The sequence below is a fragment of the Rhinolophus sinicus genome, chromosome X (genome assembly GCF_036562045.2).
Source record: "Rhinolophus sinicus isolate RSC01 chromosome X, ASM3656204v1, whole genome shotgun sequence".
Classification (NCBI taxonomy): domain Eukaryota; kingdom Metazoa; phylum Chordata; class Mammalia; order Chiroptera; family Rhinolophidae; genus Rhinolophus; species Rhinolophus sinicus.
Window position 1 is genome coordinate 74,103,335 of NC_133768.1, and position 1,153,433 is coordinate 75,256,767.

At 38.4% G+C, this 1,153,433-nt stretch overlaps 6 protein-coding genes, 1 non-coding gene and 6 pseudogenes across 18 annotated transcripts; 5 read left to right on the plus strand and 8 right to left on the minus strand.

The window, feature by feature from the left end:
- Positions 1–53,831: 53,831 nt before the first annotated feature.
- VSIG1 (V-set and immunoglobulin domain containing 1) lies at positions 53,832–109,395 on the plus strand. Its single transcript, XM_074323585.1, has 7 exons — positions 53,832–54,091; positions 86,952–87,115; positions 96,240–96,438; positions 103,394–103,549; positions 103,941–104,060; positions 107,012–107,153; positions 107,997–109,395. The coding sequence occupies exons 1-7, from the start codon at positions 54,043–54,045 to the stop codon at positions 108,316–108,318; spliced, it is 1,152 nt and encodes a 383-aa protein (XP_074179686.1). The 5' UTR covers positions 53,832–54,042; the 3' UTR covers positions 108,319–109,395.
- A 4,514-nt stretch (positions 109,396–113,909) lies between these two features.
- PSMD10 (proteasome 26S subunit, non-ATPase 10) lies at positions 113,910–120,771 on the minus strand. Of its 2 annotated transcripts, none has more exons than XM_019718133.2 (5): positions 120,592–120,771; positions 118,350–118,448; positions 117,327–117,473; positions 117,066–117,232; positions 113,910–114,839 (listed from the first exon to the last, which is right to left on the minus strand). In XM_019718133.2, the coding sequence occupies exons 1-5, from the start codon at positions 120,703–120,705 to the stop codon at positions 114,686–114,688; spliced, it is 681 nt and encodes a 226-aa protein (XP_019573692.2). In that variant the 5' UTR covers positions 120,706–120,771; the 3' UTR covers positions 113,910–114,685. The 2 variants fall into 2 exon arrangements, with proteins under 2 accessions (XP_019573692.2, XP_019573691.1); XM_019718132.2 differs by having other exon boundaries at positions 117,145–117,232; positions 120,592–120,769.
- Positions 118,445–177,408, plus strand: ATG4A (autophagy related 4A cysteine peptidase). Of its 6 annotated transcripts, none has more exons than XM_074324272.1 (14): positions 118,445–118,586; positions 120,828–121,001; positions 155,420–155,530; positions 157,811–157,882; positions 160,005–160,103; positions 162,493–162,594; positions 162,771–162,843; positions 165,520–165,599; positions 166,276–166,463; positions 166,585–166,663; positions 173,309–173,454; positions 174,758–174,814; positions 176,245–176,353; positions 176,870–177,408. In XM_074324272.1, the coding sequence occupies exons 1-14, from the start codon at positions 118,565–118,567 to the stop codon at positions 176,938–176,940; spliced, it is 1,383 nt and encodes a 460-aa protein (XP_074180373.1). In that variant the 5' UTR covers positions 118,445–118,564; the 3' UTR covers positions 176,941–177,408. The 6 variants fall into 6 exon arrangements, with proteins under 6 accessions (XP_074180373.1, XP_019573688.2, XP_019573690.2 ...); XM_019718131.2 differs by lacking the exon at positions 118,445–118,586 and adding an exon at positions 120,493–120,594; XM_019718129.2 differs by lacking the exon at positions 157,811–157,882 and having other exon boundaries at positions 118,447–118,586.
- On the minus strand, positions 127,990–129,771 carry LOC109438323 (large ribosomal subunit protein uL4; annotated as a pseudogene).
- Positions 140,889–141,427, minus strand: LOC109438330 (calmodulin; annotated as a pseudogene).
- Positions 177,409–178,834: 1,426 nt separating the features above from the next.
- On the minus strand, positions 178,835–509,540 carry COL4A6 (collagen type IV alpha 6 chain). Of its 2 annotated transcripts, XM_074324270.1 has the most exons (46): positions 509,292–509,540; positions 509,053–509,104; positions 360,017–360,100; positions 249,439–249,573; positions 248,179–248,223; positions 242,877–242,993; positions 236,885–236,953; positions 235,172–235,207; positions 231,777–231,839; positions 230,910–230,945; positions 230,691–230,732; positions 229,632–229,724; positions 228,167–228,220; positions 220,862–220,921; positions 219,765–219,809; positions 219,229–219,282; positions 217,905–217,974; positions 216,073–216,180; positions 214,978–215,127; positions 213,961–214,065; positions 212,079–212,239; positions 211,414–211,593; positions 210,731–210,914; positions 207,940–207,993; positions 204,627–204,698; positions 204,241–204,348; positions 202,520–202,741; positions 201,967–202,128; positions 200,143–200,313; positions 199,237–199,380; positions 198,686–198,811; positions 198,033–198,214; positions 196,117–196,180; positions 195,454–195,528; positions 194,179–194,286; positions 193,978–194,085; positions 193,206–193,277; positions 192,796–192,921; positions 188,742–188,858; positions 188,253–188,414; positions 187,946–188,044; positions 186,182–186,328; positions 185,410–185,526; positions 183,764–183,955; positions 182,781–183,067; positions 178,835–180,475 (listed from the first exon to the last, which is right to left on the minus strand). In XM_074324270.1, exons 1-46 carry the CDS (start codon positions 509,300–509,302, stop codon positions 180,215–180,217), a joined length of 5,130 nt encoding a protein of 1,709 aa, XP_074180371.1. In that variant the 5' UTR covers positions 509,303–509,540; the 3' UTR covers positions 178,835–180,214. The 2 variants fall into 2 exon arrangements, with proteins under 2 accessions (XP_074180371.1, XP_074180372.1); XM_074324271.1 differs by lacking the exon at positions 207,940–207,993.
- A 1,355-nt stretch (positions 509,541–510,895) lies between these two features.
- Positions 510,896–884,289, plus strand: COL4A5 (collagen type IV alpha 5 chain). 5 transcript variants are annotated; one of them, XM_074323260.1, is made up of 52 exons: positions 510,898–511,074; positions 511,193–511,368; positions 604,738–604,797; positions 628,346–628,435; positions 653,496–653,540; positions 662,604–662,648; positions 662,734–662,796; positions 665,039–665,092; positions 665,455–665,481; positions 667,468–667,548; positions 679,701–679,763; positions 681,625–681,660; positions 681,749–681,790; positions 681,950–682,042; positions 683,242–683,295; positions 683,390–683,446; positions 683,713–683,757; positions 685,380–685,433; positions 687,021–687,062; positions 689,414–689,546; positions 694,145–694,318; positions 694,666–694,749; positions 712,992–713,084; positions 714,597–714,667; positions 715,174–715,365; positions 716,152–716,320; positions 719,148–719,240; positions 719,332–719,436; positions 721,025–721,122; positions 722,358–722,508; positions 730,293–730,406; positions 735,349–735,516; positions 736,423–736,512; positions 736,986–737,135; positions 739,068–739,166; positions 740,578–740,667; positions 741,070–741,209; positions 765,100–765,226; positions 768,736–768,816; positions 769,510–769,608; positions 770,893–770,943; positions 772,159–772,344; positions 782,318–782,451; positions 785,158–785,230; positions 785,366–785,437; positions 786,245–786,373; positions 787,208–787,306; positions 791,280–791,492; positions 803,220–803,397; positions 807,774–807,888; positions 808,253–808,425; positions 815,912–817,182. In XM_074323260.1, the coding sequence occupies exons 2-52, from the start codon at positions 511,288–511,290 to the stop codon at positions 815,991–815,993; spliced, it is 5,058 nt and encodes a 1,685-aa protein (XP_074179361.1). In that variant the 5' UTR covers positions 510,898–511,074; positions 511,193–511,287; the 3' UTR covers positions 815,994–817,182. The 5 variants fall into 5 exon arrangements, with proteins under 5 accessions (XP_074179362.1, XP_074179364.1, XP_074179363.1 ...); XM_074323261.1 differs by lacking the exon at positions 815,912–817,182 and adding an exon at positions 872,327–872,418 and having other exon boundaries at positions 510,896–511,368; XM_074323262.1 differs by lacking the exon at positions 815,912–817,182 and adding an exon at positions 883,611–884,289 and having other exon boundaries at positions 510,897–511,368.
- Positions 604,904–611,374, minus strand: LOC109438321 (large ribosomal subunit protein eL42; annotated as a pseudogene).
- LOC109438320 (large ribosomal subunit protein eL15) lies at positions 611,388–611,987 on the plus strand (annotated as a pseudogene).
- IRS4 (insulin receptor substrate 4) lies at positions 866,398–882,716 on the minus strand. Its single transcript, XM_019718125.2, has 2 exons — positions 878,998–882,716; positions 866,398–868,912 (listed from the first exon to the last, which is right to left on the minus strand). The coding sequence occupies exons 1-2, from the start codon at positions 882,695–882,697 to the stop codon at positions 868,908–868,910; spliced, it is 3,705 nt and encodes a 1,234-aa protein (XP_019573684.2). The 5' UTR covers positions 882,698–882,716; the 3' UTR covers positions 866,398–868,907.
- Positions 884,290–1,000,417: 116,128 nt separating the features above from the next.
- On the plus strand, positions 1,000,418–1,000,524 carry LOC141569843 (U6 spliceosomal RNA). Its single transcript, XR_012493624.1, has one exon. It is a non-coding gene; the product is annotated as a U6 spliceosomal RNA (small nuclear RNA).
- Positions 1,000,525–1,038,787: 38,263 nt separating this feature from the next.
- LOC109439368 (importin subunit alpha-1) lies at positions 1,038,788–1,050,530 on the minus strand (annotated as a pseudogene).
- Positions 1,050,531–1,072,305: 21,775 nt separating this feature from the next.
- On the minus strand, positions 1,072,306–1,073,965 carry LOC141569582 (importin subunit alpha-1 pseudogene; annotated as a pseudogene).
- Between the last annotated feature and the right edge of the window lie 79,468 nt (positions 1,073,966–1,153,433).

A 1,153,433-nucleotide genomic window follows, 5' to 3' on the forward strand; every position in this document is an offset into this window, starting at 1 on the left:
CACGTACCGAGCCCAAAGAGAAGGCACACTTTCCTCCAAGCGCTGGTGGGGGAAAGGAATCCTGGGGGCAACCCCAGAGGCTTTTACCCTGGGATTGTTCCAATTGACAGAGACAACAGGGGTGGAAGGGAATGTGCCAGGAAGATCCCTTGTTCCCACTCCCAGGATAAAAGGGAAGCTCCACTGTTGAAAGTCCTTGAAGGAGAGAAGAAACAGGAGTGGTCAGAAAAGACTTAGATCGAAGAATGTGAAGCACTTGTAATTAAGTTTTAAAAAAGGTAACCTCCCCACCTCACCGCCATAATGGTTTGTCCCATGCCAGGGGTCCCTCCCCTCCTACGGCTGGAATGTTCTAGAACAGAAAAGAGCTGGAACCTGTCAGTGGCCTCAGGTACCCCCTGGAGGAAAAGGGTAAAGCCAGAACCTCATCCCCCATTGGTCTAGGACCAAACACTGCAGTCACTAAATAGTTGTAAATCCTGGCCTTATCTACCCCCAAACGTGTCTTGAATCTGTCTACCTCCCGGCCAGCCACCATCCTAGTCCTGCCCCCGCCATTTCTTCCCTGGGGGACCACTGCAGCCTTCTGATACCAGGTATGTCTCCTGCCCTGTACTGTCATCAGAGGGAGCTGACCATATCTCTTTAAACCTCCATTGGCTTTCTGATGCCTACAGGATAAACCAGACAGATGCCAGGCTGAGCCCTACTTTGCCCCTTACTATAGGACCTTGTGCTATAACCGAATCTCAGTTTCTATCTGTGAGCTTACAACGAGGGCTGCATGACAAAGTGCATGTACAGTTGATATAATGTTTTCTATAACCCTTTTTTTTGTAACATGTACAAACAAATTGTGTGTGTCTGTGTGTGTCTTTGCACATGATTCTTGGGAAAAGGAGTGGAAGGATATACATCAGACAATATTGGTTGACTGTAGGAGGTGGATTTGGAGGGGAGATAGGGAAAAAGTTTTTATCTTTTTAAAATAATGTCTTTTCATGATTTCATTTGTTACAAATAACATAACTCTGTATATGTACATGCATTAAAAGTCTGTAAAGTTATATACCAAATTTTTGACAGTGGTTATATTTGGGTGGTAGGAATATAGTACTTTAAAAGAAAGTTGATTTTTTTATATTTCTCTCTATTGTAAAAATTATCATGAACATGTATTTTCCAAAATTTTAAAAAACTATTTTTTCTGATGACTTCTAATCATTATAAATAATTGTTAATTACCTAGAAAGTAAATGTCTCCCTATAACCCCACCCTTCCACCAACCTGGAAGATAACCACTGTTAATAATTATATATGTATATATCCTTCCAGTTTTGAAAAATAGGCCATAGCAGAAAACTGCTTCTCAAATGAAGCATCCTCCCTCTTGCTTCCTGGCCTTTGCACCAGGCAGCTTCTCCAGCGCAGTGTCCCTCAGCCCCTCCTGCCCTCCTTGCTCCCATTCTCCTCACCCACCTAACTCCTTTTCAATTTCGATTCCGCTTTCACAACAGCACTCAAGTATTTCTCCCTCTTTTAAGTTTTTGTGATTCTCCAAACTCCACCCCAAACTAGGCTGAACTCTGCTATCTTTCTGTGTCTCCATGATAACTTGTGCATACCACTTGCAGTATTTTTCCCACTGTATTATAATCCATGATTTTCTAATTTTTCCCCATTAACTGGGCATGCCTTGAGGGCAGGTTCTGGGTCTTAAGTATTTCCTTGTTTTCAGCATCTAATACAGTGGTAAGCATCCAATAAAGTAATTGTTGAATGAACTGAAATAATTCATTATATCAGTAAGGTATAAACAGGTACCTTTAAAGGAAGTCCTATTTTATTTCTTTTCTAAAATGTCTTTTTGTCCACACAGACTGATTTTCTTCCACCTCAGTTTCCTGTGGTAGGGACCGCGCCTTAGTATTTGAAACTAACCAGCATCTGACAGATTTGGAATTTGTAAAAAATACCCTGGAAAATTCAGGAACGAAGAAGCTTCTGTGTGAAGGATTAAAACAGCCAAATTGCATCTTACAGACATTGAGGTAAGTGGTCACAGGGGAATTTGTAATCTATGTTCATACCATTTTTGTCAGTTTCTGCTTGTGTTAGGGGAGAGTGTGAATAAGATAACGAGGTCATTCTTCTGTTCTCTGAAAGTTGTACTGATGCCTTATCTCTCCTGCTTCTTGTGGGTTACTAGCAACTGTTCTCAGCACCAATCAGTGGCTCACAGAGCTGGAATTTAGTGAAACGAAACTGGATGCTTCAGGTTTGAAATCACTCTGTGAAGGCTTAAAAGATCCAAATTGCAAATTACAGAAACTCAAGTAAGTTGTAACTCTTAATTTCCATACTGCAAGAAATATTTTAAAAGTATGCAACTCCAGATGGATGTTGTTGATCAAAACGCATTTCAGGAGTCATAGAAATGAAGCATAAAAGTGGCAGTCCCTAAAATTGTTCCTATGTAACAAGTTTAGGGAGAGAATTTTCAATGTATGTAGTAATAATATCAGTGACAATAATAATAACCAACACTACTTACTGAGCGATTGCTTTGTGTTAAGCGTTGTGCTGTTTTGTACACATGATTTCCTTTCTTCCACACAACAGTTCTGAGTCATTCAGATTATTATCCTCATTTTAGCAGATGAGGAAATGGAGATTCAAGGTCAGAAAACTAAATAATATGGCAAAGGCACAATTCAAAACCCAGATGTGTCTGACTTCAAAGTCCATGGTAATGAGCTTAATAAAACGTTTATCATATATGTATTATTCAGGGTTCTCCAGAAAAACAGAACTAATACAATGTGTATAAACATATATAGAAAGATTTATTTTAAGGAATTGGCTCACACAGATTTTGGTGACTCTCAAGCTCAATATCTGCACGGTAGGCCAGCAGGCTAGAGACACAGGGAAGAGCCAGTGTTGTAGTTCAAGTCCAAAGGCAGTCGGCTGGCAGAATTCCTTCTTCTTCTGGGGAGGTCAGTCCTTTTCCTATTAAAGCATTCAACTGATTAAGTGAGGCCCACCCACATTACAGAGAATAATTAAATTTATTCAGAGTCTACTGATTTAAATGTCAATCTCATCTAAAACATATGTCCACAGAAACATCCAGAGTAATGTTTGACCAACTATCTGGGTACCATGATCTAGCCAACTTGACACATAAAATTAACGTGTGTGTGTGTGTGTGTGTGTGTGTGTGTGTGTAATGGGGATATATACATATATATTACATATATTACATATATAAATATATATATACATATATAATATATATTACTATATATATAATTATATATGTATATATTACTATATAATATAATATAGTAGTTGCTTGGTATATTTCGGTGCTCCCTGATTGGGGGTCCCCTTTACCATTATGAAATGTCCATCTTTGTCTCTTGTTATCTTTTTCACCCTGAAGTCTGTTTCATCTGATATCATTATGGCTACCCATGATTTTCTCTGGGTACCATTTGCTTGGAGTGTCAATTTCCACCCTTTCACTTTGAGTCTATGCTTGTCCTTGTAGCTGAGATTTGTCTCTTGGAGACAGCATATGGTTGGGTTTAGTTTTTTGATCCAATCTGCTATTCTGTGCCTTTTTATTGGTGAGTTCAGTCCATTTACATTTAGGGTGATTATTGATATGTGAGGATTTCCTGTCATTCTATCTTTAGTTTTCTGGTAAGGCTGTGTCTCCATTGTTTCTTTGCCTTTTTGTTGTTGTCTATTATTTCTGTGTGGTGGTATTCTATGATGTTTCCTTCTGTTTCTTCTTTTATTACATATATATTTCAGTTCTGGTTTTTTGTTTTTTGAGTGGTTACCCTTAAGTTTATGTAAAAGAAAGTTTGATATTTAGAGTATTCCATTTTCTTCAGCACACTTACTTTCTCCATTCCCATATTCCGGTTCAGGCCTTTACTCTCCCCCTTTTTGAGTTTTGTTTGCCACAAATTGTCCCTGTTGATGGTGGTCGAATAGCCTCCTTTAGTATTTCTTGTAGTGCAGGTCGTGTATTAGAAAATTCCCTCAGCTTCTGTATGTCTGGAAAGGTCTTTATTCCTCCTTCATATCTAAAGGATATCTTTGCTGGATATATTATTCTTGGCTCATGATTTCTCTCTTTCAATAGTTTGAATATTTGGTTCCACTCCCTCCTGGCTTGTAGAGTTTCTGCTGAAAAATCTGATGATAATCTAATGGGCTTTCCTTTGTAAGTTACCGTCTTCTTTTCCCTGGCTGCCTTGAGGATTCTTTCTTTGTCCTTGATTTTAGACAGCTTCAATACAATGTGCCTTGGAGAAGGCCTGTTGGGATTGAGGTAATTAGGTGTTCTATTTGCTTCTTGGATTCGAGGCTCCAGTTCTGTCCACAAATTTGTGAAGTTCTCATCGACAATTTGTTTGAATATATTCTCTGTTCCCTTCTCTCTTTCTTCTCCTTCTGGTATGCCCATTATTCTTATATTGCTCTTTCTGATGGAGTCAGAAAGTTCTTGTAGAGTTGTTTCATTTCTTTGAAGTCTCAAGTCTCTTTCTTCTTTCATCTGTGTCATTTCCTGGTTTCTATCTTCGATATCACTGATTCTTTCCTCCATCTGGTCAACTCTACTACCCAAGCTGGTGATTTCATTCTTAATTTCTTCTATTGAGTTCTTAATCTCCAGAGATTCTATTTGGTTCTTTTTTAAAATTTCAATCTCTTTCATAAAATGCGCATGTTATACTTTGATTGTGTTTATGAGTTCATTAAACTGCCTTTCTGTGTTTTCTTGCATCTCATTGAGTTTTTTCAGAACTGCAATCTTGAATTCTCTGTCATTTAAGTCACATATTTCCATATCTTTAAGTTCCTTTTCTGGAGACTTTTACTTTCTTTCTGAGCTGTCTTGTTGCCTTGGTTATTCATGGCAATTACTGATTTATTATTTCTCTTCCTAGACATCTACAGGAGTGGCTTCTGCAACAGGTTGATAGGAAGAGGTCTTTCTTTTGTTTTAAAGTACTTGTCGGTAGAATGTTTTATTTTTCTCTCCGACTGCAGCCTTTTTTTTTCTCTCATACACGGTAGTGCTATGTTTTCTTTGCACTATTCCAGCTTCTCACACATCAGGGGGATTCCCTGGGAGACGGGCTTCTCCTCTGTTAATAGCTTGCCTGGGTCACAGGGCACAGTGTCAGTGTGGGTATGCAGAGAGCTTTTGAAGTTCCAAAGCTCTTCCTGTACCAGATTCAGAGCCCGTATGTTTCAGCAGTTCTGTGTACTCTTGCAGGGATCCGCCCAGATAGGTGGGTTCAGGGACGGGGTGAGTTGTGAGAGGTGGCCCAGAGTAATGGTGGCGACCACCACCACAGCCGGTCCTGCTTCCACAGCTCCCTCCCCTTTGCTGGAACTAGTTAGGCTGCGAACCCGTGTCTGCAGTCCACAGTTCTCAAAACAGGAAATATTCTGTTCCTTTTCTCTGACACGGCTACTGTTCTGCTTCTAGCACCGGGCAGGTGGGGGCGGGGCGAGCTCTGGGAGGGGAGGGAGGGGGCGGCTAGTCTCAGTGCCCAAGGCTCTGTTCTCTGCTCGGCAGTGAGGGCTTAAACCACGGTTTTCAGCCTTTTTCCCTCAGTCTTTTCTCCGAGGTCTCTGCCGTGAGCGTTGGGTTCAACCGTGTTATATGCTGGCCCCTCAGCCCTGTGGGCCACAAGCAGAGCCCTAGCAGTCCGAGTTCCTCCCTCTCCCGCAGCTGCGGTAGCTCCGGGAAGCAGCGAGCTCGGCGCACTGAACCAGGTCTGCGTCCCTCGCCTGCGCGGCTCCATCTCCGCACTTCTCCCTTCCCTCCTCCCCCCACTTGTGCGAATCTCCCACCTGCAGGTGATTTCGGTAGTGGGCCTCTTCGTCTTGCCTGTCTGCTGTGCAGGGAGTCCTTTGTGGAGTTTTTGTTGTTCGATTCGTTGTAAATTCCAGCGGAGCTTTACAGAGGCTCACCTCACGCCGCCATTTTTCCGGAAACTCCCCTCTCTGCAGCTTGTTGTGAGCCCCTCGCACAAATCCTGAGCTCTACCCAGAGCCTGACAAGGCTGCTTCTAATGAATAACAAAATTGAAGATTGGGGACTGAAATTGCTTTGCGAAAGATTAAAACAGCCTGACTGTCAGTTGAAGGATCTGGCGTAAGTATTATGGGCTATAGCCACAGGCAGACTTTCCTGATGTTTCAGCAACTCCCCACATTAAATGAGTACCTTTGGGCCTTGTGATTGAATCTCTAAGGAAGCAATAAACGAAGACCTAAATAATTTAGGGGGAAGAAATCTCTGCTTGGCCCTGGCCCAAGGGATTTTTTTTTTTACACGACAGTCTGATTTTCTAATGTGTTATTTTAGTGAGCAAACACAATTCTTTAAGTGACCCAAGTACAGATGAAATGACACCAGCCTGTCTACCTTACTCCGTGGCAGATTGTGGACCTGTCACCTGACTGGAGAGTGTTGTCAGGATTTGTGCAATGCACTCTACACCATTGAACACCTGAGAGACCTTGAGCTCTGTGACAATGCCTGAGGGGATGAGGGCATGCAGGTGTTGTGTGCAGGGTTGAAACACCCTTCCTGCAAACTACAGATCTTGTGGTATGTACACAAGGACACTTTTTCCCCTGAGCTCTTGTTGCCAGGCTCTACATGAAATGAAAGGTCATTATGGAACTTGGGATAAAACTGATTTCTTTCCTGAATCCCTGATCCCCCATAGATTAGCAGAATGTCATCTCACAGATGCGTGCTGTGGAGTCCTCGCCTGTGTCCTCAACAGAAATGAGAACCTACCATTGCTAGACTTAAGTGGAAATGACCTCAAGGATTTTGGAGTCCAAATGCTATGTGACACACTGATTCATCCAATACGTAAATTACAGACTTTCTAGTAAGTTACATTGGTGGGGGAATTGGGAGGAAGGGGGTCAGGACAGGCATGTTGGGTTTGCTCATAGCCCATTGCAGTGAGCAAAGAGAAGACAAACAGCACAGGCCATGCCTAGGCAAAATGTCAAAGTGAGTGAAATTACCAATAGGCTTCCTCCGTGGACACAGGGACAGGGAGAGAGGCAATGACCAGGTAGCCCTGGTCTCACTGCTAAGAGAACCAGTATGGTGTAGGAAAAAGAGCACTGGATCTAGATTCTGCTAGGTCTGGCTTAAATACCTGGTCTAGCATCTATTAGCTACATGACCGTGCTTATACAACTTCCCTGAACTTCTGTACCCTTGTCTGTAATGTGGAGCTCGTACTAGTACCTGACTCCCTGGTGTTAGCAAGGGGATTGAGTGAAGTGAGATGTTATGAATGTACCTAGTATAAGCCTTGGCACACAGGAGGTGCTCCATAAATGTTAAGCCCTCTCCCTTTCCTCTTCTAATACCTGTTAGAGGGCTTGATGTTTTCATTTTGAGAGTCTTCAAGACTCAAGTGGATGAAGTTATAATGATGCCGTTATATAACTGGAGGTCTTGACCCTTTCTGGTCAGTGTCCATCTGCTAGCTCTGCAAATTGGCATGACACACAAAGTAATTCTTAATTTGGATACAGCTATGCTCTGTTGGCAGCTAACCAGTGGCCAAATGGCTATTCATTTATGGCATGCAGAACTGGAACACATAATGGAAAATAAAGGCTGACTGCAAAAATTCCACTCTCCAAAGCCAAATTGATGGATTGAAGTGTAAATGAAAACAACCTAAAAGCCTGATTACAAGTCTGGCTGAAACAGAAGCTGGTTTTCTCCTAGCAAAGTGAAGTCTGTTAGTTTCAAAGGTTTGAGAGTGTGGTGATTAATGCCAGGAGGAGGAAATTATTTACAACATGATGAGCCCCAGAGATTTCTCAGGGTGTCCTTTCTTAGAAAGAGGTAACTAGAGTCTATACTGTCAATAGGTTGAAATAAACTTGACAATCAATCCTCATGTTTCTTCGTATATAATTTAATATTGCAGTACTCTATGGTGTGTATGCTTCAGCAAAGGTCCTAAGTGACAGCAAAGAGAAATTATTTTGTGGTGGCATGCCATTATTTGTTTTTTATTGTAAATTGTCATACCATTTCCAGATTTTTCTCACTCTTTGTCTTTTTTTTTTTATTTATTAAATTTATTGGGGTGACAATTGTTAGTAAAATTACATAGATTTCAGGTGTACAATTCTGTATAACATCATCTATAAATCCCATTGTGTGTTCATCACCCAGAGTCAGTTCTCCTTCCATCACCATATATTCGATCCCCCTTACCCTCATCTCCCACCCCCCACCCCCACCCCCCTTACCCTCTGGCAACCACTAAACTATTGTCTGTGTCTATGAGTTTCTGTTTCTCATTTGTTTGTCTTGTTCTTTTGTTGTTTTTGGTTTATATACCACATATCAGTGAAATCACATGGTTCTCTGCTTTTCTGTCTGACTTGTTTCGCTCAGCATTACTCTCTCAAGATCCATCCATGTTGTCACAAATGTTCCTATATCATCTTTTCTTACTGCCGAATAGTATTCCATTGTGCATATATACCACAACTTCTTTATCCATTCATCCATCGAAGGACATTTTGGTTGTTTCCAAGTCTTGGCCAGAGTAAACAAAGATGCAATGAACATTGGAGCACACGTGTCTTTATCTCCAATTGTTTTCAGATTTTTTTGGGTAGATACCCAGAAGAGGGATTGCTGGGTCATATGGCAATTCTATTCGTAATTCTTTGAGGAACCTCCACACTGCCTTCCATAACGGCTGCACCAGTCTGCATTCCCACCAACAGTGTATGAGGGTTCCATTTTCTCCACAGCCTCTCCAACATTTGTTATTATTTGTCTTGTTGATGATAGCCATTCTGACTGGGGTGAGGTGATATGTCATTGTGGTTTTGATTTGCATTTCTCTGATGATTAGTGATGTTGAGCATTTTATCATATGTCTATTTGCCATTTGTATGTCCTCTTTGGAGAAATGTCTCTTCAAGTCCTCTGCCCATTTTTCAATTGGGTTGTTTTTTTTATGTTGAGTTGCATGAGTTCCTTGTATATTCTGGATACTAGCCCCTTATCGGAGGCACTGTTTGCAAAAATCTTCTCCCATTCAGTTGGTGGCCTCTTTATTTTGTCAATGGTTTCTTTTGCTGTGCAGAAGCTTTTAAGTTTCATATAGTCCCATTCGTTTATTTTAGCTTTTACTTCCATTGCCTTTGGAGTCAAGTTCATAAAATGCTCTTTGAACCCAAGGTCCATAAGTTTAGTACCTATGTTTTCTTCTATGCAGTTTATTGTGTCAGGTCTTATGCTTAAGTCTTTGATCCATTTTGAATTAACTTTGGTACATGGTGACAAATAGCAGTCCAGTTTCATTCTTTTGCACGTGGCTATCCAATTCTCCCAGCACCATTTATTGAAGAGGCTGTCTTTGCTCCATTGTATGTTTTAGCTTCTTTGTCAAAATTATCTGTCCATATTTATGTGGTTTTATTTCTGGGTTCTCAATTCTATTCCATTGGTCTATGTGTCTGTTTTTCTGCCAATACCATGCTGTTTTGATTATTGTAGCCCTGTAGTACAAGCCAAAGTCAGGAAGTGTGATACCTCCATTATTGTTCTTTTTCTTAAGATTGCTTTGGCTATTCGGGGTCTTTTGTGGTTCCAAACAAATCTGATGATTTTTGTTCTATTTCTTTAAAATATGCCATTGGGATTTTGATGGGGATTGCATTGAATCTGTATATTGCTTTGGGTAATATGGCCATTTTAACTATGTTGATTCTTCCAATCCATGAGCACGGAATGTCTTTCCATTTCTTTGTGTCTTCTTCAATTTCTTTCAAAAATGTCTTATAGTTTTCAGCATATAGGTCTTTCACATCCTTGGTTAAGTTTATTCCTAGGTATTTTATTCTTTTTGCTGCAATTGCAAAAGGAATTGTTTTTGTATTTCTTTTCTGAGATTTCATTGTTAGTATATAGGAAGGCAATGGACTTTTGTGCGTTGATTTTGTAGCCGCAACTTTACTGTATTAGTTGATTGTTTCTAATAGCTTTTTGGTGGAGTCTTTAGGGTTTTCTATATATAGCATCATGTCATCTGCAAAGAGTGATAATTTAACTTCTTCATTCCCAATTTGGATGCCTTTTATTTCTTTCTCTTGCCTGATTGCTCTGGCAAGGACTTTAACACTATGTTGAAAAGCAGAGGTGATAGGGGACATCCCTGTCGTGTTCCTGAACGTAGAGCAAAGGGCTTCAGTTTTCTCCATTAATTATGAGATTAGCAGAGGGCTTGTCATATATGGCCTTTATTATGTTAAGGTATTTTCCTTCTATACCCATTTTATTAAGTGTTTTAATCATAAATGGATGTTGTATCTTGTCAAATGCTTTTCTGCATCAATTGATATAATCATATGATTTTTGTCCTTTATTTTGTTTATGTGATGTATCACATTGATGGATTCGTATGTTGAACCATCCTTGTGCCCGAGGATGAACCCCACTTGGTCGTGATGAATAATCTTTTTAATGCATTGTTGTATTCGATTTGCTAGAATTTTATTTAGGATTTTTGCATCGGTATTCATTAGAGATATTGGTCTGTAGTTTTCTTTTTTGTGCTGTCCTTACCAGGTTTTGGTATCAGGGTAATGTTGGCCTCATAAAATGAGTTAGGGAGTACTGTCTCTTCTTCAATTTTTGGAAGAGTTTGTGCAGAATTGGTATTAGATCCTCTTTGAAGGTTTGGTAGAATTCACTAGTGAAGCCATCTGGTCCCGGACTTTTGCTTTTGGGAAGGTTTTGGATGACTGATTCAATTTAGTTACTGGTGATCGGTCTGTTTAGATTTTCCAGTTCTTCATGGTTCAGCCTTGGAAGGCTATATGTTTCTAAGAACTTGTCCATTTCTTCTAGGTTGTTGAATTTGGTGGCATATAGTCCTTCATAGTATTCTTGGATGATCCTTTGTATTTCTGTGGTGTCCGTGATAACTTCCCTTTTACGTTTCTGATTTTGTTAATCAGTGTCTTCTCTCTTTTATCTTAGTAAGTCTAGCCAAGGGTTTGTCAATTTTGTTAATCTTTTCAAAGAACCAGCTCTTTGTCATATTAATTTTTCTATTGTCTTTTTGTTCTCTATTTCATTTAGTTCTGCTCTAATTTTTGTTATTTCCTTTCTTCTGCTGACCTTGGGTTTTACTTGTTCTTCTTTTCTAGTTCTTTAAGGTGTAACATGAGGTTATTTATTTGGGAGTTTTCTTGTTTCTTGAGATAGGCCTGTAATGAGATAAATTTCCCTCTTAAAACTGCTTTCGCTGCATCCCAAAAATTTTGGTAGGATGTATTTTCATTGTCATTTGTTTCTATGTATCTTTTGATCTCTCCTCTAATTTCTTCTTTGACCCAGTCCTTCTTTAAAAGTATGTTGTTTAATCTCCATGTATTTGTGTTTTTCCGCTTTCTTTTTACAGTTGATATCAATTTCAAAGCCTTGTGATCAGAGAATATGCATGGTATGATTTCAATCTTCTTAAATTTGTTGAGACTGATTTTATGTCCCAATATATGGTCTATCCTTGAGAATGTTCCATGTACACTAGAAAAGAATGTATAGTCTGATGTTTTAGGATGAAGTGCTCTATAAATGTCAATTATGTCCATTTCATCTAATGTGTCATTTAGGGCTACTATTTCGTTATTTATTTTCTGTTTGGATGATCTATCCATAGCTGTCAATGATGTATTTAAGTCCCCTAGTATAATTGTGTTTTGGTCAATTTCTCCCTTTAGTTCTGTTAGTAGTTGCTTGGTGTATTTCGGTGCTCCCTGATTGGGGGCATAAATATTGATGACTGTTATGTCTTCTTGTTTGTACAGTCCCCTTTACCATTATGAAATGTCCATCTTTGTCTCTTATTGTCTTTTTCACCCTGACGTCTGTTTCATCTGTTATCGTTATGGCTACACCTGATTTTCTCTGGGTACCATTTGCTTGGAGTGTCAATTTCCACCCTTTCACTTTGAGTCTATACTTGTCCTTGTAGCTGAGATGTGTCTCTTGGAGACAGCATATGGTTGGGTTTAGTTTTTGATCCAATCTGCTACTCTGTGCCATTTATTGGTGAGTTCAGTCCATTTACATTTAGGGTGATTATTGATATGTGAGGATTTCCTGTCATTCTGTCTTCAGTTTTCTGGTAAGGCTGTGTCTCCATTGTTTCTTTGCTTTTTGTTGTTGTCTATTATTTCTGTGTGGTGGTATTCTATGATGTTTCCCTCTGTTTCTTCTTTTATTTCAGTATATATTTCAATTCTGGATTTATTTTGAGTGGTTACCCTTAAGTTTATGTAAAAGAAAGTTTGATATTTAGAGTATTCCATTTTCTTCAGCACGCTTACTTTCTCCATTCCCATATTCCGGTTCAGGCCTTTACTCTCCCCCTTTTTGAGTTTTGGTTGCCACAAATTGTCCCTGTTGATGGTGGTCGAATAGCCTCCTTTAGTATTTCTTGTAGTGCAGGTCGTGTATTAGAAAATTCCCTCAGCTTCTGTATGTCTGGAAAGGTCTTTATTCCTCCTTCATATCTAAAGGATATCTTTGCTGGATATATTATTCTTGGCTCATGGTTTCTCTCTTTCAATAGTTTGAATATTTGGTTCCACTCCCTCCTGGCTTGTAGAGTTTCTGCTGAAAAATCTGATGATAATCTAATGGGCTTTCCTTTGTAAGTTACCGTCTTCTTTTCCCTGGCTGCCTTGAGGATTCTTTCTTTGTCGTTGATTTTAGACAGCTTCAATACAATGTGCCTTGGAGAAGGTCTGTTGGGATTGAGGTAACTAGGTGTTCTATTTGCTTCTTGGATTCGAGGGTCCAGTTCTGTCCACAAATTTGGGAAGTTCTCATCGACAATTTGTTTGAATATATTCTCTGTTCCCTTCTCTCTTTCTTCTCCTTCTGGTATGCCCATTATTCTTATATTGCTCTTTCTGATGGAGTCAGAAAGTTCTTGTAGAGTTCTTTCATTTCTTTTAAGTCTCAAGTCTCTTTCTTTTTCTATCTGTGTCATTTCCAGGTTTCTATCTTCGATGTCACTGATTCTTTCCTCCATCTGGTCAACTCTACTACCTAAGCTGGTTATTTCATTCTTAATTTCTTCTATTGAGTTCTTAATCTCCAGAAATTCTATTTGGTTCTTTTTAAGATTTCAATCTCTTTCGTAAAATGCTCATGCTGTTCTTTGATTGAGTTTCTGAGTTCCTTTAACTGCCTATCTGTGTTTTCTTGTATCTCGTTGAATTTTTTCAGAACTGCAATCTTGAAATCTCTGTCATTTAAGTCACATATTTCTGTATCTTTAAGTGTCTTCTCTGGAGATTTTTCACTTTCTTTCTGAACTGTCTTGTTGCCTTGGTTATTCATGGCGATTACTGGTTTACTATTTCTCTTCCTAGACATCTACAGGAGTGACTTCTGCAACAGGTTGATAGAAAGCGGTCTTTCTTTTGTTTGCCAGTACTTGTTGGTAGAATATTTTATTATTTCTCCAACTGCAACTTATTTTTCTTCTCCCACACAGTAGTGCTATGTTTTCTCTGCACTATTCCATCTTCTCACACAATGGGGGTATTCCCTGGGAGACGGGCTTCTCCTCTGTTAATAGTTCATCTAGGTCACAGGGCGCAGTGTCCCGGTGGGTATGCGGAGAGCTTTTGATGTTCCAAAGCTCTTCCAGCTCCTGATTCAGAGCCCGTATATTTCAGCAGTTCTGTTTACTCCTGCAGGGATCTGCCCAGATAGGTGGGGTCAGGGGCGGGGTGAGTTGTGAGAGGTGGCCCAGAGCAATGGTGGCGACCACCACCCCAGCCGGTCCTGCTTCCACAGCTCTCTCCCTTTTGCTGGAACTAGTTGGGCTGTGAATTTGTGTTTGTGCCCACAGTTCTCAAAACAGCAAATTTTCTGTTGTTTTGATCTGACACTGCTACTGTTTCGCTTCTAGCACCGGGCAGGTGGGGGCGGGGCGAGCTCTGGGAGGGGAGGGAGGGGGCGGCTAGTCTCAGTGCCTAAGGCTCCGTTCTCTGCTCGGCAGTGCAGGCTTAAACCACCGTTTTCAGCCTTTTTCCCTCAGTCTTTTCTCCGAGGTCTCTGCCGTGAGTGTTGGGTTCAGCCGTGTTATATGCTGTCCCCTCAGCCCTGTGGAGCCCTGGCGGAGCCTAGCAGTCCGAGTTCTTCCCTCTCCCGCAGCTGCGGTAGTTCGGGAAGCAGCGAGCTCGGCGCACTGAGCGAGGTCTGCGTCCTGCGCCCGCGCGGTTCCGTCTCCGCGGGCTTCTCCCTTTACTCCTCCCTCCACTCGCGCGAATCTCCCACCTGTAGGTGATTTCAGTCGGTAGTGGGCCTCTTCGTCTTGCCTGTCTGCTGTGCAGGGAGTCCTTTGTGAGTTTTTGTTGTTCGATTCATTGCAAATTCCAGGGGAGCTTTACAGAGGCTCACCTCACGCCGCCATTTTTCCGGAAGTCCACTCTTTGTCTTTTAACCAATATGTTTCCATTGTGTTTTCAGGGCATCCTTCAAACACATAACTTGTCAATCAACAAATTGATAGCAGTATGCAGTAGTACCAGAATGCAAAATAAAAGACACACACACATGACACCATTCACTGACCTCAAATAAATTTTGAATGTTAGAATATATATATAAGACAAAGAACACTGAAATCAATAGAAATATATACTTAACTAGTAAGGTGAGAGGAAACTATGGATGATTTAATGTGGTGTTGGGCTAGAGGGGGGTAAATCTAGAAGAGCCTCCTAAAGGAGGAAGTCTGCTCTGGAAGTTGAAAAGGCTGGAGGAAGGCGATTTTCTAAGGGCTGCTTGAGTGTGGGGTCTGAATCGTAGTCCTCTTTGTACTTCCCCCTGTAAACTTCCTGGCTCAGTGCTTTGCGTATAGTAAATGTCTATAGGAGACCAGTTAGTAATTTAGAGCATCCAGGGGCAAGGCAGGGGGACAGGTAATGATATGTTCAGTAAAGACTAGGTATCTAGATATTCAGAAGGTCAAGGGGAAAAAGAGGCTGTGGCCTCAGAGTGACACAACTCACCTTCATTCATTTCACAAGCACTTGTTGGACATCTGCTGTGTGCTAGACCAATGTGCTAGGTACTAAGAGACAAGAAAGGATAAGACCTGACACGTGATCTGTGTTCTTCAAGGGCCAGTGAAGAACGTAGTATTAACACTGGTTAACTAGTGGGCCTCGTGTTAGAGACAGGCACATGCACTGATGAATGCAGTAGGGTAAGCATGAGGTCTTCAGGGAGTCATGGCAGGAGACAATTCACCCAGCCCGAGACAGTCAGGGAAAGCTTCTTGGAAGAAGAGACACCTGAGTCGAGTCTCAAGACTATAACCAGGGGACATGGGGGTAAAGGACGCAGAAGGGTAGTTCAGGCTCAGGAGATAGCACAAGCAAGGGTAGCCAGACAATCATCAACATGGCTTATGGTACTTGATTGAGATAGAGGTGGGAAATCTCCAGGAAGCTTGCTACAGATGGAGCATAAAGTGCACAGCAGAATGTATCAAGACATGAGACTGAAGGGGCAGGCAGGGCCTAGTATGCCACGTGTAAGACTTGTTAGCAGAATTCTGGGTGCCAATTCAGTCATTACTCTTCTCTCACATACTCCAGTACTAGTACACTTTAGGACATCTCCTCACCTTTTCAAAATTGCTCCCAAGGATGAACTCAGTTTTGCTTCCCAAGCTGGTTGGAGAATGATTCCACTGCTGCTGCTGTTTCTCACTGCTACATGGGGCTGATACTGAGAAATGATCCTACCCAGTTCCACAGACGCTTGGTGACTGGATGGTGATGCCCTGGTTGGTCTGAATCCTTGCAAGCGCTGCAGTGCCATTCTACTTGGGCCATTCCGAGGTTACAGAGATCTTAGTCCATACCCAGACATGCAGTCAGTGTTCTCTAAAGTACCGTATGTGTGAGGGTGGCTGGGTCTAGAGGAGCTCTTTGAATCAGCCACAGGTAGCAGCTCAGGGCACACTCATTTATCCCAACTGTCTACATACTAGAAAACTTCTCTCAGCGTCCTACGGGCACTTCAAACATTCCCAGGCACCAAGCATAAAGCCCCCTAGCTCACCCTGAGACGTGGTCCTAATTCAAAATTTGGAAAGAACGGGAGCGGTTACAAATATAGGAGCAGGAACTAATGGACTCATGGAGCAGGGTCTTGGACAAAGGCAGGGAGGGACAGGCATGAGAGTCCAAAAGGAAGTTAGGCATTTTCTCTTTTGAGATCCAAGAGAGGAGCTGAGGCTGAGGGACGAGGTAGATAGCTGAGTGGGTGAAGTAACTGAGTGGTGCCAGGGAGCGAGTGTGAATGGGAATCTTATCCTACAGAAGGCAGCTGTTGGCTTGACTTGACACAAGATTCTTTTCATTTTTCATACCATTGACACAGATCATTTACATGAAGAAACATTCAGAAAGATGGAAGCTTTAAAAGTGAGCAAGCCACTGTTGGTGGGAATGCAGACTGGTGCAGCCGTTATGGAAGGCCGTGTGGAGGTTCCTCAAAAAATTACGAATAGAATTGCCATATGACCCAGCAATCCCTCTCCTGGGTAGATTGGGTAGATTTTTTGCTACCCAAAAAATCTGAAAATATTTATACATAAAGACACGTGTGCTCCAATGTTCATTGCAGGTTTGCTTACGGTGGCCAAGACATGGAAACAACCAAAATGTCCTTCGATAGATGAATGGATAAAGAAGTTGTGGTATATATACACAATGGAGTACTATTCGGCGGTAAGAAAAGATGAAATAGGACCATTTGTGACAACATGGATGGATCTTGAGAGTATAATGCTAAGTGAAATAAGTCAGACAGGAAAAGCAGAGAACCATGTGATTTCACTGATATGTGGTATATAAACCAAAAACAACAAAAGAACAAGACAAACAAATGAGAAACAGAAACTCATAGACATAGACAATAGTTTAGTGGTTACCAGAGGGTAAGGGGGGAGGGGGGTGGGAGATGAGGGTAAGGGGGATCAAATATATGGTGATGGAAGGAGAACTGACTGTGGGTGGTGAACACACAAGGGGATTTATAGATGATGTAATACAGAATTGTACACCTGAAATCTATGTAATTTTACTAACAATTGTCACCCCAATAAACTTTAATTTAAAAAAAAGTGAGCAAGCCTGGAATCACCTGGTAGTTTCCAAGGAGAACCCCAAATCAGATGCATATAGATTCCCACCATCTTTAACAGTTGTGCAATATTCTTGTTTTAAACCTGTTAACCTTTGCTGAGGACAATAGTGTGAAATAAGCAACAGTGATTGCTATTTCTTACCTAGAATTATCCACTAAGTAGGATGTAAAAGGCAGAAGCACCTTAGTTCAAATGTCCTCAGCAGTAATACCTTGCATTCACATATTGTGTTGCAATGTTTACTATGTTTTTGCAAAAACCCTGGAAGGTCAGAAGATGAGACTCAAAGAGGTTATGACTAGATTCAGGTCACACAGCTCATTAGTGGGAGAGTTGGGACTGGTTTCCAGCCAGGTTTCCTAATACCCAGACCAGGCAGGGAAACAATAGAAAAAAGACAGGTGAATGAGTCCACTTAAAAGAAACAAGACACTTGAAGTGATTAAAGGACCAAGGGGTATACAAACACATGTCATAGCTTACAGTGCTGATTTTCAGTAAAAGGAATTCACAAAAGAAGAGAGGAACACGTTAATAGTGAAAAGCTTCATGGAGGTGAGACGTGATAAGGGCCTTAAATAGGATTGAGATGGGGGAGAAATATGGGCCAGTGACTATAAGATTGTAGGCAACAGGGCTGTTTTGTAAGCAGCTCACCAAAAGCACCTGGGGGAGGAAATGTTTGCATTAGAGTTTCTTGAACTGCTACAGTATCCATATCCCAAGAGGGTGCTCTCTAGTTCTCAGGCTTAACTCTATTTCCAAACTTTTAATAATTCCCCCTTTTGGTCGTTCTTGTTCATGGACTCCTATGAGTGACTCACTCCTCATCTCAGACAGCACATTGCATAGCCTAGCATGGATCCTGCACAACCCCATGTTTCTGTCTCTGCCTATTTTCCACAAAAACACCGGATAAGACAAGTGGAGAAAGGGAATGCCAGGCAAGGAAAACAGCACAAAGTACATGAAGTAGGAGGTAATGTGGTGCGGGATTGACAGAAAGGTAGATTTACCTGATTAAGGTGTAGAGTTGTCTCTGAAAGCTACTTGATTAGCTGTGTGACACCGAATAAGTCATTTGAATTCTTAGAGCCTCCATTTTCTCATCTATAAAATGGGGATACATTGACATTAATCTTGCAAGACTGTTGTTTCCAACATGGTGCCTCCCCCACAATTAATGGTAGCTGTTTGTATGAGTGTGCCTGTAATATAACTCAGCTGTGTAGTCTTTGAGCTCCCAGATTTGTTGCTGTGTAAGCAGTGTGAACTGCGCATTTGAACTAAATGTGTGTGCTGGAGGCAGTGAATCTAGTGGGGGAAGTGACACACCATGGGAAGTTACTGCAAGTGAGAGGTCCAGCTGCTCCATGTCTTTATCATCCTGTGTTGTTCCCTATAGCCCTGGGTGATGGTAACATTTAGGCAGGAGACCAGGTCTGGCACGAGAAGAATGGTCAAGACAGCAGTTTTCTCAAGTTCTTACTTCCCTTTAGTTATTTAACACTTATTTATTGAGCATTTATTCCATGCCAGGTTTTGCGCTAAGTGTTGGCCTTAGAGAGATGAATATGCCTTTTCCTGTGTATTCCCCGTACTGTGTTCTTTGACTGTCCTAGTCCCTCTGTCAGTCTGATAAACATCTGACAAAACTCCATCACATTAAGAACTCAAAGACATAATATTAAATGAAAAATTGCTGAGCCGTGTGTGTATCCTGTTTGTGTACAAAAGATAAACATGCATGTGTATGTATGTGTCCAGAATATGTATGGAAGGACATATACACAGAGTTGCTAACAGCAGCAACTCGGCTAGAGCAATTGTGCAAGCAGGAGCTGCGGGAGGAGAGGAGAGGAACTTTCATTTTCATCTGTAGCCCTCTGTTTTACTTAATGTTTTTACCATGTGCATGTATTACTTTTATAATTAATAAACTTGACATTAAAAATAACATTCATACTGAAGAGTTATTTTTTTCCCTTTAAAACACGATAATTTAGAGGAAAATATAGGGCAGGCATTTATAAACATGACATGAAAACCCAAAGGAAAGGAATGAAAGATTTGACAACATCAAAATTTTAAGTCTCTTTATGAAAAAATTAAACCATAGGTAAAATTAAAAGACTAGTGATGAACTGGGAGAACATAAAAGACACGCATATAATGACAAAGCTAATGCTCGTAATATAAATAACAAATCAGTATGAAACACAAAATATGGAGGTCTTCTACTTCCAGCAATGATGCATTAACAGCAAGTGGATTTACCCTCCCACATTAACAATTCAAAAAATGGGCCAAATATATGAAATTATAGTTTCCATACATTGGATAACAGTCAGAGTTGGAACAAAACAAACAAACAGAAAACAAATAGCAAGATGGTAGTTTTAAACAGAACCATATCAATAGTCTTATTGAAGTTAGTGGTCTCACAGCAATCCAATTAAAAGACAGATTGGTAATAGAACGGAAAAACAAAATTTAAAGACCCAACCATATGCTGCCTATAGGAAACCCATTTTAAATATTAAAACACAAATAGGTTAAACATAAAAGATAGGGAAAACATACATCATGTTAACATTAATTTTTAAAAAGCAGGAGTGACTATATTAGAGAAAGCAGATTGCAATACAAAGAATGTCACCAGAGATAAAGAGGGCCATTTCATAATAATAAAGTTAATTCATCATGAGGAAGTAACAATCTTAAATATATATACACCTAAGTAACAAATTCAAAATGCATGAAGCAAAAACTGACTGAACAAGGAGAAATAGACAAATCCAAAATTTCAATTGGAGACCCCAACCTTTCTCAATAACTGATAGACCAAGGAGACAGAAAATAAGTAAGAATATAGAAGATTCAAACAACACAAATAATAAATTTGATCTATTTGACATCTATGCAACTCTCAACCCAACAACAGAAAACATTTTTCACACGTGTACTTTGAACATTTACCAAGATAGACCATATCTGGTTCATATAACAAGCTTCAATAAAGTTAAATGATTCAAGTCATACAAAGTTTGTTCTTTGACCACAATAAAGTCAAATTAATAATCAGTAAAAGAAAGACATGGAAAAGCCTCCAAATATTTGGAAAATAAATAACACATTTCTAAATAATCCACGGCTAAAGAGTAAGTCTCAAAATAAATTAGAAAATATTTTAAACTGAGTGAAAATGAAAACATGAGACAAACTTGTGGGATATAGATAATGCAGTGCTTTGAGGGAAATTTATAGCACTAAAACAACTATTTTAGACCAGAAAGATCTTAAGTCAATGACCTCAGCTTTCTCAATTAGAAACTAGAAAAAGATCAAGTGTAATTCAATGTAATCAAAAGAAAGAAAATAATAAAGATAAGCAGAATACAAACATACTGTATTATTCCATTTTTATAAAATTCTAGAAAATTCAAAGCATTCTATAGTGACAGAGCAGACTAATGGTTACCTAGTGACAGTGTTGGGGAGAGAAAGGGATACATTTATGAACGGGCACAAGAAAACATTTGGGAATGATAGACATGCTCATTGTCTTGTTTTTGGTCATGATTTCAGTCAAAACTCATCAAACTACTCTTAATATGTCTAGCCTATTGTGTGTGAATTATACCTCAACGAGGCTGTACACACACACACACACACACACACACACACACACACACACCTGAAACAGTTATTTAAGAATAGTTATCTAACCTCCATAACCCCATATTCTACAGATAAGGAATCTAGGATGCAAAGAGTTCATGATAAGACTGGGACTGGAACGAGTGTCCTTATTCCGGGTCTTGCTCTTCTTAGTGTACCAAAGGCAGAGCTTAGATCAAAGGAATAGATTGAAAATGGTGGGTTTTCAGTCTTGTGGCATACCAGTGGGAAAGAGACATGTGTATGATGAAAAGGTGAGATTTTCCCAGGGTTCTTTCAGTGATGTGCTGGAACTGGCTTATACTGACTCATGAAAGATAATGGTTAAATTTTGAGGGATTTTGCAAATCAATTATTAAACAACGCCATTACTAAAAATTAAATGATATAAACTTGCAATTAAATAAATTTTATTAAAATAAATGTAGTAAATACTCTAAACTCATCAGTTCCTAATTATTTTACTACATTTTACTATCATCTGAGCTCTTGAGGTTAGTCACATCTATTGTATCTGTGTGGTGATGTTAAATAATTGTGTTCTACTCTGCATCTTTTCTCTATTCCATATCCAGTGACATCAAATTGGTAGCTTGAAATTGGCCACAGTAGGGCCTTTTATATCACAGAAATTGACAAATGCTACAAATCAATGACCCCCTCCCGCTCCCCTAGAGAGTTGGTTATTATACATTTACCAGTATATTTGTACCTTAAAGCATCACTTGCTCTGGCATTCATTTAAAGGTTGCCGGGAAGGCAACCCATCAGTGCCTAAAGTCATGCTAGGTAAATAGTGGGCAGTCAATATATGTTAGAGGGTAATCAACCATCATGGTTTGTCCAGGATTCCCATGGTTCCTGAACATTCCAGGAAACTCTTCAGTCCTGAACAAGCCAGGATGATTGCTTACCCTTAGTGTTTGCACATTTCTTTTTTAAAGAAAGGAACAGGTGGGTAAATGAATTGGAAGCTCTCTTATTTCTTGGAAAGTAGCCCAAATATATCTCCTTCTCTGAGATAACTAGTGGCACATTTGTTCATAAAGCCCCACACATTACACAATCTCAGCAGTAGCCAGGAGGGAAGACAGGATCTGACACAACGGCAGGTGCTCAAGAAATGCCTGTTGGTGGTAGATGACTGGAGAGAGGCAAGCCTGCAGTAGGAATGGAGGCCCCACGATGGTGGAAGCTAGAGTCTTGTCTACCATCTGGTGGCAACTGCAGGTAGCAGCAGACTCAATCTGAGGCAGGTAGGGGTTGGGGAAGCCTCAAAAGAGAAAGGATCCAAAGAGATACTTTCAATGAGAGTGATAATGAGTGTGAATGCTAAAGGGGGTGGTTGCAACTTTTAGGTGTTTAGTCTGTTTTTTTTAGCACTTTGAGAACATCAAAGATGTTTACTGGGAAGGACCTTCCTGGTCCACTTCAATATCCTTTTCTTCTGTTCGTGGCTCACTCCACCCAAAGTCAGAGTAGGCAGTTGCCTTGCCACATGGGAAGGTTTTCTCCCTCCAAAGACCTGCCCCCTCCTTGCCTCCAGCACCATCCAGACCTGCAGCTTTCACCACAAGTCAGTCTCATAAGTTAAGGTACTCAAAACATTGTGCAGTGAGGAAACAAGAAACTATTAGCAGCTCGTTAATATCTGACTTCAGATTAGAAAATTAGTTCCTGTTTGGTTCCCAAGAGCCTAGAACATACAGAGCAAGTGAGCTGTGGTGTGAGAAGGGGAGAGGGGAAAGTTCTGTAGCAAAGGCAGACAACATGGCAGGCCTGGTCTGGGCACATTAGTAAGAGCCTAAACTGGAGAGTGAGGTAATGACCTGACTTGGAAGGGTCACCACAAACAAATGTCACCCGCTTCCCACTTTTATTAATGGCTGATTCAGTTTCTCTTGCTCACTTGTCTCTTGCTTTTCCAACTCTAGGAAATCTTCCTAGAAAAAGTTCCATTCCCTAGTGTGGATGTATCACACTCCCTCTCACCAAGCTACTCATTAATCCCCATCAGAATGGTGGGGTGGGGGGTAGGTATACCTCCTTTTCCAAAAGAAATGTAGTAGTAGTAGTACTACGACGACGACGACGACGACGACTACAAGTAGTAGTTGTAGTAGTAATTAGTGTTCAGTCACTTAGTTGTGACGGGCGTTGTGCTTTACTATAATTTCTCATTTAATTCTATGAAGTAGATAATTATTTTCTTCATGGTACACATGAGATGCAGATTTTTCAGGTAATTTGCCAAAGGTCACACAGGTAGTAAGTGGCAGAGCCAGAATTCAATCTTGTCTGACCAGAAAACGTATACTCTTAACAACTGTACCTCTTCATGTAGACCCTGGCTAGGGTTGAAGAAAGAAGGAGCCACACATAAAAGAATAATTATTTCATTCAAATGTGTATACATGTCCTACTTTGTGCTGGGCCTATGGGATATAAAAAGTATGCACTGTCCTTGCCCTTAATGAGATTACAACTGAACAGAGGAGATGTGTCCACTGTTCTAACAGCTTTAACAGAAGGCAGAGTTAAATCATGACCATGAGCATAATAATGATAATAGCTAACAGTTACTGAGAGCATACTACGTATCAGATGCTATGCTAATAATATCCTACTTGTATTTGATCCTTATGACAACTCTGAGACTATTACTGCATTTTACAGATGAGGAAACCACGCTAGTAGAGGCTCCATTAACTTCTGTAGCTCAGAATAATGTGCTACTGGGCTCCTTTGGGAGTGCACTAAAGGTATCTGCACCCACCTCAGAGCCTATAAACCAGAGGCAATAGCTGCTTGAAGATCACATGCACCTCAGGCAGCACGTGCTGTGCAACAGCTTGACACTTACTTTCACTGTATTTGGAATCTTGAGAACAGTGAAGGCCACCAGAGTCCCATCGTTGGCCTCCACCACAAATGTGCTCCTGCCACACTTTTTAAAAAAACATTCATTCTTTGTGACTGTACTAAGTACCACCGAACTTTACACTTTAAAATGGTTAAAATGGTACATTTCATGTTATGTGTATTTTACCACAATAAAAAAACATTTATACAAAGTTCACATTTATACAAAGTGATTTATACATCTCATGGTTACAGAAAGTCATTTTCCTGCAAAAAATATTTCAAAAGCTAAATACTCTATTACAGTGTTCGTAGTCAGCGCGTTTTTCCAAAAGACCAGCTGCAGCAGTTTTGGGGAGCTGCATTGCTGCCGTCATCTCTCACGTTCTCATATTATTTCACGACTCTTCTCCCCAGACTTCTTCCCATGATTCCCTTCCATCACAAATATTTCCACTGTGTCCCCCAGTTCCTTTGTTGTGGGATAACAAAGTTCTCCTACATGTCCTTCCTTGTCACAAAATGTTACTTGCTCCTTCTTGCCCTCGCTGACTCTGGCATTTGGCCAAGGACACCACTCATTTGTAGGGACTGGAGGAGGGACCCGCATCCTCTTGCTTTTCTGAAGCAGCTTCCAGACCATTGTTTCTCTGCTCTGCTGGAAAGACAACGTTAAGGCACACAGCAGCAGAATCAATCACTTACCACACCTCATCTCTGTTGCCTAGACTCTGGTCAGGCCCCCAAAGTAACCCAGGCCTTTGAGCGTCTAACACACAGCTTTCCTTGCCATCATTCAGGTCATTGTCCCCGAGGGTTTTGCTGTTCACCTGGTTTATTCATGCAAAACTTTGGCAGAGCAATTCTCTCCCCCCTTCTTTCGCCTCCCACCCCAACTCCGGTTCAACCTGTTGTTTCTCAGTCTGGTTGTGTAGGACTGGCTGAGGCAGTCTGTCACCAGTCCGTGGACCCAGCGGCTCAGGGCAGCTCACACCAACCGCCGGCTGCTCACAACAGCCCAGCTCCAGGGAGAGCTGTTGTTCACAATCTTAGCTGTAGAGGGCGCAGCTCACTGGCCCATGTGGGAATCCAACCGGTGACCTCTGCGTTAGGAGCATGACGTTCCAACCACCTGAGCCACTGGGCCGGCACATGGCTGAGCAGTTTTTGACTTCTCACAACCTAATGACCTTGACCTACCTCCATTTCAGCCGCTCTCTTTCATGGCTACCCACTAAACCCAGCCCAATACAGCAGCCACTATCTACAGGTGGCTATTTAAACTTCCATTAACTAAAATTAAATAAAAATTTTAAATCAGCTCCCCAGCTGCACCAGCCATATTTCAAGTGTTGAATAACCACATGGGTCTACTGGCTACCATACTAGATAACACAGATAGAGAAAATTTCCATTGTTGAAGAAAATTCTATTAGATAGCATAGCTTGTGACGCTGCTCCACCTCAAGAATATTTTAAAGTGGGTTGTGTATCAACAAGTTGCTAGGCACTGTTCAAGGAGCTAAGGATATAAAACAGACATCATTTATTAAGGTTTACTAAACAGCTCTAGTCATCAAGACAGTGTGGCATTGGAAGAGGGATAAACACGTAGGTCACTGAAACAGAATAGAGAACCTAGAAACAGACGCACTAACATGCCCAACATTTTTTTTTTCAAAGCACATCAGTGGAGGAAGGATAGCTATTTCAACAAATGGTGTTAGAGTGTTGGAGCAATTGCACATTCATAGGTGGAAAAAAAGTGAAAAGAAACGAAAATGTAAATCTTATCCTAAACCTCACACCTTATACAGAAATTGAAATGAATTGCAAACTTAAATGTAAAATGTAAAACTATGCAACTTTAGAAAAAGCATAGGCAAAAATCTTAGGGATCTAGAGCTAGGCAAAACTTAAAACTTATTTAAAGACTTTTGCTCTGTGAAAGACTTTGTTAAGAGGATGCAAGACAAGCTACAAACCAAGATAAAATGTTTACAGAGCACGTATCCAACAAAGGACTTGTATCTAAAATACATAAAGAACTATCAAAACTTAACAGTAAAAAAAAAATAGACAATCCAATCAGAAAATGGGCAAAAAACATGAACATACATTTCACTGAAAAGGATATACAGATGTCAAGTAAGCGTGAATGATGTTGAACATCATTAGCCATTAGAAGAATGCAAAAAGTTATAGATGATGTATTACAGAAGTGTACACCTGAAATCTATGTAACTTTACTAACAATTGTCACCCCAATAAATAATTAAATAAAAAAAGAAAAATGCAAAAAGAACCACAATAAAATTCCACTACAGATCTATCAGAATGGCAAGAGGAAAAAAACAGTGATAACACCAAATGCTGACAATTATGCAAAGAAACAATCACTCATACATTGCTGGTGGGAATATAAAACAGTACAGCTGCTCTGGAAAACAGTTTTGCAGTTTCTTATAAAACTAAACAGACAACTGCTATATGACCCAGTAATTGTACTCCTGGACATTTATCCCAGAGAAATGGAAACTTGTGTTCACACAAAACCTTCTATACAAATGTTCATTAGAGTTTTATTTATAATAATTCCAGACTGGAAACAACCCAAATGCCTTTCAACAGGTGAATAGCGAACAGGTAAACAAATAATAGTATATCCACACCCTGGAATACTACTCAGCAATAAAATGGAACAAAATATTGATACACGCCATGACCTGGATGAATCTTCACAGAATTATGCTGAGTGAAAAAAAGCCAATCTTAAAAGGCTACATACTTTATGAACCCATTTATATATCATTCTTGAAATGACAAAATTTAGAAACAGAGGACAGATTAGTTCTTAAGAGCAGGAGTGGGGGATAGCAAGAATCTGGGATGGAAGGGAGTGTGGCTGTAAAAGGGCACTCTGACAGATCCTTGTGGTGATGGAACTATTTTGCATTTTGACTGTATCGATGTCAGTATTCTGGTTAAGATGTTGTACTAGAGTTTTGGAGGATGTTACCATTGGGAAAAACTGGGTGAATAGTACAGGAAATCTCTCCATATTATTTCCTACAACTAGCTGAATGTGAATCTACTGTTATCTCAAAATAATAAGTTCAATTTAAAAAAATCCAAGGGAGGTGAACATTTCAAGGAATAAGTGATTAATTGGTCAAATGTTGCTAAAAAATCTAGCAAAGTGAATGAACAATGCCCATTCATTTTGACAATGTGGAGATTATTGTGATTTGAGCAGGAGCTGCTTTGGCTGTAGGAAAGGGCCTGGGAAACAGATGAAAGTGGGCTGAGGTATAAACGGGAGGCAAGGGAACAGTGACAGTAAAAAGAGACAACTCTCTCAAGAAGCTTGGCTGTGAAGGGGAAGGTGATAGTTTGAGTGAAGTATAGGGTCAAGCAAGTTTTTTTGTTTGTTTTATTTTGTTTTGTTTGTAATGGAGACACTTCAACATGTTTAAACTTGTCGGGAAGGAGCCAAAGGAGAGGGAATAATTGAAGAAACAGGAAAGATATGGAACATCAGTAGTGTAAGGCTCTGGAAAAATAGACCATGGGATCAAAAGTATGCACAGAGGAATTGCCATTGGGGAGAAGTATAAGAGCTTTTTTCTAATTTAGTAGAGGAGAAGAAGATGAAGACGGAAGCAGAGAATTTTCTCTGTGATGTGGAAAGTACTGCTGAGAGCAGGAGTGGGTGTGAGGGGGGAGGGAGGTGTGTGAGGCAGAACTGGGGTTTCAGGGGACAGAAAAGGCTTGAAATATTTATTCTGGAGAATAAGTGAACCAAAGAAATTTGGTAGGATTGCTAGTTGGAAAACTGGGAATAGGAGGTTGTGGCGGGAGATTGGGATGCATGAACTCATGACTTTAGGAATGAAGCAGTTACACATAATAATAATTGGGGTGTGGCTATAGGTGTGTGTGTGTGTGTGTGTGAGAGAGAGAGAGAGAGAGAGAGAGAGAGAGAGAGAGAGAGAGAGAGAGAAAGAGATTAAGGGGAAAGAAAAGATCTTTTGAGGTAAGGAGATCAAGGAACTGAGATATAGAAAGAGTTATCCTTGGGTATGTTGAAATCACTCAAGATAGTGCTGGGGCTTGAGATGGGAAGAAAGTTGTGGGCCGGGGCCAAAGTCATTAGTAAATAAAGAAGAGTGGCCTGAAGGTAATTTGATGAGTGACAAGGAAGGGGAAAGGCATACAATCAAATGGTGTCAAAGGATTGAATTTGGTTTTTATACATTTTTTTTTCCAGGAACATAGGGAAGTAATGATCTGAAAGCAGAAATGGGAATTAAGGAGGGCATCAATTCCATCCTTATCTTGCTTTGAAAACAGAAAAGATGAATGCTATTCCAGAGGGCTGCAGTGCTGGTCACCAGGTTTCAATTAAGGTCAGGGGATGAATAGAACTCTCGATGAAGGGTCTCAGGGTTTGCTGAATATAATAAAGCAGTTCCAGTGGGTACAGAGGAAAACCGCTGGTGGTCAGAGAGGAGTGGAGTGCTGGATCAAGTGCAAGAAAGTACATGGCAGTGTGGGGATGGGGATGGAATAGATGCCACGGGGAGGAGAAATAGATGCAAGGGGAAGGGAGGGGAGGGATGATGAGACGCTGTTGGATTTAGTCTCAGCAGATCTTGGAGGAGAGTGGAAACAGGGTCTAATGGCCAGAGGTCCCTCAACCAAGCATTTATAGTTTCTGCCTAGGTGGACTGACATGGTGGTAAACCCAGAGGTTATAGTTTCTGCACTGCCATGGCCTGAAGTGGCATTGGTTCCAGAAGAGGTGGCTTCCATCTCAATCCCTGTGACCTGGAGTTGTGGCATCCTTGGTGGCTAGAGTTCCACTTCTCCAACCAAAACCTTCTCTCCAGTCTTTGTCTTTGTTGTCACCGCAGTTATTCTTCTAACTCATTTAACCCTCTAGTCCTTTGACCCCTCCATTATTTCCCATGCAATCTAGCATCCCTCCCTTCTTCATTTCTATCCCAGACAACTACCTGCCTTGCCACTGGTCCATCCATTGTACTTGCATAGCAGCAGAACCCCAAACCCAGGTCAACCCCAAATGTCTACCTCCTATGCATGGCGATTGGCATCAGTCTCAACCGGGCTCTGTGCACTGCTGTGACTCCTTCGTGTGCCCCTCATTAGGATTCCCTCGCATTCACCCAAGAAGCCAGTTCAGCTCTTTACCAGTTTTTCTAAGATCCCCAGCAGATGACTTGGACCCCCACTTTATATCATAAATACAGAAGCCAGAAGTAACCTCAACTTCCTGTCACTCAACCTGATAAGCCCCTGAAAGACGTATAGGCACCTGTCTGAGGTTAATCATGGTATCTGTGCTTCGTATCCTCCTTCCATCTTAGGAACTTTGGTCCATTGTTTGACAACCCTCCTTTCCTGTTCCCCAGCTGTATCTTCAACCATTGCCTCTTTACTAGCTTCTCTTTGTCTGTGACACACACACACACACACACACACACACACACACACACACACACGTATAAATATGTTCAAGCACCATTCAGCTTAAAAACCAAATTCTCTTTTCAAACAAATATTTCTCTGATACTGCCTTCAATTTCTTCATATTTTCTTCAATATTAAGTCTATTTTGACTGAATTCATTACACTTCCACTGCACAATAACTTGTGTATGCAGGGGGTTGGGAGGGAAGAGAACAGAAGAAAAGGAAAAAGAATGGCATGGAAAGGAAGAGGAAGAGAGGGGAAAGGAGAAGAGAGGAGAGGAGAGGAGAGGGGAAGGGAGGGAAAGGGAAGGGAGGGGAGGGAAGAGGAGGGGAAGGGAGAGGAGAGGAGAGGAGAGAAGGAAGAGAAGAGAAGAGAAGGGAAGGGAAGGGAAGGGAAGGGAAGGGAAGGGAAGGGAAGGGAAGGGAAGGGAAGAGAAGAGAAGAGAAGAGAAGAGAAGAGAAGAGAAGAGAAGAGAAGAGAAGAGAAGAGAAGAGAAGAGAAGAGGGAAGAAAAGGATGCCAACAGTGAAGGAAATTATGTTGCATTATGGCCTGTGGAATATCAAGCAGCTATTCAAATGATGCTTACACAGCACATTTATTAACATGGCAAAGTGTCCCCAGTGTATTTTAATTGAAAAACAAGTTACAAAATAATATAAATGATTTGATACCATTTTGGTAAAAATGTGCATGTGTGTGTGTAAGAAAGTGATGGGTCGGAAAGATGAATGTCAAAATGTTGCCCATGATTATCTCTGGTTTGTGGGATACCGTTGATTCACCAATATCTTCTAAATCTTCTGCATTAAACATGTATCTTTTGCTACAAGAAAAAATACCTCCCTTGACACTAGATTATTCCCTCCCTGTAGCTACCACTTTATTGTTCTTTTCTGCAGATCTAAGCTTTTCAATAGTTTCCATTCATGGTTTCCAATTCTTTCCTCCCCAATCCCTCCTCAACTGATTGCAATCTGGCCTGAGTTCTCACCACCTACTGAAACCATCCTCACCAAGGTCACATATGACATCCTTGTTGCTAATCTACTGGACATTTTCTGTACTTATCTGACCTGCCCAAGTTGTTGGAGTGAATTTGATACTATATTATGGATTGTTCTGTTCTTCTTTGTACTCTTTCATCCCTTGGGTCCCATGATCACTCCTCCCAAAATTTGCTGGCAGCAAGGGTATGAACTGACAAGGCAGGCAAATCTGGGTTTGAATCCTGGCTCTGCCACTGACCATCAGCTGAAGCTTGGGCAGGTTACCTCAATGTCTCTGAGCCTCAGTTTCCTTCTCAGGATAATGTGGATGATAATGCCTACTTCATAAAGTTTTGTTCAGGGTTCAATGAGATGATGCTTGTGAAGCACTTAGCACAATCATCTGCACATGACAAGAGGTGTAAATGATAGTAGTATCATTAGTAGAATTATTATTATTCTGACTTTTCTGAATTCTCTCTTCAGGTTCCCCTTTAAATGTCAGTGCTCTCTAGGGTTCTGGCCTGGCTCTTGCTCTCCTTGGATGCTGTACGCCCTTTCCCTGGGTGATTTCATCCATGTTCATGGTGTCCAGTGGCTTTGGTACTTCAGTGACCGGGAAATTTTGCCACTGCAGCCAGGCTGATCCTCGCCCTGAGGGAGTGACAAGCCCACCCATTCCCATCCCTATGACCTGATGGCTGCAGCAGCCTCCCTGGGTCCTGACCGTGGCTATAGCAGACCAACTCCTGGCCCACCCTGGCCAGGCCACCAAGGACTTAGTGCTTTTGGGTGGCAGGTTTGGTTGGGCAAGAAGAATGGTGGCAAACCAGATACTAGGAGGGCCTTGTGGAGCCTTAAGCGTCTGAGCGGAGCCACCTCAACTTCAGATCATGGACCCCCACAGGCCTGGGGATCTGGTGAGACCACTATTCCCCAGTTGGATGAGATACTACCTGGCCACAGCAACAATGGAAAAAGGCCTTGCCAGACCAGATGCATTCGTGGTATCTTCAAAAAAGACAAGTGGAGAAGTCAGCACCCAATGGGCGGTCTTCATTCTACTGGACCTTGATAATGAAAGAAAGGGTAAGATAACATGCCACATTTGTCAATAAGAAGGGTCCAATATGCTTTGGGAAGGCTTTTTGTCACTTTTGAGAAGTCTATATATATAATTAAAAACGCCGCTCTTAACTTTCCCCCACCTTTTTAAAAGAAAACTTCTTCTGCTACACCTACATAGGCCTTCTAGATGTAAAGACTTTTGAAAATGCCCCACTTTTTCTCTTTATAAAATTAATTATTTGAGATAAATTTCACTATTTTAACCATTTAAAGTGTAAAATTCAATGGTTTTTAGTATATTCACAATGTTGTGCAACCATCAACACTACCTAATTCCAGAACATTTTCATTACCTCAGAGAAAAATTTCATACCCATTAATCAGTCACTCCCCTTTCTCCCCTTGGCAATCTCTACTCTGCTTTCTGTCTCTATGGACTTGCCTATTCTGGACATTTCATATAAATGGAATCTTACAATATTTGACCTGTTGTGTCTGGCTTCTTTCACTTAGCCCAATATTTTCAAGGGTCATCCATTCATCAGTTTATGGACAATTGACTAGTATCTACTTTTTCAATAATGACTAATTAGTATAAATAATGCTGCTATGAACATTTGTCCGAAGGTTTTTTTGTTTGAACATAGGTTTTCAATTCTCTTATGTATATACCTATGAGTGGGTATATAATTGCTGAGTCATATGGTAACTCTGTTTAACTGTGTGAAGAACTGAAAAACTTTTTTCCACAGTGGTTGTACCATTTTACATTTTCAATAGCAATATATGAGGGTTCTAATTTCTTCACATCCTCACTGACACATTGTTATTTTCCATTTCTTTAACTATATTCACCCTGCTGAGTATATCTCATTGTGATTTTGATTTGAATTTTCCAAATAACCAACAATCTTTTTATGTGTTTATTAGCCATTTGTGTATCTTCTTTGGAGAAATATCTATTTAAATCCTTTGCCCATTTTTAAATTGGGTTGTTTATCTTTTTATGTTACATTGTAACAGTTCAAAGATATTCTGTATACTAGACCATTGTCAGCTATATGATTTGCAAATATTTTCTAACCCTGTGGGTTGTCCTTTCACATTTATCATTTCACGATCGTATACTTGGACATAAAAACGTTTTAATTCTAATGAAATATAATTTATTTTTTCTTTGGTCGCTTGTCCCTTTGGTATCATATTTTAAAAAACACCACTGAACCCAAAGTATGAAGATCTATTATCCATGTCTTCTTCTAAAAGTTTTATAGTACTAGTTCTTAGTTTTAGGTCTTTGATTCACTTTGAGTTAATATTTGCATGTCGTGTGAGGTAGGGGGTGCAAATTATTAATACTTTTTATGCAAATGTGTATCCATTTGTTCCACCACCATTTGTTGAAAAAACTATTCTTTCTCCAATGAATAATCTTGGTACCCTAGTCAAAAATCAATTGGTCATCAAAATGGCAGCGTGAGGTGAGCCTCTGTAAAGCTCCCCTGGAATTTACAACTAATCGAACAACAATAACTCCACAAAGGACTCCCTGCACAGCAGACAGCCAAGACGAAGAGGCCCACTACTAAATTCACCTAAAGGTGGGCGAATCGTGCGCGAGCAGGGGAGGAGGGAAGGGAAAAGTGCAGAGATGGAGCCGCGCTGGTGCAGGACGCAGACCTAGCTCAGTGCTCCGAACTCGCTGCATCCCGGAACTACCGCAGCTGTAGGAGAGGGAAGAACTCGGACTGCTAGGGCTCCGCTTATGGCCCACAGGGCTGAGGGGGCAGCATATAACATGGTTGAACCCAACGCTCATGGCAGAGACCTCGGAGAAAAGACTGAGGGAAGAAGGCTGAAAACGGTGGTTTAAGCCCTCACTGCCGAGCAGAGACTGGAAGCCTTAGGCACTGAGACTAGCCGCCCCCTCCCTCCCCTCCCAGAGCTCACCCAGCCCCCACCTGCCCGGTGCTAGAAGCAGAACAATAGCAGTGTCAGATCAAAAGAACAGAATATTTGCTGTTCTGAGAACTGTGGACCGCAGACACAGATTCACAGCCCAACTAGTTCCGGCAAAGGGGAGGGAGCTGTGGAAGCAGGACCGGCTGTGGTGGTGGTCGCCACCATTACTCTGGGCCACCTCTCACAACTCACCCCGCCCCTGAACCCACCTATCTGGGCGGATCCCTGCAAGAGTACACAGAACTGCTGAAACATACGGGCTCTGAATCTGGTACAGGAAGAGCTTTGGAACTTCAAAAGCTCTCTGCATACCCACACGGACACTGCGCCCTGTGACCCAGGTGATCTATTAACAGAGGAGAAGCCCGTCTCCCAGGGAATCCCCCCATTGTGTGAGAAGCTGGAATAGTGCAGAGAAAACATAGCACTACCGTGTGCGAGAAGAAAAATAAGCTGCAGTAGGAGAGAAAATAAAAGATTCTACCGACAAGTACTGGAAAACAAAAGAAAGACCTCTTCCTATCAACCTGTTGCAGAAGCCACTCCTGTAGATGTCGAGGAAGAGAAATAGTACATCAGTAATTTCTATGAATAACCAAGGCAACAAGACAGCTCAGAAAGACAGTGAAAAGTTTCCAGAAAAGGAACTTAAAGATATGGAAATGTGTGACTTAAATGACAGAGAATTCAAGATTGCAGTTCTGAAAAAACTCAACGAGATGCAAGAAAACACAGAAAGGCAGTTTAATGAACTCAGAAACACAATCAAAGAACAACATGAGCATTTTACGAAAGAGATTGAAATTTTAAAAAGAACCAAATAGAATTTCTGGAGATTAAGAACTCAATAGAAGAAATTAAGAATGAAATAACCAGCTTAGGTAGTAGAGTTGACCAGATGGAGGAAAGAATCAGTGACATCGAAGATAGAAACCTGGAAATTACACAGATGGAAGAAGAAAGAGACTTGAGACTTAAGAGAAATGAAAGAACTATAAAAGAACTTTCTGACTCCATCAGAAAGAGCAATATAAGAATAATGGGCATACCAGAAGGAGAAGAAAGAGAGAAGGGAACAGAGAATATATTCAAACAAATTGTTGATGAGAACTTCCCAAACTTGTGGACAGAACTGGATCCTTGAATCCAAGAAGCAAATAGAACACCTAATTACCTCAATCCCAACAGGCCTTCTCCAAGGCACATTGTATTGAAGCTGTCTAAAATCAACGGCAAAGAAAGAATCCTCAAGGCAGCCAGGGAAAAGAAGACGGTAACCTACAAAGGAAAGCCCATTAGATTATCATCAGATTTTTCAGCAGAAACTCTACAAGCCAGGAGGGAGTGGAACCAAATATTCAAACTATTGAAAAAGAGAAATTATGAGCCAAGAATCATATATCCAGCAAAGATATCCTTTAGATATGAAGGAGGAATAAAGACCTTTCCAGACATACAGAAGCTGAGAGAATTTTCTAATACACAACCTGCACTACAAGAAATACTAAAGGAGGCTATTTGACCACCATCAACAGGGACAATTTGTGGCAACCAAAACATAAAAAGGGGGACAATTGATATTTTCTAATGTACCATTTGTTTAAATTATTTTTTTAATTTATTGGGGTGGCAATTGTTCGTAAAATTCCTTAGATTTCAGGTGTACAATTATGTATTACATCATCTATAAATCCCATTGTGTGTTCACCACCCAGAGTCAGTTCTCCTTCCATCACCACATAATTGATCCCCCTTACCCTTGTCTCCCACCCCCCACCCCTCTTACCCTAGTTGGGCTGCAAATATGTGTCTGCGGTCCACGGTTCTCAGAACAGCAAATATTCTGTTCTTTTGATCTGACACTGCTACTGTTCTGCTTCTAGCACCGAGCAGGTAGGGGCGGGGCGACCTCTAGGAGAGTAGGTAGGGGGCGGCTAGTCTCAGAGCCTAAGGCTTCCGTTCTCTGCTCGGCAGTGAGGGCTTAAACCACCGTTTTCAGCCTTCTTTCCTCAGTCTTTTCTCTGAGGTCTCTGCCGTGAGCGTTGGGTTCAGCCGTGTTATATGCTGCCCCCTCAGCCCTGTGGGCCATAAGTGGAGCCCTAGCAGTCCGAGTTCTTCCATCTCCCGTAGCTGAGGTAGTTCCGGGATGCAGCGAGCTAGGAGCACTGAGCTAGGTCTGTGTCCTGTGCCCGTGCAGCTCCGTCTCCGCACTTCTCCCTTTCCTCCTCCCCGCTCGTGCGATTCTCACACCCTTTGGTGAATTCAGTAGTGGGCCTCTTCGTCTTGCCTGTGTGCTGTGCAGGGAGTCCTTTGTGGAGTTATTGTTGTTCGGTTAGTTGTAAATTCCAGGGGAGCTTTACAGAGGCTCACCTCACGATGCCATTTTGATGACATCTCCAACTCTAAGTTGTTTTTTAGTAATAGGATGAGGGCAATTTTCAGTGGCTATCTGCTCAGGGGGATTTGCCTCCCTCAGATATATTATGGCTTCGATAGTGAAAATGAGTCTAACAGAACTGTAATTTACCCTTACAAATTGTATGGCCCTTTATAGACAAAGTTTCCAATAGGTAAAGAGAACCTTCTTGAGAAGAGGTTAAGTCAGGTGAATATAAGAAACACTCATCTGCATATTAGGTCAAGATAGAGGAACAAAGAAACTGTAAGTTTTGGAGATTATGATTGAGAACCTGAGATAAGTGTAAACCGGCTTCACTGAAGCCTTGTGGCACCAAAGTCCAGCTACTGTTGTTTCCCTGAAAATAAGACCTAACCAGAAAATAAGCCCTAGCATGATTTTTCAGGATTCATCCCCTGAATGTAAGCCCTAATACGTATTTTGGAGCAAAGATTAATGTAAACCCCGGTCTTATTTCCGGGGAAACATGGTATATTGTTTCTCCCATGTTAAAGTGAAAAGGTATTGGACATCAGGATGTAAGGGTACACTGAAGAAGGCTGAACAGACATATACTACTGTGCAGTGTGTTGAATTTGGAGGTGTAGAAACCAGGATAATGTTTGCATTGGGGACTGCAGGGAAATGTGGGCACACTGTATGATTTATAGCCCTTTATGTCTTCTACAAAATGGTGCCTATGTCTATCAGGCTGTTTTTATTGGATGGATAGGAATGTTGCAGGCACTACTAGAATAAGGGATGATTAAGCCTTTAAACTATGAAATTTGCCACAATAGGACATACTCCCTCTAGTGCTTTGGGTTCTAGGGGATGCTGGCCCATTTAGGCAGAGGTATTATGGTGTTAATGTTGACTTGTAAGAGTTTTATTTCCTTTATTTTTCCCATGTCTGTAGATAAGGGTGCCCAGAGGATATCTGGTACTGAAGAAATAAAATCAGAAAACAGATAATTTTAAGGAGAAAGTGAATGGAAGTCTCAGGAGTAGTTCTTAGGTACTATTCATGTACTTGAGGGAAGCCCCCCATTAGATGGAGGTACTGGGTTATCAGAATCCAAGAGATCAATAAAAAGTCCTTTGGATACACACCTAATAGTAGTTCCCCACTGAGCCCAAAAGTCCTGTCTGAATATGTTAGAGAGGGAGAAAGGACTGAAGAGAAAGGTATGCTGAGAAGTTAAGGGTCCCAAAGAGAGAGACAACAGGTTTAAAGAGAGGAAGAGAATGTGTTCAATTTGTAAGTCCCACCACTGAGATTTTTTAGTATCCTGAGGGAGGGTGGTAGAAATCTAAAAGGAATTAGTGGCAATGAGTGTGGCTTTAGTGTCTACTATAAACGAGATTAAATGAGCATTTATGAATAGAGTTATTTCTCTGATCCAAAGGCAATTGAAGATGCTGTAGGATGCCTTCTTTGGAGGAGGGGAGTTACTTTGTTTTCAATTGAGCAACCTGTGTAGAGTTGCTAGATAAAATACAGGAAGCCCAATTAAATGTCAATATTACATAAGTAATGAAACTTTTTTTTAGTGTAACTGTAACTGTGTCCCAGATATTTTGAGACATATTTATTTAATAAATCTGGCAACCCTAGTTGAGTGCCTTGTTTCCTGGCCAGAGCAAGGTAATTGCAGGCCTAGTGTCATTTTCTTTTTTTGCTGCAATATCTGCCAGTATCCGTGTCTATCTGTGTTGTATTTGTGAAAGGCTTTTTATTTCTCTCAAGCCGTTTGAGTTATTAATATAATGACAAATTGGCGGTGTGTCGTTTTCACTTTATTTATTATGCTCTCCATAAAATGCTGGACTAAAAAGTGTTGGATTCCAAGTCTTGTAACTCATGAATGGTTGTGGTCTGTCAACCTGTATTATGCTTCTGAATAGTATCTGATATTTCGGATTTAAGGCCATTAACAAAGAATGTGTAGATTGCTGTTGGGGTGTTAGCATTAATTGTTAACCCTGAGTATTCCTTAAAAGTGGTTCCTAATCAGTCCCTAAATTTAGAGACAGATTCATCACGCCCTTGTTGACAGGTTTGGATTATTCTTCAGTCAGTGAAAGAGGAAAAACTCTCAGGGATTGCCATGAAAAGACTTTCTCTTACCTTTATGGCTTTTGCATATCTGGAGACATCTGAAGGTAGGGATCTAAAGGTGTGAAGGAGCTGAGAAAGGGAAAGAGGAGGAGAAAGAGGGCAGAGCAAAGGACAGAGAACAGGAGAGAAGGAAGGCCAGGAGGGAATCTTGTAAGGGGCAGACACAGAGAAAGGAGGAGGTGTATGGGGAGGGAGAAGGCTGAGGTTGTTTTAAGAGAAAACTCAATAGATTGTTATCTATTTGAATGGTTTCTTTTCTCATCTTCTCCTTATCAGTTAAAGAAAGCCACCTAGCGTTAGGTAGCCATCTTATATCCTTTTTGTCCCAAGAGTCCCAAATGGACCACCATGGTTCAAAATTTTCTTCCTCGAAGTCACTCCACTTAGCCCACAGTAAAAGAAATCCAACCTAGAAGAAGGGAGACAAGCCTTGTCCTACCTAAGGATCATCCTCTCATTCTCTGCTCCTGGAGAACCAGAAACGACAGAGAACCCCAAAAGGCAAAAAGAAAATAGAGGCAGTGACCTCAGTCAGACAAAACGTTAACCCTTTCAAAGAATCAAAGCCTGCAACTTGCGTGCTTCAACAAAGAACGGAACACGTGAGTGGGGACAGGAGTTACTACTTGACCCAATAGGGGCCTCCAAGAAGAGAGGAAGGGGTTTCCGGGCTTGCTCTGTCCTTATCTGAAACCTCAGTAAGCTTGAGCCCTTCTCCAAACCCAATCCAAGTCATAGTGTCAGACTGTCAATGACAAAAATAGTTAATGTGAGTCAAATAGAGACTACAGGCTTTATTCAGTGATGCATCGGGAGCACCTCGACATTACGTAACTCCCTAAGTTGAAGCAGGACTGGGGCTTTTATAGAACAAGAAGAGAGGAGCATAGGACTGTGGTCCCGGTTGTCCTTTTCTTTATATGTAAATGCCAAACAACCTGCAGTCGGAATTGTTCCTGTTTATCACAACTCTCTTGGGATTTTTGGTGCAATCTACTTGTGCAATCTACTTTGGCTGCTCTCAGAATAGTTCTTCTGAAAGCTATCTTTGTAAACCTGTGGGTTGTCTATTAACTGTTTAATGCCAGTTAAGGTACAGGAGACAGAGAGCTAGAAAGGAAGGAAAACAAGAAGAGGAAATAAAAGGAGAGAACATTCCAAGCAAGGAAAAACTGGAGTTTTAATTTAATACATTTACAGTTGTCTCTCAGCTTCCACCATTTAGGTACTCTGCGCTCAGGTACACAAATTCTCAAATTCAAACCTCAGAGTTTTCCCTCTACCTACAGCCCAGCTCTAATCATTCCAGTTCTACCCCCCGCCCCCAATGCTCCCTTGCACCACAGTTTTGTTGCCTCCCTATCTTCCTAGCCACCGGAAAGGTCATATCTGTTATGCAGGTGGTGAACTTGAAATCATGAAGGCTTCCTGGAGGAGGCTGTATCTGAGCTGGGCCTTGGTAAATGGGGCAGGATTTGCATGGACAGAGACAGAAAGAAAGACCTCCCAGTAGGAGACAATGGTATGAGTTTATTCATTTTTCAAATAGAGTATTATGGAAGACTTTCTTTGTGTCAGGCATTAATTGTGCACTGGGTAAGAGTGTGGCTTTTGAGGACAAAGACTCAAATCCCAAGCCTTGCCACTTCCTGGTCATACTAGAGGTTGGGGATCAGCCATAACATAATCAATGAAACATGCAGAGTGGAGACTAACAGATTGGTGAGCAAAAGCCCTGGTTAACTGGAACAACTCCTGCTCAGACGCTGGCAGTCATACCGTGTTTCCCTGAAAATAAGACCTAGCCAGACTATCAGATCTAATGCGTCTTTTGGAACAAAAATTAATATAAGACCCGGTATTATATTATATTATATTATATTATATTATATTATATTATATTATATTATATTATATTATTGTATAAGACCCGGTCTTACACTATATTAAAATAAGACCGGGTCTTATATTAATTTTTGCTGCAAAAGACGCATTAGAGCTGATGGTCTGGCTGGGTCTTATTTTCGGGGAAACACGGCAGCCATGTGGGTTAGTCAGGTGTGATATTCTGATATCTCAAGGAAAGCTAAAACTCTGGATTTTTATGTGAAATATTTTATTTTTTAAAATACTTGCCACTAAATTTAAAATAATAAATTTATAAGTCTAACTGTACACATCTGGGGGCTGGCTTGCTCCATGTTTGACAAATTTGTCCCCTCTGACTTAAAGGCTTAATCAACTCTGTACTAGTACAGCAGGCAAGGCCCTCCAGCTAAAGCCTCTACTTTGTCTCCAGCTTTGTTTCTCCCTGTGTCTCTCCTCTCCTGCCACTCTGTGGCTCAACACGGCAAAGTTATTGCCCAGATGAGCCTCTGTGTTCGTGAACATGTTGAAGTGCCCCTCCCCACATCCCCACTTCAATTTTCTTCTCCTTACTAGCATCTCCTATTCTTCAAGAGCCATCTTCTTTGAGAAGCCTTCACCAATTCTTTCTCTGTGCTTCCAAAATCCCTGGGTAGTACTTATTGTATAGTAGTGTTGTTCCCTATCTACTTGTCTTTCTTTTCCGCTAGTCTGAGGATACTATGCCTGGGACTTAGGACATGCAAAAAAAATGTTTGTTTGGTAAATAAATGAATGGAATGAATATATTGTTTACAATGTCACTTGCAATATGGAAACATACATCAAGAAAAATATAGAAGTCCCCTTTTCCATCCACTCATCCATGTATCCAGCAAATATTTGTCCAGCACATAATATGTGCCAAGGGCTATTTCTTCGGGGTGATGGAGGGAGCTACATGAATAAACATGCCAGACAAAGTCACTGTCTTCACATATCTCATATTTTAGTGTAGGAAGACACTAAACAAGATATATAGCATAATGTAAGATGGTAATAAATGCTATGAGGAGAAAATAAAAGTAGTTTAAGGGCCTAGAGGGTGACAGGTGCAGTTTCAGATAGGATAATTGGGGAAGTGATCTCTGGGAATGTGACATGTGGGCAAAGATTTGTGGGAAGTGGGGAGTGGTGGAGCAAAGCATACAGATAGCTGGAATATATATATATATATATATATATATATATATATATATATATATATATATGCTTCTCTTAGTGCTCTCTCGACACAGAGTCTTTACCACAAGGCTCTCAGATGTAGGTCTCACCTGAGACCAGGCACTGTTTGCCTTGGGAGGGTCATGAAAGTTATTTCCTGCTGGTTGGGGCTGGGACTAGCCTGCACACCTCCACCCAGTTCGAAAGGGCTCCAGAGCTGTTATCCATCAGATACGCTATTTAGAACAAGTCTCGAGTTTCCCACCTCAAGACTTTTTCCTCTCCCAGGAAGTCATACCAAAAGGGTCAGGAGACCTACGTTCTACTCCCTGTCCAATCTCTGCAATGAGTTGTGAGACCCAGATTAAATCTGGTGGTCTGTGAAACAAAGGATTTGGACTTGATGTTCTAGCACTGTCATGTCATGTCTCTCTTGATTCTTTCTGCATGATGGGCCACCTGATTTCTAACCCTGGAAGTGAGTCTTCTGTGGCCCTCTTCAAGTAGCCGCATCTAGATGTGAGCATAGCCATGATGCTTATTTCAAAACAGCAGCAGTGGCGGGTTTTGACTGAAGCCCCATTGTCTCTTCTCCCAATGTCTGCTCCCCACAATTTCTCCTCTACTGCATACCTGACATTCCCACCATTAATCATTCCTCACAAATAATGGTGGGAGGCTGTCATCAGGGATGATAGCTAGGAGCCGGCAGTCCCACACCCCCACCCCACCTAAGCGGTACTCCATCATCCTCTTGGAGAACAGAAAGAAAGAGCAACTCTTCTGAGGGAGAGACAAACTGTTTCCGAGACTGTCAGAAAACTACTGGGGGTGGCTCAGGCAGGCTCACAACTGAGTGGTCCTGAGCAGCTCCAGAGCACAGAGCCAGGGGCCACTTGAAAGCTCAGGGCCTAGGAATGCAGAATGGATGGTGGCTCTGAAGAAAAGCTTAGTATGTCTCACTCACAGCTTTGGTTGGGGCTAGCTATTGTGTAAATTCTCTCTGACCTGTGGAGTTTTCAGACCTTGAGGCACAGTTTAATCTTCTAAATGAGCATGAGAAGGAGGATACAGTTTGTCAAGGCCTGCTTTGCTGATCTCAGCTCTGTGCTTTCCCGAGAGTTACTGCTGCAAGGATTGTGGGAACCCTAAGGCCTCCTTCCCTTCAGAAGTGCTGAACTGGGCAGGTGGACTTGAGGCAGTGGAGGAGGCTTTGAGGGTAATGGGTACTGGTGCAGCCCAGTGGCCCAGCACATGGTTCCAAGGAGGGACCCCAGGTGGGGGAGGAGGACAGCTACTTCTCTTAAACTCTAAGGGTTAGAACATCTCGTGAGCGCAGCCAGGCCTGGCTTCCAGGCCCAAATTGCTTTCTTTATGAGTTCTCTTTGTAAATATAGGGGCATATTATGAACCAGGATTTTCCCTTCACTTTAAAGTAGGAGTCCCAAGATCACGTGAAGTGGGCCAGGAGTAAGCAGCAGCGGTGGTGGGGACCGTGGGAGGTGGAGGGTACAAGCCCCATCTGAAGGCAGTGGCCTCTCAGCTCTTCTCAATCACTGCCATGCTGCAATCTGCCTGGATGGTCCCATCTACCAGTTATTTTTAAGAAAAAGATCTGTACACAATAATTTTATAAATTCCCTACATATTTCAATGTTGATGATAAATTATATTTGTATTTAAACAACAAACATGTCTATTGTTCTTACTATATAAAGGCACTAGTCTAAACGCTTTGCAAATATTAACATATAATTCTTATAACAATAACATTCTCATGAAGTAGGTCTTGTTTTACCTCATTTAATGGGTGAAGAAAATGAGGCACAAAGAAATTAAGAAAGTTACCCATGGTCCCTCAGCTGGTAAGTGGCAGAGCCAGGGTCAAAGCCAAGCTTCCGGACTGTGGAGTCCATGTTCTTTGTCACTCTGCTGTGCTATCTCATTAATACTAGCAAACAAGCAAACAAACAACAGCGAAAACAAAGCACACACAAAACACTGTACAGGACAAAAACCAAGCAGACAAGCAAACACAAAACAGGCCTTTTGTTTGCTTCCTCTGCTTTACATCAAAATCCAACCAAATTTGCCACCTTTGTCATTTTTCTCCTGCTTTTGTTGTCTGTCTTCCTTGTGAGCTTTTTCAAACCTGGCCCCCCATTTTAACAATGCTCTTTTGTAGATATTGCCAACACTGATTTCTTTCCAATCTTTCTGTAAAGCAAACTGGACTCTGCCTTGTCATCATTCTTACCCTCTGAAAAGCTACCGCTCTAGTTTCATCGTCCATTCTAGAACTGTACCTTCAAAAATCCTGCCCAAATCTTCCCAGAACCCCTCTCATCTGCCAGGTGGATCCCATCGAACTCATTGTGCAACGAGGATTTGGAGGCTCACAGCATCCACTGCAATGGCCCATATTCCCCTTTCTTACATGTATTTATTTGTTTTCTGTGTTGCATAATATAGCCTTTTATAATCACATATCTCTTAATATTAATCCCTGTGTTGTGTGTATTTATCTTGTCTTCCCAGCAAGGGTGTGAGCCACGCAAGCAGGGGCCGTGTTGACTATGTGTTCTACTGTCCCTTGTTCAGTGCTGGGAGGCCACATCACATAATCGCGAAGGGCATGGGCTTTGCAGCAGTCACACTTGGGCCCAAGTCCCGGCTCTGCCGCTTACAAACTGTGTGGTCAACGAAAGCTCATTTTACTTCTTGGAACACAATTTTCATCATCTGTAAAAGGAGGAGTATACATAATACCTCCTTCATATGATTATTGTGAGACATAGTGCATATAAAATGCTTCATCCAGAGCCTGACTGTCATTTAGTAAACTTTCAGCATTTGGCAAGTCTTGTTACTGTTTTACAGGTACCATTAATCAGCTCCTGCAGCTGTGAAACTCTTCAATCTCTTAGCTCCAAAAGGATCTCTAGTTTTTAGGGTTAATTTCACTCACGTATGGCATTTTTAGAAGTGTTGAATAGGACTGGCTAAAACAAAACAAAACAGGGCCCTGCAATTGTACAACTAGAATGTGATTTTTCTTGGTTCAAATCAAGCTTGATCTCTCCCAATTAGAAGAAATTGGAGGGTCTACGACTTCTTTGGGTTGAATAGGTGTGTGTGTGTGTGTGTGTGTGTGTGTGTGTATGCATGTACACGCATGCATATGGACATACATATGCACATGTGCGCATGCTTGCTCCTGCACATACATGTGTTTTTTTCAAAGCAGAGTCTATGACATGTGTTTGTACAGTGTGTCAACACAAATCACCTAGGAGTAGGCTTCCCCAAACACTTTAATGTACACAGCAAGTTGAGTCACGCTATCAGTTAACATAGAGTTCCTGGTACTAACCCTTTTCAGCCTCCCTACTATCGCTAGGTAAGCAATCCCAGGCTACCTACACAAGCTGACTCATATTTATAGTTAAAATGTGACTTGCCAAAGGAGAACGTTCTGCATGATTCTTCCCTCCTCCAGGACAGGAAACAGATTTCCCAAATTCAAAAGAGCAAGAACATCCATGGCCCTATCTAAACATAACTGAAGTGCCTTTGTTTCACAGCCTTACTGAGGGTCATTTCCCACAATTCTCTGGAAAGTTCTGGAGGACTCCCAGGAAGGAAGATGTCCAGAGATCACATTAGGGACAAAGTGTTTATGCCAGGTTGATGGCTGAGAAAAATTCCAGTCCTTTCACATGTGGATGGGAAGGAGAAAGGGGATTCTTTCACTGCATAACAAAATTGCAGAATTCACTCGAGAGTTTCCCATTCTAGAGTCCCGAGTCTGGAATCCCAGCCTCTTGGTTTGGAGAATTGTAGAATTATGTACCACTTCTTTGTATTGTTTTCAAGGCAACTCATTGTTAACCTGGTATAAGGAACTTGATTGTTGGTGATGTTATTCTAGGTTTGTTTTACAACAAATATAACAGATCACATACATCCAAATGAGTGATACCCTTTCAAATAGTCACTTTACCGTACCATGAACTTGAAAAAGTAAATTCACCAAATATCACTAGGTCAGGCCCTTAAAGTCACAGTAAACCATAAACCAAGAGCACGTGTCCTGCAGCCAGCTGACTTGGGCTGAGGACCTGACTCTGGTGTTTATGTGATCTTCTGAAAAAGTCTCTCTGAGCCTCATTTTTAGCCATAAGGTCATTACCAGGGACTGAGGCTTTGATCAACAACAGTCTTACTTAGGAAAAGAATGACTGGCAGCCATTTCACAAAAGGGAACTGGTAAAGCAAGATAAAAATGGCTGCTGACTAGATGTGTGCAATAAAGGACGGGAAGTGGGAGCAGGAGCCAATAGGTACTGCCCACTGAAGAGAACAGAAAACTACCTGACTGTGTATGTGAAATAGAATGCAGCATATAACAGGAATATCGGAGGTCAGTTGAGACGAGTGAGAATAAGTCTTGAATCTACCCATTGTTATTTATGAGATTTATGCAAATTGCTTAATTTCCCTGTGCTTCACCTATAAAATTGCGATAATAATACTACTCACCTCATAAGACTATGAAGAGGATTAAGTGAGATAATGCATATAGAGCACTTGGCACAATGCCTAGCCCACCACATGGTCTTCCCTCCCTCCCTCTGTGTGTGTGTGTGAGTGTGTATGTGTGTGTGTGTGTGTGTGTGTGTGTGTGTGTATCCACCTAAACACAGTCCCTTCCTTCCTTATCCACCTTCGGAGCTTACATCCTTAGAAGCATTAAAAGGACTAGTACGTGAATAGCCATGTTATCCTTTAAGTGCTGTGCAAAAGGTATTATTTTTTTTTTTTTACCTAGTGCTGTAAAGGTGAGATCACATCATGTGGGAATCAGGAGGCAATCTGTGGAGGAGTTAGCATTTGTGATGAGGCTCCCAGGATGAGTAGATTCTGAACAATTAGACTTGGTGAGGCAGGCAATCTACGAGGCGAGGATAGCCTTGCAGAGGCACAGCAGTGGAAAAGCGAGGCATATGAGTATGCTCAGGGAACAGAGTACCCAGTTTTGTTTGGCCACTGCTTATAAGACTTCAGCTAGCTCTGATATTCTTTCGTGTTACAAATAGCAGGAAATGATAGGAAAAGTAGGTTGGGTGCCTATTGAATGCTAGATAAAAAGTGCTTATGTCTAGACCAAAACTGATGGGGTGTCATGAACGAGTTTTGAGTATGGGCATGGCATAATTACATTGAACTTTAGGAAAACTTATCTGGCAGGATTAAAAATGGATTGAGAAGGAGGAAGATTGGAAGGCAGGGGATGGCTAGGAAGCTACAGCAGTCATCTCAATGAGAGATGACAGGCACTCAGCTATTATAGATTATGGCAGGAGATGGAAGGGAGAAGAGGGACTAAAGAGAAGTTCTCAGGAGGATTGGGTACTGGTGGAATGGCAGGGTAAATAAAAATAGGAGTCAAAGAATACCCCAATGAAGAGTTATAATGGGGGCACCAGCAATAGTGGTGGGAAATGGCACAGGTTTGGAGACAGAAAATGACATATGTGAGGTTACGTTTGAAGCACCAGTGGCACATATAAGTGGAGATGGCTGGTCGGCAGTTGGAAAAAAAGCAATGAAGCTTCAATGGTGCTGTGAGTTTAAAATATCTTCTTTGGAATCATTCTAACAGGAATGAATTAAAATCTTGAGACTCTAAGTACTGACTAGATTGTGTCCTATATGTAATTCAACATTTTAAAGATCATACGGACCCATAAAATATGTTTTTAAGAAGTCCAATAAATTCTGATTTTCCCATGATGACCATTTCAACAATCGAAAAACATATATGAAAACCTTTATCCCAGATCTCTCTGTCGGTATCTGCCTGTTTGTCTCTCTCTTTGCAATTCTGTCTCTCTGAATCTCTCTCTTTCATGCTGATGCCATAGAATGGCCTTGGTCTGTCTTTTGGAAACCCAAGACTACCTTCTGAGCCAGAAACCAAGCCACACAAAGACAGCACGCTCATTACTTTACAATTATGCCTCATTTCTATGACAACAAAGCAGCATTACTGAACTTGATCACCTACTTTGTTCATTAGAATGAGCCTTGAATGACCTAGCCATTTCCAAAGAGCAAATACCCTCAAAGGGTCATGATTTGTTCCTATTTAGGACATTAGGACTTTTAAAACACATTTCACCCTATCTCACACAGTACACAAAAATAAATTGCAAATGGATTAAATCCAGGTTTACAAACTTATTCACCTAACAAATATTTACTGAGTACCTGCTATGTGTAAGGCACTGTTCTAGGCCTTTGGAACAGTGAATAAAACAGACAGAAATCCCTGCCCTCTTGAAACTTACATTCTAGCTGTGCAAAAAAATAAATAATAACTAAGCTGTATAGTATGTTAGAAGGTAGTGAGTGCTACAGAAAAAGGAAAAGGTAGGGGGGATTGCGAGGGCTGGAGTAAGGAAAGCTACAGGTTTAAATTGTGTGAATAAGGGAAGCTTTGCTGAAACTGACATTTGAGCAAAGACTTGAAGAAGATGAGGGAGTTGGCCCTGCTGATATCTGCAGTTAAAGTGTCACAGACAGAGTGGGAGTGCAAATGCCCTAAAAAGTGGGAGTGTGGCTAGTTCGAGGATCAACAAGAAGAGCAGTGTGGCTGGAGCAGAGTGAGAGGGGGAGAGTGGTAGGAGGTGAGGTTAGGGAGGTCTGGGGAGGGTGAGGTAGATCATTTTAGGACCCTTTAAGCTATTTTAAAGACTGTTCTTTACTCTGAGAAAAATTGGGAACTATTGGAGGAACTTGAGCAAAAGTGAGATGTGATCTGACTTACATATAAAAGGATCACTCTGGTTGCTGTGACAACACACTGTAAGGGAACAGGGGGAAGCAGGGAGACCGTTTAGGAGGATATTGAGGTGAGCTGTGCAATTAATGCTGGTGGCTCAAACCAGGGTGGTAGCAGTAAAGTTGGGGGAAATGGTCAGAGGCTCGGTATATTTTGAATATGGACCCAAAAGAGAATTTGCTGATGAATTAAACGCAGTCCATAAAAGAAGGAGAGGAGTCAAGGATAATGCAAAGGCTTTTGGCCTGAGCAACTGGAAGGACAAAATTGTCATATCTGACAGGGTAAAATTATAGAAGCATTAGAAAATGTATAATATTATATATTAATACAGTATTCAATAGTATTTCTATAGTCTTGTATTGGGAAAGACTTTCTTAGAGAAGATATGAAACTCAGAAGCTACAAAGAAAAAAGTTGCTAGATTTAACTGCAACAAAATGCAAACTTTTTTATGGTAAAAGACATAAGATTTTTTTTTAAGTGATGGACCAGAAGAAAATATTTGTATTGTATATACTAAACTCAGATCGAGATTCATAAACTACAAAGAGTACTTCTACAATATTAAAAGACAACTCAATGGAAAAATGGTTTAAGGCCATAAATAGGCAATTCACAGGAAGAGGAACATCTCAATGAGAGATGACAGGCACTTAGCTATTATAGATTATGGCAGGAGATGGAAGGGAGAAGAGGGACTAAAGAGAAGTTCTCAGGAGGATTGGGTACCGGTGGAATGGCAGGGTAAATAAAAGTAGGAGTCAAAGAATACCCTCATGGCCCCTGTGTACCTAGGTTGCCCTAAGGGAGGGTCTTACTCCCCAGAATGACCTGTGCTCCAAAGTTACTTCTTTCTTTCCAATTGTATCCCTCCCCAAAACACACTCCCTCCTCTGTATAAGCGGGTATCAGCTCCAAGTTAGAAGGGAAAGAATCAATTGCTGTGAACATCCCCCAACCTATTTACACTATTCAAATTAGAACGCTTGTCACCCCTACCCCCCCACCCCCGCCAGATAAATCTCTGACCAGGAATATTAGACAATGCAATTAGCTCAGCAAACTTATGAAAAAAAAAGGCTCGACCTCGCTAGAGAAATACAAATTAAAATAATTTTCACCCATGAAACTAGTAAAAATAAAAGGCTGATTTTTCACTGTGGACAAGTCTGTGGAGAAACAGGCACTCTTATACACTCTTAATGAAGTGTAGATTTGTAAAGGATTTATGGTGGACAATTTTTCATGAACTACCAAAAATTAAAATGTTCATACCCTTTGATCCAGCAATTCCATTTCTAGGTCCCTAATATACAGAAATAAGCACACACAGTGGGCAGAGATATGTGAAAAAGGATGTTCATTTCACCATTGCTTATAATAGTGAAAACCCAGAAATGACCTAAGAATTTACCAATAGGAGAATGCTTTAAAAAGTTGTGGTACATTCATACTATGAAATACCACGCAGTATTAAAATGGAAAAGGTAGATCTATAGGTGTAGTTGTATATGGTGACATAAAGAGATAATAAAAATGATTTTTCAAGGTAAAAAAAGCAAATTACAGAAAATATGTATATTATGATTATCTTTATGTTAAAAAAACATCTTGGACGGGCACGCGTGTGTGTGTGAATTCATAGAAGTTCTGAGAAAAATGCAAAATTCCTATTGCTTGTGAGCATGGCATAAGATTACACATGTGGGTGAGAGAATGGAGCCTTTTCTCTTTATTCTCTTTTAAAAATCCCTTTATAATCAAAATGTATCATTTTTGTAATTCTTAAATTTTAAAAAAGGAGGGATAAGTCAGATACGGCAAATTTCTGAAAGTTCCCAAGGAAGAATGGTGAAGGCAGTAGCATGCTTGTTACATTACACGGGCACTGCACATCTAATGTGTGCAATGTGGCCTTGAGAAAGACACAACGTTTCTGAGCCTCCATTTTCTCATATAAAGAATGTAGCTAATACATGCCTTGGTTATTTTATTATCAGTTGTGAAGAAAGAAACGGAAAAACAGTTTAAAAATTATAAAGCCTTATAAAAATGTGGAAGATATTTAATATTTAATGTGCCAGTTTGATGACCTACTTCTTTTGAACAATCGTCAATAATATCAAAACTCAGTCTGAAGCAGAGAATCTAGATTATCTCTGAGAGTTTATTTTAACAGAATTCTACCTGTCTAAGTTGGTCCTAAACAGTAGCAGTGTTGGCATTTTACTTAAAAGTTCTAGAGAGATTCTGGTGCAGATAGATTTTGGCAGAAGCCTTAAATCATACCTTCTACCTGAACCCTCTCAGGGCCAACCAGTTTGGACATAATGAATTAATTAACAAATTCTTCCTTAGTGCCTGCTCTGTACTTAACACTCCCCTATCGGCAGGTGGCCAGACGTCCAGGTTTGCCTGGGACTGTTATTGTTTACACTGTCCCATATAATTGCTAATAGCACCCCTTTGACTCTCAAAAGTGTCCTTGTTTTAATGATCGATTATATGGACACCTTACTACGGTCACCTAAGGATAAGAAGCCTCCGCCTTATAAACACCAGGCTTAGAAATTTCCTTCACCATCCCAGCTCCCCACCACTGGATAAGTCAGTATTACTTCAGGGGAAGCCATTATGAAGACTATGGGTCTTTGGGAGACTTGCTGGACTCAGAGGTAAAGGCAGAATCAAGGCTAAGAAGAGCTGGTGTGGACCACCAGAGGGCTGCCCTCCAAGTTGTACTCTGCAAAACCTCATCCTTCAGACCACTTCTCTTTCTTGCATTGTCTAATATTCCTGGTCAGAGATTTATCTGGCGGGGGTGGGGGTGGGGGTTAGGGGTGACAAGCGTTCTAATTTGAATAGTGTAAATAGGTTGGGGGATGTTCACAGCAATTGATTCTTTCCCTTCTAACTTGGAGCTGATACCCGCTTATACAGAGGAGGGAGTGTATTTTGGGGAGGGATATAATTGGAAAGAAAGAAGTAACTTTGGAGCACAGGTCATTCTGGGGAGTAAGACCCTCCCTTAGGGCAACCTAGGTACACAGGGGCCATGAGGGTAGAGGAAAGAAAGGAAGGTGGGTGATAAAAACATGCAATAGACCACTATGGAAGGCAGTGTGGAGGTTCCTCAAAAAATTACGAATAGAATTATTGTATGACCCAACAATCCCTTTCCTGGGTATCTATCCAAAAAATCTGAAAACATTTATACATAAAGACACGTGTGCTCCAATGTTCATTGCAGCTTTATTTATGGTGGCCAAGACATGGAAACAACCAAAATGTCCTTCGATACATGAATGGATAAAGAAGTTGTGGTATATATACACAATGGAATACTATTTGGCAGTAAGAAAAGATGAAATAGGACCATTTGTGACAACATGGATGGATCTTGAGATTATAATGCTGTGGGGGCAGAGCCCCAGAAAGTAGTTTCCAGGCTCTCGGCCTCACATAGACAGGTGCTGGCTCAGGTAGTAAATGGCCAACTGTGATTGCATGGCCATCAGCTGTGGCTAGTTGGCCGTCAGCTGTAACCAGTGAGCCATTGGCCACTAATATAACTGCTGTGGCTACGCTAGAGAAGGAGAGAAGAGGAAAGAGAGAAAGAATGGGGGCTAGCAAGAAGATGGCTGCTGGGCTGGCCAGCGTGGATGGCGGTTTGCGGACAGTGTGGATCCAGCCTCCAGTGAGAGTATAGTGCCGCCAGAGAGACCGTAGTGGTATGATTCCCCTACCTATGGCTCCGTGGGTGTTCCTTTTTGGCCTCACCATATCCTGCGTTCTTGTATGGGGAGCGGGAGCAGAGACCGAGCAGGGTCTCCCGCATGACAAATGCTAAGTGAAATAAGTCAGACAGAAAAAGCAGAGACCCATATGATTTCACTGATATGTGGTATATAAAACTGAAAACAGCAAAGGAACAAGACAAACAAATGAGAAACATAAACTCATAGACACAGACAATAGTTTAGTGGTTACCAGAGAGTAAGGGGGAGGGGGGTGGGAGATGAGGGTAAGGGGGAGCAAATATATGGTGATGGAAGGAGAACTGACTCTGGGTGGTGAACACACAATGGGATTTATAGATGATGTACTATAGAATTGTACACCCGAAATCTATGTAGCTTTACTAACAACTGTCACCCCAATAAACTTTAATGGAAAAAAAAATGCAATCGTTATTTTTTGGGAAAAATGATGCTTTGTGCTCAACGCATGTCTTCAGAAGGGAAAGGCATGTTCTTTCTCTGCCACCTGCTGTTCCCTCTCCTCCTCCCTCTTTCCTGTATGGCCCAGATATCGAGCCAGTACTACACTGTGCACCGCATAGGTCTGGGAATGAGACGTGTTTATAGCGTTGCTTTGGCAGGAATGTGTATTCTTGGGTCCAATCATTGGGCTACCAATACATTTTGGGACACACTCTTTCTTAAGTTGGGAACTGCCTGTATAAGATGTGGCCCCTGCCCTGGAAAAGCTCACAGTCAATGGATTTAGGGGAGGCCTGGTTAATAAATAGGAAACTACTGGAGAGCAATCAAGTGCCAACTGTAGGATACTGGCTCTAAGCGCAATGTGAATTTATCCAAGGGGAAGTCCTGAGAGGGGTGGTATGTGGGTTCACTGAAATTTTCACATAGGACAAAATGACTGATCTAAGAATATGTTTCAATAACAAGAGGAGGGAGGAAAACATTGAAAGTAGAGATGGAAATCACCTGGAGCCAAGATTTGGCATCAGATCTGAGCATGGAAAGGGAAGGCTATGAGAAGGAATCAGGCCTGATGGAAGCAAAATGGCTTTCTGAGAAGCACTAGGAAATTGGTTGGCTAATGTCACATGGGGGTCAAACATTTCACATAATTTGCAGTTCATAAAACATATCTCTAAAACTTGCATATATTTCATGTGACTGAATACTTTGAGGCAATAAATCTTGACAGCATTTTTCAGGTGGGTAATTTAACACGTTTAAAGCTCAGATGAGGTGAGGACCAGATCTGGGAAGTCTGCGAATCCAGACTAAGGACTTTGGGTTTAATGAAAGCGTCTATAATGGTGTTATTGAAGATACTTGACCAGGGTTGGAACACGGATGTGTGACTGGTACACAGGATGAAGGAGAAAGAAGTCAGGGAGACCACTTAGGAAGCTGCTACAGTAGACTAGGGGCAAGAACTGAGTGCGTGGACCAGAATGGAAGCAGCAGATTGGTAAAAGGATAAATCTGAGAGCCACTGTAGTCATGGAAACAGCAGGACTTAGAGACCACATGGGAAGAGCCAGAGCCCTTATGTATCTCAGGGTAACTTAAGCCTGAGAGGAACTCGGTTAGAAGTTCATGTTCACATAACTAGGGTGGTAGGGTTCACATAACTAGGGTAGAAGTTCATGTAAACTAGGGTGGTAGGATTTTCTAAGCTATTTTAAAGACTGCCGTTCCTTCTAGTGAGCCCCCTTTTCAAGGAAGCCTTATAGCACCCATTCAGTTACCTAATTCTGTAAAAATTCCAAAGTTTTAAAGCATTTATTCACTCACCAGATTTTGCAAAATCAGGTGAGTGAATAAATGCTGTACGGTTTCTAACCCAGAAGACATAAGCATGCAATTTATTTTAGTACCAGTTTTGGTGGAGGGTAGTGAGACTTGCCAGGGCTTCAGAACAGTGTGACAGGTCCAGAATTCGTTCACATAGAAATGAATGCTTTTCTTGCTTCATAACCTCTGTGCCTTTCCTGTGAATGCTGTCTCCTGAGAAAATCTTAGAGCACCAATTTACTAACCTAATTTGTAAAAGGAGGTTAGTGAATCAATGCTGTACGATTTTTATGGAAATATTTGAAATTAATTAGCCTTGTCAGCTTTTATTTGCATAAGCTCTCTTCCAACTATATCTCCCCCTAGTGTAACTTTTAATAAGATTGATTTTAAACAATAAAACTTAAAGAATCTGTGTACAAAGAGCTTGAAGAATTTAAATACATGGGTTTATTATTAACACAGTAGCAAATATATCAAGGAAACACGCCCCATGAAAAGTGTTTCAAAGAAACATAAATCTGCTCTGAGAAAGGTCTGTACCCAGTAAGTAAGCCTGAAAAAGATTGTTTGTTTGGTGATGCCTGCAGATAAGCCTGGCAAACCTCGGTGTGATTGAAGAAGCCAGTTGGAGACTCAGCCTAGCCCAGGCAAGCGACTGGTCCCTGGCTGCTCTCAACGAGCTTCACGAACTCGGACACGATGATGTTCGCATTTTGGAAGGTCTTGCTGATCCTAAACTGCCTTGCAGGTAAGGAAAGGCTCTCCAAACCACCAAACATAATTGGGAATGGAGTTTCCTTTTAAACTGAAATTGTAAAGGTTTTTCATAGAATGCTCCTCTCCTGTACTGGAAAGGAATTGTGATTAGTATGCTGAGTAAAATAATTTTCAGAAGTCTTGCTTAGCAAATATGTGCCATGCCGATACTTGTAGAGGTGTGGGGGGAGGGCAGCCTATAAATAGAATTGTTTTATGTGGCTCCTGAATTTAATTTTTTTTTTTTAGAAAAATCACAGTAGCTTTCTTTTTACTTTAGTTTGGAAGTTGAAAAGATGAACTTACTCAGAAGCTCAAGGTTTTTTTCTCTGTTTTACTTATTTCCTTTAAATTATCTGTGATGGACCTGCTTTGCTGCAGCAGGCAAAGCCTGGCTGGGAGGGCCTCCATGCTTTACTATCTAACATTTTCTTAGAGACTTGTACTTTTCAAAGCTTAAGGCTGTATTTTGGAAACTACGTGAGTGATTTATTGCTGTGCACAATATGGGTGTTTTTAGGGATTTGAGCACAACACATCATTTTTAGAGTCAAATTCCTGATGTTGTTAGACCATAAGCGATCACTAATTCAGAAAAATCCCTTGGATAGTTTTTTTTGTTCCAAATACCAGATATTTTTGAATTTGTTCTTATGATAAATTAGCTCCATGGTAGGTACAATAATATTGTTTCTCCAAAAAATGATATATTTAAACCATCAGTAATATTAGACAGTCAATAGAATGAGGTTTACTAAGTATACTTAATGACATAGAAAATGCTCAGGGTAAAATAGGAAGTGAAAAAGCATGATACACACACATCTAGAATAAATTAGTAGAAGCTTATATACCAAAATCTTCATAATGATTACCTCTGGGTAATGAAATCATGGACGATTTTTATTTTATTCCCCAGCTTTTCCATATTTTCCAGGGTTTCTACAAAAAGTATTATAGTATTTTTACAACCAGAAAAAAAGTGTTACTTTTCAAAACTATATGGTTTTTAGTAATAGTTCTCTAAATGTTCATTACTAAATGCTTAAACAAACGTGTTCTATGGAGTCATGAGAAAGCAATACTGCATTTGTCCAGTGATCTAACCAGGACTTAGAGCTAGAAAAAGCCACCTTTTCCAATTTCCATCCTGGTGGGCACAGGTGTTACTATTTTCCCTTTCCCGCAGGAATATTCATTTTAAACCTTAGCTTTGCACAATGAAAGTCTTTGTTTCCTTTAAAGAACTTCCAGTCATTAGCTAATTGGGTCGTTCCTGGGCCTCCTGCACCAGCCCTCTAAAATCACACCTATAGTCAACACCTATTTCCCTATGTGAGGCCTTCGTCTGGCCTATACTAGACACCAGTTTTGGAACAGTTGCAAGAGTGGTTTTTACTGTAATGAATGTATATATAAGTTTTACTGAGTATAAATGTAATGAGTGGTCATTGTAGAAAGGTTGGAAAATATGGAAACATATAAATAAGAAAATAAAAATCACCGACAATCTTACCACAGATTTGGGTAAATTTCTTTTTTTCCCGTTTTTAAGTAATATATATTACATGACAAAATTGGATTTATTCCTTGCATGCAATTTTTATTGATTAAAAAATTACCTAGATGATGTCAGGGTTTTACTTGATTGTGACTTTTAGAATAAGGTCCAATCAGAATGATCAATAAATATTTCAGAGCCTTTGTTCTTAAATTACTGTGTAACTGGTTTTGTTGGCGGATAGCGTATGTATGTATCTATACATATACAATCTAACTGGCCCGAAGCAAAATATGGCAGTGTCAGTCTAACAGATAAAATGGATATGTGGTATAATACAGAGGGTTCCCCAAAATGCATACACATTTTAAGTAAGGAAAACTATATTAAAATTGTATTACTCAATATATGCTGATAACAAAAGATGAATACAAGTCACATTTGACTTCTGCAATTACAAGAGGTGCTCAAAGTGGTTACCATCAGTGTAATTTTAATACAGGTTTTTCCTTTCTTAAAATGTGTGTACTTTTTTTGGCACCCTTTGTGTATTGTTATTTGCCATGCTTACATACATATGGAAGTCTGAGAAAGATTTCAGTAACATGTACTTGGCCTTACTAATGTCCATCAGTTGATCCAGATATGGCTGTGAGGCAACTGGTAATTTTTCCATCAATGTGTAATGTTATCTGAATTTGTTTCCTGGTCAAGAAAAAATGTCATGTTTTTGGTGTCAATCATGGTGCCAGGCACATAGTGGGCACAAAGGAAATGTTTATTGAAAGAATGAATTCCCTTCCAAAATCCCACCAACTGTCACGTGGATGGAGTTTGAGGGCATTATGCTAAGTGAAATAAGTCAGGTAAAGACAATACTGTATGATCGCACTTATTCATGGACACAAAGAGTAGAGTGGTGGTTACCAGGATGGGTGGGTGGGTGAGGAAAATGGGGAGATTTTGGTCAAAGGGTACAAACTCTCAGTTAAAAAATAGATAAGTTCTGGGGATCTAATGTACAGCACAGTGACTACCGTGTTTCCCCGAAAATAAGACCCGGTCTTATATTAATTTTTGCTCCAAAAGATGCATTAGGGTTTATGTTCAGGGGATGTCCTCCTGAAAAATCATGCTAGGGCTTATTTTCCAGTTAGGTCTTATTTTTGGGGAAATATGGTATAGTTAACCATACTGTATTGTATATTTGAAAGTTGCTAAGAGAATGGATCTTAAGTGTTGTCACCACAAAAAAGAAATGGTAATTACATGATGTGATGAAAGTGTTAATTAATGCTATAGTGGTAATTATTTTATCATATATAGATGTATCAAATCAACACTTTGTACGCTTTAAACTTACACAATGTTATATGTCAATCATATGTAAATAAAGATGGGGGGAAAAACGAATGAATTACTTTCACAGACTTCAATTATCCAGATATGATTTCATATACACATTTAAAATCAATTTTCTGTACAACTAAGCAAGACAAATTTTATTTTAAGCAAAATCTTTCTGATGATTACTTAGGAACTCTTAGGTTAAATTCCACTTCAGAAAAAAAATTTTAATCAAAGATGTCTTCTACAAAAATTTCACACATATCGTATTAGGTGCTTGTAATATATGTTAGTCATCTGTTGGAAATATATGTTGATGTCATTTCCATTTCCTGGAGAAGCGTGCTATGCATTTTAAAGCAGTAATATATTTGAACTTTGGTTTTGCAGTTAAATCCAAAAAGTGAGTGATCTTTTGGTGATATTATTTTTCTAATTCAAAAATGATGCAATTACCGATGAAATTGCTGGAAATTAAATCATTTCAAATGCATCAGGTTAAATACGGCTATCTGGGGGATACTTTTGTTGTAGTATATTCCCCCTGTAAGCACAGTGCCTGCCACGTTGCAGATGTTAAATAATTGAATGAATAATCATTACCAAAACTCGAGGCATTTAAAATCTTTTTAGAGAATTGATTAATTTATGTGCATGCACCTTGGATTATTTTCCTTTAATAATATGCACTGATTTTTAAAAACAGTCTCACATAGTTCAACCACATATGCATTTTGTTCATTCAGTCAGGTGATGAGTGAAATTGCAATCTTGACTTTTGTTTACATCAGGTACCAATCTTTATTTTCCTATGTATTCACAATCTGGTTAATGTAGAGATTTTTCTGCCTTTTTGTATTTCTAAACAGCTTCTCAATTTAGACAAAATTAATCCAAAGGAAGGGGACTTTTTTCCCCCTGACACAGAATCACCTTCAATGTAAGACTAAATTTGCACTGTTCACTATTCACATGTGGCTATCTAAATTTAAAGAAATTTAAATTAAGTAAAATTAGAAATTCAGTTCCTCAGTCACACTAAACCATATTTCAGGTGCTGTATAACTGCACGTAAGTAATGGCTAGTGAATCGGACAGTACAGAGACAGAACATTTCTGTCATCACAGAGAGTCCTGTTGCACAGCACTGGGCTAGAGGATGATCTCAGAGGTTTAAGTAATGAGCACTAATTGAATGAGGTAACATTTTTTAAAAGTTCATCTGGAAATATATAGCTCTTAGCTCTGAAGTGTATTGTCACTATATTAGGGATGGACAATTTCTGAAAACCATCTTTTCTTCAGAATTTAAGAATTAATTATGGACCTGTGCATTGGGAATCTGGGCAATAAGATGGTCTGGAAATATTGCCTTGCCAGTTGTTACCTATTTATAGGACAATGTGGAGTATTCTTAAAAATATATTGTCTCACAGTAGATTTGGAGGTTGTTACCATCCTTATTCAAAGGTGATATTGTTGAGCTTTTAAAGATTTCAAATTATTTATAAAATGTTGTCTTCTATTTAAAAAGTTTAAAATGTTTGAATCACATTCATAGTTCCCAAATTCTTGATTTTCATTTGCCTTCACTCTGATCTGTGCTATAAATGGCTACCTACTGTGTTGACATGGCAGGGAGAGATGGCATCTGTCTTGTTCATTATTGTTTCCCCAGTGGGAGCACTATTTGTGACACAAAACAGGTGCTCAACAGATATTTTTTTATAGGCACCATGGCCTCTTCCATGGCTTGCCTTGTGTGAGAACTGTGCTTACTCTGCCTGCAAACACTTTTGTTGAGAACAGCCTTTAAAGGGGTTTTATTTTTATTATTATTTTAGTTTTCTGCCTTACCTGGTCATAAGTTCCCATGATTAGCCAATCCCATAAAAAATATTGGGACCCAAACCAGAGGATAAAATGATGGCGAAATATTATCTTCCAATACTCTATTTTTAGTGGCAAGTTTCTGGAAATTTTAATGGTGACCAAATCCCCATTTTATTCTTTTTTTATTTTGGACACTTTAAAAACATTTGGAAGTCGTCACTTAGGCATAGCCAGAGATGACTATCACTAACTTCCAGGAGAAATGAGATGGGTTCTTTGAGAGCAGGAGAGAGCCACTTAACTTTCTCCAATGAAGTTTCCATCAGAAAAGTAGTCACTTTCTGTAGGCCAGTTTTATTTTGGGGGGAGGCATTATGGGAACCAGGAAAGCATGGGGAGTAGAATATTGGTAAGAGGAAAATGGCATAGAGTTAGAAGGTGCTGCATTGGTATGGGCCCTATAGCACTTCTCTCAAGACAACGCCACTAAGAGTATCCTACCATACCGATCCCCACTGAGAAACACCTAGCTGCCTGACCAGAGGAAACTCTTCCACCCCGTCAGCCAACAAGATCAGGGACAAATGGAAGCTATAGTGACACAAGATAAACCAAACAGACCAAAACAGCACTGCAAAGACTCTGAAAATTAAATTAGCATTAGAACCACAGCACACAAAAGGTTTAGGCCTGTGTGTGAAACATAAAGAAAACATAAAATAAAAAAGACTGCTGAGGTGCCATCATAGGAATGGCGGCAGCGAGGCAGACTTCTTGAGTTCTCCTCCGGAACTTACCACAAATTGGACATCTATAACTCATCAAAGGACTCTCTGCTCATCACACAAGATAGCTAAGAAACTCGCATGAGGATTACTTGAAGGTGGGTGTGGGGACAGAGCCCAGAAAGCAGTGTGGGGAGTGGGACCAGAGACGCCGCATGACACCCTGCATGACAGTGGGCAAACTGGGCAAGCAGGGGAAGAGGGAAGGGAGCAGTGTGGAGACACCACCCGCATCTGTGGCTGCAGGGACGCAGGGGGCCCCAGGACAGACCAGAGATCACAAGAGCCAGGAGATGGGCTCTTTCCCTGCATCCCACAGCTGATCTCTCCTGCCGAGAGAGCAGCATATCCAGTATTTGAGACAGGAAACTCAGCTGAGATCTCCAGCTGGGCCCTCGGTCAGACAAAGAAGTAAATGCAATACCTGGGCCCCTCCCCCCCTCTCCCAATCCTACCCCCACCCTTACAGAGGCTCAAGCTGGCTCCTGAACTGAGGAGCAGCGTTAGATTACAGAGGAGCAGTAGTGCTCAGGCTCTGGGAGGACCCAGTTTGCAGTTGCTGTGACCCAGGGAAGAGGCTGGGAACAGTGTGACACTGCTGGGCTGGGAGACAGAAGACTCCTCCATCCCCAGCCCTCACCTTTGCTGGCCTGCCTAGGGCAGGGCAATTACAACTTCAGAGACACACCCCGGGGGTCAGCAGCAGGTGGGAGAGGCGGCTCTGGGCTTTCAGCTGTTCAGAAATCTCATGCCCTCCACACACCCTGCCCCCAGACAGAAGAAGTGCCCTAAGACTCAGGAGACCTGGGCACAGGGCTGGCTGTGGTACTCTCAGTGCACGTATGTGCAGGCGAGAGCAGACACTGCACTGACTTTGTAAAAACTACCATCCATACACTATAACCCCACTCATCTAGAACTGCAGTGCCAGGGTCACTCTGGGCATTAGGTGGCTGGCTCTGCCTGCACAAGACGCACAGGACTCTTTGGTACAGCAGAGGGCAACCTGGAGATTGCTTGGTGGTCTTAAGCCAAGACTGGCACTGCCTTTTTTTTTTTTTTTTTTTTTTTTTTTTGTATTTTTTATATTCTTGCCTGTGTTGAGTAAGGGTTATCAATTGTTTTTACATGTGAGTGTATTTGACTTTTTCTTTGTTGTTGTTGTTGTGCTCGGTGATTTACATTGTTCTGAAATTGCTCTACACGAGGGCCCAACCCAAGAGGCACATGATTCAACACACCCAGAGGCCAATTCCAGACCAAACCAGAGTATTATCAGGTTTGACCTACAAGTCAAACACCCGGAGGGAATGCTCTATAGGAATAAGGGGCCAAAGGGGCCTACACTCATTTGAGCAGTCAACCCTCATGCAGCAAATCATCCACTGTGGGCAGAGCCAAGTCTCACAACTGGTCAGCCTAGGAGTTAATACCACCTACTGACAAGCCAAAAGCAATTAAAGCTCAACTTTAACAGGCCAATATACACAACACAAGGGTCACTTTTGGAGCACACATACAGGACAATAGGGTAGTTGTACAAGACAAATATAAAGGAAACATACTACATAAGATCAACCAGCAAAGATCAAGAACCCTAGGAGAGCTACATAATCCATCAAAGCAAACACAGAGAGTCAGCCAGAATGGGGAAACAAAGAAACATGTCCCAAGTAAAAGAACAGAAGAAACCTCCAGAATTGGAACCAAATGAAATAGAGGTAACCAACATATCAGAGACAGAGTTCAGAACACTGATGATAAGAATGTTTAAGGAGCTTAGTGATGATATAAAGAAGGATAGAGAAATCATAATGAACAACCAGTTAGAATGAAATAAAGAACACACTTGAAAGAATTACCAGCAGGTTGGATGAGGCAGAGGATTGAATCAGCGACTTAGAAGACAAGTTAGCAGAGGTCACCCAAGCGGAAAAACAAAAAGAAAAAATAATGAAAAACAACGAAAATGGTTTAAGAGACCTTTGGGATAACATCAAGTGCAATAACATGCGCATCACAGGAATACCAGAAGGTGAAGAGAGGGAGCAAGGGATCAAGAACATTTGAAGTAATGATGTCTGAAAACTTCCCTAACCTGGTCTAGGAAATTGACACACAAGCCCATGAAGTGCAGAGAGTTCCAACCAGGATAAGCCCAAACAGGTCCACACCATGACACATCATAGTTAAAATGGCAAAGGTTAAAGACAAAGAGAGAATCCTAAAAGAAGCAAGAGAAAGACAGAGGGTTACATACAAGGGAACTCCCATAAGACTATCAAATGACTTTTCTACAGAAACTTTGCAGGCAAGAAGGGAGTGGCAGGAGGTATTCAAAGTGATGAAAAACAAAGGCCTACAACCTAGATTGCTTTATACAGCAAGGCTGTCATTTAAAATTGAGGGAGCGATAAAGAGCTTCCCAGAAAAAAATAAGTGAAAGGAATGTATTACCGCCAAGCCAGCATGGCAGGAAATATTAAAACAGCTTCTGTAAACAGAGGAAAGATGAAAACAATCTAACTACAATTAATAAATGGCAATAACTATGGACTTATCAGTAATCATTTTAAATGTAAATGCTCCAATCAAAAGACATAGGGTGGCTGAGTGGATAAGAAAACAAGACCTTTGCATATGCTGTATACAAGAGACTCACCTCAGATCAAAAGACACACACAGGCTGAAAGTGAAGGGTTGGAGTAAGATATTTCATGCAAATGGAATGAGAAAAAAGCTGGAGTTGCAATACTGATATCTGATGAACTAGACTTTAAAATTAAGAATATATTAAAAGACAAAGATGGGCACTATATAGTAATAAAGGGATCGATCCAACTAGAGGACATAACCCTAGTAAACATCTATGCACCCAACATAGGAGCACCTAAATATATAAAACAGATATTGACTGACATAAAGACAGAGATCAACAGTAACACTATCATAGTAGGGGACTTCAACACACCTCTGACAACAAGGGACAGGTCTTCCAGACAGAAAATCAATATGCAAACAATGGCCTTAAATGAAACATTGAACCAGTTGGATTTAATCGATATTTTCAGAGCATTTCACACCAAAGCTGCAGAATACATGTTCTTCTCAAGCACACATGGAACATTTTCCAAGATAGACCACATGTTAGGCCACAAAACAAGTCTCAATAAATTTAAGAAAATTGAAATCATACCAGTTGTATTTTCTGACCACCGTGCTATGAAAATTAGAAATCAACTACAGGAAAAAAAATGGAAGACACACAAATTCATGGAGGCTGAAAAATATGTTACTAAATAGTGAATGGGTCAACAATGAATTCAAGGAAGAAATAAAACGATGTCTCGAGACAAACGAAAATGAAATCACGATGACCCAAAATCTGTGGGATGCAGCAAAAGCAGTCCTAAGAGGGAAATTCATAGCAATGCAGGTCTACCTAAAGAAACAAGACAAATCATTAACCAACAGTTTATCTTCACACTTAAGGGATCTGGAAAAAGAATAGCAAAATAAGCCAAAAGGAGTACAAGGAAGAAGATAATAAAGATCAGAGTGGAAATAAATGAAATAGAGACCAAAAAAACAATACAAAAGATCAATGAATACAAGAGCTGGTTTTTAGAGAAGATAAACAAAATCGACAAACCTTTAGCCAGACTCATCAAAAAAAAAAAAAGAGGGAGAGGACCCAAATTAATAAAATCAGAAATGAAAAAGGAGAAGTGACAACAGACACCACAGAAATACAAAAATTTTAAGAAATTACTATGAGCAACAATACGCCAAAAAATTAGACAATCTGGAAGAAATGGATAATTTTCTAGAAGCATACAACCTTCCAAGTCTAACTCAAGGAGAAACAGAAAATATGAATAGACTGATTACCACCAGAGAAATTGAATCAGTAATCAACAATCTCCCAACAAACAAAAGCCCTGGACCAGATGGCTTTACAGGTGAATTTTACAAAACATTCAATAAAGAATTATCACCTATTCTCCTCAAACTATTCCAAAAAAACCAGAAGGAGGGAAGGCTCCCAAACACTTTTTATGAGGCCACTATCACCCTGATCCCAAAATCAGACAAAGACATTAAAAAAAGAAAAACTACAGGCCGATACTCTAAATGAACATAGATGCAAAAATCCTCAACAAAATATTGCGAACAGAATTCAGCAATACATTAAAAAGATCATACACCATGATCAAGTGGGATTCATTCCTGGTATGCAAGGTTGGTTCAACATCTGCAAATCAATTAATGTGATACACCACATTAACAAAATGAAAAATAAAAATCATATGATCATATCAATAGATGCAGAAAAAGCATTTGACAAAATCCAGCAGCCATTTATGATAAAAACTCTTAAGAAAGTGGGAATAGAGGACCATATCTCAACATAATAAAGGCCATATATGATAAACCCACAGCTAACATCATACTCAATGGGGAAAAGCTAAAACCATTCCCTTAAGATCAGGAACAAGGCAAGGTTGCCCACTTTCTCCACTTCTATTCAACATAGTGCTGGAAGTTCTAGCCACAGCAATCAGACAAGAAAAAGAAATAAAAGGCATCCAAATTGGTAAGGAGGAAGTAAAATTGTCATTATATGCAGATGACATGATACTATATAGAGAACCCTAAAGACTCCACCAAAAATCTATTAGAACTGATAAATGAATTTAGTAAAGTAGCAGGATACAAAATTAATATTCAGAAATCAGTTGCATTTGTATATACCAATAATAAAATATCAGAAGGAGAAATTAAGAAAACAATCCCATTTACAATTGCTTCAAAGACTATAAAATACCTAGGAATAAATTTAACCAAAGAAGTAAAAGATCTGTACTCAGAAAATTATAAGACACTGAAGAGAGAAATTAAAGAAGATACAAATAGATGGAAACACATACCATGCTCATGGATAGGAAGAATTAATATAGTTAAAATGTCCATACTGCCTAAGGCAATATACAGATTCAATGCAATTCCTATCAAACTACCAAGGACATTTTTCACAGAAATAGAACATATAATCCTAAAATTTATATGGAACAATAAATGACTCCAGATAGCTTCATCAATCTTGAGAAATAAGAACAAAGTGGGAGGTATACCGATACCTGACATCAAATTATACTACAAGCCTACAGTAATCAAAACAGCATGGTACTGGCATAAAAACAGACACATAGATCAATGGAACAGAATAGAGAGCCCAGAAATAAATCCATGCCTATATGGTCATTTAATCTATGACAATGGAAGCAAGAATTTATAGTGGGGTAAAGACAGTCTATTCAATAAATGGTGCTGGGAAACATGGACAGACACATGCAAAAAGATGAAGCTGGACCACCTCCTTACACCATATACAAGAATAAATTCAAAATGGATTAAAGACATAAATGTAAGATCTGAAACCATAAAACTCCTCGAAGAAAATATAGGAAGAAAGTTTACAGACATTACTCAGAGTGAGACTTTTACTGATACACAACTTGGGCAAGGGAAGTAAGAGAAAAAATAAACATGTGGGATTACGTCAAACTAAAAAGTTTTTTCACAGCAAAGGAAACCATCAATAAAACAAAAAGGAATCCTACTGAATGGGAAAAGATATTTGCCAATGATATGTCTAATAAGGGGTTACTATCCAAAATTTACTTTAAAAAAACTCACCCAACTCCAAAAAAGCAAACAACCCAATTAAAAAATGGGCAGAGGACATGAAGAGACATTTTTCTAAAGAGGACATACAGATGGCAAACAGACATGAAAAATGCTCAACCTCACTAATCATTAGAGAAATGCAAATAAAAACCACAATGAGATACAACCTCACCCCAGTCAAAATGGCTATCATCAATAAATCAACAAACAAGTGCTGGAGAGGATGTGGAGAAAAGGGAACCCTCGTTCACTGTTGGTGGGATTGCAGATTGGTGCAGCCACTATGGAAATCAGTATGGAGGTATCTCAGAAAACTGGAAATGGAACTGCCTTATGACCCAGCAATTCCACTCCTAGGTATCTGTCTGGAGAAATCCAAAACTCTAATTCAAAAAAAAATTGTGCACCCCGATGTTTATTGCAGCACTATACGCAATACCTAAGACATGGTAACAACCGAAATACCCATCAGTAGACGACTGGATTAAGAAACGGTGGTACATTTATACAATGGAGTATTACTTGGCCATAAAGAAGAACAAAATCTTACCATTTGCAATGATATGCATGGACCTAGAGAATATTATGCTAAGTGAAATAAGTCAGACAGAGAAAGACAAATGCCATATGATCTCTCTTATATGTGGAATCTAAAGAAAAGAATAAACGAAAGAACTAATCAGAAACAGTCTCATAGATACAGAAGAAAAATTGAGGGTTGCTAAATGGGTGGGAATGAAGGAGAAGGTGAGGGGATTAGAAAGCACAATCGGTAACCACAAGATTGCCATGGAGATACGAAAGTCAGTTTGGGGAATATAATCAATAATGTTGTAAAGATTTTGTAGGGTGTCAGATGGACACTTGTCTTATTAGGGAGACCACCTCAGGGATGATGTAGATGCCTGATCACTGCACTGTACACCTGAAGCTGAACAATAATGAATGTCAAGTATAATTTTATATATATATAAATATATATATATATAAATATATATATATATATATATAATTTCATATATATATATATAATTATATATGTAATTATATATTTAAATTATATATATGTGTGTATATATATAATACAAGAAGTGGAGTACAGCATTAGGAATAGAGAGAGTGGAAATGAAATGGCTGTATGCGATGTCAGAGGGGTAGTAGATTGGGGGGGGTTATCACTTTGTGAGGGATATAAATGACAAATGTCTAACTATTACATTGTTTTGTATACCTGAAACTAATTTTTAAAAAAACTAATAAAAAAAGACTGCTAAAATAAAAGATTTAATATGGCTATTGGCCATCTGTTTGTTCTCTTTGGAGAAATGTCTATTCAGGTCCTCTGCCCATTTTTTAATTGGGTTGTTTGTTTTTTGCTGTTGAGTTGTATGAGTTCCTTATTTATTTTGGATATTAGCCCCTTATCAGAGGCACTGTTTGCAAATATCTTCTCACATTCTGTTGGTTGCCTCTTTATTTTGTCGATGGTTTCTTTTGTTGTATGAAGCTTTTTAATTTGATAGGACTTTCCTAATATAATAGACAAAATGTCTGTGGATTTTGAAAAGTGTATAATGACATGTATCCACCATTGTACCGTTTCCCTGAAAATAAGACTTAGCTGGACAATCAGGTCTAATGCTTCTTTTGGAGCAAAAATTAATATAAGACCCGGTATTATATTATGTTATGTTGTGTTGTGTTGTATTATATTATATAATATTAGACCCGGTATTATATTTTATTACATTATATTATATTATACCCAGTCTTATAGTAAAATAAGACTGGATCTTATTTAATTTTTGCTCCAAAATATGCGTTAGAACTGATTGTCTGGCTAGGTCTTATTTTCGGGGAAACTCAGTATTATCATACAGATTATTTTTACTGCCTTAAAAGTTATCTGTGCTCCACCTACCTAGTTGTTTTCCTCTCTGCTAAACCCTTGCAACCATTGATATTTTTACTGTTTCCATAGTTTTTCCTTTTCCAGCATGTCAAGGAGTTGGAATCACATGTATGTAGATTTCCAGATTGGGTTCTTTCACTTTGTAATATGCATTTAAGTTTCCTCCATGTCTCTTCATGGCTCAATAGCTTTTTTCTTTTTAGCACTGAATAGCATTCCATCGTCTGAATGTACCATATTTAATTAATTCATTCAACTACGGAAGGACATATTGGTTGCCCAAGTTTAAGAAATTATAAATAAGGACAACCAAGATGGCACAGTATGTAAACACTGTGTTTACCTTCTCTCACGACCACATCAAAATTACAACTAATCTACAAAACAACCATTATTGAGAACCGCCTAAAATCAAGCTGAACAGAAGCCTTTCAACTAAGGACATGCAGAAGAAGCCACCTCCAGACTGGTAGGAAGGGCAGAGATGCAGGACAGGCTGTTCCCACACCCGCGTGTGACCATTGAAGATCGGGAAGGCTATTTCGGTTGTGGGGGCCCCTCTCCCAACCCCTACAGGAGCCAGCCCCACCCCAGGCCAGAGTTCCAGTGCCGGGGAGAGAAGTCCCTATAATTTTTGGTTGTGAAAACCAGGGGAAATTGTGACTGAGTGAGACAGTGGAGCTGCACTCACAGGTGCTCCTCTTAAAGGGTCTGAGCACAGACTTACGCACCAGTGGAATTACTCGCTCTGAGCTCCAGCGCTGGGACAGTGGCTGGAAAGGTGGCAGGGATGTATGGGGAGAAACTGAATTTTCTGGCTTAGGACAGGGACTGGAGACCTGGCTTTCTCCTGGACAGGGGAGCTGGGGGGGGCATTGTTTCTTTGTTGAGCCCTCCCCCCTCCTGGCGTGCGAACACAGACAGCCTCCATTTCTGAGTCTCCGCCTTTTGTTGGGCCCATCCTGGTGATTTGAGATCTGACCCCGCCCAACTTTGGGGCACATCCAGGCTGCTTTCAGTGGTGTTTTTTTTGTGCAGACCACCTGCCTTGGCTTAAACTGCAGACTTTCCTAGGGTCTCTCAAAGGTTCACGGAACCCAGAAAAGCAGCATCTGGCTTGAGCATGTCCTGTACCTCTGGCTGAGCAGCCCTAAGCCGGCACTAGCGGCAGCTGGTCTTGGTTCACGGCTTGGCCTCTCAAAGCACTTCCAAGCACAACATGGGTGTCAGCCATCTGTGGATTTCTTTCTGGCTTCTGCTGGGTGGCCGTGGGTGGGCACAGGCTGTGGCTGAAGAAGACTTACAGCTAAGCCGCTCCAAGGTGGTCCTGGGGCTGGCGCCCCCAGTGGCCAGCTTCAAAATGAGCTGGAGCATCACCCAGCCGCCACCAAGTATGACACACCCAAGGGGCGGATTGGGCAGGCACAATTCCTGCTGAGGCAGATCCTGCTCCATAGGTTCAGCCCCTGCACAACAACTCTTCCACTGTAGTCAAGGCCAGTCCTCACAACCAGTGAGCCCAAGGGTCAGTCCCTCACACTGATGTGCAATTATCAACCAAGGCTCAACTACAACAGGAGGGCACACACAACCCACACAAGGGACACACCTGGAGTGCATGGCTCAGGTGACCAGACAGACTGTGCCACTGAGCCCCACAGCACACCTACTACATAAGGCCATGCTACTAAGACTGGAAGACATAACAGCCCTACCTAATACATAGAAACAAATGCAGGGAGGCAGCCAAAATGGGGAGACAAAGAAACATGCCCCCCCGAAAAAGAACAGAACAAAGCTCCAGAAAAAGAACTAAGTGAAACGGAGATAAGCAATCTATCAGACGCAGAGTTCCAAACACTGGTTATAAGAATGATCAGTGATACCAGGGAGAACTTCAACAGAGAGATAGGAAGCATAAAAATGGAGATGGAAGCCATAAAAAAATAACCTCAGTCAGAAATAAAGGATACAATAATGGAAATGAAGAATATATCACAGAGAATCAACAGTAGATTAGATGAAGCAGAGGATCCAACAAGTGATGCAGAAGATAAGGTAGCAGAAAACACCCAACCAGAACAGCAAAAAGAAAAAAGAATCCAAAAAATTGAGAAGAGTTTAAGGGACCTCCAGTACAATATCAAGCATACCAACATTCACATTATAGGGATACCAGAAGGAGAAGAGGGATAGCAAGGAATTGAAAACCTATTTGGAGAAATAATGACAGAAAACTTCCCTAACCTGGTGAAGAAAATGGACATACAAGCCCAGGAAGCACAGAGAGTTCCAAACAAGACAAACACAAAGAGGCCAACACCGAGACACATCATAATTAAAATGGCAAAGGTTAAAGACAAAGAAAGAATCTTAAAAGCAGCAAGAGAAAAGCAGTTAGTTACCTACAAGGAGCCCCCATAAGACTGTCAGATGATTTCTCAACAGAATCTTTTCAGGCAAGAAGGGAGTGGCAGGAAATATTCCAAATGATGACAAGCAGCGACATACAACCAAGATTGCTCTACCCAGCAAGGCTGTCATTTAGAATTGAAGAACAGATAAGAAGCTTTCCAGAAAAGAAAACACTGAAGGAGTTCATCACTACCAAACCAGTATTACAAGGAATCTTAGAGGGACTTCTTTAACACGATGCGTACGGATCACGAGAATCTTCATTTTTTCTGAGCCATGTGTTAAGGACGGATAATGAGAATTCTCATTTTTACTGTTGACTCTTTTTACTTTGCACATTTTATTGAATTATTTGTGTTTCGTTAATAACAAAGGAAGCTGCTTTCTGCAGTATCACACCAGGAGGAATTACTAACATCATAGGTGAGTAAATCCTAAAAAATTCCATAGAAAAATAATAAATGACATAGAAGCATTTACGCTTTAAAGAGAAGAGGGCATTTTAAAGCAGTTTCTTTTAAAAACCTGCCGGAACAGAGGGGTATGAGGGATTTAAACCCCGCCGTACGCAACGTGTTAAGATGGGAGGGGGGTAAGGACGGGTGAAAGGGGAAGGGATTAAGAAGTACAAATTGGGTTTTATGCAGTAGTCATGGGGATGTAGGGTATAGCATAAGGAATATAGTCAACAATATTGTAATAACTAGGTATGGAGCCAGATAGGTACTAGACCTATCTGGGTGATAGATGGGAATGGAGTTGGGGGCAGGGTGAAAAAGGTGAAGGCATTACGAAATACAACTTAATAGTTAATACAGTATGGTAAATATAATCAACAATGTTGTAAAGATCATGTAAGGTACCAGATGGGCACTGGACTTATCAGGGGGATCACGTCATAGGCTGTGTAGATGCCTGACCAATGTGCTATACACCTGAAGAGCTGAAGTAGAGTAATACTGAATGTCAACTATAACTAAATATACAGATATAGTCACAGGATGTGGAGTACAACATAGGGAAGATAGTCAATGGTATTGTAACAGTTATATAAGATGTTAGAGGGGTACTAGTTTGGGGGTGCATTATCACTTTATGAGGGGTTGAAATGTCTAACTATTATGTTGTTTGGTACACCTGAAACTGAAAAAAAAAATAAAAGAGAAAAAAAAGAAATTATAAATAAAGCTGCAATATACATCCATGTGCATATTTTAGTGTGGACATAAGTTTTCAAATTTGGGTAAATACTGGGGAGCACAATTACTGGATAGCATGGTAAGACTGTGTTTAATTTTGTGAGAAACAAGCAAGCAGTCTTCCAAAGTGGCTGTACCGTTTTGCATTTCCACCAGCAATGAATGAGAATTCCTGTTGCTCAAAATCCTTGCCAGCATCTGGAATTGTCAGTGTTCTGGATTTTGGCCATTCTAATGGATGTGTAGTGGTATCACATTGTTGTTTTAATTTGCATTTCCCTGATGACATGTGATGTGGAACATCTTTTCATATGCTTATTGGCGATCTGTATATCATCTTTGGTGAAAAGTCTGCTAAGGTCTTTGGTCCTGCTTTTTTTTTTTTTTTTAATTTATTGGGCTGACAATTGTTAGTGAAATTACATAGATTTCAGGTGTACAATTCTGTATTACATCATCTATAAATCCCATTGTGTGTTCATCACCCAGTGTCAGTTCTTCTTCCATCAACATATATTTGATCCCCCTTACCCTAATCTCCCACCCCCCACAACCCTTACCCTCTGGTGATCACTGAAATCACATGATTCTCTGCTTTATCTGTCTGACTTATTTCGCTCAGCATTACACTCTCAAGATCCATCCATGTTGTCACAAATGTTCCTATATCATCTTTTCTTACTGCCGAATAGGATTCCATTGTGTATACATACCACAACTTCTTTATCCATTCATCTATCGAAGGACATTTTGGTTGTTTCCATGTCTTGGCCACCGTAAACAAAGCTGCAATGAACATTGGAGCACACGTGTCTTTATGGATAAATGTTTTCAGAATTTTGGGTAGATACCCAGGAGAGGGATTGCTGGGTCATATGGTAATTCTATTCGTAATTTTTTGAGGAACCTCCACACTGCCTTCCATAACAGCTGCACCAGTCTGCATTCCCACCAACAGTGTATGAGGGTTCCTTTTTCTCCACAGCCTCTCCAACACTTGTTACTATTTGTCTTGTTGATGATAGCCATTCTGACTGGGGTGAGGTGTTATCTCATTGTGGTTTTTATGTGCATTTCTCTGATGATTACTGATGTTGAGCATTTTTTCATATGTCTATTTGGCATTTGTATGTCCTCTTTGGAGAAATATCTCTTCAGGTCCTCTGCCCAAATTGGGTTGTTTGTTTTTTTGTTGTTGAGTTGCATGAGTTCCTTGTATATATTGGATATTAGCCCCTTATCGGAGGCACTGTTTGCAAAAATCTTCTCGCATTCAGTTGGTTGGCTCTTTATTTTGTCGATGGTTTATTTTGCTGTGCAGAAGCTTTTAAGTTTCATATATTCCCATTCGTTTACTTTAGCTTTTATTTCCATTGCCTTTGGAGTCAAATTCATGAAATGCTCTTTGAACCCAAGGTCCGTAAGTTTAGTACCTATGTTTTCTTCTATGCAGTTTATTGTGTCAGGTCTTATGCTTAAGTCTTTGATCCATTTTGAATTAATTTTGGTATATGGTGACAAATAGCAGTCCAGTTTCATTCTTTTGCCCGTGGCTATCCAATTCTCCTAGCACCATATATTGAAGAGGCTGTCTTTCCTCTATTGTATGTTTTTAGCTCCTTTGTCAAAAATTATCTTTCCATTGTGTATATATACCACAACTTCACCCCAATAAATTTAATTTAAAAAAAAGGAGAAAGAAATTATCTGTCCATATTTATGTGGTTTTATTTCTGGGTTCTCAATTCTATTCCATTGGTCAATGTGTCTGTTTTTCTGCCAGTACCATGCTGTTTTGATTATTGTAGCCCTGTAGTACAAGCCAAAGTCAGGAAGTGTGATACCTCCATTATTGTTCTTTTTTCTTAAGATTGCTTTGGCTATTCGGGGTCTTTTGTGGTTCCAAACAAATCTGATGATTTTTTGTTCTATTTCTTTTAAAAATGCCATTGGGATTTTGATGGGGATTGCATTAAATCTGTATATCTCTTTGGGTAATATGGCCATTTTAACTATGATGATTCTTCCAATCCCTGAGAACTGAATGTATTTCCATTTCTTTGTGTCTTCTTCAATTTCTTTCAAAAATGTCTTATAGTTTTCAGCATATAGGTCCTTCACATCCTCGGTTAAGTTTATTCCTAGGTATTTTATTATTTTTGATGCAATTGCAAAAGGAATTGTTTTTTTAATTTCTTTTTCTGAGATTTCATTGTTAGTATATAGGAATGCAATGTACATTGATTTTATAGCCAGAAACGTTACTGTATTCGTTGATTGTTTCTAATAGTTTTTTGGTTGAGTCTTTAGGGTTTTCTGTATATAGCATCATGTCATGTGCAAAGAGTGGTAATTTAACTACTTCATTCCCAATTTGGATGCCTTTTATTTCTTTCTCTTGTCTGATTGCTCTGGCAAGGACTTCCAACACTATGTTGAAAAGCAGAGGGGATAGGGGACAGCCCTGTCGTGTTCCTGAATGTAGAGAAAAGGGCTTCAGTTTTTCACCATTAATTATGAGATTAGCTGAGCATTTGTCATATATGGCCTTTATATGTTAAGGTATTTTCCTTCTATACCTATTTTATTAAGTGTTTTAATCATAAATGGATGTTGTATCTTGTCAAATGCTTTTTCTGCATCAATTGATATAATCATATGATTTTTGTCCTTTATTTTGTTTATGTGATGTATCACATTGATGGATTTACGGATGTTGAACCATCCTTGTGCCCCAGGGATGAACCCTACTTGGTCGTGATGAATAATCTTTTAATGCATTGTTGCACTCGATTTGCTAGAATTTTGTTTAGGATTTTTGCATCTGTATTCATCAGAGATATTGGTCTGCAGTTTTCTTTTTTTGTGTTGTCCTTACTAAGTTTTGGTGTCAGGGTAATGTTGGCCTCATAAAATGAGTTAGGGAGTACTGTCTCTTCTTCAATTTTTTGGAAGAGTTTGAACAGGATTGGTATTAGATCCTCTTTGAAGGTTTGGTAGAATTCACTAGTGAAGCCATCTGGTCCAGGAATATTGCTTTGGGAAGGGTTTGGATGACTGATACAATTTTGTTACTGGTGATTGGTCCGTTTAGATTTTCCAGTTCTTCATGGTACAGACTTGGAAGGCTATATGTTTCTAAGAACTTGTCCATTTCTTCTAGGTTATTGAATTTGGTGGCATATAGTCCTTCATAGTATTCTTGGATTGTCATTTGATCCTTTCTATTTCTGTGGTGTCCGTGATAACTTCCCCTTTTTCATTTCTGATTTTGTTAATCAGTGTCTTCTCTCTTTTTATCTTAGTAAGTCTAGCCAAGGGTTTGTCAATTTTGTTAATCTTTTCAAAGAACCAGCTCTTTGTCACATTAATTTTTTCTATTGTCTTTTTGTTCTCTATTTCATTGAGTTCTGTTCTGATTTTTGTTATTTCCTTTCTTCTGCTGACCTTGGGTTTCACTTTTTCTTCTTTTATTACAGTATATATTTCAGTTCTCGATTTTTTTTTGAGTGGTTACACTTAAGTTTATGTAAAAGAAAGTTTGATATTTAGAGTATTACATTTTCTTCAGCACGCTTACTTTCTCCATTCCCCTATTACGGTTCAGACCTTTACTCTCCCCCTTTTTATGTTTTGCTTGCCACAAATTGTCCCTGTTGATGGTGGTGGAATAGCCTCCTTTAGTATTTCTTGTAGTGCAGGTCGTGTATTAGAAAATTCCCTCAGCTTCTGTATGTCTGGAAAGGTCTTTATTCCTCTTTCATATCTAAAGGATATCTTTGCTGGATATATGATTCTTGGCTCATAATTTCTCTCTTTCAATAGTTTGAATATTTGGTTCCACTCCCTCCTGGCTTGTAGAGTTTCTGCTGAAAAATCTGATGATAATCTAATGGGCTTTCCTTTGTAAGTTACCGTCTTCTTTTCCCTGGCTGCCTTGAGGATTCTTTCTTTGTCGTTGATTTTAGACAGTTTCAATACAGTGTGCCTTGGAAAAGGCCTGTTGGGATTGAGGTAATTAGGTGTTCTATTTGCTTCTTGGATACGAGGATCCAGTTCTGTCCACAAGTTTGGGAAGTTCTCATCAACAATTTGTTTGAATATATTCTCTGTTCCCTTCTCTCTTTCTTCTCCTTCTGGTATGCCCATTATTCTTATATTGCTTTTTCTGATGGAGTCAGAAAATTCTTGTAGACTTCTTTCATCTCTTTTAAGTCTCGAGTCTCTTTCTTCTTCCATCTGTGTAATTTCCAGGTTTCTATCTTCGATGTCACTGATTCTTTGCTCCATCTGGTCAACTCTACAACCTAAGCTGGTTATTTCATTCTTAATTTCTTCTATTGAGTTCCTAATCTCCAGAAATTCTATTTGGTTCTTCTTTAAAATATCAATCTCTTTCGTAAAATGTTCATGTTATTCTTTGATGATGTTTCTGAGTTCATTAAACTGCCTTTCTGTGTTTTCTTGCATCTCATTGAGTTTTTTCAGAACTGCAATCTTGAATTCTCTGTCATTTAAGTCACATATTTCCATATCTTTAAGTTCCCTTTCTGGAGACTTTTCACTTTCTTTCTGAGCTGTCTTGTTGCCTTGGTTAGTCATGGCAATTACTGATTTATTATTTCTCTTCCTAGACATCTACAGGAGTGGCTTCTACAACAGGTTGATAGGAAGAGGTCTTTCTTTTGTTTTCCAGTAGTTGTCGGTAGAATGTTTTATTTTCTCTCCGACTGCAGCCTTTTTTTTCTCTCATACAAGGTAGTGCTATGTTTTCTCTGCGCTATTCCAGCTTCTCACACAATGGGGGGATTCCCTGGGAGACAGGGTTCTCCTCTGTTAGTAGTTTGCCTGGGTCACAGGGCGCAGTGTCCGTGTGGGTATGCGGACAGCTTTTGAAGTTCCAAAGCTCTTCCTGCACCAGATTCAAAGCCCGTTTGTTTCAGCAGTTCTCTTTACTCCTGCAGGGATCTGCCCAGATAGGTGGGGCCAGGGGCGGGGTGAGATGTGAGAGGTGGCCCAGAGCAATGGCGGCGACCACCACCACAGCTGGTCCTGCTTCCACAGCTCCCTCCCCTTTGCCTGAACTAGTTGGGGTGCGAATCTGTGTCTGCGGTCCACAGTTCTAGGAATAGCAAATATTCTGTTCTTTTTATCTGACACTCCTACTGTTCCACTTGTAGCACCGGGCAGGTGGGGGCAGGGTGAGCTCTGGGAGGGTAGGGAGGGGGCGGCTAGTCTCAGTGCCTAAGGCTTCCGTTCTCTGCTCGGCAGTGAGGGCTTAAACCACCATTTTCAGCTTTCTTCCCTCAGTCTTTCCTCTGAGGTCTCTGCCATGAGCGTTGGGTTCAGCCATGTTATATGCTGCCCCCTCAGCCCTATGGGCTATAAACGGAACCCTAGCAGTCCGAATTCTTCCCTGTCCCGCAGCTGCGTTAGTTCCAGGATGCAGCGAGCTCGGAGCACTGAGCTAGGTCTGTGTCCTGTGCCCGCCCAGCTCCGTCTCCACACTTCTCCCTTCCCTCCTCCCCCACTGGCGCGATTCGCCCACCTTTAGGTGAATTCAGTAGTGGGCCTCTTTGTCTTGCCTGTCTGCTGTGCAGGGAGTCCTTTGTGGAGTTATTGTTGTTCGATTAGTTGTAAATTCCAGGGGAGCTTTACAGAAGCTCACCTTATGCCACCATTTGCCAAAGGACGAGATCCGGATCTCGTCCTTTGTGTGTGTGTGTGTGTGTGTGTGTGTGTGTGTGTGTTTGTGCGGTTGTTTCTCTTATTATTGAACTTTAAGAATTCTTTGTATGTATTGGATAAGTCCTTTGTCAGATATGCCTTTCAAGGAATTGGTTCATTTCACCTAAGTTATTTAATTTGTGGGCGTACAGTTGTTCTTTGTGTTTCTTTATTATCTTTTTTGATGTCCATGGAATCTGTAGTAATGGCTCTCTTTGATTTCTGATAGTAGTAATTTGTGTCTTCTGTATTTTTTTCCTAAGTTAGCCTGACTAGATTATTATTAATTTCATTGATCTTTTCAAATAACCAGTTTTGATTTCATTAGTTTTCTCTATTGATTTCTTGTTTTCAAGCTCATTGATTCTTGCCTAATTTTTATTATTTCCTTTTTTCTGCTTACTTTGTATTTAATGTCCTGGTTTTTTTTTTTTCTAGTTCCCTAAGGTGTAAGCTTAGCTCAGGGGTGTCCAAACTGTTTTCAACGTTTTTCACCAAGGGCTATATGCCATAAAATACACAATCAGCCGGGTCACTCACTCAAGGTAAAATATGTGTTGCCTCACCTGGTTTATTTAAGTAAACTAAATATATTTTTGGAATTTGCTGCGGGCCAATTAAAAATGAATTGCAGGCTGCAGTTGGCCTGCAGGCCACAGTTTGGACACCCCTGGCTTAGATGATTGATTTTTATTTTATTTTATTTATTTTTAAAAATTTTATTGGGGAAAGGGAACAGGATTTTATTGGGGAACAGTGTGTACTTCCGTGACTTTCCAAGTCAAGTTGTTGTCCTTTCAGTCTTAGTTGTGGAGGGCGCAGTTCAGCTCCAGGTCCAGTTGCTGCTGTTAGTTGGAGGGGGCGCAGCCCACCTTACCTTGGGGGAGCCAAGGAGTTGAACCGACAACCTTGTGGTTAAGAGCCCACGCTCCAACCAACTGAGCCATCTGGTCACCTGTGAGCTGAGCGGCAGCTCATTGACTTCATTCTATTTGCAGAGGGTACAGCTCCGCTGGCCCATGTGGGAATTGAACCGGCAGCCCCATTGCCCAGAGCCCGCGCTCTAATCAACTGAGCCACCTGTCCACCCCTAGATGATTGATTTTAGATCTTTTTATTTTCTAATATATGCATTCAACGATGCAATTTTCCCTTTTAGCACTGCTTTTGCTGCATACTACAAATTTTGTTAAGATGTGTTTTCATTTTCATTTAATTCAAATTTTTTTCAAATTTCTCCTGAGATTTCTTCTTGACCCATGTGTTATTTAGAAGTGTGCTATCTAATTTCCATGTAGTTTTGGACTTTCCAATAGTCTTTTTGTTATTGATTTCTACTTTAACTCCATTGTGGTCTGACAGCAGACATTGTATAACTTCTATTCTTTTAAATTTGTTGAGGATTGTTTTATGGCTCAGAGCCTGGTCTATCTTGGTGAGCATTCATAGTGTTTTAAAGTATACAACACTCCACTTTTTAACAGCAGAATGCACTTCCCCCCCGCCCCGAGCACCCACAGAACATTTACTAAGACAGACTATGTGCTTGTCCATAAATGTAATGTCAACAAATTTAAAAGAATTCAAATGACACAATCTATTTTCTGAGCACAATGGAATCAAACTAGAAATCAAGAACAGAAAAACAAGAAGAAAGTCTCTAAGCACTTGAAAATTATACAGCATAATTCTAAATAATCTATGGATCAAAGATAAAGTCTCAAAGGAAATTTTAAAAATATGCTTAGAACTGAAGGAAAATGAAAATGTAGTATGTAGAGATATGTAACATGCAGCTAAAGCAGTGCTGAGAGAGAAATTTATAACACTAAATGCTTACATTTGAAATGAAGAAAGGTCTCAAGTCAATAATGAAATTCCTACATCAAGGATCCAGAAAAAGAAAAACAATATAATCCAAAGCAAGCACAAAGAAGGAAGTAATAAAGAGCTAAATTCAATGGAATTGAAATAGCGAGATTATAGAGAAAATTAAATGAAGTAAAAATCTGGTTCTTTGGGGAAAATCAACAAATGAAATTGACAAACTTCTTGCAAGACTGGTAAAAATGAAAAGAGATTATATACAAATCATCAGTATCAGAAGTAAAGTATGAGATATCAATATAGATCCTGCTGTCATTCAAAATACAATAATGGACTTGCAGGTGGGCAAATTGGGCGAGCAGGGGAAGAGGGAAGGGAGCAGAGTGGAGAAGCGGCCGGCATCCGCAGCTGCAGAGATGCAGAGGATCCCAGGACGGAACAGAGAACACAAAAGCCAGGAGGTGGGCTCTTTCCCTGAGTCCCACAGCTGATCTCTTCTGCCGAGGGGGCAGCATATCCAGCATTTGAGGCAATAACCTCAGCTGATCCCTCCAGTTGGGCCCTAGGCCGGACAAAGGACAAAAACTCCATACATGGACCCCCCCCCTTCCAATCCTATCCGTGCCCTTCCAGAGACTTAAACTGGCCCCTGAACTGAGGAGTAGTGTCAGATTACAGAGGAGCCTTAGTGCTCAGGCTCTGGGAAGACCGGAGTGCAGCTCTGACCCAGGGAAGAGGCTGGGAAGAGTGTGATTTTTGCTGGGCTAGGAGAGAAGAGACCCCTCCACCCCCAGCCACCACCTTTTCTAGCCTGCGGGAAGAATGTGACACAGCTGGGCTGGGAGAGAGAAGACCCCTCCATCCCCAGCCCCACCCTTTCAGGCCTGCCTAGGGCAGGGCAATTACAACTGCGGAGGCACTCCCAGGGATCAGCAGTAAGTGGCAGACACAGCTCTGGGCTTTCAGCAGCTCAGAAATCTCCCACCCGCCACACACACACACACACACACACACACACACACACACACACACACGGAAGAAGTGCCCTAAGACTAAGGAGAACTGGACACAGGGCTGATGGTGCTACTCTCAGTGCGCATATGTGTAGGCAAGGGCAGAAACTGCAATGACTTTGTAAAAACTACTATCTAGACCCCTCAGCTTCACACATCTAAATCTGCAGTCCCAACGTCACTCTGGGCACCAGGTGACCGGCTCTACCTGCACAACACGCAGGGGAATCTTTGGTATAGCAGAGGACAACCAGGAGATTACTTGGTGGGCTTAAACCAAGACTGGTGCTGCTTTTTATTTTGTTCTGTTTTGTTTTGTCTTTATATCTTTGATATCTTTGCCTGTGCTGAGTGGGGGTTGTCGGTTGTTTTTACATGTGAATGTATTTGATTTTTTCTTTGTTGTTGTTGTTGTTGTGCTTGGTGATTTGTTCTGAAATTGCCCTACCATGGCCCAGCTTAAGAGGCACAAGATTCAACATATCCAGAGGCCAACTCCAGACCAAACCAGAGTACTACCGTGTTTAACCTGCAAGTGACACGCCCAGAGGGAATTCTCTACAGGCAGAAGAGCCCATAGAGGCCAAACCACATTTAAGCAGTCAACCCTCACGCAGCAGAACACACCCTGCGGTGGGCAGAGCCAGGTCTCACAACTAGTCAACCTAGGAGTTAACCCCACCTACTCACAAGCGAAAAGCAATTAAAGATCTTCTTTAACAGGACAATATACACAACACAAGAGTCACCTTTGGAGCACACGCAGAGGAGAAGAACGAAGTAGTGCAAGTCAAATATAAAGGGCACATACTACATAAGATAACTCAGCAAGAACTAAGAACTCTAGGGGATCTACCTAATACATCAAAGCAAACACAGAGTCAGCCAGAATGGGGAAACAAAGAAACATGTCCCAAATAAAAGAACAGAAGAAATCTCCAGAAGTGGAACCAAATGAAACACAGGTAACCAACCTATCAGAGACAGAGTTCAGAACACTGATGATAAGAATGTTTAAGGAGCTTAGAGACAACATAAAGAAGGATGTAGAAATCATAACGAACAACCAGTTAGAACTAAAGAACACAATTACCAAAATAAGGAACTCACTTGAAGGAATTAACAGCAGGTTAGATGAAGCAGAGGATCCAATCAGCGACTTAGAAGACACGTTAGCAGAGATCACCCAAACAGAACAACAGTAAGAAAAAAGAATAAAAAACAATGAAGATGGTTTAAGAGACCTCTGGGATAACATCAAGCGCAACAACATGCACATCATAGGAATGCCAGAAGGTGAAGAGAGGAAGCAAGGGATTGAGAACATATGTGAAGTAATAATGTCCAAAAACTTCCCTAACCTGATGTAGGAAACCAACATACAAGTCCAGGAGGTGCAGAGAGTTCCAACCAGGATAAACCCAAGCAGGTCCACATCAATACACATTATAGTTAAAATGGCAAATGTTAAAGACAAAGAGAGAATCCTAAAAGCAGCAAGAGAAAGACAGAGGGTTACATACAAGGGAACTCCCATAAGACTATCAAATGACTTTTCTACAGCAACATTGACGGCCAGGAGGGAGTGGCAGCAGATACCCAAAATGATGGAAAAAAAAGGCCTACAACCTAGATTGCTTTATCCAGCAAGGCTATCATTTAAAGTTGATGGAGAGATAAAGAACTTCCTGGAAAAGAATAACCTAAAGGAATTTATTACCACCAAGCCAGCATTGCAAGAAATACTGAAAGGACTTCTGTAAATAGAAGAAACATGAAAACAATCTAACTACAAATTTAAAAATGGCAATAACTATGTACCTATCAATAATCACTTTAAATGTAAACGGATTAAATGCTCCATTCAAGAGACATAGGGTGGCTGAGTGGATAAGAAAGCAAGACCCTTGTATATGCTGTATACAAGAGACTCACCTCAGATCAAAAGACACACACAGGCTGAAAGTGAAGGGATGGAGTAAGATATTTCATGCAAATGGAAATGAGAAAATGAGAAAAAAGCTGGAGTTGCAATACTTATATCTGACAAAATAGATTTTAAAATGAAGACAATATTAAAAGACATAGATGGGCACTATATAATAATAAAGGCATTGATCCGACAAGAGGATATAACCCTAGTAAACATCTATGCACCCAACATAGGAGCACCTAAATATATAAAACAGATATTGACTGACATAAAGACAGAGATCAACAGTAACACTATCATAGTAGGGGACTTCAACACACCTCTGACAACAAGGGACAGGTCTTCCAGACAGAAAATCAATATGGAAACAACAGCCTTAAATGACACATTGGACCACTTGGATTTAATCGATATTTTCAGAGCATTTCACCCCAAAGCTGCAGAATACACGTTCTTCTCAAGCGCACATGGAACATTTTCCAAGATAGACCATATGTTAGGCCACAAAACAAGTCTTGATAAATTTAAGAAAATTGAAATCATACCAATTGTCTTCTCTGACCACAGTGCTATGAAATTAGAAATGAACTACAGGAAAAAAACTGGAAGACACACAAATTCATGGAGGCTGAATAACATGTTACTAAATAATGAATGGGTCAACCAGGAGATCAAGGAAGAAATCAAAAGATATCACGAGACAAATGAAAACGAAAACACGACGACCCAAAATCTATGGGATGCAGTGAACACAGTCCTAAGAGGGAAATTCATAGCATTGCAGGCCTACCTAAAGAAACAAGAAACATCACTAATCAACAGTTTATCTTCACACTTAAGGGATCTGGAAAAGGAACAGCAAAATAAGCCCAAAGGGAGTACAAGGAAGGAGATAATAAAGATCAGAGCGAAATAAATGAAATAGAAACCAGAAAAACAATACAAAAGATCAATGAATCCAAGAGTTGGTTCTTAGAGAAGATAAACAAAATTGACAAACCTTTAGCCAGACTCATTAAAAAAAAAAAGAGAGAGAGGACCCAAATTAATAAAATCAGAAATGAAAGAGGAGAAGTGACAACAGACACCACAGAAATACAAAAATTATTAAGAAATTACTATGAGCAACTATATGCCAACAAATTTGACAATCTGGAAGAAATGGACAATTTTCTAGAGGCATACAACCTCTCAAGGCTAACTCAAGAAGAAACAGAAAACCTGAATAGACTGATTACCACCAGGGAAATTGAATCAGTAATCAACAATCTCCCAACAAACAAAAGCCCTGGACCAGATGGCTTTACAGGTGAATTTTACAAAACGTTCAAAAAAGAATTATCACCTATTCTCCTCAAGCTCTTCCAAAAAATCCAGAAGGAGGGAAGACTCCCAAACACTTTTTACAAAGCCACTATCACCCTGATCCCAAAATCAGACAAAGACACCACAAAAAAAGAAAACTACAGGCCGATATCTCTAATGAACATAGATGCAAAAATCCTCAACAAAATATTAGCGAACAGAATTCAGCAATACATTAAAAAGATCATACACCATGATCAAGTGGGATTCATCCCTGGTATGCAAGGGTGGTTCAACATCCGCAAATCAATTAATGTGATACACCACATTAACAAAATGAAAAATAAAAATCACATGATCATATCAATAGATGCAGAAAAAGCATTTGATAAAATCCAGCAGCCATTTATGATAAAAACCCTTAAGAAAGTGGGAATAGAGGGATCATATCTCAACATAATAAAGGCCATATATGATAAACCCACAGCTAACATCATACTCAATGGGGAAAAGCTAAAACCATTCCCCTTAAGATCAGGAATAAGACAAGGTCGCCCACTATCTCCACTTCTATTCAACATAGTGCTGGAAGTTCTAGCCACAGCAATCCAACAAGAAAAATAAATAAATGGCATCCAAATCGGTAAGGAGGAAGTAAAATTGTCATTATATGCAGATGACATGATACTATAATAGAGAACCCTAAAGACTCCACCAAGAAACTATTAGAGCTGATAGATGAATTTAATAAAGTCGCAGGATACAATATTAATATTCAGAAATGAGTTGTATTTGTATATACCAATAATGAAACATCAGAAGGAGAAATTAAAAAAACAATCCCATTTACAATTGCTTCAAGGACTATAAAATACCTGAGAATAAATTTAACCAAAGAAGTAAAAGATCTGTACTCAGAAAATTATAAGACACTGAAGAAAGAAATGAAAGAAGATACAAATAGATGGAAACACATACCATGTTCATGGATAGGAAGAATTAATATAGTTAAAATGTCCATACTGCCTAAGGCAATATACATATTCAATGCAATTCCTATCAAACTACCAACGACATTTTTCACAGAAATAGAACATATAATCCTAAAATTTATATGGGACCATAAAAGACCCCGGATAGCCTCAGCAATCTTGAGAAATAAGAACAAAGTGGGAGGTATAACAATACCTGACATCAAATTATACTACAAGGCTACAGTAATCAAAACAGCATGGTACTGGCATAAAAACAGACACATAGATCAATGGAACAGAATAGAGTCCAGAAATAAATCCATGCCTATATGGCCATTTAATCTATGACAATGGAAGCAAGAATGTACGGTGGGGTAAAGACAGTCTATTCAATAAATGGTGCTGGGAAACCTGGACAGACACATGCAAAAAAATGAAGCTGGACCACCTCCTTACACCATATACAAAAATAAATTCAAAATGGCTTAAAGACTTAAATGTAAGATCTGAAACCATAAAATTCCTAGAAGAAAATATAGGAAGAAACTTCACAGACATTACCCGGAGTAAGATTTTTACTGATATATCCCTCATGAGGGAAGTAAGAGAAAAATAAACATGTGGGATTACATCAAACTAAAAAGTTTTTTCACAGCAAAGGAAACCATCAATAAAACAAAAAGGATCCTACTGAATGGGAAAAGATATTTGCCAATGATATATCTGATAAGGGGTTAATATCACAAATTTATAAAAAACGCACTCAACTCAACTCCAAAAAAAACAAACAACCCTATTAAAAAATGGGCAGAGGACATGAAGAGACATTTTTCTAAAAAGGACATACAGATGGCAAACAGACATATGAAGAAATGCTCAACCTCACCAACCATCAGAGAAATGCAAATAAAAACCACAATGAGATGCCACCTCACCCCAGTCAAAATGGCTATCATCAGTAAATCAACAAACAACAAGTGCTGGGCGGATGTGGAGAAAAGGGAACGCTTGTGCACTGTTGGTGGGATTGCAGATTGGTGCAGCCACTATGGAAAACAGTATGGAGGTATCTCAAAAATCTGAAAATGGAACTACCTTATGATCCAGCAATTCCACTCCTAGGTATCTATCCGGAGAAATCCAAAACTCTAATTCAAAAATCTTTATGCACTCCTATGTTTATTGCAGCACTATACACAATAGCCAAGACATGGAAACAACCGAAATGCCCATCGGTAGATGACTGGATTAAGAAACTGTGGTACATTTATACAATGGAGTATTATGCAGCCATAAAGAAGAAAGAAATCTTACCATTTGCAACAACATGGATGGACCTAGAGAACATTATGTTAAGTGAAATAAGTCAGACAGAGAAAGACAAATACCATATGATCTCACTTATATGTGGAATCTAAAGAAAAGAATAAGTGAATGAAGTAATCAGAAACAGTTTTGGAGACATAGAAGAAAAACTGAGGGTTGCTAGATGGGCGGGGGTGTGGGGATAAGGGGGAAGGTGAGGGGATTAGAAAACAGTTGGTAACCACAAGATGGCCACAGGTTTTTGAAAATTAATTTGGGGAACGTAATCAGTAATGTTGTAAAGATTTTGTAGGGTATCCGATGGACATGTGTCCCCTTTAGGAGACCACCTCAGGGATGATGTAGATGCCTGATCACTGCCCTGTACACCTGAAGCTGAACAATAACGAATGCCAACTATAATTTTATATGCATGTATATACTTACAAGAAGCAGAGTACAGCATTAGGATTAGAGACAGTGGAAATGTAATGGCTCTGTGCGACGATGTCAGAGGGATAGTGGATGGTGGGGGGTTCACACAGTGTGAGGGATATAAAAGATAAATATTTAAGTATTACTTTGTTTTGTGCACCTGAAACTAATAAATAAAATGAATAATAGTATGAGAAAAAAATATAATAATGGAATAGTAGATTCACATGCAGCTTTAAGAAATGACAGAAATCCCATGTACACTTTACTTTACACTGCCGAGGGTTTCCAGGCGGGAATTCCTGCTCGTTCTCAGGAATCTTTTTCACTTTCCCATGCCTGAATCCCAAGAAAAGTTGGTTGGGAAATCGCAAAAATCAGCTCCTTGAGCCCAGTAATACCCACAATGGAAAATAAAAGTACTACTCAGAATGTATCTCTTAGACATTTTTCCTATTTATAGCTAGGGTTTCCAGGTGGGAATTCCTGTGCGTTCTCGGGAAATTTTTTCGCGTTTCCATTCCCGAATCCCGAGAAAAGTTGGTCGGGGAAATTGGGAAAATCAGCTCCTTAAACCCAGGTGGTTGTTAGTATCGGCCTTCACTTTGTGGAAACGATTCATCATGGAGAACAGAACAAAGTTTATATCTCGGGATTAGGGAACAGGAAAGTGAAAGAAATTCCTGAGAACGGGCGGGAATTCCCGCCTGCAATCCCTAACACTGCCTTACCCCGCATGGTAACATTCTGTGAAACTATAGTGTAATATCACAACAAGGACACTGACATTGATACAACCCACCAATCTTATTCAGATTTCTCCAGTTTTACTTGTACTCGTGTGTATGTGTATGTATTTAATTCTCTACCATTTTCAATAAAAAATTACTGAGGACCCCAAAGAATTTTTGCCATGTGGATTATGTCTACCTACATTTACTACATTAGTAAGTAAAACTTAAAAAAAGAGAAAGAAATAAAAAACAAAAACACACAAGCACTCATTCCGTTAATCACCAGAGCGACGACATCATTACCTGTCATATAGCTTCTAGAATACTTTGTTGTATACTCATAAGAGGATGAGAGTAAAAAAGAAAAATAGGATTTTATTATTATTATTAATATAACTTTGATCTTGTAGTCTAATGTAATGATTGTAGGGGTAGGGTGACAAACTCATCCTGGTTTTCCTGGGACTTTTCTGGTTTAAGCACTGAAAGTCCTAGCAAAACCAGTATGGTTTGCCTGAGACTTACCCAGTTTTTAAACTGAAAGTCCCATATCCAAGGGACCCCCTCAGTTGTGGGCAATCTGGATTGGTTGCTCTCCATATTCATGGACTTTTGTGGGTCCCGGACAACACTCTAAGAACCTCTGTGTAAGGCCATCTTTACACAGAAGAAATTCCCAGTTCAGTGCTATTACCTCACCATAACACAGGATTTTAGTAAATTCACATTGTAATTTGTTAAAAACTTCCCTACCCCATGCCAGTTGCTTTGCTCCGCTTTCCTATGTGGTTCATTCAACCTTCTCCTCTTCACCTTGGATTCCTCAAACAAGATGTCATTGAAAGTACTTTGTAATGAAAAAGTATCATCACAATGTGAGTGTGTACCATTGTCTTTTTGATGATTATCTTTTCAGGTCAAGTTAGTGTGGTGCAAGTGACCATTTCAAAGAGTGTCGTGAATGTCACTGTTGGATCCAATGTCACTCTCGTCTGCACCTACACCAGCACTGTGGCCTCCCGGGACAAGCTTTCCATCCAGTGGTCATTCTCCCATGAGAAAGAGTCACAGGCAATTACCGTAAGAACTTTCTTCCTAAACTATTCCCCTTTAGTAGTTGTGATATAAACTGTTGGAGTCAGTGTGTGAAGGAATGTAAGGCAGTGACAACAGTGGCAGAACCTCAGATACAAAGAATTTGAAGATAGCTGTTTAGGGAAGACTGTCATCTAAGTGACTTGACCTTTGTCCTCTCTTCATATTTAGTTACAGCCTGTTATCTCAATTCTGTGTCAGTCAACATCAGTATTTTAGACTAGGCATAAATGGTCCTTCTCATAAGTAAGTTAGCAGTAGTTCTTTTTTTTTTTTTTTTTTTTTGCAAGATAAGTCTTTTTTAATTATTTATTTTTTCAGTTATAGTTGATATTCAATATTATTTCATATTAGTTTCAGATGTATAGCATAGTGGTTAGACAATTATATAATTTATGCAGTGATGAGTCTCCAGTTAGTCTAGTGCACCCCTGGCTCTATACATCATTGTTGTAACATTATTGACTATATTCTCTATGCTGTACTTTGCATCCTTGTGACTATTTTGTAACTGCCAATTTGTATTTCTGAAAGGGCTTCCCCCACCAAATAATTATATATATATATATATATATATATATATATATATATATATATATGTATATATATATATATATATATATATATATATATATATATAAAAATATACATATTTCCCTGGCTATTATTTCTAGAAGACCCCAGTTCAAATGCATGTCCTAATTGATCTTCAGATCTCTGTCAAACTTAATATCTGGGATCTGCTTGTCATGTGAGATAGCTCATTGTGCCAGACTGAGTCCTGGTGGCATGAGAGTCCCAAGATTAGTGGATAAAGGACAAGGTAGTGATGAGTCAAAGGCAGCAGGAAGCCAGAGGCTAGGGGATAGGAAGGGTGGGCTAGGGTCTGGGGGAAGAGGTTGCCAGAGGAGGGTGGGTAAAAGTCAAATGAGGAGAATGATTCTACCTGCAAGCGGCCTATTCCCAAGTTTTCTCCATCTGGCCTTAAGGGTAGTTGAATCTTTAAATTAGCCCAAGGATTAAAATTGTACATTCAAAAGTGTGTGTGAGTGAGTGTATGAGTGTGCAAGCACATATGCCAACATATATTCCTTGAGCAAGAAAGTCTATAGCTTTCATTAGATTTTCAAAAGGATGTATGATCCAAAACAAGGAATTCAGAGTAGAGAAAAATCAATGTAATTTGGAATAGTTGGATGTAGTTGAGTTGGGCCTTGGAGGAAAGGAAGCGTTTTGATTATAAAGTTAGAAGGAGAGGAAGTTGAGTGGGCTGGAGGAGGCCCAAAGGCAGAGATGGAGAAGAAGGACATTAGCTTGGAGAAGCCACACCTTGGCCAGTGTCGCTTCAACCATCACTGGTCTTTTGGAGGTGCTGAGTCCTTTCTTCACCAGAGGTCCTGAACACTTGTTTAGTAGGCAACACTGTTCAAGAGGAGATTTCATCAAAGCCACCCTCTAGTGAAAGTTCAACAATTTTGCTCAGTACTGGTTACTTTAGACAAGTATCTAAATCACTCTCTGCCTCTCTTCAAAATATGGTAGACCAGTAATACTCTTCTATAAGTCTCATGGGGTATCAACTGATATAATGCATATTATAATACTTGAAAAATAATACAAAGCCATGTAAGTTTTCCCCCTTACAAACACTACTATCATCAGCAGCAGCAACAACAGCAGCGGTGACAATAGTAATAAGTCTATCAGTTTCTGTCACCCAAAATGTCCTGACCCAAGACCTACCATGATGCAGTCAACTAAGAAATCATCCCTTTCCTTTGCAGGCTGCTGCTCTCTTGGATTGTGGGTGACAATAATTACATGATGTTTCTTCCATTTTAAAATTTATATTCCTGACTAATCTTTTCAATATGTTCTTTATCTGTAGGCTGAAATTCCTTCTCATTTTGCTAATAAGGGCTGAATTTAGAGAGGCCTTGTCAATATAGTTTGACATTTTTTAATGCTTGGTGCTCAAATCAAGATATCCTCAACTGCCTGGAGGCCAGACTTGGCCAAACCAGTCTGAATTAAAAAACACAAATTCTTCTTTATGCCTCCTCTGAAACTGGAACTTACAAGGCCACCTCTTGGTTGAGCTGTGTGGCTGGTAAAGAGCATGCACGACCAAAGGATCTTTGGAACGGCAGCGAGTTTTTCACTAGACCTGGAGATATGGAAGAAGAAGGTGTAGGTGACTGACCTGTGTGTGGCTTGCGCTCAGGACATCTCTTAGAGGCACTTTAGGGGGAAAAATCTATTAACAAATAAGTATTTATTGAGTAGCTTATTTACTTGCTATTTGTCTCATTCTTCAAAATGTCTGATACAGGCAGGGCAAGTAATTTAAGGTATCTACTCTTTTGGGATGTCCAAATCAAAGGAGTTCTTCTGCACTGATTCACTGGATCAGTAAGAACATGCTCCTTGATCATAAAACGTCCTAGATGCTTCTCCAAGTGCATGAGACTGATGTTATGCCTGTGGCTTAGCTGCCTGGAAGACAGGGTAGAGTAGGGCAAGGTCCTGGCTTGGAGACAGAGAAAACCACCTCCAAACAGGCAGCCTTTCCTTTCTTCCTCTTTTCCCTTCTTGCTTTGGCTTGCCCCAGAGGATCCCCATTGTAACTATGTTGAGGTTCTTACTTCGAGAAAACTGGAGTCCCCCCTCCTTCCCCCATACCCTGCAGGCATGTCTCCTCGCTGCTTTTCCAGATAAGTAGTTTTGGAGCACCAGTGGAAAACTCCTAATGGATGTCTGTTCTACTCCTTGCCCTTTTACTTACTTGCTGGCTGGATGACCTCGGACAAGTCACTTGACCTTTCAGAGGTTCAGTTTTCCCACCTGTAAAATGGAGCTACTTACCTATCTCACAGGCTTACTTTGAGGATTAAATGAGATAATGCTTGTGAAGCACTAGGAAGCCTTCCACATTGTAACCATTCAATGAATGTGAGTTATTATTATCAGCAACACTACTCACAAAATGTGATTTTGCAAAATTCTTATGCCATCCATAGCCCAGGGTCATGGGCACCAGGGCATCCAGGCCAACAAAATACACTTAGTATAGCTGAACAGCTGGGACAGAGGTCTTGGAGGAATCTTGGCCCAGAATTGGCTTCCAGTTCTACTACCTGTCAGGTCCTTGTGGCTAAAGGGAGGGAATCAGGCCCCTTCTCTGTTGGCTCCTTATCCCTGAACAGAGAGCCTGCTCAACAAAGAGGTTGCAGATATCTTCAGTTGTGATGGTATTTTTCAAAATGAGATTTGGCTGCTATTTCAAATTTGCTTTCTTGTTGAGCACTTCCATGCATTCAGAATTCTGTAGAGCATGTCATATGTTAATCTAAGGATGGCTAGTGGGACATTTGGGGGATGATACAAGGAGACTGCTGTGCTGTTAGACAATTCTATGATTTATGGGAGTAAGACATTGCCAGACTGACCACTGAGTGATTCAGTTCAACTCCTGGGTGGATGTGGCAGGATACCACGTAGCATTTGGCTCTCAGATTCACCCATTTCTGCTCAAACACAGCGCAGCGCATGCCTCAATACTGAGAGTATGGAGGAAAAGGCAGTCAGTCAGTGTCTAAAAATGGCGCATGCAAGAGACGCTCGGGGAAGATGTAGCTGGACCTCACAGGTAAGAACACCTATTGGTGTACTACTGGACCCCTTCTGGTTTTGGAGTCTCTAGGGCAATGGCAACAGCTTTGAGGAGTGGGAAGGGAGGGCCTGAGTTTGGTAACAATCTAAATCAGCACAACCCCCTGACAAAAGTGGGACAGCCTTAAGTTTGCCTTCTCGTGCCCATGTCTGAAATCCTTTTCAGCTTCCTCCAAGAGGCTCAAGATCCTATTGCTGCTTTGAGCGGGGCAGTGGCCAACTCTTGCCATAGGATCATCTTTTTCTCCTCCCCCCAAATCACTGGGTCATAAAGAAGAAGTTGACTCCAAGGCCTAGTGTTTCTCAATACCCAGAGAAGGATGTTATCTCTTTCTGACTCTCCCCTCCAAGGAGTTCCTCGGTGAGTGGGGACTGCAGAAGTATCCCACAAGTCTTCTCACCAGGAGGACCAGGATAGTCATTAGCCTGGCCCTCCTCTTAGAAAAGCTTTCCTCTCAGAAGACATGGACAGCTTCAGATGATCAGTCTCTCAGCAGGGCCTCTTAGCTGAAGACTTTAGGCCCAAGGGCAGGCAGGTTGGCATGGAAGTTTTGGGTAGTCTGGTGCTCCTCTGATCACACCAATGATCTCCTCTTCCACCCTGCCAGTGATTGCAGAGACCTCAGCTGTCTATGAACAAAACAGGCATTGACCCTACTTAGCATGGGTCTTTCAGACAATACCTACACTTCTGGAGTATCCATAGTGGAAGACACCCTTTGCCATCCTCATCTCCCCAACACATGTATAATGTGGACAACTTCTTTCCAGAACCTAGTGTCTTCATAGTCTCTGGCTGCTCAGATTCTCCCAACCTGGTGTGTTCTCTACAGATAACATTATATTAAATTCTTTACAAATGTTGGCAGGGCAGAGGTGTTCTACCTTCTCAGGGACATTTGAAATGAGGGAGGTGTTGGTTTAATTGTTATAAATGGAGGCCAACACTAGCATTTAGCGGGCAGTGGCTAGAGATGCTAAATGTGTTGCAGTACATGGGACAGACCCACAAAAGAAGGAATTGTCTGCCCAAAGTGCCAATGTCTCACTCATTGAGAAATACTCCAAGTTTTTCCCTTCCTATCACCCCACTCCCATCTATTTATCTATTCTGTGTCCCACTCCCTCAGGTATCTAGTCTTGCTAAATTTTGATAAATTAATCAAATGCTAAGGTGTTAGGGACTGGTGGTAGTTCATTTTGTTCTCTTACGAAGAAAATCACTTAAGCAGAGATCGTCCATGTCTTCATCCCAAAGAAGCAATTCAAATGGTAGGTATTTCAGGCAAATGGCAGGCTGGGAAGGGAGTGGTTTGTGGGCAAGAAAGTATTCCTTTTGGTCTTCTATTATTTCTTCCATGTGCAATTCCAGCGTCCTTGTACAGTCCAGAGAAAATGCTGGGCTTGAGACCATTGCTACCCTACACTCATCCTCTTCTATGTCTTGCCCTTTATGAACAGTGAAGGAAAGCAAGTAGCTGGAATGGGGAAGAATGGGTGGTTTGCTGTGGCTTTCCATGCCTTCCACATTTCCCAAAAGAAGCCACAAGATCAGCTCTAGAGGCTAAAGGCATTTATTAACTGCAACTCAGACTCGAACAGAAAGCAGATTGAATTCTTTCAACAATTCTTGTTTGTACTCCAGCCTCTAGTTATAGAGCAGTGTCACAAAGCTGAGGGGAAAAAAATCTTTTGGGACAAATCTGGCTCCCAGCTGCCTGGCCTCATGTGAACAGGAACTTGGCACAGTAGGAAGGGATAGGCTGTTATTGCAGCTGGCAAATGTTGAAGGCATCATGTGGTGAACCTACTCGGCACGGGAAGAAGCATCATGCCAGTGAATAGCAGCAATTGGCAGAAGTAAGGTCAGCCTGGAGTAGGGGATGGAATGGCCCCAAAAGGGGAAGGTTGCCTAGCAATCATCTTCCTTGCTTAAGTCGGAACTATTAAGTGCCATTTTAATATGTTCAGTGGGAATCGGGAGGTCTGGGTTCAAGGTCTGACTATAAATTGTGTGATCTTGGGAAAGTCACTTCTTGTATTGGGGCCTCAGTGTCCTTTTCTGTAATAGAAGAGGATGAATCAGAGGTTGCAAACTGGAGGCCTCTGGGTCTGATTTGGTCTGTGGATACATGTTGGTTGTCCAGCCCAATATTTTGTTTGCTTGTTTCTAGTTTGAAAGCCTTGTTTGTATTGTCTCTCCAGTTCACCACAGTCCCCACTATTCTTTCTGATCTTACCACTATCCACCAGCCCCTCCCAGCCATTTCCTGTATTTCTCATATCCATCTTCCTCCCAAACACTAAGGGGTCTTATAACTAGTGTGCTGTTATAACTCCACATTCAGCCTCTAACATCACCAGTAGGCAGGCAGAGATGACCTTGGGGGAAAAGTAGGGAAGTTTGCCATGAACACAACCACAAAGGGCAAGTGGGCATAAAATTAACAAACACCACTTAAGGAAACAGTTGGATGGATTTTCTTAAAGCAGACTCCCCGTGTCCCCTCGCCAAGGATGTAGCTTGTTGAACATCTGTGGCTTTTCCTGGACCTCAATTCCTTTGATCTCTAAATTGACAACATACTTTCTTTGAATGCACAACTCTCACAGGATCGTGGAGGGGCCTTGACCATTGTTCAGCTTTGACTTTTAAAAGAGTTATTCTTTTGTGGAAAAATGGAACCAAGTTGCAGTCCTTCCTGTGTGATTAGATAAACAGTCTCAGGAAAACATTTCATTTTTTTTGGTCTTTATAAGGGCAGTGTGACAGCGTGGACTTCCCCTAATAGAAAGCCCTTTTATCTATGTGTCTGGCCACTGGCTAGCCCTGGGGATTTTCCTTCTCACACAGCACCCTGAGACCAAGGCCTTCCCCCTTGAGGTCTCCATTGTTCTCCCTCCTTATCCCATTACCATCCCTGACACCCTTTAGTGTTATTTGTGAGAGGGCAAAATATAAGCTACAGTGTGAAGAGCTAAGGTGAAGGGTTGGTGAAGTTTCAAGTTCAGGACCTCATGACCTATTTGATTATTTCACCTTGAGTCACGTCCAACTGCGAGAGTTTTACAGGTGACTTCTTTTCATGTTCTAGTCTTGACATAAAACACACTCTCTTGGCCCCCTGATCTCTGCAGAAACAAGGTCCTTTCACCTAGGTCCTCTGGGACTTACTGAGGGTTGTAGGCAGGACTGATGTCATAGCTCATTGTGATGTCTTCAAACCTCAGTATAAAACAGGCAACCCTACCCCCAGTCTTCCTGGGACCAGGGGAATCTGCCAGATGTTGAAGTTGTAAAGGGCTTCCTTGATGGACTGCAGGCTGTGTTCCAGGTAAAAGTCCACAGGACTTCAAATCATTGATTAGAAAGTAAAGAAACCCAATGCTGGCTAGTGAAATGGAAAGCTTGACATTTTTGGTGTTAACTCAAATGAAGGTAATAGACCTTTGATGAGTTGAACTTCCCCCTTGCGCACTTGAATACCTTAACACTGGCTTTCTCATTTTAAGTCGAGCAAGACCTCTCTGGGGCAAAAGTTTGTGATTTCCGTAGGTGTGAATGGATGAACTGAATTATAAATGGCTCAGTTAGGGTAGGAAAGAAAGCTAGTTGATTTTAGAGAACTGGAGGAGGGAGACAAGTTGTTTTCTCCTTCAATATGCTCTTTCCTTTGAATTTTCCCTCAGAACCTAACTTTCTGCCTTAGTTTAAAATATATATTGGTTTTCTGCTTGAAGGAGAATTATTTTGAATTAATCTAGATAATATCTTTTGGTTTGCTGATTACTTTCCCTTTTTCCTTAGCCTATTAAGGTAAGGAGCGCTAGACAAGGAATTAGAAGAACTGTTCTAGAACTGTCCCATATTAACTTTTGTTTTTAACTTATCTGGGCTTCAATTTCTTCTATAAAGTGAGGAGAGTGAATTAAATGAACCATAAGGCTCTTTGAGTAGATTTTATGAAAATATTAATTAGTTTCACTGGACTAGGGCAATGCCAGCTTACTAAATAATAAACAACAATCATTTTAATTACACACATTTATATGAAACTAGCAAAATGTTTACATGGATTATGTGTATTATGAAGACACCTCAGGGATCACCTAGTGCAATGACTCTCAAGCTTCAGTCATTCATGTCTCATCTTTATGATATTTGTCATATTTGTGTATCACCAGCAGTATTATTTAATGTTATTTCCTATACTGACTTGTTTCTTAAAATCTTAGAAATACCTTAGTCTCACCCTAAACCATAAGATCCATGAAGTCACAGATTTGATGTACTAGATATATCTCTTTCTAATAAGTTTTCATTTATGTACTACCTAAAATCAACTAATGTGCCTGTAGTCGGGGAATACGTATCATACTTTGAAGAACATCACTATGGTTCCTCATTCAAGTGTAGAAACTAAAGGTTGGAAAGATTAAATAATTTTGTTTCTTATCACAAAGCAGGTTGCCATGGAGGCATGACCAGAGGCTACCTCCCCTGATATTGTCACAATTAGGCAGAGCTGTGGCTAAATCCCAGGTTCTCTTTCCACCTCATCATGCTGCTCTCACAGTTGCCATCATGATCTAAATATCCATGTTCTTTGAGATGGAACTAGACTCCATATATTTCTTAAATCTACTAAATTATAATAATAAAACATCTTTGTAACTTTGCATGAGTCATTTAATATCTCTGGATTTGAGTGCCCTTATTGAAATGATAATCCCAGTTCTGCCTCCTGCTACATGGGGAGAAAGTAGCTACCATTGCCTAAGCACTTCCTAGGCCCTTTTCTGGATTATTTTGTTTCACCCTCACACCATTATAAAGAAATGGGACCAGATGATTTGTCAGGGGCCTCTTTGCTCTGAAATGTTATCCTTCTAACAGGGGGAACCCAAGTTTGCTTATCCAAAGCAGTATGTGTGTACAAAAGGAGCATGAATATTTTAACTTTCATGGAAACCAGATATTCCAGCTAGTCTCACTGAGTAAAGTAAATTTAAAAAAAAATCTTATAAAGTAGAAAATTTGGTGGTTTGGGATTTCCCATCAGGCATTTGTGTCCTATATAATGAGTTTCGTCCAGGTAGACTCATCAGGTGAGTATCTTGATCTCCTAACCTAGGCTTAGGAGTTGAATCCCATCAGCTCCAGCTATCTACTGTCTTGTACACAGGCATACCTCCTTGTCCTGATGACATCACAAAGCTGCTTTGAACACAAGTGAGGTAATAGCTGTGCACAGCTGTGAGAAAGCTAAAGTGCCCCCTGAGTTGAGAAACCTTTGCCATAGGGACCTGTTGCCTGCTGGGGGAAAAAATGCTGCTGCTTATCAAAGAAGGTAACCTTGGTAGAGGATTCTCCCCGGTAGCTTATCCTAGCCCTGGACCCTCTCCAGTACTCATTTCTGTAATTTTTCTGTCCTAGATTTACTATTCTGAAGGTGGACAAGCTGCATCCATCGGGCGATTCAAAGATCGAATTATAGTGTCCAACGAGCCAGATAACGCATCCATCACTATTCTGCATATGCAACCAGCAGATAGTGGCAACTACAACTGTGATGTTAACAACCCCCCTGATTTTAGTGGCTACAATCAAGGAAACTTCATAGTCAATGTGCTAGGTATGGACAATTTTTTATACTTTTTCTTGGAGCAATTTAGGACATTGAATGAGCCAGGGCAGCGGGTTATGGTGCTGATAAAGTGCCACGGGTAAAGGTCCTCCCTTCTCCTTTGATTTTCAGGGATCTAGAAACGCATCCCCAATGCTGAGAAATCCACATAGCAACACTAAGAAATCACTCTTAAAATATGTTGACACACTTGCCAAAAGGAAAGAACTGCCAAAATGACAGACAGCAGTAGATGACCCAACCTTCAGGGATCCCTGTCTCTGAAGGATAAAATGAGAACAGATGGGACAATGCACAGTCCCACTAAATGATCGCCAATAACTCTTTCAGAGGAGTCTTCCAGTTAAAGCCAGTTCTACCTGGGGGAGATAACTGCTACCTTATTACCTCTCTTAAGCCAGCCACAATTCTCACCATTAAATTATTCTTTTGAATAAAGGCAGGAAGGTCCCTTTTTAAAATGTTAACACTATTTGGATTTTCTTTTTAGATTCCACATACAAGTGAAATTACATGGTTTTTGTCTTTCTCTGTCTGACATTCCACTTAGCATAATGCCCTCTAGGTCCATCCATGTTGTTGCAAACGGCAAAATTTCGTTCTTTTTTATTGCGGAGTAATATTCCATTGTGCATGTATACACCATATTTTCTTTATCTATTCATCTATTGACGGACCAAAACAAAAACAACTCATAGAAGGTGGACAGGCTGCATCCAGAGAGGAGGGAGGTGAGGGATAGGTGAAAAAGGTGAAGAGGAATAAGAGGCACAAAATTTCAGTTATAAAATTAACAGGCCAATGGGATGTATTGTATAGCACAGGGAATATAGTCAATAATATTGTATTAACTTGGCATTTTGACAAATCAATGGTTACTAGACTTAGTGTGGTGATCACATCACAAGGTATATAAATGTTGAATCACTATTTGTACACCTGAAACTAATATAGTATTGTTTGACAACTGTATTTTAATTTAAAATTATTTGGAAAAAAAGACCACATGTGGGGGCAGAGCCCCAGAAAGTAGTTTCCAGGCTCTCAGCCTCACGTGGAAAGGTGCTGGCTCAGGTAGTAAATGGCCATCAACTGTGATTGCATGGCCATCAGCTGTGGCTAGTTGGCCGTCAGCTGTAACCAGTGAGCCATTGGCAGCTAATATAACTGCTGTGGCTAGGCTAGCAAGAAGAAAATGGGGGGCTAGCAAGAAGATGGTGGCTGGGCTGGCAAGCGCGGATTGCAGTTAGGATGGCGGGTTGCAGATTGTGTGGCTCCTATTTCTTGTTTCTCCAACCCAGCCACCAGCGAGAATATAGTGATATGACTCCCCTACCTATGGCTCCGTGGGTGTTCCTTTTTGGCCTCACCATATTCTGCGTTCTCTTGTGGGGAGCGGGAGCAGAGACCCCACAGGCACCCTGCATGACAAATGGCGCAGCGAGCAGGGTCTCCTGCATGACACCACTGTCGTGCTGGAGACCCTGCTCGCTGAGCCATTTGTCGTGCTGGGAGGCCTGCGGGGTCTCTGCTCCCACTCCCCACATGAGAACGCAGGATACGGTGAGGCCAAAAAGGAACACCCACGGAGCCATAGGTAGGGGAGTCATACCACTATATTCTCTCTGGCGGCACTATACTCTCACTGGAGGCTGGATCCACAGTGTCCGCAAACCGCCATCCACACTTGCCAGCCCAGCCACCATCTTCTTGCTAGCCCCCATTCTTTCTCTCTCCTCTCCTTCTCTCTGCTCTGTAGCCGCAGCAGTTATATTAGCGGCTAATTGGCTAACTGGCTACAGCTGACGGCCAATCAGCCACAGCTGACGGCCATCTACTACCCGAGCCAGCACTCCTCCATGTGAGGCCGAGAGCCTGTAAACTACTTTCTGGGGCTCTGTCCCCACACCACATGTTAAGCCAGAGTTGAGAATTAATTTATGTATATACAAATATTCATTATGTGACATTGAGCAAGTCATATTCATTCTTCAAATGAATTTGGAATGGTTCATTTATTCTGTATTTATTGAGTGCCTACTGTGTGCCAGGAGCCATGAGATTTTCAGTGATGGAAGCATGGTTTCTGCTCTTGGAGAGTTCAGAGTTTTGGAAATTTCTAGGGCTCCTTTCAACCCCTGTTTAAGAGGACAATAGCTGTTTTGCTCCTGTCTGTCAGCCTAGCAGGGCCTGTCTGCAGGCCTTCGGGAGGACCGAAGGGAGGGATGAAAAGGCTGTCAACCCTCACCGACTTACCAATTGAGCTAAGGGATCTCCCACTTCTACGTATCCCCAAATGGAGCTGATCCAGTCATTGCTCCTCTCAAGCTGTGTACCTCCATCACAGGAAAGGAGGAACTAGATCAAACCAGTGACTTGATAACTGAGTCGTTTGGAAAGCAGCAATTGGTAACAAGGTGCACACCGAAGAGAATTGTCCAGAGTTGTCTGAGCTTGCCACTCAGGTGATGCCAAAAATGCACCAGCTAGCTATTTACTGTGAAGTTTGCTACTGCATCTACCCACCTGGAAAAGAGGGGAAGGTAATTAAGAGCTGATTTTTAAGAGCAGGGTAGCTCAATCGTGTTTTTCTTTTGCTGAGCCCTGTGCTAAGCATTGAGGTACAGGGGAAGACAAGAGAAGTATACACACGCCCTTTCCTGGGAGAGTTGATGTCCTAGTTTGGAAGACTAGTCATTTACATGGGAAGTAAATGGTCTGATATAGATCCTAGTACATCAGGCTGGGAGCCAGAAGACCTGGGTTCTAGCTCTTACTTGGCTACTCAATGACCTCAGGCAAGTCAGTCCACCTTGCTCTGGGCATTTTGAGATGGGGTTGTAACTCCTGCCCTGTCTTTAAAAGTTTATTATGAGGATCAAATGACATACTGCAGACTCAGTGTTCAGAGAATTTGAGGGATTACTCCTCTAATGGTTTTCTGTTGCTCCCTGGCACTGGGTTGTCCTTCTGACCAGAAACAACCTAAAGAAACCCGACCTCTTTATCTCCAAGCTTGGAAATAGCCCTGAGATAAAGTCACACAGGAAGGTTAATATTCTTAAATTTAAAGTGCAAAAAATCTCAAATCAACTTCCATAACAAGCTGAGAGTCATTTCCTCTTCAAATTGTTCTTTCCCATGAGTCTTTGGGTCAGTTGTTCCTGCAATGACTGTGTCATGACTTTTCCTTAAGCATCCAGGATCCAGGCAAGGTAAGTGGCAGAAGGATCTGCAATTTCCTTGTTTGTTTTGGGATCTCTCAAAAATTCTATTTTTATTAATTGGGCTAAGAACAAAAGCATTCCACAAATTAATGCTTTCTGGAAATTTTGAGACCAACAATTTTCTCTAAAAATTGCAGAGGCTGTTTACTGTTCTCAAAATCCATTGCATGTGAGTGCCTATTCTGCATACTCTGAGTGAGGGGTAGGGCATGGTGGGGGCAGGTAGGTTAGGAGGCCAATGGAGGCGAGGGATGTCGATATGTCCTTAAAGATAGCTCTCCCAAGCAATGCATTTTTCAGGGACATTTTATCACCCAGTGGTGGACATTGATCCCAAGCATTCACTCGTTCGTGCATAAATTCATTCAACAAACCCTGACTGAACACATGTCCAGTTACTGTGCTAGGCAATGGAGATGGAAAGATATAAAAGATAGGGTCCTGACCCTCCAAAAGTTCAGAGTCTAGTGAGAGAGGCAGGTATGTGACATAAAAGCTTACAGTGGAGGTAGGGGAGGAGAGTTCGGAAACACGGAGGAAGGACTAAAAGCCGTGTGGGGGAACTAGAGAAGGCTTCCTGGAGAATGTGACTTTTTCACCGAATGTTGAAGGATGTGCAAGAGTGTGTAAAGTAGAAAAGGGGCTGAAACGGCAGGACACGATTTAGGGGAAGGAAATCGCAATGAGCAAAAGGCCCAGGTGGTTTGGCCAGCCATTTATTTGAGAGCCTTCCATGAAGTGTGACAGCTGCGGAAAATGAATCTCTGAAAAATACCCTGCAGAGGTTTGTATAATTATTTTGTATATGTTTAACATGAGCATCATTTTCCTTCTGCAATTTCGCACATAAAAAGAAAATAATTAATTTAGTGAAGGTTTGAGAACACACTGAAGCATTTTCATTTATTTTCTGAGGTGAACCTGCTCCTCCCACACCAATTCTATTGAAAGCAGTAAAGCTAAATGGTAAATCAATGTCTTTGGCAGTAAACAGCGAAGTTCTACTGGGGACTTTAACTGGATAAAGTGTCAGTTCAATCCTGACTCAGTAGTTTTGGAAAATATGTAGGTTTGGGACGTGATTCAAAATGATTCACTAAGTGTTCTGTTAATAAAAATAAAAGGAGAAAAATGTGTTCAGCAATAAACAAACAAACAAATACATAAAATGACTGTTTAGGTTTGATTCTGGGCTCAAGAAATGAATGCAAGTGATTCTAGGTTTTTGTCCATCAGTTCAACTCCTGGTGTTTGACTTTGTGATGAAACACCCTGTTTAATTTTATGTTCAAATTTCTCTATTCTGCTGTAAAGGCTATAAAATCATCATGTTTAAAAAAGTTCAGTATCTAAGCTGAACAATAATGAATGCCAACTATAATTTTATATATATATATATATGTATATATATATGTATATATATGTATATATATATATGTATGTATATGGTTACAGGAAGCAGAGTACAGCATTAGGAATAGAGACAGTGGTAGTGTAATGGCTCTGTGCGTTGTCAGAGGGATAGTGGATGGGGAGGGTTCACATAGTGTGAGGGATATAAATGATAAACGTCTAAGTATTGCTTTGTCTTGTGCACCTGAAACTAATAAAAAAAAAGTTAAAAAAAAGTTCAGTATCTAAATCTAGTGATAGTTGCAATGGCCTTCTGGTTAAATAGCCTTGTTTAGGGTAGGCAAATCTAATGAATTGTCCCCAGCTGAGAAAATCAGTGGTAAGGAAGAGAGAATAAAGAGAGAAATAGAAAAATACTTATTTTAATTAAAAGACACCTGTTTAAAAGATAGAGTTGTTTCAAAGAAGTACATACAGCTATAGCCATCTGTTTTCTTGCTCATGTGTCCAGTGGGTTAGAATCCAAGACTGGAAGATTGACTTCAGTAGCGAGCTATAAAATGTGGCGGCAGGAATTAGTCCTGCTCATAGCCGTCTGCAATTCCACACGCAAGGCTCTATAAACATGGTTTTAGTTCTATACATATTAATACGCTATATTAATGTTTGGATTACCCAGAGACCAGATAATCTCTAGTTCACATTTTGCAGATGGATCAACTGAGGTTTGACTCCGTTAGGTTACTTGCCTAAACACATCTAGGGGAAAGTTGCAGAGTCAGTATTCTGTGTGGGTCCAGAGTTCTGTTCTGAACTGCCACCTCCCAAGAGCTGGGCAGTCCCGGAGTATTTAAGGTCAAAGCAGTCTAAGGTAGAAAATCTATGCCTTTGGAGGATTTTAAATCTAAATTAAGATAAGGAAGGTAAGTTGGAAAGTACTTTCTGTCAGACTAAGGTTAGAAAAAGCTGTGAGCAATAAGATGAGAGAGGAGATTCAGATTGTTTCCCACAGAACTTCTCCACTGAGGTGTTTCATAAGCAGTTAAAATTCAGTGCGTCCCAAACTGACCTTATCCTCGCCCCTTCCTCCTCCTCACTCTTGCCCCCGAAAACCTGCTCCTCCTCCTGTTTTCTTTATCTCAGGGGCTGATGGCAAGCTCATGTACCCAGATGTTCAAATCAGAAACCTGGGAGTCATCACTGACTCCACCTTCTTCCTCATGCCCCATATCTAGTAGGTTCCCGAGTTCTGTTGACCTGTTAGTACCTCTTGAATCTGTTTCCTCCTCTCCCTTGGTTCAGACACCCCTAGAGTCAGAGAGATCCAGGCAAAACGTGAAAATGACCATTCTCTCTCCCCTACTTAAATTCCTTCCATGGCCCTCCTACTCTCAGTATAAAATACATGAAAGACATTTGTGAGTTTGAGAAATAAATATGTTTGTACTAAAGGTTTAATTAGTACAAATATGCTTCTGTTAATTTCTGGGGTTTATAATTGTTTGGATTGTTTTCTTTCTCAATAAATGAGATTTATTTGGTTCTACACTTCAAGGATTCAATAAAACTAGTTACATTGTGAAAAAAAAAATACATGAAAGACAAAGCCCTGGAAGCCATGGCCTCCTCTCTCCCCACTCCCCCCACTGCACTTCAGAACTGTGTCAGAATTACTTTTGAATTTCTGGTGCCTAGCCCAGTGCCAGGTGCACAGAAGACACTCAAGTATTTTCTTGTGGAGTGAAAACGGAATAAAGGTTTCGGTGCTCTATAGCACACCCTGCCCCAAATGGGCTTCCCCTAGCAATGAGTGCCACAGGCAAATTCAAACCCTCCAAGCATTTTGTGGCACCCCCAGAAGAACAAATGCCAAAATGACTCGTAAAGGAGAAGAAAAATATGGCATTAATATAAAAAATGTGGTATTAATATAACAATTAAAAAAACTAACAGATTATCTCAAAGTATTTAAGGGTTCAATTTTCCTTTAAAACTGTGCTTCAAGAGTATAAGCTATGCTCCTAGTTGTTTCGTGTTTGCTTATGTTTGGTTATTTTAATAAAGATATATTTTAAGAGACAACATGGAAGTTCATGATTATGAATCTGAGGAGGAGGCCCACTGAAGAAACACTGTTAGAATGTTAATGGCCTGGAAGTGCCTTGCGCCTGAAGTGCTCTCCTCCCATCTAGTGGTACAAACAGAAAACTGTCAAAATTACTTTTTAAAGTTTTCCTTTTTTTTTTTTTTTTTTTTTTAAACAAGCCCCCATGTTGCACAAAATGAAAGTGAGGAAGTGACTGCAATTGTTACAGACTCTCATTCATCCTACAGGGCTTTTACTCTTTGTCATTGCTTTACAGTCAAACCTTCTAAGCCCTTTTGCAGCGTTCAAGGAATACCAGAAACTGGCCATCCTATATCTCTTTCTTGCCACTCAGTGCTCGGTACACCTTCGCCTGTGTACCACTGGTATAAACTTGAAGGAAGAGACATCGTCCCAGTGAAAGAAAGCTTCGGTAAGGATAGCCCTCAGCAGCCCGGCGGTGTGCTGGCTGACACCATGTGTGTGTGGCCGGCTGCTCATCTTTAGAGCTCAGTCTTTTAGTTTTCTGGGAGGGGGATGTAAAGAGAATGTCTATCTCCTAATCAGATGATTATGGTCTGGTCTTATCCCCACCTTTTAGAAGTCAAACCTGCTTTTGGCTCAGAGGTGGTGGGTATGGAGAGAATGGCATGGTCCCAGATGGTCTACCTTTGGAATAGTTACAAGCGTTCTAGTTGGACCCTGGACATTTCGAGAAGGGGAGGCCGACGTGAGGAAGTGGGTGGGCATTGAATGATCTGCTACACTGATATGATCTGTACCCACATAAGAGATTTCAGAAGTCTATTTCCTGGTTTTGACAGACCCAGCCACCGGGATTTTGGTTATTGGAAATCTGACTGATTTTGAACAAGGTTATTACCAGTGCACTGCGGTCAACATCCTCGGCAATAATACCTGTGAAATCGATCTGACTGCTTCACGTGAGTTGATCATACAACCTTAACAGTTCTCCTTAAGTCAAGTATCCTAGGTCTGCCGACCAAGTAAATTAGTTAAGATCCCTGGTTAGTCCTTCCTGCCTCTCTGAATATTTTGGTGCTTTATGTATACATATATTGGTTGATGTGATGAATTACCATCCTAATATCTAATGGTTACATAATACTTATATGTGCCACACACTGCCATAAATTGTTTACAAAAGTTAATTTGTTTAACTTCACAGCATCTCTAGAGAGTAGGTTTTATTATTTAATCAATAATACGACAGCATCATTGATAGTACCAGGCTGAATTCTCTTTGTTATGCTGTTGGTCAATCCAGGTGAAACTGTAGCAGTCTATGTCACACATAGAGCTCACAAACTTTCCAGTTCTTAACTATTTGTTAACATCTGCCTCAAATAATAATAGTAATAAGAACACTCACACCTATGGTCACAGAGGCTAATATTTGTGGAGCACAAATCATGTGCCAGACAACTCAGCCGGGTGCTGCGAGCATTACCTCACTCAATCCTCCGACCACCTAGCTTAGGAGGCAGAATATATTGTTAGCCTCATTTTACTGAAAAGGAAACTCAAGTTCAGGGAGGTAAGTGACTTGCCCAAGATCATCCAGTTGGTAACTGGCAATGCCGGGATGCCTCTAAACCTCAACCTTCCAGTTCAGAGGTGCTTAGTTACTAAGCATAGACTTGAGGGCCTGGCTAGTCAGGGGTGAGATTTCATATGGTATTCCTTGCCACACCTCTCACAAATTGCTTAACGACACTTAGGATCATGTCCTGTATTCATTTTTTCTAACTTACTTTGAATCTGTGGTTTTACTATATACCGGCTCCACGGTGGCTAGTTCCATTGGATCATTGCTTTCCTAGGAAGCTTTCTTCTTTGTCTTTGTCCTGAATCAACCATTTCCAACTCCAGGTTGCTCCTTCATTCTCATACCATTTTCAGCTCTTTTCCATTCAAAGAGAAGGCACCTCATCTTTTTTATTTCCTTTTCTATGGTCCCATTGTACCCCCAATCCCTTCATTGTTTGTGTTGTTTTCTGTAGATCTTCCCCCAAACCCTTTTTGCCTTTCCAGACATAGGGTCATACTGCAGATGTAGACACTCCTAGGATTTGTACTTGAGCCTTACTTCCTTTTGAATCCTCTTTCCAATGGTGTTGGCTTTTGGCTCCCTCCCTTCCTCCTTCCCTTCCTCCCTGCCTTCCTCAAATATTCACTGAATATCTACTATATGCCAGGTACTGTCCTAGGTGATGGATACACAGATATTAATAAGATACATGTCTTACAGTTAAGGAGCTCACAGTTTAGCTAGAGGGACAAACAAACACTAAAATGTGTTAAATGCTGTAATAGAGGTCTGTACAGGGTGGTCTGTGGGACACCGAAGAAGAAACAATTAATTATGCTTATAGAACCAGGGTCAGCTTTACCAACGAAGTGCTGTTTGAGCTGAATCTTGAAGCAACTTGCAAAGCTTTTTTCTTTATGTATAAAATAGGGATGGAGGTGAAAGGAGGTTGAAGGATGACAGTAGAGCAGCAGACTTAGAAGGGCAACTAGTCCATGTTGGGGGAAAGGGACGGAGAATTCCAGAAAGGATGTCTCTGGGGTGGGGGAGGGGTATAAGAAACCAATAGATTATGTGATGTGTTTGAATCTATTAAAAGGAGTTTCAGAGTTTTGCTGGAAATTTGAGGGATTAGTGATTATACATTAAAAAAAAAAACAATCCCCAAATGAGGTAATCATTATCCTCAGGGAACATTTTAAAATGTTGTACAAGAAAAGATCATAATATATACCAGGTTCTGCACCTGTGAACAATATGTACATAGTCACAATACTTGGATTTAACTACAACTGGTGCTATAACTATATTAGGAGAGTGTAGCAGGCTGTGAGGGGAACGGTGTAAGAAAGTTAAATCTTCATCTTCCAGAGTAGGAAGTCAATAGAAAATGACAAAAACTGGAAAAGGCAGGACATATTAGAACAAGCATAAAGAAATAAGGGGGCAAATTCCAGAAGATGAAAAAAACAAAACAAAAATACTGAAGAATGATTACCTGTAGTGAATGGGACTCAGAGACGGGGGACTGCCATGTTTCTGTTAGAAGCCCTAGCAGAACTGTTTGACTTTCTAAATTATGCACATGCATGCCTTTAATCACAAAAATGTTAAAATAATAATCAGCCAATTCAAGTAGCCTTTTGTCTCAAAATACAGGATGTCCATCCTTATTTGAGAGGAGGCGGATGGGAGTGGGCCTGCCTAGAACCCAGACGTAGCCTCTTGGGGTCAATATCTCAGTACTTTCAGGTCTGGTGCTCAGCTGGATCATCTCACATTCATTAAGTTTCTCCACAGACTGATCTAACAAGCGTGCCTTTCCATAACATGCCTGTGTGTGGAAAAGGGCATATCTCTTTCCAGTGGCCAGCAGGCATGAGGCTCCGTGGTAAGCATGGAATTTGTGGAAGAGACGGTTTTTAGGGATCTACTTCACCTGTGCTCAGGGAAAGCCTGGTGAAATGTCCTTGCCTGTAACAGGTCATTTCTCTGGTCAGCAGATTGCAGCTCCTTGGTGTCTCTCTCACTGACCAAGCAAATGCGCACTGAAGATTCTCTTTTCTAAACCCTATTTTAAAGAGACCCCACCTCCTGCAAGTTGGCATATTTTTTACCTTACGTGTGTGAATGTGAATGGGTAAGCTACATAGTCGAGCCAGGCATCTTTCTTCCCCCACTATGAGTCCAGCTGGCAGAAGTCAAGGATTTTCCATGTTGCCAGCCTATGCAAGTCTCTTGCCCCCATATGAATGCCCCCAGTAGTCCCCATGACTCATGGATGCACATGTATGAGATAGACAGTATGTTCCACTTTACTAACCAGCTGCTTGTATCCTCCAGATCCAGAAATTGGAATCATCGTTGGGGCCTTGGTGGGAACCCTAGTGGGAGCTGCCATTGTCACCTCTGTGGTGTGCTTCGCAAGGACCAAGGCAAAGGGGAAGGAAAGGAAGAGAAATTCTAAAACCACCACAGAACTCGAGTAAGACATTATTTTGTTGTCTTTACTTGAATACGAACATTTCTCAGGCACACAGCTCTTTCCAGTCAGCTCTTCCTAAGCACTTTTTTTTAATGCTAAGGTATCAGAGATACCTTTCTCCTCACCCTCACTGCTTTTATAAAAGAAAGGTGATGGCTACTGTTTACTGAGCGCTGTATGCCAGACTGTTCCAAGCACTTGACATCAACTCATTTAACCACCACAGCAACCCTTTAGGGTCTAAGAACATGTTTTATCATATCAATATACTTGTATTTCTACCAACACAGTCGTAAAATACGGTTTTTAATGCTTTTTGTATGGAACAAGGGGCCCATGAAGGCAAAAGTGCGTAGGGCCCACAGAAGTCAGAATGAGACCCTGCCCACAGCCCATGCTCTTGACCACTCTGCTATTTCTTCTAGAATGTATGTATATCACACTCATTCATTTGTTCATCCCTCCATTTCTATGCTTCCACAACTATGTATTGGGTACCAGCCAGGTGCCCAGTACTGTGCTAGATGAAGTGGGAGCTGGAGATGCACCTGAGCCATGGATATGGCCCTTAAAGACCTTATGAGATCTTCAGGTCCTTTCATCCTGATACCAGTTTTCCCACATTATAAACACTGGTTATTCTCTCTTGAACTCTCATAATATAGTTGAGACCTAATCTTGCTGCACCCAAAATGGAGACACATGGTCTGACAGTGAGACAGAATATCAGAAATTACAGAGGTCCTGAACAGACTGGGGCCCGGTCACTGAAGCTACAGAGCCTATAGCTCCACATGAAATGTCAAACCCTAACTTGTTCTTCCCTGGGCCTTCTTCCTGCAGACCAATGACAAAGGTAAACCAAGGTACAGAGTTTGAGACAATGCCATCTGAAGATGTTACCCAACTAGAAGCAGCTCTGCCATCTTCCTTCCATGAGACTGACCCTGACACCATCCTGGGGCCAGATCATGAGCCTACCCCCAAGCCTGAGCCTGCCCAGGAGCCTGCCCCGGGATCTGATCCTGTCCCAGTGCCTGAGCTTGAGATTGACCTGGAGCCAGAACCCGAACAGGAGCCAGAGATGGAGCTGGAGCCGGAACTGGAGCCCGGGATTGTAGTTGAGCCCTTGTGTGATGAGGAAAAACAAGTGAATAAGCCATAGGCTGGTAGCCTAAGCACCGTGTTCATCACTTAGAAACCCATTATTGGCGTTTAGAATTCAGCTGACCTACCGATCTCCCACCACCTCGCTCCATTCCGACCAATCCTCTTCTAACAAGGTGCTCCTACCATCAATCCAAAATAAACAGGTCAAAATAACTACTAAATAAATGCAAAGTTTGCTGCATTACCAGTATTGAGTACTTACAATTTTACTAATGCGTAAACATAACTAATGATAAGGCAAGTGATTTCTAACTCAGTTGAAAGTGTTTTTGCAACCACACCTCTGTCGTATTTCAGAAAACCTTATTTCTCTATTTTTAGCTACTCTTTGTTACATTCCACATGCACACATGACAAGTTGACATTAATTGGATTCAATATTATTTCTAGGATTAGTTCAGGGCTTCCCATTTTCACATTGACCACTAAGAATTCACCAGCATCATCTCATAGATTGGGAAAAACATCCTAAAAAATTCCAGAGGAGACTATATAAAGGGTACATGTTGATTGGTACATAGCACTTAAATCTACGTCTTAACATTAATGCTTCATTTATCATATTAGATTTCCCAAGGGACCACCCTGTTATTCGGTATCTGAGCGTAGCAAAATTTTAAACTAACCCTTTTAAATGAAAAAATAATATACAGGCAAACAATTCCAAATACAATTTTTCTTCAGTGAATACAAAATATTGATGTCATAGATGATGTACAATTTAGCTTTGAATGAGCAATTGTGCTATCACTGTGTCTCATGCTATCTACTTTGGAAGGGCCAGACGAGGAAACGGTTCTAAATGAACACTTCAGATCAGTTTTAGATAATCTGAGCTAGTTATTTAATCCGTTTTACCTTTAGGGTATCCCACATTAGTAAGGAGATATTCTTGTGTAAATGTCAAATATTAACTAAAATGCATTGATATCACCTCTTCTTCACCTGGCAAAAAGCTCTTCCATTGATCATATTTCACCTACATCCCACCTTGAAGAAATTTACAGGTAGATGTTTTCATTTGTATAATCAATCAGATTTTAAATCTTGTTTCAAAGTTCATTAAATAATATTCAATAAAATTGTATTTTAATGATCCTAAGGCAAGTCTTTTATAAACAATTTTGTTGACATTTATGTACAATAAACTGCACCTATTTCAAGCATACAAGTTGATGAGCTTTGACAGATGTATACGCCCATGAAACCACCACGACAATCTAGAGCATTTCCAGCATCCCAAAGTGTTTCCTATGCCCCTTTGTGCAATCCCAACAACACCCTGGACCTAGTCAACCACTGATTTGTTTTCTATCATTTAGAGATTAGCTTTGTCTTTTTTTGACCTTCAAATGGGATCATACAGTATGTACTTTTTGTGTCTGACTTCCTTCTAAGGTGAATTCTTTTTAAATGAAGTAATGAATCTCAGACTTATCACATCCAGATTTTCATGTAGAGGCTTTTCTTAAACTGTGAAGCCCTTTCTATATAGATCCTACCTATACACTAATGGAGGTAGTCTTTGAAGGTTGTAGGGTAGATTGACATTGAAATTCACATTACACTCATCCAGAGCCATAGGGAGAAGAGATAGCAAGCTTTTACTTACGTATTTTCTCTGCTGTGTTAATTTTAGCTAATCACATGGATTCTTGAAGCATCTACAATTCCATTCAGACTAAATATATGATGATATATGGTGTCTGCTGGGTAAAGGAAGCAAAATGACGGTCTTAGGAATGACCTAATATTTAGAGATTAAAAACTAGACCTCAGCAGTATAAAAATCTCAATTATCAGAACACCAAAGTAGCTGGAATTCACTTTTCCCTTCCACTTCTGTGACAGAGGCAAATCACAAGAAAAGAGACTACTACACCCCCAAATTCTGAACACGATGTAAGGCACTCTTGGCAGTGTTACAGAACTCTGTCTTGATGAGCATTGTTCTGTTCAAAATACTGAATAGCTGGATCAGTGGTTTTTAACCTTTTTTGAGGTCATGGATCACCTTGAGAAAATGCTGAAAACTCTGGACTCCTCTCCCCACAGGGAAATTCTTCTATACAAAAAGTGTCATGTACAGTCTTAGAACACTTATAGATACCCTGAATTCAAGATTAAGAACTAGTGACTTGGATAAAAACATGGAAGGCACACAATAAATCTGTGGCTGTACTGCTCCTGGGGGGAATGGCTACTATGCTGTAAGAGAATCATGACTCAAAATTATCTCGATAGCCTGGAAGCTGAGCTGCAATCAACAGAATGAATTTGACAAGGAGAGGTCTTCATTTAAAAATAGTGAGTACATGTTGCCCACTCAGATACCCTCGCTGGGCAAAGTTGGGAAGTAGGTGAGGTTAATCTTAAGTGGTATCTTTAGATCTCTCCTTTCAGTGCCCTTCCTGGCTTTCTGGCATCTTACTTTCCAAACACACAGGATTTTCATGTACCTAGTAGCTCAGTGACCCACTCAGGTCTGCATCTCTCAGGCAGGGCTTATTGCTTAGGACCCTTGCCACCCTTTCTAAAGGTAGCCATTCTGTGACCTGTTCTGGTCCAGTGAATATGATCTTTCATCATCCAATGATGCCATTCAGATTGATAAGGAGTTAGCTGTTTTAGGAGTATTTACCTTCAAACAGAGGACTCTGGAACACAGGTAATTCCTTAATCCAAAGAGTCTAAACGGTAGAATTTCAAGGACCAGAACAATCCAGAGGGGAGTTTTTTCTGGTTTCATTAAACTTCAACCAAATTATTTTAGCACAATTCTCATTCAGAAAGGGTACTATCTGATTTCTTTTGCCATGGGTAGTTAAAATTTAGGTGGCTAGTCCCAACCAAATCCCAAACCAGCCTTGGGTTCTTAATCATTCACTTCTCACCACCCAAAAATATTTCCAGGAACTTCTCTCTCTGGTTTTGCATTTAGCACCTAGGATATGCGAAAGTCAACAGAACAGCTTTTTGGCTGCAGGTCCTTATTCTCCCAGAATTCATGTTTATTCAGTCACCCATTGCACATTTATTGAATGGCTACTATGAACCAGGTACTGTGGCTGACGATACAATGGTGAGCAGAATCAGCTTTGCTAACTATGACAAGTTCTTGATAACATTATCAATAGTAGTGTGTTGCCTGTAGGGAAGGAAGGCTGGAATTTGTACTGCACTGGGGAGGGCCTCCAAATTACAGTGATCTATGAGGAAAAGGGACTAAACCATAGCAATTCTTGACCAATAGATAAGAAACCACATATATTGATATCTCCTATGTCCTTGAGAGTACTAGGTGACATTTTCCCCCAATGCTGTATGCTGAGAAGTTACTATTTGCAGCTCTTATGCTGGTCTGTGTGTAACTGAAGTTTGATGAACTTCCAGTAAGAACTAGCAGAGCTGGAAGGGAGTTTTGAGATCAATGGTATTCAACCTTTTCCAATTCCAGTGCAGCTGAGGGTGATAACACACACAACGGCTCACTCGATAATGCTGGGGTGGAGGTGAGAGATGATGCAAAATTACATTCTTGGTGGGGATGACAGAAGGGGTAAATGTCATTTTAAAAAGCTGGGTCATTGCTATACATCTACAGCCAATCCCCAGAGGAGAATCCCTGAGTGAAGAGAGGTCAAATTATCTGCCTGACAAAGTCTAGACCCCAAGTTCTTTGATTCCTAGTGTAATGCTCCTTCAACTGCACCACGCTACTAATTTCAATGAAACAAACCCAAATTTTAGTAATAAAAGGTTGTTTTATAATGTCTGTGTGCTGGGAAACAGGTCTCAAAAAAGGTTCAAACCTATCAATAAAGAATAATACCACTTGTTTTTGCAGCTGTTTTAAAAACAAAACAAAACAAAAAGAATTCAGAGATGCTAATGAAGTTTCCAGGGAACAAAAAACTTCCCATAAATCTAAAGAAAAGCACAGGGGTTGGGGGTGGGAGAGTGTCACAACTAACAGGTTATTATCAAAATGCCACAGTGCCTTCCATTTGGTCCAGTTTTTGAGTAGAGGCCGAAAGAAAATGGATCAGATTCCAGGAAGGCTAAGTTTTAGTGTTGGTTGTTTTTCTAGCTCTGGGTGTTTTCTCATCTGTAAAATGGAGATGATCTCTGCCTTCTTAAAGCCTACAGTGTTACAGAACTATACTGTTGTGGAACTCACATCTCCTGACAATTGATTCAGTATTTTTTCTCTTGACCAGGGATTCTTAATCTTGTTGAGATTCTGACGAAAGTTACAGAACCCTCTTCCCAGAAAAATACACATACCAATTTCTACATCCAATTTTAGGTAGTCAGTAGAACTGTGAGGCTGGAGCCATAAACCTCGAAGTGAACAGCTCCCACACTGTATCAGACTTGCTGACAGACTGATTTTGGGGTTGGGAGGGTAACAGGATATGTAAAAGGAAAGCAGCAGAAACAGCCAGGTAATGAATTCACCACAGTTGATATAGAAGTAAATCAATACACTGGGGACATACAGTTAAATTAAGTCAAAGATTATAAAGTAAAAGGCAGCTTCTCCTTGAATCTCACAGAACCTCACTGAAATTGTGGATTCCCTCCAATAGATATTTAAGAATGTAAATTTTTCCACTGTTTTCATTTACCTATTTCTTCCATCTTATATTCAGTTAAGCTTTACAACTAAAATTGTCGTCTTTCTTAAGTGCATTTTGGAAGTAACTTTTCAAACCTGCTGGCCTTGAATCAGCTTCATCTCTGTCAGCTTTCCTCTAGGGAACAGGTAACAAGCTGATCAATATCTGAGGCCATTAATAGCCTTAGTTTATACCAATCAGTGATTTAAATATTGTTAAGAAGCCACTTTATTTAAAATGCCAAGAGCCTACAAATTACCTGAGGCTTGCTTCCATCTGTATTGCTTAATAAAGAACTAGGATGAGATTTCTTTTCTACCACAAAGCTTATTACTTCAGACAATGAACTCAATATTTATGAAGAGTAAATGCCTTCAGTCCTAACAGGCCCTATTAGATACAACTTTAATTACACTAAAAAATATTGCAAAGAAATTATTTCCCCTATCATCAATTCTATCCCTAGTATTCAATAAACAAAGTTAAGTTCCATTAAGAAGATGCTTCCCTGCTTCATATTTGTGAAGATCAGCACTCAAAATATTTATGTAAAATGGGTTTGCATATCAACAACACAATTCGTGTCTACAAAACTGGTCATTAAGTCTCTGACCCCAAATTAATGTAAGTTTGTGGACTCACTTACTTTAAACAATATTTGCAGCACAAAACTCAAATTAAAAAACATAGTGTGAAGAGTCACTTGGAGGTCATTAGATTTTATGACTAGTTATCGTTTAAGACAGCTCCCTAAATTGAGCTCAAGTTTACACTTATTAATTTCCTTTTGCTCCATATTTAATTAGCAATTCAGAAGATTACATTTTTAAAGATTTTAGCTACAGTTCAAGCTTCACTAATTTTATTGACTCTGAAGCTACCAAAAACTGAGAAATGTCTTTATGAAGGAAGGACTTTAAGGCTTAAGTGGGTGTTTAACTGATTTTAAAGAAAAATTCGGAGATTCTCTCAACATTTTATTTTTTGTTTTTGAAATACAAAACACATTTTTGTTACAAAGCATATTAACAAGCTTGACATTCTTTTCAATACAGGACAACTTCCTATACGTACTTAAAAACTTCACTTTTAAAAACAGCACATTTTATGGAGGGAAATATTAATAGCTCATTAATAAGACACATGGGCTATCATTTTTTATTATTTTAGTGTTTATGAATGACAAACTTGGATAGCCCTCCGACTGAAAATTTGGTCCTCTAAAATATACAAGTATTCCTCCTGTAACAAAAATAAATTAAATGTACTATTGAAAAATCAGAAATGTATTTGGTATAGGCCTCTGAGTGAGCTTGAAAAACAAGTTAGGATGTGTTTCAACTGTACAGAAGGAACATTCTGGAATCTACCTAAAAACATTTGGCAGAACAACTGGCCTGATGCTACTGGAGTTATTCTGCCGCAGAGTGGATGGACAGAGGGTGCGTGGGAGGGTACTGCAGACTCACAACAGCCACAGAAACACTCAAAATTAACCAAAATTCAATAGAGAATAATATACAATAACAGAACAATCTCAACAGTTATTCAGTGTCTGGAAAGCACATCGTAAGCTTAGAACAAATACCTCAGCAGAAACAATATTTAAAACATGTGTAAGACTTTGAAAGTGAAAAAAACTTCATTACTCATAGATGATGTCTTGTGCATACGTACATTAGTTTCCAGGACACTGGGGACAACCACAAAACATACAAAGTAAGAATAATGCCAAGCTGCTTAACCTTCCACCAATTTCTTGAGTGTTAAACCCAGACCACCTTTGGCTACTTGCAGGGGTGTCTTTTCTTCTTTATTCTCAATGTAAATACTTGCTCCATGAGACACCAGCAGTTTTGCTTCTTCCACTCTCTCCTCGTCACAGGCTAAGTGTCTGCAATTGAGGACCACAAAGACCCATAAATCACTAATTCTCTGTAAAGGCTAGGATTTCCTGATAGGTACTCTAAAGTGCATATTATCAGGCAGTGTAATATTGGGAAGCTCTTTAATTAGGAAAGGAAAATCAATTTTCATGGGCAAGAGTGTTTATAAGTTAAAAGTCAGTGAAATAACCTTATAGTATCAGATCATAAATCGTAATTCTGGCCCTACTGCAATAGAAGGAGGGATCTAAATGCCAGCCTAAGAAATAAATTCTTTACTTTGTTGAGATTAGAAGTAATTTGCACCAAACACATGGAATCATTCAGGGTTAGAATTCAGAAAAAAAAAAAAAAAAAACAACAACAAAAAAAAAACAAAAAAAAACCCAACCAGTTCATAATCTGCTAATAGGAATTTTTATGATTTATATTTTGGAAAAGCAGTTTAAAGGAGTTTAACTCATCTGATCCCCATATCCACCTTAAAAAGTTAGCAAGGTACTATTATCATCATTTTACAGTTGATCTTGTGACAGAGGTGCCTATGACGACATGGCTGAGCAGTAACTCAGGGAGGGAACCTTGTTAGGCACACAGTTTGTCAGCCAGGCTATTAGACACTTTACATGTTATTTTATTTCAACCTCCCAACAATCTACCAAGGAAGGAATTATTATCCTTATATTACAGATGAGGAAATTAACTCAGGAAGGTTAAGTAATTTTTCCAAGTTACTTAATGTAAGTATTTAATCTAGGTAGTAAGTGGCTGAGGTTGTAAATCCTAGGCTCTTCCCAGAGCCCTATACTGCCTGACTTCTACATCTCGCCAGGCCACGCCGAGTTTCTGGCTATGGAGAAGCAGGCAATATGTAAGTCTTTCGAACCGGAGTCACTCACACTACAGAAAAGATTTTTAAAACTAAGTGTTAAGAAAACAATGTTTTCAAAAAGTCGGTTTAAAGTCAAATTAGAAAAGGTTGGATCTCACTTTGGACTAAAAAGAAGACTCATAGAATTTCTGGTTCAAAAAAGCTACCATTCAATAAGGAAGAAAAATGGCCAAGTACTGTAGAAAAATATATCAAGGGAGAGGATGGCTTCAGGCCATACACATAAAAGAATTCTAAATGAATTTGAGTTAAATGAAAAGCAGTAACAATAATTCTCAACTAAAACCCATGGTACAATAAAATACAGGTGAATATTTAATTTCAGGGCGAGGAAAGACTTTCTAGTCATGAGGGAAGATTAATAGGTTTGACTATGCAGAAGTTGAAAACTTGTTATTTAAAAAAATCATGAACAACACGAAAAGAGAAACGGGGGAAATATTTTCAACTAACATGGCAGAAGGTTAATATTTTTACTATGTCAGGTCAAGGGTACCTAAAAAAAAAAAAATCAGTGAAAATAAATTAACTCCCCAAAAGGAAATAGAAAGGGAAACAAAAAGCTACAATTTAGAAAAGAAATGCAATTAGTCTTAGGCATTAAAAGATGTTTAACTTCACTGATAATAAAAAATGTAAATTAAAACTATAAAATATCATTTTTCATACAACGAAAGGATATTTTCAGTGTTGGTGAGAGGGTAACAGGCATTGTCAAACTGCTGTTGGGAGGGTACAATGATATAACTCCTCTGGAAGCATCTGGCAATATATGGCAATAGTCGTAAAATGTGTGTATTTATTGACTCAGCAATTCTACTTCTCGGAGTATAAACTAAGGTAATAATCAGCAATGTGGCCAAAAATTTTTGTACAAAGTTGGTGAGTGTAGCATTATTTATAGCAGTGTTTTAAAAATATAGTTATACAGAAATGATTGAATTATGGAACATCTATAAAATGGAATTGTACATAGCCATTCAAAAATGTTTTAAAAATATTTAAGAATATTGGAAAATGCTCACAATATGCTATGAAGTGAAAAGAACAAGATATAAAACTATATGCACAGTATGATCCAATTTTTACAAAAAAAAAGTAAAATACGCATAGTTGCATACAAAAGACTGGGAGGAAATACCTAAAAATGTTGTCAGTGGTTATTTCTGGGTGGCAAGATAGGCATTTTTAATTTTTATCTTTATACTTTTGTGTACTTTCAAATGTGTGTGCCACAAACATGTATTACATTTATAAACAGAATAAAAGAAATGATGTGTAAGAATTAGTGCAAGAGGGCTAATGTCAGGTAGAATACAAATGACTACTACTTGTCACTTACAGAGGAGTGTTACCCTCACTGTCTTGGATGTTTGTGGATGCTTTGTAGTACAGAAGGATATGAATCATCTTCAAGTTACCCTTGGCCGCCGCCCGGTGCATTGCTGTAGCCTCATAATGGTCCTTAGCGTCTGGATTAGCCCCGCCTTCCAGTAACATGACAGTGATCTGGAATATCAGAGAACAAAACAATGGAGAGCTCTATTTGTGTTTGTGTCCAGGTGTAGAACTCAAAAGAAGTCTGCTAGGAATAAAACCCTACCTCATGCCTGTTTTTGGAAGCTGCATAATGTAGGGGAGTACAGCCATTTTGATTGACAGCATTCACTTGAGCACCTCTTCCTAGAAGGGCTTTTACAATCTCATCCCGGCCAGCAGAAGCAGCGATATGAAGAGGAGACCAACCTGCCTGTAAAAGAAGTGGGCAGTACAAAAAACAGGGGGAAAAGGCACAGGGATTAATGCTAACATTTAGGCAGGGTTTACAAAGAACAGTGTGTGAATGATTTAAAAAAAAAAAAAAATCCTTTCTTTTCCCCTCATTAAGCACTGCAGAAAATTTAGAAAGCAGATGTATATAAAAGAAAAGAAAAACCACTCATAATCCTATAGCACAGAGATAATGATACATAAGTCTAATTCTAATGAGTTTTCAAACTAGGATCAGAGGATATAAAGCTCTGTGAGTTGCATTTTCTACAACTTCCACTTATCATTTTGTTGTCAATTTTTCTGTCATTCTTTGGAATCATGACTTTATTGGCTGCATAATATCTTATCATATGGATATACCTACTACGTCCAACTGTTCCTACATTAAATCATTTTTATTTCTTTGCTATTATAAATATTACTTCAGTGAGCATCCTTGAAAAGGAATCTTTGCCTACCAAAAATTTTTCATCCTTATTCTTCACAAGTCTTATCCTAATAAAACCAATACTATTATAATTGCTATATAACAAAAAAGATATGTAGGCCTTCATTATTCCGGCAATATTCACCAAAAAATTTCCAACATAATAAAAAGGGTCTGTAGTCTCTTAGAGGTCATTGTAATAAGCTTTGATCTGCATGTTTACCTAAATTACAGGGTATGAGTGGCAAAACTAGTATTTTAAAATAATGAAACCACTAGTCCTATGCTTGATCACCAGGGCCATAGTGTAACTTCCTAGACATAAAGGTTACAATTCTGTTTTTGTGCTTAATACTTAGGTTTCAGTAAACACCAGTCTGGAGTCTAAAGATAACTGGGAATTTATTAACTCTGCCTAGTACTCACATCATCTTTATCATTCACTGGCACTCCAAGTTGCAGCAAGAATTCAACAATTTCTGTATGTCCGGCTGAGCACGCCCAATGCAATGCAGTCCTGCTGTCCTACACGGGAGAGAGGCCAAAAGATCAACATTTTTGAAGAGAAACAGAAGAACTAAGACAAGAAAGCGGAACAAAATAATATTAGGGCCAGCAAACCTGTAGTTTGGAAACAAGAAATGGAAAGCACTGGATCTTCAGGTAGGTAACCTTAAACCATATTATTACTAATACAAGAGAGACCAAGGTTTTAGTAACATGGGGAAAATACATGGACGAATGCGATAATTCTGGGCAGAATACAGCCATGAAAGCAGCAGAGTAAGAAACTTGATTTCAGTGCTTTGGCAGAAATAGAGCTTTGGCTGCTTAGCACTGCATTAATACATGCTTTTATGTCAGGCACTGTGCTAGGAGTTTTACATGCATCTCACTTAATCCCCACAATCCTGTACAATGGATATTATCCTCATTTTACAGAGGAGGAAACTAAGACTCCTCAGGGTAAGCAATTTGTCCAAGGTAATACAGCTAGTAAATGGTGAAGCTGGGACACAAACCCATCTGTCTGACTCCAAAATTTCTAGATGCTCTGGAAAGAACACATACATCTTATGAGGAAGAAATGTTAATAAAACTAGTTGACATCATCTATATATACCTTTAAAAGAAAATTGTTTTAAATTATTTTAAATTGTATTACAAAAAATTTCAAACACATAAAAATAGAGGGACCATTATTACAACTATTAAAATTAACACTAACTCTAAAAAAAAATACTAATACCGTGTTTTTCGGAAAAGAAGACCTAACCGGAAAATAAGCCCTAGCATGATTTTTCAGGAAGACATCCCCTGAACATAAGCCCTAATGTGTCTTTTGGAGCAAACTTAATATAAGACCTGGTCTTATTTTGGGGGAAACACAGTAAACACGGTAAACTCCTTCATAACATCTAATTCCCAGTCTATATTCAGATTTCGCCAAGTGTCCCCCAAATGTCTTTTGGCAGTTGGTTTATTTCAGTTAGGATCTATACAAGGTCCGTAAGTTGCATTTGGTTATGTTTTTTAAGTCTTTTGAACTTGAATAGCTTCCCCCTTTTTTATGCCATTGACTTAATGAAGAATAGTTAGATTACGTAATTTTACTTTAATATTATTAAATTAAGTTAAAGTACTAAATATTGCCAGACCATAACGAAGAAAAACGTGGCAAAGATAACGCCATTTTCAGATTGAGCAATAAAGGAAAGTTCCAGAAAAAAGTCCCTGACTTCCAATTCTCTTCCCAAAGACACAAAACAGGAGATTTCTAAGTATGTGACAACGTCTCACCAGCGCTTAGTACGCGGTGCCTGTCAAACAGGAGGCAATCTATAAATATTTGTTGGCTTAGTAAGGGCACCGTGAATCTTTCTAGAAACTCGGGATGAAAGCCATGAGGGTACTTTGAGCAGGGCGGCAGAAAGACACACTTCCCAAAGTCCATTCACTTTTGTTCCGCCTCTGCCTATAATGCCCATTCATCCTCCAAGGAAATCCCGCTCATCCCGCACGGTCTAAGCTCCTCCGCAAACCCTTTTCAATGGCAACATCTGGCTTTTCTAAGGGAGATTAAAGCAGGTCCTCGTTCTAAAAGCACCATTTAAACTTCTCTCCCGAGTTTCTGTTAACCACAATTTGTAATCGGACATATGACTTGGCGTTACTTTATTAATGTCTGCTTTTTCCACTCGGCTGTCTCCTCAACTCCTAGCAAACTGCCTGGCACAGGAGGGGCGTTCTTACACGTGTTTCACTGAATAAAATCACTTGTAAAAGTAAAGACACCCATTAAAACAAACAAACATACAAACAAAAATACTCTCCTCTTCAGGGTATCTCAAAGATTGGACATTTGTGAGAAACGCAGTGCACATTCTACACATAGCCAAAATTCAGTAAGCTAAGTAGTAGGCCAAAAACATTTCTTTTTTTTTTTTTTTGAGGTGTGCGGGGTAGCTCCTGCCGCCCATTTCCGAGGCCTGACGCGATCCCGGGTGCGGAGGGGGCGGCGGGTGCGGAGGGGGCGGCGGGTGCGGAGGGGGCGGCGGGGGCGGGGATCTGGCCCTCTGGGAAACGGTCTCTTCTTGGGCCGCGCCAGGCAGCCACGTTGGGCTACGTAGCGGCCGCCGCCTACGGAGAGGCTTCAGCGCTGCTTTACCTGGTCAGTTCTAGTAGCCAGGGATTTATCCGCCAGGATCCTTTCCTTCAACTCTTCCAGCTTCCCGCTGTAGGCCAGATTACAGATCATTAGGTTAGATACAGAACCCTCCATTTCGCTTTCCCAGGATCTCGGGGCAGCGAGACCGCGGACCGCCTCACGTCGACGGCTCCAACTGCCAATCAAAAACGCTGATAGAGCTGCACCAATCACCAACTTTCCTCATTCCTTTGCAGGGCGCCTCTGGGAGTTGCAGTTTGAGCTCAGTTCCGGCCCGGGAGGTGCCTTTGCCTCTCTCACCGACTCTGCCCCTAGCAGCGCGGAACTACAAGTTCCAGGGTCCCTCGCGGCCACCGTAGTCAAGTGGCCGGTGGAATTGGCCCAGGATGACAGCTGGAGAATGGAGTCAGGTACTGGGAGCGGCTTCGTGTGGAACCGGGGAGGGTGGTCATTGTGGGGCATTGAGTCGGCCACGCGAAATGGGTACGGAGTCATGGCAAGAGACTTATGAGAACCTAAAGGTCCTGTCCCACAGGGGCCCTGACCTGCAGTGGGAGGCGGAAGGGACAACAGTAGGAGCTGAGTATTACCTCCCGAGTTCGTACTGGTGGCTGTTGCTACCCTCCCCCTCCCTGCCGCCACCACAGGAGTGGAAAGAAGTAGGGGTTAATTATTCTGACATCTCGGCGGAGAGGCATCCGGGCAAAATTCTGTCATGGCAGTGATAGCATATGACACCATAGTAAGGTGATGTGCCAGGGTGATGCCAAAGGCAGGGTGTGATGCCATAGGAGCCACTTGATATCTCAGAGACTTAGGTGAGGCCATGGCCTGGTGGCATCACAACTTGATGAGGGTAATCTTGATACTGTGGTATGCTGTTGGCCCTTTAATATCGCGGTAATAACAATGACATCGAAGCTTGGCTAGAACTATTAAGCTAATAGCATTTATTTATGGAAATCCCAAATAGTGCCGTAGCAGAAGAGATGCAAGGCTTCCTTATGTTTTATAGGGCATATCCATAAGCGCAGTATGCCAAAACTAGCTAATGATAAGAATACTCTCAAGAAAGAGACTGATTATATTTATCTTGTTGTGGTGTAGAACAGAGCTTGGCAAACATTCTGTAAACAGCCAGATAGTAAATATTATACGCTTTGTGGGCCAAAAGGCAAAATCCAGGATACTTTGTAGCTTTTTATATAACAAGAGAGAAAACAAATTTCAACAAATGTTTATTGATGAAATTCAAATTATAATAACAGTAGATATTTTTTTCCTAATACAGGACTACTAGTGGAATAATGGAATTCTTTTGGGGGTGGGGGTCTAACATTTTGTTTAATTGGGGCTCACAGTCAGTGTTCCCTCTCATCAAAATTGTTCCAAATGTTCACCTGTTAATGCTAATCTGTAATGATATTTTACCTATTTCATCTTTGTAAATGTCTTTTCACATATATTGGGACTGCCAAATACTGATACAAATCCACAAACATTTTCTTGTCAATTTTTATCTAAATACATTTTTTATTTCAGGATAGTTTTAGATTTGTAGAAAAGTTACAAAGATAGTGCAGAGTTCCTGTGTATCCCTCACCCAGTTTCCCCTACTGTTCCTTTTCTATTTTAACACCTTTCTTGAGACGTATGTTACATATAACATTCACCCATAAGTGTATAATTAAATGATTTTTAGTCACTTTACTGAGTGGTTCAGCCATCACCATAATCACTTTTAGAACATTTTCACTCTCCCAGTAAGATCTCGCATGCTCATTTTTGGTTAATCTTGGTTTCTACACCCAGCCCCAGGTGACCACAAATCTACTTTCTAGCTGTATAAATTTGCCCATTCTAGACATTTCTAAATAAAATTATACAATATGTGGTCATTTTTGCCTGGCTTCTTTTCACAGTATAATATTTTTGAGGTTCATCCATGTTGTAACATGTATCAGTACTTCATTACTTTTTATTGCCAAATAGTATTCTATTTTATGGATATAACACATTTTGTCTGTCGACTTACTAGTTGATAGACATGTAGGTTGTTTTCAATTTTTGGCTATTGTGATTAATGTTGCTAAGAACATTCGTGTGCAAGTCTTCGTGTGGACGTTTTCATTTCTCTTTGCTATATTCCTAAGGCTGGGATCACTGGATCATATGGCAAATTTATGTGTAACTTTTTAAAAAACTGCAAAACTGTTTTCCAAAGCAGCAGCACTATTTTGCATTTTCACCAGCACTGTATGAGGGTGTCTCTTTCTCCACATCCTCACTAACATTTGTTATCGTCTGTCTTTTTATTATAGCCATTCTAAATGTGTGTGAAATGATATATCACTGTGGGTGATCATTTGAGTTTCCTTAATGACTAATGATGATGAGTATCTTTTCGTGTGCTTGTTAGCCATTCCTGTATCTTCTTCGGTGCGGTGTCTATACATATATGTTTTCCATTTTTAAATTGAGTTATTGTCTTTATTGTCTTTTTATTGAGTAAGTTGTAAGACTTATTTATGTATTCTGGATACAATCCCTGTCAGATATATGATATATGGACATTTTCTCCCAGTCTGTTGCTTGTCTTTTCATTTTCTTAATGGTGTATTTTGAAGTGCAAAAGTTTCAAATTTTGATGGGGTCCAATTTATCAGTTTTTTTTTCCCATGGGCTATGCTTTTTTTTTGGTATTGTACACGTTTTACAATTGTGCGATTTAATGATTACTAGTATAATTTATAATTTTGTTACCATCACCACAATCTTATTTAAAACATTTGCATCACCCTAGAAGGAAACCTCATGTCCATTATCAGTCACTCCCTATTTCTACTCACAGCGTTAGGCAACCACTAACCTATTTTCTGTCTCTGGATTTTCATTTTCTGCACTTTCATATGAATAGAATGATATAACATATGGTCTTTTGTATCTGGCTTCTTTCACTTAACGTATTATTCTTTAAGTTTATCCACATTTTAGTATGTCTCAGTACTTCATTCCTTTTTATGGCTGAATACTATTCCACTGTATGGCTTAGTCACATTTTACTTATCCATTCATCAGTTGATGGGCATTTGGGTGGTTTCTACCTTTTATTTATTATGAATAATGCTGCTGTAAACATTCGTGTACAAGTTTCTGTGCAGACATATGTTTTCATTTCTCTTGGTACCTATCTAGGATTGGAATTACTGGGCCATATTGTAACTGTGTTTAACTTTGTGAAGAACTGCCAGATTTCCTACCAAAGTGACTAGACTATTTTCCCCTTCCAGCAGCAATGTATGAGGGTTTGAATTTCTCCACCTCTCTACCAACACTTGCTAATATCTATCTTTTTTATTATAGCTATTCTAGTGGATGTGAAGTGATATCTCATTCTGATTTTGTTGCTTTGACTTGTGACAACATGGGAAATATATAAAACGTGTTCTTATCCCTTGTGAGTCAAACAATGTTAGTTGTTGAAATGATTTTCCTCTAGTATTAGTTTCACATATAAGTGCTGTTTTACCTTGTAATTTTAGGTTGAATTAATTAAGAAACATCAAGTCTGCAGCAAAAGCTAATTTCCAGAGCCATTCAGTATTTGATAAGAATGTTTGAGGGCAGTTCTTCCAACAGTTTAAAAATGTAAAAGTAGTTCCCACCTTGCTTACCATACAAAAAAAACATAAAGTGGACTTAATTTGGCCCACCAAATGTAGTTTGCTCATGGTTGGTGTAGAACAAAAGTGTCCTGTGTGTAATAGGTATTCAGTAAATATTTATCCAGTAGATTGCAGAGGTACAGCAGGCCTGTTGTGTGGCATTCACAAAGGATTGGGTATAGTAACGTTTCACCATAATATTATATCAAGGAATTAGACTTGATTGCTACAAACAGCTGGCAAAACAACTCCAAGTGCCTCTCTTACTGAGCGACTTGTTTGGGTAATCTTCTTTTATAGACAGTGTATTGTGCTTTTATTTTATTTGATATGATGTGGCAGTTAACTTTCAATTCTGAACCCCTTAAGGTCAAGGGTGAGGTACCCCTGGACTTTCTGAAAGCTGCAAGACAAATAGATCTCTAAGGGAGAAGGCCACTTCTCTTTTGTCTCTGGCCCAAGTTATGGAGGAACAGCATGGTTGCTGTTTATCTAGCAAGAGCCAAAGGGGGGCCTTGTTGGAGACTGACTCATAAGGTTGAATGTTCTGTCTTGCCTTTTCTGCTGGTCACCTAGGTTCTAGGTCATAGAACAAGCCGAGTTCATCTTCTAGATTTAAAGAGTAATTCTAAGAATAGCTAACATTTTGGGCTTATCTCATTTAATCTTTCACAACAACCCTGTGAGGTAGGCACTGTTATTCCCCAGTCCCCACCATTTAAAAAAAATGAGAATAAGGGTACAGAGAAGTGAAGTAACATGCCTAAGGTCACACGATTTAGTAATAGTTGGAGCTAAAAGGGAAATACAGGACTACTCTGCAAAACCCTACCATTTAAATACTATAACACACTGCTCAATATTGCTGAAGAAATTATGTGTGAATGCAAACCTCAGATAGTGCAATACTAATTCCTGTCAGAGCTCTTTGGACTGTAATTCTACCTAAGATTGTGGGGAAATGCCATGTTTTACATGGTCTACAGCAACACTGTCCAATAGAATTTTGTGTGATGATGGAAAAGTTCTTTATCTATGTTACTCCAGTATGTCATCCACTAGCCACAACGAGCACTTGAAATGTGTCTAGGAGCTAAATTTTTAATTGTATGTAATTTTAATTATTTTCCATTTAAATAGCTTCATATGGCTAGTGGTTATCATTTTGGACAGTGCAAAGAGAGACAATTTCCCCCCATTTGCTTCTTTCTAATTATCACTGAATATTTTATCCAATGCAAATATTCTTTCCATAGCGCAACTGGAAATGAATATATTCTATGGTGAAACAAACTTAAGGACATCCCCTACAGGGTATATGCAAATCAGTTAACTGTATGACAGTCACAGGAATAGGTTCTGGGTTATCCAGAATGGAACTTCTCCATTCCCACCAATTACTAGATAAAATTGGAACAACTGGCCCAATGACCCTTTGCAATTGATTTTTCATTGTTTGCAGATATAATTTGTTTATGTGGCTTTTGCAAGCACTTGGCAGTTGCCAGTTGCCTGGTTTAAGATGAGATGTTTTAATCTGTGGCTCTAATAATTTTTAAAGCACATGTTTTGATCCTACAGATAAATGTCCTTGGTATTGTATATCACTGGCCTATACAAACCTTTCCCGTTCAAAAGCTATCCCTTCATAAAACTGGCATATTGTTATAAGCTATTATAATAAGACATTTTATTTACTTACTCCCTGGGTTTTAGCTTCCACGCTCTTGTTTCAGAGCTATTTGCTTTATAAGTGGTTTCTTTTTTAACCTTTTTTGATGAATAATAAAAGACTCACAAGAAATTGAAGTGGCAAGAGTGAGTATCCTTGTTTTGTTCCTGATCTTAGAGGAAATCTTTCAGTTTTTCATCATTGCATATGATGTTATCTGTGGACTTTTTGTATATAGCCTTTATCATGTTGAGGTAATTTACTTTTATTCTTAGTTTGTTGAGCTTAGAACACTCAACTGTTCAACATGAAAAGATGTTGAAGTTTGTCAAATGCTTTTCCTGCACCTATTGAGATGATCGTGTGGTTTCCCCCCCTTCATTCTATTAATGTCATGTATGACATTGATTGATTTGCATAAGTTGAGTCTTCATTGCATCCCAGCGATAAATCCCACTTGGTGGTGGTTTATGATCCTTCTAACGTGCTGTTGAATTTGGTTTGCTTGAATTTTGTTGAAGATTGTTACATCTGTGTTTATCAGGGATATTGGCCTCTAGTTTTCTTGTAGTGTCTTTTTCTGGCTTTGGTATCAGGGTAGTGATGGCCTCACAAAATGAGTTTGGAATTGTTCCCTACTTTTCAATATTTTGGAAGAGTTTGGGAAGTATTGACTTCCAAACTTTTTCAAAAAGAAGAAAGTTAATTCTTTAAGAGTTAACTTAAAAATGAATTTCAAATGAATTCTTTAGAAGAAGTAAATTCTTTAAATGTTTGATAGAATTCACCAGGTAATCCATCTGGTTCTCGGTTTTTCTTTGTTAGGAGGTTTTTGATTACTGATTCAATCTCTTTAGTAGTTATAGTTCTGTTCAGATTTTCTGATCCTTCGTGATTCAGTCTTGGTAAGTTGTGTATTTCTAGGAATTTATCTATTTCTTGTAGGTTATGCAATTTGTTGGTGTACAGTTCTTCATAGTAGTCTTTTATAATTCTTTTAATTTCTGTGGTGTGGGTTATAATAACTCCTCTTTCATTTCTGATTTTATTTATCTGAGTATTCTCTATTTTTTAGCTAATGTAGCTAAAGCTTTGTCAATTTTGTTGATTTTTTAAAAAAACTTACAACTGCTAGTATTATTTTTTCTATTGTTTTTCTGTTCTCTATTTTGTTTATTTCTGCTCTAATCTTAATTATTTCCTTCCTTCTGCTAACTTTGGACTTAGTCTGTTGTTCTTTTTCTAGTTCCTTGAGGTGTAATATTAGATTTTTATTTGAGAACTTTCTTCTTTTTTAATATAGGCATTTATTACTGTAAATCTCCCTCTTAGTATGGCTATTGCTGCATTCCATAAGTTTGGGTATGTCGTGCTTTCATTTTCATTTGTCTCAAGATATTTATTAGTTTCCCTTTGGATTTTTTCTGACTAATTGTTTGGTCAAGAGTGTGTTTTTAAATTTCCACATATTTGTGAATTTTCCAGTTTTTCTTCTGCCATTAATTTCTAGTTTCATTCCATTGTGGTTGGAAAATGTAGTTGATATGATCTCAACCAAAATCTCTCGAGAATTGTTTTGTGACCTAACATGGGATCTCTCCTGGAGAATGTTCTGTGTACGCCTGAGAAGAATGTGTATTCTGTTGCTATTGTGTGGAATGTTTTATCTGTCTGTTAGGCTCATTTGGTCTATAGTGTTGCTCAAGTCTTGTTTGCTTATTGATCTACTGTCTGAATGTTCTATCTCTTCTGAAAGTGAGGTGTTGAAATCCCCTACTATTACTATATCTCCCTTCAGTTTTGTCAGTGTTTGCTTCATATATTTGAATGCTCTGATGTTGAGTGCTTTATATTTATAATTGATATAACCCCCTGGTGAATTGACCCTTTTGTCATCATATAATGTCTTTGTCTTTTTTTGTTTGTTTGTTTACAGTTTTGACTTACAGCCTATTTTATTTTTCTTTTCTTTTTTTCTTCTCAATGCCTCTCTGATCAGGTTCTTATTCAAAATTAGCTGTCCAAAGTGATTTGACCTTTATGGAATAAACAAAGTTAAGATTATGCTGTAGGCTTCTTTTCTTTTGTGGTGTTTCTTTTCTGCAGGCTTCTCAGCTGCTGGTTTCTTGGTAGCTGCAGCCTTTTTTCTTACTAAAGGCTTCTTCTGCTCCGTAGCACCAACAGCCTTCTTTCCTTTCTTCCCTACCACTGGCGGCGGCTTCTGCTGCTGCTGCTGCTGCTGCTGCTGCTCCTCCTCCTCCTCCTCCTCCTCCTCCTCCTCCTCCTCCCTTCTTCTTCTTCTTCTTCTTCTTCTTCTTCTTATTATTATTATTATTATAAATTTTATTGGAGAATATTGGGGGACAGTGTGTTTCTCCAGGGACCATCAGCTCCAAGTAGTTATGGAGGGCGCAGCTCAGCTCCAAGTCCAGTTGCCATTTTCAATCTTTAGTTGCAGGGGATGCAGCCCACCATCCCATGTGGAATTTGAACTGGCAACCTTGCTCTTGAGAGCTTGCGCTCTAACCAACTGAGCCATCCAGCCGCCCCTCTGGAAGCTCAGTGGCAGCTCGTTGTCTTCAATCTAGTTGTGTAGGGCACAGCTCACTGGCCCATGTGGGAATCGAACCTGCAACCCTGTTGTTTGCTTGCACTCTAACCAACTGAGCCATCTGGCTGCCCCTACCACTGGCTTCTTGCCTGGAACCCTCTTCTCATCTGCTTTGGCTTCTAGCTCTGCTGCTGCTTTATCTACCTGGAGCTGGTGGTTCTTGGCCTGGTGAAAAATGGTGTTCCGGAGCATGGTCTTTGCAGGTGGGTTTAGCTTCAACATTATTCTCAGACTTTTCAGTGGATTCTTTTTCAGGACTCAGCAATGAATTTTCTTGTGTGATGCTCGGAGGGCTCTTGGGATATCGGCGCTTTTCAGGATTCTGTTAAGGTCTGTATTGAGCATCTTGTGCATGGGAAGGTTGTAGTTAACTCTTGAGGGAGGCAGCTTTATGCCACGTGCCACATAGCTCATCTACCTTGTGGAAAGTGCTTTCAGTCCAAATGCAGAAATGGCCCACATGCCCACCAGGAGCAAGTTTCAAAGTGTTCAGTTTGCTTACGTTAAGCAAAGTCATTCCAGGGATGTTTCTGAAGGCTTTGATGATGCCGTTGCCCTCATTATAGATGATGCAAGGTCCCCTGCGCTGGATCTGATGATGGTTTCTTTTTTTGCCCTTGCCAGCTCTCATTTGGTGAGAGGCATAGACCTTTTTGATATCATTCCAGGCCTTAAGCTTCTTAAGAAGCAAAACAGCCTCCTTGGTCTTTTTGTAGCCTTCCACTTTATCGTCAACCACCAAAGGAAGTTCAGGAACTTCCTCAGTACGATGACCTTTAGACGTGAGCAATGCCGGAAGGCCGAGGCAGCCAAGGCAGAGCAGATGGCGTATTGCTTCTGTGTTGTGTTCACTCTGCGGTGCCAATGGCGCCAGGTTTGGGGTTGGTGCAAACATGCAGCCCCCACCACACATATTGCCAAAAGCACCCTGGCCAGAACGATGAGTCCCACAGTCTGAACTCTGGGAATTCAAGCCACAGCTCTGCCATGACCCCATGACTCAGCACTGGTTTGATGACCTGCTAATTTACGGACAGCATAGTTTTTTCACAAGTTGGTGTCAACAAAGTTCACAATATCTGGTTAAATGAGAGCCTGGAACACAGCAGGCAAAGTGACATTTTTGCCAAAAGATTTCCCCTTTTCGGAGTATGCTGATATCAATGGACGAGCACACGCCATGGTGGGGAGAGGAGACGGCCATGCTCCTCTCGACCTGGTGGCTCCCACAGGAAAAGGTGACTTAAAGTTTATTTTGTCTAATAGAGTTATAGCCACCCCTACTCTCTTTTGGTTACATTTTACATGGAATATCTTTTTCCATCCTTTCACATTCAGCTTATGTTTTTCCTTAAATCTAAAGAGAATCTCTTGTAGATAGCATATAGTTGGGAAACATGTTTTTATTCATCAGCCACTCTATGTCTTTAGATTGGGGAATTTAATCCACTTTCATTTGAAGTACTTATTGATAGGGAAATACTATTGCCATTCTGTTGATTATTTTCTGCCTTATTCCTTTTATTTTATTTATATTTTTGTCTCTCTTTTCCTTCTAGGCTGCCTTTTTTTTCCACTGGATTTTTTTTTCTTTTTTTTTTGGTACGCTTTGATTCCTGTCTCATTTTCTTTTGCTATCTTCTATAGGTATTTTCTTTGTGGTTACCATGGGACTTATATCAAACGTATTGTACTCAAAATCATGTATTTAAACTGATAACTTAATTTCAATTACATACAAATACTCTACACTTCTACTTCTACCCTCGAAACAACTTATGTTATTGACGTCACATATAGCAGCTTTTTCTGTTGTGCATCCATTAACATATTCTTATAGTTACAGTCATTTTTATACTTTTGTCTTTTAACTCGACATCGGAATTAAAATGATTTACACACCATTATTACAGGATTCAGTGTTCTGCATTTGTCTCTATATTTACCGTTACCATTGAGAATTATACTTTCATATGCTTTTGTGTTTCTGTTTAGTGTCTGTTCCTTTCAACTTGAAGGACTCTCTGTAACATTTCTTGTAGGATGGATCTAGTGGCAATGAATTGTCACAGCTTCTGTTTATCTTGGAAAGTCTATTTCTCTTTAATTTTTGAAGTATAATTTTGCTCGATATAGTATTCTTGGTTGGCAGGGTTTTTGTTGTTGTTGCTGCTTCCCCCCCCCCCCCCCAATTCTTTGAAAGTGCCATTCCACTCCCTTCTGGCCTGTAAGATTTCTGCTAAGAAATCTGCTTATAGACTTATAGGGGTTTTCTTGCCATGACGAGTTGTTTTTCTCTTGCTGCTTTCAAAATTCTCTCTTTGTCTTTTACTTTTGACAATTTGATTATGATGTGTTTTAGTGTTGGTTTCTTTAGATTCATCCTGTTGGAGTCCATTGGGCTTCTGAATCTGCATATCTGTTTTCTTCCCCAGATTTGGGATATTTTCAGCTATGATTTCTATAAATAAAAGTTCTGTCCTTTCTTTCTCTCTCTCTCCTCCTTCTGGGACTCCCCAAATGCATTTATTGGTCCACTTGATTACATCCCATAAGTCTCTTAGACTTTCTTTACTCTTTTTTCTTTTTGTTCCTTTGAGTGGATCATTTCAAAAGACCTGCCTTGAGTTCCCTGGTTCTTTCTTCTGCTTATTCAAGTCAGCTGTTGAACCCCTTTCCTGAGTTTTTTTTAAGTTAAGTTACTGTATTCTTCAGCTCAAAATATTCTGGTTTGTGCTTTTAAAAATATTTTCTATTTGTTGATACTCTCATTTTGTTAATCATTTTATTGAGCTCACGGATCATTTTTATGATGGTTATTTTGAATTCTTTGTCAGGTAATTCATATACCTCTATTTCTTTTGGATCAGTTTCTGGAAATGTATTTTGTTCTTTTTGGGGGCCATATTTCCTGGTTTCTTTTCATGTAATCATAGAACTTTTTATTGAGATTCATGTATTTGAGAAAACAACCACTTCTTCCAGTCTTTATGAACTGGTTTGGTACACCGAAAGTCCTTCACCAATCATCCTGGCAGAGAGTCTGGGGTTTCTGAAAGCTTTGGGGTGGAATGCAAGTTCTCTGGGCCTATGCATGCAATTTCTCAGGTAGAGAGGCTTCTCAGTTTCTCTTTCAGGAGCTTGTAATCTCTTGCTCCCACTGGTATCTGTGCCAATTCATGTTCTCTGGCTCTACAGCAGCAAGCCACCCTACTATCTTTTGTTCTCAGTGACCACTAGACAGCCAATGTATGCCAGTTCCCTGTCAGTGCTCCAATTCAGGTGAGACAAATAACAGTCTCTTGGGCAGCCCTCTGAAAAGCAGGAATGTTGGAGGCATGCTCCACTCTTTACTTTTTCCCTGAAGTTGTGGTCTGGGGTGTTCTCTTCCGGCATTGGGCTGCACCAGCTTGGGGGAGGGCTGATGTGAGTAAAGTTAAATTGCTCTTCTTACCTGTCCTAATATGGCTGTTCTCAGCTTTTTGCTCACATGGGGTTCTGTAACTTCCTAACTGGATTCTGGAAATGCTTTTTTTTTTTTTTTTTAATTGGGGAATATTGGGGGACAGTGTGTCTTTCCAGGACCCATCAGCTCAATGTCAAGTTGTTGTTTTCAATCCAGTTGTGGAGGGCGCAGCTCACTGGCCCATGTGGGACTCGAACCTGTGACCTTGGTGTTATGAGCACTGTGCTCTAACTACTGAGCTAACCAGCCACCCTAGAACTCTTATAAAAGTGTTTGATCCATATGTTGTTGTTAAATTGGTACTTCTGTGGTGGAGAATGAGAGCTAGGACTTCCTATTCTGTCATCTTGCTTGCATGTTACATATTTTGATATGTTGTATTTTGTTTTCATTCGGTGCAATGTATTTTTTGTTATTGCCTTTGAGACTTCCTCTTTGACCAATGGATTATTTAGAGGTGTGCTGTTTAATGTTCAAATGTTTGCAAACTTTCTTGATTTGTTTCTCTTATTGGTTTCTAGTTTGACTCCAGTCAAGGAATTACTATGTTTGATTTCAGTTCACTTAAATTGTTCAGATTTGTTTTATGACTCAAGATGTGGTCTATCTTGGTGAATGTTTAATGGGAGATTGAAAAATGTATATTTTGCCGTTATTGGGAAGAGTGTTCTATTTGTGTCAGTTAGAACCTGTTGGTTGATTGTGGTGTTCAGATCTTTAATATCCTTAGTTATTTTCTGTCTAGTAGATTTATCAGTTTCTGAAAGGTTTTTTGAAATTTCCAACTGCAGATGTTGATTTGTCATTTCTCTTTGTAGTTCTATGACTTTTTGCTTCATGTATTCTAAGGCAACTTATTGTTTTGGTGCTTACACATTTAGGATTGCTATGTCTTCTTGGTGGATTGAAACTTTTATTATTAAATAATTTCCCTCTATCCCTGGCAATTTTCTTTACTCTGAAGTTTACTTTATCTGATATAAATATATCCACTGTTGCTTTTTTAAAGTTAATGTTTGCCTGGTACATCTCTTTCTACCCTTATATTTTCAATCTACCTATATCTTTATATTTGAATTGAATTACTTGTTTTTTAAATATAATTAATTTTTTCAAGTTTTATTGAGATATAATTGACATATACTATTTTATAAGTTTAAGGTTTACAATGTGATTATTTGATATATGTGTATATTGAAAAATGATTACCACAATAAGTTTAGTGAACATTCATCAACTCACATAGTTACACATTTTTCCCTTCTGATGAGAACTTTTAAGATCGACTTTCTTAGCAACTTTCAAATATAATACAATATTGTTAACTATAGTCATCGTGCTATACTTTACACCCCCAGAATCTATTTATCTTATAATTGGAAGTTTCTGCCTTTTGACCACCTTCATCCAATTCCCCCACCACCACCCCCTACCTCTGGCAACCACCAGTCTGATCTCTGTTTCTATGAGTTTATTATTATTATTATTATTATTATACATATAAGTGAGACCTGAATTGTTGACAGCATATAGTTGGGTCATATTTTTATCTACTCTGCTGGTGTTTGCCAATGGCAACAAAACCTGTTAGTCTTTCATTATCTGAGAATGTCTTGATTTTCAGGATATATATACAGAGGGTGCCAAAAAAATGTATACACATTTTAAGAAAGGAAAACTGTATTAAAATTATAATAACATATACCGATAACAAAAGATGAGTACAAGTCAGGTTTGACTTCTGCAATTACAAGAGGTGCTCAAAGTGGTTACCATCAGCGTCCAGACACTTCTGATTTCGACGAACTACTGCTTGAGCAACATTGACCAAAGTGTCCACTTGGATACATTTTTTGGCACCCCTGGTGTGTGTGTGTGTGTGTGTGTGTGTGTGTGTGTGTGTGTGTGTATTTTTTTCTGGATGTAGAATTCTGGGTTGATAGTTCTTTCTTCTCAGCACTTGAACAATGTGTCATTTCCTTTTGGATTCCATAGTTCCTGATGAGAAATCTGCTCTCATTCTAATTGTTTTCCCCCTGTAAGTTATCTGTTCTCTCTCATTGCTTTCAAGATTTTTTTTCTTTGGTTTTTGGAATTTGATTATGATGTGTCTTCATGTGAATTTATTTGTATTGATTCCGTTTGGGATTTGCTTAGTTTCTTGAAGATGTAGCTTCATGTGTTTTGCCAGATTTAAGAAATATTCGCCATTATTTGTCAAAGAGTTTTAATTTTAGAGCTGTGTTAGGTTCATTAGACATATTTAAAAAATATTTCTTCAGCCCCACACATTTTTTTCCTCTCTTGGGATGCTGATGACATTAATGTTTAATATATTGTTATAGTCCTATATGTCCCTGAACTGCTATTCACTTTTGTAAAAATTTTCTTCTCTCTGTTGTTCAGATTACATAATTTCTGTTGTTCTGTCATCAGTTTCACAGATTCTCCCCTGTACTGTCTTCATTTCACTGTTGAGACCATCCAGTGAGGTTTTCCTTTAGGTCATTATATTTTTTAGTTCTAAAAAGCATTTATTTACTTCTCCTTTATAACTTCTATTTATTTGCTGAGACTTTGTGTTTTGTTTTGTTTTTAATTTATTTCTATCGTGTAGGGTCGGGCCACGTTTTTTTATTTGCTTCTTGGCTAGAGTGTGTCACTTACTGCCTAAAAGTTTGCTGTCATGCTAGGCCCCCTTTCCAATTCCTTTGGTTAGAGATTTTGGGTGCCTTTTTGTTTGTATCCATTGGTATGTCTGGGTTACTGGCTTCTCCATCACTAGGTCTTGGATGTAAACAAAACCCAAGGAGCTCATTGCCAGGTCATTACTTGGGTCTTGAGGTTTCTGGTCAGACTGTATTATTCTCTCTTTCAAAGATTTGTGTGTGTGTGTGTGTGTGTGTATGCGTGCGTAGCTGTACTTATTTGGAAAAATAAAAAGCTGCATCTATTCAATCTTTTCTTAGACCTAGAAGTTATATAAGTGGTTTCTTAAAGAAAACCTGGATGATGTAGTAGTTATTGCATTTCTCCCACTAAAAGTCTAGTTAAGAATGATTAAAATCGCTCTGACCCCTACCCACATTGACATACTTCTTTTCTGAGCTATTGTTTTACTGTGGTAAAAAAACACATAACAAAAAAATTACCATTTTAACTAATTTTAAGTGTACAGTTCAGTAGTGTTAAGTATATTCACATTATTGTGAAATAGAGCTCCAGAAGATTTTCATCTTGCAAATGTCAACCTCTACTCATTTAGCAACAACTCATCTTTTCCCTAGTCCCTGGTAATCACCATTCTACTTTCTGTTTCTATGAATTGGACAAGTTTAGATATCTCATATAAATGGAATAGATAGAGTATTTGTTATACTTTGACTGGCTTATTTCACTTAGCATAATATCCTCAAGGCTCATCCATGTTGTGACAGGATTTCCTTCCTTTTTAAGGCTGAATAATATTCCATTGTATGTATGTAACACGTTTTGTTTATTCGTTTATCCATTGATGGGCATTCAGATTGTTTCTACCCCTTGGCTACTGGGACGCATGCTGCTCTGAACATGGGTGTTCAAGTATCTCTTTGGGATGCTGATTTCAGCTCTTTTGGATATACACCCAGGAATGGAATTGATGGATCATATGGTAATTCTTTTACTTTTTTGAGTAGTTGTTTTCCATAGTAGTTGTACCATTTTACAATCCTACCAATAGTGCATAAGGTTTCCAGTTTCTCCACAGCCTCAATAACACTTGTTATTTTCTATAGCCATCCTATTGGGTGTGAGTTGGTAGCTCATTGAAGTTTTGATTTACACTTCCCTGATGATTAGTGATGTCGAGCTCCCTATCGTATGCTTGTTGGCCATTTGTATACCGTCTTGGGAGAATTGTCTATTTAAGTCCTTTGTTTATTTTTAAAAATCAGATTGATTTTATTTTTCTTTTTGAGTTGTAGTCTGTTATATGTTCTAGATATTAACACCTTATAAGATAAGTTATTTGCAAATATTTTCTCCCACTCCATAGGTTGCCTTTTCACTGTGTTGATTGTATCCTTTAATGTACAAATGTTTTTATGTTTGATGACATCCCATTCGCCTATTTTTTCTTTTGTTGCTTGTCCTTTTGGTGTCATATCCAAAAAATTATTACCACATCCAATGTCATGAAGTTTTCCCTCCTATGTTTTCTTCTAGGCATTTTTATAGTTTTAGGTCTTATGTTTAGGTCTTTAATCCGTTTTGAGTTAATTTTTATATATGGGGTATGGTAAGACTCCAACTTCATTATTTTGCATGTAGATATCCAGTTTTCTAGTACCATTTGTTGAAGAGACTGTCCTTTTCCCATTGAGTGGTCTTGGCACCCTTGTCAAAGACCATTTGACCATATATGCAAGGGTTTATTTCTGAGCTCTCTATTATATTCATTTGTTCTATTTGTCTGTTTTTATGCCGGTACCACACTGGTTTGATAACTGTAGTTTTGAAATATATTTTGAAGCCAGGAAGTGTAAGTCTTTCAAATGTGTTCTTCTCTTTCAAAATAGTTTTGGCTATCTGGGGTCCCTTGAGATTCCTTATGAATTTATCTATTTCTGCAAAAAATACTATTGAGATTTTGAGGCATTGCACTGAATTTGTAGATCACTTTGAGTAGTTTGGATATCTTAACAATATTAAATCTTTCAATCCACAAGCACAGATGTCTTTTCATTTACTGTGTCATTTTTAATTTCTTTCTGTAATGTTTTGCATCTTCCCATTGGTATACTTCTATATAATAACTTAAAAGTTGACTATCAAGTAAAAATTCTTTGTTAAACCTGGCTTTTCCAGTAATTTAAGAATACACAACTATGAGTGGGGTACCATGCATTGCTCCCACAAATTATTTGCTGCTTGGCACAATTGCTGCCCATATGAAAGGCTCTGTTTATTCAGGCATTGAAGCTGTAGCTAGCTCGTTTATGGCACAATGGAATGGGGCCAGGGTCTGCATCCTGTCTTTCTCTTCATTCAGTATTAATTACATTTCCCTTAAGACTAGTCTCCTTCAGTGAGTCTGAACCTGAGACCCTGGCAGGACTGCTTAAAGGTCGCAATGAAGAAAGGTAGAACCAGGCTTTGGATGGAGAGAGACTTCAGAGTAAACCAACCCTGTGGCCTGCCTCCTCCATGATGCCTTCTCTGACTATGCTATCCCATACTCATCTGCTTTTTCTGATTTCCTATAACACTTGTGTCTACTGTACAACCCAACGTTCATCATCTTACCAAGTAGAGTAAAACCTCAGTTACCTGAATCTTTCTTGGAATAAAGCATTTTTTAATAACCCGGTTTCCCAAATGGCTCATTTACTCCACTTAAGTACCACAAGCTTTTACCATTTTAACCATCCTGAATGGAATTCTAAAAACAAACAAACAGACAAAGAAACAATCTACTCCTATGACATCTTATAAAGCATTTATGGACATCATTACATCTTTTTTTAAAAAAATTAAGGATCATGATTGTAACTATCTGTTGTTGTATTATGGTATAATACAGTGGTATTCAAAGGCCTATTGAAATGTGATTTGATATTTGTCCCTGCACTAAATAGTAAGACTAGTAAGCCTGTGTGTGTGTGTGTGTGTGTGTGTGTGTGTGTGTGTGTGTGAATCCATAGTAGTTTTTTTTATGATTTTTCTGTCTCTTTCCTTGTCAGTCAGTTCTTCTTGCTGCTGTCAATCTACGTTTGTAAAATCGACCCCCATTCCCTATCTCAGTAGGCTCAACAAAGACTTTTTCTGGGACTTAATGCCTGAAGGGAATGTTTCTCAAGGATCTTGAGAAGTTAAGGATTTACCTTCTCTAGTCTGTTTTGTTTATCTGCAGGCTTGTTCTTGTTTGGAGAGCTTTGCTGTGGGACTAGGAACAAAATCTCCAGGAACGGGAACTACTGGAGCCCTTGAATCCAAATGACCCTAATTTTTCTGTCTGTCAAGCTCCTCTCACACTGTATGGCTCTGCAATTAGGGGTTTCCTGCTTCATTTGCTGGATAGCGTAGTTGGTGACAGGAAACATTTTGAGGCAACTCTGGCCTATATCATTCCTCTCATCACAGAAACGAACTTCAAAAGTTGACACAAGAAAAGACATCTTCCATTTGGGGCTCTCTGACAAGGAGTTAAGAATGAGGAGTATTTTAAAATTTTGCTGCAGTTGTCATGATGGATGGCAGAGGGTAGAAATGGGAGCAGCCTTCAGGGGCAGTTATGAAATTCATAATGGAGAGGGAAAACTATTGTTACAGAAGCAGTTCAAAGTTCTAGAAATATGAACTGAATATAATGGATATTACATAGCTAGAAATACATCTGAAAGTCATAACGGGGAAAAGCAAGCAAGGCAGTTGTTGATAATACTTCCCTGTACACGTCTCATATGTTTGGTACTTATCATAATGGAATTACTTCAACTTTTCAGAGATGTTAGAATTTGAGCATATGCGCTGATCCTGACTCTGGTGAAATGTAAGATATGCAAAACTGAAGTACGCGCTTTAAAATTTAAGTACATTTTCTGTTGGTCACAGCCAGGCACAAGTTCTAATTAAACACTTAGCTTTGGGGTATTAACACTTCTTTCAAGTTTACAAAGCACCTTCACATCCATTTTCTCATGTGATTCTCACTATAGACCTATGGGCATGCTATTATCTCCATTTTATGGATAAGGAAAGGGAATCTTAGGTTAAAAGACTAGCTTAAGGTGACTTGGTTAGTAAAGGCAGAGCTGAAACAGGACACAGATCTTCCAGTTCATAGGCCAGTGTTCTCTTCAGTCTACTATGTTTTCTTTCATTAAGATTTGGGGAACAAATTTAATATACTTCTCTGAGGAAGACCAGCTAATACTATAGTAGAAAAGAAGAATTAATAAATTTGTAAACTTGTGATCAAAGTGAGCCTATAAAAATAGATAGCATTTTGGAATGCTGTAAGTTGAAAAATCTAATAAATTAGCAGTATATCTAAATCATATCTGAAACCCCAAATTACTTGCTACTTGCACTTGGGTTTGAAGTGTGTGTGTACATGGAAGTGGAATAAATTCAGAACTATATCTCTACTCCCGATAAGAAGAGAATATTTCCTCGTTAGTGTAATTTTGATATGTATTACCAATCTGTATCAGAAATAAATCCAATATGGAGACTTACCTTTTTCTTTTTTTTTAATTTAAAAAATATTTTTCAATTACTGTTGAAATACAATATTATATTAGTTTCAAGTATACAAACAACATAGTGATTAGACAAAAGTGATAACCCCAATAAGTCTATTACCCATCTGACAATGTATGTAGTTATTACAGTGTTATTGACTATATTCCCTACACTGTACTTTACATCCCTGTGACTATTTTTTCCAATGATAGTTGACGTTCAATATTATTGTATATTAGTTTCAGGTGTACAGCATAGTGGTTAGACATTTATATAATTTATGCAGTGACCCCTCTGATAAGTCTAGTAGCCACTTGACATTATACATAGTTTTTACAACATTATTGACTATATTCCCCATATTGTACTTTACATCCCTGTGACTACTTTTTTGGGGGGTACAATTTAGTAATGTTTTTTTATATTGGGGAACAGTGTGTTTTTCCAGGACCCATCAGCTCCATGTCAAGTCATTGTTTTTCAATTTAGTTGGTGGGGGGAGGGGCAGCTCAGTTACAAGTCAAGTCATTGTTTTCAATCCAGTTGTGGAGGGTGCAGCTCACTGGCCCATGTGGGATTCGAACCAGTGACCTTGGTGTTATGAGCACCCACTCTAACCACTGAGCAAACCGGCCGCCCACTGGCAACTCAGCTCCAAGCTCAAGCCATTGTTTTCAATCTAGTTGTGGAGGGTGCAGTTCATTGCCCAGTGTGGGAATTGAACCGGCAACCTTGTTGTTAAGAGCTCACATTCTAACCAATTGAGCCATCTGGCCACCCCTAAAATTGTTTTATTGGAAAACAAATATACACCTTGGAATGGATTTGAGCCAGATTATGCCATAGGCAGATTTTAAGTGGCTAAAAAAAGTTTAAAGACCAAGTCACAATAAAAGAAAATTTTTCTGGTACAGGACCAGTAGTACAAAAAATAGTGTACACAGGTGGATAATACACCTGTTTTTGCAATAGTGCAACTTTTAAGTACATATTGTTGACTGTCCATAGTCCACAGAGTAACAACTCCACACTTCAACAGCAACATGCTGACAGTTCCTAAGGAAAACTACTTTAAAAAAGGCATAACCCATACAGTAGTATTCTACTTCAGATGTGTGTGTGTGTGTGTGTGTATGTGTGTATGTGTATGTGTGTATTCAATCACCGGAGGTGGAGTATAACATAAAGAAGATAGTCAATAGTATTGTAACAGCTATATAAGATGTCAGAGGGGTAGTTGGCTTGGGGGAGGAGGGTTTTCTCTTTGTGAGGGGTGTAAAGGCCTAACTATTATGTTGCTTTGTACGCCTGGAACTAATTTTTAAAAATGCTATAATGAGACAAAGAAGGACCCTGTAATTGCACTCATGGGTAGTTATTCAAAGAAACCCAGAACACTAATTCGGAAAGACATGTGAAAACAAAACAAAACACAATGACATAACCCAGATGTTCCCGATCCTTTGGCCAACTCCATCGAAGTTTAGATGTGCAGAAGGGCTTAGCTATATCCAGCGTGAGCCACATGCAGCATGTTACCTGATCAATTTTCTAAAATAAGGTTTCAGGACAATGACAATAAGATAAGGGAAGAAAACTTTGAGGAATGAAATGCTAATTACTGTACATGCATATCTGTTTGACAGTTGGGGAAACCTTTTACAGATAAGTCACAAATAAAAGGCAAATAAACAATTTTGTACAAGAAATTTAACACATTCTGTACAATGTCTTCACTTTGCTGTCATCAGTTGTACAAACTCTTCATAATTTACTTGCCCATCACCATCAATATCTGCTTCCCTGATCATTTCATCAACCTCTTCATTTGTTAACTTTTCTCCAAGCTTTGTCATCACATGGCGAAGCTCTGCTGCACTAATAGAGCCCTTGCCATCCTTATCAAACATATGGAATGCTTCACTAATTTTTCCTTCACTGTCTGTGTCTTTCATTTTTCTTGCCATCATGGTCAGAAATTCTGAGAAGTCAATTATGCCGTTACCATCAGCATCTACTTTATTTTTCATGTCCTATAACTCTGCTTCTGTGGGATTCTGCCCTAGAGACCTCATTACAATTCCCAATTCCTTTGTTGTTATAGTTCTATCACCATCCTTGTCAAATAGTGAAGATGCTTCTTTGAATTCTGCAATCTGCTCTTAAATCAGTTGGTCAGCTATGCTGCAAGCACTACCGGTCTCTGAGACCACACAAACACTCAGCCCACCCACTCTACTTGGACTAATTCCAATTTGTACTTCTTAATCCCTTTACCTGTCTCACCCAGCCCTCCAAGCCCCCTCCCATCTAGTAGCCATCAGTTTGTTCTTTGTATCTTTGGGTCTGTTTCTGTTTTGTTTGTTCATTTATTTTGTTATTTTTTATTCCACATATAAGTGAGATCATATGGTATTTGTCTTTCTCAGTCTGACTTATTTCACTTAACATAATGTTCTCTAGGTCCATCCATGTTGTTGCAAATGGTAAGATTTCATTCTTTTAAATGGCAGAGTAATATTCCATTGTATAAATGTACCACAGTTTCTTTATCCAGTTGTCTACTGGTGGGCATTTCAGTTGTTTCCATATCTTGGCTGTTGTAAATAATGCCGCAGTGAACATAGGGGTGCATATATCTTTTCGAATTAGTGTTTTGGATTTCTTTGGTTAAATACCCAGGAGTAGAATTGCTGGGTCATAAGTTAGTTCCATTTTTAATATTTTGAGGAACCTCCACACTGCCTTCCATAGTGACTGCACAAATATGCAATCCCACTAACAGTGTATGAGGGTTCCCTGTGCTCCACGTCCTCACCAAAACTTGTTTGCTGATTTTTTGATGATGGCCATTGTGATGGGTGTAAAGCTCCATTGAATTTTGTATATGTATAACCTCCACCTAAATCAAGTATAGAAACACTTCTGGCCCCTCAGAAGGTTCCCTCTTGCCTCCTCCCAGTCAACACTCCCTCAAAAGGGTAGCAACTATTCTGACTGCTATCATTGTAGATTAGTTTTGCCTTATTTCAAATTTTATATAAATGGAATCATACTGTATGTACTATTTTGTGTCTGTCTTTTGTTTAACATAATATCTGTAAGATTCATGCATGTTTTGTGTATAGTGTTAGTTTGTTGTTGTTGTTGCAGTGTACCATTCCTGTGTATGATTCCCCACAATTTATTTTATCTATTTCCCTCTTAGTCAGTTCAAGCTGCTGTGACAAAATTCCATAAACCAAGTGGCTTAAACCAGGACATTTATTTATGGTTCTGGAGGCTGGGAAACTCAAGATCATGGCACTGGGAGATTTGGTGTCTGGTGCGGTCCCTCTTCCTGGCTTTCAGACGACCACCCTCTTGCTGTGTGTCCTTACATGATGGAGAGGGATCATCAATCTGTTGCCTCTTCTCATTAGGCCACTAATCCCATTCCTGAGGGCTCCACCTTCGTGACCTAATTACCTCCCAGAGGCCCCAACTCCAAATATCATTACATTGGAGATTAGGGCTTCAACATAAGAATTTTGGGAGGATAGAAACTTTCAGTCCATAGCACCCCTGTTAATAGACATTTAGGTTGTTTATGGGTTTTGGATATTATGAATAAAGCTGCTATAAACATTTTGACGATATCTTTTGATGGACATACGCACTTATTGTTCTTGTATATAAATCTAGGAGTGGAATCTGTAGGATAGGTACGATAAAAATACATTTTTAACTCAGAATTTATTTAACTTAGGATAATTTAACTTAGTATTAATGAAAGAAGTGATGGCTGAGTTTCTTATAAGAAAACCCACTTTCTGAAGAGCTGCTCTTGGAGATAAAAATGGATCTGTGTTTTGTTTAGCAGGTCAGGATTGTGTGCCCGCCAGATGCTAGAGAGCATTTTTACTGTGTTGTTGGGTTGGTTCTTTCATATTCATGGGTAGATAGATATTTATTTTCCTGGTGCTGGGACGTAGAGTATCAGGGATTCAGAGCCATTTAATTGCTCACTGTATGTTCTTTGAATGGGATCAAATTGTCTTTTCTTGGGCAATGTGGCTCAAATGATCATCGGAAAATCAAGTTCACTTTACAAAAATTTGCCTCAGGATTTACTTGGAATGCATCTTTTGTTTTGAAAGTGAAGGGACATGTATAATTTTATGTAATCTCAAAACTTAACTCTGGCAGTAGAATTTTACATTACATCGAAGGTAAAGAATTTTTAAACATATGTCTGCTGGCACTGTTTACTAATGAAGTGTGATGTTGAAAGGGTACGGGGAAAATTCCTGTGGTCTGGGAGACGGGGGTGGGGTGGGGGGGGTTGTTGTAAACAGAGGAGAAAACTGGGAAAGTCCTCCAAGTGAAGAGTACTGTTCCTGGAAAGGACTCAGAAGTTCTCCCATTGTGCTGTACGCTGAGTGTGCTACAAGACAGAGCCAACTTAACCCCTTCTTTGACAAAGATGGTCACTTCAGGTTTTTGTTTGTTGGTTGATTTGTTTTTAAACAGAATTCAATTTGATGATGAATGTAAAAAAAAAAAACAAAACAAAAAAACCCTAGGATTTACAGTACAGGCAATTACTTGTTGCATCCCTTCTGTTCTGCAAATAGTAAAATACCTAGTCTTCTTCCTGGGTACATTTGAAACCCTTCAGGGGTTCCATGAAGCCTGATTTAAGCCCAGAATCCTTACCAAGGCTTCCAAGGCTGGCACCTTCTAGCCCTTTCTGCCTCTCCAGCCTCAACCCTTGACAGTCTCCATGTGGCATCACTATGCTGCAGTCTCTCACCCTCAGTGTTTTGGTACAAGCTTCTCCTCTGCCTGAAACATCCTTCCCCGGTCCAATTTGCCTAACTGTCATCCTTTAAGGCTGAGTCCTGCCATCACCTTTATTCCCAAAGCCTTCTCTTTCCCCCAGACTGGCTTACATGACCCTCTGCTGTGTTCTCTTAGGCCCCTGTGCAGACACTGACCATACTGTATCAAAATGAATTTCCTTCTTTTTCTCTTCCCATTAAACTTGAAATTGCTTAAGATACGCTGCTATCTACAGGGCCTAGCGCAGTGCTGGTTATATGGTAGGCACTCAGTAAGGGATTGCTCAGTTGACATTTGGATGATCATATAAACCATCTTTTTAGACTTTTGTCAGTGTGCTCATTCATTCCATAAACACCTGATGGACTTTGAGGGGCGATTTATTGCAAGGCACTATGATTGGAGCTGTAAGGGACACAGAGATGAACACTAAATGGACTGAGGCAGGAGTTCGCTCCAATAGCAGAGAGATGACATGCCTGCAAATAACAATAATCTAAAGTGCAAGGTGCCCAGTGTTATAAAGGAAATACAAATAAAGAACTATAGAGTCTCAGGTGAAGGACCAAATACTTCTTGATGGGAAAATTGAGGAAGAAATGTTTACAGAGAAAGTTGCATTTGAGGTAGGGCTTAAATGCACTAGGACATAAATGAGCAAAGAGTCTCCAATGTATCATGTGGTTTATTTTGGCTGAAAAGCGTGGATCTTGCGAAGGAGTAATGAGCAGTGGGGGAACAACTAGAAATATAGGAATTACCTATATTGGAGAGGGCCTTAAATGCCAGCCTGATGAGTTTATATTTGATCCTTATCAGTTAGAGCAACCTTGGAAGCCCATGGAAGTTTGCTTTTTTTTTTTTTTATTGGGGAAGGAAGGGGAACAGGACTCCACTGGGGAACAATGTGCACTTCCAGTCCTTCCCTCCAAGTCAAGTTGTTGACCTTTCAATCTCAGCCGTGGAGGGTGCCATTCAGCTTCAAGTTGTTGTCCTTTCAATCTTAGCCGTGGAGGGCACAGGCTCAGCTCCAGGTCCAGTAGCCATTGTTAGTAGCAGGGGGCACAGCCCACCATCCCCTGCAGGAGTCAAACCGGCAACCTTGTGGTTGAGAGGACGCATTCCAACCAACTGAGCCATCGGGGAGCTCAGCAGCAGCTCAGCTCAAGGTGCCATGTTCAATTTTAGTTGCAGGGGGCACTGCCCACCATCCCTTGCGGGAGTCGAGGTATCGAACTGGGAACCTTGTGGTTGAGAGCCCGCGCTCCAACCAACTGAACCATCCAGGAGGCAGCTCAGCTCAAGGTGCCATGTTCAATCATAGTTGCAGGGGGCGCTGCCCACCATCCCTTGCGGGAGTCGAGGAATCGAACTGGCAACCTTGTGGTTGAGAGCCCACTGGCCCATCTGGGAATCGAACCGGCAGCCCTCGGAGTTAGGAGCATGGAGCTCCAACCGCCTGAGCCACCGGGCCGGCCCGCCCATGGAAGTTTTTGAGCAGCTTAGTGACATGGGCAGAGAGTTCTTTTAAGAGTCTGGCAATGGTGAATTTTAATATTTTCTTAGTGAATCATTATTAATTAATTGCTAAGCTGATAATTAGTTTTACCAAATAGTGTTGAAAAACTCCTAGGTCTATAGCTCCTTGACCTTTTTGCACTAGTCCTTTCTCACTGGAAATCTAGATGAGGTAAGAAATCATATAACCAATTACTTCGGAGAAATGAAAATTGAAATTGACAGAGGAAAGAAACACTGGCAAGACAGAAATGGCTCATGAAAATGCATAGACATGTAAAGTGTTGTTTTCTTAGGAACCGTGTCCAAAACATTGCCTTCAGCTGTGCAGAAAGATCCAGACATGGTATATGAATTATATTGTTAATATTTATTCCTTTGGGTAGTTTAGATCACTTCTAGTTAAAAATAACTATACTGTTCTAACCTCAGACCGTCTACTCTTTCTCTCCCTTTTGAACAGTGAGTACTGCATCGTCAGTTTATTTTATAGTAGGTTATATAACCAGAGCATCTGGTTTCTTGCCACCTTAGGCCAGGCCTTCAACACTTCATGCCTGGATTATTACACCTTTCTCATTGGTCTCCCTGTCTCCAGTGCCTCGAATCCAGCCTTTATCATAACAGCAAGGTATAGTGGGAAGAATACGGATGGAGAATAAGATTAACTCAGTTTGAATCCTGGTTATACTACTTACTAGCTAAATGAACCTGGGCAAGTCGTATAACCTCTCCCAGACTCTGTTTCCTCAACTCTAAAATGGAAGTCATGATCCTTGCCCTGCCTATCTCAAGGAGCTGTCTCAAGGATCTTGTGAAATCACTCTGAAAACTCTCAATGGCTTTTCTAAGACTTGGACTCTACTGGCAGGCTCTCCACCCGCCACAATCCAGTGCCAAGCCACCTCTGTAAGCTAATTTCTCAATATTGTCCAGAACTTACCCTTCCTCTCTGACACACACATACTTATGGTGTTCCTCTCATCTGAAATACTCTCCCTCTTATCTCTGCTCATCCAAATCAATAATTTAAGGACTGTCAAATCCTACACTCCCCTGGAAATCTTCCCTGAGGACTCGAATGCTCATTGACTTCCCCTTTTTCTGAATTCTGCCAGGACTTAGTTACTATCAATAATTCTTTATACATTACCTTTTATTATTAGCTCTTTTATTTACCCAAGGCTCATGTCTTTAACGAGATTATGATTTTATGATGCCTTAGTTTGTCCACTTAACATGTAGTGAATGTTTATGAGAGTGTTTCCTCTGTATTCCTCACAGGACCAGGTACAGAACTTAATAAATGATTGTTGGCTCATTTATTTAGAAATTCACATACACACTTTCTTAAGAGAGACACAAGTGAACCCATCTTCTTGTCCTAGAACTTGAAGTACCCTTCCTAACAACTTACCTATTTCCACCTCCTACAGAACCATAGAAAGGCCATTAAGATAGGACTGTCCAATAGAACTTTCTGTGACGATGGAACTATTTTATAGCTGTGCTGTACAGTATGGTAGCGACTAGCCACATGTGGCTATTGTGTGCTTGAAATGTGGCGAGTACAACTGAGGACCTGATTTTAGGTGTATTTAATTTTATTTAATTTAAATGTAAACAGCTGCTCGTGGCTGATGGCTACTGTATTGGACAACATAGGTCTAGATTAATGGCTTTTCAACTTTTTTGATGTAACAATACAACAAGAAGTACATTTTCTATTGCAGCCCAGTTTGTATGTATACAAATATGTTTCATGAAACACTACTCATCCTTATTACGTGTAATATATTCTAGTAGTTTCTGTTCAGTTTCATTTTTAAAAAATGCTATTTGCAACCCACTATATAGATTTCCTAGCCTACTGATGAGTTATAATGTGCCGTTTGAAAAATACACTGCACATTTTACAGATGGAGAATCTGAGGCCCAAAGAAGTGCAGTAGGTTCTGCAAGTTCACATAGCTAGTTAGTGGCAAGGTGGGACTCAATATTAGGGTTCCTAGGCTAGAGCTGTTTCCAATAGGGGTGAGGAGGGATTCCTCCTTCTGTTCACCATGACAAAAACAAAAACAAAACAAAAAATTTTATGTTGGAGAGCAATAATTTGACACACTCTTCACTTTGACTGAATATTGTCTTGGTGTCTTGCTTTCTACATGAACCATGAGCTCTGTATTTGAGTATTGGTTCTTTTTGGCTTGGATGATGCCCGAAGTCAAAGCTGCAATACCATGGAGGCTTATTTTGGACCCACTGCATGACTTGGCAGTGGCACTAATGTGACACTGTCCTCTTTGGGAATACAACCAGGCTTTCCACTAGCGGGTTGATTCTTAAGAACAACAACACCTGTTGATGAAGAATCAAGGTGATTCTCACCTCAGTTAGTGGAATAGTTGCCTTGAGCCTTGCATTATAAAGCCAACCAAATATTTTCCTCCATCCAATATGTCACCCTCTTTGTATGCCTTATCAACAAAGATAACCTTTACAAAAGTGGCATCTTTCTATTCTTTTGAAAAATGCATCTCTCTGAAAAGAGCAGAGTTACCTTATCAAAGGCAAAAAGAGACAGTAATTTAGAGGTGTGTTAGGTGTATTCTTGACCAGTTTGTGCATGGAATCCCATTTCTTCCTGGATGTATCCAAATGCATTCCAGTCAGCAGAAAGCAGGCAATAATTTGTCCTAAGTGAAAACAACAAGAAAAGTACACTTAAAAAGTCAATAAACTTTTCAAAAGCATCACTTTAAAGGAAAACCAGAAAGAGTCCAATTTTGTATTACATTTGATTCTTACGACCATTTGAATCTTACCAACATGATCAGTATGAATTGACTGCAATCTGTAATAAATGTATTTTGTGGGGTCAAGTTGTCTATGGCCCGATTGATTTTTCAAGTTGAAAACCAAAGGGTCTTATCACTTAACAGTGGTCCCTTGCCAAGTGGACTGGTTATCCCTTTGCTGACTTGTCCTGCAATTTTTCAGGTGCAGCCTCCTGTCACCACAAGTGGTACTAGCCAGTGAAATAGAATCTCATCGAGTCTAGCTGAATGATAGTCCTTTGGTTAATATTCTCTGGTATAGCTCTAAAAATGACAATGTTCTCTTAGGGTGTCAGAGTTTATATTGTTCTATAGAGAACTCAAATCATTCATGGATTTTGCATTCTATGACAACCCAAGTATTGCCAGGTTGTGACTTGCTGAATAAATTCAAGAAAATGTGCAGTTTTGAACATGAAAATCCCTCTTGAAATGCTAAGAATTGTTGTCCAGTTCTCTATTTTCTAAGTTCTTGGTTGTCAGAAAAGCAGGGCACTGGGAGGAAGAGAAATGAAGACGGGGCGGGGCCTGTGCGCAGGTGAGCAGAGGCTGGGAAGACCAGGACACTAAGTGGACCCAGGAGGACGGGGGTGAAGCCACATTTTAGGCTGAGCTTTGTTCTGGATTCCTCCTGCCTTCCTAGGTTCTGCTAACCAACCTACCACCGACCATGCTTCTTTTCATAATCCCTGGGCTGGTTGACTTCCTCTTCACTTTTTTTTAAAACCTGTTCTCCATTGTCAGCCAAGCCCAGGAGTCCAACATGTTCCTGCTAGACCAAGCTTATCATCTCCTTACCCCCCACCATGTTTTTTGGTTACTATCTCAACACCCACACTTGAAAACTGTAAGTTATTTTTGACCCTCTCACTCTCCGCAGCCCCACCTCACACTCAGTTGCTTGCCAAATCCTTTTAGTGTTCCCTCAACCAGGAATTTCCTCCCTTCCTCCTTCCCACTTATATCTTATTTCCATTACGGGTCAGCTCTAATGCCACCTTTTTGAGGTTGTGGAAGGCCCATTCACCCCCAGTTGGACTTAATCATTTGTTGCCTTCTACCTCACTTTTTAAAAATAGTACTTATGTTACCGAAAGCAAGGGGTTCATCTCTTGGTGAGCATAACTCAGTGAATCTTGATCAAGACAGAATATGAGCAAGGAAAGTTTATTACTTCCAGCAAGTAAGGAGAACACTGGGGAGAGTCCTCAAAGCAGTGACTCCCTGAATACACAAGGAGAATCACTCTTATTAGAACTAGTTATGCATATTCATCAAAAAGGGGTCGTTCTAGCATAGGCTCAATAAGGTATCATGCTTTATCATGTATCGCATGAATAGAAAATAGTGAATAAGCTCCGCCTGGGCAGGAGAATTCAGTATTATAATTAAGCAGAGTCAGTGTTTTTTTAGGCATGCTTCTCTGGTTCCAATAGGAACAGGGCATTATTACCTTGTGGTGAGCCTTTCAGGGGAAATCCTTGATCTGTAAGACAGCTCAGCAGAGATTGTTGGTTTCACAACTCAGCAGCTGCTTTAACCCTTTTCTGCTTATACTTATTGTTGTTAGTTGTTTCCAGACCTATCCTCTCCATTGGATTAAATGCTTTTGGAGGATGGAGGCTTACCTCTCAGTGACGTTTTATCCTCTGTGCTTAGCACATGGCAGGTACTCTGTAAAAGTTTATGGAATGAATATATTAATGAATCTTCAGCCCTTACCATACCTGTCTTCCATGGACGTTTTCTTATGTTTTTTGAAGCTGTGACCTGACAATGTGTTAAATATGTATGTATTGCTGAGAAGGCTGTTTTGGAACCAGTGGTATCCTGGGACCCTTTTAGGATCAGGTGATCTACAAGGAAGATACGCTATGGGATCTCAGGCCTCCCCTGGCCCTGAGAGTCTATGACCTTTTGCTTTCACTTCAGTTTGTGTTGTTTCTGGGCACAAACCCTACAGAAGCTCAGAGCCTTGATGTACAAGTGTCTTTGATAAGCCCTATCAGAAAATTTGTTTTCCAAAGCGATTTTTTAAAATTTACTTGCAATTTTACAGAATAACCCTTAGAAATATAGTTAGCCATTGGAATGCATACCGTGTTTCCGTGAAAATAAGACCTAGCCAGACCGTCAGCTCTAATGCGTCTTTTAGAGCAAAAATTAATATAAGACCTGGTATTATATTATACCAGGTATTATATTATATTATATTATATTATATTATATTATGCCTGGTATTATATATTATATTATTATATTATATTATATTATATTATATTAATTATATTATATTATACCTGGTATTATATCATATTATATTATATAAGACCCGTTCTTATATTAAAATAAGCAATGAAAAAACTGGCAAAATGGTCAGAATCAACGTTTTCACAACTCTGGAAATTAACCAAAGGCTTGCAAAAATCTGGGGAGTATTTATTCAAGAAAAACAGCTGCATTTTGGTAAGAATAGTGAACTTTGTGGTGTTTTCACTTGCCCTCCACCCTTCCCTTGCTCTCCAGCCCTGCAGTAATCCACAGCCTGCAGTCACAGGGAAAGCCAGCAGTCTGGCAGCCCCTGGAGGACACAGAATGGGGTTGGAGCTCCTATAAAGCCTCATTTCTAGAGAATTGTCATTATTTGATCTGTGGAGTGTTTCCCCAGAAGATCCCACTTACAAGACTGTATTTATTTGCCCTGACTTGGAACTGCAGAAAGCCTTTCTCCAGGGGGTCCTTTTGGAAACCGTTAGAGGCAATCAATTAACTTCACAGCTGCCTGAGGCAATAGATAACTAAAAAGCTTAAAAGGAAAAGCTGGGGAATAACATGTCCATTGGTGCCTTGAAAAAAGTTCGAATTTTCCTAGGAATCCAGAAAAGCACATGCTGCTTCGGGCAAGCTTAGGAAAGACCTGAGAAGGCCCTAAGTTCTCTGGCCGATCCCGAAAGGGAAGACTAAGGCAGAGTTAGCAACTGCCTGGCTGAGTGTGGAAGGCATGCCTCAACATGTATGCAGAGCCCCTTGGCCGAGACTGGGAGGACTTTTGGTTTCAGTTTCAGTAAACCTTTGTTCAGTTATTAACTAATCGTTGAACTAACCCAGCGACTTTGGTGCAGTAATTATTACTGAAGTAAAATGGAACAGGATGAAGCATGTTATCTATCAGACCTTGTAGAGTCTAATTCTTGTTCTGCCAAGCTGCAGTACTTATAGCTCTGCCTGTATAGGCCCTATCTCTTTAAACAGGATGAAAGGGCAGGGAACTTACATGGGACTGCTGTCTTGTTTGTTAATTTTAAGGCAAGACGAAGTAGTTTATGAAAAATAATTTAAAAAGGATTGCTGTTACAGTAGTCCCCCCTTATCTGTGGGGGATATGTTCTGAGACCCCACCCCCACCCCCAGAGGATGCCTGAAACCACAGATAGTACCGAATCCTATACGTACATGGTTTTTCCTGTACATACATACTGATGATAAAGTTTAATTTATAAATTAGGCACAGTAGAGATTAACAACAATAACTAGTAATAAAACAGGACAATTATAGCAATATACTATAATAAAAGATATTGGAACATGGTCTCTCTCAAACTATTAGGTTGGTGCAAAAGTAATTGTGGTTTAGAAGGTTAAAAATAATTGTAAAAACTGCAATTACTTTTGTGCCAACCTAATATCTAATTGTACTGTCCTCACCTTTCTTCTTGTGGTGGTACAAAGCGATCCAGTGCCTATGTGATGAGATGAAATGAGGTGAATGAGACATTATGAAATAATATAAGGGTTACTGAACCACAAGCACTGCGATACCCTGATAGTCTGATAACCTAGATATCTACTAGGTGACTAATGGCCAGACAGGTAGCATATACTGTGTGGAGACAGTGGACGAAGGGATGATGCACGTCCCAGGAGTGACGGGACAGGACGGCACGAGATTTCATCATGCTATGCAGAACAGCGTGTAATTTAAAACTTATGAATTGTTTATTTTTGGAATTTTCCACTTAATATTTTCCAGCCACAGTTGACTACAGGTAACTGACACAGTGGAAAGCGAGACCCCAGATAAGGGGGCACTCCTGTAGTCAGAAGTGATTCTGTTGGAAGTGCGATTTCACTTCTGCCCTGCAAGCACGTCCCAGTTTGCTTCTTCATCTCTCTGAGTTCTCCTTGTGGAAGACCTATTTCTCTTTTCTCCCTAGATCTCCTTGTATATACTCTCCCCATGTTACTGCCCTTTGCTTCTGTTAATCTCATCTTCTCGTCTGGCTTTCATTTGTTTCACCATGTAGCTTCCACTCGGGCTGGCTCTGGAGTCTATCTTCCAAGAGGAGACTCAGGAAGAATAAAGACTGTAATGACCTTGCTCGCCTGAGCGGGGCTGAAGAGCAAAAGGAACATTCGTTGGCTACCATTTTGGTCAGAGCTGTCCCACAGGAAGCAGTGCAGTTCTCAGTCATTAAGGGGCGGTACTAATTTGACCAGATAGCTGGGCAGTGACTCACTAAGAAAGGCTTGGCGCTAGAGAAACGGTTTTTTTCAGCCAGTTCTAAAAAAAGACCCAAGGCTTATATGCATACATGCTGTACATTTCATCCAGTGCCACCCTTCCTCACCCTGACCAGGGGAATGCCAGAGAGACCGCCTCTTTCCCACACTCCTCTTAAACTACTGATCTCCTGACTTTCTTTGTCTCTCTAGGCTACACTACATATTCCTTTTAACCTGATTTCTCCTGCCTGTGAGGGGTAGAGAGTAGGGTGCAAAGATACACAGTGTGATTTAGGCCACCCCAGTCCACCACCTCCTGGGGATGGCCTGACCTGGGTGATCATTTTTAGCCTGGTATTTCCTGAACATGGGCCAGGGGCTGAGGCCAGTGGCAGAAAGGCTAAGACAGCACAGGCTCCCTGGCAGATTCGGCAGTGATGAGTTTTCACTGGGGAACGAAATGGCTGTCTCATCTCTTTTTTTCAGGTTTGAAATACTGCTGAGACTATTATCTTAATGATGAAAACATCTTGAGGAGAAAGGCTACCTAAATCCCTGAAAGACTGGTCTTCTGTAATATATTTCAAGAAAGGCAGTATCTCTGTCCTGGGTAGCTGTATTTCAAAATTATACCTTCAAACAAATTATAACTTCGACTTGTACAGATTATGCAAAGTATAACTTTAACCTCCAACTAAGTATTTTGAGCAAGTGAGACTGCTTTCATGACCAGATATGACTCATTTATATTTAAGAACATTTATTTATATGATAACAGCATGCTCCTGTCTTAGAAAACAAAGTCAAAAGAAAACAATTTGTTTTCAAGTGAGTTAAACATATCCCACAGTGCCACTTTTGCAGGAAACCATTCCCATGGGACTTTTAGGGGCTGCTTTGGGGGAGTCCCTGCACCTACTTGCAGCTGCATAGAAGGGCCCCTACTCTCTCTGGGCTGCCCTCCCTCTAAGGGATGGGGGACTCCAGGAACTGAGAGGAGAAGGTATGTGTTGGGTAGCTTAGTTTTGAACTTGAATTATGGTTCTCATAGAAATAACACCATAAACTAGGAAATATTCTATCAATTTGATTTTTCTGGTTACAGGTTAAAATAGGTTTTTTTTTGTGGGCTGGCTTGGAAACTTATTTACTACCCACAATATGATTTCCCTCAGAAAATTACTTAAAGAGAACTTTTGAGATCAAACCCCTTCACAAGTCAGTCTTGACTCTTTTAGCAGACCCTTTCCCCACAGTTGTTACAAAAGTGAATTTTAACTTGTCCTACGTTACATGGTCATAGTTGTGAGAGTGCGGCCTGTAGACTTATGGGGTTTAATTATTTTTTATTTGGCTACTTAATCTTAAGGGATAACCATAGTTATTTGTGAATCCCAAGAACAAATCGTATTTATCATCAGCCACAAGAACCTGCTTTGCAGAAGTCACATGTGAATAAAATGGCAAATAAAAGTACCATGAAAACATCTGGTATTCCAGCTAAAATATTACATTTTCATAGTTGTATAATTTTTTAGGCTTATCAAAGCCCCCTCCAAGCCCTAGAAACCTCACAGTATTCCCTGTGACATGGGCAGGAGTTAGTAGGTATTCAGGTATGATTATATCACCTTGATACACTCATCCTGGGAGAAGCTAGATAAGTGGCTATTTACAAAGAATGCCCCATGAAAGAAAAGGTTTTGAGATAAGTGTAGCCAAATAATTATTCAGAGGTGGTGCCAAATGGGACCATGATAAAGGGAAGGTTAAAAGAGGTGGTCAAAGTGAGCTGTGCCCTCCACAATTAGATTGAAGACAACGAGCTGCCGCTGAGCTTCCAGAGGGGCGGCTGGATGGCTCAGCTGGTTAGAGTGCGAGCGCTCAGCAACAAGGTTGCCGGTTCAGTTCCCTCCATGGAATGGGCTGCGCCCCTGCAACTAAAGGTTGAAAAACGGCGACTGGACTTGGAGCTGAGCTGCGCCCTCCACAACTAGATTGAAGGACAATGACTTGGAGCTGATGGGCCCTAGAGAAACACACTGTCCCCCAATAAAATTTATATATATATACATATATATATATATGTATATATATATATATAAATTTTATATTTATATAAAATATATATATATATAATTTATATATAATGTATATATGTATAATTTATATTTATAAATATATATTATATATAATATTTACATATATAATTTATATATAATGTATATATATGTATAATTTATATTTATATATAATTTATATATAATATATATATACACATATATATATGTATATATATACATAAATGAGGTGGTCAAGAGAACATCCCTCTACTGAAGGATTTTGCAGCCTTGTAAATGTCTTTGTTCCTCAGAGAAGAAGATTTGCTTCCATTAGATTGGAGCCCATGGCTTTTACCTTTAGGACAAAGGTAAATAATCAGTAAACCACAGAAGAAAGCCCCCTCTGTTAAATTTTGCTTAAGTTTCTTTTCTGTTCTTTCAGTTTTATCCAAGTATGAAAACCAGATTACTATTTTCGCTGACTACCTAGAAGAATTTCCAGATACCAATGAGGTGGTATGGATCTTGGGGAAACAGCATCTCCTTAAAACAGGTAAGGTTTGGTAGCATTTGTCTGTGAGGACCCAAACGAGGTGGGTGCCTACCTTTTTTTTTTTTTCCTCCTTGGGTTGGTAGACCATTACCTTGGTTACTGTTGATTCTACTCCTAGGCGGATTTACCTTGTAGCCAAAAGAGTTTAAGCATCAGGCCCTTCCCTTGCGCAGGCCCCCTCCAAGGGCCTGAGAGGCCCTTGTAGCCCATTCACATGGTCACAAGTGTTTGTACGATTTGAAAAAAAGTCATATATTTGTATTCTTTTCCCTAGAGGAAAACCCGAATTTTTTAAGCCTTGGATTCCAAAAACCAAGGTCCCACTTTCAGTATCTTTAACCAGAATCTAGTCTTTGATGACTGTGCTACATACTTTTCATTCCCCTCAAGTCCTTTTCTGTCCAGATTAAAAATGCTGCTACCCAGACTACTTGTCAACAGCCCATGGCTGTCAGAAACAATATCAGACACTGAGAAATCTTGTAGTTTTACATGTTTCGCTGACTGTACTACTGTCTCAGTTTATTCTGATTTTGTGTAGAACTTTTGGCCACTGCAGCTAGGTGGAAAGGAGGCTTGAATTTTTCTTCCTTGCCCTTGCATGGAAAGACCTTTAAACCTAAGACTGCTAGGTAAAGCTTGAGCTTGGAGAGAGGCAGCTCTGATTTGATATCTTCCTGAGGAGAGGCCCTAGCATGAAGGAGGGACAGAAAGAAGCTGATCAAAAGGCGGGAGATGGAGTTGGGCATTTTGTACCTCGTCCCGAGTCTGGCCTCATCGTTCTGATAGGAGAGCGCCCATGGCTAGCAATTAGGAGAATGTTTGTATTCAGACTCTACTACCTTAGATCAGTCACTTTGTCCTTCTGGATCTTCACTCCCTTCACCAGCACATGAAATAAGGGGACTGGAAATGATCTCTTCTAGTTCTGTATTCCAGGACAACAGGAATCTCCAGGTTGCCAAACATGCCCATCTTCAAATGTTAAGTTGGGAAATGCCTTTCAAAGTGAAACTGTTAAAATTTCCAACTTCCTCAGCCTTTCTAGCATATAGACAAGCTAGGAGGTGCAGAGAATATCAGAAGAAGGAGTGAGTAGTCTGAACATTTGAGAGGAGGCATATACAAGAGCAGGTAACAATTATCTATCGCAGGCTTACTGCATACTGTACCATCCATGCACTTCCCATGTATTATCTTATTGAATACTCACAGCTCTATGAAGTAGATACTATTATTCTCCCCATTTTCTGGATGAGGAAACTGAGGCTCAGAGGGTTTAAGTGACACAGCTACACGGTTGGTAAGTAGCAGAGTCAGAGTTCAAACCCGGGCAGAGTATGACTCCAGAAATCGTACTCTTACCCATTACACCTCTGCTTCCCCAAATGTGCTAGACACTGTGGACATGAAGGGGATGGAAAATCCAGATAGTTCAACTTTCTGATTTGTTCAAAGGAAACGCAGGAGAGAAAATAGAAACTATTGGCAAAAATTGAATTTCCTTTTTTCCTTTTAAAGTGCAATGGCTATAAGTTCTATACAGAATACAAACATGGATGTGTTGTTGAAAGGTGGGTGAGAGAAGACTAAGAAAGACAGAACCACATCTAAGTCCAGATGGGAACATGGAAGCCATGTTTGTGGCCATTGAAGTAAATTTGCCATAAAATATAAGAAAACATGCTTTCAAAAAAAGACACGAAAACCTCTGTGATGTGATACATGCATTTAGAGTACAAATGTCAGTTGCACTAGATGGTATTCATACATGTCTTACACACTTAATTTGCTTAACGGGGACATTTCCTTTTTAGTTAAACATCTGGGTGTGCACACACACACATACGCACACACACACACACACAGTTTTTGATAACAGACAGTGGGTACTGATGACAGATCCAATCAGCTGTCATCATTTAGGAGGGGGCCGATTGCCTTGTTAGTGGGTTATCCAGGATCCTTGCTTTTCCTATTCCATGTCTTCTGGCCATGACCCCAGTGTTAGTGCCTGCGAGGGCCATGGAGCTCAGTGAATAGGAGACCAGAAGCACCCAGCGTCATTGGACCAGCCAGTAGCTCTGGTCAAAACATAGGTGGGGGAAATGCTGAAATTATTTGTCTCAAATGAGATGGGTTTCCTATGAATTTTCCTAGCCCCATAACAATGGCATTGACGGTTATTTGACGATGAATTTGCTGCTGGCTCAGAAATCAAAGACAGATATCTTTAGATGGGATATGGTGATTTAATTTGAATTTCACATTTAATTACAGAAAAATCTAAGCTGTTGTCTGATATAAGTGCTCGTCTGTGGTTTACATACAGAAGGAAATTTTCACCAATTGGTAGGTATATCATTTGTTGTACTGTGCTTTCTTGCTTGTAGATAGCTTGCCTGAAGTTATCAGTTACTTCACAGAAACCTCAGAGTTAACAGATCACTATGGCAAAGAATTTGATTTAGGGGAGTAGTTAAGTCTTACACTTTATGCAAAACTTTCATTGCCAAGGTACACCATCCTGTATGGTTCCGTGGTGTTAATGTGTAATGCCACCTCCAAGTGTTCGGGCACTGGGTGGTATTGCTTGTTTTACTTCTGAGAGCAAGGGAAAAGTCAAATAAACTTTTAAGTTGGGCAATATTTGTTAAATCACTGTCCACTGTTTTGTGGAGCTACTTGATTATTGAAGACAGTTGTACCTTGAAAGAGGGAAGGAAAATAATTCTTCTGATTGTTTTTCCACTATGAAATGAAAACGCCTTGCCACTGGGAGATGAATTATGATAGATTTCCTTGGAACCAATTCTCGGCTGATGGAGTACCAGCTGCTGTCTAGAAAAAAAGGCCAGTTCAATAAGCTAAGTGAACAGGCTCCCTCTAGAGAAAATTTGTATAACATTTGCAAGTAGGGTGACGTATTCCTAGTATCATGGCCCTTTCGGAAAAGATTACCAAACTGAAATGGTAGAAGCTATTCTCCTAACAGGAAACCTGTCTGACCAATTTTGGTGCAGGACTGGACTTAGTAATTAGAGTCAGATCAATCTTTCTGATAAGTGCCAAACATGAAGTGCACACAGACATTTTTTTTGCTCTGCACAGGAAGTACCTGAGCAGTAAAACAACAAAACAAACAAACAAAAAAACACAATCTTTAGTACCCAGTGATTCTAAACTGTTAACTTTCTCTGGGTGAAGAGGTCTTTGCAAAGCTTGAAAACATTGGCAGTTCAACTCTGACAATGTTTTGGCAATAGGCAATCTCTTCTTTATGTGGACTTCACTGCGTCTTTTCCATACTAATTTAACCTATAATCCCACCATGAGCAAGAGCCAAAGGGCTCCCCTTCCAGCTGACAAGTTGGCTCAACCCTCCCCGTGTTGCTGTAGCAACTCTCCTTCAGTCCCCACAACAAAAGGAAAGGGGCAGCCACCTTGGCCCACTTGTCCTACGAGGATGATGACCCCCTTTAAAGTTAGTGTTGTGAGGTCATGCTTATAGCATACTTTGCCACTTCCATGTTGGGAAAGGAAAGCAATGAATGCAGAATGTCTCCTCTGCCATCCAAGTTATCTGATTTCACTGGTGCCTTGAAAAAGGATATTGAGCTCACCCTGGCCCCATATGTGGGATTTTCATTACCTCAAGTGTTCTTAAAATGGAACCCGCTGTCTTATTTCATTTATTAATTGGTTTTGTGCCTTTTAAAGATGTAGTCCATTTCTAATTTATTAATAGTATTTGCAATTGTCACCTAACTCATAACACCAAATATTTACATCATCCTGAGTGGGTTGTACAGCACTTTCACAGATACTCTCTTGTTGAATTCTTACACTACCCAGTAATAGCAGGCAGGATATGTGCTATTGTCCCCAGTCTGCAGGTGAGACTTAGATTAGGTAACAGACACTGGTCTTCTGATGCCTGATCTAAGACTCTTTCCTCTATTTTACATTGCCCTTCTGCTGTTTAGATGTTCATAATGTACATGTAGAACGGTCAAGATCCTTCCAGATTTCTTTGACCATTTTGATGATTCTCTTTGGTACCATTTATTCCTTAACTAAGGTAAGACTGGCTTCCTTGAGAACTGAGCTGTGCAAAGCCAGATTTGATCAGGCAGATGACACTATGGCATGGACTAAGTGTTGGTAGGCATACATGGCAGTCATCTACCAAAACTGCATGCAGACCTAGAAGTCTCCAAGCAGAAAACATAAGGGGCAGGCTTTGATCATTTGCTTGTTTTGTTTTTGGCCACAGAACCCATTTTGGTTAACTCAGCATTATCTTTGCAAGGTCCACCCTATAACAAACCCTGTTTGATATCTGGCTATATCTCTTGCCTTTCTTTTCAGAGTACGTGTGTCTGTCTGTCTTGTATTATTCCCAGATATGCTGATGTTTCGGAAAAGGGGAATTTGAGGAACTCACATTCCCTCCCTTCCATTTTGCCACCAGGGGGAACGGGCCCTTCATCAGATACCGGCTGGGGATGTATGCTGCGCTGTGGACAGATGATGCTGGCTCAAGCCCTTATCTGCAGACACTTGGGAAGGGGTAAGTTAAATTTGTTCTCTAAACTGCCTCAGAGACCTCTGCAGTCGCACTTACTGCTGGTAGTTTCCTATTGGTACTGACCTTGAGGAATCCTCAGTAACAGAGCTGCAGGTCCTAAAATGCTCCCTGCAAGCTCAAGTGGTGTGGCTGACAAGTCGACATAGCCTCCCATGAGAAAGAAACAGCCAACATTTCCTTGTGATTCACCAAGCCAGAGAGTTGTTTTCCTGGGACAGAACTGAACATGGAGGCAGGTGTGTCATTTAGTTTCCATCTTCGCTATTGTTTGAATGAGTCCTAAAACAGGCCAGATAACAAAGAGAGCAGGAAGAAGGGTATGGTGGTAGGTCTGTTTCTTGACCTCATTGAAAGTATCTGCCCGATGAAGGATGTAAATGACCTAAAGGAAGTGCCTAATGAGGGAGCTGGTGCTACTTTGGTCTGGGTTCACTGAGGATGTCCATTTGATGATGATGAAATCCTTAAATTAGCTTCTTCAAGAGGCCGCTTTGTTAAGAATGCTCCAGTAATCATTGTTGGAACTCTTGAGTCTTGTTTCTTAAGGCACGTGCGTGCTTCCCTATGGGTGTCTGCACGCTGACCTTGGCTGGGTGCCAGCTTAGGGAATCAGGTGAAAGTCCGGTTCCACTTGGGGTTGAGGGAGTGAAAGGACACCTTGGATGAGATTGGTCTGCTGAACTCACTGACTGTTGCTCCTTCAGATTCGGAGAGATGGAAATGTCACTCCCTTTTCTCACTGCACAGCCTCACGCTCTCTCTTGATCAGAGACGTTGCCATGATCAGAGACGATTGGGGAAGGGCCTGGGGAGGTTTGAGGGCTTCATGCCTTCTTTCAGGGTTCAGGATATCTTGTTTCTGCTTCCCCGGGTAATATCATAATTTCTGTTTAACAGGTGAGGAAACTGAGGCTTAGGAAGGAAGGTGACTTGCCTAGGGTCAAACAGCACGAAAGCATAGACTTGGGACTGGAATGCAGGTGTTTTGACGCCTTGTTCAGTGATTTCTGTACGGTACCCATACTTCTTGGAGCACATCCATTCTTATTTAACTTTTTCTTATTTATAAAACACTTCAAGATGATTCTTCTGCAAGTGAATTTTGTGGAAAGCAAACTAAAAAAAAACCCCACACTCAGCAGTCTCAATTGTTTTAATATAAAAGCAAGTAGCAGGAAGAATCTGGAAATAGATCTTGTAGCGAAGATGAACTAGAAGCTGTAATATTGTGAAGAAGTGCTTTGCAGTGTTTCCTATTCGGTTCTTTTACAATTGAGGTGGGTCGTTTACTTATCACTGTCATCAGAAAATATGCAGTGGTACTTGGCAGCCAGCTGGTCAGGATTGTCCCAGACTTAGACAGGTGGGTAGATGACGAAAAACAGTTGCATGCAGTTCACCTTCTGAAGACTGTGCTGAATGCAAAGTTTAGAACTTTGGTTTCAACAACAGTAGAAGTGAAGAGAGTGGAAGATGCTGGAGATAATGGCCTTTGACTTCAAGTGTATTTCGGTTGTGAGTTCATACTCTCTCTAAAACCTCAGGAGAGAAGTTTGTCTTAGAAGCAAAGCAAGCCTCATAATTCTGCCCCATTAGACATAGTTACTAGAGCTGAGGGAATGGGAGCAGTGCATCCTGTCCATAGCAGTGATTGTGGTGAGTTTTTGCAGTTGTCCTTCATAAGCAGTAAGTAGCCTGTACAGGATTTGAGAGGCACAGATGGGATTCCTAAAGATGTAGTTAGTTTGGTTTTGCCATAAGGAAACCTTGAACACCTGATAGCAAAGGTATTTGTTTTTCCAAAGCTCAGTGTGGACTTTTTAAAAGTTGTGTAAAAATGGTGGCATGCCTTTTTTTTAAAGCTTCCTCAGTTGTGAATTGTGTCTGTTTCCCTGTGAACTGTTGTGTGTCAGAATAGCACTTCCCGCCATGAGACCCTTTTGGCTATGCTGCTAAATTATAAGGACAAAGCTGTTGCTGTCTGTGTGGAGATGAGACACTGGCGTCTGGGTAGTATTTGGATATTGCTGGGTTGGGTGGTGACCTCCCGGTCACTGAGTAGCTGACCAGAAAGGCCCTTGTGAGACTGTTTTCGTGTAATATTTATCCAGCTTCAGCCCTGGGGCTAATTCAATTCTTTGGTCCACTTCTTGTTTTACTTTTACTTTCCACCCACTGAATCTTTGAAAGTAATCAGTTTCCAGATGTGTTTGTCATCAAAATTAAAGATACTTAGGGAGGTTCTAAGCTGATCATTCCCACCTTCCATAGACAGCTTCCTTGTTTCCTTCTAACCTTGTGGTTATAATAAGAGTTCAGAGAAGTGATAAGCAACTATAAAAATGACCTAACTCATTTTTTTCCCAAAAAGACTGGAACTGGGAGAAACAAAAAGAACAACCCAAAGAATACCAGCGGATCCTGCAGTGCTTCTTAGATAGAAAAGACTGTTGCTACTCTATCCATCAAATGGGTAAGGTCACATTTGTGCGTTAAAGACAACACCTGTACCTGCTCCTCTTGTCCCCTGCCTTGTATATGGCTCTGCGAAGTTGTCCACTGCTTAATTATTTATGCAAAAAGTAAGACTTTGTGGCGTGCTGGAAGACCTTTTGCTAACATGTTTATTTTTTTTCCACATAAAAACAGCACAAATGGGTGTAGGAGAAGGGAAATCAATTGGTGAATGGTTTGGACCAAATACAGTTGCACAGGTGTTAAAGTAAGTAAAAGAGTGTGGCACCCGCCTTATTCTGTCTCTCATGCCTCCCTCTTCTACCAACTCAATGTCCCATCAACCTAACTTTTTGCCATCCCACTAAGCCACCCCTCCCACTAAGCCACCAAACACCTGTACCATTTTGCTCAGACAGTTCTTTGAGACGTGTAAGTGGGGACATCAGTATTGGTATAGCAAAGTTCCATTCCTTGGTACCAGTATATGTGGAGGCACCTCGGGACTCATTCAGTATCCCCCACCCACACAGACTGGTGCTCATGTGCTGGGGAGCCATTAGCACGAGGGCCACTTTGCAGCCAAAGTATTCATACTAACCAGGGGAGGCTGAGCCAGCGTAGGCAAGACATGGACTCCCACCCTGTATAGTACAAGAAAAAGACCGTGAATTCATTTAGTTATTCATTTAATATTTACTGGGTGCCATTACCGTGCTAAGTGCTGGGTGTACAGAAATGAACTAGACACACAGTCCTTGCCTCAAGGAACTCATGATTTATTGGAGGAGGCAAATTCCAAGGGAGTCTTGGAATCAGTCTGTCATCTCTTAGCAGACTCCAGGCACTCCAGCATGGTACTTTCGTACTTGTTCTGTTAAATCCCAGAATTCACCTCCCACATCAAGAGGCAAGGTGGAGAGTCCAGGAGGCCCATTGTTCGGCAAGGGAATGAGGTGAGTGGTACCGGCACTTACACCTGCGGGCCACCTCACCTGTTGTAACTGCCCTTCCTGACAACATGTCACCCCATAAAGACTCCGTGAGGGAAGCGCTTGCATTTGTGTTGTTCACTGCTGTAACTCTAGCACATAAAACTGCCTGGCACACTGAAGTGCTCAATAAATATTTGAAGAATGAATGAAAATGGCAGCCAGATCTGGGGCTGGGTTTAGGCATCAGAAGACTGAAATCACCGGGCCTCCTTTGATGTGGCATGCTTCAGTTATGGGCTGTCTGGAGCATGGTAGTGGGTCCTGCTCCGTACACATCTGCTTCAATGATTAACCAGTCTTCAATGAACCAGAACACTTGGAAAATGCTCATGTGAGGGGAGTAGTCTGGATTTCCTGGGGACTCGGGAAACCTGTATCTTTTTTATTTTATTTTTATTTTTTAGTTTTAGGTGCACAAAACAAAGTAATAGTTAGATGTTTATCATTTATATTCCTCACACTGTGTCAACCCCCCTCCCCCCATCCACTATTCCTCTGACATCGCACACACCCATTACATTTCCACTGTCTCTATTCCTAATGCTGTACTCCGCTTCTTGTAAGTATATACATATATATGTGTGTGTGTGTATATATATATATATATATATATATATATATATATAAACTTGTACTTGACATTCTTTATTGTTCAGCTTTAGCTTCAGGTGTACAGTGCAGTGATCAGGCATCTACATCTTCCCTGAGGTGGTCTCCCTAATGAGACAAGTGTCCATCGGATGAAAACTGTATCTTGGCTTTACTCCTGGCTCACAGTGTAGGCTGTCTGATACCACTTTCTCAACTTAGTCTGTGATGCCTTTCGGGGCACTGTTGGCTCTGGTGAGTGAGGACTCGGCAGTATTTCGGTAACTACTGCTGGAACCCAAGGCAGAAAGTATGGAAGATTAGAATGGCTGTGCTGAGCCCCAAACCCAGCTTGAAATGGTTGTGTTTTTAAGTGATATCCCTTAGAATTTGCTTCTTTCTTCTAAATTTTGAGGTTCCCAACAACAAATAAAGGGAAATATACATTTTTTAAAGAATTTAAGTGGGTTTCGATTCATGCTTGTTATTCTCATTAACAGCAGTATATTAGCATTATTATGTCATTGTTATTATTTTGGGAAAGATAGTACATTGGAATGAGTAAAATAAAAGTGTAATAGTAATTATCGTCTTCTTACGAGCTACTTTGGTTTAGGGGACAATGTTTTTTCTTTTGTCCAATGAGACTGGACTTTACCCAAGAATCCCAGAGTGGCCAGGTTAAATGTGTTTTCTTTCAAACTGGCAAGAGGAGAAGATAAAGGAGAAATAATCATGGTACTTTGCTCAGATCTCAGATAAGCTCTTACAGGGGTTTTCTTTCTAATCTCCTCTGGAGTCATGCAACTCAGCATGCTCTCTCTTCAGCTGTTGACCAGTAAGTCCCCACACCCAAGGCCATCTGTAGCCCAAGTATTCTTAACCAGCATTGCAACAGCACATGGAGAGGGAGGTGAGAGGTCACCTCTCTCTAGATTTTTCTGGGGCTTATTTTCTATGTTCCCAAACAGATATATTTTAATGACAGTTTCCTTTTATTGAAAAGCACAGTAAGTCAGAATGTCTTCTATTTAAAGCAAGAAAATAAAGTCTCTTGGGAGCAGAGACATTGGTAAACTTCTGTCTCTCACCCAAGAGGACTAACATCATATTGTTAGGTAGACTTTTCCATTTTGTAAAGCAGGGTCTCCTTTTCAAGGTTCGGAAACTGTGACTCTGTGGCATTCTCAAAGTCCCTGGACACAGAATGTTCCAGAGCTTGGTCAAAGCACTGACCTGACCCCCAGCTTCTCTGAGGCTCAGTGTTTGGTGACTTCAGGAATGCTGGGCATGGATTGCACTGCTTCCTGCTGGTATTTCCATTTTCCCCAGTTGTGACTTCATTGTATGTTGCTTTCCAGAAAACTTGCTTTATTTGATGAATGGAATTCCTTGGCTGTTTATGTTTCAATGGATAACACAGTGGTCATTGAAGATATCAGTGAGTCCCCAGCCTATTTCCCTTCCTGGGTGGTGGGTGATGGGTCCTTCCTCACCATTCAGAAATTGGGGTGAGAGACAGACAGATAGAGCCAGAGAGAGTGACAGACATTCAGACCCCCACACATATTGACTATCCACGAGGGCGGGGAGCTTAGGGGAGCACAGGACTCTGGTTAATCATCCCCTGCACCCTTTTTCCTCCTCCCTTTCAGCGCTCTGAATGGGTGAAAATAACGAGAGGATCTTTGCTGCTCCTCAGTGGGGTACCAGACCTTTCGCTGCAGGATACCCAAAGTGTGGACAGTCAGTTAAACTCCAACAGGTCCCCTATGGAGGCCACCCCCTTGTTCAGCTCTGTGCTCCCCATCATGAGGTTAGAGAAAGCAAAAGATAAGCCCCTGTCCCAAAGGTCTTTGCAGACTAGTTAAGAAACGAGATTCTCTCAGTGAGCCGTGATATCTGACGGGAGGTAAGGGAGTACTCAGTTGCCAGGAGGAAGAGAAGTAAGGGCTGCAGGAGTGGCCTGGGCTTCCTGTGGGAGGTGGGACAAGCTGGGCCCTGGCAGTAGAGGGTAAGACAGGGGTGTCCTGTGAGGTCTCCCTTAGTTTTACCCTTGGCATACCTCCTAGGGCTGGAGACCCCTAATTTACCCAGCTCTCATCTTCTGTTTCTAGAGAAAATGTGCTGCGTCCTTCCCGTGGGTGCTGACATAGGTGATGAGAGCCCTCCCGACTCTCTGAATGCTTCGAACCAGAGTAAGGGCACCTCTGCCTGCTGCCCAGCCTGGAAACCCCTGCTGCTCATTGTGCCCCTTCGCCTGGGCATAAACCAAATCAATCCTGTCTATGTTGATGCATTCAAAGTAAGTCGCTCCTTTTTCCGAGCCCATTGCTGCCTGCCCATCACACCGTCATGTGAGCACGGAGATCCGTGAGCAGCAGTCCATAAGTGAGTTGAGAATCTTGCATTCTCTTTCCCTCTAGGAGTGTTTTAAGATGCCACAGTCTTTAGGGGCATTAGGAGGAAAACCAAATAACGCCTATTATTTCATAGGATTCTTAGGTAAGAAAAGAGGAATCACAAGTAAGTCATCATGGGCTAGGGGAGGGTGGGCAGAAGGTTTGCACGGGAGACCAGGCAATTCCAGTAATGGGGGCCTTGTCCAGCCTGGAGATGCTGTGTCCTCTGACCAGCTCCTTCTGTCCCCGGCCTGATCTGTGCAAGTAGCACTTCTGGGTGCCCGACGGAGAGCGCATCCCCCTTCAGTGCCTCCACTTCCTTGCCTCTTGATAAGATGGTTCCATGCTGCTTTTTCACTGGACTGCCCCAAAGTCACAGCATTGCTTCAGCACATCTCTCTCCTTCCTGTGGGCCCGGGATGTCACTCCCCTGGTCTGGTTGAACCCTGTCTTACTGGGGCCCAGGTATTCAGGCTAGGAAACATCCTCTGGCTTCCCAGGTCCACGCAGCCGGGTCTGCTGGCTCATTGTTCAGGGCCCTGACTGGGTGGGAATTAGAGGAGGCAGAGACAGAGGTATCACTTGTCTCATAATGGGGGCTAAGCCTTAAAACCACTAACCTCCTAATACAGATCCTAACGAGCAGCCTGACATCCGCTGCCTGGGTTGATGCCCCTGGAAGCCCAGCCACCTTATTCACTAGCTATGACCAAAGACATTTAAGGCCTTTGGCACACAAGGTGAGCCAGTCCAGTGCTCCTCAAACTTTAATATGCACATGAATCACCTTGAGAGCGTATTACAGTGCAGGTATGGCAGGTCTGGGGGTGGGCCCTGAGAGTCTGCATTTCTCACTGGGCAGTGCCCATGCTGTGGACACACACACTTTGGGTACCAAGGACCTAGACACCTGATTCGTATTGAAGAGCACAGGGAAGGGAGTGACACGACTAGGGGAATTTGATACAGAGCTCCTCTCACAGGAGTGTAGTGGTCCTAAAGCAGGCCTCAAAGAAAACTGCAAGGGACAGCCTTAGCTAGGCAAGGGCGAGTCCGAGCAAGTGTGGGGAATTGCATGAGGGATGTGCAGAGGACAGGGTGAGGGGGCTCGGTCACTAACCCGGCATCTCCTCCTTGTACATTCAGAGAGGTGAGGTGGGGTGGAAACGCACATACCTGGCCTTGTGTGGCAGCCTCCCACTTGCTAGCTGTGTGACCGCTGGAAAAGAGTGTCAACTCTTTCAATCTCAGATTCCTCTTATGGAAAAAAGGGTTAACACCTCACTTAACATGTTGCCATCTCACAGTATAGCCCTCAGCAAAGAGCCAGGCATGTAGTTCACACTCAGTAAAAGGTGCCTCCATCCTGCCTGACCCCAAAACCTCTTTCCATTTCCCTGTCTTTTTTTTTTTTTCAATTGGGGAATATTGGGGAACAGTGTGTTTTTCCAGGACCCATCAACTCCATGTCACATTGTTGTTTTCAATCTAGTTGTGGAGTGTGCAGCTCAGCTCCAAGTCAAGTCGTTGTTTTCAATCTAGTTGTGGGGGGCGCAGCTCACTGGCCCTTGTGGGAATCGAATCGGCGACCTTGATGGTATGAGCACTGCGCTCTACCCACCAAGCCAACCTGCCGCCCTCTGTCTTTCTTCCCCTCCTTGATCGAGGCCAGGGTTTCTACACAGTTGCGTCAGCTCTCTCTAGTGCTGCCATCTATTGGTAGAACCTATGAACTACAGCTAGATGGAAAATTTGGAAGCTTTTATTTTTCTAAGTACTTAACCCAGCAGTTTGAGTTATATAAATTTTGATGTCCTCCTTTGTTTCTAAGCTTTTGGGTTCCTGTCAAAGAAAATGTTGTAATCATATATTTCCTATTGTTTGTGCTTGAGGACAAGGTTGAAACAGATTGGAAAATAACTTTGGAGGGATTTCAGTGAATAGTGTATGTGATTCCCAGACTCACTGGCCTCCCTTATCCCAAGTTATCCAGAGAGAATTCGCCAAGTTGGCGTAGCCCTTCTGTTTCCTGAGGCTCCTGGGTCAAGGTAACTTTGTGAAGTTTAACTACTCATAAAAGAGGTGTGGGACAGCCGCAGTTCCTGAAACAGAGGTTTACATAGTGCCCATTAACCTTTTTTTTTTAAATTTATTGGGGTGACAATTGTTAGTAAAATTACATAGATTTCAGGTGTACAATTCTGCAATACATCATCTATAAATCCCATTGTGTGTTCACCACCCAGAGTCAGTTCTCCTTCCATCACCATATATTCGATCCCCCTTACCCTCATCTCCCACCCCCCACCCCCCTTACCCTCTGGTAACCACTACATTATTGTCTGTGTCTATAAGTTTCTGTTTCTCATTTGTTTCTCTTGTTCTTTTGTTGTTTTTGGTTTGTATACCACATATCAGTGAAATCATATGATTCTCTGCTTTATCTGTCTGACTTATTTCGCTTAGCATTATACTCTCAAGATCCATCCATGTTGTCACAAATGTTCCTATATCATCTTTTCTTACTGCTGAATAGTATTCCATTGTGTATATATACCACAGCTTCTTTATCCATTCATCTATCGAAGGACATTTTGGTTGTTCCCATGTCTTGGCCACCGTAAACAAAGCTGCAATGAACATTGGAGCACACGTGTCTTTATGTATAAAGGAGAGAGATTGCTGGGTCATATGCCAATTCTATTTGTAATTTTTTGAGGAACCTCCACACTGCCTTCCATAACGGCTGCACCAGTCTGCATTCCCACCAACAGTGTATGAGGGTTCCTTTTTCTCCACAGCCTCTCCAACACTTGTTCCTATTTGTCTTGTTGATGATAGCCATTCTGACTGGGGTGAGGTGATATCTCATTGTGGTTTTGATTTGCATTTCTCTGATGATTAGTGATGTTGAGCATTTTTTCATATGTCTATTTGCCATTTGTATGTCCTCTTTGGAGAGATGTCTCTTCAGGTCGTCTGCCCATTTTTCAATTGGGTTGTTTGTTTTTTTGTTGTTGAGTTGCATGAGTTCCTTGTATATTCTGGATACTAGCCCCTTATCGGAGGTACTGTTTGCAAAAATCTTCTCCCATTCAGTTAGTTGCCTATTTATTTTGTTGATGGTTTCTTTTGCTGTGCAGAAGCTTTTAAATTTCATATAGTCCCATTCGTTTATTTTAGCTTTTACTTCCATTGCCTTTGGAGTCAAATTCATAAAATGCTCTTTGAACCCAAGGTCCATAAGTTTAGTACCTATGTTTTCTTCTATGCAGTTTGTTGTGTCAGGTCTTATGCTTAAGTCTTTGATCCATTTTGAATTAACTTCGGTACATGGTGACAGATTTCCAGTCCAGTTTCATTCTTTTGCACGTGGCTATCCAATTCTCCCAGCACCATTTATTGAAGAGGCTGTCTTTGCTCCATTGTATGTTTTTAGCTTCTTTGTCAAAAATTGTCTGTCCATATTTATGTGGTTATATTCCTGGGTTCTCAATTCTATTCCATTGGTCTATGTGTCTGTTTTTCTGCCAATACCATGCTGTTTTGATTATTGTAGCCCTGTAGTACAAGCTAAAGTCAGGGAGTGTGATACCTCCAGTATTGTTCTTTTTTCTTAAGATTGCTTTGATAGTGCCCATTAACTTTTAAACTTTGTTTAACCTTCACTTGAGGCTCCAAAGTCCTTTCAGCTCCCCTTTTCTGACTCATCCCCATACTGTATTAGGTTAGGGGGTCCAGATTGGTAGAATGTCTGAAGGGAGGGAATGGATGGGAACTGCCGTTTTCTGAACAGCTGTTTTGTGCCAGGTACTCTGCAATGTTCTCTCTAGGTAGATAGATATAGATTGCTATATAGAGATGTATAGATAGAGATAGTTATATAGAGATGTATAAATACAGTTATATAGAGCTGTATATAGTTATATAGAGCTGTATATATATAGTTATATAGAGATGTATAGATATAGAGAGATGTATAGATATTCTTACATAGAGATGTATAGTGATAGTTATGTAGAGATATATAGATATAGTTATATAGAGATGTATAGATATAATATAGAGCTGTATAGATAGTTATATAAAGATGTATAGATATCATTATAGAGAGATGTATAGAGATACTTACATAGATCTGTATAGAGGTAGTTATGTAGAGATGTATAGATAGAAATAGTTATGTAGAGATGTACATATAGATATAGTTATGTAGAGATATATACAGACAGAGATAGTTATATAAAAATGTATACCTATAGTTACACAGAGATGTATAGATATAGACAGATGGATATAGTTAGCATAATACCCCTGTGAGGTAGAGATTGTTATTTACATTTATTTATGCCTAGTGAAATTGCGATGCAGAGGGGTTGTTTCCTCCAGACCACCTAGCTAGGAAGTAGCAAAGCCAGGATTGGATCCCAGTTTGGCCATCCCTGCCTACCATATCACATTGCTTCCTGAGTGCCCTCTTGCCCTGTTGGGAAGCTGGGAGAAGCGCTTGGTGTAGGAGACTATGGGCAAGGTGAGACTCTGGCTGGTAGATTTTTCCTGCATCTAGAGGAGACGTTTGTCCCCTGTGCTTTAGTAGAAGTTGCCCCCTGGAGATCAGCAGTGTGAGCCCTGTGTCTGCAGATGGTTGACCAGCCTGCCTCTTCTCCTTGGGCCTCATTAAAGACCTTGGTTTAGTCCCCACATCATTTTTAGGACTTTTTATATCTTTGACTATATCTCTTTTAAGCACTCTGAGAAATAGGCCAACCCACAAAGCTCCATGACACACACACGCACGTGCGCATGTACACACACACACATGTACACATGTATGTACACACACATACACACACGCACATGTACACACACACACACACACGCACACACAAAAGGGCCAGAGGCAGAGAGGACAGTGTTATTATTTCCAGCACCTTAACTCAAAACCCTGGCAGAATGCTCAGTTCTAACCCTGCTTTGGATTTGTATTTTCTTGTGCACAACTCCCTTCTCCTCTTACCTTTCTCGTCTCAGGTAGGCTTCCATCTAAACATCCTGGTTGGTACTCTTCAATGTGACCTGAGGCTTTTTGTTATAACTGATCTCACCCACCTGTGGTCTGGGGGAATATGTACCTTCCCTTTCCTAAATCAAGTCAGATGGCAGCACCGATTTCCATATACTCTTCAATATCTATTAATATGTGTAGGGGGATACTTTTGAGTCCAAGCAAGATACTTCTTCTGAATGCATAAACCAAAAACAACAAAAGAACAAGACAAACAAATGAGAAACAGAAACTCATAGACACAGATAATAGTTTAGTGGTTGCCAGAGGGTAAGGGGGGTGGGGGATGGGAGATGAGGGTAAGGGGGATCGAATATATGGTGATGGAAGGAGAACTGACTCTGGGTGATGAGCACACAATGGGATTTATAGATGATGTAATACAGAATTGTACACCTGAAATCTATGTAATTTTACTAACAATTGTCACCCCAATACATTTAATAAAATAAAAAAATAAAAAAGATACTTCTTCTATGACTTCATTGAATTTGTATTGTGTTTGAAGCATTGCACAGAGATGAAATCTTCCCATTCTTATACTACCCTGTGGGGTAACTGGAACAGGCCAATGACCCCAGTTTAAAAACAAGAAAATGAAGACAGAGTGATTTAAGTGGTTGATCCCAGGTCTGACAGAGACAAGTTAAGCTTTCATCAGAAACATTCTTTGCCAATAGAAGCAAATAGATGTCCCCAGCATGATCCCAGATGTCATTCCAGGGAAGGTGTCCAGGGCATCCCTCCCTTCCCCATCCTGCTGCTGCGGGTAGTTCTTTCTTTGGTTGCCTAACCCAGTCTAGAACACAGGGGCCCAGATGATTCTCAGGCCCCGACAGTGAGGTTAGGGTGCCTCCTTAGGCATTTTTGCCTACTTAGCATGTCACCGATGAGCACTCAATGGACTCTCATCCCTTTGAATAGCAGATAAAAGTAGAGATTTTATTACCCTGAACCCCTCCCAGGTCCTTTATTGGTCTAGGTTTTTTCAATTTAATGAAGTACGGCTTTTCTCTCATTTATAAAGATCAGTCATCTCAAACTGAGTTTTCCCAGTGAGGTGTATCTATACTGATGTTAGTGTGACCAACGCAGTGCTTTCTGACGGGGATTACTAACTTGCTAACAATGACTAACTTGCTAGCTCATCAAGAGCGGAAGTCAGCTCCCTGGTATGTCACCCACAGCAGAGTCAGCATTCCCATTTCTTTTGTAGGCCAAGGCCTTCTCCTCACCAGATGTGCTCTCTGACCATGGGTCTGAGAACCAGTGGTCTAGAATGAGATGCTTTCCAACACTGAAAGAGGCAGGAAGCTCCCTAATGGCATCTGAACTCCTGGCCTGCTGATTCTACCTGTCACCTCTTTGCTACTGCTGCTCACAGAGCCTGACATATCATCTGTGGTCTCTCATTCCCACCTTTTCTCAAACCTGTCGCTCTCCATTTCTTGGACTTGGGCTTTGAGGAGATGTGAATGCTAGGGCAAGTCTTCTCATTAGATGGTTGAATTTGGGTGTGGGTGGCTTCCTTCAGGCATGCTCACTCTACTTCAGGCTTTCTGTCATTTCATTCTCCTTGTCACCAAGGGAGGGGTTAGAAAAACCAGAGCTCCTCCACCCAAGGACAGCAATGGGGCCATGGCCAGTAGTTCCTCGAAGGTTAAGCATGCCTCATTCTAACAGGTGATGAGCTCATTTTCCTGGACCCTCACACAACCCAGACCTTCGTTGACACTGAAGAGAATGGAACAGTTGATGACCAGACTTTCCATTGTCTGCAGGCCCCACAGCGAATGAACATTCTGAACTTGGATCCTTCTGTAGCATTGGTGGGTATCTGAAGATTGGGGGAGGGGCAAGAGATACCCTGCAGCCCTATTACAGATTGGTTCCCTGGGGATTATCCAGGTTGCTAGGTAGCATGACAAGAGTATATTCGCTTGTCAACCCCAGGAGAGGTAGAGTAGTGTAGTGGGGAAAGAGTGTACCTTGAGCCAAACTGCTCCAGTTAGAATCCAGGCCCTGCCACTTACTAGCCATGGACTTAAGAGGAGTCCCTCAACCTTTCTGAGCCTCGCTCTTCTCATCCCTGAAAGAACAAAAGAGAAGTTTCTTCCTTGTAGGGTTGCATGAGGCATGCTGTGCGTAAAGCACTTAGCACAGTGCCTGGCACATTGTAAACATTCTGTAAATATTAGTTATTATTAGAGTTACCGTCTTTCCCCTTTTTCCTTCATGCCCTCTAATTATTGCCACACAGTCAAAAGGAATAAGGTGGGACAGAACTAGAGAGGAAGAAGGGAGCAAGATCCCCTGAGTGGACAGTGCCCATTTCTCTGGGCACACAATCCAGGAAGTTGTAGGGTTCCCCCCCAAAGTATGACTGCTGTCTGCATACATTGAAGGGGCAGCTGCATATGAAGTAGCCAATGGTTATGAGGCCCGTCTGCATCCTTCCAGTTTAATTCGATTGTCAGAGCACCTGTGTCGAAAGAAGCACCAGAGTCCTCCTCTTGTCTTAGACTATTCTTTCACTACTGTGGGAAGGCTCTGAGGATGGGGAAGGAGGATGGTTCTCTTTATTCTAATAGATCATTTCCTTAAGGTTAAAGCCACCTTATTAAGTATTGTCTCTAGCTGAAAGTACTATTTGGCTTTTGTTTGCTGGTTTAATTGACTATTCTTTACAGTATATTTGTGCACTGAATGTAACGGAGTTAACCACACGCTTTGGAGATTGGTCATCCAGTTACTGTGTCTTACAGTATGAGGGGAGAGGGACAGGGAGGAAAGCGACAGGGGAAAAGCGAAAGGGATAAAAGAGGAGAGAGAAGCAGAGAGACAGATGGGGAGACAGAAGACGAGGGAGAGGAAGAGAGAGAATGGAGAGGGAGATGGAGGGGGAAGGGTGGGGGAGAATGAATGAGCAAATACGTGTGTCCAAGTGAGGCAATGATCTGGGAGAGAGAGAAGCCCAGACAATCTTTCTTGTAATTTTTGGGAAGTCACATCCAAGGAGAATGGCCCACATCCCATGTCGTAACTCTGGGCCAGTGGCTCCATTTGTAGTGCAGGGGTCCTGTCCTGGTGCCCTGACCAGTTCTAAGTTGTGTTCTTTTGCTTCCCCCCAAGGGATTTTTCTGCAAAGAAGAAAAAGACTTTGATAGCTGGTGTAGCCTTGTTCAAAAGGTAAAGGTGTATGTTTTTCTTAGTCTTAAAAAACAAAGTTACTCAATATGATTCCTTTTCAAGACTGTTTTTCATAGTAACAGAAACCTAGCCTAATAGGACTTTATTGCAAGAGAAAGAAATTAAGATGTGGGGGATTGTGCATAACTTTGGGGAAACCAAAGAAAAACTTTTGTTAAAAATATGTTTAGTATGTCAAGTGAGTGATGTTTTTAGCTACTTAATGTTTCATCTCATTAAGCCTACGAGTCTTATGAAATATTCAACTAATATTCTACCATTTTAACCTAAAAATGCCAATTTCATATAGCTCAGCCTAAATTTTTCCTTAGCCTGTTCATAACACTGAGATGATTGAAGAAGCCAAACTACTTCTCTATGTGTTTAGTGGTCCATTTACAGTTTCAGGAGCTTGCCTTTCTATTAATTGTCTTATTTATATAAAATAAGGTATGCTGCCACTTCAAGGAAACAGTTTGCAGAAATCTATGTAAATATTAAAGCAAGTTATTCTTTCTTTTTGGTATTTTGTGTAAAAGGGTATTTATTGTTTTGATGGCTCACCAATCTTCATATCAGCCTCCCTAATTCTCAGCCTCTAACACATGCCAAATATGTGGAGGACGTTGATAAATGCTTATTGAAAGAATGAAAGGAGATCATAGGGAGTAGTTTAAAGAGCCCTCGATGGGGTGGCAGGAGGGGTGGCAGGAGACCCGTTGTTCTCCTCTCTGCCAAACAAAGAGACTGGGGTGGGGAGATGCGAGCCCAGAGCCTTTTGTGAGTGTAAGGAGGGAAGATTCTTCTTCATAAGTGAACAAATAATTAATACTAGTATCTCCAGCTGAATCTGAAACCCCAATTAATAATTTGCTGAGACGTAATGGAGACTTATTTTCTAAAAGCAATACTTACATTTCAGAATGCAGCAAAACTGTTTATATTTATGTTTAAAGTTAGAAGGAAAATTTTCTGATAAGACGATGCCATTGAAATTAGGACATACACCATAAATGTTGGACTAAACGGAAACCATAGCAATATGTACCAATATTTGTCTTGGGGCAGATTTAATTTGATTAACCAACATTTCTTTGGCGCCAACACTTCAGGAGCATCTCGCCCCTACATTGAGTTGAGCCCATGCAACTGGCATGTGACCTGAATGTCATGAGAGGATAGACAGTGAGCACTGGCCTTCCCTCAGATGCTCTGTCCAGTGTCCCTCCCTCCTGGCCAGCAGTACCAGAAGTGAAGAGGGCTGGGTCTTCAGATGAGTCAGGGAGAGGCCGGGTGTATTTGCTAGGCCTCTGCTTTCACCTTTCAGCAACCAGGCCACTCTCTTAGGGCTTGCTTGGGGTCATAGATTGCCAATTGGACAGAAATGTAGTGACTCTGCAGTGTTTGTAACTGTTTCTGTGTGTCCTCAGGAGATTCTAAAGGAAAACTTAAGGATGTTTGAATTAGTTCAGAAACATCCATCTCACTGGCCTCCCTTTGTACCTCCAGCCAAGCCCGAGGTGACAACCACTGGGGCAGGTAAGCAGTTTTTCAGGGACTCTGTAGCCAGCAGACCCTCATGTAGCAATTGTTTTATGAAACAGAAGCAATTGTCTGGACTAATCAAGGATTGGTGCTTCTGTATTTTAATCCTCTGATGAATTGACACTTACAGATTTCAAAGACTGATAAAAGCTGAAAATAAGCTCAGTGCGAAAGTTCCATGTAAAATCTAAATGACTAGAAAAAATTTTTTCATGGTCTGGTTCAGAGTAACAAATCAGAGGCCATGGGTGAGTAAAAAGGTGCCTCAAAGGTTTTCCAGAGTCCCATCCTCATCACTGTGAATAGGCCTATGTAACAAGTCTGGTTATTTTGATTATTTATAGAGACTTTCTAACACTTGGCAGTGGTCCAATCCGTAAGTCTCCTCCACACAAGCTTTTGTTTAACAAAACAATTTAAAAATGCATAGTCTTCCCTACTGAGTAATGTATTGACTGCTTCAACCTGAGCATCAAGCTTTTCTCCTTTCTCATTTCTGTATTCTAATAGAATTCATTGACTCTACTGAACAACTAGAGGAGTTTGACCTGGAGGAAGATTTTGAGATTCTGAGCATATAGAATAATTGGAACTCAAGTTGGGGGTCTGTCTTCCATCTGACACCAGAAGAACATGAATTCATTACATAAAACTTTTCTAGTCAGCAAGTGCCTGATATGCCAACAGCATACAAACTTGATAGCAATCAATCATGACTGAGCCAATCACCGTTTCTCAGAAAAAACAATAACAATTCTTCCCCAGAAGGAACTAGAACAATCATGGAATCTAGGAGCAGAAAGCTTAGGAGCTATCCCTTGCTTCCCAGCTTGTCTTACACGGCCACGGTGAGTTGTGCCACTACTGAAACGAGGAGGTGGACATCTGGAAGACAGACGGCAACTCCCACCTTTCTCCAAGCACCGGCAGATGACAGATGGTTACCTGTGCTTCCTCACCCTTTCAGGCGTGACCTCTTTGGGGCTAAATACTAAGAAGCAGTCTGTTCTCTTGCTCTAATAATAAAGTGATTACATCAGGGAGAAAAAGGTCTTGTTAAATTATTTGAATATGTATTTGAATTAATTGTAATTTATATCAAAACGTTTGTCAAAGGAATTATGTCAAATGTGTACTTGTTGATCTCCTGACTCTTTGGGGGAGAACCTTCCCCTTTGGGGATCACTGTCCCCTTCTTTACTAATGCTTTTGTCCAATGTCACCCTGCCTTTAAATCAAATCATGATCGCTGAAATTGGGGATTAAGCAAAGTTTTTCTGTAGAAGGCCAGATTGTAAATGTTTCAGGCTCTGCAGGCCACGTGGCCTCTGTCACAGGTATTCAACTCTGCTATTGGAAGTGAAAGAGCAGCCATAGACAATCTGAGCCTGGCTGTAAGCCAATAAAACTTTAAAAACTTTATTTACAAAAACAGGTGGAAGGCCGGATTTAGCCCACAGTGTGTCGTTTACCAATTACTGACTTAAATTGTTGATTTTTGTTTGGAAAATTAACTCCATTTTTGGTTGACAGCCATAATTAGAAAGAATTATTCATGTGGTGACATTTAATCTGTGCATCAAACACGATTCCAAACCATTTCAGGATTTGCAACACACTAAATTTTAAAGCACATATTCATCAAATTGCCTTTGCCACCCACTCTCCTGTGTGGATGCACATCTAGTCCCAGTGGTGTCTTCCAAGTTTCCTCTCCTTGCCCTTTTAACCTGGATGCATTTCACTTCCATCCTCAACCAAGTCCCGAGGAAGACCAGCAACTGGGGTGTGGAAGCTAGCACGAAACCAAAGGGGTTTTTTTTGTTTTGTTTTGTTTTGTTTTTTGTTTTTGTTTTTTTAAAGTATATTTAGGAATATTATATGTGCTGCCGAACTGAGCACTATTTAGGAATATTAGAACACTTGTTTCCTTAGATTCCAATTTTTCCAGTGGGTAATATATTCCAATGGTTCAAATTTCAAAAAAGTTCAAAACGGTATTCAGTGAAATGTCTTTCCCTCATACATGTCAGTTCCCTTCCCTGAATGCTCCCAATGTTATTAATTTCTTGTTTATCCTTCCAGAAGATACACACACGCGCGCACACACACACACACACACACACACACACACACACACAGATGTGTATATATCTTAGATTTGATTTTAATGACTTTAATACTTCTCTACTTTTAATTTATCTGTAAATGATCCTGAGGCCCAGCAGTATGGAACGTGTGATGGCACTAAAAGTAGTCGTAGGCTTATCTTGAAACAGGTTGTGGATTTGTTGCCAGTTAGAGGACCATTTCTGCTCTTTGACTATAATTGTATTTTTTCTTGCCTCGATCTTTTGTTATGAAGCTCAACTTACAGTAACAGGAGCCCCCACGGCTCTGAGAGGGGACTCATGAATTGTAGTGAGATGGACTTTAGAAAAGTTTTCAGCAAAAAAATGTCAAAAGAGTCAAATGTTCATATTTAATTCCTTTTATTTGTGATGTACAAAGCGGACACCATGCTTATAACTCAGAGAGGAGGTGACAGTAACAGTAACTCAGGTTATACTGATTATGTTTTGTCTGTGTTGACACAGTTTACATAATATTTAAGGAAAAAGAATCGTCTGGAAGGAAGTTGCCTCATGTCAACACAGCTAAGTGTTCTGGGAAACTGATAATTAAAGAAAATTGTTAAAACAAATCCCCCCAAACAGAATACAATACACTTTATAGTCAACTCAGGCTTGCTTTAGGTCTGCTAATTGCTAAAGAGACAAGTGTGTGAGATTTTCATGAGGTTTTAAAAATGTATTAAAATCGCATAACAGGCTACCTGTAAAGGAGCAATTGGATGGACATTTTAATGGAAGGTCTCCAACAGCCTCAAAATGCAAAAGAACCAACACACTGAAACTTTGATTTGCCACAGTGCATACATCTGGATGGCATTTAGAGTAAACAGGGACTTTTGAGAAATTGGGACAAGGGATTTACCTTTTGTTCCTGGAGTCAAAAGCAAAATCCACACCTCCTTACCCATGCACACTTTCACCCCTGGCCTGGGAGAAAGTGCTGAGGTTCTCATTTCCCTGTATGGGCCTGTGGCTACATTTGGTGCATCCTCTACTCTACTCTGGACCAGGCCAAGTCACAGGTCTCTGCGGGGAGGGAGCCGGCAAGGCGGAAGTGATTTGTCTAGGACCCTGTGAAGTTAATGAGCCCCTCCTGGCCTTTGGCCTTGAAGCCTCCCTAGGTTATGTGGGCCCAGTCACCCTCACTCTCAAAGGAGTCAAAGCTCACCCCTGCTACTGGCTGGCACCTCATTCCAGCTCTGCTGCCTGCCTAGATACAGGGGGCCCCCTTGAAGAGTGAGGACTTGCTCTATGCAGACTTGAGTCATCCGTGAATCCTTAGCCATAATTTTTTTTTTTTTAATGTGGAAGCATTGGGTTTTGGTTTAAGCCAAATAATGTGTGGTGACCTGTGGACACAAAGAAATGATTTATCAGCCATTATGAAGAGCTTTCTGATTGAGACAGTGAGAAAAGCTAGCAGTCTAAGAAAGTGGTGGCCTGGCAGGTCCTCTGAGGTAGCCATGAATATCCGAATCAAACGGTAGCACCGGGTTGACTGAATGGGACAGCAGATCTCAGCAGGTAGGCTCACCCATGGGGCCTGACTGAGAGTTGGGGTGACCAGTGTCCAGTAGTCCAGCCCAAATGAGACTCCAATGTATAACTTGACAGATGGGGGCAAACGGGCTTATGCCTTCTTTCTTCAGATGGTTTGGGTTTGTGAGGTGACCATTGTGTGGGGGAGGGAAAGGCAAGAGGCAGGGTGGCAGGTGCCACCCTACAGGCTTTTCATACACACCTGGCAGCGGCTGACCCGGGTGTGGAGCTGCCCAGCTTTCAGTGTTTCAGGTACAGGTTCCTCCTGAAACTGCTGCCTCTCCTCCACTGTCATCAGCCAGAAACTGTACTTGTTCGCAAAGTAGTGGCAGGTACCCCGGGCACCACTGCACTCGATGAAAGGAGTAGCACGAAAATCCTCTAGGCAGGAGCCAGGTGAGACCAGGGACTGACCTCCACCCTCGGCACCCGCGGCAGTGTGCTGAAACGGACAGGGGTGGGGTGAGAGCTGCACCCACAGGAGAAGATGGGTGCCCTGCTGCTCCAGGACGAACGTGTGCTTCCTTCCTAATCTCAGGCCCCTTGGCTTGGCCCCAGCATCTAGCCAGCAGACCAAAGGCCATATTTGAGGAACCAGACAGCTCACCCTCCCTTGTAGTAGCCTCAGGGCCAGGAGCGTCCCCTCCAAGCTCCCTGGTGCCCTCCCAAGCCACTGTGCATGGACGGCAGCCACATCTCAGCCAGTGTTTCCCAAACTGCTGCTGCCCTGCTGAGTTCCGAGGTGTGCTAGGTGCCCCACCCCCCAGATTCCACAGGAGAATAAGTGTGAGAAAAGCTGAATTAAGGAAAACTCAGTAGGTTTCAGGATACAGTTCTCAGAGCCGTTTGTCTACTCGAAGCCCCTGGTAGTGTATGCCAAGAAGGGATAGAGCATGCAGTACTCACAAAGTGGTTAAACCATGGGCCTCTCCCCCAGCCTATCTATTAATACCTCTTACTCTACAGTTACCTTCATTAGAATTTATATTTTCAACCTGTACCACACCCTTTATTTAGGGTGACATTTACCTGCCATTTGTTACCTGCCGAGAACAGGTAGGCCTCAGATTTGGCCTAACGTCCTGGCCCTCAGTTGCAGGATTTCCTCATCAGTGCCACTCATGACCTGATAATCTCCAGTCACTGTGCCCATAGACAGCAGCCCCCTCTCTACATTCCAATGCCCTCTCTCTTCACCTCAGCTGGGTTATTATCTGGACTACAGGAGGTGGGGAAGAGGCCTCATACACACCCGGGTCGGCAAATGACCAATGGGACAAATGCTCAGTTTGGACTCCCAGGTTAGCCTTACTTTGCAGAATGTAGGGAGAATGTGTCTCCATATAAGTGACCTTTCCTGATAAGTGAAGCATCAACGTTTTCCTCATTTTTATCCTCAGGTAGAAACCTTTCTAACACAAACGGCACATTACCCTGTCTTACTAAATGGCAGACACTGTATTTTACACTTTGCAGATGACCCAGGCTTCTCATCGTGAACGAACGTCAGTTTTTGCATTGGAGGATTATGCAGGGGCTCCGTACCAAGGGATGCAGCTTATAGGGTTTTTGGGCCACCTTGGAATAATTTCCTCCCTTTCAGTAGGCATGTTTCATTGCTTCAAGATACTAGGCAGTCCAAATCCCACCCTTACATGTTTTCAGGAAAATACAGATATTCTAGTATGTTAGAATTATGTGTGAAGTAAGAGTAAAGAGATTCTGAATAAGGGCTTCAGAGATCGCCCATGAGCAAAGCACACGACATTTCATGTATAGATTTTGGACCATTCCTTGTGGGAGCTCAGGGGCCTTTTCTCCTTCTTTCTTTGGGTGGTGGACAGGACAGAATGATAGGTGAGCTGATTTTCTATTACACTGGGACAAGCTTCCTATTCACAAAGAGCAAAAAGGGAAGTACCTCTCCCCAGGTAGGTACACTAACGTGAGGAAGACTGCAGCTTTGGAAATACTTCAAAGATGCTCTCTCACCATCTCACCCCTGGTGATTCAGCAAAGAAGCTCTGGCGGCACAGTAGGTGTCACACTGTTTTTCCCTGGGAGTTATCCTGGCCCTAAACCTGACCTTTCACTCATTTAATGTCCCCAGGTATTCATGAAATGTCATGTGAGGGACTTGACGCTGCCCTGGGCTTACAGATGTTCTCAGCGTTTCCATAGCAAGACACATGGCCTGGCCGGCCATTGCCTTCCCACCAAAAGGGTGAGACAGTAGAAATCCCAGCAAGGACATGGAAACACAGCATGCCCTCATCTGAGCCTTTCGGGAGGAGGTGGCAGCAGCTAGAGAGACCTGGGAGGGTAGGCAGAAGAGGAGGGTGTGCCCTGCCCAACCAGACCAGTGAGAGTATGTCCCAGCCCTGAGTGGGCGCAGCCTGTTCCTCACTGTCCATCCAGATCAGAGATTTCCTCCTTCCCTTGCTTGTGGCATAACTGAAGCATGCAGAGAGATATCAGGGCGTTTGCCGGTGATTCATACATATTCTCATCCCTCAGCCACTGGGTGCACATTGTTCCTTTTTATTCACACCCATAATTACCTGTCCTTCATGAAGAATTGGGCTCTCTGGTCTTTAGCCAAGCCTAAGCCAAGCATTTTTCTCCCTTTCAAACTCTGTGGTTTCTTCCCCGTGTCCCTTGAGCCTGAGAACCAGTCTGAGGGACACTCCCGGAGCTCCCTGCCCTCTGCCTCTATACCTGGGGCCGGGGGCAGTGCAGCGCCTTACCATGAGGAAGGAGTACCCGATCCAGAGGCTGTGCCAGCCCAGTGGGCACTGCGGGATGGTGATGTCCTGGCTGTGCACAGCAATGGCTTGCGAGGGCGCCTCACACACAGAGCAGCGGCTGATGTATTGGGGGATCTGGGTCTGGCCGACAGGCATCATGGGGATGGGGGCAGTGGTGGAAAGCCAGTAGGATTTATCATTGCGCCTGGCATAGTGGCATACTTCGTTGATGTTGCAGTAGATGAAGGGCATGGTGCTGAAGCGGGGCAGGCAGGAGCCAGCAAAGCCTGGAAGAAAAGAAGGTGGGCAGGGGCAGGGCTGGGACTGTGCCCAGGGCCACTGGACTGGACTGCATGGTGGTTTGGGTTTACGTCCAACCACTTGCACCAGAACATGGACGCCTTTCCTTACAGTCCTGGAACACTGCACACACACTGAAGTCTGTTGATCAAATCCTGTTTTCAGTGCACCAGGGGAAGTTTGATAGTGAAAATAATCTTTTTATAAACTGAATAACGACTCCCTAATTAACCTGCTTTGTGAAAACAACATTTGATAGTGAGTCTGCTTTTCAGAGTTACAACACCTGTAGACAATACAATTAATTCCTGGGTAATCATCCTTGCCCCACAGGTCATATTATTACTACTACTAATCGCCAGCACTTAATGGATGCTCAATGGATGCCGAATGTTGTTCTAAGCGTGTTACATTAGGTTATTCAGGTGATCCTCATACCTCCTCAGGAGATAGGTAATAGAGTTAGCTTTATCTCATTAAGGAGGAAGCAGAAGCTCAGGTTGAACAACTTGTCCCTGGGCACACAGCTCGTGCTGGAACCCAGATCTGCTTGATGCCAGAGTGGGTACTCATAACCCACTCCCCAACAGTGGGCCCACCAAGGTCTGGGAGGAGCGAGGGGCGTGGCTCTTGGTCCTTTTGGGGACAGATGGCCAGGGCTGGCTGGCAGAGTCGGTACCTACCCAAGTCCTGGTTGTGGGCTTTCTCCTGCCCCTCCACGAACAGCAAGCTGTAACCCACCCACAGCTGGCTCATCCCGGCGGGGCACAGGGGCACCTGTTCTGACTGGCTGTGCTTCACCAAGGTGTAGCCCACTCTCACACTCTGTCCAGGCAATCCAGCCCTCCCGAAGGGGCCCTGTTTCCCTGGAGGTCCTAAGAGGGAAAGAGCGGAAAAGCGGTGAGCCAGGTGCAGGCAGTAGTAACAGTAGTTACTCACTTTGGGCCAAGCATTGAGCAGGACGCATTAGGTGCACGTGTTAGCTTACTCAATCCTCACAACAACCACATCATCCCAATTAGTAAATGAGGAAACTGAGGCTCAGAGTTCCCATGCTAGTAAGTGGTAGAATTAGAACATCAACTCAGATGCACAGCAGTCCCCCCTTATCTGGGGTTTCACTTTCTGAGGTTTCAGTTAACCACGGTCAACCACAGTCCGAAAATATTAAAAGGAAAGTTTCATAAATAAACAATATATAAGTTTCCAATTGTGTGCCGCTCTTAGTAGCGTGATGAAATCTTGTGCCGTCCCATCCCATCCTGCCTGGGATGGGAATCATCTCTTTGTCTAGTGTCTCCACACTGTGCGCGCTCCCCGTCCATTAGTCACTTAGTAACCATCTCAGTTATCAGATGAACTGCCGCAGTGTCACAGTGCTTGTGTTCAAGTGACCCTTACTTTACTAAATAATGGCCCCAAAGCCATTCACATACCTTTTATTATAGTATTTTATTATAATTGTTCTATTTCATTTTCAGTTACTGTTAATCTCTTACTGTGCCTAATTTATAAATTCAACTTTATCATAGGTATGTATGTACAGGAAAAAAACGGTATATAGGGAATTAAGTACTATCCGTAGTTTCAGCATCCACTGGGGGTATCAGAATGTATCCCCCGTGAATAACGGGAGACTACTGTCTCTGGTTACAGAGTCCCCATTTTAAAAAGCTCATTATCCGGCTTCTCTCCCACAGTCATCTAGCCTTGGGTCTATGAGGGGCGAAGGAGCAGAGGGGGCCACTTCCCGGGCTGACCTGGCATGATCTCATGGGAGATAAGCTGCTAAATCAGAGGCAGCAAAAGCAGAGTTGGGATTAGCAATCACAACCCCCTCTCCCACCCATGGCAGGTGATCACACCACTTTCCCACCAAGCCTCAGAGCTGTTCTCTACTCGGGACAACTGATTTGTCGTCTCTGATATTTAAAATGGGAGCTAAGTAGCAGAACAGCCATACCTGATCTCAAGTTTTCTTATCCCTTGAACCACCCACCTCCCACCCATGGCAGAATTCCTGGGTAGAAAAGGGGAAGTGCAGGGCAGGGGGACCATGCTACAGAATAGAGTCACAGCTCTTTGGATCTGGAAGAGAACCCGGAAAAGGATTTGGAAGAGTTATTTATCTTCAGGAATGTAGAGCTCTAATCCTTTACAGGCTCAGAGGGGGTTAAGGAAGTGAATGGATTAGAGCTCAGTTTTACAGCTTCCTGGTAGTGTCAAGCTTTGCCACAATTCCCAATTCTCAGATTTGAAATTTTGACTCACCCCCAAGCCTCCAAACCTCACAGAAGCCCTCTGCCCCCTAGTGCCCACGTGACCAAACCTTCAAATCCTGGAGGGCCTTGCATTCCAGGGACACCAGGATCACCAAGAGCCCCAGGTGATCCAGGAAGCCCGCTGAGGCCATCTTTGCCAGGGATGCCAGGTAAACCTTTGGAGCCTGCAAAAATAGAAGCCCCACAGCGGGGTACTCAATGTGCAGGGTCTGGATGAGCCCTCCCTGGAGACAGACGAATCGTATGTCATGTTCAGGACTCACCAGGAGAGGGCGCACTGGCCATCGTGTTGGAGCACATACTGATCTCAAGGCTGAGCCTCCAGATGTCTGGGCATCTGGGTGCTGGGACTGCGCTCTGAACTTAACCCTTCTGAGTCTGTTCACACTCATTTCCTCCTCCCTTCCTGCGGGGCCACTGCTGGCATCCCATGTCAGAAATGAGGATATGGAGGTCCAAAGAGACCACTAGCTTACTCCAGTTGAGGCAACAGTGGAATCAGAAGCCAGTTTTCCTGTCCCCCAGCCCTTGGCTTTCTCCATTGTTCTTCACCCCCCACCATATTCCCTCCTCCTCTCAGCAGCACGTTAGTGAGGGACAAGCTGTCCGCAGTAGCTGCTATGCTCTGCCCATTCTCTAAAGTTGAGTACAGCTGCTGGCCCTTCCTCCAGACAAGAAGCTTAGCAGCGTTGAGGGGAGCAGAGGAAACACTTGGGGAAGGTGCCCTTGGAGCTGGGCTTCCCAGCCAGTTGCTTCAGCCTCTCAGCCAAAGCCATCTCAGCTCCCTGAGAAGATCCCATTCTCTGCAGCCATCCTCACCTTGTAGGCCTACAGGGCCTTGACCTCCAGGTTCCCCTGTGAAACCAGGGATGCCATCGATGCCCGGTAGACCCATGGGTCCAGGAGGAGCCTGGATGGCTTCTGCAATTGGTGTTTGGCCAGCAGCACCCCGGGGGCCGGAAAAGCCTGTGGGCAGGTGGGGGAAATGGAAAAGCCTGTGGGCAGGTGGGGGAAATGGAGATGCCAGGTGGAGGCCAAGGAGGCAGCCAGGGCGGGTCCCTGGAAGTCTTCCTTTCTGCCTCACAATTGCCAGCTTTCTGCCCTTCCTGTTTGTCCCCACAGTCCCCAATGGATCCTGACAGGATGGCTCTCTCCACGCTTTACACAATGTCCTTTTTACCCATCTATCTCCCCACTGGATTGGCATCTCCTTGAGGGCAGGAGCTGGGTTGTACTCATCTTGTCTTCTCAGGGCCCAGCACAGAGCCTGGTGCGTAGTAGGCAAGTCCGGAAACGTTTGCTGTAAATATGGTTGGCTGAGCCTTTGCCCAGGGCTAGGGTGGTTGGTTTACTCACTCACTGGTCAGAGTACAGTGCCAAGGAGGCTGAGGGGATGCCCCCAACCCCAGTTGTTCATTTGGCATCATCATAGCCTACGACTAGCTTAGTATTAGTAGACAAACAAGCCAATTTGCTTACTAATTTATTGAACAAGCATTTCTTGAGTGTCTAGTATGTGCTAGGCCCTGATAGATCAGGGGACAGAGCACTAATAAGACAGACCTTTTTGGACATTACAGTCTGGTGATAAAGATGAAAAGTGCATAACCTGACAAATACCACTAATCTTACTGCAAATTGTGAGAAGTGCTAGAAGGAAAGGAAAAATGCAGTGATCGTGGGATGGAGCAGAGGGGCCTATGTGGTGGAGAACCTGCTTTAGAGAGAGTGATTAAGTGGTTTCTTATAAGCAGTAACATTTAAGCTGAGACCATTAAAGCATTAGAAGGAGCTGAGGGTGGAGGGTGGAGGGCAAGATTAGTCCGAGAAACAGAAGTAGCATGTACCAAGGCCCTTGGGCTAGATGATTTTGGATAACTGAGAGGCTACTGTGGCAAGAGCACAGTGAGCTGCAAAACGGAAGAGCTGGTGATGAGGACGAAGAGGGAGGCATCACATAGGGCTTTGTGGTCATAGTTTATTCCTACGCCATGGGAACCCAGTGGATGACTTAAGTTTGTATACGATCTCTCTGACCACTGTGTGGAGAAATAATTGTTGAGGCAGGTGCACAAGGTTAATGGGGAGACAAGTTAGCAGGTCACTGCAGTGATTCATGTGGGGAATGTTGGTGGCTTGGGCCTGGGTGGTAGCGGTGGAGGTAATGAGAGGTGAATGGATGCAAGGCACATTTAGGAGACAGGAGACACAACCCTCAGGGCTTGCTAATGGATTAGGTGTGCGTGAGTGAGGGGGCTGCTGGTAAAGCATGCTCTTTCATTGCTGCTTCGAGCAAATGAGTGAGTGGTGATCTGAGTGCAAGCCTAATGCCCACTAATGCAGAGAGGGGAGACCAGGGGAAGGATCCATGGTGGCAAGGCAGCAGTGGCCTCCTCAGCAGTCTGGGGAGCTGATGGAGGCAGAGGTATCCTCAAGGTGGAGAAACTGCCTCCCTGGAGCTTGATCCAGCTGTTTCAGGCATCCAGGCTTTCCTGGCGTGGCACGTAGTGACTCCTAAAGGAATGTTACCCCTGTACCCCTCCCTTGAGCTCAGGATCAGCCAGGCACATGCTCTGAACTCACCTCTTGGCCCTGCCTTCCCTTTCATCCCGGGAAATCCTGGATCTCCAGGTGGCCCAACCTTGCCTGGAGTCCCCATGAAACCAGGTTCACCTCTCATGCCTGGCAAAGTCCAAAGGAAAGCAAGTCAGGGCCTGGTATGGTAGTGCTGGTGGGAAAGGGGAGGGGGTGCTGGTGGTAGGGGTGGAGGCAGAGGTGAAGGCGGGGAGAGCATTTTCAGCTGACCTCTCTTCACAGGGCTGCAGGAAGGATCCACGTCTGACTGTGAAGTGGAAAAGGGCCCAATAGCCAGCCAAGCAAGTAGTCATACCTTTCAGTCCTAGCTCTCCAGGGAGTCCAGAGAAACCTGGAATTCCTTGGTCTCCCTTGGGCCCTTTAGGGCCAGGAATTCCAGGGAAGCCAGTGTCTCCAGGGTCACCTTGATCCGAGGATGGTCCAGGGGGACCTGGGGGCCCTGGGGGGCCTGGGCGGCCTAGGGATGAAATGGGAAGAGGGGTGAGGGCCGGGGAGCAGGAAATGAGCTGCTGAAAGGCTTGGCACTGATAGGAAGCCAAAGCCCATCCCCAGGGCAGACAATGTTACCTCACTGCCTTTGGGGTCCCAGTGCCCAGCTCTTCCCAAACCCTTCTAGCAAAATGCAGCCTGTCCCAGACCCCATATCCCTGCTGGGGCAGGGATGTGAGGGTGAGCAGGCCCATGCATCTCTAGCAATAGGGATAGGGCTGAGCTGCATATGGGACCTCCCCAAACTCCAGACTAAAGGCGATGGCCAGCCCTCTTTTGGGCTTTCTGTTTTTACCTCTTTCTCCATCTAAGCCTGGTTGCCCAGGGTCACCAGGCTGTCCTGCTGTGACTGAGGGCAAGGAGAGGCCTGGGGCACCGGGGGGACCAGCAGGGCCCTGGAGACCTGGGAAACCTGCAAAGAACAAATAAAAGGGGCTGCATGGACTTTGTGTGCCCAGGAAAGGGCCGGGCTTTCTCAGAGAAAATGGAAGTTCACACAGAGGAAATGGAATGGGTTAGGTAGCTGCCAGACCAGCGGACACCAGCAGAGGGCTCTTCTCCCTTCATTCTACCTTGGCAGCCAGCGGACAAATGCAGCTGACAGGGTTCAGAGACTCCCCCTCCCAGCAGGTGCTGCATTTAATTGGGATAGAGCTTTGGAAAACTCTAGCTCTCCAACCTCGTTGGTAATGGAAATGCTTTAGATTTCCCCCAAATCAAGAAGAAATGGCATGACTGCAGCACCTGGAATTGAAGTTTCCTAAAGGGTTTTCAAATGTGTAATTGTTCCTGTTACACGACATGTCATTAATTTAGCCAGTTATATCTTATGCTACTCAGAAAGGTTACAGGTCGAGGTGGGTACAGGCCCCAACTAGTCAGAACAGACACCTGCTGGACCAGAACGGAGGCAACAAGGGTGCTGTGCCTCCCTCTGTCTTCTAGGACTAACTTCTGGGTCTTCTAGACAAACTGGAAAACATTTTTATAGGTAATTCCTGATATTAGCTGAATGCTTGCTTAATTGTCTACAACAAGTCTCTCTGTACTAAATCCCTTCCCTTTTCTGGGCCACAGAGAATAGCCATTAATTAGAGTGGATACAGAATATTTGCTCAAATTTTAATACTGCTTTCCATGTTTTCGGTTTATGGAATGATTTCTATTATAATATGTTCAAAACCAAAAATTTCAACAGATGACAGAAGATTTATTTAATATGCACAGATTGAATATGTAGATGATAATCTTGATGGAAAAACATGCCGTGTTTTCCCGAAAATAAGACCTAGCTGGACCATCAGCTCTAATGAGTCTTTTGGAGCAAAAATTCATATAAGACCCGATCTTAGTTTACTATAATATAAGACCGGGTCTTATATAATATAATATACTGTAAGACCAGGTCTTATATTAATTTTTGCTCCAAAAGACGCATTAGAGCTGATGGTCTGGGTAGGTCTTATTTTCGGGGAAACAGGGTATCAAAGCCACACAAACAAATGTAGAAGTTCATATTATACTTTTAGCATGGAAGAAATGCATTACTTTGGTATATTCTAGAAGATATTCAAATGAAGAAAAACAGATTCAAACTGCTTGATAAAGTGTTCTGATGGTTGAGATTCTTATTTTTTGTTTGCGACAAGAAAATCCAAAAATATTCATCTTGCATTTTATTTTTCTGACAAGAAAAGCCAACTATATTCATGCTGAACTTCTCATATTTAGGTAAGGAATAGCAAACCCATGCAAACTTGTAAAGAAAGATGGTAGATTGGTTAATTCAGGTGTTTTAAACAGCTCATTAAGTAATTGAATGATGAGGAAATATAGTGAAGTAAAAAAAAATAAATTTCAAGTAAAGTCTCCAATTCGGGAAAATAAAAATACAAAGAAAAACCAGTTGCAAAGCCACATGGTGCTACTTTTAATATTATCAATTATCTCTTGATGAATCTTTGAGGTCTTTTTCTTTTTCACAAAAGTAAAAATCTGAAAAGAAAGACAATTTTTTTTCTGAAAAAAATCCACAAAAACAAACAAACCGCATGCTGAAATTATGTAAAAGCCCTACGTGAGATACCACATATAGTAGAGTAAATGTGAGCAGCACAGATAATTATTCCCATCTCAGTTTTTGGAGCCACCTCCTCTTTTGACCTGTTTCTTGATTTTATAATTATACCAATTTACCATTAAACCTGAAAGAAAGGTACTACTAACCTCAGGTTAAAAAAAAAAAAAAAAAAAGGCTCATGCATTTCTTTGCTTGAGAATAAGACACTTTAAATGAGCACATGAAAATGCAAGATGGCATATTTTTCCAACTTGTGCCAGTGTCAGAGCCCTAAAACATCCTAAACATACAAATGCAGCCTCTAAATATTTAGTGCAAATATGAAAATGGTGTACTTTCAAATGATTTAGGTAAAGGTAGTGCAGGGTCCGGGATTGCTTTAGGAAGTTTCCTTAGGGGTAAATCTTCATTTTACTCTGATTTCTATGATCAAATCAGAGACAGTTCCCATGTGGGGGTTATGATATTTGCTATATTCTGTTAAAACAAATTGTTTTAATTAGATATTGAGAAGAGCAGAAGAATATCTACAAATCATATATAAAAAATAATCCAGATACAATGAACATCTGTTTCAACCATCCAATTATTTAAGAAAAAGAAGATAGCATTACGTTTGCCTGCCTTTCACAGATCCCACCAATTTCCCTCCCTTTCAGAGGCAACCACTCCTGAATTTTGTGTTCATCATTCCCTCTTCAGCAGTTTGACCATGCATATTTGTATCCCTAAGCAATATATTGGTTGTTTTTGCTTATTTATAAACGTTTAGCAATGGAATCATACCAAACATATTCCTCTGTGACTTGCTTTTTTTTCCCCCTCAGCATTATGTTCCTGAAATGTATCCATCTTGACATGTGTTGTTTACTATGTTTGTAATTGTGATTTTATTACCTCAGATAGCTAAAGGAAATGAATAATTTAATGACCAGGCATTCACAGGAAAGATCTGAAAACAGAAAAGGCAATGCCCCTGTGCTTCTATCTGGCCCCCCTCTTCTCTATCTCCCGTGAAAGTCGCCATACAATTTCCCTACAGGCTCAGACCCTGTTCGAGCCCTCATTCTGGAGAAGCTGTTAGCTTTCAGGAAAGAACAGGTTGGTCCAGACCAAAGGGAATAATAAACACTGAGACAGGAGATGCATCAGTATAAGATGCAGCAGGAAATGAATTAATGTGTGAATATAGTTCCTGGAAAACATACATACATTAATACAAACATGCAAATAAAATGTGGTGGAACCTCAAGCCCCAGAACTATGAGGAACAGAACATTTTGCAAATAGGATTTTCCCTCTTGTAATGATAAAATGGCCAACATTTCTTGAGTACCTACTATGTGCCAGACACTGTGCTAAGTGCTTTCACATACATTACCTCACCCCTCACTGATTCCTCACCAAACCTCTGAGGTAGATTCTATTATTAGGCCCATTTTACAGAAAAGGACTACTAAGGGTTCATTTGGGATCGAGGGACAAGTAACTTCCTTGTTCAAGGTTATACAGCTAGTAAGAAGTAGAGCTGGAATTTGAATCCAGTGGTCTGACTTCAGAGCCCATACTCTTAGCCATGATGCTACACCCAATTCATTTCCTGTTTTACAGTGAGTGGGATACATGGGGGTCTTCAGAACATTCCTAAGGAGAGTTAAAGAAACAGAATTCATTCTCACTATTTGAGAGGTAGGGAAAGAGAGGCTCAGAAAGAAACTTCAGACCATGTGATGAGTCAGGGGCTGAGACTAGGATAAATCTTGCTTTCTAGTAAACCCAACAAATCCTAATTGAGTGCCTGCTGTGTGCCTGTCCTAGGGAGAAATTTATCCTCTTAGTCTTGGGCTCCTTCCAGTAGCTACACTGCCTTCCCTGGGCCCTGGGAGTGCCATCTACACTGAACACTGAGGGACTTCTGGTAAACCTCTTGCTAAGTGGACAAGCCCTGTCCCTCAGGACCATTAAACCTAGGCTCTGGCCATGTGTGCAAGAGAGGTCCTGAGGTTAAATAAGGGAGAGTGCGAGAGACTCTGGAGGCTAGAGGGGACTCTCTGAACTGCTCCCTGACTCCCCTTCCCAGGAAAGCACTAGGCATGGCCTACCCTCTCTTTCTCAGCAGTCATCAGTTGCACTGGGTTCTGAGATTCCCAGAGATGTGGAGACACACACAGCACAACCCTGTGAGCTGCATGGCCCTGATGAACCCCACCCCTGGCTCCCCAGCCAGGCCTTACACAGCTTCTACAAGACCTGACTTGGGCTCACTTACCTCGGCCACCACTTTGTCCTTTCATGCCTGGCTTCCCTGGGGCTCCATTGCTAATTCCTGGAGAACCTTTTTCGCCTTTGGGACCAGGCAGGCCAGCTGGCCCTGGCACACCAGTTATACTAGGTCCTAGGAGGAGATGCAAAAAGAGAGAGAGAGAAAGGGACAGAACTGAATGGGGGTGAGAACTGCTGGGGGCCTGCCTGAAAAAAACAGGAAAGAGAGCTCATTCACGTAGGAGAAACCCCATTTTCCTTCCTCCCTACATCAAGGTGCCCCAAATTGGGGGCTAGCAAGGAGATCTATGACTCCAAAGATACGGGATACACCACAGCAGAGAACTCATAGACAGTCCCCACCAGGCTTCTGGAAGAGTTGTTGCTCTCCTCCTTGCCCTTGAGGGTCTTCCTTACCTGGAGCTCCTTGGGTTCCTTTGGTTCCTGGAAGCCCATTTAACCCGTGCAAACCAAGAACTCCAGGATAACCTGAGGGGAGAGAATATCAGAAATGGCTCCGGCAACTCTGAATCATGAAGGGTCAGCAAAAGTTCCTGTCCCCAAGGGCACTGCAAAGTTCTCATTTTAAAGGTCACAGTCTTTCTTGAAGCATTACTTAATGCCCTAAGGGAGACTAGACCACCACTAATCTAAACCCTCGACACTAGGTTTTCCTGACTCATATTAGAAAACAATATAGTTTAAGAGTGGGGTGGCAGATAATTAGGTTTCTTTTTTTTTTTAAATTAAATTTACTGAGGTGACAATTGTTAGTAAAATTACATAGATTTCAGGTGTACAATTCTGTATTACATCATCTATAAATCCCATTGTAAGTTCATCACCCAGAGTCAGTTCTCCTTCCATCACCATATATTCGATCCCCCGAGTTGCCAGCTCCCAGGGATGCGCTGCCCAATCTCGTAAATCAGGGAAAGTTTATGTATGCCAGGGCAATGACCTTCCTTCATAGCTTTTCTCTCCATAGAGTCCATGTTCTCCTCTCCTCATTCATGCTTGCCTTCCTTTTTTTCTCCCCATCCTCCTTTCCGTTATCCCTCATGTGGCCCAGTCAAGGACTCTCCTGATATGGCTTAATCCCAGCTACTGTCTCTTAATATAAAGTAGTTGCTGTCCCTTTTTGAAAGAAGGACCCTTTCCCTCACTGCCTTCTCCCAAATACACATACCTTTAGTTCCTATTAGGCCAGGAGGGCCCAGAGGCCCAGGTATCCCTGGGTGGCCTGGAGAACCTGGAAGCCCTGGATTTCCTCTCACGCCTCCAATCCCGGGAAGTCCTAAAAGTGAAACCAACGCAGAAGTTCAGAACGGGTCAAGGCTTGAAAGTAGTTCTAACTTTTTCAGAACAAAGTTGTCATGTGATGTGGTACCTGGGGAGCCAGGACGCCCAACATCTCCAGAAATACCAACTTTCCCATCGTCACCTTTAATTCCAGGGAAACCTATGTCACCAACCAATCCAGATTTTCCTTTCGTACCTACAAAATCAAGAAAAATGATGAATGATCAGGTCACATTTTAGGCAGTGTGTTCCTCCATTAGAGAGGGTGAGTAGGAAGGTGAAGTTACTTGAACTGCTAAGGGAGCTAGGTCCAGTGAAGAAACTCTGTAAAAGATCGTGGCAATGGTCTTCACATTTGAAATGCGATGCCCAATTGAAAAGTAAGTAAACTTTAGTGTGGAGGTTCCTCGAAAAATTATGAATAGAATTACCATATGACCCAGCAATCCCTGTCCTGGGTATCTACCCAAAAAATCTGAAAACATTTAGAGATAAAGACATGTGTGCTCCAATGTTCATTGCAGCTTTATTTACGGTGGCCAAGACATGGAAGCAACCAAAGTATCCTTCGATAGATGAATGGATAAAGAAGTTGTGGTACATATGCACAATGGAATTCTATTCGGCGGTAAGAAAAGATGATATAGGAACATTTGTGACAACATGGATGGATCTTGAGAGTGTAATGCTGAGCAAAATAAGTCAGACAGAAAAAGCAGAGAACCATATGGTTTCACTGATATGTGGTATATAAAACTGAAAACAACGAAAGAACAAGACAAACAAATGAAGAAACAAAAACTCGCAGACATAGACAATAGTTGAGTGGTTACCAGAGGGTAAGGGGGGGGCGGGAAGGGGGTAGGTGAGGGTAAAGGGGATCAAATATGTGGTGATGGAAGGAGAACTGACTCTGGGTGGTGAACACACAATGTGATTTATAGGTAATGTAATACAGAATTGTACACCTGAAATCTATTTAACTTTGCTAACAATTGTCACCCCAGTAAGCTTTGATTAAAAAAGAAAAGTAAGTAAACTTGTTCTGAGTGTCCCCAGAAGTAGGAGCAATGGGTGGAAATATTTGAGAAGTGGTTTAGATACCTATAAACTAAGGGGGTGAACACCATTATCCCAAAGGTCTTAGACTTATGCCATACGTTTGTGAGTCTTGAAAAAAGAGTAGGCTGGTTTGCTTGGGGAAAACTGTGGGATGCCTGTGAGTGGACACATGTGAGGCAGGAATTTTTTCTGCACTAGATAGAAGAAGTTGCAGAACTTGGGGTTGGCCTCTAAAATTCTTTTCAGTCCTCAGTTTTGAGGCATCTGTGCGACACATGAGACAAGAGTACTGCAGCCTTACCTTCCACACCGGGTTCCCCAGGTTGTCCCTTGGGTCCTAGGCTACCAGCAAGTCCAAGTGTCTGGCCTTGATCTCCTGGGGATATCAAGTATTGTTCAAATAGTCAGGAAAAGCTTTAGCTCATTTTGTAGCAAGGAGATCTTTTGAAGGCAAAACATTTTCAGATTCAGTAAGCCAGAGGAGCTCCTTGACAAAATTACCCATTGGGTAAAAGGTGACCAATCACCAACGAAGGGCTGAGATGCTACAAGGCTACTGTCATGAAATGCTGCTGCTACATGCAGCATTGGGAAACACATCACTAGGCTTAGTATGGGCAGAGAAGATAAAAGAAAGGGCCCTAAAACATCACCAGAATGAAACAGTGATGACAGCAAGGATGGGACTTTTCCCTGCCCAGTGGGCTGGGTTCAGCAGGGGAAGAGACTGTCTAGAGCTGAGGTCCTCCTCTGCTGCCGAGTCTAGAAGGCAGGTGGGGTCACACCACAGTTTGTCACAGGTCTTTGAGGAACAAAGACTGCCAAGGGGGTTTGGCCAAAGGGGAAACATAAATCGACTCACTTTCCCCTAAACACAGAGATTCCCCCCCCCTCAGGAAAGTCCTAGGGCTGCTAGAAATTCACCTTGCTCTGGAAAAACACATCAAAAGAAAATGCTCCTTACCTTTTAAACCTGGGAGGCCAGATGCTCCAGGGAGCCCAGGAGACCCACTGAGACCCTGGGAACCCTTCAGAGCAATGTGAGAATCATTATTTCTGCCCAGCGCTCAGGGCCTCCCACCCTCACACCCTCCTCTCCCTGAGCCACTGCCTTAGAGATGTCTATCAGGTACTCTGGCAGGAGTGGACCGGGGCGCGGGGGAACTGACAGCTTGCAGAGGGGAAGGGGATGAGCACAGGACAGAAACTCGTACTTAGGGTTTTTAGGGGAGGGATTCGATCTGCAGATTAACCTTGGTTTTGTCATTCATAACTTCCTAATGCCTATTAAAGTTGGAATCTTGGGAAATCAATGTGTGGCTGTTCTAGCAAGTCTCTTAGAAAATATGGTACATGACAGTCAAGTCAGGCACTTGGCGTGCTCTGTAGATGGCTGGCTACCACTGCCCCTGGCAAAGCTCTGGAACGGTTACGCACAAGGAAAACAGCTGCTTCGCTAGCCCGCAAGTGGAGGTTCAGCAAGGAACATACCAGGCTGTATGTGTACAGGTACTGGAGTCTGAATTGGGGCCAGTGTTACCATTTTCACGGGAAAAAACTGCTCTACTGGCTAATGTCCAACACACTACCGGAATCTGGGAAGTGGGCATGTCAGCTGTCACCAGTACAGTTCTTCCCTGGTATCTGGTATGGTTTTGATTCATTTTGACATGTATCCAGTAAAGACACTTGCGGCCCAGTGTCTGGGACAGAGTCTGAATTCTGGACTGGGTCACTGTGCTCACTAGGCCACCACCCAGAACACCCCTTGCATTCACCTGGCTTTTTCTTCAAATTGCCATATCTACTAATTCTGAACCTTTGCTCATGCTCACCCTCCTAGAATGCCTTCCCAGTTCGATTCCATCCCTCCTAGTGTGTGAGTAGCCAGGACCATCCAATTGAGAATTATTTCTTTTGTAGTTACTTTGGGGATGTGTGTGTGTGTGTGTGTGTGTGTTTTCTCTCCGCCAGATGGACTGACACTTCTGGAGGACATGGACTTTGCCTTCAGGGAGCACGGGTGTTCTGTGATCTGGTTCATTTAGAACCCTCACTACTGCTCCTATTATTGCTACTATGTATTCAGAGCCTGCCATACACCAGACACAATGCTAAGTGCTTTACATCTATCATTTCACTTAATCCTCACTACTGTCTGAAGGAGTTTTGAATATTATTCCCATCTTTTACAGATGAGAACAGTGAGGCTCGGGCAAGTGAAGCAATATGCATGAAATCACAGAGCTAATGAGTGATGGAGCTGAGATTCAAATCCAAGTCTGTCTCATTGCTAAGCCTACCACCCTGCATTTGAAGAACCCAGAAAAGCTGCGTTTCATTCTTTGCCAGTTGTTGTCTCTTGTGGAGGCAATAAAGACCTTCTGAAATCAAAACATCAGGAAGTCTGTACTGAATTCTTATGATGTGCCAAACAACGTGGGATGCTGGCCGTGGGAAGCAGACCAAAAAAGTGTGTAAGGCGCAGCTCTTGTTCTCAAGCCCTAACAATCTCATTGAGGAAACCAGACCCACACAGAACCAATGAGAACCGATATAAGCAGTGAGAAGGAGAGTGTGCCAGAACGGCGGGGACTCAGGGACTCCTGGAGGAGCAGGTGTCTGGGTTGGGGCCTGAAGGATGTGCAGGTATTAGACAAGTGCAGAGGAGGAAGTCTGTCATGGGGGAGATCGCATGAACAAAGGCCCAGAGGAGGGATGTTCAGGAAAGGACGGGAAGAACTGTCAGACTCAAGGAGAGGGCTTTGTCTGGGGTGAGCTGGGGAAGGGGCTGGGATCAGAAAGGTGGGCAGTAGGGACATGTCCTCCTGTGATGGAGGTGTTTCTCTAGTAGGGAGACAAAGATCTGGGCACACTTACACTTTCTCCTGGCATTCCTGGGAAGCCCGAGATTCCAGGGGACCCCTTTAGGCCAGGTAAGCCCCTTAGTCCTGAAGAGCCAGGGAGTCCTGGTCTCCCAATAAGTCCCCTGATGGTGCTGGGGAATCCAGGAGCTCCAGGAAAGCCTGGTGGCCCAGGGAGGCCAGCCTCTCCTTTGTCACCTGGGAAAGAAGCAAACAGCTTTGAAAAAGACTCCGGGCAAGAGAAAATCTGCTACTGCTGGTGCCCTGGGTCACAGGCAGGCAAAGTGCAGGCTTGGGGACAGTTAGCTTGAAGGTTGAGGTGGGGGTGGGGTGCTGTCTTCAGCCTTATAGGGCACTAGTCAGGGCCATCCCAGCTCCAGCACTGGGAAAGCTTCTCAGTGCCCATGCCCCACCATCTGCCAGGCTTATCCAAGGGTACAACAGCCTTTGGTTCAAAAACTCAGTTCCACAGTGGCAAAGCAAATTGGCAGTCTCAAGGTCCAGGCACCCCTTAGGCTCAGGGAAGGCAGGCTTTCTGGACCCTCTGCCGCCACCCATACTGCTGCTCTGCGATGCCTTGTACTACGGGGCCTTTTCTTAGGAAGGAAGTTGAGTTTGGTTGTAAAAACTTTCTTGAGCATTTCTCCTGCCCATTCCTTGCCTCAGTACCTCTGGGTCCAGGAAATCCATTGGGTCCTGGGGAGCCCCATGAGCCTTTGTCTCCTTTGAATTGGAGGTTCAGCATTGGGGGTCTTGGACTGGGAATTCCCACTGGCCCCTGGTCGCCTCTGTCTCCTGCAGGGATGGAGATCATGAGATCTGCCTAAGAGGGAGCTTAGACACGGGGTCAGGAATAGGCTGACCTTTCATATAAGCACCAGCCCCAGGCCCCCCTTACGAGCCCTTCCAGCTTTTTCCCTGCCCCGTTTCCACAACTTTTCATTTATGTGCATGCCCTCTCCTTTGACAAGCCCAAACTCCACCAACAACTTTAGACTCTCCTCTGTTGAGCATCTGAAAATGTCTGACAAGGCCTCTAACATGCAGTGGTTAACTCAGAAGAGATTAAGTCTTTTGGTTTAAAAGGACTTCATTTAGAAGCGCCAAATCTTATTATCTAACACAGGGTTGGTACAAGCCTCATGAATCACAAAGCTGACAAACAAAATGTACCTTGGGAAGCATGAATGGCAACTCCAGAATTCCATTTCCCAGCTCACCTTTTTCACCAGGGCTACCAGCTTGTCCAGATGGTCCCGCTTTTCCAGCTAACCCAGGAATTCCCTTTAATCCGCTTGCACCAGGAATACCAGGGAGACCTGGCACCCCTGGAAAACCTACCAGTCCAACAGACCCCTTCTCACCTGTTGAGAAAAAAAATAATTTCTATTTTTATCACTCTTTTACATACAAGGAAATGGAAGCTCAGAGAGGTTAAGTAACTTACCCAAAGTCACACAGCTAGGAAGTTGCAGAGAAGGGATTCAAAGCCTGCTTTCCTCTAACTCCAAAGCCCAAGCTCTTAGTCATTACACGTTACACTATTTCCCTGAACAGGGACATAACATTAAGCAACGAAAAGGAAAGAAGATGTGGGCACCTCTCTTATGATTTGATTTGTTAAGGCAGAGCTCATGTGTGGAATTAAAAAAAAAAAAAAAAACAAGCCTAGGGCCAGGAGGCAGGGAGATGAGCTCTGAGCTCTAGACTGGCACTGTTTCTAACCAGTTGTGTGATCTTGGACCACTCACTTTTCCCTGTGTAAAACGGAGCTGCCTCTCACCTAACCTCCGGTGTACAGCAGGACAATCACAGGGAATGAGAGCTCTCAGGCTCTGTGGTAGGGGTGCTGCAAATGAGTAACTCCAGTGTGGCTGTTACTGTCTTGGGCTTTATTGACCCTGCTATTCAGCCCAGTGCTTCCTTACACCCAACAGGTGGTGAAGGTGACTCACCTTGGGTGGGGGTCCTCCTTTAGCACTAGCCTTGTCTGACAATCTTGCCATGGAAGCCCTGCCCACCTCCCTCCCTATTCCTCTTTCTTAGGCAGAGGGGAAGAGGCAAGCTGGTCAGCATGGATGCTCCTTTGTGGCACCCACTGGTGCTTTCCTAATCACTTCACTTACCCTTCGGACCTGGCAGGCCTGGCAACCCAGTGCCCCCTGGCAAGCCTGAGTTCCCCAGGAAGCCAATTAACCCTGAAGATCCAGGAAGGCCTTTTAGCCCAGGCAGACCCTTCTTTCCAGTTGATGCAGGGGGACCTGTCTCGCCTTTTGGACCTTTCTTGCCAGGATGTCCTGAATCACACAGGAGAGAACACAAGACAGCTCTGAAGTGAGTCTCTGTCCAGATCTGGGCCACTGCCCATTCCCATGGCTTCTGGTTGGTTGACTTGTTGGGTTTTATAAATGGCCCTTTAACAATGGCCTATGCAGGCTGCTCACAGGCAGAGATTTTAATTGGCTAAAGCATAACACCTATCGACCAGAGAGCCACACCAATGACTATTACTTCCAGCACAGCACAGTAGCTGGCAGGGTGAGCAAACCCCTTCTGATTATAACTTCTTCCCTCTTTATGAATGTGGTTCACACTTTAGCCTCTGAATGAAGCTCTGAGAAGCCAGGGAGGCAACTGGACTCTAGTTGCCTAGTACTTCCAGTCTGAAGCACACCACAATGGCAGTTTCCTGAGCCAGTCGGTGAAGTAGAGGTTAAAGCTGAGCCATTGTTTCAGTTTCCCAGGGAGCCATGGATAAAGGGTTGCCCTTTTAATCCCTCATGCAAGCAGTTAAGTCAGCCAGTTCCTTGGCATTAAGGTTGAAAGACCCCCTAGTGCCAACTACCATAGAAATCCCCAAGGCCCATTTGGTCGCCTAGGTATTCAGAGACTTCTTTCACCATGCTTTAAGTTGGACAATGGGATTAACCTCCTGAGTTGCTGCCAAAGTGGAATGTCCAGGTACAAAGCAATGAAAAAAAACACAAAAAAACCCCAAAGGATTAAATCAGTGAAGACAGAGGTATTTGGGCCCTTATGAACCTAAATGAATGGCTGATTGGGCTTTCTATGGATTGAAAAGCATCAAGTAGCTGAAAGCCCCAGGATTCTAATGGGAGGCTGTGAAGGGGATTCCACAACAAGAGAAGGAAATTCAATGGGGGCCAACTCCGCAGCATGAGTTCCAGGACCCCTGGCCTTGCCAGCTTATAGTGTATAGTCAGATAATTCCCTGAGCAGGAAAGCCAGTGGGGGTGTTAGTCCGTGAGCTTGTGTGCAGTTTTCTCACCTGGACAGCATATGTGAAGACTCCAGAAACACAGAAGGACAAAGGGGATAAAAAGGATATTAGTGGTTCTGTAAATAATTCAACTTCAGTCACATGGCCAGTAGTAAGGGGGAATGATACAGTCACTGAGGCAGGGTGAGGAGGCTGGTGCAAGAAAAAAGCAAGCTGCAAACACTAGGCTGCAACCAGAGGGTGTCAGGCCCCACTCTCGAGCAAGAGACATTGTGGCCACGGGTCCTCAGAGGCACGCTCTTCTGAGAGGCAGGCCACTACACTGTCACACACTGCTCACGCTTGTCCCCCAACCCAAACGGCTCCCCACAGCCCGGCCCAGTGAAGACAATGGACATGGCTAGACCCCTCTCCACAGCAAGGGCAGCTTCTCTAACTGAGGCAGTCAGGAGGGAGGCTGAAGCATGAAAAGGGGAGTGAGGCCGTGGGGGAGGAGGTGGGGAGGGATTTGTGGTGATATTTTGGAAGCTACACCGCAGAAATCTGTTCTACTTGGCACTGCAAGGGTGACTTGAGATTTGAAACTTTAGAGGTTAGGAAGTCTTTCTCAACTCTGGCCATGTCACACTGCTGCTATTGCCCCGCAGGGCGCCAGGGTTCAGGGCCCAGCCTAAGTCTGGCAAGCGGGCTGCTCCTCCAAAGGACCTACCTGAAGTGCCTGCAAAGCCTGGTGCTCCTGGCAGCCCTGGTTTGCCTTGGATGCCCAGTAGACCACTAGGCCCTGGGGTGCCTGGCTGTCCCGTGTGGCCTGGTGTTCCAGGGCTGCCCTGCTCACCTTTGGGGCCTAACAAGCCGAACTTTCCAGGAAAACCTAATGAAAAGAAGGGACAGATCATCACAGCCTGGATCAACAGCAGGGACTGGTCACCAAACCAACTGGCAGCGGAAAAGCTTGGCCCAGATGCATCACAAGTGCCACTGTCTTCTCAGTTCCAGGCTTGCTGCTATCCCCAGTGATTCATCAGAGGCTTTGCAAGAGATCTGACTATTGCTTGTGGTTACTTCTGGAATTGCTAAGACAGGAGAATAGACTCAGGTGATTTAAGAAAAAGTTCCCCAAAGAGCGTGGCTGAACAAATAACTTTTCATGTTAACCCCCTAATTAATCCGTCACCCCAGATTCATGCAAGTGTTTATGTAAGTATACTGGTTATGGAAAGGTTCTCTGTAGATTGTTAAGTAAGCGGGGCAAGAAGAGTTACCCTTGGGTCCTGGATAGCCAGGGTCTCCAAGAAATCCTCTGTCTCCTGGCAATCCCTGTAGGCCTTGCTCCCCTGGAGCACCATTTTTAGCACTAACGATGTCACCAGGAGCACCTTTGGGACCTGGTAAACCTCGACTCCCAACTTTTCCAGGCAAGCCATCTTTTCCAGGGAGCCCAGGAAACCCAGGCAAACCCTTCTCCCCACGAGGTCCAGGAAATCCTAAATGTAAAGAGGCAAAAATAAAAGGCCACAGAGGTTTAGAAAACATAGGTGGGCAGAGGTCTCTGAGACAGATTTTTTTTTCTACTATGAAAGCAAATGATAATGTATGTCATGAATCTAAAACTAAAACAAAGAAAGCAAACAAATCAAATTAAAGCAAAATAGTACAAAACAAAAAATTAAACTCATAGATACAGAGCACAGATTGATGGTTGCCAGGGGTGGGGGCTGGGGATGGGAGAAATAGGTGAAGGGGGTCAAAAGGTCCAAATTTCCAGTTATAAAATAAATAAGTCATGGGGATGTAATGAACAGCATGGGGACTATAGTTAATATACTGTATTGCATATTTGTAAGTTGAAGAGAGCAAATATTAAAGGTTCTCATCACAAGAAAAATAATTCTGTAACTGTATGGTGATGGATGGTAACTAGACTTATTATGGTGATCATTTAGCGATATATACATATAATGAACCATTATGCTGTACACCTGAAACTAATATGTTACATGCCAATTATGCCTTAATAATAAAAAAGAAACATCTTTAAAAATAATAATAATGTGTGTCACTTCTCTTGAAGGTCAGTAGTCCCTAGTCCTGGGAGGACTTGTCCAGAGGCAGGGACTATACCTGTGACCTGGAGGAGGTTCTAGGTCAGCGAGGCCAGGCCTTGGACAGAGCCCAGCAACCCACTCCTGGGGCTCCTACAGCGGCCAAAGAGGTGGGTTATACCTGGGACCTCCTGTCAAAGGCCCAGTCTCTACTAGAGTCGTCTAACCTCTGCCAATGTTCCTCCCTCTTCCTGGGTGTTGGAGGGAACTGAGGCACCAATAAACCCTGGGGTGCACGGCCCATGCTGTAGAACAGAGGTGGCTCTGAAACTGAGTCATCTGGGGCAGGGGTGCTTGGTAAAACCCAGATTGCTGGGCCCACCCGGGAGCTTCTGGTCAGTAGCTCTGCCAAGTGGCCAAGAATCTACATTACTAACAAGTTCCCAGGTGATGCTAATGCTGCTGGCCCAGGGAACATAGTTTGAGAACCACTGATGCAGTGTAGAGCAATGAAGCTCAGGTTGAAATGACAGGGTGTGAACAAAGGGATAGAAATGGGCCATGTCCCTCTGACTTCATCTGAATCTCTTTCTCTGACCTTTAAGGAGCTGATCCAGGAAACTGCCATAGGACCAGCAGCCAGACAACCTGACAGAGTCCCAGCTCTATCATTATTGGCTTTGTGATCTCAGGCAAGTCACTTTCCATTTGTGCCTCAGTTTTCTCATCTGAAAGTGAAGAGATTGTACCAGCTGACCTTGAATGGTCGTGGTATGCTGTCATTCTATAGGTCTTAGCTCTGTCTTGCCTGAGTTTGAAATCAAAACCATCCCACCCACACCGGAGCACAAACCCAATTCCCTACAATTGGTGGATGGCTACCACCGTCCAAACACATGCTCACACAAAAAGAGAATCAGGTGAGAGGCTCCTTTCCTTACCTGGCAATTCAGGGAGGTAAACTGATCCTGGACTTCCGGGCTCTCCTTTATAGCCACACAATCCAGGCTCGCCTGGAGTCCCAGGGATGCCACGGGCGCCTTTAGGGCCTGAAAACCCAAATGTGAGTGGTGAGGGGAAAGGAAAATCAGTGTGGCAAGGTAGGATTTGTGATGTTCAATCAAGAATTCTCGTCTCTTAGAGGGTGTCTAGTTATTCTCACCTCCCCACACAGCCCTCTCCAACAGTCATTCTATTTCCTCAGTCCTCAAGGCTGCCCTCTCAGGAGGAATGTAGACACCCAAATGCTACTGGGCTGTCCTGTCCTTACTTTGCCTCATGGCCCTCATAATTGTGCTCAGTGACTTTCTTTGGCCTCATTCCATACCTGGGAATCCAGGAGATCCTGGGAATCCTGATGGACCATACGACCCAGGAATAATACAGGGCAAGATGATACCTGTAAATGGTAACAGGTAAGTATCTGGTAAACCCAGAGTCAAGAACAATTTCCCCTAGTATGCTCCTTTACTTACTCCCATTCCATCAAATGAGACAACCAAGTTGTTTATCCCACCCAGCAGTTGGGAGCCCATGCAGAAAAATCCTGGCATCAGAAGCTCTTGGGAGTTACCCCTAGTGCAAATAACAATGACCCTGGTGTCCAAATGCCAGGATGTCACTTCCCAAACCATCAGTGCCCAGTGCCAGGCAGTCATCTCTGAAGCAGATATTACCTATAAAGGTTTCTCAGCGGTGGCCGGTGCAGGAACAGCAGCAAATGGCAATGGCCTGCTTACCCTGCCCTCATATGGAGAATGTCCTTAGGATGGGAACTTGGGGGTAGTCCTAAGGGTCCACTATGCCCACATGACAAGATTGGAGGGTTTGAAGCCAAGACCCCTGTGGGGGCGGAGCCCCAGAGAGTAGTTTCCAGGCTCTCGGCCTCACATAGACAGGTGCTGGCTCAGGTAGTAAATGGCCAACTGTGATTGCATGGCCATCAGCTGTGGCTAGTTGGCCGTCAGCTGTAACCAGTGAGCCATTGGCCACTAATAGAACTGCTGTGGCTACGCTAGAGGGAGAAGAGGAGAGAAAATGGGGGCTAGCAAGAAGATGGTGGCTGGGCTGGCAAGCGTGGATGGCGGTTTGCGGACAGTGTGGATCCAGCCTCCAGTGAGAGTATAGTGCCGCCAGAGAGAATATAGTAGTATGACTCCCCTACCTATGGCTCCGTGGGTGTTCCTTTTTGGCCTCACCATATCCTGCGTTCTTGTATGGGGAGCGGGAGCAGAGACCCCGCAGGCCTCCCCGCACGACAAATGGCGCAGCGAGCAGGGTCTCCTGCATGACAACCCCTCAAGTTCACATCTGACCTTTTCTTCGAATGAGTCTTTCCCCAAACCATCAGGTTCTTTTGACCCACCTCGTTTGGGATCTACTGAAGCCTATTGACTTTTTCCTTAATCACCAGAGTCCTTGGTCAGATGTACCAGGCAAACACTGAAGGCCACTCTCTTGCCTATGACAGACAGTGACCCTCCCCTCAGCTCCTCATTTGAAAGTGTCAACTCTGCTACTCGGGGAGAAGGGGTAGTCAATTTTAATAGTTAAGACACCGATGTTGGCATGCATAGCCCTTCCCTTAGCAAATTCTTCCTTGCCCATTCATAATGCAAATAAAAAGAGTCTATAAGATCACAGAGGGGAGGTTTAATAAAATATTGGTGAACAAATTGTATGTTGGCTCCCTCAAGTGCCATTTACAAACAATTGCTATGCTAATTAAAGTTACTCTTGGCTATTCATTAAAACAACCCCCCAAGGTCTGCTTTAAGCCACAGAGCCAACAGTTCTAATAAACTGCTATAGCTTTTGCCTGTACTTAAAACCAAACTCAAATTGTGTTTCTTAACAGATATGTGTATCAGTGATTCAGACCGCTTACTCAGTGGGCTGGCATTCCACCTCCAATCCCACTTCTACTTTCTGATATGAAGTCTTGATGGTATTTTAGCCTACTTGTCCTATTCCTAAATCAAAATTGGGAATTAAACAGTGTAATGTATTGGCAAAGAGGTTGAGTGCTGAAGCCAGACAGACCTGAGTTTGTATCTTAGTTGTACTACTAACCAGTTGTATGGTCAAGATACTTACACTTTCTGAGCTTCAGGTAAATGGGAGCTACTTATCTCATATGGTGTTTGTGAGGATTATATGAAACAATGCTAACACTACTTAGCACAGTGCCTGGCACCCTGGTATGTCCTCAATGAATAATAGTTGTTTTGTTTGTTTGTTTGTTTGTTTGTTTGTTTTATTATCTTACCTAAGGAGAAGTATTCAGAAGTACTCCTGAAAGACCATGCCCTGATTTCTACCTCAGTCAGGTTAGTGACACCACTTTCTAGCCTGGGCAGCAACTGCCTTCCAGACCTCAGGCTCCTGTAGTCACATTTCCAAGGGTGGAGAGATGGCTATAGCCCCAATCTTCCTCCATAGGTGGCCACACCCATCTCCATCCTGCCAGTCATTGAGATGATGGAGCTATTTCTGAAGGTAAGTTCCCTGTTATGGAAATATGTTCTATGGTCAAGCACCTCAGGATGAGCTGCTTCACTGGAAGAGGGCTGCCAATCCTGTGATCTGCTCGGGTCTGGGTCCTGACGAACTGCTTCCTTAGATGGTATCATGAGAGCGACCCTGCAGAAGACTTTCCCACCCCAACTATTTCAATAGCCCATTGGCTCCAATGTATCAAATACTGCAGTTTCATTGCTTTATGTCTTAAAAACCAGACTAAAATACAAATATCCCTGGGCTGGCTCCAAACACAAAACCATCCATCCTCAATTGATCAGATCATTTTCATAGATTCTTTTCACCTGTGACAGCTGGATTAAAAAAAAAAAAAGAAATCCTTTAGAGGACGAGCCCAAAGACAGGCATCTGGAAAGGTTCCAGGACAGGAAAAATAAAATGGAAGATGAGTAGAAACCAGAGAAAATTAAGGACATACTTCCCTTTTGCCTCAGACCAGTCCTGTATAGCACACCACACTTGTTTATTGAAGCAGAGGGTCAACATGGTGAGAAGGTCATACTGGTATCTGACTCCTTTACTTTATATCCCTGTCTTCTATTTCACATCCCTGAATTCAGAGCCTTCTCCCCAACAAAGCAGAAGTCAGCTCTACCTATGTTCTGTTTTATAAGTATAATAACCTAATTACTCAGAATTTTCCCCATTAATGGCAAAATTCATCTTCAGAATAAAAAGCTCCTCTGGTTATCAAGATTCTAGCATCTCAGTTTACTCTGGGTCTGATGAATAAATATCAGACATGTGTGGAACCTTCCAGGTGTCTCCCAAGGCAAGTTATAGCCCCAGTTAAGTTGGTAAAATGAAGGTGCTCAAGGTAGTGATCAGCCAAGCCATCAACATGCATGTGAAGGAAATCAGCCCCTCTCCGAGACTGCATGTCCACTTGCTCCTGAACTCCCTCCCAGGAGTTCTGTGCTAAGGAGCCTGTGAAGCAGTGTCAGTGTTAGCCTTTGTACCCCAGCCTTAGAATCACCCCTCCCCAACCAGGGGCTCCAGTGTGGCACCACAGTGAGTGCCTGAGATAAAGGTGGATAAAAAGGAAGCAGGTTTTTGCCAACATTGGTGTTTGAGAATATCCCGACCTAGGTAGCTCTCACCTCCCTCTGTGTCTAAGTCTCCTTTATCAACTTTCTTGCTGCAGCAGCAGTCACCTAGACCAATCAAGTAAAGAAAAAAATTAAACCAGGAGAGAAGTTCCTTGTGGTCCAAGGGAAGACTTGTCTGCAGCCCAGGTACGCCCACCAATCAAATTCCCTGTCTGGAGTGAGTGAAGAGACCTGGCACCCACACAGGATCAAGGACACAGTAGCAACTTTCAGTAACAACCAGGGTGATGGATGACTATGAGCATTTGGATCAGAGTCTCTTTGGAAACAGCCCATTGTCTGCTTGCCCAGGGTCTGTAATCATTCACACTACTAGGTTGAAAGGTTTCTAATGACTACATTTCCTTTTCCTGGCAAGGTAACCAGGCCAGCCTGGGCCACCACTGGTTGGAGTGAGTGAGTTTAGGAACAGCATCTTCATTTATCACTGCAACAGTAATGGCCACAATGCAAATGTCTGGGGCCCACAGATTACGTGTTTTTAAAATTGTGTAGAATGAAAGGTAGGTTTGAAGGGTTACATTTGGTTGCCATAGAGAAAAAAAGATAGCTAACACTCTCAACTGAAGTGATTTCTTGGAAAATCTTGGTATTACAACAAGAACATTTTATGCATAAGGCATTTCCCAGGCTATTGGTTACTATATCTCTATATTCCTAAGAACTTTCTATGAAGTCCCTTCATTAGGAACTAATGAAGTTTGGGATAAAAATCATCTATGAGCTTCCTTCTGTTGACTGAGCCTGTTTTCAAGCAATTGGAATTTTGACAATATCCAGATCTGAGTGTTTGTAAGTATATAGGAACTATGTTAAAATAACTCAGTTTAAAACCTAGTTGCATGCAAAATGAGTTGACCCAGAATGGAGACCCAGTTGGTGGAGGAGCAGTAGAATGACCACGAATAATGTCTTTGGGAACAGAGCTGGAAGCAAAGCTATAGCTGATACTGGGACTTCCAAAAGGCAGAATGATTTTGTTTGATAAAATTCCTCACAGCTTTTAAAGGAATTTGTGAACTGAAATAATGACTTGGTTTTAAGAATCTTGAATTATCAATTTTTAACCTGTACCACTTTCCTTGTTATACCAACTTACAAAATTAGAGTTTAAAATAAATAAAATTTTACAAGACCTGGTATCTTTCTTCTTCTTTTTTAATTCTTCAAGGTGACAAAGTGGAAAGAGGAGGAATGGGTCTATGAAATAGCTCTTTAGTTATTGGGAAGGACCTTTCTTCTGTGAGTATATATTAGTCTCCTACGAAACATTCCACTATACTGGAGAGGTTGAGAAATGCTAAAAAGTATTGCTCACCATCCCTAGTATCCAGAGGTTTACAATGCAGTTTGGAAAAGTGAAAGCAGTAAATATATAATTTAAGTGGCAGTGACATACTGTAGAAGTCATGGGAAGGCTTAGTGGAAGAACTACAGCTTATATTGAACACTGAAGGATTGATAGGATATGACTACATACAGAAAAGAGGAAGGATATTCCAGAAAAAGGCAACATGGGCAAAATCTTGGAATTAGAAATGAACATATTGTGTTTGAGGACAGTGAAACATACTGTTGTCTTAAGTTTTTCTTTTTCTTTTAAATCATAAAGAGTATGAGGTCAGGTTAGGTTAGAAAGGAGTTTAGGCAGTATCCTCTATTCAGTAGAGACCATTTGCAGCTTTGGACTAGGGAAGTAACATGATGATATCAGTACTTTACAGATATTAAATTGGCAGCAATGTTCATAGTAGAATTGAGTGGAGGAAAGTCTGGAGGTAGGAAATGAGAAACTACTTAGGAAGTTGTTGTCATTGACTCATCTAACCAGCCACCCATTTGTTCATCCATCCGTCCATCTATCTATCCATCCATCCATCCGTCCGTCCGTCCGTCCGTCAGTCCATCTGTCCATCCGTCTATCTATCTGTCCATCCATCCACCTATCTCTCCACTCAACCATCCATTTATTCCGGTAAGCATATAGGTATTTGATAAATTAGGAAGGAGATAATGAGAGCTTAGTAGCAAGAAGAGGAAGGGAAGAATATAAGGAACGTTCCAAATGAAGAATAAGAGATAAATTTCAAGTTTTCAAACTTCAGATGACTGTAAGAAGTGTGATACCACTAATAGAAACACAAAAGTTGTGGAAACATAGACATTGGGATACAGAGCTATTCTGGTTGTATAGAAGAAGGCAAGTTATTAGCATAGCACAGCTTCACAATCTAGAAGCATGTCTGTCACTCACTATAATTCCTGAAATTTTAGTTGAAATGACACTTATATAAATGGGAGGGATTTAAGGAATGAAATGGAGATTAGACCAGATACAACTATGCTCTCTGCTCAATCTTAGATCTCATGAATTAGGAAAGGTTCTTTGCTGATGATATTACCATCAAGCAATAGCAACTTGGAGGACACCTTGTCCAATCTCCCATCCATTACTTTGATGGCACTCATAATAAATGGTCATTGAGCTTATGCTTGAAATTGAAATAAGCTCAGAACTTCCCAAGGCAGCTCTGTTACATTTTCAGACTGCTCTGTTAGGAAGTTTTTCACTAAGTAGAGCTGAAATCGATATTGTTCTGTGTAAGTATACCACAAGACAATTGCGAGCCTTTTTCCACATGAAAAACCTAAAGAGGGTTAAAAGTAGTGATTATAATCAGTCAAGTCTCTTTTTATGACACATTTCATGCATCTGGGTCATATCTACAGTCTACAAGGGGTCTGTTTTTCAAGCCCAAAGCCATCTGATTCCCTGACTCACCTGGAGGACCAGGGAGGCCTTGTTGCCCTGGTAATCCATCTATTCCTTGGTCTCCGGGAAGCCCACGAGGTCCAGGAGATCCTGGTAGCCCAATTCCTGGGAAGCCAGGTGGACCACTGTGGCCTTTTTCACCAGGGAGTCCTGGTAACCCCTTTTCACCTGGGAAGCCCTGTCCACCATCTCCCTAGACAACACATAAGAAAGAATGAAAGCCGAATTTAGAGACTTAGCTGGAGAGTCCTCTGACCATAGGAAAGAGGCAACCAGTGTGAACACTGCTTTGTTTTTTGTTGAAATTCTCTGTCACTCTGGTTTATCAATTAATTCCTCTGAGTTTAGTTAATGAGAATGAAGCTTGTCAGCCCTGGGTGTTCTGATAATGCAAAAGGTTCTAGATCAGTGGAGGTCACAGAAAGCAGCTGGATTATTTGCAAGGGAAAGCTACTGAGAAGCTGAAGCATTTTAAGTGATATGGTCAATTGTTACTGGCATTTATTAAATGAGACAGTGACCCATTCTGAGAAAAAGATTCCCATTTTACAGAAAGGAAAAACACAGAGCAAAAAGTGTCAGTGGCTGAGGCAGGAAAAGAGGTTCTGGACTCTCTGTTTTGCCCCGTCTAATGGTCTAGTGGTCAGATGTGAGGATTTATAGAGCTAATCACCCAGGAACGATCAACTTACCAGAAGTCCTGGCAGACCTGGTAAACCTGGTATTCCATCCTTGCCTGGTGCTCCTGTCTCACCCGGGAGCCCCTGGGGACCAGGATCACCCTGCTCTCCTGGCATCCCTGATCTTGTACCGAGGGTTGATTCCCCTTTCTCTCCTTTGGGACCTGTAGGACCTTGAGGCCCAAATAAACCCTGACAAAAAGACAAACGGGAATGATCAGGAGATGCAGATTGCATAGAATTCTGGCACCTAGCATAAGTCTGACCTAAAGCAGGTCCTTGGGTACATTTTGGCACTGTTCTACACACTTGATTATGTCATTATCTTGGATTATAATTGTCCATTTATTTTGCTACCCTTTCTAAATTTTGAAATCTTTGAGGATGGTAACCTTGTCTTAATTCCAGTTTTATCTTCAGGGCCCAGCACGGTGCCAGGCAAATTATTTTCTGGAAAGAAGGGAGGGATTAAGAGAGGGAGGGAGGGAACATAGGTAGGTTAAGGCAGAAAGGGACTTTAGAGATCATCTAGTCCCACTTCTTCATATTACAGATCAGAAACCTGAAGCTTTGTTTTATCCCATTTTTCTTTTATGCGTCTTGGGAAAGTGGCAAGGAGTGAGGGGCACTTGAAAACTCCCATTGTACCTTCAGGGCCAAAGATTGGCCAGACTTACTGGAGCCCCTGATGGTCCCTGTGCGCCCCCAGAGCCTGGATCTCCTCTGGTCCCTTTAAGGCCTGGAAGGCCTATGCGACCTAGTGGCCCAGGCAGGCCTGGCACCCCAGGTGATCCAGTGTTGGAGACACCACCATCACAAGCACAGAAACCCAAGTCCCCTGGGGGAAAATAAAAGACAACGTTAAACAAAGTGGGCCATCTTTCCAAAAAGAAGGAAGACCTGACAGTGGTAATTTGTGACTTAAACAACTCCATGCAGGCAATCAAAAGTCTTGTGAACAGACTCAAATGAACTAGGTTCACTCTCCATCAAAGCACGTCTGTGCTAGTGATTTGGATTTCATTAGTTGGGATGGGGACCAGCCATCAGTGAGTCTAATGTACAGCCAGCATTGAGAACCACTGACCTATGCTAACTAAATGACACTCTGGAATCCAAGACACTCAAAGGTTTTCTTCACCAAAATGTCTTTCCCCCTGTCTTTTGTACACAGAGACAAATGCCAAATAAACTGATGATAGGATCTTCAGCAAAGCACCTGAAGAGGTATCAAGGAGTCACTACACTAGCACGGGACCCCAGCCACCTATACTTCCCTTGCTTACAGTCTGGAAAATGAGAATTTGGACCAACATAGGTGACTGAGTTCCCATTAGATCCTGAAGGGTCTCTTCTTACTTTAAGAAAAGTGATAATGCCTAAAACACTGAGAGAACAGTCTGTTCTCTAAATTAGCATTTCTCAAGTGTGATCCATAGACCTTCTGCACGAGTCACCTGTGATGCTTCTTTATAAGGAAGTTTGCTGGGCCTCACCTCAGGTCAAGTGAATCAGACTCTCAGGAGGCCAGACACGATAATTTAATTTTTAGTAATCTTCCTTAGGTCATTCTCATGTATAGTGAAGCTTAAGACTATCACTGTTAGAGAAAATCTTCTGGCCCCATGGGAACATAGAAGGGGAAGCATTAGAGTTGTCCCTCTTTAAGGAGTGAGAATGGTATCAAGAAGTACACTAGCTCTGTAGCGAGTCAGGGAAGGGATAAGGTTACTATCCTAAGTCAAGACTTGCAACTTAATGTCCTTTGCCCCAAATAGTCTTTCTTGGATGTGAATAGTAGAGATAAAGCTTTCAAAACCTTCTGAACTGGCTCCTATACTTAGGTAGTGACATTTTATAACAGGACACTGAGAAAAGAGAGGAGTTTGAGGAGAGCTGTGAATTACTTGAGAGAAGAGGAGCGACTTCAGGTACCTGAAATCACTAGGGCATCCCCAAACCTTTCTTCAGCCAGTAGTTTCACCTCTTCCTCCACCCTGCCTGGCCTGCAACTATATTGAATTGATTTATTTGAGCTTTAGCATCTTCCTCTCAGAGTATGAAATGGAGGAATGATCCAAAAGCAGCAAGAAGACGGAGAGAACAGTACAGCTGAAGGCCAGAGTCATCAATCAGTCCTTCAGTGGGGCCTGAAGTTGTTTTCCTGGAGCCAGTTGGCTTTTTCAGAGCGCCAGATCTGGACTGGCTCAGAGCCCTTTCATTCAAGCTGAAGGTAATAATAAGTAACTTCCGCCCTTTGATTTGCAAACAGAGGGGTTGAATCATGTGTTAGTTAACACTGTGGGCTGCTGGCATAGCTTCTGCTGGTGGAGAGGGTGGGAAGAGTAGCCTGTAAGCTACTTTGTCCTTTGTGACCTCAATTGCCAACCTTAGTCTTAGAGCCCTAAATATAACACTTCCAATAATCCTGCAATCAAATCCCCAGTCAAGATCCAAGATTGCTTTTTTTCAAGTTCCTAAAGTTGTTGGTTTGCTCATTCCCCAGAAAGCCTTCCCCAGGGAGTTTGGGGAACAAAAAACCCAAAGGGACAAAATCACCTTTTATTCCTTTGATGCCTTGGTTTCCTTTTTGACCTCGTTCTCCTTGGAGACCAGGGAACCCTGGCTGTGTGTTCTGTAGGGTTCCTGTCTCAAATGCTGGATCTTCAGAAAAAAGAAACATAAAACATTGGCTCCTTATGTGAGCCTGGGCTCATTTGACCCAGCACAGCAGCTAAGTCACCAAAGCCTCGGTTCTCAAGGCTCAACAACCAGAGCAGAGACCACACCCCCCACCAAAAAAAAAAAAATCCAAGACAGGGTCTTGAAGTCTTGAACAAGTTCATCCTCTGTTGGCTCGATTCACTCTATTACTACTTACAGAATGTCTACCATGTTCTAGGCATTGGACCAGACACTGGGGACATAGGAATGACCAAGGCAGCTTCAGTAACTCAGCAATCCCAATGTCTGTCCCAGAGAGTCCTCTTGGACAAAAAAGGACATGGAGGCAAAGTGCAGTGGTCATGGGATTTAGGTTACAAAGAAACATGCTAAGCATATTTCCAGTCTTCCACTTAGAATCTAGAATCCCATACTCAAGAAGATCTACAGAGAATAAGCCCTGTGGAGGCTTTTAGCAGCCACCTTGAGGATCCATGCCTGGCTGCCCAGTTCTCAGGCTCTCAGCCCACCCCTGAGGACCAGGGAAGACTTGAAAGAGCCAACACTTCTTCTTTAGGAGCTGCAAGATCAGAGGCTTAGGGGCTGAGAACAGTGAAGCATGGAGTGAAATGAGTACAAAGGTCAGAAGGCATCATGTAGTGTTTGGTCATTGAAATGGCCCTAGCTTGCTTGTTTCTTGATGAGCATTGTGACTGCTATGGTTGCTAAACTGTAGAGGCAGGACTCTGACTCAGAGAGGATGGGGCCTTCATCACTGCCCCTCTGTAGTTATCACGTGTCCTGTCTTAGCTGTTTCATCTGTGAAATTCGCTTTCCCTCAAAAATCATGACTGTTCTGCAGTCTGGATCACACCTGAGTCTCAAGACCAAAGAGAGAAATGAACAACTTACCAGGTGGGCCAGGTAGGCCTGGTAGGCCAGGTAGGCCTGGCAAACCGTCTTTACCAGGAAGGCCAGCTGCCCCAATTGTGGTATGACCTGGGTTTCCTTTGTCTCCTTTCAGTCCTGGAACTCCCTGGGGACCTAAGGTACCTGGCACACCTGGAAAGATAAGCCCACACAAAAATGCTAATCATGTCACCCTACTTACTCTTCAGGGGTATTCCACTCAGTGGCATAGGTTGGAAACTACCTCCAAGGGAAGAATTTGGGAAAGCATTTACCCTTCTCTTACATCAGAGTTAGGAGGGTCTTTAGGAATCACCTAACCTAAACTCTTAGGAAATTAAGGCCCAAAGACATGAGAAAACTTAGTCAAGGGCACAGAGCTTCTTCATGGCAAACCTGAGAGAGAAACCTGGGTCTCTAGCCTCCCACTTCTCGATTTTGTCCAATTTGCTGCTGGGATCAGCTGTACCTCTTCTAAGTAGCTGGTTTAAAAGCACAAGTATCTTTACAGAGGAATCTCTAAGGAATTTAGAAGTTGATACCTTTAAAAGTAATGTCTGAGGTTTTCTATTTGGGACATCACTGCCTCCCAGACTCTGATATGTCTTTTCTATTTTTACTACTATAGAATGACATATGGGTATTCCTCTACAATGGCTGTTATAAGGGTACCATCGATAGGATGATGGGGCCATTTAATGCCTGAGTTATACACAGAGTACGGGTTTGGGTACAAACTTTCCTCTGGGCTTTTGTTGTCCCCTATTGGAAAACATCAACTGGGATGGCACATCCTCAGAAGAGTGACAGGGCTCTGGAAGTCCAACCCAGGCCCCTCTCACTGCTGCAAACCTCAATGAGTCTGGGATTGCCTGTTTAGCTATGGTACATTATTGAGGCCAAAGGAAAGCTTGCCACTCAGACCCTCTCCTCATATACATTAGCCTTGGGCTGGCAGTGGTGAGCTCCCTGACTACAGTCAACCTTTCCTTTGACTTTGGCTAGGTATGTACCAGACACAGAGGTATAGAAGGAGATGCTGGGCACCAGAGTGTAGAGGGGACTGATTTGTGCAGGAGGTGAGTTAGTTTGTTTTACCTGGTAAAGCTGGTAAGCCAGGTGTGCCAGAAGAGCCAGGCAGGCCCTGGATGCCTTCATCACCTTTAAGTCCTGGAAGGCCTGGCATACCAGGGTCTCCAGGATAACCTGACATTGCAATGAAAAAAAAAAAGCAGTAAGCAAACCCAGAGGAGGTCCACAAATGCCACAAAATGCTTAAGAAGAGTTACAAGAAGATGTCTTCAGTTAAAAGTGCCTTTGTTGGGCTGGCCCGGTGGTTCAGGTGGTTGGAGCGCTGTGCTCCTAACGCCGAAGTCGTCAGTTCGATTTCCAAATGGGCCAGTGAGCTGCGCCCTCTACAGCTAAGATTGTGAACAACAGCTCTCCCTGGAGCTGGGCTGCTGTGAGCAGCGGAGGGCCAAAGAGAGCTGCCGTGGGCTGCTGTGAGAAGCTGACTGCCAACCCGGGACCCACTGCCTCAGCTGGCGGGAGAGCAAGGCTCATAATACCAACATGGGCCAGGGAGCTGTGTTGTACACAACTAGACTGAGAAACAACGGCTTGAACCAGAGTTGGGGGTGGGTAGGCGGAAGAAAGGGGAAAAAGAACATTAATTCAAAATGTCATATAGATTTAAAATGTAAAAGCTAAACTATATATATATATATATGTGTGTGTATATATATATATATATATATATGTGTGTGTATATATATATATATATATATATATATATATATTTAAAAAGTGCCTTTGTTGCCCTTCATAGGTCTCTCAGATGCTAATGGCCTCACGTGATGGTGGGCTTACTTGAACTAAGGCTCCAAACTCCACTAGTGTTCACCAGGGCTTGCCTTCCATGATAAGTTCTGGTAAGTACTAGGTAGTGTCTTCTACTCCTACTAGTAAATCTGTTGTAATGCCTCATTTTGGTTAAGGTGTTAAAGTCTACTGTTCATGTTATACACACATAGGTTTCTGAAACCTGGGAGTGGAACACAGAAAGCCACTGTCAACCATTAACATCTCTGCTTTAATGAGTTTGCCAGACAGGGCATGGGCCTGAGAGGATGAGAGGAGAGAGATACAGTGGTAACTTGCTTTTCTAATGTAATCCACGAGTTTTGAAATGTTCGAAAACAGCCGACAGCTAGGCCTCAGGATCTGAGTCGTGTTAGAAAACCGAAGCATTTACTTCCGGGTTTACGGCATTCATTAACCAAAATATTCGTCAATGGAGATGTTCGAAAACCGAGATACCACTGTAATTTGTAAGACCCAGGTGGAGGAGGCACTATAGTAGAAGCCTTTTGTCAAGCAAGAAGTAGCTGGGAACAGTGGGCATCTGGATCTTTGGAGAAGGCAACGGGAAGAGTTGGGCACACACAGTAACCAAAACAAGGAGAGATGAAGACAAATTCAAAATGTCATACTGCTGAGGGCTGTCAACCACTTGCTCCCCTAGCAAAAGTTACTTTTCCAATTCCAGTGAAATTGTTAAGCTCCAGCATGCATGGGATTGTGTAGATGAGACCCTCGTGTCCCATAATATCGGGCTGAAGTCAGCCTATCTGGGGAGGATATCAATCCTTCCCTAAGCATCACTAGAGAAAACATTTTTAGCAAATTCAGGCCCAGGCCAAGCCAAATCGTAGTCTTGGTGGACCCAATAAAAAATGGAGTGCAGGCTGTGGTTTCTTTCCCCAAGAGGTTAGCTTCATTCCCCAAGTTCAGGACCCATGAGGGGCCCTTGGAATGTTGGGTTCAGCAGTAATCCAGTGGCTGACAAAGCATTCTTTTAACAATTACAGAGGATATAGAATTTAACTCCCTGTCTTTTCTTCTCCACTCAAATCAAAGAAAAGTTGCACCTGAGATCACAGCACCATCTGTATCAAGGAAAACATCTGTGCCTGGCAGACCAATGCCACCTTTTTCGCCCTGCAAAGATTAAATACATTAAACATAAACATTTCCGTGACCCCATTACCCAAGATCTATGTGTCCTCAAAGCCATTCCCCAGAAAAATGAAAGATTCCTCCTTTTTATAACCCCTGATTTCCAGGGCCAACTAGTCCATAGGTTAATTTCAAAGTCCTATTAATTTAAGATGAAAGCAACGCAAGGCAGACCAAAGGCCTGACACTCAATTGCAAACCTGTCAAGGACAAGGGATCCCAATTTTATTTTGCAACCTGACTCCAGGACAATGTACTTTTCGGCCTGAGAAACATATCACAGGAATAGACAACATGGTTGCACCCAGGAGGTGCTAAGGGGGGAGCAGAGTTTTAACTTTCTTCCTACTCTCAGCAGGCCTGGGACTCTGCTACTGTCACTGCCTTTGTTAGTGGATGATGCCAGGCAGAGAAGTCAAAAGAGTCATAATTCACCCAAAAGAGGGACTCAGTTACCAAAATCAGATTTGGTGGCATATCCAGGGTGGGGTAGTGGGAGTTATCTGCCCCAGGTGCAGGCAATAAGGGGATGCATTGTTTGTAGAGAATTTAAGAACAGTAATGAAACTGAAAAGTTGGCAATTCTAAGTAATGTCAATAATAAAATATTCCTCCTTGTAGGGATAGATTTGTTCCCACAGCCCACCCCTTTAGTCTACCACTGATCAAGTGATATCTAAAGAATGTTCATCAGCTTTGTGTGTTCAAAGTAGGATGCATACATTTCATGTGAAAAGAGTGACATTTAAAATGTCAAAATATTAAAAAAACAAAAAACAAAAAATCTTCATCTCATAGACAGGCATTTGTTATGGTCTGAATGTTTGTGCCGCCCCCCCAATTCATGTTGAAAACCTAATGCCCAAGGTGATGGTATTAGGAGGTAGGGTCTTTGGGAGTTGACTGGGTCATGAGGGCAGAGCCCCCACGATTGGGATCAGTGCCCTAATAAAAGAAGACTGAGAGAGCTAGCTCGCCCTTTCCACCAAGTAAGGACACAGCAAGAAGCAAGCAGTTGGCAAGCTGGAAGAGGGCCTTCACCAGAACCCAACCATACTGGCACCCTCATCTCAGACGTTCAATCTCCAAAACTGTGAGCAATAAATTTCTGTTGTTTATAAGCCATCAGTCTGCAATGTTTTGTTATAGTAGCTCAAATGGACTAAACAACACCTATGGTGATTCTTCACCCTTCCATCTTCTTGATCCTGGATTTTCACCTCCCAACAATATTACCTTAATTCCTGGCAATCCATTAAGCCCAGGGAAACCTGAGGACCCCTTCTTGCCCTGTGAAAGAAACATATTTACAACTAAGAGCATTAAGAGGGGCTGGTTTTTGGGTTAGGCCCGGGGAAATGACACAGGGATCTTGGGGGGCATGTGTGGATTCAACCCAACTCTGGAATTTGTAAAATGTTTCAGAAGGCAATATGGCACACTAGGTCACCAACTTGCATGTTAGGAGGTACAAGGGCCACAGGCTAGAGATGAATACAAGCGGGATGGCCTTGCTAGGCCCTGATAACATGTTAAAGAGTGGCTGTGTCATAGCATGGCATGGCATAGCGCCGGACTTAACACTGGATACTCATCTTCTTGGCTGCAAACAGAAGAAGAGAGTGGCTGAGATCATGCCAATCAAAGGGAGGTAGACAATTTGCATTACAAACAGTGTCTCCCTTTGGACTGATGGCCATAATCAGTAAAGCAATGGGACCTTTTCATTCAGATTTTATACACCAAGGCTTTAATGATATTCACCAAAATACCTGACTCCCTGGAGGGCCTGGGACTCCTTCTGAACCCATGGGACCCTGTAAAGAGAATAGAGGCATCTTAGAAAGATTAATAGCCCACACTAGAAAAAGCCACTAGACTTACATAACAAAGCTATCCAACTGAATTCAGGATTTAGCGGCTCCTAAAATCAGGTAAGAGAATGTTCCTAGACCTAGCTTAATGACTTCTTTCTAAACACTAATCCATCAGGCTGAATAGCCACACAGAGCATTTTTAAAGAGCTAAATAAATGGAAACATTTTAAGTACTAGGTGGAATTTGGTAGACAGGCTGGGTGGTATTACACTTAGACTGCATTAGTTCCAAGTCATGAGATTTTTAAATAGATCGTGGAAGGGCCACTAGTCTCTCACCCCAAATGAATTGTTTGTTGGTGATTATGGGTTTTTCAAGACAAGAGAGTTGGGAAAAGCAGAGAAAGAAATGGCAGGGAAATGGATGAACATTTCTGAGTACTCAAAAGACTCTTTAACAAGCTTCATGACCAAACTAAAAACACAATTCTCTAAAATGTTACTTCTTTAAGGCTAAGGTCAGCCAATTGCTTACAGCCTAGCAGCCAGGTGTCTGAAGCTAGGGATCAGAGAGGCTAACAGTTAATTTTTTCCACTTGAAGTAAGATTATTATTGGAAACTTTCACTCCAAATATCACTATGGTCTAGAACTTTCCAGGCTTGTTTCTGTTCCACAAAGATTGCACTTGGACCTCTTTCTTCCATTCATGAAATGCCCACCTTCCCTCAGGATAGAATGGAATGAAAGTAAGACAACACTCACATAATTATTTAGCTCAAAAGATAATTATACATGAAGACAAGGAAAGAAAAAGGCTGAGGACTCATCTAGTGTAAGGGGTACATCACTTCTTATTCAAGGGAGCCACTAAGTCAAGGGAATGGGGCAAAGTGGAGAGAAGGAAGTCTTAGGGACAAGCTAGAAGTTGGAGGAAGAGAAACAAGAGAGGCTTAAGTGGCCATCATGTTACATAACATAAAGATGCCAACAGGGAATAAAATAAACCAGGTGACTTAACAGACCCAGGCAAGCAACATTTCAGGATCTTACCCTAGGTCCTGGCAGACCAGGGATTCCCTTTTCTCCTTTTTCTCCAGCAGTTCCAAATCCCTATAGGAAAGAAAAAGAAACAATAAGATATAACATTCATTTCCTCATAGGTCTCCTAACTCAATCCAAAGCAAGTAGGTAATTTCAAACCAGCCCCAGTGTCCCACTGGGGAGGCTTACCATGCTGAGTCTGTTGTCACTTCCTGAGATGTACATAGGGCCTGAATATAATTTGGACTATTCATTTAAGGTTCCCTTTTGGTTCCAGAAATAATATCTTCTCCCCCAAATACTATTACGTGTAGTTATAGCAACATGGACTAACAGCATAGAAATAATGAAATATCTGACCTCATTGACTTTGCATATGGGGAGACTAACACTCAGAAGGGCTAAGCATCCTTTCCATAAGAACGGGCTGCCTTCCACCATCTAGGAGCTTGGTTCTTTGACCCACAAATGGAGAATTGTGTTAATCCTTGAGGGTCATTATTAGAGGAGGGAGCTTTTGCCCTTTGGAGATATGATGGCTGCAATATCATCCTCAGTGGGAAGGAGTTTTTCTATCTTGGTCTAGAATCCTTCAGGCCCTAGGAGCATTCCAAAGGGGACTGTGACATGGTCTCCAACCCCTCTTGCCCTGCTTACAGTAGGTGAGAGCCTACAGACCTCATGACTTACAACCCTCATGGACATGACTTTGGGATTCTCTATGAAGAAGCCAAAATCCAAAAAGCAGAGTGAGTGAGAAAGAGTTTTCTCTCCTCTGGGTCCAAGGCAAGCATATTCTGGGCCCCTGAGGTACAGAAGAGTTCATTACCTAAGTGGATAAAGTCTTTCACAGCAAACGGAATCGAGGCCATTTTGTAGTTATTGTTTAAATTTTGACTTTCTGGAACATAGATTTTGGCAAACAACATTTAGGTCTATTGTGAGAGTAAAGGAGGCAGTGAAGCTTTCTTACATGTAAGTTTGTGATAGATGCTACATGCCACTGTGGCACATTACCTGTTGTCCTCTTGGTATGACTTGGCTCAGCTTGCTGTGAAAGCACTGCTCCAATCCCATTTGCAGTTTTTATTTCCTCTTATATACCCAGAGCATTCCCATGGGCACTGAAAACTGGCTTGAATAGCCCTTGGCTTTCTAGGGCCAAAGAGGTTTTTTTTTGTTTGTTTTTTGTTTTTAATGTTGGTTGTTTTATTGTCTTTTTGTTGGGGGAGAATATTTGTCTGTGAAGGGTCTGATTCAAAGCAAGCTTTGGTTTCTATTTGCTTTTCTTTACATCTATAGCTGTGTGTCAAGTAGCTGAGAACTCATGCCAAATAGGATTTCTGTTTGAAAGGCCTGTGGATGAAACTGAATGCAAAGTTATTTGAAATCTTCATTGTGTATCTCAAATCGGAAACCAAGGCATGCTGCCACCTGGTGGAATGTGTCTATTGGCCTCTGAAGTCACACACTTCATGCAGCCTTCCTGGCCTGCCCATGGAAGCTCTGGCAGCCCATGTTGCCCCAAACTCTTAAAGCGCTAAGATGAGTTATATGTGAAAGTTTGTAAGCAGAAGGCCTATATCACACTCCTGTCTCCATCAAGACACATCACTGCAGGCTGAACACGTACAAGGTGGTCCAATACATCGTTGATGAATGAAATGGAATAATGACCCAGAGACCAAAACTGTTACAAAGGGTCAAGGAAAGAATGTCCATGAACTGTCTCGTGCCCCCCACCTATCTTCCCACAGTTGTAAAGACAAAGGGGCCTTGTCTCCCTTCAGAAAACAGAAAGAGCCGCTGGACTCTTGCTTTCTCAGAGAGAGGGTCTGAGAACTTGCGCTACAATGTGAACAAAAATAAGTGCACAAAAAGGTTAAAAAGGAAAAAAACAACAACATTAAAGACAGTAATTTGTGAGTATGGGTTAAAGCCAATAAGAAATACAACTTGGCAAGATATTGGGCTGTGGGCTCGGCTTGTCTCCTAGCACAGGGAGGCACCATACAGGGCCCTGATGTTCTCGCAAGATGTCCTGGGACCCGGCCCTGTCACAAATAGACCTTGTCATGAGCTGTCCTGTGCTCTCTGCTCCCTTCTTACCCATGGCCAGGAAAGCCTCATCAGAGCACTAGCTTGGCTGTTTACAAGCCCATTTCCCAGGGCCCTGGTCTTCTGGTATTTTTGGTTCAAAGATATTAATGACTTGGCAAATAACTCAACTTCAGTCACTTGGCCAGGAGTAAGGGGGAATGACACAGTCACTGAGGCAGGGTGAGGAAGGTGGTGCTAGAAAAAGATAAGCGGAGTTATAAAAATAGTCATGGGGATGTAAAGTACGGCATAGGGAATATAGTCAATAATGTAGTAATAACTCTGTATGGTGACAATGGGTACTAGATAGCGCTGTGATCACTTCGTAAGGTATACACACATCTAAGCATATGTTGTGCACCTGAAACTAATATAACATTGTATGGTAACTATAATTAAAAACTAAATATAAAAAATAAATAAAAATTAAACATCATTAAGAAAGAAAGGAAGGAAGGAAGGAAGGAAGGAAGGAAGGAAGGAAGGAAGGAAGAAAGAAAGAAAGAAAGAAAGAAAGAAAGAAAGAAAGAAAGAAAGAAAGAAAGAAAGAAAGAAAGAAAAAGAAAAAGAAAAAGAGAAAAATAAAGAGGCAAGCTGCAAACACTAGGCTGCAACCAGAGGGTGTCAGGCCCCACTCTCGAGCAAGAGACATTGTGGCCACGGGTCCTCAGAGGCACGCTCTTCTGAGAGGCAGGCCACTACACTGTCACACACTGCTCACGCTTGTCCCCCAACCCAAACGGCTCCCCACAGCCCGGCCCGGTGAAGACAATGGACATGGCTAGACCCCTCTCCACAGCAAGGGCAGCTTCTCTAACTGAGGCAGTCAGGAGGGAGGCTGAAGCATGAAAAGGGGAGTGAGGCCGTGGGGGAGGAGGTGGGGAGGGATTTGTGGTGATATTTTGGAAGCTACACCGCAGAAATCTGTTCTACTTGGCACTGCAAGGGTGACTTGAGATTTGAAACTTTAGAGGTTAGGAAGTCTTTCTCAACTCTGGCCATGTCACACTGCTGCTATTGCCCCGCAGGGCGCCAGGGTTCAGGGCCCAGCCTAAGTCTGGCAAGCGGGCTGCTCCTCCAAAGGACCTACCTGAAGTGCCTGCAAAGCCTGGTGCTCGACCAAAGGAGAACCCCACCTGCCCAGTAGCTGCCTCAGATCCACTCAATAGGTACCTCAGGATTTGCCAGTTTCTTCTCTTCTCTCTCCCCTCATCTCTTCCATTTTGCCTTACCCTGTGTTTGTTGGTCCCTTAGACAGAAGGCACACAGGTATTGATTCTCTCTGACAATCTCTATGAGAGTACCTGTTGCCCACAAGTGTGAGTGTGCTCCTAGGGATAATGGGGTGAATGTGTGAAGTTGGGACTGAGCCAGAAAATCGGGGATGTTTGATCACTGCAGAGGGGGCAAGAGAAAGAAGGTGAGGCCTAAATCTGTCAGGTTAGCCACTTGTCAGCAGCTCCTGCAAAGGTTTAGGCTCAGATGAAAAGGCAACAAATGGTTAAAAGGAACATTTTGAATTCCCTGGAGATTTTCATCCTCAGCATTGCCTTGTTTCTCAGTGAGTGTGGATAATTGAAAGCTGATGTGAAGGCTTTGGTTTTGAGAAATGTGTTTCCTCTGAAAAGCCCAGAGTATCTGAAACACATTATCACCTTTCTTCTCTCAACTTTTCTGTCAGAAGGCACATAAGGTATCTTGGAATGTTCCCATTAAGCAGATAGAGATGTTAGTAGTGAAGGAGTTACGTGACTTGGCCAGGGTCGCACATCAAATTTATGCCGAAGTGGGCTGAGAACTCTGGTTTCTTGATTCCCACTGTCATGCGGGAGACCCTGCTTGCTGCGCCATTTGTCGTGCTGGGTGTCATGCTGTGTCTCTGCTCCCGCTCCCTGCACAAGAACACAGGTGTCGTGCGGGACGGCCTGTGGGGTCTCTACTCCCGCTCCCCACATAAGAACACAGGATATGGTGAGGCCCAAAAGGAACACCCACGGAGCCATAGGTAGGGGAGTCATACCACTGTGGTCTCACTGGAGGCTGGGTTCACACAACGTGCAACCTGCTGTCCGCTTTTCTGCCAACCGACCAACAACTCTCCTCCACTCTTCTCGACTCTGCTCTTCTTCCCTCCGTAGCCACAGCAGTTATATTAGCGGCCAATGTCTCAATGGTTACAGCTGACGGCCAACTAGCCACAGCTGATGGCCATCTACCACCCGAGCCAGGACCCCTCCATATGAGGCTGAGAGCCTGGAAACTGCTCTCTGGGGCTCTGTCCCCACACCCACCCTCTGAAAACGTGCTGTTCTATATAAAGGGAAATTTTTTTTCCAGCTTGGATGTCTTTACTGGGGCTTCTGTTTTTCAGCCCTCACTGTGAAACACTGGAAATGCTGAGCTTCAAACGGTATTGCAATTTATCATCTGGCATTGTTGTCAGCCGATCTGTCTTTCTTTTACAGGACAAAAGGAAGCGGGGTGAAATTGCAGCAAGGGGAATCCTTTGAGGTAGAACTGGGAAGAGAATGGGAGGGAGTGCGGGAGGGAGAGAAGAAGGGTGCGTGAGCCGGTGAACCCACTAATGCCAGAGATCATAAAATCTACCACCGTATTGACAAGAATGAACTGGACTGTAGGGGGCAGTATGGTATGGGGGAAAGCCCTGAATTAGCTAGCATTCAAGGAAGCTGAATTTCAGTCTCAGTTCTGATAATAACTTGCTGTGTAATTTTGGACAATCTTCTTCATCCATTCAGGCCATGGTTTCCTCACAAGTACAAGGAGATAAGCCCAACCCACCTTGCTTTCCTCACTGGCATGATGTGAGGTAATTAGAAGCAATGTGAAATGCTCACAAAGGAAGGTACAAACCATCTTCCTCAACCCACTTGCAAAGTACTTTATATCTGTGCTGCCCAATAGAAACATTACGTGAGCTACTATGTTATAGCCACATTAAAAAGGAAAATAAACATTTGAGATTATTTTAATAACATTTTATTTAACCCACTATATCATAACTATTGTCATTTCAACATTGACATAAAATTGTTAATGAGATATTTTAGATTTTTTTCCCCCTCATACTTTTTACAATCTGGTGTGTATTTCACACTTACAGCACATCTTCTTTCAGACTAGCCATACTTCAAGGGATTGGTAGCCATTTGTGGCTGGTGGTTATTATATTTGACAGTACAGCTTTATACTTTGTAAAGAAACATGTACATTGAGAGCTGGGCCTCAAAACAGTAGATATGACCACTGCTATATTCCAGATATACAGAGAGGTTCAGAAACTTCAAAAATTCCCAGAGCTGGAGCTCGTTCTGAAATCCAGGTGTCCTAGCTCCAACATCAGGGTCCTCTTCCTTTCTGATTCATTAGATTCTGAGCTTATTAAAACCAAGGGCATTGAACAGATGATTCTCTGTTCCCCTGTGTTTCTACAGAGTAAAAGGGATCACCATAGAAGCAACCTGTGCCACTGGCTCTGCTGATTCTGTTTTCTGGCCACTTGGAGAGAAGCAAAGTGTTTCAAAGAACTGTAGAGAAGCACTAGAGTCATCTATCCCCACTTTGCCAGCAAGCAGGGGCCGGTCCAGTCATCTTTGATTCATTCATTTCCCTCCCTACTCCTATACCCAATCTGTGAAAATCTGTCAGCTCCTCTTTCAAAACACATCTTGTGATTTAAGAAACGTATCAACCAGATGTAATATGTGGGTCTTGTTTGGATTCTGATTCCAATAAGGCAATTATAAAAATTATGTTTATGAGACAATCATAAATCTGAATTTTGACTTAACAGATATTAAGTAATTACTAATAATTAGTTAGTGATGATGACATTGTCACTATGTTTTTTAAAAGCCCTTATCTCACAGAAATACTGAAGTATTTATAATGAAATGATATGTCTGTTATTTGCTTCAGATTGGTCATGAGTTACTAATTATTGATGCTGAGTGATAGATACACAGGGGTATCATTATGCCATTCTCTCTACTCTGTATATGTTTGAAACGTTCCATAATAAAAAGTTTAAACTTTTTATATTTTGAATCCATGTGCTTCTCTCCATTTCCCTTGTTATCTCCTTAGTTCAAGCCACCACCATCTTTCACCTGGACTTTTGCAGTAGCCTCTGTTTGCACCCCCTCCTACATTCTCTACTCCCCCTGCCTCCCCACCCCCCACCACCAGAGTGATCTTAACAATACACGTCAGAGCCTTCTAATGACTCCCTACTATGTTTAACATAAAAGCTACATTTGACCTACAAAAGTCTCTATGATCTGACTCCTCTCTGTCTGGTTCTTGGCCTTGCTCACTCTGTTCCCACTCATTCACCTTCCTGTTGTTCCTCAAAAGCTCTGAGCTTTCTTTCAAACTCAGAGTCTTGGCACTTATGGTTCTCTCAGCCAGAAAGAATCATCCTGCTCCTCACATGACTTGCTCCCTCATAATATGCACTTCTTCAGTGAGGCCCTTCTTGACCACTGTCCCAAGTAGCCCACTCCATTCCCCATCCACACTCCATCACTTTAACTTTTTTAAAAAATCTTCTATGTATCTCTCACCACTATGAACTTGTTCTTGATTCCTTTTGTTTACTCATTTATTGTCTGTCTTTTCCCTCACTCCCCCATTAGAATGTACTCTCCTCAAGGACAGGGACTTCTACTTATTGGACTGTTATTTACTCTTGTAGTCTCAGAGTCCAGCAGAATGCCTAGCACATAGGGGCCCTCAAAAGGTATTTGTTGAGTGAAAAAAACTAAGATACAAGGGCAGATAGGAAAAGTAAAGATAGGATTACTAAGATTAACTACCTTTTACTGAACAACTGATAAGTGCCAGCATGTGCTACGTCCTTCATTAGCTTAAGAAACTTGTCCAAGTTTCATTCAGTTAAGAAACTTGTCCAAGGTCACATTGCTAGAAACTGCTGAAACTGAAAGTCAAGCCTAGATCTGTTTTAATTCTAGAGCTTCAGCTGATAACCTCTAAAACATATTAACTCATGAAAAACCATGCTAATGTCCCAATGTGTTCAAGAACCAAGAACATTTCAAATGCTTCAAGTAACAAAGATGCTGGAATCCTCTACAATAACCATAGGAAGAGGTCTTCCTGTTAGCCTTCTATTGCTATAGCTTTTGTCCAATCAGATCCTTGAATACATGTTGACCAAATGTGGAGACTTACCGGGAGACCTGGAGGGCCACTTGTTCCTGGCAAACCATGAAACCCTGGTTCTCCCTGGAAAAAAAAACAACAAGCAAAGCTTAGTGAGTAGCAGCAGGAAGCAGTGAATATAAAGAAGATGGCTGGGCTGTGGGGAACCAATGGAATATCAGGATTGGGACACCGAAAGGTGGTGTAGATTCCCCAGGCTCCCCAGATTTCCCCAGAGAAAAACAATTAACTGCACCAGGATGTCTTAGTTGCGGGAGCCCTCTGTATTGTGCAAAAAACCAAGGCCCATGGCAGGGAAATAAAACTGTCTAAAATAGTTTCAAATTCCAAGGATAATTGGGAGATAGAAAGTTTGATCATCTCCTTTCTTTCTAGTGGAAGAAGCTTTTCAGTGTGATTTCTTATCGCAAATTATAGGCTGCAAAGAAATCAATGGTTTTGGAAAAAGGGTGACACTACAATTTGGATAGGGACAGAACACTTTAATCTGTCTCTCCCTGATATGCTAATTTTCCCCAATGTGCCATGGAAGGCTCCCTAAGGTTTGGGAATGATCAAGGATGCAGACAATCTTTCATGTGCTCCCAAACTGTTTCCAATCAATGATTACTTCCTGTAAACCTGGAAGGGGCTTGGAGCTATTGCCTCCTCAAAGACAAAGTTAAAGAAATGGAACTAAACACCTTGCCCTACCTGTCCCTTGACCACAGGCACAGAATCACAAAACTTAAGGAATCCCAGGAAGGAAGGAAATGCAAGTTACTGAAAGATATCTGCACACCTTAACAGCATACAGCCATTCAAATACAACCACATGCACACACTCACATCAAAATACAGATTGTAAAATATCTTGGTTAAACATGTCTACAACTTTAGCCTTGATAGTTCAGATCAGGTGAATTAGGTCGGGCATCTATTGCCACTTGGTGACAGTATATCCTTTTGGCAGTGTCAAGTTTTGATGTCAAATAACTGTTTTAAAAAGATAACTCAAAAAGTAACCATTTATATCCTATGTGTTCTGTCACAGTGCTTTGGGGACAACATAAATATTGAGAAAGTTGGGAGTTAGGAGGGAAAAAACCCCAAGTATTTAATATTTGTTTTAAGCTATTTAGCATCTTGATAATTGAATCTACAAAATTGAAACACAGAAAGTATCACTCAAATGAATACTCAGAAACCCTCATATCCACACATATCCACACATCATATCCACACATCATATCCACTCATATCCACACATCAAAAACAAAACAAAACAAAACAAACATACAAACCAACAAAAACAGATGTTTTAGAAAGCCTTTCACAAGGGACAAAACAAAGAATGTTTTAACCTTTACTTTCGAACAAAAATCCATTGTTCAGAACCCTCCATCCTTCCAGTATAGTCTGGTTATTAGAGTTGAACTTTTGGTATTAATAGGAAAAGGCTCATTAACTTTTCCTGTTCTCAAATGTTCACTACCTTAGAGCCTTTCTTTCCTTTGGGGATTCCCATAAACTCCAGTTCTCCGGTAGATGGTGGGGGTCCTGCAGGGCCGGGGAGGCCAACATCCCCCTGTAAGATCAAATGGAGCATTAAGCAAAACAGAAGACACACAGACCATTTCTCCAACGGGTAGGTTTATCCTCTGCATGTAATTTACAAATAAACTGTCCATTACTTTGGCCTATTCACCCTCACCTTGCATCATTAAGGAAAAAAATTATCAGTGCCAAAGGGTGAGAAGAATTATAAACCTGTCCAAATACATTTTGTACCAGCACTGCCGAGGCAGGAAGGAAGATAGATGGAAAAAAACCACTGGTTCATGGCTGCCATGATCATGCATGAAGGGTATTTACAAAAGAACAAAAAAAAGACTCTAATTGGCTCAATCATTGCCAAGAGCATAAGCAGAGACAGTGAAGTCCATGCTGGAACATTGGAGGCTGGATTTGCTCCTTGAAGGCAGTGCAATCTACAAGAGACAGCATGAAGAGTGGGGAGAACAAGCTCCCAGTCTACCTTGAGGCTCCCAAATCACTACACAGTTTGTACACAGGGAAATAGGAGAATGAGGGAAGGGAAATAAAAGACAATGGTAAAAGAGCAGTTTAGGAGGAGAGAGAGAGAAGAGATAGAGAGAGAAGGAGGAGGAGGAGGAAGAGGAAGGATGGAGGTAAGAGGAAAAGCAGAGAAAAGGAAAAGGAAGATGACACAGTATACAAAAGACCAGGGAAATACCCATGTAGAAGGAAGAGGAAATATATTTTGAGAGGGTCTTTGTAAGACATATACACTTCACAGTAGGAAGGAGGAAGACTACAATATTTTGAAGGAGAAAGACCACGATAGTCTATGCGTGGCATGTGCACATTCAGCCCTCAAGGTACCCCCACCAGAGGATCCACGTGAGGTGGGAAATGCTCATTTCCCAAGGCAAAGATCCAGATACCCTTACACAAGCAGGCACATGGGTGCAGACAGAGATGTTTCTTGGAGCATATGGAATGCAGATTGTATTGTGCAAAACCTATTTACCTTGTCTCCTTTCTCTCCTTGGAAGCCTAACCCCATATTCCCCTGGGGCATGGGGTATAGGGAGGAAAAAACAAAATTGATTACTAACAAGCTTTAGGAACTTCAATTGGAATTCAGTCTTTTTACCAGAAAGTACATTTAACCAGACCAGACTATCTCTGGGGAAACTAGAGTACTTAGTAGTAGGAGGCCAAATGCTCAAAGACAACATATACTTACATCAAGACCAGGTAGACCAGGGGGGCCTGGAGAACCCTATATTAAAAATGAAAGGAAAAAGTTAGCACTTGTTAGTTTCAGCCGAAAAGAACCTGGGCTTGTCGAGAATCACCGGGGTAAGTCCCCCACTGCCTTAGTTGTAAGCCTGGCTTTCGTGCATCAAATTCTAGCTCCATCTCCCCGGTTCCTATTTCATCTCCTTTGAAATCTCCCAAATTGATCTGACAGCTACATTCATGCTAAGGTAGTGAAGATTTCACTTGTGATTCCTTCCAAAAGGCCAGGAAATAAAAAAATGATGACCTTTGCTGAAGCTAAACCAAAGTAACCAGTGGTGGGATTTCATGCACCGGAGAGAGAAGAATCTGGGGCAGGGCTTTCCCAGAACTACACAGATGACTGGCTATGCTCTTCCTATAACCAGTGATGGCAAGTAGGTTTGATATCAGAAAGATAGGTAGGTAGAGCTCTCCAAGGTGCAGTGTTAAGAAGGATTTTGAAGCTTCTGTGCTCAGGGCAGGTGATGGTGGTGGTGGTATGACTAATTAGCAATGTCTGTCATGGATGAGGGGAGTGGACGGTAGCAATAGAGGTGCCAGGTATCTGCCATCTCTGGGTTATAGTTTAGGTTGAGCTAGACTAGGAGGTTTTGGAGGCACAGAGTGAATTGTCAGAAAGACTCTAATAAATAAAGACACCACATAGCTCTTTACAAGAGCATGCTTCATTTTAATCCTCCAAGAATGGAAGTTGTCTTTCTCCACTAGGCGGGCCTGCATTTACATAGACATTACACTAAACCCATGGCCTGGTGCGGAAAGCATTTATGTGAATTCTATGATCAGATGGTAGACTTAAGTTACTTACTTGCAATCCTGGTGATCCTATGGGTCCTATAGCTCCAGGAGACCCAGGTGGTCCTTGTGGGCCCTAGAGAGGCAAGTTTTTAGCAAGGTCAAAAAAATCAAGGCAGTTTCTCAAGGAAAAGGAAAATATATGTCCACAAGAATGTTCATAGCAACTTTATTCATAATAGCAAAAAACTGGAAATGTCCCAGGTGTCCATTGATACAAGGATTGATTAAAGAACCATGATACCTCCACACAGTGCAATAAATGCTTAACAATAAAAATTGACAAACTACTGATATGTGAAACAATGCGGATGAATCTCAAAAACATTGCTAAGTGAAAGAAGCCAGACCCTGAAGGCTACATATTGTATTATTCCCTTTATATGACGTTTTAGAATAGGAAAACCTGATCTAGGGTGGAAAAAATCATCAGACTAGTGGTTGCCTTTGGGGTGATGTGGGGGCAGGAAATGAATAGAAAAGGGAAGGAAGGAACTTTCTGAGGTGATGGAAATGTTCTATACCTTAAGAGGGGTTTGGGTTACACAAGAGTGTGCATTTGTCAAAACACAGCAAATGCACACTTAAGATTTGTGTATTTTGTGTAAATTTTACATAAAAAGAAAAATAATAAACGAATTTTGCAGTCTAGCTAATAATAGGCATGCTATAGTATTTAGGGGTAAGAGTACTGTTTTCTGCAATTTAATTTAAAATGCATACAATTAAATGGATTGGGTGGATACAGATTGATAGAAGTGGGTTTAAACAAATACAGTAATGTATTAATGGTATTGGTGTTCAGTGCAAAATTTGTTCAACTTTGCTTTATATTTGAAAATTTTTCATATTAAAGTGATGTAAAAGACAAAAACTTAAAAGAGAAAGCAAAACAGTTATGTTAATATCAGATAAAGTAGACTTTAAGACAAATAATATTACCAGAGAGAAAGACGGGGCATTTCATAATGATAAATAGGTCAATTCATCAAGAAGACATAACAATCTTAATTGTGTTTGCACCTAATAGCAGAGCTTCAAAATACATAAAACAAAAACTGATAGAACTACAAGGAGAAAGAAACAAGCCACAATTATAGTTGAAGATTTTAACATCTCTCCCTCAGTAATTAATAGAACAACTAGACAAAAAAGTGTATCAGTAAGGGCACAGTAGATCCAAACAACCTTGACTTAATGGATGTATTTTAGATCACTCTACCCCAAACCAACTGAATACATATTCTCTTCAAGTCATGTGGCACATTCACCAAGATAGTTCCATATATGCTGGGCCATAAAACAAACCTCAACAAATTTAACAAGATTGAAGTCATACAGAGTATGCACTCCAACTACAATGAAATCAAACTAGAAATCAATAGCAGGAAGATATGTGGAAAGTTTTAAACCACATACATCTGAAAGGAAAAATCAGAAGGGAGACTAGAAGATATTTGAATTGAATGATAACAATGACAATATTAAAAACAAGACAATGAAATCTAAAGAGGAAGATTGCATGGGGGAAATGCATGGCCCAATTAAAATTGGGAGAAGTAATAAGGTGGTATGTGCTTAGGGATGGAGAGACTAAGTGGAATCATGACAGACAGAAGGAAGAGAAAGTAGGGGTTGAAAGTTTCCTCAGGAATGTGTATTAGAACATTGCTTTGACGATAACTAATAACCTGTGGTCTCCTTACTGATCACAAATCTCTTCTTTGGCCACCAAGCCCTCCTCCCCAAATCTACATGGTTTATTTTTCATGCCTATGTATGTAGATGAACACTGTAACTTTTCAGGTAGGGAAATGATCTGTAAGAAAAGCTATGCAGCAAATACAGTTGCTGCAGTCTGTATTAAGTCTGACAATTAAGTTCATGAACTCATCCTACAAAAAGTGCTATATGCCTCATTGCTGAATATCACTACGGTCACCTTTGAAGTACTCCCCGTGGGAAGCTATGCACCATGATGCCAACGCCTAGTCCACCCTTCAAAGCAATTTTGGAACTCTTTCTGGAATGGCCATCAGAGCTATTGTCCTGTTCCCCTTGATGTCCTGAATTTCATCAAAATGTCTTCCTTTCAATATTTCCTTTATCTTCGGGTAAAGAAAGAAGTCATTGGGGGGCAGAGCAGGTGAGTAGGGATGGTGTTCCAATACAGTTATTTGTTTCCTGGCTAAAAACTCCCTCACAGACAGTGTCGTGGGAGCTTGTGCGTTGTCATGATGCAAGAGCCATGAATTGTTGGCGAAAAGTTCAGGTCGTCTAACTTTCTCATGCAGCCTTTTTAGCACTTCCAAATAGCAAACTTGGTTAACTGTTTGTCCAGTTGGTACAAATCCATAATGAATAATCCCTCTGATATCAAAAAAGTTTAGCAGCATCATTGCAACAAGTTCTCGAACTTAATTGTCAGACCTTGTATAGTGGATGTTATTATACAAATTTAGTTAATACACCATCTAAGCCTAGGCGACCTGGATGCCCTTGGTCCTTACTCATGTCTGTTTGCATGTGTGCTTACATACATCCTGTTTATGGCCTACCTTTTCTCACACTATGCTCTCTGTTTGGAAAGGTTCCTCCCATTGTCAGCCAGCCTAAACATCATCCACACTTCTCAGAGGCTACCTTCTCTATCGTAGATATAACAATCTTTCATGATGTATCCTCAGGTGGACAGCATCTCTTCCTAGAAGCTTTTGTGGAATTCTTATGCCACATTCGTATTAGGTTTTCATAGCTGGTGGGAAGGATTGGGGGCAGAGACCATGTTTGCATTGTCTCAGGGATCACTTGTAGCAGTTTGCTAATAGTAGGTGCTCATATCTGTTCTGGAATGAAAGAAGAAAGGAAGAAACCCCAATACGGGAAAGAAGGAAGAAAGAAGGGGCTTTTCTTAAGCCACTTCAAAGGAAAGTAATAACAGTGTGGAAATTCAAGGAAAACAGAAAGTTCTTATTAATACAACTCCTGGCTTTTCATGGACTTAGTATTCTTTGGAGTTTCTGAAAGGAATTTCTATGTGGATTACTTTTTAAAGAAGAGTATTTTACTTTTGTTTTACCCACAGCCCTCTGAACACAGAGAAAACACGTAGTAAGTGCTTGTTGAATGAAAGGCAAAATTATTTCCTGACATATCCCAGGGAGTATGTAGGTCCCGGGCCTAAAGGTCTGAAAGCCCGCCTGCTGTGTAACTTCAGAGAGACAGTCCATCCTCTCAGTACTTTCTCATCCGGAAAATGTCAACAGTGTGACCCATTCTACCTCAACTCTCTGGATTTTCCTTGAGAAGGTCAACAAAGACCTTCAAACACCAAAGACAAGAATGAAAACGGACCATCAGTAACTGTTGACTGAACATTGAGAACTCAATACGTAAATAAAAACTTACAGTGATTCCGTGCAGTCCAGGCAGCCCAGGATCCCCCTGAGAAACAAAGGCAGGACACTGAAGAGATTAATAAATCAAGCCTGTGGTATTTCATAGATAACTGACCTAAGATGCATGGGCATAAAAATGCATTGCTGAAGCTTAGGCCTCTTCTCTTAAGGTCTTGTGTTTTAAATAATGTATGAATTGGACATACTCAACCATTTACTTTTTCCCCTAAGATAAATCTGCACTCTAGGAGACAAGTATTATAGCCTTGGTTGAACAGGATTTCATATTTTACTTGGATTAATTGATTTTCACCTTTGCTAGGAACTTACCAATTAGAAAGTGCTTCTGTGAGCTGGTGATTTTTCTGCTCTTTTAGGAGGAAAGCAAAACCACCTTCCCATGTACCCTCATCCCCAGAGAATCTGCGCCCATATGTATACAATGCAAATCAGATATTTCAAGGGAGAATCAACAGAGCATACAGTCTCTGATTACGTTTTAATTACTTTTCAGCATCTTAAGTCACTGTATGAATCTGTAATATAGCCATCTTGTGGAAATTACTGTGTTCCACTGAGTCCAGGGTCTCTTTGTTCTTTGGCCAAGCTATTTAATAAAAGTTTGCTATGACAATGGCCATATTTTGACACCTGCTAGTGTTACCCTACTTGGCGTATGGTCAAAAATCAGCTATCTGCAGAATGGGAAGAGCACTGCCTGGGTTTTAGCTCTTCGGTAAACTGGCTGTGTGACTGAGCAAGTCACATAGTCTCAGTATACCTCAGTTTTGTTTTCTATAAAATGAGCAACATGAATCCAACAATCATGAGGTCCTTTCCAAGTCTAACATTCTATCTTCTGCTACGGCATCTATAGCCAAGAGCTCAAATCCCATACCTTCTCCAGTTTTCACCCATCCACCCGCATCACTCCCTTCCAAAGTTATTTCCAATGTTCCAGGCTCTGTGAATGAGTGGAAGGCAGAAAGATGCCATTCTCAGCTGAGCAAGTTTGGGTGCATCTTCCCCTCATGTTGGGCACATAGATTCCCATTTGTTACCAGGGAAATGACGGGCTCCCTTCCCACTGTGTAAGGGCAATAGGGTCAATCATTTGGCACTAGAGTTTACTAAGGGTCCACAGGATACCAGGCACCATACACCAAGAGTATAGTCACAAGAATAAAGTTCTTGTCAATTCGAGGAAGAGATGAAAGTTTCCCACCAGCTGCAGAGTTGATGGCCAGTTTTTGCCGACAGCCAGGGGCCCAGTGAAGGGTGATGGGCTGGTGTGCAGGGACAGAGAAAAGCAAGGCCAGGATCCTGGGCTGGTGGCCATGCTGAGATGGGCAGAGATACACATGGCTTCAAACCAAGGTATGCAGACATCAAGGATTCTTGAGCAGACAAAAGGTGTCTGCCTCCAGGAAATGTCTTGGCTTGTCAAAGAAAATGATACTCATGAAAACTATTTGTTTGCTGATCTGTCTCCTATTTTTGGTCTAGGTCCTACAAAGCAAATCTCTTTGACAGTATGGTTGCAAACATTTCTGTCAATGTTTCCACCACAAAGAGCTCAGGATCCTTTTTTAAATCCAACTTGGTCTGCTCCTTAGATAGAGATGCAGATGCTAGTTCTGGAAATGTTTTTATTGGCGGTGGGGCCCAGTACATGGGAGCTCAGCTTATAGCCTACTCAGCTGTCTGCCTTAGAGGCTCTTACCTTCATTCCTTTGAAACTATGTTGGGCAAGGACAGGTTCACCTTTAGATCCTTTCTGACCAGGAAGCCCCTGAGTAAAATAAGAAAAAAACTTGTGAAGAAATGCACACACACACACAGAATTTTGTTAATAGTATGATCTGATCAGATAGAGGCAGGAACAGCAAGAGGCTGAAATTATGTGGCTTATTCTATGGCAGAATTGGCTGTGATAAGGGGCAAAGTACCTCCCCTGAATGGGTGCTGTGTCTCAAAACTGTATGCCTACTCCCTCAAGCCCCAAGTCAGAAGTCTGTAAAGGGATTAGAAAGTAGGAGACTTTGAATCTATTTAGAGGCAGTGAAATTTTCTGTAAAGAGCCAGATAGTAAATGATTTACACTTTGTGGGCCATATCTGGGCTCTGTCCCATAATCTTCTCTTCTTCCTCACAATCTTTTAAAAATGTAAAAACAAGCCCCAAGTCAGTTTACTGACCCCTGATCTAAGAGATATCTACCAAACCACCTCCATCCTGTGCTGCTAACCACACAACTTTAGCTTCGACACCTATCTAAGAGCCTGGTGTGTCTCACTAACACAGAAAACAGCTCAAAGTATACCCAACCCGTCTATTGATCAGACTTTTACTGTCTCAGTGGCAGATGCTGGCTACTGTCTGCTAGATTTTGTCCTCCTGGGGGAAATCAATGTCCCTATACTGAAGGGAAGTCAGGATTAGTATTGGGGATAGGGTTAAGCTTTGGAGACTAAAGCATTGATTGAATGATGACTTCTTTGACCTCAAAAATCATAGATACATAACAATAAAAGAACAATGCAGTCCCAGAAGCACAAACTGGTTTCTTTTCTAACATTTCCTATTTCCCCGTATTCTTGTGGTCACTACTTTCATCAAAGAAAGGTCAAAGAATATCTATTCAGGATTCAGCAGGATTAGTAAAGATGTTTATTACCTCAAGAATTCTTCTCTCCCTGTCAGGGGCAGCATTTCCTTAGTCTCCTAGATATTTACTTTTTTTTCTTTTATATATATTTTTTCCCCCCAATTATAGTTGACATAGAATATTTTATTAGTTTCAGGTGTACCACCTAGTGATTAGACATTTATATAACTTACAAAGTGATCATTCCAATAAATCTCATACCCATCTGACATCGTACATAGTTATTACACTATTATTGACTGTATTCCTCATGCTGTACTTTACAACCCCATGACTATATTGTCACTACCAATTTGTACTTCTTAATCCCTTCCTCATTTTTACCCACCCCACCCAACCCCCCTCCCAGCTGGAAACCATCAAAGTGTTCTCTGTATCTATGAGTTTGTTTCTGTTTTATTTTGTTCTTTAGATTTCATGTGTAAGTGAAATCGTATGGCATTTGTCTTTTTCTGTCTCACATACTCCACTCAGCACAATACCCTCTAGGTCTGTCCATGTTGTTGCAGATGGTAAAATCACATTCTTTTTTATGGCTAAGTAATATGACATTGTATATATGTACCATGTCTTTTTTATCATTTCATCCATTGATGGACACCCAGGTTACCTCCATATCTTCGCTACTGTACATAATACTACAATGAACATATGGATGCATATGTCCCTTTGAAGTGGTGTTTTGGGTTTTTTCAGATAACTACCCAGAAGTGGGATTACTGAGTCCTTCCTTGTCTCTTGTTATAGCCTTTGTTTTGTTCTAACAGGACTTTATTGGGGAATAGTGTGTATTTCCAGGACCTTTTTTTATTTTTATTTTAATTGGGGAACAGTAGTGTGTTTTTCCCAGGACTCATTAGCTCCCTCCAAGTCAAGTTGTTGTCCTTTCAGTCTTAGTTGTGGAGGGCGCAGCTCAGCTCGAGGTCCAGTCCCCATTATTAGTTGCAGGGGTCAAAGCCCACCATCCCTTGCGGGAGTCCAACCAGCAAACCTGTGGTTGAGAGCCCGTGCTCCAACCAACTGAGCCATCTGGCCACCCAGGAGCTCAGCGGCAGCTCATTGACTTCATTCTAGTTGCAGAGGGCGCAGCTTGCTGGCCCATGTGGGAATCGAACTGGCAGCCCTGCTGCTCAGAACTCGAGCTCTAACCAACTGAGCCACCCGTCTACCCAGCCTTTATTTTACAGTCTGTTTTGTCTGGAATAAGTATTGCTACACCAGACTTTTTGTCATTGTTTGTTTCCATTTTCATGAAATATCTTTTTCCATCCCTCTGCTTTCAGTCTCTGTGTGTCTTTTGATCTGAAGTGAGTCTCTTGTAGGCAGCATATGTAAGGGTCTTGTTTTCTTATCCATTCAGCCACCTTATGTCTTTTGATGGAGCATTTAATCCATATACATTTAAAGTAAAGTACTGTTGACAGATATGTAGTTATTGCCATTTTATTATTCATATTTTTTATCTCTTCTCCTCCTCCTTCTTCTTCTTGTCCATTTAACATTCCTTGTAATACTGGTTTGGTGTTGATGAACTCCTTTAGTTTTTTCTTGTCTGGGAAGCTCTTTATCTGTCTTTTGATTCTAAATGATAGCTTTGCTGAGTGGAGTAATATTGGTTGTAGGTCCTAACTTTTCATTACTTTGAAGATTTCGTGCCAATCCCTTCTGGCCTGCAAAGTTTCTGTTGAGAAATTAGCTGATCGTCTTATAAGAGGCTCCCTTGTAGGTACTTGCTTTCTCTTGCTGCATTTAAGATTTCTTCTTTGTCTTTAACCTTTGCCATTTTAATTAAGATGTGTCGTGGTGTGGGCCTTTTTGCGTTCATCTTGTTTGGGATTCTGCACTTCCTAGGCTTGTATGTCTATTTCCTTCACCAGGTTAGGGAAATTTTCCATCATTATTTCTTCAAATAAGTTTTCAATTCCTTGGTTTATCTCTTCTCCTTCTGGTACCCCTATGATGGAATATTGGGCACTTGATGTTGTCCCAGAGGCCCCTTAAACTATCTTTGTTTTTTTTGGGGGGATTCTTTTTCTTTTTGCTGTTGATTGGATGTTTTCTGCTACCTTAACTTCTAAATCACTGATTTGAACCTCTGCTTCATCTAATCTACTGTTTATTTCCCTCTAATGTATTATTTATTTGTTATTGCATTCTTCATTTGTGACTGGTTCTTTTTTATGCTTTCTATCTCATTTTTGTGTTTTATATCTATTTGTTGAAGTTCTTCCTGAGATCGTTGAGCATCCTTATAAACAGTGTTTTGAACTCTGCATCTAGTAGATTGCTCGTCTCCACTCTGTTTCATTTCTTCCTTCCTTCCTTCCTTCCTTCCTTCCTTCCTTCCTTCCTTCCTTCCTTCCTTCCTTTCATTTTTTCTTTCTTTCTTTTTTTTCTGGAGCTTTGTTTTGTTCTTTCATTTGGGACATATTTCTTTGTCTCTCTATTTTGGCTGCCTCCCTGTGATTGTTTCTGTCTATTACGTAGGGCTGCTGTGTTTCTCAGTCTTAGTAGCCTGGTCTTATGTACCAGGTATCCTGTGAGGTCCAGTGGCTCAGTCTTTCTGGTCACCTGAGCCAGGTGTTCCAGGTGTGTTCTTTGTGTGTGTTGTGTGCGCCCTCCTCTTGTTATTGAGCCTTGGTTGCTCTTTGCACATCAATAGGAGGGATTAACCTTCAGGCTAATTGGTTCTGAGGACTGGCTAGGACTACAGTGGAGGAGCTGCTGTGCAGAGGCTGACCCTACAGAGCAGGATTCACTTTAGCAGGACTCTGCTGCCTGCCCAGTCTATCCTTTGTGTGTGTCACCCACAGAGGCAGCTGGGTGGTGCTCCAACTCAGCCTGAAGCTGGCCACCGGGCATACCATCCCCAAGGCCTCCTGGTAAAGGCCCCATGGCAGGTCAAGTTCATCCACAGCCTATGCCCTGCTCAGGCATGAGCCGCAAAGCAATTCGCAGATGGCAACCACCCATGCTGGGCTTGGAGGTGCCTTGAGAGGCCAAGTTGAGAACTGCAGGTGGCTGCTACTAGTGCCAGACTTGGGGCTACTCAGCAAGAGGTATATGGCACACCGAGGTCAGATGTTGCTTGTTTGGGTTTTGTGAACCTTTGAGAGACTTTAGGAATGGCTGCAGCATGAGACAAGACAGCCTGTTTGTATGGGTGGGTATGCAAGTTGGATGGGACAGGGTCTCAGGGAATCACCAGAGTGGGGCAAACAGTGTTAACCCTGTCGATGGAGACTCAGACATGGCAGCCACCTGCAACTGCATCCTGGGACAGGGGACAGCTCTACAACCAAATAATGGCTTCTGCTAGCACTTCTGTCTAGGAGAAAGTTGCCCCTCCAGCCCTTGCCCTGAAGCCATATAATTCAGTTCCTCCCCATATGTCCCTGGTTCCTTTCAAGCTGCTTACCCAGCAGTGGAACTCAGAGTGAGTGAGTCTGTTAGAGAATAAGTCTGTGCGTGGGCCCTTTAAAAGGGACACCTGGGATTACAGCCATCCTCTGCCTCACTCAGCCACCATCTCTACTGGTTTTCACAGCCAGAAGTTGTTGGGACTTCTCTTCCTGGCACTGAAACCGTGAGTTGGGAAGCTTGGTACAGGGCTGGGATCCTTCATTGGCCGGGGGGACCACAACAGCTGAGACATCCCTCCCAATTTTTAACTGCTACATGCGGGTGTGGGACCAGCCCATTCTGCATCTCTGCTCCTGCCACCAGTCTCGAGGTAGCTTTTTCTGTATGTCCTTAGTAGGATTTCTTACCTTCTAGACTTCAGGTGATTCTCAATTATAGTTGTTCTGTAGTTTATATCTATCTTTGATATGATCGTGAGAGGAGATAAGTACAGTGTTTATCTACTTTGCCATCTTGACCAGACAAGTCTGGATATCTATTAACAGAGATTTGATTTGCTCTCCTGTCCTGTTGCCATGGCAGTGTTTGAAGGCCTTTGTGACTCAAACAGCTCATCCTATGTTGGTAATATATCCTCCCCCTCCACCCCCACTACATATTGGTTTGGTCCTTAGATGTCAAAGTCCTTTATGACATGTATGTATGTCTCACTTTCTGATACATCTACTCACACCCACAACTTAGTCACTCAAGACAACAGTGCTGCTCATTCAGTAAAATGCCAATTAATTCCTGCAGCTCAGGATCTGTCTAATAGTGTGATTTTGAGCTAAATACATCACATCAGTACGCTTATTTGCTTAGATTATTTCAAGTGATGTTAAGAATGGGTTTGAAATTTTTATTTTTCTCTTTCCAGGAATTTGTAAAAACAACCTTGCAAGAGCATGGTATCTATTAGAACTATTTGAGCCCCATACGGATGAACAGAATTAAATAAAAGTGGTGATACCAGGATCCAATAAATGCTTTAGCAATCCTTCAAACAAGGGTTATGATGTAGGGGGTGGGTTGGGGAAGAGGACAGACTATTTCAGTGTAGAGTAGGATTTCTCAATTATTTCTCACTATTGACACTTTGGGACAGATTATTCCCTGATGTTGGGGTGGGGCTGCACTGTGCCAGTAGCATACCCCCAGTTATGACAACCAAAAATATCAATAATAACTATAAAATGTCATATGGGGGGACAACATCACCACTGGTTAAAAATCGCTGGTATATACCAAGCTTGCCAAGCCATTTGGGCCATTGTCAGTGCTTCCATGATCCTGTGTAGCTTTCCAAGTACTGCATTTCCCAATATCGTGTAATGTGAGAACACGTGAAGTAGCCCAAACATGTACTTTGCTCTGGAATTTTCTATACTCTTTTAACAATCTCTAAAAGTATGATTAAAAAAAATAATGACCCTAGGTAGTGTAACGTGTATATACCCTCCTGCAACTGGTATTCTTCTTTCGACTTTCAATGTGGTGCTGCCAGCATAGAATCCTCAATTAAACAAGGGGCTACAATGATTGCCCCAAAGACACTTGATGAGCTCTCCAGAGAGCAAAAAAAGGGTACACTTGGAGGCAAGCAAAGCCATTTGAAATAATGTACAAAGATCTGGCAGCGTACAGGTGGTCCAAGAAGCCCAGGATAGCCATCGGGGCCTGGAAATCCAACTGCTCCTTGAGTTCCATTACAGCCATCCAGGCCAGGCGGGCCTCTGGGTCCTGGCTGTCCAGGGTGGCCCTGTTCAAAGAGAAAAGAAGGGATCAAGTCAGGCATTGGACGCTAAGCTACTCCGATACACTCCACAGTGAGAGAAGCCAAGCATGCTGCCAAACTCTGGCTCCTTGTCCATTCCCTTAGCCCCATCACCGATGCTCGCATAGCTTTCCTTTATACTCAGGCATATGTGGCTGATTGCAAGTCAGTGTTACTCCTCCCAAGAGGATCAATGCTTTAACAGGATCCAAGCTGAAACCAAAAGGATCAAGCATAAAGAGATGGGATACACAAGGTGTTCTGACTTCACCTTCCCTGGGTACAGAGACTGACTAAGATGGGACTTAGCTGTCTGGTGGCTGAGCTTCTACTAAAATGGAATCATGCCAGGCCTTGGGATTCCTCAGAACAGACTGGAACCTGGGCATCCTGGCATGGCTTTCTGTATTGGAAGATTTGTTTGCATGGGAAATGATGCTGGATTTTGGTCAACAGAACAGAAGCAGTTTCTATAGCCCCGTCTCTCCCAAAAGTGGCTTGGTCAAAAATATGCAAGTCCTAGAAGAGCTACACTTTCAATCTTCTTTTGTCATTATCACATGTCAGGCTATTGCTTTAGTTAGGGAACTGTATCTTCTCTTCTCCATACTCACTACGGAGGTGGTTGTTTTGCTGTGTTATTAGTAACTAGTCACATACAGTTGGTCTGAATTCAATGTTCCAGAGTTTGGGCTTCCTTTGTGCATAGAGCCTACCTTTTTGTAGTGAATAACTCTTTTTCAGTCTGTCAAAAGGAGGTTGTGAGTTGAGTATAAAGAGATGACCTGAAAGACCAGATACTTAGATGGGTCAATAAAAGGTAGACTCCCACCCTCTCACACATACTTTTAAAAGCCAGGTATATATATTTAATGATTTGAGGGAAATATGTCATGTGTTCAAAAATCAACTTTTCAAACTATTAGAGGAAACAAATTTTTATCAAATTCTTATTGAGAAAGTGCTCCATAGAATTCTGTTTCCATTTTCATTGTTATTATAGTTGTAAGAGATAGTCTGTTAATGCAAAAGTGTGAATCTACACTGCTGGACTCATGGAATACTAAGTCCAGATGAGTGGTCAATAAACTTATCTTTGCAATAAACATGCTGTAATCTGTGCCTCCCCAGACTCGGGTGATGGTTTTTAGTTGCACTGGGGAAACCGAGACAGTTTATTAGAGTCATCAACCATTTTATTACCAAATGAGATGGCTATTCTTGTTTGCCCTGAAGACCTACATTTTACATTCCCCAGATCTATGCCTTGGGAGGCAAACTTTTGTGGACAGTACTGCCTAGGCTCCCTTTCCCTCTGTCTCCTAGTTGTATTTGGCCACTGGTAGACACAGGCAAGAGATTGAACAGCAGGAGGAGAAAGAGCAGAAGTTATTTATTTCCCTCATGCCCTCCCTCCCTGGCTGTATCTCTGGCAATGGCCACATTTCTCTACAGTCTTAGCTCCTGTCGGGCAACTGTTATTCCGTGGCTCTAGGTCTTACAGATTCCAGTATTACCATTCCTTATTTTCCCTTTGGGTCTAGGGGTGGTAATAGATTTGTGTTAGTTGCTTTACCATCCATTGTTGTTTCCCTCAATCCTGCCCACATCCTTTAAATATACTCTTCAGTCCATTCTTTAGTTAACCCCTTTAAGTATACTCTGTTTCTTCCTGGGACTCTCATCATCACTTTAAAATGTCCCCGCTAAGCTTGCTAGAGTTTATCTCTCAGTTGGGTAACAGAGATGAGTTAAGAAAAACAACAGGCTGGCTCAGTACTAAGGATCTTCTTTACTCCTGGGGCCTTGGTTCTGTTTGACATCAAGACCTTTGCCTGGGGTGGCCAGTTAGCTCAGTTGGTTAGAGCATGCTGCTGATAACACCAAGGTTGTTGGTTCGTTCCCCACATGGACTACCCATTGGTACCCACATTTTTTTCCTTGGGCTCTGATCCTTCTGTAGTTTTCTTGCCTGAACTCGATATCTCCTATCTGCAGGATTCCAGGGGAACTTGTTCACTCTTTCCTACCTTAGCTGAATTAACCTATAACCTGTGACTAAGATCTGTCAGCCCTTTCCTGTCCAGCTGATACCACAGGATGATGGATAAAGCATGTCTTGAGCTAGTCAGACTTGTGTTCCCATCCCAGCTTTGCCACCCCCAGATGTAGCCTCAGTTTTCCTTACATGTAAAATGCAGATGAATAATACTACCTCATAAAGTTGTTGTTACCATTAAAGTGGAAACAAAATTTTGTGGTTAAAATTAAATGAGACTAGTTTTACTGCATAGGAATTCAATAAATGGCAAGTCTTTTTCTCTCAAGCAAGTCAGCAAGAATAAGCCACCGGGCTGAGCTCTCAGTACCATGGAATTTCTGGCACATTGTCATTTCTGTTTATAGCTAATAATTTTACATATATGAGAGCCATCTTTCCAAGAGAAAGCTTTTTGAGGGAGGAAACCATGGTTCTATATAACCACAAGGGACTGAACACATAGAATGTGAGGATCTGCTCTGCTCCAGAAAAGCAATATTCCTCAGAACCCATATTTTAAAGAAAAAGTTTCCATTGGTGAGTGGTATAGCTTCACTTTGAAGATATAAATCTGGTGTGTTCATTTATGTGTCTCTAAGCAGGAAAGTGTTTGCGATCGACTCCACAGGAAAAGCTAAACATAAATTGTAAAGGACAACTCGAAAACTTCTGCTCTCAACTTATTTGAACTGAAAACATTTGATAAACATACATTTCTTGTGGATGCCTACAGCCCCAAATCACAGCTGTGATATCATTAAAAGCCACAGCCCTATCACCCCTAGCATACATTGTTTTAATGCTGAATATCTTGATGAATGTTTGTTTGTTCACTCTCTCCACTGGTCGTTGTGCCCCTTAGTGCACAGACTTCAATGACCACAAAATGACTACTTGCTCATTCGTGTTGAAATTGTCTACAGGACAGCAAAAATGGAGCTTTGGGACCCAAACCAGTGACACATATGTTAGCGATGAGCCAATATTAAGAGGGAAACCAGATCTGTGCAGTGAACTAGTTTATTAACATGTGCTGGGGAAGCTGTTGGTGTCAGCCAAACTGCTAAATAAATGCCGCTGAAAGTTGAGCAACATAATTAGTGTGACTGGGCCAAGGGTGTCTGTGTTTCCCTCTGTCTGAGGGAGTCCTGCCAGTCTGAGAACTGTTGATTTTATAGGCACCAGAGATTGAAGTCAGTCGCCCAAATATTTTTAGAGTTCTTACTCTATGCCAAATTCAGCCCTGGGTTCTCTGAGGCCTCTAAGAGGAGCAGAAGACATACATTGTGCTTTCAAGGAGCTAGATAAGACTACCATACAAGACAATCAATAAATACCATGGACCATATGTGGTAAGGAGCTAGAACGTGTAGGACAGACATCAAGGACTCCTACATCATAAATAGCTGGAAGAGAGTGGAGGAACAAGGAAGAAAAAAATTCGTGGAGTAAATGAGGCTTGGAGTCTGAAGTTAAAGCAATCGAAAGTAAAAAAAAAAACATATACAACCTTTGGTCAAAAGAAGGGCCAGGTAAAGGGCCAAGGGCGTGGGGACTTCTGGGAGCAGCACACTTATTTGGAGGAATCTGGATACCCACAACTCATTCTCCCAAGTAATGAAGCCCCAAAGACAAGTGATCAATTCCTACAAGCACTAGTGCTCTCTAAGTTACAAGTTGGAAGCGGAAGAGTCCAGCTGGATTCTGGGGCAGGTTCTAGCTCAGAATTGGAATCAGCCTCTGCATTAGAGGATTCACTTCCTTCCAACCCCCATTAAAAAGACACTACAGGAAGAAGGGCATAGTACCCCTGCCAGCTCTAAATCCCCCTCCCCTCTCATCTCCAGTGAAGCCAGCTCCACAGGATGAATGGAAGAGGCAGCCTCCCATTTGCTAGTTTCCCTTACCCACTGGCTCCCATAGGGACACAGCCAGGAGACAATGCCAAGGGATGTCAAAAAAGGACGGCCAATTCTATCTACTTATTTCCCCACGGGCTCATTTCTGGGTAATTTGCAGATTCTGCACTTGAATAAATGCAGAAATCTGATGGTCAATTTGCTGATACATGTAACAAATACAAGGTAAGCGAGGCTTCTGTTCTCCAAATCCATAAATGGATACTAGATCTGGAGAGAAAATGGATCAGATGATTATATCTTTGAAGGCAGATCCATATGCTTTTTCTGTACCCCCATAGAAGAGTGCTAGCACACAGCAGGTGCTCAAGAAATACCTATCGATTGGCGCAGAGATTTGAACCCCCTTCCCTGGCACTAGATGATTATGTACTGTCACACAAGAAGCTGCTAAGTAAGTATAGGGTTTCCACACAATATTTGGTTCTTCTCTTAAACAAGGTTGAAAACCATTGCTATAGACAAATAGCCCAGGCTAAAGACTAAATATATAGAGAAATGACAAAGGAAATAACTAAAATCTGATAGTAGAAGTTCCAAATACTGTATTTTAAGGGTGGCAAAATGTTACCATGGACTCTCCAATGGTGGGATAAGTGGGGATACAAGGTGAAAATGGAGAATCTAAGGAATTGGGTTGTACGGAGTGAGAAGGAGATGTCTGTAAGCTCTAAACTTCCCACTTATCACCAGCAAAGCCAGGTCCTCAGGATGGATGGATGAGGCTACCTCCAAGTGATCTTTGGAGTGGTCATTTTGTAAAAACTGAAGGAAAATTCACTCTGAAATGAGATGAGGCTGAAGAGAACGAATTAACTGGAATGAAATGTGTCAAGATATCATTAAGTATGTTTCTATCTAATTTCATATACCTTCTTAATTTTCTTATAATGCATATGTATGTGTTCTAATGTGGCACTGTCTCCACACTTCAAAACCAGTCCCTCAAGCCACAAGACACGACTCATTGATGGTTTCTTATGCTCACATATGTCCTTGCACCCTCGAACCATCTGATTTAGTGCTGCCTGTAACTGAATCCCAGGGAAACTGTGTGACCACTGCCCTTCAGACTTTATCATGCACAGCTCAACACTTGACCCTGAACATGCTTGCACGAGCCAGCATGTGTTGCAAAGGCCAAAATGCTTGAGCTATGAGGCAGAACTTAGAGATGATATTTTAAAATGCTTCTGTGAAAAACACTCACCAGAATCCCATCGATGCCAGGAAAGCCAGGAACTCCCATGGGACCCTAAAAAAAAAAGGAGTAGAGAGAGAAATGTAAGAGAAAATCCAGTTGGTCTCCATTTGATTCAGTGGGTTTGTTCATGTGATTCATGACCTAAGTTGTTAAGAAGTGTTTTGCACCCCTCTTTCCACATTGTACCACCTCGCTCCCTACTCCAGTTCCAAGTGATCACTTGCCTCTACTTCAGGTCTCAGACCTATGTGTGTTCTGAAACCAGTTCTTGTCTTAGGCAATGTGACGTTAGACCTAAAATTAAGGCTCAATAATACATACTATCTTGACATCTGGGAAAACCAGGAGAGCCTCAAATGGCCTAACCACAAGTCCCCGTCCCCACTGTGTTCCTGTAGATAAGGTCTCCGAGGCAAGCAACCTTTCTAATCAAACAGGCCAAATGCAGTTCATGCTTATCCCTGAGTAGTGGGTTTTACTTCCATGCTGGCCCACTGAATTATTCAAACAAGCCAATCACATCCTCCCTCAGGGAGCAAGGGACACCTCACCTTCTTGATACTACAAAGTCTGCTTCCCACAGCCCCTTCTGATTTATTCTGTTCCCAAGTGCAACACCCACGTGGCCCGGCATAGTGTGTGGGGTCCTCCTCCCTTGTGCTGTGAGTACATGTGACTAATAAACCTGTTGTCAGTCTCTTCTGTCCAGTGTCAGGTGTCATATCTTCGGCCATCTCCAGAACCCCAGGGTGGGAATCCCTCCCTCACCAGTGGGGTGAATAGGAGGTGATGAAAATCGGCAGGGAACATAAACGAGTAGCTAAATTCAGTCAGTCAGCCACCATGACACGATCAATTTCCTTTCTTGCATCTTTCCCCCTATATTTGTGGCCCGATTGCCTTTAAGCATTCTGAGCCCTTGATACCCAGTCGCCTTGCTTGAAATCCTGAATTCTCTTGCCCAGCTGATTGGATTTCGGACCCATGCCCAGTTCAAACCCACATGACTTCCCATCACAGTGATCCCACTTGTCTAACTAGTAGCTAATACATGTACTTTATGGCTTGCTTGCCATGGAATTCTCCCCAGAAATGGGCTAATCCATTAGTAGCACACCACCCAGCCTGTCTCTTATTAAATTATGTAGCCTGGCACCACAGTATTCAGGATTAGTATTACTCCCATAAGAGAACTGAGATTTAGAAACTTTACCTTCACACTTGTGACCTATGAGTCAAAGCAAAATCGAGCTTTGGTGTTCTTACCTTATCTCCTTTTGGTCCATATGATCCCAGAGGACCCGGGGAGCCCCTTACTCCTTTCAACCCTGATAAACCACTAGGGCCAGCAAATCCTTGAGGACCTGTTGGACCTTGAATTCCAATTGGTCCTGGTGTCCCCTAAGATGGACAGAGGAGTGCAATTAGTTAACAGAGGACTTAACATCAACATTTCCCATTTTCCTGTGCACAAACCACATTGTCATCACTTCACTAAATAATTTTGGCTTAGAGATCTGTGAAGCATGCCAAAGTTCCAGACACAGATCCGAAAAGGCTATTTTAGGGACTACTAAATTTATTTGGATAAAACATATTTTATAAGCACATTTAATAAGATTCATATGTACCAAGATCCTTCAGCTTTGTACTTCTTAGGAGATCAGTTATTCAGGCTGGATAATATTGTCCTCTTCCTAATTAATTCTAGTCCATCCATCAGATTGTCAAAATAGTGAAAGAACGGAATGCTGGAGAGCATCATGACATTTTATAACTCACGTCCAAATGGCCAACCACATGTTTGCAGTCAAGTCCAGAAATGGCTGTGCCTAAAGAACACAGCCTTCAAGGTCCAGAAAGGGGAGAACCTAGAAACCCACGGGTTGACCAACCTGTCAGACCTTACCTTTCTTAGCAGATCTTAGGACCCCATCACTGGAAACAGATGTTCACAGGGAAAACACACACACACACACACACACACACACACACACACACACACTCACTCACTCACTGTTTATTTGCTCCCTCCTCCTCTTTCTTTTTCCCTTTACCCCTGCCAACAGTACAGGTGTTGAAGGTGTAAAATCCAAGGGGCTTAGGAATATACATTATGTATCAATTATGATGGCAAGAGAGAGTAGCCTGAGGATTTTGAATGCCCTGGTTATAAAGCTTCTGTAACAATTAAGTCTGAGAGTTCAGACTGACATTTTAAAGCTGACTGAGACAGAGAATTAACCCCAGCGGGTGCAACACAGGTGGGCTAGTCTATCATTTAGAACAAATGCCAGCAGGGACTGAATTTTCTTGGCAGAAAAATGAAAACCATTATTAATGTTCATTACCTTTCAGAGAATGCAACACCCTATCAGGTAGAAAGCCATTTTCATAAACGCTTCCAATCTCTAACCCTCAGCCCCTTTACCGACTGTCTGCAATTTCCTACAGATCTGTGAAAAACTCTGAGAAAAGCCCATTAAACATGCCCTTTAATATCAACCTTCAAGTTTTACTTTTAAAAAGGTAGAAAACAGGACAGATGCTTTATGCAGTGGCTAGAGTCATGTACTGGAGATGCAAGTGGCCACCAGCTGAACAGGGCTGTTGGAGTACAATTCCCACTGTCAATCAGGCCCATGAAGACCTAGGACTCTTGCAGAAAAGTAAAAGATGCTCTTCCCAAGGAGGCGCAATTCTCTGAGAGGTGCCACCCACCACTCAACCTTTCCCAACACCCAACATGCATGCAGAATACAAAGGGTGCTAGGCTGCAGACTGTTTAATGAGCTTGTTTCTGAGAATGATGGGATAGAAGTTGAGTTTTCACTTTTTATGCTCTTACTTCCTGTTGTTGGAATTCTGTTTACAATGATTCTGTTCTTTATTACTCTTGTAAATTTTTACATCTATATGTATGTGAAACTAAAATGAAAAAAGAACAATACTTTAAAAACGTTGGGGTGCTGTTGAGAATGAACAAAGAAGTCTGAAATGTGGGCCTAGCTTTCAAGGCTAATGTACACAAAACCATAGCAAACAGTACAAGTCCGGAACAGAGCATAAGTGGTGCAGGGACACAAAGGAAGGGTTGGCCTTGGAGAATTTGTGGAATGCTTACATTCTACCCATGACTCGGGGGAGTCATGGGCCACACTGGAAACGCTGAGTGGGCCCCAAATGAAGTGGGCCTGCAGAGCAAGACAGGAAAGTTGAAGACGTGGTGTCGTAGGAAATGGGGAACTCTTAGAGGTTTGGGGACAAGAGAGGGATGGGAAGAAGACAGTGTTTCAGGGCTGAAACTCATCAGCCAGCATTCAGGAGAACATGTGTGTGTCAGCATGAGGCCAGGGCAGCCTGCCTGAGGCTGGAACAAGGGAGACAGATAAGAACCAGCTGTTGGTGGAGGAGGGGACTCCTTGGTGGGAGGAATGGGGGCAGGACTGGCTCACCGAGGCTGTGTTACTACTAGCAGAGAGGATGCAGTCAGGGCACTAAACGCTTGACCCAAAAGCTGAGCCCTGCGCAAAGCTTTCCTGCGTCAAGGGAAGGGAGGTGGAGAACACGATAAACCATTGAAGAGCTACTGAGAGAGCAGATTGTGGTGTGGCCCAGTTCCCACCTTGCTCACATCACTAGAGCCTGACCATAGCCTGGCATGGGCATATGGGTTGGCACACTGTAGCTCTGGTCTGTTGCCTTTGTGAGCGCATGCTCAGCGAGAATAAGCAAGGAGACTTAGGAGTGAGGCAATTCTACGGCTGGACTTAACAAGAAATCTAATTCCATCCAGAAAAGGCAGGGTTCCATGGCCTGCTCCCTTTCTCTTGGCTGGGTGGGCATGCTGAATCTACCACAGTCGCACAGCCGACTCCTCTGTTCCAGCCAGAGAGTCTAAAGTAAGTCTCTTAAAAAACTCACGGATTCATTGAATTCTAATTCTTTTTCCAAAATGCCATTTGAAATGACACCCTTGAAGGAAGGAACGTGGACTTCTGGGTTCCAGCTAGAAACCTCTCAGACTGGCCTAAGGGCCAGAAGCCAGGCCTGTGGGGTGTTCAAGGCCTCTGAGGCCAGCTCAGAACTGCCTCCTCAGCGTGGGGTTAGGCCCTTCTGGAGCCTGCAGTCATAGGATATGAGACAAGGCGCCTTCCCACCCACTGAGGTCCTTTCCTACAGTGGTACAGAGCACTGTGAACTAATGAAGATAACAAAAACAAACAAAAAACAAAACAAAACAAAAAAACCAGAGACATTTCTTTTGTGGGTTGTTTTGTTTTGTCAGCCATCTGTAGATATGCATACTCTGTGCTTATAGCTGTATGATCCTTTTCCCTCTTCTCCAATGCACAGGATTTCTGTCACAGTGCTCAGTGTACTACTGAAGCTTACTACTTAATCAAAGATGAACTGCATTTTTTGGGTTTTCCTCCAAAGAAAGCTATCGGAGGCACTTTTCATCATGGCCAGCAGAGGTCAGTGTGAGAACACAGCGGCTACAGATAAGCAGGAGGTTGGGTGGGCCTCTCCTGCTACACAGAAAAAGAAGTCAGGCCAGTCAGTGTCAGAGAAGTCACAGAAAGTTCGAGCAAGAAGGGCCCTTAGAGACCATTCCGTTTTATACATGGGGGAAAAAAAAGAAGCCAAGAGAAGGGGAAGGACTTGTTTAGGTCACATACTGCGTTTCCCTGAAAATAAGACCTAGCCAGACCATCAGCTCTAATGCGTCTTAATATAAGACCAGGTCTTATATTAATTTTTGTTCCAAATGACGCATTAGAGCTGATGGCCCGGCTAGGTCTTATTTTCGGGGAAACACGGTAGCTACTGAGGATGGCGTGGGGCTCAAACCAGACCTCCTGCTGCCAGTATGTGGCTCTTTTCCTGTTTGCCAGTGGCAGATGTCCTAGGGGGTCATTGAGGCTGCCCCTTCACCCCAGGCCTGCCCCTGGGACTGTCCCCATCAGTAGCCTGCAGCAGCCAGATGCTCACACATAATTTCCCTCTTCCTAGCTCTGATGATTTCACAGAACCAATCTGGAACACCATCACTGTTTGGACTGCTATCAGAATTTCAATGGCCTTGGACCAATGCCCTACTCTGATACATGTCATTTATTTTGGCAAATAGACCCAAACCGGGCAGAAGGGACTCCTCCAAATCTTCCCAACAAGCTCTCCTGTCTCCATCTGCCTGGGATTTTAAATAGGCACATCAGAGTGCAATTCTCAAGAGAATGAGCTGGGATTTGTGCCTAAGGCCAGGAACTGCAGGTTCAACAACTGTAGCCCAGGCTGGCTGTCTTCTGCTGACCACAGTGGGTGGGGGTCCGTATTTAGTTTAAAGTATCATATCAAACCATACCCACAGCCCCAGATAACTGGGCTAACAGACCGAGGAATGGGTCTGCATATAAAGTAGTACACATATGCAAAAATAGCATCTAAGAATCTGAAAAGCACATGCCTCAAACTAGGCAGGACTGTGCATCTGAGAGGGGGTTGACTTTTCATTATGAGGCCCCTTCCTTCCTTTCATCCCTCCCTCCATCTTCCAGTGTCCTTCTCCTATAAAATTAAAATGTGTTCCTAAGGAAGAATTTGAAACTCGTTCCCACGGAGGCATAAATGACTGACAACAACTTAGAGCTTTACTTCTCCCCAGAGGGATTTGTATTTTAATGGAGAGCAAAGAGTTAAGCTAGGGGATGCAAATGATATTTATGAAGCATAAAAGGGACAAGCAGTGTGCACAGGCTTTCCTAAGGATCCAACAGGGCAGGAGGCGGTGCAGTGCTATTAGGTGGTATCATGGCGCAGGCTCTAGAGTCAGACAGACCTGGAGTCAAATCTACCTACTGCCATTTAATAGCTATGTGACCTTGGGCAAGTGATTTAACCACTCTGAGTCTCTAGGGCTCAGAGCAATAATAGCTTTGGTGTAGGGTTATTGTGAGCATTTAAGTGAGTTAATGAATGTAAAGCACCTGGCAGGTAGCATAAAAGTATCAGTTCCCTTTCCTCTTAGGTATATCATTTATGATAAAATGGAGAAGTTATGATTGGGTATTTAATGCTTCTTCTCTTAAGTGGGAGATGCACAGACATTAATGAGAAATCCTCTTTGGGGCAGAGATGTGTGCCTAGGAATGAGTTATTTGTGAGAGCATTTTCCCCCTTATTAGTGCTGGTGTTCTGGCTCTCTAGGACACTTGGCTCTTCAGTGTCTGCTCATTCTCCTAAAGGGACCTCATCTACATGCCAATGACTCCCAAATCTGAACCTCTAGCCCAGATTTCTCTTCGCAGCATGCCAGAACTTACAGCCAGTGGCTTATTAGACCTCTCTACCTGCCTAATCCAACTGAAACTCAACATGATGAAAGCTGAATTCATCATCTTCTCTCCATCCCCATTCCCCCAAAGAGTTAATGGAACTAACTCAGTAAATGGCAGTCCATCCATAAAGCTGATCAAGCCATAAACCCAAGCGTCCTCCATGACCTCTGTCTTTCTCTCATCGTTCACATCCAATTTACCAGTAAGAACGATCAATTCCACCTCTAAAATATAACTCAAACCTGTCCATTTCTCTTTATTCCTGTTTTCAGTTCATGGTCTTCCTCATCTGTCTTCTAGAGTGTTGCATCAGCCTCCCAATTGGTCTGCCATCCTCCAGTCTTGCTGTACTCTCTCTTAGCAACCTGACCCAGGGCCTTTGTACGTGCCTCTGCTCTCCTACATAGCTCCTATTTATCGTTCAGACTCCAATCAAAATACCAGTTCTTCCAGGGAGCCTTCCATAATTACCTATACCCCACAGTATGGGTTTTGTTGCCTGTTTATATCCATAGCCCCCAATAGACTGAGTTCCTTGAGGACAAGTCCCGTGTCTTACTCCCCACTGAATCACCCGTGCTACATACAATGCCTAGTATACAGTGGGCACTCAGTAAATGTTTGCTGAATGGAGAAATTAACACATATACCAGGGGCGCCAAAAAAATGTACACAAGTGGACATTTTGGTCAACTTTGCTCAAGCAGTAGTTCGCTGTAATCAGAAGTGTCTGGATGTTGATCGTAACCAATTTGAGCACCTCTTATAACTGCAGAAGTCAAACGTGACTTGTATTCATCTTTTGTTATTGGTATATATTGAGTATTACAATTTTAATACAGTTTTCCTTTCTTAAAATGTGTATACATTTTTTTGGCACCCTCTGTATTCACTGAGAAGCCAGTGGCCCAGGTATAGCAATATCTTCTTTGGAAGTCTAGATAGCTGCACGAGAATGTAATCAAGAACATTCTGATCACAGAACCATGGAAAAGAGAGCTGCACAAGACAGGAAATCATTCAGTTCAAGAGGGAGAAGCTGAAGCCCAGAAAAGGAAGGGACTTACCCAAGTTCATACAGTATTAACTCTAGACATATCACAAGAGTAAGGGAGTGGATGGGGCAGCAAGACCAGAGACAGGGAACAAAGTGGAGAGGCTGTGATCTCTGAGAGAGAAATAATGATGACCTAGACTAGGTTCATGGCAGTGGAGACAGGGAGAAGATAGATTTGAGAGATATCTCACAAGCTGAAAATGACAAGACTTGGTGCTATATTGGAATTTATGGGTAAAGTGGAGGGAGGTATAAAGGATGACTCCTAGGTTTCTTGATTGGGCAAATGAGTGGATCTCTTGACTGACATGAGGAAGCCCAGGGGAAGAAGGGTCTTGGGTGGAAGATGAGGGGTTCACCTTTGGAGAGATGGGGATTAAGATGACTGGGTACCATTTAAAGCAGGGGTGTCCAAACTGCGGCCCACGGGCCAACTGTGGTCCGCAATCCATTGTTAATTGGCCCGCAGCAAATTCCAAAAATATATTTAGTTTACTTAAATAAACCAGGTGAGGCAATACGTACTTCACCTCGAGTGAGTGGCCCGGTTGTTTGTGTATTTTACTGCATATGGCCCTTGGTAAAAAACGTTGAAAAAAGTTTGGACACCCCTGCTTTAAAGAGATGTTCAGCACCTGTTTCTTCCACTGGACTGGAAGGTCTGAGATGGCAGGGAGCTCAGTTGACTTTGTTCACCACAATATCTATGGAGATACAGTATCTGGTGTGTGGTAGACAGTCAAGACAAAATTGTGGGGAGAGAGCATAACTGGAATGAATGAAAATACAGGATTAAATGTACACTTGGGCATCTTTGAGAAGGATACTTCCAAGTCTCGTTAGCTAAGGGGCAAAATGAGATTGAAAACTTTTTTTGCTATTCTGACACACCCCGTGTGGTCTTTGGGGAAAGGGGAGCAGGGATCCCTGACCTCCAGCCCAGGGACTACGTGGCTTAAATTCTACAATTGGTCCTTACTTTCCAACTGGAATCCCCATCTAAGCTATGGGGCCAAGGTGGAGAGGATGCAAGAGCTTAATAGACTGGGCTAAGTAGCTGGGGTCTCTCTCTCCTAGCCATGAGATATATGGTAAGAAAGAAACTAATGATGACACCCCACAGGGCAGAACACTTAAGAAACTTCAAAACACTTTTCCTTTCACCCTTATTTTAGCATCACAATACACCTGTGGGCACCAAGCTGTAAAGCAGTTAGTCAGTGGGGCTTGATAATGTCACACAGCTGGTCAGTGGCAGAGTTGGTATCAGGGCCCCCCCAATCAACTCTGTGCTCCTTCTGTTGGAACAAATGGAGCAGCCATTCATAGAGCCCTACAATCCACTCTCCTAGTAACAGCACTAATGGGCTATAATTTTCTGCAGAAATAAATAAGAGAGAAAGAACACCAGTAAGTGAAGAATATGTCTAGAGTACGGCAGATAAAGACTCATATCATACAGATAGATGTACAGGCCCATTTCGTGGCCCGGGAAGCTTAATAATATTGCCAGTAAGGGCAATGACCCTTCCCATCTAACAACAACAACAATAAAAAGTGATTGGTGTCTAGCAAAGAGTGAATCCCCTAAATTTTCAGTGTCTGCCACAGCTAAGAAGCAGTATCAAAAGCTTGCCCTCAACACCCAAATGAAAACACATTTATTTTCGGATTCTTAAGCTATAATCAGTGTTTGAAGCAGCCAGCTCAAGCATGAAGGCATGCATCTACATGTTTTGTTTGCGAAGACACACACACACACCCATTCCATTGGCTACTGTCAGCATGTGGAAATTTTTGGAAAGACGCCTCCCAGAGTGATAGTTGACTCTTGCTAGGCAACACTCTGCATCCCTCCCTTCTACCTGTTTATTCACATTTATCTTCTAAAATATAATAACGACCCTTGTACCAGAACTTACCATGTACTGTTTCTTTTAATCCATCTCCTTTAATCCTCTAACAGCCCAACAGGTGGGTATTAGTCTCATCTTACAGATGAGAAAACTGAAATACAGAGAGGGCAAGGAACTTGCCTGAGGGCACACACGTAAGCAATTGGTGAAGCTAATTTGGGTCATACCAAAGCCTCTGCTTCTTTCACCAAGCTACATTGCCTCTCTGTGTTGAATAATGCTCTGAATGTAGAAACACAAGCCCAGTTGACAAGAGGCAGTAAGAGCTACTCTGGGCAGACAATATTGTTATCTTCATTGATAACAGAACAATTTATCTCAATTTGCCCAATCTTTTAACTGGAACATGCATGATAAATATAAATTCACTGAATGGAACTGATAAATTGGTAAGTTAAGTCATAAAAGGCACTTCAAGGAATGGCACACCCTAGAACTTTAAAAAATGGCAGATTTCTTCTTGTTCCACAACCAAAGTGTGGGTAATGGACAGTTTACTAGGCTCTTGTAGACAAATTCTGATGTGCAATGAGTCCCTAATGCTAGCATATTATTAGGGGCAGAAAATGGAATACAGGTACAGTATATTAATTCGATGATCATTGTGCTGAGCAGAAATTGGAGAATTTTGTCTTTAAACATGTTATAATTTTCCATGTCCCTGGGGAATTCCAATAGTTGCTAAAATAGGATGAAGCAGAGTTGTTGTCTGCTGGGAAGAGGCAAAGAAGTTGATGAAAAATTTTCAGGTCTTCCTTTTTTGTATAACATGTTCATAAAACCACCTCAGAAACCAGAACAAACTTTCCTTTTGGGATAATATTATAATTGGGAAGTGCAAGAACCAAAAAGCAAATGAAACTGTAAATATGACCAATAGTTGGCCATAAAAATCAAAGATAACAACCGAACACCTCTGTAACCATTAGATGTGGTTGAATGAGGCCCCATGACCCTTCAAATGGGCATGCAGGTATACAGAGAGTACCGGTGCGCTACAAAGTGAGTTCTCAGACTAAGAAAATAAATATAGCTCTACTTGGGATGAATTTAACCTAAAACTAATACACGGGTTGAAAAAAACTTGAAATATTTAATGTGCCATAATTTTGTTTTCCTTCTTAGAATTTAGAAGGGCAACTTGTATACAATTTGATGGCACAGGCCTCTTAAGAAAGCCTTCCAGTAAAGTAAGATTGATGTTCCCATCATCCTTTGTGCTGCCCAGTGGCACCCTTATTAATATATTAAGTAGATGCACAAAGGACAAAGAGCTCTAGACAATTTACTTGGTCCCTTCATAACTCATCAATTTAGTAAACATTTATTCATGCCTAGTATGTGCCAGCCATGATGCTACTTTTTGGGAACACAGAGATGAATGTAACATGTGCCTTGACCTTGAGGAGCTCTCAGTTAGAAAGATGAGTTATGTACATATATGACTATTACAAGGCAGAGGAAGACAGGAGGGATATGATTCTGAACCCAAGGATTGTCGATAGGTTTGTCTGGAGACAGAAGAGGGCCTTTGATTCCTCCAAACTAGAGTGTGGAGGAGGATGAGTAATGAAAAAGACCCAGGACATGTTTTGGTTAAGTAAGAGGGAAGTGCAGAAGATCCAATTCAAGTTGACCGTAATTTTCCCAATAAATGTAGGAAGTAAGGTCACAGGTAGAGAGTGAAGACAGTTGAGGTTAAGGATACCTGGAAAGGGCTGGGAGGAGATGCTGTGGAAAAGATGGCAGGAAGTCAATTGTTAGAAAAGTGTGAAGGACTGCCAAGTAGTCCAAAGTGCTCCGCTGAAACTAGAGAACATATCTTTGTGGGGGAAGCTTTCTCAAACAATACTTGGCAGCCCAGAAACAGGAGCAGGCAAAGCAGGTGGTGGGGTTTTCCAGAGTTGGGCACTGGCACATACATCAGAAGTATTAGGGATGAGGATGGGTGTGAGGGAGAGGGATAGGTCCAACAGTAGGACATGAGAGCATTGTTGACATAGCTGATATCAGGGTCCGGGATGGAGAGTGAGCCAGAGGGGAGCTAGCAATTCCTGATAAACAAATGATTTACTAAAAATTTGGCCTTGCTCAAAGTGAGAATTCTGAATGCGTTATAGATACAATTCATGTACAGCATTTAGTATTTGAGTCAATTCTATCAAAACAAATCTGGAGCCAAAGAGAGCAACCTGGGAATCCACACATGGAGAAAATCCACCAGATTGTTAGCAATGTCAAGCCACATCTCTGCCAGACTAAAGACTTTTTAGCTGGGCCTAGTATCCAACTCAAACGGAGGTGGTTTAAGCTGATGCAGAGCTGATGGTGCCAACTCCCAGGGCAGAGTCAATGGCATGTGTAGGGAGGGAAGCAGGTGGTTCACATGTTCATAGCTCACTGAAAACTCATGTTTTGTCAGTTCTTGGTCCTCTGCACCTTCCCCACTTCCACAGTCTCATTTACATTCTTTTTATATCTCACTCAGCCCATCTTTTCCCTTAGAGATAGTATTTAATAGCAGTGAAAGCACTGTAAATAACTTAAAATAATTATCCGGCTCCCAAAGAAAGCAGAGCTAGGGATAAATCAGGGAAATATTCTGAGAGGAATCCAGGTGGGAAGTTGGAGAGGGAGGGAGTGGCAACTGGAAAAGGAAACAAAAGGAGCCAAACCCTAGGAGCTGGGAGAGAAAACGAGATGAAAATGGAGCTGGCCAGTCCCAGGGTCTGGTTTGGGAAGTTAACTGGGCAGGAGGTTCCGTGTTCCCCTTATCTCTCCATCTATCACCACATTTTTTCATTCTCTGGTATTATGAGGATTTGAAACACTTGTGCCGGCAATCTTTCAGAAAAAGTTAACAGAGAATTCTGTAGAGATAAAGTCACCAATGAAGCCTGTCTTAGCCAAGAGTAGCAACAATTGTCCCCTAAAGCTGAGTGGTAAACAAACCTTCAAGTACTTTCCCCTTCAAGGCTTTGAGTGCCCCAGGTCCTTTGGCCTGAGAACCTAGCAGCTAATTGCTTCTCTTGACTTTCTGACTGACAAAGAGAGGTTTCTTTGTTAGTCCAGTTTCAACCAGTCTCCTGAACACAAGAGAAGAAAAAAAATGTGACAGGGTGTAATAGTGGGGAGGGGAGGGAAGCTCTAGTTAAGTCACCTGGGAGAGGGAACATCTCTCAAAGGCAAAGTGAAGGAGCATGATTAGGGGAAATGTGTAAATTGAGGTACAGCAAGGCTGGCTTTCTTTTGGGGGGGATTAACTTTTTTTAATTAAAATTTATTGAGGTGACAATGGTCAACAAAATTACATAGGTTTCAAGTGTAGGATCCTATAATACATCATCTATATGTTGCGTTACTGAGCATTGCCAGCTAGGCTGTTCCAGGGCTCAGAGTAACCCTTCTAACTCGGGATCTTACTCAAGTAACTCTCCTTCTCCCTTGTATCATCTGGATTGGTTGCTTTCCTTTGGTCTTTAAAACATATTCTGGTCTGCCTGATGCTTACAAATGAAACAAACATCTTTTCTCTGACTCCCTGACTACCATTCCCCACAACTGACCACCACGTCTTCTGCCACCTTTCCAGAACAAACTTCTTGATAAACTAGCCAACACTCACTGCCTCCACTTCCTCTTCTTCCACTCTCCCCAACCCCTGGCAATCTGGGCCTAACTACTCCTCTCTCTTGAAAGTACTCCCTGGAAAGTAACCAGTGACCTCTGCTAAATTCTAATCCCATAGACCTTCTTTGCAGCATTTATCATTGCTGAATACTCTTTTCACTTCTGAAACCCTGTCCTTGGCGTTCTACACTATGGGTTCTTCAGTCTTTTATCTTCTTACAGTCCTCTTCACTGGCCCCTTCTATTCTGCCCAAAGGGTCTTGCCCCTCTCTTGGTGATTTCATCTACCTCCTATCACATCTACCACTTCCTCTACAAAGAAGAGACACCACTTAATTTATTTCTCAGGTCCTGTCAAATTTCCATGTCCATGACCACACCACTCTTGTTGGTCCCTTTCAAAGCTTAACTCAGTCGCTCATTAGATGTCATCTAGATAACGACAACAGCCTCTGGGACTTACCTCTGTGTCCAGTAAAACATTGCTGGAATCTATCCAACACTCTGGACAGTAATCTTCCTAGATCTGATCCTATTGCTCCTCTGCTCAAAGCTGCAAATCACGCCCCATTACTTTTGAAATAAAACCCATACTTCTTCAACAGGCATTGAAAGCCCTTCACCACTCAGCCCTATCTGTCTTTGCAGGGTTGTTTTTCATTAAACACCCCTACCTGCCCTAGACTTCAGGCATAACGGTCTCCTTGCTGACACTTAAATTCATCCCGTATGCTTTCACCAGCTGGCTTCCAACAAAGTGGTTTCCTTGACCAAAACACCTTTATTTTCCAGAATGCTCTATCCATCCTTCAAAGCTCAGCTCAAGTCTGACCTCTCCCAAAAAGTCTTCTCAGATTTCCCTGGCTGGAGTTCATGTATCCCTTCTCATAACATTTAATGATTTAGGAACACACCTGTAGAGAGCTGAGTTAATTACACCCCTCAGTTCACTGCAAAATATCTTTAGTCCTTCTAAGGCCCCTCCTTTTATTTTATTATTTTCCTTCATCCAAATCTCCACTGTCATTCTTATCTGCTCACAGGAACCTTCTCTAATGTATTTGATATAAGTTCAGGATAGATAGATAGACAGGTAGATATAGATGATAGATAGATAGACAGATAGGTAGATAGATGATAGATAGATAGATATCGATACCTATATGTATAGATATTGATATCTATACATATATAGATACCTATATAGATATCTATATCTGGTTGTTTGTGAGGTCAGACAATTAAGTTTGCAAACTCATCCTAGAAAAAGTGCTACATACCTCATTTCTGAATATCACTATGATCACCTTCGAAGTATTGCCCTTTGGGAATCTATGCACCCATGCCAGTGCCTAGTCCACCCTTCAAAGCAATTTTGAATTCTTTTTCTGGAATGGCCATCAGAGCTTTCGTCGTATTACTCTTGATGTCCTGAATGTCATCAAAATGTCTTCCTTTCAATATTTCCTTTATCTTCGGGTAAAGAAAGAAATCATTGGGGGCCAGATCAGGTGAGTTATTTGTTTACTGGCTAAAAACTCCCTCACACAGAGCTGTGGGAACTGGTGCATTGTTGTGACGCAAGAGCCATGAATTGTTGGCGAAAAGTTCAGGTTGTCTAACTTTTTCACGCAGCCTTTTCAGCACTTCCAAATAGTAAACTTAGTTAACCGTTTGTCCAGTTGGTGCAAACTCATAATGAACAATCCCTCTGATATCAAAAAAGGTTAGCAGCATCACTGCAAGAAGTTCGTGAACTTAATTGTCACATGGCGTATGTGTCTATTTAAATTGATGTAAAAGTTATTGGGCTATTGATCTTATTCTATTTCTAATAATTTCACTATATTGATATTTGCACAACTACTTTATTGCTTCTAATCCTTGTTAGTATGCATGGTATGCAATCACCACACTTTATATGTATATTACATCACTGATGGATAACCTAGCTTGCCTCTAATCCCTTACACAAATGGTTCTGTGATAAATATCCTCATAAACGTCCCATTTTAGAATCATGGAGAAGTTTTCCAGGATACATACTCAAGAGTCAGGTTGCTGGGTTGTAGAAATATATACATAGTTATTATCAATAAGTACTATCATATTGCTCTTCAAAAAACTACCCTAGTTTATACTCCCACCAGCAATACATGGGAGTTCTTTTTCCCCACATGCTCACAAACACTAGTGTTATCTAACTTTTTAAAAATCCTAAATTAAAAAAAAAATTCAATTACACTTTACACACAATATTATATGAGTTTCAGGTGCACAACATAGTGATTAGACATTTATACAACTTACGAAGTGCTTACCATAAGTCTAGTACCCATCTGGCACCATCCATAGTTATTACGATATTATTGACTATATTCTCCTACCTGACTTTTCAATTTTTGTCAATTTGATGAGTATAACTTAGCATCTCACTGTAATTTAACTTGCATTTCTCTGAACACTAGGGAGATTGATCATCTCTTCACATGCTTACCAGCCAATCCAGTTTCCCCTTCTGTGAGGTGTCTATTCTGTGAATATACTTTGCCCATTTTTTTCTATTGTATGCTTTGCCCCTTTCTTATTAGTTTACCAGAGTTCCTTGGACATTCTATATATCAGTGCCTTGTCTGTTTTAGACATTGCAAATATCCTCTAGTCTATCATCTGTCTGTTAATTTTGTCTATGGTGTCCTTCACTGAATTGGAAGTCTTAAGCTTGACGTGGTAAAATTCATGACTTTTTAACCTTATGTTTTGTACTTTCAGGTCTTATTTATGAAGTCTTACACCATTTCAAATTATGAAGAAATTCTTCTACATTTGTAGTTTTACCTTTTGAATTTAGGCTTTTAATCTACCTGGAGGTCACCTTTGTATGTGATATGTGATAGCCACCCAACTTTATTTTTATCCGTATAGCAGTGCTTCTCAATCTTTTCCATCTCATGGAAGAGACAAAATATGACAGTGTGTTCTCAGCATAATGTAGTAAACTGACGGGCTGCTCATGGTCAGAGGTCAAGTCTATCAGCTTGGGAGCTCTGGCCAATTTAGGTCCCTCTTGACCATCCTAAGGGTCAAGGGGATCAAGAGCTCCACACCCCGATAATCCATTTGTGGCTTGCAGTGTCACAGACCCATTGGGAAGCTCTGTCACATGGTGATCCACTCTTTCCAATACTAAACAATCCATCCTTACTTTGCTGTGAGAGTGCATTGATCTTATTATCATCTATTTCTGAGCTCTATATTGCATTCCTTTGGTTTATATGCCTTTTACTACACCGGGCCTACAGATGATGATGATGATGATGATGATGATGATGATGATGACGATGATGATAATGATGATGATGATGATGAGACGACCATGAATGACTTCCTTGCAGTATGTCTCCAACTGCAGAAGGGCAAGTCTCTCATCTGTTCTTTTTCAAAATTAACTTAGATATTCATAGACATTTATTCTTCTTATACATTTTAGAAAGGGTTTTTTAAGCTCCTTAAAGATATCCTGCTGATATGTTTATTGGAATGACATTGAGTCGATAGACTTGGGGAAAATTGACATCTTTACAACAAGTCATCCCATCCACTAACATGGTATATCTCACCATTTATTTAGATATTTTACGTCTATTCGTAGAATTCAAAAATTTTATCTGGAAAATGCCCAATATATTTTTTGTTAGGTGAATTACTAACAAAAAATATATGTTAAGAATTTCTTTTTTGTTGTTATTTTGAGTGGTATGTTTACATACAGAACTTTGTACTTCCATTATTATATTCAGAGTGCACATTGAACTAGAATTCCTTGTCAGAAGGCGTGTTTTCCTAATTGGGCTTGTAGCATCTAAGGACAGACCTTTGGTTTACCTTCCGTTCCACTACTATGCTTTTGTCATAGTATGAGCTTACTTAATATCATTTGAACTGAATTAAGAGGATTGCGAATGCTTTGAAAATTAACAACCATGTAATTTTCTGACAAAAGTACCATGTGATTCTTATTTAAAAATAAATGGCCATGTTACTTCAAATTAGATATTGGAGAAAAAGTGGGAAGGAGGAAAAACAGATTACTAACTAAGGTACACTTTTCACTTTTGAACCATGTTAATGTTTTATATACCCCCAAATCATATTAAATTATGAAAGATGGAGGAGGAAGAATCTCTGAAACTGAATAGAAACAGAAATAAAAGGAGTTAATTGCAGTGGGTAATAACTAGGAGGGGACATATGGGAAACTTCTGGGTGATAATAATGTTCTATATTTTGATTCGGTTGTTGATTACATGAGTATGTTGACTTTGTAAACATTTCTGTGCTGTACATTTATGATTTTGGCATGTTGTATGTACAACATGTAATTTAAAAGTTGTAAAAATAAAAAATGAGGCATTATATGAAGTTCACAAGTAACATAAATGTATAAAACACTTACAGTGCCTGCAAATAATGATAAAATCTAGAGTTTACCGTGCTAAGCACCTCATAAGGATGGTTTCATTTAATGCTCAGAAGGTACTATTATCATCCACACTTTACGTATAAGGAAAATGAGGCAAAGAGAGGTTAAATCACTACTCATAGACATATAGGTGGAAAGTGGGAAAAGCACTGTTAAAATCCAGGCTTCCATACTCTGAACCACTATGTCCAACTACGTACTATTACTATTCACTGTGAGATATATCCAGATCTAGATCTAGATTGAAAATAGCTTAGAGCCCTGAAAGAAAAGCACCCTCTGACCAAGTCATTTTCAAAGTATCATATCATGATGAGGGATACTGTGTTGCACTTCAGCAGCCAACATTTCTAAGGTGCTTAACCTAGAAGCTCGGAGAAGAAAAGGAATCTAGTCCCTGTTGTCTTCTGTCTCATTGTTCCACTTCTCCTTCCTACATCCTTTCTAAAATGAGAGGTCATAATAGAGTCATTTTCTTCTTTATTAATAAACTTTTCATTTTGGAATAATCTTAGATTTACCATATATTCCATATCCCCATCACCTGGTTTCCCCTACTGTTAACATCTTACATAACTATTGTGCATTTATCAAAACTAAGAAATTAAAATGGCTATGATACTCTTAACAAAACTACACACTTTATTCAGATTTTATCAATTTTTATACTAATGCCCTTTTTCTGTTCCAAACAAGGGTACAAGGTCTGACAATAAAGTTTATGAACTCATCCTAGAAAAAGTGCTACATACCTCACTGCTGAATATCACTATGGTCACTTTTGAAGTACTCCCCTTGGGAAGCTACGCACAGATGCCAGAGCCTAGTCCACCCTTCAAAGTAATTTTGGAAATCTTTTTCTGAAACAGTCATCAGAGCTGTCGTTGTATTACCCTTGATCACCTGAATGTCATCAAAATGTCTTCCTTTCCATATTTCCTTTATCTTCAGGTAAAGAAATAAGTCATTGGGGGACAGATCACGTGAGTAGGGAGGGTGTTTCAATACAGTTATTTCTTTACTGGTTAAAAACTCCCTCACAGAATTTTCTAATACATGACCTCCACTACAAAAAATACTAAAGGAGGCTATTCGACCACCATCAACAGGGACAATTTGTGGCAACCAAAACATAAAAACGGGAAGAATAAAGGCCTGAACCAGAATATGGGAATGGAGAAAGTAAGCGTGCTGAAGAAAATGGAACACTCTAAATATCAGTCTTTCTTTTACATAAACTTAAGGGTAACCACTGAAAAAAAATCCAGAACTGAAATATATACGGTAATAAAAGAAGAAACAGAGGGAAACATCATAGAATACCACCACACAGAAATAATAGACAACAACAAAAAGGCAAAGAAACCATGGGGACACAATCTTACCAGAAAACTAAAGAAAGAAGGATGGGAAATCCTCACATATCAATAATTAGCCTAAATGTAAATGGACTGAACTCACCAATAAAAAGGCACAGAGTAGCAGATTGGATCAGGAAACTAAACCCAACCATATGCTGTCTCCAAGAGACACATCTCAGCTACAAGGACAAGCATAGACTCAAAGTGAAAGGGTGGAAATTGACACTCCAAGCAAATGGTATCCAGAGAAAATCAGGTGTAGCCATAATGATATCAGATGAAACAGACTTCAGGGTGAAAAAGATAACAAGAGACAAAGATGGACATTTCATAATGGTAAAGGGGACTATACAACAAGAAGACATAACAGTCATCAATATTTATGCCCCCAATCAGGGAGCACTGAAATATACCAAGCAACTACTAACAGAACTAAAGGGAGAAATTGACCAAAACACAATTATACCAGGGGAATTAAATACATCATTGACAGCTATGGATAGATCATCCAAACAGAAAATAAATAACGAAATAGCAGCCCTAAATGACACATTAGATGAAATGGACATAATGGACATTTATAGAGCACTTCATCGTAAAACAGCAGACCATACATTTTTTTCTAGTGTACATGGAACATTCTCAAGGATGGACCATACATTGGGATATAAAACTAACCTCAACAAATTTAAGAAGAGTGAAATCATACCAAGCATTTTCTCTGACCACAAGGCTTTGAAATCGGATATCAACTGCAAAAAGAAAGCAGGAAAAAACACAAATACATGGAGATTAAACAACATGTTTTTAAAGAACGACTGGGTCAAAGGAGAAATTAGAGGAGAGATAAAAAATACATAGAAACAAAGGACAATGAAAATACATCCTACCAAAATTTTGGGGCTGCAGCAAAAGCAGTTTTCAGAGGGAAATTTATATCATTACAGGCCTATCTCAAGAAACAAGAAAAATCCCAAATAAATAATCTCACATTACACTTTAAAGAACTAGCAAAAGAAGAACAAATGAAATCTAAGGTCAGCAGAAGAAAGGAAATAATAAAAATCAGAGCAGAACTGAATGAAATAGAGAACAAAAAGACAATAGAAAAAATTAATGTGACAAAGAGCTGGTTCTTTGAAAAGATTAACAAAACTGACAAACCCTTGGCTAGACTCACTAAGATAAAAAGAGAGAAGACACTAATTAACAAAATCAGAAATGAAAAAGGGGAAGTTATCACGGACACCACAGAAATACAAAGGATCATCCAAGAATACTATGAAGGACTATATGCCACCAAATTCAACAACCTAGAAGAAATGGACAAGTTCTTAGAAACATATAGCCTCCCAAGGCTGAACCATGAAGAACTGGAAAATCTAAACAGACCGATCACCAGTAACGAAATTGAATCAGTCATCCAAAACCTTCCCAAAAGCAAAAGTCCGGGACCAGATGGCTTTACTAGTGAATTCTACCAAACCTTCAAAGAGGATCTAATGCCAATCCTGCTCAAATTCTTCCAAAAAATTGAAGAAGAAACAGTACTCCCTAACTCATTTTATGAAGCCAACATTACCCTGATACCAAAACCTGTTAAGGACAGCACACAAAAAGAAAACTACAGACCAATATCTCTGATGAATACAGATGCAAAAATCCTAAACAAAATTCTACCAAATCCAATACAACAATGCATTAAAAAGATTATTCATCACGACCAAGTGGGGTTCATCCCTGGGGCACAAGGATGGTTCAACATCCGTAAATCCATCAATGTGATACATCACATAAACAAAATAAAGGACAAAAATCATATGATTATATCAATTGATGCAGAAAAAGCATTTGACAAGATACAACATCCATTTATGATTAAAACACTTAATAAAATAGGTATAGAAGGAAAATACCTTAACATAATAAAGGCCATAAATGACAAACCCTCAGCTAATCTCATAACAAATGTTGAAAAACTGAAGTCCTTTGCTCTACGTTCAGGAACACGACAGGGCTCTCCCCTATCACCTCTGCTTTTCAACATAGTGTTGGAAGTCCTTGCAAGAGCAATCAGGCAAGAGAAATAAAAGGCATCCAAATTGGGAATGAAGAAGTTAAATTATCACTCTTTGCAGATGACTTGATGCTATATATAGAAAACCCTAAAGACTCCACCAAAAAGCTGTTAGAAACAATCAACGAATACAGTAATGTGGCCGGCTACAAAATCAACGTATAAAAGTCCATTGCATTCCTATATACTAACAATGGAATCTCAGAAATACAATTTTTAAAAAAAATTCCTTTTGCAATTGCAGCAAAACGAATAAAATACCTAGGAATAAACTTAACCAAGGATGTGAAAGACCTATATGCTGAAAACTACAAGAAATTTTTAAAAGAAATTGAAGAAGACACCAAGAAATGGAAAGACATTCGGTGCTCATGGATTGGAAGAATCAACAAAGTTAAAATGGCCATATTACCCAACACAATAGATTTAATGCAATCCCCATCAAAATCCCAATGGAATTTTGTAAAGAAACAGACGAAAAAATCATCAGATTTGTTTGGAACCACAAACGACCCTAAATAGCCAAAGCAATCTTTAAAAAAAGAACAATGCTTAAGGTATCACACTCCCTGACTTTAGCTTGTACTACAGGGCAACAATAATCAAAACAGCATGGTATTGGCAGAAAAACAGACACATAGACCAATGGAATAGAATTGAGAACCCAGAAATAAAACCACATAAATATGGACAGATAATTTTTGACAAAGAAGCAAAAAACATACAATGGAGAAAAGACAGCCTCTTCAATAAATGGTGCTGGGACAATTGGATAGCCACGTGCAAAAGAATGAAACTGGACTGCTATCTGTCACCATGTACCAAAATTAATTCAAAATGGATCAAAGACTTAAGCATAAGACCTGACACAATAAACTGCATAGAAGAAAACATAGGTACTAAACTTATGGACCTTGGGTTCAAAGAGCATTTTATGAATTTGACTCCAAAGGCAATGGAAGTAAAAGCTAAAATAAATGAATGGGACTATATGAAACTTAAAAGCTTCTGCACAGCAAAAGAAACCATTGACAAAATAAAGAGGCAACCAACTGAATGGGAGAAGATTTTTGCAAACAGTGCCTCCGATAAGGGCTAATATCCAAAATATACAAGGAACTCATGCAACTCAACAACAAAAAACAAACAACCCAATTGAAAAATGGGCAGAGGACCTGAAGAGACATTTCTCCAAAGAGGACATACAAATGGCAAATAGACATATGAAAAAATGCTCAACATCACTAATCATCAGAGAAATGCAAATAAAAACCACAATGAGATATCACCTCACCCCAGTCAGAATGGCTATCATCAACAAGACAAATAGTAACAAGTGTTGGAGAGGCTGTGGAGAAAAAGGAACCCTCATACACTGTTGGTGGGAATGCAGACTGGTGCAGCCGTTATGGAAGGCAGTGTGGAGGTTCCTCAAAAAATTACGAATAGAATTACCATATGACCCAGCAATCCCTCTCCTGGGTATCTACCCCAAAACATTTATCCATAAAGACATGTGTGCTCCAATATTCATTGCAGCTTTATTTACAGTGGCCAAGACATGGAAACAACCAAAATGCCCTTTGATAGATGAAGGGATAAAAAAGTTGTGGTATATATACACAATGGAATACTATTCAGCGGTAAGAAAAGATGAAATAGGACCTTTTGTGACAATATGGATGGATCTTGAGAATATAATGCTAAGCGAAATAAGTCAGACAGAAAAAGCAGAGAACCATATGATTTCACTGCTATGGGGTATATAAACCAAAAACAACAAAAGAACAAGACAAACAAATGAGAAACAAAAACTCATAGACACAGACAACAGTTTAGTGGTTACCAGAGGGTAAGGGGGGTGGGGGGTGGGAGATGAGGGTAAGGGGGACCAAATATATGGTGATGGAAGGAAAACTGAGTCTGGGTGGTGAACACAGAATGGGATTTATAGATGATGTAATACAGAATTGTACACCTGAAATCTATGTAACTTTGCTAACAATTTTCACCCTAATAAACTTTAATTAAAAAACAAACAAGGAAAGAAACAAAAACTCTCTCATAGAAAGTGCCGTGTGAGCTGGTGCATTGTCATGATGCCAGAGTCATGTATTGTTGGTGAAAAGTTCAGGTCGTCTAAGTTTTTCACGCTTCCTTTTCAGCACTTCCAAATAGTAAACTGTTTGTTCAGTTGGTACAAATTCATAACGAATAATCCCTCTGATATCAAAAAAGTTTAGCAACATCGTTTTGACTCTTGATTTGGACTGATGGAACTTTTTTGGTCGTGGAGAATTGGCTGACTTCCGTTGTGCACTTTAACGGTTTGTTTCAGTGTTGTATTGGTACACCCATGTTTCATCACCGGTGATACCATGGCCCGAAAAATCGTCTTGCCTCTCCAAAAGGTGTTGGCAATCTTCGACTCTCCTTTGCTTTTGTTCATTGGTGAGCTCCTTTGGGACCATCTTTTTTTTTGTTTTTTATTTATATATTTTTTAAAATTATTTTTTAAATTTATTGGGGTGACAATTGTTAGTAAAATTACATAGATTTCAGGTGTACAATTCTGTATTACATCATCTATAAATCCCATTGTGTGTTCACCACCCTGAGTCAGTTCTCCTTCCATCACCATATATTTGATCCCCCTTACCCTCATCTCCCACCCCTCACCCCCCTTACCCTCTGGTAACCACTAAACTATTGTCTGTGTCTATGAGTTTCTGTTTCTCATTTGTTGGTCTTGTTCTTTTGTTGTTTTTGGTTTATATACCACATATCAGTGAAATCACATGGTTCTCTGCTTTTTCTGTCTGACTTATTTTGCTCAGCATTACAGTCTCAAAATCATTGGCTGACTGTGAGAAGCATAGCAGATCAAGTAAACATCGATAGAGAAACAGTAAGGAAATAATTAACTGAAAATCTTGGCATGAGAAAGGTGTGTGCAAAAATGGTCCCGAAGTGCAAGATTTTCAGTTAATTATTTCCTTACTGTTTCTCTATCGATGTTTAGTTGATCTGCTATGCTTCTCACAGTCAGCCAATGATTTTGACGCACAATTTGATGAATTTTTGCAATGTTTTCATCAGCGCTGCTTGTTAGTGGCCGCCCTGACCTCTCTCCATCAGTGACGCGTTCTCTCCCTCAGAAAAAATATTTACTCCACTGCCGTTTTCTTTATGGCATCATCCCCATAAACTTGGACTAACACGTCCCTGATTTCACTTCCACTCTTGCCAAATTTAACAAGAAATTTAATGTTTGTTCGTTGTTCGAATTCAAGCTCAGACATTCTCGTGACAGCACACAAAAACACGCAACGACAATAATGAACACCACTCAGCAAGACACCGCCACATGTTGACACAAACACAGCTGTGAGACAGATATGCCAAGATTATGAAACCTTACCGAGCTGTTTGTACAGTGCTGCCAATGTAAGCACATGGTGGCAAGTTTGTGCACTTAATGGTCAGATCTCGTACATCATCACATTTAGTCAAATGCATTAAAATTTTAGAATTGTGGTAAAACACAGAACATAAAAGTTACCATTTTAATCAATTTTAAGTGTACAGTTCTGTGGTATTAAGTACATTTACATTATTATGTAACCATCATGACCATCCATCTCCAAATCATTTTCATCTTCCTCAACTAAAACTAGTAAAATGAATTTTTAAAGCAGCAGAGAAAACCTGTAGCCCAGAGTAGCCGGAACCGAAGAGAAACACTAACCATTATGCAATTAACCACACTGTAACAAGAAGGGACAAAGCGGTTGATTTATATGAAAAGCATGGAATAGCTAATTATGAGCAGCATGAGCAGTACTTATAGGAAACATCTACATTGGGTTAGTGGTAAACCCTCTTAATAAACAAAAATCTTTGGCAATAAAAAGCTAAGCAATCCATGTAAGTGAAATCCATAACCTCACCAAGAAGCTGAAAATGGTTTTGAGAGAAGATAATTCCATGAAACAAGTCGAAAAGCAAATCAATCACCAGGAAGAAAAAGGGAACTTGTACCCATTTTCAGAAAAGAAATTAAAACCAGTCACTTCATTCACTGCCTGGCAGTAATCCAACAATGTGCATGGCATCTGAGTAGGTGATCAGACCCCAGCACACCACCTCATGTACTCTTTGTGTCGTTAGGCAATTATCAGAAAACAGCATAGTCAAGCACCTGATATTGGAGGTAATCCTATAGTATGGAAAAAGCTCACATAGCTATTGTTGCAAGTATTTGACTGTAAAAGGAAGGAGGAAGATTCTCTAGAGTAGAAACATGTTAGATGCTCTCAATCAGCGCTTCTCAAACTGTAATGTGCATGTGAGTCATGTGGGGATCATATTAAAACGCAGGTTCTGATTCAGTAGGTCAGGGGTGGGACCCAAGATACTGCATTTCTCACGAGCTTGGAAGTGATGATGCTGCTGATCTGTGGGCTGCACTTCAAGTAACAATGCTCTAAATTAGTAGTTCTCAACTTGGCTGCACATTGGAATCACCTGAGGGGCTTTAAAACCTAATGATGTCTGGGTCCCATTCTTAAAGAGTCTGATTTAATTAATTGATTTTGGGTACTGAATGGACTGAATTGTGTTCCCCTAAAATTCATATGTTAAAACCCTCACCCCCATCACATGACTGTATTGGATAAAGGGTCTTTGAGGAGGTGACTAAGGTTAAATGAGGTTATAAGGATAGAGCTCTGATCGGAAAGAACTGACTGGTGCCCTTATAAGAAGAGTTCTCTCTCTACTTTGCTGTGAGGACACAGCGAGAAGGTGGCTATTTGCAAACCAGAAGAGAGTACTCTCCAGAACCCGACCATGTTGGGCCCCTGATTTTGGACTTCCAGCCAATAATTTTTGTTGGTTAAGCCTCCCAGTCCATGATACTTTATTATGATAGCTCAAGCTAAGACAAGGTGTGGCCAGGGCTTTGCGAGTTAATAAAGCTCCCCCAGGTGATTCTAATGTGCTGCCAAGGCTGAGAACCACTTCTCTAAATAGTCGTCAAAGTGAATGCGACATCAAAGTTGTATCACCTCTGAACCATGTAAACACAAAAGCTACTGTGGGGGCAGAGCCCCAGAGAGTAGTTTCCAGGCTCTTGGCCTCACATAGACAGGTGCTGGCTCAGGTAGTAAATGGCCATCAACTGTGATTGCATGGCCATCAGCTGTGGCTAGTTGGCCATCAGCTGTAACCAGTGAGCCATTGGCCACTAATATAACTGCTGTGGCTACGCTGGGAGAGAGAGAGAAGAGAGAAGAATGGGGGCTAGCAAGAAGATGGTGGCTGGGCTGGCAAGCGTGGATGGCGGTTTGCGGACAGTGTGGATCCAGCCTCCAGTGAGAGTATAGTGCCGCCAGAGAGAATATAGTGGTATGACTCCCCTACCTATGGCTCCGTGGGTGTTCCTTTTTGGCCTCACCATATCCTGCGTTCTTGTATGGGGAGCGGGAGCAGAGACCCCGCAGGCCTCCCTGCATTACAGCTACTCCACATGCTTGGAGAAGCATCAACCCACACCACCAGTTTATTACAGAATAGACGAAAGCCCCTCGCCCGCTTAAACAACTTAGTCGTATCCATCAAAGGCATGAGTGCCCTACCCAAAAGTTGGGGCAGCTTACGTGACATTTAATACAATGATAGCTGTTATATTTTCTCTTTTAGTTCTCTTCAGGAGAAAGGCTGTGGACAATTTTATGATTTGTATTTTCTGATGTGGACTTAAATAAAATTGATCCTCTTATCTGACTGGGCATATGGGAAGCCCTGTGAAGAATGAGCTCTTCAGATACATTCAACATTTTTTGCTTTCTTCACAGGAGAATGAAAGAAGAGCTCTCAAACACTGTTCTCTGATTACACCGAGCACAGCTGCACTGCTGTAATGTGTTCCTTAGTGTTCACATTTAAGCAATATTCTCAGTTAAAGTGCTTGGAATCAAGATTGAGTTTCGTCAGAAAAGAATAGATTTGAAAGACTTTTAAGGCAAAATCAAAGGAAGGTGAATCAAAGTCTTTTGCTGTTTATCTACCATGCACTGGTGGCCAACGATCACAAAAAAGCATGCAACTGTAAGCTCAGTTTGCTTAGGCTCTGCTTCTCTTACGGCTGACCAGTAATACCACAATTCTCCAAGTCTCAGGACACCTGCAAACACATCTAAGCATTTCACCTACCGACAGGCATGGCTGTTGACCAAACTGATCAATAGGACAGCCCCTGTGGGGACACAGCCCCAGAGAGCAGTTTCCAGGCTCTCGGCCTCACGTGGAAAGGTGCTGACTCAGGTGGTAGATGGTCATCAACTGTGATTGGATGGCCATCAGCTGTGGCTAGTTGGCCATCAGCTGTAACCCTTGAGTCATTGGCCACTAATATAACTGCCGCGGCTGCGCTGGGGAGTGGAGTCAAGGAGAGTTGAGGAGAGGAGAGTCGGTAGGTTGGCAGAAAAGCGGACAGCAGGTCACACGTCGTGTGAATCCAGCCGCCAGCGAGACTATAGTGGTATGACTCCCCTACCTATGGCTCCATGGGTGTTCCTTTTTGGCCTCACCATATCCTGCGTTCGTATGTGGGGAGCGGGACCAGAGACCCCGCAGGCCGCCTTGCACAACTGCCCCTAATCATGGAACTTCCACTGGATTGTTGGGAGGGTAAAATAAGAATCTTCAATTAGGAAAATGCTTTGAATAAGTATTCAGTACTAGGTGAATATGATCACAGCATGGAGATTAGGTCATGAGAATGTTTGATCATTCTGAAATGGTTGGTGTGGGGGCAGAGCCCCAGAAAGTAGTTTGCAGGCTCTCAGCCTCACATAGACAGGTGCTGGCTCAGGTAGTAAATGGTCAACTGTGATTGCATGGCCATCAGCTGTGGCTAGTTGGCCGTCAGCTGTAACCAGTGAGCCATTGGCCACTAATATAACTGCTGTGGCTATGCTAGAAGAGAGAAGGAGAGGAGAAAAGAATGGGGGCTAGCAAGAAGATGGCGGCTGGGCTGGCAAGCGTGGATGGCGGTTTGCGGACAGTGTGGATCCAGCCTCCAGTGAGAGTATAGTGCCGCCAGAGAGAATATAGTGGTATGACTCCCCTACCTACGGCTCCGTGGGTGTTCCTTTTTGGCCTCACCATATCCTGCTTTCTTGTGTGGGGAGCGGGAGCAGAGACCCCGCAGGCCTCCCTGCACGACAAATGGCGCAGCGAGCAGGGTCTCCGCATGACAGTTGGTATCAGTAAACTGCAGGCTTTTTCAACTGTCCTAACCACCAGTCCTTTCCTACATACAGATAATCAAGATATATTAATGAAAGTTCCTAATGGCTTCCCTAGGTTCACTCTTTTGACAGTTAGCTCTAGGTACTCATCTAAAAATGAGCCCCTTGGATAGCCAGAGAGCTGGGTTTGACCCACAGCAAAGAGATGTCCGTTTTCAGACACCCTTCAAGTGTTCCCTGGCCACAGTAGCAGAGAGGGAAAAAGACTTTCCTGGGGGACCAGTAATGTTCTGCAAAAATGCAAGGCCCTCACTAATTCTCTCCTAACCAACAACTTGGCAGAGTAGGGTTTTCTTCTTTGACTGTCAGAGAAGTTTGCTGGGGGTAAAATCACATAGGAAAACACTCTATCAGTACATGTGCCAGATAATAAAAAACAATAACTCTCTCATAAACTTCCCAACTAGCTTAAAAGAAGTACACTATTTTAATAGAAGGGTACGTGCATGCGCACACACACACAAACAGGTCAGTGCAATTACACTCCAAATGCCTTTGTCCAGAAGCCTCCTGCAACAGTCTGCATTTTGATCCTCCCTATCTTCAGATTCTTCCAACAGAGGGTTCACTGCTGTGAGGTGTTTTTTGTCATTAATTAACTCAATTAAATGGTGCATTGAGCAGAGGGAAGACCATCTTATTATAAACATCCACTGAAGGAACTCCAAACCCAGTTGGTAAGCCTGGAAAGCTGGTATGCCCAAACCTTCTCCCACCCACCCCTAAAGATCTACGGTTTATTGGCCATTGTCTTCTACATTTAGCCAAAGTTCCAGACTGCTGAACTCTACGTGAAAGTGACCATCTGCCCTAGCCACACCGAGAAGACAGAGGGTTGCCTATGAAATAAGCTTTTGTGGTCATTTGCATGTGAGCCACCTCCAAAGAGGGCACAGACTATGTATTTCCATATGTAGGTGGAATTAGTGAGCAAATCTTGCACCCTCTCCTCAGAAAGTACACATTTTAACAGAGGAAACAATGTGGTACTTTGGTTACTGTCAGCTGGATCCAGAGTAGGTCCCAGTGATCTGAAGAGGGAATTGGAATTCTACAGCCTAGTATAGTCCTGGGTTGCAATGCAAATGTATCCTAGATATCTCAGCACACAAAAGGCTGGCAGGAGATCCAAGAATTGAGAGGTCAGTCTAACCTTTCAACAGAGGCTCAAACCAACATTTTAAAAGATTGCATAGAAGCATCCAAGAGGGAGAACAACATATCAAACACAACGTATCAAACCCTGTTGCTATCTCTATTTCTTTTTCCTCTCTGTTTCCATGCTACTGATCACTTTGCTGCCTCTAAACAACTGGGGGAAATTTTTATTTCCTTTGTTATCTCAAAAGAGCTCTGGGACCACTAACTGTTCCATCTTCATTTCTTCATTTCTTTTACATATGACAACGTCAGACAGATCTGGGTTGGAATTTCATCTGTGTCACTAGCACCTACTATCTGTGTGATCCTGGGCAGATAACTTAACCTCTCTTCATCTGTTTGCTTATCTTCAATTTGAAGTTAACAATAGCACCTACTTGTCTGAATTCTTGTAAGTGTTGGATGAGGTTATTCATTTATATCTGTTAAAGTTCCTGGCTACAAGCAACAGAAATTCGCTCTACATATATTTAAGCCAAAAAAAGGGATTTACTGGTAGGATGTAAAGCGAGAGTGGGCAAACGTTTTGTGTAAAAGGCAAGATAGTAAATACTTTAGACTTTGTGGGCCATATTATGTTGAAACTACTCAAATTTGCCATTGCAGCTCAAAAGCAGCCAGATGCAAAGTAAACACATATCCATGGCTGTGTGCCAATAAAACTTTATTTGGAAAAAAAGGCAGTGGGCAATACTTTTAGTTTGCCAATCTGTGATATAGAAACTTCCAGAATAGATAAAAGGGTAGAGGAGACTTTGGAGCCTAGATAGCTGGAGCCACTTGGTCAGGGTACTATAGCCACAGCCACTGACTATCACTGTGGTTGAATTTTGTTTTGCCAACTAAGCTTCAGTTGCTCCAGATTGAAAGTTGCAGAGATAGTGTCTATTGGCCCAGAATAGGTCTTATGCCCACAACCCAGCTACCCAGAAACAGGTAAAGAGAGTACCTGGCTTCTTTGGCTTCCACAGTGAGAGGTGGGGCCCTGCCTACAACAAGACTCATATAATGGGGATTCTGTCCAACTAGAAAAGGCATTTGGGTACTGAGTGATTTAAAAATGACATATTCACCATGCCCCATAAAGTGCTTGGCACGGCACCTTGAACGTCGAAAGCTCTTGGTGGTTTTAACTATGGTGCTGCTGATAATAATAATTATTATTAGAGTGCTGGCACAATACCTGATCCATGGTAGGTGCTCACTAGGTGATAGTCCTTTCCTCTGCTCCTCCTCTTCTCTTTTCCCTTGTGGACTTTCCCATAGGTCACTCCCACCCTTGACTCTTAAGAGGCAGCATGACAGTGCTCAGGGGCATAGATTCTGGAGACTACTTGTGTTTCAATCCTTATTCTGATACTTTCTAGCTGTGTGACCTTGAGGTAACCTGCTTTACTTCAGCTTCCCATTCGTAAAAGGGAATGATGATAATAATAGCACTTGTCTCACAGAGGTTGCCATAAGAATAACTGAATCAACTTATGTTAAGTGCTTAGAACAGTGCTTAGTACATAAATGTTTACTATTGTTATTCTCTCTCTTCTCATAGCTGCTCCACTCCCATTGTTTCAACTCCCCATTCTGTGTCTCATATCAAGCCATTCCCCCAAGCTTCATCCCTATATTTCTCACTGCCCTTAGACCATTTCTGTTGGGATCCTGGGCTGTCATCTGAACCAGTTTATAATTTCCCATCATCATTGCCCTTCCTCCACTACCCCAAACTTGAGGCTTCAGAGTTGTCATATGACCTTGCTTCCTTTCAAATGTCATTTGCATCTATTCTCTTTCTTCTATTGTCATTATATTTGCATTTTAGGCCTGAGGTTGTGAAATAGCCTATTAACTCATCTCCCTGCTTCTACCATCTGCCCTCTCCCACCCAACCCTGGATGCAGCCATTTTTTTCACAACAAATGACCAGATTCAACTTACTAAAAGATTATAGTCTACATGCCACTGAGATACTCAAAGACATTCACTGCCTTTCTCCACCCAGAGAAGGGTTTCTTAAATAGGGGCTTAAGAATGGCTTTCACAGAATTCATCGTCTGCCCCACCCTCCTTAAAATAACTGTACGATAAAGTAAAGCATCTGTGATACATGGATTTCTGGGAAGAGGAGAGGATATGTAGCTTCCATTAGATTCTTAAAGGGCTCTCTGGTCCCAAAATGTTTAACTGATGCTGTAAAGTAGTGATATCCAGAGGGGGGACACGGGTACCCCAGGAGGAGGAGCACAAGCTGATTATTTGGGGTGTGAGCAGGAAATATTAGAACTTTCAAAATTTTATAATTTTTATGCATGCTTTATAATGTATGAGTGCATTAGTATAAGTATACAGTTTGTAAATAAATACACATGTATTGGGAGTGTGCTAATGTATTTTCTGATAGGCGTGATCAAAAAGGTTTTGAAGATACTGCTGTAAAAGATCAAATCAAAATTACTCTGCTCTTCACTCTCTGGCCCGAAGCTATTTTTTCCTACTCTGATCTCTTTGATGTGACCCCTCTACATACATTATTGGCTCATTCCCACCTCTGGACCTTGGTTCATGCTCTTTTCTTTGCAGACTGCTCTCTTCCTTCTTCTCTCCGTATTTTTTTTAAATCCATATTTCAAGGCTCCAGGTAAAATCCCATTTCCATCAAGAAGCCTAACCTGACTAATCCATCTGCTACATCACTGCAAAACTTTCTGTCTGGAGCACTCATTATGTCACGTCTGCAGATGGTTCTTAAGTGCATATGTTACAGATTTTATTGATTTATCTCTAACAACCAGAAAGCAAGCACATTAAAGGAAGACTATGTTTTCTATGTCCTCCATAGGACTTAGCACGGAGCTAGAACTAGTACTTAATAGAGACTTGTTGAATGAAGACAAAGCAACAAACTGCTTGGGTTGCATTGGGATGTGGAATCCTCTGATGGTTTTACCAACGATAAGGCACAGGAAGCAGGGAATCTTTAGTACTTGCTGATGCTCTAGAAACCAGGTGTCAAAGGGTAAAAAGCCTAAGCAAACAAAATCCTGTCTAGTCACCTCAGAAAGCTTTCTACTTCCAGTCCGTTTCCCCAGGGGACCCAATTTTCTGTTGAGACTAATTTGATAAACGTATTTGAGGGGTAAAGTATTAATGACTGATAATGTGTTTAATTCCTGACACCATCCCAGAAAATGAGTGGCTGGACTCACAGACCTTCAATGGAGTGATGAATGATTGCCAGTATAGGCACTAACAGGATTGGCTGTGGAGACCCGGACTTGAGGTTTTCTCAGGTCTTTCACATCACATCCCAAAAAAGAACAGGGAGAAAAGGAAAAATGAGGCATCAGGATTTGTCACCACACAAGGAGGTCAAGTGCCTGTCTGAGGTCAGAGTAGGCACTAGAGCCCTGTTCTCTACATTCCCCTGCAGCGCTGCTTGCCTTCCTTGACACTCGGCCTCCTCCCTTTCTGGAGCCTGCAGTGTATAAGGAACATACAGCCGGTTATTGAAATGCCTTCCATAGCACACAGTTCCATGTAGATTGCAGTGAGATGAAAGACATGGAGCTTGACATACTTCAAAATCAAATAACTCTAAATTTGAGGCTACATTTATTTATTGCAATGGGTCAACCTCCCTCAGGCTGTGGAACTGTGCAAATGAAACTCCAGGAACACAGAATGACACTGAATTCCCATCTCTGTTCAGCAGGAAGTCCGGAGGATCAGAGAAAAAGCCAGCTGGCCAAGCCAGGAAACAGTAAATTTCCAAACAATTTCCAATTAGCTTTAAAGTATCTGCTCTCTATAGAGCACTGCCTTTTACTTCAAATCTTTTGGGTGGAGGTAAAGGAGCTCTGACAGCTGGAGGCAAAAATTAAGACCCCCAACAACTCTCTGAGAAGGGATCAAATGAAAAAAAAACACACAAAAAACGACTCTTGGTGTTTAAAACTTTCCCCCACTACAAAGTGGCGGATGTGCATTGGGCAAACATCCTGAGATGAACTCTTTACCTATCTCAATTCCTCTTGGCTAACGTCTATGAAGTAATTAATTCCAGCCCCCTTGTCATCACTTACAGGATCTGGAGAAGTTCACGGGCACTGCTGACAAGGCTGTCAACCTCTCCCTAAAGCACTATTCTTTTGTGTGCATAGGCTCCCTTCCAGTCTGCTCAATCTCTGGAGGACAGAGGCCTTTGTATCCCAAATCCCTCCCTTCACAATACAATCAAGGCTTAAGTGACTCCCTAGGCCTGTAGAACCAGTCACAATGCCCCATGCTTCCTGCCCTGAGAGCCCAGAATTCATGACCGTGCAGATAAATGAATTATACACTTGGCCAGAGATTAAGCCTGGTCCTTTGTACAACAACCTCTAAGGTCTGGGGGAAGATTTGACCGGTCAGGATCTGTGTTCATTCGGCCTTGATGAGAGGCAGAGCAAAGTGGTCCTAGCTGTACAATCCCACACCCTGGGGTGTGATAATCAGCAAATTGCAGACAAGGAATTGGCTATTGCCTGATTCTCATTGTCCGGGGCATAGGATGAACTATTCAGTGGCTGGCAGGGTGTTTTTCTGACTCCAGACGGCAGACCCCTCTCTTGCCAGGCAAGCCAAGGAAGAAGAGCATCCTGAGCTGTGGTGCCAGCTACAAGGGGGTCACGGAGGAGTTTCAAGAGGTTGAATTCACAAAGCTAAGTCTATCCAGAATCCCACACAGGGGTGAGGTAGGAGGGAAACCTGGGTCTGAACTGTGCTTCCTTGGCTTTAAACCCAAAGATTTAGCTGGGAGACTAAGACAATATTTTAAACAAGAACAAAACCCAAAATGGACACTTCAAAACCATTCCTTAACATGAGTAGCCTACAGATGTGAGTCACTTAAAAAACAGACATCTTCAGATTTCCCGGGACTTTTATATACCACATATGAGCTGTCTGTTGTCTGACGGGTGACACTCTTGTCTTGGCTGATTCCTCATGTTTCTGCTCAAACGTCTTTTCCTCAGGGAGACCTACCCTGATGCCCCGACCTACATCCGGTACCCTTGTTACAGTCTCTAACCACACAGGTTAATTTTCTTTCATGGCACTTCTCATAATTATTAATTATCTATATTTACTCATCTGTTCAACCAATATTTATTTCACATTTACTGGCTCATTTCTAGGCTCTGCAAATGTATCAGTGAACAAACAGACAAAAGTCCCTGCCCTCATGTAGCTTACATTATAGTAGGAGATAGATACACAAAACTGTATAATGTGATGTTATACAGTAAATAAATGCCCAAATGTGAATTTTCACACCAAAAAATTTTTGCAAGAAGTTTTATGCTGGTCAATGTATAGCCCTATAATGTACAGTAATGAACTAATTATGTTTCTCCTTTTTTTTCTTATTCAGATAAATCTGCTCTTAACCCATAATAACAAAGTGGTCATCAGCAAAGGAAATAATCATCCTTATAGTTATTTTTACTCTGTTAACTAACCAAAGTGTTCACATTGCATTATGTTTATATCTCTATAATAACATTTACCTCTCTGAATTGTGACTGTTAACATTTTGGTCTCCTTCTATCACCAGGGAATGAGGTGCTTGAGGGCAGAGGCTATGTCTTACTTATCTTTGTATCCCAAGAACCCCACCAGGTGGTCAAGAAATATATGTTTAAATGATAATCTGCCCCCATCACAGGTACTGAGACCACTGAATGCTTTGCACAGAAAAGCCCAGGAAACAAGTAAGAAGAGAGGATGCATCTAGCCCTGGGGAGTCCAGGCCAGGCTGGAGCATAATGAGAACCAGAACTTCTTTCCCAGGCTGGGGAAGGCATTGTCTGATTCACAAGCCTTTCCTCAGTTCTTGGGAATTTTGTTCTAGGATTTGTGAGTTCCTGTGTGCCTGGTCTTTCAGAGAACTCATTAATTTATTAAGGCATTTATTAGAGATTGCAGCAAATCTTTTATGTAATGGGAAATCTTGGAATACGGACTGTGCAAGTTTACAGAAGTGTATGGTTCATTGAGGCCTAAGTGGGGAAAAAACCTTGTATTAATGCAAATCTTTTTAAATCGTCAGAGGCAAGCTTCATGCCTCACAAGATAGTCACATGGAAATGATGGAAAACCTTTCTTTGCTGTTTGAGGACTAGGTGGGCCTCTGAATTACTTTCCAGTAGATCATTTTCCATTGTCTGAGACTAGTTCTTAGAGGTAAAGGACATGGACTAAAGCATTAGAGATCCCAGGATGCTACCTGGAGGCTCTTTCCCTCCGCCCCCTCCCCCTGGGCTATATCCTTGACTTCTCAGATCCTTTTCCTATTGTAGATGATTCTTCCTAAAAGAGGAATGCCACAAACATTCCAGATAGCAAACATTTGGGCCTATCAAGATTTTACTGAGCATTTCAGTGGAATATCTATAATCCTATGGGCACACTCAACATAAAGGAAATTATTTTCACTCTATACTCGTCTTCCCTAAGGTGGCTGCCATGGGGTTTCAACAAAAGCACTTCTGGACAGTTGTAGTTGATATCAGCGGACTCATATAGTTTTTTTTTTTTTTTAGGGGAACAAGACTTTATTGGGGAACAGTGTGTACTTCCAGGCCTTTTTTCCAAGTCAAGTTGTTGTCCTTTCAATCTCAGTTGTGGAGGGTGCTGTTCAGCTTCAAGTTGTTGTTCTTTCAGTCTTAGTTGTGGAGGGCACAGCTCAGCTCCAGGTCCAGTTGCCGTTGCTAGTTGCAGGGGGCACAGCCCACCATCCCTTGCGGGAGTCGAACCGGCAACCTTGTGGTTGAGAGGATGCGCTCCAACCAACTGAGCCATCTGGGAGCTCAGCGGCAGCTCAGCTCAAGGTGCCGTGTTCAATTTTAGTTGCAGGGGGCGCTGCCCACCATCCCTTGCGGGACTTGAGGAGTTGAACCGGCAACCTTGTAGTTGAGAGCCCACTGGCCCATGTGGGAATCGAACCAGTAGCCTTCGGAGTTAGGAGCATGGAGCTCTAACCGCCTGAGCCACCGGGCCGGCCTGGACTCATATAGTTTTGATTTAAATTAAAACACTCCCAGTCCCAAAGAACATGACATGTTAATTTGCTAACATGCAAGGGGAATAATTAGTTCCTGTCTAGGGAAGACAAATGGTGAAATCAACCAACTGTATATGATAAATGCACATTGATTTGAGTCTGGAATGTCCATTTTATACAGCTCACACACTTCTCTAAATCTTGTATCAATAGATGTGGTAACACCAGTGGGCACTCGGAATATACTTATTAGTTTTGCTTATCTTGGTGGATTGTGCAGAATGGAAGGGGGTTGTCACAGGGTGTTCTGTGTCAGGATCCTGAGGGCTGGGGTGGAAAGATTGAAGGGGGAGGGAAGAGGGGAAGTTAAGCTTGGAGAAATCACCAATGGGGTAAAGCATTTTATTTATCTTATCTGGGAAAATTCTGAACTTCTTAACTGTAGCGATTAAAAAGCAACAATGGAAAATGGGTGCCTCAGGGAAAAAACAAACCCTAACCAAGTTTTGTATAAACTCTTTCCTAGATCTGCCGGGGAAGTTTTCCAAAAGGAAAGCCTTAAGGAGGCTCTGTCCCTCTTGAGAGCATACTTACAAAGAACCCCTAGTGTTGGTTTTGCTGATTGCTCAAGTCACTTTGAGTTTCAGGGAAAAAGAAAAAAGGAAGGGAACCCCAGAATGGAGGGGGGGTGGCTAATTCCTGCAGAGAACCATCCACAAAGTTCTGCTTTGATGGCCTGCTCTTTAAATTGGACCAAGGAGACTTTCTACATTATCTAGAAGAGTCTGTGTTAGTGCTTCACATCTGAGTAACTAAAATGCAGAGCAGCATTTCTCAAAGTGAGGGCCAGGATGCCTTTGGGGGTAAAAGGAACTTGAGAAAGGACCGATGGTTCAATAAAGAGACTCAGTAGCAAAATACACTTCTTCCTTGCCTGCCTGCAGCCTACCACAAGCACTAGATCATTCAGAGGCTCTTCTCTCTTCCCTGCTCTCCTACTCTCTTTCCCCTAACTTTGTAAAAGTCCAAGTTCTGTATGTACCCTGAATCTGTTTTTCAGTTCTCCCTTGCCACTGGTCTGTTAACCTCACCCTTTTAACAAACCCTGACTCTTTTACTTGCCCACATTCATTTTTCACACATCTCCTAATTATCTGGCAGCCAGCACATTCAGCCTCTTATCCAACTCTAAGCTGTTAGGACAACAATCAACCATGGCCAAAACCCCTATGGCATAGTGACAGATGTCATCACAAAACCTATAAAAGCAGGTTAAATGACAAAGCTTTCATAGTAAATTAAGTATCTTCAGTATTAGACATAGAGTTGCTATAAAGTCATCAAAAAGCAGAAGGAAGGAGTAGTGGAGTATTTCTTCCAAGAGGTAGTAATGAAAGTATCCTAGTCAGGGAGTTAGGAGACTGTCTCAGCTCTACCATCAACTTTCTGTGATCATAAGTGAGTACCTCCTTTTCCTTGGATCTCAGTTTCCTTAATTGAAAAAGAAAGCGTATGAGTGAAGTTAGTCCTCTTTCAAGAAGGAACACCCAAACCACTGGTGGTTTGAGGTGGTAGATGGATAAATATTTTTTAGTCTAATAGATTTGTATATATTATATCTTACACTTCGAAAACACTGGTTTGCCATTTCCAGTTTCATTTAAAAATAAATTTAGCATGGTGAAACCATGAAACAACCTAAAGAAAGGCATTTAGCAAAATAATAAGTACTACATATAGCAAGAGTGATGGTGTTATGCAAATTTTGACTTGGATTCAATGAAGAATGAGCCAAATTATTCCTACTGACTCTAGCATTCTGGGTCCAACTAACACTTTATGACATTTATTATGTGCGAGGCATGTGCCAGTGTTCTAAGAACTATATATATATGTCGTAAAGCATTGTATACACATATATACACATTTATGCATATATGTGTATATATGTATATATGTGTATATATGTACATGTGTGTATACATGTATACATATATACACATATATGTGTATATGTGTATATATATATAATCATATAATCTTCATAACAACCTTATGAGAGAGGCATTATTATTCTATTTTACATGTGAGGACACTGAGATATAGAGAAATTGAGAATTTGTCTAATATCACACAAGAGTCAAAGCCAGAATTTGAACTCAAGCAGATTGGATTCAGAAGCTGTACTCTGTAACTGCTATACCACTACTTCTCAAAGTATGGTTCCTGAACCAGCAGCATCAACATCACTTGGAAGCTTATTAAAAAACCAAATTATCAAGTCCCATCCCATACCTACTGAATCAGGAACTTGGGGGAGTGGAGTCCAATAATCTGTTTTAAGAATCCCTATGGTGATTCTGACACACACTCACATTTGAGTGTGTATTAAACTTGCATGTACTGTACTGAGGCATTGGCAGCAAGTGTGGAATGACGGGAAAGTGATTTGGATGACAAATTGAGGCAGAGTTAAGGTTTATGCAAGATTGGAGAAACTTGGATATGTCTGGCAGCAGAAGGAAAGGAGCCAGGTTAAGGAAAGATATGGAAACAGAGGGGAAGAGGAAGAAAGCAGGGTAGCTTGGGGTCACAAAGAACAATGAGGATGGCTACCTTTCGGAGGCCTGGAAAAGACAGAGATGGACCCAAGGAAGAAGAAGTGGATGCTTTGGATTTTCCCCCATATGACAAAAATTTGATTGATAGCTTTTAGTGATGGTGGAGTAACTAACCAGGTTTTGAAGAAAGAGATGATTAAGTCAAACAAACTGCTGTGAGCTACAGCATTGACATGGGTGAAATAACATTTACTTAATAATACTTAGGTCAGAGAAGCAGCTGGAGATGAAGATTTTCCAATGAAACAAGCCCAGTGATTATTAGGATTTTGTGGCAGACATAAAAATATGCTACTCAGATCTCTTGATTTGGGGAGCATAATTGAAAGATGGCCCTAGCAGCTGACAGTCTGAATCCATCATCACATTTGAGCTGAGGCCATGCTTCCAATGGGCAGTTCCTAGCCAATGACTGAGCATGGCAAGAATATTAAAGTAGGACCAATTCCTGTGAGACAAGGCACTCTTCTGACAGATGACTTTGGCTTATGGACTTCCTATTGGCTTGGTCAAAATGTTCTTAGAATTGTGCTGCAATCTGAGACTCTATTTGTCTAATCCTGTCTCCTTCTCTCTCTTTTTCACAGGATTTAACCTGAACTGTGATCTGACAGCCCCTACTTCCTTTGGCTTCTTTCCCTTTCTTCCCTTGCCTAATAAATCTCTTACATATATAATACCATCTTGGAGTCAGCTTCACAGAGGTCCAAAACTAATAAAGGTTTCTTCCTCAATTGTGATTTTCTGAATGAGTGAAGATGTGGATTCTGGAAGTATCTCAGGTTTGGATGATTTGAGATTAAGAGTAACATACATGCAAGGAGATATACAGGAATAGAAGTGGAGATTTAATAGTGGTAACCCTGGTCCTTTACAAGGAGGACTTGCTTCATTCAGATTCCCACCTTTATACCGGTTCTGTTCTCTTATGCGGATTCCACAGGAAGAACTCTGATATGAGGCCTTGAGCCTAGTAGTGTGGAAAGAGTCAATGATCTGAATGAAATGGTGGATCCTAGTATGGGATGAGATGTTTTCACTCTTGAATGGTTGGAAGGTGTCTGATTTCACGGGAAAATGAGGATGGCCATGACAGCAAGATTGATAAAGAAAAATGATTTGTCAGAAGTTGAAGGGGTCATTTTTGGCAGTCAGACTTTCCTTTTTTAAGAGTGTGCACTTATACTACATACACTCTTTGGAAAGGACCTCTTCAGGCTAAATATCCCTGGGAGAAGTAACATGTTAGGGACCAACATCTTAAAGGAGATGATCTGTGAAACAGTGGAATAGAGCTCATTAGGGATGAGCTGTGCACCTCACTAAAAGAGGAGCTGAGATAACATGGAAACAAAATCCAACCTTTTATAACTTTATTCTGCCTTTGCCCTGGTGAGAGGACAGTCAGGCTCTCTTCTCTGTCAAAGACCCCTGGGTGTCTGGCCTTCTTCTTCCAAGACTCCAGGGCATGGCAGGAACCAAGCCAGTCTTGTAAACAAAATTACAGGTATAAGTTGTTAGCTGAAGGGTGAGTCTTCCTATGGAAACAAGGGAATCAGTCCCTTCTTATGCCTTCGGAAGAGCTGAGCATGTTCAGACCCATTGCAATTTAGTTACTTAAAAGATTATAAGGAACCAATTGTAAAAACAAAAATGGGATCTTTAAGACACAACAAAGAGTTTTTAAAAAGGAAGGAGGTTAAACTACTCTAATATAACTTGCTGCTTAATGGGAATATTCAACAGCAGGGGGAAACTTTAGGATGTAAACACATTTTCTAAACAGAAGCACTAATGTTTGTTCAGAAACAGATGTACCTGGCAGTTAAATGATAATGCCATTAACCAGAATCATCTCTTTTTCCTGACTGTTCATTTATAGTAATTATACTATTTAATAAATAATAATCATAATTCTTACTTTGCAAATCATTTACTTGCCAACCTAAAGAATCATTTAGATCATAAAGATAATCTGAAGAACTGGTTGCCAAGACTCCTAGGTCCCTGCTGTTGCCTCTGATTAGAATAGCAGGCTTCTCTCTATTGAAACTGTGAGGGCTCAAGTCTTAGATACTGCCGGGCAAGGATATCAATGTTATTAGATTTAATAAACACAATTTTGGCATAGTAACAACCCCTACTGAGGGCACAGACCATAAGTAAAAGAAGCTGATTATTGGGTGGAGAGCAACATTAACAAAGGCAACTTACTAGTGATAACAATAAAGATCATATTTGTTAATCAGTATGACACATTCCAGCAGGTCTGCTAAGGTAGGATCGGTCATTTCAATTAATGGGCTATTATTTCTTCTTTCCAATCAGGTGACACTGGACACAGATGTCTAGAAAACATGCAAGTCCAACTCATGGGAATATATACCAAATAATCTGTTTGGAAGTGGCCATTGCACAAACCATTAGATTGACCCTGGTTGATAGCCAGGCCTATACAACCTCAATTGTCCAGGCAAGTACACATCGTCTCCAGTAAATTCAAGAGTGATGATAATCCTGCACCAAACATCTAAGGTACGATTACCACAAGGTGGGCTGGAGGTGGTGTCTTGCTGACTCTGAGTCAGGAGGCTGGAATCTACTCCCATTTTTGCCACCAACTGACTTTGTAACCTTGTGTAATGCCCCTCCTTTCTTTCAGCCTCAGTCTTTAACAGCTTCCCCATAAAATTAAGGGGATTAGATTGAGTGCTCTTTATAGTTCCTCTTAGTTCTAGAGCTGTATGTATTTTACTGTGTTTTTCTTACAAATTGGTAGTGTCCATATGGCAAAAACTGGAGAGGAAAAATAAGCTTTATCTTAAATGTTGTCAGTTAATCGCCTTAATTGTTTGATACTGGCTGTCTAAAACACTATGTTGAGGAGAATTCTGAGGTCAGGTCCAAGCTCAGCAGGAAAGAATGCCACAGACAAAGGAACAGGTGGGAAATGATGGCTTTCATGCCATGGATTTACTATTCCAGACATAGATAACACCACTTGGGCAACAGAATCATACTAGTTAGAAGCCTCCATTGTAACCCACTGAACACACTGTTTTTTCAAATACTTCCAAAATTTATCATGAGTGCTATACACTAAGAACTATGATAGAAAGTCTTGGCTAATGGCTGTTATTATTTCGTTATACTATTACTAGTAGTAATAACTAATAACAATACTTAATATTATTTACCATGTCAAGACAGATATTGTAAATTTGGAAGCGGGAAAGGCAAATCCAGGAATAGCCATAGCTAATTTTCAACTCAATGAGTTGTATAATAAAGACCTGCCACTGTTTTTAATTCAGAAAGATTAATAACCCTCTGCATTCAATGCTATGGGATACAGATCAATAAACTATCAAATGGCAAAGAAACATTTCGAAAATTAAGTAAACAAACTTTTTTTGTATGAAAAATGTTTAATTAATGTGCAATGATGGAAGTTGATCCTGTGCAATCTGCTGTCTTAGAATGCCCTGCAGTGATACTGTTTTCCTAGCTTCCTGTGGTGTGGCTAAAAGCATATTAACATTTCAGACAGAAAAAAAGAGAAAATTAGCTCAATGGCTTGCCACCCCTTTTACTTTTTATTGGGACTAATAAGAACTCGGGAGATGTGCATTTTGAAAACCTCAACACATCTTAGAAATATTTGATTGTGTCTCACCTTCTACATCAGAGAAAGAGCATTCCTACAGAGCAGTGTTTACCAATCACTTCTTCAATCTTCCCCAAATTAGAAACCATCATTAGCATAGACAATGGCCTTCTGTAGGGAGCTGGCAATACCATTTCTAATCACCCAGCACTGAGCTGCCTTATATGGTAGCTACTAAACACATGTGTCTATTACATTTAAATTAATAAAATTTAAAATTCAGTTCCTCAGCCACATTAGCCACGTTTCAAGTGCTCATAGATACATGTGGCTAGAGGCCACCTTATTAGACACCACAGATATGAAACATTTTCATCATTGTAGAGATTTCTTTTGGATGGTATTATTTCACTGAGGTTAACTAGTACACCGAGGATGGGCAGGGGTTTCAAAATGGCTTAAAGAAAGCTTCTGTGAAGATTTAGAGCTGGAAGAAGTTTTAAAAATTCAAATTCATATGCTTTATTTTATATATGAGAAAACTGAGGCCCAAAGAAGGTCCAAAAGCTAATTTGCAACACAGTTAGGACTGCAATCCAGGTTTCCTGATTCTGAGGTCCCTGCTCATTCCATGATCCTGGTAATGCACAGGGAGTATTTTCTTAGTTACTCTACTAGCTCAGAGTCAGCTCCCACCAATATCAGTAGTTCTAGTCCAGTAGCCAGATGTTCCCATCATCTCCCTCCTGTCACTTGTATTTTAGAAGAGAAAACACCAGGAGAACGAACACCTAATGGGGCAGGGGGTGGGGGGAGGAGTATGCAATTATGCAAGTAAATACCTAGCTCCAGAATTAAGAGTAAACATTCCAACTGATGTCTAAATATTTAACCAAAGTCACATCTGGGCCCAAAAGAAGGGGGTTTGTTCTTGGCATTTACAATTAAAATGGATAAATCCCCTGACACATGTTAATACTAACCTTTCTTGAGTGTAAACATATCCTAGGATACTCCGCGTTGAGTGTAAATGTATAGGAACAGATTATTCACTGGATAGCCAGCTCTTGGAGAAAACACAATGGTCTGTTCTCAGAGCACATGGATGGGGACATTGCATCAGCAAGGGGTTTGTTGGATCCTGTTTTCCATGGGGGAGGGAAGGAAACAGTCTTGTTTACAAGGACAATTAGACTGTACTCCAGAGGTTTGCTGTTGGGACTCATTTGGATAGGTCCGAGCCTGGATCCCAAACCTCCCAAAGCGGTTCTAGGATGGCACATTTTCATTGGCTGCCATTCCCTTGACTACTCTGGACCAGATCCTGGGGCTACAGAGATGGCTAGGCCCCAGTTTATTATTTTTCAAAGGACTTACACTGCTTTTCAAAACAGGTTACCTCTGCAAAGAAGTTCAGAAATGGGAAGTACAAGGTAAAGCCAACTTGCATTAAAGAGGAATTAGTCCTCTAAGCCTCAGGCTCTCTTTGTGAGGTCCTATTTACTTTTCTCCTTTGGTGTCATTACTTCACCAAGACAGCCATGGCTCTTCCTTCCTGAGAGTATTGGCAGTATCAGGGACTTAGTGTGTAAGTTCTGTTTACGTTTGAAAACAAGGATTCCAAGAGAGAATGTTTAAATTAAATACATTAATCACTAATGATGGAATTCAAGCCTAAGTGAGGAAATAAATGTAATTTAAAAAAATCATTTTGAGGATGAAGGGGAGTCGTGCTGTATTCTGCAAATCTCACCATCTCTAGTGTGACCATCCCTGCAAGGCTGACTCTGTGGTTGCCTGGCTGTCTCACACAACTAATGTGAGACAGAGAAACATAAAGGCAAGACTTCTTAAACAAAGGTATCACATGTCTTCTGTTTGCTTCAAAAGGGACTAGCAGGGTGACGGGATTCAGGACATGCCACCCCAAAATATGGCATCTTGGCATATTGAGTATTTTATGTTGAAGGAGTTTGAGAAAACAGCAGAAACAGGAAGGTCATTCTGACCTCTCCCCCACTCTTCTTCCCTGAAACAGGTCATAAAACCCTCCTGCGAGAGGCGTCTTCCTTGTACTAGAGGAAAGGAGCATCCTTGTCTCCAAAGACAAGCGATGCTGAGAAGAATCTGAACAACAAGGACTTGCTATGTTTTCCCCAGTTTCCAACACCTACCTCATACTCCTTAACATATCTTATTCCTTCCTCCACGACTGCTCAGTCTTCATCAAACCTACCATAAAAATACACAAGTCTTACCATTTCTTCAGGTCTTCATTTTCTTATAAAGACTCCCTCGTCATGTAAAACTTATGTTAAATACGTTTGTATGCTTTTCCCATGTTAATCTGTTTCTGCCAGTTGAGTTTTCAGACCCAGCCAGGGGACCTTAAGAGGGTCAAGGAAAACTTTCTCCTCCTCCATAAGAGACAATCACGGATAGGTATTTAAACTGTCTATTTGCTCCTACTAATTCAGTGAGGGCCTAACAGACCTCTAGCTTTAAATACAACTTTGTCTTTACAAAGACTCTGTCTCTTTAAAGCATCAATTGCCCTATTTTTCATTTGATTATCTAAAACAAATTTCAATAAATCATCAAGAACCTCTCTTTATAGAGGTAGAAGATATTGGAATCTACATTTTGTAAACACTCTGATATAGTCAGTAGCTATTTGTTTTAAAAAAATGAGTGAGTGACTGCAGCCAGTGTTTACTAAGTCCAGGAAGACCCACATGGGCAGCACAACTATCGTAAGTGATAGATTCTAGTGGATAAACAAGGTTTGGGAAACAGAAGCAGTTCCACCACCTAATATCAAGCCAACGTGCTAGACAAAGTCAGGGACTAAATCCACAGGAAAAAAGGAATGAAATCCAATGGATGAGGTTCTCAAATGAGATTCCTGCATCACACTTCTTAGAGCAGTGATTCTCAGTTTTAACTGCACATTAGAATCATCCAGGTTCCACTCCAGAGAGTCTGACTTAATTGGTGTGGAGTTGGACCCAGGCACTGGTGTTTTTAAAAAGTTTCCAAGGAAATTCTGATGTGCAGTCAGGGTTGAAAACCACTGTTCTAGAACACTGAGTTCTGTTCAAAGTTCTCATTCATCGGAGGCATTAAGAATAGCATAGGGCAGTGGTTCCTGTGACTTTTTTTTTTTTAAACAAAACAAAACAAAAGAAACAAAGTCTTAGGACCTATCCCCATACTTCCAAATTAGAAATTTTAAGAGTTTGTCCCAGGAATCTCCAATTTCACAAGCTCCTCAGGATCATTCTTATGCGGCCAGCCTGGCAGGTCCTTGTTGGAGAAGTGCATTTGAGAACTACTGAGTTAAGTCATCTGTATATCTGTGATGGTGCACAGCAGTGGCTCTCAACCCTGGATGCTCAGATGCCTGAATCTCACTTCCAAAGAATCTAATTTAATTGGTCTGCGGAAAACCCCTGGTACCAGTATTTTTTCAGTAATTTGTCTTCAATCAGATTAAGGAACTACTAGCTTTGAGCAAGAGTGGTAAAAAAGTAGTTAATTAGCTGGCCCTCTGTTTTTATGTCCATGGCAGACATCACTAATCAATTCTGGCACTCTTCCCTGCAGTGCTCACATGTGGCTTCATAATTCTTCTCACTATATTGCTCTAGGGCAGCGACTTCCAAGCATGGAGTGGGCACGAAACTACTGTTTGCCATTTTTATCTTATTTCCTGATTGGCAGAAATCTAATAATCTCTGGAAAGCCCTTCCGGCTTTTGTTTTTAGGTATGGTACTTAAATGTCCAGATTACTGTCTGCCAGGACACTGTTTTGAAGCAGGAGAAGGTGGAAGCCAGAGGCAGGTGCAATAGAGAGACATCATTTAGCTACCTCTACTACCCAGTGAAGCATTTTCAATCCCATCTTCTGCTGCAAGTAGAAAACCATATGCAGAATAATTTATCTATTCATATTGGGTTAATCGAGGGCCTCTGTCTGACTTTCTAATATCAAGTGTATAGGAAAGGCCAAGCATAAAGGGAGTTCACTCAATATTTACCTCAAGTCAAGATGAGAATTCTTGTTTGTACATCCCAATCTATTTTCCATAAACATTCCATCTATTGATGGTTGTCTTATCACAGAACTCATACTCAGCATGCTGAACCTTTGTCCCAGGCTATGGTGTGCAGGAGAGCACTTGAACTTCAGAATGAAACTCTTTTCTTGCTGTGCTGCTTCCTGTTTTGGAAAAGAAGGGCCAAGTGGGCCAGAAGTTTCAGCAGTTTCTTGTGTAGTTGATAATTAATGTGGTATGTGAGGAGGGCAGAAAGAACATACTTTTTTTTTTCCTAAGCAGAGGCCTATTTCCCTGGGGCCTGTTACTTCTACAAATTCAGGACAAAGAACGGCAGGAAGACAAGGCTTTTCCCCTTGGTAATCTGCAATAAAGCACCTTTAAAAGCAACAGATCATAATTCTGATTAGGACTGGAGAGGTAAGCACACATTGAGCATGCCAAGTATCCAGAATGTATAAATGAGGAAAGTTCTGTGAGAGGTAAGCAGCCTGGAATTACAGGGAAAGAGGAGGGGCTCTGGAGTCAGAATTTGTTGAGTGGCTCTACCACTTACCAGCTGTGAGACTGGGAAAATTACTTAATTTCTCTCCTAGCCTCAGTTCTCTCACCTACAAAATGGGGGATTATAATAATACCTTCCTCATAGGCTAATGGAAAAGATTAAATTAGATAAGGATAGTTTTCTAGAAAGCTTCTTAAAACAGATCAGTGCCTGGCAAACAGTAACACTCAATAATGATAGCTAGTATTATTATTTGATCAGGTCACTACACTGCTTAGACACTCAATTCAAAATCCATGTTAGCTTTTCTCAAGGGATGATTCTTGGACAATCAGCATCAGAATGACCTGAGGAAGCTTGTTAAAATTCAGATTCCTGGGCGACATTCTGGGTCTAAAGAATCAGAATTGGTCTTGGGTTTTGCTATAAGCCATTTTAGCAAAATCACCCTGAGGATTCTGTTTCACATTTAAGTTTAAGAACCACTGGTCTACACAATATGACTGGCTTGTTTGTCTCACAAAAATTACAGCTAAGTCATATGAGGAAAATAGTGTGCAACTGCTTTAGGCAAATAACTTTATAAGCTTTCTGTGTGATATTAGCTAATATCATTTAGATGACAGGGAAAGAAATGGAGTGAATTTCAAGATTCTAGGTTCAGGGGAATCATGAGACATATGAAATTTTCTCTGCCTTCATTGATTTCCTTTTTATCTATATGTGGCATAAGAATGTTTTCATTGGATTCCACAAAGATGCCAACATTGTTTTTAACTAGTATTGTGTGTGTGTGTGTTTGTGTACTACAACCTAGGCACTGGTGACATAACAGTAGTCAATAAGATAGACAAAGTTCCTGCCTTCACTAAACTTACATTCTACTTTGAGGAGACAGATAGTAAACAATTTAAGAAGTTGAGACTAGAAGATCATTCATTCATTAGTTAGTTAATTCACTCACCCTCTCACTTTTTCAATAAACATTCAGATTATACCTACAGGAAGACAAAAACCCAAGTAATTACAAGTTAGTAAGTGCTACAAAGAAATGTATGAGACTGCAAAGAAAAACACAGTGCTAAAGGATTATGTGTCTAAGGGAAGATGCTACCAAGGGAGGTCTAATATAGGGGTGATTTTATAGAATATGACATTTGAGTTGTCAACCGGAGGCAGTGTAAACCCGGTGAAGAGGGTAAGGGTAGTAGTGGGAGAAGAAACAGTTGATGATAAGTATTTCAGGAAGACACAGCATGTTGAAGGCCCAGAAGTTTAAGAGAACATGGTACATTTGAGGATATCGGAATGGCTGCTGAGGATAGTGCTATAGACTGAATGTTTGTGTCCCTTCCAAATTAATACGCTAAAACCTACTCTTCCAATGTGATGGTATTTGGGGGTGGGGCCTTTTGGAGGTAATCAACTCATCATGGTGAAGCCCTCATGAATGGGATTAGTTCCCTTATGAAAGAGATGTAAGAGAGCAACCTCACCCCTTCAACCACGTGAGGATACAGCAAGAAGATGGCCAGGAAGTGGGCTCTCACCAGCTACCAAATCTGATGGTGCCTTGATCTTGGATTTCCCAGCTTCTAGAACTGTGAGCAATGAATTTCTGTTGCTCGTAAGCCTCCCACTCTATGGTATTTTTGTTATATCAGCCTGAACAGACTAAGACCGATGTGGGGGAAAGAGAATGGCAATAGAATGTAGAGAGGAAGACAGAGCCACCAGATCACCCATCGTGATAACACCCATAGTGCTATGATGAAGAGTTTGGACTTTATTGTGAGGGCTGTGGGAAACCATTTAAAGGGTTTCTAATCAGGGAAGTAATAAAACACACATGTCACACATAATAGAGAACAAAATGGCATAAATAATAAGAAACTGTATGTACTGTAGAGGTAAGGGTGAGTCGCTATGGCTAGAGAGGGCATTGCTGAAGGCAGACATGAGCTGGACCTGATGAATAGGAGAGACTTGGAATTGATGAGGTGGTTCATTTTGGATGGAGGAAAATACCTGAGTGAAGTGGAAAGCTTAAAATGAACATGGCCATGCAAGAAGATGGAGCATGAGGGACCCACCCTTCTCTTTCTTAGGTGGAAATATCTGTTTTATTGCTGGTATTTTGATGTGGAAAGACAGTAATGATAGAATTCTTGGAAATCACTTTGTGGGATGTGTGAGTGGCTGAAAGAGGAAATACCAGAGTCAAAAATCAAAGGCAATCTGAGGAAAAGGGTTAGAGGAAGAATGAAGTTAATTCTTCTTTAATTGAAGAAGAGAATTCTTTAAGCCAATATTTAATGGTTTAAATATTCTGTTTTACAAATGAGCAAAAAGCTAGGTGTTCCTCAGTCCAGGAACAGGAAGATGTTGAGAATCCCCTTTGCACACAGTACAGGTTTTGAAATGGGAAGAGATAATGAAAATAGCCTGAGAGCTCCATGAAGACAGACCCTATATCTATGCTGTTTATCAGTGTGGCTTTAGCATTTTGTGTAGTGCCTGGCAAATGGTAGGAGCTTAGTAAATATGGTGCTTCTAAGACCAGACCCAGATATTAAGTGTAAATCTTGTGTCTAGGGTACCTGAAATTATGAAGGGCCTAGGTTTCCTATCAGCCCAGTTGCAGGGGGGTGGTGGTTAGCAAGTAGGATTTGTTGTTTGTCATCATCTTGGCTCAACCTCTGCATTAGTTTCCTATTTCTGCTGTAATAAATTACCACACACTTAGTAGCTTAACAACACAAATTTATTATCTTACTCTTCTGTAGGTCACAAGTCTGAAATGAGTCTCAGTGGGCTAAAATAAAAATGTTGGCAGAATAGCATTCCTTTCTGGAGGCTCTAGGGGATAATCCATTCCTGCGCCTTTCTAGCTTCTAGAGGCTGCCCACATTCTTGGTTCATTGCCCTTTCCTCCATCTTCAAAACCAGCAACATTGGCCAAGTCTTTCTCCCCTCACATCGCTGTAGCACTCTGTCTTCGGCCTCCCTCTTCCACCTGTAAGGGCCTTTGTGAGTACAGTGGGCCAACTCAGATAATTTAGGATAATCTTCCCATCTCAAGGTCAACAGATTAGCAACATTACTTTCATCTGCAACCTTAATTCCTCCCTGCCGTATAGCATGGTGTGTTCACATGTTCCGGGGATTAGGACATGGACATCCTTGGGGGTTTGGGGAAACATTGTTTTGCATATAAGCTTCCATCCATAAAACTGGTAAACACTTTTTACAAGAGAGTGCTCCCTTCTTGCAAGCCCACATCATATAAAGTACTTAACACAGTATATTCACCACATAGTAGAAGTTCTCTTATATAACACTATCAGAACAAATAATTGGTTAAAGTGAAGAATCATATAAAATAATATATATGGTCCTCAAGCATTTTATTCCAACCTAAAACACACCAATGTACATTCGTTTACCAATGTGGTGATGTGATGTAAGGCCAATGCCCCTTTTTCTGAGTGTGGGGCCTCTAACTGGAATTTCAGACTCTTTCTTCCATAAGTTACATCTCTAATGCATCCTATTTGACTTCCAGTTTCAGGTTTTCTCTGTCTTTTTTTATCTGCTATAAGGCAGTTTTTGAAAGCAATTTTTCTTTATCAGTTTTTTCCAAAGCATTGAATTTAGTTTACATGGAAACAGCAGCTTCAATTTTATACTCATATTTAATACATTTATATTGTTACTTAATTACATTAGCAAGTACAACTGGCATAAATGGATCTGGCAACAAAACAACTAATTCTTGGCAAGTGTCAACTCAACACATGGGAGCAGAAGTGTACGAGGTGACCAGAGGGTAAGTTACTGCACATGAGTTTTCCCTGTGCCCTGAGCATTGTCAATATATATAGACGGTGCCAAAAAATGTATACACATTTTAAGAAAGTTAAAGTTTTATTAAAATTTTATCAGTATATACCGATAACAAAAGATGAATACAAGTCATGTGTAAACATTGTTTTGGCACTCCCAGTATTTCAGTACGTAGGAAAAGCATCAACTTAATCAACCAAGTCAGTTAAGTAGAGGTCAGTGAGGGGAGCTTTTACTATATTTAAAAGAGTTTACTAGAAAAGGAACAATGAATAGATACCACGTATCTCAATCTACTCTTGTACTCAATTCCTTCTTGAAAGTGCCCCCAAAATGTGCATCAGCTAATATTAACCATGTTTGTTATTTAGTGCTTATCATGTGCCCAGCATTGTGCCAAGCACTTTATTTTATTTTTTAAAAGATTTTTATTAAAATATAGCTAACATGCAATATTATATTAGTTTCTGGTGTACATCATAGTTATTCAACAGTACCCATCTGGCACTATACATAGTTATTACCATATTATTGATTATATTCCTTATGCTAAAGAAGTGATCACCATGATAAGTCCAGCAACCATCTGACATAGTACCACACTATCACAATATTATTGACTATATTCCCTGTGCTGTACATTACATCCCCAAAACTTATTTGTTTTATACCTGGAAGTTTGAACTGCTTATTTTTCTTTATGCCCCCCTCTTAAAATTTTCAATTAACACTGACATTCAATATTATTTTATGTTAGTTTTAGGTGTACAGCATAGTGGTTAGACATTTATATAATTTAAGAAGTGATCCCCCTGACTAGTACCCACCTGGTACTGTACATAGTTATTACCATATTATTGATTTTATTCCTTATAATTTACTTTGCATCCCCATGACTATTTTATAACTACCAATTTGTATTTCTCAACCCCTTCACCTTTTTCACCCTGCCCCTAACTAAGCCCCCTCTCATCTATCACCCTGATAGATCTAGTACCCATCTGACACCATACATAGTAATTACAATATTATTGACTATATCCCTTATGCTACACCCTACATCCCCATGACTACTCTGTAACAACAAATTTGTACTTCTTAATCCTTTCCCCTTTATCAGCCACCCCCAAGGCCCCGCACATCTGGCAACCATCAAAATGTTCTCTGTATCTGTGAGTTTGTTTCTGTTTCATTTGTTGGTTTATTTTGTTCTTTAGATTCCACTTATAAATGAAACCATATGACACTTGTCTTTCCCTGTCTAACTTACTACACTCAGCACAATACCCTCTAGGTCCATCCATGTTTTGCAGATGGCAAGATTTCATTCTTTTTTAGGCTGAGTAATATTCCATTGTACATATGTACCAAATCTTCTTTATGCATTCATCCATTCAGGGACATCAAGGTTGCCTTCATATCTTGGCTATTGTAAATAATGCTGCAATGAGTCTTTTGTAGGCAGTATATGTAAGGGTCTTGTTTTCTTATCCATTCCGCCCCCGCATCTTTGGATTGTAGCATTTAATCCATTTACTTTGAAAATAATTGTTGATAGGTATGTAGTTATTGCCATTTTATTATTCACATTTTTTATTTTTTTCTATGTCTCAAAGATTATTATTATTATTATTATTATTATTATTATTATTATTATTTTGCCTTGTAATACTGGTTTGGTGTTGAGGAACCCCTTTACCTTTTTCTTGTCTGGGAAGCTTTTATCTGTCCTTTAATTCTAAATGATAGCTTTGCTAGGTAGAATCATCTTAGTGGTAACGTCCTTGCTTTTCATCACTTTGAATATTTCCTGCCGATCCTTTCTGGTCTGCGAAGTTTCTGTTGAGAAATCATCTGACAGTCTCACGGGAGCTCCCTTCTACGTAACTAACTGCTTTACTCTTGCTGCTTTTAAGATTCTCTCTTTGTCTTTAACCTTTGGCATTTTAATTATAATGTGTCTTTGTCTGGGCCTCTTTGAGTTCATTTCATTTGGGACTCTCTGTGCTTTCTGGGCTTACATATCTATTTTCTTCACCAGGTTAGGAAAGTTTTCCATCATTATTTCTTCAAATAAGTTTTCAATTTCTTGCTCTCTCTTGTCTATTTCTGGTACCCCTATGAGGTCAATGTTGTTACACTCGATGTTGTCCCAGAGGCCCCTTAAACTATACTCATATATTTAGATTCTTTTTTTTTTTTTCTGTTCTGATTGGGTGTTTTTTTTGCTCTCAATAGCTGATTTGATCCTCTGCTTCATCTAATCAACTGTTGATTTCCTGTAATGTATTCTTCATTTTTGTTATTTTATTATTTATTTCTGACTGTTTCTTTTTAATGTTTTCTATCTCCATTTTTATGTTTCCCATTTCTTTATTGAAGTTCTCCGAGATTATTGAGCATCTTCATAACCAGTGTTTAGAACTCTGAATCTGGTAGAATGCCTGTCTCCATTTTGTTCAGTTCCTTTTCTGGAGATTTGCTCTGCTCTTTTATTTGGGACGTGTTTCTTTGTCTCCCCATTTTGTCTGCCTCTCTATGTTTTTTTCTATTATTAGGTAAGCCTGCTATGTCTCCTGGTCTTAGTAGAGTGGCCTTATGTAGTAGGTTTGCTGTGGGGTTCAGTGGCACAGTCTTCCTAGTCACTTGAGCTGTGCACTCCAGGTGTGTCCCTTGTGTGAGTTGTGTGTACCCTCCTCTTGTAGTTGAGCTTTGGTTGCTATCTGCACATGAATGAGAGGGATTGACCCTCAAGCTGATTTGTTGTAAGGACTGACCATGACTACAGTGGAGGAGTTGTGGTGCAGGGGTTGACCCTACAGAGCAGGATCTACCTCAACATGATTCTGGTGCCTGCCCAATCTGACCCTTGGGTGTGTCATCCTTGGAGGCAACTTGGTGATGCTCCAGCTTGTTTTGAAGCTGGCCACTGTGCACACCAGCTGCAGGGCCATCTAGAAGAAGACATGCTGCAGGTCAAGTTCAGTCACAGACCGTGCCCCACCTGGGGCCACCAGGTAGGAGCCACAAAGCATTCCACAGATGGCCTCCACCTGTGCCATGCTTGGAAGTGCCTTGAGAGCCCATGCCACAAACCAAGTCTGGCTGTCACTAGTGTTGGGCTTAGAACTGCTCAGCCAGAGTTATGGGACCTGCTCAAATGACGTGCTGCGTGTCTGGGTTCCATGAACTTTTGAAAGACCCTAGGCAAGTCTATAGCATGAGCTAAGGAAGGTGTTTTTTTTTTTCTTTTTTGTTTGTTTTTTGGTTGTTTTTTATGAAAGAGCCACTGGAAGCAGCTTGAGTGTGCCTGAATGTTGGGTGGGGTGGTGTCTCAAATCACCAGGGCATGGAGAACAAAGGGCATTAGCCAGCTTGATGGAGACTCAGGTATGGTGGCCACCTTCATCTGCATACTGGGAAGGAGGAGGGCTCAACAAAGAAACAATGGCCTCTGCCAGCTCCTCCATCCAGGAGAAAGCTGTCCCTCCAACCCCCATCCTGAAGCCAGACAACTGAGTTCCTCACCATATGTCCCTGCTGTCTCTCCAGTTGCTGCCCCAGTGCTGGAGCTCAGAGCCATGCATGAGTAAGTCCACACATGTTCCTTTAAGAGGAGTGCCTGAGAGTCTTGCCACGCATCGTATCACTTAGTCACACTCTCCACTGGTTTTCACAACCAGAAATTATGAGGACAACTCTGCCTGGCACTGGAACCCTGGGCTGGGGAGGGGCTGAGACCCCTCACTCCTCTGGGGGGGGGGTACCTCCACAACCAAGATATCCCTCCTGATTTTTAATGGTCACAAGTGGGTGTGGGACCAGTCCGCTCCACGTCTCTGACCCTCCTGCCAGTCTCAAGGTGGATTTTTCTGCATGTCCTTAGTTGTAGGATTTTGGTTCAGCAAGATTGTAGGCAATTCTCAATGATGGTTGTTTTGTAGTTTAGTTGTAATTTTGATGTGGTCATGAGAGAAGTTAAGCACAGTGTTTACCTTACTGCATCATATTGACTAGACCCAAGCACTTTATTGAACATTATTTTATTTAATCCTCACAACAACCATATGAGGTAGGATGAATCATGTCCATTTTATAGAAGAGATAACTAAAACTTAGAGTTAAGAAACTCGCCAGAAGTCACACATTGAGAAACTTTTAAGCCCAGGCTGTCTAGCTTTAGAGCCCATATTTATTACTATTATACTATGTTGCCAACTATCAGATAAGCAAGTCAGGAATTACAGCATGTGGTGCCACACTGCCAGCTGCCTCCTTGCTTCCTCTTCATAGTTCAGTGGTGGGTTGTTCCAAAGCAGGCGGCAAAACACCTCTGGCAGTGGCCCAAGCTGGATTTCTTTGTTCCCTTATCCCCTCTGACATGGTAGTTGCACACCTCTCTCTCCCTAGTGAAGATCCAGGAAGATGAAAAACAGAAGCAGACAGTGTTTGAACTAATTGAGGTTCTTTATCAGCAGCAGCTGTGTTTTTTTTCAGCAATGCCGTTTTTTGTTCTTCAAAACTTTCCTTATTTACTCTGTCTCTGGATTTAGCTATCATCTCTGAAGGCTTAAGGACAAACCATCATTCTCTTTTGGTTCTACCACTATAGAGGCCACTCATTTACCTTGTGCCTCCAGAAATCACTGCAAGTAATTTGTCTTCCAGTCTTCCATGGAAGTATAGAGAAAGAGATCAGAACTCAGTCTCCTTGCTATGGCTAAGTCACATTAACCCTTAGAAATCAAAAGAGGTAAGGTAGATCCTCACTGAATGGTAGAGCAAGACACCCATATCAACCAGCTGCTGGAAGTTATGCTGCAGGGAAGAAAACAAAAACAAAACCCAACCAAACAAACAAAATAAACCAAAAATACCAGGAAAAAGAACTGTGCTAAGGAAAAGGGATCGGGTTTTCAGATACTGGGGTCATTAGACCTCTGCCTAGAAGGTTCATGTGAGGCACACACTGTTAGTTCATGTTGGCCAGAAAGCCAGAGGAGGAGAATTTAAGGTTAGATAGCATCTTATACCTTTAGGATTCCAGATTTAGGAGTGTAAGTTTATTGAAAGTCAGAAGCCTAGGGTTGCCATGGAGACTCATACCTGAAAACATCTTGTAGGCTATATCAAAGATACCAGCTCAAATCTCTGCAGGCTATATTTGAGCAGTTTGGACTAAAATTTTACCCAGACCAGACTAGGAAGGATGGGGCAGATTCATGATTTGAGGGCCGTGAAAAGAACAAAGGCAGACAGAGAAGGGCTAAGAGAAAACTAGCTTGGACCTATTGACATCAAAAAGAAGCATCTGAATACAGGCAGCTGGCAGTGTGGCACCACATGCTGTAATTCCTGAATTGCTCATCTGATAGTTGGCAACATAGTATAATAGTAATAAATATGGGCTCTAGAGCTAGACTGCCTGGGCTTGAATGGTTTTCAATGCATGACATTTGGCAAGTTTCTTAACTCTAAGTTTTAGTTATCTCATCCATAAAATGGGCATAATGCATCCTACCTAATATGTGAAGATTAAATAATGTTCAGTAAAGTGCTTGGCACAATGCTGGGCACATGGTAAGCACTAAATAAATATTAACATCAGAGTCAGCAATAAGAATGTTGATAGATTTTAGGTGATTATAATACTCCCATTCTTCAAAAAAATCATAGTATGTTGGGTTTTGAGGTCACTCTGGTCCAACTACTATATGACCTTTGGATATTTTTTAAAGATCTATTTGTTAAAAATGGAGAGATTGCTATATCTCTTTCAGGGATAGGAGAATTTGTGTCTGTGTGTGTTTCAGTAGGGAGAACTTCATCCATCTTCCACCCCGAACCAGTTCCAAATGGAAGGGTAGATGGTGATGACTGTGATGACATGGGCCAAATCCAAATGGCATAAGAGAGAACAAAACAAGGACCAGGCCATGAAGAGTCTTCCTTGAAGAGAAAAGAAACATGGATCTTTTACTAGCAGATAGGGAATATGTTATGGAATCATGGACTTCAGTGTGGCAAAAAGCGGAGAGAATTAGAAGTCATGAGAGCTGGGTTTGCATTCCAGCACTGCCCAAATTTTCTGTATGAGCTTGAGCAAATCTTTTCCATTTTCTGGGTCTCAGATTTCTCATCTGTAAAATGAGAATGGTCATATCTGCCTACCTACCTGTGGAATATTGCATTATTGATCCAATTATTTGCCCCTTCCTCTATCTGTGCCATTTGACTGTTGTTTTTTTCCACCAAAGAGGTAGAGTGTATCTCTCATTCATTGACTCTGGGTTCAAACATGTAACTTGCTTTGGCAAATTGGATGATATGGAAGTAACAGTGAGCTCGTTACAAGCCCAGGACTTAAAAGGCATTATTGTTTCAGCTTACTCTTGCATCTCTGCCTTAACCATGAATATAACATGCCCAGGCTAGCCCTGGTTCTAGGAGGAGGAGGAGGAACATGTGAAGTACAGCCATTCTCAGCCTAGACCAGGCAACCCCAGCTTACCACAGAGTCATGACTGAGTCCAACTTAGCCTGGCCAATGCCCATCAGACCTACAGACTAGCAAGAAATGATAAGTGTTGTTTTTAAGCCACTGAGTTTTAGGGTGGTTTGTTACACAGTGACAGCTAATTGATATGATAACTTGTAGAGGTGATATGAGTCTCAAATGGGATAATACATGAGAGTACTTTTTCAAAATTTCTAAAGTTTATACAAATGCAATGGACTGTTCAAAAAGTGGCTAAGTAGCTTGAAGGGCTGGACTGTTAGGGTAAAATGGAATTTGGTCATGTTCTGTTACTGCAGGTTTTAATCGAAAGCGTCCCCTTTGCCACAAGAAAACTTGGGGGACTAAGTCCCAAAGTTTCACTCCAGTGACCTCTCCCTGAGGCCATGGTTGCCCAGCAGTTCTTGTTCAGACACTTGAAGAAGGACAAGAAAAGTTAGCCTGAAAGGAGATAGAACAAGGAAGACTTAATGAGAAGCCTTGCAGATATCTTCAGATAGCAGAACAGGATGCCAACAGCTCTTCACTCTGCCTCTTCAAATACTTGTTCTGTTCACTGAATCAACCCTAAAATTCATCAGTATTGGTGGAGTCTTGTGGGCTGTGGCCAGCAGGCTTGCTGGGCAATAATTCTGTCAGCTCTCTATTCCAAGCAACTGTCGCTGAGAGTTCCAAATGCTAAACACAGGAAAACCACACCAGCCACAGGCCTCATTAACCAATAAACCCTTGATGGAAAGCAGGATCTCACACGGTTGTTTCTGGTACGAAACTCCCCCAAGTGAGGGGGACAGTTGTACTTAAAAAATCCCACTGGGCTCACTAAAGATGCTCCTATCCTTTACAATTTACTTCAGAGTTTGGGTCAGGCCAGTATTTCCACCAATAAAATAAATATCAGAAGGGATATTTAGAAGACCTTGGCAAGAAAAGTATAAGTAAATATAAGAACACAGGCAGGGGTATTTTGAGAAGTAATATTAACTGGGTTCAGTAGAACAGAGAGTAAATTATTTATACTCCTAAGGATTTTGAACAGACTTGGCCATTTAAGAGAGGGAGGAATGACCATCTGCTGCTTTAGCTACAAGTGACCAGCTCACATGTCATGTGCTAAGGCTTGAACCACAGCCAAAAATATGAATCACAACCAGATATAGCCCCCGAACGTTCCACCTTGGGGATCTATAAAGGGGGGAAAGTGTGTGGTCTCTTCATTGGCTGCTGGGATTGCTAATTCTCACTTCATGCAACTATCCAAAAGGAGTTGTCTTCTTTATAGAGTGAGAAGTGATCAAAATGTTTTAAACTACTTTATTTCTACCGTGTTTCCCTTGTGCAAATGATCCCTCATCCATTTACCCTGGGCAAGGGAGAGTCTACAGTGGATGAGTTCCCTTATTATACAACTGCCTTCAGTGATACCCAAGAACACCTGAAATCTAATAAACCAGTTTACCCTTCCTCTAACTACAATGCCAAAATAGAAAGCTTTTGATCAAATTCCTTCCTATCACCATCCTACCAAGCCCAAAGCTTGCAACCCTTCCCGTCCTTTGCTCCCACATCCAGTATGTCCTTCAAATTTGCTTTTTCTTCAGGAACATCTTTTGATTTGTCCTGCTCCTCTTCCCTTCCACTGCTCTGCCCAATAATAGTCTCCATTCTCTCATGCTTTGCTAACTGCCACAGCCTTTAAGCTTCCTGGCTTCTAGATTTTATATAACTTTTTTTCATGTTGCACTCAGGTCACCTTCCCCACCTACCATTTTGAAACATCAATTCATCCACCTTCTTTTCAAGGAATAAGAAAAACTCTGTGTGGCAGCCTTGTTACTCTAACTTCACTCACTGAGTCAACCACCAATTTCAGGCTGGTGCCTGGAACACTAATTCTCACCTTTGAAATGGCTCAAACCAATTCTTGTGCCTGGAATGCTCCTGGAGATCTCCTTAACACTCCCACAACTCCATGTATGCAGAGCCAGCCTCAAGTTTCTATCTCCCCATGAAAACTCTTCTAATAATACTAATGAGATGAGGGGAAATCTAATTAAAAACAAACAAGCTAACCAAACAACAACAAAAACAAGATGAGCAGGATTACCAGTCTTCTTACTGCTGGGTTTCTTCAACAATACCCTTTTCACACATACCTCCTTTTCTATTTCAACGACCACTTTAATTTAAGATGGCACTCTCTACGTGGATCTGCTAAGGGTTTTCAACCTTGACTGTCTGTGTATTAGAATCATTCTGGGGAGATCTTAAAATGCTATATACCCAGGTTGTACCCTAGATCATTAAATCAAAATCTCTGAGGGTGGCAAATCTCAGGTATCAGTATTTTAAAAAATTGTTCTAGATGATTCCAAGGTTGAGAACCACCAATCCAGATAACCACTTTAATCTCCTGCCAGGTTCTCCCCACCTCTTGCTTCTCTCAACTATATCATATTTTACTTCTGTTTAAATTCTCAGCTCCAAGTGTTTCATTCTTTTACTGAAGATCTTTCAATGGTATCTCTATCTCTATCTATCATCTCTGTCTCTATCTCTATCTATCTATACCTATATCTATATCTCTACCTATTTATATCCTTATATCTATATATCTGTATATACATGAACATATACATATGCTATATTAAATAAAAATATATAGGTTAGAAAAGAATATGATATGTTTAAATATAAATTTTACATGTGCATTAGTTTTCCATTGCTACATAACAAATTTCCACAAATTCAGCAGCTTAAAACAACATAAACTTATTAAGTCACAGCTTCCATCATCCAAGAGCCCAAGCATGATTTAACTGCTGTTAAGGGCCTCTCACTGTTTTACGACGTAGGTTTTAGTATCAATCAGTCATGGTGAAGCCAACAGGACAGGGGATGACAGCCACTGAAAAGACAATTTGTTATTACAGGTCCCAAAAGGAAAGACACAGTACGCAACATGGAGAAGTACCATGATTGGTGAGGAGGCAGAAATGTGGGAGAAACATGGGCAAGAGCCTTTATTGCAGTTTCCATGGGAATGGCAAGGCAAAGCAGAGTAAGCAGGTTTAGGATTGGCTCATTTGAATAATTTCAGAAGGGTCCAGGGTATAGGAGCTGTCACTAGTTGTCTGGATCTAAGATGATTAGGGCAGAGGAATATTGCCTCCTAGAGGAAAGAGCCAGATAGATGGGGTGGCTCAAATATGGGGTCTGGATTGGTTGGTTTGCATATGAAAGGCACCCTCACAGGAAAGTTATTTTCTCTGTCTAAGAACTGGCTAGCCTTCAGAGGGGTAGTCTTTACCCAGACAGCAAGCCCCAGGTGCCAAAGCATCAAGAATACATACAAATGGGGCTGGCCCAGTGGCTCAGGCGGTTAGAGCTCCATGCGCCTAACTCCGAAGGCTGCCGGTTCGATTCCCACATGGGCCAGTGGGCTCTAAACCACAAGGTTGCCGGTTCAACTCCTTGAGTCCCGCAAGGGATGGTGGGCAGTGCCCCCTGCAACGAAGATTGAACACGGCACCTTGAGCTGAGCTGCAGCTGAGCTCCTGGATGGCTCAGTTGGTTGGAGCGCATCCTCTCAACCACAAGGTTGCCAGTTCGACTCCCGCAAGGGATGGTGGGCTGTGCCCTCTGCAACTAGCAACGGCAACTGGACCTGGAGCTGAGCTGCGCCCTCCACAACTAAGACTGAAAGGACAACAACCTGACTTGGAAAAAAGTCCTGGAAGTACACACTGTTCCCCCAATAAAGTCCTGTTCCCTTTCCCCAATAAAATCTTTAAAAAAATAAAATAAAAATAGTAGTGTAGTTAAAAAAATAAAGAATACATACAAATGGCCAGTAGACATATGAAAAAATGCTCAACATCACTAATCATCAGAGAAATGCAAATAAAAACCACAATGAGATATCACCTCATACCTGTTAGAATGGCTATCATCAACAAGACAAATAATATCAAGTGTTGGAGAGGTTGTGGAGAAAAAGGAACCCTCATACACTGGTGGTGGGAATGCAGACTGGTGCAGCCACTATGGAAGGCAGTGTGGAGGTTCCTCAAAAAAATAAGAATAGAATTACCATATGACCCAGCAATCCCTCTCCTGGGTATCTACCCAACAAAATTTGAAAACATTTATCCATAAAGATATATGTGCTCCCATGTTCATTGCAGCTTTGTTTACGGTGGCCAAGACATGGAAACAACCAAAGTGTGCTTCGATAGATGAATGGATAAAGAAGTTGTGGTATATATACATAATGGAATACTATTCTGCCATAAGAAAAGATGCAATAGTGCCATTTGTGACAACATGGATGGATCTTATGCTAAGTGAAATAATTCACACAGAAAAAGTGGAGAACCATATGGTTTCACTGATATGTGGTATGTAAAACTGAAAACAACAAAGGAACAAGACAAACAAATGAATAAACAAAAACTCATAGACACAGATAATAGTTTAGTGGTTACCAGAGGGTAAGGGGGGAGGGGGCGGTAGATGAGGGTAAAAGGGATCAAATATATGGTGATGGAAAGAGAACTGACTCTGGGTGGTGAACACACAATGTGATATATGGATGATGTATTACAGAAATGTAAACCTGAAACCTATGTAACTTTACTGACACTTGTCACCCCAATAAACTTTAATTATATATATATATATATATATATATATATATATATATATATATATATATCTCGATAACAAAAATGAATACAAGTCATGTTTGACTTCCGCAATTACAAGAGGTGCTCAAAGTGGTTACCATCAGCGAAAAAATATACAGAAAATATAGTTAATATATTCACCAGGTTGAAATCACAATATAAGATAGGTGTGTGACCCAAGCTCACTGCTGATTGGCAGAATTCAGTTCCTTGTGATTTTAGGACTGAGGTCTCTGATATCTTGCTGGCTGACTGTGAGGGGTCACTCTCAGCTCCTAGAGGCTGATTTTAGATCGTAGCCACATGACCCCCTCACAACACAAAGATTCTCCTTCAAACCAGCTGGACATTCTTATATAATGATAACTATCTCATCATCTTTGCCATATAACATAATTTACACAAGGGAGTGACAGAACATCATATTCACAGGTCAGCTTACACTCAAGGAGATGGGATTATATATGACATATACACAGTGAGCAGGAATCTTAGAATTCTGCCTTCCACAACGTGGAATTATTTATATGTATATATTTACATGGGAGAAATGTCTGGAAGATATTAATATGAATTATCTTTTGAGGGGCTTTCAGGTGGCATTCTTTTTTTTTTTTTTTTTTTAAGATTTTATTGGGGAAGGGGAATAGGACTTTATTGGGGAACAGTGTGCACTTTCAGGACTTTTTCTCCAAGTCAAGTTGTTGTCCTTTCAATCTTAGTTGTGGAGGGTTCTGTTCAGCTTCAAATTGTTGTTCTTTCAGTCTTAGTTGTGGAGGGCACAGCTCAGCTCCAGGTCCAGTTGCCGTTGCTAGTTGCAGGGGGCACAGCCCACCATCCCTTGCAGGAGTTGAACCGGCAACCTTGTGGTTGACAGGACATGCTCCAACCAACTGAGCCATCCGGGAGCTCAGCGGCAGCTCAGCTCAAGGTGCCATGTTCAATTTTAGTTGCAGGGGGTGCTGCCCACCATCCCTTGCGGGACTCGAGGAATTGAACTGGCAACTTTGTGGTTGAGAGCCCACTGGCCCATGTGGGAATCAAACCGGCAGCCTTCGGAGTTAGGAGCACAGAGCTCTAACCTCCTGAGCCACCGGGCCGGCCTTCAGGTGGTATTCTTTTTTAGATACTCATTTTTATTCTACAAAGCACATATTATTTAGGAGGCAAGTGAAGAAAATGGGAAGGAAGGAAGGAAGGAAGGAAGGAAGGAAGGAAGGAAGGAAGGAAGGAAGGAAAGATGGAAAGAAGGAAAGAAAGGGGGAAGAAGAAAGCAAGAACCTTCTGTTGTTTATTGAACTAATAAGTATAAATTCATCCTGTCAAAACAGGTTTTCCATAACATAATCCCAATGCTATTCAAGGAGTCATCTTCTAATACCCCCTTCAAATAATCCCATATTCAAGCCAAACTACGTACCCTGGCCTATATTTTACCCGTGCTGTTCTCCCTGTATGACACACTCATATTACTCCACTGCTTCATTTCTCTCAAAAGTCGTATCCATCCCTCAAGGCCAATTGCTACCTCCTCTGCAAACTAATTCTTGATCCCACAAGCCATGAGATGATTCCTCTTGCATTTAAAATTCCTGAGCAATTTGGAGTTAAGCTCCCAAATTCTAAGACCATATTGCCTAGGTTCTATTCCTGGCTCTTAACTACTTTCTAGCTGGGAAATCTGGGGTAAATTACTTAACCTTTAATAAGTCAGGACCACTGTTCAGATGAAAGCCATTGGGAGAAGAGGGGCTTTAATCCAAGGGGAAGTAGCAGAGTGGGAACACTGGAATTGAAATAATCTGAGTCAGAAACCCAAAGGAAACCACATATGCCTTTAGAAGGAAATAAATCGTGTGTGACTGAGATTGGGATGGGAGTGCAAACAAGTGGATCTTTGAAGTGCATGCCCAAAATGTAACCTTTGCCTTGGAAAATTCCCCAGCTAAAGTCACAGAAACTAAATATGAAACACATGCTCCAAGAAACCAGGCAATGCCATCAGTGATGTCTCTCAGGCCATTTCTCCTAAACAGAGGGTTCTTCCTATTTAGGTCTCTTTGTAGTGATGTATGAGTATGTTAATTCCAAGTGAGTGTATTCTATTTGCATTTTTTGGTTTTTTTTTTTAGAATTGACTTTATCTAAGAAAAACAACCACCCTTTTTCACAATTTTTCTCCTCTATATATACCAGTCAGATTATGAGAGGCAAAGCAAAGAACAGTATTTTCCAGACCTTTGCTTAAAAAAAAATGAAAAAAACCTAGTACCACACTCTCTGTTTAGCTATCTATCCTGGCACAGTGGGGCACATTAGAATTGCCAAACTTTGCCAGGCTCCCTGAGAAGTGAAGGTTATTCCTTGACTCCACCAAATAATACGTCAAATTGGCATTCATGTGGTAAACCAGGTTACTCATCCTGAACCTGGATTCTGATTTACAAATCCTCATTTTCTTTGCCTATATAATAACTGGGAGCCACATCAATAAAATATGACACTTTATGTTCCAAAGAAATCGCTATATTAAGATTTACCATTTATTTAACACTTACTATGTGCCAGGCTCTTTGCATGTATGATCTCAATTAATCTTCACAATTCTATCAGCTAGGTAGTCTTATCCCCACAAGAAGAATGAGGATCCCTTTGGGGCAGCATAATGGGAGGCTGCACAATATCGCCCACTGACCTTTCTCTGGACTGGAGTAACTCAGGACCTATGCACTTGGCTCAGGATAACCCAAAAGCAACTTCCTCCTGCTCCTGAGACAAGTGGCTCTTCTAAAGACAGCTGGTCACTCTGATATTTTAGAAGTGTCTCCTGCTAAGCTGATAGGTGGCATGGGGAAGTGGACCAGAAAACTAAGGGTTGCAGCTTCTAATTGGCTGTGGACCCACAACCAAATTACCTTCCCTTTCTGGGGCTCTGCTTCCTCATCTGTAACAAGAGAGGGTTGGACTAAATTTATGGCTTGCAAATTTTTGAACGCTATGAAACCTTTCTTACACAAACAAAATCTATGCCACTGGTTGAAAGGCATGGAGGCAAGAGGGACAGAGGCCTTTGAAGCACAGTGCTGAATCTTAGGGCTTGATGGTCCATGGTTTGAAAACACAGTTGTACTAGGTGATAACTAAAAGTCCTTCCCAGCTCTATTATTTGATGGTTCATAAGGTGGACAGTTTACTCTTAGAATTTGTAGTATTTTTCCCTTTCCTAAGCCAAAAATAGAACATCATGCAAAATGGGGACCATGCCATGCCCATCTTATATTTCTAATTTTGTAGAAAATTTTATTAATGTCCTTCACTTCTGAGATGACTTTACACCTCTGGGACAGGGAGAGCTGAATTAAAGACAACAGGTGTGGCTCAGATGGAGATAGACAGTTACATACCAATGACTTATGCTCTGGTACCTAGATCAGTGCTATACCTATAACTGGTGTTCAGTAAATACTTGCTATGTAACTGTTGTTTTGAAGAGAATATTTGCCCTGGGGAATCTGTACCTCAAGACAAGCATCCTCTTTTTGCCATAGGCTCTCTAAAATTTTGATAGGAAAGCAAGTTTCAAAGACTATCATTCTATGCTCTTCAGTACCTACAGCTGACCATTGTGGGATTCAACATCCAGTTGCAGGGAATGGGCAGACACAGTGCTTTAAAAGGTGGAGCTTTTAAAGAAATCTTTAAAATCTACCATGACAATAGCATACAAAATGACAAGAATGTATTAGACGTGAGTTTCTAAAAAAAGAGGGCTTGGGAGGAGGGTAGAGCCTCTCTGATGAAGGGTGCTGGGGGAGGAAGATTGTTAGATACTAATTTGCTGTTTGAAAAGATGTTCTGGTTATTCAAGACAACATCGGAAGAGGAGCTACACTTGAGAAAGGTGAGCAAGATGAAGAAGCCCAAAAGACAGAAGCAGAAAGAATTGTAATACGTTCAATAGGGTTAGTGTTCTATTTATTGATTTGCTTTCACTACTTAATCGCCCTGCCTGCCTAGTAGAGAGAGGACAGATAGCTTTTGTGCTTTAGGTTTATTCCACTGAAAAGAAAGATACAAAGACCTAAAGCTGAATTGCCCTTTTGTATATTATTGGATAAAACTCTCAACAAGATTTTTCTTAAAGGCCAAAGAAATAATAATATGCCTCATTTGGGGCAATTCACAGTTTGGATCCAAACACTTCACAGATCTGGAGCCAACCAGTTCAAATAATGTCATGTTTTCCAAATCAATAAAAAAGTGGGGTCAGAAAGACAGGCACTCAGCTACCAAATGCTTGCAATTTACAGTGTTAATAGTCATTGACAGTTCGTGTTCACCCCAGTCTTTTGATAGTCATGATCAATGAGGGGTTAGTTAAAATAAATGGAACAAAGTTAAAGTTTTCAGAGCTCATAGAGCATCAAGCTTCAGACATGTCTCCATGCCTAACAAAGGTTTACTTCTCACCTTCACCTGGAAAACAAGTTTACCTCTCAATATCCATTTCTTATTGGGTAAAAACACCCACTCAATCCATGAGTTATTTTCCCTTTATATCAACTCTCTACGCCTACCCTCCATCTTATCCAAACAGCAAGGTCTTAATGAAAACAAAATTGTAACCGACAAATAGCATTTTGTCAAATTAAAAACCATCTGCTCTTTCCCAAGGCCCAGATGGTATATTTTCTGGGTCTACTGGATGCCCAACAAGAAATCAAATTAGGCAGGATACAGCAGGTCAGTGAGTATGTTTACTGAATCCACTCCATTGTGACCTCTGCAGATAGGTTCACAGTAAGAGAGTCCAAGGGGAAAGAATCTTCCCCTGAGGTTGCAATCTGGAGTCCAAATCAGCACTGTAAGTTCCATCCGAACCTCTTTCAGCAAATAATTTCTCTGGGTTGTTAGTGTGGTGTACAAGACACCTATGAATGTTATACTTCAAAAGTCACTATTATTTGGTATAAAGAATAATGATGATGGTGATACTAATAATAGAGAAGCAGTGTGGTTACAGGAGGAGAGAGTTTATATGGGGAAAAAGTGGACCTGTCACACATCAGTGTCTGAGCGGAACACTGCTAGAGCCACCAAAGCCATTAGCAACTGGAAAGCACCCAGGCATGACCTCCTACAGATTTTTTGGTCTGAATTGCTCAAGACAGCACACAGAGCTAGTGCAAAATGCTCTGCAGAGATACTCAGTGAGCCAGCCATATGCTTGGTTTGTATGGCACCTTGAAAGAATTGCTACTTTTCAGCAATATTTTCTTGCCTGACAAAAACAGATCAATTGTGTGTCCACCTACCATCTCTTGAAAAGCATGGCACCCACCTTGGCATAATGGGAGCAATGATACCCCCAGAAATACTGAAAAGCCATTTGAAATGATCAACGAGTTGTAATGACCAAGGTATTTGAGATTTAGAAATAGTTATGTGGCCAATCAAAAGAAAGTCTGGGTAGAAGTTACGTGGTTGATGGAAAAGATTGTATCTATCATATGCCAAATCTTTTCTCCACCAGAAAGAAGGCACTGGGGTTCCAGGGCATGCAATATGGATGCCTCCGTGAAAGTTTGTTTCAGGTACAGGTGTCAGTGACTTTATAAGGAAATAAAGAGAGTTGTTTCAGGACGAGGGCATAAACACAACGAATGACCCTGGTTTCTTGGCCAGGATAAATATAGGCATAAGTTAAACAAAACGTTAAATTCCAACTCTAGCTTCGTGTCACTAATTGGGGAAATGGAGCAACTCTGGCAGTTTGTTTGAGATAAACTCAGAAGTACACGGAGGTATGGAGTCGGGAAGTCAAAAAACCCCAAACCAAATTAATCAGATTTAAAATTTTTCAGAATCAAAAACACTGAGGTGCAGTCTGATTATTTTTAAGCCAGGAGTCATGTTATTCAGACTGGATCAGAACCTCTCCTGCACTGATATGGGTTTGCTCTTAAAAGTGATGTCTAGTTGTCCCCCTATTTCGTTTCTCCCATTCTTCACTAAGTGGTAGAACTCTGACATTTTAACTGGGCACATAGCCACCCAGAATAAAGACTATAATTCTTGATCTCACTTTCAGATGAGTATGACCCTGAGACTAAGTTCTGGCCAGTGGAATGGAAGGGAAATTAATGTCATGTGATTTCTAAGTGTCTTTACCCCTACTCTCCAATCCTGCTGATTGGAATGAAGATATGATGGCTGCAGCCAGAGCAGCAATTTTGGATCATAAATTGGAAATTATATGTTTAGAATGATAGAGCAACAAGACAAAAGGAGCTCGGGTCCCTGGTTTTCATGGAGCTGTCATACAAGCCTTCAACTCCCTACATGGACTTTCATATCATCTCAGACACTGAGTTTTTCATCTTTACATATTCTATTTTGGGTCTTTTTAATGTCTTCCATGTCTTTACTTAACAAGTTCAATCTTTCTTCTAGCTTCTTGAAAATATGGAGAATAGTTATAATAATAACTGTTTAAAAGTCTTTGTCTACTGATCCTATCATCTGTTATTTCTGGGTCAGTTTTGATTGATTGGTTTTTCTCTTTATTATGGGTTGTATCTTCCTTCTTCTAGTGAATGCCTGATAGTTTTTAACAGGATGTCAGATGTGCATTTTATCTTGTTGGGTGATGGATATTTTGTATTTCTATAAATAGTCTTGGACTTTGTTCTGGAACACAGTTCAGTTACTTGGAAACAGTTTGATCCTTTCAAGGCTTGTTTTTAAACTTCATTAGGCAGGGCTAGAACAACCTTGAGTCTAGGACAAATTTGGGACTACTACTGAGGCAAGACCCTTTTGACTACTCTGATGCTTTGTGAATTATGAGATTTTCAATTCTGGCTGGTGGGAACAGGCACTATTCCTACTCCTGTGTGATCTTTGAGAATTGTTCCTCCTGCTCCTTTTGGGTGGTCTTTTCCCTGGCCTCATATACATGTGTTGATCAGTATCCAGCAGAACATTCAATGGAGGACTCTGCAGATTTCCAGAGTTCTCTTTCTGTGCAGCTCTCTTCTTCAGTACTCTGTCCTGCAAATTCTCGCTGCCTTGGTTTTCCCGACTCTTGGCTCCTTCACCTCATCCACTTGGCCCCGCTTGGGTTGCAGTCCCCTACATCACTGCCTGAAAACTCTCTCTAGGCAGTAAACTGGGCAATCATTGGGCTCTCCTTGTTTATTTCCTGTTTCTCAGTGATCACTGTTCTTCATTGCATGGTGTCCAATGTCTGAAGACTATTGTTTTCATTTTGTCTGGTTTTTCACTTGTTTCAGGCAGGAGGGTAAATCCAGTCCCTGTTATTCCATCTTGGCCAGAACTAGGGACTTTTACATCAGAGAGAAATAAATGACTGTATTGTTTTAACCCACCATCATTTTGAGTTTTCTGTCATTTGCAGCCAAGTCTAATCCTAACAAATACAGGGCTGATCCTTGATTTATTTAAAGCAGTTTCTGACTTTAATATAGCGAAGCTAAGATTTTTTAGAATAACCAGAGACATGAATACTACCCGAGGAAGGTCAAAAGCCTGGATGGAAACTGAAAGCTCTGTCATTTTCCATGAGAAAAGTGGCGCATAAGCAGCCAAATAAATTCCAGCTGGTACGAGTTGACAAAATAAAGTACGTTTTTTGTTTTGTTTTGTTTTGTTTTGTTTGTTTTTTGTTGTTGTTGTTTTTTCCCTTCGATTATTTTCTCCTTCAAAGAGACAGCACAATTGGAGAGAAACTTATTTAGCAAACTTTTCTTGAACACCTATTGTAGTCTAGGCACTAGGCTATGTTCTAGGTATACAAGTACGTATGTACAGGCGGGGACATAAGTCTCCACCAGCAGTTCGCAGTTTAGATAAAAATCTTTTATTTATATAAGATCTCTTGTCATGTGAATAGCTCATGAATTTGGCTAAGTGGCTTAGTGTTAGTTTTTTTTTTTTTTTTTTAAATAAATCTCATCTTCTTTTTTTTTTTTTCGTTTAATTAGGGCAAATATCTTTTCAATCCATGATTCTGCAGTGAACCGTGTAATTTATACTTCCAGCATAAAGAAGCTTCTCCTGGAACTGGATATTCACACCAACTCGAAGTTTTACCACTATCATTGTAATGGAGAAATAAGTTGCACACCAACCTACCCAAATGATTAAGCTTAACATTACCAATGGTGGAAAAACTGACAGCATGTTGTGAGACACTGCGAAGGACATAGCATTGTAGAAAACAAAAAGGTTTAGTCTTAAAATATTCATGAGAAATAATCAGACTAATCAAATTGAGACACATAATGCAAAACAACTGGCCTGGACTCTTAAATAATGTTGATGTCATTAAAAAAAAAAGATTGGGTCTGAGGTTCTAGGTTAAAGGAGACCAAAGAGACTGACAACTAAATACAATGCATAATATTTTATTAGATTCTGCATCAAAAAAAAGCTTTAAGGACATTATTGAGACAACTGGGGAAACCTGAACACAAACACTATATCTGTACATTGTATCTGTGTTATATTTCCTGAGAGTGATGACTATACTGTAGTTATATATGACAGTACTCTTGTTCTTAAGAGATTTTTAGTCAAGTATTTAGGGGTGAAGAGTCAAAATATCTGCAACTAACTCTCAAATAGTTCATAAAAATAAATGAAGTAATAAAACAAATGTGGAAAAATATTAAGAATTGGTAAATCCAGGTGAAGGGTATATGGATGCTCATTGTTCTATTGTAACTTTTCTGAAGGTTTGAAAATGTTCAAAATAGAAAGCTGGTAAGAAAATGAAAAGCTTGTGAGAAGAAAAAATGTTTCTTTAATCTCTATTATAGGTGTTAGCTTTGGCTTTACTGAGAGGTTTCATGGGAGGCCAGACCAGGACTTACAGGTAGTAACCAGAAGCATCTCCGTTCCTCTGGGCCTTCCTTGAAGTTGTCCCACAGTCTGAAATATCCTAACACATTACCTTGTACTCCCTTCTCCCACCCTTTTTCACATATTAAAATCAAGCTTCTTGAATAATGCCCATACTTTGATTCTCATGGAATTTATATAAACTCAGGAAAGCAACCAACTCAACATTAGTATTCTGCTTCTAGTGGTGTGCTAGAACTGGTATGCACTGGCTTGTACTGGCTAGCACGGGTTTACAGAAGCCCATCACATTGGTAGTTTGAAATAAGCCCTGGTGGAAATATTTTCAACATGGATAGCTGCATGTGCTACAAATCAGGGTCCCTCTCTCCCCTCTCCTAGAGCCAGTGGTTAAACATTTACCAGCACACTACTGACTTTAGTTCTTCCCTTGTGAGAGATGTCCAGCAGAACTTATAATTTTTTTATGGCCTTTCTAAAGGATCCTGAAGTTCTCTAGGGATTGCTAAACAAGTATCCCAGAGAATGTTCCCTGGTGGCCTCTATTTAGTCCAACGGGAGGCTTTGACTAAATTGAAGATGTATGTAGGAAGAAGGTAGTCTACAGTGAAAAGAAAAATAAATGTTGGCTATACCCTCATGAAAAAGGCTTTTCACTGGGTGGCAATTTAATGAAGTGGAAAAGAGTGCTGGACCAGGAGACAAACAGTCCTGTCACTTAGTGACTGTATAAACTCAACCAAGGCAATTGACCTCTCTGAACCACAATTTTCTCATCTGTAAAATGGGGGCATTATTACAGTACCTATCTCATAGAGTTGCTATTAGGTGGTGTGGGATTCCCATATCTGTATTTTCCACTTGAGACGTGTAATCAATCACATATAATTATCAGACCTAATGTTTTATGAGTGTTTACTAGAAGACAAGCATTGTAGAAATTTATTTAGACATATAAATTCACTCAGGTTTCACCAAAATTCTATATATTTGGGATTATTAATACTCCCCTGATCTTAGAACTGTATCCAAATCAATGTAGTATGCCTCTAGTACATCATTATTGTTACTGTAATCCTTTGTATTTGTGAATAATTGAATTTTGTCTGTATAACAACCTGGTAATAATCAAGGTAAGTTTTTACATTCTTAACTAAGCCTTAAATTAAGTATCTTGCTAATAGGCAGCAGAGCAGGGAGTAGAATTAGGCCTTTGAACTTCCAGTCCAGTGCTCTGTTTCCTGGGTGACTTTGGTCCCGACACTAGCTATCTCCCAGTCTCAGGTCTCTTGAGCCTGGGACAACGAACTCATCCCAGTTTACATAGGAATTTCCTGGTTTTTATTTTTTTTTATTTTTTATTTCATTTTTTACTTTTTACTTTTTTAAATTTAGTGGGGTGACAATTATTAGTGAAATTACATAGATTTCAGGTGTACAATTCTGTATTACATCATCTATAAATCCCATTGTGTGTTCACCACCCAGAGTCAGTTCTCCTTCCATCACCATATTTGATCCCCCTTACCCTCATCTCCCACCCCCACCCCCTTACCCTCTGGTAACCACTAAACTATTGTCTGTGTCTATGAGTTTTTGTTTCTCATTTGTTTGTCTTGTTCTTTTGTTGTTTTTGGTTTATATACCACATATCAGTGAAAGCATATGGTTCTCTGCTTTTTCTGTCTGACTTATTTCGCTCAGCATTACACTCTCAAGATGCATCCATGTTGTCACAAATGTTCCTATATCATCTTTTCTTACCACAGAATAGTATTCCATTGTGTATATATACCACAACTTCTTTATCCATCCATCTGTCAAAGGACATTTTGGTTGTTTCCATGTCTTGGCCATCGTAAACAAAGCTGCAATGAACATTGGAGCACATGTGTCTTTATGGATAAATGTTTTCAGATTTTTGGGGTAGATACCCAGGAGAGGGAATGCTGGGTCATATGGTAATTTTATTCGTAATTTTTTCAGGAACCTCCACACTGCCTTCCATAACGGCTGCACCAGTCTGCATTCCCACCAACAGTGTATGAGGGTTCATTTTTCTCCACAGACTCTCCCACACTTGTTACTACTTGTCTTGATGATAGCCATTCTGAATGGGGTGAGGTGACATGTCATTGTGGTTTTTATTTGCATTTCTCTGATGATTAGTGATGTTGAGCATTTTTTCATATGTCTATTTGCCATTTGTATGTCCTCTTTGGAGAAATGTCTCTTCAGGTCCTCTGCCCATTTTTCAATTGGGTTGTTTGTTTTTTTGTTGTTGAGTTGCATGAGTTCCTTGTATATTTTGGATATTAGCCCCTTATCGGAGGCACTGTTTGCAAAAATCTTCTCCCATTCAGTTGGTTGCCTCTTTATTTTGTCAATGGTTTCTTTTGCTGTGCAGAAGTTTTTAAGTTTCATATAGTCCCATTCGTTTATTTTAGCTTTTACTTCCATTGCCTTTGGAGTCAAATTCATAAAATGCTCTTTGAACCCAAGGTCCATAAGTTTAGTACCTATGTTTTCTTCTATGCAGTTTATTGTGTCAGGTCTTATGCTTAAGTCTTTGATCCATTTTGAATTAATTTTGGTACATGGTGACAGATAGCAGTCCAGTTTCATTCTTTTGCACGTGGCTATCCAATTCTCCCAGCACCATTTATTGAAGAGGCTGTCTTTCCTCCATTGTATGTTTTAGCTTCTTTGTCAAAAATTATCTGTCCATATTTATGTGGTTTTATTTCTGGGTTCTCAATTCTATTCCATTGGTCTATGTGTCTGTTTTCTGCCAATACCATGCTGTTTTGATTATTGTAGCCCTGTAGTACAAGCTAAAGTCAGGAAGTGTGATACCTCCAGTATTGTTCTTTTTCTTAAGATTGCTTTGGCTATTCAGGGTCTTTTGTGGTTCCAAACAAATCTGATGATTTTTATTCTATTTCTTTAAAAAATGCCATTGGGATTTTGATGGGGATTGCATTAAATCTGTATATTGCTTTGGGTAATATGGCCATTTTAACTATGTTGATTCTTCCAATCCATGAGCATGGAATGTCTTTCCATTTCTTTGTGTCTTCTTCAATTTCTTTCAAAAATGTCTTATAGTTTTCAGCATATAGGTCTTTCACATCCTTGGTTAAGTTTATTCCTAGGTATTTTATTCTTTTTGCTGCAATTGCAAAAGGAATTGTTTTTTATTTCTTTTCTGAGATTTCATTGTTAGTATATAGGAATGCAATGGACTTTTGTACGTTGATTTTGTAGCCAGCAACTTTACTGTATTCGTTGATTGTTTCTAATAGCTTTTTGGTGGAGTCTTTAGGGTTTTCTATATATAGCATCATGTCATCTGCAAAGAGTGATAATTTAACTTCTTCATTCCCAATTTGGATGCCTTTTATTTCTTTCTCTTGCCTGATTGCTCTGGCAAGGACTTTAACACTATGTTGAAAAGCAGAGGTGATAGGGGACAGCCCTGTCGTGTTCCTGAACGTAGAGCAAAGGGCTTCAGTTTTTCACCATTAATTATGAGATTAGCTGAGGGCTTGTCATATATGGCCTTTATTATGTTAAGGTATTTTCCTTCTATACCTATTTTATTAAGTGTTTTAATCATAAATGGATGTTGTATCTTGTCAAATGCTTTTCTGCATCAATTGATATAATCATATGATTTTTGTCCTTTATTTTGTTTATGTGATGTATCACATTGATGGATTTGGATGTTGAACCATCCTTGTGCCCGAGGATGAACCCCACTTGGTCGTGATGAATAATCTTTTTAATGCATTGTTGTATTCGATTTGCTAGAATTTTGTTTAGGATTTTTGCATCTGTATTCATCAGAGATATTGGTCTGTAGTTTTCTTTTTTGTGTTGTCCTTACCAGGTTTTGGTATCAGGGTAATGTTGGCCTCATAAAATGAGTTAGGGAGTACTGTCTCTTCTTCAATTTTTTGGAAGAGTTTGAGCAGGATTGGTATTAGATCCTCTTTGAAGGTTTGGTAGAATTCACTAGTGAAGCCATCTGGTCCCGGACTTTTGCTTTTGGGAAGGTTTTGGATGACTGATTCAATTTCGTTACTGGTGATCGGTCTGTTTAGATTTTCCAGTTCTTCATGGTTCAGCCTTGGAAGGCTATATGTTTCTAAGAACTTGTCCATTTCTTCTAGGTTATTGAATTTGGTGGCATATAGTCCTTCATAGTATTCTTGGATGATCCTTTGTATTTCTGTGGTGTCTGTGATAACTTCACCTTTTTCATTTCTGATTTTGTTAATTAGTGTCTTCTCTCTTTTTATCTTAGTGAGTCTAGCCAAGGGTTTGTCAATTTTGTTAATCTTTTCAAAGAACCAGCTCTTTGTCACATTAATTTTTTCTATTGTCTTTTCGTTCTCTATTTCATTTAGTTCTGCTCTGATTTTTGTTATTTCCTTTCTTCTGCTGACCTTGGGTTTCACTTGTTCTTCTTTTACTAGTTCTTTAAGGTGTAACATGAGGTTATTTATATGGGACTTTTCTTGTTTCTTGAGATAGGCCTGTAATGATATAAATGTCCCTCTTAAAACTGCTTTCGCTGCATCCCAAAAATTTTGGTAGACTGTATTTTCATTGTCATTTGTTTCTATGTAAATTTTGATCTCTCCTCTAATTTCTTCTTTGACCCAGTCGTTCTTTAAAAGTATGTTGTTTAATTTCCATGTATTTGTCTTTTTTCCTGCTTTCTTTTTGCAGTTGATATCCGGTTTCAAAGCCTTGTGATCAGAGAATGTGCTTGGTATGATTTCAATCTTCTTAAATTGCTGAGGCTGATTTTATGTCCCAATATATGGTCTATCCTTAAGAATGTTCCATGTACACTAGAAAAGAATGTATAGTCTGATGTTTTAGGATGAAGTGCTCTATAAATGTCAATTGTGTCCATTTCATCTAATGTGTCCTTTAGGGCTGCTATTTCGTTATTTATTTTCTGTTTGGATGATCTATCCATAGGTGTCAATGATGTATTTAAGTCCCCTAGTATTATTGTGTTTTGGTCAATTTCTCCCTTTAGTTCTGTTAGTAGTTGCTTGGTATATTTTGGTGCTCCCTGATTGGGGGCATAAATATTGATGACTGTTATGTCTTCTTGTTGTATAGTCCCCTTTACCATTATGAAATGTCCATCTTTGTCTCTTGTTATCTTTTTCACCTGAAGTCTGTTTCATCTGATATCATTATGGCTACACCTGATTTTCTCTGGGTACCATTTGCTTGGAGTGTCAATTTCCACCCTTTCACTTTGAGTCTATGCTTGTCCTTGTAGCTGAGATGTGTCTCTTGGAGACAGCATATGGTTGGATTTAGTTTTTTGATCCAATCTGCTACTCTGTGCCTTTATATTGGTGAGTTCAGTCCATTTACGTTTAGGATGATTATTGATATGTGAGGATTTCCTGTCATTCTATCTTTAGTTTTCTGGTAAGGCTGTGTCGCCATTGTTTCTTTGCCTTTTTGTTGATGTCTCTTATTTCTGTGCGCTGGTACTGTATGATAGTTCCCTCTGTTTCTTGTATTATTACAATACATATTTCAGTTCTGGATTTGTGTTGAGTGGTTACCCTTAAGTTTATGTAAAAGAAAGTTTGATATTTAGAGTATTCCATTTTCTTCAGCACACTTACTTTCTCCATTCCCATATTCCGGTTCAGGCCTTTACTCTCCCCCTTTTTATGTTTTGGTTGCCACAAATTGTCCCTGTTGATGGTGGTCGAATAGCCTCCTTTAGTATTTCTTGTAGTGCAGGTCATGTATTAGAAAATTCCCTCAGCTTCTGTATGTCTGGAAAGGTCTTTATTCCTCCTTCATATCTAAAGGATATCTTTGCTGGATATATTATTCTTGGCTCATAATTTCTCTCTTTCAATAGTTTGAATATTTGGTTCCACTCCCTCCTGGCTTGTAGAGTTTCTGCTGAAAAATCTGATGATAATCTAATGGGCTTTCCTTTGTAGGTTACCATCTTCTTTTCCCTGGCTGCCTTGAGGATTCTTTCTTTGTCGTTGATTTTAGACAGCTTCAATACAATGTGCCTTGGAGAAGGCCTGTTGGGATTGAGGTAATTAGGTGTTCTATTTGCTTCTTGGATTCGAGGATCCAGTTCTGTCCACAAGTTTGGGAAGTTCTCATCAACAATTTGTTTGAATATATTCTCTGTTCCCTTCTCTCTTTCTTCTCCTTCTGGTATGCCCATTATTCTTATATTGCTCTTTCTGATGGAGTCAGAAAGTTCTTGTAGGTTCTTTCATTTCTTTTAAGTCTCAAGTCTCTTTCTTCTTCCATCTGTGTAATTTCCAGGTTTCTATCTTCGATGTCACTGATTCTTTCCTCCATCTGGTCAACTCTACTACCTAAGCTGGTTATTTCATTCTTAATTTCTTCTATTGAGTTCTTAATCTCCAGAAATTCTATTTGGTTCTTTTTTAAAATTTCAATCTCTTTCGTAAAATGCTCATGATGTTCTTTGATTGTGTTTCTGAGTTCATTTAACTGCCTATCTGTGTTTTCTTGCATTTCGTTTTTTCCAGAACTACAATGTTGAATTCTCTGTCATTTAAGTCACATATTTACATATCTTTAAGTTCCTTTTCTGGAGACTTTTCACTTTCTTTCTGAGCTGTCTTGTTACCTTGGTTTTTCATGGCAATTACTTATTTATTATTTCTCTTCCTAGACATCTGCAGGAGTGGCTTCTGCAACAGGTTGATAGGACGCGGTCTTTCTTTTGTTTTTCAGTATTTGTTGGTAGAATGTTTCATTTTCTCTCCGACTGCAGCCTTTTTTTTCTCTCTCACACGGTAGTGCTATGTTTTTTTCTGCCCTATTCCAGCTTCTCACACAATGGGGGGGATTCCCTGGGAGACAGGCTTCTCCTCTGTTAACAGTTCACCTGGGTCTCAGGGTGCAGTGTCCGCGTGTGTATGTGGAGAGCTTTTGAAGTTCCAAAGCTCTTCCTGCTCCCGATTCAGAGCTCATATGTTTCAGCAGTTCTGTTTACTCCTGCAGGGATCCGCCCAGATAGATGGGGCCAGGGGCGGGGTGAGTTGTGAGTGGTGGCCCAGAGCAATGGCAGCGACCACCACCACAGCCGGTCCTGCTTCCACAGCTCCCTCACCTTTGCCGGAACTAGTTGGGCTGTGAATCTGTGTCTGCGGTCCACAGTTCTCAGAACAGCAAATATTCTGTTCTTTTGATCTGACACAGCTATTGTTCCACTTCTAGCACTGGGCAGGTGGGTGCAGGGTGAGCTCTGGGAGGGTAGGGAGGGGGCGGCTAGTCTCAGTGCCTAAGGCTTCCGTTCTCTGCTTGGCAGTGAGGGCTTAAACCACCGTTTTCAGCCTTCTTCCCTCAGTGTTTTCTCCGAGGTCTCTGCCGTGAGTGTTGGGTTCAGCCGTGTTTTATGCTGCCTCCTCAGCCCTGTGGGCCATAAGCGGAGCCCTAGCAGTCAGAGTTCTTCCCTCTCCCGCAGCTGCGGTAGTTCCGGGATGCAGCGAGCTCGGAGCACTGAGCTCAGTTTGTGTCTTGCGCCCGCGCGGCTCCATCTCCGCACTTCTCCCTTCCCTCCTCCCCTGCTCGCGCGATTCGCCAACCTTTAGGGAAATTCAGTAGTGGGCCTCTTTGTCTTGCCTGTCTGCTGTGCTGGGAGTCCTTTGTGGAGTTATTGTTGTTCGATTACTTGTAAATTCCAGGGGAGCTTTACAGAGGCTCACCTCACACATCCATTTTGATGACGTTTCGGAATTTCCCAGGTTTTTCACTTAAAGTCCCATGTCTTGGGAAACTCTTTAGCAAACCAAGATGATTGATCACCTTACTTGAATCTGCCCTTTCCTTCATTGAATAGACCCAGCTTCTTTCTCAGAAAACCTGCCAGGCTCTGCTACCCAGCTGTCAACTCATTCCTTCAGCTTTCATTTACATCTTACAGATACTTTGTCATTTTTGTGGGCTCCTCTTCTTCTGCCTGTCCAACATTTCCCCCATAATTTTATCTCTTGGTGATAACCACTGGCAACTTTTTAGTGTGTATTTTTTCAGTCTTTTTTAAAAAGTTGGATATGTGCATATGTTATGATTACTATCCTTACAAAGTTGTGAACATAATGTATAAATACTTGTTTTCCATAATTCTCACCTAACATTATATCATAAACATTTTTCCAAGTCATTAAACATTTTTAATGAAACATCATCTCAATAACTATATGATATTCCACTGCAAGTGATATACCACAATTTTTTTTACTTAACCATCCTCCTATTGTATGAATTGAGGTTTTTCCTGTTTCTGTATTTTCTTTACTGCTATATATAAGGTTCTGATTAATACTTTCATTTATAAATATTTCTGTATTGCTTTGATTATTTCTTTCAGTTAAATTTGTAAGAGTGGAATTACTGAGTCAAAGGCTGTGAACATTTTTAAGGATATTGATATATATGGCCAAAATTCGGAGAGGATTGATTGGGAAGGAAAACAGCCAGTATTAATTTTAGAGACATATTTGGAAATGGTTTGAACAATATCTGGGTAATTGTGGCCTTTCATTTTATAAATAGCTCTGTGAATAGAACTTAGATTACTTTGGAAAACACTTTAAAATTAAAAATCTTAGATGATGTATTACATAATTGTACACTTGAAACCTATGTAACCTTACTAACCATTGTCACCCCAATAAACTTTAATTTAAAACAAAGTTAAAAATCTAAGATGGGAAAATGCAATAAAATGTTTAGTCAATGTGTATTGTATTTTTTATTTTATGTGGCATTGTATCTTTAGATGAAAAAGACGATACAACAGGGGCCCGTTTTATAATCATTATATAAAGTGCGTCTATGCCCATTATAAGGCACATGCTTTAATTTTATTATTTAGAATTATTATAGTCCTAGTGCAATTGTATTTCTGCTAATATGACAAATTGTTGGTCATATTTTTAATTTATGTGACACAGGGTCCTTGGTCTGAAACATAGCTGCAATTAAAACATTGTTCTTAGTTTCAGGTGTACAAAACAATGCAATAGACGTTTCACCCCTCACAAAGTGAGAACCCCCCTCCCCTAATGTATTGCCCCTCTGACGTCGTATATTTCTATTACAATTCCATTAACTCTATTCCCTCTGCTGTACTCCATATCCTGTGACTATATCTATATTAAATTATAGTTGACATACAATATTATTCAGCTTCAGCTTCAGGTTTATAGTGCAGTGGTCAGGCATCTACACTGTCCATGAAGTGTTCTCCTTAATAAGACATGTGCCCATCTGACACCCTACAAAATCTTTAGAACATCATTGATTGTATTCTCCAAACTGTCTTTCATATCCCCATGGAAATATTGTAGTAACAAATTTATGCTGTCTAATCTCTTCCGCTTCTCTCTCATCCTACCTCCTCCCTTCTAGCAACCATCAGTTTTTCGTGTATATCTCTGAGACTATTTCTGTTTACTTTGCTCATTTATTCAGTTCTTTAGATTCCACATATAAGGGAGATCATATGGTATTTGTCTTTCTCCGACTGACTTATTTCATTTAGCATAATGTTCTTTAGGTCCACCCATGTCGTTGCAAATGGTAAGATTTCATTCTTCTTTATAGCCGAGTAATACTCCACTGTATAAATGTACCACAGTTTCTTAATCCAGTCATCTACCCATGGGTATTTCGGTTGTTTCCAAGTTTTGGCTATTGTAAATAGTCCTGCAATAAACATATATATTTTTTGAATTAGCGTCTTGGATTTCTCTGAAGAGCTACCTGAGAGTGGAATTGCTGGGTCATAAGGTAGTTCCATTTCCAGTGTTTTGATAAACCTCCATACTGATTTCCACAGTGGCTGCACCAATCTGCAATCCCACCAACAGTGCACCAGGGTTCGCTTTTTTCTACATCCTTGCCATCACTTGTTGTTGGTATAACATTGTTTTTAAGGAAGCAATCTTCTGTGGATGTTATTTCCAGGATTGCACTTACAGTAAAATGTGGGCACCACCTATACCACCATGCCTTCCTCCTCCCACTGACCACTAGAGGGGAGAAAACATTCAGAGGTAGCTCACGGCATCTCTCCATCCTCCAAAAGCACCAAGGTAGTTTCCAGCAGAGGCTACCCACTTTACACTGTTACACTCTTCAGCTATTTCCTTTTTAAATTATTTCAGTAGCACCCAGACTCCATCCTTGCAAAATGGGGTCACCTATTAGAAGAATTGCTGTCATTTAATTTACCAGAAAGTTAGAGAGCTCTTTAAGGGATAAAGAACCATCTCTTCCTGGTTGTTGCATTTCTTTATAGATCAAGAGAAGCAGATAAGAAATTTAAAGATAGAGTGATAGGAGCTATTATTATATTAGTGACCATGGAACATTAGAATATGTGGGGTAATCAAGACAAAATTTCAAGGACACATCTATAGGACAAAGTAAACTTGTGTACAGCAGCAAGAGAAATAAAACCTTGAAAAATCACTGCAGTAACCTACTTCAGTCCCACGCAGAGTCTCTTGTAGCCCCTCCCCGACAGTCTCAGCCCCACATCCGACTTTTGGAGTACTACTGCTATCCATCACACAGCAGAAAATACCATGAGCCTCACTTCAATAATACTTTGGCTAAGCAGCAAGTCGACTTTATTGCTGTGATCATTTCATCCTTGTGTACAAGTCTCCAAGTGTGTAGCCTGTGGTTACCAGCAGCACTGTAGTGTTTTGGAGGCATTATTATAGCATAGTGACTGAGGGCATGTACATTGGAACCAGGCAGATCTGAGATTAATCCCAGCTTCACCACTTTCCAGCTCTGCGATCCTTGATTTCCTTAATTTTTAAAATGGGGAGGCTAATACTAACTTACCCTTATAAGATTGTTGTAAGAATTAAATTACATAAATAATACATAGTAAAGCCCTTGGCAAGATGTCTGGTACATGGTAAATACTTACTTAATAGCAATTATTATTATTAGTTAAGATTGAGTCTCTGATATTTGCCCTTAGATTGTGTAGGGGCATCCTGCTATTTGGATCTTGACTGGTTCACTCTGCCTGTGTTTGGATTGGATGTTGGAATCAACTAAAAACCCTAAACTGATAACCTGGATTGAAATCCATATTCCAGATTCTAAAATAGCCCATTATACTCTCAAATATTTGGGCCTTTAGCCTCTAGCCAACCACACAGGTCTGCGAGGATTACTTGATTTTCCCAGACAGATCAGATTCAACCTGACACTGGGGCAACTCCTGGCTATGCTCAATATCCTACAGGTCAAGTGAAGTTTCGCTTTTTTTTTTTTTAATTGGGGAATATTGGGGAACAGTGTGTTTCTCCAGGGCCCATCAGCTCCAAGTCATTGTCCCTCAATCTAGTTGTGGAGGGCGCAGCTCAGCTCCAAGTCCATTCGCCGTCTTCAATCTTAGTTGAAGGGGGCACAGCCCACCATCCCATGTGGGAATTGAACGGCAGCCTTGTTGTTGAATGCTCGCACTCTAACCACCTGAGCCATCCGGGTGCCCAAGTTTTGCTTTTAGATGACAACAGGGAATCACTGTAGTTTCTTAAGGAGGAAAATATGGTGGCTGCTGTGAGGGCAACAGTCAGAGATTTAATGCCAAAAGTGATCTTTATGCTTTTAGTTGATTAAGTTGGCAAGAATTTGCAGAAACTTTTAACTTGATTGGTGTACTACCTGGCACATTATCATTCACTTCCTTGCATAATAATGCTTTTTATCAAAGCTTGCCTTGTGGGCAGGCATCCTAGGGAGAGTCTAGGCCATATAACTTGATGGCTGCTCTATAATTCCCCTTTCTACACATTCACTGATGCCACCAAAATAACTACCACCATTTACTGAGCATGTACTCTCTTTTAAGGTATTACATTATACATTTAGCATGTATATGTAATTTAGCCCTCATAGCAGTGGTGTGATGTGTGTACTACTATTTTTCCATTTTATAGCTGAGAAAACTGAGGCTTACAGGGGTTAACTGCCTTGAGTAACACATTTAGCATGGGGAAATCAGACCAGAACTTTAAATCCAAGCTTGCTGCTAAACTTTTGTTCATATCACTATGCTAAAAAAAATGGCTTACTATTAAACACAAGTGGTTGGCCTAAAAGGGTGCAACAAATTAAGGTTGTATAAGTCTTTTAGACTTTAAATGCAAATTAATGTCACTAGCTGAGAGCAGATTTTGACAGGAACTCTGTGCTCTATATTAGTGTATGTACGAAGGAGGAATAGGCAGGAGGAGAGTGGTTGCTAGGGACACCAAAGTCCCCAATCCCTTGAGGGTCAAAGAAGAGGAGGACAGGGAGTGGAAAAGAGAAACAAGAAAGAAACAATTTTTCCCTTGGGTGTCCCTATTAATAAAAATGATAATGGACCATGGTGTAAACAAAGGACCATTGGGAAGGCAGAAAGAAATGTATGGGTGTGGGGGCCAGAGAGATATGCCTTTGACTCTCAGCTTCACCACTTACATGCTGTGGGAACTTGGCAAATCACTTATCCTCTCTAAATCTTTGTTCTCTCATCTGTAAAATGGGGTTTAAAATAAATACCTACTCTCCAGGGCTACTGTGGAAATGAAATGAGTCAGGGTGATGAAACAGAATAGAATTAGATAGTTGTGATGGTTGGACAATTTTGTGAATATGCTAAAAACCACTGAATTGTATACTTTCAAAGGGTGAAATTTATAGCTCATTGAATATATTAAATGAGACAGCATATAATTGACCTAGCACAATGCCTGGCACAGAGTAAATACTTTATGAATGGTAACAACTATTATCATCTCATAGTTATGTGTTATCTTTATCATTTTTATCATTATGATGATGATGAAAAAGATGATAATCATTATCTCTGATAGCTCTGAAAGCAATCCGTATATGTTAGTAGAAAAAAATACGTCTCTGTGAGCATATTAGTCAAGAGGAGGAGATGAGTGGGTGGTTTCTGGATACATCTAGATCACAGATGGGACTACTAGCCTAGGAGCTCATTTGGCATCTACAGGAGGCTCAGGGGATTCAGGCAGCTGGGTCACCTTTCGAGAATGAATAACAACTTCCCCCTTGGGCTCTATCAACCCTTCTTTCAGGAGCCTTGGCTATATGTGGATCCAGATGGATATCGGAGGATCTTTGACAAATAATAATAGAACTGCCAAAAGCCACCAACAACCCAGCCAGTTAGAAAATCATGGTGGCCTTTATGCCACCTGTGTATTTATTAAGCACCTACTGGAAGGCTTAAAAAACAAGAGCGTTGTTAAACAAAAGTTTAGAAACTAAGTTAATTTTTAGAAGAACTTTAAGTTGATGGCAAGTTCAAACTGAAAGAAAATAATGCTGATCTGAAAATAAAGTTGTATTAACATAATTTCTTTTGAAGTCAATGGTTTGGGTTTTGTGAATTAAAAAAAATTGGGTTGTTTATGTAACCTAGATTAAATTTTTTCTCTGCACTTGGGCAGGTTCCATCTGGCAATTTACAGCTAGGCTAAGCCATCTGCAAAGCAGGCTTGTTACTGCATATGGGCTGTAATGCTAGTGAGCAGGAATGGAGGTTTTAGAAGATTAGGCACTGGAAACTTATGGGTTTTATTTAATAACATTTCTTAGTCAGGGTCCAAGTTCTGGACATTTTGTTTGGAGTAGGTGGTGAAAAAGAGGAAGGAAAGGCTAGCCATCATTTAATGCCACATTTGGCAGTAGTTAATGGCATGAATATTATAAAAACTAGACATTCTATTTTTAATGGAAAAGAAGAAGCTTGGTTCAAATAGCTTGTTTGGTTATTACCTCATTTTTCAATCAAAATGCTGTCAAATTATGTTATTAGAATGATCAGCAACACCTAATGGATATTTTGAATGTTCACAAGTTTTCTAATAAAATTGCATCGTGTGCTTTTTTTAATGGTTATCCCAAAGGGATCAAATTCTCAGGCTAATATAAATGCCACTTTCAAATTTGTAAAGATGGTGGTAGGAGCTAATTTGTGTACAAAGTTGCTTAAAATTCAGATGACTAAAAATGAAGTTCAACTAGAACTGTGAGTAAAGTGAATTTATGTTGCTTACTCTGTCAAACCCAACAGATAAACTCTGTCCATGCTAACATTTGGCTACAGTCCCACTTCTCCCCCATACCTGGGAGAGGAGGAATTGGGATGATTAATGGGTGAGAAATGCTACTCCCTACCTTTTATCATCCCGTCATTTATGAAGAGGCGAGGAAAAAGGACTAGGATGTAACTCTCTATTCCCTATCCCTGATAGGGGATACCTATTCCCACGAGCCTTTCCCAATCAAACTCTTCAAACTTATTTCTCTTCTAAGGTCCTGCTCCACTCTCATGCCCTCATCAACTACTCTCATTCGTGGCAAATTGTTTTCTGGATATATATCCGGACTTGGATATATATACTTTTCTATTGAATGAAGCTTTATAGAACGGAAGACCAAAATAAACTAAACATTATTCCCATGCTCAAGGGGCTCATAGCCCAGTAGGGGAGAATAATAATAACACCAATAATAACAGTTGTAGTAGTGGTAATGATGACTATTTATTAAGGGCTTTATGTGTGCTAAGCACTTTACATACATTATCTCATTTAGTCTTCATAATAAATATTACTCATTCATTCATTCATTCATTCATTCAACAAAACAAATCTGACCAAGTTCCTCTCCTCTTGGAGCAAAGGAGGCTGAGAAGCTTTCTCCATTGAGAAAGGAGGATAATCATAGGAGTGGTATTCTGGAAGTCAAGCAAAGAAAGATTTTCAAGAAAGAGGGATTGAATAGCCATTTCAAATGCTGGTGGCAGGTCAAGTAAGATGAAAGCTGAGAGATGATCATTGGAGTTAACAATGTGGATGTCATTGGTGACCTTTATAAGAAAGGAGTGGTGGCAAGGAAACCTGATTAGAGTAGGTTTAAGAGAGAATGGGAAAAGTGGAGATTTGTAGTATAAACAACTGTTTCAAGGAGCTATGCTGTAAGGGGAGCAGAGAAATGAGACAATAATTATTGGAGAAGGTAGAGTTAAGGGAGGGCTTGAAAACACTAATAGCTAAAATTATTAGAGCATGTATTTTGTACCAGGCACTATGCTAATTGCTTTATATATATGTTAGCCTATTTAATTATCATAAGAACCCTGTGGGATAGGTACCATTACTCCAGGTCATAGATGAAGAAACTGAAGCTCAGAATGGTGCAGCCGTTTGCCTGATGCAGGGTTTCTCAACCTTGACACTATTGACATGTTGGGCTGGACGATTCTTTGTTGTGGGGGGCTGTCCTATTGTAAGCTGTTTAGCAGTATCCTTGTCCTCTACTCACTAGATGCCAGTAGCACCTTACCAATTATAGCAGCCAAAATGTTTCCAGACCTGGTCCAATACTCCCTGGGGAAAAAGGCTCTCCCTGATTGAGAACCATTGGGTAAAGATCACACATCCAGTAAATGATAGAGCCAGGTCTTAAAAGATTGGCTTATCTGGCTCCAAAACCTATGCTCTCAGTTACTGCATATGTTTGTAATACCAAGATGGAAAACTTCCCCTACCCTGTTCTGGGTACCTGTGGATCCCTGGGAAGTGAGAAGAATATCTGGCCACTGGGGTTAAAGGCATTCGTGCTCACAAGTTCCATGGTTCAGGCTTGCATATAGTCTTTTAATCAATCGCTCTCCCCCCCCCCCCATAGGCCTTCACAATCAAGAAAAGGAGTTTATTTTTTTTTAAAAAAGAAAGAAAACTCCTTACAGTTTAACTCTCTTCCCCACTCTGGACTCTCATATGTAATATGAAATGGTTGGACTAGATGATCCCTGAGATGCTTTCTGGCTCTGCCACCTTGGAATCTAATACCCTCCCTTTTTTTGTGAATAAACACTTTTTGGGGTGGGGGCAAGGGACATTTGAGGACTTTCAGTTTGGAAGCTAGTCTAATGTTCCCATACTATGTTTGTTTTTGTGTTGTGTTTGCTTCTTTCATACTGGATTTTTCCATCACTAAGGGCCAACAGCCACTCTGGTTTCGGCTGTGAACACAATGGGGCAGCGGGTCAGTGGTTCATGGCCATCCTGAACCCACTGCACGAGGGACAGCCACCTCTCCCTCAGGCTGCGGAGGAAGTTCTGTCACTCCTGCGGGAGCCGCCTCTCCTGCCAGACCAGGCAGGGCTCCGCCTCTCTGTCGCAGCCTGGTGAACTGACCCGAGAGGGCCCCTCCAACACACCAGCTGCCCGGCGCCTTGGGGCCGCCTGGGTGCAGGAGTGGGTGCTGTGCTGGGGCTCTGGAGCAGTGACTTCTGGGGACGATGTGAAGAGCCCGTGCTGACCCCTGGGCCAGATCAACTTCCCCTCAGGAATCTGGGAAACTGGGACTGACGGAGGCCCTGCAGGGGCTGCTCAAATTGGGGGCCTGGGGGCGGTTTGTCATTAGGGTATAAATGAGCCTGAGGGAAAGGAGGAGGCAGGGGGCTCTGTGGCATGTCATGCTCTGGTTCCTCCAAGGGATCTTAGAGGACTTCACGCCAGGCTCCTCATTTTATGAGGGAGGGAGGAGACGGGCTTTCATCCAGCTCTCAGAGCTGGAGCTAGGTTTGAACTAGATTTTCAAGGTAAAACTCAGAGAGAAGTTACTCTTACTCTGGTGCCAATCACTGGAGCCATGGGCCCCCACTTCCAATAATGGATTTTGTCAGGTCACTAAACTCCTCCAAACCATACCTCAAAACCCAGCCCATCTTAGGCATTGTGGTTACTCCAGGTGTTTCGTGCTGCTGAGCCTCTCTGTGTTTCTCTGTTTCTGTGAAAGGGTGAGTATCTGCGCGGTTTGTGGGGATCAATATCAGTATCTGTGTGGATATCCAGATTTCAGTATATTTCTGAGTTCATGGAGTGTCTGAATGGGTTTTAAGAACAATAAACGTTGATCTATATGGACCTGTGTGGCTTTTCTGTGTATACTCGGTTAATAATTCTACAACTGAATTGCAAAGGCTGTTTTAACCCCTGGCTCCCTCCCTTTCCAGAGCTTTGTGAAGTTTAAGGCTCTGTTCTTACAGCAAAGGGGCCCTGTCTGGGGAGCCTGTTCAGACCTGTGTCTTCCTTTTGTTTGCTTTCTTTTTGTCCCTCTCTGGGGAAACCTGGCTCCAAAACCCTGGTTACCCCTCATTCCATTCTGGGCCCCACAGCATGTTTCTCCACAGCTCCCTCCTTTGCTCATAGCTTTATTGGCATCCCCCCAGCAACATATGAAGGGGGCAGCAATCACTGACTGGCTCCAAGCGGGAACCTAACTAAAGCAGTGGAATGCCAAGTGACTACATTTACTTGAACTAGCAAAGACATGTACAGGGACAGGCACCATGGTTTCCTTGATATGGACGATAACCAAACATATATATACACATATATATACACACACATATATATACATTTCCCTAAAGTCCAAAACAATGAGCATTTTTTTCCCTTTTGTTTTCAAATATTAAAGAGTAAAACTAAGCTTGTAAAGCTAAGGATAAAAAGTGTAAAAGTTGTCACAGCAAAGCCAAGTGCTTAGCCAAGTGCATGGTAATGAGCCTGCTATGGTCACAGCTGGTAATTCAGGATAAGGGCACAATTCTGAGGTACTCCGTAGATTTCTCTGCAGAGCAAGTTTAAAATCTGTCTTACGTGAAACAATGACTTCCTTCTTTCATGATTCCTCAAACCCTACCTTTCACTCATAACTCCCACAACAAAATTTGTCAAGTAGGAAACAGATGCTCTTTCACAAACCACTGAGTTGACTTTCTCACTGGGCACTGTAGTGACTGCAGGAGCTTTTAGCATCCCATGGAGAGAAGCATCTTAGTCCTCTCTGTACTCAAGATAGTGTCACCTCAGTGCTACTGATTCCACTTGCTTTGGGGATGAATTTTCCTCAGTTGGGATAAGTTGATATTAACCAATGGAGATAATGGTTTCCAAGGACTTACAAGAATGTGAGGGAAAGGAATTTGCACCGTCTTCCAGCTAATTAAAACAAAATTAAAAGGTAAGACATTCATCTAAAATGAAGACAAGCCCTCATCATAAAATCACTTTACTAACTGAATGTGTGTCTGTGTGTGTGTTCAACTTTGGAGAGAATCATTTAAAGAAAGTAGGAGCTGAGCAGGAGAAAATACAAACTTTCTATTCTGTTGTGCTAGGGGATTTTGGACTTGACACTTAACCCCTAAAAATAGGGAGTGCTGTATTTGCCTATCATATCTCTCACTCCAGTTCACCCTGTATAAACCCTCATCAAGTTAATCTTCCTAAGAAACATTTCTTTTTGGTCATAATATTAAAAAAGAAAGAGTTGCTTAATCACTCTAGTCCATACCAATTTCTCCTTTTGAAGACTTGTGCTTGGCCATTCAGATTTTCAGTCCAGATGCAGTGCTGTGTAGTTAAGTGCTGCTCTGCTGCTGCTGCTGGTGTGTGTGTGTGTGTGTGTGTGTGTGTGTGTGTGTGTGTGTGTAGTCTCCCTAAGTAGAGGTCTCATAACATGTTTGCATTCCCCACAGTGCCTGCACCAATATTTAGCCCCTGCGAATGCTTTCTTAAATGTTTGTCTGGTGGGCTTAAATCTCACACAGCACAACGAAAAAAACAAAATACAGAGCACAGCCTAGGACTTCTACTGCTATAAGTAAAGGTATTCATTAAATAATTGGCCACGTGCCTCATTTGTTAAAACAAAAGCTTTTCAGAAAAGATGACAATGGAGCAAAATTTCTGCAAAGCAATGCACATTCCCCCCCCGCCAACAACTTGTACTGTAGCTTAAGAGAGATGTCATGCAAATAATTTTGTTAAATATTCTTGGAATACTTCCACTAATGCAAGTCTTCTCAGAATAGACACCAACTTACTTTCCTGACATATACTTGATAATTTCATCTACACACATTTCTAACTCCATTGCAGTGCACTTCCATACAGTGAGTGGCCTACATAAAGGGACAGATCTGCATCATAGCTGTAAAAACTAACGTGACTCCTCACAAAACGTGTAATCACAAATGAAAACCAGGCTTTCCTTATGGCTGGATTTCATTTCTTTTTTTAAACTTTTAAAAGAGATGGATATTAGGAAAACATTTTAGAACCCAGACAAGGATATAAACAGATGTCATACATGCAGTTGGGAGTTACTTCTCACTGGGACAGGGGAAGTATGATTGATTTGTTGATATCTGGTCTACACCTTTTTAGAAGATTTTCTCCACTATAAGTGTTTCTCCATTGGCAAAAATTCAATCACAGTGAGCTCAGCTGATTATGACCCTGGGATTAAGAGGCCATTTGACATGGTGGAAAGAACACCGAATAGGGGGATGGAATATTTGGTTCAAATCTCATCTCTACCTCCTTACAAGGGACCTTGGGAAAGTGTCTTAACGTCTCTGAAACTGATTTTTCTAAGCATTTTCATATTTAAAGCAAGGGAAAGGGCATTCAGAAGCATGCTGGGAAAGCCTTTTATAAACTATAATATTACACTTGGGGCTTGGATTGAACCTCCCAGGCTTGAGATTTTGTAATTTTTAAATTTATTTGCTGTCTCACTTCTTCCAACTTCTGAGATCCCCATTGCTTTATTTTGTATAAAGTTGTTAAGGTGAGGCTCTAAAGTTTGAGGCATGACTGTTTTTTAGGAAAAGAGCAAGAGATTTAGGGACAGTTATTTTTCCTTCTTTGAAGTTCATTTTCCTCTGCTTGTGGGTCCCCATCTATATGAAGTATAGCCTGGGAGAATGGTCTCCAAATCTTTCTGATTGGACACACTTTTCAGTTAAAAAGAATTTGGCTTACACACACACACACACACACACACACACACACACAAGGTCTGACATTAAGTTCACGAATGTGTTGCAATGATGTTGCTAAACTTTTTTTATATCAGAGGGATTATTCATTATGAATTTGAACCCACTAGACAAACAGTCAACGAAGTTTACTATTTGGAAGTGCTGAAAAGGCTGCATGAAAAAGTTAGACGACCCAAACTTTTCGCCAACAATTCATAGCTCTTGCATTACGACAATGCACCAGCTCACAAGGCACTGTCTGTGAGGGAGTTTTTAGCCAGTCAGCAAATAACTATATTGGAACACTCTCCCTACTCACCTGATCTGGCCCCCAATGACTACTTTCTTTACCCGAAGATAAAGGAAATAATGAAAGGACAACATTTTGATCACATTCAGGACATCAAGGGTAATACGACAACAGCTCTGATGGCCATTCCAGAAAAAGAGTTCCAAAATTGCTTTGAAGGGTGGACTAGGTGCTGGCATTGGTGCACAGCTTCCCAAGGGGAGTACTTTGAAGGTGATCATAGTGATATTCAGCAATGAGGTATATAGCACTTTTTCTAGGATGAGTTTGTGAACGTAATTGTTCTACCTAGTGTGTGCGTGCATGTGTGTGTAGCGAAAAAAACCCATATACACATTTTAAGAAAGGAAAAAGAGTATTAAAATTATAATACTCAATATATACCAATAACAAAAGATGAATACAACTCACATTTGACTTCTGTAATTACAGGAGGTGCTCAAAATGGTTACTATCAGTGTCCAGACACTTCTGATTATGGCGAACTACTGCTTGAGCAACACTGACAAAAGTGTCCACTTGTTTGGCACCCCTGATATATATGAATGACATACATGTTCTATTCTACATATATATGTACAAACATATATTATAAAACACACACAATAAACTGAAAGTGTAAAAAGATGAGCTATAGATGAAACAAATAACATGTCCAATGTCATGTCATCATGACTTTATTATATTATTAGTTAATATTTCAAGGGACAATGTACTACACACTTAGGGCAAGATCTTTCATTATTAAGAATGGATATAAATTGGGTGGCCAGTTAGCTCAGTCGGTTAGATCGCGATGCTCATAACACCAGGGTTGCCCATTCTATCCCCACGTGGGCCACTGTGAGCTGCACCCTCCACAACTAGATTGAAACAGCTACTTGACTTGAAGCTGATGGGTCCTGGAAAAGCACACTTAAATAAATAAAAGTTAAAAATTTTTTTTAAATGGATATAAATACATATTTCATATAGTCTTGATTATTCTTGCATTCCCTTTACGCCAACTTCTTGTCAGGTACAGTTAGATTGTTGTGGGGTTTGCTTCATAATGAGGCAGTTGGACAACTCATTCTAGGAGTTGGAGAAGTGTGAGTACTGCCATTTTCATGTGTTTACATTTTTAGTATTATCTTTAATACCATGGTTATTTGCAAGAATCTTCTTAAGTCATTTGTCTATTTTGTGAGAGTTAATGCAGATAGATAATGTAATTCATAAATTTACTTAACTTGGCTGAAGGAAATAACAGTATTGCTGGTATATACACAGAAAAGAAAATGAGGGCCCCAGGGTCACTTCTTCCATCTTGTGGACTCCCACTCTTCCCTCAGAATACCTTACAAAGCATACACAGCATGAAAGCAGACGACAGACCCACCTGGTGAGGGTGTCAGTGATAATATATGTATTACATATTTGAAAGGTTTAATAATAGTAATGATAATAGCTATTACTTTTATATAGCACTTAGTGTACTACAGACTGTTTTAAGCACTTTACATAAATTAAATCATTTAATCCAAATCTTAATTTATGTCTAGATTTTCTCAATTTAAATGGAAATAGAAGTTGTAATATTTTCTTTTACACCCCAATGTATTGACTTGCATATGGTGACGTGCCAACCCCCACCTTCCCTCCAATTTTGGAGACCACTGATCCATGCTCTGAGATTTAGAATCTCTAAGTAGGATGTTTCTATAAAGCACATCACACCAACTCTTTTCGATATCCTGCTACCGTAATTTCATGTCTGCTGATGGATGACACAAATGAGGGACTAATGATACAGGAAGCAATCCCAGTCAACTGAAAGCAGAGGGGAGAAAGTGGGTGAGGAGGTCCTGGTGGGGAAATGGGAATGAGGGTGAAGAACTAGAAGTGCTGGAGCAAGAGAGAGAGAAGCCTAGAAGGAGGAAGAAGGAAGTTAGAGACCAGGGAGCAAAGAGAAGAATAAGGAGAGAAAAGGGATAAATAGCTGGGAAGGGAAGATGAGGGTAGACTCTAGGATGAAAGGATATGTCACACATATTGGCACACAAGATGATCACCCTTATTATTATATCCAATGTCTCTAACATGTGGATTAGCAGGGCCACTATGAGGAAAACTGAGCAGTCTCTAAATACTTGTGCACATAGTTCCTCCCCAGTTATGCAGAATGAGCATGCCTCCTCTCATCAGAGAGGCATATGCAATTTATTCAATCAATGCAAGTATAAAACAATGCTTAACCTAAAAAGTGGGTCTCTTAAAACAACAGCTATAGAAAGAATAATTCCTAGGCAAGGCAAGGAAGATATTTTGGGAATATGGGTGGTGAGAACATATCACTCTGACTCTCTTCAAATCACACCAGTCATGACCAAGGACGGGGAGCACTATTCATTCCTGCAGGAGCATAGGACCTGTTAGGACTTCAGCTATTAGGACCTTCCAGCATCAACCGTAAAAAAGCCACAGGAAGTGATTTACGTCTGAGGCAGCTGCCAAGACACCACTCCAGAGTGTAGAACACTGCCAGATATTGCCCTCTATATCTCACTGCAACACTAGAAAGCCCGATAAGACACTCTAGGGGCAAAGAGCTGTGACAGTACAGTAATGTGGCGTCTGACTTAAATCATCAGAACTGGTGGGTACTTCAAAGTCACCCAGCCCAAACCACTCATTTAACTTTAGGGTAAACTGACACCCTGCAAAGGGAAAGCACCAGCCCAATGTCATCCATTTGTCAAAGCTGAGGAATGACACTTAGGTCTCTGGATATCTAAAGCAGGGCCCTTGACTCCACAGCTGTGTACTTATCTCTTCCTCTAGCTGTTTGGCTCTTCTCTAACAGAAACCTCCCTCACTAGCATGGATAACATATCCCCCAAATGCCATACTGTCCCAATATAATCAAAGAAGAGATTAAGATAACTATGAACATCTGCTGGGCTACACTAACATGTTGATTCAGTGTGGAGACACAAAGTTTTAACATTATCATCAATTATCCCGACTTAAATAACTATATTTTTATTTATTATTGTTTAATATTTATTAAATTTATTGGGATGACATTGGTAAGATTATATAGTGTTTCTAGTGTACAACTGTATAACACATCATCTGTATATCACATTATGTGTTCACCACCCAGAGTCAGTTCTCCTTCCATTGCTATGCATTTGACCCCTTTTATCCTCCTGTACCACTCCCTTCCCCCCTTACCCTCTGGTAACCACTAAACTGTTTTCTTTGTCTATGAGTTTTTGTTTCTTTGCTTGTCTGTCTTGTTTGTTTGTTGCTTTCAGTTTTATATCTCACATAGGAGTGAAATCATATGGTTCTCAACTTTTTCTGTCTGACTTACTTCGCTTAGCTTAATAATCTCAAGATCCATCCGTGTTGTCGTAAATGGCAGTATTTCATCTTTTCTTATGGCTGAGTAATATTCTATTGTATATATTTACCACATCTTCTTTATCCAATAATCTATCAAAGGACACCTTAGTTGTTTCCATGTCTTGGCCACCGTGAATAATGCTGAAATGAGCATGGGGGTACATATATCTTTATGAACAAATGTTTTCAGATTTTGGGGGTGGATGCCCAGAAGAAGTATTGCTGGGTTGTATGGTAATTCTATTCTTAATTTGTTGAGGAATCTCCACACTGTTTTCCATAGTAGCTGTACCAATTTACATTTCCACCAGCAACATATGAGGGTTCCTTTTTCTCCACAACCTCTCTCACACTTATTATTTGACTTGTTGATAATAGCCGTTCTATCAAGTGTGAACTGGTATCTCATTGTGGTTTTGGTTTGCATTTCCCTGGTAGCTTGTGAAGTTGAGCATTTTTTCATACATCCATTGGCGGTCTGTATGTCTTCTTGGAAGAAGTGACTGTTCAGGTCCTCTGCTCATTTTTTAATTGGACTTTTTTTTTTCTTGAGTTGTACGTGTTCATTATATATTTTGGATATTAGCCCTTTTATCAGAGGTGTTGTTTGCAAATGTCTTCTCCCATTTAATTGATTGCCTCTTTGTTTTGTTGATGGTTTCTTTTGCTGTACAGAAGCTTTTTAGTTTGATATAGTCCCATTCATTTACTTTTGCTTTTAATTCCCTTGCCTTTGAGGTCAAATTCATAAAATCCTCTCTGAACCCAAAGTGCTGAAGTTTAGTATCTATGTTTTCTTCTACGCAATTGGCTGTTTCAGGTCTTATGCTTAGGTCTTTGATCCATTTTGAGTTAATTTTGTCACATGGTGATAAGATAGCAGTCTAGTTTCATTCTTTTGCATGTGGCTTTCCAGTTTTCCCAGCACCATTTATTGAAGTGGCTCTCCTTTTTCCATTGTATGTTTTGGCTCCTTTGTTGAAAATTATCTGCCCATATACAGAGGGTGCCAAAAAAATGTATACATATTTTAAGAAAGGAAAGAACTGTATTAAAGTTGTAATACTCAATATATACTGATAACAAAAGATGAATACAACTCACGTTTGACTTCTGCAATTGCAAGAGGTACTCAAAGTGGTTACCATCAGTGTAATTTTAATACAGGTTTTTCCTTTCTTAAAATGTGTGTACATTTTTTTGGCACCCTCTGTATATGTGGGTTTATTTCTGGGTTCTCAATTCTATTCCATTGGTCTTTGTGTCTGTTTTTCCTGCCAATACCATGCTGTTTTGATTATTGTAGCCCTATAGTACAAGCTAAAGTCAGGGAGTGTGATACCTCCAGCCTTGTTCTTTTTTCTTGGAATTGCTTTGGCTATGTTTGGTCTTTTGTGATTCCATACAAATCTGATGATTTTTTGTTGTTGTTCTATTTCCTTAAAAAATGCCATTGGGATTTTGATGGGGATTGCACTAAATCTGTGTATTATTTTGGGTAATATGGCCTTTTTAACCATGTTGATTCTTCCAATCCATGAACATGGAATATCTTTCCATTTCTTTGTGTATTCAAATTCTTTTAATAACGTCTTATAGTTTTCAGTGCATAGGTCCTTTATATCCTTTGTTAAGTTTATTCCTAGGTATTTTATTCTTTTACCTGCAATTGCAAAATTAATTCTTTTTTTTTTCATTTCTTTTTTTGAAATTTCATTGTTAGTGCATAGGAATGCAATGGACATTTGTACATTGATTTTGTATCCTGCAACTTTATTGTATTTGTTTATTGTTTCTAATAGCTTTTTCTTTGTGGAGTGTTTATGGTTTTCTATATACAGAATAATGTCATCTGCAAAAAGTGACAATTTAACTTCTTCATTCCCAATTTGGATGCCTTTTATTTCATTCTTTTTGCTTGCTCTGGTTAGGACTTCCGATAATATGTTGAATAACAGTGGTGACAGGGGCCATGCCTGTTCCTGATGTTAGAGGAAAAGCTTTCAGTTTTTCACCAGTAAGTATGAAATTAGTTGAGGGTTTGTCACATATGCTCTTTATTATGTTGAGGTACTTTCCTTCTATACCCATTTTATGAAGTGTTTTTAATCATAAATGGATGTTGTATCTTGTCAAATGATTCTTCTGCATCTACTGATATAATCATATGATTTTAGTCTTTGATTTTGCTTATGTGGTGCATCCACTAGATCAATATGTAGAACCATCCTTGTGTTCCTGGAATCAACCCCACTTGACCATAATATGTAATCTTTTTAATGTACTGTTGCATTCGATTTGTTAGTTTTTTGTTTTTTTTTAATTAGGGTTTTTCCCCCCCTTCTTCTGCCTCCCCCCTCCACACTCCAGTTCAAACTGTTGTTTCTCAGTCTAGTTGTGTAGGACACAGCTCCCTGGCCCATGCTGGTATTATGAGACTTGCACTACCCCCGGCTGAGGCAGTCGGTCGCCAGTCATCAGTCAGCCGCTCATAGCAGCTCACAGCAGCTCTCACTGGCTGCCGGCCGCTCATGGTAGCCCACGGCAGTACACAACAGCCCAAGGCAGCTCACGATGGCTGCTGGCCACTGATGGCAGCACACGGTAGCCCACAACAGCACTCAGCAGCCCACGGAAGCTCACGGCAGCCTGAGGCAGCCCACACCAACCTCCGGCTGCTCACGGCAGCCCAGCTCCAGGGAGAGCTGTTGTTCACAATCTTAGATGTAGAGGGCGCAGCTTACTGGTCCATGTGGGAATCGAACTGGAGACCTCAGTATTAGGAGCACAGCCCTCCAATCACCTGAGCCAGTGGGCTGGCCTGATTTGTTAGTATTTGTTTAGGATTTTTGCATCTATATTCATCAGACATATTGGTCTGCATTTTCCTTTTCTTGTGTTTTCCTTACCAGGTTTTGGTATCAGGGTAATGTTGATATCATAAAATGATTTGGAAGTATTGCCTCTTCTTCAATTTTTTGGAAGAGTCTGAGGAGGATTGGTATTAGATCCTCTCTGAATGTTTGGTAGAATTCACTAGTGAAGCCATCTGGTCCCGCACTTTTGTTTTTGGGGAGGTTTTACGTGTTTTTTCTTTTTTTTCCTTCCAATTTCCTCACTGTTGATCAGTCAATTTAGATTTTCCAGTTTTTCATGATTCAGCCTAGGAAGGTTATGTATTTCTAAGAACTTGTCCATTTCTTCTAGGTTATTGAATTGGGTAGCACGTAGAGCTTCATAGTGTTCTTGTACGATCCTTTGTATTTCTGTGGTGTCCATTGTGACTTCTTTCATGTCTGATTTTATTTGTGTCTTTTCTCTTTTTTCCTTACTGAATCTAGCCAGGAGTTTGTCAATTTCATTAATCTTTTCAAAGAATCAGCTCTTTGCTGCGTTGTTTGTCTACTGTCTTTTTGTTCCCTATTTCATTTGATTCTGTTCTAATTTTTTATTATTTCCTTCCTTCTGCTGCCTTTGGCTACATTTGTTCTTATTTTTCTAATTCTTTAAGATGTAATGTTAGATTGTTTATTTGGGATTTTTCTTAAGATAGGCCTATAATGATATAAATTTCCCTTTTAATACTGCTTTCACTTCATCCTAATACTGTTTTTTTTTAAGATTTTACTGGGGAAGGGGAACAGGATTTTATTGGGGAACAGTGTGTACTTCCAGGACTTTTTTCCAAGTCAAGTTGTTGTCCTTTCAATCTTAGTTGTGGAGGGTGCCGTTCAGCTTTAAGTTGTTGTCCTTTCAGTCTTAGTTGTGGAGGGCGCAGCTCAGCTCCAGGTCCAGTTGCAGTTGCTAGTCGCAGGGGGCGCAGCCCAGCATCCCTTGTGGGAGTCGAACTGGCAACCTTGTGGTTGAGAGGATGCGCTCCAATCAACTGAACCATCCGCATCCCAATACTTTTGATACACTGTATTTTCATTCGCATTTGTTTCTGTGTGTCTTTCAATATCTCTTTTTATTTCTTTTTTCTTTTTTTAAAGATTTTATTGGGGAAGGGGAACAGGACTTTATTGCGGAACAATGGTCAAGTTGTTGTCCTTTCAATCTTAGTTGTGGAGGGTTCTGTTCAGCTTCAAGTTGTTGTTCTTTCAGTCTTAGTTGTGGAGGGCGCAGCTCAGCTCCAAGTCCAGTTGCCATTGCTAGTTGCAGGGGGCACAGCCCACCATCCCTTGCGGGAGTCGAACCGGCAACCTTGTGGTTGAGAGGACATGCTCCAACCAACTGAGCCATCCGGGAGCTCAGCGGCAGCTCAGCTCAAGGTGCCGTGTTCAATTTTAGTTGCAGGGGGCGCTGCCCACCATCCCTTGCGGGACTCGAGGAATTGAACTGGCAACGTTGTGGTTGAGAGCCCGTGCTCCAACCAACAACTGAGCCATCCGGGAGGCAGCTCAGCTCAAGGTGCCGTGTTCAATCTTAGTTGCAGGGGGCGCTGCCCACCATCCCTTGCGGGACTCGAGGAATTGAACTGGCAACCTTGTGGTTGAGACCCCACTGGCCCATGTGGGACTCGAACCGGCAGCCTTCGGAGTTAGGAGCACGGAGCTCTAACCGCCTGAGCCACCAGGCTGGCCCTCTCCTTTTATTTCTATTTCTACCCAGTCATTCTTTAGTAGCACGTTGTTTAATCTCCACATATTTGTGATTTTTCCTCCTTTCTTTTTGCAATTGATCTCCAATTTCAAAGCACTGTGGTCGGAGAATCTGCTTGGTAGGATTTAAATCTTAAATCTGCTGAGGACAGTTTTGTGTCACAACATATGGTCTATCCTTAAGAATGTTCTGTGTGTCCTAGGATCAAAGTTTCTGTAAATGTCAATTATGTCCGTTTGGTCTAATATGTCATTTAAGGTTGATATTTCCTTATTGATTTTCTGTATAGATGATCCATCCCAAGCTGTCAATGGCGTGTTGAGGTCCCCTACTATAGTTGTGTTTTTGTCAGTTTCTCCCTTTAGTTCTGTTAGTAGTTGCTTTATATATGTTGGTGCTCCCTGATTGGGAACGTATGTATTGATAAGTGCTGTCTCCTTGTTGTATAGTCCCCTTATCATTATGAAATGTCTATTTTTGTCTCTTGTTACCTTTTTTTTAAAGATTTTATTGGGGAAGGGGAACAGGACTTTATTGGGGAACAATGGTCAAGTTGTTGTCCTTTCAATCTTAGTTGTGGAGGGTGCCGTTCAGCTTCAAGTTGTTGTTCTTTCAGTCTTAGTTGTGGAGGCGCAGCTCAGCTCCAGGTCCAGTTGCCATTGCTAGTTGCAGGGGCACAGCCCACCATCCCTTGTGGGGGTCGAACCGGCAACCTTGTGGTTGAGAGGACATGCTCCAACCAGCTGAGCCATCCGGGAGCTCAGCGGCAGCTCAGCTCAAGGTGCCGTGTTCAATTTTAGTTGCAGGCGCTGCCCACCATCCCTTGTGGACTCGAGAATTGAACTGGCAACCCTGTGGTTGAGAGCCCGTGCTCCAACCAACAACTGAGCCATCCGGGAGGCAGCTCAGCTCAAGGTGCCGTGTTCAATCTTAGTTGCAGGGGGCGCTGCCCACCATCCCTTGCGGGACTCGAGGAATTGAACTGGCAACCTTGTGGTTGAGACCCCACTGGCCCATGTGGGACTCGAACCGGCAGCCTTCGGGGTTAGGAGCACGGAGCTCTAACCGCCTGAGCCACCAGGCTGGCCCTCTCCTTTTATTTCTATTTCTACCCAGTCATTCTTTAGTAGCACGTTGTTTAATCTCCACATATTTGTGATTTTTCCTCCTTTCTTTTTGCAATTGATCTCCAATTTCAAAGCACTGTGGTCGGAGAATCTGCTTGGTAGGATTTAAATCTTAAATCTGCTGAGGACAGTTTTGTGTCACAACATATGGTCTATCCTTAAGAATGTTCTGTGTGTCCTAGGATCAAAGTTTCTGTAAATGTCAATTATGTCCGTTTGGTCTAATATGTCATTTAAGGTTGATATTTCCTTATTGATTTTCTGTATAGATGATCCATCCCAAGCTGTCAATGGCGTGTTGAGGTCCCCTACTATAGTTGTGTTTTTGTCAGTTTCTCCCTTTAGTTCTGTTAGTAGTTGCTTTATATATGTTGGTGCTCCCTGATTGGGAACGTATGTATTGATAAGTGCTGTCTCCTTGTTGTATAGTCCCCTTATCATTATGAAATGTCTATTTTTGTCTCTTGTTACCTTTTTTTTAAAGATTTTATTGGGGAAGGGGAACAGGACTTTATTGGGGAACAGTGTGTACTTCCAGGACTTTTTTCCAAGTCAAGTTGTCCTTTCAATCTTAGTTGTGGAGGGTGCCGTTCAGCTTAAAGTTGTTGTCCTTTCAGTCTTAGTTGTGGAGGGCGCAGCTCAGCTCCAGGTCCAGTTGCCGTTGCTAGTTGCAGGGAGCCGCAGCCCACCATCCCTTGTGGGAGTCGAACCGGCAACCTTGTGGTTGAGAGGATGCGCTCCAACTAACTGAGCCATCCGGGAGCTCAGCGGCAGCTCAGCTCAAGGTGCCGTGTTCAATTTTATTTTCAGAGGGCACTGCCCACCATCCTTTGTGGGAGGTCGAGGAATTGAACTGGCAACCTTGTGGTTGAGAGCCCGTGCTCCGACCAACAACTGAGCCATCCGGGAGGCAGCTCAGCTCAAGGTGCCGTGTTCAATCTTAGTTGCAGGGGGCAGAGCCCACCATCCCTTGCGAGATTCGAGGAATTGAACTGGCAACCTTGTGTTTGAGAGCCCACTGGCCCATGTGGGAATTGAACCGGCAGCCTTCGGAGTTAGGAGCACAGAGCTCTAACCGCCTGAGCCACCGGCCCGGCCCTCTTGTTACCTTTTTTATCCTGAAGTCTGTTTCGTCAGATAAAAGTATGGCTACACACACGTTTCTGTGGGTACTATTTGCTTGTAATATCACTTTCCAGACTTTTACTTTGAGTCTATATTTGTACCTGCAGCTGGGATGTTTCTCTTAAAAGCAGCATATGGTTGGGTTTTGTTTTTTGATCCAATGTGCTACTTTGTGGCTTTTTATTTGTGAGTTCAGTCTATTTACATTTAGGGTGATTATTGATACATGAGGATTTCCTATAGCCAATTTATCTTTTGTTTTCTGGTAGCTCGGTATCTCCATAGTTTCTTTGCCTTTGTGTTTCTGTCTGTTATTTTAGTTTGGTGGTATTATATGATTTTTTCCCTCTGTTTCCTCTCTTCTTTTTTATTTAATTTTATTGAGGAATATTGGGGAACAGTGTGTTTCCCCAGGGCTCTTCAGCTCCAAGCCGTTGTCCTTTAATCTAGTTGTGGAGGGCGAGCTCAGCTCCACATCCAGTTACTGTTTTCAATCTTTAGTTGCAGGGGGCGCAGCCCACCATCCCATGTGGGAATTGAACTGGCAACCTTGCTTTTAAGAGTTCATGCTCTAACCAACTGAGCCATCCGGCCATCCCTCGGGAAGCTCAGCGGCAGCTCGTTGTCTTCAATCTAGTTGTGGAGGGTGCAGCTCACTGGCCCATGTGGGAATCGAACCAGCAACCCTGTTGTTCAGAGCTCACACTCTAACCAACTGAGCCATCCGGTCACCCTGTTTCCTCTTTTTTATGTTATGTGTGTCAGCTCTGTATTTTTTGAGTGGTTACCATTAAGTTTATGTAAAAGAAAGTTTCATATATACAGTAGTCCTTTTTCTTCCACATGCTTCATTTCTCCATTTCCTTTTGCAAATTCAGACCTTTTCTCCCTCCCCTTTCATGTTTTTGTTTTCACCAATATGCTTAGTTATGCTGTGAGTTCATTTCTCAGTTGCAGTAGCAATTGTCTTCTTTTCTTTTTCTTTTTCTTTTTATCTCCTTTACACTTTGTGTTATTTCTAAGTGTATAGTGCCCTATTCTGTTTAGGGGTTGTCACTTCCTGCTTCTGTCTGTCTGATAGTAATCTTACTCATAGTTTTGTATCCTTTTGCATTTTTGTTTCAGGTAGAATAACCCCCTTCAGTACCTCCTGTAATGTAGGCCTTGTGGTGGAAAATTTCCTCAGCTTCTGTATGTCTGGAAAGGTCTTTATTTCTCCTTCATATCTAAAGGATAACTTTGCTGGATATATTAGTAACTTCTCTCAATAGTTTGAATATTTGATTCCACTCCCTCCTGGCTTGTAGAGTTTCTGCTGAAAAATCCGATGATAATCTAATGAGCTTTCCTCTGTCAGTTATCATCTTCTTTTCCTTGGCTGCCTTGAGAATTTTTTCTTTGTCGTTGATTTTAGACAGCTTCAATACAATGTGCCTTGGAGAAGGCCTACTGGGATTGAGGTACTTAGGTGTTCTATTTGCTTCTTGGATTCGAGGGTCCATTTCTTTCCATGGGTTTGGTAAGTTCTTGTCAACTATTTGTTTGAATAGGCTCTCTGTGCTCTTCTTCCACTCTTTGCTTTCTGGTACACCTATTATTCTTATATTGCTCTTTCTGATGGAGTCAGATTGTTGTTGTAGAGTTCTTTCTTTTAACTCTCAAGTCTCTCTCTTCTTCCATCTGCATTATTTCCAGATTTCTATCTTCGAGATCACTAATTCTTTCATCCATCTGGTCAGCTCTATTTCTTAAGCTAGCTATTTGATTTTTCATCTCTTTTATTGAGTTTTTCTGGTCCACAATGTCTATTGGTTTTTTCTAAAAATTTCAATCTCTTTGGTATTCATTTTGATCATTGATTTTATTTCTGAGTTCATTAAACTGCCTATCTGAGGTTTCTTGCATCTTGTTTTTTTCAGAGCTGCAATCTTGAATTCTCTGCCATTTAAATCACATATTTCCATGTCTTTAAGTTTATTTTGGAAAATTCTTCATTTTCTTTCTGAGCTGTCTTGTTACCTTGGTTATTTATAGCATTTATTATTTCTCTTCCTGGGCATCTTCAGGTGTACATTCTGCAGCAGGTTGATATGAAGAGGTCTTTCTTTTGTTTTCCAGTAGGTAGTGCTGGAGCAGTTTATTTTCTCTTGCCTTATTCTGGCTTTTCATGGTGGAAGATTTCCTGGGGAGGTGAGTGTCTCTTCCATGACCAGGTTGCCTCGGTCTCAGGGCACCATCCCCATGGGAGGATGGGGTGGGCAATGGAGTTCTGAGACCCTGAAATCCCTGTGCTGCCCCTGCAGCCAGATGCAGAGCTGTGCACCTCAGCAGCCCTGGGTGCTCACATTGAGATCAGCTGTGAAAGGTGGGGGTGGGTTGGGAGAGGAGGCTCATGTGACATGGCTTTATTCTCCTCTGAGGAATTGTGACTGCCAGACCATTGCTGCCTCACTCCTACAGTTCCTCTTTTGTCACTGGAATTCGCCACAGTATGTGTCTGCCACTCAGGAACAGTCTCTCTAGTTCTCAGGGCTGTAGATATTCTGCTCTTTAATCTGACACTGCTTCAGTTTTTTTCTGGGACCTGCTGCTAACACTGGGAGGGTTTGGGGGAGGCGAACTTTGGGAGGGTAGAGGGAGGTGGTCAAGCTCTGTGGGTTTGTTTTCTGCCTGGCAGTGAGGGCTGTTAGACCACAGTTGTCGCACTTCTGTATTTGGTGTTTGCCTCAAGGTCTCTGCCCCAGTCACTGGGTTCAGCCATATTATATGCCGATCACTCAGGACTGTGGGCCACAGAGAGTGCACATACAGCCTGAATTCTCCTCTCTCCCAGAACCCGCAGTGAACTCCAGGCTGTGTCGGCAGCCCCTGTCTCTGCACTTCTCCCTTCTCTCCTCCTCTGTTAACCCCAATTCACCCACCTTCAGATGTTTTGCTGTACGGATCTCTCCAAAGTTTTGTGTATTGCACAGGGAATCTTTTGTTGAATTATAGCTGTTCAATTTGTAATTTCAAAGGGAGAGATCAAGGGTCGGGGACCCCTCATGCCGCTATGTTTTTGATGTCACTCTTTTTTTTTTTTTTTTTTTAAGATTTTATTGGCGGAGGGGAACAGGACTTTATTGGGGAACAGTGTGTACTTTTAGGACTTTTCCAAGTCAAGTCAAGTTGTTGTCCTTGCAATCTTAGTTGTGGAGGGCGCAGCTCAGCTCCAGGTCCAGTTGCCATTGTTAGTTGCAGGGGGCGCAGCCCACCGTCCCTTGCGGGAGTCAAGGAGTCGAACCAGCAACCTTGTGATTGAGAGCCCGTACTCCAACCAACTGAGCCATCTGGCCACCCGGAGCTGAGCGGCAGCTCATTGGCTTCATTCTAGTTGCGGAGGGCACAGCTCGCTGGCCCATGTGAGAATTGAACTGGCAGCCCCTTTGCCCAGAGCTCGCGCTCTAACCAGCTGAGCCACCCCCCTGCTTGACGTCACTCTTAAATAACTATATTTAAATACACAGATTCCCTTGATTTTTTTTTACCTCCCTCCCCTACTGCCACCTGATGGCTGCTTACCTGCTCAAATGCTTTTCATCTCCCTTCTCACAAGGAAGAGGAACAAGGGAAAGCCAGTGTCAAAAGAGAAAGTTTGTGATTATCTTTGACTCACAATTATTCATGAATGTCGTCAGGGTCAAAAACTCCGGGGAGTTTGGTAGAGCAGATTCCCAAAGCAAGCTGTAGGAACCAGAGTATGGAAAAGAGCTGGGAGCCTTACAGCTAACAGCATCTAAAGAAATATATGGAAATGACTGCCGTGGCTCTTTCCCTTCCTTTAGAAGAAAGGAATCCTCCCTAGACAGAGACTCTCATCTGTTTCACAGCAACCTAGCAGCTAACCCAGGAGGTAGAGAGAAGGGCTGGAACCATACCTATCCAAATTGGTTGGTTGGTCAGTCAGTCCTTCATGAAACAATTTGTAGTGTCTCTGCAGACTCTAAGAAGACACAGTTTATGCCTTTTAGGAGTTCTTAAGACAGTGGAGAGCAGACAAATCAATAGACTGTTATAGTTCATCATGAGAAAAATGATGAAGAGTAGATAAGTCCAGGCTTGCAGATCGTAGAAAGCTTCATGAAGAGGTAAAGTCTGCGTTTGGTTTTAAAGGATGGGTAAATAAAACAAGTCAGCAGAGAAAAGGTTGAGTTAGTGATGAAGAATACATGTAAATGGAGTAGGAGGTGTAAAACCTGGAACATATTAAATAACATAGCAGATTCTGTGAACTGTAAATGGTTCAGTTCATGTGTATGATTTTGTTTTCTTTTGTCTTGTTTTGTAAAGGGAGATGCTCTTAGTGATGACAGATAATATTGGATAGGTGGTCAAAGGCAGGCCATGGACAACTCTGTAATTGCACTAGAGTTAAGAGTGAGATCTATGGGGAGCCATAGAAGGATTTTAGGCAAGAATTTCATGGCCATATTTATGTTTTGGAAAGATTATGACAGCAGTGTGGCAAGTGGATGGGAAAGAATAAAACTGGAAGTTGGGAGACCAGTCTGGAGGCTATTATGATAGTTTAGGCAAAAATCATATAGGCCAAGATTAGAGAAACAGGTATGGAAAAAAGTGGATGGATTTTAGCTCTAATTTATGAAGATAAATGGACAGGATTTGATAATGAATTGGAGGTGTTAGTGGGGAAAGAAAAGAAAAGACAAGAGTGACTCCCAGGTTTCTGGCTTGAGTAATGGAATGCTTGGTGATGCCATTTGTTGAGATGGGGCATAGATATGATTCAGGAAGGAACACGTCTGGTGAGGGTTGATGGTTGAATTCTGTATGAGACATGTTTATGGTGGCAGTGAAAATCCAAGCAGAGATATCCAGCAAGAAATTGGCAATGCTGACCTAAAGCTAAGGAGAAGGTCTGAGCTAGAGATGGAGATTTAATATTTGTCATTGTATGGGTTGTGGCTGAATTTTTTGGAATATCTGAAACTACCCTGGGAGAGGCCTACAGTGAGAAGAGAAGTAGGATGAGGACAGAACCCCGGGGAGTCCCAATCAAAGTCGGAAAAGAATTAGGAAAAAATAGCATTATGAAATCCATAGGGAACAGAGAGTGTCAGGAAAGAAGGAGATACCTCGTGCAGCAGAGAACTCAAGAAAGATAGGAATGAAAAATATCACCTGGATTTGACAACAAGCAAGTTAGTGGTAACCAGTGTTAGCAGTGAGGCTAGCTCACAGAGGGCTGAAGAGTGAATGGGCAATGAAGGCAAGAAGCTTGTGTGCAGGCAGCTAGAGCAAGACCCAGCCACTCAAAGAGGACACGTGTAATGTGATCTTTCACTTTGAAGCAGTAGAAGGTAAGGGCATGAGTGTGTGTGGCAGTGGTTGGTCAGGGCAGGGGTTTGGAATACACTGGGAGGAGTGAAAGACGTACACAGGAATCACCTAATTCAGAAGAAAATGGAAAGGCCTCTTGGTAGCCATGGCACCAGTCAGCTGACACAGGGAACACCAGAGGTTTGCAGGAGGAGAGAGATTAAAGGACTAGTGGTTAATGCATATGGACTCTGGAATTCACGGGAAACCTATTTGGTGACAGAGAAGCAGCAGAATGCAGGCAGGAGGTAAGGAATTAAGAAACCTGGGCTGTTTCGCATGAAACTCAGGCTTGCCTCATAAACACTAGGACATAGCTTTCCAAGCTATAAAACAGGGGCAAGCAGTCCTTATCAAAGGGGGGATCCAAATGTTCACTGTGGCTTGGTATTATCTGTAATAATGCTCCTTTATATGGCATGTATTATTAGGAGCTCACCATGCTGTATATAAACACCACCAAAACAATGTTAAAACAGGGAAAACCCTAAAATAGTATTAAGGAATAGTAGGCCCAGAACAAAACAAACAGTCATGCCCGATCCCAACTCAGACAAACACAGACCAATGGAGCATAATGCTTTTAAATCCAGTAGGAGGAAAGGGAGGGGATGGGAATGTCAACCTAAAATGTTTTGTTCCATTCAATGGCAGAAAAAAAATACCAGGGAAGAGAACAATTCAAAAGAATGGTTCTTCCAGATAATAACATCTACCCCCAAGAAAGACAACTGAGTCAAACATTAAATCCACATTTAAATATCCAGGGGAAAAAACCTTTATTTAATATTACTAGGCATGCCGTTTTTCAATCTTGACATTCTCTCAAGGTAGGCTAAATAAGGTTTAGCTACTAATAGGCTAGTGATATTGGGCAGGTCATCGACCAGTTTATTTGTAGCATACAGATAACAATACAGACCCTGGGAGAAGATGCTTTGGAAAGTACAAAGCAGCATACCAATGCTAGACAAAGGGCTTTTACCAGGCAGGGCATGCATTTGAGAAATCAGTTTGAGATAGCTTAAGCCAAAAAGGGTTGGATTGCAATTGTGTAGAAGTGCTAGGTGTTGTGTAAATGCCCTCATCAGTTCAAGAGGATTTTGGCGAAGAAAAAGTACACACTGCCCAGCAAGCTATGTGTTTGATGTCTCCCCAAGGCAGGAGGCAGGCCTGCCAGGGGCTGCGGCATATCTCAGGGGGGACCCAATGTTCATTTCCCCTCCCACCTCACAGATCTTGAGAGGAACAGCTCAAGAGGAACAGCTTGAAGTCCAAATGGGGCCCTCTTCTCAGCTAAGGAAAACAGTCTCAAATCTTTCTGACATCTGCACAAAAGAGGTACTGAGGGGCTGCCCTGTAGGGTCAACAGTGCTGGGGCCAGTTTAAACAATGCTGCTTGGCTCTGGGAATGTAGGAGGGTAGGGAGGATGACAAAAATGGTCCTGGCATTGTGGATGGCTTCAAGTATTCAGGATCTACCCCATGAGCACTGGCCTCCTGATCTACTTGGGAAATAGGACATCCTTGCTCTTGACTCATGAAATACAGTTTGTTCTGGTTCAATATCCTTGATAAATGTTCCCACAAACTTCAGACTTCACAAATAAACTTTTGGGAACATGTTTAAGTGTATGGATTCTGAGTCTTTTAACACGTTGCGTACGGATCACGAGAATCTTCACGAGGGATTTAAACCCCGCCGTACGCAACGTGTTAAATATTGAAGAAAAAAATCTGTGTGGTCATACTCTGTTTTCCTCCATTCCAAGCCCCCTCAACCACTCATGTTTTCAAAGGAGAAGCCAGTTTGGGCTCCAGATGTTTGGAACCCAAATGAGGGCTCCTCACACAGAAAACCCATTGCCTTCCGTCTTAAAGGTCAAAATCTCAGCCAGGGGTTAAACAATGAGGTCTTTGCAGGCATATTTGCCTGGTGTGGGACTAACCTCCATTCAGTCATATATTAAAAATTTCTACTTTTGGGGCCAGCCCAGTGGCTCAGGTGTGTGCTGCCGTGGGCTACCATGTGCTTCCATGAGCGGCCGGTGGCCAGCGTAAGCAGCCAGCAAGAGCTCCTGTGAGCTGCTGTGAGCGGCTGACTGCCTACTGATGACCGACTGCCTCAGGCAGGGGGAGCGTAGGGCTCATAATACTAGCACGGGCCAGGGAGCTGTGTCCTACACAACTAGATTGAGAAACACCGGCTTGAACTGGAGTAAGGCGGGGGGGGGGGGGGGAGGGGGGGGAGGCGGATGAAGGGGGAATAATTCTACTTTTAAAGTCTCCTGAACCCAACAAACAATCCAGAGCTATTTCTCAGTTCCCTGGTTGTGGGATCTGACCAACCACTTCCTGTCCCTCACAACCCATCAGGAAATGCACTTTTGTGTCAAACTTTAAATCTTATCTGCTTCTACTTGGGACATTTTTATTTGCCATGTCTTTGTAGAGGTAAAGTAAGTCTGTAAGAATCACCCATTAGGAAAACGGGTAGAGGAATATGTCCAGGAAATTCACAGAAGAAATACAAACGTGCAATGAATATGTGAAAACACTTAAAAACACACATAGTTCAGGAATTGGGATGATTTTCACCCATATTAGCAAAAATCAAATGCTGGCAAGAGTGTAGAGTGTAGAAACATGAGCGCTCTTGTACAATGCTGATTGGAGTGTAAATTGGAATAGATACTTTGTCGGGTAATTGAGCATTAGCTTTGAAAATTAAAAACGTCTATTACCCTTGTATCTAGTGTTGACTGGCCAAATAATTCTCCTGGTAATCTACCAAAAGAAAACGGTTTACTCAGAAAAAGAAAAAGAAACGGAACCACCAAGGAGTGCAAGCACACTCACAGGCCGGTCTGCCCGCCGGCTGCCCACGTGGTAAAAATGGGCAGAGTTCAACATGGCTTCCCTCTTTATTCGCATCCCTACCCCAGAAGGTGCCATAGAGTTCAACAGGAAGTCAAGACTAGAGAGTTAACAAGGGGCCCAGCTCCACCCCATAGTCCTCCCAGCTCTATGGTTAAGCATCTTAACACGTTGCCTACCGATCACGAGAATCTTCACAAGGGATTTAAACCCCACTGTACACAACGTGTTAAGACACCAGTTCACTTTTACCACTAGTAATTCTTATCCTTAGTATCTATGCTGGAGATGAGTGCAAGGAGGCCTGTTCAAGGATTTCCACCGTAGCACCACCATTTTTTAAACAGCAACAACTTGGAAACAACCTAAGTGTTCATCAAAAGGGGAATGGCTAGATTAAACTATCTAGGTAGAGGAAAAGATCTTAAGGATACATTAAGTGACAAAAATAAAACAAGGCACAGAATATATACATATGATTATATTTTGGAAAAAAAACAGAAAATGAAACTATTTTATACATATTTGTGCATATCTCTGATTACGCACCAAAAAAGACAGAAAGACAATAGTGGAACTGTGAGCATCAAGGGAGACTTTTGCTTTGTCTTTATTGCTTGCTGTTGTTTAAGAATCTATTCATATATTTATTGTGGAATTATTTTTTAAAGTGTTTCCTGGTTGTAGATCAGAGGCATGGGCATGGGTCTCGGTGGCTACAGTGACTTACCTGGGAGGCAGCAGTGGGTAACATAAATAGGTGAGAAATCAAAGGACCCAGGTAATAGCCCAAATCTGTCATCAGTTTGCTGTGTGATTACAAGAAGTCATTTTCCTTCTCAGAGTCACTGTACAATCAGTGGATAAGATTTGAGAAGCTCACTAAGGTACCTTCTCTTTCTGATATTTTATGATTGTCTAAGTTTATGTCTTTAATGTAAAATGAGTTTGGTCTCTTTTTATGAGGAGATGGCTTTTTATTCTCTTCCTCCAAATTCTGGCATAGTTTTGACATTTCACTTTACTGCAAACAGAAGATAGTGAAACAGAAGGTGGCGAGGTGTTCCCTGTTTGGCTATGTTTTTGAGGGTTTGGTTGACCTGTTTATACTACCTTCCTTTGACAGTATAAGTTCTTAGGCTTGTTTGAGTGTAGTGAAAGTGCAAATACAATACTGCAAGTCGAATACCTGAATTCTATAGTGTGGCCATCAATTCTGGAAACGTAGCCTGTATTTTATTTTTATTTTTTAAGGATTGAACCCCCTTGAATACTTTTTTGGAGTTATACTAAAGATGCAGATTTATTCAGTGAAAATTAGAGATACAAATCATCTGGGGTAATGCATCACATATGCATATACAAGGATTGATGAAAATTCTGTGTCAATCCTCTGTGTTCATTGCAATTTGTGCATTGCTAATAAGGGACAATACATTGACTATATCACGTAATACATTTAAACATACCCTATGTTTTAATATAATATCTATAAATCACTCTTTATGCATAGTCACCTATATCTCTGGACTTTATGTCTACCCAATACCCTTGATATTGGACGAGCCATATCCCTACTCTGTAGATAACAATTGAACCAGTTGGTCCCCAGAGTAATAGGGAAGAACCATGTGGCTATAAATGAGCTATGACAATTTACACATATCTACAAACATATCATAATCTGCTTCTGCACAACCTAATTGGCTTTTGGAAATACTCCAGATGAAACCTTGAGGAAACCTTGGCATTAAGTTAATTAAGGAAACCTCTTCCTGGTCCCTCAGAGACTTTGACCAATCTGGTTCTGCCCGTTATTAGTTAGCAAAGATCCTCACAGCTGGTCCTCATCACTTTCCTTGTTCCATGAGGTCATAAAAGGAAATCCTCAGCAGTTTAATTCTAAAGAAAACACACACAAACTTCAGATAACAGCTCCTGTGACTATTTGTCTTTCAATAATGAAAGAAGCAACTTACTCTCACTCCTTTCTCAGGAAAGCATTTATAACCCCCACTGCAGTCTTGGCCTCCACATGGCATTTCACAGGACTTCTTCTCTCCCTATTAAAAAAAAAAGGAGAAGAAGAAAGCAAAAGTTAGTAAATCAGGTGAACCAAGAAGCAATGTTGCCTCAAGGAATCTAACCTTTACCACACTTCTCCTATCCAAGTAAATTCAGAGAGGCTTTAATTGTCTCATTTAATGGTATCAAGAGTCACATGAAATAAAAAGTCATCTTAAGTTAGTATCCTCTTAGGTCACATCTACCAGGTGTGAAATTAAGTTCGCGAATTCATCCTAGAAAAAGTGGTATGTACCTCATTGGTAAACATCACTATGGTCACCTTCGAAGTACTCTCCTTGGAAAGCTATGCACCAATCCCAGCACCTAGTCCACCCTTCAAAGCAATTTTGGAACTCTTTTTCTGGAATGGCCATCAGAGCTGTGGTCGTATTATACTTGATGTCCAGAATGTCATCAAAATGTCTTCTTTCAATATTTCCTTTATCTTTGGGTAAAGAAAGAAGTCATTGGGGGCCAGATCAGGTGAGTAGGGAGGGTGTTCCCATACAGTTATTTGTTTACTAGCTAAAAACTCCCTCACAGACAGTGCCATGTGAGCTGGTGCATTGTCGTGATGCAAGAGCCATGAATTGTTGGTGAAAAGTTCAGGTCGTCTAACTTTTTCACGCAGCCTTTTCAGCACTTCCAAATAGTAAATTTGGTTAACTGTCCAGTTGGTACAAATTCATAATGATAATCCCTCTGATATCAAAAAAAGGTTAGCAACATCGTTGCAACAAGTTCGTTAACTTAATTGTCTGATCTCTTATACCTCACTAACTAGCCAGTTTGGTAGTTGGTTTGCGACTCAGATACCCCCTCATTGGTAGAAATTCCAGTCACAAAGTACAAGAGAATTTTCTTACATGGGGCTGGAAATATGAATGTGATAAAGAAATATATATGGTAAATGTTTAAATTTTTAAAAAGTTATTACCAGTAAAAGGCACATTGCCATTAACCCCCTCAAAATACCCCCCCTCCCGTTTTGAACATACTTATCCCATTGTTCTTGCCACTTTCTGAAGCAGTTCTGGAAGTCCTCTTTTGTGTCTTTAGTTGTGTTGTCGTGGCTGCTTCGATGTCCTGAATCGATTCAAAACCTTTACCTTTCATGGTTACTTTGACTTTGGGGAAAAGCCAGAAGTTTCATGGTGCCAGATCCGATGAACAACGTGGATGAGGACACGCTGTAATGTTTTTATTTGACAGAAATTGCTGTACTAGAAGTGATGTGTGTCACGGAGCCTTTCCGTTGTGATCAAAAACTGCGGTGAATGCTGTGGCAAGTGCCATCCAGTGGAAAGGCAGGGATCTTCAATATAGGAAGCAGCATGATGAACCTTAATAACAGTATGTGACAAGTTACAACTTTTTTGGTGCAGTCAGTAGGGTGTGAGCTATGGTTGAGAGAAGGTGTGTTTTAAAGTGTGCCATAAATCATCCTCCATAATGACAATGCTCCGTGTCACACATCGCTTCTGGTATACGGAAATTTCTGTCAAGTAAAAACATTATGGTGTGTCCTCATCCACCTTATGCACCAGATCTGGCACCATGTGACTCTGGCTCTTCCCCCAAATCAAAATGATTCAGCACATCGAGGCAGCCACAACAGTGCAACTAAGGACACTCACGAAAGAGGACTTCCAGAACTGCTTCAGAAAGTGGCAAGAACAATGTGATAAGTGTGTTTGAAGTGAGGGGGAGTATTTTGAGGGGGATTAATAGCAATGTGTCTTTTACTGTAATAAGTTTTGTTTAGACATATTGTTTGATCACACCTCATATACCCTTGATATATCCTTGTGTCCCACTGGACTTATGTATTTTTACTCACTGAGAAAGCAGTAGCTGTTGCAGAGAACTTGGGAGAAATTCGGGTGCTAGAAATGTAATGATACATGAAAATGACCACCCTGTACTCTGCTCTGAGAACTGTTCTCCTCAAGCTCCACTTTCAGAACACCAATCAACCCTTACAGTGATACCCTTATGCCCAGTCAGATGGAAATTCCTCAGCTGGTATTGTGTATTATCCCTCAAACTCTCCAACTTCCTTTTCTTCTATGCTTTATTAAAATGATTATTACTACTTGCTGAATTCTACAAGGCCCATGCATGACCTGACATGTGCTGACCCTCTCCGACCTCATCTCCTCACTCTCTGGCTCACTCTACTTCAATCACACTGGTATTCATTCCATTTTTTTAAAAAAAACTTAAACCTGTTTCTGCCTCAGGACCTTTGTCTTAGCTGTTACTTCTGCATGGAATGTCCTTCCCTTTGGTATTATTTATTGCTGGCCTCTTTTCATCATCCAGGTCTCAGTTTGTTTATTCTCAGAGAGTCCTTTCCCGACCACTCAACATAAGGTAGCCCCCAGTTACTTCCAATCATGTTTCTATGTTATTTTTTCCTCATTAAACATTCTGCCTCCTCCCACTAGAGGAGCTCCATGCAAACTCCATGTTAATAAGGACCTGGCCTATGTTGTCCAACACCGTATTCCCAATGTCTAATACATTGGATGGCACATATAGAATGTTTGATGATCATATGAATGGAGCTGGGATTTGAACCCAGGTCTGACTTAACTCCAAAGTCTTGACCTTAACCCTTATTCCTTAGGTTTTTCTATGTCTTCTGTTTACCAGACCCTCAATGTAAGAACTCAAAAATGAGGAAACTGCCATTCTGACACTGTCTACCTTGGAATAAAAGCAAAACATAAATTCTATTATCTGTAACAAGAGCCTTAGCTCTGGGATGGATTTAGTATCATCCAACTTTTTTGTTTAATCTTGGCTATTTTTTCCAAAAGAGAAAAGCATATTTATGAACCAGCCTCACATTTAACCATTCTTGCCTCTTTGTACTGTGAGACTTTTCCTAATTCCCAGGAAGCACTGTGAATTTCTCGGATGGTCTCTTATCTTTTAGATAGTCCCACAACACTTTATCACCACAACACCTCAGTAATAAGGTAGTGACAGCAGAGCTATGACAAAATATTGCTATTTTAGATTCCAAACACCTTCCTGATATATTTTATCTCTCTTATATGCCTTTGACATGGCAAGTGCTATTGTACATTTTCCAGTATGCCCTCCATTTTATCGTCTACAGGACAGGCAAGTTTTCATAAGGGTGAGATCAAGAGGTACTGTAGTAGGAGACAGCTGGGGGCTGTCATAGAAGAGAGAACAGAGAGACAGAATAGCACTCATTGAATTTAACCTTCACCTATGCTGCCATTTTGTCTAATGTTGAGTACTATATTTCTTGGGATAATGGATAATTTGTACTTGCTTCTCCATATATTTCTGTACTTTTCAAACAGTCTTCAATGAGCACATGTAATTGGTTAGAAGAAAAAGCAATATGTTATTCAATGATAAAAGTCATCCCCTTCAAAGGGAGAGGACTCAACAGGTGTGGCCAAGGTTGAAGTGGTATCTCTTTGGAGCTATGGCCCACTTCCAATGACTTTTGGGTGTCCCATACAATTTATCTATCATAGACCAAAAGTTTCCAGATCTCTAGCATGGAGCAAGGAGGCCTGAGTTGAGGGAGCTGAATAAGGCAGAGGAAAAATCCCAATAACAGGAGCTGAACGAAAATGTAAGAAGCCGAAGCTGTGGTTTCTTGGGAACTTGGCAGTACGGGAGGCAAAGACACCCAGCTAACACACAGGAAACCATCACTGTCCTCTGTCCCTGAGGAAAGTAACCAGAGAAGCCCCACTGGTCACAAGCAATTTCCTGTAATGCCAGCCCTGGCGGTTCCCCCAGGAGTCTTCAATTACAGTGAGGGGGGAGGGGGAGGGAGAAAAGGAGTAGCTTCCAGAGATGATGACAAGACCAAGCCATGAGGAAGTCTCTGCCCGATCCTGGTTTGTCTGGGGTCACTCCAATCCCTGCTCATTCCCACCCTGGAATGCTCTCCCCCTTCATTTCAAAATCCAACCCTTCCTTATACCTACAGAAAATTAGAACTAGAAAGGCTCTGAGAGATTACCGAATACAGTGGTTCGGCAACTCTTTCAGACCAGCACACCATTTTTTATTATAAGTATTTATTTTTTTCTTTCTATCCTGTAAAGAAATTCATAGGAATAAGTTATAATAAAGATGTAAGCAATAATTTAAAATGCACATATTCTGCTATAATTGCATTGCAGAAAAAAATGTCATTTATAATGCAACACTATATATTACAATATGTAAGTGCTCATACATGGCTATATTAGAAGATGTAATGAAATTGTCACAGGTTAGCAGCTCGACACAGAATCACCATGAATGTGACAGCTTGCTGAAGCAGAATGACACTGGAATATGGTATTGGTGACTCAAATGCCATGAATGGAGTTACTATTAGTGTGGTGATTCTCTGAAATGGTGAATAACTCATGGTTAAGTTCTGAAAAAAACAGTTCAATCTCTCATTTATTTACTGGATAGTTTTAATGAATAATAAAACTATATAAAATTGATTTCACTATGTAAAATTCAGTTATGTTCTCAGCTCAGGTAATCATAAACAGAGTTTTCACCTCCATGGATGTCCAGAGGTCTTCTACGTGTTTCCCCAAAAATAAGACCTAACCAGAAAATAAGCCCGAGCATGATTTTTCAGGATGACATCCCCTGAACATAAGTCCTAATGCGTCTTTGGGAGCAAAAATTAATATAAGACCCGGTCTTATTTCCGGGGAAACACAGTAAGGGTAGGGCAGGATGCAGGACAATTCTTTGTAGTGTACACAATACCTATCATTCCTGGCCCCTACCTAAGAGCCTCCCCTAATAATTTTGACAACCAAAAAAGCCATGACATTTCCCAAAATATCTCGTGGACATAGGGTACTTCTGTTGAGAACCACTAGTCTAATCAAAATCACCTGTTTTATGGATGTGACCACTGAAGGGAATTACTTTGGTTCAGGACAAACTGCTAGCTAGTGGAAGTGCTAGCTAGCACTTCTAACCCTAATTCCATATTCTTCCCACTATTCCATACCTCTCAAAGCCATGGTCAAGTTCCATTTCTTCCATGACCACTCCAGCTCAGTGAAAAGACACAGCACATGCTATAGGTACCACTCATCGGGCAAGTGTCATATGTTGCTGTGGGACAGTCCTTGCAATGTTCCTTAGGTTGCATGGGTGACAGTCTCATTTTTTTCCCCAACCAAACAATATTGTCTATAAGGGACATTATACCTCTTAGTATATTCTTGTATATTCCCACAGTGTTAGAGAGGCGACCTGTGTTCTAGCCATTACCTGCGGTAGCATACCTTAGTTAAGCATATAAGCTCTGGAGTCAGTCTGTATAGGTCTAACTCCCAGTGATTATATTTCTGAGTTGGGTGATCACAGGCAAATGACTTAATCTGATAATTTTCTATCTGTAAAATGGGGATGACAACAATGTTTACTGTATAAGGGTTGAGGATTCAGTAAGATAAAGCATGCAAAGCACAGTGCCTGGCTCATAGTAAGCACTCAGTGCTAGCTATTATTACATTAATATTAGTTGTGCCTCAGTATTTCTGTAACACTCTGATCTCTTTCTGGGGCTGATAATCAAGTGTTACACTATGATATAGCCATGCCAGTTTAACTATGGATGCTGTCTATTCTGCTTGATTAGGATACCCATTTGGATTTGTTAATGTCTTTGTATAACTGATTATAAAATATTTTTAATGTCACCAGTATTACACACAGCTCTTCTTTTGCTGACGTTGGATCTTTTGTATAAAATGCCTTCCCTACCCCTTTTGCCATTTACCACAAACCTAACTTCTACTCATTCTTTAAAACCCAGCTTAAACACCATATTCTTGGTGAAGACTTCCATTTTCCCCCCCATTTTTACCCTCATTTTTTCCCTCTTGGCAATTTCAGGCAGACGTTCTTACTCCCTCCTTTTTGCTAATGGTACTTTGCCATTTGTGACTCATTCTATTTGGTTCTGCCATCAGACTGGGAACAAGACTCTGTTTTATTCTTCTCTGTAGCCCTTGCTCAAGCAGGTATTCAGTAAAAGGCTATGAAATAATTGCTCTCAGAACAATTGATTTTAAGTGTTAGATCAGCTCCACTTGGATTCTCCCTCTCCCTGTGGTTTCCTGAAATAGAGTCACACCACAGTGTCCTTTTTACAAGCCAGTATGTTTTTCCAGGCATCACTAGTGCTTTGGGGCATGAATGGTAGCAGGGATGACAGTGACACAAAAGGTCATCCAGGAAGTGAGAGAGGGAATGTAAGAGCAGTTTAGTCAGAGTGGTTGAATGGTTGGCAAAGGTGAACTATTCCTTGTGAACAATTCCTCCAGAATCCTGGGTCACAGAAAGCTGAATGTACAACATTTTATTTTAACTATTCACTCAACAAATATTTACTAAGCACCTACTATGTGGTAGGCACTGTGCTAGACATGGGGGATACAGGTGGTATCATACAGCCACAAATGAAACCAAATCCCTGTTTTCATGGTGTTTACAATCCAGAGGGAAAGACAAACAGTAAATAAATAAATATTCCATCCATATTTATCAGATGATTTGTGTTATGGAGGAAAATAGAGCAGGGTAAGAGGGATATGAAAGAGTTGGGGTCATGTTGTTATTTTATAGGAAGTCAGGGAAAGCTTTGGTCATAAGATGACTTCTGATCAGTGTTTCTCAAAGCAATGGTCCTTGGGCCGGCATCATCAACCCTGGAAACCTGTTAGAAATGCAAATTATTGCACCCTCCCGGATTTAATGATTCATAAACTTTATAATGGAGCCCAGCAATGTGTGTTTTAATAAGCCCTTCAGGTGATTGTTATGCACAGTAAAGTTTGAGAACCTCTGTAAGGGAGTAAGCTACGTAGTAATCTGGGGAATGAGTGTTCCAGGCAAAGAGAAGAGCAAAGGCAGTAAATAAGAGAACATGCTTGATGTTTTGGCTGAGTAGCAAGGAGGCCAGAGTGCTGGAATGGAGTGAATAAGGGGATTAGGGTTGATGATGAGGTCAGAGGTGTAGCAGGGACAGGTCATGTAAGATTCTATAGGCCACTGTAAGAAATTTGACTTTGGAAATACGTTGACTGGTTTTGAACATAGGAGTGGCATCTACTGATTTACTTTTTAAGATGGATCACTCTAGCTACTATGTCAACTGTAGTGGGGCAAGGGTTAAAGCAGGAAGGCTATCCAGGAGGCTGTCATGGTAGTTCAGCAGAAAGATGATGGTGGCTTGGACTAGAGGGGCTGTTGTAGAGGCCTGCAGAAGTGGGAGGATTCTGGATATGTTTTGAAGGTAGAGCTGATAGGATTTGCTGTTGGATTCGATATGAGATGTGACTGAAAGAAAGAAGTCAAAGATGATTCCAAGGTTTCTGTGCTAAGCAACTAGAAAGATGACATTGTCATTTATTCAGATGGAGAAACCTGTTGGAGGAGCCGGCTTGGGGGGCATCAGGAATTCTGGTTTTGAAATGTCAATTAGAAATCTAAGTGGAAAAAATTGAATAATAGCTGGCTATGGCAGTATGGAGTTTGAGGGAGATGGCTAGCTTAGAGATATACATGTGGTGCCTGAATCAGTATAGACTCAGCTGTGTTGTGGTAACAACCCAAATCTCAGTGGTCTAACACAACTAAGCTTTATTTCTTGTTCATGTCACAATCCAGGCAGCTCTTCTTAGTGGCTTTCCTCCAAAAGTGACTTGGCCTTCCAGGCCATTTTTGTCTAGCAACTCTACCACCTCTGATGCTAGTACTTGCTCTTTATTGCCCCTGACCAGGCTCGTATTCCCCTTAGCAAGAACTACACACATTTGACAACCTAGCAGCATGTAAGGTAGGAGAGAACAGGAACTATTTGGCGAGCACCATTTCTGCCACCACTGGTACGCACATAAACCTGCAGAACTAGAGATCACTAAGGGAGTGGATGTAGATAAAGGAAAGAGAAGACATCCTAGAGTTGGGCAATGAGGCACTTCAATGTTAAGAGAACAGGAGCAGGTATCAGAGAAGAAGTAGCCAGCATTGTAGGGAGACAGCCAACATAGAGAGGAGGCCTGGGAGGCAAGTGAATAAAGTATTTCAAGAAGGAAAGGGTGATAAACTGTGCTAAATTGTTGATGAGTCAACTAAAATGAGGTATGAGAACATAGCAATGGACTTAGCAATGTGGTGATCTGGACCTGAGCAATTTCAGGAAGGAGAACTAGGGAAATGTGGTAGGACTGCAAGAAAGCTCCAAGGGCCCACTTGAGGTTAGTGGTCATGGACTTAAAGGGACACTGGTTATCAAGATTGTGTTTTTCTTTAGCCTTTTGCAGCTGTGTGGGTATAGATGCACATCAGCAGAAGGGTTGGATTTAACCAGGGTTTGGTTCTGCTAGGTGAGAATGATAAAGGAAAAGGTGGGAAAGGGATTCAGAGGTATATGGATAAAAGTAATTATAATGATGGACCATGGAATTTAGGCTTCTTAAAGAGGGAAGTGAGCACAGGCAGTGGGTAACAGGCAGTAAAAAAGGCAGTAGAATCAATGGATGATTGATCCTGCTGAGGTTGAAGAAATGTGCGGGTTTTAGTATTGTTACCACTTTTCAGAAAAAAGAAGAGGTTGTGCTGTAAAAAGGCTAGGATCTGTTAAAACTCTGCCTAGTGCAAAACAAGACAGCCCTTGGAATATAAGTACTTCGTGAATTAGCTCAGTAAATGATTGTTGAAATGGCCACTCACTCCTGGTTTCACACAATATAACAAAACTATTCTATTTTAATAACATCAGGTTTCTTTAAAACACCTTTATACCAAATCTCATTTGCTTTTCTATTATAAAAGAAAAGCAAATGAAAGAAGTGTTTTATTTTATTTTTTACATAAAACAGACATCTTTTATTGCAATATCATAACCTGAAAGAAGTACTTTAGATGTACCTCTTTCAGATTTGTAGTAGAAAAGCAAATGGGGATGTGTAGAGACATAGACACATATACAATATTACAATGGTTTTGCTTTATCTTCACCTACCCTCCTAGACAGCAAGTTCCTCTGAGAAGACCTTGGTTTTTTCACCATAGGAAAATCAGTTTAAACTCTTTGAGTCTCAATTTCCTCAACTATGAAATAGGGATAATAATATTTTTCCTTCATAGGGTTTTGTGGGGTTAGAAATAATGCCCCTAGCAAAGTGCTTGGTATATCTATTATGCTCAGTGTATATTAGCTGGTATTATTTATAATCACAACATCTAGTATTATGCCTGCAGGTATCTAATAGGTGCTCACTCAATGACTCATTCATATTTTATAGATGAGGAAACGGAAGCTTAGATGTTAGTGATTTCCTCAACATAGGAAGTATCAGAGTTGGGGTAAGAAACAAGCTATCCTCACTCTCTGTCTCTTGTGTTTTTCCTCTCGTCCCACTGCCACTAGTTCTAGGAATTAGCCTGAAATTAATAAGTCAGGAAAAGAAGAGTGTCAAGAGAGGTACCTTGTTTTTTCTTTTGCTTTAAAAAAATAATAATATTGCTTTACTGACCTTACAATATTTCTTATGCTGTTTGTATGCTTTCTGAACACTCTCCATACATGATCCTCATAACTACTTTTGCAACAGACAAAAGAAGAATCTTTATGTCCATTTTCCTGATTAAACAAAAAACAACTGATCAGAGAATTGATGTCACTTGCTAGTTAAGTGACAAAGTGAAGACTCAAAGACTTCTCTTTTCAGTTCAAAGCTAAATTTTCAGAAGGGAAAAATTACACAAGATGCTGAGGTGCCCTTTAATAACCTTGATTCCCTGCTGGTGGCCTCAGGGTACGGAAACCCAGAGAGGCCTCTTTGGCTGGATCAGACTTATTCCTGAGGCCACATTCGCAATAATGGCTACTTCTTATTAAGCCTCTGCTATGTGCCTGGCTAAGCACTTCACTTTTGTTATCTCACAGAATTCTCCCAACTACACTGTGAGGTAGGCGCTATTACCACCATCATTTCACAGATGAGGAAACTGAGGTTTAGAGCGGTTAATATTTTGTCTACCCAAGGTCAGACAGCTAGGGAGCGGCACAGGTTTGACTCAAAACCTTAGTGCTCTTCCACTAAGCCAGGCCTCCCTTTAGCATCATCCTAAGGTTCTGAACTTTGTGCTAATGTTACAGAGTCTGGCTTTACTTTGTGTAATTCTAAAACAAAACCTGTTCATTGAAATTTAAACACACACACACACACACACACACACACACACACACACACACTATGCCGAGCTAAGTCTCATCCCACGTTTAATGTGCATTTGCCTTTTAAAAACAGCTCCCTGTGAGTTTATGAATGAAAGGCTCTAGGAAGAGAAGAAAGTGATCTGAGGGAGCTGGCTCCCTACCAGGTAGCACTTGTCGCCCATACTTTATTTTAAGGATGAAGCTGACACCAGACATTACTGGGTAGTGCAGGAAGGCATTTCCCTCCGTTTGTGTTCATACACATACACAAACACAACTGACAGGGTCAGGGGGTGGGGAGAGGAACAGGCATGCTGGATTTCACTGGAAAAGCCCTAGCCAATCAGAATGAACTAGGGCCTGAGGGTATGCACTGTCCAGTTAGATCCTAAAGTGAATTCACCAAGCCAGTGCTTAACACACAAATAGAGAAACTAAATGTCGCCCATACTCTGCTTAAAATAGATGCCTCCCTTTCCTTTGCCAGTTAGCACCTAATGAACAGCTACGAAAGAATAGCATAGGGCAGTCACTGGGAGCAAGTTTATGCTTTAAGGCTACAAGGGGCCTGAGGACCAACAGCCCCACAGTTCACATGTAGTTAGGGTGAATAGATTTAGCAAATAAAATTTCAGGATGTTGAATTATAATATCAGAGAACAACAAAGAATTTTTCAGTATAAGTGCGTCCCAAATGAACATCAGTATGTTCCACGCAATGTTTGGGATATACTTATACTAAAAATTGATTTCAGTTGTTTATCTGAAATTCAAATTTAACTCAGCATCCTATATTTTATCTGGAAATCTTACAAGTAGCATCATAACACACTTATGTGACAAGTTTAATTGTGAGATGTGTCAAAAGTAGTTGTTAATAATAATATTTAAAGTACAAGTTCTGCAACTTTTTAGAAAATTAAGAGGATGTTCAAGTTGTTTTTTTTTTTTTTTTTTTTTTGGTAATTCAGTCATTTGCATTTTAATATGCTTTCCAAAGCAGGAAGAGAAGGTAGAGTTATAACTAACATTGTAAGGATTACATTCATTCATTTTCTCAATGAGTATTTATTGAGTGCCTGCTGTGTACCAGGCACTGTGCTAGATGCTGGGGATATGAGGATAAAAAATGGAATATGACTTGTACATTAGTGTTCATAGCAACTTTATTTATAATAACTCCAAAGTGGAAAGAACCCAAATTGCCATCAGTAGGTGAATGGATAAACAAATTGTGGTATATTTTCACAATGGGATACTATTAAGCAATGAAAAAAATGAACAAACTATTGATGCATGTAAGGGCATGGGTGAATCTCACAGATGTTATGTTGAGTGAAAGAAGCCAGACACATAAGAGCATATGCAATATGAATACACTTACACGAGCTCTAGAGTAGGCAAAGCAAACACATGATGATAGAAATCAAAATAGTTGTTACCTCTGCAGGGGTCAGGGGTGAGGTTGATTGGGGGTATAAGGGTACTTACTGGAATGATGGACACGTTTTGTATCTTGTTTGAAGTGATGTTTAGAGTGTACACATCTGTAAAAACTCATCAGTTTCTGTTTCTCATTTGTTTGTCTTGTTCTTTTGTTGTTTTTGGTTTATATACCACATATCAGTGAAATCACATGGTTCTCTGCTTTTTCTGTCTGACTTGTTTCGCTCAGCATTACTCTCTCAAGATCCATCCATGTTGTCACAAACTCATAGACACAGACAATAGTTTAGTGGTTGCCAGAGGGTAAGGGGGGCGGGGGGTGGGGGGTAGGAGATGAGGGTAAGGGGGATCGAATATATGGTGATGGAAGGAGAACTGACTCTGGGTGATGAACACACAATGGGATTTATAGATGATGTAATACAGAATTGTACACCTGAAATCTATGTAATTTTACTAACAATTGTCACCCCAATAAATTTAATAAAATAAAATTAAAAAAAAACCTCATCAAACTATATAATTATAATCAGTACATTTTATTGTTTGTAAACTATAATTCAATTAAAAATAAATATAAGTCCCTACAATAATGAAACTCACATTCTCATATGGTGATGCAAGTAAATACTTACACAAATATTTAAAGAACAATAATTGTGAAAAGCGTGATGGAAGAAAACAGGATGCTATGAAAGATGACAATGTTTAAGTCATTAAGAAGTAAGTATTATTCCTTATTCAACAAATATTTATTGAGTGCCTACTCTGTTCCAGGCACTGGATTGCATCCTGAGAGTACACTGTGAAATAAAATAGACTAGGTGCCCTGCTCTATATTCTTGTAAAGGAGACAGGCATTGGAAAAACAAATAACAATATTTTAATTATAGTTGTGTTGTATGATTCAAAGGAGACCAAGAGAAGGATATGAAAACATAAAACAGGGACACATGGCCTCCTTGGTGGGATCAGAGGAGGTTTATCTAAAACGTGTGATTAAATTAAGGTCTGAAGAATGAGGAAACATTAACTAGGTTAAGGGATGGGAGTGAGGCAGAGAATCTTCCAGGCAGAGGGAACAATCTATGCACATGCCTTGTGGTGAGAGAGAGCATGGCATATAGGAGAAACTAGAAGAAAACCAGAGTGACTGAAACAAGAAAGCAAATGGGACAATGTTGTTTCAGAGGTCCCTTAAACTGTCCTAAGTTTTTTTTTGGATTCTTTTTTCTTTCTGCTGGTGTGATTGGGTGTTTTCTGCCACCTTACCACCTAACTCACTGATTCAGTTCTCTGCTTTAACTAATCTACTGTTGATTCCCTCTAATGTATTCTTTATTTCAGTCATTGTATTCTTCATTTCTGGCTGGTTCTTCTTTTATGTTTTCTATTTCCATTTTTTAATGCTTCCTATCTCTTTGGTGAAGTTCTCCCTGAGAACATTGAGCATCCTTATAACCAGTGTTTTGAACTCTGTGTCTGGTAGATTGCTTGTCTCTATTTTGTTTAGTTCTTTTTCTGGAGCTTTGTTTTGTTCTTTTATTTGGAACATGATTCTTTGTCTCCCCAATTTGGCTGCCTCCCTGTGTTCTTTTCTGTGTGTATGTATTCTTTGTCTCCTGGTCTTGGTAGAGATAGTACTCAGCCATAAAAAAGAATGAAATCTTGCCATCTGCAACAACATGGATGGGCCTACAGGGAATTGTGCTGAGTGGAGTATGTCAGATAGAGAAAGACAAATGCCATATGATTTCACTTATATGTAGCATCTAAAGAACAAAATAAACAAACAAAACAGAAACAAACTCATAGATACAGAGAACATTTTGATGGTTGCCAGCTGGGATGGGGGCTGGGGTAGTGGGTGAAAAGGGGGAAGGGATTAAGAAGCACAAATTGGTAGTTACAAAATATTCTTGGGGTTGTAAAGTATAGCCTAAGGAATATAGTCAATAATATTGTAATAACTATGTATGGTGTTAGATGGGTAGTCAATTTATCAGAGTGATTGATCACTTTGTAAGTTATAAAAATGTCTAATCACTGTCTTGTACACCTGAAAGTAATGTAATATTGTATGTCAACTGTAATTGAAAAATAAAACAATTATTAAAAAATAAAAAATAATAAAAATAAAAATAAAGTAAAGGAGAAGTGACATAAGATGATGTTTTATAGGCAGGCAAAGATCTGCTACGCAGAGTCTTATAGGCCATGGTAGGGAGGTCGGTGTTTATGCTCAGGGCAACAGGAAGTTATTGAATAATTTTAAATAGGGAATAACATGATCAGACTGATATTTTAGAGATTTTTTTTTCTAGTGGCAGTATGGATAATGGACAGCGGGGGTGGTAGTGAGGTGGGAGACCAATTAGGAGATTGTTGCAGTAAGAGAAGATGGTGGCCTGAACAAGGATTATGGTGGTTGGATGGGGAGAAGAGAATGGATTGAAGACATTATTTAAATAGAGGGGATGTGACCAGAAAGGAAGAAAACTAGAACCAAGGCTTTCTCACACCAAGTTCACTTCACTAATTTGAAGACAACCTTTAACACACATTTGCTGAGCATAAAGGTACTGTGTTGGGCACTATGGAAAAAAAAGACAAATATTTAGAAAATATTTATTGCTCTCAAGGAACTTAAAGCCTAATGAAGGAGATAATTGTAATCAAAAGAAGTGAGAAGTATCATTGGAAAAGGTAAAGAGATACCTTTCTAAAACATAGATGTGAATATGTTGTGTCTTCTCTCAAAAACTTTTGATGACTCTTAACTGCAAAGTTCAAAATCCAAGCACAACATTTAAGAGTCTCTCTAAATCAGGCTCAACCTACCATTGCAGGCCCACCTATCTATCACCCCCAATATTCTACTTATAGAGGTCTATTTTTCAGCTATTCCATTTTCCTGGAATGTCTTTCATAGCCCATTCATTTCTTGGGAATCTCTACTCACATTCTTCCTTTTCCTTTATTTGTAACAATTTTATTGAGATATAATTCATACAAGATAGATTCACACATCCTTTCTTAAATGTCACCTTCCCTCTTCCAACAATAGCACTATTTATGTTTCTTTACAATATTCATTGTCCACTCTAACAGCCTCCCTTTTGACTACTTCAGAGAAATTGTGATGATAGCTTCCTAATAAAAATATACAAGATTACTTTGAGTGGTTAGGCTGAGCCTCCATTTCCTCAGCTGTGCAATGCATGGTGGGGCTGTATGTTCTTCTACTTTCTGTGAGCCCACCCTTATTCCTAGATTTTATGTGTATAGTGTCATGGGCTTTAGTGGCTTGACCCAGAGCTTTGTCGCTCATTTAGAGTGTGATGTCTTCAGGAAAATAATCCCAAGTTAAAAGCAAAATCCTTTAGGGTTTCTAGCTGGGAGCCTAAGTTAGGATAGAAAACTCAGTAAGCTCTCTAAGTGTTGAACCTACAGGAATAGGAAGAATTAGGATTCCAGGATAGAGAGAGGCTACAGATTGCTGGAAATATCCTGTCTCATCTGTTACTGAGTCCAAATGATCAAGGACAATGTCCTTTCTGTCTTTTGTACTAGCAGGAGGGAGTCTAACAAATGCTCCATCAAGAAGGACAGTGAGTCCATGTGGAGTTCACCAGTAGTGGCAACTAGTAAAAGGCGACAGAAAGGGAGATAAATACAGGTGTTTTTTTTTCCCCCAAAAGATAATATTTAGCTAGATATTTAGCTCATGATATAGACTGTCTCTAAGGCCTGTTGATGTAGATGAAGCTAAAGATGTGTTGCCTTTGCTCAGAGATCGGGAAGACGACATGGGAAGGAGGATCCGAACCAGGAAAACAGAATATCTCACAGCAAATCCCTCCCTCATGAGTAGAAGAAAAATGACAGGACCTTCCCCCAACCCCATACAAGTATAAAACCCAGTAAATAGCAGACCAGGATCTCTGTCTTCATGTGCCAAGAACAGCAAATTTAAGCTATAAATTCTTTCAAAAGGGTGACCAAAACAAACCTACTTGTCACGTATGCCTGCACTTCTAAAATTAGGAGAAATAGCTCTAATTCCTTTTTATATGCAGAAAATAGAATCTAGTCAAGTAGTCTACTTGGTTGGTGGGAACAGGATTTACAAAGTATCATGCTAACAAACAAACAAAAACCAAAACAAAACTAAAGCATTATATGTCATAAACAAAGTTCAAGCTCCAGTTCAAATCAATGATGGTAACAGCAATGAATGAGATGCTTAAAATCTTTAGAACTCTATGAGGTCATAATGGTACTCTTTCTCCACCCCCACCCCCCCAAACAAAAACTCCTCACTGTCACCTTTGGAGGATGCTAGGGAAATAACTACTTACTTTCAAAATGGGTTAAAACGAAGGTTGTGATGGAAACAAGCATTTACCCTGTTTTTCCTAAATGAACTCAGGGTAACCATAAAGTTTAATGAAGAAATGTTTGTTCTAAAAGAAAAGACAGATTTATAGAATCAACATTCGTAAGCCCCGATGAAGTAATGGATTGAGGCAATGAATATTATTAACAGCTGCTGACATTACAGAAAGAGAAACAAGCAGATATTGCAGACATTTTGTGCTTCCTGATGAAAAATAAAACATCATCCTATGAAAGGGTCTTGGGGAGAGAGAGAAATGGGATCTGATGAAGTCTCTAGTTCTAACTACCAATACTTTACGATAATGTCATAGTAAATGTACAGGAAGAGCAATCAACAATCAAAACTGTGGGAAACCCTTACAGCACAAATGATGCAGTTTTTACAACAAAAGGTTGCAGGGAAGAAAACCGAAAGATTAAGAGGACACTATAGATTAAAGTAGTTTAAGAGATTTACCATCCAATCGCAATGTAGGGATTTATTTGGCTACTCAAATATAAGGAAGCAAAACCATTTATAAAACAATGAGGAAATATAAACACTGCCTGGATATTTGATTACATTGTAGAATGATTGTTAATTTGCTTTGGTTTAATAATGGAATTTTGGAAGTTTTCATAACTTAATTTTTAAGGGATACATAATGAAATACAGATGAAATGAAATGATCTTTTGGATTTGTTGCAAAAGAATTGAGATTGGGGAGAAGCTTGGAATAGATAAATTGGTAGATTTGGAGCTGAGCAGTTGGTATGTGAGAGGAGTTTCATTGTACTATTCTATTTTGTATATGCTTGAAATTTTGTATAAAAAAGCATTTTAGAAACGGAATTTAAGTTTCTGAGTGGGTGAATGGATGGATTAAGGTGAATGATTGAAATGGGAGGTGAAAGAGAAAGAGGAGTCAATAGAGAGTAACAGGAAGGATGGTAGTGCTATTTGCTAAAACGGGGAAGCAGGGACAAGACCAATGTGTGTGTGTGTGTGTGTGTGTGTGTGTGTGGAGAGAGAGAGAGAGAGAGAGACAGAGACAGAGACAGAGACAGAGACAGAGAGACACAGAGAGAGAGAGACAGAGACTAAGTTCAATTCTGGACACACTGAATTTGAGCTATCTGAGGTATCTGTGAATAGCCAAGGAGACATGTCTAAGCAATTAGACATATATGAAGTTGGAACTTGGAAGAGAAATTTGGGCTGAAACATAGAATTGCACATTGTTGTCACTGTGTACAGAGAGAAGAGGTCCTAGGACAAAGGCCTGAGGAAAACCCACATTAAAGAGCTGAGCAGAGGACCGAGGGCCCAAAATTGTATGGATACAAAGCAGAATGGGACAAAGATTCTGCCTTTGGGGAAGCTCACACTTTAGCTAGGGAGATACATTCAAGTAAGTTCTATAGGCCTGGTATCAGCTCAGATACCATGTAGAAAATAACATTTTAAAACTCGTCATATGCTTTTTAACCCATCCTTCAAACCCCCTCCCATCTGGTGACCATCAATTTGTTCTCTGTATCTATGAGTTTGTTCTGTTTAATTAATTCATTTATTTTGTTTTTTTTATATTTGACCTATAAGTGAAATCATGGTATTTGTCTTTGTCTGATTAATTTCACTTAGCATAATACCATCTAGGTCCATCCATGTTGTAGCAAATGGAAAGATTTCATTCTTATTTTTAATGGTTGAGTAATATTCCATTGTATATAAGGTGAAAGGAATTAAAAAGTACAAATTGCCAATTGTAAAAATAGTCATGGTATTTAAAGTACAGCATAGGAAATATAGCCAATAACATTGTAATAACTGTGTGTGGTGTAAGATGGGTACTAGACTTATTGGGGTGATCACTTCTAAGGTATATAAATTTCTAATCACTATGTTGTATACCTGAAACTAATATAATTTTGTATGCAAACTGTAATTGGAAAATAAATTAATTTAAAATAAAACAAATAAAAAGTGAAATAAAAATATGCTGTCTTGCATGGCTCTTCAAATATTCTATGGGCATTAATTAGTCTTCTCTCTCACAAGACTGTAAATGACTCCAGTGCAGGGAGTCGGAGAAGAGCCTGCATATTTGGGAATAATTGAAATGCGCATGTTAAGCCTTCCCTAAAATACCCAGGGTCAGCCTTTTTGATGGGTGGACATGTAAACTAAGCACTGATAGAGCCCGAATACGGAGGAGGGAATCCTGGAAACCAGGAGGTGTAAGGCAAGGAACAGGTACTGCCTCAGTCCATAGGTACATTGTCTAATTGGGCCCAAATCAAGTTGTCAGAGACATAAGTGGGCTGACCAGGGACATCCCTGTGCCTGGCTTCCACTCCATAGCTACATCAAGCAACTTCTTTATCCCTAGCCTGGTTCCAGAGATTAGGCCAAGATTAGGGAAAGGCCCTGGCAGCCTTGAAGCTTCTCAGACCATCACCACTTTGTCAGTACAAACCAAGCACAAGACCAATATTCAACGTTTACTGGGTTAATAAATTCAATCAATAGACTTAAACAACCAGGGTAGTCTAAAAAGAGGAGGGGAATCGATTCTGCCTAGTGGCAAGGGTTCTCCTTCAGAATTAACTAAATTGTCCACTTAAAGATAAAGACTGAGTGTCATTAGTATCATTAGCAGGTGTAAAGTGTGTTAGGAAATACACCTGGGTGCTTTTCCTGTGGCTTTGTTTTCCCATTTTGTCCTGACTTTGTCCATGTTCTTTGTAATATTTTGCCATACGGTACAAATCTCTTTGTAAAGAGATCTCTTCTCTATCGTCCCAGAGCTTAGCACCACGCCTGCTACATTAGTACTGTGTTTCCCCAAAAATAAGACCGGGTCTTATATCAAGTTTTGCTCCAAAAGACGCATTAGGGCTTATGTTCAGGGAATGTCATCCTGAAAAATCATGCTAGGGCTTATTTTCTGGGTAGGTCTTATTTTTGGGGAAACATGGTAGGTGGTTGTATTAGTCAGGGTTCTCCAGAGAAACAGAACCAGGAGGGTGTGTTTGTGGGGGGGGGCATGCACACACACAGGTGATGTGATTCATTATCTATCTATCTATCTATCTATCTATCTATCTATCTATCTATCTATCTATCTATCTATCTATCTATCTACCTATCTAAAAAAATTGGCTCACACAATGTGGGGGCAGGCAAGTCTAAATTCTGCAGGGAAGGCTGGCAGAGTGGAGACCCAGGGAAAAGTTGATGCTGCAGTTTCAAGTCCGAAGGCAGACTGGAGGCAGGATTTCTTTTTCCTCAGGGTAATCTGCATTACTCAAAGTCTACTGATTTAAATGTTAATCATATCTAAACACACACACACACACACACACACACACACACACACAAACACACACACACACAGAGGGTGCCAAAAAAATGCACACACATTTCAAGAAAGGAAAACTGTACTGAAATTGTAACAATATATACTGATAACAAAAGATGAATACAAGTCACGTTTGACTTCTGCAATTACAAGAGGTGCTCAAAGTGGTTACTATCAGTGTAATTTTAATACAGTTTTTCCCTTTCGTAAAATGTGTATATATTTTTTGAGATATATATATATATATATATATATATATATATATATATATATATACATATATATACACATGTTGTTGTGAATATCTATCTATCTATCTATCTATCTATCTATCTATCTATCTATCTATCTATCTATCTATCTACAACAACATCTAGACTGGTGTTTGACCAAACATCTGGGCACCATAGCCTAGCCAAGTTGACATATTGCATATTTACTTCTGAACATCAAGTAGTGAATACAGAGGGCACACAAACATCAGGGAACACCAGGTCACTGGTTCATTTGGAACTAGAAAAAACAGTTTTTCAACAAAGCTTGTGAAACATGAGATGGATGTAATGAAGGTACAGATGAAATTTATTTTCAGATTCTCTCCAATCTTTTAATCATTTTTAAACTGATGAATTACTACATTATTCATCCCTACAGTGGCAATAAAGTAACATGAGGTAGCATTCTTGGAACTGTAATCTAGCCCCTGCTTTATCATTAACTGGCTATACGACCTTGGGCAACTCACTTTACCATTTTCAATTTTGCCTCACCAACAGCAAAACATGATCCCAGAAGTTATTTAAAGCAAATGTGATATGGTAAATTGAAGCCTTCAAAAAGATCTGGGTTCAAGTCTTGGTTCAGAAACTTACTCGTCCTGAGCAAGTTACTTCTGAGCCCCAGTTTCTGCAGCTGCAAGATAGGAATATGGATACTTACCTCACAACAGGGTTTTTATGAAGATAAAATAAGACAAATTGAGTGCCCAGTGTACAATAGATGTTAATTACTTTCACTGCCCCTTCCCCTTTCAGCTCAAATACTATATGATTCTGTTCTGTGTAAGTGGAAAATCAATCTCTCTTAGAAAAACATAACTTCCAAGAGACACTACTGTGTTTCCCCAAAAATAAGACCTAGCTGGACAATCAGCGCAAATGCGTCTTTTGGAGCAAAAATTTATATAAGACCTGGTCTTATTTTACTATAATATAATATAATATAATATAATATAATATAATATAATATAATACCGGGTCTTATATGAATTTTTGCTCCAAAGGACACATTAGAGCTGATTGTCCCACTAGGTCTTATTTTTGGGGAAACAGGGTAATCATAAGCAGGAAACTCAAAAGATACACTTGAGATTATAGTTTTGAGCTGCTTTTGTTATAGTGGAATTTCATTTCATTTGGAAAGAATATTTATGATCATTTGATATTCTTTCAGGTATGGTTCAAGTTTCTTGGCACTTTAACTCCCATGGGCCGCTTGGATGGCTTGTGGGGTGTGGGAAAGCAAGGGAGGTCAAAGGTATGGGTACCTCTGTAGTAACAAACAGAGGGTTGATTGATTGCTATGTGTCTGGCACTATGCTTGCATTATTATATTTAATATTCACAACAAACAAACAAAGGTAGGTGCTGTTATTAATATTCCTCTATTTATAGATAGGGAAACTCAGCCTCAGAGGGCTGAGGCAAGTTGCTCAAGATTACACACCTAATAAACACAGAATTGGAATTTAATTACTCTCAGGTCTGTTTTGAATCAGAACATACACTCTTAACTACTACACTGAATTACTTCTTCTTGGAGATTGTCTGTTTAATGAAAACACACAGGCTTTTAACATTTTAAGGAAACTTTTTCACTAGAACAATTAGTGTATATGTATGTGTGTATGTGTGCATATACACACATAGACACCCACTCAAAAAAACTGAGGGGTTAAGGAACCAAAGCAGCTCATTTTATTTCTAGAAATTTGGTTGGGGACTTCTCAACTGAACCCACTTCTTGAATTCTACAAGGGTGGAGGGGTAAGTAGCAAAGTCAGTAAAAGGGCTGTGTCTCTACCATCTGTGATGTTGACTTGTTGACTATACATCACGCTTTAGCAAGAGACTTGCACAGGGTATTCTCCGTAGCTGGCATTTATCTAGTGCTGACTATGCATCAGGCACTGTGCTAAGAGCTTTATATGCATTATGTCATGTAATTCCCAAAACAACTCTATTCAGCAGATGAGAAAACTGAGGCTTAGAGGTTATGTATCACTTGCTCAAGATCATACAACTTGTAACTAGCACAGCCAGGATTCAACTCAAATTGCAAAGCCCTTGTTTTTAACCATTATGTTAGATTTTCATGAAAAATATTGCATTTCTTCAGTAAATTAAACATAATCATTATCATATGATACAGAAATTTCCTTGCTAGTTATATACTATATACCCAGAAGAATTGAAAACAAGTGGTTAAACAAAATCTTACACACCAATGTTCATAGAAGCTTAATCACAACAGCCAAAAGGTGGAAACGACCCAAATATCTATCAACAGATGAATGGGTAAACAAAATGTAGTATATATCCATTCAATAGAATATTATCCAGCCTAAAAAGGAATGAAATTTTGACACATACTGAAACATGGAAAAATCTTAAAAATGTTATGCTGGGTGAAAGAAGCCAGACACACAAGGCCATATATTGTATGGTTCCATTTATATGAAATATTCAGATAAGGCAAGTGTGTAGAGACAAAGAGAGATTAGTGCTTGCCAGCGGTTGGGGAGAGGGGGAATGAGGAGTGACTACTTAATGGGTCTGAGGTTCCCATTTGGTGTGCTAGACAAGTTTTGGAGCTAGATAGTTGTGATAGTTGCACATTATGAATGTACTTAATGTCACTGAATTGTACACTTTAAAATGGTAAATTTTATGTTATATGCATTTTACGACAATAAAAAACACTCACGCAATCAATCAATCTAATGGCCCCTGATTTCCCCTATGTATATCTAACTTTGTGGCTTTTGCTCCTTAAAGCACTTATGACTGTCTCCTCTCTGCTGACCCATACACACTCTGGGCTCATCTCCCCCACTTTGCCATAGCGCCTACTATCCCTTCCCTATTCTTTCTTGGACCTGGAGTCTCCTCCCTCTTCCCTCCCAATTCAAATTTTACTCATCCTTCACAGTCCAGCTCACCCAGGAAGACTTCCCTGATTATTTCTTCTCTCCTGCTTCTAATCAAGAAACCTAGAATGACCAAGGTAGGCCCACTTTATTTTTAAATTAACATTAAAAGTGAACATTACACAACTGTTTCTAAAACAATACCTTTTGGTTCTTAGGCCAATGCCCTTTCTATTAATACCTCACTGTCTCCCACAGCACTTAGAGTCATCACATAAGTTGGCATATTGTTTCATATGCATATCTCTATATATATCTGTATCTATCTCTATCCCTCTCTCTATTGTCTCTATCTATATAGTGTTCTGGGAAGGATTCCTGTGGCTTAGCCATATTTCTCTGGTAAGACACTCATTTCTTGATGGTAATAGCTGTTTCTTACACATTTTTGAATCACCCAACAAGTGTTGACACATAATAGATGCCCAATAAATTCGTATGTTGAATGATCTATGAGTTTTCACAACCTGCCACAAACCCATTTCTGATACATAAAATAGGACAGCATAACCCATCACATCATCAGAATGGCAACATCTGTTTATTGTATTGTATTTCAGTTTCTAACAAATGAAAATCAGATGAGCTCTTGCAAGTAAAGCAAGGAGCAGACAGATACTTTCCAAGAAGAAGCAATTCAGTGTAGTAAAGAGCATATGTTGTGAATCAGAACACACATGGGAATAAATTCCAATTCCATGTTTACTATCTAAATAATCATGGACAAGTTACCTTACCCCTTTGAGGCTCAGTTTCCTCATCTATAAACATGGGATATTAATAATACCTGCCCTTGTCTTTTTGCTGTGAGTGTTAATGCAAGCATAAGGCCAGACACATAGCAGGCACTCAACATATATTATGAGATGTGATCAAAACATATGGTGAGTGTTTAAATAAAAAAAAAATATATTACAGTAAAAGACACATTGCCATTAATCCCCCTCAAAATAATCCCCCTCGTTTTGAATACACTTAACCCATCGTTCTTGCCACACTACTGAAGCAATTCTGGAAGTCCTCTTTCATGAGTGTTTAGTTGTGCTGTCGTGTCTGCCTTGATGTCCTGAATCAATTCAAAATCTTTACTTTTCATGGTCATTTTGACTTTGGGAAGAGCCAGAAGTCACACAGTGCCAGATCCAGTGAATAAGGTGGTTGAAGATACACCGTAAATTTTTTTTGTTTAATTTTTTTTAATTGGGGAATATTGGGGGACAGTGTGTTTCTCCAGGATCCATCAGTCGTTGTCCTTCAATCTACTTGTGGAGGGCGCAGCTCAGCTCCAAGTCCAGTCACAGTTTTCAATCTTAGTTGCAGGGGGCACAGCCCAACATCCCATGTGGGAATTGAACCGGCAACCTTGTTGTTAAGAGCTCGTGCTCTAACCAACTGAGCCATCTGGCCACCCCACCAGCAGCTCAGTGGCAGCTCGTTGTCTTCAACCTAGTTGTGGAGGGCGCAGCTCACTGTCCTGTGTGGGAATCGAACCCTGTTGCTCAGCGCTCATGCTCTAACCAACTGAGCCATCCAGCCGCCCCAACACACCGTAATGTTTTTATTTGACAGAAATTGACATACCAGAAGTGAAGTATGACAAGGACCCATTCCATTGTGATCAAAAAATACCATGAATGCTGCTGCTGAGTGCTATCCAACAGAAAGGCAGGGATCTTCAATACGGGAACTGGCGTGTCAAACCTCAGTAACAGTGTGTGACAAGTTTCAACTTCTTCGGTGCAGTCAGTCGGATGTGAGCTATGGTTGACACAAGGAGTATTTCAAAGTGTGCCATAAATCATCCTGCATCATGACAACGTTCTGTGTCACACATCACTTCTTGTATGGCAATTTCTGCCACATAGAAACATTACGGTTTGTCCTCATCCACTTTATTCACTGGATCTGGCACCGTGTGACTTCTGGCTCTTCCCCACAGTCAAAATGTTTCAGGACATTGAGGCAGCCATGACAGCGCAACTAAAGACATTCACAAAAGAGGACCTCTAGAATTGCTTTAGAAAGTGGCAAGAACAATGGGATAAGTGTGTTAGAAATGAGGGGTAGTTACCCTCTGGCAACCACTAAACTATTGTCTGTGTCTATGAGTTTCTGTTTCTCATTTGTTTGTCTTGTTCTTTTGTTGTTTTTGGTTTATATACCACATATCGGTGATGGAAGGAGAACTGACTCTGGGTGATGAACACACAATGGGATATATAGATGATGTAATACAGAATTGTACACCTGAAATCTATGTAATTTTACTAACAATTGTCACCCCAATAAATTTAATTAAAAAATAATAATAAAAATAAAAAAAAGAAAAAAAGAAAAAGAAATGAGGGGTAGTATTTTAGGATTAATGGCAATGTGTCCCTTACTGTAATATATATATATATATATATATATATATATATATATATATATATATATATATATATATATATATATATAATTTAAATATTCACCGTATTGTTTGTTTATATCTGGTAGTATTTATGATTATAAATTGCTTTCCCAAACCTCCTTCCTAAGGAAACAGTTTATTCCTCGACTTACTTTTCAGGGAATCTTTCAGCCTACTTGTCTATAACATGGTAGGTTCAACCATTGGGTCTTTTTTTCTTTATTACATTTATTGGGGTGACACTGCTGAGTAAAATTACATAGTAGTCAAGTGTACAGTTCTATAATACATCATCTATATATCACATTGTGTGTTCACCACCCAGAGTCAGTTCTCCTTCCATCACCATATATTTGACCCCCTTTACCCTCTTCTAACATCCCACCGACCCCCTTACCCTCTGGTAACCACTAAACTATTCTCTACGTCTATGAGTTTTTGTTTCTTCATTTGTTTGTCTGTTCTTTAGTTGTTTTCAGTTATATATGCCACATATCAGTGAAATCATATGGTTCTAGACTTTTTCTGTCTGATTTATTTCACTTAGCATAATAATTTCAAGATCCATCCATGTTGCCACAAATAGCAGTATTTCATCTTATGTCAGAGTAGTAGTCCATTGTGTATATATACTACAACTTCTCCATCAATTCATCTATCGAAGGACATTTTGATTGTTTCCATGTCTTGGCCACTGTAAATAAAGCTGCAATGAACATCAGAGTACACACATCTTTATGAATAAATGTTTTCAGATTTTTGGGGTATATACCTAGGAGAGGAATTGCTGGGTCATATGGTAATTCTATTCTTAACTTTTTGAGGAACCTCCACACTGCCTTCCGTAGTGGCTGCACTGTTCTGCATTCCCACCAACAGTGTGTGAGGGTTCCTTTTTCTCCACAGTTTCTCCAATACTTGCTTTTATTTGTCTTGTTGATGATAGCCATTCTAACAGGTGTGAGGTGATATCTCATTGTGGTTGTGATGTTCATTTCCGTAATACATAGTGACATTGAGCATTTTTTTCATATATATATATATATCTCTGTTGGCCTTTTGTGTATCTTCTTGGGAGAAATTTCTGTTCATGTCCTCTGCCCATTTTTTCTTTGGATTGTTTATGTTTTTGTTGTTGAGTTGTATGAGTTCCTTATCTATTTTGGATATTAGCCCCTTATCGGAGGCATTGTTTGCAAATATCTTCTTCCATCCGATTGGTTTTCTCTTTGTTTTGTTGATGATTTCTTTTGCTGTGCAGAAGCTTTTTAGTTTGATGTAGTCAATTCACTTCTTTTAGCTTTTACTTCCCTTGCATTTGAGGTAAAATTCATAAAATCCTCTTTGAACCCAAGGTCCACAACTTTAGTACCTATGTTTTCTTTTATGCAGTTTATTGTTTCAGGTCTTATGTTTAGGTCTTTGATCCTGAAGACATTTTGAGTTCATTTGGATATATGGTGATAAATAGCAGTCTAGTTTCATTCTTTTGCACGTAGCTTTCCAATTTTCCCAGCACTATTTATTGAAGAGTCTTCCTTTTCTCCACTGTATGTTTTTGGCTCCTTTGTCGAAAACTGTCTGTCCATATTTATGTGGGTTTATTTCTGGGTTCTCAATTCTATTCCATGGTCTGTGTATCTGTTTTTCTACCAATAGCATGCTTTTCTACCAATACCATGTTTTTATTAGTATTGCTTTGTAGTATAAATTGAAGTTAAGGAGTGTGATACCTCCAGGCTTGTTCTTTTGTTAGGATTGCTTTGGCTCTCCAGGGTCTTTTGTGGTTCCATACTAATCTGATGATTTTTTTGTCTTATGTCTTTAAAAAATGCCATTAGGATTTTGATGGGGATTGCTTAAATCTGTATATTGCTTTGTATAGTGTAGTCATTTTAACTGTTTATTTTTCTAATCCATGAACATGTGCTGTCTTTCCATTTCTTTATGTCTTCTTCAATTTCTTTTAATAATGTCTTATAGTTTTCAGTGTATAGGTCCTTCACAGCCTTTGTTGAGTTTACTCCTATGTATTTTATTCTTCTTGTTGCAATTGCAAAAGGAATTGCTTTTTTCATTTCTCTTCCTGAAATTTCATTCTTAGTATATAGGAATGCAATGGATTTTTCTACATTGATTTTGTAGCGAGCAACTTTACTGTATTTGTTTATTGTTTCTAATAGCTTTATGGTGGAGTCTTTAGGGTTTTCTATATAAAGAATCATGTCGTCTTCAAAAAGTGACAATTTAACTTCTTCATTCCCTATGTGGATGCCTTTTATTTCTTTCTCTTGCCTGATCGCTGTGGCTAGACTTCCAATACTATACTGAGTAGCAATGATGATGGGGCAACCCTGTCTAGTTCATGAATGTAGAGCAAAAGATTTTAGTTTTTCACCATTAATTATGATATTAGCTGAGGCCTTTATTATGTTAAGATATTTTCCTTCTATACCCATTTTATTAAGTGTTTTAATCATAAATGGATGTTGTGTCTTGTCAAATGCATTTCCTGCATCTACTGATATAGTCATATGATTTTTACCTTTTATTTTGTTTATGTGGTATATCACATTGATTGGTTAACCATTGAACAATCAATCCTTGGGCCCCTGGGATGAACTCTACTTGATCATGATGTACAGTTTTTTCATGCATTGTTGTGCGTGATTTGCTAGAATTTTGTTTAGGATTTTTGCATCTGTGTTCATCAGAGATATTGGTCTATAACTTTCTTTTTTGTCTGTGTTATCCTTACCAGGTTTTGGTATCAGGGTAATGTTGACCTCATAAAATGAGTTAGGAAGTATTGCCTCTTCTTCATATTTTGGAAGAGTTTGAGGAGGATTGGTATTAGATCCTCTCTGAATGTTTGGTAGAATTCACTAGTGAAGCCATCTGGTCCCGGACTTTTGCTTTTGGGAAGGTTTTGCATAACTGATTCAATTTCCTTACTGTTGATCAGTCTATTTCGACTTTCCAGTTCTTTTTTATTCTGTCTAGGAAGGCTAATTGCTTCTAAGAGCTTCTCCATTTCTTCTAGATTACTGAATTTGGGAGCATATAGTCCTTCATAGTATTCTTGGATGATGCTTTGTATTTCAGTGGTACCCGTGGTAACTTCTCTTCTTTCATTTCTGATTTTCTTTATTTGTGTCTTTTCTCTTTTTCTCTTAGTCTAGTCTAGGGTTTGTCAATTTCATTATTGTTTTTCAAAGAACCAGTTCTTTGTTGTATTAATTTTTTTCTATTGTCTTTTTGTTCTCTGTTTCATTTAGTTCTGCTCTGATTTTTATTATTTCCTTCCTCCTGCTGACTCTTTTTTTTCTAGTTCTTTAAGGTGTAATGTTAGGTTGTTTATCTGGGATTTTTCTTGTTTCTTGAGGTAGGCCTGTAATAATGTAAATTTCCCTCTATTGCTGCTTTTGCTGCATCCCAATAATTTTGGTAGGATGTATTTTCATTCTCGTTTGTTTCTATGTATCTTTTGATCTCTCCTCTTATTTCTTCTTTACCCAGTCATTCTTTAAAAGCATGTCATTTGATCTCTACATATTTGTGGGTTTTTCTGCTTTTTTTGCAGTTGATATCCAATTTCAAAGCCTTGTGATCAGAGAATATGCTTGGTATGATTTCAATCTTCTTAAATTTGCTGAGGCTAGTTTTATATCCTAACATATGGCTTATCCTTAAGAATGTTCCATGTACCCTAGAAAAGAATGTATAGTCTGATGTTCCAGTATGAAGTGTTCTATGAATGTCAATTATGTTCATTTCATCTAACGTGTCATTTAGGGCTGATGTTTCCTTACTTATCCTCTTTTTAGACCATCTATCCATAGCTGTCAATGATGTATTTCGGTCCCCTACTATAATTAATTGTCTTTTGATCAATTTCTCCCTTTAGTTCTCTTAGTAGTTGCTTTGTATACTTTGGTGCTTCCTGATTGGAGGCATATATATTGATAAGTGTTGTTTTCTTGTTGTAACCACCTTTATCATTATGAAATGTCCATCTTTGTCTCTTGTTACCTTTTTTATCCTGAAGTTTAATGTAAGTATGACTACACCTGATTTTCTTTGGCTACCATTTGCTTGGAGTATTGATTTCCACCCTTTCACTTTGAGTCTATATTTTTCCTTGTAGCTGAGATGCGTCTCTTAGAGGCAGCAAATGGTTGGGTTTTGTTTTTTGATCCAATCTGCTACTCTGTGCTTTTTCATTGGTGAGTTCAGTCCATTTACATTTGAGGTCATTATTTATATATGATGATTTCCTATATCCATTTTGCCTTTTCTTTTCTGGTACCTCGGTGTCTTAATTGTTTCTTTGCCTTTTTGCTGCTGTCTGCTATTTTAGTGCAGTGGTATATAACATGATAACACAAGAAAGAGTTTTTTCCCTCTGTTTCTTCTGTTATCATGTTATATATCTCAGTTCCGGAATTTTTTTTTTTTTTGAGTGGTTACCATTAAGTTTATGTAAAATAAAGTTTGATAAATACAGTAGTCCTTTTTCTTCAGCATGCTTCTTATCTCTATTCCCCTTTGCAGATTTAGACCTTTACTCTCTCCCCTTTTATGTTTTTGTTGTCACACGTTTTCCCTACTTGTGCTATGAGTTGATTTCTGACTTGCAGTAGCAAATTGTCTTTTCTTCTTTTTTTCCTTTCATGTTTGAAATGTTTTTATTTCTTTACTCTTTATGTGATGTTTAAGTATAGAGTGCCCTATTTTGTGTAGGGGTTCCCATTTCCTGCTTCTGTCTATCTGTTCGTAACATTGCTCATGGTTTTGTATTCTTTTTTTTTCCAGGTCAAATAACCTCCTTCAGTATTTCCCGTAATGCGGGTCATGTGTTAGAAAATTCCCTCAGCTTCTGTATGTCTGGAAAGGTCTTTATTCCTCCTTCATATCTAAAGAATATCTTTGCTGGATATATTATTCTTGGCTCATAATTTCTCTATTTCAGTAGTTGGAATATTTTATTCCACTCCCTCCTGGTTTGTAGCACTTCTGCTGAAAAGTATGATGATAGTCTAATGGGTTTTCCCTTATAGGTTACTGCTTTATTTCCCCTTGGCTGCCTTGAGAACTCTTGCTTTGTCATTAATTTTTGACAGCTTAATACAATGTGCCTTGTAGACGACATGTTAGGATTGAGGTAATTAGGTGTTCTGTTTGCTTCTTGGATTTGAGGATCCAGTTCTTTCCACAGGTTTGGGAATTTCCAGTCGACTATTTGTTTGAATATACTCTCTGTTCCCTTCTTCTTCTCTTCTCCTTCTGGTGTGCCCATTATTCTTATATTGCTCTTTCTGATGGAGTCAGAAAGTTCTTGTAGAGTTCTTTCATTTCTCTGAAGTCTCAAGTCTCTCTCTTTTTCCACCTGTGTCATTTCCAGATTTTTATCTTCGATATCACTAATTCTTTCCTCCACCCGATCAGCTCTATTACCTAAGTTGGCTATTTCATTTTTAATTTCTTTTATTGAGTATTTCATCTCCAGAATTTCTATTTGGTTATTTTTTAAAGTTTCAATCTCTTTGGTAAAATATTCCATTTTGTCTTTGATTCTGTTTCTGAGTTCATTAAACTGCTTATCTGTGACTTTTTTGCATTTCATTGAGTTATTTTCAGAACTGCAATCTTGAATTCTCTGTCATTTAAATCACAGATTTCCATGTCTTTTATTTTCTGGGGAGTTTTCATTTTCTTTCCGAGCTGTCTTGTTAACTTGGTTATTCATGGCAATTGATGAATTATTATTTCTCTTCCTGGGTATCTACAGGAGTAGATTCTGCATCAGGTTGTTATGAAGAGGTCTTTCTTTTCCTTTCCAGTAGGTGTTGCTGGAATGTTTTATTTTCTCTCCCGCTGCAGCCTTTTATTTTCTTTGATGCTGTAGTATTTTATTTTCTCTTGTGCTATTCCAGCTTCTCATGCCATGGAAGGTGGACTTCTCTTTGAGCAGGTCACCTGGGTCTCAGGGCATTGCCTCTGTGGGAGGATGTAGAGGGTGATAGAGTTCTGAGCTTCTGAAATCCCAATGCTGCCCCTGCAGCCTGAAGCAGAGACTGTGTGTCTGAGTGGCTCTGGTTGCCCCACAGGATTCACCCAGAAAGGTGCGGTGGGGGGTGGGCTGTGAGAGCTGGCTGGTGCATTTGTGGCTCCAAGTAATGGCAACTACTAGCCCACAGCGTCTCATCCCTACAATTCTTTCCCTATCACTGGAGTGTGCGTTTGCAACTCTGGTACCACTCTTCCAGTTATCGGGGCTATAGATATTGTATTCTTTAATCTGACACTGCTACCATTTCTTTGGGAGCCCACTTCTAACACTGGGAAGATCAGGGTGCAGTGATCTCTGGGAGTGTTGGGGGCAAGTTGGCCAGGCACCGTGTCTGTGTTTTCTGTTTTCTGGCTGGCAGTGAGGTCTTAAACCACAGTTCTCACCCCCAAAGGCCAGGTTCAGCTGTGTTATATGCCGATCCCTCAGGCAGGACTGTGAGCCACAGGAAGCGTGCCTGCAGCCTGAATTCTTCCTTCTCCTGAGACTGCAGGGAGCTCTGGACTGCTCTCCCAAGGCTAGCATCTCTGCACTTCACCCTTCCCTCTTCCCCTGCTCACCCGATTTGCCCACCTTCAGGTGATTTGATGTACAGATCTCTCAGACATGCTTGTGTGTTGCTTAAGTTATACTTTGTTGAATTATGGCTGTTCAATTTATTGTAACTTCCAGGGGAGATTTCAAGAAGCGCTCCTCACACCACCATTTCTGTGATGTCCCATTGGGTCTTAAATGGTGGCATCGCAACCCAAAGATGTACATTATGAAAGTTCAATGATCAAATCCAGGAAAATGCAGGTTGATGCTGTCATACTATAATTATAACTTAATAAATCCAATTAATGGTGCCAGCCAGATTCCCTTTGGAATAACTGCAGCGTTTCTAGCCTGAAAACAAAAATGGGACTCAAAAGAAGGGCTAGTTTGCATTCTGGCACATGAACAAGGGATCTGCTTGTGGCTTACTGATTGACAATAGGAAATCAGTGGACAGGAATGAGATGGCATTCCCCGTGTTTAACCACAGGAATAAGCTTTTTAATTCCCTAAGCTCTATGGATCTCTAGGACACCTGGTTATTCACCAATTTTCTTCAAATACCTGATTGTCCATGCATGACAAGGCATGCCGCCCATGTTTCAGTAGACTGGCTCATGCTTGGGCACAGGGAGTTGAGGCTGAAGAGTGAAGTTACATGAGGTGGAAAGAAGTAGGGGAGTTAGAGCAAGAAATGACCTTGGGAATTGAAGATCCATAATCTTTGTAAAGAATTAGCCATGCACACATACTGCTCTTTCAGACTTGTCTTGCTCAGGAATCCAAACCTCTGTCAGTATTGCTAGAGGGTACAGAAAGCCACTGGAAAAGAGTTCTGGGATTGTAAACTCATTGTTGGTACGCAGTTGGCTGTTCTCATAATGCACAATCTCTACTTGAAAGATTACTTTCTTAAGTCAGATAGGTTTGTTTGCCCCTATGAGTGAACTCTCTCTAGTCTTTCTGCCATATATTGTGATTCTCAAAAGCCATGGTTAGAAATGAGTTTTCAGTATTGTAAGCAAGAAAATAAGCAGAGCTTTGTTTGGTCTGGTCCTAGGATTATTTATACCTTTATTTATTTTAAAGGTAAGCACTGAATTGATTATTGAGTTTTTAAAATAATAACTGAAATCTTAACTGAGTTTGGACTACCTATAGTATGTAAAAGGACAAAAGGTGGGCAGGAGAGATAGAATTTTACTGTCAAGCTAAGTGTCACAAGAGTGACGCAGAATATCCTGTTTGACTTGTGTACTTTAAAATAGATGTCTCTGATTTTCCATTCATGCTCAACTTACCCTTTGGCTACACACCTGTCCCCTCCCTGCCAAAAATATTGGGAACCAGAATTTTAAAATCACTACCTCTGACTTGTAGAAGGTAGTGGAGTTGAGGGGAAGAGTTGGAGAAGCTTTCAGGAAAACCAGGAGTGGATGACGGAGCAGCTCAAAGAGCTTGGCAGAAGCCTAGGGCTACAACCGTACTTTCAGTCTGTATCAGACCCATGGCTTTTGAATCCCACATTCCTGCTGGGTTGTTGTTTTTTTTTTTTTTAGTGTTTTATTTTTATTTTTTTTATACAAAGAACTCTACAAGTAACTTAAAACCAACATTAAGATCCGTAAAATGCCCCCTTTCATTGCATCCTGTCTCCATCTGACCCTTATCTGGTTTTTTTTTGTTTGTTTGTTTTCTTTTTTTTTTTTAAGGCGGGTGCAACTCACAGTGGCCCATGTGGAAATTGAACGGGCAACCTTGGTGTTATTAGCACTATGGTCTAACCAAATGAGCTAACTGGCCATCCCCTGACCCCTACCCTTTTCTTCCCCCTTTCCTTTTTGATCTGTTCTTCTTTTACCACATTTGCTTTCTCCATGGTCTCTTACTCTTCCCAGAGTAATTACTCTCTCAGAAATGCAGTTCTTCACAGCCTATTCCCGGCCCCACCCTTCCAAATGTTCACAGCTACTTGTAATGGGAGCCAAATTCTAATCTTCCTCTACATACTTACAGATAACGTTCTCCTAACTGTAGCTTCACTAGAAGTAGATAGGCCTCTCCTCTTGCGGGTGATGGCAATCTGCTTAGGAAATGAGTAGATTTTGATCTCAAAGCCAGGGGCACAGGTTTCAGAGACCTTCACATTTTTCACAGCATCTGTCCTGATTTGCTCTCTCCGACCTGCCTTGCACTCTACCTCTTGGCCTCCTTTTAATCTTTTTGGCTTCTGACCTCATGACTCATTTTCCCCACTCACAGTCTTTCCTTGGATCTGATTCTTGCTACAGCTTCTCTGTTTTTGAGCTATCTGATTTCCTCCATAATAATGATTCCAACTCCTTCCCTTGCTTTGTTGCAGTTGACTGCCCTGGATAAATACCTTACTCAATTCTCCTCCAAATTCATGCACAGGACCCTGAAACTGCTCAAATCCCACCCCTTCTAAACTTGTTTGCTATTATTGCTGGACCTCACTTAACACTTACCATATATGAGGTGTGATCAGAAAATATGGTGAATGTTTAAATTTTAAAAAATACATATTACAGTAAAAGACACATTGCCATTAATCCCCCTCAAGATACTCCTCCTTACTTTGAATACACTTATTCCATCATTCTTGCCACTTTCTGAAGCAGTTCTGGAAGTCCTCTTTTTTGAGTGTCTTTAGTTGTGCTGTGGTGGTTGCCTCGATTCCTGAATCATTTTGACTGTGGGGGAGAGTGAGAAGTCACATGGTACCAGATCCGGTGAATTAGATGGATGAGGAAACACTGTACTATTTTTTATTTGACAGAGATTACTATATACCAGAAGCAATGTGTGACACAGAGTGTTGTCATGATGGAGGATGATTTACAGCACACTTTAAAACACACCTTCTCTCAACCGTAGCTCGCACCCAACTGACTGCACCAAACAAGTTGAAATATGTCACACACAGTTACTAAGGTTAGATACGCCACTTCCCATATTGAAGATCCCTGCCTTTCCTTTGGATGGCACTAGGCAGTAGTATTCACCGTATTATTTGATCACAACGGAAGGCTCTGTGTCACACATTGCTTCTGGTACAGCAATCTCTATCAAATAAAAACATTATAGTGTGCCCTCATCCACCTTATTCACCGGATCTGGCACTGTGTGACTTTTGGCTCTTCCCCGAAGTCAAAATGATTCATGACATCAAGGCAGCCACGACAGTGCAACTAAAGACACTTATGAAAGAGGACTTAGAGAACTGTTTCAGAAAGTAGCAAGAATGATGGGATAATTGTATTCAAAAAGAGGGGTAGTATTTTGAAGGGGGGTTAATGGCAATGTGTCTTTTACCGTAATAAATTTTTTATTTAAACTTTCACCATATTGTTTGATCACACCTTGTACAACCTTGTAATGCAATATTTTCATATTCATTCATTCCATAGATATCATGTGGTTGTACTTTCATGGTATACTGGCAATATGCAAATAAAGTTATTCTCTAAGGGAACACTGCCTCCAGTGTTGAATAGAATTTTCAATATTCAATAGAATTCTATTGAATTCTCAAAATGCAATAGACTTTTCTGCAGTGCTGGAAATGCTCTATATATGTGCTGTTCTATTCAGTAGCCACTTGCTACATGTGGCTTTTCAACAACCAAAAATGTGGCTAGTTCAACTGAGAAACTGATATTTAGATTTTACTTATTTTTAATTCATTAAAATGTAAATAACCCAAATGTGGTTAATAGCTACCATACTGAATAGTGTAGATCTGGTGTATATATCTGGGAATGGACTGCTTAGGTTGAGTATTAGGTGCATTTTCGATTTTACTAGATGTTGCCAAATGTTTTCAAAAATGGTTGTCTCTATCCCTCCCAAAAAATTGAAAAAAAAGTAACTTAAATATTCAACAAGAGACAAAAAGATTATACACATACAATGGAATACTACATAAAAGTTAAAATGAAAGAAACAGAACTATAAAATAGATGAATCTTAAGACATAATGTTGAATGAAAAGAGTAAGATGTAGAATGCTGTGTCTCATATCATTTGTGTAAAATTTATGAACCTGTAAAACAATACTGTTTTTGAGGAATTCAGTGAAAGTATATTCATACATCAGAATGACAAGTATGTGAAATAGTTCATTAAAAAGTAATGTTCTTTCTCTTCCAGGAACTTATAGTCTACTAGTAGGAGGGAAGGACAGCACAGTAGGTCAAACTTGCATATTTGCATAAATAACCATAATTTATAAAGGTCACAAAAGGAGAAAACTGCTCAGAAGCTTATATGGCAAGGACTCCGATATTTGTCTTTGCATACTGAGAACAGATTTTGACATTTCAAGGGTCAAGTCTTGGCTTATTTGCAATGTTTCAGACAGAAAGGTCAATAGTTGTTATGTCACAGGGTTTGTAAGGTTGATTGAGAGCCATGGGACAGGGAGTATACAAGATTTCCCTATCATTGGACCTACTTAAACTCCCAGTGGACTGTGTTTTATTCACCCTAATACACAACAGTGTCTTACAGGTAAGCAATAACATTTATGCAAGTTGTTCTCTCTACTTGCAAATTGAAACACTCTCCACCCCTCCCATAAAGCTTCTAATTTGAAATTTAGTTCTAATGTTACTTCTGGAAAGCCTTTTCTAACTGTCCAAGACAAAGTTAATCACTCTACCACAGAATAGTCTTTCTTCCACTTGAGAAAATGGCAGTGAATTTGGGTCAGAAATACGTTTTGCTCTTCCATTTGAAAGTTGTACTACACTATTTCAAGAATCTACAGAGAACCCAGCAATGCACTCACCAAACTCTAAGAATTTGATAAATAAGTTTAAAGCACATTAGATAAGACCAGTGAGTTGCAAAGTCGCCTTAAAAGAGACAGCAGCAGTTTCAGGCTGAGAGCCAGTTCAGGCAGTAACCCAATCAATGTTATTATCATATCCAAAGAAAGACAGTCCACTGGGAAAAAGAAGGTCAGTTGGAAATACTGAAAATCAGGGTTTTAAAAAGGAAATCCTTAACAGTGCAGCACTATCAAGGCTAGGAAGAACCTCTGGCTCAAGAAATCTATTTTCCATTCACTGAGGTCAGCACATTCCCATTGTAAAGATGGGCAGATCAGGCCATTAGTGTTGGTTGTCAGCAAATATGAGGATTATACAACCAACTCCCCTTGCTGCAGTGGCATACACACCAAGCAACCTTCCTGATATCTTTTGGTTTCCCACATGGATTTTCCTATAGGCAGAAGACTCACTCATGTGACCATCTGATTCTTCCCAGTAGTTATTTTTTTTCTTACACTAAGTCAATGAAACAATATTCTGTATTAGGTGTCCACCTCTTTTGAACCCGACTAGTCTTGGTGTGTCCTAAGAAAATTATGTACTTCTCCCCCCCGCTACGGGGCTGACAAAATTAAGATCCCAAAAGGGCAAGCTTAGGGCTAGATTTAGAAATGTAGGGAACTAAGTTAGGTGCCACTCAAAGGGCCATGTAACCTTCCCCAGAACACGCTTCAGCTGTCATTCCTTTTGAACAAAAAGTGCATTGCATTCATTGAATGGGAACAACAATGGCACATTCTGTGGATAATTTTAAGCAGCAATCTTGCTGCATAGGTACATTTTGCATCCCTAATTTTGGGGGGAGGCATCTTTTGCTAAACTCTTTGAGACTGTTATGGGGCAGAGCACAGTACTTGGCTAGGTAAGTACCCAATGGATACTTATTGAATGAAACTTTAACTCTACATTCCTTTAAACAATGGAATTGGAAAGTTGTATGGGGTTGGTTTAAGGGGGAAAAAAGGGACTTTGTTCATTTATTCAAACAAATATTTAAGAGTGCCTGATATGTGTTAAACGCTATATCATGAACTGAGGATACAGTGGAAAAGAAGATGGACATGGCTCTTGTCCTCATGGAATTTACATAACTCAGAGTTGTTCCCAGTGACCACCATATGGAAAAGTACTATGCAGTAGTTTTGTATGTATGTAGATATGCAGTTATGTGTCTATCATTCTACAAATTTCAAAATTGTGATAAACACTATGAAAGAAAAAAAAAGTTCTCTGAAAAGGATCAATGGGAAAACCTGAATTAGATGAGTATTCAGGGATGGTTAGCCTCCCTGAGTAATGTCATTTAAGCTGAGGCCTGAATTAGTAGTTAGCCATAGAAAAAAATGGGAGAAAAAGCATTCCAGAAAAAGGGAACAAGCAATGTGTAGGTCCTGAGTTGGGAAATAGTTTGGTACAGATGAGGACATGAAAGTGTAGTTAGAATGTACTAAGCAAGGAAAAGGTGGGCTGGATTGAGCTTAGAAGTAGAAGCAGAGCCAGTCCATACAGAATCTTAACGGTCATCTGAGAATTATGGGAAGCAAGAAAATTTTAAGCAGTGGCATCGACTTGAGCAAAACTACATTTTGAAAAGGTCATTCTAACTGTTCTGTAGAGAATATACTAGAAGAAGACAGTCGATAAAGGAGACCATTAAGAGGCTGCTGCAGTAATTCAAGCTAGAGATGATGGTGGCCTAAAATAATGACTAGACAGAGAGACAAGGACAGATTAGATAAATGTAATATGAGCTAAAAATCAACAGGATTTGGTGAGGAATTTGACATGTGGGATGAGGAAAAGGAAGAAATCAAGTATGATAGACAGATTTCTCCTTGAGCAAATAGGTGGATGGTAAAACCATTCACTGAGATAAAGAACAACGGAGGAGGGCCAGGTTTTATATTTTTGTGGGGAGAGGTAAGGGGGATTCTTTAATTCCTACCCTATTACAATTCAAACAAACACTATTAACTCAATTCACCAAGATTTATTGAGTACCTACTGTATATGTGCAAAGGCTGGGGGTTGACAATATACACAAAAACAAAGTAGACTCAATGCAATTTAACAAACATCTGCTATGTGCAAGTAACTAAATTTTGGCTCCTGCCTTCATGACGCATAAACCAGGGAGACAGAAATGTGGCAAGATCTGGGATGTATAGACACTATGTTTCCCCCAAAATAAGACCTACCCAGACAATCAGCTCTAATGCGCCTTTTGGAGCAAAAATTAATATAAAACCCAGTATATATTATATTATATTATATTATATTATACCCAGTCTTATAGTATAATAAAATAAGACTGAATACTATATTGTATTATATTATATTACATTATATTACACTATATTATATCATATCATATCACACTATATTATATTATATAAGACCCCGTCTTACATTATAGTAAAATAAGACCAGGTCTTATATTAATTTTTGCTCCAAAAGATGCATGAGAGCTGATTATCTGGCTAGGTCTTATTTTTGGGGAAGCACGGTAAAAATCTAGGGCAGGGAAAATTGTTGGAAGTTCTCAAAGTTCATTTTCGGTTGGATGGGATGTGTAATTGCAAAATGAAATTTACTGCTTTTAAAACAGCCTCTTCCTTGCAAGAAAAACAAACAAACAAACAAACAAACATTACCTAACTAGAATAAATATTCCTAGCCCTAGTGGCACACAGGTTTCGGATCAGAGATGAACAGAATTTGGAGATTGGAAGGGACCTTAAATTTGAGATTTGATTTCATGGATGAATTAACTCATAGTTGAAATAGAAAACAGAGCATTCAGATACTCAATAAATGTTCAGAGTAACTGAATGCCAGAAGTGACAGAGGCACCAGAAAGATTGCAGTAAAACTTTGGTTTTATCCTTCCATTCCAAATTAGGATGAAAATGAACATAATTTACCAGTTATTTTGGGCTGCAGAGGCAAAAAGTAAAAAAAGGCAGAGAAGGAGGTGGGGGAGGGAGGACTGGGGAAATTTAAGTTACCTGCCTTTTAAACATATCTCCCTAGCCAAAGGTGGCCCAATCAAGCAGCATGGAAGAGCAACGATAGTAAAATTGACTAGACAACCTTAACTGTCAAATATCAAATGATATAGATAAAATACAATAGCCTGATTTTTGTCGTTTGCTTTTTCATGAATGTTCTCTTTGTTAAAGATCCACTTCACTGATTGTAGCTAGCAAGTACTGTATCCATTTTATCTAACTCCAAGAATGAAATCAACTCCATTTCAAAAAGTAATACTTCTTGAAGACTCGGATCTGAATTAAAAGTTCCAGGACAGGACTCCATGTCTAAAGTCAGCCCCTCAAAACATCCAAACCATTAGTTTCCACTTAGAATGTACTTAGAGGCAAAAGTTGCCTTTCTCTTTCACTTCAAGGGAGCAGACTAAAGATCTCAGAACCCTTCATTTGGAAAAGTAGTGATCCCAGCCAAAGAACAAAGCATCCCAGGACCTCTCTCCTGCCACCAAGAATAAACAAGAGGGAACAGCTTTACAAGCAAAACCAAACCAACTATCCTCCCCTCAGTTTTCTTCATCCTACTTGGCAGAATTTCAGACTTTTGGGGAAGATTTTGGAATGTAAAAGATTTGTGCTTAAGATAAAACTTAAATTTTGCTGAGGTTCAGCACTAAGACCCTTCCAGAAGGCATTTTTTTCAACATTTCAAAAAGATACTTTTAACTTTTCTTCAGCAATTTAAGTCACACATTAAAAAACATATTATCAATAATTCATTTCCAGTGAATGTTTATGAGGTAAGAATGCTTTAAATTAACACAGCATTGCATGATCAACCATGATTTGTTTCTGATTCAAGATCCTTTGATTTCAAATTGACAAGCTTATTTGCAACAGGGTTTTTGGGGGTTTCAGACCGCTGCTTCATAAATCATGTCTCTGTGTAAAAACCATATCCATTTTCTTCTATCAAGAGCAATGAAACTTTTACAGGAAAGAAATCAGGTATAAATGCAAATATTTGAGCGGGTATGATTTATATTTCCATTTTACATAGAAATTAACTGCAAACTGAACCTGTTACCCAGATGAATACTAATTATGGGGGATAAGTGGTAGGGGATGATTGTGCCTATGTTACTAATTGGCCCCACCCTGGATTAAGTGTCTACACTAAGCTAAAATACATTGTAGACATATAGGGTGGAGACCTGTTCCTAACTGCTGCCCTCTCAGGGTAGGTTTTTGTAGCCTGGCTTTGAGCTCTCCAAGCAAACAAAAGTTGTCTTACTTGTTTTTAACACTTATTTCACTAAAACCTTAAGTACTATGTTCCTTCCCGCATGTCCCCCATCCCATAAGACTTCATGAACCAAACAAATCTGTTTTCAGATGATTTTTAATATGTACTAATAAAGAGTGGATTTTACCACTAATCATCCACAAATGGGCCAAAATTACCAAAACAGTTGAAAGTCAGCATAACTACAGTTTATCTAAATAAAACACATGTAGTCATCTTCTGGAGTTGACAGAAGAGCATGAGTTATAGCACCATCTGGAATTGGGGACAAAGCAGATACATGTTGAAGCCTAAATTAATAAAAGCTGAGCAATAGCTAACAGCCCAAGCTTAGGAAATCAGCATTAATGAGATTAACTCTTAGACTACTGTCATAACATTTACTCAACTTGATTACAAGGCCAGGTGTGTACTTTTTATTCCCCTTTAGGCAAATTGTGCACATTGAATGGAGAGGGGTACAGTATGGCTGGGGGTGACATTTGGTAAATACAGGTGGGGCCAATGCAAATTTTGTGGATTGGTGATTATCGTCCCAAATCAAGAGATTTGGGAGGAATCCATGATCTTGGAAGTAGTGGCACTCTGATGTCTTCAACGGCATGATGTTAATTCTCATTGTCTTTATCACAGATATGCAGCATCTGTCTAAAATCAAATGGTTCTCAACTGTTAATGAACATTAGAATCACTTGGGGAGCTTTGAAAAATCCCATTGCCCAGGCTGCACTTCAGATGAATTAAAACAGAACCTCTGGAGGTGGGACTCAGGCATCTTTATTTTCTAAAGCTCCTCAGGTAATACCAATGTGCAGTCAAGGTTGAGAGTCACAAGTCTATATGTGATTCACAAGGATTCAAAGCAACACAATAAGGGAAACCAGGGACATCCCCACACTTGGACTGATACTTAACTGGAGGGTCTGTTGGCTCCCTGCCTTAGAATCACTATCTTACAACAGGAACCATGAGGACATTGCCTTCCCCTTGGTGAAAATAGCCAGTATTTAATGGGCATTTACTTTGTGCCAGGCACTGTGTGTGAAGCACTTTATGTTCTCTGTCTCATTTAATCCTCATGACATCCCTATGAGGGATATATTATTGTTATTGCCTATTTACTGAGGAAGAAACTGAGGCATGAACAGGTGAAGTGATTTTCCTAAGGTCACACAGCTAGTACTCTCAACTTTTCTGAAACTAAACAAAATACTTTGTGTCGTGCGGGAGACCCTGCTCGCTGCGCCATTTGTCGTGCGGGGAGGCCTGCGGGGTCTCTGGTCCCACTCCCCTCATAACGCAGGATATGGTGAGGCCAAAAAGGAACACCCACGGAGCCATAGGTAGGGGAGTCATACCACTATATTCTCTCTGGCGGCACTATACTCTCACTGGAGGCTGGATCCACACTGTCCGCAAACTGCCATCCACGCTTGCCAGCCCAGCCGCCATCTTCTTGCTAGCCCCATTCTTTCTCTCCTCTTCTCTCTCTCTCCGCTAGCGTAGCCACGGCAGTTATATTAGTGGCCAATGGCTCACTGGTTACAGCTGACGGCCAACTAGCCACAGCTGATGGCCATGCAATCACAGTTGGCCATTTACTACCTGAGCCAACACCTTTCTATGTGAGGCCGAGAGCCTGGAAACTGCTTTCTGGGGCTCTGCCCCCACACTTTGTCTCTCACAAACTGTCCAGAGGCCTGGATTCTCTTTTCTGACATTATTTTCCCAACTAAAAAGGTATTTTCTCTCTGGAGGGAGCCTGCCAGTCTACCCTCACCAATAATGATAGTCTGTAACAAAAATGTCAGCGTGAATCCACCAAATATCACCCATTTATATATATGCAATTTAGTATAACTTTTAGTAACTCCTAATTAAGAGGTACATGTCCCAAAACATTTTGTGGTTATCCATCTTTCAACATGGGCCTTCAACTAGGGAATCAAACTCAGGAAACATGGCAGAAGAAGATCTGTCAAGAAAATCCACAGTTGACACTAGCCGAAAGCAAAGATTCTAGAAAGTTCAGTTACTTTACTTCACTTCTTGACAACTCCTACTGGCTACTCTTCCCAAACTTAGTAATGAGCACCTATTTCAGAAAGAATTATTAACTTCCCAGAGTCAGTGGGGAATAAAAATTCCCTAGTGTTTTTATTATGACTGTTAAATTTTTCTAGGTTATTGTTTCACTAAAATCAAAACTGAGTAAAGGGAATGAACAAATTCCATTTCTAACAGTGCCCCACTGGGCTGGACCTGTGTGAAGGATGGATGGCCCCAGGATACTGGACCAGACTATTGTATGGTGAGCTGCAGTGAGGCAACTCCAAGCAGGGAGGGCAGAAGAAAACCCATTAAGGCTGCTCTAGAGTCCCACTTCAAACAATGGGGTCGAGCAGCAGGCAGCAGGAAATAAGCAGCAGGCAGACTCGGCTGGTGACAGCAATCAGGGGTTGTTTTCAGAGCTCCAGGATGACCTCAGGGCTCAGGGAAGAGTCCCAATCAACCACCATCTCGCACAGCTGCAATTGTATCTGAAAAACAGTCTTTACATGTACAGTGGTCTATGGACTGGAAAGGGCTGAGACAGTCAACCTAGTCTTTTTAGCCCCATATGTACTCACAGATAACAATCCCCATTAGTAGTAGTATCTTCAAATGTGTGTAGAACATCAGCATAAATATAGCTAACATACCATTTCCATGAATACAAATAGAGTGGCAGGACCTGTATGGGGAGGATACTAATCTGTGATATGTTTTAATTTTATAAATGAATTTTCTTCACAGTAGAGACATTTAAAAAAATCTGTCTGCACATAAGAAAAGAAAAAGTATTAGAAGTATGTACACTAAAATGTTAGCCATGTTTATCTCTGGATCTTGGAAAAACAGATGACTTTTTATCTATTTTCTTTTATCTGCTTGTATTTTCTAAGCTTCCTAAAGCAAACATGTATTCGTTAGGTTATTTTTTAAGTTTTAAATGGGTTTTTGTTGTTGTAGAATTTTTAAAAATAAAAACAAACAGCTTTTAATGAGTGCTTTATTTATCCTCACTTTCCAAGATATCATTTGAGAAAAAGAAGTTGCATTTCTAAAGATAGAGCATGACACAACATAATCACGTAGGCTTTGGAGGGAAAAATTCTATAAATAAGTCACAAGAGGCCCTTGGCAGGGTCTTGATATCAGTAATAGAGCCAGTTCTAAACTCTAAAAGAAAAATTGGCCAGAATGAGAATTCTACTGAATTTCAGAATGCTGGCATATAAGAAACACTCATTTTTTTTCTTGACTATCAGAGTCTTACCTTGGAACAATATTCATTCTTTACAAAGATGGAGGCAGTGGTATGCTAGAGCCAGCTCACAATAGATCGAGACTTCGGATTGTGCACGTCTCTTCCCAACTCTGCGTTTAGTGACATCACATTGATAGATTGAAATCAGCCTTGGTGGGAGTATTTATACTGTGGAAATTGACAAATGCTACAAATCAGGGCTTTCCCTCCTCCCACAGAGGATGGAAAGCCAGTTGTTAAACATGGAACTATCTAATTTCCCCTCCTGATTCAGCAGAGCCGTTGTTTGTACAATGCTTGAATTGGGGAGTGAAAACTTTTATTTGTACCAAAGCAAAACTACATTGCTGTAAAAACTGCAGAGGTTGGATTCAACCCCAGTTTAGTTTGCGGCTTTGTCATTAGCAAGCTGGGGTATCTTACTCCCCTTCCTGGGCCTCAGTTCTTTCATCTCTACAATGGGAGGACTAGACTATAATGTCTTAGATCCCTTCCAGACAGAGACAGCTTAAGAGTCAGAGCTGGAAAGACGGTGGTTAGAGGTTCAGTCTTTGAAGAGAAGATAGCCCTTGGTTTAAATCTTGACTTCATTTACTAGCATCTGTGTGACCTCAGGAGAGTTACCTAACCTTTCCAAGCCTCCATTTCCTCATCTGTAAAATAATGATAATAATAATAATACTTTAATTATAGGGCTGTTGTAAGGATTAGATGAGATCATTCTCAGCACTCATAGTGGTAGGCACCAATAAATGCTAACTATGCATATTAAACCTGTTCCCACTTGCCCCTGACACAAAAATGCCTTAGCACTATAAGGGAAACTTGATTTTCTAAGATATCTATGAGATGTTGCCTAGGCTCCATTACATATTTATAAGCTAGTACAGATTAATCAGCACTGGAAATAGTGGTAGAGTATCACTTGCAACATAAATATAGATAATAAAAGGAGCACGGGAGCCTAACACTTATTGCCCCCTATGCTAGGTCTTTTTTTTTTTTTTTCAACAGGACTTTATTGGGAACAGTGTGTACTTCCAGGACTTTTTTCCAAGTCAAGTTGTTATCCTTTCAATCTTAGTTGTGGAGGGCGCAGCTCAGCTCCAGGTCCAGTTGCCGTTGCTACTTGCAGAGGGCACAGCCCACCATCCCTTTCGGGAGTCGAACTGGCAACCTTGTGGTTGAGAGTACATGCTCCAACCAACTGAGCCATCCGGGAGCTCAGCGGCAGCTCAGCTCAAGGTGCCGTGTTCAATGTTCTTAGTTGCAGGGGGCAGAGCCCACCATCCCTTGAGGGACTCGAGGAGTTGAACCAGCAACCTTGTGGTTGAGAGCCCACTGGCCCATGTGGGAATCAAACCAGCAGCCTTTGGAGTTAGGAGCACGGAGCTCTAACCGCCTGAGCCACTGGGCCGGCCCTATGCTAGGTCTTTTATACACTCTTTATCTTGTCTAATGATCAGACTCCTAGTTGAGCCAGGTGTTTTTCTGTTTGTTTTGCTTTTTGTCCTTTTTACAGAAATGGAAACTGAAGTTCAGAGATGTTCAGTAACTTGCTTAAGGATCTACAGCTACCAACTGTTACAAAGCCAGAAATTCTCTCCAAAGAGACAGCCCAGATACCCCCTGAAAGTACTAGGAGACTATATTTTTTCAGAAACACAAACATCGGAGCACGCTTATATGACATGCTTATGGGGTGATAATTTAAGTGAATATTTGAAAGGCCACAGCTTCAAGAAAGATTTAAATCATTCATCTTTCTATAAGTACCAACTAAATCTTGCAAAACACTGAGCTTCATGACATTTTGACATACATCCCACCCTCCCCCCAAACACCTGTAATTGATTTTTTTTTCTTAGAGGATGATTTACTTCATAAAAATTTCAAAACATTTTTTGAAAAAGTGGTTTCTGAAAAATAAATGATGTTCAAAGACCTTGGTACTTAGCCTGAATGTTGTTTCTGGATTGGGGACAGTGAGGGAAGTATGGGAAATTGACTGCCAGAATCTAGCCCTTTCCTTCTCAAGACTCAGGACTCAAGATCTTAGCCAGCAATGAGTAGGGAAAGTTTTGCTTACACTACAGAGCCTCAGCAAAGACAGTCAACCCCTCAGAAAATGCTTAGTTCTGGCACTTAATTCTGTTTTCTCCACAATGAATTCTTCTGTAGCCAAAGTTAACCTCTGGGGTCCCAATCAACTCTAATGTGCCCATCCTAGCACTTTGATTTTGTTTCATTTCAAGTCACATTACTGTCCTTCCCAAAAGAATTGTGTCCTATTGACAGTTGACTTTCTATTACTAAGGTAAAATTAAATAAATTTGTGTTCTTGAAAGATATAATAGCCACTGTTACAAATGTTAACAGTGGTTATTGCTGGGGGGTAGGATTTTTTTCTTCTTTATATCTGCATTTTTTGATTTAAAAATAAATTATTTTACAATGAGTATGATTTAATTTTTAAAATTTGAAGTTTATTTTATTTATTTATTTTTTAAACTTTTATTTATTTAAGTGTGTTTTTCCAGGACCCATTAGTTTCAAGTCAAGTAGTTGTTTCGATCTAGTTGTGGAGGGCACAGCTCACAGTGGCCCATGTGGGGATCAAACCATTTGTTAAGAGCACTGTGCTCTAACAAACTGAGCTAACCGGCCACCCAAATTTGAATTTTAAACATAAAAATAAGCAGCATCTAAAAAATGTATAGATGACTCTGTGTGTGTGTGTGTGTGTGTGTGTATGCATGCATGCACTGCTGACATGTTTCTTACCTGGGTGTTCCCTCCATTTTATTTCCTCTATTTGCAGATAGAAAAGGGAGGGGTACATCTGACCCATTAGAGGCAAATTCTAAAAATGCATTTAATGTGAATACAACTAACATTTTACTCTGGAAGGTGTGAATAGCAAAAAGCTCTCCTCAAAAATGGTCTTTTACTTTGCCAGGAAGCAAGGAGTCAATGTGCTTTGTATGCATGCTTCACAGAATCCTCATGACAACCCTCTAAAGAAGATATTAATCTCTTACTGGACAAAAGAAAAAGAAAAAACTATACTCTGAGAGGAATTAAGCACAGGCAAGTCCCATGTATGGACCACGCACTATGTGTCTGGCACTTGTTTTTTATGCATTATCTCATTTAATTCTCACTATATCCAAATAGGGTTGAGAATACTCCTGAAATATTTAGTGGTTCTTGAAAGCTACAACATAAACCTGGTACACATCTTTGGATATACAATCTGGTGTACAACTTTAACTTAAGAACATTATTCGAAATATTCAAAATATTCAAACAAACACAATCTCATTATAGAGGAGACTACAAAACAGGTGTGAGTTTTTAGGATAAAGCATGAGAATCAAATTTATAGTAGGTGCTTTGGGCCACCATGCCAAGGTCCTTACGGAGTAGGTGTTCACTGCCATGTCTCTGCCATTACTCTGTTATACTGCCTCCAAACAAGGTAGCAGGCAATTCTTATCTATCATCTTATGTGGTTTACTAGAACTTAGGGTTCCTTGTGAGAATGTCTTAATTAAGGGAGTATGTGTTGGCTTTCTTTCCTCTTATCAATTCCTTACCTAAGGAAATTCATTATATGGCTTCCTTGGCATCAGAGTAATAGGACACTAGTTGAAGAGCTGATGGTGAAGGCATTTTGTTTTCTGACAATGTGGTTGAGCTACAAAGGGTAGTGGCAGTAAGAAATAAGAAAGGGCAGACAAGGCCACAGTCTTTAGTGTTTCTAGGTCCCAATGCCCTATCCCCTAAAGCCTGTCTTCTACTCCTCAGTGCAGTGACAAGCCAAGTATCCTCAGAAATTCCTGTCAGGTAGGCCTCTTTCTCTTTGCCTGATTATCACTTCCCATACAACTCCTGAAATTAGCTTCTCCTTTTATCATGGAAGACAACTAGGAAACAGGCTTCTGAATACGGCCAGCCTTGCTAGACCCCATCATTTCTGCCTCTATGGCCTTGGGATATATGTGAATCAACTTACAGTTCATTTATGCTTTTACAAATATCTTGAATACCTATATGGGGGCTTTGTGTTAAGCCTTAGGAAGTTGAAAAGAAGATTAGGAGAAAAGGCTAAAGGAATTCACAACACCAAAAGATCACTTCCCACTGAGGTGGCATTTAAATGAGCTTTAAAAAATGGGAAGAATTTCATTAGCTAGAGATTATAGGGTGAGGAAGAGGGATTCCAGAGGGAAGTAACATCATAAGCAAACATTTGTGGGGGAAGGGGTGGTGGGAAAGATTGAACCAAAAAGGCACAGGGAATAACCAGGAAATACAAGATAAATACTCCAGGATGTCAGAGATTAGAGTACATTATGGAAGTGGTGGGAAAGTAAGCTAGAAAGATACATCTTGAAAGGGTTTTAGTGTCAGACTCAAGTGTTTGACTTTATTCAACTGGTAGGGAAGCACCATTAAATGTTTTGACAGAAAATGATGCTATCAGACAAATGATTTAGAAAGATTAGTACACGGGAGCCAGAAAATCAGAGAAACCTTGCAGATGAGACAACTTAAGTCGTTATACAGGATGCAAAAGGAACGTTAAAATATGGTCTCTTCCCTTAAGAAGCATATACTCATGTAAACTAAAACCAACAAGTACCATGAAACAAGTCTGTGATGCTCAGTGCAGTTCTAAGTGCTTTATTATGTGACACTGACTAATAACTTCTGAACACACATTTTTTTTCCCCACAAATGTTATTTTTTGTGGCAATAACTATTACAGGCCCTGAATTTTGAACCCTGTGACCTGGAACTCTTCCTTCTTTCCTCACATTAATACACCCTCACTCATCAGAAGGGAAAAAGAAGGCTTTCCAACAATAGCCTTTTTTCTTAGGATGGTTTTTAGATTCTCTTTCCTCACTTCAGTTAACAAACTAGGTCTTTATAAGGTAACAAGGCCTCGAAGCTGCCATAGCCATCCCCTCCCTGTTTGCAAATCACCTGTGCTAATTTGCTGAACAGACTTCTGAGATTACAAGCAAATAGCATTTAGGAAGAAAAACATGCCATCTCTATGGCAACCCGAAGGCCTGAGAGGAAGCCCACCTTGAAATCACCAAACAATGGTCTCTTTGAGAAGTCTCTAGAACCTAATGTAGACAATCTCTTATTAAGGGGTTGGTTGTTTTTATATACCGTTGTTCCCCAAAAATAAGACCAGGTCTTATATTAAATTGTGCTCCAAAAGATGCATTAGGGCTTATGTTCCAGGGATGTCATCCTGAAACATCACGGTATGGCTTATTTTCCGGTTAGGTCTTATTTTCAGGGAAAGACAGTATCTGCTTCTGAAACACACACATATAAGCCTTAGCTCTTGAAATTCCTATGCAAGTGGTTTCTTTCCTTTCCAAATTTCATTGACATACAAAGTTTTGTGACATATAGTGGACAAGCACCTGCTGTATGCAAATGACTATGCAAAATGCTCTAGGAATACCATAATAAAAATGGCATGGTCAAACCTATGGGATGTCAACATCTATCCAGAGACACTCATGTGAACAAAGGAGAGAATGACCAATATTATCAGGTACCCATTTTGCAATGACCACTGCTTGGATTTTCCAAGCCAGTGCTAATGACATTCTTGGTCCTATCTCTACCTAAACCGTTAAAATGTGCAAGAAATTTCAATATTTTAGGATCCAAATTATATCTCCCAATTGTTTTCTCACAACTTGAAGCACATAAACGTTCTCTGACAGAAGAAGTGCCCTGGTTTTTGGTTCAGAAAATAGAATCAAGGTATTTGTTTATCCATTCAACACATATTAATTGAACATGGCCACATGCTATGCACTATTACATGGGTACAGTGGTAAACAGGGCAAAGAAACTCCCTGGTCCCATGGAGTTTATGTTCTGGTGAGTATATTCGGATAATACATAAATAAACCAGATAATTTCATAGAGTGGATACAAATAATGAAGGAAATCACAGACAATGTGATAGAGTATGGAAGGAAGGAACCTACGTTACATTGGGTAATAAAGGGAAGGCTTCCTTGGGAGAATGACATTTGAGTGGACATCTTCATGATGGTAAAGAGTCAGCCATGCAAATCTCTTAGGAAAGAAAGTTATGTACAGAAGGAACAGCAAATACAGAATTTCAGAGGCAAATAATAATATTAACTATGTAATCAGCACTGTTCAAATGCTTTACATATTGAACTCGTTTAATTCTCACCACAACCCCACCAGATAGATAATATTAATAATGCCAATTTTCAGAGGAAGAAATGGAGAGAAAGAAAGTTTGCAAGACTAGTCTAAAGTCAATAGCTAGTAAACAGCAGGTCTAGGATTGAAACCTAGGCAGTCTTGCTAGAAAGTCCCTATCTTAACAATATAGGCGGGAGGTATTCAAGCAATACAGGAATCTACACTTAAGTGTTGGAATTTGCATAACACACTTGAAAAGTATTAGAAAACAACCTAGGAAGTTGTGGGGCTAACTCAGTAGCTGGGCTCCTAGGAAACAGGTAGTTTTGAGCAGTGAAAGAACTCACTTCGTATTGAATCAGATTTGAAACAGAATTTTGATCTATGGAGTTGCCCCCAGGCCCCTAGAATTAAAACTTTCTAAAACATTCGGAAGTGTCAGAAAAGGGGCAGGAAATACCACAGTATAGGAATATTAACTCTCCTCATAAACAACCACCAAAAATCCAAAATTCCATCACCTACCTAAAGAGCTCTCCAACTAAAACAGTCTGATTAAATGAGATAAGTGTGAAGAAGCTGGCAACATGTCATCAGTATAGACAGTAAGTTCAGGGGAGTTATCATAATTCTTCATTTTCCTAGAATTTTTCATCTGCAATCCTTATCTATTAAAATAATAAGAGCAGAAGTAGCACCTTTCATCTGAAACAAAAAACAAAAAAACTACAAATGCCTACAAGCATGAACTTACTGTCCTTATAATATAACAACAAAGTGTAGAAAATTGTCAGTTCCTTTTAAGAGAAGAAAAGAAGAGTTTTGAACTTTAAATACTTTTTGGCCACACCACTGCATTCTAGACTGTCCTTTATTCCTTTTTAGCTGTTTTGTGGTTTTTAGTATTATCTTTTAAAAATACATACACACACACACACACACACACACACACAAACAGGCAAGTGTAGATAACTCATTCAGGGAATGCTTACAATGGCAGGCAAATAACTTGAAAACACAAAGGACTAGGACAAGAGCAAAAGAAATGTTAGAGCTGGAAGACACCTGGTAGTTTTATCATTATACACACTGGGAACAAGACTATACAAGATCCAAAAACGTACAACTGACAGGTCTCTTCTACCTGTTATTTTACAGCACAGAGCTAGGTGGCTTCTCAGTAAAGACCTGATAAAATATTTTGACTCCATCCTAGTTTGGGTCCTAAAACGTCATTCCCACCTGGAATTTGGTAAAATTCCACTTGCACCCCTTGCCTCAGTTTCCCTACGTGACAACCACTGAGATAGGACAATGACAAAATATAGATGGCCATTCTTTCATAAAGCCACTTCTGTGGTTACTCATTACCTTACAGGATGAAGTCAAACTTCTTTACCATGGCATGCAAGGCGCTCTATGTCTGCTTCTCTGATCTTCTTTTGTCACTTGCACCAACCGCCCTTTACACTGAAAATGCCCCTCTTTGATCTCCTTCCTTTGGCATACATTGTTACTTCAACCTGCGATGTCACCCTTTCTTCCTCTCCGTACTTCTCGCTCTCCCCCTTCTCCTGGGTAACTCCAACTCGCCAACTCTTCTTTGGGAACTTTTAGGAGAGAAACTTTGGCAGTTAAATATATGATGGGCCAAAATAGGGTAAGTTAGGGACTGGGAAGGTCCCTGGTTAGGAAGGTATTTTATAGGTTAAAATCAGTTGTAGGCTATATCCAAAAATGTTGTTACAAATAATTGTCAAAGTACCAACATTTGCAAATGATTGAAAGTAGATTCGAAGTTATTCCTATGTAATAGCTCTTGCATTCAGGTTCCCCAAGAAGCCTTGTTTGACACCTCCCACATAATTTAGGGTGTCTTCGACTACCACAGTACCCCTACACATAGCACTTAGAACTCTGTATTGCAACTATGACCTTCTTGTCTGTCTCCCTTACTAGACTATGAATTACTCAAGAGCAGGGAGAATATATTATTTATTTCTATACTTTCAGGGTCAGGTACAGCACATGGTACAGAGTAAGCATTTGCTGAATGGGAGCATGAACACTGGCAGGTAAAATAACTAAGAAGAGAGTGCTGGAGGTCCAAAATGGTGGATTAGGTAAATGCTGTGCCTACTGCATCCCAGGATCACATGAAAATTACAAATAAATTATAGAACAATCAACCTCAAGAAGCATCTGAAGATAAGCAGAACAGAAACCCTATCACTAAGGATATAAAGAAGAGGCCACATTGAGGCTGGTAGGAGGGGTGGAGACACAAAACAGGCTGACCCCAAACCCACAGGTAATGGTTGAGCACTGGGAGGGACACCTCGGTAGTGGAAGTCCCCTCTGAAGAGGGAGGGGTCCCAGCTCTGTACCAGGCTCCCCAGCCCAGAGGTCCTGTGCCGGAAAGAGGAGTTCCCATAGCAGCTGGAAGTGAAAATTAGTGAGGACTCTGCCTGCCTGTCCCCGTGAGATGGACAGCAGCTGGAAACCCAGATGCCCTCTCATAGAGCCAGCACACAAATTCACTTGCTTGCAAACACTCATCTGGTCTCTAGTGGAGGGGCGGCAACTTGAGAGGCCAAGACATGTGCAGGGAAAGACTGAGTTGTGTGACCTCAAAGCAAGGGCTGAAGGGAAAGGAGCCATTATTGTCCCTGTGTGGAGCCTGACACAAGTGTAGCCTATAGCAGGGCACCATCTTTTCTGTGTTGAAACCTCCCCCAAATGTCACATCTGGGACTACACTGGTTTGGTGGAATCTGCACGTGTGCAATGCCATGGTGATGCTTTGTGTTTTGCCTCCCCCCCCACCACACACACAGCTAGTGTTGCTTCACCTGGGACACTCTTGACTGCTAGGCTGTTGGCCCTGACCCTACAGGCTGCAGAATACTTTTTGCAGAGGCGGACGGCCTGCAGTGACCCAGGAAATGTTTGGTGGTGGGTGGTGACCCAAGACCTGTGCCACAGTGTCTCTTGGGCAGCTGTTGGGGACCTGACAGCCTGAGGGGGGAAATGGCTGGCCACAGTGTTGTCAGGGTATTGTTGTGGGCTGGTCATAGGATGCAACTGGTGCAGGAGCCAAGACTGCATTGACTTTGTAAAATCCACCGCCTACAACCCTTAGCTCCCTGGAATCCTGCCATGCCCTCATAGAGCTGCATTGCCAGGGGCACTTTCAGCACCTGAGTGACCAGCCCTGCCCCACAAGCCACAGAAGCCTTTTACAGCAGTGGAAGGCCCACAACAACCTGGGAAGATTTGGGTGGTAGACAGTGACCCAAAACCTGTGTCACAGCCACTCTTGGGCAACTTTCGGGGATTAGTGATCCTGAGGCAAGTGGTGGCTGACTGTGGTGTTCTAAGGGCATTTCTTGAAGTGATCAGTGGACAGGCACTGCCCTGAGGCAAGTTGTGGCTGGCTGTAGTATTCTCAGGGTACTGTGTAAAGTAGTCATAGGCCAGGCACTGGCACAAGAACTGAATCTGCATTAACTATATAAAAACCACAGGCAATGTCTCAAGACTCCCTGGGACTGTGCCCAACCCAACTAGTGTTACATGGTCGAGGGCATTCTCAACACCAGATCAACCAGCCTGTCTTGTACATCTAAGTAGTCTCTTTCAATAGTTGGGCCTTACGAGCAGCTGGCAGGTGGCAATAGCCTGTAGGGCCCTGGGCCTTTGGCTGAGCTGCCTCAGGACCAATATTAGTGGCAGCCAGCCTTGGTTTAAGGCAAGGCCACCTCCACATGCCTCCAGGTCCAGCACAGGTAACAGCCCACCATATATAGCTTTATGGATCCCATGAGATAGCTGCAGGCTGGTAACAGGCAAGACTGAATTTGGCTTGCATGGGAACCCCTCCCAAAGATACCAGAAACAACATACCCAGAGGCCAGCTTCAGCCCACACCAGAGCACTACCTAGTTAGCCCCACAAGCGGCACACCCAAAGTGGGGGTCTCAACAGGCATAAGAGCCCATGAGGATGAATACTCCTCTGAGGGCTCAGCCACCACACAGCAGCTCATACACTGTGGGCATAGCCAGTCTTCACAGTCAGTCAGCCTGGGGGTCAATCCCACCCACTGATGTGCCAAAAGCATCAAATACAACAGGAGAACACAGACAACACACACAAGGGACACTGCTAGAACACATGTACAGGAGATCAGGGAGACACCATTGGACCACACAGGACACTTACCTAAGGCTACTCAGCAAAGACTGAGAGACACAGGAGATCTGCTAATACATAGAAGCAAATACAGAAAGGCAGTCAAAATGAGGAGACAAAGAAACATGTCTCAAATAAAAGAACAGGAGAAACCTCCAGGAATAGAACTAAACGAAATGAAGGCAACCAGCCTACCAGAGAAAGAGTTTAAAACACTGATTATTAGAATGCATAAGGAACTTAGTGAGAATTTCAACAAAGAGATAGCAAGCATAAAGAAGGACAAAGAAACCATAAAAAGAACCAGTCACAAATGAAAAATACAATAACTGACATGAAGAATATACTAGAAGGAATTAACAGCAGATTAGATGAAGCAGAGGATTGAATCCATAATTTAGAAGGCAAAGTAGCAAACCACCTCATCAAAAGAGAAAAAGGAATAATAATAATAATAATAATAATAATAATAAAACAAGATAGTTTAAGGAACCTGTGGGATGACATCAAGTATAACAACATTCACATCATAAGTGTACCAGAAGAAGAGAGGGAGCAAGAGATTGATAACCCATTTGAAGAAATAATGACTGAAAACTTTCCTAACCTGGTGAAGGAAATAGACATACAAGTCCGGAAAGTGCAGAGTCCCCAACAAGATAAACCCCAAAAGGCCAACACTAAGACACATCATGATTAAAATGGCAAAGATTAAATACAAAAAAAGAATCCTAAAAGCAGCAAGAGAAAGACAACTAGTTATTTACAAGGGAGCTCCCATAAGACTGTCAGCTGATTTCTCAACAGAAACTTTGCAGGCCAGACTGGAATGGCAGGAAATATTCAACGTGATGAAAAACAAGGGACTACAACCAAGATTGCTCTATCTAGCAAGGCTATCATGTGAAATTGAATGTGAGATAGAGCTTCCCAGATAAGAAAAAGCTAAAGGAATTCATTACCACCAAGCCAGTCTTACAGGAAATGTTAAAAGGACTGCTATAAGCAGAAGAAAGGAGAAAAAAAAATAACTAAGATAAAAAATATGAACAATAAAATGGCAATAACTATATACCTGTTTAAAAAATCACTTTAAATATAAATGGATTAAATGCTCCAATCAAAAGACATAGGGTAACTCTATGGATAAGAAAACAAGATCCATGCATATACTGCCTACAAGAGACCCACCTCAGATCAAAAGACACATACACAGACTAAAAGTAAAGGGATGGAAAAATATATTTCTCACAAATGGAAATGAGAAAAAAGCTGAAGTAGCAATACTTATATTGGACAAAATAGACTTTAAAATGAAGACTATAATAAGAGACAAAGAAGGACATTATATAATAATAAAGGGATCAATCCAACAAGAGAACATTAATCTAGTAAACATTTATGCACCCAACATAAGAGCACCTGAATATATGAAGCAAATATTGACAGACATAAAGAAAGAGATCCACAGTAACCCAATCGTGGTAGGTGATTTTAACACCCAAGTGACACAAATGGACAGAACTTTCAGACAGAAAATCAACAGTGCGTTTAAATGATACACTAGACCAGATGGATTTAATTGATATTTTTAGAGCATTTCACTCCGAAGCAGCAGAATATATATTCTTTTCAAGTGCACATGGAACATTTTCCAAGACAGACCACATGTTAGGCTACAAAGCAAGTCTAAACAAATTTAAGAACATTAAAATCATATCAAGCGCCTTCTCTGATCACAGTGGTAGGAAACTAGAAATCAGTTACAAGAAAAAAACAAAACTGAAAATCAGACAAACACATGGAGACTAAATAACATGCTACTAAATAATGAATGGATACACAAGGAGATCAAGGAAGAAACGAAAAGACACCTTAAGCAAAAGCAGTCCTAAGAGCAAAATTCATAACAACACAGGCCTATCGAAGGAAACATGAAAAATCTCAAGTAAACAGTCTAACTTTACACCTAAGGAAACTGGAAAAGAACAGCAAACAAAGCCCAAAGTGAGTACAAGGAAGGAAATAATAAAGATCAGAGTGGAAATAAACAAAATAGAGACTAAAAAAAACTATAAAATGTCAGTGAAACCAAGAGCTGGTTTTTTGAAAAGTAAACAAAATTGACAAACCTGTAATTAGAGTTATCAAGAAAAAAAGAGAGAGGACCCCAATAAATCAAATCAGAAATGAAAGAGGAGAAGTGACAAGTGACACCATAGAAATACAAAAATTTTAAAGAAAATTCTATGAGCAACTATACACCAACAAACTGGACCATCTGCAATAAATGGATAAATTCCTAGAAGCATGTATTCTTCTAAGGCTGAATCAAGAAGAAACAGAAAATATGAACAGATTGATTACTACGGATGAAATTTAATCAGTAATCAACAAGCTCCCAACAAACAAAAGCCCTTGACCAGATGGCTTCACGGGTGAATTTTACAAAACATTCAAAACAAAATACCTATTCTTCTCAAACTATTCCAAAAAATCCAAGAGGAAGGAAGACTCCCAAGCTTATTTTATGAGACCACCATTACCCTGAATCCAAAACCAGACAAAGACATTACAAAAAAAAAGGAAAGCTATAGTCCATTATCCCTAAGGAACACAGAGGCAAACATTCTCAACAAAATATTAGCAAACCGAGTTCAGCAATACATTGAAAAGCTCATACACCATGACCAAGTGGGATTCATTCCTAGTATGTAAAAATGGTGGTTCAATATCCAAAGTGCTATACCACATTAACAAAATGAAAAATAAAAATCATATGGTCATTTCAATAGATACGGAAAAAGCATTTGACAAAATCCAGCATCCATGTATGATAAAAACTCTCAGCAAAGTGGGAATAGAGGAAACATATCTCAACATAATAAACGCCATATGTGACAAACCCGCAGGTAATATCACACTTAATGGGGAAAAGCTAAAAACATTCTTCTTAAAATCAGGAACAAGACAAGAATGTCCACTTTCACCATTTTTATTCAATATAGAACTGGAAGTTCTAGCCACAGAAATCAGACAAGTAAAAGAAATAAAAGTCATCCAAATTGGAAAGGAAGAACTACAAATGTCATTATTTATGAATGACTTAATACTATATAGAGATAACCCCAAAGATTCCACACACAAAAACTATTAGAACTGATAAATGAATAAAGCAGCAGGACACAAAATTAATATTCAGAAATCAGTTGCATTTTATACACCTGTAATAAACTATCAAAGAGAACTTAAGAAAACAATCCCATTTACAATTGCATTAAAAAAAATACTTAGGAATAAATTTAACCAAGGAAGTAAAAGACCTGTACTCAGGCAGTTATAAGATATTGAAGAAAGAAATCAAAGAAGATACAAATAATGGAAACATATACCATGCTTGTGGATAGGAAGAAGTGATCTAGTCAAAATGTCCATATTACCCAAAGCAATCTATAGAATCAACACAATCCTTATCAAAATACCAATGGCGTTTTTCACAAAACGAGAATAATCCTACAATTTATATGGAACCATAAAAGGCCCCAAATAGACACGGCGATCCTGAGAAATGAGAAGAAACCTGGAGGTATCATGGTACCTGATATCAAATTATACTACAAGTTCATAGTAATCAAAGCAGCATGGTATTAGCATAAAAACAGACACAAAGATCAATGGAACAGAATAGAGATCCCAGAAAGAAATCCATGCCTATATGGTCATTTAATCTATGAGAAAGGAAGCGAGAATTTACACTGGGGTAAAGACAGTCTCTTCAATAAATGGTGCTGTGATAACTGGACAGATACTTGCAAACAGGACCACTTTCTTACACCATATACAAGAATAAACTTAAAATGGATTAAAGACTTAAATGTAAGATATGAACCCATAAATCTTCTAGAAGAAAATATAGGAAGTAAACTCTCAGACATCACCCTTAGTAATATTCTTACTGACAAATCTCCTGGGCAAAGGAAACAAAAGAAAAAATTAACAAATGGGACTACATCAAACTAAAAAGTTTTTGCACAGCACAGGGAACCATCAACAAAAGAAAAAGACATCCTACTGAATGGAAGAAGATATTTGCCAATGATACATCTGATAAGGTGTTAATATCCAAAATTTATAAAGAACTCATACAAGTCAACACCCAAAAAGCAAACAATCCAATTAAGAAATGGGCACAGGACCTCAATAGACATTTCTACAAAGATGACATACAGATAGCCAATAGACATATGAAAAGATGCTCAATGTCACTAATCATCAGAGAAATGCAAATAAAACCCACCATGAGATATCACCTCACACCTGGTCATCATCAGGAAATCAACAAACAAGTGTTGGAGAAGATGTGGCGAAAGCAGAACCCTCTTGTGCTGTTGGTGGGATTGCAAAGTGGTGCAGCCACTATGGAAAACAGTACGGAGGTTCCTCAAAAAATTAAAAATAGAACTACCTTATGACCCAGCAATTCCACTCTTGGGTATTTATCCAAAAAAATTCAAAACACTAATTTGAAACAATTATATGCACCCCTATGTTTACTGCAGTGCTATTCATAATAGCCAAAATATGGAAACAATGAAAATGCCCATCAATAGACAATTTGATAAAGAAATTGTGGTACATTTATACAATGGAGTATTACTCTGCCATAAAAAAAGAGAATGAAATCTTACCATTTGGAACAACATCGATGGACCTAGAGGATATTATGCTAAATGAAATAAGTCAGTCCAAGAAAGACAAATACCATATGATCTCACTTATATGTGGACTCTAAAGACCAGAATAAACTACCAAACAAAAGAATCATAGACTCATAGATATGGAGAATAAACTGATGGTTGCTGGATGGGAAGGTGGGTAGCGGATGGGTGTGAAAGGTGAAGGGATTAGGCAGTACAAATTGGTAGTCACAAAATAGTCACAGGGATGTGAAATACAGTATGGGGAATATAGTCAATAATGTTGTAAAGGCTAAGTAGGGTGTCAGATGAGTACTAGACTTATTGGGGTATCACTTCATAGATTACATGAGTAACCACTGTGCAGTACACATGAAACCAATGTAAAATAATACTGAACGTGACTGTAATATACGGATGAGACAATTAAGTTCGTGAACTTGTTGCAACGATATTGCTGACCTTTTTTGATATCAGGGGTATTATTCATTATGAATTTGTACCATCTGGACAAATAGTTAACCAAGTTTACTACTTAGAAGTGCTGAAAAAGCTGCATGAAAAACTTAAGAGGACCTGAATGTTTCTCCAACACTTCATGGCTCTTGCATCATGACAATGCACCAGCTCACAGGACACTATCTGTGAGGGAGTTTTTAGCCAATAAACAAATAACTATATTGGAACACCCTCCCTTCTCACCTGATCTGGCCCCCAGTGACTTCTTTCTTTACCCAAAGATAAAGGAAATATTGAAAGGAAGACATTTTGATGACATTCAGGACATCAAGGGTAATACAGTGATAGCTCTGATGGCCATTCCAGAGAAAGAGTTCTAAAATTGCTTTGAAGGGTGGACTAGGTGCTGGTGTTGGTGCATAGCTTCCCAAGGGGAGTACTTCAAAGGTGACTGTAGTGATATTCAGCAATGAGGTATGTAGCACTTTTTCTAGGATGAGTTCGTGAAATTAATTGTCCAACCTCCTATGTGTGTGTGTGTGTGTGTGTGTGTGTGTGTGTGTGTGAATATGCTTTGGGTACCAAAAAAATTTATACACATGACTTGTATTCATTTTTTGTTATTGGTATACACTAAGTATTACAATTTTAATAGTTTTTTTTTCTTTCTTAAAATGTGTATACATTTTTTTGGCTTCTCTCTCTCTCTCTCTCTCTCTCTCTCTCTCTCTCTATATATATATATATATATATATATATATATATATATATATATATATATATATATATATATATATATATATGGATTGAAAGTACAGCATAGGGAATATAGTCAATGGTATTGTAATAACTTTGCATTGTGCCAGATGGGTAGTAGCCTTGTTGGTTTTTCACTTTGTGAGGGGTATAAATGTCTAATTATTATGTTGTTTTGTACACCTGAAACTAATGAAAAATAAAAATAAAAAATAAATAAAATAACTAAGAAAACATTAAGAATTCCTTTGAGGATTAGTATCGCTCCATCTTGTGTAACCTGTAACATCTAAGCAGACCTAAGTTTGATGGATAATTACGGTTAAGAAATTGTCTCATCTTCTCGTATCTACTGGTTATCATAGAACTCAATCAATGTTCTTTTTGACTTGGGAGACTGCAAACAAAATAAAATAGAAGGTTTTGTCAGCAATTCTGTCTTTTGAATTCTGTCTATGTGCTGACAACACAGCATAATGTCAGATATGGGTAGAAAAATGTTAGCTGAAATGGAAAGTTGCAAGTCCAGGTTTTTTCCAGAGTGAGACATTTCTAGACCAGGCATGGTGAGCAGGCATAAAGTTGGAAAGAGCTTCAGAATCCTAGGGATTGGATACACACTAGAGAGATATTTCTAGACCAGGCATGGTGAGCAGGCATAAAGTTGGAAAGAGCTTCAGAATCCTAGGGATTGGATACACACTAGAGAGATATAGTTGAAACATGGTTCAAGACAGAGCAGAACCCCGAGCCATTCTGAAAGCTGATCTATCCACAGCACTCAAAAGATATTATCTCCAAGTCCTTGCCAATCAGTGAATCCCTCCTTTTCCTGTATTATCAACCTTTTAATCTCTCCTGGCTCCTTCTTTACCTCCTAAAAAACGCACAAGTCTCCTGCATCATTTCATTTGATTCTTGAACCAACCCCACAAAGTAGGCAGTATTATTAACCTCATTTTGGAAATGAGAAAATTGAGGGCCAGAGAAAGAAGTAAATTACTTCAGGCCACACAGCAAGAAAGTGACCAGGCCCAGGACTCTAATCCAGCTATATCTGACACCAAAGTCCTTGTTTATAGCCACTCTGCTAATATTACCTTCTTATCTTACTCAGGCAAGCTGCAACTGCAGGCATTTTTTTTCCTATTATCTTGTCTTCTCATGTAATGGAGGACAACTGTCTATACTGCTCAAGTAATACTGTACCGTGTACCAGGAAATTCATGATCATGTCTATCCATAACAATTTCTTGTTAAAATTAAACAGATGGTTTAGCCTTTAGACTCAATTTGAACATTTTTAGTTAAATCAGCCAAACCTGGAAAAATTTACTAAGTGCCTACTAGGTACCCATTCTGTGTTTCAGAACTCAACACAAGTTCTTGGCTTGAAGTGGGAGCAATGTAGAAATATAGAATGCAAGACAGTAAGGAGTAGGTATGAGTAAGCAAATGTAAGGTATTCACTTTAAATGCTTACATGTTCAGGAAAGTTAAAGGACAGAGGCTATCATCATTTGCTTTGGGCAAGTACAGGTTTCAGGGACATACCACCTGCAGAACACATTTGTTGTTAAGGAAATAAAAAAGAAACCCCACGTGCATATCTTACTTGTGTAGAGTCAACAGATGTGATCCAGAACTGCTATATTCAAAGCAGCTGCTAGAACATTGGACACAGCTGGACAAAAAACTTCAAGAGAGAAATATTTCTGTCTACACCAACAGCCATGTCAATCATATTTGGAGGCAACCAGATGTTTTGGTCTGTGTGGTGGCTACCATCAAATGCCCTTACCCCACTACTAAATAATGCCAAGATCCAGAGATCTATCCAGTTTTCTTTCATTTCAGTTGTTAGGGTCTCCACGTCCTTTCATTCATGCCAATATCCAACTGGGAGTTTCACTTTTCCATTCTGTTCAACTATGACTATCCTCCACATGAAGTTATCAATCTACTAATCTAGCATCTACTATTCACATGATGCTGTTGGGAATACAAGGGCATATCATATAAGGCAGCATTGGGCTTCATCTCTCAGGAGCTTACAAACTGCTAATATTGAGGAGATATGAATAACTCACATGAGAAGATTATAGTAATCCCCCTTATCTGTCGTTTTGCTTTCTGCAGTTTCAGTTACCTGCAGTCAACCACAGTCTGAAAATATTAAATGGAAAATTCCAGAAATAAACAATACATACGTTTTAAATTGTGCACCATTTTGAGTAGCATGATGAAATCTCACACTGATCTCCACCTTACTAGCCAGGACATGAATCATCCCTTTGTCCAGCATATCCACGCTGTATATGCTAACAACCCACTCACCACTTAGTAGCCGTCTTGGTTATCAGATTGACTGTCGAAGTATTGCAGTGCTTGTGTTCAAGTGACCCTTATTTTACTTAATGATGGCCCAAAGCATGAGAGTAGTGATATTGGCAATTCAGATACGCCAAAGAGAAGCCATAAAGCACTTTAATCGAAAAGGTAAAAGTTCTTGACTTAATCAGGAAAATTTTTAAAAATTAGATGCTGAAGTTGCTAAGAACGAATCTATCCATTCTGTGGATAGAAGGAAATCTATCCATACTGTGAAGAAGGGGAAAAAAAAAAAAAACTGTGCTAGTTTTGTTGTTGCACCTCAAACTGCAAAAGTTACAACCACAGTGTACAAGTGCTTACTGTGTTTCCCCAAAAATAAGACCTAGCCAGACAATCAGCTCTAGTGCGTCTTTTGGAGCAAAAATTAATATAGAACCCGGTATTATTATGATATGATATGATATGATATGATATGATATGATATACCCGGTCTTATAGTAAAATAAGACTGGGTCTTATATTAATTTTTGCTCCAAAAGACTCATTAGAGCTGATTGTCCAGCTAGGTCTTATTTTCGGGGAAAGACGGTAGTTAAGATGGAAAAGACATTAAATTTGTGAGTGGAAGATAGGAACAGAAAATGTATTCCAATTGATGGCAATGTGTTGCACCAGAAAGCATTGCGCCTAAATGAAGACTTCAGCAAAGGATATCCTGAAACAAGTGACACCAAGCCATTTACTGCAAAGAAGGGATGGTTACACAGATTCAGGAGTAGGTTTGGACTGAAAAATACATATATTACTACAGAGGCTATGTCTGCTGATGAAGAAACTGCTGCCACATTTCCAGAAGGCAGAGTTGAAGAAGTTGATGAAGGAGAAAGGTATGTACTCGTATGCATAGATAAAAGAGAGTACATATAAGGTTTGGTACGATCCATAGTTTCTGGCATCCACTGGGGGTCTTGGAATGTATCCTCCATGCATAAGGGGGGAACTACTGTTGTCATGCAGCGCGTCATGCGGGCTCTCTGGTCCCGCTCCCCACATGAAAACACAGGATATGGTGAGGCCAAAAAGGAACACCCATGGAGCCATAGGTAGGGGAGTCATACCACTATAGTCTCCCTGGTGGCTGGGTTGGAGACACAGGAGGCAGGAGCCACATGATCCACAACCTGCCGTCCACTTCTCTTTGGCAACCAACTTCACTTGCTAACTGCAATCCGCTCTTGCTAGCTCAACCATCTTCTTGCTAGCCCCATTTTCTGCTAGCATAGCCACGGCAGTTATATTAGTGGCCAGTGGCTCACTGGTTACAGCTGACAGCCAACTAGCCACAGCTGATGGCCATCCAATCACAACTTTCCATGTGAGGCCAAGAGCCTGGAAACTGCACTTCTGGCTCTGTCCCCACAACTGTACTAGAATTTACTGCCCTAAACTGTGACATGCCAAATGAGAATGTAAACAGGCATATAGGATTTCAGAAGAGGGAACAGAGATAGATGTTTGGGGGTAAGCACAGTGAGGGACAGTTTAATGAAGGTGTTGTCACCTGAACTCTTGAAGGATCCATGGGTTATGACTTAAGAAGCAGGGGGACGTCATAAGCAAGGAGGGATAAGAATGATTCATTGGCGAGAGAAGGAATGAATGAGTCTGGAAAACCAGTCTGGGGCCAGATTAGGGAGGTCTTGTGTTCCCAGTAAGTAATCTGACTGCCATCCTATAGGAACCTGAAAGCCAAAGCTATCATGATGATAGTCTGCAGGATATTGCAAACATTGATTTACCATTTTTAATTTTATGGAAACCAGTCCCCAAGATCCCTCCATGCAATATTTAATTATTTTTCTGCTATCACTTTTAATTTTGTTTTCAAGGACCTTTTTTCCTCTGGTTGATTAAAATAATATATTTATGGTATGAATCCCCAGCTCTAATGCCTTTATCCTTGAGCAGTTACAAACTGAAAGGTTGCTAATGCCAATCACACTGTATTCAGCTTAATTAACTGCACAAATAGATGGTTTCTCGGAGACAAAAAATTATCTAGAGAGAGAAAGGAAAGGATAGGGAAGGAAGGAAGGAATGAGAAGCAGAAACCAGGAGACAAATTTATCTCACTCTGGAAGCTATACTTGTTATCATAACAATAACACACATTTATTGAGGGCTTTTATGCTGAAGAATCCCAAAGCTCCAAAGCAACGAACATTTGCAGTAAATAGATTAAAGGAGCAACTCAGCCATCCAAGAGTCTCCCAAATCCAGTGCACCAAGTCATTCCTGGGACAGCACTTGATTTTAGCCAAGAGATTTTAAAGGAAGCTGGATGGAACTTCCAAGTCATAAGACCTGGATGCATGCATAAAGAACATCACAGAATCTTTTACCGGAGAGAGCCCGGGAGCAACAGGCATGCCCAGTTATCTTAAGTCTCCTGCATTAAAATCACTTCACTGGCGGCTTCAGAGGCCAGTGAAGCCTCACTAATTTGAGATAAAAGAAATAAAAAATACCATCAGATATTCTTTTATACCTAGAAACCATAGATTTATCTTACTAACAAATACTTCTAAATAAATTAACTCAATAAATATTTAGTGGGAGTATAGGACAGGAAAAGAAAGGTTTACAATCTCTTCAGAAATTCAAGCCACACCATTAATAATGAAGTGTAAGAGGTCTGACAATTAACTTTGCAAACTTGTTGCAACGATGTTTTTAATATCAGAGGGATTATTCATTATGAATTTGTAACAACTGGACAAATACTTAACCAAGTTTACTGTTTGGAAGTGCTGAAAAGGCTGCATGAAAAAGTTAGACGACCTGAACTTTTCACCAACAATTCATGGCTCTTGCATCACAACAATGCACCAGCTCACACGGCACTGACTATGAGGGAATTTTTAGCCAATAAACAAATAACTGTATTGGAACACCCTCCCTACTGACATGATCTGGCCCCAATAACTTCTTTCTTTTCCCAAAGATAAAGGCAATATTGAGAGGAAGACATTTTGATGACATTCAGGACATCAAGGGTGATACCAAAACAGTTCTGATGGCCATTCCAGAAAAAGAGTTCCAAAATTGCTTTGAAGGGTGGACAAGGCACTGGAGTTGGTGCATAGCTTCCCAAGGGGATACTTCGAAGGTGACCATAGTGATATTCAGCAATGAGGTATGTAGCACTTTTTCTAGGATGAGTTCGTGAAATTAATTGTCCAACCTCATATGTTCTTCCGGATCCATTCCTGGATTCAATCGTTTGGCATCTCTGGATTCAATTTCATCAAACTAGCTGTGTGTGTGTGTGTGTGTGTGTGTGTGTGTGTGTGAGAGAGAGAGAGAGAGAGAGAGAGAGAGAGAGAGAGAGAAAGGGCGGGGGATAAAGCATTCTATAACTATGATAACTCCCTGGGAAATCTTGTGCATGCTTTTGTGGAACAGGTCATTTGGCTAAAGGCTCCATCTGGTTTGGAAACCCAAGAAATACAATCTACTAGAAAACATGGAGCTCCCCACTCACAACAAGTTTGAGAAAAACTTTAAAAAGGTAGCAGAGAAGCAGATCACAAATGTTTAGAACCTGGACAAATGGGTAAAATCTATAGCTATATTGATGTATGATCATAGGGATAAACTAGAACATACAAGTTATCTAGTCCAGTGGTTTTCAAGTGATTCCCTGAAGCTTCAAGATTTTTTGAGAGCATTTCAGGGTTCACCAAGGGGGACAAGTGGTCTGGCCTCTCAATTCAATGCTGAAATGTCTTCTACAACATCCTCTCTATTTTTGAAACAACAACAATAATAACAACAAAAAAACCATTCAGTCTTTATTGGAATAATTATAGTTATTGGGAACTCCTTCCCTCTCCAGGTGGCCTATTGTAGCTTTGGAGAATTCAGTCTACAAGACAGCTTTTCTTCATACTGAACTGAAAATTTATTTCCTGTAGCTTCAACCTATTGATCTTAGCAATTAGTCCTTGTGTCTATATTGAACAAGGTTAATCTCTTTTCCCCATGACAACCCTTCAAATATTTAAAGACAGCTGACCTGCTCCAGAAGTCTCCTCTTCTCCAGTTTCAACAGCCCGTTTCTTCATCTGTGCCTTCACTTCACAAGCCACTTTCTTATGAAGACAAATCAGGTGCCTTGCATATATGTTAAATTTCATGGCCCTGAATTATCCTTAAACTTTGAGGTATGATCTAACTAGTGCAGAAGAATGTAGGGAAATCAAGTCTTGTAGTCTAGAGACTATGCTATGTTTACTTCTCTTGGTGAAATGTGATATTCACAGTATCTCAAAACAAGGATGAACCTCCTCAAACTCAGAGCAGCTGAAGAGAATTGCACTAGCACAGGAGAGAGTGAAGTGTAGCTGGAGGGAACATGGGCCTCTTGGAAGAGTGTAAACAGGAACTGGGGTTATTATTTGGTAGGCATATTGTAGAAGGGGTTTGGTTAGGTAAGTGATATTTTCCCCCATTCCCTCTGAGCATTGACTGTCTGTGACTCCACCATAAACCAACTGACATCCTACAATCTCTCATAAATCTCTTCATCTGGGATGATCAGAACCTCTTTAGATGTTCCTAAAAAGTTGAGTCAACAAAGCAAGTTCCTGTAAGGAATATAGTAGGCAGTTAGGTGTGTAGCACCACAGCTGCCCTGGTGGTTTCATACAGCAAGATCTTTTCCAAGTAGGGAAGCAGATGACAAAAATAAAAAAGTTGGAGGGGTCTCTTTTCAGCTCCCAAACATAGGCATAACTTGTCCCACTAGTTATGGACCACCCCATAGCCAGTACCTAAAAGAACAAGGCTTGGAACCTGGGTGTCCAGACCCCAAACCACAAGTCCTCATCTTCACAGCTGCAAGCTTTTCTCAATACCAAGCACATGCACTTGCACCTTCACTTTCCAGACACCCGCATGCCTGCTACCTGTAAAGGGGGCCTTCAATGGCTCTTCACTCATATCAGACATTCTGTCTGGGTTTTGATGAAATAATAACCCTCATTTAATTCAGATAATTTGTTCTGAGACTTCAAAGTTGTGGTTTGACTTTGTCATTCTGAGATGGATGTCTCTTCAGTCATGAGCATTTCCCTCCCTCATCACGGCAGCCCCTTGATAATCATAATTAAGATCACAGAATCCAGAGCAAATTAAAGGTCACTTTGCCTACATCCTTGAAGAGATTCTTTTCTCTATTTCCAGAATCAATTCAAGGGAGTTTGATTGAGCACTTGCTATGAGATAATAATATCTGAATATCACCGAGAATTCCCCATTCTCTAATAAAAGAAAACAAATACTTAAGTTCCTTAGTGTGATACATAGTATATAGGACATTTTGTATTGTGACTTCCAGCCTAATTTCGAGCCTTATCTCCAGCCATCCAGACTCCTCTGCCCCTTACCCCAGCACGCACATATATCCCACATGATGTAGCTACACCTGACTACTTACCATTACCTAAACATAGTGTGTGCACATGCACGCATGTGTTTATGCTGTTTCCTCTGTATGGGATACCCCTGTCTACTTGGGGGTTCAAACTTAACTTCCAAATTTAACCCTAATTTCTTTCTGTAGCCTTTCCTATCTCCTCACCAAATTAGTCAATCACTCCATAGCACTCCTGGGACAACATTGCTATAGCATTAACAAACCTTTATTAAAGTTACTTGCTTATGATAATATGTCTTTCCACTAAACTCAAAGGCAGAGACTTTGTCTTAGCTATCCTTATAGTCCCAAAAACTAGTGCAGTGTCTGGAACAGTTTAATGTTTGGGAAATGTTGAGAGATAGGAAGAAGGAAAGAAAGGAGGAAGAGAGGGAGGGAGAGAGGGCCCCACAATAAACCTCTGTGGAATTGAAAGCAGGCAAGAAAAGATTCCTAAATACAAAAAAATCATTAAGTATATAGCTGTCCCCAGAGTGCTTACAATCTCGAAGTTGAAAAGAATAGTTTAACTGGAAAGCAATTTAGTAGTAAGACAAACAGCCCTAAGTGCTCTAGAAGTTTGGAGAAGGGAGAAGGGAGTGAGGGCTGGAGCTGTGTAGGACAGCACTTATCAAACTGTAATGTACAGTGGGGAATTTGTTAAAATGCGGAAGCTGATTCAGTAGGTCTGGGAGGGCCAAATTTTTAGCTGCACCAAAAACTCTTCTGAGAAATTTGGACTTTCCATTATAAATTCTTAAGCAAGAACTTGATGTATCATCTTCACACTTTAAAAAAAATTATTTTTAAAATTAAATTTATTGGGGTGAAAATGGTTACTAAAATTACAGAGGTTTCAAGTGTACAATTCTATAACACGTCATCTATATATAACATTGTGTGCTCACCATCCAGAGTCATAGAACTGTTCAGTTTATAAAACACATTTTCCTATGCATTATTGTCATCTGGCCCTCACAATAACACTGAGAGTTAGGTCAGGTGTTTTGTTTTCATTCCTTTTACAGGATGAGGAAACTGAGGCTCACAGAAATGAAGCTAATTTCCCAAGGTCATCCAAACTTGGATTAGAGACAGTTTCCAAACCAAGATTTTATGATTCCCACTCCAAAGGAATTTTTCATCACATCATGCTGCAGATTGCCACTTTAAACCACAGGGTCCTATAAAGGGGCATTTGTGAAATTATTTTCACATTACTCAAGTCTCTTTAACTGCATCTCATTATCTGGCTAAGGAAAGTCGGTCTTTAGAATTATAATTCTCTGAACGAAAACACTACTTTTTTTTTATTTAGTCATTGAAGGATTTCTCCCTGTCCCCTCCATTCTCATTGTATGTTAAAGAATAATGAAATTATTCGAGTATAAATATGGGAGGCACATGCTAATCTATTTTGTTTGAGAAAACTAAATGGAACCGGTTTGAGTCTCTTAATGATAGCATCAGTCTCCTCCCAGAGGCTTTGCTGTTGTTCTTTCACTTGGGATACATCTTTTGTTTGCATCTCTTAGCCTGGAGAATTGATCACTGTTATTGCCTATTGTGAGCCTCCAGGAGTCAAATTTCCTGTCTTTAGAGATTCTTTTTTGGAGATTTGCAGGGTTAGGGAACTGATAGTGTAACATCAGTGTCATATTTTTTTATGCTTTCTTTTCAGTTACAAAGAATGAGTTTTGCCACCTTGGAATTAAATGGGTCCAATTCTATCTAAACAGCTTAGGAATTAAGAAACACTGTTTTCTAGAAAGGAAAAGAGAGAGAGATGGACTCAGCTGAAGGGCCTATAGAACTTACATCATCACACAGGTGATAGAAACCTAGCAGGTTCTCAACCAGCATCACAGATTTGATTAATTTCTAACATATATGTTGAATGACCAGAGAGTACCAAATTGAGTTTATTTGTGTTTATCTTGTTACTATTTAGGCAAGAAAAAAATTACTGGATGTATGAGTTTGAGCTAGTTCCTTAACCTCTTTGAGCTTCAAATATCATTGTGGGGGCAGAGCCCCAGAAAGTTTCCAGGCTCTCGGCCTCACATAGACAGGTGCTGGCTCAGGTAGTAAATGGCCATCAACTGTGATTGCATGGCCATCAGCTGTGGCTAGTTGGCCGTCAGCTGTAACCAGTGAGTCATTGGCCACTAATATAACTGCTGTGGCTACGCTAGCAGAAAATGGGGGCTACCAAGAAGATGGCGGCTGGTCTGGCAAGAGCGGATTGCAGTTAGGACGGCGGACAGTGTGGCTCCTGCCTCCTATGTCTCCAACCCAGCTGCCAGAAAGAATATAGTGATACGACTCCCCTACTTATGGCTCCGTGGATGTTCCTTTTTGGCCTCACCGTGTCCTGTGTTCTTATGTGGGGAGCGGGACCAGAGACTCTGCATGACGAATGCCGCAGAGAGCAGGGTCTGCTGCACGACACATGGCGCAGCGAGCAGGGTCTCCCCCATGACAAATGGCACAGCGAGCAGGGTGTGGTGTCGGCTGAAGCTATCCAGAATGTACTGGAGCAGTTTGCACATATGAAAGCCCTGTTTCGTAAGCAGGGTATGGTGCCGGCCAAGGCTCTCCGAAGGACAGTGGAGCAGTTTGTGTGTATGAACACTCAGTCTCTGGAAGACCAGGAGGAGCAGCTGCCGGAGAGCTGGACCCCCGTGGAGGGGTGGGAGGACGTGGATGGTTCTCCCACCAGCACAGGCCGGAGAAAGCAAAGGTTGTTGTGGCCCTGTGGGCCAGGAAGTTCCTGCTCAGGCAGCCTAGATGCAGGACTTTTCCCAGGAGGAAAGGCTTGCTGAATCCTCCGTGGGAGATGAGGGTGAGGTCAAGGTCGTCCCTCACCCCCAGGACAGCCCTGGTGAATGACTATGGACTATGGGGAATTGCAGTCCATCCCTAATTTAATGGACAGCTTGACTGTTTGTTTGGGAACATACCACCATGTAGTGGAACTGGGGGATATTTGCTTTTGTGTCTTGACTGGCCACCATTGAGAATATGTAAGCACCTTGATTGTGAGTCGCTGTTGTTCCAGCACGGTACCCTGAGAGGCCCAGAGAGAGTGGCAGTGCCCTGAGAGCCCTGGCTGAGTCCAGGAAGTCTGGCCGTGCCCAGAAGCACTGGTGGTGCCCTGAGAAACCCTGGCTGTGTCCGGGAAAACTAGTGGTACCCTAAGAAGCCCAGGAAGTCTGGCTGTGCCCAGAAGGACTGGTGGTGCCCTGAGAAACCCTGGCTGTGTCCGGGAAGACAGGTGGTACCCTAAGAAGCCCAGGAAGTCTGGCCGTGCCCAAAAGGACTGGTGGTGCCCTGAGAAACCCTGGCTGTGCCCAGAGAGCCTGGCTGTGTCCAGGATATTGCATTCACCTCCAGGCTCCTCGCACAGGGCCCCTCGCGGAAGATGCTTGTCGTGTAGATTGTGAGGCGAGAGCCTGTAGGGATGGAGTGTGGGGGCAGAGCCCCAGAAAGTTTCCAGGCTCTCGGCCTCACATAGACAGGTGCTGGCTTAGGTAGTAAATGGCCATCAACTGTGATTGCATGGCTATCACTGTGGCTAGTTGGCCGTCAGCTGTAACCAGTGAGCCATTGGCCACTAATATAACTGCTGTGGCTATGCTAGCAGAAAGAGAAAAAAGGATGGGGGCTAGCAAGAAGATGGCGGCTGGGCTGGCAAGAGCGGATTGCAGTTAGGACGGCGGACAGTGTGGCTCCTGCCTCCTATGTCTCCAACCCAGCTGCCAGAAAGAATATAGTGATACGACTCCCCTACCTATGGCTCCGTGGATGTTCCTTTTTGGCCTCACCGTGTCCTGCATTCTTATGTGGGGAGCGGGAACAGAGACTCTGCATGACAAATGGTGCAGCGAGCAGGGTCTCCCACACGACAATCATTGTCTGAAAAGGGGATGATGAATTATGTCTATCTTGGAATGCTGTGAGAATTAAATGGTTTGATTTATACAAGGCACATTGTACAATGTCTGGCACCTGAGCAGGCGTTCAGTAAATGGTGGCTGCTGCTCTCCCACTTATTCTCATGCTTCCTCTGAAAAGAACATGAAAGAAACTTAAAAAAGAGCTGAAGAACTCATCCTTGTGATTTTTATAGACAGGAAACTGGAGAACAGAGCTGTTATCTGATAAATTTTATTATAGACAGCAAAGGCAGATCATTCAGATCAGTGATTCTCAATTTCTGGACTGAGACAGTAAGAAATGCATTTTACGTAGTTTCACAAAACAATTATTTCCAGTAATACAGTTGGAAATTTTCATCCTATTCTATTCTTGTCTTATCTATTCAATTGTATTAGGAAACAAATGCTGCTCAAGGTCCATACAGTTAATTTTTAAAAATAAAAATAGGTTTCATTCAACCAGGAATGAATCCCACTTGACAATGGTGTAGGATCATTTTTTTTTTTTTTTTTAAGGAGGGAGCAGCTCACTCACAGTGGCCCATGTGGGGATCAAACCGGTAACCTTGGTGCTATTAGCACCATGCTCTAACCAACTGAGCTAACCAGCCACCCCATATTATTTTCTTATATGCTGCCATATAGACTGTGTTTCTTTTATTCAGAGGACTTATTACAGTCGATAATCATATATTTATGACTTTTTATTAATATATATCTCCCCCAATAGAATGTAGGTTCACGAGGACAAGAACTCTGTCCATTTTTTTCATTAGTATATTTTAACATCTAGTCCAGTCCAGCACCTGGCACATAATGAAAAATCTGTAAATATATGCTGAATGAATGAATGAGCAAACTAATAAATGAATAAGGTACTCACAAACCTATATGTAAACCTGGTCAGTCATCAACCTACTATGAAAAAATTAATTGGCTTCGCTTTCCAAAATGAAAGATGTAGTGAGGTTCTGTTAAAAACTGTCTCTTCCAGTAAGTAGACTGTAAGCTGCATAAGTGCCAAGATCATGTCTGATTTTGCTCCCCACAGCACCCCAGAACCAGTATAATATGTATCAAACAGAAATGCTTCAAAGTATTTTGCTGCATTAATGATAAATATATAGATAGGATCTCTGGAACATTTTCAAATTTCACAAAAGGTTTCCATGGTGAATACAACGATTGCAAATGGCCTTACTTATTAAGGCTTTAGCAGTACAGATATCACAGAATGTCAGAGGTGGAAGAAACCTCACACATTAATCAGTGGTCAGCGAACTTTTTCTGCAAAGGGCCAAATGGTAAATGTTTTCAGCTTTGCATGCTGTATCGTCTCTGTCACAATTACTCAGCTCTGGTGATGTAGTGCAAAACCGACCATAGACAATACACTACCAATGAGCATAGCTGTGCTCCCACAAAAGATTATTTACAAAAACAGGTGGCAGATTGGATTTGGCTGCAATTTTATGACCCTATCTAATTCTAATCCAACTGTAACTCAACTCCCATATTTTATAGGTGAGAACACAGAGAGAATATTTTCCCAGAGGGGAAATGGCCTGTTAAAGGTCACAGTGCTAATAAATGACAAAACGGGGACTTTCAACTTCTAACTTCAATTTTCATGATACCACATAGCAGCTGTGTTTTAGGGTCTGCCTGTTTCAGTCCTGGTGTTGGCACTACACTGCCTTGTTTATTGCAGCTAAGGGACTTTACCTTAAATGTGATTTACATTGGTGGCTTTTCATTTTTATCTTTTATTCTATCATCTATGTAGTGTAAAAGCCTTGGGAAAAATCAGCTTCGCAGAGAGATTATACAAGTCCGTCCATTTTGTTCATGTTTCTAGAGTTCTGCCTCCTCACATATACAGAATGCTTGTGTACTAGGTTCTCTTAAGCAAAATATTCTGACTTCTGTGGTATTAGTGCTGCGTTGGAGAAGAGGAAATGAAAGCTCTATCATATCATGCCCTACCGTACACCTTACCCAAGTCTCTCACAAATCATTCAGTAGCGGGGATTCACTGAGTTCCTACTGTATATGAGGCACAAAGCTGGGTTTAGGAAAGAAGGAATGATGAGGATGAGAATATTAATAACAACTAACTTTTATGGGTGCTGACTATATGTCAAGCACATTATATACACCTTTCCTAAAGGCCTGTGATGACAGCCCTTTAAGAAACTATCAGATAAACTAAATTGCTTAGATTGGAACCCAATTTGGTCCATGTCTTTACCATTATTGCTGTTCTCAAGGCCATAGATTCCTGAACACTCTTCGAAGGACTGGAGGTGAAACAATGAAAGCACCTAGCCCAGTGTCTAGTGCATAGTATGTCTAGCATATACTATGTACTCATCTGTTTTTATTACTCACCATTCTCCCTTACATGCTCACCCACAGACACATATGAATATGTCTCTGACCACACGGAACCTCTCAACACTCTGAGAACAAGTGATTCCCTTCCATACCACTGGGCCTTTACATGTACTGTCTATTCTGCCTGGTATGCATCCTACCACATGTCCTCTGCTACTAAGCCTTAGCTCAAATGTCACCTCTTCTGTGACACTTTCCTAACACCTCTGGAGACACTTAATCAATTTCGCCCCCTTATTTTCCCCCCACCCAGCACTTTGTTCAACTAACTATCTATTATTAGACCTAGTAAAGCATCTGTTCTCTGGTTTATCACACAATGAACTATACTAAGACAGGGGCTGTCTTATTGATTTCCTTTTTAAAATAACATCTATTGTGTGTTTTTAATACAAAAAAAGTATAAAAGAGGGGAAGAAAGAACCATAATTCATCTCTAAGAAACCCTTTTCGGTCTTCAAGAAAACAAATATATGATATGGTAGGAAAATTCATATATTTTCGGTCTTCAAGAAAAGCAATATATGAATATGGTAGGAAAATTCAAACTGTATAAAAAGGTACACAATAAAAAGTAAAAGTCTTCCACTAGCTAACCCTTGCCCCAGAAAAACATATTAGGTAATAGTTGCTAGCGTATCCTACCAGAAAAACTGTGTGTGTGTGTGTGTGTGTGTGTGTGTGTGTGTGTGTATAATATCTTATTAAAACCATTTTTAGTACAAAAGAGATTTTTCTGAACACAATTATATGTACCTTAATTTTTTTCACCAATTATATATCTCAGATATTTTTCTCAAATCATTACATATAGATCAACATCATTATTTTAAGTAGCTGCATAGGATATTATTTGGGATAAATGAATGTTAGTAAACCAGTCTCCTATTTATGGACATTTATGATTTTCTTGATCTTACTGTTGTTACAAGTGATACTGCAATACAAATCCTTATAGTAACTTCTTGTGAATGTGGGAAAGTACCATATTTCATTGAATCAAAGATGCAGCCCAATTTCGAAAATGTGCATAAAATGTACATGTAAAAATTAATGTGTTTTATGCAGGGTGGCATGCGGGCTCTCTGGTCCCGCTCCCCACATAAGAATGCAGGACATGGTGAGGCCAAAAAGGAACACCCACGGAGCCATAGATAGGGGAGTCATACCACTATATTCTCGCTGGCGGCTGGGTTGGAGACACAGGAAGCAGGAGCCACATGATCTGCAACCTGCCGTCCGCTTTTCTCTGCCAACCAACCTCACTTGCTAGCTGCAATCTGCCGTGCTAACTGCAATCCGCTCTTGCTAGCTCAGCCACCATCTTCTTGCTAGCCCTCAGTTTTTCTGCTAGCATAGCCACGGCAGTTATATTAGTGGCCAGTGGCTCACTGGTTACAGCTGACGGCCAACTAGCCACAGCTGATGGCCATCCAATCACAGTTGATGGCCATTTACTACCTGAGCCAGCACCTTTCCATGTGAGGCTGAGAGCCTGGAACTGCACTCCTGGCTCTGTCCCCACAATGTCCCCCGCATCTTAGAATTGATGAAATATGGTATATTTATGGGATAGTTTCAAAGAAGTACAATTGATGAGTCAAAAAGTATGTGAATTTAAATTTTTTGATACGTGCTGCCAAATTGTCCAGCAAAAAGGCTACATCAGTTTCCACTCCTACCAGCAAGATATGAGAGCAACCATTCCCCAAATCAATGTTTTAATTATCAAAGAATGAGATTGTACCTTTTACTCATGAAGTACAGTTTGAAAATCATTACACTAAATGTCCTCTCAAACTTTCAACCTTAAGGTACTCTGGTTTCCGGTGAAATTTCAACAACTAATTGGCCCCAGTAAATTAGAAGTTTTCAAGTAAAAATCCATTCAAAGAGAAAGTTTTCCATTCAGAGCAGCATCTCTGAGCCAAAGCTCAGCAAGACAGACAATAAGGCCAGATGCAAGGCTGGAGATTTTATACAAGAAAAACATTCCCTTCTTCCAAAGGAGCAGCTAAAATCACTCAGATTTGAAACAAGAGTTCAACAGTCTCTGCCCCCTCTCCTACCCTCGCTTAGCAGATCGCCTTAAGTTTCTAGAACATTGTTTCAGCCAGCCCCCAAATCTGTTCCAAATCATGGATCTTCTGGGAAAAGATCCATCTTCTCTAGGAAAATGTCCCATTTTATCTATCGAACTTGACATCTAGATAACAAAAACCTGTGCTTGAGAGCAATGCACTTTTAGCTGACTTAATAACTTTGAGTTGAGATGGGTAATTCCTCACCTTCATATAGGTACAATTGTTACCAAGAGTGAGACGGCTGGTGCGGTTCCTCACTTTGGAGAAGGGAGTTCACTGGGATCATCAGCATGGTGTCCACTTAAATGCCCCAGAGAAGAGCAAACAGACAAAAGCTACGTAATTTATTTAACAAGTATTTACTGAGCAGCTACCAAGTAGCAGGCACTATCCTGAATGCCAGTGGTATAGTAGTGAACATCCAAAACTCCTGCCTCTGTGGAGCCCACATTATGTGCATGGGAGGAGGGGGGAGTGGAAAGACAAACAATAAAGAAACTAACTAACTGAAATATATAGCATGGAGATGATGGCTAGTATTATGAAGAAAAAGACAGCAGGAAAAGGGGTTATGGAATACCAGGGGTTGGTTCAGCTATTATTTATTGAGCATCTACTGTATGTCAGACCCAGTGCCAAGTATGTTTCATAGATGATGAAATGAAAGAGAGGGAGGAGGAGGAGGAGGAGAAGGAGAAGGAGAAGAAGAAGAAGAAAAAGAAGAAGAACAGGGCTGGGGAGGAAGAGAGCAGCTACACTTAACTTAGCTTATCTTTGGAATCAGTTGGAGGGCTGACACTGTCCAGGTTTACTACAGAGTAGTGGACAGACAAGAAGAGAGAAGGGAAAGGGAGCCACTTCTCAGGTTTTCATGCTTTTAGCTCTTTCTCACAGCATACCTTCCAAGTTTATTTAGGTAGCTGTTTCAAGATCAGACACACTCCTGTTTTGATATTAAGCAAAATACAGCATTCAAAGGTAATCTTTATTGGATGACCTATGTAATTCCACTTCTTCCAATCACACAAGTAACTAAGAGTATGGAGAAAAAGAGCTCGAATGCAAAGAGTGTGTATACAGTGATAGGGATTGCACACGTCAAAAAAATAAAATGGGTGAGTGCTATAGGGAGGTATGGGTTAGATCAGTGTAGACCATAATAGAGGTACTACTTGAAAAAAAGACGAGCATGGGAGGTGAGGAAGAAGAGTGTGTGGAAAAGGTGGAAAAAAAGAGAAAGAAGAAAAGCAGGGACAGTGGAAGGGGAGTCAGTTGAGCTGTTACTAAGATCATGGGAAACAAATAAAAAAAATCTGCACTTTCCTTTCCCTGTACCTGCTTAAACCCCCACCCTCAAACAAGCATTATCTAAGCTAAGGAGTTGGTTAAAGCACTTTTCAAGTGTTTTTGCAAAAATTAAGGAAATTAATAGTTATTTTTCTCATTGGAGAAGGATGGGCCTCTCAACATCAAAGAATGGCCTCTCTTTTCAGTGAGGCAGCTTCCCACAGCAGTACCTGGCTCCCTTAATCTAATTAACTACAATAAATGCACAAGCCCTCTTTTGTGTGGAACTCCTATCTAATCAAAACTAATCGCCAAACAGATCTTTGCCTAACATATCTGAGTAACAGAGCCTAAGTCTTTACCCTAGCAAAGGCCCCCAGTGAGCCCCTGTGAATGAGAGGAAGGGTGGTCGGGGCTGCCTGGCTATGGGAAATGGCTTCCTCAGTATTCTGTGAAAATTCTTTACACTCACAGGAATTAAATCAGATACACCCACAGGCATTTGGAGAACAAGGATACAGTCCAACTCTCTATATCTAGATTGATTGGGACCAGGTAGATCCAGCTACGGACAAATTGAAAATAGAGATGCCTCAGAACATGTTTTCTGTGAGGGGAGCTGAAGTCTGCAATGGGAACCAAAGCAGTCTAACAGTGTGGGGGAGGGGGATGTTGTGTAAGCTGACACAGAGGCTCACAATTTAAAGATGATAAAAGCCCAGTCTCTAAGGAGGAGCTAAAGAGGGCCCTTTGTGTAACCTAACTTGTCTAGCTAAAAGGTCAAGACAAATCGGGGCTTCAGTAATTGAGAGCTATAAATGGCTACCATTTATTGAGTGTTTATGGCAAACCAGGTGCGTGCGATGTGCTTTCCTGAGATTAACTAATTTAGTTTTCAAAACAAGACTAAGTACCTAGTACTATTATTCCAATTTAATAGTTAGAAAATTCTGGCTCACAGTGGTTATGGAACTTGCCTGAAATCCCAACTAAGTGGATAGATTCGGATTCAAACATTGACCAGGTCTAGTCCAAAACTTGTGCGTTTTTCTGCTGCATGATACCACCTCCGAAGGAATCTATCCTTTCTTTTTTTTCTTTTTTTAAATTTATTGGGGTGAGAATTGTTAGTAAAATTGCATAGATTTCAGGTGTACAATTCCGTATTACATCATCTATAAATCCCATTGTGTGTGCACCACTGTGGGGGCAGAGCCCCAGAAAGTAGTTTCCAGGCTCTCGGCCTCACATAGACAGGTGCCTGGCTCAGGTAGTAAATGGCCAACTGTGATTGCATGGCCATCAGCTGTGGCTAGTTGGCCGTCAGCTGTAACCAGTGAGCCATTGGCCACTAATATAACTGCTGTGGCTACGCTAGGAGGAGGAGGAGAGAAGGAGAGAAGAGAGAAGAATGGGGGCTAGCAAGAAGATGGCGGCGAGGCTGGCAAGCGTGGATGGCGGTTTGCGGACAGTGTGGATCCAGCCTCCAGTGAGAGTATAGTGCCGCCAGAGAGAATATAGTGGTATGACTCCCCCATCTATGGCTCCGTGGGTGTTCCTTTTTGGCCTCACCATGTCCTGCGTTCTTGTATGGGGAGCGGGAGCAGAGACCCCGCCGGACGCCCCGCACGACAACCACCCAGAGTCAGTTCTCCTTCCATCACCATATATTTGATCCCCCTTACCCTCATCTCCCACCCCCCACGCCCCTTACCTTCTGGTAAACACTAACTATTGTCTGTGTCTATGAGTTTCTGTTTCTCATTTGTTTGTCTTGTTCTTTTGTTGTTTTTGGTTTATATACCATATATCAGTGAAATCACATGGGTCTCTGCTTTTTCTGTCTGACTTACTTCGCTCAGCATTACACTCTCAAGATCCATCCATGTTGTCACAAATGAGTCTATATCATCTTTTCCTATGGCCAAATAGTATTCCATTGTGTATATATACCACAACTAATTTATCCATTCATCTATCGAAGGACATTTTGGTTGTTTCCATGTCTTGGCCACCGTAAACAAAGCTGCAATGAACATTGGATCGCTTGTGTCTTTATTTATAAACGTTTTCAGAATTTTTGTGTAGATACCCAGGAGAGGGATTGCTGGGTCATATGGTAATTCTATTCGTAATTTTTTGAGGAACCTCCACACTGCCTTCCACAATGGCTGCACCAGTCTGCATTACCACCAACAGTGTATGAGGGTTACTTTTTCTCCACAGCCTCTCCAACACTTGTTACTATTTGTCTTGTTGATGATAGCCATTCTGACTGGGGTGAGGTGATATCTCATTGTGGTTGATATTTGCATTTCTCTGATGATTAGTGATGTTGAGCATTTTTCATATGTCTATTTGCCATTTGTATGTCCTCTTTGGAGAAATGTCTCTTCAAGTCCTCTGCCCATTTTTCAATTGGGTTGTTTGTTTTTTTGTTGTTGAGTTGCATGAGTTCCTTGTATATTTTGGATATTAGCCCCTTATCGGAGGCACTGTTTGCAAAAATCTTCTCCCATTCAGTTGGTTGCCTCTTTATTTTGTCGATGGTTTCTTTTGCTGTGCAGAAGCTTTTAAGTTTCATATAGTCCCATTCGTTTATTTTAGCTTTCACTTCTATTTCCTTTGGAGTCAAATTCATAAAATGCTCTTTGAACCCAAGGTCCATAAGTTTAGTACCTAGGTTTTCTTCTATGCAGTTGATTGTGTCAGGTCTTATGCTTAAGTCTTTGATCCATTTTGAATTAATTTTGGTACATGGTGACAAATAGCAGTCCAGTTTCATTCTTTTGCACGTGGCTATCCAATTCTCCCAGCACCATTTATTGAAGAGGCTGTCTTTTCCTCCATTGTATGTTTTTAGCTTCTTTGTCAAAAATTATCTGTCCATATTTATGTGGTTTTATTTCTGGGTTCTCAATTCTATTCCATTGGTCTATGTGTCTGTTTTTCTGCCAATATCATGCTGTTTTGATTATTGTAGCCCTGTAGTATAAGCCAAAGTCAGAGAGTGTGATACCTCCATTATTGTTCTTTTTTCTTAAGATTGCTTTGGCTATTCGGGGTCTTTTGTGGTTCCAAACAAATGTGATGATTTTTTGTTCTATTTCTTTAAAAAGTGCCATTGGGATTTTGATGGGGATTGCATTAAATCTTTATATTGCTTTGGGTAATATGGCCATTTTACCTATGTTGATTCTTCCAATCCATGAGCACGGAATGTCTTTCCATTTCTTTGTGTCTTCTTCAATTTCTTTCAAAAATGTCTTATAGTTTTCAGCATATAGGTCTTTCACATCCTTGGTTAAGTTTATTCCTAGGTATTTTATTCTTTTTGCTGCAATTGCAAAAGGAATTGTTTTTTATTTCTTTTCTGAGATTTCATTGTTAGTATATAGGAAAGCAATGGACTTTTGTACGTTGATTTTGTAGCCAGCAACTTTACTGTATTCGTTGATTGTTTCTAAAAGCTTTTTGGTGGAGTCTTTAGGGTTTTCTATATATAGCATCATGTCATCGGCAAAGAGTGATAATTTAACTTATTCATTCCCAATTTGGATGCCTTTTATTTCTTTCTCTTGCCTGATTGCTCTGGCGAGGACTTCCAACACTATGTTGAAAAGCAGAGGTGATAGGGGACAGCCTGTCGTGTTCCTGAACGTAGAACAAAGGGCTTCAGTTTTTCACCGTTAATGATGAGATTAGCTGAGGGTTTGTCATATATGGCCTTTATTATGTTAAGGTATTTTCCTTCTATACCTATTTTATTAAGTGTTTTAATCATAAATGGATGTTGTATCTTGTCAAATGCTTTTCTGCATCAATTGATATAATCATATGATTTTTGTCCTTTATTTTGTTTATGTGATGTATCACATTGATGGATTTGGATGTTGAACCATCCTTGTGCCCGAGGATGAACCCCACTTGGTCGTGATGAATAATCTTTTTAATGCATTGTTGTATTCGATTTGCTAGAATTTTATTTAGGATTTTTGCATCTGTATTCATCAGAGATATTGGTCTGTAGTTTTCTTTTTTGTGCTGTCCTTACCAGGTTTTGGTATCAGGGTAATGTTGGCCTCATAAAATGAGTTAGGGAGTACTGTCTCTTCTTCAATTTTTTGGAAGAGTTTGAGCAGGATTGGCATTAGATCGTCTTTGAAGGTTTGGTAGAATTCACTAGTGAAGCCATCTGGTCCCAGACTTTTGCTTTTGGGGAGGTTTTGGATGACTGATTCAATTTCGTTACTGGTGATCGGTCTGTTTAGATTTTCCAGTTCTTCATGGTTCAGCCTTGGAAGGCTATATGTTTCTAAGAACTTGTCCATTCCTTCTAGGTTATTGAATTTGGTGGCATATAGTCCATCATAGTATTCTTGGATGATCCTTTGTATTTCTGTGGTGTCGTGATAACTTCCCTTTTCATTTCTGATTTTGTTAATTAGTGTCTTCTCTCTTTTTATCTTAGTGAATCTAGCCAAGGGTTTGTCAATTTTGTTAATCTTTTCAAAGAATCAGCTCTTTGTCACATAAATATTTCTATTGTCTTTTTGTTCTCTATTTCATTTAGTTCTGCTCTGATTTTTGTTATTTCCTTTTTTCTGCTGACCTTGGGTTTCACTTGTTCTTCTTTTCCTGGTTCTTTAAGGTATAACATGAGGCTATTTGTTTGGGATTTTTCTTGTTTCTTGAGATAGGCCTGTAATGAGATAAATTTCCCTCTTAAAACTGCTTTCACTTCATCCCAAAATTTTTGGTAGGATGTATTTTCATTGTCATTTGTTTCTATGTATCTTTTGATCTATCCTCTAATTTCTTCTTTCACCCAGTCCTTATGTAAAAGAAAGTTTGATATTTAGAGTATTCCATTTTCTTCAGCACGCTTACTTTCTCCATTCCCATATTCGGTTCAGGCCTTTACTCTCCCCTTTTTATGTTTTGGTTGCCACAAATTGTCCCTGTTGATGGTGGTCGAATAGCCTCCTTTAGTATTTCTTGTAGTGCAGGTCGTGTATTAGAAAATTCCCTCAGCTTCTGTATGTCTGGAAAGGTCTTTATTCCTCCTTCATATCTAAAGGATATCTTTGCTGGATATATTATTCTTGGCTCATAATTTCTCTCTTTCAATAGTTTGAATATTTGGTTCCACTCCCTCCTGGCTTGTAGAGTTTCTGCTGAAAAATCTGATGATAATCTAATGGGCTTTCCTTTGTAGGTTACCGTCTTCTTTTCCCTGGCTGCCTTGAGGATTCTTTCTTTGTCGTTGATTTTAGACAGCTTCAATACAATGTGCCTTGGAGAAGGCCTGTTGGGATTGAGGTAATTAGGTGTTCTATTTGCTTCTTGGATTCGAGGATCCAGTTCTGTCCACAAGTTTGGGAAGTTCTCATCAACAATTTGTTTGAATATATTCTCTGTTCCCTTCTCTCTTTCTTCTCCTTCTGGTATGCCCATTATTCTTATATTGCTCTTTCTGATGGAGTCAGAAAGTTCTTGTAGAGTTCTTTCATTTCTTTTAAGTCTGAAGTTTCTTTCTACTTCCATTCATGTCGTTTCCAGGTTTCTATCTTCCATGTCACTGATTCTTTCCTCCAGCTGGTTAACTCTCCTACCTAAGCTGGTTATTTCATTTTTAATTTCTTCTATTGAGTTCTTATTCTCCACAAATTCTATTTGGTTCTTTTTAAAAGTTTCAATCTCTTTCGGAAAATGCTCATGCTGTTCTTTGATTGTGTTTCTGAGTTCACTGAACTGCCTTTCTATGTTTTCTTGCATCTCGTTGAGTTTTTTCAGAACTGCAATCTTGAATTCTCTGTCATTTAAGTCACATATTTCCATATCTTTAACTTCATTTTCTGGGGACTTTTCACTTTTTTTCTGAGCTGTCTTGTTGCCTTGGTTATTCATGGCAATTAATGATTTATTATTTCTGTTCCTAGACATCTACAGGAGTTCCTTCTGCAACAGGTTAATAGGAAGAGGTCTTTCTTTTGTTTTTCAGTACTTTTTGGTAGAATGTTTTATTTTCTCTCCGACTGCAGCCTTTTTTTTGTCTCTCACTCGGTAGTACTATGTTTTCTCTGCACTATTCCAGCTTCTCCCAAAATGGGGGGATTCCCTGGGAGAGAGGCTTCTCCTCTGTTAATAGTTCGCCTGGGTCACAGGGCGCATTGTCCGTGTTGGTATGCAGAGAGCTTTTGAAGTTCCAAAGCTCTTCCTGCACCAGATTCAGAGCCCATATGTTTCAGCAGTTCTGTTTACTTCTGCAGGGATACGCCCAGATAGGTGGGGCCAGGGACGGGGTGAGTTGTGAGAGGTGGCCCAGAGCAATGGCACCAACCAACACCACAGCCAGTCCTGCTTTCACAATTCCCTCCCCTTTGCCGGAACTAGTTGGGCTGCGAATCTGTGTCTTTGGTCCACTGTTCTCAGAACAGCAAATATTCTGTTCTTTTGATCTGACATTGCTACTGTTCCACTTCTAGCACCGGGCAGGTGGGGGCTGGGGTAGCTCTGGGAGGGTGGTGCGGGGGCATCTAGTCTCAGTGCCTAAGGATTCCATTCTCTGCTTGGCAGTGAGGGCTTAAACCATCGTTTTCAGCCTTCTTCCCTCAGTCTTTTCTCTGAGGTCTCTGCCGTTAGCGTTGTGTTCAGCTGTGATATATGCTGCCCCCTCAGCCCTATGGGCAATAAGCAGAGCCATAGCTGTCTGAGTTCTTCCCTCTCCCGCAGCTGTGGTAGTTCCAGGATGCAGTGAGTTCGGACCACTGAGCTAGATCTGAATCCTGCGCCCACGCAGCTCCGTGTCTGCATTTCTCGCTTCCCTCCTCCCCCACTCACATGAGTCGCCCACCTTTAGGTGAATTCAGTAGTGGGCCTCTTTGTCTTGCCTGTCTGCTGTGCAGGGAGTCCTTTGTGGAGTTATTGTTGTTCGATTAGTTGTAAGTTCCAGGGGTGCTTAACAGAGGCTCACCTCACGCCGCCATTTTGATCCGGATCGCCAAAGAATCTATCTAATACACTTGATACAAAATCTTCTCTCTCATGTATTTTTTCTTCCATGACCTGATTGTTCTTATTCTAGTCCTGAACTATAATGGAGGGGTCTTCTTAGGGGTCATTCTTTTTTCACTGTAATCTTCTTTCTCTTTTTAGCCATGAGACCTATTGAGAACTTGAGAACCTGAATGCATATAAAATTGAAAACTCAATTTTCTGAGGAAGCTTTCAAATCCTAGACTGCCTTGGTTGGAAGTCCCTTATGTAGTCCCAACCTCTGCAATGTGGAGGGGGTAACGGAAAGTCTTAAGAGGAAGGGACAAGCCAAAATTCAAAGAGCTAGAAAATGGTGAAGTTTGCATCAGGATTAAGCCCAGCTCTCCTGAACAGCAGTCCAGTACTTTTTTCCCTATACTCTCCCTCTCCCTGTTTCCCCACCATCTTCTTTGATTATGCTCTCCTTTCCCAGATAAGCCTATTATATTGCCCCCAAGTCCTTGCTACACACTTCATCTTGTTCATTACCATCCGAAGCAAGCCCTCTGCTTCACTAATGGCTGTCACCCTAATCCCATTTTAACACTCATTTACTGGAGAGTCCCTTCACTCATATTCATAATGTTTGTGGCTTACAGTTTTTCATAACTAGCTTAAGCTCCTCATATCCATCAACTCCTTTAAAAGTGTTTGTTTTATATTATTTTGTATCTCCAAAGGCCTTAAAGGTGCTCCGTTAGCATTGGTGAAATTAAGAAATATAGTCAGGTTGAAAAAAACAAACGTTTGCTAAAATAATATGTCCTCCCTCAAGAGGAAATAAAACCAGGTAAAAAGATTCCTTATCAGTTCTCATTAGAATCTGAAAAAGTGAGAGTCATCACCAAAATGGTGGCATGAGGTGAGTCTCTAGATATCTCCCCTGGAATTCAGAACAAATTGAACAACAATGACTCCACAAAGGACTCCCTGCACAACAGACAGGCAAGACGAAGTGGCCCACTAGTGAATCCACCTGAAGGTGGGCAAATTGCGTGAGTATGGGATGAGGGAACAGAGAAGTGCGGAGACGGAGTCCCGCGGGCACAGGACGCAGACCTAGTTCAGTGCTCAGAGCTCGCTGCATCCCGGAACTACCACAGCTGTGGGAGAGGGAAGAACTCGGTCTGCTACGGGTCTGATTATGGCCCATAGGGCTGAGGGGGCAGCATATAACACCCCCTCCTTACCCTCCCAGAGCTCGCCCTTACCCCACTTGCCCGGTGCTAGAAGCGGAACAGTAGCAGTATTAGATCAAAAGAACAGAATATTTGCAGTTCTGATACCTGTGATCCACAGCACAGATTCACAGTCTAACTAGTTCTGGCAAAGGAGAGGGAGTTATGGAAGCAGGAGTGGCTGTAGTGGTGGTTGCAACCATTGCTCTGGGCCAATTCTCACAACTCACCCCGCCCCTGTCCCCACACATCTGGGCAGATCCCTGCAGGAGTAAACAGAACTGCTGAAACACAGGGGCTCTGAATCTGGTGCAGGAAGAGATTTGGAACTTCAAAAGCTCTCCGCACCCCTACAGGGAAATGGTGCCCTATAACCCAGGCGAACTGTTAACAGAGGAGAAGCCCACCTTCCAGGGAATCCCTCCCATTGTGTGAGAAGCCGGAATAGTGCAGAGAAAACATAACACTACCATGTGAGAGAGAAAAAAAAGGCTGCAGTTGGAGAGAAAAATAAAACTTTCTACAAACACATACTAGGGAAAAAAAGAAACCACCTCCTATCAACCTGTTGCAGAAGCCACTCCTGTAGATGTCTAGGAAGAGAAATAATAAATCATTAATTGCCATGAATAACCAAGGCAACAAGACAGCTCAGAAAGAAAGTGAAAAGTCTCCAGAAAATGAAGTTAAAGATATGGAAATATGTGACTTAAATGACAGAGAATTCAAGATTGTAGTTCTGAAAAAACTCAATGAGATGCAAGAAAATACAGAAAGGCAGTTCAATGAACTCAGAAACACAATCAAAGAACAACATGAGCATTTTACCAAAGAGATTGAAATTTTAAAAAAGAACCAAATAGAATTTCTGGAGATTAAGAACTCAATAGAAGAAATTAAGAATGAAATAGTCAGCTTAGGAAGTAGAGTTGACCAGATGGAGGAAAGAATCAGTGACATCGAAGATAGAAACCTGGAAAGGACACGGATGGAAGAAGAAAGAGACTTGAGACTTAAAAGAAATGAAAGAACTCTACAAGAACTTTCTGACTCCATCAGAAAAAACAATATAAGAATAATGGGCATACCAGAAGGAGAAGAAAGAGAGAAGGGAACAGAGTATATTCAAACAAATAGTCGATGAGAACTTCCCAAACTTGTGGACAGAACTGGATCCTCGAATCCAAGAAGCAAATAGAACACCTAATTACCTCAATCCCAACAGGCCTTCTCCAAGGCACATTGTATTGAAGCTATCTAAAATCAACGACAAAGAAAGAATCCTCAAGGCAGCCAGGGAAAAGAAGACGGTAACCTACAAAGGAAAGCCCATTAGATTATCATCAGATTTCTCAGCAGAAACTCTATAAGGCAGGAGGGAGTGGAACCAAATATTCAAACAATTGAAAGAGAGAAATGACGAGCCAAGAATAATATATCCAGCAAAGATATCCTTTAGATATGAAGGAGGAATAAAGACCTTTCCAGACATACAGAAGCTGAGGGAATTTTCTAATACACGACCTGCACTACAGGAAATACTGAAGGAGGCTATTCGACCACCATCAACAGGGACAATTTATGGCAACCAAAAGATAAAAAGGGGGAGAGTAATGGCCTGAATCGGAATATGGGAATGGAGAATGTAAGCGTGTTGAAGAAAATGGAATACTCTAAATATCAAACTTTCTTTTACATACACTTAAGAGTAACCACTCAAAAAAAGTCTAGAACTGAACTACATATTGTAATAAGTGGAGAAACAGAGGGAAACGTCATAGAATACCACCACACAGAAATAATAGACAACAAAAAAAGGCAAAGAAACAATGGAGACACAGGCTTACCAGAAAACTAAAGATAGAATGACAGGAAATCCTCACATATCAATAATCACCGTAAATGTAAATAGACTGAACTCACCCATAAAGAGGCACAGAGTAGAAGATTGGATCAAAAAACTAAACCTAACCATATGCTGTCTCCAAGAGACATATCTCAGCTACAAGGACAAACATAGACTCAAAGTGAAAGGGTGGAAATTGACCTCCACGCAAATGGTATCCAGAGAAAATCAGGTGTAGCCATAATGATATCAGATGAAACAGACTTCAGGGTGAAAAAGCAACAAGAGACAAAGATGGACATTTCATAATGGTAAAGGGACTATACAACAAGAAGACATAACAGTCATCAATATTTATGCCCCCAATCAGGGAGCACCAAATATACCAAGCAACTACTAACAGAACTAAAGGGAGAAATTGACCAAAACACAATTATACTAGGGGACTTAAATACATCATTGACAGCTATGGATAGATCATCCAAACAGAAAATAAATAACGAAATAGCAGCCCTAAATGACACATTAGATGAAATGGACATAATTGACATTTATAGAGCCCTCCACCCTAAAACATCACACTATACATTTTTTCTAGTGTTCATGGAACATTCTCAAGGATAGACCATATATTGGGACATAAAATCAGCCTCAGCAAATTTCAGAACATTGAAATCATACCAAGCATATTCTCTGATCACAAGGCTTTGAAATTGGATATCAACTGCAAAGAGAAAGCAGGAAAAACTCAAATACATGGAGATTAAACAACATACTTTCAAAGAACGAATGGGTAAAAGAAGAAATTAGAGGAGAGATCAAAAGATAACATAGAAACAAATGCCCATGAAAACACAACATACCAAAATTTTTGGAATGCAGTGAAAGGAGTTTTAAGAGTGAAATTTACATCATTACAGACCTATCTCAAGAAACAAGGAAAATCCCAAATAAATAACCTCATGTTACACCTTAAAGAACTAGAAAAAGAAGAACAAATGAAACCCAAGGTCAGCAGAAGAAAGGAAATAACGAAAATCAGAGTGGAAGTAAATGAAATAGAGAACAAAAAGACAATAGAAAAAATTAATGTGACAAAGAGCTGGTTCTTTGAAAAGATTAACAGAATTGACAATCCCTTGGCTAGGCTCTCTATGATAAAAAGAGAGAAGACACTAATTAACAAAATCAGAAAGGAAAAAGGCAAAGTTATCACAGACACCACAGAAATACAAAGGATCATCCAAGAATACTATGAAGGAGTATATGCCAAAAATTCAATAACCTAGAGGAAATAGACAAGTTCTTCGGAACACATAGCCTTCCTAGGCTGAACCATGAAGAACTGGAAAATCTAAATAGACCGATCACCAGTAACAAAATTGAATCAGTCATCCAAAACCTTCCCAAATGCAAAAGTCCTGGACCATATGGCTTCATTAGTGAATACTACCAAACCTTCAAAGAGGATCAAATGCCAATCCTGCTCAAACTCTTCCAAAAAATTGAAGAAGAGACACTACTCCCTAAATCATTTTATGAGGCCAACATTACCCTGATACCAAAACCTGGTAAGGACAACACACAAAAGAAGAAAACTACAGACCACTATGTCTGATGAATACAGATGCAAAAATCCTCAACTAAATTCTAGCAAATTGAATGCAACAATGTATTAAAAAATTATTCATCACGACTGACTGGGGTTCATCCCAGAGGCTCAAGGATGGTTCAACATACACCAATCCATCAATGTGATACATGACATAAACAAAATAAAGGACAGAAACCGTAGAATTATATCATTTGATTCAGAAAAAGCATTTGTCTGAATCAAATGATATAATTCTGAATAAAACACCCATTTATGATTAAAACACTTAATAAAATAGGTATAGAAGGAAAATACCTTAACATAATAAAGACCATGTATGACAAACCCTCCGCTAATCTCATAATTAATGGTGAAAAACTGAAGCCCTTTGCTCCACGTTCAGGAACACGACAGGGCTGTCCCCTATTACCTCTGCTTTTCAACATAGCATTGGAAGTCCTCGACAGAGCAATCAGGCAAGAGAAAGAAATTAAAGACATCCAAATTGGGAATGAAGAAGTTAAATTGTCACTTTGCAGGTGGCATGATGTTATATACAGAAAATCCTAAAGACTCCACCAAAAAGCTATTAGAAACCATCAATCAATACAGTAAAGTTGTCGGCTACAAAATCAATGTACAAAAGTCAATTATATTCCTATATACTAACAAAGAAATCCCAGAATAAGAAATTAAAAAAAAATTCCTTTTGCAATTGCAACAAAAAGAATAAAATACCTAGGAATAAACTTAACCAAGGATGTGAAAGACCTATATGCTGAAAACTATAAGACTTTTTTAAAAGAAATTGAACAAGACACAAAGAAATGGAAAGACATTCCATGCTCATGGATTGGAAGAATCAACACAGTTAAAATGGCCGTAGTACCAAAAGCAATATACAGATTTAATGCAATCCCCATCAAAATACCAATGACATTTTTCGAGGAAATAGAACAAAAAATCATCAGATTTGTTTGGAACCACAAAAGACCCCGAATAGCCAAAGCAATCTTTAGAAAAAAGAACAATAATGGAGGTATCACACTTCCTGACTTTAGCTTGTACTACAGGGCAACAAGAATCAAAACGGCATTGTATTGGCATAAAAACAGACACGGAGACCAATGGAATAGTATTGAGAACCCAGAAAGAAAACCACATGAATATGGACAGATAATTTTTGACAAAGAAGCAAAAAACATACAATGGAGAAAAGACAGCCTTGTCAATAAATGGTGCTTGGAGAATTGGAAAGCCACATGCAAAGAAATGAAACTGGACTCCTATCTGTCACCATGTACCAAAATTAATTCAAAATGGATCAAAGACTTAAGCATAAGACCTGAAACAATAGACTGAATAGAAGGAAACATAGGAACTAAACTTATGGACCTTGGGTTCAAAGAGCATTTTATGAATTTGACTCCAAAAGCAAGGGAAGTAAAAGCTAAAATAGATGAATGGGACCATATCAAACTCAAAAGCTTCTGCACAGCAAAAGAAACCATCGACAAAATAGAGGCAACAACTGAATGGGAGAAGATTTTTGCAAACAGTGCTTCCGATAAGCGACTAATATCCAAAATATACAAGGAACTCATGCAACTCAACAATATAAAAACAAACAACCCAATTGAAAAATGGGCAGAGGACCTGAAGAGACATTTCTCCAAAGAGGACATACAAATGGCAAATAGACATATGAAAAAATGCTCAACATCACTACTCATCAGAGAAATATAAATAAACCACAATGAGATATCACCTCACCCCAGTCAGAATGGCTATCATCAACAAGACAAATAGTAACAAGTGTTGGAGAGGCTGTGGAGAAAAAGGAACCCTCATACACTGTTGGTGGGAATGCAGACTGGTGCAGCCACTATGGAAAGCAGTGTGGAGGTTCCTCAAAAAATTAAGAATAGTATTACCGTATGACCAAGCAATCCCACTCCTTGGTATCTACCAATAAAATCTGAAAACATTTGTCCATAAAGACACATGTGTTCCTATGTTCATTGTAGCATTATTTACGTTAGCCAAGACATGGAAACAACCAAAATGTCCTTTGATAGAGAAATGGATAAAGAAGTTGTGGTATATATACACAATGGAATAGTATTCGGCAATAAGAAAAGATGATATAGGAACATTTATGACAACATGGATGGATCTTGAGGGTATAATGCTAAGCGAAATAAGTCAGACAGAAAAAGCAGAGAACCATGTGATTTCACTGATATGTGGTATATTAACCAAAAACAACCAAAGAACAAGACAAACAAATGAGAAACAAAAACTCATAGACACAGACAATAGTTTAGTGGTTACCAGAAGGTAAGGGGGGAAGGGGGTGGGAGATGAGGGTAAGGGGGATCTAATATATGGTGATGGAAGGAGAACTGACTCTGGGTGGTGAACATACAATGAGATTTATAGATGATGTAATACAGAATTGTACACCTGAAATGTATGTAACTTTACTAACAATTGTGACCCCAATAAACTTTAATTAAAAAAGAAGAATCTGAAAACGTATAAACTAGTGAATTAGCCCTTCAAAAAAGTTTAGATAAGAGCTTGTTGACGCTAATCACCCCGAAGCCTCACACAGACCAAAGACGGAGAAGTGGGAAAATATTTTAAGCAAATTGGGTTTTTAAGAGAGTATGATTACTTGAAAACCACATATGGCATATTTACAACATTATCCGTTTAACTGCTGTAGAAACTGAGCCAGGCTAGAAACAAAGGAATCATGAAAACATGGCAGCTCGTCTTCAAAGCAACTCACTAACTGCTTAATTCTCAAAACACCTCTTTGAGGTAGGAAACTATTATTATTCCACATAAACAATGGAGAAACTGAGACAGCCAGACTAAGTGATTGTGGGGGCCTAAACTTGTCCAAGGTACATATACCTGGAATGGAAATTCTACATATTTACTGTTGACAAAACACTAATAAAATTGTCCCTAAAATACAGATGTGCCTGACATTTTAGTTTTCAAAGGTAATTTTAAAAGGCATATAAATCAAATTCTATTTACGTAGAGAGAGAAGGTTCCCAGTGCTGAGTTAATTTTTCAGTAAACAACCCCCTCATTTATCCACTTGGTAAATAACCTCCTGCCTTTTTCATCACAAAGTCCCTGGAGAAGCAGTCTGACCAAAGAAAAAGTTAGAATCTACAAGCATAATTCACAAAGGAGCAGCAATTTGGGGTGTTTTTTTTTTAAAATGTAATAACTACTTCATTCATTATACTAATTAGAACTTCACACTTCCTATAAGGGTGAGAGTAAGGGTTTACCATCCGTGGCATAGAAGGATTGTTATTATCAGCATTTGGCAGAATTTCATTCAGCTGTGCAAAATCAGGAGAGAGTTCTCTGATCCATTTTGAAAAAGCTTGCATTTCAGCCTCTGTTAATACAATTTACAAAAGTATTTTCAGAGTATTAAGTAAGTGAACTGGAAAGAAAGTGCAAGGAAGTTGTCTTTTCTGAGTTGTCTGTCCCCTGCAAATCATTCCCATCCAAGTCAGCTCGAGGACTTAGTATCAGTTCAAGTAATCAAAGGGGAAACTCCAGGCTTTTTAATGTAGTTGCTATCAGTGGGAAAGTGCCTTCTTCACTCAGCTAGGTTGAAGGCGAAGTGCATCTGTAGGGATTAAGAAGGGAATGATTTGGACTGCAGAATTTTCCATCATTTTGATGGTGCTTATCTCAGGAATTAAGGTGTCTTTTTTCTTTCTTTCCAGATTTGGTATTTAGTGAAAAACTCCAGTCTGTATGGGTATGTGTACTCATAACAATCTTCCTCTTTGGTGAACACCACTAATCTGTGATGCTTTGTATGCTTCTCCTCAGCATTTCAAGGGTTACAAATTGCTGATCTCAAGAATATGGTCTAATCTTACTGGAAGATGAAAGAAAATGGTATCATCCGAAAAGATTTTTCCTGTGGTGCCTGGGGAAGAGACATTTTATAATCAGAATCAGCAAGAATTTAGAAACTTAACATGATATCCGAGATTCTTAGAAAATCGTACCAACATCTTGCTTTTAATGCCCTTCTTCATATTTTGGTATAGGATAGGTGCCTTATTCCAATACCATCTTTTCTTCATATACCTTAGCATACTAGTCAGACCGCTATCTGGTTTCCAGACTTTGCACTCCTCACTTTTGGGGCCACTTGCTTCCCACTTCCAGCCTTAACCGTGCTCTAACACTTAGGATAAATCTAAATAATAGTTGAAGGGGGAACATTCAAAGAGTCTTACCTCAACTCTCTAGTCTGTACTCAACACAGCATCACTGTCATTGCTGGTCTGGCCCAAAATCTGTATCCTGGTCCTCATAATTCAATGACCCTTGAGTTCACTTCAGTAAGCTTTAATGAGCATCTATTATGTACCAGGTACTCTAGTTAGGCCTTGGAGATAGCTCAGCTTAGTCAAGTTTTAGATATGTAGTCTTAAAATAACATAGCATTTGTTCAGAGCTAGAGGTATGCCCAGAAAGAGATGAGAGTCCAGAAGAAACCTAGTCACCACCTTGTATGCTTGTTAATAATGGAAACTGGATCCCTCCATCCTTCCCTTAATTGTTTATGTTGCCTGAGTTTCCCAGTACCCTTAGCCTAGAACCCTAGAATTTGTAGGATTGGAGTCATGCATTGCGGGAGATATACATACATATCTCCTACCCCTCCCACAGACACACTCTGTCTCCTTCCTCAGAACAAGCCACTGTTAAGAATTTCTGTGTCATGCATGTGTATTTTCATCTGATGTCACAGTTTATGAAGAAAAACAGTTGAACCATTTCTAAACCCAACTAAGCAGCAGAGTCACTTGAGTTTCTTTTGAAACTATAAATATTTATTTTATTTTATAGTTTCTCTGAGTCAGGAATTTGGGAGCAGCTTATCTTGGTGGTTCAGGCCCTGGGATTCACATTAGACTGCACTCAAGATGTCAGTTGGGGCTGCAGTTATTTGAAGGCTTGACTAGGGCTGGAGGATCCACTTTAAAGGTGGCTCACTCACATGACTGACCATTTGATGTGGGTTGTTGGCAGGAGACCTCAGTTCTTCCCCATGTGGGCCTTTAAGTGTCCCACTAACATGTCCCACATGACATGGCACCAGGCTTCCCACAGAGTCAGTGATCCAAGAGGCCAAAGTAGAAGCTGTAATGTCTTTTACGACCTAGACTTGAACATTACACACTGTCACTTTTGGGATACTGTATTTCCCCAAAAATAAGTTCTAGCCGGACAATCAGCTCTAATGAGTCTTTTGGAGCAAAAATTAATATAAGACCCAGTATATATCATATATCATATCATATCATATCACATCACATCATATCATATCATATTATACCCAGTCTTATTTAACTGTATTAATTTTTGCTCCAAAAGATGCATCAGAGCTGATTGTCCGGCTAGGTCTTATTTTTGAGGAAACACGGTATTATGTTGGTAATACAGACAGGATGCTGAGTCAATGTGGGAGGTGATCACACAAGGGGGTGGATAACAGGAGCTGATAATCACTGGGTGTCATCTTGGAGACTGGCTACCACAAGCACAGAGCAAAGCAAAGAAGGGTAGAGAGTGAATTGGTTGGAGTAGGGAGGTGGTGGAAATCAGAGAATAACCAGCACCCTTCATTGACCACCCAACTTAAACTATTATATGCATTCCTGCCATTCTATACCCCATTACTCTGTTTTATTTTTCTTCATTGGACTTAATGCTACCTGTCTTAATATATTTTTTATTTAACTATTTTACTTTCTGATTCCTCCACCAGAATACAAACTCAACGAAATAAGGGATTTAGTCTATTTTGTTCCTTATTGCACCTAATAATCTTCAAATATTTGTGTATTTGAAGGTTTAAAAATTGAGTTTTTCTAAGTACCAGATTTCCCAATCCCGTCCTTAGGAATTCTGATTCTAGAAATCTGGAAATTTATATTCTTCTAAAAGCTCTGCAAGTGATTTTTATAATCATCTAGGTTAGTGAATCACTGCTCTAAACAGGCCTAAATGGCCTGTCCTAACTGGAGGGTGCCTGGAAGTAGAATTGACTATTGCATGGGGAGAGAGAGAGACAGAGAAAGAGAGAGCGAGCGAGAGAGCGAGCGAGAGAGCGAGAGCGAGAGAGAGAGAGAGAGAGAGAGAGAGAGAGAGAGAGATAACTGTGTTAGCTGTGGGTCTAAGACAAAATATAGTCTACCAGGCAGTACACGATTTCATTTATGCAGCATTTATTGAGCACCTACTATGTGTCAAGTAGTATTGTAGGCATTGGAGATACCACACTGATGGATGACACATACAAAAGTCTTTGAAATCATATAACTTATATTCCAGTGGTAGAGCTGAAGGTGAAGGTGGCATGAAGGACAGCATGCCAGAGGTGTGAAACACAGCATAACAATAGGCATACAAACAGAATATACAGAAATTGAAGCAAGCAGGTAATAGTTATAAGTGGTAGGGAAGGATTAAAAGGAATGGTACTTTTAATTTTTAACTATATACACGTACTGGCTTTAGAATGAAGTTTTAAAAAGTTTTCACACAAAAGAAATGACCATGAGCATATCCAAGATTGCGAATTATGCTACCAACATTACTTGTAACCTTCCTTCCTTTATCTCTCTCTCAGAATTCAAATGAGCACCAGTGAATTTATCATAAAGCAGCATTTACCAAAGTTAAAAAAATAATAATACAGTGGAGGACATTTCAGAGCCTTCGGTATGTTAATATGCATCGTAAATCTCAAAGCAGAGAGAGAATCTACTAAACATATTTTCCAATCTAATATGGCCTCGGACCCAATTTTTTTTTCCTAAGAGAGTCTCCAGTACATGTATTTTATATATATATAACACCCTTTGGGAAATAATGGTTTAGAGCAAAGTTTGAAGTAATAAGTGATAGAGATTGGCTAGATGTTTACCCAGCTATTTACTCTTCTTTCCAAGCACATAGTTAGATTGCATTCCCCAGCCTCACCTGAAGTTAGATGCAGCCATATGACTAAGTTCTAGCCAATGGAATGTGGGTACAATTCTTATACGTCACTTTCAGTTGTGATGCATAAAAACAACTCACCCAGTCCTTCACATACTTTCTCTCTTCTTATTTGCCCTCAGATACAGAGGATTCTAAAGAAGATTGTGATGTCTTAGGCCAGGGTTGGCAATCTATGGTCCATGGGTGAAATCCAGCTGCCACCTAATTTTGTAAATACAATTTTTTTGGAACACAGCCATACTCGTTAATTTTATTATTATATATGGCTCCTTTCATGCTATAAGAGCAGAGATGGGTAGTTGTGACAGAGACTGTACGGCTCACAAAGCCTAAAGTATTTACCATCTAGCTCTTGACAGAAAAGTTTGCTAACCTCTGCCTTCAGCCATGGCACAAACTTGATGGAACGATCTTGGGTCCATGAATGACTGCATAACAGAGGTACCTGCTTGCTCCATGGACTCACACTGGACCTTTATTATGTTAAGCCCCAGAAATTTTGTTTGTGACTGCAGTTGGCCTAACATGTTAGGAATGTGCTGGACACTCTGCTCCCTCTTCAGATTGACACTCCACCATTTCTACTCTGTTTTGTGCCCAACGACAATGCTTACACTTTTGTGAATAGTCACTTCATTAAATTCTCTTTAGTCATTTGAGTGTGCCATGTGCTTTCTGCTGAGATCCTGACTTATGCAAGGGATAACCTTGAGTCTGCTTTATTTATATCAAAACTCCACAAGTTTCAGTTTATTATTATTAATATGTTACTTTTAGTACCCCTCGCAGGTGAGAAAGGCACATTAGTTGTGTTACAGCACATACAAGTGAAAAAATACAGATTTGTCTCCATAGCATATCTAAAATAAATTAATGTTTTGAAAAGCTCTCAAGACTGGATGATACAGAGAGAAAAACATCCCCCAAGGAGTTGGAGATGCAGAGTCTTCTATTTGCTGTGCCCTCTGACTTCTTTGTGTCCTCTTGCTTCATTATTGCCAATTACCAGAGCTTTTCAGAGCTCTTCAGAAGGCTGAACCTGGTGATCTGTCTTACAATTCCCTCTGCCACCAATATTTAGTAATATTCCCAACAATATACTAACTAACCCATTACAGTAAGGATTCAGCATGGGACCTCCTAGGTTTATTCATTATTGAGATTTTTTTCAACAGGGCACTTGCTGCTTTACACTCAGTTAACCAGGTAATGCTGTCAACCCACTATTTTAAGAAGATAAGCTAATGGAAATCTTAATATATTTAATTAATATAGACAAAATTTAAGGAGTCTATTTTTTACTTTTGTGAATCAACAATGTTGTTGATATTCTTTCCTATATAAATTGTTCCCTACAGCTTAAGGGGATTTTCTCAGTAAACTAGTTCATAAATAGCTGCCACTGAAGAAAAAAACATTTAACTGAATTGCTTTTTAGAAACTGGATTTCTTCAGGGCTAGTGACATAGATCAGGCACTGGCCAGAGTTAATAGTGAGGTCTCCACTGGCCCACAAGTTATTTACTGAGCTTTATAATGGACAGAAGGTCAGGTACACATTGGAACTAGGAACTTTTCCACAAGGCAATAACATCAATTTCAATCCAGAACAATCTGCAGTGTCTATTAACTTTTGGGATCTCTTTCACCACTACTGATCTATCTCATCTTTGATTCAACAGATCCTTATTTAAAGGCAACTCTGGAACACCTGTGACAAAGCCTCCTTGCAAATTCTCTCCCACACTGTTACCTCCTTTGTTTACAAACTGTCCTTAGAGAATGGGAAAACTGTTCAGATTTTCAGTTCTAAACCAAAAATTAGGAGCTCACTAAGTAGCTGTGTGTCCTTGAATAAATCACCAAATTGGTAGGGGCATCAGTTTCCACATCTGTAAAAAGAGGATGGTAATCATCTCCTTCACAGGGTTGTTGAAAAAACTCAAAGAGATGTATGCATGTAAAGTGCTTATTACAATGCCTGGGACATAGTGAGTACTATTATTATTAGAGTATTATTTTTCATAAAGTAGATCAACTTTACCTGTGATTCTATTTCCACCCACTCTTCAGTATAAGCCATCCGCTATAAAAATGTTGTGCCTTCACTCATAAATGTATTATTAAATTACAAATTATATTATTTTTTCATTTTTTATCTATGCTTGTCTTCCTCAAAAATTCCCTGAGAACTGTAGGTATGTATTACACCTTGAAAACTGTGACTCACATCCCCCCAAGGACAGTGAAGTAACATGATTTAACGGGCTGGGTGGGCACTGAGGCCTATGAGAGCCTATGTATTATCTAGTATGGAAAGCTCTTTAAGTCCAAATGTAGCTAATTTTAGCATATTCTTTAAAAGAAGCTTAAAAGTCTGTATCTTTAAAAAATGTGAATTGTCTTTCTGTTTACATGTTGAAAACAAATTATTAAAAAAGAAAAACATTATACAGACCAAATAAAAATAGCTACACCTTTAGATTAGATATGGCTGCAGTATTTACTACCTTGTGTTACTTTTGGAAATTATTTAGCCTCCTTGTACTTCAGCTTCCATAATTACAAATTTAGAATAATAGTACCTAATTCATAGGCTGTTATGGGATTAAATGATATAATGTATGTAAAGAATACAATTACAACCATCTCTAGAAAATAGGTAGCACTTAGTAAATTTTAACCATTATCATATTCAACTAAAAAGTTATTGGTGGGGCCAGCCTGGTGGCTCAGGCGGTTAGAGCTCCATGCTCCTAACTCCGAAGGCTGCCGGTTCCATTCCCACATGGGCCAGCGGGCTCTCAACCACAAGGTTGCCAGTTCGATTCCTCAGCTACCGCAAGGGATGGTGGGCAGCGCACCCTGCAAGTAAGATTGAACACGGCACCTTGAGCTGAGCTGCCGCTGAGCTCCCGGATGGCTCAGTTGGTTGGAGTGTGTCTTCTCAACCACAAGGTTGCCCGTTCCACTCCCGCAAGGGATGGTGTGCTGTGCCTCCTGCAACTAGAAATGGCAACTGGACCTGGAGCTGAACTGCACCCTCCACAACTAAGATTGAAAGGACAACAACTTGACTTGGAAAAAAGGCCTGGAAGTACACACTGTTCCCCAATTAAAAAACAAAAGTCCTGTTCCCCTTCCCCAATAAAATCTAAAAAAAGAAGTTATTCATGACAAGAGTATAATTAACAACAATTGCAACAATAATGTTATCAATGACAACAGCGTTAGTATATAATCTAACATATATGTCATCATATGCCGATGATAATATTGTTATTAATAATAATTGATATCACTAACTCTTTCTTCCTCAGCTTAGCACAGCATTAGGCACTAAGCAGGGACTTTTCATTCAAGTCTGCTCCTTTTTCTCTCTCCTTATGATTAATGCAATATCAGGTCATATTGATTCTAGTGCATTCTTTTATCTTTTTCTCTTGAATTTGACTTGTCCCTTCTACCTCCACTATCACTGTCTAATTTTAGGCCTTTATCATTTCTCACCTAGGCTGTAACAATAGTGTCTTCACTGGTTTCTCAGCCTTAGTTTTGGTATCCTCCAGTCCACTTCCAATATAGCAGCCAGAGTGATTTTACTAAAATACAAGTCTGCTCACATCTCGCCTCTGCTCAGAAATATTCAGGGGCACCCCCAACAAAAATATATAATTTTCTTTTTGTCTCCACTATTTCTGCCAGAGTTTAAATGCTGGATCTGCCTTTAATTTGCTATGTGACCTTTGGAAAGTTGCTGAGTCTCAGTTTTTCTCATATCGACTCCATTAGGTCATTGTGAGAATTAAATGATTTAACTTAATATATATATATAAAGCAGTTGCCACAGTGATGGCACTGAATAAGTATTTAATAGAGAAAAATATTATCATCATCCTAGTCTAACTAATGGTTATGTTAACCCCCACATTAATCTCTGACATCTACGTGCAAAGAACACTTCAGTTTCCAAATATGTCACATTATTCTACACCTTCATACCCATAGCACATATACGGTGATTAATCATAATCCCTAGAGGAAGCGCCACAAAAAAACCTCCTGTGAAGAAACAAAACAAAATAAAAACAATAACCAAGAGACATAACTAAAGAGCCAATATTGTGAGGAGATGAAATGGAATGCAAAACAAAACAAAATTTAAAAATATCCTTGAAGGGCTGGCCCAGTGGCTTAGGTGGTTAGAGATCCATGCTCCTGATTCCCTAGGCTGCCGGTTCGATTCTTCGAGTCCCACAAGGGATGGTGGGGTGGGATCCACCCCATGCAACTAAGATTGAACAGGCACCTTGAGCTGAGCTGCCGCTGAGCTGCCGCTGAGCTGCCGCTGAGGTCCCGGATGGCTCAGTTGGTTGGAATGTGTCCTCTCAACCACAAGGTCGCCGGTTCGACTCCCGCAAGGGATGGTGGGCTGTGCCCCCTGCAACTGGACCTGGAGCTGAGCTGCACCCTCCACAACTAAGACTGAAAGGACAACAACTTGAAGCTGAATGGCACCCTCCACAACTAAGATTGAAAGGACAACAACTTGACTTGGAAAAAAGGCCTGGAAGTACACACTGTTCCCCAATTAAGTCCTGTTCCCCTTCCCCAATAAAATCTTTAAAAAAAGAAATCCTTGAATAATTTAAAAGAAAGCAAGAAAAGAAGAACAAAAGAACAAAGAACAAGGTGGGGGGAGATAGAAAACAAATAGCAAGTGCCGTGTTTCCCCGAAAATAAGACTTAGCTGGACAACCAGCACTAATGAGTCTTTCGGAGCAAAAATTAATGTAAGACCCGGTGTTATATTTATTATATTATATTATATTATATTATATTATATTATATTATATTATATTATATTATATTATATTACATTACATTACATTACATTACATTACATTACATTACATTACCCAGTCTTATATTATAGTAAAATAAGACCGGCTCTTATATTAATTTTTGCTCCAAAAGACGCATTAGAGCTGATTGTCTGGCTAGGTCTTATTTTCAGGGAAACACGGTAAGTAGACTTAAGCCCAACCATAACAATTACTACATTTAAAGTAAATGGATTAAACACTGAAATTTAAAGGCCAAGGTTGTCAAAATGAATAAAAAGAAAGACCCATCTTATTCAACTATAGTCATAATTTTAGCATAGTCACACTTCAAATAAAAACAAAATCTGACAAAATTCACTTTAAAACAAAAAATGTTATTAGAGACAAAGAGGGATATTTTATAATGATAAAAAGTTCAATCCATCGGGAATATACAACAATTATGAACATATATGCATCTAACAACACAGCACCAAAATATATGAAACAAAACCTGACAGAAATTAAGGAAGAAATAGACAATTCAACAATAATATTTGGAGACTTCAATAATGGATATAAGTGGGCAGAAGATCAACAAGGAAATAAAGGACTAGAACAACACTGTAAGTCAAATAGACTTAACAGAGATGTACAGACAGAACACATATTTTTCTCAACTTCACATGGAACATTTTCCAGACCATATTCTAGGCCATAAAACAAACTTCAATAAATTTAAAAGGATATAATTAATCAAAGAATGTCTTCCAACCATGTGGAAGGAAATTAGAAATCAATGGTTAGATATTTGGGGAAATAACAAGTACGTGGAAATTAAACCACACACTCCTAAATAACCAAGGTGTCAAAGGAGAAATCAAGAGGGAAATCAGAAAATACCCTGAGATAAATTAAAATGAAGACAAAACATGCCAGAACTTATGGGATGCAACTCAAGCAGTACTTAAAGATAAACTGAAAGTTTTAACTCTAAGATTAAGAATAAGACAGAGATGTCTGTTCTTACTATTTTTATGCAACACTGTACTGAGAGATCTAGCCAGAGCAGTTAGGCAAGAAAAAGAAATAAAAGTCATTTGAATTGTAAAAGAAGAAGCAAAACCAAAAACTATCTCTATTTGCAGATGACATAAACTTGTATATAGAAAATCCTAAGGAATCCATTAGAACTATTAAAAGAGAGATTATTAGAACAAGTGAAACAGTTTAGCAAAGTTGCAGGATACAAAATCAATATACAAAAGTCAACTGTATTTCTATACACTGACAAGGAACAATTTGAAAATGAAATTAAAAAAGCAATTTTATTTATAATACCATCAAAAATAATAAAATACATAAGAATTAATTTACTAACAGAAGTACAAAATTTCTTTTTGTGTGTTTAACCCCCCCCACAATAAATATTTCTTTCAGTTTCTCCTTATATAAATTTATTTGATATGTATTTAATGCTACACATATTCATCCTCAGTATGTTATTTGCAAATTGTATATTTTATGAAAATTTCCTCTATATCTCACTTAATGTCTTTTTTAAATTTTATTTCTAATATTAACACAGCCAACCTATTTTCTTCTTTCTTTTGCTGAGCCTAGCCCAACTCTTTATTTTTTTTAAAGAATTTATTAAAGAAGATATAGGTATTCATAGATAAAAAGCCCAAATCGTAACCATGCAGCTCCAGTGAATTTACCCATGAAACTACTAGTCCAAACAATAACTGGAACATTTTTAACACACAAGAAACACATTCCCCTCAAGAAATCTCTTGATTTTTATTAAGAAGAATTTTAGCCATTTATGTTATAATTGCTATAGATGTTTTTTTCTCAGTCATCTTATTTTAAAATTTTGTTGCTTTTATATATTTTACCTATTTTTTCCTCTGCCACGTTTTATATTTACGTTTGTTTTCTCCAGTGAAAGGAATCTATCCTGTTTTTACTTTATTTTTTAATTGCCTTTATAGTTCTCAAAATGTTGCTTTAACCAACATTTCCAAACAGAATCAAATTTAAGTTATATATAATAACTTTGACTCCTTCCTAAAATAAGGTAAATTTTTAGCGTGAAATCACATTCCTCATTCTCCTGCTTTCCAACATTAAGAATATAAAAATCATTCCCCCAGGGTCCCCAAGGATGAGGACACTCTAGTATGATGTACAAAGTCCTCAAGGAAACACCATTATAGTAGAGACAAATATGAGCAGAAGGTTGCTGTTTCTTCTACTATCCTTGAAAATAAATCAAGTCAAAAGGGAAATTCATAGCAACCTAATTCAACGACAACTAAAACCAAGGCTCCAGATAGCTGTTATAACTCAGAAGTTTTATATATATATATTCTGAAAGTTATAAAAACATTTTTGAAAGAAATTAAAGAAAATTCAAATAAATGGGAAAATATCCATGTTCATTGATCAGAAGACAATATTTTAAGTGGCAATACTCCTCAAATTGATATACAGTTTCAATGCAATTTCCATCATAATCCCAGCTCATTTCTTTGTAGAAATTGACAAGCCGATTCTGAAATCCATATGGAATCGCAAAGATCTTAGAACAGCCAAAACAATTTTGAAAAATAAGATCGAAGTTGGAGTATTCACACTTCCTGATTACAAAACTTACTACAAAGCAACGGTAACCAAAAAAGTGTAGTATCGGTGTAAGTATAGACACACAGATCAATGGACTAGAACTGAGACTCCAGAAATAAACCTTTACATCTTGATCAATTGATTTTTTACAAGGATCTCAAGATTGTTCAAGGCAGAAGGAAGTCTACTCAACAAATGATTCTGGGACAACTGGTTATCCACATGCAGAAGAATGAGATTGGATCCTTATCTCACGCCATATACAAAAATTAACTCAAAATGGATCAAAGTCCTAAACGTAATAGCTAAAACTGCAAAACTCTTAAAAGAAACCATAGGGATAAATCTTCAGATTTGGCAGTGCATTCTTATACATAACTAAAATAATGAGCAACAAAGACAAAAATGTATATAGTAGACTTTATCATAATTAAAAACGTTGGTGCTTCAACAGACATTATTAATAAATTGAAAATACAACACAGAGAATGAGACAAAATCATATATCTGATAAGGAACTTGTATCTAGAATATAAAGAACACTTATAAGTCAGTAACAAAAAAGTGAAGGGAATAAGAGTTTCAAATTTTCAGTTATAAAATAAATAAATCACAGGGATATAATGTACACAATAGAGAATATAGTCAATTATATTAGAATAACATTGTTTGGTGTCAGATGGTTACTAGACTTATCATGGTGATCCCTTCTTTAGGTATATAAATGTTGAATAACTATGGTGTACACTTGAAACTAATATTGTATGTTACTTATATTTTAATAAACAATTTAAAGAAAAGATAACCCAATTAAAAATGGACAGATGACCTAAATAGACATTTCTCCAAAGAAATATATAAATAGTCAATAGCACTAGAAAAGATGCTCAACATCATTAGCTGTTAGGGAAGTGCAAATAAAAGCCCAATAAAATACTACCTCACACCCACTAGGATGACTATAATCAAAAAGTCAAATAATAACAAGTGCTGACAAAGATGTGAGAAATTAGAACGTTCATACACAGTTGGTGGAAATGTAAAAAGGTGTAACCACTTTGGAAAACTACTGGGAGTTCCTTACAAAATTTATATGGAGTTACGATTTGACCCATCAGTTCCACTTTATGTAAATACTTAAGAGAAATGAAAATATACCCACACAAAAACTTGCACGTGAATGTTCATAGCAACATTATTCATAACAGTCAAAAGTAGAAAAAAGCCAAATGCCTTTAAAATGATAAATGGATAAACAAAATATAGTATATCCATACATTAGAATATTATTCCATCATAAAAAGAAAAAAGTATTGATACATGCTACAAATTAATGAACCTTGAAAATATTATGCTAAGTGAAATAAGCCAGTTAAAAAAACAACAACACATACTATATGATAGCATTTATATGGACTGTCCAGAATAGACATGATGCAGATTAGAGTTTGCTTAGGATTTGGACAGATGAGGTTATAGGGGGGTGTTTGCTAATGGGTACAGGGTTCCTCTTTGACATGGTGAAAATGATCTAAAATTGACTGTGGTGATGGTTGCACATATCTGTGAATATACTAAATATAATTGAATGATACTATGTAAAAAGGTGTAACCACTTCGGAAAACTACTGGGAGTTCCTTACAAAGTTTATATGGAGTTACGATTTGACCCATCAGTTCCACTTTATGTAAATACTATTTAAATAAGCGAATTGAATGGTATGCTATGTGAATTATGTCTCAATAAAGCTGTTATCAAATAATTATAAAGACATAGACAGGTTGAAAGTTAAAGGATGGAAAAGGTATCCCTTGCCAACACTAATCAATAGAAAGTGTGTGTGGCTATATTATTATTTTTAACTTGTTCATCTTATCCCCTAAAGCTCTGAGTTCCTTGAAGGCAGGGACCACATATAACTGGGCTGAGGATTCCTAACACGTAGCACAACGCATGGCATGTAAAAGGCATTTATTATCTACTTGTAGAAGCACTGAATTGTTCACTGATTGACTTGCATTAAAATTAATAGTAAATGCTACTTGCAACAATATGAATGGATCTCACAGACCTGATGAGACACTAGAAATAAAAGAGTATATACTGTATGATTCCATTTTTATGAAATCCAAGATCAGTCAAAACTAATTAACGGTGATAGAAGTTAGACAGAAATGAGTCTGGTGCTATTCTGGAAATGTTCATCTATGTTCATCTATGTGGCTGTTTTATATATTCTACTGAACAGTTAAGGTTTGTATACTTTATTGAATGTGTATTATTACTCAGAAAAAATTGATACTAAAAGTGACCATATTTAAATATAGGTTCTGGTGTTCTAGGTTGACATATACTACTTTCTTTAGGAAGGTGTATTCATGTAGATTATTAAGCAAAGCTTTTTTTGTATTAATATCATCATCATACCACCCCAACTTCAGCCAATTTACCATTGCTTGCCTTTTTCATTTAATGCATTACAGAAAAAAAAAATAGGACGAGTGCCCTTTCCTAGCAAAGGCCAAATGTGTTATTGCATGGCCTTTCACTTGGTACCTCAAACATCAGATTCCGACTCACAGTTTAAAGTGGGAAGAACTTATTAATAGTTTGGGAGCTGAGGGAGACTATTCTCCATGCCAGCAGATCCTGTGTGCTCTATGAAATGTGCCTCCTCAGCTAAAAGGATCATTATGTAGGTAAGGAGGAAAAGCCCCCCTCCCCCAGTATTCCTCAATCTCGAAGAAAAGTACTATAGAGGGAAAAAATATCACAATGAGTGAATGCTCTAATTGTAGGTATCTTATATTTTTCTTACCCCAATATCCAGAGCACATTACATCTGATAAAATGATTTGACTTCAGTTTACCTTGTCAATCTGATTAAGCACTTTGCACATTTCCTTCACCTTTTTATATGCCCTGAGTTAGTTTATATTTGCCCTTATAGTTTGCATGGCAACTGTAACAAATGTACTATGCTTGTACCAGCAGATGTTTTGCATTTTTTCTGAGTTTAACTTCTGTCCCAAAAGTCCCTTACCAACGTAGTCCAAAATACATTTAATTGGTTTTCCCAAAGTATTCCATAATAAGAGGCGAAGACCTCATTTTCTCTCCCAGTTAACCATCTTGTAGTTTTATGACGAACCAGAACCAACACAATTCGTGTTCCTCTTATTCCTCATTTAATAAACACGGCTGATCCAGGAAAGATTTAACCAGCATTAAACCATTCACATTGTCTTTCTGGACATGCTTACAAGTGTTTTAAAATGTACATTTTTCATGGTACCCCTCTCTCATTCCCCAAATTCTGGAAAAAAAGCAGAAAAATAAATTAATTCTTCAGAGTAAACTGTCAACTGTCTATGGAGTAATGGGAACTGGAGAAAAGCTGCTTTCCCCAGGTATGTGAGAGCACTAGCCTGTACCTGTGCCTCTCGCTGTTCACACATTCCTCTGTTGTGGAATTCAGGTCAGAAACTCTGTATCCCCCACCTCCACTCCTCCTCCTACCCTTTCCACCCTCCCTTCTCAAGGCCTCCCAAGAATGAATTCACAACCTTGGAATGAAGGTGAACAGAGCTTTTTCTTTACTCATCTTAACTTTTGTGCACTGGCTTGGGTTTTCCTAAATTGAGTGAATTCATCAAATGTGTCGGGGCAGAGGTGCTCGCTCTCATTAAGTACACTCCAGCACAAAGGCATTTCTGTTATCTAAAGTCCATGGCCCAGAGCCTGGACTCCTGCCAGTGAGATACCTATAGAAGCTCTGTTAACTCTTTCAGAACAGAAAGGTATGATCCAGCACTATGTCCCAGTGCAAAAGAATCATTCAACAGGCTGGTTGGGGAAATAAGGCTTACAATTCAAAAACAATTTAGGCACCATTCACTTATTCATAAATGATGTCATTCAGAAAATGAGTCACAGGAAGAGAGTTCAATGCTGACCAGGAAGTCGTGGAAGGCAATCAATGTAATTCTGCCTGGGCTCTCTCTTTTTTCTGCTTATCCAATTACCACGTCTCATTCAAGGCCTATCTCAAGTTCCACCTGATTCAGGAAGCCTTCCCTGACCACCTGACCACCCTGACCAAAGGTACATGCTGAGCTCTCTCTCTCTTTTTATCACTTATTGCCTGAACTTGACACTTATTTTCAAATTCTTTCTATTTGTAATGACTTTCTTTGCACGTATATCATGTCTCTCCATATAGGTTGCAACTTTCTTGAGAATAGGAACCTGGTCTTTACACATCATATCCTCTAACAAAGGCAGTTATACACACAGTAGAATCCTCAACCAAGAAGACCTCTCCTTCCCTAATCCAGACCCCATCTATCCTTCCAGATCCATCACAAAAATCATATAATCCACAGAAGAGTAATGTGTTTGAGGATGTAAATGCAGCTTTAAGACAACTCCTTCAGCCCTCCTCTCTAATCAGATTGCCACCCCCTAAGCCTCTCTTGTATAGAAATTCTCAATCAGTCACAATGGTGATGTTCTGTTCTTTGAGGCCTTTTCCAACCTTCCCAAAGGAAAGTTATTCAATTCACGTTCAATATTTTATATTGTCTTTATCATTTATTGTTGTTGCTTAAATATAGTAAGCCTTGCACCTTTATTCAGCTCTTTTTAGTTATTATATCTTGTTTTTCAAACTACTTATTAAATTACTGGAGACTGGGATCAGCATACTCTATTTCTGTTTCATCTGCCACAGCCCTTGAAAGCAGTGCAATGTGCATAGTAAGCACTCAAAAACGACAGTAAACGAATAGAAGATATTCAGGACAACAAAAATGCTAGGCAAAAAGAATACAATTAGGTAGATCAGTCTCTGCCTACTTGGAGGCATGTGTAATGTAGTTCACCCTCAGTGCAAACGTATCTCCGTACAAGTGACACCAATAAAATAAATTCCATTGAAGTTTGTTTAAAAGCTGCCAATTACACAAACTGCCAATTGTACAGTTTTCAAAGAATTAATTAGCTGATATTTTGTTTCAGGATGGCCAACTGAAGCACAAAATGAGTTGTCAGCTATTTATTCAGCTCCTTTCCCAAGCTAGACCCTGTGCTAGATGATGCAAGAGCTTAATCCACAAAACAGGTGACTATTCTTAAAATTATTTTGAAAGAGAAAAACACAAAGCCATGAGCCACATATGATAAAATTACTTAAATAAAGCTCATTTTGCTCAGTCAAGAACTACTCTCCCCACCCTGCCCTTGCAGCAAGAACAGACTAACGATGAATCAATCTTTGCAAACCTTTGGCACTGCCCATCTATTTTAGGCATTATCAGATTCTGAGTCACGCTAGTTCTGCAAATAGTTCTACAAAATTTCCTTCATTTTATGTGAAGAATCAGACTCATAGAAATTCTAGAGTTGGAAAGGCCTAAGAGGTGGTCCAGAGGTTCTACATTTTTGTGTGTGTGTGTGTGTATGTGTGTGTGTGTGTTTGTGTGTGTGTGTGTGTGTGTAGTGGGGGGGTTGCCATAGACTCTTTTGGCACCCTGGTGAAGGCTTTGGATGCCTTCTCAGAATAATGTTTTTTAAATGCATAAACTAAAGCATATGACAGTGATTCCTATTATTTAAAGTTCAAAAACAAGCAACACTAATCTATGGTGTCAGAAGTCAGGACAAGCGTTACCCTTGGGGGTTCTTAATGGAAGGGGGCAGGAAGGGCCCTACTGGAGTACAGGTAACGTTCTTGTTTCTTGTTCTTGGTGCTAATTACACAGTTACGCTCACCTTGTAAAAATTCATTGAGCTGTACACTTATGATTCATGCACTTTTGGATGCATACTTGAATTCAATGACCAATTTTTAAAAATAAATAATACATATAGGATTACAAAGAAATCTATTATGTTGAAATACAGTTTTATCCACAGATTCTTAAAGGATCCCCTCCCTACATTAAGAATCCAGAAAAAGAGGTAGGGAAACAAAGACATATGAGATAGAACCCCTTTATTTCTAGGAGTTGATCCTTTGGTTGAGGAAAAATGACTGACAAACCTGAAATTTGAAGAAACCAGTAAGTATACTTGATAAGAGCCAAACGAGAGGGAAATCCAATAGAGAAAAGTGGGAATAAATACTTTGGAGCTAGAGTATCAGGGCAGAATAAGTAGAGGAAGTGGAATCTTTGCTGTAAATGCAAGGGTGTGAAGTATTTGGGTACATTGAAGGGAGAGCATTCTTCTTGCAGTGTGGCGAGTCAAGGGCTTGGGAGACTTTTTATCTATTTGGCCACGGTGAAGGAGGCAAGTCAGTAGGTACTATGAAATAAAACTGGTGACTACTGCGTACAGAATGGGAAGATAATTTTGAACTTGGAGTTCTTATTAATAGGAAAACATTGATGATTTTCTATCCAGATAGTAATATAGTAATAGAGAATGCTGTTTTATAACGTCATTCAGTTCAATTTAATATATGTTTACTAAATGCCTACTAGGTTCAATGTACAGTACTAGGATAGATTCTGCCCTGGTTGATGATGTTAAATAGTCTCTAAGATTCTAGTACTTTCATAAATACTAGACCTGGCTAACTTGTAAATTGCCAAATTACATTTACATTCTAGGTTGATATAAATTACACTACAATTTATTCAAAACTGCGACTCTTTAGATATTACAAATCAAGCAAAACTGGGGCAAAGAGACAATAGGATATGCTCCTATTTGGGTCAGGAACATGCCTCAAAGTTTTTGGTTGGATTGCTTCTAAGCATACTGTTTGTCCAAGTGTTTCCCCTTCAGGCAATGAATGTTATTTTCAACACAAAAAATGTTAGGGTTGGGTATAATATGAGACACCCAGGAAAGGCAGCAGATTTTAATAACCATTGAACAGCCCAATGATTCACCCTAGTATCTTTCATTATTAAACATTTTGAAAGCTTGATAATGTAAAAGGACCTTGAAAAAGTCCATCCAAGTATTTAAACCCAGATAATGGAGAAGCTTCCAAACTTCTCAGCCCACACTGTTTTCCTACTTGTCTAACATGAAAGTCACATTGAGTTTTAAGTTAGGAATAGTCTGTTTCACATTGAGGAAGATAGATGGCTAATTTCAGGGAGTTTACTGTGTTTCTTTCAGTGCCTGAAAGCTATTCTGTCTTTGTCATCATGACTACCAGTCAGGGCATGCTTTATGATTTCTATAAAACTACACGGCTGCCAATAAAACATTTCTTTTCTGAACACCAACACTGAGCCTCCTTTATTATGAGGTGAAAGTTAGTAAAGATAGTCTTTGCTAAGAAAATGGGTCTAAGACAACTCTAAAGAAATGGTTTCTCTGCCACATTTACTGCTGGGCTAATATTTTGCTGTTACTGCCTCTAGAAAACAGAAGTTCCTGGGTTCGTAGTTTAATTCTGCTTCCTCTCTCTTTTCTCCTCCTTTCCTTTTTCCTCTTCAGAGTGCTTTAAAGTATAAGACATCTTTATTACAATGTAGAAAGACTGTCCATACATATTACATACTGGTGGTACTGTCTCATTACTCATTTTAGCTTGGAATAGATTATTTTAATTGTCAGCATTTTAATAGTCACTCCCATATATTCATAGCCCACTTATTTTTGCCTTCAGCTCAAGATTAGAGCTGCGGAAGTCTTAGCCACAGCAATTAGACAAGAAAAAGAAATAAAAGACATCCAAATCTGAAAAGAAAAAGTAAAACTGTCATTACTTGCAGATGACATGATACTATATATAGAGAACCCTAAAGATTACACACACACACACACACACACACACACACACACAACTATTAGAACTGATAAATGAATTCAGTAAAGTAGCAGGATACAAAATTAATATTCAGAAATGTGTTGCATTTTTATACACCAATAATGAACTGTTAGAAAGAGAAATTATGAAAATAATCCCATTTACAATTGCATAAAAAAATACCTAGGAATAAATTTAACCAAGGAGGTTAAATTTTTCCCTGTACTGGGAAAAATACGATACTGAAGAAAAAATTGAACAAGATATAAACAAATGGAAGCATATATGTGCTAATGGAGAAGAAGAATTAACATCGTTAAAGTATTCATATTACCCAAAGCAATATATAGATTAAGTGCAATCCCTATCAAAATACCAATGGCATTTTTCACAGAACTAGAACAAATAATCCTAAATTTTACATGAAACCACAAAGAACCCTGAATAGCCACAGCAATCTTGAGAAAGAAGAACAAAGTTGGAGGTATCACACACCAGAAATCAAACTGCACTACAAGGCTATAGTAATTAAAACAGCCTGGTCTTGGCATAAAAACAGACAAATAGATCAACGGAACAGAATAGAGAGCCCAGAAATAAACCCATGCATATATGGTCAATTAATCTATGACAAAGGAGGCAAGAATATACAATGGGGTGAAGATAATCTATTGAATGAAAGGTGTTGGAAAAAATGGACAGATTAATGAAAAAAAATGAAACTGGACCACCTTCTTACACCATATACAAGAATAAACTCAAAATGATTAAAGACTCAAATGTAAGAACTGAAACCATAAAACTCCTAGAAGAAAACATAGACAGTAAACTCTCTGACATTGCCCTTAGTGATTTTTTTTTCTGATATGTCTCCTCGGGCAAGGGAAACAAGAGAAAAAATAAACAAATGGGACTACATCAAACTAAAAAGTTTTTGCACAGCAAATGGAACCATCAACAAAACAAAAAGACATCCTACTGAATGGAAGATATTCGTCAATGATACATCTGAGAAGGGGTTAACATCCAAAATTTATGAAGAACTCATACAAGTCAACATCCAAAACACAAACAATCCAATTTTTAAAAATGAGCAGAGGAGCTGAATAGACATTTCTCCAAAGAGGACATACACATGGTCGATAGACATGTGAAAAGATGCTCAATGTCACTAATCATCAGAGAAATGCAAATTAAAACCACAATGAGATATCACCTCACACCTGTTAGAATGGCTATCATCAATAAATCAACAAATAAGAAATGTTGGTGAGGATGTGGAAAAAATGGAACCCCCTGAATTGTTGGTTGGATTGCAAATTGGTGTAGGCACAATGGGAAACAGTATGAAGGTTCCTAAATATATTACAAATATGACCCAACAATTCAACTTCTGGGTATTTATCTGAAGAAATCCAAAATATTAAATCAAAAATAAATATGCACCACTATGTTCATTGTAGCATTATTTATAATAGCCAACATATGGAAGCAACTGAAGTGCCCATCAATAAATGACTGGGTAAAGACGAAGTGGTACATACATACAATGGAATGCTACCTAACCACAAAAAAGGATGTAGTCTTACCATTTGCAACAACATGGATGAATCTAGAGGGTATTATGCTAAGTGAAATAAGTCAGACAGAGAAAGAAAAATACTATATGATTTCACTTATATGTGGAATCTAACTAACAAAATAAATGAACAAAGAAAACAGGAAGAGACATAGATACAGAGAACACTCCCAGATGGGGGTGGGGTAGGGGACTAGGTGAAAAAGGTGAAGAGAGTAATAAGTACAAATTGGTAGTTACAAAACAGTCATAGGTATGTAAAGTACAGCATAGGGAATATAGTCAATAATATTGTAATAACTACATATAGTGCCAGGTGGGTACTAGACTAATGGGCTGGGGAGGAATCAGTGCATCAATTATATAAATGTCTAACCACTATGGTATACACCTGAAACTAATATAAAATAATATTGAATGTCAACTATAATTGAAAAAAAAGAAGAGGAAGACTAGAGCTGTATCTCAGAGCAATGATGAAAGGAGTATGCCTTATATTTGGGATCCAAGTATAGCAGGGTAAAACTGCTAGGCCTCCTGCCCCCTGAACCTCAGAGTTAAAAACCTTTCATAATTTCCATATGACCTCAGAAAATGTTTCAAGCTCTCAAAAGAACAAAAGAGAAAGCTTTGACTCCTTTTTCTTGAAACAGACTCAAGTAATTACGTGATTGTGTGTTTATATTTATACACACACACACACACACACACACACACACACACACACACCCCATAGATAGCCTTTAGCTCTTTATATAATAATGAATTAAGCTTTGCTTTTGCACATGTTGCAAACGTTTTCCCAAACGTGTCATTTGTCTACTAATTTTTTCATGATACATTTTTGACACAGAAAGTTTAGAAAGTGGTCCAATGCATCTACATATTTTTTATGAGTTCAGATTTTTATAACAGTAGTCATTACCTACTCCACACTTATGAAAATATTTCTGTACACTCTCTTCTAAGATTTTTGCAGGTTTTATCTCTTCTATTTAAAACTTTACCTGGCATATATTCTGGTGTATTGTATGAAATACAGATCTGACTTTTCAAAGTTATTAGTCAACTATCTCCAAAAAGTTATTTGAGATGCTACCTTCACTCTAACTGAAGTTAATAATATGTACTTTTATATGTGTTTGGAATGGATAATTCCTTGAGTATTAGAAATTGCACATCTTTGACTTGTGTACATCCTTAGGAAACACAACTACAAGCAATTTCACTTGTAGTTATGCATCCTAAAGAAAATCATAGATAAGTATAAAGCTTCAGCTATAAGAATATAAATCACAGCCTTATTTATAATAACTCATATTGAAGACAAACTAAATTGTCTAACAATAGGGGAGTAACAATAAATTATGATATAGTCATTTGATATGATTCAATATAGCCATTACTTGATGATGTATGTATAAAGCTGTTAGGGATATGATATGAAAATATTTATGATATTGATAAATGACAATAGGAGGTTACAACAGAGTAGTTCGCACAGTATGATCACATTCATGTAAATTATAAAGCACACATATACAGAAAAACTATTGGAAGGATATGTGCCCAAATGTTAGGGCTTGTGGAATTATGGATAATCTTATACTTCTTTGTGCTTTTCTGTATTTCCTTGCTTTTTACAATGAAGACATATTATCTTGTAATTAGGAAATTATACATTTTATTTAAAATAAAACAAAATTTGCAATGTTTCCATTTTAACATGGAGAACCAAACTGAAATCTGAGACATAATATTGCTTATTGCTTTAAAAAATGGTTTAAACTCTATGGAGATCAAATTGTCAGGGAGTTGATCCATGTACTACTGTGTGAAAATCTGTCTATTGAGAGGACCATATAGTTTTGTTCTTCTCCTTGAATCTATTAATACGGTAAGTAAATGGTAAATAACATTTATATATGTCCTAATGTTAAAACTGTTTCATTTCTGGGATTAACCCAATATGTTATGATAGATTTTTCTTTTTCATATCCTGATGGATTTAATTCCTTAATATTTTGTTTAGGAATTTACATCTATGTTCATGAAAGAAACTATCCAGTAATTTTCTTTACTCTTGTTGCCACTATGTCTTTTTCCCCTCTAAGAGTTATCCTGATATCATACAATGAGTTTGGTGTGGGGGGATAGTCCCAGTTTTTCTATTCTACGGAAGAATTTGTATAAAGATTGGTATAACCTGTTTTATAAAGTTTGGTAAATTACAGAACTCATTCCTTTAATAATTATTCTTCTAGGAATTTATCCACTTTATTTGGATCAAACTTTATTGGCATAAAGTTGTTCATAACATCATCGTTATAATATCTAGTGTATCTGCACTTATATACTTTTTAATTACTCATATTATTTATCTGTGATATTTTTTTCTTGTCAGAGGTTTGTCAGTTATATTACTCTTTTCAAAGAAACAACTTGATTTTTCAAAGAAACAGCACTGCATATTTGTTATCATTTCATTACTTTCTGCTTCTACTTTTAGTTTTTCAATCGTTTAGATTTATACTATTTTTCTTTTTCTAACTTTTTAAGCCAAATAGCTCTATGATTAATTTTCAATCTTTCATTTTTTATTATAGGCAATGAATACTATATATTTTCTTCTATGTAGACCTTTCACTGCATCTCACAGTTTTGATTTGTAGGAACTTCAGGATCATTTAGTTCTAATTTTTAATTAAATTATGATTTATTTTGTAGACGTGTTTTTAATATCTAAATGTATGAGGATTTAGAAAACTGTCTTTTAGTTATTGACTTCTAACTTAATATCAGTATGGTTAGAGAACATGTTGTAGATATAGATTTACTTGAATTCTTTTGTAATTTGCATTAGGGCACAACACATGGTTAGTTTTTTTTGTATGTTCCTTCTGTATTTGAGAAGAATGTGTATTCTTTAATTGCTGGGTACAGTGTTATATAAACATTCATTATATCAAACGTGTTAATTAGGTTATTCAAATATTCTATAGCTTTACTAATTTTTATCTGTTTTAATTATAAATTTAGAGATGTGTTTTCAATTCTGCCTCTAAGATGGTAGATTTGTGAATGTCTTTTTTCATCACTATTAAATTTTGCATTCCATTGTGATTGGTAAGTGATCTGCTATCAATCTAATTGTGGTTCCTTTGTAAGGGATCTGCTTTCTATTTTTAAGATCTTTTTGTTGGTAGTGTCCTAAAGTTTCACTGCATGTGTTTAGGTTAGGATTCTTATCCACTTGCTCCCCATTCCTATCCCTCTATCTATTAATATCTCTATCTATTTCTCTCATCTGTTTAGAATATGTTGTGCTTCCTGATTCATGTTTTTCATCAGTTCTGGAAAATTGTCTCAGAGAACAATTCTACAAATAGTGCCTCTCCTCAATTCCCTCTATTCTCTCCTTTTGTTTGCAAGCTCTTCCTAGAAAAAGTGCTACATACCTCATTGCTGAATATCACCACGGTCACCTTTAAAGTACTCCCCTTGGGAAGCTATGCACCAACACCAGCACCTAGCCCACCCTTCAAAGCAATTTTGGAACTCTTTTTCTGGAATGGCCATCACAGCTGTCATAGTATTACCCTTGGTGTCTTGAATGTCATTAAAATGTCTTCCTTTCAATATTTCCTTTATCTTTGGGTAAAGAAAAAAGTCATTGGGGGCCAGATCAGGTGAGTAGGGAGGGTGTTCCAACACAATTTTTTGTATTACTGGCTAAAACCTGACTAAAAACTCCTTCACAGACAGTGCCATGTGAGCTGGTGCATTGTCATGATGCAAGAGCCATGAATTGTTGGTGAAAATTTCAAGTCGTCTAACTTTCATGCAGCCTTTTCAGCACTTCCAAATAGTAAACTTGGTTAACTGTTTGTCCAGTTGGTACAAATTCATAATGAATAATCCCTCTGATATCAAAAAAGGTTAGCAACATTGTTGCAACAAATTCACAAACTTGTCAATCCTCGTAGATATAAGTAAAGTGTTCTCATTCTGTTCTCTCTCTCTCTCTCTCTCTCATTTCGGCTCCTTGTATTTCTGTCTCCATTGTAGATAATTATTCTAGGTTTTTCTTCTAGTTAACCAATTCTCTCATCACCTGTGGTCTGAGCTGTTGTTTTAACCATACAGTACATTTCTTATTTCAATAAATATATTGCTCATTTCTAATAATTAAGTTCAATTGAATTATTTTTCAAATTTTCCAGGTAACTCTAGTAGTCTTTTACTGCTTGCTCATCTTTGTAATATGTCCTTGATTTAAAAAAACACACACAAAAAAAACATTTCATACGTAGGTATTCTGAATATCTGAAGTCCTCATGAATTTAAACCTGCTCATTATTGTTTCTGCTGACTCTCGCTTATGGTGTCTTGCTTTCTCTGTTGCTTGGAGATCTTTGATTATTGTGAACTCATATCTGCTTGTCCATAATCAGCTAAAAAACTGCAGACATAAATTGGAAATTTTGTCAAAGAGTATACTTGTTTCTTTCTCCTTGGGAGGAAGGACTACTAATCTGGGACCCCCATAGTCCCTTCATGTGTCCTGGTTTAATGAGGAAGTCTCAGGTTCAGAGTCCCCTTCCCTGTGCTCCCAACCTCTCTGCTATTTCAAGTCTCAGTGAACTGAAAGCAGAACTACTATGTTACAGGTATTTTCCCTCAGAGCAATTCCCACACATATAGCTTTCTGGTTGCTCTTATTCCTAGTTTTATTTAATTCATGGTTTATTCCTCTTAATTTGAGGCATTGTGGTGGTTCTTGGAATCCCCCCTTCTACTGTGATCCCAGAAATGCATAAAAACCATATTTTATCAAGAATCTTACTGTTTTTTAGTTAGTGAGTATTCCTATTATGTGTATTACATGATATGACAGGAAGTGGATGTCTAGGTAATGTAAATTTTTATGCCCAGCGACTATATTAAATACCTTGACTCTTGGGCTCGGACAGACTACTATAAACTACTATATTCTGCACCATTAATAATTTTCTGAAATGCATAACTTGTATTTCCTTAACATAGTATGAATGATTAAGCATAAATAATTGACAATTCAGCAGCAAATGCAGTCTGTTTTACCTGGATATTTGACTCAGCAGAGAGCTAGTCATGTAAGAATTGTTTGTTTTAAGCTTATCAAATTTAAACAAGTAAAAGTTTTCTCCCTTTTCCACCTTCTGGGAGTGGATCTTTCCCCATCCTACTCCCTATTGTCCTATTCAAGTTCTCGCTCCACTCTTGCTGCAAAGTTTAATCTGTGGCGTTTCATTTCACAGCCAAATTGACTAGAATAGAGGTTTTCTACAAATGGAAGGAAACCTGGAAACTTTTATGATTAATGATACAATAAGTAAACACAATATTTTCTTCTGCAATAGATTAATCATACCTTATTTTAATACAAATAATGACTTGACAATAACTGCTTCATTTTTTACCTTTTAAATATGCAAACTTTATTAATCCATTCCTATCAGAGAGGTGTAACACTGTTTATTTATATATGCTTGATTTCCAGGGGATTTACTTCCTCTGCTGGAAAATCATAACTCTGGTTTAATTTTTGTTTCTTAATTACTAAGTAGGACAGAGGGGAGGCAAAAGACATCACCCCCATATATAAATCATCCTTTTCCCAGGTTTTTCAAAAGAAACATTGACCAACTTCCCAACAAAAGTTTTAGTTTGTAGAAATTTCATAATTTGGAATGGTAATTGTCAATTCCCCTCATGTATCATATGTGATGAGTGAAAAGGCTGAATGTCAGAAGCCCAGTGGAGAACAATGGCTTCTAATTGTTCAATTGATTATATCCCAACTCCGGAACATAATATTTGAGAATCTACATTATTTGTCCTTGTCTCAGTATTCAATACCTCATCTGGCAGGCATCTCCTAACAAATACGTATTCTAACTTCCCATCTATTAGTTCATATTTAGCAGTATGTGTTGATTTAGTGATGCTGATGTAATGAAGTAAAACTGAACACTGGCCAAATATCATTACTAAGTTTTTAAACATTGCTCTCATCCTTTCCTTTTCACCAAAAGTAGAGTTTAAGCCATATACATGTTCATCCTACATATTTTGGTTTTTGATTATATTTAAATAAGCCCTTTAGAGAAGTGGTTGTCAAATTTCTCTTTTTAACAGTAGGATACCAACCCACCCCCACCCAAACCAAAATCACAATGAAAATAGAAATAAACACATACACAGTATGAGGTGTGATCAAACAATCTTTAGTTGCGCTTGTCATGACTCGATGTTCTGAATCAATTCAAAACATTTTTGTTTCGTGGTCATTTTGACTTTGGGGAAGAGTCAGAAGTCGCATGGCACCAGATCCGGTGAATAATGTGGATGAGGACATACCATAATGTTTTTATTTGACAGAAATTGCCATACCAGAAGTGATGTGTGACATGGAGCGTTGTCATGATGGGGGATGAAGTAAAGACATTCACAAAAGACGACTTCAAGAACTGCTTCAGAAAGTGTCAAGAACTATGGGATAAGTGTGTTCGAAGTGAGGGGAACTAATGGCAATGTGTCTTTTACTGTAATATTTTTTTATTTAAACATTCACTGTATCTTTTGATCATACCTCATAGAAGTGAGCATGTTTTAGCATGAGTAAGGTAGCTGCTCAGCCCCTTGTCCCACGTAGCAGCCTCAGTGGTAGCTCCGCAGAACCTTGGCACTTTGAGGAACAGTTTGAAATTCCATATCATCTTTAACTGGGTTGTAAAATGCTCAAGGTCAGGGCCCTCCTACATATAGCATCATACTCAGCAAGTATTTGTTAAATATTGGTGTTGCAGCAGGATTCTATTCTCAGATCTTTTCTTTTTACTCTACATGATCTCTTCGAGTAAGCGCATCCATTCTCATAGTTCCAACTAGCATCTATATACCCATCATTCCTATATCTATATCTAGTCCAATACTCTACCAAAAACTAGAATTTCCAACTACTCTATGGTTATGTCCACTTGCATGGACAAAAGATGGCCAGGCATCTGAAACTTAAAACATCTAAAACTGATGTCAAGTCTAATTCCTTCTAAATCTCTCCCTCTTCCCGTGTTGTCTATATCAATCATTGCCATCACTAAGTTAGACACCTAGGGTGGGAGTTTTACTTATTAATTGACCTTTTGCTGACTCCATTATGCTATCTCATGAAGTCCTGCTAATTTGATCTCCTAAATATCTCTTGAATCTGTTTTTTTCCCCCTCTACTTCTATAATTCTTGCCCTAGTCCCCGCCCTCATCACCTCTTACTCACTGGACTTCTTAGGAAAATTGTCACCCAACCATTCTACTAGCGGTCTAGTATTCATACTTGTACTAGAATCTTCTAGTAGATCAACACATAAATGATACATTTCAGGCTTTTTATGATATTCACAGTCCTACTTGATCTGGTACCTGCCTATTCTGGCCTTTTAAAAATTTGATTTCTACCTGGTACCTGGTGTTTTAATACCAATAAACTGTTTGGAGTTTTCCAAACACTATGCTGGTTCTTGCTCTGGTTTTATGGTCAGTGCAGCAGCCTCTGCCTTAAACAGTCTTTCTTTCTATCTTCACTCCTTTCCTGGAAAATTCCTTTCTATCCTTTAGAATGTCCTATGGAGGCTTCTTTGGCGGTTCCCTCCTCTGTGCTTTCATAATATTCTTTGCATATTTCAATTAGAATGCTATGAAATAAATGCAACAGAAATCTGCTTGTGTGCCTGTCTCCTCTGCTAGCCTTTTAACTCCTTGAGGAAAAGTACTAATGGTCGTCATGGTAATGGTGGTGGTTACACAATGTTTTTGGAGGGAAGGATTGAAGGAAGGAAGAAAGGGAGGCAGAAAGGCAGGAGTTCTCTAAATCTTTAAGCAACGGCAATATAAAATACAAATTTCCTGCTGGATTGCAAGGACAGGCTGTATTAAAATACAATTATCAGGGTTTTATGACACCTATGATTTTTCTGTCAGAAACAAATCTGGGAGCAAATTATGTGTAATCAAATGACTTTTATTTGACTCCTAGTGACTTTCAGATGGCTGCTAAAATCAACTTTTATAACCAGAAACTGTAAAGTCTAAAATTAAAAGTTTCTTCTCTCTCCCACGAATGATTAATGTTAAATTCAAACTCACAGAAGGGCTCCAAACTGTGGTTTGACAAGGTGGGCCAATGACCGCTTAGAGACTGTCGAGCAGTAATAACTTGCTTTCCTTCTTTAGAGGACATTATGGCCTTCAAAATCTGGAAGGTCCAGCTGGGAGACTGAAGAACTTATCTACAAAAAGGTTGGGACCCTTGAATCAGGAGACAATAAAAATAAATATAGCAATGTTGGAGATAATGGAGAGGAAGACCAAGAAGAAAATTTAGTTTTACATGAGAAGGTGATTAGGCGTGGTAGGAAGTTTTGTTTTTGTTTTGTTTTGTTTTTAATCCAGAGAATTGAACCTGAATATAATCCAAGAAAGTGTTTTTGAACATCTGCTGTCCCAGGCATTATAAGGAATATATAAATAAATAAAATATAGCCCTTGTTCTCAAAGAACTCAGAATCTGCCAGGTGAGGACTTTGCAGAAACCTAATCAGACATCTACACCAGTGTCACGCAGGGTGTCAGGCGGGGTCTCTAGTTCTGCTCCCCACATAAGAACACAGGATATGGTGAGGCCAAAAGGGAACCCCCGGAGCCATAGATAACGGGAGTCATACCACTATAGTCTCGCTAGTGGCTGTGTTGGAGACACAGGAAGCAGGAGCCACATGATCCACAACTTGCCGTCTACTTCTGCCAATGAAACAACCCCATTTGCCAGCTGTAACCCGCCTTGCTAACTGCAATCTGCACTTGCTAGCTCAGCCACCATATTCTCGCTAGCCCCCATTTTTTGCTGCTAGCGTAGCCACGGCCATTATATTAGTGGCCAATAGCTCACTGGTTATAGCTGACGGCCAACTAGCTATATGGCCATCCAATCACAGTTGATGGCCATTTACTACCTGAGCCAGCACCTTTCTATGTGAGGCCGAGAGCCTGGAAACTGCACTCCTGGCCCTGTCCCCACAACCAGTGATTTGCAAATCGCATTCTATAGAACCTAGAGTTAGTACCTGACAGAGATGGACATATAAAATTAAGCATTTTACAATGCTGTGAGATACATTTGAAGAAGTGTTTCTCACCAAACAGTGAAGATGCAAGGAACTATGGAATCTGTTGGTCAATTCTGTTACTGGAATTTAAGGACTCCAAACAGATTCTGCTGCTGATGCTGGTGGTGATCATTGGGTAGTGCTGTTAGTATTTACTGAATCTAATTATGCACCAGGCATTCTGAAAAGCCTGCAAAATTCTGCAGAGACTTTACCTACAATGTCTTATTTAACCCTCATAACACTTTGAGATAGGTGCTATTATACAAATACGGAAACCAAGGCTCAGGGAAATTAAGTAGCACATTCAATTCGACACATTAATTTTTAAGCTTCTGGATCGGTTAGTCTCATTCTTATTCTTCTTATTTATTTTTTTAACTGAAATTTATTGAATGACAATAGTTAGTAAAATTACCTAGGTTTCAAGTGAACAATTCTGTAATACATCATCTATATACCACATTGTGTTCACCACCCAGAGTCAGTTCTCCTTCCATCACCATATATTTGACCCCGTTTACCCTCATCTACCATTCCCCTTTCCCCTTACTCTCTGATAACCGCTAAACTATTGTCTGTGTCTATCAGTTTTTGTTTCTTCATTTGTTTCTCTTGTTCCTTTGTTGTTTTCAGTTTCATATATCAGAGATTAGTGAAATCATATGATTCTTGACATCTTCTGTCTGACTTATTTCGCTTAGCATAATAATCTCAAGATCCATTCATGTTGTTGTAAATGGCACTATTTCATCTTTTCTTGTGATAGAATAGTATTCCATTGTGTACATATAACAAACGAATGGGAGAAGGTTTTTGCAAACAATGCCTCTAATAAGGGGCTAATATCCAATATATATAAGGGATTCATACAACTCAACAACAAAAAAACCCAAACAATCCAATTTAAAAATGGGCAGAGTACCTAAAGAGACATTTCTCCAAAGAGGACATACTGATGGTCAATAGATATGAAAAAATGTTCAACATCACTAATTATGAAAGAAATGCAAATAAAAAACCACAATGAGATATTACCTCACAACCATTTAGAATGGCTATCATCAACAAGAGAAATAGGAAAAGTGTTGGAGAGGCTGTGGAGGAAAAGGAAACCTCATACACTGTTGGTGGGAATGCAGATTGGTGCAGCCACTAAGGAAGGAAGTGTGGAGGTTCCTATAAAAATTAAGAACACAATTACCATATGACCCAGGAATCCCTCTCCTGGGTATCTACACCAAAATCTAAAAAATTTATCCATAAAAACATGTGTGCTCTAATGTTCATTGCAGCTTTATTTACGGTGTCTAAGACGTGGAAACAACCAAAATATCCTTCGATATATAAATGGATAAAGAAGTTGTGGTATATATACACAATGGAATACTACTCAGCAGTAAGAAAAGATGAAATAGTACCATTTGTGACAACATGGATGGATCTAGAGATTATAATGCTAAGCGAAATAAGTCAGACAGAAAAAGTAGAGAATCATGATTTCACTGGAATGTGGTATATAAAACTGAAAAGAACAAAAGAACAAGACAAACAAATGAAGAAACAAAAACTCGTAGGCACAGACAATACTTTAGGGTTACAAGAGGGTAAGGGGGGAGAGGGGCTCTAGAAGAGGGTAAACAGGGTCTAATATATATGGTGATGGAAAGAGAAGACTCTGGGTGGTAAACACGCAATGTGAGATATAGATAATGTATTACAGAATTGTATACCTGAAATCTATGTAACATTACTAACAATTGTAACCCCAACAAACCTTAATTTAAAAAAAAAATTGACTCCAGTCATCAAAATGGCGGCATGAGGTGAGCCTCTCTAAATCTCCCAGAATTTACAACAAATGGAACAACTATAACTCCACAAAGGACTTCCTGCACAACAGACAGGCAAGACGAAGAGGCCCACTACTGAAGAATTCACCTAAAGGTGGGCGAATTGCGTAAGCGGGGGAGGAGGGAAGGGAGAAGTGCGGAGACGGAGCCGCACGGGCGCAGGACGCAGACCTAGCTCAGTGCTCCAAGCTCGCTGCATCCCAGAACTACCGCAGCCATGGGAGAGGGAAGAACTCGGACTGCTTGGGCTCCGTTTATGGCCCAGGGGATGAGGGGACAGCATATAACACAGCTGAACACAACCCTCACGGCAGAGACCTCGGAGAAAAGACTGAGGGACGAAGGCTGAAAACGGTGGTTTAAGCCCTCACTGCCAAGCAGAGAACGGAAGCCTTAGGCACTGAGACTAGCCGCCCACAACCTACCCTCCAAGAGCTCGCCCCACCCCCACCTGCCCAAGGCTAGAAGCGAAACAGTAGCAGTGTCAGATCAAAAGAACAAAATATTTGCTGTTCTTAGAACTGTGGACTGCAGACACAGATTCGCAGCTCAACTAGTTCTGGCAAAGGGGAGGGAGCTGTGGAAGCCGGACCGCCTGTAGTGGCAGTCGCAGCCATTGCTCTGGGCCACCTTTCAAAACTCACCCCGCCCCTGGCCCCGCCTATCTGGGCAGATCCCTGCAGGAGAAAACAGAACTACTGAAACACATGGGCTCTGAATCTGGTGCAGGAAGAGCTTTGGAACTTCAAAAGCTCTCTGCATACCCACAAGGACACTGCGCTCTGTGACCCAGGCGAACTATTAACAGAGGAGAAGCCTGTCTCCCAGGGAATACCCCCATTTTGGGAGAAGCTGGAATAGTGCAGAGAAAACATAGCACTACCATGTGAGAGAGAAAAAAAGGCAGCAGTCAGAGAGAAAATAGTCTACCAATAAGTATTGGAAAATGAAAGAAAATAGTCTACCAATAAGTATTGGAAAATGAAAGAAAGACCTCTTCCTATCGACCTCTTGCAGATGACATCCAAATTGGGAATGAAGAAGTTAAATTGTCACTCTTTGCAGATGACATGATGCTACATGTAGAAATCCCTAAAGACTCCACCCAAAAGCTATTAGAAACAATCAACGAATACATTAAAATTGCCTGCTACAAAATCAACGTACAAAAGTCCATTGCATAACTATATACTAACAATGAAATCTCAGAAAAAGTTTATATAAAAAACAATTCTATTTGCAATTGCAGCAAAAATGGTAAAATACCTAGGAATAAACTTAACCAAGGATATGAATGACCCATATGTTGAAAACTACAAGACATTTTAAAAAGAAATTGAAGAAGACACAAAGAAATGGAAAGATATTCCATGCTCATGGATTGGAAGAATCAACATAGTTAAAATGGCCGTATTACCCAAAGCAATATACAGGTTTAATGCAATCCCCATCAAAATCCCAATGACATATTTTAAAGAAGTAGAACAAAAAATCATCAGATTTGTTTGGAACGACAAAAGACCCCGAATAGCCAAAGCAATCTTAAGGAAAAAGAACAATACTGGAGGTATCACACTCCCTGACTTTAGCTTGTACTACAGAGCTACAATAATCAAAATAGCATGGTATTGGCAGAAAAACAGACACATAGACCAATGGAATAGAACTGAGAACCCAGACATAAAACCACATAAATATGGACAGATAGTTTTTGACAAAGAAGCAAAAAACATACAATGAAGAAAAGACAGCCTCTTCAATAAATGGTGCTGGGAGAATTGGATAGCCACGTGCAAAAGAATGAAACTGGACTGCTATCTCTCACCATGTACCAAAATTAATTCAAAATGGGTCAAAGACTTAAGCATAAGACCTGACACAATAAACTGCATAGAAGAAAACATAGGTAGTAAACTTATGGACCTTGGGTTCAAAGAGCTTTTTATGAATTTTACTCCAAAGGCAATGGAAGTAAAAGCTAAAATAAACAAATGGACTATATGAAACTTAAAAGCTTCTGCACAGCAACAGAAATGATCGACAAGATAAAGAGGCAACCAACTGAATAGGAGAAGATTTTTGCAAACAGTGCCTCCGATAAGGGGCTAATATCCAAAATATTCAAGGAACTCATGAAAGTCAACAATAAAACAACAAAGAACCCAATTGAAAAATGAGCAGACGACCTGAAGAGACATTTCTCCAAAGAGGACATACAAATGACAAATAGACTAATGAAAAAATGCTCAATATCACTAATCATCAGAGAAATGCAAATAAAAACCACAATGAGATATCACCTCACTCCAGTTAGAATGGCTACCATCAACAAGACAAATCGTAACAAGTGTTGGAGAGGCTGTGGAGAAAAAGGAACCCTCATACACTGTTGGTGGGAATGCAGACTGGTGCAGCCACTATGGAAGGCAGTGTGGAGGTTCCTCCAAAAATTACGAATAGAATTACCATATGATCCAGCATTCCCTCTCCTGGGTATCTACCCAAAAAATCTGAAAACGTTTATCCATAAAGACACGTGTGCTCCAATGTTCATTGCAGCTTTATTTACGGTGGCCAAGACATGGAAACAACCAAAATGTCCTTCGATAGATGAATGGATAAATTAGTTGTGGTATATGTACACAATGGAATACTATTCGGTGGTAAGAAAAGATGAAATAGGACCATTTGTGACAACGCGGATGGATCTTGAGAGTATAATGCTAAGCGAAATAAGTTAGACAGAAAAAGCAGAGAACCATATGATTTCACTGATATGTGGTATATAAACCGAAAACAACAAAAGAATAAGAAAAACAAATGAGAAACAAAAACTCATGGAGACAGACAATAGATTAGCAGTTACCAAAGTGTAAGGGGGAAGGGGCGGTGGTAGATGAGGGTAAGGGGGATCAAATATATGGTGATGGAAGGAGAACTGACTCTGGGTGGTGAATACACAATGGGATTTATAGATAATGTAATACAGAATTGTACACCTGAAAGCTATGCAATTTTACTAACAATTGTCACCCCAATAAATTTAATAAAATAAAATTTAAAAAAAAATAAAAAAAAATAATAATTTACCAGTAAATCATAATTACACACCAGGGTCATAAAGTCGTTTTGAGGAAATACGTTTCTCTTGGCAAGTGGACAGTGCCTTAAAAATATAACACAACTACAGAAAGATCGATGATTATAATAAATTTACTCTTTTATTTCTTCTAGCTGTCCATTGATAGGAAGTGGCAGGCAGTTTTGTCTTCTATGTGATAGGAACGGGAGGTGTCTGAAATAATATAACTTTAAAGTTCTCTGGAGTCTTGTGTACACATTCACTATTATACGGGATGTTAGCTACAAACTTGTGATGTGTGTAGGACAGATACTGTTATCACCATTTTGTAAATGAAGAAACTCAGATAGAGCTGCAGTGAATTGTCTAAGGCTACAGTGGTAAGGCCAGAAGTTCTCTAATTGGTTCCCAGGGAGTTTTCATTACCCCTAACCGCTTGAAAGAAAGTGTTAGATAAGGGTACTAGGCCATCTATGAATTTAACGTATCCAGAGTATTCTAATCTAATAGGAGTAAAAACAGAGTGAGAAAGTGAGATGAACTTCAATTGACTTAGAACTATAAGTATCTGAGACCTGTAAATCCGGGGGGCCTGTGCATGCCAAAGTTGATGCTTAGAACATTGAGGTAATTTTGAAACCTGTAGCCACTTTAAGTGCTTCTCTTTAGTTTCATTTTTTCCCCTCTACTACTATTTGGAGGGAGGGGCCATTCAATGTTAAGGATAGGAGTGGGATCAGAAGGAAGAAGAGAGATTTATGGAGCTGATGCAAAGGAGGCCATAGGGGTGTCTGTTGTGCTGGGGTGCTGCATTTCACATGCTAAAATAGGCATTTTCACAAAAGCATACCTAGATTTTAATGAAGAGAAGCAAGAGATAAGCCTTATCAGGGCAAAAGAAAAGACTCACAGAAATAACATTAGCGTTTGTTTTAATAGAAAAGCAGGAAATGTGTTTTGGGACTCATCCAAAATGCCTGCCCAGTAAAAGAAGTGAGAGATGGTGTCAGTAGATTTGTGGGCTTATCTAAGGTTCCCAAAACAAATACCGTATGTAAATACTGGTTTATTACTACTCATTCTAATTATATTAGTTAGAAGATCTGGCACAACATAGGACAAACAGAGATTTACATTCTCTCAGAAATATCAGATGTAGTGTAGCACACTGACTAGAGTTTCTATATCCCTTTCACTGGGAATTTGAAAACAGAGATAGTCCCTCACTGTTTAACATGTCTTAAGCCTATTGTGTGAAGGAACACTCTACTAAATCCAGGACTGCCATAAACTCAGAAAGAATGAAGAAGCAGAGGGGAAGTGTAAGGGTGCATCATCATCATCATGATTTGCCATTTGAGGAGCCATTTTGAGTTGGTTTGCAGGAGATCTGTGGAAAGGTCATTCCACAGGGGTCACTTCTGCCCCCACTAGTTTAACAAAAGCACTAAATGTCTTTGCCTCTCCTGTGATCTTCTGGCACACAATCACCTCAGGCACGACCTCCACTGAATGAAAAGGGAGCCCAGTTGACATTGGAAAGTTTCCAGGATTCTAACAGCCAGTGTATAACGATGCAAGTGGATACACACCTGTTAGCTAAACAACCATTGCATAGCAAAGGCATTTCTCTGATCCAGGAAGCAAATCACTAAATTTCATGTTATAGCTAATTCGACAAAATTCTGGCACAATCAAAAAGTCAGCACAGCTTTGTGTCCCATGAAATTGATTTGGTGTATGCATGCCAAATAATCAAAGCTAAGAAAGTGACTTTCTTTTGAAAGTTCTTGTTAGTCATTGCTGGGCAGTCTATATCATTTGACCCTTTTGTTCTTGTTTGGGGAGAGCTGAAGGTTGGTAATAATTTATTGTGTAATTTGGATAAGTAGTTTACATATCCTGAATGTTTGTAGTCTTGATGGCACACAACAGAATTGTTACATTAGTAAAAGTAATACAAGGTAAAAAGGTTTTACTTGGGGATTTCATGTTAGAGAGTCAGCGCTGTAATGCCACACAAAATAAGTATGCAAAAATGTGACTCTACAAATGAAAGTACTAATGTTAAAATTCAGGTGTAAGAAGATGATAGGTTTAATCTTAACACATGTTTAAAGAAAGGAAATAATATATTTGCTGAAAGTGAGACCATGGATTGCCTGGCTGACAGTTAATCATAATACAGGTGGCTAAGGTCAGTGCACTCCATATGAGCTGATTCAGTATGCTCTGCGAGATACCAAAAAGGAAGAGATAACCTGACTTTCCATGCTTCTAGCAGCATTCAGGAAGTTTCCACTGCTTTTCTGAAAATAAGATGCACTGGCCTTACCTGGCTTCTAGACAGTACAGTCAGAACTGGTGTCCCAGCTTAAGTCTATGGCACTCTTGAGATTCACAAAGACTGGAGGAAATGCAGGAGTTAAACATCTATTACTACTGGTCTTGTGGGACAGTGTGGATAATATGTAGTGGTTCTCATGTACACAAAACTGTTCAGAATCTCACACCCTCAGGATACACTAATTAATGATTCCATTCTTGTCCAATTTCATTTCTTACAAAGTGCATGAGTTGAGGGTTAAGTCTATGACCACCACACAGAGCAAAAGGAAATTTATAAAGACATGGAAAATGCAGTGTATGATGATTTTTAATGGAACTCTATACTCAAATCTCTCAGAGTTATGTGTTTTTTTTTTTTTGTTGTTGTTGTTGTTGTTTTTAAAGATTTTATTGGGAAAGGGGAACAGGACTTTATTGGGGAGCAGTGTGCACTTCCAGGACTTTTTCTCCAAGTCAAGTTGTTGTCCTTTCAATCTTAGTTGTGGAGGGTTCTGTTCAGCTTCAAGTTGTTGTTATTTCAGTCGTAGTTGTGGAGGGCGCAGCTCAGCTCCAGGTCCAGTTGCCGTTGTTAGTTGCAGGGGGCACAGCCCACCATCCCTTGCGGGAGTCGAATCAGCAACCTTGTGGTTGAGAGGACATACTCCAACCAACTGAGCCATCTGGGAGCTCAGGGGCAGCTCAGCTCAAGGTGCCGTGTTCAATTTTAGTTGCAGGGGGCGCTGCCCACCATCCCTTGTGGGAGTCGAGGAATTGAACTGGCAACCTTGTGGTTGAGAGCCCATGCTCCAACCAACAACTGAGCCATCCGGGAGGCAGCTCAGCTCAAGGTGCTGTGTTCAATCTTAGTTGCAAGGGGCAGAGCCCACCATCCCTTGCAGGACTCGAGGAATTGAACTGGCAACCTTGTGGTTGGGAGCCCACTGGCCCATGTGGGAATCGAATCGGCAGCCTTCGGAGTTAGGAGGACGGAGCTCTAACCGCCTGAGCCACCGGGCCAGCCCCTCTCAGAGTTATGTTTAGTAGCCAGTGACTAAAAGGTCGAGGAGGAAAATATTATATTCAATCTCCACATTAGCTATAAGAGTCTAAAAAAATTTCAATGGAAAGTGCTGTGAGGGAAAAAAAAATATATAATAGCGTAGTGATCTAATCTCTTAGAAAGTTTGGTGCCATTTTCTATTTTTGCTCCAATTGGGAAGACAATAGTGCTGAGACCATTCCTAAATGTATTCTGCATCAATGCTAACAAAGAAGAGGGTCATCTTGCTCAATAAACCACATCTGTCCTTAGCCATAAACTGTTGAAAGCTGAATTTCCCAGTATAGCTGTATTTCATCACACCAGAGCATCTGGAGGGACTTGTTGGTGGGTTGTGGCAAGCCAGTGGGCTCAAAGTTCTGCCCTACTCTCCAAAAACACAATAAAGTCCTATTACTAGCATACAGCAGCACTGGTGAAAACAAAACATGTCTTTGAAACAGATTTGGACCATGGGTCACCAGTTTATAACCTGTAGTCTAGACTACAATCATTAGAGGATTTCAGAGGAAAGGGAGAAAAATGGAGGCCAGAACAGTAATAGCACGTTTTGTGGAGGTAGCGTGAATTGAATAGACCTTGGCAATTGGGTAGGATTTCTCTTCTCTCCAACTATTTCATTTCATATACATATATTTTTAAAAGGTCTACAAACATCACATCCCACATACTCACCATTCTCTATGAGCACATATCTATACCCCGATCAATTAAGAATCAGGGAAACATATCCCTATCCCACTACTGGGTATTTATCCAAAGAAATCCAACACACTGTATCAAAGGGACATGTGCATCCATACATTCATAGCAGCATTATTTACAAAAGGCAAAATATGGAGACAACCTGGTTGTCTATCAATGGAAGAATGATTAAAGATGAGGTGGTAATATACACAATGGAATATTACCGAGCCATAAAAAAGAATGAAATCTTGCCATCTGCAACAACATGAATAGACCTAGAGGATATTGTGCTGAGAAGAATAAGTCAGACAGAGAAAGACAAATGCCATATGATTTCACCTATATGTGGAATCTAAAGAACAAAGTAGGCAACAACGAAAAACCCAGAAACAATCACATAGATACAGAGAATTTTTGGATGGCTTCCAGATAGAGAGGGGTTGGAGGTGGGTAAAAAAGGGGAAAGGATTAAGAAGTACAAATTGAGGCCCGGTGGCTCAGGCGGTTAGAGCTCCATGCTCCTAACTCTGAAGGATGCCGGTTCGATTCCCACATGGGCCAGTGGGCTCTCAACCACAAAGTTGCCAGTTCAATTACTCGAGTCCCACAAGGGATGGTGGGCAGCACCCCCTGCAACTAAAATTGAACACGGCACCTTGAGCTGAGCTGCCCCTGAGCTCTCAGATGGCTCAGTTGGTTGGAGTGCATCCTCTCAACCACAAGGTTGCTGGTTCGACTCCCGCAAGGGATGGTGGGCTGCGCCCCCCGCAACTAGCAACGGCAACTGGACCTGGAGCTGAGCTGTGCCCTCCACAACTAAGACTGAAAGGACAACTTGAAGCTGAATGGCACCCTCCACAACTAAGATAGAAAGGACAACAACTTGACTTGGAAAAAAGTCCTTGAAGTACACACTGTTCCCCAATAAAGTTCTGTTCCCCTTCCCCAATAAAATCTTTAAAAAAAAAAAAAAAAGAAGTACAAATTGATGGTTACAAAATAGTCACCAGGATGTAAAGTATAGCATAAGGGATACAGCCAGTAATATTGTAATATAATAATAATAATAGTCAATATTATTATTATTATAATAATAGTGAATAATAATTGTAAGTTAGATGGATACCAGATGTATTGGGGTGATCACTTCATAATTTATATAAATGTCTAATCACTATGTTGTACACCTGAAACTAATATAATATTGTATTTCAACCATAATTGAAAAATAAAATGTATATAAAAATATAATAAAATCAGTAAACGTCAGCCCATTTCGTCTATAAAATGGGTTTAATAATCCTTATCTATCTCCTATAACTGGTGAATAGCTCAACTCAGATAATACAGGAAAGTCCTAACATCAAGTGTAAAAGCAATGTCATCATTATTATTCACCATTCCAGCTTGTGAAATGGGTTAATGTTTACTCTTGAAGAATTATCAACTTTTAAATTTACTAGTTACAAAAAGCAACTCTCATTATGTATTATTTATTGCTCCTAGTAGCCTGGCATGATGATAATTTATAAGTGACACTGTTGAGCTGGATATTGGAGATAAGTCTTTTATATAAAGGAGATCTGACTACACTGTTCAGGTTCCGCTTGAAAAACAAAAACAATGAAGACCAAAATGGGTAACCAAATAAGCACAGGGAAATGCATAGTAGCCAGAAATGCTGAATGAAAGAATGAAAGGGAGGTGATTACCAAGGGGAATCTGGGCCAAAATTCCTGCTGTAGAACTTTAGCCCACAGATTTGAATCACCATTGTGACTTAAGTAAATTTTAACTGGGGTTAACTTCCTAGCAACCATTTATACATCCTTTTCGATTCTTCTTCACTACTTCTCCTTACTACCACTGATTAGGTAATGCAGGGTAGTGGTTAAAATTGGGAGATTGGGTTTGGTCAGACTTTGGTTTAAATCCGAGTCCTACCAATTGCTAGCCTTGTGACCTTCAGCAAGTTAACTCTTATAAGTCTCAGGTATCTCATTTGTAAAATAGGGTAATTATAAGTAATTTAAAAAAGCACACACTCTGTCCTACAGCTTATGCTCACCAAGTATGAGTTATCACTTTTATAGTAGATAATAAATAAAAACTTTGTTAATGCATTCCTTTACAACTCTCCACAGTAGTGAGCCATGCTCCAAAATGATCTTTTACCTTTATTAAAACTACCCTGGCCAAATCCTCAGCAAAGATGAAAAAAAAAAAACTATTTTGTACTAACGTGTAAATGACTTTACTTTCCAAAAATATGCTTAATTTAGGATAATGTCTAGAAGTATCAGTGGCCAGACGAAAGGATTTACAATAGTTTAATTTTAGACAGTGTGCGATAAGTGGCAAGAAAAATATTTGAGGCCCTCCTGCAGTAGGGAATTCTTAGGACGATTTAGAGATTACACATCTTAATGAATAGCCACATATTAAGTAATGGCAAGCCTTACCTAAAATTTATTTTATTCCTTTAACTCTTCCTCCACTTAAGTATAAAATCTAACAAGTCAAATCAGTAGGCATTTATTAATTACCTGTTGTATGCCTAACATCATGCTGGGTGAAGGATATAGTAAATGAGGATAAGCTTCTGTCTCACTCTTAAGCCATATATATATATATGGTATATATAGAGAAGGTGCCAAAAAATGTATACACATTCTAAGAATGGAAAAAACTGTATTAAAATTATAATACTCAACATATGCCAGTAACAAAACAAAAGATGAATACAAATCATGTGTATACATTTTTTGGCACCCCCAGTATATGTATATATATATTTATATATATATATATATATATATATATATATATATATATATATATATATATATATATAATTTTCAACATTTCAAGAGGAGTCCAGATTGATATACCGGTAGCAAAAGATGATATGAAGACTTGTACCTTGGTTAAGTCAGAAATATCTGAGCCTCCATTTTATCATCCTAAATGAGTATAATACTGTATAATATTTTCCTTTCCTATGTCATAGTGTTTCTGCCAAAATCAAATAAGGTAGCACACATGCAAGAGATTTTTGTTAATTGCATGCAAATATTAGATGCTGATGAAGTACTCATACTGCGATATGGGAGTATTATAGCAGTAGCAACCCATTGCAAAATGGGAAAGGAGACACTCCCTATATGAAATACAAACAGATGAGCTCTAGAGAATTCAACCAAAGTGCACTACCTTAAATCAGCAGTACCTCAAGCAACCCAGGAAGAAACATCCTACCACCCTACTGCCCTTGGGTTGCTGTGAGGATGAAATAAAAATGTAAATAAGATTTTTAGTACAATGACTGGCACATAGTATTATCATCTTCTTTAGGCTATTATTATATTATTATTAGTAGCAGGCATTAATTTGCATACAATAGTTTAAGTTGCGTTATTGTACTTCAGAGTTTTAGAGTGAGAAATGAAAGCACTAATGAGTTTCCATCCCGAAGCCTGCTTAGAATTCTCCAACTGCCACTGGGTAACTTGTGTGTCATCAGACGGGAGTCCTCAACCAAGCAGATTATTGTTCCATGCAACATAGGTACAAAATTAAAATAATGTTCAATTCTACATGACGAAAAGGACTAAAACCTTCATTGCTGTGCATTTCAATACTTACTAATATAGACAAATATAGAGAAAATTTTATTTTATTTATACAGTATTATTCTCATTGTCATATTCTTCGGGAAGCTTTTTTCTCCACCAGAATGTCCACATTCTATTCACTGAGGGCATGGGGGGCGTGTAACCCTTATGGCCTATGTATTTGTTTCAATGGCAAGCTGTTAGATAAAAATCAAATTTTTCTAAGTTCTTCCCTTAGACTGGTACTTCTCATCCTTTAAAACTCTAAGGAACTCTAGAATGGATTCATGGATCTCACTGAAAAACAATGACATAAGAAAGTTGAATCTTATTTTATAAAGATGCCTTCTGATAATGCATTGCCATATTATTTATTTTATTTTTTATTTTTTTAAAGATTTTATTGGGGAAGGGGAACAGGACTTTATTGGGGAACAGTGTGCACTTCCAGGACTTTTTCTCCAAGTCAAGTTGTTGTCCTTTCAATCTTAGTTGTGGAGGGTTCTGTTCAGTTTCAAGTTGTTGTTCTTTCAGTCTTAGTTGTGGAGGGCGCAGCTCAGTTCCAGGTCCAGTTGCCATTGCCGTTGCTAGTTGCAGGGGGCGCAGCCCACCATCCCTTGTGGGAGTCGAACCGGCAACCTTGTGGTTGAGAGGACACGCTCCAACCAACTGAGCCATCCGGGAGCTCAGCGGCAGCTCAGCTCAAGGTGCCATGTTCAATTTTAGTTGCAGGGGGCGCTGTCCACCATCCCTCGCAAGACTCCCTCGACTTGCGGGAGTTGAGGAATTGAACTGGCAACCTTGTGGTTGAGAGCCCACTGGCCCATGTGGGAATCGAACCGGCAGCCTTCGGAGTTAGGAGCACGGAACTCTAACCGCCTGAGCCACCAGGCCGGCCCCAATGCATTGCCATTTTAAAAGACAAGTACTGGTAAAAGAATTCTACATGAGTACAAGAGTAAACACTCAGAAGGAATATTATCAGTTTGATATTAGAAGAATATTTCTTAAACTTAAGAACTTGTAGATCCCCAAGAATACATTTGCTGGCACCCAACAGGTGATAGACCACAATATGAGAAGCAATAGTACTTTTCTAATTTTTTAAGTGATTTGGTATAATGGATAGATCCTAATAGAAAGTTGCTGGGACCCTTACCAATAAGAATTTCTTAGGAAACTGGTTGGTAACTTCTGTGTTGAGCTATCCGAGTAACATGAGTATTTTGGATTTTATTTCCTAGTGGTGTAAATAAATTCTCTTTCTTTATATAAAAGCTTAATATTTATACCTACAGTTTCCATAAAAAGGGAAAAAAAAACATTTAAAAAACAGTTCACAGCTATGAAATACCAATGATTATAATAATCCTTATAAAGGTCTGATAGCAGATTGGCCATGAGTTGATAACTGTTGAAGCTGGTTGATAGGAACATGAAGTCATACCGTTCTCTCTTGTTTGTTCCTATATGAAATTTTCCACGAGGAAAATATTGACCTGGTAGCTAAATGACTTAAACAACGGACTTGGTGAGAAAATATTATAGAAGATATTATAACATCACAGATATACCATAAGTGAAATTGGCTTTGACTTTGCACTTATAACCAGTTTCCTCAGATATCTAGCCTTGTGCTTCTATATATGATAATAATCCAGGTTTTAGTGTCAAAGGAGTAAACAAGATCACCTGATGCCGGAATACAAACTATTGGAACAATTCGGAACACCGTTCTAATGAGTTCTGTATGGCATTCTTTGAAAAGATTCCTTCTTCCTAACCTACAATTTATACAGTAGCCCCCCTTCATCCACGGGGCATGCATTTCAAGACGCTCAGTGGATGCCTGAAACCGTGGATAGTATCAAACCCTATATATACTATGCTTTTTCCTATACATACACAACTATGATAAAATTTAATTTGTAAATGAGGCACAGTATGGCATTAACAACAATAAAACAGAACAATTATAACAATATACTGCGATAAAAGTTATATAAATTTGCGCTCTCTCTCTCTTTCTCTCTCTCTCTCTCTCTCTCTCTCTCTCTCTCTCTCTCAGTATACCTTATTGTACTGTACTCACTCTTTTTCTTGTGATGATATGAGATGATAAAATGCCTACATGATGAGATGACGTGAGGTGAATGACTTCAACATTGTAATGTAGCATTAGGCTACTGTTGACCTTCTGATGATACGTCAGAAGGAGGTCATCTGCTTCAGGTGATCCTGGATCATTGAGCCCTGATCATGTTGGTGGTTGAATGTTAGGTGCAGACAATGTTGATGGCTGGGGAAATTTAATATTTTTAGGTTGCGGTTGACCGCGGGTAAGTGAAAGAGCAGAAAGCGAAACCACAAAAAGTGAAACTATGGATAAGGGGTGACAACTGTATTACTGAATTTCTATAAAAACTCAATGGCATATTCCTTTACTAAGTCTGGGCAGAGGTTCATGGTACTCAGGTATCCTGGACTCAGATACTCAGGCACTCAGATACTCTGGACAACCCATGCTATATTTGCTGATATGTTGACAAGAACTCTGTGCCTGTGTGTTAAGACTTGTCTTTATATTATAAATGCCTCTTTCATTATCTATATTTTTAATGGTAGTCTCATTGACTAAGGGCTTTTCTTAGGCCATTATTGATGTGAATTTGGTTAAGAGAAGCAGCATCATTGAGGAGTTTTATAGTAAACTATACATGAGAAGATCCCACAGCAGTTCACACAAAAACTAACCCTAAGTTGACACAGGTTGACACACCATTTTCAGTAATGCTTTCGGTAGGCTTTTGATGTTATCTATAAATTTTAATTCTTAACTATTGTTTTACATATGTGGATACAATGTCTGATTCCCCAAAGGTCTGTAATCTTTATGGAGCTTTAGATTAAGTTATATTTTTATTAGCAGTGAAATTTGTTAGCCCTTTAAACAAGGAAGGAGCAAGAAACTTGCCACCCACCTGCTGTTTCCCCAATTTCACCTTCCCCAACTTAAGTGCCAACTGTCATGTGGCAGGTCCCCACTCCATTCCATCCCCACCCACGCATGTGCTGCTTGTCCTTTCATTTTCTGAGGTGGTTTCCTCTGCCTGGACACCCTGCTTCTATCTGCCTACCCTTCCATGCTGTTGATTCCTTCCCCACCCCTCCAAAATTCAACATGTCTCTTGCCACCCCAGGAACCTAACTCTACTTGAGCTGTACCCTGTCAGAACCTTCCCTAGGTGTGGTCTCAGTTGGGACTGGGGTGTCCATAATGGCCCTGGACACACTTTTCATCCCAGGAGAACAGGTCTCTCCACTGTGTTACCCAGGCTCCCCATTCTATTGTTGCTGTTCTGCCAGGAGGAGTGCCCTTTCTGTTCTCTCTGGTTATACAGACTCAGCTCTTCAACGGCTCAGCCCAAAGTGCCACTCCTGCAGGTGGACTCTGGCTGTCCGAGCCCCAGAGGCCCTGCTTCCGTCCTACATTTTTAAATTAAAGATGAATCATCTGTCCTGAAAAATACAAATATATTTATATATAGAGAAAAAAACTTCAAATCAGGATGTCCTGGAAAATCTAGAATACACAGTGTCCACATTTATCATTCATTTTCTACTAGTCCTTTGAGACCATGCACAAATCCTACCTCTGTGAAGGTTTCTCTAACTGCAATCCACATTGACCTCTTCCTTTTTGCACCTTCTATAGTACTTCATTCCATCCCATTAATTTCAATGCCTGATTATCATATAATTCACTGTTTTAAAATCACAGAGGAATTTCAACAGTTCTATAGCATCCAATTTTAATTTCATTTAAAAAATATATTTTAACCTAATTTAAACTGTAATCAAAGACAGCATGTACCATTCAAATGGATTACATGCCAAACAAATTGGAAACCAACTGGTTGCGTTAAGGTGTGCTGCCAAGTTAACAATTTAACACTGTGTGTGTGTGTGTGTGTGTGTGTGTGTGTGTGTGTGTGAGAGAGAGAGAGAGAGAGAGAGAGAGAGAGAGAGACAGAGAGAGAGACAGAGAGACAGAGAGAGACAGAGAGAGACAGAGACAGAGAGAGACAGAGAGAGAGAGAAAGAGAGAGAGAGAGGTGTTGACCAGGATATACACATTTTCTTGTTATGTCTGTTTAACTGAAGAATATTCTGGGATAGCAAGACAAAGTGTTAAAGAAAAAAATCCCTCACCCCATGGTGTCCATTCTTTATTTGGGTATATCAGAATTTTCTCCACACTGTCACTGTATAATCAAAATAAAACAGAAATAAACTAGAGACTAAGACTGATATAGCTCTCAATTTCAGATTTTAATGTGTTTTTTTTCCAGTCTCTTGTTTTTTACTGACTTTACAAATAAACAAATGTTGGACTTATTAGAAAAACACTTATTTTGGTCTGGTTTTTCTATCGGGGGTCATATGATATCTAATTTTGGGAGGGCAAGGGTCTACAGCTGTGAAATTTGAAAAAATGCTCTAATAATTATTTTTCTTCTTCATTATCATTATTAACATCAACATTGTCATCTATGAGCTCTGGCTATTTAGTTTCATGCTAGGTGCTGGTAAGTATTTATGCAACTTAATCATATCTCCAAAGCAAGGTCACATAAGTCTTATACATCTAGAGTTGACCTTCATCTTTAAGTGATCTGCTATATTCGGAAACAGAATTTAGAGATTCTAGGCATTTTAGATTTTCTCTGCCAACTCTTTTCCCTCTGGAGAAAGAAAAATGGTCACTCAAAGCTTTACAGGTCAAAGAAAAATACCACTTAAGTTTTATTCCTTCCCCAAGAGAAAATCTGTCTCCCAAAGGATTAATTCAGCTTCTTGGCCAGAGGTCCTAGTCATTTCTGGGAAATCCTGGTCTTTCCAAGGTAAATGCTATAGAGTTTTTATGGTCAGGGAAATTTCCTCTGAAGAGCACCAACTCCCCCTCAGTACAAGTAGACCAGTCTGAAAGATAATGACCAACTAGCCCTATTGTTGTTAGACAAAGGGAAACTGGGACTTCAAAGATGCCTGGGGAGGTGCCTGCAGATCTAATCTTTAGTTGGGACCCTGGTCTCCACAGGAGGTCACAAAGGTAGGGCAGCAGAGGTAGAAGTGGCTTTGGAAAAACTGGAACAAATATAACAATTCCCTCTTTTTCTCCCCTAGGAAGCTTGAAATACAAATCCAACACACAATTAAACGATTTTCTCTAAAGTATCCCCAATGTTGGCTTATGATTTCTAGTACAGAGGCAATCATAGTGAGTGATGGAAAAATAGTAACAATAGTAATAATTTTATAGCTGATAATATATTTAATGATTTCTCCTGAGGCTATAGTTAGTGGTGGAGTCTGTATTTGAACCTAGGAACATTTGGCTCCAATTTTTTTTTAACCACACTATAATCCATAAAGAGGAAAAATAAACCAGGAAATAGACCTCTACACTGAAACATGGAACCCAAAAAGAGCTTGAGAAAAGACACATGGCTTGCCTAAATTTTATAAACCTGGATGGTGCAGATGTGTGCCATGGAGTGAGCCCTTCATGCATAAAGGGCTTGTCAGTGCTGTACACAGAGTAGGTGGCCAGTAATAACCAGAATGCCCACTATACCCCACCTAGACAAATACACCTTATCACAGGCATTAGGCAAATGCTCTGAGAAGTCAGGGGACAAATAAAAGTGCAGGGCAGGTCTAGCCCTTTCTTATTCCTGTGAGCACATCTCACAAAGTGCTCTGCCTACCTCCCTCCACTTCACCCTCCCCCTGTTCCAGCCACACTGGCTTAGCACTTACCATGGTCCTTCAAACAACAGGATGAACACAGTATTTGGCACATGGTAGGGACTAAGTAAGTATTCATTGAAGGAAGGAAAGAAGGGAAAACAGAGTGGAAGAAAGAAAGGGAGACTTCAGAAAAATACTCATTAAAGTGGCCCTTCTGGGAAGAATAATATGTCCATCTAAAGAAACAGGAGGAAGGCAAAAGATGAGGAAAGAAGGGTGTTTCAAACAGAAGGAAAACCAGACGTGATTCTTCACAGCATGTTGAGCCAACATCAAAAGTATAACTGGGATCTAAGCATCATTACAAGGACAACAACAGGAGGTGGGGTTGGATGGGTAGACAGGGCCAGATGATCACCAGTCTAGGGAGCTTTTACTAATGTTGGAGTGGCATGATCATATTTGTGTTTTAGAAAAGGCCCTTTGCTTGCAGAGACAATGGATATCAGGAAAGGGGTGGGAGGCGGGGGAAGACTGAAACCAGAACAACAGTCAGTTCTGTTATAGGAGTCCAGATAAGAGATGTTTATCATCAAGCCTGAATTAGAGAGACAGCACAATATAGTGGCATTTAACCCAAAATCTACTATTTGCTGGATTTGTGATTTTGAATAAATCAGTTAATCTCTCTGGGCTGAGAATATTTTCTCTATATATTTCAAAGGGTATTCTTATGCAACTAATAAAATAATATTGAGAAAGTGCTTGTACACTTCAGGCACTAGATATTATATGACATTATTAAAGTAGTGGAAGAGGGGGGAAAAGGTGAGGGGGATAATTGAGAAACATGGCCCTTCTTACAGATATACTATCTACAAATGAGTGTCTTCTCTGATAGCTCCCTTTTCCTCATCTTATCATATATCAGTTGTCAACATTGGGAAATACTTTTTAACAAGATTGTGACTTTTCCATCAAAGCAATTGTTGTTAGAGTTAACATTAGTAATTCCTAAAATAGACAGGGAAAAAGCAGTTGCTGCAGGCCATCAGGAGTAGATCTCTTTACTCATTGGAAAGTCATCTTTTGATCACCTACTATATGCTTGGCAGTATCCTGGACATTGTTAGTACAAGGTTGAAGTGGTTAATATGGACATATAAGCATAGAAATTTCACAACTACGTGATAGATGCTACCAAAGGGGTCCAAAGAACTTTAGAAGCACAGGGGAAGGAAGAATGAATTATTGCTGAAGAGGTCTGTTTCATAGAGGAAGCGCCATTTTCATCTGGGTAAAGACTGAGAAGGAGTTCACTAGATAGAGGAGAAAGTGTAAAAGATGGAGAAGGACTTCCAGACACAGGGCATAGCATATGCACAAGTAAAGAGATGTCAAAAAACATAAAGTGGTTTGGGAATGGAGAAAAGTTCAGTCTGAATGAAGTGTAATGTACCCTATCAGTTTGAGAAGGATGGGTGGCAGGAAAAGACACACAGCCATGAGGCTGGAAAAGTAGTTGGGGCCAGATAAGGAAGACCCTTAAATATGCCAAGCCAAGGAGTATGCATTTTAATATTGAAAGAAACAAGAAACCAAAAGACGTTTTAAATCAAGAGATAACATAATTGGATTTGTTGTTAGTGAAATAACTTTGGTGGCAGTTTAGAGATTAGAATGAAGTCAGGAGGTAGAAAAACTAGTTAAGAGATTATTGATGTATGATGATGATGAAGTTTGGAACCAACATAATATTAATGGAAAAGCTGGATTCTACAGATTTTTGGTAAAACTATAGGGACTTAGTGAGAAGGGTGAAAACAATGAAAGTTGGTGGCTGATTCTATAGTTTCTTGCTTGAAACTGGGTGGATGGTGATGATGTTTAACAAAGATTTAAAAAATAGCAGCAGGTTGGAGTGTCATGGAAAGGACTAGAAAATAGTTTCATTTTGTATACACTGCAATGCGATAAAAATAAAAATAGCTGGCATTGGTTGAATGCTTATACTAATCTCCAGGTACTGTTTTAAGTGCTTTGTATATATCAAATATATTATTGGAATACAGGTATCAGGGCTTAGTAGGTATTTGGAAATATAGGTCTGGAGCTCAAAAAAGATGTCTAGGCTTGAAATATAAATTTGACAATTATCAATGGCTAGGAGGCATAGTTAAAACTGTTGAGGCAAGAAAAAGGCAAATGATAAAATGTTGAGAAAAACCACCATTTTAGGTGATGAAGATTGTAAGCTCCACATCGGCAAAGATCATGGCTGACTTGTTCACCATTGTATCACCAGAGCCTGGAATACTATTTAGGATACAGTGGTTGCTCAATCAATAAATGTTGAATGTATAAAATAAAAATATCAGAGAAGTATAAGGAGAAACAATAAGGCACAGTATCCTGGAAGTCAAAGGGGGAAATGTGATTTCAGAACGATTGGAAAATGCCAAAGACTATAGAAAAGTCAGATAGAATGGGGTTTGCAAAGAAGCCATTGGACTTGGTCCTTAGGCAGTCATTAGTAACTTAAAATACAGTACTTTTGGTAGTGTAGAATCAGTCTAGATTGTAATAGGAGTAAGGGTATGGTTGTTGAAGAGGAGTAGACAATGACCAGAAGTTTGGTGATAATGTGATTGAGGTGGTTAGAGTCACAGAGAAAAATGAAGCCATGATTTTTTTTTAAAATTTGTTTTTATAATAGAGGAGATTTCAATATTGTTTATAGAAATAAAAAATGAAATCGTGGGAGAAGGATAAAGATGGTAAGAGAGTAGATAATTGCTCTTAACTAAGTTCCCATCACTGTTTTCCCTTGGGCATGCTTATCAGGTTTTCAATTTACATTAAGTTAGACTTTAAAATAATATAAAGCCTTCTGATCTGCCTCACTAGGACACTTAGTCAAGCTTAAAGGTGCTTGATAATTTAATACAGGATGTTGCTTTCTTATTATCTTCTTCCTATATGTGTATGTCCTGTCATCTATACAGTATAGGGCAAATCTATACTCCAAGCATGGGCGGTGAGATTATGTGATTATCCATATAATATAGGCAAGCAAAAACCAATATGTATTGATAATTGAGATCAATTTATTTGTTTCATTCTTACATTTATGAAGTAATTACAGGAACAGTATACTTTGCTCCTGTGACCTGGCTTGACTATGCATTTATAGAATAGGGGGGCATATTTACTGAGAACTTAATAAATACCTAAAATCTAAAAGATTGTTGGCATTTATAGGCTTGAGCAAGCCTTAGAAAGTGACAATTTGCTTGTTGTAAAAACCAATTGCATAACTTAGGATATTTTTTAATGCCATGGATTAGTTTGGCAGTCTAGTGAGGACTATGGACTCCCTTTCAGAATAATATTTTTAAATGCACTCAATAAAATACATGTGATTGCAATAGAAACCAATTATATTGAAATATAATCATCAAAATATGTAAGAAAACAAATTTGTAATATGGTAATAACTCATATATCTGCTTCTTTACTAACACATTAAATAAGAAGATCTATTTCCCCTTCTTCTACTGTGTTAAAATGTTTGTATCAATAATGTAACTACATTGTTATTCATGTATTATCAGTTTACATAGTCATTTGATGATTCACTTGATGATGTACTTATACATCTGTATCAGTATCTCCATTCATCCCAAGATATATATTCTATGTACATATATATGTCTTATATTGTAACTATTCATAGCTAGCTGATACAGGATGTTTGATAGCAGGCCAAGCGAAGACTATTTTAAGAATTCATGTTAAGAAAATGAAGATAAGACACAAACTGTGGGGAAATATTTGCAAATCACATATATGGCCAAAAACTTGAATTCAGAATATACAAAGAACTCTTGCAACGCAATAAGAAGACAACCCAATTTTAAAATGGGCAAAACATTTGAATAGCTATTTCTCCAAAGAAAATGTAAAAGTGGCTAATAAGCACTTGAAAATATGCTTAACACCATTAGTCACTAGGGAAATGCAAATTAAAATCACAACGAGATACCATTTCATATCTACCAAGATGGCTATGATCAAAAACAGACAATAACACATTTTGGCAAGGATGTGGAGAAACAGGAATTCTCATACATTGCTGTTGGGAATGTGAAGTAGTATGGGCCATTTTGGAAAACATTTTTGTAGTTTCTTAAAAGGTTAAATATAAAATTTTCAAAAGACCCAGCAATTCCATTCCTAAATATCTACTCAAGAGAAATAAAATATATGTTTACACAAAGATTTGTATGTAAATGTTCACAGCAGCATTATTCATAATAGCCAAAAAGTGGAAAGAGCCCAAATGTAGATTAACTGGTGAGCGCATAAATAAAATGGGGTATGTCCGAAATGGAATACCAATACTAAAAAAATAGTGAAATACTGATACATGTTATAAAATGAATGCACTTCAGAAACATTGTGGTAAGTGAAAGATGCCAAACACAAAAGATTACATATTTTATTATTCTATTTATACGAAATGTCCAGAAAAGATAAACCTGCAGAGATAGAAAAGTAGATTCATGTCTGCTTGGGATTGCAGGTGAGAATGGGGATTAACTGTAAATGGATATGAAGGATTTTATTGGGGTGATGACAGAGTGCTAAAACTGGATAACATTATAGTTGCACAGCTTGGTAAACTTACTAAAAATCATTGAATTGCATACATAAAATGGGTGAATTCCTGGTGTGTAAATTATCTCAATAAAATTGCTTTGAAAAAGAAAGTAAGTCGTAGAGACACAGCCCCAAACAAGGCAAATACTCCTTTTGATCCTTACAGTGGGCAGGGATTTTCTCCATCTCTGGAAAACCTAACACTCAATTCATACTTTGATGACCGTGATTATGACTAAAAATCACAGTTGGAAAGAATCAACCTGGGCAGCTTACAACTTTAAGGAAAGAAGTTTTTATTTTAATCTGACCTTGACTTGAATGCATTAAAAAGCATATTATCTATGCTCTTTGCAGAAGGAACAATAGATATATGCTTTCTCCCCTTTGCCCCTTTCCCACCCAAATAACTCTCCCAGTAGGCTTTGACTTTTAAATATGCTTAGTTCTATTAGAGCCTTTCATGAAAGCAGGATTTGGGGCAAATTGGGGAAAAAAACATAAGGACCCTGACTACTTTGGGACAGATTTTAACTCTTAGATATGTTGGCCTATGGTGAGATATGGATCTTTCTAGTTTTTTCCTCTAATACAGTGAAGGCACATGCACACAAGAATTTATCATTATCTATCCTATCTTTATAGGAACACAACGGCCACCATTGTCTGAGAAAGTAAACGCCTAGAGAGTTAGAGATTATATTGAGATATTTTTTGTGTGTGCTGTGCCTTAGGCACTTAATAGCCAAAAATAATTTTGTATATTCTGAAGTCCTAACTCTATCTCATTCAGATGAATTGTGCAAATGTTTCACCTGAATGAAGATCATCATTCCTTTAAAGTAATTTAATGGAAACTCATTCGTTAATCTTGGATTTTAACATTTAATTTTCTATCCCTTTAATAAATAGCACCGCTTCATAAATGCTGACAAAGAAAGAACTCAAAAGCACCTAAATGACTGTATCTTAAATGCTCATCAATGTTCCATTATTGGCAACTTAACTCTCTACAGTGAAGAGACATTCTCATGGTGAAGTGCAACATTGTTCCTGTCAATCTATTTATAATAGTTATTTTTCATTAATATTAGTCAAATGAGGTACAGAGAATTCAAATGTCTAAACCCATCTGAAAGGTGAAAAACATTGCAAAACCAGAAGATAAACTGGAATTGAGGCAAGATGAGAACCAGACAATATAGATGAGTATCCAGTACAAGGAGTACAAAGAAGAAAAAAAACAAACAAAACTTCCCCTTAGAAAAGTCTCCTGAGAACTTACCCTGTGATTCTCCTTTCTGTCTGCCATTTTCCCAAAAAATTAAAAAATATCTTTACAATGTTAAAAACATTATACATAAGTAACCAACAAGTGAAGGAAGCAGCCCTGGGCACAAATAAGGCAAAAAAGTATTGTCAGTGAGTCACAAGGTTTATTTTAGTCTTACCAAGTTGAATCACACAGACATAGTAGGTGACACTGTAAAACAACGAATAAAAAAGCTCACCAAGCAGTGCTCAATTTTGGAGACATACTGCAATACTTCTAAGAATTGAAGACATCATCCTTTAGTGACTTTTAAGGATATTAAGTGATAGGATGCAGTGTTTGGGAAGTCTCCAGCTATATAGAATGATTTGCTAATGCTTTTCTCCAAAGTACACTGAATATGATCAGCCAGAGTCTGAAAATAAAGGATTTGTTGCAAAGTATTCTGTCCAAGCAAGACATTTTTACAAGTGGCAAGATTCTCAGACAAATTGTTAACTAATCAAAACCTGGCATTTTCAGTAAACGTAGTATTGAGCCTCAGGGTAACAACTTGTATATTGGAGGAATCAGACGGAGAAGTTTGCAGAACCCTAGATCAATACTTCTACTTACAAAGTCTGGAATTTACTTACATAAGAGCTGATGTTCTGAGTTAGGTGGTCACAAGATGTTAAAATTCAAGTTTTCTCACATCATCCTCTTTTCATAAGAGAAATGATTTCACTTCATTCTGATATTTTATAAAGACATATGCCAGGACAAAGTAACCCATTTTTTCCATAAAGGTGTTAGGTAATTTTATTGGGTTGAATTAAGTATAGCTCTAGAAATAGGATTTTTAAATATTTAAAGTATTAAAAATAGAATCAATCAGTTAAAATTGCCAAAACCCACCAGGTAAATATTTGGAATATACATTCATTTGTCATCTATACAGTACACGACTTTGGCTATTATTAAGAGCTGTTTGTTTGTTTGTTTTAATAGAGCAGTGAAATAGTACTCAATAGTTGAACAACTTCATATCTGAACTGAACGGTTCACTGTATTTCTGCCAGCATGAGTAGCTAGTGACACTGGAAAACTGCAGCATCTCTGATTATTGGGATCACTCCACCTTTTGTAAATTATCCCCGTAATTCCATTAGAGGTCTCTCTACTTTCTGGGATCTATTAATCTTTTCTTGACCAGATTTCTACAGAAATTCCTTCTCCTGCAGTCCCTAGCTGATTTTAACGGGTGATATCTAAACAGTCCATGAAAGGTTAACTTGTAGAATTTTTTTCCCCTGTTCTAACCACTTTAACTTTTAATTTTCTGATGACACAGAAAATCAGTAAAAGGAAACATCAGGCAGAAACTGAACAACATCTAGTAGTATTAGTTCAGTTCAGGTAGTTAAAGAATCCAGATGTTGTCACCTGGTACTGTCAAAGGACTCACAAGCAAATACTTAAGTTTAACCCCCACAACATTCGCGGCACTTTCAAGTCCCACTCCTTGTGCTCTCCTCCCACTCTCAAACTTGTGTGCCAATTCATGTTCTTGTACACCCAGGAAAACTACATTTCTTTTGCCTTGGAGATGGATGCAGAGAAAGGCATCAGATGTCAGTCATTTTAATTCGTCCAGGAAAGGCTCAGAAATGTTTATCTCTTGTGTCTTCTACTTCTATTTTCCCAACCCATTACAAAGTTTTGGGACAGAAATATGCCCAAGTTCCAAAGGCATTAGCCTGAGACAGAGCTATTACTCTCTAAGAACCCCATTAACTCCCACTAGAAATTAGAGTGATGTGCCCTCCGTTTTTGGGGGCAACCCTCTGGAACCCCCCTAACACAAACACAAGAGGTGGGATGGGGTGGGGGGTGTCAAAGGAGGAGTAGGAAAGGGGTTGGAAAAAGAGACTCACCGCTTCTGCAAGTTTCTCGGTCAGGCACAACGTAACCAGGAGCAGCCACAACCTGAAACGGGAGGGAAGGTGAGTAACATGGGCTCTCTAGACTGCGGGGTCCCTAGAGCCCGACCCCTTTTTGCTGCCTGCCCACACTTTCCCTGCACTGACAGAAGTACAAGTAGGTGTAGTTCTGTTCTGGCAAAATAGCTCCAAAGAAGGAAAGAGGAGGGGAGGTAGGGGCAGCAACAGCTCACCCAGTATGCATGCTTGCGGTTCCTCTGGAGCTGAGTCCCGGGAGACTGCTAAGCGGCTCCGCGGCCCGGGCTCATCTGGGTTCCGCAGATGCTTGGCGGGTGCTTTCTTATTCAGGAGGATAGGGTAGCGGGGCGAATTGGCTCACTTCGGAAGAAACTAAACTCAGCTCCTGGATAAGAAGTGCCCCAAAGGGAAAACACACTCAGCGGTGCTGGCTACAACGGCCGCACTCAAAAGATAGTTCCATGCACCACGAGAGGAAGGAATGGAGGGGAAAGGGGCGGGGCTGTCTGCTGTCAATCATCCCACCTACCTTGGGCAGCCTGCTATCTTTCTCACTTTCAGGCACCTCTACACACAACATTCCCACACATCCCCAGAGCTTCAGACACAGGCCGATGGATACCTACACATAGATGTAAGCATCATACACTTCTACAAACCACTGTTAACTGTTACACATATATAAAGGCATACGACTCCTAGATAGACAAATGGGCCCCAAAGTGCCCTCACAGGCTTGTCCAAATGCATACAATACTCATTCCAATTGTATACTAAGCTGGGGTGGTGGTAGTGTTGTTGTTGTTGTTGTTGTTGGTGGTGGTGGTGGTGGTGGTGGTTGTGGTGGTTTCTGGAGTTGTAAATCCACCCTAAACTGAGTAGAACCTAAGGATGAGTGGGTCCCCATGAAACAGGTCCAAAGCCTTGAAAGACTCTAAAGTAGTAAATTCTAGAGTCTCAGATAACAGAAATATTCTGAAGAATTCTTCAGTAAATCCCTGAAAGACTCTCCAAGGAGTCTTTTTGGGCCGGTGGTATTTTAAAAATCTGCATCTCAAAATCATCCAAGTAATGGTCAAGTCTACTTATCTGGAAGACATCTATTAAACTGCCATTAACTCCATGTAAGTATTTCCAGTTAAGTGTTTGTGTTACGGTTAAGGAAAATTTCATGAAAGTTACTTAATTCTCTGTCTTAAATCCCTCTGAAACACAAATACAATGACAGTAAACAACTGTTATGTTAGTTCAATATGAGATAAATATTAATTGTGAAATTCAGTGTAGCTAAAAAAGATATGACTATTATAATAACATTCAACCATATAATTATGAATATCTACTGAATGCTCCCAAATCTCATATATATGCACACACACACACACACACACACACACACACTGCATAAATTCTTCACACATTTTCTTAATTATTTTGCTTATAAGCATATATTTAATTATGTAAATATTTTATATATTTATAATATTTTCACATATTCTGTTGTATGTAGAAACTCTGTCCTGCGAGCAGGTGAAAGGCAAAGAACATCAGCAACCCAAGGAGCAGCGACCAGAATTTGTTCTTAATCATTGACAATGAAAAAGCCCGATACCCTGAGATCCATCCGCTAAAAAGTAGTCCCAGCTCAGGTCTATTTGTAATTGGCTTTGGTGCTTACACCAATAAGAGTGAGAACTGGACTGGGAAGAGTAGTATCAACGGGAAGTGCAAGTGAACGAATAGAAAAGCTTCCAGGTTGGAAGCTCAGTCAACTGGTCTGGAAGTTTCCCTCCCCCAAATAACTGAGCGTCACTCCCTCGCAGGTTGCTTGTGCAGTCCAAAGCTGTGGCGGAGTGATCCTCAAATTCCCGGGTGCTATTAGACTGGAGGCGGTGCGGGGGAAGAGAGGGAAGAAAGTAGATCTGAGGGACCTGCCTGAAGAAAAAGTTTGCAAGTCTGGACAGAAGGGAAAAGTGCTCCTGAGAGACTGGCTTTGGGGTAGGAAGGGGGGAGGGAGGAATACCTGCTTCTTCCCCCCCTCTGGAAAAGCTTCTTTCTCCTCACCGCAGCTGACCGGCACAATTGGGACACCCTCGCTGTCTCTCTCTGGCTCTAGCTCTCGCCCAATAAACCCTCAAGATTATGTCAATTGGTCAGAGCCAGCCAGGGATTTCGTGTGGGTGCTGAAGGAGCTGCGGGAGCCGTAGAAGAATGAAACTGCGTGGAGTCAGCCTGGCTGCCGGCTTGTTCTTACTGGCCCTGAGTCTTTGGGGGCAGCCTGCGGAGGCTGCGGTAAGTCCTTCTTTCTAACCCCCACCCCACCCCCACCCCATCACCTCACTCTCCCTCTGAAATCACTTTTTGCCCCCTTGCCTTCCTTTCTCCTTGGCCTTGGCTCGGGAATTTAAATTTGCCTTCACTTGTTTAGGAAGAAACATTTACAACCCTCGCTCCTAACTCAAGCCTTCTGAAGTCCAAGGGAGCGGTTTAAGTGTTAAATAGGGCTACTTGCTTTCCTGCACCTAGCTGCTCTGTGGGCCAGAGCAGAGCCTGGGATGGAGAATGCAGGCTAATAGATCACTACGATCTGGTGGGAATGTAAAACTTTTTCTCCCCACCCTCCGCCTTTGGGTGTTTCCCTGCCTGCCGGCTAACCTTTTCAGTAGTTGTATTCAACCCACGCACTCTTTAAACGTTGTCTGTAGTTTAAGATTTTGTATTTTCTAAAATCGAGCTTTCATCACTGTTAACGCGGCGCCCATGAAGTTCTTTTGCCCTTTCCTGGAAACTTGAACCTACCCTCACCTCTGGTCAGTAAAACCTCTGTTCGCCTTTTGCCATCCTTGTTGCAAATGTTCAGGTAACCTACCAAGAAGAATGAGGTAAAGACGAATAGCCTCAAGCTTCGAGTTTTCTGCGTCTTTTTTAAGTTCTGGGTTTTTGTCTGTTGTTTTTTTTAACCTGAACGAATTGAGAAATTGCCCATCACCTATTTAAAGGAAAAGACTTCTCGTTTTTCAATGGAGAATAAGTATTCTGGCTTAAAGCAGAGTGGAGAAGGATGCATATGTGAAATGACAGGCAAAAAGTTCCACTCAGTTTTAGGAATGTAGAATTAAAACCCCAATATATCTCCCAGAAGGGTATCTGGGTAGTCCCACCCACTATCCTTCTGGGGATGAGAGGCAGATATAAAGGAATGAATGGCTTTGTCAGAAAAAATGTTCTCCAGCGTAAAGCCCATCATCCTTAATTTCACTTAACTTCTAAAGAATTAAGTATGTGACATTATTTAAAAGTTATATTTGAATGATAGTAATGGATGGTTTTAAAAGTACTTCAATATGAGATCATGGCTTAGGCCTTCACATGGTTGAATGACTATCAATTCTTTGTATGCAGCTGCTATATTATGGCTTATCTGGGTCCACTTTTAAGTTAGCTGTCTAGCTTCTCTATACACTCAGCATGCCGCAGATTACATTGCCCTCCTTATATCATCCAGAAAGTGTGTACACATGGTATGAAAACTAACTTTCATATTACTCTAAGCACAACATAATTATGATACCAAATCTGCTGAAAAGCCATGCATATCACATTTTTAATTGCACTTGCCATAATCTTCCTCCACCTAAGTAGATAAATGACTAAAAATTGCATTTTTGATTTAGAGAATCTTAGTGTGGTAAGGTTTAGTCACTCAGTAGTGCTACAGACCCTTGGATAAAACTACAATCGTGTGTTGAAAATAGTTACTTTTAAAAACATCTTCTAGATGCTTACTTCTTATGGCATTTGGCCCAGGGACAAAGATTTTGTGGATATTGGATTAAATGTTTCTACTTTTTCTTTTCACATTGCTACTAATAAATGTGCACCAGCTATCATACGGGTATGTAAAGCAATACTTTATATCAATTTATAGTAAATCAATTTATAGTAAAAATGTGATTCTTTTTATGATTGACAAAACTTGGAAGCAAGCTTCTTTTCTTGGAACCTTTAAAGATAAAGTGTTCATGAAGAAATTACAGAAGATACCATGAAGTTTTTTTCCCATTTAATTTTTAAAGGATGTTTATTTTATATCCCATTTCTCTCTCATTAGGATATTGTGCCTTTAATAAAACCAAGGGTTTGTTTATTCCACTTCACACATCAATATCCTAGTTACATGAATGTTTTAATCATCTCAAAGATATGAATGGTATCCGTTCTCCATACTAGTGCTGGGGATATTGGTAACCTTCTCCAGAGTAAATTGGATGGTAGTGGGGCTGGTTGTTGGTTGAAATAGTCTGGTATTCGGACGTTTATATCAGGAAGAGCATGGCTACTTAAATTGCTTTAGTTTTTCATAGTTAAGTGATTTCTTTATCTCTGAAGACATGCCAAATTGGGATGTCACAAACATGTGGAAAACTTTTTTTAGGGAGAGTATTAGGTGGACTAAACTCATGGCGAAAGGTTAGCAGTAAGAGAAGAAGGCAGCTTTAAGTTGGAAAAGTCATTTCTAGTAATGGAAATAATGTATTTTTATGTAAAGGTAGTTATACCTGTAGTGACTCACTGTCAGTAGAATAGGCAATCCTACTTTATGGATATGGTGTGTAAAATTATGCTACTCCTACTGTACAAATGTTAGCAAGTGTTTAGTGTATGTGTGTGTGCAGTAAAGTAGATAGGTCTCTCTAATTTAAATATACTATCTCCCTTGTGACCACAGGCAGCAACTCATACAGGGCAGTAGTGTGGTTCTTAGTCATGAACAGTTTTTCTTCGTCTATAAAGTGTACTGCTCCATAGGAGGATTTTGTCAGTACTGTTACCATAACTTACATTTTGAGTATTTACCATGTGCCAGACACTGTGCTAATATGATGATATACATGACCATATTTAATTTTCACAACAGACCTATGAGGAATATACCATTCTTATCCCCACTTTACAGATCAAGAAGCTATAGATTATGGAGGTTAAGTAACTTGCTGGAAACCACAAAGTTTGTAGTTGTGGAGCTGGAAATTTGAATCCAGGCAGTTTCACTCCAATTTCTTTACACTTATTGATTGTTCTATACTGCCTTCTTTGTATGTGCTCTAGAGATTTATTTGCTGTTCAGAGTATTTGGATCTCTGCTACTTTTTTTGGGGGGGGGAGGGAGACAGAGGAGGTTAAATGGAAATGATAAGATGATAAGATGGGGATTACATCTTTTCATGCTGATGTTAGGAGAAGCAGCATGGTATAGTGGAAACAGCTTTGGGCTTAGAATAGAAAGATCAGAGTTTGATCTCTATATGTACATGTATGTATAGAGAGATAATTTAAAAGCAATCTAGAAGCAGTTGCTTGTTGTAGGTTGAATGGTTCTATACAATCACATATATAAAATGTTAGACTTATAAAACAACTATAATTTGTGGTAGATGATTATTTTGAAGAAAGATTTGCCTTATTGTTTTAGTCAGTTTCTATAATAATTTTAAATATACTGAACTTTTCAGGCATATGTCTATTGTGATAAAACAGGGTATGTGTATATGGTGGCACACTTTGTTTAAGATGCCCAATTCATTTTTGTTGTTTCTACTAATTTACCTACCCAATATATTCAATTCTGTTTATTCACTCAAATATCTATGTATATAATCTTGTGCAAATACATCTATATCTATCTATCTATCTATCTATCTATCTATCTATCTATCTATCTATCCATCCGTCTGCCGACTGTGTAAAAGTGTGTACATTTTTCTCTTGTGTTTTTATTTGGCTTTGATGTCTGTATACGAGTATACAACACATGCGACTCTTGACCTTGAGTTAAGCATAACTTGGTTAAGGTTGTGTCTGCCAGGCTTATACACTATCAAGTCGCTATTTTTTCCCTTTGTAATTACAAAGTAAGAAGATCTTATGAGACTCTGTGGGGTGACATTGTAAGACATGTAAATAACCTGTCTCATCATACTTTTACCCACTAATTTTAACATCAATTGAGGATTCTGGCCTAAATTATTAGTGACATTTACCAAATGGTGATTTTCAGTTTTCAACATATTCTGCATTTTAATAGAAATTTTAGTGTAACAAAGAACTTTACCTTCTCTGCTATTTATTTGTTTAAATATTTATTTAGTTAGTTGTTTATAACAGTATGGATTTATGGATGTTTGTTTTATTCTATGAGTTATAATGAATTATGCTAATTTTATTTTATTTTTTTGCTGAAGTTAACCCAGATTTGGCCAGTAGGAGTCCCTAGCAGCAGGCTCCTGTGTTCTTTCAATGTGTCTCCATCATTGTTTGAGTATTCCCTTAAGTTCCAGGCTCATTCTCTACTTTCCGTGCCCCAATCTTGGTTATTAGCCATTTCTTCAAGTTCTGATGCTTTTTATTGGATAATGGTATTTAAGGATCAAGATCTGCCTGCTTGTTTTATATTTTATAGTTCATATTTTATATATATGTTTATATGTTTATATATTATATTATATATTATATATAGTATTTTAAAATATATAATATTAATATGTAGGTACATATTTAATATTATATATTACATCTTTAATATTATATTTACTATACAATATTATATATTAAATATTATAAAATATATCAATAAATACAAATATATAAATATTATATATTAAATATTATATATTAATACATTAAATATATATATATTAAAAAACATGAATTTGTACTGATACCTCTGATTCCAGTCCAGGACCACAGAATAAACATACATCATTGACATTGTGCGATCTCACTGCTTTCTGCTATCTCTCCTCACACATGTGGGCTTTGTAGGGGTCTCATACAGAGTTTTTAAGAATCTGGCCTCGAGTTGGACCTGCAGTCTGACTGTTGGATGTGTGACCTTCAGACAAATAGTAACCGCTGAGCCTTAATTTCCTCATTGGCAAAATGGGGCGAGTGGTATATATGTCACACATTGTTTTGAGAATAAAATGAGAGAACTTATGTAAAGCATTTATAATAGTACTTGGCACATAGTAAATGTTCAATAAATTTTAGATTTTATTATTTCCACTACAAACTATTTATTGACTCGCCATTTGTGAATGCACTAACTCTCACATTTTTTGCCTGATTTTCAAGGCCTATCATTATATTTCCCTTCATCTAACTGTATTTTTCATTAAATTTTAAAATATACTCCCTCCATTCTACCGTAGGTGAGCTTTCCTATAATCCCTTGAGCACTGCATACAGATTTTGGGTGTCCATCTTGATTAGAATCCTGTGGATCCAAATCTTTGCTAAATTTCAGCATAATGTTTACAATCATTCAGCAGATACTTATTCAGCAATTCATAAGTACTTAATAATTGTATTTATGTTGTTCTGTTTCCACCTTCGTGGATATGTACTGTTCACAAAATCATTCTGGATAAAACTGAATAAGATAGACAGGGTCCCTTCCTTCATAGGGTTTATATGCTAGTGAAAACAGATAAATAGTCCCATGAAAGTTTTTTTACTGTTATATCATTGCTGATTTCACCCATCTTTGAACATTTGTAATATTTAGCCTCTCCCAATTAGTCTAGTATCTAATCGCATTCGGTCTTATAAGCATTTTGTTTCATGGGATTTTTATCTGTTCTCCCTATTAATTATAGACTCTTTGAAGGTGAAGGCTGTATGTTTATTTTTTCATTTAACCAAGTTACATGTTGATTTTGATAACAAAAGTAATACATGCTCAGTGGTGGAAACTTGAAAAATATAGAAAATTACAAAGAAGAAAATAAAAATCTGTGCACAATTCTGTCAACAGCACAAAAATAACCTCTACTACTGTTTTGATAATTTTCCTTTTTGTGTATCTAATCTTTTCTTTAAAAAGTAAATAGGTTAAAAAAAAGTCGGGATCATTCTATATACAGCTTTATATCTTAATGTTTTTTCACTTATGAATCATTTTCCCATGTTATTAAAATGATCAGTTTTAGAATATTTTTATGATTCAATATAATTTATATTTATACACAGCACAATTAATTTGCCTGTTCACTTTTGTAGAATAATATATTTTTAAATTTCAAGGTTTTTAAGCCATTGTAAGAAATACTGCCATGAGCAATTTTATTCCATATTTTGTGTTATTTTATCAGTACTGCCTCTTTCATGGGGAATTAGTATTTTTTACTGATTAGGACATCAGTAGTTTTAAAGTGTTTGGTATGTGCAATAGACCCTAAGATTTAGAAAGGCTATATCTGCAGATAAATTATGATAGCTAACTTTTCTAGTGGTTACTGTGTTATATCCTGTTAGGTAGATAATGCTATTCCCATTTTTATGTACAAGGAATTTGAGGCCCAGAGGTTAGTTAAATAATTTGCCCGAGGTTGACAAATGATTGCTCTAGAACCTGCTCATGTGATTTTCTTCACTCTCTATTTCATACATGACAGATAATACGGAAAAATAAAGTCATGTTGAAAAGTTGAATAATTCCCACTGCCCTTTCCATTATCCCTTCCTGTGACTGGTCATTTCTAAAGATAGGCTCACAACCAGACCAGCCTTTAATAACTGTATTATAATTGCCCAGGCCATTCATCCTCAAAGGCCTACATTTTAATTTTGTGAACCATATGTCCTCCTATATTTCTCCCCTGGACAGAAGATGGAGCCTGCCCTCCATTAATAACTCCCCCACTTGCCTCTTCCTAGTTTTAGCAAGGGTATAACATACTCCAAACCCATAGACGTTCCCCCTCCCCTAGGAAAGTTTTAGAATGCATCTGAAATGGGATCCGCTTCTGCCCTCCCTCCCCAATCCCTTCCTCAGCTCCTGTGTGTGTTTGCCTAGTGCTGTCCCTTGCTTTCATCTGTATCTCCCTTAGTGAAACCCCAGACCCTTCTACCCATTAATTGCTAATCTATTTTCCCCACTTTGGGGGTGGGAGGAATAGCTCACATCTCCTTTTTTAAGAAACAAACTTTAAGTACGTATGGAATGAGAGTTTTCCATTCATTGTGTAACACGCCCGCTTTACCTTCTCCTCCTGTTTCCTCACTAACTAAGTGACTTTATTACCTTTACTCCAGTCTTGTAGCTTGTGCAATTCAAATGTATTCCTCTGCAAAATCACAAATTGTTATGCATTACAGCTTTTCCAGGTGGCATTTGAATAGCTGAACTTTAAGCTTCTGAATGATCTGTTCTTGCCAAATTACTTTCCAGAATGGGCTTACCAATTACACTCCTATCAGTAGTGTATAAGAGTACCTATGAGACAGTCTTAATAATTTTTTCTGTCTAGTGCAGTGACTATGGAATTGATGCTCAATTGATTGCCAGTTGGTTGGCTGATTTGGTCCTATCCTCTAACGATTTTCTTTTTTAAAATGTAATCATTCCATCATCTCATTCCCTTCTGACAATAGCAACCATGGGACAGAAGTAATTTTTGAAAATATATTCTCTCTAATTAACATTATAAATGAGCCACCCAGCCACTTAACTAAATCTTCATTACAAAGATTTGTTTTTAATAGCAGTAATTCTTGAGGATTTTTGGAGAGGCATCTTTAGTGTGATCTCTGATACATAGGTTCCTTTCATTTTAAGAAACCAGACTCTCATTTTATGCCTCAGTGCTTCAGTTTATTTACCTTCATAATCTGTGCAGGTCCAACTGCCCTTTGTTCGTTTAGCAGCGTCTGTTGGCCATTAACCAAAAGTAGTATAGTCTGTGATGGTACCTGCTACCCTATTGAAATGGAAACCTCAAACCCCTGGCTTTTTGCTAAACAAAGACAACCCAAGGCACATGTTATAAAAGAAATAGGCTTTTCCTAAATTCAATTTTTAACTTATTTTATTTTATCGAGTCTGATAGAAACATTAGATTTACTTATTAACTTGTAGAGAGACTTAAGCAACATTTATGAGCAAGTGCTAGTCAGGTTAATGGAATTGGTTTTATGACAGTGAATAGTAAAATAGGACTCTAAGAAATGTTGTTGACATTTGTTTCATCTTATAATTAAGTCAAATAACACTCTACATGATACGAGAACTGGATGATTTGCTTCCAAAATTTCTGTTGTACTAATGGAATACTGAAGGAAATGGAACTTTGGGAGGGGGGAAATTGTGTTAAGAGTGGTACACTAGTGAAAAATTATTTAGTGTGTTCTGTATTTTGAGCTCTATAGGACTTTGCTCAAGGAGGCGAGGTTTTTCTCTTTCCATAATCTTATAATGTAATTGATGTAGTAAAACATTTCGGTATATGGAAGATAGGCGTAATAGTGCATGTTTATAGCAGATAAGTTGTTTTCTGTTGCAGGCAGTAGAAAAAACTAATTCAACTGTGTTAACAATAAAGAAAAATTTTAGCTCACATGCTAAGAAGTTTGGAGGTAGAGTAGTATCTCGGAGGCTGATTAATTCAGCCAGATAACGATTCTGGTTCTTTCCACTCTATGCTCTGTTGTACTCTGCCTGTTACCTTACTCTCTCAGATTTGTGTGCCTCATACTTGCTGCAGTTCCAGGGATCACATGCAGACACCGTAATGTCAGGTAGAACACCAGTATGAACTATTATGTGTGTCTCTTTTTATCAGCAATGAAAACTCTCTCAGGAGACCCACACATCCACCCTGAAAATTCCCCTTATATCTCATTGGTTAGAATTGTGTTTTGTGTGTGTGTGTGTGTGTGTGTGTGTGTGTGTGTGTGTGTTTACACCAGTACATTGGCGAGTGGAATTGAACCACAAAGGTAGAATTAGACCAGTGACTTAGCCCTCCCCTCCACCCCACCAACAAAGCACATTGATGCTTGGAAAAGTTAGAGGGTGGGGAAATCTAAATAAAATCAAGATTCTTTTAGGAAGGAAGAAATAGTTCCTGCTTCGTGACCTCATGAATTTGTCCTCAGAATCAGTTGCATAAAAGATGTGTAAGACATTAAAGTATTTCTTAAATGTAAGCTGTATTACTTAATAGGGAAAAGTATGTTTTATCGAGTTGTACAAATGAAAGATGTTGACAATTTACATAATTATAGGCATTTTAGAGCTGGAGGGACATTAGGGATCCTTTAGGTGAGTGGTTCTTCAAGTGTAGTTTAGTGTGTGGACCCCTGGGATTCCTGTGGTCCTGTCAGGAGGAACATGAAGACTATTTTAACAATAATATGAAGACTGTTTTGCCTTTTTTGTTGTGTTGACATTTGCACTGGTGGTGGGTAAAACAGCTAGTGCAGTCTACCTAATTGTCCTAGTAAGGCATACCTCATTTTATTGCACTTTGTGTGTGTGAGTGTGTGTGTGTGTTGTTGTTGTTGTTGTTGTTTTTATCATGCTTCACAGGTGTTGCTTTTTAACCGGAAAGCAAGACCTTTCACCAAAAAAAAAAGGTTACGACTTGCTTTATTGCGGTGGTCTGGAACCAAACCCACAGTATCTCTGAGGTATGCTTGTGGTTGTATACATACTTTCAGGGGATAAAAAGCCATTTTTACTTAAGAATGTTCTCAATGTAGCATTAATTTTATTAAATCTTGACCCTTGAGTGCACATCTTTTTAACATTCTGTATGACAAAATGGGAAGTATACCCAAAACACTTCTGTATGCTAAAGTAATATTGTTGTTTCTAGGAAAAGTACTTGTGCAGTTGTTTGAGTTGTGGGCTGGACTAGTTCATTTTTGCATGGAGCACATTCTTACTTGAAAGAACAATTGAAATGAACTATGGTTATTCAAACTTGGGTACATGGTAGGCGTTATTTTGAAAAAGAACAAAGTGAGTCTATCACTTAAAGGAAAACTACTGGCATTGAAAAAATTTGCCAGTGAAAACCTTTGAGCTTTTCAAGTAATAATTAGAAGTTTGGAAAACTTGAATTAGAAGTTTGAAAAACTTGAATTAAAAGTTTGGAAAACTTGAATCTGCCACTGTGAGCTCGATAGCTTCCCAAATCTTAGCCTTTTCTAATGAGATTGGTAGTTATATTAATGTGCATGATTTTTTATATTGTATAATAAAATGTGTTAACATTTGAAAGTTCTGCAAATCTCAATGAACTAGTATTTTCCAAATGCCTAATGCATGACATTATAGAAACATGCATGGGTAAAGAGATCTATTCAAAGGCAAGATAGATCAATGAGTTTTAATGTAATCAGGTACAAAAAGTTAATTGATAAGGTTTCAGATTCTCTGTTGCAACTAACCTTAAAGAGTCTACCACTTGTAGAACATTGGTGTTGTATCAAAGAATAGCCATGATTAGCTTAAAAGCTATCAACATACTCAGTTTTCCAAATACATAACTGCATGAAGCCGGATTTTCTTCATATATTTCAACCAAAAGAATATATTGTAACAGAGTGAATGCAGGAGATATGAAGATCTATCTAGCTGTGTTATTAATATTTCAAGATAGACATTACAAAGATTTAGCAAAAAATGTAAAACAATTCTTCTTATCACTATTTTTGTTTGTTTTGGAAACTATAATTAGTTTTCATAAGAACATATGATATATGTTAACATGTAATGAGTTCATTATTGTCACTTTTAAATGAGTAAGTATTTTAAATATTACTCAGTTTTATTTTAGATGGTACATACTGATAGATATAATCCACATAAACAAAAGTTCTTGGTGTCCTCAATGACTTTTAAGAGAGTGAAAAGGCCTTCAGACTAAAAAGTTTGAAAACCACTATTTAAGACACTAACTCCATCATTTTACAGGGCATTGACATAATTGATGAAAGATGCAATTATTTATTTGCAGAGGCAGAGATGGAATTTTATTCCAGTCCTCTCGCCAGTGTACCACATGAGTTTAGGTATTGGTGAGCTGATAATATGATTTTGTAATTTTATTCATCTGGATAGATGATATGAAGTTATGAACATACTCAGTAGAAAATGGAGATACTAGATTGTACTCATGTCTTTCTTACCATCTTTAGTCCACTTGCCAAGTCAGAAACATTCACGCTATACAAACCACAGCAGAGGAGACACTGATGAAGAGAGACAGTGAGCTAAAATTATAGTTGTTTTTAGATACTAAATTGGAAAATCCATGAAACCACAGTCCTTGTTTTACATATCTTTGTATTCACCACAGTGTATAATCTGGTTCCTTGAATACGAGGTCAGACAATTAAGTTCGTGAACTTGTTGCAACAATGCTGGTAACAATTTTTTTTATATCAGTAGGATTATTCATTATGAATTTGTACCAATTGGACCAACAGTTAACCAAGTTTACTATTTGGAAGTGCTGCAAAGGCTACGTGAAAAAGTTAGATGAAAATGACCTGAACTTTTCCCCAACAATTCATGGCTCTTTTTTTTTTTTTTTTTTTTATTGGGGCATATTGGGGAACAGTGTGTTTTTCCAGGTCCCATCAGCTCCAAGTTGTTGTCCTTCAATCTAGCTGTGGAGGGCGCAGCTCTGCTCCAAGTCCAGTCGCCGTTCTCAATTTTTAGTTGCAGGGGGCGCAGCCCACCATCCCATGGGGGAATTGAACCAGCAACCTTGTCGTTGAGAGCTCTCCCTCTAACCAACTGAGCCGTTCGGCCGCCCCTCTGGAAGCTCATTGTCTTCAATCTAGTTGTGGAGAGCGCAGCTTACTGGCCCATGTGGGAATTGAACCGGGAACCCTGTTGTTCAGAGCTCATGCTGTAACCAGCTGAGCCATCCAGCCGCCCCCAATTCACGGCTCTTCCATCATGACAATGCACCAGCTCACATGACACTGTCTGTGAGGGCGTTTTTTGCCAGTAAACAAATAACTATTGGAACACCCTCCCTACTCACCTGATCTGGCCCCCAATGACTTCTTTCTTTACCTGAAGATAAAGGAAATATTGAAAGGAAGACATTTTGATGACATTCAAAACATCAAGAGTAATATGACGACAGCTCTGATGGCCACTCCAGAAAAAGAGTTCCGAAATTGCTTCAAGGATGTACTAGGCCCTGGTGTCAGTGCATAGCTTCCAAAAGGGAGTACTTCGAAGGTGACCATAGTGATATTCAGCAATGAGGTATGTAGCACTTTTTCTAGGATGAGTTCGCAAACTTATTTGTCAGACCTTGTATAGTTGATTCTTAGTAGCTAGGTGTTGAATAAATTTTGAATTTAGGGGAAGGGTAGATTTATTTGAATAGTACCAAGAGGCAAGACCTAGAATCAATAAGTTACAGGAACTCTCGATATCAGTAATTTTCTATTAAGTAATTTAGGAATGGGAATGCCCCAATACTAAATGTACTCAAATAGAGGATGGATGCTACTTTGGCAGCAATACCCATGAAGTCCCTTTCGACTCTAAAATTCTATTGCTCTGGTTGTTAGATGGAAGGTTTTTTTTTCTTACTGAGTTGAAATTTTCCTCTCTATGATTTTAAGTAACTTTGAGGTATAATTGGCATAAAATAAAATGCACATATTTAAGTGTACAGTTTGAGGAGTTGTAGCTTATGTATACGCCTGTGAAACCATCAGTACATTAAAAATAATGAACATATAAATCATTCCAAAAGATTTTCATGCCTCTTTGTAGTACCTACCACCCTTCCTACTCCCATCTCCCATCCCCAGGTAACCACCGATCTGCTTTCTGTACATTACTTTCATTTTCTAGAGTTTCAAATGAAGTCATATGGTATGTATACTTCCTTTGCTCTGGCATCTTTCTCTCAGCATTTGAGATTCATCCACATTGTGGTGTGTATCCACAGTTCATTATCTTCTTGCTGAGTAGCATTCCATTGTATAGGTATAACACACTTTGTTTTTCTGTGCACCTGTTGATAGATATTTGGGTTGTTTGCAGTTTGTGGCCATTACAGGTAAAGCTACTATGAACATTTTATTTTTGCATTTTAACAGTTATTTTTTTGAAGTGTGATTTACATAAAGTGATATGCACTTATCTTAGGTGAACAGCTCAGTTATATTTTTAACATTTGTGTACACTTTGGTAACTAACCACCAAACCAGGTCAAGATATAAAACATTTCCATACCCCAAGCTCCGTCATAACCCTTCCCTTTCAGTGTCACTTGTGTCTTCTCTAAGAAGTCTTACACTCCAAGATTGCAAAGATACTATCATGTTTTTTCTTCTAGAATCTTTATAGTTTCAGATTTTATCTTTAGGCCCATTTTTTTTCTATGTAGATAAATAATTGTTCCCCCATATTAAAAAGCCCCCCCCCATTTGTTGATTTGCTTTGATGGCTTTATTGAAAAGCAATTGAATGTATAGGTATAGGTTGGAACTCACTAGTGTATTCTTTCGACATGTTTGTCTACCTTATGACAGTGTCACACTGTCTAAATTATTTGTGTCATTATAATAACCTTGTAGTGTAAGTTCTTTAAATTTGTTCTTCAAGATTGTCTTGGCTATTTATTCCATATAAGTTTTAGATACATTTTGTCAATTTCTACTAAAAAAACTTTTGAGAGTTTGATAGGCATAGCAACAATTGTATGGAACAATTGAAACCTTAAAATTATTGATTTCTCCAATACATGAACACAGGACATCTCTCCATTAATTTGGATGTTATTTAATTACCTTCATCATAGGGGTCACGTGTAACATTTGTTCAATTTCTTCCTATGCAGATGCTTATTTCTATAGTAAATAGAATCATTTTTAAAATTTCATTTTCAGTTTCTTGTTGCTAAGATACAGACATATACTTCATTTTTATATTGATATTTTTATCCTAAAATATTAATTATTTTCTTTTTTAAGATGTGGTGTATATATTGTAAAAATCACCGATTTTATGCACGGTTCTGTGAGTTTGAGAACTGCATACAATAGTATAGTCTATCATCAAAATGTAGAACAGCATTGTTGAATTTATTCATTAGCTTTAGTAGTTTGTATTATCCATGTACATAATCATATCAGCTGTAAATAAAGAGTCATACTTCTTATAATTCTTCCTTTCCAATCTGTATGCCTTATTGCACTGGCTAGGACCTCCAGTACAAGTTTTATAGAAGTGATAAGAGAAGACATCCATTTAGTACACTGTCTTTTAGGGGAAATATTCAATATTTCGCTCCTGTGTTAGCTTTGAGTTTTCCATCATTACAGATTCAAGAGGTCCTTTTCCATTCCTGTTTGCTGAGATTTTTAAAAAAGTTAAAATTTTATCAAGAAATAATTTACACCTATTTAAACAATCATTATCAGGAGCTCAACTGAGCTGCTAGGTGTCTGAGCTGCCAATTAAAACAAGTCAAAATGAAAGTAAGAATCAAGTCTTTATTTGCTCACTGTGATTGTATAAGCAAGAGGCTAAATCAGGGTAAAAGCCAGTTGTTCCCCCTCCCTCCCATTTACATTTTTCTCCACACAGTGGCTCCAGATCCGTGGATTAGTACAGACTTAGTGGTCGGGTTGTCTCACTGAGGGTGCTTAAAAAAAAAACCACAAAAAAAATTAAAACTCCTCCAGTTTTAAGGACCTAGAGGAGGAAGAGGAAAAGGCTAGGAGTGGAAAAGTACTGAGTACTGAGTCAGAGTGGAGAAAAGCGTCTTCAGATTTTTTCCCTACTTCCTTTGTTATGAACCTTGTGAACAAGTCTTTGTGTGGACATGTGCTTTCATTTGTCTTGGATAGATATCAAGAAATGGAATTGCTGGTTTGTATCAAAGTCTATTTTTAACTTTTTAACATGCTGCTAAATTGTTATCCACAGTGTTTGTACCACTGTACATTCCACCAATGTATATGAGTTCTAGTTGTTCCTCATCCTTACCTGCATTTGCAATAGTTACTCTTATTAATTTTAACCAAAAATTTTGCTGTCAAAACATTGCTATCTTCTTATAGTTTTCTGTTTTTCTTATAGTTTTCTTACAGTTATCTCATAATTATATCCAGAAATTTACTAACTTTGGTGGACTGCTCTGTGAGTTTTGATAAAAGCATACAATCCCACAATCAAGATTCAGAACAGTCCCATCACCTCAAAATATTTCCTCATGCTGCCCTTTGTAATTAGGTCCTCCACCTACCCACAGTTCCTGACAATCATTCATCTATTTTGTATTCCTATAATTTTACCCTTTTCATAATGTCATATAGATCAAATCATCCATGTACCATTTTGAATTTAGCTTTTTTTCCTCTTAATGTAATGCATTTGAAATTCATCCATGTTTTGTGTGCATCAATAGGCCATTTCTTTTTTTTTAATTCAAGTTTATTGGGGTGACAATTGTTAGCAAAGTTACATAGATTTAAGGTGTACAATTCTGTAATACATCATCCATATATCACATTGTGTATTCACCACTCAGAGTCAGTTCTCCTTCCATCACCATATATTTGACCCCCTTTACCCTCATTTACCACCCCCTTCTGCCTTACCCTCTGGTAACCACTGAACTATTGTCTGTGTCTACGAGTTTTTATTTGTTTGTTTTGTCTTGTCCTTTTGTTGCTTTTAGTTTTATATTCCACTTATCAGTGTGTCTCGTCCCACGCGATGAGTGTTGTGGGGAGCGAGGAGGGCGGCTCAGGGTTAAGAAAAGACAGCAGTCATGAATAGAGATTAAGCAGACCAAGGGACCCCCAATCTCAAGCACTGGAAGCCCCGAATTGGGCCTCACATCAGCTTTTATTAGTTAGGTGGGGAAGTAAAGGAGATAAAGCTTGTCAATCTCAAGATCTGTGAATTCCAATACATCATAATAGGAAACCCATGTAAGTCAATCACCCTTGCCTGCAGGCAGCTGGTCCCTAAGTCTCAACTTCCCCAAGGGACAAAACCTATATGAATATGAATAGATGGAGAGCACATCATTGAATCACTTCCCTTGCAGGTTTTGGGAAGGAATGAGGCATCCTTAGCCTGAGGAAGGTGGGGGGCTGTGCCCACCTCTGTGAACCCCGTGGGTTCTCCTGTTGGTCGCCACGCGACTGCGCCTGGCTTGAGTTGTTCCTTCCGTGAGGAATCTTACTCATCATTGACAGTCCAGTCATCTTTCTGGGACCAAACAGGGAGGCATGAGGTGCAAACACAAAGGTTTACCAAAGTCCCTGAAAGGATTTGTCTTACAGACTCTCCTTTCTTTGGGGGCAGGTACAAGGAAACAAACGGTTGCGTGGCAACCTCAGTGAAATCATGTGGTTCTCAACTTTTTCTGTCTGACTTATTTCGCTCAGCATGATAATCTCAAGATCCATCCATGTTGTCCAAAGTGGCAGAATCGCATCGTTTCTTATGGCAGAATAGTATTCCATTATGTATATATACCAAATCTTCTTTACCCCAATCATCGATCAAAGAACACTTTGGTTGTTTCCATGTCTTGGCCACCATAAATAAAGCTGCAGAGAACATCAGAACACATATATCTTTACAGATAGAAATGTTTTCAGATTTTTTGGTATATACCCAGGAAAGGGATTGCTGGGTCACATGGTAATTCTATTCTTAACTAAAAAGCTTCTGCACAGCAAAACAAACCATCGACAAAGTAAAGAAGCACCCAAACCGAATGGGAGGAGATATTTGCAAACAACGCCTCCAATAAGGGGCTAATATCCAAAATATATAAGGGACTCATACAACTCAACAACAACAACAAAACCACCATCGCAATCAAAAAATGGGCAGAGGACCTGAATAGACATTTCTCCAAAGAGGAAATACAGCTGGCCAATACACATATGAAAAGATGCTCAACATCACTGATCATCAGAGAAATGCAAATAAAAACCACAATGAGATATCACCTCACCCCGGTTAGAATGGCTATCATCAATAAGACAGGTAATAACAAGTGTTGGAGAGGCTGTGGAAAGTTACCCACAGTTACCAAGATTTCTTTCCGTGTTTGCTTCTGAAAGTTTTTTTTTATAGTTTTAGCCTTCGACCCACTTGGTTATTTTGTATATGGTGCTTGGTAAGGGTACTGGTTCAATTTTTTCTCATGTGTTTAACTAGTTCCAGTACTATTTATTGAATATAAAGTTTCTTTCCCATTGAATTACCTTGGTACCTTTGTTGAAAATCAATTAACCATGTATGTTTGCTCTATTTTTGGACTCTAAATTGTTCTATTAATCTATATGTCTATCCTTAAGCTAATCCCACACTGTTTTCATTACTGTGGTTTTATAATAAGGGTTGAAATCAAGTAGTGCGAATTCTTCCTCCAATTTGTTCTTCTTTTTCAAATTTTTGGTCTTCTTTCCTGCCCCTCCTTTTCCTCTTCCTATTCCTCTTTCTCCTCCTCCCAACCTTCTTTTTCTCCTTCTCCTCCTTCTTCTCCTTGTTTGCTTTTCTATATAAATTTTACAATCAGTTTATCAATTCATACAAATAAAACTCCTGAAATTTTGATGGGATTGTGTTTAATCTACAGATCATTTTGGGGGGAAAATTGATGTCTTAATACTCAGTATTATGATAAATGAACATGACATATCTTTCTGTTTTTTAAGATCTTTATTTTCTCTCAATAACGTTTTATACTTTTCAGTGTGTAGGTCTTATACATACTTTGTTAAATTTATCCCTAAAAATGTGTTTTAATAGTACTATTAATGGTGTTGTATTTTATTTTCTATTTTCAATTGTGTGTTGTTAGTATATAGGAATGCATTTTTTTCTATTGATCTGTATACTGTGATCTTGCTAAATCAATTTGTTGTTTTTGGTAGCTCTTTTATGGATTACTTAGAATTATCTACATACATGATTATGTATTCTCTGAATTAAGATATATTTATTTCTTCCTTTCTAGTCTACACACTCTTCCCCACCCCCATATCTTATTGTTAAGACCTTCCAGAGAATGTTTAATGTAAGTTTGAGACCACAGTCTTTGCTAACTTTTCCCAGTGTCTGAAAACATTTTTTGACATGTTTTGTAGAGTGTTTTGGTTGTTTATGGCAAGAGGGCAAGTTCAGTACCAATTGTTCCAACACAGCCTGCTTTCATTTTTTGATAACACTACTGTGAACATTTTTGAACAAAATTATTTACATTTCATATTATTTCCTTTGAGAAGACTTCTGAAACAAGATACTGTCATCTGTATGCCTCTCTCTCCCTTCTTCCCACTTTCCCTTCCTCTCTCACCCTCCCTCTCTCCTTCCCTACTGATTCATCCATCTATCTAAACCTATAGTGTAAGAATTACCTCAAGAGCAGTGATCACGTTTTCTACTTCCTCTAATACATCACATCATCTAGCATAAAGCCTTTCATTTAATTAATGGAAAGTAAAGTTTTTACGATCAATTCATTTTCACATACACAGAATATTCCTTAAATCATAAGATAGATAGATTTCTGATCTTGCCTATGAAGTTTAAGGGAAGAAAAGACTAGGATCATTACTATAGTTTTTATTTCCTGTTACCTTATTTTATCTTACTTACCTGTCTTAATTCTCTTTTATATTGTTGTAAGAAACAAAGAATTAAACTATATGTAGATCTCAGATTTGGTCACTGATAAAAATGTTTTAGAAAAAATACAGTTCATTTTATTTTGATAAAAGGAAGGTTCTTTTCCTAAGTTTCCTTCATTTTTACTTAACTTTATAGGAGAAATGCTTGAACAGTGACCCTGCAGGAAAAGGCTTTATCCATTTTGAGTTAATTTATTTTAGTTTCAGGAAGCCTTCTGAAATGTGAAGCATATACAGTAGTCGCCCCCCCTCCCATCTGCGGTTTTGCTTTGCGTTGTTTCAGTTACCCACAGTCACCCACAGTCAGCTATAGTCCAAAAATATTAAATTTCCCAAACCATTGATATTTTCAGCTCCTGAAATACAACCATTGACATTGTTAGGGCTCACTGATCCAGGATCACCCTAAGCGGATGTATCATCAGAAGGTCAGCAGTAGCCTAATGCTATGTCATAATGCCTACATCATGCACCTCAGTTCATTTCATCACATAGGCATTATGTTATCTCATATCATCATAAGAAGGGTGAGTACAAAATAAGATATTTTGAAAGTGAGAGACCCCATTCATATAACCTTTATTACAGTATATCATTATAATTTTTCCATTGTATTATAAATTGTTGTTGTTAATTTCTTACTGTGCCTAATTTATAAATTAAAATTTACCATAGGTATGTATGTGTACGAAAAATCATACTGTTTATGTACACAGGGTTTAGTACTATTGGAGGTTTCAGGCATCCACTGCGGGTCTTGGAACATAACCCCCTTGGATAAGTGGGGGATATGTCCACTATATTTAAACTTTAATATCCCTTCTGAGTAGTTTTTCTAGATGGCTGTAAATGAGCCAATTTGTCCTAGCTTCAAGATCATGTTAATTTTCATTGTTTTGTTTCAAAATGAAGGAGTAAATTCCTTTTATGTTGTGATTTTTAAAACAAGCTATACCTTTTTTCAGATTTGGGTATATTGAAAGTTTCCACTGTCTGGCAAAATTTATCTCCCTAGGTTGTATATTTCCAATTCCTCATTCCCTTCACTCCATAAAGATACTAGATACATTTGGAAGAAGAAAAATAATAGCTTGTTTCTTTTAGTTCTTACAGTCAATTTAGTTACTGGGTTTTTAATTTTTTAAAAATGTTTTTCTCTTCAGAGTGAGTATACTCAATTTATAGTAATTTGCTTAATAGTGAATGGATTCATTCTTAGCGCTTACCTCTCTGAATTCTGTTTGCTTGCTTATCTTTTATACCCTACTTAAGCATTTCATTTTTCTCCACAGTTACAGTAAAGATTTCTTTACTGCAACTTATTAGACTTTATCACAGCCTTCATGCCTTCATTTGTGCATACTGTGTAATGGAAAAAAACCCCACAGACTGATGTTGTAAAATAACAAATGAGATTAAACTGAGAAAAGTCACCTCTCTTACATGCTGAAAAAGAGCTTGCATTTGTTGTCCTGACTAATTTGACTGGTATGTTTGACTTTGCAGATTGATAACCCTCGTATTAAAAACATGGGTTTATAGGGGCCGGCCTGGTGGCTCAGGCGGTTGGAGCTCCATGCTCCTGATTCCGAAGGCTGCTGGTTCGATTCCCACATGGGCCAGTGGGCTCTCAACCACAAGGTTGCCAGTTCAACTCCCGCAGGGGATGGTGGGCGGCGCCCCCTGCAACTAAGATTGAACATGGCGCCTTGAGCTGAGCTGCGGCTGAGCTCCTGGATGGCTCGGTTGGTTGGAGTGCGTCCTCTCAACCACAGGGTTGCCGGTTCGACTCCTGCAGGGGATGGTGGGCTGTGCCCCCTGCAACTAGAAAAACGGTGGCCGGACCTGGGGCTGGGCTGCTCCCTCCACGACTAGGACTGAAAGGACAACAACTTGAAGCTGAACGGCACCCTCCACAACTAAGATTGAAGGGACAACAACTTGACTTGGAGAAGGGGCCTGAAGGTGCACACTGTTCCCCAATAAAAGAAAAAAAAATAGTCCTGTTCCCCTTCCCCAATAAAAAAAAAAATCTTTAAAAAAAAACACAACAAAAAAAACACATGGGTTTATAAACTTATCTGTATCCTAATAGATTTTCACATCCATATTCTTGTTTTTTTCTCTACTCTATGATACCCGGATAGGGAAAGGGGAGCATCTTTTCCTCCAGATAGTTAAATTGTTATAATTTGAAATTGACAATAAGCTAGAAAACAAAGGTGAATTCACGTCAGGTCTTTCTGATTTTTATGAGGCATTGCAAACATTATATTACTCAGGCTTTGTTTTAAAATCAGGTCCTGATTTAATTTGAGAAAAACTGAAAATACTCAGAGGCAAAAGGGATTAAGATATTTTAGATTATAATCTTTTTTCTTAGTCTTGTTTACATGTCTACTTTTTCATCTGTATTCTTGCTTCACGGTACTTAAAAATTCTGTAAAGACTTGTATTGGGTTTAAACATTAATATAATTATCAATCATTATAGAAGACAAGAGTATAAACATAGATTCTCATTAAATCACGATTAATAGAAATGTATATTCATAGGAATATTAACTTGGTTCATTTTGAGTAGAATACTCTAGGGCCTAAAGTTTCATCTCCTTTCCCTATCAATGTCCTTAAAAATGCCACATCAGAATAAGCATGAATGTTTAAAATATTATCATAGGACTTCTCTATGATGAATGTTCATTCAAAATTAAATGGAGAAAAAAGACTCAGAGAATAATAGTGAAATTCTGGGTCCTTCTCTTTATTTGTATTTTCTCAGTTATCTGTAGTAAATGTTTATTCCTTTTACAATCTAAATGTTTAAAAAATACCAAGTATTAGTTTACAGAAGTATATTACAACATTTTTGGATTTGAACAATTTAACAAAATATTATACTGTTAACTACTTTTTTATGCCATCATTCTTACTGAAGGAAAAGAAGGCTTCATGAATTCATGAAAACTAAAACATGATTTTAGTATTTTAATAAAGATTTCAGGTCAATTTTAGAGTTTCCCTTTACCTGCCTTTCTTAAAATAGAACTTCAGTGGTATTTTCTTATTAAGTAAAAAATTCCAGAGGCTACCACAGTAACCTAATGCCAGTAATAATTTTGTCATTGAACTCAATGGAAAGGAGTCATCTTTGTTTTTTCAACATCTTTATTAAAATACAGCTAACATACAATATGATATTAGTTTCAGGTGTCCACCAGTTATTCAGCATTTATATACCTAAAGAAGTGATCACCATGATAAGCCTAACAACCATCTGACACCGTACCGCGCTATTAGAATATTATTGACTGTATTCCCTGTGCTGTACATTACATCCCCATGACTTACTGGTCTTATACCTGGAAATTTGCACCTCATATTCCCCTTCACCTTCCCCCTTTTTAATTTTTCAATTACAGTTGATGTTTCGTATTATTTTATATTAATTTTAGGTGTACAGCATAGTGGTTAGACATTTATATAATTTAAGAAGTGATCCCCCTGACCAGTCTGGTATGCGTCTGGCACTATACATAGTTATTACCAAATTATTGACTACATTCACTATGCTTTACTTTACACCCCCATGACAATTTTGTAACTACCAATTAGTACTTATTAATGTTTTCATCTTTTCACCCTACCCCCAACCTCCCACCCATCTATCACCCTGCTAAATCTGGTGCCCATCTTACACCATACATAGTTATTACAACATTTTTGACTATATTCTTTATGCTATACCCTACATCCCCATGACTGCTTTGTAATGACCAATTTGTACTTCTTAATCCCTTCCCTCTTTTTACCTACACCTAAACTCCCCTCCCATCTAGCAACCATCCAAATGTTCTCTGTATCTATAAGTTTATTAATGTTTTGTTTGTTCATTTTGTTCTTTAGATTTCACATATAAGTGACATCATGTTGCATCTGTCTTTCTTTGACATACTCCACTCAGCACAATATCCTCCAAGTCTATCCATGTTGCCACAGGTGGCAAGAACCCATTCCCTTCCATGGCCAAGCAGTATTCCATTGTACATGTGTACCACCTCCTCTTTATCCATTCATCCATCAACGAACACCCAGACTACCACCATATCTTGACCATTGTAAATAACGCTGCAATGAATATATGGATGCACACGTTCCCTCAAAATATTGTTTTGGGTTTCTTCAGATAAATATCCAGGAATTGTAATTATTAGGACCTTCTTTGCCTCTGTATAAAAAGTCTGTTTTGTCTGGTATAAGTATTGCTACCCCAACTTTTTTTTCTGATTTCCATTTTCATGACATATTTTTTTTCCATCTCTTTACTTTCAGTCTGTGTGTGTCTCTTGATCTGAAGTGAGCCTCTTGTCAGCATATGTAAGGGTCTTCTTTATCCATTCAGCCATCCTATCTTTTGCTTGGAGCTTTTAATCCATTTACATCTAAAGTAGTTATTGCCATTTTTTTATTCATATTTTTCATCTTTTTTTTTTTTTTTTTGTCTTAAAAGTCCCTTTAACATTCCTTGTAATACTGATTTGGTGTTTATGGAGTCCTTTAGCTTCCCCCCCCCCCCCCGGGAAACTCTTTATCTGTCATTCGATTCTAAATGATAACTTTTCTGGGTAGAGTAATCTCTGTTGTAGGTCTTGCGTTTCATACTTTCAATATTCTGTGCCAGTTCCTCTGGCCTGCAAAGTTTCTGTCGGGAAATCAGGTGACAGTCTTATGGGGCCTCCCTTGTAGGTAACTAGCTGCTTTTCTCTTGCTACATTTAAGATTCCCTCTTTGTCTTTAACCTTTGGCATTTTAATTATGATGTGTCTTGGTGTGGGCCTCTTTGGGTTCATTTTGTTTGGGATTCTCTGCACTTCCTGGGCTTGCATGTCTATTTCCTTTGCCAGGCTTGGGAAGTTTTCTGTCATTATTTCTTCAAATAGTTTTTCACTTCCTTGCTGTCTCTCTTCTTCTGGTATCCCTATGATGTGAATGTTGGTATGCTTGATGTTGTCCCAAAGGCGCCTTATACTATCGTCATTTAATTTTGGATTTTTTTTTCTTTTTGCTGTTCTGTTTGGGTGTTTTCTGATACTTTATCTTCTAAATCACAGATTCAGTGTTCTGCTTCATCTACTGTTAATTCCCTCTAATGTATTCTTCATTTCAGTTATTCTTTATTTCTGATTGGTTCTTTTTTATGTTTTCTCTCCTAATTTTTATGTTTCTACCTCTTTCTGAAAGTTCTCACTGAGTTTGTCTCCTCTTCCCATAAGTTCATTGAGCATTCTAACCAATGTGTGGAACTTTGCATCTGGTAGATTGGCTGTCTCCATTTTGTTTAGTTCTTTTACTGGAACTTTTTTCTGTTCTTTTATTTGGGACATGTTTATTTGTCTCTTCGTTTTGACTATCTCCCTGTGTTTGTTTCTATGTAGGGCTGCTATATCACCTCCCCTTAGTAGAGTGACCTTATGTAGCAGATATCCTGTGGAGCCCAGTGACGGAATCTTCCTGGTCACCAGAGCCAGGTGCTTCATGTGTCCCTTGTGTGGGTTGTGTGTGTCCTCCTGTTGTAGTTGACCCTTGGTTGCTGTTTGCACGTCAGTTAGAGGGATTCACCCTCAGGCTGATTGGTAAGGATTGCCCATGACTACAGTTGAGGAACTGTTTTGGAGGGGCTAACCTTACAGAGCAGGATTAGCTTTAGCAGGGCTCTGGTGCCTGCCCAGTCTGCCCTTTGGGTTTGTCATCCTTAGAGGTGGCTGGATGATGTCCTGGATCAGTCCAAATTGGCCACCAGGTGTGCCAGCCCAGGGGCCTCCTAGGAGGGGTCTATTAGCAGGCCAGTTTCAGCCACATCCTGTGCCCTGACTGGGACCACCTGGCATGAGCCACAAAGCAATCCACAGATGGCTGCCACCCACACTGGGCTTGGAGGTGTTGCAAGAGGCCAAGATGCAAACTGAGGCTGGCTGCTGCTAGTGCCAGGCTTGGGACAGTTCAGTAAGAGGGACAGGACACTGTCAACGCAATGCTGTGTGTTTGATTTTGTGAACCTTTGAGAGAGCTTAGGAAAGTCCATAGCCTGAGCTAATACAGGTCATTTGTATGGAAAAGCCACTGGGAGTGGCTTGGTTGAGCCCACAAGTTCGGTGGGGTGGGTGTCAGAATCACCTGGGTGGGGCAGATAAACAGTGTTAGCCAGATTGATGGAGACTTAGATATATGGTGGCCACCTGTGTCTGCAGGAAGGTGGGTAGGTCTCAACAAAGAAACAATGGATTCTGCCAGCAGTTCTTTCGGGAAGAAAGTTGCCTCTACAGCCCTCGTTCAGAAGCCAGACACCTCAGTTCTTCCCTGTATGTCATTAGTGCCTTTCGAGCTGCTGCAGCACTGGAACTCAGCAAGTCCGTCCATCAGGAAGGAAGTCCATGCGTGGGCCCTTTAAAGGGAACCCCCGGGACTCCAGCAGCCCTCAGTCTTACTGAATCACAATCTGTGCTTGGTTTTCACAGCCAGAAGTTATTGGGACTTCTCTCCCTGGACTTGGAACACTGGGGCTGGAACCCCGCACACCTCTGGGGGTAGCTCTACAGTCTTTTCCCCATCTCTGCCCCTCCTTCTGTTCTTGGGGTGGCTTCTTTGGTATGTCTTTAGTTGTAGGACTTCTGTTCAGCTAGATTTCAGGCTATTTTCAATGATGGTTGTTTTGTAATTTAGTTGTAATTTTGATATCAGAGAGGAGTGATCTTTAATTTGTATGCACTCTTTCATATAAAGCCTAACACATATTCTCCTTTTCTTTCCCCCTGCTGAGTGACAGACACCTGTCGACTTTTTACTTTATCAACACTAAAAAGAGTGATTTTGAATGATAGATCCAAATGTCTTACTTATATGTGGAGTAAAATGTGTAATGTATGTATGAAACCTGTGATTTTTATTTTAAAGCCTTTTAATGTATCCAAAATCTTTAGATAAATTGACACAAAAGTTGCTATAAAATACAAATTCCTTCCTGATGAAAAAAGAACTTTAATCCTTTCTGTTTTAATTGTGTGTTTTCTGACTGAATAGTAATACTCAGGAATTGTAAAATACAGTATGTAGTATCTAATAGACACAAGTTCTATTATTTATTCCAAAGCCTTAATAAAATCATTTTAACTAGTTTATGCTGTTTCCCAATATGATTGAAAACATTGGATCATATTACCTACTGCTGTCCTAGTCCCCATTCCATCTTACAGTTTCCCTGAGGAAGAAAATTGTGTCAACCTCTGTGAGTGTTTGAGAGTTGACTCCATAGCCAAGCTGGAAGAGAGGGTGTTGTGGAAGGGAAATATACTTTTTGAGTTTGTATTACTGAGAGAATGTAGATTTTCTGGTTCTGTCTAGAAGATGGTATAGGTGAATGCAGCTGAGGAGTGGCAACCCTCTAAGCATGTTGTCCCCATCGTCTTTTAGGATTCTGCACATTTCTTAGTCATTCCTTTGTCAGGTAGTCAAAGTGTAGGGTGGGAAGTACATTTAGCTTCTGCACATTGTTATAGTGTTTATCAAAGCAAATTATTGGAAAGACCAGAATTTGGAAGTTAGGTTAGACTTTAGAACTGAGGATAGAGAGAAAATACTCAGTTTATCTTGGACACCAGAGGATTAGGAATTAGAATGATGGATTGCTTTAGTATTTTGGTGTTTTACAGGAGGTAGGACAGATTCGTCCATTTTCATGGCAGTACAAAACCCCCATAATAACTATGGTAGTATAGTGTAATGGTTTAGTTTAGAGTATGGGCAATGACATCAGGCTTGGTTTAAGTTATGACCTTTCCACCTACTGATTAGGCTAATATTAATACCCATAGTGTCTTAATGCCTAACACATAGTAAGTGTTCAATAAATGATAGCTGTGACTTTCCACAGGATCTGTAGTCTCTTCCAGTATAGTTCAGTGAAATCTAGTTGCCTTTCCTTAGGTATACTACTTTGTTTTCCTTCTTGCTCAGCTTTCTTCATGTCTGGTCTTTACCACAATGTGGAAAGATGACATAAAAACACTACTTTTCATTTATTTCCACAGGGATTGGGTAGACATGTCAGTTAAATATGCATATACTAATATTTGATATATTAAAAAGCAGATATGATTCCCTAAATAGTGTTGTATGACTAGAGATAAAATGGTCCAAAAGAGAGACAAGAAAATGGAGGAGTGGAAGTTGTTGCAGACAAAATAAAAACTAATGTGTGAACAAGAGAGCAGGTTTATCTGCAGCCATAGGAAAAAACTGTTAAAACTACTCTGCCTACTTTGATTTTATAGAAAGCTTCTTAAGGTTTTTAAATATTAAATTATTTATTGTGTTGAAATTAAATATTTAGATAATTGCAGTATAGATATATATGTATGTATAGCATATATGTTACATATATACAACTTTGTTATTCCTAAACTAATGTTAGGGTTCCTTATCACCCCCCCAAAATTTAAATAAATATTTTGAATGTTTCAGGAAATATAGCATACCATTTAGTAAATTTAAGGGAACAAGTGAATAACTTAGCTATTCCAACAATGTTTTGCCTCCGCATTCCTTGACGCAAACAGGGACCTCAGTGAAGCATCCCTCATGGGAGTTGCCTGTGGAAATCTTACTGAACAGGCCCAGGTCCCAAATCAGGTTCCCCTCCCTTCTATTTTTTTTAAATCGACTTTATTGAAGTATAGATTGATGCAGTAAACTGAATCCATTTTTAGTATACAATTTAATGAGATTCGACAAATGTCTACACTCACAAGATATAAAATAGTTTTATCACCCCCAAAACTTCACTTGTGTCCTTTCCCAGTAAAATATTGCCCTGTCCCTGGACCCTCGAAGCCATTGGTCTGCTATCTGTAGCTGTGAGCATTTGTTTACAAGTCATTTTGTACACATAAGTTTCACTTTTCTTGGGTAAATGCAAAAGAATGGCGTTATTAATGTATTTAACTTCATAAGAAATGACCAAAATATTTGTCAAATATTTCACTTTTCTACCGGCAGTTTATAGGATCTTTTTAATTATAGCTACTCTGGTAGATATGAAGTGGTATCTTTTATTTGCACTTTCCTGATGCTGAAAATATGCTCATGTGGTTATTGGCCATTCAAATATCTTATTTTGTGAAGTGTCTTCTCTAATCTTTGCCTATTTTTTTTATAACTTTGATTGCTTATATTCTTAAATTGAAAGAGTTTGTTCTGAATACAAATCATTTGTTAAATTTGAGGATGCATGCTCACACACACGTGCACACAGTGTTTTTCCCATTCTGTGGATTGTATTTTCTTTTCCTTATCAGTATATTTCAATTAGCAGAATTATTTTATTTTTAAAATAAATTTTATTAAATTTGTTGGGGTTACGTTAGTTAATAAAATTATATAGGTTTCAAGTGTACCATTCTATAATGTATCATCTGTATATTTCATTGTGTGTTCACCACCCAAAGTCAAGTCTCCTTCTGTCACCATGTATTTGATGCCCTTTACCATCTTCTACCTCCCTTAACGCCCCTTTCCCTCTGGTAACCACCAAACTGTTGTCTGTATCTATGAGTTTTTCTTTGTTTGTTTGTCTTTTTTTTCACTTGTTGCTTTTAGTTTTATATCCCACATATGAGTGAAACCATATGTTGTTTTTGTTTTGTTTTGTTTTGTTTTTGATTTTTTACCTTTTTGTGTGGCTTATTTCACTTAGCCTGTTATCCTCGAAAACCATCCATGTTGTCACAAGTGGCAGAATTTTATCTTTTTGTAGGGCTGAGTAGTATCCCATTGTATATATGTACCACATCTTCTTTATGCAATTATCTATTGAAGGACATTTTGGTTGTTTCCATGTCTTGGCCTTGGTGAATGATGCTGCAGTGAACATAGGGTTACATGTATCTTTATGGATAAATGGTTTCAGATTTTTTGGGTAGATACCCAGGAGAGGGATAGCTGGATCATATGGAAACTCTGTTCATAATTTGTTGAGGAACCTCCATACCGTTTTCCATAGTGGCTGTGTCAATTACATTCTCAGCAGCAGTGTATGAGGGTTCCTTTTTCTCCATAATTTCTCCAACACTTGTTATTTCTTGCATTGTAGATAATGGCCATTCTAACAGGTATGAGGTGGTATCTCGTGATTTTGATTTGCATTTCACTAAAAGCTAGTGAAGTTGAGCATCTTTTCACATATCTGTTGGCCATTTGTACGTCTTCTTCTTTTTTTTATTAAATTTATTGAAGTGACAATTGTCAGCAAAATTACATAGATTTCAGGTGTACAATTCTGTATTACATCATCTATAAATCCCATTGTGTGTTCATCACCCAGAGTCAGTTCTCCTTCCATCACCATATATTCTGTTCAGGTCCTCTGCCCATTTTCTAAATTGGATTTTTATTTGTTTGTTTGTTTTTTGTGGTTGAGTTTATGAAATTCTTTATACATTTTGAATATTAACCCCTTATCGGAAGTGTTGTTTGCAAATATATTCTCCCATTTGGTTGGTTGCCTTTTTGTTTTGTTGATGGTTTTTTTTTTGCTGTGCAGAAGCTTTATGGTCTGATATAGTCCCACTCATACATTTTTGCTTTTATTGTCCTTGTCTTTGAGGTCAAATTCACAAAATCCTGTCTAAGACCAAGGTCCATAATTGTGGTACCTGTGTTTTCTTCTTTGTATCTTATTTTTGCAGGTCTTATGTTTAGGTCTTTGGTCCGCTTGAGTTAATTTTTGTGTATGGTGACAAATGGAAGTTCAGTTTCATTCTTTTGCATGTGGCATTCCAATTTTTCCAGCACCATTTATAGAAGAGGCTTTCTTTTCTCCAGTGTATGTTTTTGGCTCCTTTGTTGAAAATTATCTGGCCATACATATGTGGATTTATTTCTGGGATCTCAGTTCTGTTCCCCTGGTCTGCATGTCTGTTTTTCTGCCAGTGCTATGTTGTTTGGATTATTGTTGCTTTCTAATTTGAAGTGAGGGAATGTGATAACTCCTGCTATGTTCTGCTTCATCAGGATTGCTTTGGCTATTTGGGGTCTTTTGTGGGTCTATACAAATCTGATGATTTTTCTGTTGTTGTTCTATTTCTTTTAAAAATGCCATTGGGATGGGAGGCCGATGCCAGGGTTCAAGAGGGTCAGCCCCCTTCAGCTAGAGCTGCGGACTCTCAGCCTCCCACAGTTGCCTCTGCTGGTTAGAAGGTGCGGCCTGCCAGCTCCCGCCTCCCTGCTTCTGGGAAGAAAACATGGAGGAGATCAAAATAGCAGCGTGAGGTGAGCCTCTGTAAAGCTTCCCTGGAATTTACAACTAATCGAACAACTATAACTCCACAAAGGATTCCCTGCGCAGCAGACAGGCAAGACGAAGAGGCCCACTACTGAATTCACCTAAAGGTGGGCGAATCGCACGAGCTGGAGGGGAGGGAAGGGAGAAGTGTGGAGACGGAACCGCAAAGGCGCAGGACGCAGACCGCAGACCTAGCTCAGTGCTCTGAGCTCGCTGCATCCCGGAACTACTGCAGCTACAGGAGAGGGAAGAACTCGGACTGCTAGGGCTCTGCATATGGCCCACAGGGCTGAGGAGGCAGCATATAACATGGCTGAACCCAACGCTCACAGCAGAGACCTTGGAGAAAAGACTGAGGGAAGAAGGCTGAAAACGGTGGTTTAAGCCCTCACTGCTGCAGAGAACAGAAGCCTTAGGCACTGAGACTAGCTGCCCCCTCCCTACCCTCCCAGAGCTCGCCCCGCCCCCACCTGCCCAGGGCTAGAAGCGGAAGAGAGCAGTGTCAGATCAGAAGAACAGAATATTTGCTGTTCTGAGAACTGTGGACCACAGACACAGATTTGCAGCCCGACTAGTTCCGGCAAAGGGGTGGGAGCTGTGGAAGGAGGCCCGCTGTGGTGGCCATCACCGCCATTGGTCAGGGCCACTTCTCACAACTCACCCCGCCCCTGGCCTCACCTATCTGGGTGGATCCCTGCAGGAGTAAAAAGAACTGCTGAAATATACGGGCTCTGAATCTGGTGCAGGAAGAGCTTTGGAACTTCAAAAGCTCTCTGCATACCCACATGGACATTGCGCCCTGTGCCACAGGTGAACTATTAACACAGGAGAATCCCATCTCACAGGAAAACCTCCCATTGTGTGAGAAGCTGGAATAGGGCAGAGAAAACAGCACTACTGTGTGAGAGAGAAAAAAAAGGCTGCAGTCAGAAAGTAAAACATTCTACCAACAAGTGCTGGAAAACAAAAGAAAGACCTCTTTCTATCAACCTGTTGCAGAAGCCACTCCTGTAGATGTCTAGGGAGAGAAATAATAAATCAGTGATTGCCATGAATAACCAAGGCAACTATCTGTCACCACGTACCAAAATTAATTCAAAATGGATCAAAAACTTAAGCATAAGACCTGACACAATAAACTGCATAGAAGAAAACATAGGTACTAAACTTATGGGCTTGGGTTCAAAGAGCATTGTATGAATTTGACTCCAAAGGCAATGGAAGTAAAAGCTAAAATAAACGAATGGGACTATATGAAACTTAAAAGCTTCTGCACAGCAAAAGAAACCATCGACAAAATAAAGAGGCCACCAAATGAATGGGAGAAGATTTTTGCAAACAGTGCCTCCGATAAGGGGCTAATATCCAAAATATACAAGGAACTCATGCAACTCAACAAGAAAAAAAACAACACAATTGAAAAATGGGCAGAGGACCTGAAGAAACATTTCTCCAAAGAGGACATACAAATGGCAAATAGACATGAAAAAATGCTCAACGTCACTAATCATCAGAGAAATGCAAATAAAAACCACAATGAGATAACACCTCACCCCAATCAGAATGGCTATCATCAACAAGACAAATAGTAACAAGTGTTGGAGAGGCTGTGGAGAAAACGGAACCCTCATACACTGTTGGTGGGAATGCAGACTGGTGTAGTCGTTATGGAAGGCAGTGTGGAGGTTCCTCAAAAAATTACGGACAGAATTACCATATGACCCAGCAATCCCTCTCCTGGGTATCTACCCAAAAAATCTGAAAACATTTATATATAAAGACACGTGTGCTCCAGTGTTCATTGCAGTTTTGTTTACAGTGGCCAAGACATGGAAACAACCAAAATGTCCTTCAATAGATGGATGGATAAAGAAGTTGTGGTATATACACACAATGGAATATTATTTGGCGCTAAGAAAAGATGATATAGGAACATTTGTGACAACATGGATGGATCTTGAGAATGTAATGCTGAGTGAAATAAGTCAGACTGAAAAAGCAGAGAACCATGTGATATCACTGATATGTGGTATATAAACGAAAAACAACAAAAGAACAAGACAAACAAATGAGAAACAAAAACTCATAGACACAGACAATAGTTTAGTGGTTACCAGACGGTAAGGGTGGGTGGGTGGAGGGAGATGAGGGTAAGGGGGATCAAATATATGGTGATGGAAGGAGAACTGTCTCTGGGTGGTGAACACACAATGGGATTTATAAATGATGTAATACAGAATTGTACACCTGAAAGCTATGTAATTTTACTAACACTTGTCATCCCAATAAATTTGAAAAAAAAAGGAAGGAAAAAATATGCCATTGGGATTTTGATGGGGATTGCATTAAACTTGTATATTGCTTTGGGTAATATAACTATGTTAAATCTTCCAATACATGAACATGGAGTATCTTTCAATTTCTTTGTGTCTTCTTTAGTTTCTTTTAATAATGTCTTATAGTTTTCAGTTTATAGGTCCTTCATATCCTTTGTTAACTTTATTTCTAAGTATTTTATTCGTTTGGTTGCAAGTGCAAAAGGGATTTTTTTTTCATTTCCTGTTCTGAAATTTCATTGTTAGTATATAGGAATGCAGTGGATTTTTGTGCATTGATTTTATATCCAGAAACTTTACTGTATTCATGTATTGTTTCTAGTAGTTTCATGGTGGAGTCTTTAGGGTTTTCTTTAGAAAGAGAATCAGGGTTTTGTATATAAAGAATCATGTCATCTGCAAAAAGTGACAGTTTAACTTCTTCATTCCCAAATTGGATGCTTTTTATTTATTTCTCTTGTCTGATTGCTTTGGCTAGGACTTCCAACACTATGTTGAAGAGCAGCGGTGACAGAGTCATCACTGCCTTAATTCTGATTTTAGAGGAAAAGCTTTCAGTTTTTTATCATTAAGTATAATATTAGCTCAAGGTTTGTCATATGTAGCCTGTATTATGTTGAGATACTTTCCTTCTGTACCCATTTTATTAAGTGTTTCAATCATAAATTGATGTTGTATCTTGTCAAATGCTTTTTCTGTATCTATTGATATGATATATGATTTTTATCCTTTATTTTGTCAATGTGGTGTATCACATCGGTCGATTTACATATGTGGAACCATCATTGTGGCCCTGGAACGAACTCCACTTGATTGTGATGTATTATCTTTTTAATATATTGTTGTATTCAATTTGCTAATATTTTACTTAACGATTATTGCGTCCATATTCATCAGAGATATTGGCCTCTAGTGTGTGTGTATGTGTGTGTGCTTTATCTGTTCTGGGTTTTGGTATCAGGTTAATGTTGACCTCATAAAATGTGCTAGAAAGTATTGCCTCTTCACTTTTTTGGAAGAGTTTGAGAAGGATAGTTATTAAATCTTCTTTGAATGTGTAGTACAGTTCACTAGTGAAGCCATCTGTGAATTATCAGTTTGTAATTTTAATAAAGTCCAGTTTTTCAATTTTTTTGTTATTCGTTTTTGTGTCATATATAAGTATTTACACTAAAGTTTTCAGTTTTGCCTGTGTTTCATGCTTTTAGCTTTTGAACGATTTAGAGTTATTTTTGTGTCCAGTATAAGGTAAGGATTCTGGTTTGATTCTTTAAAAATGTATTAGGTGAAATTCACATAATACAAAATTAACAATTTAATGTGAACAATTCAGTGACATTTAGTACGTTCGCCATGTTGTACAATGACCACCTCCATCTAGTTCCAATCATTTTTATTAGTCCAAAATAAAACCTCATACCCAATATGCAGTTTCTCCCATTTCCACACTCCCTCTGGCCACTGGAAATGACCAATCTTTATTCTGCCTCTGTGGAGAACCTATTTTGGATATTTCATATAAATGGAATCATACATTATATGACCTTTTTGGTCTGGCTTCTTTCACTTAGCATGATGTTTTTAAGGTTCACCCCCATTGTATGATGTATCAGTACTTCATTTCTTTTTATGATGGAATAATCTTGCATTGTTTGGATGTATCAAATTTGTTTATCCATTCATCCATTGATGGAAATTTGGGCTGGTTACGTTTTGCCAATTGTGAATAATGCTGCTATGAACATGTGTGTGCATATATTTCTTTGAATACCTGTTGTCAATACTTTGGGTTATGTTCCTAAGAGTAGAGTTACTGGCCACATGGTAGTATAACTTTAAGTTTTTGAGGAACTGCCAGACTGTTCTCCATAGTGGCTGAACCATTTTACATTCCTACAAGCAGTGCACAAGCATTCCATTTTGTCCACATCCTTCCAGCACTTGTTCTTTTATTTAATTATTGTTATTATTATTTTTACCCTTCTGGTTTGTTAATAAAGTAATTTTTCATTGTGGTCTTGATTTACGTTTTCTTAGTTACTAAAGATTTTGTGCATCTTTTCATGTAGTTGTTCATTTATCTTTGGAAAAATGTCTATTCAAGGCCTTTGCCTACTTTTTACTTGGACTGTGTGTCTTTTTGTTATTTAGTTGTAAGAGTTCTGTATATATTCTGGTTAATACACAGAGACATGATTTGCAAATATTTTTTTCCCATTCTGTAGACTGTGTTTTCATTTTTTGGATAACATCCTTTTATGCACAAAAATTTTCAATTTTCATGAAGTCCAATTTATCTGTTTTTTCTCTCTTTTATTTCTTATACTTTTGATGTCATATATAAGACTCCATTGCCAAATGCAGGGTCATGAAGACTTATTCCTCTGTTTTCTTACAAGAATTTTATCTTTTTAGATTTCATATTAGGCCAATGATCTATTTTCAATTAGTGTTTGTAAATGACATGAGGTAGTGTTCCAACATTATTCTTTTATATATGGATATCCAGTTATCCCAGCAGTATTTGTTGAAGAGACTGTTCTTTCCTTATTGAATGGTGTAGGCACACTTGTCAAAAATCAGTTCACCATATATGCATAGATTTATTTCTGGACTCTCAATTCTGTTCCACTGGCTATTTGATTATGGCTATTTGCTTATTCTAATGTCAGTACCACAGTTTTGATATCTGTGGCTTTGTAGTAAGTTTTGAAATAGGAAAGTGTGAGTACTCCATTTTTTTTTTCTGGAATATTTTGGTTATCTGAGTCCCCTTGCAATTCCATATGAGTTTGGGGATCAGCTTTTATATTTTGGCTCAAAAGGCTGTTAGAATTTATTAACTATTTATGATTTAAAAATTTTTATTTTTAAGTATAGTGGGTATACAATATTATATTAGTTTCAGCTGTGCAATATAATGATTCAACATTTATATACCTTTCAGTGTGATCACCACACTATTTCTAGTAACCATAATCATCTGTCACTTTGCAAACTTATCACAGTATTATTGGCTATATGCTTCTTCACCTTTTCCACCAATCCCCCTATCCACCATCCCCTCTAACAGCCATCCCAATTTTGATAGATATTTCATCGAATCTATAGATTTCTTTGGGTGACATTGCCATCTTAATATTATTGAGTTTTCCAGTGCAGGAACACAAAATGTCTTTTCATTTATTTCGTTCTTTAATTTCTTTAACATTATTTTTACTTTTTTATGTCCGTGTCTTTCATTTACTTGGCTAAATTTATTCCTAGTTATTTTATTCTTTTTTTTTTTTAAATTAAATTTATTGCGGTGACAATTGTTAGTAAAATTACATAGATTTCAGGTGTACAATTCTGTATTACATCATCTATAAATCCCATTGTATGTTCATCACCCAGAGTCAGTTCTTTTGGATGTTATTGTAAACGGAATTATTTTTTAATTTCCTTTTCAGATTCTTCGTTGTGACTGTATAGAAAAGAATTGATTTCTGCATGTTGATCTTATACCCTAAGACTCTGCTGAACGTGTTTATTAGCATTAATATATTATTTGTGGATTCTCTAAGACTTTATATACATAGAGGATCATGTCTTCTGAAACAGATATAGTTTTACATTTTCCTTTCCAATTTAGATGACATTTATTTCTTGTTTTAGGAAGGATTTTTCATTGTTTTCTTTTTTTTCTCTTTTTTTTTTCTAATTTATTTTTTAAATTTATTGGGGTGACAATTGTTAGTAAAATTACATAGATTTCAGGTGTACAATTCTGTATTACATCCTCTATAAATCCCATTGTGTGTTCACCACCCAGAGTCGGTTCTCCTTCCATCACTCTATATTTGATCCCCCTTACCCTCATCTCCCACCCCCCACCCCCCTTACCCTCTGGTAACCACTAAACTATTGTCTGTGTCTATGAGTTTCTGTTTCTCATTTGTTTGTCTTGTTCTTTTGTTGTTTTTGGTTTATATACCACATATCAGTGATATCACATGGTTCTCTGCTTTTTCAGTCTGACTTATTTCACTCAGCATTACATTCTCAAGATCCATCCATGTTGTCACAAATGTTCCTATATCATCTTTTCTTACCACCAAATAGTATTCCATTGTGTATATATACCACAACTTCTTTATCCATTCATCTATCGAAGGACAGTTTGGTTGTTTCCATGTCTTGGCCACCGTAAACAAAGATGCAGTGAACATTGGAGCACACGTGTCTTTATGTATAAATGTTTTCAGATTTTTGGGTAGATACCCAGGAGAGAGATTGCTGGGTCATATGGCAATTCTATTCGTAATTTTTTGAGGAACCTCCACACTGCCTTCCATAACGGCTGCACCAGTCTGCATTCCCACCAACAGTGTATGAGGGTTCCTTTTTCTCCACAGCCTCTCCAACATTTGTTACTATTTGTCTTGTTGATGATAGCCATTCTGACTGGGGTGAGGTGATATCTCATTGTGGTTTTGATTTGCATTTCTCTGATGATTAGTGATGTTGAGCATTTTTTCATATGTCTATTTGCCATTTGTATGTCCTCTTTGGAGAAATGTCTCTTCAAGTCCTCTGCCCATTTTCAATTGGGTTGTTTGTTTTTTTGTTGTTGAGTTGCATGAGTTCCTTGTATATTCTGGATACTAGCCCTTATCGGAGGCACTGTTTGCAAAATCTTCTCCCATTCAGTTGGTGGCCTCTTTATTTTGTCAATGGTTTCTTTTGCTGTGCAGAAGCTTTTAAGTTTCATATAGTCCCATTCGTTTATTTTAGCTTTTACTTCCATTGCCTTTGGAGTCAAGTTCATAAAATGCTCTTTGAACCCAAGGTCCATAAGTTTAGTACCTATGTTTTCTTCTATGCAGTTTATTGTGTCAGGTCTTATGCTTAAGTCTTTGATCCATTTTGAATTAACTTTGGTACATGGTGACAAATAGCAGTCCAGTTTCATTCTTTTGCACGTGGCTATCCAATTCTCCCAGCACCATTTATTGAAGAGGCTGTCTTTCCTCCATTGTATGTTTTCAGCTTCTTTGTCAAAAATTATCTGTCCATATTTATGTGGTTTTATTTCTGGGTTCTCAATTCTATTCCATTGGTCTATGTGTCTGTTTTTCTGCCAATACCATGCTGTTTTGATTATTGTAGCCCTGTAGTACAAGCCAAAGTCAGGAAGTGTGATACCTCCATTATTGTTCTTTTTCTTAAGATTGCTTTGGCTATTCGGGGTCTTTTGTGGTTCCAAACAAATCTGATGATTTTTTTGTTCTATTTCTTTAAAATATGCCATTGGGATTTTGATGGGGATTGCATTGAATCTGTATATTGCTTTGGGTAATATGGCCATTTTAACTATGTTGATTCTTCCAATCCATGAGCACGGAATGTCTTTCCATTTCTTTGTGTCTTCTTCAATTTCTTTCAAAAATGTCTTATAGTTTTCAGCATATAGGTCTTTCACATCCTTGGTTAAGTTTATTCCTAGGTATTTTATTCTTTTGCTGCAATTGCAAAAGGAATTGTTTTTTGTATTTCTTTTTCTGAGATTTCATTGTTAGTATATAGGAAGGCAATGGACTTTTGTGCGTTGATTTTGTAGCCAGCAACTTTACTGTATTCGTTGATTGTTTCTAATAGCTTTTTGGTGGAGTCTTTAGGGTTTTCTATATATAGCATCATGTCATCTGCAAAGAGTGATAATTTAACTTCTTCATTCCCAATTTGGATGCCTTTTATTTCTTTCTCTTGCCTGATTGCTCTGGCAAGGACTTTCAACACTATGTTGAAAAGCAGAGGTGATAGGGGACATCCCTGTCGTGTTCCTGAACGTAGAGCAAAGGGCTTCAGTTTTTCTCCATTAATTATGAGATTAGCAGAGGGCTTGTCATATATGGCCTTTATTATGTTAAGGTATTTTCCTTCTATACCCATTTTATTAAGTGTTTTAATCATAAATGGATGTTGTATCTTTTTCTGCATCAATTGATATAATCATATGATTTTTGTCCTTTATTTTGTTTATGTGATGTATCACATTGATGGATTTGGATGTTGAACCATCCTTGTGCCCCGGGATGAACCCCACTTGGTCGTGATGAATAATCTTTTTAATGCATTGTTGTATTCGATTTGCTAGAATTTTATTTAGGATTTTTGCATCGGTATTCATCAGAGATATTGGTCTGTAGTTTTCTTTTTTGTGCTGTCCTTACCAGGTTTTGGTATCAGGGTAATGTTGGCCTCATAAAATGAGTTAGGGAGTACTGTCTCTTCTTCAATTTTTGGAAGAGTTTGAGCAGGATTGGTATTAGATCCTCTTTGAAGGTTTGGTAGAATTCACTAGTGAAGCCATCTGGTCCCGGACTTTTGCTTTTGGGAAGGTTTTGGATGACTGATTCAATTTAGTTACTGGTGATCGGTCTGTTTAGATTTTCCAGTTCTTCATGGTTCAGCCTTGGAAGGCTATATGTTTCTAAGAACTTGTCCATTTCTTCTAGGTTGTTGAATTTGGTGGCATATAGTCCTTCATAGTATTCTTGGATGATCCTTTGTATTTCTGTGGTGTCCGTGATAACTTCCCTTTTTCATTTCTGATTTTGTTAATCAGTGTCTTCTCTTTTTATCTTAGTAAGTCTAGCCAAGGGTTTGTCAATTTTGTTAATCTTTTCAAAGAACCAGCTCTTTGTCACATTAATTTTTCTATTGTCTTTTTGTTCTCTATTTCATTTAGTTCTGCTCTAATTTTTGTTATTTCCTTTCTTCTGCTGACCTTGGGTTTTACTTGTTCTTCTTTTCTAGTTCTTTAAGGTGTAACATGAGGTTATTTATTTGGGAGTTTTCTTGTTTCTTGAGATAGGCCTGTAATGAGATAAATTTCCCTCTTAAAACTGCTTTCGCTGCATCCCAAAAATTTTGGTAGGATGTATTTTCATTGTCATTTGTTTCTATGTATCTTTTGATCTCTCCTCTAATTTCTTCTTTGACCCAGTCCTTCTTTAAAAGTATGTTGTTTAATCTCCATGTATTTGTGTTTTTCCGCTTTCTTTTTGCAGTTGATATCAATTTCAAAGCCTTGTGATCAGAGAATATGCATGGTATGATTTCAATCTTCTTAAATTTGTTGAGACTGATTTTATGTCCCAATATATGGTCTATCCTTGAGAATGTTCCATGTACACTAGAAAAGAATGTATAGTCTGATGTTTTAGGATGAAGTGCTCTATAAATGTCAATTATGTCCATTTCATCTAATGTGTCATTTAGGGCTACTATTTCGTTATTTATTTTCTGTTTGGATGATCTATCCATAGCTGTCAATGATGTATTTAAGTCCCCTAGTATAATTGTGTTTTGGTCAATTTCTCCCTTTAGTTCTGTTAGTAGTTGCTTGGTGTATTTGTGCTCCCTGATTGGGGGCATAAATATTGATGACTGTTATGTCTTCTTGTTGTACAGTCCCTTCACCATTATGAAATGTCCATCTTTGTCTCTTGTTATCTTTTTCACCTTGAAGTCTGTTTCATCTGATATCATTATGGCTACACCTGATTTTCTCTGGGTACCATTTGCTTGGAGTGTCAATTTCCACCCTTTCACTTTGAGTCTATGCTTGTCCTTGTAGCTGAGATGTGTCTCTTGGAGACAGCATATGGTTGGGTTTAGTTTTTGATCCAATCTGCTACTCTGTGCCTTTTTATTGGTGAGTTCAGTCCATTTACATTTAGGGTGATTATTGATATGTGAGGATTTCCTGTCATTCTATCTTTAGTTTTCTGGTAAGGCTGTGTCTCCATTGTTTCTTTGCCTTCTTGTTGTTGTCTATTATTTCTGTGTGGTGGTATTCTATGATGTTTCCCTCTGTTTCTTCTTTTATTTCAGTATATATTTCAGTTCTGGATTGTTTTGTGTGGTTACCCTTAAGTTTATGTAAAAGAAAGTTTGATATTTAGAGTATTCCATTTTCTTCAGCATGCTTACTTTCTCCATTCCCATATTCCGGTTCAGGCCTTTACTCTCCCTCTTTTTGAGTTTTGGTTGCCACAAATTGTCCCTGTTGATGGTGGTCGAATAGCCTCCTTTAGTATTTCTTGTAGTGCAGGTCGTGTATTAGAAAATTCCCTCAGCTTCTGTATGTCTGGAAAGGTCTTTATTCCTCCTTCATATCTAAAGGATATCTTTGCTGGATATATTATTCTTGGCTCATGATTTCTCTCTTTCAATAGTTTGAATATTTGGTTCCACTCCCTCCTGGCTTGTAGAGTTTCGCTGAAATATCTGATGATAATCTAATGGGCTTTCCTTTGTAAGTTACCGTCTTCTTTTCCCTGGTTGCCTTGAGGACTCTTCCTTTGTCATTGATTTTAGACAGCTTCAATACAATGTGCCTTGGAGAAGGCTTGTGGTGATTGAGGTAATTACATGTTCTATTTGCTTCTTGGATTCGAGGGTCCAGTTCTGTCCACAAGTTTGGGAAGTTCTCATCGATGATTTGTTTGAATATATTCTCTGTTCCCTTCTCTCTTTCTTCTCCTTCTGGTATGCCCATTATTCTTATATTGCTCTTTCTGATGGAGTCAGAAAGTTCTTCTAGTCTTCTTTCATTTCTTTTAAGTCTCAAGTCTCTTTCTTCTTCCATCTGTGTCATTTCCAGGTTTCTATCTTCGATGTCACTGATTCTTTCCTCCATCTGGTCAACTCTACTACCTAAGCTGGTTATTTCATTCTTAATTTCTTCTATTGAGTTCTTAATCTCCAGAAATTCTATTTGGTTATTTTTTAAAATTTCAATCTCTTTCGTAAAATGCTCATGCTGTTCTTTGATTGTGTTTCTGAATTCATTTATCTGCCCTTCTGTGTTTTCTTGCATCTCGCTGAGTTTTTTCAGAACTGCAGTCTTGAATTCTCTGTCATTTAAGTCACATATATCTGTATCTTTAGCTGCCTTTTCTGGAGATTTTTCACTTTATTTCTGAGCTATCTTGTTGCCTTGATTATTCATGGCAATTACTGATTTACCATTTTCTTCCTAGACATCTACAGGACTGGTTTCTGTAACAGGTTGATAGGAAGCGGTCTTTCTTTTGTTTTCCAGTACTTGTTGGTAGAATGTTTTATTTTTTTCTCTGACTACAGCTTATTTTTCTTCTCCCACATGGTAGTGCTATGTTTTCTCTGCACTATTCCAGCTTCTCACATAATGGGGGGATTACCTGGGAGACGGGCTTCTCCTCTGTTAATAGTTCGTCTAGGTCACAGGGCGCAGTGTCCTGGTGGGTATGCGGAGAGCTTTTGATGTTCCCAAGCTCTTCCAGCTCCAGATTCAGAGCCCGTATGTTTCAGCAGTTGTTTACTCTTGCAGTGATCCACCCAGATAGGTGGCGCCAGGGGCTGGGTGAGTTTTGAGAGGTGGCCCAGAGCAATGGCAGTGACCACCTCCACAGCCAATTCTGCTTCCACAGCTCCCTCCCCTTTGCCCGGACTAGTTGGGCTGCGAATCTGTGTCTGCGGTCCACAGTTCTCAGAACAGCAAATATACTGTTCTTTTGATCTGACACTGCTACTGTTTTGTTTCCAGCACCGGGCAGGTAGGGGTGGGGTGAGCTGTGGGAGGGTCGGGAGGGGGAGGCTAGTCTCAGTGCCTAAGGCTTCCATTCTCTGCTCGCCAGTGAGGGCTTAAACCACCGTTTTCAGCCTTCTTCCCTCAGTCTTGTCTCCGAGGTCTCTGCCGTGAGCATTGGGTTCAGCCGTGTTATATGCTGCCCCCTCAGCCCTGTGGGCTATCATCGGAGCCCTAGCAGTCCGAGTTCTTCCCTCTCCCACAGCTGTGGTAGTTCCAGGAAGCAGCGAGCTCGGAGCACTGAGCTAGGTCTGCGGTTCTGCTCCCTCACGGTTCGGTCTTCATACTTCTCCCTTCCCTCCTCCCTGTTCATGCGATTCTCCCATCTGTAGGTGACTTCGGTAGTGGGCCTCTTCGTCTTTCCTGTCTGCTGTGGAGGGAGTCCTTTGTGGAGTTTTTGTTGTTCGATTTGTTGTAAATCCAGGGGAGCTTTACAGAGGCTCACCTCACGCCGCCATTTTTCCTCCCATTGTTTTATTTTTTAATTACAATTGACCTACAGTATTATATTAGTTTCAGGTGTACAACATAGTGATCTACATTTCTGTGACTTATGAAATGATAAATCCAGTACCTCTCTGACACCATACATTGTTATCACAATATTATTGTCTATATTCCTTGCACTATACTTTACATCCTGATGTCTATTAAGTAACAACCAATTTGTAATTCTTAATCCCTTTCCATTTTTTCAGCCATGCCCCAACTCCCCTACCAAGTGGCAACCATCCAAATGTTACCTGTATCTATGAGTTTGTTTTTGTTTTGTTTGTTTTAATCTTTGGAGTCCACATGTAAGTGAAATCATATGGCATTTGTACTCCACTCAGCACAACAACCTCTAGGTCCATCCATGTTTTGGCAACTGGCAAGCTTTCATTCTTTTTAATGGCCGACTAATATTCCATTGTATATAATTGTGTATCTGTAACACCTTGTCTTTATTTATTTATCTATTGATGGACACCCGTGTTGCCACCATATCTTGGCTATTGTAAATAATGCTGCAATGAACAAAGGGTTGCACACGTCCCTTTGAAGTGGTGTTTTGTGTTTCTTTGGATAAGTAATAAGTATTGGTACTCGAGCTTTTTTTTTCATTTCCATTTTCATGAAATATATTTTCTCATTCCTTTACTTTCAGTCTTTGTGTCTTTTAATCTGAAGTGTAGGCAGCATATGTAAGAGTCTTGTTTTCTTATATATTCACCCACCCAATGGCTTTTGATTGGAGCGTTTAATCCATTTACATTTAAAGTAATTGTTGATGGATATGTAGTTATTGCCACTTTTTATTCATATATTTTATCAGTTTTTTCTTCTTCTTAATGAAGTCCCACTAACATTTCTTGTAATACTGGTTTGGTGGTGATGAACTCCTTCAGCTTTTTCTTGTCTGGGAAGCTCTTTATTTGTCCTTGAGTTCTAATTGATAGCTTTGCTGGGTAGAGTAATCTTGGTTGTAGGTCCTTACATTTTATCACTTTGGGTATTTCATGCCAACCTCTTTTGGCCTGCAAAGTTTCTGTTGAGAAATCAGGTGGCAGTCTTATGAGAGCTCCCTTGTAGGTAACTAACTGCTTTTCTCTTGCTGCTTTTAAGATTCTCTCTTTGTCTTTAACCTTTGACATTTTAGTTATGATATGTCTTGGTGTGGGTGTCTTTGGGTTCATCTTTTTGGGGATTCTCTGTATTTTCTGGGCTTGTATGTCTATTTCCTTTGTCAGGTTTGGGAAGTTTTCTGTCATTATTTCTTCAAATAGGTTTTCAATTCCTTGTTCTGTCTCTTCTCTATCTGGTACCCCAATGATGTGATTGTTGTTACGATTGATGTTATACCAGAGACCCTTTAACTGTTCTCATTTTGTTTATTCCTTTTTCTTATTGCTATTCTGATTGGATACTTTCTATTACCTTAACTGCTACATCACCGATTCGATCCTCTGCTTCATGTAATATACTGTTGATTTCCTCTAATGTAGTCTTTATTTCAGTTATTGTATTCTTAATTTCTGACTGGTTCTTTTTTTTATGTTTTGTATTTCCATTTTTATGTTTCCTACCTCTTTGTTGAACTTCTCACTGAGTTGATCTACTCTTCCCCTAAGTTCACTGAGCATTCTTATAACCAGTGTTTTGAACTCTGCATCTGGTAGATCACTTTTCTCCATTTTGTTTAGTTCTTTTTCTGGAGCTTTGTTCTATTCTTTCATTTGAGATATGTTTCTTTGTCTCCCCATTTTGGCTGCTTCTCTGTTTGTTTCTATATATTAGGTATAGCTGCTATGTCTCCCGGTCTTAGCAGAGTGGCCTTATGTAGCAGATATCCTGTGGGGCCCATTGGCACAGTCTCCTTGGTCGCCTGAGCTGGGTGCTCCATGTCTGTCTCTTGTGTGGGTTGTGTGTGCCCTTCTATTGTAGTTGACCCTTGGTTACTCTTTGCACATTAGTTAGAGAGACTTACCCTTGAACTGATTTGTTGTGAGTACTGGCTGTTACTGCAGTTGAGGAGCTGTTGTGTAGCGGCTGACACTATGCAGCAGGATTTGCTTTAGCATGGTTCTGGTACCTTCCCAGTCTTCCCTTTGGGTTTGTCATTCACGGAGGCCGGTAGATGGTGTTCCCTGAGCTGGCCACCAGGTGTGTAGACCCCAGGTCCACCTGAGAGGAGCTTCGCCTCAGGGAAGTTCTCCTGCAGTCTATGTCCTGCCATGGGCCACCTGGAATAAGCCAAAAAGCAGTCTGCAGTTTGCAGCCACTGTGCTTGACTTGGAGATGCCTGGGCAAGGCCAAGAGGCAAACTGAGTCTGGCTGCTGCTATGGCTAGGCTTGGGGCTGCTCAGCACGAGGTATGGGGCCCTCCAATTCCACATGCTGCTTGTTCAGGTTTTGTGAACCCTTGAGAGATTTTTAGGAAAGTCTGTAGCATGAGCGAACACAAGCTGTTTGTAGGGAAAAGCCACTTGAAAGGGCTTAGGTGGGCCTGCAAGTTGGGTGGGGCAGGGTCTCAGAATTACCAGGGCATGGAAAAGAGTGTTATCCACGTTTATGGAGATTCAGATATGGTGGCCTCCTGCATCTATATACCGGGAGGGAGGATGGTTCAAGAAAGAAGCAATGGATTCTTCCAGTACTTCTGTCTGGGAGAAAGCTGCCCCTACAGTCCTTGTTCTAAAACCAGACAACTCAGTTTCTCCCAGTATGTCCCTGGAGCCTTTCAAGCTGCTGCCCCAGCGCTGGAGCTCAGACTGAGTAAGTCCATCAGCAAGTTAGTCCATGCACGGGTCCTTTAAGAGGAAGACCTGGGACTCCAGCAGCCCTTCATCTCACTTAGCCACCATCTCCGCTGGTTTTCACAGCCAGAAGTTTTGGGGACTTCTCTTCCTGGCACTTGAACCCTGGGCTGGGGAGTCTGGTGTGGGCCTGGGACACCCCTACTCCTCCAGGGGGACCTCTGCAGCTGAGATAGCCCTCCCAATTCTTAATTGCCACATATGGGTGTGGGACCAGCCCGTTTCCCATCTCCACCCCTCCTACTAGTCTCAAGTTGGCTTCTTCTGTATGTCCTTAGTTGTCAAGGCATACTTGTCTTGTTCTTGATATTGGAGCAAAAATATTCAATCACTCACCATCGAGTGCTGCATTAGATGTGGGCTTTTCATGAATACTTTTTATCATGTTGAAAAAGTTCCCTTCTATTCCCAGTTTCTGAGTGCATTTATCTGGAATGGGTGTTGGATTTTGTCAAATGCTTTTGCAGTATAAATTGTTTTGATCATGTGGTTGTTCACCTCTTGTTCTATTAATGCTACATATTACATCCATTTATTTTCTTATGTTGAACCATCCTTATATTTTGGGGATAAATTTTACCTGGTGATGGTGTGTAATGCCTTTAGTATGCTATTGGATTTGGTTTGCTCACATTTTGTTGCGCTTTCTTGCATCTATTTCTATAATGGATATTGGTCTGTAATCTTTTTTTTTTTTGCTGTCTTTGCCTGGCTTTGGTATCAGGATTATACTGGGTTCATAGAATGAAGTGGGTTGTGTTACCTTGTTTTCTATGTTTTAGAAGAGTTTGAGAAAAGTTGGTGTTAATTTTTCTTTAAATATTTGGTATAATTCACCCATGAAGCTATCTAATTGTTGACTTTCATTTTTTGTGAGATTTGTTGTATTTCCATATAAATTTTGGAAACAGCTAGTAAATTTCTGAAAAGTCTCCTAGGATCTTCACTGGGATTGCATTTAATCTATAGATCAGTTGACCTTAATGATATTCAATCTTATTATACATGCCTGTGATATATTTATTTTTTGTGTCTTTAATTTCTTTTAGCAATATGTTGTATATTTCAGTGTACCAGTTTTCTTATTTCTAATAGTAGCTTTTTATAGATTCTTCAGTATTTTCTATATGCACAATTATGTTATCTTTTAAAAGGGACAATTTTACTTTTCTCTTTCAATTTTAAATGCCTATTAGTTGTTTTCCTTGCTTTGCTGTCCAGGCTAGGACCTGCAATTCAATGTTCAGTAGAAGCAGTGAGAGCAAAGTGGTGAGGTCAGTCTTCCTTGCCTTGTTTCTGTTAAGAGGGAAAGCATTTAGTCTGTTACCATTAAATGCGATATTGGTTCAGTGGTTCTCAATAGGTGGGGAAACTGCCTGCAGTGGACAGCTGACAATGTCTGGAGGCACTGTTGGTTATCATGATTAAGGCTGATATTAGCATCTAGTGGATAGAGGCCAGAGATGCTGCTAAACATCCTACAGCACGGAGGAACCCCAGCTATCTAGTCTGTGCTACAAGGAATCATCCAAGTCAAAATATCAGTAGTGCTGCTGCTGAGAAACTCTGTGTTAGCTCTGTGTTTTAAGGGATGCACTTTATCAGATTAAAGAAACAATCTTGTATTTTTAATTTGATGAGAGTTTTAACTAGAAATGTCTGCTGAATTTTTGTCATTTTTTTCTGCATCTACAGAGATGATTATATAGTATTTCCCCCTTTATACTATTAATATCACTATATTAATTACTGTCTTAGTCCATTCAGGCTGCCATAACAGAATACCATAGACTGGGTGATAAGTTTATTTCTCACAGATCTGGAAGCTGGAAAGTCCATGATCAGAGTGCTGGCAGTGTCAATATCTGGTGAAGGCCCCCTTCCTGGTTCACAGACAGAACAAAATCTGTATCTAGGAACGCACTTGATTTACTTGGAATTTGTGAGACTAAACTGGCTAACATTGCTTCTTCATATGTGGAGATGTGGAAAATAATTATTACCCCTCTGTTAATTATCTCATTGCTGTTGGGCTAGAAAACAGTAGGATGTTTTTATAAACAAGAAAATGCAATTAACATTAGTTAACTATTTCATTTTACCTGGCATTGAACATTAATATACCATGTGTATTAGGTTCCCAGGGCTTCCCTAACAAAGTACTGCAAACTAGGTGGCTTAAAACTACAGAAAGTTATTGTTTCAAACAATTCTGGAGATAGAAGTCTGTAAGAAGGAGTCAGCAGGGCGATTCTCTTTCTGAAGCCTCCAGGAGAGGATCCTTTCTTTCCTTTTCTTAGCTTTTGGAGGTACTTTGCATTCCTTGGTTTATAGATGCATCACTCCAATCTCTACTTCTTCACCGCATGGTGTTCTCATTCTGTGTGTGTGTCTGTATTCAAATTTCCCTTTTCTCACAAGGACACCCATCATTGGATTAGGGCTCTCCCTAATCCAGTGTGACCACCTTTTACCTTGATTACGTCTTCAAAGACCCTACTTCTAAATTAGGTTACATTTTGAGTTTCTGGGTGAACATGAATTTTGGGAGGACACTATTCAAACCAGTATTTGCCATGTGTAAGAAAATTTCTTATTGGTGCTTCCAACGGATACCCCGAAAAATATTTTCATTTTAATATATTTTGGACTATATGCCAAATTTAAATAATTTTATGACCAAATATTCAGGTAGACTAAGATTAAAATAGAGTTTCTCAAAGTTTTCAAAACAAGAAAAATGTAGGAGTACAGGATATTATTATTAGTTTTTTCTTATTTAAATTTATCAGAATAAAGCAAATGAGGATTACATTAGAAAGTGTTTGGGAAAGGAAGTTTGTGAGACAGTCCTCAAACTTCTGCATTGCCATACATGTGCCCGGCTGAGTAGTCATAATCTCCTCACCTCAAAGAGTTCACACTTCTGTTGAGAGACAAATTACAACATAACATGATGAGTGCAGTAGTAGAATTGTACATAAGTCAAAGAAGGAAATAATTATATGTATTGACTTCTAAAACTCTGTGTGTGTGTGTGACAGAGAGAGAGAAAGAGAGAGAACCAATTAGTTTTTTTAAGAAAATAAGTAAATCAAAGAAGATTGTTTATTCCAAGTGCACTAATTCAAAAGTGATGACATTCATATTGTAATATAGTTCCATTACATGTCCAAAATGTTGATATATTTATTTTAAAATGTGGATTCTTTCATAAAGTATTTTCTTTTGCATCTGGAGGATCCAGTAAAGGTAAAGCTCTCATATAACTAATCATGAAACTTCAGAGTGGAAAACTTACTGTATTACCATGAAGCAAACATCAGCCTGATTACTGATTTTGTGACTGAAATGAATTGGTGCCTTTGGTTCTTACTCTGCCTGAAAGTGTTTTTTTAGACAGGAGAAATTAGCTGTAATAATTTCGTCGGGATGATGAGCTGTGCTGCTTTGGATTGTTTTTCTTTTTCTCCCCCTACTCGTTACATTTATCTTTGCTATAGGTATTGCATTCAGGTGGTTCAAATTTTGATAGTTTTATAAAAGAGTATGCAAATAAAAGTCTCTCATTCTTTGTGCCCAGCCACATAGTTTTTTTCCCCATAGGCAACCTACGCTAACATCTCTTGTTTTCACTTCTAGAGCTATTTCATGCACATATAAACATGGGCACTGGCAAACACAGTTTCTTTTTCCCCCTTAATTTTACATGTTTTTGGACTTTACCTTTCATCATTCCATATTACATAGTACATAAATAGCTATCGCTACATAGTATTTGATTATATATTATCCATAATTTTTTTAAATTTGCATATTTTTTATTATTAGTTTCAGGTGTACAAAACAATGTAATAGTTAGACATTTCACCCCTCACAAAGTGATAACTCCCCCAATCTATTGCCCCGACATCATATATATCTATTACAATTCCATTGACTCTATTCCCTCTGCTGTACTCCATATCCTGTGACTATATATATTAAATTATAGTTGACATACAGTATTATTCAGCTTCAGCTTCAGGTGTGCAGTGCAGTGGTCAGCCATCTACACCGTCCATGACGTGGTCTCCCTAATGAGACATGTGCCCATCTGACACCCTACAAAATCTTTACAACATTTTATTGATTATATTCTCCAAACTGTCTTTCATATCCCCGTGTCAATATTGTAGTTACCAATTTATGCTGTCTACTCCCTTCCCCTTCTTCCTCATCCCCACCCCCTCCCATCTAGCAACTCTATATCTCTGAGACTATTTCTGTTTACTTTGCTCATTTATTCAGTTCTTTAGATTCCACATATAAGGAAGATCATATGGTATTTGTCTTTCTCCGACTGACTTGTTTCACTTAATGTTCTCTAGGTCCATCCACATAGTTGCAAATGATAAGATTCCATTCTTCTTTATGGCCGAGTAATACTCCATTGTATAAACGTACCACAATTTCTTAATCCAGTCGTCTTCCTTTGAGCATTTCGGTTGTTTCCATGTCTTGGCTATTGTAAATAGCACTGCAATAAACATAGGGATACATATATTTTTTTTTTTCGAATTAGCATCTTGGATTTCTCTGGATAGATACCTAAGAGTGGAATTGCTGGGTCATAAGGCAGTTCAATTTCCAGTTTTTTCAGATACCTCTATACTGATTTCCATAATGGCTGCACCAATTTGCAATTCCACTAACAGTGCACCAGGGTTCCCTTTTCTCCACAGCCTCGCCAGCACTTGTTGTTTGTTGATTTATTGATGATGGCCATTCTGACAGGTGTGAGGTGGTATCTCATTGTGGTTTTTGTTTGTGTCTCTGATGCTTAGTGCTGTTGAGCATCTTTTCATATGTCTATTGACTATCTGTATGTCCTCTATGGAGAACTGTCTATTCAGGTCTTCTGCCCATTTTTAATTGGATTGTTTGTTTTTATGGTGTTGAGTTGAATGAATATTTTATAAATTTTAGATATTAACCTCTTTTCAGATGTATCATTGGCAAATGTCTTTTCCATTCAGTAGGATGTCTTTTTGTTTTGTTGATGGTGTCCTTTGCTTTGAAATAACTTTTTAGTTTGATGTTGTGTCTATGAGGTTTTTTTGTCTTCCTTTGTTGCTTTCAGTTTTATATCTCACATATGAGTGAAGTCATATGGTTCTTGAGTTTTTCTGTCTAATTTCGCTTAGCATGATAATATCGAGATCCATCCATATTAGATTGTTGCAAATGGCAGTATTTTGACATCATTATTTATGGTGGCCAACACATGGAAGCAACCAAAGTTTCCTTTGGTAGATGATTGGGTAAAGAAAATGTGGTACATGTACAGAATGGAATATTCCTCAGCCATAAGTTCTATACAGTTGTATCACATATGTAGATTCATGTATTCACCACCACAGTGAAAATATTGAACAGCTCCAACACCACAAGGATATCTATATTGCCCTTTTATAACCATACATACCTCCCACCCTTCACCTCTACTGTCATAACCCATGGCAACTAATAATCTGTTGTCCATTTCTAAAATCTTGCCCTTTTAAAATGTTTTATAAGTAGAATAATATAGTATTCGTATGTAACTTTTTGTGGTTAGCTTTTCTCATTAGCTTAATTCCCTGGCGATACATCCAAGTGCTTGTGGTTATGAATAGTTTATTTTTTTATTGCTGAATAATGTTCCATGTTATGTATGTACCACAGTTTGTTAAATCATTTACACACTGAAGGAAATTTGAGCTGATTTTAGTTTTGGGATATCACAAATAAAGCTGCTATTTATATTACTGTATAGGTTTTTGTGTAAACATATGTTTTCATTTCTTTGTGATGAATGACCAAGGGATATACTTGCTGGATCATATGGTAGTTGCATGTTTACTTTTATAAGAAACTGCCAAACTGTGTAACAGTGTAGTATTCTCATCCCAAGTAAATGAGTGATCCAGTTTCTCTTCACCCTCACCAGCATATCTTGTTGCCACTGTTTTTATTTTAGCTATTTTTATAGATGTGTAGTGATATCTCAATATGGTTTCAATTTCTAGTTTCCTAATGGCTAATGATATTGAACAACTTTTGATGTGCTTGTTGGACATCTTTGTATCCTCCTCAGTAAAATGGCTCTTCATGTCTTTATAATGAACTAGAAGGTTAGGGTCAAGTTTAGAATTCTTAAACTCCTCAGAATTCAACACTGGAACATGACCGTACTGGGAAAGCTGGCTCTTAGACCTTGGCTGGCTTCCTTCTCTCTCTTTTTAAAAAAGACTTTTGTTGCAATATAGCTAACACAATATTAGTTTCATGTGTACACCATAGTTATTCCACATTTATATACCTAAAGAAGTGATCACCATGATAAATCCAGCAACCATATGATACCATATTACGCTATCACAATATTATTGACTATGTTCCCCTTGCTGTATATTACATCTCCATGACTTAGCTTCCTTCTGTTTTGATACCTGGTTCTGTCTTGTACCAGGAAGGGTCTCACTCTAATGTATGTTTCACTTCAGCCTGTCCATGTATACAAGCTCTGTCCATGGTCTCTGTCACCAGCCTCCTGTGACAACTCCTTTGGTGTAACAGGGGGCACATAGATAGCAAGATTCACTCTCCAGAACAGCACTTCAAAATGAGTTCCAAGAGATAATTAAGCAATAAAACCCCAAGGCATTTAATGGATGAAAAAAATATTATAAAATGCTACCAGCCTTTTACCATAATAGGGAGAATTGAGAAAATGGTTACATGAATAATTTTCTTTAAGGCTTCAGAAAAACTAGTGGGCTGAGAAAAACTAGTGAAGAGGAGACCTGAAGAAGAAGCCAAGGTGGACTCATGAAAGTGGCTTGGGGCTATTTGGGCAGGGGATTTGGGGATCTTAGGTACTCAAATTACGATCTTGAAGGGGAAGGCACAGGTTTCTGATGATTCTTTCCCTTGGGCCCACAGACTCTTCCCTTCTGGAACTGGAAGCAGCTGAGGAGTGACTAGAGTGAGGTCTGCTAAATTATGGGGCCCCTCTTGCCCTCATCAAACTGTGACACTTCATCCATTTATTTTTTTTAACTATTAAATGCTATGTAAACATTTTTTTTTGGCTTGAAAATATGTTTAGATGTAATCAGATTTCATTCCAATAAACATGGCAGAGTAGCCACAAAAGCAGCAAATAAACTAGCAGATCCTCTCAGAATAAACTTTAATGGCATTTGGGAAACTACTCATAATCAAAAGTTTACAGCAACCCGGCAACTACTTAATCAAGGGGAAAAAAACAGTTGAATTTCAATAAGAGAGGTTTGTGGCATTTTTTTTTGGGGGGGAAGGGGGACAGGACTTTATTGGGGAACAGTGTGTACCTCCAGGACGTTTTCCAAAGTCAAGTTGTTGTCCTTTCAATCTTAGTTGTGGAGGGTGCAGCTCAGCTCCAGGTCCAGTTGCCATTGTTAGTTGCAGGGGTCGCAGCCCATCATGCCTTGCGGGAGTTGAATTAGCAACCTTGTGGTTGAGAGGATGCGCCCCAACCAACTGAGCCATCCGGGAGCTCAGCGGCAGCTCAGCTCAAGGTGCCGTGTTCAATCTTAGTTGCTCGGGGTGGAGCCCACCATCCCTTGCAGGAGTCCATCCGGCAACCTTGTGGTTGAGAGCTGGCGCTCTAACCAACTGAGCCGTCTGGCACTGGCCCATGTGGGAATCAAACCGGCAGCCTTCGGCGTTAGGAGCACGGAGCTCCAACCGTCTGAGCCACTGGGCCGGCCCAGGTTTGTGGCATTTTGACTTACCGTGTCCCCATCTCCTGTTCTCCAGTATGGCAGAAGCTTTGAAGACCACAGTACAAATTCTTAGTACCAGTTACTAGTACTGGAAGGAGCAGAAGTGACCTTATTCTTAAAGAATTGTGGTTGTTCATTTTGACCAGTCTGTTGGCTTCCTGAAGGACCACCTCAAAAGGTGTGACCTTATTTTGCCTAACTCAGAACTCTCCCAAAGCTGAGGCAGCTACTTAGGTGGGTGCTGGGTGGGGGGCATTTGTGGGAAGTATTTAAGGGCAAATGTATCAGCCACTGCTTCCCAGGGCAAGGAATAACAGTTGGGCAAAATATGAACCAACCAAAAATATTAATATTTGGGTGTACAAGTATCTCTTTGAGATCCTGCTTTTAATTCTTTTGAGTACACAGTAGTGAAATTGCTGGATCATATGGTAGTTCTACTTTTAATTTTGTGGGGAACTGTTGTACTGTTTTTCATAGCAACTGCACCATTTTATGTTTTCAGCAATAGTGCACGAGTGCTCCACTCTTTCCACAGTCTCTCCAATACTTACTATTTTTAATTATTTTATAGTAGTCATCCTAATTGGTGTGACATGTTATCCCATTGTGGTCTTGATTTGCATTTGCTTAATGATTAGTAATGTTGAGCATCTTTTCATGCATTTGTATATCTTCTATGGAAAAATGTCTGTGCAAATCCTTTTTCCGTTTTTAATCTTTTTTTGGTTGTTGTTGAGTTATAGAAGTTTTCTATATATATTGTTGGTATTAACCTTTTATCAAATATGATTTGCACATATTTTCTCCCATCCCATAAATTGCCTTTTCACTTTGTTGATTGTGTCCTTTGATACACAGAAGTTTATACTTTTGATGTAGTTTATAGTTTTAGTTCTTACATTTAAGTCTTTAGCCATTTTGAGGATGTTTTCATTTTTTTCCAATGTAACATCCATCATTAAAGTGAAATGGAGGGATGGAAATTATAGAGTGGGTGAGTTTTAACTAGCTATATACTAGCTATATAGCTAATGGGACAAATAAAATGGACGAGTAAAATATTTAACACAATGGGAGGGATTCTCATTTATTAGTAAAATATGCTTTTATAGAAATTGAAAGCTATTCCAAAAATGTCTGGCCATTCTTACTGCATTATAACTTATAATTAAATTTTCATTACTGTTCCATCTTATTGTGATATTTAGAAGCTAACCCACATTCTGTGAGCAAATGTATTGATGAGTTTTGCTCAATTGTGGAAAATCATTGAGTCTTTTAAGGGTTTTGAGTTCTTTGACTCTAGATAAAATAGTATGTGTAAACCCTTGCCCAAATAGTACCAGGTTCTGTTATGTTTCTCTTTCTTCCAAGCACAAAGCCCAATTCTTAAAGCCTGCTGTCTCACTTGTACCTTCTGCTGAGCATTTTTATTTGTTTATTATTATGTTAAGTACAGATGATTATCATTTTCATCTTTATTAAAAAAGCATTGTACAACAATTTAAAAATGGATCATTTAGTTTAATACCATTTTAAACTATAGAACTCTAGTAGTTATTGAGACTTAGCAAAGGGATGAATGATTTTTAAAAAGATATATTTATAAGCAAAGGTAGAGAGGGGTTCAGTAAGTGAATCTGGAATTGTGAATTCATTTTTACGGATCTTATTCATTAGAAATAGGGAACACCAGGGTAAAAGACTCAATTTTATCAACTGAACTTCATTTGAATAGAATGAATTCAAAAGGAAAAATGAGAAATGTCAAAGAGAAAAGTAATAATTTTACTTCATAAACTGCTAACTCAAGTAATGAGCATTTAGAAAATGTACTTGTACACCTATGGACGAGTTATTTTTTTTGACTTTTATTTATTTAAGTGTGTTTTTCCAGGACCAATCAGCTCTAAGTCAAGTAGTTGTTTCAATCTAGTTGTGGAGGGTGCAGCTCACAGTGGCCCATGTAGGGATCAAACCAGCAACCTTATTGTTAAGACCACCGTGCTCTACCCAACTGAGTTAACCAGCCGCCCCCTAATTTGTTTTCCTTAATAAAGCTTTCTTTGGAAAAATTGAATTCAGTGACTAAGATGCTTCCATGTAGTGTTTATCTACATTGTTTTTTATTTACATACTTCACGTTGCTGTGTCATGTTGTCAGTAGAAATCATATGGCTGTGCTATTGTTTAACTCCAACTCTGTTTTCCTTTTTTTAAAAAAAGTGTGTATAATGTAGTGTGGGGACAGAGCCCCAGAAAGTAGTTTACAGGCTCTCAGCCTCACGTGGAAAGGTGCTGGCTCGGGTGGTGGATGGCCGTCGGCTGTGGCTGGTTGGCCGTCAGCTGTGGCCAGTTGGCCAATTGGCCGCTGATGTAACTGCTGCGGCTACGGAGGATTGCCGAGGAGAGCCAAGGATTGCCGAGGAGAGCCGAGGATTGTCGAGGAACAGAGCCGAGGAGAGTGGAGGAGAGTCGTCAGTCAGTTGGCAGAAAAATGGACAGCAGGTCGCACGTCCAGTAAACCCAGCCTCCAGTGAGACTATAGTGGTATGACTCCCTTACCTATGGCTCCGTGGGTGTTCCTTTTTGGCCTCACCATATCCTGTGTTCTTGTGTGGGGAGGGGAGCAGAGACCCCGCAGGCCGCCCTGCACGACATGTAGCTTCTCTGTTATCCAGGGATTATAGCAATGTAAATCTTGGGGCTACATAGCCATCAAATAAAGTACTATATTTCACTAGAGGGAGCTTCCCAGTTGCATGGGTGATTAACCAGAATTTATAGGGCTTACCTTGTATCTCCAACATAAGAGAGATGATGTAAAGAATGGTATCATTTAAATGTTCTTTGACATTTTAGTCAATTTTCACTTTTAATTGTTTTGTAATTAGTATTTTGCCAGGAATGAGCTAAAGCTATAACCGAACCACCCTAAAATACAGAAATACAACGTTAAATTGTGACTAGGCTTTGTTTACTTTGCAGTTTATTTTGATATTGCCTGATGTTCCAAAAATAATTTTAAAATCTAGAAACTCATAGAGACAGACAATAGTTTAGTGGTTACCAGAGGGTAAGGGGGGTGGGGTGTGGGAGATGAGGGTAAGGGGGATCAAATATATGGTGATGGAAGGAGAACTGACTCTGGGTGGTGAACACACAATGGGATTTATAGATGATGTAATACAGAATTGTACACCTGAAATCTATGTAATTTTACTAACAGTTGTCACCCCAATAAATTTAAAAAATAAATAAAAAAAAAATCTCCATAAGAAAAAATTGCAACTATTTAAGTCTACAGTATTTCTTCCTTGTTTTTGTAAATTAAAATTTAAGCACAGGGCTATATTTGAGGCTGTCTTTGACCTAAACAATTGTAATAACTGAGCTCTGTGTATAGTTTTGCAGAATTTCTTTACAAGTCCAAACAGATCTAGCATTATGGAGACTGCAGAAAAGGTGTTGCTTAATAGTGTAACAGGTCTCATAATTGAATTGCTTGAAATTATTATTGTAGAAAAAATTTCACTCCAACACATGGATTTTCTTATAGGTCATCATTTTATGTAAAGGATCCTTATGGCAAATGGATGATAGGAAGGGCAAAGGAGCAGGAAACAATTCCACAAGTAAATATGAAATAAGCTGCATTTAGTACAGAGGGCAGAAAGTAAAAGGACGTCTGTTTCTTCTTTTTATCTTTTCATTTTGAGATGCTTAAATCTTTTATAGACAGAAAATATTTCACGTTTTAATACATTTATACTCTTTTCTTAATTTGTGTTTCAGTGTTCTATAAGCGTTTACTTCCAGTAGCACTTTGAGTTGTTACTATGAATTAAAGTACTGATTTTTTTCATGTTATTTAGTGCATTTATAGGTTCGATAATGTAGAGAGAGGCTTATGTGGAAATGACTGATTTTATAAATAAACATTTATCCAATGTGTCCAAACATTCACTCACATGTTCTGAAAATGCCTTATATGCCAGATTCTACACTGCAGAAATAATGATGATTTTTGTAACAATTAATGTAAAATGAAGCTTCTCATCCTCTAATTCTCTTCAACCCACATGATTGAATTTTTTGTCTTTGGGAATGAGTACTTAGGTAGATGTACACTTGGTGTGTTCAGGTACTGGGTTACAGGAAGATGCTTAAAAACTCAGTTATGAATATTGAAAAGAAGAATAAAAGTGGGAGGAATAACTCTACCTGATATTAAGGCCTACTGTATAGCTACAGTTAGTCAACATAGCTGTAGTAATGTTAGAGGGATGGGCACATAGATCAATGAAACAGGAGAGAATCATGGAATAGACCAACATACATAGGCCCAGCTAATTTGTGACAGAAGAGTAAGAGCAATTTGATGAGGGAAGGATAGCTTTTTCAATAAATAATGTTGGGGCAATTGTACATCCATAGACAAAAAGATGAACCTTGACCCAAACTTTACACTTTTAAAAACATTAATTCAAAACGAATCATGGAATAAAATGTAAAAATAAAACTTCTTGAACGAAATAGGAGACAATCTTCAATATCCCGGTCTAGGTGAAGTGTTCTTACACTTGGTACCAAAAGCCGAATTCATGAAAGGAAATACTGATAAATTGGACTTCATCAAAATTACAAACTTTTGTCCTGTGAATGGCTTTGTTAAAAATGACGAGAATATAGCTATAGACTGGGCAAAAATATTTGCAAAACCCAAATCCAAGAAAGGATTAGTATCTAAAATACATAAAGAACTTTCAAAACTCATCATAGAAAACAACAACAACAAAGAATCCCATTAGAAAACGGGTAAAATACATGAACATACGTTTCACATAAAAGAATATGCAGATAACAATTAAGCATATGAAATTATGTTCAACATCATGAGCCATTAGAGAGGTGCAAATTAAACACACAATGGGATGTCACTACATACCGATAAGAATGGTTAAAATAAAAAAATATTGACAACACCGAATGCTTATGAGGGTGTAGAAAAAGTGAATCATTCATACATTATTTCTCCTTTGTAGTGCTATTTTATCATGGTTTTAGTTTTCATTTCCCTAATGGCTCATAAAGTTGGACATGTTTTCAGATGCTTAGCTGTATAACTTTTTTTTGAAATGACTGTTCAAGTCCTTTATCCCTTTTAAAATTGGGCTGTTTATTTACTTTTTGCTGAGTTTCCAGATTTCTTTATATTTTGGGGATAGAAATCCTTTGTTTGCTATGTGATTTACAATATTTTTCTCCTAGTATATAGCTTTTCTTTTCATTCACTTAACAGTGTTTTCCACAGTTCAAACACTTTAATTTTATGAGGTCCACGTAATCATTTTTCTTTTCTATGGAATGTGCTTTGTCATATCTCTAAGAATATTTTTTTTGCATTAGACAAATTTTATTGTCTATTTTTTTTTTTTTTTTTTTTGTCTAAGGAAGATTTTTCCCTATCTTTTCTTGTAAAAGCTTTATAGTTTTTAAAACTTACATTTAAATGCATGTTTTGTTTTGTGTTAATTTTTGTATAAAATGTGGATTTTCATTTAAGGTTCGTGTATTCATATATGGATTTCCAATTGTTTGAATACCATTTTTTTAGGAGACTATCAGTTTTCCATTGAATTGCTTTTGTACCTTTGTTAAAAATCACTTGACTATATTTGCATGGTCTATTCTATTACACTGATTTACATATATGTATACCCCTTCATTAATACCACACTGTCTGCATTACTATAGCTTTGACATTAAGTCTTAAAATCCTTTAGTGGGTTTCTTTCTACTTCATTATAATTTTAAAAATATTTTAGTCATTATTCTTATTTTGTCTTTCCATATTAATTTTAATACTAATCTTTCTGTTTCTACTAAAATTCCTGCTAGGATTTTGGTTGGAATTACAACAAATATATATCTTCATTTAGGGCAAAATTGACATCTTTACTATGTTGCAATCTACAAACCCCGTATGTATCTCCATTTATTTACATTGTCTTTAAGTTCTCTTATGATCAGTTTGTTGTAAAAATGCTTTAAAAAACATATAAAACTGTTCATATTTTGTTAGATTTATACCAAAGTATTTTATTTGTTGAGGGTTTTGTTAATGATGTTTCTTTTTTAGTTTCAGTTTCCTGTTGTACATTGCTACTATATAGGAATAAAATTGATTTTCCATCTTTTTTCATTTATTTACATTAATTAATTAATTTTTAAATAGATTTTTCCATGTTGTTCTTTTATACTACCACCTTGGTAAACTCATTTATTAGTTCTAGGAGATGTTTTGTAGATTCCCTGGGATTTTTTACTTAAAAAAAAACCACATGTAATTTGTGAATTGAGACATTTTAATTTTTTTCTAATATGTATGGTTTATATTTATTTTTTTTCTCTAACTACTCTTAAGGAACAAAAATTCAGTCAAATAAATTTGAAGATCTAATTGGCTTTATTAAGTGATTCATGAATCAGGGGACATCTCATCTAGCAAATTGGGAGGTGCTCTGAGAAGCTGTATAATACTGAAGTCTTTTATAGGCAGAAACTGGGCAGGGCAAGAAAGTTATTAGCAAAATAAAAGAATGTATTGTTTCAGGCAAGATTACCTTCCCTTAGGGGAAGGAAGGGGTTTTATCAAGCAGATTGCCTTGGCTTTCTTTTTTTTGGGGGGGAAGGAGAGGGCCCACTGGAAAGACTATCTCATTGGTAGTACCCAGAAAATTCCAGACTGACTTGATTAAGATTACATTCCTGGAGAGGGTTAAAACTGCATTTAGGTAAGATATTAAGTCTAAATTCGGTGTCATGGGCTTTTTAACACAAGTGCTCCATTTTGGGCCTATGGTTTTCTCTTTAATAATTCCTCCCTTTTGATCATAACTCTCAGCTTGACTGAGAGATATGATAAAAATTTAAGGCATTACCACCACTGTTAGCTACCACTTTACAGTTCTCACAGCTTTCATTTGGTCCTATTTATGACATTCACAGCGCAAGATGCTTTTGCTTAGTCCCTGTGTTATTTACAGGTCACAGCTTCTGTTTCATAATCTTTAAGTCTGTCATTCTCTTCTTTCCCCTTCTGACATTCTAATCTTAGGGAGATCATTTGCCTGGTGGTTAGTGGCTGTGAACACACATTTAAAGCTTTTGCGAGAATACAGTGTGCCAGGGAGATTATTTATAACTGTAAACAGGATAATCCCCGATATTTAGAGTGCACTTCAGAGCCGTAGTCCTCAAGATCCAAACTAATCAAAGAAAGACTCTGTTGAAGGAGTCACCCTTTTAAACCAAGTGGCTTGATCAATGATCTCATATAACTGAGTTTCAGCTTCTTCAGGGATGTTAGAGAATCTTTAGAGATTCTGTTGTTGCTGCCTTTGCGTGAAAATCAGCTAGGGTATTTCCCTCATATTCAGGTTTGGTCCTTTTAGTGTGAGCCTCAATTTTGATTACAGCAATTTCAGAAAGTAAGAGAATAGCAGTAAGAAGATCGTTTACTTGTTGCCCATTTTTTTTTATTGGGTTCCAAGAGGACTTAAGAAACTCCTTTGTTTCCATTAACATCCCCAAATTATGGATGACCCCAAAAAGGCATACCTGCTATTAGTAGTATGAATATTTACAGTTTGTCCTGATAACTGGCATGCTATTATAAGGGTGTGAAGCTCTGCTTGTTGGGATGATTTAGCTTGTGGAAGGTTTCCCCTTTCAAGTAAGTAAGTCATATTGCATAGTGATACTAGCATAACCAGTTTGAACATTCCCTTTTCCACTTTTGCAGTATGACCCATTAACAAGCAAGATTAAATCAGGATTAGCTAAAGGTATTTTGTAAATCAGGATGCAGTGTCACAAAATGGAATGTTATTACCTCACAGACTTGGTGCAAGCCTTTGTCAGATGGAGGTACTAATGTGGCAGGATTAAGGATGCTGCAGCTTTTAAGATGTAGGTTAGGTGGTGAAAGCAGAAGGATCTCATAGGAAGTTAGTCTACTTGCAAAGAAATGTTGACATCAATTCAGAGTTAAGGTGACTTTGGACAGCATATGGAGTTTGCAAATAAACATCATTTCCCAGGGTTAAATCTGCCGAGGTTTCCACTAATCTTGCAACTGCAGCGATAGCCTTAAAGCAGCTGGGATAGGCACGAACAAATGAATCAAGTTGTATGCTATAATAGGCAACAACCATATGATTATTACCATGTTCTTCCATGAACATTCCCAAGGGCTTGATTATTCCCTTCATACACAAATAAAGGAAAAAGTTATGAATAGTTAGGTAGCCCTAAGGCAGGTGGTTCTTGCAGTGATTGTTTTAGTCTTATAAAAGCCCACTCATGTTTTATCTTCCCCCAAAAGTGGTTCAGGGACTGAAATTTTGGTAATTTCATAGAATGGGGGAGCTAATAGAAAAAAATTGGGAACCTGTAGCCTGCAACAATTAGCCAAGCCTAGAAATCCACAAAGCTGTCACTTAGTTGTGGGTCTAGGAAATTCCTGGATTAGTTTAATTCTTTTTGGAGACAGCTGAATTCCTTCAGAGCTTAGATGATGACCTAGGTAATGAACAGTGTCTAAAGATAATTGTAATTTTTCCTTAGAGACTTTGTTTCTTTTTCAACTATCTGTTGCAGCAAATAAAAGGAATCTTTTATGGATGCCTCTTTGGTAACTGAGCAAAGCAAGAGTCATCTACATACTGTAAAAGGGTGGATTTCCTGGGGAACTAGACCTTGCTTAAATCTCCAAGTACTTGGGAGAAATAAAAAGGACCCTCAGTGAACCCTTGAGGCATAACTGTCCAAGTATATTGTCGAATGTTAATACAGCCAGTGATAGTAGTAATGTCTTTAATGTCTTTCTAGTTCGCTACATCTACAAGCTAAAAACTCCATTTAACGTTGAGTTTTAACTGTTCTTTGTAATTGTGGAGACCAGTCTTTAATTCTATATGTGTTTTGCAAAAGTTTTCTTCCAGTCTGTTACTTGCCTATTTATTTTCATTTATTTATTTATTTATTTATTTATTTATTTATTTATTTATTTATTTATTTATTAAATTTATTGGGGTGACAATTGTTAGTAAAATGACATAGATTTCAGGTGTACAATTCTGTATTACATCATCTATAAATCCCATTGTGTGTTCATCACCCAGAGTCAGTTCTCCTTCCATCACCATATATTTGATCCCCCTTACCTTCATCTCCCACCCCCCACCCCCCACCCCCCTTACCCTCTGGTAACCACTAAACTATTGTCTGTGTCTATGAGTTTCAATGTTATTTTTTAGTGAACAGAAGTTTTTAATTTAGATGAAATCGAATTTATTTGTTTTTCTTTTATTGTTTGTCTTTCTGTATCTTGTCTAACAAATCATTTCCTATACTAAGGTCACAAAGATCTTTCCAATGGTTTTCTAGAAGCTTTAAAACATCTTTTGTATTTAAGGGCATTATTTATCTTGAAGTAATTCTTGAATGATGTGAGAGGAACTGACATTTCTTTATAAAAATATGAATATCTTGTTGTTTTATCAAAATTTATTGGAGAGATTTCTTTTCCCAGTGAACTTTTCTGGTACCATATTGGAAATATTTGACTTGATTTGTGTGTGTCTAATTTTGGATTCTCCATTTTGTTCCACTGATCGATTCATTCACTAATACCACACTGTCTTGGTTGCTGTAGCATTATAGTGAGTGAGTCTTAAAATCAGGTAGAGTAAATCTAACAACTTTCTTCCTCTTTTCATTATTGTTTTTGATAGTTTATATCCTTTGCATTTCCATACAAATATTAGAATGTTTGTCCATTTCTATAACAAAGTTTCCTAGTATTTTGATAGGGGGTTGAATTGAATCTATAGATTAATTTTGAGAAAACTTATAACAATATTTAGATGCTAATACCTGAGCTAGCATATATTTCCATTTATTTAAGAACTTGTTAATTTTTCTCATCAGTATCTTATTATTTTCATTATATAGGTCTTGCACGTTTCTCGTTAACTTTATCTCTAAGTAATTTATGATTTTGGTTGCCATTGTAAATGGAATTACTTACAACTTTTTTCATTTTATAATTGATTTAGTATTAGTTTGATTTTCATATAATTACTTTTTATACTATGATATCATTAAATTCACTTATTTAGATTGCATAGTTGTTTTAAAGATGACCTAGAATTTTCTACATTTAACAATCACATCATCTTCAAATAAAAGACATTTTATTTTTCCCTTTCCAATCATTTTACCTTTTTATTTCTTTTCTTATCGCAAAGGTTAGGCACAATGGCACGATGCTGAATAGAAGTGATAAGAGGATATTTACGTCTGTTCCCAATCATAGGGAGAAAATTCTTCAATGTTTCATTATTAAATATAATGTTAGATATGTGGTTTTTTTTACATGCAAATTGTGATGTGGAGGAAGTTCCCTTCTGTTTTTAGTTTAGAGACAATTTTTATTATGAGTGGTGTTGAATTTTGTTCAATGGCAATGTAATTTTACTCCTTTAATCTGTTAATGAATAGGATTGTATTTATTGATTTTTGATTGTTAAGCCAGTGCTGCATTTTAGAAATTAAACTCTGTTTGACCATGATGTAATATTGTACACACACACACACACACACACACACACACACGCGCGCTGTATTCAATTTGGTAATATTTTATTAAATATTTTTGCAACTGGGTTCTTGAGGGGTATTTGTCTGTACAGTAGTCTCCTCTTATCCACAGGGCATATATTCCAAGGCCCCCAGTGGATGCCTGAAACAGCAGATGGTACTGAATTCTATATCTACTATATTTTTCCTATACATACATACCTATGATAAACTTTAATTTTTTAATTAGGCAAAGTAAGAGATTAACAACAATAATAAAATAGAACAATTTTAGCAATATACTGTAATAAAAGTTATACGAAACTGGGGTCTCTCCCTCTCTCTCAATATCTTACTATACTCACGCTTCTGTGATGATATGAGATGATGAAATGACTTATTGAGAACTTATACCTTTTCACTTACAGTATATCAAGGCTTCTCTTTTGCCTATCCCAATTGCCAGCATCACTACTCTTGTACTTTGGGGCAATTTTTAAGTGCAATAAGGGTTGCTTGATTACTTGAACCCAAGCACTGCCAAACTTTGACAGTTGATCTGATAACCATGACAGCTACTAAATGACTAATGGGCAGGTAGTGTATACAGCATGGATATGCTGGACAAGAGATGATTTACAGTCCTGGTGGGACAGAGGGAGATGACCCGAGGTTTCGTCATGCTACTCAAAACCCATGCAATTTAAAATTTATGAGTTGTTTATTTCTGGTATTTCCCATTTAATATTTTCTGACTAAATTGGACTGTAGGTAACTCAAACTGCAGAAAGAAAAAAGGACATAAAGGGGGACTACTGTATTATGTTTTCTTGTAATGCATTTGTATAGTTTTTGTATCAAGGTAATAGAGGTCTCCTAAATGGGTGTCTTTTTCTTTGCATTTTCTAAAAGTGTTTATAGCATTGGTATTATTTTTTTCTTAAATGGTTTATCAGATTCATTAATGAATCTATCTGCTCCTGGATTTTTCTTTCTGTTATAGTGCAGTTTTATATTGTGCTTATTTGATTAACTTTTTATTGTGAGCAGTCTCCTATTTCATTGAATATTTGTTCAAAAACAAGATTTTTCACAGGTGCATAATATTCATTTGGAAAAATGTACTGTAATGTATTAGCTAGTTTCTACATTTGGATATTTTGGTTGTTAAATATATTCCCCTCGTTGATTTCTTATTACCAAACAACAAAACAATTAAATTCTGAGGCTCTGTTTTTCTAAGATAATGTCTATGTGCATGAAAAACATGTTATATACTGGCATGTATATGTAATATAACATTATATTATTATAAATACAATATTACATAAAACTATGTTGTGTACATTAGGTACATATATAATATGTGTTTGCATGTAATATATATATATATATATATATATATAATGCACACACACTGAAAAGGACCCACAGATTGACAGACTCTGGTATTAGATACATCAATACATTAATGCAGTCCAACTTTGGATGTTGGGAATATTTTTTCTTTCTCTTTCTTTTTTTCTCTTTCTTTTCTTTCTTTCTTTCTTTCTTTCTTTCTTTCTTTCTTTCTTTCTTTCTTTCTTTCTATCTATAATTTATTAGGGTGACAATGGTTAGTAAAATTACATAGGTTTCAAGTGTAGAATTCTGTAATACATCATCTATATATCACATTGTATGGTCATCACCCAGAGTCAGTTCTCTTTCCGTCACCATATATCGGATCCCCTTTACCCTCATCTACCACCCCGTTCCCCCCCTTACCCTCTGGTAGCCACTAAACTATTGTCCGTGTCTATGAGTTTTTGTCCAGTTCCTTTGTTGCTTTCAGTTACATATCCCACATGAGTGAAGTCATATGGTTCTTGACTTTTTCTATCTGATTTATTTCACTTAGCATAATAATCTCAGGATCCATCCATGTTGTTGCAAGTGTCAGTATTTCATCTTATGGCAGAGTAGCATTGCATTGTGTATATATACCACATCTTCTTTATCCAATCTTTTATCGAAGGACACTTTAGTTGTTTCCATGTCTTGGCCACTGTAAATAATGCTACAATGAACAATGGAGCACATATATCTTTACAGATAAATGTTTTCAGACTTTTGGGGTAGACAGATACCCAGAAGAGGGATTGCTGGGTCATATTGTAATTCTATTAGTTTTTTCAGGAACCTCCACACTGCCTTCCATAGCGGCTGCACCAATTTATATTCCGACCAACAGAGTATGAGGGCTCCTTTTTCTCCACAGCCTCTCCAACACTTGTTACTATTTGTCTTGTTAATGATAGCCATTCTAAATGGGGTGAGGTGATATCTCATTGTGGTTTTTATTTGCATTTCCCTGGTAGCTAGTGAAATTGAACATGTTTTCATATACCTGTTGGCCGTTTGTATGTCTTCTTGAGATAAGTTTCTGTTCATGTCCTCTGCCCATTTTTCTATTGGGTTGTTTATCTTTTTGTTGTTGAATTGTATGAGTTGCTTATATATTTTGGATATTAGCCCTTTATCAGAGACGTTGTTTGCAAATATCTTTACCCATTCAGTTGATAACCTCTTTGTTTTGTTGTTGGTTTCTTTTGCTGTGTAGAAGCTTTTTAGTTTGATATAGTCCCATTCATTTATTTTAGCTTTTACTTCCCTTGCCTTTGGAGTCAAATTCATATATTCCTCTTTGAACCCAAGGTCTGTAAGTTTAGTACCTATGTTCTCTTCTATGCGGTTTATTGTTTCAGGTCTTATCTTTAGGTCTTTGATCTATTTTGAGTTAATTATGGTACACTGTGGCAGATAGCAGTCCAGCTTCATTCTTTTGCATGTGGCTTTCCAATTCTCCCAGCACCATTTATTGAAGAGGCTGTCTTTTCTCCATTGTATGTTTTTGGCTCTTTTGTCAAAAACTATCTGTCCATATTTATGTGGGTTTATTTCTGGGTTTTCAGTTGTATTCCATTGGTCTGTGTGTCTGTTTCTGTGCCAATACCATGCTGTTTTGATTATTGTTGGCCTGTAGTACAAGCTGAAGTCAGGGAGTGTAATACCTCCAGCATTGTTCTTCATTCTTAGGATTGCTTTGGCTGTTTAGGGTCTTTTGTGGTTCCAGACAAATCTGATGACTTTTTGTTCTATTTCCTGAAAAAATGCCTTTGGGATTTTAATGGGGATTGCATTCAATTTGTATATTGCTTTGGATAATACAGCCATTTTAACTATGTTGATTCTTCCAATCCATGAACACGGAATTTCTTTTCATTTCTTTGTGTCTTCAATTTCTTTTAAAAATGTCTTATAGTTTTCAGTGTATAAGTCCTTCTCATCCTTTGTTAAGTTTATTCCTGAGTATTTTATTCTTCTTGCTGCAATTGCAAAAGGAATTTTTTTTTCATTTCTTTTTCTGAGGTTTCATTGTGAGTATATAGGAATGCAGTGGATTTTTGTATGTTGATTTTGTAGCTGGCAACTTTACTGTATTTGTTTATTGTTTCTAATAGCTTTTTGGTGGGGTCTGTAAGGTTTTTTGTATAAAGAATCATGTCATCTGCAAAAAGTGACAATTTAACGTCTTCATTCCCAATTTGGATGCCTTTTATTTCTTTCTCTTGCCTGATTGCTCTGGCAAGGACTTCCAACACTGTTGAAAAGCAGAGGTGATAGGGGAAACCCTGCCTTGTTCCTGAATGTAGAGCAAAGGGCTTTAGTTTTTCACCATTAATTATGATATTAGCTGAGGGTTTGTCATATATGGCCATTATTATGTTAAGGTAGTTTCCTTCTATACCCATTTTATTAAGTGTTTTAATCATAAATGAATGTCGTATCTTGTCAAATGCTTTTTCTTCCCCATGCCCTTCCAGACTTAGAATGTTACTTTATAACTGGAAAGAAAAGAAGAAACCTGAGCTGTTTTTGTTCTTGGAATTTTAGAAAAAAACAACAGGATTTCTTAAGCTGTCACAGGCAAGTTGAGAACTTACTATAATACTATATGAGAATTATAATTCTAACAATGTTCATATTTAGGAGTTTTTTTCTCCCAATACCAGAACATTAAATTATTTCTGAGTAGGTACAGCATTTCAAGTTCTCATAGAAATTGCCAAATGATTAAGGGGACATTTATGCTCTTTGGGAATAAGTCCATTTTTTTTCCTTTGTCTTTAAAGTCTTAAAGAAATGAAAATCTTCACAGCCAAATGCATTTTTGTTGCCTTTGATTTAGAGCATGGAAGGCTACCCAATGTCACAAGACACTGGAAAAATTTGATGTGAATTTTTAAAGTTGTTTGAAAGGGGTTAGGGAGATGAGAAGAACTACTTAGAAGAATTAAGCAGCCAAATCTGGTTAATGTAGCCAGTGATAGGGTAAAATAAAAAGTTTTAGAACATGTAATCCATTGTGATTGCTCTAGTTTTCTAGGACAATTAAGAAATGATCTTTATTCCTTAAAGTCTTAAGAAATACTGGGAAAAATGCACGGATACTTCATCAGATGCCTGTAAAATTGTTAAGTTGATCACAATTTAGAGGTGTTACCTAAACTGTTTAACTTCTTATTTGGCCTTGAACACAGGTATATGATGGATTGTAAGTTTTAGAAGAAACATTGAGAGAACGAAAAGTAGAATACTTTTGTAAAAGTTTCGTGTATATGAAAGGTGGATATCTAGTATGAAACCTCCCTTCCAAGAAAATGGTGGAAAGAATGATATATAATCATTTACTTAGGCTGTTTAAGATCAGCTGTGGAGGATGAATATAGCAGGAGGAATGGGACTAGAAGACCAAGGAAGGGTGAGAGGTTGTGGGGAGGTATGGGAAATACTGGAAAGAAAACAATTAGAGAAAAATCCAAAGGGAATTGGGCATAGGATGAGTTAAGTTTTGTTTTTTCTTTTAACTTCCAAATTTGGATGATTTCAGGATGCTCCTGTAAATGTCAGTACCTATAATATATTATTCTTAGATTAGTTTATGTTTAAATGATGCTAGGTACAAATGAGGAGGCTGTAAGAAGATGAAGAAAGAATGAAGGAGAGGAGTAAAATCTTATTTGCCTGATTTCTCTAGCTCAGTATTTAATAATATGTAGTCAGAAGAGTACGCACAATTGTGTCACTTGGCATACTTATAAATAAAATATACAGTCCTGAACCCCTCTTCAAATTTAATTAATTTCTGAGGGTTTTAACTGGATCAGCATTTTTAACAAGTTTTACAGATGACTCATAGCACTGGAAAGTTTGAGAACCATTGCTATATAGTGGATAAGGCTGATTTGTTCCCATTATTTCCTAATCCATAACTCTCCTCCTTTTCTCACCCCATCACACCCCCCTTAAGCACACATGTGGTTCATTTCTTCCCTCTGGAATTATGTCACTTATTTCAAAATTGCTTTGCCTTATGAATCCCTTTGTCAGTACTGAACTAAGATGCGCCGCTTATAGCTGTTTTCCTGTTTTGCCAAGGTACAAAATTAAATAATGTAAATTTAGATGAGAAAGCAGTACAGGGATACTCACTTAGTTTGCCAATGAGACTAGGCACCCGCCTGCCAGACAGCTGTATCTACTTTTGGCTTTATTTCCTCTGCTCATTATTAGCACGCTCTAATTGTTGTGAAGTTATAAATAGTGTTTATTTATTACTTTTAGTCAAAATGATCCTAACCAGAAAGCTATCTGCTATGATTGTAATGGAGGTGAAGCAGTGTGAGAAAGCTACCTTTAGCCATGATATAGTTGTGTAAATGAACTTTCAGTTACATGTTACTACAATTTCTTTGGGACATTACATATCTTAGTGATTTTTATTTTTTATTTATTTTTTTTTTTGTAATTTGGAGATTTGGTAGTTTAAAAATTTATGGAAAGCAGTCTACCTATCTTCTCTTTTTTTTCCATTAGGCAATCATCACCATCTTGTTGGGTTATTTGTGTTTCCGTATTTCCCTTTGATTATTTGAGAGAGAGGAAACCAAGGGATAAGGAACTGGGTTCCTACAGTCGGGCAAATTGAAGTATCACCTTTGTTTGTTTATTTGTTTTTTTGCAGCCAGATGATTCATGAATATGTGTAGGACCTAGAGAGTATAGACTAGAACCAGCATGTGGGGCAGGTTTCAGCAGCAGGCTGTTAGTCCAGATATCTGTGTAGTCAGCATGGTTGCAAGTATGGTAGGTATTGTTCACAGGTGAGTTGAGTACAAGAGCCAGGGTATCTGGCAGTAGGCAATATGCAGAGATCCAAGTCAACATTATAGTTCTGGTGGTGGGATTGGAGTACAGTTGAAAGTTTTACGGTGACCACTCATGGAACCACTGCCTAGATTTTACCATTAAATTTTGCTATAGTTGTGTTATCTATGTGTCATTTTATCCATTCCATTATTTATCCATTAATCCGTATGAATTATTTGATTCACTTAAAAGTAAATTGTGGAAAGACATCCCATGCTCATGCATTGGAAGAATTAATATTATTAAGATGACAATACTCCCCAAATTGATCTAAGGATTCATTGCAGTCTCCATAAAAATCACTGCTGGCTTTGCAGAAATTGAGAAGCTGAACTGAAATTTATATGGAAATACAAGACCCAAAATATCCAAAGCAATTTTGAAAAAGAAGAGCAAAGATGGAAGACTCGCACTTTCCAATTTCAAAACTTACTATTAAGTTAACAGTAATCAAGACTGTGTGGTACTGGCATAAGGAAAGACATAGATCAATGGAATGGAATTGAGAGTCCAGAAGTAAACCCTCATTTTTATAGTCAACTGATTTTTGACATGGAGGCCAAGACAATTAGATGGAGGAAAGAATAGACTTTTCAACAAATGAAGTTGGGTCTGCATGCAAAAGAATAAAGTTAGACCCTTTGTTCCACCATATACAAAATTTATTCAAAAATGGATCTTTTATACGAAGTGTACAGAATAGCCAAATCTATAAAGATAGAAAGTAGATTAGCGTTTATGTAGGGCTGGGAGGGGATTGGAAGAAAATAGGGAGTGACTAATGTGTACAAGATTTCTTTTTGGGATGATGAAAATGTTATAATATCAATTGTGATAATGGTTGCAAAACTCTATGAATATACCAAAAACTGTTTAACTGTATAGAAATCATGGCCTAATAAGCTGTTAGAGAAAAACAAATAAATTGCAGAAATCAGCACATTTCCCCCTAATACTTCAACATACAATATTATTACTGTATGTAAAATATTTGTTTAATATTTGTTTACAGATTTTCCTTTTGATGTAAAAATTATATAAAATTAAATGCATATAAAGTGTGCATTCACTGAGTTTTGACAAATGCATACACTTATGTGACCCATTCCCCTAACATAGAACTTAACCTCATCTCCAGAATGTTCCCTCTTGTCACCTTCTCTGTCAGCTTTCCCATATACCCTACTAGAGGCATCCTTTGTTTTTTGTTCTGAATTTTTCCACCACAGAATTATGTTGCCTGTTTTAGTATTTTGTGTAAGTGGCATATAATAGGTACTGTTTTGTGTAAGACTTTCACTCAGTATGCTATTTCTGAGATTAACCCGTGTTGCATTCCTTTAATGGCTGAGTCATATTCTATTGTATGAATTTATCAAAGATCCTTTATTTATTATCATAATGATACACACCTAACCTCTTTCCAGTGTCTGGATATTATGAATAAAGCAGCCATAAGGATTTCATTACAAGCCTTTTTGTGAACTTATGTTTTAATTTCTCTTAGATAAATACCTAGGAGTGGCATTGTTGAATCATAAGGAAGTTGTATGCTTAGCTTCATTTAAAAACTGCCACAGTTTTCTCAAAATGGTTGTGCCATTTTACATTATCATCAAATATGTATGAGAATTCTAGTTGTTCCACCCCCTATCCAGTATTTGACGTTATCAGTCTTTTTTACTTTTGCCATTTTGCTGAGTCTATAGTGGTATCACATTGTGCTTTTAATTTGCATTTTGCTGATAACTAATGATGTTCATCACTTTTTCATGTCCCTTTTGGCCATTTGAATATCTTCTTTTGTGAAGCAGCCGTTTAAATCTTGTGCCTATATTTCCATTAGGTTGTTCTTATTTCTATTATTGAATCGTAGTAGTTCCTTTTACATCCTAGACATCAGTTCTTTGTCAAATACATGTATTGTGAATATCTTCTTCCATGCTCTGGCTTGCTTATTCATATAAATAATGATTAGTAGACATTTTGAATTTTGATGAAATCATATCTATCAGTTTTTTTCTTTTGTGGTCGTTCCTTTCCTTGTCCTGTCTAAAAATATTTGCCTGACCTGAAATAAAAATAATGTTGTCTTATATGGTTCTTTAACAACTTTGTGTATTTTAGCTTTGATGTTTTTATCTGTGATCCATTTCAAATAATTTTTGTGTTTGGTATGAGGTAGGGATTGAGGTTCATTGTTTTCCCATAGAGATAACATTTCCAGTTATTAAGAACCATTTGTTAGTATTTTTCCCTATTTGATTGCTCTGGCACCTTTATTGGAAAATCCAATATCCTATATTATGTTTAATTGATTTATTGGCTAATTCTTATGATAGTACCACACTGTCTTAATTACTGTACATTTATAGTAAGTCTTGAAGTAAACTTACTCCCCAAAATTAAACAAGGGATCTAATAAAGAAAAGCAAGCTTTTAACTAAGTTATAATAAATAATAAATGCCTTCATCTTCCTAATAAGTATAATTATAGACTTTGAGTACTCGTAATTTTAGCTTGGTTAAATGAACCACTATAATTTTCAGGAAGTCACTACCATTTACTGGGGAAACTTCTAATGATATGTATCAGTTGGGGAATAATTCTAAGGAGTATTTGAACTTAGCATTAGGTAACCTTTCCTGAAACACTAGTAGAACTCAGTCCTCCAGCATGACTGCACTAGTTTTGTACTGTTCAACTCCAGGGGGCGCCATTCACATTGGCATAGTTAGAAAAGTAAATAAAAGCAAGAAAGAGATTAGAAGAACAGAGAAAGATGAAGAAAGAGGTAAGAGAAATAAATGTGGTGTAAATGGTAGCCCCTCACATCTTGTATCATTTAGATAGGCTAGGAGAGTCGGTTTCAAATATTAGTTTAAATGTATCAATAAAATAAAGCAGATAAAAGTGGAGCTTCTCTGGTTATAGGATATGTGTGTAAGATCTCCAGAACTCATTCCATTCACGCCTCTGCTTCTCTCACCCACAGTCCGTAAAGTTAAAATACAGCATATCAGGATTTGTCTTGCATATTTCAGTTGTGACTTTTAGAAGTTATTTGGTAAAAAAAAAAAAAAAAAAAAGAAAAGTATTGTGCTATGTGCCAAAGTGCAAACTATATGTTTATAATTCTTTGAGCTTTTTTGCCATTAAAGCAATTAACAATTGTCTTAATTAAACAATTGTTTTCTATTGCATCTCCAGTTGATTTTGACCATTGGGAATCCTGTATATAAATAGATTTATTTAAAAACATTTTATATATTTGAGGTTGCTGACATCCATCTAAACTTAATGTAATGAATGAAGTACAATTTTTCACATACACTTATAAATATTTTTTTATTTCTCCATTTTTACCAATTTCTTTCCATGGTCTGATAACTAAAAGATGCTGAAAAAGTTGATGTCAGCATGATCACTTCAATCAGGAACTATGACTTTCTCCTAACAAGTTAGAAATTCAAAACTGTAATTTGTTTCTATTATGTAAATGGAAGAAAATAGAGAAGTTTGCTGATTTTTATGACTGTTGTCACTCATTTTTCTATTCATGGGTGTTTTTCCAGGTGAGCTGTACCCATGGAGGTACACTGCAAATGTTATAATCTGTTGCGTCCAGCGCAACACAGGCTGTGAGGAGGCGAGAAGAGGTGGCTTTGGGTTAAGTTTTTAGAAAGAAAGAAACAGAGACTTAATACAGTTAAATCTCAGAGGGCCAGGGTCTCGCAGCCTTGAAAGACTGGAGCCCCGAATGGGACCAACTGACGGCTTTTATTGATAAGCATACAAGGAAGTGGCATTGTTTTAGACACGGTCTGTGAGACTCATCCATTACGTCAAAATACGTCAAAAAAACTACCTCAAACCGAAATTATTTGTCCCAAAACAGCCGAAGCAGAGAGTCCCATGATGACTAAGGTGCGGTATACACCTCCCTGGGGGGCAAAGTCTCTCATGTTGAAACAATTCTGTAGAGCTGAGCAGAGAGAGCTTGATCTTATCGCTCCAAAGACCTCTCACAATTAGGTGAGAGGGACTAGCCAGAGTTAACAGCGGCTTTTCTCAAGCACGGGGGAAGGGGAGGCAAGGCTCTTTCCCAGATCTTCCAAGGCAGCTCATGGGGGTCTCTGTGCAGTTCCGCCTGGCTTGAGTTGTTCCCCACCCCTAGGGAATCTTACTCGTCATTGGCTGCAAACCCTCTTTTGGAGACCAGACAGAGAGACACAAGATATAACAAACTCAGTCCCAGAGAATCACAGTCTCACAGGCTCTTCTTTCCTAACGGAAAGGTGTGGGCAGGACAAACGGCTAGGCTGTTGTGTGACTACAATAATCAGTGATAGCATTGCAGATTAAGTAACATCATGTTGGTTTTAGGTACAACAGTATTAGTTTGGCTGCTTAAATTGAATACCAATAAAAATATAGACTTCACACTCTTTAATAGTAATTATCTCGAGGATATATTATAAATAACAGATCTGGTATTGAAGTAAATGTAAGCATTATTTAAAGGAACTAGCCATCTCATTAAGTGTGTGTTCAATAAACTAGACTGAATTAAGTGGATCAACAGCACTTTAGTGAAAAAATAGTTGACTGACATGTACTTAGTTAGGTTATCTATTTTCTCTAAATCATGAAAGTCTCCTTGAAATGGTGATTCACATTTTTTATGATTTTCATTACAGATTTTATCTGGCAGTCATATCTATCTATCTCTCTCTATATATATACACATATATACATACATATATACGTATACCTGTATATATATGTATACCGGTAACCCCCATATAACACGGTTGTTAGGTTCCTAAAAAATGCCATGTTATGCAAATCTGTGTTATATGAAACAAAGAACTGGTACAAAAAAGGGGGTTAGGTACCAAAAATTAAAAAAAAATACTGTTATATTTTTATAATTAAGAGAAATATCTTTATGAAAGCAATTTTCACCAAAGTATAACATATTAATATGTATTACATAACGTTTTCTTCATCATCACTACTAAGCACCGTTAACCGAGGGTGTTTTCTTTTTGACAAGATATCTTCATCCTCTGAACTTAATACTCCACAAACAAAATGGATTTAAAATTCTAATAAATTTTAAAATTCTGCAGCCAAATCTGATACGATATCCATGCGCGAATGAAAAATTTCAAATGAGATATATTTTGCTCTTAAAAGCTCTTATTATGCTGCGTGTTGTTCGGGGATTTCTCTAATTCTCAAACCGTGTTAGAGTGAAACCGTGTTCTAGGATGCTGTGTTGTACGAGGGTTTTCCCCAATTCTCGAACCATGTTAGAGTGAAACCGTGTTACAGAAGTGCTGTGTTATATGGGGGTTACCTGTATATAGTGTGTGTGTGTGTGTGGGTATTAGAATTGTCATCATTTGTTTTCTGAGAATGTTAGTGCCTTTGGTAGGCAACTCAATTTTAATAACTTGGCTAGTCAAAGAGGTATCATAAACTTCAGAGAAGCAGTAATTAGCAGAGAACATTTTCAGGTTGCACTGTAGGTCTGACACCTGTGAAAGGAAGGGGGAAGGAAGTACTAAGCAGAAAGCATGTCAGACAGACTGCAGTACAGTTCTAACAAAGTTTTGGCCAGGCCAATGGAGAGACTTTGAGCCAATGTCACCTGTTAGTGGAGCCCCTCATCCTACAGGAATGGATCTGTACTAGTATTCCTGCTATGCTCAGTCATTGTCTGGGAACAGCCTGGGTAAAGCATGGCTTTGTTCTGAGCATAATGGCAGATCTAGAGGGGTAGCAGCTTGGGCTGTCAATCAACTATATGACCTCCGCAACAGGTTTGAGTGGCACATTTCCATGGCCTCCATATTTCTATGCTGCTCACATCCAGACTTGGGGAGCAGTTTGTCAATGTATGGTACCCGTGGTCCTGTGTTTCCGAGGGGAAACTTAGAAGAGAGAAATTAGTTGGATGAACCATAGTCTAACATTTTTGTGCTTAGTCTTGGAGTGTCTATCTTGGCAGAGATAATTGATGCCAATAAGAAGAAGGAGGTTGGGCTGCTTTTACACAGCAGGGTCAGGGAAGAATTCATGTGGAACCCGGGGGATCTATTTGATATTTCCTGGTACTCCTTTGCCCCATTTAAACTGAATGGACACCTGGAGCATCTCTGACATGACAGGTGTATCATTACCAAAGGATCGTTCCCCCTTAGGAATGAATATTTGAGTCAGAACTATGGATTGTAGAGGGAACAGCTAATGATGAGAGGAATTTGGAATGGCTAGTAGAGGAGGAAGAGAATGATTGAGTAGTTCCACTGTTTCAGATACTGGGATTCATTGGTAAACAAAACAACTCACTGTCCTCCTGAAGGTTATGTTCTAATGTGGAGATTATTGCTTTGCCATAATTTCCTAATTAGAATGAATCCTTTATATTCGCTCTTACAGCACTTTGTTTACACCTCCATTATAGCATTTTTATTTCTTATTGGTTTTTATGACATAGTAATTAATTTGCCTGTGTTTCTCCAACTAAATTGCCAGGTCTCTGAAGGCAGGTTCCATGTACTATATTCATCTTTGTGCCACGTTTCCCCATCCTCAGCAATTCTCTCTCTTTTTTTTTTTTTAAGTAAAGCATGCAATAAATGTTTATGGAATTGAATCGTATACAACCCATCTCTCGCTGTGCCTACATATTTCAGAGGGCTAGTGTGGGGACAGAGTCCCAGAGAGCAGTTTCCAGGCTCTTGGCCTCACATAGAAAGGTGCTGGCTCAGGTAATAGATGGTCATTAGCTGTGACTAGTTGGCCATCGGCTGTTACCGGTTAGCCATTAGCCACTGATATAAGTGTCGTGCCTACACGAGCAAGCACGGATTGCAGTTAGCAAGTGAGGTTGGGTGGCAGAGACAAGTAGACGGTGGGCTGCAGATCGTGTGGCTCCTGCTTCCTGTGTCTCCAACCCAGCCGCCAACGAGAATATAATGGTATAACTCCCCTACCTATGGCTCCATGGGTGTTCCCTTTTGGCCTCACCATATCCTGCGTTCTTATGTGGGGAGCGGGAGCAGAGGCCCCGCATGACACATGGCGCAGCGAGCGGGGTGTGGTGTCGGCCAAAACTCTCCGAAGGGCTGTGGAGCAGTTTGTGCTTATGAACACTCAGTCTCAGGAAGACCAGGGGGAGCAGCTGCCGGAGAGCTGAACCCCTGTGGAGGGGTGGAAAGACGTGGACGGTTCCCCAACCAGCATAGGCCAGAGAAAGCGAAGGTCGTTGCGGCCCTGTGGGCTGGGAAGTGCTTGCTGAGGCAGCCCGGATGCAGGACTTGTAGTCCCAGGAGGAAAGGCTTGCTGAGTCCTCCGTGGGAGCTGAGGGTGAAGTCAAGGTGTGGGGACAGAGCCCCAGAAAGTAGTTTACAGGCTCTCGGCCTCACGTGGAGGAGTGCTGGCTCGGGTAGTAGATGGCCGTCAGCTGTGGCTGATTGGCCGTCAGCTGTAGCCAGTTAGCCAATTAGCCGCTAATATAACTGCTGTGGCTACGCTAGAGGGAGAGAAGGGAGAAGAATGGGAGCTAGCAAGAAGATGGCGGCTGGGCTGGCAAGCGTGGATGGCGGTTTGCGGACAGTGTGGATCCAGCCTCCAGTGAGAGTATAGTGCCGCCAGAGAGAATATAATGGTATAACTCCCCTACCTATGGCTCCATGGGTGTTCCCTTTTGGCCTCACCATATCCTGCGTTCTTATGTGGGGAGCGGGAGCAGAGGCCCTGCATGACACATGGCGCAGCGAGCGGGGTGTGGTGTCGGCCAAAACTCTCCGAAGGGCTGTGGAGCAGTTTGTGCTTATGAACACTCAGTCTCAGGAAGACCAGGGGGAGCAGCTGCCGGAGAGCTGAACCCCTGTGGAGGGGTGGAAAGACGTGGACGGTTCCCCAACCAGCATAGGCCAGAGAAAGCGAAGGTCGTTGCGGCCCTGTGGGCTGGGAAGTGCTTGCTGAGGCAGCCCGGATGCAGGACTTGTAGTCCCAGGAGGAAAGGCTTGCTGAGTCCTCCGTGGGAGCTGAGGGTGAAGTCAAGGTGTGGGGACAGAGCCCCAGAAAGTAGTTTACAGGCTCTCGGCCTCACGTGGAGGAGTGCTGGCTCGGGTAGTAGATGGCCGTCAGCTGTGGCTGATTGGCCGTCAGCTGTAGCCAGTTAGCCAATTAGCCGCTAATATAACTGCTGTGGCTACGCTAGAGGGAGAGAAGGGAGAAGAATGGGGGCTAGCAAGAAGATGGCGGCTGGGCTGGCAAGCGTGGATGGCGGTTTGCGGACAGTGTGGATCCAGCCTCCAGTGAGAGTATAGTGCCGCCAGAGAGAATATAGTGGTATGACTCCCCTACCTATGGCTCCGTGGGTGTTCCTTTTTGGCCTCACCATATCCTGCGTTCTTGTATGGGGAGTGGGAGCAGAGACCCTGCAGGCCGCCCTGCACGACACAAGGTTATCCCTCACCCTCAGGACAGCCCTGGTGAATGACTATGGACTATGGGGAATTGCCTTCCATCCCTGATTTAATGGACAGCTTGACTATTTGCTTGGGAACATACCACCATGTAGTGGAACTGGCGGATGTTTGCTTTTGTGTCTTGACTGGCCGCCATCGAGAATATGTAAGCACCTTGACTGTGAGTCGCTGTTGTTCCAGCAGGGTACCCTGAGAGGCCCAGAGAGAGTGGCAGTGCCTTGAGAGGCCCTGGCTGTGTCCAGGAAGTCCGGCCGTGCCCAGAAGCACTGGTGGTGCCCTGAGAAACCCTGGCTGTGTCCGGGAAGACAGGTGGTACCCTAAGAAGCCCAGGAAGTCTGGCTGTGCCCAGGAGGACTGGTGGTGCCCTGAGAAACCCTGGCTGTGTCTAGAGAGCCTGGCTGTGTCCAGAATATTGCATTCACCTCCAGGCTCCTCACATAGGGCCCCCCTGCAGAAGTTGCATAGATTGTGAGGCGAGACCCTGTAGGGGTGGAGTGTGGGGACAGAGCCAGCAGTGTAGTTTCCAGGCTCTCAGCCTCACGTAGAAAGGTGCTGGCTCAGGTAGTAAATGGCCATCAACTGTGATTGGATGGCCATCAGCTGTGGCTAGTTGGCTGTCAACTGTAATCAGTGAGCCATTGGCCACTAATATAACTTCTGTGGCTACGCTAGCAGAAAATGGGAGCTAGCAAGAAGATGGTGGCTGAGCTAGCAAGAGCAGATTGCAGTTAGCACGGGGGATTGCAGCTAGCAAATGAGGTTGGTTGGCAGAGGGAAGTGGATGGAGGGTTGCGGACCGTGTGGCTCCTGCTTCCTGTGTCTCCAACCCAGCCGCCAGCGAGAATACAGTGGTATGACTCCCCTATCTATGGCTCCGTGGGTGTTCCTTTTTGGCCTCACCATATCCTGTGTTCTTATGTGGGGAGCGGGAGCTGAGACCCCGCATGCCACCCCGCATGACAGTTACTAACTAGGAATGTGATCAGTATTCCCTCAAGAATAAAGCCACATTCCATTTATAAAAGTCTAGCCACAAGTCAAGGTAACGTACATCGTGTTCTGATTTTGTCTACTCATACACGTGTACCTCATGTTCTACCAGATGTACTATTTGAATTTACTGTTATGATTTTCTGGGATGCAGTTTTATTTCATTCTTTTTGTTTCAAATTCAGTGTTGCCTTGAATTATGTTTGTAAATGACTAGCCAGATAGACTTTGATCTCTAAAATTGTTTTGCTAGTTTATGTATGGTTCGTAAAGCTTTTCACCCAGCACTCTAGTATTCATTCATTAGAAATGACTGGTGATACAAATCAGGTACAGTCTCATGTTAACAAACTTGATTAAATAGCAAATTGCTAGATTATTGCTATTTTTATTAAAATAAAAGCTCATTGACTGACTCTATGTATGGAAGGTATATCGTAGACTCCTTTTACCTATAAAGTATTTCCCATCTTCATCTCCCATATCTGTTTGTGAAATCATCTCTTTCTCATCTATACCCATTACTCTAGGGTATGGTTAAGTAAGGGACAGATTTTTTTGACATGACAAGGGCACAAAATGACAGTAGATTTTGAGTAGTATATAAATTGAAGCTGCTTTGGAAATAATTGCTCTATTCGAGTGACAAATACTGAAAAAGTACTCTCAGCTTTAATATTAGAGGGAGTTGTAAGTTTTCTAAATATTGACTTGTCCATTACCAGCTTGTTGCGTGGAGCTGGACCTCTTACGATTTAGGAGGGGCTGTGGTAGTGGGTGATATACAATTTTCCACCTTTGATACATGCTTTTATGTTATTCGTGTCCTATAATCAAGCACAGCTTTAAGAAGGCATTGTTTTTTCCTGTTGTTTATAAGTGAAACAGCCAGAACTAAAGTATTCCCGCTTTTTGTGATTGTACTAAACTAGGGTTTTCCTGATTTCTGCCCATGATGGAAAATACCATGGAGTTTTTCATGCAGAACACTTGCCTTATTCAAAGTGGTAGCAAGGTTTCCTGCTTTGCTGCCTGTGAAATCAAGATCATATTAGCTCCTCCTACCATAAATACCAGCTGCTGCGATGATCAGCTAGTAATTTTGTTAGAAATACACAGGAAATTTTGGTCTAATCAGTGTAAGGGCAAAAAACAATTTCTTCTTTTTACCTTCCTGCTAGCAGGCAAAAGGGAGACCTAGGGCATGTTACTGCGTTTTTACACTGGCATTGAGCCATGGAGTTGGACTCACTGAGTCTTAAATGCACTTAGAACACAGGTTTTGACTGCTTCATAGGAGACATTCCAGACATATTTATGCTCAGCAAAGTCTGAAGTTTTTATTCTTATTATCATGGTACTGTGTGGTCTTTTTGTTTGTTTCTTTTATCTGTGATGTTAGTACTTTTCCAAGGCCATGTTAAAACAAATAACTACAGATCATTTCAATTTATGCTAATCTCTTTACATTTATGGAACTGCTTTACTGCAATCTTAAGAAAGATGTTGAAACTCAGGATATGTCTGTACAGGTCTGGTAGAATGGAAGGCTGCAGTGCTGTCAATAGTCAGCCCATAAAAATCTTCTTGCCACAAAATCAAGGTTTATCTTCTCAATTTTTTTTTTCTCAGTGAAGCCATAGCTGTGGTTAACTCTTTTATCTGAAAGTAAATCATTTTAAATGATGTTGAAAGTTTAATATCAAGAAATAAATCACAACATAAAATCCAATGTTTTTATTGTGTTACACATGTTTACCATCCTATCATTCTGGATCACTAATTTTTAGTTGGAAGTTTAAGATTCTTTCAGAGTTAGTCGTTGAAGGAACATGACATTTGGAGGCAAAAGACAAAAATCTGAATTCAAATATTAGCTTACTGTGTGATCCTAAATCAAGTCATTTAAGCTCTCTAAACCTCAATTTCTACATCTGAAAACACAGATAAGTATTTTCCTGCATACATCACAGCATTATTTCTGAGAAGACCAAACGCAAAATATGTCATGTCATTTGTAAATTGTAAAAAGTTATACAAATGTTGGTTTTCATTTTTGTCTTGCACCCATTCGTTCACCCCCAAATCGTCAGTGCATCTATCCCATGCATATTATCTCTTAGTGGCATGTTGAATATGATAGTATCACTTGTGAATATATGTTTCATTTTATTGCTGAATGTGCATATATCACCAGATTTTCTTACCATGGTTTCATATTAAAAATGAGTAATAATCATTATAGTAGAAGCAATTTGTTTAAAAGCACTGCTCCTCTTCCCATACCCCCAAAATAAAATAACAGCTTTTTGATGGAGTAAGGAAATTAATTGTTTCTTCTGCTGCTTGTATTACAGCTTTTGAGAAACAATATTAAGTGATTCATTGGGTTGGTCTCATTTGAAGATGATTTTAATCTATTACTTGCTTGAGTTCCCATTGCTGAGTTTTCTTTATAAGGGTCTTAAGCAGGTTAAATCTTTTACTGCAGAAGTGTCTTAAACCTGAGTACTGTGGTCTGCCTTTGTGAGTTTGTCATCATTGGGGGTGTTAACTAGGTGAGACTGGATGGATAGAAGTTGTTTAAGTGAATATCAGATCATGCAGAACTGAGTACTGAAAAGCTTCTAGTTTTGCTGTTCTGTAGCCTTTACTTGTGTTTATTTTCCAATTTAAATTATGAAATGATTATATGTACTTCATTCAACTATTGCTTGTTCCACTTAAAAACTTTGGAAAGTCTTTCTAGAGAAAACTCTATTAGAGGACCATGTGGAAAAAAAAATTTTGTGTGTACTACCAGTTTTCCAAGCATTTTTTTTTCCCTTTTGAATGCCCATAAAACTTGGTTTACATTCATCTTAAGTTAATTTATCTCATTTTGTCTAATGAATACTAATTCATATATTTCTCTAATTCCCCCTTTTAGGTTATAAAATATTCCTGGGAGGTAACATATTTAATAATTTCTATACATCTCCTATTAATTTGTACAGAGACAGACTCAGTAAAAATTTCTCAAATTTAATTTATGGATACTGGTACCTAAAAATGGGGGGGAATGTTGGTCTTAAAAGTAGCTAACACTGGGTTTCTTTCCTATCTGTCAATCATACAATCTACTCATAATGAATGACATTTTGATTTAGGGTAATTTTCTTTTTTTTTTTTTTAATTAATTTTATTGGGGTGACAATTGTTAGCAAAATTACATAGATTTCAGGTATACAATTCTGTATTACATCATCTATAAATCCCATTGTGTGTTCACCACCCAGAGTCAGTTCTCCTTCCGTCACCATATATTTGATCCCCCTTACCCTCATCTCCCACCCCCCACCCCCCAGTAATTTTCTAATGTAAAAAATCCCTTTTGCGCAAATGCCATTAAAAGCATCTAATAACCTAAGTATTTAAAAAAGCTCCCCATTTCACATGCTTCCAAATGGTATCCAAAAGTATTTGGAAATTAAAAACAAATACCCCAGTTGGCATAGCTTCCCCACCCTAAATGTAAAATCACTAGGGCTATTCTGAGTAACTTATGTATGGATTTTTAAAGTTAAAGTACTTTTGATAATGAAGCATTTGATAATTTGTCCAGACTAGCTGCCAGAATAGCTCCATTGTCTGAAAACGGATGTCTTTCAATCTGTAGGCTCACTTTGATCAACGTTAGTTAATGCGCATCCTTAAATTTTGGCATACTTCTGCATGGTAACCTTTCCTACACCTCTCACCTCATTTCTCCAACTTTCTTCTAGCCCATTGGGAAAAAAAATAGGATCTTGAAAACCGAGTGTATCTTTATTCTTCAGTTCTCTTAAAAATTGTAATGTTTTTAATCAGCTAAAATTGTTAACGATGTTAGTATTGGTGAAGTACATGTTGTGGTCATATTTTAGTGAGTCTCCTCATATGTTTAGTTCTGTATTTGTAGAAGGCAGCAGGCGCTGCCTTGATTAACAGGCTTCCAAACTGATCAATGTGTTCATATGTAATTTGATTTTTAAAGAAATACTTTAATGGTAATGAGAAGAATATGTTTCCTTTTCATAGAAAATCTAGGAGATTATCTTGGCTTTTGCTCAGAATTTGAAGGTAAATGGGAATCAGTTTGAAATATTGGAAAAAGTCAAATACCGACTTTAGCTCTGGCTCTGTCATTGAGTAGCCCTCCATTTCTTCATGTTTAAAATGAGGGCTGTAGATAATTTCTAAGGCCTCTTTCAACTCTGCTATCACTCTTTTATTGATAGCATGTATTAGTAAGAAATAGCAAGATTTGTTTATGGATTGTGAGAGCATATCAAATAAAGGGATGTAATAAAAGATACATAGAATGTTTAGCCTTGGACTGTTGTTAAACAATGGTAAATCCATGCCCCTCCACCCGCAAGTGGAGGTTTTGTGTTAATAAATAGCCCAGTCAAAGATGACTTCTGTTTTGAACTGTTAAATTTAAATTATTTTCTAAGAGTTCATGAGAATCACGGGAGTATTCATTGTGTGATAATATAGCATAGTATTATATTGTATGCATATGGTTTTAAAAGTACAAATAATAGTAAAAGAACATGTCTCTTTCCTCATCCCTTTTGACTTCCTCCATCAGTTCCTTAAGGAGAAAAACGAATAATTTTTGCTTTATCAACACATTTTCTACTTATTTTTTTTTTATGACAGATGAGATGCTCTTTCTGTTACCACTCTTATCTCTCTTCTTCCATCTCCTCCCAATATGGAATGCTGTTTTCATTTAAATCAATAATTAATGTTTATATTATTTTGAATATGTGAATATTATGAATATAATATATGTTACTTATATAGAGCCAGGTAAAACTCTGTGATTATGTTTCTTTTCTGTGTGTGGATCTTTTCCCCCAGAGTCTCTAATTACATTTTTTCTATTTTCATAATGCATTTCTTTTTTTTAATTCAAGTTTATTGGGGTGACAATTGTTAGTAAAATTACATAGATTTCAGGTGTACAATTCTGTATTACATCATCTATAAATCCCATTGTGTGTTCACCACCCAGAGTTAGATCTCTTTCCATCACCATATATTGGATCCCTTTTACCCTCATCTACCACCCCCCTCCCTCCTGACCCTCTGGTAACCACTAAACTATTGTCTGTGTTATGAGTTTTGTTTCTTTATTTGTTTTTCTTGTTCTTTTGTTTTCAGTTTTACATACCGCATATCAGTAAAATCATATGGTTCTCCACTTTTTCTGTCTGACTTATTTTGCTTAACATAATGCTTTTTTTATACTCTGATTTTTTTCAAAAGTTCCATCATATCTGGTTCCTTCACTTTTTTCCTGGGAGAGACTACACTAGGGACACCATTATAAGTGGTTTCTTTTTTATTTCCTGATTTATTGATGATATATAAAATATATTTTATTTTAATATGGATTTTAATAGGACTATACCCAGCAGCTTTAATAAACTTTATTAATTCTAATTTCTTTGTATTGTCTCTTGAATTTTCTATCTATCCAATCATATCATCTGTGAAAGACATTTTTGTTCTTTTCCAAACCTTTCCTTTCAACAATGGCTAAGGCCTAGGTTAAATCCAACTTTGTCATATTTTAATTAGGAATTTTGCATGTATGTTCATTGGTACGACTGACTTGTAATTTTCCATTCACACTCAGTCCTATTTAGGTTTGGTGTCAAGGTTATGCTAGCTTTATTCCTCCTCTTCTGTTTTCTGGAAAAGTTTGGTTAGATTTAAATTACTTGTTCTAACTTAATTGCATTGTAATCAGAGACCATAATCTGTATGAATTCTATCCTTTGAGATTTGCTTAGACTAACCATAAAGCCCAGTGTATGGTCAGTTTTTATAAATATCCAGGGTGTGCCTGATAGAAATGCGAGTTCTTCGTTTGATGGGTACACTGTTTTGCGTATGTTCATTAGAATAAGATTATAATCATGTTCAAGTCTTTCTACGGCTTTACAGATTATTTTGTTTACATGTTCTATTAGGAATCAGAGATCTGTTTTAAATTTGCAATTATGATTGTGGATTTTTCTATTTCTCCTTGTACATCTGGTACTTTAAATTATATAGGTTTTAGGATGTTTTTCGTGCATACAAATTTGGGGTTTTTTTAAAGTGTGTTTTTTCTGAACCAAACCTTTTGATCATTCTGAAGTGACCATCTTTTATCTTTCATAATCTTTTTTGCCTGAAAGTCTGTTTTGTCTGAAATTAACAGCTATACAAATTTTCTTTGTTATTGGTATGATAGAACTTTTTTTCATCTTTTATTTTAACCTTTCCATGTACCTTTTTTTTTGATGTCTCTGATGAATAGCATACATGTTGAAATTTGCCATTTTTTTTGCAGTCTGAGGATATTTGTCTCTTAAGTAATTTTTTTAGTGTATTTACCTAACTTTTTAGTAACAATCTTTTCAAAATATTGAAAGAAGATATAATTAACACCAGTGCATTTCCTTCTAGAGTCAACACTTGTTAACATTTTGCCATATTTGTTTTATGTTTTTATGTCTCTTGCTCTTCAGTGTCTGTGTGTGCACGTGTGTTTAATGATTATGTATGTGTGTGTATATACTTTTTTTTGCTAGGGGGGGTTATCATTTTGTGAGGGGTATAAATGTCTCATCATTGTGTTGTTTTGTATACCAAACATGAAAAAATAAAATAAAAAGACAAAAAAAGTAATTTGTAGACATCATAACACATATTTCTAAATACCTCAGCATGCATCATGTCTCACCAAAGGAAAAGGGCATTGTACTACATAAACATATCATTATCACACTGTAAAAATTAGCAATGATTTTAAAATATAATCTAGTATTCAAGTCATATTCAGATGTCCCCTGTGATCCTAAAAAGCTTTCATAGCTGTTGATGTACTACATTTGTTTATTTTCTTAAATTTTAAAAATCTGGATTGCATTGGAAGAAAATTGGATCTCTTGTGTCTCTGTACATCTTGATAGAAGAGGAACTGGCTCTTTGTTTTGGACTATCTTTTCAGGGATACTTGTATAACAAACACCTTGGAAAACAGAGATAGTATCTCCTTTTGGAGAAACAACCAGGTTTGTTTACTGTCCAGTATAATAAAGATAACATCTCAGAGCAAAGGTCAAGCAAGCTTACTGTCTCTTATAAAATATGTGGGTACCCTAAACACTCAAATTCTCTCCTATAACAAAGGCATACCTTGTCCTCTTCATGTCACCCTGTGGGAACTGGGGTCCAGGGAAGCCTGGACTATTGCTGTAACAAATTATCTGTTTCTCTGATAAAAAATGTTTGTGTTTTCTGCCAGCATCCAAGAAACTGTGGTAGACTAACCTGTTAGCTTCCAAGTAGGGAAAAGTCTCAGACCCTTCACAGTTCCTGATAGAATAGTCTTCCCACATTTTATTATTTCATGACTCTGATTTTTAATAGATTCACTGAGATATAATTTACATTCAATTCACCCACTTAAAGTTCACAATTCAGTCATTTTTAGAATATTTACAATGGTGTGCAGCCACCACCAAAATCCAGTTTTGAATATTTTTATCAACCCCAAGAGAAACCCACACCCCATAGCTGTGACTCCCTGTGTCTCCAAGTCCCCAGCCCTAAGAAACCACCAATTTAGTTGCTGTCTCTATAGGTTTCTCTATTTTGGTAATTTCATATAAAAAATAACATGTAGTGTTTTGTCTGGCTTCTTTTACTTACCATAATATTTTCCAGATTCGTTCATATTGAAGTATGAATTGCTACTTCATTTCTCTTTATTGCTGAATAGTATTCCATTGTATGCATATATTGTTTTTTACGTTTTTTAGTCTATTCTGGATACTACTATGAACATTTATGTATATGTTTTTGTATAGATATATGTTTGTATTTTGCTTAACTATATACTTTTGTGTGGATTTGTTGTGTCCTATGTTTGCTTGAGAAACTGCCAGATTGTTTTCCAAAGGAGATGCACTGTTTTGCACCACCACTTGCAATATATAAGGGTTACAATTTTTTGGGAACTGGTTTCCTTGCTAACACTTCTTATTGTCTGTCTTTTGTATTATATGAGGTGTGATCAAACAATACAGTGAATGTTTAAATAAAATAATTATTACAGTAAAAGACACATTGCTATTAATCCCCCTCAAAATACTCCCCCTTGCTTTGAATGACAGTTACCTCTTCATTCACTTTCTGAAGCAATTTTGGAAGTCCTCTTTCGTGAATGTCTTTAGTTGCACTGTTGTGGCTACTTTGATGTCCTGAATCATTTTGACTTTGGGGAAGAGCCAGAAGTTGCACGGTGCTAGACATGGTGAATAAGGTGGATGAGGACACACCGTAATGTTTTCATTTGACAGAAACTGCTGTACCGGAAGCACTAGGTGACACGGAACATTGTCATGATGGAGGATGAAACCGTTTGCCCATTTCTCAGGCTGTTTTCTATGCACACCATTTTTTAAATGCTCTAATAAACTCTTCTAATATTCCGATTTCACCGTAGTGTTTTGGGTAAAAACTCAGCTCACACAATTCCATCAAGGTCAAAAAACACAATTAACATTACCTTTCCATTGGATGGGAGCAGCATTCACCGTATTTTATCACACCTCGTAGCTATTCTACTGTGTGTGAAGTGGTATCTTACTGTAGTTTTGGTTGGCATTTCCCTGATTGCTAATGATGTTGGACATCCTTTTATGTGATTAATGGATATTTTTATGAGAAATGTCTATTCAGGTTGTTTGCCCATTTTTAATTGGGTTACTGGACAGTAAGTTAATAAGGTATAACAGTTGTTTATATATTCTGGATACAAGTCCCTTACCATATACATGATTTACAAATACGTTTTCTCATTTCATGGGTTGTCTCTTTAATTTTAAAAATTAATTATTTTTTTAAATAATTAAAAACATTTTTCAGTTGCAGTTGACATTCAATAGTATATTAGTTGCAGGAGTACAACATAGTTATTAGACATCTATATAATTTACGAAGTGATCACCCTGATAAGTCTAGTACCTGTCTGACACTATACAAAGTTATTACAATATTATTTACAATATTCCTTATGCTATACTTTATATCCCCATGACTGTTTTATAACTACCAACTTGAACTTCTTAATCCCGTCTCCTTTTTCACCCATTCCCAACCCCCTCCTATCTGACGAACATCAAAATATTCTCTGTATCTATGAGTTTGTTTGTTTTTGTTTTTTTAGATAACACATGTAAGTGAAATCATATGCTATTTATCTTTCTCTGTCTGACTTACTCCACTCAGCACAATACATTTCAGGTCCATCAATGCCGCCTCCAATGGCAAGAACCTTTTCCCTTCCATGGCTGAGCAATACTCCGTTGTATATATGTACCACTCTTTATCCATTCATCCAACAACGGACACCCAGGCTGCCTCCATATCTTGGTCATTATAAACAGTGCTGCAAAGAACAGACGGATGCATTCGTCCCCTCAACGTAGCATTTTTGGTTTCTTCGGATAAATACCTGGAAGTGGGATTACTTGGTCCTTCTTTGACTCTTGTTATAGCAATTGTTTTAAAGTCTATTTTTTCTGGTAATGTATCACTACCCCAGTTTTTTTTTCCACTTCCATTTTCATGAAATATCTTTTTCCATCCCTTCCAGTTTGTGTGTCTTTTGATCTGAAGTCTCTTGTAGTCAGCATATGTAAGAGTCTTGTTTTCTTGTCCATTTATCCATCCTATTTTGATTGGAGCCTTTAAGCCATTTACATATAAAGTAGTTGTTGATAGATGAGCACTTACTGATATTTTATTATTCATATTTGATTTTTTTTTTCACATTAGAGAAATCCCTCTAAGATTCCTTGTAATAGTGGTTTCATACTGATGAACTCCTTTAGCTTTTTTTTATCTTTTTTTGTGTGTGTGGTCTGGGAAGCTCATTATCTGTCCCTCAGTTGTAAATGATAGCTTTGCTGGGCATAGTGATCTCAGTTGTAGGTCTTTGCTTTTCATCACTTCGACTATTTCCTGCTAATCCCTTAGGTGCTGCAAAGTTTCTGTTGCAAAATCAGGTGACAGTCTTATGGGAACTCCCTTTTAGGTATCTCTTGCTGCTTTTAAGATTCTCTCTTCATCTTTAACTTTTGGTATTTTAATTATGATGTGTCTTGGTGTGGGCCTCTTTGGGTTCATCTTGTTTGGGACTCTCTGTGCTTCCTGGACTTGTATATCTATTTCCTTTGCTAGGTTAGGGAAGTTTTCTGTCATTATTTCTTTAAGTTTTCAATTCCTCTTCCTCTCTCTCTTCTCTGCCTGGTATCCCAATGATTCCAATGTTGTTATGCTTAATGTTGTCCCATAGGCTCCCTGAACTATCCTCATTTTTTGGATTATTTTTTTCTTTTCACTGTAGTGATTGGGCATTTTCTGCTACCTTATCTTTTTTATTTTTTAATTAAAATTTATTGGGGTGACAATTGTTAGTAAAATTACATAGGTTTCAAGTGTACGATTCTGTAATACATCATCTATATCTCACATTGTGTGTTCACCACCCAGAGTCAGTTCTCCTTCCATCACCATATATTTGACCCCCTTTTACCCTCTTCTACCACCCTCCTCCCCCTTTACCATCTGGTAGCCACTAAACTATTGTCTGTGTCTATGAGTTTTTGTTTCTTTGTCTTGTTCCTTTGTTGCTTTCTGTTTTACGTCCCATATGAAGTCATATGGTTCTGGACTTTTTCTGTCTGACTTATTTCCCTTAGCATAATAATCTCAAGATCCATCCATGTGATTGCAAATGCCACTATTTTACCTTTTCTTATGGCAGAGTAGTATTCCATTGTGTATATATCCCACATCTTTATCCAATGTCTTGGCCACTGTAAATAACGCTGCAATGAACATCAGAAATGTTTTCAGATTTTTGGGGTAGATACCCAGGAGAGAGATTGCTGGGTCATATGGTAATTCTATTCTTAATTTTTTGAGGAACCTCCACACTGCTTTCCATAGCAACTGTACCAATTTACATTCCCACCAAGAGTGTATGAGGGTTCCTTTTTCTCCACAGCCTCTCCAACACTTATTATTTGTCTTGTTGATGATAGCCATTCTGACTGGGGTGAGGTGATATCTCATTGTGGTTTTTATTTGCATTTCTCTGATGATTAGTGATGTTGAGCATTTTTAAATATATCTGTTGGCGGTTTGTATGTCTTCTTGGGAGAAGTTTCTGTTCATGTCCTCTGCCCATTTTTTAATTGTTTATCTTTTTGTTGTCGAGTTGTATGAGTTCCTTTTAATTTGGGGGTATTAGCCCCTTATTGGAGGAGTTGTAATAAATTTTACTGGGAAAATTGGAAAGCCACATGCAAAAGAATGAAACTAGACTGCTATCTGTCACCATGTACCAAAATTAACTCAAAATGGATCAAAGGCCTAAACATAAGACCTGAAACAATAAACTGTAATAGAAGAAAGCATAGGTCCTAAACTTGTGGACCTTGGGTATAAAGAGGATTTTATGAATTTGACCTCAAAGCAAGGTAAGTAAAAGCTAAAATAAATGAATGGAACTATATCATACTAAAAAGCTTCTGTACAGCAAAAGAAACCATCAACAAAACAAAGGGGCAACCAACCAAATGGGAGAAGTTATTTGCATAGTGCTTTAATTAGTGTTGTTTTATGTGTTTTACTACGTGATAAGAACAAATCTTCCTTAGTTTTTATTTTATTATTTTATACCACACTAAGAAAATTAAATCATTACTGTGTTTTCTTGTTTTAACAGTCTTCGTAGCTTGGTAAAATTAAATAGTTTTTCTACATTTTTTGAAACAGTGTTTATTTTATGGGGGGTGGGGTCCTTTTCTCTAACTAGTTTTTTTCATATCGACTTAAGAAGTCCTTTAGCCTGGGGTACTTAATGTCTGTTTTACCCGACTGTTGGCCTACAAAAATTTTGTGTTTTAATCTTAGTGCTTAGCATGGCCGTTTTTCCTTTAGATAATCTTTCTGCCCATCTTTCAGAATTGAAGTCAAGTTATTTACCTTCTCTTAAGAGCCCTTTTGCACGTTCCCAAGTTCAAGGGAACTCTTAACTTTGATAGCAATCATTGTCTATACCACTCATTTTTACTTGGTAATTGCTACTGAATCACAGACTGTAAAAGCTGTAAGCCACCTAAAGAGATCATATTATCTATCTCTGCCATTTTACCAAAGAGAAAACTGAGTCTTCGGTTATGGGAATTACTTGTTCATAGTATCCTAATAATGCAATTGCTGAGGTTAACTCAGAATGTATTTATTGTATTTTAGAGCTCTTTCTATTACTATTGCCTGCTGTATCGTTATTCCATTGTATTCAAATTTGACTTGCATTTGTTTGGGCCTAGTTTGTTTTTGTTTTTGTTTTGTTTTTTATAAGCTAGATTGGAAGTTCCTTAAAGGCAGCACCCATGTCTGTATATTTTTCTGTACAACTTATATCCCTAATATTGTGTTTTGTGCTTATAATGCATCTAATCAATATTAATAGATATTGGTAAAAAAACAGAAAACATGTCGTTCCATTTACCAAATGTCAAATTGGGGCCATTTCTTTGTGGGCATCACTATTATAACTGTATGGAAAGTGGCATCTAGTGGTTGGTGTGAATATTACATTTGCCATTAAAAAAAAAAAAAAAAATAGAAGAGGCTAAGGTACTTTTTAAATCATAGGCTCCGAAGGCTGAGTATTGATAAACATTACTTGGTATATACATCACATAAAAGTTTTCTATTATTTGATGAGAAGCGTACTACTTTATTGTACATAAATGCTGAGCTATATACATATGTTAAACTAATTACTATTTGTTTTTCTAAGCACTTAAGCTTCATGCCAAAGTATAGTTCTGGATGGAATAAGTCATCTACTGTGTTCTTGTTCTATAGATCCTTATTTTAAAAGAAGATATTTTTCTGGCTCCAGGACTTCACTTCACACTATGAGCAAATGAACCTGTTAGTAGTGGCTATTTAGAACATTTAGGCTGTGGGAACAGCATTTATGCTAAAAGCTTACCGCTGTTAAAGACTGAGCTACAAGTGATGAGAGAGTGGAGGCAAAGAAAAGAAAGGTGGTAAAAGACAGTATTATGTATTTTGTGCTCCACTACTGATCATGAATGCAGAGAAACAAGAAACTTCAAGTGGCAGACATTTTTGGCTAGTTGCCAGGGTCATTGCTAATATAGATTAAGAGCTAATATCTTACAAGAGATGTTAGGGGAAAAATGAGTTCCTAAGAGCTTGGACAGTGGCAAATCATATTACAGGGAAGTTTTATGAATTTCTTTTTCATTTTTAAAAATATATTTTCACTTTAAAATTATAAAAATTTGTTGCAACAAACAACAAGTGCTGGCGAGGATGTGGAGAAAAGGGAACCCTTGTGCACTGTTGGTGGGAATGCAGATTGGTGCAGCCACTGTGGGAAACAGTATGGCGGTATCTCAAAAAACTAAAAATACATATAACATATGACCTAGCAATTCCACTCTTAGACATTTATACAATGAGAACAAAAACACTAATTTGAAAAGACATATGCACCCCTATGTTCATTGCAGCATTAGTTACAGTAGCCTAAGTAGCAACATAGGAGTCCATCGATAGATGAATGGATAAAGAAGTGTGTGTGTGTGTGTGTGTGTGTGTGTGTGTGTGTGTGTGTGTGTGTGTAATATTATGCAGCAATAAAACATAATGAAATCTTGCATTTGTGTCAACATGAATGGATCTACAGGGTCCTATGCTAAGTGAAATAAGTCAGGCAGGTAAAGACAAATACCATATGGTTTCACTTATATGTGGAATATTAAAAAAACAAAAACAAACTCATAGAAACAGAGACCAAGACCAAATGGATGGTTACCAGAAGGGAGGGTTGGGGTGGTGGGTGAAAAATGTTATGGGAAATATAGGCAATAATATTGTGAGATGTTTGCACGGTCACTGATGATCACTAGAATTAGTGGGGTGATCACATTGTCAGGTATAAAAATGTCAAATCACTGCATTGTGCACTTGACTCATATATAAGTACTATAATATTGTATGCTAACTATACTTAAATAATTAAAAGTTATAAAAATTATTTTGCTCATTGTGTAAACTTCAAAAACAATTGTATACAATAACATGTGAAAGCTTTCCCAGAGGTAACCATTGTTTGCAATTTGATATATATCGTTTCAGATTTTTGTCTGGTATTTGCTTTAAACGTATGGATTGTTTAATTTAGTTGAGCTGTAAGTGAGTCGGGTTTTCAGTTTCATATTTAATGACTTTTCTCTCTGTCCATTGCTTTATAGGCTTGCTATGGGTGTTCTCCAGGATCAAAGTGTGACTGTAGTGCTGTAAAAGGAGAAAAGGTAAGATCTGAGATGGGCCATTGAAACCTTAGTAAAACAAGTAAAGTCCTTTTTTTAAAAAACATATCCCCAAGATTTTATTGTCTTCATGATAAAAACATGAAGCTTAATAATGGATCACTTGGCACTTTCTCTTCTTATCTCCTCCCAGTTCAAAATACTTGCGTGTCTTAATAGCTAGCTTTCTCTTAGATCTAGAGTTGGGCTCAACACACTTAAGCCTCAGGAAAATCTGTTTTTTAAAATCAATATTTTATTAATATGAGAAAATGTATTATTTCCTATTTCACTTTGGTTACTGGAAAGAAAATTTGCTGTAAAAGAAACATAATATTTAAATATATTTAACTACATTGACTATACATAAGGGTATATCTAATGATATAAAATGACATACATAACCATGTAAAATGTTATAGTATCTTCTCTGTATTTGTAGCCATTTGCAGAAAATTAGCTTAGTCTGCCCACCATAATAACTCTACTTCCTGTCATAACACCGCTTTCCTTTCACATACAGAGAATTCTTGCTCTTCTTGTACTGTCGCACTTCTTGGGGATGGTGCTTGAGACACTACTTATAGAAAGTTTGGTGGATTTTAGGAATGTACACCTTGTTTGTGACAATACTAATGGAACAGAAAGCAATTGTATTTTTAATATGTTTTTTTAAATTAAAATTTATTGTGGTGACAATGGTTACTAAAATTACATAGGTTTCAAGTATACAATTTTGTAATACATCATCTATATAGCACATTGTATGTTTACCATCCAGAGTCTGTTCTACTTCCATCACCATATATTTGACCCCCTTTACCCTCTTCTACAACCCCCTTACTCCTTACCCTCTGTTAACCACTAAACCATTGTCTGTGTCTATGAGTTTTTGTTTCTTCATTTGTTTGTCTTGCTCCTTTGTTGCTTTGAGTTTTATATTCCACATATCAGTGAAGTCATATGATTCTGGAATTTTTCTGTCTGATTTATTTCACTTAGCATAATAACCTCAAGATCCATCTATATTATCGCAATGGCACTATTTTATCTTCTCTTATGGCAGAGTAGTATTTCAATGTGTTTATGAGGTCTGAGAATTATGTTCAGGGACTCTTGCTGCAAAAAGTGCTATGTACCTCGTTGCTGAATATCAATATGGTCACTGACGCTAGCACCTAGTCCACCCTTCAAAGCAATTTTGGAACTCCTTCTGGAATGACCATCAGAGCTGTTGTATTACCCTTGATTTTCTGAATGTCATCAAAATGTCTTCCTTTCAATATTTTCTTTATCTTCAGTAAAGAAAGAAGTCATTGGGGGCCAGGTCAGGTGAGTAGGGAGGGTGTTCCGAAACAGTTATTGTTTGCTGGCTAAAATCTCCTTCACAGACAGTGCCCTGTGAGCTGGTGCATTGTCATGCTGCAAGAGCCATGAATTGTTGGCAAAAAGTTCAGGTCATCTGAGTTTTTCATGCAGCCTTTTCAGCACTTCCAAATAGTAAACTTGGTTAACTGTTTGTCCAGTTGGTACAAATTCATAATGAAGAATTCCTCTGATATCAAAAAAGGTTAACAACATTGTTGCAAAAAGTTAACGAACTTAATTGTTAGACCTAGTATATACCTTATCTTCTTTATCCAATCAACTATCAAAGGACACTTTGGTTGTTTCCATGTCTTGGCCACCGTAAATAAAGCTTCAGTGAACATTGGAGCACATACTCGTATATCTTCACTGATAAATGTTTTCAGGGTTTTTGGATAGATACCCAGGAGAGGGATTGCTGGGTCATATGGTATTTCTATTCTTAATTTTTTGAGGAACCTCCACATTGCCTTCCCACCAACAGTGTATGAGGGTTCTTTTTTTCCCACAGCTGTTATTATTAATCTTGTTGATGATAGCCATTCTAACCATAGTGAGGTGATATCTCATTGTGGTTTTGATTTGCATTTGTCTGATGTTTAGTGAGGTTGAGCATCTTTTCAAATGCCTCTTGGCAACTTGTATGTCTTCTTGGGAGAAATACCTATTCAGGCCCTCTGACCATTTTTTATTGTGTTTTTTTTTGTTTTGAGTTGTATGAGTTCCTTATGCATTTTGAATATTAGCCCCTTATCGAAGGCATGGTTTGCAAAAATTCTCTCCCATTCAGTTGATTGCCTCTTTGCTGATGGTTTCTTTTGCTGAGCAGAAGCTTTTTAGTTTCACATAGTACCATTCATTTATTTTAGCTTTTACTTCCTTTGTCTTTGAGGTCAAATTAATAAAATCCACTTTGAAGCCAAGGTCCATAAATTTAGTACCTCTGTTTACTTCTATGCAGTTTATTGTGTCAAGTCTTATATTTAGGTCTTTGATCCATTTTGAGTCAATTTTGGTATACAGTCACAGAGAGCAGTCAAGTTTCATTCTTTTGCACGTGGCTTTCCAACACTCCCAGCACCACTTATTGAAGAGGCTGTCTTCACTGTATGTTTTTGGCACCTTTGTCAAAAATTATCGTTCCATATTTATGTGGGTTTATTTCTGGGTTCTCAATTCTATTCCATTGGTCTGTGTGTCTGTTTTTCTGCCAATACCATGCTGTTTTGATTATTGTGGCCCTGTAGTACAAGCTAAAGTCAGGAAGTGTGATACCTCCATTATAGTTCTTTTTTCTTAAGATTGCTTTGGCTATTCGGGGTCTTTTGTGGTTCCAAACAAATCTGATGATTTTTTGTTCTATTTCTTTAAAATATGCCATTGGGATTTTGATGGGGATTGCATTGAATCTGTATATTGCTTTGGGTAATATGGCCATTTTAACTATGTTGATTCTTCCAATCCATGAGCACGGAATGTCTTTCCATTTCTTTTTGTCTTCTTCAATTTCTTTCAAAAAAGTCTTATAATTTTCAGCATATAGGTCTTTCACATCCTTGGTTAAGTTTATTCCTAGGTGTTTTATTCTTTTTGTTGCAATTGCAAAAGCAATTGTTTTTTGTATTTCTTTTTCTGAGATTTCATTGTTAGTATATAGGAAGGCAATGGACTTTTGTGCGTTGATTTTGTAGCCAGCAACTTTACTGTATTCATTGATTGTTTCTAATAGCTTTTTGGTGGAGTCTTTAGGGTTTTCTATATACAGCATCATGTCATCTGCAAAGAGTGATAATTTAACTTCTTCATTCCCAATTTGGATGCCTTTTATTTCTTTCTCTTGCCTGATTGTTCTGGCAAGGACTTCCAACACTATGTTGGAAAGCAGAGGTGATAGGGGACATCCCTGTCGTGTTCCTGAACGTAGAGCAAAGGGCTTCAGTTTTTCTCCATTAATTATAAGATTAGCAGAGGGCTTGTCATATGTACATTGATTTAATAGCCGGCAACTTTATTGTATTCATTTATTGTTTCTAATAGCTTTTTGGTGGAGTCTTTAGGGTTTTCTACATACAGCATCATGTCATCTGCAAAAAGTGACAATTAAACTTCTTCGTTCCCAATTCGGATGCCCTTTATTTCTTTCTCTTGCTAGATTGCTTTGGCTAGGACTTCCAATACTATGTTGAAAAGCAGAGGTGATAGGGGACAGCCCTGTCGTGTTCCTGAACGTAGAGCAAAGGGCTTCAGTTTTTCACCCGTAATTATGATATTAGCTGCGGGTTTCTCATATATGGCCTTTATTAGGTTAAGTTATTTTCCTTCTATACACATTTTATTAAGTGTTTTAATCATAAATGGATGTTGTCTCTTGTCAAATGCTTTTTCTGCATCAATTGATATAATCATATGATTTTTGTCCTTTATTTTGTTTATGTGACGTATCACATTGATGGATTTGGGGATGTTGAACCGTCCTTGTGCCCCTGGGATGAACCCCACTTGGTGGTGATGAATAATCTTTTTAATGCATTGTTGCATTCGATTTGCTAGAATTTTGTTTAGGATTTTTGCGTCTGTATTCATCAGAGATATTGGTCGGTAGTTTTCTTTTTTTTTGTGTTGTCCTTACCAGGTTTTGGTATCAGGGTAATGTTGGCCTCATAAAATGACTTAAGGAGTACTGTCTCTTCTTCAATTTTTTGGAAGAGTTTGAGCAGGATTGGTATTAGATCCTCTTTGAAGGCTTGGTAGAATTCACTAGTGAAACCATCTGGTCCCGGACTTTTGCTTTTGTGAAGGATTTGGATGACTGATTCAATTTCGTTACTGGTGATCGGTCTGTTTAGATTTTCCAGTTCTTCATGGTTCAGCCTAGGAAGGCTATATGTTTCTAATAACTTGTCCATTTCTTCTAGGTTATTGAATTTGGTGGCATATAGTCCTTCATAGTATTCTTGGATGATCCTTTGTATTTCTGTGGCTTGCATGGCATCTTCTTTTCTTTAATTTCTAATTTTGTTTATTTGCGTCTTTTTCTATTTTATTGAGTCTAGCCAAGAGTTTGTCAATTTTATTAATCCTTTCAAAAACCAGCTCTTTGTTGCATTAATAATATGTTTTTTAAACATGGTTTCTACTTTAGCATGTTTAAATAAAATGAATTCTATAGTGCTTGTTTTAGATAGTTGTAAGAATTATACTGTATCTCAGGGATCAGCAAACATTTTGTGTAAAAGGCCATATAGTAAGTTTTTTAGGCCTTGTGGCCCAATAAGGTGCCTGTCACATATTTTCTTCTCCTTTTTAAAATATTCCATTAAAAGAATAGGAGAAAAAAAAACAACACATTCTTAGCTCCTGGTCTATACAAAGCAGGGGTCTGACTGCTTTTGACCTCAGTCTGCCAACCTTTGATCAGTTTGTTGAAATCACTGACTTAATAAAGAAGGGAAAAACCACTTAAGAAGAAATGAAACATTTATCAGGTTACTAATCGTTGGTGGATACAACTTTGTGCATTTATCTAGTCTATGTAAATTAATGAATGGTGAATTTCTGTTTTCATCTCACTTTGCCCACAACAGCACCTCTGTTGTATAAATACGATGATTAGAAAGTAAGTATTGGTGATGATGAAATAGCATAACCTAGGCACTGTGAGTCACTGACTCACAATGAAATTGGAAGATTAAAAAGCATAGTTGATTGTGGCCTAAAGAGAGTTGTAAGGAGAAAGAGGATTGTACTCTAGTCTCCACTACTTGGGGCTCAATAAATATTTTGGAAGAAATCAGTGAATGTTACTAATTATATACGGAAAAGTTTGGGACAGTATCTCCAGAACACATTCCATTTATATAACAGGTTCACTAGCTCATTAAAGATGTTTAAAAGTCTTGGAGTAAAAAAACCTATTTGTTTGTTTCGCAATGCTATATTTCTGAGCTCCATTTAACCATGTTACCACTTTCCTCCTAACAAGACACCTATTACAGTAGTCCATACTTATCTCCTGTTTCACTTTCTATAGTTTTAGTTACCTATGGTCTGTTGAGGTTCAAAAATATTAAATGGAAAATTGCAGAAATAAACAATTCCTACGTTTTAAGTTGTGTGCTGTTCTGATCATCGTGAAATCTCACACAGTTATGCTCCATCCTGTCCAAGATGTGAATCATCCATTTATCCAGTGTTTCCACACTGTATATGCTACCCATCCATTGGTCACTTAGTAGCCATATCTTCATAAGGTTAGTAGTAACCTAACACTATGTCGCAATGCCTACCTCATTCACCTCACTTCATCTCATCATGTAGGAATTGTATCATGTCATATCATCACAAGAAGGTTGTGTATAGTACACTAAGTAATTTTGAGTGAGAGACCATATTCACATAACTTTTATTATAGTATATTGTTAGAATTTTCTATCTTATTATTAGTTACTATTGTTAATCTCCTACTGTGCTTAGTTTATGAATTAAACTTTATCATAAGTATGTACGAGCTCGAGCAATTAAGTTTGTGAACTTGTTCTAATCATGTTGCTAACCTTTTTTGATATCAGAGGAATTCTTCATTATGAATTTGTACCAACTGGACAAACAGTTGACCAAGTTTACTATTTGGAAGTGCTGAAAAGGCTACCTGAAAAAGTTAGGCAACCTGAACCTTAGCCAACAATTTATGACTCTTGCATCACGACAATGCACCAGCTCACAAGGCACTGTCTGTGAGGGAGTTTTTAGCCAGTAAACAAATAACTGTATTGGAACATCCTCCCTACTCACCTGATCTGGCCCCCAATGACTTCTTTCTTTACCTGAAGATAAAGGAAATGTTGAAAGGAAGACATTTTGATGACATTCAGAACATCAAGGGTAATACAACAGGTCTGATGGCCATTCCAGAAAAAGAGTTCCAAAATTGCTTTGAAGGGTGGACTAGGCGCTGGTGTCAGTGCCTAGCTTCCCAAGGGGAGTGTACTTTGAAGGTGACCATAGTTATATTCAGCAATGAGGTATGTTGCACTTTTTCTAGGATGAGTTCATGAACTCAATTGTCAGATCTCATATATATAAGAAAAAACATAGTATGTATAGCGTTCAGTACTATCCACAGGTTCAGACATTGACCAGGGGTGTTGGAATGTGGATAACGGGGCACTACTGTAATAATAATTGAATAACCTTTCTACCTGGCTGCAGCCATCCGGTAAGCCAAGATGGGTGCTTACAAGTATATCCAAGAGCTACGTAGGAAGAAGCAGTCTGATGTAATGCAGTTTCTGCTTAGCGTGCATGGCTGGCAGTACTGCACAGGGCCCCCTGCCCCACCCTGGCCTGATAAAGCACACAGGCTGGGATACAAAGCCAAGCAAGGATATGTCGCATAATGGATTTGTGCGTGCCTTGGCTGCTGCGAACATCTAGTTCCTAAGGCTTCAACCTATGGCAAGCCTGTCTATCACGGAATTAACCAGCTGAAGTTTGCTCTGAGCCTTCAGTTTGTTTCTGAGGAGCAAGCTGGATGCCACTGTGGGGCTCTGAGAGTCCTGAATTCTTATTGGGTTGGTGAAGATTCCATGTGCAAATTCTTTGAGGTCATCCTCATTGATCCATTCCATAATGCTGTCAGACGGAATCTTGTCACCCAGTGGATCACCAAACAAGTCCACAAGTGCAGGGAGATGCAAGGGCTGACATCTGCAGGTCGCAAGAGCCGTGGCCTTAGAAAGGGTCACAACTTCCACCATATTATTGGTGGTTCTCACAGTGCAGCTTGAAGAAGGCGCAATACTCTGCAGCTCCACTGTTACCACTAATATAGGTAAAGTTTATAAAATTCATACCTAACAAACAATTTAGGAGGGTCATGTCTGCTTAAAAAAATAATTGAATAGTGTTATACAGAACACCTATTTGAGTAAAACTAGTTTGAGAGGAATAACTTTTATCAAATTAACTGCTCATGAGATAAGAAGCAATCACTCTGGACAAAATATAGCAGCTATTTAATAGCACAGGAGAGTGACCAAAAGCGGGAAAACAGTAGAGAGGATTCTACTCTTGAAAGTAAGGAAGTACACTGGGCAAGTTTGCATTCATGTGGCTTTCCTTCTGAGTGTACCCTTCAGTTTGCATGGCATAGGATGGCTAGAATCCAGACAAAAAGCCATAGTCTTACTGACTTGAGAAGTCGGAGGAAAGAGTTGAGGATGCCAGAATGGTTGGAAAGTAATGTGGGGGAGGGGGATATTGTGGAATGAAGGGAGCCACAGAGGGGAGACCTTAAAAATCTGCTTGTAAATTCCACCCAAACACTTGGTTGAATCCTGAGCTTTATATTTAAGGGGAGGATTCATACAACCCAGCAAAAAGGAATAGCTGGAAGTCTGCAGTAAATGAACATAGATTTAAGTGCTGTCCATTGAAGGGAAAACAGAGTTTTAAGTTTCAGTTCAGCTGTATTAACTATTTCCTAAAACAAAAGTTCAATACTTTTCAGAGGAAGGTAAAAGAATCCAGGATGTCTGCATATTAACTACAATGTCCAGTTATGCAATTAAAACTTACTAGACATGAGAAGTAACAGGTAAAACTGACCCATAGAGAAAAAAAACCAATTAATGAAAACTAACTCTGAAATAACACAGATGTTAAACATTATAATGATTTAAAGCAGATAGGACAACTATATTTGTTGATTTAAAGGGAAGTCTCTTCATACTGAATGAACATATAGAGAATCACAACAGATTCTGGAAACTTTAAAAAAATAAAGAGGAATGTCTAGATTTCAAAAGCAAAGTATAAGAAAGAACAATTCACTAGGTAGGCTAACAGCAGAATGGAGACAACTGAAGAAAGGGTCAGTGAACTTGAAGATAAATCAGAAGAAAGACCTAGTCTGATGAACAAAGAGAAGAAAATGAAAAGGGCCTCAGTAACCTCTGGGGTAATATCCACTGATTTAATGTAAATGGAGTTCCATAAGAACAGGAATGAAAAAACAGGAGAGTAAAAAGAATAATAATTAATGAAACAGTAGTAATAGCAAGAATTTTCCATACTTGGTGAAAATTTAAATTTGCTGATACAAAAAGTTGAGCAGAACCCAAGCAGTAGAAAACTAAAGAAAACTACACCTAAGCACATCACAATGAATCTACTGGAAAAACAACAAGCAAAACAAGAAAAAAATCAGAAGAAAACAAAACAAAACCCTGAGATTAAAAGAAAATCTGAAAGAACCTATAGAAAAAAAACACATTGTGTGCAGGGGCATAATGATATGAATGAGGTTGGACTTCTCCAAGAAAGAATGGATGATGTAGAACAATGTACAATCATCGTTAGTTGAAAATATTTGCAGACACAATTTTGTAGAGTGAAAATGTACATCAAAAGTAAAAAGCAAATTTAAGATATTTTCTGATAATGATGAGAGAATTCTTTAACAGCATACCTGCATAAAAGAAATATGTAAAACTGAAAGCAGCAAAAGAACAAGACAAACAAATGAAGAAACAAAAACTCATAGACACAGACAATAGTTTAGTGGTTACTAGAGGGTAAGAGGGTAGGGGGTGGTAGACAAGGGTAAAAGGGATCAAATATATGGTGATGGAAAGAGAACTGACTCTGGGTGATGAACACGCAGTCTAATAGATGATGTGTTACAGAACTGTACCCCTGAAACCTATATAACTTTACTAACAATTGTCACCCCAATAAACTTTAATAATAAAAAAACAGAAATATAAAGAAATTTCTTCAGGCTAAAAGTCTGTTTAAAACATCACAACAGAGCTTCAAAATACATGAAGCCAAAACTGACAGAATTAAAGGGAGAAATAAATCCCCAATCACAGATGTAGATCCTAGTAATCACACCTAACTCATTGACAGAACTAGAAAAAAATTCATTAAAGGCATAGATGATTTGAATTCCAATGTTAACAGCATAGACACGACTGACACCTATAGAGTCCAATAACTACAGAATATATTTATTTTCAAGAGCATATGGAATTTCCCCCAAGATAGACTATATAATGGGACATAAAATGTGACCTTATAAATACCAAAAGATTGAAAACATCAGTATATATTCTCTACCAAATGGAATGAATAAGCAATGAATAACAATAAGATCAATAGAAAATCCCTAGTTATTTGGAAATTAGGAAGCACCATTCTAAGTAACTGATAGACAAAGGAAGAAATCACAAGGAAAATGAGAAAATATTTCAAGTTGCATAATGATCGAAATGCCTTATACTGAGAATTTTGTGGGATGGAGTTAAAGCAGTGCTCAGTGGGAAATAGCTGTAAATACCTATCTTTAAAAAGAAGGGAGATTTAAAATTGGTGATTTAAGTTTTCCACTTAAGCTATAAAAGCGCTTTTTAAAATAAGCCCTTTTAAATTTTAAAATAATTTAAAATTTATTTAAAATATAGATTTTTAAATTATTTTAAAATTTAAAATTTAAAATAATAAAAATAAGGACAAAGTGAATGGGTGGAAATTGACACTCCAAGCAAATGGTAGCCAGAGAAAACCTGGTGTAGCCATACTGATATCAGATGAAACAGACTTCAGGGTGAAAAAGGTACCAAGAGACAAAGATGGACATTTCATAATGGTAAAGGGGACTATACAACAAGAAGACATAACAGTCATCAATATTTATGCACCCAATCAGGGAACTCCGAAATATACAAAGCAACTACTAAGAGAACTAAAGGGAGAAATTGACCAAAACACAATGATACTAGGGGACCTAAATACATCATTGACAGCTGTGGAAAGATCATCCAAACAGAAAATAAATAACGAAATAAAATACCTAAATAACACATTAGATGAAATGGACACAATTGACATTTATAGAGCACTTCATCCTTAAACATCACACTATACATTTTTTTCTAGTGTACATGGAAGATTCTCAAGGATAGACCATATATTGGGGCTTAAAACTAACCTCAGCAAATTTAAGAAGATTGAAATCATACCAAGCATGTTCTCTGATCACAAGGCTTTGAAATTGGATATCAACTGCAAAAAGAAAGAAGGAAAAACCACTAATACATGGAGATTAAACAACATACTTTTAAAGAATGACCGGATCAAAGAAGAAATTAGAGGAGAGATCAAAAGATGCATAGAAACAAATGAGAATGAAAATACATCCTACCAAAATTTTTGAGATACAGTGAAAGCAGTTTTAAGAGGGAAATTTATATCATTACAGGCCTATCTCAAGAAACAAGAAAAATCCCAAATAAATAACCTCATGTTACACCTCAAAGAACTAGAAAAAGAAGAACAAATGAAATCCAAGGTCACCAGAGAAAGGAAATAACAAAAATCATAGAAGAACTAAGTGAAATAGAGAATAAGAAGACAATAGAAAAAATTAATGTGACAGCGAGGTGGTTCTTTGAAAAGATTAACAAAATTGACAAACCCTTCGCTAGACTCACTAAGATAAAAAGAGAGAAGACACTAACAAACAAAATCAGAAATGAAAATGGAGAAGTTATAACGGATGCCACAGAAATACAAAGGATCATCCAAGAATACTATGAAGGACTATATGCCACCAAATTCAATAACCTAGAAGAAATGGACAAGTTCTTAGAAACATATAGCCTTCCTAGGCTGAACCATGAAGAACTGGAAAATCTAAACAGACCGATCACCAGTAACGAAATTGAATCAGTCATCCAAAACCTTCCCAAAAGCAAAAGTCTGGGACCAGATGGCTTCACTAGTGAATTCTACCAAACCTTCAAAGAGGATCTAATACCAATCCTGCTCAAACTCTTCCAAAAAATTGAAGAAGAGACAGTACTGCCTAACTCATTTTATGAGGCCAACATTACCCTGATACTAAAAACTAGTAAGGACAACACACACACACAAAAAACCTACAGACCAATATCTCTGATGAATACAGATGCAAAAATCCTGAACAAAATTCTAGCAAATCGAATACAACAATGCATTAAAAAGATTATTCATCACGACCAAGTGGGGTTCATCCCAGGGGCACAAGGATGGTTCAACATATGCAAATCCATCAATGTGATATATCACATAAACAAAATAAAGGCCAAAACTCATATGATTATATCAATTGAAGCAGAAAAAGCATTTGACAAGACACAACATCCATTTATGATTAAAACACTTAACAAAATAGGTGTAGAAGGAAAATGCCCTAACATAATAAAGGCCACATATGACAAGCCCTCAGCTAATCTTATAATCAATGGTGAAAAACTGAAGCCCTTTGATCTACGTTCAGGAAAACGACAGGGCTGTCCTTTATCACCTCTGCTTTTCAACATAGTGTTTGAAAACCTCGCCAGAGCAATCAGGCAAGAGAAAGAAATAAAAGGCATCCAAATTGGGAATGAAGAAGTTAAATTGTCACTCTTTGCAGATGACATGATGCTGTATATAGAAAACCCTAAAGACTCCACCAAAAAGCTATTAGAAACAATCAACGAATACAGTAAAGTTGCCGGCTACAAAATCAACGTACAGAAGTCCATTGCATTCCTATATACTAACAATGAAATCTCAGAAAAAGAAATGCAAAAAACAATTCCTTTTGCAATTGCAGCAAAAAGAATAAAATACCTAGGAATAAACTTAACCAAGGATGTGAAAGACCTATATGCTGAAAACTACAAGACATTTTTAAAAGAAATTGAAGAAGACTCAAAGAAATGGAAAGACATTCTGCGTTCATGGATTGGAAGAATCAACATAGTTAAAATGGCCATATTACCCAAATCAATATACGGATTTAATATAATCCCCATCAAAATCCCAATGGCATTTTTTAAAGAAATAGAACAAAAAAATTAATCAGATTTGCTTGGAACCACAATAGGCCCCGAATAGCCAAAGCAATCTTAAGAAAAAAGAACAATGCTGGAAGTATCACAATCCATGACTTCAGCTTGTACTACAGGGCAACAATAATAAAACAGCATGGTATTGGCAGAAAAACAGACACGTAGACCAATGGAATAGAATTGAGAACCCAGAAATAAAACCACATAAATATGGACAGATAATTTTTGAGAAAGAAGCAAAAATACAATGGAGAAAAGGTAGCCTCTTCAATAAATGGTGCTGGCAGAATTGGAAAGCCACGTGCAAAAGAATGAAACTGGACTGCTATCTGTCACCATATACCAAAATTAATTCAAAATGGATCAAAGACTTAAGCATAAGACCTGACACAATAAACTGCATAGAAGAAAACATAGCTACTAAACTTATGGACCTTCGGTTCAAAGAGCATTTTATGAATTTGACTCCAAAGGCAATGAATTAACAGCTAAAATAAATGAATGGGAGTATGTGAAACTTAAAAGCTTCTAAACAGCCAAAGAAACCATCGATGAAATAAAGAGTCAACCAACTGAATGGGAGAAGATTTTTGCAAACAATGCCTCTGATAAGGGGCTGAGATCTCATATATACAAGGAACTCGTGCCACTCAGCAACAAAAAACAAACATCCCTATTGAAAAATGGGCAGAGGACCTGAAGAGATATTTCTCCAAAGAGAACATCCAGTGACAAATAGACATGTGAAAAAATGCTCAACATCACTAATCATCAGAGAAATTCAAATAAAAACCACAATGAGATATCACCTCACCCCAGTCAGAATGGCTATCATCAACAAGACAAATAATAACAAGTGTTGGAGAGGCTGTGGAGAAAAAGGAACCCTCATACACTGTTGGTGGGAATGCAGACTGGTGCAGCCGTTATGGAAGGCAGTGTGAAAGTCCCTCAAAAAATTACGAATAGAATTACCATATGACCCAGCAATCCCTCTCCTGGGTATCTACCCCAAAAATCTGAAAACATGTATACATAAAGACTAGTATACTCCAATGTTTATTGCAGCTTTATTTACAGTGTCCAAGACATGGAAGAAACCATAATGTCCTTCAGTAGATGAATGGATAAAGAAGCTGTGGTATATACACACAATTGAATACTATTCTGCGGTAAGAAAAGATGAAATAGGACCATTTGTGACAGCATGGATGGATCTGTAGATTTTAACACTAAGTGAAATAAGTCAGACAGAAAAAGCAGAGAACCATATGATTTCATTGATATGTGGTATATAACCAAAAAACAACATAAGAACAAGACAAATGAGAAACAAAAACTCATAGACAGACAATAGTTTAGTGGTTACCAGAGGGTAAGCGGGGAGGGGGGTGGAAGATGAGGATAAAGGGGATCAAATATATGGTGATGGAAGGAGAACTGACGCTGGGTAGTGAACACACAGTGGGATTTATAGATCCCTAAATACAGAATTGTACATCTGAAATCTGTGTAAATTTGGTAAGAATTGTCACCCCAAGAAACTTTAATTAAAAAGAAATAAAAATAAGGAAATAATAAAGATAAAAGTAGAACTGGAAATATGTGAACTAGAAAAAATATACACAGCTAAAAGTTGGCAATTGCTTGTTACCATGACTAATGAGAAAATAGAAAACACAAATTACCCATATTAGGAATGATCCTACAGACATGAAAAGGTTAAATAAGGGAATATTGTAAACATAACAATAAATTTGATATCTTATATGAGATGGAAAAAATAGTTTGAGAAGCATACATTAAGTAAAACTAACTGACTAACTAAATGAAGCAAAATATGAATACCCCTATATTTCCTAAGAAAATTGAATTATCACACACTACACACACACACACTCACACACACACACACACACACACACACACACACACTTCCTGCCCCGGATTTTTCACTGGTGAATTATGTAAAATATTTATGTAAGATTCAATATCAATCTGTCATAAACTCAGAAAACAGAGGAATAAGGACTGATGCCCAACTAATTTTATGAAACGAATATGGGTATGTCCTGTTACTCCTACCAGACAAAGACAAAAATCACAAAACCAGAAAACCATAGCTCATTCTCCCTCATTATATACCATAGATGCAGAAATCCTTAACAGAATTTTGAAATCAGATCCAATGGCATATAAAGTGCCTAATACACTATAGCCAAAGAGTTTATGCCAGTAATGCATAGTGGTTTAACATTTGAAAATCAAAAATTGTAATTCACCATATTAAAAGACTAAAAAAATGAAAAACTTAAGCCCTCCATATAATTATTTGAATATATAGATTCAGAGAAAGCATTTAACAAAATTAATTTTTGTCTCTGATTAAAAACTCTCAGCAAACTAGGATCAGAAGAGGTTTCCTTGACCTTAAGGGACTTCTACCAAACCCTTTTAGCTGAAATTATACTCAGTGGAGAAAGACTTCATTTCTTTCTCCTAAGATCAGCAACATGCCTGCTCTCACCACTGCCTATTCAAAATTGCCAGTGCAGTAAGACAAGACAGATTGGAAAGGAAGAAGTAAAGCTGTCTTTTTTTTTTCTTTTACAGATGGCATGATTTCCCAATGTAGAAAACAGTATGGGCAATACCAAAATGCTCCTAAACCTTGTGAGTTTAGAAAGATGACAGAATAAAGAAAACTAAAAATAAGATCAATAAACAAAAATCAGTTACATTTGTGTATTCTAACAATGAAATACAGGAAATAGGAAGTACAAAAACCGTCTTTTATAATATTAATGCCATCAAAAATTTGAAATACTTAGGAGTAAATCAGATAAAAATGTGCAAGTCCTGTACACTGAAAACCACAAAACTATTGCTGAGAGAAATAAAAGAAGACCTGAATTAATGGTGATATATAGCATGTTCATGGATTAGAAGACTCAATATCATTAATGTACCAATTCTTTCCAAATTTGTCTACAGATTCAATGCAATTCCAAAACAGTATAAAACTATAGTGTACATGATAGCAAAAGGATAGACATATGGATGAGTGAAACAGAATAAAGAGTCCATAAATGCACCCATGGATGTATGAGGAATTGATGGGTTGTTGTTTTTTTGTGTGTGTTTTTTTCCACAAAAGTACAAAGGTAGTACCGTGGAGAAAAGATTGTCTTTTCAACAAATAGTACTGAAAGAATTGAATATGCATATGCACAGAAATGGACTTTTACTCATTGCTTGCACTGTATACAGAAATTGGCTCAAAATGAATCATAGACTTAAATTTAAACCAAAATCTATAAATATTTTAGAAAAAAATATAGGACAAAATCCTGGATTAGGCAGATATTTCCTAGATAAGACAACAAAAACATGATCCATAAAAGAAAAGGCTGTAAGATTTTGTATTTCGTCAAAATTAAGAACTTGTTGTTTTCTGAAGACACTACTAAGGAAAAGAAAACACAAAACACAGTCTAGGAAAAAATATTTGCAAATCACATATCTGATAAAAGTCTTATATCCAGAATATGTAAAGAAACCTCAAAGCTCAATAGTAAAACAAACATCCTCAAATAATGTTTATTTAGAAGCAAATTAGCATAAGATTTTAAGACACTTCACAAAGTAAACATGAAAAGTTACTCAATGTTATTAACTAGGGAAATGCATAAAAAAACGTAATGAGATACCACTATAAACCTATTAGAATGTTTAAATACTAAAACAGAACTATACCCAGTAAAGACAAGGATGTGGACCAACTGGAGCTATCATAGATTGCTGGTGTGGATCTAAAATGATGCACACTTTGGAAAACAGTTTGGCAGTTTCTAAAAAAATGGAAACATAAACTTATCATATGACCCTGTCCATTCCTAGGCATTTACCCATGAGAAGTGAAAGCATATGTCTATATAAAGCTTGTACATGTGTTCAGGATAGCTTTATTTCTAATAGCCAGAAACAGGAAACAACTCAACTGCTCATTACCTAGTGGGTGAATCAACAAATTTTAGTATATTTATATAATGGACTACTACACAGCAATAAAAGTGAATGAACTATTGACACACACCACACCATGCCTGAATCTCAAAATAATTATGCTGAGTGAAAAGTTAGACAAAAAGAGTGGCTTCTGTATAATTCCTTTTATATAAAATTCTAGAAAATGCAAATTATAGTAACAAAGAAAATCAATCCATGCCTTGGGGGGGATGGGTAGTCATGAGGAAGATATTTTAAAGGGAGACAAGGAAGTTTTTCATATTTATAATGTTCACTTTAACAATTTTTTAAAGAGCTTTTATTTTAGAGCAGTTTTAGGTTCACAGGAAAATTGAAAGTGATACAGAGATTTCCCATATACCTGCTGCCCCCATATATATATATATATATATATACTCAGGCACAAGTTCTCTACATTCAGCACCCACCAGCAGAGGGGTACATTTGTAACAACTGATGAACCTACATTGATTTATCATTATCACCCAAAGTCCGTAGTTCACCTTAGAGTTCATCTTGGAGTTGTTTATTCTGTGGGTTTGGACAAGTGTATAATTGCATGTATCCATTGTTATATTATCATACAGAGTATTTTTACTGCCCTAAAAATCTTTTGTGCTCTGACTGCTTATCTCTCCCACCCCCACCCTCTAGCAAGCAATGGTCTTTTTACTCTCTTTATAATTTTTTCTTTTCCAGAATGTCCTATAGTTAGAACCATATAGTATGCAGCCTTTCCAGATTGGCATCTTTCACTTAGTAATATGCACTTAAAGTTCCTCTGTTTTTTCATGGCTTAATAGCTAATTTCCTTTTACTGATGAATAATATTCCATTGTCTAGATGTGCTACAGTTTCTTTATCCATTCACCTGAAGGACATCTTGGTTGCTTCCAAGTTTTGGCAATTATGAATAAAGCTGCTATATAAACGCATATTTTTGTGTGGACATACGTTTTCAACTCCTTTGGGTCAATACTAAAGAATGCTATTGCTGGATCATATGGTAAGAGTATGTTTCATTTTGTAGGAAACCACCAAACTGTCTTAAAAAGTAGCTGCACCATTTTGCCATCCCACAAATAGTGAATGAGAGTTCCTGTTGCTCCACATCCATGTTAGCATTTGGTATTGTCTGTGTTCTGGATTTTTGGCCACTCTAATGGGTGTGTAGTGGCATCTCATTGTTCTTTTAATTTGTATTTCCCTGATGTCATATGTGGAACATCCTTTCATATGCTTATTTTCCATCTCTATATCTTCTTTGGTGAGGTGTCTGTTAAAGTCTTTGGCCCATTTTTCAATCAGGTTGTTTTTCTTATTGTTGAGTTTTAAGAGTCTTTTGTATATTTTCGGTAATAGCCCTTTATCAGATGAGTCTTTTGCAAATATTTTCTCCCGATCTGTGGCTTGTCTTTTCATTCTCTTGACATTGTCTTTTGCAGAGCAGAAATTTTTCATTTTGATGAAGTCCAGCGTATCAATTATTTCTTTCATGTATAGTGCTTTTGTTGTATGAGTATCTAAAAAGTCATCACCATGTCCAAGGTCATCTAGGGTATTTCCTATGTTATCTTCTAGGAGCTTTTGTGTTTCACATTTAGGTCTCTGATCCATTTTGAGTTAATTTTTGTGAAGGTGTGATGTCAGTGTCTAGATTAATTTTTTCTTTTCTTTTTGGGCATGAAAAGTCCAGTTGTTTAGCACCATTTGTTGAAAAGATAAGGACATTTTTGTGAGTGATGGATATGTTCATTATTTTGATTGTCACCTATGTGACAAAATTTTTCAAATTGTGTACTTTAAATATGTGCAATTTATTGTATATTAATTTTATCTCAATAAAACAGCTTTTTAAAAGTAAGTTTAACAGAAAAATAATGAAATGTAGATTCCATTAAAGGAATGTGTCCATGTGCACACAGCTAAAAATAACCCAAACTAGCTAGATTCATAATGACAGCAAGAAATTAACCAGTTGACAACCTAAAATTCATGTCACAAACATTACCTAAACAAAGTGTGCCCCTTTATCAATGACGTCTGTATTTACAGGGTCTTGTTTAAAAACACAGATTCTTAGGCTCCATAGAAAACTTACTGATCTAACTCGGGGGGTAGGGCCAGGTACTATGTTTAACAATTTGTCCAAGTGGTTCTGATGCAGGCGCTTTTTTGAGATCTTCTGATCTAGATTATCTCCATTTTGACAGTTGCCGAAGATCCATATTCTTGTTCTCCTATTTATATTACATCAAATATTTCTTTGTGCTATATAATTACAAAAAAAAAAAAATAGAAATTACACAAAAAGAAGACCATAATTACATTACCCAATTAAATCATTGTTGTCATATGTCCATTAAGGGATTGCCTTGCCAATATGTTGATATAATGTTTACAATATTATGTTATAATCCATATTATATTATATAATCTATATTTTATTATCCAACATTATATTATAATCCAAAATAATTTTAATCTCAAATGTCATTATACCAGTTTGTCTTAATTTTAATTTTTCATATCCTCAGAAATCCAATATTTTTTCTGTTAAGTTTGTATCTTCCTTGAGAAACTAGTCTTAAAATATTTTTTTCATTCCTGTGATTGTGTAACTTTCTTATTGTGATTATAAAGTGTTCTTCCTATAAAATTGTAACATTTTATAAGTGCCTTTGACTCAGAAACCATGCTCTCCTTCTAAGTAAATCAGTTTGTTGTTATTCTTTTTAATTCTTGCATGTGGTATATTAACCAGCTTTATTACAAAAAGTCACTCTTTGTTTAATTTCTACTAATCTTATTTTCTGAATTGTGGACAAAAACATGTGCCATGAATTTTATATAATTAATTAAGGAAGTTTATTCATTGCATAAATATTTACTGAGTGTTGGTTCTGTTGGGCACTAAGAATACAATGATGAAGAGAGCATGATTGAGTAGATGAAGGGGTAATGGGAAAAGTGGAGTCAAAATTATTACAAATTTCTGGCTGAGGAATCTGGGTTGTGCTATTTCCTGGACTAGAGATGATAGTAGAATGGTAATGATTCAATTGTTTGTTTATATTAAATTTGCTGTTGGGAAAATTATACAACTTCTCTTTTCCCTAACTCTTCATCTGTAAAATGGAAATAATAGTATTTACCTTGTATTGTCATTGGTAGGATTAAATAAAATAAAACATGGAACAAGTTTAGAATAAATTCTGGCACATAGAAAACACTCAGTACATGTTTGCTGTTATTATTGTTGTTGTTCAGTTTTAGGTGCCTGTGTGATATTCAAGTGGAGATATTTATGACAGTTGGCCCTGTAATCTGAACTTTTAGGACAAAAAGTGTTGATATTTGAGATTTCCTAAGGAAAAGGAGAGAAAGAGTCAAAAAAGGAATCCAGAGTAATACCAATATTTAAGGGACATGCAGAGAAAGAAGAAAATTATTCCACAAAGAAAAATAAGAATGATTTTTTTATCCAAATATGGGTGTAGGAAAGATGTTAAGAAAATTGCCTTCATTGGCTGATGTTAACTTTTGTCTGTTAGCTTTTGTCTGTTACTGCATGTGAGGTGATGGCTAGCTTAGGGTTAAAAGAATTCTGTGATTAGGGGTTGACAGAATTCCCCCTTTGGTCTCATTCTCCCGAGTAGGGGCGATACGATGATGTTGCTTTCTCTCTGTTTTGCCCGTATCAGCAGATGAGGTGGAGAAGTAACTAAGTTATATCAAAATGACATGACAGGCATGTTGCCAGTATTTGGAAAGCCTTGGGCCAATGGTCCCAGGCAAGAACAGCAGGGGTTGTTTGTCAGAATGAACTGGACCTTCAGCTGGATAAACAATATTCTTATCACAGTAACTGCTGGACCCTCCTGGAACTGGCCATTCCTGGAGGGGGAGGCAGGAACAAGGAACTTGGCTCTAGGGTACATCTGAGAAAATATGTAAGACAGACCTCAGCTGGCAGTGTAATTTTGTCATTTGTCATTGGTGATTATTCATCATTCTAACATTTGGAAACTTCCAGCAACATACAGCTCACAACACCAGGAGACACCCTAACTTTCAGCCAGGGACCTGGTGAGGTCTGGCTGGTTCCCGACCTCTCCAGTGTTGTTCCCCTCGGTTAGCCTCCTTAAGGACTTGTTAGCATTTTAGAAACTTGTATGCAGCTTGCAGCATCAGAAGACTCCCTAACTTCCAGCAACAACAACCACAACAGCAACTGCAACAGCAGCAACATTCTTGAGAACTAACAAGCAGCAGTGAGAGACGCCTGAGTTTCTCTCAGCTACAGACCTGGCAAGCTTTTGATTTATGACATTTTCACTGTTGTTTTTCCTATGGTTTGGTGAGCTTTCGGCATCTACTGTAATAGTTACTATCCTATAGCGCTTATTACTGCTTTTCGATACTCCTTACTGATGTTATTTGTATATTTAGCCAAGTATTTTTTGATCAATAATAAACATATGTTGAGATCTTTTAAACATATGTGTATGTGTACTCCTTTGACATGATACTGTTATCAATGTATATAGTTTAATCATAACCACCTTTACTTTCTGTCATTAGCACCTCATTTGAATTGCCTTTGTGTTTTGCTATTGCATATTGCTAAATAAATTGATTAGATATTGCTAAATAAATCAATTAGCCCCTCTCTAGAGTGTCCTCCCCTTTCTTTTCCCCCTCGTCATTACAATGGTCAAGCAGCATAAAAGGAGTTCTTTTTAAAGTTTGACCTGCAGAAATAGACACACTATGCTATTTTATATGTTTGTGAGTGTTAGCAAATTACAGTAAAATCTAGATTAGTTGTAAGGATTAAATGATTGCCTGACAGCCAGTAACAAAGGGTAGGCACACAACAAATGTCAGCTTTCCTGCCATCTGTTAGGAATTAGGTAGAGGACTGTCCCTCACCCTCTGCTCATGGAAGGCTTCTATACTTTCTACTCCAGGAAGATTTCTACCTTTCAAAGGTTGGGGATTTCTCTTGCAATTGTTTTCACTACTGTCCTTCTATCTTCATATAATATTACTCAATTAGCTACATAGTGTGAGGAGATTTCAGGATATATAACTTATAGGTATATGTTTTTTTTATACCAGCACAGTTAAACTTTTAGCACCCTCCACTTTCAACTTCTAGTTTATTCCTCTCTTATCTGTAGCCCAGAGAGCAGTTATACTTCTGACAAAACATAGCTCTCTTCAAGCGTTATCCTCAAGTTTTGGCAGAGATAGCTTCTAAATACCAGCAGATATCCCAAATTGTAGCTATGTTACCACTTATGGAAATGTACTCAAACTAGATTTCTTTTTTTCCTTCTAGCTTCCTTTCTGACTGGCAGTTACCAGATTTCTACTACCAGCTGTGCCAGGAATGGGCTACATAATCATTTGAGGCAATCCAGCTCTAAAATTTTTGAATCTTTTATTTCTCCTCTCTTGCTCTATTTCCTTCAAAATAATTGGGTTGAGGTTCATGAATAATAAATTATCATAATGATGTGACTAATTAAAATAATGAAGAGATATGTTTATGTAAAATAGAAAATATAGTAATATGTAAATAATAATGGTTGTCAAAGTTAGAACTACCATTAATTGGCTAACATTTGCTTCCTTGTCTTTGAAGTACTAGGTGGAAACTGATCAGAAGTAGCCTTTTCAAGTACTTATATTTATTATAGGATGATCCAACATAACAAGGAATTATTCAATACAAAATTAGCTAGCTAGACTAAGTTTAGTTCTCTCTCTCTGTCTCTGTCTCTGTCTCTCTCTCTCTCTCTCTCTCTCTCTCTCTCTCTCTCTCATACATCCTGGGGATATGCATAAAAGTCTACTACACCGTAACCTCTAGGTGAATGTGCCTCCAGTGGCCCATTGGTTAATTGCCTTGTAGATACGGAAATTTTCTCTTTCTTAGTTGCTGCCTAGGCTGTCACTGTGGGTAGGATCTAGTGAGAGGGTTCACAGATGAGGTCGAGTCTCTGGCCAGACACTCAGCCTTTAAGCCTTAGGAAAGTAGAGGAACTGCTTGCAGCCCTATAGTTGGGAGCATGTGTCATGAAGTAATGAACCCTCAGGGTTCTTAAACTTAATATTGGTGAGTTTCTGTGATTGGATCTCCTACTGTTGTTGGGGGTTCACACTCTTACTATGATTGGCTGTATACAGGATAACTAACCCTACTGTTTTGATCTTATGGTATGTTAGTGCACATGGTAGCTCTGCTACGCTCACCTCTCTGGCTGTGCCTGTATGCACGTCAGGCAACCTTACAGTATAGATGCTTATGAGATGTGGTGGAGCTTCACTGGTTGGTAGGCAGCCCTCCTGTGTTGGTGCTCATAAGTGCTGTAGTCAGAACTGGGACGTGAGTCACAATTCAAAGAGGAATTCTGATTAGAGGAGTTACTTGTGTTTTTTCTCTTTTATTCTCTACAATAAATACTTTTTGCATTAATTTTAAAATCAGAAAAAAGTATACAAAATTTTTCATGTGCTAGATGAAGTCTTTTTCTGGATAATTTATCTCCAATCAGCTAATGAATTTCCATTCTTTATAATCCTGCAACTCTTCTATTCTACAACATATCTGAGGGGGGTGTCTGGTTGGCTCAGTTGGTTAGAGTGCAGTGCTCGTAACACCCAGGTTGCCAGTTTGATTCCCACATGGACCAGTGAGCTGTGCCCTCCACAACTAAATTGAAAACAACGACTTGACTTGGAGCTGCGCTGCGCCCTCTATAACTAGACTGAAAAAAAAAACACAACAGAACAAAACAACAACAACAAAAAACGACTTGTCTTGGTGCTGATCGGTCCTGGAAAAACACACTGTTGCCCAATAAAAATTTAAAAGAAAAATCAGAAATCTTCTCTGATGGTTTCCTTTTACCCTTCTTCATCCCTGCACCATACTTATTTCATTTAATACCTCTGCAGACCTGCTTTCCTGGATTTATTAACATCTTTCCTGTTAAATCCTTCATGTTTAAACCACATTTCATCTCTGATACCGTTTTTACTTTTATAGGAAAGCACAAGATTACATTACCATATATGATATTAATTCATAGTAGTTCGTGTTTTTTCATTCATATGTTACACGTTTCCCCATGTTAGTGGATACTGTGGATTTTGTATTATTTAGTTTTCTCTAGATTGTTCTTTGATCTTTTTGAATCTCAACGACGCCTGTGCTTGAAAATTCACAAATGACCTTTCCTTTCATTTTTGTTCAATTGCAGGGGGAGAGAGGATTTCCAGGTTTGGAAGGCCATCCAGGTTTACCTGGTTTTCCGGGTCCCGAAGGGCCTCCAGGGCCTTGGGGACAAAAGGTATGTGCCAAGTTGCCAACCAGTAATATCAGAGGAATTAAGCCATCTCAAATGTGGAAATGGGTGTCAAATCAACTAAAAAGTTACTGAATTATAGCCAGAAACTATTTAAATAAAACAATAAAATGGCCATGAGGCTACTTTATTGTTAGTTTAAAAACAAAACAGAATAATACTGCCACATTCAAGTGTTTTTGAAAGATGCCCTTAATTGTATGTGGTTATTGGGATTATTCACAAAAACTAAGTTCTGTCAGGAACTTAGCTGAGCTGGAGAGAGCTATACTGCCAGGTGTCAGAATAGCTGATTAAGACTGCCAAAATGAAAGTAACCATCAAGCTTTTAGTCACTTACTATGACAGCATAAGCAAAAAGTTAAACCAGAGAAAGTGCCAACTTCCCCACTGGTCATTTTTCCCCATGGAAGAGCACAAATGAGGGTCAGATGGATCAGCACAGACATGGGAAATTATTCCACTGCTGAGAGAGCTTGAAGCAAAAAGCTCCTGCTGTGTTTCTTTGTTGCTTTTTTGTTTGTTTGTTTATTTATTTGTATATGGACCTGAGGGTGGGATGAGAGAAAGGACAGGGGAAAGAGCTGGGATGGAAAACTACTGAGTCAGAGTGCAGAACAAGTGTCCTCAAGGATTCCCCATTTTTCCACCAAGGCTCCAGAGGCCTTTCAATGCAGATAGTTTTTTGTAAATAGTCAGGGGCCCAAGTTCTTGACTGCAGCTCCCTACAGAGACTGCCATGCATTGGCTGTGCACTAAGTTTCGTATAGAATGGGCCTTTGTAATCACCTATGGCTTGACCTGAAACATCACAGATAGGTGTGTTTTTCTAATTAAAGTTTATTGGGGTGACAATTGTTAGTAAAGTTACAGAGGTTTCAGGTGTACAATTCTGTAGTGCATCATCTATATAGCTTATTGTGTGTTCATCACCAGAGTCAGTTCTTCCATCATCATATATTTGATCCCTTTTACCCTCATCTACCACCCTTACCCTCTGGTAACCACTAAACTATTGTCTGTGTCTATGAGTTTTAGTTTCTTCATTTTTCGTCTTGTTCCTTTGTTGCTTTTACTGATATATGGGATGTAAAACTGAAAGCAACACAGATAGATTTTTAGCCAGGAAATAGACTCCTCAATTGTATCCTTTGATTTTTTTAGGACCTGAGTGAGAAACATAGACTACCCCATCATGAACATGAAAGGGTTGGACTTCAACGATTTATGTCAAAAATTTGATAATTATTCTGAGGCCACAGTAGATCATGGTCATGTTCAAAATTATTCCAAGTCTCCTTGGAGAATTGAGTGTAACCATGAGCCCCAACCATTGCAAAGCCAGGAATAGATGGCCTAGAAACCATCGATCTACTCTAGAAAGATTTTTACTTAAGTCTTGTGATGGACATTTCTACTTTGCCAGTTTTCAGTTATCTAGGTGCAACACAAAGTGCTGGCAATAACAAGACCCCTCCTTGATTTGCCAGTAGGAAGTTGAAGGCTATAGTCGGGCCAAGGAATTAAGGCTAGTCTGTTGGGCTTCCAATGCTGACAAGGACAGGTTGCAAACTATGTTTTCTAATTGAACGACCCTGACAGTGGAAAAAGTTGCTTAGAACATATTCATGAGCAGATGATAATGTCAAAGAACAAATCCTGAGTAACCAGAGTCTACTTGGTTCTGGAATTCTCCTTTTATTCTATTTAGTGTGTTATGCTCAATGGGAGGGTCTGGTTTGAATATTTGGAAGTCTTTCATCAATTCCCCATATGCATATGTTATATTGGTAGGAATGTGGAAGGCCTGGATTTTAAAAAATAAACAATACCCCAAGGGGGGACACACACAGTGCTGGGAGTGTAAAAGTCATTCATTGCCATGGGAGTTAATCAACCAGCAATCGCTCCTGGTGGGCAGAGCTTTGAGTGCAATTGGAAAAATTTGAATGAGGTGAGGCAAATATAGGAGAGTAGAGAAGGCCACCACTATTGAGGTCAAAATAGCCCCAATGGCAGATCCCATATCCCTTCCGCCAGATACTTCACTTAATCCCATCTCAGACAGGAGCAAGTTAACATCTGAGGAAACTACATAACTTGTTTATGTAGTGTCAGAGTCCAACTGTGGCAATAGATCATATCCAGTGTAATAAGAGTGGGATATCTGAGATACTAAAAAGTTCCATGTTTAGTGAAGTGTTCTTTTCTTGTATTTAGTAGCAGAGCAGCAGACATTTATCTGTAGGGCTGGGGGGTAGTGACATACAAGGTCTGACAATTAAGTTTGTGAACTCATCTTAGAAAAAGGGCTACATTCCTCATTGCTGAATATCACTACAGTCACATTGGAAGTGCTCCCATTGGGAAGCTGTGGACCGACGCCAGCACCTAGTCCACCCTTCAAAGCAGTTTTGGAACTCTTTTTCTAGAATGGCCATCAGAGCTGTTGCATTACCCTTGATGTCCTGAATGTCATCAAAATGTCTTCCTTTCACTATTTCCTTTATCTTCTGGTAAAGAAACAAGTCATTGGGGGCCACATCAGGTGAGTAGGGAAGTTGTTCCAATACAGTTATATGTTTCTTTTTGTTTTTGTTTTTTAATTTAAAGTTTAATGGGGTTGCAATTGTTAGTAAAGTTACATCGGTTTCAGGTGTACAATTCTGTATTACATCATCTATATATCACATTGTGTGTTTACCACCTAGAGTCAGTTCTCTTTCCATCACCATATATTTGATCCCCTTTACCCTCTTCTATCATCCCCCTTCCCCCTGCTTACCCTCTGGTAACCACTAAACTGTTGTCTGTGTCTATGAATTTTTGTTACTTCATTTGTTTGTCTTGTTCTTTTGTGGTGTTTAGTTTTATGTACCACACATCAGTGAAATCATATGGTTCTTGACTTTTTCTGTCTAACATATTTCACGTACCATTATGATCTCAAGATCCAATTTATTGTTTCAGGTCTTATGCTTAAGTCTTTGATCCATTTTGAATTAATTTTGGTACATGGTGACAGATAGCAGTCCAGTTTCATTCTTTTGCACGTGGCTATCCAATCCTGCTAGCACTATTCACTGAAGAGGCTGTCTTTTCTCCATTGTATGTTTTTGGCTTCTTTGTCAAAAATTATCTGTCCATGTTTATGTGGGTTTATTTCTGTGTTCTCAGTTCTACTCCATTGGTCTACGTGTCTGTTTTTCTGCCAATACCACACTGTTTTGGTTATTGTTGCCCTGTAGTACAAACTAAAGTCAGGGAGTGTGATACCTCCAGTATTGTTCTTTCTTCTTATGACTGCTTTGGCTATTCGGGGTCTTTTGTGGTTCTATACAAATCTGATGATTTTGTTCTATTTCTTTAAAAAATGCCTTTGGGATTTTGATGGGGATTGCATTAAATCTGTATATTGCTTTGGATAATACAGCCATTTTAACTACGTTGATTTTTCCAATCCATGAGCAGAGAATGTCTTTCCATTGCTTTATGTCTTCTTCAGTTTCTTTTTAAAATGTCTTACAGTTTTCAGCATACAGGTCTTTCACATCCTTGGTTAAGTTTATTCCTAGGCATTTTGTTCTCTTTGTTGCAATTGCAAAAGGAATTGTTTCTTTTTATTTATTTTTCTAAGATTTCATGTTAGTGTATAGGAATACAATCGACTTTTGTATGTTGATTTTGTAGCCAGCAACTTTGCTGTATTCATTTATTATTTCTAATAGCTTTTTGGAGGAGTCTTTAGGGTTTTCTATATATCGTATCACGTCATCTGCAAAAAGTGACAATTTAACTTCTTCATTCCCAATTTGCATGCCTTTTATTTCTTTCTTTTGCCTGATTACTCTGGCGAGGACTTCCCACACTATGTTGAAAAGCAGAGGTCATAGGGGACAGCCCTGTCGTGTTCCTGAACGTAGAGCAAAGGGCTTCAGTTTTTCACCATTGGTTATGAGATTAGCTGAGAGTTTGTCATATATGGCCTTTATTATGTTAAGGTTTTTTTTTTTTTTCAATTTTTTCTTTTTTTTTCTTTTTTTTTAATTAAATTTATTGAGGTGACAATTGTTAGTAAAATTACATAGATTTCAGGTGTACAATTGCAGTGTGGAGGTTCCTCAAAAAATTATGAATAGAATTGCCTTATGACCCAGCAATCCCTCTCCTGGGTATCTACCCAAAAAATCTGAAAACATTTAGAGATAAAGACACTTGTGCTCCAATGTTAAGGTATTTTCATTCTATACCTATTAAGGGTTTTAATCATAAATGGATGTTGTATTTTATCAAACACTTTTTCTGCATCTATTGATATAATCATATGATTTTTGTCCTTTGTTTTGTTTATGTGATGTATCACATTGACGAATTTGCCCATGTTGAACCATCCTTGTTCTCCTGGGATGAACCCCAGTTGTTCATGATGAATAATCTTTCTAATGTATAGTTGCGTTTGATTTGCTAGAATTTTGTTTAGGATTTTTGCATCTGTATTCATCAGAGATATTGCTCTGTAGTTTTCTTTTTTGGGTTATCCTTACCATGTGATGGTATTAGGGTAATGTTGGCCTCCTCAAATGAGTTAGGGAATATTGTCTCTTCTCCAATTTTTTGCAAGAGTTTGAGTAGGACAGTTATTAGATCTTCTTTGAATGTTTGGTAGAATTCACTAGTGAAGCCATCTGGTCCCAGATTTCTGCTTTTGGGAAGGTTTTGGATGACTGATTCAGTTTCCTCAATGGTGATTGGCCCATGTAGATTTTCCAGTTTTTCGTGATTCAGCCTAGGAAAGCTATATGTTTCTAAGAACTTGGACCTTTGTTCTATGTTATTGAATTTGGTGGCATATAGTCCTTTATAGTATTCTTGGATGATCCTTTGTATTTCTGTGGCATCCATGATAACATCCCCTTTTTCATTTCTGATTTTGTTTATTAGTGTCTTTTCTCTTTTTATCTTTGTGAGTCTAGTCAAGGGTTTGTCAATTTTATTAAACTTTTCAAAAAGGAACTCTTGGTAGCACTAATTTTTTTCTATTATTTTGTTCTCAATTTCATTTAGTTCTAGTCTGATTTTTATTACTTCCTTCTGCTGACTTTAGGTTTCATTTGTTCTTCTTTTTCTAGTTCTTTAAGGTGTAATGTGAGGTTATTTATTTGGGATTTTTCTTGTTTATTGAGATAGGCCAGTAATGATATAAATTTCTCTCTTAAAACGGCTTTTGCTGCCTCCCAAAAATTTTGGTAGGATGTATTTTCTTTGTCATTTGCTTCTCTGTATCTTTTGATCTCTCCTCTTATTTCTTCTTTGACCCAGTCTTTCTTTGAAAGTATGTTGTTTAATCTCCACATATTTGTGGTTTTTCCTGCTTTTTGTAGTTGATACCCAATTTTAAAGCCTTGTGATCAGAGAATATGCTTGATATGATTTCAATCTTTTTAGGTTTGCTGCGGCTCCTTTTATGTCCCAATATATGGTCTATCCTTGAGAATGTTCCACGTACACCAGAAAAAAGTATGTAGTCTGTTCCACGTACACTAGAAAATGATGTATATGGATTATATATTTTTTTTTTTATTTGGACGATCTATCCATAGCTGTCAATGATGTATTTAGGTCTCCAACTATAATTGTGTTTTGCTTAATTTCTCCTTTTAGTTCTGTTAGTACATAGTTGCTTGGTATATTTCGGTGCTCCCTGATTGGGGGCATAAATATTGATGACTGTTATGTCTTCTTGTTGTACATTCCCCTGCACCTTTATGAAATGTCCATCTTTGTCTCTTGTTATCTTTTTCACCTTGAAGTCTGTTTCATCTGATATCATTATGGCTACACCTGATTTTCTCTGGGTACCATTTGCTTGGAGTGTCAGTTTCCACCCTTTCACTTTGAATCTATATTTGTCCTTGTAGCTGAGATGTGTCTCTTGGAGGCAGCATATGTCTGGGTTTAGTTTTGTGTGGTTTTTTTTTGTTTGTTTTTGTTTTTGTTTTTTTATCCAAACACTACTCTGTGCCTTTTTATTTGTGGATTCAGTCTACTTACATTTAAGGTGATTATTGTTATATGAGGATTTCCTTTCATTTTATCCTTGTTTTTCCGGTAGGACTGTGTCTCCATTGTTTCTTTGCCTTTTTATTGCTGTTTATTAGTTCAGTATGGTGGTATTTTTATGATTTTTCCCTCTGTTTCTTCTTTTATTATGTTACACATTTCAAATCTGGAATTTTTTTTGAGTGGTTCCTGTTAAATTTGTGTAAAGGAAAGTTTCACATTTAGAGTATTCCATTTTCTGGAGTATACTTCCTTTTTCCATTCCCTTATGCTGGTTCAGACCTTTACTCTCTCCCCTTTTAAGTTTTTGTTGTCACAAATTATCCCTATTTATGCTTGTTGAATAGCCTCCTTCAGTATTTCTTGTAGTGCAGGTCGTGTGTTAGAAAAATCTCTCAGCTTCTCTGTGTCCGGAAAGGTCTTTATTCCTCCTTCATATGTAAAGAATATCTCTAATGCAAAGATTATTCTCAGATCATAATTCTCTCTTGCAATAGTTAGAATGTTGACTCCATCTCTCCTGGCTTGTAGAGTTTCTGCTGAAAAATCTGATGATAATCTAACGGGCTTTCCTTTGTGGGTTACCATCTTCTTTTCCCTGGCTGCCTTGAGGATTTTTCTTTGTCATTCATTTTTGACAGCTTCAATACAATGTGTCTTGGAGAAGGCTTGTTGGAATTGAGGTGTTAGGTGTTCTATTTTCTTCTTGGATTCGAGAATCCAGTTGTTTGCAGAAGTTTGGGTAGTTCTTGTTGAGTATTTATTTGCATATAATCTGTTCCCTTCTCTTTTTCTTCTCCTTCTGGTATGCCCATTATTCTTATATTGTTCTTTCAGATGGAATCAGAAAATTCTTGTAGAGTTCTTTCATTTCTTTTAAGTCACAAGACTCTCTCTTCTTTAATCTATGTCATTTACAGATGACACTATTCTTTGATGTCACTATTCTTTCCTCCCTCTTGTCAGCTCTATTTCCTAAGCTGGGTATTTCTTTCTTCATTTCTTTTACTGAGTTCTTAATCTCCACAAATTCATTTTGGTTACTTCTTAAAATTTCAGTCTCTTTGGTAAAATGTTCATTTTGTTCTTTGATTGTGCTTCTGAGTTCATTAACCTGCCTGTCTGTGTTTTCATGCATCTCATTGAGTTATTTAAGAACTGCAATCTTGAATTCTCTGTCATTTCAGTCACATAGTTCCATGTCTTCGAGTGCATTTTCTGGAGACTTTTCGTTTTCTTTCTGAGCTGCCTTGTTACCTTGGTTATTCATGGCAATTAATGAATTATTATTTCTCTTCCTAGGCATCTACAGGAGTGGGTTCTGCAACAGGTTGGTAGGAAGAGGTCTTTCCTTTGCTTTCCAGTAGGTGTTGGTACTATGTTTTATTTTCTCTCCGAATGCAGCCTTTAATTCTCTCTCACACTATAGTGTTATGTTTTCTCTGCACTGTTATGGCTTCTAACACAATGGGGGGATTCCCTGGAAGGTGGGATTCTCTTATTTAAGCAGTCTGCCTTGGACTCAGGGCACTACCTTTGTGAGGGGATGTGGAAAGCTTTTGAAGTTCCGAAACTATCCTTGCACCAGATTGAGGGTCTGTGTGTTTCAGCAGTTCTGTTTACCTCGCAGGGATAGCCTAGGTAGGTGGGGACAGGGGTGGATGGTGTTGTGAGAGGTGGCCCAGAGCAATGGTGGCAACCACCAGCATAGCCAGCCCTGCACCCAAGGCTTCCTCACCTTCGCTGGAACTAGTTGGGCTGTGAATCCATTGTTGTGGGCTTCAGTTTCCACAGCTGTAAATATTCTGTTCTTTTCATCTGACACTGCTATAGTTCCGTTTCTAGCATTGGGAGGGTAGAGGTGGGGCGAACTCTGGGAGGGTGGGGAAGGGGTGGCTAGGCTCAGTGGCTAAGTCTTCTATCTTCTGCTTGGCAGTGAGGTTCCCTCTCCTGCGACTGTGGTAGCTGTGGAATGCAGGTACTCGGAGCTCGGAGATCTAGTTTGCTCCTGCACCCACGCCACCGGCGTCTCTGCACTTCCTACTACCCTCCCCCCCTCCGATCACCCAATTTGCCACCTTTAGGTTATTTCAGTTGCATGTCGCTCCTCCACTGTAGTCATGGCCAGTACTCACAACCAATCAGCCAAAGGGTCTGTCCCTCCAGTTGATATGCAGACAGCAACCAAGGCTCAACTACAAGAGGAGAGCACACACAACCCACACGGGGGACACACTTGGATCACCTGGCTTAGATGTCAAGGGAGACTGTGCCACTGGGTCCCAAAGCACACCTGCTACATGAGGCCACTCTGCTAACACCGGGAGACATAGCAGCCTTACCTAATACACAGAAACAAACACAGGGAGGCAGCCAAAATGGGGAGAAAAAGAAACATGTCCCAAACGAAAGACCAGAGCAAAGCTCCATAAAAAGAGCTAAACAAAATGGAGACAAGCAATCTACCAGACGCACAGTTCCAAACATTGGTTATAAGGATATTCAGTGATCTTGGTGAGGACTTCAACAAAGGAATAGGAAACATAAACTTGGCGACAGAAAACATAAAAAAGAACCAGTCAGAAATAAAGACTAAAATAGATTATTACATCATAAAAGTGGCGATGTGAGGTGAGCCTCTTGAAATCTCCCCTGGAATTTACAACAAATTGAGCAGCTATAATTCCACAAAGGACTCCCTGCGCAGCAGACAGGCAAGACTAAGAGACACGCAAATGAAATCATCTAAAGATGAGCAAATTGGGCAAGCAGGGAGGAGAGGAGGGGTAAGTACAGAGAAACGGGCTGTGGTGCCAGCTGCAGATTGAAGACGGAGCTCAGAGATCAGAGCTCCCTGCATCCCAGAGCTATCACAGGAGAGGGAAGAACTAGGACTGCTAGTGCTCTGCTTATGGCCCTCAGTCCTGCCTGAGGGATCAGCATATTATACAGCTGAACTCAGTGTTAACAGCAGAGACCTCGGAACAAAAACTGAGGGAAGAAGGGTGAAAACGGAGGTTTAAGTCCTCACAGCCAAGCAGAAGATGGAGGTCTTAGGCACAGAGTCTAGCCGACCCCTCCTCACCCTCCCAGAGCTCACCCCATCTCCACCCACCCAGTGCTAGAGGTGGAAGAGTAGCAGTATCCGATCGAGAGAACAGAATATTTACAATTCTGAGAACTGTGGCCCGCAGCCATGGACTTGCCGCCCAACTGGTTCTGGCAAAGGTGAGGGAGCCTTTGGTGTAGGACTGGCTATGCTGCTGGTTGCCACCATTGTTCTGGGCCAGCTCTCACAACCCACCTGCCCCTGTCCCCACCTATCTGGGCAGATCCATGCCAGAGTGAACAGAGCCACTAAAACACACAGGCTCTGAAACTGCTGCACGAAGAGCTTTGGAATATAAGAAGCTCTCCAAATCCTCCCACGGAGGAGGTGCCCTGTGATCCAGATGACGTGTTCACAGAGGAGATGCCTGCCTTCCGGGGAATTCCCCATTGTGTGAGAAGCCAGAACAGTGCAGACGAAATATAGCACTACAGCGTGGGAGAGAACAAAAGGCTGCAGTTGCAAAGAAAATAAAACACTCTACCAACACTTACTGGAAAACAAAAGAAGTAATTCTTCCTACAAACCTGTTGCAAAAACCAATCCTGTAGATGCCCAAGAAGAGAAATAATAATTCATGAATTACCATGAATAACCAAGGTAACAAGGCAGCTCAGAAAGAAAACGAAAAGTCTCCAGAAAATGAACTTGAAGACATGGAAATATGTGACTGAAATGACAGAGAATTCAAGATTGCAGTTCTTAAATAACTCAATGAGATGCAAGAAAACACAGAAAGGCAGGTTAATGAACTCAGAAGCACAATCAAAGAACAAAATGAACATTTTACCAAAGAGAGTAACTTTTTAAAAAAGAACCAAATAAAATTTCTCGAGAGCAAGAACTCAATAAAAGAAATGAGGAATGAAATAGCCAGCTTAGGCAATAGAGTTGATCATATGGAGGAAAGAATCAGTGACATCAAAGATAGAAATCTGGAATTGACACAGATGGAAGAAGACAGAGACTTGAGAGTTTACAGAAATGAAGAACTCTACAAGAACTTTCTGACTCCATCAGAAAGAGCAATATAAGAATAATGGGCATACCAGAAGAAGAAGAAAGGGAGAAGGAAACAGAGAGCATATTCAAACAAATAGTCGTCAAGAACTTCCCAAACTTGTGGAAAGAACTGGATCCTCGAATACAAGAAGCAAATAGAACCCCTAATTACCTCAACCCCAACGGGCCGTCTACAAGGTACATTGTATTGAAGCTGTCAAAATATAATGGTAAAGAAAGAATCCTCAAGGCAGCCAGGTAAAAGAAGATTGTAACCTACAAAGGAAAGCCCATTAGATTATCGTCAGATTTTTCAGCAGACACTGTACAGGTCAGGAGGGAGTTGACGCAAATATTCAAACAATTGAAAGAGAGAAATCATGAGCCAAGAATAATATATCCAGCAAATATGTCCTTTGGGTACGAAGGAGGAGTAAAGACCTTTCCAGACATAGAGAAGCTGAGGAAATTTTCTAACACATGACTTGCACTGCAAGAAATACTACCTGAAACAACAAAAAAGCAAAATAATACAAAATGATAAATAGTGTTTCACACAGACAGAAACAGTAAATCGCAGCCTGTACTCCAAATAGGATACTATACACTTATGCATAACATACAGGGTAAAGAAGGAAAGGAAAAAAAAAACGATAAAGAGAACTTAATGCAGCACAGAAAGCAACTCACAGCATTAATAGGGATGATTTGCAACAACAAACACATGAAAGACGAGAACGCAAATGTCTGAACCGGCCCAAGGGAATGGGGATAATAAGTATGCTGAAGAAAATGGAATACTCTAAATATCAAACTTTCTTTTACATAAACTTAATGGTAAGCACTCAAAAAAAAAAAAAAATACAACGAAAAAAACATCCAGAACTGAAAATATAACACAAAGAAAGAAGGAATAGAGGGAAAAATCATAGAATACCAACACACTGAAATAATACACAGCAACAAAAAGGCAAAGAAACAATGGAAACCAAGGATAGAATAATAGGAAATCCTCATATATCAATAATCACCCTAAATGTAAATTGATTGAAGTCACCCATAAAAGGGCACAGAGTAGCAGATTGGATAAAAAAACTAAACCCAAGCATATACTGTATCCAAGATACACATCTCAGCTACAAGGACAAATGTAGACTCAAAGGGAAGCGGTGGAAATTCACGTTCCAAGCAAATGGTATTCAGAGAAATGCAGCTGTAGCCATACTGATATCAGATGAAACAGACTTCAGGATAAAAAAGGTAACAAAAGTCAAATGTGGACATTTCATAATGGTAAAGGGGACTATACAACAAGAAGACATAACAGTCACCAATATTTATGCCCCCAATCAGGGAGCACTGAAATACACCAAGCAACTAGTTGCAGAAGTAAAGGGAGAAATTACCCAAAACACAATTATAGTAGGGGACGTACATACAACATTGACAGCTATGGATAGATCATTCAAATGCAAAATAAATAAAGAAATAGCAGCCCTAAATGACACATTAGATGAAATGGACATAATTGATATTTATAGTGTACTTCATCCTAGAAATCAGACTATACATTCTTTTCTAGTGTACATGGAACATTGACAAGGATAAATTATATATTGGGACATAAATGCAGCCTCTGCAAATTTAAGAAGACTGAAATCATACCCGGCATATTCTCTGATCACAAGACTTTGAAATTGAGTATCAACCACAAAAAAAAGCAGGAAAAACCACAAACGTGGAGATTAAACAACATACTTTTAAAGACAGATGGTGTGAAAGATGAAATAAGATGAGAGATCAAAAGAGACATAGAAACAAATGACAATGAAAATACATCCTACCAAAAATTTTGGGATTCACCAAAAGCAGTTTTAAGAGGGAAATTTATATAATCACAGGCGTATCTCAATAAACAAGAATAACACCAGATAAACAGCCTCACATTACACCTAAAGAGATAGAAAAAAGAACAAATGAAACCCAAAGTCAGCAGAAGGAAGGAAATGATAAAAATCAGACCAGAACTAAATGAAATAGATAACAAAAAGACTACAAAAATTAATGTGACAAAGAGCGGGTTCTTTGAAAACATTAATAACATTGACAAACCCTTGACTAGACTCACTAAGATAAAAAGAGAAATGACACAAAATCATAAATGAAAGAGAGGAAGTTATCACGGTTGCCACAGAAATACAAAGGATCATCCAAACACTATGAAGACTCTATGCCACCAAATTCAATAAGAAATGGACAAGTTGTTAGAAGCATAAAGCCTTCCTAAGCTGAATCACGAAGAATGAGAAAAAAAAAAAAAGAAAAAAAAAGGAAAATCTAAATAACTAATCATCAGTCATCTGAATCCTTTCCAAAAGCAAAAGTCGGGGACATTCAAAGATTAGGATCTAATACCTGTTCTACTCAAACTCTTCCCAAAAATTGAAGAAGAAACAAGACTCTCTAATTTTAGGGGCCAACATTACCCAGGTACCATCACCTGGTAAGTATAACACACAAAAAGAAAATTATAGACCAATATTTCTAATGAATACAGATGCAAAAATTGTAAACAAAATTCTAGCAAATTGAATGCAACAATTCATTAAAAGATTATACATCAAGACCACGTGGGGTTCATCCCAGGTGCACAAGGATGGTTCAACATATGCAAATCCATCATCACGTAAACAAAATAAAGGAGAATAATCATATGATTATATCAATAGATGAGGAAAATGTGTCTGTCAAGATACAACATCCATGTATAAGTAAAGCACTTGATAAAATGGGGATAAAAGGGAAATACCGTAACAAAGAAAGTCCATATATCACAAACCCTCATCAAATATATTTAACAGTGAAAAAAATGAAGCCCTTTGCTCTACGTTCAGGAACACGACAGGGCTGTCCCCTATCACCTCTGCTTTTCAACATAGTATTGGAATTCCTAACCAGAGCAATCGGGCAAGAGAAAGAAATAAAAGGCATCCAGATTCGGAGTGAAGATGTTCAGTTGTTACTTTTTGCAGTTGATATGATGCTATATATAGAAAACCCAAAGGACTCCATCAAAAAGTTACTAGAAACAATAAACAAATACAGTAATGTTTCCAGCTACAAAAGTCAACGTGTAAAAGTCCATTGCATTCCTACATACTAACAATGAAATCTCAGAAAAAGAAATTAAAAAACAAAAAGAAAAAACAATTCCTTTTGCAATGGCAAGAAAAAGAATAAAATACCTAGAAATAAACTTAACAATGATGTGAAGGACCGATGTACTGAAAACTATGAGAGATTTTTAAAAGAAATTAAGACACAAACAAATGGAAAGACATTCCATGTTCATTCACTGGAAGAATCAACATAGTTAAAATGGCCGTATTACCCAAAGCAACATGCAAATTTAATGCAATGCCCATCAAAATTCCAATGGCATTTTTTAAAAAAGAAATAGAACAAAAAATCATCAGATTTGTATGGAATCACAGAAAATCCCGAATAGCCTAAGCAATCCTGAGGGAAAAGAACAATGCTTGAGGTATCACACTCCCTGATTTCAGCTCGTACTACAGGCCAACAATAATTAAGTTAGTATGGTATTGGTGGAGAAACAGACACTCAGACCAATGGATTAGAATTGAAAACCTAGAAATAAACCCACATAAATATGGACAGATAATTTTTGACAAAGGAGTGAAAAATGTGCATTGAAGAAAAACAGTCTCTTCGATAAATGGTGCTGGGAGAATTGGATTGCCACGTGGAGAAGAATGAAACTAGACCACTATTTGTCACCGTGTACCAAAATTAACTCAAAATGGATCAAAGACCTAAACATAATACCTGAAACAATAAACTGCATAGAAGAAAACATAGGTACTAAACTTGTGGACCTTGGTTTCAAAGAGCATTTTATGAATTTGACTCCAAAGGCAAGGGAAGTACAAGATAAAGTAAATGAATGGGACTATATCAAACTAAAAAGCTTCTGCACAGCAAAATAAACCATCGACAAGATAAAGAGGCGTTCAACCGAATATGAGAAAATATTTGCAAACAACGTCTCTTATAAGGGGCTAATATCCAAAATATATGAGGAACTCATACAACTCAACAACAAAAAAACCAAACAGTCCTATTAAAAAATGGGCAGAGGACCTGAAGAGACTTTTCTCCAAAGAGGACATACAAATGGCCAATAGAAATACGAAAAAATGTTCAACATCATTAATCATCAGAGAAATGTAAACAAAAACAAAATGAGATATCACCTCACATCAGTTAGAATGGTTATCATTAAGACAAATAACAAGTGTTGGAGAGGCTGTGGAGAAAAAGGAACCCTCATACACTGTTAGTGGGAATGCAGATTGGTTCAGCCGCTATGGATGGCAATATGGAGGTTCCCCAAAAAGTTAACAATAGAATTACCGTATGACCCAGCAATCCTTCTCCTGGGTATTTACCCACAAAATCTGAAAACATTTATCTGTAAAGATGCATGTGCTGCAATGTTCATTTCAGCTTTATTTATGTGGGCCAAGACTCGGAAACAACCAAAGTGTTCTTCAGCAAAGGAATGGATAAAGAAGCTGTGATATATATACACAATGGAGTAGTATTCTGCCATGAGCAAAGATGAAATAGTACCATTTGCGACAACATGGATGGATCTTGAGATTATTATGCTGAGCGAAATAAGTCAGACAGAAAATGTCGAGAACCCCATGATTTCACTGATATGTGGTATTTAAAACTGAAGACAATAAAAGAACACGACAAAGAAATGAAGAAACAAATACTCATAGACACAGACAATAGTTTAGTGGCTACGGAAGGGTAAGTGGGGAGTGATTTAGTAGATGAGGGTAAAAGGGATTAAATATATGGTGATGGAAAGAAACAAAAATTTTGAAAAAGAGGAAAATAGCAGAAAGGAATAATCCATTAGAGGGAAATTAATAATAAAATAGCAGAAATGAATTATGCCTTCGAGGGAATCAACAGTAGATTAGATGAAGCAGAGGATTCATTTGTGATGTAGAAGTTACAGTAGTAGGAAACACCCAATTAGCACAGCGAAAAGAAAAAAGAATCCAAAAAATCAGGATAGTTTAAGGGGCCTTTGTGCAACATCAAGTGTACCAACATTCACACCATAGGGGTATCAGAAGGGGATCAGAGAGCAAGGAATTGAAAACCCAGTTGAAGAAATAACGGTGGAAAATGCCCCTAACCTGGCAAAGGAAATAGACAAATGCAAACCGAGGAATTGCAGAGAGTCCCATACAAAATGAATCAAACAGGCCCACAGCAAGACACATCATAATTAAAATGCCAAAGGTTAAAGACAAAGAATGTATCTTAAAAGCAGCAAGAGAAAAGAAGTTAGTTACTTCCAAGGGAGCTCCCAGACGACTGTCATCTTCTGATTTCTGAACACAGTTTTTCAGACCAGAAGTTATTGGCCTGAAATGTTCAAAGTGATGAAAAGCAATGACTTACAACCAAGGTCACTCTACCCAGCAAAGCTATCATTTAGAATTGAAGACAGACACTTTTTTATGTTGAATCCTATTATCCAAGAACATGTTGACTTTCCATTTGTTCAAGTCTTCTTTTTCAACCTCACAAGTTTTTTAAAAAGTTTCTTCTTATGAGTCTTGTACATTTCTTAAGCTCATTCCTAAATATTTTGTATTTTTTGCTATTGTAAATTGCATATTTTCTACCATTATGTTTTCTGACTGGTAGTTATTGGTATATAAGAAAGCTGTTGATTCCCTCATGTATTAATTTTTATACAGTTACCGATTATAGTAGTTTTACATTTAATTGTCTTGGATTTTCTGTGTGTATAATCATATTATTTGTAAATAGTGGTAGTTTTGCCTCATCCTTTCCAATTTTTATACCTCTAATTTATTTCTTATCTAACCATGTTGGTTAGTACAGCCAGTACAACCTTAAAGCATCCTTGTCTTATTTCTGCCTTTAATGTGAAGACACAAAAAGATTCATTTAGCAGATGATCTTCTAGTTATTTAAAAATAGAATTAGATTTACTTTACTCTTTTTAAAGATGCATCTGTTTTGGAAAGAGTAGAATATTAACCCTTTTTAAAAGCAGGGTAGGGTAGGCAGAATATTGCTCACCCCTAAATATACCCACCACCTAATCCCCAGAAACTGTGAATGTGAGGTTACATAGGCAAGTGAAATTAAGATTGCAGGTAGAATTAAAGTTGCCAATCAGCTGGTCTTAAACTAAGAATATTCTATGTCATCTGTGGGGGCCCAATGTAATCAAGGGTCTTTCAAATGTGAAGATATAGACAGAAGAGTCAGTTTCAGAGTGATCAATATTAGACTCAGTCAGCCATTGCTGGCTTTGAAATTTGAAGAGGGTCGTGAGCTGAGGAATTCTGGTGATTCCAGAAGCTGGACAAAGAGGAAATGGATTCTCTCCCTAAAACCTTCAGAGAGTAACAGCTCTGCCACTGAAACCCCTGTCATACTTTTGAATTCCAGAACTGTAAGATTGTGTTCTTTTAAACCACAGTTTTGTGGTAATTTGCGACAACAGCATAGGAAACTAATACACAGGTGACCGTTTCTCAAAATGAAACTTTTTGTAGATGCCCTCCATAAAACGGCCATCTTATTGAAGGAGGGCTGTGACATACGCATTGAGGAACCTCTGATGGAACCTCCAGGGCTGTGAGTTGAGTAGTTTGGAAACCACTTGTATAAAGTAGTATGTTCCAGTTTAATAAAGCTATCTAAAGCCTCAGGCAGTGGCTTGCTAGCTATATATTCCACTGAAATTCCTGCCTTTTAAAACAGAATATGGTTTTATTTCATCTTTAAAAGAAACTAAGTAATGAAAATTTAGGCAAGACTTTCTATTCCTAGTAAAGTGATTGTAACTAGAAATGGGTAAATTAACACTTGTGGGAAGTCTCTTTTGCATGGAATCTACAGCAGAAGCTAGAGAGGAATGTCTATAGTTCTTCCTTGTTCATTCTTAAGCTTTGCCAGCAGAAAGTGCTCTATAAAACAAAGCAGAAGGCCGGGAAATGTTTGCTGGTGGGTGGTAACCCAAGACCTGCACTTTAGCGGAGACCAGTGGTGGCAGGCTTGAGATGGGTGGCTGGCCATAGTGTTCTCAGGGTATTTTTGTGGGGTGGTCACAGGCCCAGCACCAGTGTGGAAGCTGAGACTATATTGACTTTGTAGAAACCACTGACCACACTCCTTAGTTCCCTGGAACTCCGCCCCATCCACTTAGAGCTGCATTGCCAGGGCCGCTCTGGGCGCCCAAGTGGCCATCCCTATCCCTCAAACTGCAGAGGTCTTTTACAGAAGCAAAAAACCCACAACAGCCCTGGGAGATTTTGGTAATGGACAATGATCCTAAAATTGCACTGCAGCCACTTGGGGGCAGCTCTCGGGGATTTGCGAGCCTAATGCAGTGGCTGGCTACAGTGCTCTGGGGGCACTGTGCAAGGTGGTCACAGGCTGAGCACTGGCATAAGAACTGAATCTTCGTTAACTTTGTAAAAACCACAGTTCATGTCTTGTGATTCTCTTGAACTCCAACCCACCGAGCTATTGCTGCATCACCAAGGGTGCTCTCAACACCAAGTCAGCCACCCTGGGACACACACCCAATGATTCTCTTTCAATGGCTGGGCCTTACAGACAGCTGGCAGGGGGCAATAGGGCTCAGTGGACCCTGGGCCTTTTGCTAAGCTGCCTCAGGCTCACTATTAGTGGCAGCCAGCCTCAATTCACAGCAAGGGACCCACACATGCCTCCAGGTCTAGCACAAGTAGCAGCCAACCACATATACCTTTGAGGATTCTATGAGGGAGCCACAGGCCAATAACAGGCAAGGTTGAAATTTTCCTGCACAAAGCCCCTGCCCAAGAGGGGCAGAAACAACACACCCAGAGGCCAGCTTCAGACCACACCAGAGCACTGTCTGGTTAGCCCGACAAGTGGCATACACAAAGGGGGATCTCAACAGGCGCTAGAGCCCACAGGGGCGAAGCCTCTTCCAAAGGGTCAGACCCCACATAGTAGCTCATACACTGTGGGCATAGCCAAACCTTGCATTTAGTTCTCCTGGGAGTAAATCCCTCCAACGGACACAACAATCAAGGCTCGACTACAACAGGAGAACACGTACAACAGACAAGGGACACTCCTGGAACACATGCACAGGAGATAAGGGAGACTGCACAATTGGACTACACGGACACATACTACATAAGGACACCCAGAAAACACTCAGAGACATAGGAGGTCTACCAAATACATAGAAACAAACACAGAGTGGCAGCCAGAATGAGGAAACAAAACAACATGTCCCAAATAAAAGAACAGAAGAAACCTCCAGAAATAGAACTAAATGAAATGGAGGCAATGAACCTACCAGAGACAGAGTTTAAAACTCTGATTATAAGAACACATAAGGAACTTAGTAAAAATTTCAACAAAGAGATAGCAAGCATAAAGAAGGACATAGAAACCATAAAAAGAACCAGTCAGAAATAAAGTGTACAGTAACTGAAATGAAGACTACACTAGAAGGAATCAATAGTGGACTAGATGAAGCAGAGGATGGAATCATCGATTTAGAAGACAAGGTAGTAGAATACACCTAATCAAAACAACAATAACAACAAAAAGCAATGAAGATAGTATGAGGTACCTGTGGGAAAACATCAAGCACAACAACATTCACTGCATAGGACTACCAGAAGGAGAAGAGAGGGAGCAAGGGGTTGAGAAACTATTTGAAGAAACAATGACTGAAAACTTCCTAAACCTGGTGAAGGAAGTAAACATACAAGTCCAGGGAGTGCAGGGAGTCCCAAACAAGATGAACCCCAAGAGGCCCACACCAAGACACATCATAATTAAAGGCCAGAAGTTAAAGACAAAGACAAAATCTAAAAGCAGCAAGAGAAACACAGCTAGTTACTTCCAAGGTAGCTCCCATAAGACCTGTCAGCTGATTTCTTTCTACAGAAACTTTGCAGGAGAGAAAGGAGTGGCAGGAAATATTCAAAGTGATGGAAAACCAAGGCCTACAAACAAGACTACTCTGCCCAGCAAGGCTAGCATTCAAAACTGAAGGAGAGATAAAGAGTTTACCAGATAAGAAAAGGCTAAAGGAATTCATTACCACCAAGCCAGTATTACAGGAAATGTTAAAAGGACTTCTTTAAGCAGAAGAAAGGAGAAAACAACAACAAAAACTAATGGAAGATCATAAATATGAATAATAAAATGGCAATAACTCTGTACCTATCAGTACTCACTTTAAATGTAAATGGATTAAGTGCTCCATTCAAAAGACATAGGGTAACTGAGGGGATAAGAAAACAAGAGGCATGCATATGCTTTTTACAAGAGACCCACCTCAGACCTAAAGGCATAGGAGATCTACCAGAACAGACTGAAAGTAAAGGGATGGAAAAAGATGTTTCACACAAAGGGAAAGAAATGAGAAAAAAGCTGGGGTAGTAATACTTATATCAGATAAAACAGACTTTGAAACAAGACTATAATAAAAGACAAAGAAGGACATTACATCATAACAAAGGGATCAGTCCAACAAGAGGACATAATATCTACGCACCCAAGTAAATATCCATGCACCCAACATAGGAGCACCTAAATATATAAAACAAATATTGACAGACATAATGACAGAGATCAACAGTAACACAATCATAGTAGGGGACTTTAACACCTCACTGACACCAATGGACAGATCATCCAGACAGCAAATCAACACAGAAACAGCGGGCTCAAATGACACACTGGACCAGATGGATTTAATTGATAGTTTTAGAGCATTTCACCCAGAAGCAGCAGACTATACATTCTTTTCAAGTGCACGTGGAACGTTTCCCAAGATAGACAACATATTAGGCCACAAAACAAGTCTCAATACAATTAAGAAGACTGATATCATATCAAGTGTCTTCTTTGACCACAGTGGTATGAAACTAGAAATGAATTACGAGGAAAAAATAACCTGACAACACACAAACACATGGAGACTGAATAACATCCTACTAAATAATAAGTGAGTCATTAATGAGATCAAGGAAGAAATCAAAAGATACCTTGAGACAAATGAAAATGAAAGCACAGTGATCCAAAATCTATGGGACACAGCAAAAACAGTCCTAAGAGGGAAATTCATAGCAATGCAGGCCTCCATAGAGAAACAAGAAATATCTCAAATCAACAGTCTATCTTTAATACCTAAGGGAACTGGAAAAAGTAGAGCAAAGTGAGTAAAAAGAAGGAAGGAAGAAAAATAAGAGGGGAAATAAATGAAACAGACAAAAAAAAATCAATGAAACCAAGAACTGGTTTGTAGAACAGAGAAACAAAATTGACAAACCTTTATCAAGACTTATTAAGAAAAGGACCAAAATAAATGAAATCAGAAATGAAAGAGGAAGAGTGACAAGCGACAGAGGAGAAATACAAAAAAAATTAAGAAAATCCTACAAACAACTATAGCAAACAACTATACACCAACAAATGTGGAAGAAATCAATAAATTCCTAGAAGCATGCAATATTCCATGGCTAAATCAAGAAGAAACAGAAAATCTGAACAGATGGATTACTACCAAAGATATCAAATTAGTAATCAACAAGCTCACAACAAACAAAAGTACTGGACCAGATAGCTTCACAGGTGAATTTTAACAACTAGTCAACAAGAATTAACATCTATTCTCCTCAAACTATTCCACAAAATCCAAGAGGAGGGAAGGATCCCAAGCTCATTTTATGAGATCGCCATTACCCTGCTCCAAAAACCATACAAAGATATTTCAAAAAAAGAAAACTATAGGCTGATATCCCTAATGAACATAGATGCAAAAATCCTCAACAAAATATTAGCAAACCAAATTCAGCAATACATTAAAAAGATCATGCATCACGCTGAGGTGGGATTCATTCCTGGTATGCAAGGTTGGTTCAATATCCACAAATCAATTAACATGATACAGCACATAAATAAAATGAAAAATAAAAATCATATGTTCATGTCAATAGATGCAGAAAAAGCATTTGACAAAATCCAGCATCCATTTATGATAAAAACTCTGAGCAAAGTGGGAATAGAGGGAACATATGTCAACATAATAAAGGCCATATATGACAAACCCACAGCTGGCATCATACTTAATAGGGAAAAGCTAAAAGTGTTCCCCTTAACATCAGGAACAAGACAAGGATGCGAACTGTCACCACTATTATTTAACACAGTACTAGAAGTTCTAGCCACAGCAGTCAGACAAGAAAAAATAAAATAAAATACATCCCAATAGGAAAGGAGGAAGTAAAATTCTAAAATTCTCATTATTTGCTGATGACATGATACTATACATAGAGAACTCCAAAGATTCCACCAAAAAACTATTAGAACTGATAAATGAATTTAGTAAATGACCCAGCATTTCCACTCCTGGGTATTTATCCAAAGAAATTCGAAACACTGATTTGCAGAAATATATGCACCCCTGTGTTTACTGCAGTGCTGTTCACAATAGCCAAGATATGGAAACAACCAAAATGCCCATCAATAGACAATTGGATAAAGAAATTGTGGTACATTTACACAGTGGAGTATTACTCTGCCACAAAAAAAGAATAAAATCTTACCATTTGCAACAACATGGATGGACTTAGAGGATATTATGCTAAGTAAAATATGTCAGACTGAGAAAGACAAATACCGTATGATCTTAGTTAAATGTGGAATCTAAAGAAGAGAATGAAGGATCAAACAAAACAGAAATAGACCCATAGATACAGAGAACAAAACTGATGGTTGTTAGATGAGAGGTGCTTGGGGTATAGGGAAGAAGGTGACGGGATTAGGAAGTACAAGTTGGTTGTCATAAAATAGTCACAGAGATGTGAAATACAGTATAGGGAATATAGTCAATAATGTAAAGGCTATGTAGGTTGTCAGATGGGTACTAGGTATATCGGGGGATCACTTCATACCGTATTTCCCTGAAAATAAGACCTAACTGGAAAACAAGCCCTAGCATGATGTTTCAGGATGCTCGTAATATAAGCCCTACCACAAAAATAAGCCCCAGTTAAGATCGTCAGCCAGAAGGACACATTTAGTATGTCCGTTGCAACATACAGCAGATGTATTGAATTATAAAATAATAATGTATATTTAATACAAATAAATAATATTACTGACATTAATACTTAAAATAAATGATAATATTAATTATAATTAAGTTTCTGTAAATACCCAAGCGGGCACCTTTGGAAGAGAGGTAAATGCTTATGTAAACAGATGAACTCCAGACTTATTGCCAAATGACCAATCGGAGTACAGACACAATGAAGGAATAACGTGCGCACTTGATAATGAACGGACATGGTTGTGTCTAATATGAATCTTCATAATTCAATACGTCGTGTGTTGCAACGGACATACTTAATGCACGTTTTCTAAATTTTGGTGCCTGCAATTTTTCGTCGCTTTTGTGTGGACCATCATTCTTAACTGTCATTATTTTTGTTGCCACTCCTGTCTCGTACGTGTTCAGTTAACACTTGATTTAATGGTGGATTTAAGGGAGTAATATTTTTGCCCCCAGACAAGATGAGTGCAAACAGAAAGAGCTATTCCATCCAGTACAAGAAAAGAATCTTGGAGGACTCCCAGGGTAAGAATCTTATGGCTTTCTGCAAAGAGAAGTTGGATCTCCAAATGGTCCGAAAATGGCAAGCAGAGTACGATAACCTCAGTCAACAGGTGCACGAGGGAAATGCTAAGAAGCACAAGTGTGGATCAGGTCAGCAACCATTATTTCCTGAGCTGGAAGACATCATCTGTGAATGGATTGTTGACAGGAGAGCAAAGGCTTTGGTTGTGCGCAGGGCTGATATTCAAGCATTTGCCCTTGCAATGCATCACAGTTAGAAATACCCCCAGAAGAATTCAAAGCATCACAACACTGGCTGGCTGGCTTCCTTCAGCGATATGAACTCTAAGATCAACAGCACTGTTCAAGCTGGAAGATGCTGAAGTTATTAAATGTGCATTTGCATTCAAGTCCTTTGTTGATGGCATCGACTTTTCTAAATACCAACTCTCCAACATGATTGCTGTGGATGAAACTGCAGTGTTTATGGGCCAAGGATCTCAAATGACAATTGATCAGAGGGGGGCCTCGTCAATATGCATTCCCTCCACAGGTTACGAAAGTGCACCTGTTACCTGTATTTTTGGCAGTTCGTCTGGATGGAAAGACAGCCCCACTTCTAATCATCACTAAGAGCAAGAAAGATAAGGTTGAACGTGTTTCAGGCATTTATGTTCTTGAAACCGAAAAAGCTTGGTGCACACAAGCAGTTATAAGGAAGTGGGTCGATTTAATGCTGCCACTTGTTTTGTGAGGTGGCCAAAGAGGTCTGCTAGTCTGGGATTCAGCCAGCCCTCACCACCCTAAAGACATGAAGAACTTCCTTGCAGAGAGAAGACTAGATCAAATAATGATTCCCGCAGGAATGACTGCCTATCTCCAGACTCTTGATATTGCAATAAACAAGCCATTCAAGAATGATTTGTGCATGGAAATCAATGACTACATTGAAACTAGAATGGAGAGAAATCAGCGTAGAAACTTTGTGAAGCCTAGCCTGCAAGAGGTCATGAGTTGGGTGAAGAATTAATGGGATAAAATCACTGATGGCTGTGTTGCCAATGCACTACGAGCAGGCTACATGGAGAAGAAGGGCTCATTTAAGGAGAGCTCTGTTGCTGGACATGAGAGATTGGGGCCAATGGTTCTACAGGAAATGGAGTCGCAAGAAATTCAAGCCGGAATTCGTGGTTTGGAGAGTTATGACGATGTTCCAGAAGAAGATGACATGATTGTATTTGAAAAAATGTAGATTTTTGTACATGAATAAGTGAATAAATGTAGATTGTTGTACATGAATAAATGTAGATTGTTGTACATGAAAAAATAAGACATCCCCTGAAAATAAGCCCTAATGCATCTTTTGGAGCAAAAATTAATATAAGACCCAGTCTTATTTTGGGGGAAATGCGGTAGATTATATAAATGTCTAACCACTGCATTGTACAACTAAAACTAAAATAAAATAATATTGAATGTCAACTATAATTAAACGTATTTATAGAGTCATGGGATGTAAACTACAGCATAGGGAATATAGTCAACGGTATTGTAATAGCTACCTATGTACATGTCAGAGGAATAATAAGCTTGTGGGGTGGGTTATCACTTTGTGAGGTGTGTAAATATTTATCATTATGTGGTTTTGTACACCTGACAGTAATGAAAAATAAAAAAATAATTTAAAATTTTAAAAAATACAAAGTTTTAAAACAGCAAACTCAAGAACAACACATATTTGCACTCTTAGATCGTCCTACTTATCACCCTGGCAAGCAGATAAGCATGATATAGAAATTGCTCAGATTTTCAGCTCATATTTTCTTTATACATAAATGACTTAGGGAATATCTATGCCACTATTTCATTTTTGTTTTCTTGCATGATTCATAATGAACTTTACAGGTATAAAGTTTCTTCTACATGTCAGCGGTTTTCTTATCAGTAAATAAAGGCCTTTCTTATTTTTTAATCATATAATAACTTACCTCAGTGCTTTCAGTTTTAATAAATGCTTTGTGCTTGGGTGTGTAAATTTCTCACTTTCAGAAAGTTTCACAAAAATTTAACTTTCTTATTTTATAACCTAAAATTAGTGATTTGAGGGCTATTTTGAAGGAAAAAAGAACTGAATATGTTTTCTTTTTCAGGGTGATACTGGAGTTCCGGGGCCATCCGGACCAAAAGGAATCAGAGTAAGTAATATTTGCTGTATATTAAATGTTTTGTTGACCGAAACAGAGGAAAAAGCAAATGAAGTGTTATGAGACAATTGGAAAAGTCTCATATTGAAGTGAAAAAAATTTAGTCTATAAAAAGTTAAGTATAACAGTTGATGTATGTCTACAATTAATGTTTTGCATTTTGATAGTTATCTTTACATATCCAGATGTGTATATAAACCACTGTAAGAATATTTTAAAGTAGCTTATGGTTAAGAACTATAAAAGTGATAAATTCTCACAACTTTCCAATTTATTAAAAATATATATCATACAAATGATTTAAACCAGAGCTTTCCAACTAGTATGATCATCTCAATCCTCTGGGTTCACAGGGCTGGTCCCTCAGGTTGTATACCCTCCCAAGGTACCATGCACACATAATTTTGTTTGTGTATCTTAAAGAGAGTAAATCTGGGAAATAATGGTTTAAACGACGATGTTAAAGAATAACTACTTTTGAATGAATACAACATTTCCTCAATTCTAAGATGTATGATTTTTCAGGTTCAGATGTTCTGGAAATCAGAATTTGCCTCATATTTGAAGTGAACATTTAGTTTAGTTTTTCTGAAAATTTTTTAGGCTAACATATATTTCAGTGCTTTTTGTTTGTTTGAATTGGGAGGAAACTAGTTTAAAAATTACTGGCCTTTGGAAAATCATATTTAACTTTTCTGAGACTCAGTTTCTTCATTTTTTAAATTAGAGACCGAGAGAACACTATCTCCAACGTCCCATTTAGCTCTGAAATTCTGTGTTCATAGATTGCCAATGCCCCTTAATTGGAGTGATGGGTGATGGAGTGATTGGATACTTGGGTGATGACAGCATGTTTATATGTGCGTAAAAGACAAACATGATCCTTTGAGCTCTAGAAATTTAATAGTTGTACAAATTTTACATAATAATTCTTTTTACTGTCTACTTCTTAACAGGTAGCTTGCCTTATGTACTATTTATGAATGGTGTGGGTAAAGTACTGGAAAAGTAGGGAAGAAACTCAAAATACTTAGTTTATTTTAGCAGGCATATTTCTATGTTGTTTTTTTCTGTACTGAATGGATATATTATTAAAGTTCTTCATAATAATCATAACATATCTTATAATAGCTTTGGCTACCGGTAACTATGTCGCTAAGCACTGTTGGCACTAACAAAGAACTGTCCATTCTATCAATTCCCATTACCAAGTGTCTGGGAGTGCCTTAAACGCCCCTCACCTTGAACTTCAGAAGTGCTTAGGAATAGGTGACCTCATAGTACCTGCATCCACAGATCTTAGATGACACGCAACTCTTGACATACAGATCTTTAAAGACTTATTATTATGGAAATTTGTAAGCATACACAAATGTACAGAGACTACAGTACAATAAACCCCCAAGTACCCATCACTCAGCTACAAAAATTATCATCATTTTCACAACTATGTTTCATCTATACCCCAGCACTGTTTTTTGGACTATTTTAAAGTAACTCCCTCACATCATTCATTCTACCAATGAATGTTTCAGTATGTCTCTCTGATAACCACTATGCCATTATGACACCTCAAAATAATTAGTAATGATTTATCAATATACTTTAAAACTCAATCTATGTACAGATTTCCTCAATTGTCTCAAAGATGTCTTTTTACAATAGGTTTGTTCAAACGCAGATCCAACCAAGTTCCACATGTTGCATTTCCTTGCTGTCTTTCTTCAGTCTTTTATTGTACCCTTGGGGAAACTGGGTCATTTGTATTGTGCTGTGTTCCACGTTCTGCATCTGGCTGATTGTTTACTCACGATGTCATTTAAATTGTTCCTGTGTTCCTTCTTATTTCCTGCAAATTAGTGGTTGCCTTACAAGAGACACTAGAGAACTCTCTGGGGATAAAGAAAGAGCTGTACGCTTAAAATTTGTGTGTTTTACTGTATGTAAACATACCGCAAAAAAAAATTAAAGAAAATCAGAAAAGAATATAGGTAGAATTGTGCACTTATGACTGAGTTACATCTTATGGCCCAAATATCTGTCTGCTCCACATTTTTCTTTAAAGTTTACTGGGGTGACAATTGTTAGTATCACAGATTTCAGGTGTATGATTCTGTAAAACAGCATCTATATTTCACTTTGTATGTTCACCACTCAGAGTAAGTTCTCTTTCCATCGCCATATATTTGATCCCTTTACCCTCATCTACCACTCCCCTCCTCTCTTACCTCCTGGTAACCACTAAACTACTGTCTGTATCTATGAGTTTTGGTTTCTTCATTTGTTTGTCTTGTTTGTTTGTTGTTTTCAGTTTTATATACCATGTATCAGTGAAATCATATGGTTCTCTACTTGTTTTGTCTGACTTACTTCGTTTAGCAAATCTGTGTAAACTTTACTTCGTTTAGCATTATAATCTCAAAATCCATCCATGTTGTCGCAAATGGTACTATTTCATCTTTTCTTCTGGCCAAATAGTATTCCATTGTGTATATATACCACAACTTCTTTATCCATTCATCTATCAAAGGACATTTTGGTTATTTCCATGTCTTGGTCACCATAAATAAAGCTGCAGTGAACATAGGAGCACATATGTCTGTATGGATAAATGTTTTCAGATTTTTTGCGTAGATACCCAGGAGAGGGATTGCTGGGTCATATGGTAATTCTATTCGTAATTTTTTGAGGAACATCCACACTGCCTTCCATAACGGCTGCACCAGTCTGCATTCCCACCAACTGTGTATGAGGGTTCCTTTTTCTCAACAGTCTCTCCAACACTTGTTATTATTTGTCTTGTTGATGATACCCATTCTAACTGGTGTGAGGTGATATTTCATTTTGTTTTTGTTGCGTTTCTCTGATTATTAGTGATGTTGAGCATTGTTTCATATGTCTATTGGCCATTTGTATGTCCTCTTTGGAGAAATGTCTCTTCAGGTCCTCTGCCCATTTTTTAATTGGATTGTTTGTTTCTTTGTTGCTGAGTTGTATGAATTCCTTATATATTTTGGATACTAGCCCCTTATCAGACACGTTGTTTGCAAACATATTCTTGCATTCAGTTGGATGCCTCTTTATTTTGTCAATGATTACTTTTCCTGTGCAGAAGCTATTTAGTTTGATATAGTCCCATTCATTTATTTTAGATTTTACTTCCCTTGCCTTTGGAGTCAAATTCATAAAATGCTCTTTGAAACCAAGGTCCATAAGTTTAGCATCTATGTTTTCTTCTATGCAGTTTATTGTTTCAGGTCTTACGTTTAGGTCTTTGATCCATTTTGAATTAACTTTGGTACCCGGTGACAGATAGCAGTCTAGTTTCATTCTTTTGCGTGTGGCTTTCCAATTCTCCCAGCACCATTTATTGAAGAGGCTGTCTTTTCTCCATTGTATGTTTTTGGCTTATTTGTCAAAAATTATCTGTCCATATTTATGTGGGTTTATTTCTAGGTTCTCAGTTCGATTCTGTTGTGTGTCTGTTTTTCTACCAATACCGTACTGTTTTGATTATTGTTGGCCTGTAGTACAACCTGAAGTACAAGGTAGTGTGATACCTCCAGCATTGTTCTTTTTTCTTAGGATTGCTTTGGCTATTCAGGGTCTTTTGTGGTTCCATACAAATCTGACAGTTTTTTGTTCTGCTTCTTTAAAAAATGCCATTGGCATTTTGATGGGGATTGCATTAAATCTGTATATTGCTTTGGGTAATATGGCCATTTTAACTATGTTGATTCTTCCAATCCATGAACACAGAATGTCTTTCCATTTCTTTGTGTCTTCTTCAATTTCTTTTAAAAATGTCTTATAATTTTCAGTGTATAATTCTTTCACAACCTTGGTTAAGTTTATTCCTAGGTGTTTTATTCTTTTTGTTGTGAGTGCAAAAGGAACTGTTTTTTAATTTTTATTTATTTATTTGTTTATTTATTTATTTATTTTAATTGAGGAAAGGGAACAGCACTGTATTGGGGAGTAGTGAGTAATTCCAGGGCTTTTTCCAAGTCAAGTTGTTGTCCTTTCAATCTTAGTTGTGGAGGGCGCAGCTCAGCTCCAGGTCCAGTTGCCAGTTGTTAGTTGCAGGGGACACAGCCCACCATTCTTTGTGGGAGTTGAACCCACAACCTTGTGGTTGAGAGGACGTGCTCCAACCAACGGAGCCATGTGGGAGCTCAGCGGCAGCTCAGCTCAAGGTGCTATGTTCAAACTTAGTTGCAGGGAGCAGATTCCACCATCTCGTGCGGGAGTCGAGGAATTGAACCGGCAACCTTGTGGTTGAGACCCCACTAGCCCATGTGGGAATTTTACTGGCAGACTTCGGCTTTAGGAGCATGGAGCTCAAACCATCTGAGCCACCGTGCTGACCCAGGAATTTTTTTTTTTTTCAATTTCTTTTTCTGAGATTTCATTGTTAGTATGTAGGAATGCAGTGGACATTTGCACGTTGATTTTGTAGCCAGCAAATTTACTGTATTCATTTATTGTTTTCTAATAGCTTTTTGGTGGAGTTGTTAGGGTTTTCTATATGTAATAGCATCATGTCATCTGCAAAGAGTGACAGTTAAACTTCTTCATTCCCAATTTGGTTGTCTTTTATTTATTTATCTTGCCTGATTGCTCTGGTGAGGACTTCCAACACTATGTTGAAAAGCGGAGGTGATAGGGGACAGCCCTGTCATGTTCCTGAACGTAGAGCAAAGGAATTCAGTTTTTCACCATTAATTCTGATATTAGCTGATGGTTTTCCATATATGGACTTTATTTTGTTCAGGTGTTTTCCTTCTATCCCATTTTATTAAGTGTTTTAATCATAAATGGATGTTGTATCTTTTCAAATGCTTCTTCTCCGTCTATTGATGTAATCATATGATTTTGTCCTTTATTTTGTTATGTGGTGTATCACATTGATCTATTTGCATGTGTTGAACCATCCTTGTGTCCCTGGGATGAACCCCACTTGGTCGTGATTAATATTCTTTTAATGAATTGTAACATTCGATTGGCTAGAATTTTGTTTAACATTTTTGCATCTGTATTCATCAGAGATATTGGTCTGTAATTTTCTTTGTGTCTTATCCTTATCAGGTTTTGGTATCAGGATAGTGTTGGACTCATAAAATGAGTTAGGGAGTATTGTCTCTTCTTCAATTTTTTGGAAGAGTTTGAGTAGGATGGGTATTAGATCCTACTATTGGAATGTTTGGTAGAATTCACTAGTGAAGCCTTCTGGTCCCAGACTTTTGCTTTTGGGAAGGTTTCAGATGACTGACTCAATTTTGTTACTGGTGATCGGTCTGTTTAGATTTCCCAGTTCTTCATGATTCAACTTAGGAAGGCTATATGTTTCTAAGAAATTGTCCATTTCTTCTAGGTTATTGAATTTGGTGGCATTTAGTCCTTCATAGTATTTTTGGATGATCCTTTGTTTTTTTGTGGCATCTGTGATATCTTCCCCTCTTTCATTTCTAATTTTGCTTATTTGTGTCTTTTCTCTTTTTATCTTAGTGAGTCTAGCCAAGGGTCTGTCAATTTTATTAATCTTTTCAAAGAAGCACCTCTTTGTTGCATTAGGTTTTTCTGTTGTCTCTTTGTTCTCTGTTTCATATGGTTGGGCTTAGGTTTTTATTCAATCTACTACTCTGTGCCTTTTTATCGGTGAGTTCAGTCTATTTACATTAGGGTGATTATTGATATATGAGGATTTTCTATCATTCTGTCTTTGGTTTTCTGGTAGGACTGTGTCTCAGTTATTTATTTGCTTTTTTGTTACCGTCTGTTATTTCATTATGGTGGTATTTTATGAATTTTTGCTCATTTTCTTCTTGTGTTATTTTACACATTTCAGCTCTGGATTTTTGTTTTGTTTTGTTCTTAGTGGTTACCATTAAGTTTATGTAAAAGAAAGTTTCATATTTCGAGTATTCCATTTTCTTCAGCATGCTTACTTTCTCCATTCCTTTATGCTGGTTCAGACCTTTACTCTCCCCTCTTTTATGGTTTTTGTTGTCACAAATTATCCCTGTTTATGCTGGTCGAGTAGCCTCTTTCAGTATTTCTCATAGTGCAAGATGTGTGTTATAAAATTCCCTCAGCTTCTGTATGTCTGGAAAGATCTTTATTCCTCCTTCATATCTAAAGGATATCTTTGCTGCATATATTATTCTTAGCTGATAATTTCTCTCTTTCAATAGTTTGAATATTTGGTTCCACTCCCTCCTGGCTTGTAGAGTTTCTGCTGAAAAATCTGATGATAATCTATTGGACTTTCCTTTATAGGTTACTGTCTTCTTCTCCCTGGCTGCCATGAGGATTCCATCTTTGTAGTTAATTTTTTACAGTTTCAATAGAATGTCCCTTGGAGAAGGCAGTTGGGATTGAGGTAATTGGGTGTTCTAGTTGCTTCTTGGATTCTAGGATCCAGTTCTTTCCACAAATTTGGGAAGTGCTCATAGACTTATTTTTTTGAATATAATCTGTTCCCTTCTCCCCTTCTTCTCCTTCTGGTATGCCTCTTATTCTTATATTGCTCTTTCTGTTGGAGTCACAAACTTCTTGTAGAGTTCTTTCATTTCTTTTAACTTTCAAGTCTCTCTTTTTGCATTGGTGTCATTTCCAGAGTTCTATCTTCGATGTCACTGATTCTTTCCTCTATTTGGTCAACTCTATTACCTAGGCTGGCTATTTCATTCTTCATTTCTTTATTGAGTTCTTAATCTCCAGAAATTCTATTTGGTTCTTTTTTTAAATTTCTATCCCTTTCATAAAATGTTCATTTTTGTCTTTGATTTTGTTTTTGAGTTCATTAAACTTCCTGTCTGTGTTTACTTGTATCTCGTTGAGTTTTTTCAGAACTACAATCTTGAATTCTCTCATTTAAGTCACATATTTCCATGTCTTTAAGTCTATCCCACTTTTTAATGCTAGGTTTGATCAGTGCTAGCTCAGGTATATGAACCTGATTCTGCCATCAAAAATTTCTCCAGCAATTTTAACCTAATGGTTTAGCATCTATTAATGATCATTGCTTAGCTCCATTTTTTTTTTTTTTAATTTGGATGTGCAAAAACAATGTTTTAAAAAATTCTGTAAATCCTTCATTTATTAGCTAGAATTCTAATTTATCACTTAGTATTCTAATAGGGTAATGAGTTGGTATACCAGCAACTTTGAATGATGATCAAGAAGGTTTTTTCAAGTTCTTATCATTATAAACACTTGGTAGTTATGTGTTTCAATCGTTGTACTGGTTATTCTTTTTGAAGCCCACCTTTTCCCGTGTTTGGTCTGTGGGAGTCCCTTCAAGTTGGTCCATGTCCTGTGTCTTTTTGAGAAAACCCTATTGATCTTTGATAACTTCCTTGCTTTCTGATACAAGACCCTTCAGGCTTATTTTGTAGTTTTCCTCTCGAGGTCTGTTATTGGCCTTGTCTCTGATTGCAGATACTTTTTCGTGAAAAATGTGATTTTGATATTGCAGTCTGAATCTTAGGTGTTTTTATTGCTATGGGATTTGTCATTGTTGTGATGCATTTTCAGTGGACAGAGTTCAGAAATATGTATATTTAGGATAAAAAATATTATGAGTTCACATGTTATTACTTCCAACTGAAATTTAAAATAAAAAGGTTTTTGTACATTTATTCTCTTCCCTTGCCACCTCTCTCTCCCTAAGGTGAAAATCTTGGTTCCTAATGACGTTAATATGATTTATTATTCCCTTTGTCCTAAAATATACCTATATTAGATTCAAAATAGCAATTTGTAAATTAACAAAATTAGATATTTAATAATGATAATATAATTCTTAAATGTCGTTAATTATTTATTTGCTGTTTTTCCCCTTCGAATTGACTAATTTCAATAAAGAATTGTAGTCAAAATATCTATTTTTAAAGGCACTCGAAATAATTATTTTCTCTGTATGGATATGTCAGTAACTTAAAATACATTATGTTCATCGGTTCCAGTTTGTTTTCTATTTTGAATGATTTCCTTTTTACCTCTTTTTAATTTTTTAATTATTGAAAACGTTTACGTTGTTATGTAAGAACAGGTATAGTCCGAGATATTTCCTATCCATCCTTGCCATCTCCCCATTCTGTCTCCTCCTTCCCCATAGAGGTAATCATTTTTTATTTTTTTTGTTTATCTCTTCATTGTTTAGTGTTACTACTCCTCTTATAAAATGTTAGCATGGTATATACACTACTTATACTTTGTTTCTTTTACTTAACATTATATCCTGGAGGCCACTACATATTTCAAAGTCCAGAGATTTTCCTCATTCTTTTTAGCCGCTCTATGGTTTTACATTATGTAGCTGTACCATAATTTATTTAGGCATGTTGCTATTGTTTCTAATCTTTAGCTATAACTATTTTTACATGGTCATTTTCTAAACTTTAGCTATAATAATGTTTCAGTCAATAACTTTGAATTTCATATTTTATTTCATAATTTCTAATGTAATTTTGGGATAGATTCTTAAAAATGAGTTACTTTAAAGGGTAAATACATGTGTAATTTTGCTAGATATTTCCAAATTTCTCTCCATGATTTTTGAATTCCAATAGCAGTCAGTGCATGAGAGTACCTTTTTCCCATAGTCTCACCTACAGAAAATATTATCAAATTTGTATTTTTGCTGATCCTGAGAAGGAAATTTGATTGAAGAATTTTGGGGATGATCACATTGATGTTCTCAGGTGCAGATATGTTTGCCGCTTACCGATCCCCTGCTGAATTTAATATTATCACAAACCTGGGAGATCCACTGTATCTTTTAGGAAAGACATTTCATCCACTAATTTTCCTGCTCTTAGTAAGTACAATGAAGAAAATGCTCTTAAATTGAAGTTCCTTCTATAAGAGACTTTTAACATGTATACGAGATTTTCTATAATATTTAAAAGAACAGCGAGTGGTAATAATCAATGAGGCACATTTTGTCCATTGCTATTCTTAATGTAATTTTCATAATTCCCCTAGGTAGGATATTATTTTATTTTTCCTAATTGTTATTTGGTTCAAGGAATTTATTTCTTTTTATAGGGTCCTCCTGGACTTCCTGGATTCCCAGGGACACCAGGACTTCCTGTAAGTAGGAGTTGACTTCTTATTTTAAAAAACCTTAAAAAGTAATCTAAGAAATATTATATATATGCTATATCACTTTTCAAAGGGAATGCCAGGCCATGATGGGGCCCCAGGACCTCAAGGTATCCCCGGATGCAATGGAACCAAGGTGAGATTTCTTCCACTTAATCTTAGGCAATATACTTGATAATAATATATTTAAAAATCTAAATAAATCAATATGAAGAATGTTGAAGAAGAGATATAGTAGCTGCATGTCTAGGACATACATACAGTGTGTTCTGAGTTAACTTTTGCAATATATTGAAACATCAGTAATGCTTTAAGTATGTGTATTAGCTGGGATATTGCGTTGGGTTGAAGATTACCAATTTTTTTTCTGACTTTAGTGTAGAGTAGGATGAGAATTAAAAAGGAATTAGGATATATATGTTTCAAATATTATATCAGTTGTTAAAATTAATACTTGGAAATGTCATTCATTAGCTTTACTTTTTTAAAACTATGATTTAAGTTTTCAGATATTTAATATTTTTAATTTTTTGCCTTAATAACTTCATTAAGAAAAATCCCAAAAATCTGTGTGTGACACAACACATCAATTTTTACTATAAACTATTAGTATGAAACATGAATTTTCTCCATCAGTGCAAATTATGAATTTAACAATTTGAAAAGAAAAATAAAACATTCAACATGATAAACATTTTTTCCTGACCCAGTTTTCTTGTTTTGGGTCAACTGTCTGCGTTTAATATAAAGTGATAACAAGAAAAAAATGAGGAAAATTTGCTATTTTGAAAGCTTATATATTATAGCCTCTGTTCTTACTCCCTCACTTTTCTCATTTTTCTATAGGTTAATGTAATATGTTCTCATTTTCTGTATATTCTGTGGTATTTTTCATGTTGCACATAATATTCTGTGAAACTATTCACAAAATACCCTAGATCTTTCTAACTAATGGCATGTGTTGGATTTTATATTAGGGCATGTATTTATATTAGGTCATTTAAAATAACTTGAATAAAATATTTTCATTGTGGAGGCCATATTTTGTGACAATTATTGTAGTACATACTTGAAGGCAGTAAAATTGTTTTTATCTCCAATATTTCTCCAGTTCAGTGTGACCCTTGTCAATCATCATTATCATCTTTTTATTTTGAACTTGTGAGGCTTACTTGTATTCTTTATTTCAGCTGGGGCAACCTTACAGGGATAGGACCAATGTGGAGTTCATCTGCATGGCAAATTACATGTTAAAGTGGGCTACATTCTTGTGCCTATTCCGGTTATTTGTTTTTTGCCAGCATGCCTTGGGCAACAGACCACTAGCTAAAGTTTTTAATTTGTAAACCAAATGTATGTATAATGAGTACACTATGCTATATGATTGAAGGGATTTTTTCCTTCTTTTTGTAAAGCAGCACCTTAGTAGGTTTCATAATTAGCTTGTGATTGAGGCCTCTAACTATATGAACAACAAATTTTTAAAAATGGATTTATTATGTATACTTTCGGAGTAAATGGTTTCTTATATCTCTTACATGTAACTAATAGAATGAACCCCAGAGATGGAGCCAGAATATATGGGTTCTTTTGTTTTCTGTCTTCTAAACTTGATGTAAAGGCTACTTCCTTTCTCTCTGGGACTACCTTTTCCATGTATAAAAATTGTTGGAGAGATAACTCAGCTGTAATAATTGTACTCTTTTAAGCCTCTGACAAGGAGGTTTCTAAGATTACTGTGGCATATAGGTATTTCAAAGGAAGTTGCATTGGGGTTATTCTACAGCAATTTTAGTTTTGTTTTTCTAAACCAAATGTCCATATTAGTACTTTACAATAGTGAGTGAGAAAAATTGGGTGACTCGAAAACATAATGACCTGCAATTGCTAGAACTATTTCTATTATTGCCCTCTTGGGGATATTAATACCATTCTTTCTTATCATCTTTTCCTCTTTACAAAAATAATTTCAAATAGTTTACCGTGAAAGAAAAATGCAATAGGGCAGTTAAAATAAGAATCCATATAATACATGGGCAGGAAATTGGGACAAATCATTAACTATTAAATGTGATTATGGCCAGGAATCTGTGGTATGATTGTCTCAAAATGGATTTGTCAGAAGAAAATGACTATAGAAGATTTTTTTCTTTATTTCTGATTGGGATTGATAAGTAGGGATAAAAGTATCTTAAAGGTTGACTTGACATGGGTAGTTGACATTGAAGTAATTGGAAAGTGAAGGCTGATGAATTTTTGGCAAGCTAGCATGTTTTAAAATGGCTTTTACAAAAGTATTTTCAATAAGTCATTGTTTGTTGGTATAGTTATGCTTTGTTTCTTGTTCCTCCATGCTCTTTATTTTTAACTCCTTCTAGGGAGAACGTGGATTTCCAGGCAGTCCCGGTTTTCCTGGTTTACAAGGTCCTCCAGTAAGTTATAAAATTTGGGATTATAATGAACACAGGAAATTGACAGAAGCAGAAATGTAGAAAGTGAGCTTAATGTCATGTGGAACAAAGTAGTACATTTTAAAGTAGTAAACTAGAAAAGGATTTTTAAAAAACGAAGTTGGTAGTATAGCTGTCTGTGTAAACACAAGGATTCTATATTATATAATATGTCATCTCTATGTATCCTAGGATGCATTGTACTCAGAATAACCCTATAGTAGTCTATTCAATTTAGACTGTATTTGGAAAGCATTGCATCCTTTTACTTGTGTGTGTATGTATATGTATATGTGTGTGTGTATATATATATATATATAAATATCTTTTATTTTTAATAATAGGGACCTCCTGGGATTCCAGGTATGAAGGTAAGCATCTCATTCTGCGAAGGTAAACATTTTGAATAAAATATTTGGAAACCCTGAAACTTTAATCAGATAATGTCTCTGACTTCTGTCTTAAAATGGATGCTTCTAGAAGTTGTGCAGGTGCACACTTAAGAAGCTCTCCTTAAGTAGTTTCCTTTGTTCCTGTGGCTTTAAGTACCTCCTACATGTTGATATACTTGCAAATGTGTATATCAGATTTTAATTTATTATCTGATACTTTCAGTTCTCATTACATTTTGATACAGTTGACCACATACTCACTCCAGAAATACTTTTTCGCTGTATTCTGTGACACTACCCTTCCCTGATTTTTCTTCTGCATCTCTGGTCATACTACAGTCTTCTATGCAAGTTCATTCTATTCTATCCACCAGGTATTAAGACTCAGTCCTGACTCTTTCTTCTCTTCTATGCCTAGCAACACTATGAATGCTCATAGTATTGATAACTATTTAGTTACTGAATACCTACATTTATATCTCTAAAACAGACTTTTCTTCTCACCTAGATGCCTCTTTAACATCTCCACTCAAATATCTCCCAGACACTCAAATTAATATGTTCAAAGTTAACCCAGACCCCAAAATAAACCTGTTCCTCCCTCTGGAATCCCTGTCTCAAAATTTGTATCACCGTATATTATGTACACTATTACATGAGCCAAAAGCCTGAGAGTTAGTGTTGACATTTTCTACAACTTCACAGACCTCCTCATTTCATTCTATCACTAAATACTGTTAATTTTGCCAATAATAAATTCATCCACTTGTCTCCATTTCCACTGCCACCTCCCTAACCATATCTCATCTGGACTATTTTAATAGCTCCTTAATGAGTCTCCCCCCCTTTTTTTTGCTATACCCCCTGACCTCCAGCCTGATTGAGTCTCCACAAAACAGCCAACAGTGATCTTTTAAAAATGTAAATACACCTGAAATCTATGTAACTTTACTAACAATTGTCACCCCAGTAAACTTTAATTTTTTTAAATATAAATCAATAATTTTATCTTCCTTCTAATAAACCTTCAAAGGCTTCCCACTGCATCTAAGGTAGAGTCCACATTCTTTTCCATGACCTGTAAGACCTGCATGTTCTGGTCCCTACCTACATTTCCAGCTTTATCTTTTAAACCACTTTTCCCTTGGCTCACTGATCACACCACTCTGCATTCAGTTATTTGAATGTGCCACACACTTCCCTCTTTGGGTCCTTTGTACATGCTGTTTACATTACTTAACACTCTTTCCCCATCTTCACCTGGCTGACTCCTTTTTATCCTTTAGATCTCAGCCTGAATGTTACCTTCGCAGATTGCCCTTCTGTGACTACTCACACTATATTAATTTCCTCCACTATTTATTTTTAATTGAAATATATTTGACATATAACATTGTGTGAACTTAAGATATACAACATGTTAATTCGTTGCTTTTATACATTATAATAAAATTCCTATTATAACAATAATTAGCACCTCTGTCACATCACATAATTATCATTTCTTTTTAGTCCTCCACTATTTCTTTATCATGTACCATGTTGGGTTTTTTACAGCACTTAACAGAGCATTTTGTCATCTTATTTGTTTACATGTTATGGTCTACATTTCCCCAGTATATTGTTAGGGCCATGAAAACAGTCGCCTTGTTTGTCTTCTTCACCACTGAGTTCCTGTAGTCTAACACAATTCTTGCACAATATTAATATTTAATAAATGTTTTTTTAATGAATTAGTAACTGAAAGTACCACAGGCTCTTAGTAAATCGACTATACATCAGTGTACTCTGGCCACTTCCTCATTTCCCTTTAAAAGGTAAATTTATTCATGTTAATTATTGAGTTCGCCTAATCTTCCAGGACATTAATGTGACAAATTGAATTTTCAGATCATTTTTTGTGTTCTTTCCAGTTTTCTTGTGTCATAACTGTTACTTATAACTTCCATTGATGGTTTCTTTCAGGGAGAACCAGGCAGTATAATTATGTCATCACTGCCAGGACCAAAGGGTAATGCAGGATATCCAGGTCCTCCTGGAATACAAGTAAGCATCCACTGATTTTCCTCTTTGCTATGTTGAGTTAATCAGATTGCAACATCAATTTTTTTCTCCTCAGCCTTTAGTACTTGTAGTCTCTGTTTTACTTATAGAAATTAACTGAAGTTTGACAGACATTGCATGTACCTTGTACCTAAAGGTAAAAGCAGTCTGCACCAGCGAGAATTTTAAGGAGCACTGCTGTGTTCTTCTGCTTTTCTACCTAGTTTCCATGGAAATATTAGTTTGGGGTTTGGCAGCAGAAATGGGCTTCCATATTCTTGTGCTGTGTGGATCAGTAGGATAGTAGGAGTAGTCCTGATAATTGTAAATGGTCTGATTAAAAATGAAAACTCGGCAAAAAATGGCAGCGTGAGATGAGCCTCTGTAAAGCTCCCCTGGAATTTACAACGAATCAAACAATAACTCCACAAAGGACTCCCTGCACAGCAGACAGCCAAGACAAAGAGGCCCACTACCGAAATGACCTACAGGTGGGAGATTCGCACGAGCTGGGAGGAGGGAAGGGAGAAGCATGGAGACGGAGCCGCGCGGGCGCAGGACGCAGACCTAGCTCAGTGCTCCGAGCTCGAGCTCGCTGCTTCCTGGAACTACCGCAGCTGCGGGACAGGGAAGAACTCGGACAGCTAGGGCTCCGCTTATGGCCCACAGGGCTGAGGGGGCAGCATATAACACGGCTGAACCCAACGCTCATGGCAGACACCTCGGAGAAAAGACTGAGGGAAGAAGGCTGAAAACGGTGGTTTAAGCCCTCACTACCGAGCAGAGAACGGAAGCCTTAGGCACTGAGATTACCCGCCCCCTCCCTACCCTCCCAGAGCTCACCCTGCACCCACCTGCCCGGTGCTAGAAGCGGAACAGTAGCAGTGTCTGATCAAAAAAACAGAATATTGGCTGTTCTGAGAACTGTGGACCCAGGACACAAATTCTCAGCCCAACTAGTTCCGTCATAGGGGAGGGAGCTGTGGAAGCAGGACCGGCTGTGGTGGTGGTCGCTGCCATTTCTCTGGGCCACCTCTCACAACTCACCCCGCTCCTGGTCCCACCTATCTGGGCGGATCCCTGCAGGAATAAACAGAACTGCTGAAACATACGGGCTCTGAATCTGGAGCTGGAAGAGCTTTGGAGCATCAAAACCTCTCAGCATACCCACCAGGACACTGCGCACTGTGACCTAGACGAACTATTAACAGAGGAGAATCCCGTCACCCAGGGAATCCCCCCATTGTGTGAGAAGCTGGAATAGTGCAGAGAAAACATAGCACTACCATGTGGGGGAAGAAAAATAAGCTGCAGTCGGAGAAAAAATACAACATTCTACCAACAAGTACTGGAAAACAAAAGAAAGACCGCTTCCTATCAACCTGTTGCAGAAGCCACTCCTGTAGATGTCTAGGAAGAGAAATAGTAAACCAGTAATCGCCATGAATAACCAAGGCAACAAGATAGCTCAGAAAGAAAGTGAAAATCTCCAGAAAAGGCACTTAAAGATACAGAAATATGTGACTTAAATGACAGAGAATTCAAGATTGCAGTTCTGAAAAAACTCAACGAGATACAAGTAAACACAGATAGGCAGTTAAATGAACTCAGAAACTCAATTAAAGAACAGCATGAGCATTTTACGAAAGAGATTGAAATTTTAAAAAAGAACCAAATAGAATTTCTGGAGATTAAGAACTCAATAGAAGAAATTAAGAATGAAATAACCAGCTTAGGTAGTAGAGTTGACCAGATGGAGGAAAGAATCAGTGACATCGAAGATAGAAACCTGGAAATGACACAGATGGAAGAAGAAAGAGACTTGAGACTTAAAAGAAATGAAAGAACTCTACAAGAACTTTCTGACTCCATCAGAAAGAGCAATATAAGAATAATGGGCATACCAGAAGGAGAAGAAAGAGAGAAGGGAACAGAGAATATATTCAAACAAATTGTCGATGAGAACTTCCCAAACTTGTGGACAGAACTGGACCCTCGAATCCAAGAAGCAAATAGAACACCTAGTTACCTCAATCCCAACAGGCCTTCTCCAAGGCACATTGTATTGAAGCTGTCTAAAATCAACGACAAAGAAAGAATCCTCAAGGCAGCCAGGGAAAAGAAGACGGTAACTTACAAAGGAAAGCCCATTAGATTATCATCAGATTTTTCAGCAGAAACTCTACAAGCCAGGAGGGGGAGTGGAACCAAATATTCAAACTATTGAAAGAGAGAAATCATGAGCCAAGAATAATATATCCAGCAAAGATATCCTTTAGATATGAAGGAGGAATAAAGATCTTTCCAGACATACAGAGGCTAGGGAATTTTCTAATACACGACCTGCACTACAAGAAATACTAAAGGAGGCTATTCGACCACCATGAACAGGGACAATTTGTGGCAACCAAAACTCAAAAGGGGAGAGTAAAGGCCTGAACCGGAATATGGGAATGGAGAAAGTAAGCATGCTGAAGAAAATGGAATACTCTAAATATCAAACTTTCTTTTACATAAACTTAAGGGTAACCATTCAAAAAAATCCAGAACTGAAATATATACTGCAATAAAAGAAGAAACAGAGGGAAACATCATAGAATACCACCACACAGAAATAATAGACAACAACAAAAAGGCAAAGAAACAATGGAGACACAGCCTTACCAGAAAACTAAAGATAGAATGACAGGAAATCCTCACATATCAATAATCACCCTAAATGTAAATGGACTGAACTCACCAATAAAAAGGCACAGAGTAGCAGATTGGATCAAAAAACTAAACCCAACCATATGCTGTCTCCAAGAGACACATCTCAGCTACAAGGACAAGCATAGACTCAAAGTGAAAGGGTGGAAATTGACACTCCAAGCAAATGGTACCCAGAGAAAATCAGGTGTAGCCATATTGATATCACATGAAACAGACTTCAAGGTGAAAAAGATAACAAGAGACAAAGATGGACATTTCATAATGTGAAGGGAACTGTACAACAAGAAGACATAACAGTCATCAATATTTATGCCCCCAATCAGGGAGCACCAAAATACACCAAGCAACTACTAACAGAACTAAAGGGAGAAATTGACCAAAACACAATTATACTAGGGGACTTAAATACATCATTGACAGCTATGGATAGATCATCCAAACAGAAAATAAATAACGAAATAGTAGCCCTAAATGACACATTAGATGAAATGGACATAATTGACATTTATAGAGCACTTCATCCTAAAACATCAGACTATACATTCTTTTCTAGTGTACATGGAACATTCTCAAGGATAGACCATATATTGGGACATAAAATCAGTCTCAACAAATTTAAGAAGATTGAAATCATACCAAGCATATTCTCTGATCACAAGGCTTTGAAATTGGATATCAACTGCAAAAAGAAAGCAGGAAAAAACACAAATACATGGAGATTAAACAACATACTTTTAAAGAAGGACTGGGTCAAAGAAGAAATTAGAGGAGAGATCAAAAGATACATAGAAACAAATGACAATGAAAATACATCCTACCAAAATTTTTGGGATGCAGCGAAAGCAGTTTTAAGAGGGAAATTTATCTCATTACAGGCCTATCTCAAGAAACAAGAAAACTCCCAAATAAATAACCTCATGTTACACCTTAAAGAACTAGAAAAAGAAGAACAAGTAAAACCCAAGGTCAGCAGAAGAAAGGAAATAACAAAAATTAGAGCAGAACTAAATGAAATAGAGAACAAAAAGACAATAGAAAAAATTAATGTGACAAAGAGCTGGTTCTTTGAAAAGATTAACAAAATTGACAAACCCTTGGCTAGACTCACTAAGATAAAAAGAGAGAAGGCTTTAATTAACAAAATCAGAAATAAAAAAGGGAAAAGTTATCACAGACACCACAGAAATACAAAGGATCTTCCAAGAATAATACAAAGGACTGTATTCCATCAAATTCAATAACCTAGAAGAAATGGACAAGTTTTAATTAACATATAGCCTTGCTAGGCTGAACCATGAAGAACTGGAAAATCTAAACAGACCGATCACCGGTAACAAAATTGAATCAGTCATCCAAACCCTTCCCAAAAGCAAAAGTCCGGGACCAGGTGGCTTCACTAGTGAATTCTACCAAACCTTCAAAGAGGATCTAATACCAATTCTGCTCAAACTCTTCCAAAAAGGAAAGAAGAGACAGTACTCCCTAACTCATTTTATGAGGCCAACATTACCCTGATACCAAAACCTGGTAAGGACAGCACAAAAAAAGAAAACTACAGACCAATATCTCTGATGAATACCGATGCAAAAATCCTAAATAAAATTCTAGCAAATCGAATACAACAATGCATTAAAAAGATTATTCATCACGACCAAGTGGGGTTCATCCCCGGGGCACAAGGATGGTTCAACATCCACAAATCCATCAATGTGATACATCACATAAACAAAATAAAGGACAAAAATCATATGATTATATCAATTGATGCAGAAAAAGCATTTGACAAGATACAACATCCATTTATGATGGAAACACTTAATAAAATGGGTATAGAAGGAAAATACCTTAACATAATAAAGGCCATATATGACAAGCCCTCTGCTAATCTCATAATTAATGGAGAAAAACTGAAGCCCTTTGCTCTACGTTCAGGAACACGACAGGGCTGTCCCCTATCACCTCTGCTTTTCAACATAGTGTTTTAAGTCCTTGCCAGAGCAATCAGGCAAGAGAAAGAAATAAAAGGCATCCAAATTGGGAATGAAGAAGTTAAATTATCACTCTTTGCAGATGACATGATGCTATATATAGAAAACCCTAAAGACTCCACCAAAAAGCTATTAGAAACAATCAACGAATACAGTAAAGTTGCTGGCTACAAAATCAACGTACAAAAGTCCATTGCTTTCCTATACACTAACAATGAAATCTCAGAAAAAGAAATACAAAAAACAATTCCTTTTGCAGTTGCAGCAAAAAGAATAAAATACCTAGGAATAAACTTAACCAACGATGTGAAAGTCCTATATGCTGAAAACTGTAAGATATTTTTGAAAGAAATGAAGAAGACACAAAGAAATGGAAAGATATTCTGTGCTCATGGATTGGAAGAATCAACATAATTGAAATGTCCATATTACTCAAAGCAATATAGAGATTTAATGCAATCCCCATCAAAATGCCACTGGCATATTTTAAAGAAATAGAACAAAAAACCATCAGATTTGTTTGGAACCACAAAAGACCACGAATAGCCAAAGCAATCTTAAGAAAAGAGAACAATAATGGACGTATCTCACTTCCTGACTTTGGCTTGTACCACGGGGCTACAATAATGAAAACAGCATGGTATTGGCAGAAAAACAGACACATAGACCAATGGAATAGAATTGAGAACCCAGAAATAAAACCACATAAATATGGACAGATAATTTTTGACAAAGAAGCTAAAAACATACAATGGAGGAAAGACAGCCTCTTCAATAAATGGTGCTGGGAGAATTGGATAGCCACGTGCAAAAGAATGAAACTGGACTGCTATTTGTCACCATGTACCAAAGTTAATTCAAAATGGATCAAAGACTTAAGCATAAGACCTGACACAATAAACTGCATAGAAGAAAACATAGGTACTAAACTTATGGACCTTGGGTTCAAAGAGCATTTTATGAACTTGACTCCAAAGGCAATGGAAGTAAAAGCTAAAATAAACGAATGGGACTATATGAAACTTAAAAGCTTCTGCACAGCAAAAGAAACCATTGACAAAATAAAGAGGCCACCAACTGAATGGGAGAAGATTTTTGCAAACAGTGCCTCCGATAAGGGCTAGTATCCAGAATATACAAGGAACTCATGCAACTCAACAACAAAAAACAAACAACCCAATTGAAAAATGGGCAGAGGACTTGAAGAGACATTTCTCCAAAGAGGACATACAAATGGCAAATAGACATATGAAAAATGCTCAACATCACTAATCATCAGAGAAATGCAAATCAAAACCACAATGAGATATCACCTCACCCCAGTCAGAATGGCTATCATCAACAAGACAAATAGTAACAAGTGTTGGAGAGGCTGTGGAGAAAAAGGTACTTTCATAGTATGTTGGTGGGAATGCAGGCTGGTGCAGCTGCTATGGAAGGCAGTGTGGAGATTCCTCAAAAATTACTAATAGAATTGCCATATGACCCAGGAATTCCTCTCCTGGGTATCTACCCAAAAAATCTGAAAACATTTACACATAAAGACACGTGTGCTCCAATGTGCATTGCAGCTTTGTTTACGGTGGCCAAGACATGGAAACAACCAAAATGTCCTTCGATAGATGAATGGATAAAGAAGTTGTGGTATATATACACAATGGAATACTATTCGCAGTAAGAAAAGATGGTATCGGAATATTTGTGACAACATGGATGGATCTTGAGAGTGTAATGCTGAGAGAATAAGTCACAGAGAAAAAGCAGAGAACCATGTGATTTCACTGATATGTGGTATATAAACCAAAAACAACAAAAGAAGAAGACAAGCAAATGAGAAACAGAAACTCATAGACACAGACAATAGTTTAGTGGTTACCAGAGGTTAATGGGTGTGGGGGGTGGGCGATGAGGTTAAGGGGGATCTAATATATGGTGATGGAAGTTGAACTGAGTCTGAGTGGTGAACACACAATGGGATTTATAGATGATGTAATACAGAATTGTACACCTGAAATCTATGTAATTTTACTAACAATCGTCACCCCAAGAAATTAAAAAAAAAAGAAGTGAACGTGAAATAAAGACAGTTATATTAAAAAAAAAGAAAACTCTAGATCTCTCATTTCAGATTTTAGAAGATGTCATTTGTAACACTATCAATTATGCCTAATATATGAACATGTTTTGAAGGCTGAAGGAATAAAATTTCTACATGGTGAACATCAACTATAATCTTAAAAAAAGTTATGTTAGATTTCAGATAACATGCATGCATAGAAACAGCAATAACTACCGTGTATTTGTAGATTAGGAAATTAATTTCTTGAGGTTTATATTTTGTAAAGATTGATCCCTTTGCCAAAAATAAAAATCATTACTTTCTAAATTTCAACACTAAGAGGTGTGACAATTAAGGTCATGAACTTGTTTCATCAATGTTGCTAATATTTTTTGATATCAGAGCGATTATTCATTATGAATTTGTACCAACTGGACAAACAGTTAACCAAGTTTACTATTTGGAAGTGCTGGAAAGGCTGCATGAAAAAGTTAGACGAAAACAACCTGAACTTTTCACCAACAATTCATGGCTCTTGCATCACGACAACGCACCAGCTCACGTGGCACTGTCTGTGAGGGAGTTTTTAGCCAGTAAACAAATAACTGTGTTGGAACACCCTCCGTACTCACTTGATCTGGCCCCCAATGACTTCTTTCTTTACCCAAAGATAAAGGAAATATTGAAAGGAAGACATTTTGATGACATTCAGGACATCTAGGGTAATATGATGAGAGCTCTGATGGCCATTCCAGAAAGAGTTCCAAAATTGCTTTGAAGGGTGGACTAAGTGCTGGCATCAATGCATAGCTTCCCAAGGGGAGTATTTCGAAGGTGACCATAGTGATATTCAGCAGTGAGGTATGTAGCACTTTTTCTCAGATGAGTTTGAAAACTTAATTGTCAGACCTCATACAGCATCAGGGACCTTTTGAAACTACCTTCTCATTTCATACTTGACATCACCCATCCATTTGCTCTTTAAGTACTCTCAGTCTTGCCCTTTATCTTTTATAACTTTTTATTATGTAACATTTGAAAATACAGCAGAATACATGCAAAACATATGTATTTTGTGAAGTATAACTACTAACTGAAAACCTGTGAATCCAATGCAGCATGTAAGGTCTAGAACATTACAAATAATTTTGAATCAACCTGTGGTTTCTGCCTTCTCCCAAAATAGTTGTAACTGTCATCCTGAGTTTTCTATTGCTTCTTTTTCTTAATAATGTTTTATTTTTCAATTACAGTTGATGTACAATATTATATTAGTTTCTGCTGTACAACATAGTGATTAGACCCTTATATAACTTATGAAGTAATCACCCAAATAAATCCAGTACCCATCTGACACCATACATAGTTATTACAATATTATCAACTATTTCCTTATGCTATAACTTTACAGCCCCATGACTATTTTGTAACTACCAGTTTGTACTTCTCAGTCCTTTCCCCTTTTTCACCCAGCCCCCCAACACCCATCCTCCCAACACCCCTCCCAGCTGGCAGCCATCGAAATGTTCTGTGTATCTGTAAGTTTGTTCCTGTTTTTGTTTGTTTGTTTGTTTTTCTTTATATTCCACATATAAGTGAGATCATATAGCATTTGTCTTTCTATGTCTGACTTAACTCTACTCAGCACAATGGCCTCTAGGTCTATCCATGTTGTTGCAGATGGCAAGATTTCAGTTTCAGTCTTTCTTGTAGCTGAGTAATATTCCATTGTATATATGTACCACTTCTTCTTTATCCATTCATCTATTGATGAACACAGGGTGCTTCCATATTTTGGCTATTGTAAATAATGCTGCAATGAGCATATGTCTTTTAGAATTACTATTTTGGATTTCTTCAGATAAATTCTCCAAAGTGGAATTACTGGGTACTTCTTTGTCTCTTGTAAATCTATTTTGTCTGGTGTAAGTATTGCTATCCTAGGTTTGTTTGTTTTTTTCCATTTCCATTTGCATGAAATGTCTTTTTCCATCCCTTTACTTTCAGTCTGTGTGTATCTTTTGATCTGAAGTGATTCTCTTATAGGCAGCATATGTAAGGGCATTGTTTTCTTTTCCATTCATCCACCCTGTAATTTGATTGAAGCATTTAATCCACTTACATTTAAAGTAATTGTTGACAGATATGTAGTTATTGTCATTTTATTATTTATATTTTTGATCTTCTTCTTCCTCTTCTCCTTCTCCTCTTCCTCCTCCTCCTCCTCCTCCTTCCCCTTCTTCCTCTTCTTCTTCTAGAAGTTCCTTTAACATTTCTTGTAATACTGGTTTGATGGTGATGAACTCCTTTAGCCTTGTCTTATCTGGGAAGCTCATTATCTGTCCTTGGATTCTAAATCATAGGTTTTCTGGTTAATGTTAGTTGTAGGACCTTTTTTTTTTATCACTTTGCATATTACCTGTTTATCCCTTCTTGCCTGCAAAGTTTCTGTTGAGAAATCAGCTGACAGTCTTATGAGAGCTTCCTTGTAGGTAACTAACTGCTTTTCTCTTGCTGCTTCTCAGATTCTCTCTTTGTCTTTAACCTTTGGCATTTTAGTTATGATGTGTCTTGGTGTGGGCCTGTTTGGGTTCATCTTTCTGGGGATTCTCTGTGCTTTCAGGGCTTATATGTCTGTTTCCTTTGCCAGGTTAGGAAAGTTTTCTGTCATTATTTCTTCAAATAGGTTCTCAATTTCTTGCTTTTTCTCTTCTCTTTCTGGTATCCCTGTGATATGAATGTTGTTACACTTGATGTTGTCCCAGAGGCCCCTTAAACTATCCTCATTTAATTTTTTTTTCTTTTTGCTGTTTTGATTGGGTATTTTCTGCTACCTTGTCTTCCAAATCATCTATTCGGTCCTCTGCTTCATCTAATCTACTGTTGATGCTTTCCAATATATATTTTATTTCAGTTATTGTACTCTTCATTTCTAACTAGTTCTTTATGTTTTCTATCTCCATTTTTATGTTTCCTATCTCTTTGTTGAAGTTCTCACTGAGATCATTGAGCATCCTTATAACCAGTTTTTTTAATGCTGTGTCTGGTAAATTGCTTGTCTCCACTTTGTTTAGTTCTTTTCTGGAGCTTTGTTCTGTTCTTTTATTTGGTAGATGTTTCTTTGTCTCCTCATTTTGGCTGCCTCCCTGTGTTTGTTTCTACATATTAGGTGGAGCTGCTATGTCTCCTGGTCTTGGTAGAGTGGCCTTATGTGATAGGTGTCCTGTGGGGCCCAGTGGCGCAGTCTCCCTGGTCACCTGAGCCAGGTGCTCCAGGTATGTCCCTTATGTGGATAGTGTGTGCACTCCTATTGTAGTTGAGCCTTGATTGGTGTTGGCATGTCAGCGGGAGGGATTGGCCCTCGGGTTCATTAGTTGGTTGTACGGACCATGACTAGAATGGAGGAGTTACTGTGCAGGAGCTGACCCTACGGAGCAGGATTCACTTTAGCGGGGCTCTGGTCTGCCTTTTGGGTGTGTCATTTGTGGAGGTGTTTGGGTGGTACTCTGCTGTGATCTGAAGCTTTCAGGTAGGTGTGTTGGTTCTGGAACCTCTTTGGAGGGGTTCTGTTGTCGGCCTAGGTCAGCCGCTGCCTGTGTTCTGCCCAGAGCCACTTAGTATGAGCTACAAAAGTGGTCTGCAGATGTTTGCAACTTGTGCTGTGCTTTGAGGTGCCTGGGAGAGGCTAAGCTGTGAACTGAGGCTGGCTGACACTACTGCCATGCTTGGGGCTACTTAGCAAGAGGTACGGGGCATACCCAGGCTAGGTACTGCTTGTTTGGGATTGTGAACCTTTCAAGGTTTTTTAGGAAAGTCTGTAGTATGACCTAAGACAGGCCATTTGCATGGAAAAGCTACTGGAAGTGGCTAGGGTGGGCTCACATGTTGGGTGTGGTGAGGTCTCAGGGAATCACCAGGGCAGGGCAAATGGTGTCAGCCGAAGTAGTGGAGACTCAGATATGGCGCTTGCCTGCATGTGCATGCAGGGTAGTGGGAGGGCTCAACAAAGGGACAATGGCTTCTGCAAGCAGTTCTGTGTGTAAGAAAGCTGCCCCTCCAGCCCTCATCCTGAGGCCAGACAATTCAGTTCCTCCCCTATGTCCCTGGTACCTTTCAAGCTGCTGCCCCAGTGCTGTAGCTCAGTGCAAGTGAGTTCATCAGTAAGTACGTCTGTGTGCCAGCCCTTTAAAAGCAACTCCTGGGACTCCAGAAGCCCTTTGTCTCACTCAGGCACAATCTCTGCTGGTTTTCACAGCCAGAAGTTATGAGGACTTCTCTTCCAGGCACTGGAAATTTTGGCTTGGGATTCTGGTGTGGGGCTGGGGACCCTCGTTCCTCACGGGGCACCTCTCTAGCCAAGATATCCCTCCAGATTTTTAACCAACAGAAGTGAGTGTGGGTCCAGTCTGTTCTGCTGCTCCACCCCTCCTACCAGTCTCAATGTGGCTTCATCCTTAATTGTAGTACTTCTGTTCAGTTAGAATCAGATGATTCTCAATGATGGTAGTTCTGTAGTTTAGCTGTAATTTCAAGGTGGTCCTGGGAAGAGGTGAGCCCATTTTCCTATTCTGCCATCCTGTCATTGTTTCCTAAAAGTACTTTTATTACATATGCATATATCTTTAAACAATAGAATAGTTAGTTTTGCTTTTAAAATAATATCTGCATGTGGTTTTCTGCAAATTTTTCTATTTGATATGTTAAGATTCATCCATAGTATTGTATGTGGCTGTAGTTGATTCAGTTTTACTTCCATATAACATTTCATTATGTGAACATACTACAATTTGCTTCTCCAATCTCCGGTTATTGAATATGTGGGTTGTTTTTGGGATTTTTTTTTTTATTGCAAAACAACCTGGGATTTAACCAAGATATAGATTGCTAGATCTCAGGGCAATCAAATTTTCAACTTTTTAAGATGCCAAATTGTGTTCCACAACAGTTGCATTATTCCGTTATCTTTTGTCCCAGTTATTCTCACTCCCTTTATTGTCTTTAATCTTATTTGTTTTTAATTTAAAATTAGAAAAACCACCTTGAAACTAGTCTTTCCCTTCCCAGTTCTAGTATAAAAGCCACACTTAAATGCCCATCTTTAACACTTTATTTTTAAAACTTCCTTATGGTGTTTGTCCTGCCTTTGTTATTTACCACTATAAAACATAAATTTTATAATAGATGCATGTATTCTACATAGTTGAATTTCTTTATAGTTATTTAGTCCATTTATTCTTATACATTTTAAATTTCTGGTTATAATACTGCAGAATTGTAGAACAGAATTCTGGCAACACTGAAGCTTAAATTTCATCCATTTAGTTCTTTGCGTAATACAGTGAAAGTTTTTTGTTGTTGTTTTTTCCTCACCCTTTTCTTTACTTCCTTTATAACAGGGCCCAGCTGGTCCCACTGGTATACCAGGGCCAACTGGTCCTCCAGGACCACCAGGCTTGATGGTAAGCTTGCTTCTGTAATTTCATTTATCCCTCTTTTCTTTTGATTTTTTTTTCACGAATATAAATAGTATATACATTGCGTAAAAGTATAATGCATTTTCATTGTTCATAATGTGTAATCTTATTTACAGGGGATTTTACAATGTTATCATGAACAGTATATGCTAAGTAATAACTCAGTTGTATAGATAGAAAAAATTAGGCTCAAAAAAGGAAAGATTTAAAATAAAATATTTTGTTTGTTAGCTATTTATTTAATGGGGGAATATTGAGAGACAGTGTGCCCCTCTGGGGCCCATCAGCTCCAAGTCATTGTCCTTCAATCTAGCTGTGGAGGGCAAAGCTCCCCTCCAAGTCCAGTTGCTGTTTTCAATCTTTAGTTGCAGGGGTTGCAGCCCACCATCCCATGTGGAAATTGAACCAGCAACCTTGTTGAGAGCTTGCACTCTAACCATCTGAGCTGTCCAGCTGCCCCTGTTTGTTACCTCTTGATGTGTCAGTGTTGAAGTCAATTCCTGGCAATCTCATGAAGTCTTGTAAGGCAGTTCTCTAGTTACTTGATGAAAGATTTCAGTTTCTTCTAACTGAAATTTTTTGTTTAGTTTAAGAGGAACAAAAACAGGTATTCACACAAAAAGTATGGTCTCTCATTTCTTAGGGGCCTGTGACAAAATAGTAGGATTGGTGAGGATACTGAGTCACTTTGTAATGGAATAAAAATTTGTGTATCCCAGGAAAGAAGCGGAAACTTATAAAGACCCTGAATGTGCAACCACTCTCTTACTTCACTACTTTTATGGTCACCCATATTTTTTACTCTGTTAAGTTCTAAGTATGTTTATCCCTGAAGTACTCAGATTTAATTCAAGTCATGTTTCGGACTTAGAGCTTTGTTGTTGCCCTCTTAAAAGAAAACAGAAATTGTACTTCAGTCAAAGTAATTTCTCATGTGCCACTCTATCTCTCATCTACCGTATGTTTAAGTGAAAAATTTTCATTATAACTTTATAGAGTGTACATTTCTGCTTGTGACAATCAGTCCTCTATTGAATGAAGGAAACATTTGGTAAATACTAGAATAATATATCAGAAAAGATTGCAATTTCTGCTTTCCTGGAAATCTTTAGGAAAGGATTAGAAAACCCTTTTGTTTAGTTTGTTTCACTTGTAGACGTTCTGCAAAACATGAGACTCTGGACCATGTCACTTTTTTCTAACTCTGTTGTTACAGTATTGGTATACCCTCGGTGTATTGTTACACCTTGAATTTCCTTAACTCTATGGCCACATAACTAATTCATTCTGCACTTCTGAATTTCCTTTCAATTAACCCTGTTGGACAGGTAAAGCAAAGACTTAGAAATGCCACCATAAATAGGTCCTGTGAGATCAAGAGGTGATCCACTTGGGCAGACAAATGCCTATTTTACTTTTAACAGATTGAAACATCCTCACATATACATAGTCAGATCACATAAAAAAATTAAACGCATGCTTTTTAGAATTAGAGAATTAACTGCCTTATGTTACCTAAATTAACCTATAATTCTGAATGAGAAAGTTTATGTTAGTTGAGATTAACTTTTGTATTGAATTTTGGCACTGGTGCTACTCCTGTGCCTCTATCCATCCTTGCATTTCTTCCCCTACCCACTCTATCCTGTTATGAGAAGTCTCCATGTTCATCTAGTTTGTTTAAATGATTTTAAATGTGTGTCTCTGACTAAAAATCAATGAGAAAAATAAAACAGGAAACATTATTTTGAAGGACTTTTCAGTACTCACTTTTTATGAAACCGTATAATTTTAATAAACTTATTAATATAATACTTGTTTCCTTTTCTGTGTCTTCTGTTCTTAGGGCCCTCCTGGTCCACCAGGGAATCCAGGACCAAAGGTATTTACTTTTTCTTTATATTCTTTATTCGGTGTGGATTCTTTTTGTTATTGTCAATGAGATTTTAAACTGAACCCTCTCTCTTCAGGGGAATATGGGCTTAAATTTCCAGGGACCCAAGGGTGAAAAGGTGAGTAAAGAAAAAAGATGATTACTCGACCTCATGTCTTCTCCATTTATAGTCATTTGAACTTGTCTTTTTGCTTCTTGTAACTGACTTTCCTTACATGTTATGTTGTTTTCTGTGTAAATTATGAAATATCACTTTCTTACTTTATCTTGCAAACAGGGTGATCAAGGTCTTCAGGGCCCTCCTGGGCCACCTGGGCAGATCAGTGAACAGAAAAGGCCAATTGATGTAGAGTTTCAGAAAGGAGATCAGGTGAGAATGTAGAGAGGAAATCAATGGACATCTTGCTATGAAAGTGGCATTCCATTGAAATGCATCATAAGCTGGAATATGGTTACATGTGAAGGTATTTTTAAAATAACAAAGATTTCAGATAATCAATTGTTTAAAGATCTTTAAATTTTACCATTAAAATGTACAATTACATTTTCGTATATTTACAAAGTAGTAAAACCATCAGTACAATTTAATGTCAGTGCCTTCTCATCACCCCCCTCCAAAATTCCATTCCTATTAGTTGTCACACTCCATTTCTCTCCAAACTCTCCAGCCATAGGCAACCACTAATCTACTTTTTGTCTCTGTAGATTTGCTTATTCTGGACATTTGAAATCACACAATATGTGGTATTCTGCACCTGGATTTTTTTACTTAGTATGTTTTCAAATTCATCCGTGTTGTAGCATGTATCAGTACTTCATTCCTTTTTATGGCTGAATACTGTTCCTTTGTGTGTATATGACATATTTTGTTTATCAATTTATCAGTTGATGGACATTTAGATCATTTCCATGTTTGGCTATTATGAATAATGCATTCACATATAAAATTAGGTCAGGTAAGGTCAATTATCATTGTCTTAGATGACTATGTACTCCACATTTCACTGATATGCAAGGAGAAAGATGGTGTCACTCTGTAATCCCTTGCTGTGTTTAGAAATAGCTATCTGATACATTGTTTCTACTAGAGTAGATGAGGGGATCAAAAATATCTTTCATAGTATAGTGGCACACCCATTAAAAGAGTGCATGCATTGTTGTTTTACTTAAATGCTAATAAAAAAGTTAAAAATAAAGGACAACTGGTATTGAAACGTTACCATTAATATGGATTGTGCCATTTAATTCTCTGCCAAAATGTATGTGTCTTATACAGCCCCCAAATCTCCTAGTTTAAAAACTTTTGCTTTTCATAAAATATTTTATAATAATAAAATCATTAATACACTCTTTTTAAATGTTAGCTTGTTATTTACATTGAAACTTGGCTTATACTTACACTAGAAATTAACAGATGTGAGCAAAGATTTTACCTAGCAGACTTCAACTTTGAATAAAAAACATTTGGTTATCTTTGGTTATACTACTTGAGTCTATAGTTCTTCTTATTAAAAGCATTCCTAGCTAGCTGTAGTATTAAAAGTATTGGTATTTCTTCTCCCCTACTAGGGACTTCCTGGTGACCCGGGGCCTCCTGGACCTCCAGGAATGCGTGGTCCTCCAGTGAGTACCTAAAATTCTTTAGCATCATTTAATGTAAGTTGATGTTGATACATAGTACTCCATGAACCTACTAAAATTACTTTTGTGTGTACAGGGTCTTCCAGGTGGTGTGAAAGGTGAGAAAGGGGAGCAAGGAGAGCCTGGCAAAAGAGTAAGTGTTATGACTACTAATACTCTTTGCAAAAATTTTTATGTGTGTTTGGGTGTGTGGGTGTGTGTCTGTAATTCTTTCCCCTTTAATCCTACTTTCATTGCCTCAAAATGTCACAATTGAATAAAGTATTTTTTTATTTGTTATAATATTGAAGTCTAAAAAGTCTACTTAATATAGGCAAAGGCAGGGATAAAGGTTATTATATTCTTTAACCTCATACTTCCTAAATAACAATTTTATATTCTTGCATTTGAATCCTATAGGGTAAACCAGGTAAAGATGGAGAGAATGGCCAACCAGGAATTCCGGTGAGTAAAGTCCATTCACCACCAAAAAAAAAAAAAAAAGAAAAAAAAAAGAAAAAGAAAAAGGCAAAATTGAGAAGCAGGATAGCAAAGACGCTTGGATTTGGAACTAGTTGAAATGAATGGAAATTACCCTTTCTTTCACTTTTGAATATGAATTTGAAATTCCTGTTTTTTAAGTAAGATTTTTAAGTCCGATTTATCGTGGTATAATTTGTGTACAGTAAAATCAACCATTATAGGTGTACAGTTCTGTGTGTTTTGACACATGTATACAGTTGTGTAACCAACTCCATAATCAAAAACAGTTCCATCACCTTCAAAATTTCCTTCATACTCTTTTTTTGTAGTCATCCCCTCCCCACCTACCCAAAGCATCTGGCAACAATTTATCTGTTTTCTATCCTACAATATTGCCTATTCCAGATTATCATATAAATGGAGTCATATTGTATATAGCTTTTTGAGTCAGGATTATTTTACATAGCATAATATATTGTACTGCATATCAGTAGTTCATTCATTTTTGTTGCTGAGTAGTATTTTATCGTATGGGTGTACCAAGGTTTGTTTTATCCATTTACCCATTGAAGGATATTTTGGTTGTTTCTGGTTTGGGCCATTATGAATAAAATTGGTAAAAACATTCACTTGCAATTTTGTACAAACATAAGGTTTTTTCAGTAAAAGTTTTGACATATAATTCTAATTACTACCAAAAAAGAGGAAAAATATAAACGTGAGTCCAGGAATATTATTTCAAGCAGCCTCAATGTTGAAGAGTATCCACAGTAGATATTAGAAGAGGTTTTCAAAGACAGATAGAAACTTTGACATTTGGAGAGCATTTCGAAGGTAAAGGAGTATTTTTAACAAGACTAGAAGTTGGAAGTAATAAAAATCACATATGTTGGTTTACAGGTAATTTTGCCAAATAGGCGTTCCTCAGCTTATAAACTAGATTCACAAATGGCTTAAACATATGAAATGGTATAAGAGGAAGTAAATTCAGGGCATCAGTTCCTGGCTTTTTTGGAACAATTGGTCTTTATTTCATGATTTAGGCAGCCATGATGTTCAACAATTTGCCTTTGATTGTTTTTTACAGATATCCCTAGGGAAAGGTTGTTCTCTGGACTGGGAGAACTCAAGTCAGGTTAAACAAAGATAGTCTTGCTAGTGGGGTCTTTTGGGGGAACACCAGACAAGTGAAATAATGACACTTCTCTGGGAATGGGGCTTTGAAGAAGCTCCAAACCAGTTCTTTCCCTTCCAGTTGCTGCCAGGATCCTGTTTTTAACCTAGATTGTGTGTTGTTGGTTTTCAAGGCTACTGCGGAGCTGAAGAGGGGTGATGGGCATAGAGCAAGTTAAAATGCCACAATTCATTTCACAAAGCTTTGTGTTCAATTCTCAAAGCTTTGTGTTCTTACCAAGATTCAGCCATTATTTTTCAATAAGTGCTTCCTGGATTACTGCAAATCTTTGTTTAATTTCTAGAGTTCTGGAAAGGTTGACTCTGGCCATTTTTACCAGTGTTCTTATTGCTTTTATGGAGGAGAGAATTTGGGAAGGTCTTTACTCCACCATATTTGCTGATGTCACTCTGTCCTCTATGTTTTAAAGGGTTTGCCTGGTGATCCTGGTTACCCTGGTGAACCAGGAAGGGTTGGAGAAAAGGTAAGAATTTTAATACTTTGAAATGGCTGGTTTTATTCTAGTTAACATAATCCTTTTCTCTCCTGAGGTTGAGTTATAAATGAAAAGTTTCTAAATAACTAGCTTTTATATTCAAATCATACTTTCTTTAGCCATCTTTTGGTGTTGCCCCTTTTTCTTTTATACCATTTCCTCTGAATTTTCACTCATTGTCCTAAGTCACAGTCCATGTAGTAGAAGTACATGAAGAATTGTTTAATTTCAGCATTTCCATTGTGAAAAGTTGGTGCCTTTACTTTGAACATATATCGACAAAGCTTCTGTTCTTCAGAAAGAGGAGTTAGCACTGTTTTAGTGAGGTCCTCCTACTAAAAAGGCTTATAGCTGTGAATTCAGAATGTGTTTACTAAACATTTCCATTCTCTATGCAATTACTGTCTAGAAGTCTATGGCTAATTTATTGTAGGTTTTTTAGTTGTTTTTTGTTTGTTTGTTTGTTTGTTTGTTTGTTTGTTTTATTTGGCTATGCAATCTGACTGAAGTCATTTATTCAGTTGCCTGTTTTAAAAGTGCTTTTGAAAGAGTGTATGAAGCACACGATTCCCCTATTTATAGCAGATCACAAAATAACTAGTTTTCCATTCTTTCTGGTCTCTGACTGCTTTGTATGAAAACCAAAACTGAAAAGCTTTGTTTTGCAGGCAAGGAGGGAAAGGTGTTACAAACTTGAATGGACCCAGAAGGCACATATTTTAATGGTGGTTTATCTGTAAACTAGATCTAAGTTATCTCTTGGCTTAAGAGGCACAGCGTGAATAAAGGAAGATATAAAAACCCAGAGAATAAGATTGTTTTTCAAGTATTTAGTAAAGTTATAGGACAGAGTAACTCCTTGAACTAAAAGGAGATTATAAATAGATGAAATGTTTCTATGAACAAGTCTAGAATGAGAATAGAGGTGTGAGAGACATCTATCCTTGGGTCTTGGCCAGTAGAGTAACAGTTGAATACTATGTTCTTCATGCTGTTGTAGCTACTGGTTAAGGGTAATAGTGCTGTCTGAATTTTTTTCTATTAGATTCTAACAGCAAACCCACAAAAGCAATTAGGACTTATTAGCTATTCCTGTTGATAGTTAAGTCCATCAGCTCTAATATATCTGTCAGTAATGGAAATGGGACTAAATTTATGCCCTTGACAAGTTTTATGAAAAGGAACATGACTAAATATAAAGAAATGTAATGATTTTAACTGCTTCTGTTTTTATTCAGCATCTTCTTTATAAAATATTTATAGTTTCCTAGAAAATAGGAATCTTAAAAATCAATGGATGTTGCAGCTAGAAATACCTTAGAATCCTGGTCTATGTATAAGACAGAGAAGATAATTTAATTGGTAAAGATCATATAGCTAGTAAATCTGAGAAAACATCACGCGTTCTCATGCTTAGATCAGTACTGTTTCATTTACCTCATGTTGTATTTTTCTTGAATGTATTTTATTATGGATTTCTGGGTCTTTATGAAACTTAGTTATGTGTTATGTTTTTGAGGAAATTGATGTTTTCATGTGATTTTTACCAACCGATTTTAAAATTGTTTTGAACAGGGCCAAAAAGGTGACATTGGCCCAAATGGCCCTCCTGGACTTGTAAGTTTTTTTTAGTCTCCATTTATCAAATTTATTAATGCATTTTCATTTTTGTGCCTTAATTATATACGCTGTCAATTTTCCTAGTAGAACACAAAATTCCAAGTCATTATCACCTTCTACTGGCTTAAAAGTCTTTACATCTGAAGACTTCAGTGATGTTGACCTCAAAGTCTTTCTATCGTTCTGCCTGTGTATTCTCCATAGCTAAGATCCAAAATTACATTGGGTTATTTTGCATCATGATTGCCAAATCATTTCTCAAGTAACCAGCAGGTGGTGCAAGTGTTGCTTACAAAGTTTCTAAAAAAGAAACTGCTGGGGAATTAGGGATTGTTGGTTCATTCCCCTGTAGGGCTGAGGAAAGACGGATGGATTTGGTCTTAATAGGTTTTCTAAATTTGTGATTGTCTGAGTCATACCTCTTTTTGACCCTGAGTGTGTGCTTCTAGGGGCTCTGTATAACAAATGTATGAAACTGCTCTATGAAAGAATAATGGGGGGGGGGGGGTTACAGATTTTCTGTCAAGTTTGCATTCACCATAAAATTTAAGTCAAATATATTTCTAATCTTAAAGAATAAAATATTATTGCTGCAATTTGACAGATTGGTTTTCCTTTGAAATTTGGTACGACTCTTGACTTTAGATTGCATTAAAGCTGCAAGGTACAAGTGCCATGACCTATATGTCCAAATATTAATTCCTTTTTGTCCATAGTGAATCCCAGATATTGATACTTAGTACATTACTAAATGTAATGAGGATCTACTTAAAAAAGATCTTAGATAATTTTTATCCACTTTCATTTTAAAATCAGAATTTTAGTTCTCTAAGAATTAATTTCTTTATAAAATGAGATGATAAGATTTTGATGAATAGCACAAGAAATGGAAATGGAAATTTTGAAAGTACTTTCTTATCCAGCAGCTCACTTTCCCTTTTTAACTACTATCCCGATTCTAGGTCCCAAAACTTTCAGTCTCCTTCTTTTGTTTGAATATATCATATATACAATAGATGAAAAAAATCACACTTTGCCAGTAAGTGTTGATTTGTACCTTAGACTAACAGTTTCTTGAATCTAAAGCTTATTTACCTTTATAGCTCTATGAGATTAATTGCTTTATATTTAGATTATTTAGTATGAAATCCTTTAGGCTCTGAGATTCTAAGAAGACAGAGAGAAAAGGAATGATTAGTTTGTTGATTTTAGTCAATAAAGCTTTCCCAGAAGACATCAGTTCTCTCTCTCTCTCTCTCTCTCTCTCTCTCTCTCTCTCTCTCTCTCTCTAGAATAAGAAATTAATGTGGGTTGATAAAGGGAAAGTTTGGAGGAGGCATTATTGATGTTTGAAATGGTATATTCAAAACAAGCAAGAATGTGCAAGATGCATGAAGTTGTTATAATCAGATAGACCACACTCTCCTAAAAATTCATTGCTAGAAATAACAGGAGATGAAAAGGGTGAGAGAGGTATTAGATGTGAGAAGTTACCTGACAGAGTCCAGGGATAAAAGTAGCATCAGACATACCATGTTTCCCCAAAAATAAGACCTAGCCGGACAATCAGCTCTAATGCATCTTTTGGAGCAACAATTGATATAAGACCCAGTCTTATTTTACTATAATATAAGACCAGGTCATGATATAATATAATATAATATAATATAATATAATATAATATAACATAACATAATACAATATGACTGGGTATAATATAATTAATGTAATGTAATATAATACTGGGTATAATATAATGCTGTGTCTTATATTCATTTTTGCTCCAAAAGATGCATTAGAGCTGATTGTCTGGCTAGGTCTTATTTTGGGGGAAATATGGTAGTAGAAAGTAGTGAACAATTTTGAGTCCTTAAACACAGAAAAATTGGTTTTTGAGAAAGCATATCCTAGTAGTAAAATTAGATTCAAGGGGACAAATTCAGAGCTGCTTCTGTTAGTCCAAGTGTGAGGTGAGGATAGTAGCTGTAGTAATAGAAAAGAAGAGAGCAAATAGAGTCATTTTCAGCAAAGAATGATCAGGCCTAGGTGATTGGTGTGAATTGAATGTGAATTATAAGATAAGATATATCTAAAATAATTATAGCTCTGTAATCCTGGAGCTCAGGAGAGTGGTAATATTAATACTGGTATTGGAAATTTTCTAATCAGTTAAAGGATAGGCGTGATCTAGAATGTGATTCATAATCTATGCAGTAGTCTTAATGATTTTGCCTCTGAACATTTTGTGAAAAGGATGGCATTGCAATAATATATAACTGCTAGGTTATTTTCAGGAGAACAAGATTCTTCCTCTTTGAGTTCCTTTATTATATTCTTTTATAATAAAGGTAATTCCTAGGCCTGGGACTGGTGTAACAGTAGGAGAAAAAGGAAACATTGGGTTACCTGGCTTGCCTGGAGAAAAAGGAGAGCGAGGATTTCCTGGACTACAGGGTCTACCTGGCCTTCCTGGACCTCCAGGTAAAAGGGATTGTGCTAATGTCCTTGTGTTTATAGCATCTTTACTAATCCACATATACAATATTATCATATTAGTTCCAGGGTGAACATGGCAGGTAGTAGAAGACATGAGTATTTTTTTCAATGGAAACTTCTCAACTCTTACCATAGCCTTTCTCAACAAATTCCTCACTGTACTTAAAAAAAAAAAAAGTCAAATCATTTGAATAATACCCTTTTACTTTAAAAATCCTATTTCTACTTTTTATTATTAATCACAGCAAACATTTCTTTGATTCAAAAATTATTCATTGTACTTTTCATACTGTTATGGAAGCGAGTGCTGTTCTAATAATACTTAGTTTTGTAAGATTTCCTGTATAAAAATAATAAACAGCACTATCCACTTAGAATTCTAGAAACATCTACCTAGAAATCTCCATGGTGGTTTTGCTGTGAAATAAATGCTTAGGGCTCAATACTGAGTTTTATATCATTCCCTTGTTGAAGATACACAGTATAGTAGAGCACTTCTAATTTTGGCCATTAATTTGGCACTGCCCTGGTCTAACATATTTATTTGGGTGTTCTCTGAAATGAGGTGATAGTATGGATTTATGTAAAATTTTAAAAAGCATCTGATGACAGTACCTGGCACATACATGTTTAATAAGTTATGGTTCCTTTCCTTTTTAAAATATTTGGCTAATGAAAAATTAACATGATGAGATTAGTGGCACTCAATGATCCTCTGAAAAAGAAAGATAGATAATAAATGAGGTTCCATTTTTGTTCTAACTAAGTATGCACTTCAGATTTCTAATTTCAGGATAGTGGACTAAACACATACTGTGCCTGGAAAATTGAGATAAGGAATTCTCTCAGGATGCAGCAAAAAAGTTAAAGAGTTAGATAGTATGAAAGAAAAGTTAAAAGACATAAAGGATGAATCTTGAAGTTCCAAAATACACCATGAAGGAATTCAAAGAGAGGAGAATGGAACAAGAGGCAATATTTGAAAAATTAATGACTGAGAACTTGTATATATTAAAAAAAGACACAAGTCCCTGTGAAAAGGCATGTGGATTATTAAGCAAGAGTAAAATAATAATAATACAACAATACATAACTAGACACGTTGTAGGGATATTTTAGAATTTAAGGATAAAAAGAAACTTAAAACTTGTCTGAGAGCAAAGATCATGTACAAAGCAATGAGAGTTAGAAGAAGATAATGTAGCACATTTTCAAAGTGATAAGGAAAAATAACTATGAATTGGGGATTCCATATTACCTCAAACTATCATCCTAGTGTAAATGTAGGATACTTAGAAAGTTCACCACCTCCAGAACTTCTGTGAAATAGTCACTGGAGGTTTTAATCCAGGAAGAAGGAAATGAATTCAGGATGATATTGGGGTGGGGGTGGATGTGACACAAGAACCAGTGGTTAGGAAAGATATTAGTAAAGTCTATTAAGTCTAGAATAACTATTAATCATAAAAAAATAGCAGAGGTATTTTAAGTAACAAGATGGAAATATAATTGTTCACATTATTAACATTGGATGTGGTGGTGCAGAGAATGGGGGAAGTCAATGATAAGGTTTTTTTGGTCTTGTTAGAGGGCAAGAATATAAATATTATTAACTCTGTAAGTTTTTAGAAAATACATGTCTACATGCATAGCTTAAAATTTTAGCAGTAACCACTAGAGAAGAATGGAAATAAAATGCATGACTTACACATCAGTTAAGGGGGAAAAATGACCTCAAATTTTGATCTACATAATACAAGTTAAGATTGGGATAAAATAGACATTAATAAACCTGGGTAAATAGAAAATAAAATATGTGATGACAAGAAGTTAAAAATACATCAATAACTCCAATACATTTGAAAAGACTGATTAAAAGAGAAAAACTAAAATAAAATTGGAATAAAAACATTTATATACTGTACATAATAATAGTCATATCTGAAGTAAAAGGACATAGCAAATTTGAAAATAAAGCAATGGAAAGATGTTAGGCAACTGCTATCAAAAAGAAAGCTGGTTTAGAAATTAGTGTGAAGTATAGTATGAAATAGAATTCAGTGCAAAAAATGCATTAAAGGGACAGAGGCACTTCATATGAATAGACAAACTGTACCACAATAATATAAAAATCTTGAAATTTTATGCATCTGACAATATGACTTTAAATATATAAAGTGAAAACTGATAAACTACAAAAGATAAATAATCAGATCCCTAACATGTCAAGTAGGTGAAAAATAAATAAGGATTTAAATGATTTGAACAACATAATAAAACTGTAGAATGGGGGAGAGCAACAACCTATTTGCAGCAGAGAATATACATTCTTTTCATACATGAAACTTTTATAGAAATTGACTAAATTAGATCAAAAAAAAATTTTTAATTACATGTAAGTCATAATCTGTGACCACACTGAAATAAAGTTAGAAATTAACAACAGAAAGCACCAAATATCTTTACATTTGTATATTAAAATGCACATTTATAAATAACTCTAGAGATAAACAGGAAGTAGAAATGGAAATGGGAACCTACTGAATGCTAAACAACTTCATATCAAACTTTATTAAATATAGCCAAAGAGGTACCCTTAATTTATCACAAAATTAGAGATACTAAAAATAAATGAGCCAAGTTGGAAAAAAAAAGGAAAGAAATCAAGTGCAAACAAAATAAAAGGAAAAACTTGATAAAAGTCAAAATAAAAATACGTTCAAGATAAAGGCAAGAGAAGGCACAAATAAAATCAGTAAAGAAAAAAGCTTATTGCCATAAATATAATTTAAATTTTAAATTACAAGACATCTGTAAAACTATATTTGAAATTCTAGATGAAATACACATTTCTCATAAAGCAGAAAAATATAAATTACTAAAACTGTCCTGAGAAAGGAGGAAACCGAAGTAGATAAATTATCATAGAAGATTTTTAAATGATACAGATCTCTATGAAAACATTGGTTTTATGGGTGGTTTTATAGAATTTTGTGGATGAATCCTACCAAGTTGTTAAGCATATAATCCTCACATTTTACATGCTATTTCACAGCATTTAAAAAAACCCAGGAAATTCAATTTAATAGCATTGATACCAAACCACCAAGGAGATAACACTAGAAATAACTATAATTCCATCTCGCTTATAAACATAGAAGCAACAATACTAAATAAAATATTATCAAATCAATCTAGACATATTTTAAGTAGTATATTATGACCAAGTAGTTTTTACCCTAACGTTGTATGGATAGTTCAACATTACTGTAATGAACTACATTGACAGATTAAAAGAGAAAAGCCAATAGGTGGAGAGACAACAGTCAATACAATTCAGTATCCATTCATTTTAACAGGAAAAAAATCTTTAAGATTAAAAGGCAACTACCTTCACTTGATGAAACTATTTGATACATGAAGTACAGGACTGTAGAGGAAATATCATACTTTGTGGTGAAACACCAGGAGCATTCTCATTCAAGTCAAAAATACAATAAAGATACTCAGAGTCACCAATACTGTTTGTCCTTATACTGGTGATCACAGTCTATGCACTAAATCTGGAAGAAAAAAGAGGTGTAAGGATGGAAAAAATATATAAAAAACACCACAAATTTTTGGTTATCCACAACCCATACATTTACCTACTCAGAAAGCCTAAAATAATCAAGTGGCAAATTACTAGAACTTAGAATGTTTGCAAGGCGGCCAGATATGAGTTGCATACTTAAATAATTTGCCTTCTACACCAGCAATAAAGAATTAAACATATAAGAGAAAAAATCCAGTTAACAATAGTAATAGCAATAAAATTCACAATAGTAATCCCATTAACCCATGAATAAACCCAACACAAGATGTATAAGACCTCTTTGCAGAATTTTATAAAATATTAAATATAAATGAATAAATAAATGGAGAGATACACTTAATTATTACTTAATGTAAGAACTCAATGTTATAAACAGGCAATTCTACCAAAATTTAATCTTTAAATTCAAATTAATCTAATTGAAAATTCTAGTGATTTTCTTTTTAATGAAACTAACAAGCTGATTCTAAAATTCATTTAGACCAATAAATTTGTAAGTGTAGTGAAGATGATTTTTAAAAAGACCAAAGGTGGGTATATTTTCCTTACCAGTTTTGAAAAGATTATAAAGCTGTAGTAATGAAAAAGTGTGTTAATGGTGCAGGAATAGATAGTGGGACAGAAGACTGTCCAGAAACAGAGACATGGAAACTTTGAAATCCCTGTTTTTCCCTTGCTAAAGGCTTTCTAGTATTCCTGAGATTAAAAGATCATAGTATCAAAAAAGGATCGGTAGAGAGTTATTAGTATATTTTCAAAAGTAGTAAAGCTACCTTTAATTATTCTTTCTTACACAGACTGGTACTTACAGTATTTGAATATTTTTATCCTTTTTCCAGATGTTGATTTTCACAGAAAACAGTAAGAACATAATTGGCATTATACATTAAAGGGAGATCTTACCAATACTTAATGTCTTGTTGAGAACCGAAGTAATATCTCTAAAATAAGATCACTTTTGATTAATGGGTATTTTTTTTTATCTTAGGGACTGCATTTATGGGTCCTCCTGGCCCCCCTGGTTTTCCTGGAGAAAGGGGCCAAAAAGGTGATGAAGGTCCACCTGGAATTTCCATTCCCGGATCTCCTGGACTTGATGGACAGCCGGGGTCTCCTGGCCTTCCAGGGCCTCCTGGCCCTCCAGGCCCTTACATCCCTCCTAGTAAGCTATACTTTTGTCCTGTTAAATTCCATTGTTTTTATTTTGTTTTCATTTATAAGTGAATCTAACTGAAGGTTGACATCATTCTTTGTGTTTCTGATATCAAAGAGTTTCTACTGTGGCTACTATTTTTGATATTTGGTGGTTCTTCGATATTTAAATTTGCTCTTCCAATTCTCACCAGCATTATATCTTCCTTTTCCTTATAGGTAGTTGTATTACTGCAGAGATGTAACTGAAATAGTTCTTTTTTTTCTAGCCTGTCAGGCTTCCTTTTTTTTTTTTTTTTAGTCTTCTGGCTATTTCACAGCAATTAGCTTGCTATCGTTTTTTTAATGTTATCTCAGGTGGTGACATATGTGAAGCAGGCCCTCCAGGCCCTCCAGGATCTCCAGGTGATAGAGGACTCCAAGGAGAACAAGGAGTAAAAGGTTTGATCCCCATATTTATTCCTTCATTATTTCAAATCATTAGCAAAATTCCCTATATCCTCCACCCTACCTCAGCCACTCACTACCATGGTAATACCCCAAGACCATTTCATTATCAATAGGGCACACTTCCATAATCTTGATTTCATGAGTCCCATTTTCTGACCACTGTCTACTATCTTTTTAGCTAACTATATCTAATAACCTAACTCTAACATTTCTTTAACCTCAATGAAACCTACTAACTTTGAATATCCCTCAACCTTTTGGTGTTTTTTCTTCCCTGTTAACCTAGCTTAAATTCAATGATTAATCATTGTAATCAATCCCATGCATAAACCCTTCACTCTTTTACTCTCCACTCCCTCGTTGTACTCAACCTGGAACAAAAAGATAGCCCTGGTTATTCCAAATTACCATCTCTTCTGAGCCTGTACCTACTCTTCTCTCTTCATTCTTCTTATACCTCTTCTTCCATTCTCATTTTATTTTATTTTTAAGATTTTTTTATTACAACATAGTCATCATACAAAATATTATTTTCAGGTGAACACCACAGTTATTCAACATTTATATACCAAAAGAAGTGTTCACCATGATAAGTCCAGCAACCATCTAACACCGTGCCATGCTATCACAATATTTTTGACTATATCCCCCATGTTGTATATTACATTCCCATGACTTATTTATGTTTTATACCTGGAAATTTGGACCTCTTTTTCCCCTTCACCTTTCCCCCTTTTTAAAATTTTTCAATTACAGTTGACATTCAATATTATTTTATATTAATTTCAGGTGTACAGCATAGTGGTTAGACATTTATATAATGTAAGAAGTGATCCCCCTGACTAGTCTAGTATGCACCTGGCACTATCTATAGTTATTACCATATTATTAACTATATTCTCTATGCTTTACTTTACATCCCCATGACTATTTTGTAACTATAATTTGTACTTCTTGGTGCCTTTATCTTTTTCACCCTGCCCCCAATCCCCTTCACATCTATCATCCCGAGAAATCTAGTACCCGTCTGACACCATATATAGTTATTACAGTATTATCGACCATATTCCTTGTGCTAGAGCCTACATCCCCATGACTATTTTGTAATAACCAATCTGTACTTCTTAATCCCTTCCCTATTTTTACCCACTCCCTAATGCCCCTCCCATCTGGCAACCATCAATGTGTTCTTTGTATCTATGAGTTTGTTTTTGTTTTGTTTGTTAATTTTGTGCTTAGATTCCACATATAAGTGAAATCACATTGCATCAGTCTTTCTCTGTCTCACATACTCCACTCAGCACACTACCCTCCAGGTCCATCCATGCCACCTCAGGTAGCAAGAACCATTCCCTTCCCTGGCTGAGCAGTATTCCACTGTATATATTTACCACCTCCTCTTTAATCCATTCATCCATCCACAGACACCAAGGATGCCTCCAATTCTTGGCCATTGTAAACAATGCTGCAATGAACATATGGACACACAAGTCCCTTCAAAGCAGTGTTTTGGGATAAATATCCAGAAGTGGGATTACTGGATCCTTCTTTATCTCTTGTTATAGACTTTGTTTTAAAGTCTGTTTTTTCTGGTATAAGTATTGCTAACTCAGCTGTTTTGTTTTTTCATTTCCATATTCATGAAATACCTTTATCTATCTCTTTACTTTCAGTCCGTGTGTGTCTTTCAATCTGAAGTGAGTCTCTTGTCAGCAGCATATGTAAGGGTTTTGTTTTCTTATCCATTGAACCATGCTATCTTTTAATATTTAATCCATTTACATTTAATGTAATTGTTGATAGATACATAGTTATTGCCATTTTTTTATCATTTATATTTTTTATCTTTTGTTTGGTCTTGATCTTCCTGTAAAAATTGTAATACTGGTTTGCTGGTGATGAACTCCTTTCAATTCTAAACCACAGCTTTGCTAGGTAGAGTAATCTTTGTTGTAGGTCCTTGCTTTTCATCACTTTGAATATTTCCTCCCCATGCCTTCTGGCCTGTAAAGTTTCTGTTGAGAAATCAGCTGACAGTTTTATGAGAGCTCCCTTGTAGTTAACTAGCTGCTTTTCTCTTGCTGCTTCTCAGATTCTCTCTCTCTCTCTCTCTTTTTTTAATTTATTGGTGTGACAATTGTTAGTAAAATTACCCCAGTCAGAATGGCTATCATCAACAAGAGAAACAGTAACAAGTGTTGGAGAGGCTGTGGAGAAAAAGGAACCCTCATACACTGTTGGTGGGAATGCAGACTGGTGCAGCCGTTATGGAAGGCAGTGTGGAGGTTCCTCAAAAAATTACGAATAGAATTACCATGTGACCCAACAATCCCTCTCCTGGGTATCTACCCAAAAAATCTGAAAAAATCTGAAAACAGATTCTCTTTTTGTCTTTAATGTTTGGTGTAATTATGATGTGTCTTGGTATGGGCATCTTTGGGTTCATCTTGTTTGGGACTCTGCACTTCCTGGGCTTGTATATCTGTTTCCTTTGCCAGGTTAGGGAGTTTTCTGTCATTTCTTTAAATAGGTTTACAAATCCTTGCCCTTTCTCTTCTCCTTCTGGTACCCCTATGAAGCAAACGTTGTTACACTTGATGTTGTCCCAGAGTCCCCTTAAACTATCCTCATTTTTTTTTTATTCTTTTTCCTTTGTGCCATTTTGATTGGGTGTTTTCTTCTCTCTTCTCTTTCAAATCTGATTCAATCCTTTGCTTCATCTAATCTGTTGATTCCCTCTAATGTATTATTCATTTCATTTATTATATACTTTATTTCTGACTGGTTCTTTTTTATGCTTTTATTACCGTTTTTATGTTTCCTATCTCTTTGTTGAAGTTCTCCCTGAAATCACTGAGCATCCTTAAAACCAGTGTTTTGAAGTCTGCATCTGGTAGATTGCTTGTATCCATTTTTGTTTAGTTCTTTTTCTAGAGCTTTGTTCTGTTCTATTTGGGATGTATTTATTTGTCTCCCCATTTTCACTGCCTCCCTGTTTGTTTCTATATATTAGGTATGGCTGATATGTCTCCTGGTCTCAGTAGAGTGGCCTTATATAGTAGGTGTCCTATGGGACCAAGTGGCACCGTGTCTATGGTCACTTGAGCTGAGGCTCCAGCTGTGTGCCTTGTGTGGGTTTTGTGTGCCCTCCTGTTGTAATTGAGCTTTGGTTGTTTGCACATCAGTGGGAGGGTTGGCCCTCAGGCTGATTGGTTGTGAGTACTGACCATGACGACAGTGGAGGACCTGTTGTGCAGGCACTGTCCCTATGGAGCAGGATTTGCTTTAGTAAGGCTCTGGTGCCTGCCCAGTCTGCCTTTTGGGTTTTTAGTCCTATCAGGTGGTTGGGTGATACCCTGGATCAATCTGAAGTTAGCCACCAGGCAGGGCAGCCCAGGGGCCTTCCGCAAATGATCCCACAGCAGGCCAAGTTCAGCTACAGCCTGTACGCTGCGCAGGGCACCTGACGTGAGCCACAAAGCAATGCACAGATGGCCGCCACCCCTGCTGGGCTTGAAGTTGCCTTGAGAGGCCAAGCCAGTAACCCAGTTCAGCTTCCGCTAGTGCCAGGCTTGGTGCTACTCAGCAAGAGATATAAGACACACCAAAACCAGATGCTGCTTGTTTGGGTTTTGTGAGCCTATGAGAGACTTTAGCAAAGTCCACAGCATGAGCCAAGACAGGCAGTTTATATGGAAAAGCCACTGGAAATGGCTTGGGTGGACCAAAAGTTGGGTGTGGTGGGGTCTCAGGGAATTCCCAGGGCAGGACAGATGAATGATGTTAGCTAAGTTGATGGAAACTCAGATATGGCAACTGCCTGCCTCTGCAGGCTGAGAGCGGGGAGAGCTCGACAAAGAAACAATGGATTCTGCCAGCACTTCTCTCTGGGAGAAAGATGCCCCTCCAGCCCTTGCCCTGGAGCTAGACAATTTATTTCTTGTTCGTATTCGAGCTGCTGCCCCAGCTCTGGAGCTCAGAGTGAGTGAGTCTGTCAGCAAGCAAGTCCATGCATGTGCCCTTTAAGAGGATTGCATGGGACTCTAGCCACCCTCTGTCTCACTCAGCCATGATCTCTGCTGATTTTCACAGCCAGAAGTTATGGCGACTTCTCTCCCAAACACTGGAACCATGGGCTAAGGAGCCTGGTATAGGGCTGATACGTCTTCTTCCACAGGGGGTACTTCCGGAGCCATGATATCCCTCTCTGTTTTTAACTGCCATACATGGGTATGGGACCAGCCCCATTCTGCATATCCCACCAGTCTGGAAGTAGCTTCTACTGCTTGTTCTTAGTTATAGGACTTCTGTTAAGCTAGATTTCAGGTGATTCTCAATGATGGTTGTTCTTTAGTTTAGTTGTAATTTTGATGTGGTCGTGAAATTAGGCAAGCACTGTATTTACCTACTCCACCATCTTGACCAGAGATGTTCCATTCTCATTTTAAAATTCTGAGTTTGCTTCCTCCTTCACTGACCAATTGAAGCAGTAACAAGAGAACTTTCATAGATTGCCACCATGACATTTACGCACCTACTTGCATCTATGCTCATATATTCTGCCATCCTGCCTATCATTGTTAATACACCTATCTAAAGCCAAGTCCTCTACTTGTACAATAGATTCCATTCCCTGTTGTCTCCCCAGGGATTTTGTTCTATGAATTCTTGCATTTCCCACGTCATCAATTTTTTGCTTTACAGCATCATTCCCAGCAACATACAGATATGCTTTTTTTTTCCCTGTCTAAAAAACACTTTATAATAATTCCACTTCTCTTGCCAGATACTGCTCTATTCCTCTGCTCCCACATACAGTAGAACACCTCAAGAATCTTCTAGTCACTGTCTCTAGATACTCTCCTCTCATTTTCTCTTAAACATACTCCAATAAGGATTTTACTCCTCCCCGCCACACCACTCAATAGATGCTACTTTTGTCAAAGTCACCAGCAGCTTATACATTGCTAATCCAAATGTCAAGTCTCTGTCCTTTTACTTGATTTTTCCATTCTTTAATCACTTTCCTCTCTTCGTTTTCAGTACATTACATATCCTGTTTCTCTTCATCCCTCCTTGGAACATTACACACACACACACACACACACACACACACACACACACGTATTTATATACACACAGTCCTGTTTAACTACCACCTAAATCAATATGTAGAACTTTTTCCAGTACTCTTGAAGACTCTCCTGCCCTCTAGTCAGCACTCTAAAAGGTAATCACTATTTTATCCTCTATCATACATTAGTTTTCTTAATCTTGAACTTTGTATAAATGAAACCATACAGTATAGGTTCTTTTGTGTCTGGTTTCTTTTGTTCGATATTATATCTATGCGATATATACTTGTTTTTGTTTGTAGTAGTTTCTTTTTTCACTGCTCTTTGGTAGTCCATTGTACAAATGCGAAGGTGTGACAATTAAGTGCGCGAACTCATCCTAGATAAATGGCTACATACTTCATTGCTGAATATCACTCCAGTCACCTTAGAAGTACTCCCCTTGGGAAGCTATGCACAGATGCCAGCACCTAGTCCACCCTTCAGAGCAATTTTGGAACTCTTTCTGGAATGGCCATCAGAGCTGTCATCATATTACCCTTGATGTCCTGAATGTCATCAAAATGTCTTCCTTTCAATATTTCCTTTATCTTCATGTAAAGAAGGAAGTCATTGGGGGCCAGATCAGGTGAGTAGGGAGGGTGTTCCAACACAGTTATTTGTTTACTGGCTAAAAACCTCACAGACAATGCCATGTGAGCTGGTGCATTGTCATGATGCAAGAGCCATGAATTGTTGGCAAAAAGTTCAGGTTGTTTTCGTCTTTTGCAGGCAGCCTTTTCAGCACTTCTAAATGGTAAACTTGATTAACTGTTTGTCCAATTGTTACAAATCCATAATGAATAATCACTTTAATATAAAAAAAAGGTTAGCAACATCGTTGCAACAAGTTCGCAAAATTAATTGGCAGACCTTGTAAACCTAAATATTCCAATGATAACAGACATTTGGTCTGTGCCTATTATAAATAAAGCTGCTATGAACATTCTTATATACATATACTTTTTATAGGACACGAGCATTCTTTTCTGTTGTGTATATGCCTGGGAATGGAATTGCTGGGTGATAGGATAGGTGTAGGTTTTGTTCCCATAGATATCACTGAACCATTTTTCAAAGTGCTTTTAATTTTCATTTTCCTGATGATTTATTGATGCTTTGCCTCATTCCTTATATTATGTATATTCTCCTTGTTAAGTGTTGTTGTTTTTTCCTCTTTTAAATTGGGTTGTTGGATAAGTGCATCACAGCTATCTTCTCCCATTCTGTGACTTGCTTTTTTACTCCTCTTTCCTTGAATAGAAATTATTAATGTAAAAAAAATCCAATTATTAATGCTGTCTTGTATTGTTAGTGCTGTTTCTGTCCTGTTGTAGAATATTTGTTTACCCCAAGGACCTGACAGTATTCTTCTGTTTTCTTCTAGAAATTTTACAATTTTCCCTTTCACATTTGTTATTAAATTTATTGGGGTGACATTGGTTAGTAAAATTATATAGGTTTCAAGTGTACATTTCTATAATACATCACCATTTTTGACCCCCTTTTCCCTAGTCTACTACCCCTCCTCCCACTTACCATCTGGTAACTACTAAACTATTGTCTATGTCTGAGGTTTTATTTCTTTGTTTGCCCTGTTCTTTTGTTGCTTTCAGTTTTATATCCCACGTATGAGTGAAGTCACATGGTTCTATACTTTTTCTGTCTGATTTATTTCACTTAGCGTTATAATCACAAGATCCATCCATGTATTGTAAATGGCACTATTTTATCTTTTTTATGGCAGACTAGTGTTCCATTATATATATTTACCACGCCTTCTTACCCAATCATCTATCAAAGGACACTTCGGTTGTTTCCATGTCTTGGCCACCATGAATAATGCTGCAATGAACATTGGAGCACATGTATCTTTACGGATAAATGTTTTCAGATTTCTTGAGTAGATACCCAGGAGAGGGATTGCTGGGTCATATGGTAATTCTATTCGTAATTTTTTGAGGAACCTCCACACTGCCTTCCATAGCGGCTGCACTAGTCTGCATTCCCACCAACAGTGTATGAGGGATCCTTTTTCTCCACAGCCTCTCCAACACTTGTTATTATTTGTCTTGTTGATGACAGCCATGCTGAATGGGGTGAGGTGATAACTCATTGTGGTTTTTTATTTGCATTTCTCTGATGATTAGTGATGTTGAACATTTTTTCATATATCTGTTGACCATTTGTATATCTTCTTAGGAGAATTGTCTGTTCCGATCCTCTGCACATTTCTTAATTGGATTTTTTTATTGTTTAATTGTTGAGCTATATGAATTCTTTATGTATTTTAGATATTAGCCCTTCATTGGAGGTGTTCTTCATGAATATCTTTGCCATTCGGTTGGTTGTCTCTTTGTTCTGTTGATAGTTTCTTTTGCTGTGCACAAGCTTTTCTTAGTTTGACGTAGTCCCATTCATTTATTTTTGCTTTTACTTCCCTTACCTTTGAGGTAAAAAAAAATAAAACCCTCTTTGAACCCAAGGTTTACAAGTTTAGCACCTATGCTTCCTTATATACAATTTATTGTTTCAGGTTTTATGTTTAGGACTTTAGTCTATTTTGAGTTAATTTTGGTACATGGTGACAGATAGCAGTTTAAGTTTCAATCTTTTGCATGTGGCTTTCCAATTTTCCCAGCGGCATTTATTGAAGAGGCTTTCTTTTCTCCATTGTATATTTTTGGCTCCTTTGTCAAAAATTATCTGTTCAAATTTATGTGGGTGTATTTCTGGGATTTCAGTTCTATTCCATTGGTCTATGTGTCTGTTTTTCTGCCAATACCATGCTATTTTGATTATTATTGCCCTGTAGTACAAGCTAAAGTCAAGGAGGATGATACCACCAGCCCTGTTCTTCATTCTTAAGGATTAGTTTGGTTATTCAAGGTCTTTTGTGATTCCATACAAATCTAAAGATTTTTTTGTTCGATTTCTTTTTAAAATGCCATTGGGATTTTGATGGGTATTGCATTAAATCTGCATATTGCTTTGGATAATACAGCTGTTTTAACTATGTTGAGTCTTCAAATCCTTGAGCACAGAATGTCTTTCCATTTCTTTGTGTCTTCTTCAGTTTCTTTTAAAAATGCCTTACAGTTTTCAGTTCACTGGTCCTTCACATCCTTTGTTAAGTTTATTCCTAGGTGTTTCATTTTTCTTGCAGTTGCAAAAGGAATTTTTTTTTCATTTCTTTTTCTGAAAATTCATTGTTAGTATATAGGGCTGCAATCGATTTTTGTACATTGATTTTGTATCCATCAACTTTACTGTATTTTTTCATTGTTTCTAATAGTTTTATGGTGGACTCTTTTGGGTTTTCTTATATAAAGGATCATGTCGTCTGCAAAAAGTGACAATTTAACTTCTTCATTCCCAATTTGGATGCCTTTTGTTTCTTTCTCTTGCCTGAATGCTCTGGCAAGGACTTCCAACACTATGTTGAAAAGCAGAGGTGATAGGGGACAGCCCTGTTGTGTTCCTGAATTTAGAGCAAAGGGCTTTCGTTTTTCACCATTAAATGTGATATTAGCTGAGGGCTCGTCATATACAATCTTTATTATATTGAGGTACTTTCCTTCTATACACATTTTATTAAGTGTTTTAATCATAAATCCATGTTGTATCTGATCTGCTCAAATACTGTTTCTGCATCTATTGATAAAATTATATGATCTTTTTTCTTTTATTTCGTTTATGTGATATATCACATTGATGGATTTGTGTATGTTGAACCATCATTGTGCCCCTGGAATGAACCCCACTTGATCGTGATGTATAATCTTTCTAATGTATCCAATTTTCTAAAATTTTGTTTAGGATTTTTGCATCGGTATTCATCAGAGATATTGGTCTGTGGTTTTCTTATTTTGTGTTGTCCTTACCAGGTTTTGGTGTCAGGGTAATTTTGGCCTCATAAAATGAGTTAGGGAGTACTGTCTCTTCTTCAAATTTTTGGAAGAGTTTGAGCAGGATTGGTATTAGATCCTCTTTGAAGGTTTGGTAGAATTCACTAGTGAAGCCATCTGGTCCCGGACTTTTGCTTTTGGGAAGGTTTTGGATGACTGATTCAATTTCGTTACTGGTGATCGGTCTGTTTAGATTTTCCAGTTCTTCATGGTTCAGCCTTGGAAGGCTATATGTTTCTAAGAACTTGTCCATTTCTTCTAGGTTATTGAATTTGGTGGCATATAGTCCTTCATAGTATTCTTGGATGATCCTTTGTATTTCTGTGGTGTCCATGATAACTTCCCCTTTTTCATTTCTGATTTTGTTAATTAGTGTCTTCTCTCTTATCTTAGTGAGTCTAGCCAAGGGTTTGTCAATTTTGTTAATCTTTTCAAAGAACCAGCTCTTTGTCACATTAATTTTTTCTATTGTCGGTTCTCTATTTCTGTAGTTCTGCTCTGAAATTTGTTATTTCCTTTCTTCTGCTGACCTTTGGTTTGGCTTGTTCTTCTTTTTCTAGTTCTTTAAGGTGTAACATGAGGTTATTTACTTGTGATTTTTCTTGTTTCTTGAGTTAGGCCTGTAATGATACAAATTTCCCTCTTAAAACTGCTTTCGCTGCATTCCAAAATTTTTGTAGGATGTATTTTCATTGTCATTTGTTTCTATGTAACTTTTGATCTCTCCTCTAATTTCTTCTTTGACCCAGTCGTTCTTTAAAATTATGTTGTTTAATCTCCATGTATTTGTGTTTTTTCCTGCTTTCTTTTTGCAGTCAATATCCAATTTTAAAGGCTTGTGATCAGAGAATAGGCTTGCTATGATTTCAATGTTCTTAAATTTGCTGAGGCTGATTTTATGTCCCAATATATGGTCTATCCTTGAGAATGTTCCATGTACACTAGAGAAGAATGTATAGTCTGATGTTTTAGGATAAAGTGCTCTATATATGTCAATTATGTCCATTTCATCTAATGTGTTATTTCCGGCTGCTATTCCATTATTTATTTTCTGTTTGGATGATCTATCCATAGCTGCCAATGATGTATTTAAGTCCTGTAGTATAATTGTGTTTTGGTCATTTTCTCCCTTTAGTTCTGTAAGTAGTTGCTTGGTATATTTCGGTGCTCCCTGATTGGGGGCATAAATATTGATGACTGTTATGTCTTCTTGTTGTACAGTCCCTTTACCATTATGAAATGTCCATCTTTGTCTCTTGTTATCTTTTTCACCTGAAGTCTGTTTCATCTGATATCATTATGGCTACACCTGATTTTCTCTGGGTACCATTTGCTTGGAGTGTCAATTTCCACCCTTTCACTTTGAGTCTATGCTTGTCCTTGTAGCTGAGATGTGTCTCTTGGAGACAGCATATGGTTGGGTTTAGTTTTTTGATCCAATCTGCTACTCTGTGCCTTTTTATTGGTGAGTTCAGTCCATTTACATTTAGGGTGATTATTGATATGTGAGGATTTCCTGTCATTCTATCTTTAGTTTTCTGGTAAGGCTGTGTCTCCATTGTTTCTTTGCCTTTTTGTTGTTGTCTACTATTTCTGTGTGGTGGTATTCTATGATGTTTCCCTCTGTTTCTTCTTTTATTACAGTATATATTTCAGTTCTGGATTTTTTTTTGAGTGGTTACCCTTAAGTTTATGTAAAAGAAAGTTTGATATTTAGAGTATTCCATTTTCTTCAGCACGCTTACTTTCTCCATTCCCATAATCTGGTTCAGGCCTTTACTCTCCCCTTTTTATGTTTTGGTTGCCACAAATTGTCCCTGTTGAAGGTGGTTGAATAGCCTCCTTTAGTATTTCTTGTATTGCAGGTCATGTATTAGAAAATTCTCTCAGCTTCTGTATGTCTGGAAAGGTCTTTATTCCTTCTTCATATCTAAAGGATATCTTTGCTGGATCTATTATTCTTGGCTCATAATTTCTCTCTTTCAATAGTTTGAATATTTGGTTCCACTCCCTCCTGGCTTGTAGAGTTTCTGCTGAAAAAGCTGATGATAATCTAATCAGCTTTCCTTTGTATATCACCGTCTTCTTTTCCCTGACTGCCTTGAGGATTCTTTCTATGTTGTTGATTTTAGGCAGCTTCACTACAGTATGCCTTGGATATGGCCTGTTGGGATTGATGTATTTAGGTGTTCTAGTTCCTTCTTGCATTCGAGGGTCCAGTTCTGTCCACAAGTTTGGGTTGTTCTCATCGAAAATTTGTTTGAATATATTCTCTGTTCCCTTCTTTCTTTCTTCTCCTTCTGGTATGCCCATTATTCTTATATTGCTCTTTCTGATGAAGTCAGAAGGTTCTTGTAGAGTTCTTTCATTTCTTTTAAGTCTCAAGTCTCTTTCTTCTTCCATCTGTGTAATTTCCAGGTTTCTATCTTCGATGTCACTGATTCTTTCCTCCATCTGGTCAACTCTACTACCTAAGCTGGTTATTTCATTCTTAATTTCTTCTATTGAGTTCTTAATCTCCAGAAATTCTATTTGGTTCTTTTTTAAAATTTCAATCTCTTTCATAAAATGCTCATGTTGTTCTTTGATTGTGTTTCTGAGTTCATTAAACTGCCTTTCTGTGTTTTCTTGCATCTCGTTGAGTTTTTTCAGAACTGCAATCTTGAATTCTCTGTCATTTAAGTCACATATTTCTGTATCTTTAAGTTCCTTTTCTGGAGACTTTTCACTTTCTTTCTGAACTGTCTTGTTGCCTTGGTTAATCTTGGCGATTACTGATTTACTATTTCTCTTCCTAGACATCTACAGGAGTTGCTTCTGCAACAGATTGATAGGAAGAGGTGTTTCTTTTGTTTTCCGGTACTTGTTGGTAGAATGTTTCATTTTTTCTCCGACTGCAGCCTTTTTCTTCTCTCTCACACGGTAGTGCTATGTTATCTCTGCATTATTCTAGCTTCTCACACAATGGCAATATTCCCTTGGAGACAGGCTTCTCCTCTGTTAATAGTTCGCCTGGGTCACAGGGCGCAGTGTCCGTGTAGGTATGCGTAGAGCTGTTGAAGTTCCGAAGCTCTTCCTGCACCAGATTCAGAGCCCATATGTTTCAGGAGTTCTGTTTACTTCCGCAGGGATCCGCCCAGATAGGTGGGGCCAGGGGTGGGGTGAGTTGTGAGAGGTGGCCCAGAGCAATGGCGGCGACCACCACCACAGCCGGTTCTGCTTCCACAGCTCCCTCACCTTTGCGGGAACTAGTTGGGCTGCGAATCTGTGTCTGCGGTCCACAGTTCTCAGAACAGCAAATATTCTCTTATTTTGATCTGACACTGCTATTGTTCCACGTCTATCACCAGGCAGGTGGGGGCGGGGCGAGCTCTGGGAGGGTAGGGAGGGGGCAGCTAGTCTCAGTGCCTAAGGCTTCCGTTCTCTGCTCGGCAGTGATGGCTTAAACCACCGTTTTCAGCCTTCCCTCAATCTTTTCTCCTAGGTCTCTGCCGTGAGGATTGGGTTCAGCTGTGTTATGTGCTGCCCCCTTAGCTCTGTGGGCTATCAGCGGAGCCCTAGCAGTCCGAGTTCTTCCCTCTCCTGCAGCTGCAGTAGTTCCGGGTTGCAGGGAGCTTGGAGCACTGAGCTAGGTCTTCGTTGTGAGCCCGCACTGCTCCGTCTCCGCTCTTCTCCCTTCCCTCCTCCCCTGCTGGCACGATTCGCCCACCTTCAGGTGAATTCAGTAGTGGGCCTCTTCGTGTTGCCTTTGTGCTGTGCAGGGAGTCCTTTGTGGAGTTATTGTTGTTCGATTAGTTGTAAATTCCACGGGAGCTTTACAAAGGCTCACCTCATGCTGCCATTTTTATCCGGATCCATTGTTGATTGTTTCTATGCCCCTTTTGACCTCCTCTTTTATTTTTGCTTTGACCCTGTTGTTCTCTAATAGCATGTTGTTTAATCTCCAAGTATTGATGGTTTTTTCTACTTTCTTTTTGCAGTTGATCTCCAATTTCAAAGTGTTGTGGTCGGAGAATATGCTTGGTATAATTTCAACCTTCTTAAATTTGCTGAGGCTTGTTTTGTGTCCCACCATATGGCCTATCTTTGAGAATGTTCCATGTGCACTAGAAAAGAATGCATAACTCTAGGATGAAATACTCTGCAAATGTCAATTATGTGCATTTGGTCTAATGTGTCATTTAGGCTGATATTTCCTTTCATGTTTTCTGTTTGGATGATCTATCAATAGTTATCAATAGGGCTTTTATATCCTGTAGTATAATTGTGTTTTTCTGACTCTTCCTTTGGTTGTCTTAATAATTGCTTTGTGTATTTTGGTAATCCCTGACTGGGGGCATATATATTGATAAGTGTTATGCTTTTTGTTGTATTGTCCGCTTTATCCTTATGAAATATCCATTCTTGTCTCTTCTTACCTTTTTATCCTGAAGTATGTTTCATTTGATATAATAATGGCTACACCTGTTTTTCTCTGGATGCCATTTGCTTGGCATATCGTTTTCCACTCTTTCACTTTGAGTCTCTATTTGTCTTTGTAGCTGAGATGTGTCTCTTGGAGGCAGCATACGGTTGGGTTTTTTTAATCTAATCTGCTACTCTGTGCCCTTTTATTGGTGAGTTCAGTCCATTTATGTTTAGAGTGATTATTGATATGTGAGGATTTCCTATAGCAGTTTTACTTTTCTGTTAGTATAGCGTCTCCATTGTTTCTTTGCCTTTGTGTTTATGTCTGTTATTTTTGTTTGGTGGTATTCTATGATCTTTTTTGTTCTGTTTCCCATTTTTTATGTTACGTGTCTCAGATCTGGATATTTTTGAGTGGTTACCATTATGTTTATGTAAAAGAAAGTTTCATATGTACAGTAATTTCTTTCTTCAGCACACTTCTTATCTCCATTCCCCTTTGCAAATTCAGACCTTTACTCTCCCCTTTTATGTTTTTATTGTCACAAATTATCCCTATTTATGCTGTGAGTTGATTTCTGAGTTGCAGTAGCAAGTTGTCTTTTTCTTCTCTTTCTTTTTTTTATGTTGTTATCTTCTTTACCCTTTATGTTATGTTTAAGTGTATAATGCCCTATTCTGTATAGGGATTGCCATTCAAAAAATTCTTTAGAAGTTTTGTTTCAGGTCAAGTCGTCTCCTGCAGTATTTCCTGTAATGCAGGCCTTGTGGTGGGATATTCTCTCTGCTCTATATGTCTGGAAAGGTCTTTATTCCTCCTTCATATCTAAAGGATATTTTTGCTGGATATATTATTTTGGGGTAGTAATTTCTCCCTTTCAATAGTTTGAATATTTGATTCCACTTCCTCCTGGCTTCTAAAGTGTCTCCTGAAAAATCTGATGGTAATCTAATGGGCTTTCCTTTACATGTTCCTGTCTTCTTTTCCCTGGCTGTGCTGGAAATTCTTTCTTTGTTGTTAATTTTTGATAGCTTCAGTATAATGTGCCTTGGAGATGGCCTGTTTGGATTGATGTAATTAAGTGTTTTGTTTACTTCTTGAAGATCCTGTTCTTTCCATTGGTTTGGGAAGTTCTTGTAGACTATTTATTTGCATAGCCTCTCTTTTCCCTTCTCCCTCTCTTCTTTTTCTGGTACACCCATTATTCTTATGTTGCTCTTTCTGATGGAGTCAGATAGTCCCTGTAGAGTTCTTTCATTTCTTTTAACTCTCAAGTCTCTCTCTCCTTCCATCTGTATCTTTCCCAGATTTCTATCTTCGATATCACTAATTCTTTCCTCCATCTGCTTAGCTCTATTTCCTGAGCTGGCTATTTCATTCTTCACCTCTTTTATTGAGTTCTTCATCTCCAGAATTTCTATTTGGTTATTTTTTTTTAATTTTAATCTCTTTGGTAAAATGTTCATTTTGTTCTTTTATTGTGTTTCTGAGTTAAACTGCCTGTGTGTGTTTTCTTGCATCTCGTTGAGTTTTTTCAGAACTGCAATCTTGAATTCTCTGTCATTTCAATCACATATTTCCATGTCTTTAAGTTCATTTTCTAGAGACTTTTCACTTTCTTTCTGAGCTGCCTTGTTACCTTGGTTATTCATGGCAATTAGTGATTATTTCTCTTCCTGGGCATCTACAGGAGTGGGTTCTGCAGCAGGTTGGTATGAAGATGTCTTTCTTTTCCTTTCTAGCAAGTGTTGGTGGAACATTTTATTTTCTCTTCCGCTGCAACCTTTTATTTTTTCTCACACTGTAGTGTTTAATTTTCTCTTGCACTGTTTTGGCTTCTCATGAAATGGTAGGTGGGCTTCTCCTCTGTGATCAGGTAGCCTGAGTGTCAGGGCAGCACCTCTGTGGGAGGATGTGGAGGATGATAGAGTTCTGAGTTTCTGAAATCGCAGTGCTGCCCCTGCAGCCTGATGCAGATCCTGTGTCTCTTAGTGGCTCTGGTTGCCCCCACAGGGATCCACCCTGAAAAGTCGGGGCGGGATGGGCTGTAAGAGTCGGCTAGTGGGTTTGTGGCTCTCAGTAAAGGCGACTTCCAGCCCACAGCTCTCTCACCCCTACATGTCTTTCCCTATCGCCAGAATTAGTCACGCTGTGTGTCTGCCCGTTGCTCCCATTCTCAGGGCTGTAGGTATTCTGTTCTTTAATGTGACATTGCTACTGTTTCTTGCAGAGCATGCTTCTCACATTGGGGGTCGAGGCAAGCTCTGGGAGGGTGGGTGCGGGGAGTCAGCCAGGCTCCGTGTCTTTGTTTGCTGTTTTCTGCCTAGGAGTGAGAGCTTAAACCATAGTTCTCACCTTTCTATATTCAGTCTTTGCCCGAAGGTCTCTGCCCCGATTGCTGGGTTTTAACCCTATTATCTGTTGATCCCTCAGGCAAGACTGGGCCACAGAAAGTGCACCTGCAGCCTGAATCCTTTCCTCTCCCGAAACTGCAATGAGCTCCAGGCTGCATCCTGTGGCCCACATCTCTGATCTTACTTGTTCCTTCCTCCCTGGTTCATCTGATTTGCCCACCTTCAGATGTTATGGTGTGCAGATCTTTCAGACATACTTGTGTTTTGCATAGGGTATCCTTTGTTGAATTATAGCTATTCATTTTTTTAAATTAAAGGTTATTGGGGTGGCAGTGGGTAAATGGGATCAAATATATGGTGATGGAAGGAGAACTGACTCTGGGTGTTGAACACACAGTATAATATATAGATGATATATATCAGAATTGTACACCTGAAACCTAGCTGTTCATTTTGTTGTAACTTCCAGGGGAGATTTCAAGGAGCACCCCTACACTGCCGCATTTCTGTCATCACTGCCTTTTACATTTTGATCTTTGATTTATATTCACTTAATTTTTGAATATAGTTTGGAGCAGGGATCAAAGGTCACTTTTTCCCATATGGATATGCATTTGATTCATAGTACAAAAGACCACCATTTTCCCACTGAATTGCATTAACACTTTTGTTGTAAATCTTATGACTGTATATGTGTGAGTCTGTTTATAACCTCTATTTTGTTCCATTGTTCTGTTTTTTCTCCTTTCATCAATGCTAAACTCTCTAAATTATTGTAGCTTTGTATTAAGTCTTGGCTTGCCTTTCATTTCACATATGCATTCTAGAATTATCTATCCAACTTTTAACTTTAGAATGCCCCAGAGTTCAGTCCTTGTTCCTCTTCTCTTGTATTCTAAATTCATTCATTAGACCTCTGGTTTTAAATAACATCTACTTGCCAGTGACTTCCAAATTTATGTCTCCTGTCCAGATGTAAGTCTTTTTATCTAGATTAATATATTCAACAGTCTACTTAACATTTTGAACTTCACAGCCTGATCAACTTGAAGACCAATCTCTACCACCTCCTCCCTTACAATTTTTCTAGTAACGTCTTTCTCTTCTTACTTAAAAGCAGGCCCCCAGCCTTCTGGTTGCTTGATCTAAAATCCTTAGAATCATCCTTGCTTCTCCTCTTCTTTTATATTCCATATGTGATCCATGAGAAAATCTCATTGGTTTTACTTTAAAATATGTTCAGAACCTAACCAATTCTCATCATGTTCATTGCTGTCACTCTGGGATGAGCTCCCATCTCTCCTAGATCACTGTAGCAGTAGCCACTTTAGTGGTTCTTGCTTCCATCCTTGCTCTTAGATTCTATTCTTAATATAGCAGCCAGAGTCATCCTTTTAAAACTTAATTTATGTCATTTTGCTTTTCTGTTTAAATTCTTCTACTAGATTAAAAACCACAGTATTTACGGTTGCCAATGTGATGTTTTATTATATATGTTATATATAACCTGTTAACTGTCTGACCCTAGTTCCCCTTTCTCACTCTACTCCAGAAATTTGGTCTCCTTGATGTCACTTTTTTATGCCAAACATGTCAATTCTTTTTGCCTGGAATACTCTACACTTTTGTGTACATGCCCTGTCCTTCAAGTTTTTTTGTTTTTATTATGTATCATCTTCTCAATGACGTCTGTCCTGACCACTCTATATAAAATTGCAACCTGCCACCCATCCCTAGCATATCCAATCCAACTTACCCAGCTCTGTAATGTTTTATACAAACATAACTCCTTTTGATATTGATGTGTGTGTGTGTAAAAATTATACAAGTGGACCCTTTGGTCAACGTTGCTCAAGCAGTAGTTGGTTGTAATCAGAAGTGTCAGGACGCTGACGGTAAGCACTTTGAGCACCTCTTGTAATTGCAGAAGTCAAACGTGACTTGTATTCATCTTTTGTTATCGGTATGTATTGAGTACTATAATTTTAATACAGTTTTCTTTTCTTAAAATGTATATATATGTGTGTGTGTGTGTATATAGATATATATACATGTATGTATATATGTATATATATACATATGTATATAGATAGATAGATATGTGTATATATACATATATATGTGTGTGTATATATATATATATATATACATATATAATTTAATAATTTGTTAACTCCATTGTCTATTATGCCTTTCCACTGATAGAATGTGAGCACTGCAAAGGCATGGATTTTTGTCTGATTTGTTTACCATTGTATCACAAACACCTAGGACAGTGCTTGGCACAGAGTAGGTATTCAATAAAGAGTTATCAAATGAATTGATTCTAGACATAGGCTTCTCTAACTACACTGTTAGTTAGGAATGTTGTCCCTTAGGACTAACTTCTGTAGAATCTATCTAAAGAAGATAGAAAATTAAAATTTGTTTGTATTATTATTTTGTTTAGGTGACAAGGGTGACACCTGCTTCAACTGTATTGGAACCGGTATTTCAGGGCCTCCAGGTCAACCTGGTTTGCCAGGTCTTCCAGGTCTTCCAGGTAAAACATCCTACCTCAGGGCCACCTTTTAAATATTTCTTGGTCAGCCTTTAGTGAGCTATTAGTTTTAGAATGATGCTAGTTTCTCATTCTATACCTAGTCACTCATCAATAAATAATTAAATTTGAAATGCCTCTATCTGCTGTGAAATACATTATACTTTTCTTTCTAATACCTGAAGCTACCAACATTTTCTATTGAAGCATTTTGACAATATTATTCCAGGAGAAATATCTTCCCTGTTTATTATATGATGAGGAAAATAACTTAGAGTTAGACTTCTTCTTTCCAGAAAATTGAGGGAAAATTTCATAATGCCTGCCCCCTTAGCGTAGTTTCCAGTGGCGAGCTTCTAGTCATTGGGGATATATTATATGTTGTCATTAAGGAATGGAGCTTCTACTGGAGTTTGTTAACCAACTGCCAGTATTTCCCTTTCTGTATATAACTTTTCCTTCCGTGTTTCCAATCAAAACCATATTTGATATCCATCAGACCCACCACAAGTCTTTTACTCAACTACCTTTGGGATATCAAAATATTACATTTTCTTGAAATCACACTCTATGTCTGTGTCAGGGCTGAGAACAGACCCCAGATGTGTTACCTTTCTGTGTAGTGTGTCTTCCAAGGAAACCAATTCATTTGACGCTTGGAAATAGATGTTTAGTAAGTCTTATAGCTGCCACTGGAAATTAATAATCCAGCCTTTTCCCTGCAGTCTAGTTCTCAAATATGGGAAAGCTTGTGTTGAAACCCAGATTGCTCTGTCCCACCTGCAAAGTTTCTGATTCAATAAATCTGAGAGGGCCCAAGTATTAGCATTTCTAATTAGTACTCAGATGATGCTGATGCAGCGTGTTCAGGGATCCACTTTGGGAATGCCTGATTTTTTTAATATTTTCTCTATTGTTTGAGTACCAAAGATTTCTTATAAACCAAATTTTAGGGAGTGAGAAACCAAAGAAAGGACTGGTAAGGCTCTAGGAAAATTGTTTAAGTCTGAACAAAGAAAGATATGCAGACTTGGTCCTTATCGCCTTGTTGTGTTGATGATGTGATAAAGGAGCCTGTGCAACTCTGTGCATATACTTGGTAGCTGTGATCTCTTGAGAGGCTTTGGATTTGGAAATACTTAAAGACACAATATTGTGTGTAACATGAAATGTTAGATTTACCTAAAAGGAAGGATGATTTCCTCATTTTGAGAGCATGAAATTGGAAAATAAAAATGTGAATTGTTAAATGGGATTTAATGGGGTTCTTATTTTAAAACTTTACTTCCTGACTTGATGATTTTTACATGCTTTGTCATGGGCTCAAGCTCAAAGCTCACATTGTTTTATTTTATCTGCCTATCTCTCTATCTCTCTATCTCTCTATCTATCTCTCTATCTCTCTATCTCTCTATCTATCTATCTATCTATCTATCTATCTATCTATCTATCTATCTATCGTGTGTGTGTGTTTGTGTGTGTGTGTGTGTGTGTGTGTGTGTGTGTGTGTGTTAGGATCTCCTGGTTTCCCTGGACAGAAGGGTGAAAAAGGACACACTGGTGCAACTGGTCCCAAAGGATTAACAGTAAGTTTTGAGTATATTATAGAACAAATGATGTAGAAGAAAGCCATTTGCACTTTGATTTTCACCTTTGGATATATATAAAAGAAATTTAGTTTTTTTAATTAAATTGTGATTTATTTCATTCCTTGACTCCCCCTGACTCACATTGTTCACTTGATTTATAGCTTTGTGTACTAAATATTACTGGGTGGGTTGATAGGATGAACTGGAAAGAGGAAAGTGTTAGAAAAAAAATTGATTTCTCTTTCTTTGTTTGCCCTCTCTCTTTTATTTCTTTCCTTTCCTTTCCTTTCCTTTCCTTTCCTTTCCTTTCCTTTCCTTTCCTTTCCTTTCCTTTCCTTTCCTTTCCTTTCCTTTCCTTTCCTTTCCTTTCCTTTCCTTTCCTTTCCTTTCCTTTCCTTTCCTTTCCTTTCCTTTCCTTTCCTTTCCTTTCCTTTCCTTTCCTTTCCTTTCCTTTTCCTTTCCTTTCCTTTTCCTTTCCTTTCTTTCTTTTTTCCCCCCTTCAGGGCATACCAGGAGCTCCAGGTGCTCCAGGCTTTCCTGGACCTAAAGGTGAACCTGGCGACATCCTCACTTTTCCAGGAATGAAGGGTGACAAAGGGGAGTTGGGTTTTCCTGGAGCCCCAGGACTCCCTGGTTTACCTGGCACCCCTGGTCAAGATGGATTGGCAGGGCTTCCTGGACGCAAAGGAGAACCTGTGAGTTGGTTTGATATTCTTGGTTTGGTGATGTCAAATTGTTACTTTGGGATGTTTCCTAGGATGTGACTAATGCTGAGATGAACACCCAATCGATGCTTAAAAGCATGTGATTAATATATAGCATTTATACATTATTATTGACTATGTAGGTTTCTTTAGCACTCTTTTCTCAGTTGTTTTATAATTTCCTTCTCTTTAACCCATTACTATATTGAGTAATACTGGCTATGAATAGCTGGGCAGGAGGTTAAGATGCTTATGGGTCAGTGGGAAGTTCCCCTTTTCTTACCCCACATATCCTTGTCTGGGTTTATTTAGACACAAGGCAGAAGTCTAATTTGGTTTTTAAACTTACAGATTAGTGTGAGTAGATGGCCATGTTAAATGTGCCACGGAACCGAAAGATTGAACATATGTGAACAGTATCTTTTTGTGTACAATACACAACCCTGGATCTTTATGTGAGAAGTGATATATAAAATATAAGCTAGACTATATACTTCTTAACTTATGCTAGAATATAAGCTTAATGAAGGCAAAGTTTTTTTGTCTATCTTTATTCTTTGTCTGTATCACCAGCACCTGGCACATGGTAGGAACTCAAAAAATACTTGTTGAACGACTGAATAAGGGGAGTGATCACACATCCCATCCCATAATAACACACAGCTTTTAAGAAGAGCTATTTATGGCTGTATCATTTCTCTAGTTGTATTCAGAAATGCCAACCTACAGAGAGCTGTCATATCTGTATGTTTCTGTATTAAACTTTTCCCTTTACAGGGTGGAATTGCTTTTAAGGGGGAAAGAGGTCCCCCTGGAAACCCAGGTTTGCCAGGTCTCCCAGGGAATAGGGGTCCTATGGGCCCTATTGGTATTGGACCTCCAGGCGCAGTAGGTGAAAAAGGCATACAAGGTATGGCAGGAAATCCAGGACAGCCAGGAATACCAGGTGAGTTTACTATGGTTGTTTTGGTTTTTATTTGGTGCTTAAAAACAGAAAGGAATTGTCTTTGGCCATTCTTGGCTTCCCATCATGAGAGAGTTGTTTCCCTGGACACTTATATTTGGGTTTTTCAGATCTCCTTAGCAAGGGAACACAACATGTGTGTTTTTTTAAGGGGTGGGGTTTCTCTTTAATTTAATTTTTTTCTGAATATCTCCATTGTTGTTTTGAAGTATTTGATACATAATGCTTCATTAAACAAATAACTATATCAGAAACACACAAGTAACTGCCACACACATCAAGAAACAGAACATTGCCAGTATCCTAGAAACCCCCATCTTCCTCCTTGCTCTTTCCTGATCATAATCCCATTCCATTTCTCCAAGAGCAACCACTGTCCTGACTTTTGCATAATTTCCTTTCCCTTACTTCACCCTCTAGTATTATCACTGAGGTAAACATTCATAAACAAAGTACTTTAATTAAGCTTCTTTTTGAACTTCATATTAATGCAATCTCAATGTTAATATTCTTTATGTTAACTTTGCCTATAGCTATAGTATATTCATTTTCATTGCTATTTAGTATCCCAATGTATGTGTGTGTGTGTATCACAGTTGATTTATCCACTCTATCGCTAATGAACAATTGGGTATTTTATAGTTCTGCCCTATTATGAATAATGCTTCTATGTACATTCATATATATATATATATATATATATATATATATATATATATATATATATATCCTGGTGTACATATGCACACACATCTCTGGGTCAAGGATCAGCAAACTACAGTCCATGGATTAAAACTGGCTCACCACTTGTTGTCATAAATGAAAGTTTCATTTGAACACATCCACTCTCATTCACTATTGTCTGTGGTTGCTTTTGCACTATAACCAGAGTTGAGTAGTTGTGAGAGAGACCATATGGCACACAAGACCTACAGTATTTACTGTCTGGTCCTTTACAGAAAAAAATTTGCCAGTCTTTGGCCTAGGTTATAGATTTACAATTAGCATTTTCAAGGCATGGAATAAATGCATCTTAAGTTTTACTAGATAATTCCAAACAATGTCCAGAGCAATTGTTCTAATTTATGCTCCTACCAGCAGTATTAGAGACTTCTTATTGCTCTGCATCCTCATAAACATTTTGTATTATCAAATTTTTATATTTTTGCCAGTCTGTTGAGTGTGATACATCTCATGGCGTTTTATTTTGCATTTCTCTGATTACATTAGAGTTTAGTATCTTTGTATGTTTATTGACCATTTGAATTTCCTTTTATGAAATGCCTAGTCAGGTGTTTTGACCATTTTTTTCTATTGTATCGTTTCTTTTTCTTATTGATTTAAAGGAGGCTATGTATGTTACACACATATATACATTATATATATTCTGTGCACTAGTTCTTTGTTAGCTATTTATTTTGCAAAATGTTCTCTCCCTATGGCTTGCCATTTCACTCTCTGTATGGTGTCTTTAATAAACAGAAATCAGTTTGAATGTAGTCAAATTTATCATTCTTTTCTGTCATGGTTTGCGCATTTTTTTGGTCATATTTAAGAAATTCTTCTTTGTCCTGAGCCTATTTCACGTCCCTGTTTCAATTCATGAGAAGTGGGTGTGCTTAGACTTTGCACACATAAAGCCTTAATGTACCATTAGTTTACCAAAAATAAGTATTTTCCTTATTTGCTACAGTTTGAGGTTTTTAGATTCTTTGGTGTGTGTTTTTCAAATTTTTTTTATTAAATTTATTGGGGTGACAATTGTTAGTAAAATTACATAGATGCAGGTGTACAATTCTGTATTACATCATCTATAAATCCCATTGTGTGTTCATCACCCAGAGTCAGTTCTCCTTCCATCACCATATATTCGATACCCCTTACCCTCATCTCCCACCCCCCACCCCCCACCCCCCTTACCCTCTGGCAACCACTAAACTATTGTCTGTGTCTACGAGTTTCTGTTTCTCATTTGTTTGTCTTGTTCTTTTGTTGTTTTTGGTTTATATGAACATTTGTGACAACATGGATGGATCTTGAAAGTGTAATGCTGAGCGAAATAAGTCAGACAGAAAAAGCAGAGAACCATGTGATTTCACTGATATGTGGTTTTTAGATTCTTTTGACCTACATTTAAAAATATTTTCTATGAGTTTCTGTTTCTCATTTGTTTGTCTTGTTCTTTTGTTGTTTTTGGTTTATATACCACATATCAGTGAAATCACATGGTTCTCTGCTTTTTCTATCTGACTTATTTCGCTCAGCATTACACTTTCAAGATCCATCCATGTTGTCACAAATGTTCATATAAACCAAAAACAACAAAAGAACAAGACAAACAAATGAGAAACAAAAACTCGTAGACACAGACAATAGTTTAGTGGTTGCCAGAGGGTAAGGGGGGTGGGGGGGGGGAGATGAGGGTAAGGGGTATCGAATATATGGTGATGGAAGGAGAACTGACTCTGGGTGATGAACACACAATGGGATTTATAGATGATGTAATACAGAATTGTACACCTGAAATCTATGTAATTTTACTAACAATTGTCACCCCAATAAATTTAATAAAAAAAATATTTTTCTATAAATCCATCTTTAATCAAGGAAGCTCTTAAAGCTATCATCTACTTTTTCTTTTTGAAATTTCGCCCTCTGGTATCTTCCTTGAATATATAATATGGGATTGTTTTTCTTGTTAGTTTGTGTTTTTAAAAGATTATTCTTTTTTTTTTTTTTTGGTTTTTAATTAAAAGATATCTTTAATCAAGTGAACACATATTCACTATTGATTCCCTTTTGTTCTTAGGTCCTAAAGGTGATCCAGGTCAGACTATAACCCAGCCAGGCAAGCCTGGCCTACCTGGTATCCCTGGGAGAGACGGTGAAGTAGGTTCTCCAGGTATGCGAGGAATTTATTTGACCATGTCTTCAACACTTACTGACTTCTTTCTTTGAAAGTTTCACTTTCAAAAACTATTGCTTCTTCTTAGGTGATCCTGGTCTCCCAGGCCCCCCAGGCTTGCCAGGAATGCCAGGTAGCAAAGGAGAACCAGGTATCCCTGGAATCGGGCTTCCTGGACCACCTGGTCCCAAAGGTAGGTAGGGCTGGACAGCAAGCAGCTATGTTACCTGGTTAGTATGACATTATTCTTTGGTATAGTGCACTCAACAAATTTTCTATGTACTTAAAAAATATATACATGAAAAGTCACAGCATGCATGCACTATAATTCCATTGTCCTTATCTAAAATAGTCCAGACAAGAAAGTATCTAAATTATAGGTAATGCAAAAATGATATATAAGCTTTAAAAATCACAGTAATTATTGTCTTTTGTGTTCACTGTTGTATTTTCAGGGCTTAGAACAGTTCCTGGAACATAGTAAACACTTGATAGATATCTATTAAATGAATGGATTGTATTAAACAGATTTATTGCACACATGTATTCAAATAAAGTTTTATCCTAAATCATATTCTCTTGATTTACTGAAATTTTTAAATGTTGTTGCTTCAGTTCTGCTTTATTTCTCACAAAATTTATTCTCATGAATGGCAAAGTGTGCATTGGTGTGAGAATGGTGCTAAACATGTCCTTACTCATTTATACTGAATGATTTCTAAAGAGTCAAATTTGATTTTATGTGTACAAAGTGTGATCAAACAATACAGTGAATGTTTAAATTTAAAAATATATATATTACAGTGAAAGGCACATTGCCATTAATCCCCCCTGAAAATACTCCCCCTTGCTTCAAACACACTTATCGCATTGTTCTTGCCATTTTCTGAAGCAGTTCTGGAAGTTCTCTTTCATGAGTGTCTTTAGTTGTGCTGTTGTGGCTGCCTCGATGTCCAAATCATTTTGACTTTGGGGAAGAGCCAGAAGTCACATGGTGCCAGATCCGGTGAATAAGGTGGATGACGACACATGGTAATGTTTTTATTTGACAGAAATTGCTGTACCAGAACTGATGTGTGACACGGAGCGTTGTCATGATTGAGGATGAAACCATTTGCCCATTTCATGTTAATGCATTGTTCGTGATCCATGATTTATGGCACACTTTAAAACACACCTGCTCTCACTGTAGCTCACACCTGACTGATTGCACCGAACGAGTTAAAACTCGTCACACACTCACACGCTGTTACTAAGGGACATCGCGCCACTTCCCTTATTGAAGATTCCTGCCTTTCCATTGGATGGCACTCAGCAGCAGCATTCACTGTAGCTTTTGATCACGCCTCGTACTCGTATATAGTATATGTGTAATATCTGCAATTGTTTTTAGCTAATTTCCAGAATTATATGGTAGGCCTTTTATTATATTATATCCAGATGTAAGCAGAAGAAAAGATTTTCTGTTCTTGTGTGAGATTCATTCCACATGTTCAGTTTTATCTCTCAGTAATAGCTCTCATTTTCCTTTAGAAGACCGTATCTTCCACACACATTAGTCCTATATGAAAATGATAGGACCATAAAATGATTGAGAGGGAATATCAAGTATCTGTAAGGCTCGATTCTAACGAGTTATCTAAAATATCATTGTGGCTTTAACATCTTACTGTAGTCACTAAGCATAATTGGATAGAGTGAAAATGTGGGTTTGGGAGTTTGGGTATCTTTCTTAAAGTGTCTTCTATTTAGAGATTTAAAACTAACTTTTCATTTTACAGGTTTTCCTGGAATTCCAGGACCTCCAGGAGCACCTGGGACACCTGGGAGAATGGGCCTAGAAGGCCCTCCTGGGCCACCAGGCATTCCAGGACTGAAGGTCTGAAACACTTTATTCTTTTCCTGTTTCCTATTTCCCCTGCCTTCCTTAGCCCTAGCTCTCTATTTTCACTTAGACATCATCCAAATTCTTCGCTATATAAATAAACCTTAACTGATTATATTTTCATTTAAAAATATTTAACACAAAACAATCTTTAGTAGTTTCTGAATCCATTTTAGAGTGGCCGATTATTTGATGAGAGAGGTTATAGATGAAAGAATGCAGTCATGGGCTTCTCCTGTGCTTCTCAGTAATATCACCATCCCATTTAATCTCTGTCCATGCCTGTGTGTGATGATTGGTTGAAATGGTGTTGAAAATCATGTCAAGAGCTTCCCATTCTGTCCTTCTGTCCCCATTCCATCCCAAATACATTGCAAATCACTGCTATTAAAATAATAATAATAATAATAATAATAATAATAATAATAATAAAAAATAAGTTTGAGTTACTTTCCATTCCTTTTATTATATCTTAGCTAATTTAAGATTTCTTCAGTGAACCTTCAGCAAACTGCTGTGGTATATAATTATCCTGACTGTCCCTTTGTTTTCTCTGTGTTTAATTAATTGAAACTTCTTGCGTTTTCATCATTACTACTTTTTTTTCAATGGGAAGAACAATTGACCATTACTCCAGCTGTCATGAGAAACCACTTGTTTATTAATTAATTGTTTTTATTTTATTATGAACCTATTCAAGTTAAGACAAACGTAAAAGGAATAATACAATGAACTTTCATATATCCATCACTCAGATTACAAATTATGAAGATTTTATCATATTTGCTTCATCTATTTATCTTTGCTGAAGTATTTTAACCCAAATCTCAAATTTGTGTCAATTCACCTATAAATACTTAAGTATTCTTCTCTAAGTGTACATTACGTACAAAAACCACAGTGTCATTACCATACTTAGTCAAATTAAAAATAATCATCTAATACTTAGTCTATAATTACGTTTCCTCACTGTGTTCTCTGATCGCTTGATCTCTCAGTTATCTTTCTTGTTCTGAAACCAGTCCAAATCATTTAATTTGTTTTACTAAGTCCAGTTTCCCATCCTTCCAGATGGTCTTTCCAACATACCAATTACTTTTCTTTTAATTACCCTACTCCCTAACCCATGGAGGAAAAATATTACCTTGTACTTTCTGCTTTAAATACTCTATGGTAAACAATCAATACTAAGAAGGGTTTTGCTGTGTTTTGTCATGTGTATGCTCAAGGGAGAACCAGGATTTGGGCTACCTGGGCCACCTGGGCCTCCAGGACTCCCAGGTTTCAAAGGACCCCTTGGTCCAAAAGGAGATCGAGGTTTCCCAGGACCTCCAGGTCTTCCAGGACGCACTGGCTTGGATGGGCTACCTGGACCAAAAGGTATGGAGGCTGCTGCTACTTCTCAGTTTGCTTTTAACTTTTAGAGATAATGAAACTGTTGGGAAAGTTTATGGGTGGTAAGTCCAATTAACTGGAAAGTCGGTGCTACCACTCTGTCACTGCTTTTTTTTTTTCATTGTTCATTGATATATTTTGTTTTATTTCATTGAATAGATAATACAATCATATATGTGTAAAAGTAACACTGAGACGTCTTTCCTATACCACATCTCCATCCACGCTGTTCCTCCCCATCCCATATGTGGTCATTTTTAGTTACTTATTTATCCTTCTAGTGTTCCTTCATACAAATGCAAGCCAATTTAGTGTATGTGTGTGTGTGTGTGTGTGTGTATATATATATATATATATATATATATATATATATATATATATATACACACACACATTTACTTTCCTCAAAAGGTAGTATACTACCTTTTGACATGTTGCATTTTACCATATTTCACTTAAATTATATTCTAGAGATCAATCCAAAGCAGTACATAGAGACTTTGATTTTTTAAGAATAGCTGACTAATATTGGATTGGTTGGGTATACCATAGTTTTGTTTTATTGTTTTGTTTTGTTTTGTTTTACCAGTTGTTAGTTGCTAGATTGGGTTTTTTGATACTTTTTTCTCATTGGAAATAATACCACAGTGAATAACCTTGTATACATGTTATTTCATATGGGTACAGGTTTAATAGAATAATAAATAGGAATTTTTTTAATTGAAGGGTAAATGCATCTCTAGATATTGTTGTATACCTCTCTAGCCACCATTTTACATTCCCAGCAGCAATGTATGAGTGTGCTTAATTCTTCACAACGTTGATAAGTATGTTAACAAACTCTTGGATTTTTGATGGAACTAAGTAGGTATCTCAGTATAGTTTTTTTTAAACACATTATTGTGAACATATTCAAATACACAGAAAAATTAAAAGAATTGTACAGTGAAAATCCATATAATCCACCACCTAGATTCAACAATTAACATTATCTCTTTGCCAACATTTTACTTTTTTAAATTTCATATATACAGAATGTAGAAAGAATTTTACAGTGACTACTATATACCCATCATTGATATTCTGTCAACATTTTACTATGCATGATTTGTCACATATCTATACATCCCTTTCTCCATCCACTGATTTATTTTTTGATGCATTTAAAAGTAAATTGAGACAGTGGTATACTTCTTCCTAAATACTTAAGCGTGCAGATCATAACTACACTTCAATTGTTGTTCTTTCTCTTTTAATATAAAATATTAAATGAGATGCACACACCTTAACAGTACATATGCTGGATTTTGACAAATGCATACACCTGTGCAACCAAACCCCTATCAAGATATAATCCCAGAAATTTCCCTTTTGCCCCTTTCCTCAGTCCCTACCCCAACATCCACCACAGTGGCAACAATACTGTAATGATTTTTTTCATCGTAAATTAATTCTGCCTGTTCAAGAATTCCATATGGAATCATACAGTATGTATTTTCTCTGTAAGGCTTCTTTCACTCAGAATATTGGTTTTGAGATCCATTCATGTTGTGTTTATCAGTAGTTCTTTCCTTTTTATTATTAAGTATTTTATTTATAAATATACCAAAGTTTCTTTATTCATTTTCTGTTGATGGACACCAGACTGTGTCAAGTTTTTGGCTATTGTGAGTAAAGCAGTGAAGAATATTCTTTTACAAGTCTTTTTGTGGATATGTGCTTTCATTTTCCTTGGGTAAACTCCTAAGAGTAGAATTGTTAGGTCATAAGATAGGTATATGCTAGTTGTAAATGAAACTACTAAACCTTTTCCCAAAATGGTTGTACCATTTTAAACTTGCACCAATACGGTATGAACATTTCAATTGTTCCACATTTTCTCCAATATTTGGTGTTATCATTCTTTTCATTTTTGAATTTTGGTAGATGTGTTGGTAACATATTTTAGTTTTATTATATTTTACTTTGTATTAAATTTATTGGGGTGATATTGATTAATAAAATTCTATAGTCTTGAAGTAGTGTACAATTCTATAATACATCATCTATATATTGTATTGTGTGTTCACCACCCAAAGTTAAATCTCCTTCCATCACCATATATTTGACCCCCTTTACCGTTTTCCATCTCCCCTTTCCCCTGTCCCTTTTCCCTCTGGTAACCACAAACTGTTGTCTGTGTCTATGAGTTTTTGTCTTGTTTGTTGCTTTCAGTTTTATATCCCACATATGAGTGAGATCATATGGTTCTTGACTTTTTCTGTCTGACTTATTTTGCTTAGCATGATAATCTCAAGATCCATCCATATTGTTGCAAATCGCAGTATTTCATCTTTTCTTATGGCAGAGTAGTATTCCATTGTATATATATATACCACATCTTCTTTATCCAATCATCTATTGAAGGACACTTCAGTAGTTTCCATGTCTTGGCCACCGTAAATAAAGCTGCAATGAACATAGGGGTACATACATCTTTACAGGTAAATGTTTTCAGATTTTTGAGGTCGATAACCAGAAGAGGGATTACTGGGTCATATGGTAATTCTTTTCTGAGTTTTTTGAGGAATCTCCATACTGTTTTCCATAGTGGCTGTACTAATTTATATTCCTACCAGCATTCTATGAGGTTTCCTCTTTCTCCACAGCCTCTCCAACACTTGTCATTACTCATCTTGTTGATAATAGCCATTCTAACAGGTGTGAGGTGGCATCTCATGGTTTTGATTTGCACTTCCCTAATACCTAGTGAAGTTGAGCATTTTTTCATATATCTTTTGGCCATTTGTATATTCGCGGGAGAAGTGTCCGTTTGGGTCCTTTGCCATTTTTTAATGTGATCATTTGTTTTGTTGTTGTTGAGCTGTATGAGTTCTTTATATATTTTGTATAGTAGTAGCCCTTCGTCCGATGTTTTTCGTGAATATATTCTCCTATGCGGTTGGTTGCCTCTTTGTTTTGTTGATGGTTTCTTTTGCTGTGCAGAAGCTTTATACTTTGATATAGGCCCAACCTTTTATTTTTGCTTTTACTTCCCTTGCCTTTGAGATCAAATTCATAAAATTCTCTCTCAGACCGTGGTCCCTAAATATAGCCCCTGTGTTTTCTTCCATGCCAGCAAAAATTCATAGACACAGATAACAATTTAGTGGTTACTAGAGGTAAGGGGGAAGGTGGGAAAGAAGAAGAGGGTCAATTATATGGTAACAAAATATTTGACTTTGGGTGGTGAACACACAATGCAATATATAGATGGTGTATTATAGCATTGTGTGCTTAAAACCTATATAATTTTATTAACCAGTTTCCCCCCCCAATAAACTTATTTAAAAAAGAGAAAGGGGCATATAAACAAAAAAGAAAAAAGACACATTACCAATATTAGCAATGAAAGATGATGCATTGTTACATACTCTACAGACATTAAAGGAATAACAGGGGAGTATAGTAAACAACTGTATGCCCGCAAATTTGATAATTTAGGTGAAGTGTATGAATTTCTTGAAAGTACAAACTACTGAAGCTCACTGAAGAAGAAATAGATAATCCAGATATTTATTAAAGAAACTGAGTTTGTAGTTAAAATCCTACCAACAAAGAAAACTACAGGTCCAGCTGGCATCACTCATAAATTCTAACAAACATTTAAAGAAACAATAACACCTGTTCCACATTATTTCTTTCCCAAAATAGAAGTGGATGGATTTCTTCCCAATCATTTTATGAGGCCAGCATTACCCTAATATCAAAACCAGGTAAAGACATTATAAGGGGGAAAAAAGCTATAAACCAATATCTCTAATAAAAATGGATGTAAAAATCCTCAAGAAAATATTAGCAAATCAAACCCAACAATATGTAAAAAGGATTACACAATACAACCAAGTGAAGTTTATTCTTAGAATTCAAGGCTGATTTTGAAAATAATGTGATTTGCTCTATCCATCTAAAGAAGAAACGTTATATTATCATCTCAACTGATGCTGAAAATTATTTGACAAAATTCAACATCTATTCTGAAAAAGTACTCTCAGAAAATTAAGAATGAAAAGAAACTGTTAGTTTGATAAAGGACATTTACAAAAAACTTGATCCAATATATTTAGTGGTAAAAAACTAATTACTGGGTCGGCCCGGTGGCTCAGGCGGTTAAGCTCCATGCTCCTAACTCCGAAGGCTGCTGGTTCGATTCCCACATGGGCCAGTGGGCTCTCAACCACAAGGTTGCTGGTTCAACTCCTTGAGTCCCGCAAGGGATGGTGGGCTCCGCCCCCTGCAACTAAGATTGAACACAGCACCTTGAGCTGAGCTGCCTCCCAGATGGCTCAGTTTGTTGGAGCGCGTCCTCTCAACCAGAAGGTTGCCAGTTCGATTCCCGCAAGGGATGGTGGGCTGCGCCCCCTGCAACTAGCAACGGCAACTGGACCTGGAGTTGGGCTGCACCCTCCACAACTAAGATTGAAAGGACAACAACTTGATTTGGAAAAAAGGCCTGGAAATACGCACTGTTCCCCAATAAAGTCCTGTTCCCCTTAAAAAAAAAAACTAATTACTTTTCCCCAAAGATATGGAATGACACAAACATGTCTTTTCTTTCCAATTTTTTTCAGTATTGTACTGGTAAACCAATAAAGCAATGAAATGCTATAAGGCAAGAAAAATAAATAAAAGGCATACAGATTATAAAGGCAGAAATAAAAACTGTCTCATTTCACAGGTGACTTGATTTTCTACATCAAAAATCATAAGAAATCTACAAAAAAGCTCCTAGAAATAAGAAGTGAATTTAGTCGAGTCACAGGATACAAGGCAAATATACAAAAAAAAATTTATTTCTATATACTGCACCAAAAACTAGAAATGAAAATTAAACAAAAACAACATTTAAAATAGTATCAGATAATGTGAAGTACTTAGGTATAGTTGTAAGAAAATATGAGCAGGATCTGTATGTGGAAACCTATAAAACACTTATGACAGAAATCAAAGATCCAAATAAATGGGAAGATATTTTGTGTTCATGAATTGGAAGACTCAATATTGTTAAGGTATCAATTTTTTTCTAAATTGATCCATAGATTGAACATATTCTCAAGCAAAACTGAGCAGTAGTTTCTGACTCTCAAATTTATTTGTTAAAGCAAAGGACCTGGAAGTACAGAGTTGGAGAATTCATAGTGCTTAATTTCAAAACTTAATATAAAGCCACAATAATTAAGACAGTGTGGTATATGTGAAATTACAGAAATAATAGATCAATGGAACATCAAAGGGAGTCCAAAAATAGACCCACACAATTTGATTTTGACAAAATTGCAAAGGCAATTTCAACAGAAAAATAAGCATTTTCAACGAAAGGTGCTAAGTCAATTGGATATCCATATGCAAAGCAAAACAAAAAAGATAAACCTCAACCCATACTTTATACCTTGTACAAAAATTAATTCAAAACGGATCATAGACCTGAACATAAGACCTCAAATGATAAAGCTTTTGGAACAGGGGTAGGCAAACATTTTCTATAAAGGGCCAGATAGTTAATATTTTAGTCTTTGTGGACCACTTATGGTTTCTGTCACATGATCTTTATTTTTTACATCCTTTGAAAACGTAGAAACCATTCTTAGCTCACAGGCAGTTCAAAAATAGGCCTATAGGCCAAATTTAGCCCATGGGCAGTACTTTATTGTCCCTCACTTTAGACGAAAGCACAGAAGGAAATCTTTGTGATCATAGGTTAATCAAAGAGTTGTCAGATACAACACCAAAAGAACAATCCATAAAAGGAAAAAAAACTGATAAAGTGCACTTCATTAAAATGAAATGTACTTTCGGGGCAGACGGGTGGCTCAGTTGGTTAGAGCGCGAGCTTTGGGCAATGGGGCTGCCTGTTGGATTCCCACATGTGCCAGTGAGCTGCGCTCTACACAACTAGAATGAAGTCAATGAGCTGCCGCTCAGCTCCCCGGTGGCCATATGCCAGTTGGACTCCGCGGGAGATGGTGGGCTATGCCCCCTGCAACTAAGATTGAACACTACACATTGAGCTGAGCTGACCCTGAGCTCCCAGATGGCTCAGTTGGTTGGAGCGCAGGCTCTCAACCGCAAGGTTGCCAGTTCGATTCCTCGACTCCCACAAGGGATGGTGGGCTGCACCCCTTGCAACTAACAATGGAAACTGGACCTGGAGCTGAGCTGTGCCCTCCACAACTAAGATTGAAATTGAAAGGACAACAACTTGACTTGGAAAAGTCCCGGAAGTACACCCTGTCCCCCAATAAAGTCCTGTTCCCATTCCCCAATAAAATCTTTTAAAACAAATGAAATGTACTTTTGTATCATTTATCTGACAAAGAACTTATAACCGGTAAATGTAAAGACCTCTCAAAAGTCAATAATAAGGAAACAACCAAATTTAAAGAATACAATAGGAAATATGGGCAAAAGATTTGAACAGATACTTCACCAAAGAAGATATTTGAATGGCTAATAAGCATATATAACGAGTCTCAATATAAGTAGTCATTAGTAAGTGTGAGTTAAAAGTACAATGAGATAGTACTTCCTAACCTACTAGAATAGATTTCAAAAAAAGAAGGAAAATTGACAATAATACTAAGTGCTGCCAAGGATGCAGAATAACTATAACTCTCATACACTGCTAGTTAGAATGCAAAATGATGCAGCCACTTTAAAAAACATGTTGGCAATTTCATTCAGAGTTAAATATAGCCTTACCATGTAACCTAGTAATCAAACTCCTAGCTATTTATCCAAGAAAAATGTGAATCTTCACACAAAAACATGTAGATCAATGTTCATAGTAGCTTTATTCATAATCAGCAAGAATTGAAAACTGCCCAAATGTCCTTCAACTGGTGAACAGTTGAACAAATCATGGCATATTCACATAATGGTATGCTAGCAAACAATAAAAAGTAGCAAACTACTAATACATACAACAGCATGGATGCTTCTCAATGCATTATGTTAAGCAAAAGAAGATATACCCGAAGGCTAAATACTGTATGATTGTATGTATATGACATTCTACAAAGTAAAAATCACAAGACATAAAATAGATCATCAGTTGCCAGGAAATTGGGGTGTGGGGAGGGGTTCACTAGAACCGGGCACAGGTAGCCTTTTGGATTAATGGAACTATATCTATCTTCTATATCTTGATTTTGGTGGTGATTATATGACTGTAAATACTTGTCAAAACTCATCAAAGTATACATTTTAAAAGCTGAATTGTAGTATATGTACAATTTTAAAACGTAAGAGGGACAGACAGAAGATAGAGGGACAATGAAGTTTCCAAGGTCAAAGATATGTTTTACTGAAGATGGGAGGAGATTGAATGTGTTTATAGGCCACAGGCCCAAGTTAGTAAATAGAAAGATGTTAAAAATTACCTTTAACAAAGGTAATTTGAAAATATATTTTAAACTTACAAATAGATATTTGCCCAAGATGACTTACAAGTAAAAGAAATGTGTGGTTTATATTCTTTTGTACTATTTTGGGGGGTTGATTTAAGTATTGAAGTTGAGTGCTCAGCCTAAGTTAAATTATAAATCTGTAACTTAATGGATTCCCTCTCATTTGCTCAGGGTACTTGTGTGTACTTTTCTTGCTCAATGAATGGATAGCTTTTTAAGATCCCTGCTTAATATGATGTACCTTTTCACATGGGTATTGTGGATCCTAATGACTAGTAAGTCTGATATTGTTTTTAATATTTAAACTGTATTTATTTCTGAAAGGTGATGTTGGGCCAGATGGACAACCTGGATCAATGGGACCTCCTGGGCTTCCAGGAATAGGTGTTCAGGGACCACCAGGGCCACCAGGGATTCCTGGACCAATAGGTCAACCTGGTAAGATTGGAGTAAATGTACATTTTGTAGCACTCATTATGTAGCGGTTGTTCAGCTTATCAATAAAATGTCACCTATGTCTCCCAGAAAATAGATTTAAGAGGTAACGTGTACTTGTATAATGTTGTAAAAGTGAAAAAGTACATATCACAGCATAAGAGCTACTTTAATTCCTGGTATTCCTCTCCCTGTTCACTTAAAATTGATCTATTAACAATAATACAATTTAATAATTGCAGTATATTGCCACGGCATATAAAAGTTGAGCTAGTTAGTCATCGTCTTGGAATCATAGACTTAAGAACTTCTAGTGCTGATTATTTGAGACCTGAGTAGCTGTATAGCATTAATACGCCTTTGCCTCTGGAACCACTTTAACATTTCTTAGCACATGAAAACTAAAGTTAATATTCTGTTAAAAATATACGAGGTCGAACAATTAAGTTCGCGAACTCATCCTAGAAAAAGTGCTACGTACGTCATTGCTGAATATCACTATGGTCACCTTCGAAGTACTCTCCTTGGGAAGCTATGCACAGATGCCAGCACCTAGTCCACACTTCAAAGCAATTTTGGAACTCTTTTTCTGGAATGGCCACCAGACCCTCGATGTCCTGAATGTCATCAAAATGTCTTCCTTTCAATATTTCCTTTATCTTTGGGTAAAGAAAGAAGTCATTGGGGGCCAGATCAGGTGAGTCGGGAGGGTGTTCCAATACCGTTATTTGTTTACTGGCTAAAAACTCCCTCACAGACAGTGCTGTGTGAGCTGGTGCAGTGTCATGATGCAAGAGCCATGAATTGTTGGCGAAAAGTTCACGTCGTTTTCGTCTAACTTTTTCATGCAGCCTTTCCAGCACTTCCAAATAGTAAACTTGGTTAACTGTTAGTCCAGTTGGTACAAATTCATAATGAATAATCCCTCTGATATAAAAAAAGTTTAGCAATATCGTTGCAACACGTTTGTGAACTTAATTGCCAGACCTCGTATTTTAGGCATTCTCATTTCCTTTGTAATAAATTGACTTGAATTTTCTCCTCTTTTGTCCCTAAATCAGCAATCACTTTACAACTCATAAGCATGCTAAAAATTTTTATGTGGGTATGTGAAAACTTTTGTCAACTTGTAACCTAATAGAGAATCATATGGTTCCTCTACAGTATGTCTGTGTGAGAGTTTGTGTGAGAGTTTGCTTATTTAGGTTGTGGATTCTGAGCCATCCGGTGATATGAAATTCTTTGTATCTTAATCTAGGCAGGAACAATCAGGGCCACTCTTGGGCCAACATTATGTCATTGCAAAGCACTGTAATAATTCATAAAATTAAAACACATATGGAACATTTAATCAGTCTTTAGTTTGCTTTAATACATCAGATGACTTAAACACACTTCAGATGTACATACATTGACTTTGAACAACGAAAATATATTTTCTGACCTTAAATGGCAGTAGGTATATTGTTAGTGATTATGCTAAAAATCTAGAAACACCAGTTAATAATGTAAAATGCCTGGAAAGTAAACATTACTTTTGTTTATGTCCTATTTTAAAAATGTATTTTATGGCATATTTTACCGTTTTTATGGCCCCTAACATGTAACTACTGATTTAAAAATAAGAAAAGTTAGTGTTGCTTTGAAGCAGGTTGTTGAAAAGTACCTGCTTCAACACTCAATGGAGTATTACGCAGCCATAAAGAAGAAAGAAATCTTACCATTTGCAACAACATGGATGGACCTAGAGAACATTATGTTAAGTGAAATAAGTCAGAAAGAGAAAGACAAATACCATATGATCTCACTTATATGCGGAATCTAAAGAAAAGAATAAGTGAATGAACTAATCAGAAACAGTTTTAGAAACATGGAGGAAAAACAGAGGGTTGCTAGAGGGGCGGGGGGGGGGGGATAAGGGGAAGGTGAGAGGTTTTGGGAACGTACAGAGGGATAGTGGATGGGGGGAGGGGGGTTCACACAGTGTGAGGGATATAAATGATAAACGTCTAAGTTTTGCTTTGTCTTGTGCACCTGAAACTAATTAAAAAATAAATAAATAAATAAAAATTAAAAAAAAAAAGAAATCAAAATAAAATTAACCAATAATGTTGGAAAAAAAAATAAAAAAATAAAATAAAATTCTAACTAGCATAGCAGAGGGATCTTGAAAAAAAAATTAATTTTTAGGTTTGTCTATTATAGCTTTGGTCTGCTGTTCCACAAAGATGGCTAAAATGAATTTATCATTTCTGCTGTGTTTTGTCATTTCTTTTCTTTCCCAGAATTGCATGATGTTTTGGAAGCATTTTGAATTCTTAAATCACAGCTGAACAAGAATAAAGAGAGACCACTGTTAATACCAATCTGAGCAAAATAAAATTACATTTATTTGTGCTTTATACTCCTTTAAATTTAGATAATACTCTGCAATATTTCAATCATGTAATATTCTCTCTCTTTTTAACTGATAGATATGTAGGTATATTGATTTATAAAGTTTAGATAGGATACACGGGGAAAAGTAATGGTGCTGAATTTAATCTCATCTCTTCTGTGAATATACACTTTACCACAGAATTCAAGATCTTAAATAAAATGGTTCAACAAACAAATGAAGTTAACAGCAACTGGCATGAACACATATCAAATGCATTCTTATTAATATAGAAATGTTCTCAAATCACAATTTGTTTTTCACCACAGGATGAGCCACATTTTATATTTGATATTAGCCATATATACTCACTTTTAAAGTAAATTTTATTTATGTCACCAAAGCAGAATATTATCTTAGCCCATTTCAAAAATATCATAGTTTCTGTTCATTCATCTCAAAAGCAGGGTGATCAGCAAAGCTATTACTAATATCTTGATGCACCTTGCTTATACTACATGGCTGAAATTGTAACTACCAATTTTTTAAATAGGAAGTTTATTTAATATACTGGCTGTGTTTCATTTTGTAATAGAAAACTTAATGCAAAGTATTTTATATTGCCATCTCTCCAGTGTGAAATGTTCATATTATGCTTTTCAGTCTTTTTTTTTTACTCATATTCTGCCATTATTTACTTAAGTTTTACTATTTGTCATTCTCATTTCCAAGGCAGGCTGTACAGTTCAATGCATGTTTATAAATTAAAGATTTGTTGAATATCAGTTCCTCATTTGACAGCAGGGAAATAAAAGAAAAAAATGCCAAAGGACAAAAAGCAAAATGCTGTTTTCATCCCATGCCCTCAGGCAGAAATGGAAATTGTTGGTTCTTGTTATTTGATCTGGACATTGGCTAGAAAATTGCTGCTTTAGTGAATCTTTCTAAAGGTCAGTTAAATATACTGAATTTCATGTCCACAGATCATAACCTAACCTGAGCCAAATTTGTTATAATGCTTGCCCAGATACAGGAAAAAGTGCATGGAAACAAATAAAGAATTAGTCATGTCATTTTCATAGATAGAGAGTACATTATAGTTTTACAACATTTTTTAGTTATAAAACCCCTGGAGAGAGAGAGAGAGAGAGAGAGAGAGAGAGAGAGAGAGAGAGAGAGAGAGAGAGAGAGAACGAGAACTTCTCACAGATAATACATGTTTTTGAGATTTTCCTTTTTTTCCACTAGCTGGTTCCATTTGGCTGCCTATAAATTTAGAGCCCCTATATACCCCTAATTCACTTAGCTATATCCATACAATTCCTGTCATTGGATAAGTAGATTCAGCTTTTGAATTTAATTGACTTTGTTCATCCTGATGTTACCAGGATGCCTATTTCTGGCAGTGTTCATAGAAAAGATCTATCCTGTGAAAAGTACAGCATAATACCTGTTACTACTAATAGTAATAACAATGAAGAAAGAAATCTTGCCTACTAATAATTATTGAGTTCTCTGTACCTAACCTGTTACAGTATAAAATCAAATTAATTTTTAAATTCTAACTAACCTTATGAACTTACATTCCAAAGTGATTATTCAGAGCAATATCAAGAACAGAGATAAGCAAAAGTGTAAAGCTGATCTACTTTTTGTGAATGGAAATATTGTGTCTCTATTGGCAAATACATTTCATTTATAGAATATGCTATATGAATATCTGAGCTAATACCTAAAATAAGTTTTGTTACTCACTACTAATATGTGATAGTAGTGAATCAATATCTAATAACTTCTATTTGTAGACATTTCTGTTCTAATCTTTACATGCTTAGTTTTGATTCCTAACCCAATGAATCTTTTGCAACTTGCTTCTGCTCTGGTGGTTCATCTTGCTGCTGAATTGTAACATCTTGCCTCTTGAACTTCAGGTCTACCAGGTGCTGTAGTTCTTTCTCAAAAGCCCTATTTTGAAGTACAGCAATAAACATGAAAAAAAAAAGATTTCTCCAGATTTAAGTCTTTGGTTTCTTATCATTATTTTGTCGAACTGTTCTCCTGGGACATATTTCAAAGGACAAATAAGTTAATTTGAAAACTCAGTTATTAAAAAACAACTTGCATTAAACAAACAAACTACTTGGACTTTAGTGTAACAATAGGCAGTAATCCATATAGAACTATTGATAGTGAGCATTTAGAAACTTTTATAGCAATTTGACAGTGTAGTTCTATTTGTTCAATATAACCAAAAGGTAGGGTTATATTTTCTTTGTCTTTGGTTTTTATTTTATTTTTAGTAATTTTTATTGTATTTTATAAAAAGATACTAGTCCATGATGGGCCAGGAATTAAAAGATTGATCTGTCATCAGAAATAATTTGAGAAATACTTTCTTAAAAAAACATACTTGAATATCCTAAAGTTATGTGCATGGTGCTAAAAATATGTCTAACTCACTGTTAGGTTTGTTATACCAAATTCTATCATCTGTTTGCTAGTAAAATAACCAGATATGCCTCTTAAAACTGCTTCAACACTTGTTAACACTGGTGTTGTATTAACTAGGCTTGCCTGGAATACCAGGAGAGAAGGGCGATCCAGGGCCTCCTGGGTTTGATGTTCCAGGACCCCCTGGTGAGAGAGGCAGTCCAGGGATCCCTGGGACACCTGGTCCTATGGGACCACCAGGATCACCAGGGCTTCCAGGAAAAGCAGGTGCCTCTGGCTTTCCAGGTAATTTGTTTAAACTTTTCTCTGGGATTGGATTCAGGAAATTAAAACTAATATGACTCTGGTATATTATTCTCTTGTTGTACTTCTCTGGATTGACACTGTCCCTTATGGAAAAGTGTTAAATGCCTTTGATTGCAGGAAACTAACTTTGCTATTTGCATTACACTTTCTTTGTGAGAATTCTAGTTATATATTTCTGTATAAAGAAAAAGACCCCCAAATTTAATGGTTTAAATCAACTTTTTGAATTTGCTCAAGATTTTGTGGGTCATGAATTAAGAGATGTCTTAATGGGGTTATTTACCTCTGATCCACATGGCACCAACTGCAGTGGTTGGGGTGGAGGATCTACTCCCAAGATGGCACTTCTTTGACAACTGAGTGTTCCTTGGCCTCTTCACGTGGTATCTCGTTATCAATACTGCCTCTTCACATGGCTTGGGCTCCTCACATTGTGGTAGTGTCAGGGTAGTTACTCTCCTTTCAAGGCAGTTGGTTTCCCAAAGAGAAAATTCCCCAAACCAAAAGTGAGTTTTCCGAGAGCCCCAGGTAGAAGCTGCAAAACTTCTTGTGATCTAGCCTTGGGAGTCATACAGTGTCACTTAATCAAGGGCAAGGCACAGAGTCACCCCAATTTCAAGGGGGAAAGACTGCACAAGGGTTTGTATGCAGGGACATATGGTTCATTGGGGGCCATTTTTGGAGGTTAGCTACCAAAGTGAGTCTTTTTATTCATGAGTATTGGCAATAGTGGTCACTAAGATTACAGAAATTAACAAAGGGTTAAAACTTAATGCTTTCCCTCCAACTCTAAATAGTTTTCCAGTTGACATCTTAAAACTTATCTTTTGTCTGTCCAAGGAAGGTAAAGGAAAGGTAAAAGTTACTTATTGATATTCTTCAAAGGTGCCAAAGGTGAAATGGGTATGATGGGACCTCCAGGCCCACCAGGACCCTTGGGAATTCCTGGCAGGAGTGGTGTTCCTGGTCTCAAAGGTAATATTCAGTTTGCTGGCAGATGGATGTAAGAGAAAATTAAACATTGCTTTGTTTCAGTATAGAATATTTTTATTTGACTGTTTTAAAATGAGCAATGTTTCCTGGTAGTTTATTTCTATGTGATAGGACATTCAAATAGGTCCTGTTCTCAATTTGGTGGCATGTTTAGTTTGGATACCATGAAATATGGTAAATGCTTAGCTCAAAAGAACAAAATATAGGGATTAAACTTTGATTTGTTTCACAGTCTCTGTAATTGTCAAAGAATCCCAGAAGAAAGAGGGATTGTTATTTGAGTATAAAAATGTGTGTGAGCTCAAGTTATTCATAGGCAATAACCAAGGTGCATAAGTGTTTTCGGGTGGTCTGCAGCCCACCCAACTATGGAACATATGAATGATATTTATATTCATTAATCCTGGGTGGATAAATCTGATCTGTTGTGTCTTCCCCACGCATGTTGGTTTTAGGTGATGATGGTTTGCATGGTCAGCCAGGATCTCCTGGTGCTACAGGAGAAAAAGGTAGTAAAGGAGAGCCTGGCCTTCCAGGCCCTCCTGGACGAATGGATCCAGATCAGCTGGTCTCAAAAGGCGAGAAGGGGGACCCTGGTTTACCAGGTGAGTGAATGTATTTATTAATGAATACATTTCCAGGTATATCTGAAGTTTAATTTTTGACATCATGAAAAGTCACTTGTAGTCCTGGATTCACTTACAAAAAACACTTAGATGTATCAAATTTTGGTAATGAAAATTAGTCGTCACTTGATTTTTACTGTTTCACTGATCAACTTATATTTGAGTATTTTCTTTGTAGTTTATCTATCACAAACTGTGAGGTTTTATATTTTTTATTAAATTTGTTGTTGTTAATAAAATTATATGTTTCAAGTGTATATTTCTATAATACATCATCTATATATCACACTATGTGCTCACCACCCAGAGTCAGTTCTCCTTCCATCACCATATATTTGATCCCCTTTTCCCTCTTCTACCACCCCCTTCCCCCTTTACACTCTAGAAACCACTGAACTGTTGCTGTCTGGGTCTGAGTTTTTGCTTCTCTTGTTCATTTGTTGCTTTCAGTTTTATATCCCACATATGAATGAAATCATATGGTTCTCGACTTTTTCTGTCTGACTTATTTCACTTGGAATGATAATCTCAAAATCCATCCATGTTTTAAAATAGACTTAGGCAGTCATCTACAGGCCTTCAAAAAAAAAAGTATAGGATATAGTTGTGAGAAAAAGATAACTAGTCCGAATCACTTGGGAAACAGATTGCAGTGTTTGGGAAATTTGCTCGTCCTTTAATTTTTTCTTTTCCTTGAAACCAGATGGGGATGAGTGGTACATTGTTGCCCTGCAGTGTTTTGATATCCATATCATACTTGGCTTTTAAATAGAGTTCATTGTTATACTACCTTGGCAGAATAAACAAATACTGGACTATGAACAGCCAAGATCAGCCTTGGGGGGAAGTCACTAAAAGTAGGTCTAGGGAACAACTGTGTTTTTATAGCTATTTTATTAGAAGTGAATAAGGTATGAAGTATAGCTTTATTCTTTAAATAAAAAATCTCTTCATTTTTATGAAAGTATAACATATTCATAACAAAGCCTCAGAAAATATGGATAAACACAAATAAAAAAAAACACAATCCAATCTATATAGACTAGCCTTTCAGACAACATGGAACTTTAAAAATACGTTTGTTTATGTGGTTATGGTCACGGAACGTGGAGTACAGCATAGGGAATAGAGTCAATAGAACTGTAACAGCTGTATATGATGTCAGACGGGTAGTAGATTGGGGGAGGGGGTTGTCACTTTAAGAGGGGTATAAATGTCTAACTATTACATTGTTTTGTACACCTGAAACTAATAATACAAAATAGCTTTGTTTATTTGTAGCTAGTAGTAAAGTTTGTGGCTCTTTTTGTGTTGTAACCATTAATATTTTCAGTCCATTTGTGCATGTGAGTGTGTGTGTGTGGGGAGGTGTACGTGTGTACACAGATGTTAAAAATTTCCCTATGAGCAGGACTTGGTGGGATTTTTTTCCTCAAAAAAGTGTTTAAGACATTAGTGTAGTTTTGTATATCATGAAAGATGCAAGGCTGCCTAATTGTTTATTACTGCAAAAATGAGATCTTTCTTGAATTACTTGTTGCAAGATTTCTCTTTAAATTATACCTTCTGTAAAATAGAGGCAATAAACTATACTTACCTCTAATATAGAGTTATTAAAGATAGTTGTAGAATATAAGAGATAGCCTAGAGATAATATGCCCCAAATCCTTCATTTAATAGTATAAGAAACTGAGGTCCACAGAAGAAAGTGTCTTAATTATTGAATGCTCTGAATTTCTTAATGGTAACTAAATAAAAAGTGAAGGATTTTAGTATTAGTCCAGTTCATAGTACTATCTCAGAATATCACTGGTACCTATATTTCCCTCACATTTCAGAATTTGAGTAGCTTACTTTGCCAAATTCATTTAATGAATGAATGATATCATCCTAACTTGTCTTCCTTGGAAGGTATTCCTGGACTTTCGGGGCCAAAAGGTTACCAGGGTTTGCCTGGAGATCCAGGGCAACCTGGACTGAGTGGACAACCTGGATTACCAGGACCACCAGGTAAGGATGATAGACCACCTGTAGTAATTGAATGGCTAATCTTGTACCCTGGGAAAGTATGTATTTATCATGTGTGGTAATGTTTTGGATCCGGTCATCACAATATACTTGCGAAGCTACTGAGATATGAAGTTTCCCTTTAGCAAAAATGTTTCCATTTGGCCTGAGTATCAACAGAAAAGATTTGTAGGATGTTTTGATTTACTCACTTTTTTCTTTTTGTGGTAGCAGAATCAGAATTACAAGTATATCCAAGTGAGGTGCTCTGTTTTATTTACATGAATTGCAACATATGTTATTAAGATAATTATCTGCTAGGAGCCAGAAAAATTCACCTTTTCCGATTCTTTCTCTTCAGACAAGTAAATCATTAAACCGTATAAAACAGATGGCTTTAAAAGTAGATACTGATTGAAAAAAATAGACGCTTTTTTTTTTTTTTAAGTTTCAAGGGATGAAAATTTCACAGCCTACTTTGGTAGTCTGTTACAGCATTAATCACCATTACAGTCAACATGTTTGTTTGTTTTTTCCTTACCTCTAATAAAATTCTTTCTTGATGCTTCTTAAGCCTTTTTTTTTTAGTTGTGACCCTAAGGAATAAAAAGGAGCTGGTCCGCATTTTCAAACCAACTCTTTAGATCAGTTATTCTGCTCTGCACTCTGCACTATGAGTACATTGCCTTGACATAGTTGGAAAGATAATTTATCTCCCTTTCTGTCCTTCCCATCTTCTGCATTCACTTCCCCAAATTGTAAGTAAATGTGAAAGAAAAAAAGAAAAGAAAAAAAGTTTCAGACAACACTGTGGTCCTTAGAAAATACCTACGTGACCCATAGAGCTCAAACACCTAAGCTCTAGGAAGAGTGTGTAAACAGAGCAACATGACTGTTGGGGTAATAGTCCAGAACCTCTCCATCAACTCATTCATCCATGGCCTAATGTACTAGGGGCACATCATGACAGGTTACCACTTTCCTCTTCATGCTCTCATACTCAGGGTCTACATTGGGAAAGCCACTTAATCTTTTAAAAACAGATTCATTACATTGGATCAATCTGTGATAAATGCAGTAAGGGTAATTATACACATGCAACAAATAGGATTTCAGGTGTTTGGAATTGTCTTAGGGCAAGAAACAAGGTGTCCTGGTAAAATTTTTCCATTTTTTAAATAAATGTGTATTAGGAGACCTTTGTTACTATCATTATATTGTAATACGTTCCTATGGAGATTTCTTAGGTACCTCTTGCCTATTTTATGCTGAGCTAGAGCAGTGGAAATTAATCATGTATAAAGATTTGATCCATCGAATTCCATGCTTGCATTTTAATTATGACAAATTCTAAGAAAGCAGACAATCTCAATATTGTTGACTTCTCTTAATTTTATCAATTCGACTTTTCTAGGTCCCAAGGGTATCCCTGGTCCGCCTGGAAACCCAGGACTTACAGGACCCCCTGGACTTAAAGGAAATATAGGTGATATGGGTTTTCCAGGTGAGTGATGAAAATCTCCCAAATATTTAGTTCCATTAATGGAAGATGTTTCACTCTCTTTGTTACCAAAAAAGAGACTGGTGTTGATAGAATCAAACTGAGACAATATCTAAATTAATTGGTGAGTGAAGCTCTATCATTACACAAATATTTGGAGTGGGAATTAAAGAACAGACCTTTAGAAACCTTAAAAGAATTCACAAACTTATATTTTTTCTCTAGCTGCACCCTTTTTGCTTAAACTTCCTTTAAAAATAGGCTTTTACATAATCCTGGTTGTAAAGCTCATTATTATATAACTCAGAATTTGCAGAGTTCTTTTTAAAAATCTTTTTGCTTAGTCACGTGCATCATGGATAAAACATATTTTATACACTATTGCATGCTCCATGTTTTTAACAGGCCCTCATGGTGTGAAAGGGTCTCCTGGTACCCCTGGAGTTCCTGGACAACCTGGCTCCCCAGGATTACCTGGACAGAAAGGAGAAAAAGGTGATCCTGGTGCTTCAGGCATTGGTCTTCCAGGTCTTCCTGGCCCAAAGGTAGTCCAATTTTAGGTATATGCCTGAACAAATGTAATGTTTCTGTGCTCATTCCAAACACTTCGTTAAACAGACTACACAATGACATGGTCTAGTCTTGGCAAGAAATTCATTCCTTCTCTTTTTTCTTATATGGTAAGAAGATATGTTGATATGTTTAGGGTTTGCAGCCAGTCCAAAAAGGAGGAAAAAAACTTTCTGATTATTTTTTATTTTCCTCTGTCTTACTCTGTGTGGGTTTCAGTAAACCAAAGGCATGTTCCTGCCTGGTTTTGGTTTTCCTTTCCCTCTTAGTGATGGGGTTCTTGGTCTTTGTCCAATTGTTATTACTAATTTCAAGAGACTTAAACAAACAGAGTAACTTACACAATTAATGAAAGTGTAGTACTCTTCGGAACTGCATATCTCAGGTATTTCTCCAAAAACAGTTTTGCATATCCCTCTATGCCCCCACTCAGTGAGAAAGCTTTGGTGGTATTTCTCAAACAGTCAGATTTGGAACTTCTTTTAGAATCATGAATTCAACAAATATTTGATAACTGAGTAATTTCACATAAAACAATTCTTACTGATCTGTACAAGTACTTTATAACTAGTGGAGATGCATCCATTGTCTATTACATATGTTGGAAATATTTTCTCCCAGTCAATTATTTGTCTTATAAAGTTGTTTAATAATTCAATCAGAACATAAAGTTAGGGAGTATTAGAAGAGGAATTGTGTTACTCAACTTCTACAGAATTAGTGAAAATTCCCACTGACATAAGAACTTATTTAATAAGATTTTAAAGACAATTTCTGTTTAATAGTATACAAAGACAGTAATTTGATGGCCCAGTTGATCAACTTATTGTAACAGAAAATCAAGAGAAGTTTCTGCATATTAATTGTAGATTGACTGTGTCAAATGTGTTGAAATTAATCTAAATTTTTTGTGTTAAATCTGAATTTTACCAGTAATATATAAATACATACGTTTCTTTTTTCTATTTGTTTATTTATTTATGGTCTCAAGTGCAGAAACCAACATAATAACTAGACATTTGCACTCCTTACAAAGTGATAAGCCCAACATGTCTACTACCCATCTGAACCCATATATAGCTATTATAATACTATTAACAGTGTACTTTACATGCATGACTATGTATGTTTTTTAATTATAGTTGACATTCAATATTATTTTATACTGATTTCAGGTGTATAGCATAATGGTTAGACATTTATGTAATTTATGAAGAGATACGCCTGATAAATCTAGTACCCATCTGACACTATACATAGTTTTCACATTATTGACTATATTCTCCATACTATATTTCACATCCCTGTGACTGTTTTGTGAGTACTGATTTGTACTTCCTAATCCCTTCACCATGTACACTAGAAAAAAAATGTATAGTCTGACGTTCTAGGGTGAAGTGCTCTATAAATGTCAATTATGTGCTTTTCATCTAATGTGTCATTTAGGGCTGCCATTTTGCTATTGATTTTCTGTTTGGATAATCTGTCCATCGCTGTCAATGATGTATTTAAGTCCCCTAGTATAATTGTATTTTGGTCAATTTCTCCCTTTAGTTCTGTTAGTAGTTGCTTGGTATATTTCGGTGCTCCCTGATTGGGGGCATAAATATTGATGAGTGACTGGTATGTCTTCTTATTATATAGTCCCCTTCATTATTATAAAATGTCCATCTTTGTCTCTTGTTCCTTTTTTTATCCTGAAGTCTGTTTCATCAGAAGTCAGTATGACTACACCCGCTTTTCTCTGAATGCCATTTCCTTGGAGTGTAAGTTTCCACCCTTTCACTTTGAGTCTGCATTTGTCCTTGTAGCTGAGATATGTCTCTTGGAGGCAGCATATGGTAGTCTTTAGTTTGTGGATCTAATCAGCTATTCTCTGACTTTCTATTGGTGAGTTCAGTCCATTCACATTTAGGGTGATTATTGATATGTGAGGATTTCCTATCATTCTATCTTTGGTTTTCTGGTAAGATTGTACCTCCATTGTTTCTTCGCCTTTTTGTTGTTGTCTGTTATATCTCTGTGGTGGTATTCTGTGTGGTGGTATTTTTCCCTCAGTTTCTTCTTTTATTACGCTATATATTTCAGTTCTGGATATTTTTTTTTAATTTATTGGGGTGACAATTGTTAGTGAAATTACATAGAATTCAGGTGTACAATTCTGTATTACATCATCTATAAATCCCATTGTGTGTTCACCACCCAGAGTCAGTTCTCCTTCCATCAACATATATTTGATCCCCCTTACCCTCATCTACCACCCCCACCCCCCATCCCCCTTACCCTCTGGTAACCACTAAACTATTGTCTGTGTCTATGAGTTTTTGTTTCTCATTTATTTGTCCTGTGCTTTTGCTTTTTTTGATTTATATACCACATATCAGTGAAATCATATGGTTCTCTGCTTTTTCTGTCTGACTTATTTCGCTTAGCATCATACTCTCAAGATCCATCCATGTTGTCACAATGTTCCTATATCATCTTTTCTTATCACTGAATAGTATTCCATTGTGTGTATATACCACAACTTCTTTATCCATTCATCTATCGAAGGACATTTTGGTTGTTTCCATGTCTTGGCCACCGTAAACAAAGCTGCAATGAACATTGGAGCACACGTGTCTTTATGTATAAATGTTTTCAGATTTTTTGGGTAGATACCCAGGAGAGGGATTGCTGGGTCATATGGTAATTCTATTCGTAATTTTTTGAGGAACCTCCACACTGCCTTCCATAACGGCTGCACCAGTCTGCATTCCCACCAACAGTGTATGAGGGTTCCTTTTTCTCCACAGCCTCTCCAACACTTGTTACTATTTGTCTTGTTGATGATAGCCATTCTAACTGGGGTGAGGTGATATCTCATTGTGGTTTTGATTTGCACTTCTCTGATGATTCGTGACGTTGAGCATTTTTTCATATGTCTATTTGCCATTTGTATGTTCTCTTTAGAGAAATGTCTCTTCAGGTCGTCTACCCATTTTTCAATTGGGTTGTTTTTTTGTTTTTTTTCCGTTGTTGAGTTTCATGAGTTCCTTGTACATTTTGGATATTAGCCCCTTAATGGAAGCGCTGTTTGCAAAAATCTTCTCCCATTCAGTGGATTGCCTCTTTATTTTGTCGATGGTTACCTTTGCTGTGCAGAAGCTTTTAAGTTTCTTATAGTCCCATTCGTTTATTTTAGCTTTTACTTCCATTGCCTTTGGAGTCAAATTCATAAAATGCTCTTTGAACCCAAGGTCCATAAGTTTAGTACCTATGTTTTCTTCTAGGCAGTTTATTGTGTCAGGTCTTATGCTTAAGTCTTTGATCCATTTTGAATTAATTTTGGTACATGGTGACCGATAGCAGTCCAGTTTCATTCTTTTGCGTGTGGCTATGCAATTCTCCCAGCCCAATTTATGGAAGAAGCTGTCTTTCCTCCATTATAAGTTTTTAGCTTCTTTATCAAAAATTACCTGTGCATATTTATGTGGTTTTATTTCTGGGTTCTCAATTCTATTCCATTGGTCTATGTGTCTGTTTTTCTGCTAATACCATGCTGTTTTGATTATTGTAGCCCTGTAGTACAAGCTAAAGTCAGGGAGTGTGATACCTCCAGTATTGTTCTTTTTTCTTAAGATTGCTTTGGCTATTCGGGGTCTTTTGTGGTTCCAAACAAATCTGATGATTTTTTGTTCTATTTCTTTAAAAAATGCCATTGGAATTTTGATGGGGACCGCATTAAATCTGTATATTGCTTTGGGTAATATGGCCATTTTAACTATGTTGATTCTTCCAATCCATGAGCACGGAATGTCTTTCCATTTCTTTGTGTCTTCTTCAATTTCTTTCAAAAATGTCTTATAGTTTTCAGCATATAGGTCCTTCACATCCTTGGTTAAGTTTATTCCTAGGTATTTTATTCTTTTTGCTGCAATTGCAAAAGGAATTGTTTTTTGTATTTCTTTTTCTGAGATTTCATTGTTAGTATATAGGAATGCAATGGACTTTTGTATGTTGATTTTGTAGCCAGCAAATTTACTGTATTCATTGATAGATTCTAATAGGTTTTTGGTGGAGTCTTTAGGGTTTTCTATATATAGCATCATGTCATCTGCAAAGAGTGATAATTTAACTTCTTCATTCCCAATTTGGATGCCTTTTATTTCTTTCTCTTGCCTGATTGCTCTGGCAAGGACTTCCAACACTATGTTGAAAAGCAGAGGTGATAGGGGACAGCCCTGTCGTGTTCCTGAACATAGAGCAAAGGGCTTCAGTTTTTCACCATTAATTATGAGATTAGCTGAGGGCTTGTCATATATGGCCTTTATTATGTTAAGGTATTTTCCTTCTATACCTATTTTATTAAGTGTTTTAATCATAAATGGATGTTGTATCTTGTCAAATGCTTTTTCTGCATCAATTGATATAATCATATGATTTTTGTCCTTTATTTTGTTTATGTGATGTATCACATTGATGGATTTGCAGATGTTGAACCATCCTTGTGCCCCGGGGATGAACCCCACTTGGTCGTGATGAATAATCTTTTTAATGCATTGTTGTATTCGATTTGCTAGAATTTTGTTTAGGATTTTTGCATCTGTATTCATCAGAGATATTGGTCTGTAGTTTTCTTTTTTGTGTTGTCCTTACCAGGTTTTGGTATCAGGGTAATGTTGGCCTCATAAAATGAGTTAGGAGTACTGTCTCTTCTTCAATTTTTGGAAGAGTTTGAGCAGGATTGGTATTAGATCCTCTTTGAAGGTTTGGTAGAATTCACTAGTGAAGCCATCTGGTCCCGGACTTTTGCTTTTGGGAAGGTTTTGGATGACTGATTCAATTTCGTTACTGGTGATCGGTCTGTTTACATTTTCCAGTTCTTCATGGTTCAGCCTTGGAAGGCTATATGTTTCTAAGAACTTGTCCATTTCTTCTAGGTTATTGAATTTGGTGGCATATAGTCCTTCATAGTATTCTTGGATGATCCTTTGTATTTCTGTGGTGTCCGTGATAACTTCCCCTTTTTCATTTCTGATTTTGTTAATTAGTGTCTTCTCTCTTTTTATCTTAGTGAGTCTAGCCAAGGGTTTGTCAATTTTGTTAATCTTTTCAAAGAACCAGCTCTTTGTCACATTAATTTTTTCTATTGTCTTTTTGTTCTCTATTTCATTTAGTTCTGCTCTGATTTTTGTTATTTCCTTTCTTCTGCTGACCTTGGGTTTCACTTGTTCTTCTTTTTCTAGTTCTTTAAGGTGTAACATGAGGTTATTTATTTGGGATGTTATTGTTTCTTGAGATAGACCTGTAATGATAAATTTCCCTCTTAAAACTGCTTTTGCTGCATCCGAAAAACTTCGGTAGGATGTGTTTTCATTCTCATTTGTTTCTATGTATCTGTTGATCTCTCCTCTAATTTCTTCTTTGACCTGGTCTTTCTTTAAAAGTATGTTGTATAATCTCCATGCATTTGCGTTTTTTCATGCTTTCTTTTTGCAGTTGATATCCAGTTTCAAAGCCTTGTGATCAGAGAATATGCTTGGTATGATTTCAATCTTCTTAAATTTGCTGAGGCTGATTTTATGTCCCAATATATGGTCTATCCTTGAGAATGTTCCATGTACACTAGAAAAGAATGTATAGTCTGATGTTTTAGGATGAAGTGCTCTATAAATGTCAATTATGTCCATTTCATCTAATGTGTCATTTAGGGCTGCTATTTCGTTATTTATTTTCTGTTTGGATGATCTATCCATAGCTGTCAATGATGTATTTAAGTCCCCTAGTATAATTGTGTTTTGGTCAATTTCTCCCTTTAGTTCTGTTAGTAGTCGCTTGGTATATTTCGGTGCTCCCTGATTGGGGGCATAAATATTGATGACTGTTATGTCTTCTTGTTGTATAGTCCCCTTTACCATTATGAAATGTCCATCTTTGTCTCTTGTTATCTTTTTCACCCTGATGTCTGTTTCATCTGATATCATTATGGCTACACCTGATTTTTCTGGGTACCATTTGTTTGGACTGTCAATTTCCACCCTTTCACTTTGAGTCTATGCTTGTCCTTGTAGCTGAGATATGTCTCTTGGAGACAGCATATGGTTGGGTTTAGTTTTTTGATCCAATATGCTACTCTGTGCCTTTTTATTGGTGAGTTCAGTCCATTTACATTTAGGGTGATTATTGATATGTGAGGATTTCCTGTCATTCTATCTTTAGTTTTCTGGTAAGGCTGTGTCTCCATTGTTTCTTTGCCTTTTGTTGTTGTCTATTATTTCTGTGTGGTGGTATTCTATGATGTTTCCCTCTGTTTCTTTTTTTTTTACAGTATATATTTCAGTTCTGGATTTTTTTGAGTGGTTACCCTTAAGTTTATGTAAAAGAAAGTTTGATATTTAGAGTATTCCATTTTCTTCAGCACGCTTACTTTCTCCATTCCCATATTCGGTTCAGGCCTTTACTCTCCCTTTTTATGTTTTGGTTGCCACAAATTGTCCCTGTTGATGGTGGTCGAATAGCCTCCTTTAGTATTTCTTGTAGTGCAGGTCGTGTATTAGAAAATTCCCTCAGCTTCTGTATGTCTGGAAAGGTCTTTATTCCTCCTTCATATCTAAAGGATATCTTTGCTGGATATATTATTCTTGGCTCATAATTTCTCTCTTTCAATAGTTTGAATATTTGGTTCCACTCCCTCCTGGCTTGTAGAGTTTCTGCTGAAAAATCTGATGATAATCTAATGGGCTTTCCCTTGTAGGTTACCGTCTTCTTTTCCCTGGCTGCCTTGAGGATTCTTTCTTTGTCGTTGATTTTAGACAGCTTCAATACAGTGTGCCTTGGAGAAGGCCTGTTGGGATTGAGGTAATTAGGTGTTCTATTTGCTTCTTGGATTCGAGGATCCAGTTCTGTCCACAAATTTGGGAAGTTCTCATCAACAATTTGTTTGAATATATTCTCTGTTCCCTTCTCTCTTTCTTCTCCTTCTGGTATGCCCATTATTCTTATAACATTCTTTCTGATGGAGTCAGAAAGTTCTTGTAGAGTTCTTTCATTTCTTTGAAGTCTCAAGTCTCTTTCTTCTTCCATCTGTGTCATTTCCAGGTTTCTATCTTCGATGTCACTGATTCTTTCCTCCATCTGGTCCACTCGACTACCTACGCTGGTTATTTCATTCTTAATTTCTTCTGTTGAGTTCTTAATCTCCAGAAATTCTATTTGTGTTTTGTTTTTTTTAATTTCAATCTCTTTCGTAAAATGCTCATGTTGTTGTTCTTTGATTGTGTTTCTGAGTTCATTAAACTGCCTTTCTGTATTTTCTTGCATCTTGTTGAGTTTTTTAAGAACTGCAATCTTGAATTCTCTGTCATTTAAGTCACATATTTCCATATCTTTAAGTTCCTTTTCTGGAGATTTTTCACTTTCTTTCTGAGCTGTCTTGTTGCCTTGGTTATTCATGGCAATTACTGATTTATTATTTCTCTTCCTAGACATCTACAGGAGTGGCTTCTGCAACAGGTTGATAGGAAGAGGTCTTTCTTTTGTTTTCCAGTACTTGTTGGTAGAATGTTTTATTTTCTCTCTGACTGCAGCCTTTTTTTTCTCTCTCACATGGTAGTGCTATGTATTCTCTGCACTATTCCAGCTTCTCACACAATGGGGGGATTCCCTGGGAGACGGTCTTCTCCTCTGTTAATGGTTCGCCTGGGTCACAGGGCACAGTGTCCGTTTGGCTATGTGGAGAGCTTTTGAAGTTCCGAAGCTTTTCCTGCACCAGATTCATAATCTGTATGTTTCAGCAGTTCTGTTTACTCCTGCAGGGATCCCAGATAGGTGGGGCCAGGGGCGGGGTGAGTTGTGAGATGTGGTCCAGAGCAATGGCGGCGACCACCACCACATCCGGTCCTGCTTCCACAGCTCCCTTCCCTTTGCCTGAACTAGTTGGGCTGTGAATCTGTGTCTGCGGTCCACACTTCTCAGAACAGCAAATATTCTGTTCTTTTGATCTGACACTGCTACTGTTTTGCTTCTAGCAGCGGGCAGGTAGGGGCGCCTCGAGCTCTGGGAGGGTAGGGAGGGGCCGGCTAGTCTCAGTGCCTAAGGCTTCCGGTCTCTACTCGGCAGTGATGGCTTAAACCACCGTTTTCAGCACTTCTTCCCTTAGTCTTTTCTCCGAGGTCTCTGCCGTAAGTGTTTGGTTCAGCCATGTTATATGCTGCCCCCTCAGCCCTGTGGGCCATAAGCGGAGCCCTAGCAGTCCGAGTTCTTCCGTCTCCCGCAGCTGCAGTAGTTCCGGGATGTAGGGAGCTGGGAGCACTGAACTAGGTCTGAATCCTGCGCATACGCGGCTGAGTCTCCGCACTTCTACCTTCCCTCCTCCCCTGCTCATCGGATTCCGCCACCTTTAGGTGAATTCAGTAGTGGGCCTCTTCGTCTTGCCTGTCTGCTGTGCAGGGAGTCCTTTGTGGATTTATTGTTGCTCGATTAGTTGTAAATTCCAGGGGAGCTTTACAGAGGCTCACCACATGCCGCCATTTTGATCCAGATGAGTTCTGTATATTTTTGGAGTGTTTACCATTAAGTTTATGTAAAAGAAAGTTTCACATTTCGAGTATTCCATTTTCTTCAGCATGCTTACTTTTTCCATTCCCATATTCCAGTTCAGACTTTACTCTCCCCCCTTTTATGTTTTGTTCTCACAAATCATCCCTATTTATGCTGGTTGAATAGCCTCCTTCAGCATTTCTTGTAGTGCAGGTTGTGTATTAGAAAATTCCCTCAGCTTCTCTATGTCTGAAGAGGTCTTTGTTCCTCCTTCTTCTCTAAAGTTAATCTTTGCTGGATATATTATTTTTGGCTCATACTTTCTCTCTTTCAATAGTTTGAATATTTGGTTCCACTCCCTCCTGGTTGTAGAGTGTCTGCTGAAAAATCTGATGCTAATCTAATGGGCTTTCCTTTGTAGGTTACCGTCTTCTTTTCCTTGGCTGCCTTGAGGATTCTTTTTTGCCGTTAGTTTTTGACAGCTTCAATACAATGTGCCTTGGAGAAGGCCAGTTGGGGTTCAGGTAATTAGGTGTTCTGTATGCTTCTTGGATTCGAGGATTCAGTTTTTTCTACAAGTTTGGGAAATTCTCTTCGAGTATTTGTTTGACTATGCTCTCTGTTTCCTTCACTCTTTCTTCTCCTTCTGGTATGCCCATTATTCTTATATTGTTCTTTCTGATGGAGTCAGAAAGTTCTTGTAGCATTCTCTGATTTCTTTTAAGTCGCAGGTCTCTTTCTACTGCCATCTGTGTCATTTCCAGATTTCTATCTTTGATGTCACTGATTCTTTCCTCCATCTGGTGAACTCTACTACCTAAGCTGGCTATTTCATTTTTCATTTCTTTTACTGAGTTCTTAATCTCCAGAAATTCTGTTTGGTTCTTTTTGCAAATTTCAATCGCTTTGGTGAAATATTCGTTTTGTCCTTTGATTGTGTTTCTGAGTTCATTAAACTGCCTTTCTGTGTTTTCTTGCTTCTGGTTGAGTTTTTTCAGAACTGCAACCTTGAATTCTCTGTCATTTAAGTCCCATGTTTCCATGTCTTTAAGTTAATTTTCTGGAGAATTTTCATTTTCTTTCTGAGCTGTCTTGTTACCTTGGTTATTCATGGCAATTAATGATTTATTATTTCTCTTCCTAGACATCTACAGGAGTGGGTTTTGCAACACTTGGATAGAAGAGGTATTTCTTTTGTTTTCCAGTAGGTGTTGGTAAAATGTTTTATTTTCTCTCCGACTGCAGTTTTATTCTTTCTCACACTGTAGTGTTATATTTTCTCTGCACTAGTCTGGCTTCTCGCACAATGGGTGGATTCCCTGTTAGGCAGGCTTCTCCTCTGTTAACAGTTTGCTTGGGTCATAGGGCGCAATGTCCTTGTGGGGATGCGGAGAGCTTTTGAAGTTCCAAAGCTCTTCCTGCACCAGATTCAGAGCCCCTGAGTTTCAACAGTTCTGTTTACTCCTGCAGGAATCCACCCAGTTAGGTGGGTACAAGTGCGGGGTGAGTTGTGAGCGGTGGCCCAGAACAATGGCAGCGACCAGCGCCACAGCCAGTCCTGCTTCCACAGCGTCCTCCTCTTTGCCGAACTAGTTGGGCTGTGGAATCTGTGTCTGCGGACCACATTTCTCAGAACAGCAAATATTCTGTTCTTTTGATCTGACTCTGCTGTTGTTCCGCTTCTAGCACTGGGCAGTTGTGGCGGGGCAAGCTCTGGGAGGGTAGGGAGGGGGTGGCTAGTCTCAGTGCCTAAGGCTTCCATTGTCTGCTCGGCAGTGAGGGCTTAAACCACCGTTTTCAGCCGCCTTTTCTCCGAGGTCTCTGCCGTGAGCGTTGGGTGCAGCCGTGTTATATGCTGTCCCCTCAGCCCTGTGGGCCACAAACGGAGCCCTAGCAGTCCAAGTTCTTCCTTCTCCCGCAGCTGAGGTAGTTCCAGGATGCAGCGAGCTCGGAGCACTGAGATAGGTCTGCTCTTCTGCTCCCTCGCGGTTCGGTCTCCGTACTTCTCCCTTCTCTCCTCCCAGCTTGCGCAATTCGCCCACCTTTAGGTGAATTCAGTAGTGGGCCTCTTCCTCTTGCCTGTCTGCTGTGCAGGGAGTCCTTTATGGAGTTATTCAATTTGTTGTAAATTCGAGGGGAGATTTCAAGGGGCTTATCTCACACTGCCATTTTTATGATATCCAAGTCGGGATTGTTTTCTTAATTTCTCTTCCTAATAGTTCATTACTGGTATATAAAAATGCAACTGATTTCTGAATATTAATTTTGTGTCCTGATGTTTTCCTAAATTCATTTATTAGTTCTAATTGATGCTTGGTGGAACCTTTGGCATCTCTCTATATAGTATCATCTCATCTGCAAAAAATGACAGTATTATTTCTTTCTTTTCCATTTGGATGCCTTTTATTTCTTATCGGGTTGCTGTGGCTCGATCTTTCAATACTGTGTTGATCAAAAAGTCGTGAAAATGGGCTTCATTTTCTTGTTCCTGATTTTAAGTGGAATACTTTTCGCTTTTCCCAGTTGGATGTGATATTAGCTGTGGATTTGTCATATGAGTATATGTCCTTTGTTATGTTGACATATGTTCCCTCTATTCCCACTTTGCTGAGATTTTTTTTTATCATAAATTGATGCTAGATTTTGTCAAATGCTTTTTCTGCATCTATTGATATGACCATATGATTTTTATTTTGCATTTTGTTTATGTGGTGTTTAATTTGTTTAATTTGTGGCTATTGTACCAAACTTGCATACTAGGAACGAATCTCACTTGATCGTGGTGTATGATCTTTTTAATATATTGCTGAATTCAGTTTGCTAATATTTTGTTTCAGATTTTTACATCTATGTTTATTTGGTAAATTGGCCTATAGTTTTCTTTTTTTGGTAATGTCTGTGTCTGTTTTTGGAATCAGGTTAATGATGTCCTCGTAAAACGGATATTGGGAGCATTCCCTCCTCTTGGATTTTTTGGAATAGTTTGAAGGGGATTGATGTTAATTCACTTTTGAATATTTAGAAAAATTTACCTGTGAAGCCATCTGTTCCATTATTTTTGTTGGAAGCTTCTTGATTACTGATTCTATTTTGTTAGTATTCATCGGTCTGTTCAGATTTTCTCATTCTTCTTGATGTAGCATTGGAGGACTGTATGGTTCTAGAAATTTATCTGTTTCTTCCTGATTGTCCAGTTTATTGGCTCATAGTATTTCATGAAAACTTTTTTGTATTTCTGTGGTGTCCGTTGTCACTTCTCCTCTTTCATTTCTGATTTTGTTTATTTGGGTCCTTCTTTTTTTTCTTGATGAGTCTAAAGGTTTATCAATTTTGTTAATCTCTTCAGGAAACCAAGTCTTGGGTTCGTTGATGTTTTGTATTGATTTTTTTTGCCTCTATTTTTTTTTTATTTCAGCTCTGATCTTTATTATTTCCTTCCTTATACTCACTTTAGGCTTTGTTTGCTGTTTTCCTCCCAGTTCCCTTAGGTGTAAAGTTACTGTTTATTTGAATTTTTTCTTGTTTCTTTAGGTAGGCCTGCATTGCTATGAATTTCCCTCTTAGGACTACTTTCATTGTGTCCCACAGATTTGGGGTCATTGTGTTTTCATTTTCATTTGTGTAAAGGTATCTTTTGATTTTTTTCCTTGATCTCATTGTTGACCCATTCATTATTTAGTAGCGTGTTATTTAGCCTCCATGTGTTTCTGTTTTTCATTTTTTTTTCCTGTAATTGATTTCTAGTTTCATACCATTGTGGTCAGAGAAGATGCTTGATATGTTTTCAGTCTTCTAATTGTATTGCGACTTGTTTTGTGGCCTGACTTTTGGTCTGTCTTGGTAAATGCGAATGTTGTTACACTTGATGTTGTTCCAGAGGCCCCTCAGACTATCCTCATATTTTTTAATTCTTTTTTTCTTTTTGCTGTTCTGATTGGGTGTTTTCTACCGTATTCTCTTTCAAATTGCTGTTTCGATCCTCTGCTTCATCTCATCTACTGTTTATTGCTTCTAGTATATTCTTCTTTTCAGTTATTATATTGTTTATTTCTGACTGGTGCTTTATGGCTTCTATGTCCTTCTGTGTGCTTACTATTTCTTTGTTGAAATTCTCACTAAATTCCTTAAGCATTCTTATACTTAGTGTTTTGAAATCTTCCTCTGGTAAGTTGGTTGCTGCCATTTCATTCAGTTCTATTCCTGGAGGTTTCTCCTGTCCTTTTATTTGGGACATGTTTGTTTGTTTCCTCATTGCGGCTGCCTCTCTATGTTTGCTTCTATGTATTAACTAGATCTCCTATATGTCTCAGTCTTTGCTGGGTGGCTGTATGTGGTATGTGTCCTGTGTGTTCCAATGGCACAGTTGCCCTGATTTCCTGTGAGGTGTTTCAGGAGTGTCCCTTGAGTGTGTTGTGTGTGTTCTACTGTTGTAGTTGAGCCTTGTTTGCTTTCGGCATGTTATTCAATGGCATTGACTCCCAGGCTGAGGGAATGTGAAGATTGGCTGTGCCCACAGTGTATGAGCTGCTGTGTGTGGGCTGACCCCTCAGAGGGCTCAACCCCCATGGGCTCTTGTGCCTATTGAGACCACCTTTTGGGTGTGCCACTTGTGGGGCTAACCAGGTAGTACTTTGCTGTGGTCTAATGCTGGCCTCTGACTGTGTTGTTTCTGGTGTCTCTTGGGAGGGGCTCCCATGCAGCCAATTTCTGTCTTGGCTGTGACTGGCCAGCAGTTACCTGGTAGGAGCTACACAGCTATATGTGTTTGGTTGCTGCCTGTGCTGGACCTTTTGGCATGTGGGATTGGACTTGCTGTGAACCGAGGCTGACTGCCACGAGTATTAGGCCTGTGACAGCTTATCAAAAGGCCCAGAAATCCCAAGGCCTGTTCCCACCTACTGGCTGACAGTAAGGCTCAGCCATTGAAAGAGCCTCCTTAGGTATGCAGTCCAGGCTGGTTGACCTGGTGTGGAGAGTTGCTCTGGCAATGCAGCACTAGCTTGGTGAAGCAGGGTCCCCGTGTGTCATGAGACATGGCCAGTATGTTTTACAACATTAAGGCAAATTCAGTTATTTTGCCAGTGCCTGGCCTCTGACCACTTCATAAAACTCTCTGAGAATACCACAGCCAGCCTCCACTCACTTTGGGGCAGTGCCTGGCCTGCGACCACTTCAGAAAATGCCCTGAGAACACTGCAGCCAGTCAGTGCTCGCCTCGGACCCACAGATCTCTCACAGTCACACAAGAGAGGCTGTGGAACAAGTTGTGGCTCAATGCCCACCATCAAAAGTTTCCCTGGCTGCCACTGTCTATCTACTGCTGCAAAATGCTTCCACCTCTTGTGGGGCAGGGCCAGTCACCCAGGTGCTGAAAGTGCCCTTAGCAATGCATCCCCAGGTGGGCAGGGCAGCATTCCAGGGAGTTACGGAGTGTGGCAGTGGTTTTTATAAAGTTAATGCAGTTTTGGTTCTTGCAGTTGTTCCAGGCCCAGGACCACTTTGCACAAATGCCCTGAGAATACTGTGGCCAGCCACCACTCGCTTCAGGCCCTCAGGTCCCCGAGAGCTGCCCAAGAGAGGCTGAGGCACAGATTGTGGCTCACTGCACACCTCCAAAATTTCCCAAGGCCTCCACAGACCATCCACTGCTGCAGAAGTCTTCTGCAACTTGTGGAGTGGTGCCCCCAGTGATGCAACACTAGCTGTTCAGAGCTGGGACCCAGGGCATCACCAAGGTGGTGCACATGCACAGATAATGCGGTCTCACATATGGCTCTTTGGGGGATGGTTCAACATAAAAAAGATGGTGCCCTCCAGTAGGCTACGCATGAGGCAGGCTCCACACGGGGATTATGGCTAGTGTCCTTCCAGCCCTTGCCTACAAGCCAGACAGCTCAGTCTTTCCTGTATGCTACTGGCATCTCTCGAGTTGCCACCCCTCCACTAGAGACCAGGTGAGTGTTTGGAAGTGATTGAGTCTGTGTGAGGACCTTTTAAGATGGTGGGTGGGTTTCCAGCCACCTTCCATCTCACTGGGATGGAAAGAATACTCGCTGATTTTCACTGCCAAATATTGTGGGAACTCCTTTTCTCGGCAGAGGACCCCTGAGCTAGGGAGCCCAGTGTGGGGCTTGGACCCCTCCCTCTTCCAGGGGTTACCCATGCCACCAAAGTGTCCCTCCCAGTGTTGAATCACTACCTGTGGGTTTGGTGGTCAGCCTGTTGCGTCTCATCCCTTCCTACCAGTCATGATGTGGCCTCTTCTTTATATCCTTAGTTATAGTGGTTCTGTTCAGCTAGTCTTCAGTTGATTCTTGAGGTTGATTGTTCTATAATTTATTTGTAAGTTTCGTGTGATCCTGGGATGCAGCAGGCATAGTGTTTACCCTACCACCATCTTGGATTTCCTCCACCAAAACAAAGATCATTATCTTCACAGTTTTAACCTTGACATTTGGTCCTCTAGCTTCTGGTCTAACTTCCTTCAATATATCTTCCCATCTCGTTGAATACATATTTTTATTAGAAGTAGTGATACAGATATATCAAAGGTAAGAGTGAAAATCTCCATGATAAAATGTGTTCTTTATTCCACTTCCCTTTTCCATAGAGGTCTACTATTAATAGTTGGTGTGTAAATCTGAATCCATGCAGACGTACACACACACACACACACACACACACACAGAATTTTGGTTTTTCTACACATTGTATTTATGTAGAATCATAGCATACACACTTCTGTGTCTTGCTTTATCACATATCTTTTTATCTTTATTTTATCAATTTATCATAAACAATTTTCTTTGTCATTGTACATTATTATTTCAATATTTTTTAATTTTTCAATTGCATTATTTTTAATGGCTGCATGATATTCCACTGTTGCAAATAATATCATAATGAACAGACACATATCTGTGCACACATGTACAATTATTTATAAAATTGTATGGATTCCTAAAAGTGAAATTGCTGGGACAAAAGATAACTGCATGTAAATTTGTGTCTTTTTAAGTTTTTATATTAGCAACAAGAAATGAACTTGATTTTCAAAATAACCAACCAGTATGGAATAATGTAAATGAGAAGTCTTATTTTCACTTATTTACATACCCCAAATTTACAGTTCTATCTCAAAGTAACCGCTTTTAGTAGTTCCTCATGTACTTGTCTAGGAAAGGCTTTTTTATACATATATATGCATGTGTATATGATAGATATCTCATCAATTTTAGGGCTCAATTTCTTACATTTAAAATTTCTAATATTGAGGTGCATCTTACAATGCAAAGCATTTTAAATTATAATTAGAAAAAAATTTCCCATCATCAATACATGAAACAATGCTATTTTCCAAATTTATGCATTTTATATTTTTATTTACAGACATGAAATCATACCATATATATATATATATACACACGCGCGCGCGTGCGCGCTGGACCTAACTATTATAACTTAGTAAATCTTAGCTAACTTTTTCTTATCAGCCTATAAATATGTGCCTCATTCTCTTTCAATATTATATAGTACTTTTTGTGTGGGCTAACCATAAATTATGTAACTTATGAGTATTGAAATTGTTTCTGTCTTTTCATGATTACAACATATGTTACACTGAAGATTCTTATCCATATCTTACATAAATATCTTAAGACTGGTTGGCAAATATCACCATAGAATAAATTCTGAGTCAAGTTGCTGGTACCCAGCACATATATGCCTTTTTAATATTGATAGTTACTAACAAATTTTCCTGTTAAATAGCTCTACTGCTTTATACTCTCTTGATCAGTGTAAGTAATTTTCTAATTTCTCTTCATTTTACAAAATCTGGGTCTAAATCAGTCTTTCTAATTTTGTCAAACTAATGGGTGAGAAGTAGTGTATCATTGTTTAAATTTGAATTTTCCTGATTACAAGTGAGATTTCTTATGTTTATATCTTCGAAAATTGTTCATACTCTGCCTCATTTCTTAAGAAGGGATTTGGTTATGTATTTACTACTGATTTGTAGAAGTACTTTATACGTAGTGAAGATGCATCCATTATCATATGTATTGCAAATATTTTCTCCCAGTCAGTTGTTTGTCTTACAACATGGTTCACAGTGCATTTTATCATGTAGAAGTTTAAAATTTTTACATAGGTGAATTTTGTACTCATTTCTTCAAAAAATGTCTATTGAATATGTACAATGTGCCAGGTACTGTTTTAGGTGCTGGAGATAGAGCATGAATGAAACAAGCTCAATGCCTGCATGAAGCTTACATCTAGTCAATAAACAAACTAAACAAAATAAATAAGTTTATAGTATGTTAGAAGGTATGGCAAAAGTAAAGCGAGGCTTGGGGATAGGACTTTCTGAGAATTGTTACATTTTGAAATATGGTAGCAATGGAAAGCTCCTCTGATAGCAATTGATCAAGTGACTTCATACAGTGAGGGAGTGCCTCATTCAAAGGCTCTGAGGTGGAAGTACTCCTGACATGTTTGACGAAAATAAATGAAGCTAGCATGGATTAAGCAGAGTGAGTGAGGTGAAGCTAGGTAGGAGATGAGATCAGGTTGGTAATGGGGGATAAATTATCTAGAGCCTTGTAGATCATAGTAAAGGCTTTTACTACTGAGTGAAATGGGGAGGGAGTTGAAAAAGTAACATAATTATACTTAAAAAAAAATTACAGCTCCTGTTTTGGAAATAGATCATAAAGGAATATGGATGGAAACAGTGAGACCAGTTATGGCACTATTTAAATAATACAGACCAGAAATGTTGATGGCTTGGATCAGAGTGGTGGCAGTGAAAGTGATAAGGAATGGTCAGAATCTGAATATATTTTCAGGTCAAGCCAGCAAGATTTGTTTATACAATATGAGAGAAAGAGAGATATCAAAGATGACTCTAAAATTTTTATCTTGAGGAACTGGAAGAATGGAGTTACTACGTACTGAGATAGGAAATATTTTGAGAGAAGCAGATTTGGTGGGTAAGATCAGGAGAATAGTTTTCTGATTGTAATAAGGGTGTCTATATCCTAAGATTATAAAAATAGACCTATATATTTTCTTCCACTATTTTCATGATTTTCTTCTTTATATTTGCAGCTTTAATTTGCATCTTTGACTTTTTCTCTATGTTGTTTGAGATGAGGAACTAACTTTATGTTTATGTTTGTTTTGGGGTGTTTTTTTTCCAAATAGATGTCCAATTCACCCAACTCTGTTTGTTACAAACTCCATTCTTTACTCATTGATTTGAAATCTCATTTAAAAACATTTCTAAGTTTGTTCATATGTATTTTTTTCTGGACCGAGTGAATGATAACATTTATATAATGGAACCAAAATTACCATAACAACTCATCTCTGAAATTATAATGAAAACGACAGAAAATGTTTCAATGGATACACATCCTCAGTATATTCAACTCTTCAGGCAAGAGGCTACCTTTTAGATTTTCTATGCAGCCTACAAGTATATTTCAGTAAGCAAATTCTACATTAAATTTAGATACTTGCAGAACTGATAACACTAGGAAATCATGTATTTTAAGTACATTGTTGTTTCTTTCAGATGGTATTTTATCTTACAGTGGTGACACATTGAGAAAGTAAGATTTTACAGTTCAGTTATACTAGGCACAGGCAGTCATTGCTTTGCATAGTTCTGACATGCACAAATTGGTTACCACACTTTAGTTAAATAACGTCAGCCCTCAACAACGTGGTTCGAATTTAAGTTACCATGGTGTATTAGCTATTCAATCCATAAGTCACTATGTAAATAATAGCTGTGCATCATGATCAGCGAACAGTCATTTCACTTCTTTCATATTCTTTCAGTGATAGTCACTGTGAATCTGTTATTCCCTTCATGCACAGACAGCATAGTATGTAGTTCTGTTACTGCTTTGTCTCTCATTAATAAACCAGTGTGGTTTAACAAAAAAGGATAATCAAAGGGGAAATTGACCAACAAAGATGAATGTGTAGCAAAACAGCAAAATGTGATAACACTGGAAGTTAGTTGAAATCTAATATAAGTGCAGTTATAGGTGAAGTAGCCAACGAGAGAAATGTGGACACTGCCATCATTTGAGACACTTTAGGAGCACAACCAAGGAAGTTAGTAAAGATGATCTTATCAACAACATATGACTTTTTTTCTATACATTTATAGCTTACATGAAAAGGGATTTTAATGTACTTAGGTAACCTTTTAAAGGTCATGGAACAATCATATTTTTCCATGCTTATTAATATCTTTATATGTCTTCAGCTTGCATTTTCATTTTTATATTCCCATACTACTGTGCAAAGCAAGAAGTTATATGAGAGAAGTTATTATAAAGGAAGAGTAGAATAAAAGTTTCAGGATATATAACAGTAGGATTGCCGGATGTCAAGCATAAGAAAAAAATTTATAAATTAGTGAGTTGTTATGAAATAGGATAGTGGTAAAAGGTCAGATGAATACTTTATTTTACAAATGTCACAGTTTATATGAGAGTGTTTTTGTTAGTCGAAAAGCATAATTATTATAGTACAGTGAAAACTTTGGACAGGGAATCGGTAGGCAGAAGTTGGAGTTCTGAGTCTGTCTACATGACCGTTTAAGTCACTTAGTTCTTTTGTATTTTCATTACTTTGTCAGTAATATAGAAAAAATAATAATTATTCTACCTATTCCACAGAGTTATTGTGAGGCTTTGATTAGATTAAAAAGCACTTTGTAAATTATAAAGCACTCTATACATTGTATTTATCTCTGAAATAAGAGGGCTGGACTAGATGGTATCTCATATTTCTACAACTCTTAAATTTAGTGACTGTGGAATTATATGAATCTCTAACATTCTTTTAACCTGACATAATGTTCTTAACCTCCATTAATCTTTCTTAAAATCTAAGCATACTATAGATTCAAAGCAATCCCTATCATAATCCCAGATTGCCTTTTCTCTGAAATTCACAAGCAGATCCTAAAATTCATATGGAAATACATGAGACTCAGAATAGTCAAAACAATATTGAAAATAAAAGAATGATTTCAGAGGATTTGCCCTTCTAGGTTTCAAAACTTACTATAAAACTACAATAATCCAGACTGTGTAATACTGGTATAAGATAGACATAGGGATCAATAGTACAGATCAGAGTCCAGAAATAAGTGCATACATTTTTGGTTAGTTGATTTTCAACAAAGGTGCTATGACAATTGGAAGGGGAAAGAAAAATCTTTTACACAAACAATTCTGGAACAAGAGGGTATCTATATGCAAATGAATGAATTTCCACTGCCTACCTCATATCATACACAAAAATTAACTCAAATTGGATAATTGACCTAAATATGAGAGCTAAAACTATTAAAATCTTAGAAGAAAGGATAACTAAAGCTTCATGACCTTAGGTTAGGTTAATTATTTCTCAGATATGACACCAAAAAGCACAAACAGCCAAAGGAAAATATAAATTGGACTATATTCATTTTTTAAATTTTGTGTTGGAAGTGGCAACATCAGTAAAAAGATTACCAACAGAAAGAGAGAAAATATTTTCAAATCGTGTATCAGAGATTGGTATTCAGAATATATAAAGAATTCTTATAATTCAATAAAAAAGCAAACAAACCAATTTTTTAAATGGGCAATGTTAATTGGACCTAACGGACATACACAAAGCATTCCATCCTACAACAGCCGAGTATACATTTTTTTAGAGAACATGGAACATTCCCCAGAAGAGACCATCTGTTAGGCTAAGCTCTCCCAAAAAATTGAAGAGAAGGGAACACTTCCAAATTTATTCTATGATGCCAGCATTACCCTGATACCAAAGCCAAGAAAGATACTATAAGAAAATGACAGACCAATATCCCTTGTATATATTGATTTAAATTTTTTCAACAAAATACTAGTATACCAACAGCATATTAACAGGATTGAACACCATGATCAAGTGAGATTTATTCCTAGAATGCAAGGACGGTTCAACATACAAAAATCATTAATGTAATATATCACATTAATAGAATGAAAGGAAAAACCCATATGATCATCACAATAGAAACAGAAAAATCATTTGACAAAATTCAACACCCTTTCATGATTTTTTTTTAAAAAGAAAGAAAAAACAACTCAACAAACTAGTAACAGAAGGAGACTACCTGAACATAATAAAGCCATATATGAAAAACGTACAGCTAATATCATACTCAATGGCAAAAGACTGAAAGCTTTTCCTCCCAAGATCAGGAACAAAACAAGGATGCACATTGTAGTCATTCCTATTAAACATAGTGCTCAAAGTCCTAGCCAAAGCAATTAGGCAAGATAAAGAAATTTCTCACTGAAATTTGGTTCTGTCCAAAAACATCCATGGAGACATTTGGTCCATAGTTAATATAAATCTCTCTCTTCAGCAAGATTTGAACCCAGACCCATCTATCTAATCCCATGTGCCATTATTAGCTAGGCTACTAAGGCAAGAAGGGTTATTATTGGAAATGCACCACAACTCAATTTTTGGACCAATAAAACATGATAGTATTTTTCTGTATTAATCCTGTAAACCCAAAAGTAGAAATAAACGTGGGCTATTTGATCCCAGGGACATTTTCTAGGTGCAGATATTTTGGATAGGACCAACTATCAAGTAGCATTTAGCGTGGACCAAGCACCTCTGTGGACATTTTGGACAGGACCAAATATCTGCTAATTCAATGGAAAACAGTATGGAGGTTCCTCACAAAATTAAAAATAGAATTACCGTAAGATTCAGCAATCCCACTTCTGTGTATTTATTCAATGAAAACGAAAATACTAACTTGAAAAGATATACGCACTCCCAGGTTCACTGCAGCATTATTTACAGTCCACAAGATATGGAAGCAAAGTAAATGTCCATCATTAAATGAATGGATTTTTGAAAATGTGGTACACACCACACAGTGGAATATTATTCATCCATAAAAAGAATGAAATCTTGCCATTTGCAACAACATTGATGGGCCTTGAGGGCATTATGCTAAGTGAAGTAAGTCAGACAGAGAAAGGCAAATACCATATGATCTCACTTAAACATGGAATTTAAAAAGAATAAATTAAAAAAGATAAAAACAAACAAAACTCGTTGATATAGAGAACAGATTGGTGGTTGCCAAAAGAGGGATTACAATGGGGGTATGGGCAAAATGTATGAAGGGGATTAAAAAGCACAGACTTCCATCTATAAAATGAATAAGTCATGGGATGCAATATACAGGATGGTGACTATATTTAATAATATTATTTTGTGTATTGAAACTTGATCAGAGAGTAAATCTCAAAAGTTTTTGTCACAAGAACAAAAAGTTTTGTAATTTTTAAGGTAATGGATGTTAACTAGATTTATTGTGGTGATCATTTCACAAATATATACAAATAAATTATTATGTTGTACCCCTGAAACTAATATAACAATAAAAGTCAGTTATATCTAAATTTTTTAAAAAATATGTCCAATCCTGACATTGGAACTAATGTAGATATTTGTGGTTTCAGTATATTCAACCATGTCTAGCTTTTACGGAAGTGTAAATATGCTACAATTTTCCTTACTCAGAGTGATTTATAGGATTCCTCTCCAGTTTGTTGATTTTCTGAGTACTGTCTTCTGTTATCTCTTCTTGCTTACCTTTTTTTGAAGCTCTGTTTTCTCTGCAAGTGGATATGAAAAATAAAAGCTTAGATAAAAGTTGTACTAGCAAATTTTAATCCTTTTCAGAATCCCTAGCAAAATGTTTACTTTCTTTTCACAGTTTACTTGGTTTGAAGGATTCGGGCTATTGGGAAGTGAGAAGAACTGCGTTAGAGAAAAAATGCTGGTTGAAATTATAGATTGAGGTTATTTGTAGAATTTAACATACTTTATCATAAATAATCAGGCGTTTTTCTACTGTATTTCAGATTTACCATTATCAAAATATCTGAATTTTCTTCTTGTCTTTTATTTTGGCAAATAAATGTCATTTGTTCATGAATAGCAAGAAGAATCATATTTTATTCAAAGCTTTTCTGTGTTAATACCTAAGATGGAACCAATTCAATCCAAAATTTAATTGTATATCTATTATGTGTATAAAAATGTACTAGATGTTTTATTTATGAAGGTTCAGAGAAAAAAAAATATATATGTATATATACATATATACACATATATATACATATATATATATATATACATATATATATATATATATATATATATATACATATATATAGCCCAAGACCCTTATTTTTTTTTTAACTGGAATGTAAAAGGCATTCATTTCAAAAGCTTTTACTATAATTCAGAAACACTTGAGTCACAAACAAATGATCTTACTTGCCTAGACAAACCTAAACACTAAATGAAGAAAGGTATTCAGTAGGTGATGTTGAACACTAGTACTTTGTTGGAGAAGTCAGGATCCTCATGAGCAGAGCAGTGAACACTGTGGTAGATATAAAGTTATGACATATATTCTTGTTATTGGGAAAAAATTGTTTTAATTGTGAAAGTGGGTGTGAATCTTTATAAGGCTCTATTAAAAGAAAACAATGCAGATGTTCATTGTACAAAAATGGTTGTATATGAATTGTCTCTGACCCCAAAGAAACTTTCAATGTAGTTGAAGAGTCAAGACATGCATATTTGAAGCCATTGTAGACATGACAGAATAAGAACTTAAACTAAATTCTTAGGGTAAGCTGTCTGTCCTGGAAGGCTTCATGGAGGAAATGGGATTTGAGATTTCCACTGAAGAATTGATAGATTTCTTTATGTTAAGATGAAATTAGCTTTCTGCAGTAGAACCTACTGAAGTTATTGTTTGACATGCTTATTGTAAGCAGTGAATTTTATTGTGGCATACTTGGGATGATGATCACAGGTTCTGAAATCAGACTGTTTGGATCCAAATCCAGATTCCACCACTTACTAGCTGAATCACTGTAAAATGGGGATAATAATAGTATCTTTCTTATAGTGTTATTAAAGATTAATGAGAATAATGCATCTACATATCATCGGAATAGCATGAGCCCTGGAGTGTGACAGACCTTGGTACAAATCCCAATTCTGCCACTTACTAAAGACCTTAGGCACTTGAGTTCTCCAAGATTCAGTTTTCTTATTTATAAATGGAAATGATAAAGCCTAAGTCAAGGGCTGTTGTGATGATTAAATGAAGCAATTCATGTAAAGTGCTCAGCAGAGTGCCTGACATATAGTAAAATCTCTGTAAATAATGGTATATTGTTATACAATCTAAGTAATGTAGCGACTTCAGTTTTATCTTTTTATTCATTATTTTAGGGTGAACCTGGTCTGCCTGGATACCCAGGGAACCCTGGTATGAAAGGTTCTGTTGGAGATACTGGTTTGCCCGGATTACCAGGAACCCCTGGAGCAAAAGGACAACCAGGCCTTCCTGGATTCCCTGGTAATATTGCTTTTCTCAAATGCTTCCTTCTTTCCTTCCTTATGTGCTCTAACCCATATCACAGAGCAACTTCTTATTTGGCATTTTATTCTATTTCCCAATCAGGTACTGACTAGCAACACAATTTTCAACTAGTTCTTTAACTTTTCTTTGCCCAAATTTCATTCTGTATAAAATGAGACTATTACGAACTCAACAAGACAGTATCCTGTGGGCAGTGAGACTGTTTGATGGAGCATTTTCCCATCTTTGACTGCTAGCCACAAGTCAATTAAGAGGCCTTACTATTTTGATTTATAAAGTTTCTGACAAAAAAAAAAAAAAAATATATATATATATATATATATATATATATATATATATATTCCTAGCCCAAGACTTTTAAAAAAAAAAAAACTGGGATGTAAAAGGCATTAGTTTCAAAAGCTTTTACTATAATGCAGAAACACTTGAGTCACAAACAGATGATCTTATTTGCCTAGATAAGCATAAGCACTAATGAAGAAGGAAGTATTTAGTAGGTGATGTTGAAAACTAGTCTTTTGTTGGAGAAGTCAGGATCCTCATGAGCAGAGCAGTGAACACTGTGGTAATGTACACTGCCAAGCATTAGCCTGCTGCTGATTCTCTTAGAAAGTTGTACTCAGACACACGGTGGGTGGCTGTTGATAGGATGAACAATCATACCCTTCACTGAAATGACAAGGACTGAGTCATGTAAGCAAAGGAACTTAGAATTATAGTCAAGTAGAGAGCTTCAATTAGATTGTTACAGTACCTCTTCTGTTTATACTTGTATTTAATTTTTTGTTTAATTTGCATTGCACAGTGGCATGGATGAAGTGGGCCTTTACTTATCTTTTCCCTAATCTTTTTATTGAAGTATAACATAAACTCAGTAACGTGTACAAGACTATAGATGAGTTTTTACTCATGTACATAGCCATGTACCCACCATACATATCAAGATATGAAATAGTTCCTTTACACCATAAAGTTTACCCATTCTTTTTCACAGTGAACCCCACCCCCAGGTAACCACTCCTGTGACTTCTATCATTATCATTTAATCTACCTGTTTTTGAAAGTCATATAAATGGAATCATACAGTATCAATCCCTGCATCTGGCTTCTTTCATTCATCATTTACATCTGTAAGATTCGTGTATCTTGTTGCATGTGTCTTTATTTTGTTTTTTAATCAATGCTCTGTAATATTCCATTGAAGGAATACACCATAATCAATTACCCAATTCTACTATTGATGGACTTTTGGATTGTTTCCAGTTTGGGACTTGATGGGGTTCAGAGCAGACCTCCCCATTATGTGCCACTTTTGCAGTATTTTGAGCTGAAGGCAATTGAGACCCAGCAAGCTCAAGAGACCCTTTTACTTCTCTCTTAAATAATTTAAATTGGGAGCCTTGCCTGCAATAAGAATTATGACCAGAAATAACTTTTTATGACCTATCTATATAGCAGGGCAAACATCTAATTACTGAACAGCTGTTGTTCTTATCATGCTGCAAATTACCGCCCTCCCCTCTAAAGCCTCAGGTGCCTTACTTCACTCCTTAGCTCAGGAGGTCATATATACCTCGTTTTACCTCTCTGTCTCTGAATTTTTCATGTATATGGGGTTTCTGACTCTGATGTATGTGGAGTTCCTGTGTGTATGAAATTAAGTTTGGTTGTTTTCTCTTTTTAATCTGTCTCACATTGAGACAGATTATTAGACCAGTTGAAAGAACCTAGAAGGGTAGAGGATAATTTCTTCCTCCCCCACATACTATTAAGAAAAAAATATGCTACTAACATTCTTTGACATGTCTTGTTGGACACATATATTCATTTTTCGTAGACAAAAACTTAGTAGAATTACTGAATCATAGGGTTAGGGTTCATTTAGCTTTAGTAGATAGTGTCAGTTTTCCAAAGTAGTTTTATAAATTACAGCCCCACCTACAATGTATGAAATGCCCATCGATGTCTCCTGGTGGCTTGCCATGATCGTATAGTGGTTAGTACTTTGCATTGTGAAATATCCAGTTGCCCATATAGTCACCTGACTTGGTATTGTTGGTCTTTTTAATTGTAGCTATTCCGTTGGGTATATAGAGGTATCTCATTGAAGTTTTCATTTATATCTTCCTAATGAATGACAATATTGAAAACCTTTTCATATACTTAATTGCCTATTTGTATAGCACCTTTGTGAAGTGCCTGCTCCAAGTGTTTTTGCTCATGTTTTATTGAGTTGTTTTCCTTTTTTCTTATTGATTCAGAGCAGTTCTTCGCATATTCTGGATATGAGTTCTTTGTCAGATAAATATATTTCAAATATGTTCTTCCTGTCTCAGATCTGCCTTTCACACTCTTAATGGTGTTGTGTGATGAACAAAAGTTGTTAATTTTAATAAAGTCCAATTTATCAATCTTCTTTCATGGTTAGTGTTCTTTGTGTTCTATTCAAGAAATATTTACCTTCTCAAGGTTATTTTTATGGTATAAAGTAGGGGTCAAGGTTTGTTTTTTCTATTACAGATATCCACTGTTGTTTTTTCTTTGAAATAACCCACGTTCTTCTGTTCATCAAAAGACACAATTAAGAAAATGAATAGGGAAGCCACAGACTAAGAGAAAATACTTGCAAAACATATGTCTGACAAATGACTGATTTCTGGGATATACAAAGAATTTCTACAACTCAGAAATAACAGAATATACAGTCCACTATTTTTAAATGGGGAAAACTTTAAATAGACGTCTCATAAAAGAAGACATATGGATGGCTACTAAGAACATGGAAAGTTGATCAATATCATTAGCCATCAGATTAAGGCAAAATAAAATCACAATAAATTAGCACTACATACCTATCAGAATGGCTATTATTAAAACAAGTGATAACACCATATGTTATCCAAATATCTGGATCAACTGGAATTCCCAAACGTTGTGACTATGAAATGCTTTGGCAGGTTTTGTTTTGTTTTTGGTTTTGTTTGGTTTGGTTTTATAAAATGCAGCACACATGACCTACTTTCTGACTCAGCTGTTCCAGTCCTATCTGGGTATATATCTAAGATAAATTAAGACATATGTCCACAAAAATAGTGATGCATAAATATTCATAATAGCCCAAAACTAGAAGTAGACCAAGTTTCCATAAATAGAATAGATATTCATAATAGCCAAAACTTTACCAAATGTCCAACAATAGATGAATGGGTTAAAATTTTTTGGTGTATCCATACAATGGAATCCTACCAATTCTGCTAATGTAATATGGTGGTAATTATTTTTATGAATATATAGTAATGACAGTCTGTGGATAAGTACATTTAGAACTTAAAATTATTCTTAAAATATCCAGCAAATACCGGCTTCTTTTTGGGTTTTCTTTCCATTCTTCACTGTTTCTATGCAAACACTATAAATTGTAAATTTGAGTTTTAGCTTCTAAAGCAATGCTGTTTTTCTTTATTAAATTGAGCTCTTTACTCTAGGAACTCCAGGCCTTCCTGGACCAAAAGGTATTAATGGTCCTCCTGGGAACCCTGGACTTCCAGGAGAACCAGGTCCTATAGGTAAGCATGAAAAATAAGAGTTTGCTGTTCTGTAAAACCAAGCCAAGTGTTCATTTTGGGAAAGTCAAATCATTTCAGGGAGCTATGAACATTTTCAAGACAAGGAAACAGGGTGATCATTCACTTAGCACTGCTTGTTAGGTACAAAATGAACAATTCACTAAAAGTTAATTAAAATTATTATTATTATGAGACCTTATTTTCGAGGCTTACTTTTTCAAAGGAGAGTTATTTCAAGTATCCTACAATAGTAGATACAAAGTCTGTTTTTTTGGTGGTGCTTTTTGTTTTATTAGAATGGCAAGGCATAGCACTTTATTTGTTTACTGATTCTAAAGTAAATCACTTCTCTTGGCCCCATATGAGGCCTATAATGCACTCCATCCCACCTCCACACCTTACTTTCTAAAGCTAAATATTCTAGCTTTCTAATGCTGGATATTCTAAAGCTAGACTGAAATCAGAAACTGAAACTTTTTTGATAATGAGTGAATGGTGAGGCTGTTCCTTATTAACATTACCCTTTATTTCTTTTATGCTTTTTTCATAATATTTCATAATTTAAAGGGGTGTCTTAGAGGTACTTTTTGTCATTTGGATAGAACTATTTGAAGCTAGTATGGAAAGAATGGAGAATGTGGAAGAAAACAGAAATTGGGAAGATAGGTGTAACCTGCTTACTCCATTCTTTAGGTGGTGGAGGTCGTCCTGGGCCACCGGGACCTCCAGGTGAAAAAGGCAAACCAGGTCAAGATGGTATTCCTGGACCTGCTGGACAGAAGGGTGAACCAGGTGCTTTATTTTTTTTTCATTGTTTTTTTTTTATTTTCTAGTTTCCTCCTTGCCTGCTTTAACTTTTGCTCTTTTTCACCCACAATGAAATTATGTCTCCTTTCTTACCCTCTAAGCTACCACACACTTTTCCCTTCCTAATTAAAATCTTCCACTCTGTCCGGAGAATATTACCTCACGTTTATCAATCGAGTTGCTTCCCTCTTAAGAAAAACTCCGTATCCTTTCTTGCCCAATTTTTCATGTCAAGAAGCTACCCAACTTTTATCAAGTTCTCTGGATGACTTTGATTATGCCATATATATATATATATATATATATATATATATATATATATATATATATATATACATATACACACAAACACACACACACTCACCACGGGTGCCAAAAAATGTGTACATATTTTAATCAATGTTATCTATGTATTACTTTTCGAAGTTCAATTGAATTTTGGTAGCAATGTGTAGTATGACGTTCATTCAAAAAATGGCATTAATCATATGAATGCTAGTGTCACCATACGACAGGCAGGACAGCCAAAAAAAAAACGGAGGCACAGTTGTCATTCCAGGAGTGCAAGACCATTTTGAAGTGATATTTGAAATTCAAGAACGGTGTGGAAGTACTACGAGAATGGAGGCATGAGTATGCAATAGAACCTCCAAACCACCTAATAGTTACACGCATTTGTGATAGGTTTGAGATGCATGGTACTGTGTGAAGAAATTGAAATGGCATGCACAACGATACAAGTGGACTATAGTCAACGTGGCTCAAGCAGTAGTTCACTGTAATCAGAAGTGTCTGGACGCTGATGGTAACTTTGAGCACCTCTTGTAATTGCAGAAGTCAAACGTGACTTGTACGCATTCATCTTTTGTTATCGGTGTATATTGAGTATTACAATTTTAATACAGTTTTTTCCTTCTTAAAGTGTGTATAAATTTTTTGGCACCTCTGTATGTATACATTTGTGTGTGTGTGTGTGTGTATGTGTATGTGTAGACACATTTATACACATACACACATATATACACATATATGTATATATATTCATATGATATAAGTAAAGGTATATTTAATACTCATCACAAATAGGATATATGTGTATATATTTTTTCTGATGTTAGAATTGTAATTCCATCTTAAAAATAAACCTTCTGCATGTTTCCTATAATATACATTGTAGCACTTAATAAAAACCTAAATAATTGGAAGATAGTATTTCCCTGTTTCAGTTATTATTATCTATTTAAGAGTTTTTGGTTTATCCTCTGACAGGACAACCAGGTTTTGGAATCCCAGGACCCCCTGGACTCGCAGGACTTCCTGGTAAACTTTAATAATGCATGCTAAATAAGTCCATAAATAGAAATATTCTTCAGTACACTTATTTTTCCATCTCTACCATTTATTGTTATAAAATGCACTTTACAACCCCAGAAAACTCAAAGCTAGAATTACATCTTAAAGCAATTCTTAATTAGCAATTTAGTATGAGTTGTACTATATAAAAATTCTTAAGGAAATTTATGTATAGGTATTTCTTCATTAACTTCATAAATGCTGAGGAAATTATTAAAAAAGAAGGCAAAACTGTAGGAAGAGGTAGATTTCACTAAATTTTTAAAAATACTTTTAGCCAGGAAGCAAAGCACCCTTTTCTCCCACATGGAAACAAAAACCAAGGTAATATAAGGAAACTCTGTAGATATGTACTACTAATAAAAATGTCCCTTGAAAATTCCATCTTAATATACATCTTGCATTTTGTATGTGTATGTGTGTGGGTGTACACACATCCACCTTCACTCACATGTTCTTGTTCTCTTTGTAAGGACGAAATAGTTAATTGAATTAATGTGTGTACATATATGTATATTTATGTTCTCAAATGACCATTGCCTATTCTCTGGAGGCTCTTTTCAAACCATATACGTATCTCCTACAAGTCTTGTTATCCTTCCCATGATCCCATGAAAATTGTTACTTCAATGTGCCACTGATATATTGCTCTCAAGCATATTGGTAGTGTAGAAAAAAATGTGAAGAGTTCATCTAGATTGTGATTCTAAACCTTGGGTACAATGGTCTTTGGGAACACACAGAAACCATTGAAGATCTGTATCTTCCATTAGTCTCAAAACAAGTCTCGAACATTTGTTTTAGGAATTTCCTCCAGCTATCTCTAACCTATTCTTGCAGATACTTCATACTTTTCTAGTTTTTTTCTTTTTTTTCCCTCACAGCTACTGGTCATGTAATCATTGCTCTGTGTCCTAATGCAAAGGGTATCCTTCAGGATGCAAGCTATTATTATTTCTACATTTCTATATGTGCTCTAGTAAACACTTCTGATAACAGATAATATATATTTAACCGTAAGAATGGGTTTTTTTAATGTACTGGGGATTTATTTGATAGGAGATAAAAATGACCCTAGTATACTCCATTAGTTCTAATAAGGTAGGATAGCTTTAACCTTGCAGGCAAGCCTAATACTCAGTATTATTTAATGTGTTCTCTAATGTCACTTTGCTTTCATAGGTCAAAAGGGTGATGGAGGATTACCTGGCATTCCAGGAAACCCTGGCCTTCCAGGTCCAAAGGGTGAACCAGGCTTCCAGGGTTTACCTGGTGTGCAGGGTCCCCCAGGCCCTCCTGGTTCTCCGGGTCCAGCTCTGGAAGGCCCTAAAGGCAACCCTGGGCCCCAAGGTCCTCCTGGAAGACCAGGTATGTACACAGGTAGTAGGGGAATGGTCTCTTTATTAGTCCATTTATTTCATTTTGCTGGCACGTTAGTCAGTCTGTAGGACTTTAGAATCTGTAATCGAAGAATTTATTACAAGTAAATAATTTGTGTTATACCTAGCTCCATCCATTTCCATGGCATCTAATAATTCTTTTAAGTAATATCTTTCACTATATTCTTAAGGTTGAACTAAAGCAAAACAAAATGTGAGGGAAAAAGGAAACAGTTGATTTATTAGTCTTTTTATTCAAAGTAAAGCTATACTGATAACCTGGCAGCAAAATGCCATCTTCATTATTAATGTGAGCTTCTCAGCATGTCATCACAGAAATCATTTTAGTGATCACCCAATAGATGCTTGTGGTGCATACCAAAAGTGTTGCTATGTTTCTGTCATATGATCAGCAAGCAAATGTCACCAAGCACAATAAAAAAAAAATTATTGTTTCTAGGAAGTAGGCAATCAAATTTATCTTCAACATCACAGCATGATTAAATTGAATAGTGATCACTTCATACCACCTTCATGTCTGTATTTCATTTGTCTTGTGTTAACTGCTGTAGTGCTCTCAATTTTGCATCCGATGTTCACTTTCCATTTTGTGTCTGTGCTGTGTCATTTCATTTTACTAAGTTTGGAAATGCTGATATCACCCGGAATTAATGTCGCTGAGCCCAATCACTGGTAATAGATTAACAGATTTTGAGACTTGATATTCAATTTCTATGTTTCTGGTAACTGAAAACTTGGCTTTCATTGATTTAAAAAATAAGAGAAATATAAGAAACAAAACAATTGTCTTTATCCTTTGAAAGCCTCTGACTCATTTTTAACTTTATTTAAAAATGAAAATTTCCACTTAAATTACCATAAACTCCGAAATGATTGGAGTTAAGTTTAGTAAAATATGCTCTAAAAACATGAATTGAATGGGATCACATACTCTGTTCAGAGGGTCATTTCAAAACCAGATTTTAATCTGATCTGATTTGACTGCTTATAGAGGGTATTATTTAAAGTTTTACCATGGCTTACTGTTGAAGAAAACTAGTGAAAATCTCCTCAGCCATGTTAACTCTCCTGCATGTAATGTAAAGAATTGACATGAATATCTTGCTTGGCTATGCATGCAATAATTCAAATAAACCAAACTATTATCCTATTTTATATTTTAATCAGCACTGTGGTATTGGTTCTTACTAGTAATGGAGCTCACTGTTGAACGTTACTTTGAAATATGTTAACATAAAGACATTAGTCACAAAGGCACTTTTTTTTATAGGGGAACAGGACTTTATTGGGGAACAGTGTGTACTTCCAGGACTTTTTTCCAAGTCAAGTTGTTGTCCTTTCAATCTTAGTTGTGGAGGGTGCTGTTCAGCTTCAAGTTGTTGTCCTTTCAGTCTTAGTTGTGGAGTTGCTAGTTGCAGGGGGCATAGCCCTCCAACCCTTGCGGGACTCCAGGAGTCGAACTGGCAACCTTGTGGTTGACAGGACATACTCCAACCAACTGAGCCATCTGGGAGCTCAGTGGCAGCTCAGCTCAAGGTGCCATGTTCAATCTTAGTTGCAGGGGGCGCTGCCCACCATCCCTTGGATACGGAACTCCAGGAATCGAACTGGCAACTTTGTGGTTGAGAGCCCGCGCTCCAACCAACTGAGCCATTTGGGAGGCAGCTGAGCTCAAAGTGCTGTGTTCAATCTTAGTTGCAGGGGGTGGAGTCCACCATCCCTTGCGGGAGTTGAACCAGCAACCTTGTGGTTGAAGACCCATGTGGGAATCGAACCGGCAGCCTTCAGAGTTAGGAGCATGGAGCTCTAACCGCTTGAGCCACTGGGCCGGCCCCACAAAGGCACTTTTAAAAAGTACGGTTTCTAAAGAAATAATAACAGAAGTAGTCAGACTTCTGATGAGTGTGACTTCTCAATTTGTTCATAAACAACAAACTAAAATTGAGTTCTAAACCCAATTTCCCTTAGAATTGATTGTTTTTATCTGAGTTCATAGTAATGATTATTATAAAAATGATTTTTGGCCTTTCAAACTGTCACATGTGCTGTTTTTATTTTAGTGGTGATAATTTGGTTTATATACAGATGCATGAAAATGAGGTTTCAGAGTATTCTTTTATCGAATTAAAGTTTAACTTGAAATAAGTTAGTGTAATGCTTTAGTTTATTGATATTTCTAACAATTTTGCTATTTTTCCTTTTTGTTAATGATGACATTGGGCCTTGGTGAACTTTCATCCCTATCCAGGTCCTACAGGTTAGCTCCTTAACTCTAAAATAGTAACTGCATGAAGTTTGAAACTTTTTTTTTTATATTTTACATATATTTATATGTATGTGTATATATAATTATATACACAGATATATGTATATAACTGTATCTAATGTTATCAAATGTTTGAATATATTTTAAGAGCATATATGCCAATTCAGTTCGTACATGTTGATCTAGCTCTGAAAGTTGTCAGGAACATGTAGTGTCCAGCGCTTCTGTCTATTGGAAGAACCAAAATTACTTATTTAGGAAAACTTATTTAACATTTTAAAATGCATGTATTGTATCATATTTAGTTGAAAATTTATAATACCCAAAAGTATGTTGTATAATATTTTTACCTTTAGAGTATATTTCTAATTTTTGCTTTTATCTGTTGCTGTAAATGAAACTGAACTATCCTTCAAAAAGGCATTCTTTTTCAAACAATAATGTGTATTACAGATCCTACAAATATGAAAATCTTGACTTGCCATATTTCTTGTAATTTTTCAAACCATCCCATCGTCACATTTTGGCTTGTCACAAATTTATAAATTCTACTCCTATGAAAATGGACTAATAGGCACAGAGTAAAAATAAATCAATGCAACCTGTACATATTAGAATTCCCTTAATCTTATTTTCATCATATGCATATACATAGTACACACCAAAGAACAGTTACCAAGAGCTATCCAATGGACAATTGCTGATTCATAGGAAAGATGTTCACCTAGTCAGGAGTAAAAAGCACCACAAATATCTGAATATGTTTATTATTATTCAAGTTAAATAGCTCTTTTCACATTTTTAAGGAGGAACTAAAAGGGGGAAAGTATACTCCTGAGTTTTGGTCATTGGGAATAACAGGAAATTCTGTGTTCTTATGAATTTAAGATTAATAATTTTTCAAGATTCTTTTTAGGAAGCCATCTACCTCTATCTGAATTGATTCCCTAGTTTCTTACTCCCCCCCAAATCCCATTATTTCATAGAACTATGGAGTATCCAATCTTGAGGGGACCTAAATTTTACATTTGTCAAAGAGTTTACTCACTAAGACACTTGTTAAAGATGGCAAGCCAGATTTTATTCAAGGCTATTGCAATAGAGGTGAGAGACTGAGCTCAACTCTGAATACCACAAGGACATGTGAGGATTTATAGTCAACTAGGAGAGTGAGGGAGTCAGTGGATGAAAAATTATTAAGAAGAGACATAGGTGAAATCTTGCTAAACTGACCCAATAGAATTCTTGCTAAAGGTAGGCCAAGGACTTAGATATTATGGACGGGGGTTGAGGAACTTGATCAGATATCAATGGGGCAGGGGCACTCCATAAACTGATTTAGCAGGATTCTTGCTAAAACTGAACTCAGCAGACTGAGAACAAGGCCCAAGGATGAGGCTTAGTTGAGAAGAAGGCTCATAGGAGTTTACCCAGGGAGGGAGTCTTTGTTACATATGAGAAAACTGAGGTCCAAAGAGGAACTTACTCAAGGTCATACTGTTAGTTACTGGCATAGCTGGGAATCTGACTGAGGGCTCCCCAGTGCTCAGTTAAGTGTCTGTTCTACTAGTAACATGTATCATCCTTCCACAAAGGCAGTAGTATGGCATGATGTTTATGATCTGGCCTTTTATTCTACTTGTAAATATGATAAGTGATGGAGCAAAGCTGTGCTGCCATTTTAGGAGACTCTTAGCCATTGCAGACTGGGCTCTGCTTCCACTTTCTTGTTTTGTGTTACCTCAAGATCCCCATCAACCCCTACTAACTGCTTCTTGTTTTTTCTAAATGGATGTCATCAGAAAGATTAAGACAAGTGCATGCTATATAACTGTCGCTAAGATAAAGAGAAGACTAGGTTATACTTTGAAGCAATTTTGAATCCTCCCATCTGACTTAACATAGAAGTCTGCTGCCTTGATCACTTCCAGACTTCACTATCAACTAGAAGATTGTTTTCTTCTGAGGCACTAGACTATTTTCAAAGAAGAAAAAAGAAAGTACCCTCATTACTTTAAAACCAATTTGACAACTTCTTATTTACCAGATGTACTCTAAATTACATGTTGTAACCTGGTATCTACAGTGTTCTCTTTGCAACAGTTGAATACTGCAACCTTAAGTGAAAGCTGGATTTAAAATTTACCAATCAATTCATCAGTTTATCTTTACTTATTACCACTTATGTACAAGATTTTGGGTTTTTTATTTTGTTTTTCAGTTAAACTTTGTTAGGTCATTTTGAGAAGTAATAGATTGAGAGCCTCATGTACAAAATTGACTTGGCATATAACTCATTAAAATGTTACCTTTTAGCTATTAAAGTCTTAGAAGTTTTGCTATGATATGATTCAAAGTTTTCCTTGTTACATACTCAGACCAAAATATATTTCAGTGACATATTTTTCTACGAGTTCTTGTTATTGGTTCTTCTACATCAAACACATGTATAAAATGTCTTTACTCAAACTCTGAATTATCTTAGGTAGCAATTTTAATTTATTTAATTCGTGTGGCCAGGCTCTGCTTACAGTGTTGTCTTGAGTCAGTTTGCTGTATGTAGTGTAGAAACCATTTAAATAAACAGAAGCCAATTTTCAGCTTTCTAAATTTCAAATTATAAAATGTTTTAAAAGTTTTATACTAGGCAATAATGGTAATGTTTTATGTTTATATGACATTCCACATTTATATTATATAATAAACATTTACCATAAGCCCCTAGAGGGCAGAGTTTGGGTCTGGCAAATTTTTGTGTTCCCTGTAGCAGCTTGCACATGGCAGATATCAGGTCAATATTTTAAAAATTGAATTTGATCTTTAAAACAACTCTGCAAGGGAGGTTAGGGCAGACACCACTATTCCCATTTCGTGAGTGAGAAAAGAATCTCAGAGAGACTGAATTCCCCCAAATCCCATAGATATAAGTAGTAGAGCCAAAAATGGATCCTAGGTCTTCTAATTCCCAGGATTCAGTGCTTTAGCACAATTTATTCTCTGCTAACCTCAGTGTTTATAAACCATAGCAAGATTTGTAAGAAAAGGAAATTGTGTTTATAGTCAATTAACATTAACCAAGAGTCCTATTTTAGGTTTTTTATCTTTTTATTTAATGATCCTTCTTTTAATAGTTGATAGCCTGATTTAATATGTGCATTGAATAATAATAAAGTAAATGTGATATTTTCTGTTGTTTGGGGTGGGATATTGCATGCCAAAATATTTAAAAGCACCACTTCACTGCTGGTCTTCACATCTTTGGAAAATTCGACTACTTTCCAGTTCAATGGTAAACAAATATAAATTGGCTTTTTCTTTTTGAGTAACTATTTCAAGTAGTAATGCACAGAAGAAAGCCTCTTGGTGAATAATGAGAAAAATCAGAATGTGGCTATATAGAATGATTTTCAAAGAAGACAAACAGAAGTATAGTTGGTAATGGCCATTGTATACTTGTGCTTTAGTTTCTCTATTTAGTCACCTATGATCTTTGTATTTTTGTCTAATGGGGCCTTTTAATTAATTATCCTTGGAGCAGTCTGAACATATCAAGAAATTTGCACCTCGTGTTTTTACTAAAGGATGGCAGAGGCCAAGATAAATATTTATCCAAAATTACACTTTGTTCTGAAAGGAATGAAAGGCTATCAGTGAAATAGTACTAGCTTGCCAATTTTAGTGTTTTGAGATGCTAACTTTTGTAAAGCCACAGTAGCGGTGTTAACATGATGCCTTGAGTAGAATTTTCCAGTTTTTTGTATTAGTGAAAACTAGCAGCTTGTTTCCTAGAATAAGCTCTATTTGAAAATGTTTGGCTCTCTATACTCCTATATGGTTCTGTTTGCATACTGAATATACTATAGGAATAAAATATGCTGGCAAAGAGGATTATTGTTTAACTTGTGCTACAATGTGAACCACTTCTAACTCGTAATCTTATTTTGTACTGTGTGATGTCTGATACTGCTAACATCGATCTTTTGGCTTTGGTGAACTCTGATCTTCCCAGGTTTTCAAGGTTAGACTCTTCACTGGTCAGTTCTCTGTTTTCTTTTTTTCTTTTTTCTTTTTGTTAATGCTTTGTATGTATGATAGGAAAAATGCACCTTTTTTGCTGTAATTCAGAAGTCATTGAAGAGTGCTGTTTTTCTCAAATACCCTGTTTCCCCAAAAATAAGACCTAGCTGGACCATAGCTCGCAGGCGTCTTTTGGAGCAAAAATTAATAGAATACCGGGTCTTATGTCATATGAGACCCGATATTTTATATTACATTACATTACATTACATTACATTACATTACATTACATTACATTACATTACATTACATTATAAAGACCCGGTCTTATATTATAGTAAAATAAGACTGGGTCTTATATTAATTTTTGCTCCAAAAGACGCCTTAGAGCTGATGGTCCGGCTAGGTCTTATCTTCAGGGAAACATGATACTACCTGCTCTGGTAATTTATCATTTTGGTGAAGGTAATGTGACTTGTTTATAATCAAGTTTGAAATGACATTCGGTCTTTGTAATTTGAATTATTTACAATAGGTAAACCATATATAAAAACCTGTTGAATTTTAAATAGAAATACACTTATATTATCTTTAAGACTGCATTAAGATATTTAGGTAGGCATCCGGCCCATTTGTAATCTCTGCACATTGATTTTATTTTCTTGAATTTTTGCTGCCTGAAATTGCTCTGATCTGTTTTCATGGCTATTTACCATAATAGAAGATAACTGTTGAATACTGTTAAAAATAAAACTTATATGTTCCTTATGTCATTATCAAATCATTATTTAAATTTGAGGGATTCTAGAACAGCAGGTCTGAATGAATAGCATATAAACTTCCCAATACTTCGTTTTAATTGCAAAAAGAGCAATGTCCGTAACATGGCTAGCATTTTTTTTTTAAATGATAACAATGTTCTGATTACTTTTCAGACTGGGGAAGAGGAACATAAAATATTCCTTGTCATTATTAGACTGATTCACAGATAGTTTATTTTTCTTTTAATAAACTGATTAGCTACCTGATTTCTAGTCCAAATTATACATTACAGATGAAAATAGCAATTTTGCTTAGAAAATACCATCTAGGGGGTTTTAAATCAGCGGTTGTTTTTTGTTTGTTTGTTTAAATATAAACTACTCCATCCCTTTCTTTATGATTGGGAAGCGAATTTCTGAGTGTGTCTGTCTGGTTGCTGGGCTAGGGTGACTATATGACTTAAATTGTTTAAAGATAAAATGATTGTTTTATTGTTGTAGACCTGCTTCCTCTTTCTCATGTGCCATATAGTGTTATATTATGAAATAACATAGAAATAGTTGAAAGATTTAAAAAAGGTTCATATTTTAAAGATATAATTAGAGCCATAATAACAATAATTTTTAAAAACCTCTTACACAATTCTTAATCTGTGCCAGGCACTGTGTCAAGTAATTTATACATATTACTTCTTTAATCCTGGGAACAACCTAAAAAAGTAAGTTGTTCCTAGTTTAAAGTAAGAATTTCCATTTTAAAAAGAGAAAATTGATGCCAAAGACTTTAATAAACTTGCTAAAGTCAAGCAGCAAATGATTAATGGAGATGGGATTCCAACCCAGCGTTCTAGCTCCAGTATCGCATTGTTAATCTGTATGCCATGCTTCCTTGTTAACATGTAGCCATTGATTCTGGTCTTAAGAGAATTGGAAAGAGAACTAAAACCCGAATTTTATTTCAGATAAAAAAGATGACTCTGTTTTTTTTATTGGGGAATATTGGGGCACAGTGTGTTTCTCTAGGGCCCATCAGCTCTAAGTCATCCTTCAATCTAGCTGTGGAGGGCACAGCTCAGCTCCAAGTCCAGTAGTTGTTTTCAATCTTTAGTTGTAGGGGACACAGCCCACCATCCCATGCGGGAATTGAACTGGCAAACATGTTGTTGAGAGCTCACACTTTAACCAACTGAGCCATCCACCCACCCCTCTGGAAGCTCAGCAGTAGCTCATTGTCATCAGTCTAGTTGTGGAGGGCTCAGCTTACTGGCCCATGTGGGAATTGAACCAGCAACCCTGTTATTCAGAGCTCACACTCTAACCAACTGAGCCATCCAGCCACCCAAAAAGATGACTCTTTGTGAAGGATGGCAACTAGACTTTTGGTGATGATCACTTTGTAATATATACAGGTATCGAATTACAGTGGTGTACACCTGAAACTTATATAATATTCGTGTGTTTCACATAGACGGACAATCAGCTCTAATGTGATTCTTAGAGCAAAAATTAATATAAGACCCAGTCTTATATTATAGTAAAATAAGACATGGTCTTATATTAATTTTTTTACAAAAGACACATTAGAGCTCATTGTCTGGCTAGGTTTTATTTTCGGGGAAACACGGTATATACCAATTTTACCTCAATAAAATAGATAACCCTTCGTCTATATGTAAGCATGGATTCAGTATTTTAAATTCACATGCCTATGATATTTCCTTCAAAAATAATTTAAAATGGATTTTTTAAATTACGTATCTTCCTTTTTTTGTTGAAACCAATGAAAAACTAAGATTATTAGAGGAGAGAAAAGGTATAAGGGCTAACTATTGACTGTTCATTATTTAGGGCTTTATAATTATTTTCTTAAGGCAGAAGTACTTAGTCTCAGCCTCAGCCACTGCTGAGCACTCTGCAAGCAAGTTGACAGCTATTTCCCACCTAGTGACAAAAGATGTGACCATTGATAAGATCTTGGTTGCTTGATGGATGTGATATCTATATTTAGAAAGAAAAGTTAAAACATAGTATAAGGAAAAGAGCTTAGCAAAATTCCATTTTAAATTATTTATTCACAAGATATATGCAGAATTCTTTACTTTTCTTCAGAAATATTTAAAATGTAAAGACTCTGAAAACATTGTTAAAATAAATTCAAAAGTGCTATATTGAATCAATGAATTTCTCACACTTTAAAATATTCCCATGTATTAAGCATGTCACTAAAATGAAATTAAACAGTTTGCTTAAGTAACTATCTTCATTGCATAGTAATAAAAGCTCAATAAAAGTAACTACTTCCAAGTAATCAATTTGATTTTAATCACATTCAGACAAATGGTTTGGATCCCTGATTGCCCTATAGCAGTGATTCTTAAAGTGTGATCCAAAACCAGCAGCTTTATCCACAGGGCACTTGTTTATCTACAAGGCATTTACTAGAATGCAAATTCTTGTGCCCATCCCCAGCCTTAATGAATCTGAAACTCTGGGGATGAGCCCAAGAATGTGTTTTAGCAAGCCCGCCGGGGGATTCTAATACATTTTCCAATTTGAGAACATTGCTCTATGGTGTCTTTTTCCTTTGACTTAAATCAAACACTTAAGTATTACAAAAGCAATCTTTATTATGTTCTGAGTCCTTTCTTTAGATACATACTTATTGTATTTAATATATAATAACACACAAACTGGAAGTATCTGGAAACTAGTGTTAATAACAACAACAAAAAAGCCCAGTTTACATTAGAGAGTCAGCATAGGTCTATGTGTTTCAATATACTCTGGATTTTATTCTGCAAACTAATAGAATTTAGGTCACTGATATTTTAAAAGCCTGACTTTTATTCTACTTTTATGCTATACTAACATGTGGTCATTTGTTGTGCATTATCAAGGTCTACCAGGTCCAGAAGGTCCCCGGGGTCTCCCTGGGAATGGAGGTATTAAAGGAGAGAGAGGAAACCCAGGTCAACCTGGGCAACCTGGTTTGCCTGGTTTAAAAGGAGATCAAGGACCACCAGGACTCCAGGTAGGATGTGGGAGTAGATATTTGATGGGAAAGGGATGTGGGTGTTCACAATCAAAATGAGTATTCTATGGTGCATTATTTTAATGAACATTTACTGGTCAAGGCTCTGTGCATGGTTCACTGGTGAATTACAAAGAAAAAGACAAGTTTCCTATCTTCTTCCAACTGAAGGGACTTTGCTACCTTTTGTTAAAGAGTTCCTCAAAAGATAATTTACCTGGAGTTTTTGGTATGTATAGTATTTAGATTTGCAAAACCTTCATTTCAGTGAAAACAAATTTATAAAAGGAGACATATATCAGAGCATTGCGTGTGGAGGAGTGCACTCATAGAGAAGTAATTATGGTGCGTATGGTTATTTCAGACTTTGAAGTTAGATTGAATTAGGGTCAACTTTCAGCACCACTGCACACTTCTGCTTTGTGTCTATGGGGAAGGCAAATAGACACTTTGGGTTTCTGTCTTCACCAGTAAAAAGAGAATAATAGCACATTCCTGCACCTATATTCATGTGAGTTCCACCTTGGTTTGAGTGACCCAGAAAGTCATTAGTTTTATGGATCCTCAAAGCTTCCTCCATTAATTCAGGAGGATTGTTAGATTTGGCAGCCAACACAGTTCGGGCTCAATCTTTGAAATCTGGGGCTGCTTTATATAGCAGAAAAAAAATCTAAAGAAACAACCCTTAAAGCTTTCCAACAACTAACAGGTTTTTCTCATGTCATCACTATTTTTCTAGACACCTAGACTTAAAATTTAGTCTTCTCTTTATCCATTCTCTACTGTCACTCCCTATCTCATTCATTTTCCACGTATTTCCAGTTGACATGTAACTATGCCTGATTCAAGACTGCCTGATGCCAATATTTTATCAATCTGTTATCAAGTTCTATTCATTTTCTTTTGTGCAATTTATTAATAGTTCTTACATTTGTACATTTTTTAGTTTTTTATTTGGAAATAACATTAAGTTTATAGAAAAATTTCAAGAATGGTGAAAAACCTCCCATGTATCATTTACTTAGATGAACCAATTATTAACGTTTTGCCCCATTTGCTCTCTGTATGTTGTGTGTGTGTGTGTGTGTGTGTGTGTGTGTGTGTGTGCGTGTGTGTGTGTGTGTGTAATTATAGATTTATATATATTTTTTTCTGATGAAACATTTGAGAATAAGTTGTATCTATCATGCCCGTTTACCACTAAATACTACAGTGCATAAATTTTCCTAAGATTAAAGCTATTCTTTTATATAACCACAGTATAGTTATCAACTTCAGGAAATTGAGCATCAATATAATACTTTTATTTCTACTTTACATATTCAAATTGTGTCACCTGACCTCATAATGCCCTTTATAGCATTTTCCCCCTCCAATATAGGATCCAGATCAAATCATAAATTGCATTTAACTATTATATGTCTTTACTATTGCTTAATCTGACAGTTTCTAAACCTATTTTTTTCTTTCCTGATCTTGACATTTTTGAAGAAATGTAGCCCTCTCCCATTTAAAAAAAAACAGAATATTCCTTCTTTTGTGTACTATTTCTTCAGGATTTGCATCCCTAGCTGGAATACTATATGAGTGATGTGTCCTTCTCTGATATGGAGGCCCACGATGTTTATCTGCCCCTCGTTGGTGATCTTCATTTTGATGACCTCATCAAGTTGTTATGGGGTTTCTCCACTGTATGGTTAGTTTTCCCCCTTGTAACTGATAAGCAAAACTACAGGAAGGGACATTAAGATCATGCAGATATACTGCTCCTCATGAAAATGCCCCCTTAGATTTAATATATATTTATGATTTTTGCCTAAACCAGTCAATACTGGGATAGTTGCAAATGATGATTTTCCAATTCTAGCACTACCTCTACATATACCAGTAAACAAGAGCCTCCATTCTCTTCAATTTATTGTCCATTTATTATCAGTATGGACTCATAAATTATCTTTTTTTAATAACTTATAATCTTTTAAACTCTGATTATGTATTTTGATGCTTAAATTGTCCTAGATTTGGGAACCCCTTCAAGCTGGATCCTATGTCTTTCTGACATGCCGCTCTTTTTTTTTTTTTTTAACATTTTCTCACATTTTTGAGTAATAAGATGTACCAGGCTTGCCCCTTTTCCATTCCTACTAACTAGAGCTTTGTTGTCCCACAGTTATTCTTCCTTTAGGTCCATTCTAGAGATATCTCCAACTCTTCTTTCCATAGTTTTCCTGGCCCTCAAACCCAGTTAATTAATAGGCCCTACTATATTTTTTTGCTAATTCTTTCAGACATTATCATTTTTGCACTTGTGATTCTAACCCAAGCACTTATCACTTCAGGGCTACACTAAAAAAAGAAGTGTCTTTGCTAATGATAATAAAGTAATAACTACCATTTATTAAGTACGTACCCCATGCCAGTCAGTTTTCTAAGTACTTAATATAAACTATCTCATTTAACCTTTACAACAGTTCTATGAAGTAGATACTATTGTTTTCTCTATTTACATGTGAGAAAGCTATAAATCAAAGAGATCAAATAATCATCTCAAGGTCACACAAGCTATTAAGAGGTAAAATTTGAATTTGAATCCTGGAAGTTTGACTCTAGAGCTAGTGCTGTAAATCACTATGCAATACCACCTATTCCCTCACTCTCCCCTGCCACCCCCCATTTTTTCTAAAATGAATGATTTTATTTTTTCAGGGTAATCCTGGCCGGCCAGGTCTCAATGGAATGAAAGGAGATCCTGGTCTCCCTGGTGTCCCAGGATTTCCAGGTATTTGAAGGGATATTTTGAGGTTACCCCTTTATAGTAAATACATTTGGGACAAGATACCCATTTTCTGATTTGGCTGGGTAAAGGCTGTTGTCCTGTTGCTTTGCTGTGCACTTGTATGTACCTTCTTTGCAGGCATGAAAGGACCCAGTGGAGTACCTGGTTCAACTGGCCCTGAGGGGCATCCAGGCCCTATTGGCCCCCCAGGTAAGACTTATTCCTGTAGCTAGTTATACATGATACTTAAATGCACTGAAGAATTTGAAAGTTTGCAGTCCTCCCTTCAACCAAACTTTCAGAGTCTTAGTCCCCAACAACTGAGGAGAAATAAACAAAACTCTTTCTCTATTTACTAACCTCTCAAGCTCTCTATTTTATTTAAAAAATATTGAGAGCAGACCTTTTATGTTTAAGATAGATGCAGGACCAACAAAAATGGCTCACTTAGATTTTTATTGGCTATTATACTAACTTTCCCATGTTCAGTTGAATAGATCACAAGAGCAAGTCACATTAAGTATGGTTGTATATTTTTAATATGAAAATAGTTTTGTTTTTTGGTTTTTTTTGCTGAGAGACTTCTACAGTTTTCCTATAAACTGAAATAGAGCATCTGCTAAATTCCCTTATTGCTCTAGTGGGTCCCTCGACAAACACAACAAACAAGAACTACAAATGATGCTAGAATCAGAATGGACTTCTCAGTAAATAGAATTGTCTTCCCCTGACACCAGTGTTCACAGATTTGAAATGAATTGTACTTTCTAGTAACTGAGCCATGCTTCAAGGCTTGAAAATAGTGACAATATGCCTAATATTTTCATTGACCTGAAGAAAAAATATTTTTCAGTCTTCTGGGTGAGATAATGATAGTTTCCCCAAACATGGCAACATTCTAGTACATGTAACTTGTTTCTCTCACACCAGTTCTTATTCTGACTTTAGGTTCTTTGGCATCCATTCCTTCTGACCTTTCTCTTCCCTACCTTCAAATTTTTGTGTTTTGCCTCTTAGGTCCCCCTGGATTACCTGGTCCTTCAGGACAGAGTATTATAATCAAAGGAGATGCTGGTCCTCCAGGGGTCCCAGGCCAGCCAGGATTTAAAGGTCAGCCAGGACTACCAGGACCTCCAGGATTACCAGGTACCTTTGCAGATCATCTTTTTAAGCCTTATTTATTTGAGAACATTTCCTTAATTCTTCTTTAACTTGTCAGAATTTGTCTCTGACAATAGGAGTCTCAGTAACTTGTTGAATACCAGACCACCACAGGTCTGATTTCCTCTTTTTGTATTTAATTTTAATTTCTCATGCCCTAATTTCTTTTAGGCCCAGTCCAATTTCATCTAGCTCCTTTGGGTATTCTAATTTGAGTGATTAGGTTAATATTGTTAAAAACACTGTAATGAAATTAATTTGCATTTAAGATCTGGTACCTCCTCTATCCCAACTAACCAGAAGGATACAAGGCTGATTTCTTGAGCCATCAATTCTCCACTGTGAGGCCTCATGATTTTTAAACTAAATCCTTTCTAGTTGGCCATTTGACTCTATGCTTACAGCCAACTTTGCTTATTTTAAAAAGCTGGAAAATAATTTCAGTCTTTCTCTCTTAAGTGACTGAGTGACAATCTTTCCATAAATAAAATGTACCGGGCAGTAACAGCCTTAGTTATGATAGCATATATAACAAAAGTTGGGCTTTGCACTCCTATCTTGTTCTAAAGGCAAAGAGAACACAACTGACTGTCATAGTATGGGAAACTCCACAGAGGCAAATGGATTGTTTAAAAATGATACTAAATCCTTGTTTGCTTCTTTTTTCCTGGGTTTTAGCTATTGCTTTATTTATCTGGATTAAAGACAAAAACCAGATTATGAATTATGTGACACTCAAGGACCTTAAATTTCATAAATCTGTCTGGATGTTGAATTATTCTACATCCATTTAGAAACCTTATTTATTTTTTCCTGTAGGTCCAATTGGCCCTCCAGGAGATCCTGGACGCAATGGACTCCCTGGCTTTGATGGTGCAGTAGGGCGCAAAGGAGACCCAGGTCTCCCAGGCCAGCCAGGTGAGACAAGTAAAACACTGCTTGTGATACTAATCTTTAAGTCTGGGAGACATCTGGACATATGACCTCCATTTGGAGCTGTGAGAGCCTCCTCTTGAGAGAGGACAGCTAGCTGGTGAATCTATTGCTGGGCAACAGATACAAGGAGTTGTGCCAGTATAAGAGAAGCATAGAAAGGATGGTTTTATATATGTGTTTAGAGCACTGGAAAACCCAACTCTTCCTCAAAATGGGGAATTTCCAGGTATTCACTGTATTTACGTGTTCTGATAATTTTCAATATGTATCCTGTGACCATCTTGAAACTATTGTGAATCCTTCCACATTTGAAAATACCACAGTAGAGTACAATTTCCCCCATAAAAAATATAATTGCAAAGTTGAAGTGATCTCCACAGAGCTTTGAAACTCATAGTACCTTCGTATATTGAGATGACAAATTAATATACAGGGTGTTTTAAAAGATTTTTTATTGGGGAAGGGTAACAGGACTTTATTGGGGAACAGTGTGTACTTCCAGGATTTATTCCAAGTCAAGTTGTTGTCCTTTCAATCGTAGTTGTGTAGGGCACAGCTCAGCTCCAGGTCCAGTTGCCGTTGCTAGTTGCTGGGGGCGCAGCCCACCACCCTTGCAGGAGTGGAACCAGCAACCTTGTGGTTGAGAGGACGCTCTCCAACCAACTGAGCCATCCGAGAGCTCAGCGGCAGCTCAACTCAAGGTGCCATGTTCAATCTTAGTCACAGGGGGCAGAGCCCACCATCCCTTGCGAGAGTCAGGGAGTCGAACTGGCAACCTTGTGGTTGAGAGCCCACTGGCCCATGTGGGAACCGAACCAGCAACCTTCGGAGTTAGGAGCACAGAGCTCCAACCGCCTGAGCCACCAGGCCGGCCCGATATGCAGGTTTTTGAGGTCACTCATTAATAGGTGCTTCTGATAATATTGTATTGGTATCTACTAGTTTCCAAACTGTACAAAACCTACTTACAAAAGGAATTTGAAACAATTTGCAATAAAAATACACTAAAGTAAGATAGCTATAATAGAAGTAAAATATTATAAACTCAATAGATTTTTAATATGTTAGCAACTCTAGATAATATAAATATAATTCTAAATAATATAAACATAAAGAGTTTGTACTGACTAAAAATATCAGTAGCAACAAGGCACAGTGATGAAACCTATGTCCTTCCTAGAACCAACACCATGTCATTTCATTAACTGTATTTCTAGGGAAAAAGTAAGTTAATGTCATCTTCATCACATATGAGCATTGCTGTGAAGTTTTTCCAAAATGAAAATCTATACACACAATGGCCAAAGGCCTGTATAAAAAGAGAATTTTAAAATGTCCTCAAATCAAGAGGCTAAATGCAGAAAGGGAACCAGTGGTAGATTGAAAATAGATACTTTCAAAAGGCTTCTTTATCCAATCATCTATAAAAGGGCACGTTGGTTGTTTCCATGTGTTGGCCACCGTAAATAAAGCTGCAGTGAACATCAGAGTACATATATCTTTACGGATAAATGTTTTCAGGTTTTTGGGGTAGATACCCGGGAGAGGGATTGGTGGGTCATATGGTAATTCTATTCGTAATTTTTTGAGGAACCTCCACACTGCCTTCCATAGCAGCTGCATCAATCTGCATTCCCACCAACAGTGTATGAGGGTTACTTTTTCTCCACAGCCTCTCCAACACTTGTTATTATTTGTCTTGTTGATGATAGCCATTCTGACTGGGGTGAGGTGATATCTCATTGTGGTTTTTATTTGCATTTCTCTGATGATTAGTGATGTTGAGCATTTTTTCATGTCTGTTGCCCATTTGTATGTCCTCTTTGGAGAAATGTCTCTTCAGGTCCTCTGCCCATTTTTTAATTGGGTGGTTTGTTTGTTTTCTTGTTGAGTTGCATGAGTTCCTTGTATGTTTTGGATATTAGCCCCTTATCAGAGGCATTGTTTGCAAAAATCTTCTACCATTCAGTTGTTGTATATATACACAATGGAATACTATTCTGCCATTAGAAAAGATGAAATAGTGCCATTTACAACAACATGAATGGATCTTGACATTATTATGCTGAGCAAAATAAGTCAGACAGAAAAAGTCGAGAACCATATGATTTCACTGATATGTGGTATATAAACCAAAAACAACAAAAGAACAAGAGAAACAAATGAGAAACAAAAACTCGTAGACACAGACAATAGTTTAGTGGTTGCCAGAGGGTAAGGGGGGAGGCGGGTGGTAGATGAGGGTAAGGGGGATCAGATATATGGTGATGGAAGGAGAACTGACTCTGGGTGGTGAACACACAATGGGATTTATAGATGATGTAATACAGAATTGTACACCTGAAATCTATGTAACTTTACTAACAGTTGTCACCCCAATAAACTTTAATTAAAATGAAGAAGAACATGACACACAAATGAACAAATAAAAACTCACAGACACAGACAATAGTTTAGTGGTTACCAGAGAATTTGGCGGGAGGAGGGTGGTAGATTAGGGTAAAGGGGATCCAATATATGGTGATGGAAAGAGAACTGAGTCTGGGTGGTGAACACACAATGTGATATATAGATGATGTATTACAGAATTGTACACCTGAAATCTATGTAGCTTTACTAACAGTGGTCACCCCAATAAACTTAAATTTTTTTAAAAAAACTGAAAACAACAAAAGAACAAAACAAACAAATGAAGAAAGAGAAACTCATAGACACAGATAATAGTTTAGTGGTTACCAGAGGGTAAGAGGGGAGGGGGGTGGTAGATGAGGGTAAAGGGGATCAAGTATATGGTGATGGAGAATTGACTCTGGGTGGTGAACACACAACATGATATATAGATAATATATTACAGAATTATACACTTGAAACCTGTGTAACTTTACTAACCTTTGTCACCCCAATAAACTTTAATTTAAAAAATATTAAAAGACTTCTGTAGACTGCCCTACCTATTCTCTAAACAAAAAATTATGCTGAGAATAATTCCCTGACAGATTCGAAGGAAAATGTTTTTCACCACTTAAATTGGCAGATTGATGATAACCACACAATTCCTTTCTTGATGAACAAAACTGCAGGCTGAAATTTTGTCATGGAGTTTGGACTCCTTTAGTACAGCAAGAGACTAGATAACATTGAAACTCTCCAAATAAATCTCACTTCTTCCCATCTAATATTCCATTCACCCCATATTTGTTTAGTGCCTAATGTCATCAACCAATCCCAGGAATTGGGATATATACATACACACACACACACACACACACACACACACACACACACACACAGAGGGTGCCAATAAAGTAAGATAAAATCTCTTAAGATAAAGGTAAAATCTCTTAAAATGTGTACACATTTTTTTTGCACCCCCGGTATATATACCTCTTTGAGGGCAGGGACCATATTTTATTTATCTCCACATCAGTGATATCTCACATCGCTTTTATAGACACTCTATAAATATTGACTATTAACTAATCAGGGCAGACGGGTGGCTCAGTTGGTTAGAGCGTGAGCTCTAGGGGGCTGCGGGTTCAATTTCCACATGGGCCAGCGAGCTGCGCCCTCCACAACTAGAATGAAGTAAACGAGCTGCCGCTCAGCTCCCAGGTGGCCAGATGGCTCAGTTGGTTGGAGCATGGGCTCTCAATCACAAGGTTGCCTGTTCGACTCTGCAAGGGATGGTGGGCTGTGCCCTCTGCAACTAGCAATGGCAACTGGACCTGGAGCTGAGCTGCGCCCTCCACAACTAAGATTGAAAGAACAACAACTTGACCTGGAAAAGTCCTGGAAGTACACACTGTTCCCCAATAAAGTCCCGTTCCCCTTCCCCAGTAAAATCTGGGGGGAAAAAAAAAAAACTAATCAAATGAGGTCATAATGTTTTTTTAATAGCCATAATAGTGGAACAGAGCTTACTTAATCTTGTATACTGATGATTCCATGGAAATAGGTACCCGTGGTTTGGATGGCCCCCCTGGGCCAGATGGATTGCAAGGTCCCCCAGGTCCCCCTGGAACTTCCTTTGTTGCCCATGGATTCCTCATCACACGTCACAGCCAGACAACAGATGCACCACAATGCCCACAGCGAACTGTCCGTATTTATGAAGGCTTTTCTCTCCTGTATGTACAAGGAAATGAAAGAGCTCACGGTCAAGACTTGGGTGAGATAATTGGCATCTTATTTCTTACTATGTATTTTGGTTTTGTTTTGAAAATCCTTTTGGGTTCCAGAGTAGACTTGGCCAAAGTGCATCTCTCTATGTCTCTATTCTTTTGGGGCTTCCAAATTGAAGACCATGTCCAGGGTAGCTAAATATATTCACTATGAGTTTTAAATAAATAATATTTAACTTTAAATTCAAAGCATTAATTAGCCTGCTATGAGGTACAATTTTTGGCCTAAAGCAAGGCATTTTGAAAAGGGCCACCTTTACTTTTCAGTGTAGCAGCTGCTTGAGTGGGCATGTTTATAACTAATGGGAGATAGTTTCATCTTCTCTGACACTGGTCTTCATCGAGTTGACAGATAAGTTCTGAAGACAATCTTGATTTCTAATCAAATAAAGTAAGGCCATTGCTTAATTATGCTTGTTTATAATTCCTAAATTAAGTGTCTTGGCTTCATAAAGTATTATCAGAGTAGTTTAAAGCTACATAAAGGATCATATTTCCATAAAAAATCCACATCATTTAATGTGTTCCCATGCCTCTTCTCTGTAATGGAGTGGACAGTTGGTTGATGAGATGCAGCTGGACTGGATGACTGTCAAGACCTCTTGCAAATCCCCAAGATTTCTTTTCTGGAATTTTGACTTTAGATTTGTAGTAACAGTTGTTTGACCTGGGGCTGCCTATTATAAGGATCACTATCCCCTTTGCCTCCATAAAGACATTTAAGAAGATATTCTGGGCTCCCAGTTTCTGGGGTCTCTGTGGTAAGAGGCCTCCTGAGGTTTTTTTAGCCGTACCATTCTGTGAAAACAGTTCTGCAGCAGTGGAGACCTCCAGAGGTCTGCTCTGCTTACTCTGTTCCCAGGGAATATGTTCACACCTGCCAATCACTTCTGTCCCACCAGAGTAGGCAAATCTATTTACATGGAAGCCAATAGTCACGGGTTATTTTGTGAAGCCAAATAAAGTGGGAGTTTACCCAACTACTCCCTTCTTCTTCTTCTTTTCATCTTTCCACTGCTACTTTTCTTTCCTTCTTTTGCTTTCTTTATGTAACATCTTCTTTTTCCAATTTTTCAATAAACATATCTCTGTTATGAAAATACTCTTTTTATTTTACTAGTTTCAGGTGCACAAGACAAAGCAAAATTAGACGTTTATCATTTATATCCCTCACACTGTGTGAACACCCCTCCCCCCATCCACTATCCCTCTGACATTGCACACAGCCATTACATTTCCACTGTCTCTATTCCTAATGCTGTACTCCGCTTCCTGTAACAATATACATACAAATATATAAATATATAAATATATAAATATATAAATATATAAATATATAAATATATATATATATATATATATATATATATATATATATATTTACATAAAATTATAGTTGGCATTCAGTATTGTTCAGCTTCAGTTGTACTGTGCAGAGATCAGGCATCTGCATCATCCCTGAGGTGGTCTCCCAAATGGGACACATGTCCATCAGATGCCCTACAACATCTTTACATTATTGATTACATTCCCCAAATTAATTTTCAAAACCCCGTGGCCATCTTGTGGTTACCGACTATTTTCTAAACTTCTCACCTTCCCCTTATCCCCACCCCCCGCCCCTCTAGCAACCCTCAGTGTTTCCTCTATGTCTACAAAACTGTTTCTGATTAGTTCATTCACTTATTCTTTTCTTTAGATTCCGCATATAAGTGAGATCATATGGTATTTGTCTTTCTCTGTCTGACTTATTTCACTTAACATAATGTTCTCTAGGTCCATCCATGTTGTTGCAAATGGTAAGATTTCTTTCTTCTTTATGGCTGCATAATACTCCATTGTATAAATGTACCACAGTTTCTTAATCCAGTCATCTACCGATGGGCATTTTGGTGGTTTCCATGTCTTAGCTATTGTGTATAGTGCAGCAATAAACATAGGAGTGCATAAAGATTTTTGAATTGGAGTTTTGGATTTCTCCGGATAGATACCTAGGAGTGGGATTGCTGGATCATAAAGTAGTTCCATTTTCAGATTTTTGAGACACCTCCATACTGTTTTCCATAGTAGCTACACCAATCTGCAATCCCACCAACAGTGCACAAGCGTTCCCTTTTCTCCACATCCACGCCAGCACTTGTTGTTTATTGATTTATTGATGATAGCCATTTGACTGCGGTGAGGTGGTATTTCATTGTGGTTTTCATTTGCATTTCTCTGATGATTAGTGAGGTTCAGCATTTCTTCATATGTCTGTTTGACATCTGTATGTCCTTTTTAGAAAAATGTCTCTTCATGTCCTCTGCCTATTTTTTAATTGGGTTGTTCGTTTTTTTGGAGTTTAGTTCAGTGAGTTTTTTATAAATTTGTGATATTAACCGCTTATCAGATATATCATTGGCAAATATCTTTTCCCATTCAGTAGGATTCCTTTTTGTTTTATTGATGGTTTCCTTTGCTGTGAAAAAGCTTTTTAGTTTGATGTAATCCCACATGTTTATTTTTTCTCTTACTTCCCTCGTGCGAGGGGATATATCAGTAAAAACCTTACTCCGGGTAATGTCTGTGAAGTTTCTTCCTATATTTTCTTCTAGGAATTTTATGGTTTCAGATCTTACATTTAAGTCTTTAAGCCATTTTAAATTTATTTTTGTATATGGTGTAAGGAGGTGGTCCAGCTTCATTGTTTTGCATGTGTCTGTCCAGGTTTCCCAGCACCATTTATTGAATAGACTGTCTTTACCCCACCGTACATTCTTGCTTCCATTGTCATAGATTAAATGGCCATATAGGCATGCATTTATTTCTGGACTCTGTATTCTTTTCCATTGATCTATGTGTCTGTTTTTATGCCAGTACCATGCTGTTTTGATTACTGTAGGCTTGTAGTATAATTTGATGTCAGGTATTGTTATTCCTCCCACTTTGTTCTTATTTCTCAAGATTGCTGAGGATATCTGGGGTCTTTTATGGTCCCATATAAATTTTAGGATTATATGTTCTATTTCTGTGAAAAATGTCATTGGTAGTTTGATAGGAATTGCGTTGAATATGTATATTGCCTTAGGCAGTATGGACATTTTAACTATATTAATTCTTCCTATCCATGAACATGGTATGTGTTTCCATCTATTTGTATCTTCTTTCATTTCTTTCTTCAGTGTCTTATAATTTTCTGAGTACAGATCTTTTACTTCTTTGGTTAAATTTATTCCCAGGTATTTTATAGTCTTTGGAGCAATTGTAAATGGGATTGCTTTTTAATTTCTCCTTCTGATGTTTTATTATTGGTATATACAAATGCAACTGATTTCTGAATATTAATTTTGTATCCTGCTACTTTACTAAATTCATCTATCAGCTCTAATAGTTTCTTGGTGGAGTCTTTAGGGTTCTCTATATATAGTATCATATCATCTGCATATAATGACAATTTTACTTCCTCCTTACCGATTTGGATGCCTTTTATTTCTTTTTCTTGTCTGATTGCTGTGGCTAGAACTTCCAGCACTATGTTGAATAGAAGTGGAGAAAGTGGGCAACCTTGCCTTGTTCCTGATCTTAAGGGAATGGTTTTAGCTTTTCCCCATTGAGTATGATGTTAGCTGTGGGTTTATCATATATGGCCTTTATTATGTTGAGATATGATCCTCTATTCCCACTTTCTTAAGGGTTTTTATCATAAATGGCTGCTGGATTTTATCAAATGCTTTTTCTGCATCTATTGATATGATCATGTGATTTTTATTTTTCATTTTGTTAATGTGGTGTATCACATTAATTGATTTGGATGTTGAACCACCCTTGCATACCAGGGATGAATCCCACTTGATCATGGTGTATGATCTTTTTAATGTATTGCTGAATTCTGTTCGCTAATATTTTGTTGAGGATTTTTGCATCTATGTTCATTAGCGATATCGGCCTGTAGTTTTCTTTTTTGTGGTGTCTTTGTCTGATTTTGGGATCAGGGTGATAGTGGCTTCATAAAAGTGTTTGGGAGTCTTCCTCCTTCTGGATTTTTGGAAGAGCTTGAGGAGAATAGGTGATAATTCTTTTTTGAATGTTTTGTAAAATTCACCTGTAAAGCCATCTAGTCCAGGGCTTTTGTTTGTTGGGAGATTGTTGATTACTGATTCAACTATCCTAGTGGTAATCAGTCTATTCAGGTTTTCTGTTTCTTCTTGAGTTAGCCTTGCAAGGTTGTATGCCTCTAGAAAATTGTCCATTTCTTCCAGATTGTCAAATTTGTTGGTGTATAGTTGCTCATAGTAATTTCTTAATTTTTTTTTTTTTTTTTTTTTTGTATTTCTGTGGTATCTGTTGTCACTTCTCCTCTTTCATTTCTGATTTTATTAATTTGGGTCCTCTCTCTCTCTCTTTTTAATGAGTCTGGCTAAAGGTTTGTCAATTTTGTTTATCTTCTCTAAGAACCAACTCTTGGATTCATTGATCTTTTGTATTGTTTTTCTGGTTTCTATTTCATTTATTTCCGCTCTGATCTTTATTATCTCCTTCCTTGTACTCCCTTTGGGCTTATTTTGTTGTTCTTTTTCCAGATCCCTTAAGTGTGAAGATAAACTTGATTAGTGATGTTTCTTGTTTCTTTAGGTAGGCCTGCAATGCTATGAACTTCCCTCTTAGGACTGCTTTCGCGGAATCCCATAGATTTTGGGTCATTGTGTTTTCATTTTCGTTTGTCTCGAGATAACTTTTGATTTCTTCCTTGATCTCCTGCTTGACCCATTCATTATTTAGTAACATATTATTCAGCCTCCATGAATTTGTGTGTCTTCCAGTTGTTTTCCTGTATTTCATTTCTAATTTCATAGCACTGTGGTCAGAGAAGACAATTGGTATGATTTCAATTTTCTTAAATTTATCAAGACTTGTTTTGTGGCCTAACATATGGTCTATCTTGGAAAATGTTCCATGTGCACTTGAGAAGAACGTGTATTCTGCAGCATTGGGGTGAAATGCTCTGAAAATATCGATTAAATCCAAGTGGTCCAATGTATCATTTAAGGCTGTTGTTTCCATATTGATTTTCTGTCTGGAAGACCTGTCCCTTGTTGTCAGAGGTGTGTTGAAGTCCCCTACTATGATAGTGTTACTGTTGATCTCTGTCTTTATGTCAGTCAATATCTGTTTTATATATTTAGGTGCTCCTATGTTGGGTGCATAGATGTTTACTAGGGTTATGTCCTCTTGTCGGATTGATCCCTTTATTATTATATAGTGCCCATCTTTGTCTTTTAATATTTTCTTCATTTTAAAGTCTATTTTGTCAGACATAAGTATTGCAACTCCAGCTTTTTTCTCATTTCCATTTGCATGAAATATCTTACTCCAACCCTTCACTTTCAGCCTGTGTGTGTCTTTTGATCTGAGGTGAGTCTCTTGTATACAGCATATACAAGGGTCTTGCTTTCTTATCCACTCAGCCACCCTATGTCTCTTGATTGGAGCATTTAATCCATTTACATTTAAAGTGATTATTGATAGGTACATAGTTATTGCCATTTTTAAATTTGTAGTTAGATTGTTTTCATCTTCTATTTACAGAAGTCCTTTTAGTATTTCTTGCAATGCTGGCTTGGTGGTAATAAATTCCTTTAGCTTATTCTTTTCTGGGAAGCTCTTTATCTCTCCATCAACTTTAAATGATAGCCTTGCTGGATAAAGCAATCTAGGTTGTAGGCCTTTGTTTTCCATCACTTTGAGTATCTCCTGCCACTCCCTCCTGGCCTTCAATGTTTCTGTAGAAAAGTCATTTGACAGTCTTATGGGAGTTCCCTTGTATGTAACCCTCTGTCTTTCTCTTGCTGCGTTTAGGATTCTCTCTTGTCTTTAACGTTTGCCATTTTAACTATAATGTGTCTTGGTGTGGACCTGTTTGGGTTTATCCTGGTTGGAACTCTCTGCACTTCCTGGGCTTGTATGTTGGTTTCCTTCATCAGGTTAGGGATGTTTTCGGACATTATTACTTCAAATATGTTCTCAATCCCTTGCTTCCTCTCTTAACCTTTTGGTATTCCTATGATGTGTATATTGTTGCGCTTGATGTTATCCCAGAGGTCTCTTAAACCATCTTCATTGTTTTATATTCTTTTTTCTTTTTGTTGTTCTGTTTGGGTGATCTCTGCTAACTTGTCTTCTAAGTCGCTGATTCGATCCTCTGCCTCATCTAACCTGCTGTTAATTCCTTCATGTGAGTTCTTTATTTCAGCAATTATGTTCTTTAGGTCTAACTGGTTGTTCGTTATGATTTCTACATCCTTCTTGATGTCCTCTTTAAGCTCCTTAAACATTCTTATCATCAGTGTTCCGAACTCTGTCTCTGATAGGTTTGTTACCTCTGCTTCATTTGGTTCCATTTCTAGAGGTTTCTTCTGTTCTTTTATTTGGGACATGTTTCTTTTTTCCCCCATTATGGTTGACTCTCTGTGTTTGCTTCGATGTATTAGGTAGATCCCCTGGAGTTCTTCGTTCTTGCTGGGTTATCTTATGTAGTATGTGTCCTTAATATTTGACTTGCACTACTGCGTTCTTCTCCTCTGCATGTGCTCCAAAAGTGACTCTTGTGTTGTGTATATTGTCCTGTTAAAGAAGATCTTTAATTGCTTTTCTCTTGTGAGTACGTAGGGTTTACTCCTACGCTGACTAGTTGTGAGAATTGGCTCTGCCCACCGCAGGGTGTTCTGCTGCGTGAGGGTTGACTGCTTAAATGTGGTTTGGCCTCTATGGGCTCTTGTGCCTGTAAAGAATCCCCTCTGGGTGTGTCACTTGTAGGTCAAACCCAGTAGTACTCTGGTTTGGTCTGGAGTTCGCCTCTGTGTATGTTGAATCTTGTGCCTCTTAAGCTGGGCCCTGGTAGGGCAATTTCAGAACAAAGGAAATCACCAAGCACAACAACAACAACAACAAAGAAAAAATCAAACACATTCACATGTAAAAAACAATCGACAACCCCCACTCAACACAGGCAAAGATATCAAAGATATAAAGACAAATCAAAACAGTACAAAAAGCAGCACCAGTCTTGGCTTAAGCCCACCAAGTAATCTCCAGGTTGCCCTCTGCTGTACCAAAGAGTCTCCTTTGTGTTGTGCAGGTAGATCCGGTCACCTGGTGCCCAGAGTGACGTTGGGACTGCAGATTTAGATGCATGGGGCTGAGGGGTCTGGATGGTAGTTTTTACAAAGCCAGTGCAGTTTCTGCCCTTGCCTGCACATATGCGCACTGAGAGTAGCACCACCAGCCCTGTGTCCAGTTCTCCTGAGTCTTAGGGCACTTCTTTCCTATGTGTGTGTGTGTGTGTGTGTGTGTGTGTGTGTGTGTGTGTGTGTGGCGAGCGGGAGATTTCTCAGCTGCTGAAAGCTGGGAGCTGCGTCTGCTGCCTATTGCTGATCCCTGGGAGTGCCTCTGCAGATGTAACTGCCCCGCCCTAGGCAGGCCAGAAAGGGTGGGGGCTGGGGACGGAAGGAGGGGTCCTCTCTTTCCCAGCCCAGCTGTGTCACACTCTTCCCGCAGGCCAGAAAAGGTGGTGGCTGGGGACGGAAGAGTCCCCTCTCTCCTAGGCCAGCAAAAACCACACTCCTCTCAGCCTCTTCCCTGGGCCAGGGGCACCCGCCAGTCTTTCCAGAGCCCGAGTGCCAAGGTTCCTCTGTAATCTGACACTGCTCCTCAGTTCAGGGGCCAGTTCAAGTCTCTGGAAGGGTGGGGGTAGGATTGGAAGAGTGGGGGTAGGGGCCTGGGTATGGAGTTTGTGTCCTTTGTCCGGCCTAAGGCTTAACTGGACGTATCAGCTGAGGTTATTGCCTCAAATGCTAGATATGCTGCCCCCGCGGTGGGAGAGGTCCGCTATGGGACACAGGACAAAGAGCCCACTTCCTGGCTTCCGCGCTCTCCTCCGTCCTGGGATCTCCTGCGTGTCTGCAGCCATGGATGTGGGCTGGATTTTCACAGGCACAGGTGTGGGGCAGATTTCCACAGCCTGAGGGTGCGGGCCAAATTTCTACAGCCACAGGAGCGGGGGCCGCGTCCCCACCACTACACTCCCTTCCTTCTTCCCCTGCTCGCCCAATTTTCCCCACCTGCAAGTAATCCCTGCGCGAGTCTCTTCGCTGTTCTGCGTGATGAGCAGAGAGTCCTTTGATGGGTTATATGTCCCGTTTGTGATAAGACCCAACGGAGAACTCAAAAAGTGTGCCCCACTTCTGCCATTCTTATGACGTCACTGAAAATACTCTTTTAAAAAAAGAAAATACTCTTATTCTTTTAGATAATTCTCTCTAGTCTTTTGCCCATAAAATTATTTTCCTTTTAGTCCATTCTTTCTTAACAGAGTCTAACTTATACCCATAATCAAGCTTCTAAACTTCAAATCTTTAACCCGTCAAGTCAGTAGGAACCATTAGAAGTGTTTGAGCACCATAAAATTAAAAAATGTTATGCAGAGGCACACTGTCCCCCAGTATTGCCCAATAAAGTTTATAGGAAAGAAAAAAAAGTGACATTTCCTTTAAAAAATGTAATACAGAGAAAAAATGGGATCTACTCACTGTAACTTTTCAAAATACAGGTATGTGGTCAAACAAGGGCTCTTGTAGATGCATTCATACTTCGTGGCTACAAACTGGCCCTGACTTGGGTACCATTTAGGCCTCAGACATGAGAAGGCCAGGATAGGCCCAAGATCCCAAGGGTGATCCTGGATAGCAGAGTCTGCTGGAGCTCACACAAGCATTAAATTGATGGCTGAGCGAGAATATAGGCAGCTATAACTTTGATGTTAAACAATCAGCTGATCAAATAAATACACAGTCTGTGTTGGATCATTGAAAGGATTATGGTATGTAAAAAGGAGGGTTGAAGAAACAGATTGAATACTAAAACTATTCTGTCTGGGAGAAAGAAAAAACATACTAAGAACTGTTAGTCTATTAAAGCCTTATAATTTTATAATATGGGAGGCATTGAGAGTTCAGGAGATCACCCTCTCTTCGAAAATTTTGAAACTATAACCCAGAATTCTGCATCATTATGGGCAGCCTACAGCACAGATGCAACCAAACACTCCTGATCTTATCCTTATGGGCTTTCTTTTTATATACCTCCTCCTTTTCTTTCTGAGATGAAGGATACTTCCAGCTCTGTCCCTAATTAGGCAATAATATTAGTTTTGTTTTTAAAGTTCTTTATGAGAAAGCACTTTCATATTTATTATTCAATTTGATTCTTACAACATGGTCAAGAAAGAATAAGACAAATATTGGGGTTTTTTCCCACTTCATACAAAGAAAAAAGAAAAAACTGGCTAAGAGGTTAAGTGACTTAGTCAAAGCCACACACTCAGAAACTGATGGAGATAAGAATTGAATCCAACACCTACTAATTCTAAATCCATTCGTTTTTCAATTTGTCATTTACTTTCACATGACCTTGCCTGAGTCAGTCACCTCTCTCTAAGCCAGTTCATTTTTTCTGAAAAAATATAAATTAGACTAAATCAATGATTTCCAACCTGGGGAACTTTGGAAAAGATTCCTATGCCCATTCCAAACTTATTGTATAAAAATTCCCAGTTATTCTGAAGATCCACCAGGTTTAAGAATTCTTGGTCTTTTACCAGTCATCTTCAGTCTGATAAGCATTCTCCTTTGGATACATGAGGAATTTCCAAGAGATACACATACATAATTTTAAAGAAATCAATTTTCAAATCTTCCACTTTCATATGTTCTTTCTCCTAAAGTTGAACTGCCAGTGTGTATGCTTTGGAGAATCCCCTTTCATCCTTTCACTATCACCCATCTTCCACCCTATGAAAGAATCATACTATGGCACACTGCCTTGAAGTGTGAAAACCTCGGGGGGACAAATTCAAAGGGACAATTCAAAATAATGGTTTTGTTAAAGTCTACATTAACTGAGGCTCTATGATTCAATTCTAATTCATCTCATTAAGAAATGCATTTCTAATACAAGTTTACTTTTAATGTTTAGTAATTATCAAAGTTTATAGTATCTATATTTTTGATCATTTGTGAATTAATAATAACTATAATGATGGCAATTCAAAATAAAATATTAACATGTAAAGCCTTTTGGTCACAGAAAGTTTTTAAAAGTTATTTTTAAATTTTCGTTTCAAAGAAATATGATACAGTAGTCAATACAAGACTTTCAAAAATAAAAAATACATTAGGACAAAACTGTGTGAGAGAAGTGGAATGGAAATATATTTTCCAAATGCAAAAGGAACATTTAATCATTTCCAGTTGCTGTTGTTATTGTTCTCTTTCCATTTACTTTAATTGAAGAAAATGTTTAACAGTTAACTTTGAGAAGTAGCTTGTAATTTTCAGCATCACAAAATACTTTTAGTGTTTGAATATTTTTACAGAAATCAGGCATTAATTTTGAAAGAATAATTTCTGATTATTAAAGATGATAAAGTTTATATACTTTTAAAAATGTTTATTGTTTTTGTTTTCTGTTTTTTTGTTTTCATTTTTTGCTTTTTTGGGTTTTTTTTTGGTACAAGAGCAGCATTATTTTTATTTTCCCAACACAGCATGCAGCTATGAGGTTATTGCTTTTTTTAAGAAAAATAATTATGTCTGTATGCAATTCCATTTAATAAATTGTAGAAAATAGTAGAAAATGATAGACTTTATTAAATTATATACGTTGAAGTTTCAAAAAAGAGCAAACTGAATAGTATTCCTTCCTCCTGCCTACCTCTCCCCAGGAAAGACCTTGCCTACCTTTCCCCAGGAAGCTGAATTTAATGCACATTGTTAGGTGTCACATGATTACATTGAACACATTTAAAAGAGTGATATAAAAGTTTGTTTTTAAATATAAATATTCACAAAACACTAGAAATGACGGCTGGGAACGTTGAAATTTGATTTGCAAAGTCCTAGCCTCCAGTATTACAAAATAGAGTATGGATGGGTGGGTTTGGAGCTGAGAGATAATAACCAATAACTCAATAACTGGTACAGTATCAATTTGAACTTCTTATGAAACATTTTAAATATCAACTTAAAAATGTGTGATGAGGTACATCATTTTCATCATTCTTTTGTGAGTAAATGGGAAAAGAAGACCTGATCACTGGTAGAGATAAACTCTGTTGCCCCTACCAGCCCCAAAATCCAAAAGCTCTAGTTGTTCTTTCCATTTTTTTTCCCTTCATTTCTCTCTTATTTACTTTTTTCCTTTTTGTTAGTCACTTACTAACCTGTCCGTGGTTGCTCTACATATTGGTCAGCACTACAATTGTCCCTAGACTTAAAGAGATTGCAAACCCACACAAGATACATACTGGGGATGTCTTAGAAGAATAGAGGGAACCCTGGAGAGGAAATGATGATATGATAATCTAAGGACTCAATATGTGCCCTTCACTGTCTACAATAAATTGTCCAATATTCTTCATAAGACACCATTGTTTTTAAGATGTATCACCAGTTTGAAAACAGTGTTTGGGGAACATATGAGCTACCACAAGAAATGTCTACACAAATTGTAAGCTATATCCTGATTTTTAAAATGTTAAAATGTAGGTAAATGTGCATCTTATAAAGTATATTTGTTATCTAAAAAATGTGGGCAAGTTTTTCTTTGAGAGGCTGTTTGTTAGTGTTTTAGAAGAAACTGAAGTATCATCATGATGTAGTCCTTCCTCTTTTTCTTCCTAGGAACAGCCGGCAGCTGCCTTCGTCGCTTCAGTACCATGCCTTTCATGTTCTGCAACATCAATAATGTTTGCAACTTTGCTTCAAGAAATGACTATTCTTACTGGCTCTCCACCCCAGAGCCCATGCCAATGAACATGGAGCCCCTGAAAGGCGAGAGCATCCAGCCATTCATTAGTCGGTGAGACATTGGTAGAGCTTTGACTTTTACCAATCCCCAGTTAGTTTAGCTAGTCAGAAATGAGTCCAAAGCTAATATTCTGGTCATACTCCTGGGTTAGGTAGAACAGAAGTGCCTTTGTAATAGTCAATTCAGTATTTAGTTTGACCCATTTTTTTTTTCTTTAATTTTATTTTATTAAATTTATTGGGGTGACAATTGTTAGTAAAATTACATAGATTTCAGGTGTACAATTCTGTATTACATCATCTATAAATCCCATTGTGTGTTCATCACCCAGAGTCAGTTCTCCTTCCATCACCATATATTCGATCCCCCTTACCCTCATCTCCCACCCCACCCCCCCCACCCTCTGGCAACCACTAAACTATTGTCTGTGTCTATGAGTTTCTGTTTTTCATTTGTTTATCTTGTTCTTTTGTTGTTTTTGGTTTATATACCACATATCAGTGAAATCACATGATTCTCTGCTTTTTCTGTCTGACTTGTTTCGCTCAGCATTACTCTCTCAAGATCCATCCAAGTTGTCACAAATGTTCCTATATCATCTTTTCTTACTGCCGAATAGTATTCCATTGTGTATATATACCACAACTTCTTTATCCATTCATCTATCGAAGGCCATTTTGGTTGTTTCCATGTCTTGGCCACCGTAAACAAAGCTGCAATGAACATTGGAGCACACGTGTCTTTATCTCTAAATGTTTTCAGATTTTTTGGGTAGATACCCAGGAGAGGGATTGCTGGGTCATATGGCAATTCTATTCGTAATTCTTTGAGGAACCTCCACACTGCCTTCCATAACGGCTGCACCAGTCTGCATTCCCACCAACAGTGTATGAGGGTTCCTTTTTCTCCACAGCCTCTCCAACATTTGTTATTATTTGTCTTGTTGATGATAGCCATTCTGACTGGGGTGAGGTGATATCTCATTGTGGTTTTGATTTGCATTTCTCTGATGATTAGTGATGTTGAACATTTTTTCATATGTCTATTTGCCATTTGTATGTCCTCTTTGGAGAAATGTCTCTTCAAGTCCTCTGCCCATTTTTCAATTGGGTTGTTTGTTTTTTTGTTGTTGAGTTGCATGAGTTCCTTGTATATTCTGGATACTAGCCCCTTATCGGAGGCACTGTTTGCAAAAATCTTCTCCCATTCAGTTGGTGGCCTCTTTATTTTGTCAATGGTTTCTTTTGCTGTGCAGAAGCTTTTAAGTTTCATATAGTCCCATTTGTTTATTTTAGCTTTTACTTCCATTGCCTTTGGAGTCAAGTTCATAAAATGCTCTTTGAACCCAAGGTCCATAAGTTTAGTACCTATGTTTTCTTCTATGCAGTTTATTGTGTCAGGTCTTATGCTTAAGTCTTTGATCCATTTTGAATTAACTTTGGTACATGGTGACAAATAGCAGTCCAGTTTCATTCTTTTGCATGTGGCTATCCAATTCTCCCAGCACCATTTATTGAAGAGGCTGTCTTTGCTCCATTGTATGTTTTAGCTTCTTTGTCAAAATTATCTGTCCATATTTATGTGGTTTTATTTCTGGGTTCTCAATTCTATTCCATTGGTCTATGTGTCTGTTTTTCTGCCAATACCATGCTGTTTTGATTATTGTAGCCCTGTAGTACAAGCCAAAGTCAGGAAGTGTGATACCTCCATTATTGTTCTTTTTCCTTAAGATTGCTTTGGCTATTCGGGGTCTTTTGTGGTTCCAAACAAATCTGATGATTTTTTGTTCTATTTCTTTAAAATATGCCATTGGGATTTTGATGGGGATTGCATTGAATCTGTATATTGCTTTGGGTAATATGGCCATTTTAACTATGTTGATTCTTCCAATCCATGAGCACGGAATGTCTTTCCATTTCTTTGTGTCTTCTTCAATTTCTTTCAACAATGTCTTATAGTTTTCAGCATATAAGTCCTTCACATCCTTGGTTAAGTTTATTCCTAGGTATTTTATTCTTTTTGCTGCAATTGCAAAAGGAATTGTTTTTTGTATTTCTTTTTCTGAGATTTCATTGTTAGTATATAGGAAGGCAATGGACTTTTGTGCGTTGATTTTGTAGCCGGCAACTTTACTGTATTCGTTGATTGTTTCTAATAGCTTTTTGGTGGAGTCTTTAGGGTTTTCTATATATAGCATCATGTCATCTGCAAAGAGTGATAATTTAACTTCTTCATTCCCAATTTGGATGCCTTTTATTTCTTTCTCTTGCCTGATTGCTCTGGCAAGGACTTCCAACACTATGTTGAAAAGCAGAGGTGATAGGGGACATCCCTGTCGTGTTCCTGAACGTAGAGCAAAGGGCTTCAGTTTTTCTCCATTAATTATGAGATTAGCAGAGGGCTTTAGTTTGACCCATGTTTATTGATGGCCTGCTTTTGAGCAAGCCCCATGATAGGCATAGAGTAATAATATACAAAGAGCTTACAGTCTAGTCATTCGGCAAATACATGTAAATAATCTAAAATATATCAAGCTTGAGCCAAGTGCCATAATACATCTAATAAAATGTTATGAAAGCATAGGGAAAGGGATGTTTAATTCCAACTGGAGAGCTCTGGGATGACTATATGGAAGAAATGCGTTTTGAACTGGTTAGTCCTGGAAGAATGGAAGGACTTGAGACACAGGCAGTTATAGGGGAAAATACATACTAGGCAGAGAACATAGGAATAGGTATTAGATTGATGTGTTTAGAATGTAGTTTGTAAAGGTTTGCATAGGGAGGAGAGATTGGATATTTAGCTTAGACCCTGATAGTAGAAGACTTTCAATGTCAGATTTTAGTTTGCAATTTATTTGGTATATAATGGGGATCCCTGAAAAGTTTTTGAGCTTCATGTCAGAGAAGATTACAGAGCCATTCATGTGTAACATGAATTACAGAGGGGATAGTCCTGAATTAGAGAGATCAGTTAGATTAAAGGTATTGCTATAATCCTGGTAGGAGTAGATTGGAACTCTCAGTGGGGGACATGTGTAACGTTGATAAAATAAGGTAGAATTTGGCAGTTGGGTAGGAAGAAGTGATAGCTAAAGTTTGGAGCATGAGTAACTAAAGAAGGTTGTACCATTAAAACATATATCCTAGAGTTTTACCACATTAGAACCCTAGTTTTTTTTTCTTTTGATTAGTGTTGAGTTTAAAATTTATTATATTTATTATTTTTATTTTCCAATTACAGTTGACATTCAGTATTATTTTATATTAGTTTCAAGTGTACAGCATACTGGTTAGACATACGTATTTTACGAAGTGATATTCCCATTTAGTATGGTACCCATCTGACATCATGCACAGTTATTACTTTTTTTTTAGTTTTTATTTATTGACAATATTCATTATGCTGTACTTTACATCCCTGAGAGTGAGAACCCTGTTTAACTTGATCTCCTAGGCATAGTAGATATTGCCATTTTCATTCATATCATGACCCAATTTATTTAGGAATCCAGTAACCATAAACGATAAGCGATTGGAAAATCTAGTTTATTTGACATTGAATATAATGGTTAAACCTAGTCCAGCCTCTCTTAGTAACAAATTCAGGGTGCCCTTTTAAATGCATTTGCCCGAATCCTTTTTGTGTGATTTTTGTCTGTTCCAACTCTTGGGAGTGAAAGGTCCCCTAAAGGTATTTTCTGTTTTGTAGATAAACTTTGCCAAATTGATTCAGCATTTTTAAAATGTCCCCTCATTTTCTTTAACTTATTGGCGTGACAATGGTTAGTAAAATTACATGGGTTTCCTCATGTTTTTTATTAAAGATTTGGTAGACTCTGCTGTACTTACTCTGCTACTGCTTTACTTGATTTTATAGATTTAAGCCACATCTCCAAGTGCCTGGGTACCTGCCCAGCATTCTGTATATGTAGTACTTCTCCAGATAGGCCAAATAGTTAATAAACATCCTTTGGACCAAAAATAATGGATGGTTTTGAGAAAGTGCTTGTTCTAGTTTACTAGACATTGTTCTTGCCACAGTTTCAGCATTGCTAAATGTCTACCTTCCAGTTGGGCACTTTGACAGCAAACAGTATGTACAATACACTAAGCCAAACTCTTAGAGTGGTTATGGCATTGACTATAGCAAGTATGAATTTAGGGCAGATTGGAAAATGGAAATGCTATAGCAGTGATTCTGTAGTTTCTTGAAAAAAGCTTAGTTTTCATTTATAACTTTATTGTGTATATTGGGAGACAAAGTTTATGCAAAAGCAATTCTCAAAGTGCATTTTCTCCTCCTTTTCTGAGCATTAAAGACACCTTAATGGGCTTCTATACCAGGAAGGCTTCCAAAGAAGAGGGGCTGCTATTTCCCACATACTCACTCTGTAGATTGTGTTCCCTTTCCCTTTCCTTTACTAGGTGTGCAGTGTGCGAAGCTCCAGCTGTGGTGATTGCAGTTCACAGTCAGACCATCCAGATTCCTCGTTGTCCTCAGGGATGGGATTCTCTCTGGATTGGTTATTCCTTCATGATGGTAAGAAACACTTCCTTGTTTTTGTCATCATAGCTGACTATCCATCGTATCTGCATTTCTTCCCAATGTGAAAAATCCCAGTCATTTGCATAGTAAGAAGCTTGACCTAAAATAGCTACTGTCCAAGCACTGTGTTCCCCCTCACACATTTTCTAGAACATGTTTTTATTATCTTGTTGCTTTTGTTGAGTACCCTTGGTGTGGACACTATTCTCTTACCTCTGACCTTAGTTCCTTCACTGGATTTGAAGGAAATCCTTCACTGGATTTGAATTTTTGGCCAACTTCAGCACATATCTTTGGGTATCTACTAAGGTATTATAACACATGGGCATTGTGGCACATTTTTCCTTGTCTTTTCTAGCATACAAGTGCAGGGGCAGAGGGCTCAGGTCAAGCCCTGGCCTCCCCTGGTTCCTGTTTGGAAGAGTTTCGTTCAGCTCCCTTCATTGAATGCCATGGCCGGGGTACCTGCAACTATTATGCCAACTCCTACAGCTTTTGGCTGGCCACTGTAGATGTGTCAGACATGTTCAGGTAAGGTGCTTATGGCTTTAGTTTTCTTTAGGTCCTTAGCTTCCTTCAGAAATGCTAGGGAAAAGAGAGGCAATTCATGGACGGGTATTACCAACAAATGTTTGGAGTTCAGTGAACTGTGTCCTCTATTCTTGCTTGTTCTCCTCATATACCTGACTCAGATCAGAAAAACAAACTTAGCTGATAGGTACATGTGGTTTGAGATGACTCGGTGGTAATTCTTCAATAGCAAAATAGACAAAGCTAGCAAAGATCATGTGACCTGCACAATTACAAGTGAGCAGCTGTTCAGCAAGATTGAGGCCATCCCAGGAATTGAAGCTATAATCTGTGCTCAGTCCAATGAACTCTTTTCCCAAGATGTTTTCAAGCCTCTTATCTAAGCATTTAAATTAGTGAAACCACATATAACACATTTACCTCAGGATACTTTGATCTAATGGATTTTTTTCTCAGTTTAAATGTATTTTTATGTCTTGCTTCTTTTGAATCATCATTACTTAATATTTTTAAATGAACACAGTTTAAAGATTTTATGTAACTTATTTTTTCATTCAGGAGATGTTTTCTTTTTCATTAAATTTATTGGGGTAACATTGGTTAGTAAAATTATATGTTTCAATCGTACAGTTCTATAATACATTATCTATATATTTGCATACTGTGTTCACCATCCAGAATCAGTTCTCCTTCCAACACCATATATTTGACCCCCTTTTCCCTCTTCTACCATCCCCCCTGCCTCCTTACCCTCTGATAATCACTAAACTGTTGTCTATAAGTGGTGTCTGTAAGTTTTTGTTTCTTCATTTGTTTGTCTTGTTCGTTTGTTGCTTTCAGTTTTATATCCCACATAGGAGTGAAGTCATATGGTTCTGGATTTTTTCTGTCTCACTTATTTCACTTGGCATGATAATCTCAAGACCCACCCATGTTGTTGCAAATGGCAGCATTTCATCTTTTCTTGTGGCAGAGTAATACTCCATTGTATGTATGTACCACATCTTCTTTATCCAATCATCAATTGAAGGACACCTTGGTTGTTACTATGTCTTGGCCATGATGAATAACGCTGCAGTGAACATAGGGGTACATATATGTTTATGGATAAAAGTTTTCAGGTTTTTTGGGTAGATACCCAGAAGAGGAATTGCTAGGTCATATGGTACTTCTATTCTTCATTTTTTGAGGAACCTCCATGCTGTTTCCATAGTAACTGTACCAATTAACACTCCCCCCAAAAGTGTATGAGGCTTCTTTTTTCTCCGCAACCTCTCCAAGACTTGTTATTACATGTCTTGTTGATAATAGCCATTCTACCAGGTGTGACGTGATATCTCATTGTGGTTTTGATTTGCATTTCTCTGATGATTAGTGATGTTAAGCATTTTTTCCTATGTCTATTTGCCATTTGTTTGTCCTCTTTGGAGAACTGTCTATTCAGGTCCTCTGACCATTTTTTTTTAAATGGATTGTTTGTTTTTTTGTTGTTGACCTGTATGAGTTCTTTATATGTTTTGGATATTAACCCTTCATCTGAGATGTTTTTCATGAATATCTTCTCCCATTCTGTTGGTGGCCTCTTTGTTTTGTTGATGGTTTCTTTTGCTGTGCAGAATCTTTTTAGTTTGATATAGACCCATTCATTTATTTTAGCTTCTACTTCCCTTGCTTTGAGGTCAAATTCATAAAATGCTCTTTGAACCCAAGGTCCATAAGTTTAGTACCTATGTTTTCTTCTAAGCAGTTTATTGTTTCAGGTCTTATATTTGGGTCTTTGATCCATTTTGAGTTAATTTTGGTACATGATGACAGATAGCTGTCTAGTTCCATTCTTTTGCATGTGGCTTTCCAATTTTCCCAGTACCATTTATTGAAGAGGCTGTCTTTTCTCCATTGTATGTTTTTGGCTCCTTTGTCAAAAATTGTCTGCCCAAATATATGTGGGTTTATTTCTTGGTTTTCAGTTCTATTCCATTGGCCTGTGTGTCTGTTTTTCTGCCAGTGCCATGCTGTTGTGATTATTCTACTTTGTAGTACAAGCTGAATTCAGGGAGTATGATACATCCAGCCTTGTTCTTTTTTCTTTGGATTGCTTTGGCTATTTGGGGGTCTTACTTGATTTCATACAAATCTGATGATTTTTCTGTTCTTTTTCCTTAAAAAATTCCCTGGGGATTTTCATGGGGATTGCGTTAAGTTTATATATTGCTTTGGGTAATATGGCCATTTTAATTATGTGGATTCCTCCCACTTATGAGTACAGAACATCTTTCCATTTCTTTGTGTCTTCTTGTATTTCTTTTAATAATGTCTTGTAATTTTCAGCATATAGGTCCTTCACATCCTGTGTTTATTCCCAGGTATTTCATTCTTTTTGTAGCAATGGCAAAAGGAATTGTTTTTTCATTTCTCTTTCTGAAATTTCATTATTAGTATATAGGAAAGCAGTGGAATTTTGTACATTGATTTTTCTATCCTGCAGCTTTACTATATTTGTTTATTTTTCTAATAGTTTTTTTGATGGAGTCTTTGGGGTTTTCTATGTAAAAATTATGTTGTCGGCAAAAAGTGACAATTTGACTTCTTTATTCCCAATTTGGATGCCTTTTATTTCTTTCTCTTGCTGATTGCTCTGGCTAGGATTTCCAATATAATGTTGAAAAGCACTGGTGATAGGGGACAACCCTATCTTGTTCCTGATCTTAGAGGAAAAGCTTTCAGTTTTTCACCATTAAGTGTGATATTAGCTGAGGGTCTGTCATATATGGCCTTTATTATGTTGAAGTACTTTCCTTCTATACCCATTTTATTAACTGTTCTAATCATAAATCAATGTTATATCTTGTCAATGCTTTTTCTGCATTGATTGATATAATTATGTGATTTTTATTCTTTATCTTGTTTATGTGGTGTATCACATTGATCTATTTGCATGTGTTGGACCATCCTGGTGCCCCTGGAATGAACCTCACTTGATTGTGATATGTAATCTTTTTAATGTATTGTTGTATTTGATTTGCTAGTATTTTGTTAAGGAAGTTTTGCTTCTGTAGTCATCAGAGATATTGGTCTGTAGTTTTCTTTTTTTGTGTTATCCTTACCAGGTTTTGGTATCAGGGTGATGTTAACCACATAAAATAAGTTAGAAAGTATTGCCTCTTCTTCAATTTCTTGGAAGAGTTTGAGGACATATATTAAATCATATCTGAATGTTTGGTAGAATTCACTAGTGCAGCCATCTGGTCCTGGACTTTTGCTTTTGGGGAGGTTTTCCATGATTGTTTCAATTTCTTTGCTATTGATCGATTTAGATTTTCTACTTCTTCGTGATTCAGTCTAGGAAGGCTATATGTTTCTAAAAACTTGTCCATTTCTTCTAGGGTATTGAATTTGGTGGCATATAGTTCTTCATAGTATTCTCACATGATCCTTTGTATTTCAGTGGTGCCCATTGTAACTTCTCTTTCATTTCTGATTTTATTTGTGTATTTTCACTTTTTTCCTTAGTGAGTCTAGCTAAGGATTTGTCAATTTTATTAATCTTTTCGAAGAACCAATTCTCTGTTGCATTAATTTTTTTCTATGGTCTTTTTGTTCTCTATTTCATTTGGTTCTGCTCTTTTTTTTTTTTATTTCCTTCCTTATGCTGACTTTGGGTTTCATTTGTTCTTCTTTCTCTAGTTCTGTAAGATGTAATGTTAGGTTGCTTACTTGGGAGTTTTCTTGTTTCTTGAGATAGGCCTGTAATGATAAAAATTTCCCTCTTAATACTGCTTTCACCTCATCCCAATAATTATGATATGAAGTATTGCCATTCTCATTTGATTCCATGTGTCTTTTGATCGCTCCTTTTATTTCTTCTTTGACCCAGTCATTCTTTAGTAGCATTTTATTTAATCTCCACGTATTTGTGGTTTTTCCCTCTTTCTTTTCCCAGTTGATCTCCAATTTCAAAGCCTTGTGGTCAGAGAATATACTTGGTATGATTTCAGTCATCTTAAATTTGCTGAGGTTAATTTGATGTCCCAAAATATGGTCTATCCTTGAGAATGTTCCATGTACACTAGAAAAGAATGTATAGTCTGGTGTAGGATGAAATGCTCTGTAAATGTCAGTGTTGTCCATTTGGTCTAGTGTGTCATTTAAGGCTGATATTTTCTTATTGATTTTCTGTTTGAATGATCTACCCATTGCTGTCAATGGCGTGTTTAGGTCACCTACTATAATTGTGTTTTTGTCAGTTTCTCCCTATAGTTCTGTTAGTAGTTGCTTTATATATTTTGATGTCACCTGATTGGGAACATATATATTGATAAGTGTTATGTCTTCTTGTTGTATTGTCCCCTTTATCATTATGGAATATCTGTCTTTGTCTCTTGTTACTTTTTCTATCCTGAAGTCTGTTTTGTCTGATGTAAGTATGAATACACCTGGTATTCTCTGGATTCCATTTGTTTGGAGTATCATTTTCCACCCTTTCACTTTGAGTCTATATTTGTCCTTGCAGCTGAGATGTGTCTCTTGAAGACATCACGTTTGGTGTTTTTTTGTTTTGTTTTTTGTTTTTGTTTTTTGGTCTAATCTGCTACTCTGTGCCCTTTTATTGGTGAGTTCAGTCCATTTACTTTTAGGGTGATTAATTGTTGATATTTCAGGATTTCCTATAGCCATTTTATCTCTTGTTTTCTGATAGTTCAGCATCTCCATTGTTTCTTTGCCTTTGTGTTTCTGTCTGTTATTTTATTTTCATGGTATTCTGTGATTTTTTTCCCCGTGTTTCTTCTTTTTTATGTTATGTGTCTCAGTTCTGGGTTTTTTTTTTTTTTGAGTGGTTACCATTTTGTTTATGTAAAAGAAAGTTTGATGTATACAATAGTCCTTTTTCTTTAGTATGCATTTTATCTTCATTCCCCTTTGCAAATTCAGACCTTTGCCTCATCCCCTTTATGTTTTTGTTGTCACATATTATCCCTATTGATTCTGTGAGTTCATTCCTGAGTTGCAGTAGTAAATAGTCTTTTCTATTTATTTTTTTATAATGTTTTTTCTTCTTTACCCTTTATATTATATTTAAATGTATAGTGCCCTATTTTGTATAGGGGTTGACATTTCCTTCTTCTGTCTGTCTTTTAGTAATCTTACTCATAGTTTTATATCCTTTTGTCTTTTTGTTTCAGGTCAAATAGCCTCCTTCAGTACCTCCTGTAATGTAGGCCTTGTGGTACAAAATTCCCTCATCTTCTATATATCTGGAAAGGTCTTTATTCCTCCTTTATATCTAAAGTATAATGTTGCTGGATATATTGTTTTGGCTGGCAATTTCTCTGTTTCAATAGTTTGAATATTTGATTCCATCCCCTCCTAACTTGTAGAGTTGTCGCTGAAAAATCTGATGATAATCTAATGGGCTTTCCTTTGTAGGTTACTATTTTCTTTTCCCTGGCTGCCTTGACAATTTTTTCTTTGTCATCAATTTTTGACAGTTTCAGTATAATGTGCCTTAGAGAAGGCCTTTTAGGTTTGAGATAATTAGGTGTTCTGTTTGCTTCTTGGATTTGAGGATCCAGTTCTTTCCATAGGTTTGGGAAGTTCTCGTCAGCTATTTGTTTGAATAGGCTCTCTATGCTCTTCTCTCTTTCTTCGCCTTCTGGTATGCCCATTATTCTTATATTGCTCTTTCTGATGGAGCCAGATAGTTCTTATAGAGTTCTTTCATTTCTTTTAACTCTCATGTCTCTCTCTTCTTCCTTCTATGTCGTTTCCAGGTTTCCCTCTTTGATGTCACTGTTTTTTTCCTCCACCTGGTCAGCTCTATTTCCTAAGTTTGCTATTTCATTCTTCATCTCTTTTGTTGATTTCTTCCGCTTCAGAATTTTGTTCTTAATTTTCAATTTCTTTAGTAAAGTATTCATTTTGCTTGTTGTTTTACTTCTGAGTCACTGAACTGCCTATCTGTGTTTTCTTCCATCTCGATGAGTTTTTTTTTAGAACTGCAGTCTTGAATTCTGTCATTTAAGTCACATATTTCCATATCTTTAAGTTTATTTTCTGGAGATTTCATTTTCTTTCTGATCTGCCTTTTTACCTTGGTTATTCATTGTAATTGATGGATTATTTCTCTTCCTTGGCATCTATGTGTTTGAATTCTGCAGCAGGTTGACATGAAGAGTTCTTTCTTTTGTTTTCTAGTAGGTAACACTGGAGTATTTTATTAACTTTTGCCCTAGTTCAGTTTCTTAAGGAGGGAGATTTCCTGGGGAGGTGGGTATCTCCTCTGTGACCAGGTCTCCTTGATCTCAGGGAACCATCCCTATGGGAGGATGTGGTATTCAATGGAGTTCTGAGGCCCTGAAATCCCAGTGCTGTCTCTGCAGCCAGATGCAGAGCTGTGGGCCTCAGCAGCCCTGGGTGCCCCCAATGTTATCAGCCACAAAAGATGGGGGCAGGATGGGCTGGGAGAGGAGGCTGGTGTGTTTGTGGCTTTGTTGTTCTCCAAGTAATGGTGACTGCCAGTCCATTGCTGCCTCACCCCAATATCTTCTCCCTTGTCACTGAAATTAGCCACAATGTGCTCCTCCACTCAGGAACTGTCTTTTCAGTTCTCAGGGTTGTAGATATTCCGCTCTTTAACCCAAAACTGCTACCATTTTCTTCTGGGGCCCACTGCTAGCACTGGGAGCATGTCGGGAAGGCGAGCTCTGGGAGATTGTATGGGGGCAGCCAGGTTCTGTAGCTTTCTTTTCTTACTATCACTGAGAATTGTCAGACGACAGCTGTCACACTCCTGTATTCATCTTTCCCCGGAGGTGTCTGCCTAAGTCGCCTGGGTTTAGCCATATTGTATGCTGATCAGTCAAGCAGGAATACTTGGTTCCACAGAGAGTGCATCTGCAATTTGAATCATCTCCTCCCCCAGGACTGCAGTGAGCTCCGGGCTATGTCTGTTGCCCCCATCTCTGTACTTCTCACTACCCTCCTCCCTTATTTGCCCCAATTTGCCACCTTCAGATTTTCAATGTGCAGATCTTTTACACGTGCTTGTGTGTTGCACAGGGATTCCTTTTTTGAATAATAGCTCTTAAACTTGTTGTAACTTCAAGGGGAGAGATCAAGAGGAACCCCTCATGCTGCCATGTTTCTGATGTCATCTCTTACTATTTTTCTTATGTATTATCTTTATGCATTTCTTATATATTATCATTTATTCATCATCAGTTGCCCAGATCCCCCTCGTTTTAGGACTATTAGAAAAATGTATAAGAAAATGAAAGGGAGAGATAAATAGACAAAGATAAAAGTGGAGTGGAGAAGAGTCACAAAAATACTTGGGTCATACCAGTCACTGCACTAAATCATGTTGCTCAAAAGTTGACCATGCAGTTATCAGAAACACAAAAAGAAGGTTTGGGTGTGAATTTGAACCAATAATAGAATTGAAATACCAGAAAAGACGAATCTGATTGTCTTGTTTCTTATTTCCCAGCAAACCTCAGTCAGAAACACTGAAGGCAGGAGACTTGAGGACACGTATTAGCCGATGTCAAGTGTGCATGAAGAGGACATAACATTTTGTTTTGAAGAATTCCTTGTGTTTTTAAATGTGATATATATATATGTATATATATATATATAAGATTCCCAGGATGCAATGTCTCACTCTCCCCAACTTTACCACTGCTGCCACCAATGGTGCTATTATATATGACCAAGAGAATATGCTGACTACTTCCCATGGAGATTCATATGTACCTCAGCAATGTGCCAGAGCAAGGTCGCTATTATTTTTCTAAGAAAGAAATAAGTAAATGAATTTGCTTTTGGGTCCAGAATGACTTTCTCCAAGGATTATAACATGAAGATTATATATTTTACCCAGTAACTAAAATGGCATGTTAAAAATTCAATTAAGAGAAGAATCACACTGAGTAAAATAAAAGACTGCAGTTTGGGGCAAGAATTATTTTTCATGGTGCTACTAATCCTACTGTATCCCAGGTTTTTAATATAAAAGTGTTAAGCTTATTTTGCTGTGTAAGTAAAGAATGTGTGTATATTGTGTAAACAGTCTTTTAGCTCAAAATGTTGAGTCATTTAGGTGTGACCTGACGTGAGCCACTCTTTACAGAAAATGTAGGAAAATCTAGAATACAGACAACAAGATTTTATATCCATGTTTATCAAAGAGAGAGAAAGAATTTATATTATTGCATCAAGTTACTACTGAGAATAAATTTATTTTGATTTTTATGCCATAAGTTCTTATTTGACTTTTTCAATATAGGTCATTTTCAGTCACTTGAATCACAATTTTAAATGTTTATGTTACATGCCAAATTATATCTAATGGAGTAATTTGTCTTCTACTATATTCTCCAAGGCACTTTTAATACCAGATGCCTCCAGTTTCAGTGTTTCTTACATCTTGTTTTTGTTCATCCCTGACCAAGCAAAGTTCTCCCAAATAATTTTGAGAAACAAAAAAATGTACAAAAAAATTGATGGTTCTTTTCCCTGTGCTTCTTATATAAGAATTATTTTCCTGTGGTCTCTGCTTATACAAGAACTGGGAAGACAAATACTTGGTTAGGCTTCTCTCTTCAATTACAAAGCCAATTGTTGTTTCTTATTCTTTTTTATTCTAAACGTTTTATTATAAATAGTCATAGAATACCTTATTTCCCTAGCTGTCATTTTCTCAATGTTTTTTAACTCACTCACCAATATCAATTTAATTAAAGATATCATCTGTTGTAAGGATGGTTTGTTGCGTATCTCTTCAGCCTCTGTGGCAAAATCTGCTCATTTATAGATGGGCTACATCAACAAGTAGTCCCATCTCAGAGAATCATTTAGAGCAATTCCAAACCAAAAGAGGTTTCTGCAGACTTCAATCACTCCAATTGCTGCTACAAAACATACAGTAATATAAAGTTTTTTCAATGAAGAAAATAACCCACTGTAAGGTATTTTTGAGATAATAAATTTATGAATAACATTGTGTTGATGGCTGATAAAGGAAGCAGAAGTACCTTCTATTTGGGGAAGAATTCATTAATAATGTGTAAAGCAGAGTAGTGAGTTATAATGAACACATGTAGATCTCTAAAATAGAGGACTTGCTGAAAGTAAGATGCATTAAAAGCCTCTATAATGAAATTTGTGATATAGCTAAAAGGTAAAACAACCCTTGAGAATTTTATGCCCTAATATGAACTCAATCTAAAACTTAGAGTCTATAGTAGTAAAAGTTAGGTTCTAAACAACAGTAATTACCTAATAATACTATTGATTTCAAAGCCAGCCAATTGTAAATTCTAATTTTATTTTCCCATGTAGCCACATGCATGAAAACAGTAATGGGTAATTGTAAATGAAAATGCCATATTACATCGCAGAGAATTTTCTACATGCTGTACACTTAAAGGTTCTTCCTTGAGTTACAGTCACAAACACTAATTCCAGAGATTTTGCTATGTGTAGCTTTCCCTTTCATTTTTATTTGGTTGAAAACCTTGGCTCAAAAAGGACCTCATAACATTTTAATAGTGGCATGTGCAACTAATCTATGTGGTTCCTAAAACCCCTAACTATCCCCCGCTCTGCTGTGTTGTTTAAAGTGCGTGAACCCAGTAAACCCAATACGTTCCGGGACCTAATGGTTGTTTATCCTCCCTTGCCACTAAATATTCAAAGATTATTCTTGATGTAGCTGCTCTAGTAGTTATCTATAGTGAGTTTTGAAGTCATAAAATTAATGATTTTCCCACATAGGCAGGCAATGAAAGAGCTGTTTTGCTTAATCAGATACAAATAGTTATTACATGTACCAACCAATTGATTTTACATATATATAAAATTATATAAATAAATATATATAATTTCATATATGTAATTATATAAATAAATATGTATAATTATATAAATAAACAAATATATATAATTATATAAATAAACGAATATATATATATATATACATACATAAATATATATCACACACACACACACACACACACACACACACACACACTCACATGCCATGTTGATGTCTCACTCATCACTTCGAGCTTCTAAAAGAGGTTTTATTGGACCTCTTGTGGTAGTACTGTGTCTTTTCTTACTTGGCCAAATTTGAAAAACGCTTTCTATTTCTTGTAGTACCAATGAGGTTCTTTGCCTCAATTGGCATGTTTAATTGATAACTCACTGCCAAGCCATCAGAAGTTTATTCATATGTTAATCACAAGAGGGCACTATTGCCTATAAAAATAAATCAGCATGTGCAATGATTTGCTGAGGTCATTATAGATGGTGGTTGTGGAGCTGTCTAACGCCCTGCCTCCAGATTCCTTTTAAGCTTTATGCATTCTTTCATCCTCACAAAGATCAATAGCAAGTATTTTAAGAGGTTGCCTAGTTTCCCAATGTCTGCATCCAAAATAAGGGACAGCTTTACTGTCAAAGATTCTCTTAAGAGCCTGATTAGGAGTTGGCTCTGGTAGTACTTCCCATGTCTCTCAACACAGAAGCAAAAAGCAGTCACTTTTGTTTGGTCAGGACTTCAATTGGATCCTTTAGCGGAGACTCTTTGTTCTCAGGCAGGACTATAAACACCTTCATCCCTAGGTAGCTCTAAAAATAAATTGAATCCTATTTTAAAGTCGTGTCATTTTCATTTTAGAGCACTGGTTTCTAGAGTCTATTCAGGATGTTTGGGAGGTTTGTGTGGTGGAAATACTCATAAATTGGAACACAGAAGGAATAAATCTGGATAGGCCAGTCTCCCAAGTTCCACGGTAACAAATGTTCATTAGCTGTAGGGTATCATGATAGCAACCCAAAATCAACACAACCAGAAAGATACCTATATTTCCAAGAGGATATATGCTATTTGATCTTTGACTACCAAATCTTACTAATTCTAGGCCAGGCCAGGATAGATCATTGGGCTTTTGCCATCAATAGCTGTCTGGAGGAAGCTGGTTTACCAACCTGTTCCCTAACACATGGACAGGCTAACATCACATTTATTATTTCTGTATTTCTCTGAGTGGACAGCATGCCCAACCCCTGAACCTAAAGGGTAACAAATTGCTGACATCCCACCAATTTATGCAAGATATGTTCTGTTCTCCTTCAGATTCACATGGCATTCTTCACCCTGCTTTCTGCCCTAGACAATTCCTGTGCTCTCTGGCTTCTGGTTTGGTTCAACCAATGGGATACCCCAGCAGTATAGCAGAGTGAGGGACAGACTGAGGTTAGGGTATTTATATTCATGGGGCCTATGGGTTCACCTCAGGTTAACTTGTGCTCCACAGTTGAATGTTCTTGCTCTTCTGAAGATGACCTACTCTTCTTGATGAACTCCCCCTCTGATTCCAGTAACCTCTTTCTTCTCACCTCTTCAGGTCTATGTTTATGATGATAAGTCTGCTGCTGCTGTGCTGCTAGCCCTGGATTCCTGCACTACCTTTTGGTGGTTCCCTTCCATACCACCTATATGTTTCTAATTAAACTCTCCTCAGATTATCCTAATTTAAGTGTGTTGTCCATTGGCTGTTGATACCCTGACAAATGCACAATTGCTTCTAGTTTCCAAATTTTAGTAGAGGTACTTTATTCTATTTGTGGCAAAATGAGGATGAATTGATAAAACTGAAATACATGTTAGCATCTTCCACTTAGAACTGAGAGATAGGCCAGCAGAAATATGACTTAACAGTACTTACTCCAAGACCTAGTATACCAAACTTTATTGGAAGCTGTGTTCCAATGTTCTTAGGGCAAAATGAAGCAAAGTAAGTTCATTATGATAGTAAATTATTTAGCTTTTTCTAAATATTGGCCTACTGGAACTCTAAAGAATGCATTTTGCAAAACTTCACCTCAGGTGGTCATTTGACTTGCTCCATCCTACCGCAAATCTCAGTTGCCTCATTGGCAGAATAGATTTTAAGCACCAATAACTGATATCTGAAAACTAAAGAAGGAGAACTCCTAGTAGTGCTACTTCCACCAGAGAAATCTACCAAGTCAGGTATACATTTCTGTGGTCAGTAAAAAACCCAGAGTGTTACTAGACCAAGAAATTAAGGCACGTAAAACAAGTGGTTTTCTAGCCTCAAGAGCTTCTGTGAAAGGTGAACCTGCAGAAGTACTTCAGAGCTGCTTCCCTTCGGTTCATCGAGGTAACCAGAGTGAATGCTTAGACTGGAGATTATGGAAGATGGAACAGGCTTTCACACCAAAGGCAGTCTGTGACTACTTGCTAATTTCAAATGAGGCCACATGGAGTCTACCAAGAAGTGAATATCCCTTCATTTAAAGTCAGATCATTTTCTGGTCTATTTCTTTGAGGCCAGTAAAGTGCTTGCTATTGCCAGTCTAGCACAACCACAATGGTAAACCAGATGTCAGATCTCTGTGATTTTTGTCTGACACAATAATTTGAACTTTGTTTGAACTCTAAGGAAGATTACCTCTGATGCCTCAGTAACAGCAGGAGTAACATCTTACATTTATAAAGTTCTCATTCAAATGCCATTCTTCACACATTACTTCATCTGAGTGTAAACAACCCTGATATAGTCAAACAGAGCAAGATCTCCATTTTACAGATGCAGAAGCTGAACCTTAGAATGTAACTTTCTCAAGGTCAGAAGACAAGTTACTAAGTTCTGTTTCACTCAAAATCTAATCACTTTCTAGTCATGAAGATGCCTACATCAAAAAACACAGAATCCTCTGTGTTGGAGATACTTGGCACTCCACGTGTCTCTGCCTCATGAGAAGTAATAAGCTGCACGTTTTGGAAACCTTCGTTCCCAGTCAAGGATGAGCACTTTTCCCAGCACCATCGAAGTACCAGAGACACTTTAGAATTAGCCCTTGCACTCAGGGGACTTACAGTGAATCCACTGTACATCAGGATACTCTTGTCTGTCTATAGCTAAAGAAAACCTTTTGAGTCTGGCCTGGTGCCCACCTTATCTGAGCTTCTTCAGAGATCTTAAATCCAGATGAACTCCTGGAATTTGAATGCTCTGTCCTGCAAACCCGCCAGTGTTACTGGTGTCCAAGTAAGGACCAGTGTATCTTGGTTGCTATGCAACCTGAAATCATGCAGATGCTATTAACTATTGTAGATAATGCAGAGAGTACTAAAATTTATTTAGTTCCAAAAGGAGAGTTCGTTATATTTCATTTACATTAATATACAAAATATACAAAAACACACAGAGGAACAACTTGAGTTTGCAAACTACTGGTATAACCTCCATTGGTCATATTTCACATGCAGTAGCTTTCCTTATTTGGCTCCCTTCAGCAAAAACTTAGGCTCGGAATCAGATGAACAAGCATCAAGCCAATTGGGCCAAAAAGTATGTGGTTATCAGAGAGGCAGGAAAGGTTAAAGACAAGTTAGAAAGCATCTAAGTGGAAATAGGGCCCTGCTTATAGTAATCAGTATAGTAAGAAGCCAGGCTTTGAGATTACTGGGTTTAAATATGTTCTTAAATTGACTATGTACTTTCAGATGTGGAGCTCGTACCCACGCTAAGGACAGCAGCAATGCAGAAACTCCCCCCACCCCATGGAGTAGAAAAACATAACAGCCTCAAGCCATTTTCATAAATAAATCCTTCTCCTGCTCTGAGAAACAAGTATTTTCTTTTGTCCTCTCTGAACAAGCAGAAGCAGCCATGGGCACATGAAAATGTGCTAAAGCTTTTCTCCTTGCAGCTCTATCAGTTTTTGCTTCATCTATTTTGAATATCTGTTATTAGGTGCATAAATATTTATGACTTTTATGTCATCTCCATAAAACAATCTCTTTATCATGATAATGGTAACATAGTAAAGAAAATGTTAATATTCTTTGCTCTGAAATCTACATATATAGCAAAATAGCCATCCAGCTTTCTTTGTGTTAATGTTCATATGGTATATTTTTTCCATCATTTTACTTTTAATCTATTTCTGTCTTTATATTTGAAGTGCATTTATTGTAGGCAGCATACAGTTGGATCTTGTTTTCTTATACAATCTAACGATATTTGCTTTTTAGTAGACCATATTAAATGTGGTTAGGTTTAACATCATCACCTTGTATTTGTTTTGTATCTGTGCTGTTTGTAATTTGTTCACTTTTTAATGCCCTGGTTTAGATTGAGTATTTTTCTGATTCCATTTTATCTTATGTGTGGCATATTAACTATAACATTTTGTTTGATTAATTTGGTGACTGCCTTAAGGTTTAAGGATATGTATTTAAGTTATCACAATACACATTCAAGTTATATAATACCACTTCATGTATGCTTTAAAAATGTTACAATAGGGGCGGCCAGATGGCTCAGTTGTTTAGAGCACGAGCTCTGAACAGGGTTGCCGGTTCGATTCTTGCATTGGCCAGTGAGCTGCGCCCTCCACAACTAGATTGAAGGACAATAACCTGGAGTTGACGGGCCCTGGAGAAACACACTGTGCCCCAATATTCCCCAATAAAAATTTTTAAATGTTACAATAGTATATTTTCAATTCTCCCCTCCTGATCTTTGTTCTATTATTTTCATACAGTGTAGCTTTAATATGTTACAGACATTATCATTATTTTTGTTTAAACAGCATATTCTCTTATTTTATATAACTCACATACCATAAAATTCAGCCCGTCAAATGTATGTAACTATTATTAGTATATTCATAAAGGTACACAACCATCATCACTATCAAATTCCAGAACATTGTTATCACCCCAAAAAAGAAAACCCATACCGATTAACAATGACTTCCTGTCCTTTCTCTGCGGATTTTCCTTACCCCCAGCCTTAGACAGCCACTTTTTTCCTCTAAATATTAGCATACTCTAGACATCTCAGATAAATGGAATCATACAATATGTGGCCTTTTGATCCTGGTTTCTTTCACTTAACAATGTTTTCAAGACGCATCCACGTTGTAGCATGAGTCAGAACTTCATTCCTTTATTATTTTTTTCATTAAGGTAACATTCACAAAACTCTAAACTAACAATTGTCAAGTGAACAATTCAAGTGGCGTTTAGTATATTCACAACGTGTCCAACCACCATCTCTATCTAGTTCCAAAACATTTTCATCATCCCAAAAGAAAATCTTATACCTCTTAAGCAGTCATTCCCCACTCCCTGCAGCCTCTGGAAGCCACTAATCTGCTTTCTGTTTCTATGAATTTACCTACGCTGAATGTTTTATATAAATAGAATCATACAATATGTGCCGGTTTTTGTCTGGTTTCTTTCATTTAGCATAATGTTTTCAAGGTCCGTACACATTATAAGATTCGTGAGTACTTCAGTCTTTTTTAAGTTTAATAATCAATTGTAATGATATACCAAATTTTGTTTATCCATTCATCTACTGACATTGGGGTTGTTTCCACCTTTGGGTGGTTGTAAATCATGCTGTTATGAACATTCATGTAAAAGTATTTGTTTGAATACCTGTTTCCAATTCTTTCAGGTATATACCTAGAAATAGATTTGCTTGGTCATATAGTAAGTAATTCTACGTTTAATTTCTTGAGAAACTGCCAAACTTTTCCACAGCAATGTACAAATATTACATTTTTCTTCACACACTTACCAAAAATTACTTTTTCCATTTTTAAATTACAACCATCCCAGTGGATGTGAAGTGGTATTTTATTGTGATTTTTATTTGCATTTTCCTAATGACTTTAGGAAAAGTCATTAGGAAAAAGTCAAAAGATGTTAACATCTTTCTGTGTGCCTATTGATCATTTGTAATTCTTTAGAGAAATGTCTATTTAGATGCTTTGTCCATTTCTTATTATTATTAGTTTCAGGTGTACAAAACAATGTAATAGACATTTATACCCCTCACAAAGTCATAACCCCCCTACCCTACTCTACTACCCCTCTGACATCGCACACAACCATTATATTTCAACTGTCTCTATTCCTTTTTCTATACTCCACTCCTTGTGAATATATATATATATATATATATATATATATATATATATATATATATATATATATATAAAATTATAGTTGACATTCATTATTGTTCAGCTTCAGCTTCAGGTGTACAGTGCAGTGATCAGGCATCTACATCATCCCTGAGGTGGTCTCCCTAATGAGACAAGTGTCCATCGGATACCTTACAAAATCTTTACAACATTATTGATTATATTCCCTAAATTGACTTTTGTATCCCTGCGGCAGTCTTGTGGTTACCGATTGTGCTTTCTAATCCCCTCACCTCCCGCCTTATCCCCACCCCCCCTCCCATCTTGCATCCCTCACTTTTTCCTCTATGTCTCTGAGACTGTTTCTGATTAGTTTGTTCATTTATTCTATTCTTTAGATTCCACATATAACTGAGATCATATGATATTTGTCTTTCTCCGTCTGACTTATTTTGCTTAGCAGGATGTTCTCTAGGTCCATCCATATCGTTGCAAATGGTAAGATTTTATTCTTCTTTATGGCCAAGTAATACTCCATTGTATAAATGCACCACAGTTGCTTAATCCAGTCATCGACCGATGGGCATTTTGGTTGTTTCCATGTCTTGCTATTGTGAATAGTGCTGCAATAAACATAAACGTGCATAAACTTTTTCGAATTAGTGTTTTGGATTTCTCTGGATAGATAGCTAGGAGTGGAATTGCTGGGTCAGAAGGTAATTCTATTTCCAGTTTTTTGAGATACCTCCATACTGATTTCCATAGTGGCTGCACCAATCTGCAATCCCACCAGCAGTGAACGAGGGAACCCTTTTCTCCACATCCTCACCAGCACTATGTTGATTAATTGATGATAGCCATTTTGACTGGGGTGAGGTGGTATCTCTGTGTTTTTTGCTTTCATTTCTCTAATGATTAGTGAGGTTGAGCATTTTTTCATATGTCTGTTTGCCATCTGTATGTCCTCTTTAGAAAAATGTCTCTTCATGTCCCCTGCCCATTTTTTAATTGGGTTGTTTGTTTTCTTGGTGTTGAGTTGAATGAGTTTTTTATAAATTTGGGTATTAACCCCTTATCAGATACATCATTGACAAATATCTTTTCCCATTCAGTAGGATGCCTGTTTGTTTTATTGATGGTTTCCTTTGCTGTGAAAAATCTTTTTCATTTTACGTAATCCCATATGTTTATTCTTTCTCTTCCCTTGCCCAAGGGGACATATCAGTAAAAATATTACTGAGGGTAATGTCTGCAAACTTTCTTCGTATATTTTCTTCTAGGAATTTTATGGTTTCAGATCTTACATTTAAGTCCTTATTCCATTTTGAATTTATTCCTCTTCATGGTGTAAGGAGGTGGTCGAACTTCATTTTTTTTGCATGTGTCTGTCCAGGTTTCCCAGCACCATTTATTGAATAGACTGTCTTTACCCCACCATAAATTCTTGCTTCCATTCTTGTAGAATAAATGAGCATAAAGTCATGGATTTATTTCTGGGCTCTCTATTCTGTTCCACTGATCTATGAGTCTGTTTTCATGCCAGTGCCATGCTATTTTGATTACTGTAGCCTTGTAGTATAATTTGATGTCAGGTATCTTGATACCTCCCATTTTGTTCTTATTTCTCAAGATTGCTGAGGCTATCTGGGGTCTTTTATGGTCCCATATAAATTTTAGGATTACATGTTCTATTTCTGTGAAAAACGTCATTGGTAGTTTGATAGGAATTGCGTTGAATATGTATTTTCCTTAGGCAGTATGGACATTTTAACTATATTAATTCTTCCTATCCATGAACATGGTACGTGTTTCCATCTATTTGTATCTTCTCTCATTTCTTTCTTCAGTGTCTTATAATTTTCTGAGTACATATCTTTTACTTCTTTGGTTAAATTTATTCCCAGGTATTTTATAGTCTTTGAAGTAATTGTAAATGGCATTGTTTTTTTTTATTTCTCCTTCTGGTGTTTTATTATTGGTATATACAAATGCAACTGATCTCTGAATATTAATTTTGTATCCTGCTACTTTACTAAATTCATCTATCAGCTCTAATAATTTCTTGGTGGAGTCTTTAGGTTTCTCTCTATATAATATCATGTCATCTGCATATAATGACAATTTTACTTCCTCCTTACCAATTTGGATGCCTTTTATTTCTTTTTCTTGTCTGATTGCTGTGGCTAGAACTTCCAGCACTATGTTGAATAGAAGTGGAGAAAGTGGGCAATCTTGTCTTGTTCCTGATCTTAAGGGGAATGGTTTTAGCTTTTCTCCACTTAGTATGATGTTCGCTGTGGGTTTATCACATATGGCCTTTATTATATTGGGATATGGTCCCTCTATTCCCCCTTTCTTAAGGGTTTTTATCATAAATGGTTGCTGAATTTTGTCAAATGTTTTTTCTGCATCTATTGATATGGTCATATGATATTTATTTTTCATTTTTTAATGTGGTGTATCACATTAATTGATTTATGGATGTTGAACCACCCTTGCATACCAGGGATGAATCCCACTTGATCATGGTGTATAATCTTTCTAATATATTGCTGAATTCTGTTTGCTAGTATTTTGTTGAGGATTTTTGCATCTATGTTCATTAGCGATATCGGCCTGTAGTTTTCTTTTTTTGTGGTGTCTTTGTCTGATTTTGGGATCAGGGTGATAGTGGCTTCGTAAAAAGTGTTTGGGAGTCTTCCCTCCTTCTGGATTTTTTGAAAGAGCTTGAGGAGAATAGGTGATAATTCTTTTTTGAACGTTTTGTAAAATTCACCTGTAAAGCCATCTGGTGCAGGGCTTTTGTTTGTTGGGAGCTTATGGATTACCGATTCAATTTCCCTGGTAGTAATCAGTCTATTTAGGTTTTCCATTTCTCCTTGAGTTAGCCTTGGAAGGTTGAATGCTTCTAGAAAATTATCCATTTCTTCCAGATTGTCTAATATGTTGGTGTGTAGTTCCTCATTGTAATTGGTTTGTTTTGTTTTTGTTTTTTATGGGTTTTTTTTTTTTTTTTTTTTTTTTTGCATTTCTGTGGTGTCTGTTGTCATTTCTCCTCTTTCATTTCTAATTTTGTTAATTTGGGTTCTCTCTCTGTCTTTTCTTTTTTTTATGAGTCTGGCTAAAGGTTTGTTGATTTTGTTTATCTTCTCAAAAAATCAGCTCTTGGATTTATTGATCTTTTGAATTATTTTTTTTTTTCCTTTTTTGGGGGATCTCTATTTCATTTGTTTCTGCTCTCATCTTTATTATCTCCTTCCTCGTACTCCCTTTGGACTTATTTTGCTGTTCTTTTCCCAGATCCCTTACGTGTAAGGATAAACGGTTGATTTGTGATTTTTCTTGTTTCTTTAGGTAGGCCTGGATTGCTATGAATTTCCCTCTTAAGACTGCTTTTTCTGTATCCCCCATGTTTTTGGGTGGTCGTGTTTTCATTTTTGTTTGTCTCGATATATCTTTTGATTTCTTCCTTGACCTTATTGTTGACTTATTCATTATTCAGTAACGTGTTATTCAGCCTCCATTTATTTGTGTGTCTGCCAGGTTTTTAATCGTAATTTATTTCTAATTTCACAGCAGTTTAGTCAGAGAAGACACTTGACATGATGTCAAATTTCTTAAATTTATTGAGACTTGTTTTGCGGCCTAACTGTTCTATCTTGGAAAATGTTCCATGTGCACTTGAGAAGAATGTGTATTCTGCAGTTTTGGGGTGAAATGCTCTAAAAATATTGATTAGATCCAACTGGTCCAATGTGTCATTTAAAGCCTCTGTTTCCATATTTATTTTCCATCTGGAGGACCTGTCCCTTGTTGTCAGTGGTGTGTTGAAGTCCTCTACTATCATAGTGTTACTGTTGATCTCTGTCTTTATGTCAGTCAATATCTATTTTATATATTTAGGTGCTCCTATGTTGGGTGCATAGATGTTTACTAGTGTTATGTCCTCTTGTCGGATTGATCCCTTTGTTATTATGTAGAGCCCATCTTTGTCTTTTAATATATTTTTCATTTTAAAGTCTATTTTGTCAGATATAAGTATTGCAACTCCAACTTTTTTCTCATTTCCATTTTCATGAAATATCTTACTCGGACCCTTCACTTTCAGCCTGTGTGTGTCTTTTGATCTGAGGTGAGTCTCTTGTATACAGCAAAGGGTTTAGTTTTCTTATCCACTCAGCTGCCCTATGTCTTTTGATTGGAGCATTTAGTCCATTACTTTTAAAGTGATTATTGATAGATACATAGTTACTGCCATTTTGTCATTGTATTTTTTGTCTTCATTAGTTAGATTTTTTTCATCTTTCTTCTGTTTACAGAAGCCTTTTTACGTTTCATGCATTGCTTGGTGGTAATGAATTCCTTTAGCTTATTCTTTTCTGGGAAGTTCTTTATCTCTCCCTCAATTTTAAATGATAGCCTTGCTGGATAAAGCAATCTAGGTTGTAGGCCTTTGTTTTCCATCACTTTGAGTATCTCCTGCCACTCCCTTCTGGCCTTCAATGTTTCTGTAGAAAAGTCATTTGATAGTCTTATAGGCGTTCCCTTGTATGTAACCCACTGTCTTTCTCTTGCTGCTTTTAGGATTCTCTCTTTGTCTTTAACCTTTGCCATTTTAAATATAATGTGTCTTGGTGTGGGCCTGTTTGGGTTCATCTTGGTTGGAACTCTGAACTTCCTGGGCTTGTATGTCAGTTTCTTTCACCAGGTTAGGGAAGTTTTCGGTCATTATTACTTCAAATATGTTCTTGGTCCCTTGCTCCCTCTCTTTACCTTCTGATATTCTAATGATGTGCATGTTGTTGCTCTTGATGTTATCCCACAGGTCTCTTAAACCATTTTCATTGTTTTCTATTCTTTTCTCTTTTTGTTATTCTGCTTGGGTGATCTCTGCTAACTTGTTTTCTAAATTGCTGATTTGATCCTCTGCCTCATCTAACCTGCTAGTAATTCCTTCAAGTGTGTTCTTTATTTCAGTTAGTGTATTCTTTAGTTCAAACTGGTTGTTCTTCTTTTTTTAATTTATTGGGGTGACAATTGTTAGTAAAATTACATAGATTTCAGGTGTACAATTCTGTGTTACATCATCTATAAATCCCATTGTGTGTTCACCACCCAGAGTCAGTTCTCCTTCCATCACCATATATTTGATCCCCCTTACCCTCATCTCCTAACCCCCACACCCCTTACCCTCTGGTAACCACTAAACTATTGTCTGTGTCTATGACAAACTGGTTGTTCTTTATGATTTATCTATCCTTCTTTGTGTTGTCACTAAGCTCCTTAAACATTCACATCATCAGTGTTCTAAACTATGTTTCTGATAGGTTGGTTACCTCTATATCATTTTGTTCCAATTTTGGAGGTTTCTTCTGTTCTTTTATTTGGGACATGTTTCTTTGTTTCCTCCCCATTCTGGTTGACTCTCTGTGTTTCCTTCGATGGAGTAGGTATATCCCCTAGGGTTCTCAGTCTTTGCTGGGTGTTCGTATGTAGTATGTGTCCTTTATGTTTGACTTGCACCACTTCCCTATTCTCCTGTGCATGTGCTCCCGAGGTGACCCTTGCGTTTTGTGTATTCTCCTGTTAAAGTTGAGCTTTAATTGCTTTTGCCTTGTCAGTAGGTGGGATTGACTCCTAGGCTGACTAGTTGTGAGAACTGGCTCTGCCCACAGTGGATGAGCTGCTATGTGAGGGTTGACCCCTCAGATGCGGCTTGGCCCCTATGGGCTCTTGTGCCTGTAGAGAATTCCCTCTGGGTGTGTCACTTGTAGGTCAAACCTGGTAATACTCTGGTTTGGTCTGTAGTTGGCCTCTGGGTGTGTTAAATCTTGTGCCTCTTGGGCTGGGCCCAGGTATAGGGCAATTTCAGAACAACACAAATCAACAAGCACAACAACAACAAAGAAAAAAACAAATACACTCACATGTAAAAACAACTGATAACCAACACTCAACACAGGCAAAAATATCAAAAACACCAAAAAAAAAAAATCTAAAGAAACAAAACAAAAAATATCAACACCAAAAGAAAAAATGAATACAGAAAAATGGAAAGAGGGAGGAAAATTATGGCAAGGAAAAGAAAAAAGAAGAGAGAAAGGGGAAAATGTATATATACATATATAATATATGTATTATACACATGTATAATATATATTATATATTATATATATATGTACATATATTATATATATGTATGCTAAAAATGACAGTAATACAAAAAAAGAAAGCAGCACGTCTTGGCTTAAGCCCACCACCCTCTCTCCAGGTTGTATTCTGCTGTTCAAAGACTCCTCTGCATCTTATGGAGGCAGAGCAAGCTAACTGGCGCTCAGAGTGACCCTGGCACTGCAGTTCTAGATGAGTGGGGCTATGGGGTGTGGTTGGTAGTTTTCACAAAGTCAGTGCAATTTCTGCTTTCGCCTGCACATACATGCGCTTAGAGAGCCAGCCACTGGGAGGTGGGCTTGTTCCTTGTGCTGAGGTCCTGAGTCTTAGGACACTTCTTCTGTTTCGGGGTGTGGAGGAGGGCGCAAGATTTCTGAGCTGCTGAAAGCCCAGAGCTGCCTCTGCCACCTATTGCTGACCCCTGCATGTGTCTCCGCAGCTGTAATTGCCCTGCCACAAGCAGCCTAGTAAAGGTGGTGGCTGGGAAGGGAGTTGCCTTCTGTCTCCCTGCCCGGCTTCTTCTCTAGGTCACAGCTGCAAACCAGCTTTTTCCAGATCCTGAGCGCTTTTTCCAGATCCTGTAATCTGACACTACTCTTCTGTTCAGGGACCAACTTGAGACTCTGGAAAGGTGGCAGTAGAATTGCTGTGGGAGAGTGGGGGGGAAGGGTCCAGGTGTGGTGTTTGCTTTTTTGTCTGATGTATGCCCTAGCTGGAGATCTCAGCTGAAGTTACTGCCTCAAACACTGAATATGCTGCTGTCTCAGATCAGCTGTGGGGTGCAGGGAAAGAGCCCAGAGCCTAGCTGCTGCAATCTCTGGTCTGAGTCCTGGGGCCCCCTGCATCTCCGCAGCTGCGGATGCATGCCGGATGCATGCCGCGTCTCCACACCGCTCCTTTCCCTCTTCCCCTGCTTGCCTGGTTTGCCCACCTTCAAGTAATCCTCCTAGGAGTCTCTTAGCTGTTCTGTGTGATGAGCAGAGAGTCCTTTGAGGGGTTATACGTAGATGTTCAATTTGTGGTAAGTTCTGGAAGAGAGCTCAAGAAGCCCACCTCACTACCGCCATTCCTATGACCTCCGAGTTACAGATGTGTAGCAGACCCCGACTGGAGAGAAAACAGATCCATAGAAGAACACTGTGACTGTTTAAAGGCAGACTCAGAATGTTAATAAATGGCAGATACAGGAACACTCCAAAATCAGTACAACAAGTCTTCAAATAATGTTGCTTCCTTCAATGTTGTTCCTTGAGATTTTGATATTTTATACAGGAAACTTCAACAATCAATGTCTTGAGATCTGAGGAAGGGTAATTGTGGGGACAGAGCCAGGAGTGCAGTTTCCAGGCTTTCAGCCTCATGTGGAAAGGTGCTCACTCAGGTAGTAAATGTCCATCAACTGTGATTGGATGGCCATCGGCTGTGGCTAGTTGGCTGTCAGCTGTAACCAGTGAGCCATTGGCCACTAACATAACTGCTGTGGCTATGCTAGCAGCAAATGGGGGCTAGCAAGAAGATGGTGGCTGAGCTAGCAAGAGCGGATTGCAGTTAGCACAACGGATGGCAGATTATGGGGTTGGTTGGTTGGCAGAGAAGCAGACAGCAGGTTGAAGATCATGTGGATCCTGCTTCCTGTGTCTCCAACCCAGCTGCAAGCGAGACTAAAGTGATATGACTCCCCTACTTATGGCTCCGTGGGTGTTCCATTTTGGCCTCACAATATCCTGTGTTCTTATCTGGGGAGTGGGACCAGAGACCCCGCATAACTCCCTGCATGACAGTAATTGTTAAGGTGTAACAATAAAACTGCTCCACTTTGTCCACTTTTGAGTTATTTTCATTTGTATTGTTGAGCTGCAAGAATACCTTATATATTCTGAATACTAGTCCCTTATCAGATATATGATTTCCAAATATTTTCTCCCATACTGAAGGTAGTCTTGTTACTTTCTTGATGGTGTCCTTTAAAGTACAAAATATTTCATTTTGATGAAATCCCATTTATCTACTTTCTCCTTTGTTGCATTTGCTGTTGGTGTCATGACCATGAGCCAAGGTCATGAACATTGGCCTCTGTGTTCTATTCTTCTAAGAGTTTTATAGTTTTAGCTCTTACATTTAAATATTTGAATAATTTTTAGTTAATTTTTATACATGATGTGAGGTAAGAGTCCACCTTCATTCTTTTGCATTTGGCTATCCAGTTGTTCCCGTACCATTTGTTGGAAAAAAACTACTCTTTCCCCCATTGAATTGTCTGGGCATCTTTTGAAAAAACAATTGACCAGAGATGTATGGGTTTATTTCTGGACTCACAATTCCATTCCATTGATCTATATGTCTGTCTATATGCCAGTACTGCACAGTCTTGATTGCTATAACTTTTTAGTAAGTTTTGAAATCGTCAAGTGTGAATCTTCCAATTTTGTGTTTTTTTTCCAAAATGAATGATATCAGCTATTCAGACTCCCTTGTGATTCCATATAAATTTTAGGGTTAGCTTGTACTTCAGGGGGAAGAAACCAGCTGCGATTTTTGATAGATTGCATTGAATCTGTACCTCACTTTGGGGAATATTGTATCGTAACAATAGTAAGTCTTTCAACCCATGAAACACAGGATGTCTTTCCACTTATATAGCTCTTTAATTTATTTCAATGATGTTTTGTAGTGTTAGCTGTAGTCTTGTATTTCTTTTTTTTTATTTTTTTATTTATTTTTTTTATTAAATTTATTGGGGTGACAATTGTTAGTAAAATTACATAGATTTCAGGTGTATAATTCTGTATTACATCATCTATAAATCCCATTGTGTGTTCATCACCCAGAGTCAGTTCTCCTTCCATCACCATATATTCGATCCCCCTTACCCTCATCTCACACCCCCCACCCCCCGCCCCCCTTACCCTCTGGCAACCACTAAACTATTGTCTGTGTCTATGAGTTTCTGTTTCTCATTTGTTTGTCTTGTTCTTTTGTTGTTTTTGGTTTATATACCACATATCAGTGAAATCACATGGTTCTCTGCTTTTTCTGTCTGACTTGTTTCGCTCAGCATTACTCTCTCAAGATCCATCCATGTTGTCACAAATGTTCCTATATCATCTTTTCTTACTGCCGAATAGTATTCCATTGTGTATAAATACCACAACTTCTTTATCCATTCATCTATCGAAGGACATTTTGGTTGTTTCCATGTCTTGGCCACCGTAAACAAAGCTGCAATGAACATTGGAGCACACGTGTCTTTATCTCTAAATGTTTTCAGGTTTTTGGGTAGATACCCAGGAGAGGGATTGCTGGGTCATATGGCAATTCTATTCGTAATTCTTTGAGGAACCTCCACACTGCCTTCCATAACGGCTGCACCAGTCTGCATTCCCACCAACAGTGTATGAGGGTTCCTTTTTCTCCACAGCCTCTCCAACATTTGTTATTATTTGTCTTGTTGATGATAGCCATTCTGACTGGGGTGAGGTGATATCTCATTGTGGTTTTGATTTGCATTTCTCTGATGATTAGTGATGTTGAGCATTTTTCATATGTCTATTTGCCATTTGTATGTCCTCTTTGGAGAAATGTCTCTTCAAGTCCTCTGCCCATTTTTCAATTGGGTTGTTTGTTTTTTGGTGTTGAGTTGCATGAGTTCCTTGTATATTCTGGATACTAGCCCCTTATCGGAGGCACTGTTTGCAAAAATCTTCTCCCATTCAGTTGGTGGCCTCTTTATTTTGTCAATGGTTTCTTTTGCTGTGCAGAAGCTTTTAAGTTTCATATAGTCCCATTCGTTTATTTTAGCTTTTACTTCCATTGCCTTTGGAGTCAAGTTCATAAAATGCTCTTTGAACCCAAGGTCCATAAGTTTAGTACCTATGTTTTCTTCTATGCAGTTTATTGTGTCAGGTCTTATGCTTAAGTCTTTGATCCATTTTGAATTAACTTTGGTACATGGTGACAAATAGCAGTCCAGTTTCATTCTTTTGCACGTGGCTATCCAATTCTCCCAGCACCATTTATTGAAGAGGCTGTCTTTGCTCCATTGTATGTTTTAAGCTTCTTTGTCAAAAATTATCTGTCCATATTTATGTGGTTTTATTTCTGGGTTCTCAATTCTATTCCATTGGTCTATGTGTCTGTTTTTCTGCCAATACCATGCTGTTTTGATTATTGTAGCCCTGTAGTACAAGCCAAAGTCAGGAAGTGTGATACCTCCATTATTGTTCTTTTTCCTTAAGATTGCTTTGGCTATTCGGGGTCTTTTGTGGTTCCAAACAAATCTGATGATTTTTTGTTCTATTTCTTCAAAATATGCCATTGGGATTTTGATGGGGATTGCATTGAATCTGTATATTGCTTTGGGTAATATGGCCATTTTAACTATGTTGATTCTTCCAATCCATGAGCACGGGATGTCTTTCCATTTCTTTGTGTCTTCTTCAATTTCTTTCAAAATGTCTTATAGTTTTCAGCATATAGGTCTTTCACATCCTTGGTTAAGTTTGTTCCTAGGTATTTTATTCTTTTTGCTGCAATTGCAAAAGGAATTGGTTTTTGTATTTCTTTTTCTGAGATTTCATTGTTCGTATATAGGAAGGCGATGGACTTCTGTGCGTTGATTTTGTAGCCAGCAACTTTACTGTATTCGTTGATTGTTTCTAATAGCTTTTTGGTGGAGTCTTTAGGGTTTCTTATATATAGCATCATGTCATCTGCAAAGAGTGATAGTTTAACTTCTTCATTCCCAATTTGGATGCCTTTTATTTCTTTCTCTTGCCTGATTGCTCTGGCAAGGACTTCCAACACTATGTTGAAAAGCAGAGGTGATAGGGGACATCCCTGTCGTGTTCCTGAACGTAGAGCAAAGGGCTTCAGTTTTTCTCCATTAATTATGAGATTAGCAGAGGGCTTGTCATATATGGCCTTTATTATGTTAAGGTATTTTCCTTCTATACCCATTTTATTAAGTGTTTTAATCATAAATGGATGTTGTATCTTGTCAAATGCTTTTTCTGCATCAATTGATATAATCATATGATTTTTGTCCTTTATTTTGTTTATGTGATGTATCACATTGATGGATTTGTATGTTGAACCATCCTTGTGCCCCGGGATGAACCCCACTTGGTCGTGATGAATAATCTTTTAATGCATTGTTGTATTCGATTTGCTAGAATTTTATTTAGGATTTTTGCATCGGTATTCATTAGAGATATTGGTCTGTAGTTTTCTTTTTTGTGCTGTCCTTACCAGGTTTTGGTATCAGGGTAATGTTGGCCTCATAAAATGAGTTAGGGAGTACTGTCTCTTCTTCAATTTTTTGGAAGAGTTTGTGCAGAATTGGTATTAGATCCTCTTTGAAGGTTTGGTAGAATTCACTAGTGAAGCCATCTGGTCCCGGACTTTTGCTTTTGGGAAGGTTTTGGATGACTGATTCAATTTCGTTACTGGTGATGGGTCTGTTTAGATTTTCCAGTTCTTCATGGTTCAGCCTTGGAAGGCTATATGTTTCTAAGAACTTGTCCATTTCTTCTAGGTTGTTGAATTTGGTGGCATATAGTCCTTCATAGTATTCTTGGATGATCCTTTGTATTTCTGTGGTGTCCGTGATAACTTCCCCTTTTACGTTTCTGATTTTGTTAATCAGTGTCTTCTCTCTTTTTATCTTAGTAAGTCTAGCCAAGGGTTTGTCAATTTTGTTAATCTTTTCAAAGAACCAGCTCTTTGTCACATTAATTTTTTCTATTGTCTTTTTGCTCTCTATTTCATTTAGTTCTGCTCTAATTTTTGTTATTTCCTTTCTTCTGCTGACCTTGGGTTTTACTTGTTCTTCTTTTTCTAGTTCTTTAAGGTGTAACATGAGGTTATTTATTTGGGAGTTTTCTTGTTTCTTGAGATAGGCCTGTAATGAGATAAATTTCCTCTTAAAACTGCTTTCGCTGCATCCCAAAATTTTGGTAGGATGTATTTTCATTGTCATTTGTTTCTATGTATCTTTTGATCTCTCCTCTAATTTCTTCTTTGACCCAGTCCTTCTTTAAAAGTATGTTGTTTAATCTCCATGTATTTGTGTTTTCCCCGCTTTCTTTTTACAGTTGATATCCAATTTCAAAGCCTTGTGATCAGAGAATATGCATGGTATGATTTCAATCTTCTTAAATTTGTTGAGACTGATTTTATGTCCCAATATATGGTCTATCCTTGAGAATGTTCCATGTACACTAGAAAAGAATGTATAGTCTGATGTTTTAGGATGAAGTGCTCTATAAATGTCAATTATGTCCATTTCATCTAATGTGTCATTTAGGGCTACTATTTCGTTATTTATTTTCTGTTTGGATGATCTATCCATAGCTGTCAATGATGTATTTAAGTCCCCTAGTATAATTGTGTTTTGGTCAATTTCTCCCTTTAGTTCTGTTAGTAGTTGCTTGGTGTATTTTGTGCTCCCTGATTGGGGGAATAAATATTGATGACTGTTATGTCTTCTTGTTGTACAGTCCCCTTCACCATTATGAAATGTCCATCTTTGTCTCTTGTTATCTTTTTCACCTTGAAGTCTGTTTCATCTGATATCATTATGGCTACACCTGATTTTCTCTGAATACCATTTGCTTGGAGTGTCAATTTCCACCCTTTCACTTTGAGTCTATGCTTGTCCTTGTAGCTGAGATGTGTCTCTTGGAGACAGCATATGGTTGGGTTTAGTTTTTTGATCCAATCTGCTACTCTGTGCCTTTTTATTGGTGAGTTCAGTCCATTTACATTTAGGGAGATTATTGATATGTGAGGATTTCCTGTCATTCTATCTTTAGTTTTCTGGTAAGGCTGTGTCTCCATTGTTTCTTTGCCTTTTTGTTGTTGTCTATTATTTCTGTGTGGTGGTATTCTATGATGTTTCGCTCTGTTTCTTCTTTTATTTCAGTATATATTTCAATTCTGGATTTATTTTGAGTGGTTACCCTTAAGTTTATGTAAAAGAAAGTTTGATATTTAGAGTATTCCATTTTCTTCAGCACGCTTACTTTCTCCATTCCCATATTCCGGTTCAGGCCTTTACTCTCCCCCTTTTTGAGTTTTGGTTGCCACAAATTGTCCCTGTTGATGGTGGTCGAATAGCCTCCTTTAGTATTTCTTGTAGTGCAGGTCGTGTATTAGAAAATTCCTCAGCTTCTGTATGTCTGGAAAGGTCTTTATTCCTCCTTCATATCTAAAGGATATCTTTGCTGGATATATTATTCTTGGCTCATGATTTCTCTCTTTCAATAGTTTGAATATTTGGTTCCACTCCTCCTGGCTTGTAGAGTTTCTGCTGAAAAATCTGATGATAATCTAATGGGCTTTCCTTTGTAAGTTACCGCCTTCTTTTCCCTGGCTGCCTTGAGGATTCTTTCTTTGTCGTTGATTTTAGACAGCTTCAATACAATGTGCCTTGGAGAAGGCCTGTTGGGATTGAGGTAACTAGGTGTTCTATTTGCTTCTTGGATTCGAGGGTCCAGTTCTGTCCACAAATTTGGGAAGTTCTCATCGACAATTTGTTTGAATATATTCTCTGTTCCTTCTCTCTTTCTTCTCCTTCTGGTATGCCCATTATTCTTATATTGCTCTTTCTGATGGAGTCAGAAAGTTCTTGTAGAGTTCTTTCATTTCTTTTAAGTCTCAAGTCTCTTTCTTCTTCTATTTGTGTCATTTCCAGGTTTCTATCTTCGATGTCACTGATTCTTTCCTCCATCTGGTCAACTCTACTACCTAAGCTGGTTATTTCATTCTTAATTTCTTCTATTGAGTTCTTAATCTCCAGAAATTCTATTTGGTTCTTTTATAAGATTTCAATCTCTTTCGTAAAATGCTCATGCTGTTCTTTGATTGAGTTTCTGAGTTCCTTTAACTGCCTATCTGTGTTTTCTTGTATCTCGTTGAGTTTTTTCAGAACTGCAATCTTGAATTCTCTGTCATTTAAGTCACATATTTCTGTATCTTTAAGTGCCTTCTCTGGAGATTTTTCACTTTCTTTCTGAGCTATCTTGTTGCCTTGGTTATTCATGGCGATTACTGGTTTACTATTTCTCTTCCTAGACATCTACAGGAGTGACTTCTGCAACAGGTTGATAGAAAGCGGTCTTTCTTTTGTTTGCCAGTACTTGTTGGTAGAATATTTTGTTATTTCTCCAACTGAAACTTATTTTCCTTCTCCCACACAGTAGTGCTATGTTTTCTCTGCACTATTCCACCTTCTCACACAATGGGGGGATTCCCTGGGAGACGGGCTTCTCCTCTGTTAATAGTTTGTCTAGGTCACAGGGCGCAGTGTCCCGGTGGGTATGCGGAGAGCTTTTGATGTTCCAAAGCTCTTCCAGCTCCTGATTCAGAGCCCGTATATTTCAGCAGTTCTGTTTACTCCTGCAGGGATCCGCCCAGATAGGTGGGGTCAGGGGCAGGGTGAGTTGTGAGAGGTGGCCCAGAGCAATGGCGGCGACCACCACCACAGCCGGTCCTGCTTCCACAGCTCTCTCCCCTTTGCTGGAACTAGTTGGGCTGTGAATTTGTGTTTGCAGTCCACAGTTCTCAAAACAGCAAATTTTCTGTTGTTTTGATCTGACACTGCTACTGTTTCGCTTCTAGCACCGGGCAGGTGGGGGCGGGGCAAGCTCTGGGAGGGGAGGGAGGGGGCGGCTAGTCTCAGTGTCTAAGGCTCCGTTCTCTGCTCGGCAGTGCGGGCTTAAACCACCGTTTTCAGCCTTCTTCCCTCAGTCTTTTCTCCCGAGGTCTCTGCTGTGAGCGTTGGGTTCAGCCGTGTTATATGCTGTCCCCTCAGCCCTGTGGAGCCCTGGCGGAGCCCTAGCAGTCCGAGTTCTTCCCTCACTCGCAGCTGCGGTAGTTCCGGGAAGCAGCGAGCTCGGCGCACTGAGCTAGGTCTGCGTCCTGCGCCCGCGCGGCTCCGTCTCCGCGCGCTTCTCCGTTTCCTCCTCCCTCCACTCGCGCGAATCTCCCACCTGTAGGTGATTTCAGTCGGTAGTGGGCCTCTTCGTGTTGCCTGTCTGCTGTGCAGGGAGTCCTTTGTGGAGTTTTTGTTGTTCGATTATTTGTAAATTCCAGGGGAGCTTTACAGAGGCTCACCTCAGGCCGCCATTTTTCCGGAAGTCCAGTCTTGTACTTCTTGCTTAATTTATTCCTAAGTATTCTGTTTTATGCTACTATAAATGGTATTATTGCCTTAATTCTCTTTTTGAATTATTTATTCTAGTGTATAGAAGTGCAATTCTTGTGTATGTTGATGTTGTGTTCTGCAATTATGCTGAATGCATTTATTAGCTCTAATAGTTTTTACTGGATTTCTTAGGATTTTCTATATATAAGATCATGTCCTCTGCAAATATAAATAGTTTTACTTCTTCCTTTCCAAACTTTAGGGCTTTTATTTCTTTTCTTTGCCTAATTGATCAGGTTAGAAACTCTAGTACAATATTAAATAGAAATCATGAGAGTGAACTTTTCCTTGTTTCAAATTGTGGGGACAGAGCCAGGAGTGCAGTTTCCAGGCTCTCAGCCTCACGTGGAAAGGTGCTGGCTCAGGTAGTAAATGGCCATCAACTGTGATTGGATGGCCATCAGCTGTGGCTAGTTGGCTGTCAGCTGTAACCAGTGAGCCATTGGCCACTAACATAACTGCTGTGGCTACGCTAGCAGAAAAATGGGGGCTAGCAAGAAGACGTTGGCTGAGCTAGCAAGAGGAGATTGCGGTTAGCATGGGGGATTGTAGTTAGCAAGTGAGGTTGGTTGGCAGAGAGAAGCGGATGGCAGGTTGTGGATAGTGTGGCTCCTGCTTCCTGTGTCTCCAACCCAGCCACCCGAAAAAAATATAGTGGTGTGACTCCCCTATCTATGGCTCCATGGGTGTTCCTTTTTGGCCTCACCATATCCTGCGTTCTAATGTGGGGAGCAGGATCAGAGACCCCACATGCCACCCTGCGTGGCAGTAATCCAAGGGGGAAAGTTTCAGTCTTTCACCACTAAGTGTGATGTTAGCTGTGGTTTTTCATAGGTGCCTTTTATCAGGTTGATGAATTTCCCTTCTATTCCTGGTTGTTGAGTGTTTTTATGATGAAGAATTCTTGGATATTGTAAAATGCTTTTTCTGCATCAATCGAGATAATCACCAGGTTTTTTTCCTTAATTCCATCATTTTATTAATTGAGTATGTTACATTTATTTGAATATGTTGAACAAACATTGCATTCTGGTATAAATCCCACTTACTCATAGAGTATAATCTTTTTAATATGCTTTTGAATTTGTTTTGCTAGTGTTCTGTTGAGGGTTTTTTTGTTGTTGTTTTTCGTTTTGTTTGTTTTGTTTCTTTTCAACAATGTTCATATGGGATATGGATCTGGAGTTTTCTTGTAGTTTCTTTGTTTGGCTTTAATATCAGTATGACTGGCATTATAGTATGACTTTGAAAGTGCTCTCTCCTCTTTAATTTTTTGGAAGCATTTGAGCAGGAGTGGTGCTAATTCTTTAAATGTTTGGTAGAGTTCACCAGTGAAACTAACTTGTCCTGTAGTTTTTAATTGGATTTGCTAGTGGTTTTTGTTGTTTTTAAGAGTTTTATGTCTATATTCATAGGGAATGTTGGTCTGTAGTTTTCTTTTCTTGTGATGTCTTTCTCTCATTCTGGTATCAAGATTTTGGTATCTATGAGGTTTTGGCCTTGATGAATGAGTTGGGAAGTTTTGACTCCTCTTCCATTGTGTGTATGTGTGTGTGTAAAATTTTGTCAATGATTGATGCTAATTCTTTTTAAAACATTTGGGAGAATTCTCCAGTTAAGTTGTCTGGTCCTAGGTTTTTATCTGTGAGAATTCATAAACATTAATTATTCCATCACTTTATTTGTTATATCTATTCAGTTGTTTTTTTTCATTTCTTCTTGTTAGTTTTGGTAGCTTGAGTTCCAGAAATCTGTCTATTCCATCTAGTGTGTCTAATTTGTCTGCATACATAGTATCCTTTTATATTCAATTTTATTTCTGAACTATCAGTAGTAATGTCCCCGTGAGCTAAAGCGTTGTCAATTTTGTTTTTCTTTTAAGAACCAACATTTTAAATTTATTTTTTATTAGTTTTCGGTGAACAAAACAACATGATGATCAGACATTTATACCCTTCTCAAAATGATAACCCCATCAAGTCTACCACCCATCTGATGTATCATACATAGCTATTGCATTACCATTGACTATATTCCCTATGCTGTATTTTAACATCCCACAATTATATACAGAGGGTGCAAAAAAATATATACACATTTTAAGAAAGGAAAAAACTATTAAAATTGTAATAATATATACCAATAACAAAAGATGAATACAAGTCACGTTTGACTTCTGCAATTACAAGAGGTGCTCAAAGTGGTTACCATCAACATTATTTTAATACACTTTTTTCCTTTCTTAAAATGTGTATACATCTTTTAGCTATATATACTGGGTGTGCCAAAAAATATATACAAGTGGACATATACATTTGATCAACGTTGCTCAAGTAGTAATTTACCATAATCAGAAGTGTCTGGATGCTGATGGTAACCACATTGAGCACCTTTTGTAATTGCTGAAGTCAAATGTTACTTGTATTCATCTTTTGTTATTGGTATATATTGAGTATTCCAATTTTAATAGGTTTTTTTTTCCTTTCTTAAAATGTGTATACATTTTTTGGCACCCTCTGTGTGTGTGTGTGTGTGTGTGTGTGTGTGTGTGTGTGTGTAATTATAGTTGGCATTCATATTATTTTTATTAGTTTCAGTTGTACAGTGCAGTGGTTAGGCATATAATCTACTGATAAGTCCAGTACCCATTTAAGACCCTACATAGTGTTTACTACATTATTGACCATGTTCCCCATACTGTATTTCACATCCCCCAACTATTTTGTGACTACCAATTTGTACTGCCTAATCCCTTCACCTTTCACACTCATCCCCCAATGCCCCTCCCATCTAGCAACCATCAGTTTGTTCTCTGTATCTGTGAGCCTATTTCTGTTTTATTTGCTCATTTATTCTGTTCTTTAGATTCCACATATAAGTGAGATCATGTGATATTTTTCTTTCTCAGTCTGACGTATTTCACTTAGCGTAATATCCTCTAGGTCCACCTGTTTTGTTGCAAATGGTAAGATTTCATTCTTTTTATGGCAGAGTAATACTCCATTGTATAACTGTACCACGATTTCTTTATCCAATCACCTATGATGGACATTTTCATTATTTCCATATCTTGGCTATTTTGAATAGTGCTGCAGTAGACATAGAGGTGCCTATATTTTTTTTGAATCAGTGTTCTGGATTTCTTTGGATAAGTACCTAGGAGTGGAATGCTGGGTCATAAAGTAATTCTATTTTTGATTTTTTGAGGAATCTCCATACTGTTTCCCGTAGTGGCTGCACCAATTTATAATCCCACCAACAGTGCACGAGGGTTCCCTTTTTAAGAACCAACTTTTGATTTTGTTGATTTTCTCTGTTGTTTTCAGTACTTTCCATTTTATTGATATCCACTCTAATCTTTATTATTCCATTCCTTCTGATTGCTTCGGATTTAGTTTGTTCTTCTTTGTGTAGTTTTTATTGTTTGTTTTTGTTTGTTTGTTTGTTTGTTTAGTAGTAGGTTAGGTACTGATTTTGAGGTCTTTCTGGGTTTTTTTTTCAATATGGATGTGTATAGCTATAATGTACCTCTAATCACTGCTTTAGCTATGACCCATACATTTTATATGTTGTGGTTTTGTTTTCATTCATTCCGAAGTATTTCCCAATTTACCATATTATTTCTTCTCTTACCCATTGGTTATTTAGGGATGTGTTATTTAATTCCACATTTGTGAATTTCCCATTTGTGCTGCTGCTAATTTCATTCCAATGTGGTCAGAGAACAGACTTTGTATGTTTTCAATCCTTTAAATTTTATCAAGACTATTTTTAATGGACTAACATGATTTATCCTGGATAATAGTCCATATGCTCTTTAGAACAATGTGTATTCTGTGTTGGGTAGAGCAGTCCATAATATCTATAAGGTCTAGTTAATTTATTGTGTTGTTTCAAGTCTTCAATTTTCTCATTTATCTTCTGCCTAGTTATTCTATCCATTATTGAAAATAGGATATTCAAGTTTGCAACTGTTATTGTTGAATTGTCTATTCATCACATTAATTCTGTCTGATTTTTCTTCACGTATTTTGGGATTCTGATGTTAGATACAGATAGATAGAATACACAGAGGGTGCCAAAAAAATGTATACACATTTTAAGAAAGGAAAAAATACTGTGTTAAAATTGTTATTATATACCTATAACAAAAGATGAATACAAGTCACATTTGACTTCTGCAATTACAAGAGGTGCTCAAAGTGGTTACCATCAGCGTAATTTCAATACAGTTCTTTATGTTATATGTTTTTATATATTCACCCTTTTACCCTTATAAAATGTCCATCTTTCTCTGTAGTAACAAAGTTTGTCTTAAAAAGCCCTTTTTATTTGATACTCATATAGCCACTCTACCTCTCTTTTTGTTACTAAACATTTGCATGGTATATTTTTCTATCCCTTTACTTTCAATCTTTTGTGTCTTTGAATCTAAAGTGTGTCTCTTATGGACAACATAGATGGACTATGATTTTATATCCGTTCTGCCAATCTCTTCCTTTTGGTTGTATTGTTTAATCCATTAACATTTGATGTAATTACTGATAATGTAGGATTTGTGACTACCATGCTACAATTTGTTTTCTATATATTCTATTTCATTTTTGTTCCTCTGTTCCTCCATCACTTCATTTTTTGTGTGTATATTAAACAGCATTTTTCATTCCTTTGTCATTTTTTACTCTGTTTTAGGGAGTTATTTCCTTATTGTTTGCCCTGTGAATTACAATTAACATCTTAAGTTCTCCCATCCAAGTACTAACCAGGCCCGACCCTGCTTAGCTTCCGAGTTCAACCCCAATAAATTTAATAAAATAAAATTTAAAAAAAACACACAAAAAAACATCTTAAGTTATAACAATCTAGTTCAGATAAATAGCAACTCAATATCAATGCTATATAAAAAAAGTTTGCTCCTACATAGCTCCATCATCTGTTTCTTCCTTTGTGCTATTATTGTCATACAAATTGCATCTTTACACATTGTATGCCCATCAACACAGATTTATAAGTCTTTTTTTTTGCAGCTGTCCTTTAGGAGAAAAAAATCACAAACAAAAATACTTTTATACTGTCTTTTACATTTACCTATATATTTACCTATACTAATGTTATTTATTTATTTGTGTAGATTCAAGTTAATATCTAGTGTCTTTCCATTTCAACTTGAAAGACTCCTTTTAGTATTTCTGATACGACCATCTGCTAGTGATGAGTTCTTTCAGTGATTGTTGATCTGCCAATGTCTTAATTTCTCATTCATTTTTAAAGTCTAGTTCTGCCAATATATTATAGAATACTTGATTAATAGAGTTTCTTTCTTTTAGCACTTTGAATATATTATCCCAATCCTTCTAGCCTCCTCAGTTTCTGATGAGAAACTGGCAGGTTATATTATGGAGGATCTTTTGTACATAATGAGTTGCTTGTTTTGCTGCTTTGAATATTCCCTTTTCATCTTTGACTTTTGACATTTTGATTCTAATGTACCTACGTGAGATTTTCTTTGACTTACTTCTACTTGGAGTTCATTGAGGTCTTTGGATATGCAAATTAATGTATTCTATAAAATTTTAGTAGTTTTTGGCCATTGTTTCTTCAAATGTTTTCTCATACCTTTTGTCTCTTCCTTTTCCTTCTGGAACTTTAGTTATTATGTATGTTGATTCACTTGATAGTGCCCCATAGTTTTCAGATACTCTATTTACTTTTCTTCATTATTTTGTTCTATTTCTGACTTTAATCTCATTTGAGCAATCTTCAAGTATGCTGATTCTTTCTTTTGCCAGATCAGGTGTATTGTTGAGCCACTCTAATGAATTTTTCATTTCAGTTTTTGTATTTCTGAAATCCAAATTTTCTATGTGGTTCTTTTTTTAATACTTTCTACCCTGTATTGACATTCACTATTTAGTGAGGCATGATTCTCATATTTTCTTTTACTCCTTTAGACTTGGTTTCCTTGAGTTCTTTAAAGACTGAAGTTAATGATTTAAAGTCTTTGTCTAGTAAGTCAAAAGTCAAGGCTTCCTTAGGGATGGTTTCTTTTCATTACTTTTTCCCCTGTGTATGGAGCATACTTTTGTGCTTCTTTGCATATCTAATTTTTTTAATTGGACATTTAAAATAATAATGTGATGACTTTGGATATCAGATGCCCCATCACCAAAGGGTTTGCTGTTATAGCTATTTGTGGTTGTTGCTCATTTGTTTAATGATATTTCTCTGTTAACTCTGTAAAAATCTGTATTCGTTGTCATGTGTGTCCACTAAAGTCTCTGTTCAGTAAGATTCATTTCCAGATAATCACTTTATAGAGATTTCCTTAAATGAAAAATAGTTTGGAGGAAAGGTCAAAGATGGCAGATTAGGTATACACTAGGCCTACTTCCTTCAGGGATCACACTAAAATTACAAATAAATTATAGATCAACCCCAAGAATCATCTGAAGACTAGCTGAACAGAACCAAGGATATAAAGAAGAGGCCACATTGAGACTCATAGGAGGGGCGAAGACATGGAATGGGCTGACCCCAAGCCCACAGAGAGTGGTTGAACACCAGGAGGAACATCTCAGTGATGGAGGTTCCCCCTGGATGAGGGAGGGGTCATATCCCCACACCAGGCTCCCCAGCCTAGGGATCCTGTGCCAGGAAGAGGAGTTCCCATAATATTTGGCAGTGAAAATCAGCGAGGACTGTCTGCTCTTACCAGTGAGACAGAAGGTGCTGGAAAGCAGACTCCCTCTTAAAGGCCTTCCCACAGACTTACTCATTTACAAACACTTGGTCTCCAGTAGAGGGGTGACAACCCAAGAGGCACCAGAGACATGCCAGGAAAGACTAAGTAGTGTGATTTGGGGGCATGGGACGAAGGGGAAGCACCCATAGTCCCTGTATGGAGTCTGCCTCATATGTAGCCTACTGGAGGATGCCATCTTTTCTATGTTGAACACACCCCCAAAGGGCCAAATCTGAGACTGCATTACTCTGGTAAAATCACCACCTTGGTGACACCCTAAGTCTCCATCCTGCACTGCTAGTACTACATTGCCATGAGCACTCCCAGCTATTGGGAGCCAGCCCCATTCCACAAACTGTGGAACGCTTTTACAGCAGTGGATGGCCCACAGCAGCCCGCACAACTTTTGGGGGTGAGCAGTGAGCCACAACCTACATTGCAGCTGCTCTTGGGAACCTGTCAGGGATCTGCGGGCCTAAGATGAATGATGGCTGGCCACTGTTCTCAGAGCATTTTTCCCAAGTGATTACAGGTCCAGAACCAGTGTAAGAATCAAACTGCATTAGCTTTGTAAAAACCAATGCCCACACCACATAAGTCGCTGAAACTGCATGCTGCCCACCTAGTACTGCATAGCCGAGGGCACTCTTGGTTCCTGGGTGGCTGGCCCTACCCCACAAGCTGCAGAAAACTTTTATAGCAACAGATGGCCTGTACCTGCCCAGGGAAATTTTGATGGTAGACAATGAGCCACAACTTGAGCCACAGCCTCTCTTTGGTGGCTCTCAGGGAATTGTGGGCCCGAGGTGAGCAGTGGCTGGCTGTGATGTTCTCAGGGCATTTTACAAAGGGTAATTGGCCAGACACTAGTGCAAGAACTGAATCTGCATTAATCTTGCAAAAACCACTGACCATGCCTCATGACTCCCTGGGACCCTGCCAAACCAGCTAGTGCTGCATCTCCAAAGGTACTCTCAACACTAGGTCAACCAGCCTGGCCCACATACCTAAGGAGAGTTTTTCAATGGCTGAGCCTTATGGGCAGCCAGTAGGTGACAATAGGCCTCAGGGTCTCTGGGCCTTTTTCTACCTGTCCCAAGCCCAATACTGGTGGCAACCAGCTGCGGTTCACAGCAGGGACACCCCCACATGCCTCCAGGTCTAGCACAGGCAGCAACCAACCACATATAGCTTGGTACCATATTTCCCCAAAAATAAGACCTAGCCAGACCATCCACTCTAATGTGTCTTTGGGAGAAAAAACTAATATAAGACCCAGTCTTATTTTGATATAATACAAGACCGGATATATAATATAATATGCTATAATATAATACAATATAATAAATATAATACCTTATATTTTTGCTCCAAAAGACGCATTAGAGCTGATGATCTGGCTAGGTCTTATTTTGGGGAAGACATGGTAGCTTCTACCAGGTAACCACAGGCCAGTCACAGGCAAGGCTGAAATTGGCCTGCACAAGAGCACTTCCTAAGAGACACCAGAAACAACACACCCTGAGGCAGGCCTCAGACCACACCAGAGCACTACCTGGCTAGCCCTACATGTGGCACACACAAAGGGTTGTCTCGACAGACACAAGAGCCCACAGGGTAAGATACCCCTCTGAGGGCTTGAGGGCTCACCTCCCCCCCCCATGCACATACACCCAGCACCTCATACACTGTGAGCATAGCCAATTCTCAGTCAGTCAGCTTAGGTGTCAATCCCACACACTTGTGTGCCAACAGCAATCAAAGCTCAACTACAACAGGAGAATACACACAACACACCAAAGGGACACTCATGGAACACACACACAGGTGATCAGCGAGACTGTGCCACTGAAATACACAGGGTACCTAAAACATAAGACCACCCAGAAAAGACAGAGACGCATAGGAGATCTACCTAATACATAGAAGCAAACACAGAGAGGCATCCAGAATGAGTAAACAAATAAAAGAACAGGAAAAAACCCCAGAAATAGAACTAAATGAAATGGAGGCAAACAACCTACCAGAGAAATAGTTTAAAACACTGGATATAAGAATGCTTAAGGAATTTAGTGAAAATTTCAACAAAGAGATAGTAAGCATACAGAAGGACATAGAAACCATAAAAAAGAACCAGTCACAAATAAATAATACAATAACTGAAAAGAAGAATACACGAGAAGCAATCAACAGCAGATTAGATGAAGCACAGTATGAAACAACAAATTAGATGACAAGATAGCAGACAACACCCAATCAGAACAACAGCAACAAAAATAAGTGTTTAAAAAAAGACAATTGAAGGGACATTTAGGACAGCATCAAGCATATCAACATTCACATCATAGGAGTACCAGAAGGAGAAGAGAGGGAGCAAGGGATCAAGAACCTATATGAAGAAATAATGACTGAAAATTTCCCTAATCTGGCAAAGGAAGTAGACATACAAGGCCAGGAAATACAGAGTCCAAAACAAGATGAATGCAAACAGGTCCACACCAACATACATTATAATTAGAATGGCAAAGGTCAACTACAAGCAGAGAATCCTAAAAGCAGCAGGAGAAAGACAACTAGTTATTTATGATGGAGCTCCCATAAGACTAACAGCTGATTTCTCAACAGAAACATTGCAAGTCCAGAGGGAGTGGCAGGAAATATTCAAAGTGATGAAAAACAAGGGCCTACAACCAAGACTACTCTACCCAGCAAGTCTATCATTGAAATTTGAAGGAGAGACAAACAGCTTCTTAGACATGAAAACCTTAAAAGAATTCGTTACCACCAAGCTAGTACTACAAGAAATGTTGCAAGGACTTTTTAAAGCAGAAGACAAGAAATAACAAACAAAGAAATTAAGATAAAAATATGAACAATAAAATGGAAATAATTATGTACCTATGAATAATCACTTTAAAAGTAAATCAATTAAATGCTCCAATCAAAAGACATAGGGTAGCTGAATGGATAAGAAAACAGAACCATATATATGCTGTCTACAAGAGACCCACGTCAGATCAAAAGACACATATGGACTGAAAATAAAGGTATTAGGAAAGATATTTCATGCAAATGGAATTAAGAAAAAATCTGGGGTACCAATACTTACATTGTACAAAGTAGATTATAAAATGAAGACTATAATAATAGACAAAGTAGAAAATACATAATAAAAAAGCAATGAGTCCAACAAGAGGAAATGACCATAGTAAACATTTATGCATCCAATATAGAAGCACCTAAATATATACAAAAAATATTGATTGACATAAAGGCAGAGATCAAGAGTAACACAATCATAGTAGGGGACTTCAACACGCCACTGACACTAATGGACAGATCTTCCAGACAGAAAATCAATATGGCAACTGTGGCCTTGAATGACAGACTAGAACAGATGGATTTAATTAGAACATTTCACTCCAAATCAGCAGAGTATATATTCTTTTCAAGTGCAGAAGGACCATTTTCCAAGATAGACCTTATGTTAGGCCACAAAACAACTCTTAATACATTTAAGAAGACTGAAATCATGTCAAGCGTCTTCTCCAACCACAATAGTATGAAACTAGAAATCCATTACAAGAAAAAAATGGAAAAACACATAAAGGCTAAATAACATGCTACTAAATAATGAATGGGTCAACAATGAGTTCAGGAAGTAATCAAAAGTACTGTGAGACAAATGAAAATGAAAACACAAAGACCAAAATCTATGAGACACAGTGAAAGTAGTCCTAAGAGAGAAATTCACAGCAATTCAGGCCTACCTAAAGAAACAAGGAAAACCTGAAATAAACAGTCTAAATTTACACCTAAGGGAACTGGGATAAAAACAGCAAACAAAGGCCAGAGTGAGTACACGGAAGGAAATAATAAAGATCAGAGTGCAAATAAATAAAATAGAGGCTAAAACAGCAACACAAAAGATCAATGAAACCGAGACCTAATTTTCTGAAAAATAAAAAATAATAAAAAAACTGGCAAACCTTTAAGCACACTCATCAAGAAAAAAAAAAAGAGAGGACCCCAATAAATAAAATCAGAAATAAAAGAGTAGAAGTGACAACAAACACCACAGAAATACAAAAAAAAAAAAAAAAATTAATAAAATACTACAAGCAACTATAGGCCAACAAATTGAACAATTTGGTAGAAATGAATAAATTCCTCGAAGCATACAATCTTCAAAGGCTGAATCAAGAAGAAACAGAAAATCTGAACAGACTGATTACTATCAACAAAATCGAAACACTAATCAACAAGCTCCCAACAAATAGAAGCCCTGGACCGGATGGTTTCACAGGTGAATTTTGCCAAACATTAAAGAAAGAATTAACAGTTATTCTTCTCAAACTATTCCAAAAATTTCAAGAGAAGGGAAGGCTCCCAAAATCATTCTATGAGGCCACCATTACCCTGATTCCAAAACCACAGACATTACAAAAACAGCAAAATATAGACTGATAACCCTATGAACATAGATCCAAAAATTCTCAATAAAATATTAGCAAACTGAATTCAGCAAAACTTTAAAAAGATCATATACTGTGATCAAGTCAGATTCATTTCTGGTATGCAGGGATGTTTCAATATCCACAAATCAATCAATGTGATACACCACATAAACAAAATAAAAAATAAAAATCATATGGTCATATTGATAGCAGAAAAAGCATTTGACAAAATCCAGCATCAATATATGACAAAAAAAGTCTCAGCAGAGTGGGAATAGATGGAACATATCTCAATATAATAAAGGCCACATATGACAAAGGCACAGCTAATATACTCAGTGAGGATAAACTAAAAGCCTTCTCCTTAAGATCAGGAACAATACAAGGATGCCCACTTTCACCACTTTTATTCAACATAATAAAAGTCACAGCAATCTCACAAGGAGAAGAAATAAAAGTAATCCAAATGGGAAAATAGGTAAAACTCTCATTATTTGCCAATGACATGATACTACTATATATAGAGAACCCCAAATATCCCACCAAAAATTATTAGAACTGATAAATGAATTTAGTAAAGTAGCAGGATATAAAATTAATAGTCAGACACAATGTGATTTATAGATGGTGTAATACAGAATTGTACACCTGAAATCTACGTAACTTTACTAACAATTGTCACCCCAATAAACTTTAATTAAAAATTAATATTCAGAAACCAGTTGCATTTTTATACACCGATAACAAATGATCAGAAAGAGAAATTAAGAAAACAATTCCATTTACAATTGCATCAAAAGAAATACAATACTTAGGAATAAATTTAACCAAGTAAGTAAAAAACCAGTACTCAGAAAACTATAAGGTATTGAAGAGAGAAATTAAAGAAGATACAAATAAATCAAAACATATACCATGTTCATGGATAGGAAAAATTAATATAGTTACAATGTCCATACTACCCAAAGCAATTTATAGATTCAATGCAATCCCTATCAAAATACCAATGGCATTTTTCAAAGAACTAGAACAAATAATCCTAAAATTTATATGGAACCATAAAAGACTCCCAATAACCACAGCAATCCTAAGAAATAAGAACAAAGCTGGAGGTCTCACACTACCTGATATCAAATTATACTTCAAGGCCATAGTAATCAAAACAGCATGGTATGGGCATTAAAACAGACAGATCAATGGAACAGAATAGAGAGCCCAGAAAGAAATCCATGCCTAGGTGGTCATTTAATCTTTGACAAAGGAAGCAAGAATTTACACTGAGGTAAAGACAGTCTAGTCAATGAATGGTGCTGGGAAAGCTGGGCAGATACATGCAAAAAAATGTAACAGGAGTACCTCCTTAGGTTATATAAAAAAATAAACTCAAAATAAATTAAAGACTTACATGTAAGGCACAAAACCATTAAATTCTTTCAAGAAAATATAGGATGTAAACTCTCAGACATTACCTTGGTAATATTTTTACTGATATATCTTCTTGGGCAAGGGAAACAAAAGAAAAAAGAAAAAAAATGTATTAACAAACTAAAAAGTTTTTTCACAGCAAAGGAAACCATCAAATAAATGAAAAGACTTCCTACTGAATGGAAGAAGATATTTGCCAATGATACATCTGATAAGGTCTGATAAGGGCTCCAAAACTTGTAAAGAACTCACACAACTCAATACACACACACACACACACACACACACACGCACACTCACACACAAAATCCAACTTAAAAATCCATAGAGGAGCTTATTAGAAATTTCTCCAAAGAGGACATACAGATGGCCAATAGACATATGAAAAGATGCTCAACATCACTTATCATCAAAGAAATGCAAATAAAAACTACAATGAGATACCACCTCACTCTTGTCAGAATTGCTATCATCAATAAATCAATAAACATCAAGTGTTGGCAAGGATGTGGTTAAAAGGCAACTCTCATGCACTGTTGGTGGGATTGCAGATTGGTGTTGTCACTATAGAAAACAGTATGGAGGTTCCTCAGAAAATTAAAAATAAAACTATCTTACGACCCAGCAATTCCACTCTTGGGTATTTAGCCAAAGAAATCCAAAACAGTAATTCAAATTATACACACACACACACACACACACACACACACACATATATATACCCCTATGTTTACTGCAGTGCTATTAACAATAGCCAAGAAACGGAAACAACCGAAGTGCCCACGAATAAACGACTGGATAAAGAAATTGTGGTACATTTACACAACGGAGTATTACTCCACCACAAAGAAGAATGAAATCTTACCATTTGCAACAACATGGATGAACCTAGAGGATATTATGCTAAGTGAAATAAGTCAGACTGAGAAAGACAAATACCATGATCTCACTTAGATGTGGAATCTAAAGAACAGAATAAATGAACAAACAAAACAGAAATAGATTCATAGATACAGAGAACAAACTGATGATTGCTACATGGGAGGGGTTTTGGGGGATGAGTGAGAATGGTGAAGGAATTAGGAAGTACAAATTGGTAGTCACAAAATAGTCACAGGGATGTGAAATACAGTATGGGGAATACAGTCAATAATATTGTAAAAATAATGTATTGTGACAGATGGGTACTAGACTTGTTGGGGGGTCACTTCTTAAATTATATAAATTCCTAACTGCTGCACTGTACACCTGAAACTAATATAAAATAATATTAAATGTCAAGTATAATTCAATATGTACATATATTCACAGGATATAAAGTACAGCATAGGGAATGTAGTCAATGGTATTATAACAGCTGTGTACAATGTCAGATGGGTAAAAGATTTGTTGGGGTTATCACTTTGGGAGGTGTGTAAATGTCTAATCATTATGTTGTTTTGTATACCAGAAACTAATAATAATTTAAAAAAGAAAACTTGTACAGCATTAGGAATAGAGACAATGGAAATGTAATGGCTGTATATGATATCAGAGGGGTAGTAGATGGGGGAGAGGTGTTATCACTGTGTGAGGGATATAAATGATAAATGTCTATAACATTGTTTTGTACACCTGAAACTAATAAAATAAATAAATAAAAAAGTAAATAAGAAAAAAGAAAACTCGTTTCTAAATTTAGCCATGTAGTTTCTATGCATTAGAAACTTCTTTTCTTGAGGAGCAGTCTGCTATAGATGAATTACTTCAGCTATTATACATCAGAAAAAAGTTTGTATTTCATCTTCAATTTTAAACGCTCCTTGCACTGGGTATAGAATTCTAGGTAGACTTTTGTTTTTATACTATCAGTACTTTCATGATGTTGCTCCAATGTCTTCTCACTTGCATAATTTCTTTTTTTTCAATTAAAGTTTATTGGGGTGATAATTGTTAGTAAAGTTACATAGATTGCAGGTGTAAAATTCTGTAATACATCATCTATATCTCACATTGTGTGTTGACCACCCAGAGTCAGTTCTCCTTCCATCACCATATATTTGATCCCCCTTACCCTCATCTCCCACCCTCCACCCCCCTTACCCTCTGGTAACCACTAAACTATTGTCTGTGTCTATGAGTTTCTGTTTCTCATTTGTTTGTCTTGTTCTTTTGTTGTTTTTGGTTTATATGCCACATATCAGTGAAATCATATGGTTCTCTGCTTTTTCTGCATGACTTATTTCGCTTAGCATTATCTCTCAAGATCCATCCATGTTGTCACAAATGGTATTATTTCATCTTTCCTTATGGCCAAATGGTATTCCATTATGTATGTACACCACAACATCTTTATCTGTTCATCTGTTGAACGACACTTTGGTTGTTTCCATGTCTTGGCCACTGTAAACAAAGCTGCAATGAACATTGGAGCACACGTGTCTTTATCTATAAATAATTTCAGATTTTTTGGGTAGATACCCAGGAGACGGATTGCTGGGTCATATGGTAATCCTATTCGCAATTTTTTGAGGAACATCCACACTGCCTTCCGTAATGGCTGCACCAGTCTGCATTCCCACCAACAGTGTATGAGGGTTCCTTTTTCTCCACAGCCTCTCCAACACTTGTTACTATTTGTCTTGTTGATGATAGCCATTCTGACTGGGGTGAGGTGATATCTCATTGTGCTTTTAATTTGCATTTCGCTGATGATTAGTGATGTTGAGCACTTTTTCATATGTCATTGGCCATTTGTATGTCCTCTTCGGAGAAAAGTCTCTTCAGGTCCTCTGCCCATTTTTTAATTGGACTGTTTATTTTTTATTGTTGTTGAGTTGTATGAGTTCCTTATATATTTTGGATATTAGCCCCTTATCAGAGGCATTGTTTACAAAAATCTTGTCCCATTCGGTTAGTTGCCTCTTCATTTTGTCAATGGTTTCTTTTGCTGTGCAGAAGCTTTTAAGTTTGATATAGACCCACTCGTTTATTTTAGTTTATACTTCCCTTGCCTTTGGAGTCAAATTCACAAAAGGCACTTTGAACCCAAGGTCCATAAGTTTAGTACCTATGTTTTCTTCTATGAAGCTTATTGTGTCAGGTCTTATGCTTAAGTCTTTGATCCATTTTGAATTAATTTTGGTACATGATGACAGATAGCAGTCCAGTTTCATTCTTTTGCATGTGGCTTTCACTTTCTCCCAGCACCATTTATTGAAGAGGCTATCTTTTCTCCATTGTATGTTTTTGGTTCCTTTGTCAAAAATTATCTTTCCCTATTTATGTAGGTTTATTTCTGGGTTTCTCAATTCTATTCCATTAGTCTGTGTATTTGTTTCTCTGCCAAAACCATGCTGTTTGGATTATTGTTGCCCTGTAGTACAAGCTGAAGACAGATAGTGTTATACCTCCTATGTTGTTCTTTATTCTTAGGATTGCTTGGGCTATTCGGGTCTTTTGTGGTTCCATAGAAATCTGATGATTTTTTGTTCTATTTCTTTTAAAAATTTCTTTGGGATTTTGAGGAAAATTGCATTAAATTTGTATATTGCTTTGGGTAATATGGTCATTTTAACTATGCTGATTCTTCCAATCCATGAACATGGAATGTCTTTCCATTTTTTTGTGTCTTCTTCAACTTCTTTGAAAAATGTCTTATAGTTTTCAGCATGTGGGTCTTTCACATCCTTGGTCAAGTTTATTCCTAGGTATTTTATTCTTTTTGTTGCAATTGCAAGAAGAATTGTTTGTTTAATTTCTTTTTCTGAGATTTCATTGTTAGTATATTGGAATGCAATGGACTTTTTATGTTGATTTTGTAGCCAGCAACTTTACTGTATTCGTTGATTGTTTCTAATAGCATCTTGGAGGAGTCTTTAGTATTTTCTATACATAGCATCATGTCATCAGCAAAAACTGACAATTTAACTTCTTCATTCCAAGTTTGGATGCCGTTTATTTCTTTCTCTTGCCCGATTGCTCTGGCTAGGACTTCCAACAATATGTTGGAAAGCAGAGGTGATAGGGGACAGCCCTGTCGTGTTCCTGAACATAGAGCAAAAGGCTTCAGTTTTTCATGGTTAATTATGATACTAGCTGAGGGTTTGTCATATATGGCCTTTATTATGTTAAGGTATTTTCCTTTTATAGCTATTTTATTAAGTGTTTTAATCATAAATGGATGTTGTATCTTGTCAAATGCTTTTTCTGCATCAATTGATGTAGTCATATGATTGTTGTCCTTTGTTTTGTTTATGTGATGTATCACATTGATGGATTTGCATACGATAAACCACCCTTGTGCCTCTGGGATGAACCCCACATGGTCATCATGTATAATCGTTTTAATGCATTGTTGCATTCAATTGGCTAGACTTTTGTTTAGGAATTTTTGCATCAGTATTCATCAGAGATATAAGTCTGTAATTTTCTTTTTGTGTTATCCTTACCAGATTTTGGTATCAGGGTAATATTAGCCTCATAAAATGAGTTAGGGAGTATTGTCTCTTCTTCAAGTTTTTGGAAGAGTTTGAGCAGGACAGGTATTAGATCATCTTTTAATGTTTGGTACATTTCACTAGTGAAGCCATATGGTCCTGGACTTTTGCTTTTGGAAACGTTTCTGATAACTGATTAAATTTCCTTACTGGTGATCGGTGTATTTAGATTTTTCCAATTATTCATGATTCAGTGTAGGAAGGCTATATGTTTCTAAGAACTTGTGCATTTCTTCTAGGTTTTTGAATTTGGTGGCATATAGTCCTTCATAGTATTCTTAGATGATCCTTTGTATTTCTGTCACAGCCATGATAACGTCCCCTATTTCGTTTCTGAGTTTGTTTATTTGTGTGTTTTCTCTCTTTATCTTAGTTAGTCTAGACATGGGTTTGTCAATTTTATTAATCTTTTCAAAGAACCAGCTCTTTGTCACATTATTTTTTTCTATTGTCTTTTTGTTCCCTATTTCATTTAGTTCTGCTCTGATTTTTACTAATTCCTTTCTCCGGCTGACTTTGGGTTTCATTTGTTGTTCTTTTTCTCGTTCTTTAGGGTGTAGAGTGAGGTAATTTTTCTGGGATTTTTGTTGTTTCTTGAGATAAGCCTGTAATGATATAAATTTCCCTCTTAAAACTGCTTTCCCTGCATCCCCAAACTTTTGGTAGGATGTATTTTCATTCTCATTTGTTTCTATTGTATCTATTGAGCTCTCCTTTTATTTCTCCTTTCACCCAGTTGTTCTCTAAAACTATGTTATTTAATCTCCGCATATTTGTGTTTTTTCCTTCTTTATTTTTGTTGTTGATATGCAACACCAAAGACGCGTGATCAGAGAATATGCTTGGTATGAATTCAATCTTCTTAAATTTGCTGAGGTTACTTTCATGTCCCAATACATTGTCTATCCTTGAGGATGTTCCATGACATTAGAAAAGAATGTATAGTCTGCCGTTCTAGGATGAAGTGGTCTATAAATGTCAACTATGTCGATTTCTTCTAATGTGTCATTTAGGGCTGCTATTTAGTTATTTATTTTCTGTTTGGATGATCTATCCATAGCTGTCAATGATGTATTTAAGTCCCCTAGTATAATTGTGTTGGTCAATTTCTCCCTTTACTTCTGTTAGTAGTTGCTGGATATATGTTGGTGCTCCCTGGTTGGAGGTATAAATATGGATGACTGTTATGTCTTCTTGTTGTATAGTCCCCTTTATCATTATGAAATGTCCATCTCTGTCTCTTGTTACCGTTTTTATCCTGAAGTCTCTTTCATCTGATATCATTATGGCTATACCTGATTTTCTCTGTGTGCCATTTGCTTGGAGTGTCAATTTCCACCCTTTCACTTTGAGTCTATGCTTGTCCTTGTAGCTGACATGTGTCTCTTAGAGGCAGCATATGGTTGGGTTTAGTTTTTTGATCCAATCTGCTACTCTGTGCCTTTTTAATGGTGAGTTCAGTCCATTCACATTTAGGGTGATTATTGATATATGAGGATTTCCTGTCATTCTATCTTTGGTTTTCTTGTAGGACTGTGTACCATTGTTTCTTTTCATTTTTGTTGCTGTCTATTATTTCAGTGTGGTGGTATTTTATATTTCCCTCTGTTTCTTCTTTTGCTATGTTACATAATTCAGTTCTGTTTTTGCTTTGTTTTGTTTTGTTTTTTTTGAGTGGTTACCATTAAGTTTATGTAAAAGAAAGTTTCATGTTTAGAGTATTCCATTTTCTTCAGCATGCTCACTTTCTCTGTTCCCTTATGCCGGTTCAGACATTTAATTTCCCCCCTTTTATGTTTTTGTTGTCACAAATTATCCCTGTTGATGCTGGTCGAATAGCCTCCTTCAGTATTTCTTGTAGTGCAGGTCGTGTGTTAGAAAATTCCCTCAGCTTCTGTATGTCTGGAAAGATCTTTATTCCTCCTTCTTATCTAAAGGATATCTTTGCTGGGTATATTATTCTTGGCTCATAACTTCTCTCTTTCAATAGTTTGAATATTTGATTCCACTTCCTCCTGGCTTGTAGAGTTTCTGCCGAAAAATCTGATGATAATCTAATGGGCTTCCCTTTGTAGGTGACCATCTTCTTTTCCCTGGCTGCCTTGAGGATTCTTATTTTGTCGTTAATTTTTGACAGCTTCCATACAATGTGCCTTGGAGAAGGCCTGTAGGGATTGAGGAAATCAGGTGGTCTATTTGCTTCTTGCATTCGAGGATCCATTTCTTTGCACAAGTTTGGGAAGTTCTTGTCGACTATTTGTTTGAATATACTCTCTGTTCCCTTCTCCTTTTATTCTCCTTCTGGTGTGCCCATTATTCTTATGTTGCTCTTTCCGATGGAGTCAGAAAGTTCTTGTAGAGTTCTTTCACTTCTGTTAACTCTCAGGTCTCTCTCTTCTTCAATCTGTGTCATTTCCAGATTTCTGTCTTCGTTGTCACTGATTCTTTCCTCCATTAGGTCAACTCTACTACCTAAGCTGGCAATTTCATTCTTCATTTCTTTTATTGAGCTCTTAGTCTGCAGAAATTCTATTTGGTTCCTTTTAAAATTTCAATCTTTTTGGTAAAATATCCATTTTGTTCTTTGGTTGTGTTTTGAGTTCATTAAACTGCTTTTTTTTGGTGCTTTCTTGCATTTCTTTGAGTTTTTTAAGAACTGCAATCTTGAATTCTCTGTCATTTAAGTCACATATTTCCATGTATTTAAGTTCATTTTCTGGACACTTTTCATTTTCTTTCTGAGCTGTCTTTTTCCTTGGTTATTTATGGCAATTAACAGATTATTATTTCTCTGCCTAGGCATCTATAGGAGTGGGTTGTGCAATAGGTTGATAGGAAGAGGTCTTTCTTTTGTTTTCCAGTAGGTGTTGGTAGAATGTTTTATTTTCTCTTTGACTGCTGCCTTTTATTTTATCTTACGCTGTGGTGTTATATTTTCTCTGCGCTGTTTCAGCTTCTCATACAATGGGGGGTTTTTTGGGAGGTGGTTTTCTTCTCTGTGAGCAGGTCACCTTGGTCAGAGCACACCACTTCCGTGGCAGATGTGAAGAGCTTCTGAATTTCCAAAGCTCTTCCTGCACCAGTTTCAGACCCTGTGTGTTTCAGTGGCTCTGTTTACTCCTGCAGGGATCTGCCCAGATAGGTGGGGACAGACTCAGGGTGGGTTGTGAGATGTGGCCCAGAGCAATGACGGCAACCACCACCACCTCCGGTCCTGCACCCAGTGCTTCTTCCCCTTCATCCAAACAAGTTGGGATGCAAGTCCGTTGCTGCAGGCCACAGTTCTCAGAACTGCAAATATTCTGTTCTTTTGATTTGACACTGCTACAGTTCTGCTTCTAGCACTGGACAGGTGTGGGTGGAGCGAGCTCTGGGAGGGTGGGGAAGGGTCAACTAGGCTCCATGCCCACACCTTCCATCCTCTACTCAGCAATGAAGGCTTAAACCACCGTTTTCGCCCTTCTTCCCTCAATCTTTGCTCTGCAATCTCTGCCGTGAGCTTTGGGTTCAGCCGTGTTATATGCCGATCCCTCAGGCAGGGCTGTGGGTTATAAGCAGAGCACTAATAGTCGGAGTTTTTCCCTTTACCGCAACTGCGGTAGTTCCGGGATGCAGCAGTGTAGGAGCTCTGGTCTGCTCCTTCACCAACGTGGCTGGCGTCTCTGCACTTCCCGCTTCCCTCCTTCTTTGTTCAACCTATTTTCCCACCTTTAGATCATTTCAAATGCACATCTCTTAGTCTTGCCTGTCTGCTCTGCAGGAAGTCCTTTGTGGAATTATAGTTGTTCAATTTGTTGTAAATTCCAGGGGAGATTTCAAGAGGCTCACCTCTCACCCCCATTTCTATGATGTCATTGCATAATTTCTAATGAGAAAGCTGCTGTCATCTTTATCTTTGTTCCTCTGAACATAATGTGAGCATGATATGTTTTTGTGTAGTTTCTTCATGTTTCTTGTGTGTGGTATTTTTTTTAGCCTCTCAGACCTATGAATTTATAGTTTGCATCAAATTTGTAATTTTTTTGTCGATTATTTCTTAAAATATTTTTGTCCCATCCCCCTGTTATACATGTACTCCACTTATACATACTATGACACTTGAAGTTATCCCACAACTCACTAATACTCTGTTAACACTTGTTGCTTCTCTTTTTTCTTTGTGTTTCATATTCAATTGACTTTATTGCCATGACTTCCAGTTGAACAATCCTTTCTTCTGCAGTGTCTTATTTGCCATTAATCCCATCCAGTATTTTTTATATTTGAAATTATTGTTTTCATGTCTAGCAGTTCCATTTGTGTCTTCTCTTTCTCTACTTAACTTTTTCATATATGTTATAATATAGTTATAATAACTGTTTTAATGAACTTGTCTACTAATTCTATCACGTGTGTAATTTCTGTATACATTTTCATTGATTTTTCTCTTCATTATGGGTCATATTTTTGTTTCTTTGCGTGCCTAAGTGTTTTTCTGTGTGTGTTTTTTTTGATGCCAGACATTGTGATTTTATCTGGTTGGATGTTGGATATTTTGTAATCCTATAAACATTCTTTAGTTTTGTTCTGGAACACAGTTAAAATTATTTGGAAGTTGTTTGTTCTTTTCAGATCTTGCTTGTAAGATTTGTTAGGTAAGTCTGGGGCACTTCTCAGCTTAGGAGTAATTTTTCCCAATACTGAGGCAAGACCCCTCTGTGTACTCTATCCAACTTCCCACAGATCTTGAGGTTTTTCCATTCTGGCTATTTGAAACATGTCCCATTTCTGAGCCTGTGTGAGTGCCAAGTACTGTTACCTCTAATCCTTTCAGATGGTTCTTTCTATGCACTCAGATAATTTCTTCACATGCTAGGGTGATCAGTATTCTGCTGTATACTCGAGGGGGACCCTCTACAGACCTCTGTAGTTCTATGTCTGTGAAGCTCCATCCACTATAGTATTATTTCCTTTGAATTCTAGTCACCTTGGTCTCCTTGGAATTAGAGGTCGATCTTTTAATTCAAGGAGGTGGCTTGGATTCCCCAACCCTGTACCATGGCTTGAAATTGTTCTCACGGGTATAAGACAGGGCAATTTTGGGTTTCAGAAGTTTCTTTGTCATCTGTTAGGGATCACTGTCCTTTATTATATGATGTCTAGTGTTTTGAGAATTCTTGTTTCATATATTGAGGGTTGTTTTTTTGTTTTGTTTTTTGGGTTTTGGTTTGTTGTTGTTGTTGTTGTTATTGTTTTGGTTGCTCAGGTGGGAAGGTAAGTTCTGGTCTATCTTGGCCAGAAGTAGAAGTCTTATATCTCATCACTTACAATGACTTGATGCCAGCACAGGGTATATATTCATTACAATAGTAGATCAAAATCATTCTAGAGGATTTTGTTTACTATGTGGCACATCCAGGGCTTTCAACGTAGGGTCATCTGGTGTGTCTCTTGTAATAAGAATATTTGTATTTGGATACCCTAGTCATTCACCTCACTTATCATTTAGCAATTAGAGTTTCAAATAAAATATGTTCTTCATAATTCTAGTAAGACATGGTTTTTACTTTATCATAAGTGGAGAAAGTAGAAAAATAGTTTTAGTCTCTGAATTCACAAAGGGAAAGATTGTGAGCACCACTGGTATAAAGAAAACATTTCTAGGTGGGGGTGAGGAGTATCAAAACAGAGAGGGAGAAGAGAAAATCTTCTTTTCAAATCTTATATGACAAACTCATTTTCCACGGAGTATCATAGGTTATAAATCTCTAGACTAAGAAGAAACTTTTCCAATCATTCCATCCTATTCTTTTACCAGACCACTTATCACGACATTAATAGCTAGGAAATGTGATTAAAATAACTTATCCAAGGAAGAGAAGTAGATGAGTATGTAAGTAGTCAGAAGGGTGATAAGTTCTGGTCTACACCATGTCTAACATCATTTGTAGTTCTAAACCCAATTCCAGAATATCAACTATACACAAACCAAGAGTCAGCTATAATTTTCTAAGGTGTTAAAAAAACAAACTAGAACCCTTGACAACTAAAATGTTGAACAAGTGTCATTGCCATGCCCCCACCAAAAGAAACGGTAATCTTTGTAGCCTCTATATCTTACATGAATAGTGTCTACTTTGTAATTAATGTGATATTTTTAGCTATGTTAAGCACTGTCTAAGCACCATCACCAATACTGCCTGTCATCCTGGAATGGACATAATTTAAAGAGGAAAAAAAAAGCAGAATAAAAACAAAAACAAAAAAACAAATGTCAGGCAGGTGGTTCCTAAACTGCTTCTGAAAGTTAAAATGAAACAATAACAAAAATCTGAGCATGGATGCTGCAGAAACTACAAAAATGCTGAAAACATTCTTGGGGGTTACAAATGTGGACTTACTGTGTTTCCCCGAAAATAAGACCTACCCAGACAATCAGCTCTAATACATCTTTTGGAACAAAAATTAATATAAGTAATTATATTATAAAATATAATTAATATAGTAATCATATTTTGCTATAAGACCAGGTCTATGATATGATACAATATAATTTAATATAATATTATATAGTAATATAATACTGGGTCTTATATTAATTTTTGCTCCAAAAGACACATTAGAGCTGATGGTCTGCCTAGGTCTTATTTTCAGGGAAACACAGTACAGAATGAACTGTAAGCTTCACATTTTTCTGTAGACATTTAATCTGCTTTCTGTTTAATATTTCCTTTAAAAAAAATATTAATTCAAATTACTGCCAGTGAAATAGAAGACCCTATAATAGCCATTTTGAGATTGAAAAGTCAAGGAGGGGATTGCTTCTAGTTTAGTTCTATGAACCCAAATGTTCTGGACTTTATTCTAAATAATTTCCCCCCATTTGTAAAGCAAAGCACTTATGTTACTGACAAATTCCAATGTTGCATGCAACAGTGGTTCCTAATTGCTTTAGCATTTATCATGTTCAAGAGACAGGAGGGAAGTTGTCTCATTTTGTACAGCTCGGTTGCATTTGTTATCTCTGAAGTACACTTAAGCAGCAAACTGGGACTTCAGGTTGCTGCCTGAAAACCAGTATCCATGAAGGAAAATGAATTGTTTTTTTCCTAAAACAGAATACAGTTCAACCTCATTCTGTGCGTTAACTGTGTATAACTTTTCTTTTATACATTTTATAAATTAGGAGCCCTGATCTGGCATACCTACACAGATTTTCCTACTCATTTTCCAGGTTCTGCCTTTGGGCAGTTTTGTTTTCAAAACGCATTTTTTTTTTTTTTAGAAAAGCATTTTGGTTCATTTCCAAGAAGTCCTTTGGGGTCAACTAGCATCTAGTAATATTTTTCTAAGCTGTCACTGGAGGTGTTTAACTAGTGTGTGCTTAGGCATGTTCTATGGGACAAGTCTTCTGTATAGGTTTTATTCTTTAAAGAAACAGTACCCCTTCACATTCTATAGTGAGCATGTGGGTACTATGTATGAGACTAGGGGAATGGAGATGCTGAAGTTCTGTTATGTACTCTTGAGTATAGATCTTTCCAGCTTGTGAGTTCTGCTGATTGTTGAAACAACCACACTGACTACGGGTCCTGTTCCACGAATTCAAGTCCCATTAAGATGTGAACCACCCTTTTGCACATGAAAATATACGTGCTCCTATGTTCATTGCAGCTTTATTTATGGTGGCCAAGACACAGAAACAACCAAAGTGTCCTTCGATAGATGATTGGATAAACAAGATGTGGTATATATACACAATGGAATACTACTCTGCCATAAGAAAAGATGAAATAGTACCATTTGTGACAGCACGGATGGATCTTGAGATTATAATGCTAAGTGAAATAAGTCAGACAGAAAAAGTTGAGAACCATATGACTTCACTGATATGTGAGATATAAAACTGAAAGCAACAAAGGAATAAGATGAACAAAGAAACAAAATCTCATAGACACAGACAATAACTCAGTGGTTACCAGAGGGTAAGGGGGGAGGGGGTGGTAGTAGAGGGTAAAGGGCGTCAAATATATGGTGATGGAAGGAGAACTGACTCTGGGTGGTGAACACACAATGTGAGATATAGATGATGTAATATAGAATTGTACACTTGAAACCTATGTAATTTTACTAACCATTCTCACCCCAATAAATTTTAATTAAAAAAAAAAAATGGTATGAATCACCAAATGAGTATACAAAGATCATGTAAACTGATAAGCACAGATGTGCCTATCTGTCTTTGGGGGGCTGTTTGGGATGAGTAAAATATATTTGGGCCGTACCCTGTAAATTGCCTCCCTTGAAGTGAGGATATGTATACATACAGTTGACCATCGAACAACATGGGTTTGAACTGAGCAGGTCCACTTATACATGGATTTTTTTTCAATAAATACTGTAAATGTTATTTTCTTTTATGATTTTAATGACATTTTCTTTTCACTTGCTTTATTGTAAGAATACAGTATATAATATATATAACATACAACAGGTGTGTGCTAATTGACGGTTTATGTTATTGGTAAGGCGTCTGGCCAACTGTAGTCTATTACTAGTTAAGTTTTGGGGGTGTTAAAAGTAATACGTCCATTTTCAACTTTGTGGGTAGGGGTCAGTGCACACATTTTAATTATACAGATTCTAAGATGACCTCTGTGGTTGTATACAGTTTCTAATGGTAGTCTAATTACACCTTCCTGTTATGATATTATTCTACACACAGCTTCTCAGGTGCATCAAGTAAGGTCAAGCGGCACAATAAACTCAATTGTCTGCACATACACAATCCATGTAGCTTGTGGATTATGCACATGATGTAGGAACTGTCTCCCTACCCTGTGGCCCATCTGACTCCACAAACCCCTCCTTTCCCACCCATTGATCATTGGACAAACATTGGTCTCAAAGGCATATTTACTTTCACTGCCCTTATGCATGGCAAAGGTGATTTGGTAAAGGAAATAATCAGGGAGGCAATTACTTGTCTAGCCTTTCTTTAAACCTTTGGTTTCTGATAAGGCTGACAATATAATTTGCTAATATATTCTTGATATCCAATCCACCCATCCTTCTATATTCCATCAATGCAAAAATGTTTTCTGCCTGTTCACTGGTGTATTTTCCATGGACTCTTATTTGCTTTCACAGCAGTTAAAAATAAGTAAATGAAAAAGGAGTCACTTAAAGGGCAAGAGTAAGTGGAAAGGGAAGGAGACAAAAGAAAACTATAAATGATTACCTTAACCTCACTGAGTAGTCACTTCAGTGTAGGATTCAGACATTATTATGATTGACACAAAAACTCAGGTAAATTCTAGTATTATCACCTCAATGTTTGGAGAATCAAGAGTTGTTGTGTTAATTCTATTAAAAAAGCTTCATGCTTCTAGGTGTAGTGACTTTAACCCAAACCCTAAATTATCCAAACTGCTTTATTCTGAAAAAATGCGGTCAATTCTACCACAGAGCAGACAAATATATTTAAAATGGAGTAGAGACAACACTATTCAGAAATAAAATGAGTCTGCACACAAATAACTTTCATGAACACATTTATTGCAAGTAGCTCTATGGAAAGGCAAGTCTGATATATATATAAACACTATACAGAGTTGCAAGGTTGTCCCCCCAAACTGCAAACAAGATGTTTACAAAGAAAAGAGAGTATAAGAGTATTTACAAAGGAAGACAAAGCCAGAGCAACTCAAAGCAGATCTGTGAAGCAGAAATAGCAAATGAAATGAACTGTTGGAACTATAGTTTTACCTCTTACTGACCAAGTGACTATGTCTGATTTCAAATTAAATGTAGGTCACACACAAAAAATCGTTCTGTCATTGGTTTTTCTTAACAGCAGCATAAACTGGTAGCTGGAAGGTGATATGTTGGTTCACATATTCTAGAAAGATCCTTCCAGCACAATACTGAATAAATTAGTTGTGTCTGTAAACTAAGAAGTAGTGTCAAAAAGATTGCATATTTGTTATGCTGTACCTGTGACTATTTGTACCTGTTACTATTTGTATGTACTGTTGTATATGAGGTTTCCCATTCATTTATTCAGCAAGTGTTACATCTGTGAAGTACCCTGTCTGCTGGCAGCCCCTGAACCTAATATGCAAATAAAGCAATATAGCATTTTCCCCCAAATAATCTTTTCTCTTCCACAATTCTGAACGATTATGACTTAACTTACTTGAAAATAAAATGATGACAGAAGGCTTGAAGAACGGCTGCCTAAAAGAGTGCATTGTTATCATAATGAACAAAAGCCACACTGCATTATTTGATTAGACTGGAAATAGAGAAGAGTCTGAAGGAATTGATGAAATCAATGCCTTAGTAGTGACCAGTAACTGTAGTGATTGGTACTGCAACCACATCCTCTCCTCGGCGCCATTCACAAGGGAAAAAAGAATCTCCCATCCCTTTGGTTGGAAAAATAATAGAAATCAACTCGGTTCTTCAGAAAAGTTAGCTTAGCAACATGTACTACTTGAAGATAGAAGTACATGTTCAAAGACATCAAAACCAAGTGGCAAAAAAGTTTAGGTAAATATTACACTACTTTAAAGTTGCACATTAAATGCAAAGCAATTTTTTTAACAGTTACACACAACAGGTACAGCTACAGTCACTTGTACACAGGTACACAAGGGTGTGCATACAAATAGGTGCACACACACACTAGCACTCATACACTTCGACAGTCATTCATACCCATCTGTGGGATGATGAGGTTTGCCAGTGATGGTACGAGTAATGAATTGTGTGCCACCACATAACAAAGCTCTGAGCAAGCTTCTAGACCTTTGTTCCTGTCCTCTGTGATCACCACCAGTTATTGTCATAGTCTCAAAGGTCCAGGTTCCTAAAATCTTAATTCAGTTTCCATCAGAGGCAAGCAAAAATGGGATAGGGGGGCGTGGAGGCTTGCTCTGATTTTTTTTTTTTTAATTTGGTACATCTTACATAGGCTCATTACCCAAAGGGAAACAAGGCCTTATAAGAGGTTCTATTTGGCTTAAGTTTTAGTTAGGACATTCATTGATACGTACACACTAATTTCTTGAATATGGGAAACTGATATATTTATAGGAGCCTTGGGCATAGTGGGGAGTGTGTCAAGGAGAGAGCCAGAGAGGGGGAGCATGAAGGGTGAAAGGGTAGAGGCCCAGAGAAGCAGAGAGGGGCTTTGTGGGGAGACTTCTGAAGAACTTTTCTTCTTTTAGGGGGAAAATGTTGGTTTCAAAATGAAAAAAAATAGCGATTTTGGAAATGCTCAATTGATTTACAAGCAGAATATCACAGTGTTGTACACGGACACCTAGATAATCTGTTCCTCAGTTCTGCCTTTAATATGTTGGAAATGCTCAACCAAGGTATCAATTCAGCTGATATTTAATGTGGACAGAATGTTGCAGTTTTGCTAATGAGCAAAAACTGAGATAATCTGTCCTTTGGCCCTGCCTTTAAAATACTGGAAATGTCCCATCAAGATATCAGTTCACTTGACATTTAATTCCTTGATCAAGAAATGTTTTGATATATACTACTCAGAGAAAAAGATTCTAGATCATACCTACCTTCTCATGAACATAACTTTCCTTTCTCTGCTCTTGTTTAAAGCATTTTCAACTTCAAGCTAAATCTAAGTATTACACATCAGTAAAATTGATATTGGCCACATTTACACATATGTAAATAACATTTTTGTAAAGAGGGAAAGAGTTATGAGATGCTCACTTTTATAGTACTCGTTTCCTTTCAAAGAGACAGACTGGGGAGGGAAACCAGAAAACGAAAACTAAGTACAGTGTACATTTCTTAATTCAAAAATCACTGGATCCGTAAGGCAGTGGTATGAATAATCTGTGTTACGATCATTCAACTGCCAGCATCCACTTGAAGGCGTTTCGAAATTCAGGTTGCTTTCCATTCAGAAACCTCTGAATTTTCTTTCTTTTAGGTAGATCTGGAGTAGACAAAGATGAAATTTCACTAGCATCCCCTTTCTTCTAAACGGTGTTTTTGTGGCAATATAATCACTCTAGAAAAAAGAGACAACAAAACAAAAGTTACTTGCAGAAATAAAGTATGAAGCACTTTCACCCCCACCCTGTTCCAAAGAAAAACAAAACAAAGCCAGAATTGAACTAGTAGTTTTTGGAAGCCGTGTGGAGGAGACTGCCTTGGCATGGACGTGCCTAACTCTGCCAGCTGCCTATGACAAATACCAGCACAAGCCCAGTGAAGACACAAGGGCAGTTACTCCTTTGGCCCAAAGGCTGCCACCCTGAGATAGCTTGTGGGTAGCAGCTTTGTACATGCATGCACTCTTCTACTTCCTAGCAGTTGGGCCAGCAAGTGAACCAGGCATTGGGCAGATAAAGATAATTTGTTTCTTCTCCTACATGCTTGATTATGCCTTCACCAGATTATTGGCACATATCAAAGGCACATTACTGGCACAGCCTCGGTGATAGTCTCCAGAGTCAATCGCTGAATTTCTTCTAAAAGAGCAAAGTCATAATTGCAAAGGAGATTTGAATGAAATCCCCTTCTGTCTAATAAAAAGAAGTTCTGGTATTACTCTTTTGGACTTCTGCTAATTGCAAGGATGTATAATATAGGGAGTGCAGCAGAGGAAGGGGATCTGATACAGTTAAGAAGGCGCTGGACTGGATGAGAGATGGGGATAAATAAATGGTCAACAACTTGATTATGGGATGGTAGTGTCACTTTAAGGCCAAAGTATTCTATTACATCCAACCTAACAGAATCCACGGAAAGCATCACAGTAGGTTTTGACTACAAGATCTTATATTAAACCAGCAGTATATAGTTTGACTATTCATTTTTTCATCGGAGATTTTAAACATGTTAACAAACTTGAAGCTGAGTGAAGCATCAAAGGTCTCCTCCATTTTCCTCCCACCTATTTGTGGCTATTAGTCATCATTTGTTGTATAGGGCCATTCCTCCACACTAAAAGGTTTACAAAAATAAACACCCTGGGTTAGTAAAGTTAGTAAGCTTTCCTGTCAGCAGTAGGCTTAGGAAATTGTAGATTCCTAGTATCGATCAAGTTTACACAGGATAAAAGGCGTCTGTGATAGCCATAGGTTAACCATGAGAGTGCACATTAGCAATTCAATTATCGGCTGCAAAATTACACTAGAGTAGCATTATAGAATTTTGCATATACTATCAGCTATATGTTTTTAACAGAAATTTAAGGTTTGAAAGGCATATCACCTAATTTAGTTTGCTACTTTGTTTTAACATAAAAATATACTTACATAACCACACTGCATGTGCTTTAAAGGGGATTTCTTCCTAACCTATATAATACACTACATTTCATAGATATTTTCCCCAGAAACAAACAAATTAAGCTCCATATAACTACCCTACCAACATTATACTAAGCCTGATATTTGAAGCATTTGTTGTTATCAGAGTTGTTTTGTTGTTTATTCTTTACTTTTCTTTCTTTTTTTTTTAATTGAAGTTTATTGGGGTGATAATGGTTAGTAAAGTTACATAGGTTTCGAGTGTACAATTCTCTAATACATCATCTATATATCACATTGTGTGTTCATGACCCAGAGTCAGTTCTCCTTCCATCACCATGTATTTGATCAGATTCACCCTCATCTACCACCCCCCTTACCCTCTGGTAACCACTAAACTAGTCAGTGTCTGTGAGTTTTTGTTTCTTTCTTTGTTTGTCTTGTTCCTTTGCTGCTTTCAGTTTTATATCCCACATATCAGTGAAATCATATGGTTCTCTTCTTTTTCTGTCTGACTTATTTTGCTTAGCATATTAATCTCAAGATTCATCCATGTTGTCACAAACGGCATTATTTCATCTTTTCTTATGGCAGAGTAGTATTCCATTGTATGCATACACTACATCTTCTTTATGTAATCATCTATTGAAGTATACTTTGGTTGTTTCTCTTCTTTACTTTTCTCAAATGACAGAGGCTCTACTAAAAATTTGATTCACATGCCAATTGCTTTCCTATAACACCTACAAGAGCATTAAGTGAACGCTTGGTAACATACTAAAACCTAGCAAATAATGGTTTGATTTCAAGTATACTTTAGCAAATATACTTGTCAATTCTTGTTTAACCATGCTAGTAGAAAGGAATAATGCTATCCAAAACAAGATAATCCAAAAATAATTTAATTTGCTTTTGAAATGCATTATGGGAACAGATTTACTTTTATAATCCTGTTTTACTTAGGCTAATACTAAAATAAGTTTACATTCACTGAGCACATTCCAAAGAACAGACTAAGGAAGTAACTCAGAAGCTTGCTATGTGGTACAGGAAAACTATTTAGAAACAGCCTGGAAAATGAATATCAAAGGCCTGACAATCATATTTTAGTTCTGTATTCTGTTCATTTTGATATCATTTCATCACTTGAAAGGTAAATGGTGATGCTTTTAATAATGTGGTCTGTTTTTGATGTACTATTTCCACTTGACATTGACAGGTTATAAATAATTACTTTATTGGTATTCTTACTTTCCAATTAATCAAAAAAAAATTTTAATGACAAGTTAAGTCCATCCCCTTTAATGAGTTATACTCTTCAAGTAATTCTCCTCTGTGGAAGAAAAAACCTCAATGGACTCTGATGGGTCAAAACATCTTCCTACTCCTGCCCCCAAAACCTGCAGCTATCCTTTCCTTCTCAAAACAAATGAAGTAATCTTTTCTGTTTCAATTTGTATAATGATATAAACCTGAACAGTAATCTTTAATACACTAATAAAGCACACATGACTTCAATATCCCTGGAAATTTGTAAAGTGAGCCAAGAAGTCAGTTTCTCTAGGGCATTTCAGACCTCTTTATGTGAATCATAAACACGCCTCTATTACAGTTTGAATTCTAAAACAGCAATGGTTCCCCTGCCCAGCAGAAGCCAAAACTATAAGAATACATGCAGTTATTCTCTCATTCTCTTTCCACTCTCCCCGATCTCATTGCCTTAGTTATCTTTTCCATTCCAATTATCACAGAACTCAAAAAAAAAAAAAATTTCAAGTTCTTTTGAAAATTTCTCACGGTTTATTAGTCTCGTGTTATCTTTACAAACAATTGGTGATCACACAAATAGGGGCAACCAAATAAAGCATTTGAAGGCAACCAAGCTGAAGGAAATGAAGAGAAATTGAAACATATACCCCAAAGATGACTGTATAATAATACAATTATATTATTTAGCGTAGCATTACCTCTGACTTATATATAGTTTGTTTCCCCCCAAGAACAGATCATCACACTTTTCTGTGCCCTGTAAATAAATGTATAGGAAGATGATTCTCTAAGACTTGATAAAAATTTAAGTGCTGTCTTTCAAGACTGAAAACTAGCAATAATTGCACTAGTCTTTCCAATGTCACTCATACCAGACTATTGTCTCCTTTATAAATCAGAAGATCACATATGTCTCTCCCTATGGTGGAAACAGTTTTGGGACAGAATAGTGAAAAGAATCTGTAAGGGAAATGGACGACACTTGTAAACTTCGAACTCCTCAAAGGTCAGTTCAATTTTTTCCCACCTGCATTTCGGTAGCCGGGACCACTTATGCACGTTCATTCCAGTCTTGATTATCTGGGTACAAACTATTTGGGGATCAGCTACAGGATTTTCACCCCAGGTCAGCTTCTCTACTTCCTCCAAACACACACTTGGGCCACTTCACTCTACTGCCTAGTTACTGCAGACTTAAAAAATTCAAGTTACTAGAATTCTAATATAGACAGTCTCCAATTTACAAAAGAGACATATTCCGATGCTCATTTTTTAGTTGAAACAGAATAAATTATCCCATAGAAACAATGTTATAAACAAATGGTGGATAGGTTCATAGGTTCATCTACACATGCCTATATTAAACCTATTCAGTTCCTAAATTAACAAGATAAACTACTTTGACTATGGCCAACCGTCCCTTACAACACCATTTCTGTGGGAAGATGTATTTTAAGTTTCAATTTGGGACTCTAGTAAGCTATATCTTGTAGCCATGGCAAGAGGAATAGTGAATGATAATTGGGGTCAGAGTGGCAGTGGAAAGGAAATCATGGTAAGAGCTTCAGCCACAATAAGGAGTCCTTCAGAGTGTTGGAGGTGGGGATTTGAGGGTGAGGACAGCATTGGTATGCCTTCAAGGCTGGAGGCACAACTTATGAAAAAGCAGGAGTTAAAAATGAGAGGTTTTGGGAACGTACAGAGGGATAGTGGATGGGGGAGGGGGGTTCACACAGTGTGATGGATATAAATGATAAACGTCTAAGTTTTGCTTTGTCTTGTGCACCTGAAACTAATAAAAAAAAAATCACATTAATTGGTCAGACTTTCAAGGGCACCTTGGGTGTGCATGTGAATTTTCAAGATGAATTTAGAGATAGAGACCTCATCGCTATTCCAAGTTCAAGTATACAAGAAGAAAATTAATAATCATACAGAGGCAAATTATATAACTTGTGAAAACTAGCTGAAGTGACTGCCACGGGGAATTGGATATTCAGTAAGTCCAGAAGGTCTGACTAGCATCAAATATATTGTGGTCAGTGTAGCCATGAAAGTAGCTTTAAAGAGGCCCAGCTGTCTCTGTGACAGCCAGTGAGAGTAGAGCAGGAAGCACAGCCCTGGACGTGCAGAACAAGGAGCCCTGCAGAGAAGGCTGTTTCTGTAAGCTAAGTCCAAGCAGGCTGTGAACTAGGAGCGAGCAACCTCTGGCAGAATAAGTCCTCCACTCCCAGAGTGGCCCTCAATTTTTCTACCAGAGAGACACCAGGAAAGGGTAGGTTACTATGAAATTAGGGACACAAGTTCGGCAAAGGGCACATGAGGGTAAGATGTAATATAACCAATGCAACCCTAACCAATAAGAAAGGGGTGTCAGGAAGCTAGGGGAAAAAAAGAGCAATAACTTTCTCACTTCACAAAATATTTAAGTACATATTTTTTTATTAATTCTAAAAGTAATTAAGTCTTCGCCATAAATGATAAGGTACCCTTTTTAAAAAGGCACATCTAAAATAGGATATATGTCTACATTTTTAAAACATCTTTAAACATTCCTATGTCTCAAGTGTTCAGCCTACATTTCCAAAAGAAGATGGAAATGTAAGACCTGTGGCTGCATAACCAATAATCAGTGCAGTATTGTTAGAGAATATAATTGGAGATCATATGGCAAGCAAATTATCTTGGCAACTTTATCAATAGCTTTAAAATTAGCAATTTGATAATGTGGTAAAAACTGAGTGTATTGTAATATATTCATTTCATTATTATAAAAGGTGGCTTTTTTCATCTCCCATTTCTCACTCAAGACCAAGCAATGTTTTTCAGTAAGTGCTCCTCACCAACCAAGAGCTTGGTATCACCTCTTAGCCAAAATATACTGCAGGCTTTAATTAAGCATTTTACAAAAGCTACTTGCCAATACTGCCAATAAAATGTCTGGGTTACTTTTAAATAGTCTTAAAGCATTAAAAAGGTGCTAAACAAAATGAATTTAATTTTAAACAAGGGTTTCTATGTCCCAAGGAGAGGATTTGATTTTCAAGACTTCTAAAATCTATTTGCCTAATTGCCAAAAGCAAGTTTATTTTTTTTTAATAAAGAGCATCTATGTCTACGGCGCTTTTTCTTCCACCTTTCTCACTTTATCCTGTTTTGCCCACTGCGATGGTTTAGATTAGAATGTCAAATTTTATACACATAGAAAAAATGAAATTAAAAGACTTGCTATAACTGGCAAATGTCATGGATTATTAGGAAATCCAAAGATACCCAACTTCAGTTAAGGAAATGATCATTAAAGGAAGTTTACTGAATGCACTCTCATTTCACTTTTCTTCCTTTAAATGTTTCCACGGGATCCAAACAGATACACACACTACTTGTGTTTGGGAGGTAAAGATATGCAAACTCCTCCCCAGACCAGATTTAAAATCTTCAGTTCCAGAACAGGTCAAATAATTTTATTCTGAGAATCATGGCAAACAGTTCAATGTAATGAAATTTACCGAAGCTCTGGCAGGTGGTTCACAGTGATAACACTCTAAAGGAATTACTTACAACAAAATGTGCTACTGTCAAATTCAAGAAAACTTGAACATTTTCCCAATCTTTGCCTATATAATAATCTTTCATCAATAGGAAAGAACAGATTGAATATTGGTGTGCTGGGTGGGGCACTGGACTTGAAATCAGATGTATGGGTTTGATTTTCAGCTCTGCCACTTACCTTTTTGACTATGGAAAAATTCTTAACACCGACTTCATTTCCAGCTCCTTCTGTCCCCCAGTAAGATAGTGAATGTGAATGTGCTGTGCAAATTGTAAGACAGTATGCAACTGTAAAACATGCCCTCAATCAACAAGTTGACAATTTAACAACAGTCCCTTTTAAATCACACACAATATTCCTTATTTCTCCCTCTACTGGTTGGTTACCCTCATCTATTGCAACAGGAAAAATCTGGGCTCACTCTAGGTCTTGTTTAAAGAAGATGTTTTGCTAGTAGGAGAAATTTTTACCCTGGAAGCATCACTCTTAGAATGAATGCAAATGAGTTGAATTTAATTGAATGAAGTCCTCTTTGACTGTTACAGGTCAAATACCTCTACAGAAACTGACTGTCCAATTTGTTTTGGGGGAGTGAATGTTTCCTAAAACAAATGACCCATCAATGGTGATTGAGAATGTCTGCTATATGGAGATATTACTCTCGTAATTTATAATAAGTCCAATACAACAAAAATAATTTGCTCTTAGCACCTGTAATTTATAACAAGAGGATTTGGCAGTAGTACACTGAAAAGAAGCTTACATTTCCTTCATGTTAATAACAGTGTCTGAATTTTCAAAAGGTAATTACTGCAGTGTTTCTTTTCTTGCTTTTGAATACCAAGTGCTATCATAACATTACGAATTTGGCTGACCAATTCTCACACCCCTCCTAGAGCTGCCTTTATCCTTCTATGTCTGGAATGGAAAAAACTGGTGAATTTTTCACCTTAAGTCATTTAAAATTATGCATTCTATATCAGATACAGCAATAAAACAGGCAAAAATGCATATGTGGGTGGAGAGTTCGACTAAACCTGTATAAGAGACTACATGAATGTTAATGCTTATAACCCATGTGTATAAAATGTGAAGACTTCACACTTTTAAACGATTTCATTTATTAAAAGATCAAGTCTGAGTTATATTTCTGGGTGCTTCTTTCCAATTGTCTTCAACAAATGGCTTTAAAGCACTTCTGTGCAGTGTGACTGTGGGTAAATGAGATTGCATATTATTTTTGTGTTACATGAACAAAGCTGTCTCACTGCCTTATAATCTCACTTTATTTCACGTAAGTTCTAAACAGATCCCAACTATAAAGATCCCAACTCTGAACAACCATATAAACCACTTTAAATGAAACTAAAGACTAACTGAAAAGTGGGTTTTGAGAACAGAGAACTTTAACTTAGCTGTGTTTCTAAAGCGAATAATAACAGTAACAACAATGATAATAGTTGTATAATAATTCATGTACAACACTTACTATGTGCCAGGCACTGTTCTAAGCACTTGCCATAAATTAAAATTACCCTTTGAGATACACAACTGCTAATAAAGACAATGCCGTTGTTCCTTTGTCAAAGCATATTTTCTGTTTTCTAGCATGAAAATGTTTGATAGGAAAAGTGAAGAGAGATCAGAAATGGGTGAAAATTATTCTATAGCTTTATAGTCAAAACATGTCAGAATTATGCAGCCTGTTCTTAACACTTCACAGACAACATTCTACCATATCAATTTACATTAAAACAGTAGCAAAAGTAATTTCCTGCAGTGAGCTCTGTCTATACATCCTTCTTTTTATATAGCTCAGCAAATTATGTGCCTGAATTATCCTCCAGACCAACCATTTTTGCAAGAAACTAAATCATCAGTTTCAACTGTTCAATGTTCACCTCGGTGTTAATCCAACGACAAAATAAAAATATTTTGTAAAGTGCTTTCAAGTTCCAAAGTGCTTCCACATCTCTTATTTCAACCTAAGCACCCACTTCCCTGTGAGATACAGCCTCCTTGTATAGTCACTCACTAAAGAATTTCCTCAATGAACAATACATTCAGAGAACATTAAAATAGCTACAAAGTCAATAGAAGTTATTTATAAATTTGTAACTTATGTTCAAATAATGCAAGTTGGATCTGGATAATCCTTGGGAAATCAGGGTCAATTTAAGGAATAAGATTTCACTAATTTGCTGAAACAAAGAGTATTGGAAAGTATAGACAAACTTCTCTGAAAACTTGTCCTTTCCAAGATACCACAGGTACACAGGCAGCTATGGCAAACCTACAACAATGTTATAAATGGTGCCTTCAGCATTTAGGCTCAAACAATACCAGGAGACCAATTTTCGGGTGTACTTTACATAATAAAATGATCTGTTCCTGAAAAGCTGATTATGAATTAAATTCTTGGAAATAGAATTATATGTTTTAAATGCAAGGTTTGGGTAGTAGTGGTGATTGCGTACGTGCGTGTGTGTTGGGAGGGGGGCAGCCCAGCTCACAATTTAAAGGAGATCTGAATGGAATCCTTTGACAAGACAAAGCATCCTTTTGTCCTTTTGATGATCACCCTTTAATGTGTCCGTGCTCCAAATGTGAGCTTTTGTGTGGCAAGTTTGCTAAAGCAGGGTGAGATGGGGGAGGGAGGCTACACCTGCACTAAATAGGAAGCTTGTTAGGTGACTGTTGTGATCAGTCCCGGACTTGTTCTGCCTGATCAAGCACAGTGGGCAGAGATCCAATCACAAAGGCATTCCACAAAGCAAGCAAAGCAAAAATCTTCACTAAACTGACTACTGGAATGAAAACTGCTGGTGTCTATTCCTTCCCTTCACTGAGAAAGAAGCACATTCTACTAAAGCGGGAAGGCACTTGAGATTATTGAGACATCATCTTCTGAAATCATTTCTTGAGAATGCCGCCAGACTCAGACAACAACATCGCACAATGTATGCAGTAAATTTACTCAAAGTCTTATTTGCAACGCTAACAGCTCCCACTTTTCCTTATTTCTTCCTTTGGAAAAGTAACCCTTGAAAAAACTTCCACTGTTCCAGGGTAGGCTGCCCCAGGAGTCAAGTCTTCCTCCAGACTTATGATCTTGCTTCCCTAGATTTCCCAGAAGACACACCAACTAGATACTTTCAATGTTTTTTAAACATTTGAAACAATATTCACACCCATTATCAAGTTGTCACCATACCCTCTTTTGGGGGAGTTACACAAACAAAATGAGTAACAGTGAAAGTTATTTGGCTGTCACTACTAGTGACAGAGGAAAGGAACACTCAAGGTTTCTGGCAACTTATCCTGTGTGTAAAAACAAAACAAATCAATACAAAAACACATTCCAGAGCCAAATACTCTCTTCTTTTAATCACTTGTTGTTTTGGATTATTTATGTTTTGCTCCCTCCAGACATTCATGCTAAAAATTTAGATTTAACCTTCTTTTTAAATCACAGCAAACTAACATAACCACGACTGCTTTTTAAAAAGTAACTTTCAGAAGAAAGTCATCCTCCCCCAAATGCTAACCGATGATTGTGACTGCTTAATATTCTGTGCTCTTATTAAAATTCCTGCAATTAAATATAGGCATTTATAGAAAAACACCTTTTACTTGTTGATTTAAAATGAGGTGATGGGATTCAATTTAATGTGTCCTGTTTGCATAAATCATTAAGTGTTAGGGACAGACATATGAAGGCATCCTCATGCTACATATCTTTAAGTTTTAACTACTCCTAAAAAAGTAGAACCAATGTTTAAGCGATAATCGGTTCTTTCCAGATAAACAAACTATTATTGGATTAAAACTTAAATTCTTGCAAAGATCACAAGGTATTGCATGTATAACTAAAACTGAATTCTATTTTCCATGTTAAATAGGTACCAGTTAATGAAATACTAACTTACTTTTTCCTAACACTGTAGACATATTAGCGCATCAATTCATTAAGCAATGACCATTAACTTCAGGGAAATAAATACTAAAATTACCAACCTCTTTGAGGAGAGTCGAACTTCTGGTTGTCAGGTCTGGCAAAGTCCATTCTCACGTAGGTGTCGTCGTCGTCATCGTCAGAATCTTTTTGCTCCGAGGGTCTCGGCACCCGGCGGCCAGGTGATGGTGGGGGAGTTGCAGCTGCAGCTGCAGCTGCAGCCCCGCCGGCCCGGTTCTCACCTCCGGCAAGGTCTGAAGATGAGTTTGGGGCTCTAGGATTGCAGGCACCGGCAACGACCTGGGCACCCCTTGCTGCGTCGGCACCAGCAGCATTAGCAACAGGTTGGAACCAGCGGACAGAGGCGGAGTTAAATCCAACGGCGGCCTCAAAGCCAACAACTGCTGCGCCAATGCCCGGGGCCACGACCAGGGCGGAGGCGATGGCTAAAGCCCGGCCCACTGCAAAGGGTGACACAAGGACCGCAGCGGCAGCGGAGGCTAAGGAGGCATAGATGTCTCTGTCCAGGCTGTCGGTTGGGAAAGCTGAGACAGCGGCTCTTGCGGAGGCAAAGAAACCTTGAGAACGGCTTTGTGGATGTCTTCTCTCTAGCTCTTCTTCCTGCAGCAGCCTAGCTACAGGTGGTGGTTCAGAGCAGCGGCTGGGGGAGAGAGAGATGTCCATACAGCACTCAGAAAATGGGTCGACCACATAGATGCGACCTGTTTCAGCATCATAGCGAATGGCACTGTCAGCAAAAGGCACGGCTGGTGTCATTGTTGGGTTGAAAATCACTTCAATGTAGTCACACTCTTCCTCATTAGCATTGCTACCTGTAGCACTGGAAAGAAGAGGCAGAAGTGGCCACCTAGCACCGTCCAGAGAGAAGAGGTTGGCACCTGGAATAGCTCTTAAAAGATTTGAGAGTTCGTTTGCTAGATTTCGAAATGGCACTCTGAACTCAACATTCACATAACGAGAAAAGGCTGACTGTCTGGGATCAGCAATTATGCCCCATGAATGTGGCAGTCCTTGAGGAATGGGGGCTAGCATATTGCTATTTCTTTTAGTGAAGTCAGTGTTGACATAGTCACTAGAGCTGTCAGCCTCTTTCTGCTCGTGTGTGGGCTTTTGTGGTTTTGGCTTGATTTTATTTCCCTTTGCAATAAAAGAAAGCTTGTTAAGTCGCTTAGCCTTGTTCTTGGGGGACCCATCATCTGAAGGCTTTGAAGGTAACCCCCCATCTCCAGGCTTTGAGAGCGACCCCTCAACTGAAGGCTTTGAAGCTACATCTTTGGGGCCCCTGATAGACGACGTTTGTTTGTCTAGGCCCTTCCCCAGTTTTCCAGATAATATTGGTACATACTCACTGTGGTCACTCTGTCCCAATGGGGAGCTCCGAACAGGATTTGGCAGAGAGAAGTAGGAGCTCCAACTTTTGGAGGAAGAGCCGCCCTGAGGATTTCTGGGGTTTTTCGGAACTGCACCGGCTCCAGGAGCCATAAACATGTAATCACTGTCACTGTCATTGTCCTTAGAGTCATCCTCTTTATCAGGATCAGGTGCCTTTGGAGGACTTGGGGCTGTTGGTGAGCTCACTCTGGGAAACATCATCATGTACCCTCTTGAATCTTCCAAAGGGGACCGAGAGTCGAGTTTTTTTGAAGCAGAAATATTTTGAGGAGCCATTGGCATATAATCACTGGAGCTTGTAAGAGGGGCAGCCACCCCTGGCTTCATTGGCATGTATGGGTCGTCCTCATCTTCATCAAAAGCCCTGGCTCTGTGGGGACCCCCAGCTGCACCTTCTGAGGTCTCTGCATCTTTGACTTCTTTGCGTTCTTTTGCAGCTCTTCTGTCAGCACAAAAATAAAGTCGGAACCTTCCCCCAGACTTCCCTTTTCCACCAGTTGCTCCACCTGGCGGGGGTGGAGGTGGAGGTGGTGGCATTTGCTGTTGCTTGCTTTGAGTTAATTTGCCAAAGTAGGATCTTTTCTTCAGAGATTTTGCCCATTCACCATTGCCATCGGAGCCTTTACCACTTCCTGAACCTTTGTCCCCTCCAGAGTTCTTGCCACCACCTGAGCCATTGCTATCTCCTGGTCCCTGGCCACTACCTGAGCCATGACCACCACCGGATCCCTGGCTACTGCCTGAGCCGTGCCCACCTGCAGTGCCCTGGCCATCTCCTGAGCACTGGTTTCCTCCTGAGCTCTGGCTACTGGAACCTTGGCCAGTTGAACCGTGGCCCCCTCCTGAGCCCTGACCATGTCCTGAGCCCCAGTTGTTCATGGGCATGTAGTCACCTCCTCTGTTTACTTCCTGATCCTCTTGGCCTTGAGGATTGTCTTCTTTCCCAGAGTTGCCGGAGTCAGAACCAGATGCTTCAGGAGATAGGCAAGCTCTGTTGCTGGGGGCTTCTGCTGGGTGTGGGACACGCACCAAGCTGGGTGCTTGGCTGCGAAGAAAGCTGGCTGGCACTGAAACCGCTCTGCTGGACCTGTGCGCTCTGGGCAGGTGCAGTCTTCCTCGCCTGGAGTGGGGCACAGGCTCGCTGGGTGTTGTGTAGCGTCTGGTGAGGAGCATCTCGTCTTCCCCGTCACCAATGGCCCGGAGGTGGCAAAACTGCTCAAAGCGGGACCTTCTGAGCCAGCCGCTGGGCTCGAGAGGCAGCATGTCCAGGTGCCTCCTAGTGGACAGCAGGGTTAACAGGTGGGCGCCGATGCTGATGCTGTACCTGCGGCAGCGGGCTCTGTATTCGTCTGCACACAAGGCTCTCATCTTCTCCAAAAAGAGCTCGTGCATGTTCTGGGCCACCACACAGTCATCGACCTGCATCCACAGTTCCCCCGGACCGATGACGGTGGACCTACCGACTTCCAAGAAGAAATACTGCTCTGAGTGCCCACAGCGACGGATGCTCAGGAGCTGGACGACCACGCTGGCCACTTCGGTGTTCAGCCTTACAAACACAACCTCCTCGTCGGTAAGACAGAGCCGGAACACGCCACTCAGCTCTTTTCTATGCCCCAGCCCCCTGGGTTTGACTATTACCTGCCACACATCTTTGTAGAAGGGTGGCTCCGCCGCCGCTGCGGACGCCAGCGCGGCCGGTCCTCCATCAGGTGGCGCGCCGGGCGTGCCGCAGCGGCGGCGTTTGCTCTCGAGGATGAGGCGGCTGAGCAGCAAGTACCAGCTCTCTTGCTCCGACTCGTTCTCGGCCACCATAGCGAAGTACTCGTCCTGGGTGAAAAGGGCAATGAGGTGTCGGTACCTTGCGTCGGCCCGCTGGCTCACTGAGAAGCACTTGTACAGGGTGATCACGCGCCGCGGTGGGATGAGCGCCGGGACCGCGGCGCCGGAGCCTGCAGCCGCGGCTACAGCCGCCGCGGCGCGGACACTGTGCCGGAACTTCCTGGCATTTTCATAGTATTCCAGCCGAGCTGGGGCGTCGGCGGTCTCGAGTTTGAGCACGAAGTAGCGCCTGTGCCCATGCTTCTGTTTCCGCAGGTAGCCCCGTTTGCAGACTTCGTCCCCGACGGGGAGGTCCTCCTCATCAGACTCGGAGTCTGACCGGGAGCCAGTGGCTGTGGAGAGCCACATGGCTCCCGGACAAGACGACCCGGTCCCAATGGGTGCGGTCGGGGTTCTCGAGGAAAGAAGTGGGGTGGTCGCCACCACAGCTAGAGCTGCCGCTGTAGCCGCTGCTGTATCTCTCAGTCTCCTTGTCGCTTGGTCGCAAGCGAAGGAGCAACTCGCCATGGTGATGCACGTTGGTTTTAAGGTGAGCAAGGGGGAGGGGGGCTCCGGGAAGGGAGGGCTGGGGGAAGAGGCCGTCAACCCCCGTCTGCCTGCCAGCCCCAGCCCCCTCCTTCCTGGGCCCGCGCCCCCGCCCACTCCACTCTGAGCGCGCGACGGGGAAAACAACACGTGACCGCAGCCTCACGCGGCCGCAGCTGCGGCTCTTGCTACCCGCGCAGTGGAGGGGCGCGAGCTGCAGGCAGAGGTGTGCAAGGGAGGGGGCGGCGAGCCCAAGGGGCGGGGCCAACTCCAACCCAACCTAGACCCTTCGGGTGAATATCCCAGACTGAGGGCCACGGGAGGAGGCGGGGCTTTCTGTCCACGCTGGTCCTATAACTAGGAGTCCAAGAAGGCACAGCAGGGCGGGAGAAGGCCGGGAGGGACAGAGGAGAGCGTTTCCAGCGATCGGAGCCGGATGCGGGCTCCACAACCACGGCTCGATTGGCTGGAGGGGGCGAGAGGTGGCGGGAGAGGGAGGAGCACAACCCTGTCCCGCGGCGCCAGGGTGGAGAGCTGGCACAGTAGCCGGACGGTTTGTTTGTTTATTTGGGAAGCGGGAGCCAGGTGAAACTGTTGCAAGGTTCTCACTGGATGGGATGGGAACCAATGGGAGTGTCCGGCAGGAAGGCGGCCCTGAATTAATTAGTTTGGGGGACAGGAGAGGAACTGAGGGGCGAGGGGGCGTAGCTTGGGTCCCTGAGTGGGCTCCGCTGTCTGGTTGTCGCTCATTGAGGCGGTAAACAACCTTCTCCAAGTAGCTGTTAATAGTAGTGATAAACTCATGCAAAGCCCTGAGCCACGGTGACCAGGAGACCTAGGCTATCGCACTCTTTCTCTCCCTGTCCTTAATATAAATTCTCTATTCTTTTCACAGTCTGTTCCACTTGCTCCCGCCACGCACGGTGAGCTGAGCGTCTAGGGAGAAAGTGTGAGCATCCCTCTGGAAACGTTAACGATCATGGCCCTCAGACCTGCCGCACACCTCGCTGCAGGCACTCCTGAGCCCGCTCCATCCCGGACAAAAGCGGCGCTGAGGCACAGGAATAACAGCGATGCCCTCAAAATGAACATAATTTTTAATCAGAGTGCATTTCCAACCCACGAAAATCAGCTTGCCTAAAGATGGTGTTTCTGGCTATTTGATTAATGATAGCTGAAAGCACAAATTTGGGGGCCTGCAAAGTAAGTATACAGCCATGTTTAAAAACAAATCGGACTAGATTCTTACTGAAAAACACCAGTGTTGAGCTGTCGTGATATTTTCCCATGGGAGATACTCTGAAAGGCGCCTTTAAGAGAATTTCAAATTAATATTGTTTCCCTTTCCTTGAGCGAGACCGAAAAACTTTAGAAAAAGAAATGCTCGTACCTAGAATAAAGGATCATATCGAACACAAATCCTAGAACATATTTCACATCCCTCGCATCAAGAAAAGATTTTTGCCGAATTTCAGTCTACAACTTGATACCACAAAAATAAGAACTACTGCTTCCCTCGTTTCTGGAAAAACTGCTGGAGTGTAAGTGCGACCTTCTGAAGTGTTTCTCTCTCTTTCACTGGGATTTTAGGAAATGGGTCGGTATTACATTAAAATGTCAAAGTTGTGACCACAATTGCAAACAGCAAATTGGAGTGGGGGGAAGGGGGAAACGTGGTATTTCTAAAAGAATGGAATGTTGGTTCACCTTTGCCCTAGGGTAGATGCTGCAAAGTATATTATTTATAAAATCTAACGGTAAAATAGGCAATGTATGCATCATAAAAATAAACCCCATCTCTGCTCTCTTAAGAAGTTGTTCTCTTTTGGAAACAGAATAAACATATTTGGATGAATGTCTCCTTTTTGATGCTCCCATTTTGGGAAAAAGGAAATTGGTTTTAGTTGTCTCTGAAATCTTAGAAACAATCATAACATTCCCTTTGCTGCCAGGGATTTATAAGGGTAGTATATTCACAGGTGCTAGGAGCAGCTGTGGTTTCTGAAGGGAGTAAGGGCAGAGTGAGTGTGGATGCTGAGAGAGCCCTGACTGGAACTGCTACCTACATGTTTCAGCTGCCTAGTCACATATGTAGAAGATTCCCTACACTTATAACCAAAATGTTAATGAATAAAATAATTTGAGTTTTTGTAATAGGTATTATGATATTTCACAAGTCTTTCCAAGCATAGGGTTTGCTTTCCGGAGAAATGTTTTGAAAACAAGGCAATGCATTTGCAAGTGCTTTGAGGAAAAACATGACATTTTAAAATGTATTGAAAAACATTAAACTGCAAGTTAAGTAAAATTTGGAAAATACTGAAAATAATAGATTTTAAAATCCTCATGTCTTTATAGAATTTTTTCCTATGGAGTGGTAGGCTTACAATGTATATAATATATCTTGTTCTTTTCACTTAACATTACCTGGTAACATTTCCCCATATTACTATGGATAAGGCTAAACATCATTTAAAATTCAGTAAAGTACTCCAGGTAGCTGTGTATTAATGCACTTAATCATCACTCTGCTTTGAAGTATTTAGGTTGTTTACAATATTATAAATAATGCTGCAATGAATATCTTGTACCTATAGCTTTTTTAATGCTTAGAATTATTCCTTTGGGGTAGAAACAGACATAGAATTACTGGGTTAAAATGTATGACTATTTGATGCATTATTTTCAAAAAAATATATTAGCTTGCCCTGTCACCACACTGATTGCCAGAATTGGACATTCTTATTTAAAAGAAAACGCATTTAAAAAAAATCATTGGTAAGATGGGTCAAATGGTATTCTACTGTTGTTTCAATTTGCATTTTGTTTATTAGTGAGATAAATAAACAATAGATTATCTTCTCTAAAGTGTCTTTTTATGTCCTTTGCCTTATCTTTTGGATTCTTAGTGTTTTTTCTTACTGTGTGTGACTTGTTTACATAATAAAGATATCACAACTTTGTCATATTTGTTGCAATTTTTTCCCAGTCTATTGATAAAAAACAAAACACTTAAGTTTGATTCCCTTCTATTTTGAAAGGTGTGTAAATCTGGCACAATGAAGCTTGTAGGGCTGTTTAGAAGGGAGCTATTGATATACACAAATGTCACTATGATCACTTCCAACCTTCTTTTAAACTATCTCATATATCTAAGCTTATATGCTGTTTTAAAAAAAAAAAAAAACTAAGTTTGTTCTCATATCAACAAACTGTAAGAGTGCATCTAAACTTGTTAAATTTTATGTAGCACTGTTAAGCAATACTTTGTAAGACATTATTCCCTACTGTAGGGTGAAACCTCTAGGGGTAATCAATGTGTTTGAAAAAAAGAAGTGTGAAAATAATTTTAAAACAATTGTAGTGAAAGATTAACTGTGCTCATAATTGGCTGTATAGTTGGCTGCAAGAAAATGGAATTAGGGATATAGTGAGATGTTTCATACTGGGATTTTATTTTGTATGTTTCCTACGATGGGAGAGGATTGGGCAAATATTAGTATTGTAAATAGGGAGAATGTATGACTAGAAGAATATTATTTTCTTTACATAATTTAACCACATTTCAGTTCTAAGTGTTGAAGCTCTCTAGAAGAGACCATCATTATCGAATTGCACCAGATGCTGGAACTTGTCTGACATATATTTAAACTTTCATCTTCCTGGACAACTTAATGATATAGAATAGTTGTTTAGTTTAGGTCAGGTTTCTGTAGGCAAAATAAAGTGCAGGGGTGGTACAGACATGTAGATGGTTTAGGAAAAAAGTAGAGATTTTTGTATTTGGCCTGAACTCACCACATGGTTGCTTTAATGCTCCTGTCTCTTAATTTTTTGTTTTTATATTTAGGACAAGTTACCCCAGAAAGCTAAAGTTCTTTTCCATATCCAATTTTAACTTCTGTAAAGTTTGGACTCTGAACCACGAATCTCAAACACAGATTTTTAAAACAACAGATAAAAAGTAATAAAACCTGCAGTATTTCTTAACTTGTTTGCCATTTTAGCTAAGGGGAGAAAACAAGCAATTCAAGTGGTATTTTACACCAAGAAACTAAGGTAAATGGATAAATACAGCCACAGTACCTTAAAAACAGTTTTTATCTAATGAAGAAATATGCCTTTAATGGGGTTTCTTGTGAGTCCTATTAAAAAAGCAGTTGTTTAATTGAGTTGAGTAGTCAGTGGTAATAAAAACTGATCTGCTTTTTTCCTCATATACATGGATCATCAATATTCTAAAATCCACTTGTATTAAAATCAAAATAGATAATAGAAGTATGGATTTACTTACTTTAAAAATTAAACTGTTGCATTAAATATGGACATTTTTCAAGAGAATAAAGCCTAAGAGGAGAAAGTAACCAGTATAAAAGCATTATTATTTTTGCCCAATATATGAATTGTCCTTTAAGTATTAACTCTATAGTCTTTGTAAGCTAACATCCAATTATGTTGATGAAAATGTGGTGTGACCCTTTATATTCAACAATGGGGCTAGTGATGCTGATTGCTTTCTCCGCGTTTGGACATAAATAAAATCATGGACGATGAACAATGCTTTCTACACTATGTGGGAATAAGGGCTGCCCTGTGATTTGTGGCTGCAGCTACCACTTGCAGATGATGGCTTTGCATCTCAGCTTCTTTACTTCTATGCTACTCAGAACTTCTGCTGGAGAAAACAACCATCAAATGCCTGACTGCGACACACAGAACAGATCTGCTTGCTGCTTTTGTTTCTATGCAGCCTGCAGCTAAAGTAATTAGAGCAAATGCATGGTTTAATTAGGCTCCTAAAGCTTCCCTGTTATCCTAGGAGTCAACTGAAAATTAACTCAGTTAAAAATCAAGCATTTCTTCCCACCTTCAAAAGATAAAACTTTCATTTGGAAATGACTTTTAGTAAGTAAACAAAACATCAGAACAATGAAATCTAGCAGATGTCACGTAAATTTCAATGATTTCACACCATGTAAGATTTCTATGTTAATATAAATGAGCAATAAAAAATTCAACTTAAAGCTGTTCCTTGTTGGCATAAAGCAACCTTGTTCTTAGTGTCAAAAAGATTATTGGTTCACACTGCCTTGCCTTCAAAAATTAGAATCTTTGTTTTGTAAGTTAATAGGATCATTGCATGACTAAATTTGTTATTTTAAAGGAATTAGTATTAGAGACTTGCATTTTCCTTTGGATGTTTAGAAAAACAGCTATCATATTTAAGATGTAATGTGTATTATGCTTATCATCAATTCCTTTTTCTCCACTTCACATGGTCCCTCGATATCTCTCTGATTGAACTCTTCATTTCCACAGTCCCTATACTGGTCCATGTCCTAATCAACTCTACCAGAATTGCTGAAGTAGTCTCTTAAACTGGCCTTACCCTTCTTGGGTCTCCATATAGTCAGTCAGTAGAATGTTTTCCCTTATATGTCACTTTCATCATACAATTCCCTGCTCAAGGTTACATAAAGTATCCCCCCCTCCGTTTTTCTGCTCTGTCAGAACTAAACTTCTAACCCTAGCATATAAGTTTCCCTCTTCTCAACTGACACCACAACCAAGCCTCTTTCTCAGTCCCTTGCGGCATACAACCCATTTTTTTTCCAAATTCACCCCTCATTCTATTACAATACATTCTCACTGCCCACACTTCCAGTTAGGTTGTTCTCTTTAGGGCATTCTGTATATTATTATTCTGTTTCCACTGTTACTTACGCTATTTCTAATGTCTAGATGTCCTCCCCTTTCCAGTAACCAATTAATGCCAATCATCTTCCTCAAGACTCACTCAGGAAAGCTTCCCTCACATAATCTCACTGCAACCAGTGCCTAATTTTCCTAATCATTGCTTGTAAGTAGAGATAAGGATTTAGTTGTTATTCATTGATACAATTATATCATTGTTAAATGCCGTCATTAAAATGACTAATACTTTTCTACCACTTGGTAAATAGTGTCATGAACCTTCCACTCCACTCTACTCTCCACCCCCCACCCCCAATTCTCTTACCCATTTAATTCTCCTAACTACTCCAACCCCTCCTTTAGGACCTCCCACCTCTCCACTGTCCAGCCACTATAAGGATAACTACTGGCACAGCAGTGCCTTTCCAGGACCCTACTCCAGAATATCGACTAGCATACACTCTGATTGGTAGGAAAGTACTTCCTCTGGATATAACTAATCCCTGAGTTAGGGACACTGTTCTAGACTATAAACGCCTTGAAGACCAGGACTGTGTCATATTCATCTTTGCATCCCTCATGCTTAGTATAGTGCCTGGAAATCACCAACACATGTTTGCTTGAAGGAAGAGAAGGAAGGGAGTGGAGGGGACGAGGAGGAAGAAAGTAGGGTGAAAGGGAAGGATGTGAAAAGAAACGTACAAGACAAGTTTAAATGCCCAATACAGAGTACTTCCCCCTCCAGATTACATTTAACACTGCCCAAACTCTCCATGAGTGATGGCAAGGCTTAATGACTTTTGTCTGATGTCATACCTCCTCAAAGGAATCATGCCAATTTTATTCTCTCATTCATCATAGCTGAGCTAATCTTTTCCCCAAACATACATACTCTGTATTCTTTTCCCATCTTGCAGTTGTGAGAAACCTCAGGAAATGTCTGTACTCTGTATTTCCCCCTCCTTTTTAAAGTTCCATTTGGGAACAAAGAGACATTTGAACCCTGGTCATGAAGGGGGTTAAATATAAAATTAATGCTGGTCTTAAAAAGAGTAATGGTGGTGATAAACCTTTATCAAGGAAGAGCACTTATCACTTCTTCACACCATTGTTCCCTCTCCCCACTAGAATGTAAGTTCCATGTGTTCCCAAGTGTTCTCCATGTATTCTTACAACGCCCAGTGCCTAGCACAGTGCCTGACACATAGTAGAGATCCTCAATAAATACTTGTTGAATGAGTGAATGAAAAAGAAAAATGTATGTTTCAAAGTTAAATTAGAGGTAACTTCATGGACCACATAGGGATCCCTTTCAGAATCTCCACAGAAATCTTTATTTGCCTGCTTTAATTAAACATGCTCTTTCTCAAGCATCAACATTCAAAATATGTCCGGATACATTTACAAACCTATTTCATAATCATTTTCATTTTTAAATTTTTGTTTAATTGTTAGTATTACATCACTTTTGCTCTCTACCATATTTTCAGAGCAAATACACAGACAGAATTCCCATGTATTGTGAATCAAATGAGTTTCTTTTGGCAAACCTATACATTCAATTAACATTTATTTATAACCTTTCTGTTGGTAAAATGTGTTGTAGGTTCAAAACAACTGCCTTACAAACTGCTTTTGAAATATAACCACTTTTCGTTTCATGAGTTTCTGTATTCAATCTGTACTTTACTAACAGGCAATTGTTTATGGATTGTAAATACTTTTCAGTTGCCTCATTAGTGGGTACTTTATCTTCCTCATTGTTTTCTAAGCCCCATCTGAAGGGGGGATTATGTTTTTCTACTTTTGTTCATTTCTTCATGGTGGCTAGTACTGCATTGAACTGAGTAACTCCTTGTTGAATGAAGGATTTTACCAAAATGCAAAATACGACATAAGGTGATAAGCCCAGAAGACAATGTATTATTTTTTTGGAAATGATGAAACACCAGTCATTTAGGGTACTCTTCAGTATCTAGGGCCTCTGCGCTTGAGAGTTAGGTTAGAGACTACATTTTATTTGGGCTTGTTAATCTTATTCCTCCCTTGTCAAACTTTTTCACATGAGCTTTTAAAAAAAATAGCAACAATACAGGACACTAAGTCCTAATAATAAAAACATCAACAGCATCGGTTTAAAATATTTCATTCTTTATTAATTGTATGTTCCCTTGTCCCAAAAAATTTAATTTTAGTTCAGGAGTTCGGAAGTAAGATATTTGTGCTTATTTACTTCAAGACTTTCCCCAAATTTGGGATTAGGGAGTCAATAGAGAAATAAGGAGAGAAAACTTTCATTTTTTACCAAGAAACAAGAAAATTCAGACTCTGTCTCATAGTAAACTGCTCCCTTCTTTTTGTGACAATGCATTTAAAATTACATGGCATTCAGTATGTAGTTATTATTTTAACTGCGCACTGCATTTTACACACTCTTCTGTGTATATGACATATTTTACAATCAAAGAAAATATACCTTAAAGAAAAATCTAGACCAAAATGGGAAACATAAAACAAAAAAACAAAACAAAACAAAAACCCCAAAAACAAAGTAGGAAACATCAATATTTCCACACTGATTCAAAATCAGGAACCAAGAATGAACCGTTCCTTCCTTTGTTAATTAGCATTCAGAAAGGAATAATGTTAACATTTGAATAGAGTGTTTAAGAAATAGTTACATTTGCATCTGAAAAGCGGTGTCCCTTGGAAAATTAAATTGGTGCTTTCAGAATTAAAAAACAAAAACCAAACCGAACAAAACGTTTTGCCTGCTGAATAAGATTTCTTTAAAGATTGCTTCAATGTCCACCTGAAGTCTTTTGTCACATGGTTCAGCACTCCTCTGGAATCTTTGAAGTGTTATAGAACCAAAGCTGAGAGCACTCCAAAAAGTGAGACGTGTAAGTTGAGAAACTCTATTCACAGTACCTAATAATTCAAGCTGGTATTTATCTGGGAAGACTTACTTTTCTCTTAAAGTTTGTTTATTTTCTATGATTTTACCCTCTTTGTATATGTGTGTAAAACATAATTGTGGCTTGTAATGTAAAGTTTTTCTCATCAACGAGATAGTAAATGTTTTTGAGTACAGGGATATCTATTGTCTTTCATGCTCCCTGCATGGCCTAACTCTGTGTTAGTCACCTAATACTTTGGCTTGATTTGCAAATGCTTACATGTCACATATTGATAGCTTGTGACTCCTTTATCTCATCCATTTTATACCCAAAAGAATCTGCTGGAGGATATAAGGATCACAGTCTTCTGTCTTGTAATGTATATGATCTGGAGGCAGTTATGACCATTAATTGTGAGTTTTAGGGTGTTTGTATAATTAAAATGATTGAAATATAAATGTGAACGCATGGTGTGATCTGGCAATCTTTTCAACTCTTACTAATTCTTCAAATCAATTTTGGAAGTTCCAGACACCCAGGTTAAGGTGACTCTTGGTATTCTGACCTTAAATTAAACAAACAAACAAACAAACAAACAAACAAACAAAAAACTCACTAATCTTACTAGAACTATAGGCTTACGCCTAAAATAAAAGCATGACCCAATAGTTGAGAAACATTTCTTTAAACTTCTGTTACTTGAGGCAAAACTGCACAATCTTTCTGTTAATTGAAAGTCCAATATGTTAAAATGTAATTATCTGTGACATTTTACAACGTTATAAAATACTTTTAGCAACTGTATTGCAATTCACCTCTAACTTCTACATGTCATTATTAAGTTTTGGCTAAATGTTAGTATTTCATGAAGATTGTACATGTGTGATTTATCTTTGTTTTACAATTTAAAGTACTCACATATAGGAGACCACATACTCATAAGTAAAACTTCTTTCTTTAATTCATTAGGTCTCCTCACTAACTAGTAAACTTTCCTTTTAAGATTTGTCATGCCATAATAGAACCAGTATTTGATGATGACCAAAATACTGATTTTTTGTAATAGGAAAGGTGTGGAAAGAATATCATACTGGAACTCAGGAGAGGTGCGTTTTAGTCTCATTTCTGAAACTTATTTGTTGTGTGATCATTTAATCTTATTTATCTTTGTTTACTCTTTTGGAAACAAGCTAGGAACAAGTGATTTCTAATGTTCCTGAGACAGGGAGAAAGAGGACAGACTTATAATTCCAGTTTCTGTATATTCAGATTGTTCCTTATTTTGAACCATCCACTGAAAAAAAGCTTTACTGTGCCCTCAGAGCAAAAATCTTAGCAATTGACCAACTCCTTAAATTATTAAACATGAATTTGTTTTCATCCTTTTAAAAATTCATTTATTAAAAATATTTATCATGAATTAGATATGTTCAGATAGTGTTTAGGTATTGCAGGTATGGCAGTAAATCAGAACGTCTTTACTCTCGTGGAGTTTACATTCTAGTATGGAATAGTCGAATAAACACATAAGAAAATATGTTAGGGAAAAGTACTCTTTTATAAATAGAATTGGGTGATTAGAGAAGGTCTCTCTCAAAGGATGAAATGCAAATGCCAAGAAGGAACTAACCATGCAAAGATCAAAGGAAGAATTCCAGCCAGAGGAACATTAAACTCTATAGGACTTCATTTCTTTTTCCATCATTTAATGGAGACTCATCATTTTGTATAACTGTAATAAGGGAAGCAGAATGTTTGAACAGTTTGATGTTATTTTTAACTGAGCATTATTTCACACAAATAAGTACATATCAACACAATCTGTAATCCTTGTCATTGTCTGCATGGCCGTATCATTCTTATACATTCCCCTGTTATTATTCTTGTTATCATCCCAATCTTAAGATTTGTATTTTAAAAAACACTGTCACTTTAATTTTTCAGTCAATTCCACCCTAAGTTCCCAGATGTGGTTTTCATCTTTATCAAATATTTATTAAACACCTTCACATACTAGTTACTGACCACATCCTTTTATTGAATTTTTTAACATTGTGCAACTTTGGAGGTAATGTTAGAGGAGGTTAGATGCATGGAGTACCTGAAAGCACTAAGGGAGTTTTTTCCTATTTAGTTTCAAATACAATATTAAGCAACTTATGATTAATAACGTCATACATGATATGAATTAATGAATGATTTGTAGCTATCTTCACGTTTAGCTAGAACTATAGGACTCTGTTGCACAAAACCAGTACACATATGAACATGGTTCATAGTTTTATAATAATACTTTTTTTCAGATTATAGTTTTCTTATCCTGGAACCTTTGTTTGGAAACATTCAGTCTTTAATAACTACACAAACCAAACTGATGTGCCTTCTGGGGCTGTTATTTCTCAGCTGAACATAGAATGCTACATTGTTTATACTTCTAGCTTCTTTGTCAAAAATTATCTGTCCATATTTATGTGGTTTTATTTCTACGTTCTCAATTCTATTCCATTGGTCTATGTGTCTGTTTTTCTGCCAATACCATGCTGTTTTGATTATTGTAGCCCTGTAGTACAAGCCAAAGTCAGGAAGTGTGATACCTCCATTATTGTTCTTTTTTCTTAAGATTGCTTTGGCTATTCGGGGTCTTTTGTGGTTCCAAACAAATCTGATGATTTTTCGTTCTGTTTCTTTAAAATATGCCATTGGAATTTTGATGGGGATTGCATTGAATCTGTATATTGCTTTGGGTAATATGGCCATTTTAACTATGTTGATTCTTCCAATCCATGAGCACGGAATACGAATAGAATTGCCAAATGACCCAGCAATCCCTCTCCTGGGTATCTACCCAAAAAATCTGAAAACATTTAGAGATAAAGACACGTGTGCTCCAATGTTCATTGCATCTTTGTTTACGGTGGCCAAGACATGGAAACAACCAAAATGTCCTTCGATAGATGAATGGATAAAGAAGTTGTGGTATATATACACAATGGAATACTATTCGGCAGTAAGAAAAGATGATATAGGAACATTTGTGACAACATGGATGGATCTTGAGAGAGTAATGCTGAGCGAAACAAGTCAGACAGAAAAAGCAGAGAACCATGTGATTTCACTGGTATGTGGTATATAAACCAAGAACAACAAAAGAACAAGACAAACAAATGAGAAACAGAAACTCATAGACACAGACAATAGTTTAGTGGTTGCCAGAGGGTAACGGGGGCGCGGGGGGGGGGGTGGGAGATGAGGGTAAGGGGGATCGAATATATGGTGATGGAAAGAGAACTGACTCTGGGTGGTGAACACACAATGGGATTTATAGATGATGTAATACAGAATTGTACACCTGAAATCTATGTAATTTTACTAACAATTGTCACCCCAATAAATTTAATTAAAAAAAAAAAAAAAAAAAAAAAAAAAGAATAATGGGCATACCAGAAGGAGAAGAAAGAGAGAAGGGAACAGAGAATATATTCAAACAAATTGTCGATGAGAACTTCCCAAACTTGTGGACAGAACTGGACCCTCGAATCCAAGAAGCAAATAGAACACCTAGTTACCTCAATCCCAACAGACCTTCTCCAAGGCACATTGTATTGAAGCTGTCTAAAATCAACGACAAAGAAAGAATCCTCAAGGCAGCCAGGGAAAAGAAGACGGTAACTTACAAAGGAAAGCCCATTAGATTATCATCAGATTTTTCAGCAGAAACTCTACAAGCCAGGAGGGAGTGGAACCAAATATTCAAACTATTGAAAGAGAGAAATCATGAGCCAAGAAAAATATATCCAGCAAAGATATCCTTTAGATATGAAGGAGGAATAAAGACCTTTCCAGACATACAGAAGCTGAGGGAATTTTCTAATACACGACCTGCACTACAAGAAATACTAAAGGAGGCTATTCGACCACCATCAACAGGGACAATTTGTGGCAACCAAAACTCAAAAAGGGGAGAGTAAAGGCCTGAACCGAATATGGGAATGGAGAAAGTAAGCGTGCTGAAGAAAATGGAATACTCTAAATATCAAACTTTCTTTTACATAAACTTAAGGGTAACCACTCAAAAAAATCCAGAACTGAAATATATACTGAAATAAAAGAAGAAACAGAGGAAACATCATAGAATACCACCACACAGAAATAATAGACAACAACAAAAGGCAAAGAAACAATGGAGACACAGCCTTACCAGAAAACTAAAGATAGAATGACAGGAAATCCTCACATATCAATAATCACCCTAAATGTAAATGGACTGAACTCACCAATAAAAAGGCACAGAGTAGCAGATTGGATCAAAAACTAAACCCAACCATATGCTGTCTCCAAGAGACACATCTCAGCTACAAGGACAAGCATAGACTCAAAGTGAAAGGGTGGAAATTGACACTCCAAGCAAATGGTACCCAGAGAAAATCAGGTGTAGCCATAATGATATCAGATGAAACAGACTTCAAGGTGAAAAAGATAACAAGAGACAAAGATGGACATTTCATAATGGTGAAGGGGACTGTACAACAAGAAGACATAACAGTCATCAATATTTATGCCCCCAATCAGGGAGCACTGAAATACACCAAGCAACTACTAACAGAACTAAAGGGAGAAATTGACCAAAACACAATTATACTAGGGGACTTAAATACACCATTGACAGCTATGGATAGATCATCCAAACAGAAAATAAATAACGAAATAGTAGCCCTAAATGACACATTAGATGAAATGGACATAATTGACATTTATAGAGCACTTCATCCTAAAACATCAGACTACACATTCTTTTCTAGTGTACATGGAACATTCTCAAGGATAGACCATATATTGGGACATAAAATCAGTCTCAACAAATTTAAGAAGATTGAAATCATACCATGCATATTCTCTGATCACAAGGCTTTGAAATTGGATATCAACTGTAAAAAGAAAGCGGGGAAAAACACAAATACATGGAGATTAAACAACATACTTTTAAAGAAGGACTGGGTCAAAGAAGAAGTTAGAGAGATCAAAAGATACATAGAAACAAATGACAATGAAAATACATCCTACCAAAATTTTTGGGATGCAGCGAAAGCAGTTTTAAGAGGGAAATTTTTCTCATTACAGGCCTATCTCAAGAAACAAGAAAACTCCCAAATAAATAACCTCATGTTACACGTTAAAGAACTAGAAAAAGAAGAACAAGTAAAACTCAAGGTCAGCAGACGAAAGGAAATAACAAAAATCAGAGCAGAACTAAATGAAATAGAGAACAAAAAGACAATAGAAAAAATTAATGTGACAAAGAGCTGGTTCTTTGAAAAGATTAACAAAATTGACAAACCCTTGGCTAGACTCACTAAGATAAAAAGAGAAGACACTGATTAACAAAATCAGAAAGCGAAAAAGGGAAGTTATCACGGACACCACAGAAATACAAAGGATCATCCAAGAATACTATGAAGGACTATATGCCACCAAATTCAACAACCTAGAAGAAATGGACAAGTTCTTAGAAACATATAGCCTTCAAGGCTGAACCATGAAGAACTGGAAAATCTAAACAGACCGATCACCAGTAACGAAATTGAATCAGTCATCCAAAACCTTCCCAAAAGCAAAAGTCCGGGACCAGATGGCTTCACTAGTGAATTCTACCAAACCTTCAAAGAGGATCTAATACCAATCCTGCACAAACTCTTCCAAAAATTGAAGAAGAGACAGTACTCCCTAACTCATTTTATGAGGCCAACATTACCCTGATACCAAAACCTGGTAAGGACAGCACAAAAAAGAAAAAACTACAGACCAATATCTCTGATGAATACCGATGCAAAAATCCTAAATAAAATTCTAGCAAATCGAATACAACAATGCATTAAAAGATTATTCATCACGACCAAGTGGGGTTCATCCCGGGGCACAAGGATGGTTCAACATCCAAATCCATCAATGTGATACATCACATAAACAAAATAAAGGACAAAAATCATATGATTATATCAATTGATGCAGAAAAAGCATTTGACAAGATACAACATCCATTTATGATTAAAACACTTAATAAAATGGGTATAGAAGGAAAATACCTTAACATAATAAAGGCCATATATGACAAGCCCTCTGCTAATCTCATAATTAATGGAGAAAAACTGAAGCCCTTTGCTCTACGTTCAGGAACACGACAGGGATGTCCCCTATCACCTCTGCTTTTCAACATAGTGTTGGAAGTCCTTGCCAGAGCAATCAGGCAAGAGAAAGAAATAAAAGGCATCCAAATTGGGAATGAAGAAGTTAAATTATCACTCTTTGCAGATGACATGATGCTATCTATGGAAAACCCTGAAGACTCCACCAAAAAGCTATTAGAATCAATCAACGAATACTGTAAAGTTGCTGGCTACAAAATCAACATACAGAAATCCATTGCTTTCCTATATACTAACAATGAAATCTCAGAAAAAGAAATATGAAAAACAATTCCTTTTGCAATTGCAGCAAAAAGAATAAAATACCTAGGAATAAACTTAACCAAGGATGTGAAAGACCTATATGCTGAAAACTATAAGACATTTTTTAAAGAAATTGAAGAAGACACAAAGAAATGGAAAGACATTCCGTGCTCATGGATTGGAAGAATCAACATAGTTAAAATGGCCATATTACCCAAAGCAATATACAGATTCAATGCAATCCCCATCAAAATCCCAATGGCATATTTTAAAGAAATAGAACAAAAAAATCATCAGATTTGTTTGGAACCACAAAAGACCCCGAATAGCCAAAGCAATCTTAAGAAAAAAGAACAATAATGGAGGTATCACACTTCCTGACTTTGGCTTGTACTACAGGGCTACAATAATCAAAACAGCATGCTATTGGCAGGAAAACAGACACATAGACCAATGGAATAGAATTTCGAACCCAGAAATAAAACCACATAAATATGTACAGATAATTTTTGACAAAGAATCTAAAAACATACAATGGAGCAAAGACAGGCTCTTCAATAAAGGACTGCTATTTGTCACCATGTACCAAAGTTAATTCAAAATGGATCAAGGACTTAAGCATAAGACCTGACACAATAAACTGCATAGAAGAAAACATAGGTACTAAGCTTATGGACCTTGGGTTCAAAGAGCATTTTATGAATTTGACTCCAAAGGCAAGGGAAGTAAAAGCTAAAACAAAAGAATGGGAGTATATGAAACTTAAAATCTTCTGCACAGCAAAAGAAACCATTGACAAAATAAAGAGGCCACCAACTGAATGGGAGAAGATTTTTGCAAACAGTGCCTCTGATGAGGGGCTAATATCCTGAATATACAAGGAACACATGCAACTCAACAACAAAAAAACAAACAACCCAATTGAAAAATGGGCAGAGGACTTGAAGAGACATTTCTCCAAAGAGGACATACAAATGGCAAATAGACATATGAAAAAATGCTCAACATCACTAATCATCAGAGAAATGCAAATCAAAACCACAATGAGATATCACCTCACCCCAGTCAGAATGGCTATCATCAACAAGACAAATAGTAACAAGTGTTGGAGAGGCTGTGGAGAAAAAGGAACCCTCAATGCACTGTTGGTGGGATTGCAGACTGGTGCAGCCGTTATGGAAGGCAGTGTGGAGGTTCCTCAAAAAATTACAAATAGAACTGCCATATGATCCAGCAATCCCTCTCCTGGGTATCTACCCAAAAAATCTGAAATTATTTATAGATAAAGACACGTGTGCTCCAATGTTCATTGCAGCTCTGTTTACGGTGACCAAGACATGAAAACAACCAAAATGTCCTTCGATAGATGAATGGATAAAGTGTGGTATATATACACAATGAAATACTATTTGGCGGTAAGAAAAGATGATATAGGAACATTGTGACAACATGGATGGATCTTGAGAGTGTAATGCTGAGCAAAATAAGTCAGACAGAAAAAGCAGAGAACCATGTGATTTCACTGATATGTGGTCTATAAACCAAAAACAACAGAAGAACAAGACAAACAAATGAGAAACAGAAACTCATAGACACAGACAATAGTTTAGTGGTTACCAGAGGTAAGGGGTGGGGGGGTGGGAGATTAGGGTAAGGGGGATTAAATATATGGTGATGGAAGGAGAACTGACTCTGTGTGGTGAACACACAATGGGATTTATAGATGTAATACAGAATTGTACACCTGAAATCTGTGTAATTTTACTAACAATTGTCACCCCAATAAATTTAGTAATAAAAAAAAAGAAAGAGAAAATAAATTTACAGTGTTTTGAAAAAACATCTTGAAAAAAATCATCATATAAGTTGACTCATGCATATCAATCGTGTGTTGTTCAAGATTCAACTGTGTAACACATGTTCATCCATTCATCCATTGATGGATACTTAGGTTGTTTCCTTATCTTGGCTAATGCTGCAGTGAACGTGGAAGTGCAGATATGTCTTTGATATCCTTTTTTCATTTTCTTTGGATAAATAGCCAGGAAAGGGAGTGCTCTATCATAAAGTAGTTCTATTCTTAATTTTATGAGGAACCTCCATACTGTTTTTCATAGTGGCTGCACCAATTTACAATCCCACCAACAGTCCACAAGGGTTTCCTTTTCTCCACATCCTCAGCAACACTTGTTATCGCTTGTCTTTTTGATAGCCTGTCCAACAGGTGTGAGGTGATGGCTCATTCATTGTAGGTTTGCTTTGCATTTCCCTGGTGATTAGTGATGTTGAGCATTTTTTCATTTTCCTGTTGTCCATTTGTGTGTCTTCTTTAGAAAAATCTCTGTGTTGTAGAAAAATCTCTATTCATGTCTTCTGCCTATTTTTAAAATCATGTTTATTTTTTGTTATTGAGCTGTTTCAGTTCCTTATATATTTTCGATATTAACCGCTTATCAGATATGTGGTTTACAAATATTTTCTCCAATTCTGTAGGTTGTCTTTTTATTTTGTTGATTGTTTCTTTTGCTGTGCAGAAGCTTTCTATTTTGATGTAGTCCCACTTACTGATTTTTGTTTTTGTTGCCTATGCTTTTGGTGTCATATCCAAGACCAACATCATGGAGTTTTTCATATGTGTTCTTCTAGGAGTTTTATGGTTTAAAGTCTTGTGTTTAATCTTTAATCCATTTCTAGTTAACTTTTGTGAGTGGTATAAGATAGGGGTCAAATTTCATTTTTCTGCATGGGGTTATCCAGTTTTCCCAACATCATTTATTGAAGAGACTATCCTTTGCCCATTGTGTATTCCTGGTTCTCTTGTCAAATATTTGTTGACTGTATATGTGGGTGTTTATTTCTGTAGAAGTCTATATATTTTTGAGGGTTTTGAATTGCTAAAGAGATCACAGATCAAGGCTTCAAAGGCATGCGATGGCATACAATACACACACACACACCCACACCCACACCCACACACACACACACACACACACACCATGAAATACTAGTTATAAGTCTCACAAAAGTCATGCAGGATCTGTATGTTAAAAACTACAAAAGACTGATGAAATAAAGACCTAAATAAATGGACAAATATGCTATGATCATGAATTGGAAGACTGAATATTCTCAGTATGTCAATACTCCCTAAACTCATCCTTAGATTCAATGCAATCCCAATCAAAATCCTAGTAAGATCTTTCGTAGATATCAACAAGCCAATTTCAGAATTTATACGGAAAGCAAAGAATTAGAATAGCCAAAAAATTTTGAAAAAAGAACAAAGTAGTAGTACTCACACAGTGTGAATTCAGAATTTACTGTGAAGTTACAGAAATCAAGGCAGTGTGGTATTTCTGAAAGGATGGACATATGGATTAATGGAACAACAACAGCAATAAATCCAGAAGCAAAAGTGTAAAGGAGAAAGAGTAATCTTTTCAACGAATGGTGCTGGAAAAATTGGACATCCATATGCAAAAAAAAGAAAAAAGAAACTTGACCCTTGACCCATACCTTGTATTTTATAAACAAATTAATTCAAAGTGGACCATAGATCTAAATGTAAAATAAAAAATTGTAAGATTTCCAGAAGAAAACAGAAGAAAAAAATTTCTGTTAACCTTGTTAGGCAAAAATGTTTTAAATATGACACTAAACACATTGATAAGTCTGACTTCATCAAAATTTAATTTCAGACAAAGATTGGGAGAAAATATTTGCAGAGCTTATACCTGATCAAACACCTGTATCAAGAATATGAAAAGAAGTTTCAAAACTCAGTAAGAAGGAAACAAACAACTCATATATAAAAGACATAAAAAATTTGAACAAACACTTCACCAAAGAAGATACACAACTGGAAAATGAGCATACGAAAAAATGCTGAGCATAGTAGTTATTAGTGAAATGCAATTTTAAACCACAATGAGATACTACTAGACAGTTATCAGATAGCCTAAAATTAAAAAAATAAAAATACTGGCATATAACGTGCTGGTGAAGATGAGGAGTAACTGGAACTCTCATACATTCACTGCTGGTGAAATGCAAAATGGCAAAAGTCACTTTGGAAACGGCTTGTCAGTTTCTCATAAATTTAAATGGCTTGTCAGTTTCTCATAAATTTAAACATACACCTACTATACAACCCAGCAATTCCACTCCTAGGTATTTGGGCACAAGAATGAAAACTTATGTTTCAACTAAAATTTGTATGTGAATGTTCATAGTTTACTTTTCATGATCCTCCCAAACTGGAAACAACCCAAATGTCTTTCAATTGGTGAGTAAAAAACAGAAAAGTTCGTTTCATCTATACAATGTAATACATCTCAGCAACAAAAGAGAATGAACTATCGATACAAGTAACAGCATGGATACATTAAATGAAAGAAGCCAGACTCAAAGTCTTCATATTATATAACTCCACTTATAAGAATCCTGGAAAAGGCAAAACTATAGGAACAGAGAACACATCAGTAGTTGCCAGGGGCTGGAGTTGGAAATAGGAGTTGATTGCAAAGGGGCACCATAAGGGTAGATAGAATGTGGTGGTGCTTATATAGTTATATATGTTTTAAAAATTATATATGTGTTCAACGAAAGGACTGAATTTTACTGAATGTGAACTATTATCTCAAAGAAAAGATACGGAAAAATGGACCTAAAAATAGCCTGTGAGTGTTTAACCCTCTAGCCTCCCTCCTGCAGTCACAAATTTTTACCCACAGGAAGTGGGCTGTAAAAGCTCTCCAGCCCCTAAAGAAGGGCATATTATCCACCTAACACCCACTTTCTATATACTCATGGAAGAGAATAGGCAAGGAAAAATCGCCAAAGAAAATTGGTACGGTAGGAAATAGATACGGTAGGAGAATTGTTACTATAGAGCAGAACTTGGGACCTCCAGAGGAATATACTTCTCTGCTAAGGTAGGTAAGAAATCATAATTGTGCTTAGCAGGATTTGATGATTGCTACAGAGAAGTGATGACCATATATTCTCATTCTCACCTTGCTTGAATGGAAGTTTTTACTGCATTGTACCTTGTCTTTATCCTACCATTTTATATTGGCTGTTTTTGGGGGTGCAGTACGGAGAGGAAGGTAACATGTCATTTACACGAAGTTGTATTTATAGCATGTTTAATACACTGCATAGTCTGTTTGCTCCAGTTGACCTCTTCTATTGATATTTGCTTAGGTTTCAGTCTATCATAATAGAAAGTTATATAGCTTATTATTGGTTGTCTGCTCATGTTAAAGACTGTGGAATGAAAATGTTGATTAGGGACTTATGTTTCTGGTAATTACAGATTTGGTAAGGTGGACTAACTCTCCCACCTAGGCCAAGCACACATACACACACAAAAGACAATATATCTTAAAAGCTTCAGTGGATCAGAGTATAAACAAGGTAGTGAAGAAAAACTGGAATCGGATCAAAGGAGAAAATGGAAATCCAGAAATATAAGCAACCCTTTGGGGCTGCTGTTCCCCTTGGATGTTGCCAATTCTACAAGACATGGATGGCAAACAAACAAAATCTAGAGGGGAAAAGAGTTCAAGACCTGTTAATAGGCATGGGGGCATGGGTAATCCCATATGTTTAGGGTTGGGGCCCTGAAGGCTCCAACATAGAAGTAAGGGTAACCTTGAACAAGATTAACTTTTTCAGGGATAGAAGCCCAGCTTCAAATCATATCAGTCTCTGAAATTATAGTATTGTGATTCCATTTGTTATTTCCCACAGGTGCTTGGCAAAAGCTAATGTAAATTTTCTCTGGAGGACTATAACATTATCCTGAATTCCAAATTATTTCTATAAATAAATTTTTTTGTTTGTCTTGTTTTTTTGTTGTTTTTGGTTTATAAATTTTAATTAAAATGTTTAATATACAATAAATTACACCAGGAGAAAAAAATAGCAAATAACAACATATTCACAAAGGATCCAGAAATATGAAGTATCATACACATATTTTAAAATAACTTATGTTTACCATGTTCAAGAGACTACTATAACATAAGAATGAGAATTTTAACAGAAGACTAAAAACTATTTTTAAAAGACGTAAGAAACTTGAAAAATAACAAAATGGATACTTTATAATTGAAAAACTAACTCATAGACACAGACAATAGTTTAGTGGTTACCAGAGGGTAAGGGGGGTGGGGGGTGGGAGATGAGGGTAAGGGGATCAAATATATGATGATGGAAGGAGAACTGACTCTGGGTGGTGAACACACAATGGGATTTATAGATGATGTAATACAGAATTGTACACCTGAAACCTATGTAATTTTACTAACCATTGTCACACCAATAAACTTCAATTTAAAAAAAAATTGAGATCTACTCAACATATAACATTGTGTAAGTTTAAGGTGTACAACGTGTTGATTTGATACATTTATATATTGTAATATGATTAACACCATAGTGTTTAATAACACCTCCATCAGGTCACATAATTGTTATTTTTTCCTGTGATGAGAACATTTAAGATCTAGTGTCTTAGCAACTTTGAAGTGTATAATACAGTATTGCTAACTATACTCACCTTGCTGTACATTAGATCCTCAGAACTTATTCATCTTCTAATTGCATAACTTACACCTCTTGCTTAACAACCTGCTGAAGACATCTGCACAGCACCGTTCAGTAGAACTTTTCTGAATATAGAAATGTTCTGTTTCACATTATCCAATACAGTAGTCCCGAACCACATGTGGCTAGTTCTACTGAGGAACTGGATTTTAAATTTTATTTAATCTTAATTAATTTAAATTTAGATAGCCACATATAGCTAGTGGCTATTGTATTGGGTAGTACAGGTATAGAATATCTACACATTAATTTTACTAGTTTGCAGAATACATCATTGTATGGATGCAGTATAACTTGTTTAGCTAATACCTAACTGGTAGACATAAGGTACTTGTAATTTTTGCTATTATAAACAACACTTCAATGAATACTGCAAAGAAAAAAATATCTTGAAAGTACACTGGGCTAGTTCTGATGCATTAGCAGTTCATACTCTTTTGCCAGTGCTACACATAATTTATTTGATTACTCTCATAATTCAATTATGGAAATATTTTGCTGTACCTAGATAAATGTTTCATAACTTTAACATTCTGAGTAGTTCCTTTTGGAAAGTATTCTTAGTGTGCAGGTACATTTTCTGACACTAGTTCCCCAGCATGACTGAATATAATATTTTTATTCCATAATAGATATAAAGCACTCTCTCTTTTGATGGTAAGGAATGGATAATTTACAAAATTATCCATCTTTAGACTATAAGTGAAATTCTCAGAGAACCAACTTTATGTGATATACTTTATGTATTTGTTCCTTTGTAGAGTGGTAGCTTTATTTTTTCATATTTTTCTTAATTTTAAAAATTAGCATACCTGAAAAAGAGTTTATGTACAGTTGATAAAAAAGTAAAAAATCAACGTCCATATATGTACCCGTCAGTCTAAGAACTAGAATAGTACTATACCCCAAAAGCCCTATTCTTGACCCTCTGTTATCATATTTCCTTCCCATTCCCCAAGAGATAAACATTTGAATTTTGTGTTATCTTTAAAGTTTTTAATACTTATATACATATCCTTAAAAAATACATTGCTTAGTTCTGCCTGTTTTTGAAATTTTTATACATGAAATCATAAGTATTTAATTTTTTATGTCTGGCTTCTTTTGCCTAAATTATGTTTTGTTATTGATAATGTTATTGTTTTATATAAAGCGATAGCATACATACAATAAAGTGCATAAAGTACACTAATCTTTATTGTACATATTGCTTTTTTAAAAAATATGCATACACCCATATAGCCATTACCCTTATAAAAATAAAGATTTTCAGTACCGTATACGATTCTTATGTAAGCCTTCCCTGTATATAACCTTAGAGAAAACTACTGTTTGGAATTCTATCATTAATAGTTAGTTTTGACTGATTTTGAAGTTAATTTCAATGCAGTCATATAGTATGTGATCTTTTGGAGTCTGACTTATTTTGCTTAAAGTTACGTACTTGAGAGTCATTTATCTTGTTGTGATACCGTTAGTGGGCATTATTATTATTATTGAGTAGCATTGCACTGTATGATTATACCACGAATTTTTGAAGATGATTACTTGGGTTGCTTTCAGGTTTTTGCTATTATAAAAAAAGCTGTATGAGCAATCTTGTATGTGTTTTTTTGTGAATCTATTCGTTATGTTGGGATATATGCCCAGGAGGAACATTGCTAGGTCATAGGTCATAGAGGAGGCACGTGATTAGGTATGGTAAGCACAACAGTTTTCCAAAGTGGCTATACAGTGTAACATTTCCAGGAGGAGTGTGAGAGTTCCAGTTCTTCCACGTCTTTTCTCACTCTTAGTATTATCAGTATTTTAATTAGAGCCAGTCTTCTGGGTGATATCTTATTGTGGTATTAATTTGTATTTCACTGAGGAGTGATGATGATGAGAACCTTTTCATATGCTAATTGGTAATTCATATATCCTCTTTTGTAAACTGTCTCTTCACTTGCCATGTTTTTTTGTTTGTTTGTTTGTTTTGTAGAGCTATTTTTTTTTAAATTTATTGGGGTGACAATTGTTAGTAAAATTACAAAGATTTCAGGAGTACAATTCTGTATTACATCATCTATAAATCCCATTGTGTGTTCACCACCCAGAGTCAGTTCCGTTTCCATCACCATATATTTGATCGCCCTTACCCTCATCTCCCACCCCCCACCCCCCTTACCCTCTGGAAACAACTAAACTATTGTCTGTGTCTATGAGTTTTTGTTTCTCATTTGTTTGTCTTGTTCTTCTGTTGTTTTTGGTTTATATACCACATATCAGTGAAATCATATGGTTCTCTGTTTTCTCTGTCTGACTTATTTAGCCTAGCATTATACTCTCAAGATCCATCCATGTTGTCACAAATGTTTCTATATCATCTTTTCTTACTGCCAAATAGTATTCCATTGTGTATATATACCACAACTTCTTTATCCATTCATCTATCGAAGGATATTTTGGTTGTGTCCATGTCTTGGCCACCGTAAACAAAGATGCAATGAACATTGGAGCATACGTGCCTTATGGATAAATATTTCCAGAGTTTTTAGGTAGAGACCTAGGAGAGGGATTGCGGGGTCATATGGCAATTCTATTCGTAATTTTTTGAGGAACCTCCACACTGCCTTCCATAACGGCTACACCAGTCGGCATTCCCACCAACAGTGTATCAGGGTTCCTCTTTCTCCAAAGCCTCTCCCACACTTGTTACTATTAGTCTTGCTGATGATAGCCATTCTGACAGGGGTGAGGTGATATCTCATTGTGGTTTTGATTTGCATTTCTCTGATGATTAGTGATGTTGAGCATTTTTTCATATGTCTATTTGCCATTTGTATGTCCTCTTGGGAGAAATGTCTCTCCAGGTCGTCTGCCCATTTTTCGATTGGGTTGTTTGGTTTTTTTGTTGTTGAGTTTCATGAGTTCCTTGTATAATTTGGTTACTAGCCCCATATCGGAGGCACTGTTTGCAAAAATCTTCTCCCATTCAGTTGGTGGCCTCTTTATTTTGTCGATGGTCTCTTTTGCTGTGCAGAAGCTTTTTAGTTTCATATAGTCCCATTTGTTTATTTTAGCTTTTACTTCCATTGCCTTTGGAGTCAAATTCATAAAATGCTCTTTGAACCCAAGGTCCATAAGTTTAGTACCTATGTTTTCTTCTATGCAGTTTATTGTGTCAGGTCTAATGCTTAAGTGTTTGATCCATTTTGAATTAATTTTGGTACATGGAGACAGATAGCAGTCCAGTTTCATTCTTTTGCACGTGGCTATCCAATTCTCCCAGCACCATTTATTGAAGAGGCTGTCTTTCCTCCATTGTATGTATTTAGCTTCTTTGTCAAAAATTATCTGTCCATATTTATGTGGTTTTATTTCTGGGTTCTCAATTCTATTCCATTGGTCTATGCGTCGTTTTTCTGCCAATACCATGCTGTTTTGATTATTGTAGCCCTGTAGTACAAGCTAAAGTCAGGGAGTGTGATACCTCCAGTAGTGTTCTTTTTTCTTAAGATTGCTTTGTCTATTCAGCGCCTTTTGTGGTTCCAAACAAATCTGATGATTTTTTGTTCTATTTCTTTAAAAAATGCCATTGAGATTTTGAGGGGGATTGCATGAAAACTGTGTATTGCTTTGTGTCATTCTTTGAAAGTATGTTGTTTAATCTCCATGTATTTGTGGTTTTTCCTGCTTTCTTTTTGCAGTTGATATCCAATTTCAAAGCCTTGTGATCAGAGAATATGCTTGGTATGATTTCAATCTTCTTAAATTTGTTGAGACTGATTTTATGTCCCAATATATGGTCTATCCTTGAGAATGTTCCGTGTACACTAGAAAAGAATGTATAGTCTGATGTTTTAGGATGAAGTGCTCTATAAATGTCAATTATGTCCATTTCATCTAATGTGTCATTTAGGGCTGCTATTTTGTTATTTATTTTCTGTTTGGATGATCTATCCATAGCTGTCAATGATGTATTTAAGTCCCCTAGTATAATTGTGTTTTGGTCAATTTCTCCCTTTAGTTCTGTTAGTAGTTGCTTGGTATAATTTGGTGCTCCCTGATTGGGGGCATAAATATTGATGACTGTTATGTCTTCTTGTTGTACAGTACCCTTCACCATTATGAAATGTCCATCTTTGTCTCTTGTTATCTTCTTCACCTTGAAGTCTGTTTCATCTGATATCATTATGGCTACACCTGATTTTCTCTGGGTACCATTTGCTTGGAGTGTCAATTTCCACCCTTTCACTTTGAGTCTATGCTTGTCCTTGTAGCTGAGATGTGTCTCTTGGAGACAGCATATGGTTGGGTTTAGTTTTTTGATCCAATCTGCTACTCTGTGCCTTTTTATTGGTGAATTCAGTCCGTTTACATTAGGGTGATTATTGATATGTAAAAATATCCTGTCATTCTATCTTTAGTTTTCTGGTAAAGCTGTGTCTCCATTGTTTCTTTGCCTTTTTGTTGTTGTCTATTATTTCTGTGTGGTTGTAGTCTATGATGTTTCCCTCTGCTTCTTCTTTTATTACAGTATATATTTCAGTTCTGGTTTTTTTTGAGTGGCTACACTTAAGTTTATGTAAAAGAATGTTTGATATTTAGAGTATTCCATTTTCTTCAGCACGCTTACTTTCTCCATTCCCATATTCCGGTTCAGGTCTTAACTCCTCTTTTTTATGTTTTGGTTGCCACAAATTGTCCCTGTTGATGGTGGTCGAATAGCCTCCTTTAGTATTTCTTGTAGTGCAGGTCGTGTATTAGAAAACTCCCTCAGCTTCTGTATGTCTGGAAAGGTCTTTATTACTCTTTCATAGCTAAAAGATATCTTTGCTGGATATATTATTCTTGGCTCATAATTTCTCTCTTTCAACAGTTTGAATATTTGGTTCCACTCCATCCTGGCTTGTAGAGTTTCTGCTGAAAAATCTGATGATAATCTAATGGGCTTTCCTTTGTAAGTTACCGTCTTCTTTTCCCTGGCTGCCTTGAGGATTCTTTCTTTGTCGTTGATTTTAGACAGCTTCAATACAATGTGCCTTGGAGAAGGCCTGTTGGGATTGAGGTAATTAGGTGTTCTATTTGCTTCTTGGATTCGAGGGTCCAGTTCTGTCCACAAGTTTGGGAAGTTCTCATCGACAATTTGTTTGAATATATTCTCTGTTCCCTTCTCTCTTTCTTCTCCTTCTGGTATGCCCATTATTCTTATATTGCTCTTTCTGATGGAGTCAGAAAGTTCTTGTAGAGTTCTTTCATTTCTTTTAAGTCTCAAGTCTCTTTCTTCTTCCATCTGTGTAATTTCCAGGTTTCTATCTTCGATGTCACTGATTCTTTCCTCCATCTGGTCAACTCTACTACCTAAGCTGGTTATTTCATTCTTAATTTCTTCTATTGAGTTCTTAATCTCCAGAAATTCTATTTGGTTCTTTTTTAAAATTTCAATCTCTTTTGTAAAATGCTCATGCTGTTCTTTGATTGTGTTTCTGAGTTCATTTAACTGCCTATCTGTGTTTTCTTGCATCTCGTTGAGTTTTTCAGAACTGCAATCGTAAATTCTCTGTCATTTACGTCACATATTTCTGTATCTTTAAGTGCCTTTTCTGCAGATTTTTCACTTTCTTTCTGAGCTATCATGTTGCCTTGGTTATTCATGGCAATTACTGATTTACTATTTCTCTTCCTAGACATCTACAGGAGTGGTTTCTGCAACAGGTTGATATGAATCGGTCTTTGTTTTGTTTTCCAGTACTTGTTGGTAGAATATTTTATTTTTTCTCCAACTTCAGCTTATTTTTCTTCTCCTACACGGTAGTGCTATGTTTTCTCTGCACTGTTCCAATTTCTCACACAATGGGGGGATTCCCTGGGAGACAGGCTTCTCCTCTGTTAATAGTTCGTATAGGTCACAGGGCACAGTGTCCCGGTGGGTATGTGGAGAGCTTTTGATGTTCCAAAGCTCTTCCAGCTCCAGATTCAGAGCCCGTATGTTTCAGCAGTTCTGTTTACTCCTGCAGGTATCTGCCCAGGTATGTGGGTTCAGGTGCAGGGTGAGTTGTGAGAGGTGGCCCAGAGCAATGTCAGCGACCACCACCACAGCAGGTCCTGCTTCCACAGCTCCCTCCCCTTTGCCGTAACTAGTTGGGCTGCGAATCTGTGTCTGCGGTCCATACTCTCAGAACAGCAAACATTCTGTTTTATTGATCTGATACTGCTACTGTTCCGCTTCTATCACCGGGCAGGTGGGGGCGGGGTGAGCTCTGGGAGGGTAGGGAGGGGGCGGCTAGTCTCAGTGCCTAAGGCTTCCATTCTCTGCTCGGCAGTGAGGGCTTAAACCACCCTTTTTCAGCCTTGTTCCCTCAGTCTTTTCTTGGAGGTCTCTGCCCTGAGCGTTGGTTTCAGCCATGTTATATGCTGCCCTCTCAGCCCTGTGGGCCATAAGTGGAGCCCTAGCAGTCCGAGTTCTTCCCTCTCCTACAGCTGCGGTAGTTCCGGGATGCAGCGAGATCGGAGCACTGAGCTAGGCCTGTGTCCTGTGCCCGCGTAGCCCCGTCTCCACACTTCTCCCTTTCCTCCTCCCCCGCTCGCAAGATTCTCCCACCTATAGTTGACTTTGGTAGTCGGCCTCTTTGTCTTGCCTGTCTGCTGTGCAGGGAGTCCTTTGTGGAGTTTTTGTTGTTTGATTCATTGTAAATTCCAGGGGAGCTTTACAGAGGCCCACCTCACGCTGCCATTTTTCCTCCTCCCACTTGTTTGTCTAATCTTGATAGAAAGGTAATACTGTCCTCAAAATAAGTTGAAAGGTGTTGTCTAAAATTTATTGTATACAATTGTTGTTAATTGTTTAAATGCATAGTAATATTTTTTGACTTTAGTTTTCATAAGTTTATTTATGATGCATCTTAGCATAAATTCCTTTGGGTTTTTCCTATTTGAGGTTTGCTCAGCTCTTAAATCTGTAATATGCCTTTTGACAAATTTTGGAAGTTTTCAACCATCATTTTTTAAATAATTTTTCAGCCTCACAGTCTTTCTTTCCTCATTCTGGGATTCATGTATCCTCTGGGATCCTTCAATTGTAAATTTTTCATTATTGTTCCACAGATCCCTGTGGCTCTGTTTATTTTTTTCTCAGTCTATTTTCTCTCCATTGTTCAGACAGAGTAAATTCTATTTATCTATCTGCTAGTTCAGTTTCTATCTTCTCTTACTATTAAGACTATTCAGGACGTCATCAAAATGGCGGCATGAGGTGAGCCTCTGTAAATCTCCCCTGAAATGTACAACTAATCGAACAACAATAACTCCACAAAGGACTCCCTGCACAGCAGAATGGCAAGACGAAGAGGCCCAATACTGAATTCACCTAAAGGAGGCTAATCGCGTGTGCGGGGGAGGAGGGAAGAGAGAAGTGTGGAGACGGAGCCCCGCGGGCACAGGACGCAGACGTAGCTCAGTGCTACGAGCTCGCTGCATCCCTGAACTACCGCAGCTGCGGAAGAGGGAAGAACTTGGACACTGCTTATGGCCCACAGGACTGAGGGGCTAACATATAACACGGCTGAAGCCAAGGCACACGGCAGAGAACTCGGAGAAAAGACTGAGAGAAGAAGGCTGAAAACGGTGGTTTAAGACCTCACTGCCAAGCAGAGAACAGAAGTCTTAGACACTGAGACTAGCCGCCCTCTCCCTACCCACCCAGAGCTTGCTTCGCCCCCACCTGCCCGGTGCTAGAAGTGGAACGGTAGCAGTGTCAGATCAAAATAAGAGAATATTTGCTGTTCTGAGAACTGTGGACCGCAGACACAGATTCGCAGCCCAACTAGTTCTGGCAAAGGGGAGGGAGCTGTGGAAGCAGGACCTGCTGTGGTGGTGGTCGCCGCCATTGCTCCGGGCCACCTCTCACAACCCACCCCGCTGCTGGCCCTCCTATCTCTGTGGATTCCTGCAGGAGTAAACAGAACTGCTGAATCTGGTGCAGGAAGAGCTTTGGAACTTCAGAAGCTCTCCGCATACCCACACAGACACTGTGCTCTGTGGCCCAGGCGAACTATTAACAGAGAAGCCCGTCTCCCCGGGAATCCCGCCATTGTGTGAGAAGCTGGAATAGTGCAGAGAAAACATAGCACTACCGTGTGAGAGAGAGAAAAAAGGCTGCAGTTGGAGAAAAAATAAAACATTCTACCGACATGTACTAGAAAACAAAAGAAAGTCCTCTTCCTATCAACCTGTTGCAGAACCCACTCCTGTAGATGTCTAGGAAGAGGAATAATAAATCAGTAATTGCCATGACAAGGCAACAAGACAGCTCAGAAAGAAAGTGAAAAGTCTCCAGAAAAGGAAATTAAAGGTATGGAAATATGTGACTTAAATGACAGAGAATTCAAGATTACAATTCTGAAAAAACTTGACGAGATGCAAGAAAACACAGAAAGCAGTTTAATGAACTCAGAAACGCAATCAAAGAACAACATGAGCATTTTACGAAAGAGACTGAAATTTTAAAAATGAATCGAATAGAATTTCTGGAGATTAAGAACTCATTAGAAGAAATTAAGAACGAAATAACCAGCTTAGGTAGTAGAGTTGACCAGATGGGGGAAAGAATCAGTGTCATCGAAGAAATTACATGGAAATTACATGGAAGGAAGAAGAAAGAGACTTGAGACTTAAAAGAAATGAAAGAACTCTAGAAGAACTTACTGACTCCATCAGAAAGAGCAATATAAGAATAATGGGCATACCAGAAGGAGAAGAAAGACAGAAGGGAACAGAGAATATATTCAAACAAATTGTCGATGAGAACTTCCCAAACTTGTGGACAGAACTGGACCCTCGAATCCAAGAAGCAAATAGAACACCTAATTACCTCAATCCCAACAGGCCTTCTCCAAGGCACATTGTATTGAAGCTGTCTAAAATCAACGACAAAGAGAGTCCTGAAGGCAACCAGGGAAAAGAAGACGGTAATCGACAAAGGAAAGCCCATTAGATTATCATCAGATTTTTCAGCAGAAACTCTACAAGCCAGGAGGGAGTGGAACCAAATATTCAAACTATTAAAAGAGAGAAATTATGAGCCAAGAATAATACATCGAACAAAGATATCCTTTAGATATAAAGGATGAATAGAGACCTTTCCAGACAAACAGAAGCTGAGGGAATTTTCTAATACACAACCTGCACTACAACACACAATGGGATTTATAGATGATGTAATACAGAATTGTACACCTGAAATCTATGTAATTTTACTAACAATTGTCACCCCAATAAATTTAATTAAAAAAAAAAAAAGAAAGAAATCTTAAAGGAGGATATTCGACCACCATCTACAGGGACAATTTGTGCCAAACAAAACATAAAAAGGGGGAGAGTAAATGCCCAAACTGGAATATGGGAATGTAGAAAGTAAGCGTGCTGAAGAAAATGGAATACTCTAAATATCAAACTTTCTTTTACATAAACTTAAGGGTAACCACACAAAAAAATCCAGAACTGAAATATATACTGTAATAAAAGAAGAAACAGAGGGAAACATCATAGAATACCATGACACTGAAATAATAGACAACAACAAAAAGGCAAAGAAACAATGGAGACACAGCCTTACCAGAAAACTAAATATAGAATGACAGGAAATCCTCACGTATCAATAATCACCCTAAATGTAAATGGACTGAACTCACCAATAAAAAGGCATAGAGTAGCAGAGTGGATCAAAAAATGAAACCCAACCATATGCTGCCTCCAAGAGACACATCTCAGCTACAAGGACAAGCATAGACTCAAAGTGAAAGGGTGGAAATTGACACTCCAACCAAAGGGTATCCAGAGAAAATCAGGTGTAGCCATAGTGATATCAGATGAAACAGGCTTCAGGGTGAAAAAGGTAACGAGACAAAGATGGACATTTTGTAATGGTAAAGGGGACTATACAAGAAGAAGAAATAACAGTCATCAATAATTATGCCCCCAATCAGTGACTGTACCTAACTAAACAAGTCAGTAAATCAAGTGAACTAGTGCTTGTATATACTGGCTGTATGCCCAGAATTGTTCTAGGTGCTGTGGGAGCTATAGTTAGAAGACATAGTCTGTCCCTTAAATGAACTTATAATTTTGTTGGGGGTCAGTTTGTTCATTTTGATGCTCATTGCTCTGGTTCACTCAATCATTTGTCTTTCTACATCAATCATGAGTATAATCAAAATAAATGTATTGTCTAGGTTTCAGTTCATTCATTGTACACTTATAGATAGATATAGCCTTGCTGATAAGTAGTACTTATCTGTATGTACCCAAGCCATGCTCCATAGTTTTGTGTATGTTTTTGAAGATGTATTCTTTTGTTTAGCTATAGCTACTATTAAAACCATTTCTATGGAAAGAATTCTCTGATTATTGGTTTCATCTGAGCTCACTGGTAAGTGCTTTCTATTTTGCAGTGTTTACTTGTATTAACTATTGTACCCTATTTGGTGTGCATCTACCTTAACCTTTTTCTATTTTGTTTTATTATATTTTTCGTGTCCCATAATCAAACTTCTGGAAAACAGCATTAGCCATGTTGAGTGCATTTCATCTTGCACAAATAATCCACTATTAGCCTGACTTCCCCTAAGTAGAACGGTCAAATTTTTCTCCAAATCCATGGGACTTTTGTGGATCCCAAAGAGTTGTCTTGTCCTGTCTTTTTAAGATTAAAGTTTCCAAAGCTTATGAAAAGATGATGTTGATACCTGAATACCTGGCAGTGATATGATTGCTGCCCAAAGTAGGGTAATAGAAAGTGTAAGATTTGCAGTCAGAAGAACTCAGCTAGAGTCCTGATTATGCACCTTAACTACATGATATTATTGAGTTCATTTATCATTTTGTGAACTTAGGTTTCCTCCTAAGTAAAATAGAAAAAATGGTATCTGCCTAAGAAGATATGCACAGATAATGTGTGTGGATAGGCCTTAGAAACTTTCAAGTACTCTCACAAAACTTAATGGCTATAATTATAGCAAATTTTTTTTTTGGAAAATGACCTTTTTAAAAGGTACAGTTGATTATATCATCCTCTGCAATGGCTTCTTATTGAGCTTAAGAGTGTTATTATGCCTACAAGGCCCTGAATGTTCTGGCTGCAATCGCTGCATCTTCATCTTCCTCATCTCCTCCCTACACTCTAACTATATTCTCCCTCACTCACTGGTAGCTCTTGAAGCATTTTAAGCTTTTTCTTGCTTCTGGAAATTTCCAGTAGATGGTCACTCTTCCTGGTGTAGTATTTCTTTCTATTCCTCATCTAACTATCATTACTCTTGCACATTTTTCCAGTCTCAACTGAAGTTTCACTTTTTCATGAAAGCAGAGATTAAATCTGTTTTGTCCACTGCTATATTAGGGTATTCAATAAATATTATTGACTACTAGATTGAATAAATGAATGATACATTATTTACTTTCATCTCTATTATAATTTGCATTGAATTGATAGAAATATCATTTTCAAGTCAATGTAACATCTAATTTAGAAACTAAGTGGGTCATAAATATTTATCTGTTAAATAATTATAAGATTTTGAAGATATCTGTTTTAAAGTAAAACACGGAAATCTTCAACTACATGGAGGTAAGCTCAAATAACAATAAAATCTACAGTGAAAACTTCCTGTCCTGAAGATTTGAGAGTAAAATAAATAAAACCTTAAGACTTAACTTTGAAAGATTTATATAGGTTAATAAAGAACCTGTAAACATAGAGTGGAGAACCTACTTCCAAAAGCGAGTACAGAGTAATCTTTGTTATTTGGAAATGTAAGTTAACTATGAATTATATTTGGTTTTTATTTCTCCCAAATTTAAAGATTTCTGCTTTCTATTTCTGTACTTTCAACCATCAAATATGTCTGGTTTTTAAAAATATTTTTGCACAAATATTGCATATTCATGAAAGAAAAAAATATAGACAAAACCGTCACCCATAAAACCACCACCTGACATAACGTACTGTTTACATTGTGGTGCTTAATCAACTGGATGTTTTTCAGTGAATGTATACCCATATGGTAGGTATACAATGGATCGTGTTATACATAGTTATTTGTGATCTGCTTTTTTAAATTGTAATAAAATATACATAACATGAAATTTACCATATTAGCCATTTGTAAGTGTATAATTCAGTGGCATTAGGTACATTCAAAATGCTGTGCAACCATGACCACTATGCATTTCTAGTACCTTTTATTTCCCCCAACAGAAACTCCGTATCTATTAAACAATAACTTCCCATTCACTTCTCTCACCAACTCTGGGTAACGTCTATTCTACTTTTGGTCTCTATGAACCCACCTATTCTAGGTACCTTATATAAGTGGAATCATACAATATTTTCCATTTTGCATCTGGCTTATGTCACTTAATGTTTTCAAGGTTTATCCATGTTGTAGCATATACACAATCTACGTTTTTGCTACTTAAAATATATTGTGACTCCCTCTGTCAGTAACATTAAAATAAGAATACATAGCATCCCATTATAATATGGATTCACGTAATTTAACCAACCAACATTGAGATTATTTCCAATATCTTACTATTATAAACTATCCTTTGCTAGATATTCTTAAACATACATATTTTCACCCTTGTCTAATTATTTTCTAGAAGTTGAACTTTTGGATCAAAGGATATGAACATTTTAAAAGTGTTTGATCCTTACTGACAAATAGCTTTTCAAAGTGCTTGTATAATTGGATAAAGTTACCTTTGGTAGAGGAATGCTATTTGGTATATGCACTTGATTAGTTTTGCCAATCTGGTGGGTGAAAAAGGTATTTTTTTGTTTGCATTAATTTAATTATTAGGGATGTTTAGTACTTTTATTGTTTTGTTGACTACTGCACTATTTACTTGATAAAATGCCTGTTTATGTCTTTTGTCCATTTTCCTCTGGTATTTTTGCCCTTCCATAATGATTTGTAAAAACATTTTGTATGTCAATACAGTATATATTTCATTACACAAGTTATATATTATCATTTTGTAAACATTGAGAAATGTAGATGAGGAAAAGGCAAAAAAACAGCAAGTACAATTTCACCATCCAGAGGCAATTACTGTTGACATTTTGGTATATATCTTCCCTGAATTTTTTCATACAAATATTATTATAATATGCATAACTTTTTTCACTGTAAAACTTTAAAAAAATACTTACTGTAAAACTTTTTATATCAATAAACATGCATGTATATAATTGTTTCAATGGCTTCATAATAGTTCACTGAATTAAAGTATTTAACCAATTTCTTATTGATAATTTAAGTTTTGTCTAATTTTTTGAATGAAATATAATGACATGTATGACATCTTTATACACAATTCTTTTAACATTTATCTAATTACGTCTTTATATAAATTCCTAGAAAAAGGATAGCAAAGTAAAACAGTATGAACTCTTGAGGACTTTTTATATGTTTTCAAGTTGCCCACCAGAAAAGCTATGACAATTTATCCATCCACTATCCAGCATTTAAAATAGTGTCCATGTTTCTTCATCTGCTCAACATTGAGTGTTTTCAATTTTTCTAAGGTATGTAAGGACAGAAAATGGTATGCCATTACTTAATTTGCATTTTATTGATTACCAGCAAAGTTGAATTTGTTTGAACTTTCTTTTACTGTTTATTGGTCACTTGTATTTCTTATTTTGCAAATTGCGTGGTATTGTTCTTTGTCCATTATATTCACCTGTGGTGTATGCATCTTTTCCTTATTAATTCACAAGAACATATTCTATATTAAGAATATTATCCTTTTGGCTCTCATATTTATTTGAAATACTGTTGTTGTTGTTTTAAAATTTTATCTGTCATTTTTATTTCATCAAGATTTTCTAGTTTCTTACTTATAACTTTATAATATATGTTTTAGAACCTCTATCCTGCTATAGGTATTATTTAATTTTTTAATTCTAAACTTTGGTAATTTGGCTTTCTCTATTATTTCCTTTTCAATGTTACTTTTCTCAACATTTTACTTAGAAAAAGTTTAAACCTACAGAAAAGTTGCAAGAGTTGTAGGAGGTGTGATAAAAAATATGGTGAATGCTGCTGCTGAGTGCCATCCAACAGAAAGGAGGGATCTTCAATATGGGAAGAGGCATGTCGAACCTTAGTAACAATGTGTGACAAGTTTCAGCTTGTTCGCTGCAGTCAGTCAGGTGTGAATTATGGTTGAGAGAAAGTGTGTTTTGAAGTGTACATCGTCCCCCATCATGACAATGCTCTGTGTCACACATCACTTCTGGTATGGCAATTTCTGTCAAATAAAAACATTACGGTGTGTCCTCATCCACCTTATTCATCAGATCTGGCACTGTGCGATTTCTGGTTCTTCCCCAAAGTCAAAATAACCATGAAAGGTAAACATTTTGAATCGATTCGGGACATCGAGGCCACAACAGGGCAACTAAATGAAAGAGGACTTCCAGAACTGCTTCGGAGAGTGGCAAGAACGATGGGATCAGTGTGTTTGAAGCGAGGGGGCGTATTTTGACAGGGATTAATGGCAATGTGTCTTCTACTGCAGTATTTTTTTTTAAATTTAAACATTCACTGTATTTGTTGATCACACCTCTTATAATGATCACTTGTCTATATTCTTTACCACTTTCACTGTTTGTTTTTTTCTCTCTCTAATATATGCAGTTATATAGCTGTTGTTCACTTTTTATGTTTGTTTTTGGTAGATTTTCCCTACATAAGTTTTGAAATTTTTATGTACTCCATGTTTTACTCTTTTCTTTATGAATTGTGCCTTTCATGTTGGAAAGTCTCTCCTCACTGCAAAATTATGTATATATTCACCAGTATCCTATTCTTTCTTATACAGTCACAGTTTAAATCCATATAGAATTCATTTAGGCTTATCGCATTGGGTAGGAATTTTTTTCCAAGTGGTGAGCTAGCGTTTTTTAATATATAAATAATTCCTACAAATCAATAAGTGAAAAGACCAATAATATGCTAAGAAAAATATGCAAAAATATGCCTACACAATTTGCATAAAAGTAAATAAAAATAATGTCTTGTGAACAATAAAAATATACAAACACACGTAGTATAAAAGAAATACAAATTAAACTACTTTGAGATAACATTTCTCACCTATCAGATTGGTAAAGATCAGGAAGCTCATGATACTCTACTGGGAGCAATCAAAGAAATCAGGCAATCTCATGCATTGTTGGTGTGAGTTTAAATTGGTATACCTTCAGTGGACTAAGACGGAGAAAGACAAATACTGCTTGATCTCACTTATATGTTAAATCTAAAAAAAAAAAATGAAGTCATAGAAACAGAGAACAGATTAGTGGTTACCAGCAGTGGAGCATGGGGGAAATGGATGAAGGTGGTCAAAAGGTAAAAACTTCCAGTTGTAAGTCATGGGGACGTGATGTACAACAGGGTAAGTATAGTTGACAACATTGTATTGTGTATTTGAAAGTTACCGAGATCGTAGATCTTAAAAATTCTCATCGCAAGAAAAAAAATTGTAACTATGTGAGGTGATGGATGTTAACTAAACTTATTGTGATAATCATTTATATATAAAATTATGTTGTACACCTTAAACTTATATAATGTTATATGTAAATAATATCTCAATAAAACTGGAAAAACACATTGGCATACCCATGGAGTGCATTCTGTAAATCTATCAAAAATAAGAAGGGAAAACCATTTGACTTAGAAATTCCATTCAAGTACTTTTCCTAAAAAATATAGTCATATTTGAGTGAAATAATTATTGCAGCCTTGTTTTACTTGCAAAATATTGGGCAACCACATAGAGAGCTGGTCAAATTATGATACATCTATATAATGGAACACTATGCAGTTATTAAAAACCATGTGGTAGCTCAACATGTAGTCATATGGAAAGATAAGATATTTTTTAAATGAAAAAAGCAAGGTGCATGAAACTAATAAAAAAAATTTTAAAAAAGCAAGATGCAGAGCATTGTGGTATGCTACCACTTCTGTAAAGAGAAATAAATCTATAACTATAAAATCTTTGAAAGTAAAGAGATTATCTCTGGCAAGATACATGAGAAACTAGATAACATTCCAGGGAGGCTGTAGTACACAGGAGAAAGGGAGACTTACCTTAGTTATCACCACATTATTTATTGAATAATCTATCTTTCACTACTGGAAGTGATTTATGCAAGATTCTGCCCTTTTCATATATTAAATGATTATTTTTTGTAATTACTAAATTTTTATTTTGTTAACTAAATTTATTGGGATACTATCAGTTAATAACATCATGCAAATTTCAGGTGTACAACTTTATAATACAACATCTGTATACTCTATCCTGTTCATATATATATACTTTGCTCTGGTCTGAACTTCCTATTCTATTCCATGGGTCTACCACTCCGATTCCTCAGCAGTGCTACACTATTTTAATTATTGATTATTTGATTTTTTTAGCATTAAAAAATGCCTTCATGGCAATTTCCCCTCCTTACTCTTTGTTTTTCCTCAGAAATTTCTTCACTATTCTACCATGTTTAGTTTTTCAAAATTCCTAAATAATATCTGTCAAGGATCCCTTTCCCCAAATACTACTGGGATTTGGTTGAAATGAGTAAAATTTACATATTATTTTATTTTATTCATTAACTCTACAAGTATTCATTGACCACCTACTATGTGCCAGGCTCTATTATACATGCTTGGAAAAGTGAACAAGTCAATGAATAAGTCAATCTAGGTCATTACTCTTGAGGAGCTTACGTTTTAGTCAGTGTTGTTGGTGGGGAGATAGGTAACAAACAAGTAAGTAGATACACGGGTATGATAAGTTCAGATAGTAATGAATGCCACGAAGACATTTAAACAAGGTGATATGATATGAGTGTCTGTTTCAACAAATGGAGAGGAGTATTTTAGAGATAGCATGTTATTCCCATGGCATGGGAAGTTGGCACTTGAACTGAGACGTTAATGATGACAAGAAGCCTGTGAAGATTTGAAGGATGCATGTCCCAAGCTGAAGTTCGAAATCAAGAGTTCTATTTTTTACTTTTGAAGTTCGATTGATCAGTCTGACAATGTCAAGTAGGTAGTTGGACATATGACTCCGGCAGTCAGGAGAGGGAGAAGTCAGGGATGAAATCACCAACATATAGATAGTATTTGAAATCACAGGAGAAGGCGAGTTCACTTAGGGTAAATGTAAGTACAGAAGAGAAGGTAGTTAAGGAATAAATCCTTCAGAGGTTCCTGGGAGAAGGAGAACCCAGAAAACGAGACCGAAAAAGAGCAGGCATAAGGTAAAAACAAATACAAGGGAAAGTTGTAACATAAATGCCAAGAGAAGAGTGTGTTTCAAGAGGGAGAGAATGGTCACATCTTTACACTGTTAAATCTTTCCACTGAGAAACATGATAGTCTCTCCATTCATTTAAGTCTTCTTTGATGACTTTTCTGTTTCTCAGTGAAGTTTTTGTGGTTTTCTTCACAGAGGTCCTTAATACACAAAATATTTAGTTTTGCTCTGAGTAGAAAAATGACTCACTTTAGATTTGGTCTGGATTTATGTTGCTAAAAGGTCCAGCTGTAACTTGATATTTACATTTTTATCACTGATTACTCGAATATTTATGTTATACTTTTCTATATTGTGTGTGTGTTTTTAAACTGATTTTAACTTCTGATATTTCTAGTCAAACTTCATTGTGAATGATTTGTTCTTTCCCTTGGAATTCAGAAGAGTTCTGTCCATGTGAATTCTTTTAAGTGGAAACTATTTTTAATATTCATGAAAATAATTCATGTTTATTGTAGAAGTACAAGCAGGGCAGAAATATACTCGGTAAAAAATGAAAGTCTCCACTATGCCCACCTTTCGAAGAGAAACTTTGTTAATTGTTTTGTGTTTATACTTCTGTATATTTTTTAATGCAACCATGAAATTGCATATGCATGTTTTTTTCTTACAAAATGGGATACTAGTTATATATTACAACCTGCTTTTTTTCCCCCTTAAAATATATGGTGAACATCTTTCCATGGCATTACAGTTTGCATTCTTTCTTTAACCAAGCAGAGATTCACTTAATGTTAATGATGTATCCTGCTTACTCTATCATTTATGCACACTTTCTCTATTTTTTTATTTATGTTTGTTTTTTCCTGCACTATTTTAGCATAATTTGCATTACAGCACTTTACTCCTAAAATAATTCAGTGTGTATTTCTTAAGAACAGGTATATTCTCTTACATAACATTACACTTGCTAACTTCAGTAAATATAACATTGAAACAATAATTTTCCTAATCTCCCATCCATATTACATTTGTGTTAATTGACTCAAAAATATCCTTCATAGCATTTATTTTTCTTCCATTTGAGATTCTACTCTAGGGTCAGTTATTGCAGTTAGCTATTTTTGTCTTTGATGACATTAACAATTTTGAAGAATACAGTCCCCTCCTTTCTTTCTTTTTGTTTTTATTTTTTATTTTATTTATTTATTTATTTATTTTTTAATTAAATTTATTGAGGTGACAATTGTTAGTAAAATTACATAGATTTCAGGTGTACAATTCTGTATTACATCATCTATAAATCCATTGTGTGTTCATCACCCAGAGTCAGTTCTCCTTCCATCATATGACCCAGCAATCCCTCTCCTGGGTATCTACCCAAAAAATCTGAAAACATTTAGAGATAAAGACACATGTGCTCCAATGTTCATTGCAGCTTTGTTTACGGTGGCCAAGACATGGAAACAACCAAAATGTCCTTCGATAGATGAATGGATGAAGAAGTTGTGGTATATATACACAATGGAATACTATTCGGCGATAAGAAAAGATGATATAGGAACATTTGTGACAACATGGATGGATCTTGAGAGTGTAATGCTGAGCAAAATAAGTCAGACAAAAAAAGCAGAGAACCATGTGATTTCACTGATATGTGGTGTATAAACCCTCCTTTCTTTTTTAATGGAAATTTCTCATTTTTTTCTGATGTGTTCCCATAACTAGATTCAGTTTATACATTTCTGGACAGAGTAGTACTTAAGTGATGCTGTGTCTCTCTCAGGGTACCATATTTGTAGACATAAAATGCCCATCTATTCCTCCTTGGTGATGTTACTTGTGATCATCCAGTCAAGGTGTTATCTGATTTATTCGCTGTGCAATTATCATTTTTCCCTTGAAAATAATAAGTAATATATAGGGAGATGCTTTCAGAACATGAAAATATCCTTCTCCTCATCAAAGATTTTCCTTAAATTTAGCATCCATTGATGAATCCTGCCTGGACCAATCTTTAGCATAATGAGTGCACAAATGGTAATTTTCCAACTCCATCACTCCTTTCACATTTAAATTGGCACTCTGTTCTAGGCAAGCAAGAGAACAGGTTCTTCCCCAATTTGTTTATTTATTTATCTACTTGTTTTCAGTACGGATTCATAAATTCTTATTTTTCATAAATTCTTGTTTTATAATTAATCACTTTCCTTTTTTACCCCAGTCTTCATTTTGTTCCAGATTTGGCCAGCCGTAACCCCTCAGGTTGACTCCTATGTATTTTTGACACCTTCCCATTACCGTGTCTCCCCAAAAATAAGACCTACCTGGACCATCAGCTCTAATGCGTCTTTTGGAGCAAAAATTAATGTAAGACCCGGCATTATATTATATTGTATTATATTATATTATATTTATTATATTATATTATTATATTATAGACCCGGTCTTATATTATAGTAAAATAAGACCGGTCTTATGTTAATTTTTGCTCCAAAAGATGGATTAGAGCTGATGTTCCGGCTAGGTCTTATTTTCAGGTAAACACGGTATTTCTTTAAAGCACTTCTTTACTTTCTGCATAAGAATATATACCAGGCTCCTCTTGTACCTATCCTGCTTCGTCTCTGATATTAATTAGTCCTTTCTCCCTGGATCCTTTTAGTACCATTTTCTTTTCAAAGGCTGTGTATTATTCAACTGTATAACTATAGTATAATTTATTTAAATTTTCCTGTATGGTTGAACAATTTAGGTTAGTTCCAATTTTCTCATTATTATAAATGCAGCTTGGTACTCTATTTGTACATAAATGGGTTTGCAGTTTGTAGAAACAATATGTGCTACAAAACCAGTGTTTGTAGAACCGAATATCTTAGATGGGAGCTATTTGCACGAGTTGATATATACATAGGGGGTTATAGAAGTTTTGTGTTGTTGCCTGATGAAGGTTTTTTATTGTTGCAGAAAATAAAGATAATGGATATGTGGAGGCATTTGGAAAATGCTGTACATAATATTACAGGGCCAAATTTAAATTTTGTGCCCCTACATTTTAGCAACATCAAAGAGGAAAAAGAGAAGAAATTATAAGTCAAACATAGATTATATATTTCATTAGGGTAGGCCACTTCATATAGTGGCAGCAGCAAGATGAAAGGATCATAAGGACACTTATTTTTGTAGTTTCCAATGCACAAGTATTATCAGGTTTAAATTATGGGATAATGACTCATAATCTGAAAGTCATGAAACCTGTTTATTTGTGAAGTTGTGTGTCTAGTTTTGAAATCACCTGATCCTTTGAGGTTTGGAACCTGTACTGAGTTCAATGACCTATTTTTTTCATCCCTTCTTCAGTAAATACTAGCACTATGAGCAGGAGATGGAAGAGCTAATAACCTTAAAACCAGTTAACAATGGGAAAGGACAACATAAGTACACCGATAAAAGTCAGTGAATATGAGCGTGATCATATGGTTTATAAAGTTGTTCTCAATTTACACTTACATAAAATTTTGTATAAGTATTGCTCAGCATTACTCTCTCAAGATCCATCCATGTTGTCACAAATGTTCCTATATCATCTTTTCTTACAGCCGAATAGTATTCCATTGTGTATATATACCACAACTTCTTTATCCATTCATCTATCTACAAGTCAGACAGAAAAAGCAGAGAACCATGCGATTTCACTGATATGTGGTATATAAACCAAAAACAACAAAAGAACAAGACAAACAAATGAGAAACAGAAACTCATAGACACAGACAATAGTTTAGTGGTTGCCAGAGGGTAAGGGGGTGGGGGTGGGGGTGGGGGGTGGGGGTGGGGGTGGGAGATGAGGGTAAGGCGGATCGAATATATGGTGATGGAAGGAGAACTGACTCTGGGTGATGAACACACAATGGGATTTATAGATGATGTAATACAGAATTGTACACCTGAAATCTATGTAATTTTACTAACAATTGTCACCCCAATAAATTTAATTAAAAAAAAATTTTGTATAAGTAAAAGTTTTGTATAAATAAAAAGAATTGTACTTTGTTAATAGGGCTAAAATAAAACAACTTACTTCCTTGGTATGTAATTTTGTAAGGAATTGTGAAAGCGCGTGGGAATAGTAGGTAGCCAGACTGTTATGTAGAGTATCTGAAAATCCTTCCTGATGGCTTTTAGTGAATACCAACAAATATTCCTTTAAATAAGAAGTGGTGTTGCCCAACACCAAGAAGCCCTCAAGCAAAATGTCCTCCTGGTTCAGAAGTGAGAAAAACTAACACAATTTTCTTTTTCCAAATTCTCAGGTGGCAAATACAACTCATACTTCTTCATTCGGAATCAATTATTCAGCTACTGGGGTCTTAATTATGAAATGCTTCAGTCTTTACTCTTTTTCAAAGAGCACTTTGGAAAGGAAGAACTGGTTTAAGTAAATCAAAATCAATACTTTCAACTCCTTGTCTTCAAATTGTTCTCTTCTATGAACCACACTCTTAGAAGGAACTAAAACCTCCCCCTAAATCACGCTGTAGGATAAGCAGTTACATGCAGGGCTCATTCCCTCCACATACAATATAAAAAGATGTATTTAGTCTCTATACCTTGGTGATTTGATGAGTTTCCCCAAATCCTGAAGGTGAGAAAATGGACTTTGGAAAGAATCTGCCTGGAATGGAGTCCCCACCTCTGCCATTCACTAGCCGCATGACCTTTGACAAATACCTAACCTTTCTGTGATGCAGTCCCCTCATATATAAAATAGGGATGAGGATTTATAGTATGGACAAGATAGCATAGTCTTGTCTCTCCCTGCTCCTCCACACTAAGTACAACTTTACATCCAGGAAATAATACAAGAAGATAATTCTAACTAGTGGTAAGAGGAAGATGAACTGGTTTGGGACCTGAGGACTAGAGGAATAACATAGTGGCAGTGCATACAACTACCCAACATAAGAAGATGATCCAGGCCTAGGATTTCCTGACCCCCACCCTAGCAATAGAAGACAGCCCAGGTAGGTTCATTCTTCCTCCCATTTAACAGAAGTCCCAGTGACAAGACCAGGTAAGCTGAGAAACCAAGACAATGAGGATTGATTAATTGGCAGCCCTGCTGACAACAAACAGTCACGTGAAGTGCTCTCCTTCCTGAGACTGGGATTGAGATTCTGTTTCCCCTCTGAGAAATACTGGGATGGCAGGCAATGGCAAGAGGGGCCTCACCAGTACAAGTGGCCTGGCTTGGGAAGCCTTTGTTTCCCTGCAGGCCAGAGACTTTCTTCTACTGCCCAGAGGCAGTTGGATGGCACCACAAAAAGTGGCCAGATCTGTACCTCTTTGATCTCCTAAGACTGAGACTCTCCTCTCAGGGGGAAAAAAAAATCTCACTGGTTGACCTCATGAGTAGAGTGCAGATGACAGAGAATAGAATCTGTGAATTGGAAGACAGATTGATAGAAATTACTTAATCTGAACAACAGAGAGAAAATAGGAGGAAAAAAGGAACAGAGCCTCAGAGATTTCTGAGTCAATAAGAAAATATCTAACATTTGTATCATTTGAGTCCCAAAAGGAGAGGAGAAAGAGAGTCGGGCTGAAAGTTTTTGAAAAAATAATGGCTAAAAATTTTCCAGATTTGACAAGAGACACAAACCTGCAGGTTCAAGAAACTGAATAAACCAGGATAAATCAACCAGGGTAAACCCAAAGAAATCCATGCCCAGATACATCATAATTAAACATTGGAAAACAAAAATGGGGATAATAAACATTGGGTTATTATGAGGATTAATTGGTGTAATTCATGGAAATTGCCTAGGGCATAGCCAGTGCTCAAAATATGTGAACTATCTCATCAGCCTCTTTTTAAATTATTTCTATAGACATTCAGAGATGATCCTTGAATCTCTAAGAGTGTGCATATCAATATGCCCAGAAGCAGAGACTTCTTTCCACATTTATAGGTTTCATAACTTTTCAGAATTAGAGTGTTTAATTTCTGTTTGTGGGAAGAAGAGCAGGACAGGAAGAAAACAGGGTAAATAACCTGGGGACCCAGTCAGTGTCCTAGTAGGAAAGAGATGGAGCATGCTTAAATGGTGTAATTGAATAAAGTTTATTCAAGTACTATTAGCAAACGTGGGCAGTGTTAGGAAAATCTAACAAAGGATGGGACAAGATCCTAGAACCAGAAACAGTGGGAAGCCTATAGGCCCAAAGGGGCAAGAAGACTGCACAGTTGCCAGAATCCATATAAAGATACATGAGGGGTGGCCGGTTAGCTCAGTTGGTTAGAGCGTGGTGCTCTTAACAACAAGGTTGCCAGTTCGATCCTCACATGGGCCACTGTGAGCTGCGCCCTCCACAACTAGATTGAAACAACTACTTGACTTGGAGCTGAGGGGTCCTGGAAAAATACACTTAAATAACTAAAAGTTAAAAAAAAAAAGCTATATGAGAGGGCTGCCTAACAGAAGGTATGGCCTATGCTCAGTTGACTTAGACAATCCATGATGATGCATCTGAGAAGGAACTTGGAAAATAAATATCCTGATCTCACTATGCGTATGCTGCCCTTCAATCATCTGCCAGTATCTCCCACTGGCCAAACCTTTTGAGAAACCAGAGGAGAAGATAACCTGTGGATGGAGCCCATAAGGCCCAGTTTGGCAGGTCACAGAACAGGATGGAAATGGATCTGGGGGGACAATGGAAAACTGCTAGCACAGAAAGTTTGAGTCTATCAATAATTCATACCCTGATTAATATGAATTATTTTATTCAGTGACCAGAATTATTTCCTTTTGTCTAGTCAGCTGAGAGAATGAGATCTTGAGGAGAGGAAAGAGTGAGAAGGGAGATTATTTTTAGTACAAATCACTTTTGAGGAGGGCATCCTGTGTTGCTTTGAACTTCGAGTCCATGGAGTAATACAATGGCCCTGGATAGTGGTGAAGAGAGGCTAACTGGAAGTGAAATGGGGATCAGAAAAGAAAGTGAGAAGGGGTAAAACCAACTTGGCATATTCTGAATTTTGCCTTTAACCCTAGTGGTCACCAAAACCTCCCTCTAGCACTTTAATTGATATGCCATACAAAATGAGTAAGGATACCCATCTGAATCTTGGCTCAAAGCTTTCAAAGCTTAGCAGTATCTTAAGAATGATTAATGCCAGAGCTTTTTGAATTTTAAAGAGATAGTTTTACATCTGCCAAAGCAACTAAAGAGAATAGATTTACAATCAAATGTTTTAAAGCCGGAATTTCCTCTATACATGTATTACCAGAGCTCAGGTTTTATTTACTATACCTAAATGCACTCACTAGAACACCAATAGTTGTCTTAAAATCAAGTGATTAGAACCTTATTATCATTATTCAAAGTCAATTTCTCTTACGGATACAGATCATCCTTATGTGATTCTGAAGCCACATTTATAGCCATCATTAACCAAACGGCCACATGATTTACTACTGTATATCCTGTAGTACCCCTTGAAATCTAATATTTTAATTTAGAAACTAGAGGTCTAGAAGCGTGTGACAGAGGTACATGCAATTCAAGGCAGCTTATGAGGTTTTTTTTTTTTTTTTTTTTTTTTTTTTTTTTTTTTTTTATAACAAATGGATAAATATCCATACTTTATTAGGGTAAAGTTTTTTCTTTTTTCTTTTTTTTAAGATTTTTTATTGGGGAAGGGGTACAGGACTTTATTGCAGAACAGTGTGTACTTCCAGGACTTTTTTCCAAGTCAAGTTGTTGTCCTTTCAATCTTAGTTGTGGAGGGTGCAGTTCAGCCTCAAGTTGTTGTCTTTCAGTCTTAGTTGTCGAGGGCGCAGCTCAGCTCCAGGACAAGTTGCCATTGCTAGTTGCAGGGGGCGCAGCCCACCATCCCACAATCCCTTGTGGGAGTTGAACCGGCAACCTTGTGGTTGAGAGGATGCGCTCCAACCAACTGAGCCATCCGGGAGCTCAGCAGCAGCTCAACTCAAGGTGCCGTGTTCAGTTTTATTTGCAGGGGGCAGAGCCCACCATCCCTTGTGGGACTCGAGGAATTGAACTGGCAACCTTGTGGTTGAGAGCCCACTGGCCCATGTGGGAATCTAACCAGCAGCCTTTGGAGTTAGGAGTATGGAGCTCTAACCACCTGAGCCACCGGGCTGGCCCAGCTTATGAGTTTTTGAGTATCTCTCCTCTAATAGCGTATAAGAAGGCACAAGTTCTAGTTACTGATAAAAAACAAAACAAACAAAAAACAACCTGAATCTTAAAAAAAAAAAAAAAATATCATTCTTCAGGGTCTCCTATCCTGGGAATAATCTCTTTTGGCTTCACGTAGTTGTAAGAGCAAAGAAAACTACAATTCCGCTATCTAAACATTGATTCTAACTGGCTCATTAATGTTTTACTGAAAATCATGGATAAGGCCACATTGTTAGGTTCATGATTTTAAATAAAAATGATTCTGTGTTACTCCCCCTTTTGAAGGTGAAAGGGAATGTTTCCCCTGTGTTTTGTTTTCTATTTTATGGTGCCTGCTAGACAAAAAAGAGACATCAAATGTTCTATGATTTTTGTTATGACAGCACTACTCGAAATGCATAAACTTATATTTTCTAATGAAGAATCAAATGTAAACAACATATCTATAATGAACAAAAACTGAAAAGCAGAACAATGTATGGGAATTTTAGCTCCATTTTTCAGAATTAATTTTCAGTTGAGAAGCAGAATGCATTTATATTCCTCAAAGTCTGTCCTTTACTGTTTACAAGAATAGCTCTCCAATAGTAGATAGACTTTCTGATTATTGAAATTCTTAAAATTTTTATCAATGACATACTTGATGGAAAAGTCATTGTCCCAGCCACTTTAGAAACCAGTTTAGATATTTCTTAGTAGGTATTTACCCAAAGGAAAAGGAAATATATGTCTGTTTATAGCAGCTCTATTCATAATCACCAAAACTGAAAACAAGTCAAGTATCTAACAACTAGTGAATGGAGAGATAAACTTTGATTAATCCATCCACACAATATAATACAATTCAACAATAATATGAACAAACTATCATTGATACATGCAACAACATGGATATGAGCCTTATTGATAAGTAAAAAAAAAAAAAAAAAAAAAAGAGAGAGAGAGAGAGAGAAACATAGTTAAAGGGCCATATACTGTACGATTCTATTTATGTGACGTTCTAGAAAAGGTAAAACTATAAGAACATAAATCATACTAGTGATTGCCAGTGGCTGGGGGAGGGGAAAGAGTTGACTACAAAGGGAACTTTTTGATTGTGGTTGTGGTTACCCAGTTGTATACAGCAGGTCCTCGAATAAAGTTGTTTTGTTCAATGTCATTTAGTTATAATGTTGATGAGAGAAAAAAATCGACTGCTGGCGGGGTCACTGTGGAGATTGCACGTTCTCCTCACATCTATGGGGGTTGTCACTGGGTCCTGCGGTTTCCTCCCACATCCCAAAGACATGCATATGAGGTGAATTGGTGCGTATACATGCTCCAGTCTGAGTGAGTGTGTGGGTGTGGGTGTGAGTGCAGGTGTGAGTGGGCCCTGCAATGGAAGGGCATCCTGTCTAGGGTGGGTTCCCACCTTGCAATCTAAGCTGCCAGGCTAGGCTTCAGCCACCCGTGACCCTGAACTGGAATAAGCGGGTTGAAAACTAATTCTCTTATTTGTTTTTATTGATCTTTATTAAATGTGTGTCTCATGTTTATTTCAATGTTTAATATTAGAAGTGTTTTGGGTCTTTATTTAGAAATTTATTTATTTTTAATTTTTAATTTTTTATTTTTTTATTAAATTTATTGAGGTGACAATTGTTAGTAAAATTACATAGATTTCAGGTGTACAATTCTGTATTACATCATCTATGAATCCCATTGTGTGTTCATCACCCAGAGTCAGTTCTCCTTCCATCACCATATATTCGATCCCCCTTACCCTCATCTCCCACCCCCCACCCCCCAACCCCCTTACCCTCTGGCAACCACCAAACCATTGTCTGTGTCTATTAGTTTCTGTTTCTCATTTGTTTGTCTTGTTATTTTGTTGCTTTTGGTTTATATACCACATATCAGTGAAATCACATGGTTCTCTGCTTTTTCTGTCTGACTTATTTCGCTCAGCATTACACTCTCAAGATCCATCCATGTTGTCACAAATGTTCCTATATCATCTTTAGTGATGTTATTGTGACTAGAAATACACTGGGGAAACTCAACTCTTATTTATATCAATTAGCTAGTGGTAAAGTTGGTTTACTTATATGTTGTTTCACTTAAAATCGTAGTTTCCAAGAACCTATCAATGATGTTAAGTTAGGACTTACTATATAATTGTTAAAATTCATAGAACAATATATCAAAATGGTGAATCACACTGTATCTCAATAAATCTCCCTTTAATACACCACACTGTAATATAGTAAATTAACCATTACAGCTAACAAATATTATTAACCATTTGGTGAAATTTCCAGGCACTTTGCTTTTTCTTGCCCCCATTTGGGTTGGTTCCTGGCATGTTCACACTTCTACCAGACTGATTGAGTCTAAAATGAGAATGGGGTAAAGTCAGTTGAAATATATTAATTATGGAAAGTATAGAGATAAATATAGGAAAAGCGAGGTCTAAAATTAGAAGTGGAGTCATGCTATGGATCTCACTGGTCTGTCCCTGGTCATTCTGAGACAGAGCCCAAAGAGCTTTTGTTTATGCAAATTACACCCATCAATATTTACTGTATTAGAAATTAAAACTGAGAAAAGTTAAAATAGTTCTTAATTAATTTAAAATGAACAATAATAAACCCCTTATATGTTGACATGATAACACACATTTGCAAAAAAAAAAAAAAGCCCTACATCTTCAAAAATGAAAAAAGAATGGTTCAAAGTGAAATGTGATTTTACAGTTTTGCAAATCTCTTTACTAAAAGATAGCTAGATTCTCATATCTGCTTCTCATTCAATCTGTTGTGATACGCTACTCCAATGTAAACTTATAAGAGGATGAGAGTGAAAAAAACAAATAATATTTTAGTGTTATTATGAAAATAGATTTGATCTCACTGACCCCTGAAAAAGTTATTAAAGACCCCCAAGAGTCCGAAACCATACTATGAGAACAGCAGTTCTATTCAATTAGTGAAGGGATAATGACACAATATTTATGTAATATCTACTATGACCCAGGTATTGTGTTTAATGCTTTGCATACATTATTTATTATTATCCCCATTCTATAGATGAGGAAACAGAGGTTCAGAGCCATTTAAAAGGTTCAAATCACATTAGTCGTAATAGGCAGAGTTAGGATTAAAACCTAGGGTTTTTGCTTTTAAAAGCATAAAAAGCAGGGACTTTCTTCACTGTTCCCAACCCCAGTTTTAGTGAAAATTGAAGTGTGGCCATAGAACCTACTTCTATCCCATAGTTTAAAGAAACAGGATTTTATATTATTGGAGGAATTAGAGATTTTACATAATTGCTATTTTATTTCATGTTTTAGAATTTATTCCTGATGGAATTGAAAGGAATTAATTATTCTGAGGAAAGGCATGCAATAATGCTGTAGAAGTGCATGCCAAAGTTTCCTTCGAAAATTCTTTCTTTCCCTGACTTTTCAAATCCAGAGCACAAGTACCCTCCAACTACCTTTTTATCCCTCAGTATCTCTTGTAGGAAAGGATCGATATAATTAATTCTCACTTAGGTGTTAGGGATTTAATGATATTCCTCTGAGGAGTATTTTTACTATCTGAGGGTGGAGAATGGCTCTTATTCATCTTTGTAACCCCAGAAACTTGTACACTGTCTGGAACAGTCAGTGTTCAATAAATATTGGTTGCCTTTACAGACTGATAGGAAGTGTAAAGCCAAAGAGGGAGTTCTTTAAACCAAAGAAAGAGTGAAATTTCAGTCATCAATGGAGTAAATACATTTATGGGACATAACAAATCACAGCACACAGAAAACTACATATCTAACTGCATGGAAAGACAGCAACATTTGCTTTCATGTAAATGCCCTTTACATTCAGTTTTGATGTGACTATTCTAAAAACTTTAGAAGGTAATCAATCTTTAAAAATGTTAAAATAAAAAAAAAGTTAAAATCAGCTGCTAATTACCACCATTAAAATGAATATATTTTACTATGTTATTTATTTTTATGCTGTTGGAGGGATGGAAAAGGTGTTTAACTCCTTCAACTAACAGCGATGTCGTTAATTCTCTCATCAATGGTTTCCTTTATTGTAGCTTCTGTAGCAATCAAAAGAAAGCTTCTAGTCATTTTTTCCAACTTGTTCTATTTGGAAGTTTGACTTAATCTAAGAGGAAAGCGGTCTAGTCATTGTGGAGAGAATCAAAATCAGGACATGGCATGAAATATGTGTGTTTTGCTATAAACTAGTTTCTGCCTGATATCAATATCAATTTTGTCTCTAGGCAAATTATATTTACATTGCATGCAGCTTCTAAAGCTGCAGAGGAATAACAAAAATGGCAATTGTGTGTGGTGATTAAGGAAATATGTTTTTAATTTAAAATTTGAAAATAACCATGTTAAAAGTAATGGCTTGCAGCCAGAACTCCTCTTAAAAATGCTGATGGAGATTGGCTCATAATTCAGTCAATATTATTAAATCTTTGATGAGTTGCTTGCAATTCTTTCTAACTTTCTTTTCCATAATTCTAACTGAAATACTGAGTTTGTCTATCCATAAATAATCACTGATAGACAAGGTTATTAAGTTTTATGTTTTGGGGTTAGCCTTCTAGAATAATGAAAAATATTAATTTCCTATCAACTTCTGGGATAGATGACTGTTATTATAAAACCAATGAACACTATAAAAAAATTGTTGGCGAGAGACGTCATCAAAATGTCACCGTGAGGCAAGCCTCTGAAAATCTCCCCTGGGATTTACAACTACTCGAACAACAGTAACTCCACAAAGGACTCCCTGCAAAGCAGACAGGCAAGACGAAGAGGCCCACTACTGAATTCACCTAAAGGTGGGCGAATCGCACGAGCAGGGGAGGAAGGAAGGGAGAACTGCGGAGACGGAGGCGCGCAGGTGCAGGACACAGACCTAGCTCAGTGCTCCGAGCTCGCTGCATCCCGGAACTACCACAGCTGCGGGAGAGGGAAGAACTTGGACTGCTAGGGCTCCCCTTATATCCACAGGGCTGAGGGGGCAGCATATTAACACAATTAAACCCAACGCTCACAGCAGAGACCTCGGAGAAAAGACTGAGGGTAGAAGGATGAAAACGGTGGTTTAAGCGCTCACTACCCAGCAGAGAACAGAAGCATAAGGCACGGAGACTAGCCACCCGATCCTGACCCTCCCAGAGCTCGCCCCGGCCCCACATGCCCTGTGCTAGAAGCGGAACAGTAGCAGTGTCAGATCAAAAGAATAGAATATTTCCTGTTCTGAGAACTTTGGACTGCAGACACAGATTCACAGCCCAACTAGTTCCAGTAAAGGGGAGGGAGCTGTGCAAGCAGGACAAGCTGTGGTGGTCGTCACCGCCATTGCTCTGGGTCACCTCTGACAACTCACCCCACCCCCGGCCCCAACTATCTGGACGGATCCCTGAAGGAGTAAATAGAACTGCTAAATCTGGTGCAGGAAGAGCTTTGGAACTTCAAAAGCTCTCTGCACACCCCCATGGACACTGCGCCCTGTGACCCAGGCGAACTATTAACAGAGGACAAGCCCATCTCCCAGGGAATCCACCCGTTCGGTGAGGAGCTGGAATACTGCAGAGAAAACATAGCACTACCATGTGAGAGAGAAAAAAAAGGCTGCAGTCGGAGAGAAAGTAAAACTTTCTACCAACAAGTACTGGAAAACAAAAGAAAGACCTCTTCCTATAAACCTGTTGGAGAAGCCACTCCTGTGGATGTCTACGAAGAGGAATAATAAAACAATAATTGCCATGAATAACCAAGGCAACAAGACAGCTCAGAAAGAAAGTGAAAAATATCAAAAAGGGAACTTAAAGATATGGAAATATGTGACTTAAATGACAGAGAATTCAAGATTGCAGTTCTGAAAAAACTCAACGAGATGCAAGAAAACACAGATAGGCAGTTTAATGAACTCAGAAACACAATCAAAGTACAACATGAGCATTTTACGAAAGAGATTGAAATTTTAAAAAAGAACCAAATAGATTTCTGGAGATTAAGAACTCAATATAAGAAATGAAGAATGAAATACCCAGCTTAGGTAGTAGAGTTGACCTGATGGAGGAAAGAATCAGTGACATCGAAGATAGAAACCTGGAAATTACACAGATGGAAGAAGAAAGAGACTTGAGACTTAAAAGAAATGAAAGAACTCTGCAAGAACTTTCTGACTGAATCAGAGAGAGCAATATAAGAATAATGGGCATACCAGAAGGAGAAGAAAGAGAGAAGGGAACAGAGAATATATTCAAACAAATTGTTGATGAGAACTTCCCAAACTTGTGGACAGAACTGGACCCTCGAATCCAAGAAGCAAATAGAACACCTAGTTACCTCAATCCCAACCTTCCTTCTCCAACGCATATTGTATTGAAGCTGTCTAAAATCAACGACAAAGAAAGAATCCTCAAGGCAGCCAGGGAAAAGAAGAGGGTAACCTACAAAGGAAAGCCCATTAGATTATCATCAGATTTTACAGCAGGAACTCTACCAGCCAGGAGGGAGTGGAACCAAATATTCAAACTATTGAAAGAGAGAAATCATGAGCCAAGAATAATATATCCAGAAAATATATACTTTAGATATGAAGGAGGAATAAAGACCTTTCCAGACATACAGAAGCTGAGGGAATTTTCTAATACATGACGTGCACTACAAGAAATCATAAAGGAGGCTATTCGACCACCATCAACAGGGACAATTTGTGGCAACCAAAACATCAAAAGGGGGAGAGTAAAGGCCTGAACTGGAATATAGGAATGGAGAAAGTCAGCGTGCTGAAGAAAATGGAATACCCTAAATATCAAACTTTCTTTTACATAAACTTAAGGGTAATCACTCAAAAAAAAAAATCCAGAACTGAAATATATATTGTAATAAAAGAAGAAACAGAGGGAAACATCACAGAATACCACCACACAGTAATAATAGACAACAACAAAAAGGCAAAGAAACAATGGAGACACAGCCTTACCAGAAAACTAAATATAGAATGACAGGCAATCCTCACGTATCAATAATCACCCTAAATGTAAATGGACTGAACTCACCATAAAAAGGCACAGAGTAGCAGATCAGATCAACAAACTAAACCCAACCATATGCTGTCCCCAAGAGACACATCTCAGCTACAAGGACAAGCATAGACTCAAAGTGAAAGGGTAGAAATTGACACTCCAAGCAAATGGTACCCAGAGAAAATCAGGTGTAGCCATAATGACAACAGATGAAACAGACTTCAGGGTGAAAAAGATAACAAGGGGGGGCCGGCCCGGTGGCTCAGGCGGTTAGAGCTCCATGCTCCTAACTCCAAAGGCTGCCGGTTCGATTCCCACATGGGCCAGTGGGCTCTCAACCACAAGGTTGCCAGTTCAATTCCTTGAGTCCCGCAAGGGATGGTGGGCAGTGCCCCCGCAACTAAGATTGAACACGGCACCTTGAGTTAAGCTGCCTCCAGGATGGCTCAGTTGGTGGGAGCGCGGGCTCTCAACCACAAGGTTGCCAGTTCAGTTCCTCGAGTCCCGCAAGGGATGGTGGGCTCCGCCCCCTGCAACTAAGACTGAACACGGCACCTTGAGCTGAGCTCCCGCTGAGCTCCCGGATGGCTCAGTTGGTTGGAGTGAGTCCTCTCAACCACAAGGTTGCCGGTTCGACTCTCACAAGGGATGATGGGCTGTGCCCCCTGCAACTAGCAATGGCAACTGGACCTGGAGCTGAGCAGCGCCCTCCAAAACTAAGACTGAAGGACAACAACTTGAAGCTGAACGGCACCCTCCACAACTAAGATTGAAAGGACAACAACTTGACTTGGGGAAAAAAAAAAAAAGTCCTGGAAGTACACACTGTTCCCCAATAAAGTCCTGTTCCCCTTCCCCAATAAAAAAAATCTTAAAAAAAAAAAAAAAGATAACAAGGGACAAAGATGGACATTTCATAATGGTAAAGGGGACTATACAACAAGAAGACATAACACTCATTAATATTTATGCCCCCAATCAGGGAGCACTGATATACACTAAGCAATTACTAACAGAACTAAAGGGAGAAATTGACCAAAACACAATTATACTAGGGGACTTAAATACATCATTGAGAGCTATGGATAGATAATACAAACAGAAAATATATAACGAAATAGCAGCCCTAAGTGACACATTAGATGAAATGTACATAATTGACATATATAGAGCACTTCATCCTAAAACATCAGACTATACATTCTTTTCTAGTGTACTTGGAACATTCTCAAGGATAGACCATATATTGGGACATAAAATAAGACTCAGCAAATTTAAGAAGATTGAAATCATACCAAGCATATTCTCTGATGACAAGGCTTGGATACTGGATATCACGTGCAAAAAGAAAGCAGGAAAAAACACAAATACATGGGCATAAACGAACATACTTTTAAAGAACGACCGGGTCAAAGAAGAAATTAGTGGAGAGATCAAAAAATACATAGAAACAAATGACAATGGAAATACATCCTACCAAAACTGTTGGGATGCAGGGAAAGCAGTTTTAAGAGGGAAATTTATATCGTTACAGGCCTATCTCAAGAAACAAGAAAAAATCCCAAATAAGTAACTTCACGTTACACCTTAAAGAAGTAGAAAAAGAAGAACAAGTGAAACCCAAGGTCAGCAGAAGGAAGGAAATAACAAAAATCAGTGCAGAACTAAAGGAAACAGAGAACAAAAAGACAATAGAAAAAAATCAACGTGACAAAGAGCTGGTTCTTTCAAAAGATTAACAAAATTGACAAACCCTTGTCTAGACTCACTAAGATAAAAAGAGAGAAGACACTAATTAACAAAATCAGAAATGAAAAAGGGGAAGTTATCATGGACACCACAGAAATACAAAAGATCATCCAAGAATACTATGAAAGGACTATATGTCACCAAATTCAATAACCTAGAAGAAAAGGACAAGTTCTTAGAAACATATAGCCTTCCAAGGCTGAACCATGAAGAACTGCAAAATCTAAACAGACCGATCACCAGTAACGAAATTGAATCAGTCATCCAAAACCTTCCCAAAGCAAAACTCTGGGACCAGATGGCTTCACTAGGGAATTCTACCAAACCTTCAAAGAGGATCTAATACCAATCTTGCAGAAACTCTTCCAAAAAATTGAAGAAGAGACATTACTCCCTAACTCATTTTATGAGGCCAACATTACCCTGATACCAAAACCTGGTAAGGACAGCACAAAAAAGAAAACTACAGACCAATATCTCTGATGAATACAGATGCAAAAATCCTAAACAAAATTCTAGCAAATCGAATACAACAATGCATTAAAAAGATTATTCATCACGACCAAGTGGGGTTCATCCCCGGGGCACAAGGATGGTTCAACATCCGCAAATCCATCAATGTGATACATCACATAAACAAAATAAAGGACAAAAATCATATGGTTGTATGAATTGATGCAGAAAAAGAATTTTACAAGATACAACATCGATTTATGATTCAAACACTTAATAAAATACGTATAGAAGGAAAATACCTTAACATAATAAAGGCCATATATGACAAGCCCTCAGCTAATCTCATAGTCAATGGTGAAAAACTGAAGCCCTTTGCTCTACGTTCAGGAACACGACAGGGATGTCCCCTATAATCTCTGCTTTTCAACATAGTGTTGGAAGTCCTTGCCAGAGCAATCAGGGAAGAGAAAGAAATAAAAGGCATCCAAATAGGGAATGAAGAGGTTAAATTATCATTCTTTGCAGATGATGTGATGCTATCTATGGAAAACCCTAAAGACTCCACCTAAAAGCTGTTAGAAACAATCAACGAATACAGTACAGTTGCTGGCTACAAAACCAGTGTACAAAAGTCCATTGCATTCCTATATACTAACAATGAAATCTCAGAAAAAGAGATAGAAAAACAATTCGTTTTGCAATTGCAGCAAAAAGAATAAAATACCTAGGAATAAACTTAACCAAGGATGTGAAGGTCCTATATGCTGAAAAGTGTAAGACGTTTTTGAAAGAAATTGAAGAAGACACAAAAAATGGAAAGACATTCTGTGCTCATGGATTGGAAGAATCAACATAGTTAAAATGGCCATATTACCCAAAGCAATATACAGATTTAATGCAATCCCCATCAAAATCCCCATGGAATATTTTAAAGAAATAGAACCAAAAAATCATCAGATTTGTTTGGAGCCATAAAAGACCCCGAATAGCCAAAGCAATCTTAAGAAAAAAGAAAAATAATGGAGGTATCACACTCCCTGACTTTATCTTGTAGTACTGGGCTACAATAATGAAAACAGCATGGTATTGGCAGAAAAACAGACACATAGACCAATGGAATAGAATTGAGAACCCAGAAATAAAAGCACATAAATACGGACATATAATTTTTGACAAAGAAGCTAAAAATATGCAATGGAGGAAAGACAACGTCCTCAATAAATGGTGCTGGGAGAATTGGATAGCTACATGCAAAGGAATGAAATGGACTACTATCTGTCACCATGTACCAAAATTAATTCAAATGGATCAAAGACTTAAGCATAAGACCTGACAAAAGAAACTGCATAGAAGAAACGTAGGGACTAAACTTATAGACCTTGGGTTCAAAGAACATTTTATGAATTTGACTCCAAAGGCAATGGAAGTAAAAGCTAAAATAAGTGAATGGGTCTATATGAAACTTAAAAGCTTCTGCACAGCAAAAGAAACCATTGACAAAATAAAGAGGCCACCACCTGAAAGTGAGAAGATTTTTGCAAACAGTGCCTCCGATAAGGGGCTAATATCCAAAATTTACAAGGAACTCGTGAAACTCAACAACACAAAAACAAACAACCCATTTGAAAAATGGGCAGACAACCTGAAGAGACTTTTCTCCAAAGAGGACATACAAATGGCAAATAGACAAATAAAAAACTGCTCAACATCACTAATCATCAGAGAAATGCAAATAAAAACCAAAATCAGATATCACCTCGCTCGAGTCAGAATGGCTATTATCAACAAGACAAATAGTAACAAGTGTTGGAGAGGCTGTGGAGAAAAAGAAACCCTCATACACTGTTGGTGGGAATGCAGACTGGTGCAGCAGTTATGGAAGACAGTGTGGAGGTTCCTCAAAAATTTACGAATAGTATTACCATATGACCCAGCAGTCCCTCTCCTGTGTATCTACCCAAAACATCTGAAAACATTTATACATAAAGACACGTGTGCTCCAATGTTCATTGCAGCTTTGTTTACGGCGGCCAAGACATGGAAACATCCAAAGTGTCCTTCGATAGATGAATGGATAAAGAAGTTATGGTATATATACAGAGTGGAATACTATTCTGGGGTAAGAAAAGATGATATAGGAACATTTGTGACAACATGGATGGATCTTGAGAGTACAATGCTAAGCGAAATATGACAGTCAGAAAAAGCAGAGAACCGTATGATTTCACTGATATATGGTATATAAACCAAAAACATGAAAAGAACAAGACAGACAAATGAGAAACAAAAACTCATAGACACAGACAACAGTTTAATGGTTACCAGAGGGTAAGGGGGTGTGGGCAGGGAGATCAGAATAAGGGGGATCAAATATGTGGTGATGGAAGGAGAACTGACTCTGGGTGGTAAACACACAATGGGATTTATAGATTATATAATACAGAATTGTACACCTGAAATCTATGTAATTTTACTAACAATTATCACCCCAATAAATTAAGAAAAAACCCCACAAACAAAAAAAAAACAAACAAGGAACAATTTGCCCTACCCATGTTTGTGTCAGTGAAAGATCAGTTTCAGAGGAATTCAGCTATTAATTATACAAGTTTCTTATATATTTGGAATCCATTATCACTGGAAATCACTTTCTATGCATATTGATATCTCATTTCCACTCTGGGTCTTGCATCACTTTTCAAGGTGGGCAAAAGGAGTTATCACGGATGTGCTAAAATCACCCTGGATAAAGTGGTTTCTATATCATAAAGATATTTAAATGCGAGTAGGACATTCTTTTCTCATCACTGTAGTGTGTGACTCTGAATTACTGAGCTAATTGAATCCAGATAGTTGTAGGTTACAGTATTAGCATACTGTGGATCTTGCTAAAAGTGTTTCTCACAGGGCAAATAAATGTGGCTAATACTTTATGGTTACATTTCTTAACACTTATTTTCTCCCTACAGGCCCACTTTGGAGTGAAAAGAGGGTGAAATGCTTCTTCTCTACTCCTGCTGTTTCCTGTCATGTGGAGGGATGGCCATCACTATAATGCACTTGGCCTTTCTTCACCCTTTAATACTACTCCACATGAGAGATCGAGTAACATGGTTAATCAGTTTGGGAGCAAAAATTGGATTTGAATAGCCTCCCACTCCTTTTTTGTTTGTCTTTTGCTCTTATAAGGGAAGGACTCTCCAAACACCCCTTGGGGAGAGATCTGAGCCCATTCCCCACTGCCTGTGTCTGGGTGGCTATCTCTGTTAATTCTGAAGTTCAGTATCAGGAAACCTTCTTGACCAGTATTATAAACTACATCTTCCAGCTCATCACTTATCAGTAATAAAGGCTCACTGTGTCTTATTTCACAATAGATTCAGAATTCAGGCTGGGGAAAGGTGACTTTTCTAAGATGCCAACATCAGTCTCCATCATCTACCTACTGAACCATTCTTTCCAGTGCTAACTAGTCTCCTATTTACCTGTCCATTGATTTGTTCCATTCTCTTTCTATTTACCTGCCCATCAAGCCACATACCATCTGAAAGAACTGCAGTTAACACTATGTTTACTGGTAAATGGTATAACCTTGGATCTTACCTAGGAAGAACTCAGCATCCTAGCAACTAAATAAAATAATCAATAATGAAATTGAGGCAGGGGTTTCCATAGGGCACTGTGAACTCAAAATTGTCCAGGTCTCCATGCCCAAGTGGATAGGTAGTGAGGAAGACGAAGTGATTCCCTTTGTGAACACTAAAATTATTTGAGATTTTATACAAGCAATCTCAAAAAATGTCTCGTTATCTTCAATTTAAAAAATAAATTTAAAAAAATTATTGGGCTATTCCTCCTCACTTCCAACATATTTCCTTTCAAGTTTATTTTCCTCATTTGAATGTTACCTTCAATGTACACTGGAATCTTATTTTACTGCAAGCAGGCTTAAGAATATGAAAAGAGGCTGGGTGGAATCATATGGTGTGATTTTCTTCATGACTTCCTCATCTGGATGACTCTGGGTTCATGTCACCATAAAGAATGCCATGATAGAGGGCTACATGTGTGCAAATTGTCCATAGTGGTGGATACAACCTGGCCAAAGTGTCATCACCACGCTGCCATGAATTTCAGGGGTGGCAGAAAGCAGGTATTCTGTGACAGCTTTGGATCTGAAAATTCAAATGCAGCAAGCATTCATTCTGTTCCCAGCATGTGCATGACTACACTAAATATAGTGGGGAATATGAAGATGCTGCCTACTTAGGAACAGTGTATTCAATCACACAGCCTTGAAATTATCTTAAAGATATTCTAGAGTTCAGAGTGAGTAACAGGGATGCCACAAATGCCAGAAATTCGCAACATATGCAGAGGGACCCCAGGGCCTGGGACTTCAGCTCTGGGTCATATAGCTTGGGTTATACCCTCTGAGGGTTAGTTTTTGAAGATAAAACCTTAGAGTCAACAAAACATTAGAGATTATCTAGACTAACTTCCAACTCAATGTAGGAATCTCCACTACAATACCCCTTACAGGTAGTCATACAATCTCAACTTCAACATCCCTAGTGATGGTAAGCTAACTACCTCAACAAGGCAGCACATTATGTGTTTATGAAACTTTTGTGTAAAATTGTATGTTGTATGTGTATTTATATATGTAATTTATACATTTATTTCAAAAAAGATTTTTTTCCTACAAAATACTGAGCAGAAGTTCATATTAGTAGGGCAGTAGACAATGTGGCATATTACAGTTGATCTTGGGGGCTTCCCTGATAACGTTCAGCAAGTGTACTTCTTGCTAGAGTTAAGCACTGACTGTGCGGCTACCAAAAGCCATCTAACTGCCATCCTTGCAGAGTAGGCGAAAGTTGTACAAAACATCTCTCTGAACCCTATTATCTAGGAAGATAAAAAGCATCCACAACAACTGAGGGAATGTTATTAAAATAAAACAAAGAAGTTTTAGATTCTAATAACAGAAAGAACTCAAAGCCAAGGCTAGACTGCCAGTTTCTCTATTTTATCAACTATGGATTTGTATCTATTGCCCCTAAAGCAGTACTCTCCTCATAGCTGAAATTGAGTTGAGTGTGTCATAGATGAGGAAAATAAGGAGAAATAAAAAACCCTTACCAGTGAGGTATATAACATGTCCAATAGCTGTAAGGCCTTTTACCTAGAGGATGAGGCTTGATTTTTTTTTTAAAGCAACAGCACCATCCCAGGATCCATGGAACAAAGATCCCATGGGCTAAAGTTCCAGGGCTAAAGATGTCAAAGACAGAGTTGTGAGAGCGGTGGGAGAAATGTTCACAGAAAAGGAAGAAAAGAAGTAGAATTAGCGTACCACTGTAAATAAATAGATATAGACATAAATGTAAAAATAGATAATAATAGATATGTAATTCTGATCATAGTGGAGTGAACCAGACCATCTTGAAAAGCATAAATTACATGAAGGATCCCTCAGCAGCATGAGAGAAGGGGAATGTGCTACTGACTTAAGGAGAGCCAAGTCTTGGTCACTAGAATTCCATGTTGAAGGTATTGAGGAAATAACTCAAATTTGGCTAACCTGAAAGTGTGCCATTTTCCAGGAGCACTTATCCAGGATGAGCCATAGAGCCTGTGAAGACTTACCAAAGCTGTCAGTTACTACCCATTCCTGCTGGTTCTTATGATATCATCAGCAAATCAAGAGGATATCTTTAAAGATGGTGAAATTTGGGGCAGTAAATGAAAGGATCTGGGAACTTGGGAGTTCAGGGTGTTTTGTTGCTGTTTAGGTTTATCTATTTTTCCCTTTCAAATGTTGAGCCTTTGGAAGAAGAGTAAACAGGATCTGCAAGGCCACTACCTGATTATGCAGCTTGTATCAAATAACAGAGAAAAATACCCAGATAAACTTTTAAGTCAGTTACAATGGAGAAGAGTAGGTATGGCAGAAAGGGTGGGGGGAGTCAAAGCTCAGGAGTTTCCTAGTGATTAACATGAGAAAGCAGTTGGAGAGATGGGTAGTCACAACACGTGTGTCTGCAAATGGTTGTATGCTAATGCCCAGAGACAGTTATGTATAGTAACATGAAATTTGTATGAGAGTTCAGGACATTAAATGTGAATTCATCAGAATCACTGAGGCTTGATGCAATAGAACTTCTGGCTGGAAATTGGAGTGGATGGGTGACAGGCAGACTTACTGTGAAAGGATTTAGAGGGCATTTATGTCAACACTGTGTACACCTGTATGAAAATTTATTAATTGTGGTGTTATAAGGGGGATCATGCTGAAATTCTCTGGTCAGTTCCACCAATCATTCTTAAACTATAGACCTGTGTTTGAGAAGGTTCACAGGATGAAGGGACTTAAATTAATGCCTTGTGAAGGTCAGAGGAGGGAACTAGGAATGTGGGAATAACAAAAGGACACCAGGCTTTGCACTTGAAACTTGAATCCCAGCTCCACCACTTCCTGGCTGTGTGACTTGGGCATTGGGCCTCAAATCAATGAACTTTTTAAAAAAATTTATTGGGGTGACAATTGTTAGTAAAATTACATAGATTTCAGTTGTACAATTCTGTATTTATCATCTATAAATCCCATTGTGTGTTCACCACCCAGAGTCAGTTCTCCTTCCATCACCATATATTTGATCCCCCTTACCCTCATCTCCCACCCCGCACACCCCTTACCCTCTGGTAACCACTAAACTATTGTCTGTGTCTGTGAGATTTTGTTTCTCATTTGTTTGTCTTGTTCTTTTGTGGTTTTTGTTTTATATGACACATATCAGTGAAATCATATGGTTCTCTGCTTTTTCTGTCTGGCTTATTTCGCTTAGCATTATACTCTCAAGATCCATCCATGTTGTCACAAATGTTCCTATATCATCTTTTCTTACCCCAGAATAGTATTCCATTGTGTACATATACCACAACTTCTTCATCTATTCATCTATCGAATGACATTTTGATTGTTTCCATGTCTTGGCCACCATAAACACAGCTGCAATGAACATTGGAGGACATGTGTCTTTATGGATTAATGTCTTCAGATATTTTGGGTAGACACCCAGGAGAGGGATTGCTGGGTCATATGGTAATTCTATTCGCAATTTTTTGAGGAACCTCCACAATGCCTTGCATAGTGGCTGCACCAGTCTGCATTCCCACCAACAGTGTATGAGGGTTCCTTTTTCTCCACAGCCTCTCCAGCACTTGTTACTATTTGTCTTGTTGATGATAGTCATTCTGACTGGGGTGACGTGATATCTCATTGTGGTTTTTATTTGCATTTCTCTGATGACTACTGATGTTGAACATTTTTCAATATGTCTATTTGCCATTTGTATGTCCTCTTTGGAGAAATGTCTCTTCAGGTTGTCTGCCCATTTTTCAATTGGATTGTTTGTTTATTTGTTGTTGAGTTTCACGAGTTCCTTGTATATTTTGGATATTAGCCCCTTATCGGAGGCACTGTTTGCAAAAATCTTCTCCCATTCACTTGGTTCCCTCTTCATTTTGTCGATGGTTTCTTTTGCTGTGCAGAAGCTTTTAAGTTTCATATACTCCCTTTAATTTATTTTAACTTTTACTTCCCTTGACTTTGGAGTCAAATTCATATAATGCTCTTTGAACCCAAGGTCCATAAGATTAGTACCTATGTTTTCTTCTATGTAGTTTATTGTGTCAGGTCTTATGCTTAAATCTTTGACATATTTGAATTAATTTTGGTACATGGTGACCGATAGCAGTCCAGTTTCATTCTTTTGCACATGGCTATGCAATTCTCCCAGCACCATTTATTGAAGAGGCTGTCTTTTCCCCATTGTATGTTTTTTACATCTTTGTCAAAAATTATCTGTCCATATTTATGTGGTTTTATTTCTGGGTTCTCAATTCTATTCCATTGGTCTATGTGTCTGTTTTTCTGCCAATACCATGCTGTTTTGATTATTGTAGCCCTGTAGTACATGCTAAAGCCAGGGAGTGTGATATCTCCAGCATTGACCTTTTTCTTAAGATTGCTTTGGCTATTCGGTGTCTTTTGTGGCTCCATACAAATCTGATGATTTTTTGCTCTATTTCTTTAAAAAATGCCATTGGAATTTTGATGGGGATTGCATTAAATCTGTATATTGCTTTGGCCATAGTTAATATCGCCATTTTAACTATGCTGATTCTTCCAATCCATGAGCATGGAATGTCTTTCCATTTCTTTGTGTCTTCTTCAATTTTTTTTAAAAATGTCTTGTAGTTTTCAGCATATAGGTCTTTCACATCCTTGGTTAAGTTTATTCCTAGGTATTTAATTCTTTTTGCTGCAGTTGCAAAAGGAATTGTTTTTTGTATTTCTTTTTCTGAGATTTCATTGTTAGTATATAGGAATGCAATGCACTTTTTTTTTTCTCAAGTCAAGTTGTTGTCCTTTCAATCTTAGTTGTGGAGGGCGCAGCTCAGCTCCAGGTCCAGTTGCTGTTGCTAGTTGCAGAGAGTGCAGCCCACCATCCCTTGCGGGATTTGAACCAGCAACCTTGTGGTTGAGAGGATGCGCTCCAACCAACTGAGCCATCTGGGAGGCAGCTGAGCTCAAAGTGCCGTGTTCAACCTTAGTTGCAGGGGGCAGAGCCCACCATCCCTTGCGGTACTCAAGGAGTTGAACTGGCAACCTTGTGGTTGAGAGCCCACTGGCCCATGTGGGAATCGATCAGGCAGCCCTTGGAGTTAGCAGCATGGAGCTCCAACCGCCTGAGCCACCGGGCGGCTCATGCAATGCACTTTTGTACGTTGATTTTGTAGCCGGCAAATTTATTGTATTCGTTGATTGTTTCTAATAGCTTTTTGGTGGAGTCTTTAGGGTTTTCTATATATAGCATCATGTCATCTGCAAAGAGTGACAATCTAACCTCTTCATTCCCAAATCTGGATACCTTTTATTTCTTTCTCTTGCCTGATTGCTCTGGCAAGGACTTCGAACTCTACGTTGAAAAGCAGAGGTGATAGGGGAAAGCCCTGTCGTGTACCTGACGTAGAGCAAAGGGCTTCAGTTTTTCACCATTAATTATGAGATTAGCTGAGGGTTTGTCGTATATGGCCTTTATTATGTTAAGTTATTTTCCTTCTATACCTATTTTATTAAGTGTTTTAATCATAAATGGATGTTGTATCTTGTCAAATGCTTTTTCTGCATCAATTGATATAATCATATGATTTTTGTCCTTTATTTTGTTTATGTGATGTATCACATTGATGGACTTGCAGATGTTGAACCATCCTCATGCGCTGGGGATGAATCCCACTTGGTAGTGATGCATAATCTTTTTAACGCATTGTTGTATTCGATTTGCTAGAATTTTATTTAGGATTTTTCCATCTGTATTCATCAGAGATATTGGTCTGTAATTCTCTTTTTCTGTGTTGTCCTTACCACGTTTTGGTATCAGGGTAATGTTGGCCTCATAAAATGAGTTGGGAAGTACTGCCTCTTCTTCAATTTTTTGGAAGAGTTTGAGCAGGATTGGTATTAGATCCTCTTTGAAGGTTTGGTAGAATTCACTAGTGAAGCCATCTGGTTCCAGAGTTTTGCTTTTGAGAAGGTCTTGGATGACTGATTCAATTTCGTTACTGGTGATTGGTCTGTTTAGATTTTCCAGTTCTTCATGTGTCATCCTAGGAAGGCTATATGCTTCTAAGAGCTTGTCCCTTTCTTCTAGGTTATTGAATTTGGTGGCATATAGTCCTTTCATAGTATTCTTGTGTGACCCTTTGTATTTCTGTGGTGTCCATGATAACTTCCCCTGTTTCATTTCAGATTTTGTTAATTAGTGTCTTCTCTCTTTTTATCTTAGTGAGTCTAGCCAAGGGTCTGTCAATATTGTTAATCTTTTCAAAGAACCAACTCTGTGTGACATTAATTTTTTCTATTGTATTTTTTTCTCTATTTCATTTAGTTCTGCTCTGATTTTTGTTATTTCCTTTCTTCTGCTTACCTTGGGTTTCATTGGTTCTTATTTTCCTAGTTCTTTAAGGTGTGATATGAGGTTATTTATTTGGGATTTTTCTTGTCTCTTGAGGTAGGCCTGTAATAATATAAATTTCCCTCTTAAAACTGCTTTCGCTGCATCCCCAAAATTTTGGTAGGATGTATTTTCATTGTCATTTGTTTCTATGTATCTTTTGATCTCTCCACTAATTTCTTCTTTGACCCGGTCGTTCCTTAAACGTATGTTGTTTAATCTCCGTGTATTTAATTTTTCCTGCTTTCTTTTTCCACGTGATATCCAATTTCCAAGCCTTGTGATCAGAGAATATGCTTGGTATGATTTCAATCTTCTTAAATTTGCTGAGGCTGATTTTATGTCCCAATATGTGGTCTATCCTTGAGAATGTTCCATGTAAACTAGAAAAAAATGTATAATCTGATGTTTTAGGATGAAGTGCTCTATATATGTTAATTATGTCCATTTCATCTAAGGTGCAATTTAGGGCTGCTATTTCTTTATTTATTTTCTGTTTGGATGATTTATCCATAGATGTCAATGACGTGTTTAGTCCCCTTGTACAATTGTGTTTTGGTCAATTTCTCCCTTTAGTTCTGTTAGTAGTTGCTTGGTATATTTCAGGTCTCTCTGATTGGGGGCATAAATATTGATGACTGTTATGTCTTCTTGTTGTATAGTCCCCTTTACCATTATGAAATGCCCATCTTTGTCTCTTGTTACCTTTTTCACCCTGAAATCTGTTTCATCTGATATCAGTATGGCTACCCATGATTTTCTCTGGATACCATTTGTTTGGAGTGTCAATTTCCACCCTTTCACTTTGAGTCTATGCTTGTCCTTGTAGCTGAGATTTGTCTCTTGGAGACAGCATATGGTTGGGTTTAGTTTGTTGATCCAATCTGCTACTCTGTGCCTTCTTAATGGTGAGTTCAGTCCATTTACATTTAGGGAGATTATTGATATGTGAGGATTTCCTGTCATTCTATCTTTAGTTTTCTGGTAAGGCTGTGCCTCCATTGTTTCCTTGCCTTTTTGCTGTTCTCTATTATTTCTGTGTGGTGGTATTCTATGATGTTTCCCTCTGTTTCTTCTTTTATTACAGTATATATTTCAGGTCTGGATTTTTTTTGAGTGGTTACCCTTAAGTTTATGTAAAAGAAAGTTTGATATTTGGAGTATTCCATTTTCTTCAGCATGCTTACTTTCTCCATTCCCATATTCCGGTTCAGGCCTTTACTCTCCCCCTTTTTGAGTTTTGGTTGCCACAAATTGTCCCTGTTGTTGGTGGTCGAACAGCCTCCTTTAGTATTTCTTTTAGTGCAGGTCGTGTATTAGAAAATTCCATCAGCTTCTGTATGTCTGGAAAGGTCTTTATTCCTCCTTCATATCTAAAGGATATGTTTGCTGGATATATTATTCTTGGCTCATGATTTCTCTCTTTCAATAGTTTGAATATTTGGTTCCACTCCCTCCTGGCTTGTAGAGTTTCTGCTGAAAAATCTGATGATAATCTAATGGGCTTTTCTTTGTAGGTTACCGTCTTCTTTTCCCTGGCTGCCTTGAGGATTCTTTCTTTGTCGTTGATTTTAGACAGCTTCAATACAATGTGCCTTGGAGAAGGCCTGTTGGGATTGAGGTAATTAGATGTTCTATTTGCTTGTTGGATTCGAGGATCCATTTCTGTCCCCAAGTTTGGGAAGTTCTCATCAACAATTTGTTTGAATATATTCTCTGTTACCTTCTCTCTTTCTTCTCCTTTTGTTATGCCCGTTATTCTTATATTGCTCTCTCTGATGGAGTCAGAAAGTTCTTGTAGATTTCTTTCGTTTCTTTTAAGTGTCAAGTCTCTTTCTTCTTTCATTTGTGTCATTTCCAGGTTTCTATCTTCGATGTCAGTGATTCTTTCCTCCATCTGGTCAACTCTATTACCTAAGCTGGCTATTTGAGTTTTAATTTCTTCTATTGAGTTCTTATTCTCCAGTAATTCTATTTGGTTCTTTTTAAAATTTCAATCTCTTTCATAAAAGCTCATTTTTTTCTTTGATTGAGTTTCTGAGTTCATTAAACTGCCTATCTCTCCATGTTGTCACAAATGTTCCTATATCATCTTTTCTTACCGCCGAATAGTATACCATTGTGTATATATACCACAACTTCTTTATCCATTCATCTATCGAAGGATATTTTGGTTGTTTTCATTTCTTGGCCACCATAAACAAAGCTGCAATGAACATTGGAGCACACGTGTCTTCATGCATAAATGTTTTCAGATTTTTTGGGTAGATACACAGGAGAGGGATTGCTGGGTCATATGGTAATTCTATTCCTAATTTTTTGAGGAACCTCCACACTGCCGTCCATAATGGCTGCACCAGTCTGCATTCCCACCAACAGTGTATGAGGGTTCCTTTTTCTCCACAGCCTGTCCAACATTTGTTACTATTTGTATTGTTGATGATAGCCATTCTAACTGGGGTGAGGTGACATCTCACTTTGGTTTTTATTTGCATTTCTCTAATGATTGGTGATGCTTAGCATTTTTTCATGTCTGTTGGCCATTTGTATGTCCTCTTTGGAGAAATGTCTCTTTAGGTCCTCTGCCCATTTTTCAATTGGGTTGTTTGTTTTTTTGTTGTTGAGTTGCATGAGTTCCTTATATTTTCTTTTTTTTAAAATTAAATTTATTGGGGTGACAATTGTTAGTAAAATTACATAGATTTCAGGTGTACAATTCTGTATTACATCATCTATAAACCCCATTGTGTGTTCATCACCCAGAGTCAGTTCTCCTTCCATCACCATATATTCGATCCCCCTTACCCTCATCTCACACCCCCCACCCCCCAGCCCCCTTACCCTCTGGCAACCACCAAACCATTGTCTGTGTCTATGAGTTTCTGTTTCTCATTTGTATATTTTCGATATTAGCCCCTTATCGGAAGCACTGTTTGCAAAAGTCTTCTCCCATTTAGTTGGTGGCCTCTTTATTTTGTCGATGGTTTCTTTTGCTGTGCTGAAGCTTTTAAGTTTCATATAGTCCCATTCATTTATTTTAGCTTTTACTTCCCTTGCCTTTGTAGTCAAATTCATAAAATGGTCTTTGAACCCAAGGTCCATAAATTTAATACCTATGTTTTCTTCTATGCAGTTTTTATTTTTTTTATTTATTTTTTTATTTTTTATTTTATTTTATTTTTTTTTGTTTGTTTGTTTTTTAATTAAATTTATTGGGGTGACAATTGTTAGTAAAATTACATAGATTTCAGGTGTACAATTCTGTATTACATCATCTATAAATCCCATTGTGTGTTCATCACCCAGAGTCAGTTCTCCTTCCATCACCATATATTCGATCCCCCTTACCTTCATCTCCCACCCCCACCCCCACCCCTTACCCTCTGGCAACCACTAAACTATTGTCTGTGTCTATGAGTTTCTGTTTCTCATTTGTTTGTCTTGTTTATTTTTTTATTTTGGTTTATATACCACATATCAGTGAAATCACATGGTTCTCTGCTTTTTCTGTCTGACTTGTTTCGCTCAGCATTACTCTCTCAAGATCCATCCATGTTGTCACAAATGTTCCTATATCATCTTTTCTTACTGGAATAGTATTCCATTGTGTATATATACCACAACTTCTTTATCCATTCATCTATCGAAGGACATTTTGGTTGTTTCCATGTCTTGGCCACGTAAACAAAGCTGCAATGAACATTGGAGCACACGTGTCTTTATCTCTAAATGTTTTCAGATTTTTGGGTAGATACCCAGAAGAGGGATTGCTGGGTCATATGGCAATTCTATTCGTAATTCTTTGAGAAACCTCCACACTGCCTTCCATAACGGCTGCACCAGTCTGCATTCCCACCAACAGTGTATGAGGGTTCCTTTTCTCCACAGCCTCTCCAACTTTGTTATTATTTGTCTTGTTGATGATAGCCATTCTGACTGGGGTGAGGTGATATCTCATTGTGGTTTTGATTTGCATTTCTCTGATGATTAGTGATGTTGAGCATTTTTTCATATGTCTATTTGCCATTTGTATGTCCTCTTTGGAGAAATGTCTCTTCAAGTCCTCTGCCCATTTTTCAATTGGGTTGTTTGTTTTTTTGTTGTTGAGTTGCACGAGTTCCTTGTATATTCTGGATACTAGCCCCTTATCGGAGGCACTGTTTGCAAAAATCTTCTCCCATTCAGTTGGTGGCCTCTTTATTTTGTCAATGGTTTCTTTTGCTGTGCAGAAGTTTTTAAGTTTCATATAGTCGCATTCATTTATTTTAGCTTTTACTTCCATTGCCTTTGGAGTCAAGTTCATAAAATGCTGTTTGAACCCAAGGTCCATAAGTTTAGTACCTATGTTTTCTTCTATGCAGTTTATTGTGTCAGGTCTTATGCTTCAGTCTTTGATCCATTTTGAATTAACTTTGGTACATGGTGACAAATAGCAGTCCAGTTTCATTCTTTTGCACATGGCTATCCAATTCTCCCAGCACCATTTATTGAAGAGGCTGTCTTTGCTCCATTGTATGTTTTTAGCTTCTTTGTCAAAAATTATCTGTCCATATTTATGTGGTTTTATTTCTGGGTTCTCAATTCTATTCCATTGGTCTATGTGTCTGTTTTTCTGCCAATACCATGCTGTTTTGATTATTGTAGCCCTGTAGTACAAGCCAAAGTCAGGAAGTGTGATACCTCCATTATTGTTCTTTTTCCTTAAGATTGCTTTGGCTATTCGGGGTCTTTTGTGGTTCCAAACAAATCTGATGATTTTTGTTCTATTTCTTTAAAATATGCCATTGGGATTTTGATGGGGATTGCATTGAATCTGTATATTGCTTTGGGTAATATGGCCATTTTAACTATGTTGATTCTTCCAATCCATGAGCACGGAATGTCTTTCCATTTCTTTGTGTCTTCTTCAATTTCTTTCAAAATGTCTTATAGTTTTCAGCATATAGGTCTTTCACATCCTTGGTTAAGTTTATTCCTAGGTATTTTATTCTTTTGCTGCAATTGCAAAAGGAATTGTTTTTTGTATTTCTTTTTCTGAGATTTCATTGTTAGTATATAGGAAGGCAATGGACTTTTGTGCGTTGATTTTGTAGCCGCAACTTTACTGTATTCGTTGATTGTTTCTAATAGCTTTTTGGTGGAGTCTTTAGGGTTTTCTATATATAGCATCATGTCATCTGCAAAGAGTGATAATTTAACTTCTTCATTCCCAATTTGGATGCCTTTTATTTCTTTCTCTTGCCTGATTGCTCTGGCAAGGACTTCCAACACTATGTTGAAAAGCAGAGGTGATAGGGGACATCCCTGTCGTGTTCCTGAACGTAGAGCAAAGGGCTTCAGTGTTTCTCCATTAATTATGAGATTAGCAGAGGGTTTGTCATATATGGCCTTTATTATGTTAAGGTATTTTCCTTCTATACCCATTTTATTAAGTGTTTTAATCATAAATGGATGTTGTATCTTGTCAAATGCTTTTTCTGCATCAATTGATATAATCATATGATTTTTGTCCTTTATTTTGTTTATGTGATGTATCACATTGATGGATTTGCGTATGTTGAACCATCCTTGTGCCCCGGGGATGAACCCCACTTGGTCGTGATGAATAATCTTTTTAATGCATTGTTGTATTCGATTTGCTAGAATTTTATTTAGGATTTTTGCATCGGTATTCATTAGAGATATTGGTCTGTAGTTTTCTTTTTTTGTGCTGTCCTTACCAGGTTTTGGTATCAGGGTAATGTTGGCCTCATAAAATGAGTTAGGGAGTACTGTCTCTTCTTCAATTTTTTGGAAGAGTTTGTGCAGAATTGGTATTAGATCCTCTTTGAAGGTTTGGTAGAATTCACTAGTGAAGCCATCTGGTCCCGGACTTTTGCTTTTGGGAAGGTTTTGGATGACTGATTCAATTTCCTTACTGGTGATCGGTCTGTTTAGATTTTCCAGTTCTTCATGGTTCAGCCTTGGAAGGCTATATGTTTCTAAGAACTTGTCCATTTCTTCTAGGTTGTTGAATTTGGTGGCATATAGTCCTTCATAGTATTCTTGGATGATCCTTTGTATTTCTGTGGTGTCCGTGATAACTTCCCCTTTTACGTTTCTGATTTTGTTAATCAGTGTCTTCTCTCTTTTATCTTAGTAAGTCTAGCCAAGGGTTTGTCAATTTTGTTAATCTTTTCAAAGAACCAGCTCTTTGTCATATTAATTTTTCTATTGTCTTTTTGTTCTCTATTTCATTTAGTTCTGCTCTAATTTTTGTTATTTCCTTTCTTCTGCTGACCTTGGGTTTTACTTGTTCTTCTTTTTCTAGTTCTTTAAGGTGTAACATGAGGTTATTTATTTGGGAGTTTTCTTGTTTCTTGAGATAGGCCTGTAATGAGATAAATTTCCCTCTTAAAACTGCTTTCGCTGCATCCCAAAAATTTTGGTAGGATGTATTTTCATTGTCATTTGTTTCTATGTATCTTTTGATCTCTCCTCTAATTTCTTCTTTGACCCAGTCCTTCTTTAAAAGTATGTTGTTTAGTCTCCATGTATTTGTGTTTTCCCCCACTTTCTTTTTATAGTTGATATCCAATTTCAAAGCCTTGTGATCAGAGAATATGCATGGTATGTTTTCAATCTTCTTAAATTTGTTGAGACTGATTTTATGTCCCAATATATGGTCTATCCTTGAGAATGTTCCATGTACACTAGAAAAGAATGTATAGTCTGATGTTTTAGGATGAAGTGCTCTATAAATGTCAATTATGTCCATTTCATCTAATGTGTCATTTAGGGCTACTATTTCGTTATTTATTTTCTGTTTGGATGATCTATCCATAGCTGTCAATGATGTATTTAAGTCCCCTAGTATAATTGTGTTTTGGTCAATTTCTCCCTTTAGTTCTGTTAGTAGTTGCTTGGTGTATTTCGGTGCTCCCTGATTGGGGGCATAAATATTGATGACTGTTATGTCTTCTTGTTGTACAGTCCCCTTCACCATTATGAAATGTCCATCTTTGTCTCTTGTTATCTTTTTCACCTTGAAGTCTGTTTCATCTGATATCATTATGGCTACACCTGATTTTCTCTGGGTACCATTTGCTTGGAGTGTCAATTTCCACCCTTTCACTTTGAGTCTATGCTTGTCCTTGTAGCTGAGATGTGTCTCTTGGAGACAGCATATGGTTGGGTTTAGTTTTTTGATCCAATCTGCTACTCTGTGCCTTTTTATTGGTGAGTTCAGTCCATTTACATTTAGGGTGATTATTGATATGTGAGGATTTCCTGTCATTCTATCCTTAGTTTTCTGGTAAGGTTGTGTCTCCATTGTTTCTTTGCCTTTTGTTGTTGTCTATTATTTCTGTGTGGTGGTATTCTATGATGTTTCCCTCTGTTTCTTCTTTTATTTCAGTATATATTTCAATTCTGGATTTATTTTGAGTGGTTACCCTTAAGTTTATGTAAAAGAAAGTTTGATATTTAGAGTATTCCATTTTCTTCAGCACGCTTACTTTCTCCATTCCCATATTCGGTTCAGGCCTTTACTCTCCCCTTTTTGAGTTTTGGTTGCCACAAATTGTCCCTGTTGATGGTGGTCGAATAGCCTCCTTTAGTATTTCTTGTAGTGCAGGTCGTGTATTAGAAAATTCCTTCAGCTTCTGTATGTCTGGAATGGTCTTTATTCCTCCTTCATATCTAAAGGATATCTTTGCTGGATATATTATTCTTGGCTCATGGTTTCTCTCTTTCAATAGTTTGAATATTTGGTTCCACTCCCTCCTGGCTTGTAGAGTTTCTGCTGAAAAATCTGATGATAATCTAATGGGCTTTCCTTTGTAGGTTACCGTCTTCTTTTCCCTGGCTGCCTTGAGGATTCTTTCTTTGTCGTTGATTTTAGACAGCTTCAATACAACGTGCCCTGGAGAAGGTCTGTTGGGATTGAGGTAACTAGGTGTTCTATTTGCTTCTTGGATTCGAGGGTCCAGTTCTGTCCACCAATTTGGAAAGTTCTCATCGACAATTTGTTTGAATATATTCTCTGTTCCCTTCTCTCTTTCTTCTCCTTCTGGTATGCCCATTATTCTTACATTGCTCTTTCTGATGGAGTCAGAAAGTTCTTGTAGAGTTCTTTCCTTTCTTTTAAGTCTCAAGTCTCTTTCTTCTTCCATCTGTGTAATTTCCAGGTTTCTATCTTCGATGTCACTGATTCTTTCCTCCATCTCGTCAACTCTACTACCTAAGCTGGTTATTTCATTCTTAATTTCTTCTATTGAGTTCTTAATCTCCAGAAATTCTATTTGGTTCTTTTTAAGATTTCAATCTCTTTCGTAAAATGCTCATGCTGTTCTTTGATTGAGTTTCTGAGTTCCTTTAACTGCCTATCTGTGTTTTCTTGTATCTCGTTGATTTTTTCAGAACTGCAATCTTGAATTCTCTGTCATTTAAGTCACATATTTCTGTATCTTTAAGTGCCTTCTCTGGAGATTTTTCACTTTCTTTCTGAGCTATCTTGTTGCCTTGGTTATTCATGGTGATTACTGGTTTACTATTTCTCTTCCTAGACATCTACAGGAGTGACTTCTGCAACAGGTTGATAGAAAGCGGTCTTTCTTTTGTTTGCCAGTACTTGTTGGTAGAATGTTTTATTATTTCTCCAACTGCAACTTATTTTTCTTCTCCCACACAGTAATGCTATGTTTTCTCTGCACTATTCCAACTTCTCACACAAAGGGGGGATTCCCTGGGAGACGGGCTTCTCCTCTGTTAATAGTTCGTCTAGGTCACAGGGCGCAGTGTCCCGGTGGGTGTGCGGAGAGCTTTTGATGTTCGAAAGCTCTTCCAACTGCTGATTCAGAGCCTGTATATTTCAGCAGTTCTGTTTACTCCTGCAGGGATCCGCCCAGATAGGTGGGGTCAGGGGCGGGGTGAGTTGTGAGAGGTGGCCCAGAGCAATGGCGGCGACCACTGCCACAGCCGGTCCTGCTTCCACAGGTCTCTCCCCTTTGCTGGAACTAGTTGGGCTGTGAATTTGTGTTTGTGGTCCACAGATCTCAAAACAGCAAATTTTCTGTTGTTTTGATCTGACACTGTTACTGTTTCGCTTTTAGCCCCGGGCAGGTGGGGGCGGGGCGAGCTCTGGGAGGAGAGGGAGGGGGCGGCTAGTCTCAGTGCCTAAGGCTCCGTTCTCTGCTCGGCAGTGCGGGCTTAAACCACCGTTTTCAGCCTTTTCCCTCAGTCTTTTCTCCGAGGTCTCTGCCGTGAGCGTTGGGTTCAGCCGTGTTATATGCTGTCCCCTCAGCCCTGTGGAGCCCTGGTGGAGCCCTAGCAGTCCGATCTCCCGCAGCTGCGGTAGTTCCAGGAAGCCGCGAGCTCAGCGCACTGAGCTAGGTCTGCGTCCTGCGCCCGCGCGGCTCCGTCTCCGCGCTTCTCCCTTTCCTCCTCCTCCCTCCCATGAATCTCCCACCTGTAGGTGATTTCAGTCGGTAGTGGGCCTCTTCATGTTGCCTGTCGGCTGTGCAGGGAGTCCTTTGTGGAGTTTTTGTTGTTCGATTCTTTGTAAATTCCGGGGGAGCTTTACAGAGGCTCACCTCACGCAGCCATTTTTCCGGAAGTCTGGAGTCCATCAATTTTTTTTTTTATTTTTTATTAAATTTATTGAGGTGACAATTGTTAGTAAAATTACATAGATTTCAGGTGTACAATTCTGTATTACATCATCTATAAATCCCATTGTGTGTTCATCACCCAGAGTCAGTTCTCCTTCCATCACCATACATTCGATCCCCCTTACCCTCAAGCAGAGAACCATGTGATTTCACTGATATGTGGTATATAAACCAAAAGCAACAAAAGAACAAGACAAACAAATGAGAAAGAGAAATTCTATGCAGTTTTGATTCATTTTCAATTAACAATATTTTCAACTTACAATGGGTTTATTGAGACCTAACCCCATCATAAGCTGAGGAGCATCTGCATATTAGATGTTGGCAAAGTTTAGAGCAATTGGAACTCGCAGACATTGCTAGTGGAATTGTAACATGGCACAAACACTTGAAAAGCAGTTTTATAGTTTCTTAGAACAGTAAGTATTTGTCCTATCACATGGGCTGAGCTATTCCTCTCCTAGACATTTACCTAAGAGAAAGGAAATGATATGCCCCTACAAATACTTATACATAAATATTTATAGCAGCATCAATTGTAATAGGCAAAAACTGGAAAAAGCCCTAATGTCCATCAACAGAGAAATGGATGGATAACTAAATTGTTGTTTGTCTATGCAAGGAAATACTAGTAAAAAAATAAAGAATGAACTGTTGAACAGTGGTTCTACTGATCTACTTATAACTGAATAGTATAAGTGAATTTCAAATAATTATTCCTAGTGAAGGAAAGTGCATTACATTTATATATATATATATATATATATATATATATGGTGCATTTCATTTATATAATCTAGAAAATCTAATCCATAGTGACATAAAGCGAGGCAGTAGTTGCTAGGATGGAGTTGGGATGGCAGAAAAGTTAGGATGGTTTGATTACAAAGATCATATGGAAACTTTGGTGGATAATGGATGTGTTCATTATCTTGACTGTGTTTGTAGTTTTATGGGTGTATGAATATGACCAAACTTATCAAATTGTACTATTTAAAACATGTGGTTTACTGCATATTCATCATACTCCAATAAAGTTGTTTTAAAAAGGAATTTAAAATATCTCCTTGAACTGTTTACTTAAAATCTGTGCATTTTATCTTAAGAAAATTATGCTTCAATCAAGTTGATTTAATTTTAAAAATGAAAAAATCAATAATAACCGCTGTTCACATTTAGGTGTATACCTTCTGGTCTGTTTTCTATGCACATGAATAGAGATGAACAGATATTTTACAGACATATTGTACACATACTATTTTAAATTATATGTTTCATCTCATTCATCAGGAATATCTATCTTTTGCAATAAATATGCATTGACATAATGTTTTTAATTGCTATATAATATTTCATTGTATGTGTGTACTATATTGTATTCAAGAGACCTCTTATTTTAACATGCTTATATCTTAGTATTATACACAAAACTGGAATGAACCTCCTTGTGCATATATCCTTGCAAGTTTTTATATTATTTTCTTATTATAAATTACTTGAATTTATTTCTATGTCAAAGAACATTTATTTTGTTTTGTTGTAGGGTTTTTGGTACATATTGTCAATTAGTCATCCATAAGGGTTATAGCAACATTCACCCCTCAGAAATATATGAGAGTGCCTATTTTTCCACACTCAGTCATCACTGAGTATGTTTATTTTTCCTTGGAAAATCTTATGTGTGAGAAGTGGTTATCTCATAGCTTTTAAAATACATTTCTTTGAATAATATTGAATATGTGTATTTTATTTTATTTATTTTTTTAAAGATTTTCATTTAAAAATATAGCTAACATAGAACATTACATCAGTTTCAGGTGTACACCATAGTTGTTCAACATTTATATGCCTAAAGAAGTGATCACAATGATAAGTCCAGCAACCATCTGACACCATACCACGCTATCACAATATTATTAACTATGCTCCCTATGCTGTATGTTACATCCCCACAACTTATTTGTTTTATACCTAGAGATTTGAACCTTTTATTCTCCTTTATCTTTCCCCCCAAACTTTATTAATTTTTCAATTACAGTTGACATTCAATATTACTTTATATTAATTTCAGGTATACAGCATAGTGGTTAGACATTTGTATTATTTAAGAAATGATTCCCCTTTCTAGTCTAGTACTTACCTGGCTGTATACATAGTTATTACCATATTATTGACTATATTCCGTATGCTTTGCTTTACATCCCCATGATTACTTTGTGACTACCAATTTGTACTTCTCAATCCCTTCACCTTTTTTCACCCTGTTCCCCAAACCCCCTCTCATCTATCACCCCGAATGTAGTACCCATCTGACACCATATATAGTCATTACAACATTATTGACTATATTCCTTATGTAATACCCTATAACCACATGACTACTGTGTAACAATCAATCTGTACTTCTTAATCCCTCCCCGTTTTTCACACATCCCTTCAACTCCCCTCCCATCTGGCAATCATCAAAATGTTTTCTGTATCTATGAGTTTGTTTCTGTTTTGTTTGTTTATTTGTTTGTTTTGTTTGTTAGATTCCACATACATAGAAGTGAAATCACATTGCATCTGTCTTTCTCTGTCTGACATACTCCACTCAGCACAATACCCTCCATGTCCCTTCATGCCACCACAGACGGCAAGAATGGATTCCCTTCTCTGGCCTAGCAATATTCCACTGTATATATGTACCACCTCCTCTTTATCCATTCATCCATCTATGGACACCCAGGCTGACTCCATATCTTGATTATTGTGATAGCACTGCAATGAGCATATGGATGAGCACTGCAATTAGCATCCCTTTGAGGTAGCACTTTGGGTTTCTTCAGATAAATACCCAGAAGTGGGAATACTGGGTCCCTCTTTGTCTCTTGTTATAGCCTTAGTTTTCAAGTCTATTTTGTCTGGTACAAGTATTGTTTGTTTGTTTGTTTGTTTCCATTTTCATGAAATAACTTTATCCATCCCTTTACTTTCAGTCTGTGTGTATCCTTCAATCCAAAGTGAGTCTCTTGTAGGCAGCACATGTAAGGGTTATGATTTCTAATCTATTCAGCCACCCTGTGTTTTTTTGTATGGAGCATTTAATACATTTACATTGAAAGTAATTGTTGATAGATAAGTAGTTATTTTCATTTTATTCATTTTTTTTTCTTTTTTTTTAATTTTATTTTATTAAATTTATTGGGGTGACAATTGTTAGTAAAATTACATAGATTTCAGGTGTACATTTTATTCATATTTTTTATCCTTTTCCCCCATCTTTAAGAAGTCCTTTTTAACATTTCTTGTAACACTGGCATGGTGGTAATGAATTTCTTTAGCTCTTTCTTGTCTCAGAAGCTCTTTATCTCTCCTTCAATTTTAAATGACAGCCATTTTGGGTAGAGTAGTATTGGTTGTAGGTCCTTGATATTCAGTACTTTGAATATTTTGTGCCAATCCCTTCTGGCCTGCAAAGTTTCTGTTGAGAGTCTGACAGTGTCCAACTGACATTCTTATGGGAGCACCCTTGTAGGTAACTAACTGCTTTTTGTTTCCTGCTGCTTTTAAGGTTCTGTCTTTGTCTTTAAACTTTGGCATTTTAATTATGATGTGTCTTGATGTGGGCCTCTCTGGGTTCATCTTGTTTGGAACTCTCTGCACTTCCTAGGTTTGTATGTCTATTCCTCTCCAGGTTAGGAAAATTTTTATTCGTTATTTCTTCAAGTAGGCTCTCAATCCCTTTCTTTCTCTCTTCACCTTCTGGTACCCGTATAATATAAATGTTGTTATGCATGATGTTGTCCCAGAGGTCTCTTAAACTATCTTCAATTTTTCTGATTCTTTTTTTCTTTTGCAGTTCTGAGTGGGTGTTTTATGCTACCTTGTCTTTCAAATTGCTGATTTGATCCTCTGCTTCTTCTAGTCTGCTGGTGATTCCTTCTAGTGCATTCTTCATTTCAGTTACTGCATTCTTCATTTTTGACTGTTTTTTTGTTTTTTTTTTTTTTTTTTTTTTTTTTTTTTTTTTTTTTTATGGATTCTATGTCCTTTGTTATGCTTGCTCTCTCATTGTTGAAGTTGTCACTAAGTTCCTCAAGCATTCTTATAACCAGTGTTTTGAACTCTGTCTGTGGTAGGTTGGTTGCCTCCATTTTGTTTTGTTCTTTTTCTGGAGTTTTCTCCTGTTCTTTCATTTGGGATGTGTTTCCTTGTTTCCTCATTTTGGCTGCCCCCCCCCATGTTTGTTTCTATGTATTAGGTGGATCTGCTATGTATCTCAGTCTTCCAGGTAGCTTTATGTAGTAGGTGCCCTGTGGGGCCCAGTCTCACAGTCTCTCTAGTCACCTGTGCTTCAGGAGTATCCCTTGTGTGGGTTGTGTGTGCCCTCATCTTATATTTGAGCCTTGATTGCTATTGGCATGTCAGTGGGTGGGACTGACTCTCAGGCTAACTGGCTGTGGGGTTTGGCCACATCCACAGCTTGTGGGCTGCTATGCAGGGGGCTTATCCCACAGAGCAAACTTTGCCCCAGTGGGCTCTGGTGCATGTTGAGACAACATTTTAGGTGTGCCTCATGTGGGTGGTGCTCTGCTGTGGTCTGAAGCCAACCTCCAAGTATGTTGGTTCTGGGGCTTCTTGGGAGGGGCTCCAGTGTTAGCCCACATCAGCCACTGCCTGTGACCAGCCAGAGACTAACTGGTAGGAGCTACAAAGTGTCTCATGGTTAGTTGCTGCCTGTGATGAACCTGCAGGCATGTGTGAGAGGCCATGCTATGAATGAGGATGGCTGCCACCAGTACTGGGCCTGGAGTAGCTCTGCAAAAAGCCAGGACACTGTTAGCAAAAATCTTCTCCCATTCAGTTGGTGGCCTCTTTATTTTGTCAATGGTTTCTTTTGCTGTGCAGAAGCTTTTAAGTTTCATATAGTCCCATTCGTTTATTTTAGCTTTTACTTCCATTGCCTTTGGAGTCAAGTTCATAAAATGTTCTTTGAACCCAAGGTCCATAAGTTTAGTACCTATGTTTTCTTCTATGCAGTTTATTGTGTCAGGTCTTATGCTTAAGTCTTTGATCCATTTTGAATTAACTTTGGTACATGGTGACAAATAGCAGTCCAGTTTCATTCTTTTGCACGTGGCTATCCAATTCTCCCAGCACCATTTATTGAAGAGGCTGTCTTTGTTCCATTGTATGTTTTTAGCTTCTTTGTTAAAAATTATCTGTCCATATTTATGTGGTTTTAGTGCCTCCGATAAGGGGCTAGTATCCAGAATATACAAGGAACTCATGCAACTCAACAACAAAAAAACAAACAACCCAATTGAAAAATGGGCAGAGGACTTGAAGAGACATTTCTCCAAAGAGGACATACAAATGGCAAATAGACATATGAAAAAATGCTCAACATCACTAATCATCAGAGAAATGCAAATCAAAACCACAATGAGATATCACCTCACCCCAGTCAGAATGGCTATCATCAACAAGACAAATAGTAACAAATATTGGAGAGGCTGTGGAGAAAAAGGAACCCTCATACACTGTTGGTGGGAATGCAGACTGGTGCAGCCGTTATGGAAGGCAGTGTGGAAGTTCCTCAAAAAATTACGAATAGAATTGCCATGTGACCCAGCAATCCCTCTCCTGGGTATCTACCCAAAAAATCTGAAAACATTTAGAGATAAAGACACGTGTGCTCCAATGTTCATTGCAGCTTTGTTTACGGTGGCCAAGACATGGAAACAACCAAAATGTCCTTCGATAGATGAATGGATAAAGAAGTTGTGGTATATATACACAATGGAATACTATTCGGCAGTAATAAAAGATGATATAGGAACATTTGTGACAACATGGATGGATCTTGAGAGAGTAATGCTGAGCGAAACAAGTCAGACAGAAAAAGCAGAGAACCATGTGATTTCACTGATATGTGGTATATAAACCAAAAACAATAAAAGAACAAGACAAAAAGCCAGGACACTCTGAGACTTGTTGCCAGGTGCCAGCTCCCATAAGGTTCAGCTCCAGATAAAGTCTTGTGGGGCATGGAGTTGGGTATGGTGGAGTCTCAGTCATCAGGGTGGAGCCAGCAGAGCTCACCACACAAATTCGGATTCAGATTTGGTCATGGGTATGGGGGCAAGGCTCAACACAGTAAAGGTGGCACCCACTTGCAGGGCTGCATGGGAGAGGGACCCCGCACAAGGCAAATGGCAACTGTCCTTCAGCCCTCACCCCAAGGCCACACACCTCAGTCTGCTCCCCTATGCCTCTGACACGCCCCTGAGTCACCATCCATCTGCCAGAGCCCAAGGTGAGTGCCTGCGAGCAAGTGAGTCATTGTGTAAGAGGACGTCTGGGTTTCCCACAGCCTTCCAACCCACCTGAAGGGTTGGAATCCCCACTGTTTTTCACAGCCAGATGTTGTGGGGGCTCCTCTTCCCAGCAGCAGTACTCTGGGCTGAGGAGCCTTTTGTGGAGCTGTGGTCCCTAGCTCCTCCAGGGGGAATCTCTGTGGCTGAGATATCCCTCCAGATTTTCAACCACCACACAGAGGTTTGGGGCCAGCCTGTTTTGCACCTCTGCCCCTCCTACCAGTCTTCATGTGGCTTCTTCTTTATATCATTAGTTACAAAACTTCTGTTCAGCTAGGCTTCAGATGGTTCTCCAAGTTGACTGTTGTATAATTTAGTTATAATTTTGATGATTTCACAGAATGAGGCAAGCACAGTATTTATGTATTCCACCATCTTGGATCTCTTGAAAATGTATATTTTAAATATTTTATTTGGCATTTGTGTTTCTTCTTTTACAAATTGTTCATGTCCTTGTCCATTTCTCTATTAAGGTGATATTTTTTGTTATTTATTTAAAATAATTATTCTTATATTAAGGATATTAACCTTTTGTCTGCCATGCATGTTTAAAATATTTTCCTTATTGGTTGTTGTCTTTTAACTTGTCTTTTGCCATCTAGATTTTTTTTAATTTTATATTATATTTACAATTTATATTATAGATGCTAAATTTTGTGTTGAAAAATATGAATCATCCTTTATCATCTTATGTCTTTCATCATATCTTTTGTTGTACTTATTTGACATTTGTAAAATGTTAGCATGCCTGACATTATATATTTAGCTACTACCATTATTGTTATCATTACTAATTTAATAAATGAGTTGAAATACTTGAGAAATGAAATAGTTAAATTAAATTCACAGGTAAGGTTCCATTGTGTGGCTTCTACTCAGAAAGAGGTATAAAGTTGACTTTATCCAAATATCAACCATTGATTTTCCTTTTGCTCACTTTACATGAAGATTGTGTGATTTGATCTTTTGGCTGATATTAACCACTGAGCAAGTATAGTTGTTGTTCTTCTATGCTTACAAATCTACCATGAAGCCCCCTCAGGATTTAACAACTACAGTGCAATATTTTGGTAAAAGAAAGATTTCCTAATATTTGAATCTGAGTGTGAGGAGAAACTTTCAAATGTCATAACTTTCCAGCTCCTGTAGCTGCAAGCGTCAGACAGAATGAGAGTAAAAATAGATGCTAATGATGCCATAAACAAGAATCTACAGCAGTTGCCAAGCAGCTGAAAGAACTTGAGACCAGAGTAATGGCAGATGGAAGGAAGTTTTTGTTTGTTTGTTTTTTATATCAGGAATGGTGGCATGTGATTGAGGTAAGTGAGAGATAGTTATAATTGGCCATCTCTCTCCAGCAGGGCAAATGATTGGGAGAGATGGGTTCTTATCACAGTCATATTTCTACTTCAGCCAAATTGTATACAGATGTTCAAAGCATGTAGAGTACATTGATTGGAAGTATAATATAAAGAATATAACAGGAGGGTGACGTCATGGGAATGGCGGCAGCACACTTTTTGACTTCTCCTTTGGATCTTATCAAAAACGGGACATCTATAACCCATCAAAGGACTCTCTGCTCATCACGCAGAACAGCTAAGAGACTCATGCTAGGATTACATGAAGGTGGGCAAATTGGGCAAGCAGGGGAAGAGGGAAGGGAGCAGAGTGGAGACGCAGCCCGCATCTGCAGCAGTGGAAACACGGCCGGCATCCGCAGCTGCAGAGATGCAGGGGATCCCAGGATGGAACAGAGAACACAAAAGCCAGGAAGTGGGCCCTTTCCCTGCATCCCACAGCTGATCTCTCCCGCCAAGGGGACAGCATATCCAGCATTTGAGGCAATAACCTCAGTGAGACCTCCAGTTGGGCCGTAGGCTGGAAAAAGGACAACAAACTCCATACCTGGGCCCCTTTCCCCACTCTTCCAATCCTAACCCCACACTTCCAGAGACTTAAACTGGCCCCTGAACTGAGGAGTAGTGTCAGATTACAGAGGAGACTTAGTGCTCTGGCTCTAGGAAGACTGGCGTGCAGCTCTGACCCAGGGAAGAGGCTGGGAAGAGTGTGATTTTTGCTAGGCTAGGAGAGAAGAGACTCCTCCAACCAAAGCCACCACCTTTTCTGGCCTGCGGGAAGAGTGTGACATGGCTGGGCTGGGAAAGAGAAGACCCCTCCATCCCCAGCCCCCACCCTTTCTGGCCTGCCTAGGGCAGGGCAATTACAACTGCAGAGGCACTCCCAGGAATCAGCAGTAAGCGGCAGACGAAGCTCTGGGCTTTCAGCAGCTCAGAAATCTCCCTCCCGCCACACACACACACACACACACACACACACACACACACACGGAAGAAGTGCCCTAAGACTCAGGAGGAACTGGACACAGGGCTGGTGGTGCTACTGTCAGTGCGCGTATGTGCAGGCAAGAGCAGAAACTGCACTGACTTTGTAGAAACTACCATCCAGAGCACTCAGCCCCACGCATCTAAATCTGCAGTTCCAACATCACTCTGGGAACCAGGTGACCAGCTCTGCCCGCACAATACGCAGAGGACTCTTTGGTACAGCAGAGGACAAACTGGAGATTACTTGGTGGGCTTAAGCCAAGACTGGCGCTGCTTAAGAGAAGCGACAACAGATACTGCAGAAACACAAAAAAAATTAAGAAACTACTATGAGCAAATATATGCCAACAGATTTGACAATCTGGAAGAAATGGACAATTTTCTAGAGGCGTACAATCTTCCAAGGCTAACTCAAGAAGAAACAGAAAACCTGAATAGACCGATTACCACCAAGGAAATTGAATCAGTAATCAACAATCTCCCAACAATCAAAAGCCCTGGACAAGATGGCTTTACAGGTGAATTTTACAAAACGTGCAAAAAAGAATTATCACCTATTTTCCTCAAGCTCTTCCAAAAATCCAGGAGGGAAGGCTCCCAAACACTTTTTACGAAGCCACTATCACCCTGATCCCAAAATCAGACAAAGACACCACAAAAAAAGAAAACTACAGGCCGATATCTCTAATGAATATAGATGTAAAAATCTTCAACAAAATATTAGCGAACAGAATTCAGCAATACATTAAAAAGATCATACACCATGATCAAGTGGATTCATCCTTGCTATGCAAGGGTGGTTCAACATCCGCAAATCAATTAGTGTGATACACCACATTCACAAAATGAAAAACAATAATCACATGATCATATCAATAGATGCAGAAAAAGCATTTGATAAAATCCAGCAGCCATTTATGATAAAAACCCTTAAGAAAGTGGGAACAGAGGGATCATATCTCAACATAATAAAGGCCATATATGATAAACCCACAGCTAACATCATCCTCAATGGGGAAAAGCTAAAACCATTACCCTTAAGATCAGGAACAAGGCAAGGTTGTCCACTTTCTCCACTTCTATTCAACATAGTGCTGGAAGTTCTAGCCACAGCAATCAGACAAGAAAAAGAAATAAAAGGCATCCAAATAGGTAAGGAGGAAGTAAAATTGTCATTATATGCAGATGACATGATGATATATATAGAGAACCCGAGAGACTCCACCAAGAAACTATTAGAGCTGATAGATGAATTTTGTGTAGTAGCAGGATACAAAATTAATATTCAGAAGCCAGTTGCATTTGTATATACCAATAATGAAACATCAGAAGGAGAAATTAAGAAAACAATCCCATTTACAATTGCTCCAAAGACTATAAAACACCTGGGAATAAATTTAACCAAAGAAGTAAAAGATCTGTACTCAGAAAATTATAAGTCACTGAAGAAAGAAATGAAAGAAGATACAAACAGATGGAAACACATACCATGTTCATGGAAAGGAAGAATCAATATCGTTAAAATGTCTATACTGCCTAAGGCAATATACATATTCAACACAATTCCTATCAAACTACCAATGACGTTTTTCACAGAAATGGAACATGTAATCCTAAAATTTACATGGGACCATAAAAGACCCTGGATAGCCTCAGCAATCTTGAGAAATAAGAACAAAGTGGGAGGTATAACAATACCTGACATCAAATTATACTACAAGGCTACAGTAATCAAAACAGCATGGTACTGGCATAAAAACAGACACATGGATCAATGGAACAGAATAGAGAGTCCAGAAATAAATCCATGCCTATATGGCCATTTAATCTACGACAATGGAATCAAGAATGTATGGTGGGGTAAAGAAAGTCTATTCAATAAATGGTGCTGTGAAACCTGGACAGACACATGCAAAAAAATGAAGCTGGAGCACCTCCTTACACCATATACAAAAATAAATTCAAAATGGCTTAAAGACTTAAATGTAAGATCTGAAACCATAAAATTCCTAGAAGAAACTATAGGAAGAAACTTCACAGACATTACCCGGAGTAAGATTTTTACTGATACATCCCCTCGCAAGAGGGAAGTAAGAGGAAAAATAAACATGTGGGATTACATCAAACTAAAAAGATTTTTAACAGCAAAGGAAACCATCAATAAAAGAAAAAGGGACCCTACTGAATGGGAAAAAATATTCACCAATGATATATCTGATAAGGGGTTAATATCACAAATTTATAAAAAAAACTCACTCAACTCAACTCCAAAACAACAAACAACCCAATTAAGAAATGGGTAGAAGACATGAAGACACATTTTTCTAAAAAGGACATACAGATGGCAAACAGACATATGAAGAAATGCTCAACCTCACTAACTATTAGAGAAATGCTAATAAAAACCGCAATGAGATACCACCTCACCCCAGTCAAAATGGGTATCATCAATAAATCAACAAACAACAAGTGCTGGCGCAGATGTGGAGAAAAGGGAATGCTGGTGCACTGTTGGTGGGAATGCAGATTGGTGCAGCCACTATGGAAAACAGTTTGGAGGTATCTCAAAAATCTGAAAATAGAACTATCTTATGATCCAGCCATTCCACTCCTAGGTATCTATCCGGAGAAATCCAAAACTCCAATTCAAAAATCTTTATGCACTCCTATGTTTATTGCAGCACTATACACAGTAGCCAAGACATGGAAACAACCGAAATGCCCATCGGTAGATGACTGGATTAAGAAACTGTGGTACATTTATACAATGGAATATTACGCAGCCGTAAAGAAGAAAGAAATGTTACCATTTGCAACAACATGGATGGACCTAGAGAACATTATGTTAAGTGAAATAAGTCAGACAGAGAAAGACAAATACCATATGATCTCATATGTGAAATCTAAAGAAAAGAATAAGTGAATGAACTAATCAGAAACAGTTTTGTAGACATAGAGGAAAAACTGAGGGTTGCTAGATGGGTGGGGTGGGGTGGGGATGAGTGGGACGGTGAGGGGATTAGAAAACAGTCGTTAAACACAAGATGGCCATGGGGTTATGAAAATTAATTTGGGGAATGTAATCAATAATGTTGTAAAGATTTTGTAGGGTATCCAATGGACATGTGTCCCATTTGGGAGACCACCTTAGGGATGATGTAGATGCCTGATCACTGCACTGTACACCTGAAGCTGAACAATAATGAATATCAACTCTAATTATATATATATGTATATACTTACAAGAAGTGGAGTACAGCATTAGGAATAGAGACAGTGGAAATGTAATGGCTCTGTGCGATGTCAGAGGGATAGTGGATGGGGCGAGGGGATTTCTCACAGTGTGAGGGATATAAATGATAAACATTTACATATTACTTTGTCTTGTGCACCTGAAACTAATAAAAAAAAAAGAATATAACATATTAGCAGTCAATGTATTTATTTTATAACTAAATTTAGAGTAAAAGTAATGTTGAAAATGGATGTCTGGATGTAATATAGTATGGAAGCATTTAATCATAATAAAAAATATTGCCTTACCTGGGTGAGTGAAAATAAATTAAATGAAACCGTGGAAGACTAATGAAAATTGTCTAAAAATTGAGACATACCTTATTGCACACAATATTGATATTTTAGTGGGTTGTACAAATGTAAGGTTTTAATTACAACAGAGAACAAAATTACATAGTCATCTCTTCCAAAAATTGTGTATTGGTCAGATAGCCTCTACGGTTTATCACAAAATCCAACTTGATTAACACTGGGTTACAATACTCCCTCAACTCAGTACCTCACATGCTAATGTCATGTTTCTCTCCTTTTGCCTCTCCTGGTAGATTCTGTGGAACTCTCAGGGGTTTCTGCATCTTCTGATTTCAGTAGAAGCCGTCCCTGTTAGTTGGTTGAGAAGCATAATAGTGCCTAACCACAAAAAGCTTGGAAAAGTTTGAATTGAGATTGCAAATGAAAATGACCTGCAAATGATCTTTAATTCACTTTCTTTTTTACTCTGGTTTCTCTTCAGATCGCATAAATCTTTCGCCTTTTTTAATGTCTTTTCCTTCAATTAGGATGAGGCAGATAAGAAAGTATGAAGAGAACACATGATGTTTCAGGAACCTCTTAGACTCCATTATCCTCGACCTCTAGTTGCCTGTAACTCTTAATGAAGATTATCCTCTCCTTTTTGAAATTTAGTTCTCTTGGTTTCCATGACACTGTACACTGCACTGCTGTTGTCCTACCTCTCTCATTATCACTTTCTCTTTTTCTTTCTTCTTTGCTGATCTCCTTCATAATCTTTTTTCTAAATGTGTGTGCTTCGTTTCAGGTTTACATTCTTTGCATTTCTCTGAATATACACAGTCTCACACTGTTTCAAATGCCATCAAATTGTGCATGACTCCCCAAACTTTCTCCAGGCCCTAATACTCTTATAAGTTCTTTTCAATTTCATATCTCTGCTGGATATTAACTCTTGCTAGTTTCACCTAAACTCACCCCATCTTGAAATAAGTTTACTAACTTTGCTACTCTTCCTGCAAAGCGACTTTTCTTCTGAAAAATTGTTTCCGTTAGCAGGCTTCTTTCCTAGTAGTTATATAGTTGTGAAATCTCAGGATGATCATTGACTTCTTTCTCTGTCAGCCTTCTACACCCACTCAGTCACCAAGTTCTGTCTGTACTTTCTTCCCAATTACTCTCATATAATCCATGCCTTTTAGTTCTCACTGCCACCACCATATTTTGTACTTACTATTTCACACCTAGTTTATTATGTGGGTCCCTCTGTCTCTTGTATTGTTTCTTTTTTAAAATTTCTTTTTTAAATTAACTGGGGTGACAATTGTTAGTAAAATTACATAGATTTCAGGTGTACAATTCTGTATTACATCATCTATAAATCCCATTGTGTGTTCACCACCCAGAGTCAGTTCTCTTTCCATCACCATATACTTGATCCCCCTTACCCTTATCTCCCACCCCCCAACCCCCAACACTTTAACCTCTGGTAACCACTAAACTATTGTCTGTGTCTATGAGTTTCTGTGTCTCATTTGTTTGTCTTGTTCTTTTGTTGTTTTTGGTTTATATACCACATATCAGTGAAATCATATGGTTCTCTGCTTTTTCTGTCTGACTTATTTCGCTCAGCATTACACTCTAAAGATCCATCCATGTTGTCACAAATGATCCTATATCATCTTTTCTTACCGCCGAATAGTATTCCATTGTGTATATATACCACAACTTCTTTATCCATTCATCTGTGGAAGCACATTTTGGTTGTTTCCATGTCTTGGCCTCCGTAAACAAAGCTGCAATGAACATTGGAGCACACGTGTCTTTATCTATAAATGTTTACAGATTTTTTGGGTAGATACCCAGGAGAGGGATTGCTGGGTCATATGGCAATTCTATTCGTAATTTTTTTGAGGAACCTCCACACTACCTTCCATAACGGCTGCACCAGTCTGCATTCCACCAACAGTGTATGAGGGTTCCTTTTTCTCCACAGCCTCTCCAACCCTAGTTACTATTTGTCTTGTTGATGATAGCCATTCTGACTGGGGTGAGATGATATTTCATTGTGGTTTTGATTTGTATTTTTCTGATGATTAGTGATGTTGAGCACTTTTTCGTATGTCTATTAGCCATTTGTATGTCCTCTTTGGAGAAATGTCTCCTCAAGTCCTCTGCCCATTTTTCAATTGGTTTGTTTGTTTTTTGTTGTTGAGTTGCATGAGTTCCTTGTCTTTTCTGGATATTAGCCCCTTATCTGAGGCACTGTTTGCAAAAATCTTCTCCCATTCAGCTGGTGGCCTCTTTATTTTGTCGATGGTTTCTTTTGATGTGCAGAAGCTTTTAAGTTTCATATAGTCCCATTCGTTTATTTTAGCTTTTACTTCCCTTGCCTTTGGAGTCAAATTCATAAAATGCTCTTTGAACCCAAGGTCCATAAGATTAGTACCTATGTTTTCTTCTATGCAGTTTATTGTATCAGGTCTTATGCTTAAGTCTTTGATCCATTTTGAATTAACTTTGGTACATGGTGACAAAGAGCAGTCCAGTTTAATTCTTTTGCACGTGGCTATCCAACTCTCCCAGCACCATTTATGGAAGAGGCTGTCTTTCCTCCATTGTAGGTTTTCAGCTTCTTTGTCAAAAATTATCTGTCCATATTTATGTGGTTTTATTTCTGGTTTCTCAATTCTATTCCATTGGTCTATGTGTCTGTTTTTCTTCCAATACCATGCTGTTTTGATTATAGTAGTCCCGTAGTACAAGCCAAAGTCAGGAAGTGTCATACCTCCATTATTGTTCTTTTTTCTTAAGATTGCTTTGGCTATTCGGGGTCTTTTGTGGTTCCAAACAAATCTCATGATATTTTGTTCTATTTCTTTAAAATATGCCATTGGGATTTTGATGGGGATTGCATAGAATCTGTATATTGCTTTGGGTAATATGGCCATTTTAACTAGGTTGATTCTTCCAATCCATGAGCACGGAATGTCTTTCCATGTCTTTGTGTCTTTTTTAATTTCTTTCAAAAATGTCTTATAGTTTTCAGCATATAGGTCTTTCACATCCTTCGTTAAGCTTATTCCTACGTATTTTATTCTTTTTGCTGCAATTGCAAAAGGAAGTGTTTTTTGTATTCCTTTTTCTGAGATTTCATTATTAGTATATAGGAATGCAACGGACTTTTGTATGTTGATTTTGTAGCCAGCAACTTTACTGTATTCGTTGATTGTTTCTAATAGCTTTTTAGTGGAATCTTTAGGGTTTTCTATATATAGCCTCATGTCACCTGCAAAGAACAATAATTTAACTTCTTCATTCCCAATTTGCATGCTTTTTATTTCTTTCTCTTGCCTGATTGCTCTGGCAAGGAATTCCAACACTATGTTGAAAAGCAGAGGTGATAGGGGACAGCCCTGTCGTGTTCCTGAACGTAGAGCAAAGGGCTTCAGTTTTTCACCATTAATTATGAGATTAGCAGAGGGCTTGTCATATATGGCCTTTATTATGTTAAGGTATTTTCCTTCTATACCCATTTTATTAAGTGTTTTAATCATAAATGGATGTTGTATCTTGTCAAATGCTTTTTCTGCATCAATTGATATAATCATATGATTTTTGTCCTTTATTTTGTTTATGTGATGTATCACATTGATGGATTTGTGGATGTTGAACCATCCTTGTGCCCCGGGGATGAACCCCACTTGGTCGTGATGAATAATATTTTTAATGCATTGTTGTATTCGATTTTCTAGAATTTTGTTTAGGATTTTTGCATCTGTATTCATCAGAGATAATGGTCTGTAGTTTTCCTTTTTTGTGCTGTCCTTACCAGGTTTTGGTATCAGGGTAATGTTGGCCTCATAAAATGAGTTAGGGAGTACTGTCTCTTCTTCAATCTTTTGGAAGAGTTTGAGCAGGATTGGTATTAGATCCTCTTTGAAGGTTTGGTAGAATTCACTAGTGAAGCCATCTGGTCCCGGACTTTTGCTTTTGGGAAGGTTTTGGATGACTGATTCAATTTCGTTACTGGTGATCGGTCTGTTTAGATTTTCCAGTTCTTCATGGTTCAGCCTTGGAAGGCTATATGTTTCTAAGAACTTGTCCATTTCTTCTAGGTTGTTGAATTTGGTGGCATATAGTCCTTCATAGTATTCTTGGATGATCCTTTGTATTTCTGTGGTGTCCGTGATAACTTCCCCTTTTACATTTCTGATTTTGTTAATCAGTGTCTTCTCTCTTTTTATCTTAGTAAGTCTAGCCAAGGGTTTGTCAATTTTGTTAATCTTTTCAAAGAACCAGCTCTTTGTCACATTAATTTTTCTATTGTCTTTTTGTTCTCTATTTCATTTAGTTCTGCTCTAATTTTTGTTATTTCCTTTCTTCTGCTGACCTTGGGTTTTACTTGTTCTTCTTTTCTAGTTCTTTAAGGTGTAACATGAGGTTATTTATTTGGGAGTTTTCTTGTTTCTTGAGATAGGCCTGTAATGAGATAAATTTCCTCTTAAAACTGCTTTCGCTGCATCCCAAAATTTTGGTAGGATGTATTTTCATTGTCATTTGTTTCTATGTATCTTTTGATCTCTCCTCTAATTTCTTCTTTGACCCAGTCCTTCTTTAAAAGTATGTTGTTTAATCTCCATGTATTTGTGTTTTTTCCCGCTTTCTTTTTGTAGTTGATATCCAATTTCAAAGCCTTGTGATCAGAGAATATGCTTGGTATGATTTCAATCTTCTTAAATTTGCTGAGACTGATTTTGTGTCCCAATATATGGTCTATCCTTGAGAATGTTCCATGTACACTAGAAAAGAATGTATAGTCTGATGTTTTAGGATGAAGTGCTCTATAAATGTCAATTATGTCCATTTCATCTAATGTGTCATTTAGGGCTACTATTTCGTTATTTATTTTCTGTTTGGATGATCTATCCATAGCTGTCAATGATGTATTTAAGTCCCCTAGTATAATTGTGTTTTGGTCAATTTCTCCCTTTAGTTCTGTTAGTAGTTGCTTGGTATATTTCGGTGCTCCCTGATTGGGGGCATAAATATTGATGACTGTTATGTCTTCTTGTTGTACAGTCCCCTTCACCATTATGAAATGTCCATCTTTGTCTCTTGTTATCTTTTTAACCTTGAAGTCTGTTTCATCTGATATCATTATGGCTACACCTGATTTTCTCTGGGTACCATTTGCTTGGAATGTAAATTTCCACCCTTTCACCTTGAGTCTATGCTTGTCCTTGTAGCTGAGATGTGTCTCTTGGAGACAGCATATGGTTGGGTCTAGTTTTTTGATCCAATCTCCTACTCTGTGCCTTTTATTGGTGAGTTCAGTCCATTTACACTTAGGGCGATTATTGATATGTGATGATTTCCTGGCATTCTATCTTTAGTTTTCTGGTAAGGCTGTGTCTACATTGTTTCTTTGCCTTTTTGTTGTTGTCTATTATTTCTGTGTGGTGGTATTCTATGATGTTTCCCTCTGTTTCTTCTTTTATTTCAGTATATATTTCAATTCTGGATATTTTTTTTGAGTGGTTACCCTTAAGTTTATGTGAAGAAAGTTTGATATTTAGAGTATTCAATTTTCTTCAGCACGCTTACTTTCTCCATTCCCATATTCCGGTTCAGGCCTTTACTCTCTCCCTTTTTGAGTTTTGGTTGCCACAAATTGTCCCTGTTGATGGTGGTCAAATAGCCTCCTTTAGTATATCTTGTAGTGCAGGTCGTGTATTAGAAAATTCCCTCAGCTTCTGTATGTCTGGAAAGATCTTTATTCCTCCTTCATATCTAAAGGATATCTTTGCTGGGTATGTTACTCTTGGCTCACGAAATCTCTCTTCAATAGTTTGAATATTTGGTTCCTCTCCCTCCTGGCTTGTAGACTTTCTGCTTTGAAATCTGATGATAATCTAATGGGCTTTCCTTTGTAATTTACCCTCTCCTTTTCCCTGGCTGCCTTGAGGATTCTTTCTTTGTCGTTGACTTCAGGCAGCTTCAATACAATGTGCCTTGGAGAGGCCTGTTGGGATTGAGGTAACTAGGTGTTCTATTTGCTTCTTGGATTCGAGAGTCCAGTTCTGTCCACAAATTTGGGAAGTTCTCATCGACAATTTGTTTGAATATATTCTCTGTTCCCTTCTCTCTTTCTTCTCCTTCTGGTATGCCCATTATTCTTATATTGCCCTTTCTGATGTAGTCAGGAAGTTCTTGTAGAGTTCTTTCATTTCTTTGAAGTCTCAAGTCTCTTTCTTCTTCCATCTGTGTAATGTCCAGGTTTCTATCTTCGATGTCAGTGATTCTTTCTTCCATCTGGTCAACTCTACTACCTAAACTGGTTATTTCATTCTTAATTTCCTCTATTGAGTTCTTAATCTCCAGAAATTCTATTTGGTTCTTTTTTTAATTTTCAATCTCTTTCGTAAAATGCTCATGCTGTTCTTTGATTGTGTTTCGGAGTTCAATTAACTGCCTATCTGTGTTTTCTTTCATCTCATTGAGATTTTTCAGAACTGCAATCTTGAATTCTCTGTCATTTAAGTCACATGTTTCTGTATCTTTAAGTGACTTTTCTGGAGATTTTTCACTTTCTTTCTGAGCAGTCTTTTTGCCTTGGTTATTCATGGCAGTTACTGGTTTACTATTTCTCTTCCTAGACATCTACAGGTGTGGGTTCTGTAACAGGTTGATAGGAAGCGGTCTTTCTTTTGTTTTCCAGTACTTGTTGGTAGAATGTTTTATTTTTTCTCCAACTGCAGCTTATTTTTCTTTTCTCACTTGGTAGTGCTATGTTTTCTCTGCACTATTCCAGCTTCTCACAGAATGGGGGGATTCTCTGGGAGATGGGCTTCTCCTCTTTTAATAGTTCGTCTAGGGCACAGGGTGCAGTGTCCCTGTGGGTATGCGGAGAGCTTTTGAAGTTCCAAAGCTCTTCTAGCTCCAGATTCAGAGCCCATATGTTTCAGCAGTTCTGTTTACTCCTGTAGGTTTCCGTCCAGATATGTGGGGTCAGGGGCGGGGTGAGTTGTTAGAGGTGGCCCAGAGCAATGATGGCAACCACCACCACAGCTGGTCCTGCTTCCAAAGCTCCCTCCCCTTTGCCAGAACCAGTTGGGCTGTGAATTTGTGTCTGCGGTCCACAGTTCTCAAAACAGCAAATTTTCTGTTGTTTTGATCTGACACTGCTGCTGTTCCGCTTCTAGCACCAGGCCGGTGGGGGCGGGGCAATCTCTGGGAGGGTATGCAGGGGCGGCTAGTCTCAGTGCCTAAGGCTTCCGGTCTCTGCTCGGCAGTGAGGGCTTAAACCACCGTTTTCAGCATTCTTCCATCACTCTATTCTCCGAGGTCTCTGTCGTGAGCATTGGGTTCAGCCGTGTTATATGCTGCCCCCTCAGCCCTGTGGGCCATAAGCGGAGCCGTAGCAGTCCGAGGTCTTCCCTCTCCCGCAGCTGCGTTAGTTTCGGGAAGCAGCGAGCTGGGAGCACTGAGCTAGGTCTGCGTCGTGTGTCCGCGCAGCTCAGTCTCCGTACTTCTCCCTTTCCTCCTCCCCCACTCGCGCTAATCTCCCACCTGTAGGTGACTTCGGTAGTGGGCCTCTTCGTCTTGCCTGTCTTCTGTGCAGGGAGTCCTTTGTGGAGTTTTTGTTGTTCGATTCGTTGTAAATTCCAGGGGAGCTTTACAGAGGCTCACCTCACGCCGCCATTTTTCCTCCGTCCTTATATTTCTTTCTTTAAGCCACTTAAACAAAAGTCCCAAGCTCATTTTCTGATTATACCATTCTCATTGTGTCATTAAATGCCTAAATCTATTTTCTATTAATTGAAGTCCTAACTCATTACTTGGGCATTTAATCTTCGTATAGTATAGTCCCAGTAGTCTTGTCCAAACTTATCTTCCATTATTTCTTAGAAGAATTTAATTCTGTTTGACCACCTCTAAATGTCTATACTGTTGTTGCTGTGTCTTAATTCTATACTGTTAAAACCCTCTAAAGGATTGTAATTGTGTTAGATAGTCAAAGTTTATTTAAATTTACTCACGTGTTTACCACTTTCTTTGCTCTTCACTCCTTCCTTTTACCTGGAGGACATCCTTTAGATCACCGTTAGTTCTAGTTCATATCTCCTAATGGACATTTCAGTTTCTGGGTTTTTTTAAAAAGTCTTTATTTTTAGGTGATATTTTTGCTTATTGAAGATTTCTAGGTTAGTAGTTTTCTTTAAGCCAACTGAAGTTAACATTCCATTGTTTTCCCATTTCCTTTGTTACTACTGTTGTCTAATTTGCTTCTTTGTAGTTAATCTGCCATTTTAAAATTCAGGATGTTTACAAGATTCCCTCTCTGTCTTTGTTTTACTGCAATTTCACTATATTTCCAGGTGTGGCTTTCTTTCTAGGGCTTTGAAAATTTATGGGTAGGGATTTTTCATTAGTTTAGAAAAATTGACAATGATGATCTCCTGAAATATTACCTCTGCCCCATTTTTTTTCTCTCTTCTCCTTCCAGGTTCCAATTAAACATGTCTCAAATCTTCTCCTTCTGTCTCTTACCATCTGTTCTTTCTGTATATTCTATTAGTATCACTTTTCTCTATGTGCTGTATTCTGGATACTTTGTTTCAACTTATTTTAAATTTGTCAATTTCTCTTCAGCACTGTGTAATCTGCTGTTATACCCCCAAAACAGGTTTCTAATTTTGACATTTAATTGTTCAGTTCTAGAAGTGTACTTGGTTCTTTTTCGCATCTACTATATAACTTTTTATGGTTTCTTGTTCCATGCAGACCACATTCATGCGTGTCTTTTATTTACTTGAGCCTAGTAACCACAGATATTTTATAATCTGTGGCTGATAAATCCAGAATATGAAGTCCTGTGAACCAGTTTCTGCTGTTTTTCTGCTGGTTCATGCATGTGATATATTGTTTCTACATGTGCCTGGTTGTCTTTGATTGTAGCTGACAATTAGATCTTAACAATTATCCATAAGAATAGTTTAATATTGAGGATAAAGTTGCCCTCACTAAAGAATATTTTTATTTGCTTCTGCCAGGCACCAGGATGCATTAGCAATTTGGGACCATGTTAATCTAAGATCATGGCTTGAGAGTTCCTGGACTACTCATGAACTGGGTTGCAAGTCTATGGAAGCATGAGTCCAGTTTCCCTGTATGAGAATTTAGCCCATTGAGGTCTGACCTTTTTGACAAAGGGAGTTTTTCAGAGACTCCACCTTGAGAAGGTATTGAGCTTTGAATTCTGTCCCTTTTACAGCTTGCCACTGCCAAAACCACTACTCAATTTCGCAGCAATTTATCCCAGACTGTCAAAAGACCTCGGGGCAAAAGCAGCTTTTAGCACTAGGCTTACCTTTCTGGAATATTGCTTTCTCCAAGATTTGGAAAAGTAATTCCTATCCAGTTAGTATTTTGATACTTTTAAGATGATTTAAAAATATTTCATCCTTCTTTTTTTATTAGTTTTAGATATACAAGCAACATAATAGACATTTACATCCCTCACAAAGTGATAACACCCCCCCAATCTACTACCCCTCTGACATCGTACATAGCTGTTACAATACTATTGACTATATTCCCTATGCTGTACTTTACCTCATATATATATATATATATATATATATATATATATATATATATATGACATTCCATATTATTCTACTTTAGCTTCAGGTATATAACGCAGTGGTCAGGCATCTAACGAATCCATGTTGTGAGACCCCTGTAAGTTCAGTGCCCATTTGGCACCCTACATAATCTTTACCACATTATGGATTATATTCCCCATACTGTGTTTCATATCCCCATGTCTATATTGTGACTACTGATTTGTGCTTTTTAATCCCTTCACCTTCTCCTCCATCCCCCAAACCCCCTCCCCCCCTCTAGCAACCATCATATTTCATCCTTCTTAACTGGGAGCCATCAAAAGGAATTACCTGGCCCACAATTATCAGAAGCAGGAGTTCCTCTATTTTGCTTTCAATGAATACTCAAGCCAAACTGGCCCATATACTGTTACCTGAAATATGATCTGCATATTCCCAATTACTAGTCCTTTCTTATGTTATACCTTATGCTCAACTCCATTCTCTTTGCTTTTCCATTTAAAGCACTCACCTGTCTTTTTTCTCTTGTAATCTTACCCATGCATTAGGCCATGTTCATTCTCACTTCTATGTAATCTTCCCTTACTGCTTTAGATTACAACAATTTATCATCTGAACTATTATAAGGACTCTTTGCCTATTCTTACTCCTTTGTCACATATCTATTTATAGATAGATAGATGACTGATAGACTTTTAGATAGATAGATAGATAGATAGATAGATAGATAGATAGATAGATAGATACCTTGCTTAATTGAACAACAGATCTTTTGTTATTGTCCCACTTGTCCCTAAGGCTCTGAACAATTTTAAAATATATTTTCTCTTTGTTTTTCTAATTATGTAATTTCTGTTGTTCTAACTTCAATTTCACTACATTTTTCATTTGACCCCTTCCATTCTGTTCATGAGCCTATCCATTGTGTTTTAAATTTTGTTTACTGTTTTGTTTTGTTTTTAAGTTCTAAATCTTCCATTTGGTTATTTTTCTTTAATTGTGATAAAATACACATAACAGAAAATTTACTAGTAAATTTACTAGTAATTAAAATTAGTAAAATTTAATACATTCACAATGTTGTGCCTTTATCTAGTTCTAGAACATTTTCATTACCCAAAGGAGAAAACCTATACTCATTAAGTAGTCTCTTCCCATTCCTCTCTCTACCAAGTCCCAGACAACCACTAATATACTTTATGTCTCTATTCATTTGCCTATTCTGAACATATCATACAATTGGAGTAGTACAATATGTGGCCTTTTGTGTCTGGCTTCTTTCACCCAGCATGTTTTTGAGGTTCATCCATGTTGTAGCACATATCAATACTTCATTTCTTTTAATAGCTGAATAATATTCCAATGTATGGGTATATCACATTTTGTTTATCCATTCATCACTTTGTGAACATGTGTGTTCTTTCTGCCTCTGGGCTGTTGTGAATAATGCTGCTGTGAACATTTGTGTGTAAGGATTTTTTTTGAGCATCTCCTTTCATTTATTTTGGGTATACTCCTGGGTATATCCAGGAGTGGAATTGTTGGGTCATATAGTAATTCTACGTTTAACTTTTCGAGCAATCACCAAACAATTTTCCACAACAGATTCACATTCCCACCAGCAAATGTATGAGCATTCTAATATCTCCACATTGTTACCAACACTTATAATCTTTTGGGATTTTTTTTCTGTCGTCATTATTATTATAGCCCCTCATAGGGGTGAAGTAGTATCTCATTATGGTCTTGATTTGCATTTTCCTAATGATTAATGATGGTGAGTGCCTGTTTGTGTGCTTATTGGTTTTCACATATGTTCTTTGGAGAAATGTCTATTCAATTCCTTTGCCCAATTTTATTTAAATTGTTTATGTTTTTGTTGTTGAATTACAATATTTCTTTATATATTCTGAATACTAGGCCCTTGTCAGATATATGATTTCTAAATATTTTCTCCCAGTCTATGGGTTGTCTTTTTACTTTCTTGATAGTCTTTTGATACACAAGTGTTTTTAATTTTGATGAAATGTAATTTACCTTTTTTTGTTGTTGTTGCTTGTGCTCTTCTTGGTTTCGTATTTAAGAAATGATTGCCAAATCCAAGGTCATGAAGATTTGCCCTTATGGTTTCTTCTAAGAGTTTTATGGTTTTAGCTCTTATGTGTAGGTTTTTTATTAATGTTGAGTTAATTTTTATATATAGTGTGAAATATACAAATGACGTTTATGTATTGATCTAGTACCCTACAACTTTGCTGAATTCCATTTGGTTCTTTATTATACCTTCTATTTATTTGCTGAAGTCATTTTTCCCCGAGGCTTTCTATTTGCCATTTGTTTCAAATGTATTCATAAATTGCTTGTTGAAACCTTTTTTATGATAACTGCTTTAACATCCTTGTCAGATAGATGTGATATCTCTTTTATCTTGGTGTTGACATCTATTTATTATGTTTTTTTTCATTCAGTTGGACATCTTCCTGATTCTTGTTACAAATGACATTTTTTTTTAATTGAAATCTGGATTTGGGATATTATGAGACTCTGATTCTGATTTAAACCTCTACTTCAGCTGGCTTCCCCAAGACCACTCCATCAGAAAAAGTGGGAGTACCATTACATTACTGCCAGGTAGAAGTAGAAGTTCAGTTTTCCTACTTGGCTTCTGTTGATACCAAAGAGAAGGTTCTTCAGTACTGTTGAAGGGGTGGAAGTTCCAGGTCCCCACTAGGACTACAGTCATAACTCCCTGAATGGGAAGATTAGATGTTTTTCATTACTGATCCCCAAATGGCATCCACTGACACCACCAGCTGATGTTCTCTTTATACGACTGGGTGTTGCTGAAAGGCTTGACTCTTCTCTAGACCTTTTCTGACACCATCCTAGTGAGGGGGTGGAGTCATGACTTATTAATGCCACATGGGAATAAAAGTCTAGGCTCCCCATATTGACTCCACTGACATTTTGGTGGTAGGGTCCTGCACGCAGGGGTAGGTAGGGTGGGAAGGAGGAGAACCTCATTATTGCCCAGGAGGGATGAAGTCTCAGCTCCCTACTTGGCCTTCTGTGACAGCTCCCTAGCAGGATGTTTGGGGCACCTCATTACAGCCTGTCTAGCATGAAAGACTTGACTTCCTACTTGGCCTTTGCTTGTGTGTATGTGCTCACAGCTTTTCCCTAGGGTTTTCAGCTGGAATAGAGTGTTTATTGCCTAAATGTTTTATGTCTTGCTAGGTTGCCTCTTTATTGGTCCTTTGGTTAGACAAAGCAAGATTTTGCTGGGGACTTTTTTCCTGTTGGGCCCATAGGGAACTTCAAACCACAGGTTATGATCAGAGGGAACATAGCTCAGCTGCAGCAGCAGATATTGCAGGGATCCATGTTGCAGGTAAATGACTTAAGGTAAAATTTTTGGTAGGAATTCCTAATCAGTATACATTTTTCAAATGTGGTTCTTGAAACAACCCCAAATCTTCTACCTCACATCAATTTATAAAGTCAAATTGAAAGTGGTCTCAGCTTTTTAATGAACACTTGCTGCTCCTTATAGCTGGCAATCTTAGTTACGAATCTGTGCTGCATGGCTATGGAGAGCAAAATGAAGGACCAATGGCAGCTAGAGGCAGACAGATTACATGTTGGTATAAGACTTTTCAAACTAGCAAAGCTACCCATTATAGTATGGACTGCCTTGTTGGGTAGTACGTCTTTATCAGTGGGTAGCTTTAAGCTAAGGGAATGCTGTAAAATTGGTTCTTGCACTCAGTGGACACTTGGCCCAGATGGGCTCAGAAATCCCGACTTACTCGAAAGTTTTACCATGACTTCTTGTGCAAAATTAACTTGTCAATACCCTCTCTCTCCATCTTCGTCTGCTCAGACTGCCATAACAAAATACCACTGATGGCTTAAACAACAGAAGTGTATTTTCTCACAGTTCTGGAGGCTGGAAGTCTGAGATCAGGATGCCAACACGGTCAGATTCTGGGGCTCTCTTCCTGGCTTGCTTGTATTTGACCACCTTCTCATTGTGTCCTCACACAGCCTTTCCTCAGTACGTGGAGAGAGAGGGAGAGAGACAGAAAGAGAGAGGGGGAGAGAGAGAGAGAGAGAGAGAGAGAGAGAGAGAGAGAGAGAGAGAGAGAGAGAGAAATTTCTCCTTGTTCTTGTAAGGTCACCACTTCTATTGGCTTAAGCCCCCCCTCCGCCATGATCTCTTTTAACCTCCTAAAAGCTCTATTTCCAAATACAATCACATTGGGAATGAGAACTTCAACACAAAAATTTTGGAGGACACAATTCAGTCCATAACAGTTTCTCCTGTTCCTATTCAAGTTTTTATTTTGATTTGTTTTTTATTTTGCACGCATGCACGCGCATGTTTGTGTGTGTGTGTGTGTGTGTGTGTGTGTGTGTGTGGCAATTCATTAGCATACAAGATTAGGAAACTTGTTATTTGACTGTGTCTGATTCATCTTTGTAGTTCTCAAGTGATTAGGTACAGTGCTTTTCACATAGTAGGTTCTCAATATGTTTGTTGAATTAATAAATACATGAACGAAGCACTTACACAGGTGGAATGAGATGTTTTATCTGTAACAGACAAACACCATTTGTTTCCTTTAAAGGTTCACTACACATTAAAATGTCCCAACTCCTTATCATGCATTCCAAAGTCCTTCATAATCTAGCACCTGCCTACATTTCCTGCTTCATCTCCTACTGTTTCCATACCTATTACCTAGAACCCAGCCACACCAAATTTCTTGCTCTTCCCTGAATACATTAAGCTCTTCATACCTCCAAAATTTTCGCTATTCACAAGTTCTTTCGCATGAAACGGCCTTCCTTATATTTTCACTAGGCAACTCCAAGACCCAAGTTAAATATCCTAATCTTTATGAAGACTTTTCGATTCCTGAAGAAGGAAAAAGTAGTTGTTCATTTCTTTGTGATCGCATAACATTTTATTCATACCACCATAATAACCCTTCTCCCATAATCTTGCAGTTATTTATTTATACCTGTTTTTTCCCACTAGACTATGAAATACTCAAGGGCAGTCATCTTTATCTCTTTGTACTCCTTGCACTACTGAATAGTACATGTGGGTGTTCAGTAAATGCTTGTTGGAAACATGTGCTTTTGAGCTGCACAACCTGATGTTATTTTGGCTACTCTTTTTATTTAGAAGCGAAGTTTAGTTTTATTTAAGACACCAATCACGTAAAAATAAGATAGCAAAACGAGGCTGTAATCTTTCATTTATCACACATATATTGATGGTTTACAGGAAATTTTGTGACATATGGAGGTGGTGTGTTCCTGAAAGGCTTGTAAATTTGATGTCTCAAAAGTTAAATAGCCCAGAGGAATACTGTGTGTATGCATACATAAGCACTCATATTTGTAATTCTCTTTTTTCAATTCAGTATGATTTTGATTTTGGTATGCAGCCTTGTAAATTAACAGCATTAATACACATTGCATCTAGAGAAAAGTAGTTAATTAAACTTTCCAGTACACATATTAAATCTGTGTATTAGATAGGCTCTACGCAGGCATATGTGACAAAGTTCTGTACCTACATTTTATATGTGGTCACTTGATAAATTCATTTACTGAAGACGTCTTTCATTAAATTTTACATTTCTAATGTCAGTCCTGTAATGGATATTGAGAGATATGGAACATTAAGAGAGCAGACATTAAAGGGAAATCAGCATGTTTTCATAAACACAGGGGGGGAAAAAGGAAATCCAAGCAAAATAAAAAAAAAAAAGTTATCACTGGATCTCTATCTACATGATTTTGTCCATGTGGGCAAAGGGAAAAATTGTAACAATATTTTGGTCAATATAGGCTGAAATGTGAGAATTATACTTCTAGTCTATATTATCTAGTATTTTTCAGTGTGGTCCTTTCACCAGTAGCATCAGCATCACCTCACAACTTGTTAGAAATTGAAATTCTCAGGTCCCACCAAAGACCTGCTGAATCATAAACTCTTGGAGTGGGACTTAGCAATCTGTTTTAACAAACCCTTCAGGTGATTCTGATATTGATTCACGTTTGAGAACCCTTTCTGTAGATTTCTGAACTTTATGAATTCCCTGGATAATTACATGTATTACTTCCTCATTTTCTCCTTTATGGGTTTGGTGATGTATTGTTTTCAGGTGATGATGATGATGATGGTGATGATTATAATTATTATTATTATTAAGATAGTACCAGCTCCTTATGTCCCTGTGCTTTGTAATGTTTGAATTCTTAGCCCAGAAGCCCCAGGTTGATTTTCCATCATTTGATCCCTACCTTGATTCCCCATTTTCAGAATACAGGATAAGTGTCATCTTATCAGCACTGGAAACCAGGAAAAAAGAAAAAAAAAAACACATTTAAGTAACAGAAATCACACACTGCTTTCTGGGTGTGCAGAATGTGTGTAGGAGTGAAGTCTGCTTCAAAGTTTCATTATCCCATTTCTGGGAAACTGTCTTAATGATATAATTTAAAAAGTGTGGAGATCAACACACCATAGTGAAAAACTGGGCAACTCAAAATGTTCATCAAAAAGGGATGATTATATAAATTATATTAAATTCATATTATTGAATATTATGTATCTGTTAAAACAATTTAGTAGCTCAGCTTGTATGCAAAAAAACCCCCAAGATATATATATAATATATATATATATATATATATATATATATATATATATATATATATAATATGATAAAAGTAAACCACTTGGGAAAAAATACCATTTGAATTTTCATTGTTAACATAGTTTTCATTTACAATGTAAAAACATAAAATCCATTGGCAACAAATGATGATCACAATACGGTTTTAACTGCAAAAAAATTGGTACACTAAAAAAAGCATAGAGTTAGGCCACAAACAAGTATCAATAAATTTAAGGAAACTGAAATCATACCAAGCATCTTCTCTTACCACATTGGTATGAAACTAGAAATCAATTACAAGAAAAAAAAACAAAAACTGAAAAACACACAAACACATGGAGACTAAATAATATGCTATTATACAATGAATGGGCCAACAATGAGATTAAGGAAGCCATAGAAAAAGATGAAATAGTGCTATTTGAGAAAACATGGATGGATCTTGAGATTATTATGCTATGCAAAATAAGTCAGACAGAAAAATCCAAGAACCGTATGACTTCACTCATATGTGGGACATAAAACTAAAAGCTAAGCTCACCAAAATGGCGGCATGAGGTGAGCCTCTGTTAACCTCCCCTGGAATATACAACTAATAGAACAACAATAACTCCACAAAGGACTCCCTACACAGAAGACAGGCAAGACGAAGAGGCCCACTACTGAATTCACCCAAAGGTGGACGAATAGCACGAGAGGGGAGGAGGGATGGGAGAAGTACGTAGACAGAGCTGCACGGGCGCAGGACGCAGACCTAGCTCAGTGCTCCAAGCTCGCCGCATCCCGGAACTACCAAAGCTGCGGGAGAGGGAAGAACTCGGACTGCTAGGGCTCTGCTTATGGCCCACAGGGCTGAGGGGGCAGCATATAACACGGCTGAACCCAACGCTCATGGCAGAGACCTCAGAAAATGGAGTGAGGGAAGAATGCTGAAAACGGTGGTTTAAGCCCTCAGCTGAGCAGAGACCGGAAGCCTTAGGCACTGAGACTAGCCGCCCCTGCATACCCTCCCAGAGCTCGCCCCGCCCCCACCGGCCCGGTGCTAGAAGCGGAACAGAAGCAGTGTCAGATCAAAAGAAGAGAATATTTGCTGTTCTGAGAACTGTGGACGGTAGACAGAGATTCGCAGCACAACTAGTTCCGGCAAAGGGGAGGGAGCAGTGGAAGCAGGACAAGCTGTGGTGGTGTTCACCGCCATTGCTCTGGGCCACCTCTCACAACTCACCCCGCCTCTGGCCCCACCTATCTGGGCAGATCCCTGAAGGAGTTAACAGAAGTGCTGAAACATATGGCCTCTGAACCTGGTGCAGGAAGAGCTTTTGAACTTCGAAAGCTCTCCGCATACCCACCGGGACCCTGCAACCTGTCACACAGGTGAACTATTAACAGAGGAGAAGCCCATCTCCCAGGGAATCCCCCCATTGTGTCAGATGCTGGAATAGGGCAGAGAAAATACAGAACTACGGTGTGAGAGAGAAAAAAAGGCTGCAGTCAGAGAGAAAATAAAACATTCCACCAACAAGTACTAGAAAACAAAAGAAAGACCTCTTCCTACCTATCAAACTGTTGTAGAAGTCACTCCTGTAGATGTGTAGGAAGAGACATAATAAATCAGTAATTACCAAAAATAACCAAGGCAACAAGACAGCTCAGAAAGAAAGTGAAAAGTCTCCAGAAAAGGAACTTAAAGATATAGAAATATGTGACTTAAATGACAGAGAATTCAAGATTGCAGTTCTGAAAAAAACTCAACTCGATGCAAGAAAACACAAAAAGGCAGTTTAATGAACTCAGAAACACAATCAAAGAACAACATGAGCATTTTACGAAAGAGATTGAAATTTTAAAAAAGAACCAAACAGAACTTCTGTAGATTAAGAACTCAATAGAAGAAATTAAGAACGAAATAACCAGCTTAGGTAGTAGAGTTGACCAGATGGAAGAAAGAATCTGTGACATCAAACATAGAAACCTGGAAGTGACATAGATGGAAGAAGAAAGAGACTAGAGAATTCAAAGAAATGAAAGAAATCTACAAGAACTTTCTGACTCCATAAGAAAGAGCAATATAAGACTAATGGGCATACCAGAAGGAGAAGAAAGACAGAAGGGAACAGAGAATCTATTCAAATAGATTGTCGATGAGAACTTCCCAAACTTGTGGACAGAACTGGATCCTCGAATCCAAGAAGCAAATAGAACACCTAATTACCTCAATCCCAACAGGCCTTCTCCAAGGCACATTGTATTGAAGCTGTCTAAAATCAACGACAAAGAAACAATCCTCAAGGCAGCCAGGGAAAAGAAGATGGTAAATTACAAATGAAAGCACATTAGACTATCATCAGATTTTTCAGCAGAAACACTACAAGCCAGGAAGGAGTGGACACAAATATTCAAACTATTGAAAGAGAGAAATTATTAGTTGAGAATAATATATCCAGCAAAGATATCCTTTAGATATGAAGCAGGAATAAAGACCTTTCCAGACATATAGAAGCTGAAGGAATTTTCTAATACACGACCTGCACTACTATAAATACTAAAGGAGGCTATTCAACCACCATCAACAGGGACAATTTGTGGCAAACAAAACATAAAAAGGGGGAGAGTAAAGGCCTGAACCAGAATATGGGAATGGAGAATGTAAGTGTGCTAAAGAAAATGGAAAACTCTAAATATCAAACTTTCTTTTACATACACTTAATGGTAACCACTCAAAAAAAATCCAGAACTGAAATATATACTGCAATAAAAGAAGAATCAGAGGGAAACATCATACAATGCCACCATACAGAAATAACAGACAACAACAAAAAGGCAAAGAAACAATGGAGACACAGCCTTACCAGAAAACAAAAGATAGAATGACAGGAAATCCACACATATAAATAACCACCTTAAATATGAATGGACTGAACTCACCAATAAAAAAGGCACGGAGTAGCAGTTTGGATCTAAAAACTAAACCCAACCATATGCTGTCCCCAAGAGACAGATCCTAGCTACAAGAACAAGCATAGACTCAAAGTGAAAGGGTGGGAATTGACACTCCAAGCAAATGGTACCCAGAGAAAATCAGGTGTAGGCATACTGATATCAGATGAAAGAGACTTCAGGGTCAAAAAGATAACAAGAGACAAAGATGGACGTTTCATAATGGTAAAGGGGACTATACAACAAGAACACATAACAGTCATCAATATTTATGCCCCCAATCAGGGAGCACCGAAATATACCAAGCAACTACTAACAGAACTAAAGGGAGAAATTGACCAAAACACAATTATACTAGGGGACTTAAATACATCATTGACAGCTATGGATAGATCATCCAAACAGAAAATAAATAACGAAATAGCAGCCCTAAATGACACATTAGATGAAATGGACATAATTGACATTTATAGAGCACTTCATCCTAAAACATCAGACTATACATTCTTTTCTAGTGTACATGGAACATTCTCAAGGATAGACCATATATTGGGACATAAAATCAGCCTCAGCAAATTTAAGAAGATTGAAATCATACCAAGCATATTCTCTGATCACAAGGCTTTGAAATTGGATATCAACTGCAAAAAGAAAGCAGGAAAAAACACAAATACATGGAGATTAAACAACATACTTTTAAAGAATGACTGGGTCAAAGAAGAAATTAGAGGAGAGATCAAAAGATACATAGAAACAAATGACAATGAAAATACATCCTACCAAAATTTTGGGATGCAGCGAAAGCAGTTTTAAGAGGGAAATTTATATCATTACAGGCCTATCTCAAGAAACAAGAAAAATCCCAAATAAATAACCTCATGTTACACCTTAAAGAACTAAAAGAAGAAGAACAAGTGAAACCCAAGGTCAGCAGAAGAAAGGAAACAAAAATTAGAGCAGAACTAAATGAAATAGAGAACAAAAAACAATAGAAAAAATTAATGTGACAAAGAGCTGGTTCTTTGAAAAGATTAACAAATTGACAAACCCTTGGCTAGACTCACTAAGATAAAAAGAGAGAAGACACTAATTAACAAAATCAGAAATGAAAAAGGGGAAGTTATCACGGACACCACAGAAATACAAAGGATCATCCAAGAATACTATGAAGGACTATATGCCACCAAATTCAACAACCTAGAAGAAATGGACAAGTTCTTAGAAACATATAGCCTTCCAAGGCTGAACCATGAAGAACTGGAAAATCTAAACAGACCGATCACCAGTAACGAAATTGAATCAGTCATCCAAAACCTTCCCAAAAGCAAAAGTCCGGGACCAGATGGCTTCACTAGTGAATTCTACCAAACCTTCAAAGAGGATCTAATACCAATCCTGCTCAAACTCTTCCAAAAAATTGAAGAAGAGACAGTACTCCTTACTCATTTTATAAAGCCAATATTACCCTGCTACCAAAACCTGGTAAGGACAGCACAAATACAGAAAACTACAAACCAATATCTCTGATGAATACAGATGCAAAAATCCTAAATGAAATTCTAGCAAATCGAATACAAAAATGCATTAAAAAGATTATTTATCACGACCAAGTGGGGTACATCCCTGGGGAACAAGGATGGTTCAACATCCAAAACCATCAATGTGATACATCACATAAACAAAATAAAGGACAAAAATAATATGATTATATCAATTGATGCAGAACAAGCATTTGACAAGACACAACATCCATTTATGATTAAAACACTTAATAAAATAGGTATAGAAGGAAAATACCTTAACATAATAAAGGCCATATATGACAAGCCCTCTGCTAATCTCATAATTAATGGTGAAAAACTGAAGCCCTTTGCTCTACGTTCAGGAACATGACAGGGATGTCCCCTATCACCTCTGCTTTTCAACATAGTGTTGGAAGTCCTTGCCAGAGCAATCAGGCAAGAGAAAGAAATAAAAGGCATCCAAATTGGGAATGAAGAAGTTAAATTATCACTCTTTGCAGATGACATGATGCTATATATAGAAAACCCTAAAGACTCCACTGAAAAGCTATTAGAAACAATCAACGAATACAGTAAAGTTGCTGGCTACAAAATCAACATACAAGTCTATTGCTTTCCTATATACTAACAATGAAATCTCAGAAAAAGAAATACAAAAAATAATTCCTTTTGCAATTGCAGCAAAAAGAATAAAATACCTAGGAATAAACTTAACCAAGGATGTGAAAGACCTATATGCTGAAAACTATAAGACATTTTTGAAAGAAATTGAAGAAGACACAAAGAAATGGAAAGACATTCCGTGCTCATGGATTGGAAGAATCAACATAGTTAAAATGGCCATATTACCCAAAGCAATATACAGATTTAATGCAATCCCCATCAAAATCCGAATGGCATTTTATAAAGAAATAGAACAAAAAATCATCAGATTTGTTTGGAACCAAAAAAGACCCCGAATAGCCAAAGCAATCTTAGTAAAAAGAACAATAAAGGAGGTATCACACTTCCTGACTTGGCTTGTACTACAGGGCTACAATAATCAAAACAGCATGGTATTGGCAGAAAAACATACACATAGACCAATGGAATAGAATTGAGAACCCAGAAATAAAACCACATAAATATGGGCAGATAATTGTTGACAAAGAAGCTAAAAACATACAATGGAGGAAAGACAGCCTCTTCAATAAATGGTGCTGGGAGAATTGGATAGCCACGTGCAAAAGAATGAAATTGGACTGCTGTTTGTCACCATGTACCAAAATTAATTCAAAATGGATCAAAGACTTAAGCATAAGACCTGACACAATAAACTTCATAGAAGAAAACATAGGTACTAAACTTATGGACATTGGATTCAAAGAGCATTTTATGAATTTGACTCCAAAGGCAATGGAAGTAAAAGCTAAAATAAACAAAGGGGACTATATGAAACCTAAAAGCTTCTGCACAGCAAAAGAAACCATCGACAAAATAAAGAGTCAACCAAGTGAATGGGAGAAGATTTTTGCAAACAGTGTCTACGATAAGGGGCTAATATCCAAAATATACAACGAACTCATGAAACTCAACAACAAAAAACCAAACAATCCAATTGAAAAATGGGCAGTCGACCTGGAGAGACATTTCTCCAAAGAGGGCATACAAATGGCAAATAGACATATGAAAAAATGCTCAACATCACTAATCATCAGAGAAATGCAAATCGAAACCACAATTAGATATCACCTCACCCCAGTCAGAATGGCTATCATCAACAAGACAAATAGTAACAAGTGTTGGAGAGGCTGTGGAGAAAAAGGAACCCTCGTACACTGTTGGTGGGAATGCAGACTGGTGCAGCCGTTATGGAAGGCAGTGTGGAGGTTCCTCAAAAAATTACGAATAGAATTGCCATGTGACCCAGCATTACCTCTCCTGGGTATCTACCCAAAGAATCTGGAAACATTTATACATAAAGACTCGTGTGCTCCAATGTTCATTGCAGCTTTGTGTACGGTGGCCAAGACATGGAAACAACAAAAATGTCCTTCAATAGATGAATGGATAAAGAAGTTGTGGTATATATACACAATGGAATACTATTCGGCGGTAAGAAAAGATGATATAGGAACATTTGTTACAACATGGATGGATCTTGAGAGTGTCATGCTGAGTGAAACAAGTCAGACACAAAAAGCAGAGGACCATGTGATTTCACTGATATGTGGTACATAAACCAAAAACAACAAAAGAACAAGACAAACAAATGAGAAACAGAAACTCATAGACACAGACAATAGTTTAGTGGTTACCAGAGTGTAGGGGGGTGGGGGGTGGGAGAAGAGGGTAAGGGGGATCAAATATATGGTGATGGAAGGAGAACTGATTCTGGGTGGTGAACACACAATGGGATTTCTAGATGATGTAATATAGAATTGTACACCTGAAATCTATGTAATTTTACTAACAATTGTCATCCCAATAAATGAAAAAAAAAGAAACTGGACCACCTTTTTATGCCATATACAAAAATAAACTCAAAATTGATTGAAGTCTTAAATATAAGATTTAAGATCCCAAAACCATAAATGTAAAATGTAAGATACCAAAACCATAAAACTCCTAGTAGAATGTATAGGAAGTAAACTCTCAGAAATTATCCTTAGTAATATATTTTCTGATATATCTCTTTAGGCAAGGGAAACAAAGAAACAAAAAATAAACAAATGGGACTACACCAAACTAAAAAGTAAAGTAAACCATCAACAAAACAAAAAGACATGCTACTGAGTGGGAGAAGATATTTGCCAGTGATATATATGATAAGGAATTAATATCCAAAATTCATAAAAAATTCATACAACTTAATATAAAAAAACAAACAATCCAATTAAAAAATGGACAGAGGATCTAAATACACCTTTCCTCAAAGAGGACATACGGATGGGATGGCCAATAGACATATGAAAAGATGCTCAATGTTACTAATCATCAGAGAAATGCAAATTAAAACCACAATGAGATACTACTTTTCTGCTGTCAGAATGGCCATCATCAATAAATCAACAAAGAACAAGTGCTGGTGAGGATGTAAAGAAAGGAGAACCCTCATGAACTGTTGGTGGGATTGCAAATTACTGCAGCCACTATGGAAAACAGTATGAGGTTCCTTAAACAAATTAAAAGTAGAACCACCTATGACCCAGTTGTTCTCCTTGGTATTTGTCCAAAGAAATACAAAACACTAATTCAAAAAAAATGTATGCACCCTATGTCTACTGCAGCACTATTCAAAATAGCCAACATATGGAAACAAGAGCAATACCCATCAATAGACAATTGAATATAGAAATTGTGGTACATTTATACAATGGAGTATTACTCTGCCATTTAAAAAGGATGAAATCTTACTATTTGAAGCAACATGGATAGTCAGACTGAGAAAAACGAATCCCATATGATCTCAGTTATATGTGGAATTTAAAGAATGGAATAAATGAACAAACAAAACAGAAATAGATTTACAGATACAGAGAACAAACTGATCATTGCTAGATGGGAGGGGGGTTTGGTGATGAATGAGAAAGGTGAAGGGATTAGGAAGTACAAATTGGTAGTTGCAAAATAGTCACGGGGATATGAAATACAGTATGAGGAATATAATCAATAATGTTGTAAAGACTATGTAAGTTGTCAGATGGGCACTGGACTTATTGGGGGGATCACTTCATAGATCATATAAATGTGCTGCACACTTGAAACTAATACAAGATAATTGAATGTCAACTATAAATACAGAGAGAGAGAGAGAGAGAGAGAGAGAGAGAGAGAGAGAGAGAGAGAGAGAGCCAAAAAATGTATACACATTTTAAGAAAGGAAAATAAATTGTATTAAAATTGTAATACTCAGTATATACCAATAACAAAAGATGAATACAAGTCCTGTGTATACATTTTTTTTGGCACCTTGGGTATATCTATACACACACACACTATATATATATGTATATGTATATGTATATGTATATGTATATGTATATGTATATGTATATGTATATACACACATATACATGATATATATGTATATACATGTATATGTCATGTATATGTAGATATATGTATATCATGTATATGTATATATATATATATATATATATATATATATATATATATATTCACGAGATGTAAAGTCAGCATAGGGAATATAGTGAATGGTATTGTAATAGCTATGCACATTGTCAGATGGGTGGTAGACTTGGTGGGGTAATCAATTTGTGAGGAATGTAAACATCTTATCACTACGTTGTTTTGTATACCTGAGACTAATAAAAAAAAAAGAACACTAACCCCCCACCCCAGCATAGAGCAATAACTTTTGGAAGTGGTGTGCCTATCTCAATGAGTCTTGGTTTGCATACCTGTAAGCATTTGTTAAAGCTCGTTAAATCGTACCCCTAAAATTTGTGCAATTCACAGTGTGTAAATTTTATCTAACTAAAGAGTCATACAAAAGAACAAAAGTGGACCCCTCAACTTACACAATATATAAAAATCAACTAAACTTGATTAGAAACTTGAATATCACTCCTGAAATGATAAACTCCTAGAAGAAAACAAGGGGCTAACATTCACAACCTTGGTCTTGGGAATAATTTTTTAGATTTGATACTAAAAGCGAAGGGAACAAAAGCAAAAATAAAAAGTGTAACCACACCAAACTAAAAGACTTCCTGCTCAGCAAAGAAAACCATCAACAAAGTAAAAAGGTAACTTAAAGAATGAGAGAAAATATTTGCAATTCATGTATCTGACAAGGATTTAATATCACCAAATATACAAGAAACTCATACAACTCAGTATCAAAAAAAACAAATAAGTTAATTTAAAAATGGGCAAAGAGACATGGAAACAACCTAAGTGCTCATTGATATATGAATAGATAACGAAATTGTTTATCTATCTATCTATCTATCTATCTATCTATCTATCTATCTATCTATCTATCATCTACTATCTATCTACACACACACTAAAATATTATTCAGCTATAAAAAATGAGAGACCCCTTCTGTTTGTGACAACATAGATGGACCTTGAAGGCATTACACTACAGAGAAAGACAAATACTGTATGATCTCACTTATATTAATATATGGAATCTAAAACAAAACAAAACAAAACATCAAACTCATAGATACAGAGATCAAATTTGTGGTTACCAGAGGTGGGGGGCGGGCAGAGGAGGAATTGGGTTGGATGGAGGTCATTAAAGATACAGACTTCCAGTTATGAGATAAATAAGTACTAGGGATGTAATGTATAACTTGATGACTATAGTTAACACTGCTGTACTGCTGTATGATATATAGGAAATTTGTTAAGAGAGTAGATCCTAAGAGTTCCAATCAGAAGGAAAATCTTTTTTTTTTTCCTTTTCTTTTTATTGTTTCTATATAAGATAATAGATGTTAACTTAACCTATTGTGGCAATCATTTCACTATATATATATCAAACCATCATGCTGTACACCTTAAACTTATGCTGTGATATAACATGTAAATTATTTTTCAATAAAATTGAGAAAAAAAATTTTGAAGGGACAAAGGATCTGAATAGATATTTTTCCAACAGGTAATGAAAAGATTCTCAGCATCACTAATCATTAAGGAAATTTAGATGAAAACCATGATGAGATACCATCACCTCACACCTGTTAGAATGGCTATTATGAAAAATACAAGAGATGATAAGTTCTGGCTAGGATCTGGAGATAAGGGAACCTTTGTGCACTGTTGATGGGAATGTAGACTGGTAAAGCCACTGTAGAAAACAATATGGAGTTTCCTCAAAAATTAAAAATAGAACTACCCTATGACCCAGTAATTCTGCTTCTGAGTATTTACCCAAAGGAAACAAAATTATCTCAAAGAGATATCTGTACTCTGATGTTCATAGCAGCATTATTCACAATAGCGAAGGTATGGAAACACCTAAGTGTTCATTAATGGATAAATGGATAAAGAAAATGTGATATATATATATATATATATATATATATATATATATATATACACACATATACATATATATATATATAAATATGTATATGTGAGTATATATATATATATATATATATATATATATATATATATATATTAGAATATTATTCAACCTTAGAAAAAAAGGAAATGCTGTCATTTGTGACAACATGAGCACCTGGGGGCATTATGCTAAGTAAAATTATCCAGACAAAGACAAATACTTCATGGCATCTCTTACATGTGGTTGAGAGGGGCTAGAGAGTGGGGAAAATACTGGGAGGTTGGTGAAAGGGTACAAACTTTCAGTTGTAAGATGAATATGGTTTGCGGATCTAGTGTATAATATTGTGACTGTAGTTGATAACACTATATTGTATAATTGAAATTTGGTGAGAGTAGGACTTAAATGCTCTCCCCAAAAGGAAAAAAAGTTTGATATGTCAGGTGATGAATGTGTTAATTATCTCAACGGGAAGAATCCTTTCACAATGTACACATATATCAAATCATCATGTTGTACACCTTAAATACCTTACAATTTTATTTATTAACTATACCTTTAAATAGATGAAAATAGTTTTAAATGAGTTATAAAGAAACATTGGTCTCTAATTAAAGATACTCATACAAAAGTATTTAGGGCTAAATTGTACTGACATCTACAATTTAGTTTGAAATGCATCAAAATGGATTGATGGACTAACGGATAAAAATGCGATAAAGCAAACAGAATGTTAACAATTGCAGAATCAAGGTAGTGGTACACTCTTTTCACCTTTTCTAAATGTTTGAAAATGTTCCAATTAAAATACTGAAAAAAAAAGTATACATAGTATACTCTCATTGTAACACATTTTTCTGATTCTCCATGGTTTTGAGTTTGGCATATAGTCCATAAGTTAACAGAATTTATATAAAGTTCCAATACAAATATATCTATTATTGACATGAAAAGATATCCAATCTTTTAAGTGGAAAAAACAGTTTACAAAATTATGTATATATGATCTCATTTGTATAAAAAGTAAGATGTTTATATAGACAAATAAAATGTCTGCAAGAATATACATGAAACTGCTAACACTGGGGATCCCTGGGGGTTGAAATAATGAGGACTTTCATTTTTTCTGTACTATTTTAACTTTTTACAATATTCATGTATATCAGAAAAAATAGATATTTCCACTTTAAAGTGTAGTTAATTGACTTTAATGATGACAGATGGTATAATTTAAGGGGGAAATGGGAGCTTTACAACCTCTGCCTGAATACCTCTGGGGTTCAAGAGCCACCTACTTCAAGAAACAGTCTGTTCCACTGTTGGAAAGGCCCCAGTTGTAAGAATGCTTTTGCTTATAGCAAGCTGGAAACTGCCTGTCTCAATTTTCTTCTTAATGAAACAACACTGAACAAGACGGCGTTCTACTACATAGCAATCTCATAGTATAAAAAGAACTGAAGCAACAAATTGTGGTGCGAAGTGTGGGTGATAGACATGGGCAAGAAGGAGCAATAGTAATGGCTATGGCAAGAGTTTTTAAAAAGAAGACACAGTAACTTCTAAGGGATTTGACCCTAGCACTACCTTGAGTGGGAGATGACAAATCCACAGAAATTCATCTTTTTTGGTTATTCTCAGCAGGCCTGGGTTCATTATTTTGTAAGGGACACTGTATTTCTGGTGATTCTGTTTAACAGAACTACCACTTGATGGTGCCAACTAGGATTGAAATAAATAACAGTGACACTAAAAATCCTCATCAATCAGAAAACATTGAAGTTTTAAGCAAACTATCAAGATGGTAATTGTCTTTAAGTATGTGGTTTTATTATGCCTAAAATATAGGTTCAAGAAAAAACTCATCAAGTTTGCAGATGACATTAAATTACACAGGGATTGCAAAACATTCTCAAAGACAGAATTCAATCCAAAATGACTTTGACCAATTTGGGAAATTGCCCCTATAGAAACAGGATAAAACATAAAAGGGAAATATACAAGTTGTTAGTTTTAGGATGGACTGATGGTTAGGCGCCGATATAAGAGGAAAAGAATGAGTAGGATGGAGAGGATAAGAATTTGCCAGAATCTATAGCATAAAGCTATTTTAGGGAAAGTATCCAATAAATACTGGTGTAAAATTAAGGTAAAATAGTTCTGGGAGATGGGTTTTAAATTTATTATAAATTTGTCATAACTATCACATTCTCCTTTTTCTCTGTCCTCTTACCCATTTATTTAAACCTTGCCTTTTCCCAGAAAAAATAATTAGACATCTTATAATTAAGCATAAAATAAAGTATAATGTAAATAAAAAATAGATGGCAAAGAAGGATAAACAAGTAGAGGGATATAGAAAGACAAAGGATGGAGCTCAACAATGCAAATATTAGGTTGGTGCACAAGTAATTGCGGTTTAAAAGGTTAAAAATATTTGCAAAAGCCGCAATTACTTTTATACCAACCTAATAATAAAACATGTCCTTTCTGTTGGTGGAAAGCAAATTTGCCTTTAAGCTTACTACCTGCTAATTAAAAAGACAAGAGTGCTTTCTTCAGCAGCACATACACTAAATTTGGAACAATACAGAGAAGATTAGCATAGTCCCTGAGCAAGGATGACACGCAAATTCATAAAGAGTTCCAGAATAAATAAAAAAAAAAGAAAAAGAAAAGTAAAAGAAAGGAAGGAAGGAAGGAAGAAAAAAAAAACAACAACAAAAAAAAAACAGGCCAGTTTCACAGTTTAGAACTGTATGGTGTTTATAGTAGATCACTATAGTAATAAGGTGTGGACGAAGTGGAAACACGATTAAAGAAATTGAAATGTCAGTCTTATGAGGAAAGGTTAAAAGAATGGGGGGGTATTTATCCCAAAGAAGAGAAAACTAGAGGGTGACTTCATGATTATTTTCAAATATTTCAGAAGACTAGTTGTATCCATAATATACAATTGTTAATAATACTTAAAAACAACTTAACAGAAAAATGGCCAAGGATGTGAACATGTAGGTCACAGAAGAGGAAACACAAATGACCAATACAAATGCAAAGGTGTCCAACTCCACTAGCAATCAGAAAAATACAAATTATATCAGCACCATTTTCCTCCATCAGACTGGAAAACTTAAAAAAACACACACACATGATAATAAGAAGTGTTGAAAAGAAGATGGATATATATCTATATCTATACACACACACACACACACACACACACACACACACACACACACACACATATATATATATATATATATATATATATATATATATATGTATATATATGTACTCATAGTCTGATAGTGGGAATGCAAATTGGTATAGCCACTTTGGAGTATAATTTGAGAGTGTATACTAAAATGGGAAAGCCCTGTGATTCATTAATTTTATTGATTATTACAGTAATTAGTGTTATTCACTGTTATTCACTTCTCTCCTGGGTGCACAGTAGGGCTACACTCTGTGGCTCTCTTGTGCTTTGTTAGGACTATGTATCCAGTTCTGGTCAATGATTTGTTCCTTCTGTGACAATTGAGAAACTCTGAAGAGCTCTCTTTCTTTCTGCCATGGAGTCTGTCAGTATTCAAAATGGTGACTGCTTCAGCAACCTGGGTCCCTGAGTCCAATGAACAGAGCCCTCTAACCCTCAATGGATATGCGATTTGTGCAAAAAAATATCTTTTTTATATCAATCATCAATCAATGCAGAGAGAAGTCAAAAATTTATTGTTAACTTAAAAAAGATGCAAAATGACATACATAATATCATACAATTGATGTAAAAATATTCAAACCACCAAGTAATATATCTTCTATAGCTGCACTTATGTATTGCCAATGTACAGAAAATAGTCAAGAAAATTACATAGCATAACATGCCTATTCAAAATGGTGGCTACTTAGAGGGCAGGATTGTTTAGACCAGATTTGGGAATTGTGGTAAAAAGGGGATTTAACTTACTCTAAAATGTTTTAATTTTAAAGGAAGACCATATTAATTTGAAATAAAAAATATTTAAAATGTTAAAATAATATGAAGTAGGGAAGATTTTTATTGTCCATAAGAAAAGAACTTTTTACTGTTAGTTTTACAACATCAATGGAATATAAACTCAGTGGAGAATAAGTGGCCCTATCTATCCATATAAAAGTGCACATATCGTGTGATTCAGTGTTCTAGGGGAACATGTGGATGTGTGTACTAGGAACACGTGCGTAAAAGGATGTTTATTGCAGCACTGTCTGTAATAGCTAAAGATTGACAAAACCTTACAGCCTTCATTAGGGGATTGGTTAAATTAGTTGTTGTGCATTCATACAATAGAATGTCTGGCAGTATTTTAAAAGAAAGAAGTGGTTCTATACTACTACTGATGTGGAAAGATGGCTAAGACAGATTATTAAGTGAAATAAGCAATGCAGAGAATATTGTGTATAGATTATTACCATTTATAGAAATACATAAAAATGAATATATCTGTAGATCTTCTCTCCAAATCAACAAACACAGGAGCAGAATGATAACCTCACTGGACAAACTGTTAATCTTGTACGTGATAAGGAGGTGTCAAAAGACTTCAGCATGCCTATGAACTGGAAAACACAGCCTACCCCAGCCAAGAAACATCAAAAAGTGTTTCACTTTATCCTGGAACATTTGCAAGTATAATGATAATTTTGCAAGTTTTGCAAGGATGCCTATGCAGGACTAAACAAACCATGTCTGAGTAAGCATTGATTACAAGGGAAACAAGGTAAAATGTAGTGGTAGAAGAGGACCTGCATACCACTGGGAGAAGCTGGAAGAGCCACTGAGGCTGAGTAGGGAGAAATTCCAAGAGTATAGGTTGTATATTAGAGGAGACAATACAGGAGAACCTCGACCTGTGTTTCTGACCATGTGGTTCTGTAAAGGTGTAATTGGTGTGTAGGAAGTGTATCTTCCTGAGGTGGAACATTAGATTAATTCATATCTCTCTAGAACTCATGCTCACAAACATCCAATTCTACTGTGGCATTTGATCCACTTCTTATCTGGCCTTGGATGCCCCCACTGTCCCAAGGAGAAAGTGAATGCACAGGCTGCGTGCAATGTAAATTCAGACTGTGACCTCTCTGTTAGTTTGCATACTAAGCTAGGCATTCACAGGTACCCAAAGTTACTACTAGTCAAACATACACAATTTGTTAATAATATTTAAAAAAATGTTTCAAGTAAGATTGAAATAAAAATGAAAACGAGCTGCAATCTGGCTTTCATGTGTCCATTGTATAAGTTTTGCTTGTGCTATTATCATTATTATACTGTGATTCTTGGTACGCAGTTTCAGCCCTCAAAGAGCTATTTTTTCTTCATCAGGTACTTTGCCCACAATTAGATTATAGTGTTATTTTAATGAGGCCAGTAGATGTCTTGATTCATACAGTATCATGATTAAATCCACAAGGCACATGTTTTATCTTCAGGTTGGATCACATTAGTTTCCCCTCAATATCTTTTTATGGTCAAAAATATAAGTGTTTGCCAAAACAGTTAAATTTATGTATTGATAACAAAATATTTCTCACAGAGTAGTGTTACACAAAGTGTGGTTCTTGAACCATCTGTACCAGAAATGACTAGAAACTTATTAAAAGCTGCAAATCTCTGGGCCCTACCCCAGCTCTATCAAATCAATCTCTGTGAAGGTGAGGCCCAGGAATCTGTCATTTTAATAAGCTTCCCAGTTGTTTCCAGAGCACACATAAGTTGACGAAAACCACCAGCCTGTATCATGATGGTGGCAGCAGAAGTAGGGGTAATAAGCTCTTTTTTCCTCAAAAAAAGGGATAATTTAAAAACTTATCAAATATGTGCAGCAAGGGGTTAGATGAGTTGAATATTACCCTAGGTTATTTCACTTGGGATGTAAGAAAAATGATCAGATTTCCCATTTATGATAGGAAAATTTAGCCTAGAGGAAGTGACAAAGGATAAATGTATGCTCATGCTGAAGGTACCACCAATAGACATCCGCTAGATATCTCTTCAGTGAAGTCAATTCATTAAAAGTACAACTAAATGTGATTGAACTTTTGTATCTTTGCAAGTCTTCCTATAAATAATTCAAAGATAAAAATAAAACAACAACAATAAAAAAACGCAATCCTTTATCAAGCCATGCATGTGTCTCCTGATTTTTGGTGCAGAAAATATGGCTGCCTTAGTTATACAGGACTGAATCCAGGGATTAAGCTCAATGTAGACAAGTTGGCTTGTGTGTCATCCACAGAAATGATAATTGAATTCAGGAAACAGATGGCATTGAGTCTGGTACACTAAACTCACCTTGTTCAAAATTGTGCAACTTAGTGGTTTCATAACTTCAACAGAAGCCAATGCTATGGGCAATCAGCACTAATCTCTCGATAGCACCATATCTCCCATCAACATCTTTTAGAATAACTATGTTTTCTCCTTTTCCCATAGTGAAAAGATCTGTAAGTCCCTTTGATTTAGGGGAATCTCTAACAGTACCTCCAAGAACAGACAGGCCTCATTAGTATAGTAATAAAAAAAAGCCCAAATGGGAGTCTTAAGGCCAGTGGGAAATGGAAACAGATACTATAGAAGAAGCCAAAGATATGAGATGCAAAGAAGATGAAGACTAATATTTCTGAGACCCAAACTGGGGAGTGTGTTTAGGATTATGTAGTGTTTCATGGTATCAATAGCAGCAGAGAAGTAGATGTGATAAAGAAAGAGTGTCCTTTGGGGAGGGAGGTTATCACTTTGTGAGGGGAATAAATGTCTAACTATTATACTGTTTTGTACACCTGAAACTAATTTAAAAAAACTAAAAAAGAAAAAGAGTGTCCTTTGATGTAACACTGAGATTTTTCAGTGATCTTAACAAGAGAAGCTGAGGGTAGGAAAATCCAACGATTTTTAATACACAGTATTAACAACTCCAGAAATTTGGTAATAAAAAAATAGAAAGAGGATTAAAGTTTATCGATGCCTATCATGTACCTGTTACTTCATATTTATCTCATTTCTCCCTCACAATGAAGGTGTGGAAAGTAAGGCTCACATAAGTTAAGTAATTAATGCAAGGTTAAAACAGCTTGTAAGTGACAGAATTTGTATTTGAACCTAGTTCTGTCTTATTCCAAATGTAGCATGCATTCCACTACAAGAGACTGGATGCATGACATTTAATAGAATTTCGTGACCCACCAGCCTTTTATCCTTCAGGTCCCTACTTTGGGCACAGGTGTAACATCAAGGTTGAGTTAGCAGTTGTGGGGAGTTGGTTGGCTGTAGGTTGGAGGAGAGGGCAGAAGTCTTATACTTATTATTAACTCACTTAAGCCTTGTGATGTAGGTACTATTATCACATTGCAGCTGAGGAAAAATGAGATACAGAGCATGGAAGTAACTTAATTCAAGGTCATACAAGTAGTCCATAGCTGTGTTCAAGTTTGTTTGGCTTTAAAGCGCCTGTATTTGCATTATGCCATATTGCCTCAGGGAAGTGAAGAAGTAAGGTGCTTATCTATCTGTACTTACAGTTTAATGAAGAGGAACCAAAAGAGAAGTCTGAAAATGAAAGATCAGTTGTTTCATTTCAAACTAATATACCTCCTGTAGCCCTGAATTCTCTCTCTCTCTCTCTCTCTCTCTCTCTCTCTCTCTCTCTGCCTACCTGACCCTTGATCTTTACTGTATTTTTCAATAAAATCCCTCTTTCATCCCTCTCCTGTATGTTATTGTTCTTATTTCAAACTTCTCATGACTGCGGTCTTCACTTTAAATCTAATAATCCCATAGCATTCTTTCAGTACATCCCTAAAGCCATCTCTTGTTCTTCATCATCTCTCTCTTATTACAATCCATTATGTAAAACAACCTCAAATCCATTCCAAACCTTAGAACCCATTTCCACTTACGTCTCCAGTTCATCTCAGCAGAGTGGTACTCCAGCTTTCTCCTGCAAACACAGATTTCTCTATTGACTCACCAAGGAGGTCTTTTTCAACACAGTAGAGGTGCTTTCAACTCAGTGGCATTGAAGAGGTGTGCCAGTGGCACACTCAGAGCTTCGCTATAGAACATGTACCATGAAGTATCAAAGCTGAATGGAGACCCTACTGATCAGTAGTCCAACCCTCCCTACACCACATTCTTCAGCGGAAAAATGTGAGGCCCAGGGGTTTTTCTTTAAACTGCATATAGCTCAAGGTTCATTAATCTACTAATCATAATTTTGGTAGTCCAACCCACTTCTCTCCTTGCCACACCTTTATCACCTTCTCTTTTGGGATAACTAGTGCCTAGGTGACCTTTTTACTCTCTGCTTCTTCCTTTGCCATTTTCTCAGCAACATTAATATTGAGCAATCTATTAATCAATATTTATTGTTTGTGACCTGTCAGATGCCAGAGATAGCACAATCATTGCTCCTCTAAACTTTGTTAATGTTTGCCTTCGTGCTACATTTATCACTCACCAACAATAATAGAACTTCATTCAGCTCAACTCTATTTCAGACCACAATCTTCTTACAAGCTCTCTGATTTCACTGGGACATTCAGTTGATCTAACTCCACTCACTTCGCTCAGCTCACTGATTCTTTGCATGCTTTGCTGGGCTCCCTCCCCAGCCGGACTGTCCTCCCTCACTCCTATATCTTTTATAGTTCTAGAGTTCTTGTAACCCCCATTTCTTATCTAACTCACTATCTCTTATCTCAAGGATCTTCTATAACAACATCTAACTAACTGCCATTTCCCTACCTATTCAACTATCCTTCCTATCCATGACTTCTCTCCACCTTGCTTGCCATGATAATGTCTCTGCCTATGTGTCTATTTTTGCCTGTTGACCAACCCTCTGCTTAGCTTTTATCGTTGAATTATTTGTTTAATACTTATGTATTATTGGCCCATTGCTCTCAAATGGGCAGGTGTGCCAACTATCCACCCCATAGTGAATCTTATTAAGCTTATAGATCACACCCTATGCCAAATCTGCTACATCCCTGTTGGTTTTTCTTTCAGGGGGAAAGGGGAGTGCATTCTCTCCCACTACACATTCAAGAAAAGAAGAAAAAAATTGAAGTGGTTAACATGTTCTGCCTTAACATTGACAATTTAGTGGAAGAAAATGATATCTGAAAACAAAAGTACTAATAGCTATTATTATCTTTGGTTTCTAGTCCACGTAGTGTGTAGAAAAGTAAAGAAGATACTTTAGCTGTAAAATGTGTGTTTATGTGAATTTGGTAAGTCAACCTAGACTAAGGTATTTTTGGTTTGTAGACAGCCAGATGATGGGCATGGACAAAAGTTCATGTCCTCCACAGGGAGGAACAATTAGTAAATTTATGATTTCGAGTTGAGTTTATACTTGTAATGTGAAAATAACCACATTAGCTAAGGTTAGTTGTTATACCCTGATAACAAAGAATATATAAAATTGTTGACAAACCACTTACCCCAAGTTCTAGTCAAGAGGGTGGAGTAGGTAAATGCTGTGCTTGCCTCCTCCCATGACCACAGTAAAATTACAACTACATTATAGAACAATCAACCTGGAAAATTATCCAAAGACTAGCTGAACAGAAGTTCTATAACTAAGGATATAAATAAGAAGTCATCTTGAGGCTGGTAGGAGGGGCAGAGATGTGAAATTGTCGAGAACTGGGAGGACATCCTGGCTGCAGAGATCCCCCCCTAAAAAACAAAGGGTCCCAACCCCACACTAGGACCCCAACTGTACCATCAGTGCAGGGAAGAGGAGCCACTACAACATCTGTCTGGGAAAGTAAGGGAGGGGGATTCTGTTCATTTGGGTGAGACTGAAGGTGGCTGGAAATCCAGGCATCCTCTAAAAGGGCCCAGTCACAGATTCTCTCACTTTCAGGCACTCACCCTGGGCTCCAATGGGGGGACTGTGGCTCAGGAGGTGCCAGAGACATGCAGGGAGAGACAGAATTTTGTGGCTTCAGTTTGAGGGCTGAAAGGAAAGCCACTATTGTCCCTGTGTTAAGTCCTCCTCCCATGCAGACTGCATGCAGTTCCCTTCTTTCCCATGTTGAGCCCTCCCCCAACAAACGGCCAAAACTGAATTTTCATTGGCCTGGTAAGTTCCACCCATTCCACACAAGTGATTCCCTGGGACTCCACCCCACACAACTTGTGCAATGCCAGAGGCATTTTTGCAGCTGGCAGTCAGCTGATGTTGGCCCATGCTGCAGTCTTTCTTGGACAACTCTCAGGTGTCTGTAGTCTGCTGGCAGGTGGCAGCTGGCCTCAGGATGCTCTGAGACTTTTGTGGAGTGGCCTCAGTGTCAGAACTGGCATCAAATCAGAATCTGCATTAACTTGTTGAATACCACTCACCCCATGCTGATGAGTCCCTGAGACCAAGCCCTACCCAAATACCTTACAGCACTGAGGCTCTTCCAGCATTGAGCCTTATTGCTGGTGGCAGCAGGCCTTGGAGTGCCCTGGGCCTTTTGCTGAGCTGTCACAAGCCTGGAATTGGTGAAAGCCAGCCTTGGTTAGAAGCATGGTCTCTCCCACATACCTGCAGGTCCAGTACAGGCAGCAACCAACTGGGAATACCTGTGTAGCTCTTAGAAGGTAACCCTGGACAAGCCACAGGTGGTGGCTGAACTTGGCCTGCACAGGAGCCGCTTCCAAGAGGCTCCACAACCAGCACACCCAGTGGCCAGCTTCTGCCCACAACAGAACACCACCCAATTAGCCCCACAAGCAGCACACCCAAAGGGTGGTCTTGATAAAAAGCAAAAACCTACAATCAAGACTCCTCTACTCAGCAAGGCTGTCATACAGAATTGAAGGAGAAATAAAGAGGTTCCAAGAAGAAAAAGCTAAAGGAGTTCATTATCACCAAGCCAGTATTACAAGAAATGTTAAAGGGACTTCTCTAAGAATAATAACAAGGGAGGGAAGAACATAAATATGAATAATAAAATGGCAGTCACTATGTATCTATCAATAATCACTTTAAATGTAAATGGACTAAATGCTCCAATGAAAAGATATAGGGTAGCTTCATGGACGAGAAAACAAGACCCATACATAAGGTATCTGCAAGAGACCCACTTCAGACTGAAAGACACAGAGACTGAAAGTAATAAAAATAAAAAATAAAAAAGGTAAAAGGTGTTTCATGAAAGTGGGAATGAAAAAAATAAAAAGCTGGGGTAGCAATACTTGCATCAGACAAAATACTTATATCAGACTTTAAAATAAAAGCTATAACAAGAGACAAAGAAGGACATTTCATAATGATAAAGGGATTAATCCCACAAAAGTATGTAATCCTTGTAAACATTTATGCAATCAACACAGGAGTACACAAATACATAAAGCAAATATTAACTGACATAAAGGTTGCAAGGGACAATAACTGAATCATAGGAGGGGACTTTAACATTCCACTGACATCAAGAGCTAGGTCTTCCAGACAGAAAATTAACCCGGAAAGAGCGGCCTTAACCGAAACGTTAGATCAGATGGATTTAATTGTTATCTTTAGAGCATTTCACCCCAAAGCAACAGAACATACATTCTTTTCAAGTACTCATGGAATATTTTCCAAGATAAGCCACATGTTAGTCCACAAAACAAGTCTCAAGAAATATAAGAAGGTTGAAATCAGGTGAAGCATTTTCTCCAACAACAATGATATGAAACTAGAAATCAATTATAAGAAAAAAACAAAAGCACACAAACACATGGAACCTAAATAAAATGCCATTAAATAATGAGTAGTGTAACAATAAGGTCAAGGAAGGAATCAAAAGGTACCTTGAGACAAATAAAAATGAAACTATAATGACCCAAAAATCTATGTATGGGAAATAGTGAAATCAGTCCTAAGAGGGAAATTCATAGCAATACAGGCTGATCTCAAGAAACAAGAAAAATCACAAATCAATAATCTAACCCTACACCTAAAGGAAATAGGAAAAGAACAGCAAACAGCTCAAAGTAAGTAGAAGGAAGGAAATAATAAAGATCAGAGCATAAATAAATGAAAATAGAGTTTAAAAAATAAAAAGATCAATGAAACCAATATCTGTTTTTTTTTTTGAAAAGATAAGCAAAATTGAGGGTAAGGGAGATCAAATATATGGTGATGAAAGGAGAACTGACTCTAGGTGGTGAACACACAATGGGATTTATAGATGATGTAACACAGAATTGTACACCTAAAATCTATGTAATTTTACTAACAATTGTCATCCCAATAAATTTAAAAAATAAAAAAAAAAAGATAAGCAAAATTGATAAACCTTTTTTCATTAAGAAAAAAAGACAAAGGACCCAAATATATAAAATCAGAAATTAAAGAGAAGTGACAACTGACACCACAGAAATACAATGGATTATAAGAAAATATTAAGAACAATGAAATGCCAAAAAATTGGACAATCTAAAAGAATGGATAAATTCCTAGAAATATATGATCTTCCAAGACTGAATTAAAAAGAAATATAAAATCTGATATGACCTACTACTACTAACAAAATCAAATCAATACTCAAAAAACTCACCGCAAACAAAGTCTTGGACCAGATGGTTTCACAGGTATATATTACCAAACATTCAAAAAAGAATTAACACTTATACTTCTGAAGCTATTCCAAAAAAGTTCAAGAAGATAAAAAACACCTAACCTCATTTTACAAGTGTACCATTACCCTGATTCTGAAGCCAGAGAAAAATATTACAAAAAAAAAAAATATATAGGACGGTATCCCTGATGAACATAGACGCAAAAATCCTCAACAAAATATTAGTAAACTGAATTCAACAATACATTGAAAAGATCATACACCATGATAAGTGGGATTTATTCCTGCAAGGTTGGTTCAGTATCCACAAATCACTTAATGTGATACATCACATAAACAAAATGAAGGATAAAAAATAATATGATAAAAAGCAATAGATGAAGAAATAGCATATGACAAAATCCAGCATGCATTTACGATAAAAGCTCTCAGCAAAGTGAGAATAGAGGGAACAGACCTCAACATTACAAAGGCCATATATGACAAACCCACAGCTAACATCATACTCAATGAGAAATAGTTAAAAGCATTCCCCTTAACATCAAGAACAAGACAAGGATGTCCATTTTCACCACTTTTATTCAACATACACGATCTGACAATTAAGTTTGTGAACCGGGTGCACCGATGTTGCTAACCTTTTTTGATATCAGACAGATTATCCATTATGAATTTGTACCAACTGGACAAATAGTTAACCAAATTTACTATTTGGAAGTGCCAAAAAGGCTGTGTGAAAAGATGCCAAAAAGGCTGTGTGAACAATTCATGGCTCTTGCATCATGACAATGCACCAGCTCACATAGCACTGTCTGTAAGGGAGTTTTTAGCCAGTAAACAAATGACTGTATTGGAACACCTCCCTACTCACCTGATCTGGGCCCCAATGACTTATTTCTTTACCCGAAGATTAAGGAAATATTGCAAGGAAGACATTTTGATGACATTCAGGACATCAATGGTAATATGGTGACAGCTCTGATGGCCATTCCAGAAAAAGAGTTCCAAAATTGCTTTGAAGGGTGGACTAGGGGCTGGCATCAGTGCATACTGTGATTCCCCGAAAATAAGACTGGGTCTTATATTAATTTCTGCTCCAAAAGACACATTAAGGCTAATGTTCAGGGGATGTCATCCTGAAAAATCATGCTGGGGCTTATTTTCTGGTTAAGTCTCATTTTCGGGGAAACACGGTAGCTTCCCAAGGGGAGTACTTCAAAGGTGACCATAGTAATATTCAGCAATGAGGTATGTAGCACTTATTCTTTCTTTTTCTTTTAATTTATTTTTTAACTTTATTGGGGTGATAATTGTTAGTAAAATTACATAGATTTCAGGTGTACAATTCTGTATTACGTCATCTATAAATCCCATTGTGTGTTCACCACCCAGAGTCAGTTCTCCTTCCATCACCATATACTTGATCCCCCTTACCCTCATCTCCCACCCTCCACCCACCTAACCCTCTGGTAACCACTAAACTATTGTCTGTGTCTATGAGTTTCTGTTTCTCACTTGTTTGTCTTGTTCTTTTGTTGTTTTTGGTTTATATACCACATATCAGTGAAATCACATGGTTCTCTGCTTTTTCTGTCTGACTAATTTTGCTCAGCATTACACTCTCAAGATCCATCCATGTTGTCACAAATGTTCCTATATCATCTTTTCTTACCCCAGAATAGTATGCCATTGTGTATATATACCACAACTTCTTTATCCATTCATCTATCGAAGGACATTTTGGTTGTTTCCATGTCTTGGCCACCGTACACAAAGCTGCAATGAACATTGGAGCACACGTGTCTTTATGCATAAATGTCCTCAGATTTTTTGGGTAGATACCCAGGAGAGGGAATGCTGGGTCACATGGCAATTCTATTCGTAATTTTTTGAGGAATCTCCATACTGCCTTCCATAACGGCTGCACCAGTCTGCATTCCCACCAACAGTGTATGAAGGTTCCTTTTTCTCCACAGCCTCTCCAACACTTGGTACTATTTGTCTTGTTGATGATAGCCATTCTGACTGGGATGAGGTGATATCTCATTGTGGTTTCGATTTGCATTTCTCTGATGATTAGTGATGTTGAGCATTTTTTCATATGTCTATTTGCCATTTGTATGTCCTCTTTGGAGAAATGTCTCTTCAAGTCCTCTGCTCATTTTTCAATTGGGTTGTTTGTTTTTTTTTGTTGTTGAGTTGCATGAGTTCCTTGTATATTCTGGATATTAGCCCCTTAGTGGAGGCACTATTTGAAAAATCTTCTCCCATTCAGTTGGTGGCCTCTTTATTTTGTCAATGGTTTCTTTTGCTGTGCAGAAGCTTTTAAGTTTCATATAGTCCCATTCGTTTATTTTAGCTTTTACTTCCATTGCCTTTGGAGTCAAGTTCATAAAATGCTCTTTGAACCCAAGGTCCATAAGTTTAGTACCTATGTTTTCTTCTATGCAGTTTATTGTGTCAGGTCTTATGCTTAAGTCTTTGATCCATTTTGAATTAACTTTGGTACATGGTGACAAATAGCACTCCAGTTTCATTCTTTTGCACGTGGCTATCCAATTCTCCCAGCACCATTTATTGAACAGGCTGTCTTTGCTCCATTGTATGTTTTTAGCTTCTTTGTCAAAAATTATCTGTCCATATTTATGTGGTTTTATTTCTGGGCTCTCAATTCTATTCCATTGGTCTATGTGTCTGTTTTTCTGCCAATACCATGCTGTTTTGATTATTGTAGCCCTGTAGTACAAGCCAAAGTCAGGAAGTGTGATACCTCCATTATTGTTCTTTTTCTTAAGATTGCTTTGGCTATTCAGGGTCTTTTGTGGTTCCAAACAAATCTGATGATTTTTGTTCTATTTCTTTAAAATATGCCATTGGGATTTTGATGGGGATTGCATTGAATCTGTATATTGCTTTGGGTAATATGGCCATTTTAACTATGTTGATTCTTCCAATCCATGAGCACGGAATGTCTTTCCATTTCTTTGTGTCTTCTTCAATTTCTTTCAAAAATGTCTTATAGTTTTCAGCATATAGGTCTTTCACATCCTTGGTTAAGTTTATTCCTAGGTATTTTATTCTTTTTGCTGCAATTGCAAAAGGAATTGTTTTTTGTATTTCTTTTTCTGAGATTTCATTGTTAGTATATAGGAAGGCAATGGACTTTTGTACGTTGATTTTGTAGCCGGCAACTTTACTGTATTCGTTGATTGTTTCTAATAGCTTTTTGGTGGAGTCTTTAGGGTTTTCTATATATAGCATCATGTCATCTGCAAAGAGTGATAATTTAACTTCTTCATTCCCAATTTGGATGCCTTTTATTTCTTTCTCTTGCCTGATTGCTCTGGCAAGGACTTCCAACACTATGTTGAAAAGCAGAGGTGATAGGGGACATCCCTGTCGTGTTCCTGAACGTAGAGCAAAGGGCTTCAGTTTTTCTCCATTAATTATGAGATTAGCAGAGGGCTTGTCATATATGGCCTTTATTATGTTAAGGTATTTTCCTTCTATACCCATTTTATTAAGTGTTTTAATCATAAATGGATGTTGTATCTTGTCAAATGCTTTTTCTGCATCAATTGATATAATCATATGATTTTTGTCCTTTATTTTGTTTATGTGATGTATCACATTGATGGATTTGTGGATGTTGAACCATCCTTGTGCCCCGGGGATGAACCCCACTTGGTCGTGATGAATAATCTTTTTAATGCATTGTTGTATTTGATTTGCTAGAATTTTATTTAGGATTTTTGCATCGGTATTCATCAGATATATTGGTCTGTAGTTGTCTTTTTTTGTGCTCTCCTTACCAGGTTTTGGTATCAGGGTAATGTTGGCCTCATAAAATGAGTTAGGGAGTACTGTCTCTTCTTCAATTTTTTGGAAGAGTTTGTGCAGGATTGGTATTAGATCCTCTTTGAAGGTTTGGTAGAATTCACTAGTGAAGCCATCTGGTCCCAGACTTTTGCTTTTGGGAAGGTTTTGGACGACTGATTCAATTTCGTTACTGGTGATCAGTCTGTTTAGATTTTCCAGTTCTTCATGGTTCAGCCTTGGAAGGCTATATGTTTCTAAGAACTTGTCCATTTCTTCTAGGTTGTTGAATTTGGTGGCATATAGTCCTTCATAGTATTCTTGGATGATCCTTTGTATTTCTGTGGTGTCCGTAATAACTTCCCCTTTTACGTTTCTGATTTTGTTAATCAGTGTCTTCTGTCTCTTTATCTTAGTAAGTCTAGCCAAGGGTTTGTCAATTTTGTTAATCTTTTCAAAGAACCAGCTCTTTGTCACATTAATTTTTTCTATTGTCTTTTTGTTCTCTATTTCATTTAGTTCTGCTCTAATTTTTGTTATTTCCTTTCTTCTGCTGACCTTGGGTTTTACTTGTTCTTCTTTTTCTAGTTCTTTAAGGTGTAACATGAGGTTATTTATTTGGGAGTTTTCTTGTTTCTTGAGATAGGCCTGTAATGAGATAAATTTCCCTCTTAAAACTGCTTTCGCTGCATCCCAAAAATTTTGGTAGGATGTATTTTCATTGTCATTTGTTTCTATGTATCTTTTGATCTCTCCTCTAATTTCTTCTTTGACCCAGTCCTTCTTTAAAAGTATGTTGTTTAATCTCCATGTATTTGTGGTTTTTCATGCTTTCTTTTTGCAGTTGATATCCAATTTCAAAGCCTTGTGATCAGAGAATATGCATGGTATGATTTCAATCTTCTTAAATTTGTTGAGACTGATTTTATGTCCCAATATATGGTCTATCCTTGAGAATGTTCCATGTACACTAGAAAAGAATGTATAGTCTGATGTTTTAGGATGAAGTGCTCTATAAATGTCAATTATGTCCATTTCATCTAATGTGTCATTTAGGGCTACTATTTCGTTATTTATTTTCTGTTTGGATGATCTATCCATAGCTGTCAATGATGTATTTAAGTCCCCTAGTATAATTGTGTTTTGGTCAATTTATCCCTTTAGTTCTGTTAGTAGTTGCTTGGTATATTTCGGTGCTCCCTGATTGGGGGCATAAATATTGATGACTGTTATGTCTTCTTGTTGTACAGTCCCTTCACCATTATGAAATGTCCATCTTTGTCTCTTGTTATCTTTTTCACCTTGAAGTCTGTTTCATCTGATATCATTATGGCTACACCTGATTTTCTCTGGGTACCATTTGCTTGGAGTGTCAATTTCCACCCTTTCACTTTGAGTCTATGCTTGTCCTTGTAGCTGAGATGTGTCTCTTGGAGACAGCATATGGTTGGGTTTAGTTTTTTGATCCAATCTGCTACTCTGTGCCTTTTTATTGGTGAGTTCAGTCCATTTACATTTAGGGTGATTATTGATATGTGAGGATTTCCTATCATTCTATCTTTAGTTTTCTGGTAAGGCTGTGTCTGCGTTGTTTCTTTGCCTTTTTGTTGTTGTCTATTTTTTCTGTGTGGTGGTATTCTATGATGTTTCACTCTGTTTCTTCTTTTATTACAGTATATATTTCAGTTCTGGATTTTTTTTGAGTGGTTACCCTTAAGTTTATGTAAAAGAAAGTTTGATATTTAGAGTATTCCATTTTCTTCAGCAAGCTTACTTTCTCCATTCCCGTATTTCGGTTCAGGCCTTTACTCTCCCCCTTTTTGAGTTTTGGTTGCCAGAAATTGTCCCTGTTGATGGTGGTCGAATAGCCTCCTTTAGTATTTCTTGTAGTGCAGGTCGTGTATCAGAAAATTCCCTCAGCTTCTGTATGTCTGAAAGGTCTTTATTCCTCCTTCATATCTAAAGGATATCTTTGCTGGATATATTATTCTTGGCTCATGATTTCTCTCTTTCAATAGTTTGAATATTTGGTTCCACTCCCTCCTCGCTTGTAGAGTTTCTGCTGAAAAATCTGATGATAATCTAATGGGCTTTCCTTTGTAAGTTACCGTCTTCTTTTCCCTGGCTGCCTTGAGGATTCTTTCTTTGTCGTTGATTTTAGACAGCTTCAATACAATGTGCCTTGGAGAAGGCCTGTTGGGATTGAGGTAACTAGGTGTTCTATTTGCTTCTTGGATTCGAGGGTCCAGTTCTGTCCACAAATTTGGGAAGTTCTCATCGACAATTTGTTTGAATATATTCTCTGTTCCTTCTCTCTTTCTTCTCCTTCTGGTATGCCCATTATTCTTATATTGCTCTTTCTGATGGAGTCAGAAAGTTCTTGTAGAGTTCTTTCATTTCTTTTAAGTCTCAAGTCTCTTTCTTCTTCCATCTGTGTCATTTCCAGGTTTCTATCTTCGATGTCACTGATTCTTTCCTCCATCTGGTCAACTCTACTACCTAAGCTGGTTATTTCATTCTTAATTTCTTCTATTGAGTTCTTAATCTCCAGAAATTCTATTTGGTTCTTTTTTAAAATTTCAATCTCTTTCGTAAAATGCTCATGCTTTTCTTTGATTGTGTTTCTGAGTTCATTTAACTGCCTTTCTGTGTGTTTTTTATATCTCGTTGTGTTTTTTCAGAACTGCATTCTTGATTTCTGTGTCATTTAAGTCACATATTTCTGTATCTTTAAGTGACTTTTCTGGAGATTTTTTACTTTCTTTCTGAGCTATCTTGTTGCCTTGGTTATTCATGGCGATTACTGGTTTACTATTTCTCTTCCTAGACATCTACAGGAGTGGGTTCTGCAACAGGTTGATAGGAAGCGGTCTTTCTTTTGTTTTCCAGTACTTTTTGGTAGAATGTTTTATTTTTTCTCCAACTGCAGCTTATTTTTCTTCTCCCACATGGTAGTGCTATGTTTTCTCTGCACTATTCCAGCTTCTCACAGAATGAGGGGATTCCCTGGGAGATGGGCTTCTCCTCTGTTAATAGTTCATCTAGGTCACAGGGCACAGTGTCCCGGTAGAGAGCTTTTGATGTCCAAAGTTCTTCCAGCTCCAGATTCAGAGCCCGTATGTTTCAGCAGTTCTGTTTACTCCTGCAGGGATCCGCCCAGATAGGTGGGGCCAGGCGCCCTGTGAGTTGTGAGAGGTAGCCCAGAGCAATGGCGGCGACCACCACCACAGTCGGTCCTGCTGTCACAGCTCCCTCCCCTTTGCCGGAACTAGTTCGGCTGCAAATTTGTGTCTGCGGTCCACAGTTCTCAGAACAGCAAATATTCTGTTGTTTTGATCTTATACTGCTACTGTTATCTTTCTAGCACCGGGCAAGTGGGAGCGGGGTGAGCTCTAGGAAGGTAGGGAGGGGCAGCTAGTCTCAGTGCCTAAGGCTTCCATTCTCTACTCGGCTGTGAGGGCTTAAACCACCATTGTCAGCCTTCTTCCCTCAGTGTTTTCTCCGAGGTCTCTGCCGTGAGCGTTGGGTTCAGCCGTGTTATATGCTGCCCCCTCAGCCCTTTGGGCCATAAGCAGAGCCCTAGCAGTCCGAGTTCTTCTCTCTCCCGCAGCTGCGGTCGTTTTGGGAAGCAGCGACCTCGGAGCACTGAGCTAGGTCTGCGTCCTGAGCCTGCGCGGCTCCGTCTCTGCACTTCTCCCTTTCCTCCTCTCCCCGCTCCCTCGAATCTCCCACCTGTAGGTGATTTCCGTAGTGGGCCTCTTTGTCTTGCCTGTGTGCTGTGCAGGGAGTCCTTTGTGGAGTTATTGTTTGATTTGTTGTAAATTCCAGGGGAGCTTTACCGAGGCTCACTTCACGCCGCCATTTTTCCTCACCTCAATATACCACAATTCCACATTTTCTTTATCTACTTATCTGTCAATGACCATTTAGGTTGTTTCCACATCTTGGCTATTGTGAATAGTGCTGCAATGAACTGAGGAGTGCTAATATCTAGTCAAGATCCTAATTTCCATTCTTTTGGATAAGCACCCAAAAGTAAGATTTGGTAGTTCTATTTTTAATTTTTTGAGGAACCTCCGTATTGTTTTCCATAGCAGCTGCACCATTTTGCTTTCCCACCAACAGTGTTCAAGGGGTCTAATTTCTCAAAATCTTCACCAACAATTGCTGTCTTTTGTTTTTTTGATAATAGCCATCCTGACAGGTGTGAGGTGATATCTCATTGTGGTTTTGACTTGCATTTCCCTGGTGATTAGTGGTGTTGAAGATTGTTTTCCTATACCTGTTGGATATTTGTATGTCTTCTTTAGAGAAATGTTTACTTAAGTCCTTGGCCCATTTTTACATCAGGTTATTTATTATTTTACTATTAAGTTGTAGGAGCTCCATACATGTTTTTAAGGTTGACCCCTTATTAGGTACATGGTTTGCAAATATTTTCTCTGATTCCACAGGTTTTCTTTACACTTGCTTGTTCCCTTAGCTGTGCAGAAACTTTTTAGTTTGATCTAGTCACTACTATAGTTTGAATGCCCCCACAAAATTAGTATATTGAAATCCTAAACCCCATGTGATGGTATTAGAAGGCAGCAGGACCTTTAGGAGGTGATTAGATCATTAGGGCAGAGCCCTAGAAAGATCCCTTGCCCCTTCCACCAAATGAGGACAAAACAAAAACCAGTAGGTTCTCACCAGATACAAAGCTGCCCATGCATGACTTTGGACTTCCAGAGTCCAGAACTATGAGAAATAAATTTCTGTTGCTTATAAGCTACCCTGTCTATGGTATTTTCTTATTGTAGCCTGAGCAGTTCTACTGTTTACTTTTTTGTTGTCGACTCATGTGTTTTTGGTATTGTATCCATGAAATCATTGCCAAGACCAATGTCATAAAGTTTTCCCCTAGGAGTTTTACAGTTTCAGGTCTTTAGTTTAAATCTTTAATCCATTTTGAGTTGATTTTTGGGTATGGTATAAGAAAAGGGTCCAATTTCATTTCTTGCTTCTGGATATTCGGTTTTCCCAGCACCGTTTATTGAAGAACTTATTCTTTCCCCGTTGGGTATTCTTGGCACCCTTGTTGAAGATCAGCTGACTGTGTATGCATGGATTTACTTTTGGGATCTCTATTCTGTTCCAATTGCCTGTGTCTTCTTTATGTCAGTACCATACTTTTTTGATTACTATAGCTTTGTAATTTCGTTTGAAATCAGGAATTTTTTTTTTTTTTTTTTTTTGCTATTACATACAATTTTTTTAATTAAAGTTTATTGGGGTGACAATTGTTAGTAAAGTTACATAGATTTCAGGTGTACAATTCTGTATTACATCATCTATAAATCACATTGTGTGTTCACTACCCAGAGTCAGTTTTCCTTCCATCACCATATATTTGATCCCCTTTACCCTCATCTACCACCCACCTCCCCCCTTGCCCTCTGATAACCACTACACTATTGTCTGTGTCTATGAGTTTTTGTTTCTCATTTGCTTGTCTTGTAAGAAATGTTCATCTATTTGTTTGTGTCTTCTTTAATTTCATTTATCATTATTTTATAGTGTTCAGTATAGAATTCTTTCACCTCCTCAATTAAGTTTATTCCTAAGTGTTGTATTCTTTTTGATGCTGTTGTGAATAGGATTCATTTCCTAAGTTCTTTTTCATATAATTTATTGTTAGTGTATAGAAATGCAATTGATTTTTGTCTGTTGATTTTGTATCCTGAAACTTTACTGAATTCATTAATTAGTCTTTAATATAGTCCTTAGGTGTTTTTTTTTAAATATAGTCTTTAGGGTTGTCAGTATTTGAGATCATGTCATCTACAGCAAGGAAAATTTTTACTTCTTCCTTTTTGATTTGGATGCCTTTTGTTTCTTTCTTTCCTTTTTTTTTTTTTTTTTTTTTTTTTTTTTTTGCCTTATTCCTCTGGCTGAGACTTATGGTACTGTGTTGAGCAGAAGTGGTGAGAGTTGTAACCTATGCCTTGTTCCTGAGCTTGGAGGAAACATATTCAGATTTTTACCATTAAGTATGATGTTATGGGTTTGTCATATATGACCTTTATTATGTTGAGGTAAGTTCCTTCTGTTCCTAGTTTGTTGAGAGTTTTTATCATGAAAGGGTGTTGAATTTTTGTCAAATGCTTTTTTTTTTTTTTTGCTTCTATTGATATAACCATGTGATTTTTATATTTTATTGTGTTAATGTGATATATCACATTAATTGATTTTCATATGATGGACCATGCTTGCACACCAGGGAAAAATCCCACTTGTTCACAGTGTATGACCCTTTTAATGTGCTATTGGATTTAGTTTGCTAGTGTTTTGTTGAGAATTTTTACATCCGCGTTCATTGGGGATATTGGCTTGTAGTTATCTTTTCTTGTGGTGTCTTTGTCTTGTTTTGGTATCAGGGTTATGCTGGCCTCATAAAATTAATTCAGAAGTATTTCCTCTTCTTCAGTTTTTGAAAGAGTTTCAAAAGGATTGGCATTAATTCCTTAAATGTTTTGTAGAGTTCACTCATGAACCCATCTGGTCCTGGGCTTTTCTCTGTTGGGAGGTTTTTGGTTACTGATTCAATTGTGTTATAGTTTTGTTTAGACTTTCTATTTATTTATGATTCAGACTGGTAAGATGTATGTTTCTAGGAATTTATTCATTTTTTCTAAGTTATCCAGTTTGTTGGTATATAATTGTTCATAGTGGTCTCTTATGAGCCTTTTTATTTCTGTGGCATCAGTTGTAGTGACTTTTTTTCACTTCTGATATTACTTATTTGAGTATTCTCTCTTTTTTCTTCGTCTAGCTAAGAGTTTATCAATTTTATTTACCTTTTCAAAAAACCAACTCTTAGTTTTGTTGACATTTTCAATTTTTTATTTCATTTGTTTCTGATCTAATCTGTTATTTTCTTTCTTCTGCTAACGTTGGGCTTAATTTGTTCTTTTTCTAGTGCCTTGAAGTATAAAGTTAGGTTGTTTATTAAGATCTTTCTCCACTTTTAATGTAGGCACACATCACTATAAACTTTCCTCTTTGTACTGCTTTTGCTGCATCCCATTATATCTGGTATGTTGTGTTTTTATTTTCATTTGTCTCAAGGTATTTTCTGACTGTTTAAAAATTTCTTCTTTGACCAAATGGTTGTTCAAGAGTGTTTTGTTTAATTTCCAAATATTTTTCATTCTTCCAGCTTCTTTCTGCTATTGATTTCCAGTTTTATCCCATTGTGGTCAGAAAAAATACTTGATGTGATTTCAGTTTCTTAAATTTGTTAAGACTTTTTTTATGACCTGATATGTGACCTGTCTTGGAGGAAGATCCGTGTATTCATGGACTAAGCTCATACAAGAGAAGACACCTACCATGCAGCCTAACCAGAGATTCAGGAGGCCTCTACCAATTCTCAATTCCCAGAGAAAAGCAGACAGTTGTAGTTTGTGTCTTCTTGCTTTGTGCTGAGTGGGTGGGAGTGAGGAGCTATGGTGTTTACCAGCCCAAGCTACCACCTCCACTTTTCCATGAGAGGCTAAACTGTGCCAGACCCATCAGAGCTCCAGGACTTTCAAGACATAAGTCAAAACTCTGGGAATACATCTTAAAATGTTGGAGTGCTGGGAGCTAGAGGATCTTCTCCTGGTTGTCTGGTGGTGCACTGGGGGCAAGGTTTCTGGTGAGAGGGTGTCCTGAATCTCCCTACCAGCTTTGGTGAGTGTGGTTTCATGTTCACCCAAGATACAGGAAGCATTCAATTGGTTTCTGATTTCCTACAAAGATAATTTGTCCACGAATTTTTACTGAATCAGTGTGTGTTTGGGGCAGGGGGAAGGAGGGTCCAGAGCCTCTTATTATCCATCTTGCCAACCTCACTCTCTAGAAAAATATTGGTCCTTCTCTGTAATCAAGAAAGTCATAGTTTTGGGTGGCTGGATGGTTCAGTTGGTTAGACTGCGAGCTCTCAGCAACAAGGTTGCTGCTTCAATTCCCACATGGGATGGTGGTCTGCGCCACCCTCAACTAAAGATGGAAAATGGCGACTAGACTTGGAGCTGAGCTGTGCCTTCCACAGCTAGATTGAAGGACAACGACTTAGAGCTGATGGCCCCTGGAAAAGCACACTGTTCCCCAATATTCCCCAATAAATTTTTTTAAAAAATTATAATTTTTTAAAAAAAGAAAGTCACAGTTTTGAATCTCTCCACTTTGTTTTCTGACAATAGAGAATGCTAGCAAGTGGTTGCTTTCACCATGATCTAACTCACTCAGCCCATTCTCCTATTCATCCTTATTTTCTCTCTTATTCACCATTCAGCCCTCATCCTTCTTTCACATTCTTATCTTTCTACACTCTGCCTTCCTCCTGCCATCTTTCCCTCCTTCCTTCTTACTTTCATCCTTCCTTTTGCATTATTTCTACCTTTTTTTCCTAAGTATGATGGTAGAAACTTATTATTGATCTTTGCCCATCCTATATGTGTTATTTTTGTGCATGTGGAGTTGTTGGAGATTGTGACCAACTGTGCTTGCATGAGTTTGGAGGACCTGTGTGGGAGGGTGAAAACATCTGATGGTGATGCTTATGTATATGAGAATAAGGACCTTCACAGATACTTCAACTAGCATGTGTGAAACAAATAATTTTAATTCCTTCTCTTTTTCTTACCAAAGTGACTTTGAGGTTTTCTTTCATGGTTTTCATTGTAGATGGTGAGATCAGAAGACAGTTTGCTACCTCCTCATTCTGAGGTCACCACCTACATTCTTTGTAAAGATACATCTATTTTTCTGTTTCTTTTTTTTTTTTAATATTTGGGAGTAGAGTGTAGGATTTGAGATGAGGAACATAAGGTCCAGAGCCAGCTAACAATTTTATTTTAGTATTTAGAATAGTACTAAAATAGAAAATAGAAATCACTATTACAAGTGGAGAGAGAGAGAGAAGGAGGAAGAGTTACAGGCCAGAAGGGGCCCACTCTTTATGTAATGCTCTGCTGCCGCTGTTTTGATATTTGTCTTTAAATTTGTGTTTTGTAAATGTAGTCCAATGGCACTATGGGGGATGTTTGTGAGTGAAGAAGATATATGCAATATGTACATCCATCACCATTCCTTGCTATTCTATTTGCATATAGCATTCATGATTCCCCAGAGCACAGAATTCCAGTGGACCCACTCTGTGTGGGAGTTCAATGTGTCTCACAGTGAGTAAAACAGATGCTGTCAGCCAGAGAGTCCACACTTTCCATCCAACAAGTACATGCTTCGAACACAGAAAAAAGACAATACTGTACTAAGAAACATAAACTATCAAGAAACCCTTGTCATATCCTTTCTTACGTGTGTTACCTCCCCAAATCCTCCAACCACTTACACTGAAAACAATGCATCTAAGAAAAGGGAAAGATAGAACAAACCACTGTTCCTTTTCCATTTAGTCCTTCTATATTTGTAAGAAAACTGAAGATAAAGAGTGCTGGTAGAATATGAGTATAACAATAAGTGAAATAAAACAGTTGAATTAGTTTTGTGTCATGTTTCCACTCTTCTGGTAAGAACAAGATACAGAAACATATACAGGCTATGAAATATGAATTGTGTCATTTCAGTGATTTCATATATGAGTTCAACACTCTTATATTTGCATTTGAAGCTTGCATTTCACAATATTTGTATGAATGGTAAAATTCATGCTAAGAATTTTATTTTAGTATTTAGAATAGCACAAAATAGAGAATAGAAATCACTATTACAAGTGGAGAGAGAGAGAGAAGGAGGAAGAGTTACAGGCCATGGAAGAAAGGAAAAACTTTATATTTTAGTAATTTTAATGACATTTTCTGAACAATGAACCCCACATTTTCATTTTTCCCTGGCCCCTGCAAATTATGTAACTGGCTCTGTTCAGGTCTGATACTACCAGTATTTCTCCTTTTTTTTGTGGGGAAGGATATTCATTTTCACCCAACAGAAATGTAATGGTGAACGTTTCACTGCTCAAAAACAACAGAACAGAAACAACAGTTTCTCCTCCTTCTTGTTAATCTGCAACCATATAATTTCATTGTTGTGCAGTTTCTGTATTGGATTCATAGAGCCTACTCATTGGAGTAATATAACTATAAGGTGGCATTAGAAATGAGATCAGATAAAATTTTCTGTTTGCTTATAACTATTTATTCAGTCAACATACATTTATTGATTGGCAACTATGTGGTGGGTACAGTTCCATGTGAATGATTTATGGCAGTGAACCACACAGGCAATTTCCTAGTCTTCACAAAACTTAAAAATTCTATTGTAATAACATTTAATGTATTACTAATTGGTAAAGAATGAGGAATCTTGGATTCTCTTATGACCAAATAACATATTTTATGGTTATAAGTCCACACAGCTCTATCTACATAATTATAATTATAAAAAAAGAGTGTTGAAAGATTTAGATGATAGAATTTTTCTATTTAGGTATAAAAACTTTCTTTTTTTTTTTTAATTGCATGTTTTTCCATTCAAATTATCTATGTAACTGTTTCAACTTTTTCTTTGTCTGAGAAACAATAACTAAATATTTTTATAACATTTTTTATTAGTTTCAGGTGTACAAAATAATGTAATAGTTAGACATTTATCATTTATATCCCTCACACAGTGATAACCCTCCTCCCCCATCTACTACCCCTCTGACATCGCACACAGCCATTACATTTCCACTGTCTCTATTCCTAATGCTGTACTCCGCTTCTGGCAAATATATATATATATATATATATATATATATATATATATATATATATATATATATATATTTGTAGTTGACATTCATTGTTGTTCAACTTTAGCTTCAGGTGTACAGTGTAGTGATCAGGCATCTACATCTTCCCTGAGGTGGTCTCCCTAATGAGACAAGTGTCCATCGATACCCTGCAAAATCTTTACAACATTATTGATCACATTCCTCAAATTGACTTTCATTTCCCCATGGCAATCTTGTGGTTACTGATTGTGCTTTCTAATCCCCTAACTTTTTCCCTTATCCCTACCAGCCCCTCTCATCTAGCAACCCTCAATTTGTCCTCTATGTCTCCATAACTGTTTCTGATTAGTTCGTTCATTTATACTTTCCTTTAGATTCCACATATAAGTGAGATCATATGGTATTTGTCTTTCTCTGTCTGACATATTTCACTTAGCGTAGTGTTCTCTAGGTCCATCCATATTGTTGCAAATGGTAAGATTTCATTCTTCTTTATGGCTGCATAATACTCCATTGTATAAATGTACCACAGTTTCTTAATCCAGTTGTCTACTGATGGACATTTCAGTTGTTTCCGTGTCTTCGCTACTGTGTACAGTGCTGTAATAAACATAGGGGTGCATACTTTTTTCAAGTTAGAGTTTGGGATTTCTCTGGATAGATACCTAGGAATGGAATTGCTGGATCATAAGGTAGTTCCATTTTCAGATTTTTGAGATACCTCCATACTGTTTTCCATAGTGGCTGCACCAATCTGCAATCCCACCAACAGTGCACAAGGGTTCCCTTTTCTCTATATCCTCGCCAGTACTTGTTGTTTGTTGATATATTGATGATAGCCATTTTGACTGGGTTGAGGTGGTATCTCATTGTGGTTTTTATTTGCATTTCTCTAATGATTAGTGAGATTGAGCATTTTTTCATATGTCTGTTTGCCATCTGTCTGTCCTCTTTAGAAAAATGTCTCTTTATGTCCTCTGCCCATTTTTAAATTGGGTTGTTTGTTTTTTTGGAGTTGAGTTGAGTTTTTTTTTTAATAAATTTTGGATATTATCCCCTTATCGGATATATCATTGGCAAATATCTTCTCCCATTCAGTAGGATCCCTTTTTGCTTTATTGATGGTTTCCTTTGCTGTTAGAAAACTTTTTAGTTTGATGTAATCCCACATGTTTATTTTTTTCTCTTACTTCCCTTGCCTGAGGTGCTATATCAGTAAAAAATCTTACTCCAGGTAATGTCTGTAAACTTTGTTCCTATATTTTCTTCTAGGAGTTTTATGGTTTCAGATTTTACATGTAAGTCTTTCATCCATTTTGAATTTATTCTTGTATATGGTATAAGGAGGTGGTCCAGTTTCAGATTTTTGCACGTGTCTGTCCAGGTTTCCCAGCACCATTTATTGAATAGACTGTCATTACCCCACCGTAAATAATTCTTGCTTCCATTGTTGTACATTAAACGGTCATATAGGCATGGATTTATTTCTGGACTCTCTATTCTGTTCCATTGATCTATGTGTCTGTTTTTATGCCAGTACCATGCTGTTTTGATTACTGTATCCTTGTAGTATAATTTGATGTCAGGTATCATTATACCTCCCACTTTGTTCTTATTTCTCAAGATTACCGAGGTTATCCAGGGTCTTTTATGGTCCCATATAAATTTTAGCATTACATGTTCTTTTTCTGTGAAAAACATCGTTGGTAATTTGATAGAAATTGCGTTGAATCTGTATATTGCCTTAGGCAGTATGGACATTTTAACTATATTAATTATTCCTAACCATGAGCATGGTATGTGTTTCCATCTATTTGTATCTTCTTTAATTTCTCTCTTCAGTGTCTTATAATTTGCTGAGTACAGATCTTTTACTTCTCTGGTTAAAATTATTCCCAGGTATTTTATAGTCTCTGAAGCAATTGTAAATGGGATTGTTTTCTTAATTTCTCCTTCTGATATTTTATTATTGGTATATACAACTAAATATTTTTTCTCTTTGCAGTTATCTAATCAGTCTTACAGGGGAATAATGCCCTTCTTATTCATTCAGGCTAAAAAACTCACTATCACCTTTGGTCTCTTTGCCCTTGCAGCCTTCATCTAATCCACTCCTCTCCATAATATTACAGTTGTATCCATGGGTTTTGCATCCATGGAGTCAACCAACCATGGATTGAAAATATTTGGAACAAAGTTACATTGTTGCTGATGTGCACCATGTAGTTAGGCCTACTATGGTTGCATCTGTACTGAACATGTACAGACTTTTTTCTTGTCAGTATGTGCTAACAATATAGTATGACAACCATTTACATAGTGTTTACATTGTATTGGGTATTATAAGTAATCTAAAAATGATTTAAAGTACACAGGACAATGTGTGTAGGTCATATGTAAATACTACGCAATTTTATATAAGAGACTTGAGCATCCGCAGATTTTGTTATCCATGTGGGTCCTGGAACCAATTCCCCATGGATACCAAGAGACAACTGTATTGAGATACATTTTCTTCTCTCCGTTACCCATTATTATGTTTACAATACTTTGCTACCTGATCTCCCTGCTTCTGAATCTTGAGACCACTCTCCTCACAGTTGTCATATTGATCTTTCTAAAGCACAACTCCAATTGTGTTACTCCAAGCCTGAAATCCTTCAGTGGCTGTTTATTGCCTAATGGATACAATCCAAACCCCTCAGCCTGGCAGTCACAATTTTTCACAATATGGCCCCAGCGTACCTCTTCAGCTTCATTCCTTTACATCCTGAATCCCAGCCAAAACTGACCTCTTCTTCTTCTTCCTTTAAATATGCCATGTTTTACATCATCTATACAGAATTGTATACCTGAAATCTATGTAATTACTAACAATCGTCACCCCAATAAATTGTAATTTTAAAAAATATGCCATGTTGCTCATGCTGTTCCCTTTTCTTTAATTCATGTCCTTACATATACAAATCCTACCTATCCTGCAAATCTGAGCATCATTCCATGGACCCTTTCTGTAAGTCCCCAAATCCCAAAATGAAAATAGTTTCTCAATCTTCTAAAACCCTGAATAAGTTATTTGAACATATCTTACAGTATTTACCTAATTCCACCTATTGCTATAAAGTTTTGCAACATGATTTTGTCATTTCAAATATTTTATATTTATAAAATAATTATTATACTTTTATAATAATTATCAAGTATAATTATTATAATAATATGCCTTCAGAGGTTTGAAACTCTTACCTGGTTTATATAATGTACTAAAAACGTTGAAAGAAAGAATGAATGAATGGGTAGATGGATGACTGAATGATAATTTTTCCCCCAGAAAATGAGCTGAATACCAAGAGGACTAATGAAGATTAAAAAGCTATCTGAAATTCTCAGCTGAAAAAATTCCTTTAAGTACAAGGTATAAATATTTGGCAAATAAAAGAAATTGACCCATGAGGAACAATCTTATTTATGGAAAGAAACCCTTGTATTCTAATGAAATAAAGCAAAACAAAAAACAAAGTACAGAACAGTTAATCTTGCAGAGTTATCTAAGATGAGAACCAGACCTCATAAATCCTTTCTTCTTCAGTTCCTTACATTCTATCCCTGACGTTTCTTGTATCATATTCCTTCCTATGTGCACCTAATGCCTGGGTCCAGAATTTTATATTCTTTTATCTGTACCATTGCAAAATTTCCTACTATTCTCACTACCTTCAGTTTTACTAAACTTTACAAATGCTTTAAAATGAGTTAAAACAGCAATCTTTTCATTATATAAAACCTTTGTGTACTCCCCATTGCCTACCTAGATAAAGTCTAGCCACTTAATAATGGCATTCAAGGCTTTTCAAAGTCTGACCCCAACCTATTTGCAGTGGTCATCATTGATATTTCTGGCTGCCTATCCATCATCTTCTGAATAGGTTTTCTACATGTAGAAAAATCCCAATGTAATTAGGCTCACTCTTTAACAACAGATGTCAGAACAGAAATTTCTAGCCTCCCTTACAGCTAGGAAGTAGGCATTCAATCTAGCAACAGCCAAACAGGTACACTCATGTCAGACATTAGATTTGCAACTGAATAATGTGAGGAAACTGACTCTGTGTGAGGCTCTCACTTTGCTGGTACAAGTGGCAGAGGCATCCAACTTTTAGGAGCAGCAGCAGCACAGACGTGACATTGCTATTGGTGCCAGTAAGCTTTGTAGTACAGTTGAGTTCCTGGAACTTAGTATTTAGAGTGACAAAGACTTCAATTTTCTCCTCATTTGGCCAGTTTTGTGGTGTGGTTTGGGGCATTTTTCCTGGAAGCTTAGCCTTAAGTCTGTTTCTTCAGCCCTCCCAATGATACTATGAGCCACGTAATATCTGTTAATAAATGTCTTTATTGCTTTAAATACCCTGTTTCCCCAAAAATAAGACCTAGCTGGACCATCAGCTCTAATGCGTCTTTTGGAGCAAAAATTAATATAAGACCCGGTATTATATTATATTATATTATATTATATTAATTATATAATGTAAGACCCGATCTTATAGTAAAATAAGACTGGGTCTTATATTAATTTTTGCTCCAAAAGACACATTAGAGCTGATTGTCTGACTAGGTCTTATTTTTGGGGAAACATGATAGCTGGAGTAGGTTTTGTTTGCAATTAAAAACTCTAACTGATACACTCTTTGTTTATTATCATTATTATTATTGTTATTATTATTATTATTTACCAATTCCTCTCATGTATGCTGGCATGCCAGATTACTTACTCATGGCTCCATGCTTTCCTCCCATGCTTCTCTTTTCTTAACATATATTTCATTCTCCCCACTTTCTCAAGCTTAGTTAATTTCTATTACTCTTCAAAATCTGGCATTCGAACACTTTGAAAATATGTTCCAGGACCCACTCTCTCACCCACTTAATTTACTTCAGCATAGAGTTCATAGTCTGCTTTAGCATCCCAAAGTCAGTTATCCTCCAATGAAGTTTATATTCTGAGGCTGTCCTTCAAGACATATCCGAGGCGCGATTATTGCTAATTGAAAACTTCATTGTTTTACACAGAGTCTTTTTCTTTAATTACATTTGTGCTTCTATTACAAAACTAATACATAAGTATATCTTCACTGTAAAAATTCAAATACAAGAAAAGCAAAGAAATTATCTATTTATTAACAACTCCAAACCCCAGAGTAATAAAAGTATCTGTGTTAATCCTGCTCTGTCTCCAAGCATACAGTCAGCATTAAATAAGTAATTGTTGAGTGAAAAGGACGTTTTCCCTCTTCCCACCAAAGAAGAGGCAATATGACTTTGGTTAACAAAATAGAAGCTCTCTCTTAAGACTTTGGTCCTTAAGTGAGTGAAAGAAAGTATGCTCCATGGAACATCGGTTTTGTGGCTTGTCCTTGGGTCCAGTGTCCTTGGTTCGAGACAATTTTCCAAACCTGATCTTCCAACTAGCCACTGATTCTCTGAGTTCCTGGTGACCTTCCAAAAAATTCCCTTTTCTTTTTTTCCCCCCACTGCGCTGTACACCTGAAGCTGAAGCTGAATAACAATGAATGTCAACTATAATTTAATATATATATATATGGTCACAGGATGTGGACTACAGTGTGGGGAATAGAGTCACTGGAACTGTAACAGCTATATACGATGTCAGAGGGGTAGTAGATTGGGGGAGGGGGTTTCACTTTGTGAGGGGTGTAAATGTACATTGTTTTGTATACCTGAAACTACTTTTTAAAAATATTTTTTAATTCCCTTTTCTTAAGTTTATTACAGCCAGTTTATCTTCCTAGAAATCAATAACCTTGACTGACACACCTTTCTTGGATGACCATACCAGCCTTCCTTATTTTCGTCTCCCTAGAGCTTTATCCTCATGAAGACAACTGCCATATAATTACCATCGAGTGATATTCTGCCTTTTATTGGTCACTGCTGTTGCATGGAAAAAAATGTAGTTTTTTATAACTAGAAAAGATCTTAAATATCCTCTTGTTTGATCCTCTTATTTTAAAGAAAGGGAACTGAAACTGAGAGAAATGTTGAATCCAGTGTCCAGGTCTCTAGAACCATGGTCTCTCAATTGCCAGTCTAGATCATTATGTCACTTGCCTCTCTATAGACTCCTTGATGTCCTAATTAAATAGCTCCAAAATGTCCTTAAGGTTTAAGAGTAAGACTTATTTACTTACTTCTTGTTTTGTCTTAGAGGATATGAGAAGGCAACTTTTCCTCCAGATAATGCATTTTTTCTTTTAAATTTGTGATGCACTTTGTCCTTTTGAAAAGAAAAACATAATAAAGAAGGAAAAAAGAAACGAACAATTAGTCATATTCTCACCACTCAAAATTAATAACTGTTACCATTTTCTAGTATGTGTAGTCTTTTTTCTTTTTTCAATTTATAGAAAATTACATAGAAATTAAAATCTTGCTTAAGGACCAGCAACCATTTATATTGCACTCATTTACCTACTAAGGAGAAACTACTATCAGACGTTAGTATATATCTTTTTAGTCCATTTTGTATGCAACCATAGTCTATCTATAACTAATATATAATATTGTGCATTATTACATGAGTTTTTAAATTTACATAAATGACATGAAGCATATTGTTTCATATCTTCCTAACCTAACTCAGTATTACATACGAGGTCTGATATTTAAGTTTGTGAACTGACTACCATACGCTTATATTGGCAGCACTGTACAAAGAGCTCGGTAAGTTTTCATAACCTTGGTATATCAGTGCCTCACAGCTGTGCTCGTGTCGACTTGTGGCGGTGTCTTGCTGAGTAGCGTTCATTATTGTTGTTGAGTGATTTTGTGTGTTATCGCAAAAATGTCTGAGTTTGAATTAGAGCAAGGAACAAACATTAAATTTCTTGTTAAACTTGGCAAGAGTGGAAGTGAAATCAGGGACATGTTAGTCCAAGTTTATGAGGATGATGCCATGAAGAAATCAGCAATGTACAAATGGATTAAATGTTTTTCTGAGGGAAGAGAATGCATCACTGATGAAGAGAGGTAAGGGCAGCTAGTAACAAGCAGAACTGACAAAACATTGCAGAAATTCATCAAATTGTGTGTCAAAATCTTCGGCTGATTATGAGAAGCATAGCAGACCAAGTAAACATCGATAGAGAAACAGTTAGGAAAATCTTCTTGGCATGAGAAAGGTGTGTGCAAAAACCGTCCCGAAGGAGCTCACTGATGAACAAAAGCAAAGGAGAGTCGAAATTTGTCAAGACCTTTTGGAGAGGCATTCGATGTTTTGGGCCATGTTATCACTGGTGATGAAGCACGGCTGTACGAATATGACCCTATAACAAAGTGTCAAAGTACACAATAGAAGTCAACCAATTCTCCACGACCAAAAAAGTTCCATCAGTCCAAATCAAGAATCAAAACAGTCATCTATAAATCCCATTGTGATGATGTAATACAGAATTGTACACCTGAAATCTATGTAATTTTACTAACAATTGTCACCCCAATAAATTTCATTAAAAAAATAAAAAAATAAAGAATCAAAACAGTGTTGCTAACCTTTTTTGATATCAGAGGGATTATTCATTATGAATTTGTACCAACTGGACAAACAGATAACCAAGTTTACTATTTGGAAGTGCTGAAAAGGCTGTGTGAAAAAGTTAGACAAAAAAATGACCTGAACTTTTCGTCAACAATTCATGGCTCTTGCATCACAATAATGCACCAGCTCACAGGGCAATGTCTGTGAGGGATTTTGTAGCCAGTAAACAAATAACTGTATTGGAACAACACCCCCCCACACACACACACATACACACTCATCTGATCTGGCTTCCCAGTGACTTCTTTCTTTACACAATTTTAAAGGAAATATTGAAAGGAAGACATTTTGATGACATTCAGGACATCAATGGTAATACAATGACAGCTCTGATGGCCATTCCAGAAAAAGAGTTCCAAAATTGCTTTGAAGGGTGGACAAAGCACTGGCATTGGTGCATAGCTTCCCAAGGGGAGTACTTCGAAGGTGACCATAGTGATATTCAGCAATGAGGTATGTAGAACTTTTTCTAGGATGAGTTCATGAACTTAAGTGTCAGACCTCATATTTGAGATCTACTCATATTGACCTAGTCCATTCTTTTTAGTTGCTAAATTCTGTCTTACCCCAGTTTCTCTAGAAACCTTAGGCAAAGTTTTGCACTAAGGCTATTAAGAGGTGAAATCCCAAAGCATCAAAAGCAAGGAAAATAAATCAAAACAGGGAAGAAGAGAGGAGGAAATAATTTCCTTGCTGGACTTTTACACATTCTGTCTTTTATGGGTCTATATTTGTCCCTGAAGGTGTTAACCCCATGGCCCCCTATACAAATATATCCAAGTTTAGTCACCTGGACTCTCCAAGTAACTACTGGGGGAGCCAGATCTCACATCCCATTGCATTAAAATATGTGGGATATAAAACTGAAAGCAACAAATGAACAAGACATACAAACAAAACGTCATAGACACAGACAACAGTTTAGTGGATACCAGAGGGAAAGGGAGGAGGAAGAAAACGGTAAATGGGTCAAAAACTCTGGGAAGGAATTCACAATGCAATATACAGATGATGTATTATAGAATTGTACACTTAAAACCTATGTCACTCCAATAAATTTAATAAAAATAATAATATAAAATTCATATGAATCTAAAAGTGGTGGCAGAATCCAGAGCACCCCTGGATGCAGTTGGATCAGGTCTGGATATTGAAGCTGCTGCAAGTCTTACCTCAGTAGGTGCAATGGAGTTCATGCCATTTTTCAGCCAAGTTCTCCATTGAGGAAATGGTTGAATGCCACTGGTAGGCAAAAGGTAGGCAAAGGCCTAGTGCATCTGATGAAATGCATAATTTGGGCTCCATACATATTCCATCATATGACTAAATCATACTTTATTTATACATCCTTTCATAAATAGACATTTAGGCTGTTTCCAGTTTAGCACTATGGTAGAAAGTAGTGAAGACTCAACATCCCATGTAACTGTCTTCTTATAAGCATGTGCAGGATTACTCTTGAATCAACAAAGTTAAATTTTAGAGTCACAGAACAGTAATTTAAAATTTTACCAAGTATTATCAAATAGGTTTCTAAAATGGCAATATCAATTTACACTACCACCAAAACAGTACAAGAATAACATTTTTCCTAGATGTTTAGCAATGCTTGATATTAGAAAGTGTTTTTTTTCCATTTATTTTTGTTATTTTTGTTTTGTTTTGCTTTGCTCAATCTGTGGGAGAAAAACGATCTCTCACACAATAATTCTACTCATGAGTATATATTCAAAGAATTGAAAATTTATGTCCATACAAATATTTAGGCATAAATTTCATAGCAGCACTATTCATTATAGCAAAAAACAAAGAAAAAGAAAAAAAGAAAAACAAGAAAATAACCTGCACATCATAAAATGGCGGTGTGAGGTGAGCCTCTTGAAATCTCCCCTGGAATTTACAATAAATTGAACAGCTGTAATTCCACAAAGGATGCCCTGTGTATCAGGAAGGCAAGACTAAGGGACAAACAATTGAAATCATCTAAAGGTGGGCAAATTGGGCACGTGAGGGAGGAGGGAAGCGGGAAGTGTGGAGATGCGGGTTGTGGGGGCACATGACACAATGCAGACCGGAGCTCTGAGCTCCCTGCATTCCAGAGTTACCCCAGTCATGGGAGAGGGAAGAATTCAGACTGACAGCACACCCCTTATGGCCCACAGTCCCACCAGAGAGATTAGTATATAACACGGCTAAACCCAACACTCATGGTAGAGAACTTGGAGCAAAGACTGTGGGAAGAAGGGTGAAAACAGCGATTTAAACCCTCACTGCTAAGGAGAAGATAGAAGGCATAGCCACAGAGCCTGGCCACATCCTCCCCACCCTCCCAGAGCGTGCACCACCCCCACCAGCTCAATGCTAGAACCAAAAAATAGCAGTGTCAGATCAAACAAACAGAATATGTGTAATTCTGAGAACTATGGTCCAGAGCCACAGACTCACAGCCCAACTAGTTCTAGCGCAGGGGAGGGAGACCTGAGTGCAAGACTGGCTATGCTGGTGGTCGCCGCCATTGCTCAGAGCCACCAGTCACAACCCACTCTGCCCCTGCCCCCACCTATCTGGGTGGATACCTGCAGGGGTAAACAGAGCTACTGAAACACACAGGCCCTGAATCTGGTGCAGGAAGAGTTTCAGAACTTAAGAAGCTCTCCACATCCCCCAACTGAGGCACTGCCCTGAAATCCAGGGAACCTGTTCACAGAGGAGAAGCCTACCTTCCAGGGAACTCCGCCATTGTGTGAGAAGCCAGGACAGTGAAGAGAAAATATAATACTACAGTGTGAGAGAGAATAAGAGGCTGCAGTAAAAGAGAAAACAAAGCTTTCTACCAACAACTACTGGAAAGCAAAAGAAAGACCTCTTCCTACAATCCTGTTCCAGAACCCACTCCTGTAGATGTGTAGGAAGAAAAATAATAATTCATTAATTTCCATGAATAATCAAAGTAACAATGCAGCTCAGAAAGAAAATAAAAATTCTCCAGAAAATGAACTTAAAGATGTGGAAATATGTGACTTAAATGACAGAGAATTCAAAATTGCAGTTCTGAAAAAAACTCAACAACATGGAAGAATACACAGACAGGCAGGTTAATGAACTCAGAAATACAACCAAAGAACAAAAATGAACATTTTACCAAGGGTATTGAAATTTTTTAAAAAACCCAAATACAATTTCTGAAGATTAAGAACTCAATAAAAGAAATGAAGATTAAAATGGCCACCTTAGGTAATAGAACTGACCAGATGGAGGAAAGAATCAGTGACATTGAAGACAGAAACCAGGAAATAAAACAGATCAAAGAAGAGAGAGACTTGAGATTTAAAAGAAATGAAGGAACTCTACAGAACTTTATGAATCCATCAGAAAGAGCAATATAAGAATAATGGGCATAACAGAAGGAGAAGAAAGGGGGAAGGGAGTATATTCAAACAAATAGTCAACAACAACTTCTCAAACTTGTAGAAAGCACTGGATCCTACAATCCAAGAAGCAAATAGAACACTTAATTACCTCAATCCCAACAGGCCTTCTCCAAGGTACAGTATTTGTCAAAAATTAATGACAAAGAAAGAATCCTTAAGGGAGCCAGGGATTGAAAGATGGTAACCTACAAAGGAAAGCTCATTAGATTATCATCAGATTTTTCAGCAGAAACTCTGCAAACCTGGAGGGACTGAAATCAAATATTCAAACTATTGAAAGAGAGAAATTATGAGCCAAGAATAATATATCCAGCAAAGATATTCTTTAGATATGAAGGAGGAATAAAAACCTTTCCAGATATACAGAAGCTGAGGGAAATTTCTAACACATGACCTGCACTGCAAGAAATACTGAAGGAGGCTATTTAACCTGAAACAAAAAAGCAAAACAATACAAAACCATGAGTAATATTAAGAACAGACAGACAGAAGCAGGAAATGGCAACTCCTACACCAAATAGGACACTATGCACTTAAACATAACATACATGATAAAGAAGAAAAAAAAAAAACACTTAAAAAAAAGAAGAGGAAAAAGACAACTTGCTACTGCAGTACAGATATCAACTGATGGCATAAATAAGGATATTTTGTGACAACAAAATCATAAAAGGGGAGAGAGTAAAGGTCTGAAGCAGCACAAAGGAATGGAGAAAGTAACCATACTGAAGATAATAGAATATTCTCAATATGAACTTTTCTTTTACATAAACTTAATGGTAACCACTCAAAAAAAATCCAGAACTGAAATATATAACATAAAAAGGAAGAAACAGAGGGAAAAATCATAGAATACCACCACACTGAAATAATAGACAGCAAGAAAAAGGCAAAGAAACAATGGAGACACCATCCTACCAGAAAACAAAGATAGAATGAGAGGAAATCCTCATATATCAATAATCACCCTAAATGTAAATCAACTGAACTCACCAATAAAAAGGCACAGAGTGGCAGATTGGCTCAACACACGGAACCCAACCATATGCTGCCTCCAACAGACACATCTCAGCTACAAGAACAAATATAGACTTAAAGTGAAAGGGTGGAAATTGACACTGCAAGCAAATGGTATTCAGAGAAAAGCAGGTGTAGTAATACCGACATCAGACGAAACAGACTTCAGAGTGGAAAAGGTAAAAAGAGACAAAGGTGGACATTTCATAATGATAAAGGGGACTATATCACAAGAAGACATAACAGTCATCAATATTCATGCCTCCAATAAGGGAGCTCCGAAATATACAAAGCAACTACTAACAGAACTAAAGGGAGAAATTGACCAAAACACAATTATAGTAGGGGACCTAAATACATCATTGACAGCTATGGATAGATCATCCAAACAGAAAATAAATAAAGAAATATCAGCCCTAAATGACACATTAGATGAAATGGACATAATTGACATTTATAGAGCACTTCATCCTAGAACATCAGACTATACATTCTTTTCTAGTGTACATGGAACATTCTCAAGGATAGACCATATATTGGGACATAAAACTAGCCTCAGCAAATTTAAGAAGATTGAAATCATACCAAGCATATTCTCTGATCACAAGGTTTTGAAATTGAATACCAACTGCAAAAAAGAAGAAGCAGGAAACACCACAAATATGTGGAGATTAAACAACATACTTTTAAAGAATGACTGGGTCAAAGAAGAAATAAGAGGAGAGATCAAAAGATACATAGAAACAAATGACAATGAAAATACATCCTACCAAAATTTTTGGGATGCAGTGAAAGCAGTTTTAAGAGGGAAATTTATATAATTACAAGCCTATTTCAAGAAAGAAGAAAAATTCCAAATAAATAACCTCACGTTATCCTTAAAGGACTGTTAAAAGAAGAACAAATGAAACCCAAAGTCAGCAGAAGGAAGGGAATAATAAAAATCAGAGCAAAATTCAATGAAATAGACAACAAAAAGACAATACAAAAAATTAATGCAACAAAGAGATGGTTCTTTGAGAAGATTAATAAAATAGACAAAACCTTGGCTAGACTCACTAAGATAAAAAGAGAAAAGACACAAATAAGCAAAATCAGAAATGAAAGATAGGAAGTTACCAGGGATGCCACAGAAATACAAAGGATCATCTAAGAATACTATAAAGGGTTATGTGCCACCAAATTCAATAACCTAGAACAGATACACATGTTCTTAGATACATATAGCCTTTCTAGGTAGAATCACGAAGAATTGGAAAATCTAAATAGACTGATCACCAGTTTGTTGTGCAGGGCAGCCTGCAGGGTCCCTGCTCGTGCTCCCCACATAAGAACTCAGAACATAGTGAGGCCAAAAAGGAACACCATCAGAGCCATAGATAGGGGAGTCATACCACTATATTCTCGCTGGCGGCTGGGTTGGAGACAAAGGAAGCAGGAGCCACACGATCCACAACCTGCCGTCCACTTCTCTCTGCCAACCAACCCCACTTGCTAGCTGCAATCCACCCTGCTAACTGCAATCCACACTTGCTACCTCAGCCGCCATCTTCTTGCTAGCCCCCATTTTTCTGCTAGCGTAGCCACAGCAGTTATATTAGTGACCAATGGCTCACTGGTTACAGCTGACGGCCAACTAGCCACAGCTGATGTCCATCCAATCACAGTTGATGGTCATTTACTACCTGAGCCAGCACCTTTGCACGTGAGGCCGATAGCCTGGAAACTGCACTCCTGGCTCTGTCCCCACAGAAGCTTTGTATACAGACTCATTTTCATGGTTTTGCAGAGCTTCAATTTTGTCCATACCTCCACATTCTTCCATCATTATACTAAGTTTCTCAGTTTTGCCTAGTTTCTCTGCAGCCTGAAAGATATTTGAAATGGTATCCAGAATAACCAGAATAATTTTGGTATCTTTTGCAGTTAAGAGGTTCATCAATGGTTCTATTATGCCACAGTGAACAAGGTACACAATTTGTTCAACTGTTCCACCACTTGTATGGTTGGTCACAGCCCACACAGCTTCCATTTGTGTCTTAAAGTCTGCCTTAGAGAGAACGCCAATGAGGAATGGGACTAACCATGGCTCACCACTTGCTGTATCTGTCCTGGTGGCCAGCTGTGATGTTTGACATTGTCCACATGTCTTCCTTCTGGATATTAGTTTTGGAGTTTGTTAGCAGGCTGGGAAAGACAGTAAGTGCTCCCGCATCTATGACAACCTGAGTCTGTTCATCACTCCCAGTGGCAATATTTCCAATGGCTCTTAGCGCAGGAGTCACAAATGGCAATTCAGTAGCTTCTAGGATCTTCACAAGTTGGGGCACGACTCCTGTTTTCACTACCATTTCAATCGTTTGGACCATCAGTAAGGTAGGAAATGGCCCAGAAGCTCTCTGCTAACACTTCTGGATCATTGTGATGCAGGAGATACCTAAAGAAGGAAGAATTTGCTCAACAGCATCTAACGGGGGTGCAGGGTTCTTGTTGCAACACAGGTGTGAAAGTGTCCAGGTAAGATGACGTCAGTAAGCACATGCTAAAGATCACATAGCAGGAACCGCAGAAAGAGCCAACAGTTGGTCAACTGCACCATACTTGATAACCAAGTCTCGGAGAACCAAACCATCACCTGCAATGTTTCCTAGAGCCCATATTGCTTGTTCACTGATGTGAGCATGGGGTGATGCCAATAGGGAAATGACTGCTAGGATTGCACCTCCATCTACTACAGCTTTGGTCTGTTCTGATGTTCCAGAAGCAATGTTAGTGAGGGCCCAAGCAGATTCAAACCGAATGGGACTACAATAAGTTCTACCCAAGAAGGACAGAAATTTGGAATTAAACCAGCCAGGATGATGTTGTCTACGGGTGGCTGTTTTTCCCTAGAAAGCAGTTTCCTAGCAGCTTGAGTAGCTTGGAGCTGGCTTTCCAAATTCTTGCTATTTATGCCTTTGACAATATCCTCAACAGACCAATTTACAGTGCCCTGGTTGTTGCGGTTTTCCTGCAGTGGAGAAGTAGCATCATCAGGAAACGAGCTTACATTTCTCCTTTTCAGCATCAGGTCATTCTTCTTAGCTTTCCTGAGCTCCACATGAACTTCTATTTGGCACTACCTCATTTCTGTACTGTCTTTCCCCTTTTTTTGAATCTGTTAAGGTGGGCAGCTGGTTAATTAGCATTCTCTTTGGTGGACATGGTTATGAGACAAAGGGAGAAATCTACACAGCCACCTCAGACTTTCACAGGAAACGGTGCAGAAGCGCACAGGCCGCGGGTCCGCTACTCGGCAAACAAACACCACGGATCAGCCAGACAACCGTGTCTACTCAGATACAACATTGCTGGTAGAAATTATGTTCCTGTGTTTCACATGCAAAAGTATGTATAGACAAGTTAAATATATTGAATAAACTATTTTATATAGTCATATATTTAAAATTTTCAGGAGATTATCCACTGAGACTAATTTTACAAAGAAAAGCATATATATATATATATATGTGTGTGTGTGTGTGTGTGTGTGTGTGTGTAGATATGTCTATCTATATAAAATATAGCCCATATATATATGCATATATAGTTTATATGTATATATATATACATATAAACTATATATACGTGTATGTATATCACATATCTATACAGTTTTTCTTTTTAGTTCTGAATTAGAAGCGGCATATATGAATATTTTAATTCTCACAATATAGTGTGGCTGTTTCACACTGCATGTATACTGTTTTCTGTCGGAATGGGATAGGTAGTTATATATATAGGATCATGATATTCTTTTTATCCATGTGCGAAATGGGAATAATTATTACTTGATAATCATTATTTTGAAGACTTATGTTACCAAAACATTTAGCTAAAAAGTCGAAATTATGGATTACTTATTGAACAAAAGTTTATTCTGTGTTTACAAAAGGAATGTGTGGGGACAGAGCCAGGAGTGCAGTTTCCAGGCTCTCGGCCTCACATAGAAAGGTGCTGGCTCAGGTAGTAGATAGTCATCAGCTGTGACTAGTTGGCCATCAGCTGTTACCGGTTAGTCATTGGTCACTGATATAACTGCTGTGGCTACGCTAACAAAAAGTGGGGGCTAGCAAGAAGATGGTGGCTGAGCTAGCAAGCGTGGAGTGTGGCGGAGTGTGGCGGAGTGTGGATTGTGGAGTCTGTGGCTCCAGCTTCCTGTGTCTCCAGCCCAGCCGCCAGCGAGAATACAGTGGTATGACTCCCCTATCTATGGCTCTGTGGGTGTTCCTTTTTGGCCTAGCCATGTCCTGCATTCTTATGTGGGGAGTCGGACCAGAGACCCTGCATGACACCCTGCATAACAGAATGCTTTCACAATAATTTATGCATCATTCCTTTTGTAGAAGTTGAAATTTCTTCTGTGGTCAGCACTTGATTAGTCATGGCAAATTATGCTTTTGAGACCATTTTAAGAATTAGTAAGCTTTCTGCTTAATTAAGTCTTTTGTTTATATTATTAAGTTGTCACCTCACTTAGCTCAGATGAAACTTGTCACCCTACAAGGGAGGTGGTCAGCATGAGGAAGCAGTTTTATTTGGATGGTGCTTTACATAGTAGTGAAGGGCTACCCTTTGTTAGCACTCTGGGTCAAAGTGTAAGCTAGAGTTAAGGTTACTGGCAGACTTAGGGATGCTGGACAGACTTATAGTTCCTTTTAAGTCACGTTTTGATAGGAATTTCTGCAGTAACACATTCATATCTATAGGTCAGACCAAAGCACATTCCAACGCCAAATGGAAGTCGTGTTGGGTTCAATAATTTTAGGTAATTCACCTTCTGTTTCATTACTATAGTACTATATGAACTATTTCATTACTGCAGATATTTAAGCATTAACTTTAATCAACTCTCCTTTGGGTTTAAAGAACATGGCTTTCTGCATGTTAAAGCTGATCTTTGTCTGTTATTCTTTGAATTCCCTTGTAGCTCTGGGATGCTTTGGTGTTAATTGAATTAGATTTTGGGATCTCTTTCTCAGATTCAAGCTTACGCTCACTGGTTTTTAGAAATTAACAAAACTGATTATTTAAAGGGGGAAGAACTTGAATCTACCTAATTCTGCTATGTACTCTGCTATCTATATGGAAGTACTTTCGTAACTTTGGTAATGAAGTCAATAGATAGGAAACAAATTATTCCTTCTCCCTTTTAAAATTTTGAAAACTTGCTAATAAGGGACTGAAATTGTTACCTTGAAAAGAATTCCAAAAGCCCATCAGTTTTTGCCCTGTCTACAATGATTACTTTGTGTTTAATTTCAAAAGAATTCTCAAGCTCTACAATCTGTGGGGTGATATATTTATTTTATCTTTATGCTTGGGAAAAGGATAGTAAGTGTGCATAACATTCCATGTAACATATAAGCTTGTGTGGTAAAGGCATCGGAGTTAATTTTGACATGTATAGGAACTCAAAATATTTAAGAATTAAATCTTATCATAAATGCTGACAGAACCTATAAGTCCATGTATTATAAAACCTCCTGCCACCAGAATTAATAAAATGAAAATATTAACATTGGTTTTGATAACAGCCTCCTAGGATTCAAACTGTACTTTAAATATTCCAACACTGACTGTAGCAAGCAAGACTTGCATTTTAACTTTTGCAAGTTTGGCTTACTCTTCTTTCATGAGATTTTGTTCTTGTACATTAAAAATAATACATAAATATTTGAAACTGGAGCTATATTATACTTTTTAACCAATCACTTTCAGCTGTACTCATATGTAATTTATTTCAGTTAATATGAGAATTGGGGATCAAGTTATAACTAATGTGCAAAACTGCTTTGTATATTTGGTGATTTTGTAACATAAGTAATTGGTTAATTCTTATTAACTGATACTATTACTAATGCAGTATACAATTAAAACTCATGCTACATTTGCCCTTAGAATTAGATTTGAAGAGCTCAACTTTAAGTATACATGTGGTATACATGTGGGGTGGAGAAATTATTTTTTTCATTTTGTCAAAATAGATATTTCTTGACAAGGTTTCAGGAAATATGCTGTTAGGAGATTTTTAATGTATAATAAACTCCATAAATTTTGTATAATAAAAAAGTAAAACTATGTTATAGTATTTTTTCTTCTTAATTGATGCATTCTTTATGTAGTAGATATACTATATACCTGCTGAAATTATTTTCTCCCAGTTTGTAATTTGTCTTTTGATTTTTCTTATGTTGTTAATGTTGCACATTTAAAAAAAAAAATATATATATACTTGAATTCATGGACTTTTTCCCCTTTATTGCATCTGTATCTTGAATCATAGGTAGAAAGCCTTTTCCCACACTCAGCTTGTATAATTTTGCTTTTTTACATTGAATCTCTCTCACCCTCTGGAATTTCTTCTTCTCTATGGTGTGAGGTATGGATCCAATGTTTTCTTTTCCAAATTGTTATCCATTTGTCCAAACACTATTTAATAAAAAGCTCATCTTTGTCCCTGAGATTTGAAATGACACCTTTATCATGCACAAAATTTCCATATGACTTTGTCTGTTTCTGACGTTTTATTCTATTCCATTGGTGTGTCTCTCTGTTGCTTTTAAATAGGTTATTGCTAGCATATATGAAAGATTAATTTCTATATGCCAATATTATACCTACCTTCTTTCTGCACTCTATATTTAGCTATATTAGTTTTTTTAACTTTCATCTCTTTAGATTTTTATGTAGATAATATTTCTGCCAATAATGGCATTTCCCCTCTTTCTAAAAGTGTTTTACAATCATTTTCCAATTGCTTGCCAAATTGTATACCTTTCATTTCTTTACGCTCTCATTCATTAGCAAAGACTCTAGTAATATATTGAATAATGGTACTAATGGCCAGCACCGTTGTTTTTTTAAAATTTTTAAAAATTTTAATGGGGAGAGTTTTAATGACTCACAGTTAAGTTTGACGTAAGTTTCTGGTAGATACCCTTTGTGAAGTTAAGGAAGGTCTAATTGATTTTCTATGATTTTAAAAAATCATTCATGTGTTTTGAATTTCATTAAGTGCTTTTTTGCCCTCAAAATTATTGATGATTTTATGGTATTTTTTCCTTTGCAATCTATTAATGTGTAAATGTAATTTTTAGATATTCTAGAACTTATTTATGCTTTATCATGATAGGTAGTTCTTTCCCCCCAATTTTATTGAGCTATATTTGACATATAACATTATTATTAGTTGAAGGTATACAATATAATGATTTGATATATGTGTATATTGTGAAATGATTACCACCATAAGGTTAGGTAACATTCATCACCTCATATAGTTACAATTTTTTGGAGATAGTATTCTTTTTAATATTGGGTTCTATTTGTCAATATTTTTGAGTTTTCCCATCTAAATTCATAAGTGATATTAGCTTATAGCTCTGTTCTCTTGTGCTATCGTTTTTTTCCAGGTACATAAAATGAGAAAATTTAAGTTGGATAATGTTCATCTTTTTTAATGCTCTGGAATAGTTTGTATTAGAAATTGTATGTAATTTTACTAACAATTGTCACCCCAATAAATTTAATTAAAAAAAAAAAAAGAAATTGTATCTGACTATTTACCAATTATACCACCTGGGTCTCCTGAGCCTCATGTTTTGTTTGTTTTGTTTTGTTCTGTTTGTTTGTTTGTTTTGTTTTGGGGTGATATGTTTGAATACTGTTTAAATTTCTTCTGTTAAGTATTGGTCTATCCACATTTTCTATTTCTTCTGGGCTGATTTGGGTCATCCTATTTATATTATGTTTTTATTTCATTTAGGCTTTCAAATTAACTTATCTAAAGTAATATATATTAGGTTGATGCAAAAGTAATTGCAGTTTAAAAGGTTAAAATAATTGCAAAAACTACAATTATTTTTGCACCAATTTTAAAATTTCATCTGTATTTGTAATTTTTCTCTTTTGGTTTGTGGTTTATATTATTTATGTTTTCTCTTTTATTTGTCTTGATCATACTTTTTAAAGGTTAATTCATTTCATTTACAATTTCTGTATTTATGCTCTCAAGTGTATAGAAGACTTGCTAACAGCATATGAAGATTCTGAAAGAAGTAACTCACGGGCCTCACAGAGAATCACAATAGAATGGATAAGCAAAAACAATTAGGAATATCCCACATATATATAGACAGGATCATTTGTTATGAGTGGGTTTCCAAAATAAAAATAAAGAGTGAGTCAAGAGTTTGAGAAAAAGGTAAATTCTCAAGAGCTGTGGAAGATCACTGAATCATATAATTTAGTGGCACAGAAGACAGAGCCACACGTAGGACAGGTTCTGTTTCTCAGGGAGCAGAGGGGACAATGAAGAACATGAGCTACATAGAAGGCATTGCCAGGAGAAGCAGGAATTGGATCATGGGAAGGTAGAAAGTATGGAGATTTGTAAGTTAATGGATAAATTTACGTGTGGGGAGAGGAGAACTTAGAAAGTGCATACAGAAGCAGGTAGGCAATGAAGATTTTGCCCGTGCTCTCCACAACATGAAAAGTGGAAGTTAGTGCTACCATAAGCTTGTATTTTTTTCTTTTTCTTTTTCTTTTTTTTTGGCCATAGCCAAAGTGAAAGCAAGGATTTGGAGATGTGGGAGAATAATAATAAAAGTTACCATTTAGTGAAGAATTAACACTATTCTAAGTGTTTTACGTATATGTTTCATTTTGCCCTCATAGCAACTCTATAGTGTAGGTACTATTATTGTCCCTCCGTATGTTATAATTAGAAAGGTGAGTCTTAATGAAAGTAATTTACCCAAGGTCATCCAGCTAGTAAAGTGACAGAGGTGGAGAATGCTACTCAACTATAAAAAAAGAAAAAAAAAGAAAAGAAAAAAGAAATATTGCCATTTGCGACAACATGAATGGATCTTGAGGGTATTACGCTAAGTGAAATAAGTCAGATGGAAAAGGACAAAAGCCATATTATTTTACTCATATGTGGAATATAAAACAAAAAAGCAACAAATGAACAAACAGAACTAACAGAAACAAATCAGTAGACACAGGCAACAGAACTGTGGTTACCAAAGGAGAAGGAGAGTGGGAGGAGGGTGAAATGGATAAAGAGGGTCAATTTATGGTGACGTATGGAAACTAGACTTTGGTGGTGAGCCTGTTATAATGCATACAGATATCGGATTATAATGTCATATACCTGAAACCTGATGCTATTAACCAATGTTACCTCAATTAAAAGAAAACACACACAAAGCTGGGATTTGAGCCTCTTAGACTCTAATTGTGGGTCTGATTTATCCGGTAGTCCATCTGCTATACACAGGGCTGCTTCTGCTCCTTCTTTGTTGTTTTCTATGAACCCCCTTATGTGCTCAATTTTTCTTCTATAATTTGACAGAAATGTCTTAGTCATTTTGTTAAATCCAAAGAATATGAAGGGAGCAGTGAACTCTTGACACAATAACTTATTTTGGTGTATGTTTATAGTATAGTGTCTCTGTGATCTATGGAGGGAGTCCCAATTTGCCATATTATTTGTTTTGTCCAGACCCCATAAAGCTCCAATAAATGTAAGAATGTGTGCCATTGGGTGGCAAATGTCAGTGAGGAAAAAGGCCCATGTAGGTCTATTGTGGTTATGACCAATTCCTAATTTCTGATTCTTTACTGTAGATTTATAACAGTTGTTGTGCAGTGAGTTTGATTTAGAAGCCTTGGATAATATAGAAATGGGATAAAAATCCTTTTGGAATTAATCTCACTTGAATATCTTTTCAGCAAGTTAGGATTCTTGCACAGGAAATTTCTCATTGCATTATCATTCATCAAAATAGAGAATTTCCATTACAAGTAGTTGCTAGTGCATGCGCAGAAACGAGGTGTGCAGCTGGAAAATCAGGCCTTTTGTGTTTAACTGTGAGGAAATGCCCAGTATTATACGCAGGACATGGTATGCATGGCAACTTGCCCAGCACCTTTTTAACTTTTCAACTTATCAAAAAATGATTTCTTTAGTTTTCCTTCAATTTTCTTCCTCTGCTTTTTTGGTCCAAAGTCATAATCATTCCTGGTTCACATGGGGTTATTTCTCATTATCCAACCAAAATATCGAATGATGGTATTAGATTGTCACTTGTATTTTTATCAGAAGTAAATACATAAATCTTCATAATCTTGATTCCACTAATTAACGATCCTTGAGCATTGTGATGAGGCAAGGCTGGGCTAAAACTCACCTATGTACTAGCTAAAGAATAAAAAAAAGCTTGTTAAGCAGATAGAATTGGAGGTGCAATTTTAAGATTGTATTCATAGACATGTAAACAATCATTAGGCTCGTGGCAGTAAAGTCTTGATTACTTGCACTGCTCAGGGATGGGAGGTTGTAATTGATTTACTTTCCTGGTTAACTGAAAGTTAAGCAGAAAGCCTTTATATGTCAACCCTTGTTACAGTGTCCTTTGAAAGGTACTAGTTTACTTTTCTGCTTTAGCAATACAGTCTACAGAAGACAACTGGCTCTTTCTTCGATGCCAGAGGATCCAGCAGTCCCTGAGGCTCATGACTCTGGAAGTCAGTGATGTTCGTTTGGGATCATATAGGTAGCTGCAGAGACCTGAGGATGTAGAAGAGAGAATTCAATGTGTGCGGATGCCAAAACATACCCTAAAAGTTTCTTTCATTTTGAAAATAAATCCCTGATATCAGGTTTTCTTTTTCACCTGAGGCAAAAGGTTGTTTACTTGAGGCAGCACAGTAGTCTAGTTAATAGCACAGGCTCTGGAGTCAGCTTATTTGGGTTCAAATCTGAGCTCTAACTCTGAAATAACTGTATGATTTTGAGTGAGGTATTTAATCTCCCTAAATCTCAGTTTCCTCATCAGTAAAATAGGGATAATCATCGAACGTACTTTAAAAGCAATTGTGAAGAATGAATGTGACAATCCATGTAAACTGCTTAGAACAGTGCTTGCCTGGTACATAGGAAATACTCAATAAACATTAGCTATTGTTATTTCTCTGAAAGATGGAGTGCCAAGGTAGAATCTGCTTCATTGAGAAAGTCTCATGTCTCTGTTCAAGGTAATTGCAATTGTACTAAATAATCCATTCTTAACTCTGGAAAGTGGGTCCTTTACCAGGCAAAAAATGTTTTAACATAGATTGAGTAACTTTTTGCACTTGAAAGTAATAAAAATGCATGTCTTTAGAAATATCGTGTATTTCAGATTTTCCACTACTTCAGCCTAGCCCTGGCTGCGGTGACTCACAATAGTGAGATTATGTTGGGCATTGATTTAGCAGTCTGTATATGTGCCTTTTTTGTGTGCCAAAACTGAAAACAATTCAGAAAGAAAAAAAAGTAGTTTTTTTAAAATTCCCTTTGTCTGTCTAATTTCCGATTTTCAATGGTTAGAAGATGCTCTCGGTTTCATAGGGAATTTTTTTTCTTTTCTTCTTAGCTGTAGTTGTTTTTGCATTTGCCTTTTTTTGCCATTCTATCACCTGAGGCACATGCTCACTTCCTCAGAAATACATTTCCTAAAGGTTTGAACTATTTAAATAAATTTAATCAACATGTATATACTAATATGATTGTTTTGCACTTGCACAATTGTGCTGGGAAGTTAATCTACTAGAGAATGTGGGAAAAGTAATTAGAATTATTTTTAACATGGGGAATGCAAAGGCTTAACAGAAAATTCTAGCTTTGAAACACTAGTATTTGAGAAGATTTGTGTCTCATTCTGTTCTAATCCACCCTTAGGTGGAGTTTCTGTGTAATCAGACTAACTGATTTACCCTCTCTCTTTCACATTTAACTGCTAATCCAGTCTCTCACCTCCACCCCGCCTCTCCCACCACCTATGGCTTCCTCTACTCTTAATCTCATAACTCTCCTCTGTGCCTAATTTTTTGAGCACTTGAAAAATGTGTTTTTCTGGATGAGTCCTTTTGTCTTTTTGTTTCTGCCTGAGAGCATGCATGTGCCTTTGTAGCTGCTGAGGTCTCTGTTTACCATTGTGTATGCATGGGTGAGTGACTGTGTGTGTCTCCCATTGAAGAAGAGGAGTTTGGGTATAATAGACTGCCTATACTCTGTAAATGGTCCTTAAAAACAAGTGTATGAACATCCTCAATCCCTGCTGCCTTCCTTCTCAGTGGTACCTTAAATTTTCTGGCAGGATTCCCATATAAGGAGGCCCTGACTCTGAGAAAAGGGTGCAGAGGCTTGGGTTTTCCCACTCTTGTGTTTCTTACTTTTTGTCTGTTTTGAGAGCAGTGATCCCTGGTAACTCCCCCTTTAACTCCCCCTTTTCCTACCCATTTCCCTCCTCCCTTTTCTAAGCTGTGCCAAAATCTCCCCAGCAACATCTAAAGGGAAAGGGAGTAGAGTGGGGAAGTGGGGGGCACAACCAATCATTGGTTTGGGAAAAATATGCAAGTTAATGAAATGTTGGCTCAGATATTGTTCCTGGATTTGTGGATGATTGTGAGTCTTCTGTGTACTAAATGGACAGATTAGCAGTATCAAGCGATAGCATATTGATAAGAGACCTTTTGATTAAGAGGCAAAAATGCTATCCAGCTTGAAAAAATGCTTTAAACATTTCAGAGCACCAAGTTTGTTTGATTATATTGAAATCTCTACCAAGGTTGTGTTAAAATGGAACAGAACATGGATTCCTCCAACAGGCAGGCTTACCTTTCAGTAACCTGCCGTGAATTCTGATTACCCTGTGGAACCACACAGAACACTCTTCCAACAGAGATCTTTCCATTAATCATTTGACTGAGAAGATGGAGATCTGGATTCCAGTCCCATTTCTGCCTCTGCCTCAGTGACCTGAGACATTTTGCTTAGTATCTGTGTCTCAGCTTCTTTACATATAAAGGAAAAGCCCCTGCTTGCTCCTTCCACGTATTATATTCACATAATAAATGAAGAATGTGGGAAAGTATATGATTTAATTTGGAGGAAATATTTTAGGCTTTTATGAGGATACCACTTAGGAAATCTGAAACAGTTATCTTCTCAAATAACTGGCTCCCAGTGGCTTGACATAATGAAGGGAACTCAAAACTACTAAGAAAAAATAACTACAATTGTCACCCCAATAAATTTTTTAAAAAAGATTTAAAAAAAGAAAAAGAAAAAATAACTGCTTAATAGACTTATTTGCCATCCACATATCTTCTTTGCTGAAGTGTCTGTTTAAATCTTTTGCTAATAGAATCTTTATTTTGGAGTATAATTGATATAAATACACTGCATAAGTTGAAAGTGCATAATTTGATAAGTTTTGACATATGTATACACTCATGAAGTGATGAACACAGTCAAGATAATGAACACGTTCACCACTCCCAAGTTTTCTCTTGTCTCTTTGTAATCTTTCACTCATGCCATTCCCCATCGTTCCCCATCCCCAGGTAACCACTGATCTGCTTTATGCCATGACAGATTAGTTCACACTTTCTAGAATTTTCTATAAATGAAATCATATAGTATGTATTCTTTTTTGATTGGCCTCTTTCACTTGGCTTTTTTTTTAATTCATTCAAGTTGTAACATGTACCAATAGCTTATTCCTTTTCATTACCAAGTAGTATTCAATTGTATGATTACATCACAGTTTGTTTATCCATTCATCTCTTAATGGACATTTGAGTTGTTTCCAGTTTACGTTTTTCACAAATAATTCTACTATGAACACTGATGTACAAGTCTTTGTGTGGACATATACTGTTATTACTCTCGTGAAGAAACCTAGGACTGAACTGGCTGGGTCATATGGTAGGTGTAAGTTTATAAGAAGCTGCCAAACTGTTTTTTGAAGTGGTTGAACCATTTTATAATCCCACATCAATGTATGAGAATTCCGGTTGCTCCACATGTTTATCAACACTTGGTAAAGTCACAGGTTTTTAATTTCAGCCAGTCTAGTATGTGCATAGTGGTATTTCATCATGGTTTTGATTTCTAGCTCCCTAATGACTAATGATATTGGGCATTTTTCATGGGCTTATTTGCCACCCATGTATCTTCTTCGGTGAAGTGTCTGTTTAAATCTTTTGTTCATTTTATTTATTTGGTTGTTTGTTTTCTTACTGAGTTTTGACAGTTCCTTATATATTTTAGATATAAGTCCTTTACCAGATCTGTGATTTACAAATATATTCTCTAGGTCTGTGGCTTATCTTTTTATTCTCCTAAGAGCATCTTTGAAGAGCAGACATTCTTAATTTGGATGAACTCCAGTATTTTCTTATTTCTTTTATGGATTAGGCTTTTGGTGCTATATCTAAAATATCTTTGTTACGCCTACCCTAGAATCTTTGATTTGAAAGAGCACCCTACCAGATGTTCTTAACCTGAAGCCTATTAAGACACAGTAGTGTGCTATTAAATATTTAACAGTTGGCTTTGCAGGATAAAAAGCTCTGGTTTCCATGGTTGATTTCAAGTTGCCAACCTGATGTCACTTAACATAGAGTTAGGAAAAGGAGCATAAACAAGAATAGAATGCAGTGAAATTAGAGAGTGATGAGTTTTGAATGTTTAACCTGGTTTTTAGTATAATTTATTGAATTGCAAATTTATATAATTTACTTATTAACAATAGCTGTGTTTAGCAGCCACCTTGCAAATTGCCACAAAATTCAACAATCATCTCTTGCAAGCCACTTTATGTCAGCTCCTACACACCACTACATAGACCCCTCGTGGAGCACATAAGGGGGCTGTGGTTAGAATCCAAGGTTATTTTGTTTTACTTTTGTAAGAAAATTACATCTTTATTTTTATTAACTTCTAGTGAAATTTAGCATTTCCTTTTATCATAAATGTACTTTGAAATTATAGGTAGACTCACTGCTAGATCTTGTATTTAAAACCTTAATAAAAAGCACATATATTGTGAAATGGGTGTTTTAAAATTTCGATAACTGAATTCTGTTTAATAAGTTTTCTTTGTAATACTATATATTTTTAATGCATTTTTAAAAGGCTTTATAGGCTTTTCCATATACCGAATAGGTTCGTGGCACACACACACAAAAATGTTAGGAACTCTTGCAAGGGATTCCAGGTGAATCGGTAGCATTCCTGTTCATAACTAGCTTCCAATATTGACAAGCTACAGTCTCCTTGCTTAGCTCACTGTCAGAAATGACTACCCTCTTCTTTTCACTTAATGCCTTGTGGTATAAGGAGTTTTGGAGTCACATAGATGTAATTCCAAGTCCCAGTTCTATTATTTATTGGTTGTATGACTTTGAGAAAATTAATTTGGTTCTCTGTGTCTCATTTTTTCAACTGTAAAACAGGGGTAATAACACTAACCCCAAAGGGTTTTATGATGAAGATAAAATAAGTGTCTGGCATGCATTAGGTACTCAATAAATATTTGCTTCCTTTTGTTTTAGTACTTAATGGAAGAGGGCAATCACTGATCCATTCCAGAGTGTCTACTGCATAAATTCATCATCTTATAATTATTGAGGCTTTTTTTTCAGGGGGTTGGCTCTAAGTCTGAAGAGAAAATAACACTCTTTCCTGTTTTCAGTACCAATTACTGGCATCTAGAGCAGTCAGCTGTCCTATTTTCACCTCAGTTCAAGGCTGGGGACCAGAAGGATTTCTGGGGAGAGGATGCTGGATTCCAATTCTTCAGCTTTGATTGTTATCATAATTTAAGCTGCTCTTGACTCTAGGCTTTCACTGACTCTAGTCAAGAATCTCAGTGTCAAGCATTACCTCACTCAAATACACAGTCACTTCTTTAATTCAGCCCCGAGGGCAGGCCACAGCTTCCAGGACATTGATGCAGTGGCTCTCCATCTTTTTCAGTCTGTGGATCTCTTCCAGGGGTAAAAGCTCTGTGGATCACCTGCACCTCCAACTCTCTTTTGCCACAGGCAAAAAACAAAACCCAAACTCCTTAAAACTAATGGGAAGCCTGGCACTACTTTAAATGAGACACCAATGAGATGATGTCTGGTTTAAATGTCATAAGTGAATTAATTATTTATTCATGCCAGAAAACAAAGTATAGGCCATGCCATACTACAAATGTTAACACGTACAAGAGATCAGTCTGTGGACCTGCTCAGGATAACCATTGGTGACCACTAATAGTCTCATTTGGAGACTCCATTTTAGGAAGTGTTGCTTTCCAAGAGTACTTCACCCTCTTTTGATCATACAGTAAATTCACTTATAAATTTTCTTCTCTTCTTTTCTGGTAGAGAGACAGCAGAGAATACTAGAAAGAGCACTGAGTTTTCAACCAGACAGATCTTAATCTGAATCCTTTTTGTGCTAATAACTAGATGTTGTTAACTTTAGCAAGTATTCTCAACCTCTCTGAGCTTCGATTATGTCCTCTGTGTACTGGATATATCTATTCCATAGGACAGTTGTGAAGGTTAACTATAATAATATATTTTATATAGCTAGGACATAACATAGATAACCCCCTAATTCCTTTCTTTCCTTCCTAATTTTAGGCTACAAAACTAAAGTAAAATAAACCAAGAAGAAGGCAATACTACACCAGTGTCACATTTATAAATTTTAGAGGAAGAATTTGTCCGATAATCGTATCTTTGGGCTCTTTTATCACATCAACCCCTTCCGTGTTAAGCCTGGATCACATAGTGCTTCACTGAATCCTCGGTCTCGATAAACTATTTCCAAGTCCTCCACTTGTTGTTTTTCTGACATAATACTTTGCTAAACTGCAGTCTTGATTCATTCCAACTACCTGCTTCTCAACTTCTACAACCAATAATATTGAGCCTGCTGAAGAAACCACACAGTTGTGCTAATTGGTGTTGCAGCAAATTTGACTCTCTTCATTGTCCTGGTCCAAACCTTAAATGACAATTCCAAAACTTCCTATTCCACCATCTCCCCACTCTCTGAGAAGCTTATTTTAACTCTAATTTTACATAGCAAAATGAGGTTATTACAGATGGATTCCCTCAATTTCCCACACCTAAGAATTATTTTTATCTGTACCCACTCTCATTTCCTTCCCTCTAGTCTCAGAAGAAATTTTCCTTTTCCACTTGGTTCTGGTGCCTATCTCTTAACATTTCTTCAAGAACTTCATTGTATTAGCCATTCTCTTCTTCCTTTGTATCTTTAATCTTTAATATGTCTTACTCTTTTCCATCAACGTATAAACAAGTCCAAGTTGCTCTCATGATGAAAATTCAGTAATCCTCTCAGAACTCTGCATCCCCCTGAAGCTACCCTCTTTCTTCTTTCACAACTTTCTGGAAAAGTGATCCGTACCACCATCTCCAGTTCCTTCCTCACTTCCCATTCTCTTCTCAGATTTAACCCTAAATCTCTAGTTAAACTACTCTTGCAAAGGACACTAATGTTCTTCTAACAGCCAGAGCCAATGACCTTTTTTTGATTCTTGTATTACTTAATCACTGTGGGTGAATTTGACACTGTTTAAGATTCTGTTCTTGCAACTCTGCCTTACTTTTACTTCTAAGACACTGCTTCTAGTCTCACCTCTTTGTTCCTTCTCAAGCTCCTTTGCTGGCTTCTCTTCCTCAGTTCTGTTCTTTTAGTGGTAGTTTCCCCTAAAGCATCATCCTTGATTCTTTTATCTGCTTAGTCTATACAATATACCTGAGCAGTTTATTTTCATGTTTTAATTACCACCCATAACATGACTAAATCTCTAGTACCAGTCAACTCCCCCTACTGTGTTTCAATTCCCTACTGGTCTTTTCTAGTTAGATGTCCCACAGATGCCTCAAGGGTAACTCGAAGGTTAATAAATAAACTAATTTGACCCCTATACCTATTTATATTCCAATATTTCTTATCTTAGAGAGTGACAACACTAACCAACCAGTTACTCAACCCATAAACCTAGGTTTTGTGTCAGACGTTTCTTTCTTCTTCACTTTTCCACCCACCATGTGCCAATCATAGTCTTGTTTGCCCTTGGATCCATTCCTCACCCATCTTTGCTGTTCTCTTTTTTGCATAGGGTTTGATCCCTGCAGGCTGTGTTTCCCATGCTTCTGTGTTAGGAGGCTTTGATGGATTCAGCCTATAGGAAACACCAATAGGAGGATGGGAAGAAAGGAGAATCCAATGTCTCTTGGCATCAACTGTGTCTCCTCCATGTCTTCAGCTAACACTAGACAGGCTTGCTACAATTCCAGCTACCATGGGGTGACCTCTGCTCTTGGTGTCTGGTAATATCTCTTCTGTTGTTCCTTTAGCCTTGGTAGTGGCAGGGGTTTTCTGCTGTTGCTAACATCTGTGTAGCTTCAGCATCCCCTGTGTATCACCTCAGTGATTCCATGAACAATGTAACCAATTATTGTATTTAACTCCCTTTGTGTTAAATATTTAAAGTGTTTTCTATTTTCCAGTTTGGACCATAGATTAATGCACCCATTCACCAAACATTGTAGATGCTGTCTACTTAACATCTTTCATCTCTATCTGTACTTCCCAGTCTCACTGCTACTGCTTTAGTTCTGTCTTTGCTGTAATACTCTACTAATTAGCTCCCTTTTTTATCTATGCTCCATGCTGCAGGGTGATTGATATTCCAAAATAATAAATCTAATAATTTTACTCCACTATCCAAAACCCTTCAATGGCCCCCATATAGAATTATTACCCAATTATGAGTCATTTATACATAATCTTCATAATTTTGTCATATTTGTGTACTATCTGTACTATTATTTAGGTCATTTTTCCTTGAAATTTATTCATTTAAAGCAATTTAGAGCACAAGTTCTTAGAAACTTATAGCCTTCCTAGGCTGAACCATGAAGAACTAGAAAATCTAAACAGACAGATCACCAATAACAAAATTGAATCAGTCATCCAAAACCTTACCAAAAGCAAAAGTCCGGGACCAGATGGCTTCACTAGTGAATTCTACCAAACCTTCAAAGAGGATCTAATACCAATCCTGCTCAAACTCTTCCAAAATATTGAAGAAGAGTTACCCCTAACTCATTTTATGAGGCCAACATTACCCTGATACCAAAACCTGGCAAGAACCACACAAAAAAAGAGAATTACAGACCAATATCTCTGATGAATACAGATGCAAAAATCCTAAACAAAATTCTAGCAAATCGAATACAACAGTGCATTAAAAAGATTATTCATCACTACCAAGTGGGGTTCATCCCAGGGACACAAGGATGGTTCAACATTCGCAAATCCATCAATGTGATACATCACATAAACAAAATAAAAGACAAAAATCATACGATTATATAAATTGGTGCAGAAAAAGCATTTGACAAGATACAACATCCATTTATGATTCAAACACTTAATAAAATTGGTGCAGAAGGAAAATATCTTAACATAATAAAGGCCATATATGACAAACCCTCAGCTAATCTCATAATTAATGGTGGAAAAACTGAAGCCTTTGCTCTACATTTAGGAACACGACAGGGCTGTGCCCTATGACCTCTGCTTTCAACATAGTGTTGGAAGTCCTTGCCAGAACAATCAGGCAAGAGAAAGAAACAAAAGGCATCCAAATTGGGAATGAAGAAGTTAAATTATCACTCTTTGCTGATGACATGATGCTGTATATACAAAACCCTAAAGACTCCACCAAAAAGCTATTAGAAACAATCAACGAATACAGTAAAGTTGCCGGCTACAAAATCAACATACAACAATCCATTGCATTCCTATATACTAGCAATTAAATCTCAGAAAAAGAAATAAAAAAAGCAATTCCTTTTGCAATTGCAGCAAAAAGAATAAAATAACTAGGAATAAACTTAACCAAGGATGTGAAAGACCTATATGCTGAAAACTATAAGACATTTTTAAAAGAAATTGAAGAAGACACAAAGAAATGGAAAGACATTCCGTGCTCATGGATTGGAAGAATCAACATAGTTAAAATGGCCATATTACCCAAAGCAATATACAGATTTAATGCAATCCCCATCAAAATCCCAATGGCATTTTTTAAAGAAATAGAACAAAAAATCATCAGATTTGTTTGGAACCACAAAAGACCCCGAATAGCCAAAGCAATCTTAAGAAAAAAGAACAATGCTGGAGGTATCACACTCCCTGACTTTAGCTTGTACTACAGGGCTACAATAATCAAAACAGCATGGTATTGGCAGAAAAACAGACACGTAGACCAATGGAATAGAATTGAGAACCCAGAAATAAAACCACATAAATATGGACAGATAATTTTTGACAAAGAAGCAAAAAACATACAATGGAGAAAAGACAGCCTCTTCAATAAATGGTGCTGGGAGAATTGGATAGCCACGTGCAAAAGAATGAAACTGGACTGCTATCTGTCACCATGTACCAAAATTAATTCAAAAGGATCAAAGACTTAAGCATAAGACCTGAAACAATAAATTGCATAGAAGAAAACATAGGTACTAAACTTATGGATCTTGGGTTCAAAGAGCATTTTATGAATTTGACTCCAAAAGCAAGGGAAGTAAAAGCTAAAATAAATGATTGGGACTATATCAAACTTAAAAGCTTCCGCACAGCAAAAGAAACCATCGACAAAATAAAGAGGCCACCAACTGAATGGGAGAAGACTTTTGCAAACAGTGCCTCCGATAAGGGGCTAATATCCAAAATATACAAGGAACTCATGCAACTCAACAACAAAAAAACAAACAACCCAATTGAGAAATGGGCAGATGACCTGAAGAGACATTTCTCCAAGGAGAGCATACAAATGGCAAAGAGACATTAAAAAAACGGTCAACATCACTAATAATCAGAGAAATGCAAATAAAAACCACAATGAGATATAACCTCACCCCAGTCAGAATGGCTATCATCAACAAGACAAATAGTAACAAGTATTGGAGAGGCTGTGGAGAAAAAGGAACCCTCATACACTGTTAGTGGGAATGCAGACTGGTGCAGCCCTTATGGAAGGCATTGTGGAGGTTCCTCAAGAAATTAAAAATAGAATTACCGTATAACCCAGTAATTCCTCTCCTTGGTAGCTACCCAAAAAATCTGAAAACATTTATCCATAAAGACACGTGTACTCCAATGTTCATTGCAGCTTTATTTACGGTGGCCAAGACTTGGAAACAACAAAAATGCCCTTCGATAGATGAATGGATAAAGATGTTGTGGTATATATACACAGTGGAATACTATTTGGCTGTAAGAAAAGATGAAATAGGACCATTTGTGACAACGTGGATGGATCTTGAGAATATAATGCTCAGCGAAATAAGTCAGAGAGAAAAAGCAGAGAACCATATGATTTCACTGATATGTGGTATATAAACCACAAACAACAAAAGAACAAGACAAACAAATGAGCAACAAAAACACATAGACACTGACAATAGTTTAGTGGTTACCAGAGGGTAAGGGGGGAGGGGGTTGGTAGATGAGCGTAAAGGGGATCCAATATATGGTGATGGAAGAACTGACTCTGGGTGGTGAACACACAATGGGATTTATAGATGATGTAATACAGAATTGTTCACCTGAAATCTATGTAACTTTACTAACAATTGTCACTCCAATAAACTTTAATCAGAAAAAGTGAAAAAAAAAATTAAAAAGCAATTTGGCTTTGCCCTGAGCAAACCTAGTATTTGGAGGTCTACTTTTTTTCCCCCTAATACACATTAAAATAAATACCAAGCTATTAAAAATTACAACATTGACCCATACACAACGTAAAATATCCTTCATACGTATAGCACACTTTGGGACACAATGGCCTGTAGAATCAAGTAAAAAGTTTTTATTGGAATTTATAAGGTCTTGTATGAGCTGGCTTTTGAGCCTTAATTCCTATCTTTTCCTTGGGTCCCCACTCAATCCTTCTGTTTTAGCTACCTCCCCTGCTTCTAGTTCAAACTGTTCACCTACTACTTCATGATTCCCTCTATGCTGTACATAGACATATTTTGCACTTATCTATTTACATGTCTTCTGGTCCCTACTAAATAGGTTTAAGAAAATCACTGCTAACTGGTATCCATGATATATATGCTTGTGTTATTCTGAAATACTAGATGATAGTGATCCATTCTTTCCGAACATGTAACCTCTTCTTAAACAAGAATAACAGCAATATTTTTGACTGGAAAACAAACAAACAAACAAACAAACAAACAAATAAATGCTGTTTGTTATGAAGACCAGAATGAGCTATCATTGTAAAACAGTATTTTGTTCTTTTCAGTTTCATTTAACATATGGACTCACCTTGGTAACATTTGTGAGACTACCAAGCATAGAAATCGGACTGAAGTATAGAAATTATAGTTTGCACCCACATTAATTTCAATACTTATTTTGGTTTTCAAAGTATAATAAAAGTACCCAAAGAAAGGAGAACATGCTGTCTCTTTCTTTCTTCCTTCCTTCCTTCCTTCCTTCCTTCCTTCCTTCCTTCCTTCCTTCCTTCCTTCCTTCCTTTCTTTCTATGCAAGAATATGGCTTGAACTGAATTCCGACTTTTTGATTTTCTGCTGAGAGCAAGGCTAAAAATAAAAAATAAAAAATGTAAAGTTGAACATTTTTACAAGCAGCATCATGGAATCATAAAACTAGAAAGTACCTTCGAGGTCATTTAGCCAACCTCATAATTTTACACATGTGGAGTGAATAAGGTCAAAAGAAAGGGGAGTTCCAGTTTAAGTAAGGATGTGTGTGTGTGTGTTTGTGTGTGTGTGTGTGTTTGTGTGTGTGTGTGTGTGTGTGTGTGCAGAAATGGAACAAATACTTCTATTTTGAGCTATCTTATTTATTAGCACACAGTTCGCATATACAATTGCTTTGACTGTGCCAGGAAGGGGGGACCAACATGCAAGCCTGGGATCATGCACAACTCCCACAGAACACTGCAGTGACCTATGCCCACGTTTATATTCACAGAGATGCGATTGAGAGACTCTATGGATCCTCAGGTAGCCTGCTGGAACCAAAGTCTCTGTAGAACACAACTCAATGGCAATCACATTGATTATGCATTTCTTTTTGTTTCCCTAAATATGCTCTTTAGTCACTGTAAGTTTTTGTGTGTGTTTTTTTTCAAACTAATCCTGGAGTAGTCTGGAGAAATCCCTGTTTCACAGATGGAAAATTAGAGCCTGGAAGTAGAAAGATTGCTCAGGGAGACAAAAGTAGTACTAGGAATGAAATTGCCTACACTGGTGTTTCTGGACTTCAGAACTATATATCCAGAGGCTGTATTTCACACATCTGATACAAATTTTGATTTAAAAAAAAATTGACCTGTGCTGTGTTATTTTCATTCCTGATTTGTGGTTCAGTCTTAATGAAAAAAATCAGGAAAAAATTAAGGCTATAATGAGCCAATATAGACTACTCGAAACTCAAATCCAGTGACTGATTATCATATTAATAGATAATACCTCTTCCCCATGTTCTCCACTTTCCATTTCTCTGCTCATTAGACAGGGATAAGAAAGGAAGTGAAACACAAATCTCTACATTTACTTAATTGTCAAGAGCTCTGATCAAACCTGTGATTAGGAAAGAACTGGAAATTGGAGGACAAAAATGAACTGTAGGATTTACTTGTAGAATTACACTTAATCCATACTTTACCTGTTCCCCTAACCCTGGTTAATTAAGAATTGACTGCACTGCATAAAGTTCCTTTCTGACAGAGGTGTCTGTCATGAGAAGGTATTGTGTTACCTCTCTATATTTATCAGTCAAGAAAACATTTATCTGAGGAAAACATTCAGTTTAATGGGAAATCAATACTAATAGAGTAGTAAAAGGTCCAGTCTTAGTTTTAAATTATCTTCAGTGATTGAGTTTTGGAAAATAAAATAAAATGGCAGTGTGTACTTAGAATTACATTCATATGGGTAATTTTTCTGCCAGATATAAAATGAAAGTAGGTGTGGGGAACTTTACATATAGAATACTGATGTACTTGGGCTGTCTACAAGTTATCTTTTTTGGGAAAAGTAGCTAAATAATGTCCACTATTCTTCCAGAAGTATACTAAATAGGTACCAGAATGGGAGTTCTCAAGGTATTTCTCTGACCTACCTCTACAAACAGAAACTGGAAACTAGCATTGACTTCCATTAACAGGCTCCTTCAGCTCACAGACCCATTTTCTCGCCTCATTGGCAACTGACTTTTAAAGAACAGGGCTTTCCTAATAAGCACCTCATTCGGAGTTTGTTTGCCAAGGCATGGCTAGACTTTCAAGTTTATTTTCTTAAGCCACTGCATTATTTCTCACATCTCATGCCTAAAAAATGTTAGTGAGAAGATAAATATTTCTAAGGGCAACCAAAGACATTTGTGACTCTGACTCAAGGGGAAAGGTTAAGTGATGTTTTTAACACCCCTAAAGAAATTTTGAATGAAGGCAGGTGGTGATTATGTACTGGACAATGTGCTAATAAAAGAGACAAAAGAGCAGTGGCTTCTAGAAAAAAAGTAATGTGTCATAAAACAAGTCATGTGTTATAATAGAAGAACATTAAATCTGAAAATTATGAAAGTATTTTAATGATCCAATTAAAATAGCAAAAGATCTTTTCTTAGCAAAGAAATAACGATAGTGGTCAGCAACCACATAAAATATTTGAGTACAATTAGCAATGCCTTGGGGTGCCACTGGGTGCCAGTGGTAGGCCTAAGGTTTGGGCAGAAGAAAAGGAGAAAGAGAAAAAAGAACACAAGTAGGAGAGTTAAAGATAAAGGAGATGAAAAAGAAACACAGAAAAGAGAAATACAAAAGGAGCGAATAGCCAGCAGCATTTTTTCTGATTTCATCCTATAACAGTAGGACCAAGGATGATTTTCAGATCAAAATAGCGGAGTGAGGTGAGCCTCTGTAAAGCTCCCCTGGAATTTACATCAAATCAAACAACAATAACTCCACAAAGAACTCCCTGAACAGCAGAGAGGCAAGAAGAAGAGGCCCACTACCGAAGTCACCTACAGGTGGGTGAATTGTGCCAGCGGGGGAGGAGGAAAGGGAGAAGTGCGGAGACGGAGCTGCACAGGAGCAGGACACAGACCTAGCTCAGTGCTCCGAGCTCCCTGCATCCCGGAACTACCACAGCTGCGGGAGAGGGAAGAACTCGGACTGCTAGGGCTCTGCTTATGGCCCACAGGGCTGAGGGGGCAGCATATAACAGGGCTGAACCCAACGGTCACGGCAGAGACCTCAGAGAAAAGATTGAGGGAAGAAGGCTGAAAGCGATGGTTTAAGCACTCACTGCCGAGCAGAGACCGGAGCCTTAGGCACTGAGACTAACCGCCCCCTCCCTGCCCTCCCAGAGCTCGCCCTGCCCCCCACCTGCCCGGTGATGGAAACAGAGCAGTAGCAGTGTCAGATCAAAAGAATAGAATATTTGCTGTTTTGAGAACTGTGCACCGCGACGCAAATTTGAAGCCCAACTAGTTCCGGCAGAGGGGAGGGAGCTGTGGGAGCAGGACCGGCTGTGCTGGTGGTCACCGCCATTGCTCTGGACCACATCTCACAACTCACCCCACCCCTAGCCCCACCTATCTGGGTGGATCCCTGTAGGAGTAAACAGAACTGCTGAAACACACGAGCTCTGAATCTGGAGCTGAAAGAGCTTTGGAACATCAAAAGCTCTCCGCATAATCACAAGGACACTGCGCCCTGTGACCTAGACAAACTGTTAACAGAGGAGAAGCCCATCTCCCAAGGAATCCCCCCATTTGTGTGAGAAGCTGGAATAGTGCAGAGAAAACATAGCACTACAGTGTGGGAGAGGAAAACTGGCTGCAGTCGGAGAAAAAATAAAACATTCTACCAACAAGTACTGGAAAACAAAAGAAAGACCTCTTCCTATCAACCTGTTGCAGAAGCCACTCCTGTAGATGTCTAGGAAGAGAAATAGTAAACCAGTAATTGCCATGAATAACCAAGGCAACATGATAGCTCAGAAAGAAAGTGAAAAGTCTCCAGAAAAGGCACTTAAAGATACAGAAATATGTGACTTAAATGACAGAGAATTCAAGATTGCAGTTCTGAAACAACTCAACGAGATGCAAGAAAACACAGACAGGCAGTTAAATGAGCTCAGTAACACAATCAAAGAACAGCATGAACATTTTATGAAAGAGATTGAAATCTTAAAAATGAACCAAAAAGAATTTCTGGAGATTAAGAACTCAGTAGAAGAAATTAAGAACGAAATAACCAGCTTAGGTACTAAAGTTGACCAGATGGAGGAAAGAATCAGTGACATCGAAGATAGAAACATAAAAATTACACAGATGGAAGAAGAAAGAGACTGGAGACTTCAAAGAAATGAAAGAACTCTACAAGAACTTTCTGACTCCATCAGAAAGAACAATATAAGAATAATGGGCATACCAGAAGGAGAAGAAAGAGAGAAGGGAACAGAGAATATATTCAAACAAATTGTCGATGAGAACTTCCCAAACTTATGGACAGAACTGGACCCTCGAATCCAAGAAGCAAATAGAACACCTAATTACCTCAATCCCAACAGGCCTTCTCCAAGGCACATTGTATTGAAGCTGTCTAAAATCAACGACAAAGAAAAAACCCTCAAGGCAGCCAGAGAAAAGAAGACGGTAACTTACAAAGGGAAGCCCATGTGATTATCATCAGATTTTTCAGCAGAAACTCTACAAGCCAGGAGGGAATGGAACCAAATATTCAAATTATTGAAAGAGAGAAATTATGAGCCAAGAATAATATATCCAGCAAAGATATCCTTTAGATATGAAGGAAGAATAAAGACCTTTCCAGACATACAGAAGCTGAGGGAATTCTCTAATACATGACCTGCACTACAAGAAATACTAAATGAGGCTATTCGAGACACATCTCACCTACAAGGACAAGCATAGTCTCAAAGTGAAAGCGTGGAAATTGACACTCCAAGGAAATGGTACACAGAGAAAATCAGGTGTAGCCATACTGATATCAGATGGAAGATAATTCAGGGTGAAAAAGATAACAAGAGACGAAGATGGAATTTCAAAATGGTGAAGGGGACTATACAACAAGAAGACATAACAGTCATCAATATTTATGCCCCCAATCTGGGAGCACCGAAATACACCAAGCAACTACTAACAGAACTAAAGGGAGAAATTGACCAAAACACAATTATACTAGGGGACTTAAATACATCATTGACAGCTATGGATAGATCATCCAAACAGAAAATAAATAATGAAATAGCAGCCCTAAATGACACATTAGATGAAATGGACATAATTGACATTTATAGAGCACTTCATCCTAAAACATCAGACTATACATTCTTTTCTAGTGTACACGGAACATTCTCAAGGATAGACCATATATTGGGACATAAAATCAGTCTCAACAAATTTAAGAAGATTGAAATCATACCATGCATATTCTCTGATCACAAGGCTTTGAAATTGGATATCAACTGTAAAAAGAAAGCGGGAAAAACACAAATACATGGAGATTAAACAACATACTTTTAAAGAACGACTGGGTCAAAGAAGAAATTAGAGGAGAGATCAAAAGATACATAGAAACAAATGACAATGAAAATACATCCTACCAAAATTTTTGGGATACAACGAAATCAGTTTCAAGAAGGTAATTTATCTCATTACAGGCCTATCTCAAGAAACAAGAAAACTCCCAAATAAATAACCTCATGTTACACCTTAAAGCACTAGAAAAAGAAGAACAAGCCAAACCCAAGGTCAGCAAAAGAAAGGAAATAACAAAAATCCGAGCAGAACTAAATGAAATAGAGAAGAAAAGACAATAGAAAAAATTAATGTGACAAAGAGCTGGTTCTTTGAAAAGATTAACAAAATTGACAAACCCTTGGCTAGAGTCACTAAGATAAAAGAGAGAAGACACTAATTAACAAAATCAGAAACGAAAAAGGGGAAGTTATCACGGACACCACAGAAATACAAAGGATCATCCAAGAATACTATGAAGGACTATATGCCACCAAATTCAACAACCTAGAAGAAATGGACAAGTTCTTAGAAACATATAGCCTTCCAAGGCTGAACCATGAAGAACTGGAAAATCTAAACAGACCGATCACCAGTAACGAAATTGAATCAGTCATCCAAAACCTTCCCAAAAGCAAAAGTCCGGGACCAGATGGCTTCACTAGTGAATTCTACCAAACCTTCAAAGAGGATCTAATACCAATCCTGCACAAACTCTTCCAAAAAATTGAAGTAGAGACAGTACTCCCTAACTCATTCTATGAGACCAACATTACCCTGATACCAAAACCTGGTAAGGATCACACAAAAAAAGAAAACTACAGACCAATATCTCTAATGAATACCGATGCAAAAATCCTAAATAAAATTCTAGCAAATCGAATACAACAATGCATTAAAAAGATTATTCATCACGACCAAGTGGGGTTCATCCCCGGGGCACAAGGATGGTTCAACATCCGCAAATCCATCAATGTGATACATCACATAAACAAAATAAAGGACAAAAATCATATGATTATATCAATTGATGCAGAAAAGCATTTGACAAGATACAACATCCATTTATGATTAAAACACTTAATAAAATGGGTATAGAAGGAAAATACCTTAACATAATAAAGGCCATATATGACAAGCCCTCTGCTAATCTCATAATTAATGGTGAAAAACTGAAGCCCTTTGCTCTACGTTCAGGAACACGACAGGATGTCCCCTATCACCTCTGCTTTTCAACATAGTGTTAAAGTCCTTGCCAGAGCAATCAGGCAAGAGAAAGAAATAAAAGGCATCCAAATTGGGAATGAAGAAGTTAAATTATCACTCTTTGCAGATGACATGATGCTATATATAGAAAACCCTAAAGACTCCACCAAAAAGCTATTAGAAACAATCAACGAATACAGTAAAGTTGCTACAAAATCAACGCACAAAAGTCCATTGCCTTCCTATATACTAACAATGAAATCTCAGAAAAAGAAATACAAAAAACAATTCCTTTTGCAATTGCAGCAAAAAGAATAAAATACCTAGGAATAAACTTAACCAAGGATGTGAAAGACCTATATGCTGAAAACTATAAGACATTTTTGAAAGAAATTGAAGAAGACACAAAGAAATGGAAAGACATTCCGTGTTCATGGATTGGAAGAATCAACATAGTTAAAATGGCCATATTACCCAAAGCAATATACAGATTCAATGCAATCCCCATCAAAATCCCAATGGCATATTTTAAAGAAATAGAACAAAAAATCATCAGATTTGTTTGGAACCACAAAAGACCCTGAACAGCCAAAGCAATCTTAAGAAAATGGAACAATACTGGAGGTATCACACTTCCTGACTTTGGCTTGTACTACAGGGCTACAATAATTAAAACAGCATGGTATTGGCAGAAAAACAGACACATAGACCAATGGAATAGAATTGAGAACCCAGAAATAAAACCACATAAATATGGACAGATAATTTTGACAAAGAAGCTAAAACATACAATGGAGCAAAGACAGCCTCTTCAATAAATGGTGCTGGGAGAATTGGATAGCCACTTGCAAAAGAATGAAACTGGACTGCTATTTGTCACCATGTACCAAAGTTAATTCAAAATGGATCAAAGACTTAAGCATAAGACCTGACACAATAAACTGCATAGAAGAAAACATAGGTACTAAACTTATGGACCTTGGGTTCAAAGAGCATTTTATGAACTTGACTCCAAAGGCAATGGAAGTAAAAGCTAAAATAAACGAATGGGACTATATGAAACTTAAAAGCTTCTGCACAGCAAAAGAAACCATTGACAAAATAAAGAGGCCACCAACTGAATGGGAGAAGATTTTTGCACACAGTGCCTCCGATAAGGGGCTAGTATCCAGAATATACAAGGAACTCATGCAACTCAACAACAAAAAAACAAACAACCCAATTGAAAAATGGGCAGAGGACTTGAAGAGACATTTCTCCAAAGAGGACATACAAATGGCAAATAGACATATGAAAAATGCTCAACATCACTAATCATCAGAGAAATGCAAATCAAAACCACACCCCAGTCAGAATGGCTATCATCAACAAGACAAATAGTAACAAGTGTTGGAGGCTGTGGAGAAAAAGGAACCCTCATACACTGTTGGTGGGAATGCAGACTGGTGCAGCCGTTATGGAAGGCAGTGTGGAGGTTCCTCAAAGAATTACGAATAGAATTGCCATATGACCCAGCAATCCCTCTCCTGGGTATCTACCCAAAAATCTGAAAACATTTAGAGATAAAGACACGTGTGCTCCACTGTTCATTGCAGCTTTGTTTACGGTGGACAAGACATGGAAACAACCAAAATGTCCTTCGATAGATGAATGGATAAAGAAGTTGTGGTACATATACACAATGGAATACTATTCGTCAGTAAGAAAAGATGATATAGGAACATTTGTGACAACATGGATGGATCTTGAGAGATTAATGCTGAGCGAAACAAGTCAGACAGAAAAAGCAGAGAACCATGTGATTTCACTGATATGTGGTATATAAACCAAAAACAACAAAAGAACAAGACAAACAAATGAGAAACAGAAACTCATAGACACGGACAATAGTTTAGTGGTTGCCAGAGGGTAAGGGGGGTGGGGGGGGAGGTGAGGGTAAGGGGGATCGAATACATGGTGATGGAAGAACTGACTCTGGGTGATGAACACACAATGGGATTTATAGATGATGTAATACAGAATTGTACACCTGAAATCTATGTAATTTTACTAACAATTGTCACCCCAATAAATTTAATTTAAAATAAAATAAAATAAAATAACTCCTATCAGCCATTTTATGTAAAGGACAGTTTTCTATTTTAATATGGAGAGTATGGTAAAATACTCGCTCGTCTTATTAAAGAATGGGTTTGTGTAACTTACTGATGCCTAGATTTATAAAAACAACAGAATGCCATCCTCATAACCATAAAAATGTTTGTATTGAGTACCACGAAGCCAGGCATTGGACATACTGTTAAGAAACAAAACAAAACAACACAGGGATGGGAGGTGGGAGATGAGGGTAAGGGGATCAAATATATGGTGATGGAAGGAGAACTGACTCTGGGTGGTATACACAAAATGGAATTTATAGATGATGTAATACAGAATTGCACACCTGAAATCTATGCAATTTTACTAACAGTTGTCTCCTCAATAAATTAAAAACAACAGCAACAACAACAGAAAGCAGTGCTTTGTAGCTACCCAAATATTCTGAAACTAACTTCACTCTAAGCACTTTATTATGCAACCATAGTCACTAAAAAAAAAAAAAAAAAAAGAATGAAAGCAGAGACAATGCAAATAACTATTTCCTGGGTAAGGGTTTTACTCCTAGAATATCTGAAATCTGAAATTTGTTTTATAGACAATGTTTTTACTTTATCCCTTATATTTAAAACTCTTAACATAGGAGTAATTCATGGTCCTACTATTTTATTTTATTTTTTTTAGAATTATTTTCTTGTTCTCTTTTTTCTGTTTGTTTGTTTGTTTGTTTGTTTGTTTTAGATTTTATTGGGGAAGGGGAACAGGACTTTTTTATTGGGGAACCGTGTGTACTTCCAGGACTTTTTTTTTTCCAAGTCAAGTTGTTGTCCTTTCAGTCTTAGTTGTTGAGGGCACAGCTCAGCTCCAGGTCCAGTTGCCGTTGCTAGGCGCAGCCCACCATCCCTTGTGGGAGTCGAACCGGCAACCTTGTGGTTGACAGGATGCACTCCAACCAACTGAGCCATCCGAGAGCTCAGTGGCAGCTCAGCTCAAGGTGCCATGTTCAATCTTAGTTGCAGGGGGCAGAGCCCACCATCCCTTGCAGGACTCGAGGAATTGAACTGGCAACCTTGTGGCAACCTTGTGGTTGAGAGCCCACTGGCCCATTTGGGAATCGAACTGGCAGCCTTCGGGGATAGGAGCATGGAGCTCTAACCACCTGATCCACCAGGCTGGTCCTATTCGTAATTTTTTGAGGAATGTCCACACTGCCTTTCATAGCGGCTACACAAATCTGCATTCCCACCAACAGTGTATGAGGGTTCCTTGTTCTCCACAGCCTCTCCAACACTTGCCAATATTTGTCTTGTTGATGATAGCGATTCTGACTGGGGTGAGTTGATATCTCGTTGTGCTTTTTATTTGCATTTCTCTGATGACTAGGGATGTTGAACATTATTTTCATGTCTATTGGCCATTTGTGTGTCCTCTTTGGAGAAATGTCTTTTCAGGTGCTCTGCCCATTTTTTAATTGGATTGTTGTTTTGTTGTTGTTGAGTTCTGTGAGTTCCTTATATATTTTGGATATTAGCCCCTTATTGGAGGTGTTGTTTGCAAAACTCTTCACCCATTCAGTTGGTTGCCTCTTTATTTTGTCAATGGTTTCTTTTGCTGTGCAGAAGCTTTTCAGTTTGGTATAGTCCCACTCATTTGTGTTAGCTTTTACTTCCTTTGCCTTTGGAGTTAAGTTCATAAAATGCTCTTTGAACACAGGACCATAACTTTAGTACCTACGTTTTCTTCTTTGCACTTTATTGTTTCAGGTATCATGTTTAGGTCTTTGATCCATTTTGAATTGATTTTGGTACATGGGAACAGAGAGCAGTCTAGGTTCCTTCTTTTGCACTTGGCTTTCCAATTCTCCCAGCACCATTTATTGAAGAGGCTGTCTTTTCTCCATTGTATGTTTTTAGCTTCTTTTTCAAAAATTATCTGTCCATATTTATGTGGTTTTATTTCTGGGTTCTCAAATATTCAAACTACTGAAAGAGAGAAATTATGAACCAAGAATAGTATATCTAGCAAAGACATCCTTTACATATGAAGGAAGAATAAAACTTTTCCAGACACACAAAAGCTGAGGGAATTATCTAATGCATGACCTGCACTACAAGAAATGCTGAAGGAGACTATTCAACCTTAAACAAAAAAGCAAAAGAAAACAAAAGCATGATTAGTATTACGAACAGACAGATAGAAGCAGAAAATGGCAACCCCTACACCAAATAAGACACTATTCACTTAAACATAATATGCAGGGTAAAGAAGGAAAAAAACACACTTAAAAAACAGAGGAAAAGACACCTTGCTACTGCAGCGAAGGAATCAACTCACAGCATAAATAGGGATAATTTGTGACAAACAAAAAACATATAAGGGGAGAGAGTAAAGTTCTGAAGCGGCACAAAGGAATGGAGAAAGTAACCATACTGAAGATAATAGAATATTCTCAATATGAACTTTTCTTTTACAAAAACTTAATGGTGACCACTCAAAAAAAAATCCACTACTCAAATATGTAACATAAAAAAGAAGAAACAGAGGGGAAATAAATCATAGAATACCAACACACTGAAATAATAAACAGCGAGAAAAAGGCAAAGAAACAAACGATACACCATCCAACCAGAAAACCGGAGATAGAATGATAGGAAATCCTCATATATCAATAATCACCCTAAATGTAAATCAACTGAACTCACCAATAAAAAGGCACAGAGTGGCAGATTGGCTCAACACACGGAACCCAACCATATGCTGCCTCCAACAGACACATCTCAGCTACAAGGACAAATGTAGACTCAAAATGAAAGGGGGCAAATTGACACTTGAAGCAAATGGTATTCAGAGAAAATCAAGTGTAGTCATATGGATATCTGATGAAAAGGACTTCACAATAAATAGGTAACAAGAAGCAAGATGGACATTTCTTAATGATGAAAGGGACTATAAAACAAGAAGTCATAACAGTCATCAATATTTATGATCCCAATCAGGTACCACCAATATATACAAAGCAACTACTAACAGAACTAAAGGGAGACATTGACCAAAACACAATTATAGTAGGGGACCTATACATCATTGACAGTTATGGATAGGTCTACCAAACTGAAAATAAATAAAGACATATCAGCCCTAAATGACCCATTAGATGAAATGGACATTATTGACATTTACAGAGCACTTCATCCTAGAACATCAGACATACATTGTTTTCTAGTGTACATGGAACATTCTGAAGGATAGGCGATATGTTGGGACATAAAACTAACCTCAGCAAATTTAAGAAGATTGACATCAACCAAGCATATTCTCTGACCACAAGGCTTTGAAATTGGATATCAACTGCAAAAGAAAGCAGGAAAAGCCACAAATATGTGGAGATTAAACAACATGCTTTTAAAGAACAACTGGGTCAAAGAAGAAATAAGAGGAGAGATCATAGATACATAGAAACAAGTAAGAATGAAAATACATCCTATCAAAATTATTGGGATGCAGTGAAAGCAGTAATAAGATGGAAATTTATATCATTACACGCCTATCTCAAGAAACAAGAAATATCCCAAATAAACATCATGTTACACTTTAAAGAACTAGAAAAAGAACAAATGAAACCCACAGTCAGCAGAAGGAAAGAAATAATAAAAATCAGAGCAGAACTAAATGAAATAGAGAACAAAAGACAATAGAAAAAACTAATGCAACAAAGAGCTGGTTCTTTGAAAAGATTAATAAAATTGACAAACCCTTGGCTAGACTCACTAAGATAAAAAGAGCAAAGACACAAATAAACAAAATCACAAATGAAAGGGGAAGTTACCAGGAAAGCCACAGAAAAACAAAGGATCATCCAAGAATACTATCAAGGATTATATGCCACCAAATTTAATAACCTAGAAGAAAAGGACAAGTTCTTAGAAACATATAACCTTGCTAGTCTGAATCTAGAAGAATTGGAAAATCAAAATAGACTGATCACCAGTTTGTTGTGCAGGGCAGCCTGCAGGGTCCCTGCTCGTGCTCCCCACATAAGAACTCAGAACATAGTGAGGCCAAAAAGGAACACCATCAGAGCCATAGATAGGGGAGTCATACCACTATATTCTCGCTGGCGGCTGGGTTGGAGACAAAGGAAGCAGGAGCCACACGATCCACAACCTGCCGTCCACTTCTCTCTGCCAACCAACCCCACTTGCTAGCTGCAATCCACCCTGCTAACTGCAATCCACACTTGCTACCTCAGCCGCCATCTTCTTGCTAGCCCCCATTTTTCTGCTAGCGTAGCCACAGCAGTTATATTAGTGACCAATGGCTCACTGGTTACAGCTGACGGCCAACTAGCCACAGCTGATGTCCATCCAATCACAGTTGATGGTCATTTACTACCTGAGCCAGCACCTTTGCACGTGAGGCCGATAGCCTGGAAACTGCACTCCTGGCTCTGTCCCCACAGAAGCTTTGTATACAGACTCATTTTCATGGTTTTGCAGAGCTTCAATTTTGTCCATACCTCCACATTCTTCCATCATTATACTAAGTTTCTCAGTTTTGCCTAGTTTCTCTGCAGCCTGAAAGATATTTGAAATGGTATCCAGAATAACCAGAATCATTTTGGTATCTTTTGCAGTTAAGAGGTTCATCAATGGTTCTATTATGCCACAATTAACAAGGTACACAATCTATTCAACTGTTCCACCACTTGTATAGGTTGGTCACAGCCCACACAGCTTCCTTTTGTGTCTTAAAGCCTACCTTAGAGAGAACGCCAATGAGGAATGGAACTAATCCATGGTTCACCACTTGCTGTATGTGGTCCTGGTGGCCAGCTCTGATGTTTGACATTGTCCACATGTCTTCCTTCTGGATATTAGTTTTGGAGTTTGTTGGCAGGCTGGGAAAGACAGTAAGCGCTCCCGCATCTATGACAACCTGAGTCTGTTCATCACTCCCAGTGGCAATATTTCCAATGGCTCTTAGCGCAGGAGTCACAATTGGCAATTCAGTAGCTTCTAGGATCTTCACAAGTTGGGGCACGACTCCTGTTTTCACTACCATTCCAATCGTTTGGACCATAAGTAAGGTAGGAAATGGCCCAGAAGCTATCTGCTAACACTTCTGGATCATTGTGATGCAGGAGATACCTAAAGAAGGAAGAATTTTCTTAACAGCATCTCACGGGGGTGCAGGGTTCTTGTTGCAACACAGGTGTGAAAGTGTCCAGGTAAGATGACGTCAGTAAGCACATGCTAAAGATCACATAGCAGGAACCGCAGAAAGAGCCAACAGTTGGTCAACTGCACCATACTTGATAACCAAGTCTCGGAGAACCAAACCATCACCTGCAATGTTTCCTAGAGCCCATTGCTTGTTCACTGATGTGGCGTGGGCGATGCCAATAGGAAATGAATGCTGGGATTGCACCTCCATCTACTACAGCTTTGGTCTGTTCTGATGTTCCAGAAGCAATGTTGGTGAGGGCCCAAGCAGATTCAAACCGAATGGGACTACAATAAGTTCTACCCAAGAAGGACACAAATTTGGATCAAACCAGCCGGATGATGTTGTCTATTGGCTGTTTTTCCCTAGAAAGCAGTTTCCTGGCAGCTTGAGTAGCTTGGAGCTGGCTTTCCAAATTGTTGCTATTTATGCCTTTGACAATATCCTCAACAGACCAATTTACAGTGCCCTGGTTGCTGCGATTTTCCTGCAGTGGAGAAGTAGCATCATCAGGAAACGAGCTTACATTTCTCCTTTTCAGCATCAGGTCATTCTTCTTAGCTTTCCTGAGCTCCACATGAACTTCTATTTGGCACTACCTCATTTCTGTACTGTCTTTTCCCTTTTTTTGAATCTGTTAAGGTGGGCAGCTGGTTAATTAGCATTCTCTTTGGTGGACATGGTTATGAGACAAAGGGAGAAATCTACACAGCCACCTCAGACTTTCACAGGAAACGGTGCAGAAGCGCGCACAGGTCCAGCTGGTCCGCTACTCGGCAAACAAACACCACGGATCAGCCAGACAACTCTACTCAGATACAACATTGCTGGTAGAAATTATGTTCCTGTGTTTCACATGCAAAAGTATGTATAGACAAGTTAAATATATTGAATAAACTATTTTATATAGTCATATATTTAAAATTTTCAGGAGATTATCCACTGAGACTAATTTTACAAAGCATATATATATATATATATGTGTGTGTGTGTGTGTGTGTGTGTGTGTAGATATGTCTATCTATAAAATATAGCCTATATATATACATATATAGTTTATATGTATATATATATACATATAAACTATATATACGTGTATGTATATCACATATCTATACAGTTTTTCTTTTTAGTTCTGAATTAGAAGCGGCATATATGAATATTTTAATTCTCACAATATAGTGTGGCTGTTTCACACTGCATGTATACTGTTTTCTGTCGGAATGGGATAGGTAGTTATATATATAGGATCATGATATTCTTTTTATCCATGTGCGAAATGGGAATAATTATTACTTGATAATCATTATTTTGAAGACTTATGTTACCAAAACATTTAGCTAAAAAGTCGAAATTATGGATTACTTATTGAACAAAAGTTTATTCTGTGTTTACAAAAGGAATGTGTGGGGACAGAGCCAGGAGTGCAGTTTCCAGGCTCTCGGCCTCACATAGAAAGGTGCTGGCTCAGGTAGTAGATAGTCATCAGCTGTGACTAGTTGGCCATCAGCTGTTACCGTTAGTCATTGGCCACTAATATAACTGCCTTGGCTACGCTAGCAGAAGATGGGGGCTAGCAAGAAGATGGTGGCTGAGCTAGCAAGCGTGGAGTGTGGCGGAGTATGGCGGAGTATGGATTGCGGATTCTGTGGCTCCTGCTTCCTGTGTCTCCAACCCAGCCGCCAGTGAGACTATAGTGGTATGACTCCCCTACCTATGGCTCTGTGGGTGTTCCTTTTGGCCTAGCCATGTCCTGCATTCTTATGTGGGAGTCGGACCAGAGACCCTGCATGACACCCTGCATAACAGAATGCTTTCACAATAATTTATGCATCATTCCTTTTGTAGAAGTTGAAATTTCTTCTGTGGTCAGCACTTGATTAGTCATGGCAAATTATGCTTTTGAGACCATTTTAAGAATTAGTAAGCTTTCTGCTTAATTAAGTCTTTTGTTTATATTATTAAGTTGTCACCTCACTTAGCTCAGATGAAACTTGTCACCCTACAAGGGAGGTGGTCAGCATGAGGAAGCAGTTTTATTTGGATGGTGCTTTACATAGTAGTGAAGGGCTACCCTTTGTTAGCACTCTGGGTCAAAGTGTAAGCTAGAGTTAAGGTTACTGGCAGACTTAGGGATGCTGGACAGACTTATAGTTCCTTTTAAGTCACGTTTGATAGGAATTTCTGCAGTAACACATTCATATCTATAGGTCAGACCAAAGCACATTCCAACGCCAAATGGAAGTCGTGTTGGGTTCAATAATTTTAGGTAATTCACCTTCTGTTTCATTACTATAGTACTATATGAACTATTTCATTACTGCAGATATTTAAGCATTAACTTTAATCAACTCTCCTTTGGGTTTAAAGAACATGGCTTTCTGCATGTTAAAGCTGATCTTTGTCTGTTATTCTTTGAATTCCCTTGTAGCTCTGGGATGCTTTGGTGTTAATTGAATTAGATTTTGGGATCTCTTTCTCAGATTCAAGCTTACGCTCACTGGTTTTTAGAAATTAACAAAACTGATTATTTAAAGGGGGAAGAACTTGAATCTACCTAATTCTGCTATGTACTCTGCTATCTATATGGAAGTACTTTCGTAACTTTGGTAATGAAGTCAATAGATAGGAAACAAATTATTCCTTCTCCCTTTTAAAATTTTGAAAACTTGCTAATAAGGGACTGAAATTGTTACCTTGAAAAGAATTCCAAAAGCCCATCAGTTTTTGCCCTGTCTACAATGATTACTTTGTGTTTAATTTCAAAAGAATTCTCAAGCTCTACAATCTGTGGGGTGATATATTTATTTTATCTTTATGCTTGGGAAAAAGGATAGTAAGTGTGCATAACATTCCATGTAACATATAAGCTTGTGTGGTAAAGGCATCGGAGTTAATTTTGACATGTATAGGAACTCAAAATATTTAAGAATTAAATCTTATCATAAATGCTGACAGAACCTATAAGTCCATGTATTATAAAACCTCCTGCCACCAGAATTAATAAAATGAAAATATTAACATTGGTTTTGATAACAGCCTCCTAGGATTCAAACTGTACTTTAAATATTCCAACACTGACTGTAGCAAGCAAGACTTGCATTTTAACTTTTGCAAGTTTGGCTTACTCTTCTTTCATGAGATTTTGTTCTTGTACATTAAAAAATAATACATAAATATTTGAAACTGGAGCTATATTATACTTTTTAACCAATCACTTTCAGCTGTACTCATATGTAATTTATTTCAGTTAATATGAGAATTGGGGATCAAGTTATAACTAATGTGCAAAACTGCTTTGTATATTTGGTGATTTTGTAACATAAGTAATTGGTTAATTCTTATTAACTGATACTATTACTAATGCAGTATACAATTAAAACTCATGCTACATTTGCCCTTAGAATTAGATTTGAAGAGCTCAACTTTAAGTATACATGTGGTATACATGTGGGGTGGAGAAATTATTTTTTTCATTTTGTCAAAATAGATATTTCTTGACAAGGTTTCAGGAAATATGCTGTTAGGAGATTTTTAATGTATAATAAACTCCATAAATTTTGTATAATAAAAAAGTAAAACTATGTTATAGTATTTTTTCTTCTTAATTGATGCATTCTTTATGTAGTAGATATACTATATACCTGCTGAAATTATTTTCTCCCAGTTTGTAATTTGTCTTTTGATTTTTCTTATGTTGTTAATGTTGCACATTTAAAAAAAAAAATATATATATACTTGAATTCATGGACTTTTTCCCCTTTATTGCATCTGTATCTTGAATCATAGGTAGAAAGCCTTTTCACACTCAGCTTGTATAATTTTGCTTTTTACATTGAATCTCTCTCACCCTCTGGAATTTCTTCTTCTCTATGGTGTGAGGTATGGATCCAATGTTTTCTTTTCAAATTGTTATCCATTTGTCCAAACACTATTTAATAAAAGCTCATCTTTGTCCCTGAGATTTGAAATGACACCTTTATCATGCACAAAATTTCCATATGACTTTGTCTGTTTCTGACGTTTTATTCTATTCCATTGGTGTGTCTCTCTGTTGCTTTTAAATAGGTTATTGCTAGCATATATGAAAGATTAATTTCTATATGCCAATATTATACCTACCTTCTTTCTGCACTCTATATTTAGCTATATTAGTTTTTTTAACTTTCATCTCTTTAGATTTTTATGTAGATAATATTTCTGCCAATAATGGCATTTCCCCTCTTTCTAAAAGTGTTTTACAATCATTTTCCAATTGCTTGCCAAATTGTATACCTTTCATTTCTTTACGCTCTCATTCATTAGCAAAGACTCTAGTAATATATTGAATAATGGTACTAATGGCCAGCACCGTTGTTTTTTTAAAATTTTTAAAAATTTTAATGGGGAGAGTTTTAATGACTCACAGTTAAGTTTGACGTAAGTTTCTGGTAGATACCCTTTGTGAAGTTAAGGAAGGTCTAATTGATTTTCTATGATTTTAAAAAATCATTCATGTGTTTTGAATTTCATTAAGTGCTTTTTTGCCCTCAAAATTATTGATGATTTTATGGTATTTTTTCCTTTGCAATCTATTAATGTGTAAATGTAATTTTTAGATATTCTAGAACTTATTTATGCTTTATCATGATAGGTAGTTCTTTCCCCCCAATTTTATTGAGCTATATTTGACATATAACATTATTATTAGTTGAAGGTATACAATATAATGATTTGATATATGTGTATATTGTGAAATGATTACCACCATAAGGTTAGGTAACACATTCATCACCTCATATAGTTACAATTTTTTGGAGATAGTATTCTTTTTAATATTGGGTTCTATTTGTCAATATTTTTGAGTTTTCCCATCTAAATTCATAAGTGATATTAGCTTATAGCTCTGTTCTCTTGTGCTATCGTTTTTTTCCAGGTACATAAAATGAGAAAATTTAAGTTGCATAATGTTCATCTTTTTTAATGCTCTGGAATAGTTTGTATTAGAAATTGTATGTAATTTTACTAACAATTGTCACCCCAATAAATTGAATTAAAAAAAAAAAAATTGTATCTGACTATTTACCAATTATACCACCTGGGTCTCCTGAGCCTCATGTTTTGTTTGTTTTGTTTTGTTCTGTTTGTTTGTTTGTTTTGTTTTGGGGTGATATGTTTGAATACTGTTTAAATTTCTTCTGTTAAGTATTGGTCTATCCACATTTTCTATTTCTTCTGGGCTGATTTGGGTCATCCTATTTATATTATGTTTTTATTTCATTTAGGCTTTCAAATTAACTTATCTAAAGTAATATATATTAGGTTGATGCAAAAGTAATTGCAGTTTAAAAGGTTAAAAATAATTGCAAAAACTACAATTATTTTTGCACCAATTTTAAAATTTCATCTGTATTTGTAATTTTTCTCTTTTGGTTTGTGGTTTATATTATTTATGTTTTCTCTTTTATTTGTCTTGATCATACTTTTTAAAGGTTAATTCATTTCATTTACAATTTCTGTATTTATGCTCTCAAGTGTATAGAAGACTTGCTAACAGCATATGAAGATTCTGAAAGAAGTAACTCACGGGCCTCACAGAGAATCACAATAGAATGGATAAGCAAAAACAATTAGGAATATCCCACATATATAGACAGGATCATTTGTTATGAGTGGGTTTCCAAAATAAAAATAAAGAGTGAGTCAAGAGTTTGAGAAAAAGGTAAATTCTCAAGAGCTGTGGAAGATCACTGAATCATATAATTTAGTGGCACAGAAGACAGAGCCACACGTAGGACAGGTTCTGTTTCTCAGGGAGCAGAGGGGACAATGAAGAACATGAGCTACATAGAAGGCATTGCCAGGAGAAGCAGGAATTGGATCATGGGAAGGTAGAAAGTATGGAGATTTGTAAGTTAATGGATAAATTTACGTGTGGGGAGAGGAGAACTTAGAAAGTGCATACAGAAGCAGGTAGGCAATGAAGATTTTGCCCGTGCTCTCCACAACATGAAAAGTGGAAGTTAGTGCTACCATAAGCTTGTATTTTTTTCTTTTTCTTTTTCTTTTTTTTTGGCCATAGCCAAAGTGAAAGCAAGGATTTGGAGATGTGGGAGAATAATAATAAAAGTTACCATTTAGTGAAGAATTAACACTATTCTAAGTGTTTTACGTATATGTTTCATTTTGCCCTCATAGCAACTCTATAGTGTAGGTACTATTATTGTCCCTCCGTATGTTATAATTAGAAAGGTGAGTCTTAATGAAAGTAATTTACCCAAGGTCATCCAGCTAGTAAAGTGACAGAGGTGGAGAATGCTACTCAACTATAAAAAAAGAAAAAAAAAGAAAAGAAAAAAGAAATATTGCCATTTGCGACAACATGAATGGATCTTGAGGGTATTACGCTAAGTGAAATAAGTCAGATGGAAAAGGACAAAAGCCATATTATTTTACTCATATGTGGAATATAAAACAAAAAAGCAACAAATGAACAAACAGAACTAACAGAAACAAATCAGTAGACACAGGCAACAGAACTGTGGTTACCAAAGGAGAAGGAGAGTGGGAGGAGGGTGAAATGGATAAAGAGGGTCAATTTATGGTGACGTATGGAAACTAGACTTTGGTGGTGAGCCTGTTATAATGCATACAGATATCGGATTATAATGTCATATACCTGAAACCTGATGCTATTAACCAATGTTACCTCAATTAAAAGAAAACACACACAAAGCTGGGATTTGAGCCTCTTAGACTCTAATTGTGGGTCTGATTTATCCGGTAGTCCATCTGCTATACACAGGGCTGCTTCTGCTCCTTCTTTGTTGTTTTCTATGAACCCCCTTATGTGCTCAATTTTTCTTCTATAATTTGACAGAAATGTCTTAGTCATTTTGTTAAATCCAAAGAATATGAAGGGAGCAGTGAACTCTTGACACAATAACTTATTTTGGTGTATGTTTATAGTATAGTGTCTCTGTGATCTATGGAGGGAGTCCCAATTTGCCATATTATTTGTTTTGTCCAGACCCCATAAAGCTCCAATAAATGTAAGAATGTGTGCCATTGGGTGGCAAATGTCAGTGAGGAAAAAGGCCCATGTAGGTCTATTGTGGTTATGACCAATTCCTAATTTCTGATTCTTTACTGTAGATTTATAACAGTTGTTGTGCAGTGAGTTTGATTTAGAAGCCTTGGATAATATAGAAATGGGATAAAAATCCTTTTGGAATTAATCTCACTTGAATATCTTTTCAGCAAGTTAGGATTCTTGCACAGGAAATTTCTCATTGCATTATCATTCATCAAAATAGAGAATTTCCATTACAAGTAGTTGCTAGTGCATGCGCAGAAACGAGGTGTGCAGCTGGAAAATCAGGCCTTTTGTGTTTAACTGTGAGGAAATGCCCAGTATTATACGGGACATGGTATGCATGGCAACTTGCCTTTTTAACTTTTCAACTTATCAAAAAATGATTTCTTTAGTTTTCCTTCAATTTTCTTCCTCTGCTTTTTTGGTCCAAAGTCATAATCATTCCTGGTTCACATGGGGTTATTTCTCATTATCCAACCAAAATATCGAATGATGGTATTAGATTGTCACTTGTATTTTTATCAGAAGTAAATACATAAATCTTCATAATCTTGATTCCACTAATTAACGATCCTTGAGCATTGTGATGAGGCAAGGCTGGGCTAAAACTCACCTATGTACTAGCTAAAGAATAAAAAAAAGCTTGTTAAGCAGATAGAATTGGAGGTGCAATTTTAAGATTGTATTCATAGACATGTAAACAATCATTAGGCTCGTGGCAGTAAAGTCTTGATTACTTGCACTGCTCAGGGATGGGAGGTTGTAATTGATTTACTTTCCTGGTTAACTGAAAGTTAAGCAGAAAGCCTTTATATGTCAACCCTTGTTACAGTGTCCTTTGAAAGGTACTAGTTTACTTTTCTGCTTTAGCAATACAGTCTACAGAAGACAACTGGCTCTTTCTTCGATGCCAGAGGATCCAGCAGTCCCTGAGGCTCATGACTCTGGAAGTCAGTGATGTTCGTTTGGGATCATATAGGTAGCTGCAGAGACCTGAGGATGTAGAAGAGAGAATTCAATGTGCGGATGCCAAAACATACCCTAAAAGTTTCTTTCATTTTGAAAATAAATCCCTGATATCAGGTTTTCTTTTTCACCTGAGGCAAAAGGTTGTTTACTTGAGGCAGCACAGTAGTCTAGTTAATAGCACAGGCTCTGGAGTCAGCTTATTTGGGTTCAAATCTGAGCTCTAACTCTGAAATAACTGTATGATTTTGAGTGAGGTATTTAATCTCCCTAAATCTCAGTTTCCTCATCAGTAAAATAGGGATAATCATCGAACGTACTTTAAAAGCAATTGTGAAGAATGAATGTGACAATCCATGTAAACTGCTTAGAACAGTGCTTGCCTGGTACATAGGAAATACTCAATAAACATTAGCTATTGTTATTTCTCTGAAAGATGGAGTGCCAAGGTAGAATCTGCTTCATTGAGAAAGTCTCATGTCTCTGTTCAAGGTAATTGCAATTGTACTAAATAATCCATTCTTAACTCTGGAAAGTGGGTCCTTTACCAGGCAAAAAATGTTTTAACATAGATTGAGTAACTTTTTGCACTTGAAAGTAATAAAAATGCATGTCTTTAGAAATATCGTGTATTTCAGATTTTCCACTACTTCAGCCTAGCCCTGGCTGCGGTGACTCACAATAGTGAGATTATGTTGGGCATTGATTTAGCAGTCTGTATATGTGCCTTTTTTGTGTGCCAAAACTGAAAACAATTCAGAAAGAAAAAAAAGTAGTTTTTTTAAAATTCCCTTTGTCTGTCTAATTTCCGATTTTCAATGGTTAGAAGATGCTCTCGGTTTCATAGAATTTTTTTCTTTTCTTCTTAGCTGTAGTTGTTTTGCATTTGCCTTTTTTTGCCATTCTATCACCTGAGGCACATGCTCACTTCCTCAGAAATACATTTCCTAAAGGTTTGAACTATTTAAATAAATTTAATCAACATGTATATACTAATATGATTGTTTTGCACTTGCACAATTGTGCTGGGAAGTTAATCTACTAGAGAATGTGGGAAAAGTAATTAGAATTATTTTTAACATGGGGAATGCAAAGGCTTAACAGAAAATTCTAGCTTTGAAACACTAGTATTTGAGAAGATTTGTGTCTCATTCTGTTCTAATCCACCCTTAGGTGGAGTTTCTGTGTAATCAGACTAACTGATTTACCCTCTCTCTTTCACATTTAACTGCTAATCCAGTCTCTCACCTCCACCCCGCCTCTCCCACCACCTATGGCTTCCTCTACTCTTAATCTCATAACTCTCCTCTGTGCCTAATTTTTTGAGCACTTGAAAAATGTGTTTTTCTGGATGAGTCCTTTTGTCTTTTTGTTTCTGCCTGAGAGCATGCATGTGCCTTTGTAGCTGCTGAGGTCTCTGTTTACCATTGTGTATGCATGGGTGAGTGACTGTGTGTGTCTCCCATTGAAGAAGAGGAGTTTGGGTATAATAGACTGCCTATACTCTGTAAATGGTCCTTAAAAACAAGTGTATGAACATCCTCAATCCCTGCTGCCTTCCTTCTCAGTGGTACCTTAAATTTTCTGGCAGGATTCCCATATAAGGAGGCCCTGACTCTGAGAAAAGGGTGCAGAGGCTTGGGTTTTCCCACTCTTGTGTTTCTTACTTTTTGTCTGTTTTGAGAGCAGTGATCCCTGGTAACTCCCCCTTTAACTCCCCCTTTTCCTACCCATTTCCCTCCTCCCTTTTCTAAGCTGTGCCAAAATCTCCCCAGCAACATCTAAAGGGAAAGGGAGTAGAGTGGGGAAGTGGGGGGCACAACCAATCATTGGTTTGGGAAAAATATGCAAGTTAATGAAATGTTGGCTCAGATATTGTTCCTGGATTTGTGGATGATTGTGAGTCTTCTGTGTACTAAATGGACAGATTAGCAGTATCAAGCGATAGCATATTGATAAGAGACCTTTTGATTAAGAGGCAAAATGCTATCCAGCTTGAAAAATGCTTTAAACATTTCAGAGCACCAAGTTTGTTTGATTATATTGAAATCTCTACCAAGGTTGTGTTAAAATGGAACAGAACATGGATTCCTCCAACAGGCAGGCTTACCTTTCAGTAACCTGCCGTGAATTCTGATTACCCTGTGGAACCACACAGAACACTCTTCCAACAGAGATCTTTCCATTAATCATTTGACTGAGAAGATGGAGATCTGGATTCCAGTCCCATTTCTGCCTCTGCCTCAGTGACCTGAGACATTTTGCTTAGTATCTGTGTCTCAGCTTCTTTACATATAAAGGAAAAGCCCCTGCTTGCTCCTTCCACGTATTATATTCACATAATAAATGAAGAATGTGGGAAAGTATATGATTTAATTTGGAGGAAATATTTTAGGCTTTTATGAGGATACCACTTAGGAAATCTGAAACAGTTATCTTCTCAAATAACTGGCTCCCAGTGGCTTGACATAATGAAGGGAACTCAAAACTACTAAGAAAAAATAACTACAATTGTCACCCCAATAAATTTTTTAAAAAAGATTTAAAAAAAGAAAAAGAAAAAATAACTGCTTAATAGACTTATTTGCCATCCACATATCTTCTTTGCTGAAGTGTCTGTTTAAATCTTTTGCTAATAGAATCTTTATTTTGGAGTATAATTGATATAAATACACTGCATAAGTTGAAAGTGCATAATTTGATAAGTTTTGACATATGTATACACTCATGAAGTGATGAACACAGTCAAGATAATGAACACGTTCACCACTCCCAAGTTTTCTCTTGTCTCTTTGTAATCTTTCACTCATGCCATTCCCCATCGTTCCCCATCCCCAGGTAACCACTGATCTGCTTTATGCCATGACAGATTAGTTCACACTTTCTAGAATTTTCTATAAATGAAATCATATAGTATGTATTCTTTTTTGATTGGCCTCTTTCACTTGGCTTTTTTTTTAATTCATTCAAGTTGTAACATGTACCAATAGCTTATTCCTTTTCATTACCAAGTAGTATTCAATTGTATGATTACATCACAGTTTGTTTATCCATTCATCTCTTAATGGACATTTGAGTTGTTTCCAGTTTACGTTTTTCACAAATAATTCTACTATGAACACTGATGTACAAGTCTTTGTGTGGACATATACTGTTATTACTCTCGTGAAGAAACCTAGGACTGAACTGGCTGGGTCATATGGTAGGTGTAAGTTTATAAGAAGCTGCCAAACTGTTTTTTGAAGTGGTTGAACCATTTTATAATCCCACATCAATGTATGAGAATTCCGGTTGCTCCACATGTTTATCAACACTTGGTAAAGTCACAGGTTTTTAATTTCAGCCAGTCTAGTATGTGCATAGTGGTATTTCATCATGGTTTTGATTTCTAGCTCCCTAATGACTAATGATATTGGGCATTTTTCATGGGCTTATTTGCCACCCATGTATCTTCTTCGGTGAAGTGTCTGTTTAAATCTTTTGTTCATTTTATTTATTTGGTTGTTTGTTTTCTTACTGAGTTTTGACAGTTCCTTATATATTTTAGATATAAGTCCTTTACCAGATCTGTGATTTACAAATATATTCTCTAGGTCTGTGGCTTATCTTTTTATTCTCCTAAGAGCATCTTTGAAGAGCAGACATTCTTAATTTGGATGAACTCCAGTATTTTCTTATTTCTTTTATGGATTAGGCTTTTGGTGCTATATCTAAAATATCTTTATTCGCCTACCCTAGAATCTTTGATTTGAAAGAGCACCCTACCAGATGTTCTTAACCTGAAGCCTATTAAGACACAGTAGTGTGCTATTAAATATTTAACAGTTGGCTTTGCAGGATAAAAAGCTCTGGTTTCCATGGTTGATTTCAAGTTGCCAACCTGATGTCACTTAACATAGAGTTAGGAAAAGGAGCATAAACAAGAATAGAATGCAGTGAAATTAGAGAGTGATGAGTTTTGAATGTTTAACCTGGTTTTTAGTATAATTTATTGAATTGCAAATTTATATAATTTACTTATTAACAATAGCTGTGTTTAGCAGCCACCTTGCAAATTGCCACAAAATTCAACAATCATCTCTTGCAAGCCACTTTATGTCAGCTCCTACACACCACTACATAGACCCCTCGTGGAGCACATAAGGGGGCTGTGGTTAGAATCCAAGGTTATTTTGTTTTACTTTTGTAAGAAAAATTACATCTTTATTTTTATTAACTTCTAGTGAAATTTAGCATTTCCTTTTATCATAAATGTACTTTGAAATTATAGGTAGACTCACTGCTAGATCTTGTATTTAAAACCTTAATAAAAAGCACATATATTGTGAAATGGGTGTTTTAAAATTTCGATAACTGAATTCTGTTTAATAAGTTTTCTTTGTAATACTATATATTTTTAATGCATTTTTAAAAGGCTTTATAGGCTTTTCCATATACCGAATAGGTTCGTGGCACACACACACAAAAATGTTAGGAACTCTTGCAAGGGATTCCAGGTGAATCGGTAGCATTCCTGTTCATAACTAGCTTCCAATATTGACAAGCTACAGTCTCCTTGCTTAGCTCACTGTCAGAAATGACTACCCTCTTCTTTTCACTTAATGCCTTGTGGTATAAGGAGTTTTGGAGTCACATAGATGTAATTCCAAGTCCCAGTTCTATTATTTATTGGTTGTATGACTTTGAGAAAATTAATTTGGTTCTCTGTGTCTCATTTTTTCAACTGTAAAACAGGGGTAATAACACTAACCCCAAAGGGTTTTATGATGAAGATAAAATAAGTGTCTGGCATGCATTAGGTACTCAATAAATATTTGCTTCCTTTTGTTTTAGTACTTAATGGAAGAGGGCAATCACTGATCCATTCCAGAGTGTCTACTGCATAAATTCATCATCTTATAATTATTGAGGCTTTTTTTCAGGGGTTGGCTCTAAGTCTGAAGAGAAAATAACACTCTTTCCTGTTTTCAGTACCAATTACTGGCATCTAGAGCAGTCAGCTGTCCTATTTTCACCTCAGTTCAAGGCTGGGGACCAGAAGGATTTCTGGGGAGAGGATGCTGGATTCCAATTCTTCAGCTTTGATTGTTATCATAATTTAAGCTGCTCTTGACTCTAGGCTTTCACTGACTCTAGTCAAGAATCTCAGTGTCAAGCATTACCTCACTCAAATACACAGTCACTTCTTTAATTCAGCCCCGAGGGCAGGCCACAGCTTCCAGGACATTGATGCAGTGGCTCTCCATCTTTTTCAGTCTGTGGATCTCTTCCAGGGGTAAAAGCTCTGTGGATCACCTGCACCTCCAACTCTCTTTTGCCACAGGCAAAAAACAAAACCCAAACTCCTTAAAACTAATGGGAAGCCTGGCACTACTTTAAATGAGACACCAATGAGATGATGTCTGGTTTAAATGTCATAAGTGAATTAATTATTTATTCATGCCAGAAAACAAAGTATAGGCCATGCCATACTACAAATGTTAACACGTACAAGAGATCAGTCTGTGGACCTGCTCAGGATAACCATTGGTGACCACTAATAGTCTCATTTGGAGACTCCATTTTAGGAAGTGTTGCTTTCCAAGAGTACTTCACCCTCTTTTGATCATACAGTAAATTCACTTATAAATTTTCTTCTCTTCTTTTCTGGTAGAGAGACAGCAGAGAATACTAGAAAGAGCACTGAGTTTTCAACCAGACAGATCTTAATCTGAATCCTTTTTGTGCTAATAACTAGATGTTGTTAACTTTAGCAAGTATTCTCAACCTCTCTGAGCTTCGATTATGTCCTCTGTGTACTGGATATATCTATTCCATAGGACAGTTGTGAAGGTTAACTATAATAATATATTTTATATAGCTAGGACATAACATAGATAACCCCCTAATTCCTTTCTTTCCTTCCTAATTTTAGGCTACAAAACTAAAGTAAAATAAACCAAGAAGAAGGCAATACTACACCAGTGTCACATTTATAAATTTTAGAGGAAGAATTTGTCCGATAATCGTATCTTTGGGCTCTTTTATCACATCAACCCCTTCCGTGTTAAGCCTGGATCACATAGTGCTTCACTGAATCCTCGGTCTCGATAAACTATTTCCAAGTCCTCCACTTGTTGTTTTTCTGACATAATACTTTGCTAAACTGCAGTCTTGATTCATTCCAACTACCTGCTTCTCAACTTCTACAACCAATAATATTGAGCCTGCTGAAGAAACCACACAGTTGTGCTAATTGGTGTTGCAGCAAATTTGACTCTCTTCATTGTCCTGGTCCAAACCTTAAATGACAATTCCAAAACTTCCTATTCCACCATCTCCCCACTCTCTGAGAAGCTTATTTTAACTCTAATTTTACATAGCAAAATGAGGTTATTACAGATGGATTCCCTCAATTTCCCACACCTAAGAATTATTTTTATCTGTACCCACTCTCATTTCCTTCCCTCTAGTCTCAGAAGAAATTTTCCTTTTCCACTTGGTTCTGGTGCCTATCTCTTAACATTTCTTCAAGAACTTCATTGTATTAGCCATTCTCTTCTTCCTTTGTATCTTTAATCTTTAATATGTCTTACTCTTTTCCATCAACGTATAAACAAGTCCAAGTTGCTCTCATGATGAAAATTCAGTAATCCTCTCAGAACTCTGCATCCCCCTGAAGCTACCCTCTTTCTTCTTTCACAACTTTCTGGAAAAGTGATCCGTACCACCATCTCCAGTTCCTTCCTCACTTCCCATTCTCTTCTCAGATTTAACCCTAAATCTCTAGTTAAACTACTCTTGCAAAGGACACTAATGTTCTTCTAACAGCCAGAGCCAATGACCTTTTTTTGATTCTTGTATTACTTAATCACTGTGGGTGAATTTGACACTGTTTAAGATTCTGTTCTTGCAACTCTGCCTTACTTTTACTTCTAAGACACTGCTTCTAGTCTCACCTCTTTGTTCCTTCTCAAGCTCCTTTGCTGGCTTCTCTTCCTCAGTTCTGTTCTTTTAGTGGTAGTTTCCCCTAAAGCATCATCCTTGATTCTTTTATCTGCTTAGTCTATACAATATACCTGAGCAGTTTATTTTCATGTTTTTAATTACCACCCATAACATGACTAAATCTCTAGTACCAGTCAACTCCCCCTACTGTGTTTCAATTCCCTACTGGTCTTTTCTAGTTAGATGTCCCACAGATGCCTCAAGGGTAACTCGAAGGTTAATAAATAAACTAATTTGACCCCTATACCTATTTATATTCCAATATTTCTTATCTTAGAGAGTGACAACACTAACCAACCAGTTACTCAACCCATAAACCTAGGTTTTGTGTCAGACGTTTCTTTCTTCTTCACTTTTCCACCCACCATGTGCCAATCATAGTCTTGTTTGCCCTTGGATCCATTCCTCACCCATCTTTGCTGTTCTCTTTTTTGCATAGGGTTTGATCCCTGCAGGCTGTGTTTCCCATGCTTCTGTGTTAGGAGGCTTTGATGGATTCAGCCTATAGGAAACACCAATAGGAGGATGGGAAGAAGGAGAATCCAATGTCTCTTGGCATCAACTGTGTCTCCTCCATGTCTTCAGCTAACACTAGACAGGCTTGCTACAATTCCAGCTACCATGGGGTGACCTCTGCTCTTGGTGTCTGGTAATATCTCTTCTGTTGTTCCTTTAGCCTTGGTAGTGGCAGGGGTTTTCTGCTGTTGCTAACATCTGTGTAGCTTCAGCATCCCCTGTGTATCACCTCAGTGATTCCATGAACAATGTAACCAATTATTGTATTTAACTCCCTTTGTGTTAAATATTTAAAGTGTTTTCTATTTTCCAGTTTGGACCATAGATTAATGCACCCATTCACCAAACATTGTAGATGCTGTCTACTTAACATCTTTCATCTCTATCTGTACTTCCCAGTCTCACTGCTACTGCTTTAGTTCTGTCTTTGCTGTAATACTCTACTAATTAGCTCCCTTTTTTATCTATGCTCCATGCTGCAGGGTGATTGATATTCCAAAATAATAAATCTAATAATTTTACTCCACTATCCAAAACCCTTCAATGGCCCCCATATAGAATTATTACCCAATTATGAGTCATTTATACATAATCTTCATAATTTTTGTCATATTTGTGTACTATCTGTACTATTATTTAGGTCATTTTTCCTTGAAATTTATTCATTTAAAGCAATTTAGAGCACAAGTTCTTAGAAACTTATAGCCTTCCTAGGCTGAACCATGAAGAACTAGAAAATCTAAACAGACAGATCACCAATAACAAAATTGAATCAGTCATCCAAAACCTTACCAAAAGCAAAAGTCCGGGACCAGATGGCTTCACTAGTGAATTCTACCAAACCTTCAAAGAGGATCTAATACCAATCCTGCTCAAACTCTTCCAAAATATTGAAGAAGAGTTACCCCTAACTCATTTTATGAGGCCAACATTACCCTGATACCAAAACCTGGCAAGAACCACACAAAAAAAGAGAATTACAGACCAATATCTCTGATGAATACAGATGCAAAAATCCTAAACAAAATTCTAGCAAATCGAATACAACAGTGCATTAAAAAGATTATTCATCACGACCAAGTGGGGTTCATCCCAGGGCACAAGGATGGTTCAACATACGCAAATCCATCAATGTGATACATCACATAAACAAAATAAAGGACAAAAATCATATGATTATATCAATTGATGCAGAAAAAGCATTTGACAAGATACAACATCCATTTATGATTAAAACACTTAATAAAATAGGTATAGAAGGAAAATATCTTAACATAATAAAGGCCATATATGACAAACCCTCAGCTAATCTCATAATTAATGGTGAAAAACTGAAGCCCTTTGCTCTACGTTCAGGAACACGACAGGGCTGTCCCCTATCACCTCTGCTTTTCAACATAGTGTTGGAAGTCCTTGCCAGAGCAATCAGGCAAGAGAAAGAAATAAAAGGCATCCAAATTGGGAATGAAGAAGTTAAATTGTCACTCTTTGCAGATGACATGATGTTGCATATAGAAAACCCTAAAGACTCCACCAAAAAGCTGTTAGAAACAATCAACGAATACAGTAAAGTTGGCGGCTACAAAATCAACATACAAAAGTCCATTGCATTCCTATATACTGACAATGAAATCTCAGAAAAAGAAATACGAAAAACAATTCCTTTTGCAATTGCAGCAAAAAGAATAAAATACCTAGGAATAAACTTAACCAAGGATGTGAGAGACCTATATGCTGAAAACTACAAGACATTTTTAAAAGAAATTGAAGAAGACACAAAGAAATGGAAAGACATTCCGTGCTCATGGATTGGAAGAATCAACATAGTTAAAATGGCCATATTACCCAAAGCAATATACAGATTTAATGCAATCCCCATCAAAATCCCAATGGCATTTTTTAAAGAAATAGAACAAAAAAATCATCAGATTTGTTTGGAACCACAAAAGACCCCGAATAGCCAAAGCAATCTTAAGAAAAAAGAACAATGCTGGAGGTATCACACTCCCTGACTTTAGCTTGTACTACAGGGCTACAATAATCAAAACAGCATGGTATTGGCAGAAAAACAGACACATAGACCAATGGAATAGAATTGAGAACCCAGAAATAAAACCACATAAATATGGACAGATAATTTTTGACAAAGAAGCAAAAAACATACAATGGAGAAAAGACAGCCTCTTCAATAAATGGTGCTGGGAGAATTGGATAGCCACATGCAAAAGAATGAAACTGGACTGCTATCTGTCACCATGTACCAAAATTAATTCAAAATGGATCAAAGACTTAAGCATAAGACCTGAAACAATAAACTGCATAGAAGAAAACATAGGTACTAAACTTATGGACCTTGGGTTCAAAGAGCATTTTATGAATTTGACTCCAAAGGCAATGGAAGTAAAAGCTAAAATAAATGAATGGGACTATATCAAACTTAAAAGCTTCTGCACAGCAAAAGAAACCATCGACAAAATAAAGAGGCCACCAACTGAATGGGAGAAGATTTTTGCAAACAGTGCCTCCGATAAGGGGCTAATATCCAAAATATACAAGGAACTCATGCAACTCAACAACAAAAAACAAACAACCCAATTGAAAAATGGGCAGAGGACCTGAAGAGACATTTCTCCAAAGAGGACATACAAATGGCAAATAGACATATGAAAAAATGCTCAACATCACTAATCATCAGAGAAATGCAAATAAAAACCACAATGAGATATAACCTCACGCCAGTCAGAATGGCTATCATCAACAAGACAAATAGTAACAAGTGTTGGAGAGGCTGTGGAGAAAAAGGAACCCTCATACACTGTTGGTGGGAATGCAGACTGGTGCAGCCCTTATGGAAGGCAGTGTGGAGGCTCCTCAAAAAATTTTAAAAATAGAATTACCGTATAACCCAGTAATTCCTCTCCTTGGTAGCTACCCAAAAATCTGAAAACATTTATCCATAAAGACACGTGTACTCCAATGTTCATTGCAGCTTTATTTACGGTGGCCAAGACTTGGAAACAACAAAAATGCCCTTCGATAGATGAATGGATAAAGATGTTGTGGTATATATACACAGTGGAATACTATTTGGCTGTAAGAAAAGATGAAATAGGACCATTTGTGACAACGTGGATGGATCTTGAGAATATAATGCTCAGCGAAATAAGTCAGAGAGAAAAAGCAGAGAACCATATGATTTCACTGATATGTGGTATATAAACCACAAACAACAAAAGAACAAGACAAACAAATGAGCAACAAAAACACATAGACACTGACAATAGTTTAGTGGTTACCAGAGGGTAAGGGGGGAGGGGTTGGTAGATGAGCGTAAAGGGGATCCAATATATGGTGATGGAAGAACTGACTCTGGGTGGTGAACACACAATGGGATTTATAGATGATGTAATACAGAATTGTTCACCTGAAATCTATGTAACTTTACTAACAATTGTCACTCCAATAAACTTTAATCAGAAAAAGTGAAAAAAAAAATTAAAAAGCAATTTGGCTTTGCCCTGAGCAAACCTAGTATTTGGAGGTCTACTTTTTTTCCCCCTAATACACATTAAAATAAATACCAAGCTATTAAAAATTACAACATTGACCCATACACAACGTAAAATATCCTTCATACGTATAGCACACTTTGGGACACAATGGCCTGTAGAATCAAGTAAAAAGTTTTTATTGGAATTTATAAGGTCTTGTATGAGCTGGCTTTTGAGCCTTAATTCCCTATCTTTTCCTTGGGTCCCCACTCAATCCTTCTGTTTTAGCTACCTCCCCTGCTTCTAGTTCAAACTGTTCACCTACTACTTCATGATTCCCTCTATGCTGTACATAGACATATTTTGCACTTATCTATTTACATGTCTTCTGGTCCCTACTAAATAGGTTTAAGAAAATCACTGCTAACTGGTATCCATGATATATATGCTTGTGTTATTCTGAAATACTAGATGATAGTGATCCATTCTTTCCGAACATGTAACCTCTTCTTAAACAAGAATAACAGCAATATTTTTGACTGGAAAACAAACAAACAAACAAACAAACAAACAAATAAATGCTGTTTGTTATGAAGACCAGAATGAGCTATCATTGTAAAACAGTATTTTGTTCTTTTCAGTTTCATTTAACATATGGACTCACCTTGGTAACATTTGTGAGACTACCAAGCATAGAAATCGGACTGAAGTATAGAAATTATAGTTTGCACCCACATTAATTTCAATACTTATTTTGGTTTTCAAAGTATAATAAAAGTACCCAAAGAAAGGAGAACATGCTGTCTCTTTCTTTCTTCCTTCCTTCCTTCCTTCCTTCCTTCCTTCCTTCCTTCCTTCCTTCCTTCCTTCCTTCCTTCCTTTCTTTCTATGCAAGAATATGGCTTGAACTGAATTCCGACTTTTTGATTTTCTGCTGAGAGCAAGGCTAAAAATAAAAAATAAAAAATGTAAAGTTGAACATTTTTACAAGCAGCATCATGGAATCATAAAACTAGAAAGTACCTTCGAGGTCATTTAGCCAACCTCATAATTTTACACATGTGGAGTGAATAAGGTCAAAAGAAAGGGGAGTTCCAGTTTAAGTAAGGATGTGTGTGTGTGTGTTTGTGTGTGTGTGTGTGTTTGTGTGTGTGTGTGTGTGTGTGTGTGCAGAAATGGAACAAATACTTCTATTTTGAGCTATCTTATTTATTAGCACACAGTTCGCATATACAATTGCTTTGACTGTGCCAGGAAGGGGGACCAACATGCAAGCCTGGGATCATGCACAACTCCCACAGAACACTGCAGTGACCTATGCCCACGTTTATATTCACAGAGATGCGATTGAGAGACTCTATGGATCCTCAGGTAGCCTGCTGGAACCAAAGTCTCTGTAGAACACAACTCAATGGCAATCACATTGATTATGCATTTCTTTTTGTTTCCCTAAATATGCTCTTTAGTCACTGTAAGTTTTTGTGTGTGTTTTTTTTCAAACTAATCCTGGAGTAGTCTGGAGAAATCCCTGTTTCACAGATGGAAAATTAGAGCCTGGAAGTAGAAAGATTGCTCAGGGAGACAAAAGTAGTACTAGGAATGAAATTGCCTACACTGGTGTTTCTGGACTTCAGAACTATATATCCAGAGGCTGTATTTCACATCTGATACAAATTTTGATTTAAAAAAAAATTGACCTGTGCTGTGTTATTTTCATTCCTGATTTGTGGTTCAGTCTTAATGAAAAAAATCAGGAAAAAATTAAGGCTATAATGAGCCAATATAGACTACTCGAAACTCAAATCCAGTGACTGATTATCATATTAATAGATAATACCTCTTCCCCATGTTCTCCACTTTCCATTTCTCTGCTCATTAGACAGGGATAAGAAAGGAAGTGAAACACAAATCTCTACATTTACTTAATTGTCAAGAGCTCTGATCAAACCTGTGATTAGGAAAGAACTGGAAATTGGAGGACAAAAATGAACTGTAGGATTTACTTGTAGAATTACACTTAATCCATACTTTACCTGTTCCCCTAACCCTGGTTAATTAAGAATTGACTGCACTGCATAAAGTTCCTTTCTGACAGAGGTGTCTGTCATGAGAAGGTATTGTGTTACCTCTCTATATTTATCAGTCAAGAAAACATTTATCTGAGGAAAACATTCAGTTTAATGGGAAATCAATACTAATAGAGTAGTAAAAGGTCCAGTCTTAGTTTTAAATTATCTTCAGTGATTGAGTTTTGGAAAATAAAATAAAATGGCAGTGTGTACTTAGAATTACATTCATATGGGTAATTTTTCTGCCAGATATAAAATGAAAGTAGGTGTGGGGAACTTTACATATAGAATACTGATGTACTTGGGCTGTCTACAAGTTATCTTTTTGGGAAAAGTAGCTAAATAATGTCCACTATTCTTCCAGAAGTATACTAAATAGGTACCAGAATGGGAGTTCTCAAGGTATTTCTCTGACCTACCTCTACAAACAGAAACTGGAAACTAGCATTGACTTCCATTAACAGGCTCCTTCAGCTCACAGACCCATTTTCTCGCCTCATTGGCAACTGACTTTTAAAGAACAGGGCTTTCCTAATAAGCACCTCATTCGGAGTTTGTTTGCCAAGGCATGGCTAGACTTTCAAGTTTATTTTCTTAAGCCACTGCATTATTTCTCACATCTCATGCCTAAAAATGTTAGTGAGAAGATAAATATTTCTAAGGGCAACCAAAGACATTTGTGACTCTGACTCAAGGGGAAAGGTTAAGTGATGTTTTTAACACCCCTAAAGAAATTTTGAATGAAGGCAGGTGGTGATTATGTACTGGACAATGTGCTAATAAAAGAGACAAAAGAGCAGTGGCTTCTAGAAAAAAAGTAATGTGTCATAAAACAAGTCATGTGTTATAATAGAAGAACATTAAATCTGAAAATTATGAAAGTATTTTAATGATCCAATTAAAATAGCAAAAGATCTTTTCTTAGCAAAGAAATAACGATAGTGGTCAGCAACCACATAAAATATTTGAGTACAATTAGCAATGCCTTGGGTGCCACTGGGTGCCAGTGGTAGGCCTAAGGTTTGGGCAGAAGAAAAGGAGAAAGAGAAAAAGAACACAAGTAGGAGAGTTAAAGATAAAGGAGATGAAAAAGAAACACAGAAAAGAGAAATACAAAAGGAGCGAATAGCCAGCAGCATTTTTCTGATTTCATCCTATAACAGTAGGACCAAGGATGATTTTCAGATCAAAATAGCGGAGTGAGGTGAGCCTCTGTAAAGCTCCCTGGAATTTACATCAAATCAAACAACAATAACTCCACAAAGAACTCCCTGAACAGCAGAGAGGCAAGAAGAAGAGGCCCACTACTGAAGTCACCTACAGGTGGGTGAATTGTGCCAGCGGGGAGGAGGAAAGGGAGAAGTGCGGAGACGGAGCTGCACAGGAGCAGGACACAGACCTAGCTCAGTGCTCCGAGCTCCCTGCATCCCGGAACTACCACAGCTGCGGGAGAGGGAAGAACTCGGACTGTTAGGGCTCCTCTTATGGCCCACAGGGCTTAGGGGGCAGCATATAACATGGCTGAACCCAACGCTCACGGCAGAGACCTCGGAGAAAAGACTGAGGGAAGAAGGCTGAAAACGGTGGTTTAAGCCCTCACTGCCGAGCAGAGAACGGAAGCCTTAGGCACTGAGACTAGCCGCCCCCACCCTACCCTCCCAGAGCTCGCGCCACCCCCACCTGCCCGGTGCTAGAAACAGAACAGTAGCAGTGTCAGATAAAAATAATAGAATATTTACTGTTTTGAGAACTGTGCACCGCGACGCAAATTTGAAGCCCAACTAGTTCCGGCAGAGGGGAGGGAGCTGTGGGAGCAGGACCGGCTGTGCTGGTGGTCACCGCCATTGCTCTGGACCACATCTCACAACTCACCCCACCCCTAGCCCCACCTATCTGGGTGGATCCCTGTAGGAGTAAACAGAACTGCTGAAACACACGGGCTCTGAATCTGGAGCTGGAAGAGATTTGGAACATCAAAAGCTCTCTGCATACCCACCGGTACACTGTGCCCTGTGACCTAGACGAACTACTAATAGAGGAGAAGGCCGTCTCCCAGGGAATCCCCCCATTGTGTGAGAAGCTGGAATAGTGCAGAGAAAACATAGCACTACCGTGTGGGAGGGGAAAAAATGGGCTGCAGTCGGAGAAAAAATAAAACATTCTACCAACAAGTACTGGAAAACAAAAGAAAGACCTCTTTCTGTCAACCTGTTGCAGAAGCCACTCCTGTAGATGTTTAGGAAGAGAAATAGTAAGTCAGTAATTGCCATGAATAACCAAGGCAACAAGATAGCTCAGAAAGAAAGTGAAAAGTCTCCAGAAAAGGCACTTAAAGATACAGAAATATGTGACTTAAATGACAGAGAATTCAAGATTGCAGTTCTGAAAAAACTCAAGGAGATGCAAGAAAACACAGATAGGCAGTTAGATAAACTCAGAACACAATCAAAGAAAAGCATGAGCATTTTACGAAAGAGATTGAAATTTTAAAAAAGAACCAAATAGAATTTCTGGAGATTAAGAACTCAATAGAAGAAATTAAGAATGAAATAACCAGCTTAGGTAGTAGAGTTGACCAGATGGAGGAAAGAATCAGTGACATCGAAGATAGAAACCTGGAAATGACACAGATGGAAGAAGAAAGAGACTTGAGACTTAAAAGAAATGAAAGAACTCTACAAGAATTTTCTGACTCCATCAAAAAGAGCAATATAAGAATAATGGGCATACCAGAAGGAGAAGAAAGAGAAGGGAACAGAGAATATATTCAAACAAATTGTCGATGAGAACTTCCCAAACTTATGGACAGAACTGGACCCTCGAATCCAAGAAGCAAATAGAACACCTAATTACCTCAATCCCAACAGGCCTTCTCCAAGGCACATTGTATTGAAGCTGTCTAAAATCAACGACAAAGAAAGAATCCTCAAGGCAGCCAGAGAAAAGAAGACGGTAACTTACAAAGGAAAGCCCATTAGATTATCATCAGATTTTTCAGCAGAAACTCTACAAGCCAGGAGGAAGTGGAACCAAATATTCAAACTATTGAAAGAGAGAAAATATGAGCCAAGAATAATATATCCAGCAAAGATATCCTTTAGATATGAAGGAAGAATAAAGACCTTTCCAGACATACAGAAGCTGAGGGAATTCTCTAATACATGACCTGCACTACAAGAAATACTAAATGAGGCTATTCGAGACACATCTCACCTACAAGGACAAGCATAGTCTCAAAGTGAAAGCGTGAAATTGACACTCCAAGGAAATGGTACACAGAGAAAATCAGGCATACTCATAAATATCAGAAAACTCAAAAATAATTCAGAATGAAAAATATACAGAGACAAAGATGGACATTTCAAAATGGTGAAGGGGACTATACAACAAGAAGACATAACAGTCATCAATATTTATGCCCCCAATCTGGGAGCACCGAAATATGCCAAGCAACTATTAACAGAACTAAAGGGAGAAATTGACCAAAACACAATTATACTAGGGGACTTAAATACATCATTGACAGCTATAGATAGATCATCCAAACAGAAAACAAATAACGAAATAGCAGCCCTAAATGACACAATAGATGAAATGGATATAATTGACATATATAGAGCAATTCATCCTAATACATCAGATTACATATTCTTTTCTAGTGTACACAGAACATTCTCAAGGATAGACTGTTTATTGGGACATAAAAGCAGCCTCAGCAAATTTAAGAAGATTGAAATCATACCAAGCATATTCTCTGATCACAAGGATTTGAAATTAGATATCAACTGCAAAAAGAAAGCAGGAAAAAACACAAATACATGGGGATTAACGAACATACTTTTAAAGAACGACTGTGTCAAAGAAGAAATTAGAGGAGAGATCAAAACATACATTGAAACAAATCACAATGAAAATACATCCTACCAAAATTTTTGGGATACAACGAAATCAGTTTCAAGAAGGTAATTTACATCATTATAGGCCTATCTAAAGAAACAAGAAAACTCCCAAATAAATAACCTCATGTTACACCTTAAAGCACTAGAAAAAGAAGAACAAGCCAAACCCAAGGTCAGCAAAAGAAAGGAAATAACAAAAATCCGAGCAGAACTAAATGAAATAGAGAAGAAAAGACAATAGAAAAAATTAATGTGACAAAGAGCTGGTTCTTTGAAAAGATTAACAAAATTGACAAACCCTTGGCTAGAGTCACTAAGATAAAAAGAGAGAAGACACTAATTAACAAAATCAGAAACCAAAAAGGGGAAGTTATCACGGACACCACAGAAATACAAAGGATCATCCAAGAATACTATGAAGGACTATATGCCACCAAATTCAACAACCTAGAAGAAATGGACAAGTTCTTAGAAACATATAGCCTTGCAAGACTGAACCATGAAGAACTGGAAAATCTAAACAGACCTATCACCAGTAACGAAATTGAATCAGTTATGCAAAACCTTCCAAAAGCAAAAGTCCGGGACCAGATGGCTTCATTAGTGAATTCTACCAAACCTTCAAAGAGGATCTAATACCATTCCTGCTCAAACTCTTCCAAAAAATTGAAGAAGAGACAGTACTTCCTAACTCATTTATGAGGCCAACATTACACTGATACCAACACCTGGTAAGGACAGCACAAAAAAGGAAAACTACAGACCAATATCTCTGATGAATACAGATGCGAAAATCCTAAAAAAATTCTAGCAAATCGAACACAACAATGCATTAAAAAGATTATTCATCACGACCAAGTGGGGTTCATCCCCGGGGCACAAGGATGGTTCAACATCCACAAATCCATCAATGTGATACATCACATAAACAAAATAAAGGACAAGAATCATATGATTATATCAATTGATGCAGAAAAAGCATTCAACAAGATACAACATCCATTTATGATTCAAACACTTAAAATAGGTATAGAAGGAAAATACCTTAACATAATAAAGGCCATATATGACAAGCCCTCTGCTAATCTCATAATTAATGGTGAAAAACTGAAACCCTTTGCTCTACGTTCAGGAAAACGACAGGGCTGTCCCCTATCACCTCTGCTTTTCAACATAGTGTTGGAAGTCCTTGCCAGAGCAATCAGGCAAGAGAAAGAAATAAAAGGCATCCAAATTGGGAATGAAGAAGTTAAATTATCACTCTTTGCAGATGACATGATGCTATATCTAGAAAACCCTAAAGACTCCACCAAAAAGCTATTAGAAACAATCAACGAATACAGTAAAGTTGCCGGCTACAAAATCAACGTAAAAAAGTCCATTGCCTTCCTATATACTAACAATGAAATCTCAGAAAAAGAAATACAAAAAACAATTCCTTTTGCAATTGCAGCAAAAAGAATAAAATACCTAGGAATAAACTTAACCAAGGATGTGAAAGACCTATATGCTGAAAACTATAAGACATTTTTGAAAGAAATTGAAGAAGACACAAAGAAATGGAAAGACATTCCGTGCTCATGGATTGGAAGAATCAACATAGTTAAAATGGCCATATTACCCAAAGCAATATACAGATTCAATGCAATCCCCATCAAAATCCCAATGGCATTTTAAAGAAATAGAACAAAAAATCATCAGATTTGTTTGGAACCACAAAAGACCCCGAATAGCCAAAGCAATCTTAAGAAAAAAGAACAATAATGGAGGTATCACACTTCCTGACTTTGGCTTGTACTACAGGGCTACAATAATCAAAACAGCATGGTATTGGCAGAAAAACAGACACATAGACCAATGGAATAGAATTGAGAACCCAGAAATAAAACCACATAAATATGGACAGATAATTTTTGACAAAGAAGCTAAAAACATACAATGGAGGAAAGACAGCCTCTTCAATAAATGGTGCTGGGAGAATTGGATAACCACGTGCAAAAGAATGAAACTGGACTGCTATTTGTCACCATGTACCAAAATTAATTCAAAATGGATCAAAGACTTAAGCATAAGACCTGACACAATAAACTGCATAGAAGAAAACATAGGTACTAAACTTATGGACCTTGGGTTCAAAGAGCATTTTATGAACTTGACTCCAAAGGCAATGGAAGTAAAAGCTAAAATAAACGAATGGGACTATATGAAACTTAAAAGCTTCTGCACAGCAAAAGAAACCATTGACAAAATAAAGAGGCCACCAACTGAATGGGAGAAGATTTTTGCAAACAGTGCCTCCGATAAGGGCTAGTATCCAGAATATACAAGGAACTCATGCAACTCAACAACAAAAAACAAACAACCCAATTGAAAATGGGCAGAGGACTTGAAGAGACATTTCTCCAAAGAGGACATACAAATGGCAAATAGACATATGAAAAATGCTCAACATCACTAATCATCAGAGAAATGCAAATCAAAACCACAATGAGATATCACCTCACCCCAGTCAGAATGGCTATCATCAACAAGACAAATAGTAACAAATGTTGGAGAGGCTGTGGAGAAAAAGGAACCCTCATACACTGTTGGTGGGAATGCAGACTTGTGCAGCCGTTATGGAAGGCAGTGTGGAGGTTCCTCAAAAAATTACGAATAGAATTGCCATATGACCCAGCAATCCCTCTCCTGGGTATCTACCCAAAAAATCTGAAAACATTTAGAGATAAAGACACGTGTGCTCCAATGTTCATTGCAGCTTTGTTTATGGTGGCCAAGACATGGAAACAACCAAAATGTCCTTCGATAGATGAATGGATAAAGAAGTTGTGGTATATATACACAATGGAATACTATTCGGTGGTGAGAAAAGATGATATAGGAACATTTGTGACAACATGGATGGATCTTGAGAGAGTAATGCTGAGCGAAACAAGTCAGACAGAAAAAGCAGAGAACCATGTGATTTCACTGATATGTGGTATATAAACCAAAAACAACAAAAGAACAAGACAAACAAATGAGAAACAGAAACTCATAGACAGGACAATAGTTTAGTGGTTGCCAGAGGGTAAGGGGGGTGGGGGAGGTGAGGGTAAGGGGATCAAATACATGGTGATGGAAGAACTGACTCTGGGTGATGAACACACAATGGGATTTATAGATGATGTAATACAGAATTGTACACCTGAAATCTATGTAATTTTACTAACAATTGTCACCCCAATAAATTTAATTTAAAATAAAATAAAATAAAATAACTCCTATCAGCCATTTTATGTAAAGGACAGTTTTCTATTTTAATATGGAGAGTATGGTAAAATACTCGCTCGTCTTATTAAAGAATGGGTTTGTGTAACTTACTGATGCCTAGATTTATAAAAACAACAGAATGCCATCCTCATAACCATAAAAATGTTTGTATTGAGTACCACGAAGCCAGGCATTGGACATACTGTTAAGAAACAAAACAAAACAACACAGGGATGGGAGGTGGGAGATGAGGGTAAGGGGATCAAATATATGGTGATGGAAGGAGAACTGACTCTGGGTGGTATACACAAAATGGAATTTATAGATGATGTAATACAGAATTGCACACCTGAAATCTATGCAATTTTACTAACAGTTGTCTCCTCAATAAATTAAAAACAACAGCAACAACAACAGAAAGCAGTGCTTTGTAGCTACCCAAATATTCTGAAACTAACTTCACTCTAAGCACTTTATTATGCAACCATAGTCACTAAAAAAAAAAAAAAGAATGAAAGCAGAGACAATGCAAATAACTATTTCCTGGGTAAGGGTTTTACTCCTAGAATATCTGAAATCTGAAATTTGTTTTATAGACAATGTTTTTACTTTATCCCTTATATTTAAAACTCTTAACATAGGAGTAATTCATGGTCCTACTATTTTATTTTATTTTTTTTAGAATTATTTTCTTGTTCTCTTTTTTCTGTTTGTTTGTTTGTTTGTTTGTTTGTTTTAGATTTTATTGGGGAAGGGGAACAGGACTTTTTTATTGGGGAACCGTGTGTACTTCCAGGACTTTTTTTTTTCCAAGTCAAGTTGTTGTCCTTTCAGTCTTAGTTGTTGAGGGCACAGCTCAGCTCCAGGTCCAGTTGCCGTTGCTAGGCGCACCATCCCTTGTGGGAGTCGAACCGGCAACCTTGTGGTTGACAGGATGCACTCCAACCAACTGAGCCATCCGAGAGCTCAGTGGCAGCTCAGCTCAAGGTGCCATGTTCAATCTTAGTTGCAGGGGGCAGAGCCCACCATCCCTTGCAGGACTCGAGGAATTGAACTGGCAACCTTGTGGCAACCTGTGGTTGAGAGCCCACTGGCCCATTTGGGAATCGAACTGGCAGCCTTCGGGGATAGGAGCATGGAGCTCTAACCACCTGATCCACCAGGCTGGTCCTATTCGTAATTTTTGAGGAATGTCCACACTGCCTTTCATAGCGGCTACACAAATCTGCATTCCCACCAACAGTGTATGAGGGTTCCTTGTTCTCCACAGCCTCTCCAACACTTGCCAATATTTGTCTTGTTGATGATAGCGATTCTGACTGGGGTGAGTTGATATCTCGTTGTGCTTTTTATTTGCATTTCTCTGATGACTAGGGATGTTGAACATTATTTTCATGTCTATTGGCCATTTGTGTGTCCTCTTTGGAGAAATGTCTTTTCAGGTGCTCTGCCCATTTTTAATTGGATTGTTGTTTTGTTGTTGTTGAGTTCTGTGAGTTCCTTATATATTTTGGATATTAGCCCCTTATTGGAGGTGTTGTTTGCAAAACTCTTCACCCATTCAGTTGGTTGCCTCTTTATTTTGTCAATGGTTTCTTTTGCTGTGCAGAAGCTTTTCAGTTTGGTATAGTCCCACTCATTTGTGTTAGCTTTTACTTCCTTTGCCTTTGGAGTTAAGTTCATAAAATGCTCTTTGAACACAGGACCATAACTTTAGTACCTACGTTTTCTTCTTTGCACTTTATTGTTTCAGGTATCATGTTTAGGTCTTTGATCCATTTTGAATTGATTTTGGTACATGGGAACAGAGAGCAGTCTAGGTTCCTTCTTTTGCACTTGGCTTTCCAATTCTCCCAGCACCATTTATTGAAGAGGCTGTCTTTTCTCCATTGTATGTTTTTAGCTTCTTTTTCAAAAATTATCTGTCCATATTTATGTGGTTTTATTTCTGGGTTCTCAATTCTATTCCATTGGTCTATGTGTCTGTTTTTCTGCCAATACCATACTGTTTTGATTATTGTAGCCCTGTAGTACAAGCCAAAGTTAGGAAGTGTGATTCCTCCAGAATTGTTGTTTTTTCTTAAGATCGCTTTGGCTATTCAGGGTCTTTTGAAGTTCCAAACATATCTGACGATTTTTTGTTCTATTTCTTTAAAAAGTGTTATTGGGATTTTGATGGGGATTGCGTTTAATCTGTATATTGCTTTGACTAATATGGCCATTTTAACTATGTTGATTCTTCCAATCCATGAAAATGGAATGTATTTCCATTTCTTTATGTCTTCTTAATTTTCAGTGCATAAGTCTTTCACATCCTTGGTTAAGTTTGTTTCTAGGTATTTTATTCTTTTTGTTGCAAGTGCAAAAGGAATTATTTTTTCAATTTTTTTTCTGAGATTTCATTGTTAGTATATAGTAATGCAATGGACATTTGCACCTTGATTTTATAGCTGGCCCATTTACTGTATTTGTTTGTTGTTTGTAATAACTTTTTGGTGGAGTCTTTAGGGTTTTCTACACATAGTATCATGCGTCTTCAAAAAGTGACAGTTTAACTTCTTCATTCCCAATTTGGATGCCTTTTATTTCTTTCTCTTGCCTGATTGCTCTGGCTAGGACTTCCAAAACTATGTTGAAAAGCAGAGGTGATAGGGGATAGCCCTGTTGTGTTCCTGAATGTAGAGCAAAGGGCTTCAGTTTTTCACTGTTAATTCTGATATTAGCTGAGGGTTTGTCATACATGGCCTCTATTATGCTGAGGTATTCTCCTTCTATACCCATATTATTAAGTTTTTAATCATAAATCGTTGCTGTATCTTGTGAAATACTTTTTCTGCATCAATTGATATAATCATATGATATTTTTTCCTTTATTTTGTTTATGTGGTGTATCACATTGATAGATTTGCATATGTCGAACCATCCTTGTGCCCTTGGGATGAACCCCATTTGGTCGTGATGTATAATCTTATTTTTAAATGCATTGTTGTATTCGATTAGCTAGAGTTTTGTTTAGGATTTTTGGATCTGTATTTATCAGAGATATTGGTCTGTAATTTTCTTTTTTCTGTGTTACCCTTACCAGGTTTTGGTATCAGGGTAATGTTCGCCTCATAAAATGAGTTAGGGAATATTGTCTGTTCTTCAATTTTTTTTGGAAGAGTTTGAGCAGGACAGGAATTCAGTCCTACTCTTTGAATGTTACGTAGAATTCACTAGTGAAGCCATCTAGTCCCGGACTTTTGCTTGGGAAGGTTTCAGAAGACTGATTGAATTTCCTTACAGTTGATCATTCTATTTAGATTTTCCAATTCTTTGTGATTCAGCCTAGGAAGGCTCTGTTTTTAAGAATAGGTCCATTTCTTCTAAGTTAGTGAACTTGGTGGCATATAATCCTTCATAGTATCCTTGGATGATCATTTGTACTTCTGCGGCATCTGTGCTAACTTTTCTTTGATTTCTGATTTTGTTTATTTGTGTCTCTTCTCCTTTTATCTTAGTGTGTCTAGCCAAGGGTTTGTCAATTTTATTAATCTTCTCAGAAGAACCAGCTGTTTGTTGCATTAATTTTTTCTATTGTCTTTTTTTCACTAGATCATTGAGTTCTGCTCTGATCTTGCATTTTAATTAAAGTTTATTGGGGTGACAATTGTTAGTAAAATTACATAGATTTCAGGTGTACAATTCTGTATTACATCATCTATAAATCCCATTGTGTGTTCACCACCCAGAGTCAGTTCTCCTTCCATCACCATGTATTCGATCCCCCTTACCCTCATCTCCCACCCCCCCCCCTTACCCTCTGGTAACCACTAAACTATTGTCTGTGTCTATGAGTTTCTGTTTCTCATTTGTTTGTCTTGTTCTTTTGTTGCTTTTGGTTTGATATGCGATATATTAGTGAAGTCATATGGTTCTCTGCTTTTTCTGTCTGACTTATTTCGCTTAGCATTACACTCTCAAGATCCATCCATGTTGTCACAAATGTTCCTATATCATCTTTTCTTACCGCCGAATAGTATTCCATTGTGTATATATACCACAACTTCTTTATCCATTCATCTATTGAAGAATATTTTGGTTGTTTCCATGTCTTGGCCACCATGAACAAAGCTGCAAGGAACATTGGAGCACACGAGTCTTTATGGATAAAAGTTTTCAGATTTTTTGGGTAGATACCCAGAAGAGGGATTGCTAGGTCATATGGTAATTCTATTCGTAATTTTTTGAGGAACCTCCAAACTGCCTTCCATAATGGCTGCACCAGTCTGCATTCCCACCAACAGTGTATGAGGGTTCCTTTTTCTCCACAGCCTCTCCAACACTTGTTACTATTTGTCTTGTTGATGATAGCCATTTTAACTGGAATGAGGTGATACCTCACTGTGGTTTTTATTTGCATTTCTCTGATTATTAGTGATATTGATCAATTTTTTCATATGTCTATTTTCCATTTGTGTGTCCTGTTTGGAGAAATGTCTCTTCAGGTCCTGTGCCCATTTTTCAATTGGGTTGCTTGTTTTTTTATTGTTGAGTTGCATGAGTTCCTTGTATATTTCGGATATTAGCTCCTTATCAGAGGCACTGTTTGCAAAAATCTTCTCCCATTCAGTTGGTTGCCTCTTTGTTTTGTCGATAGTTTCTTTTGCTGTGCAGAAGTTTGATATAGTTCAATTGATTTATTTTAGCTTTTACTTCCCTTGCCTTTGAGTCAAATTCATAAAATGCTCTTTGAACCCAAGGTCCATACGTTTAGTACTTATGCTTAATTCTATGCAGTTTATTGATTCAGGTCTTATGCTTAGGTCTTTGATCCATTTTGAATTAACTTTGGTACATGGTGACATACTCCAGTTTCATTCTTTTGCACATGGCTTTCCAATTCTGCCAGCCCCATTTATTGAAGAGGCTGTCTTTTCTCCATTGTATGTTTTAGCTTCTTTGTCAAAATTATCTGTCCATACTTATGTGGATTTCTTTCTGAGTTCTCAATTCTATTCCATTGATCTATGTGTCTGTTTTTCTGCCAATACCATGCTGTTTTGATTATTGTTTCTCTGTAGTACAAGCTAAAGTCAGGGAGTGTGATACCTCCAGCATTGTTCTTTTTTCTCAGGATTGCTTTGGCTATTCGGGGTCTTTTCTGGTTCCAAACAAATCTGATGATGTTTTGTTCTATTTCTTTAAAAAATGCCATTGGGATTTTGATAAGTGTTGCATTAAATCTGTGTATTGCTTTGGGTAATATGGCCATTTTAACTATGTTGATTCTTCCAATCCATGAGCATGGAATGTCTTTCCATTTCTTTGTGTCTTCTTCAATTTCTTTCAAAAATGTCTTGCAGTTTTCAGCATATAGGTCTTTCACATTCTTGGTTAAGTTTATTCCTAGGTATTTTATTCTTTTTGCTGCAATTACAAAAGGAATTTTTTTCTTTGTTTCTTTTTCTGAGATTTCATTGCTATTATATAGGAATGCAATGGAATTTTGTACGTTGATTTTGTAGACAGCAACTTTACTGTGTTCATTGATTGTTTCTAATAGCTTTTGGTGGAGTCTTTATGGTTTTCTATATATAGCATCATGTCATCTGCAAAGAGTGACAATTTAACTTCTTCATTCCCAATCTGCTCTGATTTTTATTGTTTACTTCCTTCTGCTTATTTTGTGTTTTTGTTTGTTTGTTTGTTTGTTTGTTTGTTTTTTTACAGATTTTATTGGGGCAGGGGAACAGGACTTCTATTGGGGAACAGTGTGTACTTCCAGGCCTTTTTTTCCAAGTCAAGTTGTGGTCCTTTCACTCTTAGTTGTGGAGGGCGCAGCTCAGCTTCAGATCCAGTTGCCATTTCTAGTTGCCGTTTCTAGTTGCAGGGGGCAGAGCCCACCATCCCTTGCAGGAGTTGAACTGGCAACATTGTGGTTGAGAGCCCACTAGCCCATGTGGGAATCGAACCGGCAGCCTTCGGAGTTAGGAGCATGGAGCTCTAACCGCCTGAGCCACCAGGCGAGCCCCTTACTTTGGGTTTATTGGCTCTTGTTTTCTAGTTCTTCAAGGTGTAACAGGAGGTTGTTTGTCTGGCATTTATTTTCTTTCTTCAGATAGACCTGTAATGAAATACAGTTCCCTCTTAAAACTGCTTTCTCTTCATCCCAAAAATTTTAGTACAATGTATTTTCATTATCATTTGTTTCTATGTTTCTTTTGATCTCTTCTCTTATTTCTTCTTTACCCCAGTCGTTCTTGAAAGTATGTTGTTTAATCTACACATGTTTGTTGTTTTTCCTGCTTTCTTTTTGGAGTTTATATCCAATTTCAAAGCCCCTTGTGATCAGAAAATATGCTTGGTATGATTTCAATCTTCTTAAATTCCCTGAGGCCAGTTTTATGTCCCAATGTATGGCCTATCCTTGACAATGTTCCATGTACACTGGAAAAAAATGTATAGTCTGATATTCTAGGATGAAGTGCTCTGTAATTGTCAATTATGTCCATTGCATCTAATGTGTCATTTAGGGCTGATATTTCTTTATTTATTTTGTGTTTGGATGATCTATCCATAGCTGTCAATGAAGTATTTAGGTCCCTACTATAATTGTGTTTTGGTCAGTTTCTTCCTTTAGTTCTGTTAGTAGTTGCTTAGTGTGTTTTGGTGCTCCCTGATTAGGGGCATAACTATTATGTCTTCTTGTTGTATAGTCCCCTTTATCATTATGGAATGTCCTTCTTTGTCTCTTCTTACCTTTTTTATCCTGAAGTTTGTTTCAGCTGATATCAGTATGACTGCACCTGCTTTTTTCTGAATACTCTTTGCTTGGAGTGTCAATTTCCACCCTTTCACTTTGCGTCCATATTTGCCCTAGTAGCTGAGATTTGTCTCTTTGAGGCAGCCTATGGTTTAGTTTACTTTTTTGATCCAATCTGTTACTCGGGAATTTTTTATTGGTGAGTTAAGTCCATTTACAATTAGGGTGATTATTGATATATGGGGATTTCTTATCATTGTATCTTTGGTTTTCTAGTAGGACTGTGTCTCCATTGTTTCTTTGCCTTTTTCTTGCTGTCTATTATTTCAGTGTGGTGGTGTTCTATGATTTTTCCCTCTGTTCCTTCTCTTTTTATGATATGTGTTTTACTTGTGGTTTTGTTGAGTGGTTACCATTAAGTTTATGTAAAAGAAAATTTCATATTTAGAGTATTCCATTTTCTTCAGCATGCTTCCTTTCTCCATTCCCTTGTGCCAGTTCAGACCTTTACTCTCTCCCTTTTATGTTTTTGTTGTCACAAATTATCCCCATTTATGCTGTGAGTTGATTTCTGCACTGCAGTAGCCAGATGTCTTTTCCTCTCTTTTTTAAGTGTTTTTCTTTTCTTTTCACCCTTTAAGTTATGTTTAAGTGTATAGTGTCCTATTTGATGTGTGGTTGCCATTTCCTGCTTCTGTCTGTCTGTTTATAATACTATTCCTGGTTTTGTATTCTTTTGCTTTTTCATTTCAGGTCAGATAGCCTCCTAAGTATTTCTTGTAGTGCAGGTTGTGTATTAGAAAATTCCCTCAGCTTCTGTATGTCTGGAAAGATCTTTCTTTCTCCTTCATATCTAAAGGATATCTTTGCTGGATATATTATTCTTGGCTCATAATTTCTCTCTTTCAATAGTTTGAATATTTGGTTCCACTCCCTCCTGGCTTGTAGAGTTTCTGCTGAAAAATCTGATGATAATCTAATGGGCTTTCCTTTGTAGGTTACCATCTTCTTTCCCCTGGCTGCCTTGAGGATTCTTTCTTTGTCATTAATTTTTGACAGCTTCAATACAATGTGCCTTGGAGAAGGCCTGTTGGGATTGAGGTAATTAGGTGTTCTATTTGCTTTTTGGATTCGAGGATCCAGTTCTTTCCACAAGTTTGGGAAGTTCTCATCAACTATTTGTTTGAATATACTCTCTGTTCCCTTCTCCCTTTCTTCTCCTTCTGGTATGCCCATTATTCTTATATTTCTCTTTCTGATGGAGTCAGAAAGTTCTTGTAGAGTTCTTTCATTTCTTTTAACTCTCAAGTCTCTCTCTTCTTCCATCTGTGTCATTTCCAGATTTCTATCTTCAATGTCACTGATTCTTTCCTCTATCTGGTCAGCTCTATTACCTAAGCTGGCTATTTCATTCTTCATTTCTTTTATTGAGTTCTTAATCTCCAGAAATTCTATTTGGTTCTTTTTTAAAATTTCAATCTCTTTGGTAAAATGTTCATTTTGTTCTTTGATTGTGTTTCTGAGTTCATTAAACTGCCGGTCTGTGTTTTCTTGTATCTCGTTGAGTTTTTTTCAGAACTGGAATCTTGAATTCTCTCTCATTTCAGTCACATATTTCCATGTCTTTAAGTTCATTTTCTGGAGACTTTTCATTTTCTTTTTGAGCTGCCTTGTTACGTTGTTTATTCATGGCAATTAATAAATTATTGTTTCTCTTCCTAGACATCTACAGGAGTGGGTTCTGCAACAGGTTGATAGGCAGAGGTCTTTCTTTTGTTTTTCATTAGGTGTTGGTAGAATGTTTCATTTTCTTTCTGACTGCATCCATTTCTCTCTCTCATGCTCTAGTGTTATATTTTATCTGCACTGTTCCAGCTTCTCACATAATGGGGGGGGGTTGTTCCCTTGAAGGTGGGCTTCTCCTCTGTGAGCAGTTTGCCTGGGTCTCAGGGCACCGCCTCTGTGGGTGGATGTGGAGAGCTTCAAATTTCCAAAGCTCTTTCTGCACCAGTTTCAGGGCCTGTGTGTTTCAGTGGCTCTGTTTACCCTTGGAGGGATCTGCCCAGATAGGTGGGTCATGGGTGGGGTGGGTTGTGAAAGGTGGCTCTGAGCAATGCCAACAACCACCAGCACAGCCTTTGCGCACCCAAGGCTCCCTCCCCTTCGCTGGAACTAGTTTGATCACCAGCCCATGACTGCAGGCTGCAGTTCTCAGAATTGCAAATATTCTATTCTTTTGTTGTGTCACTGCTATGGTTCTGCTTCTAGCCCTTGGCTGGTGGGGGTGGAGTGAACTCTGGGTGGCTGGGAAGGGGTCGACTAGGCTCCGCTCCTACGCCTTGCATCCTCTACTCAGCAGTGAAAGCTTAAACCACCTTTTTCACCCCTTTCCCTCAGTCTTTGCTCCGAGGTCTCTGCCATGAAAGTTGGGTTCAGCCATGTTATATGCTGATCTGTCAGGTGGGACTGTGGGCCATAAATGGAGCACTAGCTGTCCAAGTTCTTCCCTCTCCCGCGACTTTGGTAACTCCAGAATGCAGGGAGCTCTGAGCTTCAAGCACTGGTCTGAGTCCTGTGGCCTTATGCGTCCCCTGTCTCCACACTTCCTGCTTCCCTCCTCCCCCGCTCGCACAATTTGCCCACCTTTAGATGATTTCAATTGCATGCACAATTGACTAAGAGATGCTCTTAGTCTTGCCTGTCTGCTGTGCAGGGAGTCCTTTGTAGAATTATAGCTATTCAATTTGTTGTAAATTCCAGAGGAGATTTCAAGAGGCTCACCTCATGCTGCCATTTCTATGACATAATCTATTTATTTGACTTTCTAATATTTTGTTAAGGACTTTTGTATCTATGTTCAGGAGTGATATTTGTCTGTAAGTTCTGTTTCGTTTATGTCACATTTTCATCTCAAATTTATACTAGTTTCATAAATTAACTGGGTCATATTCCTCCTCTTTTATTTTTTGAATGAATTAGCATAGCATTGATGTTATTTTTTCCTTAAATGCTTGATAAAATTCACTAGTGAAGCCATCTGGGCCTGGGGCTTTATTTGTGGGCAGTTGTTTAATTATGATTTCAATTTCATAACAAATATAGATTTTTCTACTTTTTTTGTATTGGTTTTGGCAATTGGCTTCAAATATTTATTAATTTCTTCTGTGTCATTGAATGCATTGGGATAGAGTTGTTCATAATATCGCTTTATTATCTTTGTAACACCTGTATAATCTAGGGGGATATCTCCTGTTGCATTTCTAATATTGATTATTTATGTGTTCTATTTTTTTCTTGCTAATTTTGCTCTGTGTTTATTCATTTTATTAACATTTCCAAAAAAACAGCTTCTGGATTTGTTGCCAATTTCTACTTTAATTTTACTGATATCACTTCTATTTTTATTATTTCTTTTCTTATGCTCTTGTTTATTTGACACCTTGAGGTGGAAACAGAAAGCTCTGATTCTCCATCTTCTTTCTATTGTGAAATTAAAAAGTTATAAATTTCCTCTGAGCAGTGTTGCAGCTGCACTACACAATATTTGATATGTTGCTTTATTATCATTCATTAAAAAATATCTTCTAGGGGCGGCCGGATGGCTCAGTTGGTTAGAGTGCAGGCTCTGAAAGACAGGGTTGCTGGTTTGATTCCCAAATGGGCCAGTGAGCTTCGCCCCCCACAACTGAATTGAAGACAAAGAGTTGCTGCTGAGCTTCCGGAGGGCCAGCCAGATGACTCAGTTGATTAGAACGCAGGCTCTCAACAAGTTTGCTGGTTCAATTCCCATATGGGATGGTGGGCTGTACTCCCTGCAACTAAAGATTGAAAATGGTGACTGGACTTGGAGCTGAGCTGCACCCTCCACAACTAGATTGAAGGACAAATATTTGGAGCTGATGGGCCCAGGAGAAGCACACTGTCCCCCAATATTCCCCAGTAAAAATTTAAAAAATATATTGTCTAATCTCCTTTGTGATTTCTTTTTAACCCATGAGTCTTTTACTGGTGTGTTACATAATTTTAACACCTGGGTGGCTGGAGAATATACTCTGTATAATGCCAATCTTTAGAAATGTAATGGGAATTGTTTTATGGACCAACATACGAGTTCAGACAATTAAGATTGTGAACTCATCCTAGAAAAAGTGCTACGTACCTCATTGCTGAATATCACTATGATCACATTTGAAGTACTCCCCTTGGGAAGCTATGCACTGACACCAGTGCCTAGTCTACCCTTCAAAGCAATTTTGGAACTCTTTTTCTGGAATGACCATCAGAGCTCTCATCATATTACCCTTGATGTCCTGAATGTCATCCAAGTGCCTCCCTTTCAATATTTCCTTTATCTTTGGGTAAAGAAAGGAATCACTGGGGGCCAGATCAGGTGAGTAGGGAAGGTGCTCCAATACAGTTATTTGATAACTGGCTAAAAAGTCCCTCACAGACAGTGCCGTGTGAGCTGGCGCATTGTCGTGATGCAAGAGCCATGAATTGTTGCTGAAAAGTTCAGGCCGTCTAACTTTTTCATGCAGCCTTTTCAGCAGTTCCAAATAGTAAACTTGGTTAATTGTTTGCCTAATTGGTGCAAATTCATAATGAATAATCCCTCTGATATCAAAAATGTTTAGCAACATCGTTGCAACAAGTTCTTGAACTTAATTGTCTGATCTCATATGGCCTATATTGGAGAATGCTTTTTACCAAATGTGTATTTTGCTATGAATTAATCTGATGAGCCATAGATGTCAATTAGATCAAATGGCTGATGATGTTTAAATCTTCCATAATCTTTCTGTTTTTTTCTCTACATCTTCTGTCAATTAGTGATAAAATGGAGTTAAATCCTCACATCGGTCTATACGTTCCTCTATTTTCTGATAATTTTTGCTTCATATATTTGGGAACTTTTCATTAGGTGCAACATTTAGAATTGTTATCTCTTTTTGAATAATTAATCATTTTATCATTATGAGATGTCCGACTTTATTTCTAGTACTTGCATTCATCATGAATTCTATTTTGTCTGATATTAATATATCCATAACACCTTTTTTTGTGCTTAAGATTTGCATGGGATATTTTTTCCATCCTTTCACTTTCAGCTTTTTTTGTGTTTTTATGTTTATTGTGTGTACCAAGTAAGAAATATACGGTGGGATCTGACTTTATCATCCAGTTTGACAATCTTGTTTTCTAATTAGGGTGTTTAGTCTATGTGCATAATATAATTATTGATATTTCAGATTGAAGTCTATGATCTTAGTGTTTGATTTCTATTTGTCTCATCTGTTCTTTATTTTTCTTTTCCTATGCTCTTAACCTTTTTTGGGTTGATCAAATTTGTTGAGTATTTCAGTGTATTTCCCATTGATAATTTAGTTATTCCTCTTTATGTTATTTTTCAATGATGATTTTAGAGATTATAATACATCTTTAACATCATATTACACACTCCAAATATACTATATTACTTCATGAACTATTTAATAATTTTATAACAGTATATTTCCAGTGACTACTCTCCCATCCATTGGGTTCTTGTCATGTATTTTATTTTCACATATGCTGTAAATCACACATTCCTTCATTATGTTTACATTAAATAGCCAATAATCTTTAAAGAGATTTAATAACATGTATAAAGTAAGATCAAATGTTTAAAAGATTATTTATATTTACTGACCAATTTACTCTTTCTAATTATTTTCATTTCTTCCTGCAAAACTAGAATTCTATCTGGTTACATTTCCCAATTTAATTTTTCAGTTTTTCTTATAGCGCAGGTCTGTGGGAGATGAAATCATACAGCTTTGTTTATCCAAAAATGTCATTATTTCACCTGCATTTTTAAAGGATGTTTTTACATTATTCTGGCCTTCATTGTTCCTGATAAGAAAGCAGTTATCATTCTCATCATTGCTCTCCTATATGAAATGCTACTTCTTTCTCTGAATGCTTTCAAGATTTTTCTAAATTTATGTTTGGTCTTCGGAATTTGACTAAAATTTTCCTGAGTGTGTTCTGTGTACTACTTGAGGTTTACTGAGCTTCTTTGAATTACAGGTTATATAATTTATCAATTTTCAAAAAAAAGCTTTGGTCATTATCTCTTCAAATATTTTGTATGCTTCATTCTCTATTCTTTCTTCCTGATACTCCAATTATGTTGGAGATGATAGACCATTTGATATTGCCTTAGAAGTTGCAGATGTTCTGTTCTGGTTTATTTCTTTTGTTGTTGTTGTTGTTGTAGTCTCTTTGCTTTGATTTGGTTAATTTCTACTGACCTGTCTTTGAGTTCACCAGTCCCTTTTTGATATCTTCAGTCTTCTTTCATTCCAATGATTTCTCTATTTTAGACATTGCATTTTTGTCTGTTCCACAATATCCCTCTGAGACTTTTGGAGTTTCCTTTTCTCTGCTGAACGTTCACATTTACACTTTTCTTCTATTTTCTCTAACTTTTAAAGCATGCCTGTAATAACTACTTCAAACTCTTTTTCCCCCTATTAATTCCAGTAGCTGGATGATTTATAGGTCTCCTTTTAAATATTTTTGTTTTTAATATTATGGTTCATATTTTTCTGGTTGTTTACATGTTTATTTTTTTATTTTTGATGGTTTTTTTTTATTGTGTACTGGATATCGGCAATGATACGTTGTAGAGACTCTGGGTGATGTTATCTTCTTCCAAAGGTTATTGAGTTTTGTTCTGGAAGGCAGCGAAATTATCAGAGATTCATTTTAATCCTGTCAAGGCCTGAATTTAGGCTTTGTTTGGGGGAACTATTTCTATTTTTCCCCTATTCCTAAAATGAAGCCCTTACTCCTAATTTGTAGTTCTTACTTCTAAAGTGCAGTGTTTCTTAGGTTTCAAGTGAATGTTTGGTGTGTTCACCAAGGTCTCTTCACTATGGTCAGAACTTTAATATATCCTCAGCACTATGTGAGTTCTGAAATCTCTGTTCAGCTGAGGACTTGGCCAAGGATCAGAGAGGTGCTCAACACAGATTCTGTAACACCCTCATTTCCAGTAACTATCCCACAAATTTCAGTCAACTTAATAACTGTAACTCTGTTCTCTCTTTCCTTCACCCATGAGACTGCTACTTTTTACTTGGAACACACTTCCCAGCACTATACTTTGGAAGTTGTCAACAGGTAGAAAATCAGGGAGTAGGTGGATCTCAACTTGAGTGCTTCTGCTTTCTTAAGTGTACCAGACCTGCATATCCTCTGTCAAATGCTTGAAAACTATGGTTTTATATATTTTGTCAGGGAAACATCTGAGTGGTACAGAGGCCTCTTGAGAATGAATTGGTCCATACCCACACACAGTAGTGTCAAAAACATTTATAAAATTAGAATATTTTTATGTAGAGTAAGCTGTGAGACAGATTTCTCAAGATAGTCTCTGTGGGCATGGGGACTTTAAAAAAGAATCTAGCATTGCTCTGTGTAGTTCTAGTCATTGTATCAATTTACTATGTCTTTTACTCTAAGTGTTCCAAAAACAAGAAATTGAGCATTTCATCAAGTCATTGCAACAGTCACAAATGCATGCCCTGTGAGACTGTACAGAGACAATGAGTGCACTGTGAACAAGACACTTATCCCCAACCACCACACTTGCAGCTAGCTCTAGGAGTCAAGCAACTCCTATTCTTGCCAATGGGAAAGTCTCAGTAAAATGTGCTTGCCTAGGTGAATCAAGCATCAAAAGATGATACTACTGCAGATACCCATAAAAACATTCTCTAAGGGGGGTGGGGGGTGGGAGATGAGGGTAAGGGGGATCGAATATATGGTGATGGAAGGAGAACTGACTCTGGGTGGTGAACACACAATGGGATTTATAGATGATGTAATACAAAACTGTACACCTGAAATCTATGTAACTTTACTAACAATTGTCACCCCAATAAATTAAAAAAAAACATTCTCATTAAGGATTCTTTTGAATTAAATACTTGTCATGAATTAAATTGCTATCTTCTTTGGAATATTTCAGTGTTTTATAAAGACTCTACATCTGATGATTCCAGGTGTGATAATGCATTCCAATAATATCTGAGGGCATTATTTCAAGACTTGATTAATTAATTCAAACACAAGAAACAGGAAGGTAAAACTTCACTGTTACAGTGTTACTTTTTTAGGTAACTGGCGTCATCCTTATCCCCTCACACCCATATGCTCTAAGAGGAAATTCAGGGAAATCCTCTCCCATAAAATAGCAACATCTATAAATCACCCTGGGGTAATGCAATCTTTACTGTGTTTTTCTTCCACAAAAGCTATGTTTTTGAGTCACGTCATTGTTTACTGAGAAAAAAAAAAGTATGTAGTTATTTTTTTCTTTTTGTTTTTTTTTTTTAATTAAATTTATTGGGGTGACAATTGTTAGTAAAATTACATAGATTTCAGGTGAACAATTCTGTATTACATCATCTATAAATCCCATTGTGTGTTCATCACACAGAGTCAGTTCTCCTTCCATCAACATATATTCGGTCCCCCTTACCCTCATCTCCCACCCCCAACCCCAGCCCCCCCTTACCCTCTGGCAACCACTAAACTATTGTCTGTGTCTATGAGTTTCTGTTTCCCATTTGTTTGTCTTGTTCTTTTGTTGTTTTTGGTTTATATACCACATATCAGTGAAATCACATGGTTCTCCGCTTTTTCTGTCTGACTTGTTTCGCTCAGCATTACTCTTTCAAGATCCATCCATGTTGTCACAAATGTTCCTATATCATCTTTTCTTACTGCCGAATAGTATTCCATTGTGTATATATACCACAACTTCTTTATCCATTCATCTATCGAAGGACATTTTGGTTGTTTCCATGTCTTGGCCACCGTAAACAAAGCTGCAATGAACATTGGAGCACACGTGTCTTTATCTCTAAATGTTTTCAGATTTGTTGGGTAGATACCCAGGAGAGGGATTGCTGGGTCATATGGCAATTCTATTCGTAATTCTTTGAGGAACCTCCACACTGCCTTCCATAACGGCTGCACCAGTCTGCATTCCCACCAACAGTGTATGAAGGTTCCTTTTTCTCCACAGCCTCTCCAACATTTGTTACTATTTGTCTTGTTGATGATAGCCATTCTGACTGGGGTGAGGTGATATCTCATTGTGGTTTTTATTTGCATTTCTCTGATGATTAGTGATGTTGAGCATTTTTTCATATGTCTATTTGCCATTTGTATGTCCTCTTTGGAGAAATGTCTCTTCAAGTCCTCTGCCCATTTTTCAATTGGGTTGTTTGTTTTTTTCTTGTTGAGTTGCATGAGTTCCTTGTATATTCTGGATACTAGCCCCTTATCAGAGGCACTGTTTGCAAAAATCTTCTCCCATTCAGTTGGTGGCCTCTTTATTTTGTCAATGGTTTCTTTTGCTGTGCAGAAGCTTTTAAGTTTCATATAGTCCCATTCGTTTATTTTAGCTTTTACTTCCATTGCCTTTGGAGTCAAGTTCATAAAATGCTCTTTGAACCCAAGGTCCATAAGTTTAGTACCTATGTTTTCTTCTATGCAGTTTATTGTGTCAGGTCTTATGCTTAAGTCTTTGATCCATTTTGAATTAACTTTGGTACATGGTGACAAATAGCAGTCCAGTTTCATTCTTTTGCACGTGGCTATCCAATTCTCCCAGCACCATTTATTGAAGAGGCTGTCTTTGCTCCATTGTATGTTTTTAGCTTCTTTGTCAAAAACTGTCTGTCCATATTTATGTGGTTTTATTTCTGGTTTCTCAATTCTATTACATTGGTCTATGTGTCTGTTTTTCTGCCAATACCATGCTGTTTTGATGATTGTAGCCCTGTAGTACAAGCCAAAGTCAGGAAGTGTGATACCTCCATAAATGTTATTTTTCCTTAAGATTGCTTTGGCTATTCTTCCAATCCATGAGCACGGAATGTCTTTCCATTTCTTTGTGTCTTCTTCAATTTCTTTCAAAAATTTTGGTGGGATGTATTTTCATTGTCATTTGTTTCTATGTATCTTTTGATCTCTCCTCTAACTTCTTCTTTGACCCAGTCCTTCTTTAAAAGTATGTTGTTTAATCTCCATGTATTTGTGTGTTTTCCCGCTTTCTTTTTACAGTTCATATCCAATTTCAAAGCCTTGTGATCAGAGAATATGCATGGTATGATTTCAATCTTCTTAAATTTGTTGAGACTGATTTTATGTCCCAATATATGGTCTATCCTTGAGAATGTTCCATGTACACTAGAAAAGAATGTATAGTCTGATGTTTTAGGATGAAGTGCTCTATAAATGTCAATTATGTCCATTTCATCTAATGTGTCATTTAGGGCTACTATTTCGTTATTTATTTTCTGTTTGGATGATCTATCCATAGCTGTCAATGATGTATTTAAGTCCCCTAGTATAATTGTGTTTTGGTCAATTTCTCCCTTTAGTTCTGTTAGTAGTTGCTTGGTGTATTTCGGTGCTCCCTGATTTGGGGCATAAATATTGATGACTGTTACGTCTTCTTGTTGTATAGTCCCCTTCACCATTATGAAATGTCCATCTTTGTCTCTTGTTATCTTTTCACCTTGAAGTCTGTTTCATCTGATATCATTATGGCTACACCTGATTTTCTCTGGGTACCATTTGCTTGGAGTGTCAATTTCCACCCTTTCACTTTGAGTCTATGCTTGTCCTTGTAGCTGAGATGTGTCTCTTGGAGACAGCATATGGTTGGGTTTAGTTTTTTGATCCAATCTGCTACTCTGTGCCTTTTTTTGGTGAGTTCAGTCCATTTACATTTAGGGTGATTATTGATATGTGAGGATTTCCTGTCATTCTATCTTTAGTGTTCTGGTAAGGCTGTGTCTCCATTGTTTCTTTGCCTTTTTGTTGTTGTCTATTACTTCTGTGTGGTGGTATTCTATGATGTTTCCCTCTGTTTCTTCTTTTATTTCAGTATATATTTCAGTTCTGGATTTATTTTGAGTGGTTACCCTTAAGTTTATGTAAAAGAAAGTTTGATATTTAGAGTATTCCATTTTCTTCAGCACGCTTACTTTCTCCATTCCCATATTCCGTTCAGGCCTTTACTCTCCCCTTTTTGAGTTTTGGTTGCCACAAATTGTCCCTGTTGATGGTGGTCGAATAGCCTCCTTTAGTATTTCTTGTAGTGCAGGTCGTGTATTAGAAAATTCCCTCAGCTTCTGTATGTCTGGAAAGGTCTTTATTCCTCCTTCATATCTAAAGGATATCTTTGCTGGATATATTATTCTTGGCTCATGATTTCTCTCTTTCAATAGTTTGAATATTTGGTTCCACTCCCTCCTGGCTTGTAGAGTTTCTGCTGAAAAATCTGATGATAATCTAATGGGCTTTCCTTTGTAAGTTACCGTCTTCTTTTCCTGGCTGCCTTGAGGATTCTTTCTTTGTCGTTGATTTTAGACAGCTTCAATACAATGTGCCTTGGAGAAGGCCTGTTGGGATTGAGGTAACTAGGTGTTCTATTTGCTTCTTGGATTCGAGGGTCCAGTTCTGTCCACAAATTTGGGAAGTTCTCATTGACAATTTGTTTGAATATATTCTCTGTTCCTTCTCTCTTTCTTCTCCTTCTGGTATGCCCATTATTCTTATATTGCTCTTTCTGATGGAGTCAGAAAGTTCTTGTAGAGTTCTTTCATTTCTTTTAAGTCTCAAGTCTCTTTCTTCTTCTATCTGTGTCATTTCCAGGTTTCTATCTTCGATGTCACTGATTCTTTCCTCCATCTGGTCAACTCTACTACCTAAGCTGGTTATTTCATTCTTAATTTCTTCTATTGAGTTGTTAATCTCCAGAAATTCTTTTTGGTTCTTTTTTAAAATTTCAATCTCTTTCGTAAAATGCTCATGCTGTTCTTTGATTGAGTTTCTGAGTTCATTTAACTGCCTATCTGTGTTTTCTTATATCTCGTTGAGTTTTTGCAGAACTGCAATCTTGAATTCTCTGTCATTTAAGTCACATATTTCTGTATCTTTAAGTGCCTTCCCTGGAGATTTTTTTATTTTTTTATTTTATTAAATTTATTGGGGTGACAATTGTTAGTGAAATTACATAGATTTCAGGTGTACAATTCTGCATTCCATCATCTATAAATCCCATTGTGTGTTCATCACCCAGAGTCAGTTCTCCTTCCATCTCCATATATTCGATCCCCCTTACCCTCATCTCCCACCCCCCACCCCCCGCCCCCATTACCGTCTGGCAACCACTAAACTATTGTCTGTGTCTATGAGTTTCTGTTTCTCATTTGTTTGTCTTGTTCTTTTGTTGTTTTTGGTTTATATACCACATATCAGTGAAATCACATGGTTCTCTGCTTTTTCTGTCTGACTTATTTCGCTCAGCATTACTCTCTCAAGATCCATCCATGTTGTCACAAATGTTCCTATATCATCTTTTCTTACTGCCGAATAGTATTCCATTGTGTATATATACCACAACTTCTTTATCCATTCATCTATCGAAGGACATTTCGGTTGTTTCCATGTCTTGGCCACCGTAAACAAAGCTCCAATGAACATTGGAGCACACGTGTCTTTATCTCTAAATGTTTTCAGATTTTTTGGGTAGATACCCAGAAGAGGGATTGCTGGGTCATATGGCAATTCTATTCGTAATTCTTTGAGAAACCTTCTGGAGATTTTTCACTTTCTTTCTGAGCTATCTTGTTGCCTTGGTTATTCATGGCGATTACTGGTTTACTATTTCTCTTTCTAGACATCTATAGGAGTGACTTCTGCAACAGGTTGCTAGAAAGCGGTCTTTCTTTTGTTTGTCAGTACTCTTTGGTAGAATGTTTTATTATTTCTCCAACTGCAACTTATTTTTCTTCTCCCACACGGTAGTGCTATGTTTTCTCTGCACTATTCCAACTTCTCACACAATGAGGGGATTCCCTGGGAGGCAGGCTTCTCCTCTGTTAATTGTTCATCTAGGTCACAGTGTGCAGTGTCCCGGTGGATATGCGGAGAGCTTTTGATGTTCCAAAGCTCTTCCAGCTCCTGATTCAGAGCCCGTATGTTTCAGCAGTTCTGTTTACTCCTGCAGGGATCCGCCCAGATAGGTGGGGTCAGGGGCGGGGTGAGTTGTGAGAGGTGGCCCAGAGCAATGGCGGCGACCACCACCACAGCCAGTCCTGCTTCCACAGCTCTCTCCCCTTTGCCGGAACTAGTTGGGCTGTGAATTTGTGTCTGCGGTCCACAGTTCTCAAAACAGCAAATTTTCTGTTGTTTTGATCTGACACTGCTACTGTTCCGCTTCTAGCACCAGGCAGGTGGGGGCGGGGCGAGCTCTGGGAGGGGAGGGAGGGGGCGGCTAGTCTCAGTGCCTAAGGCTCCGTTCTCTGCTCGGCAGTGCGGGCTTAAACCACCGTTTTCAGCCTTTTTCCCTCAGTCTTTTCTCCGAGGTCTCTGCCGTGTGCGTTGGGTTCAGCCGTGTTATATGCTGTCCCCTCAGCCCTGTGGAGCCCTGGCGGAGCCCTAGCAGTCCGAGTTCTTCCCTCACTCGCAGCTGCGGTATTTTCAGGAAGCAGCGAGTTCGGTGCACTGAGCCAGGTTTGCGTCCTGAGCCAGCGCGGCTCCGTCTCTGCACTTTTCCCTTTCCTCCTCCCTCCACTCGCACAAATCTCCCACCTGTAGGTGATTTCAGTCGGTAGTGGGCCTCTTCGTCTTGCCTGTCTGCTGTGCAGGGAGTCCTTTTTGTTGTTCAATTCTTTGTAAATTCCAGGGGAGCTTTACAGAGGCTCACCTCACGCTGCCATTTTTCCGGAAGTCCGCCAGTAGTTTTATTTATCAGTGTATGAACACTTTCTAAATTAAGAAATTATTGGCTTCTATATATGTGCTAGAATGGCAAGGTAAACATCAGTCACTTCTTCCTACTTCTGTTTAATCCCCAAATATCAGACGACACTGACATTGCCACTTTCTTGCAACTCAAGAGCTATATTATCTATCTATAAGAATTCTGCACAATTGTCAAAGCAACCCTATTGTAATAGAAATTAAGAAGACCCATAAGTAGCTCCATGAGTATTCCTTTACTATTTGTACTATTCTGAACTCTCTCTTGGGATTAATTTCTTTTTTTAAAAATTAAATTTATTGGGGTGACAATTGTTAGTAAAATTACATAGATTTCAGGTGTACAATTCTGTATTACATCATCTATAAATCCCATTGTGTGTTCATCACCCAGAGTCAGTTCTCCTTCCATCACCATATATTCGATCCCCCTTACCCTCATCTCCCACCCCCCACCCCCCTTACCCTCTGGCAACCACTAAACTATTGTCTGTGTCTATGAGTTTCTGTTTCTCATTTGTTTGTCTTGTTCTTTTGTTGTTTTTGGTTTATATACCACATATCAGTGAAATCACATTGTTCTCTGCTTTTTCTGTCTGACTTGTTTCGCTCAGCATTACTCTCTCAAGATCCATCCATGTTGTCACAAATGTTCCTATATCATCTTTTCTTACCACTGAATAGTATTCCATTGTGTATATATACCACAACTTCTTTATCCATTCATCTATCGAAGGACATTTTGGTTGTTTCCATGTCTTGGCCACCATAAACAAAGCTGCAATGAACATTGGAGCACACGTGTCTTTATCTCTAAATGTTTTCAGATTTTTTGGGTAGATACCCAGGAGAGGGATTGCTGGGTCATATGGCAATTCTATTCGTAATTCTTTGAGGAACCTCCACACTGCCTTCCATGATGGCTGCACCAGTCTGCATTCCCACCAACAGTGTATGAGGGTTCCTTTTTCTCCACAGCCTCTCCAACATTTGTTATTATTTGTCTTGTTGATGATAGCCATTCTATTTTACTCCGACTACAGCTTATTTTTCTTCTCCCACACGGTAGTGCTATGTTTTCTCTGCACTATTCCAGCTTCTCACACAATGGGGGGATTCCCTGGGAGATGGGCTTCTCCTCTATTAATAGTTCATCTGTGTCACAGGGCGCAATGTCCGTGTGTGTATGCAGAGAGCTTTTGATGTTCAAAGGCTCTTCCAGCTCCAGATTCTGAGCCCATATATTTCAGCAGTTCTGTTACTCCTGCAGGGATCCACCCAGATAGGTGGGGCCAGGGGCGGGGTGAGTTGTGAGAGGTGGCCCAGAGCAATGGCAGCGACCACCACCACAGCCTGTCCTGCTTCCACAGCTCCCTCCCCTTTGCCGGAACTAGTTGGGCTGCGAATCTGTATCTGTATTCCACAGTTCTCAGAACAGCAAATATTCTGTTCTTTTGATCTGACTCTGCTACTGTTCTGCTTCTAGCACCTGACAGGTGTGGGCGGGGCGAGCTCTGGGAGGGTAGGGAGGGGGCAGCTAGTCTTAGTGCCTAAGGCTTCCGTTTTCTGCTCGGCAGTGAGGGCTTAAACCACCGTTTTCAGCCTTTTTCCCTCAGTCTTTTCTCCGAGGTCTCTGCTGTGAGCGTTGGGTTCAGCTATGTTATATGCTGCCCCCTCAGCCGTAGCAGTCCGAGTTCTTCCCACTCCCACAGCTGCTGTAGTTCCGGGAAGCAGCGAGCTTGGAGCACTGAGCTAGGTCTGTGTCCTGCGCCCGTGTGGCTCCATCTCTGCACTTCTCCCTTTCCTCCTCCCCCCAATGGCGCGAATCTCCCACTTGTAGTTGATTTCGGTAGTGGGCCTCTTCGTCTTGCCTGTCTGCTGTGCAGGGAGTCCTTTGTGGAGTTATTGTTGTTCGATTCGTTGTAAATTCCAGGGGAGCTTTACATAGGCTCACCTCACGTCGCCATTTTTTCACCGGAAGTCACGTTTCTTTAATTACACTATAAATTGCTCCCTGGCCCAGTTATGCTCTTGTTTCCTGAGAATGACCTTGGCACTTCTTGGAGCTCTATTAGAAGAAAGCAGTCTTTCTACCCTAGTTTTGGGTTGTAGTTTCCCTCCTCTATTTCCTCCATGAGTCAGACCCCATCTGCTTTCTATCTTTAAGGATTTTCTCAAGCTTTCTGGGCTATTGTTGCATGCCTTTTTTGTTTTCTAGCCCTGTGATGGTTTAATTATTTTGAGAAATGTGGTTTCTATCATTTCTATGAGACTATGGAAAGGAAAAGAAGTAAATACATGTGCTCAGTCCACCAACTTTCGCCAGAACACCTTCCCCAGCTGAGTGTAAGAAATTTGTGGTCAGAAGCATTCTCCAGACTGTCACCATCACACCTCAACACCCTCAAGCAAATAGTCATGATGAAGGAATCATGCAGACAACTAAGAATGCACTGAAGTGGATTATTCTGAGAGACTGGTTAATACTTGCTAGCTCTTTAACTGGTTCTTTGTCATTTCATGTTCAGTGTAATGAGGCAAGCATGTTGATTTACTAATAATAGTATGATATCTCAAGTCTTACCCTGCCTGTGTCCACTCAGACTCAGATGAGGACTTAAAAGTTCAAATTCCATAATGCCACTCTGTTTGAACCTAGAAGAACATACTAACAGATGGTATGCATTTAACAAATAATTGCTATACGATGAACGAATGAATGACTATGTGCCTACATAGCATCCATTTGTTCCATAAAACTATCTTTGCTAGTAGGTTAGGAACTGAACCAAGTTGGGTTTCTGCTGTCTAATTTAGTCAACGGACTCTGGGTCATATGAGTCCAGAGGCAGATGGGCAGCCTTGGCATTACCATAGTGATAAATAGTAAAGATTTTCCTAGGGAGATTTGTCAACAGCCAAACCATTGGACTCATCTCTTCCAGAGCCATCTGTTGAATGATGATTTTTAAGCTATACCCCTGGAGGACACATCAGGACAACAAAGTGAAGAGAGCAATAATTCTTCTCTAGCTCCTGAGATAGCAAAAATGGAGTCACTTAGAATTTCTACACCTGCTAGAATGATACAGCAGCTGATATCCACAAGGGTGCTCCCTTGTCAGATTAAAGACTATATTTTAGATAAGGGAGGATGTGGGTTATGTATGCCAGGAGGCACTGTGCCAGACAGTCCTTTTTTTCCCTGGACTAAGTTATGATTGCTGACATGAAAGGATTGGTTGGTGTGGCAATACAATTAAAATACAGTCCTGTTACACACCAGACAAAATTTTAGCAGGCCTTCCTTGGTGTAATGCAACCTGACACAATAGAAACAATTGCTTGGAGGAAAACCTCTCCTCTACCCCTCTGAGCCTATATAGCAAATAGCAATAGTCTCAAGGAATTTTTCTGTATGTCAGACAATGTTGCTTTTGCTCAAAACACATGCCGACCACCTGTGTCCTACATTTATCCCCTGTTGCTACTTAACCATCCATACTAAGAATGTTTTCTTAAAGTCTTTCCCCCTCAACTTTCCCTTAGTTTAGTTACTTGGCTAACTTTTTGCTCTATTTTCCACAAGGATTTTCTTGCTTCACACTCTTCCCCTGTCCCACCAAAAAGAGGAAACAAGAGTCTATTGACAAAGTTAAGATAAGTGTTTTAAGGGGCTAAATTAAAAAAAAAATAAAAAGCACAACACAATATGTGTAGTAGTTCGGCTCCCTGTGCAGGAGGGACATTGTTAGAACAGAAAACACTCTGTCTTTTGTGAGAGGTCTTTTGGTGGAGCTATAGCATATGGTACTTGGTGGTATGACTGTTCATATCCTGGAATTTCTTATAGGAAATAGCTACACTTCAAGTGGAAGCTTTGCTAGGGACAGAGCCTTAGAGGAAAAACGATCAAAAGGATTTGTGAAAACAGTGGAAGAAAAAGAAATATATAGAGAAGAGGGATAATCACAAAGAAAGCAATGTGATTGAGTTGATGGAAGGCTGTTTATGCACAGTAACAGGAAACAGTCTTGAAAGCTGTATTCTTTAATGTCCTACTCTCCTAGCTCTGCAGAAGGTAGTCAAAGACAGACTCATAAGGGCAAAGCAGATTAGGTAACCAACTAGGTAATCCTACAGAAATGCTCAGTGAAAAGCCATTTGAATAGAATTCTGGTTCAACAGAAGAGCTACAGATTCATTGTAAGAACTTTCTTTTTTTTTTTGGTGATAGAGGAGAAACCTTGGAATACCTATATATAATAGCACGCTATTACAGTATAATGGAAAATACATCAAATTTGTAATCAGATAATTTGGGTTAAATATTAGATCTGTCACTTACTAAAGCTATGAGTGTAGGTAAGGTAACAAACCTTCCTGAGCCTTGGTTTTCATTTTTGAAAACTAGGCTAGTGACATTTGTCTCAGAAATGTTTCCAACATATATCAAATGAGATCATATATGGAAAACACCTGCTTAAAAATCACTTATTATCATTGTCATTATTTCAGGGCATAAGTTTTTTTTTTGTTTGTTTGTTTTTTTTAATTTTTATTTTATTAAATTTATTGGGGTGACAATTGTTAGTAAAATTACATAGATTTCAGGTGTACAATTCTGTATTACATCATCTATAAATCCCATTGTGTGTTCATCACCCAGAGTCAGTTCTCCTTCCATCACCATATATTCGATCCCCCTTACCCTCATCTCCCACCACCCACCCCCCTTACCCTCTGGCAACCACTAAACTATTGTCTGTGTCTATGAGTTTCTGTTTCTCATTTGTTTGTCTTGTTCTTTTGTTGTTTTTGGTTTATATACCACATATCAGTGAAATCACATGGTTCAAGTTTTTAGTTTATTAAGATAGAAAATTACGTTCCTCCAGGGAGCTGTCAAGTACAGGTCAAGACTACCAGGAAAATTATCTATATGTTCTTTATTGCATTAATTGGCAACTTCAAGCCTATCGTATTTACTCATTCATGATATCTTAGTTACTGCAAGAGGCTTTTCCCCCCCCCCCCTTTTTTTTTTAATTGGAGATACACATTTTTGCTCTCCAGAGGGGAAAGAAAAAACTGGTCAAGTGTGGACTTTCTTAAAATAATATGTGGAAATCCTTTATCATTAGTATTGGCAAGAACCCATATTCAAGAACAATCAATTTGCAAAATACACGTCCATGGTGGCCATGCACTCTTTTTTTTTCTTTCTTTTTTTCTTTTTTTTATTTTATTAAATTTATTGGGGTGACAATTGTTAGTAAAATTACATAGATTTCAGGTGTACAATTCTGTATTACATCATCTATAAATCCCATTGTGTGTTCATCACCCAGAGTCAGTTCTCCTTCCATCACCATATATTTGATCCCCCTTACCTTCATCTCCCACCCCCCGCCCCCCACCCCCTTACTTAACACGTTGTGTACGGTGGGGTTTAAATCCCTCGTGAAGATTCTTGTGATCCGTACGCAACGTGTTAATGAACACTACTTGTTCTACATTCTGAATAAAAAACTCCAAGAAGAAAAATCTGGCTAGTTACTAATGAAACTTGACGATAATTGGTTAAACCAAGAAGAACATGCGTCCACTTTGACATTTTCTTTTTTACACTTATGTGCTGAGGTCAGATCACAGATGCAGCAGGTTAGTTAGGTGGCTTTGAGAAGGGTAATGAATTTTAATATTGAATAACAATACCTAGAATTAACAGAACACCTGATATTTGAGTACTTCTCAAACATCATCTCATTAATTTTCAAGCCCATCCTGTGAAGCAGATGTTGTTTTTGGTATACTAATGGAAAAAACAAGTCTCCAAAAGGTCAAGAGACAGGGTAAAACAAGTTAAAGATACAGCTAAGGATTAGAACCTAGGCTTACTGATTCCCATTCTGTTCCTTTTATGGCTTTTCAAAATGTCAGAGGTGATAACTTAGGCCAAAAAGATGTTTTTTCAACCACATTAAGTTAAGAAGACTGTCATTAGGTTGTGTCAAATTTGGGCTTTTGTTTGTTTGTTCATAGATAGTCTAGCACCTACCATAGCATAAAATTCAGAATCAAATCTAAGGGGTTTTGTGACATTTTATACCTAGGATGACCAGAAAGTCCTTATTATTTATGACTCTTTTATAGGTGCGTTTCCCAATTTTTTCATGTATTATATCTCTTTTAAATAAATATGTCAATGCTCATATGTGAAAGAAGAAAATATTAAACAGATAGTTGAATGCTAAGCTCTTTATCTCTAAATTTTTGATTTGGCCACAATTTAATAAGTGTATCTAAATAGTTGTTTTTCTTATTTACCATATCATAGGCCTTTTGTTGTTAATTTTACATGTGAAATAAACTTGTAGCCAAGTTTCAATATAGTTTTAATTAAGTTATGCCACACCAGAAAGTCACAATCACTAGCTGGTGTTTGTTAAAGCTCTCAATAATTACTAGGTTAAGGTTTTATGATACTTGATATTAAAAGGAGTCTTGGGAGTCTTATATGCTATTTTCACCCCTTAAAATTGTCCACTTATGAGCAGAGAGGAAACCTATTAAGATTATGTCAAAAGGCTAGAAAACTAATGGAGTATGAGTAATTGATTTGTTTCCTAACTCCAAATGTTATAAAATAACACCTCAATCTTTAGATATGTTTACCTATTATTTGATATTATGAGTGGAAAGTATGGTATTTTCTATAATTTATCTATTACAAAGTAATCATCAGGGGTATTTCTAAGATCTTCTGTTTTCATTAATAAAGATTAAAGAAAGGTGGTTCCATGTTTCAGCAGTCTCAATTTTTCCCCAAAGTTTAGTTAGCAATAATAATTATTATATTCTCCTTCTTACTAATTTGCTTAAATCATAAGGGAAAGTTGAGCAGTTACTGTGGGGAGACACAATGTTTTCAGGCATCCTGACATAATTACCAGACTTCATTGAGGAAATAATAATAATTTACTCTTATCAATTAAGTAAATTGTAGGAGTCTGTCATGTATGGGTAGTAGAGATTTTTCTTCTCTCCCCAAGGATTTCTGGCATTTCCCAAAGTGCTTATTTTGTTTAGGGAATAATGTGGTTTTCCTTTGTATTATATTCACCATTTCAGTTCTTAAATTTGCCTAGAATCTTTCCATTTTCATTATATCCAGGCTCTTTCACAAACATAGGCACACTTATAGTACTCTGGGGCCATTTAAAAGTCAAGAAGTGTTCTCACTAATATTCAGGTCAATACATAGTATATTTCATCATAAAGTTACCAGGGTCTTAAGGGTTTTAAATTTAAAAAATACAGAATCAGACTTCCGGAAAAATGGCGGAGTGAGGTGAGCCTCTGTAAAGCTCCCCTAGAATTTACAAAGAATCGAACAACAAAAACTCCACAAAGGACTCCCTGCACAGCAGACAGGCAAGACGAAGAGGCCCACTACCGACTGAAATCACCTACAGGTGGGAGATTTGCGCGAGTGGAGAGAGGAGGAAAGGGAGAAGTGCGCAGAGACGGAGCCATGCGGGAGCAGGACGCAGACCTCGCTCAGTGCGCTGAGCTCGCTGCTTCCCGGAACTACCACAGCTGCGGGAGAGGGAAGAACTCGGACTGCTAGGGCTCCGCCAGGGCTCCACAGGGCTGAGGGGACAGCATATAACACGGCTGAACCCAACGCTCACGGCAGAGACCTCGGAGAAAAGACTGAGGAAAAAAGGCTGAAAACGGTGGTTTAAGCCCGCACTGCCGAGCAGAGAACGGAGCCTTAGGCACTGAGACTAGCCGCCCTCTCTCCTCCCAGAGCTCGCCCGCCCCCACCTGCCCGGTGCTAGAAGCGAAACAGTAGCAGTGTCAGATCAAAACAACAGAAAATTTGCTGTTTTGAGAACTGTGGACCAGACACAAATTCACAGCCCAACTAGTTCCAGCAAAGGGAGAGAGCTGTGGAAGCAGGACCGCTGTGGTGGTGGTCGCCGCCATTGCTCTGGGCCACCTCTCACAACTCACCCCCCCTGACCCCACCTATCTGGGCGGATCCCTGCAGGAGTAAACAGAACTGCTGAAACATACGGGCTCTGAATCAGGAGCTGGAAGAGCTTTGGAACATCAAAAGCTCTCCGCATACCCACCGGGACACTGCGCCCTGTGACCTAGACGAACTATTAATAGAGGAGAAGCCCGTCTCCCAGGGAATCCCCCCATTGTGTGAGAAGTTGGAATAGTGCAGAGAAAACACAGCACTACGTGCGAGAGAAGAAAAATAAGTTGCAGTTGGAGAAATAATAAAACATTCTACCAACAACTACTGGCAAAAAAAGAAAGACAGCTTTTATCAACCTGTTGCAGAAGTCACTCCTATAGATGTCTAGGAAGAGAAATAGTAAACCAGTAATCGCCATGAATAACCAAGGCAACAAGACAGCTCAGAAAGAAAGTGAAAAATCTCCAGAGAAGGCACTTAAAGATACAGAAATATGTGACTTAAATGACAGAGAATTTAAGATCGCAGTTCTGAAAAAACTCAACAAGATACAAGCAAACACAGATAGGCAGTTAAATGAACTCAGAAACTCAATCAAAGACAGCATGAGCATTTTACCAAATAGATTGAAATCTTAAAAAAGAACCAAATAGAATTTCTGGAGATTAAGAACTCAATAGAAGAAATTAAGAATGAAATAACCAGCTTAGGTAGTAGAGTTCACAAGATGGAGCAAAGAATCAGTGACATCGAAGATAGAAACCTGGAAATGACACAGATAGAAGAAGAAAGAGACTTGAGACTTAAAAGAAATGAAAGAACTCCACAAGAACTTTCTGACTCCATCAGAAAGAGCAATATAAGAATAATGGGCATACCAGAAGGAGAAGAAAGAGAGAAGGGAACAGAGAATATATTCAAACAAATTGTCGATGAGAACTTCCCAAATTTGTGGACAGAACTGGACCCTCGAATCCAAGAAGCAAATAGAACACCTAGTTACCTCAATCCCAACAGGCCTTCTCCAAGGCACATTGTATTGAAGCTGTCTAAAATCAATGACAAAGAAAGAATCCTCAAGGCAGCCAGGGAAAAGAAGACGGTAACTTACAAAGGAAAGCCCATTAGATTATCATCAGATTTTTCAGCAGAAACTCTACAAGCCAGGAGGGAGTGGAACCAAATATTCAAACTATTGAAAGAGTGAAATCATGAGCCAAGAATGATATATCCAGCAAAGATATCCTTTAGATATGAAGGAGGAATAAGGACCTTTCCAAACATACAGAAGCTGAGGGAATTTTCTAATACACGACCTGCACTACAAGAAATACTAAAGGAGGCTATTCGACCACCATCAACAGGGACAATTTGTGGCAACCAAAACTCAAAAGGGGGGAGAGTAAAGGCCTGAACCAGAATATGGGAATGGAGAAAGTAAGCGTGCTGAAGAAAATGGAATACTCTAAATATCAAACTTTCTTTTACATAAACTTAAGGGTAACCACTCAAAATAAATCCAGAATTGAAATATATACTGAAATAAAAGAAGAAACAGAGGGAAACATCATAGAATACCACCACACAGAAATAATAGACAACAACAAAAAGGCAAAGAAACAATGGAGACACAGCCTTACCAGAAAACTAAAGATAGAATGACAGGAAATCCTCACATATCAATAATCACCCTAAATGTAAATGGACTGAACTCACCAATAAAAAGGCACAGAGTAGCAGATTGGATCAAAAACTAAACCCAACCATATGCTGTCTCCAAGAGACACATCTCAGCTACAAGGACAAGCATAGACTCAAAGTGAAAGGGTGGAAATTGACACTCCAAGCAAATGGTACCCAGAGAAAATCAGGTGTAGCCATAATGATATCAGATGAAACAGACTTCAAGGTGAAAAAGATAACAAGAGACAAAGATGGACATTTCATAATGGTGAAGGGACTGTACAACAAGAAGACATAACAGTCATCAATATTTATGCCCCCAATCAGGGAGCACCAAATACACCAAGCAACTACTAACAGAACTAAAGGGAGAAATTGACCAAAACACAATTATACTAGGGGACTTAAATACATCATTGACAGCTATGGATAGATCATCCAAACAGAAAATAAATAACGAAATAGTAGCCCTAAATGACACATTAGATGAAATGGACATAATTGACATTTATAGAGCACTTCATCCTAAAACATCAGACTATACATTCTTTTCTAGTGTACATGGAACATTCTCAAGGATAGACCATATATTGGGACATAAAATCAGTCTCAACAAATTTAAGAAGATTGAAATCATACCATGCATATTCTCTGATCACAAGGCTTTGAAATTGATATCAACTGTAAAAAGAAAGCGGAAAAACACAAATACATGGAGATTAAACAACATACTTTTAAAGAAGGACTGGGTCAAAGAAGAAATTAGAGGAGAGATCAAAAGATACATAGAAACAAATGACAATGAAAATACATCCTACCAAAATTTTTGGGGATGCAGCAGTTTTAAGAGGGAAATTTATCTCATTACAGGCCTATCTCAAGAAACAAGAAAACTCCCAAATAAATAACCTCATGTTACACCTTAAAGAACTAGAAAAAGAAGAACAAGTAAAACCCAAGGTCAGCAGAAGAAAGGAAATAACAAAAATTAGAGCAGAACTAAATGAAATACAGAACAAAAAGACAATAGAAAATATTAATGTGACAAACAGCTGGTTCTTTGAAAAGATTAACAAAATTGACAAACCCTTGGCTTGACTTACTAAGATAAAAAGAGAGAAGACACTGATTAACAAAATGAGAAACGTAAAAGGGGAAGTTATCACGGACACCACAGAAATACAAAGGATCATCCAAGAATACTATGAAGGACTATATGCCACCAAATTCAACAACCTAGAAGAAATGGACAAGTTCTTAGAAACATATAGCCTTCCAAGGCTGAACCATGAAGAACTGGAAAATCTAAACAGACCGATCACCAGTAACGAAAATGAATCAGTCATCCAAAACCTTCCCAAAAGCAAAAGTCCGGGACCAGATGGCTTCACTAGTGAATTCTACCAAACCTTCAAAGAGGATCTAATACCAATTCTGCACAAACTCTTCCAAAAAATTGAAGAAGAGACAGTACTCCCTAACTCATTTTATGAGGCCAACATTACCCTGATACCAAAACCTGGTAAGGACAGCACAAAAAAGAAAACTACAGACCAATATCTCTAATGAATACCGATGCAAAAATCCTAAATAAAATTCTAGCAAATCGAATACAACAATGCATTAAAAAGATTATTCATCACGACCAAGTGGGGTTCATCCTCGGGCACAAGGATGGTTCAACATAAATCCATCAATGTGATACATCACATAAACAAAATAAAGGACAAAAATCATATGATTATATCAATTGATGCAGAAAAGCATTTGACAAGATACAACATCCATTTATGATTAAAACACTTAATAAAATGGGTATAGAAGGAAAATACCTTAACATAATAAAGGCCATATATGACAAGCCCTCTGCTAATCTCATAATTAATGGAGAAAACTGAAGCCCTTTGCTCTACGCTCAGGAACACGACAGGATGTCCCCTATCACCTCTGCTTTTCAACATAGTGTTAAAGTCCTTGCCAGAGCAATCAGGCAAGAGAAAGAAATAAAAGGCATCCAAATTGGGAATGAAGAAGTTAAATTATCACTCTTTGCAGATGACATGATGCTATATATAGAAAACCCTAAAGACTCCACCAAAAAGCTATTAGAAACAATCAACTAATACAGTAAAGTTGTTGGCTACAAAATCAACGCACAAAAGTCCATTGCCTTCCTATATACTAACAATGAAATCTCAGAAAAAGAAATACAAAAAACAATTCCTTTTGCAATTGCAGCAAAAAGAATAAAATACCTAGGAATAAACTTAACCAAGGATGTGAAAGACCTATATGCTGAAAACTATAAGACATTTTTGAAAGAAATTGAAGAAGATACAAAGAAATGGAAAGACATTCCGTGCTCATGGATTGGAAGAATCAACATAGTTAAAATGGCCATATTACCCAAAGCAATATACAGATTCAATGCAATCCCCATCAAAATCCCAATGGCATATTTTAAAGAAATAGAACAAAAATCATCAGATTTGTTTGGAACCACAAAAGACCCTGAATAGCCAAAGCAATCTTAAGAAAAAGAACAATAATGGAGGTATCACACTTCCTGACTTTGGCTTGTACTACAGGGCTACAATAATCAAAACAGCATGGTATTGGCAGAAAAACAGACACATAGACCAATGGAATAGAATTGAGAACCCAGAAATAAAACCACATAAATATGGACAGATAATTTTTGACAAAGAAGCTAAAACATACAATGGAGCAAAGACAGCCTCTTCAATAAATGGTGCTGGGAGAATTGGATAGCCACGTGCAAAAGAATGAAACTGGACTGCTATTTGTCACCATGTACCAAAGTTAATTCAAAATGGATCAAAGACTTAAGCATAAGACCTGACACAATAAACTGCATAGAAGAAAACATAGGTACTAAACTTATGGACCTTGGGTTCAAAGAGCATTTTATGAACTTGACTCCAAAGGCAATGGAAGTAAAAGCTAAAATAAACGAATGGGACTATATGAAACTTAAAAGCTTCTGCACAGCAAAAGAAACCATTGACAAAATAAAGAGGCCACCAACTGAATGGGAGAAGATTTTTGCAAACAGTGCCTCCGATAAGGGGCTAGTATCCAGAATATACAAGGAACTCATGCAACTCAACAACAAAAAAACAAACAACCCAATTGAAAAATGGGCAGAGGACCTGAAGAGACATTTCTCCAAAGAGGACATAGAAATGGCAAATAGACATATGAAAAAATGCTCAACATCACTAATCATCAGAGAAATGCAAATCAAAACCACAATGAGATATCACCTCACCCCAGTCAGAATGGCTATCATCAACAAGACAAATAGTAACAAATGTTGGAGAGGCTGTGGAGAAAAAGGAACCCTCATACACTGTTGGTGGGGATGCAGTCTGGTGCAGCCGTTATGGAAGGCAGTGTGGAGGTTCCTCAAAAAATTACGAATAGAATTGCCATATGACCCAGCAATCCCTCTCCTGGGTATCTACCCAAAAAATCTGAAAACATTTAGAGATAAAGACATATGTGTTCCAGTGTTCAGTGCAGCTTTGTTTACGGTGGCCAAGACATGGAAACAACCAAAATGTCCTTCGATAGATGAATGGATAAAGAAGTTGTGGTATATATACACAATGGAATACTATTCGGCAGTAAGAAAAGTTGATATAGGAACATTTGTGACAACATGGATGGATCTTGAGAGAGTAATGCTGAGCGAAACAAGTCAGACAGAAAAAGCAGAGAACCATGTGATTTCACTGATATGTGGTATATAAACCAAAAACAACAAAAGAACAAGACAAACAAATGAGAAACAGAAACTCATAGACACAGACAATAGTTTAGTGGTTGCCAGAGTGTAAGGGGGGCGGCGGGTGGGGGGTGGGAGATGTGGGTAAGGCGGATCGAATATACGGTGAAGGAATGAGAACTGACTCTGTGTGATGAACACACAATGGGATTTATAGATGATGTAATACAGAATTGTACACCTGAAATTATGTAATTTTACTAACAATTGTCACCCCAATAAATTTAATAAAAAAAAATGCAGAATCAGCCTTGTTATTTTCAGTTCAACAGCCATTGCATTGGGCCAAATGCTGATAGGTATTGAGATACAAAGATGAAAAGACCGTTGCTGTTCTAAAGATGCTCACAAGCTGATGGTAGAAACAGACATGGAAACATATAACTTCTAAACCAATATGCTAAAAGCAGAGTCATCCAAAGGTTGTTGTAAGAACAGTCCCTCATTCCAGATGAGAGTATGTTGTGCAAACCAATCTATTCTTTTAATATCAAACAACAACAAAAAATACTTCCGATGTTCTGGGAGATTGTTTGAGCAAAGCCTCTGTTATCCTTCCTCAGATCACCTCCTTCGATGCCTCTGCTATTAGATGTTGCTATGTTTTGTCTGATAACTATAGTTTGCTTTCCTTTCATATTAGCTTAAAGATCAATTTTAAGGCTCAAGCCCTAATTTAGACATACCTATTTATTTCAGGAAGGAAGGTGACGTCATTTTTGTTTTTCACCCCTGTGATGTAAGTGCTATCATGAACGCATTTCATGAATGAGAAAACAGAGACTCAATGAGGAAGACTTCCCCAAAGTCACAAAGCTGATAATTTCAGAGTGGAGCACTTAAACATGGGAGAGTTCTTTTTTTAAAATTAAAGTTTATTGGGGTGACAATTGTTAGTAAAGTCACAGAGATTTCAGGTGTACAATTCTGTATTACATCATCTATAAATCCCACTGTGTGTTCACCACCCAGAGTTAGTTCTCCTTCTATCGCCATATATTTGATCAACATGGGAGAGTTCTTATTCACAACAGAAATGTTTCCCAAACTTTGGTCTTTTGGGTACCACTTTCATGACTTTGCCGTATATGTGTTAACATCTGTGCTATTATTTACTTAATTAAAAAATTAGCTCCCCTCCTTTTTAGAAACCTTAATGTTATCCTAGGCAATAGAATCTGAGTGATCTAGTTTTCTGGCACTAGCCATATATATGTATGTATGTGTTTGTGTATACCCATAAAATAAAATACATAACTATTATCATAAAAAAATCAGTTCACTACCTAAACTCATCTCACATTATCACCATAATATGCATGATATTCTTTGGAAATGCTGCCCTACTCTGTAATATATCACAATTACATGCAAATTTGGCAGTGGCTACATCTGATTAAAGCTTGGTTAATTGGATGCTGTCTTTTTTTTTATCTTCTCCAGAAGAATCAATTAATTTTGAGAGCAATGAGGACTATCTGAAGAAGTGACTGTGGCTCAGATGTAAGAAAAAGTGAGAGATGACTGGTAGAACAATAATCAGGGGGGAAATGTTTTATTGAGAAGAAAATTTGGACTAAGTAGAGAACCAACCTCACTAGAAAGCAGTTAAGGGAAAGCAGTTTGAACCAAAACATTGAGGAAACAGCCAGTTGAAGGACTTGGAGTTTTGTATTAGTGATTGTAATGTGTAGATAGGTTGTATTCAGTGTACGAGTAAAGCAATGCAAGCTTCTTGCATTCCAGCATCATTGGGACTCACTTTGAGGAAATGTGTGTGAAACCACAGTCATCATCTGACACTACTGCCATTCCACTTGAAAGATTCCAGGACCTTAGGTGCTGGTAGAATAGGCAAAGAGTAAGCAGTTATCTGGCTGTCTGGCTGTTCCAATGGCCAAGAGAACAGTTTGTGTGCATGAGTAGGTCTGAGTTGTTATCATCTCTGCCTCTCTGGGATAAGGCAATGATTACAGATATTAATGAGGAGTGTTTGCTTGGGCCCTGTTAGACTGTACTCAACTTAAACATGAGTTGTTGTTGCTTTCAATTTATACTATTAACAGAAAACATTTAAGAGAAAATAATAAGATTAAGGATGAAACGAGAAGTTTTGTGGTGAAACCCAATAAGGTACTATCCCATTTTGCGCTAATTGGTTTTAACTAGCAATCAAAGAGCCCAAATGGCCTCCCCTGGGAAGGAAAGCACTACATTTTAGGGAATATATGCTTGTCCTTCTTCATGAATATTCGTACTCTTGTTCTTGCCAACATCATCATTTTTCATTCTATCTCTTCAATAACAAGTCAGATTTCATTTGCATGTTTTAAGAAATATGGCATAGGTATTAAAATATCAGTCTGTGGAATTGTTTCACTAGGGTACTAGTTTTGTTAACCTGCATTTTGGTCTACTTTTATAAATTGGGGAAATGTCATTCTTTGGGATATATTCAGGACAACTTAGAAACAAACTACAGAAATTGACAATAAGATAGTAGCTTGTTTTTGAGATCTGGAGACATTTCTAGCAAACAAATGAAGTAAGAGCTGATTAATTAAATGCAAGATGTGGAGCAAGTCAACGAGATAGAATTTGGATGGCCTGGGAAGGCTTGAGAGTTGGGGAGTAAGGTGGAGTAGCTTGTACAATGAAAGTTATATACAAACTGTCAGATTGAGTTGTTTCAGTATGTAGCTCTGTTATTATGATCAAAAAATGAGGTTGATCTTTCTATCTTCTAGGGTCTTTATTTTCTTCCATTTGGTTTCTGTTAAAAGCTAATTTTGGCACTATGCAATCATCCATTCTATCTGTTCCTTCAAATTTTGTGCAAGTTTGTTTTATTACACATACTATGTTCCATTCAAAACAGCCCAAATGAGATTTATTACTATCTGCATGCCTAGATCATAAATACTGGACTCAAGAAATTGTACATCATATTGATAATCAATCAACAATATTCATTAAACATCAAATATTTGCAAAGCACAACACAGGACTACAGATCAAACTACAAAGAAACTACAGTACCTGGCTTTTAAGACTTAAAAATCTACCTGGGCATAAAATAAATCAATCCTTTTAAAGACTATTAGTAAACACTCTAAAATATAGTCTATGCTTCAAAAAAATCCAACAAATATATCAGAACTTAACAAAATGATTTCACACACCTTCAGAGTGGTACTGTTGGAGCTTATAAACTTACTCTTAGGTGGTTACCATTGTTCAAAATAATCTTTGGAAATCCTTTCTGATAGTGCTTTTGGATCCTGTGATCCATTGTTTGGAATTTCCTCAGGGGCAAAAAGCATTTCTACTGAGAGGGTGAAATTGATTTCAGGGAACAGTTAAGAGTCATTTGGAGCCAAAGATGGTGAATAAGAAAGCCAAACAAGCTGAGTAATGCCACTTTTGGGTTAAATTGAGGTGTTTCCACAAATCAATAAGGCTGTTTTGGGGGGTAAGTGATTTTGAAAGCAATTTCTTTATATGAGTTCCCACTTTTTTCTCCCCTATATTGGTGTCAATTGAATAGGTCGACAGCCCCCCAGCTATTAACAGGCAGTTCCAAGTCCTGATACTATGACTTTTAGGTAAGCCAGAGAGACAGAGTTTCCCCATAGAAACAATATCATAAGTAGGACTTTGATCTCCAGAGCAGATCATGAAAGCTTATTTAAACCTGTAACATAGCTGAAGAGAGTAATAAACCTCTTTTAGTCATACCTAGACAGGACTTAGAGCATTATTTCTATGGAAAAATTAAATTGCTGTTCAAATTCTCCCACAATTCTTGCAGCAGAATCTAGGATTCCCTTGTATCCACGATGACAGGGCTAGGAAGATCAGATATTCAGTTGGAGAAGTAGTAATAGATACTCCATGTACCATTAATTTGTTCACTCTGTGTTTATAAAACAGTCATTTCCCAACTGTTTTGAAATGTTTCTCTCCCTTTTCAACTCCTCCTGGTTCTTGCCCTATCAATTATCCTCTCTTGTGTTCCTGTGTAGACTTAGTCAAGTTTTTCTCATTGAAGCAACCAAGCTTCATCCAACTTGGTGTCCCCTACTAGACTTCATTCCCTCTTTCTCCTCTCCTTGTTGTCCAACTTTCTCAAGAGAATAACACATTACTGTCTCCAAGCCTCACTTTCCATGTGATAGTCTACTCCAACCTCACCTCTGTTCCCAGAATCCAGATTGGTAAGTTGGTGATTAGAACTTCAGGAAAAAAACACTTTTGTTTAATGGGGACAGAAGCTTACAGAGTATTAAGTATTGCATGGACAGTGAAGTGTTGAAGGCACAGATACCCATAACTTCTTGTAAATTTAGCAATGAAAAAGAGGGGCACAGGGTGGGAGCAAAAATATGGTGGCATGTGGGTGGAGTGTGGGGAAGAAGGCTTAAGCAATGGTTTTTGTTTAGATAAAAAAAGACGATGTATGATTGCAGCCATATGGAAAAGAGCCAATGGAGAAAGAGGTTGGAGATGTTAAAGAGATAGGATCTAAATGGAGAGCCTGGGCTTGGAAAAAAGGACACCTCTTTCTGTGGACTGAAGGGAAAAATAAGAGGACTGGAATGGCTCAAAAGGCTTTGAAAAGTGCATTAGTCAGGATTCTCCAGAGAAGCAGAACCAATAGGAGATTAGATATAGATGATATAGACAGGTATAGACATAGATATATAGATATGGATATGGATGTGGATATGGATATAGATATAGATAGATAAAGAGGTTTATTGTAAGGATTTGGCTTATGTGATTATGGAGGGTAAAAAGTCCCAAGATCCATAAGGTAAGTCAGCAAGCTGAGAGCCTCCAAATGGTGCAGGTCCAGTCTGAGTCTGAAGAATCAGGAGACATAACTTCATTCTGGAGTCCAACAGGTTCAAGACCATGGAAGAGATGATGTTTCACTTTGAGTCCAAAGGCAGGAAAAAGCCAATGCTCCAGTTTAAAAGCTGCGGGCACTAGGTCTCTTTTACTCGAGGGTGGGTCAGCCTTTTTGTTCTATTCAGGCCTTCAACTGAGTGGATGAAGGTCACTCACACTAGGCAGGCCCATCCGTTTTACTCAATTTACTGATTTTACATTAATTTCATCTAAAAACACCCTTACAGAAAACCAAGAATATTGTTTAACCAAATATCTGCGCATTCGTGGCCCAATCAAGTTGACACATAAAATTAACCATCACAGGAAGTAAACCTAAAACAAGTTAAAGTAGAGAACTTCAATTTCTTCTGAAAGCTAAAATTTAGGGCCACATTTGGTAAGCAAGTTACAAATTGAATTAAGGTTGAAAAGCTACAAACAATTTTAAAACTATGCTATTAAAATTGTATTTTTCTTTTTCATAGTTCTGAAAAATCTTCATTTTTCATCACTTCGCCTATCAGCTTATCTCAATGCCCAAGATTGAGTGTGGGTACCTACCTCCTAAGAGAAAAAGCAGAGAACCATGTGATTTCAATGATATGTGGTATATAAACCAAAAACAACAAAAGAACAAGACAAACAAATGAGAAACAGAAACTCATAGACACAGACAATAGTTTAGTGGTTACCAGAGGGTAAGTGGGAGGCGGGTGGGAGATGAGGGTAAGGGGGATCAAATGTATGGTGATGGAAGGAGAACTGATTCTGGGTGGTGAACACACAATGTGATTTATAGATGATGTAATACAGAATTGTACATCTGAAATCTATGTAATTTTACTAACAATTGTCACCCCAATAAATTTAAAAAATAAATTAAAAAAAAAGAGATGATGAGGTTGGCCATACCTATTATTATTGCTTTTTCTACCTTGATGTTCTTGTAAATATTAGAAGTAGCTGCTGGGATTTTTCTTAATAGATCTCCATAGTAAAGCTTCCATTCAGCAGGACTTCAGAGCCTACCTCAGAGATGTGGATGAATATGAACAGAGTCACTCATTTTAAATACAAATTAACTGGCAGACCCTGTGACCCTAGTGATAGACGCATTTTTTTATTGCTATAATTACTGCTGAGAATCTCTAAGATCACCTGGACAGATGCAGTGTTTTTACATTTTCCAACCTAATTCACCCTCTAGCTTGGCTTCAAAGTGCCATTCTTCATGTCATGAAAAGTATTTTTCAAATAACTACTCATTGGAGTACTTCTATACTCCAGGGCCAGGTTTGACTATTGCTTTCAATATTGATCATGGTTGCTAGTGTCAACCAACTGTATATATTGCTGAAGTCACTCATAATTCATTGGCTGACTGCACATAACATTCTTTGGAAAACATTACTGAGACATGTATGTGCATTTGAAAATTACATTTCAGAAGCCATCGTTTATCAAGTATGGAATTGTTAGCAATGTGAAAGCATACAGCAAATACAGTCTGCTCTTCAATTCAAGCTATCATTTTGTGAAGCAGTCACCATGGGCCAAATTAGCAGGACAGGACAATTCCTTAATATTTTGTATGGTTTCCAGGCTGAGTGTGGAAAATGTTACAGAGTCAAACTGGAATTGTCATAGCCAGAACAAGGCAACCAGGAGAATTCTGCTCAAACTTGCCCCATAAACCCCAGTCCAAAGAGGGAACACCAGTCTTGACCTACGTCTCCAAATTATTCTTGCAAGTTCAGGATCAAGAGGCTCAGAACTCATAGAGAACATTTGTGAATTCTTTGTTTGCATTACAACAACAGTCTTTTGTTGTTCACACAAGTATTCTTTTTGGTTTGACTTAGGTATTATAATTTTTTAAACCTTCCAAAGACCTTCATGGCTTTTCTTTAACTAAATCCAAGATAACTTGACCCTTGACTAAACCCCAATGTGGGACTTTTCATGGTTACTTGACCAATCACTTAAAGTCTCTCCATACCAAGATGGTATAAGCTCAATGGATATGGGCCATCTTGAGACAGCATAGGGACATGGGACCAGGGCCAAAGAAATGCCAGATGGCCAGGAGGAACTCCGGATAAACTGGCCACAAGAATGCCACAACCCCATCACTCTTTACACAAAAATGCAGAAATAGCTGATTATTATCTCCCGTCTAACCATTTACTTCAATACAGATGTTGAATCCACTGTTCTGCATGTATAGTTGATCAAGGTTTGACCACTAGACGACCTTCCTGGTGTGACAATAATAAGCAGTCCTACATCTTTGCCCCACAGCATATGCACTAACATGGTTACCAGGCAATGTAACTTGTAAAGAAAGCCAGCGACTTTCAGAAACCCCACCACCTTCAAAGAGCTCACCTTTTCACACAAACCTGCTTTGTCCCCCAGCTTATAAAAGCAGCCAAACAATTCCAGCTTCTGAATCAGTTCAGTGGACCTTCCCTTCCTTTGGGCTGCCTCCCTTATGCTCAAGCATAAGCTTAATAAAATTTCTCTGGAAATTTTTGAGAGGTTTCCTCTCAATTTCTATCTTGGGGAATCCAAGAGCCCAAATATCAGTAATAATCTGATCATCACATTTTAATCATTTTTTAAACCCACTTGCTTTCAATTTCCATTCCTGACAAACATTTTGCATAATGTCTGTTGCAAAGGTATCTAATATGGTTCCAGAAAGTAACCAACAAAGGAGAGAAGCAAGGATCACTAAAATATTTGGTCTGTGTACTTCTTCATCAAAACCTATAATCTGTATCCCATTATTTTAATTTAGATTTGGGTATAAATATTCCTAAATTCTCTATGTATCATACCTTCCATGTTTTCCACAAAAGGTCTTCTTTGTAAACATCAAAGGCAGCATGACGAATGGCACACACCTAATGCATAAAATCCCACTCCCACATCTATTTGAAAGCAGCCTGCTTTTCTTTCATGGACCCACAATATATCAATCTGGACAATACAGGCTGAAAACAACCATATAACAATCCAAAGTAATTCATATAAAAGCCAAAGTTTTTTCCCTAAATTACCTAGGTAATGGTAGATGTGTAAAAAGAGTGCTAGGGATGTTTCTTTAGGGTAAGAGACAATTAGATTATACAATTTTACTGACTTTATTAGTGCCATTAAAAATATGATGTGCTTAATTCTTAAAGATGATTAAACATCCTTCTCTTTTTTCTGTAAGCGGAAAGTTGTCAGATTTCAACCTCCTGGAAAGGTAGGTAAACTCTAGAGCTCAGAGGAAATGTTTAGATGAAGAAAATAACATTCTGGAAAATAGGGTGCAAAATGGGGTGTTCATGATGTCATAATAATATGAATGTAAGTCAACATTTTGTTATGTAAAACTGTGAGGAACAAATGTATGCTATCTAGAGCCAAATTCTTCCAATACTTAAGTGTTTTAAAGGCCAAGGACTGAACTAAGTGCAATGCCCAAAATAAGAAAATAATAGTAAATTTATAAATTCATTTTTTCACATGTTGTTTCCATTACCCCAGGACAGTTGTCTAAATAAAAGATTGTACTCTGATCAACACTGAATATCTAAAACTGTGAATTTGGTGGTTTGGTGTAAAACATAAAACTTATGAAATGCCAATATACTTGAATTTCTAGAGAGACTTCTGGTCAATATGGCAGAGTAGAAAAACACCGTGCTTGCTTCCTCTCATGACAACCTCAAAATTACAACTAAACTACAGAAAAACCATCACTGAGAATTGCCTGAAGTCTAGCTAAACAGAAGTACTATAAAGTAAGGACACACAGAAGAAGCCAGCTGAGACTGGTAGGAGGGGCGGAGGCATGGAATGGGCTGCTCCCACACCCACATGTGGTGGTTAAAAATTGGGAGGGATGTCTCAGCTGAGGAGGTCCCCCCTAAGGAGTGAGGGGGTCTCATCCCCACACCATGTTTCCAGTGCTGGGAAGAGAAGTCCCCATAAATTCTGGCTGTGAAAACCAGTGGAGATTGTGGCTGAATGAGAAAGACAGTGGCTAGAGTCCCAGGAGAGCCTTTTAAAGGGCCTGTACACAAACTCACTTGCTGACAGACTCACTTACTCTGATCTCCAGTACTGCAGCAACACTTTGAAAGGCATCAGGGACATATGGGGAGGAACTGAATTGTCTGGCTGCAGGGCAAGGGCTGGAGGGGCAGCTTTCTTCCAGACATAAGTGCTGGCAGAAGCCATAGTTCCTTTGTTAAGCCATCCCTGCACCCAGCGTGCAGTGGCAGGTGGTCACCATATCTGAGAGTCTATCAATCTAGCTAACATAACGTGATTTGTATCACCCTGAGGATTTCCTGAGACCTTCCCACACTGAATATGTGGGCTCACCCAAGCTATTCCAGTGTCTTTTCCATACAAATGGCCTATCTCTGCTCATGCTGTGGACCTTCATAAAATCTCGCAAAGGTTCACAAACTCCAAACCAGCATCTGGCCTTGGCATGCCCCATAGTTCTTGCTAAGCAGCCCCAAGTCCAGCATTAGTAGCAGTCAGCCTTGGTTCACAGCTTAGCCTCTCCCAGGCACCTCCAAACTCAACACAAATGGCAACCATCTGCATATCACTTTGTAGCTCATACCAAGTGGCCCCAGGCAGCGCACATGCAGTAGGTGACTTTGGCCTGCAACAGAGCCCCTCCCAAAAGGCCCCAGAACCAACATACATGGTGGCAAGCTGTAGAACACACCAGAGCACCATTCAAACACCTAAAAACAAATAGACGGACAGAAAGACAGACAAACAAAAAACACCAAAGTGCACACAGAGAAGGCACCAGAGACCTGCTAAAGTGAATCCTGTTCCATAGGGTCAGCCCCTGCACAACAGCTTCTCCACTGTAGTCATGACCACTCCTCACAACCAATCAGCCTGAGGGCCAATCCCTCCCATTGCAAACAGCAACCAAGGCTCAACTACAACAGGAGGGAACACACAACCCACCAAAGGGAAACACCTGGGACACCCGACTCAGGTGACCAGGAAGACTGTGCCACTGGGCTCCACAGGATTCCTACTATATAAGGTCACTCTACCAAGACTGGGAGACACAGCCACTCTACCTAATACATAGAAACAAACACGGGGAGGCAGCCAAAATGGGGAGACAAAGAAACATATCCCAAATTAAGGAACAGAACAAAGCTCCAGAAAAAGAACTAAATAAAATGGAAACAAGCAATCTACCAAATGTACATTTCAAAACACTGTTTATAAGGATGCTCAATGTTCTCAGGGAGAACTTCAACAGAGAGATAGGAAACATAAAAGTGGAGATAGAAAACATAAAAGAACCAGTCAGAAATAAAAAAAAAATACAATAACTGAAATAAAGAATACATTAGAGGAGTGACGTCATAGGAATGGCAGCAGCGGGGCGCACTTTTTGAGTTCTCCTCCGGACTTTATCACAAACGGGACATCTATAATATATCAATGGACACTCTGCTCATAATGCAGAAGAGATAAGAGACTCGTGCAAGGATTACTTGAAGGTGGGCAAATTGGGTGAGCAGGGGAAGAGGGAAGGGAGCAGAGTGGAGACGCAGCCCGCATCTGCGGCGGTGGAAACACGCCAGCATGCGCAGCTGCAGAGATGCAGGGAATCCCAGGATGGAACAGAGAACACAAAAGCCAGGAAGTGGGCCCTTTCCCTGCATCCCACAGCTGATCTCTCCAGCCGAGGGGACAGCATATCCAGCATTTGAGGCAATAACCTCAGTGAGACCTCCAGTTGGGCCCTAGGCCGGAAAAAGGACACAAACTCCATACCTGGGCCCCTTCCCCTGCTCTTTCAATCCTACTCCTGCCCTTCCAGAGACTTGAACTGGCCCCTGAATTTAGGAGCAGTGTCAGATTGCAGAGGACACTTAGTGCTCAGGCTCTGGAAAGACTGGTGTGCAGCTCTGACCCAGGGAAGAGGCTGGAAAGAGTGTGATGTTTGCTGGGCTAGGAGAGAAGAGACCCCTCCACCCCCAGCCACCACCTTTTCTGGCCTGCGGGAAGACTGTGACACGGCTGGGCAGGGAGAGAGAAGACCCCCTCCATCCCCAGCCCCCACCCTTTCTGGCCTGCCTAGGGCAGGGAAATTACAACTGTGGAGGCACACCCAGGGATCAGCAGTAGGCGGCAGATGCAGCTCTGGGCTTTCAGCAGCTAAGAAATCTCCTGCCCGCCACACACACACACACACACACACACACACGGAAGAAGTGCCCTAAGACTCAGGAGAACTGGACACAGGGCTGGTGGTGCTTCTCTCAGTGCGCATAGGTGCAGGCAAGGGCAGAAACTGCACTGACTTTGTAGAAACTACCATCCAGACCCCTCAGCCCCACGCAACTAAATCTGCAGTCCCAACGTCACTCTGGGCACCAGCTGGGCGGCTCTGCCTGCACAATACACAAAGGACTCTTTGGTACAGCATAGGACAACCTGGAGATTACTTGGTGGGCTTAAGCCAAGACTGGCGCTGCTTTTTGTTTTGTTTTGTCTTTATATCTTTGATATCTTTGCCTGTGTTGAGTGGGGGTTGTCGGTTGTTTTTACATGTGAATGTATTTGATTTTTTCTTTGTTGTTGTTGTTGTTGTGCTTGGTGATTTGCTTTGTTCTGAAATTGCCCTACCAGGGCCCAGCTTAAGAGGCACAAGATTCAACATACCCAGAGGCCAACTCCAGACCAAACCAGAGTACTACCGGGTTTGACCTACAAGTGACACACCCAGAGGGAATTCTCTACAGGCACAAGAGCCCATAGAGGCCAAACCACATTTAAGTGGTCAACCCTCATGCAGCAGAACACCCTGCGGTGGGCAGAGCCAAGTCTCACAACTAGTCAGCCTAGGAGTTAACCCCACCTACTCACAAGCAAAAAGCAATTAAAGATCTTCTGTAACAGGACAATATACACAACACAAGAGTCACCTTTGGAGCACACGCAGAGGAGAAGAATGAAGTAGTGCAAGTCAAATATAAAGGACACATACTACATAAGATAACCCAGCAAGAACTAAGAACTCTAGGGGATCTACCTAATACATCACAGCAAACACAGAGAGTCAGCCAGAATGGGGAAACAAAGAAACATGTCCCAAATAAAAGAACAGAAGAAACCTCCAGAAATGGAACCAAATGAAACAGAGGTAACCAACCTATCAGAGACAGAGTTCAGAACACTGATGATAAGAATGTTTAAGGAGCTTAGAGATGACATAAAGAAGGATAGAGACATCATAATGAACAACCAGTTAGAACTAAAGAACACAATTACTGAAATAAAGAACTCACTTGAAGGAATTAACAGCAGGTTAGATGAAGCAGAGGATCGAATCAGCGACTTAGAAGACAAGTTAGCAGAGATCACCCAAACAGAACAACAGAAAAAAAAAAGAATACAAAGCAATGAAGATGGTTTAAGAGACCTCTGGGATAACATCAAGCAACAACATGCGCATCATAGGAATACCAGAAGGTGAAGAGAGGAAGCAAGGGATTGAGAACATATTTGAAGTAATAATGTCTGAAAACTTCCCTAACCTGATGAAGGAAACCAACATACAAGCCCAGGAAGTGCAGAGAGTTCCAACCAGGATAAACCCAAACAGGTCCACACCAAGACACATTATAGTTAAAATGGCAAAGGTTAAAGACAAAGAGAGAATCCTAAAAGCAGCAAGAGAAAGACAGAGGGTTACATACAAGGGAACTCCCATAAGACTATCAAATGACTTTTCTACAGAAACATTGAAGGCCAGGAGGGAGTGGCAGGAGATACTCAAAGTGATGGAAAACAAAGGCCTACAACCTAGGTTGCTTTATCCAGCAAGGCTATCATTTAAAGTTGACGGAGAGATAAAGAGCTTCCCAGAAAAGAATAAGCTAAAGGAATTTATTACCACCAAGCCAGCATTGCAAGAAATACTAAAAGGACTTCTGTAAATAGAAGAAAGATGAAAACAATCTAACTACAAATTTAAAAATGGCAATAACTATGTACCTATCAATAATCACTTTAAATGTAAATGGATTAAATGCTCCAATCAAGAGACATAGGGTGGCTGAGTGGATAAGAAAGCAAGACCCTTGTATATGCTGTATACAAGAGACTCACCTCAGATCAAAAGACACACACAGGCTGAAAGTGAAGGGTTGGAGTAAGATATTTCATGCAAATGGAAATGAGAAAAAGCTGGAGTTGCAATACTTATATCTGACAAAATAGACTTTAAAATGAAGAACATATTAAAAGACAAAGATGGGCACTATATAATAATAAAGGGATCGATCCGACAAGAGGACATAACCCTAGTAAACATCTATGCACCCAACATAGGAGCACCTAAATATATAAAACAGATATTGACTGACATAAAGACAGAGATCAACAGTAACACTATCATAGTAGGGGACTTCAACACACCTCTGACAACAAGGGACAGGTCTTCCAGACAGAAAATCAATATGGAAACAACAGTCTTAAATGACACATTGGACCACTTGGATTTAATCGATATTTTCAGAGCATTTCACCCCAAAGCTGCAGAATACACGTTCTTCTCAAGCGCACATGGAACATTTTCCAAGATAGACCATATGTTAGGCCACAAAACAAGTCTTGATAAATTTAAGAAAATTGAAATCATACCAATTGTCTTTGACCACAGTGCTATGAAATTAGAAATGAACTACAGGAAACAAACTGGAAGACACACCAATTCATGGAGGCTGAATAACATGTTACTAAATAATGAATGGGTCAACCAGGAGATCAAGGAAGAAATCAAAAGATATCTCGAGACAAACGAAAATGAAAACACGACGACCCAAAATCTATGGGATGCAGCGAAAGCAGTCCTAAGAGGGAAATTCATAGCATTGCAGGCCTACCTAAAGAAACAAGAAACATCACTAATCAACAGTTTATCTTCACACTTAAGGGATCTGGAAAAAGAACAGCAAAATAAGCCCAAAGGGAGTACAAGGAAGGAGATAATAAAGATCAGAGTGGAAATAAATGAAATAGAAACCAGAAAAACAATACAAAAGATCAATGAATCCAAGAGTTGGTTCTTAGAGAAGATAAACAAAATTGACAAACCTTTAGCCAGACTCATTAAAAAAAAGAGAGAGAGGACCCAAATTAATAAAATCAGAAATGAAAGAGGAGAAGTGACAACAGACACAGAAATACAAAAATTTTAAGAAATTACTATGAGCAACTATATGCCAACAAACTAGACAATCTGGAAGAAATGGACAATTTTCTAGAAGCATACAACCTTCCAAGGCTAACTCAAGAAGAAACAGAAAACCTGAATAGACTGATTACCACCATGGAAATTGAATCAGTAATCAACAAGCTCCCAACAAAAAAAAGCCCTGGACCAGATGGCTTTACAGGTGAATTTTACAAAACGTTCAAAAAAGAATTATCACCTATTCTCCTCAAGCTCTTCCAAAAAATGCAGAAGGAGGGAAGACTCTCAAACACTTTTTACGAGGCCACTATCATCCTGATCCCAAAATCAGACAAAGATACTTCAAAAAAAGAAAACTACAGGCCGATATCTCTAATGAATATAGATGCAAAAATCCTCAACAAAATACTAGCGAACAGAATTCAGCAATACATTAAAAAGATCATACACCATGATCAAGTGGGATTCATCCCTGGTATGCAAAGGTGGTTCAACATCCGCAAATCAATTAATGTGATACACCACATTGACAAAATCAAAAATAAAAATCATATGGTCATATCGATAGATGCAGAAAAAAGCATTTGATAAAATCCAGCTGCCATTTATGATAAAAACCCTTAAGAAAGTGGGACTAGAAGGATCATATCTCAACATAATAAAGGCCATATATGATAAACCCACAGCTAACATCATACTCAATTGGGAAAAGCTAAAACCATTCCCCTTAAGATCAGGAACAAGGCAAGGTTGCCCACTTTCTCCACTTCTATTCAACATAGTGCTGGAAGTTCTAGCCACAGCAATCAGACAAGAAAAAGAAATAAAAGGCATCCAAATCGGTAAGGAGGAAGTAAAATTGTCATTATATGCAGATGACATGATACTATATAGAGAACCCTAAAGACTCCACCAAGAAACTATTAGAGCTGATAGATGAATTTAGTAAAGTAGCAGGATACAAAATTAATATTCAGAAATCAGTTGCATTTGTATATACCAATAATAAAACATCAGAAGGAGAAATTAAAAAAACAATCCCATTTACAATTGCTTCAAAGACTATAAAATACCTGGGAATAAATTTAACCAAAGAAGTAAAAGATCTGTAGGCAGAAAATTATAAGACACTGAAGAAAGAAATGAAAGAAGATACAACTAGATGGAAACACATACCATGTTCATGGATAGGAAGAATTAATATAGTTAAAATGTCCATACTGCCTAAGGCAATATACATATTCAACGCAATTCCTATCAAACTACCAACGACGTTTTTCACAGAAATAGAACATATAATCCTAAAATTTATATGGGACCATAAAAGACCCCGGATAGCCTCAGCAATCTTGAGAAATAAGAACAAAGTGGGAGGTATAACAATACCTGACATCAAATTATACTACAAGGCTACAGTAATCAAAACAGCATGGTACTGGCATAAAAACAGACACATAGATCAATGGAACAGAATAGAGAGTCCAGAAATAAATCCATGCCTATATGGCCATTTAATCTATGACAATGGAAGCAAGAATGTATGGTGGGGTAAAGACAGTCTATTCAATAAATGGTGCTGGGAAACCTGGACAGACACATGCAAAAAATGAAGCTGGACCACCTCCTTACACCATATACAAAAATAAATTCAAAATGGCTTAAAGACTTAAATGTAAGATCTGAAACCATAAAATTCCTAGAAGAAAATATAGGAAGAAACTTCACAGACATTACCCGAGTAAGATTTTTACTGATATATCCCTCGCAAGGGAAGTAAGAGAAAAATAAACATGTGGGATTACATCAAACTAAAAAGTTTTTTCACAGCAAAGGAAACCATCAATAAAACAAAAAGAGATACTACTGAATGGGAAAAGATATTTGCCAATGATATATCTGATAAGGGGTTAATATCACAAATTTATAAAAACTCACTCAACTCAACTCCAAAAAAGCAAACAACCCAATTAAAAAATGGGCAGAGGACATGAAGAGACATTTTTCTGAAAAGGACATACAGATGGCAAACAGACATATGAAGAAATGCTCAACCTCACTAACCATCAGAGAAACGCAAATAAAAACCACAATGAAATACCACCTCACTGCAGTCAAAATGGCTATCATCAATAAATCAACAAACAACAAGTGCTGAGGAGGATGTGGAGAAAAGGGAACGCTGGTGCACTGTTGGTGGGAATGCAGATTGGTGCAGCCACTGTGGAAAACAGTGTGGAGGTATCTCAAAAATCTGAAAATGGAACTACCTTATGATCCAGCCATTCCACTCCTAGGTATCTATCCGGAGAAATCCAAAACTCTAATTCAAAAATCTTTTTTTTTTAAATTAAATTTATTGGGGTGACAATTGTTAGTAAAATTACATAGATTTCAGGTGTACAATTCTGTATTACATCATCTATAAATCCCATTGTGTGTTCATCACCCAGAGTCAGTTCTCCTTCCATCACCATATATTCGATCCCCCTTACCCTCATCTCCCACCCCCCACCCCCCTTACCCTCTGGCAACCACCAAACCATTGTCTGTGTCTATGAGTTTCTGTTTCTCATTTGTTTGTCTTCTTTTGTTGCTTTTGGTTTATATACCACATATCAGTGAAATCACATGGTTCTCTGCTTTTTCTGTCTGACTTATTTCTCTCAGCATTATAGTCTCAAGATCCATCCATGTTGTCACAAATGTTCCTATATCATCTTTTCTTACCGCCGAATAGTATTCCATTGTGTATATATACCACAACTTCTTCATCCATTCATCTAACGAAGGACATTTTGGTTGTTTCCATGTCTTGGCCACCATAAACAAGCTATTGCTAATGCTGCTATTGCTACCCTAGTGTGCAGATACTGGAAGAGGAATATGGGAAGTATTATGTACACAACATGGAACTCAGGATTTGTTTCTGATTTGGGAGGCTAGGGGTGTGTGTGTGTGTGTGTGTGTGTGTGTGTGTGTGTGTGTGTGATGTTTGGGGGGTGAGTGGGAAATATTTTTAAAAAGCCAAGAGCAGAGTAGTAGTAATAGAGTGCAAATTTCTACTTGATGCCAGGACAAATGAGCACTCAAGAACCTATCTACAGTTCAGTTGAATTCTCTTCCTTTTCTGAACATAGTGCAGACAGCACATGATCAGGTATTTTTATTATAGAAAGAGGCTAGGACATATACAGATAAGGAGAAAAGTGCCTTTCTGTACAGAGTCATCGTTGTAGAGAATTTGTATAACCAGTTGATAAACAGCAGTATTACAATTGGCCATCTATCCAGGTACAGAAATGGTTCTGTTGTGCTGTTTTCCCCAATGGCCACACTTTGCTTGTAGAAGGATTTACTAAAAGAAATAAAGGATAACCTCACCTGTTCAGAGATAAACATAATTTCTCATTGTTCTTTTCTTCCATCACTTACTTATGCATATTATCTTTTCTATTTAAAGATAGTTCTCTGGTAGTATTGCTACAGAGTCTAGCTGAAGAGAGAAAATGTGGGTTTGAGAGATGAATGTGTAATCAAATGGCCTTAGCATGCACTACATATATACAGACTTTTATTTACTTTGCAACTTTACGAAAGGAACCAGGGTAGGATCCTTCAAGTTGAAAATTGCCTGTTGCACAAGGATGTACTAGAAAAATGTTCTGTGGACAAGTGTTAACATATGGTTTATGAATCAATCATTGGCTTTCTCCACAAGTGAAAGAAAGTTAAGGAAATACTTTAAAAACTCGGGGATAGTTTTAGGCAGCGTTTGAAAAGGGGGAGGAAAGAAGCTATTTAAATAGATTAACGAAGGTTTAACA

Excerpts from the sequence above, each read along its gene's own strand:
- VSIG1 (XM_074323585.1), top strand. The coding sequence starts at position 54,043 with ATGATGTTCGCATTTTGGAAGGTCTTGCTGATCCTAAACTGCCTTGCA. Across the intron at positions 54,092-86,951 it reads GATCCTAAACTGCCTTGCAG|GTCAAGTTAGTGTGGTGCAA; the intron begins GTAAGGAAAGGC and ends TTATCTTTTCAG. Across the intron at positions 107,154-107,996 it reads AAAACCACCACAGAACTCGA|ACCAATGACAAAGGTAAACC; the intron begins GTAAGACATTAT and ends TTCTTCCTGCAG.
- ATG4A (XM_074324272.1), top strand. The coding sequence starts at position 118,565 with ATGGAAAGCACTGGATCTTCAG. Across the intron at positions 165,600-166,275 it reads AGTGGTCATTGAAGATATCA|AGAAAATGTGCTGCGTCCTT; the intron begins GTGAGTCCCCAG and ends TTCTGTTTCTAG. Across the intron at positions 173,455-174,757 it reads TGGATCCTTCTGTAGCATTG|GGATTTTTCTGCAAAGAAGA; the intron begins GTGGGTATCTGA and ends CTTCCCCCCAAG.
- PSMD10 (XM_019718133.2), bottom strand. The coding sequence starts at position 120,705 with ATGGAGGGTTCTGTATCTAACCTAATGATCTGTAATCTGGCCTACAGC. Across the intron at positions 118,449-120,591 it reads TGGCTACTAGAACTGACCAG|GACAGCAGGACTGCATTGCA; the intron begins GTAAAGCAGCGC and ends TCTCCCGTGTAG. Across the intron at positions 114,840-117,065 it reads AGTGAGGGTAACACTCCTCT|ACACTTAGCCTGTGACGAGG; the intron begins GTAAGTGACAAG and ends CCTCAATTGCAG.
- COL4A6 (XM_074324270.1), bottom strand. Across the intron at positions 188,415-188,741 it reads AGGCTTAGATGGAGAAAGAG|GCCGCCCAGGCCCCCCAGGG; the intron begins GTAAAAACAGAA and ends TTTCATCCCTAG. Across the intron at positions 183,956-185,409 it reads AGGCCCTCCAGGATTTGAAG|GACCTCCAGGGAAACAGGGC; the intron begins GTTTGGTCACGT and ends TTTCCCTCTTAG.
- COL4A5 (XM_074323259.1), top strand. The coding sequence starts at position 511,288 with ATGAAACTGCGTGGAGTCAGCCTGGCTGCCGGCTTGTTCTTACTGGCC. Across the intron at positions 689,547-694,144 it reads TGGCCTTCCTGGACCTCCAG|GGACTGCATTTATGGGTCCT; the intron begins GTAAAAGGGATT and ends TTTTTATCTTAG. Across the intron at positions 713,085-714,596 it reads AGGTCTTCCAGGTCTTCCAG|GATCTCCTGGTTTCCCTGGA; the intron begins GTAAAACATCCT and ends TGTGTGTGTTAG.
- IRS4 (XM_019718125.2), bottom strand. The coding sequence starts at position 882,697 with ATGGCGAGTTGCTCCTTCGCTTGCGACCAAGCGACAAGGAGACTGAGA.